At 42.0% G+C, this 1153433-nt stretch overlaps 4 protein-coding genes and 1 long non-coding RNA gene across 15 annotated transcripts; 3 read left to right on the plus strand and 2 right to left on the minus strand.

The window, feature by feature from the left end:
- Nucleotides 1-15599: 15599 nt before the first annotated feature.
- Nucleotides 15600-23998, minus strand: LIG4 (DNA ligase 4). Of its 8 annotated transcripts, none has more exons than XM_030568373.1 (3): nt 23726-23998; nt 22789-22834; nt 15600-19542 (listed from the first exon to the last, which is right to left on the minus strand). In XM_030568373.1, the coding sequence occupies exon 3, from the start codon at nt 19523-19525 to the stop codon at nt 16784-16786; it is 2742 nt and encodes a 913-aa protein (XP_030424233.1). In that variant the 5' UTR covers nt 19526-19542; nt 22789-22834; nt 23726-23998; the 3' UTR covers nt 15600-16783. The 8 variants fall into 8 exon arrangements, with proteins under 8 accessions (XP_030424233.1, XP_030424224.1, XP_030424205.1 ...); XM_030568364.1 differs by having other exon boundaries at nt 22739-22834; XM_030568345.1 differs by having other exon boundaries at nt 22708-22834; nt 23726-23997.
- A 58-nt stretch (nt 23999-24056) lies between these two features.
- Nucleotides 24057-42075, plus strand: ABHD13 (abhydrolase domain containing 13). Its single transcript, XM_030568414.1, has 2 exons — nt 24057-24235; nt 36690-42075. The coding sequence occupies exon 2, from the start codon at nt 36725-36727 to the stop codon at nt 37736-37738; it is 1014 nt and encodes a 337-aa protein (XP_030424274.1). The 5' UTR covers nt 24057-24235; nt 36690-36724; the 3' UTR covers nt 37739-42075.
- A 17-nt stretch (nt 42076-42092) lies between these two features.
- Nucleotides 42093-64477, plus strand: TNFSF13B (TNF superfamily member 13b). 2 transcript variants are annotated; one of them, XM_030568437.1, is made up of 7 exons: nt 42093-42160; nt 48902-49071; nt 49175-49280; nt 59718-59774; nt 60053-60165; nt 60256-60406; nt 61577-64477. In XM_030568437.1, exons 1-7 carry the CDS (start codon nt 42112-42114, stop codon nt 61687-61689), a joined length of 759 nt encoding a protein of 252 aa, XP_030424297.1. In that variant the 5' UTR covers nt 42093-42111; the 3' UTR covers nt 61690-64477. The 2 variants fall into 2 exon arrangements, with proteins under 2 accessions (XP_030424297.1, XP_030424289.1); XM_030568429.1 differs by lacking the exon at nt 42093-42160 and having other exon boundaries at nt 48612-49071.
- A 72082-nt stretch (nt 64478-136559) lies between these two features.
- On the minus strand, nt 136560-147373 carry LOC115646111. Its single transcript, XR_003998943.1, has 3 exons — nt 147149-147373; nt 144934-145050; nt 136560-138489 (listed from the first exon to the last, which is right to left on the minus strand). It is a non-coding gene; the product is annotated as an uncharacterized LOC115646111 (long non-coding RNA).
- Nucleotides 147374-181419: 34046 nt separating this feature from the next.
- Nucleotides 181420-805182, plus strand: MYO16 (myosin XVI). 3 transcript variants are annotated; one of them, XM_030568459.1, is made up of 35 exons: nt 181420-181655; nt 368102-368365; nt 398615-398685; nt 408183-408326; nt 442336-442444; nt 459426-459550; nt 468010-468135; nt 497810-497885; nt 503598-503751; nt 519499-519649; nt 530965-531075; nt 535131-535196; nt 538379-538506; nt 555523-555628; nt 561978-562095; nt 578609-578756; nt 612662-612773; nt 619518-619635; nt 620429-620500; nt 621098-621239; nt 635942-636014; nt 657705-657857; nt 658270-658470; nt 675796-675871; nt 679388-679563; nt 684935-685015; nt 685266-685471; nt 717072-717174; nt 734474-734570; nt 740115-740361; nt 742228-742535; nt 744370-745569; nt 766981-767139; nt 773159-773250; nt 804385-805182. In XM_030568459.1, the coding sequence occupies exons 2-35, from the start codon at nt 368140-368142 to the stop codon at nt 804616-804618; spliced, it is 5709 nt and encodes a 1902-aa protein (XP_030424319.1). In that variant the 5' UTR covers nt 181420-181655; nt 368102-368139; the 3' UTR covers nt 804619-805182. The 3 variants fall into 3 exon arrangements, with proteins under 3 accessions (XP_030424319.1, XP_030424309.1, XP_030424327.1); XM_030568449.1 differs by lacking the exon at nt 181420-181655 and adding an exon at nt 342611-342906; XM_030568467.1 differs by lacking the exon at nt 181420-181655 and adding an exon at nt 345460-345529.
- The last annotated feature ends 348251 nt before the right edge of the window (nt 805183-1153433 follow it).

Consider the following 1153433-nt stretch of genomic DNA (forward strand, 5'->3'; position numbering starts at 1 on the left):
ATCCTCATTGAGCAATAGGCCTACCCTGTCCTTAGTTTCTTCTTTCTTCTAATGTATTTTTAGAATATTTTCTTGTTACCCTTTATGTCTCTAGCTAGTTTAACCTTGTTTGTACCTTGGCCTTTCTAATTTTGTCCCTACATGTGTGTGCTGTTTCTTTATGTTAATCTTTTGTAATTTGACCTAGTTTCCACTTTTTGTTGGAATCTTTTCTGAGTTTCAGATAACTGAAGATCTTTTGGTAAGCCAGAGTCACCTTTTGCCATACTTCCTATATTTTCTGCACAGTGGGATAGTTTGCTCTTGTGCTTTTAATAAAGTCTTTTTGAAAAACTGCCAACTCTCTTGAACAGTTTTTCCCCTTAGACTTGCTTTCCATGGAAATCTTACCTACCAACTCCCTGAGTTTGCTAAAGTCTGCCTTCTCAAAATCCATTTTTTTATTATGCTGTTTTCCCTCTTACCATTCCTTAGAATCAGTCCTTTCATGATCACTTTCACCCAAGCTGCCTTCCACTTTCAAATTCTCAACCAGTTCCTCCCTATTTGTCAAAATCAAATCTTTGTTCTGTGTTTGTACAGTACCTAACACAATGGGGTACTGGTCCATGACTAGGACTCCTAGGCACCATGTTAATACAAATTAGTAATAAAAATCACTGTAGTGTTAACCAGAGTGAGAAGGAGTAAAATTTATTTTGTCACTAAAACTATTATAACTGTGGATATGCATAGGCACTGATCAGCTGAATCATTTTTTCAAAGAATAATTCTATACTAAGTTAACATGCTGAATCATCATTCTTTTTGTCATTCTTAATATGAAAAACTTTTGAAATTAGCGCAAAAGAGATTACAATCTTTTTTAAAAACTATATGGCCAAAAGCACATTTTAAGGAAGTAGAAACTAATTGCAATTCAAACTTAAAATTGAAAGTGCCCTCCCACCTAGTCTTTCTGCCTTATATTACAAAATGAAATTATATAGAAGGGACAGATGGAAAGTTACACTTCATGAGAGTTTCTCAGCTTAGCTGCAAAATAAATTGTATTTAAAAGAAAACACTTTCAGCTGTAGATGTCTTTTCATTTCCATATTATTTTCAAATTTGAGAGTAATTTTAATTATGCACACAAACTCCACCTCTCCTATCAGGCTTCTGTGATAACTGATAATTATAGACTGCTCCTTCAGTGCAGTCATTTTCACTCATTAGCAAAGCCAAATGAGGGTGAAATTTTATGGTCTTGTTCAATGGTAGTACAACAGCTGTTACCTCCAGCGCAGATGTTTTGTGCTTGGTTGAGCCAACAGAATGTCTCTAAAGTGACTTTATTGATTACCTTCTAGTGAACATACTTGTTTCTACACAGTGCAGTTTTCAACTGACCTTTAAGTTCTTCTTTTGAAAGCATTCATACCGAAGTTACACACATGATTTTTAAGATAATCACATAGTTCTTATCGAGACTGAGGTTGAACATCCCAATGAACAGCGTGTCAACCACATTAACACTGGAACTGAAAAGCTCTTCAAGGTCTGCAATTTGATTATTATACTGGAGTTCCATGAAAATAACAATACAAATTATCCATTTTTTTTGAGTGTTGACAGAAATCAAACTTTTGATTCTTTTTCTCCCATTAATTTATTTTCCTTCTGCTCTTTAATTCCATGTCACAAAATTAATTCTCAAAGAACTAATGTGTATAAAATACATTCTGATTCTTTGCGCACATAACTGAAGATTTGACAAGGATCTAAAAGTATTTAGGCATGTGATTAATAAATCTGTTATGGTGCAAACTTACAAAGTGTTCACAGTGGTTGAAACTGAGGCCCCAATCCTGAAAGTTGATTCATACAGATGGGTGCTTGCATGTGTAACACCAACAAACACTAATTGTCTTCAAGCGGGATTGAACCTGGGACTTCTGGAGCTTAGTGCATGAGCCTCTACCACATGACCTAAAAGCCAGCTGGCTCTTAGCTAAGATTGCAGAGCAGACTCATTTTTCTCTCTCTCTCTAAAATGTCTCAGTGCCACTAGATCGGACAGAACACACACCGAGAAGGTGTGCGGGTTACATATGTACAATAGGGACCAGGTTAGGAAGAAAACCATGGTAGAATACTTCCAATCTCTGACCACAAAATAAACTTCATCCACATGAGTCACCACTCACTAGAGATTATACAGGAGCATAGGCACCAACTCCAGGTGTGCTCCGGGGCTGGAGCACCCAAAGGGAAAAAATTGTGGGTACTCTGCACCCACCTGCAGCCAAGCTCCCCTTCCCGCCCCACCACCTCATCTCCTCCTCCTCCCCTGAGCATGCTTCATCTCTGTTTCTTCCTCCCTCCCAGCACTTGCTGCTGTCAAACAGCTGTAGCAAGCTCTGGGAGGGAGGGGGAGAAGAAGGAATGTGGTGCGCTCAGGGGAGGAGGCAGGTAAGAGGCGGAGTTGGGGCGGGGACTTTGGGGAAGGTGTTGGAAGGGGGGCAGGAAGGGGTGGACAGGGATGGAGTCTGGGAGGGGCAAGGGGCAGAGGAGGGTTTGAGCACCCACCGGCACCAGAAGAAGTCAGTGCCTCTGTACAGGAGTTCAAAATATGATTGTGCATGCACTTTGGGCTCCTGGAACTTGATTCTCCTCAGCATAGTTCTGGCAAAGGAAATAGCTTAGCCTCATCCGTGTTACAGGTGTTCTTTTCAGTTAGTTCACCACCCCATGATATTTTCAAAGGATTAAAACAAATACAGCAAGTATATCATTTTTCTAATCAGGATATATACATGAAACATTTTTGTTGGGTAGACTTGATCAAAGCAAAAAGAAACCTTAAAAAAGCTAGTTCAGTAACTGAAATGGAATGGAATTTTACTAATATCATTAATTAAATCATTAATTGACCCTATGCAAAAGGACAGTTCAATCCACCTGATTAATATTTTTATTTAAATAGTTGATCATTTTTCATGTAACATGGATACAGAACACTATGTGAAAAAACAGATGGTATCCTGTGTTGACTCACTGTTTCTTCCTGCCTCTTCTTTTTTTTCTGCAAATATATCTTTCTAAAGGGTTGGGTTAAAAACAGGAAGATTTTTTTTATTATCACTACACTGACATTAAATTACAGTTATATGAACACATCAAAAGCTACTAAAATGCTATTGATAAAGTATGTTGTTGTCACTAAATACAACGAAGAGCAGCACATAGCAATTTATCAATGAGGTTGAATTTGTCCAACATTACACAAATGCATGTAACAGGTATATGCACAGCAGGCTGTAACCTACTGTATTTTCATAATCATACTCAGAGAGCTGGTCTACACTACACAGTTAGGTTGATGTAAGGCAGCTTATGTTGACCTAATTATGTGAGTGTCTTTACTACAGCCTTACTCCGACCAATGTAAGAGCACTACTACAGCGACATAGTAACTCCACCTCCATGAGAGACGTAGGGCTTACATCAGTGTAGTTAGGGTGACGCAGTGTCTACACATCAGGGAGCCGGGGCAAGAAGCCCAGGCTGCTTCCCCACCTTTCCCCTACTCCCAGGTGGAAACAGGGGCCTGTCTTGCCAATTTCCTGGCTCAGAGCCAAGAAATTGACAAGGTTGCCCAGCTTCCAGTGGGGAGGAGGAAGAGGGATGGAACCAAAACGTGGAGGCAGGTGGACCCCTCCCCCTAGGGTGAGAAGCCCCAGACAACTTCCTCCTAGCTCCCCATGGGGAACAGGGAATGGGAAGCGGGGAATCCCACTGGGAGCCTTTTGTGTAGCTGGGCTCCTGGCAGGAAGCTGCCAGCTGAGCTGAGAGACTGGGCTCTCAGTTCGCCACACTGCCCCTCTCAGGTCGGTGAGGGCACTCCTGGTGAAGATGCACACCACTGACCTAAGGAGGGTAGTGTGGACATGCACCAGTGCAGTGATTACTGCAATGGCTGTAAGTTGACCTAATAGAGGCTCTAGTAGTGAAGACAAGGGGAAGGGGCTAATTTCTGGAGAAGGTCCTAGGAATCACAGCTGTATTAAAAAGGCAAAAAGAAAAACAACAGGGCAGTCTGCAAAATATCTTTGATACCTGTATACAAATGTAAGGAGTATAGGGAACGAGCAGGATGAACTGGAAATCACGGTATATGAAGAAAATTATGACTTAATTGGCATCACAGAGAGCTGATAAAACAATTCCCATGATTGGAGTAGCAGCATTGAGGGATATAGCTTGTTCTATGGGGAAAAAAAGAGGTCTTGGACTGTACATCAAGAATGTGTACACTTGCTGCAAGGTCCAAAGGGAAGTGAGCAACAGACCTACTGAGAGTCTCTGGGTGACAATAACAAGGGAAAAGAACAGTAGCGATGCTAGGGTGTGGGTCTATTATAGACCACCAAATCAGAAATAGGAAACGGATGGGTCATTCTACAGGGAAGTAACAAGATTAGCTAACACACGAGCTAGTATTAATGGGGGATTTTAACTTCCTTGATTAATATCTGTTGGAAGACGATTGCAGCAAAACATAATACGTTCTGCAAATTCTTAACATGTATAGGGGACAACTTACTGATTCAGAAAGTTGAGGAAACAAGTAGTCCATTTTGACCAATAGGGCTGAATTAGTTGTGAAAGTGAAGGTGGTCAGGAACTTGGGAAGAAGTCATCACAACCTGATAGAATTCAAGATCTTAAGGAAAGGAAGACATGAGAACAGCAAAATAAGGACTTAAGGAAGACATATTTCAGCCGACTCAGAGAAATAGTAGGCAAAGTCCCATGGGAAGACCAATTAGGAAGAAAAGTAGTTGAAGGGAGCTGGCAGTTCTTAAAAGATGTAATACTAGAGGCTCAATATCAAGCTATTCTGATGCAGAGGGAAAATAAGAAGAACTACAGGAGGCCAATGTGGCTGCACAAGAAGCTTTTTAGCTACCTAAAACCCAAAAGAGATGCATACAGGAAATGGAAGGAGGTTCATGTCACAAAGAAAGTATATATGGAAACAGCACAAGCGCATAGGGAGAAAATCAGGAAAGCCAAGGCAAAGAATGAGTTACAGCTGGCAAGGAATGTTAGAGACAACAGGAAGGCATTCTACAGATATGTCAGACAAACAAGAAAGATCAAGGACGGTGTGGGTCCACTGCTCAATGGAGAAGGTGAGCTGGTATCAGAAGATGATAGGAAAGCAAAGCTGCTCAATGCCTACTTTGTTTCAGAAAAATAACATGATGTGACTGAATGACTAGCAAAGTTACCATAGACAATGAAGGGGAAGGGATGCAGATTGGGTTAAGTAAAGAACATGTCAGAGATCTTCTAATCAATGTGAATGAATTTAAATCAGTGGGGCCAGATGCTATTAACTTGAGGGTACTGAAGGAATTAGCTAAAGAAATCTCAGAGCCACTAGCAATAACATTTACAAACTCATGGATGACAGGAGAAGTCCCAGAAGACTGGAGAAGGGCTAACATAATGTCTATCTTTCAATAGGGGGAAAAAAGAGCCAGGAAACTACATACCAGACAGCCTGACTTGCATACCTGGGAAGCCACTAGAGCAAGGTATAAAACATTCAGTTTGTGAATACCTGGAAGATGAAGGGGTAATCACTAGCAGCCAGCATGGATTTACTAAGGACAATCATGCCCAACCAGCTGGATTTCCTTCTTTGATAGGGTGACTGATCTGGTGGATAGGGAGCATGCAATGCACAAAATATACCTGGACTTCAGCAAGGCTTTTGACCCAGTCACACGTGGCATTCTGATAAGTAAGCTGGAGAAATGTGGGCTTGACAGAACTACCATTAAGTGGATATATAATTGGTTAAACAACTGCAAAAAAAGAGTAACTATTAATGGAATGATGTCAGATTAGAGGGAGATCTCTAGTAGGATTCCACAGGGATCTATTCTAGGTCTGGTCTTTATTAATAACTTGGCTGTAGGTATAGTGAGCATAGTGATCAAGTTTGCAGATGACACAAAGCTGGGGGGGTTGCCAATACTTTGGAGGATAGAGCTAAAAAAGTAGAAACTTATGTTATTTATTTGAAAACAAATCACTAGTCACAGAATTTTGCCTTTCCCACCATCCTTAGTCAAATGCCTCTAGTTGTTACAGATGACAAGTGACATTACATCTGATTATCTGCTGCCCCACTAGTGTAGTCATTTAAATGAGTGCAGAGTAGGCGTAAAATAATTTTGACATCCACTTTGCATGTGTATAAATGAATACACTAATCACAGGACAGTGAAAAAATCATACCCTTTCATTTTATAAATATCCGAGATCTAGACATTTACACATATTTCAAGATGCTTGACCAACAGCTAAATAGCAAGGTCTACTGCTGATTTCTGACAGAACAGTGTTAGATGTGTATGCACAACTCTGATTTAATTGATTTTGTGTTGTGCAGTGGCTGCAGTTTCTAACTCCCTGAAAGGAATCGAACTGATAAATCTTCCATAAAATACTTCTCCAAAGCATATAAGGACATCTGTACCCCTTGCATGGGTTCACACCGCATATTCTCCTTGCTCAGTAGGCCTGCACTGGATCAGTTGCCTTTTGGATTGTATGATCCTGGAAAAGGAAAAAGGCTGGATCTGAGCCTATTAGGAGGGTGTGTGTGTGCATGGAGTGGACAAGGAGATGTTTTGGTGTGGTTTTCTATATTAAATTGTTTTAAATATTTTCTTATCAAAAGCAACTTAAAAGATACCTGATACTTTGTGCAGTTAGTTATTTGTGCAACAGAACTGGCTTTGTAGCTGACCAAGAAATTACACCACCATATATTTTACATTCAATTGCTTTAGCCCATCTGTACGTCAGGTGTTCCATTACAACAAATCCTGCAAGCGGCACTGTTCTGCTTTCTTTTTCTCCACTGACAGCCTATCTGGAAAATGCTTGTCACAAGCCAGTGAACAGGAAAAAGTTTCCCCAATAGCATCTTTTATTATGTTTTTTTCTTCTTTCTTCCTCTTTCCTTAAGAAACAGCATGGCCAGATATCACAGCATTAAAATCATCTTAAAATGAACATAAAATCATTGCATTACAGCGATCTGTTAGGAGGTTTGCTTTCAAGCACAATATTTGTTGAAAACACGGATATAAAATTTATGCCAAATATAAAAAGTCTAAGGAAATAAAACTAAAGGGAATCTCCTCCTACAAATTTCCTCTATACCCAAAAGACAATCCAGATACGAGTCAAAATGTAACAAAAACCTGGCTTTACTTATTTTCACAAGAAGCACAACAGCAGCAGATAGGTTGATGTTTCAGTACTAAAGTAGGATCTTTTGATATTGAAACATCAGATTAATACGTTAACACTGAAACACCAGACTGCCACCAGCTATTTCTGAAATTTACTTCTGAAATAAAGCAGGACCCTTTATATGATTACTGTGACATAGCAGGGTATAATTTAGACTAAGGAGCAGTTGTGCCACCCTTGCTCTGTAACCTTGGTTGCCTTACAATGCCTTGCTGAAGTAGCTCCCACGTGGCTCATAAACAGCCTTTGAGCATACAAGCCAAATTCTGAGTTTGTGTGTAACTGCAGCCTGCCAGCCACACTTGGGTTACACTCTGGCTCTCACCAGCCTTGGTTATACCACAGGGTGACCCCAACACACCACCAGTCTTACATTTTCTCCCAGAAATGTATGTCTCTGGGACAGTACAAGTTTATATGGAGTCTGTTATTTCTTTAATAGGAATAATATGAGCACAACTTGCCACCATAAATGGAGTTTCCCAGACACTTCAATTTAAATACATTGGATTAGATAAAACAAGAAAACGAGTTTATTAACTACAAAGAGATAGATTTTAAGTGAGTACAAGTAATGAGGCATAAAAGTCAGACGTGATTACAAGAAAAAATAAAGCTAAAACGCAATTGGTGCATAACATAACAAATTATGTTCAATTCATTACCACAGGCTTTCAGCAGTCTTACTGACCAAACTTCTTAGGTCAGAACCCCATCCCCAGTCCAACGGCTACTTACTTTGTCACTTCAGGTGCAGTGAATTAATGACTGGTGGTATGGGGCAGAGGGTGGGGGTGCGGGTGCCTTGAGCTGTTTGTTCCTCCTCTTTATAGTTTCAATCCTGCTCTTGAAAAAAATTTCTAGCTGGGCACCAGGAGACCAAAAGTCTATGAGGATGGATGTTCCCTGCTGCTCTTTCCTCATGTGTTTGAGCTTCTTTTGTTTCCCTTCCTCCTTGATGATTCTGTTTACTGCTTAAATGCAAATTAAGCAGAGCATCCCTTTGTTTGAGACACACTTGTTTGCCAACTTCTGTTTGTAAGGTGTTAATAATACCATACAGTAGAATCTAACTTCACATACAATGTTGCCACACACAGTTTATCAGGATGATACTCATGACTAAATTATGAGTTTTTAAATGATACCTTAAAAAGGCATACTTTGTACAAAGATTGTTGTAATAGTGTATAGCTTGTAAACCTGGGTGCATTCTGTCACAATTACACTTTACTTTGTTTTTTAATCAACTTGACTTATAATTTTTCTATCTGGATGTGGCAATAGTTTTTTCAGTGGGTTGAATGATATTCACAATTTCTAGGCCTTGCTTGTAGATTATAAAAATACTTTGCCCTTTGGATTTTTTTGTTTTGGAGTTCTGCAGTTCCTCACTTCTGAATATTGAACACCAGCAAATGTAAGAATTTTGTCAGTTCCACATAAACATGAAAAATGTTCAGCAAAATTTGGTTAATTTTTATAAACAATTAATCTCCTTAACACCACCCACAATAGGAGGCTAACTACAGTCCAGTTATACTACATCACAAAAGGAAATAGAAATTTCTTTTAATACAGTGTTTCTTAGAAGCCTCCATTGAAAGATTTGTAGCAGTGGTAGCTAGATCTTAAAAATAAAAGCATATTAATAAAAGTTTGCATTAAAGGTTAAATCAAGCTTTAACAACCACCTTACAAAAGTTAAATGTCAATGTCGGCCTTACCAGTCAGGCCAGAGAATCTGGCCTGCCTCACAGGTAGTGGATTCGCTGACATTTGGAGTCTAAATCAAGACTAGGTGCTTTTCTAAAAGACACACATTATCACAATTAAAAGTTATGGGTTTGATGTAGGAATTACTGGGTGAAACTCCATGGCCTGAGCTATGGAATCATAGAAATATACAGTTGGAAGGGACCTCAACAGGTCATCCAGTCCATCCCCGCCATGCTGAGGCAGGACCATGTGTGACCATCCTTGACAGGTGATTGCCTGTTTTTAAAAACCTCCAGTGACAGGGATTCCACAACCTTCTTTGATAGCCTATCCCAATATTCTTATAGCTAGAAAGATTTTACTTAAGTCTAGCCTAAATCTCCCTTGCTACAGCTTAAGCCCATTACTTATTGTCCTACCTTCAGTGGATATGGAGAACAGTTAGTCACCATCCTTTTTACAACAGCCCTTAATGAAGCTGAAGACTTATCAGTCATTCTTAAGCCTAAACATATCCAGTTTTTTTAAGCCGTCTCATAAATCAGTTTTCTAAGCCCTATCATCATTTTTGTTGCCTTTCTGTGGACTCTCTCCAGTTTGCCCACATCTTTCTTAAAATGTGGCACCCAAAAATGGCCTCACCAGCGCTGAGGAGAGTGGGACAGTTACTGCCCATGTCTCAATCAAGGTCCAAACTTTCTAAGGATAGAATGGGGGTCTGAACCCCAAAGAATAAGTAATTGAATCAATGTGTTATATACAGTGTTATTGTGTATAAATATGTCAAGTAAGATCTTTTATTAAAGTGTGTAATGTTCTGAACTTGATGGTCATTAGGAGATACATATGCAGATTATGGTTTTGAATTTATGCACGTATAGCTGTGTAGAACACTATAATTGTTACAAGGGTGCAACTACATTACCTCACAGCAATCAGACAGGGAGGGGCACTTCCCAGGCTAGTTATTTGCACAAAATTAATTCCAAGCACCCAGCACAGGAAAACCCATAGAAAGGCAATGGTGGACCATTAAAATTAATGGAAGGACACTGTAACTGAAAAGAAAACCCAAATCTTGGAAAACTAAGGAATAATTAACTCTAGCCATGAAAGAAAAGAAAACTCTCTTAATAGGGAAGGATTTTGAAGCTAAGGCTATCAAAAAAAGGAAGGCATGCATCTAAACTGCGTGTGGTCCATGAAATACTGGATTCCCTCTGCAATGGTGCCAAACTCAGGTCAGATTTTCAGAAAACAGGGCAGACACCTCAGACTGGTGGTATCATTAGATTTGTATGTCTAGATATGTAAAGTGTAATTCTATCATTAGATTTCACAAAGCCAGGAACCGATGTTCTCTTGGATCACAATATTGGTTTTACCATGGAGCCACAGACAGTCCTTTTATGATCTGTTACTTCTTTTTACCACCCACACAAACTGAAATTTATGATGAAAGGTTATTAAAACCAAAATTAGTTTACTTCCAACCCCAAAGGGCCAGTCAGTTACCCCAGTCTCACCAAAGACAGCACTGTAGCCAATCCTATAGTAAACTAAAACTAAAGATTTATTAATTAGAAAAAATAATGAGAGTTACAGCAAGGTTAAAGCAAATAAAATACATTACAGGTGAATTAGGATTTGTAGGTTCAAAATAAAAGCAGAGATGTAGCAATCTGCCAGACTTAGAGTCCCTTCAAAAATTCTCTCTGAGCTTCCCCAAAATGGCTTTTTGGACCCCTGTCTGACCTCTTTTTAAGTGACAAATCTGAGGAACTGTCCTAGATTGAGGTGTCATTATGGGAGGTTTTGGAACAAATTGATAAACTACAGTAATAAGTCACCAGAACCAGATGGTATTCACCCAAGAGCTCTGAAGGAACTCAAGTGTGAAATTGCAGGACTACTAACTGTAGTCTGTAACCTATCATTTAAATCAACTTCTGTACCAAATGGCTGGAGGATAGCTAATGTGATGCCAATTTTTAAAAAGGGATCCAGAGGTGACCCCAGCAATTACAGGCCAGTAAACTTGACTTCAGTTCCCGGCAAACTGGTTGAAACTATAATAAAGAACAAAATTATCAGACACATAGAACATAATTTGTGGGGGAAGAGTCAATGTGGTTTTTGTAAATGGAAATCATTCCTCACCAATCTACTGGAATTCTTTGAAGGGGTCAGCAAGCATGTGGACAAGGGGGATCCAGTGGATATAACGTATTTAGATTTTCAGAAAGCCTTTGACAAGGTCACTCACCAAAGGCTCTTAAGCAAAGTAAACAGTCATGAGATAAGGAGGAAGGCCCTCTCATGGATCAGTAACTGGTTAAAAGATAGAAAACAAAGAGTAGGAACTAATGGTCAGTTTTCAGAATGGAGAGCAATAAATAGTGGTTTCCCCCAGGGGTCTGTACTGGGCCCAGTCCTATTCATAAATGATATGGAAAAAGGGGTAAATAGTCAGGTGGCAAAATTTGCAGATGGTACAAAACTATTCAAGATAGTTAAGTCCCAGGCAGATTGCGAAGAGCTACAAAAGGACCTCTCGAAGCTGGGTGATCGGGCAACAAAATGGCAGATGAAATTCAATGTAGATAAATGCAAAGTAATGCACACTGGAAAATATAATCCCAACTATACATATAAAATGATATGGCAAGGGTCGGCAACCTCTGGCATGCGGCTCGCCAAGTTAAGCACCCTAGTGGCCTGGGCCAGTTTACCTGCTGCGTCAGCACATTCGGCTGATCGCCACTCCGGGCCAATGGGGGCAGCGGAAAGTGGTGCAGACCAATGGATGTGCTGGCTGCGACTTCCCGTCGCCCCCATTGGCCTGGAGTGATGAATCACGGCCAGTGGGAGCTGCATTGGCCGAACCTGCAGAGGTGGCAGGTAAACAAACTTGTCTGGCCTGCCAGGGTGCTTACCCTGGTGAGCCGTGTGCCAGAGGTTGCCGACCCCTGTGATAAGGTTTAAATTAGCTGTTAGCACTCAAGAAAGAGTTATCTGAAAACATCCACTCAACGTGCAGTGGCCATCAAAAAAGTGAATAGAATGTTGGGAATCATTAAAAAAGAGATAGATAAGAAGACAGAAAATATCACATTGCCTCTATATAAATCCATGGTACACCCACATCTTGAATACTGCATGCAGACATGGTCATCACATCTCAAAACAGATATATTGGAATTGGAAAAGGTTCACAAAAAGGCAACAAAAATTATTAGGGGTATGAGCGTTTGCCATATGAGGACAGACTAATAAGACTGGGAGTTTAGCTTGGAAAAAAGATGACTAAAGGGGGATATGATAAAGGTCTATACAATCATGACTGGTGTGGAGAAAGTAAATAAGGAAGTGTTATTTACTCCTCGTAACACAAGAACTAGGGGTCACCAATGAAATTAACAAAAGGAAATATTTTTTCACATAATGCCCAGTCAACCTGTGGAACTTCTTGCCAGAGTATGTTGTGAAGGCCAAGACTATAACAGGGTTCAAAAAAGAACTAGGTAAATTCATGGAGGATAGGTCCATCAATGGCTATTAGTCAGGATGGGTAGTGATGGCATCTCTAGCCTCTGTTTGCCAGAAGCTGGGAATGGGCAACAGGGGTTGGATCATTTCACGATTACCTGTTCTGTTCATTCCCACTGGGGCACCTGGCACTGGCCACTGTTGGAAGACAGGATACTGGGCTAGATGGACCTTTGATCTGACCCAGTAAGGCCATTCTTATGTTCTGACACCTGGAGCATCCCTGTCCGCATTCAGCTGGATCAGAGGTAAGGATTGCTCCCAAGGCTACCCCTTTATGGTTGAAATAAGCTAGCAAGCTGACAGGCATCTTCTCTGCATGGGCTTCGATGAATAGCAAATGCAGATAGTTTGTGATCATCGTTTAACAATCAACAGCCATTCAAAGATAATGTATTTTGTAAAGGCCATTCAGACTATGAAAAGTAAAATGGTCTACAGGTAAATCAACAAGTTTCAGGTAAATTAAGACAACATTAGCATTTCACTAGTTTTCGTACATTAATTAAATCATCTAAATGCTAATACATCCTTTGATTTAAATTTAATTAAGCACAGGATACAGACATGAAAAAGGACATTACAACAACAGGTTAATTTAGTTGTATTAATATACATCATACAGGATACATATACACTGTAAATAGCATTCAGCTGGTTACAGACAATGGTAGGGAATAATGTTAACATTTAACAGACAAGTGAATTGGGACACTTAACACTGCCTTGAGATCTTGACCTGAGCTCAGTTAGCTGCTAGTACCACATCCTCTCTGATATACAGCGCACTTGGAAACTGTTCAAAGGTAATAGGTAACTTGTTAGAGAAGGGAATTTAGCTAATATAGGTGGCATCTTTATTATTATTTTCTGTGTACCTTGTATGTGTTTGCTTTTCCTTATTATTTCATCTTTAAAACCATGATTTTTCTATTAAATAAACCTTTTGTTATTTTTATCCTAAGCAGGTTTCTGTTGTACAATCTGGGTGGGTGGCTCCAAGTGGACAGATAACTGGGAACAGGTTTCACATCATAGGGGGTGACAAAGCAGAAGGGGATGTAAGGTAGTTAAGAATTTGGGGGATTAATCTGGGGAGACTCAGGACCAGAAGGGCTGTTGGAGTCACTCTGCAAGGAGTAACTAGGCAGGTGGAAGCGTGTTAGATTTTTTTGCTTAAAAGCTTGCTACTATTATCAGAGCTCTCAACTATAGTAGCATAGCATAAGCGTACCCAAAATTAGAAGGCGAGCAGTGACCAAATGTCTTACTGATCTGGGTGACCCCCAAACATCACAACACTACGGTTAAAACACCCAGGATTTGCTCTTGTACCATACTTGAGCCTAAGCAGCATCAAAATCCGCTCTACCAGGTCTTCCTCTGAAAGTACCACTTTGCAATGAGTGATAAACCATTCCGGGGGCTTGATGGCCCTCATATATTTTTAGTTCAGAAGGTGGAGAAAGCTACTAGGGAAGAAGCTGTTCAAGATTTGATTTTGACAAATAGGGAGGAACTGGTTGAGAATTTGAAAGTGGAAGGCAGCTTGGGTGAAAGTGAACTACAATTAGGATTAAACTGATCTTATTGCACTTTATATTTGTTTCATACTCGTACAATGAAATACAGAGATAAACCCTTAATAGGGTCAAGAAACCTACAAACAGTGATTCAATCTGGAATATCTGTATGCATTATGATGTTTCCAGTAGCAACTTCATGGAAGAGGTGCCAGCAGATTGTTCCAAGTTTTATTTTTGACCTTCAAGACCACACTCCTCCCTTTTTTGTTTGTAGTATATCATACTTGGGATTAAGGCAAAATATTTTTCTTGAAAGACAAGTTAAAAATAGCTTAATAATAGATAAGGTGGAGAGAAAAAAAATTAAATACATTCAGATTTAGAAAAAATGAGGACAGACATTTTGGTGTTGGAAATTCTCACGTATTAAATCTGCTATGATGCTTTCCATTACACATTACCATTAATAATGAGCTAATAAAGTAAATTGTATTGCATTGTAAGGGACCTTTTAAGATGATTGTGTGTTAGGAGTGTTATGTACTGTATAAACTCCTTCATTAGCCTGTTCGTTTATAAGCCAACCCCCCAAAATGGCTAGGTAAAAATAACAAAAAAACTGTATGATCCTTTCATTAGGTGACCCTATGTTTCAGGAGTTGGAAAACTTTGGCTCCCAGCCCGTTAGGGTAAGCCACTGGGGAGCTGGGGCATTTTGTTTACTTGGAGCATCTGCAGGCATGGAGCCCCTCAGCTCTCTGTGGCCGTGGTTCGCCATTCCCAGCCCATTCCCCGGGCTGGGAATGGCGAACCACGGCCACAGGGAGCTGAGGGGCTCCATGCCTGCAGATGCTCCAAGTAAACAAAATGACAATGTATTAGATATTCAATGATTCCATAGAGTTTAAAATCATCAAATTTTGGTGTGGACCTGTTTATAAGCCAACCCCTGCTTTTTGATGCATCACTTTTTTACCAAAAGTATTTGGCTTATGAACGAGTATCTATTTTCTGCTGGTATATAATTTTTCCATTTTAATAAATCCATTGTCTTTGGTTTTTGTGCACTAAAAATACTATGGATTCATGTATTCTACAATTTAATGATTCATCTGGTAAACTACATTATAAACACACTTTCTTATAATGTTTATTTAAAAAACTAAATTAACTAAAGAATAATTTGTAAAGTTAGCCCTTCATGTTTATACTAATAAAAAGGAAGCAAAAAAATGAGAAACTTATTTCTTCCTCTTTGGTTTTTGATATAATGTTCCAAATTATTTATGTAACTGTTCTTGAAAAATCCATATGGTCAAATACTGTTATGTGGCACCTGATCATGATTCCATCGAAGTTAATGGCTAAAGTCTTATTTACGTTAATAGGGCAGGATCAGCAACTAAAGGTTTACATATTTTTTCCCTCCATTAGAGAAATATTTTCCCATTACAATAACAACAACAACATTTCAGACTGGAATAAAAAAAATATCGATCTTTATTTCAATCATTCAATACAAAGTCTTGATTAAAACTAAAGTGTATTTGGAAATAAAATGCTATACATTACTGAATACCTTAAAGTAACTCATATATCATCACTTATAGAAAGGTAAGCAGAAATCAGGGAAGAAATCCTAACTTCATTGAGGTCAATAGGCGATTTGCCTTAGACTTCTATGGGGCCAGGATGGCACCCAAGTTTTTAAATATGCGCATATTTTCAATATACAAGTTACTTTGATATTTTATTCACCCTTCAACTAAATCTTTGGATCCAAGCCTATGTCTACTCACACAGTAGCACTCATACAAGGAGTCTTATTGAAAATGAAGTGTTACTTAAAGGACCCAGTTTGCAACCCCTATTTGTAATTGTACAACAACAATTACAGTTGTGATACAATGAAGGGATGGCAAATTTCACAGCTTTTAGAGTATATACAATATTTTTCTAAAAAACTGTAGTTATGACTATACAATTATGATTGATGTTATGTTTAACACTTAAGGAAAGTTCTACAGATCTGTTTTAAACAATTGAAAAAATATCCTTAAAATGCATGAAACTCACTTTCTCTAAATTTACACACAGCACAGATTCTGAAAGTTTTCAAACGTGTTAAATATCTACTTCAGAATGTTAAAATTTATATAGTACTATCACTATTTAATGATTAATGTAGAACTGTATAAAAACATTTAGCTGTGTTAATGCTTTGGTTTAAGAGGCATTTTGTAATTTCTTTATTTAATAGCATATTCTCTTTAAATATTATTGATTTAAAAGTTCAAGCTCACACCCTCAGAAAGATCAAATGGTATAAAATAGCCAGTATTTAAATAAAGGCAAGTTTTGTCAGTGGTATAAGATTACCTTCATAGCTAAGTAAAACAATCTCCTATGGGAGATCTTTGTAAAACACAAAGCTTGTAATTATTTCTTTAGCACTGGACATTTCCTCCCACAGTATAATGTAGCCTGAAGTCTTTCCCTCCTTCCCAAGCACAGGAGATGCTACCTTTCCTTTTCCAATATATCAAAATTAGAGCTACTCTTTAACCATAGGTTGGTTATACACCTGGAAACATGCAGGAAGACCTCACCAAATCTTGAGTCCACCAAGTGAATTACAATACCTTTACTTCTAGTTAAAACCTGCTTTAAATGAGGTATGGATTTTCATTCTGTAACTTCCCCTCCTTTACTGAATCTGTTACCCACAGCTCAGATAGGATTTTAAATTTTTTCTCAAATGTTCTCCTAAGTGCTTTTATCTCTTTCACATGGGTATGATCTTCTCCCATAATTACATGGGACACACCCTCCTTTAGCTGTGAGACTATTTTTGCTCCATGAAAACGGAGCTCCAAAGCTCTAATTGATAGCATTGTTCCATGGGTTTTGGTACTGGGGTCATTAACAACAGCATAAAGGTCCAGATAAATGGTATTTTTCCTGAACATGCAGAGTGGAGAGCTATTCCACAAATAACGTTCTTCTAAGTTAGCAATCATGTCCAGAGGCATCTTCTCATCATTTTTATTATTAATTCTTGAGAATACTTCCTTTAGTTGGGTCACATCTGTATCTGCTGTGTAGCTGTCACCATAACGATCGTACTCACGTGCAAAATGTTGTTTTGTATCTGGAGACATGTGAATCATGAAGGCAGGCTGCCATGGCACGAACATTTTCGTTTCAAAACACTGTAAAAGCCACTCTGCTCTCACAACATCATGCTTGTTGGAAGATATAATATTTTTTACTCTGACATTCTCAATTCCTGCAATAACACAGTAAGTGTCTGGTCCAGGGTTTTGTACCACATTACCACCACTTTCTGCTACTTTACTTTCCAGTTCAGATTTTGAATGGTTTTCTGTTCCAGTCATAACACAAAACTCAACATCTTCAAACATATTAGAAATCTTATTTACATTGGAAAGATCAGGGGCTTTAAAATGATCCACGATTCCAATTATTTTCTTAATCTTTGGTACAGTTTTCCGTTTCTTTTCTTGTGGTTCATCATCACCCATATCAAGGTGCTTAGATGCTAACTTCCCTGATGCTTTACCTCTGAGCTGTTCTAAGAAATCCAAAGTCATACATTCATGCCACTCTTTGTCTTCTCTTATTTTCTCAATTCGAGGGAATCGCAAAGTGCAATCAGTTTTGTACATATCACTAGTAACAATCTCTGCTGCCTTAATCTGCACTATGACTGAGTTACAAGGCTCTATGTAGACTTCAGGCTTCTCAGTTCCACATAAAATACTACAAGGAGGATCTCTTTTACGGTAAGGCTTCCAGTGTTTGGCCAATTTCAAACCAAGATCGTATAGCTCCTTCATAGTGTAACCAGAACCAACACGACAAATAGAATGAAAGACAGATGGTTTTTCACCAGGAGGGGAACTCTCAGCAACAGCACACAAAAAATGAGACATCATGCCACCACGCAAACCTTTCCCCCAGTAACCGCCAATAATTAATAGGTCTAGTTCATCCATGAGCCCATTGACATACTCTGGTTTGATTTTTAACCACCCTTCTCCACGTTTGTCTGGCTTGTAAATGGACATGGGATCTTTTATCATGATTCCTTCTTCTCTGTTATCTATTGCTTCATTTAGAGCATCAACTACTTCTTTCCTGGTGCTAGCCTGTGTTTTATGTACTATGTGTATTCTGCCTGTTATTGGTGTAAACAGCTCATTTAGAATCTCATCTCTTTTGCTTAGTATCTCATGACCCAACTTCTGATCATTAACCATTAATACATCAAACACACAAAAGCATGTCTGCAGATCAGAATCATCTACCATTCTTTTTATGTCAAATTTGTTTCCCTTCTGCATAAAAGTTTGTGTATTGGGATTGTAGGCCATCATTTCACCATCAAGAATGCAGTTTTGTATACTATTTTTAAACACATTATGAATAAATGGAGTTAATGAACCTTCAAAGGGAGAAGCACCAAACTGCTGAGTATACTCAAACCCATTGCGAGAGAAATACTTGTATACATCTCCATCTTTGTGCATCTGCATACGTTCACCATCTAGTTTAGTTTCTATGTAAAAACTTCGGTGGTTCATTTGTTTCTCAATTTGCTGGACATTAGCAATAGCAGCAAGCATAGGTTTAAAGGCAGAAAACAACATGATGGAAACATCACTGAGTGATACAGAAGGGTCATGCAGTTGTCTGCAAACTCTCTCCAGGTCAGTTGTGACATTGTGTAACTCAGCAGCATCAGGATGGAAAAGGGAAAATATGGTTTGCTGACTAACACCAAGTTTTAGATCCTTTATAATCATCCGGATCAGCCACTTTTGTTCAAGTGCTGAGCTCTGAGTTATTAACTGAAGAAGACTTTTCTTTACTAGGTCCTTCCTTTTGGCAGCATTATTACTAGCAACTGAATCCAGGAACTCATTCACCTGTTGTATGGTCAGTCTGCCTTGTTTTGGGCACCTTGGTTTCAATACAAAATAGGCAATCATTGCAAAGTCTCCAGCATCTCCATGGGAGCCAGTGGGTGTTCTATAATTTAAAAGTTTTAGGGCATCTTTTCCTTCTTTGGGTAAATTGAGCAGTTCAATATAGAGCTTCGCAAGCATGGTTTCTTTAATTCCATAAGCCATTCTCTCTCTTTCCAATTGTGGAACAATAAGTCGCATTGCTGGATAAAAAGAGTCTGTGACATTTTTCTCTTTTTTATGAAGAGCATCATGAAATTTCCTCCATGAATCTAAAAATTCCTTGAAATTCTTGATTTTCTCTGGCCGGGATTTACATTTCTGTATTCTTTCTAAAACTGAACACAGATCTGCAAAAGGAACTACTGAGGCCACAGTTCGTTTAGGGGAAGATGGTGAAGTAGGTGAGGAAGACATCAGGATTCACTTTTTCACTATAATAAAAACCAAAAATATTTCAAGTGAAAGAAAACATACCACCAAATTGCCCTATTTCTCAAAAGAATTAGGTAGGTTTTTAAAAATTACTTTTGCATAGAACAATCAGTAGATATTGCTACACTTAGTTTAAGCACCATTATTATCAACACCTATATTACTATACCACCACACAACCGCGACTGAAATCAGGGCCCTCCTGTGCTAGGCTCTGGAAAAAAAAACAAAAACAAAAAAAACCAGCAGTAAATCCCTAAAAAGAATACATTTTACATTGACAAGACAGTTAAAGAATGGAAAAAGGAAATATTATCCAATTTTTACTGATGGGGAACGGAGACACCATGAGATTACAGGTAAAATATTTGAAAGTGCCTAAGTGATTTAGGAGCATAAGGGCCACTATCAAAAGTTACTAAGGCTTGGTCTAAACCTAAAACATAGGTCAACATAGCTACGTTGCTCAGGGCTATGAAAAATTTCATAATTTGTTCAACATAGGATAACCTACCACCTCTTGAGGGGAAGAATTTCCTACAGCAATAGAAAAACCTTTTCTGTCACTAAAGTGAGTGTCAACACTACAGCGGCATAACTGCAGCATTTACAGTTGTGGTGTCATTGCACTTGTAGCGTAGACATATCCTGAGGCACTTAGGAACATAAGTCCCATTAACCCAAGGACACATAAAAGTCTGTGGCAGACCTTCAAATTGATCCAACATCTCCTGCCACACAGCCTTAGCCTCAAACCATCCTCTCTCTTCTATCCAGACTCCCATACTTGAGAGGAAATACTGCATCATATAACAGGACTGTCTAGGACATTTAATCATTTCTTATTTTTAATTGAGGTATCAGATGGTTCAAGGGACAGTAATGAATTACAGTCTTGCATCTCTGTGACAGATTTAAATATAGTGCAGGTTAGTAGTACATGATTAGATGGTTCTTAGGTAGTTACTACTGAGCATGTTGAGGCATGACTAAAAGCCACAGCCCAACAGAAAATGATACATCCTGCCAAATTTGGCTCTCAAGCCCCCTAATTCCATCACCTAAAACCCAACTTTGGAGAAGGAGACACAGAAATCTGCATGTCCACTCCCTGCTCTGTATTTTTCCAGTGTCAAAATGTGCTGGGTTCTGTTATTTTTGGGGACACTAATGGCGGTTAAAGATGCTCTTTATTTGGGGAGTGTAATTTTGACTCCAGCACAAAAAACAGTAGGATTCAAATTTTACTCTTTACTTCTTCTAGTGGACAAGTGGTTAGGGAGTTCGAGCACTACAATCATGTATTATTACAACTACACACATATACACACATCCCAGACTGTTGCATGTATATGCTTATTATCTCTGGTTTTACACTGTGGCTACATCTACACAGAAATGTAAGCGTAGTGCTAATGGGACTTGAGTTAGCTGACCCATGTCATGGAACCTGGGGCTTGAGCATCTACATTGCATTTTAACTGCAGGTTAAGAATTTTCTGACTCATGCTCCAACCTAGGGCTCTGGCATCCACACTGCAGTGCGCAGTCCCAAGTCATAGTGTCCAGACCCTTACTCCCCAGTATTGACACTCTAGCCCTAGGAACATGTGCCTTATGGGAAACCTCTACTGCCCATTCTGTTTCTTAAGTGTGGTGGTGCTATTGATGGGACTCATGGCCACAAGGAGCATGAGTACACAAACCACATAATTAGCTCCTTTGGTGGCTGTGTCAGTAGATCGACCAGTTTGAGAAGGCTTTATACTGAACTATCATCTAATCTGAGAATTGGGCTCTATAGCTCTAGGCTGAGTCATAGTGGCATGAAAATCCCCACAAGCACCTGTTCTGAGTATAATTACAACATCAGTCTCCAGGCCTTTCAACTATTAAACTTAAACTTTGCAATTCTTAATTTTTAAAACTGGATGTTCAATGAAGATGTGTTTATTTGTTCATTCATTCCTGTTTGTTTTGAAGTCTGACATAAAATGAAAGTATCAGAGGAAAATGACACCCCTCTTCCCACCGAGCCTGGCTGCTGCTGACTGCAGAACAGTTAAGTGCATCCCCAGGGCTTGGGGTGCAGTGTTCTCCAGCACTCTGTGGGGATCCCTTATGCCTGCCCCCTCTGTTCCCTAGGAGGTTGCAGGGAAGTTTTGGGGCTGTTTCCCACTCACCACCCAGGCTGTATGCACTGACAGTGCATACAGCCCAAGTGTCCCTGCACACTAGGGTGATTAGACAGAAAGTGTGAAAAACCGGGACAGAGAGTGTGTGTGTGTGAGGGGGTAGGATAATAGGAGCCTATATAAGAAAAAGACCCAAAAATTGGGGCTGTCCCTATAAAATTGGGACATTCGGTCACCCTACTGCACACATAGCCCCAGGGAAGGCAAGGGAAGCCTGGGCGCAAGGGCCAAAAAGCGGAAGAACAGGGATCAAGTGCTGCCCTGCAGGGACAGGGAGTGGTAAATCTCCTGGCTCAGTGCAGCTCAGAATAGGATGACCCCCAACATTCCAGCAGCTAAGAGCTACCTCTCCTTTGTCAAATTTTGCTCCTTGATTGAGGCAAGTTCCATGCTTCAGAGAGGAGCTGGAGCCGCACGCACCACTGCAGGCAAATTTGGGGGCTGGCACCCACTCACAGTCCTGAAAGTGCACACAACCTGGGCGCACACACCACCCCCGCAGCCCCAGGGAAGGCTGGGGAAACACTGGAGCAAGGGCCAGAGAATAGACCAGGGACTAACCACTGCCCTGCAAGGGAAGGAAAGCTGTAGAGCTCCTGGGTCAGCCTGGACCAAGGAGGGATGAGCCCCAGCATCCTGGAAGCTGACTCCCACTTTGAAACTTTGCTCCCTGCTCTGGGCAAGTTCCACATAGCAGCGAACAGGAGATGGAGGGAAGAGCAGGAAGGGACAGTGGACTTAGCCAGGCATTAATGGTGATTCTGCCCTGCTGCATAGCACTGCCACTCTGCTGCCAGGAACCACGAGATACATCTGGAGGACTCCCGAGATGTGAGCCAAGCCAGGGCCACACGTACATAGGAAACCAATAGGGACCCTACGTCCCGGCTTAACATGGGCTCAGACCCTCCTATCCTGCAGTGTCCTGGGCCTGAGTTCTAGTTTAGCACAACTGCAGTGTGGACATACAGGTTTTTCTTGAACCCAGGCTCAGACCCACGCTTAATCTGTTGTGTGGACATGTCCAAAGATTCTCAGGGTAAGAACGACCTTCTGCGTTGTGTGTCCAGCACTTGGCACTTTGGGACCCAATCCACTGCAACACAAATTAATAATAATTAGCCAAGCTTGCAAGGTCTTACATGCCGCTTGACCTATACAGCGTTGTTACAGCTGTATTGGTACCAAAATATTAGAAAGATAAAGTGGGTGAGAGATCATCATTTAATGGACCAGCTTCTGTTGGTGAGAGACAAGCTTTTGAGCTTACACAGACTTCAAGAAGAGCTCTAAGTAAACAGCCCTCTCTCTGACCAACAGCAGTTGGAACCATAAAGATATTACACACAGACAGGCAGAAATGCCATCAAGCTGAGTGGGTGAGGTAATGCTGCATCCGATCAATTTCAAAACATCTGAGAATGTTGTAGGCACAAGTGACCAGACGCCTCTTGATTTGGGGAGAAATCAGGGACACACAGCACCCACCGCTCTCTTGTTTTTAGCACAGCCAGGGCTTCAATCACCTTCAAAAGTTGTCTGTCCAGCAAACCACCAGATGATGGCATCATGAACACTTCCCAACATAACAATCGCCCCGCCCAGCTCTGCTCGTGCTCCCAACACAGACACCCGGAATTACTTACAGATAATAATACAACGGGGACAAGAGTGGGGGAAAGGGAGAGGCGGGTGCACACAGAGCCCCTGCCCGGGGGGAGGGGCGTGACGGCGGAACTCGCACGGGGGTGGCGGGGTCATGGGGACACCCCCCCGCCCAGCTGTGGGTTTCTCGGTAGAGGACTCGGACTGAGGGGGGCCGCGGGGAATCCCTGCCATGGCGGGGGATGGGAGGGCGGCGCGACACGGGATGTGTGTGTGGGGGGCGCTGCAACCTACACACCCAGCGGCCGCTACGGGTAACGCGGCTGCGTCACAACGGTCCCAGCACCCCCTGACCCGCCGCCCCGCCTTCAGCCCAACTCACCCACCACCGGCAACGAGACCAACTCCTGCCCCACCACACGTCACGACAGATCACCGGGCGGCACGCACCGCCCCGGAAGCTCATTCCTCGGACCCGCCCATTCGGGGGAGATGTGGGGGGAGGGGGAGTTTCCCGTCGCGCCCCTCCCCGCGCGCAGTGGTTCAGTCCTGGCCGGGACTAGCTCTTACACCCCGTGGGTTGGTTCATCCCAGGAAGAAAGGGCTGCTGGTCCCGTTCCACCTCCCTCCCCCCGTCCTACGCAATAATTCGTTGTTCTAGTATCAGGTCGGAGGAAGCGCCACAATGATGCCTTTGACCCCGGAAGCGGAAGTGGCTGCGGCGGTGGTTTCGTTCCCGGAAGCGGCGGTGGTTGAAGTTGGAAGTCCCGGCTTGGGCCCGAGCGAGCGCGGCGGGGGGGGCGTGCTCCGGCTGCGGAGGAGAATGAGGCGCGGGGGCCCCGCCGAGCCCGATTTCAGCCTGCGAGCGGTCCCGGCAGCGCGGCGCGTCTGAGTGAGTGAGAGACACGCGGGGAGGCGCGAGGGCGGCGTGGAGCTGCGGGGGGCGCGGGGGCGTCTTCCTGCTGCTGGGAGCCACCGCGGGGCTGCCCTGGCCCCTCCCCGCGCCTGTCACTGGAGGAGGGAGGCCCCGGTCCCCCCGCGGCTGTTCCGTGCCTGGTGCTTGGCGGGCTCCTGCCGAGACCCGCAGATCGGAGCCCAGCGAGACTCTCCCCGGCGGACCCTGCCCCGTGCCCGGGCTCCGCAGAGCCACGCTGGGTCGGTAGCTGAGGCTTCGCCGCCCCCGTGTCTCGGCCGCAGGGCTGGTCGGTGCCTGTTCTGCTCCCGCCCACGTGAGGCTCAGTCGGGATTTTTTTTGCTGGGCCAGAATGATGCGGAGTCGCCCGATAACTCCACGCTCTGTGCGCGGACTGGAGCGGAAACCCGCAGTGAACACGAGTGACGGGGAGGAAGCGTGTAGACAAAGCGTGTGTGTGAGGAGAGCACAGCAGGAAAGAGGAGGAAAAGCAGCGGGACACAAGATGCTTTTTCCGGATGTATTAAATCGATCGAATAATAATAAATGAATAATCTAAGCTTGATAAATTAAGTAATCAAAGGTCAGATGTGTAGCTCAGTTTAGTCAATAACCTATTTCTCTAAACAGTTGGACAGTCATTTGTGCTTAAATATTCCTTGTTATTTCTTTTCACTTATGCATTAAGGTAGCTGACTTCCACGAGATCCTCACATTTATTGTACAGCTTAATTTTAATAAACTATCCATTACACTACTTACTAGAGACTATATACCTTTTATGGTATGTACTTTGTTAAAAGTTTCAGATGTCTTGGGATTTTCTCCTCTTAAGTGAAACCAAATAGTATTTTATAAGTTTTGAGAACGTTCTGGCATGCAAGAATTGAGGTTGATGGGTAGAGCAAGAGTGTTAAGAAACTAACTTGCAGGAGTAAAGTAAGTAGATCTAATTTTTAGGACCACCAACATTTACTGCGTGCCTCTTAAAATCTTCCCAAATAATCTGAGAGAGAAATCATCCTTTTTTAATAACTCAAAATTACAAAGCTCGCAAAACTCATTGATCTCAAAAATAAATGTTTAAGTTTAGAATCCTGATATCTGGCTAGCCAGATCTTGGTTTCAGTGTCCAGTGCAGCTTGTGGGATATGTCACTGCAAAGGTGGCTATGAGTGAGGTATGTGACTGTCAGGTACTAGTCCAGGTCTGAGAAGCAATGGAGAGTGGTCTCAGACTGCTCTAAATTGTGCAGGCTGTAATAGCCCCCATGGGTCTATAATAGCAAAAAGGGCTCAAGTTCTCTTTCAGCCAGACTCACCCCCTAGGCTTGTTGCAGGCACAGAGGGTGCCCGAGGCAAGCAACAGTGGTTCGTTGCCCAGAGTGCATAGCGCCAATGAACACACACCAGGGTGGAGAAGCAAGCAAAGTTTATTTGAGATTTCAAAGCAGTGCAAGGAGATGAACGCCTCAAATCATGTACCCCTACACAAGCGGCTTTTCCCTTTTTTTTTTCTCTTTCTTCTCCCCCTTCCTCCCCCTGTAGCAGTTACGTAAGCGCAGGTGCATTAAGTAATCTTGGCTGCGGCAGCTCGTTAGTAAGTTTTCCTTCTGCGAGTTATCTTGTCCTTCTGCTAAAGGTGCACAGGCCTTATCACCACTGCTTTAGACTGGTTTTAGCTGTGCTGCAACTGATAACTTACTGTTACACATTTAATTTCACAGCTGCTAGCTTTCTAGATCAAGTAGAGTTCAACATGGAGAAGCTTTGGTTCACTGAGGCCTAGATTTATGCCTAGTGACACCAACAGGCTGGCATTAGGATGGAGGTAGCATAGAACTGACACTATGCCCTCTTGGTACTCCTCTTTGCCAGGAGTATGTCCAACCAGCCAGTTAAGTTGCCTTTGTGATTATCTTGCAGGTACCCAATATCTCATACATATTTTCTATTTACATTACTAAACTCTTAGATATTGTTACTTACTGCTAGTCAAGAACAGTTAGTTTCAAGAAACTACTAACATATTCACAAAGATTTTGTTTTGAATGCTCATTAAGGATTACTGATTTTGAGGTCTGCATGTCAGTCAGAACTGAGATTTCTATAACAAAAAAGTGAATTTTAGATACTTGTTTCATTGTTCTTCTTACCCCAGGCTCTATTTTGGCCAATGTAATAGAATGTGTGTGTAGTGTAAATATTTCAAATATTAAATTGTTTTAAGAATTTTTTGATAAACTAAGACATTTGACTCTCGTCATAGTTTTCCAAGAGAAACAATGCACTATTACTTGAAACATTGTGGGCCATGACTTCCCTCTTTAAATAAAATTGTTTGGATTTTTTTGGCCATGACAAGCAACCACTTTTAATATGGTTATAAAGGGCTAGTATTTTATCCAGGAGTGGGAAGGAGGCACGTGTAGACAATATAAATTCAGTTTCTTATCCACTGGCCCACGAGTCAGGAGTTGTCATCTTAGCTCTTCCAGTAACCCATGCAGTCACCCTTGGACAAGTCACCTTATTCCTCTGCTTCCTAGCTTTCACATCTGTAAAATGAGGAAAATACTTTATCTTCTTTCATAGGGCACTCACATTTACAGATAGAAAACACTATAAATGGATGTCTTGTACTTAAAGATAATATTGACTGTCATATTTGGGGAAAAGAAGAAATATTGGTTAGCTGAAATTTAGTATTTGAAAGGGAATGTTGTTAGTCTGGAAGACACTGAAGGAAATAACTGTTTGGCTCCATGATTAATCCTAGGGGAATCTTGTGCCAAAAAATTAAAAATTCTGCATACAATATTTTAAAATTCTGCATATTTTAATTATCAAAATAATACAGTATAATCACCAGTTTCAATTATTCTTGGTCATTTATTTCAAAATACCTGTCAGCACTTATGTCTGTAACAATACAGAAGATAAAATATTGAGGAAATGTTTTTTTGACAGATTACTTACTCAGCATATAAGTATAGAACTTCGAATAATTCATTTAAACTGCACTACAGAACTGTATCTTGTGCCCCCTGAGAAACAGTGCAAAGTCACTGTTGGGGAAGTCAAGGATAATGGAGAGGCTGAGGGAGAGGGAAGGAGCCTGGGAGTGAACCTGGAGGGTTGTTGGATATGGCGGGGAGAAATATGGAACAGATTTCTTGGAGGGCAGAGAGGGATTGTTAGGGAGCCTCCCCCATGCAGATCCTGGTGTACCCCTAGCCTTTCCCATTCAGTCAGGCACATCTGCCCCTGTTCCCATGTGTTCTTGCACCCCATCTCCCCTGTGTCCCTCAACCCCTGCTCAGACACCCACTCTCCCACCCACATGTGGCTCTGTACTCAATCACCCCCATGTGTCCGTGCACCCCCTCAGCCAGCTCCCTCCCAATCCCCATTGAAGGGTTAAAATCCATGTGCATTTTATATAACAACCAGGTATATGAATTGTGCTGGCTCTATTCCAAACCCAAAGTCCAGAGTATGGTCAAAAAAACAAAGGCCTAGCAAATAATCAGCTAAGAAAAAAATAGGGTAAACAAATAATCTTGTTTTGCTAAAATAAGACTAGTCAGCAAATTGCCAGATGTTGAAGCTAAGAACTAAATAATTGTCTTATTCAAACTTGCAAATTAAACAAAGAATCCCTGTTCCTGTTGTGTTAGTTTCTTCTGTAGGGAGACATTCTTTCCACAGATCCAACTTTGAGTTTATAAAAAGTTGGCACGTCAGTATAAAATATGGCACCCTCCCACCTCCCTTTCCCAGGGACCAATGCCTGCCTTAAGACATAAAGGAGACAATCTTTATTGCCGTATACTTTCTCTGTTTCTTTTCTTTAACTCCTAGAAATGTATCTGTTGAACAATCAAAGGAGTTGCCCCATTCCTATAAACCCCAAATCTAAATTTAACATATATATTTTATACTAATAACATTTTATTGAAGTATTAATTAAATGTTAACTTGCTAACTTAAGACCATGGGCGAAGACATTATGTAATCTGTTAACCATTGGCTAATGTGCTGTCTTGTCTTGCGGCTAAACCTATCCCAGGATGTGAAACTACCTTCCCTGTCACTTTTCCCTGCTCATGAAAAATCCATATATTCTATTGTAATCAATTAACAGTGTCTCTGAGCCTAATAAGCAACGTAACACTTCACCAGCGCTGTGTGTAATAAACTCCTATGCATAACCTCTACATGGTGTGAATTTATGTCCTTTGCCCATGTATCTCTATACCCCCTTCCCTGTCCCCATTGTGACACTGCACCCCATATTCTTCATAAAGATGATATTATGATATGATTATGGCCTAGTTCTGATCTATTTTATTCAAGATAGGACTTGTGAGAGAGGTTATGATTATCCTATTTGTATGCATGTATCATTTTTGTATCCGATTTTACTAATATTGACTATATATCTGTATTACAAACGTGTTTACATTTGGGGAATGCCCACTAGACAAAACACTGTCAGTCTAGATGGCTGGCTGGGAAGGGCCAATTCAGATTAATATACCATTAGGAGAAAACAATAGGCATTAAAATAAACTTATCTCCCACCTGACGACCCTACAAACAGCATCCAAGTTATGGCTGCTGTGACCCTACGGGGACATGTGATCAGGTCACCTGGTGCTGGATTCCATCTTGGGATACCAGTGTTTTTCCACTGGCTGGCGTGGGAACCAAGCTTTGAGACAAAGGGTTCCCACCATATGCAAAAGCTATTTAAGGCAGAGAAGTGACATCATCATGGTTCTTCTCTGACTCCCCACCCAAAAAGACTCTTGGAAACACGACAGAACAGAGACACTGAACTGGGGGGAAGTGTTGGATCCCAGCTAAAGGGATTTTTAGCCTGTGAATGGAACACCTGGGGATTTTAAACTGTAAATTAGTGCAGCTTGCCCTTTAAGAATCTGCAGCCTGCTGGCATCATCGCTTAGGATGAGGATCTGCTGTTCATATTCAATCTCTTTAGTTTGCATGTTTTGTTTATTTGCTGGATAATCTGCTTTGATCTGTTTGCTATCCCTTGTAATCACTTAAAATCTATCTTTTATGGTTAATAAACTTGTTTTTGCTTTGTCTAAAAGCCAGTGTGTGGGAGTCATAACTCATGGCAGAAAGCTGTTGAATATCTCTTCTCCACATTGAGGGAGAGGGTGACTTTCATGAGCTTACGCTGTACCACACCAGTACAGCGTAAAGTGAGTCAAGGTTGGTGGGTGAGGGGGGCTTAATGGTACCCCAGTTCCAGGTGGCACCCCAAGGGGTAACCTATCACACTCATATGTTCCTGTGCCCCCATTCAGCCACCCCTTGCCCCTGTGCCCTCAGACACCCCCATCTAGCCCTGCACTTCCATTCCCATTCAGTCCCTTCCCCAGTCTGTCCTTCTCCACTAACCCTTATTAAGCCCAGGCTGTGACCCCTCCCCCCAGATCCCAATGTGCCTCACGCTGTCTGTTTGTCCCCTCCAACCCTATATACCCGGTCTTCTGACTTGGCCCCACTGGCAGGGCGCTGTGTTGCCAGGAAGGCAGCCTCTTTTCCTTCCTATCACAGCTGGCTAGGGCCCTGGAGTGGCTGCTGTGTTTAGTGCTACAGTGCCCCCTGATGGGTAAAAGGCATAACTGCAGCAGCTTTTCAGCAGAAATTTTCTACAGGGGGATAAAAATTGTGTGTGGCACATGAATTATGAGCAAGCGCTGTGGCGCAGAATTCCCCTATGAGTATCCATGATATAAATACAGTGAGGGAGGCTTTTGACATATTGACTGAAAAAAATGAACAGCTGTACAAGGAGTTGGATTACTCTTAGGAACGGTATATTTTGCTTTTACTTGCAAAGACTAGCAGTTAGAATTTTATTGGTAAATTTCCCCATGCAGATAGCCTCATAATAAAAATAATTATCTTCAGAAAATGAGATGGTATAAAGCATAATTTTCAAGGTTTATTTTGTTTTTATAAACCTTGCTTTGTCCTCTCCACTATCACCCAAGCCTGTTTTAAAGTATTTTTGTAGGATCCCTGAGTATGATGGAACAGAAATTGAGACTTGAAATCTGAATTGGGCTTTATATCTTCAAGGGTTATATGTAATGTAAAGTTAACAAGATAATTATTGCATGGTGTTTTTATTCTACCTGTCACTGGAGTTAAGGTGTGATAGTCTTCCCTCTCTCTCAAAATGTAAATAAATGTAAGAATAGTAGAGGGTTTTTAGGACATGTTTTTGCTGTGGGGTGGAATTAATGAGCTTTTTGGAGTGTAATTTAATAGCTAGTCTTTGAATCTTTCAAGGATTCACACTGAATTAATGAGGTTTAGCTGTAATACTAGTGCACTTTCTATAATTACTTAACAGCTCATAATGTATTTAAAAGATGCACTCCACCCAGCCTTCCCATGCTCTGAATGTAGGCCAGGCAAAATTGTGATATTTGGCAGAGAGAATGTAAAGGCTTGGATGTAGAAAAGTCACAGGCCTGAGGAAGAATTCATATGTGGCATTCAGGGCCGGCTCCAGGCAGCAGTGTAGCAAGCAGGTGCCTGGGGTGGCCAGTGAAGAGAGGGGTGGCACGTGTGGCCGTTCGGCGGCAATTGAACGGTGGGGCCGTCACTTCTTCTCGGAGTGAAGGACCTGCCGCCAAATTCCTGCAGTAGAAGAAGCTGTGGTAGAGTTGCTGCCAATCTCGAACGCGGCTCTTTTTTTTGCTGTTTGGGGCGGCAAAAATGCTAGAGCCGGCTCTGGTGGCATTCAGTTACTTTAAAAACTCTCAGGAAAACTGCAGCAAGTGTGCTCTTGTTCAACATTGAATTATCTTGGGTCTTAAGACATTTTATTGTAAACTGATTTAAAAACCAGTCTCAGAATGTTAATTATGTTTGGGGGATTTTTTTAACACTTGATGTACTTCATCTTAATGTTAATATAGTACTATTTGAAAAATCATTAAAATATAAATCTGAAAAGAGAGAGAAAAATGGTCTCAATCCTGCAAAATGAGATTTGCAGTTGTCCAGCATGAATTTCATTAGGCTCTCTCATATGGCAACAGGAAAAGCAACATTAAACTTGAGGCCACTCAGCATCTTGGCAGATCAGGCCCATGGACATAGCAGTTTAGTCCAACTCTTTTCTAATACACTAGCAATTAAAGAAGGCCAGCACTAACGCACTACATTTAAAAAAAAATCTTAAAATGTAGAGTTGCTTTTACCCTCCAAAAATTTGAAATTTGGGGCCAAACTCTTCTGCTTTTCAGAAGGGTAGCCTCCTTGGCGTCAGACGGTCTATTAGCAGAAGAAAAGTGGGATTTATTTGGCTTCTTTTATATAATACTGTTTGAATGTTTGTTTAAATTTCTTTGAACAAGAAACTTTTTAACTGATTTTAAAATCACTCTTTAAAAGCTAAATTGTCAAAGGTAGAGAAGCTCTAAGCCTTCTTGGCTTTTTATATAACTAGCAGCTCTAGTTGTATTCTGAGCTATGTTGTATTTCAATGAGAGAAACTTTTGATATAAGTGTTTCTCATATTGAAGTTGGTTTTAAACATCTGGAGAACTCAATGTTGGATGTCCATAAGGTTTTGCTCTACTCCCAGCTAGCAGTTGTTTAACAATGCAAAATTTATTTTCTATTTCTAGCTGAATTTGATTTCCAGGGTGGAGATTTTTGTTGCTGTGATTTTTAAATCACAGTTTAGTTTTCCAGTTTTGAGTATTTATATGTACCAAAGATAAATGTGTACTTTTATTCTTCAAATATCAACAATACAATATAAATATATTGTGACTAAGGTTTTATATCTCATGGTTCTGTGTGAAATTCCTTGCTTTCAAATGATACCTTTCTAAGTGTTGACAGCGTGACCGTTATCTTACAAAAACAAAATTAACATGGATTTCAAAATGTGTAGCTTTCCCAGAGATGCATTTGCCATTTTATTCTAAGAGCACCATGATTTGTAGCAGAGGCACCACTTCAGAGGGTAGGAAAAGTTGTGTCAGCAAATAGAACATTTTGTGTTCCAAATAGCATCACAAATGAAAAAAGCTAGGCAATTATTGCTTAACTGTGCCCAAAGTCAGTGGGGGACAACTGCCCGCTTTGCACCATAGCAAATGATGCTCCTGATTTGTAGGTTTCTCTTTCTCTGAAATCCGTCTTTGCTTGTTTCTTCTTCCATTGTGCAGATCAGATTAGATTGTGTGTGTGTGTGTATTGTAGTAAGGCATTTTACAGCTTGATGGCAGTACTGCTCTCTGAAGAAAATGTTATTTATAGCTTTCTTTAAAATGATTTTATGTTCATATTAGCTTACACGGTCTCTTACAGGGGTTTAATTTCAATTTTGCTCAGAAAAAGAACCTTCATTACCCCACATGTGTACACTCTTTCAAATGGTTTTGGGGGAGAGAAGGAAAATTAAAAATCCTATGGGACTCTTTTATTTGGATTATTTGGGTACCAATTTAATGACATCTCTTCCACCTCTACTCTTGTGGTGCTAATATTTTGGAGGGTCTGCAACTTCACTTCTGTCCAATCTCCTTCAGGCTTTTGAGATAACTGGCACTGTGGATATAGGGAAAGCAGTGGACATGATATACTTTGATTTTAGCAAAGCTTTTGATATGGTCTCCCACAGTATTCTTGCCAGCAAATTAAAGAAGTATGGATTGGAAGAATGGATTATAAAGTGGATAGAAGGCTGGCTAAATCATCGGGATCATTGGGTAGTAATCAACGGCTCGATGTCCAGTTGACTGCCGGTATCAAGCGGAGTGCCCCAGGGGTCGGTCCTGGGGTCTGTTTTGTTCAACATCTTCGTTAATGATCTGGATGATGGGCTGTATTGCACCCACAGCAGTTTCACGGATGACACTAAGCTGTGGGGAGAGGTATATATGCTAGAGGGTAGGGATAGGGTCCAAAGTGACCTAGACAAATTGGAGGATTGGGCCAAAAGAAATTTGATGAGGTTCAACAAGGGCAAGTGCGGAGTCCTGAACTTAAAACGGAAGAATCCCATGTACTGCTACAGACTAGGGATCAAGTGGCTAGGCAGTAGTTCTGCAGAAAAGGACCTAGGGGTTATAGTGGACAAGAAGCTGGGTACGAGTCAACAGTGTGCCTTTGTTGCCAAGAAGGCTAACGGCATTTTGGGCTGTATAAGATGGGACATTGCCAGCAGATCGAGGGACGTAATCGTTCCCCTGTATTCAGCATTGGTGAAGCCTCATCTGGAGTACGGTGTCCAGTTTTGGGCCCCACACTACAAGGATGTGGAAAAATTGGAAAGAGTCCAGCAGAGGGTAATGAAAATGATTAGGGGGCTGGAGCACATGACTTATGAGGAGAGGCTGAGGGAACTCGGATTATTTAGTCTGCAGAAGAGAAGAATGAGGGGGGATTTGATAGCTCCTTTCAACTACCTGAAGGGGAGTTTCAAAGAGGATGGAGCTAGGCTGTTCTCAGTGGTACTCGATGACAGAATAAGGGGTAATGGTCTCAAGTTGCAGTGGGAAAGGTCTAGGTTGGATATTAAGAAAAACGATTTCATTAGAAGGGTGGTGAGGCACTGAAATGGGTTACCTAGGGAGGTGGTGGAATCTCCATCCTTAAAGGCTTCTAAGGCCCAGCTTGACAAAGCTCTGGCTGGGATGATTTAGTTGTTGGTCCTGCTTTGAGCAGGGGGTTGGACTAGATGACCTCCTGAGGTCCCTTCTAACCCTGATCTTCTATGATTCTGACTGGCTGTAATGCTGAGCACCAATAATAGGACAAGTGATGGAACCAGTTAAGTTTCAGATAACTCTGGGGAAGAATACTGTGCAGCCAACTGACCACAATGTTGATGACCAGATACTCAGGGACACAGATGGATATAATATCCTATCAAGTAGCTGATTGTGAAAAGAGATGGATTTATGGTTGCACTGTTTCCCTCTGCCCCCCCCCCCCCCCCGGCTTATTATCAGATTAAACAAAAGTACTACTTGTTTTTCAGGTAGTGAAGTATGGCATCTGATGTTGTTTATTCAAGCGTTCTTATGATTTCCAGAGGTTCTTGATATTTGCTCTCTGCTGTGACAGTTTCTCTTTGTGTTTTTTTTCTGATCGTGTTAGTAATAATGGTAGCCTCATGCACTGGATCACAGGTATTTCCCTCACCAGTGAATGGCTTATATCAAAAAGGTCTTTGGTGTCCCTTTCCTTCTTATTTCAAGGGCAATCTTTTATGTCTTCTTCCTCACCGAATAAAAGCACAGCTTTTCTGCCATGCCATAGTCACCTGCTTTTTCATTATCCCTTGGCACTTGAAGACCAAACCATGGGTATTTTCAGTCAGGTCTTTCAGTCAGCATGCTTAACATTTTTCTGTACCTACTCTTGTAGTTCTGTTTTCTTGTATTGTGATTCAGTGGCTGCCCAGTGTGAATTCCATTTTCAAATTTTCAGATGAACTCAGGCTAGAAATAAGAATAAACACACATGGAAAAAAGAATAAAACTAGAGTGGTCTAGAGAGAGAAATTCAGTGAATGCAGTGATATCTAAGGACGATATCCTGTCCAAAAGCCAAGATTGTTTAGTGCATGAACCTCAGGTTGGAGCTAGCATGTTTTATTGTTGATGTATGATCATCTTTACAGCATAACAGGATCCCATCTGGAGCCGACAGTCACTCAGACTGACTTTCTTAGACGTCTTTAGTAATTAGATAAGAACTCTTTAGGGGTTAATTCCACTTCTCATTATTACTATAACTCTTCTAGTTGGCATCTGTCTCGATGCATATAGTGGGCTATGTTCTGGATCTGGTTTATATATTGGGATCAGTAGTTGGAGAGAGAGTTTACTCCCACGTCATGGACTGACCACTGCGTCTCTCATTTTGATCTCTGGGTGTACTTTTCTCATTGGGGCACGAACTTGCTTTGGCATCCTGACCTTCTCCTGAACCAGTATTGTTTCTGCTGATCACAAGGAGGTGTAAACAACTGACCTCTCAGTAGCCTGGATGATGATACAACTACTGCTAAATACCTTTCCCACTTGGTGGCCTGTAATAAATGAATCAGGAGGAAGTATGGCTAGAAAGCTGGTAGCAGAAATCTTAAAACCAAATCTGAATAACTGTGGCATTAAGCAGCATAGGCACAAAATGTGTGTGTGTGTGTGTGTGTGATGTGTGGGGGGGAAAACAAGTAGTAGGCATCCATCACAATTTCACCATTTCATCTGTTCATCTTAATCCAGCTATAATACTTTTTTAGGTAACTAAGGGCTATAGTTGCAGCAAGGCATTTGCAAGGGATTGGGGAAGTTGGTCTGTGAAACTATTTCTGTATAAGTTGTCAAAGACTGAAGACATTTGCCACGGGTATGGAAGTAAGAGTGATATAATTTTTGTTTCTGTATCCTAGAGCTAATGCCTAGGAAGCAATTTTACAAAATGATCAAATCACCATCTGTGCCCATGCTTTGTTTTGCAATTTGGATGGGAATAAAGTTGCTATCAGCCACTGTATTTGAGGGGATTATTAGTACTAAGTAGTATTCAAATAAAAACAAAAGAGAATTCTCCTAGGAGTTAAAAAGCTTATTTTACTCTTCTCACTGATTATCAGAGATCCTAATTTTCCATGATGATAAAACCAAAATTCTTTGACTTAAAAAACCCCACAAAAATCCACATTTTTCCGCAATTAAAATGAAATGCTGAACTTCAGTTTTCCTAGCCACTATATATATAGAGGGGGGTGGCGGGGGATCTGTTGAACACAGTCTTTTTATTTATATATATTGGAACTCTATTTATCTGATCTAACTGGGACTGGGGCCAGATGAGATGATAAAAAATGTGGATGATCTGGCAAATGGGCAAAGAGCTTCAGCCCCAGGCAAGCGGAGCTCTCACTGTCAGCTGAAGCCTGAGCTCTGCTGCCTGGGCTCACAGCCCTGGTTTGGTTCAGATAAACAGGGTTCCACTTTAGCTAATGTTTTTTTTGTTTGTTTTTTTTCCCCACAAAACTAAAGATTCTGTATAAAAACACGAATTCCGTGGTTTTCCATGACACATGAATTTCTAGGAGCCCTGCTGATTATTAAAAGCAGCAGAGAATCCTGTGGCAGCTTATAGACTAACAGACGTTTTGGAGCATGAGCTTTCGTGGGTAAATACCCACTTCGTCAGATGCTGCTGATTGTTACAGTTGAAGTTTGGAAAGTGATTAAAGTGATCCAGTTATGTAAAAGATGAAATAAACAGTAGTTTGTTATTACCTTTTGTTTATGCAATGGTTTACTACTAATCTTCAGGAATATGAATGCTTGCTTGACTGTTTTCCATGTTAGATATTTATGTATGTATATTTGGGTTTTTTGCAGGATACATATGGACTAAAAGATCACTCACTACTGCAATGGAAAAGTCATGGATGCTTTGGACCTTTGTTGAAAGGTGGCTACTGGCTTTGGCATCGTGGTCTTGGGGTCTCTGCCGTATTTCTCTTTTACCTTTGATAGTAACTTTTCATTTGTATGGCGGCATTACTTTACTTATGTTAATATTTGTATCGATAGCAGGTATACTATATAAATTCCAAGATGTATTGCTTTACTTCCCAGAACAGCCCTCTTCTTCACGCCTTTATGTTCCTATGCCTACTGGTATACCACATGAAAACATCTTCATCAAAACCAAAGATGGAGTTCTTCTCAATCTTATTCTGTTGAGATACACTGGGGACAATGCAGCGTATTCTCCTACTATCATTTATTTTCATGGGAATGCAGGCAACATTGGTCACAGGTTACCAAATGCTTTGCTGATGCTGGTAAACCTGAAAGTAAACTTGTTTCTGATTGATTATAGAGGTTATGGAAAAAGTGAAGGAGAAGCAAGTGAAGAAGGTTTATACTTAGATTCTGAGGCTGTGCTAGACTACGTGATGACTAGGTCTGACCTTGATAAAACAAAAATCTTTCTCTTTGGCCGTTCCTTGGGGGGAGCAGTGGCGGTTCATTTAGCTTCTGAAAATTCCCATAGGATTTCTGCCATAATGGTGGAGAACACATTTCTTAGCATTCCACATATGGCCAGCACTTTGTTTTCTTTCTTCCCAATGAGATATCTTCCTTTGTGGTGCTACAAAAATCAATACCTGTCCTACAGAAAAATCTCTCAGTGCAGAATGCCTTCTCTCTTCATCTCTGGGTTATCTGACCAGTTAATTCCACCAGTTATGATGAAGCAGCTTTATGAATTATCCCCGTCTCGGACAAAGAGATTGGCAATATTTCCAGATGGAACTCATAATGACACTTGGCAGTGTCAAGGTTATTTCACTGCACTTGAACAGTTCATCAAAGAAGTAATAAAGAGTCACTCCCCTGAAGAAATGGCAAAAACATCATCTAATGTAACAATAATATAACTGATATTCCCTTTTTTCTGATAAAACTGCACTGTACCTTGATTTGTGAAAAATTGTAAAAGAATGTCAATTTTTAAATGTATATTATGTCTGTACTTGCCTAAAGAGTGAAATTAAACTTGGAAAGGTCTAATTCTTTATTATGATGATCCAGATAGTTTTTACATTTGCAATATTGTAAATGAGTGAACAGTTCTACAGGTCTTTCCCATACACTTCTTGGATTTGTTTATTCTTCCACTTGTTCGATATATACAATGAAGGCTATTAAAAACTTCTTGTGATTACATTATTACAATTTACATTAGTTTTAAGATGACAGAAGGCTCTTCAGTATTCTCTGCTGTATGTATCAGCTATTTGGCCAATCACGATTAGGAAAATATGTTCCATAACAATATTTCTCTTTTAGGATTTAGTTTAAGTATACCATGCATGAGTGTTTGTTTTATTCCTTGAATTTCTGTGTTATGCAAGATATACTTAGTAATGTAAATAGCATTAATGGCAGTATATACCTATGGGTGTACGAGCCTGATTATTTTTATGGTTTATATATATTATATTACAAATTCAAGGTTAAGAGGAAAAGCCAATTTTCTATATTAATTTCATTATTCACAGTGTATTAGTGCTCACAAATTTGAGCGTCCATGCATAAAGGCCAAGAGATGTTTTTTTTTCCTTGTACAGCCTGCTATCTGAGAAGAGAATTAACCGATGAAGAGGGGGGAAAAAATGTACCATCCAAGTATAACTCTTTCAAAACTATTATTGTTTGTCTACAGCTCTTCAACTTAGCCATTATTAGTTGTTATTTCTTGTTGGCATCGCAATAGAATCATCAGTTTAGGTAGGGTGTCCCATGTCTGTGGGGCAGGATAGCAGAAAGAGCAACTCTGTTTGTTGAAGAGGTGGCAGGTGGGGTGCTACATGTAAACTTACATTTGATTTTAAATGTGATGAACTTAAACATGTCTGTACTCCCTCTACATACACTTCTAAAACAACTAGTCTGTTAAAACATTAGAGTTTGATTTGTGCAGCAGTTTCTATGATAGGGATAAGAAAGCCACATAAACATTTAGACTCAACAGATTTAGGATTTGTTAAATTCTAGTGAATATAGATCATTTTATTTTAACTCTTTTAGCCTTTTGTTTGTAGATTTTTTATTTAAATTTTATTGTATAGTGTGCAGACAGATTGTAAGTACCATCAACAAAAATGTGAATTTCTTCCAGTCACATTGAGTTAATGGTGACCACATTAGTGTCAGCAGTGTTGAATAATAAGATAAGAACCTGATTGTGACCCTCCTTCTAGAATGAGGATCCTTGCTTGAACAGCTATACCAAAGCTGTCTGGCATCAGCTCAGTTAACATGTACAAATATATAAAATACCTTGTCTAGGTTTATTTACTCATTTGCTGCAGATGATATGCAGTTTGCCTATTCAAGGAGTATACTTAGTCTGGTTAAAAAAGCTATCAGTGAAAAACGGTTTTCCATTCAAAAATCTGTACTGTTGTTGTTTCAGACTGAATTCTCTTAAGCCCTAATTCAGGAAAGCACTTCAGCACATGCTTGAATCCATTTCTGTTTAGGAGTGGCACTTAAGCATGTGCTCAAGGTCCATTAGCTTCAGTGAACAAAGCTGCATTCCTGAACTAGTGCCTTAATGACTACTTTATTATATGGAAGTACAGGTATTACACATGGATATGTAGTTATCAACAAATTAAATATGGACATGAGGGGTGAAATTTCTCAACTACAGAAAAAAGTTTTTAACAGTGGTTACTCTTTTTTCTTAATAAAGACATATCCTATATTGCTGCCATCTCAGTGACAAGTATTTTTTTAATACTGCAGACAGAATTCCTTTAAAATGACTGGAGTCACCTTAGAACTGCCTCGTGTTATAAACTCTCCTTGTCTCCTCTAATTATTTCAGTGTTGTGTGGTATATTTCTTTGTGATGTAGAAGTGGCAACCTTCTTAACACCTAAAAGGATTTAATTGATCATAATGTTCGTTTACTTGGTATATTCCTATCAGACCGTGTATATTTTTCACAAATTTTGTTCTTGTGTTGTACTATTTCAGCTGCATCAGAGATTTGGAACTGACTAAATTCCTACAGAAAATACTCAGATATTTATTTATCCTAAGTGGGACAAATATTGCTGTTCTGAAAGAAAAAGTTTTTAATAGTAGCAGCTACTCATGCAGATTATTTGTTGAAGGTTGTAAATTCACCTCTGTAAATAGCTGCTTCAAAAGTTGTCATGACTGGCAATTATTAAATTATGCCCAATATAAAATATGGATTTCCAGAGCAAAAGCTGAACATAAATTAAATGTGTATTTTTAGTGTAAATTCATAACTCCATAAAGGGCTCTATGCACTTGTATTATCTGAGTAGGGAATGTTGAATTGGGCCCATAGTTGCAAAAGCAACTGGTGTGGGGAGGGAAGGGGCAGGAAATGGTGACAAACTAGAACTGTTTAGCAGTGCACTCTTGATCACCAAACCATATGTTTTCACCATAGTGACTGTGGGTTTTCAAGTCATATATCTGAAAACCTGCACACTGTGATGAATATTTATCCCAGGTATGAGGTGTCTATATCCATAGGATTTATTAAACTGAATAGTGACCCTCCCCATTTTACTCCTTCAACTCTATATACATGTTCAGACTCCTTTCCTGTGCCATATAGGGATAGGGTCGTGTTAAGCAGTGTGAATGAGAAACTGACTCTTTAACAAGAGTTTACCTTTTCACTTTGAAATCCATCTGGGGCAGGTGAGGAGGGAATACTTAAACCAATTTTGTGAAGTTCTGTTTTCTGTAAATGCTACACTGCTGTCAATGTGATTATTTATTGATAACAAAAGTGGAACATCTGACAAGTCAAGACTTTTGTCTACAGCAGTGCACTCATTCTGGCTCCAAATTGTACAGTGACAAACCAATGTTTTGCTGTTGAGTTTTCAGTTTGAGAAGCAGCTGTTATGGTTGGGTATTGAGAAGAATCTTTGCCGTTTGGCTAAAGTATTCCTCCTGTTATCATTCGTGTTTAACTGAAAAATAAATGGAAGGGTAATTAAGTCAATTGCACCTTTGCCAGTGTTCCTCCATGTAGAATATTCCCTCTTGCAAAAAATAACAGTAAGAGGAAGTGTTTAACTGTGAACAGTATATATTCTTATTTTGTATGATTACCAATCATAGAGTTGTTTGGGGAGAAGGGACTAAGTAGTCTGGATCCAGGGTTTACAGAGGGGTCACTCTTAGGTTTAAAGATATAGTAGTATATGCTTGAGTAGTATATATATAATAGACTTCAAAAGAATTGGGAGTCAAAATAGAGTTGCTGTGCCACTAGAGTCTTTGTGATAAATCCCCCCAGGCAAGAGTACTTTCTTTCTCAATGTAATTAGTGGAAACACTTAATGCTTCCTATTGGCTCATGTTTACATTCCCAATATCTAGTTCTGAAACTGTGAAATGCAAAGATATAAGCTGTGCTTTCAATGCGGGGGGTGGGGGGGAATGACTAATATAGGTGCCCTCATGTCCATTCTCAGGTAAAAGAATACAGCACAGACATATTTGGCAGGCTTGATATTTGTGGACAATCTCCCATTTGTAAGGGTAGATGCATTCTCAGACTCATTCTTACTCTCTCTCCTGGCTAATTAGTAGTGTCACCTTGGACAAATGTACAAGTGAATAGTTCTCTGACCCTAAAATCCTAAGATTTGACAAGTTTACAAGATTTGACACTTTCAGTTAGCAAAGTGATGCAGATATACCTCCAGTTATATTTCATAAATCACTTTCTTCAAGTGCATTTTTAAAATGATGTGCCAATTTGCAAGAGACACTTTGCCAAAAATAAAACTAATGCCTCCTGCACAGGACGGGATCAAACTACTATTGGTGTGTCCCGTTTAGAACAACTTATAATGCTGTCCTGTCTGTATAGTTTACAGTAGAATAATGCAGAAGAGAAAAGCCTATATAGCTAAAGCATATTCAATAGCTAAATAAAGCTGATATTCTGAATTTAAAGTCAGTTACTGAATGTTCAAGGAATGAATTTTCTTTAATTTTTTAGTATTCAGTTTAAGTATCTTATGAAGTAGTACTTCTAATTCTATATTTTGTCCACTAAGCATAAATGTGTCAGTATATGTGCTAACCATTGCAGTTTTTACAAACACTTTCATTCTAGTCTGGCTTTTACAATAAAATTGATTTTACAAAACACATTCTATTTTTATGTACTGATGTGCAATAAATTGATACATTAAAAGTGCCATTAATGTCTTGTTCCAGTTTGTGATCTGTCTTCAGAATGAATTTAGGCTTTTTTGGATTGCCTGGTAACTTCTGCTGTTTAACAGGTAAAATATTTACAATTTATTTACAAAACAAATCAGTGTAAATGGAATACAGACTACCCATATTAGATGTTCTGATACTGCACAGAAATATAATTGAGAAGGTGTTTTTTTAAAAATTGCAAGCATCCAGTTCTAGAACCGCTATCCTGTTTTCAGCTTCTCAGAGTGACAGAGTACAGCTCATAATCAGTGACCTGCTACCCTTTTTCACCTTTATATCTTTCAGACTTCCTCTTCTCATGGCCTCAATTGTCTGAATATTTAGTTTCTTAATCTGGATTAAAAGCAAGTTGAAAACCATTCTGAAATCTGTACAGGATGTCTTCCATCCTCCCAAGAAACTTTCACTAGCTCCACTACCTAATCATCCTGAGAAATAAATTTAAAATGTGTCAGTGGCATACTTGATTTTATGGAGGTTTATGTAATGATACTTGGCTTTTACCCTATACTTGCAAAACTATATTATGTCATAGGCAAACCCCTACTTACTGCAGAAGACTATGAAAACTACTGCTGGGGTTTTGTTCATCACCATTACTCAGTGACTGAGGCCATGTCTACATCTAAAATTTTGCAGCGCTGGTTGTTACAGCTGTATTAGTACAGCTGTATAGGGCCAGCGCTGCAGAGTGGCCACACTTACAGCAACCAGCGCTGCAAGTGGTGTTAGATGTGGCCACACTGCAGCGCTGTTGGGCGGCTTCAAGGGGGGTTCCGGGACGAGAGAGCAAACCGGGAAAGGAAACCAGCTTCGCCGCGGTTTGCTCTCTCTGTCCCGGAGCCACCCAGCAAACCGCAGGGAAGGAGACCTGCTTGCTCGGGGTTCCGGGACCGAGAGAGCAAACCGGGAACGCCGCGGTTTGCTCTCTCGGTCCCGGAGCCAGCCAGCAAACCGCAGGGAAGGAGACCTGCTTGCTCGGGGTTCCGGGACCGAGAGAGCAAACCGGGAACGCCGCGGTTTGCTCTCTCGGTCCCGGAGCCAGCCAGCAAACCGCAGGGAAGGAGACCTGCTTGCTCGGGGTTCCGGGACCGAGAGAGCAAACCGCGGCGAAGCTGGTTTCCTTTCCCGGTTTGCTCTCTCGGTCCCGGAACCCCGAGCAAGCAGGTCTCCTTCCCTGCGGTTTGCTGGGTGGCTCCGGGACCGAGAGAGCAAACCGGGAAAGGAAACCAGCTTGATTACCAGAGGCTTCCTCCTTCCACGGAGGTCAAGAAAAGCGCTGGTAACTGTCTACATTGGATTACCAGCGCTGGATCACCAGCGCTGGATCCTCTACACCCGAGACAAAACGGGAGTACGGCCAGCGCTGCAAACAGGGAGTTGCAGCGCTGGTGGTGCCCTGCAGATGTGTACACCTTCAAAGTTGCAGCGCTGTAACTCCCTCACCAGCGCTGCAACTTTCTGATGTAGACAAGCCCTGAGGGATTTCTTGCCCTTGTATCTACAGTTGTAAACTCAATATTACCCTCTCCAGGATCATAAAAGGGTTATTATGGTATGTTTTTCACCTTTTGAATCACCTAGAGGACAGAATTTAAAATTCATCATTTGAACTTCCAGTCAAAAAGATTTTTAACTTGTTTAGTTCTCAGAAAGGAAATTTAAAAGGGAAAATTGCAAGAAAAAGTCTTATCATATTTTTTGTTTTTGTTTCTTTTTAAAAAACCCTACACAGTGCACAGTAATTCTCTCAATGTTAAGCATATTCCACATGCAAGTAATCCATGTGCAAGTAGCCACTGCCCAGAAGAGCTTGGCATTAATTTTGAAAGGTTTATCTACACTTGTCTTAACTATGAAAAATCAATAAACATATAACTTAAGAAATGCAGTGTAATAGAAGTTTCTGGATTGCGTGGTACAGGAACCTGAGTAGAATCAGATTTTATATGTATATCTTATAAATAGTGTCCTGTAACAGCTTCATAAAGCTGTTCATATTTAATAGTTTTCTGTGCCCCACTTGAGACATCTTTAAAGAGGTTTTATTTTTCAAAGCATGGGTATTCAGTGCTTCCTGGAAAAAAAGACTCCTTTAAAAATCTCTCAAATTGGTGACCTAAAACCACTAAGGAAAACCTCGGGCATTAGCTCCCGTCCCCTCCCAACCCCCCGCACTAATCTAAACAGTTGTGAAATAACCATGTTGATCTTTAACTTGTCATTAGAGTTGAAGTTTTTCTTCCAAAATGTTGATTAATGGGAGCAGTTCATCTTTCTCAGCTATTTTGTCATGCTGTGTGCAAGCTCTGCATGTGGTGCAGCATGAGTTTATTTTGGTGCACATTTTGAAGATTATCTTTTCACTCAGTATACTTAAGCTTTTACTTAAAAGCTAAGCCTAGGTGCTGGAGCACAATAATAAAGAAACTTTAAAATGGAAAAATATGCAGCTGTTTGCATAGACACCCACAACTGCATTATACACAGAGCCATGGGTGTATATTGCCTCTAATGTAAGAGAAGTGCTGACCCCACCTGTTATCTCAAGGAGGCAAAGACTTCAGGTTTTGTAACTCACAATGCAGTGTGCCAACTGGTTGTGAAATTTGAAATTGTAAGGCCCTGCCAAGGGCATAGTATTCGGTGTTCCATGAAGACTGCAGCAGCTCAGTGAGAGAGCTGGCTGTGTGTAAATGAGACTGTGACTTGACACTACTAAGATCTTTAACCCTGTGCTCCCCTTGTTACTGGGTCTGCAGGGACCCCAACTGCTACTGTAGCCCATGAACTCAGACTCCAAGGCCATAAGGTACTGTTGTGATCTTCTAGTCTGACCTGTATAACACAGGCCCTAGAACTTGCCCCAGAATAATTCCTAGAGCATATCTAGAGCACCCACTTCCAGCTGAGGAGGGGTGGCTTCCTTTTAACTTCATCACCACAACTCATTTTAGCTCAGATGTACAAAGTTTGTTTGTGTTTTACATAAGGACATGGGGAAAGGCAGTAATATTATGTTGCTAGGTAACCAAACTTCGGAATTCTGTACATCGTAAGCTTTGTTTTTTCTCATGCTTCCCCAGATCAAGCAGTGTGACCCTTTTTCTAAATTCCTTTTCCAGCATGCAAACAGAAGAAATGATTGCTGATGGTGGCTTCAAAATATAAATCCCATTTGTTTCTATTTGATCCTGTTTTACTTTCTGTATGGGACTTGATCTTTTCTTGTTCTACAATGTGCTTCGTAAAATAATCCTCTGCTTATTTTTCTTCCCTGTAGTATTCCTGTTCTCTTTAAAAGGCACTCCAGAATAACCATGTTTACAGAGCATTCAATGGAACTGTAGATGTAAATTGCCCATCTATATAGTTTACATGACTTTTATGCACTGTGGAGTGAAGGCCTGAACTTGCAGTTCTTGCTCAAACAAAATTGCTACTGACATCAGTGTGAATTTTGTATGAGTGGAAATGTAGATGGTAACTATATGAAAAAGATAAACCGGGGGGCAGGGGGGGAGTGGAGTGTCTGGGGATCACAAAAGAAGAAAAATAACATTACTCAAAATGCAACATATAAGCCAAGCTGCTGTGTTATGCTTCCCAAAAAGAAAAACATACCGTGAAGAGACAGTTTTGAATTTGGTGCAATATTTCTTGACTTGTATACCGCCTTTCAAATGAGGTTTGTTCAGACTATATTTTAATATATAATTTAAGTAGGATCATAAGGAGATATTTTCTCTAAAGCTGGCTAGAGAGGAAGCCTCTATGTTTCACTCATTTTTCCTCAGTCCAAAATGTGTACAGTACTGCTTAATTATTTCTAGCGCTTGTAAAAAAATTACGTTCTGTGATTATACTTAAATTGCCTGCCCCCCAGACACTGCATACATAGCCAAGATAACAGTGAAGGAACAGCTATAGCCGTGCTGGGCCCTGTGTGAGACAGGGACTTCCTTTTTATTTCCTGATTCTTAAGGGATGGCCTTCACTACTGGGAGATTGACGCTGCTGCAATCAATGCAGCAGGGATCAATTTAGTGGGTCTACTGAAGACCTACTACATCGGTGGCAGAGTACTCTCCATTTTGACTCTGGTACTCCAGCTTTCCTAGAAGAGTAAGGGAAGTCAACTGGAGAGCATCTCCCATTGACCCAGTGCAGTGAAGACCCTAGCTGCGTCAACTCCAGCTACGTTATTCATGTAGCTGGAGTAGCGTAACTTAGGTCGACTTACCCCCATAGTGAAAACAATCCCTCTCTCGTGGGGTCCAGATGCTGGTACTTGCAGATTTCCCCTGAGCACCTTCACTTCATCTCAGAGGATGAAATATTGGCACATTACCTTTTTTTCCGGTCCTCTGGAATTTCCTCAGTGTTTTGCAGATTTGTTAAAAATAAACATTAGTGATTCAGAGAGCTCTTTTTTAAAATCTTGGGTTACTACTTACTATTCTTTCATTTTCCTCCCTGTGACAGTTCTGTCTATTTAGATTGCAAACGCTTCAAAGCAGGGACTGTCTCTTATATGTATGTGCAATAGCTAGAATAATGGGACCCTACACAGCTGAGGCCTCTAGGTTCTATGTAATACAAATTATAATTCCTGTTTATGTGCCAAATCAATACTCATCAAATAATATATAATCATTAAAGTACACAACCCATAAAATATATAACAACTAAAATTACCCTGAATTTCATTGGGGGGAGATCATGGGATTCTGTTCTACATATGTTCTCAAACTACCCTAATCACCATAATATCTGAGCACCTTCCAGTAATACAGTAAGTGAGATGGATGACATTTGTCATGTGTGGTTTGTTCTTTTTCTCATTCTCTCCCTAGGGGGAGAATTTGTGTGTGCAGTGTAGTGCTTTGGGTACATGCTGTTATATATTTGTTAGAAAAGGCAAAGTTGAAGAAAAGTATACATTGCACTTAGAGTGAGAAGGTGTGAGGTTTATGATGATCCTTCGTTCCTGAAGGAGTTCATTCCACAGTCTGAGACCATCCCCAAGATCATGTTTCTTACACATACGAGTTTTACCCTTGTAGTAGGAAGTTCCATTATTCCTGTTTGCCATAGTCCTCATTCTGGAGCATCAGCTGATCTCTTAGATGTTGTGGGCCCAGACTGTTGAGTGCTTTGAAGATGAGGACTGAGACCTTGAACTTAACTTTTATGGGAAGTCAATGCAGAGTGTGGTGGACACGTCTGACATTTTCATGGTCGTCTGTGTTGCTGAAGGGATGTACTGCAACATTCTGTTGTAGCTGAATTAAGCAAAGGATGGCAAGAGTGTAAATTACAATAGAACTTCAGTTATGTACACCCCAGGAATGGAGGTTGTTCATAATTCTGAAATATTCGTAACTCTGAACAAAATGTTATGGGTTTTTTTTTTCAAAAGTTTATAACTGAACATTGACTTAATACAGCTTTGAAACTTTATTATGCAGAAGAAAAATGCCGCTTTCCCCGTATGCTTTAGTAGTTTACGTTTAATACAGTACTGTACTACATTTGCTTTTGAGGGGGGGGAGGTGAAGAGGAAGCCCTGCTGCTGCCCAATTATATACTTCTGATTTCAAATGAGGTGTGTGGTTGACTGGTCAGTTTGTAATTCTGGTGTTCGTAACTCTAACTACAGTAGAACCTCAGATTCCCCTCACCCCCATTTTAAGATTCTGTCTAAAAGCTCAGAGGGATGCAGTGATTAATAGGACCATAGGAAGAAATGAGCCCAAAGCCAAGCACACAGGTTTACAAAGTAAAATTAAGCAGACAAGTTTAAATTCCATGAATTATCTTTGCCTTCTAAAGTGCATGCATGGTGGAACAAGTTCTTCCTCTTTTTGGAATTCTCCATATACTTCCTTTCTACCATCCCCTTTGTATCAATCCTTAGTTAATTTCACATCCAAACGCTTGAACTCTGCAGCAGAATCGGCAAATTTATTAAACAAATTGTAATTAAAAGTTTGTTCTCAAATTCTTGGAGAACATCTGGCCCTCCATTGAGCCTGCAACTTCACACAGTCAAAGAAATGAAATGCTCTGCTACCTGTACTTGGAAAACTTTGTTCTGTTTTTAGTATACAGGATAACGATAGAAATTCTGTCAGTCCATGCACTGCCATACATTCCGTTTTCTTGAGAACTACTGTATATTTCTATGTTTAGAGACCAGATTATGTGTTAGGTTGCAACAGGATACAATACTTTGGCAGAGAGTCTTACATCTTTTCTGCACTATTTCCACATATTCAGGATACAAATGGTATCTAATATTTTAATCATGTCTGGGTACAAAGATAACAGGAGATGGTAATGGGCAAGTTGCCATAAAAAGTAAATAGCTGAAAATAAAATGAGGAAGGTAGATTGAGCAAGCAGCTGAAGAGAGAATAATAATTTGCCAAGATGCAGAGCAGTAAGAAGAGAGCGTGCATCTTAGACACTTATCCTGTACATTAAACTTAATGTTTGTATCAACAGCTCCATATGACAGGAAATGATCTGGGCGTTTTGGTCAGATATTTTGACTGCCCTTAGTTTCAGCCAGCAACTGGCAAAATGGATTACACCCCAGAAGGAGACAGAGCTGAATGTTCCGTCTGGCTTTAGTAAGGAAAGAGCAGAGATGAAATCCATGGACTGTGTGCACATCATCCAACAGAAGGGTATCTCCTCCTCTCCTGCTCTCTCTGGTGCTGGTTTGGGCAGGAAAGGACTCCTCTCGGTCACATTCCTGTGGCTTGCAACGCTCCTGTCCTCTTGTCTTGCAGCAGTGTGTCTTTACCACGTTCTCACACTTAAAGCAGAACTAGCAACTCTCCGCAGCGAGCTGATCTACAGAATCCAGGCAAGAACTCCGCTACCCCAGGCCCAGGATGAGAGTAAACAGGGTACTGTATTCTCTTCTTCCTTGCAGTTAACAGCAGCCGCTGCCAGGCAGGTGAGTTGCAGTGCCCTCTTAGGCCTGCTTTTGTTGCTAGGATGAGGAGGGGATGAGTATTTGGAGCTGCTTTCCCTGGTCTAACCTTGTTTGTCATTGTCAGGAAATCAGGCTGCCTGCTTCTGAGGCAGGTGAAGCCGATGAAAAGAGAGGCTGGAGTACAGGCAGAAGCAGAGGGAGAAGGTCTGCGCTGCCTACAGAAGAAATAAGTAAGTGACAAGATGGGTTGAACTGCTTGGAGGAAGATGTATAGATACTGGAGAGAGACAGAGGATGGGGTTGGGAGGTGAGGAAAACAGCAGAGCTTGACTCACGTTCTCAACTGGAAGAAACAGCAGCACAATATCCCTCTTTGCTGTACTCTCTTGTTGTAGAATGAATGGTGTTAACTCTAAACATAACAACCCAAATGGAATATTGATCCCCTGCCCAGTTTTTGATCCCCTTTTGGCAAGTTTTTGGATATGGATCCCAACCTGCTTCTCATAACTCAAGCACCTCTCTATAGTGAACCAAACCAGAGCAGTAAATTCACACGACTCTGAGTTCAGATTTTTTTTTTTTTAAAATCATAATAATGTCACTTTTCTGGTAATACTTACCAGTTTCCTCATGAAAGAGAGAAGTTGCGGGACAGCTTCACAGCTTTGTTTGGGGAAGTCTTAAGTTTTCACAAAGAGCAGCTAATTTGTACCTGTCCAAAGAGGCAGAACAAAAAGAATCCAACAGACTAGTCACTCTTGCTCAAAATGTTTCCCTTTAAAAAATATAAATACTTCTGTTGAAAAGGTGGCGCTTTAAAATTTTTTTGTCAGAACTCTCTCGTGGCTTTCGCTCTATTTGAGGCTTCATAGAAAACTTTTAAAAATCTTTAGAAATCATTTTGCGCGTGTTGCAATTTTAATGAAATCATTTTTCTGTTGATGAAAGACCAATGCTTTATTATCTTCCCAAGTCTGCTACGTTTTAGTCACGGGTATTTTTAGTAAAAGTCCTGGACAGGTCACAGGCAATAAACAAAAATTCACGGCCTGTGACCTGTCTGTGATTTTTACTAAAAATACCCGTGACTAAAACTTGTCTGGGGGGCGCCGCGGGTGCTGGGAGGATGGCCAGGCCACAGTGCGTGGCCTGGGATTCCTGCTAGTGTTGGGAGGGAGGTGTGGGGGGGGAGTGGGAGTGGGTTGACGGGGCTGGCAGGGGCTTCCTACCTGGTTCCACATCCCTACAGCTCCTAGGCGGTGGAGGGGCACAAGCGCCAGCTGCCGCAGTTCCCATTGGTTGAGAACCGCAGCCAAGGGGAGCTGCGTGGACGGGACCTGCAGGCACAGGCAGCAGGTGGTGCAGTGTCTACCCCAACCCCTTCGCCGCCTACTAGCTGCAGGGCCATGCCAGTGGGAGCTCCCCATCCAGAGGAAAGCTCTTCCCCCGCTCCCCAACCCCTTGCCCGTAGCCCTGAGCCCCCTCCCACACACCCAAACTGCTGCTGCTGGCCCTGGGGCTGCCCAGCTCGGGCATCCCCTGAGCCAGCACCAGCTGCTGCAGAGGTCACAGAAAGTCACGGAATCTGTGACCTCCATGATAAACTCACAGCCTTATTCATGACCCGTAAAATGAATAGGCATATAAGTGCATGAAGAGTGCTAAAGTTGTCTCTATAGTTCCCAAAAGTCAATGTGCTTTTTATTTTAATAAAGACCCAGTTTACCTCCTCACATTACACTGATTTAACTAAAGGCAGTTTGTAAATTTATTAAAAATCAGTGCAGTCCTCATGTGGACACTCTCTGAAATTAGTTTGACTGGATGTTGATTTAGTTAAGTCAAATCAACAATTTGTGTGTACATCAACCCTAAAGCAGACTTTAAACTATCAGCCAAAGACACGTTTTAAGTAAAGTGAGATGTTTATTTAAGTGAAACTTCATTTAGTAGGCTAAAGCCCAAGTTACTGTATATTCACTTTCCTCTGAGTCCCCAAAAAGAAAATACTGTGTTCACTGAGGACCTAATCCAAAGCCTATTGAATTAAATAGGATTATTACAGTTGACTCAATAGACTTTGGATCAGGCCCTTAGTTTAATAAAGCCCTCAATACAGTGCAGATTCAAATTATCATTATTTTTTCTTTGTATTACCATGGTCCCTAGGAGCCCCAGTCATAGACCAGGATCCCACTGTGCTAGGCTCTGTACAGAACAAAAGGACAATCCCTGCTTCAAAGATCTCACAATCTAAGTATAAGACACGAGACAATAGATGGAGACAGACTGATGGGGAGCACAAGGAAATAATGAGACAGTAATGGTCAGCATGATAGGCAGTGTTCTCAGCACACCAGCAGCCTAACCCTTGTCAAGTTCTTGGTAGGCATCATCGCAAAGGAAAGTTTTAGGAAGAATGTGGAGGATATTGAGGTCTTTGTGGATGTTTATGGGGAGAATCTCTCAAGCATGAGGGACAGCATGGGAGAAAAGCATGAAGGTGCTTGAGGTTGGCACTTTTGACCAATCGGAGCTGGGAGTTGATATTTTGATAACAAATGCAAAATGAAGGTAGAGTGGAGGTAGGCTGTGAAGGCCCTTTTAAAGTGAAGTCAAGTCACTTGTGTTTGATGTGATAGAGAAAGGGCACCAGTGGAGAGACTTGGTCAAAGCAACAAGGTAGAAAAATGATCTTTGCAGCAGCATTCTGAATGGATATGAGCAGGGCAAGATTGCATTTGTCAAGTAATCAAGACACAAGATGATGAGACGAGTTTTCATGGCTAGGAAAGGCTGTGTCTTAGAGATCTTACACAGAAAGAATCTGCAGTTTGAGAAAACTCAGTGCTCTTTGTGCATCAACTTCTTATGGTATGTCACCAGAGCCACTTTTAGTATTCTTCTGTGCCTAACATTTAAATACAAGCAAAAACACCTACTGGGGTTAGATACCAGCTTTGGTAAATGTAATTGGACTTAGCTCTCTGCAGGCTTATTCAGCTTTCTCAGCCACAGGTCTCTGGTGGCTTTTATCAGTCCCTCTTCAAATTTTGTTTGGAGAGACCAATTGTGTTATCCCTACTCTTTCTTACTCAGCCTCCTCTGAAGTCAAAATTCAGGTTTATTCTCTTCAAGGTGTCCACCAACAAGTATCTCCAATTTACCTGTCTTCACATCCGGTTTCAGTTAGCTTAAATAAAGACAACTTTTGATTGGCATAGTATAGAAAATAGAAAGAATCACAAAGTGAAAATTGATTTAAAGAAAGAAAAATTATACTAAGCCAGTTATCACTACAAAAGTGTCACTAATGAGGCCCCACAATTTACGTTACAGAGTACTGGGGAAGTGAGTTGAAAATCTTGTATATTAAAGTCCCTTTGTGGCTCACAGGAATGTCATTATGTCCATTTTTTCAGTCCCAAAGGTCTGCATAGTCTCCAGCAAGAATGTCTTTAAAACAAATAACGTTTAGAGATATGTCAAAATGAGGCAGATGCCAAAATGAAAGACAGATCTTCATAATAGGATTGTCCCTCTGATTGTCCATCAGCTTACCAGTGTTCTCTAAGAAACTGTGTCTCCCTGGATCAAACTTTCTGGCCAGTGAGGTTCACAAACAGCAGCGCGGATAGTCTTACAGCAGAGGGGCCGGAGTAACCAGGAAGGATGGTGGTGTTCATGGTGCTGAATCCTCTCACATTTAGTCATGGAAATGGTTGTCGCTGCAGATTCAGTCTTCAGGTCCTCACACATTTTGGTGCCACCCCAATCCTTCCAGGCCAGTGTTTCTCAAACTGGGGTCACTGCTTGTGTAGGGAAAGCCTTTGGTGGGCCAGGCCAGTTTGTTTACCTGCCTTGTCCACAGGTCCGGCTGATTGTGGCTCCCATTGGCCGCGATTCACCGTGCAGGCCAATGGGGGCGGCTGGAAGCGGCAGCCAGTAAGTCCCTTGGCCTGTGCTGCTTCCAGCAGCTCCCATTGGCCTGGAGCAGCAGCAGACCGCAGCCATTGGGAGCCGCGATCGGCCAGACCTGCGAATGGGGCAGGTAAACAAACTGGCCCAGCTCGCCAGGGGCTTTCCCGACACAAGTGGTGACCCCAATTTGAGAAACACTGTTGTAGGTGCTGAATGATTCTATGGATTCTGTTTCTTTCATTTTGAAGTTATGAGTTTAAGGTTAAGCGTGTGCTTAATGCTTTGCTAATTCAAGGCCTCAGAGCAACTTTTCAGTAAAGTATTTTTATGAATATATTAGTTTCTGATAGTCTCACAGTTTACTTTAACTCTTATGAGGTCATTGACCATAGTTCACTGATAATTTCATTGGTTTATAAAAAGTTAATAATAGAAAATGTCATCTCAAATATTATCGTTGGCATCTCTCTTCATTAGGCTGCAGGTAAAGACAGTATTTTAAGTTTAATTAAATATGAAGAATCTAGTTTTGATGTTTAAATATTTTATTCAAACTTTTTAAAATTAATTTTAATATATATTTCAGGCAGTAGTTTTCTTTTATATGTACCATTTATTTATCCCATATATCCAATGCAGCAGCTGTTGCCTGCATAGAACTCCTGCTTAATACTCTTCTTTTCATTTCCTGGGAATTCTGCATGTAAAAATGACCACACAGTAGGATTTTGATTACTATGAGGAGTGAAACAAAAATGAACACATCACAATTATGGTCTTTTAAAAGTTTATTTTGGAGGACACTATTATATTTTTATAATATATAATCATCATTGCTAGTACAATATGTACCCTTGAAAGTTAAAGCCCAAGTAGATGGGAAAGAAGTGGTTTCGATCAACAATTCCAAATATAGCGGTATGCTTATCACTCAAAGTCAGAACTCTTGCTGCACGGAGTGGAAGTTAATAGATGATTGCCAGGAGTACATATAATTAACACCCAGGCAGAGAAATCATCAAACCATTTATGACAGGACTTTTTTTTTTTTTCCAAGAGCAATGAGTATCTTTCTTTCTGGCAGCGTCTTCAGCACAACTGAAACTAGCCCCATATTAAACACTATGGTTACATTTGTTCATTTTGTGCCAACATGTTTTATGCCGGAGATCCATGCACCGTGATGTCCAGGAACAAGAAGGTGGTTTTTTGTTATCTGAGCCAAACTGTTAGTTCCTGTGTGTGCCAAAGTTTCATTCACATGTACTGTGTGGGCCTGATTCTGATCTCATTTCTACCAGTGCAACTCAAGAATAACTTTGGTGCCAGAGGAAAATAAGGGATATTAGAATCAAGCCCTTTCTCAGTTTAAGATTTGGTAAAGGGTTTTTTTGTGGTTATTCCATGAATTAACAGCAAATATTTATTGTGTTGTACTGAGAAGTCACAGAACACCTGCTCCAATTTCCCTAACAAAAGGCTTGGATTCCATTTAGCCACAGAAAATTTCCACATCATTCAAACATCAGTGCAACAGCCTATTCTGGCATGCAAGCTAGCAAATTCACACCCACAACTGTCAAGATCCTCCTCGGCAGATGCCCATGTCCAGACTAAATAATTAACAGCATGCAAACTTCAATGTTAACTTGTTATAGCTATCACCTTTTGTCTGTTCCTCTAACTATTCCAGGCTTGCCAGAAGAGAGGGAGGTAGTAATGGATGTGGTTTAATTAGGCCACAACTGTATTCACATAAAATATTTGGGTGTACTTGGCAATAAATTCAGGTCGTCATCATTGCTTAATCATTTCCACGTAATCCTCATGCTGGTCCCAGTCATCCCATAGCTGGGACCTTGCCACCCTTTGCTTGTAGGAGATAAAAGGGAGCTATGAAACTAGGGGGTTGGCGCCCCACTCCTCCAGACATGGGAGTCCTAATCCCACTTTCTCAGCTCTCTTTAGGAATGCCTTTTTCCAGTGCTTTTCCAATCCATAGTGTTTGACAGTCATATCCCTTCTATAACAAGACCCTGCACTGGACATCTGCTAAGAGTCTTCTGTGCTAAGTTGTGACATTATAACTAAGGCTACAATTTAGTCATGGGTGTTTTTAATACAAGTCATGGACAGGTCACGGGCAATAAACAAAAAGTCATGACCTGTGACCTGTCCATGACTTGTACTATAAATAACCCTGACTAAATCTTAACAGTGAGACCACTGGTCTTGGGGGCAGGGTGATGACCTAGGTCCAGCAGCACCAGCTGCTGGGGGGTCACCCCACCCCAACCCCTGCTCTAGCCGCTGCAAGGAATGCAGCCAGGGAGCAGTGACTAGTGTGGCTGGCTCTGGGGCAGCTTCAGTAGAGGCCGGTGTGGCTGGCTGCAGAACCACTCCAGCAGCAGCAGGTGTGTCTGTCCCCGGAGCCAGCTGGGGCTAGCCAACTGAGCGCTGCAGAAGTCATGGAGGTCAAGGGAAGTCATGGAATCCATGACTTCCTCAACCTCCAGGACAGCCACAGAGCCCTAATTATAACCTAACTCTCCTGCCCTTCCCCACTGGTTTCCAGACCTGTTGTGGGGAAGATGAAAAAACCCACCCTGCCTTGGCCAATCTTTCCTTGCCATCCCCGAAGGGGAAAAAAGGGTGACTAGCATAATGCCCCCAGCAGGTCATGAAGATACCCAGTATTTTTGCAAATGTCATAGAAAGGTGGATGCAGTTCTCAAGTTCTGCTTCTGGTCTGGAAAAGAAAAAACTTTTTGTTTTGTCTTTTTTCTGCTGACACAATGTAAGTCAAAGAGGATGCAACCGCTCCTTGACCACATGGCATGAAGAGATTTAATCCAGGACATGCAATTTAGCATGAAAATCCAATTTACTGCCTGGATGAATCAATACTATGCATATTATGTGAAATATTGAGCACTCAAAAATAGTTACACAAAAGTAAACTCTCCCTTCCAAAAGACAAATTCCATTATGTGCAATTAATATGTACATAAAATATTTGGGGTGAATTACACAGCAAATCACTTATTATGTAGAATATAACACAGTAATGGTCAATCTATTAAGATGAATATACTGCAAAAAATATTTTGGGGATATATGTTAGATCTGAGTCACATCCTGTAAATACAACTAACCTGCCCTTACAATGGGATTAGGCTGTCTTTACTAGTTTATGTATCTGAAGTATTTATAGTACTGAGTGCCAGATTAACCCATTTTAAAAATGCACAGTTGAATCATATAGGGATATTTCATCATTCCCTTCTATGGATGAAAAATAAAGCAAGCAGCTCCTGGAAGAAAAATGGGATAGAAACAAAATCCCACTTCATGTAGAATTATACAGTACTCAAGAATGTTCCAGAAAGTCCATGGAGAATAAATATATGAGGGCCATGAGAGAAAGAAGGGATGTGTGGAAATCCTTTTAGCAAGCATCTGTCTAATGATACTTAGGGGGCTAATGCCTGTGTGTTCAAACTTGGGTGTACCCTAAATTGTGTGCCTAAAGCCATGTTTAGGCACCTACATAAGTAGTTTGTTTTTCAAAGTTACTAAACTCTGCCAACTCTGTTTGGTATCAATGGGAATTGTTAGTGTTTGGCACCTCAGGCCACTTTTAATTAGCACCATAATCCATATGTATGCACTTAAATTTAGGCACCCACATTTGAAAATTTCTTCAAGAATTCATACACTGGAAGGTTAGGTCCAAATTTATTAGGACATGGGTAACTATGCAAATAAGATCTTATAAAGGCAGCATGGGTGGGGATATGATAATATTGATACAAAGTCTCTGATCATGCATGGATGTATACATAAGCCCAGTCTGCAGTCTCATATGTAAGAAACATGTTGTTAGAGCAACAGCTTCACTAGACACATAGGACAGTCCTTCCTAGTGTTTTGGAAAATAAGCATGTATTGCTCAGACAGGCCACATCCCTTTTAAGTTCTATTTGTGGTTTATTAATGCACTTGAAGTCTCTAAGGTCAGATGTCTCTTCCCTGAGCTAAATGGATACATTACATTCTGAAACATGGTTACTATAATTTTTTTCCCCTGGAGGTGTAAAAGTTAGAAAAACTTGTTTTACAAGAAGAGCAGTTCTTTTCTGTATGAGGTCCCAAGAGATTATGCAAGTTTTGAATACGCCAGATGCAATGCATACTGTCATCATGATGATGTTGTAATCTGTTTTCTTTAGTTGTTATATGTTTTTAGATGATTGTAAACAATTTTATACACATTGTGACATTATTCATTATTATATTTATCATTTGGGAAGGGCCTAGCCCACTCAATCTCAATTTACACAGCGTTTAGGGTGTTCAGATAAGGGTTTTTTTTTTTAATTCATTCCAATCTATTATTTGTTAATTCTGTATTTGTGTGTTGTATGTGTTTGGCGTTGTTGTCTGAATAAGCCATCGTTCCTTCTTGAAGTAGATTGACTATCAGAACTAATGTGTTGCTAAGGAACCATACTGATTCCCCAGAGAAAATTGTTTTCTTCCTTATTTCCTATTTAACAAGCAGTAATGTTACTCCCTATGGCCCTGATTCAGAAAAGTACTTAAACGTGTACTCAGGTTTAAATATGTGAATAGTCCCATTGAAGATAACAAAGCAAAGTATTTTGCAGGATCAGGGCCTGTTGCTCCTGAATTTTAAAAAAGTTTTAAAGAAAACCGTTGCTGTTGGTAGTTCTGAACTAGACATTGGTTTCTTGGACACTGCTGTGGTTTTAAATAAGAGGTTTAATTTGCCAGTTAACATTTGCTCTAACACCAGTGAACAAAACTACATCATCTTTTGTCCCCTCCTTATAAAAAGTAAAGGATTATATTCCAAGGAATATAATCATTGTCATCTCGATGCACAAAAAGATTAGACAAACAGATGGTTTTCTTTAGGTTATAATTAGGAATACTTTATGCATGACAATAGACATGGTACTTGTATTTGTTATGAAAAAGTTTCTCAGATGATATCAGATCTTTAGGATATTACTGCTTTAATAATTACATAGCAGTGTCCTGGAATTTTTTTTTTTTATAGAACTGGAAGGGACCTTGAAAGGTCATTGAATCCAGCCCCCTGCCTTCACAGCAGGACCAAGTACTGTCCCTGGCAGATTTTTGCCCCAGATCCCTAAATGGCCCCTTGAAGGATTGAGCTCACAAGCCTAGGTTTAGCAGGCCAATGCTCAAACCACTGAGCTATTCCACCCTGTGTCCTGGAATGATGAGTAGTTTTGTGATGTGGTAGTAATAAAAATACAAGCCCAGATTTTCAGCAGGTGCATGTAAGCATAGTTTAACTGAAGTCAATGGCATTAGGCTGATTCATGCCAGCTATATATCTGGCCCACTGTAGTTTAGTAAAAAAGAAATGCTATAAAAATCACCAGAAGTAGCAGTGATAGAAGCAGGACCACACATCTGACACCAGATCTCTTCTCATTCTTTTAAAAGATAGTTACATATGCAAAAGTGACTGACTTTTCTGAACTTCAAAAAGAAATTTTCAATGTAGTCTACTGCACAGTAAATAGTTAATATGGCTCAGTAATAAGGAACATAGGTCTTAACATTAGTTTTTTAAAAAATAGACCTGCTTGTGGAGCAGTTTGAGTAAGGGTGGCAGAATTTTCCCACAGAGTTTATCTGCTTCAGGAAGTGAGAGTCAACAAATTAGGATTTTCTTCTCTTTGTTTCTGATAAATTACTAGATTAGCGCATTCATCTACTTTCTGGACAGTACTGTAGACATTTTTTTTATTTAACACTTTCATCCTTTGAAGTGACAGTGAAGAATAAGGCTTAACTGAGATCTGTGCTTAGTGAATGCAACTTTATAGACTCCTTTATTCTTTATTATGATTCTTGGCACTTATCTATGGCAGATTTTTTTAAAGTGCCTTAAATTGTATTTATCTGCTATCCAACACTTTAAAATACCACAGTATTTCTTATTTTTCTATAACTAAATTTGTATCCTGTATTTCTATCCAATGCATGCAATGTCAAAGCTTTAAGGAAATGGATGAGTTTTGGGAAGTACTAAAAGTTTTATAGCTGTAAATGCAACAATTTCTCTTAAACATTGTATCAGCACTTTCTAGATTAGGCAATTTCACTAAAGTCCTATTGTTGTGGAACATGGGGAAATCTTAATCTTTTAGGAATGTAATAGGAAATGAATTTGTATTCAATCTTGGCTTTTTTTTTTTATATTATGTGAAACTAAAAAACTCCTGCAAATACTAAAAAAAAAAAAAAATCTTTTGAAAGCCTGACATTGATCACAGCTGAGAATTGTCTGGTGGGGTTTCAGTTAGAGATGTAACTAAATTAATGGAGCCAATAGCATCTAACTCATTTGACTTAACGCTACATTGTTAAAGTATACAAGAAACCCAGATGAAAGACCAGTGTTTTATCATAGTAGTCAAGGTTGGCTGCATGATCTCTGAATTTCTCCAGGACCCTTTAATGTGAAAATCTGGTGGCTGTTCTGCGCATCTGACAAGTATCTGCCACAAGAAGAAATGGGAGATCCTGCTTTCACATAGTGAGAATGAGTGTTTTCCTCCTGAGTATGCTTTGTCACTTTTTACCCTTCAGAGATCTTAAACCATTCTCTTAATTACTTCCTCTCATTTGTTTTCTTTAATTACAAAAGGAGTCTTGTTTTTTTTCTTTTTTCTTTTCAGTGCTACAGGCCTGTCTGCAATTGATTGCTGATAGCAAAAGTAACATCCAACAAAAAGGTAACAGTGCCTTCCGTGTATTCACATATTTTTCTACTCAAACTCCAGGCTAACTAACAAGCACTATTCTGATTAATATAATGCCAGTTACAAAAAATAATGAAAATTTTGGATCTGGATAAGTCTCACAAATCTCCTCCCCATTTAAATTGGAAAATCCCTCTCTCTAAACTCTATTTTTCAAGAGGTCAGCATTGTTGATTTTTGACCAAAGGAAACTAGAAGGAACTAATTTTGATTTTTTTCTTACCAGAAATTATTCTCTCTCTCTCCCCTAGATGACTCAAGTATTGTTCCATGGCTTCTTAGCTTTAAAAGAGGAACAGCTCTGGAAGAGCAAGGAAATAAAATATTGGTCAAAGAAGCAGGTTACTTTTTCATATATGGTCAGGTAAGAATATTCTTTTCACTTTAATATTGGACTTAGGGTGCTTAACTGCTTCAGTGTATGCCTGAAGTTTGTTTCTTTTTTATTCTTCAGGTTTTATATACAGATACAACATTTGCTATGGGACATCTAATACAAAGGAAAAAGGCTCATGTATTTGGTGATGATCTCAGTTTGGTGACATTATTTCGTTGTATCCAAAACATGCCTCATTCTTATCCTAATAATTCTTGCTATACCGCTGGTAAGTATCTGAGCTTTTACCCTTCTTATTTATAGTAAAGCAGTACCAAATGTAATTTGTGGTGATACATGATTACATATAGTGAAAATGTAATGGATTCAGAAATCACTTTGCCAATAAAAGTATGGCATACTTTGGTGTGTGCTCAATTTAACATATATTTTTCTTATGATTGAAATACCATAGAATCAAATTTTCATACTTAGATGCCCAAATCTGTATTTACTGTAGATACTACAATAGCCATTTTAGGCATCTGTGTTCTGCTTTAGTGAATCAAATATGGATTTAATCATCTTTAGGATGAAGCAGTCAGTATCAGCCTAACTCTCTGCTCCTAATAAAGATGACTGGAGTCTCAGCATTGACTTAAGTGCAAACAGAGTTAGGCCAATGCAGTGTGTGTTTGACAGTCCCATCAGAAATGTTGCGTGCAAGTAAATCAAGATATGCAACTAATACAAAAATAATACTTTTATATTAGCAGAGTTCCAGCAGTCTGCAGTAAACACGTGTGTTATACTAACCCCTGTGGAAGATTTAAAGAACCACTGTTGCAGCCTGTCAAACTATATTTTACCCAACCTCTTTTAATTGCCTTTTCTTCTCTGGACTTCTTTTCCCACCGTTGTTGTTTAGCAAGCTCTATCAATATGTTTTCTTCCGTGTATTTACCTTGTATCCATATGCCTGATATATTCGTTGATGACAGAGTTCATTGTATATGGCATCACAACTCACCGCAATAAAAGCTGTTCTTAGACACTGGCACTGGATTGTGCCATCGCTAAATGATGCATGTAGCAGGGAGCTAATTAGAAAGGAAAAATTCTTTGCATATAAATATTGTCATAATCACCAATTAGAGGACAAGAAATACAAAGCAATTTATTATGCTTATGGTAACTTTGCTGAAGTGTGGCAGTTGTTCTTTAAGAACAGAATGTAATCATTAGGGAATGACATTCAAATGTAAGATCAAAATCATACGTGAATTTAAATGAGCTTTGCCTGAGTAAAGATTGCAAAATTGGGCCCAATGATATTAATTTTTTTGTATTGCAAATAATGTGTGTTTAGGTAATACAAAATACAGTCTCTTAATGCAATCTATTAGATATTTTACATATGGTAGTATTCTATTTAAAGATATTCCAAATTCTTTTCCAGGCATTGCAAAATTAGAAGAAGGGGATGAACTTCAACTTACAATACCACGGAGAAGGGCCAAAATATCATTGGATGGAGATGGCACTTTTTTTGGTGCAGTTCGACTCCTGTGATACTCTACAGTTTTGCATCACTCTTATCTCTGTTCTCTTTTTTGTTTTTATGTAATTGAAAAAAATGGAGACACAGTTAAGCGGCCAATTCAGTCTCGTTTTCTTTTTTTTTTTTTTCTTAAACCCCCTTTCTTTGGTTTGATGAACCATAAACAGGAAACCCAGCAGACATACTTCTGATGTGACTGTCATGTGAATTACCAGAAATATAGGTTATTTTAGGCAATAGAGGAATAAAAATACCAGTGGCTATACAGACATGTCTTACAGCTTTAAAACAACTTCTTGTCCATGAGGTATTACTCAGGGCCTTGATACTGTAGAGTTTGACCCAAAATATCTCAAATGTAATGAGGACATTGTGATTAGTAAATCATTATCCAGGAGGTACTGAAGTAACATAAACAAGTCAACATAAACACTACTCAGATTCATATTAAATTTCACAAGTGTTTTATTGTTAAATAAGAAAGAATCACTAAAGAGTAGAACCCTCAGAATACATATTAACATACAGTATATTAGAAATTGCTAATAATCTGCAGACAAAGATTCAACTGACAAATGTACAATTGTTAGCCCAGTTTTTAGCACTGACTGAACTTTTGGAAGAAACTGAAATCAGATGAGGAAATAGGGGTTGGGGGGGAAGACTGACCGGGGCAGTGGCAGGGGAAGGATATAGGATTGGGATAGGAAGTCCAGAGGAGTGGGACTAGGACTTCCTGTGGAAGGAGACTGGGATAAGATGCCTGAGTGGACACTAGGACTGCTTAGGAGAAGAAAACGGGACTAGGTGAGGCCAACAAGTGTGGTGAAAAGATAGGATAGAGACAGCCTGGAGGGGAGCAAGGATAATGGAAATGGAATTAAGCTTGAGGGAAAACGGGCAGAAATGTCTTTCCTCCAGACCCCCAAATACAACCCAAGATACCTGAATTTCACCATTCCTCTGCTGTCTATGAAACCCTTGTCACAGAATCTGGAATGGGTCACAAACTGTCAAAAAACAGGGAAGACAGATCCAAACTGGTGGTATATTCTATAATTAGATTTCACCAAACCAGCAACAAATGTGTGCTCCTCAATCACTATTCTAGCTTACCAGGGAGCCATAGCCAGTTGCCTTAGACATTCCAGCCTATATTATCACCGAAACTGCACTTAATGATGAAAGGTTATTAAAGCCAAAAATTGTCACGCTTTCAGTTACTCCCAGCCAAAAAGGGCCAGCCACTTACCGCAGGTCAAGGTATACTTCAAATCTCAAAGATAATGCTGAAGCCAATTTCTTTAGTAAATTAAACTAAAGAAATGAAAGATATTGAGAGTTTAAAGCTGGTAATATACATAACAGGTGAGTCAAACTTTGTAAGTCCAAAATTATAGTAGTGATGTCTGCTAGCTTCCATAAGTGTCTCAAGGTTTCCCAAAATGTCTTTGGTGACCTCTGTCTTGTATCTGCAGTGTCCCCTGACAGCATCCAAATAGATCATTCCCAGGGCTCACTTTTATAGCTGTTCCCCTGAAAAGCAGCCAACCAAATACTTGTACTCAAAGCATAGGCTCTCCCTCTGAAGAGTGCATTTTGAGTTTTTCACCTCAGGTCATCAAATCAAGGACCACTTGTTTTGAAATTAACATTTTACTTCCTATGCATATGCAAGTAATCCAGTTATAGTGATATACATATGCAGTTACCTGCCATTACATTCTAATAGGGATAGATAAGTGAAAACAACACAGATGACATTCATTAGCTTTCAGGAAGTTTACACATCAAGCAAATTCTCTTATAGCTGACACAAACCTCTGATCTAGGATTAATTAAGCATAGGGTATACATATAATGCAAATCAAATTACAGATGTGTCGACAATAGCACTAACATTTATTTGAACTATTCTGACAGACAGATGAATTGGCTTGATCCCATTATAATGCCTCTTGGCATTCTCTTGATTCCTATCAGCACAAGTGAATGGGCCTATGTTTGGTAGCCCACTTAACATCTCTTTGGTAACCACGCACAGGTGCATTAGCACTCCTAACACTTCTTTGAGCCGGCTAATGGTCAGCACCACAATGCTCTAGCAAAGTGTGTGTATCATTGCCATCACAGAAGATGATAACATACTGCTCTCTTTTACTGCATTAGCTCAAGTGACAGATGACTGTGATGGATCTAAATGTTCTAAGTTTGCTGATGACCTGTTTGAGTGTCAGTCTGATGCCACTCATTGTTCCTTTACACACTTGCTGTATCATATTATGACTATATATCATGCTTAACATTTTCATGCTGTGCTGTCAAATACCTGATTCATTTGGTATATTTCCATGGACTACATGCTATGGTCAGATTCTAGAGAATCTCAGCTTTCATTTAATAACAAAAAGTAAGTTTCTAAGCCTCGTTGTTGTGAAGAAAACCTCCCAGATATGAACAGGCTGGGAACTGATAGTGACTGATTTCCTGTACTTGACACCAGTCTGACCCAATCTCTGAAAGCTGTGAGCTCCTCCATCTCTTAAGTTAGTTAGTTTTGTGCCAAATTAGACTAACTCTTAATGATAACTTTTCTAATGGCAGCATTGCCTCACTGATGAGGGCTTGAAGCCCACTGAGTGGAGAGGAATGAGGAATAGCTGCAGGGAAAGAAATGATAGAAGGATAGTAACAGCAAAAGGAGCATGAATTAAAAAGAGGAAAGTGGTGGTCTAAAGAGTAGACTATTCTTCCACTGAATGTTGGTGAATGCATCAATAAAGCCATGTATAAATACTAATTACAAGTTGTATTACTACTGAAAGCCATACTCTTGATCTTTGTACAAACCTGCCATTGGACTGAGGGTAGGAGATAGTCCTTAATGTATACCACAATTCCATTACTATAAATTACATTTGGCCCAGAGGTAAGAAAATCAAATGCATTACCCCCAAACTTGCACAAAGCATGAGAAAATACATTTTGTGCCGGAAAATATGGAGGGGGCTGGAATCTCTAGCACATCAGGTCCACATCCCCTATTCTAGTTCCTGCCCTGAAAGAGAGGCTGCAATTCCATATACAGGGCTTTATGGCCACTGGGTCTGTATAACTGCAGACCCAGTCGCTATAGTTCTATCCCTCCTTGGCTGTCTCCCTGCTCCATTCAGGGCTATATCCAGAAAATTCAGCGTTCCCATGTACTCAGTTTGCAGCTGCCCTCACCATGTGTTGTGGAACCATAGCAGTTATACAGCTGCAGGGGTATTAGGCAGCTGCTATGCTGCTGGGTACATCTCACCCACAGGGAGTATGGCAGTAGGTGCCTTCTGGGATACAACTAGATTAGGTCTTATTAAATATTTTAATTCCATATCTAGGTGAAAAGTTAGCACATTAATGGAGAATGTAGCTGAGGAGTGGTCAATTATTTCTTGTCAAGGTCCAGGTTTCTTGGTCAAGGTCCAGTCAAGGTCCAGACTCCAAAGAAACATTTTTCATACCACAATAATGCTAATAGGCCAATAAAAAGATTTTGCAGTCATTGAGAAAGTTATGGCTACACTGCAATTAAAAACCTAGGGTACTCATGCAGCTCAGGCTAAGGGGCAGTTTGATTGCCATGTAGATGTTCCAGCTTGGGCTGCAGCCTGAGCTCTGAGTTCCTCCCCTCTAGCAGGCTCCAGCCTGAGCCTGAACATCTACATGGCAATTAAACAGCCCCTTAGCCTGAGCTCCAGGAGCCCAAGTCAGCTGGCACTGGCCAGCTGCAGTGTAGACATACTTGTAGAGAAGTTAGAAATGTGGGCAGGAAATAAACTGAGGTTTGACTTTGGAAACAGAATGCAAACTCGTACATCTGGGAGAGGAAGAAGCTGCAAGGCAGGGTTAGCATTAATACCAATAGACCTACAGAGCCTATGAGAATTAGAAACAAGTTTGTGGTAAAATATGCAAATAAAAAAAAAACAACCCATGATTTGGGGCTTTGTATTCAGATTCTTCACATCTCTCACCTGGAAGATAGGTGAGAGCTGCTCTTTCTGGGTCTGATGAGACTGTACCTAGGATAGTACATTCCTTTCTGTGCACATCAGAACTAGAAAAATGCAGACAAACTGTCACAATTTCAGAGAAGAGCAGCAAATAAGATTTGTGAGCTGAAGGGACTGACTTATAAAGAGAGAATAAAAGAGCAAAGTATTTATAACGTAGGCAAGAAACAGCATGACAATCACCTGCGGGTACTAGAAAGATGTAAACCAGGCACATGTACAACACAGCATTCAGACAGTACTTGGATTCAGTGACACTCATTGATATTTGAGGTAGTTACCTAGTTAGAACTAAGGACTGGGAGCCAGGAGTTCTGGGTTCATTTTCCAGCTCGGCTATAAACTTACCCTGTGATATTGGGCAAGTCGACCTATTTATGTTTCCAAATTGCTCATCTGTGAAAATGGTGAGAAGAATACCAACCTGTCCTCTCCAGCTGCCCAACAAGAGTGTGACTACACCCTGACCACTTCCTCTCCCATCAGATGAAGCACTTGCAGTACATTTTCCTCAAATCCTAACCCTAGAAGAACAGCAGCAGTGGTCAACAGAAGCAGGGTGGGGGAGGGACATATGCAGGACCCTGTTGGCCCCTTCTCCCTTGTCCCCAGCACCAGTTCATCCGCATCTCTTCACATTCCTATCACCACCTTGAAAACATCATTTGAATCCATCACTCTCTGCCATCACTGGCTGTTTTCACCAGTCTGCAGTGGCTCACTCTCATGGAGTCAGGTACGATTGTCATTGCCAGCTGACTGTTCCGTCTGCACTGCCAGTCCTATTTAGTTGCTCTTCAGTACTCTGATTTTCATCACGCTGCCTCCACTTATGGTTCTGTTGTTTCACCACCTGTCTCAGATTTACCCTGTCTCTGTTCTCTCCAAGCTTCTCTCCAGCTGGCTTCCTGCATGGTCATGTTTCCACTTGCCTCCTGTACCCCATCTCCACCAATCTTCACATAAATGAAAGGATAGGGGAGAGAGAGAGATTTTTAAACAGAATTGTAATTACATTAGCTCATTTACCTTATTTATCTTGGGAAGCACATCACAGGTTGTAGTTATGGACTTGGTGAATTGCCCAATGTAGTGATTTTAACTGTAGGGTACACATGCCACATGGCCACTAGAGGGCAGCTATGTCACATGTCAATCCCATGGCTGCTCTTTTGTGTACCAACCATAGCACGATACAACCTTGATTTGAATGTATAGGTGAGTGTCTCTCTGACTGCACTGCAAGTCAACACAACAAGGAAATTCACATTTCTGGAATACCCAGGATAAGGAAGCCTATTAAGAAATACTCTTGTGCCTAGGAACTGGAAGGATCCTTAAACTCTCTAGTCTTTGTTTTATAACAAATAAGATGATTTTTCCACCCCCCTTTTAGGCAAGAGGCAGAAATTGGCTTGTATAATTAGTCTATTTTATTTTTTCATTAAATAGTAACTTAGGGGAAAGAAGTCTAAGATGAGAAGAACTGCTTATCCTTGCACTGTGCACTCAAGGGCCTGAGTAAACTAGTGGCCTGCTTAAATGCTGCAGAACTTCAGCCTTTCCTCCATGCTCCCAGACCTGAATAAAAGCAGCCAGTGTGCTTAGGGTTGCCAACTTTCTAATTGTACAAAACCAACCCCCCTTGCTCCACCTCCGGCCCTATTCCTTCCCTTAGGTCCAGCCATTGCCCTGCGGCCCTGCCCTCCTATGCTCTCCATCACCCCTCCCTCTGTCACTTGCAGTCCTCCACCCTCACTCACTAGCTCATTTTCACTGAGCTGAGCAGGAGGTTGGATGGTGCTCTGGGCTGGATGGTGGAGCTGAAGGGTTCAGAGTGTGGGAGATGGCTCTGGGCTGAGGCAGGGGGTTGGTGTGCGGGCTCTGGTAGGGAGTTTGGGTCCAGGAGAGGGCTCAGGAGGGGGTGCAGTGTGCAGGCTCTGGTAGGAAGTTTGGGTGAGGGAGGTGGTGCGGGTTCCAGGAGGGAGTTTGGGTGTGGGAGGGGGCTCAGGGCTGGGGCAGGTGGTTGAGGTGTGGGAGGGTGTGAGGGGTGCAGGCTCTGGGTGAGGCTTACCTCGGGGGGCTCCCCAGAAGCGGCGATATGTCCCTAGGCTCCTAGGTGGAGGCATGGCCAGGGGGATCTGTGTACTGCCTCCGCCCACAGGCACCACCCCCACAGCTGCAGAGCTGGAGCTCAGGGTGGGGGCAGCATGCAGAGCCTCCCTGGCCACGTCTCTGCCTAGGAGTTGAGGGACAAGTCACCACTTTCGGGGAGCCACACGGCGCCAGGTAGGCAGCCTGCCAGCCCCACCAACCGGACTTTTAACCAGAGCCACGATGCTCCTTTTTTTAAATCAGAGATTCCAGTCAAAAACTGGACACCTGGCAACCCTAGGTGGGCTGTGACCGCTGCCTGTCATGCTCATCACCTTGTTACTTGGTGCTACCCTCATCTGACTTGGTGCCTCATGATATTTTGATTAAAAAACTAGAATGAGGTTAAAATTATAACATGGCCCACGTTAAATAGGTTTAAAACTGGCTAATTGATGTCTCAAAATGTGATTGGAAATAGGGAATCATCATCACCAAAGGCTTGTGTTTCCAGTGGGGTCCTGCAGGGATTGGTTCTTGACCCTATGCTAGATAATATTTTTATCAATGACCCGGAAGAAAACAAAATCACCACTGATGAAGTTTGCCAATGACACAAAAACTGGGAGAGAGGTAAATAATGATGCAGACAGGTTGCTGATACAGAGCAATCTAGAGCATTTGGTAAGCAGGGTGCAACCAAATAATTTGTGTTTTAATACAGCTAACTGTAAATGTATACATCTAGGAACAAAGAATGTAGGCGATTCATTCATGATGGGGACTCTCTCTTAGAAAGCAGTGACTCTGAAAAAGACTTGCCAAAGGCAGAGTGCCACAGTTCTGAAGCAGCTGGTGGGTGCTTCTTACTGTATGGACAAGGAAATATCTTTAAGGCATCCTCATCTGCATAAGTAGGTGTCTCTGGTACAAACTGAGTTAAAACGTTTGCTTGTGTTTGAAAGGGGTGGGGCTCTTGACTCCCACTTCCCAGTCCCTTTAGTGTGGTCCCAGATTCCCTAATCCCAAAAGGGATATAGGTTAGTGGGATCAATCCTAATGGCTCACCTTGGGGCTTGCTGAGTCTATCCTACCTAGCAGAATACCAGAGTCATTGTCTCCTTGTAGCCATGGGGCTGGAGGCTGGTAGCCTTCCTGAGGCCAGATGCCCTCAAGGCTTCCAGGAGTCTCCTTTGGGAGCTGCAGAGCCACCATCTGCTCTCTCCCAGAGCTGCCCAGCAACTCAGGGGAACTTCCTGCTTTAAAGCACTTATTCCACCACTTACATGACTGACAGATCAGAAGGCGGGGCCGCCTTGCCCACAGCAGCTCTTTAAACTCTCCATTACTGATATGGGGTTTACCTGTCCAGGTACAGGGGCATGGGATAATCAGCTGAACATGTGTCCCCAGTGTGACACTACCCAAAAAAGCTAATGCTATCCTTGATGGATAAACAGGGGAATCTTAAGTAGGAGAAGCGAGGTTCTGGTATTGACAGTTCAAGAATGATGTTGATAAATGACGAGGGTTCAGAGAAGAACCATGAGAATCATTAAAGGATTAGAAAACCTGTCTTATAGTGATAGACTCAAGGAGCTCAATCTGTTTATTTTAACAGAGAAGATTAAAGGGTGATTTGATTACAGTATATAAGAATATACTGTATATATACTTATATATACACCCTTTAATCTTGATTTTGATAATGGGCTTCTCCCCCACTCGGAACTTTAGGGTACAGATGTGGGGACCTGCATGGACACTTCTAAGCTTAATTACTAGCTTAGATCTGGTAACACTGCCACCATCCAGAAATTTCAGTGTCTGGAACACTTCCTGTCCCCCCAAAACCTTCCCCTCCCTGGGCAGCCTTGAGAGACCTTTTCACTAAGTTCCTGGTGAACACTGATTCAACCTCTTGGATCTTAACACAAGGAGAATTTAACCATCCCCCCTCTCCTTTCCCCCACCTATTCCTTGGATCCAATCCCCTTGGATCTTAAAACAAGGAAAAATCAATCAGGTTCTTAAAAAGAAAGCTTTTAATTAAAGAAAGAAAGGTAAAAATCATCTCTGTAAAATCAGGATGGAAAATACTTTACAGGGTAATCAGATTCATATGGTCCAGAGGAACCCCCTCTAGCCTTAGGCTCAAAGTTACAGCAAACAGAGGTAAAATCCTCTCAGTGAAAAGGAACATTTACAAGTTGAGAAAACAAAAATAAGACTAACACGCCTTGCCTGGCTGTTACTTACAAGTTTGAAACATGACAGACTGATTTAGAAAGATTTGGAGAGCCTGGATTGACGTCTGGTCCCTCTTAGTCCCAAGAGCGAACAACCCACAAAACAAAGAGCACAAACAAAAAGACTTCCCTCCACCAAGATTTGAAAGTATCTTGTCCCCCCATTGGTCCTCTGGTCAGGTGTCAGCCAGGTTTACTGAGCTTCTTAACCCTTTATAGGTAAAAGAGACATTAACCCTTAACTATCTGTTTATGACAGTGCTCTTCAATTTAGCAGAGAAAGGTGTAAGATGATACAATGAGTGGAAGTTAGGCATAAATGCATTTTAACAGTGAGAGTAATTAACCATTGGAACAATTTACCAAGGATTGTAGTGGCTTTATCACTGACAAATTTTAGATCGATGTGATTTTTTTTTCTAAAAGATACACTCTATGAATTATTATAGGGAAGTTCTAAGACCGTGTTATACTGGAAGACAGACTAGATGATCACAATGATTCCTTTCTGGCCTTGGAATATATTAATCTGTCCATCCGTGTCCACCTGTAATCTAATACTTAAGACTGAAAGTTCTTAGAAGCAGAAACTGTCTTTTTTCTGTGTTTCTACAGTACCTGGCACAATGGGGTTCTGGTCCTGAGGCTCCACTCCATAGGGTAACCAGGTGTCCGGTTTTCAACTGGAACACTCGGTCGAAAAGAGACTCTGGCAGCTCCAATCAGCACCGCTGACTGAGTCATTAAAAGTCCGCTCAGCAGTTCTACAGAGCTAAGGCAGGCTAGTCCCTACCTGTCCTGGCTGGCACTACGCTACACCTCGGAAGCGACCAGCAGGTCTGGCTCTTGGGGGGGGTGGCATGGAGCTCTACACGCTGCCCCTGCCCCGAGCACCAGTTCCACACTCCCATTGGCTAGTTCCCGGCCAATGGGAGCTGGGGGACAGTGCCTGCTGGAGAGAGCAGCACGTGAAGTCTCCTGCCCTCCCACCTAGGACCCAGACCTGCTGTCTGCTTACGGGGTGCATGCACCACAGTGCCAGGATAAGCAGGCAGCCTGCCTTAGCCCTCCCCACTGCCCCACTGACTGGGAGCTGCCCAAGGTAAGCCCACACCCCAACCTTGAGCCCCAACCCTCTGTCCCAGACCTGAACCCCACCCAAACATGGAGCATCCTCATGCACCTCAAACCCCTCATCCCCAGCCCCACCCCAGAGCCCACACCCCCAGACGGAGCTCTCACCCTCTCCCACACCCCAACTCCCTGCCCCAGCCCAAGCCCCCTCCCACACTCTGAACCCCACATTTCTGGCCCCACCCCAGAGCCCGTGCCCTCAGTTAGAGCCCTCACCCCCTCCTGCACCCCAACCCCCACCCCAGCACACTGAAAGTGAGTGTTGTGGGGAAGAGTGAGCCACTGAGGGAGGGGGAATGTAGTGAGTGGGGGCAGGGTCTTGGGGAAGGGGCAGGGCAGGGGTGGGGCCGCAGGAATAGGCTGTGCTAGGGTGTTTGGTTTTGTGTGACTAGAAAGTTGGCAAGCCTACTACTGCAATACAAATAATTGTAATGATAACTGACCTTGCACAAGGAGTCTAACTGAGGTTCGGAAGTATGAAATCTACTCCCTGCCCCATCAAAAATTAACAGCTCAAAGGTGAGAAAGAAATCAGCTGTCCATGCTTGTTTAGTCTTTGGTCTCTCTACACAGATTGCCAGTCAGTGCCAATTATGTGATGTGGCCACATGTCCACAAAGAACCATTCTGGGCCCACCATTTCATTTGACACAAAAACAGGAAGCAGCAAGTAAGTGGGCTTGGGCCAAAAGTGAAAGTATCTGCATCTTCTTATCAGTCCTCTGAGCCTTCCCTTTCCTGGTGTCCCCCAATTTTTTCTTTTAAATTATAGGAAGCAGATTCCTCACCAATTGAATGTTATAAAGGGTATTATTTGCATATCTACAGCTAACACATTTCTTTCGGGTTTTCCAGGCTGTCTATTACTTTCTGTTATGAATTTTCACACCAGAGTTACAAAGCCTTCAAACAGGCTCTTACAGCCAAACGAGTGCAATGCAAGTCACATCCCTACAATACTACTGTCAAATTCTCCAGTGCTATAGCCCAACATGTAATGGTTCAGTCTCTAAACATATTTGCCTTTTTGGAGAAGATGACTATTATCTATATTTTGATTATTTATTTATTTATAGAACAATTAAATTAAAACTAGACCGCTGGGATACACTGCTGGTGACACAGAGAGGACACAGAATGGCAACGTTTGTCTTCGTGCTCCAGTTCTTCTCACCCCCTGCACCCCTCCCGATAATGCAGGAAGCAGAGCATATTAGCCCCCTGCAGACACTCAGTGACTACTGCGGCAGCAAGTAACAGAAAGGCACAGTGTCATGGTTTTTTTCTTTTGCAGGGAGCTTCCCAGACGTGAAGTTAGTTTTATTACTGCCAAATGTTTTATTACTACCAGTTGCTTCATGATGAAAGGAAGGGGAAGTGGCAAGTACCAGAGGGATGGGAGGGGAGGCAGAGAAACCCAAAAAGGGAAATGAAAGGCTATTGTGTTATACACAATTGCCAGGCATACAAGTAAAACAATTATTTAATTAGACACAAGTGTGGAAGGAGAAGTGTGATCTAATTAGAATAAATTGCTTAAATCAAGACATTGGCTGGGAGATTAAATGAGTTGAGGCAAGTAAAGGTTTACAGATGGGAAAGCCAAATATAAAATCTGCAAGAAGAGTGAAATGGATATAACAGTGAATAAAAATATGTGTTAACTGATGCAGTAAAGTTTATTTGGTTTCAGGTAAAAATAATAGGGTCATCTTTGATTGTCTGTTATTACAGACCATCCAAGACAGAAGGAGGTGTATTCAGAAATATTTGTGCCAATAATGAGGGCTAGCAGAGCAGTTACGGAAATTCTAAGTGCCCGGAGATTGAGTAGGAAAACATTAGTGGCAGCATTAAGAAAGGAAATGCATTCATAGATAGCTTTCTTATACTGATACTAAGGTTGATACTGAATAGGAAACAAGGGACAATTACTAACATGAACTGGACACAAAGCAGGTGTAATGCATAAGATTGGAGCAGGAAAGCACCTAGGATCTAGGTTTGAAATGATTATGAGAATTTGACATTTGTTTCTCACTCACGATCATGAGGCTTTTCCTGACACCCATAGACTCACAGCCGTTTTAGGATAGAGAAATATCTTACATATCTATATAATACATCCACTCTCTTCCAGCATATCCCTTCCCCTCTTTGATGCTCTGGGAGGTAGCATGTCAGAAACACAGCCTGTGGCTTCAGGTGTCTTGTGTCATCTTGCCTCCCTAGGTCTTCACATATCTTTCAGCTCTGCCTTCATGTTTACCCTGCTGTGCCCCCTCCGGAAGAGATGACAGTCTTTCATGATATGTCATATTCCAAATTCATTCTAAATAATAATTATTGAGTTGGATAAATAATTTCAGTTCCTGTTTTTCTCTGCACAATTTTAAGAGCTGAAAACATTCTTTGGATGGCTATAGACTCACAATATTTGTCACCTTTGCATCTTATTTCCATATAATCACTTGCACTCCCAATTGCTTTTTGTTCTAGCCTAATTATGGTGCTTTCACATGATCATTATGCTGACTGGAGGTGTCAGCCTGAGTACAGCTTGTTGGTGGTACATTAGGATCTAGAGGCCTCAGCTGGCTGTGCTAGGCACTGTGCATACACACAGTGAGGCACAGTCCTGCCCCTGAGACGTTACAATCCACATGAACAATTCAGACAATGGATGGGAGAGAGGAGGTGTTATTTCTCCCATATTACCGATCGGGAACTGAGGCACAAAGCAATAAATAATGAGTTGTCCAAGGAAGTCTGTGGCAGTAGTAGGAATTGAACCCTTGTCTTCAAGGTTCCAGTACATTGCCCTAACTACAAAATCATACTTCATCTATCCCTCTGTGCTTCATGCTGCTTCTCAGGGTAAAGAGATTGGCATCATAATTCTCTCAATGTGAATTCTACTTAATAGCCAATAGGAATGATTGACATATTAACCCAAATTTTTACAGGCATTATAAGAATGTCAATGAAATATTGGACATGAGGCATTTAGGCAATGCAACATAAGCTAAAGAAAAGTGACTAGAACTGAAGGTACAGGGGAAATAAAGAGTGGAAAGAGGATATATTTAATCCATTTGTAAACACTTCTGCTCGTGTCTATGTTTGGTGCTCAGAGTATAAAAATGTGTTAATTAACATATTAGCCAACACATTTGCTGAACATCTCATTGTCCTAGTCTAGCCAGTGCTATGGTATGCTTTTTACATCAGTGCTCCGCACATTGTGGCCCAGGGCCCTTAGATTACTGGTGGTGTGTTGAAGATAAGTATCTGGTTACATAGTGCTGGCTATATCTCATTTCCAGCTGAAATTAAGAGAAAAACAGTTTGTGATATTTTTTCCCGAACAGGTTAGAACACCTAAGGAACTGTAGTTGCCACAGGTGTGCTCTGATTTCAAGTTGGAAGGAAAGTAGTCCAGGCAGTTTTCAATGGGATGGAGGATATCACACAAGATAATTTCTCTTGAACTGTGGTCCACACTATGAAATGCCTGAGATCCCTTATTCTGTGGGTGAGCCACACTTTTCCTCAGAGTCAGCAATGTCCATTGATGTTTCCTGAAACACAGCTAACTTCCTTACAGTAACATCTGAATCCAGGCATCATTTATAGAATGTTAATGTTTTATTAATTGATGGGTTTCCTCTAAATCCATACACTGGTCCTATCTATTGCATCGTACTGTGACTTCCACAGTTTATTCATCCCAGCATGCCCTGGTATAGGTCGTTAATTAGATTATGTTCTATTAAGGCATCCTGGGATGAATACATTTTGGGAGTCACAGTAACATACTCTTGGTAGGGGCAGTTGCTAGATTTAAAGCAACTCCATCAATTGTACTAAGAGCAATATCCTCCTTTTCGTGCAGCTGAATGGCCCTTGCAGACTGCTTTTATGCATTGTTTTCCCAACAGAAAGGAGGAAACATTTATGAGCACAACAATTTGCACAAGGAAATCAATTTCTGTAGCTCTCTCAATTACTGTAAATTACTAGGCAAGCCTTCAAGGCACAACAGGGTCTCTATTTTCCCTCGGCGTACCATACCATTAATTTTTTCTCTACATTTCTCTTTATTTGTACTCCTTGAGCAGTATGAGTCCCACTCTTCTTAGGTGCAAAGGAAATAAAAGTATGACAAATCTAAGCCAATCAAACATATAGCAAGTGCTAAAATGAGTGGAGTAGGACCAAACCAAAAGAAACATAGTTTCCTTACCTGAACCATGCAGATGTCCATGCCCTTCTATTTTTCCCAGTCTGATGAAGGAGGTGCACATTTTGGGTAGGAGTTGGCCTCTGGAAAAGGCAACCTGAGCTATTGATAGCTTCTCTTTCTGGCAATTTCACTCTGCAAGCCCCTAGTTTGTACTGGAAGTTCCAGTAAGAGCGAATGCTGACACCTTCAGCATTATTTCATGTTTGTTGCCTTCAACCCTCCGCCCCCAAAAGAGTGGGTCATAAGCAAAGCCCAAAGAGTTGTGATTTCTAAGGAGGCTGGGTAGTTTGGAAGTGATATGGAGCCTTGGGCCTTCCATGTGGAGATGACAATGAGATCAGTGGAAGCTCACCATGAATCTCCAGATAGCTGCACAGTTAGAGGGCTTATGCTCCTTTTGTGGGCTCACAGCATTCTGTCACCAGCACAGCAGTGAAAGGCGCACAGTTTGCCTTCCTGTAGACTCTTCCATAGGAAAGGACATTATAGGCATTGGGTCAAATTTTCAAAATCTTATACATTACTTAGGATCCTAAGTTCTATTGAAAGTCAATTGGACTTAGGCTCTAAAGGACCAGATCCTCAAAGGTACTTAAGCATTGCGATGCCTAATGCCTAGGAACCCTGCCACCCAATGAAATCTTCAGCCCCAAGTTAGGAACTCAGGCTCCCTGCTCATTGTATAGGGAGAGAGGTATCTACAGAAGGGATCCTCAGAACCCAGCACACTGAGCATGGACTGCCTGTGCTATCCAGTAGGAAATGCTTGGAGAGGAGTGAGGCTTCAGCCCAGCTCCTTAAAGGTATTTAGGCACTGAGCTCCTATGGATATGGGCTTGAGGCGCTTGTCTAATGGGCCTGAGATAGGTGATTCTCAGCTGTGAACCCTTTTCTGGAGTTAGACTACATCAGCCAAGTAAATAACCCATGCCCTGGCAGCCAAAACCCAGACCTTTCTCATGAAAAATCAGAGTGAAAAAAAGACACACACCCCAGTATAGTGAATAATCTGATAGTACTCACCTGGGATCTGAGCAACCTGGGTTCAAGTCCATACTCCAAATGAGGCAGAGTAGGGACTTGAACTTAAGTTTCCTGTATGTTAGGTGAGTGTTTTAACCACTAGGAGAGACTCACACAGATTTCCAGCCTGCTTATCCCTGGGTCTTTTTTGCAGATATCGGGTGTTAGGTATATGCAGAGCCTGCCTAGAGGATCCGGGCTGCTGGCAAGAGCAGTGTCCCTCAACTAATTTGAGAATCCTGTTCCAGAGCAGCTGAGGTTTCAGCTTGAGTGAGCTCTAACTCTGAGCATCTCACTATCATTAGCACTTAGGTGGCTTTGTGAGTGCTGACAGGCGGAAACTTAAGTGCTTAGAGGATTTAAGGCTTTGTGAGGTAAAGTGGCAGCTGAGTGGTTGTTTTGAGAATATCAGTGGTGCATAAATGGTGGATTTAAGCAACTAAAGAGGCAGTTAGGTGCTTTAATATCTTTGTGGATCTGGTGCCAAGTGCCCAAGGCATTATGAAAATAGGACTTAGGCTGCTAAGTCACCTCAGCACTTTTGAAAATTTACCTTTGCCTTTGAATATTTGGAACCAAAATATGCCCTTAAATTTATTGTCCCAGCAAAAGTTAATATTTAGGAAAGCCAAATTTGGTAAGGGTATGTCTACACTACGGGATTATTCCAATTTTACATAAACCAGTTTTGTAAAACAGATTATATAAAGTCGAGTGCACGTGGCCACACTAAGTACATTAATTCGGCAGTGTGCGTCCATGTACCGAGGCTAGCATGGATTTCCAGAGCATTGCACTGTGGGTAGCTATCCCGTAGCTATCCCATAGTTCCCGCAGTGTCCCTTGCCCATTGGAATTCTGGGTTGAGATCCCAATGTACGATGGTGCAAAAACAGTGTTGCGGGTGTTTCTGGGTAAATGTTGTCACTCAATCCTTCCTCCGTGAAAGCAATGACAGACAGTCATTTCGCATCCTTTTTCCCTTGGATTGCCCTGGCAGACGCCATAGCATGGCAACCATGGAGCCTGTTTTGCCTTTTGTCACTGTCACCATATGTGTACTGGATGCTGCTGACAGAGGTGGTACTGCAGTGCTACACAGCAGCATTCATTTGCCTTTGCAAGGTAGCAGAGCTGGTTACCATCCCTATTGCACCATCTGCCATTGTAAATTGGCGATGAGATGATGGTTATCAGTCATTTTGCACCATTTGCATTTGGAAATTGGTGATGACGGTTATCAATCTTTTTGTACTGTCTGCTGCTGTCATGGGTGCTCCTGGCTGGCCTCGCTGAGGTTGGCCGGGGGTGCATTGACAAAAATGGGAATGACTCCCTGGGTCATTCCTTTCTTTATGTTTTGTCTAAAAATAGAGTCAATCGTGCCTAGAATATGGGGCAAGTGTACTAGAGAACCATAGAACACAGCCACTCCGTGTCAGAGCCCCAAAGATCCCGCAGAAATGATGAGCTGCATGCCATTCCAGGGAGTGTACCTGCAACAACCCCACCCGTTGCTTCTCTCCTCCCCCAACCCTCCTGGGCTACTGTGGCAGTGTCCCCCCATTTGTGTGATGAAGTAATAAGGAATGCAGGAATAAGAAACACTGACTTTTTAGCGGGATAAAATGAGGGGGAGGCAGCCTCCAGCTGCTATGCTAGTCCAGGCAGGACATTAAAGGGTGTGGGGGAGAGGAGCGCAGCCTCCCGCTGCTATGATAGTCCAGGGAGTACAGAATCTTTTCTTTAGACATGAAAGAGGGGGGAGCTGATGGAGCTCAGCCTTCAGTTGCTATGATGAGCATGGTTACTAAGCCTTTTGTACCATCTGCTGGGAATGACCAGAAGTCATTCCCATTTTTACCCAGGTGCTCCTGGCCAACCTTACCGAGGCCAGCCAGGTGCACTCACGGGATGATGAGGACAGTTTTCCACCATTTTGTACCGTCTACCATCAGGATAGGAAGGGGAGGGGATACTGCTGTTCAGCGCCGCTGCACCGCATCTACCAGCAGCATGCAGTAGACATACGGTGACATTGAAAAAAAGATGAGAAATGATTTTTTCCCCTTTCACGAGGGGAGGGGAGGTAAATTGAGGAGATATACCCTGAACTACCCCGGACAATGTTTTTGACCCTTCAGGCATTGGGAGCTCAGCCAAGAATGCAAATAATTTTCAGAGACTGCAGGGACTGTGGGATAGCTGGAGTCCTAAGTACCCCCTCCCTCCCTCCATGAACATCCATTTGATTCTTTGGCTTTCTGTTACGCTTGTCACGCAGCACTGTGCTGAGTCCCTGCTGTGGCCTCTGTGTATCATAGCCTGGAGATTTTTTCAAATACTTTGTCATTTCGTCTTCTGTAACGGAGCTCTGATAGAACAGATTTGTCTCCCCATACAGTGATCAGATCCAGTATCTCCCGTACAGTCCATGCTGGAGCTCATTTTGGATTTGGGACTGCATCGCCACCCGTGCTGATCAGAGCTCCACGCTGGGCAAACAGGAAATGAAATTCAAAAGTTCGCAGGGCTTTTCCTGTCAACCTGGCCAGTGCATTTGAGTTCAGATTGCTTTCCAGAGCGGTCACAATGACGCACTGTGGGATACCGCTGTGAAAGTAGAATGAATTATATTGTAAAAATAAAAAGAATTTAAAAAATGCTGTCTGTACCTTTAAGTAAAACTGCTGAAATGCTGCAATCCAGGTGTTAAAAATACGAACATTCACATAGAACAATTGCACCATTTAAGGGCAATTGGTAAAGTATTAGCCTTAGATCGATAAGAGTTAGTAAGGAAATAGAATATGCATGCTATGCCCCTGGTAAATTTTACTGTTTTGCTTTCTTTGTCCCTTTGTCTAATTCCTGCTCTTTTATCTGTATAAATAAGACTGTTTGGGTCTTGCATGGCCACTCAGGACTTACAATTTGTCAGACCACTTTGTTTTATTAACGCAGCGCTTTGCCAATAACACCCAGATAATGTGAGTGGCCATGCAAGACCCAAACAGTCTTATTTATACAGATAAAAGAGCAGGAATTAGACAAAGGGACAAAGAAAGCAAAACAGTAAAATTTACCAGGGGCATAGCATTCATATTCTATTTCCTTACTAACTCTTATCGATCTAAGGCTAATACTTTACCAATTGCCCTTAAATGGTGCAATTGTTCTATGTGAATGTCTGTATTTTTGACACCTGGATTGCAGCATTTCAACAGTTTTACTTAAAGGTACAGACAGCATTTTTTAAATTCTTTTTATTTTTACAATGTAATTCATTCTACTTTCACACCGCCCAGAGGCCAATACCGTCGAATTGCGTCCACACTAACCCTAATCCAACATGGCAATACCGATTTCAGCGCTACTCCCATTGTTGTGGAGGAGTACAGAAATTGGTTTATAGAGCCCTTTATATCAATATAAAGGGCTTTGTTGTGTGGATGGGTACAGGGTTAATTTGGTTTAACGCTGCTAAATTCGGTTTAAATGCGTAGTGTAGACCAGGCCTAAGAAAGGTTAATTTCAGAGTTTTTGCTTTAGTCCAGAGGAATTCACAGACCTTTAGGCCCCTCTCTATTTGAAATTGGTGAAGACTTCATTAGTTAGCAGCTAAAGCAGTGAGAATCCCCCCAGAGACATTCCAAATAGCAGTTTGATTCCACTACATCCATGGATTTTGGCTGCCTCCGTGATTCCTTTCCGATAAGATATCAATGACCTCTTGTCATAAACAGATAGCTAAGGGTTAATGTTCTTTTACCTGGAAAGGAGTAACCTGAAACACCTGACCAGAGGACCAATCAGGAAACAAGACTTTTTCAAATCTCGGTGGAGGGAAGTTTGTGTCTGAGTTTTCTTTGTTTTTTGTCTTGTGTCTGTCCCTCTCGGCTATGGGAAGGATTTTTCTATCTCCTGCTTTCTAATCTTCTGTTTCAAAGTTGTAAGTACAAAGATAGGTTTGGGTTTTTTTGTTTTTACATGTGTGTAGTTGCTGGAGTGCTTTGAATTGTATTCTTTTTGAATAAGGCTGTTTATTCAATATTCTTTTAAGCAATTGACCCTGTATTTGTCACCTTAATACAGAGAGACCATTTTTATGTATTTTTCTTTCTTTTTATATAAAGCTTTCTTTTTAAGACCTGTTGGAGTTTTTCTTTGGTGGGGAACTCCAGGGAATTGAGTCTGTAGCTCACCAGGGAATTGGTGGGAGGAAGAAGTCAAGGGGAAATCTGTGTGTGTTAGATTTACTAGCCTGACTTTGCATACCCTCTGGGTGAAGAGGGAAGTACTTGTGTTTCCAGGAATGGAAACACGGAGGGTAGCATCCCTCTGTTTAGATTCACGGAGCTTGCTTCTGTGTATCTCTCCAGGAACCCAGGGAGGGAACACCTGGAGGGGGAGAGGGAAATAGTTTATTCCCCTTTGTTGTGAGACTCAAGGGATTTGGGTCTTGGGGTCCCCAGGGAAGGTTTTTGGGGGGACCAGAGTGCCCCAAAACACTCTAATTTTTTGGGTGGTGGCAGCTTTACCAGGTCCAAGCTGGTAACTAAGCTTACAGGTTTTCATGCTAACCCCCATATTTTGGACGCTAAAGTCCAAATCTGGGAATAGGTTATGACACCTCTGATGGTGGAACCTTGTCAGAAAGCCCTCTAAAAACAAGTGTCTCCGTAGAAAAATTGCAAAGAAGTCCAGAAACATAATGTATTTTGTTGTCATTTAATCTTCAAGTTAACAATTTGCAATGTGCAACAATTTGGATTCCTCACCAAAGGCTAAAGTAATTTCCTTCCACCTACAATCTTGGGAAAGCTGCCTTTGTCAGGCAGTGAAGAGGGAGAAAATACTGATTTAAGTAATCTGCTAAATTCAAGTTTTATTATTGGAACTTTTTAAAGGCCTTGGTTATTTAACTATCTTAGGTAAAATTTAATCTAATAGAATGCATCTCATAGAAACTTGTAAACAGAGTTTTATTTTAGTTAGTATAAACAATCTGCAGTAACACAACAGACCTTTTATTAATGAACTAGAACATTATTTCCATGGCAGTAATCTGAGACTATTTCTGAAAAAGATATCTCTAAAGAAAAGAAACTGTATTATCGTTTCTATTTTGTTTTCTTTTCAACGAGTATGACCCTCAGATTGGGCTGTCCCCAGGAGCCACATCTTGCTTTCCCCAGGTTGACACATGACTGACTTTGTTTCCATTAAAAACTGAGTTGCATTTCTTTTGACAGTATGTTATCAGGGGAAAAGAAGTTCCTAGCAAAACCTGTTACATTTTTATTGTAGAATTCATCTTCACTGTAGTTGCCTTTTCATTGCATATTAGCTTTGGAGTTTAATAATGAAGAGGATTACTTTTGTAAAGCATAGGACTTAATATTCTCCTGTATCAATTTACATATTCTGATAATTTGCCTTTTCTTCAAATAAACTAGATTAAGTCTGGGTCCATACAAAGAATATTGTCTTTCAAGTTAATTTGTGTCAGAAATAGATTTTTACTATTTTAATGACTCCAGTACAAAGTTTCTTTTCTTCAGTCTTTTTTAAATACCTTGTTATTGGACATATCACAGCTCAAAAGACAGTGCAATATTCTCTAGTTTTGTTTTAAGGTTTCAAGGTTCTTATTGTCCCCAGTACATTCCTCACTCTTATACAAATTCATCACATTCCATAACCATTATTACAGAATTTATCATCCTGCTCAAGAACAAAACAAATGCTTTGCACTGTCTTTCCTCTCACAAGCCTGTGGCAATAAAGCAAACCGAAGAGGCTTCTCCCAAGCAGCACAATTATGTGGCTATTTCTTTTAAATGAAAATAGCTGAGTGGCATATTCATCATATAATCAATTAACCCTTGTTGATGCTGCACACTAACCTTGGAAGATAGACACTTATGTCAAACTTAATTGTCTAGATCAGAGATTCAGATTATGCAGCTCACAGCAGACCTTCTTTATCTATTTGTGAACTCGGTCATCTCTGCTATATATACAAAAATAATGAACATTTTGCTATTAAAATGAGGGGCATTTCCTCTAATGAGAAAAAATTTGAGTTACCTGCCAATCTTGTGAGTTTTCACCTAATTTAGTTACCCTTGAAGCATATAGCTGTTTGTGAACACCTTCCCATTCCCATATATAGGTCTTTTTAAATAGACAATGGTAGGATGTGCAGAACAGTCTTTTGTCATCTGCTGCTGTGAACTGTTGCAGACCTTTTCAGAGGAACTCAAGTAACTTCACTTATAAACTGGCCCCACTCAGTTCAATGCCAAACTCCCATTGATTTCACTCACTGGTTTTATTCAATGCTGCTATTTTGCTACATGTCATTCATCATCCATCTTTAACTTATGTAGTCATTGCTCATATATCACGCTTTCACTCTCATGTCCCCTAATTTTATTTTTAGTTCTCCCTTTCAAATTGTCCCAGCATCTATCCCAAGCCCTACGTAATAAATACAAATATGCAAGTGGTTTAAAATCAATAAATGTCCCATCACTCTCCCCAAAGATAGTTCTTCCCCACTGAGATCCACAAAAAACATTCCCATCTCTTATACAGAAAGTCATTCCTCTTGTTTTCCAACTTCCTCATGCCCCAATCAAGCAATTTCCCCAGAAAGCCTGGGAACATAGATTAAAGTGTGTCCTGAAGATCAACAAAACTAGGTTGTGTTGGTCAGGTGGAAGAGTGTAATTTTTGACCTACAACATATTTGCACTCTTGAGCATAAGCAGAGACACGTTGTGTTCACTATTCTTTTTTGTGGGATGACACTCATAGCACTGCTTTTTATGTTGACTCATAAGTATCAGAAAGTTTCCTGTTAATATGGGCAGCTACCCAAAAGGGAATGTTATTGTAGTTTAAGAAAACAAACTTTAAGAAACTAAAAAATCTAGTGAAATCCATACATTTAGGATGAGTGTATGCCTGTTTGCTTTTCCATCCATAGCTCCTCCTATATCAGCTGCTTACTGGCTGAGTATATTTCTAGGGTGACCAGCTGTCCCAATATTTGGTGCTTTTTCTTATATAGGCCCTTATCACCCACCCCGCCATCTCCGTCCTGATTTTTCACACTTTTATCTGGTCACCCTACATATTTCCTATGATCTCCAAATACAGGGACTTGCTCTCTCCAAATCTAGGGGCATGAGATATGCCAAAGGTGGCATTTCCCTCTCTCCATCATATCATGCACTGGAACTGTTGGATATACAGGAGAGAATAGAATCTTGTATGTGTCAGTAGGCGTACACTCTCAGTATTCCAGAGAGCTCTGGGATGCACTATGCTACTCCAAGGCACGAACCCTGTGGATGCTCTTGCTAAGGGTGGTATAATGAATCGTTAGTGTGTATGGGGCAAGTATTTATATAGAGAAAGAAAAAAAATTTTTTTTAAATCCCTGAATAAAGCACGCTGGAGCATCCAAAGGCCCATAATCAACACTCAGCACTCTGAAAAAGAGAATGCCAAGAAGAAAACCTGGCCAATGTGTCATCATACAATACTGCTCAGAGAACCGAGGGTTTACTGGAAATATGGAAGCTGGGGTAAACAAAATAAGAATCTATGGAACTGGTGTAAACTCTGAATGAACAGAATATAAGGTGAATGTGGCTTTTCTAGGAATGGAATGTCTTCTGTTATCACATACTAGAAAAGTAGTTAAGGTATCAGAAATATTGACAAACTGAGAGACGCCTGGATTAGCTAAACAATATTTCATGCTGTTGAATGATCTAATTCTATGGGTCACCCAAGGTCAGTGGTTCTCAACCAGGGGTTTGTATACTCCTGAGGGTATGCAGTGATCTTCCAGGGGGTACATCAACTCACCTAGATATTTGCCTAGTTTTACAACAGGATGCATAAAAAGCACTAGCGACGTCAGTACAAACTAAAATTTCATACAGAGAATGACTTGTTTATACTGCTCTATGTACTATAACAGTGTTTCTTAACATAAGGGATAGCAACCCCCAGAAGGATCGTGGGATGGGTTTAGAAGGTTTGTAACTGCAGGGCTGGCACCAGGGGGTGTAAACAGGGGCCCCATGAAGCTAAGATACATGCTGAAGCCCAAGCCCAAGCCCTGCCACCTGGGGCTCCAGCCGAAGCATGAGCCAGCTGCCTGGGGCTGAAATCAGACTCCTGCAAGGGGTACAGTAGTCTGGAAAGGCTGAGAATCACTGCCCTAGGCCTTACACTGCCACTGTTCCAGCCAATGGAAGTTGTGGAAACACGATTTTTTTCTAATAACATTTTTTCAGTATTTGAAATATTTAAATAATCTTTGTGATAGTAAAAATTTGTGGCCCATTTTCCCTCTCCTCCAGGGCAAGTGAAGCAATAGATAATTTTACAAAGTAATATTTTTAAGAAACAACCCACTTGAAGAATATTCCTTCAGCTTTCTACCAAGAATTTCAAAAAGAATCAAAACCTATTTATACTACTTTTTATTTCAAATAGTACTTTAATTTATATTATCATGCTGGGCCAGTGATGTAATTAGCCCTATTGTGAATTGCAGCTAATACAGATTAAAAATTAGTGACAGCAGGGCTCATTTTCATTTAATTGGCAGGGCTACCTTCACTTCAGAATTTGATACCTGGTGTGTAATATTCGAATTGACTCATCTCTTGAGTCTCAGGATACTAGGAATTTTACAAAGCTTTTGAGAAAAGGAAAACAGCTGTTATGATTATTATATTTATTTGTTTTATGGTTTTACCTAGAAGCTAGGACCCCATTGTTCTAGGCCCTGTAAAAATATGTAACAATATATAACAGTCCATAAACTAAAGAACTTACAATCTAAGTAGCTATTGCTCAATTTTAAAACTGTGGACTAATAACATTTAAATGTTTTTAATTTGTATTTAAACTACATTAGAGGCTGAAAACAATTTTTATGTTCATGCAATGGCAAAAGATTCTTTTAAAAATGGAAAAGTCAGGGCTCAAAGGGCAAAAATACAAGAAGATTTAATAATTCCCTTAGGAGACTCATAGCATACTTTCTGAATTGTTCTTCTTAGTTATATATAGGTTACAATACTTTGAGGGATGTAAAGAAGAAGGGAATGCTTAATTAGACAGAGAAATCCACATTGTCCAACTTAAAAAATAAATGATGGATGCCTAACCAAACTATCTTCACACAACAGTGGCATTCAACTGTGGGAAAGTGTGGTAAATCCTAGGTGTGAACAAATACATCCTCAAAAAGAGTTCTCTTTTTCTCCCTATCAGTTCTAGGAGAAGGCTTAGCAGAAAAAGCAGAATTATTATCAACAGAGGGAAATTGGGAAGTAGGGTCATAGCAGAGAGGAAGGAGACTAGGCCCTGGAAGCAGGGAAAGAGCCTATAGGATCCATCCAACAACAGGGGCTGGGAGTCTGACACTTTTTTCCATGCCTCACTATGTAAGCAAATCCTATTTTACCATGTTTTAACACTTGGTTGCCATTGTCACTGGAAATGACAGCTTTGAATACTGCAGGAGTAGTGACATAAGAACATAAGAACGGCCATACTGGGTCAGACCCAAGGTCCATCTAGCCCAGTATCCTGTCTTCCAACAGTAGCCAATGCCAGGTGCCCCAGAGGTAATGAAAAGAACAAGTAATCATCAAGCAATCCATTCCCTGTCTCCCATTCCCAGCTTCTGGCAAACTGAGGCTCGGGATGCCATCCCTGCCCGTCATGGCTCATAACCAATGATGGACCTATCCTCCAGGAATTTATCTAGTTCTTTTCTGAACTGTGTTATTATCTTGGCCTTCACAACTTCCTCTGACAAAGAGTTCCACAGACTAACTGTATGTTATGTGAAAAAATACTTCCTTTGTTTGTTTTAAACCTGCTGCCTATTAACTTCCTTTGGTGACCCTCAGTTCTTGTGTTATAAGAAGCAGTAAATAACACTTCCTTATTTACTTTCTCCACACCAGTCATGATTTTTTAAACCTATATCATATCCCCTCTTAGTCATCTCTTTTCCAAGCTGAAAAATCCCAGTCTTACTCATCTCTTCTCATATGGAAGCTGCTCCATACCCCTAATCATTTTTGTTGCAATTTTCTATACCTTTTCCAATTCCAATATATCTTTTTTTCAGATGGGGCGACTAGATCTGAACACAGTATTCAAGATGTGGGCGTACCATGGATTTATATATCGGCAATATATTTCCTGTCTTATTATCTATCCCTTTCCTAACAATTCCCAACATTCTGTTAGCTTTCTTTGGACTGCTGCTGCATATTGAGTGGATGTTTTCAGAGAACTATCTAAAATGACTCCAAGCTCTCTTTCTTGAGTGGTAACAAGTAATTTAAACCTCAGCATTTTATGTATAGTTGGGATTATGTTTCTAATGTGCATTACTTTGCATTTAGTGCAAAACTAAATACCCGTGGTTTGTCAGCACAGAATACAGAGCTAGTTAGCAATGTGTTTTGGTAGAACATATATTTTTGTTTCATTCTGAATAATATTTTATGGAAAAATACTTCATATTTTAGAATAATTTCAGAAAAGTTATGCAGTGAAAAATATCAAGATGTACTTCTGAGTTTTGAAGTAATTGACAACCAAAACCTCTTTTTAACAAGATCATAAAAGATCAAAGTGTGTGCTGGGTGGCCACTAGATGGCAAACTTTTACTCCATGCTGTCGAAGTTGTAGGAATTAGTGAATACAAAACCAAATATAGATAAAATAGTTATGATAACAAAGTTATGTGTGTGAGAGAGAGAAAGAGAAAGAAAGAGAGAAGGTTAATGAGTGATTCTGTACTTTAATACTGCATTTATTTTCAGAGTTACTAGTCTTCCATTTGGTGATGCATTCGTAAATATAGCCAAATAATCCAAAATAATCCTATAAAATAACTCTTTGATTTTTTAAAAATTACATATTGCTTATTTTTTTCTAAAGAGAACTTTTGTTTTTAAAAAGGGTGAAATGAACACTTGTCAAAGTTTTAGACTCACGATTGTCCCTCAAAAATTGGTATAACATTATAACATATTTTAGGAGCTAACTATCTCTTCTCTATAATAGGGTTGGCTTTTCATTGTGTGATGGGGTAAACAAACTCCCTGCTGAAACTGAAGGGGTTAAGGAAGAGTTCTGGGCCCAAGTGGCTCCACCCCACCGCACCTTCTCCAGCTGCAGGAGGATCCAGACAGGACACATCTATCTCGGGAGGTGCTGAGTAAGGGTAAAGCAGGAGTTCTAGCTGGGGCGGGGGGGAAAGGTCTGCAAGTGGCAGCTACCTCAGGACCCAGAGGAAGGACAGGTCTTTCCCTAGGAGTAGGGAACCCTTTACTCTAACTTCTGGGGGATCATATGCAAGTCTTTTGGCCATTCCCTGGACTGGGAAAGTAAGTGGTAAGAACTGGCCAGGTTGGCAGCTTCAAAGCACTCCTGGGGTGTTTGCTACTGGTGTCTTCTGTAGGGCCCTAGGTTGAAGTCCCATGGAGTGGGAAGGCCCAGGCTCCCCTAACAACAACCCTCTTGTGAAGAAGGCACAAACCCCTTCTTCAAGCCCCGCACCTACATTGATAAGGGGGAATGGAGACATTGTGAGCCCTGAGGAAAGGTGTGGAACCACAGGGATATGGAAGTGGGCTGAAGATTTTTGTGGGGGTGTTGGACTATATATATATATATAGTTGGACTCTGTTACTTCATAAGGGAGTGGACTTGACTGGTGATCTGGTTGAAGGATTGAGTCACTACCTGCCAAAAGGTCAGGGTGATTGCTGGCAAAGGATGCCCGAGATGGGGGACAGCTGGGACATAATGACCTAACCACTAGGAAGCACCACTTTTAGGCCCAGCATCATCACACACTGACCGCTGGCTTTTTGACTAAATGAACTTTTGCATGCAAAGTGTCTGCTCTCAGCACAAAATTTTGACATTTCATTGAAAAAAACAAAAATCTAAAACTTTTTTATTTATTTTTTTTTGACAGAAAGTCAAAACTTTATAAAGGAAAAATTCCCACTTTCTAACCAGTTTTAATCTGTACCATCATACTGCCATGGCAGATGAGTGGGTTTAATTACTGAGGTTTTTTTGTTTTTTGTTTGTTTTTGTTTTATGGCCAATTGTGTGGCTGGGAAGGGAGAAGAAGGTAAACAAGGTTTTTGCTTCCCTCTAGTGGTTTTTCAAAAGCAGTCAACGCACACTATTCACACAGTTGCACTGAGATAATTAACTATTCCTGTGCATTAAAATAAAGAAAAACTTTGAGAGGGGAAGGCAGAAAGAGGCATATTCTTTTTGATATTGACTGGCTGATTGATAGGGTGAGGTATGGCTCATTACTTATTTGATAAGTTTTGTAATAGTTTTTCTTGTGTTCATGTACCTAGCATGATAAATCAGCAGAATAAATAAAATTGTTCCCATGGTTGCTACTCACCGGAAACTCCATGTATTCCTGTGGCATAGTGGCCACAGAAACTGCTCCTTACTGTAAATGCATGCTTTGTCCTCCACAGCAGTTGGATAAAACTGGCATTGGCCTTTCACAGCTACCTAGTCCTGCTCCCTTATGACTTAGTCTTTTGGTGATGATGTCACAAGATGCCTTGGGCATGTACACTGAGCAAGTTATCACAGAGCACATCTGCCCCACAATACCACATAGCTCTCTAGCCAAATAGACTCCAAAGAGTTAAAGGAAAGGTAGAAGAATGTACACAGTTAGCTTGAAAGGCTAAAAATAAAATCTGTATTAATTTGAGCTTCTTTTCAAAATGTAGGGAAACAATTAGCAAATTTTCAATATATGGTTTTTGTTTGCTTGTTTGTTGGTTTTTAATTAAGGGGGAGGCCAGGACTCCAAAGCTGCAATCCAACTTAGCCTGGAGGCAAACACCTTTGAGGATGGATGAAGCTGTGGTGACGGCAACCTGTTAAAGGACAAATTGGATTTCATTCCAACCTTGCTCCTATACACAGACAGCCTGGACAGGAGTAAGGAGCAGTTCGACCGTAGGTTGAGCAAGTGCAGAAGGGTGGTAGAATGTGCATTTGGATGTTTAAAAGCGCGCTGGTGCTGTTTGCTGACTAGGTTAGAGCTCAGTGCAACCAATATTCCCATTGTTATTGCTGCTTGCTATGTGCTCCACAATATCTGTGAGAGTAAGGGGGAGACGTTTATGGTGGGGTGGGAGGCTGAGGCAAATCACCTGGCTGGCAATTTTGAACAGCCAGACACCAGGGCGATTAGAAGAACACAGGTTGCACTGCGCATCAGAGAGGCTTTGAAAACCAGTTTCATGACTGGCCAGGCTACGGTGTGATAGTTGTGTGTGTTTCTCCTTGATGCAAACCTGCCCCCTTTGTTGATTTTAACTCCTTGTAAGCCAACCACCCTCCCCACATCAATCACAGCTGGCAAAGGAAATAAGAGTCACTATTGTTTTGAAACCATGCATTTTTTCTTTATTAATTAAAAAAATGGGGGATAACTGATAAGGTATCCTGGGTGGGGTAGGTGGGGTGGGGGAGAAGGGGACAAGGGAAGGACAAGGCCACATTGCTCATTGTAGCCACACTACAAATCAAAACTGTTTGAATGACAGCCTTCTGTTGCTTGAGCCATCCTCTGGAGTGCAGTGACTGGGTGCCTGGAGCCTCCCCCACTATGTTCTTGGGCATCTGGGTGAGGAGGATATAGAACTTGGGGAGGAGGGCAGGCAGTTGTACAGTGGATGCAGGGCTGTCTGTGCTCTTATTGGCGTTCATGCAGCTCCACCAGACACCTGAGCATGTCTGTTTGCTCCCCCATTAGCCTCAGCATTGCATCCTGCCTCTTCTCATTGTGCTCACTTAATGCTTTCCTGGACTGTGCCACTGAACGCCTCCATTCATTCAGCTGTGCCCTATCAGTGCACGAGGACTGCATGATCTCAGAAAATATGTCATTGCGAGTGCGTTATTTTCGTCTTCTAATCTGTGATAACCTCAGGGGTGGAGATGATAGGGGGAGTGTAGAAACATTTGCACCTGCGGGGGAGGAGGGGATAAAAAGGGAGAGTAGAATTTCTGAGAACCAAAAGGAGATTCTTTCAGAGTGAATCAAGCAATTCACAGCAGACAGCACATGTGCTTTAGGTACAATGTCGCATTTTGCCTTTTATATTGAGCGCCTGCCAGTATGGTGACACATCACACATGGCTGGGCAACAGAATTTGGTTTCCAGGAAGCCATGGGATGAATGGTTATGAAAACCAACACCCCAATAAAAGAAAAAGGTTCTCTTGATCCCAAAGAATCAAGTCCCAGACCCAGGTCAATATACAAATCAGATCTTACCCACAAATTATGCTGTTGCCAATCCTTTAGAATCTAAATCTAAAAGGAAAAAGATATAGATGAGAGCTAGAATTGGTTAAATGGAATCAAGTACATACAGTAATGGCAAAGTTCTTGGTTCTGGCTTGTAGCAGTGATGGAGTAAACTGCAGGTTCAAATCAAGTCTCTGGAATACATCCCCTTCTGGGATGGGTCATTCAGTCCTTTGTTCAGAGCTTCAGTTTGTAGTAAAGTCCCTCCAGAGGTAAGAAGCAGGACTGAAGACCAGATAGAGATGAGGCATCAGCCTTTTATAGTCTTTTCCAGGTGTAAGAACCTCTTTGTTCTTACTGTAGGAAATTACAGCAAAATGGAGTCTGGAGTCACATGGGCAAGTTCCTGCATACTTTGCTGAGTTACAAGGCATATTTGCCTTCTCTCAATGGGTCAATTGCATAGCTGATGGTCCTTAATGGGCAGAGCTAACACCAACTTGTCTGGGATGTCACCCAGAAGCATAGCATAAGTTTGAAGTACACACAGTATAGAGTCAATATTCGTAACTTCAACTCAAAAATGATACATGCATGCAGACAGCATAATCATAACCAGCAACCCATAACCTGGTCATATGACCCCCTTTACATAAGTTATGGTGCCACTACAGGAACTTGATTGCAACCATATTCTATATGGTCCCAGATTATATCAATAACATCACAGCCATGGCCAGGAAAGAGGGCAATAGTCATCTTCTCAAATAGAGAAGTAACTGGAAAATCACTGGGCTGAAAACAGGGCACAATGAAAGAGGTGACAAATTAAGCTTTTATCTTTGTCAGTATTATAGTGACCAAACAGCTACAATGTATTTCTTAAGGAAAAAATAAAGGTTCTACTGAACATAGTTGCTCAGCACTTTGAAGAAGCAAAGCGTGGTTCCTCAGCCCAAATGGAGGGTTCATCTTTCTGCACCATACCAAGTGAGGATTCCTTTTACTTACCATAACCAAATAAGTAGTATTGCTCAGTATCCCAAATTTGGGATGGGGAAAGAAGCTGGGTAGTTATGTGTCCTCTTAAACAAGAAAAGAACTTGGTTAGTATCCCTTTGTCCTAAACTGTCCAGTTCCTAAGGGACATGATCAGCTATAGGACATAGCCATTTTGCAGCGCACAGGTTACAATAAACCTTCATAAGGAAAGTCATGCATAGGACTCATTCCAACCCTTAGCTATTGCAAAGTACTTTAAACCTAGCCAGCTGCTCGCTAGGCCCCACTATTATTTCTATATTTAAATATGTATGTTTGAAGTTTCAAACAGAAGCTCAGCCTCAGCCACAAAAATGCAAACATTATGTAAGAGGCAACGTGCAAGCGCAAGACATTCTGTATTCATTCACAATAAACTGTTCCATTCTGCTGGCACTAGATACTGCAATACGTATCACAGAACAGAAATGGGATTAGCAGAGCTAACAAACCTGTCATATCACAAACCCGTGGCCTCGTAGTCCTGAAAAATTAAACAGCCTTCATTGACTGCCATAGTCTGCAAATCTTACATCCTTCCTCAACTCTTCCTTAGAGATAAGGAATGCATTCCTTCTCGGAAACCAGCCAAAAAGGTAAATATCATTACTTAAATATCATACAGATGTCAGGGGAAGAAAGACAAATCTACAAGAATCAGCTCTGAGTCCCGCACCCCTTCTAGAAAATACAGAGCAGTTATCTGTATGCCTTAGAATCGTAGAATCATAGAATATCAGGGTTGAAAGGGACCTCAAGAGGTCATCAAGTCCAACCCCTGCTCAAAGCAGAACCAATTCCCAACTAAATCATCCCAGCCAGGGCTTTGTCAAGCCTGACCTTAAAAACCTCTAAGGAAGGAGATTCCACCACCTTCCTAGGTAACCCATTCCAGTGCTTCACCACCCTTCTAGTGAAATTTTTTTCCCTAATATCCAACCTAAACCTCCCCCACTGCAACTTGAGAACATTACTCCTTGTTCTATCTTCTGGTACCACTGAGAACAGTCTAGATCCATCCTATTTGGAACCCCCTTTCAGGCAGTTGAAAGCAGCTGTCAAATCCCCCCTCATTCTTCTCTTCTGCAGACTAAACAATCCCAGTTCCCTCAGCCTCTCCTCATAAGTCATGTGCTCCAGCCCCCAAATCATTTTTGTTGCCCTCTGCTGGACTCTTTCCAATTTTTCCACATCCTTCTTGTAGTGTGGGGCCAAAACTGTACACAGTACTCCAGATGAGGCATCACCAATGTCGAATAGAGGGGAATGATCACATCCTTCGATTTGCTGGCAATACTCCTACTTATACAGCCCAAAATGCCATTAGCCTTCTTGACAACAAGGGCACACTGTTGACTCATATCCAGCTTCTCATCTACTGTAACCCCAGATCCTTTTCTGCAGAACTGCTGCCCAGTCATTCGTTCCCTAATCTGTAGCAGTACATGAGATTCTTCCGGCTTTCAGTGTACCGTCATCAACTCCTGCACGCTTGCTACTAATCTGACAAACCAGTGTGATAACTGTAAAGTCCTCTGCACTGGTCATTGAAGGGTTTCTGTACCCTTTACAGCTCAGTGAAGCTGTTCTTATGTTCACTAATCACAGGAACTAATTCTCAGAGAATTATTTAAGCCTAAAAGTTAGGCAGGTCAGCCCAGATCTGCAAAAGGGAATTAGGCATTGCAATGCTCAGCATCACAACACCTAATTTTTAGGCAACTAGAAAATTATTGGAATTCACAAAGCTTGAGTTAAGGATCCACTCCCTATATGATGAACAGTGAGAGTTACCTAAGAATGGGAGCCATCAAAACCAGTGTGCTAGTGGCTTCTGCCTAAACTAGCCAATAGCAGATGTTGATACTAGGGGTGTAGCCTAAGCCCTGCCCATCTTCCGGAGTTAGGGACCTCCCTCTTCTTGGAGTCCACAGCTTGGAGTTTGGTCTTTTAGGTGTCTCTTACAAGAAATACTAGAGAAGAAGGTGAGAGTACTGCATCTCTTGTAACTTTTAGCCCAGTGGTTAGAGCACTCAGCCAGGATGTGGGAAATGCAGATTCAATTCCCCTCTCTGCGTGATGGGGAGAAAGGAAGTGAAAAGGGTTTGCCTGCCTCTTAGGAAAGTGCCCTAACTAAAGGGCTATAGCAGGTGTTGGCAACCTCTGGCACGCGGCTCACCAGGGTAAGCACCCTGGTGGGCCGGGACCTGCTGCCTCCGTAGGTTTGGCTAATTGCGGAGGAGGCAATTAAACAAGCTGGTCCGGCCCGCCAGGGTGCTTACCCTTGCGAGCCGCGTGCCAGAGGTTGCTGACCCCTGGGCTATAGGATGTTCTGACATAGGTTTCTCCTGTTGAAGCTATTCCACTTCGGATAAGTACTTAAATAGTTGGTGGGCTGGACAGAGGAGGGGCTGGGATGAGAATGACTCCATAGCCTGATGGTTCAGACACTCACCTAGAAGACAGGAGCCCCAGGTTCTTGCTCCCTGACTTTTTCATTATTTAATCCTAACTGGAATAGCTTTAACAGTAGCAACTGAGGGAGCCCTACATCAAAATATTCCAAAGTTCAGTGGTTAGAGCGTGCACGTGAGACATGGAAGACCCATCTTCAAATGCTTTTCTCCCAGCTGGCAGAGAAGGAGGAACCACACCTGACCCTCATCCATACCAGGTGAGTGTTCTAACCACTGAGCTAAAAGTTATAAGGTGGGCAAGAAATGCGTTAGGCCTCTAGCTTCCTGACTCGAGGTGGCTGATTCCCATTTGTAGATCACTAAGTAGAAATATAAGCACTTCCCTACAGCCTGGATTTAGGGGGCCTATCTCTGAGAGGGGGCAGGGCTTAGGACACACCCTTCTGGTCAGCAACTCTCTGTTTCCTATCCCTCTCCATTCATTGTATAGGGAGCCTGGGCACTGAAGCCTTGTGGCTTGCAGTGTTGTTCCTATGATTTTCCAAGCACCTAAAAGTTAAACACCGTGATGCTCAGCATTGCAATGCCTAAGTCCTTTTACGGATCTCACCCTAGATACCTAGGAAACTTTTAAAACAAAAAGGTAGGCACCAAGGGATTCAAGACACCTACAGAGTCAGTCAGCAGACAAGCAGGGGTTTTGAGCATCTCAATGACACCTAATTTTTGGACTTAGGCACCTAAGTTCCTTTTTTGGATCTGGACTGCAGTCTCTCAGCTGGAGCTGCTCAGACTCTGTTTTGTATTTAAGGTTTCTTTCAAAGTGCTATTGTCTTTGTAAGCTTTGTATCTGTACGCATAACTAAATTATGTATGTGATACTAATGTGCCAGAATCCTTTTGTGATGCTCTAGAGCAGAGGTGGGCAAAGTACAGCCCGTGGGCCACATCCAGCCTGAGGGACTGTCCTGCCCAGCCCTTGAGCTCCCGGCTGAGGAGGCTAGTCCCTAGCCTCTCTCCTGCTGTCCTCCCTCCCCCGCAGCCTCAGCTCGCCATGCTGCTCTGAGCAGCATGGTAAGGGGGCAGAGAGCGTGCAGGGGTTGGGTAAGGGGCAGGCGGTCCCAGGGGGCAGTCAGGGGACAGTGCGCAGGGCATGGTTGGATGGGGTGGAGGTTCTGGGGCGGGATGGGGAATGGGGGAGTTAAACAGGCATGGAAGTCCTGGGTGGCCTGTCAGGGGTCAGGGAGCAGGGGGGGGTAGATGGGGTCAGGGCGGTCAGGGGACAGGGATCGGGGGGGTTCGATAGAGAGTCCCGGGGGAGCAGGGGGTCCCGGGTCAGGGTCAAGGAGTGCAGGTTTGAATGGGTGGGGGTTCTCAGTGGGGCACATAGGGGGCAAGGGCCAGGCTGTTATGGGAGGCACAGCCTTCCCTAGCTGGCCCTCCATACAGTTTTGGAACCCCAGTGTGGCCCTCTGACCAAAAAGTTTGCCCACCCCTGCTCTAGAGGGACTCTCTTTTTATTTTTTTGATGTATTTGTATAATGCCTTTTGTAGTGGGCTTGGGGCATCTAGAAACTATCACAATACAAATAATTAGTACGAACAGTATGAAATTCCTCTGTTTAGGCTATTCTTATTAAGAGCCTGTCAAATGGAGAACCCTAAACTGGAAGAACAACAAGGAGTCCAGTGGCACCTTAAGGACTAACAGATTTATTTGGGCATAAGCTTTTGTGGGTAAAAAAACTTCTAAATCTGTTAGTCTTTAAGGTGCCACCAGAGTCCTTGTTTTTGTGGATACAGACTAACATGGCTACCCCCTAATACCTAAACTGGAAGGTTTTTCTTTTGATACCCTTGATTTTCTTTGTAAATCATTGTTGCACTTGCTCAGTTGTATAGAAAAGCCATAAGCAAATATTTTATTTTAAATATCCTAAAAGGAGACTATTAATAATCAAATTTCTTGCCACTTTAAGAGCTCTGCCAAACTGTAAATTGGCACAGCTGCTGAGGAAGATGGCTTAATTTTAATAAACTTGTAGGGTCAGGCACTGCTTATCTAGCTTCACACGCTGGATACATAAATACCTTTACAGACAAATCCTCTGTATGTCTGCAAGACTCCTATGTATGCTGTTTGTAGTTGGTCTATATTAAACAAGTAAATCTGTTTTTTAAAACAAAGCCCAAATTCTCATTTGGATCACCCTTTGTGCACTTATAAGCTACATATGGAAACTATTTTTAGGGAAATATGTACCTATAGTGGCAAATCGTATCTATTGTTTGTGTGTGCATTGGTCCTTGGTGATTAAGTCAACTATCACAAAAGCATTACATACTAGAAAATAGATATTGCAACATATTTCAATCATCTGACTTATACCCATTTTATTTATGGCTCAGGATCTTGATAACAGGCTAAGAGACCTGTGACTTCTTGCTTGGTTCAAACCTAATCCAGGTAAATGGAAACTGAAAATAATTTCTGTCTGGTCAGTTGTTTTTGAGCAATGAGTTACTGGTCTTGGTCCATTTCCTAGGACTAAGGTAGCCATATCAAGCCATATCAAGAACTCTAACACCACTGGCACACACTAGCAATCTTGCTGACAGTCTTGGAAGAGAAGTTAAGAACTTAGTGAGCTGGGGAACGTGAACTACACAATTTCTCCTATAGATAGTCGCTCTGGGGTAGGATTGAGGCATGTTGATGAACTGGTGTGAAGAAAGTGGCTCTAGTACTGCCTGTGATGTATCTGTTTTAAGGTTAAATAGAGTATAATGGTCTCCAAGGTTATAAGTTTAGGGTTAAACCCAGAAATTCCAAAAGCACTAAAATAACTTTTTTTTAACTGTTCTCTCAAAGACTTCAATGCCCATCCATTCTCATGGGAGAAGGTGGAGATCCTCATTCAGTCTCTTCACCAGCAAATGCTACTGAAAGCTAGATTTGACTCATTGCCATCATTGTCATATGTGATTACTTTCCTGGTTTGTTGGGAACAAGTTTTGTGGTTTCTCATTTGGGGCATAATAGTTAATTATAGTTTCCACCAGACCCACCTGTCATTAAGGTTGCCTGACACTTTCCATTATAAGACCCTGTATTCAGTTGCTTCTAACTTTGCCAAATTTTAATTGTTTGGGGCTGAAATTTTAGATTTCAGGTCTTAGTCTCAGGCTGAATTTCCCTTGAAAAACTGAGTTAAAATGGTTCATCCATTTCCAAGAATGAGGCTACGGAAAAATATATTATTTTGTCCACGTTGAAAAGAGTTGAGACCTTTTCTTTGAGCAGCTCTTGGTTAGGATCTTTGAACCTTGGCAGGAGGTTGGCCTTTGTATCAAGGAAGGGATGTGTGTTTTGCCATCCTTGTGAAATCTGCCCACATTAGATAAGGTGGTGTTTTTTGTTAATTGTTAGTTCACACATGCTCAGTAGAGAGTACTTTGATCTTTAGCAGCTAAAATCTTCCAGTCTTCCAAGATTCCATCCTCACTGAGCATACTCAAGTCAATCACAGCTTTTAGTGCTGACCAGACTGCTTATGTGCCATCCTCACAGACTGACTAAGCATGTTCCATTCCTGCCGAACTCCTACTGCTGAGTAGATTGCACGTGTGCTAACTGCTACAGGGATAAAGCCAGACTTTCCCTATAGTGGCTGCTCTGTGTGGAGCACTGGAGCTGAGAGCCAGTGTCTCCTGTCCTCTCAATGATTCCCCTGCTGGCACCCAGGCAGTGTGGGAGAGGAAACTGTCTCATCTGAATGCAGTAGGGAGGTAAAGGAGTAAATTGGGATGAGTCTGGTGCGCAGGAGAAGAGAAACTGAGACATGCTGGGCATGAGGCTGAGGCTTGCAGAGGAGAGTGGGGAGGAGTGGCTGGGATTGGTGGCTGGGCATGGAGGCTGGGAGCTTGTGAGGGAATGGAAGGGGGAAGTAGAAGCCAGTTGGCTTTGAGGGAGAGAGGCCCTGAGATTGGATGCGGAACCAGGAACTGAAGTGATTGGGACTAGGAACCAGTAGGGGGTAGAGAAAGTTAGAGGAGATAGATGTAACAAGGTTGTGGGGTGCAGAGAGAGAACTGGGACTGTCCGAGGACTGGGACAAGGAGCCAGAGAGAGGGGGAGTCTGAAGGTGGAGGTGTCACTGAGATTGAAAGAGGAGACCGGAGAGGGAGACTACAACCTTGGAACGAGTGAAGGAAAGGACAGAAAGAGACAGATTGGCCAAAGAACAGGAAGGGGAAATTGTAACTGAGTCAGGTGAGCAGGCAACATGATGATGAAAGCTTCTCTGTCTCTAAGAAGAGTTGCTTGTAATTAGTATGCCGTGGCTGAGAGAAGAACCAGGTGAGAGAGCTGCACGGGTTAGATGAAAGGACCTGGGGGCTCAGAAAGAAGGCCATAGAAAAGGTTTCAGAGACAGGAAGAAACCAGGGAGGAGCAAGGTTAGAGCAAGGAGAAGAAAGTCTGGGGAAATATGGACCTTGTGTGGATTGGAGGCCCAGCAATGGAGCTGGTGGTTATTTTTCGTTAGTGATCTCAGGTTGGGGGCTTCCTCCACCCTTTTAACCCTTCCCTATTGGAGTAAGGAATTGGCTAGCCCTGCTGAAAGCCAAGGTGGAACTAATTAATCTCAGAGAGGATGACGAAACAGTGAAACTCAGGGAGAGCAAAAGACTGTTGAGTTATGCCCTCTATCAACAAGGTACAGAGGGCTAAGGAAGGGCCAGAGCCTATGATTTAGGACTTAGCTGATCCATTGGCTACAGAGTATCAGAGGGTAGCCATGTTAGTCTGGATCTGTAAAAGCAGCAAAGAATCCTGTGGCACCTTATAGACTAACAGACGTTTTGGAGCATGAGCTTTCGTGGGTGAATACCCACTTCCTCAGATGCATGTAATATTTCCATTACATGCATCTGAGGAAGTGGGTATTCACCCACGAAAGCTCATGCTCCAAAACGTCTGTTAGTCTATAAGGTCCACAGGATTCTTTGCTGCGTTGGCTACAGAGTAGTCATACTACTGAGCCCGGGAGGGCTAGAAGACCATTCTGTTGTGTTGGTTGCTTGTTGTCTAATTCTGGAAGGGATAGACCTTTGTGACTTTTCATGGCAAATCCCAAAGGGATGTGGCCTCCTCACAAATTAAGCACCATCCAAATGGCTCTGCAACAAGCTGCTTAAGGTTGTCTGATTGCATATTCAGTTTATGTCCACCACTGGCAATCTCGTCATGCCACTGACACTTTTGGAATCCATGTGATTGCTGGCCATGTAGCTGCATTTTTTGGTGTACATGCTTTCTAATTCATTGGACTTCCATTCTAATACTACGTCCATACCAAGAAAGCTGCTTATACCAGACCCAGGCTTATGAAAGTGGTTGCTGGGTTTGACTTTGCAGATCCTTGTTTCTGATCTTGTCCTGCTGCTTGATATGTCTCAGTTACCTTTGTGAAACAACAGTATGGGAGGACCACCAAGAAAAACAGCAAGTCAACCAAAGTAGGGAAGTTGAGGCAGACACAGGACTTGAAGTCAAGGGAAGTCAGAGCATCCTGTCACACTCAAGTGGTAGTGTGATATAAGCAGCTTCCAGAAATGCAGGTTCCCTCTGGCAGAGAAACCCAGGACTAGAGAGAAGAAACTGACCTCGATCCTATTTTAACTGAGTAGCTTTGCAGCATGCGCAAATGAGATCATCAATATTTAACTTTTTTACTCTAGGTGTCTAAAACTATTAGGAAAAAAATATCTCAAGCTCCAGTTTGTATATACACTTAACCTTTTTAGGGCTTCCTTTTCCCCAAACTGAATTACTCCGAGTTTCAGATTAGAGTGTTTTTCTGAAATTTTGCAGTTGGAGAAAATTAGCCAGTCCACTGAACATCCCCAGAGACATCTGTCTAGATCTCCTTTCCCTCTGGACTGCTACTATTCCTCCTTGGGGCTGTTGACAAGCATGGCTGCTGTAGAAGCTATTCTGAAAGGAGCTCTTTATTACTGCCCCTGAAGTGTTTCATGACCTGAGATTCTGTCTGCACTGATTTGCAAGGCATTGTTCCATGGGATTAGGGTGCAAACCTGAGAGCTCAGTTTCTACTCACTGGAACCCCATAGATCCCTTGTAATAGGACTGCTGTGGGGCTTGGAAAAGGAGCAAAAACTGTACAGAGCTATGACCCATTCATTTCTTCTCCCCGCCCTCTTTCTCTTAACTTCTTTACTTTCTTCTGCAGCTGCCCCAGCTGTATCCATGATGTCTGACCCCACACAAATTCACAGAATCAAAATAAATAGAACTGGGGCCATAGTTACTGGGACCTAACTGCATTGTTATCAACAGCACACTTTTAACAATGAGCATCAATGAAATGGGAGAGTTTAGTAAAAATTCTGTTCAATGGAGCTGCATTCTGCTACTTATGGGGGGGAGGTCTTAAGTGGTGATATTTAACCATATATTAAATTGTGGTAGAATTAGAAGCTTCAGTCTCTTCTATATTAAAACTAACAGAAGAAAAAGAGCAAATGTAGAGCATGTCACTTGGATACCATCTTTTTGTAAGTCTCTTTGGAGTTTTATTTGAAAATGATCTTTCTTCTTAATCAGGTCAAGCACTTAATCAGGATGATGGGATATCTCACAGGGTCTCCCAGTTAAAAGTTTTTTTAATTATATCAGGAAATTAATTAATGGGATAAAAATAATCTAGAGTTCATTAGGGCTTGACTACACTGGCAAGTTTCTGTGCAGTAAAGCAGTTTTCTGCACTCAGACTGCAGATGTGTACACATTGCCAAGCCACTTTGTGCGCAGAAACTCTTCAGTTGCTGCACTGCAAAAAAACTACCTTGACGAGAATCGTAAGGCTATTTGCACAGAGGCTCCAGCACTCTATTGCTAGTGTACACACTTGTTTGCTTTCTGTGCTGTAATTGGCCTCCGGAGCTGTCCCATAATGCCTCAAGTGGCCACTCTGCTCATTGTTTTGAACTCGGCTGCCCTGGAGACATGCGCCCCTCCCCTTTCAAAGCACCGTTTCTGACAGCCCTTGCATGCTGTGCTGATCTGCTCCAGGACACAAAGCAAACCATTGATGTGCAATGCTCACGCTGTTGAACACAGAGGCAGGTGTGTATGTGGGTGTGTGTGAGAAAGAGATTGCTGTGCAGAGAGCCCAGGGAGGGAGGCGTGGGCTGATGTCGGGGTTTCCCCCTCCCCCTGCCCTAGGACTGGTTGAATTGCTGCTGTCTGAACTTACAAGACGGCATGCTAATACACTCTCTGTTCCTCATAACACACTCTCTCCCCATCCCCATACACACACACACACTCCCTGTCACACAGTCCCCCCCGCCCCTTCAGCTGAAAAGCAGCTGGCAATGTAGTAGGATGCCCATGGAACAATGGGATTGGGAAACCTGCAGCATGTGATGCTCTGCCTGCCCCCTGAGGCATTGCAAACCCTTCCCAAAGCACCCTGTGGCCAGTTGCACAGTGGGCTAGATACCACAATGCATATCTCTCTTTGACGTTGCAAGAGCTGCTAATGTGGATGTGCTCCAGCATCACAAGGAGCACAGTGTGAACACGCAGTGTTTTTATTCCAGTGTTTTAATAAAAGTGCTATAACTTGTGGTGCAGAAACTTGCCAGTGTAGACATGCCCTTTGACACTGCACGGTCTTTATTAATCTACTGCATTCTATTATACATTACTCTCTGTAAATACAAGATAATCCTTCCCTGTCAGAAACTGACTTTGCACTCCATTTTGGATAGGACATAGCCCAGAACTGATTCAAAATACCCCATGGTCATTCACAGGTGTCCATTGCCCAACAGGGCCTCTTTTGAAATGGAAGATAAGTGATTGGGAGTGAAGCTCATAATGTAGGGACACTTTTTCCTCTTTCAGATGATTTAGTGATATGATGGGTGAAATTATGGTGCTGAATTAATTGACTTGTCCCACTTAGACTAGCTTGTCGTGAAGAATCTTTGGTTCAGTGGAAGTGCCTTTCTTTTGCTGCTGGTGTGTGAAGAACACCCATCATATTGGATGCTACAACAACAGGAATAATGAAAAGTTGAATGTTTCAGAGTGGGAATATATACAAAATTCAAGCAATTTCTATAAGAAGGAGTTTGACTGCCGTGCTGTGGTATCATTCCTGGATGTGATCCATGTACTTGTCTTCCCATAATGCTATTGTCATTCTATTAAGCAGGCCACGTTCCACAATTTTCCAACTTCAGTATCGTCCCTTCCCATAATTGCACCATTTCAGAGAAATCATAGGATAATAAAATGCATAGTATAATTCCAGCTACATTATTCAGGCAGGCCTTAAAAAAAGAGGTTTTGGTTCTAGCTATTGGCTTACATATCTCTAAGCTTCAAAAGCTAAATTAAATGATACAGAAACACAGCAATGCTTTTTTCTTGCTGCACAGACATTCCTTTTCTTTAAGGGGGAGGAAAAATTCAACCACTTTCTTGCATTGCTGTCATAACATTAAACTCTAGCTTTGGCATATAGCTCACTTTATTTATTTGGAAAATGCACTGCTAAAAGTGTCATTGACAGCTGAATTGTGGGCTGCCATACAGCTGTTCTCCAGTGAACTATCTGTATGCTCAGCTAGACAGCAGCAGCTGACCTCTGAATGTAGCAAATGGGTATGTGTGTGCAGGGTTTAGCTGGTGGTTTTGGTTATCAGTCATGTTCTGGCTTGTCCCCATAAGGAAAATGGAAGTCAGTCATAACCATGCAATTAATACTCCCCTTCAAAGCATTCAGCCAAGTACTTCTTTAAGCCCCATTGAAGTCAACGGGACTTAACAATGTGCTTTACTTTACTCACATACTTAAGTGCTTTGAATCAAGGCCTATACTTGTAATAGCTTCATCAACTGGTAATCTAGTGAGCACAGATGATTTGAAGAATCGGCATCAACTGTCACTGAAAATAAATAATTTGTTAGGACCTAAGAATGTTGATATTAAGATGTAAAACTTTAAACTTCTCGGCTCCACTTGTGCCTTGTTTCATATACAGTGCTCCACCTAATATCATGAACACTTCATGCTTGTAAAAGAACCATTTTATGGAGGTGCTACTGTAACCCACACACCTCCTGGGTGTGGTGTTCTGTCTCATCTAGTGGCACCGAGAGAGAGAGAGAGAGAGAGAGAGAAAGAGAGAGAGAGAGAGAGAGAGTCTGCTCTACAGTCCGAGCTAACAGCCAGTTGGCTTTTAGTTCATGCTAAAAGTTTTACACCTTAATAAAGTAGAGGCTCTTGCACTAAGCTCTAGAGGTCCCAGGTTCAACCCCCCTGCTGATAACCAGGGTCTGTCAGCATTACACTGCAGCTAGCATCCTAGTCATGTCACACAGAACTCCTCTGAACTCTTCCTTCCTGCTACCTGTGCTCTTTTATCCAAGCTCCAAGTAGGTTACTACATGCATAAGTAAAATTGTACATGCATATATCCATATTTTGCTGATGGAAACACTTGTGTGCACAATTGACAAATGCTAATGCACTTGCAAAGCTCTCGAGGACAAATAGGTCTGGCAGGAAAATTTTTTGATAATTACTCCTACTGCTGATCTTAAATTTTTCAAAGTGAGCGCTGGTATTTGCAAGTGCTACCATAGGTATGTGAATGTTAACCATTTTACATGCTCACCACTGGAGGCATAGGTGAAATTTCGACCCTAAAGGCCCTGTCTTCCTTGCTGAACTGCAGATCTATGCAGCATGCATTCTGTGGACAGCATGAAAGATTTGGATGTTGCTATTATCTTTTGCTTCTGTAGTATTGGAGCTATTGATTCAGTTCGGAGTCCCAAGGGCTAATTATTACTGTTGGTGCACTGTTAATAAAGTAGCAAATAGTATGTTGAAAGTACAGATGTCTTTACCTTCTGATAATTGTATTTAATGGTATCTTATTGAAATGTTACTGCATTTAGAGTAAAGAGGTATGATGAGGTATCACATCGATTAAATTCTGTGATCCACTGTTAATTCAGCTCACGTGCTGATTACTCAATTTCACTCTAAAATATTGTAAAAGCAGCAAAGAGTCCTGTGCCACCTTATAGACTAACAAACATATGGGAGCATGAGCTTTCATGGGTGACTACCCACTTCGTCGGCATCTGATACTAAAATATTGGCACATTAAAGATTAACAAAAGCAAAAAGTTAGAGCATATGGACTGCCATTCTAGGCATAAACAATGGTCCAGTTAATTTAGGGTCCTCTGTATTTTTTTTTTTAAATCTCAGTAGCGCTACTGTTGTACTAAGTACTCTATGCACAGGAAGATGAGTAAGCATTCTAGTTATTTGACTAAAATTACTATTTAATGGCAGGTCAGGAAGCCCTGTAGCTAGTGCATTGCACAGTTACATGAAATCTGGAATTGATTTGTAAACCCTGCTAGCTTGTTTGTGAGCCCAGGAAGGGATGGATGTACTGTAGGAGCAGAAACACAAGTCTTACTGAAGAAGTATTTCCTTTTGTCACTGAAATCACCTCTGTCTATTCAAGGTGTGCATTGTCTTCAGATATCTCTGGTAGCCCTCACAGGAAACACATTTCCTAAACCCAACCTTCCCATCACTTCTGTTGTCTGTCTAGGCCTCTTCTATTTCTACTGTTCTTTTTTTAAAGATAAAGTTGGTTAAAATGAGCAAGGTGGTAAAGAAAAGAAGAAGAAAATGCTATGTCATTTTTTTATAGTATAACTCTTCCTGTATCATAATCTATTCTGTGTACTTGCATTACAATTGATCATGAAGGCATCTTCCTTGAGTTGCTCCCAAAGATGCTAAGCTCTCCATCAGAGGTTACGATTAACTGTGAACCTGTCAGCATGTGCAAGTAGCCTAAGATTTTTCTTCTAATATGAATTTCTCTGCATTTTTATCTGCTTTCGTATTGCCCAGTTACCCAGCTTCATTAGCTCCTGCTGGAGTTCCTCGCAATCCTGTCTAATCTTGACTAATATATTAGTTAAAATGTTGTCAGAATATTTTGTCCACTTCATTCATTACTTACAGAGTCTTGAGGTCACTCTTCACAATTAAGATATTGAAGAAATCCAGACGTAGTACTGATTATGGGGGCAAACTACTATTAACCTTTTTCTACAATGATAATTGCCCATGAATTCCTAGTCTTTACTTCCTATCTCTTTACCAGTTTTTAATCTATTATGGGCCAGTGCTTCTTACCCAGTTGTTTTCTGTACAGCTGCTCAAGGGACTCCATGAAATGTCTTTGTAAAGTCTGTCATTCAATTACTGTTTCATTAACTCTTTCCAGAAATTCTAACTAATTACAATATATCTTTACTAAAGCTGTTCCTCCCCCACACCTGCCCCTTGCTGTGCTTTAACTTACAGAAATGAAAATACAAAATGCTCCCTGAGATACATAACCAGTCACCTAGATATTTCAAAGTACAAACAAAGGACAGGATATTTTTGTTGTGGTCTAGGATGAAGTCAGTAACAGACATGACCTTTCATTGTGATACTTCACAGCTACTGAAATACAAAGAAAATAGCTCTTTTAGAAACATTAATGTCAGAGAGGTGAGCAAAGGCTAGGAGGGTACTTATGTGGACAAAATAAACTACTTACTAATCTAAGTTAAGGAAGACTTCAGCACTAACAAAGGAACTGAATTATTATTATTCATATTAAAACACAATAGCAAGACATGGATGGTATACTAGTAAGAGAACTTCTGGATAATTAAAAAGGGACTTCAAACACATTGCCCTGGCTGCTAACTCAAAGCACCACCTGGCCAAAGCCAGATCATAATCAGCATGAAATGCGTCATGTTATCAGCTGTCCTAAGAAACCAGCCAGATAAGGTAGAGATTGAAACAAAGTATCGTTGACAAATAAAATGACTCTGAAAAAATATTTTGATTCTGTTTTATATCTAAAGTTAGAGGAATTGAAGTAGGTAAAAAAAAAGATGGGTGGTATCAAATTACTAGTTCAGGAGACCAAATGCAAATAAGAGAACGTAATATACTGGAGTGTCTGATGCCAGGTAAGGTTATGAGTATGCCTAATAAGATGTTCTTGGAAGCCCTGACTGTGGATTGGCCACTGGTGAGGGACATTGAGAGCTGGCCCTAAGGCTGTGTTAACCTGCATTAGGGACTGAACCAGCCCTTAGGATTGGAGGAGCACAAAGGTGGCATAACCAGAGCTGGATATTTTTTGCTGAAATTTTGCCAAAAATAAAATGCAGATTTGGATCAGTCAAGACGTCTTGCGAAATTGTATCATATTTGCCAAGTTGTTTTGATTGGGGCAGAAGGAAGGAAAAATAATGCCAGAAAAGTCATTTAAATGTTTTCATCTTTTGATTTGAAATGACTTTGTTTCAAATTTATCTTTTCTTTTATTTAAAAAAAAAGGGGGGGGGGAAGGGGAACGGAACTGGGGAGACAAAAACCTGAAGCCAAACAATTCGTTTCAGGTCAAACAATGTTTCTTCATATTGAAATGATTTTTCCTTCCCTTGTTTCAGCCAAACAAACAGAAAATTCAGTTATTTTCACAGCTCTAGGTATAACTCCTCCTTTGCCTCCCCCTTTATACCCTACACTGAACTCAGCTTGATGGGGCTTGAGGATTGATTGGCCTCGAATGTCTTTATACTTATGACTGCTAAGCATTTGCTTTCCCCCACATCAAATACTTCTGGGAGCTTCTGATCTTGTTTATCTCCCCTTTAGTTGTCATACTGTTTTTGAGGATCTATTATAATATTTAGTGGGTTTTTCAGAACGAGGGAACACAGTTAAATAAGAACTAGTGGAAAGTAGCCTCTGTCAGTTTACATACAGTAGTGGCACTATATGTGAGAAAAGCATTTGGCACAAAATCTTACTTGAAAAATTAAATTGGCTACATTAGCAATACTATCTAGGGGCCTAAGACTGTAAACTAAGATTAATGGTAAATATCAGTGTATTATCTTGGAGGGAAAGTATCCAATGGAGTAGCAGAGGAATCTTTAGTACTGGGCTTATTTAACATATTCATTAATGAACGGGAAACATATGCAGCATGTTAATAAGACTAATAGATGTTACTACATTGGCAGGAGCTGAATACACAATGAGAACAGATAAAAACAGAGGAACCTAGAGAGAGAATAAAAAACAATGGGACTCAACCCGGAAAAACAGAAGCAAAAAAGGGGAACTACACAAAAATGAGGAGGTTACTGACACAGAAATTAAAAAGTACAGTACCAAAAGTAAAATCCCTGCAAGCTGCATGGAAACTTTTCAAAGACACCATAATCGACGCTCGACTTAAATACATACCCCAATTAAAAAAATATAGTAAGAGAACCAAAAAAGAGCCATTGTGGTTAAACAACAAAGTAAAAGAAGCAGTGAAAGGCAAAAAGGCATCCTTTAAAAAGTGGAAGATAAATCCGAATGAGGAAAATAGAAAAGAGCATAAACTCTGGCAAACGAAGTGTAAAAATATAATTAGAAAGACCAAAAAAGAATTTGAAGAACAGCTAGCTAAAGAGTCCAAAAGTAATATCAATTTAAAAAAAATACATCAGAAGAAGAAAATCTTCTAAACAACCAGTGGGGCAACTAGACGATGCCAAAGGAGCACCCAAAGATGATAAGGCCATTGTGGAGAAACTAAATTAATTATATGCATCAGTCTTCACTATTGAGGATGTGAGGGAGATTCCCAAACCTGAGCCATTCTTTCTGGAAGATGGATCTGAGGAACTGTCCCAAATTGAGGTGTCATTAGAGGAAGTTTTGGAACAAACTGATAAACTAAATGGTAATAAGTCTCCAGGACCTGATGATATTAACCCAAGATTTCTGAAGGAACTCAAATGTGAAATTGCAGGACTATTAATTGCATCTGTAACCTATCATTTGAATCAGCTTCTGTACCAAATGACTGGAGGATAGCTAATGTGATGCCAATTTTTAAAAAGGGCTCCAGATGTCCTGGCAACTACAGGTCACTAAGCCTCACTTCAGTACCGGACAAACTGGTTGAAACTATTGTAAAGAACAAAATTGTCAGACACATAGATGAACATAAATTGTTGGGAAATAGTCAACATGGTTTTTGTAAAGGAAAATCATGCCTCACCAATCTACTAGAATTCTTTGAGGAGGTCAACAAGTATGCGGACAAAGGAGGTCCAGTGGATATAGTGTATTTAGATTTTCAGAAAGCCTTTGACAAGGTCCCTCACCAAAGGCTCTTAAGCAAAATAAGCAGTCATAGGATAAGAGGGAAGGTTCTGTCATGGATTAGTAACTGGTCAAAGATAGGAAACAAAGGTTTGGAATAAAGGGTCAGTTTTCAGAATGGAGAGAGGTAAATAGTGGTATCCCCCAGGGATCTGTACTGCCCCGTGGTCCTATTTAACATATTCATAAACCATCTGGAAAAGGGGGTAAACAGTGAGGTGGCAAAATATGCAGATGATATAAAACTACTCAAGATAGTTAAATACCAGGCAGACTGCAAAGAGCTACAAAAGGATCTCTCAAAACTGGGTGACTAGGCAACAAAATGGCAGATGAAATTTAATGTTGATAAATGCAAAGTAATGCACATTAGAAAACATAATCCTAACTATACATATACGACCACGGGGTCTAAATTAGCTGTTACTACTCAAGAAAGAGATCTTGGAGTCATTGTGGATCGTTCTCTGAAATCATCCACCCAATGTGCAGCGGCAGTCAAAAAAGTGAACAGAATGTTGGGAATCATCAAGAAAGGGATAGATAATAAGACAGAAAATATATTGCCTCTATATAAATCCATGGTATGCCCACACCTTGAATACTGGGTGCAGATGTGGTCGCTTCATCTCAAAAAAGATATATTAGAATTGGAAAAGTTTCAGAAAAGGGCAACAAAAATGATTAGGGATATAGAATGGCTTCTGTATGAGGAGAGATTAATAAGACTGGGACTTTTCAGCTTGGAAAAGAGGTGACTAAGGGGGGATATGATAGAGGTCTATAAAATCATGAGTGTTATAGAGAAAATAAATAAGGAAGTGTTATTTACTCCTTCTCATAATACAAGAACAAGGATCCACCAAATGAAATTAATAGGTAGCAGGTTTAAAACATACAAAAGAAAGTATTTTTTCACACAACACACTGTCAACCTCTGGAATTCCTTGCCAGAGGATGGTGTGAAAGCAAATACTATAATAAGGTTGAAAAGGTACCTAGATAGATTTATGGAAAATAAGTCCATCAGTGGCTATTAGCCAGGATGGGCAGAAACTGTATGCCTAGCCTCTGTTTGCCAGAAACTGGGATTGGGTGACAGGGCATGGATCACTGGATGATAACCTGTCTGTTCATTCCCTTTGGGGCACCTGCCATTGGCCACTGTCAGAGGACAGGATACTAGGCTAGATGGACCTTTGGTCTGACCCAGTATGGCTGTTCTTATGTTCTTAAGTAGTTTCTGGATTTCATGTGTGGAGATTGGGAAAACATGTATCACTGGGTCTGATAAACCTGGAAAGCAGTATTGAGATTCAGAGATAATAGACCGCAAACATGTATGGATTTTCAAGATGATTTGGTGACAAAAAAATACCAATGCAATTTTGGGCATATTATGCTGATTTAACCATCTACAGAGTGGAGGTGGTATGGCAAAGATAGTAATAGTCCCTTTGCTAAGCAACTCTTGTGCAGCTGCAATATTCCATTCAGTTCTATGGACAATAATACCAGAAAGAGACTGACATTATAAAGAGTCTAGAGGAAAATAACAAATTATCAAGGGACTGGTAACTTGATTTGACGAAAGACTGAGATGAACGATTCACTTGCTTTGTGACAAAGGGAGAGAGATCTTGACAAACTACAGATAATAAAAGGGTGTAATACCAAGGATTTACAGCAATAATTGAGAGCAATATATGAAGGTATAACTAGAAGTAACAGGGTGGAATGTAAGCTATTGGGAAAACTTACTGACAGGAAAGATGCATTAGAATGTGGAAAATTCTTCCAAAGGAAGTTTGCATGGAACACACAACTAGACTGAACAGAATACACTGTAGGAAAGAATCGTTCATTTACTAGCAGACGAGACTGGATAATCTAGCAAGTCTCTTCCATCTTTAACTTTAGTATTCCATAGCATAGCCAGCAGGTAATGGTCCATAATCTGTCTCTGGAATAACTCCATCTATATTGCTGAGTTCATTTCTGGATACCTGTCACCAGAAAGGTTTCTCCCCAGCACCAAAGAATGTGCTGCCATGCCCAGTCTCTTTCAAGGAGGATGATTTTCTTAATAAAAGCAAGTCACCGAACAGAAAACCAGTCTTAACTCAGTCCTTATCCTCAGGTTCCAGCCTCTCAGGGGCTTTTGTTAGCATGGGTTGCACATATAAAAGGCTTGGGGGAGCTAAGCCTTTCCAAAATAAAAAAGACCAGCCATGCAGGGGGCAAATGCTGGCTGCAGGTCACCTCCCTTTGGAGGCACGCAAGCCTGTCACCTTTATGATCTGGAAGCAGGAGCACTGGAAGCACCCCAGGAGTGTGTGTGTAGGGGGCCCACTGGCACCTGGACCATAGCCCTGCCCCCCCTTATGCTCCTCCCTTCTCTTCCCCTTAAAGGCAATAAACTGGGGTTGGGGGAGGACTTAGAGAGGAGTGAACAGCAGGGAGGACCTCGGGGGAAAAGGCAGAGAGGGGACAGGGTCTTGGGGTGAAGTGAAGGGAGGAGTACTCCTGGGAGTAGCCTCTCCAAATGAAAGACTCATGTGCCATTCATGTGCCATAAAAAGGAGTCATATAAAAAATGGAAACTAGGTCAGATTGCAAAGGATGAATATAGGCAAACAACACAGGAATGCAGGGGCAAGATTAGAAAGGCAAAGGCATAAAATGAGCTCAAACTAGCTATGGGAATAAAGGGAAACAAGAAGACTTTTTATCAATACGTTAGAAGCAAGAGGAAGACCAAGGACAGGGTAGGCCCACTGCTCAGTGAGAAGGGAGAAACAGTAACAGAGAACTTGGAAATGGCAGAGATGCTTAATGACTTCTTTGTTTCGGTCTTCACCGAGAAGTCTGAAGGAATATCTAACATAGTGAATGCTAATGGGAAGGGGGTAGGTTTAGAAGATAAAACAAAAAAAGAGCAAGTTAAAAATCACTTAGAAAAGTTAGATGCCTGGAAGTCACCAGGGCCTGATGAAATGCAACCTAGAATACTCAAGGAGCTAATAGAGGAGCTGTCTGAGCCTCTAGCTATTATCTTTGGAAAGTCATGGGAGACGGGAGAGAATCCAGAAGACTGGAAAAGGGCAAATATAGTGCCCATCTATAAAAAGGGAAATAAAAACAACCCAGGAAACTACAGACCAGTTAGTTTAACTTCTGTGCCAGGGAAGATAATGGAGCAAGTAATTAAAGAAATCATCTGCAAACACTTGGAAAGTGGTAAGGTGATAGGGAATAGCCAGCATGGATATGTAAAGAACAAATTGTGTCAAACCAATCTGATAGCTTTCTTTGATAGGATAACGAGCCTTGTGGATAAGGGAGAAGTGGTAGATGCGGTATACGTAGACTTTAGTAAGGCATTTGACACGATTTCGCATGATATCCTTATCGATAAACTAGGCAAATACAATTTAGATGGGGCTACTATAAGGTGGGTGCATAATTGGCTGGATAACCGTACTCAGAGACCAGTTATTAATGGCTCCCAATCCTGCTGAAAAGGTATAACAAGTGGTGTTCTGCAGGGGTCTGTTTTGGGACCGGCTCTGTTCAATATCTTCATCAACGACTTAGATGTTGTCATAGAAAGTACGCTTATTAAGTTTGCAGATGATACCAAACTGGGAGGGATTGCAACTGCTTTGGAGGACAGGGTCATAATTCAAAATGATCTGGACAAATTGGAGAAATGTTCTGAGGTAAACCGGATGAAGTTTAATAAAGACAAATGCAAAGTGCTCCACTTAGGAAGGAACAATCAGTTTCACACATACAGAATGGGAAGAGACTGTCTAGGAAGGAGTATGGCAGAAAGGGATCTAGGGGTTATAGTGGACCACAAGCTAAATATTAATCAACAGTGTGATGCTGTTGCAAAAAAAGCAAATGTGATTCTAGGATGCATTAACAGGTGTGTTGTGAGCAAGATATGAGAAGTCATTCTTCCGCTCTACTCTGCGCTGGTTAGGCCTCAACTGGAGTATTGTGTTCAGTTCTGGGCACCGCATTTCAAGAAAGATGTGGAGAAATTGGAGAGGGTCCAGAGAAGAGCAACAAGAATGATTAAAGGTCTTGAGAACATGACCTATGAAGGAAGACTGAAAGAATTGGGTTTCTTTAGTTTGGAAAAGAGAAGACTGAGAGGGGACATGATAGCACTTTTCAGGTATCTAAAAGGGTGTCATCAGGAGGAGGCAGAAAACTTGTTCACCTTAGCCTCTAATGATAGAACAAGAAGCAATGGGCTTTAACTGCAGCAAGGGAGATTTAGGTTGGACATTAGGAAAATGTTCCTAACTGTCAGAGTAGTTAAACGCTGGAATAAATTGCCTAGGGAGGTTGTGGAATCTCCATCTCTGGAGATATTTAAGAGTATGTTAGATAAATGTCTATTAGGGATGGTCTAGACAGTATTTGGTCCTGCCATGTGGGCAGGGGACTGGACTCGATGACCTCTTGAGGTCCCTTCCAGTCCTAGAGTCTATGAATCTATGAATCTATGAAAAACCTATGTCTGGCAGGTTCCCAGCCTTGGCCAGTTCTACTTCCTCTCTGGGTCAGCAGCCTCAGGGCTGTCTCCATGAGCACCTGGGATCTTTGTGCCAGAGAACCCACCTCAGGAGTTAGCTCCACTCCAGTGCAGTTTTCCCTCCCTTGTACACTGCCTGTCTCAATCAATGCCACCTCCTCCTTCAACTGCCCACTAGCAGCCCTTTGTAAACCCAGGTGTTGCCCAGCTTCTTTACTTGGCTGATTGAACTGAGGTGTTCTGGTCCAGGGGCATGGGCTTAGTGTAGCCACAGGGATCAGCTACCCTTTGACCACACCACATCGTTAGAGAGATTTTTGCAGGCTGGAGGAAAATCTCTGAAAAGTAATAAAACCTTCCAGGAGGATGGAAGAAGCAGAAAGATCATAGATGCCTTTTGCATTTTGGGGATGGGCCTATGAAAGAGTATGAGTCTTTCCTATGCTACCCTCCCACACAATTATGAAACGTAATCAACTCCTGATGATTATATATAGGGCCAACTATAAGCTGGAGTTTTTGTGTGCATTCTGTGAAATTCCATATTACAACTTTGTAGGTGGGGAGGAAGATTGATTCTTGTAATTGTGTCTGAAATGGTCAGAATGCTTCCCTGTACTCCAGCGTGCACAAAGGGTGTGGCTGCTGTTCCTCCCTTGAAGAGGATGTAGTACCCTTCACCTGTCTGTGCCAGATACTCTTGCCTCCTTTAGAGTGGCTAGCAGTAGCAGTGGAACTATCCCTGAGTAAACCAGGGCTGCTAATATGCCTGACCTCCGCACAGTGGAAATATGAGGTACATTTTTACAGAAGCTTAAACACAGGGACCGTTCAAGGTGGCATAAATATGTAGGATACGTTTTTGAGATGAGATTGGCTTGAGAAAACTGAGGTTGAATGTGAACACAATGCTCTCACGGTGAGTGATTAATCTGCGGTAGCCTCAGAAGGAGTGGAGGGAAGATTTGCCATGGGCCTCGTCCAAGGCCATGGGAATCAAATTGAAAGACTCTGGTGAGCTTTAGATCAGATCCATAGTGTATAGGAACAGGGTAGGATCCCTCTAAATAGTTTGTGAGCCCTTTAGTGGCACTCAGTTTTGTTTTTAGAGACTACCAGTAACCAGTCAGAGCAAATGTGTGTATCTAGGCACTGTATGTTTTAGTAACAACGGCTATGTGGAATCCAATTGTGTGCATGTGGTGGGTTATGTGTAAAGAAGAGCAAAAGATACAACAGGCCTCATTATCTAAATCAAAAATCTGGAAAATTTATTGCAGGGAACAAATTTGTTCTGATAAGGGGGATTGACTAGGGACCTGATCTAAAATTCAATGAAATCCACAGGGGTGGGGGTGTTGTCTCTGTATTGACTTCAATGGGCTGTAGATCAGTCCCTAGATGAGCTGATAGCTTTCTTTCTGTTTCTAGCTTCACTGATTCTGAGATAATGCTTTGCAGTTGTCCTTTCAATATTAGTTCAGGCAGAAAAATCAGCAGTTTTCAGAAGGATTCTGTTTCCTTTTTATTTCTTAGAATAGGATCTAATGTAAATTGAATATTCTGTTTGATGTGTACAACACAAAAACTATGACCTTATAATTAAAGAAGTTCAATATAAACAAAGCATTATATAAGCCTTATTACATATGAACAGGGATGGCTGTTTGTTGTTATTAAACTAGCTTTTAATGTATTTTATGTTCCACAATTTTAAGAGTTCATACAAATAATTCAGTTTCTTAATCCGTGAGACCTTTAAAAAGTAGTTAAATTGACCCATTTATTTTTGAGAAGTCAGCAAAAGACTGCTTATTTTTCCCTTGGTAAATTAAAATTTACCAGTCAAATTGTGTGGCATTCTAGCTCCAGTACAAATTTCATAGTAAATCAAAGTCATCAGGAAAAGCAATTTCAACTCTGACTTTGCTTCTCCTGTTGCCATGGTTCATTAGTTACAGTAACAATATTCACAGAAAGTGCATATGCAGCATAAATGGAGTGAAGAATAAAACTTAATTTTTAGCCATGCAACAAAAGCTTGTTTTCCAAAAACAAATGTTAAAAAAATGCAGAAAGGGGGATGGCAATAACCTTTTTAGCTGTCACTTGAGAGTGGTTCACATCCAGGTATGTCCTGTACCACAGAGATCTGACCTAGTCCCATCCATTATATTTGGGTCCAAGTGCTCTAAATGATGCAATAAGGAATGAAAGACTGGGTCCAAATATGCATTACAAAGATATAAAGAAAGCAATGTACACGAAATAGATGACATTACACAGGGACCTCAGAAAATTTCCTCACTTTTAATTTCTTTGGGACAAGAGAACACTTATATTTTCCCCTTTAAATTTTCCAAGCCCTGTGTGCTTGCCTTTTTAATCTACTACTGACTAGACATTTTAACTAAATCTCTGTTAAAACTGATTTCCATTTGGTACAGAAAAAATAAACATTCCTTCTATTTTTGTCAGTTCTGGTGCGCATTACAGAGCTGCTCCTGCACTTCTTGTTTACCCAACATTCACCACTAACTTAAGACTCTAGATACCACGTTTGGTCATTGAAACATGTCATACCTGTAAACATGGCTCAGTTTTTCTTGGCTTTTTTTCTTATAAACAATAACCAAGATTGTTGGGGACAAAACACTAAGCACACACTACTCAAGCTAGGTTTGATACATGAGTCCTAATACAAAACTTAGAAAACCTCAAGCTCAAATAACAGATCTGAACTCCCATGAACTTTAGGGAAATTTAGATTCAGAACTTCCCCATTTTTCTGACTAGTTGGAATGGAAGTTAAAACACAGTAGGTCAGTCTAGACTTGGTCTGAATAGATCCAACTCTGTTGTTTTTCGAACAGTGCTTTGCTTTCAATAGATTTAATTCTAATTCAGTGTACCTATTCCTCTCTGTCCTCCAGCTTGTGAGGAGATCATTTCCACAGACCTCCAGGGTGGGCCCTCACTGTTGAAATCTTGGACCAGGAACTCTCACGTGGTATGTATCAATATCATTAGGTCGTGGGGGCAGCCACTTTAAACAATTGTACTAGTACCTAACCCATAAGAAGTAGGTTACTCGCTCTCCCCAAAAAGAAATATTTTAAAAGGTCAATGGCCTCTGTAAGAAAGTTTTACAGGCTACAGCAATATGATTCTATGATTCTACAGCAATTTGGCTCTATATCAAATGGAGTAAATGCTTTCCACGTGCATGGTAGTAGAGATCATTCATGTCCTAGAAAAGGCAAAGCAGGTCAACAGAGAGAACAATATAACAATCAAAGGCAATTCCAGAGCCATAAAAACAGCCAGCAGTAAAGGTCTTGATCTGACTCCCATTGACTTTGGTGGAGCTGGATAGTTAAGTCCAAAGCAGGCTGTGAAGCATTACAAAGTGATCTCACAAAATTTGGTGACTGGGCAACAAAATGACAGATGAAATTCAGTGTTAATAAATGGAAAGTAATGCATATTGGAAAACATAATCCCAACTATACATACAAAATGATGGGGTTTACATTAGATGTTACCACTCAGAAAAGAGATCTTTCCACTAGTTCTCTGAAAACATCTGCTCAATGCACAGCAGCAGTCAAACAAGCTAACACAATGTTAGGAACCATTAGGAATGAAAGAACTAATAAAATAGAAAATAACATGATGCCACTATATAAGTCTATGGTATGGCCACACCTTGAATACAATGTGCAGTTCTGGATGCCTCATCCAGCAGAAAATCTTCAAAATCGTAACACTTTTAACTTGGGGTAGAATAGTACTTCAAACTTCAGGATAGGTCAAAGGCTCTAGGAAACTTTAATCCGGATCTGTAGTCACTCTTCACTCTTAAAAGGCTTCAAAAGTTTACTTTGGAAATATTATGAAGAGTCAGTCAATGGAGTAATTGCTTCTGAGGAAAGTAGCGTATGGACTTATTTGAATAAATATATATCTAGCTTACATGTCACAAGACTGTGAGAACCACTATAACAGTGGGTCTCAAACTTTTATACTGGCAACCCCTTTCACACAGCAAGCCTTTGAGTATGACCCTCCTAATAAATTAAACACACTTTTTAATATGTTTAAAACCATTATAAATGCTGGAGGAAAAGAGGGTTTGGAGTAGAGGTTGGCAGCTTGCGAGCCCCCATGTAATAACCTCACAACCCTCTGAGGGGTCCTGACCCCTAGTTTGAGAACCCCTGCATTGTAATAAGGCTTTCATGGCATACTACTGCATCCAAAACCATACTTGTTCTCTGATGAATCCAACCCTTATGTGTTGTAGTTAATGTTCATATTTTTAGACTGCTCTTGGCACAAGGATTAATAATTTCCTGAAAAAATATATTATCTCTCAGATTAATGATTTATCAGGAGATTACAAGGTATATAAAGGTATAAAATAAATCCCTTTGAAGAAAAGTGCAGAGGGGTTGGGAAAAATCATTTGATATATATATATATATATATATATATATATATATATATATATATACACACACCCACGTCAAACATGCATCTTTGTTTAATATCTAATAGGGCAGATGTCACCTTGTCAAATGCGAATGCTAGTAGCTGGATGCAAGCTGAAATATTACCAGGTAATTATTCTTATGAATTGCAGAATGGTATCAAATGAACGGGAAATGCTTTGGAACAATGTAGCTTATTTAGAGGAACAAACATTAACATTTTTTGGGGGGGAGAGTGTTAGGGGGACTTGAGGGAATGAGAATTCTTAATATCTCTGCTCAGATGTGAAATGCAGCAATGCATTATTTCAGGATAACAATTTCTTCATGATAACATTTAATGCATTTCTTACCTGAAGCAAGCAGACTCAGTGGAGACAATAAGCATGGTCAAAAGTTGTATAACTGTAAATAAGGAACAGATCATTGATGTGACACTTTTCTTTAGATTATCATCTAAAATAGCATCTGCAAGATTAAATAAATGTGCAGTTTTAAACAGCATGTGCAAACCTCTCGTAGTTTTGTAGACTGTATTAAATGTCTTCAGAGTAGACACAAGCTTTGATACATTTGTGGTTTTGACAGTTTATGTTGGATTTGAAGCCCAGAAGTGGTGAGAAGGGGCCTGTTTCAGGTAAGGACTGAGAGGCAGTGGTAGAACTGAGGTTACACAGGGCTTGCTTGAAAAGCCCTGCCTAGTATCTGGAAATGATACATTAACCTTCCAAGACTGGTGTTAGTATTTCATCTGGCAGAAGCCAGCAGGCAGTCTGGCAATAGCTTGCTGACAAAAGGTGTAGGGTAAGGAAGGATCAAGCCCTGTATGTAACACCACTGAGAAGAAGTCAAGTAAAACTGTGATTCCTTAACACCAATGTCTATCTAATGAGAAATGAAAAGAAAAGATAAAAAATATGGTCTAGATTAATAGATTCGTAGACTCTAGGACTGGAAGGGACCTCGAGAGGTCATCGAGTCCAGTCCCCTGCCCTCATGGCAGGACCAAATACTATCTAGACCATCCCTGATAGACATTTATCTAACCTACTCTTAAATATCTCCAGAGAAGGAGATTCCAAAACCTCCCTAGGCAATTTATTCCAGTGTTTAACTACTCTGACAGTTAGGAACTTTTTCCTAATGTCCAACCTAAATCTCCCTTGCTGCAGTTAAAGCCCATTGCTTCTTGTTCTATCATTAGAGGATAAGGTGAACAACTTTTCTGCCTCCTCTTGATGACACCCTTTTAGATATCTGAAAAGTGCTATCATGTCCCCTCTCAGTCTTCTCTTTTCCAAACTAAAGAAACCCAGTTCTTTCAGCCTTCCTTCATAGGTCATGTTCTCAAGACCTTTAATCATTCTTGTTGCTCTTCTCTGGACCCTCTCCAATTTCTCCACATCTTTCTTGAAATGTGGTCCCCAGAACTGGACCCAATACTCCAGCTGAGGCCTACCCAGCGCAGAGTAGAGCGGAAGAATGACTTCTCGTGTCTTGTTTACAACACACCTGTTAATGCATCCCAGAATCACGTTTGCTTTTTTTGCAACAGTATCACACTGTTGACTCATATTTAGCTTGTGGTCCACTATGACCCCTAGATCTCTTTCTGCCATACTCCTTCCTAGACAGTCTCTTCCCTTTCTGTATTTGTGAAACTGATTGTTCCTTCCTAAGTGGAGCACTTTGCATTTGTCTTTATTAAACTTCATCCAGTTTACCTCAGAACATTTCTCCAACTTATCCAGATCATTTTGAATTTTGACCCTGTCCTCCAAAGCAGTTGCAATCCCTCCCAGTTTGGTATCATCTGCAAACTTAATAAGCGTACTTTCTATGCCAACATCTAAGTCATTGATGAAGATATTGAACAGAGTCAGTCCCAAAACAAACCCCAGCGGAACACCACTTGTTATACCTTTCCAGCAGGATTGGGAGCCATTAATAACTACTCTCTGAGTATGGTTATCCAGCCAGTTATGCACCCACCTTATAGTAGCCCCATCTAAATTGTATTAGCCTAGTTTATCGATAAGGATATCATGCAAGATCGTATCAAATGCCTTACTAAAGTCTAGGTATACCGCATCCTCTGCTTCTCCATTATCCACAAGGCTCGTTATCCTATCAAAGAAAGCTATCAGATTGGTTTGACATGAATTGTTCTTTACAAATCCATGCTGGCTATTTCCTATCACCTTACCACCTTCCAAGTGTTTGCAGATGATTTCTTAATTACTTGCTCCATTATCTTCTCTGGCACAGAAATTAAACTAACTGGTCTGTAGTTTCCTGGGTTGTTTTTATTTCCCTTTTTATAGATGGGCACTATATTTGCCCTTTTCCAGTCTTCTGGAATCTCTCCCGTCTCCCATGACTTTCCAAAGATAATAGCTAGAGGCTCAGACACCTCCTCTATTAGCTCCTTGAGTATATTCTAGGATGCATTTCATCAGGCCCTGGTGACTTCCAGGCATCTAACTTTTCTAAATGATTTTTAACTTGCTCTTTTTTTGTTTTATCTTCTAAACCTACCCCCTTTCCATTAGCATTCACTTTGTTAGACATTCCTTCAGACTTCTCAGTGAAGACCGAAACAAAGACATCGTTAAGCATCTCTGCCATTTCCAAGTTTCCTGTTACTATTTCTCCCTCCTCACTGAGCAGTGGGCCTACCCTGTTCTTGGTCTTCCTCTTGCTTCTAATGTATTGATAAAAAGTCTTCTTGTTTCCCTTTATTTCCATAGCTAGTTTGAGCTCATTTTGTGCCTTTGCCTTTCTAATCTTGCCCCTGCATTCCTGTGTTATTTGCCTATATTCATCCTTTGTCATCTGACCTAGTTTCCATTTTTTATATGACTCCTTTTTATTTTGTAGGTCATGCAAGATCTCGTGGTTAAGCCAAGGTGGTCTTTTGCCACATTTTCTATCTTTCCTAACCATCAGAATAGCTTGCTTTTGGGCCCTTAATAGTGTCCCTTTGAAAAACTGTCAACTCTCCTCAGTTGTTTTTCCTCTCAGTCTTGATTCCCATGGGACCTTACCTATCAGATGATATTACTATAAAGTGAGTGCGCAACTGGCCGAAAGACTATACTCAAAGAGTAGTTACTATCACACTAGGAGGTTGTATCAAGTGGGCTATGTGACACTCCACCCTATATTCTTCATCGAGATAGTGTTATGATATGAATATGGCATAACTAAGATATACTTTATGCAATATGGGTCATGTGGGGTATCATTGGAAAGGTTATAATGTACTGACCACGATTGTCTTCTTTGTATGCATGTATCACATCTGTATCTGAAGTTAGGAACATGGACTCTCTATCAATTACAAAAGTGTTTGTACCTGGGGAATGCCCATCAGACAGTAGGCAATCAGCCTGTCTGGACCACTAGGAACAAGAATAGGACTTAGAAGATTCTAATTTCCCACCTTCCTGAGAAGCTTTTTGGGATGCTGCTTTGACACTGCAGGGTCAGGTGATCATGTCACCGGCTACTGGACCCCATCTTGGCCTGCTAGTATTTTTCCACAAAAGGGGTGGAGACCAAACTGGGAAACAAAGGATTTCCACCATATGTAAATCCTATTTAAGGCTGGGGACAGAGTTAATCAGGGTCAGTTCTTCACTGAATTCCCACCCGAGATGACTCCTAGAAACACCTAAGACTGAATTGGGGAAGAACTGGACCCAGGCTAGAAGGTATTTGGCCTGTGAAAGGAGTATCTGGAACTCTAAGTTGCAAGCAAAATGAAGTTTGTCTTCAAGAATCTCTGCAACCTGCTTAAAACAACTTTTAGGATTAGAATCTACTATTTGTAGCTAGTTTCCTTGCTCAGTAATCTACTTTGATCTGTTTGCTATCCCTTATAATCACTTAAAACCTCTCCTTTGTAGTTAGTAAACTTGTTTTGTTTTCTAAAACCCGCTTTGTGCAATTCATAACTGGGCGGGGGGGGAAGCTGTGCATATCTTCTTCTATATTGAGGGAGGGAGCGAATTTCATGAGCTTACACTATACAGTTTTCTGTGCAGCACAAGACAATACAATTTTGGGTTTACACTCCAGAGCGGGTATGCACTTGAGTACTGTGTAGTCTCTGAGCTGAGTCTTCTCACACAGAGCTGATCTCAATGTCTGTCTTTTTGCAGCTGGGCGTGTCCCTACCTGTTTGTGTGTGCTGGAGAGTGCTTGAGGGCCTGTCACTGCAGGTGAGGGAGACCAGGCTGGTGGGACAGGCAGGCTCAGTCAGGCCTCAGTATATCAGGTGGCATCCCGGAGTGCAGTGGTAACCCATCATAGACTCCCAAAGGGTCTGTCCTGTGTTAGTATTATCCAATATTTTTATTAACACCTTTGAGGCTGGGCTGGAGAGTATGCTTATAAAATTTTCAGATCAAACCAACTGGTGAATAACTGGCCTGGCAGTATGTGGAGGTTAAACTGGATCACAAATTGAATATGTCTCAGCAGGGTAATGCTGCAGAAAAAAGGCAAATGTCATTCTGGGATCTAATTATGGATGTGTCATGTGTAAGATGGGAGATAATTGTTCCACTCCACTTGTCATTGGTGAAGCCTTAGCTGCAGTATTGTGTCTAGTTTTGGTTATCACACTTCAAGAAAGATGTGGGCAAATTGGAGAAAGTCCAGAGGACAACAACAAAAATTAGTGGTTTAGAAAACAAGACCTACGAGGAAAGATTGAAAGAATGTTTCTTTAGAGAAAAGAAGACAGACGGGGAGAGAAGGAATAATAATCATCTTCAAATATGTTAAGGATATTATAAAGTGGGTGGTGATCAATTGTTTTCCATGACTACTGAGGGTAGGACAAGAAGTAACTAGCTATTAATTTGCAGCAAGTGTGATCAGGGTTACATATTAGGCAAAACTTTAACCACAAGTTGCTTAGGAAAGCTGTGGATTCCCTGTCAGTGAAGGTTTTTAATAACAAGCCGGACAAACACCTGTCAGGTATAGTCTAACTGTACTTAATCCTATCTCAGCACTGCTGGATGGACTAGATGACCCCTTGAGGCCCCTTCCAGCCCCACATTTCTATGATTATATGGAAGAATACACAGCATGAGATGTAGAAAGGATTCCAAATAAGATTTGAGACACATGAAGGCGGCCTCAAGGTTCCACTGGTTCTGACTCAGGACTTGTCTAAACGAATACTAGTTTGCAGGAATCTGGGTTATAAATCCATCCCATACTAACTTCCTGTGCACTGTCTGTCCATGTGGACCCTGTTGCCGTGCATTAAAAGTTCCCTACTGCACTTTAATCTACTCTAGTTTCAAAGTGGGGGTAGATTACCATGCACTAAGGGACTTTCAGTGGGCAATAGCAGTGTCCACCTGGACATTTAGTGAGTGGTAGCCTAGTGTGAGGTTGATTTACATCCCCCATTTGCCATAATTAGTGTTTGTTTAGACATGCTCTGAGTTACTACACCTAGATACCAGGCATGATTTCAGGTTTTGCTATTAAATTTTCATGAAACCCTGCAGATTTGTTTGAACTGGTTGGATAATGCTAAAAAAATTGTTTGCAAAAAAGCTTTTGAAGATTTTAACAATTTCCCCCAGTTTTTCAGAAAGTCCACTATCTCTAATACTGGAGTAATTCATGAATCAATTAGCATGTTATGTTGCACATTAAAGATAATGGATGTTTCAATCTTTGTGAGATGTAGCACCATGGAAGTCACTTTCACACAATTATTTCTGCCCAGTGCATAAGTCATTCTTAAACTACATTAACAATTTTAGATGCTGAGTGTGAGGAAGCTCTCCAGGTAGCTACTCTACAGTACTGATGGGGCATTACCTATCCCAATGACTCTGATGTCATCCTTTTAATGGCAAGCATTTCATTATTTTTAATATTGGACCATCAAAATCTTGTAACAAAGGCTTTCAGATGAATTCATATTAGTACATCTTCCAGGAAGCGTAACCTGCAAGATGATCAAAATTGCCACTAAAGGACATGTCTCATTTCTGAAGTGAGGATCAAATAAGAGAAGCTCATGAAAAACCTTCAAGAAGGCTACTACCAAAAAACAGATGTCTCTAGATTTGAGTTATGAAGTAATTTTTTCCCCCTTGTTGTTGGGATAAGAAGTAAGACTACTTTGAGAAGTAAGTGATTGAGTCCAAAAATGCTCTCTCACAATGCCCATGTATGGTATCAGTAAGAATTGTTTGCCATCTCTTTGTCTATCTCAAAATGAAAGCAAGAGCATATAGACTAGGAAACTAAGCCCATCAGAAGAAAGAGAAGCTTACTTTCTTGAGACCTTGAAATTTCTTGCCTGGCCGTCAAATCCAAAGATCAGCTTGTCAATCTTAAAGGTACTAAGAGTTAAGTTCATATCTTGGATGAGCTCTAGTAATTGACCCTCTTACACCAAGTCTAACATTTTTGGTCCAATCGTCAACCATCACCGGTGACAATACATTAAGCAAATTGTTAGTATAAAAATTAACACCATGCCAAAGTGTCACAAAGAGATACTGTGTCTGCTGCTATCTGTCCATCCTTTAGTGAAGGATTTTATCAGTGATATTTTTTCCAGTCACCAGTAAGGCATAGCTCAGTAACCTTGCACAGATAAAAACATGATAATTAAACAGACATCAATAAGTTGCTTGTGGAATTACAGGAAAAAAGTGTATCCACAAGTAGAAAGCATTAGTCGTGAAAGCTACAGATGATCTTAATCATCAACATGTTAGATATGCTATATTAAATTATTAGCACAAATAGAGGGAGACATATCTAAATTCTTACAGTAACAAAGGTGCATATACTGAAACAGTAATTTATGACCAGGATTAGACTCCTCCAGGTGGAAATACTGTGAAATACTGTTCCCTGAAAGCATGCTACAAGATAAGATGACATAACTGATTCCTATATTAATTATGGTTTATTCAATCTGTTGGTTTTAAGCATTCTGAGGTAGCACTGACTCTTAATTATTTAGATAAGTTTCAACTTTAAGTGGAATGAAGAAATATTTCCAATCTTTGCTGTATTTCACTTGTTCTGTCTGCTTCTCTATTGTGTTTTCTGAATCTTACACTTAACCAGTCCAGTAGCCCTTAAGCTTATGTAAAATTGGCCAGAAAAGAATTTTTTTCTCCTCTATGATCATAGCACATGAAAAAAGTAACTGAGGGGAAGAGGAAACAAAACTGCTCAAAAGTAGATATTTAGCCTCTCATTTCTGTATTGATGCAATAATAATCTTCATAACTAAGCTACCTGCACCAAATTACGAATGGCTGTTTACTCCCATTTGCTTTGTGGTTCAGAAAGGAGCAAAAGTGTAAATTGCACATAATTTTAGCCATGGAGTCTGCACAGCAGGGAGGGGCAACTCCTCCCACTGCATAACTGCCATTATAGGTTTCCACATTAAATCTTCTGAGTCGGGAAATAGCTGCTTTGCATTGTGTGCTCTCATGGGAACAGGCCTTAATTTACACTGCAAATTGCTGTGTAAGTTAATGCTGAAAGCATTAACTCTATCTCTGAGAAAGATTCTACACACCAGTGGATGATTCAGTTGTAAGTAACCATGATAGGAGAGGCTGTAGAGCATTGCTTATGGGACAGCCTCACGATAGAGGCATATGTAATGTATTATGTCCTGAGACTTACTGTGGTTAGCTTGGATATTCCAATGAATTGCCTGATTCCACACAATTAACAGGCCACACCCAATATTAAAACTGACCAGGAAATGGAATTTCTGTGGCGCAAAAAATTGAGACTGTGAACATTTATTTAGTCCTGAACTGAGGTGAACAGTTAAAATGTTCACAGAATTGAAAGTCTGAAATACTGTTTTGAATTACTTCTTTTAGAAAGTGTTGAAATGAAACATTGAGCTTTTTTGACCCAGAACACAAAGGTCAATAGTGACCATTTTGATTTAAACTTTCAGTGCATCAGTTAGTTGGGGAAGAGTGAGAGGAGGGTTGGTTTAAATAGTGAGGAAAGGACTCAGAAACACACAGAAATTAAAAATACCCAAGCCCTAGGAGGGGAGATGAGCAGGGGAGGAAGTAGGACAGTGTGGGCAACCTGCGGCCCACAGGCCGCACATGGCCCATCAGGGTAATCTGCTGGCAGGCTGCGAGACTGTCCGCATACATGGCTTACCACAGCTCCCAATGGCCATGGTTCACCGTTCCTGGTCAATGGGAGCTGCAGGAAACAGTGGGGGCCACAGGGACATGCTGGCCAACGCTCCCCACAGCTCCCATTAGCTGGGAACGATAAACCACAGCCACTGGGAGCTGCAGGTGGCCATGTCAATGTAAACAAACTGTCTTGCGGCCTGCCAGCCGATTACCCTGATGGGCTGCGTGCAGCCCATGGGCTGCAGGTTGCCTACCACTGTTCTAAAGGCTATCTAAAGAAACCATTCTAGAGTCAATTACTCATCTTTACACTTTTTTATGTAGGAACTGGTTTTCCAAAACAAATGGGAAATTTTTATCCATAACTTCTACTACTGAGTTTTGAGCTATGTTATAATTACAGGTGATCCAAAATCTTTCCAGGTCTTCTCCTTAGGACCTACCCAAACACCTCCTGCATACACTCTGCCCACCCATACTGTGACTTCTACACTGCAACCAGTGCCAGCCCTCGTGTTGACAAATCTCCATAGAATTGTTTTGTCAGACATGCACATGGAAAATTAAACACTGTTAATATAGTGGCAGCAGCCTCCCCTGTTCCAAACAATGTGAAAACAAAGTTAGAGGGAAGGAAAGTGTTTCCTTCAGCTCCTTCACCACCTCCAATAGTGTGTCCAAACCACTGGACAGCAAGAGGATAAGAAGCAACTCTGGGTTCAGGAAGCCACGCCCCTCTGCCCGAGCTTAAAAGGCATTCAGACACCCCAATTAGGGCCTGGCAAAGCAGGGAAAAGGATGTACTCTGGGAGCTCCAGAGCAGCATGAGACCTGAACCCACACCAAGGTGGGGAATAGACAAGCCGCAGCTCCCAGGAACCAGGACCAGAGCCGCGGTCCTAGTAGGCAGCGCCCCCAGAGGGACAGCCAGCTGGGATGCAGCAGGAGATAGGAAGTACCCAGGGAGGCTGACTTGATGCTGAGGCAAGGCCCTACAGGGTAAATGACACTGAACCAGCCTTCCAGGGCCCTGGATGGCAACCCAGTGGAGCAGGTGGGCTCAGGTTCCCCTACACCACATGATGACTGCACCCATTAGGTGGAGTTGCTGCCTTGGGTGCTAACCACTAGGCAGGAGACCCTGCCTCCTGACCACAGGGACCTAATGCACAAAAATCCCTTCAGCAGTGTCATTGCCCTCCTCTCCCTTTCAAGCTATGGCCTCAGCATCTTCCACCTACTTGCTGCTACTGTCCTCTGATACACTTGTGATGTGTTCCTGAGGAAACAAGGGTAAATCTGGATGAATGAAAAGCCTCTCCTGGCAGAGACATATGCACCTGTTGCATTCAAGAGGCTCTCAGAGTGCCTGCTTGATGGCAGGTGACAGGCAGCCAATGCAATGCTGGCCACATATCCTTCCTCAGCTGCCAAGAGTGAAGAGGGTCTGACTCAACAGGCACCATTGTTAAGTCTCCACCATCCTCTCCACTGCAGCAGAAGCAGCAGCACTCTCCTCCTCCTCCAGATGAGAACAGGCAATGTGGATCCATTCAAAATCCTCCAAGATGAACCAGAAGGACCTTTTTACTCTCTCCTGAAGCACCTATGTTGCCTCCTGGTGGTAATGGTATCTTGACTGTCCATGGACAATGAGTTCAGACAGTGTGCTCTGTTTTTTCAACTGCAGTATGCCCCCCCCCCCAGTTCTCCTGGGAGAGGAAAGAACCCATGGGTTGTTTGAATCAGGGAGATGGGTTCCAGATGTGCTGCTATCCAATAACATTCCTTCTGCCAGGACTGCTTCTTAGAAAATGGATAAAAACACACACTAAATGTTTCCACCCCTTCCTCTGAAGACTATTCTGTCCCGAGGGTCTTGTCATTAAGTAGCTTTTCCTAATGGGCAAGTATGATAGACAAGAATTCAATTTTACGTTATTCTAAATCAGGTCAGTGCACGTGATCAGAGCATCCCTTGTGGTAAAAGGATCACACAAAGTCTCATTTTCCACCACCACAATCAGATTTGACCTTTCTTGTTCTAGTCTTCAAGGGAGTCTTGAAAATACTTTTACATTATTAGGAAATATAAACTAGCTTTCTACTCTTCCTAGAGACCCACAAATAAAGGACCATTGTTAGACAACCTTTTCTGATACTTGATGTATTTAAATACTGTTATACTTTACACTGTTTGGTTTTGTATTCTGAATGCTGCTTAGATGTTAGTTTATTATTAGAAAGCATCTGTATCTCCATGACTACTAATTTACAGCCAAATTGGTTTAACTAGTTATTGTGTCACACATAGTGTTTGTGCTTACCTGGTTTCTGTTTGAGGGAACCTACCAGTTCCAGAATTTCTCTTATTTCTTTAATATCTAGTCATTTCTTCTGTGTAGAAATATTCTAAGGCGTCTTCACAACATACTGGAACAGTGGGAGCAAACACTGAGCTCCCACTGTTCACACTGTCCCACTCCCACTGTCCCACTCCCACTAAATTGTGGTTACAGCCTATCCAATCAGATGTTTAAACAACTAATTTATGCCAAATTGTGAACTAAGACATTCAAATGTCCTAATTAGTGGTTGGAAACAGACACAAAACTGAGCCTGCAATTATTTGCACATTCAGTTTTGAAGGCACAAGACAAAATCAAGGGAAAGACCAATCTTAAGGGTTAAGATTCCAGTCTTGCAGTTGACTCCACATGGATGGACTGAGTCAGTGTTAGGACTGGGATCTAACACCTTCTTTCCTGCACATTCAATGCTTGTTTTGCTTGCACAAATGAAATAGCCTTTTATTGAACAATATATCGATTTTGCTTTTAAAAAAATTGAAGAAAAAATGGGATCTTGTTCTGAATCTAAACTGATTTGCTTTTTAATTTCATAGAACAAAAGCCCAGCTGAATTCCTATATAACCAATATTACCTCTATTTTTTTCCATCTCCAATGAAATTTCACATGCTGAGCTGCCCAATATGTAACAAAGATTTGCCATGGTAAGAGATGCTCAGTACACATTGGCAAGGAGAATTTTGCTCTATGCTTTTCCTGCATAATAACAACAATCACTTGTATAAATGACTCATGCACTTGTCGAAACTGATTTGAAAGTGCTTCTTGCTGCTGTTCTCAACTTCCATCTTCATTGGTAATTTGGATGACATTTGCTACCACACAGATCAGGGGCCATAAAAGCACAATATAGACTTGGCTGAGAATATTTTCTGAATTTATTATTTTAAAAAAGAAAATCCAGTTTCTGCAAAACTAAATTTTCTGCAGAAGAATTTAGATTTCCTATCTAGTTTCTTGGTTGGGGAAAATCTAAATGAATATTTCACTTCATCTAATTTGGGCCTGCACTGCAACATTCTGGTTTGCTGAAGCAGATCAAGATGTTGATTCACTTCAGTTTGACATTAAACTGCATCTGTGTAAGATGCTGCAATCCTTCCTGGGCATTGTAGTTTGGGTGCTTTCATGACCCTGATCTCTTATGGGTTGGGCTCCCTGGCTGGACTGCATCTCCCATGGTGTAATGCACTCATGTGACTCCCATGATTCACTACATGTCTTGGGCAGAGAGGAGACCAACGTGCATTGTGAGAGATGTAGTCCAGCCAAGGATCATGGCCCATAGCACCTGAACTGCAACTCCCATGGCACATTAGGTAGATGCAGCTTAATGTCAAACTGAATCAAAACATTTTTGGGAACTTTTCATTCATGAAAAATTATGCTGTTTTGACTTTGTTCTGATGTGGGACAAAAACAAAAGTTGAAATATCAGAATTACCTGTAGGACAGAAACTCCAATTTTCTTTTTTTCTCAGGTCTAGTGCAAGACCTACTTGTCTATGAAGAAAAGTGTATAATTACTAGTATTATGGCAAGTATTAATACTACTTTTGTATATGTCCTGTAAAAACCCACAATTGTCATTTGGACCATCAATTAAATCTAAATACATCCAGAGAATGTATGTATGGGAACTCATTCATAACAATATAAACTCTATACTAAATTCTCCAAAGAAAAATCTTGTGTTGGAATTTGTAGTGAGTCGGTGTGGCCCCCCTCCTGCCAAGGGGAGGGAGCGCCCAGCCAGAGGCCTGAGTGGGCGGGGCTAAGGAGCAGTGAGCCTCCCCCACAGAGGCTCAGGCTGTGACCGGGAAGTACAAAAGCCGGCCGTCAGAGCTCAGTCAGGCCTCAGCCGCCGCAGGGAGCAGACCTGCTGCAGGGAGCTCCGGACTGGGACCCCTCTTGGACCCAGGGCAGCCGCCTTGACTGGCTGGAGCTTCCCCGCGCCCGCTACTTGGAGTTGCTGCTGGAGCTTCCCCGGTCATACTACCCAGAGGAGCCGCTGGAGCCTCCCCATCCCTGTTGTTACCTGGAGGAACCGCCGGAGCAAGCCTGGCCGGACTTCCCGGAGGAGCTGCCAGACCTGCCACCCAGCCGTGGTCGCGAGGAGCCCATGCTGTTGGACTTCCCGGAGGCTGACGCCACGGACCAAGCAGGCCCTGAGGGGGAGGTCGGAAGTAGCCCGGGGGCAGCTGACTCTAGTCCAGCTGCAGACGTGTCGGAGCCTATGTCAGTGTGTTGCGGGTAGGATCCCCACTGACGCAGTAGCGGGCCATCTGCCGCTGTTAGGGCCCCGGGTTGGAACGCAGTGGAGTGGAAGGGCCTGCGTCCCCCTGCCACTCTCCCAAGGGTGGCAGATTCCCCCTCTTGCGGGCCTGAGGAGGCCTTTCTACTTAAGCCTCCTAAACCCGGTGCTTTGCTCAGCCCAGAGCCAAACGGGCCTGAGCTTTGCCTCTGTGTTTGGTGCCCTGCCTGAACTTAGGGCTGGGCCCCTTTAAACTGTACTGCTGCTCAGCCCTGAACCAGAGGGCTTGAGCCTCCTAACCCTGTGCTTTGCTCAGCCCTGAGACAGAGGGCCTGAGCTCCCTCCTTGAACTGTATTGTTGCTCAGCCCTGAACCAGAGGGCCTGAGCCCCCTCCTTGAACTGTATGGTTGCTCAGCCCTGAACCAGAGGGCCTGAGCCCCTTTAAACTGGATTGTTGCTCAGCCCTGAACCAGAGGGTCTGAGCCCCTTTAAACTGGATTGTTGCCCAGCACTGAACCAGAAGGCCTGAGTCCCCTTTGACTCTGTATTGGTGCTCAGCCCTGACACCGAGGACCTGAGCCCCCTGGGACTCCGTATTGTTGCTCAGCCCTGAACCAGAGGGCCTGAGTCCCCTTTGACTCTGCAGTGTTGCTCTGCCCCGGACCCGGGGCCGGAGCCTTGTGCCTTTGTGTTTACCGCTCCAGAACCTGCCCGGACCGACAGCGTGTAGGGAGCCGGTGTGGCTCCCCTCCGCCCTCAGAGAGGGTCGAGCCCTGGTCACACACCTTTTTACAGAATTAAATGACACTGGTAAAATTTACCACACCAGTTGAATATTAGGGGGGGAGGGATAGCTCAGGGGTTTGCACATTGGCCTACTAAACCCAGGGTTGTGAGTTCAATCCCTGAGGGGGCCATTAAGGGAACTGGGGTAAAAATCTGGGGATGGTCCTGCTTGGAGCAGCGGGTTGGACTAGATGACCTCCTGAGGTCCCTTCTAACCCTAATAGTCTATGATTCTATAGATACCATTTGTCATCAAGTTAAAATAAATAAACATAATGGCATTCTGTTTAAAATAGCTTGATACTGAGAGAGATGTAGACAAAATGATCAGTTCTTTCACTGTGCAAAACTCCTACCATAGATCTTCTGAGAAGGGACTGTTAAGCCCAGAGAGAAATTAAGAAAGGATGCTTGATGTTGTGTCCACAAAATAAAGTTTATGGGAGAAGGAAAGGAATTTTGTCAAACATATTCTAATATAAGTTAGGTTGTTCTTGCTTTTGCCGCTTTCTCTCCAGTAATTAATAGCAATTACTACAGCACACTACTTCCACACAACATCCTATAGATAAGGGGGAAATCTGTGCAGGTCTGTTAGCTGCAAATACACTACCCTACATGATAGCAGTGCTGCAAAAAGAAAAATGTGGTGGCATCTGCTGTGTGCAAGTAAGTAGACAAAAGATCTATGGGAAGAATTAGCGAGAACCTCTCAAATTCTCATTCAGGTTGGCAGTCAATGTACTTTCATATGCCTCTCTTCCACCCTTGCCCTAAGCACTGGAGGCAAAACTAGCAAATATGCCAAGCTGCCATTGACTTCCCTGTCATGTAGAGCACATATCCCACCTCTGGTGCATGCAAAACACAAAGGGTGGAATCTTGCCCCACTGAAGTCCATTGCAAAACTCCCATTGACTTCAATGGGGCCCGGATTATATCCAGAATTTGCAAAATCATTCAACATTTAACCAACATAACAATTTGCTTCATATCTTAAGCCTTGTTTCAATGGGAGCATGTTGTTTACAACATCTGCTTTGACAACTTCATCTATTTTTCAGGCTCCTACCCCGTTAAGCACACGCTTCCCCGAACATGTGGATTCATTGAGGATGGACTGCAGATGGAAAGGGAGTAGTATGCCTCGTAGCTATGTTACCCCTCTGTGCAGCCCTTTCCCAGTCTCATTTTTGCGTGCCTGTCATGTATTTCCTCTACACCAAAGAGCACAGGGGGAGCATATGGCACTGTGATGGATTTTGCTCAGCAAAATCAAATCATTCTTCATCTGAAACCTGGCAATAAAATGTATGCAGGGTTCTGGATGTTGGATACTGTGGAAGTAGGAATGGTATAATATAATCTTCCAACTCTTTTCTTCTTGAAGTTTAAAAAGGGCATTAAACTGGCATTCAGTTCTAACAATACAGCAAGTATCGAGAAGCCTAACAAATAGCGTATCAACTTCCTGGTGAAAAGATGTCCTTGTTGCATAGTTATTAGAGCATGAGAAGACACAGTCCTGGAGAATTCTTACTGAAATACATTTGAATCAGAGCTTTTAAATATGTGAATAAATAGTCTTTGGCCAATATCTGTTTTTAGTTCTATGCAATATAATTCCAGTTGAAATCCATCGGAGTTGCACCCACAAAAAGACATATCTGGCTTCAAGACTAAGCTTGATAAGTTTATGGAGGGGATGGTATGATGAGATAGTCTAATTCTGGCAATTAATTCATCTTTGATTATTAGCAGGTAAATATGCCCAGTGGTCTGTGATGAGATGTTAGATGGGGTGGGATCTGAATTACTACAGAGAATTCTTTCCTGGGTGCTGGCTGGTGAGTCTTGCCCACATGCTCAGGGTTTAACTGATTGCCATATTTGGGGTCAGGAAGGAATTTTCCTCCAGGGTAGATTGGCAGAGGCCTTGGAGGTTTTTTGCCTTCTTCTGCAGCATGGGGCATGGGCCACTTGCTGGAGGATTCTCTGCACCTTGAAGTCTTTAAACCACGATTTGAGGACTTCAGTAGCTCAGACGTAGGTTAGGGGTTTGTTACAGGAGTGGGTGGGTGAGATTCTGTGGCTTGCATTGTGCAGGAGATCAGACTAGATGATCATAATAGTCCCTTCTGACCTTAAAGTCTATAAGTCTATGAAACCAAAACCAAAATTTAGTCTTTAAATTGACATAGTCATTCATGTTAAGTGTTTTGCAGTTACACTCTTTTGTATAGGCTGCTTCAGAGCCAGCAGGTAAGCAGTATCTATAAATAGAAATGAGCATCAAGTATCTTCTACTCAGCGTGTCTCCCACTCTGAAGTCTGGTAGGGCAGTTGAACACAAACATTTGCTGCACAAATTTGCTAGAAATTGCATAGTTCCTAAATCGTCTTATAACAGTACCATTTTTATCCACAATAATCCACTTTCCTGGGTTGATCTGAATTGTATGTTTATGGAAGTCTGAAAATCCAGGTATTTGCCTGAAACTGGACTGTGTCATGCTTTGTGTTTGCTGATTTGTATGTAACTTGTTAAAATATCACAGTGCATGCTCAGCTATGTAGAAGAAAGAAAATAAGACTTACTTTCTGCTCTGAGTCATAAAGGAAAACAAGAATAATGCATTGGAAGACCTAGCCTCTTGCTAACAGAACATTTATTAATAAAGTTTTGAGTTGGCATTTATTTATACAGGTTAGCATTTGAGGATCTCAAAGAAGTGAGGGTTTTTTTGTTTTGTTTGGGAGGTTACATGCATTGTTTTCACTTATCTGTGTCCTGTTATAATGTAATAGCAAACATTTACATTCTCTATACCCCTGTAATTAAATAACCCATCAAAAGGAAGCTTTGTGTTATGCAAATGAAGAACTTTAGCAGGAAAGTGCTACTTCTTGCACATTTAAAGGCAAGTGGTCATTGTGTGTAGAGATCAGAGTTCAAAGACACTAAATGCATTCCCTCTCTCTGCCCTCAAAGATCCCACATGGGTAGTGACCCTGTCAGCTTGTTTTCTGTGAGAAGGTGTTATAGGTATGGACACAAGGAAAAATTCTTCATCTCTGGACTGTTTGGGTTCTAACAGGACAGAATAACCAAACGAGAAGACTGAGCGCCCAGAATTATTCTGGGTAGTCCTAAAATACTTTTAGAAAACTGGGAGATTACTACATCTCTGCTACCATTTGGAATTATAGACTGTGACTCACTTATATATGAAAAAGGAACAAGAGTAACAGAGGTTAAAGCGCACACACACACACATACACACAGATATATTACCAGCTTTAACTGAGTCTAGGATGCAAACTGACCTGGGTGAGTGACTGGTCTCTTAGGACTGGGTGTAACCCAAAATATTTTGTATGTTTTTTGGTGTAAGAGACCATTTATCATGTAGTCCAGTTTGCCTGGACGGCAAGATAGACTGGAGTGTCTAAAAGGACTGTCTATGACTCCATTATAAGACTATTGTAGAAGGTTGGGAGTTCACCTTTGGTATTGGGGTGGTTAAATCTAATTCTAGAACATGTCACCAGTTTGGGGGGATCTGCTCTGCTTTTGATAGTCTACCCTTGATAATGCTTATCAAGAATTTCCCAACTGAATTGGCACTTGTACCCACACTTATTCTACTGAGGATTTTATTTGCACTACAAGACTAGTAATTCTTCTTACGCACTTTGAGATGCTGGGCTAATCACATAGTGCTGCTCGTGGGGTTTGTGCACTCTTAAAGATCCCACTGCATTAAAATCCTGGTTCAAGAGCTGAAAACCAGATTTACCAAGTGGGCTTTGTTTACCTAATATTTTTGTATACCTAGTCAGTATCTCCCTCATGCAGCTTCAGTGGAAAAATCTGTGATGGCAGAAATACCTTCTTGGCTCAGTCCACTCATGTAATTAGATGAAGTGTGGGTAGTGCTTAGAGGTGCCTGTTCCATCCAAATAAAATAAAATAAAAAAAAAAAAAATCACAAAAGTGAATGTATTTCCATTTCACAGGGCTTGCCATGAGGCTTTTTTTTTTAATCAATTTTTCATCGAGGTTATCAGAACCACTTACTGAAAGGGCTATCAAAATGATTTGCAGTCTTTCACTTTTCAAAACTTAGTTTTTGATAACAGGAAAAAAATTGGGTTTTTGCAGGTTTTTTTTTTACATTTTTCACTGAAATAGCTAACAGTTCCATAAAAAATAACATTTTCAAATGAACTTTTTTTCACTCGTGAGATGTTGGCTAGACTTATTATTGCTTCTTTGTTTCTCATTAAATGAAATTTCAAGTACAAATTTTGGGAACTTGACAAGTGCGTGTACTGAAGTGAGCAGACTGATATTAGTCTTGTTTATTACCTTTGGTCAGCAGTATGCACTGTGCACACCATATGCAGAGAAAAATATCTGCCCTCAGACTTGTAAACAAAAGAAATCTAAATATTGTGACAAAGTTCCTCCTTTACCTTGGTGGGTCCTGCGCTTATTGGTGGATTTACTCACCTCAGTGATCTTCCCCTCTTGTGGAACCCACAGTCTGGGTCAGCTCCTCCTGTGTCTGATCAGGAGTTGCAAGGTCTGGGGGAACCTGGGCCTGCCCTCTACTCTGGGTTCCAGCCCAGGGCCCTGTAGATTGCAGCTGTCTATAGTGCCTCCTGTAACAGCTGCATGACAGCTATAACTCCCTGGGCTACTTCCCCATGGCCTCCTCCAAACACCTTCTTTATCCTCATCACAGGACCTTCCTCCTGGTGTCTGATAATGCTTGATTGTCTGATAATTCCTCAATCCTCCAGTAGCACATCCTCTCTGTCTCAGCTCCTCACACACGCTTCCTCTCCTCTGGCTCCTCCCCACCTGACTGGAGTGAGCTCCTTTTTTAAACTCAGGTGCCCTGATTAGCCTGCTTTGATTGGCTACAGGTGTTCTAATCAATGTAGCTATGTCCACTGCCTTCTAGAAAGATCTTAATTGGCCCGAGGTGCCTTGATTAACCTGGAGCAACTGCCATTTGGTTACCATGGTACTAGGGATTTGTTTAGCCTGGGGCTAACATACCTGTTCGTCAGTACTTTATTGTAGCCATCTGGCCTTGCCCCATCACAATATATATTTGCAAATTGAAGGCCTTTCTAAAATTGATTTAATAATGCATCTTTCAGATTGCTGCTTACCTGATTTATTTTTTCAAACACACACTTAACAGTGCTTTCAATGCTAAATTTTTCATTTGTAGATCTCAAATCACTTTACAAAGGAAAATAAATAGCATATATCTGTATTAGTGAAAATTAATAAAAGAAGGTCTTCTTTGCCTCATATTGGTTGTTCAGAGGCCTAGAGATTTAGATTAGCAGGAAGACAACTCTTGAAGGTCTGGGAAGATGCCACCAGGTAAGCTGATCTACAAGAATGCAGTTGATAGTCCCATCAAGTAAAGAAACTGAGGCACAGAAGAGAAGGGCTTTAACCTAAGTCATAAAGCATATCAATGGCAGAACTGTAAATAGCAGAACCTATTGGTGAAATCCTGGCCCCACTGAAGTTAATGGGTGTTCTGCTATTCCCTTCAGTGGGACTAGGTTTTCGACCTAAGTCTCCTATCCATGTTGCATGATGCTGTCTGTTGTAGCTAGAAGGGGAGGAGTAGATGGTTCATCAGTATCAAAACACCTCACCTGTCTGACCTCACATGACTGGCTACTGAATGTCACCTTTTCAAGACTCATGTCCTTTCTCTTCATTAGAAAGAAAAATATTTGTCTATAGATGAATATTTATCTATGGGCAAGAGTGACAAATGAAAAATGAATCAATATTCCTTCAGAGTTAATGCTGCCATATGTTTGGCTGAAAACTACAGCAGAAATAGCTTTTGCTAATCCTAGGCAAACAGGTTTGTGTTTAACAGTTTTCGAAACGAATCTTGGTCCTGAACAACATGAGCATCCTCCACATTTCACTAATTATACGCTGGAAGTGGAAAACATGCAGTAAATGTCTCCCAGCTGAAGGGGAGTAGGAGGGTGCCAGATTTACAAGAAAGTCTTTTATTTAAGACTGCCACATTTAGACGGGGTGGATTCGTTTTAGTGGTGAGAAGCAAGTTAAGTCCTCTAATTAAAATCATGAACAAAGCAGATATTGCAGACAAACACATTGCAAAGGTTTGTAAATTTGCTTAATTGGATGCTTCTTTGAATTTCCACTTGTTACCTGCTATATTTAGCAAGGTACATTCTCCTGTGTATGCTCGCTACATGGGGTTCTATTCCAAAGATTATTTTATTGTATAAACAACAATCCCTCCAGCTTGCTCATCCACAGGCCAGTTTTTAATCTGAAAACCTATAGAAACACAATAGGATTTTTTTTTAGTGTGGATGACCGATGTTAAAAAAAAAAAATCAGTCAAGGTAAAGCTTCAGTAATCCTACAGCTGCAGATCAAAGAGAATTTCTTTCCTGCAAGCAGCTAAGGCGTAATCACAGAGGAAATCCCAGACAGAGTGGTTATATGGTATGAGGGGTTATATGATATGATGAGTTAGTTAGAGTCTTCGATGGCCATGGTTAGGAAAGCCCAAGAATCTCTTTTGAAATTCCTGAAAGAGGTATTTACAAGAGTCCATAAAATCCTGCAACAGTATGACCAACTGCTTAGAAGAAAACACAGGTACTGAAAAGAGAAGAAATGTGAATACAATATTTTTACAAATCTTTCAAGCCAAAATAGGTCATAGGCCCACCAATGTTACCCTCTCTGGAACTAAATAACAAAGCAATCTTGTTTTATTAGTGCTCTTTTTCTCCCTCATCCCCACCTACTGAAAATCCTCTATAGATAAAGGAAGTTAGAGTCATACAATACCCTTCACTTCAACTTCTTTACATACAGCATAAATAGATGATGCACATTGTCCTGGTTTTGCAAATGAACAGGAGATTTTTAGGGAAACTAAACTGGACATGCGGGGTGCAGGGGAAATAAAGATAAGGATGAAATGCAATGCTACCCAGAAGGAGACATATTAGCAATTAGGGAATATAGATTCCTGTTACATTTGTCACATCTTCCTTTGTGTGATCTCTGTAGGGATTTCTGCATCATTGAAAGACAGTTTTCATCAATAAGGCCAGCTAATTTCCTTGAAGGCATAACTAGATGTCAGGATATCTATCCCCTGCTCCTGGGAGTCACTATTGTCTTGAAGGTCTATCAAAAAAAAAAAGAGAGAGAGAGAGAGAGAGAGAGGGAGGAAGATAATTTAGTATGCACATAACTTGCCATTGATTTCATTGGGAAATGTAAGTAAGCATAGGATGGTGCAGCGGGGATGGGGGCAGAGGGGAGGAGAAGATGCTTTGAAGGACAATATTTTTAATGTTGAACCCTCTCTTTCCTGATCGAGAAGTAAGAGTCAGTTTAAATTACAGCAGTTGGTCCCTATAAAAATGTATTGTGATTGATTTACCACTCAGTCTTACACTGCTTGTAGCTCCAGTGAACTCAGTAGTTTTATACTGGTCTAAAGCTGGAGTAATATGCTTGTGACTTGGGTCCAATAATTGCGGTTGGTTTGGAGACAACTCCCTAGGGACCCACCCCTTTAGCAGAGAGACAACCCAACCTCCTGTGGAGGCACTTACCTGCAGCAGCAGGGACTAAAGCCAGCAACCAGCCTAGAGACCATAGGCTACTGCTTGAAAGAGCTGCTTCAAGTGCACAGCAGAATAGGGGGCAAAGAACAGCCGTGTCTCTACCCCTAAACTGGAGAAGAAGCTAGGGAAATTTGTTGCTCCTTCAAAAAAGTGCTGGGGCAACGGGGGAGTACTTCTCCTCTTCTGGTCAGGTTCTTATACTGCATCCATCTCTGTGGTATCTGAACATCCGCTTTGGAAAAGCTCAGAATTGACACTGTCCACCTATTTGAACTCCTAATTCAATAACTTGTGCCTCTTGGCAGTCTTTGATCAGGAGGAAAGAGACAGGAAATAGGGTCTCTGTTTCCTTCCATCTCCCAGCTCATCCAGGAAATAAATCTCCCTCCACTCTGAGAATGGATACACTAAAAACAATATACCCAGGGTAAACTGATCCACAGGAAAAAAAAATTGCTAGTCTCTTTCTGAGCAAGGAGAGAAACTGGGGCACAGAGATGTGACTTAACCAGAGTCACATAGTAGGTAAATTGTAGAGCTGTGAATAGTTGAAACTAGGGGCAGAGCTGGATTTCAGGCAGGCAACCCAGGCAACTGCAAGGGTGTCAGGCTTGGAGGGCTCTGGGCTTGGGGTGCTGTTTTTGTTGTGAGATAAAAGTTTCTATAAGATTAGAGGAAACCTTTTTTATTTGCTTATATAAGACATGAATAAATACAGATGTACAAATACTAGTGTGTAAATTTATTATCTTATATGACAAGGATAAATCATGCGTGCAAATCATGCCTTCAAGTCATGAAATGGGCTACAAATGCATTAAAAAATAAGGTATCAAAAGTTTAACAAATGGAGGGGGGCACTGAAGATACTTCTTGTTTGGGGCAACATTTGGTCTAGGGCCAGCCTAGGTGTAAAATTCTGGACTCACTGAAGTCCAGTGTGAGAGCTGCTGTTCCCTTCAGTGGGGCCAGAATTTCAGGTCAGTTCTCCTGACTCCTACTTTACTGTTTCATGCTGCCTCCTAATGTTAATATTATTGTGTCCGTTTGAGGAAAAGTAGGTGTGTTGTCACTTTCAAAATATCTTACCTATCTGACTTACTTCCACTGGCTGTCTGTTAGTCCCTCTTTCAAGAATAACTTTCTTTTCATTGGACAAAATATTGAAATACTATACTTCTTTATATCTACTTACATTTTCCTGGACTCTTGCGCTTTACTCTTTTCCCCACTTTACAAAACACTTGGAAAGTGTGTGGAGGGGAGTAGAGGGAAGCAATTTTACAGAATTCATGTATAGGCAAAAATGAAAGACTGAAAAAATGGAAAACTGCTTCCCTTTAAAAAAAATTGGATTTACAAAATGTAAAACATTGTCAACGAGTGCTCTTTGCAGTATCTCCAGCATTTGAATAGCATGTTATCTCTACCCACTATTAATAGCTGAAAGGTTTGTTGTAGATTGGAAGACATAGATTCTGTTTGCAAGCTGACAAAATCTGTTCTACATTCTTCTCCCAACTACGTGATCAGGTAACTTAAGAGAATTCTGATGCACTTGGCAGCTGTACTATGTTTACAAATAAGGGCCTGATGGAAATTATCTGCTTTATTGAGGATCATTTCCTTTGACAGCTGAAGGCTTGATGCTAGAGAGATTGTTTGAATGGTTATAAATGCTCTTAATGTAAAATCTAATATGCCAAAAATGCATATTAATATAGCTGTTGGGGATTTTTTTTTATCAATTCTGTCTGCTATTTGAACTCCTGTAGGAATTTCATTTTAAGATTAAAGCACTTATTGATTGAGAAAAACATGAATTTGCATTTTTTGGCTTTACAACAAATAATCTGTAAGAATTTGGATTTTATGCTATGGATGTATCGTGTTAGAATGAACTGGATTAGTGACAATTGTTCAAGAAATCTAAGTAGATATTCCAGTTAAAAATGAATGTTCAGTACATGTTGTGGTTTTAGCTAGGGCTGTTGATTAATCACAGGTAACTCATACAATTAACTCAAAATTAATCACAATAAAAAAAAAAGAATCATGATTCATTGCAGTTTTAATCACACTGTTAAACAATAGAATACCAGTTGAAATGTATTAACTATTTTTGAATGTTTTTTCTACATTTTCAAATATATTGATTTCAATTACAACACAGAATACAAAGTGTACAGTGCTCATTTTATATTACAAATATTTGCACTGTAAAAATGATAAACAAAAGAAATAGTATTTTTCAATTCACCTCATACAAGTACTGTAGTGCAATCTCTTTATCATGAAAGTGCATCTTACAAATGTAGATTTTTTTGTTATATAACTGACATCAAAAATAAAACAATGTAAAACTTTTGAGCACGGGTCAGCAACCTTCGGCACATGGCCCTTCAGTGTAATCCGTGTGGGCCATGAGACATTTTGTTTACATTGACCGTCCACAGGCACAGCTCCCTGTAGCTCCCAGTGGCTGCGGTTCGCCATTCCTGGCCAATGGGAGTTGCAGGGGGCCGTGCCGCAGACGGTCAATGTAAACAAAACATCTTGTGGCCCACCAGCAGATTACCCTGATGGGCTGCATGCCAAAGGTTGCCAACCCCTACGTTTGAGCCTACAAGTCCACTCAGTCCTACTTCTTTAAAGCCAATTGCTAAGACAAACAAGTATGTTTATATTTATGGGAGATAATACTACCAGCTTCTTATTTACAGTGTCACCTGAAAGTGAGAACAGGTGTTTTCATGGCACTTTTGTAGCTAGCATTGCAAGGCATTTACGTGTCAGATATGCTAAACATTTGTATGTTCCTTCATGTTTCAGCTACCATTCCAGAGGGCATGCTTCCATGCTAATGACACTCGTTAAAAAATTAATGTGTTAAATTCTGACTGCACTCCTTGGGGGAGAATAGTATGTCTGCTGCTCTGTTTTACCCACATTCTGCCATGTATTTAATATTATAGCAGTCTCGGATGATGACCCACCACATGTTCGTTTTAAGAACACTTTCACTGCAGATTTGACAAAATGCAAAAGAAGGCACCAAAGTGAGATTTCTAAAGTTAGTTACATCACTCAATCCAAGGTTTAAGAATCTGAAGTGTCTTCCAAAATCTTAGAGGGACGAGATGTGGAGCATGCTTTCAGAAGTCTTAAAAGAGCAACACTCCGATGTGGAAACTACAGAACTGCAACCACCAAAAAAGAAAATCAACCTTCTGCTGGTGGCATCTGACTCAGATGATGAAAATGAACATGCATCAGTCTGCACTGCTTTGGATCATTTTTGAGCAGAACACATCATCAGCATGGATGCACGTCCTCTTGAAGGCTGGTTGAAGCATGAAGGGACATATGAATCTTTAGCGCATCTGGTATGTAAATATCTTGTAATGCCGGCTACAACAGTGCCATACGAATGTTTATTCTCACTTTCAGGTGACATTGTAAACAAGAAGCGGGCAGTATTATCTCCTGCAAATGTAAACAAACTTGCTTGTCTGAACAACTGGCTGAACAAGAAGTAAGACTGAGTGGATTTATAGACTCTAAAATTTTACATTGTTTTATTTTTGAATGTAGTTATTTTTTGTACATAATTCTACATTTGTAAGTTCAACTTTCATGACAAAAAGATTACACTACAGTATTTGTATGAGGTGAACTGAAAAATACTATTTTGTTTTGTTTTTTCAGCACAAATATTTGTAACAAAAAATATAAAGTGAGCACTGTACACTTTGTATTCTGTGTTGTAATTGAAATCAATATATTTTGAAAATGTAGAAAGCATCCAAAATATTTAAATAAATGGTATTATATTATTGTTTAACAGTGTAATTAATTTAAACGCTTGACAGCCCTAGTTTTAATCTTTTAATGGGGAAATTGTGCCCCATACTATCTTTTAATTTCTGTAGGACTTTATTAATTTCAAAAGGGGAATGTTCTTTCTTTCTTGTTGGCCCTCTGTCATGCTAGCTGTCTAGATGGGTTAACAATTTAACCTAAACCGCTAATATCTACATTTATCATTTTGTTATTTTTAATATGACTCTCAAAGCTAGGTGCATGTATTCTATCTACTCCTTTTTCTGGTTAGAAGGATGTCACAAGGATGCCAAGAAGGTGAACTTTTCAGAGTATGCAGTGTGTCAAAGGTGAGATGTGAGGGAAGAGAACAACTTCTTAACATCTTTCTGTCCAAATGTTGAGGGGGCGGGGTCATCCTTTAAGAAAACATTAGGAGATATCCTTTCACTATTTTTGTTTTTCCCTTAAGGTAAAATAAACACACAATATTTAAATATTGAGATTTGACTTTGCCTGTGTATCTAAAAAGTAAATACTAAAGTTTTAAAACACATTAAAATATACTTATTTCTATCTAGTCTTGATGAATCATTTTATTACTAACTCAATAAACTAAAATGATGCAACTACTAGAAAAAATATCTTCCACAGAAATCATCAGAAAATGATGTCAAAGCAAAGAGGAACTGTTTTTCAATCTTTAGTAGCAAAGTAGCATAATTTTTCTTTGTCTTAGCTTTGGCTGTTACTCCCATGTTCCAAAATAACCAAATCCAGTGTCAAATCAGCTTCTTATCCTGGAGGGCTAGAGTTTTTTGTGATTATTATGAGAGGTTTGGGTTGAAATTTCTCATTGGGCTCAACAGGTAGTGATCAGTGGCTCCATGTCTAGTTGGCAGCCAGTATCAAGTGAAGAGTCCCAAGGGTGGGTCCTGGGCTGGTTTTGTTCAATATCTTTATTAATGATCTGAATGATGGCATAGATTGCACCCTCAGCAAGTTTGCAGATGACACTAAACTTGGAGGAGTGGCAGATATGCTGGAGGGTAGGGATAGGATATAGAGGGACCTAGACAAATTAGAGGACTGGGCCAAAAGAAATCTGATGAGGTTCTACAAGGACAAGTGCAGGGTCCTGCACTTAGGAAGGAAGAATCCCGTGCACTGCTACAGACTAGGGACTGACTGGCTAGGCAGCAGTTCTGCAGAAAAGGACCTATGGGTTAGAGTGGACGAGAAGCTGGATAGGAGTCAGTGTGCCCTTGTTGCCAAGGAGGCTAACGGCATTTTGGGCTGTATAAGTAGGGGCATTGCCAGCAGGTCGAGGGACGTGATCATTCCCCTCCAGTCAACATTGGTGAAGCTTCATCTGGAGTACTGTGTCCAGTTTTGGGCCCCAAATTACAAGAAGGATGTGGAAAAATTGGAAAGAGTCCAGCGGAGGGCAACAAAAATGATTCGGGGGCTGGAGCACATGACTTATGAGGAGAGGCTGAGGGAACTGGGATTATTTAGTCTGCAGAAGAGAAGAATGAGAGGGGATTTGATAGCTGCTTTCAACTACCTGAAAGGGGTTCTGAAGAGGATGGATCTAGACTGCTCTCAGTGGTACCAGATGATAGAACAAGGAGTAATAGTCTCAAGTTGCAGTGGGGGAGGTTTAGGTTGGATATTAGGAAAAACTTTTTCATTAGGAGGCTGGTGAAGCACTGGAATGGGTTACCTAGGAAGGGTGGTGGAATCTCCTTCCTTAGAGGTTTTTAAGGTGAGGCTTGACAAAGCCCTGGCTGGGATGATTTAGTTGGAAATTAAGTCCTGCTCTGAGCAGGGGGTTAGACTAGATGACCTCCTGAGGTCCCTTCCAACCCTGTGAGTCTATGATTACTCCAGATGTTGTTGTGTTTTGAATCACAGTCTCTGTATTTCTTTATAAAATGATTTGGGACTCGAGGCCCTGATTCAGATAAGTAGTTCGTCACATGGTTGACTTTGGGACTAATAATATTTTTCAAGTTAAGCATGTGCTTATGTGATGCAGTGGATCAAAGGCTAAATGACTTGGCACTGTCTACATTTTTAACCACTGAAAAGAATTCTCCAAATCAATTAAAAATTTGCCTGTGTCTGAAATATATCTGGCATGTTTGGCAAAAATGCAAGAAATCATACTTACACATATGAAGTACCTATAAAGGTACACAGAGGATAGCCAGAAGATAACACCAAAGCTCTGTAAAAAGACTTGATGCTGTAGCCATCTTCACAGAAACCAAGAACTTGCAGGAAAAGTCTACGAAATTCAGAAGGTACAATTAAATTACAACAACTGTGTTTTGTTTAGTATGTTAGTATTGTTAGTATTCCAAGAAAGATGGCTTAGGAAACTGCAGTTTAGGCACAGAACAGGTATAAGGGCACTTGTCTTCCACAAGTTGCTTCACCATTGTTCTTCATTTCTGAGAGTGAAAATACAATTGAATCCAGTGGTATTCTTCTCCAACAGGCTCCTCTTGTCAAGATGTGGTCTGGTAAGAAGCTGATGTGATATGGACAGTAGTCCCTTAGGACTAGATTTAGACTTACCAAACACCCATCAGATGGCAACAGTTTTTAATGACTACCAGCCTAGGCTGGATTTGAACTAGGGACACAGATAATAAGTCCCATGTGTATAACTGTGTGAAGCTCTCTAAACTTGTTTCACACAAGTTTCAGCAAGGATTTCTAGTGAGTTTATTTCACACTCGTGTCAGAGTTTCAGATGAGGGCCCTTTGCTGTCTTTTTGTGCCTCTATCCTCACTCTCAACCCTCTAAATATTAACAGCTATTTTCTAATCCTTTCCTTATCTTATCCATCTCTACTATTCCTGTTTATCTTCTGAAATAAAGTTATTTCCCTACTGTAAGTTAATTCACTTTCTATTAATCTACACATTTGGGTCTCAGCTTTTCATCTCCATTCTAATACTTCCACTTCCCCTCTACTTTATATCAGTGCATTCAGTCCCACCTATTTTCAAATACATCCCCATGACAAAAATACATGCTAGCCAGAAAAAAAATACTTCAGTGGAAAGAAACAGAAATACTGGCACATATTAGATTATTTCACTGCAAGCCGTCTGTATTTTTGCTGTCACCACTTTGCTGGAAATGTCTTCACTCTGTCTCCCACTTTGATAGTTAATAAGATAAAAGGTCAGTTCATGATTACAAAGAGATTTCAGCAAATAAAAAAAAATGATTGTTGCTTGATCTTGCCAGATACTAAATTAGGCAGGAGGAATGCACAGGAATAAAGCACATGCACTGCACATATTAAATTGTGTTGAACACTATTTTCAAGTCCTTTTTTGTCACAGACATTTGTGACTTGTAATTCTACATTAGGTTTTGTTTTTTCTTATTTGTTAATGAGGCTGGATAAAAGCATCCAAGCATTAACTGTCCCTAGCCTGCACAATCTAATAATTGATTTAAAAAAAAAATAAATTGGTTGACTCTCAAATGAGAAAATAAATAGTCACTCAACGTTTGAGATGGAGCTTAATGCAAATCTCAGATCTGAATACTTTGTGAGAATGGATCATAATTTGACCCATGATTTAGAGATTAATTTTGTGTCTCGACCCTGTCCAAACCAGACTTATGTACCCTCAAACTTTGAATGCCTCTGAAATCCAGTTTTGGACATAGGCCCAAACTCCATAAATTATCTCTAGTCAAAATAATTTTCCACTCACGTGTGATGGTCCACACCCCTAGGGTCAAGTCAGTGTGGGCTATCCATCACAGTTTGCAAAGCAGCCCTTTGACGCAGGGCTCCGTGGCCTAGCAGCCAGAGTCTATAGCACCCCCTCTGGTGCAGGGCAGCATGGCCCAACGACCAAAGTCTATAGCACCCCCTTTGGTATAGGGCGGCGTGGCCTCACGGCCAGAGTCTGTAGCGCCCCCTTTGGTGCAGGGTGGCGTGGCCTTGCAACCAGAGTCTATAGCGCCCCCTTTGGTGTAGGGCAGCGTGGTCTAACAGTCAGATTCTACAAAACAACCCTCTGGCACCAGGTAGCATGGCCTAGTGGCCAGAGTCTATGACAATGGGGTTTGGACAATGTATTAGATATTCAATTAAATGATTCCATAGAATTTAAAATTATCAAATTTAGAAGCTGAGCCCCACTCGTTGATGTGTCACATTTTTACAAAAAATATTCAGCTTATGAACGAGTATATAAAGTAAATCATCCTAGCCAGGGCTTTGTCAAGCCTGACCTTAAAAACCTCTAAGGAAGGAGATTTCACCACCTCCCTAGGTAGTTGAATGCAGCTATCAAATCTCCCCTCATTCTTCTCTTCTGCAGACTAAACAAACACACACACACATACTCACTGTTGGTGGGTGAGAAGGTGTTACGAGAGTCTGGAGCATGTTGGTTTGACACTCCAGAACTTTAATCAGCCGCTCTGTGGCATCCCTGTTGTAAAAATCCTTCTCTTCTCTTTCCTTCTTGTCGCTTTCCATCAACTTCTTGTGTTCGGTGTTTTCTACCTCTGACTGCTGCAGCATCACCCAGAACATATCTTCCTTGGTCCGTCTCAGCCATTTTCTTATCTTGCGCAGGCTTTTGGTTTGTTTGTTTTGTTATGTTTTTTAATCTTGGTGTAGTAAACTGGTACTGTTCTTTACAAGAATAAAATGTTCAGTTTGGCTTTATTTAAATAGAGATTTTAGGGTTCTGTCTTATTTTCTGAATAACTTTCTTCCGGCTAAAATCATAGTTCAGCCCATGCACTATTGCCATTAAAATACCTCTTCATTTTTTAAAAGCTACTATATCTTTAGGCTGTGAACATAATCTTTTCTTACACCATTTTAAAGTACAAAATGCTTTCTTTGGTTAATTAGCTCTACCTGGCTACCCACAAGAGTATAACTCTGTAATAGCAGCCAAATAAAAAGATTTAATTGATTTTTCCATGCTCTATTAAAAAATCATCAAGAGCCTAAAAGATTAAAATAAAAATAGAAAAATTCCCAGACTGGCCTCTATCTGAGAAAGAGAACATCTCTTAAAAGTCTCACTTAATGGGATGGTTTTGCAATCTTTAGTATTCAATTGCTCTGAAGTAATGATACAGCAGCTAGAATGAGAAATTGCTGTTTAATGCCCAGTATAGTCCTTTGTTTTGTGATTTTAACCAAATGCAAGATGAGGTGACTAAGCTGAATACAGCCTTATACATTATTCATAAGGCTTGAGTTAACATGATCATTCTTTTTAGTTAAAGCTGCTGCAAATAGCATTAGTATTCATTTTAGCAATGATAATACTATGAAGACATGTTAATAGGGAGTGTCAGAATCTTAAATTTCTGGTGCTATTTTCACAAATCTATATACATATGTAAAAATATTTTCATTTAGCAAGTCTCTATTTTTTCAACCTTGCTAGTCTCAACTTAATTATTTAATTACACAGAGTAAATTCAAATGAAGTACAAAGTGAAATAGCTTATGTACATTTATACAATATACTCATTAGACCCTGTCAATTACATTTTGTTTCTTGCCTCTTGTATTGAAATGAAGTAATTAATGGGGAAATCCTTTTTAATGGGTGGCCTGCTGACAGGTCACCTAAGTTCATGCCACTCTCTGCTTGCTTGTGTAACCCACATGCTTAGGGTGACCAGACAGAAAATGTGAAAAATCAGGATGGGGTGGGGGGTAATAGGAGCCTATATCAGAAAAAGACCCAAAAATCGGGACTGTCCCTATGAAATCGGGACATCTGGTCACCCTACACATGCTTAACAAGGAGATATATTTTTAAGAGAGCTGTAGAGAAGTGGGGGAGGAATGAGTTGTGTCTGGGTCATTTCATTGCTGCTAGGCTGATGCACAATTAGCACTCCACACCCACAGGGTTCTGGAATTGGGTGTGGTAGTTTGGGTTCCCTGTAGCTGGAGTCATACGCCCTCAGGGCCAAGTAGCTAACTGAGGGCACATCTACACTACGGGGCTAACTCAACCTAAGTTACGCAACTCCAGCTATGTGAAGAATATAACTGGAATCAATGTCTCTTAGGTCAACTTGTACTGTACTGGGTTACTTTATGCTTCTCGTTCCAGTGGAGTACCGGAGTCTATAGGTATCACGATCAGCGGTCAACCCCTAGTGGATTGATTGCCACACCTGGATCCCCCAGTAAGTGGAGACTAGCCCCTTAGTGATTTTAGCAGAGGAGGAGGAAGAGTCTGCATGGACTCCAGTGCTTTTGACTCAGACTCAGGTCAACTGAACCTAAGCTTTTGGGAGCTCTGAGTTAGTTCCCACTTTGTTTCTGTGGATACTGACCTGTTGAGATTTAAGTTTTCTTTTCTTGTCTTTTATTAAGTGTATATATAATGTTAAAGATAATGTGTGTGGATTTGAAGTAGCCTTATGCTCTCGAAATTAAGGTGTTTGTTGTTTATAAAATCTGATAATGATAAAACAAGTTGGTACTTAAGAACTAAATTCATTCCTTTTGTTATTTTTGGATTTGGTTGTGGGGAGGGTGATCCTGTGCAATCCTGTTGAATGTTGAAAATCCTCAGTGACTGAATTCTGGGTTTCCATATGCTTTTTTATAGGAGTTGTTTTTAGGCACTAGGAAAAGAGCAGTGAAGTAAACTCTAGCTCACCAAAAGGTTAAACTTGCAGGCCAAAAAAAAATCTCATTTTATCTTCTGTATTCAGGTCAATTTGGATATTTTGGATGTTGTTCATTATTTGTATTGTAGTAACACCTAGCGGGTCTAATTAAGATCAGGGCCCTGTTCTACTCAACACTGCATACATGTTGTAAGAGACCTCCTCAGTCCCAGAACTCTTTCAATCTGAACAGATAATGCTGATAAAGGAAGCGTGGTTATCCTCATGTTACACAAGGGGCATTGATGGACTGAGGGCTTGTCTACATCAGAAAGTTGCAGCGCTGGTGAGGGAGTTACAGCGCTGCAACTTTGAAGGTGTACACATCTGCAGGGCATCACCAGCGCTGCAACTCCCTGTTTGCAGCGCTGGCCGTACTCCCGTTTTGTCTCGGGTGTAGAGGATCCAGCGCTGGTAATCCAATGTAGACACTTACCAGCGCTTTTCTTGACCTCCGTGGAAGGAGGAAGCCTCTGGTAATCAAGCTGGTCTCCTTTCCCGGTTTGCTCTCTCGTTCCCGGAACCCCGAGCAAGCAGGTCTCCTTCCCTGCGGTTTGCTGGGTGGCTCCGGGAACGCGAGAGCAAACCGCGGCGAAGCTGGTCTCCTTTCCCGGTTTGCTCTCTCGTTCCCGGAACCCCGAGCAAGCAGGTCTCCTTCCCTGCGGTTTGCTGGGTGGCTCCGGGAACGCGAGAGCAAACCGCGGCGAAGCTGGTCTCCTTTCCCGGTTTGCTCTCTCGTTCCCGGAACCCCGAGCAAGCAGGTCTCCTTCCCTGCGGTTTGCAGGGTGGCTCCGGGAACGCGAGAGCAAACCGCGGCGAAGCTGGTCTCCTTTCCCGGTTTGCTCTCTCGTTCCCGGAACCCCGAGCAAGCAGGTCTCCTTCCCTGCGGTTTGCAGGGTGGCTCCGGGAACGCGAGAGCAAACCGCGGCGAAGCTGGTCTCCTTTCCCGGTTTGCTCTCTCGTTCCCGGAACCCCGAGCAAGCAGGTCTCCTTCCCTGCGGTTTGCAGGGTGGTTCGGGGAACGCGAGAGCAAACCGCGGCGAAGCTGGTCTCCTTTCCCGGTTTGCTCTCTCGTTCCCGGAACCCCGAGCAAGCAGGTCTCCTTCCCTGCGGTTTGCAGGGTGGCTCCGGGAACGCGAGAGCAAACCGCGGCGAAGCTGGTCTCCTTTCCCGGTTTGCTCTCTCGTTCCCGGAACCCCGAGCAAGCAGGTCTCCTTCCCTGCGGTTTGCAGGGTGGTTCGGGGAACGCGAGAGCAAACCGCGGCGAAGCTGGTCTCCTTTCCCGGTTTGCTCTCTCGTTCCCGGAACCCCGAGCAAGCAGGTCTCCTTCCCTGCGGTTTGCAGGGTGGCTCCGGGAACGCGAGAGCAAACCGCAGCGAAGCTGGTCTCCTTTCCCGGTTTGCTCTCTCGTTCCCGGAACCCCGAGCAAGCAGGTCTCCTTCCCTGCGGTTTGCAGGGTGGCTCCGGGAACGCGAGAGCAAACCGCGGCGAAGCTGGTCTCCTTTCCCGGTTTGCTCTCTCGTTCCCGGAACCCCGAGCAAGCAGGTCTCCTTCCCTGCGGTTTGCAGGGTGGCTCCGGGAACGCGAGAGCAAACCGCGGTGAAGCTGGTCTCCTTTCCCGGTTTGCTCTCTCGTTCCCGGAACCCCGAGCAAGCAGGTCTCCTTCCCTGCAGTTTGCAGGGTGGCTCCGGGAACGCGAGAGCAAACCGCGGCGAAGCTGGTCTCCTTTCCCGGTTTGCTCTCTCGTTCCCGGAACCCCGAGCAAGCAGGTCTCCTTCCCTGCGGTTTGCAGGGTGGCTCCGGGAACGCGAGAGCAAACCGCGGTGAAGCTGGTCTCCTTTCCCGGTTTGCTCTCGCGTTCCCGGAACCCCCCTTGAAGCCGCCCAACAGCGCTGCAGTGTGGCCACATCTAACACCACTTGCAGCGCTGGTTGCTGTAAGTGTGGCCACTCTGCAGCGCTGGCCCTATACAGCTGTACTAATACAGCTGTAACAACCAGCGCTGCAAAATTTTAGATGTAGACATGGCCTGAGAAATTAAAATGATTTAGCCAGTGTCATGCAGAGTCTGGAAAAGATGGGAGTTGAATCTGGTGATCCAGAGCCTTAATTGCAAGATAATGCTTCCTTGGGAAGGATTTGGTAATAGGCTGTGAAAGAACTCTAGGAATCTGCAGGTAAGTTTTAATCTGTTGGATTCTGAGTTTCATTTGCATGTTCAGAGAACAGTAATGGTCATGGATGATCATTTTTGTCATCCACACCTGGCTAGGTTGTTGTAACTTAATTTTTCAGGTGCAAACTTTTGCAGACTGACTGCAGGCTTGTGAACTCCCCATTTGATTGCAATATTCTGAATCTGGGCTACACCTGAAGTCTGCTCTGGAAGTTCAGCTATGGCAAAGTGCATCACTGTGCTTATGAACAGTGCTTCCCACAGGAAACGTTGCACCTGTGCTGCCTTCCAGTTAATTTCCAGGTACTATTGAAGGTATCTATATCTTTCTGAACAGTTTGGGGTTTGTATACATTAAGGACTGCCTCTCTCTCCTTGCATCCTAGCCTAGCAGTTAAAATCCACAGCAACACTCATGAAAATAGCCTCTAAATGTATTTTCTCTGGAAGTTGGGGCAGGGCATTCTGAATGGAGGATCCTTGTGTCTGCCACTTGGTCAGTTTTGCTCCAGCAGGATCCATACCTGATCTTTCAGGAATACTGGAATGCTTACTTATCCTTCCTGGGTTTTTCTGAGAGAGAATGAAGGCATGGAGGAGGAAGGGGATGATCTTCAGTGTTAGTGGTCTAGGAGTTTTTATAGGCTGACATGGCTGTCAATTTGGATAGTATTTTTATAATGTGTGCCTAGAACTTATAAGCCTTTTACGCTTATTTATTTTGATTTATACCACACTCACACTAAGTCACTTAAATGTATTTGAAAATTTTACTTCTAGCCTCAAATCTGGGGTACACTTGTTGATTAAAGGACCTTGTTCTGACTGGATAACACCTTAGACCCCTCTTCCTCTGAATGTACACAACCTCACATTCTCACTGGTACAGATGTGGCAGTGATTATTTATATGGTTGATTAAATTACAGATTCATGAAGGCTCAGGTGATCCATAGTACCATGATAAATCATCTTTTGAAATGGAAGACCTACCTTAACCACCTTCATCCCTCACTCTAATTGTCAAGGCTGGGGACGGTCATCAACAGCTGAGAGGCAAGAAGACAACTGGGTTATGGGAAGCATGGGGCACAGTAGGAATAGAGTTCCATCCTGAGCAAGGGGGCTAAAGAATGCTGTATGGATCAAAGAAATTTGGAGTGGCAAAGGACCTGGAGTGAGGGGCACAGAAGCAATAGCTGCAAGCTACAGGGCAAGGAAAACAATCAGAGGCATACTGGGGGAGGAGGGGAAAGGGTAACAAGTGGGGATGGTGTTAGCACACAGGTAAGAAGCTGCGGTTGCATGACCAATGGAGTGTAAATTCCAATAACACAAACAGACTGTGCAGCTTATTTTAAATCTTCCTTAGCTTTTGATATTTTTATATGCAATGCACTGACCCACATTAAACTATTATTAAAAACAAAAAATTCTGTCCTGAAATCAGTGCACTAATACTCTAGAATTGCCCTGTGCATAAACAGTGAAACTAGATTATCCAGTTCAGCTGCAAAACTAGTTAAATGTCATGCTGTCACTTGCTCTCTTCTGAAGATCCAATTTCTAGGGGGAGTGGTTCATTTTCACTCTTCTCACTGGTGCAACTTTCAGGGGGGAAGAAATCAAGCTATTAGCAATCTTCGCCTGAAGACAGTGCCAATGGAAGGTCTATTGCTAGCTTAGCCACGGTGTTCCAGTAATGAAACCTGTGTTCTCAGTCAGGCAGACACCACTATTTTAAAAAGTGAAATTAATACATCTCCTTTTTTGATTCAGAGGCTTTTCTTCCATTCTTTGAGGTTTTAAACCTCAAATATTAAGGCATATGAGTAGGGCCCTACCAAATTCATGGCCATGAAAAACATGTCACGGAACATGAAATCTGGTCTCCCTCTGTGTAATCTGATCTTTCGTGTGCTTTTACCCTCTACTATACAACTTTCTCTGGGGTCACGAGTTCCTCAAATTGGGGGTCCTGACCAAAAGGGATTTGCGGGGGGGGAGGTGTCACAAGGTTATTTTAGAGGGGTGCAGTATTGCCACCCTTACTTCTGCACTACCTTCAGAGCTGGGTGACTGGAGGGCAGCGGCTCTTGGCTGGGTGCCTAGTTCTGAAGGCAGCACCGCCAGCAGTGGCGCAGATGTAAGAGTGACAATACCATACCATGCCATTCTTACTTCTGTGCTGCTGCTGCTGACGGTGACGGCTCTGCCTTCAGAGCTGGGCCCCCAGCCAGCAGCCACTGCTCTCCAGCTACCCAGGTCTGGAGGCAGTGTTGCTGCCAGCAACAGTGCAGAAGTATGGGTAGCAGTACTGCAAACTCCCTTACAATAACATTGTGCCCCCCCCAGCTCCTTTTTGGGTCAGGACCCCTACAATTACAACACCCTTTCAGATTTAAATAGCTGAAATCCATGAAATTTACAATTTTTAAAATCCTGTGACTGTGAAATTGACCAAAACGGACGTTGAGTTTGATAGGGACATACCTCTGAGTATCTTCTGACTTGCTTTATTATTACCTGGAAGCTGACAGATGATCCCTATTGAGAAACTCAAACTAGGACAAAGTTTCAGTCTAGCACTGGAATTCCAAAGGATGGCATGCAATGAAGCATGTGAAATGTGGCTTGTCAGATCACTGTTATTTGCTCACTAAACTTGTTTTTTAATCTTAACTGAAAAATCTGCAGTTCTTCCAGATCTACTGTAAAAGTGCTTAAAAACCTCAACATTGCATTGCTCATTATTGAGCTGTGAGCCAGCGATATTACTACTTGCCAAAATATTTTAAAATGCAAGAAAGACTTTTTTTTTTTTTGGTGAGAATTTTCATTAAAAATTGTTCCCATTTTCCAGACAGCTCTAACTCCACATGTGCTAAAGCTGTACAGTAATATCAGGGTTAGATTCAAATAAAAAACCCATTGTCATAGGAAGGACAAGATTTGCTTTCTGAACTTCCATGAAACTTGCCAGTCTCCCACACTTCTTTCCTCCAGAGCTATTTCAATTTTTAAGCTCCAGTTCTGTTCTCCAGTTCGCAAGCTCTCATTGGATCTTCCCTCTTCCCGCCTGAGAGTTTTTTTTTCCCCACATACTCTTTACCTCTCCTCCAAGCTCTCCTCTGCCTGCATCCCAGTCTTTAGACTTGTAGGAATAAGCCCCTTCCCACTCTGAAGTGCATTCTATCCTCTGCTTTCTGCTTAGCTGCTGTTGAGTGAATTCTTCTAGCCCAAGTGCATTGCATCCATGATAAACACAGGCTGCAGTGATAACAGAGGGACACTCAGCAGTCTCCCTCCCTACAATTCCCAAAGGTCTCTTTTCCCCTCTGGCACTCTAATATATGCTTTGTCTTGACATGACATTTCCCTCAACTCTTACATGTCACCTGCCCCCAATTCTTCAGTTTGTTGTGCTGTGCATTGCTTGGCTGTCACTCCTGACCGAAGAGGTCAGTTCTCAATGCATCTAGTTTGTTAAGCACTTTGGGATGGAAGAACTCAGCATTATTAGTGTTCAGAGAGGAGATTGCCTCATTTGAGGCATGTGTGTCTGTCCTAAGACCCAGTCACATCATAAGGCCCGAATGGAAAGAGGAAGGACTTGAGAGCAGAATGAAAGGGAAACCTGGATAGCACAATGGAATGTTGTGAGAATGAGTTAATGTTTGTGAGGCCCTCAGTATAGAGACTGGTCTTATACAGAGCATAGCACATCTAAGTCTTTTCCTGGAGATAATTGCTAGATCCTCAGCTGCAAGTTATAGACCCTCGGAGGAAAGGGAGGTCAAAGGTGGTTCTAAGTTTCCTTTGAATGGCCCTAGGATTGGGGCAATTTTGTCTGGTCCCCTGACTGGTTTATAGCAGTCTCAATGCAACTCTGAATTATACCCAACGTTGTTTGTTTTCAAGGGGCCATTCCAGTAGCTGGGAATCATGAGGTAAACCCTGCTGTGTCTCCCTCTCCAGGAGATATCCTTTATGCCAGATGTCCTTTATGCCAGGAAGGAAATGGTGGTATAGAGTGTCTGCACGCTACACCACCAAGGGATTTCCCTTAACCATGAGGCATCAGTAAACCAGGTTTCTTGCTGCTTTGTGCTGCTGGATTGGGCCAAATCAGCTGCAGCAGACCCCCAAATTGAGCCCATAATATTCAGCATGTGAGCACTGAGAACAGATAGAAGAGAGAGACATTAGGTAAAGTGAAAGCAAAATCAGCATTATTGATATATTTTCTTCACTCAATTGTGAGTGGGACTGATTCTGTTCTCACACTGCTGTAAATCAGCCGTCGTGATAATGCAGGCACAAGAATAATTTTTTTATACTTGTTTTCACCTGTTCTCTTAAAAAATAAAATAGCATTTTTGGTGCTGTTCTGCTACTAGTTTTGGAGCTTACTCTGTTTTTAAATTTACATTCTGTTGCATTAGAAGTGGGACCACTCTGCTTTGAACTTTCCTTGAAGACTAAAATGTAGAGTTTTGTAGCTCTTGGTGGTATGTTTAATGGACTTGATATTAAATTGCATTCTCCCATACTTGTACTGAAATAAAATAATCCTTAACAATGGAAGGAAAAAGAGATTTGCTGTAGAGATCATGAGCTGTGGAATGTGGAAAATCTAAACATCCCTCAGTTTTGCAAAAGGAAAAACCATGCTCAGTCTAAAATATAAATATCTGCATTATTCTTAGTTTTAAAAAGTGTGTTTGTGGGAGAGAGGGGGAATGGAGGAATGTCTGATTTTGAGCCAGAAACCAGCAGCTGCAGTTGAGCTTCTAATAATAACAATAATAGCACAGGTGGGAAGAATGCTGTGAAACTCTTCCTTTGTATTCTTCTTTGAAACATTAATTAATCTTAAATTATTACTTGCTGCTCTGTGGAACTAGTGACAATGAAATTATTACTACTAAATGCAACTAAAACTGTTGTCAAATACATTCTTCTCCCAGTATTGGTACAAATGCTTATTACCAGCTTCCCATAAGCGTCTTGTGCTTTTGCCATAAATTACCATGAGTATCATCAATAGCACCAATTCCTGGTTATTCTTCACTCCCCTATACAGTCCAGAAGATAAATTCCAGTTTCCTCTATAGCTATAGTCAGTAAAATAAATCCTGTATTACATTAGTGTATTTTTGACCCCTCACGTTCTGTTGAAGACCCAATGAACTAAGTGTACATGCACACTGATAATGAATAGTTTTCCTCAACTGGTGATTTGTCTAACCTGGATACTGTAGAACAAGGGTCGGCAACCTCTGGCACATGGCCGGCCAGGGTAAGCATCCTGGTGGACTGGGCCAGTTTGTTTACCTGCTGTGTTGGCAGGTTCGGCCGATCACAGCTCCCACTGACCAATCCAACCAACAATTCACTTTATTTCATTTGCATGTGCTATTATAGGAAAAGTTGGTGGAGCAACACTCAGAGAATCTGGTGGCCTCAGTTGTCATTGGACCTTTGGCAGTCTAGGTATCAACCAAAGTATGTACTGAAATCTATCTGCATTGGCACAAGGATTCCTCCTAGCAACGGATGAAGATTGTGTGCATGCTAATATTAGATCTGTCACCTGCTTTGATACTATTGAGCATGAGATTATTTGCAGAGGAGTCAACACTATGGATTGGGATGCTCCTCTAACCAAGCATTCTCAGATGGAAGAGGTGGGCAATTGCTGCTCGTCCCCGAGGGAGCTCTTGTGGGATTTCACAAGATTGCATCTTGTTATTTCTAATTCCCCATTTACATGGAGCCATTGAGGGCATGAGGGAGGAGATGGAGATTCCAGTACCTTTAATATGTTGGTTATTAAAGCTGGTTGAGCAATCCGAAAAGTTAGAATTTTTTATTGTCTTTCATCAAAATTTCAAATTTAACAGGAAAAAAGCCGTTTTGGTGAAAACTTTCATGAAAATTCCATCCTGTTTGATCAACACTACTCAGTTCTAGATCTCCAGATCTCCTGATGCAGCCCAAGATGTCAGTAGCCTACCCTGGTGTTTTGATGTGATTGGGCTATGGGGGAGAGTGAGCTGGCTGGCTAGCTCTCATTCATGACTCAGCCCTCCGAGATGTTAATTGAAGGAAACAACCAGAAGATATGGCAGACCTGATATTGCACCACGGAGCTTGCCTGCCAGCTGTGGGGAAAGTGAACAATTTAGGACTCTGGACTCCAAGCTGCTGTCGAGAGCAGGTAGCAGCTACATCTGGATCTACCTTTTTATCTAGTTCTGGCCAGAAGGTTTCACTCTCTTCTTTCAGATGTGGACCTAGCAATGATCAGTCTTTGCAGATCAGCCTATAATCTGGCTAAAAAATTCTCCCACAGATGTTCATATCTTGGACAATAGGGTTGCCTGAACTATTTTGAAATCTCAGATACAAACGTGACTGAGAGCTAGATCCCTAATTTTTATGGATTGTCCCACCTGCTTGCAGGACTTTAATACAAAGATACAGTATGTTGTGCATATGAGTGGTTGCCATTAAAAAGTTGTCTTTGACCAACAGTTGCCACGGAGTGGTCTGAGACATTAGTTACTTTCCATCTGAAGTACAGGGAGAAACTCTTCTAACTTGGTGCCTGATGGGCAGCCCACTGAAGTCTATGAAAAGACTCTAATTGACTTCATTGCAGGGCTGGATCAGGCATTGAGATACCATTGTTTGGTGAAAGTGTCAAAATGTTGAGGTTTTGTACTATTATTTTTTATTACTGCGTTTAGAGGAGGAAATAAAATTTTCTCCATGTATTAAAAATCTGTCTGAAACACATGATAGCTGACAAGAGGGTCAGATAATTTACAAATCAGGATTAAGATGATAGTTTAAACAATGTTGGGAAGTCTATACAGTGCTTCCCATATTATCATTGATGTATTGCAATAGCACGTAGAGGCTCCAGCTCTGAATGCGAGGCATAGCACAAACATAAGACCATCCCTTCTGTGCAGGGCTGGCACAACCCATTAGGTGATGTAAGTGGTTGCCTAGGGCGCTAACATTTGGGGAGTGGCAACCGCGGTGGCTGGATCTTTGGCTGCCCTGGTCATCATCAGTATGGGAGGGGGGAACTTCTGCCGCCTCTGTTGGGGGTGGTATTTCAGGGGCTGGACCTTCTGCCGCCTAGGGCACCAAAAAAGCTGGAGGCGCTCCTGCTGCTGTGAAGAGTAGACTAAATTCTGTTCTGATATCTGTGTAAGTCAATTGAAGCCAATTGGTTTGCACATGTGTAGGAGCAGAATATAGCCCAATACACATGCCTCCAATCGGTGCTTATGTGGCCTTCATTTTCATGAAGTGCTGTGTACATTGTACAGGACCTATAGTTTTATCTAGTTAGTTTTAGCATTCTTTACATAAAGCATCAAAATGCTGGACAGTCAATCCTAAACTACCAGTGAAAAAGTAATTCTTCCATACTCCATTTGTGAGTGACTACAGTAAATGGGTGAGAGAAAATACAACTGGTTGATATGAGGTCAGAAAGATTCAATTCAGTTGCTACAATATTCTGATGAACAAAGAGGAGACACTGGAATTTTTACTTTCCCAGGGCCTTATCACCTTGGGACTGCATTTTTGTATTCCACATCCCTGTATCTATTTTTGAAGTGGTAAAAGTTCTGTATTTTCAGAATGCCTCTGAAATGACAGCATGCCTTTCAAATGTAGAAATAGACCTGGGGGGGAAATAGTGATAAGATTTCCATTTTTTTTTCAGTCCCTCTCTGCCCCCACAATCAAAACTCAAAATGTAAAATCTAATTGAAATTTGAAAACTTCAACCAGCTCCATCACAGGTCATGTAACGGAGGAAGAGTAAAACCATGAAATTTTGTAAACACATCACCACCACTTTTGTTGGCAAAATTCAACCATCTCAAAGATGATTTATCTTTAAAACCAGCCTTCAAAACTCTTCTGAGATAGAAAATATCCAATATGATGATGAGTGTCTGCATGGGATTTGAACAGTCTTCACTTACTTTTTGTAGTGATGGGACAGTGGGCTAGAGCAAGACTTTGGAGAGGTCTGAAACCCAGGAGAGTCTGTTTGATTTGCACACAGAAAGCTAGAAAGTTAAAGGATATTTGGCCAGATTCCTTGCTGAGTTTATAGCCCCTTTGTCCCACCCACATGCCATAAAGGGGCTGTAATCTGGGTCTAGGTGCCCTATTCTTCTGGTGTACTGAGACTCTCTGCTGCTTCCAAGTGCGCTGCTGACTCAATCCCTCAGCCCTGATACAGGGGGCATAATGGAGAAGGAAGGGGAAATGCCTGTGGAAGAATGTGGTAGAGCTTTGCTCTGCTGTGTTTATCCTTCACTGGCATAGGGTCCATTAAGGCCATGTCTGGGGCAAAACGTAGAGCTGCTTATCAGGAGCTCTAAGATGTGTTGGTGCCAGACCCTCAGAATCATGGATCTGTGACTGGATCCGTGATCTACCTTCCCCTCTGCCCTCACACTGCATCTTCCTCAGTGAGCTGAGCACTGGTGCAGAAGAGATAATTGTCCAAGCACCAGTTACCCAACATAAGTGTTTTCTCTTACAGATTAGAGAAAGCTTAATAAGCTCATATCCCAGAACAAAAAAGTATTCTTGTGATTCTGACATTATCACTCTACTTTTGAAAAAGAAATAGGAAAACAATAGTTTCTTACTTCTGTTTCACAAATGCTTTGTGTTCAACTTTGTCATGGTGAGCAGTAGTGTATTCTGGGGTAACTTTTGATGGCCTAAAAGTAATTGATGTCAGACATGACATAACAAATGAGTACCTCACTCTATCACACTGGTAGAATTCGAAGTCCTAGTTCCCAGTTCTTGCGCTGTACAAAATATGATATATTGTTTTTGTTTCTGTGAATTAAACACTAATGGGAAAGATGCTGAGCAACTAAATATAAGGAGTCTGCAAACTGATTTTCAGCAACTAATAAAAAAATAATCTATTTTGAGACACTTGCATGGTTTATGCCTCCTGCTCTCTCAGTATAGATAGTGCAGTTGAGCTGTTCACAGAGACCTCCCTTGTTGGAAGTAAGTTAAAAACTCTGTGAATATGCTGAAGACATGGACTCCAAAAGGGAAAAACTAGGTTCTGAAAACAAAACATTAGCACTTTTGTAAATCTGCCAAGTTTTTCAGTGCTGCCAAAGGTCTGATGTTCAGAAGAACACAACAGAACTGCTAACATACATGCTGCATAAATGACTATTCATTAGAAAGCTGCTGTAGTTAATGTGACTGCTTTCTTTGCCTGACTAATATATCAAGGATGGTACGTTTTTTGTACTGTGAAAAACTTTCTCCATTACCATAGTAACCTCTTGCATATTGGCGGAAGCTGATGTCATTCATGGTATTATTCATTCTTAGTGAATTGGTACTCAGAGTGCTAACAAGTCCCAGGGAGATAAAAAGGACTAAAGTATACATTCTGGTTAAACATGACGTAACCCTTTCACTTCATCAAGTCTCTGGTTGTGTATTTTTGTTAGTTTGTTTCTGTAGTATTGCTAAGGAAAAGGTTAAAATGTCATGTTTACTTAGCATGATTTTATTGTAAAGAACATGCTAAACGGCAAGGTTCCCCTGTCTGTCACTTCTTATTTTTCACACTAATAACTATGCATTATACCTAAACTCACTTTTTTAAGGAAACTTGTTTTTAAAATACATGTCTTATATGTATTTGCCCAGCTGAAGTACATCCTTTCTGTAATAATTGTAGGTAAAACTTACAGTGCATGTTCCTCTTTGTCTTCAAAGAACCTTTATAACTACCATTAAATGAATCTAAAACTTGAGTAATTTTTTCCATTGACTATTTTCTATAAATGTGTCAGGTACCTGACTAGCTATTACTAAACACTACAGTGTGTTTGACACACAACAGGGCATCTTGACTGTACCACTGAAATCAATGCAGGATTTCTCTTTGACTTCAATAGGAGCAGGAACAAGTCCATGGAAGGAGACAATCCTTGCCTCAAGGTGCTTATAATTTAGATTCCTTTCTGTATGTTTACAATTCCTTCATGTAAAGAGCAGCATATGTCACACACAGTACTGGAAGAAGCAACAAAAGTTTGCCTTAAACCTGTCTCTTTGTCAGATCAGTTTAATGATTTCTTTATGGAATCTCTCAAATTATTTTGATAATATTAAACTTCAATAGGATTTAAAAGGGGCAGTTTTTTTGCACACCAGACAATACTCTGACTGCCATAATCAAAACCTCAGAGTATGGTGACTTAATGGACCCAGTTTTGAAACACAGGTATTCTAATTCATCCCCACTGAAAATCTGATATGAGTATTTACATACAAATTGAAGAGTCTAAGGGCATTAGATACCCTACTCCTATTGAAAGTTGTAAATCCAACTCCTTTTGGCCCCTTAGAGCAGAACATCTCAGTACTAAAGATCCAGGCTTTTATGCATCTTGCTCAGCACTTGGTACCTAAAAACAAGTATTCAGGTAGTTATATGCACTGAGGTGTCTAAATTTAGGTACCCAAATTCACCTCTGTGAAGTAGCCTGGGTAATAGAGAACCATTGCTTTTATTATCATTAAGGTCTAGGATAAAAGGCAATGGAAATGCTGCCCCGGAGGCTGAAGAGCACTGAGCCAATACAGGGCCTCCACAACAATGTGCGGGCAGTGGAGAAGATTTCTGCAATGGCTTTCCAAAATGCAGTGTGCAGTAGGGGAAGTGAGCACTTTGATGTTATAGCTAATGGCTTCATGCAAAGCATACAACCACAATGTGAGAGGAAAGCAGACGGCCATGTTCCCTATATTTGACAGGACTAGGCTGCAGCTTATTATCATAGGTGACATAGTCCTATGAATAGGTCTAGTTGAAAATTTCCATTGAAACTAACTTTTAATGGAAAAATGGGTGTTTTGACTAAACTAAACTTTTTTTTTTTAGTGAAGTGTCTCCTTTCCATGGAAAGCTGACTTTTTTCTTGAAAAATCCAATACTAAAACAACTGAAAATTAGGCATCTGAAATGCTGTTGCAGTGCTTCATGGAAGCTGTAGATTGGTTATCTCATGCCCACATCGTTCTCCTAGTCCCCCATCTTTCTTCTGTGGGATGGGGTCTCCAGCCACACTACATCTCCCATAGGTGTACCCACACTACAGGAATGTGACTCCCATGATGGACTATAGTAGCTCAGCAAGAGGGGAGACCATGGTCTGGGAGATGTAGCCTGGCCAAGTAGTCCATGGCGGAAGAATGGGGGCATGAGGCAGTTTAACCACAATACCCCTGAAGCACTGGGACAGCGTTTCCAGATCAAAGTTTTCAGTGTTCAACCCTAGGTTCATGGTGAGTAGGGCAGTTTGTGTGTGTGTGTGTGCGTGCGCGCGTTTCCCTGAAAAGTCCCTAAAATGTCCATTTTTCTGTGTTTGAGGAGAGAAACTTTTTCTGATCAGATCTATCTGTGATAAAATGTTGAGTCTGCCAATTCTTTTCTTCAAATGTCACATGGTGCAGTATCAGAGGGTAGCCGTGTTAGTCTGGATCTGTAAAAGCAGCAAAGAATCCTGTGGCACCTTATAGACTAACAGATGTTTTGGAGCATGAGCTTTCGTGGGTGAATACCCACATGCATCTGAGGAAGTGGGTATTCACCCACGAAAGCTCATGCTCCAAAACGTCTGTTAGTCTATAAGGTGCCACAGGATTCTTTGATGGTGCAGTATGTTTATCAGAACAAGGCCTTTTTTACTCATTCTTTGCTCAGTTTTACTGGATTTGGCCCTAAAATCTTGGAGAGACACTTTGAAAAACAGCTAAGATAGGGGTGCAGTCAACCCTGTTGTAAATGAGAGAGGTGCTCTTACATTCCTTAATTGGTTTTGAAAATATCCCTCATAATTCTTAGGAAACTGGCCACAAATTAGATTTTCAGGTCTAGACAACTGCAATATCTTAATAAGGGCATAGAATCATAGATTCCTAGAATATCAGGGGTAGAAGGGACCTCACAAGGTCATCTAGTCCAACTCCCTGCTCAAAGCAAGACCAGTCCCCAACTAAATCATCTCAGCCAGGGCTTTGTAAAGCCAGGCCTTAAAAACGTCTAAGGAAGAATATTCCACCACCTTCCTAGGTAACCCATTCCAGTGCTTCACCACCCTCCTAGTGAAAAAGTTTTTCCTAATATCCAATCTAAACCTCCCACACTGCAACTTGAGACCATTACTCCTTGTTCTGTCATCAGGTACCACTGAGAACAGTCTAGATCCATCCTCTTTGGAACCCCCTTTCAGGTAGTTGAAAGCAGCTATCAAATCCCCCCTCATTCTTCTCTTCTGCAGACTAAACAATCCCAGTTTCCTCACCCTCTCATAAGTCATGTGTTCCAGCCCCCTAATCATTTTTGTTGCCCTCTACTGGACTCTTTCCATTTTTTCCACATTCTTCTTGTAGTGTGAGGCTCAAAACCTAGACACAGTACTCCAGATGAGGCTTCACCAATGCCAAATAGGAGGGAATGATCACGTCCCTTGATCTGCTGGCAATACCCCTACACAGGGCCAGCTCTAGCCATTTCACCACCCCAAGCACTGCGGCACACCACAGGGGGCGCTCTGCCACTTGCCAGTCCCGCGGCTCCGGTGGACCTCCCACAGGCGTGCCTGCGGATGCTCCACTGGAGCCACAGGACCAGCGGACCCTCCACAGGGATGCCTGCGGGAGGTCCACCGGAGCTGCCTGCTGCCCTCCCGGCAACCGGCAGAGTGCCCCCTGCGGCATGCCGCCCCAAGCACACGCTTGGCGAGCTGGGGCCTGGAGCTGGCCCTGCCCCTACGTATACGGCCCAAAATGCCATTAGCTGTCTTGGCAACAAAGGAGAACTTTTGACTCCTATCTAACTTCTCGTCCACTGTAACCCCTAGGTCCTTTTCTGCAGAACTGCTGCCTAGCCACTCAGTCCCTCGTCTATAGCAGTGCATGGGATTCTTCCTTCCTAAGTTCAGGACTCTGCACTTGACCTTGTTGAAACTCATCAGATTTCTTTTGGCCCAATCCTCTAATTTATCTAGGTCCCTCTGTATCCTGTCCCTACCCTCCAGTGTATCTACCACTTCTCCCAGTTTAGTGTCATCTTCAGACTTGCTGAGAGTGCAATCCGTGCTATCCTCCAGATCATTAATGAAGATATTGAACAAAACAAGCCCCAGGACCGACCCTTGGGACACTTCTCTTGAAACCGGCTGCCAACTAGACATGGAGCCATTGATCGCTACCCCTTGAGCCCTATGATCTAACCAGCTTTCTATCTACCTTATAGTCCATTCATCCAGCCCATATTTCCTTAACTTGCTGGCAAGAATACTGTGGGAGACCATATCAAAAGCTTTGCTAAAATCAAGGAACATGTCCACTGCTTTCCCCTTATCCACAGAGCTAGTTATCTCATCACAGAAGGCAGCTAGTGACGCATGATTTTTCCAGGGACTGAGGTGAAGCTGACTGGCCTTTAGTTCCCTGGATCCTCTTTCTTCCCTTTTTTAAAGATGGGCACTACATTTGCCTTTTTCCAGTCATCCTGGACCTCCCCTTATAGCCATGAATTTTCAAAGATAATGGTCAGTGGCTCTGCAATTACATCAGCCAACTCCTTTAGCACCCTTGGATGCAGCACATCCTGCCCCATGGATTTGTGCTCGTCCAGCTTTTCTAAATAGTCCTAAACCACTTTTTTCTCTACAGAAGACTGGTCACCTCCTCTCCATACTGTGCTGCCCAGTGCAGTAGAGGATATATGTCTGTCTGTGCTGCCCAGTGCAGTAGAGGATACATGTCTGCAGGGAGGAGTGGTTGGATTAAAACTCCTAAGAGAACCATTCTCAACAGGTCCTGCTTCTCCCTTGCTGGCATGCTGCTCCTTCTCCTGGCCTGCTTTCCCACTCTGCTCCACATTTGCTTGTTCCCAGGTCTCACCCCATCTCTCATGCAGAGAAGCTGCAGGGGTGGATTATTCAGAGCAGCAGCTAAAGAATAGGAACCTCCTGGCATAGAATTGAGATCAGTGGGAAAGTTCACCAATGCTATTGTTCGAGACTCTTTGTGGACTCAGGTCGACATCTAATGCTCTGTATAAAGCCAAGCACAATTGGCCATGTTCTTGTTTGGTCCCTGGGTACTCCCATGATAAACATAAATAATAACATCTCTGCATCATTACACTCCAGGGCTTCAAGGCTTTCTTTGGAACCATAGCAGCCAGAGAGGTTTTAGTGAAACAGAAATTCTGGAGAGCAAGATGGTGAGCCTGGAAGAAGCGCTGGCGTGCTGGCTTAATTGGAGCCTGGGATGTGATGCTTGCTGGGAAACAGGGCCCTTTTCTCGCATTCATTGCAAGAAGGCATGAAGAATAACATGGGGAAGAATATAAGTGACAGGAAAAGATTTTACATAATTCCCCTACCTTAAAATAATAAGGATGTAGACTAGTCTGTAAAAGCTAAAAACGCTGGTCATGGTGTCTTCATAATTTTTCCACTAGCATTTTACTTACTATTTACAGGAGTCCCTTCTAAATATTTAAATTAAAATAATTTCCTCATCTGTCTTGTGAATTATCCAAAGTCTAGGACACTTCTTTGTTGGTTCAGGCTTCCTCATACTGCTACAGCATTGGTTAATGTTTTTTATTATAAAAACAGTAGGGTTTTTTTTTTAATAATGTGTACTGTTGGATTTTGTGCATGGATAAAAGAAAAAAGTAAACCAACGTATGGACCTTCCAATCTTGACAATGTCCCTTTAATTCCATCTCCACATTCTCACAGAGATTATTTTGTGGGCTGCAGAGCCAGTGAGCCGGTTCAGCTAATGGAAAGGTCATGTTTTATTATACCTAACTGCTTGGATAAATTGACTGAGGAATTTGTCAGCTCTGTGTATTGTTAAACTCCCTTGTACATAAAGGTTAATTTAACCTACAGTACTTGTGTTTTTTTTTCACTAAGATAACAGAATATTGCCCATTTTTTTTGTATTTTTTAATTGAAAGCACTAGCTTTCACTTATGTCTCATAATAGATTAAAATATCAGCATTGCTAATGCTAAATGTAAAATATATTTAATTCCTGAAGAGAGAGTTTGTCATAATGTGCACAGTACATATGTGCCTATATCATGATTTCTGAATTCTAGAGCTGATCAGAAAATGGGTTTCTTTTCCATGGAAAACTTTCAGTGAAAATGAAGGGGGCTTTTACCCCCTGTGCAAAATTAAGACAAATTTTGACTTTCAACTGAAAGAAACAAGTTAATTGAAAACCCAATTTTCCAAGAAACAGACCCGATAAAAAATGACCTGTTGAAATTAATTAAATCACACTATCGGAGGTTCATTATGGCCCTTATCCTGCAACTGACTCTATGGAGGGCCCTGGCTTAGTATAAGTGGAACCAAAGATTTTAATGAAGTGCCCACCCAGAGTCTATTGCAGGATTGGGGGTTATGTTTGTAATACAATATTATGCAATCCTTTAAAATCCATTAAATGTTCTAGTTTGGTGGACCTATTGTTACAATTACAGATAAGTATTATTGTAATAGTAATATGTAGTAGTTATATGCAAAACATGGAGACTAGAGGCCATAACCAAAATCAGTGCCCCAATATACAAGGCAATGTGCAAACATATCCTAAGAGACAGTGCTTATAATGGAAGTGCATATAACTAGCAAGACAAAGGGTAGGAGGAAAGTATCATTTCAGTTTTAGATGGGAAACTGGTGCACAATGAGACTAAATAATATGACTAAGATCATGCAGGAAGTCTGTGGCACAGCCAAAATGGAATGCAGATCTCCTGACCCACAGGCCAGTGCTTTAGCCACAAAACTATCCTTCAGCTCTTGGATATTTTTCTTCTTACTTAATTTTGTTCAGCTTAGGTTGTGATTTTTTTTTTTAATGACAATTGCCCAGAGGTTCTCAGACACAGTACACAACCAGTTTTCTTATAAGCTTCAAGAATCGTAAAAACATAGAACTAGAAGGGACCTTGATAGGTCATCTAGTCCAGTCATCTGCACTGATAAAGTATTGGGGTAAGTATACTGGGGTAAGTATTGTCTCTAGACAATCCCTGACAGGTGTTTATCTAACATGTGCTTAGAAACCTCCAATGACAGAAATTCCACAACCTCCCTAGGTAGCTTGTTCTAGTGCTTAACTACCCTGACAGTTAGAAAGTTTTGCCTAATGTCTAACCTGAATCTCCCTTGCTGCAATTTAAGCCCATTTTTTCTTGTCCTGTCTTCAGTGGTTAAGGAGAACAATTTATCACTCTCCTCTTTATAACAACCTTTTACGTACCTGAAGAGTGTTATCATGTCCCGTCCCCCCCAGTCTTCTCTTCTCCAGACTAAACAAACCCAATTTTTTTCAGTCTTTCCTCATAGGTCATATTTTCTTGTCTTTATTGAATTTCATCCTATTTATTTCGGACCATTTCTCCAGTTTGTCAAGATCAGTGTTTCTCAAACTGGGGTTGCCGCTTATGTAGGTAAAGCCCCTGGTGGGCCAGGCCGGTTTGTTTACCTGCCCCGTCTGCAGGTCCATCTGATCGCGGCTCTCACTGGTCGCGGTTTGCCACTGCAGGCCCATGGGGGCTGCTGAAAGTGGCGTCCTGTAAGTCCCTCGGCTCGCGCCACTTCCAGCAGCTCCCATTGGCCTGGAGCAGCGAACTGCGGCCAGTGGAAGCCGCGATCGGCTGGTACTGCGAACGGGGCAGGTAAACAAACTGGCCCGGCCCACCAGGGGCTTTCCCTACACAAGACGTGACCTCAGTTTGAGAAACACTACCTTATTTGTTTATGAGAAACTTTTGTTTAAGATAGCATCAAAAGCCTTACTAAAGTCAAGTCATTATCACATCTACTGCTTTCCCCCTAACCACAAGGCTTTCTACCCTGTCAAAGAAGGATATTAGGTTGGTTTGACATGATTTGTTCTTGACAAATCCATGTTAACTTTTACTTATCACCTTATTATCTTTTAGGTATTTACAAAATGATTATTTGCTCCCTTATTCTGGGTACAGAAGTTAAGCTGTGTGGTCTGTAATTCCCCAGGTTATCCTTATTATTCTTTTGTATAGATAGGTACTATATTTTCCCTTTTCCAGTCATCTGGGATCTCTTCCATCCTCCACCAGTTCTCAGAGATAATTGGTAATGGCTCAGAGATTTCTTCAGCCAATTCCTTGAATATTATAGGATGTATTTCATCAGGCCCTGCGGACTTGAAGACCTCTAACTTCTCCAAGTAATTTGTAACTTGTTCTTTTCCTCTTTTAGCCTCAGAGCCAACCTCATTTACAATGATGTTCACTATCATCTGATAGTCACCTGTTTGGTGAAAACTGAAACAAAGAAGGCATTTGATGCTTCAACCTTTAATGCTTTCCCTCCTCATTGAGTAATGGGTCTGCCCTGTCCTCAGTCTTTCTTTTGCTTTTAGTGTACTTTGTAAAATGTTTTCTTGTTGTCTTTTATGTCTATAGCTAGTTCAATCTCGTTTTGTGCCTTGGCTTTTCTAATGTTATCCCTATGTGCTTGTTATATATGTATGTATATATAATTATTCATCCTTTGCAATTTTACCTAGTTTTTACATTTTGTATGACTTCAGGTTGTTCAAGATTCTTGATTAACCAGGATGTTCTCTTATCATGCTTCCTATCTTTCCTATGCATTGGGATAATTTGCTTTTATGCCTTTAATAATGTCTCTTTTAAAAAACTGCCAAATTCCTGAACTTTTTTCTCTTAGACTTGCTTCCCAAGGGATCTTACCTACAAATTACACCTCGACCCTTATATAACGCTGTCCTCAGGAGCCAAAAAATCTTACTGCATTATAGGTGAAACCACATTGTATCGAACTTGCTTTGATCTGCCAGAGCATGCAGCCCCAGTCCCCTGGAGCTCTGCTGTACCATGTTATATCCAAATTCGTATTATATCAGATTGCGTAATATCGGGGTAGAGGTGTATCTGAATTTGCTGAAGTCTGCCTTCTTAAAGTCCATTGCCTTTATTCTGCTGCTTCCCTGTGACCATTCCTTAGAATCACAAACTGTACCATTTCATGATCACTTTCACCCAAGCTGCCTTGCACCTTTAAATTCTCAACTAGTTCCTCCCTGTTTGTCAGAATCAAATCTATAATAGCTTCTTTCCTAGTCTTTTTCTCCATCTTCTGTCTCCAATGCTGTGACAGAATATATCCATGTGTCCACTTTGTAATAGTCTTTATGCAAAGTATGTCTATTGAGATATCATTTGAAAACTCATAATTTGCTGATCATTATTGTCCAGGTAAAATATATGACAATATTTTCCTTACTCAGAGACTTTCAACAGTTTCTGCCTCCCACTTTTATTTCAACCTCAGTGCAAGTGTATACATCTTCAATTTACGAAGGAACACCTCCTCCTTTTCCCCCATTGCCTATCCTTCCTGCAACAAGCTGTACCATTCTATACCAATATTCCAGTCATGTGAACTATTCCACAAGTCTCTGTGATGCCAACTGTATTGTAATTGATTATTCACTAGTATTTCTAGTTATTCAAGTTTATTACCCATACTTCTTGCATTAGTATACAGATATCTCAGATATTCATTAGATTTCCCCTCTATATTCCCTCTTCTTTTGTCCCAGCTGTGATTGGCCATGTCCCCTGTCCCCCCTCTCTCCCACCAGATTCTGACCTTTCATCCAGGTATCCATGTTTTGGGCTTATATGTGGGCCTTTGTCTTGTCTCCTGCCCCTGTCAAACCTAGTTTAAAGCCTGCCTCACTAAATTAGCCAATCTGCAGCTGAAGATATTCTTCCTTTTCCTTGATAAGTGGACCCAGTTCTGCTCAGCAGTCCTTCTTGGAAGAGCATCCCACGATCAAGGAAACCAAAGTCCTTCTGGTGACACCATCTATGCAGCCATGCATTCACCTCCAGGATGTGTGTCTGTCTCTGCTTTGGCTCCTACCCTTGACTGGAATACCACCTGTGCCCGACCCCATTCAGCCCTGTAGTTATGTCCCCGAGCCTCCCAGAAATACCTTGCAATATCACTAGTCCTTATATGGATGAGCAGCATGGGGTAGTCGGGGGGCTGGATGATCCTCAGCAATCCTTCCATAATGTCTTGGATACAGACTGCTGGCAGGGAGGCCACCTCTTGTGATATCATGTCAGGCTGGCAGCTGAATGCCCCTGTCTCTCTTAGAAGGGAGTCACTGACCACCTCACCCCACCTTGTTTCCTCTTGGGAGTAGTGGCCATTGTCCTCCCAAGCTTAGGGATACATGGCTTCTCTACCTTCACATTTTGGGGGAGGTTCCTCAGTGCCAGGGCAGCAAATTGGTTTTTTATCTCTATCGAAAGTGGTTGGGAGTAGGGGTGGAGCATTGCCTGCCGGCAGAGGTAACCGGCAGCCAGATTCCTCCCTGTGAAGGAGCAGTTTCCTCCTTCCCTGGTGCTGCTACTGCAGTCCTTTCCAGTTGGATTGCTTCCTTAAACTTGGAGATCTCCATATGCATATTTTGAATGAATTCCTCATGTGCATAGATGCTCTTAAGCCTAGCCACCTCCTGTAGCTCTCTCACCTGCTTCCTGAGAAATTCTACAAATAGGCACTCCTCACACTGGATCGTCTCCCCTTTCTTTCTTTCTTTCTTTCTTTCTTTCTTTCTTTCTTTCTTTCTTTTTTCTTTTCTTTCATCTCCCAGCTTTCTGTAATGGGGAAATTCAGGCCATAGTCTCTGCAAATCCACACCAGGACCTGGGTAGAGGCATCCATAGTCAGGTTCTTTGTCTGAATGCAGGTGGAGGAGTCATAAGCAGCAGTGGCATTGCCGATTGTGGCTTTCCCAAACCATGCTGATTTATTCTTTTGTCCCCCTAAAAACACCCTTTCAAGCTCACCTTGGCTGCTTAATGTTTGGCTTTTAAGCCTTTCTCTCCTAGATCAGCCCTGTCCCCTCCACACACAGGGGAAGGATGATCTCAGGGGTGATCAAGGATCAAAGGACACTCAGTGCACTCACCCCACAAATTCATGCTCACTCCTTCTTCAGCCAGGGGATCTCTGTCTCAAACTCCCGTTCTGAGAACTAAGGCACATTGGGCCAGATCCTCAGTTGGTATAAATCAGTGAATTGAATACAATGAATCTGTGTTGATTTATACCAGCTAAGCATCTGACTAATTGCCTTTACTATGCAGAAATATTGCTTTGTTGAGTAGAGAGTGGTGAGAGAGCAAACCGCTGAATATAACATAATGATTTAAATATTGACATCCTACTCTTAAATTTGCTATGCTTGGTATTAAAATGTCTATTTAAGATGTTAAAATGAATTCACTAGCTATATCTGAGCCTGTTTTAACTCATAGGCGTCACTTGTGTCTCTAGATACCATACATCCCTGAACTAATCATTTATAGAGTGGGATTTATTTTAATTAGGGAGACTGAAAACATATTTGGGAAATGCACAAAGGACATTCTTTAACTGATTGCCTTCTTGCTTCAGATCTATCATAGCAGGATGATGTCTAATTTGAAAAACAAATCTGATCACGGTAATTTGAATTGACAGTTGCAAAGATACCGTGAGTATCATCCATATTTGAATGAAAACAAACTTTTTCTCCTTGACTTTCATAATGTTTCATTAAGTAACCTTGGTTAGAGACTCATGTCACTTTTTCATTAGAGCCAGCTAAGTCAGGCTGCTGCTATGTGAGGTATATGTAAATAAAGATATATGTATTTTTTTCTCTCTCCGAAAGGGCAGTAGCCCTCTGTGTCCTTCTTTCCCATTGCTTGAACTTCTTGCAGTATTGCATGATCTCTCCTTTGAAAATAATGGAGTTTCCTTATATTGCATCTTTCAGATGAATATTGTACAACAAGCAGTGGTGATCCTGTGATGTATATATTCTGAGTCTCCTCACCCTTTTTTTTTTCCAATTTACCTTGCCCCCTACACGTCATGTGTTTACAGTATGTACCCTGCGTGCCCTAATCATATAAGGAAAATGTTTCTTTATCCATCAATTTATCTTATTCAAGACAGCCTGTTTACTGCTCCAGTTGTGTCTAGATGGGCAAACCGGCCTGGAAGCAAGATTTGAGAATCAGAGGTGCCATAGTACATCTGCTGTGATTTAAAATCATGCAAGTTGTCTTTCCTGAAATACTGTTCCTCTAGCCCTGCCTCTCTCTTTATTTTCTTGCCAGCCTCAGCTCTCTACCTCTCTCCTTAGGCCTGCTTCTATACTCTCTGTGGCCACCCAGCACCTTTTCACTTCCCTCCCTGGCACTTAACTCCCTGCTATCCAATCCACCTGAAACTGCCCACCCCCCTGCCTCCAAATGTTACCCTAGCCTCCAGGAACTGCTTCTCCCCTGACCCTATCCTTCGAGTTGTCAGACTGTACCGTCTGCCTTTTCACAGATGATTGCTGTATTAGGAGGTGATCCGTACACACAGTACAAAACACTTTGGGAACCCCTGATAGTCTAGGTCTCCATCATCTCTAATTTCTAGGATTCTATGATAACGGGGCTCCATAGGGAGTGAGATAAGCCCTGAGCAACAGAGTCCAGTAGTCACTCCACTGCGAGTAGCCCCCTGGGGCACCAGGGAACAGCATCAAACACACAAGCTGGAATGTTATAACCAAAGAAACTGTGACGTTTAAGAATAACATACAAGCTGAATAGACCCTGGAGCAGTCTGGTGTTAGTCTGACTTGATTTCAGTGAAAAGTTACATTAAAGAAAACATGAAAGTGATGAAAGCAGGTGAAAATTTGTATAGAAATATTAAAATGCTGGCTGTAGAAGAACATCCAGCTGAAGAGTACAAAGTAGCCGGGAGAGTCCAATGGGCTGAAAGCAGAAAAATGAGCTAATTCTTACCAAATATGGCAACAGGGAGGGTCACAAAAATGGCCTGAAATAGTGTAGCCATGGTAACATTGGGGGCTATCCAGTCACCTTGCAGTCTCAGTGGGCACCGGCAGCCAAAGTCTCACATGTAGGAATTGGCGCACCACTGCACTGGAGGCCTGCCCACTGCTGCTGGGAAGAATGTGCTTTGTGCATTAGCATTTTGGAAACAAGCTTCCGGTAGGCACATGTATCAGGTAACAACAGCCTGAAATGATTCCCTGTAAGGAGAGGGGCCTTTCTCTATGTAGCAAGACAGGCACTTATTTGATAATAGAGATTAGGATAGATTAGCCAGATAAGGACTAATGACCTTTAGGAAAAGTGGCAATCATTTGGACCTCTGAGCAGAGATTGGCAGCCACTGTAGAGGTTGAAGGAATAATTCCTCTTTTGCTTCAAAGCACGTGCTGTGAGCCTCAACTGCAGCATGGGATATAATTTAGACAAGCTCCATGCAATCTCAAACTGCATTCCCCCTGAAAAACACAAGCAGCCTGGGGAATGGTCATGCCAATCTCTGCTCAACTCCTGTCTTGTCCTATGTTTGTATAAATCCTTCCACAAATGCCTGTTGCCAACCTCAGAGTGCACTCCACAGCTCCCAAGGGGATGTTACTTGGACTGCCATTCTCTAGATCACAAATTTCTTTCATATCACAATTCCATCTGCTGAGCCACTGCACAAATGGCATGCTCCAGGGGATAAGCAAGGCATTTTCCGGTGTACCTCTTTGCAGGTTAGGTCTTAAGTAGTATAGTAACATAGATTCACAGCTATCAATAAAGAAAGAGTATGTATTTTCAGTAACATCCCTTGGTAGACTGTAGGTTGAATAGGAATTAATCCAAATTATGGTTAGATTATACTGGAGTCCGCTAAGAAAAAAATGCATTCAGTTAACATCACCAAGTGATCCCAGCTAACTATTACAACTTTATCCAAAATTGATTGTCCTGAAGTCGTATAACAGAAATGTATTTTTACAGTGAGCATTGCCAACCTCTGATTTATATTTGAAGTAATCTTTTTTTTTTACTGCCTCCTATCTCATGGGGTTGCAAAAGATGATTAGTATGTGTTTTCATGTTAGCAAAATGATTAATACTACAAAATTTGATCTCTTTGTATATACTGGAGGTTATGGCCAGTGGGAAATTGGCCTTTTATATCTTGCTGCAGTTGAAAGTATCAGCTTTGGGAACAGAAACAATATTGCCTTTTTAATGAAATATTGTCTACTTACTTGAACAGTTCTGATTAATTTGTTATTTGTTAGGATATTATTTCAGTGTTGGCTGCCTGTTGGAAGTAAACTAAAAGTCACAATACATACAAAGACATGGTTTTTGTTTTCATTTTATTTAATTTTTGCAATGTGGTTAGTTGTTAATGTTGCCTACTGTTAATATTTTTCACATTTTTATTTAATGGCTCTGAGATTAAAATGTAGACTAGAAGACATTTGGGTACTCTTTTTGACTGTGCCACAAGCTTCCTGTGTAACTTTGGCCAGGTCACTTAATCTCTTTGTGTTTTTACTTTCCTCATTTATAAAAAGGGGATAATACTAATTGACTTCACAGAGGTGTAGTGAGGCTTAGCTCAGTAATGTTTGTAAAGCACTTTGAGATTTTTGTTGATGGTGTAGAAATTCAAAATACTATTATACTAGAACTATGAAGGACTTCAAATGGTAGTAAAACTTGTAAGTCCCTGCAGCAATGTATGGCCACAAAAAGGTGAGGTAATGATAAACAATTCTATGGAGATGGGCAACTTCTCTCAGACCAAGGGCTGTTCTACACTACGGGGGAAAATCGATCTTAGATACGCAACTTCAGCTACGTGAATAACGTAGCTGAAGTCGAAGTATCTAAGATCGAATTACTCACCATCCTCACGGCACGGGATCAATGTCCGCGGCTCCCTCTGTCGATTCCACAACTCCGTTCGGGTTGGTGGAGTTATGGAATTGATATAAGCGCGTTCGGGGATCGATATATCGCGTCTAGATAAGACGTGATATATCAATCCCCGAGCAATCGTACTGCCAAGCTTTGTCTTGTTTCTCTGCTTCCAAAAAGCAGAAATATCAGCTGAATGAAATATTTGTTTTAGACACCATCATTCTGTTTTTGTTTTAATACTTGCAACTTGATCCTTTTTTGACAAAGGCCCCTATATTTCAAAGACTTTCTTCCGTGCTTAAATTTACTCATGCAAGTTGTCCCACTGACTTTCCCTATTCCCACCTCCTCCTTCTTAGCAGGCCCAAATATACCTGCAGTGCACACCCACAGTCCCACCTCTTATAATTTCTGGTCATGTTCCATTTTGGAGGGTCGTGAGTCTAGGGTCTTCGTTCCACCTCTCTTGTATCCCATGGGAGGAGTGAGGAATGATGTTGTGCTATGGTCAGGGATAGGCATTTCTTTGGTCTTTTAGTGTTTTATACTTTCCCCACCCAATCCCCATTTTCCCCTCCTGACTGCTTGCTTGACCTTGGCTTGAGAAAAGAGGCAGGCAGCCTTCCAGTGTATACTTATATATTACACTCCCACCATACCTCGTAACACTTTAGCTCCATCCCTTATCTTTTCTCATTGTACTAAAAGCCTCATCTGATTGTGGGAAATGCAACACACTGTGTCTTTGTTCATTGCTCTTCATACATATTAGTATAAGATATAAGAGTATCAAAAAGTCAAACCCAAAATTCAATCTCAGGTTGACAGACAAGTTTATATGCTAATAGTGTGGTTTAATATTATTGACAGGAGAGCTCTCTCTCTTCAGCACAGAGCGACTACATGGGAGGTCGTACAGCAGAGCAGCTGCATCAGTACAGTTGTGCTGTTTTAAACTTTCTAGTGTAGCCATGGCCCAACACACAGCTCAGAATTTCTTCTAGTGCAGTGGTTCCTAAACTTGTTCCACCATTTGTGTAGGGAAAGCCCCTGGCGGGCCGGGCCGGTTTGTGTACTGTAGTAAGTGAAGGCCCTGATAAAGACCCAGTATGAGGCCTGAGGCCTGAACTAAAGTAATGGTCAAGACTTCGCTAAAAAGCAAAGTCAAGCTGTGAGCTGAAGGCCGGCTCGGTTCACAGATGTTGGCAAGGAAAGGGCTGATGTTGCATAAACAGATATTCACCTAGCATACTGAAGTATAAACACTGTACCAGAACACCTTATACTGGAACATTCCACAGATAAGAAAGAACAGGCTGACCCAACCCTATTGACAGGGGCAAAAGGGTAAAATGATGGATAGAGTTGTTTTGATCGAACCAATTTGTACAAGGTGAGAGGCGGCACCTTACTACGTAGAGGGGTTGTAACTTACTGCGTAAAGGGGTTGCACCTCAATACGTCAGGAGTGGTGTGTAACTTGTTTGTATCTGTGTATAAGAATGTATCCCTGGGGCGATGTCTTTTTCCGGCCTAGGAGGCAGTGGAAAATCCCGCCACTGACTGAGCCAAGTCCATTGACCGTGGGTACATATTTTTAGTATGCCATGAATTAGGCTAAGAAACCTACAGGGAACTACTACTGTATCCAATACGGCAATAAACCTGGCCGACGTGCCTTCATACTTTACTAGACTCTGTGGTCGTTGGGGGTTCCCTTTGGGTCTGCTGTGTCAGCTATCTGCGCAGAGCTGGGCAGCACACAGAGGGAACACACGCATGCAACCGAGCGATACCAACAAGGAAAGAGCAGAGCAGAGCACCATACCAGTACCGCTTCTGACAACACCTCTGACAACATGTACCCGCCGTGTCCGCAGGTTTGGCCGATCGCGACTCTGAGTGGCCATGGTTCGCTGCTCCAGGCCAATGGGAGCTGCTGGAAGTGATGGCCAGTACGTTCCTGTGATGATGTGGTTCTGGCGAGACCCAACTGAGAGTGCCAGTTCAGGACCAATTGCTTAAATGGCAGTTACAGCCCTAGGCTCGAGTTTTTCCACCTCTTAGGCAAACCAAACCAGCCAGACAAAAGGGACTTCGGTTTCACCCCACAAGTCACACAAGCTAACCACAAGTCATACAAGCAATTTCCTTAGACACTCCAGTCTCCTAATATCACCACCAGTGCCACTCGTCCTGGGGATGAATGGTTATGAAAACCAACACCCCAATACAAGAAAACAGTTCTCTCGATCCCAAAGGACCGAGCTCCAGACCCAGATCAATATACACATCAGATCTTACCCACAAATCACGCTGTTGCCAGTTCTTCAGAATCTAAAATATAAAGGTTTATTCATAAAAGGAAAAAGATAGAGATGAGAGCTAGAATTGGTTAAATGGAATCAGTTACATACAGTAATGGTAAAGTTCTTAATTCAGGCTTGTAGCAGTGATAGAGTAAACTGCAGGTTTAAATCAAGTCTCTGGAGTGCATCCCCAGCTCGGATGGGTCATCAGTCCTTTGTGCAGAGCTTCAGTTTGTAGCAAAGTCCCTCCAGAGGTAAGAAGCAGGATTGAAGACAAGATGAAGATGAGACACCAGCCTTTTATAGGCTTTTCCAGGTGCAAGAACCTCTTTGTTCTTACTGTGGAAAATTACAGCAAAATGTCAAGTATCAGAAGGGTAGCCGTGTTAGTCTGGATCTGTAAAAGCAGCAAATAATCCTGTGGCACCTTATAGACTAACAGACGTTTTGGAGCATGAGCTTTCGTGGGTGAATGCATGCATCTGAAGAAGTGGGTATTCACCCATGAAAGCTCATGCTCCAAAACGTCTGTTAATCTATAAGGTGCCACAGGATTCTTTGCTGCTTTTACAGCAAAATGGAGTCTGCAGTCACATGGGCAAGTTCCTGCACACCCTGCTGAGTCACAAGGCATATCTGCCTCCTCTCAATGGGTCAATTGTGTGGCTGATGGTCCTTAATGAGCCATCAAGCAGGCTAGGCAGAGCTAACATCAACTTGTCTGGGATGTTTCCCAGAAACACAGCACAAATTTGAAACACAGACAGTAAAGAGCCAATACTCATAACTTCAACTACAAAATGATCCAGACATACAGACAGCATAATCATAACCAGCAACCCATAATCTGGTTTTAGACACCTTATATGACCCCCCTTACATAAGATTTGGTGCCACTACAGGACCTTGATTGCAAACCATGTTCTATATGGTCCTAGATTATATCAATAATGTCACAGTCCCTCAGCCTGCACTGCTTCCAGCTGCTTCCATTGGCCTGGAGCAGCAAAGCGCAGCCAGGGGGAGTGGGGAGGAGTGAGGGTGAGCGTGTTCGAGGGGAGGGGGTGGAACTGGATGGGGAAGGGACAGAGAGGGGGTGGGAAGAAGCAGGGCAGGGATGGGGCCTTGGAGGAAGGGGTGGAGTGGGGGGCGGGACCTGGGCAGATCCAGGGGAGAGCACCCCCAAGCACATTACAAACTCGGCTCCTATATTTTATTTTGTCACCAAAACAGGGCATTTTTGCTGCCAAAAGTTGCATGGCAGTGTGTACCCATCCACTGTTTTGTCAACAAAAACTGCCTTTTGTCAACAAAACTTTGTAGTGTAGCCAAGGTCTAAGTAACAATGTCAATTAGTATAAATCCATTATTTCAATTGACCCAGTATAAAAAGGTGATGAGCAAAATAAAAATAAAAGTGAGGAAGTTATTGTAACACTTTGGAAAAAGCCAGTGAAGTGCAAAGATATACCATCAGTATCTTCGAAGAGCCATTCTAAGGCTATGTCTACACTATGCAGCTTTTAGCCACTGGGCTGGGTTGCTACAGCTGTGTCACTAAAAGGCGCACAGCGTAGCCACTGTTTGTCAGCTTTCCTGAAGACAAAAAGCTTCCACCCACAACGGGTGGTGTTACCATTGTTGGCAGGAGAGTGGTCCTGATGGCAAAGAGCTGTTCACACTGGTGCTTGTCATAGCAAAACTTTTATCTTTTTTGGGGGGGAGGGAGGTTGTTTTTTTTGTTTTTTTACACCTCTGAAAGACTAAAGTTTAGTCGTTCAGTTGCCAGTGTAGACATAGGATAACTGTTTGACATGCTCAAAAATAGACTGCTGATAATAAGGACTTTTTTTTTGCTAGACTTCTGTACATTCTTCTAGGAAAGTTACCACTAGAACAGTGGCTCTCAACCTTCCCAGATTACTGTACTCCTTTCAGGAGTTTGATTTGTCTTGCGTATTTCAAATTAAAAACTATTTGCTTACAAAATCAGACATCAAAATATAAAAACGTCAGAGCCACACTATTACCGAAAAAATGCTGACTTTCTCATTTTTACCATATAATTATAAAATAAATTGATTGGAATAGAAATACTGTTCTTACATTTCAGTGTATAGTATATAGAGCAGTATAAAAAAGTCACTGTCTCTATGAAATTTTAGTTTGTACTGACTTCACAAGTGCTTTTTATGTAGCCTGTTGTCAAACTAGGCAAATCTCTAGATGAGTTAATGTGCCCCCTGGAAGACCTCTGCATATCCCTACTGTTACACTTACCCCTGGTTGAGCACCACTGCACTAGACTAGAGCATGAGAATGCTGCTTACAGCATGTGGATGGAGAAATGTCCCCGTAGTGGCATTTTTTTTCATAACTGTATATCTTTTAAGAAGTACCATCTCACTGGGCAACAACTGTGATGTTCCCAGTGTTTCCCTTTTGTTTGGCACTGTCAATTTGGCAGGGTATCAACCAGTTCTTTGTTGTGCTGAACAGCAACCAGATTGTTCAAATCTGAATAGGTATTTTTCTCCCCTTCCTTCAAGCAGTTGATGCAAAGGGGGGAAAAACAGACAAGGAAGTTTGAAAAGACTTGCATCTTTATAATTTCTACAATACATTTGGATAAATCTAAAGGGGAAAAGGGTGTGTGTGGATGTAGAAGTGTGTATGCTGTAAGCAGCGTTCTCATGTTTTAGTGGCATATTTCCTAGCAGAATGTACAGAAGTCTTGCAAAAAAGTCCATGACTATGTGGAGTCTATTTGCTCATCATTTGCTTTTTCCAAAGTGTTAAGTACATTCACTTTCTGTCTCTTGTTTTTATTGTGCAATGGTCGTGTCACCATATTGTATTGAGTCAATTGAAATAATAGCTTTATCCTAACTGCCCTTGTTACTCAGAGTGAAGTAAAAGAGGTTGGGGTAGAGGGGTGGAGACCTGAGGAAGTAAGTATGTCTGCACTGCTGCCAGGGCTATAAATCCATGGATGGTGGCAACTGTGTGAACACTAGTGTAGACAGGCTGTGCAGTTGAAAGGCCCATGCAGTCTAACCCTGTTCAGAGCAAGTATAGTGATTAAACTGCAATCAGCCTGTCTCCATTCAAGCTTCTACCATTGCTGCTTTTGCCCCTGTGGCAGGGAAGCCGAGTGTGTGTATACAATAGGGTCACCAGATAGCAAGTGTAAAAAATCACGACAGGGGCTGGAGGGCTATAGGTGCCTATACAAGAAAAAGCCCCCCAAATCGGGACTGTCCTTATCAAATCGGGACATCTGGTCACCCTAGTACAGAAGGCGTGTGTGTGCTAGACTGAGAGGAACACACAACAGTATGTGTGTGAGGGAGAGGGAGGGAGAACTAACAGCCAACCTGGGAACGTGACAGAGAAGTAACTGGGAGAATGCGGAGGGAGACGTGCGTGTTTGAGAGAGACACTGACAGAAAGCGAAAGTGTGGGTCAGAGATCGACACAAGCGGAGCCTCCAGCGCTCACACCTCCTTGTGCTGCGCGGCTGGGAGGGGAGAAAGCAAAGCAGCTGTTAGCTTTGACTGAGCAGCTGTAATTAGTGTGTGTGTCCCCCGCCCGCTCTGGTCTCCTCCCACCCCCTCTGGGTGCTGGGCAGAGTCCCAGGCAGGGGATCGCTCTGCTCTGAAGTGCCTGGACTAGGCTGGCCAAACCCGGGGCAATCGAGAGCGTCTCCCAGCCGGAGGCTGCGGGCTGGTGAGAGCCCCGGGGTCGGAGCGGTGAGTGTGCGGCGCGCGGGCGGGGAGAGGGACCGACCCAGCGGAGCTGCAGGCACACGCCGGGCGGCTTTGTTGCCCAGCTGAAGTTCAAGCGCTGGTTGCCTTGCAGAGCCGCGGGCTCCTGAAGCGCCTCTTGAGCAGCCGCGGGGCGGGGGGCTGCCAGGGGCCCCGGTTTCTCAGGGGCCGGGTTTGCCAGCGCCCGAGCCCGGGGAAGCGGCCGGTGCTGTGACACGCGTCGCGGTTTGTGTCCTGAGCGAGCCTTTAAGCGGAGGGTAAGAGCCCCCCCCCCCCCTTGCCACAACCCGCGCGGGGAGCGGGCCGGTCGGTGGGAGCTGGCTGCCCGGGGAGCCCGCCCGGAGAAGGGTGAAAGCGGCTAGTTGCTAAGGTTACTAGGGGAGCGATGGAGAGGGTCACACATGTAGCCCCTCGCAGAAGAGGCTGGCTCCGTTGTGTGGGGAGCGAGCCTCTGGTTTAGAGCAGTGTTCGGGGCGCGGGAACAATTTGCATAATGGGGGCTGCTGAGAGCCATTGAACCAAACTGTAAACTCTGTATGTGATGGAAACCACTTCAAAGCAGGGAGTGTGGCTGCACCCTCTGCACCTCTCCTTCCAGTACCTATGAAATTAATAGGCAGCAGGTTTAAAACAAAGGGAAGTATTTTTTCACACAATGCACCCTCAGACTGTAGAACTCTTTGCCAGAGGATGTTGTGAAGGCCAAGGCTATAACTGAGTTCAAAAAAGAACTAGATAAGTTCATGAAGGATGGGTCCATCAATGGCTATTAACCAGGATGGGCAGGTATGATGTCCCTAGCAACAGAAGATGGATCACTTGATCATTACCTGTTCTGTTCATTCCCTCTAGGGCACCTGGCGTTGGCCACTGTTGGAAGACGGGATACTGGGCTGGATGGACCTTTGGTCTGACCCAGTATGGCCATTCTTATGTTCTTACACTATGTTCTTGTGGATGTGTTTCTCAACCACCTGTCCATGGACTGGTACCGGTCACTGAAATCTCTCTGACACAGTTTAGGAAGGCAATAGCTGGTCTGTGGGATCAGAAAGGTTAAGAAAGACTGCTTTAGGCTATGTCTACAGTGGCACAGCTGTGCCACTATAGCTCTGCTGCTGTAAGGTACACAGTGTAGCCACTCTTTGCCAGCAGGAGAGAGCTTTCCTGATGGCAAAATCACCCCCATGTGAGGCGGTAGCTTTGTTGGCGGGGAAGTGTCTCCTGCTGACAAAACGCTGTCCATAGGATACTTTGTCATTAAAAGTTTTATCAGTCAGGGGTGTATTTTTTCACACACCTAACTGACAACAGTTTTAACGACAAAAGTGCAATGTAGACATAGCCTTAGAGGAAGAGTGGAGGTGAGAAAACGAGTCTAGGATCTGCCCCACATGCCCTTCCTCAAATAATCTGCTCTAGTTTAATGACATTGCACGGAGCATCCTCCTCCCCTTGGATAGAATAAACGGATAAGAGCACAACTTGAAGCTGGCCTGCCATCAAAACAGTGTAAATAAGTGACTGCATTACTCCCACACCAGCCTATCAGTTACAAAAGATGATTTTTGTTTTTCTGCCCAGCTCCCCTGTAGGAAAGGTGCAGTCCAGTGGTGTGAGCATGGCACTCAGAGCTAGGAGCTCGTCTGTTCCTGTCTCAGCTCTAACTCCAATTTTCAGCTAAAAGCCTGGGCAAGTTTTCACTGTGTGTCTCAGTTTCCCCCTGTTTAAAATAGGAGTGATACCAACCTCACCTGGCCATTGCTAATATTAATTATTTGGATAATGTACATAAGAATGGCCATAGTGAGTGAGACCAATGATCCATCTAGCCCAGTATCCTATCTTCTGACAATGTCTGATGCGCAGAACAGCACAATTTATGAATGATCCACCATCTGTTGTCCAGCCCCAACTTCTGACAGTCAAAGTTTAGGGACACCAGAGCATGGCTTGAGTCCTTGACTACCTTGGTTCATAACCATAGATGGATCTATCCTCCATGAACTTATCTAATTCTTTTTTGAGCCTAATTATACTTTTGGTCTTCACAACATCCTCTGGAAATGAGTTCCATAGCTTGACTATACGCTGTGTGAAAAAGTACTGTCATTTGTTCGTTTTAAACCTGCTGCCTATTCATTTTATTCAGTAACCCTTGGTTTGTGTGTTATGTGAAAGGGTAAATAACACTTCCCTATTCACTTTCTCCTCATCAATCATAATTCTGTAGACCTCTATCATAACCCTCCTCAGCCATCTCTTTTCTAAACTGAACAGTCCCAGGCTTTTTCATCTATCCTCATATGGAAGCTGTTCCATACCCCTAATTACTTTTGTTTCCCTTCTCTGTACCTTTTCCAATTCTAATATATCTTTTTTTGAGATGGGTTGATTAGACCTAAATGCAGTATTCAAGGTGTGAGTGTACCGTGTATTTACATAGTGGTATTATGATATTTTTTGTCTTATTATGTGTTAGCTTTTTTGACTACTGCTGCATGTTGAGTGGATGTTTTCAGAGGACTATCTGTGGTGACTCCAAGATCTTTTACTTGTAGTAACAGTGAATTTAGGCCCCTACATTTTGTTTGTGTAGTTGGGATTATGTTGTCCAATGTGCATTACTTTGCATTTGTAGATAATGAATTTCATCTGCCGTTTTATTGCCCAGAGACAAGGTGGGTGAGGTAATAGCTTTTATTGGACCAACTTGTTTTGATGAGAGAGACAAGCTTTTGGGCCACACAGAGCTTTTCTTCAGGTCAGAGCTCTATGGCTTGAAAGCTTGACTTTCTCATCAACAGAAGTTGGTCCAGTAAAAGATATTACCTACCCTCTTGTCTCTCTAATAGACTGACATGGCTACAACTAAACTGCATACAACATTTTGTTGCTCAGTCACCCAATTTTGTGTGATTCCTTTGTAATTCTTCACTGTCTATTTTGCACTTTATCATGAGTAATTTAGTGTCATCTACAAGTTTGTGTTTACCTCTTTCTAGCCCATTTATGAACATATTCAACAGCACTGGTACGAGGACAGATTTCTGAGGGGTCCTCTCTCCATTGTGAAAACAGACCATTCATTCCTACCCTTTGTTTCCTATCTTTTAACCAGTTACTGATCCATGAGAGGACCTTCCCTCTTATCCCATGACTGCTTACTGTGCTTAAGAGCCTTCGGTGAGGGACATTGTCAAAGGCTTTTTGAAAATCCAAGGACACTACATCCACTGGATCACCCTTGTCCACATGTTCGTTGACCTTCTTTACCTGTTTGTAAAGCACTTTGAACATGAGAAGTGCCAAGTATTATCTCCTCAGAGAATATAAATGATTTGGTTTAATTTGGAGATTTATCCCCACCCCCCATTTTTTATTCCTAGCTTGCTAAGGTGACCGGATTTCACTATCCTGAATATGGGACACCTGGTAAAATTACTTGTATTCAAGCGAGTTCAATGGCAATCAATCAGAACTATGCAGTACAAATGTTCAAATTAACATCAAGTTGACTGAGCCCGTTAAAAATAAATACTGTGTAGTTGGATTCTCTTTATTTACCTTCTTATCTTTAAGGCTTTAGCATTCACACAGGAAGAGGTGATGCACACACACTCCCATACATCTCTCTCACAGGGAGCAGTGACCGACTGACCCGACCCTCCCTGCCCGGTGCTATCAGCCCTCCCTTCCTGGCTGGGCCCCCGGGACAGATCCGCCTCTCCTGGTACCTGGTGCCGCATCTTCCCGAGGCAACACGTTGGGGAGCACACAGGGTCACATGCCCTCCTCCCCAGATTTCTGCCAGGGTTCACTGCTGCTGTGGCCAGCAGCAGCTTTCAGCACTGGAAGGGACGGGAGCTGCTTCTAGCCAGAGGAGAGGAGGAGCATGGGAAGGGATGACCTGGCCCATGTCTTTGCAGAGCTCGTCTTCCGCCCCACCCCGTGTCCCTTCCTGCCCGCAAAATGTCGAGAGGCACCTAACAACTCCAGGCTGCTGCTGGCCACCGACATAACCCAGCCGCCTCCTGTCCCCCGGCTACAGTATGGGCAGGAAGGGGTTAAGCCCTAAGGGTGCATTGTGCACCAGGGAACCTGACTGCAGGGGCTTCAGTGAACCCAGCCAGAGAGGTGGCTCAACACAGGAGGGGGCTGTCAATAACCTAGTCCCAGATTTGGACCTTAGCGTCCAAAATATGGGGGTTAGCATGAAAACGTCCAAGCTTAGTTACCAGCTTGGACCTGGTACTGCTGCCACCACCCAAAAAATTAGAGTGTTTTGGGGCACTCTGGTCCCCCCAAAAACCGTCCCTGGGGACCCCAAGACCCAATTCCCTTGAGTCTCATAACAAAGGGAAATAACTCTTTTCCCTTCCCCCCTCCAGGTGCTCCTGGAGAGATACACAGAAGCAACCTCCGTGAATTTAAACAGAGGGAGTCCACCCTCTCTATTTCCAGTCCTGGAAACAAAAGCACTTCCCTCTTCACCCAGAGGGAATGCAAAGTCAGGCTAGTAAATCTAACACACACAGATTTCCCCCTGATTTCTTCCTCCCACCAATTCCCTGGTGAGCTGCAGACTCAATTTCCTGAAGTTCCCCACTAAAGAAAAACTCCAACAGGTCTTAAAAAGAAAGCTTTATATAAAAAGAAAGAAAAATACATAAAAAACGGTCTCTCTGTATTAAGGTGACACATACAGGGTCATTTGCTTAAAAGAATATTGAATAAACAGCCTTATTAAAAAAGAATACAATTCAAAGCACTTCAGCATTTATAGACATGTAAATACAAAACAAAACCCCAACTTTGTACTCACAACTTGGAAACATAAGATTAGAAAGCAGGAAATAGAAAAATCCTCCTCATAGCTGAGAGAGATTCAGGCAGACGACCCAGAACAAAAGACTCACACACAAAACCCTCCACCCAGAGTTGAAAAAATCCTGTTTCCTGGTTGGTCCTCTGGTCAGGTGCTTCAGGTGAAAGAGACATTAACCCTTAGCTATCTGTTTATGACACGGCCCCCAAATTGCAGACAGTGGGGAAGCTCACTGGCAGCGATTTCCTCCTAGAACTTTAAAATAAACAGATTAATATAACACATGCACCATTACATATACCACTAAGTATATAACTAACAGACTTCTACAGTTTAAGAACACTTTTTAACTACTAGATTTTGGGAAACTCTTATGGGAGAGTGCATCAGCTACTTTGTTAGAAGCTCCTGAGATGTGCTGAATTTCAAAATTAAAATCTTGGCGAGCTAAACTCCAACGAAGAAGTTTCTTGTTGTTCCCCTTGGCAGTATGAAGCCACTTTAGTGCAGCATGGTCAGTTTGTAGCTGGAACCGCCATCCCCACACATATGGGGGTAGCTTTTCCAGGGCGTACACAATGGCATAGCATTTCTTTTCACTGACTGACCAGTGACTTTCCCTCTCAGACAGTTTCTTGCTGAGAAACACGACAGGATGGAAGTTGTGATCCGTTGCTTCCTGCATGAGAACTGCTCCTATACCATGCTCAGATGCATCTGTGGTTACTAGGAATGGCTTGTCAAAGTCCGGGGCCCTGAGTACAGGGTCAGACATGAGCGTTGCCTTAAGCTGGGTAAAGGCCTTTTGACACTCATTAGTCCACTTAACTGCATTTGGTTGGGTCTTTTTGGTTAGGTCGGTTAGTGGTGCAGCGATTTGGCTGTAGTGTGGTACAAATCGCCTGTAGTACCCGGCCAAGCCTAAGAAGGATTGGACCTGTTTCTTTGACCTTGGGACTGTCTAACCTTAGTCCCAGATTTGGACCTTAGCGTCCAAAATATGGGGGTTAGCATGAAAACCTCCAAGCTTAGTTACCAGCTTGGACCTGGTACTTGCTGCCACCACCCAAAAAATTAGAGTGTTTTGGGGCACTCTGGTTCCCCTGAAAAACCTTCCCTGGGGACCCCAAGACCCAAATCCCTTGAGTCTCACAACAAAGGGAAATAATCCTTTTTCCCTTCCCCACTCCAGGTGCTCCTGGAGAGATACACAGAAGCAACCTCCGTGAATCTAAGCAGAAGGAGTCCACCCTCTGTAATTCCAATCCTGGAAACAAAAGCACTTTCCTCTTCACCCAGAGGGAATGCAAAATCAGACTTCCCCCTGACTTCTTCCTCCCACCAATTCCCTGGTGAGCTGTAGACCCAATTCCCTGAAGTTCCCCACTAAAGAAAACTCCAACAGGTCTTAAAAGAAAGCTTTATATAAAAAGAAAGAAAATACATACAAATGGTCTCTCTGTATTAAGGTGACAAATACAGGGTCAATTGCTTAAAAGAAATATGAATAAACAGCCTTATTCAGAAAGAATACAATTCAAAGCACTCCAGCAACTATAGACATGGAAATACATGATCTCTGTACTCACAACTTGGAAACAGAAGATTAGAAAACAGAAATCACTTCTCAAAGCTGAGAGAAAAGCAGGCAGACAGACAAAGACTCTGACACAAACTTCCCTCCACCCAGAGTTGAAAAAAAATCCTGTTTCCTGATTGGTCCTCTGGTCAGGTGCTTCAGGTGAAAGAGACATTAACCCTTAGCTATCTGTTTATGACAGGGACAGGCCACTTTTGGATAGCATCCACCTTGGCCTGTAGGGGGTTTATGGTTCCTCGACCCACCTGATGCCCTAGGTAAGTCACTCTGTTTTGGCCTATTTGACAATTTTTGGCCTTAACAGTTAGTCCGGCCTGCCTGATGCGCTCAAAGACCTTTTCCAGGTGTAGTAGGTGTTCGGGCCAGGAGTCTGAAAAAATGGCCACATCATCTAGGTAGGCAACTGCAAATTCTCCCAGTCCAGCTAGTAGACCATCTACCAGCCTTTGAAAGGTGGCAGGTGCATTTCGAAGGCCGAAAGGAAGGACATTGAATTCATACACCCCCGCATGGGTGACGAATGCTGACCTCTCCTTGGCAGGTTCATTTAGCGGTACTTGCCAGTACCCCTTGGTTAAGTTTATTGTAGAGATGAACTGGGCACGTCCCAACTTCTCCAATAGCTCATTGGTGCGTGGCATTGGATAGTTGTCCGGACGAGTTACCACATTTAGCTTATGGTAGTCCACGCAAAAGCGTATTTCCCCATCTGGTTTGGGTACCAGAACCACTGGAGATGCCCACGCACTGGCAGATGAGCGGATTATACCCATTTGTAGCATGTTCTGGATTTCCTGTTTTATAGCAGCTTGGGCATGAGGAGACACCCGGTAGGGTGGGGTTCTAATGGGGTGAGCATTACCTGTGCCAATGGAGTGGTATGCCCGTTCAGTCCGTCCTGGGGTGGCTGAGAACAATGGGGAGAAGCTAGTGCACAGCTCCTTGATTTGTCGCCGCTGCAGACATTCCAGGGTGGTTGAGAGGTTCACCTCTTCCACGCCACCGTCTTTTTTTTCGTCGTAGTAGACACCGTCAGGCCTCTCAGCATCATCTCCCTGGACTGTAAACTGACAAACCTGTAAGTCTCTGGAATAGAAAGGCTTGAGAGAATTAACATGGTACACTCTGGGCTTTAGTGAGGAATTGGGAAATGCTATGAGGTAGTTCACAGTTTCCAGGCGCTCTTGGACTGTGAATGGCCCTTCCCATGATGCTTCCATTTTATGGGCCTGTTGCACCTTCAAGACCATAACCTGGTCTTCTACCTTGAAGGAACGTTTTCTGGCATGTCTGTCATACCAGGCCTTTTGCTCTTCCTGAGCATCCTTTAGGTTTTCTCTGGCAAGGGCTAAAGAGTGTCGGAGGGTGCTTCGTAGGTTGCTTACAAAGTCCAGAATGTTAATACCTGGAGAAGGCGTAAACTCCTCCCATTGCTGTTTCACCAACTGTAATGGCCCCTTAACCTCGTGACCATACACAAGTTCAAACGGTGAAAACCCTAAACTGGGATGTGGTACAGCCCTGTAGGCAAACAGCAACTGCTGCAACACTAGGTCCCAATTATTGGAGTATTCGTTGATGAATTTACGTATCATGGCCCCCAAAGTTCCATTAAACCTTTCCACCAGGCCATTGGTTTGATGGTGGTATGGGGTGGCAACCAAGTGATTCACCCCATGAGTTTCCCACAGTTTTTCCATAGTCCCTGCAAGGAAATTAGATCCTGAATCTGTAAGGATGTCAGAAGGCCAACCTATCCTGGCAAAGATATCTGTTAGGGCCAGGCACACAGTGTTAGCCCTGGTGTTGCCTAGAGCTACTGCTTCCGGCCATCGGGTAGCAAAGTCCACTAAAGTCAGTACGTACTGCTTTCCTCTGGGTGTTTTTTTTTGGGAAAGGACCCAGAATATCCACAGCTACTCGCTGAAATGGGACCTTAATTATGGGGAGTGGCTGAAGAGGGGCCTTGACCTGGTCTTGAGGCTTTCCCACTCTTTGGCATACCTCACAAGACCGGACATACTTGGCAACGTCCTTGCCCATCCCCTCCCAGTGGAAGGACTTCCCCAACCGGTCCTTGGTTCTGTTCACCCCAGCATGGCCACTGGGATGATCATGGGCTAAGCTTAAGAGCTTCCCCCGGTACTTAGTAGGAACCACCAACTGTTTTTGCGGCTGCCATTCTTCCCGGTGTCCACCAGAAAGAATCTCCTTGTATAAAAGTCCTTGGTTTATAACAAACCGGGATTGATTAGAAGAGCTGAGAGGCAGTGGGGTGCTCCGTGCCACCGCCCACGCTTTCTGAAGGCTGTCATCTGCTTCCTGCTCAGTCTGGAACTGTTCCCTTGAGGCTGGGGTCACCAGTTCTTCCTCAGACTGTGGACTTGGGCTTGGTCCCTCTGGAAGCGATGTAGGTGATGAGGTTGTTTCCGTTGCTGGTGAACCACTCTCCGCTGGTGCACCTGAGGGTATTCCAGGCTCGGGCTGAGCCTTTTGGGTATGGCTCATAGACTCATAGACTCATAGACTCATAGGTCAGAAGGGACCAATATGATCATCTAGTCTGACCTCCTGCACAAAGCAGGCCACAGAACACCACCCATCCAATTTTATAACAACCCCTAACCCAGGACTGAGTTATTGAAATCCTCAAAATTGGTTTGAAGACCTCAAGCTGCAGAGAATCCACCAGCAAGCAACCCATGGCCCACGCTGCAGGGGAAGGCGAAAAACCTCCAGGGCCCCTGCCAATCCGCCCTGGAGGAAAATTCCTTCCCGACCCCAAATATGGCGATCAGCTAAACCCTGAGCATGTGGGCAAGACTCACCAGCCAGCACCCAAGAAGGAATTCTCTGCAGTAACTCAGTTCCCATCCCATCCAACATCTCCCCGCAGACCATTGAGCAAACCTATCTGGTGGTAATCCAAGATCAATTGCCCAAATTAACGATCCTATCATAACATCCCCTCCATATACTTATCAAGCTTTGTCTTAAAGCCAGAAAAGTCTTTTGCCCCCACTACTTCCCTCGGAAGGCTGTTCCAGAACTTCACTCCCCTAATGGTTAGAAACCTTCATCTAATTTCAAGTCTAAACTTCCTAATATCCAATTTATACCCATTCATCCTCGTGCCTACATTAGTACTAAACTTAAATAATTCCTCTTCCTCCCTAACGTTAACCCCCCTGATATATTTATGTAGAGCAAGCATATCCCCCCGCAGCCTTCTTTTGGCCAGGCTAAACAAGCCAAGGTCTTTGAGTCTCCTTTCATAAGGCAGTTTTTCCATTCCTCGGATCATCCTTGTAGCCCGTCTCTGAACCTGTTCCAGTTTGAATTCATCCTTCTTGAACATGGGACACCAGAACTGCACACAGTATTCCAGATGGGGTCTCACCAATGCCTTATATAACGGTACTAACACCTCCTTATCCTTGCAGGAAATACCCCGCCTGATGCATCCCAAAATCGCATTTGCTTTTTTAACAGCCATATCAAATTGGCAACTCATAGTCATCCTGCTATCAACCAGTACCCCAAGGTCCTTCTCCTCCTCCGTCGCTTCCAACTGATGCGCCCCCAACGTATAGCCAAAATTCTTATTATTAATTCCTAAGTGCATGACCTTGCACTTTTCACTATTGTATTTCATCCTGTTTCTATTACTCCAGTTTACAAGGTGGTTCAGATCTTCCTGAATAGTATCCCTGTCCTTCTCCGTGTTAACAATACCCCCCAGCTTTGTGTCATCCGCAAACTTTATTAGCACATTCCCGCTCTTTGTGCCAAGGTCAGTAATAAAAAGGTTAAATAAGATCGGTCCCAAAACCGATCCTTGAGGGACTCCACTAGTGACCTCCTTCCAGCCTGACAGTTCACCTTTCAATACGACCCGCTGGAGTCTCCCCTTTAACCAGTTCCTTATCCACCTTACAACTTTCATATTCATCCCCATCTTTTCCAATTTAACTAACAGTTCCCCATGCGGAACCATGTCGAACGCCTTACTGAAATCTAGGTAAATTATATCTACCGCATTTCCTTTATCTAAGTAATCCGTCACCTTCTCAAAGAAGGAGATCAGATTGGTTTGACACGATCTACCTTTAGTAAATCCGTGTTGCAATTCGTCCCAATTACCATTGACCTCTATGTCCTTAACTACTTTCTCCCTTAAAATTTTTTCCAAGACCTTACATACTACAGACGTCAAGCTAACAGGCCTATAATTACCCGGATCACTTTTATTCCCTTTCTTAAAAATAGGAACTACATTAGCAATCCTCCAGTCATACGGCACAACCCCCGAGTTTACCGATTGCTTAAAAATTCTCGCTAACGGGCTCGCAATTTCACACACCAGTTCCTTTAATATCCTCGGATGGAGATTGTCCGGGCCCTCCGACTTCGTCCCATTGAGCTGTTCAAGTACGGCCTCTACCTCAGTTGCGGTAATATCCACTTCCATATCCACATTCCCGTTTATCATCCCTCCATCATCGCTAGATTCCTCACTAGTCTTATTAAAAACTGAGGCAAAGTACTTGTTTAGATGTTGGGCCATGCCTAGGTTATCCTTAACCTCCATTCCATCCTCAGTGTATAGCGGCCCCACTTCTTCTTTCTTTGTTTTCTTCTTATTTATGTGGCTGTAGAACCTTTTACTATTGGTTTTGATTCCCTTTGCAAGGTCCAGTTCAATGCGGCTTTTAGCCTTCCTCACTTTATCCCTAATGTTCTGACCTCACCAAGGTAGCTTTCCTTACTGATCCTGCCTTTCTTCCACTCCCTGTAAGCTTTCTGCTTTTGTCTAATCCCCTCTCTGAGTTGCTTGCTCATCCAGTTTGGCCTACAACTCCTGCCCAGGTTTTTTTTCCCCTTTCTTGGGATGCAGGCTTCTGACAGTTTCCGCAGCTGCGACTTAAAGTAATTCCAGGCCTCTTCTGCATTTAAATCCACTAATTCCTCCGTCCAATCCACTTCCCTAACTAATTTCCTTAACTCTTTAAAATTAGCCCTCGAGAAGTCGAAAACCCTAATCCCAGATCTACATTTGTTTATCCTTCCATCTAGTTTGAACTGAATCAGCTCATGATCACTCGAACCAAGGTTGTCCCCTACCACCATTTCTTCTACGAGGTCCTCACTGCTCACCAACACCAAATCTAAAATGGCATCCCCTCTCGTAGGTACTTCAACTACTTGATGAAGAAATCCATCCGCTATCACATCCAGGAAAATCTGACCCCTATTATTCTCGCAAGCACTCGTCCTCCAGTCTATATCCGGGAAGTTGAAGTCCCCCATAATCACACATTTCCCCTTAGTGTTTACTTCATTAAAGACATTAAAGAGGTCTCTATCCATATCCCAATCAGATCCCGGTGGTCTATAGCACACCCCCAGCACTATCTCAGGGGAAGCTCTAGTTGCTTTTTTACCCAGTGTGATTTTTGCCCAGACAGACTCTGTCTTATCCATTCCATCGCTTCTTATTTCGCTACAGTTAATTTCATCATTGATGTACAAGGCTACTCCACCACCTTTGCCTTTCTTCCTGTCTTTTCTAAACAGCACATAGCCTTCAATACCCGTGCTCCAGTCATGAGTACTATTCCACCAGGTTTCGGTTATCCCTATAATATCCGGTTTCACTTCCTGCACCAGTAACTCCAGTTCCTCCATCTTGTTGCCTAGGCTCCTCGCATTAGTGTACAGACCTTTTAATTTTCGGCGTTTGGCGTCAGTGACATTCTTTCCTCCGTCGTGCAGAGACCTTCTACCACCAGCATCACCCGTTACTCTGGTTTCTACTCCACTATTCCTCCTTGGATCAATTCTTGAGACCGCAAGGGTATCCCCTCTCACTTTGTTTACTTTCCTCTCCAGGTTATATTCCGGCGTGGAGATCTCCTGAACATCTCCCAACCATCTCCCCCAACTTTCTAGTTTAAAGCTCTCTTGATGAGGTCAGCGAGCCTCCATCCTAGAATTCTATTTCCCTCCTTGCTTAGATGAAGTCCATCCTGAGCGAACAGTCGTCTATCCGTAAACGCTTCCCAGTGACCGTACATCCCAAAGCCCTCCTTATAACACCACTCCCTGAGCCATCTGTTGATCGCCATAATCTTGTCACTCCTTCGTTGCCCCGCTCTAGGAACTGGCAGAATCCCACTGAAGATCACCTGAGCCTCGATTTTTTTGAGCGTCTTCCCCAGTCTGGCATAGTCCTCCTTGATACAGTCCAGCGAGTAACTAGCCGTATCATTCGTTCCCACATGAAGGATAATCAACGGATTCTTTCCCGCTCCCGCTAAGATCGTATTCAGCCTCAGGTCCACATCCTGTATCTTAGCCCCTGGCAGACAGCACACCCTTCTGTTCTCCCGATCAGGTGTAGTTACAGCCCTGTCTACTCTTCTCAGTAAAGAGTCTCCAATCACGTAGACTTGCCTTTTCCTGGTGACAGTGCGATTCTGCGGTCTATCCCCCACAGCAGATGGCCGCAATTCCTCTCGATTTGTAATCACCCTTACAATCCTCCTAGGGCTCGTAATTGGTGTCGCCTCCATTCACTCCTCCCCTCCTTCTGCAGGACTAGCTGCTCGCCTCTTCTTCCTCGCCCTTTCTCCTTCAGCAGCCTGCTGTGCTCCATCTTCATTTCCCAACTCAGCAAACCTGTTCCTGAGTTCTATTTCTCCATCGCTGGCCCGTCTTTTCCTCTGCCTGGTTCTCCTAGTCACATACTTCCACCGTTCACTTTCCTCACCCAGCAGCCCCTCCTCAGAGTCCTTTGGTCCTGCTTCTATCCGCTCGTCTGAGCTTGTCCCCTGTGCCTCATCATGTCTGTGTTCCATCATCTGCTCAAATCCCCTTCTAAACTCAGCCAGAGTTTCCACTTGCATCTCCAGTCCCTTTACCTTTTCCTCCAGCAGCTCTATCAGGCGGCACTTCATGCAGACAAAACTCCTTTCAGGTGCCCCCTCTAGGACCATGTACATGCCGCAGCTACCGCATCCGGTCATCCTCAGTGTGTCTGCACCTGCTACCTCCGCCTCCATCGTACCGTTCCAACTCTGTGCCTGGCAATCCACGCCTCACACCGCACCGCAGGCCACCAACAAGCGCTGGGCTGCTGGCAGACCCCTGCCTCTTCCCTAGTCTGCCTTCCTGATTTCTCTGCCTTGGTCTCCCCTGCAACCTCCCCCTGGAAACTCCCACTGAAACTCCCCTGTTAGCCGCTCTGTTCGTCTCCTCCTGTGTGGCTGTCTGTTGCTTCTGCCAGTTCTGGCTCGCTGGTGCCCTCTGGCGTTGAGTTTGAAGATGTGGTTGCACTTGCTAGTGCTGGTTGCTGTTCCAGTTCTGGGCCTGGGACTGGAGGTGCTGTGGCTGTTTCAGTGGCTGGCATGGAATCCGGGTCCACTACCTCTGTCTGGTAACACAGACGGGGCCCTTGTGGACGGTTCAGGAACAGGAATGGGTCTGGAAGCTTGCCTGGTTTGGCTACGTGTAACCATTTCCACTCGCTTGGCCCGCTTCACCTGGTTGGCCAAGTCTTCCCCCAGTAGCATGGGGATAGGATAATTGTCATAGACTGCAAAAGTCCACATTCCTGACCAGCCTTTGTACTGGACAGGCAGTTGAGCTGTAGGCAAGTCTACAGCTTGTGACATGAAGGGGTAAATTGTCACTTGGGCCTTCGGGTTGATGAATTTGGGGTCTACGAAGGATTGGTGGATAGCTGACACTTGTGCTCCCGTGTGTCTCCACGCAGTAACCTTCTTTCCGCCCACTCTCAAATTTTCCCTTCCCTCCAAGGGTATTTGAGAGGCATCCGGGCCTGGGGATCTTTTGGGTGATGGTGATGTAATGAATTGCACTCGGATGGCATTCTTTGGACAGTTGGCCTTGATATGTCCCAGTTCATTACACTTAAAGCATCTGCCATCTGATGGGTCACTGTGCCGAGGTGAGTTACTGGAGACTGGTGAGGTGGAAGAATAGGGCGTTTGTGGCTTTACTTGGGTGGTATGTGGGGTCTTTGGCTGTCCTCGGTTGTAGGGTTTATGGTCTGCGTGCCCCCTGGGGAATTCGTTCCCCTTGACCGTAGCTTTCTTGCTTTTTGCCACTTTTATTCATCTGGCTCCAGTCTCCCCCACCTCAGTGAGATTTTTGGGTTTTCCATTTTGTATGTACCGTGTTATGTTCTGAGGAACACCATTCAAGAACTGCTCCATTTGTATGAGGAGGTGCAGTTCTTCCAAGGTTTTAACATTGTGTCCTGATATTCAGGCCTTATAATTTTTCCCAATGTAGTAGGCGTGTTTGGGAAATGACACATCTGGTTTCCACTTTTGGGTTCTGAAACGCCGACGGGCATGATCCGGGGTTATCCCCATTCTGTATCTGGCCTTGGTTTGAAAAAGTTTATAGTCGTTCATGTTCCCCTTAGGCATTTCAGCTGCCACCTCTGCTAAAGGTCCACTGAGCTGTGGCCTGAATTCTACCATGTACTGGTCTTCAGGGATGCTGTACCCAAGACAGGCTCTTTTAAAATTTTTAAAGAAGGCCTCGGTGTCTTCACCTGCCTTGTAGGTGGGAAATTTCCTGTGCTGTGGAACAATCATTGGCGCAGGGTTGCTAGGGTTGGCTGTGTTTTGCTTAGCCTTTTCTAATTTCATGGCCTGTCGGTGGGTTTCTCTCAGGAGTTCCAACTCTCTCCTATGAGTAGCCTCTTTTTCTCTTTCCCTCAGCTCCATGTCTTGTAGTCTTTTTTCCAGTTCTCGCCTGTGTTCAGCTTTTTTGATTTGTTCTTCGGCCCCCATTTTTGTCTTGGTAGGCATGGTTCCTGTTTTTTGTGTTGGGGTGCCCTCCGGTGTTTATCTTCTGAACTGCAGGCTCTGTTGCCTCCTGGGGTCTGCCTAGCAACAGTGCCTTTTTCCCTGTCTTCCTAGCTAATTTTTTTAATGTAAAGTAAACCAGAAAAACCACTTTATTTGCATGAGTATAGTGCTGGTATCTGCCTCCTAATGGGAGTGCTATTGTCACAAAAGACCCTTAACAGCCCCTTAATGGTTTCTTGCTTAATATGCAAGCCACAACTGCCAGAGAGAGCAGAAAAAAAAATTCTCTCTGGTTCCCTTTTAAAACCAAACTGTTTCTTTCTGCTAAAAAGCCCCTAGCAGAGAAAAGAAAAATATAATATTCCTACTGGCTTCTGGATTTTATTTTTCCCATCCCACAGCTGCCACCATGTCAATAACCTAGTCCCAGATTTGGATCTTAGCGTCCAAAATATGGGGGTTAGCATGAAAACGTCCAAGCTTAGTTACCAGCTTGGACCTGGTACTGCTGCCACCACCCAAAAAATTAGAGTGTTTTGGGGCACTCTGGTCCCCCCAAAAACCGTCCCTGGGGACCCCAAGACCCAATTCCCTTGAGTCTCATAACAAAGGGAAATAACTCTTTTCCCTTCCCCCCTCCAGGTGCTCCTGGAGAGATACACAGAAGCAACCTCCGTGAATTTAAACAGAGGGAGTCCACCCTCTCTATTTCCAGTCCTGGAAACAAAAGCACTTCCCTCTTCACCCAGAGGGAATGCAAAGTCAGGCTAGTAAATCTAACACAAAAAGATTTCCCCCTGATTTCTTCCTCCCACCAATTCCCTGGTGAGCTGCAGACTCAATTTCCTGAAGTTCCTCACTAAAGAAAAACTCCAACAGGTCTTAAAAAGAAAGCTTTATATAAAAAGAAAGAAAAATACATAAAAAACGGTCTCTCTGTATTAAGGTGACACATACAGGGTCATTTGCTTAAAAGAATATTGAATAAACAGCCTTATTAAAAAAGAATACAATTCAAAGCACTTCAGCAACTATAGACATGTAAATACAAAACAAAACCCCAACTTTGTACTCACAACTTGGAAACATAAGATTAGAAAGCAGGAAATAGAAAAATCCTCCTCATAGCTGAGAGAGATTCAGGCAGACGACCCAGAACAAAAGACTCACACAAAAAACCCTCCACCCAGAGTTGAAAAAATCCTGTTTCCTAATTTGTCCTCTGGTCAGGTGCTTCAGGTGAAAAAGACATTAACCCTTAGCTATCTGTTTATAACAGGGGCCTAGAAGATGGAGAAGCCCTGCACTCCGTGGGGGCAGGACCCAGGATAGGGTTAGGGGGTGAAGAGAGTTCTAAGCCTCTGCCCAGGGGGCTGCTGTGGAGCCTGTAGGGTCCAGGTGTGAACAGGCTGGAAATTGTCATTGTCCCCCATTCCCCCCCACACCTAGGGTGACCAGACAGCAAGTGTGAAAAATCGGGACCGGGGGTAGGGGGTAATAGGTGCCTATATAAGAAAAAGACCAAAAAATCAGGATTGTCCCTATAAAATCAGGACATCTGGTCACCCTACCCCCTCCACCACTTCAGAGCTTAGCTGAGGGGGAGAAATGGCTGCTTTGTGCCAGCGCTGTGCAGGGCTTTGTCACATGCAGGACTGGCTCACCCTGGTCAATGATCTGGACTGTTTTCTGGGGCACCGGCTCAGCCAGAGGCAGTGGAGGAGGAAGGAGCCTACCGGCCAGGCTGTTAATGAGCTGAGTGCTCCAACCAGGGGCTGGTTCTCTGCACAGCACTGAGAATGGGATGCACCCCACTGGGGGTGATGTGGAGGAGCAGTATGATTGAAAGGGGTGTGAAGGGGAAAAGCAGGGAGAGGACAGCGAGAGAAGGAGCATGTAAAGGGCTGATGGGTGGGCAACAGAGGCGACATGTAAGCAGCCGCTGCTTGGCACCTGCCCGCACTCACCAGCTATTGCAGCGTGCAGCCAGTGCCAGCTGGAAACGGAATGGGGTCTGGCATGCAGCAGGGGTTGCGCTGATGGACCAGCAGAGGGAGTGGCTGGCCCTGCATGCTGCAGCTTTGCCCCCGCTACCAGCCTTGCGCACCCACTCCCACCATCAGCCATTGGACCCCCTGCCCCTACTCACTGCTGGTGGTGGGCAGCTGGTGAGCAGGGATCTGGCCAGCAGCAGGACCCAAAAGTACTGATTGGGGTGAGACATAAAATACAGGAAAATTTACCAATTTTAAAGAAAAAGTTGTGAAACCTGCAGGAGGGCTTATATATGAGACTGTCCCTTTAAAATGAGATGTCTGGTCACCCTACCTTTCTCCCTCCCTCCTGGCTGACGTGGACCCATGGTGACTTTCCTTTGCTAAGGAGGGCTAAATAGGACTCCTTTCAAAGCCTATCATTGCTGTCTTGAATTTGGCCTGGGAGGGAGGGTGGTGGGGTCACTGCAGAGGCTCCTCCTTGGGCTAAGTAGCCTGACTCCTCTGTATTCCTATCCATGCTGCCACAGGGGAGCAGGAGCCCAGCTCAGAGAACTGAACTTGTATGGTAGGATGTGCAGAGCTCTTAACTCTGTACCATGGTGGTGCAGAGTTGTTTACAATAGCACCTAGAAGCCCCAGCTGAGATTGGAGCATTAGGCTCTGTACAAACACATAGTAAGAGACAGTTCCTGCCCCAAAGAGCACACAGTTTAAATAACCAAAGCAGGTAAATTGGTGGAGGGGAAACAAAGGGAAGTATTTAAAGTATTTAGAGAAGTGACTTGCCTAAGGTGACATACGAAGTTAGTGGCAGAGCTGGGGCACAGAACCGTGTCTTCTGATTCCCAGTTCCATGCTTTATCCCATAGGCCACACTGCTTCCCCGTTGTAATAGCTCTTCATTGCAAAAGTTAAATTTGTCTGTTTGTGGTGAAATTGAATAAGTGTGTAAATCCTGTCAATAATGTTTGAAATAGAAGATGTGGGATTATACTTAATGTTGAACATGAATGAGTATAATCACCCATTTGGTCAACAGGTGGATAGACTGACTCAAAGTGGTATAGTATATATTGTATGTAATCAAATATAGCTTGAGTTTCTTGAAATTTGGATATTTTACACTTGTTTGAGGCAACTGCGTGACCAACACGTGGCAATGCCTCACTGTGCTTGGAAACCACTGTTCTATTTCAGTCAAGCATGATATTCCTTAAAATAGCATCCTGATTTCAAAGCAGCACAGTGAAGTGAGGCGTGTGTGGTACATGCTTCTGGGAAACATACAGCACCTTGAAGTGAAGATCAGAAGGCAGAATAGGAATCCCTGCGTAACATGGTGTGCAGACAAGATAAACCTACTTAGTATGATGCTATACCAAGAAAAAAACATTGTGGTAAAACAAAGATAATACCAAATGCTTGTCTTGGTAGCAAAAAAGAGGTGTATGTGGTCCAAAGGCAATTTGAAGGAGCCAGACTCCAACCAGGGCAGCACAAGTTAAAATTGCCCCTAAGAGCTTGTGATCCTCTGTCAACTCACAGTGTAGTAGATCTCAATTGCACTTACTAAATGCAATGGCATAGCTGCAGTGGTCCAAGGGGCACACCGTCAATAGGTAATGAGATTATGGGGACCCAACTGGAGGGGCTACTGGGGGAAAGTGAGGCCTATTATCCCGTTGTGGCAGGATGGCGGCTGGGATGGGGCGGGGGCTTCAGCTGGGGTGACTGCAGGTGTGAACAGCTGGCAAGGATGTGTGGAAAAGATGAGAGTGGGGGGAGATTGCAGTGCCAGGGGATGCATAGGGGCATGGAGACGTAGGGGGAAACAGAGATGGGAGATGTGCTCCCCTTCCCCCTGATTCCTCCTGTGATGGAAGGTAAAAGCTTTGGTTGCTTTCCACAAGGCATGGGGAGGGAAGTTGGGGACTAGATCAGAGCTGGACGAGACCAAATGGGAGAACTGAAAGAGGGTTTGTGGGGGGCTTGAAATGGGGCTAGCATAGGCGCCAACTCCGTGGGTGCTCCAGGGTTGGAGCACCCCCACCCAATTATTGCCTTCCACCCGCCATAATCAGGGTGGGGGAGGGGGTGGGAAGAAGCGAGGCAGGGGTGGGGCCTGGGGCAGAGCCAGGGTCAAGTACTCCCCAGCACATTGGTGGCTAGGAGGGTGGATCAGGGAAGTGGGGACAGGAGAGGACCTGGAGAGCTAATTTAATCACAGCCATGGGAGCAGAGGGCTAGACTGAAGGAGGCTGCGAGGGCTGGATCAGAACTGTGGGGAGGGGGGAGAGCAGGGCCTTGGAGAAGCTGGGGATCTGTAGGGGAGCCATGAAGGAGCTGGAGGGAAGCTAGGCAGGAATTTGGGGACTAGAGGGCTGATTGGGGCTATGGAGTAGCTGAGCAGGAGCTGGGAGACAGGGGGGCTGGATTGGGGCAGCGAGGGAGATAGAGGGAAGCAGGGTCTGGAGGGGGTTGGATTTTGGAATCAGGAAAGAGGCCCCTAACCTATTGTTGCACCAAGCCCTTTTGGGGTCTTGCTACATGATTGTCTACAAGTTTTTCTAATTTGTCTTCTGTCTACTGTTAACTCAGAGATGGACACAGCTAATGACTACAGAACAATGTTGTAACCTCTCATGAAATCAGCAATAATTAGGGATGCACTCAGTGATGTTTGGCAGCATCATATCCTCACGTGTTGCCAGAAGTAACAACCATTTGAGATGTTTAACATTGGGTGGTCTAGGCCTGCTAGTTAAGAATCAGTCAATTTAATATTGGAACTACAGACCATTGCACCTTTCTGAATGAAATATCAAATGATAAAATATTTTCAGATCAGTAAGATGAAAAAATCTTCCTATAGTCTATTGCCAAATGGTCAGCTCTGCATATAGAGAATCCAGCTTCTTCCATTTGTGAAGCCTTACTAAGAGTGAAGTACTGTAGTGCCCTAATTTTACACCTATTTCATTTTACTGTGCACAGAAGCTTCATAGAAATCATATGAGAATCCCAGTTTGTATAGCCAAATATTTCATGGTGATAGTCACATAGTTAGTCTATTTGTCGAGTATTTATTGATATAGTTTTGGTGATGATACCAAAACACAGGATCAAAGGGGATTCTAGACCTTCAAGATCCTGGCCTCAGAAAGGAGAAGGGGCAAATGGGTGGTCATCAGGCTGAGGCTGACATCCAAATTGACTGAGACACAAAGGGCAGATCTACATTTAAAATGCTGCATTGGAGAAAGGAACTGCAGCAAGTAGGTTGACTCTTCCAACCCAGAAATGGGAATAAGATGGAGTTACTTGAACTATGATGTTATGCTTGGGTAACAAAATATGAGTATAGTAGTCTTTGTTTTGTTTTTTGTTAACATGATTTCCTAAACGTTTATCCCCTTTGGCAATCAAAAGCTGTTTTGTTCTGAGGATGCTGTTTGTGAGTCACTTTAATCAGCTGCTATCACAGGTGCTTGGAGAAGGGCTTACTGGTCTCCAGTGCTGCTGGGCCTGTTGAGTTACCATGGTTGCTACGGGGGGGATGCTGCTCAGAGATCCAATCTAAGAGAGGCCAGACTTTGTGGTTCCTCCCAGAGTGAGGTGCAGAAAGCCAGGCTGTCATCTTAGGGACTGATGGGCTCTAAGGCCAGGGCTGGCTCCAGGCACCAGCAAAACAAGCAGGTGCTTGGGGCGGCACATTTCTAGGGGTGGCATTCTGGGACTGGAAATCACAGGTGCCGACTCCAGGACATGGGAAAAAGTGCACCCGCTGCCCCAGCTTGCCTCCGCCTGCTCCCCTGAGCGTGCCGCCACTGCTCCGCTTCCCAGGCTTGCTGCATGGAAACAGCTGTTTTGTGCAGTAAGTCTGGGAGGGAGGAGAAGGTGAGCGGTGGGGCACTCGGGGGAGATGGTGGAGCGGAGGTGAGCTGGAGTGGGGAGTGGTTATTCTACCCCCATTACTTCCTGTGCACCCCCCCCACCTCACCTCTGCTCTACCACTCCCCTGAACATGCCACTGCTCCGCTTCTCCCCCCTCCCTCCCAGGCTTGTCACGCGCGATACAGTTTCACACAGCAAGGCTGGGAAGGAGGGAGGAGAAGCCAAGCAGCAGGCGCTTGGGGGAGGCGGTGCTGGTGGAGTGGAGGTGAGCTGGAGCGGGGAGCGGTTCCTCTACCCTCCGTTACTTCCTGCACCCCACCACCCTTGCTCACCTCCGCGCTGCCTGCTCCCCTGAATGCGCCACTGCTCTGCTTCTCCACCCTCCCTCCCAGAGTGGTGGCGCACGTAGGGGAGCAGGTGAAGTGGAGGTGAGCTAGAGTGGGAGGTCACGAGGGGGCTCCCAGGAAGTAATGGGGGGGGGGAAATGCGGCATGCCCGGGGGAGGAGGCGGGGCTGGGGATTTGGGGAAGGAGTGGAGTTGGGGCAGGGCCAGGGGGGCACAAAAAAAAGCGGGGGGCAACATTTTTTTTGCTTGGGATGACAAAAATCCTAGAGCCAGCCCTGTCTAAGGCTCAATTTGCCCAGTAACCATGACACAAATAAATAACTACATGGTACCACATTGAATACCCAAATTCCAGATGACTGAAGGGTAATATTCCTGAAGGAGGTGGAAATAAATAGCTTTTGTGGGTAGGTAAAGGTCAAAGCAGAAGGTGAGGCATTCAATAACTGCAGAAGCCATTGATACACTGACTGTCACTGTGTATGACAATACAAAAGAAAGATCCAACAAAATACAACTCTTTTTTATGTCTTGAAGGTTTGGCAGTCTGTGCAGTTGCTCTCTTGAACTCTCCATAATGTAGCTTTGGGGCTTGCGTTCAAAATCTTAGGAGAGAGTAGCTGCTGCAAAACAAAATAATTTCATTGGATGCATATAGCATCAATATAGATTCAACTGGTAGTGAGAGGAATAATATTTAAAGTGGACTGTAAAAGGGATTATAATGATTACTATTTGTCTTTGTGGTTTGATCCCTGATTGAGGTCTCTTTGTGCTAGGCGCTGTAGACACACATAATAAAAGAAAGTCACTGCCCCACAGTGCTTACTCTCTGTGTCTGAGGTAAGTGGAGAAGGACTGGAAGAGGAAGGACATGGTAGCAGCAATATATACTGTGTTCGGTGATGAAAAGTAGTTTCAGCACACTCACTCCATGTCCATTGTGAAATGTCTTGTGGGCATCACAGCCCAAGTGAGTTTTTAGAAGGAGGATAGTATAGTGGCATGTTTATGGAGAACTCCTCACAACCATAAGAGGCAGCATGAATTCCTTCTTTGTTCATATCATTTCCTGTTGTGCTGGAAATGGAGTCTGAGAAGCACCGCCATGCTCGACTTAACTAAAAATATGAATGGCTCCAAGGAAACACGGATATTTGGGAACAGGAAAAGAAAAGCAGTGTGAGATAGTGCTCTGAGCACCATCAACTCCTGACTTCTCATCCAGATTTTGACATTGATTTGTTCTGTGACCTTCCACGTCACTTAACTTCTCTGTATTTATCTCCACCTGTAAAACAGGAATAAAAAAAACCACACTTATATTAGAGGTGTTGTGAGGATTGACGTTTGTAAAGCTCTTTGAAGATGTTAACCCAGCTGCAGGAGTTACTCTCAGGGGTTCCCAAACTTGGTTTGTGGCTTGTTCAGGGTAAGCCCCTGGTGAGATGGAGACATTTTGTTTACCTGAGCGTCCACAGATACGGCCATTCACAGCTCCCAGTGGCCACGGTTCACCGTTCCTGGCCAATGCAAGCTGCGGGAAGCGGTGGCCTGGCCCACGCCGCTTCCTGGAGCTCCTATTGGCCAGGAATGGTGAACCACAGCCACTGGGAGCTGTGAGTGGCCGTATCTGTGGACGCTCAGGTAAACAAAGTGTCTCCAGCCCATCAGGGGTTTACCCTGAACAAGCCACGAACCAAGTTTGGGAACCCCTGGTCTATCTTATGCCTGGCTGCCTATGGCCTATAGGTCAATGGCAGCAGCTGGAAATCAAGCAGTTGCAACAGTATCCTGGCTATGTCCCTTTTCTCCTGGCTATGCCCATTTTGTTGTGGGTGAGGATGGATGTGGCATGGGCATCACTATGGTAGTGTCACACCACCTGAAAGCTCTCCCATGAATGAACTATTCTCAGAGTACAAGATACACCAGCTTTCCACCTGCTTTGTGCTAGAATAAGGATAACTCTTAGGGTATGTATGCTGCAAACTAAGCATGGGCCCTGAATCAGGTTTAAACCCAAGCCCCCCTGCTGTCCATACACAAATCAGTCTGAACTGCTCCCCCTTCTACTCTGGTCCAATCCCTGTCATTTTGCAGTGGAGACAAAGGTCAAGACAGACCCAAGTCAGAAGGTCTGCATAGTACATATTTGTTAGTACAGCTGTGAGACCTGGGTCCAGCACTTGTAAGGCCAGGTTTACAATGCAGCGTGGACACTCAAGCCTGGGCTTGGAAATACCAAGTACACAAGCCTGGGACCCCACAGATCTGGGCTTAGAGTGCAGTGTAGACATACCTTGAGATGTCAGATAACTAGGGAAAGTTTGGAGTTTGTTATATTTGGCTTATGGATGAATGTGCTGTGTGCACTAATTTGGAGGTTTATATAAAGAGCTTTAGTGACTTAACATACCAATCTAATTCTTAAGGTTCTTATTCATTTTACGATTAGCTTTGAGCAAGGCATGTTATCGAAAAAGCACCCTCAAGGAAATCAAAACCACTGACTTCCAACTTTTTAATAGACTACTTTATTTCTATGACAATATACAGTAAACATAAGTGATTAGTAACAAATACAGATGTTAATTTTGTTCTCTCTTTTATGATCACAAAGATAGATATCTTTGGTATGCATGTTGTATATAATCGACTAGAGTCAATCACCACAACCTAATTGAACATGGAGAAGTTGTCTACATGCCTTTCAGAAGCTGGCAATGTAGGACCAAATTCTCCTGGGGATTACCTAGTGCAGAGGACATTCCCAGGTAATTTTTTCATCACACTCTTCCCAGCCCCTCTAGCCCTATAGCTTAACGTGTGTGTGTGTCACAGTTCGGGGCAACTGCATGTTTATTCCCCTTCTGTGGCCCAGCAACCATTCTAGGCTTACAGCTCCCCAGCTGTTGCCTCTTTTGGGTGGAAACATGTCTCTTTCCCTTCTGACTGGGATATTTCCAGGCTGCACTGTTTTCTGACTACACCCTGAAATCTCCAGAAAGAGATGGGCTGCCTATGCAGGTTTTTTTGCCTTCTCCTCGGAGATGATACATAGTGTAATTGCCAGAAGTATAAGTTACCACACAGCTCTTTTTAAGCAAGCACATTTAAATCCTTAAGATAAAAACATTAAAAACAATAAAAGAACCTACACACATGCTAATAAACTTACCAGAGATTACCCCAACTCCAACATGGACTCTGGCAGGAGAATAGTCTGTGAAAACCCTGCAGAAGGGTACTCCTGCGGTTCTGAGTTCATAAGTCCCTTTTGCAGAGAAGAAGAATGCTCATCAGTTTATGAGGCCAATTTGGGTCTCTGAAGAGACCGTGAATAGGCATTGAGACAGACAATGGCTTTCTGCTCAGGCACAGCTTCAAAAGGACGGACTCAGAGATGGGTCATTTGCATTCTTCTCTTCCTAAGTATTTCCTGGGAAATCCACTTCACACTTATTGTCTCCAAAAGTTCTTTGAAGTTCCTAGTTCTTCCCAGAGATTGCTTTAGTCATGTCTCTTAGGCCTGGTCTACATTAAAAAGTTAGGTTGACTCAGCTACATTGCTCAGGGGGTGTGAAAAATCCATACCCCATGAGTACCATGGTTAAGCCAACCTAACTCCCAGTGCAGACAGAACTTGGTTGATAGAAGAATTCTTCTATCAACCTAGCTACCTCCTCTCCAGGAAATGGATTGCCTATGATGATGGGAGAACCCCTCCCTTCGACATAGGTAGCATCTACACTGAAGTGCTACAGCAGGTATAGATAAGCCCCTAGAGAGATTACATACAATTCATAATAACACAAACAGTTACATTTTTAATACAATAAACCCCAAAGGCACTAAACTTAATTCAATAAGGTTTAACTTAATAAAGTTTGGGATATTGCAGTATATTGTTATTTCTGTGTCAGTGGGCTGGTCTACTCTATGGGTGGGGACTGATCTAAGTTACGCAACTTCAGCTACATGAATAACGTAGCTGAAATTGACATACTTAGATCTACTTACTGCGGTGTGTCAATGGGATCCTCTTGTGCTTCTCATTGAGGTGGAGTACCAGAACTGATGCTAGAGTGATCAGCAGTCGATTTATCACATCTATACTAGACAAGATAAATTGACCCCTGCTGGATCAATCGCTGCCTGTTGATCCGGCGGATAGTGTAAACAAGCCCACTGTGGTGAAAGAAAGAGGGAATGGTCATTGTTCCTTGGTGCTCCTGCAATCTTTTGTTGCCAGAATAGCCAGGTGTAGGTAGCCAGGAACAATTCAAAGCAGTGATGAAGCTGCTTTAAACTGTTCTAGGCACCATAAAGTTATTTTTACACTTCATCTTCACCAGTCCTGCTTCAAGTGAAACTTAGTTGGCCCAGAGAATCTGGGCCATGATATTTATTATTATTAGGTAATTGGCATACAGTTTCTCTAAGGGAACCTTACTGATAACTGAAGAGTGATATTTGAAGCTTTATTATAATGCTGCCTCTAGCACCATAAAAGGTCTCTCAGGGTTCGCCTTAATTTTTTTTTTAGGAGAAGAATTCTTATTTTCAGAGATTTGAAACTTGACTTCAGGCTGTGAGAGTTAATTCAATCTGAACTAAAACTCAGTCAAAGCCTTAATTCAGGAATGCAGTTCTGTTTTACAAACATAATATACCATAATTATTTCTTGAATAATGTATTCTCTTTATTTTTGTTATCCTTGAAAAATCTATTAGTTGACAATGAATGCAAGAAAATGTGATGATCAGAAATTATCACAAACAGAAATGTAAGCTTTTTGTAAAATAGTTGGGTTTAAGTTTAAGAGGTTGGTAACGATTATTAATTTGTATTACAGAAAGTCCAGTTAGAACACAATCCCATTGTGTTGGATACTATACACATATGCATATGGATAAAATGTAACAAAAAATGAACAAATCTTCAGAAATTTGTGGATGTGACATATTTGAAATAATTAAATATTTTTCATGTGAATATTGCAAAGAATTGTCTCTACATTTTTGTATACAACTCATTTTCATACAATCTTTATAAAGGCACAGCACAAGATTTTGTAGGGTTGCTAGTATTCGAGAATGGTCTCATGTTACCTCTTTGAAGCCCTGCTTAGTACTCAGAATTAATCCTATGGAAACAGTGTCACCTTTTTCCCCCTTAGTGATAGGCCTGATTAAGAGACTCCCAGGTCCTTATAATTTGGGAATGAAAAGATGGGCATAATACCTGGCCTCAGTAGGAATAAAAGGTGTATGGGAAGGCTGCCTATGTTTTACCATCTTTCAGGTCTAACTACTGGACTTAATTTAATAATATTACAACAGAAGTAAATAATTAGTATTTGAGATACAGTTGATGCTGATTTGTGAGTGATGACTTCAGGCCCAGGAAGCTGATATTTCTAGGTATTAATGTATTCAGACCAATCTGATCTGCTTCTGATGATCTGCCCTCCTTGCTTTTTTTTATATAATGCAATGAATTGCTTAAATAGAGTAGGAAATACTAAATAAAAATGCAATGTGGAGTTGTAGGGATATTCCATTTATACTGGATTAACCAGAAAATATGACAGGCCAGATTGTGAGCCTGTTACATTGCTGAGCAGTTGCTCATTCTAGTGGGAATATTGTGAGAGTAACTATTCACCAATATGTGTGTGTGTGTGAGAATCACTTTGAACCAGTTTGTGTATGTGACTCACTCCTTTCATCTAGTCATAGCACACTTCAATGTACACTGAAAGAGATGGTATTGGTATAGTAGGAGTCAGTCACCAGCTGACACTGTTACATACCAATTCTTTATCTTAGGGCTGGTCTACACTAGGGGAGGAGATCGATCTAAGATACGCAACTTCAGCTACGTGAATAACGTAGCTGAAGTTGAAGTATCTTAGATCAAATTACCTACCGTCCTCACGGCGCAGGATCGACGTCCGCGGCTCCCACTGTCGACTCTGCTACTGCCGCTTGCTCGGTGGAGTTCCAGAGTCGACAGGAGTGCATTCGGGGATCGATATATCGCTTCTAGATGAGATGCGATATATCAATCCCTGAGAAATCAATTACTACCCGCCGATACGGTGGGTAGTGAAGACGTAGCCTCAGTGTACAACCACTCTTCAGCCTTTGAAGGAATGCTTATATTGTTAATTCTGTGATGTAGTTTCTATGGGGGGAACTATTGCAAGCACCAAGGGAGTTTGCTCTTCGCATAATGGGAGTCAATTCTTCAGGTGGCACTGATCCTTGTGCACATGGCATTAGTGTTTGAGCTAAGAACGCTGAAAAAAGGGATTGCCTGGAAGCCATGCGTGACCAATTTTGTCCCAAGGATGATTTATATTTGTAAATCAAGTTACTCAAGGAATATACACAGATTCCTTTGTTTTTCTAATACCTTCTCCAATTCCATCATCTGTTCCCACTTGATAGTGGGATGGCAGAATTATACAAAGACTAACGTACAGCAAGAATTGTGGGAGAATATTCTTTTCTTGATGTGGGGAAGTTAAACACATTAAATCTTCCTTGTGTCATGAGTAAAATAACTCATCTAGCATCTTGCCATTATATCTTCTAATCGGCTCTCACACTACATCAGTGAAGAACTAGTGCAGTGTGTGCAAATGCTGCCACTTTGTGATGTGTTTCTATTTGGTAGATTCTAGGCTCTCTGCCCAGTTCCAGTTATTTGAACGGCTACAGTAGATGAAACAAAAGATGTTTAAACACTTGACACTCACCCATAATTTTATATTTCAACGTTTGAAAAGCAAACCTGAGACATGGGAGGAGATTATCATCAAGTTGCTGTTAATATAAATATAGATGAACACACTATTGATAATAGTAGTGTTCACAAACTGACTTTTTAGACATTCTCAGCAATATGTGAATGAAACTAAAACTTAAACATTTTGCAGAAACAAAATTTCTCATGCCGTTCATCAGCCCCCCCCCCCCCACAATTTAGGCTTAATTCTGTGATTCCAAACAGCCTGGCATTTAGAGATTGAGTGTGGGGCTGGAAGGGTCACTGGATCCATGCTTAAGAATTGGCTGGTTACCTTATTAATGAGGTGCAGAAATGTTGTTATTCTGCCTCTGTTTCAGCATATGGGCTAATGGAGAGGCATCATTATCTCTCACTTGCACACACACAAGGTCCAGTTAACCCAATAAGAGCCGGTCAGTTGGTTCTGGACATGGAAAACAGAACTAAACTGGAGATACTCCATCAGTGCATGGTTGTTCTGCTTTTTATAGCTGCTTTGTGATGTTTTTGCATTCTTCATCTTATATGCTCTAAGATACTAAGAAATCAACATATTGGGCAACAAAAGAGCATGTAAAGGTGGTCTAAAAGACTGAAATTAACTACTATTAATTAGCAATTGTATCTATCTTATTCACTTCCATAAAGTCATAACTACCATATAGAAAATAAGTCAAAACAATATTCATGAAAAACAGCTAATATATGTTACATTCTGTATTACGTTTTTGATAACTTAATATGCATGGCATGTGATTATGTACACTGGTCTTGTGCCTTCCATCACCAGAAGCTAGTAAAGTTGTACAACTTAAATGTATAAGTAGCTTTTAAAAATATTTTTATATAAAAGATGTAAATATTTTTTAAAAACCTAATTGTAAGAGCATTTAAAATTGCTTTAGAAACAAGATGTGTCTTCAGTTTCATTTACTTATTCTTTCTAATTGGAAAAAACTCAATCTCTAGCCTTTTTTTTTTTTAAGCTGGCACTTGTAAATTTCAGCTCACAGAAATGAGGGCTGGTGTGTGAAAATAAGGTAGGACACATTAAAGATTTTTTTTTTAAAGCACTGACCTAATTTTTGTGCTTCCACCATCCATTTCCATGAAAATAGAACCAGAATCAGCCGCTGCTTATAGTATTTCAAACTTGATTTTAATTTCTTCAGAGAAAAATGTTGTGACCATGGTCACTCAAGGGGCTATGCTGGAATGCTAAAAAAAACTGCAGACTATAGGGCAGACAATTCTCAAAACTGGTGATTTATTCTATAATTAGATTTCACCAAGCCAGTAACCAAACAGCTTGACTATAAAACCCTGACTATAAAACATGGCAGTACAGCCTAGTGACTGGAGTCAATAAAGCAGCCCTTCCTCTCAGGGCAGCATGGCCTAATGGCCAGAGTCAGTAAAGTAACCCACCTCTGTGGGATTGCATAGCCAATTGACCCATTGAAGAAGTGGGGCACCACTGGGGGTGGGGGGGAGGGGTAGAGTGGCATCCAGAAAAGTGGGACTCAGGCCCTCCCTGCTTCTCTGAGTTGCAGCCCAGACAGTGGTGGGCGTGCTGTCATAAACAGATAGCTAAGGGTTAATGTCTCTTTCACCTGAAGCACCTGACCAGAGGACCAATCAGGAAACTGGATTTTTTCAACTTTGGGTGGAGGGAAGTTTGTGTCTGAGTCTTTGTTTTCTATCTGCCTGCTTTCTCTGAGCTTTGGAGAAGTAGTTTCTACTTTTTAATCTTCTGTTTCTAAGTGTAAGGACAAAGAGATCAGATAGTAAGTTATATGGTTTCTTTTCTTTGGTATTTGCATGAATATAAGTGCTGGAGTGCTTTGATTTGTATTCTTTTTGAATAAGGCTGTTTATTCAATATTCTTTTAAGCAATTGACCCTGTATTTTGTCACCTTAATACAGAGAGACCATTTGTATGTATTTTTTCTTTCTTTTTTATATAAAGCTTTCTTTTAAGACCTGTTGGAGTTTTTCTTTACTTCAGGAAAATTGAGTCTGTACTCATCAGGGAATTGGTGGGAGGAAAAAATCAGGGGGAGATCTATGTGTGTGTTGAATTTGCTAGCCTGATTTTGCATTTCCTCTGGGTGAAGAGGAAAGTGCTTTTTTTTGTTTCCAGGACTGGGAACGGAGAGGGGGAGTCACTCTGTTTGGATTCACAGAGCTTGTGTCTGTGTATCTCTCCAGGAGCACCTGGAGGGGGGGGGGGAAGGGAAAAAGGATTATTTCCCTTTGGTGTGAGACTCAAGGGATTTGGGTCTTGGGGTCCCCAGGGAAGGGTTTTCAGGGGGACCAGAGTGCCCCAAAACACTCTAATTTTTTGGGTGGTGGCAGCAAGTACCAGGTCCAAGCTGGTAACTAAGCTTGGAGGTTTTCATGCTAACCCCCATATTTTGGACGCTAAGGTCCAAAGCTGGGACTAAGGTTATGACACGTGCCCACCACTGAGTCATCAGGGATCCTCCCAAAACATGCTGACAGGTTCCCCAGTTCACTTACCAGAGAAATATTTAAGTCCTCTGGGCTGCTTTCTACTCTTTCTCCCTCAGCAAGGCTCCACAGTTCCCTCCAGGTCTCTGGGGTCCTCAAGTGTCATAGCTCCTGCCAGCACTGTCTCTTCTCTGGGCTCATCAGGTAGCCTGGAGTCCATCTGGAGCTCTGTGTACCATGGTTCTGCAATTAGGGTCCTGTAGCAAATCGCTGGACAGAGTCTGCAGCCTGCCTAGACTGAGTTGGGCTGCTTCCTTTTATACTCTGCCTCCAGGCTGAGCATGTGCAGCAAAGTCAGAGGGGTGGGGCTTCCTCAGCCTGCAAAGCACAGTTAACCCCTTCGGGGCTGGTGCATGGTAGATACACGGCATCACAGTTACTAAAACACTTATTCAACATATATAAAGTTCTACCAATCCCAAAAGCTAGGACACATTACCCATCAGGTCAATGAATATTTCAGATCATACCCAAATACAGCCCATTCTTATTAACTAAATCTAAGATTTATTAACAAAGAAAAGAAAGAGAGTTGCTATGGGATAAAGATCATTATACATACAGATATGAATAAAGTTCTTAGGTGAGTTTCATGGAACAGATGGTGAGGTTGCTTGTTTGTAAAAATCCTTCTAGAATAAATTTAAAAGGTTATAGTCCAATAGGCAGTCCGTGTGCAGAGTTTGTTCAAATTCTTTTATGAGAAATTGCAGGGATAATCCAGAGTAGACCTAGAGACATCTACTGCTTGACTCCCACTGCCCCTGGCCCAGCCCCAACTCCACCCTTGCCCCGCTCCCTTCCCCCCATTCTAACCCCTTCCCCAAAGTCCTTGCCTCAACTCCACCCCCTTCCTGCCCCTATTCCAACTGCTTCCCCAAATCCCCAGCCTGGCCCTGCTTCCTCCCCTGAGTGTGCCATGTTCCTGCTCCTCCCATCTTCCTCCAGGAGCTTGCTACAGCTGTTTGGCAGTGGCAAACGCTGGGAGGTAGGCAGAGGAGCGGAGATGTGGTGCACTTAGGGGAGGAGGTGGGTGGGGTGGGGTGTGGCGCTTGGTTGCCGGTGAGTGCAGAGCACCCACTAATTCTTTCCCGTGTGTGCTCTAGCCCCAGAGCACCTGCGGAGTCGGCGCCTATGCCTGGAGAAAGTTGCAACTTAGACTTTCCCTGACAAAGTTTAAGCAGATCCGAGATAAAACAGAATCAGGCCCGACTTCCTTTATAGCTGAAGTTCAGCAGATAAGCCTCTTGTCATCAAATGACCCCAACAGGCCTTCTTTGGATGAAGAATAGATAATGCACATTGTTGCTTTGAAGCTAATCTGTTTCCTAGTCATAACACCAGTAACTAGTTGTATTCATTAGCAAAAGGCAATTAACCATTCAAACAATTCATGAGTAGTTTACTACAACTTTCAAAGAGAAATGAAGACAACATTATTACACCACAAATTCTAACTAAATGTTAATAACCCCTTTTGATCTCTGAATCACTAGAACAGTGGTCCTCAATGCAGTGCCTGCAAGCACCATGGTGCCCACTGGGCATCTATCTGCACCCGCATACTAGTGTACAAGAATCTGCCGAAATGCCGTCGAAAAGTGGCAACGTCAAGAGGTGTTGCCGCCAAAAAGCAGCATCATCAAGAGGCGTTATCATCGAAATGATGCCTCTTGACATTGCCGCTTCTCGTCGATGTTTTGGCAGAAACTTGTCTGGTGGCCATGGTCCTTGGTGGCTCATCGTCCGGCACCTGCAAGACAAAAAAGGTTGGGGACCACTGCACTAGAACATAGTAATGAAACATTATAGACTGGAACAGAATTTTAGCATTTGCAAGCTAATTACATGACGTTGTTAAACTTTTAACAAGATATAGGTAAACACAGACAAATACTATTAGTATTTATTCTTAATTCTCTAACAAGAATTTCCAGAACTCTCGTCTATTTAACATGACTTTGCTAAGTATCTACATTTCCAGAACTCTCGTCTATTTAACGTGACTTTGCTAAGTATTTACAAGGAATAGTCCTGTTTACCATTTCAATACTCTACACCAGGGATCAACAACCTTTGGCATGTGGCCCATCAGGGAAATCTGCTGGCAGGCCGGGATGGTTTGTTTACCTGCAGCATCCGCAGGTTCAGCCAATCGCAGTTCCCACTCACTGCGGTTCAGCATTCCAGGGCAATGAGGGCTGGGGGAAGTGACACAGGCTGAGGGGCATGCTGGACACCGCTTCCTGCAGCCCCCCTTGTCCTGGAATGGTGAACCGTGGCCAGTGGGAGCTGCGATCGGCCAAACCTGCGGACGCTGAGGGGAAAAAAAAAGTCCCAGCCTGCCAGCGGATTTACCTGATGGGCTGCATGCCAAAGGTTGCCGATCCCTGCTCTACTAATATGTCCTTAAAGTTGCCTTTGGGTCATGCAGTCTGCTTGTTGCTTATCCTCACTGGCTCAGCATCACAAATGTTTTCACTTAAATAGCGTCAAGTGACTGTTGTAATGATCAGTGAAAACTGGGACATATATTAAGATAAAGCATATATGATAAATCAATGATAATGTTGAGTGTTGTAAATGGTTAAATTTTATTAAATATATTGTTTGCTAAATATGCTCTACAATGTCTTCCAATACTGGCACAGGAAGTGAGCTTGTGACCTGGGACTTTGTTTTGATGAAGAGTTTGGGACCTCTTTTAAAAGAAGAGGTACCTGTCATCTCAGCCATGAGGGTTTTAGAATATTTGTTGTATAGACTAGCATTTAATAGTACTGAGCAGGGTTTGACCTTCCTCCTTAAGGATCTGTCTATGCTGCAAAAAAAGTAGTGTCATGGACCTGTTTGCATATGGCTGTACCTTGGCCTGGCTAAAACACATTTTGATCTTGAAATGTAGATGAGACCTAACTATGTTTTAATCATATCTACAAAGCATGCAAAAGCCACAGACCCAAATAAATTGAAAATGTCCAAACGCTTTAGCCTGGATGAGGGACACAGTTGTATTTGCAGTTTGAATGGGCCCTGAGAATGCTTTGAGAATTTAATATTACAAAAACTGAATCAATCAAAAGATGAGGTTTTTTTTTGTGCTACCTAGGAGTCTGGGATTGACTTGACAGTGGACAGTTTATCTTTGAGGGAAAAACTGCTTTAGGAAATCTACTCTTTTGGATCTTACCTCCTCTCCTTAGAGGTCTTCCTATGAAATCTGTGTTATTTTGGCTTCTGGAGTCAATGTTGCTGCCATAATAATGCAGAGCAGCTTCAGATGTATCTGATCTTTAGGTGCCATAAATTGAGTGCGATGGCATTCTCTGATGCTGCTTTGGTAACTGAGTTGTTCAAAATCCTGTTTCAAAATAGTCCCACCAATGTATTTTATGAAGTTTGACCTCTGTTGCTGAGATCCTTCTTGTTCAGGCTAGTATACACTGGAGGATGTTGGAGAATAATCTTCTTTGTATTAATTTAGTTTTGCTGAAAACTATGACATCAACAGAGGTTTCTCACCTGATTCTCAAGGCATCAGTAATGGTGTGGTTCTGTTTTTCTTGTCATTAGATTACATTAAATTTCCTTCCCTGAGATGTTCAAAAGGAATGGAATACTTTAAAAGGTGTATAGGTGCATCCAAAATTATTTTTTCCTCATTATTTATACTTGCTACTAAGGTATAAACTTCCTTTTTAAAATTGGTTTTAAAGGAATTGGAGAAATCAAATTAACTGGTCAGAAATTACCCTTTGAATTCATATGCTCAGCTCATTACATGGTTAACAATTCGTTCAATGGAGTTTTATTTTTCAATACAATATTTAAAACAATGGATGGTGATTTATTTGTGAACTGTAGATCAGCTACATTGCTGGAAGATTGTGATTAAGGTATATTGCTAAATTCACTTAACCACGCATAGTTTAATGCACTGCAACTGCATCATAATTAAAACTGAATGCAAACTATTTTTGGCCTTCACATTGCAGCAGCAATATTTATAACATTTCCATGAAGAATGTGTTCCCATGAACACCACACCCTTCTCTTCTCAAATGGAGATCTGAGGATAGATTATGGCATGAAGGGAGAGAAGATACAGAGCACAATGTGCCCTATACAGAAATCAGCAGTAATCTTTGTGCTTGCTCTTATGGAGCACAAAGTCCAGTGGTGACACTTGACAAATGAGGCCATTATCCTACCCTTCCCACTAATCAGTAGATCTGAGCCAATACAGGGAATGCACATTGCATCCTCTCAAAGTCTGAAGCATTTGCTTGGGCTGCATGTGCTCCCCCAGTTCTCCTGGGCCTACAAAGACTCTAGCACCTACAACTGTGATAATACAGATACATATCCATCAATCCCTGACTGGGAATTAAAGCCGCAGTAGATGCCATAATAGATCATCAAGTCAGGTAACTTGTCTCTGACACTGATCAGTACTGTGCTTCAGAGGAAGCTGGGAGCCCCCCTGTAATGTTCAATTAGGCAGTAATATGCACTGGGGAGAAGTTTCTTCCTTGTCCTAGGCAGTGGGTGGTTCTTGAATCTCAATTGCAGAGTACTCCCTTGACACACTGGAGACTCTTATGCTTATCCAATTAATACCTTTTCCCCATAGGTTCTTCCCTACTTGTTACTGTACTCCAGGCACATAAGAGGTCACTTCACATATGCTATATTGGCCCATACATACACTCAAAGCATTACATTGGGTATATTGTCAAGCACACAGCTCTCCAAATACAACAAAATCTGCCCATACATGCACTTGAACAATTTGTCATTGCTTGTCAAGCTTATTAACTCATTAAATAGCATTTAATGAGAGTATCCACAATCTAATTAATTTATACAGTGCATTTGTGACTTGTCTAATGAATTTATGCATTAAAACTATTAGGAGCTCCTCAGTGAATGTAGCCCATTTTATACCTTTCCTATATATCAGAGGTCGGCAGCCTTTCGGAAGCGCTGTGCCAAGTCTTCATTTGTTCACTCAAATTTAAGTTTTCATGTGCCAGTAATACATTTTAAAGTTTTTAGAAGGTCTCTTTCTATAAGTCATAATATATAATTAAACTATTGTTGTATGTAAAGTAAATAAGGTTTTAAAAATGATTAAGAAGCTTCATTTAAAATTAAATTAAAATCCAGGGCTGGTGGCTGGGACCCGGGCAGCGTGAGTGCCACTGAAAATCAGCTTGTGTGCCGCCTTTGGCACCTATACCATAGGTTGCCTACTCCCGCTATATATTTTGTTTGATTAAATAATGTTTCTTCAGACTGTCCACATTCATTTCCATTAGCTGCAGTGAGTCACCTTTTGCTTAAAGCATGCCTAGCTAAGTGTAGGTTTCCCTTACCATAGAATTCATCACCTAATAGCACACTGTGGCTGTTTCTGCTTTTTAAGGTGGAACTTGGAACCGGGCCCCCCTGAGAAAATGTATCTGTAGTGTAACTCCATTGGCTTCCTTGGTTTCACTCCAAGGATGAACTGGTTTATTGTTTTCTCTAGTGACTTGTAGTTGGTTGCCACTATGTTGCTGCTGCTAGTGAACTGGAAGCTCTAGAAACTGAATGGAACAGTGTGGTGTTTACTGGCAAATATATTGATGAAGAAATATTTCCTAATGTATAGACAGACTAGTGAAAGCAGACACAGCTCTATTAAATATTGTTGTGAATTTTCCTAATGATCTACAATATTTAGGAAAACACAAAATTAAAGTGAATGTCTTTTTCTTTCCCTGGCTTTCAAAGGCATAATGCTAAAAGCACTGAAACCATACCAGAGGCCAAGAATTAATTACAGCTGATTATTTAAAAGAAAAGCTTCAATATTTCTTCTTATGTAAACAGAACTGACACACTGCATTCAAAAGGAAGATAAGTTTATTTCAAGAATTTGGAGAAAAGCAACATTAAATGCATTTCATGCCTTAGCAAAAATTTCAGGCAGATCTATTGATTGGCAAAATGAGCTGCCTAATTGCTGCATTCTGAGCTGAGATTTACATGAACATACTCTAAATTGGAAAAATATATTTGGGTGGGAAGAAGTAGCTGTAGTCTCTGGTTATAAAGATATCTGAACTGGAATATTTTTTTATATTCCAGGGCCTGCAAGTTTAAAACACCTATACTCAAATATCCCCCAAAAGGGGCACATTTCTCCTGCATATTAATTATTCACATATTCTCCTGAAAAATGTTAGTTATATTTCATTAGTTGCAAAATATGTCATGTACTTTTTTGAATAAACAACACATAGAAGCTTCCTCAGCGATGTAGTCAATGGGGAAATCTATGCCAGATTATATTTTTATACATCCTTCAACTGTCTTTGAGATCGAAAAGTAATATCCAGCCTTTGAGAGACAGCTTGTGGATTTTGACTCCCTCTAAAATGTTGTCCATGAATGAATACATAAATTAAATTACACTAATCAATATATGTTGTTTTTAGATGCACTTTTATATATGTAATATTATTGTAAGTATCTTCTTAACAAAATAAAATGTTATTTATTTAGCGTCATCCAAACATAAGGAAGTGGCTGTTAGAAAGCGAACATTTACTCTCCTTTGCCTCTCAGGATATTTAGAGACACATTGGTTCTTTCCTATTCTAATTATAGAAAAGAAAACTGCAGTATCACTGTCTGTGGTAATTGTGGATAGATGTTGTCTTCTTAATGATAACCACTGCTATGAACGCTTTTACTATACATTAAAAAAGTGTTGAATTAACCTTTGGATAATTCAGTACACACGGCTGACTCAGTACAATCAAAACACAACTAAATAGAAGTTGCTTCCAAAAATTTAAAAGTGGGCTGCAGCATTTCATTGTGTATAGCAAGCCTCTCCAGTAAAGTGAAAAATGTAGTATATGCTGGTGCATGGATTGAACGATTTCAGAATGCAGACATTCACTACTTGACAAATGACATGTTTTAGCCAGAAAACCACCTTGTAATATGTAATACATTTCATAGCAGAGAAAGTGTCATTTCTGTGACTGATTCTACTAACCCACAAGTCCAATCAACCTTCAGCCTGTTTCCCGCTGTCGCTTTACAGTTCCCAACATACTTCTTTTTGCTGAAACTTTCAGCTAATGCAGTCTTTAACAGATGGAGCAGTACACCAATGCAGGGATTTAACCCATTTATTCTCAGGCTGATTGCCAGATAAACACAGCTTGTACCAGCCTTCCAGAATTGGAGTAAAATAGCCAGATTATCAGATGATTACACTATTTTAGCTCCACTGAAATTAATGGGGCTACATCTATTTATGCCATCTGGAACATGCTTAGGAAGTATACTTACCATAATTTTATTTATTTTGAATCCCAGTTTCTCTCAAGTTCTCCAACCAAAAATGAAAAAAAAAATCAACTTTAAAGAAATATACAGAATTTAGGAAAATGTGTTCTTGTGATTGGTTTCCAACATCTGCTTGGACTGTAACCATGAGTCCTGTAAATCCCCATGTGTATGCAGAATGGCTGCATTCCGCAGGTGCAGGTTTTGGACAGTTAAAAGGATTCATCTTTTTTCCTAAATCTTCCCTGTGCCCACAGAGAATCCAGAGTCAATGCACTGAATGAGGAAGGTGTTGATGACGCTCTTGAGATGCACCCACCCCAGTGACATTTTGCAAAAATAAAAGAGGACAGCAACCTTATGAAAATAGATTGTCAAAGGACAAAATATTCTTTGAAAAGATGCAGATGAGGAGCAGGGAGTTCTGCAGCTGACATGATTTTCTGATGCAGTCAAACATATAGTTGGAGCTCTAAGAGGTAGCATTTGGGCCTGTGGTGATTGTGGACACAAAATTGCTCCCTCAAAAATGGAGGCACAGTGAAGCCTCATTAAATATCAGCACCTCACTGTAGACATACTGGGCCCAATTCTTTTCTTATTCATAAGAGTGCAAATCAGGAGTAACTCCACTGAAGTCAACTGAATGACATCTGTCTAAAAATGGAATAAGGAAGTGAAGAATCATGCCAGTTCTCCATTTGACCTCTATGTTTTTAACGGTTCAACACTTTTTGCATTTCTTCCTATACCTATTTAAAAAAATATAAAACAGCACAATTCTCATTAAGGATCCATAATACTGATAAATATATTTAAGGGAGGTGCTTTTGATATTTCTTACCTCTCATGGATTCGCTTCTGATTAGTATCTATCTATCTGCTTAGATAGCCTCCATCACCATAGTATGTGAGCCGCTCACAATCTTTTATTGTATTTCTTACTATTGTTTATAATTACTAGTGGAATATTTCAGGTCTGATCCAGCAGTTCTGAGAAAGACAAAACTCTCATGGACGTGGATGGGAGTTTAACCTGTATAATGAAAGCAGGGTTGGACCTCAATTTAATAATCATGTAGTGTTGTTGTTTTTTTTAAATCAGGATTACTATTTGCCCAGTTCTGAACAAAAGTGAATTGATTTTCATCTGCACATCCTAGGCCTCTGAATTTGTATTCCTAAATCATTAGTACATGTTTACATCTAAAACACTTTGGCTGTTACTTCAGTTGCACGACATGTATTACTGGAAATCTCCAAAAAGGGAATTCGTTCTCTACATGCCAAATATTGTCAGGCTCTTCTCTGAGGGAAGTGTTCTTTCCATTGGTACTTGCTCTCTGGTTCTTGAAAGAACAAGTGATTACCTTGGATCCCATACTTGAAAGAAAATAGGACTATACCGTCACAACATTATTGAGGTATTTTGATACATCACAGATAGGGGACCCACGGTACTACAAAATAAATGCTAGTATGCAACATGAAAAAATTAGGAACACATACCGTACTAGATTTGTTAGGTTGCCTCACTGAAATATCTTAGATAAACATGCTTTCCCATATTGTATACGTTGCAAGAGCCTGAAAGAAATGGAAATCACTGGAAAGGAAGAAGATTAGAATGGCTAAAGAAATACCCCTGCTTTTCCTTAGCCTCTGATCATGTTGTGTAGCGCTATATAAAATGGTGAATCAGAGAGCCTATCCTTATTGTCTTGTTTTCTCCTGCATCAATTCCTTTGTGAAAATGATGGATGGAAGATTGAAAGCAGACATTGTGCATTTGTGGCTCCTACATGAAACCAGAGCAACCATTTGCAAATTAATAATATATATTCTTGTAGATGGCATAAGTGATGTGGTCTGTCAAAATAATGAATTAAATACTGTAGACTGAAGGGAATATTAGAGTGGTTACTGCATGTGTAAATGATTATTCTTAAATTGAAAAACAGGTTTATGAATGATATACTTACGAAGAAAGCACTAATCTGGGATTCTGTTACCATATTTAATAAGTCAACCACTAATGATCCATGTACCACAGCTCTCAAAATAAGTGACTATCAATTTTTTTGTTGCGCTGTGTTCACAGCTAGGGAAAGGTGATTGCAGATCTCAGAATGCTAATTCAGAAACATAAATCAATAGTTCATTTTGTCTTTTTGCCACAGTTAATTTTAGTAGATAGAAATGTTTACATGTTCCTGGCCTTGGTAATGATTTAAGTTCCCTATATATTTATTTCTTTAAAAAATATTATTTGCCAGGGAAACAGCCTATACAAGTATACCGTAACTTAACAGGACAGTTTCTCCAAGGAAATAGACTGCTCAGAATAGGACATGTTGACTCACAAGTATTGAAATATGTGATAGATACATTATACAATAAAAGCCTGGTGATGGGTTAACTGATGGACTAGCAGCAAAATTTCCTGAGGAGAAGGGCTTATATAGTAGTGGGAGATCAGCTGTCTGCCTCCAGTTTATGTGAATGAAAGCCATCCCTGCAGACATACATTTGAAAGCAGAAGTACTGGACTGTGACAATCACAACAGAAGGCACAAGTGTCTGGAATGTGCTGTGACCTGCATGCTATTGTGTTCAGACATATGTAGTAACATAGTGGCCAATGCAGATGGCAGAAATATAGAAGGGAAACCCAATAGGAAGTTTGAATGATTTATCTATGATTGCCTCTCTTTTGTCATGTCATTAATAGTGTTCTGAAGAAACTGAACAATAAAGGCTCACTTTGGATTAACATAATGGTTCAGTAGTGCAAAATGTTGGTGACATGCTGGAGTTTTGGGGTGCAGGAAGACTGCATATCAATATATTACTTTACTTGTACGGATGAAGTTACTAATGTTAATGTAGATAGTAGTGACTTAGTGTGAAAGCTTCTGTCATGCTGTCATACAGAACTAATCACAAGATCTGCAGGAGAACAGGCAAAATGCTGCATTGTAAAAGCTTTTTTAAAAATGCAATCCTTCACATTTTAGGTACAATTGGTACATTTTTAAGGACTGCCGCTATAATGGGTAATAGGAAGTGCATATAAAATGATTGCAGAGTGGCTCTAGGGCATTCACTTTGTTTGAAGCCCTGTGCAGGAACCCCTACATCTATCCAGTTCACCAAGCAAGTATGGAGGCCTAAAGTTCATCCTGGCACTGTCCAAATCCTGGGGCTGCTGTGTGTAGGGCTGGGTCCTTAGAGCAGTTTGAGGGCAGCTCTGAAGGTCTTCAGATTAAATGTGACCAGGGATAAGCATAATGTGGGGCATTCTAGTCATATCCCCATTCCCTCTGGCCATGATCCCTATATCTGTAAGTGGGAAGAGAGTAACATAGAAACCTGAAAGCAGGCTCAATGACAATGGAGGATCCCCCGTCGGGGTGGCTCTGGGCACCAATGCACCAAGTGTGTGCCTGGGGCGGCAAGCCGTGGGGGGCAACCTGCTGGTCGCCATGAGGGCAGCAGTCAGGCTGCCTTTGGCAGCATGCCTGTGGGAGGTCTGCTGGTAAAGCAGATTTGGTGGCAATTTGGCGTCAGGTATGCCGAAGACATGGGCCCGGCAGACCTTCAGCAGGTGTGCTGCCGAATCTGCGTTACCAGCGGACCTCTCGCAGGCATGTCACCGAAGGCAGCCTGACTGGGGCAGCAAAATACATAGAGCCGCCCTGGTCCCCCATGCCCAGAAGTGATCACTCTGGGCCAGAAACCCTTGCCCTGTGGTCAGAACCACTTAGCACAGTGGTGCAAAATGGCTACTGCATGTAGAGATCTGGTCTTGGGTGTTCTACAACTTACTCTGATGTCATCTTTGTTTTGTGCTGTGACATCAATGCGAATATTTAAAGACATTTGTTTTAATATATGTAGACTCCTTTTTGTATGTGTTAAGTTACCCTGTAGACTATGCATTTTTCTTCTCTGTTCTTAATATTACCAGGAATTACACATGGTAATGAGCACCTTAGAAATATTTATAATCATCACCACTATGGCAAACAGTGCTTGGGAAAGGATAAGCAGTCACCTTGTTTATTCAGCTTTCCATTGTATTAAAGAATTCACACCCTTAGGGCTATAGCCTTATCTTCCTATGCAGGATTGTTATCTGCAAATATCCATGCCTGGAAATGAGACTATACCCTTGGGTATGACACTTAAAACTTAAGCACATGTGCCAGTGACTCCATGCTCATGTTGCATAAAAGTATCCAATTCAAAACTCGTGTAGTAGTCTGAGCAAATAGGCTGTGCATTATTTTTTTTTACAATATAACAGATTGTAACAGCGAATGGGGAGATACTTGGTATGTGATATTTTCAAACAATTTTTTTCCATACTGTTATTCTGAGTGTTGGCTACCTCAGCTGAGCATACTGAATTTTCAATGCATTGCCACCCAAAATAGCTTATAAATATTTGATGGTGCCTGGGCTGGTAAGGTGGAAGAAATTATTAAAGCACTACATGCTGTCATGTTGTGCCTCCTGTGTTAGTACGACACCTGCGCTGCTGTCAGATGAAAATTGCTGTGTGTAGCAGCATCAGTTCAAATCCTTATTGTAGGGATGCTGCACCAATGTGAACCAGGACTGGTGCAAGGGAAGTTGCCCCAAGACAAAGCAGTGTTTACATTAGTGCAAAGTGTCTATATTAGGGGCCTGTCAACACTGGGAAAATAGGTTGTGCTAGAAAATGGCTTAATACAGTTTTACCATGACTGTCTAGCTAGTGTAACATAACGTAAAACCTATTATCAAGTCATAGTTGACCCCTAATTTTAAATATGATCTATTTCCTAGTGTAGACTTGCACTAGGGGTTTGTGCAAGAGTGCAGCTCATATCAGTGGAGCTGTGCTGGTTGGTAAAAATCCCAATGTAGACAAGGCCTAAGTAAGCAGATTATTCGGTCCTGGCAGGGAGTCAGACTTTGGCCATCCTGTGGCCAGAGCAAGGGAGTAAAGCGTGCATGATGCCTCCTGACTCTTTCTTGCACAGTGTGCCATACACAACTTCTCGAAGACAGAGGGAGCAGGTATCTCAGAGCTGCTCCATCCCCTCTCATGCATGAGAAGTGAGAGAGGACAGGGAGGAGGTGGAGTTGGGACTTAATGCCCCTTTTCCCAACCCCCAAACACACCCAGCAGTGTAGTTACGCCAGTGAGCGGAGTGTATAAACTGCAGTGGTATATACATGTGGCAGTGTATTATCTTACTAGAGCAGCAGGGAGACCACGAGGGAATTAACACCAGGATGACAGCTCCAGGGGTAGCTCAGCAATGTTTCCTCTTGCTGTTGGCTAGATCACAAACTGATGATTTTACCCTGTGTTAGAATTTGGTACAGTGTTAAAGAACCCAAGTATCTGACTTCACTGAAGTATCCCATGTCACTTTGAAGATAGTTTGTGTTTATCATGCAATGCTATGCCTTGGCATCCTTAATTATTATTTGAATTCCCCAAACTGTTTTTTCCCCACAATAAGTGTTCATAGTGGAGTCAACACCAGCCATGGGGATAGTTAGATTTCTGTAGGTATTTGCATTCCAAGATTTGTGGCATGGCCAGAAGTGTGGTATTTTTTTGCTCAAATTTTCAAAAAAATGTTGAGAGTGAGGAGAGTGAAAATATCTCTTGCATTTTCTTAATAGCTCCAGTAGCCCCAAAATGTCTGGGCTTGGAAAACTGAAATTTGGGGAGGGAAACAGCCCTTAGGAAGAAAACACAGTAAGTAACATTGCCTCATTTTCTGCACAGAACCTGCATCCAACACTATGCAAGCAGCCTTGCTTCATATAGCATGATCCTGAAAGACATGGGGCACTTTCAGCTCCTGTTACTAGGAAGTGAATCTGATCCATAACTAGGTGCTACAGAGATAGAACTAATAAAGGTGTTCAGCACCTTGCATGGTTGGGCCCTCACTTTGCACTTTACACGTATATGTGTGTAGTCAGTGAGGCAGGACTGCGTACTATTTTCTGGTGTGATGCTGCTTTGCAGAACTGTACACACTTGCCACACTGGAAAAATATGGAAAACAATTAAGTTTCCACCATCCATTCTGGGTTCACCTTGGATCTTTATGTTAAATACTCCAGTAGAATATGATCTCTGGAAGAAACTTAGTTTGATTTTTGTTCTATTAACTTAAATTTTTTTTTCTTTCACAGATCCTAGAATAATAGGCTGTGGGAAGAGCTTCTTTAGAAACAGACCTTTTGTTAGCAGCAGAGAAACTTTGCTTTAACCTCTGACTGATTCAAAAAAACATCATTGTGTAGAGGTGTTACTATGCTTTCACATATAATATCTTTTATAGAGCATCTTGGTAGATCTCAGTTCATAGTTTTAACCTACAAAAAGAAGTTGAGGAAAATGTTGGCCTCATTGTAGTCAACAGTAAAACTCCCATTAATTTCAGCTGCACCAGAATTTCACCTGTGGTCTCTAATCTCTGAAGATTGTTGGAATACAATTCATAAAATATTTGTTTGATTATCTTAGATAATAACCTGTTATAAAAACTTCTTCAGAGCAGATCTTTCCCAAAACCTGATATAGTGTAGGTAATTTATGCTAGAAGGGATATAGAATGACTGGAAATTTTAATCGCACGTTTTAGCATTGTCCTTTTAACTTTTTCCAGGAACAAGCATCTTTCATTGTTTCAGTATGCTCTGTTTAAGTAATTCTGCACTTGCAGAATTTAAAATGTTGGCAATTCCATAATTATGCATCCAAATTTATGGATTCAGAATCAGTATTTTCTTCAGTTACTGCTTGTTGCCTAACATATTGCTATCACATTACAGTGGGAGTCTTGCACATCAGTATATATAGACAATGGCCTATAAAAGCTATGTAGAATTTCTCCACAAGGGGGAAAAAACTCAATTATCTACCCAACATACTTGTCTATGTACTTAATTTTGTAAACTGTTGTCAAGATATTCTTCCCACTTTGAACTTTAGCGTCCATAAAGTGGGGACCTGCATGTACCCTTCTAAGCTTAATTACTAGCTTAGATCTGATAGCGCTGCCACCAACCAGAAATTCCAGTGTCTGGTACACTCCTTGTCCCCCCAAAACCTTCCCGGGGGGGGACAGGACCCAAAACCCCTGGGTCTTAAAACAAGGAGAAATAAACCATTTCCCTTCCTTCCCCCTCCCAGACTTTCCCCTCCCTGGGTTACCCTGAAAGGCTACACTGATCCAAACTCCTTGGATCTTAAAACAGAGAGGAATTAACCTTCCCCCCACCTCCTTCCCCCCCACCAATCCCTTGGTCAGTTTAGACCCAATCCCCTTGGGTCTTAAACAAGGGAAAAAATCAATCAGGTTCTTAAAAAAGAAAGTTTGTAATTAAAGAAAGAAAAAATAAAAATTATCTCTGTAAAACCAGGATGGAAAATGTTTACAGGGTCTTCATCTTATATAGACTAGAGGGACTCCCTCCCCTTTAGCCTAAAATACAAGTTATAGCAAACAGAGGTAAAAATTCTTCCAGCAAAATACACATTCACAGGTTAAGAAAACAAACATAAGACTACTCCCCCTTTTCTAGCTAGTACTTACTATTTTGAACATGAGAAACTGTTTCAGAAAGATTGGAGAAAGACCTGGTTGCATGTCTGACCCCTCTTAGCCCCAAGAGCGAACAACGAACAAAACAAACAGCACAGACAAAGACTTCCCTCCACCGAGATTTGAAAGTATCTTGTCCCCCGATTGGTCCTCTGGTCAGGTGTCAGCCAGCTTTACTGAGCTTCTTAACCCTTTACAGGTAAAAGGGACATTAACCCTTAACTATCTGTTTATGACAACTGTACTGAAATAACTGAATATTTTCCTGCAAACCTAGTGTTCTACAGTTTCCCCACATTAACATTTCTTATTTGATTTCTAATATTTCTGTTATAATGGAAATACACAATAAAATTGTAACATATATTCATTCCCTGGAGCCTATCGACAGAGTTTATTTGTAAATTTTCATGGTATTTTATTTGGTTTCCTGAATCAACAAAATAAAAATTTGGCATGTTGAGTTTGGAAAATAATATTAAAATCAGGGTATGGGCTGAATGGGGAACTTTAGCCAATGAAAAATCATCCACAGTACAGAATCTGATAACGAGGTTTAGATAATGACAAGCTGAGAGAGTTGCCTTGGTAACCCCCTGCCTTCAAATCAAAAGTCTTGAGGATAGCTTTAAAAATGAAAAATTAAAAGAAGTTGGATAAATGTTTAGCCCTGGTCTACACTATGAGTTTATGTCGAATTTAGCAGAGTTAAATCGATTTAACCCTGCACCCGTCCACACAACAAAGCCATTTTTGTTGACTTAAAGGGCTCTTAAAATCAATTTCTATACTCCTCCCAGATGAGGGGATTAGCGCTGAAATCAACCCTGCTGGGTCGAATTTGGGGAAGTGTGGATGCAATTCGACGGTTTTGGCCTCTGGGTGCTATCCTAGAGTGCTTCATTGTGACCGCTCTGGACAGCACTCTCAACTCAGATGCACTGGCCAGGTGGACAGGAAAAGCCCCGCGTACCTTTGAATTTCATTTCCTGTTTGGCCAGTGTGGTGAGCTGATCAGCACAGGTGACCATGCAGAGCTGATCAGCACAGCTGACCATGGAATCCCAGAATCGCAAAAGAGCTCCAGCATGGACCGAACGGGAGGTACTGGATCTGATCGCTGTATGGAGAGACGAATCAGTTCTATCTGAACTCTGTTCCAAAAGACGAAATGCTGGAATATTTGAAAAAATCTCCAAGGGCATGAAGGACAGAAGCTATAACAGGGACCTGCATCAGTGCCACGTGAAACTTAAAGAGCTCAGGCAAGCCTACCAAAGAACCAGAGGGGCAAATGGCCACTCCGGGTCAGAGCCCCAGACATGCCATTTCTATGATGAGCTGCATGCCATTCTAGGCCCTACAACCACCCCACCCCATGCGTGGACTCCATCAATGGATTCTCACACAACAGGGATGCGGATTTTGGGAACGAGGAAGATGAGGAGGAGGAGGTTGAAGATAGCACACAGCAAGCAAGCAGAAAACTCATTTTCCCCGACAGCCAGGAACTGTTTTTCACCCTGGATCTAGTACCCACCCAACTCACCCAAGGTGGGCTCCTGGACCTTGAAGGTGGAGAAGGGACCTCTGGTGAGTGTACCTTTGTAAATATAATACATGGTTTAAAAGCAAGCATGTTTCGTGATTAATTTGCCCTGAAGACTTGGCAGAGGTGGCTGTTCCTGTTGGGCTGTTTGCTTGTGGCTGAACAGAAATCATCCCCAACATTAGCCACACGATGCGGGAAGGGGTGAAGCAATCATCCCAGGGAAATGAGGGTGTGTGTGCAGGAGGGGGGGCATAGTTGGGTTTGTGCTGCATGTTAATCCGAAAACCACAGCACCTCCTTTTAAATGGCCAATCCAACGGGTGCTTGGTATGGGAAATGAGGGCACTGCTGTTTGAAACCATCCCCACATATTATGAAGGTTAAAGAAGCCAAAAGACTATGGCTTACCATGTCTGCCTGAAAGCCAAATTCTGTTGCTCTCCATGTGTGATCTCTCATACCAAACCGGGAGGCCCTCAATATAAGAGGCAAAATGTGACCTTGTAAAGAAAGCACATGTGCTATGTAATGTTAACAGCTTGGTTCACCGTGAAAGAGTCTACCTATTGTTCTCTAAAATATGTCTCTTTAAATACTACTCTCCCTTTTTTCCTCCCATTGTTTCAAATGTTTCAATTTTCCCTGTATCATTTCCGTCCCAGAGACTAGCAAAGATTAGAAAGTGAAAAAAACGCACTCACAACGAAATGTTTTCTGAGCTCATGCAGTCCTCCCATACTGAAAGAGCCCAGCAGAATGCCTGGAGGCAAACACTGTCAGAGTGCAGGAAAGCACAAAATGAATGTGAGGTCTGGTGGCAGGAGCAAGAGGAGAGATGGCGGGATCAAGATGATCAGTGGTGTCAGCGTGATGAGAGGAGACAGGAAGCAATGCTTAGGCTACAGGAGGATCAAACTGATATTCTCCAGCATATTGTTGAGGTACAGGAAAAGCAGCAGGAGCACAGACTGCCACTGCTTCCCCTGTGTAACCAACCACCCTCCTCCCCAAGTTCCATAGCCTCCTCATCCAGATGCTCAAGAACGCAGTGGGGGGGCCTCTGGCCACCCAACCACTCCACCCCAGAGGACTGCCCAAGCAACAGAAAGATGGCATTCAATAAGTTTTGAAGTGCAGTGTTGCCTTGTCCTTCCCTCTTTCCCCACCCCTCCCGGGCTACTGTGACAGTTATTCCCATATTTGTGTGATGAATTAATAAAGAATCCATGGATTTGAAACAACAATGACTTTATTTGCAGCAAAGAGTCCTGTGGCACCATATAGACTAACAGACGTATTGGAGCATGAGCTTTAGTGGGTGAATACCCACTTTGTCGGATGCATGTGATGACGCATGCATCTGACGAAGTGGGTATTCACCCACGAAAGCTCACGCTCCAATACATCTGTTAGTCTATAAGGTGCCACAGGACTTTCCTGCTTTTACAGATCCAGACTAACACGGCTACCCCTCTGATAAATTACTTTATTGTCTCTGCACGTGGAGATCAAAGGGGGGAGGGGAGGGTGGTTGGCTTACAGGGAAGTAGAGTGAACCAAGGGGGCAGGTTTTCATCAAGGAGAAACAAACAGAACTTTCACACCATAGCCTGGCCACTGATGAAACTGGTTTTCAAAGTTTCTCTGATGTGCAGCGTGCCCTGCTGTGTTCTTCTAACTGCGTGCAATCAGCAGCCAAGCGATTTGCCTCAACCTCCCATCCTGCCATAAATGTCTCCCCCTTACTCTCACAGATATTGTGGAGCACACAGTAAGCAGTAAGGATGATGGGAATTTTGGTTTCCCTGAGGTCTAACCGAGTCAGTAAACTGCGCCAACATGCTTTTAAATGTCCAAGTGCACATTCTACCATCATTCTGCACTTGCTTAGCCTATAGTTGAACAGCCTCTGACTACTGTCCAGGGTGCCTGTGTACAGCTTCATGAGCCATGGCATGAAGGCTGGGTCCCCAAGGATAACTATAGGCATTTCAACGTCCCCAACAGTTGTTTTCTGGTCTAGAAAGTAAGTCCCTTGCTGCAGCCATTCACACAGACCAGAGTTCCTAAAGATGTGAGCGTCATGTACCTTTCCCAGCCATCCCACGTTGATGATGTGATCCACCAGTGCTTGCAGCACCATTGAAAAGTACCCCTTGCGGTTTATGTACTGGCTACCCCTTGGTGGTCTGGTCCCAAGGTAGTGATATGCGTTCTATCGCCCCACCACAGTTAGGGAATCCCATTGCAGCAAAGCCATCCACTATGACCTGCACATTTCCCAGAGTTACTACCCTTGATAGCAGCAGCTCAGTGATCTTGTTGACTACTTGGATCACAGCAGCCCCCACAGTAGATTTGCCAACTCCAAATTGATTCTTGACCGACTGGTAGCTGTCTGGCATTGCAAGCTTCCAAAGGGCTATCGCCACTCGCTTGTGAACTGTGAGGGCTGCTCTCATCTTGGTATTCTTGCGCTTCAGGGCAGGGGAGAGCAAGTCACTAAATTCCATGGAAGTGCCCTTACACATGCAAAAGTTTCACAGCCATTGGGAATCATCCCAGACGTGCAACACTATGCAATCCTACCAGTCTTTGCTTGCTTCCCGGGCCCAGAATTGGCTTTCCATGGCACAAACCTGCGTCATTAGCACCATGATGTCCAAATTTCCAGGGCCTGTTCTTTGAGAGAACTCTGTGTCCATGTCCTCATCATTCTCGTCACTGCGCTGCTGTCACCTCCTTGCCTGCTTTTGAAGTTTCTGGTGCTGCATATACTGCAGGATAATGGACGTGGTGTTTACAGTGCTCATAACTGCTGCGGTGATCTGAGCAGGCTCCATGCTTTCCGTGGTATGTCATCTGTGGAAAAAAGGTGCAAAACGATTATCTGCCATTGCTTTCATGGTGGGAGGGGCAACTCACGACATGGCTTACAGGGTTGGCTTACAGGGAATTAAAATCAACAAAGGGGATGGGTTTGCATCAAGGAGAAACACACACAACTGTCATACCAAAGCCTGGCCAGTCATGAAACTGGTTTTCAAAGCCTCTGTGATGTGTAGCATGCCTTGCTGTGCTCTTCTAATCTACTTGCAGCCTAGTCAGCAAACAGCACCAGTGAGCTTTTAAACATCCAAAGGCAGATTCTACCACCATTCTGCACTTGTTCAGTCTATAGTTGAACTGCTCCTTACTACTGCCCAGGCTTTATGAGGCATGGGAGAAAGGGGTAGGCTGGGGTAGGTGGGGCCAGCTGGGAGAGCAGCCTGAGGGAGAAGCCTCCAGATGGCATGATATTCCAGGCAGGACTGAAACTCCATTAGACGAAACTTAAAGAAGAGAATGACCTGGAGTAATTCCCATTTTTGTCTAGGCGCCCCTGACCGACCTCACCGAGGTCGTCCAGGAGCATCCATGTTTGCCCAGCCACCTCCAACCAATATCACCAAGGTCAGCCAGGAGCAACCAGGAGACAGCAGCAGGTGGTGCAGTACAACTGCTAACTGTCTTTGCTAAGTTGTAAAGGCAAGAAGCTGCTGCTGCTGTGTAGCAATGCAGTATCGCCTCATCTCACAGTTCCCACAGTCTCCACTGCCCATTGGAATTCTGGTTTGATATCCCAATGCCTGATGGGGCAAAAACTATGTCACAGGTGGTTCTGGGTATATGTTGTCAGGGCCCGCTCTCCTTCCCTCCCTCTGTGAAAGCAATGGCAGACAATTGTTTCGCGCATTTTTTCCTGGGTTACCTGAGCAGATGCCATACCACAGCAAGCATAGAGCCCACTCAGCTCACAGTCACCGTACGTCTCCTGGGTGCTGGCATATATGGGATTGCATTGCTACACAGCAGCAACTCATTGCCTTTTGGCAGCAGACGGTGCGTTCCGAATGGTAGCCATCATCATTGTATTCCTGGGTGCTCTTTTACCTGACCTCAATGAGGTCAGTCAGGGGCACCTGGGCAGACATGGGAGTGACTCAGCCAGGTCATTCCCATCTTCTGCTGAGCACCCAGGAGATGATGATGGCTAGCACTCGTACTGCACCATCTTCTGGCAAGCAGCCAGGAGATGATGATGGTTAGCGATTGTAATGCAGCATCTTCTGCTGAGCACCCAGGAGATGACAATGGCTAGCAGTCGTACTGCACCGTATGCTGCCTGCCTAAGATGTAAAAGATGGATTGAGTGGATCAAAACAAGAAATTGACCCAATTTGTTTTGTGAAATCAACGGCCTGCTAAATCCAGGGTTTTGAGTTCAGTCCTTGAGGGGGCCATTCTGTGTGACAGTTGTTTGTGTTTCTCCTTGATGCAAAGCCACCCCTTTTGTTGATTTTAATTCCCTGTAAGCCATGTCTTCAGTCGCCCCTTCCTCCATTCGAGCAACGGCAGACAATTGTTTTGCACAAAACCAGGCGAGGAGGCAACGGCAGTGCGGTGATGAGAGTGATGAGGGCATAGACATGGTCATAGACTTCTCACAAAGTACGGACCGGGCAAAGCGCACATCATGCTGATGAGCTCTGCGTGAGCTCTGCATGGTCACTTGCGTCCACACTGCCCCAGATTCTACCCGGCAAGGCCAATTTCAGCTCTAATTCCCCTCGTCAGAGGTGGAGTAAATAAATTAATTTAAAGAGCTCTTTAAGTTGAAAAAAAGGGCTTCGTCAAGTGGACGGGTCCAGGGTTAAATCGAGGTAACACTGCTAAATTTGACCTAAAGTCGTAGTGAGACCAGGCCTGAGTGAACTGAGACCTAGTTGATCTGATCCAGAGGCTGTATGCAGAAGGGAGAATTCTCCTTTTCTTTTCTCATCTCCTGAAGGAGCCTTCTGTGGTTGCACCATTAGAATCAGCTACTGATGGGGCCTAGATCAAAGCCATCTTTTGTAGCATATTTATTTCTTCCACTCATGTCTTTGAACGCTGGTGGGAATCCTGCACAAGAACATACTTATCAGTGCAACATTACATCACAGTGTCCCCCATCACATGGCAAAAGCTCTTCTAAAGGGAAGTTTCAGAGGCAGCTACCATTAGGAAGGCATTGGAAGCTGTAGCAATCTGCGTGGAACTCGAAGGGAGGAACACAGGGTGTAGGTACATGAAACAGCTGCATGACTCCTGGAAAATCCATTCTACTAGTCTGTAGGATGGGGCAACAAGAAGCAGTGCAGATATAGGGTTTCCATTTGGATATCTCTGACTTCCATAGAAGTCCAGCAACTCAGGCCTTGTCTACATTTGCAATGATATCTAGGATATGTGTAGCTACACCCAATAACGAAAGGCTCTGGCAGGGAGGAGGCTCTGGCTGAAGCCGTTCCCTGTGGGAAAGACATCAGCAGGGGGGAGCTTCCTCCCTTCTCTGTAGTTATTTACCCTCACAACAATACTGCCACACAACGCAGAGTAGAGAGCGGCAGCTGCTGGCTGGGCACCCAGCTCTGAAGGCTCCTAAAGCTTCTCACAATCCCTGTCCCCCAGAATACATGCCACACAGTTTGAGAACCTCTGGTGTAGGGTATATAGCCTAAGATTCTGACATATGTGCACTCTACTGACCAAAGCGGTGCCTCACCGCCTGCACTACTATTTAACCTATGCTAGGGGAGCATGCAGTGTAGGTACGCTACACTCTGCTATAAGTGTCGAGGTAGCTTCAGAAGCTTAGAGGACTGACTTTTTCACAGGAAAGACACTTCTCCATGCCCTTGCATTGCCTAATTCTGAAGAAACTTCTACATTGGGAACTGCTGTTGTTGTGTAAGGATGTGGAGAGGGTGGCCTCAGAGATCAAAAAGGTCATCCTCCTTATTGGAAGGTGCGGCAATGGGTTACAGGGATGAATGAGGTATGATGGTCTGTGGCTAACAGCAGGGTCTGGTTTCTGCTGTTGGAGGTATGTCAAATATAAATAAAATGTACTAAATTATGGCATTTTTTTGCCTTAATATAAAGAGCATCATAACTTTCTGAGTGGGAACTCTTGGGAATTTCCATTCTGCTATTAGAGCTCTTTTGTTAGTTAGAAGGACAGAGATAAGTTACAATTCAAGGGCAACAATTGGTAACAAATACCTCCACTGCATCAGAAAATCTAGGGGAGAAAGAAGAAAAGAATAATCCCTCTATATTAACACCACAGAAATAAGATATGTCAGCTGACAAGGAAGTCTCAATCACTACACTATGATAGATGTATTGTGTTTCTTGGTCATACACATGTATTGGCTTATCTTTTTGGAGCCTGAAGTTTCAGTCAAAATGAATAGTCTGATTCTGTAGCTGCTCAGCATGAAGAACGTGCATTTATCATTCTAATCAATGTTAGGTATTTATATGCACCCGGCTGAGGCATGGATCAATGAGATTCCACACATTGTGCAGCTACAGAGAATCAGGCCCATTGAGTCTGACTTGTTATGTTGGTCTCTGTGTCCTGTAAATAAATAGTTTGGAATTCTGTTCTGGATTGGGCTGCTATAGTTGGACACAAGTTAGACCAAAAATGAATATTGTAAATAAAGACACAGCTAGGGTTTGAGTAAAATGCTATGTTTGCCAAGTGCAGATATGGAAACTGCTTACAGCCAGACCCCAATATACATGACTGTCATAACAAAAATTGTGCTATGCGATGAAAGTTGTGCTGCCATTATAACACACACAGATGCAACCAGAGTATTATGAGGATTTTGTTTGTTTTTTAACATAAAGATGGATCAAACCTTAAGATATGACAGAGAATAAATGAGTGTTATTTACAGTAGAAATAAATTAGCTGAACAAAGTGTGAATTAATAAACAATTTATACATTGTCTTCTTTTTGAATAATATTTATGTATATTCACTTTGTAGTGAGGATAAGTATTGAAGCAGGAAATTATATTGCATTAATTTGACTGCCTGAGACTTTTATCAGCTCCTCAGATCACTCAATTTCTCCTACATGTTTCATTATTAATTCCTAGACAGTGTTCATTATTCATTTCATGTAGTTTGACAGAATTTTGGTTGCTCAGTCTTTCAGCTTTGACCGCCTAACTATATAAGCTGTAAGTAGGAATTGTATAATAGAAGTAGCAATTTGTACATTTCCTGAAATTTTAAAGAAAATTATGCTATCAAAATACATTTAAAATAACATGTAAAGCATTTTCAAACACAAAAAATAAACACATTTTTCTTTCATAAATGACTAAATGTGTTTTCTGGGATAAAACTGAATGAAATGATAGGAAAATAAAAAGGTCTGGATTCTTCCACCCTTACTCATATTGGGTATTTCATTTACAAGTAAACTCATTGCCTTCAATGAGATTACTCACAGAGTAAAGTGTCATTTGTGTGACAGAAGCTGGTAGATGAGTGTGTGTGCGCGCAGGGAGGGGAAGGGGTTGCTTGCTCTCAGTTGCACACTCTGACCATAGATCTCAAATGAAACCACTGTTAGTAAGTAGTTTTTTATTTCATTCTAGTAAAATATACACTGTTGTGCAGCAGAGTAGACAGATAAAATTATTCTGATGCAATGTTGTAGCATCCGATCCTGGAAGTTGCTGAGTGGCTACTTAGAGATGCTGAGAACCTCTCAACCCATTGGAGTTAATGGTAGCTGAGATGCTATGTATCTCCAACAGGGCAATCAAAGCCCTGCAGGATAGGACCCATAATCCCCTATAATTCAAATCACATGACTTCAGCAAGTTGTGCTATAGCAAAGTTAACATTGATATTTTGGACTTGGCAAGGTAATAGTTCTGTCAAATCCAAAGCACAAATCAAAATGGGTATTGTTGTATTTTGATAATTGACAGTATTAAGAAGGCCTCTTTGCTAGATTTACAAAGAATGAAACTGTAGGGAAACCAGTGATAATACACGCCAAAGATCCTATTTCTTTTATGTTTCATTGTGTTTTTGAATCCTCTGTACAAATGCTTTTAGAGAAAATTATGCCTGATGATGGTAGTTATTCTTCATGGATGTTTTCATAGTTGTTATAGTAACTGATAAATCTTCTGTGTTTGTTTAGGCTTCTAAATATACTCAGCTAATCATTCATGTCAAATTTAAACAGTTTAGGACATACACTTCTCAGAATTACTTTGCATTTGTTATTTCTAGATATACACAGCTATGAAAATGTTTTATTTAGCTAAAATACTCACTCTTCTTTTCAAAATATATTTTACTTCATCAGTTGCTAAACATAAATGTTACTACTTAAAGGGTTTGGGGGGAAAAAGAGTATTCTCTTTGAGTTTTGTTAATAGCATTAACATCTAAATACAATCAAAATGGTGAAAACAAAGTGGAGCCTGATCCTGAAAACACTTAACTTTACATGTGTCAGTTTCCAGAATGTGATTACAGTAATTTGAAATATAAGAATAAACATTATGCAACAGAGCTGAAATCAGCAAATATATGTGCATGAATAACATTAAACTTATGTGTCATAGTTTTCAGGATTGGCCCCCAAAAAGTATTTATTTTTAAAATCATATCCTAACACATGTATAGTTAAAACATGCATTAAAGCTAGTTACGTGATGGATATTTTGATCTTTCTAATCTTAGATATTCAACACTTTCCTGGATTGAACCCATAGGAAGATATGCTCAAAAATAATAAATCTGTGTTGCATTCCCTAATACTGTTATTTTATATGTTGATATTTCATTACATTGTTTATTTTTGCGCTTCAATATGTCTGAAATTTCAGCAAGGAGTTATGCTTGCCCAGAGAGACTGCATTTTTCCAAAAACCATTTTTGTTAGGAACTAAAAAGGACCAGATTATGCAATAATACTTTTGGGCAAATAATCACAAACAAATACCTGTTTGCCATCAGAGATGGTAACATTCGTTGATCTCAATGAACACAGAGTGCAATCAATCAAAATAACAGCTACATCATGTTAATACATTCCAGGCCTAAAGCAGCATCTCTATGGAAATCAGAGCCTTTCTGATTGCTTTTGTTGGCTAAGAACTGGCTTGGCGTTCCCTCTCTTTCTTCTTTTAGTGATTTCCTGATATGATCTGATTACTTACATTATCATCAGTTTACTTACTGTCAGACTATTTTGTCCAGCTGAATTATTCATCCTTTTCACGCTAATTTCCTGTTCTTGCAATAGCACCAGCTAGTGAGAGCATAGCTCATAAAATAGAGGCTGATTTTTGGCTGGCATATTCTTGTCAACTCTAGTATACGTTTTAGGAGTTGCAGTGATAAGTTGGAAAGTACTAACAGGGAGTTAAAACTCAGCACATACAAAACAGACCTGAGACTCATGTCTTTATCTTGAAAAATGATCTATAAGCAAAGCTGCATTTCTGCTGGGAGGATACACACCTGAGAAAGTTACTTGTTGTAGTGGTTTGAAAGGTAATATATGTACTGCTGCCAGCTTTAGATAAAATCAGAGTTCTCATTCTATCCCAGTGGTATAAACTATCAAATAAAAAACATTTAAGCTAGGCATGTTATTTTGCCTAGTCTATTTTAATTAATATTTGTTTGGGCTCTTGAAACTTTAAATTAATGGAGTAGTCTGATAACTCTAAAAACTGTTTATTTGCCCCCCCCCCCAGAATAATACAACCACTTTATGGTACCTTTTTTAAAGACTGGCATAAAATTAAGTCTGTGTGGGCGGGGGAGTGGGAGGTGAGGGGGGATGTTAAGGTTGCAAAGACAAGTTCTCAAAAGTTTGAAAAATAAAAGCTTGTCTGCACAGTCTTAGTACACATAAAGTGCAGTGTAAATCTACAGTCCTCTAGCCTGCCATGCACAACGGTGGGCCCTGCCACTGCTATATAGTGTGTCAGAGTGCGCCGTGGAACTCTGTGCACATGGAAGTTGGATCCACATGGATAGTTAGTGTGCAGCAGGCCAGTGCATTGCTTATTTACACCTGGCTTGCCGTGCACTACAGACCATGTAGACAAGTCCTAAGGAAAATGATTGGGGCTCTGCACAAGCTCAAGGACTATACTAGCAGATCCGATTACAAGATTGAAGCTTTGAAGTACAGTGACAGTATTCCTGCTTCTGGAGTCCATGTTACTGAAGTAGATCTGTCTCATTCCTGGACTGTTGAATCACACTCACACCTATTTCCTTTGTTTAATCTTCCTTATTAGCATTTTGCCTTCTAATTAGTTCTTCTTTAATTGACTCAATAAGTGTTTTAGCTGTCATCCACACTGAAGACCTTAGGCACAAAATGGGAGGTGAAGGGTAGAGTGTCAGTGTTATTTCTGTAAAAGCAGCAAAGAATCCTGTGGCACCTTATAGACTAACAGACGTTTTGGAGCATGAGCTTTCGTGGGTGAATACCCACTTCGTCAGATGCATCTGACGAAGTGGGTATTCACCCACAAAAGCTCATGCTCCAAACGTCTGTTAGTCTATAAGGTGCCACAGAATTCTTTGCTGCTTTTACAGATCCAGACTAACACGGCTACCCCTCTGATACTTGAGTGTTATTTCTGAATCTTCATCAGACTAAGACCACTGTTGTCATCTGGATTCCATTCCTGTTGCTTTTTTGCATGTTTTTTTATCTCTTTCACGGGATTATTTAATAGTATTCATGAACAACTCAAATTTCAATTTGTTCTGAGAACGTTAAAAATAAATTGCTGTATATGGAGATTTCAAGTGTTGGGATCCTTTTTTTCCATTTCCTTTCCTCCCCACCACCATATACCTATAAAATCCAACAATCACTGACTGTTAGGCCTGATATGGCACATGGAGATCTACCATTTCACTCTTGTCTGCACCCCCTTAGAGGAAGATAGAGGATTGCAGTCTCCATTAGCCACAATTCCATGCCAATGATAAGGACAAGTGCAATCTCCTGACAAGTTATTAATGACACCCTTCTGCTTTTCACTGCTTGTGTGTTACTACATTACAATGGCTCTTTGAGGTTGAACACGGTCTGTCGTCATGAACATTCATTTTAAATTAGGTACATTTCCATCAGTTTAGGCAGGGCCGTCAGATTAGGCAAAATATGGTCATTTAGGCAACATTTAAAAAGTTGGTAATCTTGGAAGGAGAAAAAAATTAGTATAAATTGAAAATGAAATTTGTTCTGTGAGAGATTTAATATATTGTGAATTGTATGGCAGATTGCTGCGTTGTAACTTTAGCTGAAAGGAAACTGAAATCACTTCACTGCTTGCAGTGTCATTGTGCTTAATAGTGTTGATTCATTAGGGTTTCTGTTTGTTGTTTTTAAGGACTATTTATTTAGAGGATTTAACAAGTTTACAAATCCTTGCCATGGAAGTATCAGAAACAAAACAATCATTATAACAGTTATCTTTTGTTTAAGGAGATATTATACAGGAAGGTAGTCACCATTTCGTTCTATTTAAAAGAGTATTACCATGTTTCACAATGATCATCATTACAATACCTGCCATTTCTAATGATTTTATTAAATCGAGTGAAATCTCTACATGCACATATTTAACAGGAGAGGTTTGTCTTTCATATATTAATATTAAAGAAATAATTTGATGGGTGTGCTGGTTTTTGTACAGCCCTGAGTTGGGGGCAGGGCTTACCTGATTAGGGGTCCTATATAAGGAGCCAGGCACTCAGGCAGCGGCACAGACAGCTGCAGCAGCACAGGAGCCAGCCAACAGAGCTGCTAACAGGGGAGTTCCAGTGGGAGTTCCCAGGGGGAGGTCACAGGGGAGACCAAGGCAGAGAAACCAGGAAGTCAGACAAGGGAAGGGGCAGGGGTCCAGTGCTCGTTGGTGGCCTGTGGTACGGTGTGAGGCGTGGACTGCCAGGCACAGAGGTGGAAGGGTATGATGGAGGCAGAGGCAGCAGGTAGAGACTTGCTGAGGATGACCGGATGCGGTAGCTGTGGCATGTACATGGTCCTGGAGGGGGCACCTGAAAGGAGTTTCGTCTGCATGAAGTGCCGCCTGATAGAGCTGCTGGAAGAAAAGATAAGAGGACTGGAGATGCAGGTGGAAACTCTGGCTGAGTTTAGAAGGGGGTTTGAGCAGATGATGGAACACAGACATGATGAGACGCAGGGGATAAGCTCAGACGAGCGGATAGAAGCAGGACAAAAGAACTCTGAGGAGGGGCTGCTGGGTGAGGAAAGTGGACGGTGGAAGCATGTGACTAGGAGAACCAGGCAGAGGAAAAGATGGGCCAGCGATGGAGAAATAGAACTCAGGAACAGGTTTGCTGAGTTGGAAAATGAAGATGGAGCACAGCAGGCTGCTGAAGGAGAGAGGGCAAGGAAAAAGAGACGAGCAGCTAGTCCTGCAGAAGGAGGGGAGGAGTCAATGGAGGCAGCACCAAGTATGAACCCTAGGAGGATTGTAAGGGCGAATACAAATCGAGAGGACTTGCGGCAAGCTGGTGTGGGGGATAGACCGCAGAATCGCACTGTCGCCAGGAAAAGGCAAGTCTACATGATTGGAGACTCTTTACTGAGAAGAATAGACAGGCCTGTAACTAGACCTGATCGGGAGAACAGAAGGGTGTGCTGTCTGCCAGGGGCTAAGATACAGGATGTGGACCAGAGGCTGAATAGGATCCTAGCGGGAGCAGGAAAGAATCCGTTGATTGTCCTTCATGTGGGAACGAATGATACGGCTAGTTACTCGCTGGACTGTATCAAGGAGGATTATGCCAGACTGGGGAAGACGCTCAAAGAAATCGAGGCTCAGGTGATCTTCAGTGGGATTCTGCCAGTTCCTAGAGCAGGGCGACGAAGGAGTGACAAGATTATGGCGATCAACAGATGGCTCAGGCATTGGTGTTACAAGGAGGTCTTTGGGATGTACGGTCATTGGAAAGCGTTTATGGACAGACAACTGTTCGCTCAGGATGGACTTCATCTAAGTAAGGAGGGAAATAGAATTCTAGGATGGAGGCTCGCCGACCTCATCAAGAGAGCTTTAAACTAGGAAGTTGGGGGAGATGGTTGGGAGATGTTCAGGAGATCTCCACGCTGGAATATAACCTGGAGAGGGAAGTAAACAAAGTGAGAGGGGATACCCTTGCGGACCAAAGAATTGATCCAAGGAGGAATAGTGGAGTAGAAACCAGATTAACGGGTGATGCTGGTGGTAGAAGGTCTGTGCACGACGGGGGAAAGAATGTCATTGATGCTAAACGCCAAAAATTAAAATGTCTGTATACTAATGCGAGGAGCCTAGGTAACAAGATGGAGGAACTGGAGCTACTGGTGCAGGAAGTGAAACCGGATATTATAGGGATAACAGAAACCTGGTGGAATAGTACTCATGACTGGAGTACAGGTATTGAAGGCTATGTGCTGTTTAGAAAAGACAGGAAGAAAGGCAAAGGTGGTGGAGTAGCCTTGTACATCAATGATGAGATTAACTGTAATGAAATAAGAAGCGATGGAATGGATAAGACAGAGTCTGTTTGGGCAAAAATCACACTGGGTAAAAAGCAACTAGAGCTTCGCCTGAGATAGTGCTTGGGGTGTGCTATAGACCGCCGGGATCTGAATTGGATATGGATAGAGACCTCTTTAATGTCTTTAATGAAGTAAACACAAAGGGGAAATGTGTGATTATGGGAGACTTCAACTTCCCGGATATAGACTGGAGGACGAGTGCTTGCAAGAATAATAGGGGTCAGATTTTTCTGGATGTGATAGCGGATGGATTTCTTCATCAAGTAGTTGAAGTACCTACGAGAGGGGATGTCATTTTAGATTTGGTTTTCGTGAGCAGTGAGGACCCCGTAGAAGAAATGGTGGTAGGGGATAACCTTGGTTCGAGTGATCATGAGCTGATTCAGTTCAAACTAGATGGAAGGATAAACAAATGTAGATCTCGGATTAGGGTTTTCAATTTCTCGAGGGCTAATTTTAAAGAGTTAAGGAAATTAGTTAGGGAAGTGGATTGGACGGAGGAACTTGCGGATTTAAATGCGGAGGAGGCCTGGAATTACTTTAAGTCGCAGCTGCGGAAATTGTCGGAAGCCTGCATCCTAAGAAAGGGGAAAAAACCATGGGCAGGAGTTGTAGGCCAAGCTGGATGAGCAAGCAACTCAGAGAGGGGATTAGGAGAAAGCAGAAAGCTTACAGGGAGTGGAAGAAAGGCGGGATTAGCAAGGGAAGCTACCTTGGTGAGGTCAGAACATGTAGGGATAAAGTGAGGAAGGCTAAAAGCCGCATTGAACTTGACCTTGCAAAGGGAATCAAAACCAATAATAAAAGGTTCTATAGCCACATAAATAAGAAGAAAACAAAGAAAGAAGAAGTGGGGCCGCTATACACTGAGGATGGAATGGAGGTTAAGGACAACCTAGGCATGGCCCAATATCTAAATAAGTACTTTGCCTCAGTTTTTAATAAGACTAGTGAGGAGTTTAGCAATGATGGAGGGATGATAAATGGGAATGTGGATATGGAGGTGGATATTACCACAACTGAGGTAGAGGCCAAACTTGAACAGCTTGATGGGACAAAATCGGAGGGCCCAGACAATCTCCATCCGAGGATATTAAAGGAACTGGCGCATGAAATTGCGAGCCCGTTAGCGAGAATTTTTAAGCAATCGATAAACTCGGGGGTTGTGCCGTACGACTGGAGGATTGCTAACGTAGTCCCTATTTTTAAGAAAGGGAATAAAAGTGATCCGGGTAATTATAGGCCTGTTAGCTTGACGTCTGTAGTATGTAAGGTCTTGGAAAAAATTTTAAGGGAGAAAGTAGTCAAGGACATAGAGGTCAATGGTAATTGGGACGAATTGCAACATGGATTTACTAAAGGTAGATCATGCCAAACCAATCTGATCTCCTTCTTTGAGAAGGTGACGGATTACTTAGATAAAGGAAATGCGGTAGATCTAATTTACCTCGATTTCAGTAAGGCGTTTGACACGGTTCCGCATGGGGAACTGTTAGTTAAATTGGAAAAGATGGGGATGAATATGAAAGTTGTAAGGTGGATAAGGAACTGGTTAAAGGGGAGACTCCAGCGGGTCGTATTGAAGGGTGAACTGTCAGGCTGGAAGGAGGTTACTAGTGGAGTCCCTCAAGGATTGGTTTTGGGACCGATTTTATTTAATCTTTTTATTACTGACCTTGGCACAAAGAGCAGGAATATGCTAATAAAGTTTGCGGATGACACAAAGTTGGGGGGTATTGCTAACACGGAGAAGGACAGGGATACTATTCAGGAAGATCTGGACCACCTTGTAAACTGGAGTAAGAGTAATAGGATGAAATACAATAGTGAAAAGTGCAAGGTCATGCACGTAGGGATTAATAATAAGAATTTTAGATATACGTTGGGGACACATCAGTTGGAAGCAACGGAAGAGGAGAAGGACCTTGGGGTATTGGTCGATAGCAGGATGACTATGAGCCACCAATGTGATACGGCTGTTAAAAAAGCAAATGCGATTTTAGGATGCATTAAGCGAGGTATTTCCAGCAAGGATAAGGAGGTGTTAGTACCGTTATATAAGGCGCTGGTGAGACCCCATCTGGAATATTGTGTGCAGTTCTGGTGTCCCATGTTCAAGAAGGATGAATTCAAACTGGAACAGGTCCAGAGACGGGCTACTAGGATGATCCGAGGAATGGAAAACCTGCCTTATGAAAGGAGACTCAAAGAGCTTGGCTTGTTTAGCCTGGCCAAAAGAAGGCTGCGGGGGGATATGCTTGCTCTATATAAATATATCAGGGGGGTTAACGTTAGGGAGGGAGAGGAATTATTTAAGTTTAGTTCTAATGTAGACACGAGGACAAATGGGTACAAACTGGATATTAGGAAGTTTAGACTTGAAATTAGACGAAGGTTTCTAACCATTAGGGGAGTGAAGTTTTGGAACAGCCTTCCGAGGGAAGTAGTGGGGGCAAAAGACTTATCTGGCTTCAAGACTAAGCTTGATAAGTATATGGAGGGGATGTTATGATAGGATAGTTTAATTTGGGCAATTGATCTTGGATTATCACCAGATAAGTCTGCTCAATGGTCTGCGGGGAGATGTTGGATGGGATGGGAACTGAGTTACTGCAGAGAATTCCTTCTTGGTTGCTGGCTGGTGAGTCTTGCCCACATGCTCAGGGTTTAGCTGATCGCCATATTTGGGGTCGGGAAGGAATTTTCCTCCAGGGTGGATTGGCAGGGGCCTGGAGGTTTTTCACCTTCCTCTGCGGCATGGGGCATGGGTCGCTTGCTGGTGGATTCTCTGCAGTTTGAGGTCTTCAAACCAGTTTTGAGGATTTCAGTAACTCAGTCCTGGATTAGGGGTTGTATAAAAGTGAATGGGTATGGTTCTGTGGCCTGCCTTGTGCAGGAGGTCAGACTAGATGATCATATTGGTCCCTTCTGACCTATGAGTCTATGAGTCTATGAGGTGAATATACTTTGTCCTAGTACTGAATAAAGAGTAACCAAATATCTAACGTCTATCTGTCCTCTATTTTGCTGAGTATGTATTTCGTGTGTTACTCTTTCCATTTAACCACAGCATCCCATATTTTTCAAACCATTCCTCAATGGTTGGGCTACTTCTCATTTTCCAGTGAGATGCTCCCAATACCTGAGCAGCTACTAGCAGATGAGAGATTAATTCATAATGTTCTTGTGCGACTATTTCCAATAGAAAGCCCCAGGAGGACTAGCGAAGGACCATTTGGTAATAAATATCCAACAATTGGTGATGTTTGGTTACAAATTGCATCACAATATTGGAATGACTGAGCATGTCCACCATATGTGCATGAAATCTCCTTTTTCACCACAAATTCTCCAACATTTATAGTCAGTCAGTCTCTCTCTCTCCCCTCCCCATCCCTCCATAAAAGAGGTACCAAATCCAAAGAAAGAAACAGCACTAGAATGCAGCAGTAAAGCTGAGTGAAGAATGTATTTTTCAGTTCAGTGGCCAAACTGAAAAAATTTGGAAGGAAAAAAAAACATTTTGGGTTAACACAAACCAGAATTTTGTCAGTATTTTGCATTGAAATGAAAACACAAAACATTTCACTCAGGGTCAAATTAAATGTTTTATTTGACCTGATGTGAAATTTCAGTTTTTTAATTTCATTTTGGATTCCCCCCACCTCCTTTTTTTTTTAAACTAAATCAAGCTACATTTTGAAATGAAACATAATTTCAAAATGAAAAGTCAAAACATTTCAATTCAAAAATTTCAGGACCAAATGTTTCAAGTTTTTTTTTCTATTGGCCAAAACTATTATCTGAATTTGACTCAATTTTCTGAATAGTTTTGATCTGCCCAAAAGTGCATTTTGGGGCAAATAAAGTATTTATCCAAACATTTTGTCCAGCTCTATTGATGAATTTGTGCCCAAGTACTCAGCCAACACAAGAATTTAGGAGTCCCTGGTTCCCAAGGCCGGGTACAGACCACATGAATGCATTGCGCCACTTGCCTAGTGGGAGCAACATAGGATAACTAGTGCACACAGTGCACTCGTAGTTGCTGGCATTTTTGACACCCTATTGATCCAAGCCAGGTTTGAGGAAGTGGCAATAGAAATGGTCTGCCGCCGAATGGCAAACTGGGGCCACTGCGAGCTATGGGGTACCATACCTGCAGATGGTCAGCCTCAGCAAAATGGCTCACAGCCGGCAATCAGATTACTGTGTTGGACCGCATGCGGACTGTGGGCCACAGATTGCCCATCACTGTTCTAGTGCCCTTTCTATACTAAATGTTTCTGTTATTGCTATCATCAGTGAGACTGCACTGGAGGGAAACAGGGATATCCTAAAGGCAGTAGATATAGTTCTTTTGTGTGTCTGGTGGGTAGCAGATTCATCAGCTGAAGCAGCTTTTACTGAGATTTGCGGGGGGGGGGGGGGAAGCTATAGTTTAGATAAACTGCAAAGAGAAATGCAGTTTTCTGCTCCAGTGGTAAAGCACATTCAAGCTCTTTGTCTCCAGTCTGTGTGGTAATGTTTTGATGGTACATCTTAGAACACAGAAACCTCATCACTTAGGGTTGCCAACAGTCTCATTACAAGGGATGTCCTTTATTTTTTCATCCCTGTACAACAAGATTGGGAGTTGCTGAGTGCTGCAAAAAGCAGCAAGAAATGCCTTTGGCAATGTAGGTGGGTACTTCTTACTACTACTGCTACTACTAAAAAATATGTAAAGAAGGAGTGAGGCAGGAGTGCTAAGAAAACAGTCTTTTATTTTTTAAATACAGTGTTGGCCACCCTAATTTCTGTGACCGTAACTTGAACTTCAATTGAGACAGTATTGTTATCCCACATATGCAATCCTACACTTAGCCTGAGGCAAACCATAGTATTTAACAAACTGTGTTTAAGCATAGGGTGACCAGATAGCAAGTGTAAAAAATCAGGACAGGGGGTGGAGGGTAATAGGTGCCTATATAAGAAAAAGCCCCCTAAATCAGGACTGTCCCTCTAAAATCGGGACATCTGGTCACCCTATTTAAGCAGGACTTAAACATGGTTGAGACTGCAAAAGTTGTAAGTTGATTTGGGTGGGCAGAATAGACTGTTACTGGAATTTAAAAATGTATTTTTAGCCCCCAGGAGGCATTAGCCTCTGTTCTTCATTTATACGTTTGCACATGGCTTCCATTCACTTCAGTGGGAGTTGCACAGGTGGCTCTGAAGGCAAAACCGGGCCTTTAGGTCTTTTAGAAATAAAGTAGCTGGCCAAATTCTCTTATGTAACCTATTTCAAACACAACCATGTTTAAACTGTGTGTAAATGTATTTGTGTAATGTTAGCCTGGCATGTGCAGATAGGTGCTCTGTCAGTGAGACATTTTCAACACCCACTCATGCTAGTGTGCTGGGTGATTGCCTAGTCTTCTTACCATAATCTGGATCTGAATTTGGGGATGCCCTGATTTGCATATTAATGATGTGATAGACTATGTGTTAGATTTAAGGTCTTGTCTGTGTTGCAGCAAAGAGTGTTTTGGTCTAAATGTTTGTTTTATTTAGGGCTGGATTCAGCAAATTACACACAGCTCATAAGTAGGGGTGGTGAAGTGTCGCATTGCTCTCGTGTAGCCAGGAAGACAGAATCCTCTCTGAGCATCCCCTGCCCCCACTGTCCCATAACACAGGAATAGCTCACTCCTGCTACTCACCTTCTGGGGATGTAGCATATCACACCTTCGGCATGACAGACCAGTCATTTTCTGGCCAGTCTACAGGACACAAAGGGAGCAGTCTCTGCACTCCTTTGAGCACAGGGACTACAAATATGTCTGGCCCTTGTGCAGGCCACACAAAGTTGGGTGGGATGGCTCCTTAATTCACATGCCCCCAAGCAAACAAGTGCCAGCCACAATCTGACCCTTACTTATTTGTTTTCATGGGACAGCAATATAAAAAATATATAGAAGCCATGACATCTGCAAGGGGGCGGAGTTGAGAGATGGAGTGGTTGTGTGTGTTTTTTTTCCCCCGTTATTTGAAAATGGTCAAATGAATTAGTTTCAAATTCACACACAGTGTACCCTGGCTTTAAATCTCCTATGGTAAATTTGATGTAGGTGCTGATGTTTCTAATTGAGCTATAACTAGTGGGAAATTGAGTGCTCTAATAGTCATAACGAAAGACCCTTAACTACAGTGTTACAAATGGTGATGCTAAAATAGTGGGTTAATAGCAGGAAACAGAAATCAATCTGTATAAAAAATATTATGCTGCACGTACACCAGACGACTGTTCACCATATGCTTGGAGGTGAATAGCATAGCTTGGCTAACACGTTACCATGTTGCGGAGTTGCTATGGCAATATCAAACCAATGAATAAACCACATCAGAGAGACAGGGAGGTGAGTAAGTGTGAAATTGATTCAGTTGAACACAGGACTATGTGGAAGCCAAATTTGTCAGGATAATATTTCTGGTAGGAAATTGTATTTCTTTGTGCATTGTTTCTTACTTTTAAGATCTTACTAGAAAGATTTCTTAAAATTAAATGCATTTGAGTTAAATAGCACTGGAGGTAATTTTTTTCCCCTCAGTATAAACACTAAATATTCTTCAACTGGTCACTGATTGTATATTTCAACATATGTAAGGCATTTAAGAAATGTAAATATACAGTAATGAACATATTAAAATATATCATTTCAAGGCAATATTTTCTATGTAGATCTTTGAAAGAAATGTAGTTTACTATGATTTGTTGATAATATAAAATCTGTGTGAAATAAAGTAACTAGACAATAACTTGTGAAATAGGAGTCTTATTCTGCTATCAGCTGGAAGCTAATATTTGCAAAAGTTGTATTTGAATAAATGTTTTTGTATACCAGTCTTAAACTTGATGATTACTACTAAATTTGAATGAGCAGTGACATCACAGAGATTTCCCAACTACAGGTCCTGTTTTTAAAAACAGGTTTATATTTAGAACACACTGATGTAAGGAAAGGCAAATCTCTCTTTATACATTGATCATCTTGAGGCTGAATGTGCTTCAGTACACTATGCTGTGATCTGTGGCTGAGTGATAGTATCTGGCACATTTCAGGACAGGATCTTTCTCTTTTTAAATGATTTTTTAAAATATCCTGTGAAAAGAATGATTAAAATATTACAGATAAGATAGGCTGCCAGCAGAACATTTCTGTTAAGTATGGAAAAGGAAATAAATAGCATACAAGTAGCCTTTTGATTAGGATTTCTTTTTTCTAATTTGTCTTAATTCAGTTGGAACATCAAATGGTGATAAAGACTGTTAGTCTTGGGAAAGTGCTGTTGCAAATTAACTGCAAGGACAGCATTTCTATTTTAAGGGGACTTTATTATTTTCAAGTTGAATATTATTTGCTTGTATAAAGGATAATGGAATCTGTTTTAGAACATATTTATTTGGCTATCCGGTTTAGTTGTGGGTGGGAAGGGTGTTTGTAAATGGTTCAGTGCTTTAATTTGCCATCTTGCTTGGAATAAGCTGACACTGTGGATATGCTTTGCTGTCTTTTCTTTTTAATTGCCAGTGTGTATTTTGTGTACCCAATGGTTTTATTGAAAATGTTAGCATGAAGAAAATAAATTTGGAGACTACTAAATGAGGCAACACTGAATTATATTTTTAAAAAATGATTTAAAATTTGTTATTGTCTTATCAAGTACAACCAATAAGCTGAGGACTAAATCAGTTTGTCTAAAGTACTAGCATGTTATGTACCCAGCTTATATAGAAGCCAGCTGTGCTAGTGGTCTCAGAGATGTTGGAACAATTTTTATAGTGGGGGTGCTGACAGCCATTGAACCAAACTGTAAACTCTGTATATGATGGAAATCACTTCAAGTCAGGGGGTGCTGCAGAACCCCCAACACTTCTAGTTCCAGGACCTATGTGTGGTTTGGTTCCCTACTTAATTCAACTCACAAAACAGACTAGCACAATTTGTGTTTAGAACAGAAACCAATATTTGCTTGCTTTTGCTCCCTTAGGATAGATTTTAGAGAGCAGCATTTGCCAGACTATTGTCAAATAACTTTCTTACTGAGCATAGACTCATAGACTTTAAGGTCAGAAGGGACCATTATGATCATCTAGTCTGACCTCCTGCACAACGCAGGCCACAGAATCTCACCCACCAACTCTTGTAACAAACCCCTAACCTATGTCTAAGTTATTGAAGTCCTCAGATTGTGGTTTAAAGACCTCAAAGTGTGGAGAATCCTCCAGCAAGTGACCCATGCCCCATGCTGCAGAGGAAGGCGAAAAACCCCCAGGGCCTTTGCCAATCTGCCCTGGAGGAAAATTCCGTCCCGACCCCAAATATGGCGATCAGTTAAACCCTGAGCATGTGGGCAAGACTCACTAGCCAGCAACCAGGAAAGAATTCTCTGTAGCAACTCAAATCCCACCCCATCTAACATCCCATCACAGACCATTGGGCATATTTACCTGCTAATAATCAAAGATCAATTAATTGCCAAAATTAGGCTATCCCATCATACCATCCCCTCCATAAACTTATCAAGCTTAGTCTTGAAGCCAGATATGTCTTTTGCCGCCACCACTCCCCTTGGAAGGCTGTTCCAGAACTTCACTCCTCTAATGGTTAGAAACCTTCATCTAATTTCAAGTCTAAACTTCCTAATGTCCAGTTTATATCTATTTGTTCTTGTTTCCACATTGGTACTAAGCTTAAATAATTCCTCTCCCTCCCTGATATTTATCCCTCTGATATATTTATAAAGATCATTCATATCTCCCCTCAGCCTTCTTTTGGTTAGGCTAAACAAGCCAAGCTGTTTGACTCTCCTTTCATAAGACAGGTTTTCTATTCCTCGGATCATCCTAGTAGCCCTTCTCTGTACCTGTTCCAGTTTTAATTCATCCTTCTTAAACATGAAAGATCAGAACTGCACACAGTATTCCAGATGAGGTCTCATCAGTGCCTTGTATAACAGTACTAACACCTCCTTATCTTTATTGGAAATACTTCGCCTGATGCATCTCAAGACCGCATTAGCTTTTTTAACTGCCATATCACATTGGTGGCTCATAGTCATCCTGTGATCAACAAATACTCCAAGGTCCTTCTCCTCCTCTGTTACTTCCAACTGATGTGTCCCCAATTTTATAACCAAAATTCTTGTTATTAATCCCCAAATGCATGACCTTGCACTATTAAATTTCATACTATTACTATTACTCCAGTTCACAAGGTCATCCAGATCTTCCTGTATGATATCGCGGTCCTTCTCTCTATGAGCAGTACCTCCCAGCTTTGTGTCATCTGCATATTTTATTGGCACATTCCCACTTTTTGTGCCAAGGTCAGTAATAAAAAGATTAAATAAGATTAGTCCCAAAACCGACCCCTAAGGAACTCCAGTAGTAACCTCCTTCCAGCCTGACAGTTCACCTTTCAGTATGACCCATTGTAGTCTCCCCTTTAACCAGTCCCTTATCCACCTTTCAGTTTTCATATTGATTCCCATCTTTTCCAATTTAGCTAATAATTCCCCATATGGAACCGTATCAAATGCCTTACTGAAATCGAGGTAAATTAGATCCACTGCGTTTCCTTTGTCTAAAAAATGTTACCTTCTCAAAGAAGGAGATCAGGTTGGTTTGCATGATCTACCTTTTGTAAAACTGTGTTGTATTTTGTCTCAATTACCATTTACCTCAATGTCCTTATCTACTTTCTTCTTCAAATTTTTTTCCAAGACTTTGCATAGTACAGAAGTCAAACTAATAGGCCTATAGTTACTCGGATCACTTTCTTTCCCTTTCTTAAAGATAGGAACTATGTTAGCAATTCTCCAGTCATACCGCACAACCCCTGAGTTTACTGATTCATTAAAAATTCCTGCTAATCGGCTTGCAATTTCATGTGCCAATTCCTTTAATATTCTTGGATGAAGATTATCTGGGACCCCTGATTTAGTCCCATTAAGCTGTTTGAGTTTGGCTTCTATCTCGGAAGCGGTAATATCTACCTCCATATCCTCATTCCTATTTGTCATTCTACCATTATCCCTAAGCTCCTCATTAGCCTCATTAAAGACTGAGGCAAAGTATTTGTTTTGATATTGGGCCATGCCTAGATTATCCTTAACCTCTACTCCATCCTCAGTATTTAGCGGTCCTACTTCTTCTTTCTTTGTTTTCTTCTTATTTATATGGCTATAGAACCTTTTACTATTGGTTTTAATTCCCTTTGCAAGGTCCAACTCTACATGGTTTTTGGCCTTTTTCACTTTATCCCTGCATGTTCTGACCTCAGTAAGGTAGCTTTCCTTGCTAATCCCTCGCATCTTCCACTCCTTGTAGGCTTTCTATTTTTTCTTAATCACCTCTCCGAGATTCCTGCTCATCCAGCTTGGTCTACCACTCCTGTCTATGAGTTTTCTCCCTTTCTTGGGATGCAGACTTCTGATAGTTTCTGCAACTTTGACTTGAAGTAATTCCAGGCCTCCTCTGCCTTTAGATCCACAAGTTCTTCAGTCCAATCCACTTCCCTAACTAATTTCCTTAATTCTTTAAAGTTAGCCCTTTTGAAATAAAAAACTCTAGTCCCAGATCTATTTTTGTTTATCCATCCATCTAGTTTGAACTGAATTAGCTCATGATCACTCGAACCAAGGTTGTCCCCTACAACCATTTCTTTTATCAGGTCCTCACTACTCACCAAAACCAAATCTAAAATGGCATCCCCTCTTGTTGGTTCTTCAACTACTTGGTGAAGGAATCCATCAGCTATCGCATGCAGGAAAATCTGAGCCCTATTATTATTACTAGCACTTGTCCTCCAGTCTATATCTGGGAAGTTAAAATCTCCCATGGTCACACAATTCCTATTAGTGTTTACTTCATTAAAAACATTAAAGAGGTCTTTATCCATATCCAAATTAGATCCCGGCGGTCTGTAGCACACCTCAAGCACTATCTCAGGGGAGGCTGTAGTAGCTTTCTTTCCCAATATGATTTTTGCCCAGACAGACTGTGTCTTATCCACTCTATCACTTCTTATTTCTTTACAGTCTATCTCATCATTGATATTCAATGCTACTCCACCACCTTTCTCTTTATTTCTGTCTTTCCTAAATAGCACATAGCCTTCAATACCTGTACTCCAGTCATGACTACCATTCCATCATGTTTCTGTTATCCCTATAATATCTGGTATCACTTTCTGCACCAGTAGCTCTAGTTCCTCCATTTTGTTACCTAGGCTCCTCGCATTAGTGTACAAACATCTTAATTTTTGCCATTTGGCTTCACTGACATTCTTTACTCAATTAGACACAGACACTCTACCACCAGTATCACTTATTAGTCTAGTATCTACACTATCCTTCCTCCTTATGTCCATTCTCATACCCACAGATGTATTCTTTCTTTGTTTTCTTCCTTCTCAATGTTAAATTCTGGTGTGGACATTACCTGGACATCTCCCAATCATCCCCTCCAAATTCCTAGTTTAAAGCTCTCTTAATCAGTTGTGCCAATCTCCATCCTAGAAGTCTATTTCCCTCCTTACTCAGGTGAAGGCCATCCCGAGAAAACAGTCCTCTGTCCATGAATGCTTTCCAGTGGCCGTACATCCCAAAGCCCTCCCTATAACACCACTGCCTGAGCCATCTGTTGATTGCCATAATCTTGTCACACGTTTGTTGCCCTTCTCTAGGAACAGGATGAATCCCACTGAAGATCACCTGAGCCTCGATTTCCATAAGTGTCTTCCCCAGCCTGGCATAGTCTCCCTTGATAAGTTTCAGTGAGAATCTAGCTGTATCATTTGTTCTCACATGAAGGACAATCAGCGGATTCTTTCCCGCTCCCGTTAGGATCCTTTTCAGGCTCAGGTCCACATCCTGTATTTTAGCACCCGGCAGACAGCACACCCTTCTGTTCTCCAAATCAGCTCTAGTTATGGACATGTCTATTCTTCATGCTTTACAGTGGGATGGTACCATGGGTCTAACTGACAGAAACAGAGTGTAGACCTTATCTTCACTATTATTTTAAATGATGTTACTTTGTGGGTTTCTTTAGGGCAGGGATTTGAGTAAGAGTAAAACCTTCCTGCAACTTCTAATCAGAAATTTTCCTAAGCCCCTTTGCAAGAGTGGAGCTCAGATAGAGTGAAATATTTCCAAACCAGATTGATGTTGAAAAGCAGCTGCCTTTTTGGAGATTGATTGTTTGTTTTAAATTTGAACAGAGTCTGGAAAAAAAAGAATTAATTCACCTTGACAAATCAAGGTTAAATAGGTATGAAAAGAAATATTGTAAGCCAGAATGTAGTTTGTGCCACACTCTATACACCAGGCATGCATGAAAGTTTAGCTCTCTCTTTATTTGTCAGTGTGGTAATTTCAACCCTAGACAACACTTATTAATCACAATATTGAGGAGTCAATCCTAAACCCACCTGGGCATCCCGAATCACCAAATCCTACATGGGGAAGGGAGAAAGAGCAGCTGCAACCAGGCTGCTACTTCCCCATCCACATGAGTAGGTTTGGAGTGGGTAGAGGAGTCAGTAGAGACATTGCTCAAGCACCACCAGGCTGGCCCCCACAACAGAATCTGCACTAGTAAAAGGGCTGACACAGATTAATTTTCCCCTGGAGCAAGGGAGAAGCAGGAACCAGATTGGGTATGTCTACAATAGAGCTGGGAGTAAACCTCTCAGCCCATGTAGACAGACTTGTGCTAGCAGGCTACAAATAACTGGCCATTAGAAGAAGAAAATCTTCCTGTAAGTTGGGCAAATATGATCCAGAATTAATGATACACAACAAACATAGAACTTCACTTTGTGACTTGTGCAGAGCCATTTTTCAGAATAGAATATTACTTTAAAGCAGAAGTCATATCTGGTTGGGGGGAATGGTGCTCTCCCAAGGTACATCCCACTACTAAACCCAGGGTTGTGAGTTCAGTCCTTGATGGGACCACTTAGGGATCTGCGGCAAAATCAGTACTTGGTTCTGCTAGTGAAGGCAGGGGGCTGGACTTGATGACCTTCAGGCGTTCCTTCCAGTTCTATGAGATAGGTATATCTCCATATAGATATACATCCACTCCTGATCCCAAAATGAGATGGCATTCGCAACAGATTTCTGGCACCAAGAAAGCATTTGAGGTGTTTCGTACTGGCAGAAGAGGTGGTATCTCTTCTCTCCTTCCCCACTTTGGGCATGCTGAGGTGGATTGACTTAATTACATCCCAGCCACCCTTGAAAGCATCTGCTCAGCAGCACCTTACTCCAATATCTGCCACTTTATCCAAGTAATTAGCAGTGGAATAGATATCACTGTTTATATTATCATTATGAATCAGAGTTAACATCCAGTTGAGCTGAATAGGAACCATTCACACTTCTTTCGGTGCAATTTTTCAGACTCAGACAGACGTGTACATCAGTGTGTTTTGTTCACATTATGAAGATTTTCTTTACTATTATTGTTTGTTCTGGCAGTGCCTAGAAATATTGGACAAGATTAGGGTGCGATTGTATTAGGAACCATAGACATACATACTCAGAGACAGTTCCTCCACCAAAGAGTTTATAATCTAACTGAACAAGCCATATAAAGGGTAGGAGCAGGGCAGTTGTTGGCTGGTTAATTACTTTGGATCAGACTATGCCAGCATCTTTGTTTTTGTTGCCTAGCAACTGCTGAATGTGAACACAAAACAAAATTATAATGGGAGAGTGTCCTGGGGTACCTCTCCTCACTGCTAGGTGGTGTCCTCTCCTCGCTGCATCTGGGGATTACCTCTGCTAGCCTGACGCTCTCTTGGTTTGCTGCCCCTTTCTTGCTCCTCAGGGGCTGCCATGTGCCTCATCATCATGGCTTAGCTTTCTAACCAAGTCATAAGAGTCCTCTCCTTCTGGGTACAATCAAAGTCCTCCGCAGCATCCCAGGCAGTCCTTATATCCACTGCTCTGGACAAATCATTCCCCTCTGTCACTGGGACGAACAGTGGTGAACAGTCTTGAAGATCACCGACCAGTTTGTGCCACTCATTCATTGGCTCCAAGGGGAACCCAGACCACTCTCTACTCTGGGTTCCACTCCAGGGTCTTATCTCCAGCAGTGAAGGTCTGGGTAAAGACAAACCTTCCTGCCACTCCCTGGGACTACTTCCTACCTTGCCTATCCTAGGCTGTCATTCTCCACCCTTCTAGCCAAACCCCTTTCCTCTGCTAAACAAACCTTCCTCTTGGGTCAAATCTCCTTCTCTCCCTACATACCCTTTTCTGCTACCAGCTCCTGACTTTATAAGAGCCCTGCCTGTTCCTGCACAGGTGAGCTTGCCTTAATTAGAGCTCTTCTCTCAGCCTAAATATCCCACAACTTGCAGCCTATGTTAACCCCTTCCGAGTGAGTGTTGGGAGCACACCTCATCACAAATATGCAATGCTAAAAGAAAAGTGTATGACAACAGTGGTGATTGATTATATCACAAGTCCCCCAGCTCACAGTTGCTTTCTGTTCCCCCCAGCTGTCAGGCAGGTGTCGGCCAAGCTGTCAACTGTCAGTGGGCTGACAGCTGTGAGCCCCCTCTGCCCCGGGCACTGACAGCCCAGCTGTGAGCTGGGGTGGGGATAAATTTCACAGCAGGGAGCCAACCAGCAGTGAAATTGATATTTTTGTCAGCTTCATGGCTGCTATTATTTCACATTTCAGCTCCGGCTCCAGCTGTCAGCCCATGAGGGGCTCATAGCTGGAGCCCCCAGCTCCAGGTGAAGCAGAATTGTAATGTAGACACTGACATGATTAAGTCAACTTAAGCTGCCGTACATTGACTTAACTCTGTAGTGTAGACCAAGCCTCTGAGTCACATCCACTCTTTCAAAGCTATTTAGGGCCTGAGCTTGCAACATTCAAGTCAATTGGAGTTTTGCCAATGACTTCAGTGCAGGATCAAGACCTCACAACAGATGTAATGTATTAGCACTATATACTGTGGTCCTTCCTGATCTTATAAATCAGGATTAGCTTTGCCAGCACTCCCAAAGAACCACTAGGTATGGCAGGAACTGGTGTTGATCCTTGTGCAGATTGCAGTCTAACCTTTTAGAACAGAGATCAGCAACCTTTGGCACATGACCCATCAGGGAAAACTGCTGGTGATCCGGGACAGTTTGTTTACCTGCATCGTCTGCAGGTTTGGCTGATCACAGCTCCCACTGGCCATGGTTCACTATCCGAGGCCAATGTGGGCTGAGGGAAGTGGCTGCCAGCACATCCCCTGGCCCTCGGCCACTGGGAGCTGCGATTGGCCAAACCTGCAGATGCTGCAATTAAACAAACTGTCTTATCCCGTCAGCACTTTCTCTGATGGGCCGTGTGCCAAAAGTTGCCTATCCCTGTTTTAGAGTTTGCTCTGAATCAGTGGCCCAGCATGGTATTAGAAGACCTTTTGTTTCCTTTTGAATCATATGTAAAAGAAAGATCTTGATGGTTTGTTTTAGTTAAAATTATGATGGTGCTTTTTGTAATAGTAGGAGTTTTAACCATGCTGTCCTGGGCAAATCTCAACTCATGTAATTACATTCTTCCTAATTGCTTTCCCCATACTTTTTCAATTGGATACAACAGATTACACTTGTGTTCTACTGTTATGTAGTGTTTTTCTGTAGTATTAAGCACTTTTTATGTTCTACTTCGTTGGTTGGGTGAGGTGATTAAACTTGCCTCTCAGGGAGTTGCAGGATTTAAATACTTGTAGCCAAATTTTATGGTCATAGGGTATGTCTACACTACAGGATTATTCCGATTTTACAGAAACCGGTTTTTTAAAACAGATTGTATAAAGTCGAGTGCACATGGCCATACTAAGCACATTAATTCGGTGGTGTGCCTCCATGTACCGAGGCTAGTGTCGATTTCCAGAGCATTGCACTGTGGGTAGTTATCCCATAGCTATCCCATAGTTCCCGCAGTCTCCCCTGCCCATTGGAATTCTGGGTTGAGATCCCAGTGTCTGATGGGGCAAAAAACATTGTCGCAGGTGGTTTTGGGTACAGCCTCACCCCTCCCTCCGTGCAAGTAGCAGATAACCGTTTCGTGCCTTTTTCCCTGGGTGAACTGTGCAGATGCCGTAGCACGGCAAGCCTGGACCCTGCTCAGCTCAAGACAGCAATCATGGATGTTGTAAACACCTCGTGCATTCTTGTGCAGTCAGTGCTGAACCAGGACCTGCAAAACCCGTCGAGGAGGAAGCGGCTACGGCAGCGCGTCAAGAAGAGTGATGAGGACATGGACACAGAATTCTCTCAAACCGCGGGCCCCTGCGCTTTGGAGATCATGCTGGTAATGGGGCAGTTTCGAGCCATTGAACGCAGATTTTGGGCCCGAGAAACAAGCACAGACTGGTGGGACTGCATAGTGTTGCAGGTGTGGGACTATACCCAGTGGCTGCGAAACTTTCGCACGCGTAAGGGCACTTGCATGGAACTTTGTGACTTGCTTTCCCCTGCCCTAAAACACCAGAATACCAAGATGAGAGCAGCCCTCACAGTTCACAAGCGAGTGGCGATAGCCCTCTGGAAGCTTGCAACGCCCAACAGCTACCATTCAGTCGGGAATCAATTTGGAGTGGGAAATCTACTGTGGGGGCTGCTGTAATGCAAGTAACCAAAGCAATCATTAAGCTGCTGCTATGAAAGGTTGTGACTCTGGGAAATGTGCAGGTCATAGTGGATGGCTTTGCTGCAATGGGATTCCCTAACTGTGGTGGGGCAATAGATGGAACACATATCCCTATCTTGGCATCACAGCACCAGGGCACCCAGTACATAAACCGGAAGGGGTACTTTTCCATGGTGCTGCAAGCACTGGTGGATCACAAGGGACGTTTCATCAACATCCACGTGGGGTGGCTGGGAAGAGATCATGATGCTCGCATCTTCAAGAACATTACTCTGTTTAAACGGCTGCAGCAAGGAATTATTTCCCAGACCAGAAAATAACAGTTGGGGATGTTGCAATGCCTGAGTTTTCCTGGGGGACCCAGCCTACTCCTTGATGCCATGGCTTATGAAGCCATACACAGGTAGCCTGGACAGTAGTCAGGAGTTGTTCAACTACAGGCTGAGCAAGTGCAGAATGGTGGTAGAATGTGCATTTGGACGTTTAAAGGCGCGCTGGCGCACATTACTGACTCACTCAGACCTCAGCCAAACCAATGTCCCATTTGTTATTGCTGCTTGCTGTGTGCTCCACAATCTCTGTGACCTTTATGGTGGGGTGGGTGGCTGAGGAAATCACCTGGCCGCTGATTATGCGCAGCCAGACACTAGGGCTATTAGAAGAGCACACCAGGAAGCGGCGCGCATCAGAGAAGCTTTGAAAACCAGTTTCATCATGGGCCAGGGTACAGTATGACTCTTGTGTTTGTTTCTCCTTGATGAAAACACCCCCCTTGATTGACTCATTCCCTGTAAGCCACCCACCCTCCCCCTTTGATTACCACTTACTTCCTAAGGAAATAAAGTCACTCTCATTTAAAAATCATGTATTCTTTATTAATTAATTATAAAAAGAGGGAGAGAACTGACAAGGTAGTCCGAGTGCTGTTTGGGAGGAGGATAGGAGAGAAGGAAAAGGCCACTAAAAAAATTTCAAAATAATGACAGCCTTTTGGTTGGGCTGTCCACTGGGATGGAATGGGCGGGTGCACGGAGCCTCCCCCCATGCGTTCTTAGTCGTCTGGTGGGTGAGGAGGCTAAGGAATATGGTGGGGGGGAGGGCGGTTATACAGGGGCTGCAGCGGCACTTACCTGTACTTTGATACCACGTCCTTCCACTCATTCAGATGAGCTCTTTCATTGTGGGTCACTTCCATGATTTCCGAGAACATTTCGTCTCACATCTTTTTTTTCTGCCACCTTATCTGAGATAGCCTTTGGGACGGAGGAGGGAGACTTGAAAAAATTGCAGCTGCAGGAGGGAGGGAAAAAAGGGAGAGAAGTATTTAAAAAGATACATTTTACAGAACAATGGTTATACTCTTTCACGGTGAACAATACTATTCATCTTACATAGCACATGTGATCTCACTACAAGGTCGCATTTTGCATCTTAATATTGAGTGCCTGCAGCTTTGCTGTTAGAGATCACAGACGCAGGTCTGGGCATCAGAATTCGGCTTGCATGCTACCATGGTAAGCCGTTGTCTTTCGGCTTCTGCAGCCTTCATATATCCAGTGTCTTCCTTTCCCAAATAGCAAGCAAAGCCCGTTGAGTGCAGCTTCTTTCCTGTTAACGTGCAGCACTAGAACCGCCCCCATCCAGTTCTCTGGGATAATCGCTTTACCTCTCCCCCTAGTGAGTGGCTGGTATCATGGAAAATCGCTGCTAGCCACCGTCCTCTCCACCGCGTGGCTGGGAGCAGGAAAGATCCTAGCTAGCCAAATGCAAAAAAGCTCAGCACCAGTCATCCCCCACCTCCTCTCCCTGCTTGGCTAAATGCAGGGAAGGATTTCTTTTAAGCCACAGGCAAACAGCAAACCATCTCTGTCCCCTTAATTAAATTCCTGTATTTCAACCAGGTTACCATGAACGATATCACTCTCCTGAGGATAAGATAGCGAGATAAAGAACGGATGTTGCTTGAATTCCAGCAAACACCAGGACCATACGCAGCTAGGCTTTGTCATGCAATGATACCAGATTACTTGCTACATGCATGGTGTGATCAAGTGTCCTATCATGGAGGACGGAATAAGGCTGCCCTGCCCAGAAACCTTCTGCAAAGGCTTTTGGAGTACCTCCAGGAAAGCTTCATGGAGATGTCCCTGGAGGATTTCCGCTCCATCCCCAGACATGTTAACAGACTTTTCCAGTAACTTTACTGGCCACGAATACATCCCAAGTCCTCAGGGCAAATTAATCATTACAAAACGCTTGCTTTTAAACCATGTTTTATATTTACAAAGGTACACTCACCAGAGGTCCCTTCCATGGCTTTATTGTCTGGGATAGTGGCTTGGGAGGGTAATTCCATCAGGGTGAGAAAAAGCTCCTGTTGAGGAGAACAGAGTGCTATGTGCTCTCTGCAAGCTCATCCTCCTCTTCCTCCTCCTCATCCTCCCCATCTGCAGAATCCTCAGGCATGGCTGAGATGACCACCCCCACCTCGGAATCCACAGACAGGGGTGGGGTAGTGGTGGCGGACCCCCCTAGAATTGCATGCAGCTCAGCATAGAAGTGGCATGTTTTTGGCCCTGCCACGGATCTTCTGTTTGCTTCTTTGGTTTTCTGGTAGGCTTGTCTGAACTCCTTAACTTTCACACGGCACTGTACTGAGTCCCTGGTGTGGCCTCTCTGCATCATTGCCTTGGAAATTTTTTCAAATGTTTTTTTCATTTCATCTTTTGGAATGGAGTTCCGTTAGCACGGAATCCTCTCCCCATATAGTGATCAGATCCAGTACCTCCCATGCAGTCCATGCTAGAGCTCTTTTTTGATTCTCAGGAGACTGCATTGTTACCTGTGCTGATGAGGTCCGCATGGTCACCTGTGCTGGTGAGCTCTTCACACTGGCCAAACAGGAAATGAAATTCAAAAGTTTGCGGGGCTTTTCCTCTCTACCTGGCCAGTGCATCCGAGTTCAGATGGCTTTCCAGAGCGGTCACAATAGTGCACTGTGGGATACCACCCGGTGGCCAGTACCGTCGAATTGCGGCCACACTAACCCCAATCTGATATGGCAATACCGATTTCAGCACTACTCCCCTCATTGGGGAGGAATACAGAAATAGTTTTAAAGAGCCCTTTATATTGATATAAAGGGCTTCGTTGTTTGGACGGGTGCAGGGTTAAATCGGTTTAATGCTGCTAAATTCGGTACAAATGCGTAGTGTAGACCAGGCCCTAGATTGAACAAAATGCTCATTGGGAGCACCACATAATTCAGGGCCATGGATAATTTACAAAGCATTTTGAGATCATGGGATGAAAGATGCCATAGAACTGCATTATATTTATTTACTGATATTGGAACTCAGTCTAGACAAATTAGCAGGGATGGGATAAAATCCTATTTTAACTCTTAAGGGAAACAAGGCTAAAGTCATAAGGCTAAAGTCAATTTGTGTACCCGGGGTTTGAAGAAGTATTTACTCTTCATTTGTAAAAAATGTCAGGCATATTTTAAGAAGAATTCATTTGAAGTACAGTAAATGTCTTCCTCTGTGTTAGTAGAGCACAGAGCATGCAGATAGTGGTCAAAAATTGTCCATAAATATGTATATATGTGAGCGGGTGGATGTGCATTTGCTTAAATGTAGCTTTATTTTGTTGGCAGTGAGTAAAAGCCTTAATTTTGCTCTCAAACAAAACTTCATCTATTCTGACAGCTTTATATAAATGTTATTTCTGGGTCAGATTCATATACAAAGTTTTAACCAAACAGGAATGTTTTAAGTGAGCTATAAATCTTTGGCAAATAAAGGTTTACAGTGAAATCCTTGAGACAAATTTTACTGCTGTGCTGTGAGCCCACTACTATAATTAAACCTCAGGTTGCCATGGGTATCTATAGATGTTCACTGTCACGTTCACTTGGCTGCTATAATGAAATAGTGATGGCAACTTTGAGTGTTAAATTAATTTTATTCTGTCTTGTGTAGCAAAGAACTGTAAATCCTCCATTTTTTCAAATAACTCTTGACACAATACTGCATTCCTTGTGCACCTACAAGTGATGATTAGGTGCCTGAAGAATGCACAATTGGCCACTTCTTCATTTAATAAAAATAGATTAATGAACTAATTATTGATTTTTCCATTTGCTGGCATTTTACATATTTTTAAACATTTTGTATAACCCAAAATAAAATGTTACATTTAGTTTTTTAATCTTTTTGCATTTTAAAAAATAAAAATGGCTGAAAATTTCTAAAGAAAAATCTGTTTTGAACCACAGTATATCTACATGCTTCATTTAAAAAATGTAAGAATGAAATCTTTTGATTATTTTTTTTCAGAATTGTTAAGTTTTTTTTCCAACCAAACCAATTCATTGACTTTGACACAAATTGCCACCATATTTCAGTGTTGCTGTGCTGGGGTGGACAAACACCACATTAGGGAGATAGGGGGACAGGAACAATTCTGTGCCTGGAAAGCCCCATTTGGGGAGGCCTAATGGCATGCTCAAGCTGGAGTACGGGTTTAAAAGGGAGGCTTTTAGATGGTGGAGAGAGAAAGTCTTGTCTTTGCTGTTATGGAGTGACGCCCCCAGAAGGGTGTATCACAGCTGCACAAAGCTGGGACCCATGTCCTGCAGAGGTCCCGAAGTTCGGTTGCAAGGAACAACCACAGGCCATGACATACCAAGAAGAGCAACAGAGTAGTAGGAAGTGATCTGGGGAAGAGGGTGTTCCTGTTCACTACCTGCAATCTTACTGTCCTTATGGTGCCCGTCGGTCAGAACCTCGTGGAGTGGGAGGGTATGACCCTAAGTGCAATGCCAGAGGCCAAAGGGGCTCCCTAGTGTCTGACAGTAAATTTTAGTTGACCAGATCAGCTCAGTGTACCCTGACTCACTAATGTCATTATCTATATCTGATAGGTATCATGTAAGATACCCTTGAAAAATGAATAACACACTGATTATTAATATTTTTACATAGTGTATGTATGATAAACCCACAGAGGACTCTACAGTTGTGCTGAAAATATGGAATTGAAATGTGTTCAAACCAGACAGGTCTGGGGACCTGGTAAAACAGTTTTTAACCAGACAAAGGATGCCTTTCTGATGCCTCCATGCAGGTGCAATCACAGTCTATTGGTTATTCATTTGCATATTGGAGGTTTCAGAAACAGATCAGTTTGCATTGTAGCAATCACCACCAGGGGAGGAACCAGCATGGAGCCTTATAATGCAGTCTCATAGCTCCTTTACTCAGCATGAACTGGAGGTGCCCTTCAGAATAATACATTTCAAATACTCAGTGGACTATAAAGAAGAGGGGCAAAGAACTCTTGGATTATCCTTCAGTTTAGGAGACAAAGGAATCAAGTGATTTGATCTCCAGGGTAGATCCTGACCAGAAAAAGCTGGAAAGGAGACTGTGGGTGAAAGAAAGAACCTTGAACAAAGACGGTATTCTGCTAGATTACGTTTTTTCATCTGTTAGACATATGTATTCACTTTTATTTGTTTGTAACCATCTCTGTCTTTATCCTTATACTTGGTATCATTTAACCTATGTCCTTTTGTTATTATACTTGTTTTATTTTCACTATAAACCAACTCAGTGCTGTGTGTGTTTACCCCAGTGAAGTTAATAAACTGTGATGAACTGACTCTATAAAAGAGGAGTGAACTTAATATCTTCTGTGAATATACAGTGAAAGGAGCTGTGCATTGCAGAGAAACATCTCTGAGGAACTCGGGGGCTGAAGTTCACTGATTGTTACCTGCTAGGTGAGGTTTGTGCTGGGGAAGCCTTGAGGAGTTTGCCAGTGAGGAAGACAGACTGGTGCAGGGAGCTGACACAGTCTAATCTCCAGCAAAGCTCACTCTTGCAGAGGCAGAGAGCTCACAGATTTGGGTTTCTCCAACCACCTATTACAGACGGCCTAGGTTCCCCTACTCATTACCTCTGGGCGAGGCTGCTGCCATAGACTTTAACCACTAGGCAGTACTCTCCTGTTTCATTGCAGAATCTACGTTTTTCAATGAAAAAAGTTTTGGCCTAAAAAATTCACCCAGCTCCGTCAATGGGAACTATCACTGTTGTTTGTAGTTTTTAAAAATATGTAACCTCATTTGTTCTTACAGTGTCTTCATCCCTTACTTTAGATCAGGGATGGGAGAGTGAATCTATGACAACAAATGCTGTGAAAAAAACTTTGGTTGGCAGTCCAGTGATTCAGACAGCTGGTGTGCCCAAGTATATGAGTCATTCAGTATGTCCCAAGTGAACATCTGACTCTGGGGACAGCGATGGGGTGGGGTGAGGAGGGGAGGATAGCAACGCCAGCAGCAGTGCAGCTGAAGAAAACAAGTATCCAGTGTGTTATGTCACGAGGTGAATTTGACAATAGTCTGGAGTTATCATGGGATAAAGTTACACTCTGAGATTCTTTGCTGTTGAGTAAGAACATTGTTTTATTACATAAACCATATTACAGGGCATTCTTTCAACTCCTTCCCTCAGACTCTTGTTTTTGAGATATAATCTCCCATGCATAGAATTATGAATTCTCTCTGGATGTTTTGAAGAACCAAAAGGGAAGTGGGGACAGTCTGAGGAAAAGTGGGGACAGATTGAAATAAAAGACACCTTTTAGTTGAGACACTGGGAGTGGACATAGTATCAGTTTTAAGCTCTGCTGCTGTCTTCCTGTGTGACCTGAGCAGGTCACTTCCCTCAGTGCCTCTTTCCCCATCTATAAAAAGAGATAATATACCAACCCCCTTTATACAGCATTTTGAGATCCAAAAATGAAATGTGCTATTGAAGAGCTAGATATTGTTATTTATTATTATAAAGTCACTTAATCTTTTTGTTGTCTTAGTTTCCATCTTTAAAATAGGAATAACAATACTTCCCTAACTCACATGGATGTTGTGAAGATAAATTCATTACTGTCTATGAGATGGTCAGATACTGTGGTGATGAGAGTCATATAACACTAGATTTTGAAAAAGTCTTCCGCATCCAGCAGGCTGTATTGTGACATATATGGTCAGATCTTCAAAAGAGTTCAATGTGTTGAGTGCTTATAGTGGGTCAGTCTGATAGCCAGCTGGCCTAGTGGTCAGGCAATGGCTTCACACTTCTTTTCAATCTGCAACGCTGAATGGGGTTCTACTGGGTCATATATGGCGAGCCTCAGTCTCCCCTTGTGTCCCCTCTTCCTCTCTTGGGATTCTTTCACAAAAGAGGGGAGGAAACCTGGGCCCTGCCACTCCAATGAATGCTGATCAATGGCTCTAAAGGGGTGTTGCAGTGTCTGGCCCATTCATCGGTCTACCCCAAATTATATTCCCCCGGGTCACTTCCTACTGGGCTGTCTCCCCTGCATTTGGGGCATGGTCACAGTCTTAGTAGTATCTGCTTCATCTGCAAAGGGAGAACATCCTGTTCTTTGGGAAATCTTGTCATTTTCAGCACCAAAGAGGGGGACAGGACAAATATGGATTTTGCTCCCAGAGTGGCCTTATCAAGGCTACAGTTGTTCTCCCTGCAGCTCCAGGCATCAGACTCTAACTTCTTCTCCTTACTGGGCTACCAATGCCCTTTTAAAATTGTCCCTTCACTTGCAGCATTCCCTGCAGCAGTTATGGGGCAGAGCATTCCTGTCCCAATATTGCTCCATGCCTTGCTCTGGTTTGGTATGTATTCCATAAACCCCATCATAGTGCTGCTGAACTCTTTTGAGAAACTGATCACTTATATTGATGCCTAAGTGGGAACTGAGCTCTTTTAAATATTCTTGCCCTAGATACAAAGGAGGAGAATGAGGGTCAGACTGACAAGGAAGAAAGGGAGAACAGAGTCCTCTTTAAATTTGGAATCTGATAATAATCCAAAGTGAATACACACAGGAAACTGCCTGACAAATAGAATAAGCACAGCTTATAAAACAAAACAAAAATGGAGGGAGTTAGGTGTATAATGGGCACACTTAGAAGCTTTTACTATCTTGAAAATGTCAACTGTTTTTAGTGATATTCCCATTATATATACAGGGGATATCTTTCAAACTAGTAAAAAACCTATGTGTGTTCAGTATACTTATAAGAGGAGAGAGTTTCTACTCAGTTATGCAGGAGACATCATGTATGAAACCAAAAAAGAAATGTTTTGTTTGTTTGTTTTGTTGCAAAGAAACCTTTCAGCACACAAGAAACATGCTCTACTTACAGTATTGCAGGCTGGGCATGTGCTGCTTTAGTTGACTACATAAGAGTTGGGAGAAACACACAGTAACTAAACAGGAAGTGTGTTTGGGGAGGAAAGGGCAGAAGATTGCCCCAATACATAATACTCTGAGTAAACTGTTAACTTTTTGATGACCACTTGGCTATAGTTTTCTACGAGTGCTGTCAAAAAATTTCCATCAAAGCTGATTTGTGATGAAAAATTTCTTTTTTAACTAAACAATATTTTTCATGGAAACTTGTAAAGTATTTACTGTGAGAAATTTCAGGGAGCTGTAGAAAAACCTAACACCAGAAAACTGAAATGTTTCAGATTTTCATCCAAAACCCCCAAATGTTTAGTTTTTGGCAGAAAACTTTTGGTTTTGAGATTAACAGAAATGCAAAATTTTCTATAGGGAAGAAAAGAGATTTTCCAGCCAGCTCTATGATGTCCACAACTCCAGCAGACAAAATTTGTATCTCAGAAAAAAAGCCATCTCTTCCTCCCCGCCTCTTAAAAAAAGCAGAGACTACTGAGTCTGTGTGTTATTGTTTTGTTTATTTTAGTAGGACAATTTATTTATTGCATCTTCCTTTTACATTCTTCTTGCTCACATGGTGCATGTTTCTGCTATATGACATTATGATGATGTTTAATATTTGCATATTTGTCACTGTAACTCTACTGAGACTTGACTTTCATAAAACTTGGAAGGAGAAGCCACTTAAGTTCTTCTAAAAACCTAAATAAATACTCATTTCACTTGTGGGACACAGTTATAATTGTATCCCCAACAATTTCAGTTTTACATGCTCTTTTGGGACACATTTAGGGACATCACAATGCACATGGGTTGATGCACAGTGAAAGAATAAAACCCGTAACATGCTTTGATGGGTTCCCCCTGGGGTGCCACCTGCAACTGAGTTACAGCTGAGCCCCCTGACCCACCTGTCTGGGCTCCCTTTCACACTGTACTGCTGTGACAAGCTACAAAGTCCTCCAGCCTTCACTTTCACCAGCATACATACAGGTAGGGGCACACTCAGCTGCAGTTACAAGCAGGCTCTCTGACCAGCCCTGCGTGTGAAGGCTATTCCCAGCTCCTCAGGCACTCACTTCCTCTGGAGTATAACTCGAAAATTATACCGTTATGCACTGCATGGGGAACTGTACAGTGTAAGCTCATAAAATTTGCCCCCTCCCTCAGTGTGGAGAGGAATATACAACAGCCTTTTGCCCTTCAGTTATGATTCCCACACACTTCACTCCAACTCACCGGCTTAGATAAAGCAAAAACAAGTTTATTAACTACAAAATATAGATTTTAAGTGATTCTAAGTGACAGCAAACAAATCAAAGCAGATTACCTAAGAAATAAACAAAAAATGCAAACTAAACTTAATATACTAAATGATTGGATATGAATAGCAGACTCTCACCCTAAGAAATGATACAAGCAGGCTGCAGATTCTTAAGGAATAAGCTGCACTTGCTTTATAGCTTGGAATCCCCAGGTGTTTCATTCACAGGCTAAAAATCCCTTTAGCTTGGGTCCATCACATCTCCCAGTTATCTTTGTTCCTCAGGTATTTCTAGGAGTCTTCTTGTGTGGGATGTAAAGAACACCAGATGATGTCACTCCCTGCGTTATATAGCTTTTGCATATGGCAGGAACCCTTTCTTCCCAAAGTTTGGTTCCCAGATCTGTCTGTGGAAAAACAATGACATCCCAAGATGGAGTCTAGAGACATGTGGTCTCATCACATGTCCTTGGAGAGTCATACCAGCCATTACTCAGAAGTTGTCTGTAGCATTCTCAGGTGGGAGATAAGCTTCTCCTAAGGCCTATTCATAGACTCATAGACTCATAGACTCTAGGACTGGAAGGGACCTCGAGAGGTCATCGAGTCCAGTCCCCTGCCCTCATGGCAGGACCAAATACTGTCTAGACCATCCCTGATAGACATTTATCTAACCTACTCTTAAATATCTCCAGCGATGGAGATTCCACAACTTCCCTAGGCAATCTATTCCAGTGTTTAACTACCCTGACAGTTAGGAACTTTTTCCTAATGTCCAACCTAAATCTCCCTTGCTGCAGTTTAAGCCCATTGCTTCTTGTTCTATCATTGGAGGCTAAGGTGAACAAGTTTTCTCCCTCCTCCTGATGACACCCTTTTAGATACCTTTTAGATACCTGAAAACTGCTATCAGGTCCCCTCTCAGTCTTCTCTTTTCCAAACTAAACAAACCCAATTCCTTCAGCCTTCCTTCATAAGTCATGTTCTCAAGACCTTTAATCATTCTTGTTGCTCTTCTCTGGACCCTCTCCAATTTCTCCACATCTTTCTTGAAATGCGGTGCCCAGAACCTAATGTCCCATTGCCCCAAATAGGCCCTTCCCCACCTACTATCTAGACTGAAAGCATGCTGTCTAGTGGGCATTACCCAAGTGTAACTACATTTGAACTACATAGCCAATATTCATAACTTCAGATACAAAAATGATACATGCATACAGATAGGATAATCATATTCAGCAAATCATAACTTTTCCAATTACATTTCACATGACCAATCTTGCATAAAATGCATCAAAATTATGCCATAATCATATCATAATAATATCACTGTGAAGAATATGGGGTGCAGTGTCACACACAAAATATATATTCCCTTCAATTCTTACCTTTTATATTACATCTTAGTCTACCAACTTGAAACCATTCACATAACAAGGGTAAGTTTGACTATGACACTAAACATGTATCACATTATCTAGCTAGTGAATCCCATTACAGAAACACTTGTGATGTAACTTTTTGTCAGTTTTTTGGTGAACATTTGTACAGTATGATAATTCTCCAGCTTTTTCATTGCTTATTTCTGGTATATTAGGCTGATATAGAAAATAGGTAGACACACTAATTCCTGATGTCAAAAGGGAGATTTTTAAAAAAACTAATAATGTTATATTTCTTTTATTTTTATATATATATGAAATTAGTTGTTAAGAAATCTTGCCTTTGACATCAGGTACATATATATTCATATATATAAACATTGATTCTGGTTTAAATATAATACATATAAAGATTACATGAAATAGGGTTTGAATTATGCCAGGACAAAATGTAAACCCTGAAATAACCATATAAAGTGTATGGAAACAAAACCAAAATGTTACTTGAAAAAAACAAATATAAGACTGTACTTGAACTTTAGTGTTTCCCAGCAAAACAAAGTGCACTGTTAGCCTATCAGGTGGGTATTTATGTATTTATTTTCAAAATTCTATAGTGAGCTAACCATAACATCTAATTGTAGAATTGTGAAGAATGGAATAGAAAATACAGATGCTATTCATAAAAACAGTGAACTGCTGACTTCAATGGGGTTTGCACAACTATAAGAGAGGGCAGAATTGGGCCCAGTTAGTCATATATTCTTGTTGAATACTGACTATCTAATTCTGCCCCCAGTTACATTTACATAGTATACCCATGAGAGTCCCAAGCTCCTGTCCTTCTGGGGAAAGAAGGAGATTCAATAGAGGTCTTGCCCTGGGAAGTTGAAGGGGGTAGACTGAGCTAGGAGTAGGTGGGAAGGGGAATCAGTAAAGCTCCTTAGATTCTCATTCTCTACACAAATCTGGTGGGGGAGGGAGTTAATATAGTCAGAGGCTGCATCTATTGGTGTTAACTGAAATTCTAGCACATGACAGAAAGATTCTCCATTCTGGTTCCAAGCAAGTAGAGGGCTGCATTAGAGCTAGGCCAGTGCATGTGCTGAAGGATCCACTGACTCAACACTCAGTGCAAGCAGAGGCCTTCTGCCCATAGATTGGAATATCAACTATATGTGGCTTCAGTGAAGTCATGTGCCATGTTCCTACGAGGGGAGAGGTTTCAATTCCTCATCCCTTCCTCCTTTTGCCTTTCATCTGCATAAAACCTATTTACTTACGCTGTGTGCAGGTGACTTTCACTCAAGGGAATAACATTCCAGTGCATAACTAGTGCAAACTCCCGAGTTCCAAACACATTTGGTCAAGTGTACATAGTAATCATGGTTATTATCAATTGAGTTACAACCACTACTCTCAGTGCTGATATTTTTAAGGGAATAAATAGTCCGCAATTCCTGGTGGACAATCCTGTGTAAATCTGTAGTGCTATGCAAATAATAAAAGTTGTAATCATCTTGCCCCCTACCCAGTATGGGAGCTGCACTCTTTAAAATTTCACTTGAGCCTAATGGGATTTTGCAAGTTGAAAAAAATAAAAATTATGTTTCCTAAAGAAGGGCAGTAAACACATTTTTAGTATGAAGGCAAAGAGGGATTTTCCAAAGTAACTAAGGCTCGGATCCTCAAAGGTATTTAGGTACCTAACGCCCCTGGGAGGATCTGGGCCTTTGAGGATCTGATCCTAAGTTACATAGGAGCACAAGCCCCATTAACTTTCTGTGGCACTTGTGCTTCTAAGTGTCTTAGATGCCTTTGAAAATTCCACCCCAAAGCCATAAACTGCTTTTATCTCTAGTGTTTTTTATTCACCTCTGATGGATTGAGTGCCTTTAAATGGAGCATTAAATAACCACAGCCATGTTATCTTTTTAAATAAAAAATAGGGTTGCCTTATGCCCAGGTTTTTCAATGATTGTCCTTTTTTTGAAGTAGTTGGCCTGGAAAATCTGAAAGGGTGCTCAGTATACATTATCAACTGTCTAGTTTTATTGGCTATCCCGTTTTTTCATACCTCAGAGGTGGCAACCCTCATAAATGATGTTTTGTCTTTCTAGGGTTTGATCACACACCCATTGAAGTCAATGGGAGCTTTGTCATTGATTTCAATGAGTGCAGAATCAGATCCTTTCACTGTAAAATAGCATAAATAATATTAGAATGTACCATTTAAAATATGCATTCTTAGCATCACATAGGTAGTTAGAAATTCAAATACCATTGTAAGTCAAGTGAGATATGTGCTTTAACTTCCCTATGCCCCATTGAAAATCCCACCTATGAATTCAAGATGTTTTACAAGTCTTAACTAATCCTTATTGCAGATCTGTGGAGCAAGGAATGTTAACTTCATTTTGCAGATCAGGAAAAAGAGTCACAGAGAGGTCATGTCATTTGCCTAAAGTCACTCAGCAGTTTGCTGGCGAAGGCAGGATTAGTATTCCAGAGCTGCTGGCTCCCACTGGATTTCCCTGCCTCTAACACTGCTGTGTGGGAATCACTTAAATGAGAATCTTTGAAAAACAAAATCTTGACTCAGATTTTGGAGCTTCCCTCCTATGGAAGTCAGGTGAAAGTTTGGAAGTGAACATGCCTAAAAACAGGATAGAAATAGAGCAAGCACTTTAAGAAAATGATCACCCTGACCCAGAGACCTGAAGTATTGCAGTCAAGAAAATATTCTGATTTTGAGAGGCACGGCATGCAAACAATGTTAAACTGGGCACACTAAACAATTTGGGTTGGAAGTTGTAAGGTTCTGCCACTTCTTTAAGTTTCATGTATTTAGTGAGATAAGAATCTCAGTGGATAACAGTTCTGTTGTGAACTTATAAAACCTTTCCTGCATATATGTGGCATACAATTTTATTAAATTATTCTGGAATTCCGAAGGTTGCTGGACTAGGATGAATATGATTTCATGCTGCTTAGTTTTCTTGTGTGCTATGAATTTCCTGTTTTTTTTGTTTGTTTTGTTTTGTTTTTTTATTGGTCTAAGTTAACTTTGATTGTGTAGTGAATCTGAGAGTGTGCTTGAGCGAAGAAAATACTGATTTAATACTTTAATTTTTATCATGACATTCTCTCTCTTTCTCTCTCTCTGTACAAACACACACACACTTCTAATAAAATGTACACCCTTATTTCTATCTATATATACATTTTCAAGCTAAATTGTAATTAAAACAAATTTAAATTGAAATACAGAATGCTAAGTACCAAGGGATACTATGAAATAGAGGAGTATGAGGGGGCTTACTTGAGTCACCTGTTAGATAAGAGGCTAAGAGTCAATTAATTCATCTGTGGTTGGTTGGTTTAATTGACTCTTGGCTAGAGCTAGGTAAGGGTCATTAGGCACCTTGTCTTTATAAAGAAGCTGAGGGAAATCACTAGGGGGGAGATTGGAGCAAAAATAGGACTGTTCTGAGAAGAGAAATCCACAGAGAGCAGATTATCTCAAGAAAGATGGAAGATGTTAGTTCATCAGAAAAAGGAGAAGCTGGGCTGCTTAAAAGAGAAACTAGAAGCCTAAGAACCAACGGGTGGCTGTGTGAAGCTCAAGCTGTGGGGACGCAGCGCATCTGAAGAAGCAGACACAACTGCTTACTATGGGGTTCCGTGCTGGAATCCAGAGTAGAGAGTGGTCCTGGGTTCCCCTACCAGCCGCTGTGGAAGTGGAGTGCAAGCCCCATGAAAGGAACATAGAGCACGTTGTAGGGCTGAAGAATGGCCCCAAAAGATGGGCTGAAGACTAGCCAAATAGGTGGCAGGAGGTTTTTTGGTGTTGGGATGTTTTATGAACTTTTAGACCTTTATGTTACCCCAGAGAAGGACTGAACTTTGTGAGTTGGCTGGAGGGCCAAGCCATGGAATAGTCAGTAAGAGGCAGATAGCCTACAGTAGGTGCTGGAGACAAGGATCCCTTGCAGCATCACATAGAATCATAGAAGATCAGGATTGGAAGAGACTTCAGGAGGTCATCTAGTCCAATCCCCTGCTTAAACAGGATCAACACCAACTAAATCATCCCAGCCAGGGCTTTGTCAAGCCAAGCCTTAAAAAACTCTAAGGATGGAGATTCCACAACCTCCCTAGGTAACCCATTCCAGTGCTTCCTCACCTTTCTAGTGAAATAGTGTTTCCTAATATCCAACCTAGACCTCCCCTACTGCAACTTGAGACCATTGCTCCTTGTTCTGTCATCTGGTACCACTGAGAACAGCCTAGCTCCATCCTCTTTGGAACCCCCCTTCAGGTAGTTGAAGGCTGCTATCAAATCCCGCTTCATTCTTCTCTTCTGTAGACCAAATAACCCCAATTACCTCAGCCTCTCCTCATAAGTCATGTGCCCGAGCCCCCAAATCATTTGCGTTGCCCTCCACTGGACGATCTCCAACTTGTCCACATCCCTTCTGTAGTGGGGGAGACCAAAACTGGACACAGTACTCCAGGTGTGGACTCACTTGTGCTAAATAAAGGGGAATAATTACTTCCCTCAATCTGCTGGCAGTGCTCCTACTAATGCAGCCCAATATGCCATTGGTCTTCTTGGCAATGAGGGCACATTGCTGACTCATATCCAGTTTCTCATCCACTGTAATCCCCAAGTCCTTTTCTGCAGAACTCCTGCTTAGCCAGTCAGACCCCAGCCTGTAGTGGTGCAAGGGATTCTTCCTTCTTAAGTGCAGGACTCTGCACTTGTCCTTGTTGAACCTCACCAGATTTCTTTTGGCCCAATCCTCCAATTTGTCTAGGTCACTCTGGACTGTATCCCTACCCTCTGGCATATCTACTTGTCCCCCCCCCATCTTAGTGTCATCTTCAAACTTGATGAGGATGCAATTCATCCCATCATCCAGATCATTAATAAAGATATTGAACAAAACTGGCACCAGGATCGATCCCTGGGACACTCCACTTGATACCAGCTGCCAAGTAGACATCGAGCCGTTGACCACTACCTATTGAGCCTCACAATCTAGCCAGCTTTCTATTCACCTTATAGTCCATTCATCCAATCCATACTTCACTAAATTGCTGGCAAGAATACTGTGGGAGACCATATCAGAGACTGTATCTTGCTAAAGTCAAGATATATCACATCCTCTGCTTTCCCCATATCCACAGAGCCAGTTATCTCATCATCATAGAAGGCAATCAGGTTAGTGAGGCCTGACTTGCCCTTGATGATTCCATGTTGACTGTTCCTGATCACCTTCCTCTCCTCCAAGTGCTTCAAAATGGATTCCTTGAGGACCTGCTCCATGATTTTGTCAGGGACTGAAGTGAGCTGACCACTCTATAGTTCCCTGGGTTCTCTTTCTTCCCTTTTTAAAATATGGGCACTATATTTGCCTTTTTCCAATCATCCAGGATCTCTCCCAGTCGCTACAAATTTTCAAAGATAATGGCCAATGTCTGTGCAATCACATCAGCCAACTCCCTCAGTACCTTTAGATGCATTAGGTCTGGACCCATGGACTTCTGCATATCCAGTTTTTTTAAATAGTCCTTAACCTGTTCCTTCACCACTGAAAGCTGCTCATCTTCTCCCCATACTGTGCTGCCCAGTGCAACAGACTGGGAGGAGACCTTGTCTGTGAGGACGGAGGCAAAAAAAGCATTGACTACTTCAGTTTTTTCCACATCATCTGTCACCGTGTTGCCTCCCCCGTTCCCTGACCACCTTCTTGATGCTAACATACCTGTAGAAACCCTTCTTGTTTCCCTTCACATTCCTTGCTAGCTGCATGTCCATTTGTGCTTTGGCCTTCCTGATTACACCCCTGCATGCTCTAGCAATATTTTTATACTCCTCTCTAGTCATCTGACCACATTTCCACTTCTTGTAAGCTTCCTTTTTGAGTTTAAGCTCACCAAAGCTCACTGATGAGCCAAGCTGGTCACCTGCCATATTTGCCATTCTTTCTGCACATCCAGATGGTTTGTTCCTGTGCCCTCAATAAGGCTTTTTTAAAATACAGATAGTTCTCCAGTACTCCTTTCCCCCTCATATTAGCCTCCCAGAGGATCCTGCCCATCCGTTCCCTAAGGGAGTCTAAGTCTGCTTTTCTGAAGTCCAGAGTCTGTATTTTGCTACTCTCCTTTTTTCCTTTTGTCAAGATCCTGAACTCAACCATCTCATGGTCACTGCTGCCTAGGTTGCCACTCACTTCCCCTACCGATTCTTCCCTGTTTATAAGCAGCAGCTCAAGAGGAGCACAGCCCCTACTTGGTTCCTCCAGCACTTGTACCAGGAAGTTGTCCCCAACATTCTCCAAAGACTTCCTGGATTGTCTGTGCATTGCTGTATTGCTCTCCCAGCAGATGTTAGCATGATTGAAGTCCCCCATTAGAACCAGGGCCTGTGATCTGGAAATTTCAGTTAGTTGTCCAAAGAAAGCCTCATCCACCTCATCCTTCTGATCCGGTGGGCACATGCCCACCACGACATCATCATTGTCATGGACATCATCCTGACACAAAGGGGTGTTATGGGTGATGCATACTTTACAAAGGGCTTCTGTACAGATGATTTTGGAGCATAAATAAGGCCTCAGTCCTGCACTCATGTTCACATAGCCTGTGTAGGGTCCTACTGAAATCTATGGGGTTCTCTACAGCTGAAAGGGTCTATCAAAGCAGATGTGATTGCAGGATAGGGGCTGGGAACTGATGATATGCGCCTGAGTCATGAAGTTTGGGTTCAGAATCAGATCTAAATCCCAACTTCCAAAGTTGTGGAGGGTGTTGGTTCTGTTGTTCCAATCTGCATTATTATTGCAACAATTGGATAAATAATAATATATTTATTTAAGCATTCAGGTGTAGAATATGCTTGTGCTGGCAACTCAGTTTTTGAAGCAATTAAGCCCCTCTTGTGGGTCTTGCCAGAGAAACATAATATAGTCACAAGGGGCTAGACAGGTGATGTGTGATCACAGCTGCTGACCAGCTAAGAACTATGCACCTACAATAGTTAGGGCTGCTCAAAAATTGTCCACTGAAAAATTTTTCAATAGAAAATTGGGTTTTCAATTAAATGAATTTTTTTTGTGAAAACTGTGCTTTGTAGAAAACTTCATTTTTTTTATTGCAAAAGCTGATCATCTGAAAACAAAGTTTGTCTGAAAACAAAAAAAAAACAAAAAATGTCAATTCAGAAATGCTTCCACACAGTCTTCTGTGATTGTAGTTCAAGTTCTTAATGCTCCCATTCTTCTCTGTGGGTCAGGTTCTCCACCTAGACTGTATGGCTATGGTACATTGTGGGAGATAGACCCCCACAATGTACCATGGTATACTACAGTTGCTGACCAAGAGAAAAGACCGTGGTGCAATATGGGAGATAGTCTGATTATTTTTTTGGTTGAAAACTTAGATTTTTTCCACAGGGAAAAATCTCATCTTTTGACCATGTGTCTCCTTCATCCCCTGTACATTTTTGCTAATTTTGTGTATTATGCCTATCAACACATTGCCTTGTTCACCTCCCAGGATTCTCACCCCTTCCAGCACAGCTGTGGTATAGAACTGAATCAGCACAGAAATGCAGAATTGCCTTATCTTTCTTTCAGAAGCATTTGTTTCCCCAGCACTCCATCCATGGCACAACCAGCTAGCAAGTTTCAGTTTGTATTACAAACTTCCTGGAAGCTGTTTCAGTTGAATCCAGGAGTACCAGAATCCTTCATCTTACTGGACAAGTAAAGAAGTTCTTGTTTCGGGAAATGGTGCTTATATGTCATTGCTGAAGTTGATGCAATGATGAAATGGTTTCACTTTTTTTCTCTTTGCTTTTATTCTGTGTTCTTTTTTCCTAATATTTCTGTAGGACTTGAGGCCTCACGTAAATGAAGCGTGCATATGTTTCTTATCTTTCAGATCCAGGAAAGTGCTCAAAATGTACTATTTTTTATTGAGCATATTTGTAAATCATTCTCAAGTTGGAAGGAGAGTTCATATATCAAACTGACAATGCAGATGGGAATATTCTGCGGAAATTCCTGTCTCAAGTCATCTTGAGTTTTGGCAAGAATCAGAGATAAAGGACATCAATGATATTTGATTACTATACACTGTCCTAGCAAAACATTTTTTCCAAAGGTTGAAAGGTTTGGTATACCAACATGATTAGAATCTATTGACCCATTACATTTCATCAGGCTTAGATAAAGATGGTTGTAACCTTCATCTTTGTACTTACATGTAAGTTCTTGTTGTTAAAACATCTGTTCTCTGAAACTTCTGTGATGGTGGATTCCTCTGAGTGTATGTGATTAGCTTTTATCACAGTTTTAAGACACCCACCCACCCACAACTCCAATAACACGAGCAGAACAAATTCTACCAGGGAACTATGTGAAAACACATTTTGAATGCTTTGGCAAACAATGGACAATATACTGATAGAAAGAACAATCAGAACATAATGTTAGATATTTGGCATATTCTTTAGATAAAACATATCATCTTATTTGTATAGCTTGTTTCTAATAATTCTTTATCAATTTTTATACTGAGGCCTGGCCTACATTGGGGGGGCAGGGAGATCGATCTAAGTTACGCAACTTCAGCTACATGAATAACGTAGCTGAAGTTGATGTACTTAGCTCTACTTACCGCGGTGTCTTCACTACGGTGAGTCGACTGCTGCCACTCCCCTGTCGACTCTGCCTGTGCCTCTTGCTGAGCTGGAGTACTGGAGTCGACAGGAGAGCGTTCAAGGATCAATGTATCGTGCCTAGAATAGACATGATAGATCCCTGCTGGATCGATCGCTGCCCACCGATCCAGCTGGTAGTGAAGACATACCCTTACTCTATTTACATTTATTCCAGCTTTGCATGTTTAGTAATGTGAGCATTCTTCTATCAGCTTCTCACTTAAATCCATGATGTAGTATTGGAATAACTTGAGACTTATTCAAATGGTTTTATTTTTCATGTACAGGACTGGCTGAATTGTGGTCTTGTGCCTCTCTAGAGCATTGTAGGAAAGAGTCTAGAGCTGTAGCAGCTAAATGGAAATGCTCTGAAGCATTCTGCCTGAGCAGAGCACATCTTAGCATGATGCATCAGGAAACACTCTGGGGGGATTTTTTGAGAGAAGCAGCGTGCATTTTCCTAGTACCTGCTTTCAGATATTGTCAGGCTCACAGGGATACTGATGCCCAGGCCTTCTTCCCATCTCATGTGGGATTGTAGAGTGTTGCAGGGTGTATTAACTACTTTAGAGCTCAAGAGACCATTAGATCTCTGCTGGGCCTGACCTCTACATGGGTGTGCTGAGCATGAGGGGAGGAGTTTCCCAGAATCTTCAGCCCAGCTATGCAAGGCCAGTCAGAATATTTTTGATCTTTATAAGTATATGCTTCACCATGTCTCAGCCATCAATTTAAAAATAAAACAAAAAGACATGCATAAAACTAAAAATTAGTTCAGTTTTGACAGTGAGAAAAGTCCATAGGTTTACTATATGAAGGTGCAAATTCTGTTCCTCCTCTGCAGATGTGGAAGGCCTGACCCACAGGGGAGGTGGGGTATGTGGAATGCACATGGAGCAGGATTGGGGGAGGGTACAGCAGGACCCCTCTTTTCCACCCCATACAGGGCCAACAACAAACACTATTTCTATGGAGTGGGGAGCACAGGGACTACTGGTTCTTTGCACACTCAAGGGCATACATTACCCTACAAGGGATGGGGAGGGGACAATGGATATATCTCAAATGCCCTATCACAAAGTGGGGCCATTATCCTAAAGAATGGCACAGATGCCGGGGGCAAGGGATTACTGCAGTGCAGACATAACATTAATGCACATCTGAATTAAAGCTAAGACACTGGTGGTATTACAGGACATCAGTCTTGCAAATTATTTCTGCATTTCCATTTTTAACTCTGGGTGTGGGAGCTTTATGTTCACATTCTCTCTTCCTCTCTCTCCAGGTATGAGCATTAATGCAATATATTACATTTGCTAAATGATGAAGGGGATCGTCAGGATCCTGATTTTTTTTTTTAAGGCAAGATGTCAGTTGGGACACTTTGCAATCTATAAATCCAGATAATTGTATGGTCTTTATTAGCATAATATCTGAACATCTCAGAAACTCAGCTGGTCAGAAAGTGGGTTATTTTAATCCACAGAAAACTATTAGAAAAAATTGTTTTCATCAAAAATTTCCAGAGAATTTTAATTTAATATAATATATGGAGCTATACCTATCTCATGGAACTGGAAGGGACCCTGAAAGGTCCTTGAGCCCAGCCCCCAGCCTTTATTAGCAGGACCAAGTACTGATTTTGCCCTAGATGGCCCCCTCAAGGATTGAGCTCACAACCCTGGGTTTAGTAGGCCAATGCTCAAACCACTGAGCTATCCCTCCCCCCAAAAGTTTTACTTTATGGTACAAAACCAAAAATTGAAATATTTTGGCCCAGTACTGAAATACTATGATTTGGAAACACTGTGGTACCTTATGGAGTTGTAGTTTTAGGTGTGTTAGTCTCTTATTCTCCTCTATTTGCCAGTCTCACTGGTGGTATTGCATCTCCCATGATGCACCATAGTCTCCCCTAATAGTGAGGGGAGGCAGTTGCATCATGGAAGTCCATGATCATGGTGCATTATGGAAGATGTATTCCAGCTGTGGAGTCCTGCTCGTGTAGGTGAATGGGGATATGAGAAAATTGAACTACAACTCCCATATGATACCACAGAGGGATTTTGATTTTCTGGCTTAACAAATGCCTGAAAACCAATTTTTTTTTAATGAAAAAAATAAATTTTCCAAAGACATCTTTGAGGAAAAGTTTTTTTCGTTCAAAGCTCCATTTTCAGTCAAAACAGTTTCAATGGAAAATTTTCAACCATCTCTACACAGAAACATTGAATTACTTCACAATTCCCCACCCCACATGAGGTAAGGTAGTATAGTTTTCTCTCTTTTGTAGAAGGGGAATTGAAGCATAGGGAAATGACTTACTCCATGTCACAGGAAGTCTTGTTGGAGAGCCAGGAATTAAACTGAGATCGTCTGGGTCCTAGTCCAGCAATTTAGTTACCAGACCACCTCCCTGTTGCCATTGCCATTGCCATGAATAATTCTAGAGTACAGATGGAGTGAAGACATCATCAGCCTTATCAGCATATCATTTTTAGTTAGGTAGTAGATAATCCAGTCATCTGGATATGTATTGTGTAATTGACCTGTGTAGAAAAATGGTGGTGAAAACTTTTTTTTCTTTTGCTCTTAAGATTTTTTCAAGTGCACATGACAGATTTTATGGAACACAGCTTAAAACCTGTTGTGTTTTCATACCTCTCAGTATATTTTCAACTACAATATATCCAACTTGATGCATTGAGAGCCCCTGTCAAATTCCTAGGGGGATTTCAAAGCTGTATTAGGATTCTTCTAATGCTTCCCTTTTAGATTTTCTTAACAGATGCAAAAGCTTGAAAAGGGCTCAGAATTCCAAGTATTGCATTACTGATTATATAAATTTTGGTGCTGTCCAGTTTTTAACCAGCATTACTGTTTTTTGTGCTGCATTGCTGGTTGCTTGAGGAGGGGAAAAATGGCACATAAATCTCTTCACACTTGAGACCAATGTTCCCTGTAACTCTGTGTGTGTGTGTGTGTGTGACCATGCAGCAATCTTATAACTAGTATCAAGGGGCTGGAAGAACAGCTAGCAACTGGGTTGCAATCTGCATGCCAGGTCCTCAACCTGCAGAAACCATGGTGACAAGAAGCAATGGGCTTAAACTGCAGCAAGGGAGATTTAGGTTGGACATTAGGAAAAAGTTCCTAACTGTCAGGGTAGTTAAACACTGGAATAGATTGCCTAGGGAAGTTGTGGAATCTCCATCGCTGGAGATATTTAAGAGTAGGTTAGATAAATGTCTATCAGGGATGGTCTAGACAGTATTTGGTCCTGCCATGAGGGCAGGGGACTGGACTCGATGACCTCTCGAGGTCCCTTCCAGTCCTAGAGTCTATGAGTCTATGAGACTCCAGGAAGTGGGACAGATCTGACGACCACCAGCAGAGAAGGGTAAAGATCAAGGTGACAAAGAAGAGACTCTTGCTATAGTCAGCACTAAAACTGGCCAAAATGGTCTTTATGCATCTCTGAGCTTGCACCCTACTTGATGCACACTTCAAAAGAACATGTGTGTGGGGGCGGGAGGACACCCAGATTCAAAGGTGCTTCCTATCATTGGCACTTTCAGCAGAACTTCATTGGCTATTAGGAAAATTTAAATAGGCTCTTTGGGACTATTACTCTGACAGCCTTAAGCTGAAATTTTGTATTTAAAGTGCTACACAATGCAAAATATCTGGTATTTTAAAAAGTCTTTAGTTTTTTAGTTTTCATTCTCTCTATCGGTGACACCCTTTTAGTAGATTGAAAAAATAAGACATTTCTTTTCTTTCTGATGTTTCTGCATTTGGCAAATGCTTTCTCCCCCTCCTCTTTTTAGATTTTCTTATAGACAACAAGCCAACATACTTTCTTTTTCACTTTTGTTATGCGTGCTAATTGCAGCAATATTATTTCATTATTATAAAAGAAGGGACTTTGTCTGCTTTTACATCTGTCTGTCTAGATACTTATATTGTACTCATAAGTATCTTAACTGTTTTTATCAGCAATGATATGGTACAGTATGATAAGTTACAATATTAATATTATTAGCACATCTGTGGAATAAGGATTGTTCTGAAATTGGCCAAAAAAGACTTTTTGTGGGATAGGAGGATAGTTATTTTAAATCAGTGCTGCAACTTTTTGACCAATTCTATTAGTTCATTTACCTTTCGTGCTGCTCTTCTTTCTCAGTTGAGTCAGCTTGTTTTCATTATAACGATGTTAAAATATCACCGCATCTGCTAGTTCAGTGTGGTTTCTCCAAACACTTATACTACACTAGCAGCATTCTTTGTCTAGGATTTGGTCTAGGAGTCACAACAATGTTTTCAAAAGGCAGAACGGTCTTACTTTCTCTTTATCTGGCATGGCATTATAGGAATAGTAACTTCTTGTTAATCACATAGTACAGTTGGAAATCTACCATAGAGAGTTTGTGGAATGCTATGAAATTGCCACTTGGGCAGTCTTTGGGTCAACCTGGGCTTTTTAAAAAAAAAATCAAAAAAATCTCATTTCCTTTGATTTTGGCCCCATCATTTTTTTTAAACAAGATCCAGGCTCAAGACCCTTTTAAGTCAATCCAGAAAAATGGTTCCCAAAGGGTATATTTGTAGTCTGTTTAAACCTACTCACCCAGAACATGGTAAGTGGGTCACTTGTAGTACAATCTTTTCTTTTCAGGATGATGATAAGATTGCAATAGACTCATGCAAGTTATTCCACATTGCCTATAAAAATGTTTTTTAAAGTCTGGTGGGAAGAAAGTGGAGGAGGAAAGTATGAAGTCTGCCTGTCTTTAAACAGCTCCATTCTTATTAGAGTCTTATTCTGATTTTGAATGTCTATTTAGGAAGAAATGAATCAAATGTCTTCGTGATTAACTGCTACATTTGCTCCTTTTCTGGCACAGTTATAACACAGGCTTGTTGATATATAATATCTCAGTTGAGTAGACTTTGAGAGAGGGGAAAACATTCCCTCACTTTCCCAGCAGGAGTGCTCCACAATAAGAAGAAAGTACTAGGCCCAAACATATTGGACAGACAAGCCCATAGTGATCTGGCTACTAGAGAATTCCCCAGATGGAGGGAAATTCTTCAGATGAGATAAAGCTGAAGTAAAACCTCTCTGCCACTCGCTCACTTGCAGCCCCAGGGGTAAGAAGAGTGACTGGGAGAACGGTATGCCAGGAGCTTTCAGCACTCTGCTTGTTTTCGTTTTATGTTTTCCAGTTGCCAGAATCCACCTTCATGACCATAGGTAATCGAATAGGTAAGAGTAGCTGTGAAGCTACTTTAATTTACACTGGTGTCTGGGTAGGTTTCTGATCAAACCAGAACAGGGGAGGCATAGGCATATACCTTTGCCACCTTCACTTTTTCTGCCCCTAAGCACAACTTGACCAGAACAGAGAATTGGACCTATTGTGCTTTGGTTATATAGAATAAAAGCACTGGGTCAAATTCTGCCTACATTTACAACAGTACAAATCCAGAGTATGTGAGGTTACTAGTAGTCGGTGACATTAATCAAATTACATAAGAACATAAGAACGGCAGTACTGGGGTCAGACCAATGGTCCATCTGGCTCGCTATCCTGTCTACCGACAGTGGCCAATGCCAGGTGCCCCAGAGGAAGTGAACCTAACAGACAATGATCAAGTGATCTCTCTCCTGCTATCCATCTCCATCCTCTGACAAACAGAGGCTAGGGACACCATCCTGGCTAATAGTCATTTATGGACTTCACCACTATGAATTTATCCAGTTCCCTTTTAAACGCTGTTATAGTCCTAGCCTTCACAACCTCCTCAGGTAAGGAGTTCCATGAGTTGGCTGTGCGCTGCGTGACGAAGAACTTCCTTTTCTTTGTTTTAAACCTGCTGCCTATTAATTTCATTTGGTGACCCCTAGTTCTTGTATTATGAGAATAAGTAAATAACTTTTCCCTATCCACTTTCTCCACATCACTCATGATTTTATATACCTCTATCATATCCCCCCTTAGTCTCCTCTTTTCCAAGCTGAAGAGTCCTAGCCTCTTTAATCTTTCCTCATATGAGACCCTCTCCAAACCCCTAATCATTTCAAAAAGCACCCATGCAGGTTGCAGGGATTTCACTTTAATCACTGTACCTTTTAACTTTTGTTTAACTAATCCCCTCATTTTTGCACAGTTCCCCCTTTTGAAATTAAATGCCACAGTGTTGGGCTGTTGAGATGTTCTTCCCATCACAGGGATGTTGAATGCTATTGTATTATGGTCACTATTTCCAAGCAGTCCTGCTATAGTCACCTCTTGGACCAGCTCCTGCCCTCCACTTAGGATTCAATCTAGAGTTGCCTCTCCCCTTGTGGGTTTCCGTACCAGCTGCTCCACGAAGGAGTCATTTAAAGTATCGAGAAATTTAATCTCCGCATTTTGTCCTGAAGTGAAATGTTCCTAGTCAATATGGGGATAATTGAAATCCCCCACTATTTTTGAGTTCTTAAATTTGATAGCCTCTCTAATTTCCCTTAGCATTTCATCATCACTATCACTGTCCTGGTCAGGTGGTTGATAATAGATCCCTAATGTTATATTCTTATTAGAGCATGAAATTACTCTCCATAGAGATTCTATGGAACATGTGGATTCACTTAAGATTTTTACTTCATTTGATTCTACATTTTCTTTCACATATAGTACCACTCCTCCCCCCCCACCCCCCGGCACGACCTGTTCTGTCCTTCCAATATATTTTGTCCCCCGGAATAATTCTGTCCCATTGATTGTCTTCAGTCCACCAGGCTTCTGTGATGCCTATTATATCAATATCCTCCTTTATCACGAGGCATTCTAGTTCATTCATTTAGACTTCTAGCATTTGCGTACAAGCACTTTAAAAACTTGTCACTGTTTATTTGTCTGCCCTTTCCTGATGTGTCTGATTTTTTTATGTGAACGTTTCTCATCTGATCCGGCCTTTACATTATCCTCTTCCATCCTCGCTCCTGACTATAACCTAGAGAATCTCTATCAATAGACTCTCCTCTAAGAGAAGTCTATGTCCGATCCACATTCTCCTCTGCAGCAGTTGGCTTTCCCCCATCTCCTAGTTTAAAAACTGCTCTGCAATCTTTTTAATGTTAAGTGCCAGCAGTCTGGTTCCACTTTGGTTTAGATGGAGCCCATCTCTCCTGTATAGGCTCCAAAAAGTTTCCCCAGTTTCTAATTAATCTAACCCCCTCCTCTCTACACCATCAAAATGATCTGGACAAATTGGAGAAATGGTCTGAGGTAAACAGGATGAAGTTTAACAAAAGACAAATGCAAAGTGCTCCACTTCAGAAGGAAAAATCAGTTTCACACACACAAAATGGGAAGAGACTTTCTAGGAAGGAGTACGGCAGAAAGGGATCTAGGGGTTATAGTGGACCACAATCTAAATATGAGTCAACAGTGTGATGCTGTTGCAAAAAAAGCAAACGTGATTCTGGGATGCATTAACAGGTGTGTTGTGAGCAAGACAAGAGAAGTCATTTTTCCGCTCTACTCTGCACTGGTTAGGCCTCAACTGGAGTATTGTGTCCAGTTCTGGGCACCACATTTCAAGAAAGATGTGGAGAAATTGGAGAGGGTCCAGAGAAAAGCAACAAGAATGATTAAAGGTCTTGAGAACATGACCTATGAAGGAAGGCTGAAAGAATTGGGTTTATTTAGTTTGGAAAAGAGAAGACTGAGAGGAGACATGATAGCAGTTTTCAGGTATCTAAAAGGGTGACATGAGGAGGGAGAAAACTTGTTCACCTTAGCCTCTAAGGATAGAACAAGAAGCAATAGGCTTAAACTGCAGCAAGGGAGGTTTAGGTTGGACACTAGGAAAAAGTTCCTAACTGTCAGGATGGTTAAACACTGGAATAAATTGCCTAGGGAGGTTGTGGAATCTCCATCTCTGGAGATATTTAACAGTAGGTTAGATAAATGTCTATCAGGGATGGTCTAGACAGTATTTGGTCCTGCCATGAGGACAGGGGACTGGACTCGATGACCTCTTGAGGTCCCTTCCAGTCCTAGAATCTATGAATCTATTAATCTATGAATCGTCTCATCCATGCATTGAGACTCTGAAGCTCTGCCTATCTACCTGGCCCTGCGCGTGGAACTGGGAGCATTTCTGAGAATGCCACCATAGAGGTCCTGGATTTCAGTCTCTTCCCTAGCAGCCTAAATTTGGCCTCTAGGACCTCTTTTCTACCCTTCCCTATGTCATTGGTACCTACATGTACCACAATCACTGACTTCTCCCCAGCACTACACATGTCTATCCAGATGTCTCGAGAGATCCACAACCTTCGCACCGGACAGGTAAGTCACCATACAGTTCTCCCGGTCATCACAAACCCAGCTATCTATGTTTCTAGTGATTGAATCTCCCATTACTAACACCTGCCTTTTCCTATGACTGGAGTTCCCTCCCCCAGAGAGGTAACCTCAGTGCGAGAGGCAACCCTAACACCATCTGGAAGGAGGGTCCCAACTATGGGAAGTTTTCCTCTGCTCCCGTTGACTGCTCTGCTTCACTGGGCCATTCATCCTCCTCAACAGCTCAGGGGCTGTCTGACTGGAGGTGGGTCAATTCTACTGTGTCTCGGAAAGCCTCATCAACATACCTCTCTGCCTCCCTTAGCGTCTCCAGTTCCGCCACCCTGGCTTCCAAAGCCCGTAAGCGGTCTCTGAGGGCCAGGAGCTCCTTGCACCAAATGCACATATACAACACCTGCCCACAGGGCAGGTAATCATACATGCTGCACTCAGTGCAATAAACTGGATAGCCCCCACTCTGCTGCTGGGCTTCTGCCTGCATTGTCTCCTGCAGTTACCTAGTTAATGAAAGGGTTTTGTTTAAATCAAGAAGTTTTGAATGTAGTTTAGTTTACAGGTTTTAAAGGACGGCAAGTGAGCCATGCCACCTTCCCAACTCCCTTGTGAAACTCCCTGTTAGCAGCTCCTGGTCACAAAGCTCCCTGGTGGCTTGCGCACTGCTTTATAAAGCCCTGGCCTTCTTGATAGCTCTGCCCACTGGCTAAGACTCAGCCAATTTACACTAATACAACTTGACCTTTGGTGGTAAGACAATTAGAAAATTTTTCCCATGTGCTGGTGGTGGTCTTCATGATATTAAGCACATTCATAAGGTAACCCTGGCATGCTTTTTTGTGTTGGGGGGAGGGCTATGGGAAACATATTTGGAGGCCGCCATCTTGTGTGGGGCCTTTACACCCCCTACATTGCTGCTGAGTGTTCTAGATATGTTCAGCAGAGTTCATCTTCTCTGAAGCTGAATATACTAGATATGTTGTAACATTATTTTGATTTGAATGAAATATTAATAGAATAGAATAGAATATTGATATCAGCACAGCAGGTAACCCCCAGGACAGCAGGTTTCATCATGATTAACTCATTTGTCATTAATGTTGGTCTAGAATAATGTAAATGGGAGTTACATTGTAATTTAGCAAAAAAGTATGGTGGAAAACAGTCACTAAGCCACCTAACAACCCAAGGTTTATCATCACAAAGGAATTAAGACAGGAAAAACTAATGACACAACTTGATGCAACTGCCAATCTAAGGATCCTTCAAGTATCTTGAGAAGCAAGATAATCCCAATCCTAACTCAAGCCTTTAAGAGTGTGTCCATGCATTATGCATGCTTTAGGTCTCCCCTCCCACATTTTAAAAATGCTTGTAATTGTTAGCTTCCTGAACATTATACTGTGACAGCTGCCTGGAGACCAGCTGTGTCATAGGGAGGAAACAGCAGATCTCTGGCAGTTGGCAGCAGATTCTGATGCCTAAAATTAAATTCTTACAAATGAGAATGACTGATTGTGTCGAAATCAGAAAATCCCACACATTCTACTTTCATGATGACAATGTTCTTCTGGTCCCACTAGCTAGCATTTGGCATTGCATTATTCACTAGCCGACGAGTGGTGGAAAAAACGTTTTGTTAAGAAGTGGGTTACTGAGGAAAAAGCTTATGGTGATTTTGAAAAACAGTTGCAATTAATTACACTAGAACAGTTATTAAGATTAGTTCAAATGAAACCTGGGCTACCACAGGGGAAAAAAAATCCTAATTCTGTTTTGCAAGCTGCAGAAATTGCAGACAAATATGTACAAAATCAGAATCATGAAAGGAATAAGCCCCTGAGAAAAAACAATCACTCTGCACCACAATTTAAAAAGGATGAAGGTTTTAAGGGTAAATCTAATCTGAACTTTGTTTTAAAAAAAAAAGAGAGCTTAAAACCTGTTATCCTGAAGAAAAGCTGGTTATCTGTCACAGTGTGGAACGCTAGGCCATATAAAGGCAAATTTTTCAAAGATTCAAACTGCCCCACAATTTGCACCCACTATAAGTGACAATGTTGTAGCCGTGAGTGTGGTTACTAACTCTGTAAGTACTAACACTACCACATTAGCCCCAAGAGAAGTTTTGGAGGGAGGACATGGTCTCATAAATTATATTATAACTGAGTCTTGGGAGGGTAGTGAAGAATTTATTAAGAAAGCAAAAGTGAACGGTTGGGAATGCTGCGGTTGGCGTGACACAGCATCTGACATTACTTTGGTTAAAGGATGTTGGAGGACAAACTGGCGGGCAGAAGCATAACCCTTCTGGCCCTAGCCAAGTTTCCAACTGTCTCTTTGACTAAGATCCACCTGGAGTGGGGGGATTTTAGTGGTGAAATGGTGCTAGGCATTAGGAATTGACTTCCCGCAGATATTCTAATTGGTAATGACTTGATAACTAGGTTTAATCTGGTTAATGTAATAACTAGGTCCCATGGGAAGTACTGTTCTGATGCATTTATCTTGCCTGTTGCCAGTGAGAAGAGCTGTGAAGGGGAGGAGAACTTTTGCTGTTATTGGTACTAGTTGTAAAACTTCATGCTAGAAGTGGAGTTTTATACGGTGGTAGTCGGGCGGGGGGAAGGCGGGGGGATCTCTTAACCTCACATTTTACCAAATTTCTAGGCTGCCAAACATTTGAATTGAATTGGCAACACTTTAAAAGTAAGTTTCACCAAGGTCAAATAAAAAATAATAAATATTTCTCAAAAGTATAAACATGAGATTGTTTAAGTGCGGGGCACTATGGTACTTTTATTTCTGCTGAAAGGGCTAGTTTGCAGTAAAAGATGACCACTCAAATCCATTATAACTCTAGTTTGTTATAGTAATTATTATGAATTGTTGGCTTTTTTGTTTGTTTGTTTTTCCTCCTGTGTCATTAGTACAAGCACCCTTTGCCTGTGATGAACCAATCAGAATTTTAAGTGTTGTGGCTTTTTGGTAGGTTGTATTTTTGAGGGTGTTAGTGGGGTTGGTGGGCGGCTCATCTTGTTTCGAGCATGTGAGAGGCTATATAAACACAGATCTTGTTTTGTGCTTGACTGACTGATTTTATATTTCCTTGACCTCAGTTCTCATTGTTCTTTGAACCGCATAAAAGTCTTATCAAGAGTGAAGATGGCTTTTTTTGCCAGGATGGCCAGTGATAATTGTGGATGTGCAGTTTCATTTCACATGCCCTCCTTTGTGGAGGTTTATAATCTATGTTGAAATCCATGGATCATGGTAGCTACATTTTTTAATCATTGCAACTTTTTTAAAAAATCTTTCTTTGATGGGTTTTTTGGCTGTTTTCTTAAAATTTGGAAAAGTCAGTTTTCAAAGCTTCTTAAACCAATGCTAAATAGAGTCCATTCCTCCTGGACCTCTTCTTTATTCTGCATTATCTGTCAGAGCAGCATAGCAACATAAAAGCCTTAGACAGCAGCTGCCTGTCAAGCTTAAGGTAGCAGGTACCTCCACTATTACTGGGATAACCGGTTGTGTTGATGTAGACATGATGGTGAATGAGGGCAAACAAAGGAATAGATTTTTAACAGCAGCCTGTAGTGTAATTTATTAAACTCCATACAGGGAGGAATGCTACTGCTCTGTCACCCATCCTCTGTGTTCTCTCACCTATCAGGCATTTTAACTGCTTCCAGGGTAGATGGGTTACAAGGCTCTTCCCATATAACCCTTAACTCAGTGTAGACTCTCTTCAGCCTACCCATAGGACTCAGCTTGCTCTTCTGAATACTATCATTCACACCCTTGCAAGGGGGACAGATGGTACTAAAAGGCCAGTTGTGATCCACCTGCCAACAGTGTTCCCTCTAATGTTTCCTGCACATGTGCAGAAACAAAATTCATGTGCTGGGGGTGGGGCTGAGGGGTTCAGAGTGTGGGAGGGGGCTCATGGCTGGGGCAGAGGTTTGGGGTGCAAAGGGGTGAGGGCTCTGGCTGGGGATGTGGGCTCTGGGGTGGGGCCAGGGATGAGGGGTTTGGGGTACAGGCTGCCCTGGGGCTTTGGGAAGGAGAGATGACTCTCCCCAGCTCTCTCTCCCCACAGCAGCAGCTGGGCTAGGGGGAGAGGTGCCTCTCCCCACCACCACAGCTCTGGGGCTGGCACTGCGGGATAGGCACCCCTCCTCCAGCCGCTGCAAGTCCAGGCCAGGGCTAGGTTTGGGTCGGGGGAGGGATGCCCCTTCCTGCCTGCGGCAGGTCGGGAGCTGGTCTAGGTGGGGGAGGGTCATCCTTCCCCCGGCCATGACAGGTGGGTTCCCTGCGTGCCTGAGTGGCGCTTAATAAGCTGCTGCACGGTCACACAGCTCACAGGGAACTTAGCCTGCCAACCTGGCTTCCTCCTTGTGACCACAATACATGATAGAGTGCCTGCAAATCCAACTCAACTATGTTTTGGATATCTCCTGGAATCAGAAACAGACAGGATTAGTTACTTGCCATTTCCAATACCCTCTCCCCTGGGGTGGGCATAAATCCTGTAACAATTAGATTTCCAACATTCCAGAAGGGGCTGTTGACAGATGGCAACAAAATGCCCTACTAGGGGCAACTAGCTAGCATGTGAAGCTTAAATGAAACATGACCACCTTTACTCTTTCAGTGTATCTTCTGGGTCCCTTTGATTGCCTTTATCAATGCCCTAACAATATCTAACTTCTCTCTGGATAGCAGAGACACACTCTGAAATGTGTCCAGTTCATTTCCCAAGTATACGTTAGCTTTTGTAGGGCCTTCAGTTTTTTCAGTGTCAAGAGGGACCTCACGGCACTCAGCCAAATCGTGGAACACCCTCAGTAAGTAGGTGCAATTGCCTGACACTAACTTTTCTGCAAATAGGAAGTAATCAAGAGAGTGCACAGCATTATGTAGGCCTGTCTGTCTCCCACTGAGCCCCTGCAGCTTGGAACAGCTACACAAGACACTGAGCACCCCATGGTCATGGCTTTATCAAAATAATAATGTTTCTCCAACTGAACACTCAGCAAGTTAAAATCTCTGGGCTGCATGGGAAGTAACTTGCAGACTTGAGATCACATTTTGCTAACACAGGATCAGGGCCACATTTTCTAACCATGGCCATGTGGCATCAAACAGGGAAATCAAACTCAACATTATTGAGGGTTGATACAGTCATTTACAGAGAGAGGAGCTCCAGTTCTAAGACAAGTGATGGGTAATCCTGTTTTCTCTCTTGGCCTTTTTGATACCATCCAAGGAAGATATACCATGTCTGCCACTGGAAGGCTCAAGTATGGTCTCACTACTCTCTGCACTGCCACCTCTTCCAAAATTTTGTCCTGCACTTTAAGCTCAAATACTTTTATAAACTTCAAGTTCTCAGCCCAAACATAGTACCTCACTCCCTTGTATGGGATTTGGAAACCAGCCAAAAATCCATTCCATAAATAAGCTGTCTCTGTCCTTTCAGAATATTCCATACAAAGTCCATAACATTTGCATGCTAATTGGGAAAGGGTCATTATTCATAGTGTTATGTCCCTCATCCCCAGCTCTGCTGAAGTACTGGGCTCTTGTTGATCTGCCTTTCCTATCATATTGTTAGGCCTTTTCCTTTGCCCCCATAACAAAAAAGGGCACCATACACTTCCTACAGTAGTGTTTGTACTTGCAGTGGGAACAAAAACACTCCCTGTCATTAAATGCAAAACAAACATTGGATCTTATACCAACAGCTGGTGCCTGTAGTTTTGGCACTGGCAACCACTGTCTGTGAAAGTCAACTGATCAGGATGATATGCAGACATACATTCCACCCAAAGTCCTGTTTTGTTTTACCCAATGGTAAATTCTAGCTCCTCTGACTAAATTCTGTAATCTGTCTTAACCAGGCTACGCCTCCATATGTAGCTTGAGTCCTTGCTATTAAGTCCTCATATTTTAGTAAGGCAACACTTCTCTCATGGGTTCTCTCAGAAACTATACATATACAATATGCAAAATGCCAAAGCCCAGTTCTCAAGGGTCTTGTTTACCGTAGGGGTTCGTCATCTTTTTTATTTTCCCTTTTATCTGTGTCCTCCACCTGAGCCTCACAAAAAAAAAATATGAAAAAAGAAAGAAAGTTGGGTGAATAAATACACAAATTACCCTTTCCATATTTTTTCCTTTACCTCTTTTAATAAATGCACCTCCTGAGGCCTATCAGCTCCCATATATGATCCTAGAACTTTGGCATCCCTGCCCCCACTTATCTTGGCAGAGATTGAGTAAGGCATGTGAGTCCTCAGGGGTAGTGCTGGAGATGGGGGTCTCCTACCCTGATTACTCCATGGCCTTCTGTGAGATGCTGCCATCACCCCAACCCTGTGACACTGTTGCCTCTCTGGCTGAACAGGAGTAACCCTTCTTTGGCAGGCTGCCTAGCCTTTGGGCACCCAGGGCTAATAATTTAGCCAATTTGTCCCATATCCCTTGTGTGGGTGTGGTGGGGTAGGGGGAGGACTCATAGCTGAAGGGGGAAGGACCTGGGCAGCTACTCTTGGCACAGTGCACTGAGACTTGCAGCCCACCCCTTCTCCTACTAGTGAGTTCCAGCTAGGGTTTAGACTGGACCACCATCATGTCAAGGGGAAGAGGGATTGTCCATGGGCTTGCACATCCTCTAGTTCAACCTCAGTTAGGCTGTGACCTTTGTTGTCTAGACTCAGACTCTGAGTCTGACCCATATATCTCCTCTACAAGGGATTTGGGGTCCCACCTGGAGTGGGTGTACCGCTCTGACTCAATATCAGCCACACAGGGAATGGCGCCATCTGGTGGTCCTGGTTCCTCTCCATTGCAATCTCCTTGTCCTAGTCTGTTCCTCAGTTTGGGATGGGGGAATCTCCCCTCTGCCTCCCCTCCTCCTGCAGCTTTTCATCTGCATAGAAGCCTTGCCTGTGGTCCTCATCTGCTCCAAAGGCCTGAGGAAATTGAGAATCTCATGTCCAATGGGGTAGCTGCAATGTCCTGGTAAAGATGTGTAAAGGAATCCTCACCCTCATCAAAGGCAACAGCTCTTAATGCATCCAGGAAGGCTGGACCAGTCCTTCCAGGGCATGAGAAAGAAGACACATAACTGATCCCAACTGTAACTGCAGAGGGAGAGGTAGCTGCCCCATTCCAGTAGCTGAGGGCTGCCTCGCCTTCCCACCTCACTCCTGTCATAAACCTAGTCCCAGATTTGGACCTTAGCGTCCAAAATATGGGGCTTAGCTTGAAAACCTCCAAGCTTGGTTACCAGCTTGGACCTGGTAAAGCTGCCACCACCCAAAAAATTAGAGTGTTTTGGGGCACTCTGGTCCCCTCAAAACCTTCCCTGGGGACCCCAAGACCCAAATCCCTTGAGTCTCACAACAAAGGGAAATAAACCTTTTCCCTTCCCCTCTCCAGGTGTTCCTGGAGAGATACACAGAAGCAAACTCCGTGAATCTAAACAGAGGGAGTTCACCCTCTCTAATTCCAGTCCTGGAAACACAAGCACTTCCCTCTTCACCCACAGGGAATGCAAAGTCAGGCTAGTAAATCTAACACACACAGTTTTCCCCCTGACTTCCTTCCTCCCTGGTGAGCTGCAGACTCAATTCCCTGGAGTTCCCCACTAAAGAAAAACTCCAACAGGTCTTAAAAGAAAGCTTTATATAAAAAAGGAAGAAAAATACATAAAAATGGTATCTCTGTATTAAGGTGACACATACAGGGTCATTTGCTTAAAAGAAATATGAATAAACAGCCTTATTCAAAAAGAAAACAATTCAAAGCACTCCAGCAACTTTATTCATGTAAATACAAAAGAACATATAAATCCCTATCTGATCTTTGGTACTTACAACTGGGAAACAGAAGATTAGAAAGCAGGAAACAGAAATCACTTCTCATAGCCGAGAGAGCATACAGGCAGAAAACCAAAGAACAAAGGACTCCCACACAAAGTTCCCTCCACCCAGATTTGAAAAAGTCTTGTTTCCTGATTGGTCCTCTGGTCAGGTGGTTCAGAATACTTCTTTCCAGGTGAAAGAGACGTTAACCCTTAGCTATAGGTTTATGACACGCCCCCCAAATTGCAGACAGTGGGGAAGCTTACTGGTGGTGATTTCCTTCTAGAACTTTAAACTAAACAGATTAATACAACACATGCACCTTTACATATACCACTAAGTATATAACTAACAGACTTCTACATTTTAAGAAGACTTTTTAACTACTGGATTCTGGGAAACTCTCACGGGAGAGTGCATCAGCTACTTTGTTAGAAGCTCCTGAGATGTGCTGAATATTAAAATCAAAATCTTGGAGAGCTAAACTCCAATGAAGAAGTTTTTTGTTGTTCCCCTTGGCAGTATGAAGCCACTTTAGTGCAGCATGGTCAGTTTGTAGCTGAAACCGCCGTCCCCAAACATATGGGCGTAGCTTTTCCAGGGTGTACACAATGGCATAGCATTCCTTTTCACTGACTGACCAGTGACTTTCCCTCTCAGACAGTTTCTTGCTGAGAAACACGACAGGATGGAGGTTGTGATCTGTTGCTTCCTGCATGAGAACTGCTCCTATACCACGCTCAGATGCATCCATGGTTACTAGGAATGGCTTGTCAAAATCCAGGGCCCTGAGTACAGGGTTAGACATGAGCGTCGCCTTAAGTTGGGTAAAGGCCTTTTGACACTTATCAGTCCACTTAACTGCATTTGGCTGGGTCTTTTTGGTCAGGTCGGTCAGTGGGGCAGCGATTTGGCTGTAGTGTGGTACAAATCGCCTGTAGTACCCGGCCAAGCCTAAAAACGATTGGACCTATTTCTTTGACCTTGGGACAGGCCACTTTTGGATAGCATCCATCTTGGCCTGTAGGGGGTTTATGGTTCCTCGACCCACCTGGTGCCCCAGGTAAGTCACTCTGTTTTGGCCTATTTGACACTTTTTGGCCTTAACAGTTAGTCCGGCCTGCCTGATGCGCTCAAAGACCTTTTCCAGGTGTAGTAGGTGTTTGGGCCAGGAGTCTGAAAAAATGGCCACATCATCGAGGTAGGCAACTGCATATTCTCCCAGTCCTGCTAGTAGACCATCTACCAGCCTCTGGAAGGTGGCGGGTGCATTTCGAAGCCCAAAAGGAAGGACATTGAATTCATAGACCCCCGCATGGGTGACGAATGCTGACCTTTCCTTGGCAGGTTCATCTAGCGGTACTTGCCAGTACCCCTTGTTTAAGTCTATTGTAGAGATGAACTGAGCATGTCCCAACTTCTCCAATAGCTCATCGGTGCGAGGCATTGCATAGTTGTCCGGACAAGTTACCGCATTTAGCTTACGGTAGTCCACGCAAAAGCGTATTTCCCCATCTGGTTTGGGTACCAGAACTACTGGAGATGCCCATGCGCTGGTAGATGAGTGGATTATACCCATCTGTAGCATGTTTTGGATCTCCCATTCTATAGCAGCTTGGGCATGAGGAGACACCCGGTAGGGTGGGGTTCTAATGGGGTGAGCATTACCTGTGTCAATGGAGTGGTATGCCCGTTCAGTCCATCCTGGGGTGGCTGAGAACAATGGGGAGAAGCTAGTGCACAGCTCCTTGATTTGTCGCCACTGCAGACATTCCAGGGTGGTTGAGAGGTTCACCTCTTCCACGCCACCGTCTTTTTTCCCGTCGTAGTAGACACCGTCAGGCCACTTAGCATCATCTCCCTGGACTGTAAACTGACAAACCTGTAAGTCTCTGGAATAGAAAGGCTTGAGAGAATTAACATGGTACACTCTGGGCTTTAGCGAGGAATTGGGAAATGCTGTGAGGTAGTTCACAGTTCCCAGGCACTCTTGGACCGTGAATGGCCCTTTCCATGATGCTTCCATCTTATGGGCCTGTTGCGCCTTCAAGACCATAACCTGGTCTCCTACTTTGAAGGAACGTTCTCTGGTATGTTTGTCATACCAGGCCTTTTGCTCTTCCTGAGCATCCTTTAGGTTTTCTCTAGCAAGGGCTAAAGAGTGTCGGAGGGAGCTTTGTAGGTTGCTTACAAAGTCCAGAATGTTAGTTCCTGGAGAAGGCGTAAACCCCTCCCATTGCTGCTTCCACCAACTGTAATGGTTCCTTAACCTCGTGACCATACACAGGTTCAAACAGTGAAAACCCTAAACTGGGATGTGGTACAGCCCTGTAGGCAAACAGCAACTGCTGCAACACTAGGTCCAAATTACTGGAGTGTTCGTTGATGAATTTACGTATCATGGCCCCCAAAGTTCCATTAAACCTTTCCACCAGGCCATTGGTTTGATGGTGGTATGGGGTGGCAACTAAGTGGTTCACCCCATGCGTTTCCCACAGTTTTTGCATGGTCCCTGCCAGGAAATTAGATCCTGAATCAGTAAGGATGTCGGAGGGCCAACCTACCCTGGCAAAAATGTCTGTTAGGGCCAGGCACACAGTGTTAGCCCTGGTGTTGCCTAGAGCTACTGCTTCCGGCCATCGGGTAGCAAAGTCCACTAAAGTCAGTACGTACTGCTTTCCTCTGGGCGTCTTTTTTGGGAAAGGACCCAGAATATCCACAGCTACTCGCTGAAATGGGACCTCAATTATGGGGAGTGGCTGGAGAGGGCCTTGACCTGGTCTTGAGGCTTTCCCACTCTTTGGCATACCTCACAGGACCGGACATACTTGGCAACGTCCTTGCCCATCCCCTCCCAGTGGAAGGACTTCCCCAACCGGTCCTTGGTTCTGTTCACCCCAGCATGGCCACTGGGATGATCATGGGCTAAGCTTAAGAGCTTCCCCGGGTACTTAGTTGGAACCACCAACTGTTTTTGCGGTTGCCATTCTTCCCGGTGTCCACCAGAAAGAATCTCCTTGTATAAAAGTCCTTGGTTTATAACAAACCGGGATCGATTAGAAGAGCTGAGAGGCAGTGGGGTGCTCCGTGCCGCCGCCCAAGCTTTCTGAAGGCTGTCATCTGCTTCCTGCTCAGTCTGGAACTGTTCCCTTGAGGCTGGGTTTACCAGTTCTTCCTCAGACTGGGGACTTGGGCTTGGTACCTCTGGAAGCGATGCAGGTGATGGGGTTGTTTCTGTTGCTGGTGAACTGCTCTCCGCTGGTGCACCTGAGGGTATTCCAGGCTCGGGCTGAGCCTTTTGGGTATGGCTGTCTGTTGCTTCTGCCAGTTCTGGCTCGCTGGCGCCCTCTGGCATTGAGTTTGAAGATGTGGTTGCAATTGCTGGTGCTGGTTGCTGTTCCAGTTCCGGGCCTGGGACTGGAGGTGCTGTGGTGGTTTCAGTGGTTGGCATGGAATCCGGGTCCACTACCTCTGTCTGGGTCTCTGGTAACACAGACGGGGTGTCTGTGGACGGCTCAGGAACAGGAATGGGTCTAGAAGCTTGCCTGGTTTGGCTATGTGTAACCATTCCCACTCGCTTGGCCCGCTTCACCTGGTTGGCCAAGTCTTCCCCCAGTAGCATGGGGATAGGATAATTGTCATAGACTGCAAAAGTCCACATTCCTGACCAGCCTTTGTACTGGACAGGCAGTTCAGCTGTAGGCAAGTCTACAGCTTGTGACATGAAGGGGTAAATTGTCACTTGGGCCTTCGGGTTGATGAATTTGGGGTCTACGAAGGATTGGTGGATAGCTGACACTTGTGCCCCCGTGTGTCTCCACGCAGTAACCTTCTTTCCACCCACTCTCAAATTTTCCCTTCGCTCCAAGGGTATTTGAGAGGCATCTGGGCCTGGGGATCTTTGGTGTGATGGTGGTGTAATGAACTGCACTCGCATGGCGTTCTTTGGACAGTTGGCCTTGATATGTCCCAGTTCATTACACTTAAAGCATCTGCCATCTGATGGATCACTGGGCTGAGGTGAGTTACTGGAGACTGGTGAGGTGGAATAGGGCGTCTGTGGCTTTACTTTGGTTGTATGTGGGGTCTTTGGCTGTCCTCGGTTGTAGGGTTTATGGTCGGTTTGCCCCCTGGGGTATTCGTTCCCCTTGACCATAGCTTTCTTGCTTTCTGCCACTTCCATCCATCTGGCTCCAATCTCCCCTGCCTCAGCAAGATTTTTGGGTTTTCCATTTTGTATGTACCGTGTGATGTCCTCAGGAACACCATCCAAGAACTGCTCCATTTGTATGAGGAGGTGCAGTTCTTCCAAGGTTTTAACATTGTGTCCTGATATCCAGGCCTCATAATTTTTCCCAACGTTGTAGGCGTGTTTGGGAAATGACACATCTGGTTTCCACTTTTGGGTTCTGAAACGCCGACGGGCATGATCCGGGGTTATCCCCATTCTGTATCTGGCCTTGGTTTGAAAAAGTTTATAGTCGTTCATGTTCCCCTTAGGCATTTCAGCTGCCACCTCTGCTAATGGTCCACTGAGCTGTGGCCTCAATTCTACCATGTACTGGTCTTCAGGGATGCTGTACCCAAGACAGGCTCTTTCAAAATTTTCCAAGAAGGCCTCGGTGTCATCACCTGCCTTGTAGGTGGGAAATTTCCTGTGCTGTGGAACCATAATTGGCGAAGGGTTGTTAGGATTGGCTGGCGCATGCAGCCCAGCTTGCGCTAAGTCCAGTTCATGTTTTCTCTGTTTTTCCTTCTCTTCACTTTCTTTTTGTTGTTTTTCCATTTCTCGGCGGTGGGCCATGTCTTCTTCTTCTTGTTTCCTTCTGTGGGCCACCTCTTCTTCTTTTAGTTTTCTTTTGTAGGCTACCTCTTCTTCTTCTAGTTTTCTTTTGTGGGCTGCCTCTTTGGCTGCTTGTTCTCTTTTGTAGGCTGCCAGTTTGATGCTTTCTTCCTTTTCTTTCTCTAGCTAATTTTTTCAATGTAAAGTAAACCAGAAAAAACACTTTATTTGCATGAGTATAGTGCTGGTATCTGCCTCCTAATGGGAGTGCTATTGTGTGACAAAAGACCCTTAATAGTCTCTTAATGGTTTCTTGCTTAATATGCAAGCCACAACTGCCAGAGAGAGCAGAGAAAAAAAATTCTCTCTGGTTCCCTTTTAAAACCAAACAGTTTCTCTCTGCTAAAAAGCCCCTAGCAGAGAAAAGAAAAATATAATATTCCTACTGGCTTCTGGATTGTATCTATCTCACCATTGCCACTCATGTCATAAACCTAGTCCCAGATTTGGACCTTAGCATCCAAAATATGGGGGTTAGCATGAAAACCTCCAAGCTTAGTTACCAGCTTGGACCTGGTAAAGCTGCCACCACCCAAAAAATTAGAGTGTTTTGGGGCACTCTGGTCCCCACAAAACCTTCCCTGGGGACCCCAGGACCCAAATCCCTTGAGTCTCACAACAAAGGGAAATAAACCTTTTCCCTTCCCCTCTCCAGGTGTTCCTGGAGAGATACACAGAAGCAAGCTCCATGAATCTAAACTTAGGGAGTCCACCCTCTCTAATTCCAGTCCTGGAAACACAAGCACTTCCCTCTTCACCCAGAGGGAATGCAAAGTCAGGCTAGTAAATCTAACACACACAGATTTCCCCCGACTTCTTCCTCCCACCAATTCCCTGGTGAGCTGCAGACTCAATTCCCTGGAGTTCCCCACTAAAGAAAAACTCCAACAGGTCTTAAAAGAAAGCGTTATATAAAAAAGAAAGAAAAATACATTAAAATGGTCTCTCTGTATTAAGGTGACACATACAGGTTCATTTGCTTAAAAGAAATATGAATAAACAGCCTTATTCAAAAAGAAAACAATTCAAAGCACTCCAGCAACTATATTCATGTAAATACAAAAGAACATATAAATCCCTATCTGATCTTTGGTACTTACAACTGGGAAACAGAAGATTAGAAAGCAGGAAACAGAAATCACTTCTCATAGCCGAGAGAGCATACAGGCAGAAAACCAAAGAACAAAGGACTCCCACACAAAGTTCCCTCCACCCAGATTTGAAAAAGTCTTGTTTCCTGATTGGTCTTCTAGTCAGGTGGTTCAGATTACTTCTTTCCAGGTGAAAGAGACGTTAATCCTTAGCTATCTGTTTATGACAACCCGCCACCCCCTTCAGCTCAGCAAGGGAGGGAGCCAGTCCCCACAGTTACTCCTCGAGCACATGGTCCTTAGCATCCCTTGCCATGAGCTGAAGAGTCAGGGAAAGAGGACCCTGCATCTTGCCAGATCTTAGCTGAATGTCTCCAGAGACAGGCAGACCATCCACCACATTGCTGGTAACAGCAGGTCCCCTACATGTCCCTTGCTGCCTCCTCCCATGAGCAAGGACAGGAGGGAAGCCTGGTGACATAATAGCTGGTCCTGGCCACAGAACCCAGGGAGTCAGACATCCCAACAGCTGTGGCAGGAGCCCCACATGTTTCTCACGCCCACCCCCACCTCCATGAGCAAAGAGATTTTTTGGGGGGGGAAACAGTGACATCACAGCTGGTCCAGGCAACAGGAGTGAGGGAGGCAGAACATAGCAGCATCCCCAAATGTACCTATCCCTGTGAGCAGGAATGGGTGTGGGAAAGGACAAGCCACATTCAACCTTCTCCCAGTAGGGCTCCTGATCCTGGAGTGAGCTATGCTGCCCAGGTTGGGGAAAGGGGTCTGACCCATGGCTGGAGTGCACCACACACACATGAGAAGTGGCGGGTCACAGAGCTTCTATCTATCCACTGGATATCACTTCTCCTGGGTGCAGAGCCCACCTCAATTCCTCTTTGTCCTGTCATTCTGGATCTGGGAACCTGAAAAGAATCCAATCCAAAATCAAATTGTGGAGCTGCTGGAACAATGGAAAAAAGGCTCCACATAGCCCTGGCTAGGGTTTAAATTAATGAAAGGAAGGGCAAGGGACAAATCAGCTCCCTTCTGCCCTAAGTTAGCCAAGGGGCTAGAGATTCTGAAGTGGAGGTGCACCTCTGCATCTCCTCAGCATGTGTTTTCCCTTGCCCCGTGCAACTGGAGATGTCCCAATTACTGCTGGCCCTTTCAAGTTTCCCACCCACTGAGGTGGGTGGATGGCAGGCATTCTAAAACCCCTCACATGAGTATTTCTTATTTATGTAAGTATTGCCACAGTCCTGGTTTGTCCAAGGCAGTCCTGGGTTTTCAAGAACTGTCCAAGGCATTTGGTGTACCAGCCAGTGTCCCAGGAATGTAGACAATTCAGAGAATTTCCCCAATATCTCCTGCAAAATTGTGTCTCAGGCCTAGCAAGGGAGCTGTTTTCCTGGAGGGAAGGGGGCTGTTTCAAAATGGCTGCTTCTTCTGCTAGGTCCGGTCCAGGACCAGGATTGGCAGGTCTTCACTCCTACCTCTCCCCAAACCCTGTGACCATCTGCACACGTGTGCCTCCCAAAAGACTAGCAACATCCCTCTGACATCCCCTCAAGTTCAGCAGCCTATCCAATCCAGCAACCCCTCTCCTGCCTCCAACCCCTCTAATCTAATGAACTCCCTTCCTCCATTAACCCATCGAGCCCCCTTGCCCCGATCCTCAGTCAGTCCTCCAAACCCTAGCTTCTTAACAAAACTTTTACAAAAAAATTGTTGAAGTGCCTGCAACTAAATGTGAATAACAACAGATCATGTAAGTAAGTAGGTGCAGGATTAGGTCCAATATTGGTAATAAACCACTGGAATAATTTGGGGCTTGAGCCAAGATTCACTGCAGTCAATGGAAACATTACCTGCTCCTGACTTCAGTGAGCTTTGGATCAGGCCCTTTACAAATAATACATTAAAAATAAAATCTCTCTTTGAAAATTCAGATTCCCTTTTAGTTTATTGTGTTGAAACATGCTTTTCATTCTAAGGATTAAAACTGAATTAATATTTAGTGAGGACAGCTGACATGCTGAGTGCTGTCCCAGCCCAAAGAGTATTATCTCAGGGCTGAGCCTGCTGTTTTCATTCATGCTCAACTCCCATCGATGTTAGTGGGGAATTTGCCTTGATAAACTTCACTAATTAAGTGCATTTTTTACTGTATGTTCCATTATGACACTTTAAAAAAAAATCAAACTCATCTTAAAGACAATGCATGAATATATTTTTTAATTGAAGGCAAAACATTTAGGGTTATAGCCATTCTCCTCTCCCCAAAGAAATGTGCAAGGCCTTATGTGTCATTTAAGCTGCACCTAATCCTGTCTGGAGTGGATGCTGCCATTCTTGCCTTAAATTCACTGCTATGACTTTTTGGATTTAATATTATCCAAACTCCAGCCTACTGTATGTAATGCTTCCAGGCATGCCTCTCAGATATACAGTGACTTAATGAAATCACTACTGATACTTTGTCATTGCATGCTAGAAGACTTTTTTGTTACTACTATTATCTCCTGATCTAGCAGCAAAATAGTCCAGCACAAGATGATCCAAATATAGCTTTTGAATCAACAAAGGCAGTATTTTAAACAGTCTGAATCTTACTGATAGAAAAAACAAAATCCCTTTCTAGCTCTGAAGGTCATTATTTGAACCAACAAGGGATAGGATTACTCCAAAGGCTTTTGCATCCTGAAGGTCTCCTAACATGTGCCTTCAGCATTTCCTATCAGCTGAACACTTTCTAATGGTCTGATCCTGCAGTCCTGATGCAATTCACTGAAGAGTGGCTCAGGCGTGTATGTTTTTCCTTCACTCTTAAATCTATGGGACATCATCTTCTGCTGTAACTCTGATTGTTCTCCAGCATGGCAGGGTTCTTGTTGACATCTGCTCCTTTGTGTTGCCTTGTGGAACTTTCCTTTTCTACACATAGTAGCCAGATCAAGCACTATTCCTTAGTGCTTTACACCACAGATATGAGCTTCCTGGTACTCCGTTCACTTACACCAGTTGGCGTAACACAGCCAACTCCTATCAAGTTACACTAGTATAAAGATTCAGGAATAAGTGAAAGGAGACTCAATCCCCAAGTGAAAGTAAATGAAAAAATAAGTTTAATCCTGAATCTAAAAATAAAATTTACAGACTAGCGCCTATGTGTTTCTTTCAATCTTGTGAACTGAAAGGAACCAAGTACAGCTGAAACTAGGCAGGGGACGGTGAATGAGGGAGCAGTGCCAACGGCTCCTCCTTCTTTTACAACTAAAGAAGCTCCTCTGCCTCCACTCTGTAGGCTGGGATTCCATGGGTGCAGAAGGCGTATGCTGAGGGCAACTGGAGGATGGAGCTATAGAGCAGGGATGAAATCCTGGCTCAGTTGAAGTCAATGGCAAAACTGTTGTTGACTTCAGTAGGGCAAGGATATCCCCCGGGTACTTACTGTGATATATTATCCCCTAAAAGAATATGAATATATATAATCAATCAACATAGTCTATTTTTTGTATTAAAAATACCCTAGTTTTTTAATTCTGCCAGTTACAAAAAAATATAGCTAGTAAATCTGCTACAGGTAGCATATTTACAACTGTAGCAGTACATTTTTGAAGTATACTATTTCAGAGATGTGTACATTATTCATTGTGGTAGTACATGTATTTTGAATCCTTAATTGACCTTGGGAACAAATCTATTTTTTTATTTCCAAAATGGGAAAGAGAGAAATAGAGCAAAAATCTCAAGTCCTATATTTTATTTTTACTATCCATTTTACATGTAGATTTTTTCTTCTTCTCTTGACTGTATGTTAAGTATTCATGTTGCTTCAGAGCCCTTGGCTTGGTAAAACAATCTTTATATTTATTGGAAATAAAAGCTGCCATTAATATATTAGTTACCCAGCAATTTTAAATAATCTTTGAAGCTGCTTGATACCCCATATTTTTTCAAATATACAATTAACGTCATCATGATTAATATGTGTGCTTATATTCTTATTCCACAGTCATTTAAAGTCATGACTTATATCCTCACTGGATATAAAACTGATTTTTCAGTCATTATTTTATGGCTACAAAAAGAAGGGCTGTAAGCACAATTCACAATAGCTTTTTCTTTGTAGAAACTTGCAAGAATTTAACTTTTGCTTTTTTAGGGCCATTTATTTTCCTCCTCTAGGTGCTGGTCAACGGAACAACAAGAGTGGAAATCACATTCTTATGATGGTAGGGGTGTGACATGGTAACAACAAGCATCTTCTTCCATACCCTGCGGAGCCTGTGGATGCTTTTTTATGAGAACAGCATACAATCAAGATTAAGGGCAGGATGTGGCCAGGTAGAAGGGTTATGGATGGGATATTGCTGTTCTCCATGAGCATTGTCCCCACAGCAAACTTCCACAAAAATTCCCACATACGTTTATGCTGAGTTTTAATCTACAGAACCTTTCATGGAAGAATGGACAGGGCATGAGGGCAAGTAGTGAGGCTATAACAGCATGACCCTGGAGGCAGGGCCAGCTCCAGGCCACAGTGTGCCAAGCAAGTGCTTGGGGTGGCATACCTCAGGGGGCGCTCTGCCAGTTGCTGGGAGTGTGGCAGGCGGCTCCGGTGGACCTCCCGCAGGCGTGCCTGCGGAGGGTCCGCTGGTCCCGCGGCGCCTGTGGAGCATCCACAGGGATGCCTGCGGGAGGTCCACCGGAGCCGCAGGACCAGTGAGCGGCAGAGCGCCCCCCGCGGTGTGCCGCCATGCTTGGGGCAGTGAAATGGCTATAGTCGGCCCTGCCTGGAGGAGCTGTGCTCTCAGTGAGCGTGGTGCAGAGAGCAGAGTAGAAAAACTGTCCATTACAAATGCTTCAAGACCTGTTTTATTTTGCTTTTTTATACTTGTGGCTTACAGGACAGCCATATAGGTGAAGAGACACATCACTCAGAGAAATCAAATAAGAGTTACTTTCTGTAAAAGCTGGAATTATTAAAATCAACCAACAGTAATAGATAAAATTTTATATAACTTGCCTTTTTAGGAAAGAAGTTTCAGGTAGGACAACAGTGTATCACAGTGCTCACATACCAGGGAGCTTAGAGAGGCACATTCTACAAATTGTGGGTATGTGTATATATTTTATGACCTTAAGTAAGTAAGGTGATAAGTCCTATCTACACTAGATCATTGGTGGAGTGACATTTGGTCTCCAGCACACTCCTTGATATCTCTTCATTTGCTATGTAGTGCATTTATCTCCATACCACTTCTGCTCAAACTTCTAGTAATCATTAGTTATGCAGTTAGGGGTGCTATAGATCCTTGGTATGGGAATCTCTTTTTAAGTTTCTGTCCTTCATCTCTGACGTCCATAGTTAAGGTAAGAGACATAGATCAGCTGAAAGATATAAGTCTTTTTTGACTAGTTTGCCAACAATAGCTATCTTAGCATAAATTGTAGTTTAGCAATCTAAGCTAATCTTTAGAGAGATAAGGTAGGTGAGTCTCTCTAATATCCTAATATAAACACGGCTACAACACTGTAATCTAGACTTTGGTGCTTATGTGCTGCCTTTCAGAATCTCAATATTCACATAAACTCTCTTGATTGATTATTATTACTTTTCTCACTCACATGGTGGTCTGAACGGGAGTTAGAAGGAACATGGTCTTGGTCTTAGGCATGTCGATTTTTTTCTCGACTACATCATACATATAGATGAGACCACTGCAGCTGTTTGTGGGCCTTCCTGCAAAGGGGTAAATACAATTAGGTCATCCAAGAGTAGTAGGTGGACCATGACATTACCTATTCAAATCATGGTCTGTGAATGTATGCCAGCAAAACCAGTCAATGCACAACAGACCTGCAGTAGAAAGTTACAGAAGAGATTTTGTTCCCAGACTTTGTTTAAAAGTCTCCTTTGGGAGATTTATTTATGTATCTATTTATATGAATATTGATAAAAAGGTCTTAGAAGATGCAGCAATTTAACCACAGATATGCCCATTGTTAGATAAAGGGTTGTGTTCATTTAACATAGTAATCACAACAACAGGACAGGACAGGAACCTCTCTTTGCCCAGTACCATGCAAAGCAGAGATCTAAACAAAACAAATGCATGGAAGGGTTAACAAAGGTTTCTGATTAAATTACATAGCTACTGATCACAAGCTGTCTGCTTTTCTTGTTTGGGAGTGCAGAGAGAAATGAATAACAGTGAAATTAGCACGCTTCAAAGCAGCAGCAGTGCAGTAGTGGGGAGCCATCGTAGGCCCCTGGAGTCCACAAAAGCCATTCCGCCTCCTAATATGGTTGGTGGTTCTGCATGATTTATGGGATTATTTTGGAATGGAAAGCTGAGGAACCAGGTAGCAGCTGCCATACTGGACATGTAGAATAATACAGCATAAATAGTCAAGTGGATATTTATGACCAGGTTAATGCAGCTTATAGTAGCATTAACTGTACCTCATGGCCAGGAACCCCCTGGCAATGTCTATGACACTATGTCTTCACTGGTGGAAAAGTGTTTTCTATATAGAGATAGCTAACTCAAGATCCTCTCTGTGTAGCTCCAAGCTTCTTATCCCAAAGACCTCTAACCCTCACCCCTTCTGCTCAGTTCTGCCCCCTCCATGCAGCCTCTCACTACAGGCTGACACAGCTCTGCCTATCCCACCCATACCCTCCTCACCAATTCACACACTGTGCCCTTCCATGCCTACTAGTGTGTTTGACAGGTACTGGAGTGTTGGTAGTTCATAGAGTGTAATGCTAGAGAGGACCATTTGGATCATCTAGTCTGATCTCCTCCCTAGCTGATGAGCTGTGACCAGTTTGCTGTTGGCATACAGTGGCACATGTTAAATGGATTCAAAACTGGCTAACTAATAGGTATCAAAATGTAACTGTAAAAAGAGAATCATCAGGGGTTGATTCTTGGCCCTATGCTATTTAACATAAAATCATCACTGATAAAGTTTGCAGCTGAAATACAAATTGAGGGAGAGGTAAATAATGAATAAGACAGGTCAGTGATCTGGATTGCTTGGTAAACTAGGTTCAAGCAAACAATATATATTTTAATATGGCTAAATGTAAATGTATATATCTAGGAACACAGAATGTAGACCATATACAATGGGGGACTCTGTCCTGTGAGCATGGCTCTGAACAAGATTTGAGGATAGTGGTGGTTAATCAGCTGAACATAAGCTCCCAAAGTGACGTTGTGGCCAAAGAGCTAATCTGATCCTGGAATACATAAACAGGGGAATCGTGAGTAGGATTAGAGAAGTTAATTTACCTCTGTATTAGGTACTGATGCAACTATTCCTGGAATATGGTGTCACTTCTGGTGCTCACAGTTCAAAGAAGGATGTTGAGAGATTGGAGAGGGTTGAAAGAGGAGCAGCAAGAATGCTTGAAATATTAGAAAACATACCCTATGTCAAGGAGGTCACTCTATTTAGTTTAACAAAAGGAGGGTAAGGGGTGACTTGATTACAATCTATAAATACCAACATGGGGACCAAATATTTAATAATAGGCTCTTCAATTTAGCAGAGAAAGGTATAACATGATCCAATGGCTGGAAGTTGAAGCTAGACAAATTCAGACTGGAAATAAGGCATATATTTTTTAACAGTGAGAGTAATTCACTACTGGAACAATTTACCAAGGGTTGTGGTGGAATCTCTATCACTGACAATTTTTGAATCAAGATTAGATGTTTTTCTTAAAGCTATTCTCTAGGAATTATTCTGTGGAAGTTCTCTGGCCTGTGTCATACAGGAGAGTAGATTAGACCACAATAGTCAATACTGGCCTTGGAATCTATGAATCTAGAGGAGTGGGGCTGGGAACTGAGAGCCCTGTAGCTCTCTTCTCTGCCCCTGTATCTGACCTTTTCATGCCCCTGATATGTTTGGGAGCTTGGCAGAGGAGCAGAGGTGACAGCTGAAGACTCTCAGGAGCAAATTTCCCAGCCTGGCTCTGCCTTCAGCTGCCCCACCCTGTGAGCCACAGGGAGTTTGTTAGCTGGGCAGCAGCAACTGGAGTAGGTCTGACAGCTGCACCTCTGAGAGCCCTGCAACTGTCATTTCTTCTCCCTCTCTACCTCCTGGTGTGTTTTGGGGAGCAGTAAAGGAGAGCTGCAGAGCTCTTGGAAGCAAAGCTTCCAGGTTCCTTTCTCCTGCATCCTGATCAGGTCAGGCAGCAGCAAGCAAAGCAGGGTTTGGAGGTGTGTCCCTACCAGCTCCCCACTAATCATCAGTATTGCCAACTCATGTGTTTTTGTGTGTGTGTTTTTTTTCTTGAAGCCCCAACTCCTGGAGTCATGTGAATGTGAGAATCTCAGCTTTCATTTTTTAAAAAAGGTAAAAAGTAAGTTTCTAGCCCTCATTATTATGGAGAAAAGCTTGAAAATAGGACCAGAGAGCACCCTAAAGGCTATCAAATTAAGGGAAAATAAAAATAACCTTTCATTTATTATTATCTTTTTAATCTCATGATTTTTAAGCAAAAAACTTGGGGCCTGACTCATGCTTTTGAATGCTTGACATTGGCAATTGTGTTTCTTCTTGGACCCTGTGTTCCTCTGATAGGTTTGGGAGGTGAGGGAATCCAAGCGGAGAGGAAGGGAAGCTGATGGCTGAATGGCTTTGATGAAAGCATCTCTTAGCCCTATTCCTCCTGCTGTGAGCTGGGTTCTGTGTGTCATAGGAAACGTGGAACCTAGTAACTTCCCTTAAGGTATGTCTACACTATGGGATTATTCCAATTTTACATAAACCGGTTTTGTAAAACAGATTGTATAAAGTCGAGTGCACGCGGCCACACTAAGCACATTAATTTGGCGGTGTGCGTCCATGATCCGAGGCTAGCGTCGATTTCCGGAGCGTTGCACTGTGGGTAGATATCCTGTAGCTATTCCATAGTTCCCGCAGTCTCCCTCGCACACTGGAATTCTGGGTTGAGATCCCAATGCAAAAACAGTGTCGCTGGTGATTCTGGGTAAATGTCGTCACTCATTCCTTCCTCCATGAAAGCAACGGCAGACAATCATTTCGTGCCCTTTTTCCCTGGTTTGCCCTGGCAGAAGCCATAGCATCACAACCATGGAGCCCATTTTGCCTTTTGTCACTGTAACCATATGTGTACTGGATGCTGCTGACAGACGCGGTACTGCAGTGCTACATAGCAGCATTCATTTGCCTTTGCAAGGTAGCAGAGACAGTTACCATCCCTGTTGCACCATCTGCCATGCCATTGTAAATTGATGATGAGATGACAGTTATTAGTCGTGCTGTACCGTCTGCTGCTGTTATGAGTGCTCCTGGCCGGCCTCGCTGAGGTCGGCTGGGGGCGTGTGGACAAAAATGGGAATGACTCCTCGGGTCATTCCCTTCTTTATGTTTTGCCTAAAAATAGAGTCAGTCCTGCCTAGAATATGGGGCAAGTGTACTAGAGAACCAGAGAGCCGCTCCGAGTCAGAGCCCCAGAGATCCTGCAGAAATGATGAGCTGCATGCCATTCTAGGGGGTGTCCCTGCAACAACCCCACCTGTTGCTTTCCTCCTCCCCCAATCCTCCTGGGCTACCGTGGCAGTGTCCCCCCACTTGTGTGATGAAGTAATAAAGAATGCAGGAATAAGAAACACTGACTTTTTAGTGAGATAAAATGAGGGGGAGGAGGCCTCCAGCTGCTATGATAGTCCAGGCAGGACATTAAAGGGTGGGGAGGGAGAGGAGCCCAGCCTCCCGCTGCTATGATACTCCAGGCAGTACAGAATCTTTTCTTTAGACCTGAAAGCGAGGGGCTGATAGAGCTCAGTCTCCAGTTGCTATGATGAGCATGGTTACCAGCCATTCTGCACCATCTGCTGGGGATGACCGGGAGTCACTCCCATTTTTACCCAGGCGCCCCCGGCCGACCTCACCAAGGCCAGCCAGGAGCACTCACGGGATGATGATGACAATAGATAGCAGTCATATTGTACCGCCTGCCATAGGGAAGGGGATGCTGGTGTTCAGCGCTGCAGCACCCCTGTCATAAACAGATAGCTAAGGGTTAATGTTCTTTTACCTGTAAAGGGGTAACACCAGTAACCTGAAACTCCTGACCAGAGGACCAATCAGGAAACCAGACTTTTTCAAATCTGGGTGGAGGGAAGTTTGGGTGTGAGTTCTTTGTCCTTTGTCTTGTGTCTGACCCTCTCGGCTCTGAGAGTGATCTTTCTGTCTCCTGGCTTTCTAATCTTCTGTTTCCAAGTTGTAAGTACAAAAATAGTAAGACAATAAGGTTTATATTGTTTTCTTTTGTATTTACATGTGTGTAGTTGCTGGAGTGTTTTGAATTGTATTCTTTTTGAATAAGGCTGTTTATTCATTTTTCTTTTAAGCAATTGACCCTGTATTTGTCACCTTAATACAGAGAGACCATTTTTATGTCCTTTTCTTTCTTTTTTATATAAAGCCTTCTTTTTAAGACTTGTTGGAGTTTTTCTTTAGTGGGGACTCCAGGGAATTGAGTCTGCAGCTCACCAGGGAATTGGTGGGAGGAAGAAGTTGGGGGAAAATCTCTTTGTGTTAGATTTACTAAACCTGACTTTGCATATCCTCTGGGTGAGGGGGGAAATACTTGTGTTTCCAGGACTGGAAACAGGGAGGGTGGAGTCCCTCTGTTTAGATTCACGGAGCTTGCTTCTGTATATCTCTCCAGGAACCCAGGGAGGGAACACCCGGAGGGGGGAAAGGAAATGGTTTATTCCCCTTTGTTGTGAGACTCAAGGAATCTGAGTCTGCGGGTCCCCCAGGGAAGGTTTTGGGGAGACCACAGTGCGCCAGGCACTGTATAGATTCCTGGCTGGTGGCAGCTTTACCAGGTCCAAGCTGGTAACTAAGCTTGGAGGTTTTCATGCTAACACCCATATTTTGGACGCTAAGGTCCAGATCTGGGGAAAATGTTATGACTTTTTTTTTTTTTTAAAGAAAGCTTTATATAAAAAAGAAAGAAAAGGACATGAAAATGGTCTCTCTGTATTAAGGTGACAAATACAGGGTCAATTGCTTAAAAGAAAAATGAATAAACAGCCTTATTCAAAAAGAATACAATTCAAAACATTCCAGCAACTACACACATGTAAATACAAAAGAAAACAATATAAACCCTATTGTCTTACTATTTTTGTACTTACAACTTGGAAACAGAAGATTAGAAAGCCAGGAGACAGAAAGATCACTCTCAGAGCCGAGAGGGTCAGACACAAGACAAAGGACAAAGAACTCACACCCAACTTCCCTCCACCCAGATTTGAAAAAGTCTTGTTTCCTGATTGGTCCTCTGGTCAGGTGTTTCAGGTTACTGGTGTTACCCCTTTACAGGTAAAAGAACATTAACCATTAGCTATCTGTTTATGACAACCCCGTCTACCAGCAGCATGCAGTAGACATACGGTGACATTGAAAAAAGGTGAGAAACTTTTTTTTCCCTTTTCTTTCGGGGCGCGGGGAAGGGTGTAAATTGACGACATGTACCCTGAAACACCCGGGAAAATGTTTTTGACCCTTCAGGTATTGGGAGCTCAGCCAAAAATGCAAATGCTTTTCAGAGACTGCGGGGACTGTGGAATAGCTGGTGTCCTCAGTACCCCCTCGCTCCCTCCATGACGGTCCATTTGATTCTTTGGCTTTCCGTTATGCTTGTCACACAGCACTGTGGTGTGGCCTCTGTCCATCATAGCCTGGAGATTTTTTCAAATGCTTTGTCATTTCATTTTCTGTAACGGAGCTCTGATAGAACAGATTTGTCTCCCCATACAGCGATCAGATCCAGTATCTCCCATATGGTCCATGCTGGAGCTCTTTTTGGATTTGGGACTGCATGGCCACCCATGCTGATCAGAGCTCCACGCTGGGCAAACAGGAAATGAAATTCAAAAGTTCGCGGGGCTTTTCCTGTTTACCTGGCCAGTGCATCCGAGTTCAGATTGCTGTCTAGAGTGGTCACAATGGTGCACTGTGGGATACCGCCCGGAGGCCAATATCGTCGATTTGCGGCCACACTAACCCTAATCTGACATGGCAATACCGATTTCAGCGCTAGGGTAGGGGGGCTGGTAACTTGACTCCTGAGAGGCCTATAGATGTCAACTCTGCCCCTTTGCCTGTTCCTCAGACATAGCAGGCAGTAGATCTGAGAGCTGCAGGGCTCAGGCTTTTGAGGTGGAAGGGAGAAGAGGAGAGCTAACAGTGACCAGCTCAGCTGAGGAGTTTGCTAAGTGTGGATCTGAGCGAGGGGTGGCTTACAGTTATATGAAGGTTCACTCCACAGAGCCAAAAACAAGCCTTGATATTTTCTTTTCAACTTTTAGAGCTTGCCATGTTTTGGTTTCCTTCTCTCCAGATCCCATTTTTCCCTACCTTGATGCACGAATGCATTCTAGGGCTTGAATTTTAAAATCATGTCATTTTGGATAGCCTGCATATTAGAAAACCCTTGACCAAATGACCACAAATTTGTGCTACAAATTTTACCACATGCCTTGGCCTAATATGTTAATTTTCAAGCCAATGTAATGGTGCACGTGTATTTTAAAGAGATTTGAAAATTCAGTGTTACACAGAAACCCAGCTGCAACCTTAATTATGGAATAATTACTGCTCCAGAACCAGAAAGAGGAGAAATTATCGACACACGCAAAATATCCCATATCCCATGGTTTTAGTATCTCTCCATATTCTTGCCTGCTTTCTGCATAGTTCAAGCTTTCCTGAGTTCTTTGTTTAAAATAAGTTTATCAGTTCAGTTTGAAATGTACTGCTGACTTTTGAATTCAGCCTACCATGAAACTGTCTCTGGGCAAAGAACCCATTCCCAAAGAAGAACTGTTAATGAATTGTTAGCTTCAAAGCTTATAATTAAGATAATCAAAGTACTGACATTACTTAGTTTAGGTGATTTTTTCCCTTTAAAAGTAACCTAGGGAAATAAATACAAGACTCGTGTTAATGCAGTGTTAAATGTGCATAGTTAAAATCACAAAAGGACCAATCCAGGAAGGTGCTCAGCACTCCCAACTCTCATTGACTTCAGTCAAGGCCACTCAGTATCTTCCAGGATTAGACCTAAAGTCAGGAAATGGAAAAATTAAGGCTCCCTTGAATTTATACATTCAAATATGTCAAATTAGCATGACAAGATCCTATATTGTCCCTGCATGTCACAGAAATATATTGATAATGACAAGGGAAATTGTTTTTAGAACAAAGAAGTTCTGTAGCGGTTGATCAGTGCAGTTCCTAAGTTCACACCCAAGTTCCACACATGTGAAAAATGTCATGCAAATTACGCTTGTTGTACTGTGTGATTTTTGCTTCTTTTTAAACTATAGCTTCAGTCATTTCCGAATAATAACAGCTCATTCACTTTAAAGGTCTGGTCTTGCTCCCACTGAATATTGTGGTGCAAATCTAAAAACAGATGTTTACATTTGATGTTCAGTGTCTAGCAAATTCCAAGCTGTGTTGTGTAGCATCCTCCTCATCTGAGGATTTTTAGCATCCCGTGACAATCTTTGAGGATCTCAGCTTTGTGTATTTTGGTTGGGAGGAGGGGGAATAATTTATGAGCTCCCTGGCATGACTGGAAGGTATTCTGTCACATTAGGTTCCTCAAATACTTGGACCACCTTCTTGAGTGAAAACACCCAGGGCCAGTGCAAGGATGTTTCACGCCCTTGCGCCCTTCCTCATCCCCAAGCCCTGATCCTGAGGCGCCCCCCCCCAACATCTCCCCCCTCTGCCCTGAGGCACCCCCCCCGCAGCAGCTCCCCACCCCCACCTCTGCCTTGAGGCACCTCCCCCACCCCAGCTCATCACTGCTTCGTGTACGAGCACCCCGAGCAAGCCATGGCTGCTTCACTTCTCCCGCCTCCCAGGCTTGCGGCACCAATTAGCTTAGATGCCGCAAGCCTGGGAGGCGGGAGAAGTGAAGCAGCCACAGCATGTTCTGGGAGGAGGCAGAGCAGGGGTGAGCTGGGGTGGGGAGTTCCCCTGCGTGCCACCCTCCTCCCCTTACTTGCTGCAGGCAGCCCTCCCCATGCTCCCCTGCCCCAGCTCCCTCCACCTAAATACCGGCGGCGACCGGGGTGGCTGAAGATCTGACCGCCACGGTCGCTGCCGAAGAAAATGCCGCCTCCCAAATCCTAGCGCCCAAGGCGACCACCTGGGTCACCTAAATGGTTGTACAGGCCTTGAAAAAACCTATGTAAGGGAAGGCAAATGAAGCCTCCAAAGTTGGTCAAGATGAAACCTTTCATACCAATAATATTTTTCTCTTCTGTCACATTTGCTGTATTTTGTGGATGTATGTGTGGACATGCACATTTACTTTTTCACCTTCTTTTCAGATATCCATTGATATTTAAAAAGAAAGCACAGTTATTAATATACTATCAAGAAAATGATAGTAGAAAGTACCCCTCTAATAATCATTTGAATGAAAGAAGCAAATGACCATTGAAACAGAAGAGTTAAAACAGGGCTATAATTCACTCTGGGGAAGGGGGGCAGTGTCCCTCAACCTTTGCTTGCCACCAGGCATTTCATAGGTCTCTGCTCAAGTATATCTTCCACTCTCTCTCTCCCCCTCGGCACCCAGCTCCAACTTCACAGGAAGTAATGTTCTATATGCTGACACCACTTTGGCCTCCCCAGAGTTTTTCTGAAATAATGCCTCTGAAGCAAACACTTTGCTTATTACTTGAAAAGAAACTGGAACTATTCTTGTAAGAAGCAAAATAAATTCATTTTGTAATAAGAGATTCCACAAGTTTTCAAAATGATTGGTGAATGCAGTGTTCTATCATACAATACATTTTATAATGTATATAAAAATCAGTTTCCATCTCTGCTCCATTTTTACTGAATGTAGGTAGGTTGCTGGGTTTATTACAGCTTTAATGGATTGTGCAGTAACAGTCTTACACCTTCCTTGTTCATGTGTAAATCAGCTTTTTGCTACATTGAGGAATTTGCTCTTTATTTTTATGTCTAAACAAAAGCTGGCCAAACACAGAGAATCGACCTGACTATTTCTATTGCTGTTTGCAGGAGCTGATTAGCCCACCTTCCTATACTTTTCTCTTATCCCTAATTTCAACAATTACTTCAGCTTTACTGAAACTTTCTCTATTATGTTTGAAACAACTACTGTCAATCTACTTTTCAAAAATACTTATTTGTCTGTTCTTCAGTGACTATGATCTCAGCTCTGACCCCTCTATTCCTTAAAAAATTCTAGGAAAGGTATTTCCTCACCCTTCTCAGCATAGCTTATTTGACTGCTTTTAATCTATCCATGAATCCTTTCATAGTACTACTGCCCTTCTCTGGGTGGTTAATAATGGACTCCTCACTTCTGAATCAGATTCTTTTATTATCTTTCTACTTAGTCTTGGTGGTATTTTATGTTTATTGCTCACTCTCTATTGGTTGAGAGTCCCCAAAAGCCGATATCCATAGTCCTCTTTTTGTTTGTCATACCTCATTACTGCTCCTTTATTTCTCATAGACACTTCACATTTCCCCCTCTTTCCTTCCACTATCAAGTACCCATTTCTCATCAGATTCTGAGATATCTCATGCTATTTTCAACATCAGATATTGATTCTATTACTTCCATTCTGATTACAGTCAACTCTACATCTCTCTCAACTTACTCTTAGACAAGACAAATAGATAAAGGGATCAATGTGTCTGCTTCTGGCTATACTGTAGCACAATATACTCCTTGTGGGTAAAAGCTCTTCCTTGTCATATGCATTTGTCTAGATTATCATTCTTAACAAAGTCTTTGACCTGATTCTGGGCTGCAAACTGAGTTTGTTGAAGCCCTGAAAGGTTGTGGTGGGGGAAAAGGGGGAGAGAGAAAAAGAGATGGGAAAAAAGGATGGTTGTGCCACCTTCCTTGTCACCCCTCAGACTCTGCAGGTGGCTAAGTGCCAAAACAGAACCCTGCCTCAGAGTGCACTAATGTACTGCTACCTGCAATCACTCATTATGGGCTGTTGCAGCAGTCCAGACTAGTAAGAGGCTACTTTTTCTTCTCTACTCCCTTCCCTTCCATAGCCATGCTTCCAGCATGCCGCTATTCCAGAGTCCATGAGGAGGGGAGGCACAATAGTTTAGAGACATTCTATTGGCTCTATGCCACCTGAGGAAACCCTTTGTATCAGGAGGTTTCCCAAGGAACTGTTTCTGTTTTGCTGATTATCCTTATATGAAAGTTATGGGGTTATGGGGGAAGCCAGAGTCAGGGCCATTGTCTTTGTTCTCAAAGATGATATCTTTAAGTAGTCAATGACAATGAATGCTTTTTCCTCACACATGCAACTTTGTAAATCTGCTTATCTCCACTAAAAGAATAATGCTAGAATTCACACTAACTGTGAGTCAACCTCTGCTGGATAATAGAAGTTAGAGGTGGAAACAAGTTACACCTCTACCCCGATATAACGCGACCCAATATAACATGAATTTGGATATAATGTGGTAAAGCAGCACTCCGGGGGGCAGGGCTTCACATTCAGGTGGATCAAAGCAAGTTTAACATAACGCGGTTTCACCTATAACACGGTAAGATCTTTTGGCTCCTGCGGACAGCGTTATATCGGGGTAGAGGTGAATTAAGATATCCAGTTCATATTCCTGTCAGTGTAAAGTTCTGCAGTATATTTGCTAGCCTTTTGTCCAGTCCAATTTTAAATGGACAAAAGCAAAAAAGGAATTCCATAACTATCTTTTGGGAGACTTTGTCACAAGGTGACTGTCCCCTGAAGAGGGAGCTGGGTCCACTGCCACCTGTGACTCATCAGCTGTGTCCTAGATGAGCTGAAGGATAGCACCTGGGCAATGTAAATGGGGAAAGACTGACAATGGGAGAGTTGTACAGGAATTGGGCAGGTGAGAGTTGCCTGTGAGGCACGCAGAGGACAGTGAGAACTGCCTGAGAAAGAAAAGAAAGACTCAGGGAGAAAAAGGAGCACAGGATGCAGAGAGCCATAGGGTAAAAAATTAAACGTGAAGCATGTTGTTGGTATGGACTGACTAGAGATGGGGAACCCCTGCTGATTAACAAGAGAGTTTGAGCAGAAGTCCACTAGAAATAAGGTGGGGAAACAGGTTGGTGAGATGAAACTGAGCCCCAAGCAAGAATGCTGATGCTAGGAGGTTGGGGGCAAGAGGAGGGTCCCAGCAGCATAAGAAAAGGAAACTGAGCTCAAAATAAGAGGGTTGATGCTAGAGCGTGAATCCCAGGAACAAGGAGGGATAGAACTCACAGGCAAGAAAGCCTGGATGAGTGGAGCAGTGTGGGAAGACTCTTTGCAGCAGGCCTGAGTGGAGGGTGCAGAAGCTCAGAAGCTAATCCTGAAAGCAAAGGGTTGGTCCTAAACTGATGTTCCCTGAGCAGGGACAGGACTTAGGGATGCATGTCTGAGTGGAACACTTGTGGGAGGCCTGACTTGGGACTACCAGGGAAGAGTAGCAGGAAATAAGGAAATCTAGGAGCTCTCAGGCAAATGGGCTGGAGAGTAGAGCCCTGGAACAAGGGCAGAGAGAGTCTGAGAATGGACTGGAGATGGATTTTTGGAAGGATGAGCTGGAAATGATGTCCCAGGAGCAGGCACGGACAACTGTTGTAATCTGTTGTATTTTGGGGAGAATGGCTTTATCATGAGGGACTATTGAACATGTATAGAAATCAGAGATGGGCTTTTGAATTGGACACTGAGAGATAATACGTTCTCTTTATAGCTGGATCAAGGGGAAATTGAGGTAGGCACCTCTATCATGCTGTGGCCTGCCATAGGAGGGTCTCCAGAAGGAGCTGCCTTATCACGTTTCCACAGTCGTTCCAGGAAGTTTTGCCTGATATTCAGCCTAAATCATCCTTTTAATTTAATTTAATCACTCCTATAGCCACACTGACCATCCCAAATACTTCCTTTCCATCATTGGTCATTTCACCCTTCAAGTATTTATAGTGTTATCAGGCCCCAGTTCAGGGTGTTGCTTCATAATATGTTGTTTCGTAAGTGCTGACAGGATGCTTATATCTATAAGACACACAGAAAACTTGGGTTCTTCCCCAAGAAAATTACAGTCTCAATAGACAGACAATAACAAAAGTGCCACATGAGAATCAGAAAGTGCTAACTTAGTCTGATTTTATTAAGAACGATATTTTAGTAAAGGATTGTGAGAGCTATTTGGCACAACATTTTACCACTGGGAAAGTCACTGAGAAAGAGGTGAGTTTTAGGAGAGATTTAAAGGAAAAGAAAGGTGAGCACAGATACATGGGGAGAGTTACAGCATGGAAAAAAGAATGTCTAAAGGAGAGAGAATAGGAGTACTTGTGGCACCTTAGAGACTAACAAATTTATCATAGCATATGCTTTCATGGGCTACAGCTCACTTCATCAGATGCATGGAGAGTAAAGGAGAGAGTAAAGGAAGGAGGAAGAAGGAATGATGGAGATGATGTTTCTTAATAGAGCAAAGGTGATGAAAGGGAATGTGGTAACAAATGGAGTTGACATGTAATCAGGGTCTTGAAAGACAGGCAGAGATGTTTGCATTTGATAGAGAGATCTAAAGGAATCCACTAGAACATCAGTCTCCAAACTTTTGAGGTCATTCCCCCCTTACCCCTGTCCGTGACCCCCGTACCCTACCAGGGCTGGGAGCGGGGGCAGGGGGGAACAGAGGTAAGAGGGCCAAGGCTGGTGACGCAGCTGGGGGTGGCTCTGGGGCCAGGAGCGGGGCCCCAACCAAGGATTGAGGCTGGGGGCAAGACCACAGCTACAGCTGGGCTACGTTGGGGGCCAGCAGCCAGGCCCGCGGCCAGGTGCAGCTCCCCTACCAGCCTTGCTCCCAGCCTTGGCTCCAGGCCAGGAATGGATCCATGGCCAGTGACCAAAGCTGGGGGTTGATGTGGGGCCAGGAGTGGAGCCACACAGAGGTTGGGGATAGTGCCAGGCGCAGGGCCAGGAGCCAGGAACATAATTGAGAGAAGGACTGGAGCAGAGCTGAGGGCAGAGAGGGATTGGGTGGTGCTCCGTCCCTCCCTTCCTGCCCCTTGGGAGTGAGAGGGGGCTGGCTCAGGCCCCGCTGCACCTCCCTGGATGTTCCGCCACCCCCCCCCCATGGGGGTGCGCCCCACAGTTTTGGGACCTCTGCACTAGAAGGATTCAGAATGTAAGAACAAAACAGATCTAGGATACATTATTACCTTGTTCTGGTCCTTGCTTTTTAGATCATAAATATGTGTTCTACATAATTTAAGAATAACCTCTCTTGAGATTTTATATATATGTAACCCACACATATTTGGGTTATATTTTTTATAATATAATATAATATAATATAATATAATATAATATAATAGTAGCTGAAAGCTCATGCTGTTGCACAAGTATAATTTGTAAAGGTAAGTGTGTGTGTGTAAGCCTAAATGTGGGCTCTTGTTTCCATGCTCTGTATTGTATTGAGCAGTGTCGCTGTTTGTACATGTTCCCCAAAGTTTGTTCACAGAGCTGCTCCCGGCTGGAGGCACAACCGCCTTTTTGTTACCCCACGTAGTTATTATTCCCACCTTCTCCGCTCAGCTGTTGAATTCCAACTGCCACAGAATCTTTGGACTCCAACATTCCATCTGGTTCTCACTGGCCCAGGGATGTCTGAAAAGACGGTTACTCATCTTTGTAACTGTTGTTGTTCAAGATGTGTTGCTCATATCCATTCCAATTAGGTGTGCGCGCACCGCGTGCTTGTTTGCCAGAAGATTTTTACCCTAGTAACACTCGGTGGGTTGGCTGGGTGCCCCCTGGATTGGCGCAGCTATGGCGTTGGATATATCCCCCTGCCGACCCAACCGCCCCTCAGTTCCTTCTTGCTGGCTTCTCCGACAGTGGGGAAGGAGGGTGGGTTTGGAATGGATATGAGCAACACATCTCGAAGAATAATAGTTACAAAGGTGAGTAACCATCTTTTCTTCTTCGAGTGCTTTCTCATATCGATTCCAATTAGGTGATTCCCAAGCCTTACCTAGGCGGTAGAGTCGGCGTGAGATGTTGCAGAATGCAAAACTGCTGAGCCAAAGGGTGCATCATCTCTGGACTGTTGAACCAGAGCATAATGTGAAGCAGAGGTGTGGACCGAAGACCAGGTAGCTGCGCGACATATCTCCTGGATAGGTACACGAGCCAGGAAGGCAGCAGATGAAGCCTGAGCCCTGATAGAGTGCTCGGTGATGTGGCTTGGGGAAATATGAGCCAAATCATAACAAGTGCAGATGCACGCCGTCACCCAAGATGAAATCCTCTGAGGGGAAACAGGTAGGCCTTTCATTCGGTCTGCTACCGCAACAAAGAGTTGGGGCGTTTTATGAAAGGGTTTTGTCCGCTCAATATAAAATGCGAGCACTCTATGGACGTCTAGAGAGTGCAGTTGTTGCTCCCGTTGCGTTGAGTGTGGCTTCAGGAAGAAGACTGGGAGAAAGATGTCCTGGTTAACATGAAAGGCCGAAATCACCTTAGGGAGGAATGCCGAGTGTGGCCGCAACTGCACCTTGTCCTTGTGGAACACAGTGTACGGCGGATCCATTGTAAGAGCCCTAAGCTTGGAGACTTGTCTGGCTGATGTAATGGCTATGAGGAAAGCCGTCTTCCAAGACAGGTAGAGTAGCGAGCAGGTTGCTAACGGCTCGAATGGGGGAGAAATAAGCCTGGTTAAAACCAGATTGAGGTCCCAGGTTGGGCCTGGGCGGTGTACTTGGGGGTATAAGCACTCCAAGCCCTTGAGGAACCTCGAAACAATAGGGTGTCAGAACACAGAACGGCCATCTTCCCCTGGGTGGAAGGTAGAGATCGCTGCCAAGTGTACCCTCAGTGATGATACTGCTAGGCCCTGCTGTTTGAGAGACCAGAGGTAGTCCAAAATAGAGGGAATCGAGACCTCAGTAGGAGTAAGATCATGAGTTTCGCACCAGCAGGAGAAATGCTTCCACTTGGCCAGATACATTGACCAGGTGGAAGGTTTCCTGCTACCCAGGAGAACTTGTCATACTGATGCACAGCAACATAACTCTGACTGGTTTAGCCATGCAGCAGCCACGCCCTGAGGTGAAGGGCCTGCAGGTCTGGGTGGCGAAGCCTGCTGTGGTCCTGAGTTATGAGGTCTGGGTGGAGTGGCAGGGTAGTTGGGTTGGCTATCAACAGGTCGAGCAACGTGGTGTACCAGTGCTGCCTGGGCCATGCTGGAGCGATCATGATGATGCGCGCTCTGTCCCTGCGGAGTTTTAGTAGGACCTTGTGAACCAGCAGGAACGGTGGGAAGACATAAAGCACCTGGCTCTTCCACGGCATCAGGAAAGCATCTGAGATTGATCCCAGGGAGAGACCTTGGAAGGAGCAGAACATCTGGCATTTCCTGTTCGCGCAGGAGGCGAACAGGTCTATGTGGGGAAATCCCTACTTCTGGAAAACAGAATGAATAACGTCCTGGCGGATTGACCACTCATGAGACAGGAAGGACCTGCTGAGTCGATCCGCCAGAGTGTTCCGAACCCCTGGGAGAAAGGACGCTTCCAGGTCTATCGAGTGGGCTATGCAAAAGTCCCAGAGTCAGATGGCCTCCTGACAAAGGGGGGAGGATCGTGTCCCTCCCTGTTTGTTTATGTAGTACATGGCCGTTGTGTTGTCTGTAAACACTGAGACACAAGGTCTTGTAAATGCTGGAACGTCTGGCACGCCAGGCTGACTGCTCTCAGTTCTCAGACATTTATGTGTAATGCCAGCTCCTGAGGTAACCAAAGGCCTTGAGTATGAAGGTGACCGAGGTGAGCGCCCCAGCCAAGAGATGACGCGTCCGTCGTCAGGGACATTGAGGGCTGGGGCGGATGGAATGGCAGCCCTGTACACACCAGGGAGGGAGTTATCCACCAGTCTAGGGAGCCTCGGGTGCTCGGGGGAATGGTGACTATTGTGTCTATTGGCTCCCTGCCTGGGCGGTATACCGAGTTGAGCCAAGCTTGGAAAGGATGGAGGCGGAGTCTGGCGTATTTGGTTACGAACGTGCAGGCAGCCATGTGACCCAGGAGACCGAGACAAGTGTGAGCTGAGGTCGTCGGGAAATTCTGTAGACCTCGGATGATTGTTGCCATCGCTTGAAACTGCGGCTGTGGTAAGCAGGCCCTGGCTAGATTGGGGTCCAGGATAGCTCCTATGAAGTCTAACCTCTGCTTGGGAACCAGAGTGGATTTTTCTATATTGATCATCAGGCCTAGACGTGTGAATAGGTCCTTGACGATGCCCACATACTGGGTGACTTGTGTCTCGGAGGCCCCTGGGATGAGCCAGTTGTCCAGATACAGAAAAATGTGTGTCCGACATCGGCGGAGATAAGCGGCGACTACGGCCATACACTTTGTAAATACCCTTGGGGCTGTAGAAAGACTGATGGATGTGCTGATGGTTGACTACGAAGCGGAGGTACCTCCTGTGTGGAGGAAAAATGGCGATGTGAAAGTATGCGTCCTTCATATTGAGGGCGGCATACCAGTCTCCAGGATCCAAGGACCGGATAATGGTCCCCAGGGATACCATGCAGAACTTCAACTTTGTCATAAACTGGTTGAGTTCTCGCAAGTCTAGGGTAGGTCTGAGAACTCCTTTCGACTTGGGGATTAGGAAATAACGGGAGTAAACCCCCTTGTCCCTTTTGTCCTTTGGTACCTCCTCTATAGCTCCCATGACGGGGAGCGTCCGCACCTCTTGCAAGAGGAATTGCTCATGAGAGGGGTCCCTGAAGAGGGATGGGGTTGGAGGGTGGGAGGGCGGGGTTGAAATAAATTGGAGGTGGTACCCATACTCCATCGTGCATAGGCCCCAGCGATCTGAAGTTAACTGGGACCATGCTGGGAGGAAGTAGGAGAGACGGTTGGAGAAGGGAGGAGAAGGATCCTGGTCTGTAACTAGTACGCCGCTCTCGGGCACACCTTCAAAAGTTCATCTTTGGTCCAGCTAGTGGTTTCAAGGGACCTTGATTTTGGCCCCCTTGTGGTCCTGATTGTTGTCTACGACCACCTCAGCTGCACTGTCTGCCAAAGTCCTGTCTTTGTCTGGGCGCACAGTATGGGCGGTGAGGCTGGGGATGGAAAGGCCTATGTTGGGTCACCGGCGTATGCATGCCGAGAGAGCGCATTATGACCCTATTGTCCTTCAGGCTTTGCAGCCTGGGGTCAGTCTTTTCTGAGAGGAGATCTTTACCATCAAATGGCAAGTCTTGAATGGTATACTGCAGCTCCGGTGGGAGGCTTGAAACTTGAAGCCATAAGATGCGCCTCATGGCAACACCCGAGGCCAGAGTCCTGGCTGCTGAGTGGGCTGCATCCAACGAGGCCTGGAGGGAAGTTCTGCCACCTTTTTCCCTTCCTCCAAGAGGGCAGCGAACTCTTGGCGGGAGTGTTGAGGGAGTAGCTCCGTAAACTTACCCACCGCCACCCAGGTGTTATAATTATAGCGGCAAAGATGTAGGGCACCCGAAGCTGTAGGGCACCTGCCGAGTACACTTTGCGCCGAGTAAGTCCATTCGCCTAGCCTTCTTCGATTTTGGGGCTGGTGCCTACTGGCCATGGCGTTCTCTCTCATTAACAGACTGGACGACTAGTGAACGGGGAGGAGGATGGACATACAAGTACTCATACCCTTTAGAGGGCACCATGTATTTACTCTAGACTCCCCTGGCCACAGGAGGGATAGAGGCTGGAGACTGCCATATAGTATCGGCATTGGCCTGGATGGTCTGAATAAATGGTAGGGCCACTCTGGTGGGGGTTCTGCCGACAGAATGTCCACTACCAGGTCCTCTACCTCCAGGACCTCCTCCACCTGGAGGTTCATATTGAGTGCTACCCTCCTCAGGAGGTCCTGATGGGCTCTCAGGTTGATTGGAGGAGGGCCCGAGAAGGATGTTGCTGCCACTGCCTCATCTGGAGAAGAGGAAGAGGAGATGCTGGGGACGAGCGGGTCCTGTGTGGCCTCTTGCTCTTGGGCGACCTCCTGCTCCAGTGGAACCTGGGAGTCCGGTGGGTGAACTGGGGCTTCCTCCATAGCAGTCAGAGGACGACGGCTAACTGTCACCTCTGGCACTTGGTGCTCTGATGGGACAGAGCGGGATGGAACTACTGGTACACCTTGGGCCTGGTGGTATGCCCAAAGTGTCCTGAAAGACCACTGATGGGGTCCTTGGTCCTGGGCCTAGGTCCCTTGGAAGACTCTGGTGGGCACGTCAGAGTCGCGGTACTGTGCATAAGAGCTGTCCGTGTGGGACGACACTGATGCGTGTCTGGATGGCCATGGAGGGGCTGAAAAGCCCTGGGCAGAGTCTCTGTCTCTAGCGGACCTTGCTCTACTCAGCACCGGGGACTGGTACCGGGATGCATACCGATACCGGGAACGAGATCAGGACCTGCGACCGGAGCGGTGCCGGGAGGTCGACCAAGATCTCGAGGCTTGACCTCAGGAGTGGCTATGGGAGTCACAGTGCCTGGAGCGGGGCTGGGAGCTGGAGCGGTGCCGAGAATAACGGGCCGGCGAACGGGATACTGAACGGTGCCGCAAGTGCGACTGTACCGAGGAGGAGAACGGTGCCGGGACTGCGAGCGGCGACGGGAGCGGGAGCGCCGACAGGACCTAGTCGGGACTGATCTGCGGGACTGTGATCATGAACGGTGCTGCTCTTCTGTGCCGAAAGAGGATGGTCTTATCAAGGCAGATTTGCCGATAGACTGTATTACCCGCACCGGCGGTGCCGGAGGTTAAGGCAGTGTCGACTCTGTCATGGCAATCAGATCCCTCGCTGTTGAGAATGTCTCTGGCGTGGATGGAATAGTAAGCTCAACCATAGCTCGCGCTGGGGAGCTGAAAGGCACCGGACTCAATGGCCCTTGTGGGACCGGAATCAACGGTGCCGATGTCGTCGGTGCCGCGACAGGTGTCGGTGCCAGGCAATCCAACTTAGACGAGCTCTCTGGCTGCGGTGCAGGTGGCACGGAAGCAGCAGGAGTCTTAGGCTTTCTTGACGTTGAGGAGAGGTAGCGGTGCTGAGTCGACTTCGGTGCTGGTGCCAGCCGGTGCCGAGAGGCCTTGGCAGTACCGGCACAGTCCGGTGCCGAGGAGGCGCTTCTGCCCGCCGATTGACCAGCGCTCAGTGCCAAAGGCGGAGGGGTAAGAGCCGCCTCTATGAGGAGCTGTTTTAGCCAAAAGTCCCGTTCCTTTTTTGTTCTCGGCTTAAAAGCCTTGCAAATGCAACACTTATCTGCAAGGTGAGATTCCCCGAGGCACTTAAGACAGAAATTGTGTGCATCTCCTGTTGGCATCGGCTTGTGACAGGCCGAGAACGGTTTGAAACCCGGTGAACCAGGCATGGGCCCCGGCACCGGGTGCAGGGAAGGGGCTAAACCCCGAACCCTTCTTAACTATAACACTAACTATGAATGATAAAAATTAACTATATAACTTTGAACTATATACACAAAAATAACTAGAGAACAACGAGTAGCTAGGGAGGTGGAGGTCAGTAAAACTGCACTCCACTGTTCCAATGACCGACACAGACGGTAAGAAGGAACTGAGAGGCAGTTGGGTCGGCAGGGGTATATATCAGACGCCATAGCGGCGCCACTCCAGGGGGCGCCCAGGCGACCCACCGAGTGTTGCTAGGGTAAAAATCTTCCGGCGAACATGCATGCGGTGCGCGCACACCTCATTGGAATGGGTATGAGCAAGCACTCGAAGAAGAACTGGTGATATTCTGAACAAAAAGAGCTCTCAGCCTTGACTGTTTTCATTACTTCATGCTGATTCAACAGATATTCTAGGCTTCATAGTAACACATAAATGGAGTGACAATCAGCATCTTATTTCTATGGATAATATATTTTTAACCCACAGATATGCAGGTAGTTAATGTTCTCCTTGAAAATGGTATCTTGTGATGCCGATTACCCCAAGAATCGACTAGGAATTGTTCATTCTTGAACTGTACCAGATGTGCACAGACATATCCTCTTTTTCAGTCCTTGCAATCTAAATGAAAATATTTTAATCTCTACACTTTTCATTGTTAAAAAAGTAGCTCCCTGGAGCTGTAAATATTTTTGACATATAACACTACCCCCCATCCTCTCTTCTGCTTCTGCTCCTTACAAAGTCTTTTCATCTGTATTGACATTCCAGGTATGTGAATTATCCCACAAAGGTGACTAAATGCCAGTCACTATCCATTCAGTAGCATTTCTAGTTTCTTCTTGGGAGTTTCTCATGGTTTTTTTGTTTGTTTGTTTTTGTGTACAGGCCTTAAGAATGTGAATTATCTTCTTTGTTCCAGCACAACTCTGTCTACTGTCTTACTCTGTATATTGAAAGTACCCACTGGATTATTTGAGTTAATGCAAAATTGTTTTTCTCCACTTTTCTTAGTCACTTTAAAACCTGCCTAACAGGCTCCGCTATTTTTGAATTTAGGTGTTGGAACCTCTTCTGCTGAAGTGATTTCTGTCAGGTTCAAACAGGATGTCATCAAAAAACGTTTAAATGTTCTGTCAATCCCAAACTCTTTCTGCACCATTAGTATTTCCAGTATCAATCTTTTCCCTTCATTGTTTGTGCTTCACACAAGAAGTATCTCTGAAATTACCTGTATCAATCCCATCTTCAGTTCTCTCCCCACGTCCCTGAAGAGACTGATGATCATATCAAATCCTTTTTGACTTACTAAAACCTTTGCTGGATTTTGAAATAATTGTTTCTGCTTTAATCACTTCCCATCTTAACAACTGCTGAAGTTTTTCCAAATCTCTACTCCCTATATTTCAGACTGCAGTGGTAATGCTATTCATTAGCTCAGAGCAGGACAATATCATCCCTGTCTTCCATCACCATCCCTGGCTTTCTGTCTATCTCTTAATCCAATTAATAACTTTTCTCCTGGCTTTCAAGACTTTCTAATAAAGCATAGAGAAAATAATAAATCATTACAATCAGGCAGACACCACTGTCGGTCATGGAAATTAAGTTACAAAGTTTACAGGACAATGATAACATTCCTTATCAAAATGCATGTCTGCACCTTTCTTCTGTCCCCCCCTACACTATATTTCATGAAGGAAGAACAGCATCTTATAGTCTCCGAGAAGTCAGGTATCTTTTCTTGGCATAGGCAGCCATCTACATGGAAGATTTTGTTCTTTTCCCCAATGCCCAGTAGTGTTGATGCGTGATGTTTTATTTCCGATAGGAGTTATTGGGTATATCTGAACTCATTACTTTCAGTGTCCATCATCATAGACTCTTCCTGTACAAAACCCCTGCACATCTTCTTGTTGGTGTCCTTACAGTTAATATCACAAGGAAAGCTGTATACATGCATTGATAACTAATTTCTTCAGGTAGAAGCAACATTTGTGGGCTGTGCCAAAGGCATGGCTAGAATCCTGGATCCATGCTACAGAGATGGGCAGATGAGGTTTTTACAGTGGTGGCATTGACCTCCTTTCAGCTCCTAGGTCATGGGATCCCCTGCTTCCATTTGGTGTCTTCAGTTACTGTTGGCCTGGCTTTCCATGGCTTCGTCCTGTGCTCTTGTCTATATGAGGACCTACTAGAGAATGTCCCTGTGTCTCCACTTCCCTTCCCCTTTAATCTAATAATTGTCATTAGAGATGTAGGAGGAATGTGACAGAGTAGTTTCCCCTATTAAGAATGGTGGCATCTATGGGTCAGTTCACACATCTCTGTCATGTTGCATGGCCCTTTCAGATTTTGGGAAGATTTCATGCATGCAAAGACCTAAGAAACGAGAGATATTGGTAGAGGGGAAGTGGTCCTGGAATAAGTAATGTATGGGAGAATATCAGTTAGTGTTTCCTTAAGGGTTCAGGACCAGGAACCCTGCAAAATGGGTGGCGCACAGCTCCCTGCTCACCCAGCCAACTGGAAATGAGCTAGGAGAAGGGGACAAGCACATATGCCTCCTGCTTCATAACAAAGCAGACAGCAGCAGGAGGAGGTTGCCTGGTGAATTTCTGAGCCTGAGGAGTAATATGGGGTGTGGAAAGGGCCAAGTGAAGGAGAATCTGGCTAAAGTTCTGCAGCTGGTCTAAGTTACAACCCAGCTCCAGAGGGGGAAATTGGGGTACCTAGCTGAAGAGAGAGTGACTGATTAAAGTGAAATCCCAGTGCCAGAAAGGGGATTGGGAGGACCTTCTGAACAGGAGCAAGAGAGCAGACTGGGATTCTTATATGGACCCAGCGTGGCTTTGAACTAGGGTAACGAACAAAGTGAGTTAAACTTTGTAGAAAGAATTAATAACTCAGGAAGGAGGTACATGTTTCAAACCAATCTAGTCTAAGTACTTGATTGAAAAGACCTGAGGGGGTGACGGGCATAATGCACTTGCAGAGCCATGAGGGGCCACAACAATGAGGATATGCTGGAAGGCAGCACCTATCTGCCCTAAAAGGCAGAAAGGAGAGACACTTCTGCTGCTGCTGCTATCATTGCTATGCCAAGGACCAAAAGGAGATAATGACACATAAGGCCCTACACACTTGAATATTCTAGCTATTACACCAAGTCTTACCAGATCCTGTCTGCTTCTTTACTTACGATTAGCAGCACTGGGAGCAGAAGCAAAAGCATTTTCCTTTGGGGCCTCAGCCTTGGGAGAGAGGAGTGGAAGGAAAATCACTACGTCATTGAATAAAGCAGTGTTATTGGTAAGACTGGAAGTGAGAGGAGTGAATGAGGGGAGGCAGAGGAGAAGAAGAGAATTCTTCTTGGAAGTCTAGATTTAGTAGAATCCAAACCTTCTGCTGGGCCATAGTAGCTAGCCTGTTTCCACTGCTTTCCAAGCGGTCCTGTTGAGTCAGTTTCATGTAACTCACATAAACTAAATCCTCTAGGATATGGTCAAACCTAGTTGAAAAACATTGCATAAAATATCATATCTGGTTTGCTTCTTCATCAGGTAGGCGTGCAATTAGAGACTGTCTGTGGAGTAATTCCTGGCAAGCGTCTATAGGTGGTATGGCTCATCCACAGAACAGTTCTTCACTGGGGAGCTTAGTCCTGTTAAAGATTATCTGTGTTGTGGTCATCAATGGATAGACAGTGTGGCAAAGGACTGATTGCCTAGTGTCATTTGTCAAAACACATAAGCAATTTTCATTTTGTTGCCAGGTGAAACAATGCAGCCTTATACAAATAAGTATAGTAACTCCTCACTTAAAGTTGTCCTGGTTAACATTGTTTCCTTGTTATGTTGCTGATCAATTAGGGAACATGCTCATTGAAAGTTGCACTATGCTCCCTTACAATGTTGTTTGGTAGCCACCTGCTTTGTCCACTGCTTGCAGAAAGAACAGCCCATTGGAGCTAGCTGGTGAAGGCTTGGATACCAGGGTGGATCACCAGCCCCCCTATCAGCTCCCGGCTCAGCTCCCCACTCCCCTAAGTTCCCTGTGCAGCAGCCGCCCAGCAGGCTATCAATTGCTGGTCAGTTCAGCTGTCCCTGCCCCCATTGCCATGTGCTACTCCTGCCATCTGCGTTGGAGCTGGTCCCGGGAGCCTCCTGCTTGCTGTGAAAGTGATTAAGGGGGGAAGATGGGTGCTAATGTCACGGTGTCCCCCTCCTGCTGCTCCTTCACCTCATCAGAGCAGGGGTGGGACATGACAGGGCTCAGGAGGGGGGAGCTTGCTGGCAGCAGTTTCTGTCTCAACTTGCTGATCTACTTAAAAAGGCAATGTACTTAGAGTGGAGTCAGTGTAATTAGAGGGCAATAAGCATCTGTCTCTCACATACACACTGTGTACGTCTCTGTCTCTCTCTGCCATGGTGTCTTCCTTTCCTCCATTCCTGCTGACTTGTAGAGTGTGAGGCTAGATTAACAATATGTTAACCCTTGAGAGCTCAGCCAAGTGCTAGTTCATCATTTAGCCGTAAGGCATTCCCTGGGAAATATCCCACTCTCTTCTACCCTCTGACTTCACCACCTCAACCAAGCTTCACAATCATCATTGCTGTTTACAGTATTAAATTGTTTAAAACGTATACTGTGTATGTGGGTGTATATATATAAAATCTAGTCTTTTATCTGGCGAAAAAATTTTCCCTGGAACCTAACCCCCTATTTACATTAATTCTTATGGGGAAATTGGATTCGCTTAACATTGTTTCACTTAAAGTAGCATTTTTCAGGAACATAACCACAACGTTAAGCGAGGAGTTACTGTAATGCAATGTGATTGTAACATGTGAAGGAAAATATCAAGCTTTGTTGTGCTGCTTGGAAATGGTGCAAACAGTGAACTTTGTCATGTTTCTAAAACAGCAGCTATGGTGTTTTCTCTTTATTCAAACTGCTTTCAAATAGGTCTGCATATATCCATCAGTTTTTACAATCCTACACAGTGTAAAATACTCTAATGCTAAGAATATTGTAAGGTCAATTTTTTGTGACACCAGAAAACACTAAAAGAATAACAAAATATTTATACAGTACACTGTATCAATGTTTTAGTGTAAGAAAAGGTAACAAAACATCATTTTGGACAATGTTTTTGTTTATTACAGTATTGTATGAAATATTTTAAAGGTATTTTTATAAGACAAGGAAGTGTGACCCTGAAACTCCTCTCATGAAAGGGAGGAGATAAGAATTGTGCAAATCTGATGCAACATCTGATTTTACTGTAAAAGAGTTTATTTCATAAGTCAAAAGTCTGTGCTAGTTATGGCCAGTCATAACACATTTAAAAGATGAAGATAAAATATTTTTAAAAAATCTTCAGTGTCATTATCAAAGCTTCACATGACATGGAATTTGCTCTCAACTAAACAATCTTTTTTCAGGAAGGTTAAACACAGTGAATAAGTTCTTAACATGAATCTTGTTGTCTATATTTGAGATAGTTTTTCATCGTTATAAGACATTAACTTTGAAAACTTGTGGCTATCAGGGGAAGTCCCAGATGATTGGAAAAAGGCAGATATAGTGCCCATCTTTAAAAAAGGGAAGAAGGAGAGTCCGGGGAACTACAGACTAGTCAGCCTCACCTCAGTCCCCCTGGAAAAATCATGGAATCTATTTTGAAGCACTTGGAGGAGAGGAAAGTGATCAGAACAGTCAGCATGGATTCATCAAGTGCAAGTCATGCCTGACCAACCTGATAAAAACATTAGAACAGCCGTACCGGGTCAGACCAAAGGTCCATCTAGCCAGTATCTGTCTACCAACAGTGGCCAATGCCGGGTGCCCCAGAGGGAGCGAAGCTAACAGGCAATGATCAAGTGATCTCTCTCCTGCCCTCCATCTCCATCCTCTGACAAACAGAGGCTAGGGACACCATTCTTTACCCTTCCTGGCTAATAGCCATTTATGGACTTAACCACCATGAATTTATCCAGTTCCCTTTTAAACATTGTTATAGTCCCAGCCTTCACAACCTCCTCAGGTAAGGAGTTCCACAAGTTGACTGTGTGCTGTGTGAAGAAGAACTTCCTTTTATTTGTTTTAAACCTGATACCTATTAAGTTCATTTGGTGACCCCTAGTTCTTGTATTATGGGAATAAGTAAATAACTTTTCCTTGTCCACTTTCTCAACATCACTCATGATTTTATATACTTCTATCATATCCCCCCTTAGTCTCCTCTTTTCCAAGCTGAAGATACCTAGCCTCTTTAATCTTTCCTCATATGGGACCCTCTCCAAACCCCTAATCATTTTAGTTGCCCTTTTCTGAACCTTTTCTTCTGCTAGAATATCTTTTTTGAGGTGAGGAGACCACATCTGTACACAGTATTCGAGATGTGGGCGTACCATGGATTTATATAAGGGCAATAATATATTCTCAATCTTATTCTCTATCCCCTTTTTAATGATTCCTAACATCTTGTTTGCTTTTTGACCGCCTCTGCACACTGAGTGGACATCTTCAGAGAACTACCCACAATGACAAAAAGATCTTTTTCCTGACTCTTTGTAGCTAAATTAGCCCCCATCATATTGTATGTATAGTTGGGGTTACTTTTTCCAATGTGCATTACTTTACATTTATCCACATTAAATTTCATTTGCCATTTTGTTGCCCAATTACTTAGTTTTGTGAGATCTTTTTGAAGTTCTTCACAATCTGCTTTGGTCTTAACTATCTTGAGCAGTTTAGTATCATCTGCAAACTTTGCCACCTCACTGTTTACCTCTTTCTCCAGATCATTTATGAATAAATTGAATAGGATTGGTCCTAGGACTGACCCTTGGGGAACACCAGTAGTTACCCCTCTCCATTCTGAGAATTTACCATTAATTCCTGCCCTTTGTTCACTGTATTTTAGCCAGTTCTCAATCTATGAAAGGACCTTCCCTTTTATCCCATGACAGCTTAATTTACATAAGAGCCTTTGTTGAGGGACCTTGTCAAAAGCTTTCTGGAAATCTAAGTACACTGTGTCCACTGGATCCCCCTTGTCCACATGTTTGTTGACCCCTTTAAAGAACTCTAATAGATTAGTAAGACACGATTTTCTTTACAGAAACCATGTTGACTATTGCTCAACAGTTTATGTTTTTCTATGTGTCTGACAATTTTATTTTTAACTATTGTTTCGACTAATTTTCCCGGTACCGATGTTAGACTTTCCGGTCTGTAATTGCCAGGATCACCTCTAGAGCCCCTTTTAAATATGGGCGTTACATTTGCTAACTTCCAGTCACTGGGTATCGAAGCCGATTTAAAGGACAGGTTACAAACCTTAGTTAATAGTTCCGCAACTTCGTATTTGAGTTCTTTCAGAACTCTTGGGTGAATGCCGTCTGGTTCCGGTGACTTCTTAATGTTGAGTTTATCAATTAATTCCAAAACCTCCTCTAGTGACACTTCAATCTGTGACAGTTCCTCAGATTTCTCACCTACAAAAGCCAGTTCAGGTTTGGGAATCTCCCTAACATCCTCAGTCGTGAAGACTGAAGCAAAGAATCCATTTAGTTTCTCCTCAATGACTTTATCGTCTTTAAGCACACCTTTTGTATTTCGATCATCAAGGGGCCCCACTGATTGTTTAGCAGGCTTCCTGCTTCTGATGTACTTAAAAAACATTTTGTTATTACCTTTGGAGTTTTTGGCTAGCCGTTCTTCAAACTCCTCTTTGGCTTTTCTTATTACACTCTTGCACTTAATTTGGCAGTGTTTGTGCTCCTTTCTATTTGCCGCACTTGGATTTGACTTCCACTTTTTAAAGGAAGTCTTTTTCTCTCTAACTGCTTCTTTTACATGGTTGTTAAGCCACAGTGGCTCTTTTTTAGTTCTTTTACTGTGTTTCTTAATTTGAGGTATACATTGAAGTTGGGCCTCTATTATGGTGTCTTTAAAAAGGGTCCATGCAACTTGCAGGGATTTCACTTTAGTCACTGTACCTTTTAACTTTTGTTTAACTAACCCCCTAATTTTTGTATAGTACCCCCTTTTGAAATTAAATGCCACAGTGTTGTGCTGTTGAGGTGTTCTTCCCACCACAGGGATGTTGAATGTTATTGTATTATGGTCACTATTTCCAAGTGCTCCTGCTATAGTTACCTCTTGGACCAGCTCCTGTGCTCCACTCAGGATTAAATCTCGAGTTGCCTCTCCCCTTGTAGGTTCCTGTACCAGCTGCTCCATGAAGCAGTCATTTAAAGTATCGAGAAATTTCATCTCTGTATTTCGTCCTGAAGTGAAATGTTCCCAGTCAATATGGGGATAATTGAAATCCCTCACTATTATTGGGTTCTTAATTTTGATAGCCTCTCTAATTTCCCTTAGCATTTCAGCATCACTATTACTGTCCTGGTCAGGTGGTCGATAATAGATCCCTAATGTTATATTTTTATTAGAGCATGAAATTTATATCCATAGCGATTCTATGGAACATGTGGATTCGCTTAAGATTTTTACTTCATTTGAATCTACATTTTCTTTCACATATAGTGCCACTCCTTCCCCTGCACGACCTGTTCTGTCCTTCCGATATATTTTGTGCCCTGGAATGATTGTGTCCCATTGATTGTACTCAGTCCAAGCTCTCAGGTTTCTCTGATGCCTATTATATCAATATCCTCCTCTATCACAAGGCACTCTAGTTCACCCATCTTATTATTTAGACTTCTAGCATTTGTGTACAAGCACTTTAAAGACTTGTCCTTGTTTATTTGTCTGCCCTTTTCTGATGTGCCAGATTCATTTTTATGTGACTCTTTATCATTTGATCCAGCCCTTACATTATCTTCTTCCGTCCTTTGTTCCTGACTATAACCTGGAGATTCTCTATCATCAGACTCTCCCCTAAGAGAAGTCTGTGTCCGATCCACATGCTCCTCTACAGCAGTCGGCTTTCCCCCATCTCCTAGTTCAAAAACTGCTCTACAACTTCTTTAATGTTTAGTGCCAGCAGCCTGGTTCCACCTTGGTTTAGGTGGAGCCCATCTCTCCTATACAGGCTCTTCTCATCCCAAAAGTTTCCCCAGTTCCTAATGAATGTAAACCCCTCCTCTCTACACCATCGTCTCATCCATACATTGAGACTCTGAAGCTCTGCCTGCCTACCTGGCCCTGTTTGTGGAACTGGGAGCATTTCTGAGAATGTCACCATAGAGGTCCAGGATTTCAGTCTCTTCCCTAGCAGCTTAAATTTGGCTTCCAGGACATCTCTCCTACCCTTCCCTATGTCATTGGTACCTACATGTACCATGACCACTGGCTCCTCCCCAGCACTGCACATAAGTCTGTCTAGATGCCTCAAGAGATCCGCAACCTTCGCACTAGGCAGGCAAGTCACCATACGGTTCTCCCAATCATCACAAACCCAGCTATCTACGTTTCTAATGATTGAATCTCCCATTACTAACACCAGCCTTTTCCTAGCAACTGGAGTTCCCTCCCCCGAAGAGGTAATCTCAGTGCGAGAGGCAACCCCAGCACCATCTGGAAGGAGGGTCCCAACTATGGGAAGGTTTCCGTCTGCTCCCATTGACTGATCTGCTTCCCTGGGCCTTTCTTCCTCCTCAACAGCACACAGACTGTCTGAGAGAAGGTGGGACAATTCTACAGTGTCCCGGAAAGCCTCGTCAACATACCTCTCTGCCTGTCTTAGCTCCTCCAGTTCCGCCACCCTGGCCTCCAAAGTCCGTAAGCGGTCTCTGAGGGCCAGGAGCTCCTTGCACCGAATGCACACATACGCCACCTGCCGACAGGGCAGGTAATCATACATGCTACACTCAGTGCAATAAACTGGATAGCCCCCACTCTGCTGCTGGGCTTCTGCCTGCATTGTCTCCTAGTTAATGAAAGGGTGATTTAAAGAAGGGGGGTTTGGAACATGGTTTGGAGTATAGGTTTTAAGGGGACTACGGGGAACAGGTAGGACTGACAAGGGACCCCCGCTCCCCTTCCAAACTCCCTTGCGAAACTCCCTGTTAGCAGCCCCTGGTCACAAGCTCCCTGGTTGCTTGTGCGCGGCTTTATAAAGCCCTGGCCTGAGTGAATGCCCACCCACTGATTAAGGCTCAGCCAGTTACCAGAGGCTTCAAGCTTTCAAACCTTCCTTTGAAGCTCACGGCCTCCAACTGCCAGCCACTGATTGCCTTCTATGATGAGATAACTAGCTCTGTGGATATGGGGAAAGTGATGGATGTGATATACCTTGATTTTAGCAAAGCTTTTAATACAGTCTCCCACAGTAATCTTGCCAGCAAGTAAAAAAGCATGGATTGGATGAATGGACTATAAGGTGGATAGAAAGATGGCTAGATTGTCGGACTCAATGGGTAGTGATCAACGGCTCGATGTCTAGCTGGCAGCTGGTATCAAGCAGAGTGCCCCAGGAGTCCTGGGGTTGATTTTGTTCAACATCTTCATTAATTATCTGGATGATGGGTTGGTTTGCACCCTCAGCAAGTTTGTAGATTACACTAAAATGGAGGAGGGGAGGGGAAGAGATAGATATGCTGGAGGGTAGGGATAGGGTCCAGAGTGACCTAGACAAATTGGATGATTGGGCCAAATGAAATTTAGTGAGGTTCAACAAGGACAAGTGCAGAGTCCTGTACTTAGGACAGAAGAATCCCATGCACTGCTACAGGCTGGGAACCTTCTGTCTAAGCAGCAGTTCTGCAGAAAAGGACCTGGGGATTACAGTGGACCAAAGCTGAATATGAGTCAGCAGTGTGCCCTTGTTGCCAAGAAGGCAAATGGCATATTAGGCTGCATTAGTAGGAGCATTGCCAGCCGATTGAGAAAAGTGATTATTCCCCTCTATTCAGCACTAGTTAGGTCACATCTGGAGTATTGCATCCAGTTTTGGGTCCCCCACTACAGAAAGGCTGTGGACAAATTGGAGAGTGTCCAGTGGAGGGCAATGAAAATGATTAGGGGGCTGGGGCACATGACTTATGAGGAGAGGCTGAGGGAACTGGGGTTATTTAGTCTGCAGAAGAGAAGAGTGAAGGGGGATCTGATAGCAGCCTTCAACTACCTGAAGGGGGGTGTAGACGTCCACTGTTGGGGTCGCCCCTCCCTTGGGCAACTGGGAGCCAGGCCGCCTCACTACACGAGTCCAGTGAGCTGGTGAATTAGCCTGGTGAGGTAGGAAACAGTCAGGAGCTCAGGCCCTCAGGCAGGGGCTGAGCAAAGTAGCTCAGTATTTAAGCTCAGGCCCTTGGTCAGGGCAGGGCAGCAAACAACAGTTTGGGGCTCAGACCCTCAGGCAGGGGCTGAGCAAACAGTTCAGTATTTTAACAAGCCCAAGCTCCTGGTCCTGAGCATCAGGACGAGGGGGGAGACTGCCACCCGGGAGTGGGGTAGCAGGGGGGACGCAGGCCCGCCCACTCCTCTGCGTCCCAGCCCGGGGTCCTAACAGTGGCAGGCAGCCTGCTGCTGTGTCAGTGGGGATCCTGGCTGCAACACACTGACATTGGCTCTGAGTGTGCTGCAGCCAGACTAGGGTTGGCTGCCCCTGGGCTACTTCTGACCTCCTCCTCTACCAGTACCTGCGTCTCAGGGGCACCATCCATGGCATCTTGCACCATGGGCTCCTCGGGATACTGAGCGAGGGGTAAACTGGGCAGCTCCTCTGGGTCCCTTTGTACCAGTCGGCTTACTGGCTTATCTGGCGTCTGGTCGGCGTCCAGCCTCTGCAGGTATGGCTAGTCCTCGGGTCGGTCACAGGCGGTGGGAGTCTCCCCAGTGGAAGCTGGGGCATCAGCGTCTGGCCTCTCTGGTGGCCAGACCGCTTCTGAGCCCTGGGGTTGGATTTTTATACTTCCTGCCCGCTGGGGTGCGAGCTAAGGCTCCAGTGACTTCACTCACTTTGGTGTCCGTAAGGGCTTGTCCCTCTCTGGGATGGCTGGGAGCTAGGTCACCTCACTACTGGGGGTTCCAAAGAGGATGTAGCTAGGCTGTTCTCAGTGGTGGCAGATGACAGAACAAGGAGCAATGGTCTCAAGTTGGAGTGGGGGAGGTCTAGGTTGGATATTAGGAAAAACTATTTCACTAGAAGGGTGGTGAAGCACTGGAATGGGTTACCTAGGGAGGTGGTGGAATCTCCATCCTTAGAGGTTTCTAAGGCCTGGCTTGACAAAGCCCTGGTTTGAATGATTTACCTGGGGTTGGTCTTTCATTCAGCTGGGAGCTGGACTAGATGACCTCCTGAGGTCTCTTTCATCCCTAATCTTCTATGATTTTGTGATTCTATGATTTTAATGAAACTGTCCAAAATAGCACATTTGAACCTCCAAAACACTTGAAATCAGGTTTAATTTCAGTTCAGTATATGGTCCCAGTCCAGTATAGCATATAAACATGTGCTCAGCTTCAAGCATGTGACTAGTCCTGTTGAAATCAACATGTTCTTTAGGACTCTGTTGGATCAGGGCCTGTGTTGAGACACACTGTGTCATTATCCTTGAAGATTTAGAAACTGTAGTGTGCTAGTGCATTTAGGTTTGATCCATGTTTGCTGTGGTCATTCACATGGTAGATCTCTAACTGTTGTTCATGTTTTTCTCCCTGAATCCAGACTTCCCTTTTTTTCACTGCCTAACTTCAGTCTAGAAAAGAAAAACATCCAAGATAACCAATACACTACTTCCTTTGTTGACCAAATGAACAGTTTTGCAAACTCATTAGAATTATCACCTGAAATTTGCCAAGTTTCAAATGCCTGCAAAAATCCCATTGGTTCTTTCTTCACTGCATCTGAAAAAATCCTATTTTTTCCTCTTTGTTTTAATATTTTAAATCCTTGTTTATGCCTGGGTCATTTTCTACCATGAGTACTGAAACTTTCTCTCTCCAGGTGCTCCACCCTGCCCCTCTCCAATAGTGCTAACAGGGAAAAAAAAATTCTGTTTTGAGAAAATTTTTGAGACTTTGAAACTTGTTTTCATTCTTCATCAGAACAAGACTTTTTGGAATATCTCGAAGAGAGAGAAGCCCTATAATAGGCTATAGCCCAGTAGTGAGGGCACTTCCCTAGGATGTCAAAAGACCCAAAGGCATATCCTTGCTCTGCCTCATTCAGAACAAGGGCTTGAAACTGGGTCTGCCACATCCCAGACAAATCCAGAAATTCCAGCCTGGACCTGAGAAACTTTTGTGATGAAAGTTCCCTCAGAAATGACATGCTTCTGTGAAAACGTTTGATTTTGAAGAATCGGCATTTTCTGACTACACATATTTTGTTGAAAAATTAACCAGCAGCTTTACTCTCCTATCTATCCAAATTGATACAACTAAAGTCATGTTTCATACTCTCCAACTGGACCATGTCACTTCCATTTTAAAAATTCCTGCACTGGGTTCCTTTGACCTTCTATCTCAATTTTAGCTTCCACTTCTAATCCTCAAGGCTCTTCACATCTCTACAAAGGTCTATAGCTCTGCTCTCATTTATCCCCATTTCCCACCTTACTCCCTTCACTAGGCCATCATGACTCTCACTTAACCACTCCTTTGGGATCCTTCTTTCTTGGTCCTGCCAGGAGTGCAAGGGACTGGACTACATAACCTCTCAAGGTCCCTTCCGTCCTATGATTCTTTCACTCTCATTTTTGTGCTGTCTTCCAGACTGCCCTCACATTTGTGCCAAAACTCCTCCTCACTAGCAATGTGGAAGGAATCAACCTCTCAATTTAAATTCTTCCTTATAACCCACTTCTTTCATAAAGCCAGTGATAACCATTCAGTAAGCACCTAATACACTAAAAGCAAAACATATGTATGTACTAAATTGGAAATATCATTCGTGGAGAGTAGTGCATGTTGTGTCTCTCTGTAAAAGGCAAGATTCTGCTTCCAGTTACTTTGATGTAAATCTGCAGTCATTCAGTTGTTTGCAGTGTGACTGAGTTCAGAATCTGACCTGTACATTGTATTTTTTTTTAGGCAGAGACTGTACCTCCTTTTTTTATTACAGCACCAAGTACACTGTCTATCCTTTGCAGTGCCCTTCCTATTTTTCTGGCTTGGCAAACACAATCTTTATGTAAACCTGTTGGATTCACAAATGAACAAGATCCAACTAATATTTTTGCCACATTAGGTCAAGCCATAATCTGATGTGTTTTCATAGCTGTAATTCTTCTGTGTCTCAAGACAAAGACCTTTTTTTTTTTGGCACTGCTCCCATCCATCTTGCTGGAGGGTTTACACAGAATCTTACTGCTTTTAGTCAGTGTGGATTGGTAGAGGCATGATGCTATTATAAAAGACAATCTTTCTACTTGACCATAATACCATGGTTGAACCTATTAGGAATGTCACCGCCAAAATCATTGCTGAAAGGGTTCTTTTGTCAGATTTGTTGCCATTTGCTCATGGACTATGACTAGCACTGATATTTATTTTATAAACAGATATGGTCCAAAAAGATCCAGGTAATGATTGAGAGTGAGAGAAGTAATGGAGAATGAACTAACTTCATACTTTTGGTCTACTGTTGAGTTTTAAGAGGAAAGATTGCATGGTAATGCAATTTCTTTGTTGCTTTTGATTGGACTTATTTCCTTTGGTTATTCCTGTTATTTTTATTTTATTTTAAAGAAACATATTCTGGAAGCAAAGAAAAAATAGTAACTCATGGAAAGCAATTGTTATGCTGATCAAACCTCAAAGCTGAGGTGCAATAGTTAGCCATTAGTCAGGAACTGAGTTTTCACCTAAGGGGCTTGCTAATTGATCACTGGATGTCTGAATATATATCAGCCCACCTCATTAGAACTTTACAGGGCAGCTAATAAAACCTGAATTAGTAATCATTGCTGATGAAGTGGACCTGCTCCCTACTCTACTTATATGTTAAAAATGGCATGTGTGCACAAGACCAAGTAACAATATTTCAGACAAACAGTAGTTCTATTTGTGACTAGCCAATCAGATTGACTTTCCAAGATGCTTGCTCAGTGAAATAATAATAATGGAGTATTGCACAGAGGAAGCAAAACCACGGTCATCATCTTCAAGTACCTCAATATTTTCCAAGAATAATTTTCTTAAAATTGCTATTCAACTAGTTGACATTTTAGTATAGGTTCTGCTGCTATAGTATTTGCCAAGTAGTAGAAGCCAGATCTCCATGTTTTGCTTTTAAAATCAGTGATGGAGTCTGAGTGTTTATTTAAAATACAATGCAGGTCTGCCTTTTGTATGCCCTTAAACAACCCAGAATATGCAGGGTAATACATCATATGCATCAGCATGTTATTCAGAGGTCAAATAACCAAATATATAGACATTAATTTACACTTAATGCAGTTTATTGTATATTTATAGCTGATTGTATTTTATTAGACATTTTTCTTATAATTAGAATTGTAATGCTAAAAATATTATTAGAAAAACATATATTTGTTATGAGTTCAATATGTAAACCTTACAGTTCCTTTCTTCTGAATTCCAGTTCAGTCAAAAATAGTCCAATTATAAATACTGATGCAATTCACTACAGTCTTCAAAGAAGTGGCAAAATAAGAGCAGGTTACAGAATACAAACACAAACATTTTTAATTTAAAACAAGCCCACAGACAAACTGGGGAGTCTGGAGGTGGCTGTGAGCTATGTCCTCATTTTCACCTTAGAACAAACTGACAAAACGATCTGTGTTGCTAAAAGGTTATTTTTGGTAACCTGTATCAATTTCCTATTCACACAGCAACTGGTGCAACTAAAAATAATTCCATTTAAACACCAACTAAGAATCTGGTCACATTTGGCTCACAGACAACATGCATAAATAAGGTTTAAGATCCCTTGTTCTGCTACTTCACTCAAGCTCACTCATCAAGCTTAGTTTCATCAAGCTGCCATTTGAAAGCTATTGAAAAGCCATTAACTGACAGGACTGTGAGAGCCGCAGTGCAGCAGCACACCTCAGTGCTGGAAGAATGTGGCTGCAAGTGCACACCAATTAAATCTTACTATTCCTGGGGATGTGGGATTAGGAGCAGTGTCAATCAAGTGTGTTACAATAGCACGTGCAATAGTCATGGTTCAAGACACACAGAGGTTTATCTTAACTCCAGCAGCTGGGTGAGAATGACTTGGAAGCCTCTGCAAGATCTTGGAACAGAAGCTACATTAAATAATGTATTCTGAGGTAAACTGGATACCTGAGGAAAGATTCTAAATAATGTATTTTGTAGGCATGACAGTTGTAGCAGAAGAGAATGCTGAAACCTGTAGGAAGACTACGGTCTGAGATGAAAGAATGTCTCATTATCATTTTATCAAGTGCTGTAAGTAACAAAATGGTTATTTTGATTTTATAATTGTCTCTATTTTGTTTTCTGAGGTGTCTATATTTACTGCCTATGCTAAAAGTATCAAGGTAGATACTGCATGATGCCAGTTTGATAATCATGGAAGGGAGTTGTTACATTGCATGTGAATATATGCAGGCAGTGTAAAATGTTTCTTCTTTCTCTTGTGTACTGACAACTTCATTCACTGTGTGACTCAGCTCTGATTTTAGAGCCCATATTATTAGCTTTCCAAACTTCTTTTATTTATATATTTAAACAGTCGTTGAACAAAACGCCCAAAGACTGGAAACATCTCAGACATAGGTCTGTGTCCTAGGTACCTTCAAGGACAGCCCAGGACCTGTCTCTGGTCCCCAACAGGATTAATAAAAATGAAAATCAAACCATAATTAAAACACTCACATCATCTACTATACATCAATCCTCTGTGCCCCCCACTAGTATTTAAATCTGAAAAATGCAACCATTCTATGGGACAGACTCAAAAAATAAACTTTTACCCTTGAATCATGCATGCTGCAGCTCAAAAAGACTGATTAGGATCTAAGTGTATTGGTTCAGTGCAGAGCAATTTCTTATCATCTCTTTTTAGTATCTTTAAAAAGGGTGTGCTTTTTCATAGTTGCATGTTTGATAGTATTTCCTGAGTGAATTAATTTCTTTAAAAAAATCCAATGTGTGAATGGAAATAATAGATGTCACAGCAGACTAAGAAATTATCATTTTATGTTTTGTTCCAAGCAACCATAATTGCTTTGCTGGCTGTGGATATTTTCCACTGAAGGACTTTGAAAACTTCAGACTTCTTCTAGTATTAATGTCACTGTCTTGTAATGACAAATGGGACATTGCTGAAAGAGGTTTTCTCCCTGGATTATGGTCTTTGTTGACACAAGTGCACTGAAGGCCATTCCTGGAACTATTTTTAAAATAGTGTATTATTGTTAAGAAATGAAGAATGAGATTCTTCAGTGTCCTTGGCATGGAATTGAGGTACCTTGAAACTATCTTTTGTACTCAAGGAGAAATTAAATATTAGGGTCTCCTCTCATGTAGATTCAGTGGCATTTATGTATAAGGCCCCCTATTACTAGTGGGACTTACAAACTTAAATTCCCTGCCAATACACATGAGCACAGATCACTTACTCTTTCTGTATAACCCTAATAAAGATTTCTAATAATCAGTTTGTTGGTTTTGACTTGGGGGCTTAATAATGAGACTTTTTCAGCAAAACAAAGCATTTGTAAGATGTCAGATGTATATTTTAGATCTGCCTTTATTCACTGTGATATTTCTTTACTAATAGTGTAGCTGTGACTTTAATCTGTAATGAAATTATAACCTATAATGAAATGTATGGACTATATCACTATAGAAGAGTTCTGAAAGTAGACTTCTAGGTTCTGTAACCAATAGAAGTCAAAGAAGACAATAGGGTTTTTTAGCAGTAAGGGGGCAAATGATGGATTCTTGGAAGCTTAGGTGTACTGACTAGGGAGACAGCAATGAAGGACTAGAAAATACAAGGATGGGGGTGTATAACAGTAGTGTTTATTTTCTATTATTTTGAATGCTTTGCTGCATTAATAAACTCTCTCTTACTAAATCTATATTTTACCACATAAAATGTTTTTAATTTCCTTTTAAATGTTTGACTTTTGAAAGTGATGGATGCTGCCTGGAGCCAGTCATAATGCCTTTTACTGCATCAGCTTCTCCACATAACTACAGCAATGCACTTTCATCCCTGCCTGCAACTTGGGAGGAGGAGACAAATGTAATGACTCTTCACTCTGCAGCCTAATATCTCAAATGATATTGCTGATGGGGGTGGGAACCTTGGGAGGGGGAAGGAGGTTTTTTTTTGTGGCGGGGGGTCAGAGACAATTGGGATCAGAGCACAGGTATGGGCTTAGGGTAGAGGAGAGGACAGGGTGACATTACTGACGATGGAATCATTCTCAGGTTCTGGGAAAGCATCCTCACCAATCAGTGGTTAGAATCTGACTTTGTCCTCTGTGACTTATGTGTTTTATCCATCACACTGCTGGTTTCTGTGTGTGAGAGAGAACTAGACAGAACATGTTTGAACAGAGCTCATTCTGAGTTTCTGTAGGGTTTGGGAAAAGGGGAAATGTTTAAAAAAATGAAAATTACAGATACAGATAAGCCAACACATTAGCAACTGCTCGTGCTGTTTGTTTGGCTTTGGCATTTTGTTTGTAGTTTATATTTCTGAACTAAATGCCATGAGCCACTGCAGACTGAGAGGTGGAAGGAAGAGAGGAGGAGGGCAAATGCTGTTCTGTTCTTACTGGACAGACACAGCACCATTAGTGATTTTTACTGGCTATTCCTACATTCATTAAATGCACTGTTGTCAGTGGGAGTCCGAAAATGAGAGGTAATCCATGATTTCATCCAAACACACACTACATGGGCCATTCACTCCACCACTTTGTCTCTGCATTCTGCCCAGATTGTGCCCGGGGATGCCAATGCTGATGCCTGTCACTGCAGTTCCTGGTGCTTAATTGCTGTCTGCCATCATGCTGTTTTCAGATAAACTATCATGAGCCTCCACTGCCATAGGGTAAGGAGCACATAGCCAATATGTTAAATAAAATTCACACAAGCACCAACAAAAGCAAAATGAAAAAAAAAACACAAAAAACAAACCAAAAACCCCCTACACCCTAAATCCCAAACCCATTATTCCTTTCTGCCTGCTTGAACAGCTCATGCTGCCACTACTATTGGCCTTCTGATTTTGTAGCCAAATACCTTTGCTGCTTAGAGCTGTCACTGTTCTTGCTGACAGTTGCTATACCATCTTCTGCCTGTCTATCTGCTATTGTGAGCCACATTCCATCCCTGGCAGAGAGAACAGTGTTAGAGAGGAAATACTACATGCCTTCTGCTGGGTGCCATTCTTCTCTCATGCTAAATAATATGATCCACAACTGTATGAATTAATGTAATTTTGCAAATTATGCAGCATCTTGCTTCTACACTCTCTCAAATATCATAGTTCTGACACAAATCTCATAATATACATCGAACTTTGTTTCCTAAATACCAATGAAGTCAATGGAACTATGTTGATTTATACCAGCTAAGGGTCTTGCTCAAATCAATATATGCAAATATTACATCCAGCAGATGTGAATATCAGAACCCAGTCACACCCTTACTGCAACATCACTGTTGTTCTAATAGTTCATCTTACATAAGTATGTGTGTGCAAGAGAGAGAGGCTTTCATTCATGCAGAATCATTTCAGGAACTAGAAAGAGAACACCCAATTCATTTTTACTGGTGACAAGTCAGGATTTGAACCCAGCTTTCCAAAGGTGCAAAGTGAGTGCAGTAACTGCCTGTGACATAGCCCCCAATTACCACATACTATCTGAAAAGGTGGAAAGAAGCTTCAGCTGGAGAAAAGTAATTACAGTAATTAATATGTTATAAGAGATTTTGCCTCTAAATTTGTAAAAAAAAATCTCATAATTTGGAGTTTCCCTTCTCAGATAAAATAAGTATTAGCTTTGACTCCAGTGTATACTGCTGGGAACCTTAACTGTATATTTTTGTATGTTAAAAAGTTAAGTGTGATAGGTTATGTCTACACTACATCATTTACAGTGATGCAACTGGAGTCCTTCGGGTGAAGCTGCTCTCAGCCGATGGGAGAGAGCTGTCCTGTTGGCTTAATAACTCCTGCCTCCGTGAGAGGTGGTAGCTATGTCAATGAGAGAAGCCATGTGGGAAGGCTGTGGAAGGTGAGATGGTCTCTGAAATAATCCCCAGCCCAAGAAATCTTTTGTGGATTAAGATCAGGACCTTGAATTTGGTTCTATAGTGAATGGGGAGCCATTGCAGTTTGTGAAGCACATGTGTGAGATGTTCTTGTCAGCAGTTGTTGCTTAGGAGATGTGCTGTTACATGCTGCAACAACGTCAGCCTTTTTTGTGGTGGTTCCATTCAGCAGAACGAGTTGTAATCTCTTAATTTGAGTAAGTACAAAGTGTGACTCTTGATAGATTGATTTGGAAAGGAAGAGTGTGGCTTCCCGGTTAGTCTAAAATGGAAGAAGGAATTCCTAACCACCAATCTATGTGTCCAGGGGCTGTGATGACCAAAGGCTTCACTCTGTGCTGACAATCTGTGGTCTAATGCCCTTGATCACTGGTGAGGTTAAATAAGTGGCAAATTCTTCAGTGGTTTATTTTTCCTGTTCCTACTAATGTGATTTCTCTCTTTCTAGGCTTGAGCCAGAGCCAATTTTCATTCATTTGCTCCATTATATCTGATGTGCCACAAAAATGACATGTTCTACATTTTACACACCACTGATAGGGAAACAGAGGACATGGAAATAAAATGACTTGTCCAAATTCATACAGCTGGTCAATGGCAAATCTGTGAATAGAAGTGAGGTCTCCTGGCTATTAGACTAGGGCTTTACCCCTAGACCGCTCTTCACTGTAGCTTGCAATATCATTATGGTGCCAGCTAACTGGTGTCACAGTTTATTGCACAATAAAAGAGCTAAGTAATATATACAGTATGGTTGTAGGGAACACTTATTTTTCCTGGTACATGCTTATGACAGAGTGACCTTTGGAATAAGGTTATGAGTAATATTGAAATGAGATGGTTAGCAAAACTGAGAGAAACTGTCAGCTGCTGCTAAGATTAGGAAGGGGATTTCTCTCCGGGGGGAGGGAGCGGGGGGGAGAATAAGAAAATTGAGACAGATTCACTCTGCATAGGTTACCATCTTGTGTGTGTGTGTGTTTGTGTGTACACATGCACTCTTGCAAAGCCACTGGAAAAGAAAGAAAAGACTCATCTTCCATTTAAAAATAAGGCAAATTTCTAGACCTTACGAATGGAGAGGGAAGTTTGAAGGTATGAACTGAGCACATCCTAAAGGATCAGAAACCAGATGACCAATAAAATGAACCCCGAAGTTCTTGTTTAAAAAAATCATGATTTGGGGGGATCTGACTCACAATGTTTGAATCTTCATCTTCACAATACTGGAATAAGCTATTAATTGCAAATTATTTGTTCACATTGGCCGTCAATTATAGTGAGGCTAGGAAGCCTGAGGAAACACTGTCTGTTTCATATTTATAAAAAAAAAACAAAAACCCTTTGGGTGTCGAGCTAATGCTTTGGGCATTTCATAAATGAAAAACATTGAAAAGAGATAACAATACAACACAGAGGACTTCTCATCCCACCTTGACAACTAAAGAAATGTAAGTTTATAAGAAGTGAAAACAGTGGTTTAAAAGAGGGGAAAGCTTTAGCCAGTACTAGCATTATGGTAGCATTGTGGGTATCTGATTGAATGAAGCAAGACCAGATTGTTTTAAATTCAGCAGAGTCAAACACAAAAGTTCCTCTATTCCCTAGCCCTGGCTACATGCAGCACTACACCCACTAACTGCTTTCTCCCTCTAACCCCAGCATATCTGCAACTCAACTAAGTGTAGGTATACAAGGGAAATTAATTGCAGTGCTGCCCATTCTCACAATTTTATCATGACTCTCACAACATTGGGTGATTTCTCCAGCTCTTGGATTTATATGACTATGAGAGAATATCAGCTTTCCCTTTTTTTCAGAAAGGAAATTTCTAGCCTTTATGATTGGGGTCATATTTGCTACCTTTTTTCCCCTCATCAGAAATAAAAAGAATCTCAGATTTAATATTTGGAAGAGGGTCCTAACTCAGGATTTTTTAATGCAATACTGCCATTATGATACTTGCACTTCTGCAAGTCTTCAGGTGAAAAGTTTTATAGAAGTGTGGAGCATCCAAGCAGCTACCACTGGCTTTCATGGGAGCTGCGGGGTGCTCGGTACTTTTGAAAATCAGAATGCTTATTGAGGTGAATGAATATGAATTAGGCACTGTCATGGTATAATTCCCCACTCTGAACCTTAGCGTCCAAAAGATGGGGTACCAGCATGAATTCTTCTAAGCTTAATTACCAGCTTAGAACTTGTAGCGCTGCCACCAACCAGGAATTCCAGTGCCTGGTACACTCTGGTCCCCCACAAATCTTGCCCGGGGACCCCCAAGACCCAGACCCTCTGGATCTTACCACAAGGAAAGTAAACCCTTTCCCCCACCGTTGCCTCTCCCAGGCTTCCCCTCCCTGGGTTACCCTGAAAGATCACTGTGATTCAAACTCCTTGAATCTTAAACAGAGAGGAAAATGCACCTTCCCCCCCTCCTTCTCTCTCCCCCTCCCTCTCTCTCCCCCTCCCAGACTCTCCCTGAGAGAGACAGGACTCCTAACACAGAGAGAAACTAGCCTCTCTCTCCCCCTTCCCTCCTTTGTCCCCACCAATTCCCTGGTGAATCCAGACCCCGTCCCCTGAGGTCTCACACCAGAATAAAAAAAATCAGCTTCTTAAACAAGAAACTTTTAATTAAAGAGAGAAAAACAGTAAAAATTATCTTTGTAAATTTAAAATGGAATAGGTACAGGGTCTTTCAGCTATAGACACTGGGAATACCCTCCCAGCCTAAGTATACAAGTACAAATTAAAATCCTTTAAGCAAAATACAAATTTGAACTCCTTCCAGCTGAATACACATTTGCAAATAAAGAAAACAAACATAAGCCTAACTCGCCTTTTCACCTAGTACTTACTATTTTGAATCCATAAGAACCTGTATCAGGGAGATTGGAGAGAAACCTGGTTGCATGTCTGGTCACTCTCAGAACCCAGAGAGAACAACCAAAAACTAACAGCACACACAAAAACTTCCCTCCCTCAAGATTTGAAAGTATCCTGTCCCCTGATTCGTCTTCTGGTGAGGTGACAGCCAGGCTCACTGATCTTGTTAACCCTTTCCAGGCAAAAGAGATATGAAGTACTTCTGTTCTATTAACTCTTACTTATCTGTTTATGACAGGCACACATCTTTGAAAGTGTGTGTGCGTGTGTGTGAGAGAGAGACAGAGAGAATATGAGTGTATGTATAACACTTTCTGCCTACAATTGCAATTCATTGCATAGAAAAGCATTTGCAGATTTTAAAGAGAAGATATTTATTACATTTTTATTAGGCTAAATACAGCATGGAATAAAAAGTAAGGGAAGCAATTTCCACTAGTTGGACCTTTGAGGATCACAGGATTTCAAACTTCATATTGAAATAAGAATAGGTTCTATGTGTAACATTTGTCATTCTAACTACAATCATGCCCAGAAGAGACTTATATTCTATCATTGTCATTTTGTATTCCCATTGTAAAATCTAAAATGTGCATGATACACCAGTGTTTTTTGTGAAAGATTATACCAGGTACTTTTAATATGCTTAAAATCCCATAAACCTCACATTTGTTGGTATTCAGGCTACTTATGTCTTCCTTGCAGGGTAGTGATTCTGTAGACAGCAAAGAGATATGACTATCCAGAAGATATAATGAAAGACAATTGTAAAGGTCAAAGTAACATACTTTCTCACCATATTGCACAGCATGCATGAAACATTAGATTCTGATATCACATTTTTGAGGCAAAGATTACGGCAAGAACAGAAAATGGCATAGCGTGTCTCCATACTTCTGTGAAATGGTACAAACATAACCCATTTTTATTACAACGTTAAATCAAGTTTCAGGGTTTATTTTTTGCATACCTAAGATAAGGCACTGATCAATCCTGTTCTTCCCAAATCTGTCAACTGAAATCTGTAACTGGGACCTACCATTACACAGTAGATCTGCTTTAAAATCAGAGGAGAATTAGCTATACATTTAGAAAGCAAGCAATAGTATAAAAAGCAAGTTATGTGGTGTGACCCCAGATATGTAAGACAGCTCATACAGTGAAAAAGATTATCTAGTTTGATTCCAAAGAAAATAGCATTTGTGTCTATACTGAACAAGACGGGTTTAGTTTGGTCAGAAACAAAATAAATGGCCACCCTGATTGATGTTTTGTGGTTACATACATACCTATAAAAGACCACTGTCAAAGTTGATAGCTTCCATATTTGGTCATCTCATAAAACTGATTTTCCAAATATTAAAATAAGTCCCTCAAAAGAAAATCTGTAACTGTATTAAAATTCCAGCTGCTTGGCATGACAATGGAAAAGACAGACTGTTTGGTCTGTTGTGATTTGCAGATGTACATGTGCAAGTTTGGCCATTGCATCCCTGCTGTCTGCCAGTTCCATTCTTGCCTAGTGGCAGGGGTCTACATCTGACAAGATTCCTGCTCTGTATGGTGATTCAATGAGATGGGAATTTGTCAGTTTTAGTCTCTTCCTGTCTTACAAGAATGGAACTGGCAGGAAATGTGGGCAAGATGGCACAACGCACAAGCATAGGGTTTATTGTTGGGTTCCTCAGTCGAGGGGCTGGGATGTGAAGATTTCTACCATCCTTCTTTTAGAATGTGTGAGTTTTCTAGCATCAGAGAACACTTTAAAACAGAAACTTCGTTTTAGCCAGATGCTAAACATTGGGCTTGACAATCTTACCAGAGATCCTATTAACCTGTCTTTTTGTGCAGTGTTACTTTGCATAAGATCTAAGGTTCAGGTTATGTTAATTTATTTGACTGTAGACAGATAATGAATTTGAGGCAACATCTGATATTGTGAGCAGGATCAATTTTCTCTGCTATTGTTTTGTTGGTAGCTTTGAGGAGTCATCTGTACATTGGCTATTGCACAATGAAGGAAACTGGAGTTTCTTGTAGATCACCACTGATCCTGTCGCTTGGCTGCATGCCTTTTTTCAATATACTTTGTTCAATGAGGATCTTCAATTTTTTGGCTTCTTCTCTTTTTCTCAGATAGTTCACATGGCTATTGCTGTTATGCTCGAGAATCATATGCCCATTGATACAAACACAAGTTTGGGAAGGAGGATTGGAGAGGTGGTTTTATGCCATTTTTTAGTATCTTCTATTATCAGGGTATCTGGAAGCCTGCCCAACCTTGTGATTTAAGTTAAAGCATCTTAAAGTTTACTATAACCTACAATCATTCATAAAAACCCAAGGGGCAGCTGAGAACAGCCAGAGCACTTTGCACTCTAGTCAAACCCCAAACATTCTCTGATCTTTACAACTAGTATGTACTCTTACAATGCGAACTGGTATTGAGGAGGCTAATGGGGGCTGCTGGAAGCGGAGGCCAGTATATACCTCGGCCCGTACTGATTCCAGCAGCTCCCATTGGCCTGGAGCAGTGAACCGTGGCCAGTGGGAGCCGCGATCGGCCAGACCTGTGGACGGGGCAGGTAAACAAACTGGCCTGGCCCACCAGGGGCTTTCCCTACACAAGCGGCGACCCCAGTTTGAGAAACACAAGCTTAGGCTGTCTTACTGTGGTGTCTACACTGCGCTGCGTTGATGGGAGATGCTCTCCCATTGACGTACCTTATTCTTCTTGTTCCAGTGGAGTACTGGAGTCGACCAGAGAGCACTCTGCAGTCAATTTAGGGGGTCTTCACTAGACCCGTTAAATCAACCCCTGCTGCATCAATCGCAGCAGCATGAATCCCTGGTAAGAGTAGACATGGCTTTAGACTCATATGCATGTAGTTAGAGTTGCATAATTTAGGTCAACTTACCACTGTAGTGTAGACAAGGCCTAGATGATCATCACAATTTTCCCTTCTGATCTTAAAGCATATGACTCTAAGGCCATAGTCATGCTGTGATCACGAGTGCACCCGTGCCTTTCTCCTCCTTTGTCACTCCCAACTGATAAATCCCCAGTTTATAGCAAAAATTCTTGTTGTTGGTCTCTAAATGCATAACCTTACACTTCACACTATTAAATTTCATCCCATTTTTATTACTCCAGTTTACAAGCTCATCTAAATCTTCTTGTATGATATTTCGGTCCTCCTCCATACTGGCAATACTTGCCAACTTTTTGTCATCTGCAGATTTTATTGGCGTACTCTCACTTTTTGTGCCAAGGTCAGTAATAAAAATGTTAAACAACATTGGTCCTAAGGCCAGTCCCTGAGGATCTCCACTAATAGCTTCCCTCCAGCCTGACAGTTCACCTTTCAGTATGACCCATTGTAGTCTCCTCTTTAATTGGTTCCTTATCCACCTTTCAATTCTCATATTAATCCCCGTCTTCTCCAATTTAACTGATAATTTCCCATGTGGAACTGTGAAATGCCTTACTGAAATCCAGGTAGATTAGATCTACTGCATTTCCTTTGTCTAAAAAATCAGTTACCTTCTTGGTCTGGGTCAAACTACCATGTAAAACCATGTTGTATTTTATCCCATATTGCCATTCACCTCTATGTCCTTAACTACTTTCTCTTTCAAAAGTTGTTCCAAGACCTTGCATACAATCGAGGTCAAATTAATCGGCCTATAATTTCCTGTCACCCCTGTTCTTAAAAATAGGAACTGTATTAGCAATTCTCCAGTCATAGGGTACAACCCCAAGTTTACAGAGTCATTAAAAACTTTGGTATTTGACTTGCAATTTCAGGTGCCAATTCCTTTAATATTTAGTTTAGTCCCATAAAGTTGTTTGAGTTTGACTTCCACCTCGGATGTGGTAATTTCTACCTCAATATCCTCATTGCTATTAGTCACCCTGCCACTCCCCCTAACCTTTTTATTAGCCTCATTAAAAACTGAGGCAAAGTATTTATTTAGGTGTTTGGACATACCTAGATTATCTTTAATCTCAACCCCATTCTCAGTGTTTAGCAGTCCCACGCTTTCTTTGTTTGTTTTCTTCTTATTGTAACCCTTCTGCCAGGTGGAGCCAGCAGCAACCAGGGCCTGGTTCAATATTTAGTGGTTCCTTTCCAACAATACAACACAAAACTGGCTTGAGCCCCCACCCAGAAACCTGGGAAAATTACACAGCACCCTAGGATGCTTCTGAGAGGCAATACTTCTCCACTTGCAAGCACAGAGTCTGTGTAGAAAAGAAACTTTTAATAAAAGGAAGGAAGTAACTTGTTAATTTGGGAAAACACAGCAAACAGGGTTCATAAACATAAACTGTGAGCAAAAGACCCAACCCCAAGTAAGTTGGGCAGTGTCCTTTTCCCCTCAGGTTCTTAACTCCAGCAACCCAAAAGTCCTTTTAGTGTGCCTGTCCCTTCTCTGCATCCCACTCACAAATGCTGTCCTTGGTCAGTGCGGACCCAGAGTTCAGAGATACGTCTGCAGAGTTCACCTCCCACCGTGGGTAAATGAGGAGGGGGGGCAAAGAGGCACCTTACTCACTCCACTGCTTGGGCACTTGCTCGCCACCCCTCTCTGCCATCCACCTGCTGGCTGATGACTGCACTTCTCTGCGGGGCTCTGCTCTGGCCCTCTCTGCAAGCTGTTCTGCTGGCCGCTCGCCACCACCTGACTGTCAGTCACTTTCTGCTGCCGCCTGCCTCTCTCTTGTAACTTCTGAACATCAGTCTGAGTAATTTTCAGCTCTTTGCAGGCAGGGCAAGAGACATAGTCCTACCACAACTTATTTCAGCTCACATTGAACATTTAAAATAGCAAAGAGGCTAATGAAACCTATTTAGCAATTTGAACAGTGTGTGTGGGGGGGGACGGAGAAAGAGACAGCTTAAACCAGTCCAGGGAAAACCCTTGGGGGAGCGTCCACACCTCCGGGCTGGGACATCTGTCCCCACCCCTCTTACTTTCACAGGGCTCTGGCATTCGAGCCCCTGGCTTAATGATGTCCTTTCAGCTGAGGGTGATCCCCTCATTAGGGACAGGTTAAGCACGGTCCTGCTTCCCTGTATTCAGACAATAATGAAAGCTACATTGAAACAGCACTTCACTACCCCTGTATTCAGTACTAAAGTGATTTGTAACCCAGCATCAGCCAAGGTTGATCACTTTGAGCAACACTGCTCTATCTGCTAGATATCTAGACAGAGCAGGTGTGTTCATGTAAATACAGTTTGCTCCTAAAGCCTCCCAGCTAACTGTCAGGGGAATTCATTCAGACTCTGCTTACATCATTTATATGGCTATCAAACTTTTTACTATCAGTTTTAATTCTCTTTGCAAGGTCCAACTCTTCTTGGCTTTTGGCAGTTTTCACTTCATCCCTATACTTTCTAACCTCCAAGAGGTGGCTGTCCTTGCTGATCCCTCCCATTTTCCATTCCTTGTAGGCTTTCTGCTTTCTCTTGATGATCTGTTTGAGATGCTTGTTCATCCAGCTTGGTTTGCCACCCTTCCCTATGAATTTTTTTCCCTTGCTTGGGATGCAGGCTTCAGGTAGCTTCTGAAACTTCGACTTAAAGTAATTCCAATCCACCTCCACATTCAGATCCTGGGGTTCTTTGGTCCAGTCCACTTCCCTAACTAATTCTCTTAATTTTTTAAAGTTAGCTTTTTTGAATCAAGGACCCTAATTGCAGATCTATTTTTGTATATCCTTCCATTTAATTTAAACTGAAATAGCTCATGGTCACTCAAACCAAGGTTGTCCTCTACAACCAATTCTTCCATGAGGTCCTCCCTACTCATCAATACCAAATCTAAAATGGCATCACTTCTTGTTGGATCAGCATCTATTTGGTGAAGAAATGTGTCAGCTATCACATTCAGGAAAATATGGGCCCAACTATTATTAGTAGCACTTGTCCTCTAATCTGAGAAGTTAAAGTAACCCATAATCACATAATTCCCGTTAGTATTTATTTAAGTAAAAACATTAAAGAGGTCTCTATCCATATCCAGCTATCCCGGTGGGCTGTAGCATACCCCAAGCGCTATGTCAGGAGAATCTCTAGTACAGTATCTTTCTTCCCTAAAGTGATTTTGGTCCAAGTAGAGTCTATGTTATCCATTCCGTGCATCAGACTTGCATATTAAAACTGTGATAGAATTTTTGCCTATGTCTACTGTACTGTTAACTACATTTTTGCATTTATACTGGTCTTACTTTGCAACAATCTCTCTAAAAGATTAGATTGCATATAGAACCATAATCCATTTGGCACAAGGTTTCCTTCCTGGGTGCTTGCCAGCCTTCATGTTCAGAATTAGGAACCACAGTTTTCCTTTTGGTTTTCTCTGCTCTTATGTGATGTGTAATACTGAAAATCTTCTTTGTCTTCAACCATATGTGACTTATTTTGCGGCTTGTGGGCTTTTGTAAAAAAAAAAAAAAAAAGTGTATTTTTTCCTCTTCTTTCCATCTTCTTTCCATTTCCATGTGCTGGACACTTCCCTTGATCTCTATCATGTTTGCTGTCTTAGTGGCATCTGAGAAGTTCTATGATGAAATACCTCTGTGCTGGTTGTTATTTTGCCTATGTGTTTTTGTTTGCTCTGTTGTTTTTTTGCTAGGAAGCAGGTACTGTTTCTGCCTCTTACTGGCCAGCATTCTCCCTTCTTGATTCAACTTTTGCAATTTTGTTACTTTAGCGTGGGTTCACTCAACATCTTAGCCTGGCAACAACATTTTTGGTTCCCGTCACTGTGCACTTGTATATTAATTCATCCTCCAAAGTTACAAATTCACCCCTGGCAGCAACCTATCTCAGTGTTTTAGCCGGGTTACATATGTGAGTTCTGATGTCTTCAGCCTGTGTTACAAACCATTCATATGTAGCATTCTGAAATGCCTGGGAATATTTCTACAGTGCATGAGGGATCTGTTTTTCTGCATCTGACAGTGTTCATTACAAATGAATGTGTTAAATCTTTTCCTTTTATTGAATGTTAGGAAGTATTCTGTATATTCAATTTAGTTGCAACTTCATAGTTTTCCCAGTGTGAGCAACATGAAAACAACAACAAAAAAGACCAGAGATCTAGCTGATAACTGTATAGGTTAAAAGTAGAAACTTCCTAGCAGTCACTTTCCCCCTTTCTTTCTTATCCTTTAAGATTTCTTACTGCAAGCCCAGACCCTCTGTGCTTCCACAGGAAGTTCAGGCTTCAAGCTTCTTAATTTTTATTTGCTGTTGATCTAATTATTTTTAGAGGTTTTAAAAACATTAAAATCCAGCCAGAGCTTCCAAAACCACATTTCAGCAGAGGCTTTGAAAGTCACAGCGTTAATGTGCTAATCTAACAAATTATGCATGTAATGTCAATTAGTTACCTCCTAGAATCCAGTTTACATGGTGCACTTGCCTAAGAGTAACTGAAGAAAGCTGCAAAAGGTGAAAACCTACCTCAAAGATGTTGGCTCACTTTCTTCCTTCTAAACATTTTTTTTAAAACCAACGTTTCGAAAAAAGTGAGAAGAAAAATTAAAACTGCATGGTAGCACGGTTAATGTAGTTCACCTGACCGTTATTTTCTGATCAAATACTTTGAAGTCATCATACCCTGAACATTCTGACAGCATTAATTTTTAATTATGAATGTACTTTTCTTTAAAAAATTCTGTATCTCTTTTAGGCACAAACATCTTTTCCTTTTGAGATCAGCTAGGTTTTTCTTCTTCATTAGTTTTTCTCTTGCTGCCTGTTTGTCTGTTGGGGTGACCAGATAGCAAATGTGAAAAATCGGGAGGGGTGGGGTTCAGTAATAGGTTGCCTACATAAGACAAAGCCCCTAATATCAGGACATCTGGTCACTATATTGTCTATTGATATACCATGCTTACCACTGGTATCTGAGCACTGTAAATACAGATATAAATCCAGCAAGAAGGGATGGTGGTGGGTTTATTTTTTGGTCATTCAGATACCTGTCCAATGGGAATTAGATTAATGCCCATTAAACTCTCTTCATGTAGTTTAGTTGATAATTACTCCTAAAATTCCCTCTTCTCTGGGTGAAATTTATCGACCTGCAGTACAGTACACTACACCACTTTAATCTCACTGATGGGAGAGAGGGGCAGGCACAGAGGTGGTATGGCTGTGTTTGCTTGTTGTATAGGGCTATGTCTATTCTGCACCTTACACCTGTTAAGCTTTGAGCCCAAGCCTCCCTTCCATCCACATCCACATCATTCTGACTTGGGTCAGGAAGTCCTCAGGATCCCAGTCCTAGGAGCCTCCTGAGGGATAGGTTAGAGCCTGAGTCCTGCTGTGACTTGGGTCCAAGCCCTGTCATTTTGCAGTGTGGATGGAGGTCAAGCTGCAGACCTGAGTCAAAAGGTCTGTGTAGTGAAGTATGGACACGTTAGCATGGCTGTGATTCCAGGTCCATTAGAGTTTACAGTGCCAGTGTAGCGATACATTTAGAGGCTTCTGCCCTTGTCCTAAATAAACTAATTAGATTTGGGCTGTTGGAGATGAGTTTGGGATGCTACAGGATCCCTAATTTCACCAATCCAGTCACCGAACACCCCCTGCATATCGGACCTGAAGGACAGAAGTTATAGTCTGGAAGCAGGGCCGGTGCAAGGAAGTTTCGCGCCCTAGGCAAAACTTCCACCTTGCACTCCCCACCTAGCTAACCCCGCCTCCCCACGGCAGCTAACTCAGCCCCCCACCCGGGGAGCCGGCCCTGCAGCAGCTACCCCCCGCACCACGACAGCTAACCCCTCTCCACCCTGTCCCCCCACAGCAGCTAACCCCACCCAGGGAGACTCTCCCCCATCCCTCCATGGCAGCTAACCCCACCCGGGGAGACTTTCCCCCATCCCCCCGTGGCAGCTAACCCTGCCTGGGGAGACCACCCCCACCGCTGCCACTGCAGCTAACTCTGCCTGAGTTTTCCCCCATCCAGCTCACCTCGGCTCCGCCTCCTCCACTGAGCACGCTGGCGCCACTCTAATTCTCCTCCTCACCCAGGCTTGCGGCGCTGATTGGAGGAGACTTAGAGCTGGGCTGTGTGCTCAGTGGAGGAGGCAGAGTGGAGATGAGCTGGGGCGGGGAGCTGTTCCCCTGTGCGCCCCCTCCCGTTACTGCAGGCTGCTTTCCCCGTGCGCCCTCCACCCAGCTCACCTCCACTCCAACTCCTTGCCTGAGGGGACTTTTAGGCACCCCCAATCACTAGGTGCCCTAGGCGGCTGCCTAGTTTGCCTAAATGGTTGCACCAGCCCTATCTGGAAGATCATTGGCAGAGGGGGCTACATTATATTCTTGCAGGTTGCTGGTGGACTAGGGGCTGAATTCCATCCAGCTTTGTCCCTTACAAAAAGCCCAGTTACACAGGTTAGGTACAGGGTGAGAAACAAATGGTCTAGTACCACTTCATGCTGTCACTGGGCAACTATGGAATAGCTTTCTATCAGAAACTCCAGTGCTGTCAAACAATCCATGGGGCTTGTTTCCCTTTTGCAGCGGTTTTTGTACTTGAGGAGACGGAGCGCTTGAGATTGATTATGCTTATTCTGAGAATCCAGAGTGTGCTCTTGTCTCATCTTCTAAGAGACTGTGCAAGGACAACAACAGCAGAGAGCATGTGGAGACAGCAGCTTTTCAGTCTCTGGATGAAGCAGCATCAGCACGAGCAGATTGTGCCTGTTCATTTTCCATGCATTCATGCAGTTCTGAGCATTACCCACTGTGATAGCGCTTCCTATTTTAGGAAATGTACCATGTGAAACAAACAATTTGAATTTAGACCTCCTCCTGTTTCCATATTGTATGTGTGTATATCTACACATGCATATATATTTTATGTATATACACATTCCCGTAGAGAATCCCTTTGCACATATTTGAAATCCATATTTCATTACATTTAAGGCCAGTGCATGAGTATATCATTGCATTCTGTTTGTTGGATTGGCTAGTAGGCAGTTAATGATTCTTACCTAATACACACAAGATCCATATGTTACATTGTGTTATGTGACATAACTCATAAATGAGAGAATAGAGCCCACCATTATATTGGGTTCTTTATTATTCAGATTTCCTTCTAGCCCTACAAAGGTAGAACCTAAATGGTTGACTTAGTGATTTAAAAGTAATAAATTGTTATAAAATGTTGCAGTAGCATCACTGAATCATTGATAGATAGATAATAGAGTCTATTAGAAAAGCCTGTAGGGTTGATTAATAGTGTCCGATAAGTACTATTTTCCTCGGTATCAAACTGGAAATTGATTGCAGCTCCTGCTCACCAGTCCAGTCACATCAAAGGGCTTCTGAAGAAAAGCATACAGGAGTAGGGTTTTATAAGGGGACGGTCGTTTGACAATGCTCAGTATTCCTCTTCAGCAAAGGCAGAGAAATATGTTCCGCAGAAAATCAGGAAGCTTTTTATATTAAATCATTGAAGGGGCCTAACTTTGTAATTGCATCTACAAGAGCTCTGTAGAACCAAGGACAGGAGAGCCAGATCAGCTTCTTTGCTGAGATGCAATTTATTACTCCAAAGACATGGCATTAATTGAATTTTTTACCTGGAGGTAAATAACACTTATATTTATAACTCCTTGTTCATCTGCTTTGAAAAAGGAATAAAGGCATCTCACTAAACTGAACACAATGCTGCTGACCTAACCAAAATACTTCAGCTGTTGAAGTGAGGTGAGTGGTTAAGAGCAGTGTGCTTCAGAAAAAACCTAACAGTTGTAACAGAATTGCTCTTGAACTTGTAAGTAATTTTACCTAGATTGACCAAAAGATTTTTAAATACAAGTATTTGGATACTGTCTTTAACAGTGCAATTTGAGATGGATTTACACTAATCTTGCTGCTTCTGTTGCTCAGAAGCGCTTTTTTTTTCAAACTGAGAGCACATGAAGATGATTTTTGATTTATAAAGAGGGCACCTGTAATCACAGGAATTACTTCAGCTGGGCTGTTGCATACATATTACTGATTTCTCCTGCAGCAGCTAAACTCACTTCAGTTGCAGCAACAATGATAAATAAAAGTTTAATCTTTTCTTTTTGGTTGCAGCAAATCACTGCTGCAGCAAATGTATGCAGTGAAGTAACCATGTGTAGCAATTACGTGCATTGCTGAAAAGGTGTGTTCATTAATCTTATGATCAGAATCTGTTCTCTAACAAGGATCATCACCAGCCTATATTAATTACCAAGGGGCCAGCTTCTGTGAATTAGCACAGTTCCATTGAACTTGAAGGAGCCACACTGATTTACACCCCTTGCAGACCTGATCCAGTACTTACAATGTTATTTGTTGATTAATCCAGGATTTTCTTACATCCGTCTTAACCGTTTAGCTAACCACATTTTGGGTATAGATTGGTAATATTATATTCTGCAAAAAAAATTGCAATATAGAAGTCTAGGTTTGATTAGTTGTTATTTTTTTAAATGAATGATAAATTATTGTTGACAGAACATTGAAGTCAGTGGGAGTTGCAGGGGCTTGACCCCTCTGAAAATCAGGCCATTTTCATTTAGTTGCCGAGGTATGGATTTAGGTGCTTAATTTTAGGTTCCCAAAATTGAAAATTCTGACTCACGTATTTTGGGTGAACGTGATAGAGCCCCTATATTTAAGTGGCCCAACACTTACCATTATACAGATTCTTGTGACCTTTTCTTTTCGAAGCTTTCACACGTCCATTGTTAGCAGCACACCTGGGAATCTGGCAAAGGGATAGCCCTCAGGCTGCGAAAGTGTCTTATCTTTGTTCAATGAAATCCATCCAGCTTTTGCTAAGATATAAACTGTCAACATCACAATTTTTCTTCTCTCGCTTGCATTTCTAAGGAAAAAATGTGGCAACCTGCCAAAATAATAACTAGACAAAAGCATTTTGAAGCTGGGCTGGCAGCACTGCCAAATCATCAGCAGCACACACTGTACTGGGACACCTGAGAGTCTCCTGAGCAGCTGCAGCTATGGCCGGGGGACCTAGAATATAGCCCCAGTGATCCATGCCCCACTCTATGTGCACCACATGGGGCAGGAAGAAAGAGCTGAACAGGGCACCCCCCTTCTGCCTCATACGTAGCCCCATTGGTCCAACTTCCACCCCAAGCAGATACTATGTGGGACAAGAAAGATGGGGGAATTCCCCCCCAGCCACTGCATAGATACAACACACAGCCCTAGTGGCTCTGACATTCTCTGGAGACATCATGTGAAATAGAAGCTCCCCTAACTCCCAGGAATGGGGAGGGAACCTCTTATGCTTAACAATCTATCCCTTAACTGCCCACTTAATTTTAAGTGGTCTCCTACAGCATATGTGAGCCCCTCCTGCTTAATAATCTGTTCCAATTTGTATTTAGCTTAGATGCTCTGGTTATCTTCCCAAACATGAAGAAAAGTTCTGAGAAGCTTGGAAACTAATCCTTTACAGCTACTGATGTTGGGCCACTAAAAGACATTACCTCACCTGCATTGTCTCTCTCATATCCTGGAACCAACACATACAACAACAGTGCAAACAATGTAAAAGAAAGTCATCCTTGTTTAATCAACAGCTACACTTCTTTTCTCATTTCAAAGCCACGGCCAGAGTGGGTAGATTTTTTAAGAGGAACCATCTATTGCTGATTGGCCTTGATTTGGAAATTTCAAAATGTTCAGCTATAACAGAGGATAACAAAGCAATGCATACAACAAAAACCAATTAGAGTGAAAGCAAGGCTTTGTAAATTATACCTTTCTGACCTGTGCTGTACTGGAGAACTTGGAGGTTAACACAACAGTATTAAGCTTAAGGTCTACAGTCTTTAAGGAATAATTGCACCTATAAATCCTTATTTAGTAATTCTTGTATTATCCTTATACAATCTACACATTTTCTTGTGTACATATTGCATTATACAAAAGATGATTCAGTCCTCAAAGTTAAAATTACCATTTTTTCCCTTTTCTTGAATCTACTACTGGGTGTATGTTTCCCTAAGTCTGCTTAGAAAAATTAAGTTTAGATTCATTCCAAATAACAGGCACTCCTGGTATGTTACTGACTGTATATACTTTTTTTCTGACTTACGGTGTATGTTTAAAAGACAATCTTTCTTAAAATATTGTAACATTTTCCAATATGAACACAGACCATTGTCAATTTGTATCTTAAGCCTCCAGTCCTGCCAGCATTTACCAACATGCTTAACTTTTCTCCCATTTAGATGACTAGTCCCTCTGACTTTAATAGTAGAGTAAAGATAAACAATGTCAGTGTTTGCAGGTTAAAGACTAATGTTTTCAGTTGCTTTTGTAGCTTTCAACATATTGCATTCTTATCTTGTGTCACAACAAAATTCAGATTCTTGTTACTGTACGCAGAAATTCATTCCAAAAGTTTCTATTTGGGGGTGGGAGAGGGAAGGGATGGGGAGGCAACTTTGCTATCTTATGTATGCAGTAAAAAGCATTTCCAGATCAGGACAGCATTTGTTTCTGTGGATCACAATAGCAAATTTGTGAAATGAAGTGAAAATCTGGATGTAGAAGGTATGAGCACCAGTGGGAAATTGTGTTCTGTTGTGTTTGAGGACAAATCTGCAATGACCTCTAGACAGGGAGATTTCTCCACACCATTTCAAGCCAGAAAAGTGTCTTCTGCAGCTTGTCACCACAGAGGAACAGAAGCATTGAAGGGGAAATGTGTGCATATCATTCACAAAGAGAGGTATGGGCAATGATTTTATGCAAAGCATGGAATTATGCAGAGCATGGCCCATATATGATAAAGAAATCTAACTATCTTGCTCACTCTTTTCACTGCACTCTCCATACCCTATGTTAGTCATTTGTAAGCTAGCCCTAGCCCTGCAACACCTATTGAAACTAAGAATTCCTCCCGTTAGCCTCAAAATGAGGTTATAGCACAATTTGAAGTGCACAATCCAATTTACTCAGGAATTTCTTGTTTGTACATGATCGTGCCAATAATTTGGGTTTAAAATTGGTACTCAGGCATTTGTGAGTAAATTCCTACAATTATATCAACAGCTTATTTTGTAGTCATAATTACACTCTTCATAATGGTTTTATTTGGTCCCATGTCTGGTGAAGTAGTTCTATAATAGTGAATACCACTGAAATTGCTTTAGAATAACTGTGGATTTCTTTTGTCCTATTCTAGTTTCAAACAAGCAAGAAATAATATAATTTTTTACCTTTTGTTGGCCCTTCATATTTCCAGGTGGTTTTTTCAAACTTATAGGTTCATAAGGGACATATAGTACTTACGTGATGGGTACACACTGAAAGCCATCCTGCACTCTTGTGACTTTGGCATAGTGCAGCTGAGTAAATATAGCATACTTAATAAGCTTTTCTAAAAGGATTTGATAGCAGGCAATATTATCAGCATGTTATTAATGTACAATCGTCTAGTGACAGTCATGATGACCTTATCAAACCGCTGCACCAAACTGTAGCTTAACTTTATTTCAGATATTTTCTTGTCTGATTATGTTGATAGGCAACAAAATACATAATTTATGTGAACTGATCCATAAGGCCACTATATTCCCCTGCTTAAAATCCCTTCTGAAAGCCCCTCTCTGCTGTGATGCTTAAATTACATCAGCTAGTTCATCATGGGTAGGTAGAGGGACAGGTGGGAGTTGTTGACTTACTTAGTCTAGTTAAAAAAACTGTATGTGTATGTGTCTGTATATACACACACAGAATTATATATATGTGAAAATTGTATATATTTGAGTGTTTTCCTCTCTCCCCGCCCTTCATATGTCACTTGTCTTCTTGAGGTATTTCTACACTACAAGCTAGGGGTGTGATTCCCAGCTCATATATAGTTACTCATGATAGTTCTCATCTTCCTGGCACTTGCAATTATAAGATCCTGTGTTTGGTTGCTTTGCACCCTCCTGCTTTGGTGTGGGGACTCAAAAGGTGACAAGAGTGGCTTATAGCATGAGGTATGTGCTTTTGTGAAAAATTGCTCAAATTTGGCTAGGTTATCACAGTTAGCACAGGCTGAGTAGAGACTTCTTAAATCTTCCTTAAATTCCCTTAAGATTCCAAAATACTATTTTGTTAGCGTGTGTTGACTTCTGCTTGCCCCAGGCAGGTAAAGTGAACCTATTGCTGCTCCAGACCGGAGAAATTAATACAGGGTGCTCTTGCAGAGCCACACCTGGCTGCAAAAGGGCCCATGCTTTTATACCCCATTGTACTGGAGTAATCTTGTCTGGAAATGACAAGGACATTGCAATTATCCATCCAGTTATCAATCTCTTTGCTAAATGGAGATAGAGTGGAGGAGGCCACTATAGGATACTTGGCCATCTAAAAACAGTAAGGGATCAAAGAGAACATCTAGATTTACTTACTTTCTTTCCAAAGGTTAAACAAGACTTATCAGGCAAACCACTCTGCCAGTTTTTCCCTGAGCCAACCAACATAGCTTTTATCTTGGACTGAGATGACTATCTCTGCCTCTTGTGAACCCAGATGGCTAGATCCTCAGCTGGTGCAAATTGTCATAGTTCAAGTGATGCAATGAAGCTATGATAGTTTATACCAGCTGAAGTCTTCCTCAGAATCTTGCTGCTAGATTTAATCAACAAAGAGGGGCACAGATCTAAATCACAGGTTATATTCCATAGTTCCCCAGAGGCCTCTGGAACCCCTCTCAGCAAAATGATTTGAAACTCAATAGGAAAATATACTGCATGTCAAGATTCCATCCCCACTCTGACCTTTAGAGTACAGATGTGGGGACCTGCATGAAAGACTCCCTAAGTTTATTTACCAGATTAAGTTAACAATTTCGCTGCCACCATCAAATGATTTAAACAAACATTTAGGGAAGAGTCATTTGGAACTCTGTTTTTCCCCAAATCTCTCCCAAGTGTCTAACCTCTGCCTTTCCTGGGCAGATTTGACACTAATTCCTCCCCCCTCCCCCCGCCAAGTCTTTACACCCCTTTCTTGGGTAGACTTGAGAGAATTTCCTCACCAATTCCTGGTAAACACTGATCCAAAATCCTTGGATCATAAAACAATGAAAAAAATCAATCAGGTTCTTAAAAGAAGAATTTTAATTAAAGAAAAAAGATGAAAGGAATACCTCTGTGAGATTAACATGCAAGATAATCTCCCAGACAACAGATTCAAAACACAGAGGGTTTCCCTCTGAGCAAAACTTTAAAGTTACACAGAAACCCAATTTGATTCTCCCTCTATTCTGGAAAGAGAAATCACAAATAGAAATAAAAGTAATTTAGTACATTCCTTCTCTAATTACTTGTTACCCTGTAGGAGTGTGATGGTTCCTCTCCTTCATCAGGCAAAAGCACACACAGAACAGACAGAGGACTGTTTTTCCCCCCTCCCAACTTTGAAAGTATCTTGTTCCCTTTTTGGTACTTCTGGTCAGGTGTCAGCTAGGTATTGTGAACTTCTTAAACCTTTACAGGTAAAAGAGGAATTAACCCTTAACTGTCTGTTTATGACACTGCCCTTGTCCCATTTTGGTGCTGATCTGTCCCTCATGGAAGCAACCATCTGGTCCAAATTAGATAGATTCTTTATGTGAAGAACACAACAAGAAAATCTTAAACTTATATTCAGTCAGAGCTAATCATAATCTCTGGGATATCAACCAACTGGAATAGTTCCCATGTTCAGTGTCTGTGGTGGAGGGATAATAATTCTTTGTCTCATTTGACTAGCACTGGAGCATGATTTTCAGCACTGGTTCTTTTCCCTCCTGTACCTTATTTCTCTGCTATTGCAGGGCAACTTGAAGTTTTAGCACAAAGAGTCTGAAGTTAGGCAAGTGAAAAACCGAGGCAAACAAGAGTAGTAATGCTTTTGAAAATGTTGATGCCTGTGTCCCACTTTGTTTCTAGTTTCCTTCTGTCCTAAACATTAAATAAATATTTCAGATGTTCGTGGAGATTTCAGTTTGCCAACTGGTGTTCACTCCCAACTGTCTCGTTGTGCAGCTATATTTTATTCTTTGTGCTTTCTGATATTTGGCAGCTGAAATGCCAAGCACTGTTATACCATTCCATTTTAGCTGAAATAACTGCTAACATGAGAGAGAAAACACTTATCAATAAGAGTGCTAAAAAGTACTTTTTTATGCTTGATGCTATTGTAATGGTATGTATGTGGGCTGGTTGTCAGCAGTAGGGACTGAACTCTGGACTTAAAACAGAGGTATCCAAACTGTGGGGCATGCCCCCCCATGGGGGCCCAGAGGAACATTCAGGAGGGTGCGGCTGGGGCCTGGGCCAGCCTTCAGAGGGTGTGGGGAGGAAGTGCCACCCAGCTCTGCTCCCAGCTCTGGCCCTGGCTCTGGTCCTAGCCCTTGGGCCCCTTGCCTGTGTCCACATCCTCCCCCTCCTGGAGCCACAGCCCTGCTCCTAGCCCTGGGGGAGAGGAGGCACAGACAGGAGTAAGGCACAGACAGGGGGCATAAGGTAAAAAGTATAGGGATCACTGACTTAAAACTGCAAGCCTTTGCTGCCAGAGCTAAACAAGCCCTGTTAATCCAAAGGCACTAGTAGACATACAAACTTCTATGAGGGCTGGCCACTAGAGTGGGACAGAAAGCTGCATTGGGCACGCCTGGGTTACTTTACCATCCCTCCCATCTTTACCATCTGGTGCAAATGGCAAATTTAACACTGGGGGGGGGGGGGGGGGAAGGAATCCTACTTCTGGGTGCATAGAGAATGATTGATTGAAACATAAGTACATTTTCAGTTTGTTTCTTTTCAGTTCCTGATATCTAACTTCTGATATCAGAAGATTCCACTTGGAGAGCTAAATACAATGCAAAAAACCTTGTTCACTTAGTTATGAATCTATAATGATTTTTCTGGTTTTAATAGCTAGACATTTGCCTGAGTACCCATATCATGTTAATTAAATCATTATAGGTGTGATATTTTGTTTTTTCTTCTTACTGAGTAACAGGAATTTGCTAACCCAAAGCAAAATGAAAGTGCAAAGATGGAGGCACAAACATCAGACTGGCATTTCACCGTCTTGTTTGTAGGCAAATGGTAACCACTCATATTACAGTGAATTATTTATGTCTCATCTGTCTCACATATTTGAACTCTCAGACCTCTTTCTATTAATTTTTGTGTTTATGCATTTTAAAGCATGCATTAAAAGTGAAAATACTTTTAACATGGAATTAATTATGTGTTTCCATAGAGGAGTTGATAGCAAAACAGGTGCTTTTCAAATAGTATTAGTCAATTAGGTAAAGCTTGCTTCTAAAGAGTTAAATAGAAACCCCTAGAAGTTTGGTGGGAATTTCATTAAACATTGAAAACTCAGTGTTATCTGACCTTAATTCGTTTATCTTTCATTTCTTGTAGGCTGTTTCCAGCTATGTAATGTTTTTCGAACGCATGACATGGAAATTGACCAGTGCTTGCTGGAGTCCCTCCCTTTAGGCCAGCGTCAGCGGTTGGTGAAACGTATGCGCTGTGATCAAATAAAGGCATATTATGAAAGAGAAAAAGCTTTTCAGAAACAGGAAGGACATGTGAAAAAATTGAAACATGGAAAGAATCACCGAGTTCATTTCAACCTCGCTGATATGATACAGGATGCAATCATACATCATGATGACAAAGAAGGTATAACACACATTTAGCAGTAGTCTCATGGTTTATTCCTTTGTGTGGCTAAAAGTTTCAGAGTAGCAACTACCTTGTGTCTTGGGGCATTATTTTAGACTTAATTTCAAATAACAGTAGTTATTTGTATCTAGTATGTACTCTGACCTTTGCAATTAACATGCAATAGAGTAAATGTGTATTATATAATATAAAACATTATGGAATATATTTTATGTCCTTGATGAAAGCCAATAGTGTTTTGGAAGCATTGGGATGTCACTGTAGGATAAAGGTGTTTACAGGGTCATAGATTTTAAGGCCAGAAGGGACCATTTTGATCATGTAGTCTGACTTCCCGCATACTACAGCCATGGAATTGCACCCAGATGTTTAGTGATGCTTTGAAAAATGTTTTCCCTGTATTTAAACAAAGCTCTGAAATAAATAAATAAGTTTCCTTCAGAGATGTAGCTCTGGCTGGGGGCAATTAAATGATTATTAGGAATTGGTGATTCTTAAGAAGATGGGTTTTAGCCATAGTGCTTGATGAACCCTGAGCCCAAAGTGATGGTGGTGATTGTTGTGATGTGACAAAGTTTATGTACAGTGACTTGGCTTTATGAAACATTGACATTAAAACATTGGCTCTGTCCACTTCTGAATCCACATGTGAGCTGGTGATGTGATGTAACCTCCTGACAGCATAATTGCCCAGATCCTGAGCTGTGTTGTATGCTCTACATGTCTGGAGTGTGTAGGCACACTTGTAAGTCAAAAACATGGAGACCTGGGAGACGGGTCAGAATATAGGGGGAGCATGGGCATTGCAGGGACAAAGGAGAGACAAGAGGGGATAACAAATTAGTATCATAGACGTTTGTAAACTGATGCAAATATGGGGAATAAGCAGGAAGAACTAGAAATCCTAGTGAGTGATTACAACTCTGACATAGCTGGCATCACAGAGGCTGGGTGGGATAGTTCACATGACTGGAATATTAGTATAGAAGAGTGTTGCTTGCTCAGGAACGATAGGCAGGGGAAAAAAGGGAGGAAGTGTTGCCTTATATATCAAGATGTATACCCTTGGACCAAGGTTGAGATGGAAATAGTAAGCAGATTTGTAAAAAGTCTCTGGGTAAGGATAAAAGATGTAAAAAACACAGGTGATGTCATGGTAGAGGTCTACTACAGACCACCTACCCAGAAAGAAGAGGTTGATGAGGCTTTTTTTTTAAACATCTAAAAAAATCATCCCAAGCTCAGGAGTTCTTGATGATCATGGGGGACTTCAACTACCCAGATACCTGTTGGGAAAATAATACAACAGGGCACAGCTTATCCAACAGGTTCTTGGAATGCATTGGAAACAATTTTTTTTTTTAATTCAGAAGGTGGAGAAAGCAATAAGGGAGAGGCTATACTAGATTTGATTTAGACAAGGGATCGGCAGCCTTTGGCACATGGCCCACCAAGGTAAGCCCCCTGGCAGGCCAGGCCATTCTGTTTACCTGCAGTGTCCACAGGTTCAGCCAATTGCAGCTCCGACTGGCTGCGGTTCGCTGCTCCAGGCCAATGGGGGCTGTGGGAAGCAGCAGCTAACACACCGCTTCAGCCCACGCCGCTTCCCACAGCCCCCGTTGGCCTAGAGCGACTAACCACAGCTAGTGGGAGCTGCAATCGGCTGAACCTGCAGACATAGCAGGTAAACAAACCAGCCCAGCCCGTCAGGGGGCTAAGCCTGGTGAACCGCGTGCCAAAGGTTGCCAATCTTTTATTTAGACAAATAGGGAGGAACTGGTTGAGAATTTGAAAGAGGAAGGCAGTTTGGGTGACAATCATCATTAAATTCATGATTCTAAGGAATGATAGGAAGGAAAACAGCACAATAAAGAAAATGGATTTCAAGAAGGCAGACTTTATAAACTCAAGGAGTTGGTAGGTAAGCAAGTCTTAGGGGGAAAACTGTTCGAGAGAGTTGGAAACGTTTCAAAGAGACATTATTAAGGACACAAAACCAAACTATCACACTGTATAGGAAAGATAGAAAGTATGGCAAGAGACCACCTGGTTTAACCATGAGATCTTCAATGATCTGAAACAATAAAAAGAGTCCTACAAAAAGTGGAAACTAGATCAAATTACAAAGGATGAATATAAACAAGCAACACAAGCATATAGGGACAAAATTATAAAGGCAAAGGCACAAAACAAGATTAAATTAGCCAGAGACATAAAGGGTCACAAGAAAACATTCTATGAATACATTAGAAGTAAGAGGAAGACCAAGGCCCATTACTCACTTTTTTGTTTCAGTTTTCACCAAATTTTACTAGTGATGGACATCTAACATAGTGAATTCCAGTGAAAATGAGGTCAGATCTGAGGCTAAAATAAGGACAGAACAAGTTAAAAATTACTTAGATAAGTTGGATGTCTTCAAGTCATCAGGGCCTGATGAAATACATTCTAGAATACTCAAGGAGTTGAGAAGGTATCTGAGCCATTAGTGATTATCTTCAAAAACTCATAGAAGATGGGAGAGATTCCAAGGGACTGCAAGAGGGCAAATATAGTACCAATCTATAAAATGGGGAATAAGGATAACCTGGGGAATTACAGACCAGTCATCTTAATTTCAGTACCTGGAAAGATAATGAAGCAAATAATCAAGCAATCAATTTGCAAACAACTTGAAGATAGTAAGACAATAAGTAACAGTCAGCATGGATTTGTCAAGAACAAATAGCTAATAGCTTTCTTTGACAAGCTCTGTGGTTGGGGGGAAGCAGTAGATATGGTATATCTTGACTTTAGTAAGGCTTTTGATATTGTCTTACATGACCTTCTCATAAATAAACTAGGGAAATACAGATACAGTGGGTGCATAACTGGTTGGAAAATTGTTCCCAGGAAGTTGTTATCAGTGGTTCACAGTCAAAGCGGAAGGGCATATCAAGCGTGGTTCCTCAGGGATCAGATCTGGGTCTGGTTCCATTCATTATTTTTATCAATGATTTAGATAATGGTAGAGAGTACACATATATAAAATTTGTGGACGATACCAACCTGGCAGAATTTCCAACTGCTTTGGAGGGTAGGATTAAAATTTAAAATGATCTGGACAAACTGGAGAAAGGGTCTGAAGTTAATAGGATGAATTCAAAAAGGACAAATGCAAAGTACTACACTTAAGGAATAATCAGTTGCACACTTACAAAATGGTAAATGACTACCTAGGAAGGAGTACTGCAGAAAGGAATCTGGGGGTCATAGAGGATCACAAGCTAAATATGAGTCAACAGTGTGACACTGTTGCAAAAAAAGCAAACATCATTCTGGCATGTATTAGAAACAGTGTTGTAAGCAAGACACAAGAAGTAATTCTTCTGCTCTACGCCACACTGATAAGGCCTCAACTGGAATATTGTGTCCAGTTCTGAGTACTACATTTCAGAAAAGATGCACACAAATTGGAGAAAGTCCAGAGAAGAGCAACAAAAATGATTAAAGGTTTAGAAAACAGGACCTATGAGGAAATATGGAAAAAAATTGGGTTTGTTTAGCCTAAAGAAGAGAAAATGGAGGGAGGATGTGATAACAGTTTTCAAGTACATATAATATTGTTACAAGGAGGAGGGAGAGAAATTGTTCTTGTTAATCTTTGAGGACAGGACAAGAAGCAATGGGCTTAAATTGCAGCGAGAAAGGTTGAGGTTGGACATTAGGAAAAACATCCTAACTGTCAGGGTGGTTAAGCACTGGAACAAATTGCCTAGGGAGATTGTGGAATCTCCATCATTGGAGATTTTTAAGAACAAGTTAGACAAATACCTGTCAGGAATGGTCTAGCTATTATGTAGTCCTGCCTTGAGTGCAGGGAATTGGACTAGATGTCCTCTTTTCCAGTCCTGAACTTCTATGATTCTATATGCGCAGACACTGGTGGCTTTAAGCCACTTTTGTGCTGCCTAGTACTGGGGCTCTGTTGGCACTTGTCCAGTCCCTGGTGCAACTGACAGCATTCTGAGGGCTGTTCTAAATTGTTCTTGAATCCAAATGCAAAAAGGGGAACATTTCTGGCAAATAAGGATGGTTTAAGGACCTGAGCAGTCCCCTGAACTGTTGGTTGGGAGTGGTTGGAGTCCTTGCTGTTGTGACTTTCATAGCTCCAATGCAACATACACAAGGGGAAGCCTCCATTTTGTGTGAAATCTGTCTTTGGGTAACTAGGCATTGCCACAGTGGCATAAAACTGCTCTAAAGCAGGATCTTGGCCAATGCAACATCACTGCTTTTTGTATTAGCCAACTCCACCCTGTCAGGTTTGGCCTTCCTTTAGCACATTTCAGTGTGGTGGGTTGGACAGATTTGAATTCTCTCCTCCCACTCTTTCCTGAACCTTTCATTCAACGCTAGTGACTATATATATTTGCTATTGTTTGAGTGCATCAGATTATGTATTTTGATTTATAAACAGAAACAGCTAGAGCTGGGAATAGGCACTCTTGTAAGTGCTCTTCACGGCATTTAGAAATGCAATTGTTTTAATATACATTCAGTTCCCTAAACAGTGATGCTTGTAATTTAAAAATTAATATCCTTACCACTGCCTATCTTCTCACAGCTTCCTTCTCACCAAAAGCCAGGCAGAATAGTAGATATGCTTTGCAGCACGACCTAAAGGTCAGACCCCTCAGACTATTTAACATTTATACTGAATGAGTGACCATACACAGTTCACTCAGTGAGAAAAAACAAATCCATACTGGCCCCTGAAAAAGCTGAATCTAGAGCAGAACAGAAAGTCCAGCAGCCACTGAAAGTGAACAGCAGCAACATACTAAAAACCACAAGGCAGGGGGGAGCATGGGATAGGTTCAAAATAGGCACCAGTATGGTATCCTGCCCCTTAAGAGAAGCTATATAAATCTCTAGAAGCAAGAAGCCCTCAGAGCCTGCAGACAGACCCATTAGATCTCAGAGGAAGGGCTAGGGCAGGGGTAGTCAACAGGCGGATCGCGGTCCAAATCCAGACTGCCAGATGCTTTTGAATGGACGTCCAAATCATTTTATTTTCTCATGATTGTTGTTGGGGTTTTTTTTATTGTTTTCTGTGGCATCTGGGCCTTGACTATACCTTGACCGAGAAATGTGGACCTTGACAAAAAATAATTGACTACCCCGTGCTAGGGGCATCCTGACTCCTCCTAATCTCAATACTTCACCCACACATGAGATGGCCAAGAGGTAAAAAAAGGGATGATGCCTCTCCCTGAGCCAGCCCATTACCCAGGAGTGTGTATTGTCAGCAAATCCAGGCAAATATTTTGCTTCCTCCACTCACTCATACCTGAATCACTGTAACTTGGGGTGGGGAGTGGAATGTCTTCACAATGATCTATGGAAACATGGAGGTTCATGGTGCTTGTTGTGCACTCTGGCAGTGATACAATTTTAGAATGTGTTACAGGAGACTTATCTGAGTCTATTGAAGTAGTGACATCTCCCCTTCTCACCTGGAGAGGACTGATTATTGATTGTGTTATTTTACTATTGTGTTCAGGTAGTGAATCTTCTTTTATTGTCACTAATATGTCATTTTAATGTATGGTGACACTTGAATTTCATTTGTTCTTGAACTACTTTATATTGTAAAAAACCAAAGGCTATCTTTCTGACTTTAATACCCTTTTATTAACACTAATAAAAGGTGTACATGCGTGACTTAGTGCAAAATCTCCTCATTTGTACGGGTTTAAATATGACACAGCATTACTTTTGTAGTATATATAACAGAGAATATCTGCCATACCAAATAGTAAAAACATCCTGTTGTGTCTTGTGTGATTGGGTCTCAGAGTCCGGGATCCATCTCAGGCCTCAACAGCTGCACTGCTATTTTTAGCCCTGCAGCGTGAGCCCTCTGAGCCCAAATTCATTGACCTGGGCTCTGAGGCTCGCTGCAGTATTTTGTTTTGTTTTTTGATGTGTAGACATACCCTTAATGGCTCTAAAGAGTTCATTTGAGTGAGACTGATTAATAGGCCATAACAGAATATCTCTGCCCTTGTGTGACAGTCCAGAGCCCTAACTCTGCCACGATTAGCACACAGAGCAACCTTGCAGAGCTCACTGCAATGTGCATGCTTCTAAATTAAGCGGGGTAATCATACATGCACACACATATGCTGTGTCCTAATATAATCATTAACTAGTTAATAACATGGTATGAAGGGATTTTCACAGTATTTGTTTATTTTTTTCAATGCAAAATTGAATGTTACCAGAGCCCATGTTGTGCTGAAAATTTATATATTAAAGGCTCACTAAATGCACCAGATTCAGCTGAGGAGTTGGTAGAAATCTTTTTTTTTTTTTCCCAAAATGTGTGCCTTGGAATCCATCAAACTGTATATTTTTTAATGAACCAGAAAAACTCAGAGCAAAACTGCTGAGTTTTGTATATTTTTTCACCTGAGGCCAATAATTCAGGAGACACTGTCCCTCTTCCCAAAGACACCTTTACCCTCAACAGGTTAAGTATTCTCTCTCCATTCTACTTCTATCTCAGGGAGCTGGCCCGTGATTTGCAAATGCCCACCACACACAAACACACTTTTCTGAAGTGAGGTGGTAGTTGGCTGTTCTTGTCTACACTCATGCTCTTCACAGGGATAATCTGTTTCCCCATCTCCCATCACTGGAGTTGGAGGGGGACACCTATATAGATCCTGCCCATTAATCCACTGAGACCTGCTGCTGTAACAATGGCTGTTTCCCTAATTTTGAGACATGATGTACCCCAGAATGCACTGAACTGTTTGGGAATCACCTGAACAATTGTCGCACCCAAAAGTCTCTACAACAACTATGGCAGTGGCTGCTTGCTTCACTCTCTGATTTAAAACAGTACCCAAAATGATCAAAACTTGTATGAACTTCTGTGAACCTTTAAAGCAATTGAGGGCTGGGTTTCATGTTAGTAAGGAAACCCAAGACCAGCTTTTGTGTTTGGGTTTCATTATGAAAAGTTCACACAGCTTTAATATTTATAAATTGAGCAGAGGTGGATAAAATTAATGAAATTCATTGAAAAGCAACAAAAAAAATTAGGGGGCTAGAGGGACTGATTTAATAGGATAAGTTCTAGATGTGGTCTTCTTCTTCTTCAATACTTAGCTGAACAGTCGACTGGAGCAGTCATTTGCCTTTTGGCCCATTCCTGTGAGGCTGCAGTCTGAATGCAGTTACTGGCTTTCTGCTGATTGGACTTGAACAGATCATTGGGCATTATCATGTGGAGAAACAGTGCACACTAATGATTCCAACTGATAGTAGGAATAATTTTTTACTAAATCAACTGATTCCTATCTTGGCACATAGACTACTATAACAGCAAGGTATCTTTGTCTATGTTTCAGACGTGCAATAAGTAGTCAAGAAGATACAGATATCCCAAATTATCAAGGCGGACATGGCCTCGCCTCACAGTAGTAATGCTACCCGACATAAGTGGTTGGGACCACTGGAATACAGAAATAAATAATCTTCCATCTTGTGGCACTTTGCTTCCATTAGGCGGGCAATTGATATGCCAAGATGGTACATTTTGTGAGAGGCAGCGAGCTGATGACCAGGCCTGTAAATAGTTTCCACATTCCAGGTTGCAATTTTGGTGGACTGGTGGAGATCCTATCTATGATTGAATACACTGTCATGATATACTGCAGACGCGCCTGCTGACATCAGAGGACGCATGTCCCCAATCACGTTTACGTCAGAGGAAGACACCACCAGTAGCTGAGAGTAGGGCTGGGGCTTTAAGCCTGGTGCTTAGTGCTAAATTATTCATGTTGATAGAAGCAAGAGTGAATGATTGTCCCAAAGAATATCTTATCCCACTGGGATGAAATGGAAGCACAGTATTGCAAATCTTTTCCTGGTCTACCAGTATTGATTTTGTCCTGTGTGACCCAAGCCATTGAGTCTTTTTTGGCGACTCCCTTCATCTCAGATAGCTAGGCACAGCTTCTGCTCTGCATCTTTGCCACCTGCACTAGCCATCATTTTCAGGGTTCACATTGGATCTGTCCACTTCGCATAATCCCCAAGGCAATATTTCAGACCAGTCTTCATCTCTGATGGCATAGCTCCAATGAGCAATCCCCTTCTTCAGATATTACACCTCTTGACCACGACGAGGTACAGGTCGGCCTCTTTGGGAAGATGTGATATTGACCAAGTGTTAATAATTTACATGTATTTGAACTCAGATTCCCATAACACCAAGAATATGGACATAAACATCAAACATAGAGAGGATTTTTATAGTGCTATAAGGGTGTGTAGTTTGGAAAAGATGATGAAAGAATGAAAATGTAGGTTTAATATCAGGTAAAGCTTTCTGACAATGAAATCTGTTAGATTGTACAACAGTCTACTAATGGAAATCTGAAGGTCCTCTCTAGGGGCATTTAAGCTAGACTGTACTGCACATTAGGAATCATGCAGAATAATCCTGCCCTGTTAGGGATGATGGGTTAGATTACATGAATGTTTTGGGGTTTTTCCTCCTTCTCTAACCTATATGATTCTGTGGATATTGAGGAAATTGTGCTCCTGGTAATATACTTAAGGCTGAGATGAGTTTTGCACTTGAAGTAGGGATTCAACCACTTTATTATCTAGGGAGAATAGAGTGTATTCTCCCCAAAATTACAGCACTTGATTTTTGGGTACAGGATTAATTTCCTGAGAATTTATACAAATAACCAGTGAAGTGTGAGTCTTTTGGTTAATGTAAGTGTATAAACTTTTAATGTAAAAGAAAAGGAAATTCCCAGACAAAAACTGCATTGAAATGAAACTGAATTTTAGAGACCTGTTAGTAATTTATTCCGAAGTGATACCGTATAAGGAAAGAAAATACAAAAAAATCAAATGGGTCTTTAAGAATCAGTTTAATATAATTTTGGACCAAAAACTCTAAAAGATATTGATCAGAATCATATGTTCTTTATATTGTGTCACTACAGGGCAGATTTAAGTTTATCTGGATGTCCTAAATGTGCATTTTCATACTTTAGTGTGTTTGGATTTCTCGAAGTTCACTTTAGCACTACATTTCCTGGGTATATAATGCTTTGTTTTGAGATAATTACAATATCCCCGTATAATGTATTTACCTTAATTTACTGTTATGTATTATCAACTGTAACTCCATTTTAACACAGTTTTTTCTGGGAATATAAATGGAATTAACTGTATGCATGCAGTAGTGGCCACTGAAATGCCAGTGTTTGCCATTTAGGATACCACAGTTAGTTTCTTTTCTAATTAGAGGAGAAAAATGTGTCAGACACCATTATTTGATAACCACTGGCAAATGTTGATTTTAAGAGGAACCAAATGTAAAAGGAAATGTGATTGATATATATGCATATACACATACAATGTGACATACATAGCCCTAATCCTTCAAAAACAAAAATGAATACATGCTACAGTTCACACACTGTGAGTAGTGAAGTTTATAGGATTTCTCATGGTGTATAAAGTTATGGATGTGCATGGCTCTTTGCAGAATTGAGGTCATAAAAAGGAAAAAATAGCTATACTATAACTGAATAAATCTGAGGCTGTTGAAACAAATGCATTTTGCATTAGGAAATCATACTTATGTGTAAGGCTAAAACAGATGACTGTCAACTGTACCAGATCTTTGTAACTTAATCCTTTCTGCGTATGGAAATATGAAGGATCTCATCAACCAGTTTTTCTACCCTTTGACAAAGGGGTTGTTTGAAAGGCCCAGAAGGCAGAGGCACCTTTCAAGCCAGAGCAATCCTTCAATTTTGTAGGTCTAGCATGGTTGTTAAACTTGTTTGGCATGATGTGTGATGAATTCAGCAACACAGGGCATCCTTTTGTTAAAACGCTGAAAAAACATAAAGCTTTTGGTTATTGGGCAACAGATGTTAAGTAATCAAAGTAACCCATTTCAAAGCAATCATAAAATCACAGGGAGATAAAATTTGAATATGTTTGAATTTCTACAGGATTCCATATGTGCTTTTGTCTTCTGTGCATGGTTTGTGTTCTATAAATACATTAAAAATATGCAGGATGCACACTATACAATAAGATACTTTCTTGTTTTGCAAAAAAGTATAATTAAAATGTAAAATATTATTTAATTGTAAAATGGAAGATATATATTTATGAAGTTGAATGTATATGAAATGCATACATTTTAGAAGGAAATAGCTAGAAGTATATAAATCTGGTTTACAAAACTGGTTAATTAACATTTTGTTTAACCCAAAATTGCTTATGTTCCTGAGGGCTGAAGTGTACTCTTCATTGTGTTGTAGGCCTATGAACACTAGAGGTTAGAGCCTGCACTGTAGCCTATCCTAGTCAGAGGCAGACTTTCCATCAATTTCATTCGCCTTTGAATCAAGTCCTTAATGAACATTGCGACTGGCTTTGAGGACTGCCCAGCTTTAAAAATTCCATTCTAGTTGTAGCACATGGGCAGTGGGTATAATAGGCGAGATTAGGCTGAACCTTCCCTGGCACAGCTGCGACTGCCAGACACCAGTTGTGGGTTTGGCGGCAGAAGTTTTTGCTTATTAATATGCCCCATGCAGGATGGCTAAAGAGGTGATATCAGCTATTCAGCTTACTTGGTTCATCAGTAATCTCCCTGTACTCAAGCTGAATATCACATACTGCCTCTGCCACTGCCCTGGAACCTGCATGGGGCATATCAAAAGTTCAGGTTCTTCTCCTGGAAGAGAAGAAACAAGAGCTTTTCCTCTGGGACAGCTTGGGGTCTGGGGAGGCGAGGTGCTGCTGGGAGGGCTCCAGCCAACCCAAGACTCCTCTGGCCTTGGGGGCAGGGATGACGGGCTCCAGATGGCCCTGGGACTCCTCCGGTCAAGGGGGAGATCATGGCTCCGGCCGCAGGGGGGGCAGGGGGTCTTGGGGCTCTGTCTGGGGGGTGCATGGGCAGAAGGGGTGAATCCAGGGACCAGCCTTCCTGAAGGGGGGCTCCAGAATGTAGCATGGCTTTTCTTTAAAGCCATCTAGCTTTTAGAGTCATAGACTTTAAGGCCAGAAGGGACCATCATGGTCATCTAGTCTAACCTCCTGTTCATTGCAGTCACAGAACCTCACCCACCCACTCCTGTAATAGATCTGTAACTTATGGCTGAGTTACTGAAGTCCTCAAATCATGATTTAAAGACTCCAAGTTACAGAAAATCTACCATTTACACTAGTATAAACCTGCAAATGATCCATGCTGCAGAGGAATGCAAAACAAAAAACAACAACAACAACAAAACAACCCAAACTGCCTGGGTCTGCCAAACTGACCTGGGGAATAATTCCTTCCAGACCCCAAATATGGTGATCAGTTAGGCCCCTGAGCATGTGAGCAAGACCCTGCAGCCAGACACCTGGGAAAGAATTCTCTGTAGTAACTCAGAGCCCTTCCCATCTAGTGTCCCATCACCTTCCCTGATAGTCGGCGAACCTGAAATTCAGCCTTTAAAGCTGGCCTATGCTTTTCAAGTAGGCCATAATTGTGTACATTAGGAATAACAGATGATATAGGATAAAATCCTTGTCTCATAAAAGTCAATGGGAGTTTTGTCCTTGATTTCAGTTGGGCCAGGATTTAAAGACTGCTGACTGATCCCCAAATTTGAAGATTATCTAATTTTCTGAAGTGTTTAGATGTTCCCTATCACTTTCATCAGCAATTAAGCATGGAACCGAATCTGTATAAAAAAAATTAGAACAAGAATTCAAATCATTTTAAGAATGTTTTCATTTAGTTTTCCTAAATGAAATTATTAGGGTTGGGCCTATATACTTTCAATTGCAGACTTTTTTCATAAGTGGACTATGATATAATATTTACTTCAATGAGACTACTCAATATGTGTAAAGTTATTCGTATGAATAAGTTTTTATAGGATCAGGGCCTGAATCAGGAGTTTGTGACATAAAGGGTACATCTAATTTGGAGTGGGAGGTGCAATTCTCAGTGCATGTAGACAGAAATGTACTAGCTCAGTTTGAACTAATCTGCTAAAAATAGCAGCATAGACATTGGGGCACTGGTGGAAGCTTGGACTAGCTGCCTGAGTGCCAGCCAATCCCTGGTCTGAGGTTGGGCAGCGAACTTGAGACGCTGCCAGTGCCACAATGCCCACACTGCTATGTTTTATTCTGCTGTGCTATCTCAAGTTGAGCTAGCACGAGTCTGTCCACCCAAACTGGGAATCTCACTTCCCAGGTGCAGTTAGACATACCCATACTTTTTAAAACTACTTTTTAACTTCCCTTTAAAATTTTATTAGTTCTAATTACAAAAATACAGGCACCATATATTAAACTCATTATTGGCCTCTCCAGAGATCCAGGTTTGCTAGAGGTGTAGAGTGACCTGAACTGATATGAAGCCTAATGCTGAAGTCCAGCTTCATAGGCCTTTGTCTCCAACTTCCTTGGCTTCATCCAATCAGTTCCCTCCATCATTCCATTCTGGTCTCTTTCACTGTAATTTTTGTTTGTTTTGTGTGTGCTTTGTTGCTATAATTATAAACAATTTTCTACCTTAGCTTGGTGTAGCAAGGAGAAAGGGGTCACCTGTGATCACGCAAAGATGATAATGTGGAGTTAGAACAAACCAAATAAAAATCAGTACCTCATATTTGGTAATTTGCCTCTTAACTTTAATGGGAACCTCCAATTCTGCCTTCCTGCCACCATGTAATATGGTGTGAGGCTATAAACCAGCTGTACTCACAAGTCCACTCATAGATTTCATAGATTCCAAACCATGAAGGGACCTTTGTGATCTAATCTAACTACCTGTGTAACGCAAGCCAAAGAACTTCCCCAAAATTTTCTAGATCACAGCTTTTAGAAAAAAACATCCGATCTTGATTTAAAGATTGTCAGAGATGGACAATCCCCCATGACCCCTCATAAGTTGTTCCAATGGTTAATTACTCTCACTGTTAAATTGACACCCTATTTCCAGTCTGAATTCGTTTCCTTTCAACTTGCATCTTATTGGATCATATACTTTTCTCTGCTGGACTGAAGAGCCCATTATTGAATATTTGTTCCCCATAGAGATACTTATAGTCTGTAATCAAGTCACCCCTTAACCTTCTCCTTTTTAAACTACATAAATTGAGCTCGTTGAGTCTTTCACTATAAAGCATATTTTCCAAGCCTTAAATCAGTCTCATGACTCTTCTCTAAAACCTCTCCAATTTATCAAGATACTTCTTGAATTCTGTATACCAGAACTGGACACAATATTCCAGCAGTGGTCACACCAGTGCCAAATACAGAGATAAAATAACCTATCTAGTCCTACTTGAAATTCTGCTGTTCTTGCAGGTCTCCTGTTCTCCCCAGGATTGAGCCCCAGACCCAAGAGGTAATTTCTCATGCTGTGCACTGTTTGGGGTTTTGATTAAATTCAGACTCAAAAGGCAAACACAACAGCTTAGTGACTTAATGCTGCAGCTAAGGTCTGTGCTTCACATTTCACAAACACAGATACTGCTGGTATATAGTGATAGGTTTTCAGATCTCAAAATTTGCCCACAGAGAGTAGGAAAAATATGACTTGCAATTTCCTTAAAATCTGTAGGAGACATGAGCTGCTGCTCTGTGCCTGAATTCACGAGTAAAGTGACGCAAAGGAGCAGTACATCTGGTGCCTTCAGCATACTGCAATGTAGTTTAGCACAATAAGCCAGATTCATCCCGGTTTAAATCCATTGACTTCAGTATGTTTACACATGGGATGGAATTGCACAATTTGTTTAAAGAAACAGATATATAGGAATAGAATTGTAGAGCATCAGGGCCAAATTCAAAGCAAGAAGAAGCATGTATAGTTCCAATGAGGCTTCCACTAATCTTGCCTGTCTGTGTGGTTCTAACTATATATCTACTTTGAAAAGGCAAATACATTTTAGATTTTAAAACTTACCACTTGCTTTTAAATTCTGTTAATAACCCTGCTATACCAGTGAAAGTGGACAGAGGGCCAGTTAGCTTGCAGAGCTTATGAAAAATGCCCCTTTGAAAGGGTTGGAATTGGAGGAAGCAGGGGCTACAGCCTCTAAACCCTGCAAATCCCAGAGATCTGGATGAACAGGCAGCATCTACCATATGGATGTTGACCCTTTATGGTGTCACCTTGTTGTCTTTTCCCAAATGGTAGCATAACTGAGTGAAATATTGTGCTGCTAATAGCGTTTCTTTTGCATCTAAGGTGGAAATAAAATGCATTGAAGTGGAAGTAAAATACTCCTAGAAACAACATTAAGTTCTATGCAGGTATCTTCTTGTGTGCCTATTAGTTCCTAAGAGAGACATGCCTTGAAGAGCAGCTGTTCCCAGAATCACTCTTCAGCCTTTGAAGTGCCTCCATTTCTGAGCCATGGTTGTCTACAGCTTCATGGAAATGGGCAAGAGGTGGAAGCATCCTTTCAAGGAGCTGTTCCCCATGCCATGACCATTCTGTCTTCTACCTCTGTATGGGGAGGGAAGCGTTTAACTCACCGTTACTTTTTATCAGTAGGCAGGAACTGATTGAAACAGAGAGAAATAGGGAAAGTTGGGACCAGTGAACATGAACTGCTTGAATTGTTTAACACTCACCTGAAAAAAGGAATACATTCTAGGAAATACAGTAGTACAATTATATTACATTTTAGGAGAACAAATTAATGGGAATAAAGAAGTCTAGTGAGCAAAGTGCACAGGCAGAAAGTGTAGAAATCTACCAGGTTAGAAGAATGGGGAGAAATCCTAAAAAGAGTCTATAATTAAGGTGCACTAGACATTCAGTTCTTTCAAGAAGGAAGAAGGCAAGTAATGATCACTATGACGTGGGGACCAATTCTATACCCGTACTCATGTTGAATAGCACCTTACTCCATGATACTTTCATTCACCTCAGTGGAATGACTAATGGAACAGGGAACAGTGAGTAAGGGTCTCAAATTGTAGCCAGTTAATGAGGGATTTCTTTAACCTGATGTGTTAAAATATAAAATCCTATATTGATAATAGTAAATGGCAGGGAACAACCAAACAAAAATACTGTGAAGGCTTGCTGGGAAGAACTATGGGTAGTTCTTAGAAAGATTAGGGGGTCTTACAATAATATCTGGAGGCAAATAATATTAGAAATAAAGTATACCTGTTAATTTCTGATGAAGGGAATGAAGTGAAAGATGACTTAAAACGGCTGAGGTACTGAATGTTTTAGTTCTGTCTTTAGTGAGAAAAACAAAGAAAAGAAGTTTTAACATGACTAGCAGTTTAAAACAAAAATTTGTTGAGAATACAGATGTAAGAAAATATTTAGACAACATAATATAAAGCAAATGATCCAAGTGATATGCCTTCCCAAGTATGAAAGTGATTACTTGAGCCATGTCTGCACCAGGTGTGCTTTACTGGTATAGGTATACTGGTGTACTATACCAGAAAAAAACACTTATAATGTGGATGCAGCTTATGCTGGCAAAGCTGTGCTTCTACCAGTATAGCTTATTTTACCACCCCATGTTTAGACAATGAAAACAAATAGCAATAGCAACAATATAAAAGGCACAAACACAACAAGGTGGCAGTAAATGGCCTACTGCTTTGCACAAATGGAGCAAATAGATGACATATATTCTGAATATACAAGGTTTTTACACTCAGCACACTTCTTTTCTTCATCAACAGTGAGTCTTTGCCCCAGCAACAACATTTGTTAAGTGTGGGCTTGCCAGAAAATGTATATGACAATTGTGGCTTCCCCAGAAACATTTAGCAAGTGTAGGCTTCCTATAAAATCATTTTGACACCGTTATCTTCAAAGAAACTCAATTTGCTGGATGATACTCAAGGCAATTGTTAACTGGGGGTCTCTCTTTTGGTACCTTTTTTTTAAAGTAAAACTATGGAAACTATGATGATAAAAACAAGGCTAAAAGATTCATATAATACATCATAACTGCTGCCTCAAAATAAAAACAATCCAATGAAAGCAGCAAAGAGTCCTGTGTCACCTTGTAGACTAACAGACATATTGGAGCATGAGCTTTCATGTGTGAATACCCACTTCGTCGGATGCATCACCCATGAAAGCTCATACTTCAATATGTCAGTTAGTCTATAAGGTGCCACAGGACTCTTTGCTGCTTTTACAGGACTAACACGGCTACCCCTTTGATACAATTCAAGGAGTTAGCTGAAGAAAATCTTGGAGCCACTGGCAATAATATTTACAAATGTATAGATGATTGTAGAGATCCCAGAAGACCGGAGAAGGGCTAACATTGTGCCCATCCTTAAAAAACGGAGAAAAGGAGGAACTGGGGAACTCCTCAGCCTGACTCCGGTATCTGGGAATCCACTAAAGCAGGGGTTCCCAAACTTGGTTCCACGCTTGTTCAGGGTAAACCCCTGCTGGGCTGCAAGAGAGGCTGGGCCACTGCTTCCCGCAGCTCCCATTGGCTGGGAATGGCGAACCACAGCCACTGGGTGCTGCAAGTGGCCGAACCTGCGGATGCTCAGGTAAACAAAGTGTCTTGTGGTCCTGAATAAGCCATGAACCAATTTTGGGAACCCCTGCACTAGAGCAATGTATAAAACATTGTATATAATGTATAAAACATTCAATTTGTGAATACCAGGAGGATAAAGGGGTAATCACTAGCAGCCAGCATGGATTTACCAAGAACAAATCATGCCAAACCAGCTTTATTTCCTTCTTTGACAGGGTAACTGATTGGTGGATGGGGGAATGTGGTGGACATGATATACCTGGACTTCAGCAAGGCTTTTAACACAGTCCCACAATGCGGGCTTGGCAGATCTACCATTAAGTAGATACATAATTGGTTAAACAACCACAAAGAATAACTATTAATGGAATGATGTTGAAATGGAGAGAGGTCTCAAGTGGGGTTCCAAAGAGATTTATTCTGGGTCCAGTTTTGTTTATAATTAATAATATCTTTATTAATGACCTGGAAGTAGATATAGAGAGCATACTGATCAAGTTCCCAATACTTGCCAATACTCTGGAGTTTCCAAATCTTTGGAGTAGCCAATAATGTGGAGGATAGATCTAAAATTCAGAGAGATCTTGATAAATTAGAGAACTGGGCTATAGACAACAAAATGAAATTCAATAAAAACCAATGTAACGTGCTACAGTTAGGGAAGAAAAACCAAAGGCACAAATACAGAATGGGGGATAACTGACTTAGCGTCAGCATTGCTGAGAAGGATCTAGGAGTTGTGATGGATCACAGCCTCAACACAAGCCAGCAATGCAATGGTGTTGCAAAAAAAAAAAATGCAATTTTAGGTATTAACAGAGGCATAGCATGAAAATCACACTGGTTAGTCCTCAGTTGCAATACTGTGTCCAATATTGGTAATCAGTGTATTGAAAGGATGTGGAGAAACTGGAAAGCATCCAAAGGCAAATGACAAAGACGATCAAACAGATGGAATGCAAGTGATATGAGCAAAGGTTGAAGGAACTGGGTACATTTAGTTTGGAAAAGAGGAGATAAAGGGGGGATGTGATAGTGGTCTTCAAATACATGAAAGACTGCAGACAAAACCAACACTAACAGGTTGTTTTCATCATAGTTTGAGAATACTTAAAGAAAGAAGAGGCAATGGTTTGCCTGTCATGTTTTATTAAAATGTTTGTATGTGTTTGGTGTCCAAGAGCCCCCCAAAGACTTTGGAAATGTAGTACTTTCATTTTCCCCATTGACTGACACTGCAGGGTCTAACTGACCCCATTCTCTTTTAGTGACTTTTTTTTGCTATAATATAACCACAGCGGGTAGGATGATAAAACCAATGCAGAAAGATTGATCCCCTACTAGTTTGTGAACTATCTATGAAGAGGCACAGGGTTGGCATGAAAATTCCTAATTTACATTTTTGTGCACATGGGGATAAAACAGACCCAAAACATAAAAACTTAAGATACAACTTATAGTTGCTTTTCAGAAATCATGGAGTGCTGGGAAGAAATTGAAAGATACCATATATGTGATAGCAATCTTTGAAAACCAAATGAAGAATGAGCCTGACAGTTATTCCTAAATCCAACTTCGATCTCTTGTAAAATAATTCTACAAATATTGAGAGAAAAATGGCAAAACAGCTAGAGGATAAGGAATCTTGATAAGACTAACTTGATTACCTGTGTATTGTGTGTGTGCATGGATTTAAGGTACAATTCTGCTCCATTTGAAATCATTGGAAGTTTTGAAGTTGTTTCCAATGGGTGTATGGTCAGAATCCAAAGATGTAGATGCAGAGATTGTGATAGATGTAATATATTTGGATTTTAGTCAAATATTTGATAGTTGGATGACATCCAGCTCTCAAAATTGTCCAAATTGGATCTGAGCACTCTTGCAGAGACTGAGTTGTCTTAAAGTGTATAAATGAAGGATAGCAATGAACGGTATTATATTGAATCTGGGGAAGGTAGCTATTCGACCTATTAGTGGCAGGGATTAACATTAGGCCTAGGTTTAGTAAACATCTTCATTAATGGGATAAATTGAAATATTGGATGATGTTTGGACAAGAAAAACAAAGATGAGCAATGGATTGGATCGAATGGCTTGGGAGTGCAAATTTAAGAGCTAGAATAAGAATTCTAAGTGACAAGAGCAGATGTTTATAAGAGTAAGAGGTGATTTGATGGGTTCTTTCCTACTCCCATTGAATTGTCAAATTAAAAGCTTCCACTGATGTTAGTGGAAGTAGGCTGTAGTCCAATAAATCTACAAAATATTTGAAGTGTGTAAATATGAAGAGTGTGAAGGAATTATTCAGAGTTGAACAAGTAAGTATAATAAGACATAAATAAGTGCAATATAAGAGAACATTTATGTTGGATGACAGACGTTGCCATAGATCACTGTAGAAATCACATCTCAGTCCCAGGATTTCTATAAGAAGAGATTAAGAATGAGTTTCTCAAAAAGGGTGTTCATTGTGTTAATGCTTGCTGTGAATAAATAATAGAAACAAATAGGTAGAGATTTGAAAGAAACCATCAGCAATAAGTAATTAGACACCAGCCTGGGAGCCAAAGCCCTACGAATATAAATGCTGCTTGCTTAGCTATTGGAGATGAGAGAGTGCTGGTTTGACTGTTTAGTGTCACTGCTGATGGTCTCCAGAAGGATCTGTGTTTGTATACAAAATGTGCAACCAGATTCCTTCAGTCTGAATTACTTTCTGTAAACTAAGGAGAACAAGAAGAAGAGTTAAAAACAAAGTCTCCATTAGAAAGCCCAGTGTGTTTCCTCTGTATTGTCTGCAGCAACTTTGGCAACAAAATGGCTTCTGTCTTTCCCCACAGGAATTGTTCGTAGACAGCTCTATAGCTATTGTACGTTCAGCACACCATACGGATCTTACAATGTATACATAATTAGTCAGACCTTCTGGTGCCCAAGAGATCAGAGATACTATCTTCTTACAGATTTGCATGAGAAAAAGGGAATATTCCAGTGCCACATTAACACTTTCTCCTTGACACATTTGTGTGCAGAATCTCTATTTTAATCATTGAGAAGAGAAAATTATGATGGAAGATTAGAGGGTCAGAAGACTGCCTATCAGCTGTTTAAAATTTGAAAAGAGTCTTATGGAGAAGGAGACCACAGAAACCATGTATTCTCAAGTGCTCCTTCTGCCTTGGTGTCTCTTGTGACTGTTTCAGGTGTCCCTAAGGCCAATTTTGAGGATGGTGCATGTATTAACAAATGTTACATTATTTAACAGAAATCACAATGAAACTCACATAAGCATGTGAGAAAATGAATCACTATAGAATGAAAGAACAGATTGCTTTTGATCTTGAAGATATTTGGAAGGTTTTGAGGGGAAATCTTCTTTTACAAAAATCCTCCTTATAAAAATTATAACATACTCAGGAAAATAAAAGTGTCTTGCAAAGTTTTTAAAAGATGTAATATTGAAGTTAGCAAGCAAAATATCCCTCTAGATAAGGAGTGAAATTCTCCTCTGTGCTGTGGGCTGAAAGAGTGCATAAAATCTGGGCAGACCCTGTGTACTCGGGTAAATTTCATCCATAATGAGTGCATGTGGATTGTGGTTATTACAGAAAATGAAAGGGACATTTTTTATATCCAGGAAAATTACATTTTCCAGTGAGAACTAAGATTAGCATCAGCTGAGGCAAGAAACATACAATAATATTATCAATAAAGTTCAATGGACTGAAACACTGAGGTCTAGATGCGTAAGTTAGATTGTTTATATGAAATGAATGTTGCCTGACATTGTAAAGTTGTCATCATTTACTTCTGTGTGTTTCTCCACAGCAAAACAAAACAGAACCACCAACAAAAAAAATCTGATCTTTGAGCCAGGTACTCAGGGAGGAAATGCGAGATTCACATGGCTAAATACCTCTGGAAAACTCCTTTCTAATCAAGTGAAAGTGGGGGAGATTCATTTTATTACCTTGATCAGCATTGTCAGACGCCTCTTGGAAACGTGATGAACATGTTGAGTTGTATAGGGAAACCCCAACATCAAATTACTTTATTTAAATGTTTTTCAGAACTTATGTACTCTTTCTCCTGTGTCTGTTATAATGAGATTTTAAATGGTTTGGTATTTTCAGGCACTAATATAAGACAAATAATAAACATAGAATCAAATTATTTCTTGAAGTCAATTGAACTGTGCTCACGTACGTGCACCAAGCAATTGGACAAAATGTAAGGTCTTGTGGATTATTTCTGATAGAAGAAGTAATTCATGGTGGAATCAGGAATTTCTTTTATGCAGTTCTGTTGATTTACGCTGAATGTACCAAGTCCTGTCTCCCTGAACACAGTAGGAATAAAACAGAAGACCTTCTCTTTTCTCACAGCTCAAAAGCTCTCTCAACAAAAAACACACCCCTGACTGACAAAAGTTTCACTGACAAAAGTGTCTGTTTGGACAGTGCTATATTGATGGGAGTGCATCACTACTCGTTGGGGGTGGTTTAATTATGCCAGCAGGAGAGAGCTCTTCCACCAGCATGGAGTGGCTGCACAGGACACCCTACAGCGGCACGGCTGTAGCGGCAAAGTTGTGCCGTTGTAAGATCCATAGTGTAGACATAGCCTGGCACACATATCTCTACTAATACAACACCCCAAAAAAACCCTTTGTCCAGTAAGGTTTCATCCAGTTAAAACAATAGTCTTCAGTCCTACCACATATGTTTGAAGAATTCTGTGCAGGAGTGTCTCACAAAAATTGATGGCTCGTATTGCAGCTAGGAACACCACCTATAGCTAAGGTTGCCTAACACTTTCCATTATAAGATCCTGTTTTCAGTTCCTTTTAACTGTGCCAAACTTAAAATTTTTCAGGTTGAAATTTTCCATGTTTCAACTATAGTTCTTCAGCCATTTCCAAGAATGAGATTGGGGAAAATTCATTATTGTATCAATGTTGACCCCCCCACCACAATCTTATAATCTTGTAATTGAAAAGCTCCAGTACCTCCATGCTTTAGAGCAGAGGGAGGGAAGGGGGTCACCCTGGTGTCAGGGATGGGCCTTTTGCTGTTCCCATGAAAATCCACCAAATTTGTCTTAGTTATAAACTAAATGAAAAATCTCAGTTCACACATCCTTGACTTGTAGAGACTTGTTAGTTTGGTGGCTAAATTCTCCAAAGATGCCATCTAGACTGAGCATGACCCAGGGACTGAGCAGGACTTTCTTTTAAAGGATAAGGCATTAGAACTGAGAACAGGAAGACTGTCTCTCCTGTGCTGTCAATGCTCCCTTTGCTGGTATCCAGCCAATGTGAAGGAGAAGGAGGAAACAGCCTGACTGGAATGCAAAGAGTGAGGAGTGTGTGTATAGGGGGAAAATAGGCACAGAAAGGGAGGGGGCACAGAAAGGGAGGGGGCACAGAGCCAGTCTAGGGGGACTGGATAGAAACAGAAGGGGAGCAGGGCCAGAGCTAGGAGATGTGGGGGCAGGGAGCAGTGTGGGGAGGTATAATAGAAGCAGAGGTGAAAGTGGGCAGAAGTCATGGAAAAAGGATATGGATAGGAGATGATAATAATAGTGATTGTGTGTTCACATGTATGTGCAATATATTTTAATAATATAGTGCACCATAGCTTAATTACATCTATGGAGAACTGGATAAACTTGTTGGGACAAATAAGAAATGATGTCAGCACTTACTTAAAATCCTAATCAAATCTTGATTCTCTTTCAGATATGATTGGTTGACTATATATCTATATATTTCTTTTCAAGTAACTTTGAACTTCCTGCTTTAGGGCTTGTTCATCTCATCCTTAGGTTATATTCCCAGTACCTTCAATAGGATTTCCATCATGAGGATTGGTTAGGTTGGCATAGTGCACCCACACTGTATATGAGAGTCAGAAAGCTGTGCGCCACTTATTCCTGCATAACTAGGACCCTACCAAATTCATGGCCATGAAAAATGCATCAGAGACCATGAAATCATGGTCCACAGTTGGCAGCCGCCTCTCTCTGGCCACCCAGCTCTGAAGGCAGCAGCGCAGAAGTAAGGGTGGCATGGTATGGTATTGCCACTCTTACTTCTGCACTGTTGCTGGTGGGGCGCTGTCTTCGGAGCTGGGTGCCCAGTCAACAGCTGCTGCTCTCTGGCCATCTAGCTCTGAAGACAATGCAGAAGTAAGGATGTCAATACCATGATCCCCCTAAAATAACTTTGTGACCCCCCCGCAACTCCCTTTTGGGTCAAGACCCCCAATTTGAGAAACGCTGGTCTCTCCCGTGAAATTTGTATATTATAGAGTAAAAGCACACAAAAGATCAGATTTCCTGGGGGGAGACCAGGGCAGTATATCACTAGAGAATGTTGAGTAGGGAGCTAATTGAATTGCATTGTGATGTTTATTCTTCTTTACAGTGAGGTAAATCCTATTTCTTTTTCAAGAAAAGTAGAGGCTTGTCAGTTGCTTTTGTGTGTTGTGGAATGTGACAACTGATCCTATTTCAGAACAAAGAATATTGACCCAAACTACATGAGAGTTCACATCCACTGCCCTTGCAGTCTTTGTGATGTGCGATCTCTGTAGTACTGCTGACTCTGCAGAGCAATAATGAAGAAAAAGAGAGCAAGCTAGACGGATAAAAACTTGAAGTGATTATTATTTTTAATCTCATTTTTGTACATGAATCATCTAATATTTATGAACATCATCTGCTTAATTTGTATTTTTTTACTTGGTTTATGTCTGCAACAGCTATATACATTGTTTATGGGGTAATCTCGGTAGTTGGTTTCTGCTGAAAAAGCAATGATGTCCATTGTCATTATCTCTGCAGAGATTTCAACTCACTGTGTAGTCACAAGAATCACAGATGTTTCAAAGTATTCCTGTATTTTGACTCACTGGCAGGAAGGAGAATCATGCATTAGGAGAGGCTGCCGTTTTTGCCTTCAACCATGAGTCACTGATAAATGGAGCTGAGAAGTCATTACCTTGTTTCGCTCTATTTTTCCACACAGTTAATTGCTTGGGCTGCTGAAGGTTGTTGTGGAGAGGGGTTGACTCAAGAACCCAGCTTCACTTCTAATAATAAGAAAACACAGGGAGAGTTTGTCACTTGGATATGCTTTGTATCTGTGACATACTTCCTGTGTCATATTAGAATATTCACTTGCATGTGTGTCACGCTGTCTGGAGTAGCTCATGATCATGAATGCCGACCTTAGGGCAGATTGTCAAAAATCAGGGCAGACACCCCAAACTGGTGGTATGTTCTATAATTACATTTCACCAACCTACTAAAAAATGTGAACTCCTGAAGCACTATAACAGTCTTACCATGGAGTCACAGATATTGGGCAGTGGGGATTCTACTCTATTTTACCACCCAGGCAAGCTGGACTATGTGATAGATCAGGGATTGGCAACCTTTGGCACGTGACTCATGAAGGAAATCCACTGGTGGGCCGGGACGGTTTTTTACGTGCAGCGTCCTCAGGTTCGGCCGGTCACAGCTCCCACTGGCCGCAGTTCACTGTTCCATTGGCCTTGAATAGCAAACTGCGGCCAGCGGGAGCTACAATCGGCTGAACCTGCGGACGCCGCAGGTAAACAAACCATCCCAACCCACCAGTGGATTTCCCTGATGGGACACATGCCAAAGGTTGCTGATCCCTTTGATAGATGGTCACTTTACACCAAAAATCACAGCAATATTCAGCAAAGAATTATGTGGCACCTTATAGACTAACAAACGTATTGGAGCATGAGCTTTCATGGGTGAATACCCGCTTTGTTGGATGCATCCAATGAAGTGGGTATTGACCCACAAAAGCTCATGCTCCAACATGTTTGTTAGTCTATAAGATGCCACAGAACTCTTTGCTGCTTCCAGACTAACACAGCTACCCCTCTGATACTTAGCAATATTCCAGTTACTCCCAGTTCCAAAGGATGGGTCGCTTACCCTGGGTCATTTGTACTCAGATTGCAAACCAAAGACAATATCTGTAACCAGTCCTGTAATTAACTAAAGATTTATTAACAAAGAAAAGAAATGAGAGTTATTTACAAGGTTAAATTAGGAAACATACACAGAAAAAAATGAGTTACGTTGTAGATTTAAAAAGGTAATAAAAGTTTCTATAATAAGCAGCTTTATATATTATTTGAGGCTGACTCATGCCAACAGCATGAGGATCTCTTGCTTATGATTAGGAATCTTTGCCCCTCAGAGTCCAGACAGCATAAAGAGACCAAGTTTCTCCTTGTCATGGATTTTTATCCCCCATCAACCCGGAATCCAAGCTTATGATATGAGTTCATGCACAGGCCTCCCTATCCAGGATGGAGTTAGGAGTGCAATCAACAACGTCTCTGTCCTTTGGTGCTACACAATGCCTCATTTTCCTTTAATGGGACATATTGTGTGCTGGATGAACACTTTACCTTAATTACTGCTTCTTTTTCCTGTTGGGTGAGTTATACAGTAACAAAGGTTTACAATGAAAACACTCAGTATAACTTTATACCACGGATACAGATATTATAAGTAAGATTAATACATGCAGCATCCTACAAGCATTCCATAAAGTCTAAACACATTCTTAATAACACTAATATCTATTTCAAGTACACTAACCCACAGGTAAGCCAGACTAGTTTCCAGCTATGCATTTGTCAATGTTCAGCCCTGGGGCCTTGGTTTGACCTGGCACCTGATCTGCCAGAGTCACAATGTGATTTCCCAAAAGTGCTAAGCATTGGCCTAGGCTTGCTCTCTTTGAAGTCAGTGCTGAAACTCTGCTTGACATCAGTGAGAGCAGACTTAGGCCAACACTGAACACTTTTAGGAAAATCCCGCTTTTAAGGACTATGTATGTCACTTTCCTCATTTGCAGATGAGGATTATACCTAATATAGGTATAATGGAGGGCTATAGCCTGTCTTAATTCATTTTTGTAAAGTTCCTCAGATAGAAATTGCAACATAAAGGCAACTATTAGGTGGCTTAGACACTGAAGAGGTGAAGCAAGAAACTATGCAGAGCATAGGAGTGGGGCGAGTGTCAGGAAGTTTTGGTGGTCTAGCTATTACAAAGCTTCTGAACAAGCTATACAAAGTCTGTGGGTGGGTGGGCTGTGGGCGTGTGTGGGGGGGTGGGTGTTGGGGAGTCTAGGACTCTAGCAGCTGTAATGTATGTCCCCATCCCCCTTTGAGGGCACTCTGTAATGTTCTTTAGTACTGATGGGAACAAAAAGTCCAGCTTTTGAGGTTTAGCCTATAATAGGATGTGTTGTGTGGGGGAGGACGAGTGATCTTTAATCACTGGGCTCCTATAAATGAGAGGAGGAAGAAATAATTTGTGGGTTTTTTTCCTTCATTCTTCCACTTTTGCCAAGTTTATGGCAAGTATAAATATGCTCCCTTATATTCTCCATTTTGCTTGGCAATTGTAACACAGTCCATTTAATCCACATTACTCAGTGTTCTGTTTCCCAGTTCAGTGGCAGTGCCAAGAACAACAGTAGACTCTAAGAGTATTTACTTTACAAAATTGTGTTTGCCAGAAAGCAAAGCGCATTTGCAATTAACTAAATTAAATGAAGCAAAAACAAGTAAAAAGGCAAATGAGGAGGTACAAAGGTTTTATTCTTCAGGTTTGAATTTATAGGAGGGTTTAGATTGTCCATTTATTTTCAAAGCCTGAAATGAAATACAGAGTGGAATTTGTTGTTGTAACTGTCATTTTTTGATTCTTCCAAAATATATACCTGGATGTATCATTATAGGTGGAGCATGTAACTGCTCGTATATTTAAGGTAGCCTATCCTTTCCCATTATAAATCTCTATTTTCATTATAACATTATTGAACTTTAACTGTTTTAGCTGAAATTTTCTGTTTGGTGTCTGACTCAGATTTTTTTTTCTGAAAAATTTGATCAAGGATGGCTCAGCCATTTCAGAAAACAAAGCTAGTGAAAATTGCTGGTGTTTAAAAAAATCTACTGAGCAAGCAAAAAACACATCTGACCATTATTGAAAACCTCTAGTGCTTCGGTGGTTTGTAGCAGGAACTTCAAATTACATAGCGGGAGAGCCAAACTGTAAGTGCCCTATGGAAATCCACCAAGATCTGGCTCAGTTTAAACCTCTTGCCAAGGCTGACTCTGGCACTTTGAGTGCAGAAGGTGGGGCTCCTCAAGGATTCTAAAAATTAATACTGGTCACTTTGGGCTGGGATTAAACTCCCAAGGTCACAGCTTCTCTCTGACCTTGGATGGGTAGATGCTGCCACCACTCAAGTGCAAAAAAAAAAAAAAAAAAAAAACTTTTTGAGAACCCAGGAAGGAGCACTTGGGAATTCCTTCCTGTGGGGTACCCTCAAGTCCTTTCACTCCCCCTCCAGGAAGAGCTGAGAAAGAAAACAAAGGAAATTAGCTGTTGCTCCGGCTAATTAAACAACTTATGCACAAACCTCTTAGGATACCAAAAATCCAATCCTGTTCTTAAAAAAGGTAAATTTTATTTAAAAAAAAAAGGAAAGAAAATAGATCTGGAATTTAGGCTTTTCCTAGATTTAAAAAAAAAACCACTTACAAAAATTAAATATCAAGAATAGCCTTCTTGAGGTCCAGCTTAAAGGTTACAAGTAAAACAAAAGCATTTGGGGTTAGCACAGAGGAGTCCATAAGCCAATAAGAAATAAATAGAGATAACCTAGTTGCATCTTGCTAGACATTTTATGATCTACTTACATATCTGGGGTTCAAATGAGGCATTTTAGGTATGATCTGATGATTTCCATACCTGACAAAAAGCTTTATTACAGAATAGTCTCAGCCCTGTCTCTGCTCTGTCCTCTCTCTCCGGAGAAGAACAACAGCCAGACAAAGAGAAGTTTTTTTTCCCAATTTTAAAAAGTTCTAGCCCTCCCATTGCCTCTTTTGGTCAGGTGTCCACTCCCTTCCTTTTATTCATGGACTTGTTAACCCTTTACAGGTAAAGCAAGTAGAGAACAACTATCAAGAGGGATTCTATAGCTAACTGGCTGGCTTGGTGTCCACAAAAGGGACACCCACTCTCATTTATCACCCCTCTAAAAAATACCATTTGTTCATATGCTGTAGAACAGATTCATCACTGGCTTGCTAGTTTTGTGAATGCTGCAATACACTTTGCATGCTCCCAGATCTCGCTTGCCTTTCCATATCAGCATCTCTTGCATTGTGGGAAGTACAGTGAACTGGAGGCTAAGAGACCATGAGTTCACATCTTGCCTCTGTGACAGATGGCAATTTCCTGCAATATATTTGGGAGATCTCACTGTGTTAAGTTTATGTATCGTTGTGCACCAGGAACTGTATGCATTTCCATGGGGAAAGGTGACTATAGCTTTCTAGGAACTAGGAACAGTTGTGGCTGATTAGGCAAATTGACTGAGGTTATAACACCTCCAAGGAGGTACCGTCACTTGCAGAGGCTCAAATATACTGGCTCAAATTGGAGTCTCCAGAGACTCCTGACAAATAAAGAACTTTTAGATAAATAGTCTGACTTTAAATTGACTTAGAGCCTTCTTTCTGATACAGCAAATGGGCAGAACCTTCAGCCAATGGTGGGGGAAAGAGGAGATGGGATGCATCACTTGATTATTACCTGTTCTATTCATTCCCTCTGGGGCGCATGGCATTGGCCACTGTTGGAAGACAGGATACTGGGCTAGATGGGCCTTTGGTCTGACCCAGTATGGCCTTTCTTATGTGGCAACCTTTGGCAGGTATCAATCCTTCCAACCCTTCCCTGGTCCAAGGTTGGAGTTGGGGTGGCCTCTGTTAATTTTTTTAGCATGTGCTTAGGTTATTTTATTTTTAATATCTTTTCTTTGCATTGCTTTCACCTTAAGAATAAGTGTGCTTGCTAATAAGAGCTGTGTGGTAACTCATAACTGCTGGCAATTATGTTATTCTTAGCCTTCAAAGAGTTAGCAGTGCACAGACCTTGGCCTGGTTAGGCAGTATGGTCTGCTGAGAATAACACAGTGTATGCAGGGAACTGTGCAGCCTGGAAAAACCTCAGTCAAGAGAGAGAGAGGTGCAGGTCTCCACCCAAAAGAGATGACTGCTGGCGAGCTGGGACCCTAGATTGGGTGCCCTTACTGGACCACAGAGAAATTCACTGTGGAACTGTGACAGCCTCTTTCTATGCATTTCACAACTCTTATATTGACTGAGGCACAAGCTCCAGTGCAGAGCAAAAGGAGGAGATGGTTTGCAACTCTCCTATTCAGGGGCTGAGAGCCATAAGAGCTGTCTTAACTTGTGCGCTCCTCTACTATGACCCATCATATAACTTCTCTTGGACCAGGGCCTCCTGATGACAATGTGGAACCAGCTGTGCTTCTACAGAGGACCTCTGTGCCGAGGGTATTTCTCAGGGGTGAGGTCATTGTGGACTACTTATGCCAGTTAGCCAGCAGAAACAGGGTGAATTCCCCTGATGATGTCTTGGCCTTTTCATTATTCAGTCCTGCCCTGGAATGAACACTAATAGAGTGAATTAGTCAATTCCTGAATTCCAAGTGAAAAGGTTATAAAAGCCATGGAGACCAAGGAAAAAGAATAAAGAATTATCAATCCTGACTGAGCACCAATGTGCAGGGCTATCTTCTGTTCTGCGTTAAATGCCTGGGTTCATTTCAAAGGAGTTTGTTACATGTAACTGTGAGCAGAATGTGGCCCAAATATCTTTTCAGGATTTATGCTATGTCAGTGATCAGGGAATGTGCTGCAGAGGTTGAATGGAGTGCACTTCACTAAGATGTGGCATGAAGATTAATTTCAGGCAATATAAGTTATGAACACCAATCTCAATCATTTAGCGAAAAAGCCTCTAGGTCTCAAGGAACTCTGCAAAATACAATAAAATCAGTTAACTGTGTTCTGCACTCACATGAACATGGTCTAATCAGGTGACTTTAACCTTGCTATGGAATATCCTGTGTTCAGAACTACAGAAACACAACCAGACTCTAAAGCAAGGGGTTCTCAAACTTTTTCTTTCTGAGCCCCCTCAACATGCTAGAAAAAACGTAATGGCCTACTTGTGCCACAACAACTATTTATCTGTGTATAAAAAACAGGGTTAGCATTAGGGAGTATCAAGTAGGGCAATTGCCCGGGACCCAGTCCCATGCCACAGGAGGCTCTGTGAAGCTAAGTTGCTCAGGCTTCAGCTTCAGCTCTGATTGGGAGGGCTCAGGGACCCAGGCTTCAGGCCCATTTGGCTTTCTGCCCTGGGCCCCAGCATGTCTAATGCTGATCCTGCTTTGCAGATTCACTGAAACCTGCCTGCAGCATCCCAGTGGACCCTGATCCCTGGTTGAGAATTACTGCTCTAGTGAAGTCCTTGATATTGCTCATAATTAGCATAGTTATCAAAGGTCCTGAACTGTCAGACCTCACCATTAAAATAAATGAGACAGGAAATGCTGACATGGTAGTTTTACATATGTTTTCTCACAGGTTTGCATATATTATTAAACCTGTTAATGAAGATGATGAAAAATCAGGCTATTAAGATCTCAGTACTGGGTGCATTGGTGCATTAATTCTTTCTCCTTCTCTTTTCTTTGATATTTCAGTGCTACGGCTACTAAAGGATGGTGCAGATCCTCACACTCTTATTTCCTCAGGAGGCTCCTTGCTCCATCTGGTAAGAGTGATTGAAGATTAATGTTAGTGACAGTGGATAAATATGGCAAGATTCTGAGTAGCATATTGGGCATATTAACAACAAGAAAGGTTTATCAGTAATTTTTCATCTACACTGAGCACCACGGTGATTATAATTGCATCTAGCTGTGCAAGTAAAATACATGATGGTGTTCAAAAGGCTTATGTAGGGATGCATCATGTAGTATGGATAGTTATTAGCAAAATCCAGTTAGATGTTTTAGGCATAAATTATCTGCACAGTAAGTAAGAGCAAAGGAAAAATTGTCTGCTTCATAAGACGGAGAAATGCAATATTTTAACACCTTCACAGACTAGAAAAAAGACAATTTAACCTTCAGTTTAACTGATGTCATTCCTTCCTTTTGATTTTTTCAGTGTTGATTTCGTACAAATGGAAATATAACACAGTATCTGCATTGAGATCACCGTAGTTATTTGTATTTCAGATTAAGTGATTAAAAGAAAAGGGAGCAGGTTTCTGTTTACGAGGTAATTAAGGGAGAGAGAGAAATATAGCAAATACACTGGTGTCGGGTCACTTTTAGTTACTGTGAAGTACAGGATGGCAATTGGGGACTCACAGCAGAGTTGTAAGAAGCTGTTATTTTATTTTGCTGGGCCCTGTCATGCATATCATATTTTCTATTTTGACCCACACAGGTCTGCAGGGCATCTGTGTTTTGCTTTGAGGGCTGGGTCAAATGTCCCAATGCTCAGGAGAATATGACAAATTTTGCCTGTTTTGAACATAAAATGGTTAATTTGCCCAGATTCTTTCAGAAGGTTCACAAATATTAGTGAAACGTTCATGTAAGCCTGCCTGGTTTTCTAGTGTGTTTAAAAAAGCCAATTAAAAACATACTTCCAAATTAAGGGCAGTATACTTGAAAATCAGAATTTAATCACACATTTCTACTGCTAGCAAACCAAATAAATCCAGTGGAAGCAATCCCATGATTACTGCTGCTACTACTTTATATTCAGACAAGGAAGTTAGTAACTCATGTCTCTAATACCAAAATAAATCGTATTCATCTTAATCTACCTTACAGAGTGTACTTGATCCACTCCTGCAGACGTATTGGCCTTTAAACTACATGGGAGTTCTGTCTGTGGGATGCAGCTGTAGGTTCTATCTCTGACTGTACAGAACCCTGATGCCTCCAGCTGAGTGAAAATCAGAATTTCTGTCCACTGGGCAATTCCAATACTGCAACATTTGTTTTCGTTGCAAACCTGCACAAAAAGTTGAATTTGTCAAAAAATTTCCAGGAATGGAATATTTAGAAAAAAATTCAGTTTGGAAACAGTGAAATGTTTCATTTTGAGTCAGTTCAACATCAATCTGTGCAGAAGGGAATCTGCATTGCATCATGGCAGATATAATCTGGCCAGAGAGCCCAGTCCATAGGTGAAAATGGAGGCCTTAATGCCAATGCCAATGAGGCCGTTAGTCACTCTACAAAATGCAGCTTAATGATGAATTGACTAAAAATTAAACATTTTGGGTCAGCTCAACAAACTGAAATATTTCAATTTGTATTGAACCAACCTGAAACAAAATATTTTGTTTAGATTTTCCCAACAGAAATTTGAAAAATTTCAGCAAAATTGAAACTTTCCCACAGAAAAGTTTGATTTTTGTGGAAACTACATTTTCTGTCAAAAACAGTGATGTACAGCACACACTCCTTTGCTTCCCTGGCCAGCACCATTCACTTTGGTGCTGGCTGGAAGCAGGGCCTGTGGTGGAGCATGGGCTGAATCATAGAATCATAGAATACCAGGGTTGGAAGGGACCTCAGGAGGTCATCTAGTCCAACGCCCTGCTCAAAGCACCAATTCTCAACAAAATCATCTCATTCAGGGCTTTGTCAAGCCTGACCTTAAAAACATCTAAGGAAGGAGATTCCATCACCTCCCTAGGTAATCCATTCCAGTGCTTCACCACCCTCTTAGTGATTTTTTTTCCTAATATCCTAATAACCTCTCCCACTGCAACTTGAGACCATTGCTCCTTGTTCTGTCATCTGGTACCACTGAGAACAGTCTATATCCATCCTCTTTGGAATCCCCTTTCAGGTAGTTGAAAGCAGCTATCAAATCCCCTCTCACTCTTCTCTTCTGCAGACTAAACAATCCCAGTTCCCTCAGCCTCTCCTCATAAATGATGTGCTCCAGCCCCCTGATCATTTTTGTTGCCCTCTGCTGGACTTTTTCCAATTTTTCCACATCTTTCTTGTAGTGTGGGGTCCAAAACTGTACACAGTACTCCAGATGAGTCCTCACCAATGTTGAATAGAGGGGAATGATCAAGTCCCTCGATCTGCTGGCAATGCCCCTACTGTACAGCCCAAAATGTTGTTAGCCTTCTTGGCAACAAGGGCACACTGTTGACTCATATCCAGCTTCTCGTCCACTGTAACCCCTAAGTCCTTTTCTGCAGAACTGCTGCTTAGCCATTCTGTTCCTAGTCTGTAACAGTGAATGGGATTCCTCCATCCTAAGTGCAGGACTCTGCACTTGTCCTTGTTGCACCTCATCAGGTTTCTTTTGGCCCAATCCTCTAATTTGTCTAGGTCCCTCTGTATCCTATCCCTACCATCCAGTGTATCTACCACTCCTCCCAGTTTAGTGTCATCTGCAAACTTGCTGAGAGTGCAGTCCATGCCAGCCTCCAGATCATTAATGAAGATATTGAACAAAACTGGCCCCAGGACCGACCCTTGAGGCACTCTGCTTGAAACTGGCTGCCAACTAGACATGAAGCCATTAATCACTACCCGTTGAGCCTGATGATCTAGCCAGCTTTCTATCCACCTTATAGCCCATTCATCCAGCCCATACTTCAACTTGCCGCCAAGAATACTGTGGGAGACCGTATCAAAAGGTTTGCTACAGTCAAGGAATAACACATCCACTGCTTTCCCCTCATCCTCAGGCCCAGGTATCTCCTCATAGAAGGCAATTAGGTTAATCAGGCATGACTTGCCCTTGGTGAATCCATGCTGACTGTTCCTGATCATTTTCCTCTCCTCTAAGTGCTTCAGAATTGATTCCATGAGGATCTGCTCCATGATTTTTCCAGGGACTGAGGTGAGGCTGACTGGCCTTTAGTTCCCTGGATCCTCCTTCTTCCCTTTTCTAAAGATGGGCACTACATTAGCCTTTTTCCAGTCATCCGGGACCTCCCCCGATCACCATGAGTTTTCAAAGATAATGGCCAATGGCTCTGCAATAACATCTGCAAACTCCTTTAGCACTCTTGGATGCAGTGCATCTGGCCCCATGGACTTGTGCTTCTCCAGTTTTTCTAAATAGTCCTGAACCACTTCTTTCTCCACAGAGGGCTGATCATCTCCTACCCATACTGTGCTGCCCAGTGCAGCAGTCTGGAAGCTGGCCTTGTTTGTGAAGACAGAGGCAAAAAAAGCATTGAGTACACATCCTTTATCACTAGGTTGCCTCCCTCATTCAGTAAGGGGCCCACACTTTCCTTGACTTTCTTCTTATTTCTAACATACCTGAAGAAACCCTTCTTATTACTCTTAAGATGTCTTGCTAGCTGCAACTCCAAGTGTGATTTGGCCTTCCTGATTTCACTCCTGCATCCCTGAGCAATATTTTTACAGTCCTCTCTGGTCATTTGTTAATCTTCCACTTCTTGTAAGCTTCTTTTTTGCGTTTAAGATCAGAAAGGATTTCACTGTTAAGCCAAGCTGGTCGCCTGCCATATTTACTATTCTTTCTACACATCGGGATGGTTTGTTCCTGCAACCTCAATAAGGATTCTTTAAAATACAGCCAACTCGCCTGGATTCCTTCCCCACTCATGTTATTCACCCAGGGGATCCTGCCCATCAGTTCCCTGAGGGAGTCAAAGTCTGCTTTTCTGAAGTCCAGGGTCCATATTCTGCTGCTCTCCTTTCTTCCTTGTGCCAGGATCCTGAACTCGACCATCTCATGGTCACTGCTTCCCAGGTTCCCATCCACTTTTGCTTCCCATACTAATTCTTCCTGGTTTGTGAGCATCAGGTCTAGAAGAGCTCTGCCCCTAGTTGGTTCCCCCAGCACTTGCACCAGGAAATTGTCCCCTACACTTTCCAAAAACTTCCTGGATTGTCTATGCACCACTGTACTGCTCTCCCAGCAGATATCAGGGTGATTAAAGTCTCCCATGAGAACCAGGGCCTGCGATCTAGAAACTTCTGCTAGTTGCCAGAAGAAAGCCTCATCCACCTCACCCCCTGGTCTTGTGGTCTATGGCAGACTCCCAGCACGACATCACCCTTGTTGCTCACACTTCTAAACTTAATGCAGAAACAGGTTTTTTTGCAATTTCATACTGGAGCTCTGAGCAGTCATACTCCACTCTTACATACAATGCAACTCCCCCACCTTTTCTGTCCTGCCTGTCTTTCCTAAACAGTTTATATCCATCCATGACAGTACTCCAGTCAAGTGAGTTATCCCACCAAGTCTCTGTTATTCCAATCACATCATAGTTCCTTGACTGTGCCAGAACTTCCAGTTCTCCCTTCTTGTTTCCCAGGCTTCTTGCATTTGTGTATAGGCACTTAAGATAACTTGCTGATTGTCTCGCTTTCTCAGTTTGAGACAGGAGTCCTCCCCTCTTGCACACTCCTGCTTGTGCTTCCTCCTGGTATCCCATTTCCCCACTTACCTCAGGGCTTTGGTCTCCTTCCCCCGGTGAACCTAGTTTAAAGACCTCCTCACTAGGTTAGCCAGCCTGCTTGCAAAGATGCTCTTCCCTCGCTTCGTTAGGTGGAGCCCGTCTCTGCCTAGCACTCCTCCTTCTTGGAACACCATCCCATGGTCAAAGAATCCAAAGCCTTCTCTCTGACAGCACCTGGGTAGCCATTCTTTGACTTCCACAATTTGACGTTCTCTACTCAGGCCTTTTCCTTGCACAGAGAGGATGGACGAGAACACCACTTGTGCCTCAAACTCCTTTATCCTTCGTCCCAGAGCCACATAGTCTGCAGTGATCCGCTCAAGGTCATTCTTGGAAGTATCACTGGTGCCCACGTGGAGAAGCAGGAAGGGATAGCGATCCGAGGGCTTGATGACTCTCGGCAGTCTCTCCGTCACATCATGAATCCTAGCTCCTGGCAAGCAACAGACCTCTCGGTTTTCTCAGTCGGGACGGCAGATAGATGACTCAGTCCCCCTGAGGAGAGAGTCCTCAACCATCACCACCTGCCTCCTTCTCTTGGGAGTCGTGGAACCCCCGTCCCTAGGACAGTGCATCTCATGCCTTCCAATCGGTGGAGTCTCCTTCTGCTCCCTTCCCTCAGATGTATCATCTAGTCCACTCTCCACATTAGTACCTATGGAGAGAACATGAAAATGGTTGCTCACCTGTATCTCCATTGCTAGTACATGGACGCTCCTCTTTCTTCTTCTGAAGGAGGTGCTACAAAACCCCATTGTCTTATCATATTTCTGCTTGAGAGAACCCTACAAAACCTAAGTGGCATTAAATGATTCAAATTTATGCTGGATTTGGAATTTTTTTGTATTTATTTGACAGTTTTTGCTTTGTCGACCTAGAGGACCACCTGCCTCTGTGTGCCACATGAAGTTCACAGTCTAAGGGCCAAATCCTGTGTGTGCAAATAATCCCTTTAAAATGTGTAGGGTTCTACTTATGTGAGTAAGAGAGCAGGATCCTTTTTTATACACACATAACACAGTCCAAACATGATGTCCAGGACAAAGGTACAACTTTAAGCTTTCGCTTTGTTTTTAGGAGTATTCTGTATAAATGATGAGTTATCACTGAAAGGCCTTACAGAAGAAGAATGCTTTAAGGGAGAGATGAGTGTAGACAGACAATATAACTCCTTAATCTTTTCAATTTTCAAATGTAAGGTCCATCAAGTAAGAACCAAAATTTCAGCCAACATGTATCTTGCCAAAAACATCATTTGGAGAATAAGAAAAAGATTATTGAAAAACAAGTTTTCCCACAGTTAATTGGTAATCCCTGTGATAAATCAAGAGAGTTCAGTAAATATCAGATAGCACTTTTTTCTAGAGAAAAAGATCCTACCTTCTTTGAAGTCAGCTGCAAATTGTCCATTGACTTCAGTGGGGTCAGGGGTTCACCACTGGTACCCAGCCTTCATGTTCCCTTTTTTTTGAAGGCTGTGAGTAGCTCCAGGTCAGCTACCATAGCTGTTGGCCATTAGGCTTAGTTCTAAAATGTCTAATTTAGATACTTGGGCCCAAGTTTGTTACACAGTTGTAACCCTGATTAATTTAATATGGCTTCATGAGTATAATAGAGGGCAGAATTTGGCCTCCTAAAAGTATACTACTATTTCAGTTTGGTTTGGAGAGACATATGTTTCCCATTTTACGTATATGGAGCACAGCAGCATTATCACACAGACATATTACAGGTACAATGTAACCTTACTAAACTCAAGACTCTTGACTCTGTGTCGGGAATTCCAACTCTCTTCCCAACATCATTTTACAATTTTTAGCCATTCCTGTATGCTGTTGCCTTGCATCCTAAACACATGGTGCCTATCAACCAATGCAGTGCTGCCCATCTTCACCCCATTCATGTTAGGTGTTCTTGTGTCTTATATCTCAGAAGACCAGAAGAAAAAGAAGAAAAAAAAATAATTCTCTTCTCTGGCCTTGTAATATTGTTGTTGTCCTTACTCACATGTGTCATAACATTTTTCCCAGATCTGGACCTTAGCGTCCAAAATATGGGTGTTAGCATGAAAACCTCCAAGCTTAGTTACCAGCTTGGACCTGATAACACTGCCACCAGCCAGGGATTTATACAGTGCCTAGCTCACTGTGGTCTCCTCAAAACCTTCCCTGGGGGACCCCAAGACTCAGATTCCTTGAGTCTCACAACAAAGGGGAATAAACCATTTCCCTTCCCCCTCCTCCCCTCCAGGTGCTCCCTCCCTGGGTTCCTGGAGAGATATACAGAAGCAAGCTCCGTGAATCTAAACAGAGGGACTCCACCCTCCCTGTTTCCAGTCCTGGAAAACACCAGTACCGAGAGAGTTAATCTCTTCCCCACCCCCCTTCACCCAGAGGGTATGCAAAGTCAGGCTAGTAAATCTAACACAAAGAGATTTTCCCCCTGACTTCTTCCTCCCACCAATTCCCTGGTGAGCTGCAGACTCAATTCCCTGGAGTCCCCACTAAAGAAAATCTCCAACAGGTCTTAAAAAGAAAGCTTTATATAAAAAGAAATAAAAGGACGTAAAAATGGTCTCTCTGTATTAAGGTGACAAATACAGGGTCATTTGTTTAAAAGAAAAAAAATGAATAAACAGCCTTATCCAAAATGAATACAATTTAACACATTCCAGCAACTACACACATGTAAATACAAAAGAAAACAATATAAACCTTATTGTCTTACTATCTTTGTACTTACAACTTGGAAACAGAAGATTAGAAAGCCAGGAGACAGAAAGATCACTCTCAGAGCCGAGAAGGCACAGATACAAGACAAAGAACAAAGAACTCACACACCAAAACTTCCCTCCACCCAGATTTGAAAAAGTCTTGTTTCCTGATTGGTCCTCTGGTCAGGTGTTTCAGGTTACTCCTTTCCAGGTGAAAGAGACATTAACCCTTAGCTATCTGTTTATGACAACATGCCCCTCTGTGTTTTAGGAGTCACCAACAAAAGTTCTAGGTCAAGATTTTCAGAAGTGATGAGTGTTTTGGAGTTTCCAACTTGAGGCATCTTAAAGGAGCCTGAAATTTGAAAAGTGTTGAGCAACTTCCCTCTTAAAATGACACCCCTTTAAGGTGTGTGAAGTTGTGAACCCCAAAAAATGAGTATCTCAAAATTGCTAATCAGATCTGAAAATCTTGGCCCTAGTTAATAGCCCCAAAGCAGTGTGTCTTGTAAGCAAGCTGTCCCACTCACACTTTAAAGCCAAAAGAGAACCTTCTCTAAGGATTTTAAGTGACTCTATGTGGCAACTCTTTTTAACTGCAGTTCTCAGAGAGCTATCTTTTAGGTTTTTTGAGTTTAATGCATCATGCTTCATTACATTCAGTAGGTCTTGTGGGGCCTGTCACTACCTAAGTTAACACACAATTCTAAGAGAAGTGAAAACTTCATGCAGGGAGAAACATGATATACTGTAGAGTATGTAAGCTACTGTCTCGGTTTCGTGAATATTGTTAATTCATTTACAGCCAAATCCGGATCCCATTGTAGACAATGGCTAAATGTGCATTGATTTCAGTGTGACCCAGATTTGTCCCTCTTTTAAACACAGTGCCAATACATCTGGGGATCAGTCATGCTACAAATAGAGCAGCCAACTTTATTTCAAGATTTTTTAAAAAATATTTAAAGATTTATTTAAAGATTTGCTCACTGAGATTGTTTACGTAGCAGTTTTTAAAATTTAACTGAATCTAATCTACTTTTTGTAAGGGGAAACGATGATCCTTGTGGATTCTTTACCATTAGCGTGAGAAATCTGCTCACTCAAGAACTGAACTAAAATATATATTTGCCATAAAATATCATTCAAAAATGACTTACAATATAAAACTGTTTTATTTCCTTTTTCTTTCGTGTCTTCTCCCCACTATTCCAAAAAGTGATCTATTTCTTTAATAAAGGCTGTGGAAGATGCTGAATTAAGAGCATTATTCACATTTTTCCAGATTGGCGTATTAATGTGCTTTAAACCAGCAATTGAGAATGGGACTTTCAGAAGTACTAAGGTTTGACCGAACTCCCATTGACATCAATGGTAGCAGAGTTCAGGCCCTAAGCTTTTTTGAAATTACCCCCTGTAGCGTCCATTCTTTTGGGAGGCACAGAATTGTTTCTTTGGCGTGCCCAGTCAGTCAACCACTCTCTCTAACAAGGAAGCTAATTACGATTAATGATTTTTGTTGTGTGAAGTGGAGTAAGATTGCCAATTCATTTCACAAAGGCCACTGAACAAACATCAGAGTGCAGTGATTATTTTATTTTTGTTACTACACATCTGGGCTGTTTTCAAACCCTGATGAACTAGAGGCAAAAGATGTTGTAGTCCATTGTTTATGCCTGGAGCTGTGCAGTCCCATCTGTAATTTGTTCTGTATGAAAATTATTAGGAAAGATCAGAATCCTGGTAATGATGTAATTTAGTCAAGGGTAAATCCTGTTCTCTGTGTAGCTGTGGAAAGCAAGCCTTCTGTAAATTTGGTGTAGTTCTGTTCCCTCGGCAATAAGGAACCTTGTGGATCTTACACTAAGAGTATGTACCCATGTCACAGAGTTTATTGCCATGGATCCATCAGCTCCCTGCAGAAATGGAAGCTTAATCTTCAATACATGATCTGATCACTTTCTATGTTATGTAGAGAATAAACACAAACTGAAAAAAGTTTGTTGATAAATTCAGTTGTACCTTGAGCTAAGCCCTGTTTCTAATCTTCTCTTCTCTTTTTTAGTGTGCTCGTTATGACAATGCCTTTGCTGCAGAAATTCTGATTGACACAGGAGTAAATGTAAATCATCAGGATGAGGATTTTTGGACATCAGTGCATGTAGCCTGTGCATGTGATAATCCTGATATTGTCCTGCTACTGTTAGTAGTAAGTAAAACTATTCTGTGCATTGTTCTTAAAAATGAGACATAAGTATGCAAAAGTATGAGATCTGAAATGCTTGTGTGAATGCAACATATAAGATAACTAATCAGATCATTGAGAAGAATATATCCATATGTCATGGTTTTCTCTTTCTTTCTTTCTTAGCCCAGGTCTATGGTAAGAAATTTTTCAGGTCTGTGAAGTGACTACAGTGTAAATATCATGTCAAGGGGATTTGTTTGTTTGTTTGTTTGGTTTTGGTTTTGTTTTGGTTAGGAGATGATGTATCTGGATAATAGGTCAGTCCCAAATGGGACAAGCAGATGATTTCTTTCTCTTCTCCCCATTGCTTGCTATTAAAGACCAAGCTGTCAGATAGTCCTATCAAAATTGTTTCTCAAAACCAAGAAGTATTTTTAGCATTCAGTTAAACTCAGTATTCATGAAGAGATGTCTGTGAATTTGATGAAAGTAAGAGCAATTTAATATTGATCTAACCAACTCTGAATCTATGAAAGAAAGAACGTTTTATGTATAATAAGTATAACAGACACTACATTCAGCCTATGATAGATGAGCACTTTATTCTTGTTAAGCCTTTTCTATTTCTAAGGGCCCAGACTTTAATCTTGGCACATGGTATTGCGTGGATATTGGCTGCTGTTTATCTTATAATGTAATTTAAAGGGACAACATTGAAATTGCCCAAAGTGTGACCTAACTTTGTTTACTTGCTTATATCTATTTATAATGTCCCATTGTATTTTTTTAAAAGTAAATGGTTTAATTCTATTTTAGCTAACATATCACTGTGAGCCCCACACATTCATCATTGTCCCTAGAATGACAACCCCATGTTTACAGGCAGTGAATGAAGGGAGGAACATTTTAGGAAAGCAACACATTTAGTTTGCAACTTCCAAGTTATTACAAACTATAGCAAGAAAAAAAAGTACTGTTTTAGTGGCCAGTTCTTCAGGTCTACAAGTATGTTCACACAAAATCCTAAATGTTATAAAATGGGAATGTTTATTTAGTCCCTTTTGAAATGCACTCATCCCTTGCTGTAGGCTATTGTGTATTATAAATACCACTAGAAAACTTACTCTAAAGCAGGGTTTCATAAACTGTTGAAAGCTGACTCTTATTTGAGAAAAATGACACTAATAGTGTCCACCCTATAACCCCACCATGTGGTGTTAAAGGCCTACCCATCTTAATTCACACATCTTTTGGACCCCATTGGCTAATCTCTCATACTCTCATCCATCCTTTGGAAATGCTAATACAGATTTTCATGATATTATAGTTCCTCTCCTGTTATATATGTGTTCATAAGCAGCGAAATGGTTAAGAGTGTTGCCTTAAATAATTGCCATCAGCATCTGTATTAGCACCTATTGAAATGAATGAGATAGTTTACACCTTTGAATTATTGTAGGTTCTCTGCAAACTCAGACAGGCAACTTTCTATCAATTATTCTTGGGGCAATTTTGAAAAATTTCTTAGCATTCTTAACAGTGAGAGACTTACTTTCTTAATTTAAATCTGAGATGCTGAAGAATAATTAAGAGGTCTGTGTCTACACCCCATAACTAGTGCTTCATGACCCCATATGGGGGGCATGCCCCACACTACCAGAAACACGACAAAGAATATCACTGTATTAATGTAGAGATTAAACCAATAGTGAACTAACCCACGTAACTCCCTGTTAGCTCATCTGCTTCCTAAATCAGAGCCCTTCTTGAAAGCCAAGAGAACAGATGAGCTTTGCAGTGTTTCTTGTCAGTCAGCAGAGTCTAAATCTGTCAGATCAAGGTAGAAAGAGTTCTTGAGTGCAGGAATACTCTCAGTGAAAATATCCTGCCATCAGACCCTCCCATTTAAATTAGGGTATGTTAGGTTGAATGGCTTTTCTGATCTCAACTGCTATGGTATCTTCTGAGAAGGAGGTTTCTTATATAACCAAGACTACTGTATTTAGAACTTCATAGGTCAAAACCAGCATATTGAATTAGATCTGGAAAAAATGCAAATCGTGATGTACAGGTATAATGCATTCTATGAAAACATCGTGTCTAAGCAAGTAGAGTGTTGAAGTTTCCAAATGGTCTTCTGACTTACTCCTAATATAGAATATTCTAGTAATCCAGTTTTTAGGTGACAATAGTATGAATGACTGTATTATGAACAAAATGAACTGCATCTGAACAAAATGATTGTAATATTCTTTAGAGGCTCAGTGGAATAATGCACTCCATGCTACTACCTGAGCTTCCAGAACTAGCAGATGATCCAGTCAATCATGGGTGACAAAAGTGGGAACACTCTCCTCTGTCCCCTATGTAGGGAGCTCCAAAAACTCTTGTTACTCCTTCCAGTTGCTTTCACCAACCCACCAGTGTTATCTCTTACTGATTTGAGTCTCACCATATCATTTCTTAGAATCTTGGTGAGCCTTAGCCTTCTGTAATTTCTGAATTCATTTATGATTGCTGTTTAACTCAAGTTATCAATGACATCTGACATCTGTTTGTGATTGGTCCCATTAAGTGCAACATGTATTATGTATACTATTTTCTGGTTTTTTGTGTTGACTATATTATTATGTTCTTAAATCACAGCTGTCAGATATGATAGAGTGGGAGTTAGCCACTATAAACATTGTCATTAGTTTTGTCAAATACCTGGAAATCTTTGGCAGATGATATTTGCATATTTTGGACCAAGTTCACACCACCTTAAGTATAGGATAGTATAGGATAATACTATTTGTTGTGTATTCCTTCTTGAGAGTCCTTTAGTTTGAGAAGACCACTACATTGGCTAACATTGAGAAGTTCATGTTGCAGCAGCAATGAGCTGGTTCATGATCTTCAACACAAACTTTGATTGTGTCTAATGCTTACCCTTTCTCCATAGCCTGTTGTGTTGGACTCTTCAAGTTGAGAGATCATGGCCTCAGACATTGTGTATACATATACATAGATATATATTTTCTTTTCTTCCTGACTAATTTACAGTATAAGTAAGGAAATCTGAGCACAAACAGTCAAGAGCATCTATTCTCCGATGAAATGGGTTAACAAAATCCTAAAATATCCTATTCTCAATTTGTTTCATTAGAGAAATTATGTCTTTTTGAAACAGGGCAATATTTTCCTTATTCAAGCCTGCCATTGTTCCATGGGTATGATTTTCAAAAATGCTCAGTATTATTTACTCCTAATGACTTCAGTGGCAGCAGAGTTAGGGCAGTGTTCAGCACTTTTGAAAATCTCACTTCTGCACCCTAGGGTTTTGCCTAGAACTACAGTAGAATACAACCCCCTTATTTCAAACACAGTCTATAACCAAAGTTCTTTTGCATCCCACATCATCTGTGTGCTTTGACCCCTATTTATTACAAACCTTGCCTTTCAAAAGGTTTTGCACATCTCCTGAAACATTGCAGCATATGAGGCTGTACTATAGTTGCACAAAACCAGAGTATTTCTGTAATTTTATATACACATATATATATTGGCAAATTCTGCCCCCTTCCTATGTACTCAGCACTCCTCAGGGCAGAATTTGGCCCACACTACTTAAATCACTTACTTTTTCTCCCAGGGTTGGGAATAATAAATATAATCTTGCAGAGGGAAATTGTAAGATGAGCAATAGTTTCTGAACTGTGACATAAATAATATGTTTAGTAACATTTCATCCAAGTGAAAATGGAACTAGAAATTGCAGGGAAGCTTTTGTTTCACATCTGAAAACCATGTTTATGTGAGCTTCTGATATTAATAATTTCTTTGCCTTGAGACTGGAGTGTTTCATGATCTGTGACTAATGTGTAGTGTGGGACTGGATAATGTCCATATCAATTGCAGGCAACTTCTGTTTTGCCACAAATTTACAATGCAGTTAAAAGAGTAAATAATACTGCATAAAACCTCATGAATTCCTTCATTTTGTTTTATTTTTTAAAAATTCCCTCTTGATTTATTTGACTAAGAAAACAATTGCAGCATTTTCTCTCTTAAAGATTGAATATGCAGGATATCTACAAGTGATAAATTCAAAGAGAAAAGCCCAATCCCTCCCCAACATGGACTAAATCCTGAAATTGTATCTCATGCAAGAATGTAATGGAGGTCAATGGGAAACTTGCCCAAGTAAGGACTTCAAAATTGAGTCCTAAAAAGAAAACAGAGGGAAAGAGGGCCAACTATTTTCATAATTGTGATTAGGTTTCTCAACCCCCTATCTTGTACCCTACCTATTATACGCAGCCTTGTGGACCATATAAGTTCCAAAAGTAGATCAGGTCACAAAATGGTTTTCCCATCTCATAAGATTTTTATACTTTGAATTTTTTTCCCATCCTGAATCAGGACCAAGTTGAAATCTTGAAATTTTTTGTGAACAGATAATGTGAACATTTTTGGATTGGGTCAGTCAAAACATTTCAATAATTTAATTTAATTTCAATTAATTCTAAATGTTTCATTTAGATATTTCGATCCTTTTTATTTGTTTAACATCTAGTATAAAATAACTAAAATTTTAAAATGAAAAGATGGTTAGAACTGAAAAATTAAACTTTTCAGAAATGCCAAAACAAGTTGTTTTGACAGTTTCAAACCTTTTTTATTTTCTCACACAAATTTTTTTTGAATTCAGAGATTCATCAAAACTGACGCTTTCCTGCAAACAGTTTTGGTTTTGATAAATTGGCATTTTCTAACAAAAATAGTTTCCTCAGAAAACTCCTGGACTGTGTACCAGGCTGTCCTATTCTGGAACTAGGTCAGACAATGTAGAGAGGGAGAGGGGAGCCCCATGTTTTGACGGCAGAAATTGCAGACCTGTGGGTGACTGGGTATTCATGAAAACTCCATTCCCCCTCAGCAACTCGACTCCTAAGTGTCCGCACATTCCTCTCTTCCCACTGACCACTCTCTGAAGCTGCAGAGGCAGCAAGGGGAAAAGGAAGAGGGAATGACAAAGCAGGAGAGGCTAAACAAGAAAAATACTAACCTGCAGTTAGTTTCCCCCTGCCTCTCAGTCCCCACAGCAGGGTAATGTTCTAACCATAGGCCTCATGTATTCTCCATTTTGAAACTGTCAGCTAAGGAGGAGTTTTGGACAACACAGTCCCAAATAATCTTTCCTAGCTATAAAAGAGTTAAACAATAAAGAACTGTGCCCCAGGTCCACTGCTAGCACACGAGGAGATTCGTAGATCAAGGTAACACTGGTCTACAATTTTTGAGAAGTCGTCTGCTTCAGAGAAAAAAATGTGATATTTATTATGTATTTTGATGTGCTGAATTCAAATATGACAATTAAAACAACTGATTGGCTACTGTTTCTAAGATATTTAAGTTTTTACATTTTATATCTATGTATATTGTGTAGATAGTAGAGTTTTAATCATAAATTGTAAACCTAGGTCTTTTCATGTGTTTATGGTTGCTTTACCTGATAATATTTCACCTGTCCTGTTTAGGTAACACTTTAAAAATCAGCAAAAGGGTTATATAAATAAAATTTATTATGAAACAAAAGGCAAAAAATTATTATGTACATAGTTTAGTCCTATTCAGTGTCTACTCGGAACTTCTTGGCTTGTCTCTTGTATTCATTAAATGGAGCATCTCTTGTCACTGTCCAGCAATAGTCTGCAAGCATTGATGGGCTCCATTTGCCCTAATAGCCTGCCAGGAGATCCCACTGCTGTAGTCTGGAGCCCAGCAGCTCTGCCTTACTCTTGGGTAGTTCCAAATCCCTGACAAGGTCATTCAGTTCACCTTGTGTTATGAGGTGTGGTTCAGAGGAGGAGGATGGGAGAAAATGTGGGTCCTGTGACACTGATGGTTCAGGACCAGAAGTTTTATCCTCTTCCTCTTCCTCGTCTGACTCAAGTGACAATGATTCTGATGCATCAGGAAGCGGCAGTCAATCTCCGTGGGGTACTGGGCGTATAGCTGATGGAATGCTTGAATAATGCACAGTCCACTTTTTCTTCTTTGACATACCTTCCCTAACTGGAGGCACCACGCAGAAATAACAATTGCTGGTATGATCTGTTGGCTCTCTCCAAATCATTGGCACTGCAAAAGGCATAGATTTCCTTTTCCTGTTCAACCACTGGCCAAGATTTGTTGCACAAGTGTTGCAGCATATGTGTGGGGCCCACCTCTTGTCCTGATCTCCAATTTGGCAGCCAAAATAAAGGTGATAGGCTTTCTTACCTATAGTGGTTATACTGCACTTTTGTGATGCAAAAGTCACTTCACTACAAACATAGCAGAAGTTATCTGCACTGTTCACACAAGCACGAGGCATCTGTGCTCACTTTGGCTAAACAGAAATGTGTCTCTTTGCAAAATCAAACACTGACAAATAAGAGAGCATGACACTGTATGATTTCTAGAGCTGATATAGGGCAATTTGTTCAGCAGAGTGATGTAAGCTTCGTTATGATTGCATCATCCATGACTTCTAGGAAGAACATGATGCAATTCATATCATGTATGATGCAATACCAGCTTCAGGTTGCATCATTCATTGTTTTGCCTAAAAAGCAAGTACTGTCCAAACCCAGTCATAGATTTATTCATAGATCCAGTCAAAGATGTATTTTAGTCATTTCTAGTTTAAATTGAGATCCCTTCCTATTATAACTCACTTATCCTCCGCCATTCCCAAGTCAAGGGTCATATATACTGACCCAATAGCATATCTTGAAAACTAGAGCCAATCAACAATTTTAAGCATCATTTTCGTTCTCAGTGACCCAGAATTAGTAAAGTTGGACTACATTTATTTCAGAAGCATTTTGGCTGTTGAGCAGTGTAATCACTAACACTCAGATTGTTATATGTGAAAAAAAGGGTGGGATCAGGCAGCTTTATAAAGATTTACCTGCCAGTTTCAGATGTGGAAATTTCCTCTTGGAAGGAACTACTTTTGCATAATGTTCTATGCAGGAGGTTCACAGAGCTTTCATGGAGCAGCAGACAGCAAGACAGCTGTGAGTCAAAGAGAGCCCTAAAGTTCCATTTCAGCCTCCTCTCCTTTGAGAACAGAGCCCCGTAGATTAAAGTAGCTATGTATACTTTTATGACTACAGTTAATTGAAATCTTCAGCAGCTGAAGATAATGAAAGATATACGGATGATATCAGAAGTATCTTTTCTGTTTTGCCTCTTCCTTCCGAATACTACACAACTAGATGCTATTGACAGCCATTCTGCCAATGTGGGCCATATCCCTTTTGCAATGTCTCTGAAGTTTGTGTTCAGCATATATTACAGGGATTGGCAACTTTGGCAGTAAAAATAGAAAACTGCAGTAAAAATAGAAAAGTCTTTTGGACATGTAATTACATGTCTCAGCAGATGTTTTCAATTTAAATAAAAATTAGTGAAGAAAACCCATGATAAATGTAACATATAATAAATACATCAGGGATCGGCAACCTTTGGCATGTGGCCTGTCAGGGAAATCTGCTGGTGGGCCGGAACAGTTCATTTACCTGCAGCATCCTCAGGTTCAGCCAATCGCAGCTCCCGCTGGCTGCAGTTCGCCGTTCCAGGCCAATGGGGGCTGCGGGAAGCAGCACAGGCCGAGGAATGTGCTGGCTGCCACTTTCCACAGCCCCCATTGGCCTGGAACAGTGAACTGCAGCCAGTGGGAGCTGCGATCGGCCGAACCTGAGGATGCTGCAGGTAAACAAACCATCCCGGCCCACCAACAGATTTCCCTGACAGACCGCATGCCAAAGGTTGCCGATCCCTGATGTATTATATGTTACATTTATCATGGGTTTTCTTCACTAATTTTTATTTAAACTGAAAACATCTGCTGAGACATGTAACTACATGTCCAAAAGACTTTTCTATTTTTACTGCAGTTTTTCCTAAATTTTGTGAATTGTCTACAAATTAAAAAAAAATGTAGATTGCCCCAGACACTGTGCTTGGGTCTTGCTTGTGTTTTCTTACACTGGACACTTTTCTGCATCTATTCTGTATTATTTTAAATCACTAATACTCAGACTTCAGTGGTTCAGGAGCCAAACAGTGATCAACATTACCCAGAAGAGCCATAGTAGTGTGAATTCATTGTTTTATTTACTATAGTAGTATATATTCATATTTAAGCAGTATGATGGGAAATGTTAAGCATATTTCTAATAGTTTCTTTTTCTCACATTACTAGAAAAAACAGGAATTTAATCACTATCTGTCAGCTGAGTGAATGTTGCTTTTGTTCAGCTGGGTTGTGTTACTTGGAAATAATGGACAAAATTCAGTTTTGGTTTAGGTGGTTAAGATGCTGTTTGCTTTAAAGGAATTGTATTGGGGCTGTATTTGATCCAATATCTTTTAATAAAGAATTTGGGAAAACTGAGCTGCTTGTGAGTATATAAGACAAAGTTATGCTTGAAACATCCTGAATTAGGTTTACAAGCCTCAAGAGCAGATCTGCAATGTTAGACAAGTTGTCTGAGTCATGTAACACCAAACAACACTGCAATTCATTTGGGCATTTTTGAAGTGCCCCCTGAATGAACAGGCATACTTCAAACGTTGCTGACCTCCTGCTCTGCAGATTTCTTGTTTCCGCCATGAGAACAGACCATCTCACTTATGAGTAATGCAGCACTGAAAAGCAAATGGAAGGAATGGTGTAAAGAGAATATCAAGTGCTTTTTAGACTTCAGTGAGACTAGAATATGATTTATCCTCCGAAGAGAAGATTTTGATATATTATTACTTGCTGCACAGTCTTTCAGATTAAAGGATATTTTTTATAGAACTTTGATATTACATGTATGTAGAAATGATCCAAAAAAATTGGGCACGACATTTGTGTTTGCATAAGACAAAAGCCAGCCCATGAGCAGATTTGGCATTTTCTCTTCTAAAATAGTTTTACAGACAGTTGGCCAAATCAATCCCTGGCATGAGTGAGTGCAACTCTCATTGATTACATTGAAAACAATCTGACATTCATAAAACATTTCTCATCCAAATTGATCAAAAGCTTTTTACAAAATCTACCAAGCAATTGTACAGGGTCTGATTTTTCACTTAAAGGCAGGTCCACACTAGGACGTTTTGACACTTTAACTATACTGGTATAGTTAAAGTGTGTGTGAGGGGGAAATCCCCCCTCTCAACAACATAGTTATACTGGCAGAACGTTTACATTTTAAATCTTTACATTAAGGCTCACCATTTTTTCACCACTCTGGTGGTAAAGGGGCCATAAAGTGTTAATTTGAAATTACATTTACACCCATTTTTAGATCTTCTTAAAAGTTGAAGTGATGAAAAGGACCCTTTGTTTTAAATGAGAATAAGGCCCACAGACTATAAATATTGTAATCATGTATTGTAGCCCATTATTAGAACCCAGCTAATTTCTGCAGTGAAACTCTACAACTTCACAACAGGAACATTACACGACTGGTTAAAATAGTAAGTAAATTATACCATATTTAATTGAAACTAGAAAAGAAATTTAGTTAGGCAGAATGTGATTATTTAAGTTGAAATTTGGTGAGCACTTCGAGCTTACACATCCCAGTCTTACAAAAAAGTATTATGGGATATTTAATTACCATAAGTGGTCCCGTTGTATATCTCATTAAAGGATTGCATCTCCAGAAGCACATTATTCTGAGCACTGTGCTGGAATAACGTTGCAGTGCTGATTAAGAAAGCAGAATGTTGTCTCTTGAGTAACAGCACCATTTCCTTCATCCTCTAAGTGTGTATGGATATCTCGTAACAACCTACTCTGATTTTGCTTAGCTTGTGAGAGCTGATAGGTTTATACTCTTATTTAGGTAAGGAAAGCTGAAAATATTTTTTTTTAAACCACTGGCACATTGGCAAATGCCATAATAATGTGTTGTATTTAACTGGTCAGATTTTGCTGCAGTGATAATATTGGCTGAGCATTTTAAAACTGACTGTATGTTTCATGTGTGGTATTTTGTTCCCATGTTGCTCATTAATGAGCACTTCCCTGTCAATTCCCTATCTATTTGGAAATAGCATTTTATATTACATACATTAGGCCAAATTCTGCAACCCACATATGCAACTCTTTTGACTTCACTGTGACTGAGAGCATTGTTTGGACAGTTGCAGTATAATGGATCTGACTAAAAGCACCAAAATAGGATGAATCCTGGCAAACAATGATCAGTGATCACAATATTATTTGCTTTAGGATTAAATGAAAGATAAAATGGAAATAAGAAGAAAACACTTGAGTTTTTCAGCACATACTTTTGGACTACAAAACTTGCTGCAGTATAAAAGTTATATGAAGAGCTGCAGGACATATGGTGTGATCATGGGGATGTGTGGATGTAATTATTCTACATGTGTTTCATAATTATACAGAAGTAATGTATTGCAGGAGTTAAGAATTCTCATTATTTGTGTAATATATGAATGAAATCACATGGAATACCAGCTAGATATACAATGATTGTGTGCAGGTTTCCATGTTATAGTATCAGGGATTAAAAGGTGTGTGGGAAAAGATGATTATAAAAAATGAGGAGCTTGTTAGAAATATCACACCTAAGAAAAATATTAGCATATAATATTTTTTAAAAAATAACCTCATAACAAGCAGTAGTAACAAGTAATCAAGAGAAAAGAATATAATTAAGAAATAAACATTTTTCAAACAGAGAGAAAGTTAAAGGACAGGAGACAGTAGGACCATTGACGCTCAAGAATAGGAAGTAATTGATGGTAACCTGAGAGTGATATTTAGAGGATGAGTTAATTCATTGCCTCAGCAGCATTTGTAAGAGAAGCTAGTGTTGTGGTTCATTAACTGGATAGAGAGTCTTCTCATAGTAGGTATGAGGAGGGAGACATAAGTGTGAAATGCTAAACATTGTTCAGTTGTGCCAGTGGAGAAAGTGGTGTAATTAATCATTGACAAAATGGACAAGAATAAGAAAGGAAAATTGGGGTACACCAATCTATCTTTTGGTACAGTTTGCTTTTAATTCTGTTCTATGAAAAGCATAACTTAAGTTATTGTATACTGCTCCTGGTGGCACTCACACTGTGCCAGAGATTAAACTAACAAGTGATAGGAATATTAGGTGATCCAGTAGTTAGGGCACTAGCCTGTGACTTAGGAGCTGTTGGTTCAGTTCCCTGCTCTGTCATGAACCTCCTATGTGGGGAATTGTTCATCTCATTTAGTATCCCTATGCCTTAGCTCTACATCTGTAAAACAGGAGGGTAATAGTATGTCTTACTTCTCAAGGGTGTTCTAAGGAAAAATGCATTAAATATTCTAATGTACTCAGATGTTAAGGTAATGGCATATAAATATCTTATATAGACAAACATGTGAAAACTTCTAAGGCTTGAAGACATCTAAACACATTCCCCTTTGTACCTACCAATTTCTCTCTCACCAAGCTCAGAATACCAAAAATATGGCACTAAACATTTCATTTGGATAGAAGAATATTGTGTCTTGACAGTTTAGGATATGAGCATTAAGTAGGTGATATATGTGGAAAGATCCTCAGGCAAAGTATAAAGTTCCTGGGAATTGAATTTCACCACTGATGTTAGAAAGGGGAAATCTTTGTGAAGAAGGAATGCTATGCCCTTACTTTTTGTATTGGAGAATTCTCACAAGAACCTAGCCAACTTTTCTTCTGTTAGCTTCTCATAGATCTCGTTTGGAAGATGAGTCTCTTGCAGCAATTTGTGGATATATCTAGTTTTGAAGAGATCTAGAGGCCCTGGTTTTTATTATTTATGTTTTTACTGAAAATAACACCTTTTTAAAGCCGCTTTTGCAACTAAACTGTTCAAGGAATTTTCAATTTTGATTAAAAACTGAAATGTTGTTTTTTGTTTTTCAACCAGCTCTCTGTCTAGGCATTCCTTTATTCCTCCACCACCAAAATGCTGCCACCTCAGAGAAGAATGCAACAGTCATTTTAAAACTACTACAAACACTGTATATAATGGTATAAGAACAGGAAAGGAAGAATAATATTTCTTTAGTTAAGTCAAATGGTATTTTATGTTGGTGGAATGTATATATTACTCATTTTGGAATTATGCCAGAACACAAGGGTAAAGGCCCATACTTAAGGGAAAAGTGCCAAAGAATTCTTTGTGACCACAAGTTGTCAGTGTAGTGTATTGTGACCCTACAGTTAAGTGCTGTGAATCTGTGCTACTACCTTACCCTTATGACTCAGAGGCAAACCTGTAGCCCAGCAAGTTGTGCTTTTGGAGGTACATATTAAACCTGTGACTCAAAGTAAATAATACTCTGTGTGCATTGATCCTAACATATTGTATTTTTGACAAGAGTGGTTTAATTGCTGGGTTTACCTGCTAATGGACTTTTTAAAACTTTAGAAACCACACGAGTTTTACATAAAGATGGAGAAGATGGATAAATGTTTTCAAATTTTAGGTAATAGCAATAGGAGTGTCAGGGTTCCCTCCCCACTCTGAACTCTGGGGTACAGATGTGGGGACCTGCATGAAAGACCCACTAAGCTTATATTCCACCAGGTTAGGTTAAAAACTTCTCTCAAGGCACAAATTTCTTGCCTTGGAATGGTATCGCTGCCACCACCACATCCCTCACTCATGCAGCTTCCTGCCACCCCCATTGGCCTGGGACAGTGAACTGCAGCCAGTGGGAGCTGCAGTCAGCCGAACTGGCCGACATGGCAGGTAAACAAACTGGCCCAGCCTGCCAGGGTGCTTACCCTGGCGAGCCGCATGCCAGAGATTGCCGACCCCTGATCTAACACATTTTCTTGCTATTACTTACTATTTCTCTAATATTAGATGTAACATTTCAGTACGAGCTGGATTCCTTGCTTGGTCTCTCTTTGTTTCAGAGAGAACACACACAGCACAAAGCAAAAACCTTCCCCCAAAGATTTGAACAGTATCTTCTCCCCTTTGAGTCAGGTGCCAACCAGGTTATTTGAGCTTCTTAACCCTTTACAGGTAAAGGAGGGATTTTATGCTACCCTTATCAGTATGTTCATGACAAGAAGTAATCCACCAGAACCAAAAGTTTGATGTTCTGTTACATTTGGTTGGTTTTAACATTGCAGATACCCTTGAAAACATGGAAGAATAAAAACAATGGTGGACATGGTAAAATTATGGCTAAATAGTGAGTTATTTTAGTCATAAAAGTATGTTGTATTTGAAAGGCAAATCTTTGGACAAATAATCCACAATGAGGGCATAGGATATGTATCTTAGTCTCTTTGCACAAAAGAAATTAAACTCCTTTCTTTCAATGCTCCCTTTGTCCTAGGAGTGCCACAGATTTTGAAATTCTTCAGTACTTTAGCTTGAATTCTTATTTACATAAACATCCCTTCACACCGCTCTGGTAATGTAACAATCTTAAAATGAGTGTAAATTACACTTGTTACCCACTTTTAGACCCCTCTACATTGCCAAAGTATCTGAGAAATAGTGATTTTTTTTGTTTGTTTGTTTGTTTAAAAGGCCACAGTTGTAAAAAGATATTACATGTAAGCAGCATTGTAAAAGGAAAGACCAGGACAAATAACATCTACTTGATATATTTTGTAAAAAGTCAAGGAAGTGTCCTAAATTTTGCAGAACCCTTTGATAAGATACTTGCAGGGCCTCTCAGATTTGCCTAAGTACTGCATTTTTATAGCTTCATATGTGAGAGATGCTTGTTATTAAAGGTGTATGAAGAATTTAATAATTAGAAATGATGATCAAGATGCTTTTCAATACTGAATTGGCAGAAGGTCTTCTTAATGTGGAAGATGTCAAATGGAGGAAGGATGAAGAAAAGATTTTTGGCCTCTGATAAGTGGTTTGCCTCTAGAGTTTATTTGAAGTTACAGTGGGCAGTAAGGTGAGTGAGATAGTGTTAGAAATGATGAGGTCCTGAAACAATGGGACAAAAAATGAGAGGTCTTGTGCATCCATACACTGGTATTTAGTTACCTTGACTTATAAACATTACCATAAAAAAGGAATACTTATTTGGTGCTCGAGGAACTCCTGAAAATTTCTTAAATGTGCAAGCATAGATTGTACTGTTTCTCTGTCCTCCTCTTCTACCCCCTCCAACCATTAACCAAGATTATACATAGCAATCACCAATCACTTAGCAGCAATAAATAAACAAAAAACCCATCATACTTAAGGTTTTAAAGATCCCTCATCATTGCCTTCCCATCCATTCATGGCTAGGAGCAATAGGAAAGTAATATCCAAAGCTGAGAAGAAAACTGCTTCAGCAAAAACTGGCTTATGGACTGAAAGTAGGTGGTTTTGGTAAAGGGTAACAGTGCAGGGTTAATGGAGATAATAAAGATGTTTGCAGAATGGTTAGTTAAAAAAGCTCATGTTTGTTTCCGTGTACCTTTGCAGTTTCTTCAGTTAAAATAACAAGAGAGGAGAAACACATAGTGGAACAGAAGTCCTAAATTTAGAATAATTGGTGTAGACTTTGTCTCTGAAAATGAGAAGCTAATTCAATTCAGTGGACAATAGTGTAAACTAATGAGACTGGGATACAAAATGAAGCATAGGCATTAAAGACTTAAATTGAAGAATAATGGAAATCTGTTAGTAGGGTTTTTTTGGGGCGGTTAGATAATGAATTTCTTGAGAATGGAGGTTGTTGGTAACTCTGAACAAAATGTTATGGTTTTTGTTTCAAAAATTTACAACTGAACATTGAGTTAATACAACTCTGAAATTTTGCTGTGCAGAAGAAAAACACTGCTTTTAATAATCTTAATTTAAATGAAACAAGCACAAAAACAGTTTCCTTCTCTTGTCAAATCTTTTTAAAAACTGTGTGTGTGTGTGTGTGTGTGTGATTGCGTACTTCTGGTTCCAAATGAAGTGTATGGTTGACCGGTTAGTTCGTACCTCTGGTATTCGTAACTGTTTGTACTGTACTTGTAATACTTACATTGTTAGATTAAGACACAACAAATATAACTGTTGACACCAGTTTTACATCTTTCCCCAAAGTATGATCTATGGGTTGTTTTTTTTTGTAGAGTACTTAATCTGGAGGCAACTTGATAATATTCAAAACTGTTTTCTTGACCCATGATCCACAGTATGCAAATTACACTTTTAAGCAGCAGCACTGTGTTCAAGTTTAAAAATGGAATGGGGCAAGTCATGGAAAAAAAGAAAAGGACTAACCTATGAATAGTTCAGGATGAATTTATTTTCAGAAAAGGTGTCTAAAAGACAGAACTGTTGGGAGAATGAGCAATAAAGCATTAGGTTCAGGAGAGGAAGGAGACTATGATAAAAAAAGAAACTAAACATACTTGGAGATGGGAATTAACTAGTTTATGTCCTCCAATCATGTGATGCTAAGATTGCAATATATAAGATTTGATAAAACCTGTGAAAACAACAAATTAACCTATTAAAAATGCATGATTAGGGATAAAGGCCTTGAGAGGCCAAATGGTATTCTTATGTCCCTTAAGAATCTGTGTTTTATTTCTTCCTATAAAATACTTTGTTGGACTTTTGAAACAGAAAAAAAGTGCAGAAGTTTATATGCCTATATATTAGTTGACTAATTCTTTTTTTTCATGCGAATGAACTTGTAATCATATAGCTGATAAATATGCAAAATATATGCATACTGGTTGAGTTCTGTATATTACAGGATCATATCAAACTTGATCAATAAGAAAATATATGATTTTTTAATAGCAGGATCAGGATATTGTGATTATAGAAATATGCCATTGCATTCTGTGGCTAGACAGTCTTTTTAGTGTACTGTACTTCATGCATTACTCAGACACAGTAACTTCATAGTTTAGAGTCTGCTTGGATGGGCTAGTTCTCTAGTTACACTATGTTATTCTGGAATCCAGTTTCCTTTTGAGTTAAGATGGCATTCTAAGCTTTCTAAGTACAGTGGTATTTCACACAATGACTTGTTTGTATAGTGTATAGATTTAATTACCATCCATCAGGAGAGTGTTACTCAGGCTGCATATTAACCTGCTGTACAACACATAGCTTGAACTCTTGGAATATCTTCTTAATCACCCCTGTGAATCTAACACATTGCAAAAATGCAAATTAGTTGATTTAGTGGTTTGGAACTATTAGCTGCTTGCAGTAGCATAATGCATTTATATTCACAGCTACTAGATACTGTACATGGTAATCACTTGTTACATACCATGTAACCTCTCACCATTTCCCATGCACAGGGAGACAGCATACATCCTTTTCCTTATGTACATCATCCACATGTATTTGTTCATTTGGATTTTGTCGCCTCCACACCAGTATCGAAGTGGCAGTATCCAACAACATACATGAAACTAAGTCATTTATCCCCATGTGTAATTTGGCACCTCCCCTCTTTATAAAACAAAAGTAATTCTATGAGGAATCAATTAGAAGCAGAATATGCACTGGAGATGTACAACCAGTGCATTTTAGCTGCTTAGCAACTGGAGTTTGAAGAAGGGTCATTGCTTCCTAATCTTCCTGCCTACCCACACCAGGTTCAGCAACTTGGGGGGGAATGGGAACAAGTCCAGATTGCTAAACAGTTGCTAAGATTTTGCTACAACTCATTTATTCACCCAGTTAGGTTGTTCATTTGGCCCTACAGCTAGAAACTGCCCAGGAGTGGCTTTTCCTCTTTAGAGCTGTGATTGGCACCTTGTTTATCATCCTGCCTGACTCAAGCAGAAGGGAAGAAGAAAAGTATCTTAATCAATTCAATGATGATATTCCATTACATTGTTTGGAGTCCAAAATATGGAAGCCATTAAGAAAGCATGTAGTTAAGAACTAGGATATACCACATTAAACCAGATTTATTGTCCCTCTTTTCTGGCAATAGCCAATAGGTGATCTTCAGAGGAAGTTTTCCACTCTCACGTTTCTGGCAGCAATGCATCTTATTAACTTTGCAATGCTGTACATGAAAGACATTCCTTTTTGACCTCTGCAGGTGATCATTTTATGCCCTGCAACATGAGTTATGATTGATCTTAGTTTGTATACTTACAAACATAAACAATAGTCAAAAAATAACCCACCCTGGTTTTAAATCTAACTCGTGTATTTGGTTCAATGACTTTTTGTGCAAATAAATTCAACAGACAGACTGCACTATGTGAAACAGAATGTTACTCCTATGCGAAATAGTAGTACTCTTTTGGTTCTAAAATTAGCAGGCATTAACTTCATCAAGTGACCTTTTGCTCTCATATTATGAGACAAAGACTGATCACTTTGTACTGTATCTGTCATAATTTTGAATAATTAAAATTAAATTACATTTGAAAAGATTGTATGTTTCTGCACTGTTATCAGAGGAGTTCAATGGTGGAATTGTTTGGTTTTTCTATAAGACTTGCAGATTAAATCCTATGTGCACGAGTGGATGGGGAAATACTAGAATTTCATTTCAGTCACCAATGGTACTTTGAAGGTCCCCTTGTAATTATTCTCCTTTCCTTGCCAAATAATTCTAGGGCTTACAATTTCTTGTCATGCACACATCCTGTTATACTTTAGCCATATTTATCACCCTTTTCCTGATCTTTTAATTTTCTGCTGTGATATCTTAAGGATACTTGAATAAAACTGAATGCAGTTCCCAAAGATCGTACTGTTTAATGTAATGTCATTATAATGTTTTATTAACTGTTTTCCTATACCTTCTTCAGTGCATCTTCACATCCCATTTGTTTAACCGTTGCACAATTGTCAGATGCATTCTTTGAGCTATCCCCAATTATTTTTACAATACTTTGAAAAATAAATTTCAGTTGAAGAGTTGAGACTAGAAGTGTGTGTTAGTGCAGTCCAGCAAACACTATTGAACATTGACCATCACTCCACCCCACTTACACCGCTACCCAAACACACCTTTGCCTTCTTGTTTGTAATAGAAAAGGAGGGAAGGAGACAAAGCTTCCACATCCCCCCAGGTCTCACCCACTCTCCTGTTATCTCCTCATTATATCACTTCTTTACTCAGCACATGTAGGAATTCTCCCTTTCCAGCAGGAAGTTTGAGCAACTTCTCTGGGGTGGGAAAAGCACTTTTTCTAATTCCCTTTGCAAGGCATTATCTCTTTCATCCACTTTTCTGAGGTCAGGATATGTTCTAGTCTAACATGGCTGTATCCACATCCACTTGTGTGGTTTTGTTAGAGCTGCTGTGGTTTTCCAATCAGGTTGTCCAAACTGCAGAAAGGGGTAGAGGTGGCTGATTGTGTGAGGTGGACCATGGCACATCTTTTTAAGGTCTGCAGCACCTCACCTTATCGTTCCCTGCCCCCAGCGCACACTTCTGCAGTACAGTAGAAGAATTGTGCCTCAGATAGGAGTTGCTGAGGCACAATGCTTCCTGATGTTCTCATGCTCCCTCTGGAGTTCTGAGCCTAAGAGGAGGCACTACAGCGATTGGTATATGAACTCCATTACAAGCTCTTTGTATTATTATATCTCTGTATTCCCCCCACTAGCATTCTTCTCCTCCATTAAATGGATTAAAAGCTGTCTAACTGATAGGTCTCAAATGTCATTGTAAACAGGGAATCATCATCATCGAATGGGTGTTTCTAGTGGGGCACCACAAGGATTGGTTCTTGGTCCTACGCTAGTTCACATTTTTATCAATGATCTGGAAGAAAACATAAAATCCTCCCTCATAACATTTTTAGATGATACAAAAATTAGGGGAGTGGTAAATAATGAAGAGGACAGGTCACTGATGCAGGATAATTTGAGTTGCTTGGTAAGCTGCTTGCAGCCAACAGTATATGATCAACAACCTTTGGCACGTGGCCTGCCAGGGTAAGCACCCTGGTGGGCCAGGCCAGTTTGTTTACCTGCTGTGTCTGCAGGTTTGGCCGATCGTTTCTCCCACTGGCCGCAGTTCACCATCCCAGGCCAACGGGGGCTGCAGTAAGTGGTGTGGGCCAAGGTATGCTGGCTGCCATTTCCCGCCGCCCCCATTGGCCTGGAGCGGCGAACCGTGGCCAGTGGGAGCTGCGATTGGCCAAACCTGCAGACGCAGCAGGTAAACAAACCGACTCAACCCACTAGGGTGCTTACCCTGGTGGGCCACGTGCCAAAGGTTGCTGATCCCTGCTATATGTTTTAATATGTCTACATGTAAATGTATAAGTCATGAGGGAGGACTCTATCCTCGGAAGCAATGACTCTGAAAAAGACTTAGGGGTCATGCTGGATAATCAATTGCAGGTAAGCTTCCAGTGCAATGCTGTGGCCAAAAATGCTAATGAGATCCTTGGATGCATAAACAGGGGAATCTTGATTAGTAGTAGAAAGGTTATTTTACCACCGTATTTGGCACTTGTGTGATCACTACTGCAATACTGTGTCCAGTTTGGGGCCCACAATTCAAAAAGAATTTTGAAAAATTGGAAAAGGTTCAGACCAGAGCCACAAGAATGATTAAAGGATTAGAAAACATGCCTTTACAGTGATAAGCTAAATAAATGAGCTCCATCAGTGTAAAAAAGAAAAGGTTAAGGTGTGTCTTGATTATAGTGTATAAGTGTCTACCTGGGGAACAAATATTTAATAATGGACTCTTCAGTCTAGCAGAGGAAGTATAATACCACCTAATGGCTGGAAATTGAAGCTAAATAGCTTCAGCTGCAAATAAAGTGTAAATTTTAACTGTATGAGTAATTAACCATTGGAGCAACTAACCAAGGGTTGTAGCTGTTTCTCCATCACTGGCAGCATTGAAATCAAGATTGGATGTTTTTGTAAAAGATATACTCTCGGAATTATTTTGAGGTTGGTCTGTGTTCTTCAGGTCAGACTAGATGATTACAGTAGTCCCTTCTGGCATCGGAATCTATGATCTGTGAAAATCTTTCTCCCCACAGATTACCATTTCTCTCTTCTCACCCCTTTAATTCTCTCCTTCCCCCCAAGATTTCTCAGTGTGGCCTGTGAAACCAACAAAAAAAGAGTTTTTATAGCAATCCATTTTGGATATATTATGTTCTGAAAACTTTTAGGAAATCTTTAAAAAAGTGAATGACATGATTTTTTGAAATATAACTTCAAAACTCCTTTTCTGTTTTCCCACCAAACATCCCAGAAAAAAAAACCTTATTGTGAAATGTGACTTGTAAAATTCTCAGAGTATTGATTTCTTCTTGGAAAACTTGGATGTTGTGATTGAATATCAGGTTTATAATGTGAAATGACTTTAATTCTTAGCTAGACTATTCCATAACACCTTTTGCCTTTGTAAATGCTCATTTTTTCCCTCTCAGCAGTATTACAAAGGCTATAAAAATATTGACTTATATCAAGACAGATGTAAAGTCCAAGGGTCTTTTAATAAATAGTTTAGATAGCATTTGGAGTATAATGTCCAGCTTTGATCATTCTGTTTGTTATAGTTAAGATGAAGAGAGTACAGAGTTGGACATCTAAGGGTATTTCTTCACTGCCAAAAAGAAAAAAAAAAGTGTGTTCTTAATTTGTGTTAGCAAACTCATGTTAAAATAGTAGTGAAGACACTGCAGCTAAGCTTTTACCTTGGGTTAGCAGCTTGAGGTAAAGCCTATAGAGGTGTCTGCAGTTGAACTTGAGCTGCTAACCCAAGTTGAAAGCTGAGTTGCTGTGTCTTCACTACTGTTTTAACTCAAGTTACCTAATGTGGGTTATCTAACCCAAATTTAAAAATCACCTTTTTTTGGCAGTGAAGACATACCCTACAATGGTAAATGGAATAAAACAGCTGGCATCTGAGGAAAGAGAGGCAAAAACTGAGGTAACTTATTCTTGAGGGAATGAAAAGATGAAGTATTGATTCCAGCTAAGGCTTATGATAAAGGTCAGATTCTATTTAAGGTTGGACAACCCTAAAAAGGCAAAATATGTAAGTAAGAAAAGAAAAAATATATATATAATAGAATCTCTATTTTAAAAACAAATTAAGAATAGAGGACTTCAATCAAAAAGTTCATAGAATTCAACCTCTCAAAATTAAAATATGTATAGTAAATAAGTTGCAGTATAGTGCTTCCTCGACCTTCAAACGCCTGCAAAGCAGTTTACACTGTATTCAAGGTATTGGAATATGAAGGGCTGTCAACTTCTTATTCATCTTCTACTTTATGTGATTTATTTTTTTTTTCCTTTGAGGGGAAAAATGGTTTATATAACTGGTTCATAAGGTTGGTGTTTGTAAAATTAAATTTTTTCTGTATAACAAAACAATGTCACTTTCTCCTTTTCTAGAGTGTAAGCAGAATAACTAGATTAATTTACAGGGTTTTAGAACTGTGAATGTGTGTGTGTGTGTGTGTGTGTGTGTGTGTGTGTGTGTGTGTGTGTGTGTGTGTGTGTGTGAAAGAGAGAAAGGCAGAGGGAGGAGGAGACCCTGTTGATGGAAAGCTAAGTCAAAGAAATTTGTTTTTCATTTAGTTCTGAAAATAGTGAAGAATTTATATTAACTGATAATGACCAACGAACTTCCGAGGGACGTATTTTAATTATCTAAATATTAAATGCAGTCATTAAAGCCAACTTGGTAGTAGTTATGTCCCACATATGTGTATATATATATATATATATATAAATATGTATGCTGACTTAATAGGGTGTTCATGAATTCCCTTGGAAGTAGTGGTGCTGGAGCACTAAAACTTCAATGGCTTGGCAAGCCTATATTTTTGGAGTTTATATTATTTTTAAAATAATTATTTCTTTCTTCTCCCAGGATTGCTGGCATTAACTTTGCATCCCTTGGGTTTGTGATTAGTTTTATTTGATGTATATTTTACCATCAAGGATGTTATTCAAAAGACAGTGTGTTTCTTCACTGTTATCAGTAGAGTTCAGGGCCAGAACTGTGTTTTTCTGTACAAGCTTTACAGCTGACGGTCAGATTTTAAGTCCCCGTGGTGCTTGAGTAGATGTGGAAATGTTAGTCTTTAGTTTTCAGTCAGCAGTGCTAATTCTTTTATCTTCTGACTGCATTAGTGGAACAGACCATGCCTGTCAAGCTAGCTGTAGAATGTGCCATGACAGTCTTTTTTTTTTTTGTCTATTCAAAATCCTTCCCATGGCATGGAATTGCTCACAATTAATTGTTTTAAAAATACCTTTCCCATAAATTAAAGAGAAATGACAACATTAAAATAATCATTTATATTAAATACCTATATATCTATCAGAGAGATTGTATGAACAGTTATTATATTTGAATATTTATCTGTCTATTCTTACCTGTCCCTATTCATATTTGTCAATGCTTTCTTTTTTTGAACTGTAATGTTCTTTGCTACATAGATATGCATGTGGATCTTAACTTAAAGGTGACAAAGATTTTTCTGTTAATTTCCTTGCTTTTTAAAGAAATTGTTGCCAATGCAAATCTTGTTGTCTCGCCTTGTCTCTCCCTTAATGTAGTACGTAGGGGACATCATAGAGTCATAGGCCTTTTCTAAACACAAAAGTTGTATTGTTTTTAAAATACCATATTATTTTATTATTAATTTGTATTATCATAGTACTTATGAGCCCTAGTCATAGACCAAGACCCCATTGTACTAGGTACTATATAAACACAGGAAAAAAAAGACACTTCCTTCCCCAAAGAGCTTATAATTAAGGCTACAATTATGTCACGGAAGTCATGGAATCCATGACTTCTGTTGACCTCCATGACATTTTCTGCTTCGGGGCTGGAGCTTCCAGCCAGCCCCACCTCCACAGCTCTGAGCCCCTTACTTTCGGTAGAGGGACTGAGGCCTGGTCTACACTGTGGGGGCATGATCGATCTAAGTTATGCAACTTCAGCTACATGAATAAGGTAGCTGAAGTTTATGTACTTAAACCTACTCACAGCAGTGTCTTCACCATGGTGAGTCAACTGCTGCCTCTCCCCTGTCGACTCCACCTGCGCCTCTTGCAGCAGTGGAGTACAGGAGTCAATGGGAGAGCGCTCGGGGGTCGATTTATCGCATCTAGACTTGCCCTGATAAATTGACCCCCACTGGATTGATTGCTGCCCGCCAATCTGATGGGTAATGTAGACATACCCTCAGAAGTGAAAAGAAAGAAGAAAATAAAAGGATGTCTGAAATCTACAAATGCCATACAATAACAATACAATATTTATATTTCTTTATGTAATTTGATTGCAATAAAAAAGAGGAAAAAACCCAGCAACACTCTCACATCTCTTGAAAATTTTCCAGGACTAATACTTAGGCCAGATTCCCATTTATATTCAGGCATTCTGGTAGTAGAAAAAGGTCTTAAAGAGGATTTAACTGTTTCTTCCTCTGTAAGTTTGTCTTTATTCTGCCTCAGTGGTGTAAAATGGCCTTAGGGTATATGAAAATCACATCCCTTATCTTTATAATGTGTCTGGGAACCTATATTCCATACTAATGTAGTTTGACACCAGCAATAGGGTACTATCAATTTTTTGGTTTTTTATGGTGAACTTGGTAAAAAATGCATGATTGTTTGATTCCAGCAAGAAGTGATGTTTCCCAGGGTTTTCAGAACCCAAAGCAGTGGTAACTTAATTTTATTTTTTTTTAAATATTGTGTCAGGAATAGATCAATTGGGACATAGCTCCTCCATCTGATGAATGATTGTTATAAACCAGAGTGCTTCACCTAAAACTACTTTTTATTAGGTCTTGAGCACACACACACATATATGTGTTCAGAGCATCCCAAAAATAGTTACCCAAAGTCTGAGATGGTTTCAAGTGCATAACAGCAGGTCGCGAATGGCCAGTTGCCTTCTTGCTGGGGGGGAAGGGTGTCAGAGACAAGTCTCTCAGGACTGCTTCCAGGAAATACTTCAAAGTGTACTTTTTTACTTAATTGTTTATAGCTAACTTAAACAAAGCACATTACTTATAGTGTCTCCTAGTGGGTCACCAGTTTTTTGTAGCTTCAGCAAATTGCTTATTATCTCTTATTATAAAAGCATTTTTAATATTTCTAGACATAACAACAATCAAACTCATATGTCAGAACCAAGGTCGCTATCCACTCCCTCCCTTTCATTTTCATGCCCTGTTAACCTTTCTTTCTTCGTCCCATTCTGATTAGCAAAAAAATATAAACTGCAGCAATTTGACCTTGCCTATAAGAGCCCTGACAATTATTCCTAGCTATGACTGTTAGTCTATAAGGTGCCACAGGATTCTTTGCTGCTCTTACAGATCCAGACTAACATGGCTACCCCTCTGATACTTGATTCCTAGCTATGTGGTGTTCTGCTTTTAATGTCTGTGTTTTAGTTTGGTCAAGTTCTGGGAGTTACAGAAAAGATTTTTCAATCATTCCACTCAGCAGTGTCTCTATTAATATAATCAAGGTGAAAAAACATCACAAGGGAGAAATATGTTTGGAATGTTACAGCAAACTGATAAACTGAGCCATAATCCCCAAATCTGAATTAAACAGGGTGTTAACTGCAATAGATTTGCATAGGCATCAATAAAAATAAATAAATTAAAACATAAAGTCTCAGATAGTAGATAATTTGGGAATACTCTGCTTATGCATGAACTGATGATGAATTCCTCCTTCACAATTGTGAATACAAGGTTGCACCACATCTGGAATACATAATTTGCATTATATTTTCAATGTATCTATTGGATTTGATTCATGACCTCAATGGCATGATAACTGGCCATTCGTAATATAGCTATTTTTTCAAAAATTACTACAGATGCAAATAGAAGTCTTTAGACCAGTGGTGCTCAACCAGGGGTACCCGTACCTCGGGGAGTACTCAGAGGTCTTCCAAGATGTGCATCAACTCATCTAGATATTTGCTTAGTTTTACATCAGGCTACATAAAAAGCACTAGCAAAGTCAGTACAAACTAAAATTTCATGCAGACAATGACTTATTTATACTGTACACTGAAATGTAAGAACAATATGTATATTCCATTTGATTTATTTTATAATTATATGGTAAAAATGAAAAAGTCAGCAATTTTTCAGTATTAGTGTGCTGTGAACCTTTTGTATTTTAGGTCTGATTTTGTAAGCAAGTAGTTTTAAAATGAGGTGTAATTTGGGGATATGCAAGACAAATCAGACTCCTGAAAGGGGTACAGTAGTCTGGAAAGGTTGAGAGCCACTATTTTAAACTATTTCATATTCAGCTAAAAATAGGCCAGATACCTTTATTTCAGTTATATTAGAACAATTTTGTATGGTACTTCCATTGCTGGAAGTGATTTCCTTTGCTTGCTCATTGACATTCAGTAGAAAGATTTATTTATTTATTTATTTTTACTGACAGTCTTTTATAGTAACCAATATTGGTATGTCAAGCAGTATACTGTTGTTGTTGTTTATCATTTTATTTACCCCAAATGGTGTTAGGTCCCTTATAGAGCAAATTAAAAACATGACATGGCCTCTGCTACAAATAATTATCAATCTAAGACCTCAGCCCTGCAAAAAGTTGCATGGTTGCTTAACTTGATTATGCATGTGGATAGTCCCATTGAAGTCCATGGGATTACTCATGTTCTTAAATCTTTGTAGGACTAGGGCCTGATTTTAGACTTGGCATAGATGAGCATGACAAAATTGGGAGAATGGGTAACAAAGGGGCCAAGGTTGACTAATAAGATCATCGAAATCTCTAGGTGTGTTTCCTCACTTTGTTGTTTCCATAACAGTTATGTTTTTTTTTAAATGGGATGTTTAGCTGTTTGTGAATGACAATGAAAACTACCGAATATTTTGTTTTAAACATTAATGTTTATTCACAGTTCCGAAAGAAACACGAATTGTTCATGAAATATGATACCTTGTAGCCTCAATTATCAGATTTGATTAATTAACATTCCTTGTTAATCAGAGGACTGTCATAGCCCTTGGGGGTGGCAATGATGGAAGCCCCTCTACTGGAGAGGTTCCTCTGTGAAACTGTAATTCTGTAGACCTGGATTCTCTTTTCTTCCCCAGTCCTTTTATGCTATTCTGATGGCATAACGGGGGAGGAAACAACTTCCTCAAAATAGCTCCTGTATAACAGGTATCTCCAACTGATGTAGAGCTGTAAGAATAGAAGGGGACTAGCTCAGAGCCAGTCCACAGCATGGGAAGTATGACCAGAGCATGATATACTCAAGCTATTCTTGGGGCATACAGCCCCAAGAAGCCCATTAGAGCAGCCCTGAGCTACTGTAATTTATGCCATGGACTAAGGTGAAAATTCAAGATGTTCAAAGGTGGCTTAAAAACATCTCTGCAGCCTCCTACCTGTTCTGTTCTTGTGTCAAGACCAGGAAAGAAGGGATCAAGAATTACAGCAGTGGAATTTAGCAAACCTCTAGTCCCATATCAGATAGGCCAGCCAGCTTTGGGGAAGAAGATAGCTGTCCTATTATGGACTTGGTGTGCTCCCCTTCTAAGCCATTCTGACTTGGAAAGCACTAGCTCTCTCTCTCTCCTGAAATTGGGGATTATATGTGTTGTTTATAATCTAAGGATTTGGGGTATCACAAAAATGGGGCACGACTATAGAGGTAAAGGGAAAAAAACAAAATTTAAGTATGCAAATTGGAATCTAAATGCAACAGACAAAATATTTAAAAGGTCAATTTATTGTATTTCAGGAAAATACACATTAACTGGATGTATTCTCTGCCATCTTCAATAGAAATATTATAGATCAAAGCAAAAACATTATGAGGAGCACTGTGGCTACAGTTACCAAAGCACACGTGTACTTTAGATTTTAACCCACAGTCGATAGAAAGAAAACATGGGTTAACAGAGAATGCAGTCAGTATAATATACCATTGTAATGGAATAATCTATAAATAGTAAACACTGAAGTGTAGGTTTTAATCAGACCTTCTCACAGCAAAATGATGATAACTGTGAAATATTCTGCCTCCACAAAGTCTGTTGTTGAAATATGTTGAAAGTAAAATATGCACTCAAAGAGAAGGCAGCTGCTCAGTCATTTTTTATTTAACATTCTATTTAATCTTTCTTTGTGATTTGTCAACATGGGAAAATTTCTTTATTTTTGTGAGCCCCATTCTAAGTGCTTGGTTTTGAATCATGAGCTATAATAATGATTTTTGATACCCATGACCTACATCATGATAATATATAGGACAACGTTGTCTCCTTCACTTTTGCAGGTAGAATGGAGTCAAACTATTGGAGTCCAATCAGGAGCAATAAAAGAAGGAATTGCCCACACTTGCACAGTTCAGTGCATTGAGTTCCGGCCTCTACAAGGCTTTGCCACAGGGCAGGAGATGGGGTGGAGCTATGGAAGTTCCTGCACATCCTACTGATTTTTCCTATTGGCAATCTGACTAAGTGTTAAATATTGCGTAAAGCTGTTTTATCACCCAATACTTCCCTCTGAAATGCGGCTGAACAACTTCTGTGGATGTCACAAGGCCTTTGCAAATCTCTTAAGATCTAATATGTTAGATCAGTTATACTCAGACTGAGGCTCGCAAGCCACAAGTGGCTCTTTAATGTGTCTCCTGCGTCTCTTTGCAGCACATGATATTAAAACACTGTGTGAGCTAATTATTAACCAATCTTAGTTATTAACCAATCAAGATGCTTTTACTATATTATTAACCAATTGTAGTTGATAAAATAATAATACTTGGTCAGTCATTTTGCTGTCAAAATTATATATACAAATAAATGTTAAATGAAACCATGAATTCACATACTGTGACTCTTGGGTAATGTTAATCGGTAATTTGGCTCCTGAATCACTGAGCTCGGAATAGCACTGTGTGAGATGGTTAGGGATCTTCAGCTCATTTTACTATATGTGTATGTGCATGCGCCTACGTCTATACAGACACAAACACTTTTGTAATGAATGATACTAAAAATACAGGTGAACAGGAGGCCAAAGTGTAAATACATTTCTATATTTTTGTCTAGTAACATGTAGTTTTAATAGCTTATGTAAAGAAACATTTTGTAAAACGATGATGCATTTTTTTTTTCAAAAATTGAAAAGAGTCAACAGTGCTATTGAATAAATGCTGCCCTTTACATTTTGGAAAATTGAGTTCAATGTAAATATACTTTAGGTTAGAAGAGAACAAATATAGTTTTTCTCAGTCTGTTCTGCATTTATTTGTCCATATCATGAAGCCAAATAATTTTTTTCTCTTCATTTTGCACAATGCCTAGCATATTCTGTAGCACCCAAAAAGTAATAATAATAGCAAATGATACCTTGGGAGGGAAATGCAGAGCAGAGAGATTTTTTACTTCAGATTGAGCTGCATTAACAGGCCAAAACTCCATTTTCCTCTGTCCATCCTAATTTCATAGTCATTGATAAATTAAATCCTTGGCTGCATCTATACAATCTCATGAAGCCAGTGATGACGATCGTGAGTAACAGACAACAGTGTTTTGCTCATGATTACATACATATATAGACAAGTGTTAAATAACATGTATCCACAGGAATAAATTACTTGAAAAATTCAAATATCTAAAGTAAATCATACAGAGAACAATTGAGCAGCAAGGTAAAAATGTATGTCCTGAGACAGATTGCAGAGGCTCAACCTGAGTATCAGAGAGAAGGGACTAAGTGACCTTCTTAGCTCTCCTACAGGTCATTAGGGTGGAGTAACAAAGCATGGCTGGAAACCGAACACCAAGTCAGGCACTTGGAGGGAGGTCAGGGAACTATGTAGGAAGAGGAGTCAGAATGCTACACACAGTTGCTTGACAACAGAGTTGTAGCCTGACATAGATGTTTTTGGCTATATTGATGCCTTGTGAAACTCTAGTAATGTCAATGGTATTATAGTAGGATTAAATTTGTCTTTTCTGAAATCTTTGTTTATTTTTGTCCAACAGATGTACCTAGAATCCCAAATGTAAAGCAACAAGGGGCAGAAAAATCATGAGTGAAACACTTCATTTATTGTTGCTAGACAGATGGTCAGCAGTACTACTTTATCTGTCAGGGTCCATCATAACACATCCACAGTTAGAACTGGCATTCACCTTGGAGGCAGGAGATGTGGATTCAAATCTTCTCTGTGCCTGTGGCAATATCTACACTACAGAATTATGTCAACCTAAATTACATCGGCATGCAGCCGCTGCAGTTATTACATAGCTTGTGCATGTGCACACTTTACTTCTTGTGTTGGTGTAGTGTTTTGTCAGAGGTGAGATCTGAATCCATATCTTCTCCCTCCCAGGTGAGTGTCTTTATCACCAGGATATACAGTCATTCTCTTTTTAACCCAATGATTATTTAAGAATTGATAGAAAGTTTTGGAACAGCTTCAGTAGGAGCGATTGAAAGCACAGTAGCCTATAACCTAGTGATTAAGACACTCATTTGGCAGGGCTGCGATCTGAATTCAAGTCCCTGCTCCCAAGTGGGGATTCAAGCCTGGGTCTTCTTCATGCCATGAAAATGCCTTAGATATTAGGTTAAAGGTTATAAAAGAAGGATGGACACCATGCTCTTTGTCTCTCATGGCCTCTTCTGATTTGCTGACAAGTTCTGAAAATGTTACTAACAAAGTATTTTCTCTGAATTTTTGGTTTGCTGGCCCGACTGCAAAATCAGTTATTTGCCCAGCTGCTGTCTTTATTTATTTTAACTGTGAAATATTTTTATGAAACAAATCTATATATTGTATAGTAAATGCCAGAATATAAGTGGAAGAGATTTTTCGATGTGGGCACAATCTCAATATTTATCACCTCATCACACAGAGGTCACATGTGCTGGACTATCTGTTGCACCTGAAATCCTCAGGATTTGCAATTAGTTCTGTGAGCCTTCACCTGGCTTCTGTTTCTGTGCATTTTCTCTCAACCTGTCATTTTCTCAATTTTTGAAAAGTCTACTCAACGTTTACCATCCTGTGTCTGATCTTCTCTCAGCTCGTAGGAAACTCTCCTCTCCTGCCTATAGAGAGAGCTTCATTACTGTTATTGTTTATGAAGATGACTTTTCTGGTGGTGATCACTTTTGCTAGGAGGATTTCTGAACTTCAAGCTCTTCTGGCTGATCCTCCTTTCCCAGACTTCCATAAAGATAAAGATAAAGATAAGGTTTCCCTTAGGCCACACCCTAAGTTTATGTGTAAGGTAGTTTCAGCTTTCCATCTGAATCAATTATTCATTTGTTTGTGTTTTTTCCTAAACTCCAATCTTTTAAAGCTGAAGAAACACTTCATACATTGGATGTTTGTAGACCTTTGGTATTCTACTGGGAGCACACTAGAACTTCTCCCAGGCTTTTCATAACCTATGCTGACAGAGCCAAAGGGAAATCAGGGCCCACTCAGCAAACCTCACATTGGATTTCTGACTGTATTAAGTTCTGCTACAATCTTGCTAAAGTCTCTCCTCCACTGAGAATAATGGCTCACTCCACCAGGGCTCAGTCTACTTCATCAGTTCTTTCTGAGCAATTTTCCAATAGCTGATATCTACAAGGCAGCAATGTGGTCATCTATTTGTACTTTTTCTGTTCATCCCCCAAACTTCTTGTGACAAAGCCAACTTTGGCAAGCTGGTGTTATGATTTCTGAAGTCCCTCCACTTATAAGGAAACTGCTGATGAGTTACCTGCAATGAACTGTATATGTGCACAATCACTCCAAGGGGGGAAAACATACTTACCTGCACAGTGACTGTTCTTCTTCCAGATGTGTTGTGCACAGATGTTCCCACCTTCTCCTCTACTTTGGACATTATATGCAGCAGTATGAAGGGACAGAAAAGGAGGTAGTAGCCACACTCTTTTTTGCCCTCACCTGAGAACACAAGGAGAAGGGGCACAGCTAAAGTCTGACTCGGGTGCACTGGGCACACAAACACCTGCAGTGGAATGTATATGTGCACAACATATCTTGAAGAACAACAGTTACTGTATGGGTAAATGACCATTTTTGTTGGCAATACCAGAAAAAAGAAGGAAAATGAGATACCTGTCCTAAAGAGCTTACCATCTAAGTCCCTGAACCTACAATTGGATCTGCTAGCAGAGACCTGTGTGCCAGTGTAGAACCCCACTAAAGCTGACCCCTCAGTCAGATCTACTAGTTAATGTGCCTGTGCACTGGCATAAGGGTCTATGCTAGAGGATTCAGTTACAGGATTGGGATCTGGAATGAGAGCAGGTGCACTGTGGGTTTATTTTTTACTAAAAGTTAAAATGCTCATTTATGACTATTGAAAGAAAAAATGATTGTCTAACAACTGCAACAACGAGAATTTTTCTGGTCTTTAGCTTAAAAACTATATTGCAAAACCCTCCACTGTTAAATCTAATTTTAGCAGCTACTTCCTTATTGGTCTGCAACAATCAGAATAACCATGGTAACAGTAATTGATGCTTCTCTTGGTCTTCCTACCCCCTCACCTCTTTCCCCTTCCTTTCTCTTCAGAATTGAAGGTGCTGTTACATTAAAATAAAGGTGTCTCTAATCAGAGGAATAATGTAAGATTATAAATATTTTTATATATAAACACACTCATTGTTCAGTAATTAAATCCTTTTTAAAAAGTACATCTGGGTCAAATTCTTATTTAAAAAATGTGCACTGCTGTTCAGAATTACTTCATTACCCAAGTTCTGAAGCATCTCTTATCTGTCTAGCTGCAAGTTTGACCAAGCTTGACCTCCTGTTTGTAACTGGCTCATCATACACATTTCTTAAAGAGGTGAACTAATGCAGTGGCTTCCCATAAAATTTATGGGATCTGAGGAATTCCATGTTATATCATTCCCTCTATGAAATTACACTTTACAAAGGGAATGAAATACATTCTTTAGACTAAATTAAATGCCCTTCATTTCCTAATTTGTAATGTGTTGAAGGAACGTTGGTTTCTTAGCTCCAATTAGAAAGAAAATATGTACTGTATAGATAAATGCTTTTTCCTGTGAATGTTGCCTGACATTATTTAGATGTTAGTTTCATGCAGGAAAAGATATGTACTTTTAGGTTTTAAATTGTGCTTTTAGTAAATAAGCCCTTTAGATAAGAAAGTGTGCATTAGTTCTACCAAAACAAAAAATCTAACTAATATAAATATGCTAAATTCAAAATTATTCTGAATAGTGAAACAAGTACAGTGAAATAAAGGTTAACCAATCTTTTAAAGTAATCCTCTTCTTCAAATCCATCTTCAGAATGTGTTTTCCTCATCTCTCTAGTGCTGATTCCCACTTTGGGGACGCTTTAATAGAAATGTGTATTTTAATGGAACCAGCATAGAAAATGCTGAAAACATTTCATGCTGTATAAACCTCCCTCCCATTCCCACCCACATAGACTAATGTAATCCTAACCCAGAAGCTGATCCCCAACACCTATTGAAGTCACTGTTGTTGTTTTTCCCGTTGACTTTGGTGGGCATTGGATCAGGTCCTTAGCATTTAAGCTCCTCAGCGCATAAATCATGTCTTCTAGTAATAATAATTCCTCATTAGTAGTGCACCTTTGCCACTCTGGTTTAAAGAGAGGCTGTCCTTAGTTTGTAGCTTTCACTTTCATAAGAGTAAGAGTAAGCCACACTCTTATCACACAGGCTTCAGCTGGTTATCTGCAGGGATAATGAAGGATTTTTTCCCCCCTTGATGCACAATTGACTGGATGTATTTTGGGTTGTTTATTTTTTATTTTTGCCTGAAATATTGGGATTGGCTAAAGCTGGAAATAGAGCATCAAATCAGGGTATACTAGGGCTCTGAAGTGGTGCAGAAAATTCTCTTTCTTAGATGCTTTGGTAGTATGTCTTGCTCAGGGCCAAACTGATTACTACATTTGGAGTCAGGAAGGAATTTCCCCCAGGTCAGTTTTGCAGTGATCTTTGGTGAGTTGGGGGTGGGAAGGAAGATGTGTCACTTTCCTCTTCAGTATGGGGTGTGGATTGCTTGCTAGCATAATCTTGGCATATCTCACATAATCAATTCCCTGCCATTGCAGGGGCCTCAGGGTTTGGTGGCACCTTGGCCTTTCCTGTTCTCTGCCTGTGGCACATAATAATTTAGCTTACTAAGGACTGAAATGTTTTAATCTCACTAAAGTCATTGAGCTAAATATAGGGGTATCTGGGTGAAGTTCTATGGCCTGCGTTATACAGAAGATCAGACTAGATGATCTAATGGTCCCTTCTGGCCTTAACCTCTATGAAAGCTGCAAGGAAAAGTAACTAAATGTAATAGAAGTCACTTTTGTTTTGCAATTGCTGTTGATACAAAGCCACAGGGAGAAATACTTAAACTGAATAGCAGTTATGTTTTCTAAAAGAAGATACAGGACCCTTTACTGCAATCAGGCTTTCCTCAGTGATACAGTTATATATATATATATATATTAGACTGGCCACCATATTGCAGCTTGTGACTAATCCTCCTTAACATAGAAAATATGAAATTCTCCCATGGTTCTTACCACCTAGGAAGTGTGTGGCTTCATAATTCTGGCATAATTTCCCCCTCACATCCCCTCAAGATAATCAGTCCTAGGCCTCTCTTAAGCAATCTGTCTTTATACCAAATTTTGAGTGGGATTTGTAGTAATATGGACATCAATCCTTTAGGTAATGCACTGTAAACCATCAAACTCACATTCATTGTTTAAACCTTGTGACAAAGGTGTTTTTTGTTTGTTTTGTTTTTGTCTACACTTTTCATTTGGAGCTTCATTTTCAAATGAACCCGCAACGTGAAATAAAATGCTGTCCAAAACAAAAGAAATTTGCCTAACTTCTTCTGGAAATGATCCAAGCCCCCTGAGTTTTACATATTTGCCTATAGAAACAGTAAATTGGCCCTAATATTTCTGTACTCACAACTTTTGCAAACTTTTTTTTACCTGTAACTTTTAGATATAAAGATATAAAATGTTCTTAATTATTGCTTTTAGGCTGGGGCCAATGTGCTGCTGCAGGATGTTAATGGAAACATTGCTCTTGATTATGCCATGGAAGGGACGGAATCCAGCTGCATCCTTCTGACATACTTGGAAGAAAATGGTAAGTCAGCTCTTATTTTGGATTTATTTTCCTTTCTTTTTGGGGCTGGGGAGAGGTACAAGAGGCCAGCTCTTCAGCTGATATAAACGTGCACTGAAGTCAAAAGAGCTTTTTTGGAAGGGGTGTTGGTGTGTTTGCAATCACAATAATACTGACTAGGTGTCACTCTCACCCAGCATCTCATTAATATATATAGAAATTGGAAAACCAACAGATTGTTTCCTGTAGTAGCCATCTCAGATCTTTTGTCCATTTATATGGAGACACCAGAATGCTAGTTCAGTGCAGAGAAGCAGCCCAGGGTACATTAGTAGATAAACCACTTAAATAAACAAACAAACAATTTTGGCATGTCAAATCCAGATACAATCTGAATTTACAAAATTCAGCAGTAACTACTTATAGTTGCTATGCTTCCCTTTCAGATGCAAGGAGCATAGCTTCGGGCTATTATGATTGTCTTCTTTTACAGACTGTAAAATATTGATCATGCACCTATTCTCAATGGAAATCACTTATATGAAATTTTACGACTTTCAAAACATTTCATTTTGCATTGATATAATATCTTACATGGATTTGTAATTTTTAATGATAGATGACAGCAACTGTATATCAGGGATAGTTTGTTATTCACTGGTTTAATTCCAAACTTAGGTATCAGATCTGCAGCAATATCTGTAGCAATATTTTGGCTGGAATATGTCAGTTCTGTTATGCATACATTCACTCACATTGCGGTGAAGTCTAAAGCAATTTATGTATATGACAGCCATAAAGCATAAGACATATTTGATTAACAGAAATGAATAAAAGGAAATAATGTGAAGACACATTACTTAAATCTGATCTTAAATGAAAAAATCCATCATAGTTTAACCAAGTCAAAGCATCCTGCCAATGGACACATGGGACAAAAGCTGAGTTAAACTGACAAGAAGATGAGATCCAATGTGTAGTTATACAAATGTAATCAGTGGTGTTTCCAGTGGTTCACATATCATGATATTTTCCATCATCTTGTTTGCCTGTTGCTTGGAGAATTTTTCACATTTCAAGAACTTTCTTGTTTGAAAATCAGATTACTGTGTGTTTGCCAGTTGCATGAGCCACTTGAATCCTCATTACACTGCACTATACAAACAGTTGAGGCTGAAAGAACTTTGGCTAAAGTTGCATTCAGCATGCATATTTACAGCACAATGAATTCTACTTATTATACTACCAGTTTCAATGGATCATCATTAAAAAGTTCTCTTGCCCCCCAGTCAGGTTGTCTGTGTGCTATTTTGCTTATAGAAGAGAAATACATAAATATAAATGGCAAATATTTTGGTGCTCATTTCAGTTTTTCTAGATTCAAGGAAAATATATGGAACAGTGTCTTTGTATGACAAAATGTAGAGCTGGAGCAGCATTTATCATAAAGACCATGGTTCTGGATGAGTGGTGGGAGGTTGTTGTAGGAAAAAAAAATAAACAGTGATATATCTGGTTCTGACTGCAACTCAGTGAAATTCTGGCCCCTCTGAAATCAAAACTCCTGTTGATTTCAATAGGGCTAGGACTTTTCCCAATGCAGCTGAGCCGTTGTATGCTGCTGGTAGAGATGCTCTAAGCCAGTGGTGGGCAACCTGCAGCCCATCAGTGTAATCCACTGCTCCCATTGTCCAGGACGGCAAATCATGACCACAGGAAGCTGCAAACGTAAACAAACTGTCTGCTCTAAGCAACTTAATTACTCCAGCTCCCTCAAGCAGCGATAGCTGTATCAGCGAGAGAAGCTCTCTTGGTGACAGTGCTATCCACACTGGCACTCAGGTTGGTGTAACTTACATCACTCAGGGGGATGGCTTATTCACACTGCTAGTGACATAACTTATACCAACTTGAGCTGTAATGTGTACATAGACCCAGTCTGTGATATAATCATCCCAAGGTGCACTCATTCTGCAGTTAGAAATCTCTTATTTTTAATTGGCATCTCAAACTATTTAAACAGTCCACTGGCTTTATCAAAATGACAACTGAAAAAAAGGAAACATTAAAGAAAGGATATGTGGTAATCTGGGAAGCATGAGTTATGCTCAATCACCAGGAATGAAAGGGATGCCAGGTTTTGCTCTTTCTGTGAAATGACAAAAGCTGTGTGAAAAGAGTGCATGATTCCAACTCTCTCACCCTCTGAAATGCTCTGAGCAAAAGGCTATTTTTGGAGTGACACTATTCAGGCCTGGAAGAAGTTGAGAAAAAAGTATCTTCTTTAATAAAAAGCTTAACTACATGAACAGGGGAGTTGGAGTGTTCCCTAAACTAGAGAGACCAGTTAGGATGGCTTTCAGAGAATTTCCATAGCATCTTATTGATTGATGACAACATATAAAGCAATAAAACATGATAACGTTATATATCAAAACAGTTTCAGTGGCTGAACATACCTTGAGGACAGGGCTGTTACTTGTCAATTGTTGAAGAGATGATTAGCCATTTTGTGGGATTCATAGACACCATACTACAACCCAGGTTCCTGAAACTGCAAATTTTATTAAATAAAAAATAAAATAAAATTGAGCAGTATAATCACAGAGCATTTTCATCTTTTGCACATTTATCCTAAACTTGTATGTTAAGGCCTGGTTGACGCAACAGGATTCATGCTATCCATTTTGTGTTTTCAAAATAATTCATAGCAGGCCAAGTTGGTGCTCAGCTTTCATTCAGTAAAGCAAAACTCAGGTTTTAGACCCATGTCAAAATCCTTTACCAAGATGCATTTTTCCAATAGCCTGTGCCCAGTCGCTTGTTAATCAGACTTCTGCAGTTAATTACATACATAAATTAATCTCTCTGCTGTTTTTCTGATTAGTGCCATACATTCTCATGAAAGTCTGGTCTTTTGAACCTACAGTAAGTTCACGCAACCTTCAATTTTTTGTGATTTTGTGAACAACATCATATAGCCTCTCCCCTGCACCACCACTACTAGAAGCCTTGCACTATTCTGCATTCTGTCGATGAATTCCTAAGATGTTCTCTTGATATTTTCCATTGAATCATGCCATCTGACTTTAGCATTAAAAGAAACTGGCAGTGGAATGTAGAAAATATTCTAATAACTGCCTCTAATTACATAGAAACAAAATCAAGAGTTTTACATATAATTAAAGGCTCAGTTATAAATTAAACTGAATGCTACTGTCTTCCCAATCTGATGATTCAATGTAGTATTGGAACAATTAACTTTGCAGGTATAGAAAACAATGATAATTAGAGATCTTTTAAGTTATAGTAAGCTACATTTTGTGTATTTTTATTTTTAGATCTTATCACTGTGGTATCTAAATTCTTCTCAGTTCATAGCTAATCTTTAATCAGAAACATAATCCATTAAAATGTTTTCTAAATACTTTATATTGGAAAAGGAGAGTTATTTAGTCCTACTTATTGGACCTCTACTGTGGACTATAATTAAAATGGCAGTCCCATAATGAGAGAGAAGGCCATCAATGGAGATACTAAAACAGTGGTGTTTACTTGCCATTGTCACAGAGTTTAAAGTCAAATTATCTATTCTGAGCTATATGTCTTAGGCCACTAAACACCTCGGGAGACTCAACACTTATGTGGCACAGAGAGAGAATAAGGTGCACCAATACGTGAGGCCCCTGCAATGGCAGGGAATTGGTTGCATGAGATATACCCAGATGATCCTAGGAAGTGAGCTGTGCCCCATGCTGCAGAAGGGAAGGTGAAACCCCCCCAAGGTCTCTGCCAATCTGACTTGTGGAAAAATTCCTTCCCAACCGGTTGAATAGGGATTTGTAAAGAGTGTTGCCATACTTTACACACACACACACACACACACACACACACACACACACACACACACACACACACACACACACACACACACACACACACTGTAAATATTCTTTAGCTACAATATCTATGGTACATTTAATGAGGTTTTTAATTTTTATATTCAAGGTATTTCTAGAAGTCCCTGAAAAAAAAAATTCTGAGATGGAGGGAAAAGCTGGGCAAAAAGACTGAAGTATCTGAGATCTGACAGAGAAGTTTCTCCTGAATCTTTTGACACAAACTCCCTTCTCCATTGTTCATTTCAACAACAAGATTTCATATGGGGAAGGCCTGAAGTACTAAATAGCATCCATCGTATTATATGCATATTCACCTTCCTTTTTACATTTTAATATTCCCTGATTTGCTGAAGATACCATAATTTAAATACATTTTCTCCTCTGAGTCCTGTTTGTGCATTATCCACTAATCTTTGTTCTTTATTTTGTTATTTTGATCTTGTGCTAGTCTATTAACTGCCTTCTGAGTATAAAATTGAAGGATTGAGCTTCTTTCTCTATTATTCTGCATAATGTTTCTCTAGGTTGCCCTATTTTTCTCTTTCTAGGTGATGTCCATCATTTTCATCTTACCATATTTGATGTGTTAGGTTGTTTTACTCTGCTTAGAATTTCTGATGTTAGAAAAAACTCTCTCCAATGGACTCTGTAGATTTTCTGTAGGCATTTATTTTGGAATGAATTTATTGTCTTATCAATTTTTGTTGTAGATTTCTATGACTCTGCTGTATTAAGGAGGACAGACATGGTGCCTGTGTTAAAAGTTTGTATTTTTGTGACAGTACCAATCACACTACTTTTCCAAATATTTTCAAGGTTATGAAAGTTGTTGGCTGCTTTTGATATTCATTGCCTAACAGCTGGCATTGTGTCACTAACATTGCATATCTCACTCCCTAGACAGGTAAAATGATTTACTACTTCTAATGTTTCTTTGGCCATTCTAATGATAATTTTTGGGACATTGAAAGTCATATATTTTGTTTTTCCCTTGTCAATGAGCAATTGTTTTGCTGTATGGGCCAAAAGCTCTGTCTTTTCTTCCATTAAGCAATGTGTTGTATTAACCAGGACAATGTAATCCTATTGTGCTTTATCATTTGTCCATAAAATTCCTTGGTTTTCTTCTATGGTTACTTTCTTCATGGCATCATCAATGACCAATGCAAATTACAGTGGGGACATAATACACTCTTGCCTTTCTCCAGTGGTCACTGCAAACCAATGACTAATGCTGTCACCTTCTCTAATTGCACATTTGTCATTATCACATAGATGCTTGATAACTCTAACAGCTTTTGCTAGTAGTCCATAGTATGCCCCAATTTTCCCAAGACTGTCTCTGTGTATGCTTCAAAAGCATTCTGGGAATCTATAACATTTATCACAAGAAGCGCTTGTCACTCCGCACTGTGTTCTATATGTCTGAACAACAGTTTGGTCTTCACATGGCCTAACTGGTCTAAAAACTGCTTGTTCCTTCCTTGAAGTTCTGTTTGTTTCTTGATGATATTGCATACGATTTTCCCAGGCTCCGAGAGTAACATGATCTCTCCCCACTTATTGCAGTTAGTAAGTAACTGTTCCTTATCAATTTTACTATAAGGCTGCTCTTTCACTGGGTTGGGTACTTTTCTTCATTTCAAATTCTATCCAAAAACACAAGGGAAGTCTGGAGACCATTTCATCACTTGTTTTAAGCATCTCTGCAATAATGTTATCCTCTTTAGCTGCTTTGCCATTTTTGAGTTGACTGATGGCTTTTCTAACTTCTTCCATTATAATAACGCTCAAATCAATATCAAGCTCTATTGGCAGGTCTTCATCATGTATACCTAGTAGTTTGCTTAGTCTTGGTCTGTTTAAAACAGCTTGAAAGTGCTCTGCCCATCTTTTCCTTTGGTTCTTCTCTACTAAGAGTCCTTCCATTTGCACTTTAATAGGGCTCCAGTACTGGTAAAGTTTCCTTTTAACTGTTTGATTCAAGTTGTAAGGTCAAATCTTTGGTTAGCATCTTCAGCATCTTGATATTTTCTATCACCACATGCCCTTTTATCTCTTCCAGCACTTCTTTTTAAAGTTCTCTTGTCAAAAGCTTCTGTCTTCTTACCACTTGCTATTCTCTTCACATGTGTTAGCACTGATAAGTTTTGCTTTACACGTCTCTTTTCCACTGCTACTTTAGTAATCCATTTCTCCCTTTTATATTTCGTTGTTATTTGAATGGTCTTTGTACTTCTAGATACCATTTTCTGATGTTTTCCCACAAAGTATCAGTGTCTTGGTTTTCTTTTGTTCATGCCAGGAAAACCACTGATCCTGTTCCTGCTGAAAAGGACTTTTTGTGTTTGGGTCTTCAAATTGGGCACTGTTGATGTGTGGTCTTCTTTCAACTTTTTCTTCCTCTTTAACTTGATCTTTAGTTTAGCAATACCACGATTATGTCATTGCCCACACCTGTTCCTGTGTACCCATGTACATCTGCCAACAAGCTGTAAAGCTTTCTTGAAATACAGAAGTGATCTAGCTGGTTCTTTGTAGTACCATTTGGGGGAGTTCCATGTCATATTATGAATTTCTTTATTAGGAAATATTGTTCCATCTATCACTAGGTTATTCCCACCTATTATTATTTACCCTTTTGCTGGACTTGCACATAATGTTATCTAAACTATCATTGTTACTTTCAACTTTTGCATTACAATCACCCACATTCATTAGGATATCATGTTTTGGGACCTTACTTAACACATCATATTACATATCGTAAAAAGCATCATTTTCATCATCTAGTTTTTTGTTGGTTGGTACATAGCATTCTGTAACTGTTAGTTTGAAGAATCTAGTGTGAAAGCAAGATCTAATAATTCATTGACTGATTTTCACTCAGTCAGTGCCTGTTGTGCTTTATTCAACAGCATTGCTACATTCACCATCTTCATGTCTATCATCCACATTCCTGGAGAAGACGATGATCTTATTTGTTTCTCTAAAGTAGTTTGTTCAGCTCTCTCCATCTACATTCATCAATTCCAAGGACATCAAGATGGTATCTATCCATTTCTTTAATTAGCTGAGCAGGTTTAGTTGCTTTGTACATTTTTTCACGTTCCAAATCCAATTTTCATAACTGATCTGGCCTTGAACAATGGACTTTTCAGGATATTATCCACTAATGCACAGCTATATAACAATGCAGCTGTTATTAAAACAAGTTGGAATTAAATGGCTAAACCTCTAGTAACTGTTTTGAAAATGTAGGCATACATTCTGGGGGATATTGCCCATTTTTGTGGATTTTCAGACACAAATTACAGTGCTGGCATTTATTTGAAATGTTCTGTATTTCATGCACATATTCTGTTTTCCTGTGTAGAAATCACAGTGAAATTCAACTTAATTATAGTTTATTATAGTGGCATTGTAATGCCTAATGAAATTAATCACTGCTTGAAGAAAGAAAAAGTCTCTACTTGCCTAAGGGCATCCTCTAGGTACCCTAAATGTTCTTTATGTTTGGGGAGAGGTGCTTCCAGTTTACTTTAGGCTTCATTTAAGGCACAGCCCTGAATTGAGAGGAGAAGTGGTACTCCAGTGCCCAGTGGGAGCTTTGGGAAGCATCGTGCTTTAAGTGGGCACAGTGCCTCCTAGAGCATAGGGAGAATGTTGACTTTGTGCCCTCCTTGAGAAAGTTCAGTATCTGCTCTCTTCTAAGTCTGGCAACCATCATTGGTTAGAGTATAGTCACAGGCAGGGCCATGATCTTCCCACTCTGTTCAACTATTTGGGCAAGCTTGCACTCTAGAGTCCTTCATTCAGTGAGGTGCTTGTGTTCAGACAAGTTTGGAAACTGCCACTGTGCCTTGTCCCCACAAAGAAATTCAGTGGAATGACCTCCTTGTGTTCTTGTTCATTCCTGGCATGCCCCCCACAGTTGCCAACTTTCACATGGTAAATAAGCACCCGACCTTCACAATAAGCCAAAAATCAAGCTTATCGCATTTCAAAACAAGGTCAAAAGAAGCCAACCCCTAAGAACCCCAACACTCTATGTGACTAGATCCCCCTGGTGTGCAATCTGGGACAGTGGTGAGCCTGCTGTGCACCTCTGACTCTCTCCCCCCTTGCCTCTGCTTGCCCCCGCCCCCTTGCCCCTGCTTACCGGGAGCTGATAAAAAAAAAAGAAAAAAAATGGCAACAAGCTACAACAAGCAACAAGCCAAACAAGCAACAAATTACAAGCCAAAAACTAGCCAACAAGGAACTCACAAGCCAATTAAGCCAAAAACAAGCCCAATTTCTGCATTTTTTCCACAGGTTTGGCATGTCTGATGCCCATCCAGGTGGAACTTGCCCCTGTAATATATCAACAGTGCTACATTTGTTCTGCCTCATTATATATTTTGTACAGTGCATCTTAAACTTCTATCTCCTCTCACAATACTGGGAGGAAAATTGTGGCACTTTAGGAAATTGACAAAGGAGAAATGGGAGAAAAATAAGAAGGGAGACGGAGAGGATCATGAGTGGTGACGGAAAATTCAGGCACAATGTCATCAATCGCTAGTAGTCATTAAAATATATAGCAATTATGGTAAGAATGAATGCTGTCTAACACATCTTTAAATTTTCATCCTGTTTATATAATGTTGTTGCCTTGTTACAGTCATCTCTGCTGATCCCTTCCATCTGCTTCTCTTTTCATTCACAATTTGTGCATAGCGCACATCAGTTCCCCTCCGTTTCATCTGTATCAGCTGCAGTTGTTCTTTGCACATACTGAAATAACTTGATTTCTCTGCTTGTCTTCTCGTTAGAGGTCTTTTAGTTTTACTTTTATCTTGGTAATGTGCATCAGTGGCACTGAGAATGTGGTGCATACAAGGGCATCCCTGAGATTTACAGGGCTCTAGGTGTGTGGGCCTGAGGCAGACTCCTGCAAGCAGCATAGTAGATTTCAGTGTTAAGGAAGGTTTAGTAGCTAGGGAGGCTTTAGGATGGCTTTGTCACCTATGAGGGGGATTGAGCATGTCATTCATCAGTGGGGGCTTCATGAGGGTTTTGGTGGGGTGGGATGCTGCACTGATTTCCCAGCCCATGAAATACAATAGGCAGGCAACCTTCAGTTAGATGTGTGCCCTCCTTCTCAGGAACACCTTTATGAGAACTTATGAAGAGTCTAAACAGTAAGAAATACCCAAACAGCAACTACAACCAGCAGTTTTCACATACAGACCTGTGAGCAGGGCTCCAGCTCACACTCAGATGTTTCACCCTTGCTGTCTCCTAGGCAGCCATTTATACTTCCCCTGCTCCCTCTAGCAGTTCAGGTTTAATTGGTTGAAGCATTAACTCTTTAGGGTCTGGGCTTGGGTGTGCTGTTGTACCCTGTCACAAATGGCTTGAAGCACTGGTCACTGCCAGGGTGGTGCGGGTTGGTTGGCAAGTCAATCTTTTGGGACTGAGGCACAGGGTGAATGACAGACTAAGTCTGTGAGGTGCTCAACGTGTTCTGCACTGCAATACTGACAGAACAGATCTGAAAGTATGGGGTCCTGGGCAGCCACACACACAGGAAAACTCCTGACATACACAGTACTACCCTTTCACTCCAGAGCAGGTTTGAGGTGTTGTCAGGGTTCCCTCTCCACTCTGAACTTTAGGGTACAGATATGGGGACCTGCATGAAGACTCCCTAAGCTTATTTTTTACCAGCTTAGGTTAAAAACTTCAAGGCAAAATTTCCCCCTTATACCTTGGATTAAGTAACGCTGCCACCACCAAGTGATTTAAGCAAACATTTAGGGAGGGCCACTTGGAGCCCTTCCTTCCCCAAATATCCCCCCAAGCCCCTACACTGCCTTTCCTGGAAAGGCTTGAGAATAATATCCTCACCAATTGGTACAGGTGAGGACAGACCCAAACCCTTGTATCTTAAAACAATGAAAAATCAATCAGGTTCTTAAAAGAAGAATTTTAATTAAAGAAAAGGTAAAAGAATTACCTCTATAAAATCAGGATGGTAAGTACTTTACAGAATAACAAAAGACTCAAGAACACAGAGAATCTCCCCTCTAGGCAAAACCTTAAAGTTACAAAACCAAGCATAAACCTCCCTCTGACACAAAGGAAAACACAAGCCAAAATAAAAGTAAACTAACGCATTTCCTTGCTAAATACGTACTAACTCTATAGGAGTTGAATTGCTTGCTTCCTTGATCTGTCTCTGGCAAGCACACAGAACAGACTGACCAAAAAGCCTTCCCCCTGCAGCCCCCAGATTTGAAAGTATCTTGTCCCCTTATTGGTGCTTTTGGTCAAGTGTCAGGTAGGTTACCTGAGCTTCTTAACCCTTTACAGGTAAGAGGATTTTGTGCCTCTGGCCAGGAGAGACCCCATAGCACTGTATACAGAAAGGTGGTCACCCTTACCTTTATATTCATGACAGGTGTCTTGGTTAGGAAGTGTGTGAAAGCTTTCACTGTGACAGTATGGCTCATTTTGTTTTATAAAGAGAGGACTTCAGCCTTTGGGAATGCCAATATGTCCCCTTTCTTGAGCAAAATCTTCATTTAGAATGAAGTCTATGTTTGATTTTAAAACAAAGCTTTGGTGTTTCAGTGGTGCATTAAAAATATCTGGTTTAAAGTTGACAGATAAAATAAATTTCAAAGGGATGTTATTATTACTGACATTTCACATACAGGTTCCTTCTATTTACTTAGGCCCAATGTTTTCCTGTAAAATTGGTGACAGTAAATTTCTGATATGGGTGACCTTTATGTGTTTTTTTGTATTATTGTATGGAGATGTACTTATCTCATAGAAGTGGAAGGGACTTTGAAAGGTTACTGAGTCTAGTCCCCTGCCTTCACAGCAGGACCAAGTACTATCCTTGACAGATTTTTGCCCCAGATCCCTAAATGGCCCCCTCAAGGGTTGAATTCCCCACCCTGGGTTTAGCAGGCCAATGCTCAAACCACTAAGCTATCCCTCCCCCCCTTAGACTTTCTGTTAAATGGAATTAAATATTAATACTTGGGAAGTGTTGCATTTCTTACTTTATTTCATGGTATTTAGTTGCCTTGTCAATGAGATGACTCAGCTATAAATGGGTGAAACTGGAACTGAGTAGCAAATTATTATGCAACTTGCTGGTTCCATCTTTGACACATGACAGACAGACACATTTGCTGTGTAATTCGTTGCTGAAAATAGGAGAATTCTTTTTATATTTTTGTGTCTTGGGTTTGAGCCTTTAGGAGAATTGTGCATCCAAAATGCATCATCATCATCATCATCATATAATCTTAGAAAACAAAGCACTAGTTTGTTAAAACTGGCAACACAAATTTGAACTCTGTCTTGTGTATCTGAAAACAAACTTGTATCTTTCTGCATGAGAATATATATACACTCAAGCTGCTATAACAAAAAAAGGAAAAAAGCATTTGTTATTCGTATAATTGTTTTAGCTTCCTCTAGATTACTGTTGCTTATACCTTTCTACACAGTACATGTGCAAGATAAATGTTTTAGTCTCATTATGTAAGTTTTTCCTACTTTTAACAGAACTTCCTATTCAATTAATTAGCTAAAAGAAATTGTTTGAGTATATTGGCCCTTGGCTAATATTAGATATTTAATGTACCTAACAAGTCTTACATTATAATACATATGTCTTGTACTTTGAATGTTACGGTGGTGGTGTTTAAAGTCCTGCCTGAACTCTGGAAATAAAGGCCTTTAAAGGTCACAATGTAAAAAGTAAAGAGCTAAATTCTGATGTGAGAGTTACTTCATTTAAGTAGTTTAACTCCACTGACACCAACTCTAAATAAGGTCCAGTTTTTGCAAAAAGTAGAGTATAATCTCTCAAAATGTATGCAAGCAAACTGGAGTGGTAATTAGTTTACAGCTGCATTCGTCTTGGAACAGAGAGGATAGAACTGCTGGGTTTTTTTTTTTTCTGATTTGAAACAGCAGATAGAATCCTAAAGAAAGAAGCTGATGGTTAGCATAGAAGTTTGAATTGAAGACACAGTGTGACATCAGACAGAAAAAGTGAAGCCACGAATAAGCATTAAGGCTTCTTTAAAACTAGCAGTGAACAAAGCAGGATAAGTAATATGAACAGGGAAATGTAAGTTGAGAAGTGAAGAAGACAAAGGAGAAAAGACAGGTGAACCATGAGGTTTAGAAAATGCTCATCTGAAAGGACAATGGAACACAATGAAAAAGGTCAAAAAATAAAACCTCTAAAATCATTCCTGAAACCTGGAAATGTCTGCTCTGAAAACCCTGGAAGACTTCTATGGGAAAGATACCACCACACAAAAGCTCCAATTATGAACATTTTTCAGACAAATATATTGATTACTAAATCTTGTTTTATTCAAAATCATTGTTTTCAAACAAAAAATTCATGCTGGATAATATGTTCTAATACTGAAATGTGTCTCATTGGAAAGCCCTCTTCCTGCAATTCATATAAGGAGAAAAAGTAATCAGTATATTATCTCAAGTGTTTTCCTGAAAAGAAATTGTTGGAGTTGAGCAATTCAGAGGCTGATAATAATACTGCTCTAGCATCTTTCATGCAAGGCTCTTGAAGAGCTTTTTATTAAAAAAGTGAATCCTAACAATACTCCCGTGAGACACATTAGAAGTGAATAAAACATCACTGTGTTAGCACTACAGCTCATTGAACTATCAGCTGTAAGTAGAGTCTCTAATTTAGATTATTTTTTCTGTGTGGATCGTTTACAAACTGATCCATGTTGCTCATCATGTACTTGTTATCCACAAAAATTTTGGCTGAAAAGTTTTCAACCTGGGGGTTGTTCTCAAACTCTTCACTTTGATTATTCTTTATGGGGTTTGATTGATTACCTAAGTCACATGGTATTGTTTCTGCTCTTTGATTAGATGAAAAATTTCTCAGACAAGATGATAACATTGATTGATTAGTGAATAATGAATACAAGCTATACAAAGGAATCCACATGCGCAGTGTATATGTAAGGTCTAGTATTTAAATTAAGAACAGCCGTTCCTCAAATATTTATGTGAACAAAAATCCATTTGTGAAGAGCAAATAATAAGGGGTATTGTAAGCCAAACCACAATGCAGAACTCAGCCACACATATCCTATTCTAGGCATGTGGGGAAATTAAAATAATCTTCCTTGCCCATTACTCTGATTACATCAACCCATCTTTGCACCTCTCCAGTTTCTTACAGAAACATCTATGTACCTCTTCTAAAATGGTTTATAAGGCCACTCTCTTCCCCTCCTACAAGTCTCCCCTCAAGACTTGCCTCTGTTGGATTCTGATGCAAATAAATTATGACTTCAGGGACAGATGGAGATAGCTGGCACTTAGTATATAATAATAAAAATAGCAGGTGTGTGTGTGTATAAAATATAATACAAACAGAAAACTATATTAAAAGAATCTTAAGGTTGCAAAAAATCAAGCACTCCAAAGTTAGAAAATTCCAGAATTAAAATTGTCCACAGGTTACAAAGTTATGCAGTGGAATTCTGTAGCTTTTCATACAATATTGCCACACATCATTTACTAGGACAACAATGTTCAGCGAATTATGAGTTTTCAAATGATACCTCAGAAGGCATACATGGTACAAAATTTATCATTGTTTTATAAAAGGGATGAGCATAGAAGTACATACAGTCTGTCACAGAGTCTTTTAGAATATATATAGTTGGTGAGTGTATTTTCCTGCTTCCTCCCTCTGCCAGAGTACTGTTAAAATTGCAGCCACAAGATGCTTCCAAGGACCCTTTTGAAACATACAAGATTATTCAAAGCATGCCCTGTAAGGTATAAGGATAAGGTATTACATTATTAGTATGGGGAGTGAGCATGCTAATGCCTGTGGTGAGTCTCCCAGTATGCCAAGTGTGAACTAGGTTTTTCCAAAGGCTGAGGAGACTTAGCTAACCTGAGTACTTGTAAAGACAAAAAACCTGACTTTTCACCAACCCTAACTTTAGTCCTTACTAAACATTATATAAGGCAAGACATTGAGGCATTATAGTAACTAAACATTACTGTCTTAATATTTTTGTTTGGGGGCCAGGAGCATTGATGGTATTGGAGTGGCGGATATGTATATGTATTTGTTTATCTATTGCTACATTTCTTATATTGGTATTGCTACTTTTATTGGGGCTTGAGAGGCACATAACCATTAACAACCTTCTGAAATAGACTTATAATTGCTTGCAGAAGAGGAAACAAATGACATTCAAATTTCAGTAGTAAATATTTCAATCCTATTAGATGTGAAAATTTTTCACAATTACTCTCTGCACTACAGAGCAGTTGCAATAAAAAAACATCATCACTGTCACTCATGTTTTACCCCTCACCTCTAACATTTTTCAGTCTGCGTATCTACATGGGTGTTGAACTACAAGGAAAGACATCTGAAGTGAATGCCATGAGGTGATGTGAGTGGTGGTCTGGACTTTATTTAGGCCCCACAAAAGTTTGGCTATTTAAGCTTCAGTGCTTATTAAAGAGTCAAGTCATTGGGATAAGAAGGTGGTTTGGGTGGTGAACAACAATCTGTCACTATTGTTAAAAGACAAGATGGAGAAAGGTGAGAGCAAGAGGGAAGAGGAAGTGGAATTGACAGTACATAGGATATGATTGTACCTGCACATTGTATTGAGGTCTTTTAATCTGTGATTGTGAAATGCAAATCTGTATGTAGAGGAAACCCCCCTGTTCTGACAGAAAGAATGCATAGATTCTGTATTGACTACTGTATGAAATTAAAAGTGCATTCTTGTCTACAACTGTCAGTCAATAAGAAGTAAGCACATATTGCTCTTCATTGGCACAATATCACCATTAAGGAACCAAATTCCTCTGACCTTACTCATGGCAAAAATAGTCTCATTGACTGCCATAGGACTACTTGCAATAAGATTGGTATGATTTGTCTCTAGGTGTTAAACTGTATGTCAGACATCACTTAACCGATTTATCCCATTCTTTTCAGTCAGTGAGATGCTGCAGCAGCCAAAATACAGTACCACAAACAACACTGTTACATTCTATGTGTGAAAATTCATTCTTCATTTTTAGAATTAAAAGGAGTGCATGCATAAACCATTTCTTAACTATCAATAACTCTGATTATGAAGATAACTATATATCTTAGCAAATATCAAATTTTGTACAGGAAAACATGGCAGTTGTGCTGACATCCTTCATATCAAGCTTGAGGCCAATGTGAATTAAAATAGCAGCAGCATAAAACTCTATAAAAATGGATATATGAAAAGAATATGGTTAAAGATTCTTAGTTGGAGCAGTGTTTCCAAATGCTAATAAAATAATAGTACATGTGCTGAGTTCCACAGTTACAATTGCTCATACCTTTGTGTCAAATTTTTCTTGACTTTCATGAGTAGTCCAGGGCCCTCATCCATAAACAGCTATCCATGAGGGCAAGTTTGAGGCCCAGTTGAGTTCAATGGGGCTATTTAAGTGAGTAAGGAAAGAAGGGTAGGCAATTTATTTTTGTACTCTTCATAAACATTGAAAAACAAAACAGAAGCTAACGTCTTCATTAAAATGTCTATATATAGTGAGAGAGAGAGAGGAAAAAAAAACCAGGATCAATTTACTTTCATTGTGAAAAATAAACCCGAGGTTAAAATAAAGGCTCTTGTGTGATGTTTAATTCTAGATTTATTTTTTTTAACTGGGAGTTATGTTGATGTAGGATTACAGGATTTGCCCACATATGAGATTTATTTTCCCAGTACAGCAGTTTAATTTCCTTCAGTTTAGTTTTATATTTCTTTTTAACAGTACTGTCCTGCAGTGGCTGTGAGGAGAGAAAGATGTATAAACGCATGAATTAGTGAATGTGGCTTTTAATATTAATACTCCTAGCACTCCACACCTGATTTGGAAGTATTTGAATATCGGCATGCAAATAAAACTTAGAACATGAGACAGCCTGTGGATCAGGATGGTAGGAAGAAATAATGGGCCTGATTCACCCCAGCCTTACATGTAGTATAGCCATTTACACCCTTGCAAATTGGGTTAAAACATTACCTTGTCAGAAGAGTAACATTTTATGCTCATTTCATATTTTATTTTTGTAGGTATAAATGACCATAGAAGGTGCAGAGCTGTGGAGAATCAGACCTTGTATATTGATTGAATATTGTATTATCAAAATGTAACTAATTGCCAACTTCATCACTGAACAGTTTTGTTGTACCTTGTCATGGATTCACCTGAACCAGTGGAGTGTCTCATAAAGCTAGCTCCCTTTCATTTTACATCAGGCAAACTGATACCCAACTTGAGATGGCCGTCTGGGCTTGAAGTTCTGCAATATGAACAAAACAGTATTTCGCTGACTGTCAAAAGGGGTAGTCAGTGTTAGACCCTGATGAGACAGGGTTAAGATGGGGAAGATCCTTCCTCCCTTCTCCCAGCTTCTCCAGAACTGCCCCCTGGAGGAAGGCAGCAGACAGCCATTTTTACCTTGCATGCTGGGCCTGATTGGCTTTTGCCCACTCCTGACCCTCCAAGCCACTGGGGGACCAATTTTTATTGGTTCAGCTAGCAACTGATCCTGGATGATATTTTAAAGCATCTCTTATAGGTCTAAACCCACTGTTCTTTTCCCCCCCATTTTTGAGCGGGGTGCGCCAAAATGGCAGGGTCTTGTCACACACTTCTTTCACCACCCTAGTTTTGCCCTTTTCCTACTGAAAGCTCTTCAGGGCAGAGATCAGGCCTAATTCTCCTCTCATTTGCACCAATTTTACACCTTACCAACTTCATGGTCATTAGTGGCATTATTCCTGATGTACACTGATGTGAAGACTCAGGCCCATGCACTTGAAGAATAATCTTCTCTGACATTATACAACTGAGGCATTTGTAAGTGAACATTTAGACCTGCCCTTCATCCTGTTCATTCAGTGCCTATCAATCAATAGACCAAAACAAAATAAACATTTGCAGGTGAAGGTCTGAGTAAAATGGAAGATTTTAGCCTTTTTTCTTTAAATGTTTTATTTTCTTCTGCACAGGTGTGGATCTGAACTCACTGCGCCAGATGAAGATTCAGAGACCTATGACAATGCTTGCAGATGTTAAGCAACTTATATTGGCTGGAGGGAATGTGAATCAGAAGAACGATAAAGGGGTTACACTGGTAAGCTGTTGATTCAGCTCTGAATCCTGTGAACGTGCATTTGCTTCACTTTTCTTTCATGGGTAGTCCCAAAGAAATGCATAAATATTTGCAAGTTGAGGTCTAAGGCTTTGGGCTTCAGTGGGGCTCTGTGCAGGTAGAAGGGTCTGCCTATAAAGAGACAGTTGCAGGATGGGGGATGATGGCCCCACTTGTGTGTCTGTGCAGATCCATGGAAATCAGTGTGCCTACACTCTACATAAAGTAGGATCTAGTTACTGGTTTGTAAGATATTTGGCATTTTAAAGTAGAGTATTATTACATCTATTTCATAACGACATGTTTCTTACTCAGTCATAGTTTTGAAAACTTCATGTACACTGTAGTTATGCATCTATATGAGCCCTTGGACATTTGAGTGATGGGAACAGATTTTCAAGCCATGATTATATGACCTCCTGCATAACACAGGCCCTAGAATTTCACCCAGTGATTAACTTCTGGTTGACCCATAACTTCTGGCTGAGCTAAAGCCCCATATACTGGACTCAGCCGACTAGCAACACCCCTCCAAGCACGAACCTTGGAGTGGAGTCTCTGCCACAGAAGCCTAAAGACTCCTTGCACAGGGCTCCCCATGAGAGAAGAGGGCACTCTCATGGATGCAAGGACAGACCCCCGGAGAGGATTGTCCATAAAAAAATGCATTTCCTCCCCAAGCTGGTCCATGTCGGTCGAGATGTCATGTATGGATCCAACAGAACTGGCACCAAAGACCTTCAGGCTCAAGGGCAAGGTATAAGACAGTGTCAGCGGGACCAAAATGTAACAATAGGCTCTTGCTGATCCCATCTTCCAGTGCAGGTTAGGAAGCATCAAAGTACAACCGACTGTGATGGATGAGCTGAATCCTTCTGGTGCTCCCATGGGAACTCCTCAGACTCTGGGCAGCACTGAGACTTTTGTAACACTAGAGGACATATTTCTTCCCTATCTGCTGTCCCCACTCCTTTTGGGCCCTTCACTTTTGAGAGATATCTTTACCCCTCTGGAGGAACCATTCTTAATGTCCCAGGAGCAGCTTTTCTCACTGGGTGGAACACCCTGGTACTGACGGTACCACTGCTACTGACTGAACCATCCTCGTAAGTGAAGGAACTGGAGGAGATAGTATCTCCAAGAAGGCCCAGGAGTCCTGATAGACAGTCAAGAGGCTATGCTTATCATCCCTCTGGATATGAACCCTCCGTAGAGAGGTGGTACAGATTCTCTTCTTCTGGCCCTACTGGAGTCCTTGGCCCCAAGGGCCCTTCCAGGGCATGTGCATGGATCCCTCTCAGGAGCCATTCCTCTCCTCCCCCCTCTCATCATCTGGTTCTATTGGTGTACAAAGAAGAAGAAGAGCCAGAGCTGGTACTGCCAGTTCCAATGGGGGCTTCTTTGTCTTCTCTAGATAATGTAGTTAGCCTGTCGCTGATGATTTACAGATCCTGCTGGAAGAGGTTCAGAACCCCCAATTCTTGGACATTTTACAGCCACAAGGACTGACCAAAATAGCCCTTCCAATTAACGAGGCTATCTTGGAACTGGCCAGAAGAATTTGGCACACACTAGCATCATGTCAAGTATCAGAGGGGTAGCCATGTTAGTCTGGATCTGTAAAAGCAGCAAAGAATCCTGTGGCACCTTATAGACTAACAGACATTTTCGAGCATGAGCTTTCATGGGTGAATACCCACTTCCTCAGATGCATGTATTCACCCATGAAAGCTCATGCTCCAAAACGTCTGTTAGTCTATAAGGTGCCACAGGATTCTTTGCTGCTTTTACTAGCATCAGTGTCCCTACACCAAAGGGGCATTATTTTGTTCCTCCTAAAGGAGCTGACTTCCTTTTTTCCCCCACCCCGGCTCTAACTCTCTAGTGATATGCAGCCATGAAAAGAAGTTGGTTGCACTACCAGAAATCCACCCCTACAGAAAAGGGCCAAAAGAGACAGGGCTTTCTTGAGAGGAAGGTATTCTCTTCCTCATGTCTGCAATTTTGCATACATAGTTACCAATCTCTAATAGCTAAATATAATTTTAATACCTACAGCAGCCTTGCAGACTTCAAAGATAAACTCCCCATGAAAGGCTTAGCCCAATTCCAGTCTTTTATAGACAAGGAAAGATTGGTGGTGAAGGTAGCTCTTTAGGACTCCAAAGATAAGGCTTCTAGAAGTTTGGCCACAGGATTCATCATATGAAGGGACTCCTGACTCCAATTGTCATGCTTTCCTAGAGAAGTTCAAAACACCATTCAAGACTTTCCTTTCAATGTGTCCAATCTCCTTAAGAAGAAGACAGACGAGTCTCTTTGCTCTCTAAAGGACTCATGAGCCACACTGTGATCCATAGGGATTTGCATTCCAGCCCCCAGGAGGAGACACCAGAGACAGTCCTCTAGGTTACAGGCATCCCCTTCACATGCTCCACGTTACCAGCATCCATCCAAGCCTCCATGTAAATAGCAAAGGACTAAGAAGTCCCCTTTCCCAGCTCCTTGCACTGCCACATATTCTGCCTACTCACAGCTGCAGGCCCAGGGCCAATTTTGAGATAAAGGTTGAGGCAGAGGCACCACCACAGATGCTACCTACTCCTTCCCCTGTCATCTTTGGAGGCCATCTTACTTTCTTTGCCCACACCTCAACAAGATCAACATGGACAGTTGGATTCTGGAGATTACACATCAGTGATACTCTGTAGAGTTTCTTTCCTATCCTCCTCACAAGCCCCGTCACTGATCACCCTCTGGAAACCACTCTCATCAACTAATTCTTCAACAAGAGGAGGAATCCCTCTTTCACCAAAGAGTGCTAGAATACATCCTGCCTGAATATCAAAGGAGAGAGTTCTATTCCCCATAGTTCCTAATCCCCCCAAAAAGACAGAGGGTGGAGACCCATCCTGGACCTTTGGCAACTCAACATCTATATTTGAAAGCTGAAATTTAGGATGATTATGCTAGCATCTATAATGGTCTTCCTGCAGGAAGGAATGTGGCTCACAGTTCTCGACATGGTGAGCACATATTTTCACATAGATATTCACCCATATCACAGGAAATTCCTTCACTTCATGGTTGGTCAAGGGCACTACCTGTTTTCTGTTCTCCCCTTTGGACTGGCTATGGCACCCAAGGTATTAATTAAAGTGTTTACCCTGGTAGCTGCTCAAATATGACACAGGGGATATATGGTGTTCCTATAGCTGGACAATTGTCTCCTTGTAGGCTGGTCTTGTCAAGAAGTCATGTTAGAAATAAAGTTTCTTTGGCACCTTCTTACCACCTTAGGGGGTTGCATAAACAAAGAAAAGTCTGTTTTGTACTCCTGAAAGACAATAAATTTTATAGGGGTGATACTGGACTTAGTGTCCATGAGAGCATTTCTCCCCACAGACAAGTTTTATGCAATGAGCAACTTGATGTCACACATTACATGCAGACCACAAACTATGATACACAGGTGTCTTTCTCTACCAGGCCACATGGCTACATACAGCTACAGGACACCATTCGTCAGACTCCACTTGAGATGTCTGCAAGCTTGGTTCCACTTGATCTACCAACCAAGCAGAGATCACATCAACTCCAGTGTCACTGTTCCTACTGGAGTTCTCATCTTCCTTGTATGGTGATCCAACCCACACAAGGTCATGATGGGAACTCCCTTCAACCCTCCCATACCGAAGGCCATTATTTTGACAGACACCTCCCTTACAGGGTGGGGAGCTCACTGGTCACCTTCCCCCTTCTGGGGGTATTACAGCTCACTCCACGTGAGCACAAGTGGCCTCCATGGCATCCTTATAGGATGTTCTGCTACAAGACATCTGCAGAGTGGCAACTTGGAGTTCTGTCCACACCTTCACATTACACTACTCTCTCACTCAAGCTGCAGGCTAAAGGAGTGGCCGTACTACAAGCATCTCTGCTACCAGCTTCCTTGCACCCTCCCACACTCTGAACACTGCCAGCTAATCACCCACTTGTGGAATATGCATGGGGACCAGCACTTAAATTAGAAATTTAAGTTACATACTGGAACTGGAGGTTCTTGAAGATGTGTGGTCCCCATCTGTATTCCACTACCCACCCTTCTTCCCCTTTGTTCTGGATCCTGTAGGATTGCAGTAAGAAGGGGAAATGGAGAGGTGTTGACCCACATCACCTATTATACTCCCTGTCAGGAGCACAAGAGAAGCTTCTGTACACATGTGGGTCAACAGACACTACTTTGAAGAACTTCTGGGTTTGGGCGCACGGCATGCATGCATACCCATGTGTAGAATACAGATAGGTACCACACATCTTGAAGTACCTCCAGTTACAGTAACTAACCTCTATTTTATTATGAAGAATATGTACTATAAAAAGAGAAGGTTTAGAGAATCCATCTTTTAGTTTATTGCACAAACTGGAATCTGACTGGCTCTTGAAACATGGCAAAAGGGGATTGTGACAGTGTTTGACTCACCACCACGGCACCTCCTGCTGGCTGTCCTGGGAATTAGCTCAGGGTTGTCAGTGCACTCTCCTCAGGTGTTTTTTCACCTGTCATCACTCCTGTCTATGCATCTCTCCATCGCTCCCCAGACCACATTGTTCTCTTACAGACACAGCCCTCTGGCTGTGCACCACTCCATTCTTTCCCCCTTTCGGGGGGGGATCAACAATCCTCAGTCTAATCACTTGCCTCAGTGGCAATCTAGAGTTGTAGTTCTAGCCACTCATCTCAGTGGCAGACTGCAGTCCATGCATTGGCCACTTCCCTTAATGGCCACTGGGGGTAAGGGTGGTGGCAGGGAGAAGCCCAGGCCTTCCGGCTACTCCAGGCCCTAACCCAAGGACCCTGTAGCCGGCAGCCATGTGCGGCCCCTCCTCCAACTCTACCATCTCCTTCCCAGGCCACTTCCTCAGAACTTCTCTTCTGCTTTTGTATCAAGGCCTCAGTTTGGTAGCCATCAGCCTGGAGCTTTCTTTTGTTCTGTTGACCCTGCCCAGCACTGCTCTGTATATGGTGCTCCAGCCCTCTAAGCAGCCAGTCCTCCTCCCACAAACTCCAGGGAGTGACTGCTTCTGCTTTGCTCAGCAGCCCTTTCTTATACGGGCCAGCCTGGCCCTGATTGGCTCCTCCAACAAACCTTTCCCTCATTGGCTGGCACTACAAACCTTTTCCTTATTGGCTGCCTCCCACACAGCCTCCCCAGGGTGGCTTTAACCTTTTACATCCCAGTGCACCCCGCTGCCCCATCATAGGGATATTTGTGTTTGAATGTTGTTTATTTGGACTTTGATTTCTGAACTGCATTTGTTGTCTGACAGCAAATAGATACAGAGTGGACTATTTTTTCTTTTGTTGGGGATTTATGTTATGCAAAGCCTTTGTTTTGTGATCTGGGAGATAAAATATCCAAAAGGCACGTTTCAGCAACAGACTGTGTTAGACTGATTTCCTCCCCGTTCATTAATATGGAGTCAGCCAGTCTGTGTCAAAAGATTCTGGCAATGGGCTTTTTGCTCTACCTGATAAACCTATCTATACAGAGACAATTGCAAAGATCCCATTTCTGGCTCGCAAAAGGAAGCCTGTTTCATGGTGATATGATCCAGAGTCTCTGTATTTCATGACTGAGACGTAAATGGTTTGAAATGCAAGGGAAAACTAAAAAGCTTTTACAAGATGTGAATTAATAAGATTGCAGCAAGTCTCTTTTTTTTTTGTAATGCTGTTGTTTCCCACACTCTCATTTTTTTCTGTGTATAAGCAACTGAATACATTTTATGTTCACTGAATGGTTTTCGTGCCTGGAGTTGTAATGTCAGTCATAGTTAGAAGCTGGGCACAAATAAATTCCCTCTTCCATGACAGTTAGGTGTACCAAGGAGATAAACCTATCATCAGGATGACAGTCTGCATCTAAACCATAGTTTAGTCTGCATCTAAACCAAAGTTATATCACTCATGGGATGCTGTTATACTAGGCTGCTCTGATATTTATCAGAGCAGCCTAGTATAACGGCATCCCATGAGTGATATAACTTTCTTTTAAATATTCAGGCAACACTTCTCAGCAGCAATGTGAAAACTGCAAGTCTGGAAAAAGGCACTATGAGTGCCAGGCAAACCGCAGTACATTAGGAAATAATGTGTAGTTCTGCACATTCATTATCCAAATCTTTTACTTCCTGATTTGGCACATCTCTGGCAGCCTGTGTTGGTAGGGCTCCCAAGGAGTAACTCAAGCCACCTATATATACATATGTATGAATATAAATATGTGTGTGCATGTACATAGAGAAAAAGCTTGTGAGTTGGCAAAATGAAAAATCTTTGTTTAAAATGTTTTAGTCAAAAAGTGTTGGTTTTCCCTAGTGAAGTTTTAAGCCAATTCAAAGTGACAGTTTTCATTCCTAATTGACATTTTGACATACAGTATAGTTTTGTTTTGTTTTGTTTTGTTTTAAGCAAAAGGTCAAAACCACATTTTAAGTCAAAACAAAATTTAATTTTTGTTTTCTCATTTTCCCTGGGGAAATCAAAACTTTTCACTGAAATTGGCATTTTCCCACCAAAAAGCCCTCCGTTTTGACAAAACTGTGTTTTTTGATGGGAGACCTTTCCGCAGAAAAGCTCTGATATAGCTCTATATCTATGATGGTCTCAATGGAAACTATCTATATAAATTATAGACATAGCTGAAGAAGAAATAAGTGGGAAAGAGAGCATCCAGTCCCAGCCTTGCTAAGGGTTGGCCCCTCTGTGCATCTACCCTGGGCCCACTCATCTCTTGCACAGGGTAACTGCAGGAGCCTTTTTGCCAGTAGGCAGCCATTACAATCCTGAGTGCAGCCCTCTTCCATACCTGCCACATTTAATGTTGCTTCAGGCAGAAATAACTCAGGAAAAGATATCAGTTGAATTTCTATTGCCTCGGTAGAGGACAAGGCCACATACAGTGGTTTTTCCCCTTCTCTCTTTAGTCCAGTTTGCCCAGAATCTTTTTGAATCCTGGTTCCATGGAGGTCTGGCAGAAGTGATTCTTTGTGGCTGTGGAAAGGACAGTTATTTTGTACTGCTCCTTTCCCACATCTCCAGGATAAAGCCCCCCGGTTTCTCTGACATTTGCTTATGGAATCAGAGGTGGATGCTTGGACCCATAGAAAATATCAGCTTGAGAACAAATACCACTGATTGGTAATCTGGACAATTTCTTAACCTGAATCATTTGGGACATTTGAAGTATATCCCTCATGATAATACATGTTCTTATTCTCCATGCATAAAAACTGAATTTCCAGGAGGAATCCCTAATGGCAGATTATCCATGATACAGTATCTTCTATTCAACTTTTGTCTATTCATCCATTTAGTTTCTAGTATTTTCATTATCCTACAGCCTCTTTCATGTTGGTTAGCTTTTGTGTGTCTGTATATACTTGTCTGATTTTATATCGTATTTGTTTTAATTACTGTTCTCCATCTGTAATGAAAATAATGTACAGAACACACGCAGGAGCCAGGCATTGAAACAAAAAATTGTATAGTTTAACTTCTGGTTTCCAAAATTAACCTTTAGCGAGTAAGGCTATTTTCTGAGCTTCATCTTTCCCCTTCTGCCCCATTCTTTAACACCTCATCCCATACTCTCTTTGCTGCTCAAGATGACAGTGGTTTCACTAGCATCTCAATCGCTCAGCTCAGTTATAATTTTTATTCTTTAATATATCATGGAACTGGCTAGTCAAGAGTCCCAGTTCTAATCTTTTAAACATTAAAACATGCAGGGAGGTGAGACCAGAAAAAGAAAAAAAATCACAGTGGAGTAAAATCATAGAGGCTTTGTTCTGTGACTATGATTTCCCCAGCATAACTTCTGCAAAGCTAATGAGCTTAGCGTCATTGCGTGTTAATAAATTAAATTGGGAGCAGTAAAGTACCATCATCTCCCAACTGAGATTTTAAAACTGGGACAAAAGTAAATTAGGCCATGAACCAAGCTCTGTTGGAAGGTATGAATTTGCCTGGGCTCATAGAACCTGTGCAGGTGCCTAGGATTGAGGGCAAAGGTAGGAAACATGAAGTGAACAGAAAAGGAAGGATGAAAATGATAAATAAGACCAGAGTCTAGGTCAGACTAGATCATTAATGCAACACTTGATGCTGATTGGCTGGAATTGTCCTTCGTTCTGATATTTCCTGCTTTAATTTCTAACCACTGAAAACCTCTGATCAAACTGGTTTTCTGCAATGTTTGGAATATTGTTCTCAAACACAGGTTTTGCATTCTCATTTTCATAATTTGCCCTGTTTTGAAAGAAGAGTATTTCTTCCTCTCCACAAGTTAAACTTTTGGGCAAGTTAAAATGTCTGCTAATCACATATGTCTTGTGAAAGTCTTTAAAATAATACCCTGCTTTTGTATTATTCACAGCTGCACATAGCCTGTGCAAATGGGTACAAGGATGTGGCATCTCTGATCCTGGATCATGGTGCTGATGTCAATGTTGTGGATAATCAGTACTGGACCCCTCTGCATTTGGCTGCAAAATATGGACAGGTAAAGTTTGATTTTTTTTCCTGCATGTCTTTTCAGTGTATGTTGTAGCCTCCTTTTTCAGTAGTGAGCATTTTTAAATGGGAATATTTTAATGTATTAAAGAAGAACATAGTTTTGGTTAGGTAAATAGAGCATAAAATAACAAAAACATATAATAATTCAGGCATCACTTGAAAATAAATATCATAAAACTATTAACCTGATACAGGCCATTTAAAGACAACTTGCTGTCCTCAGTAAAAAAAATAATTATATCAGCAAAAATTATATTTACATTGAATTTTTTGGGGGGGAAGCCAAAACAAACATTTGTGCTTTATATTTTGTTGCAAACATCATACTTTGATGCCATGGACTAGAGCAGGGCTAGGCAACCTATGGCACACGTGCTGAAGGCGGCACACAAGCTGATTTTCAGTGGCACTCAGTGCCCGGGTCCTGGTCACCAGTCTGGCGGGTGTGGGGGGAACTCTGCATTTTAATTTAATTTTAAATGAAGCTTCTTAAACATTTTAAAAAGCTTATTTACTTTGCATACAGCAATAGTTTAGATATATATTATAGACTTATAGAGAGAGACGTTCTAAAAACATTAAAATGTATTACCGGCACATGAAACCTTAAATTAGAGTGAATAAATGAAGACTCGGCACAGCACTTCTGAAAGGTTGCTGACCCTTGGACTAGAGTTTAGTCAAGACAAAGCTACATAGCAAACGAGGATCCATGGGAGGACCAGCAACACAATTGATACATTCCAAACCTGGCTTCCTCATAAGCTTCCAAAATTGGCATTCAGTGAGCCCTCTATTTATTGAAATGCGAAAGGGTGTTCTGGTCTGGATTTAGGACTCATGGGAAGTGTCTTCTGTCTTATAGTGTAAATCCTCCTGGTCCATTACTATACAGCTACCCCTGTTTGGATTATTCTGCTTCTGCTGGGAGCAATCTTGGCAGTAGCTGTGTCTAGGGTATGGTGGCTGGGGGGAAGCAGGAAGGTGCAGAGGTATAGCCAGACAGAATATGGTTTGAAATATAGCTAGAAAACCACATTTCTTTTCTATATTTTATCCCGTTTCTAATGCCCAGTTCCAACACTTTTGGTTGGAGAGAGCTATGCTCTTATATACATAATTCAGGGGTTAGACATGTTCACATTTCTAATTGTTATTTTTATAAAGTTTATTCAATAACTATAAATAAAAATCCATGTGGCCTACTGGGAGTCAGAAACTTCTTAATTCTAATCCTGGTTCTGACACTGACTCATTGTGTGACTATCAGCAAAGACATTTAGACCAAATTTTCAAAAGTGTCAACTAGAATTTGAAGCTCAACCTTTGGACACCTAAGTGTCTCTCAGTTTGGGCACTTGAAATTCTTAGATGTTTTTTAAACTTGTTTCCTCAGCTACCCCACCTGTAAAATGGAAATAATGCTATGTGCATGTGGTATGGTAATACTGCGAAGATTGATAAAGAAATATATGTACAAGAAACTGAAAATATAAAGCACTATATAAAAGCTAAGAAAAGAAGTTATGAGTATTATATTACTAAAAGTCAGTGGAGATAATTCAGTGCCTCAAGTATAGTTCAACCTCTATCCGGTCTTTGATAGAAGCAGAAAACTCTTTTTTTCTGTTTCAGTGATATGGATATGTCAATTATTTATATGTACTTACACCGCTAAGCTTATGAGTGATGAAATATGAAATATGAAAGGTAGACAATTGACTCTTTAGGACATAAGACTGTTTACAATGGGTTCAATTTATTTAAAAAAAACATTCTTCTAATTTCTAGGCTAGGAAAGACTATGATGCTTATTTCATTTAAAAAAGCCCTTTCTGTTGCAGTATTCTTCACATTTTGGACTAGATTTTCAGATTGCGTTTTAAGCACCTAACCAGTTCCAAAAAATTACAAAGACAGGATTATTTTTGTAAATGCAATTCAATTACTTATCACAAATATATGAAAGAGTTGATCTGACAGATTGTGCACCTACGTTAATGCCCTCACTTGCTATATAATCTATCTCCAAATTTCCAGAAACATTCCGAGAGAAGATTTATTATACAGAATTACACATTGATTAAAGTTTTGTTGCTTATTAACTTACAGTGCATGTTCTGTTTGTGTTCTCATTTTCACAATGTAAATGGCTTCTGACATCTCCTTTTCCCTCTTTGTTCAAACAAATAATATCCTTTGCGGCAAGAAGCAAATTAGTAGTCAGGTAAAACAGTGAACTTGAGACTAATTAATTCTTCAATTTAAAATATTAACCTTTACTTCTGAGATATATTATACTTGTAACTCTGTGACCATATGTATTAGTAGTTGAATAGTTTTTTCCAATACTTAGGTTCAAAGATCACTGGGATTTATGTGCATAGGGTTGCACTATATTTGAATATTTTTGAAAGGGTAAATTCATAGCCAAATTTCCTCTCTCAGAATAAGCCATTTTTCACCTGAACAAGTATTTGTTTGTAAATGGCTCATGAATGAGGATTTTGTGTGGTAATTCTGATTTGTCTCGTTTGTCACTGTTGATTTGTCTCATTTTATATTGTTTTCTGTTTTCTGATGCCTTAATTTGCTTGGGCGGGGGGGGGGGGGGAAGTTAAAGGATATTGTGCAGAAAAAACAATGAGAACACTTTCTGAAGAACGAACCCTGCAGTCCAAGTGCAGATCACCGAAAGTCATCACCTTACTGGAAATGGTGGGAATCTGCTACAGGGAGAAGGAGCTAGTTGTGGGAAACCCATATGTTTATTACAAAGCAGTGCTCTGCAGAGGCTCCCTGTAGATAAGTTGGGTGGGCATGTCGTTTTGATCTGTGTGGTGGCATACACAGCAGCATTGCACAGGGTATTGAGAGCATTGCATAGCAGCTATGATGGCTACTGCATCCCTGGGTACATCTACATTGCCTTCTAAAACCCGTAGCGGCAAATCTTGGAGACCGGGTCTATAGACTTTAGCTTGCAGGGCTCACTCCACAATGCTAGAAACAGCTGTGTAGACATTCAGGTTCTGTCTGGAGCTTGGGCTCTGAAGCCCGAGGAAGGAGGTGGGATTCATTCAGAGACCAGCTCCACTTCCTCCCCACAGCCTAGGGTGGAGAATTCTATCCTGTATAGGCCATTGCAGCTCACGGCCCATTTGTTTGGGCTGTGTACAGTGGAGAGTGTTTAGTTCTAAACATATGCTCAAATACATCTCAGAGAAATTTAATTTATAGGCATTGGAAAGAAAAGAAATGCAAACATAATGGTTTTCCAGAATTTCGTAAACTGGGGAATAAATTATCTGACTTTAAGAACACACAATTTTCAGCTCTAGCTTTTTGCAAGGTCCCCAATCCTCTCACATATAACTCCAAAGGAATTATTATTATTTATTGTGGTAGTACCCAGGAGTCTCACCCCATTATACTAAGTACTGTACGAACATATGACAAAAAATGGTCCCTGTCCCCAGATATCTGTGAACAGCAACAAATGAGGAATTCTGCACTGACACTCACTGCCGTTAACAAATAAAGCACATTCACTTTTCCCATGCATAGTTAATGAACAATACAACTTTGAATATATTATCTTATTAACACCATGGATAACTTACCATTTTGACTTAACAGATAACAATGACCCAGTGTGGGTTCTGTTCCTAAGAGGTTACAAGCAAATCATCTTTAAATTGCTTTGTTAAGAAAGTCTCATTAGAAGTTGAGGGAAATATTTCACCCTATGGATAAGCAATCAGGGGTGGTTGTTTGTTTTTTTTTTAATCATTCTTATGATGTTTTGAAACAGCTTTTACCCTCAGTATGAATTTATATGCATCTGATATTTAGTGATCTGTACTGAGTGCTTTATTATAAATGTTTTTTTCCTCTGTGTAATGTGATGTTTTATGAGTATTGATGACATTTTGAGAAATATATCAGTTTAAGGACAACCCCACATAAAATACCTTCCGTGGTTAATATGCCTCAACTGCAAATAATTTTGAGGGGAAATAAGTTTATGATTAGCAATAAAATGTATTAATAGCAGCATTTCCTGGAATGAGCTGAATAAATGTTATAATGTAATCTTTACAACTCTACCCTCTTGGAATGGGCTCTGTAATACATGTTAACCGTTGGTTTTGTTTAAAAGTCTCACTTAGAAAACTCATGTGAGTGATAAATCTCTGTGTGTGAGCAGCATACTGCTCTTTTATGATCTGTATACAAACACATTTGGTTCTGGCTTGATATATGTTTATTACCATTTGTGTTTACAATGAGAATAGCAATATCATTCCAGGGGGTGATAAGCTAATTTTATAGCAGCCTAGAATCTAAATGGATGAGTCAGTTCAATTTAGACATGAGAAAAACAAAAACTTTGAAATATGGTAGTGTAGTCATAACATGCATAGTTAATCCTTGAATGTGCACACAGAAGTCCTCAATGTTCTGTGTTTATGATTCTCTCATGTTTTGAAAAGTATTTGCATAACTCAATCTGAATTTTACCTATATTAGACTAACATAGACCTGTTACCTTGGAAATTCTTCTTAAAGGCTTCTTTCCATTGTGCTTTCTGGGAACATATCAGAAAGGACAGATGGGCCTTCTAGTTCCGTATCCTGTCTGTGATCATGGCAATGATGGATGCTTAAGAAGAAAACCTTAAACCTTCACAAAACATCTAATTTTACAGTACCCTACCATGACCTTATCCAATCATATTGTCACATTGATTGACAGCCTGTCAAATTCTGTCCTTTCTGTTCTGCTTACAAATGCTATTCTTATTCATAAAACAATTTAATATTTCTTTGAATCCTACTAGCTGTTTAACTCCATAATGTGCTGCAGCAATGAGTTCCACAAGTTAACTGAACATTTTATTTAAAAATATATTGTATTTTTAAATATGTAGATTTTTTAGTTCATGTTCACCCTGCATTATGGATTAGGGTAACTTGGAGGGCTCTATTCTCTCATTCATTACTTTTTTCTATCTCTGTATAATCTTTTCCAAACCTATTCTGTTTTTGTTTTTTAGATCCAGTGACCTAAATTTAATTGCATGTTCAAAATTAGGAAACACTGTCAATTGATATAACATTTGAATATATCCTGAATAATTTTCTATGGCTCAATTCACATTTTGGACCACTGTGCTCTAATCTTTTTTATATCTTCATTATGCTGTCCACAAAGACCTAAATGTTTTTTTCCCTCACAACATAGAATTGAATAATTCAGGACTAGAACTCTGTATGGGAATCCTGCAGTTTTCTCCACAGTGGTCTCTGTGAACTGAACGCTATAGGATGGTTCAAGACAGATTGGCAGTAAACCAACCCCTATGTATTGTTGCCTTCTTCAGAAAAGTGAAATGATCTCCACCCCTTCACCCCTCTGCTGCCTCGTGGTCTATTAATCCTGTCCCGTTTGTGGTGTGCCACCTAGCTCCTGTCCCATCTTCTATCTTTGAAGATGCCAGGCAAAATGATTAAGAGAACCACTAGCTCCAAGCAGGCCCACTCTAGCCATTTTGCCACCTCAAGCATGGCGGCACGCCGCAGGGGGCGCTCTGCCACTCGCCAGTCCCGCGGCTCTGGTGGATGTCCCGCAGACGTGGCTGCAAAGGGTCTGCTGGTCCCTCGGCTCTGGTGGACCTCCCACAGTCATGCCTGCGGATGCTCCACTGGAGCCGCGGGACCAGCGGACCCTCCGCAGGGACGCCTGCAGGAGGTCTACCAGAGCCGCCTGCCACCCTCCCAGCAACCGGCAGAGCGCCCCACGTGGCATGCCGCCCCAAGCATATGCTTGGCATGCTGGGGCCTGTAGCTGGCCCTGGCTCCAAGTTACTGCTAATAGCATTTGATGGACCTATCCTTCATGATTTTATCTAGTCCTTTTTTAAACCCTGTTATAATCTTGGCCTTCACAACATCCTCTGGCAAAAAGTTCACAGGTTGACTGTGCGTTATGTGAAGAAATACTTGATTTTGTTTGTTTAAAACCTGCTGCCTATTAATTTTATTTGGTGACCCCAAGTTCTTGTGTTATGAGAAGTAAATAATACTTCCTTTTATTTACCTTCTCCACACCAGTCATGATTTTATAGACCTCTGTCATATCCCCCTTTAGTCATCTCTTTTCCAAGCTGAAAAGTCTCAGTCTTATTAATCTCTTCTCATATGGAAACTGTTCCATATCCTTAATCATTTTTGTAGTCCTTTTCTGTAGTCCTTTTCCAATTCCAATATATATATTTTTGGAGATGGGGCAACCTCATCTGCATGCAGTATGCAAGATGTGGGCATACCATAGATTCATATAGAGGCGATATGATATTTTCTGTCTTATTATCTATCCCTTTTCTGCCATGCTTTTGCCTAATTGCCTAGCTTTTTATTCTCATGTGGCTGCAGAGGATTAGAGAAGGTTTGGAAGTGGGGTGAAACATAAAGTGGGTCAACGAAAGACAGAGTCAGATCCACATTAACAACCTTAAAAACTTACGAGTCTGTAGATATAAAAGGGCTTAAAGTTTTCCATGTGCATTGAAGATTCTCCTCATCCCCTCTATTCTCCTCCACCTTTCACTAACCCTTATCTCAACCAAGTATAACTCTCCACACTGCTCTCATATCTCCCATACTATAGACGTCATTAAGATCAGGAGCCTTAATTTTGTGGCAAAGAGTCCTGTGGCACTTTATAACTAACAGATGTATTGGAGCATAAGCTTTCGTGGGTGAATACCCACTTCATCAGATGCATCACCCATGAAAGCTCATGCTCCAATGCATCTGCTAGTCTATAAGGTGCCACAGGACTCTTTGTTGCTTTTTACAGATCCAGACTAACAAGGCTACTTCTCTGATACTTGATTTTGTGAGACTCATATGACCTATTGGAGCATAGGACTCCTGCCCTGTGGACCCTACAAGCCAACCCTCTTTAAACTTTTGACCCTTGCTAAAAAAACAAACAAAACAAAAAATCAAAAAAACAAAAAGGTGGGTAAGTAGGGTGAAAAATCCTGTAATTTATTTTGACTCTGGCATGTATTTTTGCAAAGTTTAAGGAGAACAAATGTATAGATTGTGTAGGTAGGTTGATGTGATAATGAACGATGAAGGGTTAAAAAATAGAAAAAACTGGATGGTTAGTTCCTTTCCAGACTTTTTTTGAAGATAGTATTTTTGTAAAGGAAGTATTATATTGTTTCACGGTAATAACTGGTCTCTACTCAAGTATGTTTTCAACCATAACTCTTTTTTTAAACAAAGTTTTATGTTTAGGCATATCATATAACATGCCAGATGGGAGTGAAAAAGCAATCTCTGTTACAGCCTTAATAAAATAGAGACTATGCTAGTTAACCATAGTTAAAAGAAAAGAAAAGGAAAGAAAGCATCATCTTGTTTAAAATTTAAGATGAGCAAATTGCATGAGCTGCTGTATGTGAAGACGTTTACAGTGATTAAAGATTAAAAAGACTGTGAACCTCATTAAAAATCTTGAGCTGAAAATGGATGAATGCTGCTAGATTACAAAAAAAAAGGCTTTGAAGCTAGTATCTTATCACTATAACATCAGAACTAAACCATATGAAAAACATGGAAGCGAAGTATTAACCCAGTTGCACTAAAGGTATAAAACTCTCCATAGGTGATCTATAATCTCAGATTTTCTATATTGCTTGAGCTTCCTGTTACTGCAAAAGAAATGTCATCAGAGTCTGAATAAGACCTTCTGTTGCTATTGCCTTTTCTATGTATATTAGAGGGTTCTATGAATGTGTAGAATAAAGCAAAATTTAAATACTATTAAACTCCAAAAGGCGAATGCACAATAAAGAGTTACTGTATACTATGGCATTTCCACACAGTGGTACCAAAATCCTAACAAGGCAGATTGTTGGCAATGTTTCATGAAACCACCCTCAAACAGTTTATAGTGAAAGCTGTCAGTAGATGATATTTTTGGTCGCCAAGTTTCAGTCAGGATACAGAAACAGTGAGGTATGGTGTAATGCATGCCAACAGGTCTAATGTGCCCACCTGTTGCATGTGGCTTAGAATCTATGGCACAGAGAGCTTTTTTTCACCTTGCTTAGAAGTAAAGCAAATGATAAAATAGTATATGCACACTTGATGAAACAAGAGTTAATATCTTTAACTAGTATCACTATTAGCAAAACCAAACATGTATGTTGTATATAACTTCCAGAGAAGAAATATCAGACACTGATAAGTCCATGCATACCTGAAGAATGTCTGATGTTCTTATGGAAAAACAGTGTAAAATATATTATAGTCACTGCTAAACATACTACATAAAATGGATTAAAACAGTGCTTGTCCAAATATTAAAAAACAAGAGAAAAAAGTACCCACATGGGTACGTCAGTCTGTCAGTGGGTGTATATACAGTATGTGTGGAGCTGCTGTCACTTTTACATAGGAATATAGGAATAAAAATCATCCACTGCCTTGGACAGATCAGGATGTTGCACATAACAACAGACTCCAGTTACTGTAGTATTGTCAGTCCCACACATTCAAAAATTATGAGTCAGGCCCTAAAAAAATCATGAGATTTAATAAATAAATAAATGAAATTAAATAAATATGAGTTTCCTTTTTATTTGTCTTTTTATTTATTTGACCTATTGCTTCTGACCTCTACGGTTCATATTTTCAAGCTTTTCCCTGCAACCATCATGGCTGGAAAGATGCTTATTTTTGAAAATGCAAGCTGAGATTCTCACATAATCATGAAACTCCAGAAGCTGAGGCTCACCAAATATCAGAAACTCATAATAAAGCTGTGAAAGTTGGCAACACTTGTATGAAGTTAAATTAGAATAATACAGTTGTTAAATAGAAGTTCTCCATACTTTACTGAGAACGCCACTACAAAGTGCACTTGCAGGCGTGGTTTATAAGAAGAAAGCTTGAAAACTTTCATAGATTCATAGATTCATAGACTCTAGGACTGGAAGGGACCTTGAGAGGTCATCAAGTCCAGTCCCCTGCCCTCATGGCAGGACCAAATACTGTCTAGACCATCCCTGATAGACATTTATCTAACCTACTCCTAAATATCTCCAGAGAAGGAGATTCCACAACCTCCCTAGGCAATTTATACCCTGACAGTTAGGAACTTTTTTCTAATGTCCAACCTAAATCTCCCTTGCTGCAGTTTAAGCCCATTGCTTCTTATTCTATCGTTAGAGGCTAAGGTGAACAAGTTTTCTCCCTCTTCCTGATGACACCCTTTTAGATACCTGAAAACTGCTATCATGCCCCCTCTCAGTCTTCTCTTTTCCAAACTAAAGAAACCCAATTCTTTCAGCCTTCCTTCATAGGTCATGTTCTCAAGACCTTTAATCATTCTTGTTGCTCTTCTCTGGACTCTCTCCAATTTCTCCACATCTTTCTTGAAATGCGGTGCCCAGAACTGGACACAATACTCCAGTTGAGGCCTAACCAGCGCAGAGTGGAGTGGAAGAATGACTTCTCCTGTCTTGTTTACAACACACCTGTTAATGCATCCCAGAAACACGTTTGCTTTTTTTGCAACAGTATCACACTGTTGACTCATATTTAGCTCGTGGTCCACTATGACCCCTAGATCTCTTTCTGCCATACTCCTTCCTAGACAGTCTCTTCCCATTCTGTATGTGTGAAACTGATTGTTCCTTCCTAAGTGGAGCACTTTGCATTTGTCTTTATTGAACTTCATCCTGTTTAACTCAGACCATTTCTCCAATTTGTCCAGATCATTTTGAATTTTGATCCTGTCCTCCAAAGCAGTTGCAATCCCTCCCAGTTTGGTATCGTCCGCAAACTTAATAAGCATACTTTCTATGCCAACATCTAAGTCTTTGATGAAGATATTGAACAGAGCCAGTCCCAAAACAGACCCCTGCAGAACCCCACTTGTTATACGTTTCCAGCAGGATTGGAAGCCATTAATAACTACTCTCTGAGTATGGTTATCCAGCCAGTTATGCACCCACCTTATAGTAGCCCCATTTAAATTGTATTTGCCTAGTTTATCGATAAGGATATCATGCTAGACCATACCAAATGCCTTACTAAAGTCTAGGTATACCAAATCCACCGCTTCTCCCTTATCCACAAGGCTCGTTATCCTATCAAAGAAAGCTATCAGATTGGTTTGACATGATTTGTTCTTTACAAATCCATGCTGGCTAGTCCCTATCACCTTACCACCTTCCAAGTGTTTGCAGATGATTTCTTTAATTATTTGCTCCATTATCTTCTCTGGCACAGAAGTTAAACTAACTGGTCTGTAGTTTCCTGGGTTGTTTTTATTTCCCTTTTTATAGATGGGCACTATATTTGCCCTTTTCAAGTCTTCTGGAATCTCTCCCCTTTCCCATGACTTTCCAAAGATAATAGCTAGAAGCTTAGATACCTCCTCTATTAACTCCTTGAGTATTCTAGGATGCATTTCATGAGGCCCTAGTGACTTGCAGGCATCTAACTTTTCTAAGTGATTTTTAACTTGCTCTTTTTTTATTTTATCTTCTAAACCTACCCCCTTCCCATAAGCATTCACTATGTTAGACATTCCTTCAGACTTCTCAGTGAAGACCGAAACAAAGAAGTCATTAAGAATCTCTGCCATTTCCAAGTTTCCTGTTACTTTTTCTCCCTCCTCACTGAGCAGTGGGCCTACCCTGTCCTTAGTCTTCCTCTTGCTTCTAATGTATTGATAAAAAGTCTTCCTGTTTCCCTTTACTCCCATAGCTAGTTTGAGCTCATTTTGTGCCTTTGCCTTTCTAATCTTGCCCCTGCATTCCTGTGTTGTTTGCCTATATTCATCCTTCGTGATCTGACCTAGTTTCCATTTTTTATATGACGCCTTTTTATTTTGTAGGTCACGCAAGATCTCGTGGTTAAGCCAAGGTGGTCTTTTGCCACATTTTCTATCTTTCCTACCCATCAGAATAGCTTGCTTTTGGGCCCTTAATAGTGTCCCTTTGAAAAACTGCCAACTTTCCTCAGTTGTTTTTCCTCTCAGTCTTGATTCCCATGGGACCTTACCTATCAGCTCTCTGAGCTTACCAAAAGCTTACCAAAGCTTTGTATGACTTTGTAACTTGTCTAGCTCCTCTTTTTTAGGGAATTCCTGATTTTGTACTACGTGTATCTTTTTCAAAAGTTTACCTATGAAATAGCAGTCCTTTAACACTTTCCCCCCACCTCTTTGTGTATTCACTATACACATTTCGCTGGGTTAAATATTGATTCCTGTATATTTGCACCTAAATATCTTTTTGATTAATTTTCATTAATTAGCTTAATTGCATAAATTGAACTGCTATTTAGTCCCATCAAATTCAGCATTTCTTTTAGGCCACAACAGGGAATATATCACTTTCACTGACTTCTGATAGTACAGATTGTTGTACTACCTGTTCATGTTTACTTTTGGTATGAATACAGATTTATCATCCTACTCCATGTGAAGTGTAGTTTCATTCTATTTGGTTTAACTCCATGCTAACCTCCATATTGAAATAAATGTACACAGATCATTAAATTATCATGTTTCAACATTGTAACAATAGACCTGAAAGTTAAAAAAAAAAGAGGGGGGGAGGGAAATATACTCATTTTCACACTGCCACTAGCTTGCATATCAAGGCAGAATTTTCCCCAAATTCAATTTCAGAGCTTCTGCAAACACATTCCAAGATATTTTTCACTGAATTGAACCAAAGGGGGGTAGGAATTGTTCAGTATTTCAAACTGAATAGAGTATAGTTACTCAGAGAATATATAGTTTCCTTGTCAAGCAGTTGGAATCTTTCATTTATGGTCAGGAAATCTAGAGAATGTTTTATCCAGGTATAAATCACACTCTTCCCTTTGGTCTCTCTTTTCAGCAAACATGATGATCCTCAGAAACAGTGTCAGCATTTCCCTTCAGATTATATTCTATTGATTTCCCTCAAGCCAGAGAACCACTGTTGAGTTTCTGTGTTCATTCTCTCTCTCTCTCTCTCTCTTTCCTTTTTTCAGAAGATTTAAATACAACTTTCAAATGCTAATTGTAGACATATAATGCTAAGACAGGCAGAGAGGGTTTAACACAGTATAAGATGACATTGAAACAGACATACACTTCTGTGCATTAAATTCAGACTATATGCAGGCATAGTTTTTAAGAAATAATTCAAGGCTTTCAACTAAATATGTTAATTTGTGTGACATTAAGTTAATGCATTATACATTGCTGTTTGACCATCACAGCACCTCAGTGATCAATATAAGTGAGCTGTCCTTGATATACTTGATGTAATAACTCTCAATTCAACATAGATATTAATTACACACACACATAAAGTTAAAGAACATTATGGAATCAACCACTCTTTGGACTATGTATTATGATACAGTCTTTAATTACATGATCACATACTATTTTTCCCACAGGACATCCAGCTTCATTCAGAGTACAGAATAGATGTTCACTTAATGAGCAGCTATTAAATATTTTGTTTTTTCCTTACTGTTCAATGGGCAGCCCCACGTTTAATTTACTGCATGCTATTCAACCCTGCTCCAATGACCTTTTTTTTTTCCTCATGGGCTTTTCTACAGAGCTCACCACTATAGTATCTAAGTACTTCACAGGCTTTAATGAATTTATTTTCACAAAAGCTCATGAGGTGAAGGGGTGATGATATCCCCATTTTGCACCTGGGGAATCTGAAGCACAGAACAATTAAGGTCAAAAGTGTTCACTAATTTTGGGTGCCCACTTTGAGACACCTAGAACCTGAGTTTTCAGAGTACCAAGCATTGTACAGCACAATATGTATTCAAGAATTCAAAGGAACTTGGAAGAAACTTGAAGCAGGGAACCAGAAGGAGAGGAGTAGGGGGAAATGTTGATTTTTATATATTATTTGAAGCTTTGTTCTGAGGTAGTTATGGGGCAGTTTGAATTTCCTAGGACTTTGGAGACAAGAAGGCAACAGCTTAGATTCCTTAATCATGCAAACATTTTTGCTTTGAGGAGGGAAATTCTGAGATATGGGGCAGAGCTTGGGTAGAGCACTGCTGAGATATCACCTGTCCAATCTCTGAGCCTACCATGGAATTTGGACAGGGATCAGGAGTGAAGAAGGGAAGGATTTGATAGTTGGGAAGATATGTAAATTAGGTAATGCATAGCCATTGAATATGCAAACTAGTATATTTTATAATTTGCATAAAATCTGCAGTTTTCTGAAATTACAGCTTTAACAAGTGTGTCCCAAACGAGAGAGGAGGAAAAAAGGCTGGGGGAGTGTAACACTGAAGCTTGGGAGACTCATTAAGGGAACTCTGTGAGGAATAAAGGCCTCAGCCAGAGCTAGTATCTTACCCTGCGTCAGCAGCTACAGAGGATGTGTGTACACTGAAGCTCAGAGGGAGCCTCCCAGCCCGAGTAGACAAGACTCCTGCCAGTGGTGCTCAAGCTAGTACGTTAAAAGTAACAGTGTGGATGTTGCTGCTGTGGCAGAGATGCAGGCTAGCCACATGAGCTCAGAGTCAGGGGGTTGAGTGGCCTTGTGAGCCTGAGCTGTCTACCCACGCTGGGCTGTTTGCTGCCATCAGCAGTGTAGACATACCCACAGAGGATTTAGATCCTGTATACTACTTAGGGAGAATATACCAGATCAGAGACCAGGAGAGGGGAGACACTTATCAGGACAGTTGAACCTGCTCTTCTCAGAAGTACTCCAGCTGAGAACAAAGAAACCAAAACATGATCTGGTAACAGTTTAGAGCAGACTTCACGACCTCACCTGCAGTGGTTCCTGAGGAATTTCTTTCTATCACTGCTTCATGCATCCTGTCTTCTGTCCTGTCATTGGAGTCTCTTATCTGTGCCAATAGGCCTTACTGGCTACAAGCTGGACAATATTTGTGCACCATAACCTGAGCTATGTAACTCAGCTAATCTTTAACATGTGGTGGGCTTTATAATATTAGTCTGTTGCATTTCATTTCTTTATCCAGGCTTATTCCTTAACTGTCTGTTTTCAGTTTCTTACCCCTTGTTTAGGCAGTTGTAAGTAAAGCTATTCAGAGTGGATGACCCACCTTCTGTGCTTTTCCTGTCCATATGTTTATGTTTTCTTGGCTCCTTGTGTCATAAACATAGTTCCCATTAATGAGTCACTCTTGATTTCCTTGTAAAGTTTCCTGGGAGGACAAATGTCTCCATTTGCAATTTGCAAACTGTTTTTCCAGGTGGGCATTCTTTTATAGGAGCTAGTGTGCAAAGATATACTGTAGTAGACTGTATGTGTGTATAGCCTCTATCCTTAACTACACATGCTATGATCAACCAGTGAATGCAGGGCTTGGTATTGTGGGTAGCATTTGGATTCAGGTAGATTAAGGCCCTGGCTCAGCCTGCCAGATGCCGGTCCCTCTAGGGAAGGGGCCTAGGGAAGCGAAGGCAGCAGGGTCTGTCTTGGGAGGAGCTTATGAGGGAGGGACATACAAAGCTGTCAATTGGCAGTAGTTACTCTGACTCCTGCTGTTGCTGTCTGTACATATTTCAGAGACAAGGTGGGTGAAATAATATCTTTCATTGGACCAACTTCTGCTGGTGAGAGAGACAAGCTTTTGAGCTTACAGAGCGCTTGTCTTCTATCTATTACAAGTAGCTCAAACAAGAGCCAGTGTGATACATGCCTGCTTGGTATGGGGCTCTGTCCCACTCTAGTGGCACCTAGACCATCTAGGATTGACAAGTCTTCTACAATACTGGTTAAGAGCCATGTGGCTTTAGCTCATGCAGTAGAGGTTCATACACTAAGCTTCATAGGTTACACCTGCTCATTCTATTCAAGCATCTCACCACCTTGTACTCAGGACAACAGAATTCTTGGTTGCCTTCCTTGAAGATAGACCCAAGAGTAGAGCTGGCTGGAGGATGGCAATTTTGTTTTGCAGCAGCATGGGGGTTTTGAAAGTTGTTTTCATTTCACATTAGAACAAACCCAAAACCTTTAGAGAGGGGTGTCTCACTGTCTTTCCAGATGTTTTAGGGCACTGACCTGTTATTCCTAATTCAGAGTGATCTGGGATGAAAACCTGTACTCTACATCAGGCACAGTAGGGAGTTGAACCTGGGTCTCCTTTGAGCGTGAGAGATTTCTCTCTCACTCTCAACTTTCCCAATGAAAACTTCATAAAAACAGCATATTTTGACATGGATTCCATGTCTCCTCCCATTTCATCCTTTGCCACATGACAGAGGTTCTGTGTCCCCATTCTCCCCCCACATGCCAGTGGTTCTATATGCCCCCTATTTCTCTCCCCCACCCCAAGTCATTCAGATTGTCAACATTTTAAACTCTATTGAGACAATGGACAAGCCTGAATGAGGGGGGAGAGTTGGAGAGTTTTGTGCTGGAAGGTGCTGATGGCAGATGTTAACTGGTTCTTTGGTTTATAGACAATTGACCTGGTTGAAGTTGCTGGATCTGTAACCAGATGCCAGGGGCTCTGTGTGTCCTCGATTTATTTTTCCCTTCCAGTGTTCCAGTTTTCACCAGATCAATAGGGTTCTGTCCACTGATGTCTTGCGTATTCCTTAAAATTTTTGGAATTGATCAGAAGCAGAGTTAAAAAATTATTGCACTACACCCAAACAGAGAAATGGCATCAAGTTGAGTGTAGGGCTTTGCTTTGTTCTGCCAATTAACTTTGATGATAGAAAAAGTCTTTTCTATAAAAAAAAAAGTATTAGTGTATCAGTGGCCTCAGATGTATTATTATATATACTTGGGCACTGAAAAGAAATTTAAGGAAATTAACCTGGCATTTAGAAGAAGCACCTGAGTAATTATAGCGATGCCAGGTCACTCCCTAATTAAATTAATGTAGGCTATGGAAATGGAAAGTGGTGCTTTCTTCCACTGATCACTTCATCAAACCAAGAAAGGCCTGATACCATAGCATTGAAAGCATCTATGGAAAATATAACTTGTTTGTTGTCTCTTCAAGGACAAGTTGATTTAGATATGATTCACTATTACTCTATTTAAAATAACACTGATCATCTATCACTCATATCACTACATCGGTTGTTTCTGTTTCTTTTTAAATGTCAATCTAAGGACTGGATGTCTCTTGGGATGCTTGCCTTGGACAATAAAAATAGACTATCCAGTTTCATTGTGAGGTTTCAAGAGTATAAGAATTGCTTATCTAGTTTCAATCAGTAGTCCACCTAGTTCTATATCCTGTCTCTAATGGTTTGTCTACACTTAAAACTCTACAGCAGCACAGTTGTAACACTTCAGCGTAGAAATTACCTGCACCAGCAGGAGGGTTTCTCCCATTGGTGTAGTTAATCCACCTCCCAAGAGGCAGTAGTTAGGTTGATGGAAGAATTCTTCCATCTGAGTGTCGTCACATGAGAATTTAGATTGGCTTAACACCCCTGAGTGACATAGTTATGCCAACCTAATTTTCTAGTGTCAACCAGGCCTAAGAGAGGCTAGAGCCAGATGCATCAAAGGAAAAGTGCCAGAAATTCTGTGCTGCATAATTATGGAATAACCAACTTGTTACCGAAATGTCATGTCCGCCTAGCTGAGAGCCAATAACAGCCAGACAAGGATAAGGTAAAGTTGCTTTATTCTGCAGAAGAAAGGAGAGTTTTGCACCTTGGTACAAGGACTTTACTCCATACAAAAATCAGAGATCTTTTATACACACCCACACACAGGCTTCAGTCGTGTTACCATTTCATTGGTGGTTAACAAATCCTGCACTTCTGCTATCTGGTCAGCAAAAACCGGTTTGAGACCAGCTTCAGCAGCCTCAAGGCTGAAAAGGGAAGACAGTTCAAAAGTTCAGGCTACTGTATATGTGAGGTGTCTGTTTTCCCCTAATGGCTACTAACTGCTATCAATCATAAGGGCTACCAGCAGTTAAGGGGGTTGCTGCTAACTATCACAAACTCATAGGAGCTTTTTTTAGTTCCAGCAATTCGGTGGTAGGTTTATCATTATGTAACACGTATTCAAGTACTAGAACCGTACTATAGTATTTGGATTGCAAGTATTATAGGGAAATATTTATTTCCAATTACCAATAAAAATTAAATATGTATTTTAATGTATTAGGTTTTCCAAATGTTTCCCAACTTTTACATGCGATTCAGGCCCTAAGTATTGTAAATAACAGTAGCCCTTTGATATCTCTATCTGGACGTAAAGGGACCTTGGAATGAAACTGTTCATAAGCATTATACTGGCTTTTCAATATTATTTCTATAATAGATTTGTCTTCTAAGTTAAATATAGCAATACTACTGTGCTGACAGGATTTAAAATCACAGATAAAATGATTTGTTTTTCAGTTCTATTCATATGAAATGCCTATAGTTATTCTCAGATCTTTTCAGATATTTTTTAATTGTGTTTTTTTTGTTCACTATGCAACTGATTAAAACATATCATTTGAAGAATATATCTACACTTTTCCTATGCTGTGTTTATCCCTGCCTCATCCTGAGAACCTGATTATTTCCTTTATCACTCCTGAATTAAATTCTTTTAATGCTTTACTTACTGATTTGTGAAGTAGGCTAATTACTAAACTGTACAAGATTCTGCTGCCTAGGTGTTTTTCATGCAGGTTAAGCACAAATATACTTCAGTGCCATCACTGCATGAGTCATGTTTAGCATACTGAATGTATTTAAAGATGTTGTTGTTAACCTGTGAGGCTTTTCACCACCAAAGATATAAATATATTTGAAGTAATTGATTCAACTAGAGTCAATCACACTGATTACTGTGTTCTTGTATAATAGAATGTAATTTTATATGCCACTTTGGGCTGGCTACGAACAAAATTTATATCATTATCTGTGCTGAGCTGGCCTGATTGGTGGTGTATGTCACTGAGTTGAGTTATAGGAAAAAAATTGGGTGCAGTGGACCTAGAAACTTTTTTGAATAATATGAAACAATATTTTTTTCTTACTTGAGTAGAAAGCTAATGGCATTTTGGGCTGTATAAGTAGGGGCATTGCCAGCAGATCGAGGGATGTGATCATTCCCCTCTATTCGACATTGGTGAGGCCTCATCTGGAGTACTGTGTCCAGTTTTGGGCCCCACACTACAAGAAGGATGTGGAAAATTGGAAAGAATCCAGCCGAGGGCAACAAAAATGATTCGGGGGCTGGAGCACATGACTTATGAGGAGAGGCTGAGGGAACTGGGATAGTTTAGTCTGCAGAAGAGAAGAATGAAGGGGGATTTGATAGCTGCTTTCAACTACCTGAAAGGGGGTTTCAAAGAGGATGGATCTAGACTGTTCTCAGTGGTACCTGATGACAGAACAAGGAGTAATGGTCTCAAGTTGCGGTGGGGGAGGTTTTGGTTGGATATTAGGAAAAACTTTTTCACTCAGAGCACTGGAATGGGTTACCTAGGGAGGCGATGGAATCTCCTTCGTTAGAGGTTTTTAAGGGCAGGCTTGACAAAGCCCTGGCTGGGATGATTTAGTTGGGAATTGGTCCTGCTTTGAGCAGGGGGTTGGATTGGATGACCTCCTGAGGTCCCTTCCAACCCTGATATTCTATGATTCTGTGATGGTTTTAAAGTTAGGACCTACAAAAATCTGGACTTAAGCACAGTGCTGCTGCAGACTTCCTGTATGACCATGGACAGGTAGTTTAAACTCTTTGCCACAATTCTTCATCTTTAAAATAGGGATAATAGTACTTTCTTTCTCCCATATTTTGTCTGACTGGTCTACTTAGATTAGACTGTAAACTCACTGGGAATATATAGGCCCGATTTGAGGCCTCAGTTTCATGTGGGAAGTTAGATGCTATTGTAATATGAATACTAATAATAGACCTCTTCTTAATCATTCTGTATATGACTTATCTATGCTGTGGTTTTATTTAATATTATACAGGCATGAAATGTACTGCAGCAGTCCTGTAAAATGTCAAGAATGTTTCTGTGGGAGTTTAGCCAGCAAAGACAAGAGAACAGATCTGACTTACTTAAAAAAAATATTTTGGGGACCAGCAGTGCTTCCAAAGTGTTCTAAGGGCTTGCCTGTATGGAGAATTAGTGTGCGTTAAGTTGAGGTATAAATCTACAGTGTACTAGCCTGCCGTGCATGCAGGGTATATCTACACAGGGATAAAAATACCTGGGGCTGGCCTGGGTCCGCTCACGTGAGCTTGCAGGGCTTGTGCTTGGGGGCTGAAAAATTGCTTTGCAGACATTTGGGCTCAGGCTGTAGACTGAGGGTGGAGAGTCCTAGAGCTCGGGCTCCAACTCAAGCCTGAACATCAACATAGCAATTTTTAGCTCCACAACCTGAGCACTGGGAGCCTGAGTCAGCTTATCCAGGCCAGCTGTGACCATGTCATGGGCATTTTATTCCGTCCATGTAGAAGTACCCTAACCCTAGTTCACCATGTGGATCCTGCTACTGCATGCTACAAGTTCTGTAGTTAGCTTTGCCTTACTGTTGTTTCAGACTGAGCATAGTAGCTGAAAGTATAGCACACAAAGGGCTTGTCTATACTAACACTTTTGTCAGTATAACTTATGTCACTCAGGGGTGTCAGAAAAACACCCCCCAAGCGACATAAGTAACACTGACAGAAGCCCGACGTGTACAGCGCTATATTGGCAGGAGAGCTTCTCTTGACGACATAGCTACCGCCACTCGTAGAGTGGGTTTTATGTTGATGGGAGAGCTCTCTCCCATTGGCATAGAGCAGCTACATGAGCCATCTTATGTCGGCACAGCTGCATTACTACAGCTGTGCCACTGTAAGCTTGCTAGTCTAGACATGCTCTAAGCCATACTCAGTGACTTTCACTGTTCTATAGCAGTATCCAGATAGTGAGTTACTGTGCAGTAAGCTGGTTTTGCTGGAGATCTACAACTTAGATTGTAATTACCGGCACAGTAATTCACTGAATAGACAAGCCCCAAATATTTATATTCAGTAATTTAGAAAAAAAATTATCCACTCAGATATTCTGATTTCCCTCTATGTACATATCATTGTACATTGATATAATTGGTAGTATCTTTCATGCATGTAGTGAGAGCTTATTATTAAAAGAATAAATCTGACATTTAACATTTATAATATTTAACAAAGCAGTGGTTAAAGACTGTGGAGACTGAAAACTGATATTATTGAGAGGTTTGCATATAGAGTGAAATTTATCTTTCAATATCAAGGCTCTCAGCAGAGCAGAAGACCCATTGTTCCACTGTACCTTGCAGAGCAATGGGTGATTTTGTGCACAGTCTGTGTACTAGAAGTGAGATTTGTGCTAGCTGTACATTAACTAACATGAAATAGGGGGTTGAGGGTAGACCAAGGGAAAGGTTCGGAGGTGTAGCCACTGGATCTACATTGACATTCAGATTCAGTAGCCAAATGGCCACAATGGGATGCACAAGGATTGTGGCACTTGTTCCTGTCCAGGGACTGGAGTGGTGGTTGTGAAGGGAATCATAGGACTACCCAGTGTTCTGACTGCTAATTGAGGAATGTATTTTGTTTCACTTACACCCAAGTGTAATTCACCTGCATAGGTGCATGTGTGTGTGTTTCTCTTATGTAAGATTGCAATTATTCAGTAAGAGAAGAATGTATATCAACAAGTTTCAAATTTGGTGTGTTCTGGACAAATGAAAAACTGACTGAATTTGCCAACAAAAGCAAATGAAACAACTCTGTTGTTAGGATATAGATATTCAGGCCTGTCTGTAAAGGCCTATACTTTAAGAATTTAGGTGTATTCTTATCACTTAGCTAGTTATAGAGATATAAAAGAAAGACTCAAAGATCACTGTTTGTGCAATGGCCTTCTCTTACTGTGACAGGCTAAGGCCTTCAGCTAAGATGTAGTTAGGCAGCCATAAGCTGGGAAGTGTATGGTCACATCGTCACATTCCAAACTAGTCACATTGAAATAAGGTGCTATTGGGCTATTAGGAATATAATCCTGTCCTGATATTCCTATTACCTCTAGAGGAGGGGTAGAGCCTAGAAGATGTAAAAGGAAACTTAGTTTGATAGCATCCTGTCCGGCAAGAACTCACTTATTAATAGACACAGCTGGAAAACCCTTATGTCTGTATAAATGTAATTGTGAAATCCTCACTTCTGTATTGTTTTGTATGTTTATTTGCATGGTCTCTGTCTGGTCCTGTGATTGTTTCTGTCTGCTGTATAATTAATATTGTTGGGTGTAAACCAATAAAGGTGGTGGAATATAATTGGATAAATAACCATGTTACAATATGTTAGGATTGGTTAGTTAAATTTCAGTAAAATGATTGGTTAAGGAACAGCTAAGCAAAACTCAGGTTTTACTATATAGTCTGCAGTCAATCAGGAAGGTGTGGGAGATGGGAACAGGAACTGGGGGTGGGGGAATTAAAATCATGTCTTGCTAAAGGGGAAAATGGGAACAGGGGATGGGAACAGGAACAGGGACACAGGCAAGGCTCTGTGGTGTCAGAGCTGGGAAGGGGGTTACAGAGGAAGGAAACTGGAGTCATGCTTGCTGGAAGTTTACCCCTATAAACATCGAATTGTTTGCGCATTTGGACTTTGGGTATTGTTGCTCTCTGTTCATGCGAGAAGGACCAGGGAAGTGAGAGGGTGAAGGAATAAGCCCCCTAACACCTGTCTGCTACCTCCTCCCAGGAAGTGTGGGCTGGCGGGGAGAGTTAATTCCTTTGAGGAACTTCATACTTTTTACAAGTGTAAGTTTAAAAATAATTTTAAAATAATAAGCACACAACCATTCCTTATGAAGATATTCTTTTCACATATAGTATTTGGCACAACCACATTAGGAAAAACAAGAGTTAAAATTATTTGATTTCCTAAGGATAGATCCACAGTTATCTGTCTTTTTGTCTGTAGGATCTATAATGTATCATTAGATATTACAATTCATGTTACGTTAATTATCTCTGCTTTAGTCATAGTCTCCATAGAATTGACATACCTGCAGAAGGAGGCATTTTCAGAAGACTATGTGTTTCCTAGGATTGGCATACTGTAGCTACTGTAGAAATTCATTCCTTTATTCATTCCATGCAGCCCTATTCTATGAAGAGATATGCCAGCTGGATTTTAACCTCCTGCTTCTAAAGCATGTAAACGAAATTAGTTTCAAACCAAAGCAGCCAGGCATTCACTATCCAGGAGCAGGAGTTATAAAGTAATTGAAATTAGCAGTGACCTGAATAACTTAACCTTAGTGATGTGCATCAAGGATTTCCAGCTGGAATAATTTCAACAGCAAGAAGCAATGACATTACAGCAGGGCCCAAGACCAAAATTTAGACTTACCCCAGAAGCTGCCTATTCTCCCAGAATTGTAAGAGAATAAAATAAATGTTTTAGTACTACCACTACTTCTTTCTAGAATCACTGTTAAAGAGATTATGCAATTGCTGCTGATTTAGTCTGCTCAGTGACTAAGCAGGGTAGATGTCATTTGTAATGGAAAAACACACAAAGATTTGTTAGGGGTTCTAACTCATGAACAGGGTTAATTGGATTTGGAATTCACTATTACAGTTGCTGTCCCTGCTGCTACTACCAGAAAGGAAAACCAGAATTAGAACGGGGAGGAGCTTGAAGTAGTTTTAGAAATAAATTATTTTAGCAGTATTCCATAAACAATATTTGCCTACTTTGCATTTATCAAGTAATTCCCCATTCTTCTATTTTTTTATTAACTTGTTTGTGTCTTCCTAGTATTTGTATTATTTCTTTCGGAACAGTTTCCCTATTGCTAGCCTTTTTTGCTGTCCAACTGTTCCTTCCATGACAAGTTGCATCTATGCTACTAGCCTTCTGCTGGTATCCCATCCAGGTCTCATTTTTCTTTAGATCTTTTCTTAGTTTGATCTAAAGCCGAGATTCTCAAATTGGGGGTTGTAACCCTTCAGGCAGTCACAAGGTGGTTACATGGGGGTCACACGCTATTAGTTCCGTGGGGCTGACAGTTCCTAGCCCTCATTAAATTAATTTATCCCCCCCCCATTTTTAATGTATAAGATGGGGTTACACTCAGAGACCTGCTATGTGAAAGGGGTCACTAATTCAAAAAGTTTGAAAAGTCCAAGGAATCTTTTATTTTCTGACTGATCTACCTTTGTTCATTTAATACTCAACTGCCTGGTTGTGTTTACTTTGTGAGCATTGTGCCTTTTACCATATATTCCAAGCTGCCCAAAAGACCTCTCTTCTTTTTTCAGCTGTGTATCCATGTGCTCTGTATATTCCCCATCCCTTCTTAGTGCCATTTCTTACTTCTTTCTTTCTAATCATTCCATTTATCAGAGTAGACAATGTACAAGCAGCATTTGCTGTACAAATATCTTAAGAGGCTGCAGTACAATACAATGGCAGGAACGTCAAAAAACATTTGTTTGCGGCACTCTTGCAAGAGGAATGGAAACATTCTTCTGTTGACAGTACGATATTGTGTCAAGAGAATTTTTACTATTACTATCAAAGGGGCTGATAAACATAAGGCAAACATCCCAATTTCTCTTAGCAATAAAGAGCAGGTTTCCTTTTGTAGTGGCTATGATTCAGTTCCCTAGTTTGGCAGTGACAGTACAGAGTTAGTACAGAGTCAGGGTGTGTCTGCACAGGGAGTTTAATATGAAGCTCTTTGATGTGCATCTGGTAACTCACAGTATGTACCAATAGCATGCAAATGGGACGCCTGTTCCACTTTCAGTCTGCATCATGTGAATGCACAGCAGTGGTTTATGTGAACTGAGAGAGTAGAGTTCTCAAAGGTTTTCCTATGGTCATTTGGTTCATGGCTGAGCAATGTGCATCATGGGAATTTTTTCCCTGTGAATTGTGGGATGCAAAGCAGAAGCCATGTGGGTTACATTTTTTTTAAAGTTTCCATCTCTGGGACGGCTAGCACTATTTTCGAAGTGCTGACAGCATTGCACCCGAAATGCACTGCACCACCTTGGTGGCAAGCATGAATAAACAAAGGCTGCTTGGGCTGTATTACAACATTCAGACCTGGACACATTCGGCATAGACCTTTGCCTGCTGCACCACTGAGCAGATGGGGCAGGTGCAGGAGAATATTCAATGTCAGCATCCCTGGCTTCTCCAGCAGCAGGAGAATGCTGTGAAGCTGTTGCAGCAGGATGAAGATGCTGCGCTGTTGGAACAAGAGGACTAGTTCCTGGATCGGCAAACCCATGTGGAATGGTAGGAGAGGATAATTCTGCAGAGAACCAGCAGTTGCAAGAGAATGTCAGGCTGGGAAGGGATACCTGTTTTGAGACCTGTACAGAGCTGCCCCTAAACCGTCAGCAACAGCGTACCAACATGTAGTGTCCCATTACTATAGAGAAGCCAGTTGCCATTGCCATCTGGAAGCTGGCCACCCCAGAATGTTACCAGTCTGTACCCAAACAGTTCAGCGTGGGCAGATCAAATATGGGGACCATTCTTACATAGGTCTGCTGTGTCATCAATATGGTACTGTCTTACCGTGTCATAAAGCTGGGTAATTAATGCTCAGGAGATTATTGATGGCTTTGCACACATGGGAGTCCCAAACTGTATTGAGGCAGTTGATGGAACCCATATACCTATAATTTGCACCTGCCAGGATGCAGAATTTATAAATAGGAAGTGGTGTTTCTCCCTGGTGCTCAAAGATTTGGTTGACCACCACAGCAGGTTTATAGACAAAAATGCAGTTAAATAGTATTAAGTATCAGAGGGGTAGCCGTGTTAGTCTGGATCTGTAAAAGCAGCAAAGAATCCTGTGGCACCTTATAGACTAATAGACGTTTTGGAGCATGAGCTTTCGTGGGTGAATACCCACTTCGTCAGATGCATGTAGTGGAAATTTCCAGGGGCAGGTATATATATGCAAGCAAGCTAGAGATAATGAGGTTAGTTCAGTCAGGGAGGATAAGGCCCTGTTCTAGCAGTTGAGGTGTGAAAACCAAGGGAGGAGAAACTGGTTTTGTAGTTGGCAAGCCATTCACTGTCTTTGTTTAATCCTGAGCTGATGGTGTCAAATTTGCAGATGAACTGAAGCTCAGCAGTTTCTCTCTGAAGTCTGGTCCTGAAGTCTGGTCCTAAGAAACTGCACCATCTACTCAGGACATTCCCTACACTAACACCGGAACAAATCAACATACCCTTAGAACCCCTACCAGGGTTATTCTATCTACTACCCAAGATCCACAAACCCGGAAATCCTGGACGTCCCATAATCTCAGGCATTGGCACTTTCGCTGAAGGACTGTCTGGATATGTGGACTCTCTACTCAGACCCTATGCCACCAGCACTCCCAGCTACCTCCGTGACACCACTGATTTCCTGCGGAAACTACAATGCATTGGTGACCTTCCAGAAAACACCATCCTAGCCACCATGGATGTAGAGGCTCTCTACACAAACATCCCACACACAGATAGAATACAAGCTGTCAGGAACAGTATCCCTGATGATGCCACAGCACAACTGGCTGCTGAGCTCTGTGCCTTTATTCTCAGATACAACTATTTCAAATTTGATGACAATATATATCTCCAGATCAGTGGCACCGCTATGGGCACACACATGGCCCCACAATATGCCAATATTTTTATGGTCGACCTGGAATAATGCTTCCTCAACTCTCGTCCACTCATGCTCTTTCTCTACCTATGCTACATTGATGACATCTTCATCATCTGGACCCATGGGAAGGAGACTCTGGAAAAATTCCACCACGATTTCAACAGCTTCCACCCCACCACGAACCTCAGCCTAGACCAATCTACACAGGAGGTCCACTTCCTAGACACCACGATGCAAATAAGTGATAGTCACATTAACACCACCCTATACCGAAAACCTACTGACCGCTATGCCTAACTTCATGCCTCCAGCTTCCATCTCGGGCACATCACACAATCCATTGTCTACAGCCAAGCACTGAGGTACAACCGCATCTGCTCTAACCCCTCAGACAGAGACCAACACCTACAAAATCTCCACCAAGCATATTCAAAACTACAATACCCACACGAGGAAATAAGGAAACAGATCTACAGAGCCAGACGTGTACCCAGAAGCCTCCTACTGCAAGACAAACCCAAGAAAGAAACCAACAGGACTCCATTGGCCATCACATACAGTCCCCAGCTAAAACCCCTCCAACGCATCATCAGGGATCTACAACCCATCCTGGACAATGATCCCACACTTTCACAGGCCTTGGGTGGCAGGCCAGTCCTCCCCCACAGACAACCTGCCAACCTGAAACATATTCTCACCAGTAACTGCACACCGCACCATAGGAACTCTAGCTCAGGAACCAATCCATGCAACAAACCTCGATGCTGACTCTGCCCACATATCTACACCAGCGACACCATCACAGGACCTAACCCGATCAGCCACACCATCACAGGTTCATTCACCTGCACGTCCACCAATGTAATTTATGCCATCATATGCCAGCAATGCCCCTCTGCTATGTACATCGGCCAAACTGGACAGTCTCTACGGAAAAAGGTAAATGGACACAAATCAGATATTAGGAATGGCAATATACAAAAACCTGTAGGAGAACACTTCAACCTCCCTGGCCACACTATAGCAGACCTTAAGGTGGCCATTCTGCAGCAAAAAAACTTCAGGACCAGACTTCAGAGAGAAACTGCTGAGCTTCAGTTCATCTGCAAATTTGACACCATCAGCTCAGGATTAAACAAAGACTGTGAATGGCTTGCCAACTACAAAACCAGTTTCTCCTCCCTTGGTTTTCACATCTCAGCTGCTAGAACAGGGCCTCATCCTCCCTGATTGAACTAACCTCATTATCTCTAGCTTGCTTGCATATATATATACCTGCCCCTGGAAATTTCCACTACATGCATCTGAGGAAGTGGGTATTCACCCATGAAAGCTCATGCTCCAAAACGTCTGTTAGTCTATAAGGCTCCACAGGATTCTTTGCTGCTTAAACAGTATTGCGTTCCAAAAGATCATCAGATGGATCCTTCCAGACCACCTGCTTTTTTGTCTGTAACCCTGCTGCGGTGGTCTGGAAGGGTCCATCTGACAATCTTTTGGAACTCAGTTCTATATAAATTAATGGAAAAAGAACCATTTGCCCCCAGGACCACTATGGACATTAAGGATTCAGAGTTTGGTCTGTTATTCTGGGGGTCCCAGCTTATCCTCTGATGCCATGATTAATGAAGCTGTACCAGGCCGCTGGAACAGAAGAAAGGAACATTTTAACCATCACCGATGTAGTTGCCTCATGGTTGTAGAGTGTGCATCTGACTGTTTGAAAGGCAGGTGGCATGGCTTAGGGATTGTTTGAAAACAGAAAAAAAAAAACAGCCCGACCATTATAGCTACATGCAGCGTTCTGCACAGTATTTGTGAGACCAAGGAGGAAAACCTTTAACAATAGTGGAGAGGCTGAGGCAATTCGATCAGCCAGCAAGGCATCTCTTAGAGAATGCTAACACCTGGGAGAATATTGTCTGGAATGCCTATTGTTTGTATTTTTAGTCTTATGATTGAACATGTGTAGCTACATCCTATTGCTAATCTGTGAAGGCAGGGGAGGAGGTTGGGATAGACCAGGGATCGGCAATCTTTAGCATGCAGCCGATCAGGGAAAGCCACTGGTGGCCCGGAACAGTTTGTTTACCTGCAGCGTCTGCAGGTTCAACCGATCGCATCTCCCACTGGCCGCAGTTCATCATTCCAGGCTAATGGGGACTGTGGGAAGTGGTGCAAGCTGAGGGATGTGCTGGCCACTCTTCCCACAGCCCCCATTGGCCTGGAACGGCGACCTGTGGCCAGTGGGAGCTGCTATTGGCCGAAGCTGCAGATGCTGCAGGTAAACAAACCATCCTGGCTCACCAGCGGCTTTCCCTGATGGGCTGTGTGCCAAAGGTTGCCGATCCCTGCCCTATAATGGGCAAACCAAAATCGAACAATTCCTCAGGCTTAAGTTCTGCTTTATTTCTCCTGCAGAGATGTAGAAAATGCAGAAAAAAAAAAATTTGAGTCCTGCAATGATTGCCAGATAGAATATGTGTTACAGGGCATTTTAAACTCAGCAGGGAAAAGTACTGTTTGTAATTGGTATCTTTACCGAACACTCAATGTCTATGTCTAGCACATGTTACTTATGAACACTAGCCAAATGTATTTTCCTCTAACCACTGTGTGTTTTTTTCATTGTTTAAATGTGCCGCTGGATGTGGGGTAGGGTAGAGGCTGCAGTTGCGCTGTATGCCAGCTGCCATTTTGGGCTGGTGAATGGCACTGGAGCATGTGGTTTGTTCACTGGGCAGGACAGACAAGGAAAGAAGAAAGGAAAATAGGCAGATGGGCAAGTGCTCTCCATGCCACAGTCCAGAAAGCTGTTGATAGTTGTGGCATTAGCATGAAACAGAGGCAAATTGACTGGACAAAACAGCCCTCATTTTAGAAACATGTACTGGGAGGCTGAATGAGCAGCATGGGCCATTGGATGGAGGGAGGCAAGTGGGGACTGGAAACTCAGAAGATCATCTAAAATGGTTGTGGCCATGGGGCACCTGGTATAGAAGGTAGAAAGGCAATATAGCATAGTAATAATAAATAATAAATTGTAAAAAAAAAATGTATTTACATGGCAAAGTTCCCTACAAGAGAATCTGCCTCTTTGACCCCGACCTGAGTTTCTGGCTGGACTCAGGCTCAGTTGATACAGGATAGGAATCAGGAAACATTGCAGCAAGGTATAACAGAAGCTGGCTTTCCAGATGGACAGCGTCAGGGTCCTGGATCCCAAAAGGATCCTAGATTTCAAGGGACTGCTCCTTTCCAGCATCTTCCTGCTCATCCTCTGGTGGGATTTGCCAGTCTTCCCTGATGTGAGGGAGAATGCAGCCAGCAGGCTCCACATACTGTCTTGGATGAGTTGTGCTATAATTGTGTAGGATCTTGTCCAGCTCATCATGAAACAGACAGGTCACATGGTGCCAGATTGCCTCCTTTTGTCCCTCATTTAATGTATTTACTCCTGAGCTCCTTGCTTGTTATCTGGCACTGGTCAATATCCTGGTTGGTGCCTCTCTCAAACATATGCCTGGCAATGTCCACAAAAAGGGCTTTATTCCAGTGACTGCCACAAGAGCTTCCCCAATTTCATCTGTTTTAACACCCTTGTGTTGACAAGCTCTTGGTTAAATGTGTGGAATGTTTGGGATCCAGGCCATGGCAGGTGGGAGATGTTAATCTGTCATTGCTGATGGGAATTACCTCTGCATTTGCAGAGTGTATGTATGCCTGGGATACACTGAAACTTGAAGAAGAAATCCTAGGCTTGTGGAAGAATTGTACATTGTGTGCACCTATTAGTTTAGAAACAGCTAAGGTTAGTTGGAGCAGGTGGACCATATCACTATATGGCTTCCCATGGTATGGAAGTACTGACTAAAGAGACCTTTTAAATTGAATTGTAACTGTGATATTCACATCATACTTTTGTTACTTCAAAAATATTTTTTTTCCTTTTCTAGACAAACCTTGTGAAACTGCTGTTGATGCATCAGGCAAACCCCAGTCTTCTCAGCTACAGTGATGAAAAGCCCTCAGGTGGGTGATGATCCATTAATGTTATTTATGTGCTAATAAATGTGATAGTAATTTATTTTTTCCTCAGCAAATGGTGCTATCCTTCACTCATCATCTGTATACTGTTGTCTTAGCCCACCAGGCAAAGAGTAAGTTGTTTTGTATGGAGGCATGTGAATGCGTCAAAAGGAATTTTACTGCATAATTCCACCACAAGAACAGATCATGTAATTTCAAAGAGACTGACTCAAGGTCTGAGAGGTTATGTGTTCACAAGATATTGTTGTAGTTGGGGTGCTTTTCACCTCTCACCTTTGGGTTCTGAAGCTGTGGCATTATGCAAGGACCAATGCCTTAAAAGACCTTCTTAAAGTTATAGAATAGGTGATGTGATGGGGCAAGGCCAGATGGCTACAGTAAAGTAGTAAGGAACAGGTATTTTAGCCCCAGGCTAAATACATCCCTGGTACCATGATAACCAAATGGCAGTTGCCCCAGGTTAATCAAGACACGTGGGGCCAATTAAGATCCTTCTAAAAGGCAGTGGAGATAGCTACATTGATTGGGACACCTGAAGCCAATCAAGGGCTGGCTGGAACTACTTAAAAGCCTCCCAGTTAGTCAGTGAGGTGCACGTGTGAGGAGCTGGGAGCAAGAGGCGCAAGGAGTTGAGAGTGAGAGTGAGAGAGTGAGGGTATGCTGCTGGAGGACTGAGGAATACAAGCATTATCAGACACCAGGAGGTCCTGTAGTGAGGATAAAGAAGGTGTTTGAAGGAGGCCATGGGGAAGTAGCCCAGGGAGTTGTAGCTGTCATGCAGCTGTTACAGGAGGCACTATAGACAGCTGCAATCCACAGAGCCCTGGGATGGAACCCGGAGTAGAGGGCGGGCCCAGATTCACCCCAAACCTCCCAATTCCTGATCAGACACAGGAGGAGGTGACCCAGACTGTGGGTGAGATCACTGAGGTGAGCAAATCCGCCAATAAGCGCAGGACCCACCAAGGTAGAGGAGGAACTTTGTCACAGTGATGATTTATTCAAGAGTATGTATGTAACCCTTCTGCCAGGAAGATTTGGCAGGAACAAGGGCCTGGTTCAGTATTTAGGGCTTCTTTTTCAACAATACAACACAAAACCGGCTCAAGCCCCTACCCAGTGACCTGGGACAATTACACACAATTACACACTACCCCCTGGTGCCTCTAAGAGGCAATGCTTTCTCTCTTGTAAGCACAGAGTCTGAGTGTAGCAAAAAAAAAATAGTTAAAGGAGGGAAATAACTCGGCATTAATTTGGGAAAACACTGCAAACAGGGTTCATATACATAAACCATGAGTAAAAGACCCACCCCAAAAATAAGTTGGGTAATGTTGTTTTCCCTCAGGTTCTTATGTCCAGCAACCAAAAGTCCCTTTAATGTGCCCGTCCCTTCTCTGCATCCCACTCACAGTTGTTGTCCTTGGTCAGTGCAGACGCAGAGTTCAGAGGTGCATCTGCAGAGTTTACCTCCCACCCTGGGTGGAGGGGGGTAAGGTGGCACCTTACTCGCTCTGTTGCCTGGGAACTCGCTTGTAGCACCTCTCCACCTTCTTCCCTGCTGGCTGATTGCTACACCTGTCTGCCAGCCACGCTACTGGCCGATTGCTGCACCTCTCTGTGGGGCTCCGCTTTGGCCCTCTCTACTGGCTGCCTGATTACCTTTCCTCTCTACTGGCCGCTCTGCCAGCCAATTACTGAGATGTCTTCAGGTCCCACCACTTAACACAGCTCTAAGTGAGTTCAGCTGTTAGTGGGGGAGCTTTGCTGCTGGTACACACAAGGCAGTCTCTTGCATCAGAAACACTGTCCCAAAGCACATTTAACACTTAGACCTAGGTATCAGTGATTTCAGCTCTGCAGTTTGTAAGAAGACTCTAAGTTGAGTCTAATTTAGTTCTTTTATTACACAGTGGAGAGATGAGGAGTCAAATGGTTTCTAAGACTCTTAAGCAGGGCTCACACCACCAAGTACAAGTACCTGTCCCCACCCACTCTCAACTCACTGGGCTTTGATATCAATGTCCCCTGCCTAGCAAGTTCCGTTTAATTGAGGGTGAGTCTCTCAGTCAGGATACGCTAAGTAGTTGTGCTTCCCTTGATCATACAACAAGAATAACAACACTTTTTTTATTTTTAGAGAGGAGGGATAGCTCAGTGGTTTGAGCATTGGCTTGCTAAACTCAGGGTTTGTGAGTTCAATCTGTGAGGTGGCTACTTAGGGATCTGGGGCAAAAAGTCGGTACTTGGTCCTGCTAGTGAAGGCAGGGGGCTGGACTCAATGACCTTTCAGGGTACCTTCCAGTTCTATGAGATAGGTATTTCTCCATATATTTTTTTATTATTATTTTTATTATTACTCCTTCCCCAATAACAAGAAGACTGGGGATCCAACACTAGCCAAAAATGATCATTTGGGCAAGCAGTTCCATCATGCTGAGCACGTAGGCAGGGTAGGTGTACCCATGCAAACAAGATCAGCTCCTGAAGTGCTCTTCCACAGCTCATCACTAGATGTTGGGGAGAGCTCATTCAGACTCTGCTTACATGTATTTTAAAATAATAGCATTTCTTGTATATTTTGTATAAATTGTGCCTTCTCTTATGGAAAGTCATCCAAAAAACCGGAGAATATAATAAAAAAAAAATCCATTCATAAAATGTCTTCTTTATAACTTTAAGTATTTTTTTAGCATATATTTGATTTTCTTATTCCTATGGAGACTTGGTTTTGGTGGTTCCTGTCTTCCTCTACATCCCCATAGCCAGAGTTAGATGCTACAATGTTGGATGCTCATCTCCATGATTTTCAGAGATGCTCTGGATTGACAGGCATAACACGTTAGCCCTGATCAAGATATCATGATCAACTCAGTTATCAAAGGGTAGCCTGTTTGCCAGTGTACTACAACCCTTTCTTTTTGCACAGATGGCTGCCCCTACAAAAACTGCCTCTACCCCTCCTCTGCAGGCCTTCCTTGTTACTTCTTCCTCCACCCACCAACCAGCCCATTGCTCCTCCAGAGTACCTGGCCGCATGCTACTGTTGCTCTTCATATACGGTGGCACAGCAGCAGCTGCTAAATGAACTCCGGATGTTTAATAATGTTGCAAAAGCAGTTCACCCTGCTCCATAGTATTGCTGCTTTGAGGCACTTCTCTAACCCACCAGACTCAAAGAACAGCACTGTCATTGTCTCAGAAGGAAATTTCCTCAGAGTAGAAGCGAGGAAATAAATGATTTTGAAATTGGGTTGTATGTAGAATATAGAAAGAGAAAATGGAAGTCTAGTACTGTAAAAAACTGGAGTCTTATTGGCAGGCTAGGAGAAGTAGTATCCTCAGCATAATTCACCTTATAAATAAGGCAACAATTTTGTCATGGAGGTCGTAGAAGTCACAGATTCTGTGACTTCCAGAGATCTTTGTGACTTCAGCCCATGGCGTCTGGAAGCTGCAGGGTTCCCTGCTGCCTGAGAACTTCAGGCAGCTAGGCCCTGGGAGCTCTAAGCCGCTGTGGGTGGCAGGGGGTGCTCTGCAGCTCCCAGCCTGTCATAAACAGATAAGTAAGGGTTAGTAGAACAGGAGTACTTCATGTCTCTTTTGCCTGTAAAGGGTTAACAAGTTCAGTGAGCCTGGCTGTCACCTGACCAGAGGACCAATCAGAGGACAGGATACTTTCAAATCTTGAGGGAGGGAAGTTTTTGTGTGTGCTGTTAGTGTTTGGTTGTTGTTCACTCTGGGGGCTCAGAGGGACCAGACATGCAACCAGGTTTCTCTCCAATCTCTCTGATACAGGTTTTTATATGTCCAGAATAGTAAGTACTAGGTAGATAAGGAGAGTTAGGCTTATGTTTGTTTTCTTTATTTGCAAATGTGTATTTGGCTGGAAGGAGTTCAAATGTGTATTTTGCTGAACGGATTTTAATTTGTACTTGTATACTTAAGCTGGGAGGGTATTCCCAGTGTCTATAGCTGAAAGACCCTGTAACATATTCCATCTTAAAGTTACAAAGATAATTTTTACTGTTTTTTCTTTAATTAAAAGCTTTTCTTGTTTAAGAACCTGATTGTTTTTTTTTATTCTGGTCAGACTGCAGGGGACTGGGCCTGGATCCACCAGGGAATTGGTGGGGAGAAAGGAGGGAAGGGGGAGAGAAAGGTTAATTTTCTCTCTGTGTTAGGATTACTTTCTCTCTCAGGGAGAGTCTGGAAGAGGGAGAGAGAAGGAGGGGGGGGAAGGTGAATTTTCCTCTCTGTTTTGAGATTCAAGGAGTTGAATCACAGTGATCTTCCAGGGTAACCCAGGGAGGGGAAGCCTGGGAGAGGCAACGGTGAGGGAAAGGGTTTGCTTTCCTTGTGTTAAGATCCAGAGGGACTGGGTCTTGGGGGTCCCCAGGCAAGGTTTTGGGGGGACCAGAGTGTACCAGGCACTGGAATTCCTTGTTGATGGTAGCGCTACAAGTACTAAGCTGGTAATTGAGCTTAGAGGAATTCATGCTGGTACCCCATCTTTTGGATGCTAAGGTTCAGAGAGGGGAATTATACCATGACACAGCCCCTGTTGGGGGAGATCCTGCATCTCCCAGTCATTGCAGGCAGTGGGGAGACACCTGGAGCTGCCAGCCCTCACGGGCAGCCAGTGGGACACCTCAAGCTCCCAGCCTCTGAGTCACAGGCAGTGGAGGACTCGCAGCTCGGAGCTGGGCCTCCCACCGGTGGAGTGAGGACCTTCAGCTTGCATTTTGTTATGTATATTTTTAGTAAAAGTCACAGATAGGTCACAGGTTTCCATGATGTTTTATTTGTCTGTGATCTATCCGTGACTTTTACTAAAAATATGCATGACAAAATCTTAGTCTTACTTATAAATAAAATATTAAAGGTGAAGAAGGCAAATACACTGGAAAAGATGAGCAACCAAAGAAATGTGTAGTACATGAAACAAAGCATTATTATGAAAAATCCTTCTGTGGAAGTGCAATGCCTTACCTTCTGAGGAAAGGTTGCAATGAGTGAACATAAGCCATTTGAAAACTTAAACCTTAACTCAGAATATCCACATAGCACCAAAAAAAAAGGTGCTTTCAGCACTTCAATTTGTGCAAATCAGTATACAATTTTAGGTGTCAGACTCATTTGTGTGTGTGGGTGTGGGGGGAAATACCAAGAGCTTTCAGTACTCTCTTTTGTTCAGAAACATGGTTTGATTATTGTTTGCAGTGTTTATGTTGTCATGTTGGTCCCAGGATATTAGAGAGGAAAGATGGGTGAGGTAATATCTTTCTCTGTGTAGTTCGAAAGTTCGTCTCTTTCACTGACAGAGGTTGGTCCAATAAAAGATATTACCGCACCCAACCCATCGCTCTAATTCTTCTGTTGTGTAATTCAATATTTTTATCTTCCTGTAGTTTACATAATATTGAATAGTTTAGCTCCTGGTAGAATGAGACTGGCTTTGAAGTACTGTAAACAATTATGATGTAATTTCATACAGAAGGCATCATATATTATTTTTTTATCAATAACCTGGAGCACTATTTTGTGATAAAGATCAGGAGCAGTGCGTGTCTTTTTGACAAAATGTTGATATTAACCTTTGTTAAATCTTAATCTGATCTGGAGTTTTGAGTCAAGTAGGGTTTTGCTGTTCTACTTTCTTGTGACTGATAATCTTGTTATGCCACTGTCTAGATATTGCAGCTTCTGAATTTATTGAGGAAATGCTGCTGAAGGCTGAAACTGTATGGGAGGAAAAAATGAAAGACCCTTTATCTGTTTCTGCTTTATCACAAGAAGAGACATATGAAGAGATCATCCAAGATCTGCCTGCACTTTCCAATAAACTGTAAGTTTTTTTTTTATTAAGAGTGTACTATTAAAGTGCTAAAATGTTGGGGCAAGATTTTCCTGTAGATTGTATGCACAACCAATGGGCTAATTGGGTTCCTCATTTTAGAAAGTTGCTTTATGTTTCTCTGGTTTTGGTCCCCCATCTCTACTAAGTTTGCTTTAATTTTGTGCATCAATATAGGCTATGAAGTACGGTAAGAAGAACATAATGTATTGTTATGTTGGTCAGTAAAAATTCCTGGGTTATTTTAGCAGAATTACTGTGGGGTACCACTTTAGACTCTGTTAGGATATAAATATTCAGGCTTGTCTGCAAAGGCCTATACTTTAAGAATGTAGGTGTATTCTTATAATCACTTAGGTAGTTACAGAGGTACAAAACAAGAATCAAAATCGGTCTGCCTGTTTATAGGCCTTCTCTCACTATGATAGTCCAAAGCCTTGTTCTTAGACTAAGGCCTTTGGCTAAACACTAGAGGCAGCCATGAGCTGGGAAGTGAATGGTCATGTCCTCACCAATCACAGTGAAATAAGGTAGTTCTGGGCTGTTAAAAAAGTGATCCAATCTATCACCTCCAGAGAAAGGGAAGAGCCTAGAAGACTTAAGCTCTTTTATCAATAGCTGGGATGTGAAATCCTGATTTCTTTGTTGTTCTATCACTGTAGTCCCCATGTCCCTACTGTTTGTCTGTATAATCTTTGTTGGGTTCTGTGATTGTTTCTGTCTGCTGTACAATTAATTTTGATGAGTGTAAACTAATTAAGGTAGTGGAATTTAATTGGTTAGATAATCATATTATAAAATGTTAGGATTGGTTAGTTAAATTTCAGTAAAATGATTGGTTAAGGTACAGCTAAGCAGAACTCAAGTTTTATTATATAGTCTGCAGTCAATCAGGAAGTAAGGGGTAGGGGTGGTAAATTGAAATCATGTTTTGCTAAAGTGGGAATGGGAACAGGGAATGGGAACAGGGACACAGGCAAGGCTCTGTGGTGTCAGAGCTGGGAAGGGGGACACTGTGGAAGGAAATTGCAATAATTGCTTGCTGGAAGTTCACCTCAGCAAACATCACATTATTTGCATCTTCGGAATTTGGGTATTATTGCTCTCTGTTCATGCGAGAAGGACCAGGGAAGTGAGAGGGTGCAGGAATAAGCCCTCTAACAGACTCAGTCATGCTCCCCTTAAGGTAGATGAGAATGAATTGGTAAAACTACCATTGACTTCAGTAGGAGCAGGGTCATCTCCTTAGAATAAGAATAATAAAACCACCTATGGACAAAAGTGAAGACAGATTCAGGCAGTTACAATTTGTAGTCTGAATTGTACCACATATGGTAATTCTGGTGTGAGGTGGAGAGAATGGTAGCGTTCCACAGAATGAACGCAGAGTGACTATGTGGAACCCATATTCAATTCTCTCTCTTGACAAAAAATTGGATTTTGATCTTTGTATGTATTCTTGCAAATCTTTGGGCTCATCTACATTTACTGGAGGATCTACACTGTGGCGATCAATGCATTGGTGGTCAATTTAGTGGGTCTAGTGAAGACCTACTAAATCAACTGCTGATCACTCTCCTGTCAACTCCTGTACTCTACTGATCGAGAAGAGTAAGGGGAGTCAACAGGAGAGCATCTCCCATCGATGTCACATATTGTGAAGCCCCTGTTAAGTAGATCTAAGCTACGTCGATTTGAGTTACACTATTCACGTAACTCAAATTGCTTAGCTAAGATCGACTTTTCCCTTTAGTGTAAGCAAGGCCTTAGAAGGGGGCAACCTCAACTTTGAGAAAGGTGGTGTAAATTGGGTGGGTGTGAGGGGGTTTATATAGCTAGCAACAGGCTCAGTCCCTTAATATTGCTAATTTCCAGACACTGTAATGTATGGAGTTTTTAAAAGATGCAGATCATTTATAAATAAAAGTGTAAGATTATTTCTGGTTGCTAGCAGGACTCTTTTTTCTCGGGGTTTGTATGATCGTTTTATTTTTTCTTCATAAAACAACTAAAACATTTATACAAATAATAATAAAATAAATAAAGGCTTATGTATATATTGTCACTGATGTTTAGTAGCAGTTACAATTTACTTTCTATAAAGAGTTTACAGACTATATAAAGAATCAGGAAGGAGCAACAAGAGCCAAGAAATGGTTAACTCTGTAAATTCAAGGTTCCATGTTACACAGTCACATTTAGGAAATATTCTATATTTAGTACATGGTAGATCTGGAGTGCTTATTCTAGTGTGGGAATGTGTCTGTAGCAGTCACTAGTGTAGCTGGATGCCAGACAGTCTTGTTTTTTTGGAATGAATGTTAATGCAATCTAATATTCATGGTGAAGATAGTTTGAATAAGCAAATCATCTTACATAAAACTTGCATTGTCCTCAATGAGTAAGTAATCTTAACAATCTTCAAATAATAAAGTAGTTCAACTTCAAAGTGTCAAACATTGGTTTTACATTACAAACTCTTGAATTTAAGATAGCCTTTTTTTGTTTTCAGTGAAAACATTAATAACATCATTATTGTAACAGTGATTATTTTTTCTTTTGTCATCCTGATTAAACACAGAACTGAAGTGAAAGTTATATACATACCAATCATTTTTTATCAAACAATTTTCAACCTGTATGCTGCAGTTTTATGTGATGTGCCATTATCAAAAACAGCAAAATGGAGTTGCCTGAGGGCAACCTTACCTTTAAACCTACTTCTTTATTTCAAAAAGCATGTTGTTTGCTAGTTGGTTTTCCAAATGACTCCTATGGTTACCAAAGGATCTCCAAATGCAGCCAATAATATTTTTGATTCTCTGAAACTGAACAATAGCTGAATTTTAAAACTTGACACATTCAAAAATTTGGAAATTGTTACATATGTAGTCTTGAGCAAGGAGTGCACAATATGCTAAATTGCAGGAGAGGGATGCCTTAGGAAAAAAGTTAAACATTGTGATTCTGTGCATGCACAAGAAGGTATATTGCTAAGTTCTGAAGTCACCTCCTCTACCTAGATGCATGCCTATGAGCTGAGTTTTTCTGGCTATGTGCACTTTTAAAAACAGTCTAACTAGAAGCTGAAGTTTAGCTGTAGCACATTGACTTGGACTCTTCCTGTCCCTTGACCAGACTTCCATTCTTTATTCTCCTAATGGCTTTTTTGTTATGCTTGATCATTAGATTATGCATTAATTTCAGATTTCCTGTACTCTGGAATTTTGTGTCACAGATTGCACTCTGCCTTCCAGAGCTATCAACATTTGAAGGACATGGTTGGGACACAGCACAGAGGCTGTGCAATCTGCTCTCCTCATCATTTGCTTCCTAAAATGTAGAGGTAGAGAGTGACTCACTAAGAAATTTCCAATGGTTAACATTTATATGATGATAATTAAAATAACTATTGTGAAATCATATCAGAGGGGTAGCCATGTTAGTTTGGATCTGTAAAAAGCAACAAAGAGTCCTGTGGCACCTTGTAGACTAACAGATGTATTGGAGCATAAGCTTTCCCCTACTGTTACTCACACCTTCTTGTCAACATGTGGAATGTGACCTTAATCCAGAAATACCTGTAAAAATTCATTGAAAAATTTAAATAACTGATTCTGAAGATGAACCATCTGTGGAAGATGAAACTGCCTGACTTTACATTCTCTTTCCTCCTTTCTATTGATCTATGCTTGCCCTCAGAGGCTCACTCTGGGCAGATCTAGTAATAATTCACAGGAGCAGAAGGTTGGTCCTTTTTGGTATTGTGACATAGGGTGTGTAATACCCAACCAGAAGAGTTTTGACAGTGCTCTAAACAAGTGTTTCTCAAACTTTATGATGTCAAGGACTGGTTTGCAGCCTTTCTAAACTGTGTCAGGGAAATCTCTGGAACCGGCACCAGTCCACGGGCTGGTTGTTAAGAAACACTGCTCCTCTGCCATGTACATTGGCCAAACCGGTCAGTCTCTACTCAAAAGAATAAATGGACACAAATCAGACATCAAGAATTATAACATTAAAAAGCCAGTCAGAGAACACTTCAACCTCTCTAGTCATTCGATTACAGATCTCAAAGTCGCAAAACTCCAAAAAAAAATCTTCAGAAACAAACTCCAATGAGAAACTGCAGAATTGGAATTAATTTGCAAACTTGACACCATTAAATTAGGCTTGAATAAAGACTGGGAGTGAATAGGTCATTACACAAGTAAAATCTATTTCCCCAGGCTATTTTTCCCCTAGTGTTACTCACACCTTCTTGTCAACTGTTGGAAATGGGCCATCCTGATTATCACTACAAAAGTTTTTTCTTCTCCTGCTAATAATAGCCCACCTTAACTGATTACTCTCATTATAGTTAGTATCGCAACATCCATTTTTTCATGTCCTCTGTGTATATATGTCTTCCTACTGTATTTTCCACTGCATGCATCCGATGAAGTGGGTTTAGCCCATGAAAGCTTATGCTCAAATAAATTTGTTAGTCTCTAAGGTATAACATGGCTACCACTCTGAAAACTGCTCTAGATTGTTTCCTTCAGTGCAAAATCCATCTTTTGACAAAAGGCAAGTCACAGTAGCAGGAGCCATGAGGATAATTACATTTATCTAAACAAAAATATAATGAAACAAACCCCAGAAGGGGCAGGGCACATCACACTTTTGTTTGTCCTATGTTCTCTCACAACATTCAATGACCAGATAACTTGGATGATGCTTATAAGATGCTTATAAGTTCCCAGATACCATAGTTTGGTTGATGTGGTAGAAGCTTACAGGATTAGAACAGGCATTACAAATACAAATTGTGTCACATTCTCTACTGCAGCATAAAGAGGCAGGAAAGCACCTGGAACTGGCTAGCTGAGAATTCCCCTGCTGTGGGATATCCCTCAGCAGGCACAGAATCAGCATATCTGGACCATGACCCACTTAGCCTTGGCATACTTAGAGCACTGCACAGTCCTTTCCCCACATCTCCTGTACAGTCCCTTAAGAGACCGTTGTCAAATGGCAAAAATTACAGAAGATCCCAGATTGCCCTAACCCAGTGGTGGACAACCTGTGGCCCGCAGGCCACACATGGCCTGTCAGGGTAATCTGCTGGTGGGCCATGAGACAGTTTGCTGACATTGAACATCCACAGGAATCCCTGTGTCCCACACCACTTCCTGCAGCTCCCATTGGCTGGGAATGGCGAACCAGGCTGCTGGTTGTCCACCATTGCCCTAACCTATGCTAAATCCAAGACCTGCATGTATGTGCCATCATAATCAGGGAGGTGTAACTGGCTCTTATATCCGCTCCCCTCTGCTCCCCTCCATTCTTGCATGCTGAGCAGATCTTGGCTCTGGAGGGAATCCATTTGTACAGCACCTAGTACTGTGGAGCCTTGATCTATGATTGAGGCCTCTCAGAGCATGTCTGCACAAAAAAGAAAAATCCATGGCTGGACCATGCCAGCTGATTCAGTCTTGCGAGGCTCAAGCCGTGGGGCTCTGGGATCCGGAGGGATGGGAGAGTCTCAGAGCTCAGTCTCCACCTGGAGCCAAAAAGTCTACATAGCAATGAAACAGCCCCACAGTCCTGTGAGCCTGAGTTGGCTGGCTCAAGCCAAACATGTTGTGTAGATATATCCTCAGTGCTGCCACAATACAAGTAATAATAATCTGGCAATTGTTCCTTTAATCAAGACCATGGCCACAGCAAATGGTGGGTGAACTTTATCTTTCCCTTCCTGCTTTTGTTGTATGCTCAGTTCTGCACCCTACTGAGTTTTACTGTAGTATGATTCAGATGAGCTGTCTGTAAGAGTAAACTGAAACAATATTTTGTAACTGTAACATATAGATAGTTCTTCCATTGTAACAGGTGAAGATTGTGTACTTGAATTGAGCTGTTAAAGTCATATTTTAAACAATATTAAAAAAGTAGTCAATGTTAGAAACCTATTGTCAATTGTCTCTGCTCTAGCAACCAAATTTAATTTGTCCAATTTGGGTTTCAATTACAGCATTGATTTTGTCCAGAACAGCATGAACAGATGAATTGATGGTCAATATGTACTCTTCAATTAAAGAGAAAAGTTTTGTTGTCAATGTGTTTGTATTATGCTAGATTACCAAGCAGACATGATTTTAATGAGCAATCATTTGGTTCAGCTGGCTAAATTCCTGGGATTGTGAAGCAATAATTCCCATACTGGAATATGTTTCTTTTCTTGTTCTTCCATTGAGTAGTTTTAACATATCTGATTTACAAGAGATAGATTAGGAAGCTAAATTACAAGAAATGCCAATAATGATTATATGTAAGTGCTCTTTCCTTCTCCACATATTCAGATTGTATCAGCAACCTCAAGTATTTCAGGATCTACAAAATGTGTTTGTGATGTACCTTTACTGTTTGTGTTACCATCTGATCTGAGTTTTTTTTCATTGTTCTGATAAAGCATTATCACTCATGAATAAACTGCAAGAGAATGGTGGAGCATAACCCAATTAAAAAGATGATTTCATATTGTATGTCAGACTTTTATATGATAAATATTTATCCTTGCTTGCTATAGCTAAAAGGCAAAAGATAGCATTATAATACTTGGTATCATTTTACTAAAAATATAAAAATCTTAGGCATGAAGTTCTCTTAAGAAGAAATCCAAATAGTGTCCCTACTGATGCTGCACTTCCAGTGTGTGTATGCCCCATGTGCCTTTGATCAGAGATTTTCATTAGCAGTGCACATTTGCCCTGCACATGTACCCTAGACAGCCTCACATCCGCACCAAGGCTATATAGGGCCGTGTGGTGAACCACTCTCAGATCCTTCTCAACCACCTCGGACTGAGACATAGCTTAGCGTCTCCTTATTGAGTGTGCCTTGGCTTCTTTGCCTTTGGTGACTTCAGTTTGCCTTAGTTTAGTTTAAATTAGTTTCATTTTTTCAGTTAGTTAATTAATTAGTTGACTTTTATTTGGAGGATTGTTTGTTATTTCCTCCCTCAGGGGAGCCCTCTTTACCTGAGAGGGATATGCCCAGTTCAGTGGATTTTAAACTGCCTCTCATGCTGCAAGGCCATCCCAGTCAATGATGGACACTCTAAGCACCTTCACTGTTTAGCAGAGTCATGCATCCCACAGAAATGTAATTTCTGTTTATCCCTCAAGTCGAGGGCAAGACAGAACTGGGGAAGCAAGCTGTGACTGTTAATGATGGAGCTGCTTTGGAGTCAGGTCAAGAGAGCCCTTATCTTTACATCAGTCTCTGCCACTTTTATCTCAGTTCAGCATGCCCCAGAAAGCAAATGCTTCAGAGGCCTCCTCTAAAGGTTCCAAGAGGGGAGCTATAATTCCCCTCTTAAGGAGTCTGCCTTGAAAAGACCTTGCTGTCCAAACAGGTCAATAGCTTTGGTAGATTCCACTTAAAGCATGGTACAGTGGAGGCTAAGGGTTCCTCCTGTATTCAGGGGTTAGAGAGATCCCATAGCTGAAAGAGCAAACAGTGTTTTTATCAACACATTTCTCCAGACCAAAGGAAATAGTTCCAAGCTATTATTGCTGAGGGACAGTTACTAGTGTCCTTAGATGCTACCATGGCTTGTTCTATCTCCACAGCAGGGGTGATGGATAGGGCCTCCTGGCTCCATGTATATGGTTTCCCCAGAGAAGTCCAGAATAGAATAGGATCTCCCATTCTATGGACTGAAGTTGTTTGTGGAGAATACCAATGAATTGCTCCACACACTGCAAGACTCTGGAGCTACATTGCATTTGTTGGGCATCTACACCCCTGGGAACAAAAGAAAATTCAGTAGATAGCAAATGGCCCAAAGATGTTGCCCACTGCACTTCTCTGGGTTGAAGAGACCTTTGGAACCTCCAAGAAAGAGGCAGAGGTTCCAGAGAAAGAGATCCTTTAACCCAATGGTACTCAATCAGGTGTACAAGTTGTCCTGAGGGTACTCAATGGTCTTCCATTCTATCTGTTAGCCTAGTTTTACAACAGGCTACATAAAAAGCACTAGAAAAGTCAGTACAAACTAAAATTTCATTCAGACAATGACTTATTTATACTACTCTACATGTTATATCCTGAAATGTAAGTACAACATTTATATTCCAATTGATTTATTTTATAATTATATGGTGAAAATTATAAAGTAAGCAATTTTTCACTAATAGTGTGGCTGTGTATTTTTAGGTCTCATTTTGTAAGTTTTTAAATGAGGTGAAACTTGGTGGAACACAAGACAAATTAGACTCTTGAAAGGGATACAGTAGTCTGGAAAGGTTGAGAGCCACTGCTTTAATCCATCTGACACTGCAGACTTCTTCTTAAAAACATCAGTTTTGACAAGATGGTCAACAATTTGAACCCTCCCCTTTCTCTAGACTGTTAGCTGCAATTACTTGCCCATCTCCCTCTGTTTGGCAACTGTCTCTCCCATTTCCAACAAGCTTGAGAATGTATCACATTGGCTGAAGTGGAGCTACAAGCAATAACAATGGTCTCTACACCATCCACTTTTCCTTCCTCCCTCCTTCTCATTGCCCTTCCCCATTTCCTCTTCAGGGACCCTTCTCATGAGCTCTTATTACAGTATGATCTGCACTAGAAAATTAGGTTGGTTTCACTGTGTCTGTCAAGAGTGTGAAAAATCCACACCCCTGAAAGGACATAGTTAAGCCTTCATAAGTCCCTGTGTAGACAGCACTAGGATGACAGAAGAATTCTTCCATTGATCTAACTACTGCCTCTCAGGAAAGGGGGGGCCTTCACTGACTGGAAACCCCTCCTTCTGGGGGGCAGGGAGGGAGTGCCACCCAGCCCCACTCTGCCCCCAGTTCCACTGTGGCCCAGCCACAGCCACAGCTCCCCTCCTGCTGCAGCTCCCAGATGTGGCCCCAAGCCCAGACTTAGGGCTGCCAGGTGCCTGGTTTTCAACTGGAAAGTCTGGTTGGAAAGGCAACCTGGCAGTGCCTGATCAGACATTAAAAGTCTGGTTACCTGCCATAACTGGTCTTCGCCACTGAGGGTGTGGGTGGGGAGAGCAGCAGCTGGAGACTGGAGGAGCAGTCAGGGACAGCTCCAGCAAGAAAGGTACCAGTGGCTCCCCCGTCCTGCCCCAGCATAACTCACTCTCCCACTCCCTGTCCCATTCACCCCCATCCTCAAAGCATGATTCCCGCTCCCCCATCCTGTCCCACTCATTCCCCCACCCCACCCCAGCTTCCGAAGCGGGGAGGGGCACAGACCGGGTAAGAGAGGGGTGCTATTGCAAAAGTTTGTAGACCACAGGCTTAGATAAATGGATGTCAATTCCCCAACAGGTGAAACACTCCTTAGATTGGTGGAAGAATGATCACAATATAGGTGCAGGAGTTCCCTTCCTCCAGCTGGTGCCAATAGTAACCGTACCTAGAAATGTATCTCTGTTGGGATAGGGTGCATATGGACCATATAGCGCAGGGAATATGATTGCCCCAAGAACCGACCCACCCCCCATCAACCTGTTGGAGCCTAAGACAGCCAGAAATTCTTGCCTTCATTTTATGCCTCTCATTAGAGACAAGTCTATCAAAATCATGACAGCAATGTGGCCTGCATGTTTTACACTGACCAGCAGGAAAGTGTCTGATCTGCTCTCTGCCCACACCAATGCAATACAGTTATGGAACTGGTGGATAAGGCATTATGAATTTTGGCAAAGAATCTCTCTGGCAAGCAAAACATCACAGCAGATGGTCTCAGCAAGACTACAAATGGGAGTTGGACTCCCAGTTTCTTATCAGCATATTGGGAGTTCCCAGAAGTGGACCTCTTCACCACAGTTACAAACAAAGAATGCCACCTGTTCTGTTCTGGAGGCTTAGGCTGCAGATCATTGAGGGATGCATTCCTCCTCCTTTGGGTGGAGAAGCATTTCCTCCTACACCTCTTATTCTCCGGGTATAGAACAAGATCAGACAGGACAAAGCCAGAGTTATCTTAATAGTCCCGACATGGTCAAGGCAGACATAGTTTCCTTACCTATTTTACCTAGCTCTCTGTCTAGCGAAAAATCCTCCAATCATTCCTCAACTCCTCTTACAGGGCACCAGTCAACTGTTGCATCTCAATATGAGAACTCTCCACCTCAAGACGTGGCTCCTCAGTCGTTTGTTGGGTTAGAGTCAGTCTTTTCTGCAGAGTACAGCAAATATTACTAACTGGTAGGAAAAAGTCTACAAGAAATATTTGCCTTCAGAAATGGAGAATATTTAGTCACTGCTGTCAGCTCCAGAAAGTTGCTGACGAATGTGCCCCACTTCCACTGGTTCTGCTGCATTTAAAGAAAATGGTGGTGTGAATTAATTACCTCAAGATTCATTTAGTTGCTTTAACAGCTTTTCATCCCACAATTTATGGATTCCCACTGTTTGCTCATCCTACAACTAAAACATTCATGAAAGGTCTGAAAAAGCTTTTTCAACAGGCTAAAGTCCCCACTCCAGTTTGGGACCTCCATTTAGTTCGTAAAAAATCATGAAACCTCTCTTTGAACCAGTGGCAACATGTTCATTATTGAACTTGTCTATGAAGACAGCCTTTTTAGTGGATGATATTGAGGTCTTAATGGCAGACCCTTATTTCTACAAGGACAAGAATTCCATATGCCCCAGATTCCTTCCTAAAGTATTCTCTGAATTTCATCTGAATCAGATTATTTATCTACCAGCTTTATTTCCAGAACCATATTATTCAGTTTTTGAGGCTGATTTTGACACTCTAGATGTTAGGAGGGTGTTAGCTTTCTACCAAGATAGGATTAAATCAGGGATTGGCAACCTTTGGCACACAGCTCCCTAGGGTGAGCCCCCTGGCAGGCCGGGCCAATTTGTTTACCTTGCCTGGGCCAGTTTGTTTACCTGCCATGTCCGCAGGTTCAGCTTATCACAGCTCCAATTTGCCATGGTTTGCTGCTCCAGGCCAATGGGCGCGTCAGGAAGCGGCAGCCAGCACATCCCTTGGCCCTCGCCACTACCCGCAGCCCCCATTGGCCTGGAGCAGTGAACCGCAGCCAGTGGGATTTGCAATCGGCTGAACCTGTAGACGCAGCAGGTAAACGAACTGGCCCGGCCCGCCAGGGGGGCTACCTTGGCCAGCCGCATGCCAAAGGTTGCTGATCCCTGGACTAAATCATTCAGAAAAATCTCTTCTAGACAGTTTTATTTGCAGACAGATCTAAAGGATCTACTATTTCTGCCTTGAGTCTGTGGAAATGGATCTCTGGATGTATTATTACTTATTAAAGTGCTGCCATCATTCCACCTCCTCTTGGTGTGTCAGCTCATTTTATGAGGTTGCAGTCTGCACCTATGTCTGTTACTTCAAAATGTTCCAGTATCTGAGATCTACAGAGTTGATACATGGTCCTTGATACATACCTTTTCCAGGCACTATGCCCTAATCAGTGACTCTAGATGGGATGCAGCAGTTGGCAATTTGGTTCTTTTCTCAGTTATGTACTCGATTGCGAAGCTCCCTTCTCCTTTTGGAGGTACTTCTCAGGAGAAGACAAAGAGGTTACTCACCCTGTACAGTAACTGTGGTTCTTTGAGATGGGTCCCTATGGGTGCTCCACTACCCTCCCTTCTTCCTCTCTGTTTTGTATTTTCCTTATGAAACTTAGCGGTGGAGAAGGAACTGAGGCAGTTTGCCTGCACAGCCCTATATAACCTCAGTGTGGGACACAAGGCTGTCTAGGGCATATGCATGGGCTGAATGGGCACTGCTAATGAAAATCCCCAATCAGAGGTGTGTGGGACACACATACACCTGAAGTAGAGCACTCACATCTCGAAGAACTATCTAAGGTTGTGTCCTGTAATGGTATATAGTTAAAGCAGCAAACCTCCCTTCCCCAGTGTGGATGCAATTATACCAGTTTAAAAGTGTGTAAATTGGTAATACTTATTCCAGTTCAGGAAATGAAATAAACTTTCCCAGCATAAGGCACCTTTACCTGATATAACTATATCCATATCAGGGCTTACACTGTATTGGTAAAAACCCATACCCCTAACTAATGTAGTTACACTGGTTACACTGATATAATTTTTCTAATGTGGATGAGACCTAACACTCACACTGACTAGATGATGGATAAATACTCTGAAGTCAGGAAATATTTCTTAGAGCAATATTAACTTAGTCATATTGCACATAATGTGTGTTTTCTGGAATATATTTTACAGTATAAATATTAAGCACAGTAATGAATACATTTTTTAATCAACACAGGAATACAAAATACAACAGTTGTAATTTGGCTGAGTCAATGTTGCAATGAGAAGGTTATTATTATTTTTTTTAATTTCGTGGTGGAGCATTTAAATTCGTAATTTAAACACTCAAACATTACATTTATATGACAGTTTGTATTTTAATTTCTCTGGCATTTAAAAAAAAAGAAGTGGTAATTAAGACTTGAAAGCTTTCCTGGTGAAGACTTTTAAACTCTTTAAACTAAATTTATTGGGATTGTGGAGTTTACAAATTCTACTTGATTTTGCAACAGTTTGGAAGAACCAAAATTTGATCAGGCAATGAGAATGATGTAAATTGTACAGGTGAGAAGTACTCTCCAACAGAGGTTATAAGATATAAAAGTCTGTTTCTGTATTTGTATCTGCGTTTAAAGAAAGTTTTCTAACTGGACAACTTTCTGCCTAGTTAACAGCTATGCTAACTTAGACACTCACTGTAAAACCACTATTATATCTTTGAATGTCAGCCTCCAAAACATCCCTCTACATACAATCTTTTCAATGTAAAAATGCTAGAAATTCATAACCCAGGTGATATTTTGCAGCACATTTTAAAAAGAAAAATCAACAAATTAATCTAATATACAGATGGCTCATGTAGTTAAAAATTAAGGTGACTATTGTTTGTATAGCACACTGGGATTTTTCCAGTAATGTGTGCCAGTAACAGTAGCCCAACCTAGTTCAAGTAGATTACCCTTGATAACTGACCTTTGTGTCCAGTATGCATCTTCACTTTTGCCTCAAGCCACATAACTCCCTTTGTGGTTAATTATCTGGTAGCAGAGCACTACATTCTGGAGATGATTTCTCATGCTTAACCACACACTTGCATTAACATAAGATCTTCTTTCTACTGTGCTATAATTGGATTTTCAATTGCACTGTTTTTAACATAGAATTTCACCTTGTGACTAACCTGCAATTAATTTTTATAGAGGTATTTTACTAAAAGTGACTGTTTGGTGGAAAGATCATATTTCTAGTTAAGTTGCCTATCTCTTTTAATGTTCTCAGTAGCTTTCTGAACCTAAATCAAAGAGCTTTGTTTATACGATATGTTATTCTGTCTTTCCTTGGTTGGAATTCATGTCATGTTCTTGTTGAAATACAAATTATATTCCAGCACTTTTATTATCTAAAGGCTTTTTAAAAATCTCTTCAATACAAACAGTTTGTGTGGCATGCAGGCATAAATCAATATATTTTACACAGCTTTTGTTTAAGAACCTAGCCTGCGGTTTATTCACTACTCATATGTACTGAATTATCAAAGTGCTATATGTCATTAACGTTAAAAATGTACTGTAATGAACCCTCCACAATTTATTGTGGTGTTTTCTTCTTAAACTGAAAATATACCTACTTCATCACGAACGGAGTGGACAGAAGTTTTGCACTTTGCTGCCTGAAGGTGTTTGCTATAGCCAGCTTCTATCTGCAACCCCTAAATCAGTTTCTTTTCATCTTTCTGCCTTGAAGAGCTTACACTTTAATTTTAAACATGATGCTACAAGTGCACATACTGTGTCTGGGGATGGTTGGGTGTGCTACAAAAGTTAAGATAGGGATGGGATGAGGAAGAAGGAATGTAACAGCAGAAAGATCCTGTAGCTTCGAACACTTACAAAGGGAATACCATATTAATATTTATACTTTGCAAATAGCAAAGGTGAAGATTTTAATGATGGTCACCATATTTGAGCACAACTTCTAATTAGAATATGTTGGGAGCACTTGTAAATTTGGGAAAACATTCATATTATTAAACCAAGGGTTTTTTGTTTTGTTTTGTTTGTTTTTTCCTAATAAATACCAGAAAATTAGTTTGAAAATGCCTGTGGTCATGTAGCTCAAACTTTCCATCAAAAGTTTAGTTTTTGTTCTGAGACTAAGTATTAAAAATCCCAACCCAAAAGGACTTGCAGAAAGCTGTGGGTAACAGGAAAAGTTGCATTGAAAGGGAAGTTGGCATAAAATGTAATAATATTTTTAAATTAGGTTTTGATATTACTAATCACACCATTCCTTAAAAAAAGTGTGAGACCATCAGCACTAGGAGCATTGCTTTCTGAAAAATAAAAGCTCTTTCAAAATATGGCCTCTGGAAAATCCTTAAAAGGTTATACCTTGAATTAGAACTGTCTTGGAATAAAATGTAATGTGTTATTTCTGTTGGTGAGCACTGAAGTTATTTGTCACTATAAACAAGGCACTTTTATTATTTACTAACGTTTTAATATCACATTACTGCTAAAAATGGTCCTGATTCAGGAAAGCTATTAGCATATGCTTAAGTGCATCCCTATTCAAGACAGCACTTAAGCACCAGTCTAAAGTTAAGCAGGTGCTTAAGTGCAGTCCTGAATAAGAATTGGGGCCACTATTAGGGTTCGGAGTCAACCCTCCTTCCTTTCTTATTGGGTAGCCAGGACACAGTCTGCAGGTGAAATCCTGTCCCTGCTACAGTTAATGGCAAAACTCCCATTGACTTCAATGGTCCAGGATTTTATTTTCCATGTAGTCTTCCTTCCTCCGTGTTACCTCTACCTTCACTGTGGTTGGTCAAAGGAGACCTATCCAGGAAACAGGGGAAATTGGGGTCAGTAATTCCTCTGCTGAATCTTACTGTGGTGGCATTTTTCAAACTCACCTGTAAACAAGGCTTCTGCTGGTGTTTAGTGTCCTGGGTGCATGACGTATCTGAAATCTTGTGAGAGCTTGCATGGCCGACATTGGGTTTTTTTAGAAGTGTGGTGTGCTCTGGCGTGTAAATATGGGGAGATTGAGGGGGGAGAAACTCCAAGCACTGGACTTAAAAATAGAGCTTCAGCTCATAGAGAGGAGTATTTGTACATTGGCAGTCTTTTTAAGTATCAGATATTTTCTTTTTTTTACCTTAAATATTATTATATTACTAATTCTGGAACAGTATATATAGATGTTAATACAAATTAAATATAGCTTATTTGCTTATCAAAAACTATACATTTTTATTTTATTTAATGCAATGACAGTATGTGTGTATCAAATTGTTTTTAAATATATTATTTTTCAAAATACAATTGTGGAAGTTAATCAGACATTTAAATTCAGCTTTCAGATTGCTTATCGATTTGCCAGCCTAGCACTATCAAATACAACCTCATGCATATTCTATTTGGGTTGCTTAGCTTTCTTCTGAAGCAGACTTGCATAAAAGTGAATTTTAAATCAAAGTGCTTTGCCAAGACCACTGTATCTTTGGCATAGACCAGTGAACAGTCTACAGTTCTCCTCCAATTTATGTTTCTTTTTGGATCAGGAACAACTGTCTCAGACATGAATTATATTTTAATTCCACATTCATACCTCTCAGACTTGGCAATCTTCTGTTTGTCAGGCATCTTCAAAAGAAGTCTTATTGTTTTATTGATTCTCTCTGTAGCAATCCCCTGGCTTTGCCGATTGCCAAACAAGACAGTTTGCTGGAGAAAGACACCATGTTCAGAGATGCAACAAAAGCCTTATGTAAGCAGCAGTCTCAAGACACCGCATCTGACAATATCACAGTGACTGACACAACCAAACTTGAACAGGTACATGTCAAGTTTCTTAAATGTCTTGGATCTGGAAATTTAAAATTTGATGAACAAGAAAATACAGAAATGTAATTAATGTCATGCTATAAGTTTGGCTACAGTCATTTTCCAGTAATAATTCTCAAAATGATTACACCTGAATGTCTTGGGATCAGGCTACCTGAAAGACCCCCCTCTCTCACTGCATTCCATAGACATAGTTGTGATCAGTAGATGTATTCGGTTTTGAAATTTTAAATAATTGGTCAGGCACTCAAAACCTTGGGGCCTTTGCATAATACCAAATTGCAAATAATAATAGAAAAATAAAGAAATTCTTATTTTTTCCCCTGTCTCTTTCTATAATTATGTACACAGTGCTTTTTTAACACACAAACTATGCAGTCTCTTTACTAGTGAGTTCACAGTTTAACATCCCATAATGAGATTTCACCCAGCTCATAACAATATTGTGAAAATCTGTGTAATCAAATATTAGCATTTATATGACTGTAGCTAGTTTTACTTCCTTTATTAATACAATGATGGCTGTCCATGACATAGTTGAGAGACAGAGATAGTTTGTTCAGAATCTCTTGCCATTTGCTATACATTCTAAACTATTTGTCGCCAATAATGTCTCCATGATATAGATCACAAGCAACTTTAAAGAAGGCTATGTATTTATGAAGCTATTCTGACTTCTATAATGTACTCAGCACTAATCCTTCTAAATACCATAATTTTTTTTATTGTGCAAGCTGGGAACTGAAATTTCTGTTGAATACAGTTGCTTTGAAGGAATCTTGGCAAAATGTTTCCATAACAGATGGAATGCTTTACATTAAAAATAAAAGCTTTGAACATAGGACTCAAATGTGATATATCTAACAAGGATTCAGAGTAATTTATCCATAATGTTTGTATCCTAACCTATACTGGAAGTAATCATGTTCTGTTTAATATTTCATTACAATATGCAGAGTCATTACTTGGGTTTTATCCTCATATATTATTAAAATGGATCAGCGTGATATTTCACCTGGTGCATGTCAAGGATATCATACATTCATAGGCAATATGGCATGTAGATTAGGCCTTCCTCACGGGATCTGAGAGAAGATTTTGAACTTATTAGTCTTGGAATACACATTTTTAATATTGAAAGATATAACACTATTTTGGGTTTTGAAATTAAAAAATATATATATAATAGCTCAGATTTACACACAAGCTCAAAATGTTAACAACAAAATACCATATCCAGATAAGGTCAGATTAACAATTGGGGGCTTTTGATTCTTTTTTATTTTTCTAGCTGAAATATGTTTTTTGATCTCAACTAATTTCCTGAACCCAATATGCTAGGTCAAGAAGGCAATATGAATAATCACCATAGTTGCATAGTTGACAATTTCTGTTCTTATCAGTTGAGGAGGTAGGGTGACCAGACAGCAAATGTGAAAATTTGGGATGAGGGTGGGGGGTAATAGGAGCCTATATAAGAATAAGACCCCAAAATTGGGACTGTCCCTATAAAATCGGGACATCTGGTCACCCCTATGAGGAGGAGATTTTCCCCAGTACATGATTGAGTTCTCTGGCATGAAAAGGAGCTGTGTGTTACATTCCACAAGCAAAAGTGCTTAGTCTTTTTGCTTGATTAAGCCATTTCTTTTGAAAACAGACTTGGCATAGAACTGTTGTGCCACATATTGTTGGCCGCATAATGTGATGTGGACTTCTAATGTACAATATTGAGTGGTTTCTTCTTTATTGCTGTAATGTTAGATGAAACATGCCGGGGAAAGTAGTGATTGGAAGAATATTGTGCATGGAAAATAGAATGCATACTGCCTTATTAATGGTACTAATAAATAAAATTACTCCTGATGATATAGTGAAAATTACTAACATTTTGTTACTAAGCCATTTAAACAGATTATGGGCAATTATATATTCACAAACACACTGTCCAATGAGTAAATAGAAAACTTCATTGTTAATATTAAAAATAAGATAGCATTTAGCTTCTAATATATCTATGGCTGAGGATGTTCAGTGACCATTCAGATTATTAGTTTTGAGCTGCTGTCTCCATAGTTTAAGGTATTGAGAACCCGTAATAAAATATATATTATAAGGTCACTGTGTCAGTCAGACACAGGAGGCAAGAAGGAAAAAATAGAATAAACTCATCTGTATGCTCAGAAAAAGGAGGTGAACAGAATAAAATTGGAAATGCCCTGGAAGTGTTTAACCCCCAGTCAATTCATTTGCGAACTTAATGCATGTGGAATTTCTTATATGTACGTCTCTTTTTTACTGCTTGAGTTTAAATCTAGCTTTTACGGCATTTATTTGCTTCCCGGGCCAACATCATCAAATTCTTCTCCTTGACCTTGGCTGGATGGTATATCCTGGGGATGTGCAGCCCCTTTTTCCCCCTCACACAGTTTTGATTACTTCTGAAGACAGTGCACAGTGAGCTGGATATATAGCTTATACATGTCCATGATGGTGTATTATGGCATAAAAGCATTATCAGCATGAATTTTGGATGGCTACATTAATTATGTGTGGCATCCCAAATGAGAGCAAATACCATAACATCCTATTATTCTGTATGGGTGCAAAACCTACCTTGACATCCTTTGGATCAGGAATTGGCCCTATATGCCACACATTTAACATAAAACTATCTTAGAATTGTTTATTCAGAATTTCAATTTTATTCCTCGACCTGTAAAGCCAGACTGCCTACCCCATGCCTCCTGGGGAGAGAAAAGTTATAATAAACACATTTTAGAAACCTTTGAGGATGGCCTGATAGTTTTTATACCCATAAAAAAGTCAGCTCAAAAAATTAATCACAATTAAAAAAATTAATTGTGATTTATCACACTTTTGATCACACTAAACAATAGAATACCAACTGAAATGTATTAAATATTTTGGATGTTTTTCTACATATTAAAATATATTGCTTTCAATTACAATACAGAATACAAAGTGTACAGTGCTCAATGTATATTATTTTTATTACTAATATTTCCACTGTAAAAATGATAAGCAAAAGAAGAAATATTTTTCAGTTCACCTCATACAAGTAATGTAGTGCTAGCTCTAATGTGAAAGTGCAATTTACAAATATAGATTTTTGTTATATAACTACACTCCAAAACAAAACAATGTAAAACTTTAGAACCTAGAAGTCCACTCAGTCCTACTTCTTCTTCAGCCAATCGCTAAGGCAAACAAGTTTGTTTACATTTACAGGAGATAATGCTTCTTGCTTCTTATTTACAATGTCACCTGAACATGAGAACAGGCATTCACATGGCAATTTTGTAGCTGGCATTTCAAGGTATTTACCTGCCAGATATGCTAAATATTCATATGCCCCTGCAATGCTTTGGCCACTATTCCAGAGGACATGCTTCCATGCCCAGGATGCTCATTAAAAAAATTATGTGTTAATTAAAGTTGTGACTGAACTCCTTGAGAGAGAATTGTATGTCTCCTGCTTTGTTTTACCTGCATTTTGCCATATATTTCATGTTATAGCAGTCTCGGATGATCACCCAACACATGTTCATTTTAAGAACACCTTCACTGCAGATTTGACAAAATGCAGAGAAGGTACCTGTTGGCAGTGGTGAGCTGGAGCCAGTTCACACTGGTTCACGCAAAACGGTTGTTACATTTAGAAGCCGGTTTAGAACCGGTTGTTAAAGGGCTGGGCAATTGGGAGAGGGAGGTTTTTCTGTTGTTATATCGGCCGCGGGCCACATCTGGCCCACCTGAGCTCTTGGCTGGGGAGGCTCCCCCGTCCCCTCCCCCACCTCCCCCCCTTTCGCAGAGCCTCAAAGTGCTGCACTGCCAGTGCCAGCGCTCTGGACTGATCCTGGGCAGCTCTGCAGCTCCTGCTGCTTTGAACAGCATGATAAGGGGATGGGGCTGAGAGCTCCAGTGGGCCGCGCCACATCCATACACACTGCCCTGAGCAGAATGGCAAGAGGGCCGGGCTGGGAGGAGGGGTTGGATAAGGTGCAGGGAGCAGTTGGAGGAGGCGGAGGTTCTGGGGGGGCAGTCAAGGAACGGGAACGGGGGGTGTTGAGTAGGCATGGGAGTTCCAAGGGTCTGTTGGGGTGGAGGTGGATGGGCTCTGGGCAGTCAGGGGACAGGGAGCGGGGCAAGTTGGGTAGGGTGTGAGGTCCTGGGAGGCAATTAGGGTGAGGGGTCTTGGGCGGGGGTGGTCAGGGGACAAGGAGTGGGGGGGGTTGATGGGTTGCGGGTTCTGAGGCAGTCAGTCGAGGGCAGGACGTGGGCGGGGGAACAGGCTGTTTTGAGAGATACATGGGGCTTGTACTCACTTGGCAGTTCCCTACCAGGTCTTCGGCATCACTGAAGGACCTGCTGCCGACATGCCGCCGAAGACCAGGAGCGAGTGAAGGACCCGCCACTGAAGAACCAGTAGGGCGATAAGCGTTGTAGCTGCAAAAGAAATATAGTTGTCTGAAGGATACCCTTTGTGTGAAGAAGTGTTATCTCCCCCCCACCCCTTCCTCTCCCAGCTACATAAACAAGCTTGGGTCATGTCCCCTTTCTCCCTCCCCTGTGAACTGCTGATTAAGGGAACTTGTGGCTAAAATTATTGCAAAGAAATGTATCTTCAAGGTAAAAATTTCTATAATATGCTTAATGCTGCAAAAAGTAAACAGAGTGGGTATAATTATATTCACTAAATAGCTATGAATAGTCATTATATGGGAGTTCATATTATCAAATAAGGGTTTTGGGGGTGTTGGAGTAAATGTGGGTATTTACATATTAAAGAGTGTGATGTGATTAGTTCAGGGCTGACTCAACAATTGCGTCAAGGGGAACAAATACCGCAATAAAGAAGCCCGTTATTCAATCCACCTCTGGGTCCTCCTGCTCCTTCTTTCCTTCTCTAATAATACCAATGTGAGATTCTAAAGATAGCTACAGCACTTAACCCAAGGTTTAAGAATCTGAAGTGCCTTCTAAAAATCTGAGAGGGACAAGGTGTGGAACATGCTTTCAAAAGTCTTAAAAGAGCAACACTCCGATGTGGAAACTATGGAACCTGAACCATCAAAAAAGAAAATCAACCTGCAGGTAGCATCTGACTCAGATGATTAAAATGAACATGTGTCGTTCCACACGGCTTTGGACTGTTATCGAGAAAAACCTGTCTTCAGCATGGACTCATGTCCTCTGGAATGATGGTTGAAGCATGAAGGGACATATGAATCTTTAGCACCTCTGGCACGTAAATATCTTGTGATATCGGCTACAACATTGTCACACGAACACCTGCTCTCACTTTCAGGTGACACTGTAAACAAGAAGCGGGCAGCATTATCTCCTGCAAATGTAAACAAACTTGCTTGTCTGAGCGACTGGCTGAACAAGAAGTAGGACTGAGTGGACACATAGGCTCTAAAGCTTTCCATTTTTTTATTTTTCAATGCAGTTATTTTTTATACATAATTCTACATTTGTAAGTTCAGCTTTCATGATAAAGAAATTGCACTGCAGTACTTGTATGAGGTAAATTAAAAATACTATTTATTTTGTTTATTACAGTTTAGATATTTATAATAAAAAAATAAAGTGAGCACTGTACACTTTGTATTCTGTATTGTAATTAAAATCAATATATTTGAAAATGTAGAAAACATCCAAAAATATTTAAATAAATGGTACTCTATTATTGTTTAACATCGTGATTAATTGCATGACTAATTTTTTTAATCACACAATTAATCACAATTAATTTTTAATCACTTGGCAACCCTAGCTCTGATATGAATAAGGTGATAGGTATCTATTGAAAAGTTCTACAGTGAAAGCAAAAAGGAGGAAGCATAATTTAAAAAATAAATTGGACAGTTCTGAATTCTTATCATTGTGAACAAATAAACTAGGTCCTGACATAGAATCTCAAAATCATGATATAAAAATATAATAACTTGAAAAAGTATATCAAATGCTCACTCTGGAATCTGATATCCACAATTATAAGAGAAAAGGATCACCTCTCTGTAGGTCTGGGAACACAATATAACATAACTACAATCTTGGTTTAAAAAAAAATCCTTAAATCTTATTATTCCATAGTTGCAGAGAGTGAACAAATGAATCAATGTATTCTGCTTCTAAATCTGCTTTGTCTCTAGTCTTTTTGTATGATTTTAAAGAGACTCTGAGACCAGGAGAGAACGGTTTTTCAAGGTCTTTTTTCCCCCAAGGTGATCTCCCTGATGTCTAATTTCTTACTGAAAAGCCATGTGTATAGCAGAGGTTTTTCTACTGAACAGATTGAAACTGGTCCAAAAGTTCCATAGTTTATAGTCCCTGTTCAATAACTAACATATAAATCTTAAAATGTTAATAGTGATAACAATGTGATTGAGGTGTCTTTGTTTGGTCTATCCAGAATGTATATTTTACAGAATTATTACTGTATATGGTTTCCTTGAAAGTTACTACTTGATCTAGTTCAACAGTTGTATTATAGATGAAGGTCTTTAGGAATACCAGTGAGATATCTGCAACTGCTGTTTTACGTTGGGTGAAACAAATGTTGAAATGCTGTTGGTAAAATTCACACCGTCAGGTGCACATGATGGTTTGCCTATGGGTAGGGTTACCAACTTTCTAGTCACACAAAACCAAACACCCTAGCCTCATCCCTTCCCCGAGGCTCTGCCCCTGCTCACTACATTTCTCCTCCCTTGGTGGTTCACTCTCCCCCACCCTCACTCACTTTCACTGGGCTGGGGCAGGGAGTTGGGGTGTGGGAGAGGGTGAGGGCTCTAACTGGGGGTGTGAGCTCTGGGGTGGGGCCAAAAATGAGGTGTTCAGGGTGCGGGAGGGGTTTTAGGACTTGGGCAGAGATTTGGGTACAGGAGGGGGTGAGGGGTCTGGATGGAGGTGCAGGCTGTGGGTGGGGCTAGGGATGAGGGGTTTGGGATGCAGGAGGAAGCCCCAGGCTGGGGGTGGAACCAAGGGATTCAGAGTGCTTGAGGGGGTTGTGGGTTGAGGCAGGGGGTTGTGGTGCAGGAAGGGGGTGAGAGCTCTGGGGTGGGGTTGGGGATGAGGGATTCAGCGTGTGGGAGGGGGCTCTGAGCTGGGTATGCAGGAGGGGGGACAGGCACTGGGCTGGGGTGAGGGTTCTGGGCTGGGGCCAGGGATGAGGGGTTTGGGGTGCAGGAGGGGGCTCCAGGTTTGGAGGGGCTCAGGACTGGGGCAGGGGGTTGGGGCACAGGCTTACATCAGGTGGCTCCCAGTTAGTTGTGCAGTGGGGGGGCTAAGGCAGGCTGCCTGCCTGTCTGTCCTCGCATCACGCTCTGCACACTCTGAAAGCAGCCAGCAGGTTTGGTCCTAGGCAGGGGGACCAGGAGGCTCCACACGCCATTATTGCCTGCAGATACCACCCACCTGCCCCACTCCCCTACCCTGCAGCTCCCATTGACTGGTTCCTGGCCAATGGGAGTGTGGAGCCAGTGCTTGAGGTGGGAGCAGCGCTTGGAGTCTTGTGGCCCCTGCCTAGGAATCTCGAGCCAGACCTGCTGGCCACTTTCGGGGCGCAGCGCGATGCCAGCCAGGACAGGTAGGGACTAGCCTGCCATAGCATCGCCCCACCGAATGCACTTTTAACTGTCCAGTCGGCAGCACTGACCAGAGCTGCCAGAGTTGTTCCTTTTCAACCAGGTTGTTCCTGTCGAAAACCAGACACCCTACCTAAGCCTATATCTACACTGCACGCTGCTTATGGCGGCATGTGAGTACATACCCTACACGCCTCCCTCCTAGCATGGGTATAAATAATGGTGTAGATGGTGATGCACTGCTTATGTGTGTAAAGTAAAGACACACCTGAATCCTGTGGGTACATAGCCTACACGGCCATATGTGCTGGAACTAGGGGTGCTGCCACACCCCCTAGCTTGAAGTGATTTCCATTATATACGGGGTTTACAGTTTGGTTCAATGGCTCACTGCACCCCAACTACACAAATTGTTCCAGCCCCCCTGTATATGGCTCTCTACATGCCCAAGTAGTGCCTCCCCCATCTATACTGCTATTTCTAGTGGTGTAGTGTTCCTCTGCCACCCTGTTGCTGGAGCCTTTAAATGCTGTCTCCCCCTGTCAGAGCCTTTCCCTGTCATGCATAGCTACATACAGCAGTGGGGATGCAGCCTACTTTTCATTGTTGTGTGTGGCTACACTTACTCTATATGCTGTCACAAGAGGTGTGTGGTGAAGACAAAACCTATGAGTAGAGACTTTCTTTGGTCAGTATTTATTGCCTGTTACTAGTACTGATCAAAAATAGGGACACATTTTTGTGAAATTTGGAATATTACCTGTCATATACTATTTTATTTTGAAGAATGGATGGAAAATGATGAGGAGCCAGAGTGAGACTAGTCTTAAAGTGGTTGCTAACACACTACTGTATGCTGCCCAAGATGTGATAGACTGGACAGAGCCAAAGTTTTGTCCTCTTCCCACTTGTCACTCTACAGAGCTAGTTTGATGTGCAGGGAATTAAGCGGCACTCTTGAGGCACCTATAAATTATTCCACTCCTCACCCATCTCACCCTAGGGGAGGAAAGCAGAGGAAGAACTGTGAATCTCAAATCATAAACCATCCCAGGGCTACTCATAGTGTGTGTTGGGGTGCATCTTATGCATTGCCCCTTACACAGAGCTATTCCTAAAGGCACAGTTTAGCCCAAGACAATATATCCATTGTGGGGGTCACATTTTGTTATAAGTTCTACTCAGAAGTGACCCTGAAAATATACATGTTGGTTCATTCTGTAAAAGTCATGATAATCATCATGTAGCACACATACAGCTAAATGCATATGAATATTTTTATTTGTGAATTCTGTAATATAAGCAGTTTAATTTTAGGAAATGATAAAAAATTAATTTGAAATGAAATTATCCCCAATATCTATTTCCTTCTGGCCTTTAATACTTCCTAACATTTCTCAGGTATTCTATTTTTTTTGTTTTGAATTGTGTTTTCTGTCAAGTGTATGATTTAAATTGGTGGCTCATTCATTAGAAATAGAGCTGGACTTTAATGAAGACAATAATAGGATTGGATATGGAATTGATGAGGAACTGAATAGAGCAAGTATCAGAGGGGTAGCCGTGTTAGTCTGGATCTGTAAAAGCAGCAAAGAGTCCTGTGGCACCTTATAGACTAACAGACTTTTGGAGCATGAGCTTTCGTGGGTGAATACTCACTTCGTCAGATGAATGTCATGCATCTGACGAAGTGAGTATTCACCCACGAAAGCTCAGGCTCCAAAACATCTGTTAGTCTATAAGGTGCCACAGGACTCTTTGCCGCTTGAATAGAGCAGTTCACTCTGAGTCATTTGTATGTACTGTATGTGATTGTGCTGTATGATATCTAAAGGCATAACAAGTTTGAAAAATAGAAAAAAATTCTCATAAGTGGCATGTCCTGATTCAAGCAAGTAGTAACAACAATGCATAAAGAAGAAAAATAGAAAAAGTGTTTTGTTATTAAATCCAGACTTAGAGAACTGTCATTCTTTTTTGTGCTCATGTCCTGAGAGCTGTCATTCTTGACACAAATCTTGAGCCTGTGAGAATCTTGAGGGTGAACTGAAGGGTAAAGAGCTACATAGTTGATATTCTACAATTCTGAAATGGTTTGTGATGCTAGAGAAGGGCTATGTTTGTAAGTTCAGTTGTTTTATACCAACAGCTGTATTGTTTTTGAGAAAAGCTGGTAAACTATTTAAACAGTAAGACCCAGCAGGATTTGGTGGTTCTGTCTAACATCATAATGGCTAGTGTGGTTTTTTTGCTTAGCATAAAGAATGAAGGCTGAGTGGCTTCAAACACTTTTTTTGTGTGTATCTTGGGTATCTTAAATCTAGTACTCCTATTTATTGTTTGATTGGTTGATTGATGGATTAAGAAAAATATGTATGTTCTGTTATTTCCAAGGGTTCACATCTGGGGATGGATATAAAGCACCAAATCCTGTTAATCTTGTTTACCCAACAATACAGGGGATAGCCTCAGTGTCTGATTATCTGTGCCTTAAAATGACAATTATAATACTTTTCATATATATATGTATAATCACGGTATCTTTTGGTCATTGATCTCCAGCACTTTAAAAAGGTCCCATTTAGTCCCTTTTCACAGATGAAGAGACTGAGGCACATACAGGTTAACTGATTTACCCAGTCACACAGTGAATCAGTGATAAATTTAGGAAAAGAACCCAGAACTCTGGACTCCAGGGCCAGATACTTCACCTATTAAAGTAATTGGCAAAACTGCCATTGACTTCAAGCTTGTACCCTTAGTGTTTTTGTACTGATTGCACACGTCTTCAAGGTGACCATTATCTATTTTTACATGTTCTTCTGACGTCTAGAAACATTAAACTTACCAGCTGATATTAACAATGATTCAAGCTGCACTGTGAGCATAGTAGAATTCATTGCACAATGTATCAGTTGTTATCGTATTTTATAGCAGTTCTCTTATAGTTGATTTATTGTACTTTTACAACATATACACAATTTTCCTTTTGGTAACAGAATTTGTTTCTATAACATTTAGATTCTACACTCTTTAGTCCTCTTATCTCCTTCTGTTTTTGGAAAGCACCAAGCACATTTTGGGTGCTACTGTGATATAAATAATAATAAAACATTATGACTCATACATTAGATGCTGAGCACCTTCCACTCCTATTGACAGTTTAACTCCCATCTCTCACTGAGTTTCCTCTGTTATGTTCTGTGCAGCTGAATTCCAATAGCATATTAAGTTCCATATGCTGAGAAGGATGAAACTACAGCAATGTGGGAGCTCTGTTTGGTGGCAGCCGATATGTGATTTACAAGTGCATTAATTTTTCAACTCTCGATCATCTTCATCAGAAACAGTTAATGAAGAGGGCAGAAGTGTTCTGCTTGAACTTGGAGTCTTGTCAGGTTTAGGGATTGCAAATAGCATACATGTACATTTCCATATACTTAAATCCCCGTTAAACCCATACGGAATATGTGCCTTAAAATTAATCATCTTTCTAATTTACTTCTATTGCTTAAAATAAAGGATGAAGAGTTATTTGGGAAGTATAGACAACTTTTTGGTTTCCTAATGTACAATAAACATTTATATCAATTGTAGTGTTTGGCACCTGTAACTGAAACCAGGGTATTACACTGCAGGGTGAGCGGCTATGAAGTTAGACTATTTTCATGTATGATTTGTATTTTCCAGGTCAAGTTAATGCCTCCAGCACCAAATGATGACCTGGCTACTCTGAGTGAGCTAACAGACAGCAGCCTGCTTTATGAGATTCAGAAACGTTTCAGTAACAATCAGATATATGTGAGTGGCTTTGAAACTGCTTACTGCAGCATTTTTATTCAGTTACCTACAGTCAACTTTCAGTGATGAGCAATTAAAGAAAATAGCACGGGACTGTTAGTAATTCCAGCTAAGCAGAATTACTAGACATGGGCTGGCAAGTATTGCTGACTAATATTAAGATGAATAAAGGAGTATGTGTGTGTTAAATTTACAACTATCCACATTTAATTGGGAAAGTCTGGAATTAGGAGGGAAAAAAGATATAGTGAGTATGCATAGGTAGGCTTATATGTATATTTACCAGAAAATATGTGCTGGTGAAATGTGAACTCATTCCTCTTAAACTATTAAGAGATTTCTGTCTTTAACTTTATGTAAGCATAATTTTCATGAAGGCTTCTGATTACAATAACAGGAATGGAATAGATATTTCGATAAGAAATTCAGAAATCAATATACAGCATTTGATTCCCTGTTACTTTTTCCTACAATTATATGAATAATTCTCTCGATATTGTTATGTTAATGATTTAGGCACAGTAAAATAATTACAAGATGATTTACATGCAACATATTTTTCTTTTTTTGCCATGTTAAACAGAGGGAGAATCCAGTCAGCTGTAGATTATTTCAAAAGTAAAATATGCAAATGCATATTTCTGGCATCCCTATTCATAACTATTACCCTTTTCTAGCTTATTGAACAGCTGATTAGGTAATTTGCATGTAAATGTGAAATGTGTGAATCTGCTTTAATCTAATGAATTGACAGAGTGTGGTTAGACCAGAGAAATTCAGAGGTTCTGAATGTCACAAACAACAAGCTACTGTAAACATACCTGAAATTAAATACGGAAGTTACATTTGTAGGTACTATGATATTGGTTGGTAGTAACGATGCTCTTCAGATGCTGAGATTATATTTATGTTCCTGCCATTTTTGTTTTATATGTATCCTCCTTTTTATCTCATTTTCAGAGGTACTGAGCATGCACAACTCTGACTCAAGTCAATGGGAGCTACAGATGCTCAGTATCTATGAAAATCAGGGCAAAGTGTAGGTTTACTCTTAAAATAGTTCACCTGATTTCTCATTCTCAGGATTGACCCTGAGGTTCTATGTCTGCCTATCCTTCTCCATAATTAAATATTTTTGTTTTGTTCAAGAGCGCACTAGTAATCTCGAAGCCATTAATCACTGCTGTTATGGTTAATAGCAGCCATTTGTGCAATGTGTGGCAATTGCCATCAGAACTGAAAAATTTCTCATCCATTATTTACCTGGGCTCCATCATCTCACAAAGGAAAAAGCTGCTGGAGGCCATTTCCAAACCCAGATCTTCCTCACCACAGCACACATGCTGCCATACTCACTAAAGCTGTTGCAGAGAGGCATAAACTACATCTGCCCTATGGAATAGGGAATCTAAGGAGGGCTTCATTCTGAGGGCAGGTGGTTTATTGTACCTCCCCTCCGTAAGGATGTTCTGTTGGTGGAGAGAGGTGGGGCACATGGGCAGATGGGTAGATTTGATTTTACTGTTGCAACACAGAGATCCCATCTGTGATGGCTGCTCAGGGGATACACTAAATCAGCATAGTCTCAGGTCACAGGTCAGTGCTGCCTAGTTTTGTGTTTCATAGACAACATATTCATTCCCGTGCAGAACACTGGGTGAATGTAGCTGCTTTGTAAGAAATATTTGAAAATGGAAATATGGGTGCCTTGATAAGCCTAAATTATTTATATAAATAGATTTTTAGAACGAGCTAATGATAGGTGTCTTAGAACAATTTTTAAAAGAATCAACAATTAAACAGAACTTTAATACAATGAAAGTTTCAAATCACTAAGACTATTATATTTTTGAATGGTATCAAAAGAATTTTGGAATATTAGTAGTTGCTGGTTTTCTAATGACAATGGGCCAGATCCTGAGCTTCAGTCAAGGAACATGGCAGCCTGTGTGGGGAGACAGAGAATGGATGCAAAGGCATCTTTAACCACACACCCCACCCTCACAGCCCATGTGCTCTTCTGATCCTGGGACTGACTGGGCACATATCCATTCTTTGGCATACATGAGAATAGCCTTCAGGGTTTAGAGTGGGTGCCCACAGCAACAAGTGGCCTTTTTGTAATATGGAAATCAGCTGGTGATTAGAGAGCCCAGGCCTTACCCTCTTACAGTTTGCAACTAGCAAAAAGGTGGGGTAGGACTCACTATAGCATTTCTACCACATCTACCTCTATATGAAGGGATTCCTGCAGTGATTGCTTAAGAAACTGCCTGTACTGGCTTTATGGCAGTTTTCCACAAAGGATGTGACACAGAGCGGCTCCAGGGGCCTGGGCCTAGTGATTTGAAATAAATAATATTTTTGCGTTCTTTGGGCATCTAAATATTATAAAAAGCAAACTGAGGACTGTATTGTGACAGATAACTGTTTACATGAAAATAAACTATTAAGTATATTCTTTTTACACAAAAGTAAAGCTTTCTGAACTAAAACTGAGTTCAAACATTGTCCATAGTGCTGTATAAGAAACAGAAGACAACATGGTCCTTTCCACTGGGAGACAACACAAAACACATTGAGACAGTAGAGGAAAATTCTCCCTCAGGCCATTGCTTGTTTCCTTTGTCTTTGTTTTAATTAATGTTTTTTTTAATTTGGTTGGTTGGTTTTTTGCTTTGTTTTGTTTTATTAGTTTGTTTTGGTAAAGTATGTCTGAAGCATTTTTCTTTAAATCAGTGTTTGTGGGCAAAATCTTTTAAAAGCACAATAATAACTAAATAATTTAATTAAGAATATGTTGAAAAACACTTTTTAATGTTCTAATACAATGTAAAGCCAACAACAGAAGTTCACATTACTTTTAGTATGTGAAAATATTTTACTAAATTCTACTTTTCCTCAACAACTACAGCTTTTACTTCACTCATTGTCAGTTGGACAAAATACCTCATGGTACTAGAATTTTATGAATCAATTAGAAAAGCACTTGCCACCAAACAATTCTTCAGTTTTTAGTTTTAGTTTTCTATAGTGCATAGTGTTAAAATAATCAGGGCCAATCTGTGTTTCAGTTGGCTTGCTCTTACGTTCTTTTGTTATTATTGTTTGTAGAAACTACTCTTCAGCTACCTCATGTATGAACAAGGTTAAAAACTAAATAACATTATAGGAATCAATGGTCCCAGATTCTGTTATGGGAAATCTTTGCTGGTGAAAAACTAGAGCAGAAGTGGGTGGGAAAAGTGGTTTAAAGTCACCTTTACATATCCTGGCTCCTGAGGCCGTCCCATCACTGGTGTTCTCTCTGGTACAAGCTAGAGAAGCCTTGCACTGGCTGTTTGTGCCCCCAAGGAGCTGATATGGCAATTTGGCGATGCCTCTTATGTCAGGAACCAGAAGCTGTGTGGAGACATTAACTTTAGTCCGCTGGGAGGTGAGTAAGAAGTAAGGCACAAAGCAGTCAGGATATACTAGAGAATGCAGCGCAGTGGATTCATGTAGTGTTTGTTCTAATATTGCAGGTGAAATCCTGGCCCCATTGTAGACAATGGGAATTTTGGTTGTCATAATTTTGTTGATTACTGTCTTTTATTCCAGTAACAACTTTTTAAATATCCATTCTATTTATCTAACTCTGCTAGCACTACTAGCATGGTCTATTCCTTAATAAGATGATGAAGCAATTGGGTTGTGTGATAAGAACTTCACTCATTTTTGCTAAGCTTAACAAATGGTAAATTACAGATTCATTTAATAAATAATCTTACAATAATAAATGCAATGCAATTCCTTTGTTAATCATTTTACTTTGTGAAGCACTTACTATTAATTATACTTTTTATAATAATGCAATCTGAATTGTAAATTTGGATCTTAGTTCTTAAGAGCAAGAATTTAAAAGGTTCTGAAATCTGGAACTATGAACTTGTAACTTGTTTGTTGATTACTGGATTTAAGATGCTTTTGCAAAAAGTCTTTTCTGAAGGAAAATCATTAACTTCCTGAAAGATCTAATTTATCACTTAATAAACCAATTATAATTTGTTTTCCAGACCTACATTGGAGATATACTGTTGCTGGTTAATCCATTTAAAGAACTTCCAATTTATTCCACTATGGTAAGCATTTTCTTCTAAAAATGTTATCATATAGATCTACTTCAGTGGAGTTTCATCCATAAAGCACATCTGGGATCCCAAAGCACTAAAAAGGAAAACAATAAGAAATATCTCTGTTCTTTTCATATTAGGAACATCTCATTTGAATTTTGCATTATTAGCAATAACTTGAATTTTGCCTAAGGCACACGGTGTCTTGTTCATATCTTTATGAATGTCTCCTTCAGGCCATAAACATTTTTATTTTGTTTTATGATGTTGCCTGTTACTTATCTTCTTCTCCTTGAGTGCTACTAGTGTGAAACAGCAATCTTGCCAGAAGTGACAATAAGCAGAACAATATTTCGTTCACGGATTATTTAGGTACCAACAAAAAAACCCACAACAACCTAAACATGATGATTCAATTGGGCCTGTGCAAAGCTCTCTTTAACTCCAAACCACTTATAAATAAAGTGTCTGTCATTTCAGTATCAAAATATTGGTACTCTTGCAATGTTGGCATAACATAAATTTATATTATGTTTTACAAGTCATGTCTCAGTCCAGTCCAGTCATTTTAGATGCTCAGCGTCAGTGTGAAGCATTGAATTTTGCCTATTATTATTATTATTATTACTATTATGTTTTATTTGTGCTATATTGAGATGAGAGCCCTTGTGCTAAGAACTGTACAAACAGGTAGTAATTTTGCTTGCAAGACTTACCGAGAGTTTGTAGTATTCAGAATTACTATTAGCAGACTGTAGGTTGTGACTGTTTAAAATGTCACATGTATGACCTAATAGTAAACTGGGGGAAACAAATGGTGTAAAGTACAGGTGGCAGAAGCAGCAAATTAAAATTGGATCTTAAGCTAGAAATCTCCCACCTGGTCTGAATATGGAGTTGCTCAAGCCCTTTCCTCATAGAGCAGGACTGGGCAACCTTAAGGTAGTAAGGGGCACAAAATCCACTAAAACCCTTTGGTGGGCCACACATTGTTTTTAGACGCTACCCCTATTGCATAGCTCAGAAATGTTTGCAACAACACAGCTTGTTAACGAATACTTAAACAGGTATTAGCAGTATAAAACTGTCTCAGCATGCGCTACATTTCCAGTTTCCTTGTCAGTGGGATCCTGCCTTATACATGAGTTGCATTCCAAAAGGCACATGCATGTGCAAGGGGTTCTCTTCCCCTCTGTGATGGGTTGGATCACAGAAACCCCCTGGGGGCTGCCACCTGATGTACCAAGACTACTTCTGCCCCTGCTTTCCCTGCCCTCCCAGATTGAGATGTCAGTGCCCTGCCTGGTTTGAGCCAGACCCACTACCCTGCTGCAAACCCAGACCCAAGTCTGAACCATGTCCCCTAACAGCTGTAAGCTTAAACTAAGGCCATGGCTACACTAGAGAGTTGCAGCGCTGGTGAGGGGTACAGCGCTGCAACTTAGGATGTGGCCACACTTGCAAAGCACGGCCAGCGCTGCAACTCCCTGGTTGCAGCGCTGACTGTACACCCGGTCGAGCCTCGGGTGTAGGGATTCCAGCGCTGGTGATCCAGCGCTGGTCAGCAAATGTGGACGCCCACCAGCGCTTTTATTGGCCTCCGGGGTATAAGGAGGTATCCCAGAATTCCTGTCCACAACAAACCGGAAGAAAGGGAGAGCTCGGAGTTCAGCCAAACTGCTTATTTAAAAAACAAACACAGCTCCTGTTTGCTGAGCGAGCGGAGGCAGGCAGGGGAATTACTTTGGAATGTTCACAGCTGTTTGCTTGAAGAGAGAAACAGCACTCTCACACGGCAGAGGGAGAGGGGGAAGTCCGTGTTGAGCAGTTGCTTATCTGGTCTGACGGGTATTTAGAAGTACATAATTTGCATTTAGTGAATGAGAGAGGAGTGGGGGAAGGGAGTTAGAACTTTTAAAATGATTGAAGGTAGGCACTGTGTGTCTTCCAGTCCTTAGAACTTGCAAGGCAGGGAGCTGAGAACAGTGTCAACTCCAAAAATCCATTCTGTCTGTCTCCTCCACGGTCCCTGTCATATTCCACCCCACCCCCTCTTTTGAAAAGCACATTGCAGCCACTTGAATGCTGGGATAGCTGCCCACAATGCACCACTCCCAACAGCGCTGCAAGTGCTGCAAATGTGGCCACACTGCAATGCTGGTAGCTGTCAGTGTGGCCACACTGCAGCGCTGGCCCTACACAGCTGTACGAACATAGCTGTAACTACCAGCGCTGCAATACTGTAAGTGTAGACATGGCCTGAAAGCAGTTTAAGAAGTGTTCCTGTCTTTAACACTCAGATGCCCAACTCCCAATGGGGTCTAAACCCGAAATAAATCTGTTTAACCCTGTATAAAACTTATATAGGGTAAACTCATAAATTGTTTGCCCTCTGTAACACTGATAGAAAGGTATGCACAACTATTTGCCCCCCTTTTCCCCAGGAAATATTCACTTTCTAGGGTAGGTGAGTAGCTCTGTGTTGTCTCATCATATACAGAGATACAGTTAGTGAATAACAATAGTACTTAAGTCAGGCTCAGCATTTTTTAAATGAGCTAAACTATAGATATTTACAAGCCAATTTTGCTGAAGGCTATGATTCTAATTAGTTAACAGTCCTTAAATGTCAGGTTTGTCTCAGAGGAATGTAGGCTAACAGTAGGATAACTGGTTTTTGCCATTTTTAGCCAATGAGAGTAGAGCATGCTGCTAATTATGTGTATTAGAGAAGTGTTTCTAAATTGCAAATAAAGTATTTCTGGTAGACTGCTGTGTCATATAATAAATTAATTAACTTGTAACCTGATTTCATTGATCTCTGTCTTATTATTTCAGAGGGCATCCATGCTATTTTTGTTTAATATTTTAAAACCAGGACATTGAAGGATTATCATGTGAAGTATAAATAATGTAACTTAATATATTATCTGTTTTTTTAACAATTGGCCAAATCTGCATGATTGGCCACTATTATTAAAATTAAGTATTAAAATAGCAAATCTTAAATAGAACTCTTATGCTGATATTGATATATGTATTGCTTTAATGAAATGCTTTACAAATAATTTAAGGAACCCAAATAGTTTGTTTATATTGTCTAGGAAGCCCTAAGGAAGCCCCTTATTGAAGAGATGAAAAAATATTGGTTTAGAATTTGCCACCTGTGTTAATGTTCAGTTATTTTTCAGGTCACCCAGCTTTACCTAAGTGACTCTGGCAAACTGTGTTCCTCACTTCCCCCACATATATTCTCCTGTGCTGAAAGGGCTTACCACATGCTTTTCCAGGAGCGGCGTCCTCAATGCTTTATTCTCAGGTGAAAATCTATCTTTCTATTAAGTGATTTATAACTCATGCCTTTGAAATGTTTCCCCAGGGACTCTGCAGACAAGGTTTCCTTTTTATTTTTTTCCCTCCAATTGATTTATTCTTATTTACTCATATGTCTCATATATTGCAACATAACAGTGTGAAGGAAAATATTTAATTCAGTGTAAGTGTTATTCATTTTGTTGGAGAACTATCAGCTTCATTCAAGCATCTTTAATAACAAAGATTTGTCCACAATCCAAAATTGTTTTTGTTTTTTAGTTATATCACACTGATTATGAACTAGGATCCAAACTTGAGAGAAGGGATTGTCCAATGGCTTAGGTGTAACCTAGGATTTGGGAGATATGGATTAAAGTCCCTGATATGCGATGGAGTTTCTGGGTGAATCTGAGCAACTCTTTCTGTGCCTCAGTTCCCCATTTGGTTAAATGGGGATAGAAGTACTTTTCAGGGGTTTGGTAGTTATAAATACTTTAGAGACTGTGGGGCTGTCTGCACTAGGGGGCCATATAAATACCTAATTTAGACAGAACTGGCTAATCAGACTGCCTCATGCTTATAAAAGTTGAGGGAACTGAATAAACATAATCAAACATATATATATTTTCATTAAATTGTACTTTAATAGATAATTTATTTCTAATCAGTAGAAGCACTATATATTCCCTGAGCTTCACTGAATATAGTAAGTAAACATTTGTGTAATATGTGTTCATTTAAAAAATACTATGCACTTTTAAAAAACAAAGCTGTACTTTTATGGAAAAACTGACTGCTGGTTGGCTGAAACAAACCATAAACCTGTTTTATAACATAATTAGAATTGAGATGTTACTGAACTGTGCAGGGAACAGTGACCTTTAAGCAGCAGAAAACCATTATCCTGTGTTCACATTCTCTTTATTATGTTTTTATTGAGGTGAAATAATTCGTTTTAATAAAAATAAAAAATTCCCTGTATTCAGTGTTTTTGATGAAGAGCTCCACAAAATATGAACTTTCACTTCATATCCATTTGGGACAGTACTGGTAGATTAATAGTGTTGGGGGGATGGCAACAGTAGTGTATGAGGTGGAGCAATAGGTAAAATGTACTTACATTTTGGAAAATGTCAAATACCAAATTAAAATACTAATGTATAATAATGGCAAATGCGATAAATGGAGCGATATTCAATTCAATAAAGGATTGGTTTAGTGACAGAGAGCAGATGATGGTGATAATTTTAGATAAGGAGGGAGGTGATACGTGGTACAGCAGAGATCAGGATATTGAACCCCGATACAGTTCATTCTAGGTTACAGTATATCAGTGAACTGATGGAGGGATGATGTTAGAGTGTTCTGCTGAGATCATTAGATCAAGTTCTAATGATCTCAGCAGAACACTCTAACATCAGTTTTTCCATATTATATTATATCCAACACAATCCACAGACATACACATTCTAGGCATCTTTTAGTTGGACTCTAATTAGATCCAAAGTTTAGTATGGAACTGGAAGCTGAAGAGAGAAAGATTTGGTGGGTGAGAAAAAAAGAGTTTGTAAAGCTATGACTTATTAGATAACCTAACACCAAGAGTTAGGGTCCTTGAACAATTCTCTCTCTCTCTTTTCTTTGACAATAACTGAGGGTATGTCTACATGGCAGTATGCAACGGCAGTCAAAAAAGCAAACAGGATGTTAGGAATCATTAAAAAGGGGAAAGAGAATAAAACGAAGAATATCTTATTGCCCTTATATAAATCCATGGTACGCCCACATCTTGAATACTGTGAACAGATGTGGTCTCCTCATCTGAAAAAAAGTTGTACTGTCATTAGAAAAGGTTCAGAAAAGGACAACTAAAATTATTAGGGGTTTGGAATGGGTCCCATATGAGGAGAGATTAAAGAGGCTAGGACTTTTCAGCTTGGAAGAGAGGACACTAAGGGGGGATATGATAGAGGTATATAAAAACATGAGTGATGTGGAGAAAGTAAATAAGGAAAAGTTATTTACTTGTTTCCATAATATAAGAGCTAGGGGCCACCAAATGAAATTAATGGGCAGCAGGTTTCAGACAAATAAAAGGAAGTTCTTCTTCACACAGCTCACAGTCAACTTGTAGAACTCCTTGCCTGAGGAGATTGTGAAGGCTAGGACTAAAACAGGGTTTAAAAGAGAACTGGATAAATTCATGGAGGTTAAGTCCATTAATGGCTACTAGGTAAGGAATGGTGTCTCTGGCCTCTGTTTGTCAGAGGGTGGTGATGGACAGCAGGAAAGAGATCATTTGATCATTACCTGTTAGGTTCACTCCCTCTGGGGCACCTGGCATTGGCCATTGTCGGTAGATAGGATACTGGATTGGACGGACCTTTGATCTGACCCACTATGGCCATTCTTATGTTCTTATGCAATTAGATAGCCGCTGTTTGCCAATGCCAGCTGACTCAGGCTCCTGGGGCTCAGGTTAAGGGACGGTTTAATTAAGGTGCAGATGGTCAGGCTTGCTGGAGGTGGCAGAGTTCCAGAGCTCAGGCTGCAGCTTGAGCCCCAATGTCTACACCGCCCCTTACTTGAGCCCTGCAAGCCCAAGTCATAGGCCAGCTGCGTGTGTCTAATTGTAGTGTAGACATACCCTGAAAGACCAGGCGGGAATTACAAATTTTCTAAAGTACTTGAAGAGATATTCAAAAGGTCCTTCCTGTCTGAAATAAGTTTAGATTCTGTTATGTGCAACTCTAATATACTCCCCATCATGAATCATTAGCAGGGTTTGAATGCTGAGATTCGTAGATTGATTAATGCCCATTTTTATACAAACCAAAGTCAAAGCTAACACAATTATCATAAGGCCATTTCTCCTGGTCAGAAGTGGTCATGAGAGATCCCTTTATTAGTCTCATTAACATTATTAATAATAATAAAATATCAGTGATGTGGTTCCAAAATGACACAGACAATGGTTTCTGAGTTAACAGGAATCCTTTATTTGTTCTCCTTGTGATATTTTTTTCCGTTACTGGTTTAGGTGGGTAGTCTGAACTGTTACCCAGGATTCTTTCAACCCAAAGCTCTTGGTAACTTTTAGTCTGTGCGAGGCGATGTCAGGAAATAAATCAGGGGAGACACGGCCGTTCGATTGATAGATTGCCGGCACAAACAGAACAACATAAGAGTGCTTTCACTTAAAGTTACACTTTACTTTGTCTCAAGCACTTACACACGTCCGCAACAGATTAGCAAAACATCTCCAACCCTTGATAATTATCAAAGCTGAGTGTGGCTCTTGAGTGACACAGGGGCAGGCTTCCGGTGGCCAAATCCCCTGTCTGTTGGTGGGGTCTGCAAGATGTATCCAGAAGGAAAGTCCAAAAAGAGTCCAAAGGAGTCCCCAGATGAGTCCAACTACCTCAAACTTTCCCCCCTTATTTATACATTAGGAATAGAATGGCATGTCCCTTAAAGAAAACTTGTTAAGTAAGCAGTTTCAGTGGTCAAGCAAGAGGTTCCTTCTGACTATTGATTAACCAGGTGTGGGTTTTTCCAGTGTCTGCAGCCTTGAGACCCCAATAGACATTCCTGGGGCACATCCTGCTCTTTTAAAATGCATGTATCAGCAACTTTAACACAATTTTTATCAGGAAGGATGCAGGGTCAAGCTGCCCTTTCTGAGGCACCCCAAACCCTCCTCTCCCCTGCCTTGGTCAAGCTGCATGGACACTTTACAGCCTGCTGACTAGGTTGCTTTATCAATAAGCCATAGTGGTTTCAGGGACTTTACTGGTTTGCCAATATCTCCCCGTACAGAACTATCCAACATACCAGTGTCGCAGTGGAGAGTAAAGTATCAGCCCTCTACACAGGCAAGCAGCTAACCCAGAGAGTGAAGTGTGCTGATCTTGTTACTAGTAGTTTGGTCTATCTTTAGTAACTGCTTAATATAGTAAAATCTTGTTACTATGTACTAATGAGCAGGAGAGCTATTGCAAATTATAGTAGGCCCTGATTGTGTAAAGTCATTCACATGGATGGACTGTATCACCATGTGGAGTTCCCTTGAAGTTAAATGGTAATCCATGCTGTCATAAGGGTCTGTGCTCGCAAAGGGAATTAATGAGTAAGTGAAATGTATTAAGAAAAATAAGCAAAGATATGCATTTGTTTGACAAGTCTAGTCTATTTTTAATTATTGATGTCAATGCTTTATAGTGTCACACAGAACTTTGTAATAAGTTTTATAAAAATAATGGTGTTTGAGTAATAGTTCTTACTACAATAATCTTTACTAACAAGTGAAGAGAGGTTGTCAATTTTGAGTGCAAAGTGTGGGATGTGTAGATAAGCAAATTAGTTGGGTCCCATGGTATTAATACTTAGCACATATGTTTTCCTTTGTATTTTCAATTGTCAGCATGTTGTACTCACCTTAACTGCTTGCTGTTAAATAAATAAAGCAACACTACTATTGTGACAAAATACCCCCTTTTTAAATTCCTTCTGAAGAGTCTGGAAAGAAAGAAAGAAAAAAAACACACACACTCTACAGAAATGCTTTATTTTGTCTGCAGTACATCAAACAACCTAGTACATTTTTGGAAGAGACTAAGGAAACCTGGAAATTGTGTCATATACTGTACACTCGTTCATCCTCATCACCCTCATCAAGCATGTCATCTTGTTTTATTAGTGAAGTTAGTGTTTCTTTTATTAGCCGCGTTTTTAGTTTAGTTTTTCTTGAGCTGCCTGAAGTTTATGTGCGAGAAGGCATTTCCCATGGGTTTAGCGGCCTTTACTAATCATTTATTAATTACTCTTTCATTGGACACAACTACTATAGCTAATGAATTCTGCATGTAGTGTAACTATTACTGGTACACTTTTTCTCAGTTTATATGGACATTTTTTCCTTCCACGTTTGCCCAAGAAATAGTAACCACCAGGTGCCCATACAACTAACATGAATTTTGATACAAAGTCAGTTAAAAATGTCTTTCATCTTACTTTATTTTCACTCCCTAATCACATGCTTAACTTTCTGACTATGAGTAGTCCCAGTGACTTTGGTGGGACTGTTTACATGCATAAAGTTATGCTTAAATACTTGCTGGATCTGGGCTAGAGTAAGGTCGAGCCCAAAGAGTAAAGTCCTTGTTGCCTACTAGTGCCCTTGTATGCACTGCTCTAGCTCACTTTGGGAGGGATGCGGGAAGAGCATGGCGGCCTCCTAGCTCTTCACCTCTCCCTGTGTATGTGAGCTAATACAACCTGTGAGGCACAGACAAAAGGAGATGGTCCACTCATTCCAAGGCTGGTGGAGTCTACCACTTCCGCAAGTGCTTTCTGAGGGTTTGCTGCAGTGCATTTATCCAGACATCCTTCAGGGAGGGCTGTGCCTGCAAAAACGGAATCTAGCTTTATGCTGGACAGCTCAGTTAGTGCAGATTACTGTCAATATATGTCCTTGTATATCAACTCCCCTGCCCCCATGTCACTTTATTGTATCTCTCTGTTGTCTCTAAACTTATACTTAGATTACAAGCTCTTAAATGCAGGGATCATCTCTTCATTATATGTCTGTACAGTTTTGATGAGGCTGGAGCCTCTAACTATTACCAAAATACAAATACATAATAATAAATAAAATAGAGAGGGAAAGGACTCCTCCACCCAGCCTGAGAATACACAGCGGGCTTCAGTGACTCCCATGGCTCTTGTCCTCTGACCTCCCCAGAAGGGAAAAATGTGTGGATCTATATAGTAAGAGATGTACTGTCTCCCATCCCTGCCCTCATAAAATAACCAAATGAAAAATTCAACACCACCCTATGTTCAATCTTACTCTTTGGGTAAGAACTGTGGGCCTTGTTTGCATTTATGCTAAGGCTAATTTATATTGCCTTCACAGTGTGTGTAATTGTAATTTGCGCCCACTTTAATGGATCTTTACCCTTCACAGAGTGTTGTAAAGGGGCTCTTTTGCAAATGAGAATTGGCCATATATTTTCATTTTGAGATTCAGTAGAAACTTTTCCCCTGGCCTTTAAAGTTCTCTATTGTCTTGCTCCAGTTTACTTCATGCACCTGATCATCCCCTGTGCCTGGCCCCTCTGCTGATCTACTATCTATTTCCTCTCTTTTCCATCACACAATCCCCCCCAAATTAGCAAAAGAGCCAATTCTTCTGCAGCTCATCTGCAATTTGTCAGCTTCATTAGCTTTCTGTAACTCCTCATATTTTCTCTTAAAATATCTCTTTTCTCATGCAAATATGCTTCTTAAATCTCCTCCATGGGTTTTTTTCTTCCATTTTTTCACTCTGCAAATGACCAAATGTCTCCTTAGGTTAACCTTATTGAAGTGCATGATGTTACACTAGGGATGCATTTAGCCAAATGTTGTAGGGTTGGGTGTAGATTTTTTTGCCATTTTTTCAATGTAACTTGGTTTGTTGTTTCTATTCTCTCAGCTGACTTGTAATGTTTAATAGAGGAAAAACAGTTCAGGATGCCGTTTGTGTTAAAATATAGTTAGATGGTACTATGTGCTTATTACAGCCAAGTAGTGGACTTCCCTGTATCAAATCAGCTTGTTTCTAACACGTTGTTTTTTTTCTTGCTTGCTAAAGTTATCCTTCTCCTCCCCTCAAGGCATGCATGACTTTAGAAATGCATTAAGAACTGACAAGATAAGCATTAGAATTAGCCAGAAAGCCTAACTACACAATAATTTATAGATGTCTTGGTAAGAGCCAAGCATCCTTAACAGATTTAGTCACCCTTATATGGGACATTAATGTCTAATTTGGTGATTAAAACAAAACATTTAAAACACATACATCAAATGAATTATTTTAATCTGTTACCCATTTTAGCAACCAGTAGTGTTAATGTCCAATGGCCTAATAGCTAAATAAGCCATATTTATAAATCTAGTGTAAATCTGAAAAGGACTGAGATTCTCTTCTCTTAAAAATGATAGACTGGGGAACTTAATTTTGTTTTGTTTTCTCAATGTTTCATCACCCCTTATTTTCTACTAGAATTAATAATCAGAAGACATTAATGCGTGTTTGCTAGTTACAGAGCATCTTATTTTTATAGTACATAATTCTGGTTAAAAATGTAGTGATGCATTATTTCCAGTTGCAGAAAAGGATTATATCTATCTCCAATGTCAATATTATATAACAATACGCATGTTGATATAAACACAATAGTTTTATATCTATTCTTAGAATTCTTAATTATTTGTATTGCAGTAGCACCTAAGAAGCCGAGTCATGGACCAGAACCCCATTTGGGCTAGGTGCTGTACAAACTCAGAACAAAAGGAGAACTCCTGCCCCAAAGAGCTTACAATCTGCCAAATGATTTTCTTCAACCTATTTATTACTTAGTATCAGAACAGATTTTAGCATTAATAATTGGCACACCAGGAAGTGTTTAGAATTTGAATTCAGAGGAACATCCAAAAATTTAGCGAATTTTTATAGCTTATCTGAATCTCTTGGGTTTCCAAGTTGGTTGGCAGTTCAAATGAACAAGACTTCTATGACTTCTCATTCAAGTCATGAACAGAAATAGTGCAAGAATAACCTATTTTTGCAGTATTCTGCACTTCTGGTTCTAGTACTTTCTGGGAACTGAAAATAAACATTTATCCCAAAACTTCACTCACTAAAAAATCTCAGATGACAACTGTAGTGTATACCTAATCAACTTTTAATGCTAGTGGTGGAAAAACTTCACTGGGCAGAGCCATAGCATTGCATTCCTTTGAGATGTTATTGTTGGCCTGTTGAAATTCCCAAAAGATATTGGGCCTTAGACCTTTATGCACACTAAGAGACTCAGGGACATATAGTGCATTTCACCCTGACATGTAGACAAGCAATTGGAAAATGAATTACATGGCTACTGCACATTGACTCCCTTTGTTTTCATTCATTTTAAGCACTTGCAAGATGCCAATGAAAATGGCATTAATCTGTGTGAAAGCTTTTGGTAGCACTCATGAAAACTTCATGAAGAGGAGGAACTTGGAAGAGGAACTTCATTGAAAAATAAAAGAGTAGCTTTTTTCTTCACAAGGAGTGAGAAAAGCATCCAGCACCAATGTTGGAGATATTGGTAAAATGCTTAGGGATAGTGGTTTACACACATGACATGTTTCAGAAGCTGTCTCAAGCTCAAAGTAAACAGGTTTCTGTTGAATGAGTGGCAGGTACAAAAAGTGGTTTCAATTTTAGGGAAAAAAATTGGGGCTCATTTTAGACATTCTTCCAAAGCTTTGAATGTTCTGTTTAATGTCCAGACAAAAAACCAAAGTTGCCCTAACAGAAATGAATTCAATTTGTGGTTATGAGCAGCTATTCTACCTTGCATATAATGTAGCATGTTACTGAACAGAAACAAGCTGTACATATGTACTGCTTAGATGTGTTGCATCTCCTTATTAAAATTTGATATGGCAGTTGCACTACAATTTTCCATGTATTTCTCCTTTATGAAATGTGAAGTATTTCTATTCAAACTAACACCTTGGTGCCTCAGAGGAGTTGTTTGGGTGCCCTATGAACCTATTCTTCTCTGTGGGTTGAACTCATGATGAAGGAAGAAGGTATATCATAGGTGTCCCTGGCCATTGTGTGTTCTGCCAGAGAGCCCAGCCCATAGAAGAGAATGGGGGTATAAGCACCTAAACCACAACTCCCATGAGGCACCTGGGGTGCCATTTTGAACAGAAATATTTCAAGTTTGGGTCATTCTCTTTTTTTTTTTAATAAAATGCTAAAATTTTCTAAGGAAATCAGAAAAAACTGTTGTGTCACAAATCCAAATCTCAGTCAAAAAACAGTTCGAATGGAAATTTTTTGACCAACCATAACCTATATTAGTCTCCACTTCTGCATATTTATTTCTTTAAAAAGTCATGACGTGGCAATAGCAGATTGGTCTATCAGGGATTAATTGCTTACACCTGTTACTAGTTACTTGTTCCCCCCCCGTCAAGGTGCTCAAGGTCCCAATATATTTCCCAAATGATGAACCCCCACATTTACACTTGTGAACTGTGGGACAATGCAGATCAACAATAACATTAAATTCAGGGGGAAAAAAATAGCATTACCCATTGGTTCCCCTTATAAGACCATGTTCTCCTTCTCTCTTAGCTATTGGTTCATAGTAGTTGAGGCAAAAAGGAATTTTAATGAACTACCTTATTATTGTTAGGTAGTTCCATATTGGTAAGGGACCAGATGTAGTCCATACCCGCTTCATATATGGAACTGTTTGATAGCTCTGCCATTTCTGCTTACTACTACAGTTATGGACAGCATGGAAATGCATATAAATAAAAATATATTTCTATTTAAAAAACAAAATTAAACTTAAGAGACAGATCAGCAATATTCATCTTAAATTTATATCAGTTTATGAGGCCTCTCTCTGACATACACATGGACCTTTCTCATGTAGAATCACATGGGTCTGAAAATGCAATAATGTAAGACAACTTTATGCCCCATCAGTGCCATGGATGGCTAGAAAGTGCTGTTAAACTTCTCTTTATGCGAGTAGCTTCAATACTTAATACCATTTTCAAATATTTTTATTAGAGCTGCCAAGCAATTAAAAAAATTGTGATTAATCAAACAATTAAAATTAATTGTGATTAATCGCACTGTTAATAGAATACCATTTATTTAAATATTTTGAATGTTTTCTACATTTTCAAATATATTGATTTCAATTACAACACAGAATACAAAGTATACAGTACTCACGTTGTATTTATTTTTTATTAAAACTGTTTGCACTGTAGAAAACAAAAGAAATAGTATTTTCAATTCATCTGCTACAAGTACTGTAGTGCAATCTCTTTATCATGAAAGTTGAATTTACAAATGTAGAATTATGTACAATAAAAACCTGCATTCAAAAATAAAACAATGTAGAACTTTAGAGCCTAGAAGTCCTTGTTCAGCCAATCACTCAAACAAGTTTGTTTCAATTTGCAGAAGATAATGCTGCCTGCTTCTTGTTTACAATGTCACTTGAAAGAAAGAATAAGTATTTGCATAGCACTGTTGTAGTTAGCGTTGCAAGATATTTACATTTCAGATGCGCTAAAGATTCATATGTCTCTTGATGCTTCAACCACTATTCCAGAGGACATGTGTCCATGCTGATGACTGGTTCTGCTTGATAATGATCCAAAGCAGCGTGGACCGGCGCATGTTCCTTTTCATCATCTGAATTAGATGCCACCAGCAGAAGGTTGATTTTCTTTTTTGGTGGTTTGGATTCTGTAGTTTCCGCATCAGAGTGTTGCTCCTTCAGGTCTTCCTATTGGACATACATTTGTAGAAATAAACCAGATAGTAGGCTCAAAGCCTGATTTTGTTAATCTTCAGGGCACGGTGCAAAGAGGTAGAGGATGATGTATTTTTGCTCTTATATCATTGTGGTGAAAGTCTTCATTATGCCAATGTTGTACTGCCTGCTTGGAAGCATGCACATGGACTTGTAATGGTTGTTTTGTAAAAACTGAAAAATATATATGGAGCATGTGTTAGTTACATTTTACTATTTCTTGGAATTCTCCAATTCTAGTGAACATTGGTGAAAAAGCCCAGTGATCCTGGAAAGCCCTTCTTTAAGGAAACTACTGTTAGGAAATGAACTCTCAGGTTAAAGAAACTGAATAATAATTTCTTAGAATAGTATATTGAAATCTCAGAACATAGTAAACCAGCTAAATGTTGCTGAATGCAAATATTTGGCTGCAAGATTTTAAGGATTGTACCCCCTAAACCAGGATTTGGGATTACTGGATTACAAGTTACTTGGGGCCTGTTTATCAAATATCTAAAGCTTTGCTTGATTTGATTTATGATTGTTTAGAACTTCAGAAAAGCTTTCTGCTCACTGGCATTCTCTGCTGTGGAAAAGACTGCAGAGTTACTGCTATCCTATTTCTGATAACTTGATTGATCTTCTATGCAGTGAAGTGAGAGGATCTGTATTTTGTCTTGATGTGAGAGAACAACATGATAGTATCAGAGGACAACTAATGCCTGAGGTTTGCTATTGCTTTTTTCTGCTAGCAGCCATAGCATTGAGGAAGACAGAGGATTTGGGAGGTAGTGCTATTATAAAGGCAGAATGCTAGTGCTGCCTCTTAAGAGTGAAGGCAAAAACATAAGGATGAACACAGAAAATAAAGAGGGTGGGGTACAGTACTAAGTGTGCCACCACAACTACCACTGTCCTTAGCTAGAAATGGTGATTATGAAATACTGGACGTTTGTTTAATGGAATAGATTCCTTCAGGTCCAGGCTGCACAAGCTCTTCATTTTGCTGTTTGGGAGCATGCACTAAATGTGCTGTTATGCACTAAATTGGGATGTCTGTTCTGTAACAGACCCTACAAAGAGGCGATCATTATGTTAAGTAAGTTTCTATGCTAACTAGCACCAAGTACATACAATTATATGGAATCGTGGCTTATAAAAAACACAATGTCCCACTACTGCTGCTTCTTATCCCCTAAGAACAATGTGATACAGCATTGGTACGGACCCTTTGAAAAATGCCTACTAGAAAGATGAGAGTAAAGTATTAATGATTAGAGCCTACCAAATTCACAATCCATTTTGGTCAATTTCACTGTCATAGGATTTTTAAAATAATAAATTGAATGATTTCAGCTATTTAAATCTGAAATGTCACAGCATTGTAATTGTAGGAGTCCATGTCCAAAAAGGAGTTGTGGGGGAGGTTGCAGTACTGCTACCCTTACTTCTGCGCTGCTGTTCAGAAGTAGGTGGCGAGAGAGCAGCAGCTGCTGGCCAGGAGCCCAGCTCTGAAGGCAGAGCCATCACCAGCAGCAGCACAGAAATAAGGATAGCATGGTATTGCCACCCTTACTCCTGCGCTGCTGCTGGTGGGACGTTGCCTTCAGAGTTTGGTGTCCGGCCAACATCCGGTGCTCTCTCGCCTCCCAGTTCTCAACACAGCACAGAAATAAGGGTGGCAATACCACGACCTCCCTAAAGTAACCTTGTGAGCATCCTACAACTCCCTTTTGGGTCAGGACCCCCAATTCGAGAAACTCTGGTCTCCCCCTTGAAATCTGTATAGTATAGGGTAAAAGCACACAGAAGACCAGATTTCACAGTAGGAGACCAGATTTCACTGTCTGTGATGCGTTTTTCCTGCCTGTGAATTTGGAAGGGCCTAACTATGAAGTACCAACACCCCATCCCCACTGGAAGTGACTGAAGGGCTCTGCGAAGACAGACAAGAAAAGACATGACGGTTCTGCTCCAATCCCCAGCAAACCTTAGAAAGATGTCTAAGACTATTGAGGTTGTCTTCTAATTGAGTAGTTGCTTTTATTCCCTAATGATATCAGCTTCTTACACTCAGCTTTAGATCTGTGATGGGAGGTGGGGCAGGGAGCAGGGAACAAGGATTGGAGGAGTGTTCAGTGTGAGAAACAGCAGTGGTTAGAGATAGAGGGCAAGAAGAAGAAGAGGAAATAAAAAGGAAGAGAAAAGGGGGAATAAAAATACGACTGGTAAGAGATGGCTTTTATATGTAGATAAAAGTATAGAAAAACAAATGAGATGTGCCAGGTGTCCCTCTGACAGGCTTTGGTAATACAGGGTTTTGTATAATTTCCCCCACATTTGTCTGATCTTTGCTTTTAGGTTGTAAGCTCTTCTGGTAGCATTTGTCTCTTGTGTGTCTGCACAGCACCTAGCACATTTTGGACACTACTGAAATAAAATAGGCAGTCTGGGTTATTTTGGAGCTTTCCAAAAAAGGCAGAACTTTGTGGGGAGGAGGTGTTTGGGAAGGGGGGGGGAAAAAAGAGGTTTTCGGGTATTTTTACTCCCAGTAGACCTTCTGTGATTCCACGTACTGTGTGATGCTGCTTGCAACTTCTCCTCTTCTGATGCAAATACAGTTTCAAAACTGCCGTTATTGCTACTGTGCTTGTCCCTTTGTCCCACAACCAGTTCCTACTACAGCTTGGAGCTCTGTTCAGTGATTAATCCTTCCACCTCCTACAGAGATTTCTGTTAAGGGAAAATCCCTCTATGTGATATCTATTATGTTAGCACGAATGCATGTGATTAAACTCAATTTCACTGAAACACTTAAATGACTCTCCATGCTGGTACACTTTCTACTACTTGGTAAATCAAACATGAGTGATCACTTCCTCAGCACTGCAGCTACTGTGACCTTTCCGTACAGCTTTTGCCACTAGCAGAAGTGCACTGACCTTTTGCAGGGCTGATTTTTTAAGACCATTAAAATGAATAAAGTGCTGTCTGATTAAGAAACTTTTGTTTCCAACCCCTTCCTTGCAAATGAACGCATTAGTGAATACAGAAATTATTACCTATGCAGTGTATTAAATTATCTGGGACCAGGCAGATTTCAGAAAAAAACCTTGAATAGCATCAGATTTTCCAGGAGAAACTTTCCAGGAAATCAAATGCTGATGACCGGAGCCTTGCATAGTGCATTTATGTCACAGACCTTGCACTGTCAATCCCACTGGGATGTTAAACTCAGATTACGTGTGCCAGTGAACTCCTTGACTTCAATTATGATTTTTTTAAAGTTTTAGCTACTGAAGTATTTTAGGTGTTTTGCATTAAATACATATAGGGCTTCTGAAACCCTTGCACAGCCAAAAACTCCCATCCACTTCAGTAGAAGCTTTGGGTGTACAAAGAATGCAGGATCAGACTCTAAATGATGATAGAAACTTACAATATTAAAACATAGTTTAAATTAGTCAAAAAACAAATAGCAAAGGCAGTCTCATTCTGCATAGATTCAGAGAAAAGGCAAGTCTTATAGACTCAGACTTTAAGGTCAGAAGGGACCATTATGATCTTTGAGTCTGACCTCCTGCATAATGCAGGCCCACCCACTCCTGTAACAAACCCCTGACCTATGTCTGAGCTACTGAAGTCCTCAACTTGTGGTTTAAAGACTTCAAGGTGCAAAGAATCCTCCATCAAGTTACCCATGCCCATGCTGCAGAGGAAGGCGAAAACCCCCAGGACCTCTGCCAATCTGCCATGTGGGAAAATTCCTTCCTGACCCCAAACATGGTGATCAGCTAAACCCTGAGCATGTGGGCAAGACTCACCAGCCAGACATACAGGAAAGAATTCTCTGTAGTAACTCAGATTCCATCTAACATCCCATCACAGGCCATTGGGCATATTTACCGCTTATAGTCAAAGATAATCAAAGATCAATTAATTGCCAAAATTAGGCAATCCCATCATACCATCCCTTCCATAAACTTATCAAACTTAGTCCTGAAGCCAGATATGTCTTTTGCCTTCACTGCTCCCCTTGGAAGGCTGTTCTAGAACTTTAGTCCTCTGATGGTTAGAAATCTTTGTCTAATTTCAAGTCTAAACTTCCTGATGGTCAGTTTATATCCATTTGTTCTTGTGTCCACACTAGTACTGAGCTTAAATAATTCCTCTCCCTCCTTGGTATTTATCCTTCTGGTATTTATAGAGAGAAATAATCTCCCCTCAGCCTTCTTTTGCTTAGGCTAAACAAGCCAAGCTCTTTGACTCTCCTTTCATAATACAGGTTTTCCATTCCTCGGCTCATCCTAGTAGCCCTTCTCTGTACCTGTTCCAGTTTGAATTCATCCTTCTTAAACAAGGGACACCAGAACTGTACACAATATTCCAGATGAGGTCTCAGTGTCTCCTTATCTTTACTGGAAATACCTCGTCTGATGCATCCCAAGACCGCATTAGCTTTTTTCATGGCCATATCACATTGGCGGCTCATAGTCATCCTGTGATCAACCAATACTCTGAGGTCCTTCTTCTTTGTTACTTCCAAGTGATGCATCCCCAGTTTATAACAAAAATTGTTATTAATCCCTAAAATGCATGACCTTTCACTTTTCACTAATATATTTCATGATATTACTATTACTCCAGTTTACAAGGTCATCAAGATCTTCCTGTAGGATATCCTGGTCCCTCTCTGTATTGGCAATACCTCCCAGCTTCTTGTCATCCACAAAATTTATTGGCACATTCCCACTTTTTGTGCCAAGACCAGTAATAAAAAGATTAAATAAAATTGGTCCCAAAACTGATCCCTGAGAAACTCCACTAGTAACCTCCTTCCAGCCTCACAGTTCACCTTTCAGTATGACCCACTGTAGTCTCCCCATTAACCAGTTCCTTATCCACCTTTCAATTTTCATATTGATCCCCATCTTTTCCAATTTAGCTAATAATTCCCCATGTGGAACCATAACAAATGCCTTACTGAAATTGAGGTAAATTAGATCCACTGCGATTCCTTGTCTAAAAATTCTGTTACCTTCTCAAAGAAGGAGATCAGGTTAGTTTGTCATGATCTACCTTTTGTAAAACCATGTTGTATTTTGCCCCAATTACCATTGACTTCAATATCCTTAACTACTTTCTCCTTCAAAAAATTTTCCAAGACCTTGCATACGACAGATGTCAAACTAACAGGCCTGCAGTTACCCGGATCACCTTTTTTCCCCCTTTCTTAAAAATAGGAACTATGTTAGCAATTCTCCAGTTATGTGGTACAGCCCCTGAGTTTACAAATTCATTACAATACTTGCTAATGGGCTTGCAATTTCGTGTGCCGGTTCCTTTAATATTCTTGGATGAAGATTATCTGCCCCCCGCCCCCGATTTAGTCCCTTTAAGCTGTTTGAGTTTGGCTTCTACCTCAGATGTGGTAATATCTACCTCCATATCCTGATTCGTCATCCTACCATGATCCCTAAACTCCTCATTAGTCTCATTAAAGACTGAGGCAAAGTATTTATTTAGATATTGGGCCATGCCTAAGTTATCCTTAACCTCCACTCCATCCTCAGTATTTAGCGGTCCCACTTTTGTTTTCTTCTTATTTATATGGCTATAGAACTTTTTACTATTGGTTTTAATTCCCTTTGCAAGGTCCAACTCTGCATGGCTTTTGGCCTGTCTCACTTTTTCCTGCATATTCTGACCTCAGTAAGGTAGCTTTTCTTGCTGATGACTCCCATCTTCCACTCCTTGTAGACTTTCTGCTTTTTCTTATGATTTTTAATTCTGTATAGTTTTTCGTCTCCTGGTCTCTCTCCTCTCCACTCTTATTTATGTTGTGTTCATTTCCTTGCTGATAGTGTTGTCACTTCCTTTTCCCCCATCTCTTCTGTCTCCTCCTCACCTTCTTGTTCCTACTTCCCATTACCTGTTTTCTTTGCCCACTCCTTCCCTCCCATTCATTGTTTATTCTTCTCCATGTGCAAGGAATGAAATGAAACAATATCATAATATCTGAAGTCTGAGTGTGTAGCACTTCAGAGATTGGGGAGATAATAATTTTTACCCTGCAGCTTGCATACAGAACAGGGCAACATAGCAAAAGGGAAATTGCTGGCACATCAGCGTGCCATATATCAGCCAACTTTGGGTTGTGCTGTATTTCTTCATTCTCTCTCTCATTCCTCATTCGCCTGGTAATTTTCCATCTTTTTTCTTTTCACCTTTGCCACGCCCATCCCCCTTCAAACACAAAACCCCAGATAGCTTGGCATTGGTATAATCACCTTGCTGGGCTCATTAAAAGGAAAGGTAACAACATTGCTATTAGAACACTACAGAGGATAAGAACTTTAACTTTACATTGTCTCTGTGCTAAAGTGAGGACAAGTGGAAAATCGTGCATAAAATGGCTAGTGTTCATAATCATAGATTATACGCCAGTTTGTCTTTTATGTGGTGTTCATGATTATTTAATATCCAGATTGTTTAATAATAATATTATTTCTTAATTATGCCTCTATTAGGAATTAACATTTGTCTGGAGTGTCCACTCCAGTAGGGATAACAGAGGCTGTAAATAGTGTAATGTATAAAACTGAGACAAAAAAATAGTGGTGTTTTTCTCCCGTCCCTCCTTTCTGCAGTGGAGAAAGTGGTTCTGGGAAAACTGAAGCCTGCAAACAAATAGTGAAGCACCTGACATGCAGATCGAGTTCCAGCAGGAGTACCTTTGATTCAAAGATAAAACATGTAAGTAGTATTTTGAGCTGTTTCAGAACATAGTATCAATATGTATTTTGACCAAGAAAAGTTTTTTGCTTAGAGGGAAACTGAATTTCATAGGCATGCTCACATAGGGCTTGATCCTGCCCTAGCTATTGAAATATTTTAGGTGCTTTGCATAAAATACAGATTAAAGGCTTCTTGCACTCTTGCATATTCAAGTCAATGGAGTTTTTTCCACTGACTTGAATAGGAGTAGGATCAAGTTCACATTGAGCTGAAGTGACTGGGCCAAAATGTGGAAGTCAGCTTTGCTAATATGATTTTTGGTCATTTTGATTTTCATCCTTGCTTCTACCTATAGGGAATGTCTATAGTATAGGGCTCACCATTAAACACATTCCTATTGCCTTCAATAACTAAATAAGGTTATGTCTGTGTCTATGCTGTTCCTTATATGCAGTGTTGCTGTAGCAGTGTTGGTCCCAGGACATTAGAGAGACAGAGTGAAGTAATATCTTTTATCGAACCAACTTCTGTTGGCAAAAGAGACAAGCTTTCAAACTTCCTCATCCACCTTCTCTATATTGGTGTTCCTTATGGCAAGTATAAAAAATACTGTGGAGTCTGAAGTAATCTTATAGGAGACAAAATTGGAAAGTTTTAAGGAAAATTGTTGTGTCTTGGTGATACATATAGTACTTTCATTACTATTCTTTAACAGTCACTTGCAAAAGTATTATTTTTATTTACACACTATGTCAAAACCCCATTAAACCAGATCACTATAACAGATCTAATTTTATTCCTCTAGTATGGCTTGTTTATTACATTTTAAAAGTGATTAACCATTTATTTTTAGCTATAAATTTAGCAAAATGATTTCTATATGTTCTTAGTCATGTTTTGCCATTACACCAAAAAGGGATTGCAAAAGCTTACGTGAGGGTAGTGTTATCAGCCTTTATTTGGAAACTAACATAAATTTATGAATAGATATAAGATGTACATATTATATTTAATTTCATACCTGATTTCCACAACTGGATCAAATTCTGTCAGGGAAGCACAGGAACTGGCCACATGTATCTGACAGCAGAATCTATTTCTGTGACAGTAAATACTAAATACAAAAGTTTTCATTCAACTGGGTAGCGCAACTCACCTATCATTATACTGTTACAGCAGGAACACTATGGTTGAGGTTTAGATGGACGCTCCAGTCTAAACCACTTATTTTTGGGCTTTTAACTGTTTCCAAAATCACTTTTTGAGTTCAATGACTCATGCTTGGATTCAGTTCCATTGCCTACCATATTGACTAATATTGTCTTATTATTTACTTGTACTCAGGACCAGCACTTCCATTAGGCAACCCTAGGTGGTCGCCTAGGGCGCCAGGATTCAGGGGATGGCATTTTGTGCACTCCTCATGGGGTGCACGGGAGCTTCCGGTTCCACTCCCATCGCTGAAGAAGGACCTTCTGCCGACGTGCCGTGGAAAACAGTGGCAGGCAATTGAGCCGCTCAATGACTGCCACTGTCGCCTGCGGCATTTCAGTGGAGGGCCCTTCTTCGGTGGTGCGATGGGAGCGGAACCAGAAGGTCCTGCGTGCCCCGTGAGGAACACACAAAATGTTGCTCCCTGAATTCTGCCTAGGGTGCCAGAAACTCTGGTACCACTCCTGCTTGTTCTCCGCCCATTTGTCTATCTGTATCCATCTGTTCTCATAAGAGCATAAGAACGGCTGTACTGGTTAGACCAAAGGTCCATTTAGCCCAGTATCCTGTCTACTGACAGTGACCAATGCCAGGTGCCCCAGAGGGAGTGAATCTAACAGGTAATGATTAAGTGATCTCTCTCCTGACATCCATCTCCACCCTCTGACAAACAGAGGCTAGGGACACCATTTCTTACCCATCCTGACTAATAGCCATTAAGAGACTTAACCTCCATAAATTTATCCAGTTCTCTTTTAAACGCTGTTATAGTCCTAGCCTTCACAACCTCCTCAAGCAAGGACTTCCACAAGTTGACTGTGCGCTGTGAAGAAGAACTTCCTTTTATTTGTTTGAAACCTGCTGCCCATTAATTTCATTTGGTGGCCCTTAGCTCTTGTATTATGGGAATAAGTAAATAACTTTTCGTTATTTACTTTCTCCACATCACTCATGATTTTATATGCACCTCTATCATATCCCCACTTAGTCTCCTCTTTTCCAAGCTGAAAAGTCCTAGCCTCTTTAATCTCTCCTCATATGGGACCCATTCCAAACCCCTAATCATTTTAGTTGCCCTTCTCTGAACCTTTTCTAAGGCCAGTATATCTTTGAGATGAGACCACATCTGTATGCAGTATTCAAGATGTGGGCATACCATCGATTTATATAAGGGCAATATATTCTCCATCTTAACCTCTGTCCCCTTTTTAATGATTCCTAACATCCTGTTTGCTTTTTTGACCGCTGCTGCACACTGCGTGGACATCTTCAGAGAACTATCCACAGTGACTCAAGATCTTTTTCCTGATTAGTTGTAGCTAAATTAGCCCCCCCATCATACTGTATGTATAGTTGGAGTTTTTTTCCAATGTGCATTACTTTACATTTATCCACATTACATTTCATTTGCCATTTTGTTGCCCAATCACTTAGTTTTGTGAAATCTTTTTGAAGTTCTTCACAGTCTGCTTTGGTCTTAACTATCTTGAGCAGTTTAGTATCATCTGCAAACTTTGCCACCTCACTTTTTACCCCTTTCTCCAGATCATTTATGAATAACTTGAATAGGGTTGGTCCTAGGACTGACCCTGGGGAACACCACTAGTTACCCCTCTCCATTTATTCCTACCCTTCTGTTTACAGTGTAAACTATTTGCACCAGGGACTGTTCTGTGTTTTTATTGTGCCTAGCACAATGGGGTCCTGGTCCATGATGAGGGCTCCTGTGCACTATGGGAATACAGATAATAACAGATGATTGGCTATTGGAAAACAGCTGCATTCATATTTCAATAATTGTGTATTGAAATCTGATTACACTGAAATAATCACAGCTGAGTTTACTTAAGGCATTATACATTCAAACAAACAAAGCCACAGTCTGGAAATCCAAATATTAAAGTGCTCAGAGAAGTGTTGACTTTATTGTATGGTACCAGTGCAATGCAGAGAGGTCTGAATCACTGGTGATACTTTTTAAAATACATGCTTTAATACAGATGATCAATGAAACTGTTCATGTTACAGTGGGAAGTATAACTTTTCAGTTTCTTGCATTTAAATTCTCCTGTTTGATGTTGTATTAGCATAGTTTTATACAAGTAACAAAGCCTTAGATCATTATGTTAAACACAATGGGTCAAATCTAAAGCTGGTGTACATCAGAATGACTCTGCTGACCTCAGTGGACCTAAACTGATTTGCTCCATCTGAAGGCCTGGCCCATAAATCCTATTCCTGTATTTTAACTCAGTTATGATTTTAAAATCCAGATCAGATCTTCTATCGCTTTTCCTTTCCTAAAATTCAGATTAAATAATAAATATTTATTCTGAGTCCTCTGGTTCTTGGTAACTGGGAAAATGACCAGCATGGTCCACTGGATAAGGAACTGGAACAGGAGTCAGGAAACTTGTGTTCTGCTCCTGACACTGGCTTGGTCTCTGTCATTGGTCCAACTTCTATCAACACCCATGCAGGTGGAATTCAGATCAGTTAAGATGCTTTCCATAAAAAGTAAATGAGTACATGTGGTAACAGGCAAACAAATTTGGTTTTCACTTTAATTCACTTTAGGAAGTACTGGTAAGCATGATAAGCTAAATTCATACCTGCAGCAGCTATGCATAACTCCATTAAAATTAGTACAGTTCTATCTCTTTACACGAGTGCTTAATTAGTCTCACTGGGCCAAATTCATCCTTCATAGAATTCTATTGAAGTTACAGAACTAAATTAGCCAATTTGCTGCTGCCATCTACTGGACAAATAGCTAATTAAATTTCTAATATTTCAAGGCTATGTTTTAGTGATTGGTATTGTTAGTAAAAGTCATGGACAGGTCACAGGCAGTAAACAAAAATTTGCAGCCCATGACTTGTCCGAGACTTGCACTATAACCCCTGACTACTGGTGCTAGGGTGGGGGGCGAGCAGCAGCGTGCAGCCTGGGACACCTGCTTCTGCTGCGGGGGAGGGGTTCGTGACGCTGGTAGGCTCCCTGACAGTGGCAACATGTCCCTTGGCTCCTGTACGGAGGCACGTCTAGTGGAGCTCTGTGCGCTGCCCCGCCCTGAGCATTGGCTTTGAAGCTCTCATTGGCTGGGAACTGCGGCCAATGGAAGCTGTGGGGGTGGTGCCTGTGAAGGGAGGCAGTGCGCAGAGCCCCACTGGCCATGCCTCCACTTAGGACGGAGCTGGGGGACATGTCGCTGCTTCCCCAAGGTAAGTAATGTCCAGAGTCCTCATCCCCTCCCATGGTCCAACTCCCTGCCCCAGCCATGAGCCCCTCCCACACCCACACTCTTGATGCTCCTGGTGGGGGGCACAGTGGCCCGAGACTGCCCTACTAGCAGATGGTGCGGCTGGCCAAGGGACTGCCCAAGCTGCTCAGGCAGCCCACAGGCCAGCCATACCAGCTGCTGCAGAAGTCATAGTCGTCACGGAAAGTCACGGAATCCATGACTTCTGTGACAGACTCACAACCTTAGGCATGATTTTCTACAGCCTTGCACTTGTGTAGTAAAATAGTAGTGCATTATACTCAAGTTTTCCAAGGTGCAAATGACAATGCAAGGTGCAAATTAGTTCTGAGTCAGGCTCTCCGTCTAGTTAAAACAACATACTAAAGTGATGGTTTAGATAATACTTAGTCCTGCCATGATTGCAGGGAACTGGACTAGATGACCTTTCAAGGTCCCTTCCAGGCCTTTGATTCTATATGATATCTAGTGACTTAAATACACAGGGAATCACACAACCCCCTGCTCAACCAAATGAGAAAACACACTTCTATTGTAAGACTTTTAAAAATATATATTTTAAAAAGGTGTAAAAATGGCACCTGGATTGATCACTGCATGTTATATCTGTACCAGTCGTTTGTGTGTGTGAGAGAAAAGTGAAACTTATTTTCTCTGCAAAATATGATATTTAAAAATAATTTGCCCAGTAAATTGAATCAAGGAGAGCTGCCATCAAATAGTAATAATAATAATAATAATAATAATAATAATGCTGGATTCATCTGTCTTACACTGGTTTAAATCAGGAGTAACTCTATATGAAGTCAATAAGCCAGATTGTCTCCCTCACTCCAGCCCCTTTGTGATAGTCTAATGGTGCACAGGGGCCATAAAGCTGCTAGATTTCCCCATCTGAGGAGGTCCCCAACTGGCACATAGCCAGCATAGCCGGTTTCTGAGATACCCCTATTGCAACCCCTAAGCAATCATGGGCAGGGGGCTAGCTGGAATGTTACTGCATGGGGAGCCATAGCCTGCTGGTGTTCTTTAGATCATCTCTGAGGCTGCCCTAACTGGCATGCAGCTAGACTGAGGATCAGGAAGCCACAACCAGCAGATACTGGTACATCAGAACCTGACTCAATGGAGTTGTGTTAATACAAAACTAGGGTAAGTGACTTTATTTCTAGGATGTGGCTCTTCCTCCTGACCTCTACCACTCTGTCAAAGGTTTTTTGCAGTGTTGTTGTAGCCTTGCTGGTGCCAGGATATTAGAGAGAGGCAAGGTGGGTGAGGTAATATCTTTATTGGACAAACTTCTGTTGGTGAGAAAGACAAGCTTTCGAGGTTACAGAGACTTCTTCAGGTCTGGGAAAGGTACTCAGAGCATCACAGCTAACTACAAGGTGGAACAGATTGTTAAGCATAAGGAGTTAACATATGTTGCAAGAGACCATTCAGAATGAAGTGGGCAGTTAATATCTCTGCAGTCCTAGCACAAAGGCGTATTAGACGGTTACAGATTGTTATAATGAGCCATAATCTGGTGTCTTTACTGAGTCCATGATTTTTAGTGCCTAACAAAGTTGTTATTTTAAGTTCCCAGGCTCATCTTTTGAAGGTATTATGCAGGTTTCCTTTGAGCTTGTCTTTTTCACCAACAGAAGTTGGTCCAATAAAAGATATCATCTCACCCAATTTGTCTCTTACAAAGGCTTTGTCCTTTGAGTCTTCCTTATTTCTCTATGAACCTCGGCAAAGAGTTTCAGAAATAAAAGCACTATTTAGGCACACAAACAACTGGCCTGATTTCAAGTATTGTGCACCCAACAGTTGCCACTGAAGCCTTCTGAAACTCTTTGTTTACTTCCTGTCATATTGTCACTTCACTACCTTTATATTTTATTGCAGGTAAACTGTATCTTGGAGGCTTTTGGACATGCTAAAACAACCCTGAATGATTTGTCCAGCTGTTTTATAAAATATTTTGAGCTGCAGTTCTGTGAGAAGAAAAAAGTATTAACTGGAGGTAAGTATTATATTACAGTTGCATTTAGAAGACTACCGCATCTGAGTCCCATTATGCTAGGCATATAGAAAATGATGGTCCCTGACCCAAAATGCTAATTATCCAAAAGACCAGATGTAGTAGGCAGATGAGACAATCGGGATTGTGGTATGAGGCAAAGGAGACAAAATCATAAAAAATACTAGCATTTGTGTAATTATTAGCCAATCAGCAGCAGGAATCATAAGTACAGAATGAAAAAGAAGCTACCTGTTCTACTTACCCACTAGAGGGCAGATAAACACAAGGAAAAATTGTGGAATACCTCCTATATTTTAAAGAAAGCTATATTTCTATATATGTTTGTGGGTTTTTTTAAAAAGAAGATGATGCATTTACTTTTCTAATGAAATTAAAAATAAGTAAAGGATCATTAACGTAGATTACAGCATTGGTAATTAGAGTTATAGGATGTACTTTAATATCTCCTAAACCCTTATGGCTTCTTTATAAAGGGAGTTTCAGACAAGAAAAGTATTAAATATTTGTGAAGTGTGAGCCACAGTGAACATCATGGGCTAAACTTGCTCCTTGAATGCATTGTGGGGCTCCCACTGAGTGTATTTAGAACTGATTCATTCTTTTGCTGGCAGAAATTGGCTCCAGGAATTTACTTTGATAAAGTTATTTTCAGTCTTGAAAAATGGTATTGAAGAAAGAGCCCAACATTAGGGGCTAGATTTTGACTTGGGGTATAGGGAAAGTAAGAGTCCACTCTTATAGGTTCCTAGACTGTATGTCTGGGTGCACATGAATAGGTGGGAGCTTGCTAATTCCCCACACAAGCTGGTTGGTGAGAAGGATAGAGAGTGGGCATAACTTTGGCATCATCCTCAGTACACTGGCCAGCAAAGCTGGGCTATCCAGAGGAGGTTGTAGTTTGATGGAAATACAGGCCATTGGCTAGAGAAAGAGGTAAGCATGGAGGGAATTGCATCTCTCAGAGACACAATTCCCTGAACTCCTCCTGGAATGGCACAGCTATGTGGCAAAAGCTACAGTCTAGCTTCTGGGTAAATTAGACTTGTCCTCACAATTCCAAAATAATGGATTTTTTAAAAACATTCTAAATTAGTCTGTGCTTTCAGAGAAGTTCCTTAAGTACATTTCTCTGGGTATATTTCAGTTCACAGAAATAAGGACAAAAAAAATCTCATTTCAATTTCTCCGGGAGAGCTCACTGCACTTTAGTAAAATTAGAAGGTTTATTCTTTTCCCTTCATGATGAAAATATCATGGTGTGTGTAACCAAAAGGATTTTTTCCAGTAGGAATATGATACTTAAGAAAATATAAAACTAAGACGAGTAAAAAAGATTTCTCATTTATAAATCACTGCAGGATGATTTGAAGAAAGAAGGTGTTTTAAACAGCAACGTGGACTAAAACCACATTTTGACTTGAGGTTGTAAGATTAAAGCTAAAGATTGTAGAACCCAGGTTTTAAAAATTCTATATTTAATATATCTTTAACTGAAGTCAATAGAACTACTCCATGTATAACTAACACAGAGAGAGAGAGAGACACCTAGATTAAAATATTAAGGTTGCAAAGTCAAGCAGTCAGAAGTTAGGAAATGCCAGATTAAGGTTGCCTACACATTATATAATACAGCCTTTAATTACATGATCTGAGACTAAATATACCAGGCCTTTGTGGCCACCTGCTCAATGCCCCAGTGCTCTGCTGCACCCCACCCCAGGAAATAGTTCTGAGAAGAAAAGAGCAGCTAGTATTACATCTCCACACTTGCCTAGAGAGGCATCCCAGGAGCAGCCATTCTGGGAGCAATTGAGATCTGGTCCTGTAGCAGCTAGAAGGCCTAGGGACCAGCACCAGCCAGTCTAGGCCCAGCAGGCCAAACTAAAAAGAGGTGCTTGCTGCTAGCAAGACAGTTCCTGGCTGTAACCTGAGGAGTGAAGAAGGATGCTTCCTAGGCCACAGTTAAAGGAACCAGGCCAGGCCAGGGCCTGTTTGTGGCCACAGTTAGGGACAGGAGTGCAGGAGAAACCCTGCTGAGCTGATTGAGGAAAAGGAATTAAGCTCAGATGAGTAAGAAACGATTGTGTTTTCTAATTGGTGCTGAAGGGCAAGGAACTTTTTATTATTTGAGTTTGTGGTACCCAGGAAGGAGGTTGGACTGTGTGACCCAGCTGGAGAGCTAAGCCACAGAAGGCCTGCAGAGGACAGAAAGAGCTGAAAAAAATGGCACTACTGTGCAAGGACACCAGGGGTTGCTTAAAGTAGTGAGTGCAACTCACCAAAATATGGTACCAAAAGCAGAATGTGAGGAGGGATCATAATACAAAACAATGCTCAAGCAAGAGATCTGATATCTTGAATCTGCAGATGAAGCAGCAGCAGCAAGTTCAGGAGCATGGGTCTCAGGCTTGGTAGGGAGCCCAGATGACAATGTCCAGATAGGCCCAGCCAGCACAGACACCAAAGGGGAGGAAATCAGACAGTACTGCCAATGAGGCAGGTACTGTGGGCAAGAGGCACCTGCATATTGGGTTTGCCCCTGAAGTAACAGAGATAAAAGGAATTATTGGTGGGTGCTGAGTACTGAAGCACCCAGGGGAGTACTGGATCACAAAGGATACCTGCTCTCAGATGCCAGAGACTTTGATGGTGTTAGAGACTAACAAAACACAGTCCCAGAGCCAAGAAGAATGAAGTACCAAAGGTAATGTGTTTCATGTGTGGGGAGCTAGAGTGTGTAGAGAGACAATCTGGCAAGGATTTTGAACTGGAAATAGAGGGGACCTCACTAGGGGGGTATGAAAAATAGTGTAACAAGACAAATTTAAGGTATAAAAGTCAAGACCAGTGCTCTATCACATGGTACACTGTTCCCCCGTTTATCAGGGATATATGGTGATGTCTCCTTTAGCCACCGGGCAGGAGAGTTTCAGAAGTTTGAAGGGCCTGATGCAGGAGCTTAAAAAAAAACCCCACCATGAAAACAGGATTTTCCTCAGGAAAAAGCCAGAGTTAGCGACTAAGAGGCCCAACAGTTAAGGGTGCAGGTCTAACACCTGTAAGGACACATGATGGCTAAAATACTCCAGGCTTTGGATGACTGCACATCTGAACATGGTGGCAAAAGCCAGAAACCACCTGACTGGGAAGGACCAGCATGGTGGTGGCCAATACATAAGACCATAGAATCATTATTTTAGAAGAGAAGCAGGGCTCAAAATCAAAGAGGCAAAGCAATAGCATGACTTGGGGGGATAACTGAGTTAGGAAAGCAAATACAGGTTTCAGACCAGTAGGAGATATGATGATGTCCAAATACAGATCTTTCCTCCCTTCTTTCGAGGTGAGAGTAGTGCGGCTGGAACAGCTATAGATTAGAGTCCAAGAAATGCCAGGCAAATGGCTACTAGACAGATAAGGGGAAGAGGGAACCAGTTGACAGGATAAGTTCCCGGGAACTGAAACAGGAGGAACATAGGCTAGAACTACTGATGGAAGCCTTTTGCAATGGGCAGCCACACACATTTAACCAACCAAGAGAAGTGAAAGACACTGAGAATGGGGATAGTGCAGGGTCACATTGAAGCAGCTGCTACACCGGGAATAGAAGAAAGCAAACAAGCTGAGAGAGATCCAGGCCAGCAATCAGATTCAAGCACCAGTCCTTCCCCAGTCATGCATCTACTTTTGGAAGTGGGGCTAAAATCGGAGATGGAAAAGGAAGAAAAAAGGCTGCTAAAGAGGCTGCAAAGTCTGCAGATAGCAAAGCAGGCTGAGACCTCCTGACTCCAAGAAGAGCTGGACATGGAGGAGCTAAAGGAGAAGCAAATAATTTCCAGCAACTACAGATGAGAAGGAAGCTGTTTACATTGACAGTAGGTCCAAGATCAAGGAGATCCAGCAGAGGAAGGATGAAGAGCTGAAATTTCTGCAGTTTTATAACCTGAAACTGCAACAGGATCGACAGACAGCTACGTAGAAAGCCTTGCACTTTAGAGACAATCTACGAAGCTAACGAAAGGAACATGAAGTGGCTCTGCAAGCCCTCCAGATGTGGGACTGGAGACCCAGCAGATGAGTTTGCAAGAGTAAAATGTAATGCTCAGCCTGGGGCTTCAGCAGCAACAGAGTTAGAACAAGGGACAACGTCAACACCCAGCTACAAGAATCATTCTGATCCAATAACCAGCTCAACAAGTAGCCAGTAACAAATTGAGAGGACAGAGAATGATGACCCAGGAGAGAGCAGAGAGTTGTAGTAAGCACATAAGCATGGACATGGAAGTAGGAAGCTTGGTGACAGTTGAGCAGGAAGCTTACATCCCCACAAGGGAGTGGGGTAAGTATTCAAGTACTGCACTGCATACCAATACTATAGAGGCTGCAGTGATACAGTAGCCTCTGGCTACCCTAAAAACCCAACCACTAACAGAGTGGAGAGAAAGAGAAGACAAGGTCACTGCATCTGATGAAGTCAAGGAGGGAGTCATGGCATAACTCAGCCTCCTAAAGGGCCAAAAGGCACTATTCTTGTAGGAGCTAGGGACTGGGTTCTGGCTCAAGCCATAAAGTGACAGCAAGAGTCAGCCCACCCAAGGAGGAAGGTGGAGGGCAACAAACAGCAGCATTTGCTACTACGGAAGGAATTGAGGCAACTTCATGAAACATTAAGACCAGTGATAAGAGAATCAAATTATTAGAAAGTGAGAAGGCAGCCAGTGGGGGGAATTGAGCTCCAGGGAATGTCAGGCACATGACAAACAGGCTGAGGCAGTACTCAGATCTCTAAAAGGAAAGCTGCCAGACTGACAAGGTAAAATGGAAAGCCCAAGAAGGAGCCACAGTGCAAGAAGAGAAGCTGATGCTTCCCTCTGAGCACAGAGATTTGGAAACATCAACACAAGGCCCTAATAAAAGGGGAACTGAAAGGAAGACTAGCCTAAAAGTAAAAGTGAAAAGTGGCTGGAAGAAATGATCAAAGGAGGCAAATAGGCCAGTAGCCCTATAGAAGATAGTCAATGGGATCACCCTGCTTGAACCCATATAGGCATGGGCAGGTAATTGATTGTACCATGGGAAGGGCAAAGGTCATGGAAAAAGAAAAAGGGATGTTACTCTTGGACAAGACCAACACCCTGGTTCCTTTCTGCAGAGGGAGGCATGTGACAGGGTGTACCAGGTCTTTGTGACCCCCTACTGGAGTCCATGATGCTCTGCTGTACCTCACCTCAGGAAATAGTTCTGAGGAAAAGAGCAGCTAATATTTGATCTGAAGGCTTGCCTAGAGAGGCATCCTGGGAGTCATTGAAATGTGGTCCTCCAGCCACGAGAAGGGCTAATGACCAGCAGCAGCCAATCAAGGCCTAGCAGGCTGAAAAAAGGAGCTGCCTGCTGCTAGCAAGACAGTTCCAGGCTGGAACCTGTGGAGTGAGGAAGAATGCTTCTTAAGTGTTGTGGTGTATGCACATCCTGTCCCCCTTTTTTGGGGTGGATCAGGGTTGTGAGGGCACCATGATTAGTCTACCAGACTGTCCTTGAACTCAAGATAGTGTGGCCCAATGGCCAGAATCCATGTGGCTGCCTCCAAAGGGTGGTGTCAGCTGCGGTAGGGGGACACTGGCCCACCTGAATCCACTGGGTCCCAGCCCAAGGCCCTGTCAGCAGCAAGTCCACCCAGTCAGCAGGGATTCTACTGCAACACACTGACTTTATATGGGTGGGAGATACCACTCGCTCCACCTCCCTGGGCTTCTTCCTAGTAGTCCATCTGAAGCTGTAGTCCGTATGTTGTTGGGGTCTCCGGGTTAACTGGCGTGCGTAGCTCTCTGGATCCCTGACTCACACCAATCAACTTTAGGTAGCAGGTCTCTGGTTGAGTCCTTGGGATCTCTGGTTCCTGCAGTTGGGCGATAGAGGCTCTTAGCCTGGAGCCTCCACCAACCATGCTTCCTTCTCAGTGGCCAGCCCAGACTGAGCTGAGCTGCTCTCCTTTATACTAGCATAACAGTTGGAGTACCCCATCACACTAGGCCATAGCCAAATCAGGGCCTGTTTGTGGCCACAACTGAGAGTAGGAACCCTGCTGAGTTGATTATGGGAAAAGAATTAAGCCCAAAAATGTAAAAAAATATTTTAGTTATAGTTGATCATGACGGGCAAGGAACTTTCTATTTGAATGTATTGTACCTGAGAAAGGGTTTGGACTCTGAACTGGCCAGAAGGCCAACACAGACAAGACGTGCATAGGCTGACTGACAGCCTGCAGAAGGCATCCTGGAGCTGAAGAAGATGGCAGCTCTGCTGCAGACACTAGGGGGCACTCAAAGAAGTGAGTGCAACCCACCACATGATCACGTGCTGTTTTTGTCCACAGGACAAAGAATGGAGATGCTCACTGATAAGCAGCTATTATATATTTTGTTTTATCCTTATTGTTCAATGTGTGGTCCCATGCTTTAAATGTACTGCACACTATTCAAACCCTGCTCTGAAGACAGAATTTCCTCGTGGACTTTCCTATGGCGCTCATCATTAGAGTATCTGCCTGCTTCACAAACATTTATTTAACACCCCTATGAGCTGAGATGGTATTATTATCTCAATTTTGCAGATGCAGAATAGAACCACTGAGACATGAAGGTCAAAAGTTTCTACTAATTTTGAGTACTCCGTTTGAGATGTCTGGGATCTGGTTTGGTTTTTATTTTTTTTGGTTTTCCCAGAATACACATTCTTAGCTGACTGATCTGGGGCCACACATTGAACCAGCTTTCTCCACCCATGAATTACATCCAGCTAAACTCTCAGGCTCTGATTCAAGATTGTTACTTCAATTTTATACCACTGTAGCTCTGTTGATTTCAGTGGTTGGAATAATATATTGGTGAGTCAGGTCCATTAACATATACTAACATGTAACTTACACCTGGTTGCACATCACCTCTAATTTGGCCCAGTGACTCTTACTGAGTCTGAGGGAGTTTAAGATGTCATCATTTACATGCCAGGGTGTCAGAAAACAAGGAATGTATCAGGAAAAGTGGTTAATGTTGTTGTTAGTAGCTGTACGCTGAAATAGGCCATCTTACTGCAGTTTTTTCAGTGAAGTTAGACCTGATTTATACCACTTTGAGAAGAGAATCAGGCCCATTGTATTGAACTGTAGATTAAAACCCACTCAGTGATTTTGTGTGTCTCTACGGAAGAGCATTTGCAGCAATATTTACCATCTCTTGCACTGTTTAAACATGAACGAACAGTGTAAATATCAAAAGCACCAGATTCTCTTGAGATGTGATTTTATAACTGACATTTATGCAAACAGGGACAAATGCAGCTGGTTTGTAAACAAAACTTTAAAAAATAGGTCACGACTAGCAAGATTTTAGATTGTTTAGAAACCTTTATGAAAGGTGTTTTGTTATGAGGTCTGACTCAAGGCAAATTATCATAGAAGATGCATGATGAGGTGCAACAAGAACTGAGAATGCTTAACGAAATTACAACCAATAATTCAATGTGAAGAAAGTGAGTAAGAGCCTCCAAAGTAATATTCATCCTTACAGTAGTTTGTTATCACAAGTGATTCAACATATGAGAAAGGACCTACATTTTACATCAGAAAACATCTCATCCATTTTGGCGACTTAGTACAGTTATGCTTTATACAATAGAAACAGGAGTAATTTGCTCATCTCCATGCCCCAAATATTTTGAGAAACAAATTTTAAGGCTGCTTCATGTTCCTTCCCTGCATATGAATGGAGTATCACTGAGACTGCTTGATCCACTAGCCTGGGCTCCCTTTCACCCTGTAATGCTGTGACAAGCTGCTGACACTCCTGGTCTCTCACTTTCAGCAGCACACAGTTAGTGACATACCCAGCTGCAGAAACACACAGACACTGAAATCAGCTAAGGAATTGCCCAATACTCAAATGCATACCCCCCTCTAGAGAGTAAACCCAAAATTGTGCTGTCTTGCACTGCAGAGAGAACTGTACAGCGTGAGCTCATGAAATTCACCCCCTCCCTCAGTGGAGAGGGATATACACAGCTTTCTGCCCCAAGTTATGATTTCTACATGCACTGGTTTTAGACAAAACAAAACAAGTTTATTAACTACAAAGATTTTAAGTGATTATAAGGGATAGCAAACAGATCACAACCCTCTAGCCTGGGTTCAGCCCTTCCCTCTAGTTCAGTCCTTTTGTTTCTCAGGTGTTTCCAGCAGTCCTCTTTCTTGGGTAGGGAGTCAGTGAAGAATGAACCATGATGATGTCACTCCCCTGCCTTAAATAGTTTTTGAATATGGTGGGAATCCTTTGTCTCCCAGGTTGATTCCCAACCCCAGTCAGTGGAAAAACACTAGTATCATCATGGAGTCTAGTACCAGGTGACTTGGTCACATGTCCCTGCAGCCATAACTCAGAGGCTGTTTGAGGCAGGTGGATGATTAGCATCTTCTAAAACCTATTCTCCCAAATTGCTCTTCTCAGTGAGCCATCTAGACTGATTGCATTCTCTCTAGTGGGCATTCCCCAAGAGTTAACACATTTGTAATAGATGCATAGACAATATTCCTAGCTTCAGATACAAACATGATATATGCATGCAAGTAGGCTAATCATATCCAATAAATCATAACCTTTCCAATATCTCACATCTTATCTTGCACAAAATACATCATAATTTTGCCATACTCATAGTAATATTACTATGAAGAATATGGAGCATAATGCCACTGAACCAGTGTTAAGTTTCTAAAGTTAGCTCCAGCACTCAACCCAAGGTTTAAGAATCTGCAGTGCCTTCCAAAATTTGAGAGGGACTGTAAGGGGGTGGGACTCACCACATAGTGCCTCCTGCTGGTGACTCTGGGAATTAGCTCTGTCCGGCAGAGCGCTGCCCCCGGTGGTGTCCCATCCATCTTTCTGCCTTCCGTTGGCTTCTCTGGACCCGCGTTGCTCCCTGCTCGGCAGCGTCCTCCTCAAGGCCACTGCCCTCCAGCAGTGCCCCTTAGTCCATCTGCACCCCCTTCCGGGGATTGGTAATCAGCAGTCCCACGCCCCAGCCACCATGTCCAACCACCCTTTGAGTCCAATCCCTCTTGTCAGGGATCTGGTATAGTACAATGGCCGCTTCCTACTGCCAATGGCTGGGTGTACTGCAAGGGAGGTAGGGGGGACCCAAGCCCACCCTCTACTGTGGATTCTGGCCCAGGAACCCTCTGGCGGCAGCCTCACTGTCCTTCTCTCCCCTCGTCTGTCTGCTTCCCTGGGCCGCTTCCCTTGCACCCGCTAGGCCCTTCCCTTCAGGGCCTGCACCCTGGCCGCTATGGGCTCAAGCTCTCTAGCCTCCCTGAGCCTGGCCAGCACAGCGCTGTCCACAGTGCTAGTCTCCACCTTTGAAGACTGACCTTCCCCTCTCAAAGGCCTGAGACAGACTCCCTACTCCCTTCCTGGGCAGCCTTCTTATAGGGCTGAGCCTGGCCCTGATTGGCGGTCTCCAAACTGGGCCCTGATTGGCTCACCACAAGCCCTTCTCTGATTGGCTCCATGCCTGCACAGGTGCCCTGGCCTGCCTCAGCCCACAGTCACAGGGAGTGGGGCAGTCTGCTCCACTACGGGGACAAAGCGTGGAACATGCACTCAGCAGTCTTAAAAGAGCAACACACTGATGCAGGCTCTAAAGCATTACATTGTTTTGTTTTTGAGTGCAGTTATGCATCCAAAAAAAAATCTACATTTGTAAGTTGCACTTACATGATAAAGAGATTGTATGAGGTAAATTGAGAAAATAATATTTATTTTACCTTTTTTACAGTGCAAATATTTGTAATAAAAGAAATCATATAAAATGAGCAATGTATACTTTGTATTCTGCATAGTAATTGAAATCAATATATTTGAAAATGTAGAAAAACATCCAAACATATTTATAATAAATTTCAGTTGGTATTCTATTATTTTTAACAGTGCGATTAAAACTGTGATTAATTCATTTTTTTAATCGAGTTAACTTGTTTTGAGTTAATCGCTTGAGTTAACTGCAATTAACTGACAGCCCTAATTAGAAAGGACATTTTGCACCCTAAAAATGTGCCTTAGTGCACAGCTGAAAAATGGAAACTGATAGTTCTCATAAGTCAGGATCTTAAAAAATAACAAAATCCTGTAGTTGGTTTAAAGATACACGATTCCTATCTCTTCTCTTCTCTTCTCTCTTCTCTTCTCTATAGGGTCTTATACCTCCTTCAACACAATAGTATCTGAGGGCCTTCCTGTAATACATTAAATAATATCACTAACATCTGCCACATGTGGTTATTCTTTCTCTCATCTTCCGCCCAAGGTAAGAATAATATATGCAGTTGGGTGTTTGTGTTTGGTAGAGTTATTTGTCTTTCTTTTATATACAAACTGCTATGGATTTATATTAGAGAAGGCAGGCCAAAGAAGCCACCTTGTTTATGGAGCAGAAAGTGGTAAGCTTTCTGATGGTTCTTAGTTTCTGTGGAAATTCAAGGACCGTCACAAATCTCACCATCTTCTGATTCAAAAGCAAGGTGCATTTCTTTGATCTTGCCTTCTCTAATACAAACACATAATGTGTACATAATAAATAACCCTACCAAACCCAGACATCAACGGCTTCCAGCCAGACCCTGAAAAAGCTCCATCTGCTTACAGATGAGGTTTACCCATATAGAAGAAAGTTCCATTTTGCCTGAGAAGCGGAGTTGTCGGTCACAATCTACATGGGATCATAGAAATGTAGGACTGAAAGAGACCTTGAGAGGTCACCTAGTCCATCCCCCAATGCTGAGGCCCAACCAAGTATACCTAGAGCATCCCTGAGAGGTGATTGTCTAACCTGTCCTTAAAAGCCTCCAATGATAGGATTCCACAACCTTGCTTGGTAACCTATTCTGGTACTTAAATTTTTCTGATTATAAGGATAATTTCCTAATATCTAACCTAAATCTCACTTGCTGCAGATTAAGCCAGTTACTTCTTGTCCTATCTTCAGTGCACATGGGAAAACAATTGGATAACCACCCTCTTTCTAACAGCCCTTAACATATTTGAAAACTGGTATTGGATCCCCTCTCAGTCTTCTTTTCTCAAGATTAAACATGCCCAGTGTTTTTTACCTTTTTTTTAGGTCAGGTTTTCTAAACTTCCTATCATTTTTGTTGTACTTCTCTAGACCCTCTCCAGCTCATCCACATCTTTCTTAAAAGTGTAGCTACTGAAACTGGAGACAATATTCCAGCTGATGCCTCATCAGTACTGAGTAGAGGAGAACAATAGTCTTTTTCACAACTGCATCACATTGCTGGTTCATATTCAATTTGTAATCCACTATAACCCCCAGATCCCTTTCAGCAGTACTATTGCCTAGTCAGTCAATCCCCAATTTGTAATTGTTTGTGTGATTTATTTTCCCTTCCTAATGTAGAGCTTTGAACTTGTCTTTATTAAATTTCATCTCATAGACTTTAGGGCCAGAAGGGACCACCATGATCATCCAGTCTGACCTCCTGCACATTGCAGGCCACAGTACCTCTTCCACCCGCTCCTGTAATAGACCCATAACCTTCGGCTGATTTACTGAAGTCCTCAAATCATGATTTAAAGACTTCATGTAACAGAGATTCCACCATTTATACTAGTTTAAACCTGGAAGTGACCTGTGCTCTAGGTTGCAGAAATTTTGTTGAATTCAGACCAATTCTACAACTTGTTAAGGTCAATTTTGAATTCTAATCCTGTCCTCCAAAGTGCTTGCAACTTGTCCCAGTTTGGTGTCATCCACAGATTTTATAAGGATACTCTTCAATCCATTATCCAAGCTATTAATGAAAGTATTGAATAATATGACAGACCCCTGCAGAACCCTACAATATACATGTTCCTGTTTGATAGCAAATCCTTAATAGCTACTCTTTTAGTTCAGTTTTTCAACCAGTTGTTCCATCCACCTTATAGTTAATTTCAACTAAACCACATTTCCTTACTTTGCTTATGAAAACGGCATGTGGGACGATGTCAAAGCCTCACCAGAAAACAAAATATATCACACCTACTTCTTCCCTTCTATCCACTAGGCCAGTAACTCTGTCAAAGAAGGAAATTTGGTTCATTCGGCATGATCTCTGCTTGACAAATCCATGTTGTCTATTATTATAAGCTTTAGGTGATCTTTTAGATATGCTGGATCCAAGCCATTGAGTACCTTGAAGATAAGGACCAAGAGTTTGAACTTGACTCAATGGAAAATCAGTATAGAACGCAGAGGACAGGCTTGATGCACTTGTGGTAGCCTATGTTGCAGCATTATGTACTCAAAGTTTCTGAAGAATTAACAGTTCTTGCCATCGCATTGCTGTAGTCCAGCCAGGCCTGTATAACCAAGGTCAAGTCATCATGCTCCAGGATGATAGGCAGTCTACCAGTCATGTGGAGCTGGCAGAATGTGTTACCCGTGGATCCTGCCCTGTGGGAGTTTAATATAAGTAAGGAGTCCAAGACCACTCCTAAATTACAGTCTGATGAGGTCCTGAAGTTCCATAGTGCCTAATGGACCTCACAGTCTGAACTTCCACCTCCTCCAAAGCAATGCAATCCCAAAATGTTTGTAGTGGAGGCTTCTTGCGCCCTTCAAGCTCTATCTAACACTGGGAAGACGTGAATTTCTCAGGTGCCCTCCTGTTGTTTTTCAGAGCATCATTCTGTGTATTCCCTTCCTGGGAACATGCTAACTATAATCTGAAGCAACTGCTATTTCTTCTTCAATGGCTTCAGCATTCCCACTTGGCAGCAAATTTACCACCAGTGAACAACTCCCCAAAGTAGGAATGCATAGGGGTGACTCTCAAAGAACAATAGTTTCTAGCAAATTAAATATTAAATGTTTAATAGAAGTTGGAGCTAGCCTGATAGACTATAGTAGTTGTTTATATTTATTCCTAAATCACTGAAGAGACTGCACAGAAATGACACAAGATGATTTTGGTATTGCCAGAAGTTAACTGACACCCACCATGGACATTTCAGTATGTTGGAGGGAAAAAAATGTATTCCTGAGTTAGTTAACACCTGGCTGTCATCGATATAAGGAAGTAAGCCACAGTCATTCAGCTTCTCAAAAATCTGAAAAGAAAGTCAGCAGTTAAGCCCAAAGGAAATCAAGTCTGACTGTTTCCTGCCTCCTGGCTCCCAAGCCTCTCTTTCAGAAAGAAAGCCATTATTTCTGAGAGTAAGTTCCATAGTATTAAAGCATAAGGACACAGCCTGATTCATGAAATGAAGCAGAATTTATTTCCCCCTAAATGTTTGTCATTACAACATAGGAAACAGTGTGTTACAAGTACTGGTGATTGGCTAAAAACAAAACCAAAACATTTCAAGTCTCAATCCCTTTTTAGAGTATTATTTTTTGTTATATGAAGAGTGAAGAGGCTGGAGCCAAAACAGCTCTCTGATATATTCTCATAAAATGGTTCAGCTCTAATCCATCAGACATTATTTTGTCTTTTGCAACAGCTCTGCTGAAGACAGCATGGGTATTTGAGAGAGAGAGAGAGAGAGAGAGAGAGAGAGAGAGATGCAGTTTCAAAGAATGAATTGCTGAAAAAAGGACCCAATGTCCACACTTACAATACAGGGTCTGCTTGCTGACTTTGTAATTTCGGAGTAGGTCAAGTGATGTATCAAAAGGAGTGGAAATTTCCTCTCTGTGTATGGGCATAATTTCTACTGGACAAAAATAATACATCTTTGGTTTAGAACTCTATTATATTTCCTTAAATTTATACATTTTATTTCACACACAGTTTAAAAAAAACATGTTTCACCTTATAGAAGAATAGTGCACTGTTAGGTTTGTTTCTGAATGCCATTAAGCTGTGTTAAGAGGACAATATTTTTATTTCACGCTGATCAGAAACCTGATAGTTCTTAACAATTATTCCCATAGCTGGAGATGAGCAAACTAAGATGATTAATAGGCACATATATCTTTATTTAAGTGGATCTCTTAAAGTAGTTGAATGGGGGTTGATTTTAGTTTTGACTGCCTAAATAAGGTCTGATAGTGTTGGCATGTACAAGTGTTTGGCATCACTGAATTTTTAACTTATTAATCAATCAGATTCATATTTTCTATTCCATTTAGGTGGAACTGCAGTCATGTAATGACTCTGATTCTTGGGCAGTTCTGTTCAGGCCAGATTTCCTGTGCTGTCTATCTGTGTTAGAGTAGCAGTGCTGCAATGAATGCTGTGCAACAGTAAAACGGGGGCCAAAACATGGGCCAGGATCAGCATAGTGGTTTTCAAGACACATCCCTTTCTTCCCCCGTTGTTCCTTTTTTCTTACTACACCACCAGCAGGCTAGATAACTGGCATGTTGGCTCTATGTCCTGTGCTATCTGTATGACACCAGTGGGTTCATCTGTGGAATGATTACAATCATGGTGTTAGGGCCAAATTATGTCACACTTGTGGCACAAAGCAGCCATACAGCCCTGAAGTATCTGTCTCAACCTCTCTACTTAAGGAAAAAATTGTGATAGTGATTTCGATTGCTAATGACAGCATTAGAGACAAAGTCAAAGCTTGGCACTACCAGTGGGAATGTTTTACACTGAAATCCTTACCATTATAACTATTATGTTTTATATATACAATGAGAAACTTTCAGTGTAAATGACTTTAAAGGAAAACAAGAAAAAGGAGGAGAGGAGTTTTCGTGAGAGTATAGTGGGCCCAATTCTTCACTGCCTTGCACCTTTTCCAGTCATTTACACTTGTGAAAAATGGATGTATAATTCTTTCAGATCAGAATGGAATCATTTTATAACTACTTTTCACTTTCTTTGCACATAAATGACTGCACAAGATGCAAGACAGTGCATGTATGGATCCAATGTGTATATCTTCTGTAACAGTTGTATCTAAATTGAACAGAAAATGGTGGCTGCTTCTAGGAGACAAAAGACTTCCAGAAATGTACAAGTGTAGTACCCAAAACACACAGTCAGAACAGTTCTGTGCTCATTGTGACCAACACTCCAATCAACTCTCACCTCCGTTGACTTCTCCCCACATGTTTAGTTACTGCAGTCTAATGGCAACCCAACTTACTGGGAATAGACACCAGTATCTATGCTCCTTGATTGAGACTGAGAAGGAGGTGTAGTGTCCAAAAATGCTTTATTTTTCTGCACCTGTCTTTAGAAATTCTTAGTGGATGTTTGTGTGGAACCAACTATTCATATACCAGTAAGCATAACTAAGACAAGATTTATTAAAAAGAGAAAGGAAATGGAATTAAAAGAAAAGAAAGAGTGCTTAATGTATCTAGGTTTACACTTCTAATGAGCAAAATAAATAGGCATTCTCAGATTAGTTACAAAGAAGACAGAGAAGTGAGTGAATAGTTTGCATCTCATAAAAGCAGTTCTCTCCTCTGACCACTCTTTAGTCAGCCTGCTTGCTGACTATCTGTTTTATCTAATCCATCTTTTTGGGTCGTCTTGCATGCCCAGACATGCTTCCTTTAATCCAGGCCAGCCACACCCCACCCCATACCAGTCTTATCCAGGTCTATATATGCACAGTCTTGGTTCACTGCTACTCCAGGAGATGGCTCAGTGAGGACACAAAGTCCCTTAATGATGCTCATAGGTTGTTCTCTAAAGGTTCAGTGATCCGGCCCAGATGCTGCATCTCACAGAACAGTCTGCATACCTCTGCCCCAGCCAATTTCTGTATCATCTTTTCAGAAAAACAGATTGGAGTTTTCTTCAGCACAACACCCATCCCCCACATCTACATGCTAAATTTCTGTTGTGCATTAGGGACAGAGATCCATACCATCTGTCATAAACACTTTATCAGTAGTTATTAAATGCCCATGTTGCACTGAAGTTTATGTTGAAAGTAGCTGCATATGATGCCTAATATACAGTACTGATATTAACCTGTATACAAAACATGTTTAATTTAGAGCTAAGTTTTTTTGAGTACATTTCCTTTGAGTGCATAATCAATAAAAAATAATATCTACATTTTATTTTAATTTCAGTTTCTTTCTTTTCTTCTTTCAGGGACGGTTTATAGTTACATTATAGTTGGTCTGTTTCTACATCTCGCAGGGGTTTGACTACTGTTTTCCCTGATAAGCAAAACCCAAATATATAAGACCACCAATATTACCAGTCTCACCAATAGAGAGTTTTGCCATTAACTCTCAATGGAGCCAGGATTTCATCCATTATATTTATAACCTCTTGGGTTTTTACTGGCAGTATTTCGACTGTAGCTCTTGCATTAGATTTGGGTTTGTCTTCCATCTTGTATTATTAGATCCTTTTATAAGGCGTAAATGTTTATTTTCCATCTTTTGTGATAGCTAATGGTTTTTAATTTACGTCAAAAACAATCCATTCAATGATTCACTTGTTTCTTTGGTTTTTAATCAGCAAGGATTTATACGTACATGCTGGAGAAGTCCCGTGTTGTCATGCAGCCTCTCAACCAGAGCAATTTTCTTGTTTTTTACTTGTTGATGGATGGGCTGTCCGCTGAAGAAAAGTACGGCCTGTACCTCAGTAATTTGTCTGCACACAGGTAGGAGACCAATTTCATGTTTCCTATGGAGCTAATATAATCTTTTTTTTTCTATTTAATGCCTTGATCCTCAGAGGTGCTGAGAACCTTCACCTTCTGTGGAACAGACAGTCCTAATTTTGAAAAGATGTTTGCTTAAAATTATTGTTCTTTTTCAAGTGATTGTCCACATGGATTTCATTCTCAGTGTACATGCAACCCAGGCATATGAGATCAGATTCTTTTGGCAAGAAATTTCTCTGGGGGCCCTAGATTTTTTTGAAAAAAAAGATAACCATTTCTAGAGCTGTTTGTCACAGACCAGAACAAGAAATGCTAGTGTTCTGCTCCAGAGAGGCCTCCAGCAAGGGATCCCTGTCAGATGCCTTTCTCCTCTGGACACTGAGACTGATGTATGCCTTACCTTGATCCTCATGTTACCAAGAGTCTTGAAGAAGCTGAGGCAAGATGCAGGATCTATGAACATGAGAATCCCAGCATGGGCCAGGCAGTTATGGTATTCAGGTCTGGTGAAGAGCTCAGCACAGCCTCATGTCATTTTGCTTGCTTTGCTCAACATAGTCTCACAGCACAACAGTCAGATCTGATATTCCAAACATCTGAAAGTCTGGATGCTGGCTGGCTAACAGGCATCAAAAGAAGATGTTCAGTGGAAGGTCAGAACATTCTGCTCCAAAGCAGGAAAGTCTCAGCTAGACTGGCTAAGGGCTTGTCTACATGGAAAGTTGCTGTGCAGCAAGCCGAAGTGTGAATCTACAACACACGAGCTTGCCACACAATAATGTTCTCTGAGGATACTGCTACACTGCCAGATTACACCCCAGGACTTTCAGTGCACTGTAGCAGTGTCCATATGGAATGTTACTGTGAGGCAAACCCTCACACCCTGTCTTGATACGAAGTAATCAGACTTGTAGAGAACCCAAGCCAGGTGATCATCTTAGCATGAGCTGTTACCCTCAACAACACCCATTTTAGCTCTACCGGGCTATTTATTAGTCCTGAAACAATCTGGACTTTCTGTTAGTTCCATAAGATTCATATGGCAGCAACATCTGCACATTGTTCTCCTATCCAGGGTCTCCTATTTTCTCACCCTTCAGTGACTAGATTCATGACAGGCTTTATTCATGTTTTTTTTTTCTCTCCCGGTTTGGGATCCCCCTTGTTCTTGGCACCTCAGTATAGTATTAACAGGATTGATGGGTACCAGCTTTGAGTCCTTAACAAACCTGTTCCCTCTACCATGTATCAATGAAGACTGCCTCTTTAGTAGCCATTACATCAGCTCAAATGGTAAGGGAGATACAGACCGTCATGGCAGTGTTTCCCTTATGCAGTGTTTCATAGAGACAGAATCAATCTCAGGCCTCATCCCAAGCTCTGTCTCAAAGTTGTTACAGAATTCCATTTGAACAAATTTATTCATCTCCTAGCTTCCTTCCCCAAGCCACACTCAACCCCAGTGGAAGCTAAACTTCATACACTTGATGTAGTAAGGGTATTGTCCTGGTACCTTAACAGGACAAAAACATTCAGGAACATACCTAGAGAGTTTAGGGCTTTTGCTGATAGATTTAAGGGTTAGGCAGTATCCTCGCAAAGATTATCAGAATAGGTGTCAACTGTATAAGAACTTATAAGAAGATAGATCCACCTGCCTGTTTCAAGAATGTTCCTATTTCTGAAATTTGTACGGCAGCTACATGAAGCTAAGTCCACACATTTACTATACTTGATTTTTTGGTAGATGCTTTCAGATCAGATGCCTCTTTTGATAGGGCTTTCCTCCAGTCATTGTTAAAGTAGGTTTCATATACCTACCTCCAAGAAACAGATAACTGTTTCTTAACCACCAAGTGTGAGATCCGTGTGGACAGTCACTCAAAGAAGAAAGAGCAGTGGCTTACCTTACAGTAACTGTAGTGCATCAAGCTGTTTTGTCCAGATGGATTTCACAACTTGTCCTCCATCTCCACTATTCCGGAGTCCTACTCCTACAGGATTCTGTATTGGTGAAGAAGGTTAGGAACAGCTGAGCATCCTTTATGCTTTATGCCCTTGGGCAGCATGGCACAGGGACATCTAGGACACAGGCGAAGCCCCAGCTAAAGCTGCTTGTCAGAATAACCTAATCTTGAGTGCAAGGGGCATATATACATCAAGAGTGGAATCTATGTGAACAACACAACTTGAAGAATCACAGTTACTCTAGGCTAAGTAACTGTTCCTCCCCCTCCCGTTAAATTGGTCATCTGTTCAGAGCTTCAACTAGATAACAGCAAAAGAAAAAATAAAAAAGAACAATAATTAAAATAATCAGAAATGGATCCTTTGATATCTCAGTGTTTGAATGTTTCCTTGGCATTTTCTGTCAATTTGTGCATCTTCCATACTGGCTGACACTTGAATAAATCAACTGTCCTAGATTTTCAGGCCTGTAAAGAGGCTGACGATATAATTTTGATTTTTGGTGGAAAACCTTTATCTACACTAATTTTTTTTAAGCACAAATATTTATGGTAGCACTGCTTGGTAGCACCTTCAGTTCCTTACTCTTTTGGTATTTAAATATGTTGCCACAGTTTCAGATAGAATAATCTACTACTGCAACTTTGAAACAAACCTGGGGCTACATTGCTTTCCTAAAAAGATAATTTCAAAGGGGAAAAATCAGTTAAATTTGTCTTCTAATTTTTTTCTTCTAAACCCTTTGAAGGCTTTGAAGACCAAAATGATTGTTTTGCTGAGCTCCAGAGCAATAATTTATTCCTCATTTGCAAAAATTGTTTGGAATAACTGAGTTTATTCAGAAAATAGCACAGTTTGAAGTTATTTTGCAAGGAGTTCCAACAAGAAACAACTCAGCAAAGACCTGGGATAATTAGATTCATATGAACAGGGCCAGCTCTAGCAATTTCGCCGCCCCAAGCACGGCGGCACTCCACAGGGGACGCTCTGCCGCTCGCCGGTCCCGTGGCTCCGGTGAACCTCCTGAAGGTGTTTCTGCGGACGGTCAGCTGATCCCGCGGCTCCGGTGGAGCTGCCGCAGGCGTGTCTGCGGGAGGTCCACCGGAGCCGCGGGACCAGCGGACTGTCCGCAGCCACGCCTGCGGCACCTCCACCAGAGCTGCGTGCCGCCCTCCCAGCAACCAGCAGAGCGCCCCCCACGGCATGCTGCCCCAAGCACGCGCTTCGCGCGCTGTGGCCTGGAGCCGGCTCTGCATATGAACAAAGATGTTATCTCATCAAATAGCTGATCAATATTCAAAAAGAACAAAGTTGTATTTCTATATAGATACTTGTGTAACCCACACACCTTCTGAGTGTGGTGTTCTGTCCCATCTAGTGGCACCTAGACCTCTTAGAGAAAATTAAATGAATCTGCTCTGCAGCCTTAGCTAAGAGGCAGTTGGCTTTTAGCTCATGCTGTAGAGGCTCATGCAATGAGGTCCCAGGTTCAGTCCCACCTGCTGCCGACTGGGGTCTGTCAGAGTTATACTTGTACATCGTAATTCCAGCTCCAGAAGTAATTTATAGCAGAATATATACATAAAGTTACTTCTATTGATAAAGCTTTGCTTTAGTTATATACAGTAGATTGTAGTTTGCACTGTTAAGAAACATTTTGCTCAGTATTGTGCATTTGTTACACACAAGTAGTTCAGTTAGCCAGGTTCATCATTGTTGGCAGAGTTACACCAGAAATGAATTTGACATCCTGAGACTATTTGCATGAGTAAGGCAAGCAGAATTTGGCCCATCATCAACTTCTTCTTTCTGACTAATACTTTGATGAGATCATATCATTCTGGTAAGACCAATGATTGAATCTGTCATTTTTTCTTTAAACATGTGTAAGCATGACTCTGAAACTGAATTTTAGTTCATGCTCAGTTGGTTGAAATGTTTGTGTCTGACTTTTGTTCCTTTCTTAACTTGTTTAAAATTGCAGCCATTAGAGTGAAAACTGAACAGTATCAAGATTATCCATGGTTTGTTAAGGTCGCTGGCTATGCCTTTGTTCCCATTGAGATTTGATCAAGCATGTTGAGTAGAAAAGGCTTTAAAACATCTCTTATTTGTTCTTGGTTTTCAGTATAAAAATGAACATTTTTATTTTAAGAAATAAAAATTATTATTAATAATAATAATTTATTTTAAGCTCCATCATCTGGCATGGATGACATGTTGTTGTCCCTTCTCTGAGAAGTTGACTTCTGAGATTAATAGATAGTACAAACAAGAGACCCTGGGGTGAAATGAGAGTTTTGCAATTGATTTCAACTGGGCCAGAATCTCATGCCAAATGACTAGAGAAGAGATTTGCTATGAACCAGCTTTTAAGTATTGTAGATTTTCACTTCTTTAAAAAATATATATATAATATATATATTTCTAACACTTTCTCCTTTCACTCTCTTGCTACAATTGATGGAGTGATGTTGAAAGGTTCATGAAAGATGTATTTTTAGAGATGGCTTTGAATGATGGTAATTTTGTTCAGAAGGGGAGACTGTTCCAGTCACAGGTTGCTACATGTCAGAAGGTGCAAAGCTGAGCGTGGAAGGAGATAAAAGAAGCAGGAAGGAAGACCTGACACAGTGGAAAAAGTGAGATAAGGAGTCAGAACAATAAGAGCTGTGATGCAGCCAGAGCTGGAATTATGCACCAATTTAAGTGTCAGGGCTGGGAACTTGGAAATGATGCATAGATGAATGGAAGCTAATGAATAGATTAGAAAATGGAAGTGATGCTGTGGTCAGCTAGTGAGGAAGATGATTTTGGCATTCACATTTTTGATGGATTGAGTGGGTGGGAATTAAGAGAGGAACAGGAGGCAAGATTTGAGAAGACTTCCATAGGCAATGTCAGAGATGACAAATGCATGGACAAGGATTTTATAGGCAGGAATACTGGTGAAAAACAATTTCTGGAAATGAAAAGAAAGAACTGTGGAAACAGTTTGGAAGGGGGAGGAGAAGAAATAGAGGAGGCAAGTGTGACCCTGAGATCATGAGCCTAGGTAATAGAGATGAAAGTGTAACTAATGACAGTGATAGAAAAGGGAGGGACAAATAAGGGGAAAAATAAATTTGGTTTTCAACCAGATAACTTTCAACTGGTGGCAGAATGTCTATGCTGAGATATTGGCAATAGTGTTGGGGATGCAAGACTGAACAGAGAGGGGAGTCAAGAGTGAAGAGAGATTCTCAAGATGGTGCTACTAGGTGAATAAAGGATGTGTGAATGACCTTAACTACTTATTTGCATGCATTTGAATTAGGGGAGTGGGTTGTATTTGGAATTTCCAGGCTCTGTATTGGTTTTGTGTGTTTTAAAAGAACTATAGAAGTTTATTAAGGTTTTTAATGAAAATAAATGATAAATGGTTTAAAGGTTAATTTCAGGTTAAATTGTTTTGTGTTTGCTTTTGTGGCCGGGTATGGATTGAATTTAGATTTATTAAGGAAGTTATTGTACTGTGAATTAAAATAAATGTATGCTTATTATTGTATGTGTTTCTTTTCTAGTGCTATAGATGTGCATGAGCCTTTACAATCTCATAGTTAAGACAGGTCCATTCTCTGAGAGACATGAAATCTACATTGGACATTTACAGAACAAAGAGACATGGTGTGGGGGCAGATCAGCATGTATTTGATCTGCAGTGGAAATCTTGGTGAAGGAAGTGTGTTCTAAGCAGCGGCGGCTTCAGCCACCAGCATGCCAAGCGCATGCCTGGGGCCGCAAATAGTGGTGGGCAGCCTGTGGTCCCTGCAAGGGCGGCAGTCAGGCAGCCTTCAGCAGTATGTCTGCGGGAGGCCCACCAGTCCCACGGATTCAGCAGCAATTCAGTGGTGGGTACACCAAAGCCGTGGGACCGGGGACCTCCCGCAGGCAAACTGCCAAAGGCAGCCTGCCTGCCGTGCTTGGGGCAGCAAAAAAGCTAGAGCCACCCCTGGTTCTAAGGAGAGAAGGGAGAAAGTTTGGCTCATACTGAGGGCAAAAAGGTATGATCACTGAGGATAAAAAAAAAGAGTATTAAGGCCTGTAAAGAAGCTTGAAACAGGGTGTAGATAATCATGCACTATGATTTAGATAGAGTCAGAGCTGACTATAGAGTAGGGATCGGCAGCCTTTGGCCCACAGCCCACCAGGGTAAGCACCCTGGTGGGCCCATCTGGTTTGTTTACCTGCTGCAAGGGAAGTAGTGGCCAGCACATCCCTTGGCCTGCGTCGCTTCCCGAATCCCTCGTTGGCCTGGAGGAGCAAATTGCAGCCAGAGGAAGCTGCAATCGACTAAACCTGCGGACGTGGAAGGTAAACAAACCAACCTGGTCCACCAGGGGTCTTACCCTGGCAGACCACATGCCAAAAGTTGCCGATCCCTGGTCTAACCAGTATTTCCTCTTATGATTTTTTGGTGCCAGTAAGAAAATCTCACAGTAACTTCATGTATAAAGTAGCTACTGTAGTGAAGTAATTGGATTAGTCATTAAAATCTGAATTGATCAGCACTTCTTTGCTTGATCACTGAGAATATCATTCTTCCAATTTAAATGATAAACTTCATTTGTCAAAAAGAACAGTGAAAAAGCAGTGATGGAAAGTGAGTGGCTTAGAAAAGAGCACAAGAGACTGTTTTCAAAGTGCACTGTTTTAGATGACTGAAGGCACTAATGTCTTATGCTTCAGAATTTTTGTGTGTATTCGGCACCCCTCTTTTCCAAAGAATACTAGAACAACATGAAGTTAAGTGGTGATTATTCTAGAATTGCCTATAAGGATCCCTATTCATGGGATAAGTGCAGCCCTATAGCACACAACTTTGGAATCTTCTAGAAGGCAGTGCTTTTGGAGCCACTCAATGCAACTTTCCATGATGCAGGACACTCTGAGGGTATAAAAAGTGGCCATCCTTCAGTTTTTGACTGCTAAGGGTACAGCAAGCAAGCAAGGCACCACCCTAAAAATCCTTTTTTCTAATAACTCTTTTGACTTTAAGCATTTAACAAACAAGCAAACAAACAAACAAACAAAACTCTTTGTAATAGTCTGCTCCAACCCATTTTTTCCTGTGTTAAATTGCATAAATCACTTGTTAACCCACCCACCCCATTTCCCTATTCTTGAATATCAACCAGCCCTTCTAGTTTTGTGTCTGCTTCCATTTTGTGTGTCTTGCTGCATGTCCCATGATTCAGGTGGACCCACTGCTGTTACCTACACTATTTGTCACTTCCCTCATCCCTGATTTGAATCTTAGGTAACTGATCATTTTTATCCACCTTAGAACTTTGCCAACAATATAGTATTTATTAACCTTATGTCTTAGTCTTAGAAGTTTGTATCATTAAGATCAATGTTTTTAGTAGGTTTTGCCTGAACTAATAACATGAATAAACCCAAGTACACCTAATATTTCAACCAAGATAAGAATTATTTTTAAAGTAATGTGACTTGTGTGGGCAGATATACAGAAGCAATTGTTGAAATCACATCATCCCTCATTATCCTGAAGCAGCATACATCTTTATCTACAAAATGTCCATTAGAAATTTCATTTTAAAAGTGAGATATCACTGGAATCATTCTACAAATTATTCCAACTTGACTGGAATTATTTTAGAGCACTATGTTAAAAAGTCTTCTCTTTGACTTTGTGTCCAAGATAAATGGAATTTCTGACTCCAATCTAATGAAAAATGTAGCTTTTATTATTAGTTTATCAAACTATTATTATGTGGAGTTTTTTTTTATACAGTGCTACCTATGAACATTATGTATTACAGTTGTTGGAATTAAGGATGAAGGTTCTATTTCAGAGAATTCGAGATTTTTATGCGACTTCATAGGTTTCACAATTTGCTGTTTCTTCCTTTGCATAATTTAATGCTGTAGACTCTCACTATTTTCACTCATGCTGATTTCATTTCAGTGTAGCCTCATTGTCCTTGGTGGAGTTATTCCTGATTTATACAGGTGTTTTGGGGAAGAAAATCAGTCTTCCTTCCTTCCTTCCTTTTTCTTTCTTTCTGTGTGACTCAGTTTCAAGAGCAACATGTGTTTTCTTAACTAACGACCACTGTATTTTACTGGTGGATACACCCTTGAAGCTACGCTAGCACAAACTGTGTTTTATACATAGTGTACATATTATATACGTTTACTAGATATAATATATACGCTGCATCTATTTTTGATAGAATTGTCTCTTCCCCAGCTCTGCTCCTTTTTTCATAGTCTCTCTTCTTAAGTTGAATACAAACATTCAAGTTATGACTGAACTTTCAAGCCGCCAATTGTTTGTTTCTGTCTGAAATCAGGCAAACTAAGTTTTCCCAGTTCTTATTAGAATACACAAAATTAGGGCTCTGCATCTGTTATGGAGGTCGCAGAAGTCACGGATTCTGTGACTTTCTGTGACCTCTGTAACTTCTGTGGGGGCCAGTGTGGCTGATACTAGGGCCACCCAAGCATCTGGCTCTGGGGCCAGCTGCTCAGGTGGCCCCGGGGACAGACACACCAGCTGCTGCTCTGGCAGTCCCCAGCAGCAATGCCAGGGTGGCTGGAGCAGCCACAGTCTGTGACCCTGAGCAGTGGTCCCCGGGAAGCCGGCTGGAGTAGCCACAGTCCGCTGGCCCCAGCAGTTGGTAGCACTAGCCCTGGGAACCCTTTCCCATTAGCAGTCCCTGCGGCCCCCCAGCAGCAACCCTCCATGCCTCCCAGTGCCCCAGCCCAAGATTTAATCACAGGTATTTTTAGTATAAGTCATGGACAGGTCACAAGCTATGAATTCTCGTTTATTGCCCGTGACCTGTCCTTGACTTTTACTAAAAATACCTGTGACTAAATCGCAGCCTTACACATAACACAGCCCCTTCCCCAAAGAGTTTGCAATGCATTAACAGTTACAGTACAGTGTGATGATAGAAGTCACAATAATGGAATTAGATTGGTTAATTAGCACCCATAGACTTTGCACAGAGGTGGAGTTTTAAGATTGATTTGAAATGATTTGAAATATGGCAAATGTTTTAAGTGTTGGGGGCAGCAATGGAAGAAGTCACAGAAGAACAAGTATGCAGTATTTTGGAGCAAGTGGGAACAAAGATCCAGTCTCTAAGTGCAGATCGAGAGACTCATGCTAGCATTCTAAAAATAGTTATACTGATAGTCCTTTGAACTTGTGGCTCAGGCTGGAACTCTACTTCTGAAGCCTAGGAAGGAGAGTGGGCTTCAGAGCCCGAGCTCCAGACCATGCCACAACTTCAAAGTGCTGTCTATGCAGCTATTTTTAGATGGCTGGAAGGCTTGCTCCTGCTAGCTCCCAAAGGCTGTGGGGATGTTAAGATCTGGAGCTTTCATTGTTCTCATTATAAGAAGAGTTCTGATTTTTTCTGAAAACCCTTCCCCAACCCCCATTGCCAGGTTTTTGTTTGGTCCCATCTTAAGTGATGGGAGAGGGTTGGGCAGAGCATGGGAAACAACAGGAGTGAGGCAGGAAGAATTTAGATCAGAGAGATAGTTGTAGGTGTCAACGGAGTTGTGCCATCCTTTATAGGTGGGAATGAGAAATTTGAACTGAATACAGAAGAGGAGGAAGCAATAAAAGCAAGGAGGGAGAGACTATAAGGGAGAGAAAAAAGAGGAAGGATGTAAAAGAGGAGATTATACTAGTCACGGTGCGAAATTACTAAGTCTAACTAAATAGAAAAAGCTAGCAATGCACTGGATGCATATGACTACATATAACATCATCTCTAATATTTGCAGTACCTGGTGCTCTGCTTTGGTGTGTGTAATTTGCACATATCCAAGCTAAGTAGCGTGCTGTCTCTGGAAAGATAAGAAAACATTGCAAATGGTATTTCTATGTACACCAGTTACCCAAAAGTTAGTTTCACAGAGAGCACTCATTATAACTCAGAATTAAACTACTAACAATGTACAGCCTGAAATCACCAATATTTTTTCAAATATAACTATTTTTAAAAACTTCCAGCCTAAATTTTCAAAAATGATGAGTGATTTTGATTGCCTCCATTTTGAGACATTTAAAAGGGATCTTTTCAGACGATGTTGAGCACACACTTGGCAAAAATCAGCCTTCATTAAGACCTCTCAAGTTGGGCATCTAAAATTCATCAGTCAATTAAGAAAATTTAGGTGGCAATGTACATATATTAAGAAGCAGTTGACCTTGTTACTCTCACCCAAAATGTTTGTTGATCAACCAAAAAATAACTGAAGAAAACAAAACAATGTCCCTAGTTCTTGTGAACACCTTAGCCAAATTAAAAAAAAATGTGCAGAGAAATTTCAGAAAATACATGTATAAAATGGAACTGGTGTTAACATTTTTTCCCTTTCCTATTGTAGCTCCTTATTACATTCTTTTCCAAAATGTAGCCTTCATTAACCACTTGGAGCTTTGTTGTCAAACATCTCACATATTCTCTTGCTTTACTCCTTCCTCCAGAGGCAATGCTTCCTCCCAGCAATTGGCCAATGGATATGATTTATTTGTTATTCCATGTAACAATAATCACGATTAACTCATTTAGCATTGTTGGGCTTATGGCAGTGAAAATGTATTTTATGTTGTATTAATAAATATCTTCATGTAGTAAAGGGCTATTGATTGACAATACTAATTGTATTGGCATTTGGCAGAAATATGAACATTTTTACAGTTGGTATTTTTAGATGTGTGGAGACATCTATAAACATAACTAATTTTAACAAAGTTTGGGCTTTTTTGTACCTTATATTGATTTTCTGAAAGTGATTAAGCATCAATTCACCGAATTCCTACTTATGCATGTGTTTAAGTCCATTTCTATTCAGCAGAACATCTCAACATGCACTTAAATGCTTTCTCGAGTCACGGCAATCAGCAGAATCCGGCCCCTAAGTGGCATATTTGTGTACAAGTAGTTTATTATTTTAATATTTACTTCCCAAACCTTCACCAAGAGTTGGCATTTAATCCGCTCTTCTTTTTTCAGCCCTCCATTTGTGTGTGCTCCAGTATCTGGGTAAATTTGAGGATGTACTTTGAAGAGCCAAATTTAAGTACCAATCTCTGGAATTTGTTTTTCCAGTATTGCACAGATCATTACATACACTCATCTGCCATCATTTTTGTATAATACCCTGACGATTAAAACTATGATTATGATCAAAACAGGATTAATGTGCTAATAGGCTCTCCTTGAGCTACTGCTGATCAGCTGAGTGAAGCTGATAATCAGGCCCAGCGAGAGGAGATGCAGGCCCATTATTTTCTTAAGTGGCCTCCCATATTTTCTGTATGACTTGCACATGTCACTGACTGTGTCTGTCTGCTCACTTTCCAGTAAACTCATGACTGTATAGTTATATGTATTATGATAACACTAAGGGCTTTATTCATTGCCAGAACCCCATTGCACTGTGTGCTGTACAAACACAGACCAAAAACACAGTAATACCTAGTATTAAAATTAAAGATAACATATATCTCCCTGAAAAGTTACCTAATAATCCTCTATAGGTCTGTGAGATACATATTGGTGGTGAAGTCCTAGAAGAAAAGTCGATGGATCATGTCATTACTCTATTATTGAGGAAAGGCATAAACACTTTACATTGGGTATTATGGGTCAGCTTTTCAGAATTAAGCATGTGCCATTGTGTGCATATATTTGTATTTGTCTAATTTATTTGCAAAGATAGCCATGCGCTAGGTCAGTCATGCTCCTAACTAACCATATGCACGAGCTGATGCCTGATATGTGGCTCCTTCATGAAGCCATGAGTATGGGCATGTACCTGGCATGGTTCACCCCCATTCCTGATGCCTGTCCATTTTGCGGTGTGAGGGAGACCCTGGCACATGCCTATCTGGAATGCACCAGGTTGCAGCCCCTATTCTGGCTCCTCCAGCACCTGCTGTTGAGGTTCTGGCTGCACTTTTCCCCACGCCTCTTCATATATGCACACCCTGTCCGTGACCCCACAAAGTCGCAAGATCTCCTCGTCAGCCTCCTCCTGGAACCGGCCAAAGTAATCATTTACAATGCCAGGGGGAGGATGCTAAACAGGGAGGTGCTCTGTAACTGTGGAGCCTATTTCTGTTCCTCCCTTGTCTCATGTATCCAGGCAGAGTTCCTCTGAGCAGCATCCACTGGCTCCCTAGACAGTTTTGAGGAGCAGTGGGTGCTGTCTGGGATTTTCTGCTTGGTGTCCCTCACTGGATACCTAATTTTTAACCTTTGATCTCCACTCTTGACCCTGTTGCTCTTTAGTTGTCCTCCATATTCATTTGGATCCTGGGACCGGTCCAGTGACTCCTCTCACAAGGCTGGGGAAGGAGCTTTTAGACAAGTTTTTAGCTTGTGCCTGATATGCACTGATATCACACAGTGTATTCAGGGCCGTCCTTAGCCATAGGCAGAACAGGCAGCCGCCTAGTGCACCACTAGATCTGGGGGCACCGCTCTGCTGGGAGCCCGGACAGATGGGAAGCAGTGGAGCATGTAAGAGCAGGGCTGCTGGGTCCTAGATAGAGATGAATGCAGCAAAGTCTGAGGGAGGGGATTGGCTGCTGGGGTCTCTGGGAAGGGATGAGGGAAGGAGCTCACCTGCAGTGTGACCAGATGTCCCGATTTTATAGGAACATTCTGATTTTTGGGGTTTTCCTTATATAGGCTTCTATCCCCCTCCCACTCCCATCTCAATTTTTCACATTTGCTGTCTGGTCACCCTAGGTGGGGGTAATTGGTACCTATATAAGACAAAGCCCCAAGTATCGGGACTGGCCCTATAAAATCGGGACATCTGGATCTGGTCACCCTAGCTGGGGAGCGCATCTCTCCCCCGGGCTGGCAGCGATCCATCTCATCTGGGGGGAGCTGCACAGGGCAGGATGAGCTGCTGTGGCTTCATGGGTGCCCCGTCCCTGAGATCAGATGCTGTGCTAACTTCACCAGGGTCTGTTGGGCTGGCAGGGGTGCCCATTGGCATGTGATCGAACCTGAGGGTTTGCTGCTGCTGTTGCCACTCTGCACCCCAAGAGGTGGATTTTGGGGTTCTGCAGTTTTCCACCTATCTCCTCCTCTACTGCAGTTGTTGGACCAGCAGGCTTGGGGGTGAGCCAAGCATGAAAGCAGTACTGTGTTGCCATTTAGATTGTCATTTAACCTTGTTTGCCAAAAATGCTTTCTAACAATCCTGAATTCAATTTCAATATTTTTTTAAAAAAAATCAATATCTTAGCCAAAAACAGAAAACTAAGTTGTTGACAATTATTTGTGACAAGTTTGGTATGGGAAAGGAAGTGGGCCAGTTTTCATCAGAGAAACAAAAAATGTTGACTGACTTTCCTGTAGCCCTGTTACTGCTAAATAGAGTCCTCCGACAACTGTAATATGCTCACCTCGTTACTAATTTATAGAGCAAAGGTCGGCAACCTATGGCACATGTGCCAAAGGTGGCAGGTGAGCTGATTTTTGATGGCATGCAGCAGTGGGCTGAGCAGCTCAGCCCGCCACAGCTCTGGGGTGCCGGCTGCTGCCCCATTGCCACCCAGGGTCCCGGCCACCGGCCCCACTCAGCACCCACTGCTGGTCTAGGGACCCCCAAGGAACCCCAGGCTGGCAGCAGGCTGAGCAGGCCGGCGGCTGATACCCTGGCTGAGCCACTCAACCCGCTGTCGGCCTGGAGTTCCATTCACTCAGCTGGTAGGTAGGCTGAGCAGGACTAAATTCAACGAAATAGAAAAACAAGAGCAACAAATGAAAAAGTGCAAGAACCTAGAGCAGTGGTTCCCAACCTTTTTCATCTGGCAGTCACCAGACGAAGGATCATGGCAGTGGATGAGCATCCGCCGAAATGCCGCCGAAATTCGGCGGCAACACCTCTGGATAACACTGCTTATTGGCGGCATGCGGCATCATCCAGAGGCGTCACCACCGAATTTTGGTGGTATTTTGGCAGATGCTTGTCCACTGGCCAGTACGCAGGTGCACTGAGAGGCCCCTGCGGGTGCCATGGCACCTGCAGGCACTGCGTTGGGGACCCCTGACCTAGAGAGCCTCCTGAAGCACGGCAATCGTTTTGATTTAAATGGACTTGAACTGTATGAAGAATTGAGTACACTGTCCTCAATGTTGCCACATGCAAAATCGATAATGGACATTGTACAGTTTACTCATACCAGCAAACTTGTTGACATATATCCTAATGTGTACATTGTCACTTGTATTCTACTCACAATTCCTGTAACAGTAGCATCAGGAGAACAGAGTTTCTCAAAACTAAAGCTCATTAAAAACTATCTTCGCTCTACATGGAGTCAGGAACACTTGAATGGTCTTGCTATTCTTGCAATCAAACAAGACATCACTTTGTCTTCATCATACAATGACATTCTTACTGATTTTGCAGCCAAAAAAGCCAGAAAGATTGCTTTTAATTAAAAACAAATCCTTGTTTCAATACTCTTCATATAAATTTCCAATAAAATGTTGACAAATTTAAAAAATTATATTATTTGCATCATTCTGTCAAATCAGAATTTTTTCTATAGTGCTGCTTCTTTAGTACTAGTCCATCAGCATTACAGTGTGCTTCATTAAGTTAAACTGGTTTTAATAACATGCATGTGACAAGTTTTCCAATACTGTAAACTTATGTTTGTGTTGCTAAGAGCAAGACAGGCTCAGGGGCACCAGTTTAATAATCCCGCCTAGGGCACCATAAATCCTAAGGACGGCCCTGAGTTTATTCAGATACTTTTAAACCAGGGTCACATAAATATATGCGCATAGTGCCCATACTTTGAAAAATCTAGCCCTGAAAACAGCAAGACTTTATCTCATCCTTCTTGCAGTGATATATATTCTGTGTGTCAAGTAAGTGATATATCAGCTTAAAGCTTAGGTGCCTTAGCTTTGGTTCTTTGTTGTTGTTTTTTATTCCCTTAGTAATATTATATTTATGCTACCTTGTTACCATTTTAATCCTGAAGGAGTCTTTAACAAATAATAGCTCTTCGGATAGGTGGAGCATTACTTTATATGAAGACCAAGAACAAACTTTATTAAACGAAGTCTATGTAGTAAATAACCCTGGGACTGGTTTGGAATCCTTGTCCTTGGTCCAAGTGGACTTCTCATTTGTCTGGCTTTCAGGATAAATGACATAGAAATTCTGCTTTGTTTGAAAGTCTAAATCTGAAAATCTTATTCCCCTGGGTATATTCCTTCATCTTGTGTTAACAGTCCTTTCTTCATTGTATTATTCTTCATACATACAGACTGAACAGAGACAGTGGTATGTATGACACTCCCCTGCAGGTTCTAAGATGTACAGAAAATCATTTCTATTACCTCTTCTTTTTGATAAGTATGTTTTGTCGCTCTCTCACTCTCAGAATTCTGAGGAGTTTAAGATATAGAACTACATGTAATGAATAAATGAACAGTTTTCTTTGCATTTAATTGTATTTATGGAGAGGTGGAGTGTAGTAGGTAGGGGAGCACAAAATCCCTAGAGCTCTGTATGTTTTCATCCCTTCTATAGTATCCTAAGAACTCAGGGAGCTTGTAATCTCTTGTGCTCTCTACTCTGTTGGTGACTTTTTGCTCTTCAAAATGAGGGAAATTCTGTTGGATCAGATACACAGTCTTTGTGTTTAATTACAAGATTTGCCACTAACTTTTCTATCCTATCACTTTGTAGCTTCTCACCCCTCTATGTCAGCATGTTTTGTTTCACTCCATACACATGCCAGCTGCTTCATTTGCCATAGCATGGTATCATTTTCTAGTTCTTTGATTGAGGGAGCCTTTGTTTCTCTCTCTTTCTCTCAGCATGATAGGGGAAACACATGCAGAAAATAAGAACAAGATAATCTGGCTGTGGCATAAAAACAAAGGGAGGGAGGTAAAAAACAGAAAATATGTTTAACTCAAGAGGGAGAAAATACAACTCAGTAATTAAGTTAAAAAAAAAAAGAATTCTGTTCAAAGAACCAGTGCTTGTACTGATGCTAGGGTACACAGGGTAGACCATGTGTTTAACAGAACACTAAACATATAATGAAGTATTATTTGGAACTGGTTGATTGAAACAAAGGAAAAAAGTACAAAAACAAATGTAACATGAACCAAATGTTTTTAGAATTTTGTTTTTCAGAAGATAGGTTTGAATATCGCATAACTTGAATTCTCTGGCCCAAATTTGGCACTTTGTAAGAGGTTGAAACTTCCCTGGAGGTCACTGGGAGTTAAACCCACTTATCCTGTGGCTAAATTTGGTCCTGAGTGTTGAAGAAATCAGAACATGAGAGTTATTCAGCAAGAGTGATATTTCAGACATACTTAGAATGGGTGTAACAGCAAAGGTGCTTTTGGAGGCAAGAGGGATAGCAATGAGATTTACTTTACATTTAGTGTGAAAATACTACAAAAGCCACAACTGAACAGTAAATGTGATTGTTCATTTATAAAAATGTTAAAGCAGCTATTTTTGCCATTACTATAAGTACAAAATGTGTCCCTAAAAGTTATTTAGATGCTAACTGTCTCTCATGTGGGGTCAATTCACATGTGGATTCAGTATCTGAACCACTTATATATCGTATTGTGTCAAACCTAAGGCAATTTATATTGTGAACAGTATTCTTAAAATAAGCATGATATAGTTATTTTAAATCAAATTCTAGTACGGAGTAGGTTGCTTAAGATACTATTATTAGCATAAAAGGCCCCAGTCTTTGAGCCTTGCTGAGCTCCATAAAAGCATAAAAGCATAGAAGATTAGGGTTGGAAGAGACCTCAGGAGGTCATCTAGTCCACAAGGGCACAGTGTTGACTTATATTCAGCTTTTCATCCATTGTAATCCCCAGGTCCTTTTCTGCAGAACTGCCAGTCGGTCCCCAGCCTGTAGAAGTGCATGATATTCTTCCATCCTAAGTGCAGGCTCTGCACTTGTTCTTGTTGAACCTCATCAGATTTCTTTTGGCCCAATCCTCCAATTTGTCTAGGTTACGCTGCACCCTATCCCTACCCTCCACTGTATCTATCTCTCTCCCCAGCTTAGCAGCATCCATGAACTTGTTGAGGGTGCAATCCATCCCATCATCCAGTTCTTTAATGAAGATGTTGAACAACATCCACTTCCTACTGGATCAGGAGAGGGGGGATTTCTAACCATTATTTGCACTCACCCTATCTCCAGATCTGAAAAGATCATTTAGGACCATTGATTAAGTTAGAAGAACCTCAGTGCTGCTCTAATATACACTGATTAGTGAAGTCAGCCAGGATCACCATAGCACAGCATGCTCTGACCCTAACCATTCCTCTGGGAACTCGCTTTCCCCATAATGCTATCTACACTGAGCTTTGGGTGCTGTGGCATAAAGATGGCTGTGTCAGCTCTTTGCCATCCCCCTTGAATCCAGTTAAAATTGGCAAAGGATTTTATTTAGTCAGAATATAGTTACCCAAGTTGGACTTTGGCCAGGTCTTTAGGTTTACCAACCAAATAGTTGTGAAAAAATGTTACGAGATTACTAATAACCGCAAGTAGTTTTAGCTGTTTTCTAAAAGATTGCACCTCCATCCGCCTTGCCCTTGTATGCTATTTCAGGGCATCAATTCAATACAGCCTCAGAGCATCACATACTGAATCATCATCACCTAGGTGTTCTTTGGAACTCCTCTATCCCAAATATTGACCCTGCTCATCTCTGCTTATCTTGAGGTATCTAATGGGACCACAGCACAATGTGCTATGGCTGTAGGCATTGTAATTTACCTTACTTCAGAACAGAATCAATCATATAAAACAGGACATTTAAGAGCAGACAGCAACATTCAACAGTCATAGCTTCAGTTCTCTTTGGCTCATAAGCAGAGGCAAAATGGCTCAGAAGACTGGGAATCCTTAAAGCGTCTTTGCACATAAAGAGCCTCTTAAGCCAGGCAAAAATACAAGTCCTTTTCCAGACGAGTACAGATGTCATTTGGGGTTCTAACATGGAGAAGAAGCATATTGGGGAGAATATGGCTGGAAGGGATGGAGACTGTTTTGGAGGAAGTCATGTCCGATGCTGTCTGTGCTTGTTAGTATGCCATCCTGGGCTGTCAGCTAGCTCTGTTGACAAGGCCTGTCGTTAGCTGATTTAAAAATTCTGAGTTTCTTGAACACTGACAACATGGGAGAATGATGGGAAACAGAAATAATTTATGCTGATTCTAATTTCCACAATGAACTGTTCAAATGAAACAGATTTCCCTAAAATCAGAAACTTAGTGGCAGTGTATATGAGGGTTATTCTGTACTGAACAAGATAAGAGAATCGGGGACTAAAACACTGTACAGATGCCATCTGATGAACAACCAGCATTTGTAACAGCAATTATAGAGACACATAATTTATGGCTTATGACAAGGACTGGCATCTTTTAATTTCTGCTTTAATATTTGGGAAATGTCTATGTAATCAAATCATTGGGTATATGTCAGAATAGCACACTGGTGTGTTACAGCTTAATATTAAACTTCCACAGTAATTACAGTGTTTATTTTGACACCAGCTTACATGGATGCCAGATTCTTGACTTGTTTTGCTTGGTTAAACTGGGGATTGCCAAGACTGAGACTAGTGCTAGACACATTGGGAAAAAAAACCTATGTTGTCTTGTCAGGTTAAAAATAAGTGATAAAAGATACTATTCAATAGGAAATATTAGCTAGACAGAGAAATAATCCATTAGAAAAAATGTGGAGACTGCCTTTGTCATTAAAATTCTCTGGTACTCAAAGGAGCACATAGGGTATCTATAGCAATCCCCTCTGATTTGATGGGCTATTGAAGTTCAATGTTGCTCTTTCAGGATCTCAGTAATGATGATCTTGGACATAATTTTCTAATCTTTTTTATCTGCACATTGTCTGATGTACAAGCTGGTTAAGGACTGCTGTTGCTATAAGAAACCTGCCTGGACAGCCTATTATTCTTTATAGTTGATTTTGTATGATTAGGGCCCTACCAAATTCACAGCCATGAAAAACATGTCACGGACTGTGAAATCTGGGCTTTTGTGTGCTTTTACCCTATACCAGGGATTGGCAACTTTTGGCACATGGTCCACCAGGGTAAGCCCCCTGGCGGTCTGGGCCAGTTTGTTTATCTGCCACGTCCGTAGGTTCAACCGATCGCAGCTCCCACTGGCTGTGGTTCACCACTTCAGGTCAATGGGGGGTGTGGGAAGCGGTGGACAGCACATCGCTCAGCCTGTGCCGCTTCTACAGCCCCCATTGGCCTGGAACGGCAAACCGTGGCCAGTGGGAGCTGCGATCAGCCAAATCTGCGATCGGCCAAACCTGCGGATGCGGCAGGTAAACAAACCGGCCCGGCCCACCAGGGGGCTTACCCTGGTGGGCCACGTGCCAAAGGTTGCCAATCCCTGCCCTATACTATACAGATTTCATGGGGGAAACCAGCGTTTCTCTAATTGGGGGTCCTGACCCAAAAGGGAATTGAAGGGAGGGTCACAAGTTATTTTAGAGGGTCATAGTATTGCCACCCTTACTTCTGTGCAGCCTTCAGAGCTGAGTGGCGGCTGTTGGACAGGTGCCCAGCTCTGAAGGCTGCGCTCCGCCAGCAGCAGTGCAGAAATAAGGGTGTCAATACCATGCCATGCCAGCCTTACTTCTGCGCTGCTGCTGAAAGCGGCTCTGCCTTCAGAGCTGGAATCCCGGCCAGCAGCCGCCACTCTCCAGCTGTTCATCTCTGTAGGCAGTCACAGTACTGCAACCCCCCTACAATAACCTTGTGACACACACCCCCCACACACACTCACACAATTCCTTTTTGGGTCAGGACCCCTACAATTACAACATTGTGAAATTTCAGATTTAAATAGCTGAAATCATGAAATTTACCATTTAAAAAATCCTATACTGTATATATGAGCTGTCCAGTGTTCTCAGGTCACACATAAAAAATATCAAATTCACTATTAGAAATCCATTTATTTGTTACTGTCTCCTTACTACCCTGTGTACCCTGATGCAGACTGCCCTTCTGAGATCAGTTTGTTTTAATCAGCTGTAGGTATGTTTGCCGTATTTCCACTTCTGAATTTCCTGTTTCAACAACCTTCCTGATTCAGGAAGGATATTAAAATGAGTGGAGCACCCTGAAAACTCATCTAACAAAAAAAAGATTTACTCTAGTGAATGTTTATTTTTAAAACTATGTTATGAGCTTAGGTTGATCTCAGTGGAGAGGAAATAAACTGGAATAATAGGAAACAAACTATCATATTATGTGGTTGTGGAGTTTATTGTGGAACCTATTTTGTAAACATGTAATTATAATATTCTCTCTTTTCTTCCCACTCATATAAGTGAAAGGAAAAGGGCTGCTATGAGGCATAATTTATTCTGTCCTCATCTTTCTTCTTCTGTGTGTCATTTTTTTCCAAGAAAACAATGTAGCGTGAGCCAAACCTGGCCTCTCTATAGAATTATAGAGCACACCAGGTATCTGTAGTGATCCCCTCTGGTTTGTTTAGTTATTGAAGTTAAATTCTGTACTTTGAGGAGCTCAGTCACGATTACCTCAGACTTAATTTTCTTATGTTCACAAAATACAAATCCCTGTTTGTAAATACAGTATCAGTTATAACAGTAAGACTCAACAGGGCATGCCTTTAGGAGTCTCTTTGTGCAGGAGCAGCAGAGAGTCCTGTGGCACCTTATAGACTAACAGATGTATTAGAGCATGAGCTTTCCTGGGTGAATACCCACTTCATCTTTGTGCAGCTGTGAGTGTACCACTTGAGAAGAGTACCAACAAACTACCAAGCTTTGATTCAGGAATGTCCGTTCCCTTTTATTCAGGTGTAAATCATTTGAAGTCAATGGGACTTAAGAACATGCTTCTTAAATGCTTTTCTGAATCATGCTTCCAACGCATAACCTGAAATGGTTTATTTCTGGTAGAATATAGCTCCCTGATCATAGTATTTTGCCCTTTATATAAAATTATTTAAGGGTGGGGTGCTGCAGAAGGGGTGATTTAATGCCACAGATCCTTCTTCTATGAAAAGTAACTGTTTTGGAAGGTTAAAAAGCATCTTTAGTGTTAAGAAGAATTCTCCTTGCTTTGGGGGAAGAGGGGGTTTTCACTCAGAACTGGTGAGTTAATTAATTAATTACAGTGAAAAAATATCCTGTACAGGTTAAGTTTTGAGCCATATGCAGAGTTCATTATTTTTACTGATGTATTTACTAATAGTTCTGTTATGTTATCTGCTTGTAGTGTGTGTAGTATGTGTACAATTATCAGATAGTACATGGATTGATTTAGAGCATAAGATCAGAAAAAGAATCCACTATAATTGTTCACTGAAGAAAGTTATGACTAGAGTATCCTACTCACTTTTTGACTTTTAGATGTAGTACACTAGATTTGACTCTTAGAAGCGTTATCCTAAATATTAAATAAGTACTGAACTCTGAAGAAACCCCTGGAGCCTAATAAACTTAATTACATCTACTGGGTAACCTAATGAAAAAGAACAAATCTAAACAAAAAGTACAAAGTGACTCCAAGCTGAAAGAGAAAGTTCAACCGGTTTCTGAAACAATGCTGAACATGTATCGGTCCTATCTGCACTTGCAGGCACTAACCTGTTTTTTGCACCTGCTGAGCAGCATTCATTGCATATTTCCTAGTGTGTATCAGGCTTTTGAGTAGGGACAAAATGGAAAGCATATATTTAATATAAGCTTCAATTATATATATATATCTGGAGTAATTGCATTCAAGTGTAAAACTGAGTCACTAAAAGCAGGATTTGGTGTAATAATATAATGATTATAATACTTCCATGGAAGTTAATAGGAGTTACACACAGTTGACAGAGAATCCTGTAGGATCTCTCGCTCGCTCTCTAATGCACATCATTCTGTGTTTTACTTCATAGATATAATCACACTTCAAAAGAAGATCATGATGCTGTGATCTGCTTCTGAAATAACATTTACTTTTCTTTGGGAAGCATTGTTAGCACCATTCAAAAACCTGATATATACAAAAATAAGATTTCTGCATATATTCTTAGGAACATAGTATTTATTAAAAATAGAAAAAACCTATCCAGTAACTGGCTCCCTTCCCAAAGGAATATATAGCATCTGTTAAACTACTGGTATGCTTGGCTAAAATATCTTAGCCTAAAGGCATTTGGTATTTTGTACAAAAATAAAGATCAAACCAAATTTCTTCAGTTTACATGTGGGTATAGCATCTGGTTACAGAACATGAGGAGTCCATCTGTAGTTAAGCATTAATCAATAATCTCTTACAGTAGAGTTAACATAAATCTATAGTCATGGAACACTTCTTTTCAAGATTTACTGGAGGTTTTAACTGGTGAATATATCAAGGCAGAACTTTATTGACTGAACAGTGCACTGGATATCTGTGTTAAACCTACTTTACTGCAAACACATTTTAGCCTCTTATGTGCTGATTTTAGAATAATAAAAGCAAGAGCCATGCAATGGACATCACCAAATTCAAAAAGCTCTCCATGATGTTTAATTTATTAATTTTATACTGATTTTTTGCTAACATTGACAGGGCTATATTCATTTTTAAATGACAGCTTTGTGCAATAGCTTATTATTCTGGTCATTAGCAGATATTTGCATAGATGAACAATTTGTATTAGTTTCACCTCAGTGCTGCAAGGTAACTTGGTTCAGAGAATGTAAGATTTGTTTATACATTAGGTAGGAAAGATGACGACAAAGGAGGAGACAGTAAAAATATTCCCCCTTCCCTGCAAGAAAAAAGCCAGTAGCTGTTCATTATCATGTTCTGCAACTGTTGTCGGCTTTATTGATGTCAACTGTTTTGTTTTGTCCTTATCTCATTTCTGTTTACATATCAAACAGTACTAAGTGCAGGGCAGCTTTTCCCTACAAAACAGAGTACATTGTCCCCTCCTGTTCACATGATAGATCTAAAGAAAAAAAAACTGTTTGTAATCTGTTATCCTGTGACTTTGTGAATGTGGTGTGGATTGGTGGGTTGTTGTGGGTTTGTTTTTTTTTTTAAGATAATATCATATACTTACACAGTAAATTTTATCCAAGTATATTTGAAAACACTTAACAAAATGTGTTTGAAACCATGAAGTTGTTTGTCCTTACTCAGGCAAAACTGCTATCAAAGTCAGTGGTCCTTCTCCCTAATGAAGGTCTTCAGGATTTAGTAAAATATATATGGGAATAACTTCACTCACAGCTAAAATGTGGCCAGTTTTAGAGTGAGACATAGCAACAGCCTCATGGCATTCAGTAATATTACCCAGCTGTTTAGGACAGGAGGATAAGACTATTGTATCTGCCTTAAACTGCTTGCCTTCCTCTTAGCATACTGTTTGTATAGTGGTAAGCATTAAACATCTTATGATTTGCCATGAGTTGCCACATAATGAAATATTGCAGTTTTCCCTTTACTTTGAATAGAAATTAAAGGTGATAAATGTGGAATAATATTGAATATTTTATTGATAACCACTGTATTTACTAGGAAATAAGGTCAAATAAGATCCACAACACACATATTTCCTGTCCCAGAGATGGTGTCTGCTTATTTAATTATATGTTGCGCTTACATAGTATAGGCTATTCTTGGAGATTTCAAAGCAATTTATGAATATTAATTAATTGAGACTAGCAACACCTGTATAAGGTTGGTAGCAAAAGTATTCTTATTTTTAATGGATGAAAAAAGTGAGGTTAGATAATTTGCTCAAGATCACCTTGGAAATCCATGGCAGTGGTGGGTATAGAACAAGGTCTTCTTACTCCCTGTTTTCCCTTTAAACTGCAAGGTATACTTTCTTCTCTCTCAATACTGAGTCAAAGGAAATCTTAGTGTCTCCTGTTGTGTATAATACGTAGGTGAACAAAAGTTGTACATTGGCAGCACGGGCATGTGAGACTTCCCATTTTACTCACATAAGCACCAAGCATGCTCAACACTAAGCACATGATTAAGTCCCATGGATTTTAATTGCCCATTGAAATCCATGAGATTTAAGCAGGGGCTTAAAGTTAAGCACACATTTAAATGTTTTGTTGAATCAGGGCCTGATTCATATGTGAAATGAACACACAATACTACTTCACACTATAGAAATATGTCATAAAAAATAATCTTTACTAAATCTGTTTCACTGTCCTGGTGACCTGAAATCGTGTATTCTGTTATGTCATTACACACACACTGTATTTGTTTTTAGAACAATCAATGCAACTAGCTGCAACATTTCATGGAAACTAGCAGAAGTAGGATATGCTTGTTACTGACCCATTTTCATTAAGATCAAGTTGTAATAAAAACCCTTTCAAGTCCACATATGTATGAAGGGATTTATTTAGGCTAATCTGAATCCATTTAATCAAAGAGATATGCTCTTCTCTAGAATAAAACAAAATGTTTTCATTATGTGAACTGCAGGTGCACTTTCCTACCTTTGGCCTAAAAAGCCGAGAGATTCATAAACTAGGTCATGCTAAACAAGCAATGTACCAATTCTTTTATTTACTGTCTGTCAGCAGAATTTCAAAGAATTTGGGTACCTCTGTGTGTTGGGACAGGTTCTCAGGAAATGTTATCAAGGTCAACGAAGATATTCTGTAAAAACAACAAAACATTACTTCATCCTGTTGTGAATTTCTTTGACAGGGTAGTATAAATAATTTGGAAAATTACAGAGATTTGCATGTGGTCACAGGTGATATGTAGAAAAATGAGTGAAATTTTCTACCTTGTACAAAAAAAAAAAAATAGGGATCCCAAAATAGGGATTACAGCTATTTTGAATTATTTAAAAAAATGTTATTACCTTTATCTGTCATATATAATTTTTTTGCACCCAAGATTTTAGAAATTTACAGTCAAGATTTTGACAAGACATTTTAGAAAGACTTCAGATTTGGAAAATTATGATTTAAAAAACCCTATTTTTCATTACGTGATTAAGAGACAGTATCAAATGTATTTGTGTACTTTCAACTATTTGTATCTTCGCAGTCTGCAGATAAAATTCCTTTGCCTACCATTTTTGACTATTTGTTAGCAAAAATTGGACTTTGCCTGAGTACTAGATCAAAAACCAATATTGTCCCATTTCCGCAGGGAGCTTGGCAATCCATACCAGTGGATTTCCACACATAATTGAAAGGAGGCAGATGAACCAGAAGACAGAATAGGCTCTCACCACAAGGAGTCATAACTCCCCACAGGAACCAGTTTACTCTTCGCCTCAGTGAGTAGCAGATGCTGACACTCATCAGACAACCTTTTTTTCTTCAGGAAATAACAGACAAAAATAGAGAAAAATAACATTGCCTTTACCAATTACTCCCTCATCCCCCATATTAGCACACTCAGCCCAGCTATGGAGAACCAAACAATATAAAATTAATAGATCTCTTATTCATTAAGTGCTCCACCCTTATGCCAGGAAGGCTGGCAGACCTTTTCAGCAAAAAGACATCCACGCATATCTCCCTTGAGGTTTCTGAGGGAGAAGGGTCCATCTTCATCTCCCTGTTTTGAAGTTAGTTTGAGGAGTTTAATGAAGAGAACATGGGCCACTTAATTAAACAACTGAGGAAGGTCATAGATTTTACTGAGTATGCTGTTCCACCTGCTATCTTAAAAGCTTTTTAACTTGACTCCCATAAAAATGAAAGAATTGTTTCTTGTCAAAGGAAAGAGTCAAAGGTGTTTGGAAAGTCTCTGATGATAAACCTTCTATGACAGTGGTCTAATATGTTATCTAAGCTTTCTAAAGAGACATGGGCTATCTTGGAGCTCATTACCAAAAATTTGCTTCCCAAATTCAAGGTAAGAAGGCTGTATCATCCCATAAGAAGAATCAGATTGTGCTATTTTAGCTACTGCCTTTCTAGATGACATCATCTTTAACATTTTCAAGGTTTTTCCTAAATCTGTGGGTTGGCAGGTGAAGTAGTGACCTGAAAACTCTCTTATTTTGCCCAGAGAACAATCAAGATCCAAAAGAAACTAACACTTGTGTCCCTACTATTCGGACAGACTTTGCGATGGCCTTGATTCACCAAATTAAGGTTATTACTCTGTTAAGAGCTTCTCCTCCCCTCAGGCATAAACTCAATCCACTTCCACCCAAAACATTCAAAGCTTCCTCAGAGGATCTTAACAACCATAATCATCTCTTTCTTGTAGCTCAAGAATACCAAAGGGACAGGAAGAAGTTCGTAACTCAACAAATCAAAATCCTGGTTTCCCTCAGTCACCACTCCAATTCCTTTGGGAGGCAGAAATAGTCATTTTCTCAGATTGGGAAATCATATTTGAGAGATGGGTTCAATAATTTAAAAATGGCTACTGTGTCAAAGTTACTTCACTTCTTTCAAGAAACACTCAACTAAAATAACCCTCTGACTCTTCCCATCCAAATAAACTGGCCTACACAAGTGCGTTCAATACCTCCAAAATAGTCTTCTTACTATTCTAATGCTATTCTTCTTGTCACTTCATGTCAGCTGGATAAAGGCATTTTTCCTCTGTTTTTAATCCGCATACGTTCAAGAAGCATCACAGCAGTTTGAGATCTCAAATGGCTAAACTGTTTTTTTTGAGTACAAGAAGTTCAAGAAAGAATCTCTTCAGTTTATAACAACAGCTGTGTAACAGGAGAAACATTAGCATCCACAGATCTATGAGACACTTATCTTCATGTTCAGCATTTATTGCAGCATCTAAGCAGAAGTACTGAAGCTTGAAGACCAACAGCCAATGTTTTCAGTACAGTTACCTTCAGTCTTGATATCACCCAGCAAGTTTTCTCAAAAATTCTGATTGTAACAGCTGCTAGCCTTCACAAGGAAAGTCCTAAGAATCAAGACCTGCAACAGAGCCAATCTCCAAGTAGCCTGTACATGCAGCTCACCTGTAGTAGGCTGCCTGATTGGCTACACTGCCTGATTGCCTGGAAGAATCAGCAGACTGGCTCCTAAGCACAAGATGCAGTTAAATGGTGCTTAAAGCATTTGCCCATAGCTGTGATAGCTTCTGCACCATCTCTGGCACTCAGTTATGATATCTGACCTCGGACTCCAGCTCTAACCCTTGGCTTCAATTCCTGACTCCTGCTCTGACCACTGGGAATGACCACTCAACATCCTGTTCACTGATAGAAAGGATAGGTGTTTGGCTAGAGAAAAAAGTCTCTTCTAAAGGTCCCAGGTTTTGGTTCAGACAATGAGCCTGGAGAATCTTCTCCTTGTGGTGTTCTAATAGCTGTTTGCTGATAGGAATGCTAAATGTCTTATTTTCTTAATTTTCTGCAATATTGCTAGAGAGATATCTGAACAAAATCCTCAGCTCCTACTAAGGTCCCTTTGTACCATCAGCCAGACCTTTGAATCTGAATATCTCAGGTGAATGTGACATGGAGGTAGGATGAGTACAGCAGTTATTTCATATTCAAATCCTTGGATCTGAACCAGCTCTTCCAGTTTTAGTTTTGGTTAAATCCAAAATAGAAGGGGTTACTTTCTGATTCTAGTTCACAAACAGCTGAAATTTCATGATAAAGCTGCTCTTGAAAGCTTACAGTTCAGGGTGGCAGAAATATCATGAGATCATTTGCACTCATGAGATATCTGCCATTTGGGGCTGAAGAATGATGAGACTGAAACTGCATATTATTGGCACCACTAAATATGATTCCAATCCTAAATCATATTTCAGTCTTGTACCCAAATTCTTTCTTAAACTTGATCTGAACACGCCTAGTCAAATTTTTCCTCCTTAGGCTTCATCTACACTGCACAGTTTTGTTGACAAAAGTCAGTGTTTGTTGACAAAACGGTGAAGGTGTACACATTGAAATGCTCCTCCCACTGATGTAACTCCCCTGCTGTGCCAACAAAATAAAACCACTTTTACAAGAGGCATAGAGATTTCTGCAACATAGAGTGACGCAACATATTTGTAGATACTGCACTTGCTTATTTTGCCCTAATTGGCCTCCAGCAGGTGTCCCACAATGCCCATCATGACCACTCTGGTCAGCAGGTTGAACTCTGCTACCTTGCTGGTACACAGACATGTGTCTCTCCTTCCATTTAAAGGCCTGGGAATTTGTGAAATTCTTCTTCCTGTTTGCTTGGTGTGAACTATTCACACAACATCTTCCCACCTAACCATGACAGCTTTCTGCAACAGATGCCCTCCTGCATGGAGTACACCAGAGCTTTTGGATCTGCTGGGTCTGTGGGGAGAATAGGTTGTGCAGTCACAACTTTGCTCCAGCTGTAGGAACTTTGATATCTACAGGCAGATTGCTCACGGCATGCAGAAGAAGGGACATGCAGCAGTGTCGTGCCAAGATCAAGGAGCTAAGACAGGCATTCCAGAAGGCCTGGTGCAGCACTGAAAACATGCTGCTTCTAAGAGGAACTGAACCCCTCCTCAGTGGCAACCCCCCCCCCACCACAAAGAGCCTAAGGATATTTTGGGGGACTGGAGGCAATGGCCAACAGAGTCAACTCTGAGGACAAAGTGGTGGAACAGGTGATCACCAGGGTGTAACTTGGAAAGGGTGGGTTTTTTGCATAACCAGAGGTGGGGAATTTGTATTCACCTACCCCTAGAGATTTCTCAGGCAAAGCACTTGACGCTCTTTGTCCCAAAAGTCCATTCTTGTCTGGCACATAGTTCAATACAGTCCTTTGAAGTTCATATCACATCTTCCCTCTAGAGAGGTTGCATACAATCCTACCCCACGATAATACATAACTTTTGCATCTAATAGAATGTACTCCGAAGATACTTAAACTTAATTCCCTAAGGTTTCTCAAGGCTATTGCAGGGAATTGCCACATGTGTCACAGGCAGTTTTTCCTGTTTAATATACTTAGTTGGCTAAAAAATATACATGGACAAATTCCATTAGGCCTCAAAGGCCAAGACTGCCAACACCCCTCCCCTCCATAACAGATCAATTTTAAAAAAAACTTTCCCTGGGGAGTTCCTGTCCCTTTCCCTGCCTTCCTTACTCTCACCGGATGGGCCTTGCTATGATATCAGGCAAGAACTAATTAGGGCCTGGTGGAGGGCATTAACTGTGATTCTTCAGCAGCTCACATAGTAAGCTTTGGCAACAATCAAATTTGTTGATAATAACAAAATTTTGAGGGGTGGCGAATGTGTAGTGACCCAAAAAAAAGGGAACAGTGTGGGTCTTGCAATGAGATGACATTCCGTACTGATAACTGTAAAGTCATGGGCACATAATTATCTACTTTGTATTGAAGCCAGGGATTACCCTTTTTCCTCTCAGGACAGGGGATATATTTGATTGGAGTATGGAGCCTAAGACTGGAAATCATTGTTCCTATTGTTCCATGTATGCAGTCAGGTATTTGCAGACAAAAGTACTCAGATTTCTGCCTGCAGTGAATTGTGAGCACAAATTTTGCAAGCTGAAATTGTATCCACAGAAGAGAGCGCCACCCTGACCCCCCAGTGAAAAAAAAAAGAACTAAAACTGATAGCAATGAGGGAGAAATGGTCCAGTGGTTAGAGCACAGGGCAATGATTCAGTTCTGCGTTCTGTATCCAGAGCTATTGCTGACTCAGTGCGTGACCTTGGGCAAGTCAATTAACCTCTCCTTGCCTCCTGTTCCTCAATTTTAAAATGATGATTATACTTATCTCTAGTGAGTTGTGACACTTTAATATTTGTAAAGCCCTTTGAGATCTTTGGATGAAAGGTACTATAGATAGAAAAAACTTTATTCTTAGTATTAAAATGTATGGGTGAGATTGTCAGCTGGCGTAAATTGATATATCCACATTGACTTCAAAGAAGCTATTCCAATACTCCAGCTGAGGATCTGGCCTAATATTTACTTACTGTAAAAATATCTATTTATTTCCTATGATTAATGAGACCTATTATATTCAAAGGAAACTGTTGTTGGAACACATAAACACTCTAGTATTAGTGAAGGGTTTAATAAATGTATGATAGCTATGTGTAGTTCATAGTAACAAAAAGGCAAGGCTAATATTTGAATGCTATATGGCAACCTGTAGTGGAAATTTTTAGCCATTTATACTTGCAAAGAGCACTCTTTATCAGCAGCAATGTAATTCTATCCCCGCCACTGAAATGTCAACAACAACAAAAGTCCTCTATAAATGAGAGCGATCATAAATATTAAACAATGTTAACATTTTATGAAATAATTATGTATCTGTAGTGTGAGGTATGACATTAATGCTAAGGGTTTGATTCATTACCACTTTACTTCAGTTTTACACCAGTGTAGCTGGTGGTGAATTGTGGTCCTAAATCTAGTTATGTGGTAGAAATGGTCTGCAAAGTGTCTCAAGACATTTGCATCCTGGGTCCATCTTTAGCAGCGAGGGGAAGTATTTTTATAACTAGAAGTATATCTTTTCCAGTTGTCACTGTTTCTCAGCTGAGGCAGGTTGAAGAATACAAAATGTGAGTTGTGACTATTTTGGCAAGTAAACATAGCAGGTGCGCTCTGCTGTTTGGATTTATATAATGTCCACCTAGGCCTGTAAGTGCTTAACACAATTTTAAAATACTGTCTGACATTTAAAAATAGTGACTACAGTTTTGTAATTTTTTTAAACTAAAAATCCATTCCTTCCCAGCAATTGTCACCTTTCAGTCCTCCTTACATAGCTTGGAAAATAGATGGGTCTTGCAGTATGTTCTAAAAGTCAGTAAATTAGCTATTTTAGGCCAAAGAAGTAGAGTAGTTAATTCCAAAGTTGAGCACATCTCAGAAAATGCCCTGCCTGCAGCTGCCCGCCTTTTTAAATGTAGAGAGCTCTTATCAACTGCTTTTGCTGATCACAACTGTGTCAGAAACTTAGTGGGGAAGTGGAGGTCTCTCCAGGCTGGCTGGTACCAGTAGGTACTTAGGATTTCATTTTGTAAAGCACTCACCATTGGCATAACCTTGTTTCTATTGAAGTCAATATATTTTTTATCTTTGGCATCAGTGTGAACAGAGTTTGGCCTACACTGCACTTTTATAAATCTCACTCACAGGATACTCAACAACCAATTAACTCTCAACAAAATGTGTGATCATGGGAGATGCTGAGCACAAGTAAATGAAGATTGAGAAAACTCAGCCCCTTCCAAGACTGGACCCTGAGTTGGCAATTTTAATTAAAGTATTTGTGTGAAAGCTCATATATATACTCTTCAAAAACATTAAAAAGAGCTGATTAACCATATTGCCTGAATGTGTAAAGGCATATGATACTATTCCGCAAAAGAGAGAAAATAAGGTGCCAACCAGGCAGAAAGATCTGTAATAAATTCTCAGTGAGGGCTGCTGGGTGATAATCCCTTTTGAAAATCTGACTGTAAGGGCCCAGTTCTGCAAGATGCTGAGTACCTCAGTAGGTGCTAAGTCAGTGCTTCAATGAATCCAGTCCTAGTGGTGTAAGGTCTGTTATACAGAAAGATCTACTGGTAGCTCTATCCTGTCGGTGGGAAGTTCTGTGCCTCTATACACATTTTTTCTTCCATCCATGTTTCTCAGCCACCCACTGTAGCAACTTACCCCAATTTCCATTTAGGGCAGGGGTTCCCAAACTTGGTTTGCAGCTTGTTCAGGGTGAGCCCCTGGCGGGCCACAAGATGCTTTGTTTACTTGAGCATCCACAGGTATAGCCACTTGCAGCTCCCAAAGGCTGTGGTTTGCCATTCCTGGCCAATGGGAGCTGGGGAAGCAGGGCCACAAACCAAGTTTGGGAACCCCTTATTTAACGTAAACCTGCATTGCTATTACATCTATATATTTCACCACATCATGCTCTCTCATAAGTCTTTTCATTGTCTGTCATAACCGCTAGTGAGATTGGTTAGAGAAGCACAAATAATTCCTATACCTAACTGTAAAAGCTGTGTACTCTTATGCAAAGCGCAACTCTTGTGAGAGCTCCCTAAGGCCATGTCTATGCTACAAAATTAAGTCGACCTAACTTATTTCAGCATACAGCCGCCACATTAATTACATCACTTGTGCATGTCAACACTTTGCTCCTTGTGTCAGCGTTGCATGTCCTTACCAGGAGCACTTGTGTTGACTGTACTCTCTGTGTGGGGGCATTGTAGGATGACTCCTGAAAGCCTGTAACAGTGGACATAAGCAGCCGGTCAACTGTGTTGACCTAACTACTACGACCTTGACTCTATGCCTCTCATGGAGGTGGAGTTATTAAGTAGCAGGGCAGTTGCATGAGCAAGAGCAAAATTTAGTATAGATACCTTCATAGTCAGGTCATCATAAACTGCCTTGTGTTGACCTAACTGTAGCGTAGACCAGACTTTGGTAGTAGTCTGATGACTGAATGGGGAGTCCATGATGAGACCTATCCAGCCCAACTGGAATAGGAATGTGATCAGGAATTGTCAGAGCTCAAGCCGCCACCAGGTCTGTTTGTTATGGACATGGGACATCTCAATGTGAAAATGCAAACACCCATTCTCTCTCTCTCCCTTTCATTTTGCAGTGAGATATGATTAGGTGTATTGCTATGCATGTTGTAGGAAGGCCACAATATGTTACAGCTAAGAACATTTCTGAGCTTGATATTCTTTGTGTTAGTATATAGTACTATATTTCAGTTGTCATGTGGCATAGCTGTGTTGTACTGTATGTTGGCTCTTCTTGTTTTCCATTGTCTGCTTTTGCACCAGAAGGTAGGTAGGTAGGTAGGGGTGTGTGTGTGTAACACGTTGCAGGGATACTTGTAATTCAATAACACTTCCTTTCAGTGCATATTATATATTATAGTGGGAGCTTATGACTCAGTACATGTAACACATTTACTATTTAAGTGTGTACTCAGCATCTCTAAGGATCAGACACTACCCTGGGGGGAGGAAACATCAGGCCACAAGAAAATTAAGCAATCTTACTACATCTCCCATTTAATTCAAGTGCTCAGTCCCCAGGCATTCAGTGAACTTGGGATCAGGCTGGTAAGAGTTGAATTCTCTAGTCCTCCAAGCGGCACAGAGTGAATTTAAAGCACTCAGAGAGTTACACTGGAGAATTACCCCTTTGTAGGGGAGTCTTTGGCAGCAAAAAAGCTGGCAGAGGCAGGAATTCCAGCAGCTGGCAAAAAGAAGATAGGGACGACACTGGCAGAGTCCATTCTCCACTGGCAGAAGATCTCAGTGGCATAAATTAAAGCTGTTCTCTTTAGCTTCAACTTGCATTGGGGCTGTGGGTATCTGAGAATTGGGGACCCACAATCAGCTCCTTGTCAACCTCTCTTTTTCACTGTGCCTGAGCTCTGCTTGGCTACAGATAAAAATCAACCCTACTGAATGTTTAGAAGAGAACAAATGGGCGGGGGCAGCGGGGGGGGGGGGTGGGGTGACCATCAGGCCACATGAAAATTAAGCAGTCTTACTTGACTTCTCAGGAATGGCAGAAAAGCACCTTGCAAGTTCTACCAAAATACACACAAATGTCACAAGGAAAACTTGTGAGCTAGTAGCTGCATGTAATAATGGGTAGTTATGCAAGAGCCTAGGGAAATGTAGAACATAAACACATTCTGTCACAAATGCCTTTCCCTCAGAGAGGTGAGAGAACAATTCACCGAGTCTCCTGTAAACACTTAAGAACATTATGTACAGCTGTTTGTGTGTGACTTCCATTAGGTTGGAAGGCAAAAGACGGCTTTTAACCACAGAAGCTTGATTGTGTGCCAACCTCATAAAGGCTATATGCTTTTTCCCCCACTGTGCAGGTATCTGAACCAGACTGTACTGGAAGAGACATCAGTAACAGTGAACACTCTCAACAAAGAGAAATTAGCTGTCCTAAAACAAGCCCTAACTGCTTTTGGATTCAATAACCTGGTAAGTTATGCAAGCCTATATAGTTCCTGCCTAGAATGACTCTTTTACCTAGTGAAAAGCAGGTCATAAGAAACTCATATTGACAGACCCCCCCCCCCCCAAATATAGGCCTGGCCCTTTTTTGTGCCAATGAAACAAAGTCATAGTTCACTCCAGGGAAATGATTGTAATCGCTTTTAATTAGATACTGCACCAACAATGTAAACCTTTTTCATTCTTAAAGATTCACAGAACAGCTGCAAGTTATAATCCTGCGAACAATTAAATTACATAATGTCTAGATAGCAAGAAACAATCAAATCCCATATGACAAAAAATTATAAACCCCCTGGGGATCTTTCCCTTCCTGATTATATCGCTGTCCCTTTTAATTTTGTGAAGTATACATTCCAAATGCTGTCTGATTGCTAACATCTGAAAAAGGCATATACATAATTAGACACATAAAATTACAGTCAAGTGACATGAAAGATTTGACTTCAACTAACAAAAGCAAGAAGGAACAGCTAGTCCTGAAGCCCACAAGGGGAGAGGCAATTCTTCATTTAGTCCTAAGTGAAGCAAAGGATATGGTCCAAGAAGTGAATATAGCTGAACTGCTCGGTTATAGCAACCATAATGTAATTAAATTTAAACATCCTCGTTGGGGGATGGGGAAATGTCAAAGAAAACCACCTCAATAGCATTTAACTTTAAAAAGGGTAACTACACAAAAATGAGAAACAGGTAAACAGAAATGAAAAGGAACTGTCACAAGGGTGAGATGCCTGCAAACTGCATAGGGATTGTTTCGAAACACCATAATAGAGGCTCAAACTAAATATATACCCCCAAAAAATTTTAAAAAGCCACTGTGGCTGAACAGAAGAATAAAAGAGGTGGGTAGAGGCAAAAAGGCATCCTTTAAAAATTGGAGGTCAAATCCTACTGAGGAAAATAGAAAGGATCATAAACTCTGCAAGTCAAGTGTGAAGATGTAAGGCAAGCCAAGAAAGAATTTGAAGAACAACTAGCTTAAGAAACAAAAACTAGCAGCAATTTTTTTAAGTATATCAGAAGCAGGAAGCCTGCCAAACCATCAGTGAGGCCACCGGATGATTGAGCTCTAAAGGAGCACTCAAAAAAGACAATGTCATTTAAAAGAAACTAAATGAATTATTTTCATCAGCCTTCACTGTAGAGTATGCAAGGGAGATTCCCACACCTGAGCCATTCTTCTTATGTAACAAATATGAGGAACTGTCCCAGATTGAGGTGTCAATAAAGGAAGTTTTGGAACAAATGTATAACTTAAACAGTAATAAATCACCAAGACCAGATAGTATTCACCCAAGCGTTGTGAAGGAACTCAAATTGCAGAACTACTAACTGCAGTTTGAACTAGGAGTCCTTGTGACACCTTATAGACTAATAAATGTATTTGGGCATTTATTCGGTTTGTAACCTTTCACTTAAATCAGCCTCTGCGCCAGATGATTGCAGGACAGCTAACGCAATCTCTTTTTTTTAAAGGCTCCAGAGGCAATCCTGACAAATATGGACTGGTAAACCAGGCAATTTGACTGAAACTATAGTAAAGAACAGACTTGTCAGACACATAGATGAACACAATATATAGGGGAAAATTCAACATGGCTTTTGTAAAGAGAAATCATACCTTACCAGTCCGTCCATTTTTTTGAGGGTGTCAAAAAAAAATGAGGACAAGTGTGCTACAGTCGTGTTCTTGGACATTCAGCAAGGCTTTGATAAGGTCCCTCACCAAAGACTTTTAAGTAAAGTAAGTAGTCATGGGATAAGAGGGAAGGTCCTCTCATGGATCAGTAATTGGCTAAAAGATAGGAAACAAAAGGGTAGGAAAAATTGCCGGTTTTCAGAATGGAGAGAGATAAATAGCAGGTTCCCCCAAGGATCTGTACGGTGACCAGCGCTGTTCAACATGTTGATAAATGATCTGGAAAAGGGGATGAACAGTTAGATGGCAAAATTCACAGACAATACAAAATTACCCAAGATGGCTAAGTCCAAAGCAGATTGCAAAGAGCTACAAAGGGATCTTATTAAACAGAATGCTGGCAAGAAAATGGCAGATGAAATTCAATACTGATAAATGCAAAGTAGTGCACACTGGAAAATATAATCCCAACTAAGCATGCAAATGTTGGGGTCTAAATTAGCTGTTACCACTCAAGAAAGAGATCATGGAGTTGTCATGGATAGTTCTCTGAAAACAAACACTCAGTGTGCAGCAGCAGTCAAAAAACTAACAGAATATTAGGAACCATTAGGAAAGAGATAGATAAGGCAGAAAATATCATAAGATCACTAGATATATACATGGTATGCTCACACCTTGAGTACTACATGTAAATCTGGTCTTCTCTTCTCAAAAAAGATATATTAGAATTGGAAAAGGTACAGAGAAGTGATTAAGGGTATGGAACAGCTTCCATACATGAAGAAATTAAAAAGATTGGGATTGTTCAGCTTAGAAAAGAGGTGACTGGGGGAGATATGATAGAGGTCTATAAAATCATGAATGGTGTGGAGAAAGCAAATAGAGAAGAGTTATTTTCCGTTTCACATAACACAAGAACTAGGTGTCACTTTATGAAATTAATAGGGAGCACGTTTAAAACAAATATAAGGAAGTACTTCACACAACGCACAGTCCATGTGTGGATCTTGTTGCTAGGAGATGAAAGCCAAAAGTATGACTGGGTTAAAAAAAAAGAATGAGATAAGTTCATGGAGGCTAGGTCCATCAGTGGCTAGTAGTCAAGATGATCACGGATGCAACCCCATGCCCTGGGTGTCCCAAAACCCTCCGATTTCCATAAGCTAGGACTGAATGACAGAGGATGAATCTCTTGATAATTTCCCTGTTCTGTTCCCTTTGACACATCCAGCACTGGTCCCTGTCAGAGGACAGGATACTGAGCTAGATGAGCCATTAGTCTGACCCAGTATGACCATTCTTATGCTCTTAAAGAGACGGAAGCTCAAAGTCTATCTTTAACCATATAAACCAGGCAATGGAGCTAATTTGGGAATGAGTCAAGAAGGAAAACAGAAATGTGAAGAATGAAATCTAGGGATGATAAGTGGTTGGATTTGGGAACACCTTTGTATGCCATGATGTAATCCCCTTTCAGATCAGAAGCATGCTCAGATGACTGTGACTCTCTCTATGTTATACATGTGTATAGTGCCTAGAACAAAGAAGTGGAGTCTCTAGACATTACCATTGTTCAAATAAATAATAAAAACCCAGTGAACACGCATAAAAAACAAATACCCAGTAACTAACGTCATCCTGGTAAAGCTGAGAAAAAGCTAATGTGACAATAGGCTGGATTGTCATATGAAGTCACAGGTAGGCAACAGTTCTAACGAAAAACATCAGTGGTTGTCAGCAACAATAAAGAAATAAACTGGTGACACCATGGTGAAGCTGTTTCCTAACTGGGAGCTAGACTGAGGCTCTTGTGGTGATGGAATATTATGCCGTTGCTTACAACTTCTTAGTTAAGGTAGCAACTATAGTTCCACTGTCAGCTATAATTTGACACCTACCCAGACTTTCAATATGAAGAACATATTTCTATGAGCATTTGTCTGGTTGCTACTAATAGTTTACACTTTTGTGGAGTACAGTTAATTGCACTTTTCTTCATTCTTGATAGAATATCAGCATTCTGATAGGCCAAATCCTGGTCTTACAGAATTCAGTAGCAAAATTCCCACTAACATCAGTGGGCCCAGCATTTAACTCATAGTGCAATCCTAGAATATGTTGCTTAGATTGTTCTGGATCTGTCAGTAAAATTCATTTTCATAATATGAGTCCTGAATAGCAAATGTGTAGAGAAATCAACAGGAATAAGCAGAATACTGTAACTGTTTTTTCACAGTTCAACATCTTGGCAGATTTTAAATTGTACAACTTTGTTGTCAACCCCCAAATTAAACATTATATCCTAAAAGTTCAGGTTATCAAATTAAAATCCTGAAAATTCTATTAAAAACAAAACACGTTAACATATGAAGTCAATTTCCCCTTTGTTTTTACTCTTCCTGCCTACCATTCTCACAAGAAAAAACACAGTGCCAATGTCTGAGCAGTGCAGGACTCCTGGCCTGAGTTAAAAAATGCCAGCTACTTCTACAGAGACAATATTTGTAGCTGCATTGGACAGAGAAATTCTGAAGTAAAGTGGGATGCTTTCTCTGCTTTCTGTGCACACTGATTGTCATACTAATCCACGAAGTGCTGGGTCAACTCACAGCTACTTTCCAGTAGTATTGGGGTTTCAGCTCTGGAAACCAGAATGTGGATGAGTTTCATTAGCTCTTTTGTTTGATTAAGGAGCAGAGTTTCAGGCCCTAAATACACAGTTACAGACAAACTTTTGAGAGCAGTAGAGGACATTTGAGAGCACCTTATTATCCAAAGCAGAGTTTTCTCTCAGAGCCAGATCCTCAGTTGCACCATAGCTCCACTTGGAACAGCTGAGGAAGTGGTCTCAGGACTAATTTAGAGCTGCCTCAGGTTTCTTTAGTTTCACTTGGCTGCAGTAGCTCCTGCAAGAAACCATTTGGCCAGCTGGGGATCAGTGGTGCACAGCAGCACTATACACATGCCTCTTATGCTGGTGGTAATATGGTGGTTGGTATAGAGCCAGCCATGCCCTATAATTTAGCTCTATACCACCTTTGATATCTGTGGAAAAACCCATGTACAGTGATCTCTGGTCCTTCTAGCTGCAGGGAACAGATAAGAGTTACTGACATAGCACTTTATCTTTTTGAAGAACTACATAAAAATTTCTAATTAATCCCCAACCATGTTAATATTTATTAATATCCCTATTTTAAAGATGGGTAATCAGATGGGGATACTGCAGATAAATATCTGACCCAGCACTAGAACCCAGTCTCTTGATTTCCAGAGCCACGCAAAATCCTCATGATTTAAAGTGTCTCCCAGTGTCCTTGTGTGTTTTTCAATCTTTCTGAATCTTAGTTTTCCGATCTGTAAAATGGGCTAATAAACCTCTTCACTGATATCGTGCTTTTTCCATCTGTAGATTTCAAATTACACCTCTACCCCAATATAACACGACCTGATATGACATGAATTCTGATATAAAGTGGTAAAAGCAGCACTTCGGGGGGGAGGGGGCTGCACACTCTGGCAGATCAAAGCAAGGTCTATATAACGTGGTTTCGCCTATAACGCAGTAAGATTTTTTGGCTCCCAAGGACAGCGTTATATCAGGGTAGAGGTGTATATAAGAAAGCATTATTAGTCTTTTTATAGTAGCATAACTCCTGAGAGGTTGCATAAGAGATCTGTGTCCTTACCCCAGATATATCTGCAAACTCTTTTTTGTATGCTGTAGCAAGTCATATAGATTCTCTGTGCCTTGTTTACCCAATCTGAAAAATTGCAGTAATGATATTTGCCAACTTCTAAGAGACCATGTGGTACCTCACTATGGTTCACTGAATATAAAGAAATTATTCAGATTGTTCATGGAAGAGGTAATAATACAAATTATAGCCTTGTTCATTTCCCAGGGTCATTTTGGTAGAGAAAGCAGCAAAAGGGAGAAGCACCTTTTACTAGCTCTGTTGTTTCTCCAAACATCTGGAAAACTGTCTGGGGTTAAATTTCAAGAAATGTTAGAGTTCTGGGCAGTTGTTTGGAAAGCTAATTTTGACTCTACTGCAGAAGATGCTCTGGTTAAATGTTTACATATTGTAATGCATATTTTGGCCCTGATTCTCAGAGTATTTAATGGGGATACTCGTGTGTGAAGGAAAGCACATGTGTAAATCTTTGCACGTTTGGGCTCTAAGAATTAATTCAATAATTTTTTCAAGTTTATCAAATAAGTTCATGATCAGTTAATCTTTCTAAGTAATGCAATGTAGCTCTCTCAAGTAAATAAGGTTTCTTAGCCATATAATTTAAATTGACTTGCTAAATAGTACAAAGAGCCTTGACTATAGGCCTGTTTTATTTCTATTTTGTTGTTGTTGTTTTTTTAAAGATTCACAAGAATTTTTTTATAACGTGAAAGCTGCTGTTTTTTTCTTTTTTCCAGTCCAGTTTCCCAGACCATCATTTGCTTAATTTTAAAAATATTTTTACAAAAATCACAGAAACTATATCTGAAAAATTACAACCAAGAGATGATTGTTTTCCAAACTTATGAACCTCTGAAAACAGAATATCACAAAGTATTTAACAAGCAAACAAACTTAACTATAGCTTTGACTACCTGGAATCTGGTATAATTTAAATTTAAATGTAAACTAGACTGTTTGATTGTGAATATGACTGGCTAAAAGGAAAAAAAAAAGGGCTATTCAAAGATGTAGAATTTATCACTATTAGAATTCTCAATAGGCAAGAAATGTTTATTTCTTCCAGAAATAATACTTCTATTAAGGACATTTTATTATTTCTCCATGATATTCTAAATAAATTTCTTATCTCATCAGTTAAATTGACATAAATGCAAAAGTAAAAGCATTAGACTATTCTTATTCTATGTAGTGTATTGGCCACAGTATGATTTCTAAACCCTAAATCCTCACAGAATAAATTAATAGTTTTTAGTTGAGCAAATGCCACTGCTGTATATTTATAGCACATGTATGTTGTATAAAACATCTTCTTTCATTTGTATGCCTAGCTGAACTTTTCTTTATATTTGTGTATAAAATGTGCAGGAGGTGGAGAACCTGTTTGTAATTCTCTCAGCAATTCTGCATCTCGGAGATATTCGGTTTACTACTCTGACAGACACTGAGACAGCATTTGTGTCAGACCTGCAGCTACTAGAACAAGGTCAGTAGAACATAACCTTCTAGTATTGCCTACTTTGTTTCTCATAATAAGGTGATTTCACTGATTCACCAATAGATGGAAACACTGTTCCAGGCAAACAGAGATCTGCATCCTGGAGACTCAGAACTTACTGGGGAAACACAGCACCCCTATTGACTCTGATGTTTTATAAAACTACAGATTTTTATGGGAATAAGCAAAATGTTATTGGGGCAAATTATCAAATTCAGTGTCGTACTCAATGGTGCCGTTTGCCAAAAGAAATTGTATAGTGTACTTTGGCCTTTTTTTATATCTTTCTATCTATCTATATCTATATCTATATACGCTTTTGTTTCATGTCAACACCTAAGCAATTTGCATTTAATAGAATTCCTTACATTCAGAAATCCTTGCCTTAAAAGCTTCTCTTGCTTTGAAGTTGCCCTGTTGGTCACTTACAAATCTCCTCAAAGTGGCTTATGAATACAGATTACCAATAAGCGGCATACCTTAACTCTATTACTAAAGAGATCCTGCCAAGCCCTAGGGAAAGTTCTGTGTAATCTGTATGACAGAAAAAAAGCTGTAATTTAATATACAGATATATTCAAACTTTACAAAGTCCTGATTATAGTAAGCCGATTTTACATGTTCATTAATTTTGACATGCTGTAACAGCTCACTCTGCATTAATGTGTAGGTTTTTTCACTGTTTTCAAAAAAAGCATTGAAATAAAAAATTTGTTTATATATTGAAATACAGTAATTGAACACATGTTCCTCTCTCTTCAAAACAACTCTTTTCTTTTAGTGGCAGGAATGTTGCAGGTATCACCAGATGAACTTGCTGCAGCCTTAACAACTGATGTCCAGTATTTCAAAGGTATTTTCTTCCAAGTCCACATTCTAATAAATCAGACTTGGTAGCTTTCAGATCCTTCTCATGTCTGTCAGAGCTAAAAGAGTTAATGGCTTGTTTCTAATGGTTTATGAACCAGCAAAGATATCAAGGATATCTTGGAGGAGATCAAACTGGGCCTTGGAATTACAGCAACCTTTTGTAACGTGGAGCTCAGCAACAGATCAGAGGCTGACACTGATAGACCTCAACTGTGGTGAACCTTGCAGCAAGGTCACAGACCAGGCCCTAATGCTAAAACCAATGTGTTTTTTTTTAAAGTGTCATTAAGAAATTTCATGCAGATAAGTCATCTGCACCAAGAAAGGAGCCTGTATGCCACACACATTGTTTTTTGTCTCTGTTCACTCCTGACCTGAGAATCTTCCAAGTATGTTAGTGGGAGCCTTTTGTTATTTGACTCACTACGTCTTTCTGCATAATTAGTACATAACAGGGGCATGGGGAATGGGACAAGTGAAGAGGGTGGACAGAAAGATTATTATAAGAAGAAGTATTTTTAACGTAGTTTATACACTTTATAATCATGTTTTCTTCTCCTTTTTGTGTTTACTTTCTTAGGGGACATGATCATGAGGAGACACACTATAGAGATTGCAGAATTTTACCGAGATCTTTTGGCAAAGTCACTGTATAGTCGTTTATTTAGTTTTTTAGTGAACACAATCAACTACAACCTCCAGAATCAATATGAGACCCGCAGGTAGGAGCTCCAGTGCTAACTGATCCCGTTGGTAATCTTACATGTTGATGTCCTGTTACAAAAAATCTAACGTACAAAAGATACAGCAATGTAGCCATCATTAAAGCATTTCATTATAGCATTCCAGTTATACTTAGTGATGTTATTGATCATTCATGGAGTCTTCCAAATCCTTCACTGCTTGATGAAAAAATGTACGTTGTATGCAAATTAATTTACAGGCCAAAGAGAGAGGTGATTATTCCTACACCAGTCAGTGTCTAATATTTATATATCTAGATAATTAACTGCATAGAAACTAAATCTGTAACTTTTCTGAGTCCAGAGTTGGTATGATACTGCTTTATGTTAGTAAGCATGTTATTTGTTCATGCAAGTTATTGGTGTTAGTCTGTATATTCTTCTATAATGGTGTGTGTTACTACTAATTTTTTAAAAGTTGGCATTATGGCATCAGCTTTGGTATTTAGCAAGTAATGGTCTGTTTGGCATTTAGTTGGTGCAAAATTCACTTATTCATTTTCTCAATATCTCATGACATTGGGCAGGTTATTAAAAAGAAAATTCAGCTCAAAAGTCTTCAAATACATTTCTCTTCTTTTTGAATGAATCTTAGGAGTATTTTCTACATGCCTGTAGGTAATCATCTGCTAAACTCAAACAAATTACATCTGACATGGTTTCCTGGAAAACATGAATGCCTATTACAATGCATTAATGGAGCTATTCAGAAAAAAAATTAAATCTCATCAGAATTCAAACAGAAAACTAAAACAAGAGGTCTAATTAGACTGTAATATGTGTGTGTCTTAACTAAGATTCAAAATGTCACATGCACACTGATAAATACCGGCTTTTTCATATATACCAAATACATGCTGGTTTGGCATTATTCACAAGTGGTAAACCACAAGTGAGTTCTGTGTGTCGTCTTTAAAAAGTACCAATAATTCCTTTATACCACAGTCCAACAGGCTGTACAGGCCACATATTTAGCAGAAATACTATTTTAGAAATGTTAGTTTTGTGTTTTTAAGAAATCCATCCATTTGTAAAGCCATTGAGCCAAAATCACAATTGCTCTGCATCTCATTCATACAGGTTTAATGTCATAAAGGGGCTTTAGAGCTACCATAGCTGGGGATCAGAGAATTCCCCCAATATAAAGGGCTTGCCTGGCTAGAGTAGAGCTGCATACCCAGCTCTGTACCAGTGCAGGGAATGTACTGGAGGCACCTGAAAGTGGCTTCTCCTGGGATGCTTTTACTGGACCAGCCCCTTAGAGCCACATGCAACGGAGCTCAAGGTAGAGCAACTTCAGATTGCTCTAATCTATGCCAGAAGTTGTCCCTGGTCTGCTCATGACGAGGGATATGTGGCACAGAGCTATATTTTGCTCTTTCCTCCTCCCTGAGCTTCTTGGGCCAGCTCAGCTCTGGCACAGAGATGAATTGGGCCCATGCTGTCTTAGGCTATGTCTACACTATGAGCTAGGAGTGTGAGTCTCTTGCTCGTGTACACATACTTGCACTAGCTCTCATTGAAGTAGCTCAAATATAAATATCAGTGTAGCTGTGGTCCCGCAGGTAGCGCAGTAAAAGCATAGCTGAGTTGTGCTGAGTGCATATCCCCCAGTTGCAGGCGAGTTTGTATTCAGCATGGCTCAGCCGGTATGTGTACCAGTATGTGCACACAAGCAGGGAAATCACACCCTCTGGCATACCAGGGCACAATCCAGACTAGTGGGGGTTGTGTCATTCTTGCCCTGCAACCTTGGGTGCCTTACAATGCTTTTCTGTAGTCGCTCCCAGCTGGGCCACTCACAAACATCTTGCCAGCATGCAGGTCACACCCTAAGGGTCTTCATGTAACTGCAGCCTGCCAGCTATACCCTGGATCTCGCCAGCCTCAGTTATACTACAGGGTGACCCCAGCCCACCCCCAGTCCTGAATCTTCCCCCGGAAATGTATGACCTGTACTGCCCAGCCTTCTCTTGGACAGTGCACATATATTACATTTGTCATTTCTTTAAGGGAATAATATGCCATCTTATTATCTTAAATAATTACCCAGACACTTCATCTTAAACAAACCAGATTAGATAACACAGTAAATCAAGTTTATTAACTACAAAGAGATAGATATTAAGTGAGTGCAAGTAATGAGGCATAAAAATCAGAAATGGTTACAAGAAAAATAAAGAAACAATGCTCACTAATATCTACTTAAGGAACTATCTTAGGTACAAAACAAACCTTCCTCAACAGTCCAACAGCTGTTTACTTTTGTCTTCTCAAGTGTGGAGAATAAGGTGGACAGGGAGAGAGAGGGGTATCTTGGGGGTGTTTGTCCCTCGTTTTTGTGGTTTCAGTCCCTCTCTTCCCTCTCTTTCCAGCTGAGAACCAGGAGACAAAGAGTCCATGTGACAGGATATTCCCTGCTGATTTTTTCTCTTGTTTGAACATCGTTTGTTTTCCCCTCCTGCTTGGTGACTCTGTTTACTGCTTAAATGCCAGTTAAGGCAAACATACACTCCTTTGTTCAAGACAGGTCTGTTTGACCACTATGGTACTACATCAGTCTTAACATGTATTTTTAACAGCATACCGGGGAATCTTATAACATCACATACAGTGTTGCCTCACATTTTATCAACAAATTGAGTTTTCAAATGATACCTTAAAAGGCATACTTTTAACAAAGATTATTACAATAGTGTGTAGAATGTGAACACTGGGATGTATTCCATCACACACTTTAACATGTAGTTTAGGCATAGCCTTAGTTACCATGAGTCCAATTATTAAGGCTTTGGAGGGAGAGAAAAACATACAACACATTCTAAAAACCTCCAAAATTATTGGAAATAGCTCTTTTTACACATAATTATCTGTGATTTTAAGGTTTGATATCTCAGGACCTATCAAAGATAAGAGCTGGTGTCTTTCCTGCCCAGTGCCTCTTTTTTCTAGCCCTAATACAATCTTGAGATATTAGACCTTAAACTGTCACTTGTACAGGAGTGAATATTGCTCATCCTATAGTAACTGAGTATGCTTGGGGAGAGTTCTACATTTTGGTGGGGAGAAGGATATATTTGTCAAGTTGTTTCTAATAGTCAGGCAACCTTAATAAAAGGCAGTGCACTGTCTGAAGATGCTCAGAGGTTTGGAATCTTAGAAGTTGTCTTGGTGGAGCTGGGCAGAGTGCAGGTGAAGTAATCAAAGATAAAGAATAAATGCAACTTTATCACGTACATTTGCAGTTTATGGATCAAATTTTACTTATTTATACCAGGGCAACCAGTGGGATTGCAACAGTTCAATTTGGAATAAGACTTGATCCAAAGTGTGTTACAAAGTTCTTTTAACAATACTTTATAGAACAATAAAATTTGATGCTAATGTGCTAGAAACATCTGACTCAATATATTGAAAATCAAAGTACATTACTAAAAAATCCTGGGCTTCACTTTCTTTGTGGAATTACTAGAATTTGATCATTAATATTGATTTTTTTATTTACTATGAAACAGCTAATGGTTGGTTTACAGATGAAGAAAAACTGGTGATTGCCATTAGATTTAAGGGGGGAAAAGTTTACTGAGTAGATGCAAGAACATGGCTATCTAAGTGCAAAGTGGATAAAAGCATTGCCAGAATCTGACAAACACATTAATGAATAATGCTAGTTAAATCAATGTACAGCAGCAGTTTTAATGACAATGTAAAGATGGAGTTATTATTCATCTTCAGAAAAATTGAACTTGTTCATTCATAGTGACTCACAATTTTGTCTAATTAAAGCACCATTTTTATATTCACCAGCATAATTATAACAATGAATACAAATGAAGACTGGTTACAAAGTACTTCCGTGTTCACAGCTTTGTCTGTCATGTATGATATTGTTTTTAAGGAGGGCACTGTGACAGGAAACAAATCTTGTGTGATTAGAGTGCTAAAATTTGACTAGAGAAAAATAACTCCAAATGCTTGTTAATGCTCATCATTGTTAAAAATAATATTTATTAACTTTTTTAGTTTCAAGTATATTAGATGCTTCTGTTCTGTCTATTGTATTTTACAAACCATCTGCATGAGTGTTTAAGACCTTGTATTGCTAAAGTTTATTGTATTGCTAACAAACTTGCTGATTGTGAGCTTTGGATAATAGAGCCTTAAACAAATATAATTGACTGTTGCAACTTAAATTATTTGATTGCTCTTTGGCAGTGTCAGGTCTAGAGGATCTGACATTAGTACCAATATATGATGTATTAATGTAACATATCAGGAAGTCCTGACTCATAGTTGAAAGAGGGCCTGTTCATAGAGTACTACCAATGCCTATAAAGGCTCAGCAAATATTTATCTTTTCTAACTCATGAAAAAAATATTGAATTGGATATGTTTGGTTTGGAAAACCTAGTTTTTTGTCTGGCCTTGCTACCTATGCCCCTTACAAAGTTGCGGGTACTATGTTCATAGTAATTTGTTAGCAAAAGAAAAAGTCTCCCTGTTTCATTACCTGAAGATGGGGCTAATGCCAAAATATTTGAGGCTCTGCAGACTAGCAAATGAGGTTAGCTTTTGATTATGGCTTTGTATCCATAATGTTAAGTCAGCCAAAGGCAATTTCCCTTTCAAATATAATCTACCAACTATTTCTGAAACCATATTTTGAATCTTTCAATACTGTAATTTTTTTATCCGTAGTAAAATCTTTTCAAATATTGAAAGAATATAGCAATGGCAACATTTGTTTTGGCACAAAGAAAATACTGGAAATCTCATTCACAAAATTCCTTCACATGCATTATGCATCATTTGAGTTCTAATAGGATCATATGCAAGATAGTTTTGAGGCATATATCTATCAGCCTTAGAGAAGAAATCAGTAAGATTTTTTTCCTTTCTTGTCAAAAATTTCTATTAATCTGTCACTGAGCTCAGCAATAGGAGAGGATCATAGGGGGACCCTTCAACTGAAAACATGAACCCACAGCATGAATCAACATCCCCCATGTGATTTGGAAAATAAAAATCTCTAATGCAGTATGGGGCCTAATGTCATTTTTTGTGCTTTGGCCCAGTATGCATTGTTGTTGGGGTTTTTTTACGCTTACTCATAAAAGACAAAAACAGATGTTTAAATTGCATAACAAATCTAGCCTTTCAAGAGATAGGAAAGTTAGCGAGCAGTGAGTGAACTGTGGAAGGTTTTGAATCAGCCTGGATACTGTGGTTGAAAAAAATCTTCACCACCCAGTACTAATTATGCAAGTACCTGCAGCATCAGATGTTGTCTGTGATTCCTTCCTCCTCCCACTCCCCACTCCTCATGTCCAACCTGCATATACCAGTTAGGCCTCAGAGGAGTGGGTAAACAGAGAAATCAGTGCCTCCACAGTGTCTCAGAGGGATAATCAAGAGAATTAGAGACCCGCTAAGTCAGTCCCGTCAACCTTTACATTTATGTTTTAATAATCGTTGTAGGCAAAGGTGAACTGCTGTTCTGGCGATGTATGTGTAGGTATATAGGCCTACACTAGGCCTCAGTTGGAAAGGTTATACACTGTATCAAATCATCATAGTGCTTCCCCTTGTTAATAAGTATCACTTATACTTTATCCAGATCAAACTTAAACCAGCTTGCTTTCATCCTGGTCACTGCCGGATGTTGGAGGAGCAGGGAGAGGACTGTGTCTGGGTCAGATGAAAAGGAGATGTAAAGCTGAGTGCCATCATAGTGATGACATGTTAGGCCATATCACCTCACAGTTGCACCTCATTGCTTTACATAGACATTGAACCAAAGGAATGATATGACTAAACTTTACAGATTTCCATAGCTGAAAACCTTCAGGAGCAGAAGAGTAGTTACTCAGGGTATGTCTACACTATGGGATTATTCCGATTTTACATAAACCGATTTTGTAAAACAGATGGTATAAAGTCGAGTGCATGTGGCCACACTAAGCACATTAATTCGGCGGTGTGCATCCATGTACCGAGGCTAGTGTCGATTTCCGGAGCGTTGCACTGTGGGTATCTATCCTGTAGCTATCCCATAGTTCTCGCAGTTTCCCCCACCTATTGGAATTCTGGGTTGAGATCCCAATGCATGACGGGGAAAAAACAGTGTTGCAGGTGATTCTGGGTAAATGTCATCATTCAGTCCTTCCTCCATGAAAGCAACGGCAGACAATCATTTCGCGCCCTTTTTCCCTGGATTGCCCTGGCAGACGCCATAGCATGGCAACCTTGGAGCCCGTTTTGCCTTTTGTTACTGTCACCGTATGTGTACTGGATGCTGCTGACAGACACGGTACTGCAGTGCTACACAGCAGCATTCATTTGCCTTTGCAAGGTAACAGAGACAGTTACCATCCCTATTGCACCGTCTGCCATGCCATTGTAAATTGGCGATGAGATGATGGTTTTCAGTCATTCTGTACCATCTGCTGCTGTCATGGGTGCTCCTGGCTGGCCTCGCTGAGGTTGGCTGGGGGCACATGGACAAAAATGGGAATGACTCCCCGGCTCATTCCCTTCTTTATGTTTTGTCTAAAAATAGAGTAAGTCCTGCCTAGAATATGGGACAAGTGTACTAGAGAACTAGAGAGCACAGCCGCTCTGTGTCAGAGCCCAAGAGATCCTGCAGAAATGATGAGCTGCATGCCATTCTAGGGGGTGCCCCTGCAACAAGCCCACCCGTTGCTTTCCTCCTCCCCCAATCCTCCTGGGCTACCGTGGCAGTGTCCCCCCCATTTGTGTGATGAAGTAATAAAGAATTCAGGAATAAGAAACACTGACTTTTTAGTGAGATAAAATGAGAGGGAGGAAGCCTCCAGCTGCTATGATAGTCCAGGCAGGACATTAAAGGGTGGCGAGGGAGAGGAGCCCAGCCTCCCGCTGCTATGATAGTCCAGGCAGTACAGAATCTTTTCTTTAGACATGAAAGGGGGAGGCTGATAGAGCTCAGTCTCCAGTTGCTATGATGAAGACAGTTACCAGCTGTTCTGTACCAGGGATGACTGAAAGTCATTCCCATTTTTACCCAGACGCCCCCAGCCTACCTCACCGAGGCCAGCCAGGAGCACTCACAGGATGATGATGATGATGATGGATAGCAGTCATATTGTACCGTCTGCCATCAGGAAGGGGATGCTGGTGTTCAGCGCTGCAGCACCCCATCTACGAGCAGCATGCAGTAGACATAAGATGACACTGAAAAAAGGCGAGAAACGTTTTTTCCCTTTTCTTTCAGGGGGAGAGGGAAGGGTGTAAATTGACGACATGTACCCTGAAACACCCGGGAAAATGTTTTTGAACCTTCAGGCATTGGGAGCTCAGCCAAGAATGCAAATGCTTTTCGGAGACTGCAGGGATTGTGGATAGCTGGAGTCCTCAGTACCCCCTCCCTCCCTCCATGAGCGTCCATTTGATTCTTTGGCTTTCCGTTATGCTTGTCACACAGCACTGTGGTGTGGCCTCTGTCTATCATAGCCTGGAGATTTTTTCAAATGCTTTGTCATTTTGTCTTCTGTAACGGAGCTCTGATAGAATAGATTTGTCTCCCCATACAGCAATTAGATCCAGTATCTCCCGTATGGTCCATGCTTCATCAGCTGCATGGAGTGAAAAATACAGTATGCAGTATAAATATTACAGCACATGAAAAGATGGGAGTTGCCTTACCAAGTGGGGGGTCAGTGTTAATGAGGCCAATTCAGTTAAGGGGAAGTGGCCTATTCTCAACAGTTGACAAGAAGGGGTGAATATCTAGAGAGGGAAAATTACTTTTGTAGTGCTAATGAGGCCAATGCAATCAAGGTGGACGTCACCCATTTCCAACAGTTGACAAGAAGGTGTGAGTATAAGCAGAGAATTACTTTTTATAGTGACCCATCCACTCCCAGTCTTTATTCAGGCCTAATTTGATGGTGTCCAGTTTGAAAATTAATTCCAGTTCTGCAGTTTCTCATTGAAGTCTGTTTTTGAAGTTTTTTTGTTGAAGAATTGCCACTTTTAAGTCTGTTATTGAATGTCCAGGGAGACTGAAGTGCTCTCCTACTGGTTTTTCAATGTTGCAATTCCTAATGTCTGATTTGTGTCCATTTATTCTTTTGTGTAGAGATGGTACGGTTTGGCCAATATACATGGCATAGGGACATTGCTGGCACATGATGACATATATCACATTAGTAGATGTGCAGGTAAACAAGCCCCTGATGGTGTAGCTGCTGTGGTTAGGTCATATGATGGTGTCCCTTGAATAGATATGCGGACAGAGTTGGCAATGGGGTTTGTTGCAGGGATTGGTTCCTGGGTTAGTGTTTTTGTTGTGTGGTGTTTAGTTGCTTGTGAGTATTTGCTTCAGGTTGTGGGGATGTCCTTCAGGATAGATTGTAGATCCTCGATGATGCGCTGGAGAGGTTTTGGTTGGGGGATGTAGGAGACAGCTAGTGGCGTCCTATCCTGTACAGGACAGGCCCAACAAAGAAAGTAACAGAACACCACTAGCCATCACCTACAGCGCCCTACTAAAACCTCTCCCAGAGCATCATCGAGTATCTACAACCCATCCTGAAGGATGATCCCTCATTCTCAGAGACCTTTGGAGACAGGTCTGCCCTCTCTTACAGACAGCCACACCATCAGGGGCTTGTTCACCTGCACAGCTACCAGAGGGATATATGCCACCAGAAATGTCAAGGGACACATATTAAAAAGGAAGAATTTTCTTTCTCAATAGTCCTTATTTTATTTTACTTTATTTAGGATTGCCCAACAATATTGACACTTAGACCGTGTAAATATTGAGCCTTTCAATAAATAAATCCAATATCACAATATAGGAATATTGGCTCTAGAGACGTCTTTCTTTCAATAAGTAAGGTGCGTGCTTCTATATTACCAGGCCATGTTTAATGAAGGTAAGAAAGCAGTGCTTTGTAAACTTTGTAAACATGAGAGAACATATTCTTCTATTTTGCTTTGAAAATCTCTGTTATGATTAATTTAAAAAAAGTAATTTTGCTGGAATTAGTATGATTGACAGCTAAGCAAGAAAAATATGTCCCAACCCTCTCCTGGGGGGAAAAGTCTTAGAGTGGGATAAGAACACACACACATAAATGTAGTGAAATAATTTATAGCCAACTATAAAATATTATTTTAATTAGTGTATTACATTGTCTGTTGAAATTTAAGTTACCAAAAATGGGCAAAAAGTTAACAAAGATAATTACTGGATTTCTTAATCAAATCCATTTTTTCAGCTCTACAGTGTGATGACAAGAAGACAGACTTACAGACTAGTGTGGGGATGCAGTTGTTCTGATGTAGCCCCTTGTAGCCAGACTAGGTGGCTCTTATTAAAAGGGAAAAAATACCTAGTCTGATTTATGTAGTGTGACTGCACTGCATGTGGAGAGAGAGAGAGAGAGAGAGAGATGACCTCACTGAGGACACAAGGGCCAGGAATCTCAGGTAGAGCTGATCAAATTATTTTGACAATACTTTTTTTTCTGTCAACATGTTTTATGGAAATGTGTCAGTTTGGACAATTTTTTTGTCAAGATAGCCAATATCCCAATGGTTAGGGCACACTTCTCGGATGTGGAAGAAACAGTTTCCACACTGGAACTAATACTACTTTCACAACCTCAATTTGTTTTATGAAACAAAATTATTATTTTCTGGCCAGCTGTATCCTCTGAAGATATACTGTGCCAGACACGCTAGAAGCTGGATTGGGATAAGGCTTAGTGGTTTTCAAGTGTGTCCAAATATAAGTGCAAGATGATTTAGTTAAAACTATGTTGCTCAAGACAGCAGATCCCATTCATGTCATCTTTGTCCTTGGGGATTTCTGGAGATGAGGTACAGCAAAGGTCCTTGGATAGGATGCCTCAGATGATGATATGTTGGTCATTATTATGGCCAAATGTTTTAGGGACCTACCACCCTGCTGGGGTTAAGGAAGTCATGGAACTCTCTTGTTCATCAGGAGGAAAATCTCACAGGCAGTGACAAGGCTCTGTCTAAAAGTAGTAACATAGGACTTGAGGAGAGGGAGCCTGATGGGTTACATAGGAGTGAAGCAAGGAAAGCAGGCCTTGTGTATAGCTCTCAGAGGAAGTTACATGGAAAGGTATTAGGGAGAGGTGAAGAATTATTTTATCTAATTTATCTGTCTTGAAATGTATAGAGGCAGGGTGGTTGAGATATCTTTTATTAGACCAACTTCTGTTGGTGAAAAAAACTAGGTTTTGATCTTACACAAAGCTCTTCTTCAGGTCTGGGAAAGATACTTAGAGTGTCACAGCTAACCACAAGATGGAACAAATTGTTAAGTACAAGGAGTTAACAAACGTTGCAAGAGACTATTCAAGGTGAAGTGAGCTGCTGACACCTCTGCAGTCTGAGGAGAAAGAAGGGTTACAGGTTGTTGTAATGAGCCCTAAATCCAGTGCCTTTTTGAGTCCATGATTTTAAACTCTCAGCCTTGTCTTTTGAAGATATTGTGCAGGTTTCCTTTTGAAGACAAGAACCAAGAGATTAGATATGGAGTGACTGTTTTGTGAAAAATGTTCACCTACGGGTGATATGGTGTTTTTGTTGTTATCATTTTTCTATGCGAGTTCATTCATGAGTGTAGTGATTGTTTCATTTAATCTACATAACTGTTCTTCAGGCATTTAGTGCACTGGATGAGGTACACCACGTGTTTTGATAGTCTTGCATAGGACCCATGGATTTTGAAAGGTGTGTTGTAGGGGGTATTGATCATCACAGTGGAGATATATCTACAAGTTTTGCATCTGTTGTTCTGGCAGGGTCTGGTGCTACTTTTGAGTTGTGTGTTCTGGTCTGTGGGGATCTTGCTTCTGATGATAAGCTTGGCAAGATTGGGGGTTATTTGAAGGCCAGAAGAGAGAGTTCAGAAAAGGTTTCTTTCAGGATGGGGTCCCCATTTAATATGGGTTGTAATTGTTAATGATAGCCCATATGGGTTCCAGTGTAAGATGGTAGATGACAACTAGAGGTGTGTGGTCAATGTTTTTTTTTTTTCTTGTATTGAAGCAGGTTCTCTCAAGGTATTTGGGTGGCCTGTTCCGTGATATGATCTATTTCTCTGGTGAAGTCTCTTTCTTAAGGGAAGGTGGTTTTAAATGTATTAAGGTGTATATCCCAGACTTTCTCCTTAGAGTATATTCTGTGGCATCTGAGCGCCTGGCTATAGACAACAGATTTCTTGTTTGGAGTGGTTACTGGATCTGTGAAGGTAGGTGTGTTGATCCTTGTGTTTATTATATATAGTTGTCTGTAGGATTCCATTGCTGAAAACCCTAGCAAGAGGGTGTATTTGAGACAGTCTTGTATGTAGGTTAACTGAGGGAAAGGCATGGGAGAACCCATCTTTTTGCAAATACTATAAAGGTAAATTGACGGATGTCTGCCAATCCACAAATAACAAAGGCATTCTGGTGTTCATCCAACTTTCAAATGTGTTTACTAAAACAATAACATGCTAAGTATTTAAGAGAATATACAGTGTTTTCAGGGAAGATAGTAGATGTTCCTTTCGAAAATGACTATGGTCCAAATTCTGCCCTCTATTAGGTCTGCGTAACTTTCCCTAGGTTTAATATAGACCCATGCTGTTTGCTATTATAACTTGTGAATAAATGCAAAGTATAAAGATTAGAGATGATTCATCTATTGGTGATCCTCTTGAAAATGCAGAGAGTACAAAGCTGGTGTATCTCTGCTTAAATGGAGACTTAAATCATAAATATATGAGACTGAAGCTTACATTTTTAAGCAAAAAGTTAAAATGGGTTGCATTATTAGAAATGTAGCCAGCGTTATTTCTCTTTTTCTTGGTGAAGACATTTCCTCATATGCTAATAAATCTCATGATAACCTCTCCCACTCAACAAAGTCAGTTTAGTCTAGATTTATTATGCATCTCTCTGCCCTGTCGTTTGAGAATATAGTCAGTCTTGCAATGATCAGTAGAGTTAATGCTACTATTGAACTACTACTTCTCAGAAATGAATGGGAATTTTTGGGGTATGACATCTGAGGAAAGCTTTCAAAAATGCCTTCTCTGTCTCTGAGGAAGGCTCAGAATGTCAGCAAAGATGTTGATAATTCTGTTGTTTTATTAAATGTAAGAGGTTTCTTGGGGAGTGGATCGAGGTACGGAGATGCTGTTTTGAAATTTAGGGACAGATCCTCACCTGGTGTGAATGGATGCTGCTGAATTAACTTCAGTGGAATTACACCAATTGAGGATTTAGCATTTTAAACTTTATTTTTTTGGCTTAACTACCTGATATATATATTTGATTAATTGAGATGATATGCACTGCTGACATGTAGCTTTATATGAGCATCCTCCTATATAGAAAGAGAGTGTCTGTTCTGCTGAAGCCCAAATGCTGATCCTGGAAACAAAGCTCAGTTAAGAGGGACAGCTGTTGAATTGTTGAGGTAGCCTGCTGTGTCCTACCAAAGTCCCACACTGCAACATGTTTTGGTACATGCAGATAGCCACCCCTAAGAATGTTCAAAGTTATCTGAATGCCCAGTGGCTTGAGCAATTGAACTGGGCAGATTAAGGCAGAGTACACAAACTGGAGGAAGATATTCACACATCAACTCCTCATTGACTGCTCTTTGGTCTGTGCACCTTTGAAGCAGACAGCACACAGTGTAAGAATCCCAAAATAAAAATTTGAGACAGACAGACAGGTTTTACTGAGGAGTACACAACTGGTGTAGGGAAAGAGGAGGATAGTGAGGATTAGGTGATAGGAGAGGCAGGGTGCAGGAGATGAAAGAATTAGAGATACATATAGCAGGGCTTAGAGTGATGTTTTTCACTGGGGGAATTGGGAGTCAGAAGAGGCTGCAGTAGCCCAACTAACTGAGCTGGATACATTCTGAGGCAACTCAGGGAAAGGATAGTGAAGTAAAGAGGTCAAGGCTCTGAGCAGAGATGGCCTTTCCTTCCTCTCAGGCTCTATGATCCTCAGAGGACCTTCCTTGTCTCTCCTGAGCCATAGGTCATACAGAGATACAGGCTTACCCCTGAATCAATCCAGTACCTCTAGGATGTGATGACACGAAGGAAGCTGTGGAGGCTGACCGGGAGCAATAATGTCCTCTGTTCCAGCTAGAGTATTGGCATCCCTGCCACTTGGCGTCGATGCTCTTGTGTCTTTTCCGAGGAGCATCAGGGACACTATTGATATGAGTGAAGCCTATTTGTGTCTAAGGGTATGACTACGCTGCATTTTAAAACCCACAGCAATGAGTGTCACAGCCTGGATCTATAGACTTGGGCTTGCAGGGCTCACTCTGTGAGACTAAAAGCATCAGGGTAGACATTTGGGCTTGGGCTCTGAAGCCTAGGGAAGGTTGGTTTCAAAGCCCAAGCTCCACCCTGAACTGCTGCATTGCTGTTTTTAGTGCCTGAGCACAAGACTCACACGCCCAAGTCTGTAGACCTGGGCTCTGAGAATTGCTGCTGCAGGTTTTAAAATACAGTGTAGATGCTAAACCTTAAAAGGGCTTCCTAAATCGAAGAGCCCAAGGGTTAAAGATGAGCTTCTCTATGGGTAGGCAGACCCAGCATTAAATTATTCAGGTATTCTACATTATGGTGAACTTACCATTTATACTGGTCCCTGTGTATGGTTCACATTACCCTCTGAGGAGACCGATAGCAGGAAATGCAACCTATAGAAATCAAAACCACACCTGTGCTATGAATATGATAGCTGTTTGACTAGGGTTTATGGGTTTAGTAGCTAGATATCTGGCGAAATACCACAACCCCTACATCCTGCCATTGCCCCCATTAACTGTTACCAGGTTTACACCCTGAGCCCACAGCTTCTGTTTTACGTTGGCACATACAGCTGTTGGGTGCTTGCCTGGCAGTATGTCTACAAGGGTTTGGGGACTTTTCTTTTGTTTGTCTGTTTTTTTTATAATGGTGTTGTCAATCTCTAGATCTTGCAGTTGAGCTTCCTTGTCTGCACTGTCACTAGTACCAGCCTAAAATCTTGTAGGCTTGGGTAATCTCTAACAGTGGCTGAAAATGATATTTTACATGGCTCATTAGATGTCCAAGTGCCATTAGCATATATAAGTTGAGACTTTTCCTATGCTAATATGCATTCTTTTGGCATTTCCACTCTGCACTGAGCACACAGGAAATAGGTACAGATGTTTTGGAAAAATCCTGCTGAAAAATGGATGCTTAGGCAACTGGGTGCATCCAAACACCTGCCCATTCCCACTAGCTGCCCATCTCACATCTGAGTTATCAGATGGGCTCCTGGATGTTTGAAAGTGTTGGTCTTAGTGTAAACAAGCAAAACATTTTTTGGACTTATTTCATTCTATATTTAAATGGTAACTGTTGAAACTGCTTAGAGCTCTGGAATATTAACAATCCCTGTGCAAGATGACTCATAGGGTAGGGTGCTGATGAGGTAGTCAAAGTCAGTGCAGTTTATCACAAGGCTTTATCATGTATGTGATGTGCTTATGTACATCATACTATCTTGGAGCGTGTGGAGTACTTGCATCCTAAAACAAAACTTATATGGACGGGAGAAATACATTTTCCTCTTACTTGAATATCTGTAACCTGTACTATTTTATTGTTTCAGTGACCAGGTATTTGAAATTGGAATACTGGATATCTTTGGGTTTGAGGAATTTCAAAAGAATACGTATGAACAGGTAAATTGCTTTATTTTGCTGGATTGGTTGCAAGTATAAATGCTGTTTATCTGATACACTTTTATTTTTTTGAGACAAAACAAGAATTTGCCACAACTGAAAACAATGTCACATGCAGGAGAAAAATGTTGATAAATTAAATTAAAATAAATTCTTCCCATTCTGCCATGTGGCTCTGAATTAAAATTCAGGCTTTGCAGAGTTATTCAAATAATCTAGTAAACATCTAACATAATTACTTGGGAGAACAATAGTATCTGCTTTAAAAATATTTTCAGAGAAGTGCTTCTTGTTGTCTGGTTTCTTGCTTATGGAACTGATACTTCAAGTAGGTCAGTGAGTGGGAGGATAGTAGACTGGATTAGAAGTAAGATCAAGAGGTCTGCAGACGCTTTGGATAAAGAATAGAATGAAAATATCACATTATGTTCAGTGCTATTATTGGCAGATTCACCTCTGTATGACATTACAGCATGTGACTTTTTAAAACGTTGAATTAAAACCATTGAAAAGAAATTAATCTAGCATTCTGAATGCTTAAAAATCCATTTAAACCCAAAAACCTTGTGAAAATTGTACAACTGTGTGTTCACCTTTTGCATCACTTATTGGATCCAAAGATTTTCAGGACTGAATGTTTTACAAAACATAGTGACCTCTGCCCACAGAACTGAAAGAAAATGTCTATTATTGTTCAGTTGTTCATTGTGTACTGCAGCAGCAAAAGAAAATTAAAGAAGTAGCAGGAAGGGAAGTGACTTCAGTAGCAACAAAAGCCAAAAGGTTTATTATGCTGTGAAATCAGTGGAAATGTAGAGGTGGCTCTCTTTCCCCAGTAAATTCTTTATTTTATGGTTGGCTCAACTTTCTCTCCAGCTCTCTCTTTGATTCCCTCCAATTTGGCTTCTGACCAATTCATACTCTCCTCCTCCCTCCCTGATCAGCAATCTATGCTAGCCAACATGGTGGAACCATAACTCAACTTGCTCCCCACCCTTCCCCACCTCAAGATGACATCTTTAGGCTCAGTATGCCTTGGGGAGCTATTAGGAAACAGTTCCTGAGCTTCTCTAGAAGCAGGGATTACAACTCTCCCTAAGAGTGCACAAGAAGAGGGGTCCTTCTTACTCCCTTCTATCCCCCTCCACCGACTTCACATCTGCTTAAGGGTTAAGCAGAATCCAGCCCTTAACCTTTATCTGTAAGCACAGACCATAATATCAAGTCAAAGGAACACTTGAGATATTCAAATTGAAAGGAGACGCAATTTTAAAGTGGTTCTAATAAACATCAGGGATACATTAATTAAACAGTCTGTATATTAATTTATATCTAAAAATTCCAGTCTATTGCTTTTGCTACACAATAAACAAACTTCAGTCATATGAGAATTGGAAACCTCTTGTAGCTTTTTCAACCCAAGTAGTGATTTGTAGATGTTGTATGTTTTGCTTTATATATAACAAACATAACTTGTACGAATCATACTGGCACACAGGGACCCAAATAATTGTGTTCACTACATATACACACCAGGCAAGCCTGAGATACATATGCTCTGCTTCCCCAGATAGATACTGACAGCTTCTTAAACACACCATGGTGATTGATACTGAAAGGCCATAAACTATTTTAAAGGGATACTGTCCTAATCTTGTTCACTATAGTAAGTATTAAAATCATGTAGCCAGACATGATTATTGCAAGAGAGCACTGAGTCTTGGGGTGCAAGCACACATCCCAGTGTGCCTTTTACAGCTCTTGAATCCTTTAAGATCAGGGATTGCTGGGAGTTGTAGTGTGTAGACAGGACTCATGATGGCAGGTCATCTGACAAAGTATCATGTGACTGTCAGCTGGAGAGTATAAGAACAGAAGGCTTCTGGGTTGGTCTTGGGAAGATGAGAGTTGAGGAAATACTCTGAGGGAAATCCCTGTCTGTGGACTGGGGAGAAGCCCTTGGGGTTAGCTAGGGAAGAATATCTAGTGGGAAGTGTGTGTTCTCTACTTATCCAGCTTGTGGAAAGTGGAGCAGGCATCTGTTACCCACTGTTTTGTGTTACTTTGTATTTTCTGTTTGTTATTAAAACTGGCTTTGAGAAAAAAGAGATGTGGAACTGAAACTGAGAGTTTGGACTTCGTTTTGACAACCCTGGTTGATAATGCACTTACAGTTACAGGCTCACAACCAGTTATGCATTATACAATGACAGTGTTGCTGTTTGAATCAATCTCCAGCTTCTTTATGCTACATAGTAATTTACGCTTCTGTAAAGTGTTGAGTGAAGTGTTGAGAGTCTTTGGGTTAGGATAAAAGGGGTAAAAAACAAGGGTGATGTCATGCTAGGAGTCTACTACAGGCCACCTAACCAGGTGGAAGAGGTGGATGATGCTTTTTTTAAACAACTTACAAAATCATCCAAAGCCCAAGATTTGGTGGTGATCGGGGACTTCAACTATCCAGATATATGTTGGGAAAATAACACCGCGGGGCACAGACTATCCAATAAGTTCCTGGACTGCATTGCAGACAACTTTTTATTTCAGAAGTTTGAAAAATCTACTGGGGGGAAGCTGTTCTAGACTTGATTTTAACAAATAGGAAGGAACTCATTGAGAATTTGAAAGTAGAAGGAAGCTTGGGTGAAAGTGATCATGAAATCATAGAGTTTGCAATTCTAAGGAAGAGTAGAAGGGAGTACAGCAAAATAGAGACAATGGATTTCAGGAAGGTGGATTTTGGTAAGTTCAGAGAGCTCATAGGTAAGGTCCCATGGGAATCAAGACTGAGGGGAAAAACAACTGAGGACAGTTGGCAGTTTTTCAAAGGGACACTATTAAGGGCCCAAAAGCAAGCTATTCCGATGAGTAGGAAAGAGAGAAAATGTGGCAAAAGACCACCTTGGCTTAACCACGAGATCTTGCATGACCTACAAAATAAAAAGGAGTCATATAAAAATGGAAACTAGGTCAGATTACAAAGGATGAATATAGGCAAATAACACAGGAATGCAGGGGCAAGATTAGAAAGGCAAAGGCACAAAATGAGCTCAAACTAGCTATGGGAAATAAAGGGAAACAAGAAGACTTTTTATCAATACATTAGAAGCAAGAAGAAGACCAAGGACAGGGTAGGCCCACTGCTCAGTGAGGAGGGAGAAACAGTAACAGGAAACTTGGAAATGGCAGAGATGCTTAATGACTTCTTTGTTTCAGTCTTCACTGAGAAGTCTGAAGGAATGCCTGACATAGTGAATGCTTATGGGAAGGGGGTAGGTTTAGAAGATAAAATAAAAAAAGAGCAAGTTAAAAATCACTTAGAAAAGTTAGATGCCTGCAAGTCACCAGGGCCTGATGAAATGCATCCTAGAATACTCAAGGAGTTAATAGAGGAGGTGTCTGAGCCTCTAGCTATTATCTTTGGAAAGTCATGGGAGACGGGAGAGATTCCAGAAGACTGGAAAAGGGCAAATATAGTGCCCATCTATAAAAAGGGAAATAAAAACAACCCAGGAAACTACAGACCAGTTAGTTTAACTTCTGTGCCAGGGAAGATAATGGAGCAGGTAATTAAAGAAATCATCTGCAAACACTTGGAAGGTGGTAAGGTGATAGGGAATAGCTAGCATGGATTTGTAAAGAACAAATTGTGTCAAACCAATCTGATAGCTTTCTTTGATAGGATAACGAGCCTTGTGGATAAGGGAGAAGCGGTGGATGTATTATACCTTTACTTTAGTAAGGCATTTGATACGGTCTTGCATGATATCCTTATCGATAAACTAGGCAAATACAATTTAGATGGGGCTACTATAAGGTGGGTGCATAACTGTCTGGATAACCGTACTCAGAGAGTAGTTATTAATGGCTCCCAATCCTGCTGGAAACTTATAACAAGTAGGGTTCCGCAGGGGTCTGTTTTGGGATTGGCTCTGTTCAATATCTTCATCAATGACTTAGATGTTGGCATAGAAAGTACGCTTATTAAGTTTGCAGACGATACCAAACTGGGAGGGATTGCAACTGCTTTGGAGGACAGGATCAAAATTCAAAATAATCTGGACAAATTGGAGAAATGGTCTGAGGTAAACTGGATGAAGTTCAATAAAGACAAATGCAAAGTGCTACACTTAGGAAGGAACAATCAGTTTCACACATACAGAAAGGGAAGAGACTGTCTAGGAAGGAGTATGGCAGAAAGAGATCTAGGGGTCATAGTGGACCACGAGCTAAATATGAGTCAACAGTGTGATACTGTTGCAAAAAAAGCAAACGTGATTCTGGGATGCATTAACAAGTGTGTTGTAAACAAGACATGAGAAGTCATTCTTCTGCTCTACTCTGCACTGGTTAGGCCTCAACTGGAGTATTGTGTCCAGTTCTGGGCACTGCATTTCAAGAAAGATATGGAGAAATTGGAGAGGGTCCAGAGAAGAGCAACAAGAATGATTAAAGGTCTTGAGAACATGACCTATGAAGGAAGGCTGAAAGAATTTGGTTTCTTTAGTTTGGAAAAGAGAAGACTGAGAGGGGACATGATAGCAGTTTTCAGGTATCTAAAAGGGTGTCATCAGGAGGAGGGAGAAAACTTGTTCACCTTAGCCTCTAATGATAGAACAAGAAGCAATGGGCTTAAACTGCAGCAAGGGAGATTTAGGTTGGACATTAGGAAAAAGTTCCTAACTGTCAGGGTAGTTAAACACTGGAATAAATTGCCTAGGGAGGTTGTGGAATCTCTATCTCTGGAGATATTTAAGAGTAGGTTAGATAAATGTCTATCGGGGATGGTCTAGACAGTATTTGGACCTGCCATGAGGGCAGGGGACTGGACTCGATGACTTCTCGAGGTCCCTTCCAGTCCTAGAGTTTATGAATCTATGAATCTATGAAATACCAACTTCTTATATAAAAATCTAGACATTAAAGCAGTAAGCAATTCAAGTAGTTATTTTAAAAGATTAAGACCAGAACTTCCTATCTGATTGTACAGTGGGCTCTTGATCCTGACTGGAGCCGCTGGCCATGACAACAAGATGCCATCCAATTTACAGATCTGTTCATTAGCAGGCTAGTTAGTTGCCTTCAAAGGATCATCTTCTCTAAGATCAGGGGAAATATTCTGAAAATTATTTCTGGACTTCCTGTCAGCTCTACTATTTTTCTGGTCTGAGAAAAAGTGGGAAAATAGCTATTCATAATGCCTCTAACTATTAGCTTCTAGGATCTTAGCCCACATTAGAAGACTCACATCCAGGTAAAAATTAATTATTGTAATTGCCTCCAACTAGGATTTTTTTAAATCAGACTTCACCACTCTCTGTAATGTTTAGATGTTGCTTGTAATTATTAGAACTGGGAGCACTGGCTGCTGGCAGTCTGAAAGGACAGGAAACAGAAAGGAGGGGGCAGGAGTTGAGGAGGCAGAGTGAGAGTTACAGAGAGTGCAGCAGCAGCCTTGTAAAGAGGTTTCCACTTTAAAAATAAAGTTCTGTTGAAGTTTGTTAGAACCTTGCCTGGTTGCTAAAACACTCTCCCAGTTTCTTGATCCCACAAAGAATCTTATTTTGATTTAGTTCCAGGATTAGGATGCATGCCAGAGGAGAGAGGTCGCTACTTCCGCTACATTCATAACCTGAAGGACACACCGTTGTGCTGTGCCTTTGTCAGGCTATTTCTACTTTCAGAGTGTGCCAGAGAAGAAAGGAGACCCTTTCTTCCTCCTCATTGATGTTCATACTTGTAATCAGATAGCAGTTTCTTAGTTCTCGGGTATCTAAGCTACAGTCCCTACAGAATCCAGGAAATGGTTTTGATATCAGGCAAATGTTTTAGTCCAGAGCTAGTCAGCACAAGCAGTGAAACTACAGTTCTAATTTCCATACATCCTTGGACTATATATCTCACATTTAATAAAAGTTTTTTTCAAACCATTTTCTCTTACTTTTAGCGTTTTCCAATGTGGTAGTATCATGGTTGGAGTATCCTGCCTTGTGAACCTTTCAGGCAAACCAACATGACCAGAGGTCTCCCCAGGAGGAAGAAGTCTCTGTCTCCAGTGTCCACTGAGGCAGACTCCAGACAACTAGCTAATTGTCCCTTCCCTCAGGGGGCCTGGAGGTGTTTACCCCTGAAATATTCTAAAACAAAAAGCAAACTCAATTCTGGGCCTCCCACCAGTCTTCCCACTGTGCCATTTCCATCAGGCAGGCATGGTTCCTAAACAGTCTCTTGTTTGTGCAACACTCACTTCTTGGGCTCTAAGTGCACCTCCCCAGTGGCTGCTCTGGTCAGCAGGCCTGTCTCTCCTTAATTCTGCAGGCAAAGCTCCCTCCGGGCAGACTTCTCCTTCCTGGCCAGTCAGCCCAGCTCTCTCCTTGGGCAGGTGGTGGAAGGAGGTCAGAAGCTCCCATTAGTGTTGGAGGGTCTTTGTGAAAGTGCAACAGTGGCACAGCTGCACTGCTGTAGCACTGTACATTAAGACAAGCCCTTATGCACGTGCCACACTCTCACTCCACACAACACGGGTAGGGGAGGAAGAGCCCACTTTATAAATCTGAGCCCAGTGGTAAGAACACTCACCTGGGATGTCGGAAACCTGGGTCCAATTCCACCTTTTATCAATAGTCATTGGCGCAGGGGGATTGCACCATGGATCTTCCCCAGACACACACACAGGTGACCTAGCCACCAGGTTACAGAGTCATTCTCGCTATCTCTCTTGTTCTCTGTCCCAGTGACTTGACTTATTTAATCCACAGTGAAACAGCTTCAACAGGAAAGATTGAGTGGAGCTGCAGATTGGAATTTTCTGTAGCTCAGAGTTAGAGCACACTCTTGAGAACTGAGAGATCCTTGTTCAAATCCTTGCTCCCCCTCAGGCAGAGTGGGGAGCTGAACCCAGGTCTCCCAGATGCCAAGTGGGTACTTGAAGCACTGGGCTAGAAGTTCTAAGGTGGGTGTCACACCGTCTGGAATGGTTCATGAGTGTGTATGCCAACCTCAGGGCAGACTGCCAAAGAACAGGGCACAATCCCCAAACTGGTTGTGTTCTACAGTTAGCTTTCACCAACCAACTAACAAGTATGAACTCCTAAAACCTGCCAGATCCACAAAAGTTAGGCACATGAACACCTATTTTCCCTGGTGTGCAGATCGCTCTGGGGCTTAGAGAGGAGATAGGCATCTGGACCCCGAGAGCAGGGCAGCAGTGTGCATGCACAGAGGCATGGAGCAGGAGTTTTGTGGATTGCAGTGGAGCCTAAAACTGGGACTTAGGCCCTTAGGTCTGGAGGTTAGGCACCTAAGCCCCTTTGTTTATCTGGTCCTTACTGAATTAATTGCCTACACTCACTACAAACTGATCAATGATTTTCCTCAATTAAAATTTGATTCTACCCATCAGAACAATTAAGCACATTTGTAACTCTTTGCACATGAGCAGTCCGTTAGGTGAGATATTTACCTCTGCACTGGCCCCTTTGCACTGAGTCAAAGGGCTGGAGAATCATAAAGGAGCTCTAAAAGCCTTCAGTCCAGCAGGGGATTCTCCACTGGGGAGGAAACGTGGGCAGCTCTGAGGCTGTTTTCCAAGGACCTCCTCATAAGCCCTGCCTTAGGGAGTGTTCTCAGGGTGGGACTGCGGGTTGAAGGGATGGGGCCACTGCAAGAAGCACTGAGATTATGGGCAGTGCTGTGGCCCGTCAGTAGCTAGTGAGAGACCATTGTAACTTAGAGCAGTTTAGGATCAGGAGGGTGCAAAAGTGGCTTAAAAGAATGTAAATTGGTTCTGTTCTTTTCCTGTTTCTCAAGAGCGAAGCCCACATAATTTAGCTTGTAGTGAGGTAGAAGGTTAGATTACACTAAACGTGTTGACTGTCTGTTGTTTTGAAGTCATTTTCACTAGCTGTTTGTTCCTTTTGCTTATAAATATACTTGTTTTTAAGAAGGCTGTCAGTCATTAGATCGCTGGTCACAGGCTCCTCAAAGGGAAGAAACATAAGTATCTAGTCAGCCTTGTATGGCAACAAGTATAGATCAGTGATTCTCAGCCTATTTACCATTGTGAGCCACATCCAATACTATCTGTATGGCCCTGAGGATGTGCCACATGTGTTACATGTGCCACAGCTCTGTGCTGATTGAACCGCAAGCAGCCAGCAGGCTACAGGTTGAGAAGCACTAGTATAGATGGACTGCTGTACCCAGATCCTGGTCCAAGAGAGGGAGAATTGCAAAATTCCACCCCTGGGGGCTCAAAGTCAAAGGGGTGCACTCAGAGAGATCTGAAAGAGGGCAGAGGTGCACTCAGCCCTGTCTGCGATAAAAATGCAAACATGAGTCAAGTTTGTTACGTGTAGAGCACAGCAGGTTAGACAATGAGAGATAACACTTCTTCAGTGAGAAGCAGTTTGAGATTTGTCTTCCAGCTTTGAGGAGCAAGTCAGGGAGATGTTCAGAGGTTAATTTTACAGTCAGGACAAGGGAGAGAACAGTAGCAATTTTCAAATGGCTTCATGAAACAATGATAAGTTTTGTACTTAAGGTATTGAAATCTGACCTCAGAAAACATAGTCTGGATTCTGCTGTCACTTGAGTTCTACATCAGGGAAACTCTATTGAATTTGGACAATTATGAATACTGGTGGAAGAATCAGGCCCTTATCAATGTCTTCTGAGACGGCTCTCCTGATTATTTGAAGACAAATTTATCCCAAGGTTCCAAGTGTCAGATGAAATCTTTGGGTAACTGGGGCTCTACTACACATAAAATCCACATATGCCTATATCTGTCTCTAGGTCTGTGGAGGATAAAAAGAATAACACCAACACAGATTTTAAAGGTATTATCACAGGGAGCATTTAACCATTACTGTCCCTCACTGCAAAGTAGCCCACTTTTTCATTTACATGTTCTTTAAATTGAATTTAACCTAGTTTAAGACAGTATAAAAATAATTCTGGGAAACCTTAATCTTTTGCTTCTGATTACTGTAAGAAAATGCATTTGCCTCAGTATGTGTTTGCTTGTTTTTATGAAAAATATGTAACTCTTTCCAAAAAAGATTAATGTACTCCAATTGTCCAAATCTGCCAGATTGAGAACATTTAAAATAGTTTTGAATTTCTCTCATTTTTAAAACAGACCAATGGGACTTTTAATCTAACTGTTTTTATGTTAAAAGTGACAATATGTTACTAAATCATATATAAAATGTAAGCAGCTATTATAAAACAGGTTTGATGATGCATCATATGTCTTTGGAAAACGGAGCAAGACAGTTTTGATCAGATACCATGTTCACTCCATGGAATGTGTTGAGTGAGAAGCCACTAAAGCGCTGAAATGCCGAAGACAAACAATGAATTAGTCTAGTGATAGTTAATGAACAAATGAACAGGCTAATAGATGCCAGGGAACTGGGAAAAGAAACTTTATTATCTCCACACCAAAAGCTTGATAACTTCTGAAAGTAAGACGATTAAAACTTGGCACTAACTAGGAGATGAGTTTTACAGATCACATAAAAGAAGAATGCTTCAAAGTTAAAATCAGTATTGGGTATGCTGTTTAACTTGTATTTGTTTAGCATCAATAGTTTAAATACATAAATCTTCGCAATAGTAGGTCAAGTCATTCTTTCTGGAACAACGTTAGCAAAACAGTGTACATAAATAACTAACAGTAACTGCAGTAGAGGTTGATAGTAGAAAACCATTGCACCACAAGTTCAAAAACTGATAGTGTAATAATAATGCAAGAAGACACAGGCTAGGAGCATTATTGCTCATTGAAAATTAAATTTCCAATACAAGATCAAGAGAATCATGGAATAGTTTGCCCTATAAACTTAAAAAATCCTTTAAAAATGTCCCAATACATGTTTTGAGCTTATATGGTCATGTGACCCTCTCTGTCAATATCAGTAGTCTGGCAATAATAGTAGTAGCACTTTTAGGTGAAAGGTAAGTGAATCTCATTTTTCTCTCACTTTCTATGGTTTGTCCTTTTATGTTCTGTTCTATTCTGTTTTCATTTTACTCCCCCTAAATATTGGAGGTATCCACTTTTGCCTTGAGGGTGTTTAATATTATCTTATTTATTACGCATGTCACCCCCAAAAGTCCCAGTTAAGAGTGAGGCCTAACTGTGCTAGAAGCTGTTCAAGCACATAGGCAGATATTCTCCTTGCCCAAAAGACTGTGAAATCCAATTAAAGAGAAGACACATCCAACGGATGTAAGAAGCAATGGGAGGGAGGGAGGCTGAAGTTATCAGTTATTTATGCCATTTTCCCAAATATTTGTTTCCTGCAATGTTGCCTAGAAGCCAAAAAAGTTTCAGAAGAACCAGTCATGGTGCTCCAAGAGTAAAAGCAGCAAAGTGGGTATTCACTCACGAAAGCTCATGCTCCAGTACATCTGTTAGTCTATAAGGTGCCACAGAACTCTTTGCTGCTTTTACAGATCCAGACTAACACGGCTACCCCTCTGATACTTGACTCCAAGAGTAAGATTTACATTACCTGTATAAAGTCCGAGTACCAGCACTTGCGGCAGGTTTGGATAGGTTCTGGTGGTGCCCAGAATGGCTCCAAGTCCCTCTTCTTACTTCCTCCACCTAAGGCTCTGGGAGAGAGTTTGGGTGCAGGAGGGGGTTTGAGCTCTGGGATGAGGCAAGGAGTTGGGGTGTAGGAGCGGGTACAGACTCTGGGAGGGAGTTTGAATGCAGGCTCTGGGGTGGGGCAGGGGTTTTGGGTGCAGGGGAATGCGGGCTCTTGGAGGAAGTTTGGGTGCAGGCTCTGGGATGGGGCAGGGGGTTGGAGTGCAGGAGGGGGTCATGGGGTCAGTGCTTACCTGAGGCAGCGCCAGCTCCAGAAACGACCCACACACCCCTCTGACAGCAGCTCAGTGCTTGGGCAGCACTGGGAAACACATGCATCCCCAGCGGCTGCAGAGACGTGCCAGCCGCTTCTGGGAGTGGCATGGAGTGGGCGAGCAGGAAGCCGCCTTAGTCCTGCTGTGCTGCTGGTGGTGGCGCTGGCAGCTGGGGGCCTCTGGCCTGGGCCCTTTTAAATTGCCCAGAGTTGACAGAAGAGGCCAGGAGATGCTCTGGGGGAGGCATGCAGGGGTGGCAGGTGGGGCCAGGGGAGAGACCTGGCCCCAAACATTGATGGAGCCAGGCCCCTGGGCCCTGAATATTCCTGGAGCCCAGGCACCATGGGTCCATATAACTCGCCACCCCAGGGCTTTATACAGAGGTTGGGAAGGGTAAAATCCTCATCCACAATCTGAGATTAGGATAAATGTATTGTACCACAGCCCTTCCTTTCTTCTGCAGCCACTAATCCAAGCAATAGATTGGAATAACAACGATGGTTAGTTGTTGAATAGCACTTTTCACCTACAGACTCCCAAATGCTTTGCAAAGGAGGGTATGTATCATAACCTTCACGTCACAGGTGGGGAAGTAGAAGCAAAGAAAGGTTAAGGAACTTGTGCAAGGTTATAGAGCAGATGACAAAACAAGGCACAGGATCCAGATCTCTTGACTCCTGGTCCCACGCTCTATCCCCTGGACTATGCTGGACCACCACTTGGATGGAGCATTAGGGCCACAGGACAATCATAGATCCTGTGGCTCTTCCCTGGATTGTGCTGCACTTTTCAACAGCCTCTGTGTGTGAGGTTGTTTCAGAGCCATCCTCAGGCATGCAGGAAATGCACAGGTCTACCTGCATGGCTGCTTCATTCAGGGTTCCCCTATCATAGTTACAACAACATGGAATTTAAGTGGCATAAAAAGTCTTGTACTCAAAGGAATTTCATCATAAATTCATCTATAAGTGGGGAATAAAATAACATTTCTCAGGGTGTTTCCTCTTCAGTTACAGCTTGCTGAGACTTCTGTGTTTTAGGATTCAGTCATGTGACCTATCTTAGTCAATACAGTCATTAAAACTATTTTAGATTACATCTCCGATTGCCTGAGCTAGTTTCTGGAAATCTAAGTGTGTAAATTCATTGTATATTATGTAGATAGATAGATAGATAGATAGATAGATAGATAGATAGATAGATAGATAGATAGATAGATGTAAAAAGAGAAGATGTTACATGACTCAACAGAGAACAATCAGTTATATTTTATAGATTATCCATTGTCTTTACTACAGAGTGTATGGCAGATCCACAAGTAATGTTTTAGAGGTCATGTGAACACGTGACATAGTGTTACATGCCCAGCTCTGCACGCATTCCCACCTCTTTTTTCAGAGCCCCATATGCACGGGTAAGCAGTGGTGTAGCCCTCATCCCACTTGCCTCTGCATCAGCCAGCAGAGCTAGGCAAGCACTGGGGCAGCAGAATGGGACAGGGCGCACACTGGTTAAAATGCTGTTGCCGCTGTGGGAGGTAAGAGACAATACACTGGCCATGAGCACAATGCCTCCAGGAGCAGCTGCAAGTATTTCACTTCCCTCACTCCAAATGTGACAAGTGGCTTAGAGCTCCATTTAACAGGTAAAAATAATATTTGTCATTTAAGTCAAGATCTACCACCCTATGTTCACAATAAGGTTTTCAAGTCTTATTCTTTAACTTGTACTTGGATTTGATTGTCTCACCTCTTTCTATACCATCTCTCTACTGCCCTGGCCATTTCTCTCTGCTGCCGCCCCAATCTCTTTGATCTGTTTTGTCGATTACCACTCATTTCTTTCTTGTTGCTTGATTACTATTAGGACATGTCTAATCTTCCCAATAAACCAATTATTTTGAAAGGTGGATATATCAAAGTATATACTAGGTACCCAACTTTAAAATAAGACTCTTTTATGTTGGTCACATCATATCTAAAAATAAAATAATTTATCTGAAACTTAGGTTTACCAACTATATTCTGTTTGTGACGGATGGAATATCATAGAAAGGATGGAATATCATAGAAAGGAAATTATAAACCAAATATATATGTAGCCTTCCACAGCAGCATCCATTTTGCACAGCAAATGCTTGATTTGTTGGGAAGCAATTAAAGTTCTTGAGTAGAAAATTTGGAGCCAGTTTGAAGCCTTTAATTCCAAATTCTTTTAAGGAAAGTCTGTTGTTGTTGTTGTTGTTGTTGTTATTATGTAATTCATATATCTTCAGAATAACTTAGAGAAATATTCTGCTTCTTGCTGGAGCACTCTGCAGATCACTGATATTTATATTAGAAGCTTAACACAGTATTTGGTTTCTGTTGCACTATATTTCTGGCACAAAGAACTGGTTAAAAATTTGAAAGTGGAAAGCAGCTTGGGTTACAGTGATCATGAAATGATAAAGTTCATGATTATAAAGACTGGTAGTAGGGAAAACAGCACAATAAAGAAAATGGATGTCAAGAAGGCAGACTTTAGCAAACTCAGGGAGCTGATAGGTAATATCCCCTTGGGAAGCAAGTCTAAGGGGGAAAACAGTTCAAGAGAGTTGGCAGTTTTTCAAAGAGATATTTTTAAGGGCACAGGATCAAACCATCCCACTGCATAGGAAAGGTAGGAATTATGGCAAGAGACCACCCTGGCTAACCAGGAGATCTTCAGTGATCTGAAACTCAAAAATAGATGAAATTACAAAGGATGACTATAAACAAATAACACAAGTATGCAGGGACAAAATTAGAAAGGCCAAGTCAAAAAATGAGATTAAACTAGCTAGAGACATAAAAGGTGAAGAAAACATTCTACAAATACATTAGAAGCCTGAGCAAGACCACCAATAGGATAAGCCCCTTACTCAATGAGGGGGAAAGGCAATAACAGAAAATGTGGAAGTGGCAGAAGTGGTAAATAACTTTTTTGTTTCAGTTTTCACCAAAAAGTAGTAGCAATTGGACATCTAACATAGAGAATGAGAGTGAAAATTAGGTAGGATCAGGGGGGAAAGAACAAGTTAAAAATTATTTAGACAAGTTAGTTGTTTTCAAGTCACCTGGATCTTATGAAATACATTCTAGAATACTAAAGGAGCTGACTGAGGAGATAGCTGAACAATTAGCGATTATATTCTAAAACTCTTGGAAGATGGGAGAAATTCCTAAAGAGTGGCAGAAGGCAAATATAGTGCCAGTCTATAAAAAGGAGAATGAGAACAACCCAGGTAATTACAGACCGCTGAGCTTACCTTCAGTACACAGAAAGATCATGGAGCAAATAATTAAACTATCAGTTTGGAAACATCTAGAAGATAATAAGCTGCTAAGAAACAGTCAGCGTAGATTTGTCAAGAACAAATCATGCCAAATCTACCTAGCAACTTTCTTTGACAGCCTTGTGTATAGGGCCTGGAGCAGTGAATCGCAGCCACTGGAAGCCACGATGGGCCGAACCTGCGGACGCGGTTGGTACACAAACTGGCCCGGCACGCCAGGGACTTTCTCTGAACAAGCGATGGAACAAGTTTGGGAACCACTGCCCTAAGGAATGAGGATATTGTTTAACATGGGAGTTGAATCTGCAGAGAAGAAAGAAATCTTTTGTTTTGTAGAGTATCAAAGGGGTAGCTGTGTTAGTCTGGATCTGTAAAAGCGACAAAGAGTTCTATGGCACCTTATAGACTAACAAACATATTGGAGCATGAGCTTTCATGGGTGAATCCCACCTCATCAGATGCAGCTCATGCTCCAATACGTTTGTTAGTCTATAAGGTGCCACAGACCTCTTTGCTGCTTTGTTTTGTAGGGGGTTCGCTTCTGTTGAATCTCAGGGTGCAAGCTACTATGTAATTGTTTTGTTTCTATAATGTTTTTGGGTGGAATAGGTGCCTCTTTGTTCTATTTTATACATGCATAGTAACAATAGGATTAAAAATCCGTTTATTTAACTTTTTATCTACCAGGCGACTCAGAGAAAATACACTTCAGTTGGCCTTGTCTATACAATTGCGGTAAATTGACCTACATTACTCTACTCCAGTTATATATATCCACCTGTATAGAAAAGGGCACTCTCATACAGAAGAGGCACATGATGGAACCAAATAGAAACATGTAAATAACAAAAGAATAAGATCTCATGAAAAGAAGCACCACAGTTAATGTTAAGTAGCTTAGGCAGAAGTGAAGCAAATCAACAGAGCTTAAAGGTGTTTATGTAGTATTTACTGTATGGAAAATTTTCATCATGTTAGTTTCTCATATTACTGTTACATTTCCTTCTAAGTTTGATGCAGATGTTTGTACAATGTGTGCTTTTACATGATCTGTCATTTCTGTGTACTTTACTAGAAAATATGTTACTGTTTAGTATTGTATTTGATATGGCACTCAGTAAGAGAGGCTGGGTTAGCAGAATTTGTTTAGTATAATTTAGTTTTAGTATATTATTTAAATGTTAACAGTTTGAATTGTTACATTAATCTGTCAAATTGCACTTTGAAACTTTTCAATAGTATTCTCTCTACACTCTCTGTAAGAGACATATTGGGATGGTAGAGAGCATGACAAGAGTGCCCTTCACTTCAACAATCGCTAACTGGCCTAATGGTCCACTGGCAGGTGTCATTAGACAGTGTAGTATAGAGGAGCCTTTGCACTGCTCTAAGTTATGCTGGCCTGAGTTTGATGGAGAACCATTTTCAGTATAAAGGAGCTAAAAACGAGAGATGGACGAAAAAATTTTGGAGAATAGTACATTTGCCTAAAAATGCTGTTTTGAGCCATCTGAAAAATATTGGGAATTTGAGCAGAATTCAGCAATTAGTTTTGGCTGAATAAAAAATTAGGAAAAAAACTTTGAAAAAGTCAAAACCCTTTGTTTTGACATTTGCTAAATACCCATTTTGATGTTTTGTTTCTAAATGAATCATTTTGTTTCAAAAATGATTTATTCGACCCAAACTGTTTTTTTCCCCAGTTTTTCAACAAAAACTGAAAAAAAAGAATCAGTTTCATTTCTAAACAAACTGATTTTTAACCTGAGTAAATTATTTGCTCAGGCCTAGTGCCATCAGCTCACTTGCAGCTCCCCACCTCCTCTCTCTTATGTTTCTGCTTCCAATGCTTCCTAGAATCACCTAAGGAGTCAGAATTTACTCTTTCTCTGTGCTTGGTATGTCTACCAATTGAATGCATCTACAGAAATCTGAGCTTGCTTCTTGATATGTAGCCAATTGAACTTACTTTCTTTTTTGATTTCTGTAGCAGAATCCACTCTCATAAGTTCAGGTGTGAGGATCTGAATGGCACATTTCTACTTGCAGTGTCTTAGCACTGAAAATTGAACTGTTTCTGTAGTATGCTGCAATGTATTTGATCAGTAAAATTCACATTGCAAAGTATTGTTTTCCTCTAATAACTTCCTGTGTTCTGTGGAAATATGGAAATCCTTCACAGAATAGCATGTTGGGTTTTTATGATTGGCTCAAGTATTGTACATCAGACATTTTGAAGATGTAACTATGTTCCCACTCTCCAACTCAAATTACATTGTCTAGTAATTTTGCTGCATAGTCAGTCACTCTTAAGGTATTCCATTTGTTTAATGTTTTTCAGAAGAATTGCTTGTGATTAAAAGGAAAGATGGAAAGTATGGCAAGAGACCACCCTGGCTTAACCAGGAGATCTTCAATGATCTGAAACTCAAAAAAGAGTCCTACAAAAAGTGTGGAAACTAGGTCAAATTACAAAGGATTAGTATAAACAAATAACACAAGTATGTAGGGAAAAAATTAGAAACACCAAGACAAGATCAAAGTAGCTAGAGTCATTAAGGGTAACAAGAAAATACAAATACATTAGAAGCAAGAGGAAGACCAAGGACAGGGTAGGCCTGTTACTCAATGATGGGGAAAAAACCATAACAGAAAATGTGGAAATGGCAGAGGTGATTAATGACTTCTTTCTTTCAGTTTTCCCCAAGATGGTTAGTTATAATTGGACGTCTAACATAGTCAATGCCAGTGAAAATGAGGTAGGATCAGAGGCTAAAATAGGGAAAGAACAAGTTCAAAATTACTTAGACAAGTTAGATGTCTTCAAGTCATCAGGGCCTGACGAAATGCATCCTAGAATACTCAAGAAGCTGAGGAGATATACGTAAGCATGGCCATACTAGGTCAGACCAGAGGTCCATCTAGCCCAGTATCCTGTCTTCCAACAGTGGCCAATGTCAGGTGTCCCAGAGAGAATGAACAGAACAGATAATCATCAAGTGATCCATCCTCTGTCACCCATTCCCAGGTTCTGGCAAACAGAGGCTAGAGATACCCTCCTTGCCCATCCTGGGTAATAGCCATTGATGGACCTATCCTCCATGAATTTATTTAGTTCTTTTTTGAACCCTGGCATCCTCTTGCAAGGAATTCCACAGGTTGACTGTGCACTGTGTGAAAAAATACTCCCTTTTGTTTGTTTTAAACCTGCTGCCTATTGATTTCATTTCATGGCCCCTAGTTCTTGTGTTCTAAGAAATAGGAAGCAACACTTTCTTATTTACTTTCTCCACATCAGTCATAGTTTTATAGACCTCTATCATATCACCTCTTAGTCGTCTCTTTTCCAAGTTGAAAAGTCCCAGTCTTATTCATCTCTCCTCATATGGCAGCTGTTCCATACCCCTAATAATTTTTTTTGCCTTTTCTGAACCTTTCCCAAGTCCAATATATATTTTTTGTAACGAGGTGACCACATCTGCGTGCAGTATTCAAGATGTGGGCATACCATGGCTTTATATATAGACAATATGATATTTTCTGTCTTATTATCTATCTCTTTCTTAATGATTCCCAACATTCTGTTCGCTTTTTTGGCTGCCGCTGCACATTGAATGGATATTTTCAGAGAACTACCCACAATGACTCCAAGATATCTTTCTTGAGTGGTAACAGCTAATTTATACCCATCATTTTATATGTATAGTTAGGATTATGTTTTCCAATGTTCATTACTTTGCATGGATCAACACTGAATTTCATTTGCCATTTTGTTACCCAGTCACTCGGTTCTGAGAGTGGTCCAGTTTAAAAACTGCTTTATGGCCTTTTTAATTTTAAGTGGCAGCAATCTGGTTTTATTTTAGTTTAGGTGGATCCCATCCTTCCTGAATTGGCTCCCCCTTTCCCAAAAGTTTTCCCAGTTCCTAATAAATCTAAACCCCTCCTCCCTTCACCATCGTCTCATCCATGCATTGAGACTCTGCATTTCTGCCTGTCCAACTGGCCTTGCATGTGGAACTGGAAGCATTTCAGAGAATGAGTCATTAGTGATTATCTTTGGAAAGTCATGGAAGACAGGAGAGATTCTAGAAGACTGGAAAAGAGCAAATATAGTGCCAATCTATGGAAATGGAAATAAGGACAACCTGGGGTATTACAGTCCATTCAGCTTAACTTCTGTACTTGGAGAGATAATGGAGCAAATAATAAAGCAATCAATTTTCAAATATCTAGAATATAATAAGGTGATAAGTAACAGTCAGCATGGATTTGTCAAGAACAAATCATGTCAAACCAACCTAATAGCTTTCTTTAACAGAGGAACATGCCTTGTGGATGGGGGGAAGGAGTAGATGTGGTATATCTTGACTTTAGTAAAACTTTTGATACTGTCTTGTATGACCTTCTCATAAACAAACTAGGGGAATGCAACCTAGATGGAGCTACTATAAGGTGGGTGCATAACTGGATGGAAAACAGTTCCCAGAGAGTAGTTATCAGTGGTTCAGAGCATTCTGGAAGGGCATAACCAGTGGGGTCCTTCAGGGATCAGTTTTGGATCTGGGTCTGTTCAATATCTTTATCAATGTTTTAGATAATGGCATAGAGAGTACATTTATAAAGTTTGCAGACAATACCAAGCTGGGAGGTGTTGCAAGTGCTTTGGAGGATAGAATTATAATTCAGAATGATTTGGACAAACTGGAGAAATGGTCTGAAATAAATAGGATGAAATTCAATAAGGACAAATACAAAGTACTCCACTTGGGAAGGAACAATCAGATGCACACATACAAAATGAGAAATGACTGCCTAACAAGGAATACTGCGGAAAGGGATCTGGGGATAATAGTAGATCACAAGCTACATATGAGTTAACAGTGTAACGCTGTTGCAAAAAAAGCAAACATCATTCTGGGATGTATTAGCAGGAGTGTTGTAAGCAAGACACAAGAAGTAATTCTTCTGCTCTACTCTACGCTGACTGGGCCTCGACTGGAGTATTCTGTCCACTTCGGGGCACCACGTTTCAGGAAAGATATGGTCAAATTGGAGAAAATTCAGAGAAGAGCAACAAAAATGATTAAAGGTCTAGAAAACAGGACCATTGAAAAAAAACTGGGTTTGTTTAGTCCGAAAAAGAGAAGACTGAGGGGATCATGATAACAGTTTTCAAGGACATAAAAGGTTCTTACAAGGAGGAAGGAGAAAAAAATGTTCTTCTGAACCTCTGAGGATAGGACAAGAAGCAATGGGCTTAAACTGAAGCAAGGGAGGTTTAGGTTGGGAATTAGGAAGAACTCCCTAACAATCAGGGTGGTTAAGCAGTGGAACGAATTGCCTAGGGAGGTTGTGAAATCTCCATCAGTGGAGATTTTTTAAGAGCAGGTTAGACAAACACATGTCAGGGATGGTCTAGTTAATACTTAGTCCTGCCACGGGTGCAGGGGACTGGACTAGATGACCTCTGAAGATCCCTTCCACTCCTGTGATTCTATGATTCTATAAACTTGAGCTCATGGCAAGTTATTTTAAGTAATTAACTTTTTTTTTTCAATATTCTTGTTTAAAATTAAATGGCGTCTGGTCATGAATGTGTACGTGACACAATTTTTTCTCATAATGAGGATTCAGATACTCTCTTAAACAAAAGATAGTTTTTTAATGTTATAGCTGTCTCTTAAAGTAATGTTAAGATTTTTCTGGAAGAAGGATTCTGTAACTGGAATTAGAATTCTGAAAATGAAGGCTAATACGTTATGTAAGGTTATGTAAAAAAGTATCTTTTCCTGAATTTACTGCTTGTTTGTGTAATTCAGTCTTCTAGTTTCAGTTTTAAGTGTTTGAGAAAAAGTTGTGAAATTGATTAATTTTGAGAAATATCACTTTAAAAATAGATGATTGCATTTAAGACTTTTATTTTGTATTATTCTGTATTTGGATATGTACTCAATTAATTATAAAATTTATTTTTGTTTTTGTTTTGTATTTTTTTATTGGTCATGCTACACAGCTTCACTGAAAAGTGATCGCAAGCAGATTGCATTAGTATTAGGTTTTAAAGTACAAAAGCTGTTCTGAAATGTGCATTATTTGGTGTCTTTTTGCTGATCTTAATGATAAACCAGGTACTTTCAAGACTGAACTACATATTTTAGTCATTTTTAAAAAACATAATTGCTTGATTGTTTGGAACTTTATCCTGGATGACACAGTTTCTAGCCAAAATAAACATGTGACTAAGGTTTAATCTGAAAAGAGACTGGATGCATTCAGTCTTTAATCATTCCTCATAATTGAGTTCTTCCAACTCTCGGTTTTCTTACTAATGTTTTATACAATAGTTAAGACCATTTCCCACTTAATTAGAATAAAATACTTCAAGAAACACTCTTCCATGAAGTAATCAAATATTTATTCTTCCAGAGGTTGATATATCTATTTTTAAAAAAAACAGTCTTGGAAAATGTCCAGTCAAGACAATTACATCTCAACTATTTTTCAGTTGAAATTTGGCTTCTCAAGTAGACAATTTTTTTTTTTTTGCAAAATGTGTGTGCTTTCTGAAGAAAATATTCTGGGAGGTTTGTTCTTTGTTTGTTGTCAAAAAGCTGCATACTTGAAACTAAGTTTTCTATTTTCTGCCAAAACCCAAACATTTCCAGCTGGAAACAAAAACACATTTTGATGTGTTGCCCTGTCAGAATTACAGTTTGGCTGCCTCATGTCCCCATTCTTCTCTATTTGTTGGGCTCTCCAGCCAGGCTTCAGCTCCCATTATGCACTATGGCCATTGGAGTCCCATAATGCACTACCTCCCCTCACTGTGGTGTTTTATGTAAATGTGGTGTAATTCCACTTTAATAAGTGGAATTATTTGAGATTTACACCAGTATATCAGAGAGTACTGGTAAAATTTGGACTAACATGTAGAATTCACAATAATTTTTATAAACAGAGAACTGTTTCCTCTCAATTTAGTACTAACAGTACTGTGTTTCTCAAACTGGGATCGCCGCTTGTGTAGGGAAAGCCCCTGGCAGGCCGGACCAGGTTTGTTTACCTGCCCTGTCCGCAGGTCCGGCTGATCGCAGCTCCCACTGCCCGCAGTTCGTTTCTCCAGGCCAATGGGAGCTGCTGGAAGCGGTGCGGGCTGAGGGACTGACTGGCCGCCGCTTCCAGAAGCCCACATTGGCCTGCAGCAGTGAACCGTGGCCAGTGGGAACTGTGATCAGCCAGACCTGCAGACGGGGCAGGTAAACAGACCAGCCCACCAGGAGCTTTCCCTACACAAGCGGCAACCCCAGTTTGAGAAACACTGTAATAGTAGTTACAATGTACATTTCCCCAGTGCCTTCTTAATCTCTGATTTAACACGAGATCACACATTGTACATCAACATTTCCTCAAGTTTGATATTAGACACAGAGTAAAGCCTGTATTGATGAATTATTTTGTAAATTTCTATTACTTATTTTTCCTTTTTTTTACAACAGCTGTGTGTGAACATGATCAACGAGAAGATACACCAGTATATCAATGAAGTCCTTTTTCTACAAGAGCAAGCAGAATGTGTACAGGAGGGAGTTACTATGGAAACAACATATTCTCCTGGTAACCATACAGAAGCCTTGGGTTTTTTCTTTCAGGTAGTTTTCAGACCCATTTATATACTATTTATATTTATACAAATGCTCTCTGTATTAGGCTAATAAAAATCCAGGCTAGCAGTTTCTGATTTAGGTGTCTCTAGAGAAGGTGGTAGGGGCAAAGAGTTCACAGAAGGAGGCCTCCATAACTGCCCTGTGCACCAGTACAGGGTAAAGAATTTGGCAGAGGTTAACTGCCTTTACAGATCCACTGCCCCCCTCACGTGGGGTCCACATGCATTTTTTGTAGATGACTATCTGATGTGCTTAGCACACTTTAACCAAAAGGTTTTTTTCTACAGTGATACACAATTCTGTTTAATAAACAAGGCATTTTACTGTAAATGGAAGAATAATATTCTGCCTCTGAGTAAAAACAGAGAAATCTAAGATCATCCATTTTTCATTTCAGAAGCCGTCAGGTTTTTTGGCAATGCTGGATGAAGAAAGCCAATCCATTTGGTCAATAGAGCAGAATCTTTCTAAACGCCTTCAGTCGTACCTGGAAACCTCAGACACAAATGCAGTATATTCTTCCACAAAAGATGGAAATGGCAATGTTGCTCCAAAGGATCAGAGTTCCACCTTCACTGTTATGCATTATGCAGGAAGGGTAAGTGAGTGGAGGGAAGTGAGTAAATAATCATATATGGCTAAGGAACAGGGCAGTATGGACAAAAGATTCCTCAAAGCTTCTGAACTAACAACTTCTGACAGCTAACAGAAAGAGCTGAGTCCATTATAAACAAATCAGTTTATCTGACAATACATTGTTAGAAAGAATCTAATATCTCAAAATGCATAGGTTGTCATTCATATTTTATATGCCTTTACATAGGTGCTGACTACGTAGGTCAGTGTTTCTCAAACTGGGGTCACCACTTGTGTAGGAAAAGCCCCTAGTGGGCCGGGCCAGTTTGTTTACCTGCCCCATCCGCAGATTCGACCCATCGCAGCTCCCAGTGGCCGCGGTTCACCGCTGCAGGTCATTGGGGGCTGCTGGAAGCGGCGGCCAGTAAGTCTCTCGGCCCGCACTGCTTCTAGCAGTTCCCATTGGCCTGGAGCAGCAAACTGTGGCCAGTGGGAGCCGTGATCGGCCGGACCTGCAGATGAGGCAAGTAAACAAACTGACCCGGCCCGCCAGGGGCTTTCCCTACACAAATGGTGACCCCAGTTTGATCAACACTGATGTAGTGTGTGTGTAGATATATAAGCTTTATGTCCTAGGTTTTATACACCCTGTGTTATATCAGACAACTGTGCCCTAGGTTCTTCCCTTTTTGGACAGGGAGAAGACAGGAAAGGTAAGCTTGTTAAACAGGCAAGATGATCAATGATGAAAACTGACCAAAACCTCAATTTCACTATAGTTAGTCAGGCTACCTGTGCAAGCATGGTTAACTGGGACATCTGATTACTGTACTTAATTACAAATGTATACACCAGGGGTCGGCAACCTCTGGCACGCTGCTTGCCAGGGTATGCACCCTGGTGAGCTGGGCCAGTTTGTTTACCTGCCTCATCCGCAGGTTCTGTCAATCGCCGCTCCCACTGGCCACGGTTCACCATTCCAGGCCAATGGGGGCAGCGGGAAGCCGCAGCCAGCACATCCCTCGGCCCACGCCGCTTCCCGCAGCCCCCATTGGCCTGAGACAGCAAACCGCGGCCAGTGGGAGCCGCGATCAGCCGAACCTGTGGACGCAGCAGGTAAACAAACTGACCTGACCCGCCAGGGTGCTTACCCTGGCAAGCCACATGCCAGAGGTTGCCGACCCCTGGTATACACTATATCATGCATGCACACATGCACACATACACACACACACATCCCAAGAGAAATGAAGCTTTTCACCAAGAGTGCATAACACATAACTCTTCATCATACCAGGTAGTTAGAGCAACATTCTCCTGCAGTACTGCTCAGTGTAGCAAACATATTGGGCTTAGATAGTGTTGTGATAGGTTCTGTATAACTACGATAGCTAGGTAGATTGCATGACATGATGTTCTATTGTAATTATAAAGGTATGTCAGAATAGTGCTAGAATGCTACCGCGCCCCAGAACAATATGTAAGTTGGCATGAATGAGCAGCGGTGAAGCAGTTAAGGAATGAAAATTAAACTCATAACAAGAACAATAAGCACATTGAAAAAATCACATGGTGGTGGGAGGAGGGAGGAACGTGCTTGTGGTATCCTCTTACAAAACACTCAATAGGACCATTAATTAAGATCAAAGCCTGAGGTACCTAGTTCCAAAACTTAGGACTTGAGTGGTAAATGGTATACCTTTCATTAATTTGTGTTTTATCCTTAGAATTTCATTTTATTAAAGAGACTTTGGGTTTGACCTTTCCCCAGAACTATTAATGATGTTTAATCTAAAGTATGAACAATGGGCCAGCACCTCTGCTGATGTAAATCCCCATAGCCCCATTAAAGTCAGTGGAGATATTCTGTACACCAGCTAAGGAGCTGGCTCAGTGTGTGCAAGACTTGACAAGCTGTTGATAGGATACTGATTGAGGGTAAGAGACTCTTTTGAAATGTTAAGGCATCCCTGTTTGAATGGTGATTGAGCATTTTTCAAAAATACATTTGCATTTTTCATTTGTCCTGAGATCATTATTTCATTATCACTGGGTATCATTTCTAATAACAGAAGAATAGTTGTTTTATAAGTAAGTACGTAAAATGCAGATTTTCCCAAACTAGCATAGCCTAATGGATTCTTTTAAAAAAACACCCAAGGAATTTTTAAGGGATTTTACTTTTGCTGATCCTGTTCTTAAGCTTGTGCTGTTACTACATTTTGTTCAGTGCTTTATGGTGCAAATTGCTAGCAAGTCAGACCTTTAAATATATCAGGTTTTATTGGCAATCCAAAATCAGATTTTCATACAAAAAGTATCAGTATATTTTGGCAGGTTTTGGTAGCTGTTGTTATACTCTTGTTCAATTAAATGTGTCTGAAGTTAATGAAGTGTAAAGGAACACTTGGATGACTCATTGACTTTGGAGATCCCAACATTTAAAACAAGGAGGCCTGATTCTGATTTCACTTATACCAATTTTACTCTGATGTAACTCCCTTCACTTCAGTGAAGTTTCTTATGATTGACATCAGTGTAAATGACAAGTGAATCAGGCTCAGAGGGTAGAAAATGAATGACCAGTACAAAGGCATTTGATAATTGAATATGGAGCTTTCAACCCTTTAAGGTTACCCATTTAAAGTCAGTCGGTGTGTCTAGAACCAGTGTGTATTTGGTAGAAAATTACGATGGATAGAAGTCTTCTGTTAAACAGTAGAGGGCAGACAGCGTGATGTCCTTAGGTGGCTCAAATTATTGTTACCACATATTTCTTAGTCAGGGTGAAATGGCTTCTTCACACTATGTGGTACAGACAAACAAATCGTGCTAGCACTTCACCCTGGCCCTCACAGGGAATCGTTATGACCCAGGGCCCTATGTGGCAGGTGGTTTGGAAGCCCTGGTGCCAGAAATTCTGGGTTGTTTTCTTGGCACATGCATTCACTGTATTTGTTGTGAGATTGTTGGGCTGATTTCAATGAAGAAAACATTACCAGATGCTACATGGGTATTGACAGATGTGCATCTGATATTGCAGAAGAAAGTGCAGTAGCAACCACCTATAATAATACAATATAAAATTACATTTGTTTATTTCTTTGATTTATGGGTGCAGGGTGGGAGAGGAGCAAGGAGTCAGGAAGGAGAAGCAATAGTGTGTGAGAAAAAGATTTTGAGGGTGGGAGACTGGAGTGATGCATTAGAGAGATTTAACAGAATGAGATATCATGTGGAAAAAATAGTATGTGATCATGTAATTAAAGACTGTACCATAATGGATATGCACAAGCGGACAGAAGTAGGGTTTCACAGGTATGTGCATTACTTTATCTCTGAGTTTTAATTCTGCAACTGAACAAAACACCATATCATCTTTATATATAATGTCTGTTTGTTCTAGAATGTTAGTTAGCACTTAGCATCACAGTATGTAAGTGCTTAAAGGAGCATAAACAGAACAATAAGGTCTTCTGTGGGAGGGGCTGGTTTTGTTCTTTTGGAGCAGTGGGAGAGGAACATGACTTTGAGTGTTAGGATTTTTTTTAAAAATCAATTCTGATGGCAGGATTTATCAAAAAGTTGTTTTACACCTTGATCTGAACACCATCAGGCTAGGGCTTAGTCTGATCTCTTCTGGAAAGGGATTGCGCAGCTGGGGTCTTTCTTCTGAGAATGCTTTGTTCCCAGGGTCTAATATTCAGAACCTAGGTGTATTCTGCTACATTTTCCCTGTGATGTATAGTTTTTTTGAGGCATCATGGATGAAAAGGCAGCCTCTGAAGTAGCTAAGTCCCATACTACATACTATGAATATGTATTGCTGAATCTAATACTGTAAAGTGCAATATAGAATTTGGAGATACTTGGATTCAGAACATTGACATCCACATGTCTCTGGCTCCTACATGCCATCGGGGTTTCTCATGAATTATGTTACTAATCTGTTAGCATTGCTGATGGAAGTGATTTTTTTAGGGTGAAAGGATAGTATTCCATTACTGACCTTTTGCCAGGGTTCATAATATCTCTTTTCTTATAGATGATATTAACATACCAGTAAGTAAATCTGAAATATATCATCTTAGTACTGTGCTAACAGCCACATCTTAAACCATCAGAGATATTTAATGTACTGATACTTGAGAGATTCTGTCTGCATGTTATCCGCATTATCTGAACAATTTGTCATTATAACTCAAGCTTTATGCAGGCTAAATTTATGAACATATTAACAAATTTGATAGACCCCTTGACATTACATACTTTGCCACAGTTTTGACCTACAGAATTGTAATAAACTGATCAAAGAAGCTGGTCTTTTGGTCTGCTCTTTAAAGCTGTTTACATAATGTCCTTTACGTGCAGATCAATGTCCATTCAATTTCCCAACTATGTATGTGTCAAAAATATCTCTCTCAACTGTCAACTCACCTTCACCAACGGGAGCCTTGTGTGAGACAGTTTTACAGCCCAGGCAGACTCTGAAACTGAGCCTTTAAATCAAAAGACCAAATAGAGGGATTAATCAATAGGGAAGCTTTTATTTTCTTTATTTTTTCCCCAGGCTTAATCCCCAGACATAACAATCAAATCAGTCTACTCTAACTTATACCTGAGCCACTAAAGGTTATTTGACAAAGATGTTCACTTTCACAGAGAGAAGTTAATTGTGTTTTTTTATATCAGACTTGATTTTGGAGGTTCATTTGCAGGTCTTCCCCCCCCCCAAAAAAGAACCCCCCAAGCCCCCTAGCCAATTCTTGCTGCTAAATAGATTTGCCATCTTCATGGTATATTATTTCTATCAGTGTGTTCGACTAAATCCTGTCAGAATATATGAAGAATGTTCACTTAACAAGGCTTAGGTTCTAGAAAGAAAACTAAAGAGATTGATAGGTTCAAGCTTTTAAGTGATCTCACTGTTTCATCAAAGACTTGGTAGCTTCTTTTATCTACATCTTTATCTTCTGGCAGGAGAGTAATAAATAAAATACTAATGAGGGCCCAGTGTGTTATCTGCACTCAGTGTGTTCATTTAAATTATGCAAAATGATAAATGTCTTTTTTATCATTAATCGAATTTAAATGTTTTAACTGCAAATTAAGACCATTGTCTACATCTCAAATGTCTTGCAGAGTATCACAGTGAGATGCTTTTATCAGCATGAAATGTTAAATTAATTTTACATAATGTGGATAACCCACCACAACAATGTAATACTATCAAAACAATGCAAAATATGTTTATTACATTATATCTCGTTATTAAAATAGCCAGGCATTACTTTTTAACTGATTTGAATGCAGATGCACTTTGAGCCAGATCAAAGTTCAAATCCTGATCATTCTTTCCCAATTATCTTTGGGGTTCTGGTTTGAGTCCATTAAAGCTGTGAGTCATAAATTCAGATATGTACTTTCCCAATTTTTTTAAAGGGGCTAGTCCCCAGGTTCTGCTTTGGCCTATTATTGATTCTGTGGCACTAAAAATAGTGAAAACTTTTAAGGGTAAACTAACTGGGTTGTAGAAAATAAGGAAGAAAAAACCCTCCCCTCTGAACTTAACCCACTTTGAGATATAAACTCAACCCACACATTTCTTTTAACTGAAACCAGATGTCATGTGGTACTGTACATATGACTGTGTTTAATTTATACTGTGTTAGCAGCTAACGACCCCAAACATTATTTTAGGTGCTGTTCAAATACATAAGTAGATATAGTCTCTGCCCCAAAGAGCTTGAAATAAGATGCAACAAACAATTGTAATAAACAGCAGAAGGCGGGTGGGAAGGTGGAAAGGTGTTATGAGGATAGGGGCTTGCATTTACATAGGCTGGCTATGTGCACATTTTGATGGTTCTGAATAATTTACAATTAAAAATATTAGCTGTGCTTGACAACAATTCAGTGTAGCCATTTCTTGTAGGCATCACAGCAGAAGCTGATGCCGAAGAATGGATATGAAGAAGGAATGGATTAATTTTTGATCAGTCTAGGAAGCATATTTCATGCATAAGAAGTGTAGAAATTTGAAAGTGTAGAGATTTGTGAGAGAAGTGGACAAATTGACATTCAAAGCTAGCAGCACTGTCCGAGTGGATGACTGAATGTACAAGGCTGGCAAAGAAGTAGAACATCTTTTTACTTATGAACTGAGCACATGTGAACTAGAATCACTATTGTTAGGTAATAAAGCAAGTCCTCACTCACCTCTCCAGCACCCGAGTTCGTGCGGAGTTGGTATGGGCACACAATTCTGTCAGAGACCAGACACCAGTGCGTTGATCAACGGGCTCACACTATCCTTAGCTCTCAAAGCTTTAGATTAAGTGTGGCCCCTTTATTAGGGGTGAGCATCAATATTTATACACAGAAGTAAACAAAGTGATTAACAAAAGATAATGGTCATGCATAATCAATCAAGATTTTACAGGAAAAGCAAGTTTAACAAGTAAATGCATAGAGATAAAGGCTAATGGCTACTTGAGAAAGGGGGTGTCATGAGTAGTTTGCAGGTCAGTGCTTTGTTCGATAAAGGGTTCAGAAAGGATTATGCAGAGACGGCCAGTCTGGGTGTGTTTTGGCTCCCCAAAGTTCACCAAAAGTTTAGACCCAACATTCCTCCATTTGTAGCTTTGAGATAACTATTAATCAAAAAGCTACACCCTATTTCAAGATCTCAAGGGCCGCTTGGCAATTTCAGCCTGGGCCAATTCGAAGAGAGTAAGGCTTTTAGCTGAAGTGGGAAAAGAATAAACTGACTTACATGAGTTTATGAGGGAGGGGACACACTGAATACAGCAACACAGTATTATAAGGACTACTATGGCCCCAACAACACCCACCAAGAGGTTTTTAACCCACCCAAGTCCGGGCAGCCAATTCCATAAGGCTCCCCACCAATCATAAGGTGGCTGGCCAGAGGAGTAGTTTTTAGCCATTTCCCTTAGGTGTTTGGTACGTTGAAAAGTGTCAGAGTAGGTGTCATTTACAAAAACACAGCATTCTTCATTTATGAGGGCGCAAGTTCCTCCCTGGGCTGCTAACATCATATCTAAAGCCATTCTGTTTTGCAAAGCTAACTGGCGCAGCTGGGACATTTCCCCGGCCTGATTTTCAAATAGGGTTGCAGTTTCATTGGTCAAAGATTCTAATAGTCCCTGTAGACGGATGATAGCACCCTTCAAGCTAGTGTGACCAGCCCACCGCTGCCAGGACAAACCATCACGGAGATTAATATCTCTGTCAGTTTCACGGATGTTACGAACGTGGGGGAAATGAGGGGGAGTGAGGGAGATGCGAGAAGGCGGTGCTAGCCATGCCAAATAACATGACCCTGCCCAATCAGGGGAGAGAAAATAATAAGCCTTGGGCCCGCACACCCAGTATGTTCCATATAATGCGTTTTGGGTATTCCATTTCTCAAAGTAGGAGGTAACCCACCACCCGTTGTACCACTGTTCCCCTGGTAACGCAGAGGGGTCATTGTGTGAACTGCAGAGGCACAATTTGGTAGTGTGTCCTCAAAGGGCAGTGTAGTACTGCTTGAGCAGTTGTAGAAGGCAATTGTGTATCCTTTAACAATTAGTTGGACACCCTCGAGATCTGAGCAGGGCTTTTTAAAAACTGACTCTGAAAACCTGCCCCTCCATGAAAAAGTTGAAAAGGTTGGATCGGGGTGAGGGATCCACATATGGGATAAGTGGGATGCGCAAGGCTTGAAGCCTAGATTTTTACTAAAGGCGGTGCCATTAAAATATATGTTGCATTTACTTGTTCCCACAAAAGTTGACCCTTTTTCTTTAACAAAACACAGTGATCCTGTTTGATTGGTTACCCTGAGATATTTGTTAATTGGCACTCCTGTTTTGTCCCATGTAAGATTGGGTTGGACTGGATCTTTTATTCTAGTCGGTGGCATCCAAGTCATATTAGCAGTGGTTAGGGGAATGGGTGTGAAGGGGAGTCCCTGTGCTGCATTTACTGGAAATTGAGTACATACCCAGCAATCACTTCTATTTCCTAAAATACGAGTTTTAACCTTGTGGGAATATCTAATAAAAGCATTATCTTCATAAGCAGAAAATAAACTAAAAAAGCATAAAAAAAACCATACAGTTGTCAGAATAAAGGGTCCTCTCATTTTTTTCGAGTCAATTTAAGTCTAATGTCTGAGAGAGGTAAGCTGGTCCACTGGTCGAAGGCAGTGTCCTCAGTGGTGACAAGAGCTGCTGGTCCGTCACTGTGGTCCACTACGGCTGGCTTGACGTGGGAGTGGTGGATCCAAGATTTGCCTCCTTCCAGGAACACTGCAGTCTGGGTTGTCAAAAGAACCTGGTGGGGTCCAGTAAACCTTGGCTGGAGGGTGTCGTCACGAACGAACTTTTTGGCCCAGACGAAGTCCCCTGGTTGGAACGGGTGGATTTGTTCCTCCAGCGGCACGGTCTGGGAAAACTGCGAGGCTTTCCAAAGGGTACGGAGGCGAGCCTGTAGGGAGAGAAACTGACACGCGGTCATATGATCCCCTCCCAATAGTGAAACATCAGCACGTGGTAGCGCCCCGCCTTTGAAAGGGGGGTGTCCATAGAGCAGTTCAAAGGGGGATAATCCCAATGCGCGGGTTGGGCGAGTACGAAGGTGAAACAGGACCAAGGGAAGTACCTGAGGCCACTTTAATCCTGTTTCCTGACAGTATTTAGCCAATGTAAACTTAAGTTCCCTATTCATACGCTCAACTTTCCCGCTAGACTGGGGGTGGTAGGGTGTATGAAAGGAGTGTGAAATGCCCAGTCCTTGTTCTAAACGGCCAAGGACATGACCAGTAAAGTGAGGTCCGCGATCTGAGTCGAGCACAAGAGGGATGCCAAAATGGGGTACAATGTCTCTAAGGAGAATCTTTGCCACTGTGGCAGCAGTACAATTAGCAGTAGGAAAAGCTTCGACCCAGGAAGTCAGAGAGCAAACCAAAACAAGGAGGTGCTTTTTTCCAAAAGCCTTTGGCATATCTGCAAAGTCAATTTGAAGATGTTGAAATGGAGCAGCAGGCGGAGGTCTTCCACCCTTAATTTTGTTAAGAGGCGGAGCAGGTCCATTACGCTGACATGTGCTGCATGCTTTCACTATTGATAGGCAATAGGGTTGAATGCCTGGAGCATACCAAAAGCGAGCGATAGTGTCCACGAGGGCGTGCGTGCCGTAGTGACCCCCTTTATCATGGTGCCAGCGAACTGCCACGGGGTATGTGGAGCGAGGGAGGCAGGCTCGGCCATCTGGCATAAGCCAGGTCCCTTTGACCAGAGTGGCCCCGAGGCTTTCCCACGATTGTAGTTCAGCAGCGGGTACTGGTACGGGGTGCGGTGGAGTAAAGGAGGAGGTTGCAATAGCCAATGTGGGCATGGCTAAAGGTAAGGTGGCAGCCTTCTTGGCGGAGGCGTCAGCCAGGGCATCCCACGGGTAACGGGGCTACTATCTTTAGTATGGGCCCGGCAGTGAACTACAGCCAGGACAGAGGGTTTTTGGAGGGCGTCCAAAAGCTTGTGGATGAGGGGGAGGTGCTGAATGGGTTTATCGGCAGCTGTCTGGAAACCTCGAAACTTCCAGAGGTGGATATGACAATGCACAACTCCAAAAGCATATTTGCTATCAGTAAAAATGGTAATGGTCTTACCAGCGGCCAACTGGCAAGCTCGGGCCAGGGCATAGAGTTCAGCGGCTGGGGCTCCCCAGTTGCCTGGCAGTGAGGCGGCCTCTTGAATGTCCCATTCAGAGGTGACAGCATAACCTGTGAAACGCTTGCCATCAACATAGAAGGAGCTTCCGTCCGAGAAGAGGATGCAATCGGGATTGTCCAGTGGCACGTCAAACAGGTTGTCCCTTATCTGTAAGATGCTGGAAACTACTTCCACACAGTCGTGCTGATCCTGGAGGACTGGCAGGTCAGGAAGCAAGGTAGCTGGATTAAGGGGTCCACACCTTTCAAAAATTAGGTTAGTGTCTTCTAAGAGTTCGGCCTCTAGCTGTTGCTGACGATGGGCCGAAAAGACTTGGGTTGTGTTCCTACGCAGAAGGGCTGACAAGGCATGAGAGGTCCAAACTGTGGTAAAATGACCCAGGGTTAGGCTCTTTGCCTTTGTGATCAGCAGGGCAGCTGCTGCCAGAGTCCGGGTGCAGGATGGGGTTCCCTGAGCGATAGGGTCGATTTGCTGAGAGTAAAAAGCAAGCGGGAAATGGTGGGGCCCGCTCAGCTGGGTAAGGACACCACTAGCAATTCCGCCCCTTTCGTGGACAAAAAGGTGAAAGGGTTTGCTGTAATTGGGGGGGCGGAGAGACATGGAGGAGGCCACACTGTCCTTGAGTAACTGAAAGGCTTGAATAGTGTCCGGGGACCACTGCAAAGGGTCAGGAGCAAGGTTAGCAGTGAGTCGGTGGAGCGGTTTGCTTAACTTCCCGCAGGACGGCAACCAGGGGCGACAGAAGCCAATTAGTCCTAAGAAACCTCGAAGTTGTTTCTTGGTGTTCGGTAGAGGGCAGTTTTGAATAGTCTTTATGCGGGCTGGGTCCATCTGTCTTCCCTCTGGGGTTAACAGGAAGCCCAGATATCGGACCTTCTGTGAGACCCACTGAATCTTTTTAGGGTCTACCTTGTGGCCTCTGGTGTGTAGGTATAATAAAAGTGCCTTACCATCGATGCGGAGGGCAGCTTCTTCGCGATTACCTAATAGGATGTCATTTACGTATAGGACCAATGTGGATCCCTGCGGACTGGTGAAACCTTCCAAGTCATGGTGGAGGCACTGGCTGAAAATCGTGGGGCTGTCTCTGTAGCCTTGAGGAAGTCGTTGCCAGACATAACTTTGTCCCTCCCAGGTGAAACCAAAGAGATACTGAGAGTCTGGGTGCACAGGAATGCTGAAAAAAGCTGATTTTAAGTCAATAACAGTGAACCACTCAGCATCCCAGGGGATTTGGCTGATGATAGTAGCTGGGTCAGGAACTACTGCATGAAGAGGGACCACATACTGATTAACAACTCGTAGATCCTGTACAAAGCGCCAACGAACAGGGTCTCCGTCCTTTTTAGGAGGCTTTTTGACAGGCAGTATAGGGGTGTTACAGGGAGTGTGCTGAGGGAGGACTAGCTTTTGTGCAATGAATCCCTCGATAATGGGGCGGATGCCCTCCCGGGCTTCCAGCGACAGGGGGTATTGAGGGACTGACGGGGGGGTTAAGGAAGGCTTCACCTGAATCCTTACGGGCTCTGCCGAAAGGAGCAGGCCAACATCAGTGTCAGAAATTCCCCAGAGGGTTGAAGGCAAGTCAGTGAGGTCAGGGGAGAGAGAGGGGGGTGTTTCCCAATTACCCTGAGTAGGGGCCGAATCTCCTAACACTGTCATCAATAATCCTACCCCTTCAGGAGTGCAGGTTAAAGTAGCCTCAAGCTTACAGAGTAAATCCCGGCCCATCAAAGGGATCGGACAAGCTGGGGAAAAAAGAAAACGGTGAGGAAAACATTTATCAGCATAAACAACATTCAAAGGCAAAGTGAGTTCCAGAGACTGTGGGTTGCCCTCCACCCCAGTCGCAGTTTTAACCTCAGAGGATAGCCAGGGAGAGGGGGCATGATTTAAAAGAGAGAAAGTAGCCCCAGTATCAATGAGGAAAGAGACAGACAGTCCCTGGACTGAAAGGGTTAAACGAGGCTCTTTGCTGGGAGGGGAGAAAGTGAGAAAGGAGCCGGCTAAAGACATTAAGGAAATAAGACCATCACATTGTTTGCCTTCGCCCCCGGGGTACCGTCATTGAGGAGGCTGAGTTTGCTGCGGCTGCTGCTGTTTCCCATAATTGATCCAGGCCTGGGGAATGGGCTGAGCTGGTGGTGCAGGGGTGTATTCCTCACTTGTGTAAGCATCTGCGGATGCAACCAGACCCTCTGGGCGTCCCCAGGGGCATTCACGTTTAAAGTGACCGGGCTGTCCGCACTGAAAACAATTTCCTGATGGCTGGGGTCGCCAGGACCCTCTTCCCCGAGCACCCTGGAATCCCCTGCCATGGCCACGGCCTTTGCCTCGAACACCGCCGTGAAAAGCTAAAGCCATCAGCTTATATTCTTCCTTTTCTCTTTCTTTTACTACTTTCCCTTTCTTTCTCCCAGGCAAAATCAGCTACGTCCAACACTGAAGTGACTGACTCACCTCCCCAACCAGGGCGAAACTTTAAGAAGTAATCCCTTACAGGGGGCACCGACTGATTCACAAAAAATGAAATAAGAGTAGGGTGGTCTGCTTCTCTCTCAGGATCCATCTGAGTGAACATTCGGGCCCCCTCCAATAGCCTCGACCAGAACTTTCTGGGCGGCTCATCAGACTCCTGCCGAATCTGCATGAACTTAGCCTGATTAGGCGAGCGGTGAGCCATTTCCTTGAGTCTCTGTAACAATCGCTCTCGATCTGTTCGCATCTGGGTCAGCCTTGGCTGAGTCCAGTCTAGGGGATTCCAGCCAGCGGCCAGATCCCGCCTATCCATCCAAGTACGATTAACTGCATTGCTATCTCCCCATGTCCTTTCTGCCATCCACAATCTACTACGTTCCTCTCCGGTCAAAACTCTACTTAACAACTGATCCACATCCGTATAAGTAGGATTATAACTTAAAAACAATCTTTCTAGAAGTTCTATGATCTTTCGGGGATTTTCCCCAAAAGACCCTGACAACTGTCCCCACTCTTTCAAGTCCCATTCTAGCCATCCTTTATATTCCACAATATTAGCATGTTGTAACCGTCCATCATTGCCCATATAAGGTTGATCGTGCACCTGTAAAGGCATCTCTCTAACTATACTTTTATTACTCGCAAGAGATTTGACGGGGACATTCTCTGGGCTATCCTCGGGGGGGGGCATGCACCCTGCCGTACCTGCTTGGACATTAGCCTAGTAACTACTCCTCCCGAGGTTTGCCCCTCCATTTCCTCCTCATCCTTCTGCAGAAATTCCAATCTGGTATCCTGCAGATTCCCCTCTGCTACAAGGAGAGAGTCCCCCTGCGGAGGAATAGGGGCAGGTGCAGAGGGGACCAGCTGACGAGTCAAAACACGCCGTGGTCTACACCCTTCATCGAAATAACCTGGAGGGGGTTCACTCTCGGGATAGTACCTGACTGCCATAATTTTTAAAGATTTCCACAGCTCTGCTGCTGTGTCCCAACAAAACCAGTAACATAACTGTCCCGGATGGTCTTTTTCGATCTGGCTCTTTACTCCTCTTAAGGCAGCCTGTTCGAAAGAGCCATACGAAGGCCACCTCATCTCCGGGTCGGCCAATACCGCGGTATACCCAGTCCAATTCCTTACACATAGTGTGTACAACTTCTTCCTAGACATTCCTGTCTGTACTGGGAGTTTCCCTTCGTTCCATAACTTATTTACAATCCCCAACGGACTCTCAAGAGGCACGCTAGTCCCTTGACCCATGGTGTCTGACAGGAGCCCTCCAACTGGCGTTTACCCTGCTGTCCAATACACGACCCCTCAATATTGAATTGGTTGGGAGAAATCTCCTGTGGCGCCTTGCCAATTCATATATGAGTGGTCTGACCACTGGACAGAGGTACCGCACCAGAAGGAATCCCGGACGAGCCCCCAAATTGTTAGGTAATAAAGCAAGTCCTCACTCACCTCTCCAGCACCCGAGTTCGTGCGGAGTTGGTATGGGCACACAATTCTGTCAGAGACCAGACACCAATGCGTTGATCAACGGGCTCACACTATCCTTAGCTCTCAAAGCTTTAGATTAAGTGTGGCCCCTTTATTAGGGGTGAGCATCAATATTTATACACAGAAGTAAACAAAGTGATTAACAAAAGATAATGGTCATGCATAATCAATCAAGATTTTACAGGAAAAGCAAGTTTAACAAGTAAATGCATAGAGATAAAGGCTAATGGCTACTTGAGAAAGGGGGTGTCATGAGTAGTTTGCAGGTCAGTGCTTTGTTCGATAAAGGGTTCAGAAAGGATTATGCAGAGACGGCCAGTCTGGGTGTGTTTTGGCTCCCCAAAGTTCACCAAAAGTTTAGACCCAACACTATGAGATAGTACATATGAAGCCCCACAAGACCACTTTTACAGAATCACTCTTCAGTGAGTTGAAGCATTGACTTAATTTACCCGGTCAGCAAGAAGAAGTGTGAGTCTGTATATACACAGCAATAAAAAACCTGCAGCTGCAAGTCTCAGAGCCCAGGTCAACTGACTCAGGCATGCAGGGCTAGCACTGTGGGGTTAAAAATAGCAGTATAGACATGCAGGCTTTGACTGGAGCCTGGGCTCTGAAACCCAGCAAGTGAGCAGGGTCTTGGAGACCAGTCTCTTGCCTAAGTCCAAATGTCTACAATTATTTTTAGACCTGCAATGCAAGACCTGCAAGCCTGAGTCAGCAGACTCGGCTTTGAAACTTGGTATCACAGGGTTGTTTTAGCTATGTAGATGTACCCTGTTAGTGAGAATGGTAATTTCATCATAAATAAGATTCCTAATAATTGTTTTACGTATCACAAGTAATATAAGAGATGTCTTATTAGAAAAAAACAAACAGCATTTAGTACTGAATTATATCAGTACCCCAAGTTCTCAAATTTGTTCACTTCTGGGCAGACATATAAGGATAATTTATTATCTTCACCAGCTTTACTTACTATAACCACTGATAGTAACTCTTTTTCTAATTTTGTTAAAGACTAACATTCTCAAATAAGAAATGATGTTATGGATTTGTAAAATAAGCGCTGTAAATTATTTTTCATGGAGAAATATGGTGGAACATTTACTTTAAGAACACTAAAAGCATTTAATAGTATACTTTAAATTATACTAATAGTTTAGTAAATATGCTGCCTGTTCATAAGGAGTGCCATTAGAGAATTACATAATATTGCATCTGTCATAAAAAAAAAGAAATGGCATGCAGTTCTATTGTCAGACCTTTTCTATGACAGATGTCATACTAAGTAATTGTCAAATGATGTAATTAACATAACATGTTATATTGATCCAAGTTATATAATCTTTTTTCATGAGTAATACAAGCAGTCCTCGACTTTACAATGTTCAAGTTGTGACGTTTATAAATTGTCATCGTGTTTCGACTTTACAACATCAGTTTCGACTTTACAATGCTCGATCCAACATTGTTTCTATGAGAAATTCAAGTTATGATGTTTTCAACTTAAGGCGCGATTTTCAGGAACCAATTGTGCCGTAAGTCCGAGGACTGCCTGTACAGCATTACATAATTGTCAAATGACCTAATCAGAGCAACTTATTTTACTGATCAGTATTACTAAGTGCCTAAGTACCATAAGAGCCTAAATTTCTTTTAATGACACTGGGACTGAGACTCTACGTGTCTGTGTAATATTAAAAATGGGACTTAAACTTACATTAGGTACCTTTCAAAATTGTACCCAAGGTGTAATATTAATGCAGGCCTGGCTTGCAGCCTTAGTCATGGTTTGCATCTGCTTATAATTGTCAGATATGAGAGAAATCATTTTAGCATTTTAACATACATATAATGTGAGATGAAATATTAAAACTGATGTTAATGCAAATTAAATTTGGAAATTTGAATACAGAAAATCAAGAAACGCAAATTTAAAGGTTTCATTGAGAACCACTTTGAGTTCCATTTACCCATCAGCATGGACAACTGTGCTCCAGGAGTGACGGACACATAAAGTAGGGAAGGTGGTGTTTGCATTATTGTCCTATGCTTTGTTATGCTATTTAAGAATCTTATACTGTGGCTATCACTGTGGTATCTGAGTGCATTCCAGTAATATATTAAGCAATATGACTGTGATCCATCACATTTGGGTCTTTCCTATTTTCTCTCTTCCTCTACTTGGGGGAATAATTGTATGCAACTGGTTTTGCTGTGGTTGGGTTTTGGTTTTTTTTGGAGGTGGATGTCTGCAGTAGTATGTGTTTTTCTTGTTGATCACTCAGTCAAAGAAGTGCATTCTTTTCCTTGGAATAAAAAGTGGGGAGGTTTATTGTGGTTCCTAGATCCCATAGGTGTTGCTCCTACAGTCTGGAGCAGGCCCCAAGAAGGCTCTGTCTCCTGCACAAGTAAACTTTTCCTGTGCAGTAGACAACTCCATTGTGCCAGAGGAGTGAAACTGTTGTCTGGGGTCCACACTCCAGCACTTCTAGTGGTGTTTTAGTTCCATGTCCCAGGGCCTTTGAATTCCTTTAAGAATAGGACCAAGATCTTGAATTTGATCTAGGTATTAATGGGGAGCCAGTGTAGTGATCAAAGTAGAGATTTGAAGTACTCATGATACCTTTTATTGCTGAGGAGAAATACTGCTGTATTAGTTGCAATACCTAAGGGCTGTGAGTTTCTTGTCCAGGGAGATTTGATTTCTATAGTCTATTTATGAGGTAACAAATATGTAATAGAGGCCTGTTGTGCTGTTCCAGAATACACCCTTTTACTGGAGGTTATCTGTACTCTGTTTCTTTAAAAATGTGACATAAGTAAAAAGAGCCTGAAGAAGGACTGTACTCATAATCAATTCTCTGTAGACTCCCACCTGTAATGTGGAAATCATACTTACAATGTCCTACCTCACAGTGCTGCTGTGAGGATTAACTAATGACTGTGAAGCATTTTGTAAACTTAAAATGCTATAGCATGGATATAATCCCTTGTGCAAGTTTTCTCTGTCCCTCCACCTAGCCTCAATGAGCTCATTGCCTAGTTGATTCTGATGAGTCTAACCTTGTCTGGCTATCAAGCATGTCAACAAAATAACTCTGCATCTCTCCACAAGGTCTCAAAGCTACACACACACACACACACACACACACACACACACACACACACACACACACTTACTTACAATTACATACAAAAGTTCTTAACAATAGTGCTTTATTCAAACTGTTTCCTTCAAATGCAGCCTACGCACTAGTCATCAAGGGCATTTAACTGTATGGAAGGCTTGAAAGCATAGCAACAAGCTGGTTTTGATCTGTTGGGACACAAAGAAATGATAGATATCACTCAAAATCCTAAATCTGAATAATTTTGAAGTACATGTATCTCAAAATCAGTTTGACTTATTTTCAGCACACTTTGCAGAAACAGAATAAATAAGACCAAACTAATTCTAGTTAAAATTATTGGTGAGATTGGGGGAAGGCTAGAAGCAGGACTTATCTCGTTGCAACCATAACTGTGCAGCTAGAACTATAATTTTATATTTGACTTTACAGCAAAAGATTTTTAAATGCAGTTTTAAATATTACTAATTATGCCATTATATTTCACTGCAGGTGACTTATGAAATTGTTGGAGCTATTGAAAAAAATAAAGATTCACTTTCACAAAATCTCCTATTTGTAATGAAAAGTAAGTGCTTTTTTGTTGTTAGAATGTGCCACATTATGCCTTAACTTTCTAATCATTACCATTGTTTTATAAAATATGTCATCCACAACTTAATAATTGAAAGAAACTTTTCATTTTAAATACCAGAAATAATAATACTCTTACTATAGTATACATTGTGTACAAGTTATTTTGAAGCCCATTCAAAACTTTAATTTAAACAGGCTTTAAACAGCTGTACATGTAAAATACCTTTCTGTGACATTAAGGGTATGAATTTTGAAAAGATTTTTCTAAAGACTAATGAAAACAACTAAGGTTTCTAAAGTTATACCAGCTGTAGAGGGGTTTATTTAATTACTAAAAATGACTCAAGAACTGCTACTAAAATGGCATTTTGGGGGTGTGCCTGTATTTTCCAGGAAACAGACAGATAGTGTGTCTAGGTGAGTAAAAGGATTCTGTAAATTTGGTTCAGTGTGCCTAATCTGTAATTTTATGTCTAGAAATAATTTTGTAGACATCCCTGTTTATTAGTGATTTATAATTAGATTGTTACAAATTTGTCATTTTATGTTTACCTTTGTCTTTGGATTTAAAAATAAATCCACTTTCCTCAGAGAAACATGACAGTTTATCTTCCCGCAGATGTTATCTTTCTTTCCCTATACCACTGCAGAGTATTTCAACTAAGATGTTATCTATTATATTTTATGCCACAGAAATAGAGGTCTTCTGATGTAATATTTGCCTTCAGAATCAACACTGCTAACAGAATATATTGACTTCCTAGAAATTATACAGTGAAATTAGCTAAACTCTCTGATAAAGTCATTGCTGCATTTCAAAGACAAACAATATTGACAAAAATATGAGCCTTTAATAATATTATGGATGAAGAAAAAAATAAAGAATTGATCTTGAATATATTCCTATTTATTATAGTTTTAGCAATATTCTAGTTCTTTGTTGTTTGAACTTAATTTGTATTATACTATTCCTTGTCCTGTATGATGATCTGCTATACAGTGAGTATAAGAAATGTACATAAACATAGAGTGTATTCCAAAGGTAAAAGACAGCGAGCATTATTCCTTTCTATCATATAGTCTCTCCTTGTAATTTCATTACTACATTATGGATCCAGTTGAGGCAGTCCTTTTATAAGGAAAAAGGGGAAATTGCATTTGATATAAACGCTTTGATATGATTAATGTGAGTATATATAATTTAGAAGTCAAATATCAATAGATCCAACTAGTTGAAGAGGACTAAATGTAAAATTTTCTAAAGCGCCTTCTTATTTTCAAAAGTGACTTAGGCACATAGAAGCCTAAATCCCATTGACTTTCAGTGAAACTTAGGCTCCTAAGACCAGATTTACAAAGGTATTTAACCAGCTAAAGATGCAGATGGGTACCTAGTAGGATTTCCAAATTTGCTTAAGTGAATTAAATGCCAACTCCCGTTGATTTTCAGTAAGTGTTAGGGCAGGTATTCACTAACTGCCGGATTGGCAGGTAGAAATCTATCTATCAGGGATCAATTTATTGCATCTTGTCTAGATGCGGATAAATTGATCCCTGAATGCTCTTCCATCAACACTTATACTCTAGCTCACGAGAAGCAGAAACCGAGCCGACGGGGGAATGGCAGCAGATACACGTATCTTAGGTCGACCCCTGCCCCCCACCCCCAAGTATAGATCAGGGCTTAGGCTCCTCACACACACACACACACACACACACACACTCTTAAGTCACTTTTGAAAATGGGATTTAGGCTCTTAAATCACTTTGAGGTTTTTGAAATTTTTATACCCTGTGCCTAAAATAACAGACACACAGAAACAAATGCAAAGACCTGTTAGCATAGATTGTGTTGATTCTAATTTTGGGGGACATCTTGTTACTGCTTCTAATGATGGCACTGGACACACCCTTTTTAACTGGAGCTACTGGTCAGCCCCTTGGATCCTGCTTTGAATAGAGAGTAGTGGTGGTCTTACTGAGTCTAGTTCCCCTTAAATATATGATTACTGTTACGTTAATTATAGTAGTATCTGCAACAAAAGGGAAACAGATCCATTATCCTGTTAATTTACACAGTCTGTCATGAGTAAAGAGCAACCTCTAGAACAGGGGTCAGCAACCTTTCAGAAGTGCTGTGCCGAGTCTTCATTTATTCACTCTAATTTAAGATTTTGTGTGCCAGTAAAATATTAACATTTTTAGAAGGTCTCTTTCTATAAATCTGTCACTAAAGTATTGTTGTATGTAAAGTAAATAAGGTTTTAAAAATGTTTAATAAGCTTCATTTAAAATTAAATAAAAATACAGAGCCCCCCAGACGGTGGCCAGGACCTGGGCAGCATGAGTGCCACTGAAAATCAGCTCGCGTGCCGCCTTCGGCACCCGTATCATAGGTTGTCTACCCCTGCTCTGAAACTGCTGCTTGTTATGCTAAATATTATGATTTTACTGTTACCTCAGCTTTCCATTCCTCAGTCCCACATCCTACTGCATGTTTCTCTATTTCGTCCACACATTAGGTCTTGTCATAATCCTAGATTGTGAGTTCTTTGGGCAGTGACTGCCTTTTTATTTATTTTAGCACAGGTCTCTGGTAGGAGCCATCTTTCAAAGCTCTCAATAGTTTTGCTCTTTGGATATCAAGTTTCAGATCAAGAACAAGAGCAATCTTGGACAGTTCAGTTGGTTCTTTACATAGTTTAGGCCTTTGATCTCTGGCCTCCTGTAACAGGCCCTTTTTCAGGGACCAAGGCTTCAGAAGCTGGGTTTGGCATAACTGTTGTTGGGAAATTTTGCATTAAGCATCACCCAAGGATTTTCCAGGAAAACAATTCAGCCAGGACCATGGAAACACTTATTGTCTAAAAAGTCCATGCATTTCTGGCACATTTCAATATAATAGTCTTTTCAGGATTGCATGCTTCCCAGGTCTCACATCTGTCACAACTCTCACTTGTTGTGTCAGGTCAGATTAATTTTCTTTGTCTCAGATATAGTGTCTTTATCTGACTTCTGTGAAGTGCCTAGCATACATCTGGATGCTACAAAATATCATACCATTTTTACAGCATATGTTTATTTTACACTATTTAAGTCATATATCTGTAAGCTACAGTAACCAAATAGGAGTCCAGAATATAGCAAAACATCCAAAATAATCATCACCCAACTCTGAAGTTTAGACAGACCTGTAACACAGAATCCTAAACTTTATTTGGTGTTGCTTAGTGCCCCTAGTCAGTTCAATTTAAGCATATTTTGACATAAGTACATTTAAAAACAATCACTGATGACTGACAACCTGGGATAATTGAATGCTATTGGACTTGGATTAGAATAACTAACAATGCATAAATGCAAAACTTAATGGGCTGTTCATCTGAAATAGTTTATGCGTTGTCTTGTTTAATACTATCTCGTGCTGTGTGTGTCCTGTTCCTTTCACTGGGTATGTGACTCTTCTCACCTGTATCTTATCTGTGCATTAATTTTCTTTTTTCCCCAGCTAGTGAAAATATAGTCATCAGTCAGTTGTTCCAGTCTAAACTGACACAGACAGGATCCCTTGTCCCTCCATATCATTCTCTTCAAATTAGAGGATCCAAAGCAGCCTTGCTCAATAAGAAAGCATCAGTAGCCTACACAAGAGGAGAGGCAAAGAAATATATGGAGCTCAGTAAGGTAGGAGTTTGGCACCTTTTTTTCATCCTTGAAGAACCCTAGAGTAAAACCTTTCCTCATTAACTATAATCTGGGTATTTCAGAAAGCTCCATAAATTCCAGGCAACATTCTAAATTTTACTTGTTGAAATAATCAGACACACCATTCTGATTGCAAAGCAACTGAGGAAACTATACAATATTATTGTTGATTGAAGGATCTCTGAAATCTACTGTTTTCCCTGGACAAGATAGAAGTGAGTTCAATATTACAGCCAACAAAATTATTATGTGGAACACTGTATGCTTCATCTATGTAGCTGTCATAATGAATGTAAAATAATTTAAGGAACAGTAAACTTAGAGGGATAAATTTATCTTCCTTAATCTGTTGGTATTCATTACTTGAGAGGTTTATGGTTTACAAGAATAATTGTATGTTCATGCATATATGTGGTATATTGGTTAAACTCTCATTCTCTGCCTGATTGTTTATACCATAAAAATTAAAGATCACCAGAACAGTAGACAATGTTAAGGTATGGTTGGAGTTGGCAGGAGAACTGTAGTGTAGGCCTTTGTATATATCAATATAAATCTATTGAGCTGAAATTAAAATCCCTCAGTATCTGAATTGGTCTTCACTTTCATTACCTGATTTCAGCCAAAAGTAAAAACAAAAAAGGAAACCACAACAATTGGGAGACTATCCAGAACAATCCATTGTTCAATTGCAACATTATCCCTTGCAGAACAACATTTTGTCTTCCTCACTGAATCAAAAGATTTTGTAAAGTTATTACTATTTTATAGTAGTGAAAATCAATGAAAACAAATTATGTGGAAGGGTTTAGTGGACCTAAAAACTTGGAGTATTACCTTTAAATAGAAGTCACATAATTGCTAAATCTGAGTTTGAAGCTATCATGGAATATTACCTCTTTCTAGAAAAGCAGTAAAGGTGTTCCCCGAACAGAGCAGATGTATCACTAGGCCTGTTGAGTTGTACAGTTTTGTCTTTTGACATACAGCTGTAAGAATCAGTTCCAGCCACAGGATTACAGAGTTTGCTCTCACATCTATTTGTGGGATGATCTATGCAGATATCACTAATGAATACTAATGGGAGTTTTTCCTATAAATGCCCCAGGAAATTAGTATGACATCAGTTTACTCCCACTCTGAGTAAAGTCAATAGCAATATGGCTATTGACTTCAGTGGTGCTAGTTTGAACCCTAGACCCTTAAAAATGGGTTTATGAGACCTTAATCTCCTCCTTTTTTCCAACACACAGCCTACAGAAGCTATCCAGAGAAAGTATCAATTAGCTAATTAATGTATCCGTTAACTCCTATGCCTAGTTATTCTAAATAATAATTAATTATCTGTCTCCTTACAAACAAAATGACCCCATTTTGAAAGCCATAAGCACAACACCTTTCTTAAGTTTATCATGGGGGTGAGGGTAGGGGGCTTAGAAAGCAGAAGAGACCACACAGGAGGAAGGAAGAAGGAATGCTCATAAGGTTTTATTAACTGGAGAGGAGTGATTTCCTCATGTGTTTGGGAGGGCTTTGGCACCTGTTTGAGACTTGTCTCATTACAGAAGGCAGTGGGAAGAGATGAGCTAGGAGGTGTCCATTTGTGGAGATGGATAGGGCTGGGAGATGTAATTCAGATAGTGATGGTTTGAAGTGCCCATGTCACTGACTGGCAGAAGAAAATAAGGGTGGGTTGTGGTTTGGGAGGGGAGAAGAGGTAGTAGTTAGTGATATTTTTAGGTAGGTGATGTCTTTAGAGGTGGGTTGGTTGTGATTCCCATTCCCCTGCTGCTTCCCACTTCCTCTCTACTTTAAAGCTCATTTCAGCCTTAACTGTTTCATGGGCTTAGGTAATTTCCAGAGTTTCTAAACACGCCCACTCACCTGCGTATGTGTGTGTGCTCACAGGCAACATTTCCTCATTGATTTGGAGCATAATACCAAAAAATGAGCTTAGGCACATTTGTGAAAGTCATGTGCTCCTTTGCAGCACTATCTGTGGTGGTGGTGATGGGTGTAATACACCAGTCCAGTACACAATTGGACCTGAAATCAAGTCATAATTCTGGAATGCACAGTAGGTCATGGTAGACCTGATGTCTGGTCATCCTCCTCCCAGTGAGGCTACAAACAAATTATACTCCAGACTGTGAAACTCCTACAGGCTGTGTGGCCTCCTGGCACAGAAGAGACAAATAAGGCCAGAATAGGAAGTTATTATTCATACTCTCACAACTCTCATGTGCTGACATCACCTCTTCTCCTTCCAACCCCTTGGTAGCTTCCTGATGCAGACTTTTTTGGCCTTGCTCTACACCAGGGGCCGGCAACCTCTGGCATGTGGCTTGCCAGGGTAAGCACTCTGGCGGGCCAGGCCAGTTTGTTTACCTGCCGCATCCACAGGTTCAGAGGATCGTGGCTCCCATTGGCCGCGGTTCGCCGTCCCAGGCCAATGGGGGTGGTGGGAAGCCACGGCCAGCACATCCCTCAGCCGTGCCGCTTCCCGCAGCCCCCATTGGCCTGGGATGGTGAAGCACAGCCAGGGGGAGCCGCAATTGGCTGAACCTGCCAAGGCGGCAGGTAAACAAACTGGCCTGGCCCATCAGGGCACTTACCCTGGTGAGCCACGTGCCAGAGGTTACTGACCCCTGCTCTACATACTGATCTTTCCCTTGCATGGATCAGCCTTACAGCAGCTTTTATAAACTGGAAGACTAAATATAAAGTATTTGACTAGCTAAAGCTTTTTTACCACTGACTCTTTATTATGACTTTTCTGGATCATTTTAACTGTTAGTCTGCAAATAGAATCATAGAAATACAGGCTGGAATGGGCCTCAAGAGGTCATCAAGTCCAGGCCCCTGCACTGAGGCAGGACCAAGTAAACCTAGGTTGTTCATATGCAAGAAACCCCATGGTAGGCATATTTGGGATAAATACACGAATTACAAGATTATTGGGATTTAAAACTTTAAAATATTGTGGAAGTAAAAACATATTGTAGGTTTCTCCTTCTAACAGTAATTCTGGAGCTAGACACCCACTCTTTCTCTTGTAGATCTGACAGAAGTACAAGATTTCAAATATAAAACATTCTTGTCAAAGCCAAATTTGGTGTCTGTGAAGAGCTGAAAGGAGATTTAGAGTGTATATGGAGAATTAAGACACGATTTGATACAACCCTTATTTCTGAATCCAAAGAAGAAAATGTTCAAGTTTAGGATAGTTTTGATTAAACTCATGCTCTGTTCCTACCTCCCTGTTCTCCAGTAGCCCTAACCCCAGAGGGAGGAAGCAAAGCTGGGGGTGTAAAACAACAGACTGGGAGTTAAGCAACCAGAATTTTGTTCCTGGGTTTGCTACTGAATCAGTGAGTTAATTTGAGCTAGTCACTTAATTTGTGTGTGTGCCACACTTTCCCTTATCTGTAAAATTGAGATGACACCTGCATAAAATTAATTACCTACATTTCTAAACCATTTTAGGATCTATGGATGAAAAACATTACAAAAGTGTAAAGGGCTCTGCAGACCTACAGTCTGTGTGAGGATGGAGATGAATTCTTTTTTTTCAAATCTTGTTCCACTCGGTGTGAGATTTAAAAGAGTAAACAGCTGCAGAGTCCAGCACGGTGATTAAGTTGTGGGCCAATGCAATTCTTCTATAAACAGGATTTGACCTGGATGTGATTAGATGAGTATGTACGCATGCATTTTGGTACAACTGGGTAGTATGGAAGTTGGCTTGAACATACCAGCTCTGAGACAAAGAGAGTTATGGGCCAAGTGGATTAGAAAAATGGAACTGAAAGAGGGTCAAAGGGCAAAAGATTGTCACAGATATGTAAAAGTATCCATGGATGTGAATAGTATCTTAATTTCTATATTCTTGGTGAAATCTTAGGAAAAGTCTACAAGTAAAATGCTTCAGCTGTGTTGCTGTAGCACATCAGTGAAGATGCTGCTATGCTAACAGGAGAGCTTCTCCTATCAGCATAGTTAATGCACCTCCACAAGAAGCAGTATCTATGTCAATGGAAGAAACCCTCCATAGCACTGTCTACATGGGGGGTTAGGTCAGCATAACTGTGTCGTTCAGGGGTGTGGATTTTTCACAATCCAGAGCAACATAGTCATACTGATGTAAATTTGTAGTGTAGACCTGGCATTAGACCAGGGCTTCCCAAACTTGGTTCATGGATTGTTCACGGTAAGGCCATGACGGGCCGTGAGACACTTTGTTTACCTGAGCGTCCGCAGGTTCACCCACTCTAAGCTCCCAGTGGTTGCGGTTTGCTGTTCCCAGCCAATGGGAGCTGTGGGAAGTGGTGGCCCAGCATCCGACAAAGTGAGTATTCACCCACGAAAGCTCATGCTCCAAAACGTCTGTTAGTCTATAAGGTGCCACAGGATTCTTTGCTGCTTTTACAGATCCAGACTAACACGGCTACCCTTCTGATACTTGACAGGTAAACAAAGCGTCTCACGGCTCCCCAGGGGCTTAACCTGAATAAGCTGTGAACCAGGTTTGGGAACCCCTGCATTAGAATCTAGTTGTCTGCCAGCCCTAATTTAGAAACCTCAGCAGAAGAAGCCAGCTTCTTGTGGCTCTTCTTCAGATAATTCATCTTTACAGTATTCTATCAAAGATACAAAGTGGACACTATTAAAAGGTTTTGTTTTCCATGTTTACTCGTAGATATTATTGGTCCTGGTGGTACAGGAAATACCTGCTCATACTAATCATATTTTATATGATTTTTAAAAAAGAAATGTTTTAACTGCATTTACCTGTAACAGGAGAAAAACGTAAATCATTCATTAATATCGGGGCTTCTTCATTCATAATTCACCATTATCCCTGGGAATTGCTGAATCTCACAACCATTCAAAACCCATCTAATGATGAAGGGGATCTTTGCAGAAAGAAATATTATGATATGCAATCTGTATATTATGCTCAATCTACAAGCTCTGATGCCATAACAAAAATTTTACTTTGCCTCATTCTGAGAAGGAATGATTTTACATATGCACATATACGTATCTTCAGTGTAACAGTACATTTACATGCTGTCTTCAAATGGAATTTTGCACATACAATCTTACATGTCCATTTTTTAAATCAAAACTTTATTAATAGCCTTGGTTGTGCAGATTTCTGTGGGGATCTAACTATTCTCCTGGCTATTTTTAAAAATCTAGCCTCAAGTGATTTTTTTGCTATATGACATGATTCAAACACAGCTTTATATTTGTTTCTATTAGTGAACTGCCTTACCAAGGAAAATTATAATACTTGGCCTGTATTGGAATAACAATATTCTGTGTACACTTTTCTCATCCACAGTTGTTGAAAAAGAAGGGAACTTCCACATTTCTTCAGAGACTGGAACGAGGGGGCCCACTCACTATGGCCACACAGCTCAGGGTTAGTAAATGTTTGCTAGACAAAGATTTATGTGAGAATTTTAAGCACAGAATGAAACTGTACAGATTACAAGGACAAGCAGAAGTATGATTTGCCTGAGTTACCAATTTGTGCATTCAGGTCAAGCTCTTTAAGAAAATGATGTGAAATACATTCTTTTAAAAAGGTAGATATATCTTATGTTATGCAACTCTTTCACTTCTGACAAATGACTGTTTGAAAATCTGTTGGGTTTTATTTCTCTCCACAGAAATCACTCTCAGATATTATTGGGAAGCTTCAGAACTGCACACCTCATTCTGTTCATTGTATCAAACCCAATAACTCTAAGCTTCCAGACTCTTTTGATAATTTTTACGTGTCTGCTCAGCTGCAGTATATTGGTGTCCTAGAAATGGTGAAAATCATACGGCATGGTTATCCAGTACGCCTCTCTTTCACTGACTTCTTGTCAAGGTAAATTCTTTTGAGTTTGATAAAAGCTTTTTATTACCTACAGCACAGTGCCTTCTGTCATATCGTGTAAGTGTTTACACTGTTATTTTGTTGATGAGCCTTTCAGATGTTCTTTAGAGAAAAATTACTTGAGCTGGCATAGAGCATAGTTCTTTAAATTGAAGGAATAATGCACATGATGCATAAATAAATCTTATTTATGAACTATTTCTTGATTGATCAAATGTGTAAATGATTGAACTTTAGTAGCATCAATATATACCGTAAAATATTAGCATAATATCGCCATGTAATTTTTGTTTTAAATTGGTTTAGAACAGGAAATGGTCATATTACTTTCATCATCATTTTCTAGTTTGTTATTGGGCTCTTGTGAGATCTAGTATTCATATCTCAAGTGCTGGTTTATTTTGGTGCTTAGTCTGGTGAGGGGTTACAAGTGTTTATACCATAAATCCACATTTCACTGCTGCTATCAGGAAAAAAAGGGAATATTTGAAAAGGTGTGGCAAAGGGGAGGAAAGCAGAAATATACCATCACTTTGGGGGCCAAACCATCACTTTTCTTCTTCCCTTTTAATCACTGCTTTTTGTATGTTTCTGTTATATTTTCACAAACATCTTTAAATACTGCAACAAAATTAAACTGAATGTAGTCCGATCAAAAGAAATACAAGAAAAGAAATTTGACATCTTTTCATATATTTAGGTGTATTATTTTTTACTCAGAGAAGGGAGTACACTTAAAATACTTATTTTGAAATGATTATTTTGATTACAGTAACTGCTAGTTTGGTGATACTCTGCAAGCTCATCAAATAGGAGAAAAACAGCCCAACACTACTCTCCTGCAGAAAGGTGCTGCCTGCTAACCTCAGTGCTACCAACCTGATGTGGGGGACTGCGGGGAGGGAGCTCCTACTCTCAATTGAGTGCATGGAGTGCATGTCACAGGACCATGCTTAATCCTCTGCATGCTTTGCTCTGTCACCATCTGGCCAATTGTATTTAGATTTTATATTTTGGAAATTGAAGGAGGAACATAAGCTCCTTAGATCAGACCTTGGTCTTCATTTACCTTGCTAAGGTGTTGTGACGAAGTGGTAATGTTCTTAATGTTTTCTCTGAATACTATGTGGGTGCCTCAGTTTCCCCTATGCAGTTCTTAAGTATCTAGGAGGTGTGATAAGGGTGTGTGATTGTTGCAGAGCCCTAAAGGGCCAGTGTGATGGTGACTGCACAGAGAATGGCCGACACCCTGTCTCCTGGCAACTGATGGCCTGGGCCCCTCCCCTGCAAAAGTACCAACTTTAGGTGTTGGAGAACAAAGAGATCAGGTGGCCTCCTGGCCTGGGAAAGAGAGAAAGGCCAGAGGAGGGGATGGAGGGGGTTTCAGTTTGGAGCTGGCTGGGGAAATGGAGGGAGGCCCAGATGGGGTTCTGGCCATCCTGGCCCCAAACGGACCTGACTTAGGGATCCTGTTCTCTGTACCTACAAGCTCTGGTTTGGACTGTGTTTCTGTCATCTAATAAACCTTCTGTTTTACTAGCTGGCTGAGATTTATGTCTGACTGCAGAACTGGGGTGCAGGGCCCACTGGCTTCCCCAGGAGCTCCACCTGTATGGACTCGCTGTGGGAAGCGCACGGTGTGAGAAGGGGATGCTGAATGCTCTGAGGTCAGACCCAGGAAGGTTGAAGCTATGTAAGCTTCTTGCCGTGGAGACAGTATGCTCACAAAGAGGAGGTATGTTCCCCCAGAGTCCTGACTTGCTTTGTATGGAGTAGTTCCAGAGCATTACCCGGTGACTCCGAGACAAGTGTCATGTGTATTTGTCATCATTTGCTGTAGTGCCAAATCACCACTATAACATCCTCAGTATCCATGGTTAAGGCTGTGATTTAGTCATGGAGGCCATGGAAGTCACGGATTCCGTGACTTCCAAAGACCTCTGTGACTTCAGCAGTGCCGGCTGGGAGCTGCAGGGTCCCCTGCCGCTTGTGGAGGCAGGAAGCTGGAGGGTATCCCTGCAGCACCTGACCACTGTGGATGGCAGGGGGAGCCCCACAGCTCCCCAACACCGCTCCTGGCCACCACAGGTCACAGGGGGGATTGGCTGCTCCCAGTTGCTGTGGGCAGCAGGTGGAACCCGGAGACAAAGGGAATCCCTGCTGCTCCCAGCCACCACTGGTGGCAAGGGGAATCCCACTGCTCCTGGCCGCTGCGGTGGGTACGGTGAATCCCCAGAGCTCCCGACCACGGCAGGTGGCAGGGAGGATTCCCACTGCTCCCAGCCACTGTGGGTGGCAAGAGGGACCCCAGCCACTCCCAGCCACTGTGGAGGGCAGGGGGAATCCCCAGAGCTCCCGACCATGGCAGGTGGCAGGGGGGATCCTTGGAACTCCAAGCTGCTGCAGGTGGCAGGGGGGACCCTGGCAGCTCCCAGCAACAGCGGGAGGCAGGGAAGATCCCCAGAGCTCTGGGCCTCCACAAGAGGCAGAGGACAGCCCTGCAGCTTGGAGCTACCAACAAAGGGGGAGCTCCCAGTCCCTCCCACCCCACTACCCCCAGGCTATCCATTTTGTCACAGGTATTTTTAGTAAAAGTCAGGGATAGGTCACAGGCTTCCATGATATTTTCATTATTGCCAATGATCTGTCTGTGACTTTTACTAAAAATATCTATGACAAAAACTTATCCATGAGGAAATACTTACTTCTCCATTTCTACGGGATTCTTTGTTCTGGCTATTTTGCTACTTAGCCTGGGACAGGTAGCTCTATGATTTTGGTCCCTCTGGGCAACAATAGTGGATTGGGGTGCAATCTGGGATGGTGTTAGACCTTCAGGACTAGCTCCAGAGCATGCTCATTCTTCTGTGAAAGGTTTTTTACTGCGGTGCCATTGGATCACAGTGTTGAGAAGGTGTCTGGGCCTCTGTCTGCATCTGGCCTCAGCTTCATCTGCAATGGATTTAAAGGCACATATATCAGATCACAAATGGGTGTTCTCCTTCATGTTGTAGGAAGTAAACATCAACTTGTAATATCTAATTAGGGCACTCTTAATCCAAAATAAATATCCACATACAGCCTTGCACTTAAATAACTGAAGTTGTGAATTACAACCAATTGGTTCCAGTTTCTGTGCAGAGAAGCCCAGTATGTCTGCAGCTGTTAAGGAACCAGGCTGAGAATCTTTGGGGGAAGTCTTCTGTTCTAAATTGGGGTGCAGTGTAAGCATCCCATGTAAGAGAAGGATAATGAGCTGGAAGAGGCCTTAAGAAATGCTGGAGATTTTTTATTTGCCACCCCACAAAGTGACAGAAACAAGGTTGTAATGATTGGTAGAGAGGCCCATAAGCAAACATTTTAACTGGACACTTTAAACTCAAGAAGTTCTGTCATTCTCAGAAGCCCAAGGGATGAGAGATTAACACATCCCCTACCTTCACTCTCAAAGAGTGCGTGCAGTGACTCTTTGATTGGCTGAGTTGTAATGAATGTAGTTGTGTATTCAACAGCAATTGTTACCAAATTGAGGGGGTTTCTTTCCTCCAAGGCTGAATCTGCTATCTCTACAGTGTTCCCAGTCTTTGCCAGTCCAAGGAGCAAAGGATAATTGTAGTAGATCTCAAAGCACTTTACAAAAATAGTAATTGAGGACAGGATCCCAACTTGATGGTATATCACACTGCTGCTAGAGCCCTTGTTCAGTCCCATTTGTGGGGTGGGGGGGATTGTTTTTTATGTGGTTTTTTTTATTATTTTTCTCTATTAATTTAACCTGGGTGATATGGCCAGGATAAATAATTGGTTAAATGGTAAGTTTAAAAAGTGAATGCTTTTCTAAGGGCAAATAAATTGATTGATTGTTTGAAGTAGTAGCCTTTGTGGAAAAGGAATGGTGTAACAGGACAAATGGGTATCATATTAGCAAGAAGGTACTGTTCCATTTTTCTGGGCTGCATTTAGATTAATTTGTTTTATTGTTTATTAACTATGAATAAATATAAGTAGTCTCCAATGTATGCGATGAGTCATTTTGTAATATTTTGGGGGGGCTGAAGAAAGGAAATTGTTAAGAAAAGTTTACGATATACAGGAATGTTGCTTCCTGAGCAATGATACTTTAATGATTAGCTGTAATACTATTATTTTTTTGGCTTAATCACTTCAGCTTCTGGAATATAGAATTAAAAGTTAACAGTTGCTCAATAAACTAGTCAATCACCAAGGATCGCTGACCTGGACTGAAATCTTCTGGAAGTTCTGGTTAAGTGGAAGTAGTGCCAGTTACTGTCAATGAATATGTAATAAATACTACAAATAGGTACTATTAAATGCTGTGAAAATAGCACGGGTATAACTGTCAAATGATAAATATGATTACTGTGGGATTTGCCAACTCTTGCTGCAGTAGTTCTGCTGAACTTGCCTGCAGTGTTGGCTCAATTTCTAAAGCTTATCAAGCAGCATACAGTAAAACAAAAGTGCCTACCATTTATTTAGAACTTTTGAAAAATTATATCCACATCTGATGAAGTGAGTATTCACCCACGAAAGTTCATGCTCCAAAACGTCTGTTAGTCTAAAGCTGCCACAGGATTCTTTGCTGCTTTTATATCCACAACTTCTGCTTTAACCTCTTAAGAATTTGCACATCTTGGGCACATCTCAAAAAAGATATACTGGCATTAGAAAACGTTCAGAGCAGGGTAACTAAAATGATTAGGAGTTTGGAATGGTTCCCATATGAGGAGAGATTAAAGAGGCTAGGACTTTTCAGTTTGGAAAAGAGGAGACTAAGGGGGAATATGATAGAGGTATATAAAATCATGAGTGATGTGGAGAAAATGAATAAGGAAAAGTTAAAGAACTAGGGGTCACCAAATGAAATTAATGGGCAGCAGGTTTAAAACAAATAAAAAGAAGTTCTTCTCCACACAGCACACAGTCCACTTGTGGAACTCCTTGCCTGAGGAGGTTGTGAAGGCTAGGACTATAACAAGGTTTAAAAGAGAACTGGATACATTCATGGAGGTTAAATCCAGTAATGGCTATTAGCCAGGCTGGTTAAGGAATGGTGTCCCTAACCTCTGTTTGTCAGAGGGTGGAGATGGACGTCAGGAGAGAGATCACTTGATCATTACCTGTTAGGTTCACTCCCTCTGGGGCACCTGGCATTGGCCACTGTCGGTAGACAGGATACTGGGCTGGATGGACCTTTGGTCTGACCCAGTATGGCCATTCTTATGTTCTTAGATTTTGAAATCCGAACCTCCCTTTTTATGCCTGCACTTTGCTTACACAATCAATGTCATACAGACATCAGAGTACTTGATTTGTAAGCAAAAATCTGATATGTGGAAGAAATCGATAATCTTTTCACTAATGTATTTTTCTGCTGGAAAGAAAACAAATAGCAACAGAAGTGAAAAAGAGACTGTGTTCACACAGACCTCCCAAACCATTATACTTTCTAGTTTTTGTGTTAACAATCACAATGTACCATACAACCTATGGACAGATGATGTCCAACCAGACTTTCACTGGGAATTGAGTAACAGGCTTGATGTTTGTTGGTGTCATATGCAACTGCATAACATGCATAATATCCAAGAACCACTAGTGTAGAATCACAGGGACAAAAAGCTTTGAGGCACTGAAAGAGTCCAGTCATGTTAGCAGCACTTCCTCAGCCCTAAACTCTCTGTATCAATTAATGAAATGGAAGCTGGCTGAGCTTCATGTCATTCACCTCACTTGGTGCTCAAGGCAAACCTGTAAAAGCCATTTAGGGTATAAATGTTTTAAAATAGTGATAATGTTCAAGGACCCATCCAAAGTAATGAGACATTCTTATGTTTCTTTCTCACTTTGGCAGAAGCATAGAGCTGTTAAAGTATGTTCGAGTAGGATGAGGCAGTAACGTGTTTCTGTTTTCTTGTTCATTATTTGAAACAAGTTTATTATGGCCCCATCTTTCCCAAATTATTTTCTAAAATGACATTTTGCATCTTGGATTAGAAACTAACAAAATTAAGGCTAAAAGAGAACCTCCCTGCCCCAGGTACAAATTTTATGGAACACTTTTGTAGCCTAATACAACCCTAGAGGAGCACCTCCTTGTGGGCATTTGCCAGGTTTTTTTTACTGGACCCAAACTTTGAGTCTCATGTGTTCTTGACTTGCTGGGCCTGGGCAGAGATTAGGTACTGTCTCTGGCTCTGGGCCTCACACACTCCATGTCCAGGCCCAATGTCTGACAGCCCTCTTGGCAGTAGGCACCTCACAGTCTAGGCCCTGAATCTAGTCACAGTTCCCTCAAGCCTCCCCAGCAGGAGCTGCATGATGAGACAGTTCCACTGAGACTGTAGAATCTATAGTTTACTGTTCCCCTCCATGGAACTACATGACAGCCTAGGCAAGTAAAGGAATTTCCAATCATACATCCACTTTGCTCACAGAGAAAAAAGAGATATGCAAATCTATAGAAGAACACCAAGCACACAAACTATAAAAATCATAGATATGTAGGACTGGAAGGGACCTTGATAGGTCATCTAGTCCAGTCCCTGAGGCAGGAATAAGTCCTATCTAGACTACCCCGAGAGATGTTTGCCTCACTTATTTCTAAAAACCTCCAATGACAGAGATTCCACAACCATTCTAGGTAATTCTGTGCTTAATTACCCTGAGAGTTAGAAAGTTTTTTCCTAATGTCTAATCTAAATCTCCTTTGCTGCAATTTAAGTCCATTATTGCTAATCCTGTCCTCAGTGATTAAGGACAACAATTTATCACCCTCCTCTTTATAACCATGTTTTATGTGCTTGGAGACTGTTATCGTGTCCTCCCCTCAGTCTTCTCATCTCCAGACTAAACAAACCCAGGTTTTTTTCAATCTTTCCTCACTGGTCATATTTTCCAGACCTTTAATAATTTTTGTTGCTCTTCCCTGGACTTTCTCCAGTTTGTCCACATCTTTCCTAAAGTGCGGTGCCCAGAACTGGACACAATACTACAGTTGACACCTTATCTGTGCTGAGTAGAGCGGAATAATTACATCTTGTGTCTTGCTTACAACACCCCTACCAATACATTCCAGAACAATGTTTGCTTTTTCTTTGCAACAATATTATATTGTTGACTTATATTAGTTTGTGATCCACTATTACTCCCAGGTCCTTTTCTGTAGTATTCCATCCTAGGCAGTCATTTCTATTTTTGTATTTCTGCAATTGATTATTGCTTCCTAAGTGTAGTACTTTGCATTTGTCCTTCTTGAATTTCATCCTGCTTATTTCAGACCATTTCTTCAGTTTGTCAAGTTCATTTTGAATTCTAATCCCGGACAACAAAGTGCTTGCAACCCCTCCTAGCTTGGTATTATCCGCAGACTTTACAAGTGTTCTCTGAATGCCATTATCCAAGTCATGATATTGAATAGAACTGGATCCAAGGCAGATGCCTGCAGGACCCCACTCACTGTGCCCTTCCAGCCTGATGTGAGCCATTGATAACTACTCTCTGAGTATAGTTTTCCTAACAGTTATGCACCTACCTTGTAGATTAGTCTAGGCTATATTTCCTTACTTTGTTTATGACAAGGTCATGTGAGACAGTATCAAATGCCTTACTGAAGTCAATGTATATCACATCTATTGCTTTCCCTCAACCCCCATTCACAATGCTTGTTGCCCCATCAAAGGAGGATATTAGGTTGGTTTGATGTGAATTGTTCTTGATAAATACATGTTGACTGCTACTTTTCACATTATCTTCTAGCTGCTTACAAACTGATGGTTTGTTATTTGTTCCATTATCATTCTGGGTGCCAAAGTTAAGAAATCCCTGCCTCTGTTTCTTCACTACTCCAAGAGTCCTTTGGGATTTGGTCAGTGTCTTTTCACCATCTTGCGGAGATCGTATGAGCAAACATAAAAGACCGGTACTGTTGGACTTAACCATTTTCCCAATACCTCACTGAGCTCTTTGGTACTGTGTAAGACTAGCCTTCATCTATGTCAGCACTGTCTGCGAAGCACTCAAAATCCTCAGGACTGTCCTGCAGGGACAAACATCCTGGGCTACCAGTACCGTGACTTAACTCTACTCAGTACCACAAGACTTTAGGTACCTAAAGAACTTATTGGTGACTGCTGAACCACAATCTTCATTGCTCGCAGGTACCAACTCTCTCAGTAATGAGATCCACTCAGTCTCCGGACACTTATACACTCCTGGTACCGTCACCTCCCCTTTTGGTTAAACTCCCCCATTAGAGGCAAAAAGAGAATGGTGATGGAGACCTACCTTCAGTATTATGAGTATCTGTCCAGTATTCTTCTGTGTACCCATGCAGAAACCCCCTTTCTCAAAGAGACATGGAATATGTGTTGGAACCTCATCAGTCTTGGTGGGAGCACACCTGGATGCCATCCCCTCCCCCATATGGTCCTCAATGGCCATATTGAGATCCATGGGCAGCGTATTGCTGACAGCTCTCCAGGACCACGCCCTTCTCTCATTGGGATGACAGGGACATTCAAGTTTCTTCTCTTCAGCAACAGGAGGAAATGTTCAAGGATCAGGAGGATAGGGCAGACAACGAAGATACCCCTCAAACAACAATGTTGTCCTTATCACCTGATGAGGTGGTAATACCTCCTATTCCATCTATGGCTGGTGATCTTTGGCAGTTTCAAGACCTTATTAAAGGGTGGCAGACTCCTTACAGAAGCCTCTTGAGGAGATTAAAGAAGCTCAACATAAACTGTTGGATATTCTTCACTCTGTGACACCCTCCAGAGTTGCCCTTCTTATCAGTGAGACTCTGCTGGAACCCGTGAAAACCATTTGGCAAACCTGGATACAGTAACATCTACAAGTAAGAGAACTGATAAAAAATATTATGTTCCCACCAAGGACTTGGAGTTTTTCTTTTCTCACCTTATTTTCTCACCCAAACAATAGTGGTACAAGTCTACCCTGTCTGACGGAGACTAGAAGGGACGTTCTGGGGAGAAACTCTTACTTATCGGTCTCTCTACAATTCCTCATTGCAAATTACCTGGTGCTGATGGATGGCCAAATAAAACTTTACAAATTGTGCAGAATATGTTTCCTTTATTCAGCACCTTCCTACAGACCAAATGGAACAATTTCAGGCTACCATTACTGAGGGGCAGTTCGTAGCCAGAATATCTCTTCTGGCAGCTCTTGGTGCTGCACATATCTGCACAGGGCATCCTGGTTTTCCAGAATATGTAGAGGATCTCCTGTTTGATGGACTGAAGTTGTTTGCATAGAATACCACAATGGCTTGCACTTTTGTGACAGAACATGTGAGATTATGCCTTCACTGGTTCTAGGGGTGATTCAGATCAGTTTACTCGCCAAAAAGGCACAACCTAGACAAACAGGTTTCAGTTCCTTAACAGGAAAAACACTCTCTCTAGACTGTTGAAAGGCTCATCACAATGTAGGAGAGGGAGTTCCCTTCCTTCAACCAACACCTATGATAACTGTTGTGAGGCAAACTTGCAGCCAGCCCAGTGCTGCTCACTTAGCTGCCATGACTGCTACTGACCAGCTCCAGCCCTTCATCCACCTCCTGACCCCCAGATCCTTGGACTGACTCCAACCTGGCTCCAACCCTTGGCCTGCATCTGTACTCTGACTACAATATTGATTTGGTTTATCTACAGATTTGGATAATCCTGCTTCAACTTTGGCCCGCATCTGGACTCTGATTATGACACTTATGGGCTTGCCTATGAATTCTGATTCGGTTCTGACCCAAGGTCTGACCCGAACGCCAGTTTCAGCACAGCCCCGAGCCTGTTCCTGATCCTCTGTCTAACTTCGACCACCTCTCCAACCACTAGACCTGGCTGTCTGGAACCAGAACCTAACAGCTATACTCCTGGATGAATCTTTGTTAGAATGGAGGGTGCACCTTAGTTCTCTCATGGTACAGGGCAGGTGGTCATCCCAATAAATCATCCTCCATATGAACCTGTTGGAGGTCAAGAAGTCAGAAATGCCTGTCTCCATTTTCTGCCTTTCATCAGACACAGGTCTATCAAAGTCATGAGAGACAATGATGTGGTTTCCTTACCTGTTTCACCTAGCTCTTTGAATCTTCCAATCACTGCTCAGCTCCTCTCCCAGGATGACAGTCATCCCAAGCTGAGCATTCTCTATCTCAAGGCGTGGCTCCTTGATGGTTCATGGGGTTAGAGTCACAAACAGTTTCCTCTCTACTTTTCCTCAGAAAGAAATTATGAGAGTATTTTTTTAAATATATATTGAGAGTGCAAAAAGTGGAGAAGCTAGCTTTGTGTTAGCAGGAAATGTTGATTTAAATATACCCCAAACTTTCTATGAAGAAAGGAAACTGCAGAACAGTCAGCAGACCCTAATGAACAGGTTAGGCAGGACATTAGTAAGAATTATGCAGTAAGTACACCTACAAAGTGATAGGTGATCAGATTGGCTGGCCTATTTTAGCTCTAGTGTATAACACCAAAAAATAACTCTGCTCGTAGACTAGTGCCTAAGATGCCATTAATTCTTTTGATAGAAACTGGTGTAAATTGGCATTGTTCCATTCAAGAAAATGAAGCAATACAAAGTTACACCAACTCTAGATATGGCCTATTATGTAATATGGTGTGACAGATTTAGAAACTGAATTGGTGGTTCTCATTAGTGTTGATATATAGAATCATTTTTGTTTGACAAAATAAAGTAAGCATTCTTCTCTTGAAATATACCTTTCATGTACATTTTTTCATGAGATCAGTGTTGAGTCAGCAGAAAAGATAGAGCAAGTCAAAAATGTTGAAACTGTCATTTTGAGGACACTGCAAATACAAATTAAAAATGTGACAAAGACAAATTTACCTCGACTCTGGATGCCATGTGCAAAGCTAAATCTGAGCGAGTCTGGAAGTGAAAGTATTTCTTTGTAAGTAGACAAGGAAGTTTCAGGAAGCACCAAACTTTACCAAAATGCCTTCCTTAGTGAAAGGGGAAAACAATTTAGAGTTGGGAGGTCTCACAGAGAAGGTGCATATTGTCAATGTATAGTCATGGGCTCATTGGGTACCAATGTACATTAAAGAGAAAAAAAATCTCATGCAGAGCAAACTGAGAAATAGAATAGAAATAGAAGCTGAGAATACTCAGTTTTTCTCAGGTGAAAATCTCTAGCACCTGGGACAGATCCAATGGAAGGCTATATTTATTTGATTTTGGCACACTACTTGCATTAGTATGGCCCCAATCCTCAGATTCACCAAAACTGTGCTTCTTGCAGGACTTGAATTGGAGGCAAAGTTGGCTGTATGCCATCTTTGTGCTTCCCCAGCCAATCTGTGTGGCACCAGGAATCAGTCTGACTCTGGCATAATTCAGAGCAATCTTTGAGCTATTCTGAATTATCATTGGCTTGTTAGACCCCTCTAACTATTACCCAGACAGGAATCTCCACAACTGAGTGCGCTCTGTTTTGCCTGATATGCCCCCACACTAGGATTTGAGATGGGAAGTCGTGGCAGATTTACATCACTCAAAAATTTGGTCAGGCCAAGGGAAATCCCCGAGTGCACCCCTTTGTGCCAATGGAGCAATGCCAGGAGGCAGTAGCAGAGGTTGGTTTCTGGCCCTGTAACTTCTGTGAGCACACTTAAAAAGTCAGTTAAACATACAATACTTCTTAGATTAAAATAACCTCAGGATCTGGTTATTATCCTCTGTGAAGGCCTTTAATTTAGCTATCTCCCACATTCACTCTTACTCCTGTAAAACCCCCCAAATTAAATAAATATAGTAACTAGGTGTATGTAACCCAAATAAATATTTTCCCAAAATGCATGAATATGGACTCTTATTTTGTCTGCTTTGGTTTCACTATAAATATTTGTCACATCCCTAATCACAATGCTTGCAGGGAAGAAAGGAGTTGATGTGTGATGAGGGAGGTTCACATGTGTAAATAGTGTAATCAGAAGCCTATCATGTCATCAGTATACAGTAAGGCTATGTCTACACTACAAAGTTAAATCGATTTAAATTATGTCGATGTACAGCCACTGGTGTAATCAAACTACTGTTGCATGTCCATACTATGCTCTTTGTAGCTATCCCACTGTGCAGCTGGCTGCAGGGTGTTTTGAGAAGGTTTTGCAGATGCCTCATGGGAGGGGCAGGTTCAGCATCACATGATACATGTTTCTCAATCCCATCGTGCCATGGGCATCCTATTAGATTTCCAGCCACTTTTCAACTGCCCTGGTAACCTGTGTTCTAGAGGTTCTTCGAGTGCTTGCTCATATCCATTCCAATTAGGTGTGCGCGCACTGCGTGCACGTTTGTCGGAAGATTTTTACCCTAGCAACACCTGGTGGGTCAGCTGGGCGCCCCCTGGAGTGGCGCCGATATGGCGCCAGATATATACCCCGGCCGACCCAACCCCCCCTCAGTTCCTTCTTACCGCCCGTGTCGGTCGTTGGAACAGTGGAGTGCAGTTTTACTGACCTCCACCTGCCTAGCTACTCGTAGTCCTCTAGGTTTTTTTGGTGTATATAGTTCAGAGTTATATAGTTTTAGTTAATTTTTATCAGTCATAGTTAGTGTATAGTTAAGAGGGGTTCGAGGATTAGCCCCTTCCCTGCACCCGGTGCCGGGGCCCATGCCCGGTTCACCGGGTTTCAAACCATGCTTGGCCTGTCATAAGCCGATGCCGACAGGAGATCCACACGACTCCTGCTTTAAGTGCCTCGGGGAATCTCACCTGAAGATAAGTGTTGCATTTACAAGGCTTTTAAGCTGAGAACAAAAAAGGAGTGGGACTTTCGGCTAAAGCAGCTACTTATGGAGGTGGCTCTTACCCCTCCGTCTTTGGCACCGAGCGCTGGTCAATCAGTGGGCAGAAGCGCCTCCTCGGCACCGGACAGCGCCGGTACTGCCAAGGCCTCTCAACACCGGCCATCGCCGGCACCGAAGTCGACTCAGCACCGCTCCCTCTCCCTGAGGTCGAGAAAGCCTAAGACTCCTGCTGCTTCCATGCCACCTGCACTGCAGCCAGAGAGCTCGTCTAAGTTGGATCGCCCGGCACCGACACCTGCTGTGGCATCGACGACATCAGCACCATCGATTCCGGTCCCACAAGGGCCATCAAGTCTGGTGCCTGTCAGCTCCCCGGCACGAGCCGTGGTTGAGCTTACTCAACCGGAGTGCGTTCTCAATGGCGGATATATCTGATTACCATGACAGAGTCAATGCTGCCTCAACCCCCGGCACCGCCGGTGCGGGTAATACAGTCTATTGGCAAGCCTGCCTTGATAAGACCATCCTCTTGATAAGACCATCCGCACAGCAGAGCGGCACCATTCACTATCATGATCCCGCAGACGTTCTAGGTCCTGTCGACGCCGCTCGCAGTCCCGGCACCGTTCTCCTCCTCGGTACCGGTTGCACTCGTGGCACCGTTCAGTATCCCGTTCGCCAGCCTGCTACTCTCGGCACTGTTCCAGCTCCCGGCACCACTCCAGGCACCGTGACTCCCATAGCTGCTCCCGACGTCGAGCCTCAAGATCTCAGTCGACCTCCCAGCACCGCTCCAGTCGCAGGGCCCGATCTCGTTCCCGGTACCGGTATCCCTCCCGGTACCGGTCCCCAGTGCCGAGTAGAGCAAGGTCCGCTAGAGACAGAGACTCTGCCCAGGGCTTTTCAGCCCCTCCATGGCCATCCAGTCATGCATCAGTGTCGTCTCACGCGAACAGCTCTTATGCACAGGACCGTGATTCTGATGTGCCCACCAGAGTCTTCCAAGAGACCCAGGCCCAGAACCAAGGACCCCATCAGTGGTCTTTCTGGACACCTTGTGCGTACCACCAGGCCCAAGGCGTTCCAGTAGTTCCATCCCACTCTGTCTCATCAGAGCACCGAGTGCCAGAGGCGATGGTTAACCATCCCCCTCCGACTGCTGCGGAGGAAGCCCCAGTTCACCCACTGGACTCCCAGGTTCCACTGGAACAGGAGGTCGCCCAAGAGCAAGAGGCCACACAGGACCCACTCGTCGCCGGCATCTCCTCTTCCTCTTCTCCAGATGAGGCGGTGGCAGGAACATCCTCCTCGGGCCCTCCTCCAATTGACCTGAGAGCCCATCAGGACCTCCTAAGGAGGGTAGCATTCAATATGAACCTCCAGGTGGAGGAGGTCCCGGAGGTAGAGGACCCGGTAGTGGACATTCTATCAGCGGATGCCCCTACTAGAGTGGCCCTACTGTTTATTCAGACCATCCAGGCCAATGCCAATACTATATGGCAGTCGCCAGCCTCTATCCCTCCTGCGGCCAGGGGAGTCGAGTGTAAATATATGGTGCCCTCTAAAGGGTATGAATACTTGTATGTCCCTCCTCCTCCCTGCTCACTGGTCGTCCAGTCTGTTAATGAGAGGGAACGCCATGGCCAGCAGGCACCAGCCCTGAAATCGAAGGAGGCTAGGCGAATAGACTTACTCAGTCGCAAAGTGTACTCAGCAGCTGCCCTACAGCTCTGGGTGGCAAATCAACAAGCCTTGCTTAGCCGCTATAATTATAACACCTGGGTGGCGGTGGGTAAGTTTACGGAGCTACTCCCTCAAGACTCCCGCCAAGAGTTCACTGCCCTCTTGGAGGAAGGGAAAAAAGTGGCCAGAACTTCCCTCCAGGCCTCGTTGGATGCAGCCGACACTGCAGCCAGGACTCTGGCCTCGGGTGTTGCCATGAGGCGCATCTCATGGCTTCAGGTTTCAAGCCTCCCACCGGAGCTGCAGTATACCATTCAGGACTTGTCATTTGATGGTAAAGGCCCCTTCTCGGAAAAAACTGACCCCAGGCTGCAAATGCGCTCTCTCGGCATGCATACGCCAGTGACCCAAAGCAGGCCTTTCCGTCCCCAGCCTCACTGCCCATACTCTGTGCCTAGACAAAGACAGGACATTGGCAGGCAGTGCGACCGAGGTGGTTGCAGACGACCATCAGGACCCCAAGGGGGCCAAAATCAAGGTCCCTCGAAACCACTACCGGGACGAAAGATGAACTTTTGAAGGTGCACCCAAGGGCGGCGTACCAGTTACAGGCCAGGATCCCTCTCCTCCCTTCTCCAACCATCTCTCCTACTTCCTCCCGGTGTGGTCCCAGTTAACTTCAGATCGCTGGGTCATATGCACGGTGGAGTATGGGTACTATCTCCAATTTATTTCAATCCCACCCTCCCACCCTCCAACCCTGTCCCTTTTCAGGGATCCCTCTCACGGGCAATTCCTCTTACAAGAGGCGCACACGCTCCTTGCCATGGGAGCTATAGAGGAGGTACCAATGGATGAAAGGGGCAAGGGGGTTTACTCCCGTTATTTCCTAATCCCCAAGCCGAACGGAGGTCTCAGACCTATCCTAGACCTGCGACCTAGAAGCTTTGATAAGTGCTTCCTGGCCCGGCGTAACGAAGGGGAGGACATAGACACCTTCCTGACGGCCTTTGAGAATGCCTGTGAGCTGCACAGGGTTGACCCTGCAGACAGGATCTCATTTCTCAGTCTCTTACTGGACTCCACAGCCGTGGAGGTATACAGCCGACTGAAAGGTGGGGAGGCAGGGAACTACGAGCTGTTCAAACAGGCCCTGCTCCGCGAGTTTGGGCTGACTCCTGAGATGTACCGGAAAAAGTTCCGGAGTCAGTGTAAAACCCGTGACGTCACATACCTACAACTGGTCAACCGGGCACAGGGGTACGCCCGCAAGTGGACAGCTGGGGCCCAAACTAAAGAGGACCTGCTTGACCTAGACACAACCAGTTTATGATAAAGTTGAAGTTCCTCATGGTATCCCTGGGGACCATTATCCCGTCCTTGGATCCTGGAGACTGGTATGCCGCCCTCGACGTGAAGGACGCGTACTTTCACATCGCCATTTTTCCTCTGCACAGGAGATACCTCCGCTTTGTAGCCAACCGTCAGCACTTCCAGTTTATGGTCCTGCCGTTTGGCCTTTCTACAGCTCCAAGGGTATTTACAAAGTGTATGGCCGTAGTTGCCGCCTACCTCCGCAGAGGTTGGATACACGTTTTTCCGTATCTGGACGATTGGCTCATCCGAGGAGCCTCTGAGACACAAGTCACTCAACATGTGGGCATCGTCAAGGACCTATTCACACGTCTAGGCCTGATGATCAATATAGAAAAATCCACTCTGGTTCCCACGCAGAGGTTAGACTTCATAGGATCTATCCTGGACTCCAATCTAGCCAGAGCCTGCTTACCACAGCTGCGGTTTCAAGCGATAGCAACAATCATCCGAGGTCTACAGAATTTCCCAACGACCTCGGCTCGCACTTGTCTCGGTCTCCTGGGTCACATGGCTGCCTGCACATTTGTAACCAAACATGCCAGGCTCTGCCTCCATCCTCTCCAAGTTTGGCTCAACTCAGTATACCGCCCGAGCAGGGACCCAATAGACACGATTGTCACCATTCCCCCGAGCACCCTAGGCTCCCTAGAATGGTGGCTAACTCCCTCCCTGATGCAGGGATGCGGTTCCATCTGGCCCAACCCTCAATGTCCCTGACGATGGACGCGTCGTCTCTCAGCTGGGGTGCTCACCTCAGTCACCTCCGTACTCAAGGCCTTTGGTCACCTCAGGAGCTGGCATTACACCTAAATATCCAAGAACTGAGAGCAGTCCACCTGGCCTCCCAGGCGTTCCAGCAACAGTTGCAAGGCCGTTGTGTCTCAGTGTTTACAGACAACACAACGGCCATGTACTACATAAACAAACAGGGAGGGACATGATCCTCCCCTCTTTGTCAGGAGGCCATCCAACTCTGGGACTTTTGCATAACCCACTCGATAGATCTGGTAGCGTCCTTTCTCCCAGGTGTTCGGAACACTCTGGTGGATCGACTCAGCAGGTCTTTCCTGTCTCACGAGTTCTCCTGGATAGCAGGAAACCTTCCACCCGGTCAATGTATTTGGCCAAGTGGAAGCGTTTCTCCTGCTGGTGCAAAAAGCATAGTCTTACTCCCACTGAGGTCTCGATTCCCTCTATTTTGGACTACCTCTGGTCTCTCAAACAGCAGGGCCTAGCAGTATCATCACTGAGGGTACACTTGGCAGCCATCTCTACCTTCCACCCAGGCGAAGGTGGCCGTTATGTGTTCTCACACCCTATTGTTTCGAGGTTCCTCAAGGGCTTGGAGTGCTTATACCCCCAAGTACGCCACCCAGCCCGAACCTGGGACCTCAACCTGGTTTTAACCAGACTTATGTCTCCCCCATTCGAGCCGTTAGCAACCTGCTCACTACTATACCTGTCTTGGAAGAAGACTTTCCTCATAGCCATTACATTGGCCAGATGAATCTCCGAGCTTAGGGCTCTTACGGTGGATCCGCCTTACACTGTGTTCCACAAGGACAGGTTGCAGTTGCGACCACACCCGGCATTCCTCCCTAAGGTGATTTTGGCCTTTTATGTTAACCAGGACATCTTTCTCACGGTCTTCTTCCCGAAGTCACACTCAACGCGATGGGAGTAACAATTGCACTCCCTGGACATCCGTAGAGCGCTCGCGTTTTATATTGAGCAGATAAAACCCTTTAGTAAAATGCCCCGACTCTTTGTCGCGGTAGCAGACCGAATGAAAGGCCTACCCATTTCCTCTCAGAGGATCTCATCTTGGGTGATGGCATGCATCCGCACTCGTTATGATTTGGCTCATATTTCCCCAAATCACATCACCGTGCATTCTACCAGGGCTCAGGCTTCATCTGCCACCTTCCTGGTCCTCGGTTCACACTACCTGGTCCTCGGTCCACACCTTTGCTTCACATTATGCTCTGGTTCAACAGTCCAGAGATGATGCAGCCTTTGGCTCAGCAGTTTTGCATTCTGCAACATCTCACTCCAACCCCACCACCTAGGTAAGGCTTGGGAATCCCTTGGAATCAATATGAGCAAGCACTCGAAGAAGAAAAGACGATTACTCACCTTTGTAACTGTTGTTCTTCGAGATGTGTTGCTCATATCCATTCCAAACCACTCTCCTTCCCCACTGTCGGAGTAGCCGGCAAGAAGGAACTGAGGGGTGGTTGGGTCAGCAGGGGTAAATATCCGGCACCATAGCGGTGCCACTCCAAGGGGGGCCCAGCCGACGCACCGAGCGTTGCTAGGGTAAAAATCTTCCGACGAACATGCACCCGGCGCGCGCGCACCTAACTGGAATGGATATGAGCAACACATCTCGAAGAACAACAGTTACAAAGGTGAATAACCGTCTTTTTTTCTCCTTTTAAATACAATCTTTCTGAAAACTTTAAAAAGTTAATTCCAGTTACAGAGTTATTAAGAGCCAATCTTGGTATCTCTGGACTGACATCCTGGCCCAGTTCCCATATATCCACTAAAAATTGACTTTTCCATCTCTCAGGGTTAACCAAATATTTATTAAAGGAATAAATAACTTTTTGTTATCCTGCTGTATCCTTATAATTTCCACACATTTTATGCATGCATGAATTTTAAAACTCATGCTGTTTCCAAACAGGAGGACACAGCACCAAGATAGTGTGATAATAGGTGCCATATGAATACCTAGATTAGAAAAATAGATTTAAATTAGATTAGTTTACTAAGGCAAATGAATCAAAAGTTCTTGACTCATATCCCAAAAAGCTGCCCAAATTCTGTCAGAAACTAGCAACTAACAAAGTTAAAAGATTTCAGCCTCCTTATGTTTCTACCAAGATAATATGATTCTTAACTACCTCATAATTTGTGAGTAGCACATAATGACAAAGACAAATGCACAGAGAATTATACATTGTAGTAAGAAGCTTCGTTAAATGTCTGACATAGGAATAAACCTGTTAAAAGAAATTATCAGCTGCTACTATCTATACAAATCTACACATGAAAATGCTTCTAAGCAAATTCCTGTTAAAAATATAAACCTCTTAAATTAATATAAATACAGACCAGTTGAGTGAAAAAATATTTAAAGAAATAAATCCATTGTACATTAGTTTATGCAATACAAATATGTAAGAACAGAATTACCTGGTTAAGGAGCAAATTTTGACAAGAATAGACTAATTTACTTAAATAACTTTAAAAGAACAATTGTTCAGTCATTGATTAAGTCAATATATCTGTATTTCCCCATGGCCAGAACAAAATACGCTGGTTTATTCCCAGCTTGACTGCTAGTACTTCCCAATATGTGACTCTAAACTACATACATATAACTGCAACCCTTTCCAAGGCCATTCCACTTCTCAATTTCTCCTCCTGTTTCATGCCTCCCTGGTACCACAAATGCTAGGCTTTTCTTTCCTGTCCCCTTAACACAAACAGATGTTTGCTCTCTCCTGCATCACCTCCTGAAGTTTCTGACGTCCTGATAACCTCCACCAGAAGAAGCAGATACTAGCGGAGGCTGCCTAGGGTCTGATTCTCAGTCTGACTGAATGATAGGGATGTGAGTGAGACAGGTGCTGTTAGTGACAATTGAAAGTGAATATAGAAACTTGATACACATTTGAACGTGCAGGTTCCATTTACTCATAGGGACAGGACTCACTAGGCCTTACTGTTCTGTGTCTTACACCAGTTTAACTCCATCAATTTCAGCTGAATTACTCCTGTCATCACCAATGTAACCAAGAGCAGAATCTGGCTCGTTTGAAAAGAGGTCTCAGGCAATGCCCAATGGAAAATACTGGGGTGTGAACAGACTGCATAAGCTAAATACTCTTCTAGCTTTCACAGGTAGAGAAATCTTAGTGAAGCTGGAATTTCAAGCATCCTTATCATAAAGGATAGGTCCTTCAATGGCTGTTAGCCATGATGGGCAGGGATTGTGTCCCTAGCCTCAGTTTGACAGAAGCTGGGAATGGGTGACAGGAAATGGATCACTTGATGATTACCTGTTCTGTTCATTCCCTCTGGGGCACCTGGCACTGGCCACTGTCGGTAGAAGAATACTGGGCTAGATGGACCTTTGGTCTGACCCACTAGGGCCTTTCTTATGTTCTTGTAAACCCTCCCTCCAATGTTAATGAAGTGCATAAAGAGAAGCCCCCTCTGGAGAAAGCTACAGATAGACTTCAAGAAGAGCCTTCTTTGCTTTCAGGGTCTCAGAAGGGCTTAAAAAGGAGCTCCTCATTGCCCTGAACTCCTTGTTACCTGAGCCACCAGTTGCATTGGAGAGATTATCAGCATTTCTGTGCTTATGGGCCAGTCAGCCTTGCGGCACTAGAGGCTGAGATACAAACCATTAGAGCAAAAGGGACAGCAGTGGAGAACAATAAAAGCAGAGAAGAAAAGGGAACTCAGCCCAGACTGAACACAAGGCTCAATCCTAAGAAACAATATTTTCTGTCAAGGTCAAGGCCTCCCTCCCTCTCAGTGCTTTTGCTTTCTGCTTTTGATACACACACAATTCTAAGTAGTGCCTGCCTCAGCCCGCCAAATTGACTAGGCAGTGCTTACCCTGACAGCTACTAAGCTTCTAGTAGTGAGGCTGCACGAGGCCTGTCCTGGCTTGGGAAATATACGTGGATGGTCAGAAAAGAGCTGATCAGAGGGACAGATAAGTATCAGGATGACATAGTGTCTTCTCAGATCAAGCCCTGATTCTTCTGTGGCACAGTATAATAAATAACAACTGATAAAGGGCCAGATTGTGGTCCACTTACTCACATGGAGTAGTATCTATCTCCTCAAGTAGTCCAACTGAAATCAGCATGTTCACTCACAGAGTGAGGTGCTACTCAACAAGAGTCAGAGCTGCAGATTCTGGTCTTAAGTCAGGCCTGTCTTTTACCCATTGTGTGTTGTTATGAGGCAGCATACGGTAATGAAGGAGAGGATTCCGTGCACAGTTTAGAATGAATACACAATGTGTGTTTCTGGGTTCCTTGCCGCCTTGAGAAATATAATTGTGGACAGAGAATAGTGTGGTGAGTCTGTTTACACACCACGTCACATCAGCTCCATACTATACAATATCAAGTCTAGTGGACTGACAGGAATCCTAAATTTGCTCTACAATCTGCGTATTCTGTGTAGCAATGCAGCATTCTGCTGCTTCTTCACTGATATGTCTCCTGTGTGGGGTGTGCACACGCACCAGCGACAGTAAGCTAAAGGAAAGATCCATCTGTCTGTGGTTAAATCCCAATGTTTACAGAGCTACAGGTGAGTTCTTATGGAATAGGGCTGGTTGCAGGGTGGATTGATTTAAATAAAGTGATTAAAATCATATTTAAATCCCCAAGTGGAAAGGCTAGATTTAAATTATGGATTTTAATCAACTTTTCCATTTGTACTTTAGTTATTTTCTAAAGAAAGCTGTATTCTTACAGGTGATATAACTATTAAAAATGTTGATTTACAACTAAATAGAACCTTTACCCTAGACTTGGTACATTTTTTTCCTATCTAGGAGAGTACACTATAACTATATCATTTATTTAAACCATTAATGTTTTCAGATTCTTATTAATTGCACATTTTAGCATGTTAGAAAATGGTCCATGATATTGTTTATTTACTGGATAATTAACTCGTTGCTCATGATTTGTGTCAAGTTGCATTAGGATGGTAATTGGAATTTAATTAAACACACAAAACAGCATAAAAACATTATTTTTATTAAACAAAACCCTCTTAAATGTTCTGGATACATAAATTTCTCTTACCAAAATATTTCACATTTACAACTAAATGACTTATTAAATGGAGGGATTAATTGAATTCAGTGAATTAATTGATTATTTCAGGTCAGGCTTAGAAAATTTTCAAATATGCCTAAGTGAAAGCAACTTGAGCATAAATTCCTACTTGTCTAAGTCTCTTGAAAATGAGACAGTCTCCCAAATAACTTAGGCTGTCAAACTTTTTAAAATTAGTAGATTTCATCCCCTTTTTATTGATAAACTGGAAGAGAAAGACAAGTTTCCTGCTTTTTCAACTTCCAGTCGATTTCTCAAAACTGAAGGAATTAGTCTAAATGAAGAAAATGTTCTTCCTGTACCTGCAGAAGATGCTACTGCTGTGAAAAGTTAGTTTTGCACTTCAACAAACACTGAAAGCAACAAGGTTGATGTCGTGGTGGGGATGTGCTATAGACCAGTGGTTCTCAAACTAGGGCTGCCTTTTGTTCAGGGAAAGCCCCTGGCAGGCCAGGACATTTTGTTTACCTGCCGCGTCCACAGGTTCAGCCGATTGTGGCTCCCACTGTCCGCAGTTCGCTGCTCCAGGCCAGTGGGGGCTGCAGGAAGTGGCATAGGCCACAGGACGTGCTGGCCACCCTTCCTGCAGCCCCCATTGGCCTGGAGCAGCCAACCACAGCCAGTGAGTGCTGCGATCAGCTGAACCTGCAGAGGCAGCAGGTAAACAAACTGGCTCGGCCCACCAGGGGCTTTCTCGGAACAAACGGCGTCCCTAGTTTGGGAACCACTGCTATAGACCACCAGATCAGAAGGATGAGTTAGACAAAATCATGGAGCAGGTCCTCAAGGAATCCATTTTGAAGCACTTGGAGGAGAGGAACGTGATCAGGAACAGTCAACATGGATTCACCAAGGGCAAATCATGTCTGACAAACCTGATTGCCTTCTATGATGAGATAACTGGCTCTGTGGATATGGGGAAAGTGGTGGATGTGATATATTTTGACTTTAGCATAGTTTTTTATATGGTCTCCCACAGTATTTTTTCCAGCAAGTTAAAGAAGTATGAATTGGATGAATGGACTATAAGGTGGATAGGAAACTGACTAGATTGTCAGGCTTAATGGGTAGTGATCAATGGCTCAATGTCTAGTTGGCAGCCAGTATCAAGCGGAGTACCCCAGGGGTCTGTCCTGGGGCCAGTTTTGTTCAACATCTTTATTAATGATCTGGATGATGGGACGAATTGCATCAGCAAGCTCGCAGATGACACTAAGCTGGGGGGAGAGGTAGATATGCTGGAGCATAGGGATAGGGTTCAGAGTGACCTACACAAATTGGAGGATTGGGCCAAAAGAAATCTGATAAGGTTCAACGAGGACAAATGCAGAGTCCTGCACTTAGGAAGGAAGAATCCCATGTACTGCTACAGGCTGGGGCCCTACTTGCTAAGCAGCAGTTCTTCAGAAAAGGATTACAGTGGACAAAAAGCTGGATATGAATCAGCAGTGTGCCCTTATTGCCAAGAAGGCCAATGGTATATTGGGCTGTATTAGTAGGAGCAGTGCCAGCAGATCAAGGGAAGTGATTATTCCCCTCTATTCGGCACTGGTGAGGCCACACCTGGAGTATTGCATCCAGTTTTGGTCCCCCTACTACAGAAGGGATGTGAACAAATTGGAGAGAGTCAGGCGGAGGGCAACAAAAATGATTAGGGGGCTGGGACACATGACTTATGAGGAGAGGCTGAGGGAACTGGGGTTATTAAGACTGTGGAAGAGAAGAGTGAGGGGGGATTTGATAGCAGCCTTCAACTACTTGAAGGGGAGTTCCAAAGAGGCTGGAGCTAGGCTGTTCTCAGTGGTGGCAGATGACACAACAAGAAGCAATGATCTCAAGATGCAGTGTTGGAGGTCTAGGTTGGATATTAGGAAAAACTATATCACTAGGATGGTGGTGAAGCACTGGAATGGGTTACCTAGAGTATGTCTATACTACCCACCGGATCGGCAGACAGTGATCAATCTAGCAGGGGTCGATCTATCACATCTAGTCTAGACACGATAAATCAACCCCCGAGCACTCTCCCGTCGACTCCTGTACTCCACCGCCGCGAGAGGTGCAGGCGGAGTCGATGGGGGATCGGCAGCAGTCGACTCAGCACAGTGAAGACACTGCAGTACGTAGGCCTAAGTATGTCGACTTCAGCTACGTTATTAACGTAGCAGAAGTTGTGTAACTTAGATCAACACTCCCCTGCCCCCCAGTGTAGACCAGGCCCTAGGGAGATGGTAGAATCTCCATCCTTAGAGGTTTTTAAGGCCCGGGTTGACAAAGCCTTGGCTGGGATGATTTAGTTGGTGTTGGCCCTGCTTTGAGCCGGGTGTTGGACTAGATGACCTCCTGAAGTCCCTTCCAACCCTGATATTCTATGATTCTGTTGTATGGGCATTTCCTGATGTATCAGTTGTTTCTGTAATTTAACCCCATCTCCTGTTGTCACACAAGCACATATTACTGGATCATTGTGTACATTGTTGCACCAGAGAGATGGATTCTTCTTAAAAGTGGGTGGGCCATGAGGTCCCGTCCCCTCTATGGCCCTGCCCCTCCTCTTCTACATAGGGCCCTGCCCTCCCGGGCCAAGCCAGAAGCTGGAGCTGGGTTGGGGAGTGTGGGCCCCTCCCCCTGCCTGTGGGGGAAGGGGGACCAAGAGCTGCCCCAGTCTGCGGCATTCCACAGCTGCCTGTGTGACTCTTACCCCAACCCAGCCCCGGCTTCCTGCCTGGCCTGGGTTTAGGGCCCTGGGGGCTGAAGAACTGCAGCCAGGCAATGGTAAGAGCCTTCTGAGGAGCATTTTTCATAATGTTATTTCATTCTGACAACCGGGTTTGCATCTCTTTGTAGAACTGTTTATATTTGGAATTTATTCCTTTGTTACCTAGAGGTACAGGAATTTCTTGTACATATTCCCAGATTGGATTTTTTTTTTAAATGACCTGCAGTCATGGCAGTTTTTTCCTCCAGTTCCCAGGTGTTGAAATTAACCTTAGAGGCTACACTCTGAACAGTGTTGTCCTTTCTTCCCATGGTGTCCTGCTTTGACCCTAGTCCTGTTCCTTTCTGCTTGCACACTCTGCTCCTTCTCCCTTGTTACAGAACTCTCCAACCCTATCTGCTCCTGTAACCCACCTGCATTTTGCTTTGCAGCATTTTATTTGATTAGCGAAACAGTGAAGCAGTTTTCTGTTTGTTTGTATTGCTGTCTGTGTATACATGCCAGGAGACAGAGCAAGGCCATTTACTTGAAGAGCCCAGAACCATCCAGAAGCAAGGGCTGGTAAGTCCTGGGCAGATCAATGTTCTTCCATGATCTGGAGAGTAAGTTTCCATGGTGGCTGGAGTCATAAATATTTATAATTTGAGAAATGAGCCAATCAGAGCTCAGGTAGGGAGAAGCTATAAAATAGGAGTATGCGACCACCCAGGTGGGCTCAGTGGATGATCCTGATGAGCTACATTTGATGGTGTCTCTTGCACTCAGCGATTAGGTCCCATGCCTCTGATGACTTTGTCAGTCTCTTGTACCCAGTAGCACTGCCCCCCGCATCCCACACAAGATCAAGCCCTTAATACAGGACGTTTTTATAAAGCCATATTTATAAAGCTTGATCTCAAAAGTTATGTTTTTCCCCCGATTCTTTCTTTATGTAGAAGAGTAGCCTTAACTGAGAGTTTTTGAAAGAGGCTGGTCCATTCAGCATATATATATTTTATGTACATGCTTTAAGAGATTATAATAAATTTAGGCCTTAACACTTTTGTATTAAATTCAGATTTCTTTTTAAACAGGTTTATTTTTTAAAAGAAAAACTTATTAAAATTTAAATCACCACCACCAAAAAAAATCTGATTTAAAAAAAAAATCTGATTTTTTTTTTCAAAAAATAATTGATTTTTATTCGCTCACCTGTTTTATGCTAGGACATTTCTGATTTAATGTGTCATTTTTGCCAATCTCTTTAATAAATATAATAATTTATATTGCATTATCAAGATGAAATGGGATTGTCAGCTTTAAGTAAAAGGACATGAAAGTATTGTAATGCAAATTTTAAGCATATGTTATGAATTCATTTTTATTTGCAAAGCTGAATTGACTAATCCCAAGAGCTGAAAATATAATTTAGAATTCCATTTATTATTCTGCTGCCATATTGTCTGAGATGAGGAAACCTTTGCTTAATTACATGAAGTGCATGAATAGATCCTGCAGTATTAAGACACACTTCTTAGTTATATTTTCTCTCCAGAGATTGAAATTCAGATGTCTTGTGATGGTTGCTGATGGTGAAGCCTAATATAAAATTATAAAAATTAGAGATGGAAAAGGCCATGAGCTCACCCCTATACCAGTGCATGATTATTTTATTGCGTAATTATTTGCTATATTTTTTACTTTTCATCCAGTTTAGATTAAAATGTCCCAAGTGACTATTTCCCTTGGAAGACTATTTTAGTCTAGTCAATTTCATAGGCACCTGAGCTCCTTGTGGATTCAGGAATGGACAAGGGTCCAAGGGTCCAATGCAAGACAAGGGTCATAGGTGGGAAGTTTGTTCTGCCAGGTTTGGCCAATTGCAGCCCCACTGGCACATCCCTTGGCCCATGCTGCTTCCCGCAGCCCCCATTGCCCTGAAACAGTGAACTGAGGCCAATGGGAGCAGTGATCAGCTGAACCTGCAGACGCTGCAGGTAAACAAACCAGCCCAGCCCGCCAGCAGATTTCCCTGACAGGTGTATGCCAAAGGTTGCTGATCCCTGGCCTAGCACCACTACCAAAGGTATCTCCCTTCAAAGCTTTATTACATTGTCATTTGTTATTGCTCTTTGTTTCCAGTATATTGGGCAGATTGCAATTCATGTACGTGTATGCATCTCTAAAACAAATTAACTATTTCTTTAAGTTTTCATGAAATAGTCTCAAAACAAAATATATTTCATCACTTGTATTCCTTTCATCTAATATTTTTGTAATTCTATCAAAAACCAACCAAACAAAAGAACAATAACAAAGCAATTGAGTTTACCTGGTATGATTTGTTCTTTTTGAATTCATGATGCTTTTTTCTCATAGATCTATTAATCCCCAAGAGCTTAATTTTTTTTCTTTTAATTTATTTAAATATTTATTCCATCAATATAATTAGGGATTGATGTTATATTTACCAGAAAGTAATTGGCAGAATAATTGTTCTTTCCTTTTCTGGGAAATTGGTATACTACATTTGCATTTTCTACTCCAGTTCTCCAAAAGTTTTAAAAAATTAGATGGTTAATTCCTTTAACATCCTTGGACAAATAACATCAGGACCCAGTGATTTTTTTATTTATATGATTAAACTTCACCAAGGGTCCCTCCTGTTTCTTATTGGGAGCTATTTTTACAAGATCTCTATTACCTCCTGATTTTTCCAAACATCTTTTCAATACTTTTCCTTTAAAAGGACAGGTCTAGCATAGAGATTCTCTTCACAGTAGAAAAGCCACTGAGAAATGCCAGGTAGTCCATTATAGGTTTTCCAATACAAATCCTATCTGGCTGTCCCATCTTCCAAAATAAATTAATAAACAAATAAACAAGACTCCCGAGGTCTGAGTGCACATTGAAAGTTTTACAAACAAAGACCATATCTTGCTCATGTCTGACAGAAAAATAGTGTGTTGACTGTGAAGAATGTGCTAGTTAAACAAGCAAACTAAAGAAGTAATCCAGCCATGTGATACATCAATCTACTGCCATCCACTGATTTAATGAATAGGAAACTTTATTAGATCTGCAAGCTGCCAGACACCTTTAGGATAAAGTGGAGTGTATACAGGGATAGGCCCCTCCTCCCCCAGAGTGCCTCATTACCATTGGTCAGTCAAAGAGATGCAATACCACTGGCTCTTTCTTCCCACAACCATTCAACCACCTAATGCCTTGGTGAGAATAATCTTGGAATATGCTAGGGATTCAGTTTAAGAAATAGGATTCATAGAGATGTGGAATTGTTTATGCAATCATAGCCAAACAGAAGACTGGTTCAATTGGAGATGCTGCAAGGTAAGTTTGGCAGGCTGCTGTCAACCAAGCCTGCATGGAGAGAGCATACAAGAATGTGATCCATAAGGTTACCAGCGTCTTTATGAAAACCAGTGGTTTGGTGATGAAGAACAGGGACATATGGTCAATAGGCCTGAGTTCTTCCGGGGCAATGGAGTGCACTTGTCAGGTGCTAGGGCAGACTTTGGCTTCAGAACGTAAAGCATTGAATTAGGTAGGGTTTAGATTAAGTAAGCATGAGATACCAGGCCGTGTTGGGTGGGGGATGCAAGCAAGCTATTCACTAGCACCTCTGGTGTCCAGTGTGGATAAAAGGCTCATGGGCCAGCAACCAGAAAATACAAGACATGGGATTTTGCTGGTGGATCTCAGGTCTCGGGCCAAAACAGAGATGTGTTGCTCTGACAGATCAGAATCTTTGATAACTTTTGTCCCTTGGCAGGGTGGGTGGGTGGGTAGGACATGAGAGGATTCAGCAGAGCAAGCTGAATCCTTGGCGTAGACAGTGGGGAGTGTACTCTCAGTTATGGGATATATGATTGATGCCTTGTAAATCCGACACTGGACCCCTCTAAATGTCTGGTGTGGAGAGACAGGGCAGATAGTGCCCCCTCCAATATTAAAATTTTACTGACATTGCAGTCTGATGCATAAAATCCATCCCTGCGTCTGTCCTCAGTCACTTGGATGTCCAGATCAATACGAGCTGTGGGAGAGAGTGCCCCGGGGAAGGGATAGTTGGAATTCAGCAATGCAACGCTACCTGCTTTTCTTGTTTTATGATGGTAATTCATTCTTTTTAAACACTATTAAATGTAAACATGAGAAGCAAATTCATTTTGATTGTTTTTCTGCAATGATTTATCTTTTGAATAGAAGCAATAGAACAATGTCATGCTAAATTGGCAAACAGAATATATTAAAACAAAAAAGAAGAGAGAATGAAATGGCAGCTTGAAGAATTAGAGTGGCAGCTTTGTTCTCCTCCAATCCCCCCACAACTGTTTGGTTATTTAAAAATACATCACTTAACTTAGCTACCACATAGCAACTGCATGCCATGCTGGAGTTTCCTTATTTAAATCACCACAAGGAAATGATCTATTCTAGAGAATTACTTTGAAGCAAGATTTTTTTTTATAATTGAAACCTTGGGATTGTATGAATATGTGTGGCTATAACAGAGAAAACTGACAACTTCATCACATCAGTTCTACCTTAGCTCTAAAAGAGGAGGAAGTGGTGGGGAAAGTGGCACAAAGAATTGTTCTTTTGTAGAAGACTTTTAAATGTTCTTGGACATAGCTCAAGCAAGTCTAATCAGTGTGTTTAAGCTTTTGAGCTGGGATTCCTAATTTTTGTGCCCCATGTGCTCCATTTTGTGTGTTCTTTCTGTTGCAGTGTAAGGGCCAGATTCTGCCGCTCTTAATCCTGTTGACTGGTACCTTATTCTATAAGTGGTGCCATTGAAAGCAAGTCTGTGAAGACTTCAAATGAGTGAAGACTTACTCTGTATAGAGCTACAATTACAGACACAGTCTATGTGCAAGTTCTGTGTAAAAAGAATAGTGTGTTGCATTTGAGAATATTACTTTAGGTTACTATGCTGTAACATAGACCCAGAGGAATATTCCATCCCAAGACATCATCATTTTGGATCTTGTCAATTGTGCATGTAGGGGGAAGTGAGGGAGAAAATGATAAGATGATGTGTTTATCTGTGAAGTGCTTAGTGGAACGAGTTCCCCATATTTACAAGCTTCCTGAAACTGCTGTAATGGTGTCAAGCTTCCATAACAAACAAACAAAACCACTGCCTGCAAGGAAGAGCTCTGTTCACAAATAATAGCAGAAGTGGTATGAGGACTACGGGGACTGAGAGGAGTTGCAGTTACCCCAGAGTGCCATGTATGGTGGCTGCTGTCTGGTCCAGACTGATCAGCTGGCTTTGCAAGGAACAAAACACTTTGCTCATTCTTTGTGTTTGGGAATCATGGAGCTGTGCGCTCAGGGGGAACAGAGCTAAACCCACTGATAAAACAAACATATATTTAGAGAAATCCCATCCAGATTCATTGATGGGGGCAAGTGGGAGGTGGGGGAGAGGGTGTTGGAGATAAAGAGAGTAACTCTGCTACCAATGGTCTGACCTGTTTCCTCAGGAAAAATATCAGGAAGGGTCATGGTGCCTCCAGCTGAAGAGAACTCTTACCTCCTAATTACCTTTTTAGTGGTGGCTGGTTTTGCTCCAGTGGATCCCTTAAATTTGTCTGGGTGATAGCTTTGTTTTGGAGCCATCAAAGAGATGCCACCCAGCCCTTTTAAAATATTTTTTTCCTTGGCTGGCTGAATATCCTTCCTCCCCTGCCCCAAGTTAGGATGTCAGAGGAGCACTGAGCATGCTCATGAGGTCCCTCAAGGTCATTCTCCCAAGCCTGATGGCTGTATGGTATGTTAATCAGTTGGGTCAGGTACATGTGTCTGCATAAGGCTGGACTCAGGCTTCTGTTATGGGGGAAGACCTTCCTGTGTACAGAGAATAACCTCTGTGACTGCAGAGGCTTCCCAGGTTATATTTCCACAGAGTCAAAGTCTGGATAGGTCTTGATGTTTCCGAGTAAATTAAATTGCATCCGTATATAAACCTGCACCATCAATTTAATATTTGTGCAGTATTATCAGCTATTGTATAATGAGTGTGACAAAATAAAATATGATTTTCTACTGTCCAGGAGGAAATAAAAACACTTGCCTTTAGAGGATACCAAGCTAACTACAATATGTTTTAGCCAATAATGTGACCTGCAGTTCACAATAGGAGAGACAAGGTTTGGGGAGATAATATCTTTTATTAAACCAACTTCTGTTGGTGAGAGAGACAGGCTTTCTTACCAACAAAATTTGGTCCAATAAAAGATACTACCTCTCCCGCCTTGTCTCCATCTAATATCCTAGGACCAACACTGATACAACTACACTGCATTCAGAATGGAAGGCATCTGATATGTTAATGATATGTGTTGTCCTTTTACATTTTGACACAGAACTTTTTTTTTTACATGTGCTTAACAAAATACTATACCACACGTAAAATCAAGCTAATTGAGTTTGCTATCTCTAAATAAAAACTTCATAGACTGAGAATCATTTGAAAATAGGTACAGACAATTTTTTGGATGAACTAAACACATTGAGCTCCTTGAGTCTCTGATTATAAGTCATGTTTTTCAAAACCTCAAATTGTTGAAAAAATGTACTAATTTGAGATTGGTAGAAAACCCAGCCACTTATTAACCATGTCACTTCCAAATGAATTCTTACTAAATATCCATCTTTTAATGTGAGATTTGCTGGAAAAATATTTTCCCCTCCCAGGACCTGATCCAAAGCATGCTGAAATTAATCAGTTTTTTCCACTGCAGTAGGTTTTAGATGAAACTCCAAAAGAACATGCAAGAAGTAAATGCTACTTTTAGCATCCAACATCATTACTGGGAGCTGATAAGAGGGTACATTCAGCAGTTTAAAACTTGTATACATAGACAGTTCTGCAGATCTAGTAAATGGATTTACAAAGGCTGCAGAGACATTTTCTAGTCTAGCATTTGAACTCAGGAATACTAGCTGCAATTTCAGTGCTTAGAACACTAAGCTATGTGGAAACTTGAGATAACAACTGACAATTGCAATAAACATTTACAATACTCTGTAACTTTAGGATACACCTGTGAACTACCTGCTTGTGCAACTATCCCTTTACTGATTTTTGCAGGTATAAGAACTTGTCTGATACAGCACTGGGAGAGAGAAAGAAGTTATCTGCCAAGGAGAAATGTCATCTTGTTCTTCAGCAGTGTAAATTACAAGGCTGGCAGGTTTGTGACTAATGCAATAACTAAAATATCAGTTTAGGTCTGTAAACAAGAAAGAGGAGTAATTTCCATTTTGGGAGTCATCAGATCCTTTGCAAAAATATATCCTTTTGATGTTTTGGTGTGGGTAAGACATTACATGTATTCTTTGGAATGAAATAATCTGATTTACTGAGTTTAGTAGAACATCATTAGCTGTGAACATTAATATGTGTAGAAAAATCAGTAAGCACTCTTGTTGGAAGCGAGGGAGCTCAATTAAGTGTACATACTTTGTAGATTAGTCTTCATCGCTTAAAGCTTTTCCAAGTACATAAAAATGTCCACATTCTCCCATCCAATGTCTGTGCACAGCTACCACCAAAGCACAGCATCTGGTCTAGATTCATAGGTTATAAGGCAAGAAGATTATATGATCTGATCTCCTGTATAAGAAAGACCAAAAGGTAGAAACATGACAAAAGACAAAGACATTTCAATAGTTTCACTTTCCCCAGAAGATTTCTTAACTCAGCTTCATCCTGAATGTTGTACATGCATGCCTTTTGGGGTTATGCCCTGCACCCTTACCATAGGGATCTCTATTAAAACAGCCTCTAATCTAAAACATGTTGTATGTTAACTGAGTATGCCACTAACCTTCACAACTTTATTTGGAGCTTCAAGCGTCAAGGTGGGAAAATGCTGAGGCGCTGTAATTATATATTGTAGTCCGGTCAGACAGTGCACTGCATGAACTCCACGGGAAGTCAGAAATAGTGCTAGAACAAGAGAATTTAAAAAGCAATTGGCCAGCAGTAAATGCCTGCAATTCAAGAACAATGATCTTGGCATTTGAAAACAAATCTGAAACCTTGAAAGATAGGAATGTAAAAAGGGAATTATAAAACAGGATCTCTGCTGTAAAAGGGAGGAAAACTTGTGATCTCTAAAACATTTTGGATGTCCCAGCTGCAAGCTAATATAACATGCTGAAAAGTGAATTGTGCAAAAATACAACAGTATACAATACAATGTCCTTCAAACCAGAGAGTCACAAAACACTTGAGAGATTCAGACAATAAGCTCTATGGATAAGAACATTTTTAAGGTGAATTTAAGGAGAAGTAATGACTCAGTGGCTTAGAAGCACTGGAAAGGAAGATGCACTGTGGCAAATAAATGACCTTCGCTCCATGCACATACCCCAAAGAGTGGTGAGCTCTGGGGAGTGGAGAGAGAGGTGTCCATGACTGAAGGGGAGAAATAACCACAGTATAAGGTTAGAATGTGAGTTTGCTGTAGTAAAGGCCCGGTAAGTACAAGAGTTCACCAGCACAGTAGGTGACATAAAAGCAAGAATCCACATCTCCATCATCAGTGAGTAATGTATGCTACATAATCCCTCATTTCATTTTTTGACTTGTTTGACTAATCATGAAAGTTGAACTTTAAATAACTGTCTAAAAGAGGAATCTTATACAATCAGCAGTTGTCATGGATGTCCTCCTCTGTGCTACAACAGTAGAGGAATCTTTAAAAGGCAAGGGGTGGAGGGAAGCAGAAAGAAAAGAAAAGGAAGGATTAGTAATACAGGATGATGTCAGTGAACAAAGCCTTGAGAAAAGGAGTCATCTTGTAGTGCATCACTAAAAAAATCACACAAGAGGTAGGGAGCGCATGTATAACCAATTTAGTCTGTCCTGTTGCCAGCAGTGATTACTTCAAATGAATCAGTGTTGGAATAGAAAATTTATTTGATGTAGGAGTTCATGAATAAGTCAAAGCAAAGTCCTCCCCAGCATTCTTGCCTGTTATTCCCTGAAGAGCACTAGCAGATTAATTGATAAATATATAATCCAAATGAACTATGAAGAATTAGAAGAAAGTGATGGAAATCAGAACTAGCCCGCCCCCCCTTATATGACACCACAAGTGAAAGGAAAAACAATGAGGAGTACTTGTGGCACCTTAGAGACTAACAAATTTATTTGGGCATAAGATTTTGTGGGCTAAAACCCACTTCATCAGATGCATGGAGTGGGAAAAAATGGTAGGCAGGTTATATATACACAGTAAATGAAAACATGGGACTTGCCTTATCCAGTTAGGAGTCAGTGCTAATGAGACAATTCAATTAAAGTGAAAGTGGGCTATTCCCAACAGTACAATACCAAGGGAGGAAAAATCAGTTATGTAGTGTTAATGAGGCTAATGTAAACAGGGTGGCCCATTTCAAACAATTGACAAGAAGGTGTGAGTAAAGGTAGGGAGAAATTAGTATGGGAAATTAGTTTTTGTAGTGACCCATCCACTCCCAGTCTTTATTCAGGCCTAATTTGATGGTGTTTAGTTTGCAAATTAATTCCAGTTCTGCAGTTTCTCGTTGGAGTCTGTTTTTGACGTTTTTTTGTTGAAGAATTGCCACTTTTATGTTTGTTATTGAGTGTCCAGGGAGATTGAAGTGTTCTGACTGGTTTTTGAACGTTATAACTCTCGACATCTGATTTGTGTCCATTTATTCTTCTGTGTAGAGACTGTCCGCTTTGGCCAATGTACATGACAGAGGGGCATTGCTGGCATGTGATGGCATATATCACAATGGTAGATGTGCAAGTGAATGAGCCCCTGATGGTGTGGCTTATGTGGTTAGGGCCTATGATGATGTCACTTGAATAAATATGTGACAGAGTTGGCAACGGGGTTTGTTGCAGGGATAAGTTAGTGTTGTTGTTGTGTGGTATGTAGTGGCTGGTGAGTATTTGCTTCAGGTTTGGGGGCTGTCTGTAAGCAAGGACTGGCCTGTCTCCCAAGGTCTGAGAGAGTGGGGGATTGTCCTTCTGGATAGGTTGTAGATCCTTGATGATGTGCTGGAGAGGTTTTAGTTGGGGGCTGAAGGTTACGGCTAGTGGCTTTCTGTTACTTTCTTTGTTGGGCCTGTCCTATAGTAGGTAACTTCTGGGTACCCGTCTGGCTTTGTCAGTATGTTTCTTTACTTCACCAGGTACGGATTATAGTTTAAGAATGCTTGATAGAGATCCTGTAATTGTTTGTCTCTGTCTGAGGGATTGGAGCAAATGCGGTTGTATTTTAGAGCTTGGCTGTAGACAATGGATCGTGTGATGTGGTCTGGATGAAAGCTGGAGGCATGTAGGTAAGTATAGCAGTCAGTAGGTTTCCGGTATAAGGTGGTGTTTATGTGACCATCGCTTATTTGCACTGTAGTGTCCAGGAAGTGGATCTCTTGTGTGGACTGGTCCAGGCTGAGGTTGATGGTGGGGTGGAAATTGTCACAATCCTGGTGTGGATATCCATAGCAGTGCCGCTGACTTGAAGGTATAAATTGTCCCCAAATCTGGAATAGCTGTGTGTGAGGACAAAGTCACAAAGTTCAGCCACCAGGTTTGCTGAGACATTATCAGGGATACTGTTCCTGGTGGCTTGTAGTCCATCTTTGTGTGGAATGTTGGTGTAGAGGGCTTCTACATCCATAGTGGCTAGGATGGTGTTTTCTGGAAGATCACCAATGGATTGTAGTTTCCTCAGGAAGACAGTGGTGTCTCGAAGATAGCTGAGAGTGTTCGTAGCATAGGGCCTGAGGAGAGAGTCTACATAGCCAGACAATCCTGCTATCAGGGTGCCAATGGGGCGTCCAGGATTTCCAGATTTATGGATCTTGGACAGCAGACTGAATACCTCTGGTCGGGGCTCTAGGGGTGTGTCTGTGTAGATTTGTTCCTGTGCTTCTTTAGAGAATTTCTTGAGCAGATGGTGTAGTTTCTTTTGGTAACCCTCAGTGGGATCAGAGAGTAATGGCTTGTAGAATGTGGTATCATAGAATTACCTAGCAGCCTCTCATTCATATTCCGACTTATTCATGATGACGGCAGCACCTCCTTTGTCAGCCTTTTTTATTATGAGGTCAGAGTTGTTTCTGAGGCTGTGGATGGTGTTGTGTGCTGCATGGCTGAGGTTATGTGGCAAGTGATGCTGCTTTTCCACAATTTCAGATCATGCACATTGGTGGAAGCACTCTATGTAGAAGTCCAGTTTGTTGTTTTGACCTTCAGGAGGAGTCCATGCAGAATTCTTTTGCCTATAAATTCAGTGGTGGAGGAAGAAAAAGCACACTCTGGACTACTTTTTTTCAAAGTGGATGAGTGATAAATTATACCTATCTCATAGAGCTGGAAGGTACCCTGAAAGGTCATTGAGTCAAGCCCCCTGCCTTCACTAGCAGAACCGAGTACTGATTTTATCCCAGATCCCTCAGTGGCCCCTTCAAGAATTGAATTCACAACTCTGAGATTAGCAGGCTAGTGCTCAAACCACTGAGCTATCCCTCCCCCCTAAATTACTTAACCTTATTGCTAGAATGCACCATGCCACCAAGTTTGAGTATGTAGATCCTCATTGCTATTAGATAGAAAGAAAAAAAATCTGTGTTCTTAGTAAGCTCCCCAAAATGAGCAATTTATTTTTTTTACTTGACTCTCTCTCTCTCTGGCTTTTAATTTAACTCATGAGTTTGGAGAGCTTTCTAATAACTAAAAACCAGCAACAACAACAAACCCAGAGCCTACTCACTGAACAATTTATTCCCCAAAACGTTGGAGCCTGGTCAGAATAAATACGTATGCTATTGCAAGCTATCAGTAATATAACATGGTGCAGGCTGCATCACAGAGGCAGATGAGTGAGATACAGGGACAGAATCCATTCATGCTTTATTTTCTGTTTTATAAAACTCAAGAGTAAACAACATCAACCGGTCATGAGCTGGTGCTTGATTCAGCAGCTTCCATGTTGAAAGGAAAGTATTTGTTAGAAAAGTGTTGACAGTTTTATGAAAGGTTGCTTGTTATTTGGGTAAGTTGAACTGGAGATAATTATACTAGGACAAAAAGGAGCTGTTTTATTAAAGCTGGCATACAATACAAAGCACTTCTACTGCTGCACTTAGCTTAACTGCTGAAATGTGAGTTGTAAAAGTTCAGTCTTATTAACAAAAGACATTTTCACATCATTTTTCGGTTCTGTTGCCTTGATAGGGCTTTCTTTTCAATTTAAAGAACTTGAGCAGTGTGCGGCCATGCAACAAACTGTAGCTGCCTACTGCAAAGGAAACATTGTCAGCACACTATATCAAGTAAAAAAAAATTAGGGCTGTCACTTGATTAAAAACAATTAATCATGATTAATCACACTGTTGAACAATAATAGAATACCATTTAAATATTTTTGGATGTTTTCTACATTTTCAAATATATTAATTTCAGTTATAACGCAGAATATGTGTACAGTGCTCACTTCATATTTATTTTTATTACAAATTTTTGCACTGTAAAATACAAAAGAAATTATATTTTTCAATTCACCTAATACAAATACTGTAGTGCAATCTCTTTATTGTGAAAGTTGAACTTACAAATCTAGAATTCTGTACAAAAAAACTGCATTCAAAAATAAAACAATGATAGAGCCCACCAGTCCACTCAGTCCTACTTCAGCCAATCGCTCAGACAAACAAGTTTGTTTACATTTGCATAAGATAACGCTGCCTGCATGTTGTTTACAATGTCTCCTGAAAGTGAAAACAGGCATTCTCATGGCACTGTTGTAGCCGGTGTCGCAAGATATTTACTTGCCAGAGGTGCTAAAGATTTATATGTCCCTTCATTCTTCAACCACCATTCCAGGGGACATGCGTCCATGATGATGACGGGTTCTGCTCGATAACAATCTAAAGCAGTGCAGACAACATGCGTTCAGATGCCACCAGCAGAAGGTTGATTTTATTTTTTGCTGGTTTGGTTTCTGTAGTTTCTGCATCACAGTGTTGCTTTTTTAAGACTTCTGAAAGCATTTTCCATGCCTCGTCCCTCTCAGATTTTGGAAGGCACTTCAGGTTCTTACACCTTGGTTAAAGTGCTGTAGCTATCTTTAGAAATCTCACATTGGTACCTTCTTTGCATTTTGTCGAATCTTCAGTGAAAGTGTTCTTAAAATGAACAACATGTGCTGGGTCATCATCTGAGACTTCTATAAAATGAAATATATGGCAGAATGTGGGTAAAAGAGAGCAGGGGACACATAATTCTCCCACAAGGAGTTCAGTCACAAATGTAATTAACACATTATGGAATGGTGGCCAAAGCATGAAGGGCCATATGAATGTTTAGCATATCTGATATTTAAGTACCTTGCAATGCCAGCTACAAATGTCTGTGCCATGCAAATGTCTGTTTTCACTTTCTGGTGATACTTTAAATAAGAAGAGGACAGCATTATCTCCTATAAACGTAAGCAATCTTGTTTGTCTTAGAGATTGACTAAACAAGAAGTAGGACAGAGTGGACTTGTTGGCTCTGAAGTTTTACATTGTTTTGTTTTTGAGTGCAATTATGTAACAAAAAAATCTACATTTGTAGGTTGCTCTTTCACGATAAAGAGATTGCACTACAGTACTTGTATGAGGTGAACTGAAAAATACTATTTCTTTTGTTTCTCATTTTTACAGTGCAAATATTTGTAATAAAAATAATATATACATTTCAATTACACATACAATACAATCTATATGAAAATGTGGAAAAACATTCAAAATATTTAATAAATTTCAATTGGTATTCTATTGTTTAAGAGTGTGATTAAAACTGTGATTAATCATGATTTTTTTAATCATGATTAATTTTTGAGTTAATCGCATGAGTTAACAGTGATTAATCAACAGCCATTAAAAAATCTCTAAACCAATATACACTATTCTTATTCCTTTGAGATTTCAAATGATGGGCCCTTCCAGCCCTACATTTCTATGATTCTATGGAAGTTTTGCCATTGACGTTAGTGGGACCAGAATCAGACCCAGTAAATTCTGGGACAAATTCAATAAAAGTACCCCAGGGCCATTGAACTATCCACTTTAGTGTAGCACAACCTACTGGCCTTCAGCCCACTGTGTAATCATATTCCACTAGTAAAGATTTCTAACCCTCACATTCTATTATCATTTTCATTTTTAAAACATTTTTCAATTTTTAAAAAATATTTCAGAATATTTACTAAGCAAAACACACTACTTCCACCACACGCAGTTTGTGATTATTAGCAATATTTGTGACAAATATATGGCACAAACAATCTTTGGCTGTTCTTACTACATAATGACAGAAGGAAACTTTCATTTATTTGGATTATCATTCCCTGCACAGTTGAACTTGAAAATATAAATTCAATAAAGGTGGAATTAACACAATAGCTAATTGATCTTTCTAGTCAAAACTATCAAATTTAAATTTTGATTGGCCAATGTCAGTAGCCTGCAGTTAATCCTTTTGTTGTCATTTTATACATCCCTTGTTTGCATCTTTGCAAACTCCATCCTAACTTTTCATTTTATTCCCAAAAAAGCGGTTTATGATTTAAAGCTGGTGTAGTTATCAAGGGCTAGTTCAGCAGGATAGGACTACACTGAAATGGACCTTTCAACCTTTGAATATTAGAAATACTATTTTGAGTAAGAAACAGGAATCAAATTTTTTTCCTTTTGGGCACATTGTTTTAATTGAATACTTTAACCCTTGGTGTAACTTCTAGCTGACCTTCTCCAGAGCCCTCAGCAATTCTTTCTTCCCAATAGCCTTAAAAGCCTATACCATTCAGATCTCATAAATTGAGAACTGGTAGTTGGATGGGAGAACTCAGAGGAATGTTAGGTCCTGCAGGAAATGGTATTAGTAGTTCAGTGTGGTTGATTCTCTTCCTTAAGAGTCAGGTACTGAACAATTACCTAAGCATGTTGCTAGGAGTTCCGTGCTGCTGAAGGTTTACTCATAGAAATTAATGGAGGTATAGCAGAAGCCCACAATGTTCCTGAACATACCACCCTCTCCAGTTTGAATAAACTATAAATGTTATGGTTCTCAGCCTTTTTTTAAATTAAATCTTTATGCAAGTGGAATCCCCAGCTGCCCGTTTAGGATTGCTCTAAGTCAGGGTTTCTCAAACAGGGGTTGCCGCTAGTGTAGGGAAAGCCCCTGGTGGGCCAGGCCAGTTTGTTTCCCTGCCCCATCCTCAGGTCTGGCTGATCGTGGCTCCCACTGGCTGCGGATCACTGCTCCGGGCCATTGGGAGCTGATAGACGCAGCAGCCAGACCTGCAGATGGGACAGTTAAACAAACCAGCCTGGCCTGCCAGGGGCTTTCCCTACACAAGCGGCGACTCCTGTTTGAGAAACCCTGCTCTAAGTCCACTTTGCACCAGCAGAGTGGCGAAAGAGGAATTTAAAATAATGCAAGATTTGGTCCATGACTCTTATCAAGTACAAAGAAATACATGTTTCGTGACTCAAGAGTTTTTACTGCATTTTTGTTATGATATCAGAATCTAAATATGATCTTTTAAGTGATATGATTAAATCATAAATGTTAAATCAATATGTTTATCAAAAGATAGTAGATATTTTCGTAAAGTACTTAATTGTGATTTTTGCTCTCTCTGGAAAATCAGTTTGTAGTTGTAGTTTAATAGAATGTGTAAAACATAGTTGATTTATGATAAAATTATGCATATGGACTTCTGCATGTGAGACACTAGTATGTACCTATGTACATTTTATGTTTCTATTTCAGCAGTGTTTTTGTTGTTTACATCTGGTGATTACTGATTAAATAACACTATGTCTTTTGGCTCAGAATTAAAGTGGCTGTGTTATAATGAAATATGTATTTCTTTGTACTTGATATGAATATAGTGTTTGATTATTTGGTAGACAGTGTAAAATGTTGTAGACAGTGTAACTATTCTTTTTTCTTCATTGAAGATGTTTGGATTTTGTAAATTATCAATTGATAAATTTGTCACTTAGAAATCTTAACTGTTTTTGAAACAAAAAGTTTTTGTCAATATCCTATTTTTAACATGTTTTGTTTTCTTTTATAACATTTAAAATAAAGATACAGTTTTTAAAATAATAAATAAATAGGAAAGAGGAGTTGTCAGACTATAAAATTAAAGGAGTTAATAATGGGTGGAACCCAACATACCCCTACTAGATTGGGAAATGTTTGTGCAAAGAATCCAATAGCAAAAATGCATTGTCTAAACACATAATCCCATTCTGTTCTTGGAAAGAAATTGTCAGTGGCAAGAGCCGTCACAGAATATATTACATAAGAACATAAGAATGGCCACGTCTATCACATCTTCCCTTGGTTGCTTGTTATCTAAGCAGAACTCTCTCAGTTTTATTAATCTCTTCTCATATGAAAATTGTTCTATACCCCCAATCATTTTTGTTGTACTTCTCTACCTTTTCTAATTCTAATTTTTTGAGTTTGGGCAACCAGAATTGCACACAGTATTCAAGGTGTGAACATACCATGGATTTATATGACATCATTATGATATTTTCTGTCAGATTATCTATCCCCTACCTAATGATTCCTATAATTCTATTAACTTTTTTGACTGCTGCTCACAATGAGCAGATGTTTTCAGAGAACTATCCAAAGTGTCTCCAAGTTCTTTTTCTTGAAGGATAACAGCTAGTTTTGATCACATCATTTTCTATGTAAAGTTGGGATTATGTTTTCCAATGTACATTACTTTGCATTTATCAAAACAGAACTTCATCTGCTGTTTTGTTGCCCAGTCACCCAGTTTAGTTAGATCCCTTTGTAACTCTTCACAGTCAGCTTTGGACTTAACTATCTACTGAACTCTGTTCCTAAGTTCCTATTTTTAACTTTTTGCTTCTTGAACATGTTTCTGTAGTGTTCTTTCCTTCTTTGTTCCTCTCTTCCTTATATATCTGTTTAAGACCCAGAGGCTGCTCCAGGCAACAGCGGTCCACGCGTGTGCCTGGGACGGCAAGCCATGGGGGGTGCCCTGCCGGTCCTTGTGAAGCCACGGGACCAGCAGACCTCCCGCAGGCAAGCCGCAAAATCCGCAGGACCGGGGACCTCCTGCAGGCAAGCCGCTGAAGGCAGCCAGCCTGCCATGCTTGGGGCAGTAAAAAAGCTAGAGCTGCCCCTGTTAAGACCTAAAGACTTGAAAGCTCTTTATTTGTTTTATATTGCACATGTGTTTAAATCTTAGCTCATATCTTTGTCCTGGCCTATCTCTTTGTTTCAGAGATTGTTTTCTCTGATTACATGTCCCCTGACCCTTTCCTCCACAGCCAAGCTTTTGCAATCCTCCTCTTTTAGCATCCTTCCTCCTCATTTCCTCTAGCCCTCTTTATCTCTTTCCTCCCATGCAGCACATGCCTTTGTAGTTGTTATTTTATTTATCTGGCTTTGTCTTCCAGGCTTTCAGCTCCCAACTGTTGCTGCTATTGCTGTCTCTCATTGTCTGTCTCAACACACATTTTTTCTGTTTGGTCCTTCTGCATATTTCTAGCATTTTCAAATAACAGAGCTGTCGGTCTATTTTGTAGCAGTTGTAATTATTGGGGCAGTTCAGTGCTGAAGTAAACCAAACTCTCAAACTGCCAATAGTACACCAGGTTCAGAGGTAAACACATAAGGCGCTTCAGCAGCTAGGCCTTTTAGGCACTAGCCCTGATGTGTCCCAATAACTCCTCAGACACACGTAAGTAAAAGGGTACTTTACTAAGGCTGGCAGGAAAGGGAAAGTTTGCAAATAACCTAGGTACAGAGGCTTAAACAGTTAGAATTTAAAGTAAGCAATAGTGGTTCTTGTTTAGGTCCATGGGCGGTCCAATCAAGAGTCAGAACTCTTCAGGCCTGGTGCCTGGAGTTCCTTCTCCAGTTTAGTCTCTATTCTAGCAAATAAGATCTTGCAGTTTTCCAGGCCAAGCTCGGTTAGCGCCCTACAAGTCCCATAGAGACCTGCGCCCAGCTATAATATCCGGCAGTGAAAACCTGTTCTGCCTTCAGTTCCTAGGGATCCCTCTCTGCCTCCAGCTTCTCTATATCTTCTGGCACACCATGCAGCAGCCACTTCCCAACAAACCCCAGCCATTTCCTGGTTCAGGACCTTTCTCCTTACCTGGACAGAGGAAATGGAAGTGCAGCAAGGAAGGGATGCTCTAAGCCTCAATTTTTGAGACACTTACACATGCTTATTGTTATTCATGTGAGCATGAGCCTACTCAGGTGCCTTAAGCTAAGTGAATACATAAGCATTTGCAGAATTGACATCTTATTAGGTTCATGCCAGAATCAGAGGTCATTAATATGCCAGAACCAATGGAACAAGGCCTTAAAAATGTGTAAGAAAAAGCTCATAAATAAAGCAGAAACTTTATGCTTTTACAAATAATAGTTCAGTTCTTATATCTGTGCCCTGTAACTGTGTATGATTTTATAGACGTTAATACCACAAAAAGACAAATCTTACAATAGCTTTACGTTTTTTCACATTTCATTAATGTACTGTGAAAATGTATGTGTTGTGTAAAATATCTTTATATTATAACTGTCTGTCTTTTCTAGGTAGCTATTTTGAAAGTACTGCCAGAAACACAGAGCACTCCCAGAAATTGCCTTTTTTAAACTAAAGAACAGCTTCACAGATTCCCTTGACACCTATTAAGTATGAACTAATACTGCCTTTATACCACCTACACTCCAACTCAGCAACCTTTCTGTAATTTTGAATGTCTGTACTTTTGCATCCTACACCTTTTCTTTAAAAAAGATAGCAGTAATTGAAGCTTTGGTAGTCATCAATGACAATTTTACTTAATCTTTAAAAATGTATCATTTTGAAAAATAACATTAAAACCCTAATGATTTTCTAATTAAAATAACTATGACTATAATTCACAGATGGTTTACTTTTACAGGAGTCTGAATGACATTAAAATTTCAATCTCAGATGAGAGCACTTTGTAATCCTGAAAGTATTGAGAAGTGAGTGTCTTGGTAGGAGAACATTTTAACCTCTCCCACCCTGCCCCCTTGACAAGCAAGAAACATTATGTGATTGGAGAGCAGACCAAAATGAAGACAGGCTGTAGTCTCAAAAACTGTTTTTATGAGACACATAACTGAAGTATGAAATCCAAATATTTTCATTATTCTCCCTTTTATGGAGCACCAACATTATACACTGTGGAGTGAGTATAGATGTTCTAGGTTAACTTCAGAAGATTCATTTCAAAGGTAGATCTATACAAAGCTCAATTAATACTAAAGTAATCTAATGTCTCATACCAATTTCTCTAACAATAGATGTTGTTTGAAGGTGTCACAGTAGAGCTGTCACATGTTGCAAAAAAATTGTAAATAGTGTTTACACACATTTAAGAATGAATTTGCTTCAGTCATGATTGTGTTCCTTTTGAGTTCACTTATAAAGCTCCATAGGCTTCTTTGAGCTTCCCATCTAATTATAAAGTCACCCACTCCAGGAATATATACAATACTGTGTTTCTTATGAGACTAAGTGCAACTAACAAACAAATTTCATATATAAAGAGTTTTAAATTCTCAAAGTGAATTTTTCATGTTCAATCCAAAGGCTAAAAGAAAAATGCAAAAACAAAAATGTGTTGAATAAATATAAGTGATGTACAGATTTGAGGAAGCTTTAGTCTGCTCATTCAGTCAGACATCTGCATGCAGAAAAAGAGAGTAAATCATTTAGCATCAGCTGTTGGTAATACTCATCTTTTCAACAAAAATATATCCGCTGAAGTTAAAATGCTAAACACAGGAACGGGTCTATATTTTTGCATTATTATTTTAAATATTTTGGTAGTTAGGATGTCATGGTACATGTACATGGTAATTTCAAATATATCATCCCTGGCCAGAGGAGTTGTTTGTTGATACATTAGCTTAACCTAGATGCAGGGAATCCAAGAGTAGATGCCTGCAGGACAGAGATGCAAATCTGAACAAAAGTAGAGAGACTGGGGATGGAGAGAGATATGCGGGAATCAGTGGCATAGAGATGATAGTTGAAGCCATGATAACATTTGAGGTTATCCAGAAAATAATAGAGAAAAAAAGAAGAGAGGACCTGAGGACAGAGCCCTAAAGAATGGCAGCAGAGACTGGGCAAGGAGTAATGGAGAAACCAAAAGAAACGCTGGAGGAGCAAGTCAGAGAATTAAGAGAACCAGACAGGTATAGAATGATGAAAGTTTGGGGAGGAGGGAGAGATCAACTGTGCAAAGTCAGCTAATAAATCAAGAAGGATAGCCCCATAGAGGAATGGCCCCAAGACTACAGTATAAAGAGGTCACTAGAGACCTTGGTGAGATCTTTTTGGCTAAGTAAGGAAGTCGTGGTTGGTGGTTTTCTTTGACTCAAGGAAAGGGCATAGTCTTGCTTGTATAAGCAAGTATACTTGTACAGTAAAAGGCAGGGAGAAATAAATTGCAAAATAAAAGTAATTTTATTCCACTTTGTGAAAGGAGTAACTATTCCAGAATAAAATCACTTGTATTCTGCAATAGAGTGTCCACATGGGAGAATTATTCCAAAATAGCTATGCTAAAGAATTTTCCCATGTAGACAAGGCCCAAGATTCTCTGTAGGTGTCTACTAAAGCAAGTTTAGTGAAATGTAGTTCCCACCTCCCTCAAAAGGCTTAATTTACTATGATGATTGGGCACAAGAATAAAACAGATAGAAATTTTAGAAAGGAGTCTTTGCTTTTGCAACTTTTATCCATCATTGGTGAAACTAGATAGAAGACTAACGTTTATACCCTAAAATCAGAATTTAGATAGCTCACCTATCATTTTCATCTGCAAAATTTGGGAGTTCAATTACTGAAAGCCACTTTGAACATTTGGTCTGAAACACTAATCTCCATGAAGTCATAGGAATGGAAGAATGCCCTAAACCATTTCTGAATTTGGTTTCAAGTTTCTAGACTTGATTTTTATTTCATAATTTAGCATAGTTCATTATTATCAGTGGCATATATGTACCATTAGTGGTAAGATAGAAAACAGTTAGTTGAAGAAAGTGTGCACATTTCCTTGCTATGTGATAGACCCAGGCCAGTTGGGAACAGCAGAGTAGAAGGGAGATATACTGGCCACTGGATAAGCAGTTTTCTGTTCCCTGAGTGACCAGAGCAGGGGCTGCTTCAGGCTAATGAGAACACCTGACTCCAATTAACCTGCAGAGAGCCAGAGGGGAGGGAAGTGTGTGTGAGGAACTGGGAGCAAGAGGCGTGCAAGAAGCTAAGCGTGAATAGGCATACTGCTGGAGGACTGAGAAGTACAAGCGTTATCAGACATCAAGAGGAAGGTCCGGTGGTGAGGACAAAGAAGGTGTTGGGAGGAGGCCATTGGGAAGTAGCCCAGGGAGTGGTAGCTGTCATGCAGCTGTTACAGGAGGCACTATAGACAACTGCAATCCACAGGGCCCTCGGCTGGAACCTGGAGTAGAGTGCAGGCCCAGGTTCCCCCCAAACCTCCCAACTCCTGATCAAACACAGGAGGAATTGACCTGGACTGTGGCGTCTACCAGAGGGGAAGGTCTCTGGGCTGTTTCCCGACCCACAGGGTGGATCTGTGAGGTGAGCAAATCCGCCAATAAGCGCAGCACCCACCAAGGTAGAGGAGGAACTTTGTCACAGCTAATACCTGTGTCTCAGGTTTATACTACAATGAGTAGATATTGTACAAAGTACAATTTACTGACAAAAATTGTGAGCTATTTCAAAAAAGAAAGACAGTACACTAAATGAAGTAATAAACATTGAACAATCATGCTGTGTAACTTTCTGGGAATGCAACAAACATAAAACAAAACAAATGAATAGCTAGATGGTATCTACAGCATGAAGAGTGAAGATTGACAATTTTGGACCTCCCCTTCCCACAACACACGCATAAACCAAAGCAAGCAACATAGTGTAAGTTAATGAAGCCACCACAACTGTAAATTTGGTTTTGCAAATGTCATATTCTTCCAGATATTTAGGAATTTTTACAGGAAATATCATACCAGATCTTACCATTGGTCCTTCTTGTACAGTATCTTATTCCCAACAACAGCTAATATTGGATGTCTCAGAGGCAATTATAAAACTCCTATAATGCACCTACTTGTTTATTGGTATATGGAGGTGGGAGAGGAGAGGAAATTTACTCTTGACCCAACTAATGAAAGTAACTGGAATGTTTGGTAGACATGCAGGAGGCAAGTTGATTAGCAAGAATTTTAAATTTGAATAATCTCATTGTAACAGAAAGTAGCCACACATATAGGTCTCACTTGTCAGTTAAGCGTGTGGCCAGAAAAATGTGTAGTATAATAGCATAAGGGCTGAAGGGAAATAATCCCCCCACCAGAGCTGGGCATGGAAACAGAACTGCTCTACAACTGCTGCTTTTTTCTAACTGTAAAATACAGTCCTAGAGATGTAACCATCTCTCCTTTGGCCCATACCGAACCCTCCACAAGGGGTGCAGACTTCCCTGTGTCATGTCTCCGAATCCTGCCACTCATTCTTCACACAGCTGAACTCTACTATTTCATCTGCATTCTCTATGCCTACAAAAGAAAGGAGCAAAACTTCACATACACACACCCCATAGACACATAGTTATGAGCTGAATCATACACACATATTGGAATGGGGTGGGGAATCTTTACTTACTTTCATCTCCAAACGTCCAGGTTGCTAAGAGATAACATAAAAGAGAATCTCTCTATGATCTTTGGTAGATTTTTTCTCCATGTGTGTGTGTGTGTGTGTCTCTCTCTCTCTCTCTTTTTTTTTTTTTGCCAGATTTAGAGGACCTAATGCAAAGCCCATTGAAGTCAAATAGAGTTTTGAGTTTAGAAACTGGTATCTGGCCTTGTGGCTACGTGTACAATAGCAACTTTTACAGGTGTAATTCACCACTAGTGCATCTTTACCACCAGTAGCAGTGCTGGAAGCTTAACGTGGACATAGGGTTGATAATCCTTCAGGATTGTCCTGGAGTCTCTAGGAATAAAAGATTATCTTTAATTAAAGATTATGTCATGTGATGAAACCTCCAGGAATATGTCCAACCAAAACAGGCAACCCTATGTGGATAGGGCACTGGCATTTGTACTTCTAGGTGACTAACGCTGCAGCTAGTAGAACTGCACAAATGGTGAATTATTGCTACAAAGCTTGTTAGTATAGACAAGGTCTAGAGGTGAGACAGTCAAAATGGTTAAGTTAGTTTGGCATCCAATTCAGAAGAGTGTTGTGGTGCAAATTTTGCCAGTATATTAACCAGTCATTTTTGGCCTAAATGATTCCTGTTTGGAAAGCACTTTAGGACCCTTCAGTATGAAAAGTGCAATATAAATGTAAATTTTTATTAATATTTCTTATTATACGAGTTGGTTACAGAGGGTTATAATACATGGGAGATTTGAAAATGTAGGTTTGTTTCATCATTGCATACTGACATTTCTTTACTTTGGTTTTAGCCATGTCCAGCACTGAATCATTGCTTAAACTATTTAATCAGAGTTTTGCATATGCTTTTATTAACTGACTGTAGATTTTGCTGAAATCAAACAGCAGCATAGTATTATGTGAATTCTGTAACCTCGGCTGTATATACGGGGTATTCTGAAGAAAGCACAACATGAGTTGCAAAGTCTTCTGTGATTTATCAGCTTATGATGATTTGAACTTTTCCTGTCCATTTGTACAAAGGTTATTTTTTCTAATTCTGCTGTCAGTCACACAAAGGCATCCCCACAGAAAATATTTTCAATGGGACTCCATTGGTGTAACAGAGCAGAACCAGGCCTGTAGGCTACAAGCAAGTAAAATTTGGAATAATTTGAGCAATTATTGCCAGACTTGTGCAAATTAATCAGTACACTTATTAATCATACAGGTGAGTAGCAATCCCATCAGCAAAAGGAGCTATATTCTTCATTGTTAAGCACAGCTCACTGCATGCTTGTGTCTTCTTTACAATTCTAAATAGCAAAGAAATGCTTCTTCCACAAAAATCCTGAGAAGAAAATAGCATATGAGGGCAACTCTTACTTAATCATTACTCTCATTTTTTCATTAATCACTGTTTGTAAAGACACGGGTGTTTGAAGACTGCTAGAAAGAAATGTCTTTGAAAGTTGTACATAAAAAGAACTGCTAAGGATTTTTTGTATTGTCTGTGCATGTTCAGAAAGTTTCAAAAGCAAGGTGTTTCCTTGTGGCCCTATAAATGGAAGAGAAAAGCACCAGATACAGGTATTGTGACGGATATTACATTTCTGATCTCATCTCAACTGTTTGCTAGATGCTTTATGTATGATCATTATTTATCTATAATCATCTTGCCCTTTTTTTCTTGATGGTAAAGGTTTCTCTGCTGTTTGTATTTTAGATAGGAGTCCAAAAAGTGTTTCTAAAGTACTGGCAAGCTGACCATCTCAATGATTTGTGCCTTCAGCTGCAGAGGAAAATTGTAACTTGTCAGAAAGGTAACAATTACAGAACAAATATTTCTGAACTATAATTTTTGTACATTGAGTGCAAGAACATTTTGTGGTATGGGATTTTTTTCTTCCTTGATTAGTTATTGTATTTGACACATTTCCAAACAATTCCACCTCCAACTAACTGACTATACAGATTTTTAGAAGTCCAGACTAACATTATTAACAAGTGCACCTTTTGTATGACAAACCCAGTTTCAGTTCTAGTTGTTGGCTGAAATTAAAACTAAATGCTCCTTTATCTCCAGTGCTGTTTGTTTTTTTAAAGAACAGACTATATTTCTAGGATTTAAGAGCTTTTAATATTACTCTTAATTCCTCAACAAATAACAAATAAACTATAGAAGATGCAAACTTTTTTAATATTTACATATATCTTACATCCATAAAACAGCTACTTTTAATGTTACTAATTTAGGGTGTTGGTTGTCTTTCTTTTATTCTCACTTGCATATTTTCTTTTGGCTTGTATTTTTTTTCTCTTTGAGTGTTATGTTGGTGTCTTTACTAAGGTCATTTTGACATTTTTGGCACACTTTTTGAAGGAGATACTATCCACTGTCTCCTGATTTCCTGTAGTTTCTGTTCTATTTCCCATTAGAATCTCAAATAACCATTTCAAAAGTGAATATTGCTTTGTATAAAGCAGCTTCCTTCACACTATACATTATTTATTTAGTTGGCTTCTAGCAGCAACAATTCACATTAACACTTAAAAAAAAAGCTGACTCAATAGACAGAAATACCTGTCATGTAGCTGGCTAAGAAATGTCCTGTATATATATATATATATTAAACTGTCAATTTAATGATCTGTTCTTCACTAAATAGGGATTGTAGAGAGAAAGCAGAGGAAAGAGAGAGAACACCTGAAGCAAGGGGAACAAAGTCATCTGTGTGGAAATAATAATAGGAATTAATAATGTTTCAGGTTTTGGAGGATGGTAGTTTACACTGGTCCCCATTCAACAAGGTATTGAAGCTCATGTCTAACTTTAAATGTAATTATCCCCATTGCCTCCACACATTTATCTGCATTAGGAAAGCAAAACTGATTCATCCTGCTTTCCCTCATGCTGACTACCAAGAAAAGTTGAAAATCTTCACTTTCTTGCATCTAGTTTAAACTCACTGACCATTAATATTCCACTTCACCACAAACTAGACCTTCCTCAGCTGCCATAACACCAAGGTTTACAAGACATCTGCAAAGTTTAATCCTAAGTAAGGAGGATGAATGCTTCCTTAGCTCCCCACAAAATCAGTTTCTTGGCTTCTTGTTTCCAGATTTGATTTCCATTTAAAAATTCATTTTCTCAGAAACAATATTTAGAAAGCTCTCACTTATTGTGGGGCAGATTTTACCTATCTTTACACAGGTGTGGAGAAGTCTGAGGAAGCTGATTGAGTAAGGAACATTCCTATCCTACACATGGCTTGAGTGAGACCCTGGCAGACTTCCCGCATCCATGCATCGGCCTGTAATGTAAGCAGTACTCCACAAATAGGTGTAGTTAAAAGTATGTAACAAGTACAAGCCCAGGAGCTTTAAGAGGTTTGGAATGCCTTCTGCTTCTCCCCAAAAAGCAGTTTAACTCAACATGACCTTACATAACCCATTCTACCCCTAGAATAAATGGATCCCACCAAGTCTACTGATAGTAATGCAAGGGGTAGGGTACTCTTAGACTGATGGACATCAGTCTTCTTGTACTTCAAGCCAGAGATCTTTTGAAGCTAAAGACATGTATTTTTCTTTATGACATGTTGATTAAAGGCATAATGCAGTGGCATCAAATACCAGTCATGGCATTAAATTGTCCTGGATAGACTCACATCTGTAGATCAGGGCAATCTCTAATAGGTAATCTAGTCTTGAAATGGATAAAGTGAAGTTTTACATTTATGTATTCAAATATAGTCATTGTGCCTATCTCAAATTCAAAGCACAGTATAAAAAGTGTATCATTTTCATAAAATAATATAACAGGACACCTCAGAGTTCTCGAAAAGAAAAACAGTCCTATACAAAAATCTTATCAATCCCAAACATTACCATCCATCCAAACCTTTCCAGTCATCCCCTCAGTAATTTTCCATCATGCCTTCAGCAAAACCCTTAGAAAACAGGAAAGTCTTTCATCATGTGTTGATAGGTCATCAAGCCCAGACTGTAGTGGAGAAAGGAGGGAAGCAACTTAAAGAGCCAAGTATCCCTCCCTGAAAATTGCCTACCAGACCCACCTATACCAGGAGCTATGAGCTATGAGCTCAAATACTTCAGATTATCACAACCTCTGTAGTAACCCCTGGGTGTACAAGTATGGCAGCTACCCAGGAGCAGTTCTGATCATTCTGAATCAACTAGAGAACTGATTGGGGGACTGAGGGAACAGCTAATTATCCCAAAGTTCTTCCATTGCAATTCAGCCAAAATATGAATTAATTTATCTGTGTATAGAAGCCAAATCCACAACCTGCCACAATTTCCACAACACCAATCTTTGTACCAAAGGGAACCCTAAAGAATCAGGTATACCTCTGGCTTTGGAGGTGCAGGGACTCAAATATTTTAGGTGACTAACATAAATGAGGAAAGCAGTGCAGTAAGGACTACATTATGAACAGTAGAGCCTGCCAAAAGATGACACTTCCATTTAGCTTCCATTGGAGGTTTCAAAATTTGTTTTCATTGTGCACTGGAATGAAAACAAAAACTTTCAAATATTTTAATTAAGACAGAATTTTGTTGAAATGTCTGTTTTTGGATTGAAACCAGTGCTGTTCAATTCAGGAAGTTTGTGGGAGGTGGTGGGTGTTTTTGTGGAGAAAGTCTTTCTCTCTCAGTTTTCTCATGAACGTAGTCAAACATCTCTGCTTCAATGAAACAGCATGTGTCATCAAAAATATTATGACCAGTTTTAATGACCAGCATATCAATTTCAGTGTCCCGTCCTCTGTCAGTCCCGCTAACAATCATAATGGAGATTTATCCAGCACAAATATATTTCTTATCCTCTGCCATTGGTTCACTTTTGCTTTATTTATCTTTAAAAAATAAAACAAAAATATCTAAAACAAAGGTAAAACTGTATCAGAGCTTTGGAAATATATTGTTTTCTTCAAGGCTATTTAGGATTTTCTGCTTAAATGTTTAGCAAATATGCCATTTGCTCTGAAAATATATTTCAGAAAGTACAGCAGGTGAAGGAATAATTCTATATGACTAAGCTCTTTCAATATTGTGTTTTTGAGAGCAGTGAACTCTCCTAGATCATGTTCTGTGCATGTATTCATTACCTCCTCAACACCGGCATTTTATGAGTTCAGATTCAATAATGTGTGTGTCAAATATGAAGCCTCTCATAAAATTATCAAAAGGAAAATGCACTATTAATTTCCTTTTGAACTAAATAAGGTTAGTGCATTAATGTTTCTGATGTTAAAGAAGTAAACTTTTATTATAAAATGTGGCTAGAGAGATTGAGACACAGTTTGCTACAATAATGGAAATGTAAACCCTCAAATTCCTCCATTATAAACATGCTTGAAATAGATAAGACTTGGTGAATTCAAACCCCAGTGAATTTTGGACACAGAGAATATTGAATATTCACATTAACCTTTCCTGCATTTCAAGCAATTAAATACTGAGCATCCCTAAGAAAATCTAATTATAAATATATAAACAAGGACAAGGAAGGTGATAACAAATATCTTATGTTGCTCTCAGCTTTATCCTCTTTATCTTATTCAGTAACATTTTACATTCCTGGAAGACATTTTTCCTTTAGATTAGTTCAGCATGACTGTTTTCTATTTCATTTTACACTACAGCATTTCTAAGAGCTAAATATTCAGTTGTGCAATTAAAAAAAAAAGCCGTATGCTTTTTAGATTTTTGGCAGGTGGAAACCTTGATATCAAATTTTTACCTGAAAAACTTTAATATCAATTTTTTCATTGTTTCAATGGTTTTTTTCCCCCTTGAACTCAAACACTGAATACAGGCTGTAGTCAAATTTTTCTCACCTTACTCATAGGAATATTTCCGTTGGCTGTAATGGGACTAACTGCATGAATGAGTGAGATTTGGCTCAATGTGTATATTTGTTCTTACTAGATGGAAGTCAAAGTAATAAAATCACCTAAATATTTCTGGCATCAGTTAAATAGTCCTAAATCAGCTTCCCAGTGGGACTCACTGCACTTCTAACCCTGGAAAAAGATAATACATGTGATTTTAATTTGTGACATATTCATGAATAGAAAAAACTATAAGTGGTGATTGTAGGGGTGCATTACATTTAAATATATTTATTTTATTTCATTTTTTCTCCCTGAATCCTTTACATTTTTACTAAGGTGAACTAATGCACATGATTTTGCAGGCAGAAATAGTCCCAAGCACTTTTTTAAATTCTCTAAAACATTTGTGAAATAGTTTCTTGTAAACTATGACATACACATAGAATATACATGATGGTGGTGTAGTATGAACATAATTTAAGATGACTTCCATAACTCAGCTATGCCTTCATCACTCATGTGTAATGTGATTGTCCCAAACTCATGCAAATAGACCTTTATACACACTATTCTATCTGTTCCCTCTACTGTATGTGTATATACACAATTTGATTTAGAATAAAATGTCCACCCACAAACTCTGAGCATTCTGTTGATTATTTGAAATTACAAGTAAAGTACAATACAGTTAGCTCACTCTTCCTACTAAGCCACAGCACATACTCAATTATTACCACCCCAATAGATAGGTCAATAACTCTATTCACCCACCTCTTTTGAAACATCTATCTAAAATAACAATTGTCTGCAGATGTCCATATGAAAAACAGTATTCAAAGGATGATACTATTATATTACAAAGAATGTAAATATACATTCTTTATAATACATGGAACCCAGAGACTCCTTCCTCTTATACCGTTTTTATTAATCTCTTGTCATCGGTTGGGAGACTAAGAGTTTAATTTTTTGTACATAATAAGGAGAGAAACATTGAATGGATATAAGAATAGGCTATCATCTCTTTTACAATCGGACATGTACCAACATTCTTTCCCACTATGAGGAAGTTGACAAACTGAACATTCTATCATATAGAAAATTAGCACATTGTGAGCCAAATGATGTTTTAAATTTATGCCATAATATTATCGTCTCACACTCCCTAGCATAGACGTAAGCTTCATAGTGTGATATAAGCAAAGGGAGAAAAATTGCCAATGAAACTAAATACTGAGTACTGGTAACTCAAACTGGTAAATGAGTTTATTACTACACCTCAGTTTAGGCATTGTTATTAGTGAGGAAAAAATGCATATTGTCCATTTTGGTAAGCAATTGGTAGAGAAAGCCTAATATTTCTTTCTCCTTTTACAAAGGATATTGCTAGATATTTATTCACACTATCCATTTTACAGCTGAATGCACAATAATATTAAGTTATTCATTGTTGAATTCTCTCTCTCATTGGTCTATATCTTTTTTATTCCATTATGGCAGTTGTAAGAGGATTTCTAGCTCGCCAGCGTTTGCTACAGAAGATGAGCATCAAACAGCAAGAGGTCACATCAATCAAAGACTTTCTACAGAATGCAGAGGATATGGGGCTGAAAGCATATGATGCTTTGGTCATTCAGAATGCTTCTGACATTGCTCGGGAAAATGACCGGCTCCGCAATGAAATGAATGCTGCTTACCGACGGGAAAAGTTAGAAGTTAGAAACAGGCAAGAAGAAGCCCCCAAAAGGTAGGGAGAGAAAGCAACTTCTCTAACTGTAGGAATCAGTTTTCCTAAAGTTCTCAGTACAGTCCATGCTAGTCGTGGCAGAAATAATGATCATATGTAAACTTGACTCTGGCTTCTTTAAATGTATGCTTAAATGACTCTTGGGTCTTCACTAAATACTTTTCTTGTTTGTAAAGCCATATCAAGTAATGAATTCTAGCTGCATAAAGCAACAATGTAAAAGATATCTGATTCAGGAAACACCAGCACATGCAATAACTATTGTTAAAATCCCTAAGACATTTTAGCATTTAAAAATAAATTGTGTTTCAGTATAAGTGAAATAGATTTTTAGTGAGATTTAAATAAATAATTATAATAATTAATAATAATAACTCTATCTTAGAAAATACAACTGGATACGTGCCAAGATAACAGGAACAGCTATGCTGGCATAAAATAAGCAGTGAAGTCCAGACTGAGAAATGTGCCTAATAGACAGATTGCCAAGAGGATCTTTTCTTCTCTTTTAAAAAATTGCTTAATGTTTATCATTAATTAAAAGTTTAATTAACCTATTCTAGCAAATCTAGCAAATATTCTAGCATTCATCCCTGTGAGTTAAGTACAGATACCTGCATGGAAAGGTGGTTTTTGTAATATAAACTTATTATCTGTGTCTAGAACTCACTGATCATAGGAATGTGTATTTTTCCACAGGAGCTTGATTCCAGCTCATTGTATCTTATCAGAAACAGCTCCCCCTTGCCTTGATTGCCTCTGTCAGATGATTTTTATTGAAGTAAAAATGACAGTGGGTCTGTTTAATTAGCTTCAGATATCCCAGTGGTTACATACTGAAGGAAATGCCTTTGTAGAAAAGACTGTAATTAAACATTACACTGAAAACAAATTATCCACTGAGCACTAAGCTTTCATCTTTAGCTATTTCATGTACTACATGGGCAGCTGGCTATATCCTGTAGTTCAATCCAGCTCTGCTGGTGATCTGCCATGCAGAAATACAATTATAAAAACAAATGCTGGAGGGCTTGTTTGTAAAGTTATTGTACTTCCATCTTTTAGTTAGTACACTACATTGCTACATTGCATTACAAGGCTGGTTTTAGACATCTGGAAGGTGTCTTCAATTACTTCTAATCTAAGTAACTCTTGCTTTTTAAGGGTGAAGAAATTTAGTGTGGGGGGGGATGTCTCGTTTTCACCAGCTTGTTGGAATCAAATTAGCAACATTATTTTCCAATATATATTGTAAACTGTAGATATTTTAAATACAATCACTACAATAAGTTAGAAAAATACACAATTGTGCTCAAAATGATAATAGTGGAAAGCTTAAAAAAGAAGACTTCTGTTGATGTTTAGTTGGATATAACAGAAAGCCAAATTCATCTGTTAAAAGGTCACAATATTTTAAAGATTTGGATTTCATAAGTAGAATGTATAGTTGTTGTTTTTTTAGAAAACAGTGATAAAAGCTCAGCATTTGCTGCCTCAGTAACTTTCTATTAAAATGCATTTCTCTGAAATTATCGTTCAGATTGAAATCCTAGCTTTTGACTGTGCTTAACAATCAAAAAGTGAACAATTCATTCAATGGATGTCTGATAAACAATATAAAACTACTTGAGGAAAGCTGTATTCAGGTGAAAGAGATCCAGTGCACTGTTTTATCATAAAACAGGAAATGGAAGAATTCTAGCAGCTTGATCTGGATTTGTTTGTCAGAAGATTACTACACACACCCTCTAGGCACAGCAGGGGTGTTGGAAGATTGTTTACCAAAAAGCCATTGTTATGTTTGCATGAACAGGCTCATTGTTATCACTTGAATAATGCATCTGGGCATCTTTTCTGTCTTTTCAGAGCTGAAGACAGGGGTGGGAAGGTCTCTGAGGACAGCTTTACTGGCTGCCGAACGCCTAAGCATTTTCATTCCAGTTCTGTGCCTGTCCCTATGGCAGTGGATGGCTTGGTACATTCTGTGGCTGGATCATCCATCAGATCCCCCTCCCTGTACTCTGTGTTCAGCATGGATGATAGTAATAGCCTGCCATCACCAAGGAAACAGCCTCCTCCCAAACCAAAGAGGGACCCCAACACACGACTGAGCGCTTCATACGAGGCTGTTAGCGCTTGCCTGTCGGCAGCTTCTAAGGAAACAGCTAATGAAGGTTAGGCAGAAGGGGACTAACCCTCACAGACATTGATCTTTTGACTTTGAATCTTTAAAATGTTTTCAGATGCCTTCATAAAGACTTGTTTCCTTAGAATATCTTCAGTGGCAATAAATAAAATTGCCAACATATCAGTAATTCCTAAATCAGTAAATAACTATTCATTTGTTCTAATTTCCTAGTTTGTCATCAACAAAAACCTATTTACAAAGTTCTCCCTGGAGATAAGTGAGTTGTGTCAATTTTAGCCATTCTGACCTATTAACTATTTTTATTTCACCTTTTAAACAGTGTTATAATCTTTTGACAGCTAAAGTAAAGCATTTTGAATGTTGAATTTTACCAGGTTAAATCTAAATTATCTACTCTTTCTCTCCACATTAATATGAAGGCACAAGAATAAACCAAACCAGAGATAGCTGCACTTGAGTTGTGAGTTAAGTGAATTATATGAGAATTCACATGTGGTGATCTTGGATGTAATTGTACACAGATCATACTGAAATAGAATGAAAGTCCAAAAAGGTTTCAAAGCATTACAGTGTGTAAACTGCAATTTTGATTAAAGTAGTCCTGCCCCCTCACCATCCTTCAAATTAAAGAGGAAGAAATGCTTTTTGCTCTCACTTGTTAAGCCTGAGTAATCAGATTTTGCCTAGCAGATCCTTCCTTTGCTGCAATTGGGGTAGGAAATAATATACAACCACTCTGTAGCCACTAGTATGGTGGCTAAAGGCCCTGCATATCCTCTTTGCCTGATAACTTAGGTTGATGTGTCTACGTCAGATGTATTTCCATCTTTCCTATCCTTCTTCTGGCCCATCCAACCCTGAAACCACTCCTTGTGCTCCAGAGGGGAGAGAAGCATATAAGGGATGGAGAGTTCCAGTCCAAGCTTGAGGCTTTCTATCGCAGTTCAGTGAAACTGCAGCAGTTGCACAGTGTTTGGGCCTTCTGTGTCCAGCAGTGCTAGGGAGGAATAATTTACCTACAATCAAATGGTTCTTTGAAATAATGACAGTTTTTGCTTATGTTAATGGTAATGTGTATGTACTAATTTATAAATCACCTGGCATCTTTGAAGGTGCATAGGCTGAATAAATGTGAAATTATTGAACTAGATTCTTTACTGTATCCAAGTTCTGATGGGAGTGACAGATTGGAGGTCTGTCCAAAGAGTCAGCTATAGCTCCCTGATTCTCTACCCCAAGTGGAGTCTGGGGCTCTCTAGCTAGTGACAGCTAGCCAGTGTTCTAAGGGATCAGTTACTAGCTGAGGATAGCCCCTGGCATGCCATCCACTTCCACTCCTCACCTCCTGCACCAGAGGCTGTGAGGAGGGTAATTACAATCTGGTTATGCCAGTTCTAAACCCCTTGAGAGAATGCCCTCCAGGCTGTAAGACTTCACGGAAGAGGGCTTGTGTGTAGTTTCTGCTTCCTTTGTGCTGCTTCCCTCCCTCATCCACTAGCCAGCAACTCTGGGCAAACCCAGTGGACACTGCACACTCCTGCAGAGCACCACTCATTGAATGGCTGATCTGTTCAGGTATTTCTGATCCTCACCCAGTGATGACTGACTTTAGTACTACTGATAGCAAGGCAAGATTCCATCTCTTTACCTCCAATTATAGAGGCCAGTGGTTTTTGAAGCAGAAAGTCCCGAGTCTTATTTCTTACTCCATATGCATGTGGGTTAGCTTTTGACCAGAGCTCATTACAATACCTTGAATCCTATCCAATGAAGGTTTAAGAAAAAAACTTTTGTAAGACATTATCTTGCAGAAGACTCAAGATCTTGATCTGTTGTTAATATATATATTTCCATTTCAGTACTGACCCGACCAAGGCCACACAGTGATGACTATAGCACCATGAAAAAGATTCCTCCCAGAAAGCCAAAAAGAAGTCCCAACACAAAGCTCAGTGGCTCCTATGAAGAGATATCTGGCCAAAAGCCTGGGGATGTGAAACATTCAAACATAGTATCTAAAACAGGTGGTCATGACATTATGACAATACAAAGAGCAGCTTCTGCTGATGGGCCACATCACAGCACGTTGAGTTTGTGTATGTCACAGGAAGAGGAGGAAACTGAGCCGGTGTACATTGAAATGGTAGGGAATGCTATGATGAATAGTTCTGCTGAACCAGAAAGCCCAGACCAAGGAGAGTCTGTTTATGAAGAGATGAAATATTTTTTACTGGAAGAAGTCAGCAATGGTAATGGGATGGTTCCATTAGTGACCGGATCTCCTCCGCTGTTGTTTGAGAGCAAAAACTCTGTACCCGTTGAAGAACTTGATGCAAATAATCAAGCAGCCTTGGGTTATAAAGACTCTTGTGACATTCCAGCCCCTTTCCCAAACTTACTTCCTCATAGGCCCCCACTTCTTGTGTTTCCTCCAACCCCTGTAACATGCTCACCTGCTTCTGATGAATCACCACTAACACCACTAGAAGTGAAAAAGCTTCCTGTCCTGGAAACCAATCTAAAATACCCAGTGCAGTCAGAGGGTTCAAGTCCTCTATCCCCACAATATCCCAAAAACCAGAAAGGGGAGAATGAAAGGCCTTCATCCCCAGGTTTGGCTGTATTTAATGTTTCAAGCAAAGTATCTCCTCCTTCAACTCCTCCTCCTCCTCTCCCTCCCCTGCCTCCTCCTATGCCCCCGTCTATTTCCTATGGACCTTCCTCACATTTTACTTTCCCCCCAGAGACTTCTGCTACTTTTCCAGCTAATACAGGGAAAACAGGAACAAACTCAGATCCATCCAAAGTACCTCAGAGACCAAATCCTGTTCAAGTTGGAGGTTCGTCTTCCCCATTCTCCAAGCTGCCTTACTCCCCAGTAAAGGTGGCAAGAGCTGAGCACAGGAAATCAAACTCCAACTCATCATCTCCACTTCCATACAGCCCTACAAACTCAAGACCCTTGACTAGTCCCCTTGATGAGTTAACTAGCTTGTTCAACTCAGGACGGAGCATGCTTCGCAAGTCCGCGGCAGGAAGAAAGATTAGGGAGCCTGAAGGTAAGCTTGATGGGAATACTTCATCTTACTGTGTGTTCACTCTGCACAGACTCAGTTGACAATATCTGTATCTCAATATTTGTGCCAGTTCTCTTGGTTGTGGTATTAAATTTAAAAGTGAACTGAAAAACACTGATAAGTAAATGTTTTAATCTCTTCTATCACACTGTCAGCACTGCACTTCACCAACTGTGCCAGCCTCCAGCATCCACTTCCCCCACAAATGTCCTCATGCTTTCTTCCACACTCATCCTTATGCACTCCCTTTGTTCCATCAGCTCCCTCTCCAAGTCCCACTCTGCCACCACAAACATGAACTCTGCTAAATGATGATGGCTAAGGTAGGCTTGGTAATGATTTTAGCCTTGGGGCGGTCAGAGATATCTGATAAGTTTTTTTATTCGTATAGTACAAAAGCAAAGGGGGAAAATATATTATGACAGGATCAGGCCAAATGGCTGTAGGAGAGTGATAGAAGGCAGATATATTAGCCCCAGGTTAAGTAGGTCTCCTTTTCCTGGGTAAGGTAACAGGGAAGGTTCCAGAACAATCAAGAACTTTCTGGAAACAATTAAGGCTGACAGGCTGATTAGAACACCTGCAGCCAATCAAGAAGCTGCTAAAATCAATTAAGACAGGGTAATCAGGGCACCTGGATTTAAAAAGGAGCTCACTTCAGTTTGTGATGTGCATGTGAGGAGCTGGGAGCAAGAGGCGCAAGGAGTTGAGAGTGAGAGGGTGTGCTGCTGGAGGACTGAGGGTACAAGTGTTATCAGACACCAGGAGGAAAGTCTTGTGGTGAGATAAAGAAGATGTTTGGAGAAGGCCACTGGGAAGTAGCCCAGGGAGTTGTAGCTGTCATGCAGCTGTTACAGGAGGAACTATAGACAGCTGCAATCCACAGAGCCCTGGGATGGAACCCGAAGTAGAGGGCGGGCCCTGGTTCCCCCCAAACCTCCCAACTCCTGATCAGACACAGGAGGAGTTGACCTGGACTGTGGGTTCCACCAGAGGAAAAGATCTCTGAAGTGAGCAAATCCGCCAATAAGCGCAGGACCCACCAAGGTAGAGGAGGAACTTTGTCACAACATATATATATATGTTTCCTGCTCTCCTGTCCTTCATGTGCCACTTATCCTCTTGAATGTTAGCTCTTTGTGGCACAAATATTGTCTACCTTTGTGTTTGTACAGCACCTAGCATAATGAGGGTCCCATTCCTGATGGAGGCTCTGGGAAGTATGGCAATATAGGTATTTAATAATAATAAATAGATTATTTTAAGATCCCAACTATTAAGAGAATATATGCATAGAGTTAAATTACAAAAATTCTTACATTCTAAAACAAAGACCACAAACAAATCTACAAATTACTCAGCATGACATCGCTGGAGTACATATATTCTTTTCATTTTGTTGGCTAACTGCCAGACTGATGCACATGTTTGTGTGTGTATGCGTGTGCACATGCATGTGTGAGAGAGAGAGAATGTGTGTCACTGGTGCTGTTCTTCAGAATTGCTACAGTCAGGAGAATCTCCATGTTTTTCACAACTTTTTGCAAAAAAGGCCTGTTTTAAAGCAAAATAATGTGAAAATAAAACATTATGCCCATTTCTTCAGCCACCTGTAAAAGAAACTATTCATAGCTCAGGTTCAAAGTTGTGATGCATGGTAGTTTGTTGATTCTTTGTAGGCTGTTTTAAGGTATTCCTTCCAGTTCAGGTACCTGTTATAACAGTCATTGGCTATGTTGCTTCCTCAATAAACAGTTGTAAATATGGAACGTTATCCTGAAATCACAAAGGGAAGATAGGTTTTTTTAATGCTTACTTTGCTATTGCTCCAGTTTCACAGAGCAACTGGCTCACAAAATAAAACAACTTGTATCAGACGCAGATAAATTAGAAACCAATGGCCTATTTTTATAAAATATATATCTTCTAGTTGTGAAAAATCAGGGAATAAAAATGCAGAAAATATATTAGCAGATTATACAGTTCCTCACGTTTTCTCTGAAATGTCTACTTTTCATCAACCAGTCAGTTCTTACACTACAAATTTAAATGTTTTTCTTCACATTCCAAATAATTTAAACAAAATGACTAGATAGTACATCATATGAAGATGAGTTTATAGTGTCAATTCAATGGCAATATCTTGACTGCAAAATTGTATTGTGTATATTTCAGTAGGTCAGCTGTATCGTACAGAATATTTACTTTAATTTGAAGACTTCAGAGTTTCATTATTACATTTTCACGAAGACACAAGTTTGGATAATGCAATTATGTTTTCTCCATTTAGAAGAATTTAAGACTCCAATCTAATACAAGACGGATTGCAACAAAACAAACACACACACACACTCTGCCTAATTGATGACCAGGCTTTCAGATTGCAGAGCAAAGTCCATTGTACCTGATGCAATTGAGCCAGAAGCTTGCCACTTTACATAGTTTTGAGACCAGAATATTTTACAGATCCTTATTCAATCATTCACCTTGTGCAAGGAGTAAAAAGTTAAGGATTTTTTGTTAATTAGTTATTATTGTACAGAATAGAGAAGCTCCAGATTGGTGTGCATGCAAATTGTGAATTTTTAGAGTTCATCTTGATGTCAGCAGTTACTTTAGCTATATTAATAATGCAGTTGGGCAGTCTTCTAATGTCTGATTCAAAAGTGGAGTCTGGTCAACTGGTTTAATGTTACTTCTTTAATGTAATAACAACCACATACCAAAAAAAAGTATGCAGTGCACTATATACAGCAGCTTCTCTCCATAAAAAAGCAGTGTGCCATCTGTCCTTATTGGACAGTCCTAGTCTGTAGGGAGTGTCAACAGTTTGTTTAATACCAGAATCTGTTAATTTAAAATCCAGGATTGTTGAATGTATGATCCTCTTTTCCATCTTTGAACCTATATCTGGCCCAATAATTAGCTTTGCCTGTGTAAATATTCATGGCATATTTAAATTGGGTCTGATTTCCTACTTTCAAACATAATGAAAAACGATGAATCGGTGGCTTGATTATCCTCTCACTTTTTGTATATTGTATTCTCTATGGGCACAGCTCCATTGACTTCTGTGGAGTTAATTTATGCAGCTATTGTAGAGCAGACTCAAACTAAATTAGGGGATATTAAGTAAGTATATTTAGGATTTCACTAAAGTGGACATCACAGAGTCTTTACACACATTTGACAAAATACATTGAAAATATTTTGGCTTTTTTTCATATAAGGAGAGCAAATTTAATTGGTTTCTCTTGCCATTATGTCTTTGGCTCAGAAGTAGTTGTTAGATTGGAAGTGAAAGTGCATTCTCAATGCACCTAAGCACTTCCCTTTTAGTGCAGCACGGTAGGCCCACTTCAACAGAGACTGCAAATTGGCTTTTATGATCCACACAAAAGGTTGTCTCAGGTTTAAAGATTTCTACAAACTCATTTTTCATCACTTGTGATCAAAAGATGGAGATCAGCTCAGGTATCCTGTGATCTGAGGCTAGTGTATCAACTAAGCCTACTGTCTAGCAGCTCTGAATTTACCTTTCACATGGAAAATATTGGACTCTTAAATATTTCATCAAGACAGCACTAAGTATGAAAAGTCAAAGTTCAAGGAAGATATACCATTAAATTTAAAATCAATATTTTATTAGATAAAAGCTGCTGTATAAATTTAAGTGCAGTTACATATAAATTGTTACATATAAATTGTTGATGAGAAAAAGGATCTATTGCATCAAAGAAACAGACAAATGTACACAGTGTGTTTTTACGGCTCACATTTTAGTTTACTGCGGTTATAAATATTACCTTTCATTTAACCTCTGGTGCATTTTAATAAGATAGCAATATAAGGAAGTGGGCTGCTTTATGCAAAATTTGAAGTATTATATTGGAAAATGCATAACTTCTTGGCTTGTCTAGTATTTTTATAAAATCTTATTCTCTCTAGTGTATTTTAAGCTCTAGCAAGGTTCACCAGATTCTCTTTATTTGAAATGGTTCATTTATAGTAGGTGATGCTATGGGTGCTTGAAAATTAAAAGGTTTGTCTGAACAGCGCTCTTCAGTTTACTACTTTGCGATTCTCTTCACTGAAGAGAGTATAATCCAATCAATGATTTTATCTCAAAATAGAGGGTGAAATTCAGGCCCTTTTAAAGTCAATGGACATAAGAATGGCCGTACTGGGTCAGACCAAAGGTCCATCTAGCCCAATATCCTGTCTACCGACAGTGACCAATGCTAGGTGCCCCAGAGGGAGTGAACCTAACAGGTAATGATCAAGTGATCTCTCTCCTGCCATCCATCTCCATACTCTGACAAACAGAGGCTAGGGACGCTGTTCCTTACCCATCCTGGCTAACAGCCATTAATGGACTTAACCTCCATGAATTTATCCAGTTCTCTTTTAAACGCTGTTATAGTCCTAACCTTCACAACCTCCTCAGGCAAGGAGTTCCACAAGTTGACTCTGCGCTGTGTGAAGAAGAACTTCCTTTTATTTGTTTGAAACCTGCTGCCCATTAATTTCATTTGGTGGCTCCTAGTTCTTGTATTACAGGAACAAGTAAATAACTTTTCCTTATTCACTTTCTCCACATCACTCATGATTTTTTATACCTCTATCATATCCCCCCTTAGTGTCCTCTTTTCCAAGCTGAAAAGTCCTAGCCTCTTTAATCTCTCCTAATATGAGACCCATTCCAAACCCCTAATCATTTTAGTTGCTCTTCTCTGAACCTTTTCTAGTGCAAGTATATCTTTTTTGAGATGAGGAGACCACATCTATACACAGTAATCAAGATGCAAGTGTACCATCGATTTATAAGGGCAATAAGATACTCTCTGTCTTATTCTCCAGTCTCCTTTTTAATGATTTCTAACATCCTGTTTGCTTTTTGGACCACTGCTGCACACTTCATGGATGTCTTCAGAGAACTATCCACGATGACTCCAAGATCGTTTTCCTGATTTGTTGTAGCTAAATTAGTCCATTATGCTATTCAGTAAGGCCAGGACTTCATCCAGAGATCTCACTAAAAGTAAGGCTCATTTTTGGAGCTCTCCATAGTATTTCATTTATTTTTAAAAAAATCAAGTGTGAAAGGTACTAGATTACAGCCTTGGAGACTAAAGTTCTTTCTTTGTTCCCAGAAGTACAGTAGAGCCAGTGCAAGCAAATCTCAATAGTCTGCCTCAGTCTTGACCTGGAGAAACAATCTCAAGGGGGTGAGAAGACTATCATGGCCATTCATTTCTTGACCTCTTTGTTGAAACTACCAACCAGGATGCTAGCCAGTGGTTTTGTGACATGGACATTTGCCTGCTGTGGACTGGATTGAGACTGCACCAGCTCTTTTCACATAGACCACAAAACATCCAACAGATGGGAATAATTTTCAGGGAATACTGAACTGGGCTGGACTTATATTAGTGTTATTATTCCTTTGTAGCACTGAGAGGCCCCAACTGCGATCAAGGCTACCATTGTACTAATTTATGGACATACTGTTCACATATTAAGAGAAGATTCCTATTCTGAAGAGTTAACAATCTATATAGACAAAGCAGACAGTAGGGAACTGAGGCACAGAGAGGTTAAATGATTTGCCTAAGGTCACAGAGGAAAACTATGACAGACCAGAGACTAGGGTGACCATCCCTTTTTAAAGGCAAAAGCAGGACACATGCAGGAGCCCCGCCCTTTCTGTGGCCCCATCCCTCCTCTTCCCTGAGGCCCTGCCCCACTCTTCCTCTCCCCCTGAGGACCTACCCCCTGCTTAGGCCTCCCTGGGCAGCTCTTACCACTGCCCAGCTCTAGCTTCCAGCCTGGCCAGGAGGCGGGACCTCCAAGAGAAGAGGAGAAGCAGAAGCAGGGCCTCATGGGTTGGAGGGGCTAAGGACCACCTTTACTCCCCATGTTGGGAAGAGGCAGGCACCACCCCTGAGCCTTGGGCAGATGCAGAGCAGCGCTGCAGGGAATTTGGGACAAATGCTATCCCTGAGTTGTTCAGCCCAGGACCAGGACTTGAACTCTGCATTTTGGGACAGGTGGTCACCCTACCAGGGATTTGAATCCAGCCCCTATGAGTCCCACTTCAGTACTGTAACCACAAAACCATCGCTGCTATCTAGGTTATGCTACTGATTTCAAAGATATAAGTTTCAATACCCATTGTCACAGTTTCGGGCTAGCTGCAACTTTTACTCCCTTGAGTCTCTTTGAGTGTCCTCATCCGGGTGATAGGCCTGAATGCAGTGAGCCCAAACAGCCTTTCCAAAATAAAGTATTGTTTAAACTCAATGGTAGGACAGAGCATTACAAGAGCAAAGAGTTTTAACACAACAGTCTACATTGATAAATGTCCTACGTGAAGCTAAGGTAAGCATAACTTATCAAGGCACTTTCACTTCTAGGAACTGGAGTACAGTCTGCTTGCACTCAGTTCCTGTGTCTTCTCCTTGTGTTTCAAGGCTGTTTATTTATCAGTCCCAAAGCTCTTTGTCTCTCTGTATCTCTTAAACCTGGTTAAACTGATTTCTGCAGCCCCACCAGAAATGGGTTGGGGATAGACTTCCATGCAGTTGGCTCTCTGCATTGTCCTTTAATTATCAATAAATATGAGGCTGGGGTGGCTATCAGAGGTGTTTGTCCACTTTCTTTTCTATATACAGGCCAGCTCATGTCTGAGTTACCTCCTTTGAAATCACACAGCAAGCAACACAATAACAATCAGATAGACATATAATATTCATAAAATGTTATGGGCATCTCCCACATCCTTCACATCCGCTACCTATTTTGGGTCCCCTTTTTCCCCCCTTCCTGAGTCAGATATTTCCCAGATAACCTTACATGCAAATGAGCAGCTTCATGCTATCCAATTATAATTGTGATACGCAGGAAGCTAATGGCCACCGGGGTATTGCAGACAGGGAAAAAGGTCCCAAGTTGCAGTGGGAGAGGTTTAGGTTGGATATTAGGAAAAACTTTTTCACTAGGAGGGTGGTGAAGCACTGGAATGGGTTACCTAGGGAGGTGGTGGAAGCTCCTTCCTTAGGGGTTTTTAAAGTCAGGCTTAATGAAGCCCTGGCTGGGATGATTTGGTTGGGGATTGGTCCTGCTTTGAGCAGGGCGTTGAACTTGATGACCTCCTGAGGTCCCTTCCAACCCTGATATTCTATGATTCTATGATATTTTGACATCCTAATTCCAGCTAGAGCTTAGCAAACAAACATGCTTTGTATGCTACGCAGAGCTTCAGAAAATAGCAACTTGTTTCTTGTCTTTGTAAAGGAACGTACTGTCAGAGCAGGGTATTCTTTTGATAGCTTGTAAATAATTCCCCACTATGAGCAGATTAAAGTAAGCTACTATTGGTAGCCAACATAGCTCTATACTGGATTGCAAATTAAATTCCCACTGGGGTTTGAGAGATGAAATCCCAGTCCTTTATTCTCTCAGCCACTCAACCCTTCTTCTTAAGCAACTTAATAAAGATAATATTCATATCTGCATCTCATTATTCCTATATTATAATATAATAGATTTTGTTCTTTTGTAGCAAAAACCAAGAATTTACCAATTGTGAGCACTATAGAAAGATATACTATCACCTTTTATCTTCTGTTATCCAGGAGTACCGAGGAAACAATAATATGATACTTTGCACTTATATAGCATTCATTAGCTGAGGATCTCAAAGCACTTTTAAAACATTAATGAATTAAGCTTCAAAATACTTCTTTGGCATAGATCAATACCTGCTGATATACATCTGCTTCATTACCTAACACAGTTCTGTCTGACTCAAATATTTTGTGACTAATCTTCAGATTAAATAGATGCATACAGCTGAATAATTCACAAGTGAGTAATTTACTCTACACATTTAGGGCTGTTGTGCCCAATTTCTGCTAGATACAGCAGAGTGGGGGAAATCAAGAGAGCTGCTCATAGCTCTTGGATGCTGGAGACACTTCTAAATTAGAGCTACACTGGTTGGCACAGCCCCCCTAAACGGGATTAGTGAGGGGTAGCCTAGGAGCTAGCAACAGCAGTTGCATGCTGGAAATTATGCCATGCTGGGGGAGTTCTCTAGCTAGCACGTAGTGTTGTCTTCATGTTACCAGAGCAGCACAAGGAGAATGAAGTGGGCCAGAGAAACTTACTGCCTAGCCTCTTTTCTTGCTCGGAGAATTTCCATGAACCTTTTGTAATTCCAGAAATAGGTTTTTTTATTAGCGGTAATAGTAAACATTTATATAGTAACAAGGCCAAAAGGCCGTAGTAAGGATTGCAGACATGTTGTGCAGGGTTCTGTACAAACATAGAGAAGAAACATTGTCCAGGAGAGCCTTCACGTGAAAAGATGCAAAATAGACAAAGAGTTGGGGCACTGGGATGTAACATGCAAGCACATTAAGATGGTAAAGAACTGGCATCACATCTTTAGTTACGTATTTCCTTGTTGATGTTGGGTTTTTTGTTGTTTTTAATTGGTATAGTGGTAGGATGAGGAATGGGGAAGCTAGGAAGACTATAGGAATGAGAAAGGAAGGGAAAGAGGGACACTCACAGCTCTATACCTGTCTAATTTACCCTTTATTTGATTTGTATTTTTTCTCTTGGATTGATCATAAACAGGTCACTCTGAGGATCTGATAGTCAGTATTGAAAATATTTAAAATTGGAACTGTTAGCTACATGCAATGTTACAAATTCCAGAGTATTGTGGAGTTCCCTAAACTCCAGTGTTTCTCTTTAATCTGTAGAAGGTCTTGAAGAAACCACTGGAGAGAGGTAACAGATGATTGTGATTTGAGAATTTTAGATATTGTTATGCTTTTTTTTCTTTCCTTTTTGGGTCATGCACAGACCTTTATCAAGGCATCATTCCTAGAAAAAATTAGTCCATTGTAGCCTAATAGTAGAATTTAATTTAATTTTCTCTTGTCACATTTACACAATATATTTGCATATTCCTAACTTTGAAGGATATGTGCTGTCTTGTTTAATGGCCTCTGTGGAAGGGCAAAGGTGATGGGTATAGGGAGAACTTTCCTCATCTGCTGCGTCAAGCAGTGTCTCTCACAGATAAAATATTTCACTTCTGAGATTACTGCAAGTTTAGTGTGAACATTCTTGCTAGTAATACTCAATAGATGCATGTAAACGTATGTGGCCGGGGCTCGACCTTCTCCGGGGAGGAGGGGAGCCACGCCAGCCCACTCCACCCTGGCTGGTCCGGGAAACTAGCCCAGTGGTCCTTGCGGTGCTTGTCCGTCTGGCGGGCAAAAAGCTCAGGCCCCCCCGGCAGGGCTGCCGTACCAGCCGCGAGGCGCCGGGCCCTACGCCAAGGCAGACAGCAAACACAGAGTCAGTAAGCTCAGGCCTGGGTCAGAGCTGAGCAACCATAACGGTTTTAAAGGCCCAGCCCTAGGTCAGGGCGGGGCAGCAAACGCTGAGTCAGTAAGCTCAGGCCTTTGGTCAGTTTTAAAGGCCTCCTCAGACCAGGGAGAGAGGGAGTCTGCCACCCCGGAGTGGGGTGGCAGGGGGGATACAGACCCTCCCACTCCACTGCGTCCCAGCCTGGGGCCCTAACAGCGGCTGTCACTCCGCTGGTCAGTCAGTGGGAATCCTGACCGTAACACACTGACATAGGCTCTGGCAACTTCGCAGCCTGACTGGGGTCGGCTGCCCCCGGGCTGCTTCCATACTCCCCCTCGGGACCGACCTGGGTCCTAACGTCAGCCTCTGAAGGTCCACGAGCATAGGCTCATCGCGACCGGGGCTGGGTGGTAGGTCTGGGAATTCCTCGGGATAGTTGGGCCAGGGTAGCGCCGGCGGCTCCTCTGGGTAGCAGCAGGTGCGGAGAAGCCCCGTCGGCTCCTCCGGGTAGTAGGGGCGGGGAAGCTCCGGCAGCTCCTCCAGGTAGCAAGCACGGGGAAGCTCCAGCAGCTCCTCCTGGTAGTGAGGCGGGGGGCTCCGGCCAGTCTGGGCAGCTCCCCTGGGTCGCCAGAGTCTCCAAGCCTCGAGCTCCCTGAGGTACATCTGGTCTCTCCGGATGCTGGGGCCTGACTGTGCTCCGAGGGCCGGCTTTTATAGTTCCGGGTCGCTGCCTGACCCTTTGAGGGGCGGGCTCAGAGCTCTATAGCTCCACCCACTCTGGCCTCCGGCGGGGCTCAACCCTCTCCGGGGAGGAGGAGAGCCACACCGACCCACTACAATGCAGTATTCACAGAAAACAGACTCCTAAAGGGTGTGTGTAAATGCTCCCAAAACAAATTGATTTTGAAATTTGAGTGAATGCTCTGAGTATTTTTGCAGTAATTTCTCAGCTCCATATTAAAATACCTGTATGTTTATATGATATTCCACATTCAAATTTACCTAATTCAAGTCACATACTTAGGTCAACATTTTAAAAAGTGATTTTGATTATGAGTGCATCAATTTTTGGTTGCCCAACTAGAGAAACGTTTAAATGCCCTGATTTTTAGAGGGTGTGTACTCAGAACGTGGTCTGCTCTTGAAGTCTTCCCCCCTTTCCCAGTTTGTCACTAGATGTCAGGAGAGCTCATTCAGATCCCGCTTATATCATTAAACGTACATGCCTAAAATTAAACATATGCATAAGTCATTGCAGGACTGGAGTTTTAGAGATTTTCCATAATTACTGTCTCAAGAGGAAGAAGTTAAGGGGGGGAGGGCTGCACAATCTTTTCTTATCACTTTTTAAATTGTCCATTCCATGTGAGTTTCCTTCAGTTCCTCATGCTTTATATAACACTTAACCTTTTTTCAGTTTCTTTCTGTTTTGTCTCCTTTATCTCTCACATCCATTCTATGGCAGGAGAACAATAATTAAGCTGTATCACCGCACCCTGGTTTATCTCAAGCACGTAAACTGTAATAACACTCAGCATGTAACATGCAATTCAGGTGGCCATCTACAAGCCTATTATTTTAATAGGAAAGTGAAACTAACAGCCTGGAGTACTGTTGCATCTTTATTGATGGATTCTGGAAATCACTTTGTAACTGAGAAGCATGGCCAGATTGGAATCTTCAAAAAATGTAAACAACATATTTTCAAATAATCAATAATGTAATGGCATATGGAGGCAGACTTGAATCCAAGATGCAGGCCCAGTGAATGCATTGACCAGTGTCATGGCCTTAGGGTCATTGTGATTATATCTTTGTCCTCCCTCCCCCGATAACAGTCCACTGTGGTCTGAGTGATGTTGCTGTACTTAGCTGATGAAATCATGGAAAGCATTGATGGTGTTATCCTCTACTCTGTAGTAGACCTGGTACCTGTTTGCTTTTCTCCTGAGATAACCTCTTGCAGTACATTTGCTTTGTGATGTATCGATGTGAGTGACTCAGCATTTCTGATGTGCCCAGCTATTTGAGGTCATGGCTCCAACTGTTCCTACATCTGCATAGTTGCCAAATGGCACTGGTACTGTCTGCAACATCAACTTTGAAATGTTGCCAAACCCAGGAGGATGTCTATTTAATGTATTTTCCAGGAGGAGTTGGAAGATTGTATTTGCATGGGCTGGAGGACAGTTCCGTCTGAGAGAAATGCAGTACACCAAAACCATATCCAGCAGAGATGGGAGAAAGTGACCATCCCCTCCCCCCCATCTAGAAGCTATGATTAACAAACTGCATCCTTTCCAGAACTGAAGTAGTAGTGGACAAAACTTTTTTAGAAGGAGCTGATGGTGTACAGGCAGTAGCTTGCTGAGGGGGATCAGTCTTGGGATCGGAATTTGGAGTAACTGGTGCTATGATAATCACAGCTTCCTCCTCTTCACTATTATCATTATCTCCTGCCTCCTGACTGATCATTGGTACCCCAAGGAAATATTGCTCTCTAGAGGGGCGGCCAAAATGGTGCCTGCTGACTACTGTTCTTTATGGTCTAGTTCACCTCACTTCACTTCCTGGTGTTCATGCTGCTAAGCTTCTGCAGCTGCTTCTCCAATGAGCAAGCCAGAAGTGGTCTTTCTTTTGCTCACCTTAAACTGCTCCATGGAAGAACGCTGTTTCTGTGCCACCTCACTTTGCAATCTGGTAGTTTCACTGACGGAGCTGTGAAATTGGGACTCTGGGAGGGATGGTGCAAACTGGGATTCTCCCCCCCCTCCTCAGATAATTGCTTTAAAGTCCCTCTTTACAACTTGCAGAACAGGTAGGAGGCGGGACAGTCAGGCTTCATGAGGTGAAATCAATCAATCATTAATCAGCAATGGCAGCTGCAAAGGTGAGGCAGACAGTACCTGGTATGCTGGGGGACTCCTGTCCTGACAGTCCTCAGCCTGCTATGTTTCTTTCAGAGAGAATAAGATGTATCAGTATGCCTTCAGCTTCAAACAGACAAAGATATAAGCATGAGACTAAGTCTTCCTCTAAATCTACTTTAAAGAAGTTGTATTTACTTGTAAACAAGTCAATCAGCTCAGTCCATGAGGACTTAGTATGTTCTAAATCCCAGAGGCATGACAAGAAAGCCCATAAGCAATGAGCTCCATCAGTACCAGACCGAGTTATATTGGTGCTATCACTTCTGGCTCCTCTAAAACCCCAGGATCCATCAGCATTTATGAAGTTTGATCACTGTCAACTTGAAGTAGCTTCCTCCTCACTGGAACCAGTGGCTCAAACAAGCAGAGCCCCTCCCATACCAGGAATCCATTGCTGTCCCACAGCACAGTTTCTCTCTCTTGGATCTGGAATCCCCTCCTCCTTTGGGTCTCTGCATTTCCAGGAAGCTAGCATCATCTCTGAGGGAATCAACCACTGGAAGGAATTTATCACCTATCCCATACACAGAATACACCTTCCTTCCAATGGCACTGACTGTACTTCCCCTACCCTACATGTCCTCCACCACCCAAAAGACCTGCACTGGTCTGAGACCAAATTCTACATCATCTCTCTTGAAGCCGCTGGTACCCCATGCCCTGGGGCCCTCTGTGCCCACCTATTGACTCCTCCTGGCCATATTGGGGACCTGGGGACTAGTGCTCCCCTGCAGAGTCAATCCAATTTACCAGAGTCACCCTTTGCCTCCCCTCTAAGGGGATGATCAGATCTGCTCCCGGATCCACCAGAAGAGGAGGAGGAACATTACACTCCAGATCCAGTGGTCCTTTTGGAACCAGCAAGGCTGCCATCATCATCCCCAGACAAAGCAGTGACTTCTACATCTCCTCCTACAGTCCCCCTTCCCCAGCACCGCCCCTCCCCTCCAATGGTTTCAGGCAGTTTCTTTCTCTGCAGAATTGCTGGAGAGCTTCAGATTCCTCTCAAGAAGATCCAGGACTCCCAGCATAATTTTTTAGACATCATCCCAACACCTGGATCCAACAGAATAGCTCTCCCCATTAATGAAGCCATACTGGAGCCAGCTAGGACAGTTTGGCATACCCTTGCTACCCGTGATCGCACCCCCCAAAAAGTGGAGAAACGCTATTATGTGTCAGCCAAAGGAGTGGAATTTCTGTTTTCTCACCCTACTCCCAACTCACTGGTGGTCCATCCAGCTTCTGAATGTGCTTGACCACAATATCTGTGGTTTACTCCTATCAATAAAGAGGGGAAATGCCTGGATATGGTGGGGAGAAAGGTCTTCCCATCACCCAGCTTCCAGTTCAGGGTAGCCAATTAACACACACTAACAGCTAAATATGATGATTTCCTGAGCTATGTCTATTTTGCAGAGTTTACTGACAGCCTTCTGCAGCAAGACAGAGCTTGTTTTCAATCTCTGATAGACAAGGGCAATCTGCAGGCCACTGAACCTCCTCTAAAGCTATGGCTACTGCCATTGTCGTGTGCAGGGAGTCATGGTTCCATGCGTCAGGCTCCCTAGGGAGATCCAGAATAACACTGAGGACTTCCCCTTTAATGAAACACACCTCTTGAAGAAGACAGACGAGTCCCTCCATGCCTTTAAGGACTCAGGAGCTACCCTCTACTCACTAGGGATATACATGCCTGTCCCTAAGAGTAAGTTCCACTGCCCATTGGTCAGATCTAGACATATGGCTCAGCAGTTCTTTTACATCAGAGGCCCTATGAACCACCACAGAAGAGACAGAGATTCAGAAGTCCTGTTTCCCTATACCCTCTGCAACAGACTCTGCATCCCAACCTCAGTCCCTGGCTTTACATTATTCAGGGTTTGCATCAGGTGTATATCAGAAGCCTTAAAGATCTTCCCTATATCATACAGGCTAATAGAGTCCTCCAGTTATCTTCTGATTCTCTTTCTTATGTTCACTTCTGGCAGTTGGCACCACTGAGCTTCTCATTGCACTGGACACCAGCCACAAGTTGCAATGGAATTACACTTATAAATTTACAACTTTAACATTTCTGTCATTACACCTTCCTAGCATGAAAATGGGCCTCCAGGGTGCCAAGGCAAACAAAAACAAACCACTGCTTGACACCTTCTCAGTCTTGCCATGAGGGGAAACAGTTCCCCAAACTGGAAACACAGTTCAAAATACACCTATCATAAACCTAGTCCCAGATTTGGACCTTAGCGTCCAAAATATGGGGGTTAGCATGAAAACCTCCAAGCTTAGTTACCAGCTTGGACCTGGTAAAGCTGCCACCACCCAAAAAATTAGAGTGTTTTGGGGCACTCTGGTCCCCCCAAAAACCTTCCCTGGGGACCCCAAGACCCAAATCCCTTGAGTCTCACAACAAAGGGAAATAAACCTTTTCCCTTCCCCCCTCCAGGTGTTCCTGGAGAGATACACAGAAGCAAACTCCGTGAATCTAAACAGAGGGAGTTCACCCTCTCTATTTCCAGTCCTGGAAACACAAGCAGTTCCCTCTTCACCCAGAGGGAATGCAAAGTCAGGGTAGTAAATCTAACACACACAGATTTCCCCCTGACTTCTTCCTCCCACCAGTTCCCTGGTGAGCTGCAGACTCAATTCCCTGGAGTTCCCCACTAAAGAAAAACTCCAAGAGGTCTTAAAAGAAAGCTTTATATAAAAAGAAAGAAAAAATACATAAAAATGGTCTCTCTGTATTAAGGTGACAAATACAGGGTCAATTGCTTAAAAGAATATTGAATAAACAGCCTTATTCAAAAAGAATACAATTCAAAGCACTCCAGCAACTATAGACATGTAAATACAAAACAACAAACCATCTTTGTACTCACAACTTGGAAACAGAAGATTAGAAAGCAGGAAATAGAAAAAATCACTCCTCATAGCTGAGAGAGTACAGGCAGAAGACCCCAGAACAAAGGACTCACACACAAAGTTCCCTCCACCAAGATTTGAAAAAGTCTTGTTTCCTGATTGGTCCTCTGGTCAGGTGTTTCAGATTACTTCTTTCCAGGTGAAAGAGACGTTAACCCTTAGCTATCTGTTTATGACAACACCTCCAATCTAGGGCTGGGCAGCAACAGCAGCAGGATGGCTGCTGCATTCCTGTGAGAGATTTATATTCAGCAAAGGGCTGGAACCATTTGAATTAATCTTTCTGCCTAGAGCATGGCCAATGCATAATTTCCATGTACATTCTGGGAGGAAGAAGGCTGTGAAAGAGACAAGCTTGACCCTTTCTTTCCCCCTCCTCCTCTCAGGACTCAGGTTGCTTTTCCCTTAGCTGGTCTCATCAAACATCCTCCCCACTGAAACATGGGACAGAGTTGGGCATTTTAATATTAGTATTAAATGATATTTTTGGTAGAGAGGGAACTTCTGCCTCCTGTGTCGAGCATTTCACTATTATATGTTCTATATTCTCCATGTCTTTACTTAGTTCAACCACAGCCATACTTATTCTTTAGTAGTTTTCTTCTTGGGTTACATTATTTTCTTAATATTTTCAAGGACAGATAAAAATGGTAGTAAGATGGCTCCATTTCTCTACAACTTACTGTACTGTGTTTCAGTAGGTCATGATGATCTTGGCACATCAGGAAATAATGCTCTTCCAGTATCAATTTGCTAGATATACTCTAATATATGTCAAGAGAGAGAAGGTTTTAGTGGGTAGCCATTACTCCACAGGGTTGAAAGATTAAATGACTTTTGGCTGTTATGGTCGAATCTGCAGACTGAAAGCATTACTGGACATTGGCCATTTTCTATTAAAAGAGAAACAGTTTTCAGTATAAACTACTAATCCCATTTATTTTAATTCTTCTTTTCTTTTTTTTAAATGATTTTAGTCTTTCTTGACCTTCTGCACCTGAGGACAGATCTACACTAGAAGTGCTACACTGGCACAGCTACACTGCTGTAGCTTGTCTGGTGAAGGAGCTCTATGCCGACGGGCAAGTACTCTCCCATCTGCACAATTACTCCACCTCCATGAAAGACAGTAGCTATGTCAGCAGGACAGCATCTCCTGCAGTATAGAGCTGGTGTGGACAGTGCTTAGTTCGCTGTAACTTGTGTCGCTTGGGGGAGGAGCGGGTTCACATCCCTGAACGACATAAGTTAGATTGACTTAAGTGGTAGTGCAGACCTGTCCTCAGAGGCAGATTTTTCTTTTCTTTCTGAATTGTGGCAGTGGGTACTGAAAGCTTCTCCCTAATGACCCATATTACAGCTCTCATAGCACTTTGGCAACACTGCACCAATCATGCAAGGGAAGTATGAACCTGACCCAAAACCCATTAAAGTCAATGGGAGCCTTCGATTGTTTTCACTGGGCTTTGGATCAGTCCGTAAAAGAGCTCTGAACTCAAGAACCACTGCCATGGAAAGACAAAAAATTGGAAGGGGCAGGTGAGTTATGGGAAGGAAGGTAGCCGTATTTTTTTAAAGAGAGAGCTAGAGGGAGGAATAGGCAGTCATTCCACGAGGGAGTAGTTCTGCAGGAAAGATATGGATTCAGAAATAAGAAAACACAGTCAAATAGCTAATACATGAGTATGTGAATCTTGCTAGCATAATGATATTTTGTAGAAATCCCCTTACATGTTGACACTTACATTTGAGCTAAATTCTGTCTTTGAGTTTATTTAAGTGGGAGAGCAGATTTAATTTATTTTCTCACTTAATTACCATATAGTCTTTCAATATGTGTCAATATACAACTTGTGTCTGTAGGCCAATTGGGCCTGATAGGTAGGTTCTGTTCATCCATTTTCCATAAGGGTGTGTGGCTAGCTATATAAGCTGATGGTAACAATATTAACTTAAGTATGTTCCTACTCATAAAACAAATATAATGTTTGGAAATTCACATTTGTGCTCATACAAAGAGAGTAAATGTTTTATAATAGAATATTTTGAATATTTACAGCTCAACTAAAATAGGGACATTTTTTTCTTTGTCAAAGTGAGAAGGATCATTTAGCCCCCTGGTGTTTTGACTCATAGGAATTCACATAAAAAAAAGAGAAGAAAAGAAACAGTAATAGTTAATCATTCCATGACTGGCATATTCAAACTTCTTTTCCCCGTTATGAGAGCAAATGTCTTTATTACACTCACTGTCTCATGATTATGTCATGAGCTCTAAGCATCATGTCTTCCAGGAACTCTGAAGCTAAGAAGTGAATGGGGAATTCATGAGTTGACTCTATTGCTTATTGTATTTGTTACATTTGAAAAAAAAATACTCCAGTGGTTTAAAGATATACAGAGTGTGACAATGTTTCTAACTCTCCACCATGCCACAAGTAATGGCCTAATTGTTCCCCAGTTTACAACCCATTCAATCTCTTTGACTTGAATGAGATTTTGCCAGGTGTAAGTCAGGGCAGAATTTGACTATGAGAGTTAAACACTCAGTCACATTCCTGGCTATGTCTAATAATGTTCAAAATATTCTTATTTGTCATAGAACCTGGGAAGTTTTCCTTTTAAAATCTTCCACTCTTGAAGCCTCTGACCCTGCCTGCCTAGCTACCATAAACTGCCTATTGCCGTGCTTTCAGCCTTACTGGCTTCTCCCAATATCAGTGTCAGTATCTCTCTTCACATAAGCTTTTGTTTATTCATTATCAAGTTAAGATGCTGCCAATCTTTGTTGCAATGTACTTATGATGAGAGCAACAGAGTGAGTTTGAACAAACAGCCAACTCTCAATAGTGCTGACTAGCAGAATAACAGCTGTAGAAGCCATATTTTTTTGTATTCTTTTCTCTTAATTTTTTTTGACATTTTAGAAAGTTGACAGGGGTAGTGGAATGGTGCACAAGTATGTTTGTGTTAGGGATACCTGACAGAGGAAAGTTGATAGTATTATATATGGAAAGTAGTTTCCAAATTACTGTAGGCGTGTATCAAGATGTTGTGAAGTTCAAGTGCATTTCAAACTAATATTTAATTGTGCATGATGTGCAGTATACCCATTTCAAGATGCCACTGCGCAATGCAACATCTTATGTAATAAATATGTTTTGAAAAAATAGGGACCTATTTGTTATGCTATCCATAGAATGATCTTATTTAGAAAACTCACCTAATTCCACAGAGCAGGAAATAAGTCAACATTATATGTCCAATATTTATGCACTATAGGTGTTCATTGTAGGGTTTTATTTCCGTTACTAGCAATCAGCCAATATACGTGGTGGTATTTTTCTATTGGATCATTGGAACCTACTACTGAGAAGTAGAAATGCCCTACATATATAAAATAAACATAAGTTCAGTTATATAACCCAGAGTTCTGTGGGGTGAAATCTAGATTTGCGTCCCCTCACCTAGGCTTGTGGTAGAGAAGATAGAACTATTTCAAATACCAATGTGGTTCGCATTAGCTATGTCTAAACTTACGACAGTGTGTAGAATACAGACGCCGAGCATGGGTATAAATAACAGTGTAGGTGGTGAGGCAGTGCTTAGCGAGTAGAGTAAAGACATGCCAGAATCTTAGGGTATAAACCCTACATGGCTCTCTATATGACCAAGCAAGTGTATTATCCTGCTGTTTTCCTGCTGCTGGAGCCTTTCCTGGTCACAGAGAAAGGCTGCAGCAGTAGGGAAAGGCTCTGGCTGTGGGGAGGCAGTGCCTTTCACTGCCACGTATGGCTGCACATCGCAGTATGGACACAGCCTGCTTTTCACTGTGGTGTGTTTCTACATATACTATCCACACCACTGCCAATGTATACAAGGACTAGGAATTGTATCTCTGTAGTTTCTCTTTAATATTTGCCCTGTTAGCAATTAAAGGCATGCATTTGCTGCCGTGAATGGAGCACATGGAACAGTTAATTTGTGTCTAAAGATGTCTGTCCCAGATATACTTCATATCTGTCCACCGTTTGCTTCGTCTAGTTAAAGGTGGTAGTAGACTATCCATTTAGCTGGATAGTACCTGTCCATATTGCTTTTCAGCATTTCAACCTTAAAATATTTAAAAAAAAACACCTCTTTTTCAAGGGCACTGCATTAGTCAAAGGAGACATATATGTGTCTCTGAAAGAAAAAAAATTGCAAAATAGATATACAAAAATCCACTGTAAACTTGAATTTCTCATATAAATTGCAGATGTTGGAGTGCTCAATAAATCTTCTGGGTATCAAGAAAAAGAAGGACCCCAGTCAACCACTTTATACTTTTTATGTAATAGCAGGCATAGTAATTATGTAGGTGGTTTATGATGATCTATAGGCAACTGTATTGACTATTACCAGCTAAAGATTTGTGGAGTTTCTCTTTCAGGCAAATTTTATATAAGGTATAATATGTAGCTGTACTTTACAACCAACATGCTACTACCAAGGCTAAGTCAAGCATTTACTTCACATTCTTTAATGTTGTACTGTATGCCAAGTCAGAATCTCCTGAGGCTCTAGCTCTTTTCTTAAATTAGCTAATATGGGAGGGTGCAGGAGACATAGCTGATGAACAGAGAGTTAATTTAAATTCAGTTTTCCCTTCCCTTTGCACAGAGGTTCAATGTGCATGTGTGTTATAGACATAATTTGTCTTTTGGGGAGAAATGAAAGTATCTGTGGGAAGACATGGATCCGTACCCCAGGGCTTTAGAATTGTGTTTAACTGTCAGAGCCAGGCTGTCTTATGGATCTAGCTGTAGATCACTCTGGGTGCGGCTCAATCTATAAAGAGGCCATGTCACTTTGGGATTTGCCTTGAGGAGGAGGAGGAGAAGAAGGAGGATTATGATGTTACACTTTAACAATGTACACTTATTTTGCTCTCTGATGGTGGTGGCTGTTATTATGGTGGCTGTTATTATGATAGCATATAAAGGATCAAATCCAAGATCAGTACAATGCCATTGCACAAGCCCATAGAAGGACATAGTCCCTGCCCCAAAGAGCTTACAGTCAATATACAATACAATGAGACAAAGAAAATGTGACTATTCTTATCCCCACTTTACAGAGGGAACTGAAGAACAGATGGATTAAATGACTTGTTCATAAGCACGTACAATGTTTGTGGCAGCAACTGAACCCAGGGATCTTAAGTTCCTGTCCAGTGCCTTGACACTATTTCAAGGCACTACCTATGTTTGTTTCTGCAGACAATGGTGGAAAAAGCAGACTGATAAAGATAAGACACCTGATTCTCCACTGCCTTGCACCAGCTGTCGTCATCCACATTAGGACAGCAAGGCTACCATTCTGATCTGATAGTATTTATATCTCCTTTGCACAGTTGTCAATGGTTACAGAAGGTGCTAAGCAGTGGAGCCTTATATCCAGGATGTAAGATATTAGAATATTAGCGGGTCAGTCTCAAAACTATGTCTGTGACAGTTTTGTGTCTACTATTTTAAGATGCTGGACTTTTGTGTGCTTTTCTTGGTTATCTTAGAAGGAAGAATTCTTAAAGAACTGCCATGGCAGAAAACGGGTATTTGCCACTCTTTTGGGATGTATGAAAGGTCACCTAAATTCTCCCCCTAGGAGAAGGTGAGAGAGAGACAAAACCACATGTGACAGTTATTAGTCACGTCACTTAATGCACTAGTGCATTATACTCAGATATTACAGTAGTAAGGACAGTATAAGAACCTATATAGAATTGAGCAGAATCTAAAATATAGGCAGTATATTTGTCACAAACTTTCAGAGCAAGAGATTATCATGCATGTAGAAGGAGGAAGGCTTGTTTTTGATTTTGTAAACTGATATATATGAAAAGAAACAGCACAAATGAAACCCAGTTAATTCTTTGCTATTATAAACTCTAGATTGCATTTAATTATTGTCTTTTCCTGAAAAAATGTTTCTAGTGTGTTTAGTGTTTACTTAAAATTCATTTAAAAATGTGATTTGATTAGTAGATACCAGGTTACTCTCTGTGTGTGTGTGTGTGTGTGTGTGTGTGTGTGTGTGTGTGTGTGTGTGTGTGTGTGAGAAAATACACTGTTCAGTGAAAAGCTGACAGGCTGTTTATTTATATCAGGTCCTGAAACTAATATGAACTTGACAAGCAGGGAAGATCCCACCGCATCAGAAACTGGATCAGAAACCCAAGATAAAAACGCAAACAACCGTGGAACTCAATCGTCTAATCCACTGTCCAGTTCCGTAACTGCTGAAAATGGAAATTCAGTCTCAAATGGTAAGTATCCAAAAACATTCTAACATAAAATTGCTAAAGTGGTTTTCTAAATGACTTTTTTTAAGATATAGTCAAACTCTAGAATGTTTTGAGTTGCAAAATATCAATCAAAAGCTGGCTTAACTTTGTATTTATGAGTTGGTAAGCCTGAATCCAATAATAACTGAGTGTGAATGACTCAGAATTGCCTTTATTGAGGAATTTGTAGTTAGCTCACTAACTCATATAAGTGGGCTGGGCAACTGAGAATTCAGGTTTCTGATCTTCTAATCAATGTAAAGTGGATTGAAAATGGAAAATATACTCTTCTCTTGATACAGGTTTTCCTGCTAATGAAAGCTGAGTAACGTATGGTTGTAAGTGGTGCTGAAGAAACAATACAAATTTACAAGCACCTAGGCAGTGATGGCCAGGTCCTCCAAGGCACTAATTGCCCCAAAACTCATTGATTTTAATCTATTTAGGACTTGTCTACACACAAAAGTTGTACCTGATAGTTAAATCAGTACAACCCCCTTAGTGTGGACACAGTTATATCAGTATAAAAGTGCTTATACCAGTATAGCTCATTCCCATATGGAGAGGGGAACGTACTATACCACTGTAGGGCACATCTGTGCCGGTATAACTATATCCACAGTGGAAGTTATATCAGTATAAATATTTCAGGAAAAAATCACACCCTGCGCCAAAATAGTTATACTGGTACAAAATCTATGTGTGGACTGGGCTTTAGATTCTTATCTAGCTAGGGTTTTAGTAGTATTTTCTAATAGGGTTTTAGTAGTATTTTCTAATATTTACTGTTGACAGTTAAGAAATGAAGTCACATTTTATATATTAAATTTACATGCCTGAAGAGTTTATAAAGGGTTAATAAATGATTAAGAGTTTCTCTCGTAAATAGCTAATCAGTTGTTACAGAATCTAACAGGTCAAGAGTTTTCTTGTAGCCATTTATAATTTCTATTGATGGGTTATAACCATCAATAACCCTACTACTCACACTGGTAACATGCTTATAACATCTATTAATAATTTATCAACCCTTTTAAAATTATTACTAGAACTTTACTATACAGTGTGACCAGAAAAGTGTAATGATTAGAGCAGATTGGGAATTTTCCAGCCAACTGTTTTGTTGGCTTAAAAATGCTGATTTGCTGAAACTGAAAATTTGTGCAGAAACAGATCAGTTTTGACAGAATGTTAATCAGGAGAGATGTGGAAGGTCCAAGCTCTAGAGCAGGGACATGAGTCTCCCACATCCTATGTGAGTACCCTAACTCCTAATCCACAGAGTCAATCTCTAGCATTCTGGTCCAATGAATACTTGATTTTATATATACAAGATAGAACCAGGGGCGGCTGTAGGGATTTTGCCACCCCAAGCTCAGCAGGTAGGCTGCCTTCTACGGCGTACCTGCGGAGGGTCCACTGGTCCAGCCGCAGGAAGCCGCGGGACCAGCGGACCCTCCGCAGGCAAGCTGCCGAAGGCAGAGCGCCCCCTGTGGCTTGCCGCCCCAAGCACGCACTTGGCTTGCTGGGGCCTGGAGCCACCCTGTATAGAACAGCTCCAACAGGAGAGAATGAGAGAGAGACCCATCCCACCAGAAAATAGTCCGTGGCTTATGACACTTACCTGGGAGGGGGATACACATATTTAAATCTCTGCTCTAGATCAGTGATGAGTGCCCAAGTTATTGGCTATTACAGGGTGCAATGGGTGGGCCTCTCTTTCTGATTTTTCATGAAAAAAATTGAAAGGTCTCAGTTTTGTTCCATACTGGAATGAAACCAAATTCCAAAACCTTTTTTTTTTTTTTACAAAACAAAATTCTTGTTTTCCAGCCAGCCCTAGTAATGATGGTTACATCAGTTAACAAATTGAAAAACCTCTGGAGCACTTTGGAAGAAGGATTAAAGGAATCCATGATTCCAAAGATGATCTATTTTTTTTTTTAAAGTAGAAAAGTCCTTCAGTTATGACAGCTTAGCTTCTTAAATGTTTTACAATCTGTCTTTTCTTGGGTATCTTTAGAGAATGATGACATTTGAGAACATGCCCATAAGATTTATCCCATTTTAAAGTGTGGACTTACTCTTTTATTTTACTGCTCATCAAACTCTGCTAACTTTGTGGAATATTTGGCATGAAATGCACTATTAAATATATGATATTTAGATGATAAAACTACCAAGTACTGAGATGTACCAGCAGTCTGATTTCCATAGTTAGAAGTAGAAATCCAGAGTAATACATTACTCATTTAAGCAAATACTGAAGCAATTTCTTAAATAAAATCTTATCCTTTGCTGTCATGAAGAGTGAGGTGACCGTACCACTCCTCTGAAGCATGTAGTATAATAAAAGAAATTTAAAGTTATTATACTCAAAAGAACAATCATTTTGCAAGACTTTAATCTTACTTATGGAATAATCTGATGAATTCTTTAGAAAACCATTACTAAGCAGCTAAAAAGTTGACCGGCACAACCTCCTAAGAGATGAATGCTGTATCACATTCAGAAGCTAAGTTGAATTAGTATGGAATTTTAATGGACCTTTTTCATTTTTATATATTGTAATCCTTTTCCTCCTTAGTTTGTCTTCCTTCAGTGTTCGTAGTAACAGCATGGAAAAGCAGAGTGCCACAACAGAACTGTGACATTTCCTAAAGCACTAACCCTCCAGACCTACCATACTTCTTAGTTTAACAGGAAGAATCACATAAGTGTTTCTAAAATACACAAACAATAAGCAGAAATTCCATCTAGCACTTTATGGCCTACAGCTGAAAAGTGCCAGATCCTAACAATAAAACAGCAGAGTTCATAGAAGAAAGCACTCAAGTACTGAAGAGTGGGCTAATATATCCAGGATCTTGATAGACTCCAGTGTATGGACTTGATGGACTGTCAGTGCGTGGAAATTTACTGTTCATCCCTTCCAAATATTAATTAAAATGTGGTAGAAGAGATCTGGGAATAACAAATTAAGAAAAATGATTAACTATAACCACTATGAAATTATCTGACTATACTGGATGGGGACATACAGGTCATTTTGTGAACTTGAAAGACAAATCCCCAAACTATGTTGCAGTCCACTCCACCACTGTCCCTAGGAACAGGCCCCTCTGATGGCTTGTCTTTGCTGCAGAGCTAACTTGAGTTATAGCACAAGTGTCACCCCTAATTCAAGTCCTAGCCACACACAAAACACATTAACTCAAGTGTAGTGGTGATGTTAATTCAAGCTGGTGACTCATCAGGCAGTGTAAGTGAGCATTCAAATTAGCACAGTTCATCAGCTGCTGACACAACCACTCTGTTCTGCTATCACAGGTTGAAGTGTTATTTTGCAGTGTGGCCACTCTTGAGGTAGGCTAGCTTGAGAGAAGTTAACTCAAGTGTAGATAACTCGAGTTAACTCTGCAGTGAAGACATAGCCTAAGCTAAACAATACCTTGTCATTTCAAGTATTAATTTCCAACCAGGATTCAATGGCAGCTCCAGATGTTGCTTACTTAGGCCTGCTCTACACTTAAAGGATTTGGCAACATAGCTGTATGATTAGGAGTGTGAAAAAAACCACATCTCTAACCGACATAACTATGCTAGCAAAAGCCCTACTGTAAACTCAGTTATATCAACTAAGACGTCTTTTTGCTAGCATAGCTTATTTTATTCAGGGAACTGGTAAAAGCTATAACAGCAAAAGCACTTTTTTGCTTCTATAAGCTGCATCTCTACTCGGGGGGGTTACCAGTATTGCTATAAGAAAAAACCCTTTCAGTGGAGTCAAGGCTTTAGAATCAATGCCATATGACAGGGGGTCTCTAGCTTTTTTTGAATCACACTCTCCCCTAACCATTTTTTTTTTACTTGGAACACCCTCCCCAAAATGGGACTTCTCAATGTAATCTAGATGAACCAGGGCCATTAATACATTGATTCCAATAAAAGGGATTCTACTTTAAATAAATCACTCTTTTGATCCTGCTGTCTAACCGTGAACAGGCTAGGAAACCTTTTAAAAGCACATACTTTAATATCCACAATGTTTTCAGGGAAGTATTTCTCAGTTTCATCATTGAAGAGTGCTAATGAGCATTGCAACTGTGCATACCAGCTCGTAACACCACTGGCTGAAATTTGACTGAGGCACTCCTCCATTAAGAAGGAGAGGTGACTGGGCCAAATTTGAATCAGTGGCATTGTGATCTTGTGAATGAGTGGGAAGGCTCACTGCACTGCCCTAGAAAGTTTGATGTGTCCCCCGCTTTCCCTTGGTTGAGAAACCCTAGCATAGAAGAAGGCTGTGTAGAGAGAGAAAAGAGAGCTATACTAACCAGAAAACTAGGGCAAGGAAGTCTCAGGAAATATAGGAGCCAACCTGTATAGGTTATACTTCTGGGTTTCATATTTTTGAATTTAGTGCCTGTCAAAGTGTTTGGAAGGAAACAAAGCTGGATGCTTTTGTTAAACTGGTGTTAATTTGGGTGAAACCAGAAGCTCCTCAACAAAACCCAACCCAGAGACCATGATTTGTGCTCAAACCTGATCCTCTGGTTTAAGTAACTTTTGTTCTAATGGTTGTGCCCCTGCTAAACTGATATTTCCAACTTTGTGATGAATTAAGCAAAGGTCTTATTCAGTGCACAGCTGTGGTGTCCTAATATTTACCCAAGTGTATGTAAAGGAAACCTTTCAGAATGTAATCTACAACTCCATTTATCTTTCCAAACTCCACCAGCTCTCTGCTTTCCATGTCCATGCTGACGTACTTCTTTGAACTTCAGTGTACATGGAAACTGTGCTTATTTGATAAGACATCTTATCTAAGTACCTTACGTAGAAATAAACAGATGAATCACTGATGCCTGGGACTTAGATCAAGGCTATCCTTTAACAGTGTCCTAATGTGGAAGGATATACCAGAATATTATTTTTTTTATAAAAAAAGCAACAGTAGTGGCTAAGAAAATATTTGTAGTTTATTTTGTTGATGTTCTTGAATCACACCAGTATTTCACATTATTTCTTACAGCGCCCACACAAAATAGCATTATACATTAAAAGAATGTGGATGATTCTTTAATCATATGAACTGAGTTAAATCAGGAATAACTCCCCTTAAATCACTGAAGAGGCATCAGTATAGAACTGGTGTGATATCAACATAGAGTGTAGAATATTAGCTAATTTTTTTTAAAAATCTGATAATTTATCAATTACCTATGTTTCACAAAAATTAATATCAACATATAAAACAGTTGTTTTTCATCTGTTTAAAAAAATCACCTCTGATGATTGGAGAGGTAGAAGTTTGCAGGATAGTACGGTTCCTGGGCCATTTAAACAAGCAAAAGACTCAATGCATTACAAGTTCTCATTTTAGTTTATTCTTTATTACATTTTGGACCTCTGATTATTTCTCTAAAGATTTCATGCATTTTATGTACAATACACAAAAATTTGCAAAGAGTGCAGTGTACAAACAGCATTTAGAGCTTGATTCTGAAGGAAAGGATGTTCTTATGGTGAAGACACTGGATCGGGGCTCAGGAGATCAAGGTACTAAGCACAGCTCTTCCACAGACTTCTTACATGAGCTTGGGAAATTCATTTTGAGTCAGGTCTTGGCCCTTTGCTCTGTCCTCTTTGCACTGTTCCAGTGGCACAAAGGGGATGGAAAATTGTTCTGAAAGGGAACCAGGGATTCCTCTGAGACAGGGAGAATCCCCGGCTGGTGTAAAAGCAGCATAATCTATAATGTAAGCTTTTCCAGAATCATTGTTCTCTCTGTAAAGTTGCACATACACCAACAGTAGCTGATAAGTAATAACAATAATTTATCTCTTGGAAAGTTTCAGTAAGCCTGGGTATAGTAATATGTCATCATATTTATGTCTTCTATACTCATTTAGAAAAAATGTCAAGCATTTTCAATCTCTGGCTGAAAGTCTGGCACTATATAAATGTCAGGCTATAAATTAGTATTATTTTGCTTTAGGTTTACCAGAGGAAAATGAATATTCAAGACTGTCAGCCAGCACTACAGCAAGCTCATCAAATCAAAGGCACAGGGAGAGCCACACTAGTCAGGTAAATATTTAGAGATGCTCTAATATACATTGCTGAAATGAATAAGAATGCTCACAGAGACTGCATACTGAAATCATTCCCTATTCACATGTTTGTGTTGGCTTTGAAACATACAGGTTTCCCTTAAATAATTCTCTTTATGTTAAGCCAAATACAATTATGAGTGTACTTTTCAAGTTTTTTCATTGTGGAGATGATCTTTCTGGAGGATTCTAATGCCACAATTCAAAGTTTATATCTCTTTATATTGCTGGTTTGTAAGGGCATAAATTTTCAGGAAGGCAATCTGACTCAGCAACCTGGGGGAAAGAGGACACTAATCTCTCCCAAAATGTTCACAGTCGCGCCAGAAAGACCTGAATTTTAATCAGCTTCATTAGAAGAAATGAATAATTATATAGGTCTCTTCATGCAAAAGTATTGAAGTCACTGAAAATATCATTAGGTACAAAAGGAGTATAAATATTGCATCTTAGTTACTTTGAAATTTGTGTCGAATTAATGGAACTTAATATAAAGTATTACCAACTTAAAATTAACTCTGGAGTACATTAAGTAAAACAAGTGTAGGGGAGGAATGGAGACCTTGGAGTAATCTATTTTCTTCAGTATTTTATATAAAACCTGAAACACTTTGCATTCCAGTTATTCAATTCTATTCAGGCATTAGGCCTTCCAGCCATTATTTTTACTTTATTTAACAGATATAATTAATATTTTCCATTTGTAATCCTCATATGTTTCATCCTGTCTTAAAAAAAATAGAGTTGTGAGCCATGTTTTATTTGAGACTAAAAATCTTGCTGCAACTGCCAAATGAAGTCCAAGGGGGAAATATGTTAGAGCAGAGAGGAATTTCCTCATTAGTAAGATCTAATTAGATGACGCAAGTTTCAAAATGTTGTACTAGAAGGTAAGGGATGTGCTTTGTCGAAATGTATAAGATTCTTATTGTTAGGTTTTTTTTTTATTTATTTTTGGCAATCCAAAACAACAAAGATGAAATCCAGGCCCAGCATGGGTGGCCGGTAAAGCTCTCCTTAAGGGAGGCTAGCCCCCAGCTCTGCCTCTTCCCCCCTGCCCCCAGCTGGAGCCCTGAGGCCACCTACCCCTCCCCTGCAGCCAAGGCCACAAATCCTCACCTGCCCAAAGGAGCCCCACACTGGCCAGAGGCCCAAGCACCCTCCCTCCGACGCTGCCCTTGGCCAGAAGAGTTTTGGGCTAGCCGAAGCCCCGATTCCTCTCTCACCCCCCCCCGCCGACCTGGAGGTGCCCCGGGCCAGGTGCAGCTCTGCTGCACCTCCCTTCCCCAGACCCCAAGCCACTGCAGGGAAAAGCCTCCCAGCAGGCTGTCTTTGGGGGCTACACAGCTCCTCCCACAACACCTGACTGGAACCTTTCCCTCACCGACTGGCTGCTCAGCACTTTATTCCTCTGACAGCACTTTCTTTCTACCCTCCCCCTTCCACACTTCAGACACTACTCAAACTCACACCCTCACAAATTCAGCCAACGTCACTTTGGCTTTAGAAGCACCTCTTGAGAGCCGCAGCTTCTCAGGCCCACAGATCCTTTGCACTTCCTGTAAACAAAAACACTAAAAATCAAGGAACTCACCAGTTAAAGCAATGCTTACATCCACACCAAAGACAGTTGCCTTGCCACCCAAATATCATAAACATGAACATACTCACAGAAGTCTTGTCTCCAAAATAAATTTAATTTCATGTTCTCAAAACTCATACCTACAAGCGCAATCTTAAATACAACTTCAGTAAGAAGAAGATATCTTACCTCTACCACAGACAGTGGGCTTGCATTTTATGCTTTTCCAATACAATCTGTTCTAATGAATGCACGCATCTCAAAATGTCGCAGCTACCAAGAAAAAAACGCCTGAAAGAAATCTGTGTTCATTTTTTTTCAGCAGAGAGATGTGAAAATCCACATAGTGAAAAGCATTCCTCATTATGAGTATGCTATGAAATGTATTTGACAATGATTTATTTTTTATAATTGGCATTTCTTATCATACTCGTCGTGACAGGAGAAATATGAGAGCCTAGGTTAAATCATTTTACCATGCTTCACTTCATTAGCCTCAGTTTATCACTTAGCAGCAGTTCTTTTACAGACATGTAATCAGACAAAGATTGTTGCACAGATCTTTAAAGATCCTAATTGCTATATAGGAAGAGGCACACATAGGACTGAAACGGAGTCTTTGGATTCCTTGGCAGATGCTCTGTCATTTCAACTAAAGGAAACTGGTTCATTAGCCTGTGGGGTCTTTTTATACTTACGCTTTTATTATATCTTACTGAGAATTGCTTATAGAGGTGAGAAAGTTAATTTCACTTATGCCACACAATCTCATGACTCTGATATATCACAGATGAAATTATGGTAATGGGGCTCATGGTACATTCTACACCCAAAGCAACAAAAACACACACATACACGCATTAAAGAGCAAATTTCAGTCCATTTACAGGAGCATAACATGTATAGCACCAGTGGCTTTTAATTTTAAACAATAATGAAGTTTTCATATATTTCAGAATTAGCACCAAATGTCCCATAGAATTAAAATCAGTTACTCAGATGATTATCCCTAGTGCTGGTTGACAATTTTTGACAAAAACTGTTTTAACTGAACAATAGGATTTTGACAATAATTTCATTTTCATCCAAATATTTTGGATTTTGTCAAAAATGTAAAATGAAAAATGTTGACAGGCCATTTCACATTTAAGAATTGTCAGAAAAATCCCACTCTCTCTCTCACTGGAAAAGAGAGAGTAAAATTAAAAATAGGAGTGGAATTTTTCCCACCAATAGGAAATGAATTTCAAAGTGAAATTTTATTTCAAAATGTTTTATCAAAAAAAATTTTCTTCAAAAGAAATGAAAAATGTTTCTTAAAGAAAAAAAAACTCACAAAACATACTTACCTTTTTTCAGCCAGCACTAATTAACCCTTTACTGCCCTTTTACAATTCTGTTACTGCATGGTCATAAGTTTCCAGGTTCAGTAGAATATATACATAGCAAGTGGATGCCTGATAAAAACAAATGACTCATGACTTTGCACTGGGCGTGGTGATGTAGCATTAATCATCCTTCTTACCAGGGCCGGCTCTTGGTTTTTGGCCATCCCGAGCCAAAAAAAAAAAGAAAGAAAAGAAAAGAAAAAAACGGCTAGAGTGTTGCCACCGAAGCAAAAAGATAAAAGCTGTCATGCTGCCGCTGAAGCAAAGGTGCCACCCCAAAGGGCTGAAAGGCCACCCCTGGAGAAGTGCCGCCCCAAGCACATGCTTGGGAGGCTGGTGCGTTGAGCTGGCTCTGCTTCTTGCGTCCCTAAACAATATGGCAGGCTGGATTGGGTGTCATAGATCTGAGGATCAGTGATCCAAAGGAGAGGCCAGTAACAGACTGGTGAGAAAGTGTTCCACATGGGTGAATCTACTCAGATACTATGTCCTTTTTAAAAAATATATGTTAATGCACAAGCATGAAGATTTTTTCACTAATTGGGGATTCCAGATTCCATTTATTCTAAGCTTTTATTTAATAGAAAAGCTTTCTAGCCCATTCTGTTGCAAAGATACACCTTCAAAATGTAAACTAGAGCTGTACAGTAAAGCTACTCTTGAAGGAAATTATTTTTTCATTATATCCAAGTCTGTCATTCCAACAAAAATTTTCCTGTGCTCAAGCTCTTCAGAAGGCAGGACCAGATCTATCAGTCGCAGAAGGGAGATCTGCCTCTCCCTTCTAGGTAAAACCCTAATTTCCTTCTGGGAAAAACCCTAATTTGTTCTGCCTCTTGGCAGCTTCAACATGCAACTCCAGACTCTGCTGTTCTGAGACAGAGCATTGGAATCTCTTCCTTCTTCTTCGAGTGATTGCTCACATCCATTCCAGTTAGGTGTGCGCGCCGCGCGTGCACGTTCGTCGGAAACTTTTTACCCTAGCAACTCCAGTGGGCCGGCAGGTCGCCCCCTGGAGTGGCGCCGCCATGGCGCCCAATATATATCCCTGCCGGCCCGCCCGCTCCTCAGTTCCTTCTTACCGCCGTGTCGGTCGTTGGAACTGTGGAGCGCGGCATAGCTGTCCTCCACGTCCCTAGCTCTCCTAGTTATCTATCGTTATCTATCGTTATCTCTAGTTTCATTATAGTTGTTAATTAGTTTGTTAAGTTGATAGTTAAGTTAATTAGTTGTAAAGTACTTCTATCGCCGGGGGCTTAGCCCTTCCCGGCACCCGGCACCGGGCTCATGCCTGGTTCGCCGGGCTTCAAGCAGTGTGCGGCCTGCAAGAAGCCCATGCCTACCAGCGATCCCCACGAAGCGTGCCTGAAGTGCCTCGGGGAATCGCACAGATCCGACAAGTGCCGCATCTGTAAGGCCTTTAAGCCGAGGACAAAGAAGGAGAGGGATCAAAGGCTCCGAACTCTCCTAATGGAGGCGGCACTTGACCCGACGGCTTCGCAGGCCGTGGTATCGGCACCGGCACCGGATCGCTCCGGCACCGAGAAGACTCCTCGGCACCGACCCTCTCCGGCACTGGAGCCAGAGCCAAGGCCGTCGAAGTCTAATACTCCGGCCAGGCAGACCCGGCTAGAGCGCCCGGCCTCGACATCGGCCGCGGCGCCGCCGGCACCGTCAGCACCGTTGACTCCGGGCCCGGCGGGTCCGTTGAGTCCGGTGCCGCCGAGCTCCCCCATGAGATCTGGGGTTGAGATAGTGGTCCCGTCCACACCGGAGACCTTCGCCTTGGCTCGGGACCTTATTGCCCTGACTGAGCCTACTCGGCTGCCACCCCCGGTACCTCCGGTGCGGGTCGTGTCCAGAGGCAAGCCCATGATGTCGGCACCGCCCAGAGACAGTCGTTCCCGATCCAGGTCCCGACGTCTTGGGCGCTCCAGATCCCGACGCCGCTCGCAGTCCCGGCACCGCTCCCCTCAGCGGTACCGGTCGCACTCGCGGCACCGGTCGGCATCGAGAAGGTCGCGGTCAGGCTCCAGTCGACACCGGCACCGCGACTCCAGGAGCAGGTCCCGACGCTACTCGCCGCACCGGTCGACCTCCCGGCACCGAGCTGGTGGCAGGTCCCGGTCCCGGTCTCGCTCGACCTCCCGGCACCGAGCTGGTGGCAGGTCCCGGTCGACCTCCCGGCACCGAGCTGGTAGCAGGTCCCGGCACCGAAGCGGCGCCCGGCACCGAAGCGGCGCCCGGCACCGATCAGGATCACGGCACCGATCAGGATCACGGCACCGTGACAGATCCCGGTCCCGGTCCCGATCCCGGCACCGGTATGACTCCCGGTACCGGTCCCCGGCACCGCAACGATCCTCCGTGCCGGCCCGCGCAGACCCGTACCATCCAGGGTCGGCCCCACCGTGGCCCTCGAGACAGCCGTCCGTATCCTCCCAGACGGACAGCGGCTATGCGCTGGGCACCGACCGGCAGGCGGCGCTGTTTGGTGATCCGCCGCTGCAGGACCAAGGCCCACAACAGTGGGGATTCTGGACACCCTGGGCGTACCATCAGGCCCAGGGCCCCCAGCAGCTCCCTCCTAGGCCGGCGACTGCGGAACGTAGGGCCCCGGAAGCCTCGTTGTCTCGCCCCCCTCCCTCCCCGGAAGGGGAGGAAGGGTCCAAGCAGCAGGACTCCGCTGTGGCTCCGGAGGCAGAGGCGAGGGCTGAGGAAGACCCTCAGTTAGACACTCTCGTGCCGGGGGTCTCATCATCCTCCTCCCCGGATGAGGCGGTGGCGGGTACCTCCTCCAACAGTCCCCCCCCGCTGGATCTCAGGGCGCACCAAGACCTCCTCAGGCGATTGGCTCAAAATCTGAGTCTGCAGGCGGAGGAGGTCTCGGAGATAGAGGATCCAATTGTAACCATCATCTCCTCTGATGCTCCCACCAGGGTCGCCCTGCCCTTTATACGAACCATCCAGGCCAACGCCAACACCATCTGGCAGTCTCCGGCCTCCATCCCTCCGACAGCAAAAGGCGTCGAGAGGAAGTACATGGCCCCTTCCAGGGGATACGAATATCTCCATGTACACCCGACCCCGTGTTCACTGGTGGTTCAATCGGTGAACGATAGGGAGCGTCATGGCCAGGAGGCTCCGGCCCCCAAATCAAGAGAGGCCAGGCGGATGGACCTCCTTGGCCGTAAGGTGTATTCGGCTGGGGCGCTGCAGCTCAGGGTCTCCAACCAGCAGGCCCTGCTGAGCAGATATGCCTTTGATTCCTGGGTGGCAGTGGACAAATTTAAGGAGCTGCTGCCACAGGATGCTCGCCAAGAGTTTACGGCCATCTTGGACGAAGGCAAGAAGGTCGCACGCACGGCCTTGCAAGCCTCCTTGGACGCTGCGGACTCGGCTGCCCGTACCCTTGCGTCAGGTGTTACGATGCGTCGCATCTCCTGGCTGCAGGTTTCCGGCCTTCCGCCGGAGCTCCAGCATACTATACAGGACCTTCCTTTCGAAGGCCAGGGCCTATTTTCTGACAAAACAGACCCCAGACTCAAGAGTCTGAAAGATAACCGAGTCGTTATGCGGTCCCTCGGGATGCACACTCCCGTGACGCAGCGTAGACCCTTCCGGCCGCAACAACAACAACAACAACAACGCAGGCCGTTTTCCCAGTTCCGCCAGCGGCAGGACCTTTACAGGCGCCGCGGCAGGAACGGGAGGCGCAGGCAGTCGGGGAACCAAGGGGGGCAGAACCAAGGCTCCTCAAAACCCCCGCCTGGTCCTAAGCCTTCATTTTGAAGGTGCGCTCGAGGGCGCAGTAACAGTTTCCCCTATGGATCCTTCCCCCCCGTTTTCCAACCGCCTTTCGTTTTTCCTCCCGGCGTGGTCCCAAATAACATCGGACCGCTGGGTCTTAAGCGTGGTGCAGACGGGATACCGCCTGCAGTTTGTTTCGTTTCCTCCTTCCCGCCCTCCTTCCTCGTCCCTCTTCAGGGACCCCTCTCACGAGCAATTCCTTCGGCAGGAGGTGCAGACGCTCCTCAGCAAAGGAGCTATAGAGGCGGTTCCGGAAAACGAGAAAGGCAAGGGGTTTTATTCCCGCTACTTTCTGATCCCCAAGGCCAAGGGGGGCCTCAGGCCTATCCTCGACCTGCGAGAGCTCAACAAATACCTCGTGAAGTTGAAGTTCCGCATGGTATCCCTGGGGACCATTATTCCATCCCTGGATCCGGGAGACTGGTACGCCGCCCTCGACATGCAGGACGCGTATTTCCACATTGCCATTTGGCCGCGCCACAGACGCTTTCTCCGCTTCGTTGTGGGGGCTCTTCATTATCAATTTGCAGTCCTCCCGTTCGGCCTGTCCACGGCCCCGAGGGTGTTTACAAAATGCATGGCAGTTGTCGTGGCGCATCTTCGGCGCAACCGTGTCCACGTGTTCCCTTATCTGGACGATTGGTTGATTCGGGGCACGTCGGAACAGCAGGTGACCAGCCATGTCCGCGTGATCACCGGCATGTTTGCGAGTCTGGGCCTGTTGATAAACACAGACAAGTCCACCCTGAGGCCCACTCAGAAGGTGGAATTTATCGGGGCCGTCCTGGACGCCACTGTGGGCAGGGCCTCGCTGCCTCTGCAGCGGTTCCAGACCATGGCGGCGATCGTTCAACGCTTGCGGTCAGCCCCGTTGACGTCAGTGAGGACATGTCTAACCCTGTTAGGCCACATGGCGGCGTGCACCTTTGTGACCGACTACGCTCGGCTCCGCATGAGGCCTCTCCAGCTGTGGCTTATCAGTCATTACAGGCCGGCAAGGCAACCGTTAGACATGTTACTCACAATCCCCCAGAAGGTCTTAGATTCCCTCGGCTGGTGGTTGGACCAGTCCGTATTGTGTGCGGGTCTTCCCTTTCACCCGTCTCAGCCCTCGGTATCCCTGACAACGGATGCTTCAGATCTAGGCTGGGGGGCCCACCTAGGGACCCTGCGGACGCAGGGCCTGTGGTCTCAGGAGGAGGTGGGGCTACACATCAACATAAGGGAGTTGAGAGCGGTCCGCCTTGCTTGCCAAACGTTTTGTCATCAGCTTCAGGGTCGTTGTGTAGCCGTGTTCACGGACAACACGACGACCATGTATTATATCAACAAGCAGGGCGGCACCAGGTCCTCCTCCCTGTGCCTCGAGGCGATACGACTCTGGGACTTTTGCTTAGCCCACTCCATTCACCTCAGGGCTTCCTTCCTTCCCGGAGTACGGAACACGCTGGCGGATCGATTGAGCAGATCCTTCCTGTCACACGAGTGGTCCCTTCGCCCGGACGTCGCTCTCTCCATTTTCCGGAGGTGGGGTTATCCCCGGGTGGACCTCTTTGCGTCCAAGGGGAACAGGAAGTGCCAAGCGTTCTGCTCCTTTCAGGGCAGGGAGCCGGGGTCGATAGCGGATGCCTTCCTCATCCAGTGGTCGACCCACCTGTACTATGCGTTTCCTCCGTTCCCTCTGGTTCACAAGGTCCTCCTGAAGGTGCGCAGAGACAGGGCTCGTGTGATCATGGTGGCCCCGGCATGGCCCAGACAGCACTGGTACACCATGCTGCTGGACTTGGCCGTAGCCGACCCAGTTCCCCTGCCCCTTCATCCGGACCTGATTACCCAGGACCACGGGTCTCTCTGTCACCCAGACCTGCAGTCGCTGCACCTAGCGGCGTGGCTCCTGCGTGGCTAACTGGTTCCGAGCTGCGCTGCTCCACGCCCGTGAGAGAGGTGCTCTTGAGCAGCAGGAAACCGTCCACAAGAGCCACGTATTCGGCGAAATGGAAACGCTTCTCCTGTTGGTGCGTAGAGAGAAATCTCCGCCCTATGGAAGTTTCGGTAACCGAAATCTTAGACTATGTTTGGTCCCTCAAAGAGCAAGGTCTGGCCTTATCGTCGTTGCGAGTCCATCTAGCAGCTATCTCCACCTTTCACCCGGGTGCGGACGGTCGCTCCGTTTTTTCTCACCCGACGGTGTCGAGATTCCTTAAAGGGCTGGAACGGTTATTCCCTAACGTCTGTCCCCCTGCTCCAACCTGGGATCTTAACCTGGTGTTGTCCCGGCTCATGGGGCCCCCCTTTGAGCCGTTAGCTACTTGCTCCCTGCTTTACCTCTCTTGGAAGGCTGCCTTTCTAGTAGCTATCACCTCAGCTAGACGGGTGTCGGAACTCCGAGCCCTTGTGGTAGACCCCCCATACACGGTCTTCCACAAAGACAAGGTGCAGCTTAGACCGCACCCTGCCTTTCTACCCAAGGTGGTCTCAGCCTTCCACGTCAGCCAAGAGATTTTCCTCCCGGTTTTTTTCCCAAAACCTCACTCCTCAGGCAGGGAGCAGCAGCTCCACTCACTGGATGTCCGTAGAGCTCTCGCGTTCTACATAGAGAGGACCAAACCCTTCCGCAAATCCCCCCAGCTTTTCGTGGCGGTAGCGGGCCATATGAAAGGGCTTCCTATCTCCTCCCAGAGGTTATCCTCGTGGGTTACGTCCTGTATCAGGACCTGTTATGACTTGGCCCATGTCCCTACGGGCCGTGTGACTGCGCATTCTACCAGGGCGCAGGCGTCGTCGCTGGCTTTCCTTGCCCGTGTGCCCATCCAGGAAATCTGTCGGGCAGCGACCTGGTCATCGGTCCACACCTTTGCTTCCCACTACGCCCTGGTACAGCAGTCGAGAGAGGATGCGGCCTTCGGAACTGCAGTGCTCCATGCCGCGACTTCTCACTCCGACCCCACCGCCTAGGTATGGCTTGGGAGTCACCTAACTGGAATGGATGTGAGCAATCACTCGAAGAAGAAAAGACGGTTACTCACCTTTGTAACTGTTGTTCTTCGAGATGTGTTGCTCACATCCATTCCACACCCGCCCTCCTTCCCCACTGTCGGAGTAGCCGGCAAGAAGGAACTGAGGAGCGGGCGGGCCGGCAGGGATATATATTGGGCGCCATGGCGGCGCCACTCCAGGGGGCGACCTGCCGGCCCACTGGAGTTGCTAGGGTAAAAAGTTTCCGACGAACGTGCACGCGCGGCGCGCACACCTAACTGGAATGGATGTGAGCAACACATCTCGAAGAACAACAGTTACAAAGGTGAGTAACCGTCTTTTTCTCAGACTTAACCTAAAATTTCTTTATCTTAACCTATTCTCCTTTTCAAATGAATTCTTGGTAGACCACTGGGCCTTTCAGTGGTGCTTAGCTGCACAGTATACAACTCCCATTGTACTCTAGGCACCTAGGTAAGGGGCTAAGAAGCTCTTCAAAATGGAGGAGAAAGCCAAAAGATGCCTCCTCTTCTCAGTTATCTTATGGCCTTATTTAGATGGGAAATGTTGCTGCCTCTGCAATAACATAATATGGAGGACCGGCCCTGCACAGAGCAGCAGCATGATCAGGGGAATGCAAAGGTGAGATTTATGCATTCTTTTCAGTTTAGTCACATTCCAGGAACTGGTCCCAAAGCATAGTTATTTAAATGTTATTATTAAGCACAGGGAATCTAAGAAACAAACACTCAGAATGGGAGAGCTTCAACAGGAGATCTCCCCATAGGATGTTGGCTGGGCTTTTGGATATAAGGAGTCCACTGCTACCTCCTGTCTGTGAATGGTGCCTAAGTTCCCCTGTGAATCTAGCTCAAAAAACCAAAATATTTAGTTTTGATAATGTTGAAATGGTTCATTTTAACATTTCTGAATGTTTTTCATTTCATTCAAAACAATTAGTCAAAATCAACATGAAGTCACAAAATGTTTCAGTCAACCTGGATCTGCATTTTTCTGCCAAAAAAAAAGAAGTTTCATCCAAAAAGTTTTGCCAAGAACTACCGGGCACTCTACATTAAATGAAGGTGGTCTGGCCTTTCTGATTTTTTTCCCTATATAATTGTGAATTGTTTGTCTGTATTTTTAACACAGTTGTTATTATCATTTTCTACTCTGGTCTGTGGCTTGGGAGATGAAGAGAAAGAGACATGGTGGAGAGGAAAGAGCAGTTTCCATGACCTTATGTGGGCATCAAAAAGCAGCATGGACAGTCTGTAAAGTAGATGAGAGGGACAACTTGGAGATAAAGAACAGATGGAAAGTGAAGGGCAGGGCAAAAGAAATGGGGAAATAACAGTGGGGATAAGCTGGGAACCAAACAAAGGATGACTCAAACAAGATGGCAAACAGACTGAGAAGGAAGGCAAAAAAGAGATGTGGGGATATGGATAAGAAGATTAGGAAAGAAGAAAAGGAGGAAGAGAGACAGAGCAAGAATAAGAAAAAAGAGATCAGGGAGAGAAAACAAAGAGGAGTTTAGGATGACAGAAAAGGGAAAGAGTATAGGGATAAATGAGAAAATAAGGAGACTGAAGGACAGAGAGGGACAAAGAAATGGAATCAGCAAGATATTTCATATAATTCTAAGGTCAGTATGTCTTGCCTTTGTATTTTTAGTATACTTCCCTGAAAGACAAATGGGATATAAAAGAATTTTATAATATACCTAGTATGCATATGTTTATAACATGACTTACTATGCAAATTAGATCTCAACCCAGTTGTTACCCAGGGTTATATGAACCCAAAGCTATGGTAACTAGTCCCTGTTTTCCAGGCAGTGTCAGGAAATAAATCAGTGGGGGACACAGCACCTCCATCTGATAAATGATTGCTTCCACCCAAAAATCCCTTTTTATTGAGTCTAAAGCACACGTCAAAACCTAGCAGTAGTCTAGAATCACCCCAGATAGATATAGGTACCCAAGGTCTGAGGCGGTATCTAGCGATTCAGCAGCACAGTTCAGTGGCCAGCCTTTCTCCTAACCACTGGGGAGTTAGGTGTCAGTCTCCTAGCTCATAGAAATCCTCTTGAACTTCTCCTAAGTGCACATACTCACTAAATTCTTTTATAGGTAACTCGAAACAAAGCACTCATAATAACTTTTAATAGGTTTGGGTTTCCCTAGCAACAACAAAGAACTCTTAATTTCTACTTATTGGCAAAGCAGTTTTGAGCAAGAAACTTACAAACACAGGCACCCAGACTCAAGCTCAGCTATTCACATCCCCCCGCCCCACCTCCTTCTCATGAATCTGTCCTTGTTAGTAACACATGGCAGCTGCCGTTGTTCCATCTGCCTAAGCCAAGGCCAGATTGGCTGCGAGTTATGTCAAATCCAATTCTCTCATAACACAGAGGCTCCTAGAAATGTGCCACAAAGTTTGGGTGCTCCACCATAGCGGGGAAAAAGTAAAAGAATTGCCACCAAGAGCTGTGAAACCTCTTTTGGAGATTGGTTTAAGCTTTGAGTAGTGATTCACTTGACGTCAGTGAGTGCTGAGGGTACTTATCAGTTTCCAGTATTGGATCCATAGTGATACATTAAATAAAACAGCCATTAGTAGCCAACCAGCCTCCTACATAGAATAATGTCTGGGAAGTGTACATCCTACCATGAGATTTTAGAGTTCCCCTTTCTGAAATGTCTGGTTCTACTGTCACCAGGGCTTAAGGCAGTGAGGTCAATAATGATGGCTGTTTTTTCACCAATTTCTGAATTAGAGAATCAACACACCTACTCTTCTATTTAAATAAATAAATAAACCCTCATCGGGTATATTGCCATAAAAAAGCAGCCAACATCTGACAATGAAAAATGGGAAAACATGTTTTCACATTTGTTAAGAATGTATTTATTGTTTCATTATGGTTTAAGCCATAGTTCTTATTTTGTGAAATAGTATTGCTTCCAGCAGTCTATCCTTTCAGAAAGAACTACATATTCATTACAGTTTCCAGGGCCCTATTTGTTCATACTTGATTTAATATTTGTTGTCAATCACTTCTTTTTGTTGAATGTTCAGAAGTTAAAAAAAATTAATCCTGGATACTGCTGTGAGTTGTTACCCTTATCCTGTTGTCACTGCTCTAAATGGCTCTAAAATTCATTATTAATGTCTGTCATGTTCAGCCATTAGCTGCCAGAAATCTTTGATCATCTTTGAAGAAAAATGTGGCAATCGAGCAAGTCTAGTCTTTAATAAAAAAATCACTAACACCTTTATAGACATACAACATCCAAGAGATGACATATAATACCCTATATATCATTGATCTGAATCGAGAACTACCATAAATTGTTTTCAGGTTTGTTGTTTTGACAGTAACTGCAAAGAAATCTTTTTGTAATCTCACCCCTGGACAAAAATGAAGAGTTATAACACACTATAACTTTATTTTTTATCCGGCTTTTCAGACAAAAATATATTGCAAGAGGCTTCACAGAGTTAAATAAGGCAGAGTTATGTTATATATGAATCAGTGGTGTACATGCATCATGGGAAATGTCATGACTATTAAGCAACAACTGCTACATCCTTTAACAGAGAAAGCTCTGCACTTTCCAGTGCTTGACTCTTCTTGTCCTCACGTTCAGCTAGTGGAATTGTGGTTTTGCTGACAGGAGGGTAGTGAAGACTACTTCTGCCTTCTTCTCTCCTCATATATCCACGCAGTACTAGCTACACTCTGTGTTTATATGCAGAGATGGACAGAAGTGCAAAATTCAGTCCAAGTATGTTGTAAATGTAACCCACTGGTGATTGTGAGTTACAGGACCCCTTCTGTGTTGATCCACAGAGTATATGAGGTGCTACAGCCGCCAGTTATAGAGCTTTACCTCAAGCTGTAACAGCTTATGTTTTAGTTCTGGAGTTCTCCAGGTTCAATCCATGGTATGTTGGTGAAGAGGGCACTCATCTGCACATCCAAAATTCAGTGTTTGATTCTAAGCTTTTGATCCAGTCCATTATATAGAAATGCATTGCAGACAACGGAGGAAAACTTGAATTATTTCTTCTTCTTCTTCTCCTTCTGTCATTATTATTATTTGTTTGAATTACTGTAGGGCCTAGGAGTCTTAGTCATGGGCTAGTACCCCTTGTGCTAGGTGCTGTACAAACAAAGAGCAAAAAAAAAAACAGTCCTTGCCCCAAGGAGCTTACAATCTAAGTATAAGACAAGAGACAGCAAATGGATACAAACAGATGGGAATGTACAAGTAAACACTGAGACAGTATTTGTCAGCATGGTATGTAAGAGTCTTTGCACACCAGCAGCCTAACTATTGTCAAATTGTTTATAGGCAAAGAAGAATTTTGAGGAGGGCTTTAAAGGTGGCTAATGAGGTAGCTGTGTGGACACTGATGAGGAGTTCCTCCAAAAAGTGTGTGGAGTAGCATGGGAGAAAGCATATAGGGTCTTGTTTGGAAATTTATGAAGTGAACAGTGAAGGAAGGCATTATGAACCGAGCAGAGATGAGCATCAGCAGTGAATGAGAGATGATAGGCAGGGTAAGAACTGGCCTTGAAAGTGAATACAAGCAGTTTGATACAGTGGAGAAGGGGGAGCCAGTGCAGGAATTCAAAGAGAGGGGTAACATAGTCAAAGCAATGGGCTAGGAAAATGATATTTGCAGCAGAATTCTGAATGGATATGATCAGGGCAAGATTGGATTTGTCAAGGCCAGAGAGAAAGACATAAAAATGGCCATATTCGGTCAGAACAATGGTCCATCTAACCTAGTATCTTATCTTTCAACAGTGGCTAGTAATAGATACTTTAGAAGAAATGAACAGAACAGGGCAATTTATCAAGAGATAAGTCCTCTGCCATCCTGTCCCAGCTTCTGGCGGTTAGAAGCTTAGGGACACTCAGAGTATGGTGTTGTGTCCCTGATCATCTTGGCTCACAGCACCTATCCTTCATGAGCTTATCTAATTCTTTTTTTGAACCCTGGCTAACCGCATGCCAGAGGTTGCCGATCCCTGGATATTGCATTGGTGTTTGGGTTCACTGTGAGAAACGTAATAGAATTTGTGATGACACCTCATGTGAAGGGAGGAGGGCCCTAATCACAGACAGGAGGAAGTTGCTGCATACAGCAAGACCTCAACAAATTGCAGGGGATCCATGTTTCAATTCTTAGGAATATCACATTGACCACAGCATTGTTTTTTCAGTAGGCCAGAGTTCATGAGCTGTGGTAAGAAAGAATATGCACCTCATGGAACTAGCTTATGACTACAGAATACACATTGACTAGTCATTCTTACAATATCTTGGTTTAAGTCCAGCCACCAGACATAACGTCTAATCAAACTATTCATTTTCATTTAATTCAATAAGCATGTTAGCTTTTATACTTATAACTCATAGTAAGTATTAATTCTCCTTTATCAACTCAATTTTTTCCCTAAGAGTCGGGAACAATTTGGCCCAACATTTTTGTAATTATCACATGCTTTCCCTCTGATATTCTTCGTACCTGGTCAGGGAATACAGCCTGGCAATCATACAAATAAATATATACTTAGATCTTCTGGTTTTACTGCTGGGCTTATCACAGCCCTAATATTCCTGGACTTTACACATCACTTCCCCGCCCTCCAAAACACAGTGCCATTGTTTGACCACTGAAATGACTTTCACCCTGTCTGGAAGCTCTCTGGGTCTAACGATCTAGGTTACTGTGGTCACAGACACATTGATATGTCATTATGAGATAAAGGTTCAAAAGGGCTGAACACTGAACACCAGCCTCCACTCTTGCAGATACCATTTACCCCTGCAAAAATTAATTGTGGAACCCAGTCTGAGTACTTGCGCCACTGAGTACCTGATCCGCACCCAGAAATTGGGTTGTAGGATGAGACTGTAGGTGTAAAATATAGATGCAAAAAAGCACCCTAAAAATTATCCTTTTGAAAACTATGTTCCTTTATATCAATAGCCAGATCCTCAGTGATGCTCCGTTGAATCAGTGGCACTTTTTGCCTGATCTATTGATTGTATATTATTCATATTGATTACTCAAGAATTCCCAATTAAGACTCTGAGCTTTGGTAGGTTCTTATCCCAAAATCAGGCCCAGTCTTATTAGAATTATTGTTCAGTTGGGAACCCTGATGTGCATGGTTGCAAAACTCACACTTAGGAAATCCTTCTGTATTTGTAATAGTTTTATTAGCAGTGTTAGCAAAGTTACAAACACTCCAACCCAGCAAGGTAGATAGAAATAAGACAGAATGAGCATTTGACCATCCATATACTCACCACAGAAGTAGCTGGAGTGTTAGTCATTATTTTCATCATCATCCTCTTCTTCCTCGTCACCATCATTCTGACAGCTCCCAGGAGTTATATCTCCAAAGGCACACAGGCTGGGATACAACTTTTATAATGTTACATTGATGCCACTATGCTTAATCATTATTCAGTAGGGGGTTTCATCCCCTTGTCTTTTTTTGTATTTCCTTACCCTCAGGTACCCTTCTCCCATAGATAGCATCGACATCAATTAGTTGCCATGGTATTCTTGTGGTCGGACATCTGCTGATATTCCTAATTTTAAATATCTCAGGCTGGTATAAACTAGCATTTTGGGGTTACCTATCAGCAGTTTAGTCATTACAGCATTCTGTCTTGCCCTATCTTATGACCTAGGGTTATGCTGAGTTAGCTGCTTATGCTAAGGCTTCTGGGGCCTCGTGCCTTGATTAATTTAGCTAAGCTATTGCCTGTGGCTTCTATCCTCATTGCTTTACAGCCTATACCTATGTTAGACCTAGACAACACCTGTACCCACAGGCTACAAGCTGTCCAGCTTGACACTATATGATGGGCCCACATAGCCATACAGCAACTCTTTTACCTGGGAAATAAAGAGGAAATATGTCAAAAGCAACACCACTTTTTCAGTGGCTTGAATTTCTATTATCCTCACGTGTCACAAATGAACTCTCTATCACCCCAGCTGTAACATAAACATTCTGGAGTGAAAAAATGAATGATGTCCATGACTTGGATAGTTAAAGTTTTTTCTGACGTCTTGGATATTGTGGTTTATATTCCAAACTACTAATGTTCTTTGTAAAGGGCATCATGGGGTAGGGAACGGATTTATGTTGGACTGGGATGTGGAAGATGAAGTTAATCAGAAAGAGCAAGAACATATGCAGGTGACAATTATGAGTATTTACTTTGAGCCAGATTCACCCTGTGCTTACATGGGAGTAGAGTAGGGGGGAGGGGCCCAAGTAGTGTTTTTATTTCTTCGCCATCCTCCTACCTTTTGCAACCTACGTAACAGCCAGGAAGAACTGCATATCCTGGTTTCAGAGCGACTTCCCCATCCATACTCCCTTGGGGACATGCAGTGCCCAAAAGGAAGTAAGAGGGAGCCATGACATGGCACATATAGGGGAATATGCTGCAACTTGTATAGGGCATTGTCATAAACAGATAGTTCAAAGTTAATAAAAGCAGCAAAGAGTCCTGTGGCACCTTATAGACTAACAGACGTTTTGGAGCATGAGCTTTCGTGGGTGAATACCCACTTCGTCAGATGCATGGGTATTCACCCACGAAAGCTCATGCTCCAAAACGTCTGTTAGTCTATAAGGTGCCACAGGACTCTTTGCTGCTTTTACAGATCCAGACTAACATGACTACCCCTCTGATACTTAAGGGTTAATGTCTCTTTTACCTGTAAAGGGTTACAAGCAGTGAACCTGGAACACCTGACCAGAGGACCAATCAAAAGACAAGATACTTTCAAATCTCGGTGGGGGGGAGTCTTTGTTTTGTGTTGTTTGTTTGTCCGTTGTTCTCTCTGGGTTCTGAGAGTGACCAGACGTATCTACAGGCTCTCTACTTTTCTGTTCAAGTAGTAAGTACAAGTGGAAAGGCAGTTTAGTCTTTTTGATTGTTTTCTTTATTTGCAAGTGTGTATTTTGCTGGAAGAATTTTAATTTGTATTTGTGCTGGGGGGAAGGCTTCTCTCTAGTGTCTATAAGCTGAAAGACCCTGTAACATTTACCATCTTGATTACAGAGACAATTTTTACTTTTTTCTTTCTTTTACTAAAAGCTTTTCTTTTTTAAGACCTGATTGATTTTTTCCACTTGTTGAGGCTCAAGGGAATTGAGTCTATACTCACCAGGGAATTGGTGGGAGAAAGGGAGAGAGAAGGGAGGGGGGAAGGTGGAATTCCTCTGTTTTAGATTCACAGAGCTTGAATCTGTATTACCTCTTGGGGAGGGGAAAAGAGAAGGGGGGGAAGGTACATTCCTCTCTGTTTTAAGATTCAAGGAGTTTGAATCATAGTGATCTTCCAGGGTAACTCAGGGAGGGAAAGCCTGGGAGAGGCAACGGTGGGGGAAAGGGTTTACCTTCCTTGTGTTAAGATCCAGGGGGTCTGGGTCTTGGGGTCCTCTGGGAAGGTTTTGGGGGGACCAGAGTGTACCAGGCACTGCAAGTCCTGGTTGGTGGCAGCACTACAAGATCTAAGCTGATAATTAAGCTTAGGGGGATTCATGCTGGTACCCCATCTTTTGGATGCTAAGGTTCAGAGTGGGGGTTATACCATGACAGGCATGAACCCCTTTTATACCCAGGAGGTCATTTAGTCAATATGGTGTTATCATTCTCTCTGAGGCAAATTGCTTCTCAGTGCCTGTTTCCAAAATTGTGTGTGTGTGCTTGTGTTAACAATACATTCTGTGCTTTTTAAATCCAATTTTCCAATAAAATATTTAAGGCAACATGGTAGCCTCCTGCTAACAAATGAGAAGAAGAAAGTGAAGCCAACTAGAATCAAAAGTGAAATTGATTAGTATAATTTTATTATCCGTCATAGATATAATGCAGAAAGTATAAAGACAAATGACTGAAAAATCGGATCCATCTGTCACTGAGTTCATTGGAATTGCAGAGCCTCTTAGGATCAGATATGGCGGGAACACAGCCAGAACAAGAAAATTATTCATATTAAAATTATTTTATAATTTAGAGTTTGGTCCCTCATGATGCTGAATGCTTTCTCTGCTCATTTTTGTCCCAGGATAGAAGGAATTAACTGACTAGTAGTTACAGAGAGAGAGATTAACATTAAAGCAATGCAGTCCAGAAAAGGATGAAAAAAGAAATTCAAACAAATTTTTTTCAGAAACAAAATTATGTTGTTGTCCAAAATAAATCAAGCTAGTTACCTAGTTGTTTAGTCAAATACATTTTATGCATAAAAAAGAACAAACATACTTCCATATTAAAGTTTTAACACTTCCAAAGTACCAGTAAGAAAATGAATAGAGACTATTGTGTAAAATTGTTAGACGATACAACTTGACATAAAATTGTACTGGGAGAGAGGCTTTGTCTTAAATTTATATTGTTACTAATTGTGTTCCTGTGAAACATCACTTGTCTGAAAACTTTTAACACCAGAATCTTGATTATTTCTTTTATACCAAACAACAGATGCCAACTCAACCACTTTATCTGTTAGTTTTTGATGCCGTAAGAATCTCCACTCACTGTACTACAGTTGATCAAATCCATTTTGAGCAAACAATCTTATTGTGTGCTTTCACTAATCAGAGACCAATTTATACTTAAAAGTACACTTTTTAAAATAGATATACAAATGTATTTAAAATAAAATATTTGGATCATTCATTGATATTAAATTATGATATTTGAACAATGAATTGTGAATTTCACTAGTGACAAGGGATCTGATCCAATGCTCACTGATATCAAAGAGAGTCTTTTAATTAACTTGAATGGGAGTTGAATCAGACCCAAGGTCAATAACAGCTGGAAGCAGAGAAGAATAGTTGATTTCTGAAATTAGGACAGGACATGGGATTTGCCAGGTTGGAACTGGCCTCTGGAAGTGACCGATACTTGGTGCTTGAAAGGAAAGAGAAACTTGCCTATGAAATGGTGTTCATGTGTGGTAGTATTCCTTCCTGCTCCTTACAGCAATCACTTATTCTCAGAAGTATATCATCTTGTTATCCTTATTGTAGACTGCATATATAGGAAGTTTGTTACTGTTTAGAAGATTATTCAGTGCTTTTAAATATCCAGCTATGTTATGACTTCCTGTGATAGTGATTTATACAGTATTTGTTCCTAAATCTAGCTGAGTATGTCTGGTGTATGAAAATAATGGTAGAGAACATTGTTATATGATTTGATAACATGCAATTTAAACATAAAGGGACAGATTTTGCTCTCATTCACAAGAAGGTGAATACAGTCTGTATTAATTATGCCCCTGATTCTCCTCTCACATTGAAGTTAAACTGGTATAACTCCAATGACCCTTCAAAAATTATTCCAGATGTATACCAGCATAAGTATCTGGCCTCAAGCATTTGACAGTTATTTATTTATCATTTATGATTTTAAATTATGAGGAATTTTGTATATTACGAAATATGTTGTTCCAATGAAACCATTGAAAGTCATCAGCAGTTTGTGGGAATGATTAACTCAGATCACTTCTCCAATGCAGATCCAATATCAAGTTATTGAGTCCAAGGGGACAGTGTTTAAAAAATGCAAGTCCCAAAATTCACAAGAGAATTGTCAAGTATCAGAGGGGTAGCTGTGTTAGTCTGGATCTGTAAAAAGCGACAAAGAGTTCTGTGGCACCTTATAGACTAACAGACGTATTGGAGCATGAGCTTTCGTGGGTGAATACGCACTTCGTATGATTCGGCTTGGGTCCCAGTTGCACACTTCTATTTGAAATGGAATGTAGAAGCATGTAAACTAATTTATCATAGCTGATCTCTGCTCCCTGCTGTGATCTTAAATTACCAGTGGTGGGTTCCCAGTGAAACACAGATTAACATATTGATTTGATTTATTTAAAGGAGATTTTAACATATCCTTGTTGTCTTGGAGGGGGGGAGGGATTTTCCTTCTGTTTAACTTTAAATGCATTTTTTTTATTATTTAACCCATAGTTTGGTTCCTGTTTTCCAGGTTAGTGACGCCTGGGCAAGAAGAGCAAGACCTAGTTCTTGGAGAGGTTGCAGTGGGTTCCGCAGCTGAGGCTGAGATTGGGTTTCTGGAAGTAGATAGCAGAAGGGTTTGTCAGCTAGAGGAGGATTTGTGGAAATGTGTCTGGAGAAAAGAGTTTGAAACCAAGAACTATGAGCAATTGAAAGGAAGTCAAGTATAGATAACAGACAGGAGGGTACTACAGCCTGGATATAGTCAGATCAGGACACACATGAGGTTTGTGGGCAGATCTGGCAGTTGGAGAGGGATTCAGGGCACTAAGGGTATGTCTGTGCTGCAATTAAAAACCTGTGGCTGGCTGTGCCAGCTGACTCGGGCTCACAGGACTCAGGCTAAGGGTCTGTTTAATTGCTGTGTAGATGTTAAGACTTGGGCTACAACCCAGCTCTAGGTCCCTGCAAGGTGGGAGGGTCTCAGAGCTCAGGCTGCAGCCTAAGCCTGATCGTAATTAAACAGCCTTTTTGTCCGAACCCCGTGGATGCAAGTCAGCTGGCACAGGCCAGCCGCAGGTGTCTAGTTGCCATGTAAACATACCCTAAGGAGGGAATGGTTAAGGAGAAGGAGTTGGAAACAGGTGCTTGTGAGAGAGAGGCATGACATGCAAAATTAAACCACAAGTTATTCAGCTCACTAGTAATCACTTACATAGTAGGGAGAATAATTCCTTTAGGAATAATAATTTCTGCAGGAATTACTGTTTGAAATCTTATGGTCTGTGTTACACAGGAGGTCAAACTAGATGATTGTAGGGGTCCCTTCTGGCTTTAAATCTAGGAAATCTCTGTCAGGGCAATTCAGCTTTTAAAGAGTTAATTATAATTTCTTACTATAAAACATGTTAAGTTTCTTTTGGGAGTAGCTTTAAAAACTAATCAGATTGTAAGGAGGAAAAAAAAGCCACTCTTAGATACTTCTGCTATTTAATCTCCCATGTGGCTTCCATTATGTGAGTTTGACTTTATTATTAATGTAAAATACTCATGGAGGAAGAACAAAACTATGGTAATTGCCAGAATCTGCTGATGGTTAGTTTAAAGCAACACCATGGTAGATAAAGTCATTAAATGAACATAATCGGTAATATATTTATAGAAGCAAAATAAGCTGTAGTTATTTTATACAAATGTCTATGGAGCACAGTTTTACAGTCAATATTTACCATAGAAACTACACTGTGGCAAAATGCCAGTTTCTGTAATGGTTATGTATGTTAATTAATGATTTTTACTAGCCCCATACAAAAATTACTGAAATTAAATTTGCATTTCAGAATACTGAGCTGTTATTATTTGGGCACGTAGAATTATTTGTCTGTTTTAATTTCCATAAATGTCATTAAATGCCTCTTTTCACCTTCAGGTGAATAGTTAATAGAAAAAACAATACAATGACAAATGACCAACAAATTGATTTACGTACTGTGTGAATTATTTAACAAAAACTGAATTCTTCCAAAGAGAGAGTGACCCCAAAAAACAGAATTACATAAATGAACAAAATTGAGCTTAATAGACATTTATGTTTATTATGGAGGCACTGGCGATGGGGTTTATAGTTAAGGCTGCATTGAGTTTGAGACTTAAAGCAGAGATTCAATAATAAAACTTATCCCTAATATTAAAGCACTTGATCTTTGATTACAGAATCAAATATCTGATAATTTACATGTAAATCTATAATTTACTTTGAGTTAAAATTAATTTTAAATTAGCAAAGAATCCTGTGGCACCTTATAGACTAACAGACATTTTGGAGCATGAGCTTTCGTGGGTGAATACCCACTTCCTCAGATGCATGTAATGGAAATATCCAGGGGCAGGTATATATATGTGTGCTAGCAAGCAAGCTAGAGATAACGAGGTTAGTTCAATCAGGGAGGATGAGGCCCTGTTCTAGCAGTTGAGGTGTGAAAACCAAGAGAGGAGAAACTGGTTCTGTAATTGGCAAGCCATTCACAGTCTTTGTTCAATCCTGAGCTGATGGTGTCAAATTTGCAGATGAACTGAAGCTCAGCAGTTTCTCTTTGAAGTCTGGTCCTGAAGTTTTTTTGCTGCAGGATGGCCACCTTAAGGTCTGCTATAGTGTGGCCAGGGAGGTTGAAGTGCTCTCCTACAGGTTTTTGTATATTGCCATTCCTAATGTCTGATTTGTGTCCATTTATCCTTTTCCGTAGAGACTGTCCAGTTTGGCCGATGTACATAGCAGAGGGGCATTGCTGGCATATGATGGCGTATATTACGTTGGTGGATGTGCAGGTGAATGAACCAGTGATGGTGTGGCTGATCTGGTTAGGTCCTGTGATGGTGTCGCTGGTGTAGATATGTGGGCAGAGTTGGCATCGAGGTTTGTTGCATGGATTGGTTCCTGAGCTAGAGTTATTATGGTGTGGCGTGCAGTTGCTGGTGAGATATGCCAATATCTTCATGGCCGACCTGGAACAACGCTTCCTCAGCTCTCGTCCACTCACACCTCTTCTCTACCTACGCTACATTGATGACATCTTCATCATCTGGACCCATGGGAAGGAGACTCTGGAAAAATTCCACCATGATTTCAACAGCTTCCACCCCACCATCAACCTCAGCCTGGAACAATCTACACGGGAGGTCCACTTTCTTGACACCACGGTGCAAATAAGTGATGGTCACATTAACACCACCCTATATCGAAAACCCACCGACCGCTATGCCTACCTTCATGCCTCCAGCTTCCATCCCGGGCACATCACACGATCCATTGTCTACAGCCAAGCACTGAGGTACAACCGCATCTGCTCTGACCCCTCAGACAGAGACCAACACCTACAAAATCTCCACCAAGCATTCTCAAAACTACAGTACCCACACGAGGAAATAAGGAAACAGACGTGTACCCAGAAGCCTCCTACTGCAAGACAAACCCAAGAGAGAAACCAACAGGACTCCACTGGCCATCACATACAGCCCCCAGCTAAAACCCCTCCAACGCATCATCAAGGATCTACAACCCATCCTGGACAATGATCCCACACTTTCACAGGCCTTGGGTGGCAGGCCAATCCTTGCCCACAGACAACCTGCCAACCTGAAACATATTCTCACCAGCAACTGCACGCCACACCATAATAACTCTAGCTCAGGAACCAATCCATGCAACAAACCTCGATGCCAACTCTGCCCACATATCTACACCAGCGACACCATCACAGGACCTAACCAGATCAGCCACACCATCACTGGTTCATTCACCTGCACATCCACCAACGTAATATACGCCATCATATGCCAGCAATGCCCCTCTGCTATGTACATCGGCCAAACTGGACAGTCTCTACGGAAAAGGATAAATGGACACAAATCAGACATTAGGAATGGCAATATACAAAAACCTGTAGGAGAGCACTTCAACCTCCCTGGCCACACTATAGCAGACCTTAAGGTGGCCATCCTGCAGCAAAAAAACTTCAGGACCAGACTTCAAAGAGAAACTGCTGAGCTTCAGTTCATCTGCAAATTTGACACCATCAGCTCAGGATTGAACAAAGACTGTGAATGGCTTGCCAATTACAGAACCAGTTTCTCCTCTCTTGGTTTTCACACCTCAACTGCTAGAACAGGGCCTCATCCTCCCTGATTGAACTAACCTCGTTATCTCTAGCTTGCTTGCTAGCACACATATATATACCTGCCCCTGGATATTTCCATTACATGCATCTGAGGAAGTGGGTATTCACCCACGAAAGCTCATGCTCCAAAACGTCTGTTAGTCTATAAGGTGCCACAGGATTCTTTGCTGCTTTTACAGATCCAGACTAACACAGCTACCCTCTGATACTTAATTTTAAATTGATCCTTTAAAAATGTTTGCCCTCTGTGGCACCTTTATTATTTTTGTTTTGTTCCAAATGATCTAAGTGATAGAATAACAGAATCTTCCACATAGTTAAAATTCACTAAAATCTTGTGTAGACTACCACTTGAAGATTATAATTAAGATAAATTATCAAGTGTTGTTATAACTGCTACTCATGATTACAGATAGACAGAACCAAGTCACTAGTTCTGGTCATTCTTAATTAAGGCCTTTTTGCCATCATAGGAACACAGTCACTCATCATCCTTCCTCTACATCTACTTTGTGTGCTACAATTCTATTGGTCGTAAAGAGTTGGTGAGATAAGAGAGACTAGACTTGTGTTACGATTTCTCATTGGTGGATACTTGGCCACAGCTATCACTGCTTCTTAAAATTTGTTGGGCTGCATGCTAATTTGGGCATGAATGCTTGAAAGGGTCTTCATGGCATTACTGTCTTGGCTTTGCTGTACAGGGAAGCAGCACTGCCAAGGGAACTGAGTTCAGGAGTGAAGGGAACGACTTTAATGGACAAAAAGATTGGGACTCAGGGACTGAGAATCCTTCCCCCAGATCTGACTCTTCATGTACCATTTGTCTCCTTAACACAGTCCCCTTCCACAAACAGCCCTGCTCCCCTCCAGGCCTATAAGTATCGTTGTTTTCCTCTTCCTCTACCTTCCCTCCACCCACCACACACACACATCCCCATTTCAACCACCAGCTCTCTCTGTGAAAATGCAAAGTACATTTCCAAAGGGTCCGAGAGACTAGGTTGCTAAACTTCCATTGAGCATTGAGTTGGGTGCTAAACTGTTTAAAATTCCAGTCTAAATTTGGTACAGTCTCTCTCCTGCCAATAAATACACCAGGTTTTCTCAGTTCAATTTTCATGACAAGCTCTATACTTATACACAATAATAAGGTCTTACCCATTCCCTATGTCCTCTTCTGCTTGTCCTTAGCAAAATATGTATTCTGTCATCACTGAGAAGCACAGCTTGCATTTTTAATATTATGCTACAGACTAAGAATCATTCACAGAAATGGTTCAGTAAATCTCTTTATATAATGAATAAACTTGAGAAAATTGTTAGCTTTTCATAAGTCAATTCATGAACAGAAAAGAGGAAAATGTATCCACTAGATCATTCTCTTAATTGTTCATCCAAATCTAAGTATGTTAACAAACCCAATAAAGATTTAATGTTTCTTGTTGCATTGCTTGTTTGACCATACAAGTTAAAATACTAATACTTTCCAGATTACTAGCCAAATGGTTATTTAAAAGGGTGTATGTATACATGTTTCAGTCTCCCAATGGTTAAAGATTTGAGAAAGATACGTGTACAATTTTTAAATGGCCAAACAGATTTTTTTTCAGTTCTGGTTAACAAAAAAATAAAATAAAAAAGATGTATATCCATTTGCAACTTGGACCAAATTTTTATGTCCATTGTAAAATGAAAAATGGAGTGTATAATGAAAATGCTGACACAACGTTAACTACAACACGCACAAGTGGTGCCAGTATCATAAAGCTTCCACAATTTCTACATGCTATAAATAGGATGCATTTGTCAATTTCTTTGTGCAGTCAGATTGTTCTTACTTTTCATCCTGCACCTGTGTGCCTTTGTTTCTCAGTTACAGAATAGCAACAAAGCCTTCTCAGTTCAAACGCGTCTATGTATCTTTCAAAGATGAAAATTCCTTACTGTTTCATTAAAGTAATACCGTAAAATGTAATCATTTTAATATACCTGATAGCACCTTAGGAGGAGTTTTTAAAGGAACTGCTTTGACATCAAATACATTTAACTCTCATCATTTATGTACAACTTTATTTATTTATTGAAGCTCTATAAATGAAAGCTTTTAGCTGACATTCTAATTCAACTTCCTCTTGAGATGTATTAGCACCTGTCATAGCATTATGCTCAATACTGGTATAAAAGCCTTTGGGCCCCCTTTACCTCCCTCAGTCCTTAAAAGGGGACCTTATGTGATATAGCAGAACTGCTTATTATTGTCTTCAGAGATATGCATGGTAACAGTAAAAAAAAAAAATGAAATTGTACCCTGTCTTGTCAATTTGGGTTTTGACCATGATCCAAAGCCCATCAAAGTACATAGAAATTAGCCCTTATCTTAATATCACTTCCAATCCTGTGCTACAGTGATACCAACTCATGAATCTATATGACCTACACTAAGTTCCAAATGTGCTTCTTTTCTCCCAATACACCCATCCCCACAGAAAATGGAAGGTAAATTTGGGTACCTCAAGGGGTTGGCAATATCCTTTTAACAATATATGTTGAGCATTTTATTTTCCAGTAAATCATCTGGATTCAATCTTTAGCTGGTTTTCTGGAGTATGTGAGAGTGGAGGACAGTGTAGTTTCTGTAACACTGAGACAAAATGTTTATTGAGCTTATAATGTTATCTAAAAAGTCCTCTAGTTAATTCAGGTAAGTTTGCTGTTCTGGCTAGTGTCTTCCAGCATGGCCAGGGCATAACTTTAAAAAAAAACATTGTTGAAAGCTCCTCTTTAGCCAGGTAGTTGTTTGCCTTCCCTTCCTCCCCCCCCGCCCCCCGCCCCCCGCCCCAGATCGTTATGAATAGACTTGGAAGGCTTAGATTTTTGTCAGTAAATGTTGGTAAGCGTTGATTTCACTGAACACACACAAACAAATTTTAAAAAAATCCTTGGGAAATAATTGAAATTTACAAATCGGCAAAGAAAAATGAGGCTGAGAACTTATTAGAGTTTAATTAAAGGATATTTACTTTGTATATTTTGACATATGATGTTAGAACAGAAGATGATAAGAATGGCCATTCTGGGTCAGACCAATGGTCCACTTAGCCAAGTATCCTGTCTTCTGACAGTGGCCAGAGCCAGCTGCATCAGTGGGAATGAACAGAATCAGGCAGTTTATTGAGTTATTCATCCCCTGTTGTCCAGTCCCAGCTTCTAGGAGTCAGAGTTTCGGGACACCCAAAGCATGGGGTTACAGATTGCCATTGATGAGGCTATCATCCATGAACTTATCTGATTTTTTTCGTAATCCACTTATACTTTTGGCCTTCACAATATCCTCTGGCGATGAGTTCCACAGGTTGACTGTGCATTGTGTGAAGAAGTAATTTTTGTCTGTTTAAACCTGCTGCCTGTTAATTGCATTGGGAGACCTCCGGTTCTTGTGTTATATGAAGTGGTAAATAACACTTCCTTATGCACTTTTCCAACACCATTTATGATTGTATAGACTTCTATCACATTGCCCCTTAGTTGTCCCTTTTCTAAGAAGAATAGTCCCAGTTTTTTAAATCTCTCCTCATATGGAAGCTGTTCCATATCCCTAATCATTTTTGTTGCCTTTCTCTGTACTTTTTCAAATTCTAGTATATCTTTTTTGAGATGGGGTGACCACAACAGCACGCAGTATTCAAGGTGTGGACATAATACGGATTCATGTGGTGGCACAGCGATATTTTCTATTTTATTATCTATCCCTTTCCTAATGATTCTTAACATTATGCTAGCTTGTTTGACTGCTGCTGCACATTGAGCAGATATTTTCAGAGAACTTTCCACGGTGACTCCCAGCTCTCTTTCTTGTGAGGTAACAGCTAATTTAGACCCCATCATTTTGTATGTATAGTTGGGATTTTACTTTTCCAGTATGCATTATCAGCATTGAATTTCTGCCATTTTATTGTCCAATCACCCAGTTTTGTGAGAGATCTTTGTATCTTTTTATAGTCAGCTTTGGCCTGAACTATCTTTGAGTAAGTTTGTATCATCTGCAAACTTTGCCACCTCACTGTTTACCCCCTTTTCCAGGTGATTTATGAATATGTTGAACAGCACAGATCCCAGTACAAATTCTTGGGTGACCCCACTATTTACCTCTCTTCACTGTGAAAACTGACCACTTGTTCCTACCCTTCATTTCTTATCTTTTAACCATTTACTGATCCATGAATGTACCTTCTCTCGTAACCCATAACTGCCTACTGTGCTTAAGGGCCTTTGGTGAGGGACCTTGTCAAAGGCTTTCTGAAAGTCCAAATTCACGATACGCACTGATTCACTCTTGTCCATATGCTAGTTGACAGTTTGTGTTTAAACCATTATAAAGCTTTCACTTTATATATCTCAGTGTCTACTGTCTCTAAATAATTGCCTGACCCTTCATAATTTCCCACAACTATGAACATTTAAATAGATAAAAATAGGAGGTCCTTACACAGGTCATAGACAAGTAAACCTTTTGCTGATGCTCATGAGAGTTGGGACTGAGCAAAATCTGAGATTATACTGATATTATAGTTATAGCTGATTTATGCCTAATATGACAGAGAGATTATAAAGCTAATACGTATCTACGACAAGTAGTATTACAGATCACCAGGGAACTAAGCAGATTACATGTAGTTCTTCAGGCACATATGATTAGGGGCAAATCCTGCTCCCTGGGCAGCTGCAGAGGGCCATCACTGCAGAAGAACTGCTGTGAGCACAGCTATATTGCCTGATAACATTTTAAAGACAAGTGCTTAAAAATATGGTCCATTTCCCAGTGTGGACAGGCCTAAATATTTTGCATGTATTGCTGGGTCATGCGTACAGTGTTTTTTCGAAGTTTCTCGCTGTGTCAGGATGTAAACTTGAGTTCTGTAACTCTCAGACTGGACACTCTTGGGAGGCAGATGCCAAGCATGTCTATTTCTATGTTATAAATTGTTTGATTTTTCTTTTATTTCCAGTGTAAAATATCTATTTTTAAAGCTTAAGGTGAGAAGTGTCTTTGGGAGAGATGTATACTTCTTACAAATAGAAGAGAGATGGTAAATGTCTCTCCTATTTCAAATATAACATGAAGAGTATCACCTTCACCTCCAGTAGATCATCTCAATACATCCCCTACATACCAAGGTGCCCTTGCTATAAGTGGGTGCAACTCTACTGGTTTTATAGAGAGCTGCACATTGTTTGCAATAGACTGAATTTTTCCCAAGGTGATATGCTTTGCCATTTGGGGAGGAAGAACTACCATTTACACACACACTGGTAGATCTATAGATTCACATCAGGATGAGGCACTAATTTACCCAGAATGATTAGTGATATTTGATGCTACCTGAATCTAATCCAACAGATACCGTCTCACCCCCTTTTAGCAGGCTCAGTACATAGCATCGCTAGGGTGTAAAACAACAGATTAACAAAACTTTAGCATCCAGAATTTATCAGTGTGAAAGATCACATCTAGGTAGCAATGAGCTACAAAACAGTTATGTGTTGGAATGTAACTTTGTTTAAGCGTAAACCTGTTGGGGGGGATGTCAAAAGGGGGACTCTTGCTGTTCTATACATCAAAACTTCTGATGACTGTTTGCTTTATGTATAGCAAAGGTTCCGTGCCACCTATCTGTTCAGTTGGGTACAACGAAATGAGAGCAGTAGAAGCTAGTCACCATCTAGAAAGACTTAGGCTTGGTCACATTGAAGCAGTTTTAGAATTTCCATTCATGATGTGAAAATAAGCTTTTAATCCCTTTCTGTGTGTGTACTCAGCAAAAATTGATAGAATCTGTAAAGTAGGGAGTAGTTCTCTCATAGCACAGGGTCATTCAATATAACAATATCAGTTATGAGTCCAATTCATTGCTATATTTCGAAAGTCATTATTGTACAATGCTATGTATGTCCATGTGCTTTACAGGCCAACAAAACACATGGGGCCTGATTCTACTTCTTATTTCCACTGATGTAAACCTCTGGTAACTCCACTCCAGACTATAGAGTCAGCCTCATTTTCTCTGCCTGGTCCAATGACTATTTATATATTTTACCCAAAGTGGAATAACTTCAATAGGAGATAGTGAGGAAGCCCAACCCCATGGCACTCACCTGGGATATGGGAGATCTGAATTCAAGTCCCTTCTCCAAATCAGGCAACATGAGGATTTGAACCTGGTCTCTAACTTCCTGGGCCAGTGTTCTAACGACTGGCATTTGAATAAAAGAGGTGTGGAGGAGCACTGGCACCACTAACTCTTCCTTTTGTCCAGGTTAGCTGGATCAGGCCTTGCAAGCAGGATAGGCAGGCAATGCTTAATTTGTGAATTCTGCCAAGGTTTAGGTGTGTGCATTGGCAGAAATTTAGGCATCTCCAGTGTTTGGCTACAGCTAAGTGGAGGTTTTGAGGATCTCAGTGGCACATAAATGTTGGACTTAGATGCCTAAAGTGGCAGGTAGTTAGGCACTTGCATCTCTTTGTGGATCTAGCAGCAGGCCAAGAGTTTCTGTACTGAAAAGCATCCCGTGTAAGCTTTATGATTTTACATTACCAATATAATTAACTGTTGATGCATTCTTCTTTTCTCTCCCTTCTTATTAACAGGTTATCCACCAGCTCAGACTTTCAGAGAACGAGAGCGTTGCACTGCAGGAACTCCTGGACTGGAGGCGAAAGCTGTGTGAAGAGAGAGGAGACTGGCAGAAAATCCTGCACAACACCGAGCAAAGAATCACAGCTCCTCCCCCACCTCCCTGTAAAAAGCCAACTCTGCTGAAGAAGGTAGAAGATACACCCTGCAACAGACTGTCTTCAGGGATCTGGGATACCACTATGTGATTTTAATTTGTTTGTTTGTGGAGTATTAGAAGTAAAACCATCTAACGATTTCAATCTGCAGAGTCAGCAGGTTTCTGCCCCTGCAATGCGTGCAGTATTTTCTACAAGCATCTATTCAAGAGCACAGGAAGCAGGCGTTACATAGATCTGTTGTGTGTGTGTGTATGCGCTTGTGTATATATGTGTGTTTATTTCCTTTTTTATATATGGAGACAAACTGCACTATAAGTAAATAGTTTAAAAATACAAGATAGTTACCTACTGCTCTCCCATGGACAATGAACAAATTCTGTGTTGAGTGAGTGAGGATACGGAGATGTAATTGGCAAACAGTTTGGAGAGATTGGGGAAGTCTGTGTGCACACTGTACAGCTGTTTTATATAGTACAATAATATGATGTTTCTTGTATCTCAATGAATGGTTTTATTATATTACCTATCCATATATAATAGTTCTTTGTAGATGTCTGTGTTTTATTGGAATTGCAAACATGATAATTATTTACATGTTTATTACTGGTATTTTACAACTTTATGCAATTGGTGCTGTTGTTCCTTCTTCAGAATACAGGTAATAAATACAGTGCTGGTATTTTTTTTCATGGTTTATCCTTAATAATGTACCTAAAGTTTTTACACTGCGGTGGTGTTCTGGCAATGGCAACCTTAGCGTCAGATCTTGAAACCCTTGCAAAACTGTCATTTGCCAGTGATGGTTAATACTGCTCACATTCAAGAATTAGAGAGCTCTGCTTCTTTATTATGCCCCAATGTTTCTGAATGCGTGGACTGTGAATATATTTAATTTCATCTCAAAACTTATTTCTTCCTCGGTTATGTGAAATAATGATGTACTCATTTAAACTGTAAGTCTGGTTATAATTCATAACTGATTATGTATAAAGTCAGGAGTCAGTGGAAAGATACATAATAGTAACTAGGTATGAAAGTACAATTCTGATTTACTGATCTAAGCCACAAGGCTTCATGGAGATGGGTGTATCAAAGGATTATGTCCCTATAGTGGTACAAAGCATGGTTCATTTATACCTTACATTTCATGTAATAAAATGGTCTCAGATATTGGAGATTCTGGTTGGAGGACATGAGTTCTCTGAGCAATGATACTAATATGAGAACATGCTGCTGGAAACTAGTTAGCTACTATATGGCAGTCTCTGAAATATTTATTTGCCATTAAAATGGCTATAATTTATATATCAACACACACCTATATAAAAAGCTTATTTTGTCAGGGGCTGCTTGCTTTAGGTCCTTGGCCTATCTAAAGCTAAAGTGAGGCACTCTTCCTGATGGCCTGCCTCTCTCACTCCTATGAGGGAGATAGGGGGAAAGTGGTGTATATTTTAAACTAACATTTTTAAATGTAAGCTAAGTTAAAAATTGGTCTATGGCTGGAGGTGTTTTGACAAGTAGTTTTTATCTTGGCTATGAAGGGAAATGCTTTTCTCTCCACTTGACAGAAATTTCAAATTAGCTGAGAAACTAAAATACAATCCCACGTTTGCTTTTGTTTGGTATGGGCTTTTTGGGGAGGAGCTCTTAAAATTGTCCCCCAGCCTGTTGTCCAACTGCCTAGGCAGAACTAAGTCTTCTGTATTACCTGAGATTCAAACATTCAGAATAATCAAGGAAGGGTAAGGACTGCAATGATCTCTGAGGCCAGTTCTGTGTGGACTATACTGTAATACTTAGCTGGGCCTATTTACCCCAGCTGAGGATGTTGCTCATGAGGGGATGTGGCAATGACATGCATCCACAGACAATTATGGCAAAACCATTATAATGCAGAAATCCATATTTTTTGGCTCCATGCTCAAATTACTAAGGCTTATTGCCCATCTGATATGTTCTTCAACTACCTATGCCTGAAACTCTATCCATACTATCAACTTTTTAAGACAGGAAAATACATTTATTGAATGTAATTCAAAATGGGGTTGCATAGTTTATGTCCACATAACACCATTTACAAACCTAGCTAAAAGCTGTCTTAGAGCTGTGGTCAATCTCTGCAAAAGAAGCAGAGACTGGATCAAAGCAACACTCTTCACCTTTGAAGAACTGTATAACAAGCTAATACAGTGCCTGGAAAATGAAAATATGCTAGCTTAGCATTATAAGCTGTTTCACTGATACAGTTACATTTGAGAAATTGATACAAAACTGATGTAATCATTCTGCTATTATACACAGGGTAATGGAAGCATATTACTGCATTTCTATTGGATGCAGAAGGTTCTTGATTTCATTTTCAGGATCTGAAGTCAGAAATGTAGCTTCTGGGATTCCCGCTTAAAGCATGTAAAACTGCAAAACAAACAACAAATAATATGGAGATATTTTGATTGATAGTGTGCCCAGTATCAACAATGAACAGCTTTTAATGTTGGAAGGCTATCAGACAATGAATTTAAAATACAATAAAAACATGTTTAGACCATTTCTCTAATTCCATTAAGATACTCCAGAGTGTGAATTATAATGTAATAATTTATATCTACTGTGTCCAGTAGTCCCTTGGCCTTTGGCCTCATGCCAAACAATGCAGTTGGCGTGGAATTATTAGACCATAATTCACACCCTACCGTGTCTTATTGCTTAAATAACCACATCCCCAGAGGTGTCTTGAAACTAATATTAAAGTTTCTATTATGAATCAAAATATGTTTACAGAGCTGGAAAAACATATTATTGACATTTTGAAATGTCAAGAAGTAGTTTTAGCAGAACTGTATGGTGCTTGTAAATTAAGCTCCCCTGTGGAATATGCACCAGGCAATTAGAATGTTTTTTGAGCATATGTAGTTCTCTCTCACACTCTACAAGTACCTTAGACAAAAAAAGCATTGTGAATTCAACATTCTAAAGGGATAGATTGAGCTCTGTGAACATTCTTGTGCCACCAGTTTCCAGTGAACAATCTGAAATACACTTTATACTGCAATAAAGGAAGTTCAGGAAGCTCTGGTTATCATCCGATAACCACATCTCCATATTGTGCCTTACTGCTTATTTCTTTTATGTTTGAAACAAACGGAACTTCATGCAAATTGTCAGCTGGTACAGGATATAATGCTAAGAATTAGACACATGCTTTACAGCTTATGAAATTCCCAGCATTGGTCTAAAGTCAACAAGAGTGAATGAAAACAAACAAATGAATAAATAATGAAAAAAACCCTATTGGCATGAGAGAATTTTTAAAGCTTATGAACCATTCCTCTTTGTTCATGAAATAGCATGTAGCACGTCTTTATTTTCTATAGCTACAGTCCTAGTATGGATTAAAAGCAATACCTTGTTTCCACTTTTTAAAATTGGATGTAGATGTCCAGAAAAATACACGCACAAATCTTTTACAAAAGAACGGTGTATAGCATGAAATGATAAGCCTTTCAAAACTTCGTATTTTTTTACAAAACAATAACATTATTGTTGAATAAGTGAATTAAATTCTCCCTTCTTTGCAAGTGATCCTTTTAATGTCTTCAAAGAGGTTTCACTAATGTTCATTAATAAGTTTATTACATTGCAGGTCTTTTGTGTGTAGGACAAAGAATTTCATTAACTAGCTGAGAAAACATAATAGAGTGTAGTGTAGTACTGAAGTGATAGTAATAGCCAGATTCATTGTAGTTTTTAATTCTGCTCTATTCAGGTCCCCAATAATCACCTTACTTTCCTCTCGGTAAAGCTTGCTAATATCTGAAATGTTCTGAGAAGGCTAAAATAAGTTTTCTCATTTGCCTGTTAAATCTTAAATTCCAGTAATTAAACTCTGTACCTACCAGTCATAAGAACATACGAACAGCCATACTAAGTCAGACCAAAGGTCCGTCTAACCCAGTATCCTGTCTTCCAACAGTGGCCAATGCCAGGTACCCCAGAGGGAATGAACAGAACAGGTAATCATCAGGTGATCCATCCCCTGTCGCTCATTACCAGATACTGGCAAAAAGAGGCCAGGGACACCATCCTTACCTATCCTAATAGCCATTGATGGACCTATCTTCTATGAATTTATCTAGTTCTCTTTTGAACCATATCTTAGTCTTGGCCTTCACAACATCCTCTGGCAAGGAGTTCCACAGATTGATTGTGCGTTGTGTGAAAAAATACTTCTTTTTTGTTTATTTTAAACCTGCTGCCTATTAATTTCATTTGCTGGCCCCTAATTCTTGTGTTCTGAGAAGGAGTAAATAACACTTCCTTATTTACTTTCTCCACACCAGTCATGATTTTATAGACCTCTATCATATCACCCCTTAGTCGTCTGTTTTCCAAGCTGAAAAGTCCCAGTCTTATTAATCTCTCCTCATACGGCAGCCATTCCTTACCCCTAAGCATTTTTATTGCCCTTTTCTGAACTTTTTCCAAGTCCAATATATCTTTTTTTTTTTTTTTGAGATGTGGCGACCACATCTGCACATAGTATTCAAGATGTGGACATACTATGGATTTATATAGAGGCAATATGATATTTTCTGTGTTATTATCTATCCCTTTCTTAATGATTCCCAGCATTGTGTTAGCTTTTTTGACTGCCGCTGCACATTGAGTGGATGTTTTCAGAGAACTATCCACAATGACTCCAAGATCTCTCTCTTGATTGATACCAGCTAATTTAGACCCCATCATTTTATATGTATAGTTGGAATTATGTTTTCCAATGTACATTACTTTGCATTTATCAACACTGAATTTCATCTGCCATTTTGTTGCGCAGTCACCCAGTTTTGAGAGATCCTTTTGTAGTTCTTCGCAGTCTACCTGGGACTTAACTATCTTGAGTAGTTTTGTACTATCTGCAAATTTTTCCACCTCACTGTTTACCCCTTTTTCCAGATCATTTATGAATATGTTGAATAGGACTGGGCCCAGTACAGAGCCCTGGGGGACACCATTATTTATGCTCTCCATTCTGAAAACTGACTATTTATTCCTACCCTTTCATTTCCTATTTTTTAACCTGTTACCAATCCATGAGAGAACTTTCCCTCTTATCCCATGACTGCTTACTTTGCTTAAAAGCCTTTGGTGAGCCTTTGTCAAAGGCTTTCTGAAAATCTAAATACACTTTATCCACTGGATCCCCCCATCCACATGCTTGTTGACCCCCCTCAAAAAAGAGAGCCCTTTTTAAAAATTGGCATCACATTAGCTATCCTCCAGTCATTTGGTACAGAAGCTGATTTAAATGATAGGTTACAGATGACGGTAGTCCTGCAATTTCACATTTGAGTTCCTTCAGAACTCTTGGGTGAATACCATCTGATCCTGGTGACTTATTACTATTTAGTTTATCAGTTTGTTCCAAAACCTACTCTAACGACACCTCAATCTCGGACAGTTCCTCAGATTTGTCACCTAAAAAGAATGGCTCAAGTTTGGGAATCTCCCTCACATCCTCAACCATGAAGACTGATGCAAAGAATTCCAGAACAGAACTGTTCCAGAACAGTATTAAATATTGCAAGGATCGGCAACCTTTGGCATGCAGCCTACCTGGGTAAGCACCCTGGCGGGCTGGATTGGTTTGTTTACCTGCGTCCGCAGGTTTGGCCAATCACGGCTCACACTGTAACGGACCGAGGTATGTGCTGACCGCCGCTTCCCGCAGCCCCCATTGGCCTGGGATGCTGAACCACAGCCAGTGGGAGCCATGATCGGCAGAACCTGTGGACGCGGCAGGTAAACAAACCAGCCCAGCCCACCAGGGTGCTTACCTTGGCGGGCCACATGGCAAAGGTTGCTGATCCCTGAAATATTTCATTGGTGTGGCTGTCGCTCGGGCTCTCTCTCTCTCTCTCTCTCTCTCTCTGTATACACACATATTATATCGGATCAGCAACCTTTGGCACGTGGCCCATCAGGAAAATCTGCTGGTGGGCCGGGCTGGTCTGTTTACCTGCAGCGTCTGCAGGGTCAGCCAATCACAGCCCCCATTGGCCACGGTTCGCCGTTCCAGGGCAATGGGGGCTATGGGAAGCGGCGTCGGCCAAGGGATGTGCTGGCCACCACTTTCTGCATCCCCCATTGGCCTGGGACTGCGAACTGCAGCCAATGGGAGCTGTGATTGGCCAACCCTGTGGATGCTGCAGGTAAACAAACTGGCCCGGCCAACCAGCAGATTTCCCTGACGGGCTGCGTGCCAAAGGTTGACGATCCCTGTATTATATTATATATACTTTTTTGAGAAAAACACCTCTGAGCTTAAATATTTTACAGTATCCAAACAAAACTCAAGGATGTATGAAGAAATATTTTTCTTCCATTTTTGCTGTTCTTTGTGTAGTCAGGGGGTTGATTTCCAGAAGAAATTAAGAAATCCCCTTATTGGTTTCTAGTGTGATTGCGAGAATAGATCATTAGCATAAGTTGTCTTTCATTCAACATGTGGGTAAGCCTTTTAGTGACACCACTGGCTCCATGAATGAATGTTTTCTTGATGATGCCAAAAGGACTAATGTGATCCTTGGATGGAATAGTAAGTAGGAGTAGGGAAATTATATTATCTCTGTATTTGGTACTGCTGCCACTGCTACTAGAACACTTTGTCCAGGTCTGATTTCCACAGTTCAGGAAGGATGTTGGTAAATTGGAGAGGGTTCAGAGAAGAAGAATTGGAAAACATGCCTCATTGAAAGACTCAAGAAGCACAATCTCTTTAGCCTATCAAAGTGAAGGTTAAAAGGTGACTTGCTCACAGTTTATAAGTAGCCACATGGAGGAACAGAAATTTGATAATAGAGGGCCCTTCAAGCTACCAGACAGATATAACATGATTGTGTGACTGGAATTTGAATCGTGACAAATTTAGACTAGGTATAATGCACACATTTTTAGCAATGTGGGTAATTCACCACTGGAACAATTTACCAAGGACTGTAGTAGATTTTCCATCAGTAGAAATTTTTAAATAAATATTGGATGCTTTTCTAAATGATACTCTAGTTCAAACAGGAATTAACTCAGGGAACTTCTTTGGCCTGTGTTATGCAGGAGGTCAGACTGAATAATCACAGTGTTTCCTTTTGGCTTTATAATTTCAGAATCTATTAATCTGTGCCATGCTTTAAATCCACGGGAATTTTAAATATTTCAGAGACTTGAAAACTTATTTTCATATGATTTTTCACTAACAAATCAGTGTTTTGCTTACATAATTTTAAAGGGAATTGGAGGGCTTGGCATTTCTGTAAACAGAATAAAATAATCATGTGATTGGATTTATTTTAGTTTGTCCTAGAAGCGTTTGACTTTTTCCTTTAAAATATCACCAAATAAAATTCAAGCCCTTCTGACTTCTTATGAATGTCTATCCAGCTATTAGCTATAGAACAGTACATCATGATGCATTTTATAGGTCTTATTTATTGTCCCTGTTTATCATCATTCACTGTACTGCTTATTCTAATTTGTTTTACTATCTGCCATACCAATGTAGACTATACCATTGCTCCATTAAAATTAGCCAGTCTTGAAATTGTACCAGGAAAAAACATTTTGTCCAACAGCTAATTCAGTTTTTTTCTAACCTTCTTTATCTCTTTTTCTCTTTAACTGTACACATAACCAAAACATTTGCATTTTCTATGCAGTGTTATTTACACTGGTGAAGACTGCAAACTATTATTGCCCAATCCCAGCACTGGTCGGCAGGATGAAAGACAGCTTGCACCAGAAAACTGAAAAGTTTCTGAAGAAAAAATAATGAAAGTTTATTCCTTGTACTAATTCTTCCTCATTAAGAAAAGTAACTAATTCATCTGAGGAAACTGAATGTAGAACTGGCTTTATGGAGGGGTATCTATCAAAGTGTGGTTCGAGGGCCTGTTTAGTTTAAAATTCTTCCTTGATTCAAAGATTCTTCCCTGTTTCTTCCTTGGTTCCAATTTCTTTCAACTTTTCCATAAGTGTGTGATATTTTCAGGTTAGGGAGATACAGGGGGGGAGGTAATATCTGTTATTGGATCAACTTCTGTTGGTGAGAGAGACAAGCTTTCGAGCTTACACAGAGCTCTTCTTCAGGACCAGCACAGCTACAACAACACTGCATACGTGTTTTAAGACTGAATTTTAGGTAATATATTCCTGCCTGACTAGTTACAGCTCGTTAATGTTGAACTAACTGCCCCTGGGCTTGCTATGTCAAAGGGCTATCCCTTTGAAATCAAAACTACAGCATCAAGGGCCAGGAAACATACTTCTGTAGACACTATGCAACCCAGTGGGGATGTGTAGTGTGTATATACCTAACTCTTTTTTATATTAAGTCTCTAGCTTAAATATGAGTAGTTTAAGGTCTCCCCTAATTTGTGATTGCCTGCAATGTCCCCAAAGAGCCATTCTGACTCCTAGATTTCACACAGCAATTCTCCAGCTACACCTTCTGTCCTCAGGAATGTGCTCCATAGGACCACGCTGAGGAGAGGGAGGGGACCTTGTTGGGGTAAAATAGAGACAGCTACACTAGCCCTACACTACCTGTGGATTCTCCTGCACTGGCAGACTCCTTGACTGGCCAGCTAACCCAGCTTTGTGGCTGCTTTGCACTAAGCAGCCTCATGGGGGGATATGCGGTGCTAAAATCTGATTTACTGGTTCCAATCAGATAAGTCACTTGAACAAGTTTCCTCCCCTAAATAGTCTTGTTTCCTACAGTTGGAATACTCAGAGGGTTTAATATACTCATGCATAAGTATTTGCAGGATCAGCCCCTTCGTCCTTAATATGGACTTAGACCTATTTTTGCATTTTAACAGAACACAATGAAAATTAGATAATCAATAAATTGGACACTCGCCTATTGAGGCCACGCAGTGATCTGAGCTTCAAGTCCCTCAAACTTATCAATCCTTAGTAAAAGCCTGTGTGACTGAATTCATTACCTTTGGCAGTGACCCAAGTAGTTCATCTCAAATGAGGCCCAAAGGCTCTTTATTGTTGCCTGCTTTCCCCTCTGTATAATTCTATTTTCCTTCCTAGACCTCAGCAGTTGCCATGGACACTCACCATGCACCTAGAAAAACAAGCAGTCTCCTCTCACTGGAGATTACAATGTCACTCTCTGACCAGGTGCTGAGAAGTATGAAAACTACTTGCATTTAGTTCAACTGAGTTATGACAATTCACCTTTGTAAAGCGGTAATTCTATACATTTTCAGTTTGGAGCTCAATCGTGTAATGTAGACACCGATTCAAACTTGGAAAACCTGGACTAAATGCTCGAGTCCTTGCTTTTGCAGCACTCCCACTAGCTGCAGGATTTAGCCCCTGCTGAAAGTTCGATTGCCTACAAAACAGTCAACTAATGCTTTCCATATAAATAGGTCTTGCCTAACCAACCAGTTATGTTGTAAGGGAAAATAATAAGAAAAGATAATAAATAAATGAAAAGAAAAAAAAATTAGTCAACTGTCGAAAAGCAATAATAAAAAAAAATCCACCCAGAATTCTACATCTCTTAAGCAAAAATTCTTTTTGCAGCTAAACAAGAAATTAAGTTGAATTTCTGAGGATTATAAATTAGCTTTTAAATCACATTACACTTATTATCCAGATGTTGTGAATAGGTTAATGTTATGCTTTGCTGGCACTGAATTAAATGAAGATACTTTGAAATCTTTAAGTTCTTGGTCACAAATTTGCACTGGACTAGATACTTATTCCACAAGTTGATCATGAGTAGCAAAGCCAAAAGGAAGAATATATTTTAAATTGTGACCTTGGTTTCATGGCACATGCTCATGTTATGTTACATTACATCATCATGTGACAAAAGCTAAATGTCATACAATGTAGAGTAAATCACACTGCTATTTTCAGATTAGGTATCATCTAACAATTCCAACAGCAAATATCTCAGGTCATAATTTATTTTAGGGTATAGCAACAGTGTAAGAAATGAGTGCAATACTCATGCAAATGAGCTTCTGTGTGATTTATTAATATTTTTAATCTCTCTAGGACATATTTGCTGAGCATTATTTTCATTTTGATTAAAGTGTGTTGCTGTATTATATGAATATGCTGTTATTTACCATAACGTGCGCCTTGCATCCCTCACCACCTGAGAGAGTCAAAGCACATAGTGATTTGCTCTGGCATGCCTCTGTTTATAAAGCTCATGTCATCCAAGTGGAGAACTGAACCAATCCCCTGTAATTTAGGTGACCAATCACGCATGTCAATAATGAGTATTCAAAGAGCTCAGTTGCCAAAGGCTGTAATTTATTTAGACAAACAAATATATGAATAAAATAGTGACATGCACAGATTTGGGGAATTTGTGATTTGTTTAAGGAAAGCTCATGAATGGGAGTGGAAAGAGGGAAAGAGTCTATTCATCAAATAAAACTGCTTGTTATGCGATCCCCCCGCTCTAGTAATGTCACACCATGAAATGCTTTGTTTGGGATTGTATGAGATCTAAACCTCTTGTCATGATATTAAATATATTAACTGTTTGTTTCACTAGTCTAAAGACATGTAGCTTGCATCCGGCAAAATGATACCTGATGGCTCTGGCTGTTCTCAAGCATTGTTGGAAAAAAATGATCTCACTTTAGACTGGCCTGGCCGCTGTGTATGCAAAACGTTCTGACCTGCCAGGGACTAATCGAATTCAAAGTAAATGTTTCTATTGAACCTGGCTAGTGAATTTACTGACCCAGGGCCTTGCCCTATAATGTGCAGAGGGCCTTTCTGGGAGGGCCGGCACAACTTCAATGAAGCTAATGGATTTGAGGGCACTTAGCATCTCACTGAAGGTATTTACAACTCTTCCAAAGACCAGGTTTCCCTAATCACTTTTTCTGCCTTTCCTATCCCCTCCCCTTGTCTGCAATTTATTAAATCATTAACTGACTTTAGCATTTTAATGGGTAAAGTAATTGTTGCCTATGGTCATAATAAACGATACAAAGAGAGGTTTTCTTGAATTAGAAATGGTTTTCCACCCTGATACAGAAAATAACCTTCAATGTATGGAAAGTATTTCTTGCTCTTTCTCCATCCTCAGGGTACCACTTCCTTTTATACAAAAAACTAATACATGCAGTTGTAATCACATGGCTACTTTTAACTAGCCTCATTCAAGGCTTATCCTTTAGGATGTACTGATGAGAATTTCTATTCGAATTACACCCAGATGTAATTCTGGGGTTTGATAGTGTGGGTGGTCTCTTATGTGGGTACCTTTACTAAAACTCTAGTGAATGTGCTTAAACATGAGACAATGTTGTAAAATAAAATTAGTACCTGTGATTATAAAGTGCACTTCTTTAAACTACAGTGCTCAATAATTAGAATATTTACCACTTGTAATAACTGAATGTAACTACACCCACCTCTTGGGTGTGTGGTAGAAATAGTTTTTTGTGTTTATTCTTTTGAATTATTAACTGTAATAAAAAATCATTTGGAACCATAAATATTACGAGGAAAATAATTTATTCAAAACAAAGTCTTTCCCAACATTCTTGTGTTATAAAATGTCTGGGTGAAACTCTGACCACAGTTATACTATTATAAATCCAGAGATAGTCCTTTGATTTCAGTGCAGTTACTCTGGAATTATACCAGTGCCACTGAGAGCTGAATTGGCCTTCTAAAGATGTAATTATTGTTAGCGAGAAAAGTATATTAACACTTTGCAGCAATCATTGATGTGATTATGGCATTTTAACAGTAACAGCATTCATGATTAAGTGTTTTCACTGCTTACCAACAGATGGTCACTGTGTTACAGAACAGCCTCCAGTAAACAATGACCAATCCAACTGAGAGATGGAAAATCATTTTCAATTGTATGGTACCTTCTTCATGGCAGCGAAATAAAGAGACAAAGACAGGTCTTCTGTTCCATTTTATACTGATGCCAAAAGATTACGACTCATTAATTGGAAGTGAAGGTGAAAAGAAAATGAAAAACAGAAAGTGAGTTTTTACAAATGCATTAATCCTACATTTGGATAATCAGATTGCTTCATGGTGAGCAATTCCCACTGACATCCATGGGAGTTTTTCCTCAAAGGTCAAGAATAAAATAACGACAAAGATTTAGCTTTCCAGTTGCACTGTTCTGCTTAAAAAAATTCTATTTCTCCTCACTGTGATCACGGTGACAGAGCATCCTGGTCAGCCGGGCTCTGAGGGAGATTTCCTTATAACAGGCCCATAATGCATTCTAACATTGTATGGCACTCTGATTCATAAATGACTAATAGCCACTGTTCCCAGAGCTGTTTCTCCTGTTGTCAGGAAGAGCCTGGGACTCACTGAGCATATTCAGTGGACTCCTCAAAATGTCATAAATATTGTTAGAGTATGAATAGCATAAGGGAAGTAGGAGTATGGAAATATGCTTCCAGTCACCACATACTTTGGAGATGGGGTGGAATGGAAGGGACAGGATTTCTTGGGCTCAATTATTTGTTTAAGAAACCAAACCAAAGGAATTAGTATTTTTCTCCATAGATACTGAACCAACAAAGCCAAGCTCACTGCCTTTGCAGAATATAACTTAATTTATGAAGAATAAAGCTCTGATCAGTAACTAAATACTTTCTGACAGGGAAGACACTTAAAAATAAAGAAAGTAAAAAAACCACCCAGACCACACAGATATTCAAAATGCAGGATACACGTTACACAAAGTCAACTTCAGTCATCAAAAGAAAAATAGAAACTTCTGCATTACTGAATGACCCATTCTAGTTGTAAATACCCAGAGCCATAAGATCATGTGTTTGAGTCTCTTCTTTGCGTTTAAATGAGGAATCTATGATGAGTTAATTGTTCATTAGATGCAAGAGAAGTTCTTTCATTAGAGGTAATAATGAGTTCTCAGAGTTAGTCACTTGACCTCAACAAGCTGTGGGAAAGATTGACTATGTTTGTTCCCATTTCTTTCTGATATTGAAGTAGCCTCTTCAGGTGGAGAAATTCTTTTTTCTGAACTAGCCACACATATTTTAGACTACCGTTTCTGAAATGTGCAAAATACAATCTGTGTCATAACATTCAATTCTAAAAATACATACACATATATTGATACTATTTACTGACTGCTTGGAGATCTACATGAGACGAGTTAGTAATTTCAGCCCACACACCTGTTTGAAAATCCTTCATAATGGTCATTCCTGACTGGAAGTCTCACCAGCGAGCCCAAAGATTGAATGGGCATGAAGATTGAGCATGGCACCTTTTAAAGGAGAGACAAGATGGGTGAGGTAATATCTTTTATTGGATCGACTTCTGTTGGTCACAGAGGAGTTGGCCCAATAAAAGACGTTACCTTATCCACTTTGTGTCTATAATATCTGGGACTGACATGGCTACAACAACATGCATACAGCCCTTTAAAGGAAGCATTTTCAAGTCATGAATGCAGCACAGCATGGCAAAGCTTATGCTTGCCCGTCTGTGCAGTAAACAAATGACTTCAGGTTGCAGTTTGGGATGCTGCCTGTAGCAAAACTTTGTTTTTATTGAAATATTTTAAATCAATGTATCTTCCCTCTGAACAAGCAAAAACTCTGCAAGCTGAGACCAAAGAGAGTTACATATTGTCAACTCTTTTAGAATTATGAGGACAGTGCACAATTCTCCAGCAAAGGTGCTTCATTGTCTAATATTATCTTTAGAGTACTCTCAATTCCCAGTTCCATCCTTACATTCATGGGGCTAAGCCCGGCTTGATTTACTCACAAATTCCCACTGATTTTGTTTTGGCTCATGTGAGCAATCTGGGAAAGGCTTCTGCCATGAAAAGCAGTGTCCCCCCAAATAACAAGAATATGTAGCTATCATACAGGGTAGGCACAAGGGAGTGTAATTATGTCCACCTTTAATGTCTTTTCAGAAAGCATATTATGTACTAGAAACTGCTACTTTATAGTTAAGACTGAAGCTGGCTCCTCAGTATATGCCTGATTTAAAAAACCTGCTTCCTAGGTTCTTCAGGTAGATACCAATTTTTCTAAAAAAAGTACCTGCAGTATCTCATTTCAGGGTAGAGTTTTTCTGGGAAGTTTGGTACAACTCAGAAAATGTCGACAATTAAAGTTAAGAGATTGATTCTTCTCTTACACCACTCTGGCAGTGTAAAAGGGCCTTTTAAGTGGGTGTGAATGTAAATTATGTTAGACTAAAGTAAAGGGGTTTAGTGTCAATGAGAACTAGGCCCAAAATGTTTTGTTTTATCTGAAGTTTTTTTTAAAAATACTCTAGGGGAGAGGGAGTGCATCTTGGTTCCTAAGTGGTTTGACAATCAATGAGAACTATTCAGTATAAATGTTCAAATTAACATCATGTTGACTGAGCCCCTGTTAAAAAGAAATATTGCATAATTGGATTCTTTTTATTTACCTTCTTATCTTTAAGGCTTTAGGGTTCACACAGGGAGGGATGACATACACACACTCTCATACCCGCTCTCTCACACAGGTGCAGTGACTGACTGACCCTCCCCTCCCTATCCAGTACTCTCTGCCCCCCACGCTTGGCTGGGCTCCTGGGATGGACCCACCTCTCCTGGTATCTGGTGCTGTGTCTTCCTGAGGCAACATGTGGGGCAGGCAGTCACACAGGGTTACATGCCCCTGTCATAAACAGATAGCTAAGGGTTAATGTTCTTTTACCTGTAAAGGGTTAACCAGAGGACCAATCAGGAAACAAGACTTTTTCAAATCTGAGTGGAGTGAAGCAGGGAATCTCCTAGGGTTGTCCAGGGAGGGGAGCCTGGGAGGAAGTAACAAGGAAACAAGGGGAGGGGGTTATTTCCCATTGTTGTGAGACTCAAGGCATCTGAGTCTGGGGGTCCCCCAGGGAAGGTTTTGGGGAGACCACAGTGAACTAGACACTGTATAATTCCTGGCTGGTGGCAGCTTTACCAGGTCCAAGCTGGTAACTAAGCTTGGAGGTTTTCATGCTAACACCCATATTTTGGACGCTAAGGTCCAGATCTTGGAAAAAATGTTATGAAAGCCCCCCTCCCCAGATTTCTGCCAGGGTTCACACCAGAACATGGCCAGCAACAGCCTTTCAGCACTGTGCGGGAGGGCAGGGACGGGAGCTACTTCCAGCTGCAGGGGAGGAGGTGGGAGGAGAAGGGATGTCCTGGCCCAGTCTTTGCAGAGCTCATCTCTTCTCCCACCTCCCACGCATCCTGTGGCTGGAAGCAGCTTGTTCCTTCCTGCCCACACAGTGTCAAAAGGCAGCAAACACCTGCAGCCTGCTGCTAGCCACTGACATAACCCAGCCGCCTCCGCTACAGCATGGGCAGGAAGGGGTTAAGCCCTAAGGATGCATTTTGCACCAGGGCTCAGGGAACCTGACTGCAGGGGCTTCAGCGAACCCAGTCAGAGAGGTGGCTCAGCAGGGGAGAGTGCCTAGGGGATGGAGCAGCCCCATGCTCCCTGGGGGCAGGACCCATGGCAGGCAGGGTGGGTGAAGAAGGTGCTAAGCCCCTGCCCCAGGGGCTTCTGTGGAGAATGCAGGGTTGGGGCAAATCACTTCCCCTCTGCTACTCCAGAGCTTACCTGAGGGGCAGAGAGCCTTCCCTGTGCCAGTGCTGTGCGGGGCTTTGGCACATGCAGGGCTTGGCTCCTCCTGGCCAGTGTCCCAGGCCAGAGGGTTTGGGTTTTCCCGGAGTGCTGGTCCAGCCAGAGGCAGTGGGGGAGGAAGGACCTGACAGCCAGGCTGCTAGTGAGTTGAGCTCTCTGACCAGGGGCTTTTTCTCTGCACAGTACTGGGAACAGGATGCACCCTGCTGGGGGAGATATGGAGGAACAGCTGGGCTGGGAGGTGAAAGGGCAAAGCAGGGAGAGGACAGCGAGATGGGGAGCACATAAAGGGCTGATGGGTGGGCAACAGAGGTGACACATAACCACCTGCCGCCTGGCACTAGCCCGCATTCACCAGCCACTGCAGCTCACAGCGCACAGCCAGTGCCAACCGGAAATGGGATGTGGGGTGGGGAGCTGCTGGCCAAGAGTCGGTATGCAGCAAGGGCTGCACTGACAGTCCAGCAGGAGCAGCAGCCAGCCCCACACACTGCATTTTCGTCCTGCCACAAGCCTTGCACACCCACTCCCATTATCAGCCACTGGACCCCACCACTCAGCACTGGTTGACGGGTGGCTGGTGAACAAGGATCCAGCCAGCATCACACCCCACCAGTACAGATGAGGGGGAGACAGAAAATAGGGGACAATTTTGCCTGTTTTTTTAAGAAAAAGTCAGGACACCTGCAGAAGGGCTTAAAATATGGGACTGTCACTTTAAAAATGGGACCTCTGGTCACCCTGTTTAAAGCATAATAAATACTGTAGTAACAGGGATTAAATAGATTCTCATTACAGAATGATAAAAAAAGAAAGCAGGGGTGGGGGAAGAAAGTTACCATGTGCTCCCTCCCTTTTCAGGCCATGTAACAAGGAGGAGCCAGGAAACTGACCATCTTGTTCTTCCGTTCTGTCACATTACAGTGGTAGTACTGAACTGTGGGTCTCCCAGTGCAGTGAACGGGAAAAGGGCAACAAGATTCAGAAATCCACTACGACAGAGATGACATGTGATTTTAAACTGTTCTTGTAGGAAGCATGTTAGTTTAAATTACAAAAAATAGAGTTTCATAAGAAATAAATGCTCTTTTATAAATCCCTTCATTAAGGGCAAGGCAGCTTCTAACGGTAACCCTACTAGCTGTCAAGACAAGAACAAGCTCCTGAGCTAAAATTCCAGACTGGGGCAAGATTCTGAGGTACGCAAAACAGCTAAACAGGAGTGAGCATCTCAGCTATTCTGTATTCCAGACTAAGAGGAGCTCCTGCGCTATACTGCATTTCTACACTAGACTTCTCGCCTTAAGAAAAAAGAAGACTTTCAACTATACTAAACTCTGAAACTGGAGGGAGGGCTTTAGGCTTTATGATCTCTGAGCCCCAACCCTTGGTAGGTTCTTGACCCAAAATGGAGTCTCACAGCTAGCATCAAACAGTACAGCTTCTTTCAACTCCAAGAAAACTCCATGATCACATTACCCCAAGGTAAAATTACCTAAATCACTATTATTTCAGGCTGAAGGTAATTAGAAAGAAGAAAGGAGAAATTAGCCGTGCAGTCAGATTCTTCCTTTTGATTTCTCCCAGGACTCAGTAGTAAAGAATTTTAATACCTATAGTTAGGGTGACCAGATGTCCCATTTTTATAGGGACAGTCCCGTCTTTTGGGGACATTTTCTTATAGAGGCGCCTGTTACTTCCCACCCCGGTCCTGATTTTTCACAGTTGCTATCTGGTCACAGTATGTCTAGTCCCTATTCTACCCTTTCACAAACTCACTCTCCTCGATCACTGTACTGTTTGAGATGAACTGTTCCATCTTACGCTTAAAAGAGACTTTTTAAGTTACCCAGAGCAAAACTATACTGATTACTTAACACTTCCCTCTTGTCCTTAGCACTTGTCTTAAAGAAACAATTATATTTCTCTTGTCTAAGCAAACCATGAAGTCCATGTTTAGTAAATGTTGGTGAATCCTTTTTCTAAGCATTTTCAAGTAATTTCATGAATGCTTCAGTAAATATCTCTTATTATTACATCTAAACAGTTGTTAAGCTTTTGTTTATGAACAGATGGGTGTGGTTGGTAATGGGGGTAGGATGTCAGCAGAACTAAAATGAGGTGTTGGGTGTGGTCTCCGGGACCTCTGGAATGACCAGAGGAAGGAAGGATGGGTAAAGTTTTGCTAATTCTAGGGGGTCCTGTTAAAACTGGCTATGTGTTATAAATCTGCTGGGTTGCAAGTAAGTGATGAAGGGTTAGAGGGCACTGAGAACAGACTGGGTTCCATAACTTGTCATTTCCAGATGTGGCACACAGGTCTGTGTTTTTAACAACTCAAGAACATGTAGTATTGCTTTGGGTGTTTAGCTGAATCACACTTAGCTCTTGGTGAGTGTTTTGTTTTGTTTTATTTTTCCAAGCTGCTTCAAGCGTTTCTCAGGCTCTTAGCCGTATACTGATGTTTCAAAAGTATTAATCTCACTGAAGCAATGTCCTGTTTATCATCATTGAGAGTGTATTAAGTGATATCTACATTGTCTTACTGCTTTTCACAGATTCCAAGGCCACAAGGGTCCACTGTGATCATCTAGTCTGACCCCCTGGATAACACAGGCCATAGAACTCTCGTACAATAATTCCTTTTGAACTAAAGCATTTTAAAAAATCAATCTGTCATGGAGCAGATAGCTCAAACCTCACCAGTGGCAGGAAGAGGGCTAATGAGAGCCTGTGAACCCAACTGTTCCCTCCCCACTACACCTTCAGCAAATGTCAGGCATGGAGAGAGGGGAGTTAAAAGGAAGAGCCCTAGCTCAGTTCAGGGGTGCCCAGGAAGGAGACTAATGCTCTACTTCGCCTGATGTGAGAGAAGCCTTGTTGCAGCCCAGAGACTGAGCTAGTTTGCTTACTGGCTGAGCCCCTGTTAGCGGGGATGACCAAGAGGTAGCTGGAAGCAGAGATTGTTTGGAAGCAAACTCTGAATAGAAAGACAGGGTCCCACCAAAGGTTCATTGGATGACTAGGAGAAATCAATTTTTTTTATTTACAAGTGTCACATAGGCAACTGAGGCATTTGTGTGGATTTCTTTACTTCATTATCATATTCTGTAACCACAAAAAGTATATAAAATCTAGTATTTTAGTAACCTACTGAGTTCATGGAAGTATTAATATTCTTTTAATAATGTTTAAAGAAACTATCAGTCCTGTCCATACTGGGGAACTTGTGCCAGCAAGGGTATGTCTGCACTACAATTTAAAACCAATGACTGGACCATGCCATCTGACTTGAGCTCACCAGGTTCGGGCAAAGGGGCTTTTTAATTGTCGTGTAGGCATTTGGGTTTGATTGCAGCCTGAGCTCTGGGATGCGCCCACCTCACAGCGTCCTAGACTTCGGGTTCCAGCTTGAGCCTGAATGTTTGCACCACAAATAAAGATCTCCTTAGCCCTAGCCTCGTGAGCCTGAGTCAGCTGGCAGGGGCCAGCCATGAGTTTTTTGCAGTGTAGACCTAGACTTAAGGTCTAATTTTATTGGATGTTCATGAATTTCTAATCTGAATACATCTTTCACATTTACTGGAAAGTTAATGAACCTTCAGAGCAAATGAGTTTCTATCACTAAGTAAATGAGGCAGAGGAACAGGATAATATTACAAGGTATCGAAGAGCAGCTAGTCTTATTATTCCAATAGCTTTTTTCAGCCCCTTCATTCTTTTTAATAATTTTTGCTGAATTATCTTGCTTAAGGACTTCTGGGCAACAAATACTCAAAGATTAAACTAGTATCTTTTTAATCTACTTATCTGATATAGGGCCACATACTAAAACTTAATATCTTTTATATTTTCTTTAAAATAAATGCCAGCAGGTAAACAGAACATGTTAAACATACTCTAATTATTGAGGTTACTGTGTAGCCCAAATCCTTAGGTTGCCAGTAGCATGCCTGATGTAAAAGAAGCAAGCCCTGTAGGTGCTTCAGCAGCTAGGCCTTGTAGGCAGTAGCCCTGGTGGATCCCATTAACCATTCCATGCCCAACTGCTGCTGCTCCCCCATAAGTCCCACGTATCAGAGGGGTAGCCGTGTTAGTCTGGATCTGTAAAAGCAGCAAAGAGTCCTGTGGCACCTTATAGACTAATAGATGTTTTGGAGCATGAGCTTTCATGGGTGAATACCCACTTCGTCAGATGCATCCGACAAAGTGAGTATTCACCCATGAAAGCTCATGCTCCAAAACGTCTGTTAGTCTATAAGGTGCCATAGGACTCTTTGCTGCTTTTACATAAGTCCCATGTGAACCTGCACCCAAGTAAGATGTCCAGCAGTCACAGCCTGTTCCAGGTGCAGCTCTGTCTGCAGTTCCTGGGGCTTTTTTCCAGTTCCCTGCTGCCATGCAGCTCCCACACTCACAAACAGAGCCTGGCCACTTTGCAGTTCAGCACCTTATCCCTGACCTGGTACAGGGAAGGGGAAATGCAATGGACAGTGGAATGATTGCAAATGTAGTCCTTACTTAGCCAGGAGGAAGGAGATATGCAATGAGGAGCATAGGTGCTGACTCCATGGCTGCTCCAGCCCTGGAACACCAAAGGAAAAAAATTAACAGGTGCTTAGCACCTATTGGCAGCCAAGCTCCCCCCCTTCCTCCAGCGCCTCCCACCCGCCTGTGTCTTATACCCACCCTGATCAACTCCTCCCCCTCCCTCCCTAATCCTCCTGCATGCCAAGGGAACAGCTGTTCTGTGGGTGCAGGAGGCACTGGGAGGGGGAGAAGCAGGGACAGGGAGTGCTCAAGGGAGAGGGGTGGGATGAGACAGGGAGGGTTGGGGGCTTGGAGGAAGGGGTGGAGTGGGGGTAGGCCTGGGATGGAGAGGGGGGATCGAGCATCCTCTGGGTAGAGAAGAAGTCAATGCCTATGATGGGGAGGGTGCTCAGTCTTGTAGTCCTCTGCTTTGCAGATCCATCACAACACATTTGGAAATCATGCATGTATCTTAGGGCTGGTTGAAAAATTGTAGTTGAAATTCTTTTTTAATAGAATATTGGATTTTGACAAAATAACTTTTCACCAAAAGTGTCTTCTTTCTATGGAAGAGCAGCAAATAATCCTGTGGCACCTTATAGACTAACAGACGTTTTGGAGCATGAGCTTTCGTGGGTGAATACCCACTTCGTCAGATGCAACTTTCTATGGAAATATCTTGATTTATCATTAAAAAACTGAACTCCATAAAACCAAAATATTTGTATGAAAACTGAAATACTTTGACTAGGAAACATCGCCATAGTTGTACTTCACTTACCTGATGCCCATGATGAACTGCAGCCATTGGACTCCCAGGATGCACTGCCTCCCCTCAACATAGTGCATCATAGGAGATGTAGCCCAACCTGGAAGCTTGGCGTGTAGAGCAAAATGAATGCATAAGGCTTCTGAACCAAAACTCCTGAGGCAACACATTGGCATTTCTCAATCAAAATGTTTCAGTTTTTGACTGTTCATGAAGTCAATATGTTCCTGGGAGGAGTGGGGACATATTTCAAAGTGCTGATCATTAAGATACTTAATTTAGTATTACTAAAGAATACTGGACAGTTCCTTAGCTGTGCGCTGAGTTTATACTCTGTGTTACTTAGCGGAAGAGTGGGAGGAATAGATGACTGACCAGGGTGGGTAGCCAAACTTACTTGCCCTCCAAGTTGCATATGACAATCTTCAGAAGTTTGAGAGACAGGGCATACCTGCTGTGGCTTGGGGCTTCAGCCCCATGGGGTTGGCCTGTCAGGGCTTGGGGCTTCAGAACCATGCCTGCTGAAGCTCTGAGCCCCAGAAGGCACACCCTGGGGGGCTGAAGCCCAGAGACCACCTCCTCGCTGGGCAGAAGCCAGAGGCGACATGGGGAGGGAATGCGACCATGTGCCCCCCTAGATTTTTGCCAGGGTTTGTTGGCCCTGCTTATTCACATGGTGCTGCTGGGCCCCCTTCCTGCACAGCAGCTGCTGGAATCTGCAGGCTGAGAGCTGTGGCCGTGGGAAGAAGCAGCAGTAAACAGCTGGGAGCTGCAGAGAAAGCCACTGCTTTTGCTGCTGCCTCTCCATACAGAGCTAACACCTGGGAGCTGCAGGGAGGGGCTGCTGAGGGTAAGAGGGGGTATGTGCCTGGTGGGGAATGACTCAAGCTGCTGGGAGGGGGAACCTTTAAATTGTGCCCTCCACGCTCAGCAGGCACCAGTGGTCTCTGGCAGAAGCTCCTTATCCATCACCCAGCCGCAGGGCAGAAGCCCCAAGCTCCTGCTCCCTCTCCCCTGAGCCTTGTATGTGGAGAATAGTTGGGAGTGTGTGGGGGCTCTGCGAGCCACACTTTAACTGTAAAAAGCCATGGTTTAGCCACCCCTGGACGACTCTGATTTTTCTGCCTCCTCCTCAATCCTGCACTGACCTAAGGCCTAAATAGCACTTGGCATATTTTAGAGTGTCCTATAGGAAGTACTGCCAATTCAGCTAAAAATCAGGCAGAGAGCTGTGCACTCCACTCTGCTCCCTCCTGCACCTGGCATTCCCCTTACTGTCATTTCCCTCACATTCAATATGGAGTGGGTGGTGTAGAGCCAGCTAGTCATTGCTGATTCTGCGTCACTCAAGGATTCACCTCAGTCTGAGGTTACCCTAACTCCGTCAGCAGGAATCCTTAATGTGTCCCTGTGAATAACCAGGCCTAAGAATCTGGTACTACATGTCACTGGTGTATAGATTTCAGAGTAGCAGCCATGTTAGTCTGTATCTGCAAAAAAAACAAGAGTACTTGTGTCAAGTATCAGAGGGTAGCCGTGTTAGTCTGGATCTGTAAAAGCAGCAAAGAATCCTGTGGCACCTTATAGACTAACAGACGTTTTGGAGCATGAGCTTTCGTGGGTGAATACCCACTTCCTCAGATGCATGAGGAAGTGGGTATTCACCCACGAAAGCTCATGCTCCAAAATGTCTGTTAGTCTATAAGGTGCCACAGGATTCTTTGCTGCTTTTAAGAGTACTTGTGGCACCTTAGAGACTAACAAAATTATTTGAGCATAAGCTTTCGTGGGCTACAGCTCACTTCATCAGATGCATACAGTGGAAAATACAGTAGGAAGATTTATATATATATATATATATATATATATATATATACACACACAGAGAACATGAAACAATGGGTGTTACCATGCACACTATAAGGAGAGTGATCAGTTAAGGTGAGCTATTATCAGCAGGAGAGAAAAAGAACTTGTTGTAGTGGTAATGAAAATGGCCCATTTCCAGCAATTGACAAGGAGATGTGAGGAACTGTAGGGGTGGGGGGAAATAAGCATGGGGAAATAGTTTTACTTTGTGTAATGGCCCATCCACTCCCAGTCTTTATTCAAGCCTACTTTGATGGTATCCAATTTGCAAATTAATTCAGCGGTCTCTCTTTGGAGTCTGTTTTTGAAGTTTTTTTGTTGTAATATTATGACTTTTAGGTCTGTAATCAAGTGGCCAGGGAGATTGAAGTGTTCTCCAACTGGTTTTTGAATGTTATAATTCTTGACGTCTGATTTGTGTCCATTTATTCTTTTATGTAGAGACATGTACATGCATCCGATGAAGTGGGCTGTAGCCCACAATAGCTTATGCTCAAATAAATTTGTTAGTCTCTAAGGTGTCACAAGTACTCCTGTTCTTTTTATTGGTGTATAGAGTAATCTTGTACAAATATTACACATGTAAAGGGGAGGGGAAAAGAACAATAAATGAGTCAAAGAGTGAAGGAGTGAGACAGAGAATGCAGTATGCAGCTGGTAATGGCAAAGTCCTCTTCAATGAGCGTGTGGAGCTATGCAGATTCACCCCAGCCGAGGATCTGGGCCACAGTTTTTTCCTATAGATTTTATGTGTGTTGAAAGCTTTAATGGCTATACTGAATATCAAGTTGTATAATACACTGGTGCCCTCCTGCTGTCCTGCTTTCTTGCTGCCCGCCTGCTGGCTGCCTGATATTGATTTGCCTGTCACCTTGTCAAGTGGTTTAGAATGTACTAAAGGAGAAAAAGGAAAAGGGAGTAGAGAAGGAAGAGTGACAGGAACACCCCCTTCTGTTATTATGCCAACTCCAATGGAAGCTTCTGGTTACCATGGCCTGCACATGATAAGAATATTTTGTATAAGCTTAAAGGACAGATAAATATTCAGGGCAAGATAATTAGTCCACCCTCTTTCTATAGCAATTCTCTGGAATAGCTCTTGCTGAACCTGTTTCTGCACAAGTAGCTTCATGATGATCCCACTGCCAAGACTGAGCCATTGTGTGTGTATTTATTTGCTGGCAAGGACCAAGTAAAATTCCAGTTCACAAAAACAAGTAGGTGTCAAGTCTCCAGGTAAATATCAAATGATATCCCAATTTAAACATTTTATTGTTGTATTTGGGGTTCTTTCCCAAGCTAAATAGTCCAATGGTGTAAGACGGAATTGTTTAAATTAATTTTAAATGGCAAGAGTCTCGCTAAGGCTATGCCTACACTACAGACCTTACAGTGGCACAGTTGTCCCACTGCAGCTGCACCGCTGTAAGGTCTCTCATGTAGCAGATCTGTAGAGAGCTCTCCCATCGGCATAATTAAACCACCCCTAATGAACAGTGGTCCACACTAGTACTTTTGCTGGTTAAACTTATGTCAGTTGGGGGATATTTTTTCACACCCCTGACTGACAAAAGTTTTACCAACAAAAGTGCTGGTGTAGACATAGCCTACATATATTCATTGTCATGTATGAAGACATCATTCAGAACTGAACTGAGCCATGCAGGGGAATCTCCATAAACTGAAGTAACAGTAAAAAAAAGTGGTATTTTCCCTGGTACGTAGCAGAAGAGATTAACTCTTATCTGCATGTAGTAATCTTAATGATGTATGGATTCCTGGTTGATGATTCATAGATGACCCGATGTTCCAAATTCTTCAGGAGAGCTGGCAATTTTTAGAGAGACATTATTAAGGGCACAAGAGCAAACTATCCCAATGCATAGGAAAGATAGGAAGTATGGTAAGAGACCACCCTGGCTTACTCAGGAGATATTCAGTCACCTGAAACTCAAAAAAGAGACATACAAAAAGTGGAAGCTAGGTCAAATTATGAAGGATTAATATATTAAAAACAAAACCCACATGCATGTACGGACAAAATTAGAAAGGCCAAGTGATACAATGTATCAGAGGTGTAGCCATGTTAATCTGTATCCACAAAAACAACAAGGAGTCCGGTGGCACCTTAAAGACTAACAGATTTAATGGGCATAAGCTTTCGTGGGTAAAAACCCCACTTCTTCAGATGCATGGAGTGAAAATTACAGCAACAGGCATAAATATATATTGGAACATGAAGAGAAGGGAATTACCTTACAAGTGGAGAACCAATGTTGAAGGCCAATTTAGTCAGAGTGGTTGTGGTCCACTCCCAATAATTGAGGAGAAGGTGTCAATACCAAGAGAGGGAAAATTACTTTTGTAGTGAAGCAACCATTCCCTATCCCTGGTGTGAAGTTTGCAAATGAATTGTAGCTCAGCAGTTTCTCTTTGAAGTCTATTTTGGAAGTTATTTTGTTGAAGAATGGCTACTTTTAAATCTATTATTGAGTGTTCAGGGAGATTGAAGTGTTCCACTGGCTTTTGTATGTTACTGTTCCTGATGTCTGATTTGTGTCGTAGAGACATAAAAGGATAAATGGTGTCATAAACAGATGGTTAAGGGTTAATGTCTCTTTTACCTGTAAAGGGTTAAGAAGCTCAGTAAACCTGGTTGACACCTGACCAGAGGACCAATAGGGGGACAAGATACTTTCCAATCTTGGTGGAGGGAAGTCTTTGTTTGTGCTTTTTGTTTTGTTCATTGTTCGCTCTTGGGACTAAGAGGGACGGGACATCATTCCAGGGATTGGTGGGGGGAAAAGGAGGGGGAAGGTTAATTCCTTTTTGTTTTAAGATCCAAGGAGTTTGGATCTGTGTGAAGCCTCTCAAGGCAACCCAGGGAGGGGAAAGTCTGGGGGAAAAAGGAGGGGGATGGTTAATTTTCCCAGGGATTGGTGGGGGAAAAAGGAGCGGGAAGGTTAATTCCTTTTTGTTTTGAGATCCAAGGAGTTTGGATCTGTGTAAAGCCTCTCAAGGCAACCCAGGGAGGGGAAAGTCTGGGGGGAAAAGGAGGGGGATGGTTAATTTCTCCTTGTTTTAAGATCCAAGGGGTTTTGGATCTGTGTTCCCCGGGAAGGTTTTGGGGGAACAGAAAGTTTGCCAGACACTAAATTCTGGCTGGGGCAGCATAACAGATTTAAGCTAGTAACTAAGCTTAAAAGTGTTCATGCAGGTCCCCACTTTTTTGGCCTGATAAAATACGTCCTCAAATATTTATAGAACTGTCTGAAGAGACCTCTGAGACATTAGCAGTTATCTTTCAGAAACTGTGGAGGACAGTAGACATCTTAGAGGACTGGAAAAGAGCAATATAATACCTATCTGTGACAACCTGTACCCTTATGTTCATCCTTTGTTCATAACTTGTTTTTAAGAATAGGTTAGACAAACACCTATCAGGAACAGTCTAAATAATACTTAGTCCTGCCTCAGTGCAGGACACTGGACTAGATGACGTATCAAGGTCCCTTCCAGTCCTACATTTCTATGATTCTATAAAGTGAAGTCAGCCTTTCAGACTTATTAAGAAAGAGCTGTTCTGTGAGATTTTATCATCTATGCAGATACCAGAAATTACTGAAACTTTGGGCTTGTCTACATCAGAAAGTTGCAGCGCTGGTGAGGGAGTTACAGCGCTGCAACTTTGAAGGTGTACACATCTGCAGGGCACCACCAGCGCTGCAACTCCCTGTTTGCAGCGCTGGCCGTACTCCCGTTTTGTCTCGGGTGTAGAGGATCCAGCGCTGGTGATCCAGCGCTGGTAATCCAATGTAGACAGTTACCAGCGCTTTTCTTGACCTCCGTGGAAGGAGGAAGCCTCTGGTAATCAAGCTGGTTTCCTTTCCCGGTTTGCTCTCTCGGTCCCGGAGCCACCCAGCAAACCGCAGGGAAGGAGACCTGCTTGCTCGGGGTTCCGGGACCGAGAGAGCAAACCGGGAAAGGAGACCAGCTTCACCGCGGTTTGCTCTCGCGTTCCCGGAGCCACCCAGCAAACCGCAGGGAAGGAGACCTGCTTGCTCGGGGTTCCGGGACCGAGAGAGCAAACCGGGAACGCCGCGGTTTGCTCTCTCGGTCCCGGAGCCAGCCAGCAAACCGCAGGGAAGGAGACCTGCTTGCTCGGGGTTCCGGGACCGAGAGAGCAAACCGGGAAAGGAAACCAGCTTCGCCGCGGTTTGCTCTCTCGGTCCCGGAACCCCGAGCAAGCAGGTCTCCTTCCCTGCGGTTTGCTGGCTGGCTCCGGGACCGAGAGAGCAAACCGCGGCGTTCCCGGTTTGCTTTCTCGGTCCCGGAACCCCGAGCAAGCAGGTCTCCTTCCCTGCGGTTTGCTGGCTGGCTCCGGGACCGAGAGAGCAAACCGCGGCGTTCCCGGTTTGCTCTCTCGGTCCCGGAACCCCGAGCAAGCAGGTCTCCTTCCCTGCGGTTTGCTGGCTGGCTCCGGGACCGAGAGAGCAAACCGCGGCGAAGCTGGTTTCCTTTCCCGGTTTGCTCTCTCGTCCCGGAACCCCCCCTTGAAGCCGCCCAACAGCGCTGCAGTGTGGCCACATCTAACACCACTTGCAGCGCTGGTTGCTGTAAGTGTGGCCACTCTGCAGCGCTGGCCCTATACAGCTGTACTAATACAGCTGTAACAACCAGTGCTGCAAAATTTTAGATGTAGACATGGCCTTTGAGAGCTTTTAAAGCTTGTTAGGTCCTTCGAGCAATTTGAGATTTCCTATGTTCACTCCTACACAGGGGCCTGAACTAGAACACTGGCTGTGCATCCCTTGATATTTTGGGATGGTTCAGGTCTGGATTCAGATTTGCACATCAGCTGATATTTTCAACACTGCCAACTAGGAACTGGGCATTCAAATTACTTACCACATTGGTGTCCGTGAACCTGACTCTTTGGTCAACCAGACCCTGCATAATGATGGAATTAGGACCCTTTCCAGTTTATGTGCTCAGACATTCTTTGCAGAGGGCAAACTATGGGCCCGAGTCCCCTTGATAGCTCCTGGGCAGTTTGGGAAGCCCATTCCCTCACAGCTGGTAATTATTTCAGGAACACTGCTAATTCTCACCACTTTTGGATAAGCCACAGTCCTGATTGCCTCACCAACCACCACTACCCACACACTCCAGTTGACTTGCCAACTGGTTAGCCATGGACCTATAGCAGTCTAGGGTAACTAGCTTCCAGATGATTACAGTGACCCACTTTTGGACAGGGATGGCCTCCCTCATACATGTGTCTTGATGTTGGTGTCCAGAAGTGCTGGTCTACATCAGGGGGAATTGTAGTTTTGGCAACTGACATGAGCAGCATCAGCTGGGTTGCAGATACCATGTCTGTACACCTTTCAAAAGGTGCCTTCAATAGGACCAATAGTGCCACTGAAATGTCCGCCAGCATCTCTCAGATGCTGTGCCTCATTCCCAAAATAGGAGTGAAAGTGTGAGCAGAAGGTCTTCCACCAGCGCTGGATCCATGTTGCTAGCTTTGGTTGCTGGAAGCTCACACCACCCAGAAATGGCTCAGCTAGATGTGTTGGTGGTCAAGTGCTGCGGGATGGACAGATGAGTTCTCCCACAACACACCATGAAACAAGCCCTAGAGCAGCTACAGCTCACAAGGGCACTAAGAACTCTGGGATACATCACCCCCCCAAAAGCCACAGTGTCTGACTCATGCATAGCTCAGTATGGATGCACTGGCATGGGTATGAGGCTCGCATAGCAATGCAGTGTGGGCACTGAAGTCTGAACTTTGCAACAAGTCTGCAGGTATGGGTCACACAGGCCCTGCTTTAATATGCAGAATAGATATACCCTTAGGCAGCTTTGCAAATCTCCACCTTTGTTTCTCTGGCCTGTCATTCTACAAAGAAGTCTGCAGGAGAATATCAGATGCAAAATCCCTCACCTGTTGGGGGAATTCAGCTCCAAATTCATCGCTTAGGCCCAATGCTAATTTAAATGGCAAAATAGTGTATTTCTAATGGAACAGACTTACAGGGAACATAAATGCATCGGCTGTTAAATAAATCATGCATAGGGGGCCCCTCGCGGTGATTTCACAGTGGGAGTAAGTACAGTCATAATAAAAGTCTCAAGTGACTGCTTTAGGAATATGGAAGCTCAGAATCTGTAATCTTCTGCTGTGCTCAAGAATGAGAATCTTTGGTTTTAAAAGAGCAACTATAAAACACTTTGTTTTTAAAAATTATATTCTTTAAAATCAAAGTCAGTCACAGAGCAAGGACTCAATTTTCTAGTGCTAGAGGGGGAAGAGTAACAGGGCATTTGAAAAACTGTACGTGTGCACACATACGTATTTACAGACACAAATCTAGGTATAAAGCGTTTTTTAGTTCGCTCAACATGCCTCTCAAAACTCAGCCCTATAAGTTCAAACATAAAAAGTATTTGTTTCTAGGTTAAAAGGGAAAAATAATTTGTTCCTTCTATACATTTTCTTCTAGTTGGAATGCCTGTACTAAACTCCTTCTGATTTCTGGGCCACTATTGTTTTGTTGACTTAACTCAGTGGAATCTAGTACCATTTGTAACCCTTCTTGCCTAGGTGTGAGATGCTAATTTAAAGGCTTACAGAATAGAGAGTTATTTATATTTAAATTAAAAGAAACAACAAAACAAAACAAAAAGTCAAGTCTCTATTAGAGAGCACAGTATATGTTGCCTCTTTAATGTGCTACAACAGTCTACCTCACAAAATGGCAGCTGCTTTTGAAACAGCAGTATCCTAGAAATTTAAACTATAGCATGCAGAAAACAAAATCATTGTAGTTCCCTTGCTACCAGAGCATGCCCCACAGAGAAAATAACTATTAAAAGTTACAGTAGCTGTTGCTGTATCTCAGGTCATGGAGATTCCACTTTTATATCAGGGTTGGTGGTTCAAAGCTGTAGCACCATTTCTGTGCCAGGAAAGAGAACTAATGTGCCTGTTAATTTACTCCACTTTAAAAAACAAAACAAACAAACATTAAATATATTCTTCCCTAAAATATATTTAATATGACCAGTTTTTCTCTGCTTTTTGAATTTGAAAACCCAGCCCCCAAATAGTTTTAACTGCATCACTTTTAAAGGGATTCACTTTTCACTCAAGAAGAGAAACCAACTGGTATTTTTGCTCTGGATTAAGTCTAGTTCAGTGTTTGATCTGTAATAGAGCAACCCACAGTGCATCAGAGGAAAGTTTGAAACTCTCATAGTACACCTCTTCTCCTGTGTTTTGGGGTTGGGAAGGGAATACATCCTGAAATAATCATGAAAACTGTTAGTAGCGAATGAGTTCCAAATAGCTTGTTGTGGAAAGGCTCCAAGCAAAGAAAAGGTGAAATATACCATATTGGTTGAAATATGAAGTCCTGTCTCACCATGCTAATGGAGTCTTTGACACCTGCTTCTACCCACAACAAAAGGAGATTGTGCCTGTAAACATTAAACCTGGAAGGGGTGCTGTACGCACTGTGAAAGGATTCTCACTTGACTCATTGAATCTGTCTCGATGTTGCAAGAGACTGTTAGCTTCAGGGAACAGATGGAGAGAATTTGGGCACCACAGACTCTGAAAGCCAAAGGTCGGTATTAGCAGACAAGGATTATTTAATGTTACCAATATTGAAATTATTTGAAATTGAGTTCTATAGCAGAGCTTTACACATCACAGCTGGGTCGGAGACAGCAGAAATTCTCCTCTTTGTTTTCATGTTTCTTTTTATACAAACCATTATTTTGGTTGTGGATGTGGCTGTTAGTGGAGGAACAACAGCTGACCAAATATCCTGAAGATGAGAGAATTTTCATGCTTGGATAAGGAAAAGGAAATAGGGTTGACAGATCAACACAATCATTTAGGGGTGCAAGTCCTTATCCATCTTGTACCATAGCTATCGGACAAGGCAGGGTCTGTGGAATATAGTAAGCCCTCAGATCTAGCAAATATCCAGATACTATGCCCCATTCTTAGTTATGTGTTGTACAGTCTACGCATAAAAGATTATGTTTAGAATGCAATGTTGAATACTTAAGAAACAAACAAAAAAAACCCTTCCCTAAACTCCTTGACACACAGATAGAGTATACCTACAATTACATTTCTTCCTGGGGTGGGGGGTCAGGGCCCTTTTGTCATGCTGTGTATTCCTTGGGGGGAGCAAAGATAGGAGCAGTCAATGAAATCCTCAGAGTACAGGGACTGCAATTGTGTTTTGCCTTTCTCAAGCTATGCAATAGGGGGAGTGGATTTCTTCTGTCTTCTCTGCCCTCCTGCTCCTCATTGTACTCCCAAGTAAGAGTCAGGCAGAAATTGGTCCTGAATATACATGTGATCAGGTAATTAAAGACCATATTATAATTTACATGCACATGGGGAAGAGAGAAAATTGCATATTCATTGTGGCAACTTCTTAATATAGCTAGAGAACAAGAAGAGCTATTTTCTGGTTTGTAATAGCAATCTTAACTTAGCACCCAGCATAGCTGCAGCTTTAAGTTGTCAATATTCTTTGACTTTTCCCCACCATTTTGCAGTAGGCTATTACTGCTCAGTCTAGACATAGATAATCTGTTGTCTGCAGATAGGCTGCATATGCCAGGGCTTTTGTCAAACTTCTTTTTGGAGGAGGATGGTAGAAATGAATCAGGCAAAGAGTTTATTTCATGGTTTTGGTGTTCATTTGATTTTGCAACTTTCTCAGCCTTTTGTGCAGCTTTCTGATATATTACCATTGCCATTTTGAAACCGTTATCTTATGGCACTCAGGTATAATGTTCATGCAAAGAAGCAAGCACAAATGTAGTTCATTGTTTATATTTCTAGATTTCTAAAGATTTCACCACCATAAACACCACAATGTGTGAAATATGTCTGATAAAACTATGTGGATAGACATTTACCATGCTCTTGTAAAGCTAGAGGGGGTGGGCAACATTTTGAAAAGCCTTTTAGTTACTTGGGAGCCTAAGTTCTATTTGGTGCTTTTGGAAAAATTTGTCCAGGGAAGACTGCCCTTATGTGTTAATTCAGTGGTTGCTATTTATGTTAGTACTTACCACAGTGTGGTACCACAGATACCATGGTCTATCCTTATGAAATAATGGCAATACCCAAGTAGTGAGGTTAACTCTAAAGGCCATCACTCTAGGATAATGAACACACTCAGTCCTTCATGCTTGAACTGATCATAATGAGTACATGTGCACCTGCAAAGGGATCTATATTGGCACACATGCATCTATATTTTGAATGAGAAACGAATCTGTAAAAAATCAAAAGTCAAGAGAATTCATGGCCATTGTAACACAACAGGATATGTCTGGGTCAAACAGTGAACTCCATTTTGTACTGTAACCTCCATTTCGGATTAGGAACTCCATTTTGTACTATGTGCTGAACTCACATCTAATCTTGCCCAAGGCAAAGTTACTATGGTGCATTCCAGTCAGCTATGCTTGCCCAGGAAAGTTGTTTGACACCTCACTGATGACATCGCAGAGTTCCTCCTTCACTATAACAATCTAGGGCCATTGACTGTGATTGTTCCATTGGAATAGGCTGGTAGTTGAGGGAAAATGGACTCTCTATGCAGGAACCAGGAAAGGGGGAAAGGGACAAGCCTGCCAGTGGTGCACATGGCAAAACGCAACAGACAATATTTAAGAAGGAGTGCTTGGGAGGTGGTGAGAGTGCATCATTCATTGCCACATGCAAAGAGATTGGTCTGTAGCATGAGAGAGAAGTTAGGAGAGACTCCGCCTAGTCTGAAACACTGACAAGACATTGGACTCAGAACATCTGACATCGGACTCAGGAGTTAAGTCTCAAGACTTTTGTATTGTGCATAGATCTGTAACTCTAGTGCTTTTTAAAGAGTAAAACATCTGTATGTAAGCGGGGGAATGGTCCCACTATTGTGGGGAACTTTCCTGGCTTCTGCACTACCCCGGTGAAGTGGGCTAGCGAAAGGATCTGAGTCCTCGCTCCCACTTCCTTTACCCAGAGGCCTCCCTGCCCTTGAAGACTCCTCTTCCACTCTCCTGTCTGGCAGAGTCCTCGTAAACCCAACAAGGCTGGGCCCAGGATTCCTGGAGGGCTCAACCCTCAACCCTGCTGTGGTCACCCAGGACAGGGGCTAGGGTGTCCCCACTCTGGAGTACTCTCTTTGCACTGCGCACCTCCCTGACCCACTGATCACATCATACAATTTAAAGCAAATACAAGTTATTTAATTAGCAATTAATTTTAAAAAAAGAATAAGGAAAAATGGGAAAGGTTAAAGGAAAACACATCACCCCGCTCTGTGGCAGGGACCATCACAAACAGTGTCTCTGGACATCAGGGCACTTCACACAGTCTGTTTCTTGTAGGTCCCAGGCCTCCTTCTCAGGCCCTGGCTGTGCTGCAGGGACACTGCGGGTTAGACACTTGCTCTGGCGGTGGCCACACACTCTCAGGCTCTGGGTGACAGGACCCTTCTCCCCAGTGTCACCCCCACTCTGTCAGGGTTACGATCCCCCTCCAAGTCTGGCCGGCAGAGCCTCTTGGCTGAAGCGTCTCCCTGTGCTGGGGCCACTGTCCAGGGTCCCCCTCGCTCTCCCCAGATGCTCACTGCACCCAGCTCCGGACTGCTCCAGCCCCAGCTCCACACTGCGTCAGCATGGCTGCTGCTGCTGCTCTGCCTTCAGCTCCCTGGGCTCCTTCTCTTGCCTCTCTGGCTCCAGTTGTTACAGCTCTGCTCCCAGGGCAGGTCTGCTCTGCAGGCTGCTTCTGTGACTCTGCTCTCAGCTCTCACCTGCTTCCTGGGCTGCTTGTCTGGCCCCTCTGGCTCTGGTTGCTGCAGCTCTGCTCCCAGGGCAGGTCTTATCTCTCTAGGCTGTGCTCTGGCTTTTTGGACTGCAGCTCTGCTCCCAGCAGCTTAGCTTGGGCCTCTACTCTCTCCTTAGCTCGGCCCCACTCCGTCTGACCCAGGCAATTACAGCTCTCTCTGAGGATGGAACCCACCCTGGTCTTCTGTCTCTTTGATTAGCCTGCTGGTTCCAGGGTCTAGGGCAGCTGGACTGCAAAGGCCCATGGCCCAAGGCAGGGCTCAGATAAGACATCTGAACCTGGGACTGTGCCCTAGAGACGCAGAGCTAGGAACATGACTAGACTCAGCTTAGACCCACTTGACTTGGAAGCATGTGGCACCCATCATTTGGATCTACTCATAACAGATTGGTGATCATACAGCAGGTTCTAAGCCAGGTTGTAACAACAATTAAAAACAGAGACATTCTTTTCTGCCTAATTTACTAGACCAGGCTCTTCAAAGTATCTGACTTCCTTTTAGGTGAATCAATTATTCACTACAAATAGTTCTAATAATTAACTTGTGAAACCCATAGCTGAAGGATATTATTAATGCAAACCATGTAGCTTAATGAGATCTACATGAAAAGGATTTATATGAATATGTAATATCTGCAGTTATCCAATTAAGATAAAAAATTAAGCCTATCAGTATTCATACTTATTGGCAAAAAGTGATCACCAACTGGGTGAAGAAATGTAAAGCAAGTTTTAATCCTTCATATAATGCATCATTGGCCGCTGTAACTGATAAAAGACAAAATATTGGATTAAATGGGCCATAATCTGATCCTGAGATGAAACCCCTGTTTTCCTCCTCTTGAATAAAAAGTGAATCCTTTTTAAATTGATTGCAAAAGCACAAAAGGACAGAAAGATTTAAGAAGGAGTAAATAAAATAGAACAGTGCAGCGAACTCACATAGTTTCCATGTCATATTCTCACAGTCTAACATTCTGTTCTCTCCAAGTAGGAAATAACAATATAATGTACAGCCCTGTCACTCCTGCTATTAATATCTTGGAATGCATCCAGAAGCACATGGGTACAGAGGAATATGCTGTTCCTCCTAATCACATAAATGTTTAGCTGTTTTTCTTTACAAGATTGAATCTAGATCTCTTTTGTATGCCACATGCAAAGGTCTTAATTTTCCTTCTGCCCAGGGTCATGACCAATCACATTGCAGTTTTAAAGCAGAGTTAAAGTGAAGCAGAGTACTGTATGTTCCAAAACAATGCATGAGCTATTTTTAGCACACTAGTCTTAAAAAAAAAAAAAAACACGGAAAAAAGGAAAGAAAAAAACAGAAAGCCAAACTGGACTATGTTGGAAACAAGTCGTCTTTCTGTAAACAGAAGGTACATGTTTAATTGCCCTAGGAAATGGCTAGCAGTTTAAGATTCTGGTTTTAAATCCCTTAGATTCCCTGGTACCACAGGCTCATAACAAAACAGGGTAAAGCTTCTAAAGTACATAAATGGAGTGCTACACAGGTCTTTTGGTCCTCTTCAGGGGGCACCCCACCGCCCTGCTGCACCTTGCCCTAGTGCTGCCCCTATAAAGAGATCTTAGGGTATGTCTACACTACTGGACAGATCGATGGGCAGTGATCGATCCAGCAGGGTTCCATTTATCATGTCTAATATAGATGTGATAAATCGATCACTCTAGCGTCAACTTCAGTACTTCACCTCAATGAGAAGCGCAAGGGGAATCGATGGCAGAGCCTTTCCTGTTGACATACCACGGTGAAGACAAAGCAGTAAGTAGATCTAAGCCAGGGGCTGGCAACCTCCGGCACGCGGCTCACCAGGGTAAGTACACTGGCAGGCCGGGCCAATTTGTTTATCTGCCGCATTAGCAGGTTTGGCCGATTGCGGCTCCCACTGGCCATGGTTCGCCGTCCCAGGTCAATGGGGGTGGCGGGAAGCAACGCGGGCGAGTGGGCTTACCCTGGCGAGCCACATGCCAGAGGTTGCCGACCGCGATCTAAGTACATCGACTTCAGCTATGTTATTCATGTAGTTGAAGTTGTGTAACTTAGATCGATCTCCCCCCATAGTGTAGACCAGCCCTTAGTCACAGCAGCCTAGAGTGTCTCAGTAGGGGGGTTGTTCATGAAGAGGTACAATCTTAGCTCATTAGTTGCACCAGAGCCCAGCAAAGTTCAGCACCTTAAAGACGCATGGGTTACTCCCTTGTAGAAAGGAGAAAGGGACTTTGCTGAACTAAAACCAGGCTGTGTATGAACATGGGTGCTGGAGCTAGGGGTGATGGTTTCCATTATATACTGGGTTTACGGTTTGGTCCAATGGCTCTCAGCGCCCCGACTATATAAATTGTTCCAGCAGCCCTGGTTGTGAAACTCCAGGTAAATATCAGAGCTGCCCTGTCTGTTGTTGTGGATTGTAAGGGTTTTTCCTCTCTTGTTGACACTGGATGTGGTGTTAGAGGTTATGGGAATGCAAAGTGAAAGAGAAAGTGTCCCTGAGGTGAGGTGCTGCCTGTAGTCATCTCTCAGGGAACAGGCACTTGTTGTGAGTGCTCTGCCAGCATTAAAAACAATGGTTGGGTTTTATTATAATGTGGTTTTGGCTCATTCATTTGGATAGCCCCAGAGGTACAATATCTTTGTTTACCCACTGTATGACTTTATGGAAAGGATGCAACCAAGGCCTTTTTCCAAGCTTATATTATTCTAGTTACACCTGGAAGCCCAGCAAAGATCTGTGTGTTCAAACTTGAGCCTTCTCTGAGCTCTCTATCCTGTGCCACTCCATTATAGAATCATAGAATATCAGGATTGGAAGGGACTTCAGGAGGTCATCTAGGTCCAACCCCCTGCTCAAAGCAGGACCAATCCCCAGACAGATTTTTCACCCCAGATCTCTAAATGACGCCCTCAAGGGCTGAACTCACAACCCTGGGTTTAGCAGGCCAGTGTTCAAACCACTGAGTTATCATTCATGACATGTTTTGCAAATTATTTAGTGAATTAATTTGCATATGACAAGAAACTTCAGCTCATGATCTGCACATCCTGGCCCAATCAGTGGTGGCCTAGGCATCTTCCCAAAGTTAGTTAGCTTTGGCTGAGGAAGAGGGGAGAATGGTTGGGTTTCCTAGGGATGAGTGGGGGTGCTGGGTGTCTGTAGTTGTTTGGGACAAGTAGACGGGTGCTGAACTAGATCTGTGTGATGGGCCTGCCAGATGCAATGGTCTCATATAAGACAAACGATATTTGACAGCCCTGCAGACTATGCCACTGTCTCATGTCCTGAAAGATTTACAGTGTGGCAAGTTTGACCAAACCTCTGTTCTTTATGAAAAGTGTCAGAGGATCTTTCACGGCCACTCTGAGCCAAATCCTGACCAACCCCAATTGTTAAACAAACAAAATCCTTCACAACTCCCCATCCCAGACGTGAATTATGACATTTATATTATAGGGTTTTTAACATCGTTCAAATGCTGTATGGGAAAAAGTAAACCTTTTTATTACTAACCTAAATGATCACAAGAATATCACAAGGCAACGGAAGTGCCTGGGGCCACAATTAATACTTAACTCCACTGACTTTGATAGGGGTGAATTGGAGACTCTGTGTGAAAGCCTTTGACTAAAATAAAAGTCTCTGTGTGTTATTACATTGCTGCTGACCGAGTTTGTTTGGGAGTGTATGAGTTGGGGACATCACAGATATCTGACTGCCCAAGGGAGAAGACTTGCACCCAGCAGTTTAAGACTGTTATTGAAAAAGTGACAAATAGCTTAAGGGCTTTTCCCTTTTAAGGGTATGGCTACACTTGCAGCTGTACAGCGCTAGGAGTTAAACCTATCTTCGTACAACTGAGTAGGGAAAGCTCTGCAGTCTGTCCACACTGACAGCTACCAGCGCACTGTCATGGCCACATTTGCAGCGGCACTGGGAGATGTGCACTGTGGGCAGCTATCCCAGTGTTCAAGTGGCTGCAATGTGCTTTTCAAAAGAGGGGGGTGCGGTGGAGTGTGACAGGGAGCATGGGGGAGAGAGAGAGAGTGGATTTTTGGAGCCGACACTCTGTCAGCAGCTGCCTTGCAAGTTCTGACTCGTTCACTGAAAGCAAATAGCCTTCTTTGTTTTTTTCCCTCACAGACCAGATAAGCAGCCTCCCCGAAATGGACCCCCCCCCATCCATCCCTCCCTCCTGCCCACATGCTGCGCTGCTTCTCTCCTCAAGCCCCTTCCTTCCCCTCTCTTCAAGCAAACACTAGCTGCGGGGCGTTCCAAAGGGAGCTCATTCACAGCAAACAGTAGCTGTGTTTGTTTTTTAGATAAGCAGCTCCGGGAGCCCACAGTTCACAACAAAACAAACAGAGGCATCACAACAAAACAAAGAGCATAATCTTTACTTAAAAGCATTATGGGAAGGTTCCGGAGGTCAGTTGCAGCGTAGTAAGATTATTCCCTATTTACACTGGTGCCCCAGTGCTGCAGGAGCAGTGCTATTCTCTTTATTCCTCTCGTGAAAGTGGCATACAACCAGCACTGTAGCCAGGGAGATACAGTGCTGTATGTGTCTTGCCAGTGTGGACGGGGAGTGAGTTACAGCACTGTAAAGCCACCATCAGCTCTGTAACTCTCAAGGGTAGCCGAGGCTTAAGTGTTTGCCACAAGAGGAATTGGATGGGAGCTTGTTTTCCTTTCATCAAATCTTTGGTTTTCAAAAGCCAATATTTGTACAGAAATGTTATTAATTATTAATTGATGAAAAATTATGGGTTAGATGGTGTCTGGTCCTTTCTACCTATGGTAAAGTAGTGGAGATGGATACAATCAATCTTCCCCACCATGTGCCAATGAGAACATGGTCAGCTACGAGGGCAATCTTTGTTTTTCAGAGTGCAAAGACTGCTCAGAAATATGGATAGGATGGAGATGGGGGTAGAGCCATATGAATAACCGATTTGCTGGTAGTTCCAAAAAGTTTTTTTTTTAAAATTGCTTCAGGTTGAACTGAAACCCAAATTTTTCAAAATTTTTGGCAAATCAATGTGTGAGAAAAAAAATAATTTTGAATTGAATTAAATGTTTTGCTTTCTGGCATTTTTAACCTTTTTTAATAAAAGGAAAGGAAATGAATGGCTAGATTCTTAAAATCAAAGAGGAGGTAGTGGTGACCCTCCTGAATTCCTAATAGCCAGATGATTAGGGCACTATAATGGGATGTGGGAGACCCAGGTTTGACTCTCTGTTCTGGAGGGGCACTGAAATCTGAGTGTTTGCCCTCCCAGGTAAGTGTCCTAACTACTAGGCTATAAAATCATTCTACCTCTGGCTATTCAAGTATTTTATACAAGTGTCAACAGGAGAGATCCATGTAACATGGTGGCAGCAGAACTTTAAATGTTCTCATCCATCCTACAAGAAATAGCAATTTACTTGAATGGACTCATTTCTCTGGCTGGCCATCTTGTGTTCCATAAGCAAGATTAAAATCAGTTATTCTGACCACCACATTTGGTTCTTTATGAAGTTAGTGGGTCACACTGTACCTGGCCAGAACCAGCTGTGCAGGAACTGGGTCAGCATCCACATCCAGCCAGGTCTTACACAGGCCACATCAGCGTGACAGACCAGGAAAGAATTGTGCAGGCAGCCGATGGTAACAGCTAGACCACCACAAAAATTTACAATTACATTTAAAAACAGTAATCGGAGGTTTTCACATTTGTATTTCCATTTAGTGAAATTGTTCCAGTTTCATGGAAAATCTGCTTAGATCAATAAGGTCACAAACAAAAACAGAAAGGGGAGGGAGGCAGAACACTCTCACTCTCCCTCCCAGTCTCTATGCCAGGCAGACTGCCCCTCACACACTACAAACCACCAAAAAGCAACTAAGAACTCTCACAACTAAACAACAAAAGAAACAGAGTTGCACCCTCCCAATCTGTCCTACTGGACAAAGCAACAGAAGTTGGTTCAATAAAAGATATTACCTCACTCACCTGGTCTCTGTCATATCCTGGAACCAACGTGCTACAACAACATTGCAAACAACTACTGAACAAAAACACTAAAGCCTCACAACACTCTCTATACACCCACCCACCCTGAACTCGCACTCCTGAAAACACTTTGAGAACATAGCCTCTAATGGGGGAAGGAGAAGGGAGGGAGAGGAGTAAAGCACAAAATACTTATGCTTAACCCAACATACAGCTCTCTATCACAAACACCTTCAGCTAGCTGTTGGCCTTAGAAACAGCTGTTGTTGCCGCTGAAGACACATAGGTGAAATTGACATCTAAAGGTGTACTCAGAGCTAGTTAACAGCAGCAGTTGAAGATCATAAATGTATGTGATTGAAAACATGTCAGGCAATCTTGCTGGCAAGAAGACAAGAAACACTTGCCTTCACTGCTGTTGTTAGGAATCCGTACTGGGCTAGTTTAATGACTTAGGCTGAAAGGGAATGGCAGGTAAGCAATTATCCAGTGCAGTAAGTCAGAACCCTGGGAGGGGCTAGGGGAGAAAAACTGAGTTAGAAGGAGAGGAGCTCTATCAAGGAACTACACAGTTGTAATAGAGTGATTACACCTATACAATGCATGGGGAGAGATAGGTGCCTCAGAATGGGATTCACCAAAGCCAGCACACTAGGCAGCTCCCCCACTTTACTAGCTGGTGAGGGGTCTTCATTATATAATAAGAGAACCATTGCACTAGAGGGAGAGCACGCCCAAACATGAGATGACTCTGTAGCCTGCTGGGTAGAGTACTCAGGTGGGAGGTAAGAGACCCCAGGCTCCAGTCCTCCTGCTCCAATGACTTTTAAAAATTATTTTCCCACAGTGGAACAGCTAGGATTGCCAACTTTCTAATCTCACAAAACCAAACACCCTTGCCCTGCCCCCTGGCCCCGCCCCTGCTCATTCCCTCCCCCGCCTTCCATCACTCACTCTCCCCCACTGTCACTCACTTTCACTGGGCTGGGGCAGTGGGTTGGGGTGCTGGAGAGGGGTGAGGGCTCCATCTGGGGTGCAGGCTCTGGGTGAGGCCAGAAATGAGGGGTTCAGGGTGCAGGAGAGGGCTCTGGCGTGGGCCCCAGGGTTTCAGTGTGTGGAAGCAGGTGCGGGCTCCATCTGGGGGTGTGGACTCAGGTGTGGCTTTGGATGAGGGGTTTGGGGTGCAGGAGAGGGCTCTGGGGCAGGGTGTTGGGAAGGTGCAGGCTCCAGGAGGGAGTTTGGGTGTGGGAGGGGACTCTGGGTTGGAGCAGGTGGTTGGGGTGCAGGATAAGGTTTGAGATGCAGGGTTCCAGCAGCGCTTACCACGGCTCCCAGGAGTTGGCCACCAGGTCCTGAAGCCCCTAGAAGCATTGCCAGCCAGGGAGGCTCCGCGAGCTGCCCCCACCCCGATGGTCAGCTCCACAGCTCCCATTGGCTGTGAACCACAACTGATGAGAACTGCGGGGGCAGCCAGGGAGGCTCCACATGCTACCCTTGTGCCTGCAGGTGCTGCTTCTGCAGCTCCCATTGGTTGTGGTTCCCAGCCAATGGGAGCTGCGCAAGGATCCTCCCTGGCTGCCCATGCATCTAGGGGCTTCAGGGACCTGGCTGCACTGCCAACTAGACTTTTAACGGCCCGGGCGGTAGTGCTGACCAGAGCTGCCAAGGCCCCTTTTTGACTGAGCATTCCGGTCAAAAACCAGACACCTGGCAACCCTAGGAACAGCTTGAACAGGAGGGACTGAGGAAGCCACCATATCAGAACATCCCATAATCCAATGGTTAGAACACTCACTGGAGTTGTGGCACATCCCTGGTCAAATTTCTTTTCCCTCTTAGTGTGGGGACTTGAATTGGTGGTCTCCCACATCCCAGCTGAGAACCCTAGCCACTGGACTAAAATTTATGAGGAAAGTGCTTCTCCCCCATCTGTTTTGTGTAAGATCATCTGTAGGGTCCTCATCCTGCAGACCGAGGAATTCCCATCTTTTCGTGGTTCATGCATTGCTCTGAGGCTTAAGTGTGTGGATAGCTGATGTAGGGCTACAGTGTGTGTGCACAGAGGCAAACACATAGGCAAAAATTTAGGCACCTACAGGTTCAGCGGCAGCTGAGAAGGAGCTTTGTGAATCCCAGTGGGGCCCGATTCTGGGATTTTGGTGCCTAAAATGGCAGTTTTGTACCTAAATCCTTTTGTGAATTGAGCCCAGAGTTCAGCTGCCTGAAGACTCTAGATTGTGCTGAAGCAGCTCATTATTGTGCTCATTACTCTTTTCTGAAAAGGAAGGCTTTTAGACACAGGGTGTTTAGCTAGCAAGACTGTCAACATCAAGGAATGGTTTCCTGAGCATGGACATATCTGCTTCCTTTATGGAAGTGGGCCTTGTTTCCTCCAGCAATGAGATACTGACATTCCAGCAGCAGAGTCAATACTCAATATAACAACTGGCTACATACTGACCACTCATCCTACACTAGCTTTATTTTCCTGTGTTTGACATTATGCATATCTTCATGCTTCCGGAGAGCATAACCTTTTTTATTGTGTTTGTACTGTTATTAGGTAGCATCCAGTTGCCTTATGGGGACAGGGGATGTTTCCTTTTCTAAAGGAAAATATTATTGTTTGTATCTATGGCAGATTTTGTGCTATAAGGCTGAATTTAGAATTGATTATTATAATTCTTGAATTAGTATAATGTTTGTCTAACAGACTTTACATACAGAAAAAATGTGCATCTCTGTTATGCTAGAATTCTTTGAAAATGTTAGTAAAATAGTAGAGAAAGATGACTCATACCTAATTTATTTGGGCTTTTAAAATGCTGTTGATGAGCAATTAGAGGTGATTAATAAATAAATGAATGATCATGAGATAAGCAGCAAAGTCTCATAAAGGATTAAGACCTGCTTAGCTTATAAGGATAAAAAATTGGAATCTGAAAAAATGGTGTGAAAAACTTTCCCCATTTTTTCTCCAACCAGCTTTACTAGTTATGCAATAAGAAACAAGTAGTTGTAATGACTAATTGCTGCTAAGTGAATAGTGATTAATCCTGAGGAATGATGTTGGAACTGGTGCTGTTCAGTGTTACACAGGAGGGAATGGTCAGTGAATTTAAGGCCCAAATCCTTGGCAGGTATAAATTGGCAAATCAGTGGAGCTACAGTAATTTACACCAGCTGTGGATTTGGCCCCATATTTGGTGTTGATGCTGTGGTTGGGTCAGTAAGGGTCATGAAAGAGGGTGAGACTCTCCAGACAGACTAAAACCCATTTAAAGGGCTAGACAGTACAACAACACATGAAATTCAATTTGGATTAAGTATATAAAAGTACACTAGTGAAAATAATCTAATTTTTTCATATGATTTTATTGTCATACAAATTCAGAGCAATCTACATAGGACCAAATTATGACTGCCCTTTTGCATGTGTGAGGTAATGTTATCTTTAGGGGTTTTTTCACCAGCAAGGGAAAAGATGACCTCTGCAACATTAGTTTAGTGTGCAACAATCACAAACTGTGCTGTCCCTTTTATATAAGTGCTACAAGCTGCTTCAGGGGAAGAGGGACAATAACATATGGGCTGTCATGGTATAACCCCCACTCTGAACCTTAGTGTCCAAAAGATGGGGTACCGGCATGAATCCCCCTAAGTTTAATTACCAGCTTAGATCTTGTAGTGCTGCCACCAACCAGGACTTGCAGTGCCTGGTACACTCTGGTCCCCCCAAAACCTTCTCAGAAGACCCCAAGACCCAGACCCTCTGGATCTTACACAAGGAAAGTAAACCCTTTCCCCCACTGTTGCCTCTCCCAGGCTTTCCCTCCCGGGGTTACCCTGGAAGATCACTGTGATTCAAACTCCTTGAATCTTAGAACAGAGAGGAATGCACCTTCCTCCCTCCTCTTTTCCCCTCCCCCAGAGGTAATACAGATTCAAGCTCTGTGAATCTAAAACAGAGGAATTCCACCTTCCCCCCCTCCCTGGAATAACCTTGTGACCCCGAGGGATCCTGATCCCCAGTTTGAGAACCCCTGTCCGATTGACATTAATGGGTGTGACTATGACAACATTCAGTGCTGTTGAAAATAACACTCCAAATTTCTAATTCTGGTGGATGAAATTAACTCAAATGGTATTCATTCATGTACAAACACTCCCAACTTCTTAATAAGATTTAGGGCTTCTCTATACACAGGGATACTCAGCAAAATTAATCCAAATTAAGTGAAGATGTGAATTTAAAGTGGAGTAGTTAAACTGCATTAAACCCTGGTGTGTCCACTTTTATTCAGAATTAATTCAGATTCTAATTTAATTCAGATTAATTTTCCTGAGTATTCCTGCATAGGCAAGCCCTTAGTAGCTCAATAAATATCCTTGATACATCATGCTTAACTGCATGGCTAACAATAATGACAATAAAAATAACAATAATAACATTTCTCAAATGCATCCTTTTGGGGGTCTGATCCAAAGCCCATTAAAGTCAGTGAAAAGAATCCTAATAACGTCAATGGATTTTGAGTGTAATACAAGCATTTTTCCCCCCAGGGTAAAGTGAATAATATACATTGTGGATTTTATGGTCTTTACAACATTCTGGGAGGTCTAGGTATAATCCACACTCAGTAAATATACCATAATAAACAAATTTTGTATGGTCTGTCATTTGATTACTGTCCTTTGGTAAAAAGAGACAAGGTGGGTGAGTAATATCTTTTATTGACCAAGTTTTGCTGTTGAGAGACGAGTCTTTGAGTACACAGAGCTGTTCAGGATATGCATTTTCATGTGGCATTACTAGAGTTAGCAAAATCATATTGGACGACTCTATCAGATGAATTTCACCATATTTTAAATAAATTATTTGATTAATTGTTTTCATTATTCATCCAGTACTTAATGCTACTGATGTTACTAAAATCCCAGACTTCTATTTTGTCATGATTACTGAGTGTGACTTAAGCAGCAATTGCTTGAAATGCACAAAACAAAATGAATGTTTTGGTATCATAGTTACAATAGATAATGTACTTTGTTAACATAATAGGTATTTTATCATAGAATTTTCCTCAGTCCTTGTGATTGCTGATCACAAAGGCCATACTAGCAGCTGATAAATCCTTCTTAGTAGATTTGATTATCTGAGTCTTTTTCTTAAGAATGATTCTTTGAGTTTGATTTCTTTCTACTTTAACCATGTTAGCAAAAGGTTATGGAAAGGCATGCACCCAGCAAATTCATTTGACTTTCCACTATACATTTCTGGGATGGGATTTGTGGGTTTGCTTTGCACAAACACAAACACATAATGTGCTTGACTATCTAAAAGAAGGAAAAATTCCTCAGGTTTCCTATTTACCAAACCTCATATTCACCAAGTTCAACCTCCACACCTTTAACTATGCATCCTAGTGGAGTGCAGACAGGGGAGAAAGAGCTTTTACTCACAATAATTAATTGTCATGAATACAAACTTTAGACAATTCCAAAGGAAAGTGGTGCCTAGGCAGGAATCAGATTTAACTTGCTTGACTGTCATCCTATGACAATTAAAGGAGGTGTATGGTTTTGGCATTTGAAAATAGTTAAGCATGCCTCTTTTTGCAGGTGATTATTTTTCTCTTTGCACAACACACTTTGATGGTTCATGTAAAGAAAAATGTTCACTGGTAGACTCCCTAAATGAAGAAAATACAATTCCTGTTGCAAAAGTGTACTCTTTTGAGATGTCAATATGTTATCCCTAAGATACCTTTCTAATTCTTTCTCCTTCACTTCATTTAACGATCCTATTCAAAGAAACTCCATCTACACATCAATACCAGTCACGGAGTGTGGGGGAGTCAGGGCCCTGCACCCCTCACTTCCTGCGATTCACCGTGACTCTCAGCCATCCAGTAAAACAAAAGGTTTATTAGATGACGGGAGCACAGTCCCAAGCAGGGCTTGTAGGTATAACCAGCACCCCCTCAGCCAGGTCCCTCTGGGGGGCAAGGAGCTTAGACCCCAAACTTGGGGTTCCCTGCCTCTTCCCAGCCAGCCCAAAATTGAAAATCAAAAAACCCCTCCAGCAGGCTCTCTCTCCTTCTTTCTCTCCCCCTCTCCCTTTGTCCAGTTTCCTGGGCAAAGGTGTCAACTCATCCCACCCCCTTTCCTGGCTCAGGTTACAGGCTCAGGTACCATCCCTCACCTAAAGTCATCCCCTGCTCTCCCATCCCCCCATGCAAACATTCCCAGTAAAACTAAACATTCCCAGGTCAATCCACCCTGCTCCCTACTGTGTCACAGGATCTAGTCACGTAGAGTGTTGGGGTTCCCAGGGGTTTTGCTTGTTTTGGCCTTGTTTTGAAATGGGATTAGTTTGATTTTTGGCTTATTGTGAAAGTCGGGGTGCTTATTTACTGCATTAAAGTTGGCAACTGTGCTTGGGGGGGCATGCAAGACATATCACACTCTTGTAAGGGGTAAAGTTGTCTGGAAAAGTTGAGATACACTGATCTAGGGTGCACCAGAAACTTACAGAATAGCAAGACTGCTCAACTCTTCTGAAGACTACACTAAAGCAAGTTGTTAATGAAAATGTGAGGGCCCACCAAATGTCCATAGCTGGGAAATTTGTTTGATATCGCGGGCCCTGTGCTGTTGCGGTGCTGTGAGAAGAGGCAGAGACGGCAAAGCTCCACTCCAGAGTGATGGAAAATGGGGTCGCCAGTAAGATGAACCAAGTATGGGAAGGGGGAGGGAGGAATGGTATTGTAGCATCTGTCCTCATGGTGCCTAGGAGTGGGGGAGTGGCTCTGCTCTTCGTGTTGGAAAAGGAGAGAGTGAGGTTCTGCTTTCTGGGTAATCACTTCAAAGCTCTCAAAGGACGTGTAGCTGCTTAGTTGGTGCTTGGCAGTAGAGAGGGGGCCTGTACAATGGGGGCGGCTGTGTTCCAATCTGTGTTGAATGCTGCTTGTTGATGAATCAGCCAATAGAGGGTAACAGGACATTTGTTAAAAGGAAGAGGGATTTTGTTGGTTGGTTGGTTGTTGGTTGGGGGGGAGGTATTTTGTCTTTAAACTCCATGAAATAATTGAGCCTTACATACCCTATGACCTAAAGTTCCACTGTGATCCTAATTCCATCTGTAAAAGTAAAAACAAAGAGCCTTGGGCTATACCTCAATTGGCTACCTTGAAACCTGATGTTAAGAGATGGAGTTTCTATATTAACAGTTTGTTCATTCTGAGAAATTCCTTTGGCAGACGGTTGCTTATTTCATTGTGGGACTCTAGCCAGCTTAATTAAAATATTAAAGGAAAGCAAGATAATAATCTGCAACTCTTTACCTCTTACAACCTATTTTGGGGAATGGATACTTTCATGGTGTAACTTCTTTCTCATTTCAGTGCAGGTGGAATTTATATGCTTGTGTCCCGTGACCGTTAATGGGAGGTGTTTTGTTATGGTTTTTAAATGAATGCAGTTTAATGGTATAGCAACTTGAATAAAAAACCCATAACACATTCTAATATTAAAATATTACAGTTATGAAATTGATAAAGCAATAGCAGGGAGAGAGAGAATTTAACAGGGGGAGAAAATATAAGGTTTAAGAAGTAAGATATACAGTACCAAACTCAGAGGTGAATCAGAGGCCTTGTCTTCACTGGGAAAGTCAAGTCTTTAGCTCAGCCTGCTAACTTGTGTGAAAATTACAAACTGCCTGAGCTTCAGTAGGAATTTACCTGATTAACTAATTTGATTCAAGAACATATCTTTTTACTGAGTGAAGACACAGCCTATGGCAGGGGTGGGCAAACTTTTTAGCCCGAGGGCCACATCTAGGTATAGAAATTGTATGGCAGGCCGTGAATGCTCACAAAATTGGGGTTGTGGTGTGGGAGAAATGAAGAGTTCAGAGTATGGGAGGGGGCTCCGGGCTGGGATGGGGGTGGGGGAATGAGGGCTCTGGCTGGCAGTGCTGGCTCTGGGGTGGGGCTCGGGATGCGGGTTTTGGGGTCTAGGAGGGTGTTCCAGGCTGGGACCAAGGGGTTTGGAGGGTGGGAGGGGGATCAGGGCCAATGGGTTCCCGGCACATTGGGGCAGGACAGCATGTGTAGCAGAGCCCTCTTGTTACCCCTATGTGCAGGAGCTGGAGGGGGGATATGATGCTGCTTCTGGGAGCCATGCAGAGCGGCCCCAGACCCCACTCCCAGTGGGAGCTCAAGGGCTGGATTAAAACAGCAGGCAGGCCGGATGTGGCCTGCGGGCCATAGTTTGCCCATCTCTGGCCTAACGGAACCAGAAAATAGTTTCATGGCCTGATCCAATACACACTGAGATCAAAGGAAAGATTCCAATTGACTTCAAACAGCAATGGATCAGACACCGAATTCATGCAACTAAACCCTTTTTCTGGCCTCCTCAGAGGCCGCATCCACACTATCAAATTGAATGTCCACTTCAATGTACTGCAGCAGTGTAAGTGCTAGTGTAATTGGCATCAAGTGCAGAGCAGGTTTTCATGACAACTATAAAAACACCCAAGTCTTCTCTACAGTAACACTATACTGGTGTACCTGGCAATATTGATGCATTGGTACTGAAGAACTGGTATTAATGTTCTAGGATAGATGCAGTCAATGAGTACATTACAACAACTTAACTTCCTCCAGAATCCCATTGACCTACGTAGCCTCACTATGTAGACTGACTACACCCCTTATTTACGCCCACATCATCTCTGCCTTTCACCTTATATTACTGCATAAAGTCACTAGGTACTGTATGTTAGATATTTAAACTGAACAATTCTCCAAAGGTTTTTAACTTTCTTCAGTTTCTAAGCAGTGAGCAGAAATAAAAAAGCCATTTGAGACTCTATTCAAAGTAAAAAGTCCGTCCTCCTTCTGCAGGAGGTGGCAATATAGCCGCTAAGGCCTTCATAAACAGATTTTTATACACAAAGTCCTGTTTTATAGGTAATATAGGCAAAAGATTAACACATCCCTATGCTTAAAACATTCAAACCAGCAAATTAGATTAAATGTATATGTGGATGTTGGCTCTAATGAATAGTTGGAATATACTCTGAGAATAAGAAAAAGTCATATAATTACCTAACAAGAGGGAAGATCAAGAGATAACACATTACCACAATTTGTATAACTATTATAATCTGGCACATTCTGATTTAAACTGTGACGGGACAGACCCTGGCAAGCCCTTGTACAGCTGCAGAAAGGACATGTTTACAAGAAGCATCTCTCCCATATGCCCACCACACACAGCCCCCTTTACACCCTGTCGTGGAGCTGGCCAGAATTCTGATGGGGAGTGTAACTCCTGCTCGCTTCTGGAACTCCCATGGAAGTGGGTGGTGTTTGAAAGAGGGGGCACTGGCAAACAGAGCTGGCTAAGCAAAAAGGGAGATACATGCTTCACCCCTCCTAGAGGTCTCAAACTCAATTTACCTTAGGGCCTGTGCCAGTCCTCAAATCCTCCCAGCGGGCCAATAATGTCACTGAAGATGGTGTTCAGAAAAGAAAACGTTTATATTGTGTTTTTATTTCAAATTTCTTAGAAATAATAAAACTGTCGTGCAACTTTATACAGTTCTTCGCCTGCCAGAGAGTTTTTAGTGTTTGCCAGACACCTGGCAATGCTTCAGTTCTGTCAGTTTCTTGATGTTTGGCCTCAGAGACTGAGCAGCTGAAACTTTCAGGATTGCAGCAGGGTGTGCAGCAGATAGTGTTCGGTATTTTGACTTCTTTATTCATTGTGGAGAAAAGTGATGCTGTCGCCATGACTTACTCTGCTCGGAAACTAATGACACTGCCTCCATGGCTGACTCCGCCCAGAGACTAGTGATGGAATCTCTGTCCCTCTCCCCTAGCCAATGAGAGCTGCGGTGGTGGGGAGGGGAAGTGGCACCTGCAGCAGACAGAGCCGGCAGTCTGGCTGCATGGGTCTCTCCTGTGCTGGCCGCAGAGGGGAGGTTCTCGGGCTGCAGATGGCCTGCGGGATGGGACTTTGAGGCCCCTTCCATACAGAATTTTAGCTGAGTTTTGGGAGCTCCAACTGCTACATGCCCCTCTCAGCACTTCTGTAGATGCCCACTATATCTTGTCCTCTATTTTCTCAGGTTAGTGATATTAGTTTCTCCTAAACTTAATTTTCTTCTATTGGTTCTCCAGCATTTTATTATTATTTGCATTCCATTGGCATCTGGAGGCCTCAGCTGAGACCAGAGCCTCATTGTGCACTGAGCAAACATACAGTGAGGGACAATATGTGTCCCGAAGAGTTCACAATCTAAACAGACAAGACATTTTGTCTTTGGAAGTTTCTACATGTTTCAGTCTCCTCTAATGTTTGAAATTTGGTATCAAAAGTAAATTACCTCAGAGTCAGGAGAATCAATGCTACTTCCAAGAACCTGAAATTTTTCATTCAAAGCTGATTGCACTTTGTCTCTTTTGTCTACCTTTCCAGAAGCTCCCAAATAGACACCCCACAGGAGACTAGCCCCCTCCGGCTCCTTAAAAAGGTGAGGAGGTATGGGTCTTATAAAAGTCACTTTTATCTCCTTCTCTGTCTTTTTTTCCTTCACCACAGCTGATCAGCAAATTTGTCTCCTTTCACTACAAGTCTGAAAAGGAATTTATTTTGCAAGTAGTGACAATTCAGTATTGGTAGAAGAGCTTTGCTATCATGAGCCTTCTTCTCTCAACAGTTTGGACATGCCCATGTCAAGTCTAATTTTAAAAATGCGTTAAGTAATGCTTCTACCACTTGCCTTGGGAGTGTATTCCACAGATGAATGGCTTGATCACTAGAACTTCCATTGACTTCCCTGGAAGTTGGATTTGGCTCTTAGAGATCTTACTATAGGAAGGGATTTTCCCCTCACCCCCACCCTGACATTGAATCAGTATTTTCGCTTTCCTAATTTCATCTCATAATACCTCTTTTCATGCAGTACCCTTCTATCTGGCTCACTGTGTTAAATAACATCTCTCGCTTCTTGACGTTTATACCCTTCAAACAGTTGTATATCATTATCATGTCCCTTCTGAATTGCTGCTTAGTCAAGATATACATGGTGAATATTTTAACTCAAGCCTGTCCCTCCATCTCTAACCATATTTATTGCTCTTCTCTGAAGACCATCAGATATGTCAATATTTCACTGGTACTCTAGTGCACAGTTGTTCACAACATTCCATGTATGGTAATTCCAGAGCCAGAGAGAGGGAGACCATTCCCTCCCTGTCTTGTGACATGATTATTGATTTTTTGCTGCTATATTATCCTGCAAACTTGCATATAATTTGCTGTGTGCTGTCACACCTAACGGCCTATGCTGAGGGACCCAGACATAACATGGTTGTTTAGTGATATAGTTAGAAAATGATGGCACACTGTACTGTAGACAGGATTTTTTAACTAAGACTCTCTGACATGTTTGTTTTTACAGTGTAGATGTCAGATGATTTCCCCTCACATGCATTTTCTCATTTTCTCAAGTAGAATTTCATTTCTTGGGGTTTTGCACGTTTCCTCTATTATTTACCTACCCTCACTGATGTTTGCCAAGTTAGTATCATTAGCATATTTCATTAACATGGCATTTACTCCCTGTCATAAACAGATAGTTAAGGGTTAATGTCTCTTTTACCTGAAAAGGGTTAAGAAGTTCACCTAGCTTAGCTGACACCTGACCAGAAGAAGCCCCAGCCCTTTTGGACTTTGGTGTTAGAGATCACAGACGCAGGTCCGGGCAGCAGAATTTGGCTTGCATGCAGCCATGGTAAGCCGTTGTCTTTCGACTTCTGCAGCCTTCATATATCCAGCGCCCTTCTTTCCCGAATAGCAAGCAAAGCCCATTGAGTGCTGCTTCTTTCCTGTTAACGTGCAGCAGCAGAAAACCCCCCCCACCGCATCCAATTCTCTGGGATGATCGCTTTACCCCTCCCCCCACCACATGGCTGGTATCATGGAAGATCGCTGCTAGCCACCCTCCCCACTACTGTCTGGCTGGTAGCAGGGAAGATCCCACCTTGCCAAATGCAAAAAAGCTCAGCACCAATCACCTTCCCCCTCCCCCTGCTTGGCTAAATGCAAGGAAGGATTTCTTTTAAGCCACAGGCAAACAGCCCAACCATCTCTGTCCCTCCCTGTAATTAAATTCCTGTATTTCAACCAGATTACCATGAACGATATCACTCTGCTGAGGATAACACAGCGAGATAAAGAATGGATGTTGCTTGTATGCCAGCAAACACCGGGACCATACGCAGTTAGACTTTGTCATGCAATGATGCCAGATTACTTGCTACATGCATGGCGTGGTCAAGTGTCCTACCATGGAGGACGGAATAAGGCTGCCCTGCCCACAAACCTTCTGCAAAGGCTTTTGGAGTACCTCCAGGAGAGCTTCATGGAGATGTCCCTGGAGGATTTCCGCTCCATCCCCAGACATGTTAACAAACTTTTCCAGTAACTGTACTGGCCGCGAATGCATCCCAAGTCCTCAGGGCAAATTAATCATTAAAAATGCTTGCTTTTAAACCATGTTTTATATTTACAAAGGTACACTCACCAGAGGTCCCTTCCATGGCTTCACTGTCTGGGATAGTGGCTTGGGAGGGCTGGGAGGGTACTTCTGTCAGGCTGAGAAAAAGGTCCTGGCTGTTGGGGAGAATGGAATGCTGTGTGCTCTCTGCAAGCTCATCCTCCTCTTCCTCCTCCTCATCTTCCCCGTTCGCAGAATCCTCAGGCACAGCTAAGATTACCCCCACCTCGGAATCCATGGACAGAGGGGGGGTAGTGGTGGCGGACCCCCCTAGAATTGCATGCAGCTCAGTGTAGAAGCGGCATGTTTGCAGCCCTGCCCTGGACCTTCTATTTGCTTCTTTGGTTTTCTGGTGGGCCTGCTGTGGCCTCTCTCCATCATGGCCTTGGAAATTTTTTCAAATGTTTTTTCATTTCGTCTTTTGGAACGGAGTTCTGTTAGCACAGAATCCTCTCCCCATATAGCGATCAGATCCAGTACGTCCCGTGCGGTCCATGCTGGAGCAATTTTTCGATTCTCAGACTGCATAGTTACCTGTGCTGATGAGCTCTGCGTGATCACCTATGCTGATCAGCTCTCCACGCTGGGCAAACAGGAAATGAAATTCAAAAGTTTGCAGGGCTTTTCCTGTTTACCTGGCCAATGCATCTGACTCCAGATTGCTGTCCAGAGCGGTCACAATGGTGCACTGTGGGATAGCTCCCGGAGGCCAATACCGTCAAATTGTGGCCACACTAACCCTATTCCGAAATGGCAATACCGATTTGAGTGCTGCTCCCCTCGTCAGGGAGGAGTACAGATACCGATATTAAGAGCCCTTTATATCGATATAAAGGGCTTTGTTGTGTGGATGGGTGCAGGGTTAATTCAGTTTAATGCTGCTAAATTCGGTATAAACGCATAGTGTAGACCAGGCCTGGGAGTCATTACTCTGCACCCATTCCCAGCTAGCCTCTCAGGGTATGTCTACACGGCAATAAATGACCCACAGCACTGAGTCTGAGAGCCGAAGCTCAATTGACTGGGGCTTGCGGGGCTTGGGCCGCGGGGCTAAAAATAGCATTGTAGATATACCCACTTGGGCTGGAGCCTGGGATCTGAAACCCAGTGAAGGGATAGAGTCTCAGAGCCCAGGATCCAACCTGAGTGGGAACATCTACACTGCTCCTTTTAGCCCTGCACTGTGAGCCTGAGTCAACTGACCCAATCTCTGAGACTAAGTGCACGTTTCTTGTCAGTGTAAACGTACCCGCAGTGTTCTCACTAGTCATGCAGTTTCCCCTGACTGAAAAATACTCTTCTATCACATTGGTATTCCTTCTGTTAAAAATAATTTCTCTGCCCTTCTCAAAAGAGAGTAGCATTACAAATTTATTTAGACAAGCTTTTCCTAGCCCTTAAAAAATTGTTACAAACTAATGAAATTTCACCATCCAGCAATGCCAGACCCAGTATAACTTTAAGACATTTTAAAGCCTTATTAAAGATATAGGAACCTATTGTTAAGTACTTTTATAATAATTGAGAACAACATTCCATGGTAGTTTAAACTAACAGGATACCCCTGGGCACCTTGATCCAGGGTAAAATTTGATCTTAAGAAAAGATAACTGATAATGTTTCTGCTAAATTTACACCTTTTTTTTCTGCTGAGAGAATATCTGTGAGTAGATAACAATTTCACGAAAAGTATTCCTTATTAAACAATAATATTTTGGTTGATCATGAATGGTCTTTTGTGTTTATGCTATGTCTGATATTCAGAACTCCAGCTGTGTTGATTAGTTGTAACTGGTCAGACAAATCACATGATACAGTTCTGTTCTTGGACTGAGCACGAACAAATATGCTCACATGAATTAGTTGCTACGAATACTTAGATACCTAATCACAACAGATGTTTGTGGAAAGTGAACACAAAAGAGGAACAAGCACAGCTGATGTGAATTCATTTATAGAAAACTCAGCAAATAGTCATGTAAATATTTTGCTGTATTTTTCTCTAAACACACTCAAATGCACAAAAGTAAATGTATAATGTTAAACACGTACATATGCCAGGAATTCAGTTTATTAATTTTACTCTTGAAAAAGTACTTCAAAGAAGTCTTTTTGTTTGTGTTGTTTTCTGGGGTTTTTTTAACATAAATGTTAATTATACATACATACCAAGTTTTGAGACCTTGTAAGATCCTAAAGCTTGAAGCAGTTTTCATGATACTGGCTGCTTGTCTTCACTGCTGGAAGTTGCTCAGGAATCCTGCACCATAAAAAAAGATGGGATTATTTTCTAATCACATCCGACTCTTGAAGTCTTTCCATCTTAGCGCTGATAAGAAGTGCTGGCTTTCCAATATAGACCAGCCACTGCTACATCCATAAAAATTTCAAACATTTTTGTCTGAAGAAGCTGAGATTTGCTTTTTTATTATTATGAAGACTAGTTTGTCCCTGTGCCAAGGCATCTGTAAAACTTCTGTTGGTACAGAAAAAAAGATACTTTGCAGGATCTGACCAAAGATTAAAACATTCTCAAAAGGTGGGGGAGCTGTTGTGTTAAATTTAATGCAACAATTGTTATAGGAGTATAAAATAGATGATTAGCAAAAGAAACCAGTGCCTTTCGGGAATCTGCTATCAGAAATTTCCACAGAGACTTATGTTTTCTATTCTTATGCCCAGGGTCCTGCAAAATCTCTGGAAAGGACTCCTGGTTCCAAGCACAGAGTGGAATTTACCTCTGTGGTGGAGGGCTGGCAGAAGGCACTATGTACTACATAAAACACACAGGGGGTGAGGAGCCCTGCGGTATGTCTACACAATAACAACAACAACAAAACCCCATGGCAGTGAGTCTCAGAGCCCAGTCAATTGACTCAAGCTCATGGAGCTGGGGCTGCAGGGTTAAAAATAGCAGTGTAGATGTTTGGGCTCAGGCTGGAGCCCAGGCTTTGAAACTCAGCGAAGCGGGAGGGACCCAGAGCCTGGGCTCTGGTCTATGCTGATATTTGTAGCCCCACAGCACCTGCCTCATGACCTCAAGTCAGTTGACTGGGGCTCTGAGACTTGCAGCTGTGGTTCTTTTTTTTTTTTTTCTTGCTGTGTAAACGTACCCTAAGCCATCAAAAGGGAGTCTCAGCACCTTTTGTGAACCCTGCAGTCTGGGGAAGATGTTTCTATGCTGGGTCCAAACAGGCTGGGGGTATGGTCACAGGACCTGTGATTAAACTGTTTAGCAAGAGGTTATGATAAGAAAGTTGCAGAAAAGAGATTGGGTTTGGCTGCTTTTCAGCATAGCAAGTGGGAGGGCGCAATGAGCCTCGCCCCCCAGCACCAGCCAGCCTAGTACTCCCCTGGAGGATAGCAACTGATCCCTCTGTGGCTATGCCTACGCTGACAAGCATATTTGGGTACTTACCTGTGTTTGTGCTTGTGCAGGTACCCCATACCCATGCTGAGTGTCCACATAAGCTGTGCTGGACCTGAGTACAAGCTGTATACATATGAATATCAATGTCACTGCTGACTCTTCTTGGCACGTACATTTGGTGTTAGCATTTCAGGGGCGGTATGTCAGGGTTCTGTGCATCACAGGAGACTCTAGGAACCATCTTGCAGTGTGTTGTTGGTATTGTCCCCTGCCTTGATGCATTTGCAAATGGCAGTTCCTTTTTATCCTTTTGTCCTGCCTCTCTTGGTGGAAGATGTGGTGCAAGTGACCAGCTATGTGTTTCTGTTCCTGCTCCTTCTTGAGGGACGTGTGTGTGTGTGTGTGTGTGTGTGTGTGTGTGTGTGTGTGTGTGTGTGTGTGTGTGTGTGTTGCACTATGCAGCCAGCTAGAATCTTGGGGGAATGGACTCAAACCTTTCTCACAAGCAGGAGACAGGGGACCATGATGGTGACTGATACACTGTTGCTGCATGACACAGATCCGCAGGCAACGACAGGTAATATGACTATATGTCCATGGGTAGACCACCACTTCTGAACCAGAAGAACCAGCACAGCATAATTGAAACAAATCATATTGGAAACCTGGGATGACGACCATTGGCTGCAGTGTTCCTGGGACTCTGTGAGGACCTAGCCCCAACCCTACAGCTGAACAGTCGGTTCCAGAGACCCATACCTCTGCAAAAGCAGGTGGCTCTTGTCCTCTGGAAGCTGACAATGCTGGACTGCTACCAGTTTGTCACAAACCACTGCAGGGTGAGAAATCTCACTGACGGGGATGTGGCAGTGCAGGTTTGTGAAGTTATCCACACTCTCGTCATCACCAGCGTTCTGGAAATGATAGCTGGGTCCCGGAGAATGGGGTTCCAAACTGCATAAGAGCCATCGATGGCATCCACATCCCTATACTTTTGTACACCAAAGGGCATGAGTATTTCCATCAAAAAAGATTACTACTCCCTCATTCTTCAAAGCCTAGGGTATCACAAAGGCAAATACTAACATCAGACACACAGGAAAGGTCCATGAAGCCTGGGTGCTGAGGAGATCTGAACTGTATTTGATGTGGGAGGAAGTGAATGTATTACTCAGAAACTACATTGTTCTGTACAGTGTACCCATGCCCCACATGAATCTGGGGGACCCCACATATGTGCTCCTACCCTGGCTACTGAAATTCTTCCCCCAATATCAATAACCCAGAAAAAGGGGAATTAAATTTCATACTAAGCAGCTGCCGGATAGTAGTGGGGATAGGGGGAAGCTGTTGAGCTATGAAGGTAAACCAAGTACATTTTAGCTGCCATTGAACCGTAAGAACCAGATGGAGTTTCTGCTGCATCAGAAATTTGCCAACATATATTTACAGGGGTGGACTGGGAGGCAATTTGAGTGGAAATAGACTGTATTCTAAGCTGGCAGATGGCTGCTGCAAATGCCCTTCCATCCCCAAGCCAGCCCCAAAGCATCAGGAAATCCAGCCCCTTCGGCCAGCAAAGAGCAGAGAAGGAATGAAAAAATCATACAGAAACTGTACCTTTTTCTACAAACTTTTCAATCAAGACCTCAAGCCACTCACCTCTCCACTGCAAAGGGACACCACTTTGTGTCTGTGCAACCAATGGAGCAGATCCTCCCACATCCTTTTTCTCCTGGCTAGTGTGGTATGGCTCTGAGTGGAGAAACCTGAGACCAGGGCATGGGAATGCTTGAAAACATTTGTACTGTGACAGAGGACCTCTGTGATGTTCCTCAGAGAAGCAAAGGTTCCCTTTCTCTTTCCCATAGGTAACAGGCCCTGATACTAAACCCTCTCCTCCCTGCCCCACACTTCTGCATGGCTCCAGTTGGTAAAGGGGGGATTACTGTAGTGAAAATTTGTGATCCTGGAGGGAGCAGAAAACAGCTGTAACTTGGGAGAATTTAAAATGAGGATTATAGAATTCAAGAGCTCTATCTGTGAGATATGAATTCCCCTGAAGCAAGACATTTTGGGAGGAAAAATTAGCCATCTCCTGCCTGAGCTGCATGGGAACTGAGAACCTTCTGACTAAGAGGGGAGCAGAGTAAAAGAAAGTAATCTGTTTCAGAGAAGGGACGAGGGAGTCTCTTGGATTTATACTTTGCAAGTTTTAGCACCTAATAGTTTAAGTGAAGAGGCTGCTTTTATATCATTCTTTACTTGTAGGTATAGGATTGGGGCATATACTTGCCTACTTATGTCTATCCTGTATACTGTTTACATGGTACTGCTAAATTGTGAAGTATGAAATGTGAATACAGCGCTAGCTCGATATAAAGCCACCTGATATAATGTGAATTTGGATATAATGCTGTAAAGCAGTGCTCCAGGGGGGTGGGGTTGCACACTCCAGTGGATCAAAGCAAATTCAATATAACACGGTTTCGCCTATAACGCGGTAAGATTTTTTGGCTCTCAAGGACAGTGTTATATCGAGGTAGAGGTGTACTTAGTATTATGACACTCTTGATTCTCTTCTAAGGACAGAGTGGAGAAGTGATGTAAGAACTGGCGAAAACAAGCTGTAGATTCTGTTAAAGCTTGCCAAATCTGAGCAATGCTAGTTATCTGTTTTATGGATAATTGGTCTTTCAAATGTCTTTGTGACCTGAAAAATAATTGGAAACTAGATAAGAACAGGTGTGTAACGTCTTTAATTAATAAGGTGGAATCTATACCATTTTCTGTCTGTTGTAAACAAGTAGAGTAAAAAAACCAATAGTTGTAATCAATTTGGAAGAGAGTGAAGATGTAAGCTACAAGCCTGTTCCCCCAGCCAGGGTAAAATGTTAACCCCTTCTGTACCATGCTGATTTCTGTCTATCTGATAACTCAGCTCAATCGAGGAGTCCGGTGGCACCTTAAAGTCTTCTTCAGATGTGTGAGGTTTTTTACCCATGAAAGCTTATGCCCAAATAAATCTGTTAGACTTTAAGGTGCCGCTGGACTTCTTGTTGTTTTTGTGGCTACAGACTAACACGGCTACACCCTGATACTCAGCTCAATCAGTTTATCTGATACTTTATGAATAAAAGAACTGAACCCCTTGGTATCAACAAAACAAACTGGAATGTATGGCAACTTCTGTTGGGACAGCCTGTCCCAGGACATTACAGGAGCAGGAGTGGAGCAGGAAGGAGCTTCCTGACTACCTCTTGCCCTCTGTGCAAGTGTACAAGTAGGCTTTGGCAGAATTCAATTTTTATATTCCTACAATTTCAACAAAAAATATCATTGTTTATTTTAAGCCTTTTTTTCCCCACAAAAGTATCTATTTTTAAATTTTCACAGTTTCAGGAAATTAAGGGAAGGGCAGACTATAGGGAATCAAACAATAATTATTTAATGACAGTAGCTATTGAGATCTTAAAAATTAAAGCTTTATGTCTGTTAAAACAAACTGTGAACATTAAAAGTTAACATATACACAGTAAACGTCCTTGAATCAAACTAAAATTCTCGAGTAGCATTTTTCTTTCTTTTTCTATCTGTAAATTTGGATTATTATTGATGGAAATAGTTTTTTATTGGTTTGTGTGTATGGTGAAATTGACATTTATTGCCATTTACCAATAAAAGTCTAATCCTTACAAGCCTATGTATAAGAGACAGTTACGGGGACTTCTCTCTCCTGTGGTAAAATCTTACCATCTAGCCCATAATCTGGTGAGCAAACCCCACAAGTAAGTGGGGAACATGACCTGGGAGATGGGTTGGAAACAGGAGGGAGCACGGGCTATAATGGCAGTGAGGAAGGAGGGTCAGGGCAAAGCTGGGAGGCAAGATCAAACCAGTATCTTAGATGCCTATATACAAATGCAAGAAGTATGGGTAATAAGCAGGAAGAACTGGAAGTGCTAATAAATAAATACAACTATGACATTGTTGGCATTACTGAAACTTGGTGGGATAATACACACGACTGGAATGTTGGTGTGGATGGGTATAGTTTGATCAGGAAGGATAGACAGGGGAAAAAGGGAGGAGGTGTTGCCTTATATATTAAAAATGTACACACTTGGACTGAGGTGGAGATGGACATAGGAGACGGAAGTGTTGAGAGTCTCTGGGTTAGGCTAAAAGGGGTAAAAAACACGGGTGATGTCGTGCTGGGAGTCTACTACAGGCCACCTAATCAGGTGGAAGAGGTGGATGAGGCTTTTTTCAAACAACTAACAAAATCATCCAAAGCCCAAGATTTGGTGGTGATGGGGGACTTCAACTATCCAGATATATGTTGGGAAAATAACACCGCAGGTCACCGACTATACAATAAGTTCCTGGACTGTATTGCAGACAACTTTTTATTTCAGAAAGTTGAAAAAGCTACTAGGGGGGAAGCTGTTCTAGACTTGATTTTAACAAATAGGGAGGAACTTGTTGAGAATTTAAAAGTAGAAGGAAGCTTGGGTGAAAGTGATCATGAAATCATAGAGTTTGCAATTCTAAGGAAGGGTAGAAGGGAGTACAGCAAAATAGAGACAATGGATTTCAGGAAGGCGGATTTTGGTAAGCTCAAAGAGCTGATAGGTAAAGTCCCATGGGAATCAAGACTGAGGGGAAAAACAACTGAGGAGAGTTGGCAGTTTTTCAAAGAGACGCTATTAAGGGCCCAAAAGCAAGCTATTCCGATGGGTAGGAAAGATAGAAAATGTGGCAAAAGACCACATTGGCTTACCCTTGAGATCTTGCGTGACCTACAAAATAAAAAGGCATCGTATAAAAAATGGAAACTAGGTCAGATTAGGATGAATATAGGCAAATAACACAGGAATGCAGAGGCAAGATTAGAAAGGCAAAGGCACAAAATGAACTCAAACTAGCTATGGGAATAAAGGGAAACAAGAAGACTTTTTATCAATACATTAGAAGCAAGAGGACGACCAAAGACAGGGTAGGCCCACTGCTCAGTAAGGAGGGGGAAACAGTAACGGGAGACTTGGAAATGGCAGAGATGCTTAATGACTTCTTTGTTTTGGTCTTCACTGAGAAGTCTGAAGGAAGGTCTAATATAGTGAATGCTTACGGGAAGAGGGTAGGTTTAGAAGATAAAATAAAAAAAGAGCAAGTTAAAAATCACTTAGAAAAGTTAGATGCCTGCAAGTCACCAGGGCCTGATGAAATGCATCCTAGAATACTCAAGGAGTTAATAGAAGAGGTATCTGAGCCTCTAGCTATTATCTTTGGGAAATCATGGGAGATGGGGGAGATTCCAGAAGACTGGAAGGGGGCAAATATAGTGCCCATCTATAAAAAGGGAAATAAAAACAACCCAGGAAACTACAGACCAGTTAGTTTAACTTCTGTGCCAGGGAAGATAATGGAGCAGGTAATTAAAGAAATCATCTGCAAACACTTGGAAGGTGGTAATGTGATAGGGAATAGCCAGCATGGATTTGTAAAGAACAAATCGTGTCAAACTAATCTGATAGCGTTCTTTGATAGGATAACGAGCCTTGTGGATAAGGGAGAAGCGGTGGATGTGATATACCTAGACTTTAGTAAGGCATTTGATACGGTCTCGCATGATATTCTTATAGATAAACTAGGAAAGTACAATTTAGACGGGGCTACTATAAGCTGGGTGCATAACTGGCTGGATAACCGTACTCAGAGACTAGTTGTTAATGGCTCCCAATCCTGCTGGAAAGGTATAACAAGTGGGGTTCCGCAGGGGTCTGTTTTGGGACCGGTTCTGTTCAATATCTTCATCAATGATTTAGATGTTGGCATAGAAAGTACGCTTATTAAGTTTGCGGACGATACCAAACTGGGAGGGATTGCAACTGCTTTAGAGGACAGGGTCAAAATTCAAAATGATCTGGACAAATTGGAGAAATGGTCTGAGGTAAACAGGATGAAGTTCAATAAAGATAAATGCAAAGTGCTCCACTTAGGAAGGAACAATCAGTTTCACGCATACAGAATGGGAAGAGACTGTCTAGGGAAGGAGTATGGCAGAAAGAGATCTAGGGGTCATAGTAGACCACAAGCTTAGTATGAGTCAACAGTGTGATACTGTTGCAAAAAAAAGCAAACATGATTCTGGGATGCATTAACAGGTGTGTTGTAAACAAGACACGAGAAGTCATTCTTCCGCTTTACTCTGCACTGGTCAGGCCTCAGCTGGAGTATTGTGTCCAGTTCTGGGCACCGCATTTCAAGAAAGATGTGGAAAAATTGGAGAGGGTCCAGAGAAGAGCAACAAGAATGATTAAAGGTCTTGAGAACATGACCTATGAAGGAAGGCTGAAGGAATTGGGTTTGTTTAGTTTGGAAAAGAGAAGACTGAGAGGGGACATGATAGCAGTTTTCAGGTATCTAAATGGGTGTCATCAGGAGGAGGGAAAAAACTTGTTCACCTTAGCCTCCAATGATAGAATAAGAAGCAATAGGCTTAAACTGCAGCAAGGGAGATTTAGGTTGGACATTAGGAAAAAGTTCCTAACTGTCAGGGTAGTTAAACACTGGAATAGATTGCTTAGGGAAGTTGTGGAATCTTCATCTCTGGAGATATTTAAGAGTAGGTTAGATAAATGGCTATTAGGGATGGTCTAGACAATATTTGGTCCTGCCATGAGGGCAGGGGACTGGACTCGATGACCTCTCGAGGTCCCTTCCAGTCCTGGAGTCTATGAGTCTATGAGTCTGGATACATACTAAGAGCTAAATTTTGCCACTCTTACTCACTTTGACTTCCTGGGTGTTGAATCAAGCCCCACAAAGATCTGACAGTAGTGAATCTATCCTCAGAGGGATTTAAGAAAAAGTTTAAATGTATATGTTTGGCTTTGCAAATTTATGTTACAGATTCCCCATGAGTGAATGTTCTGACAAAGTTGACAAAATTGGGTAGTGATGTTTAAATACTGGGTTGCACTGCTTTCTCTTTCTTTTGTTTTGACATATTGAAATGTAGTTGTGTTCTGTAAAAATACCATCTGTTCTGATCTGGAATATATTGAGTTATCTATCTACCTTTTGTCTTATAACATCACTCTGCATTTTTAATATTTATCTATATAAATATATGTTGGGAACTTCACCATGATAAACTCCAGCTTGGATATAATTCAAAATAATAGATAAAAATCAGTAATAGTTATTGCTACGTGACTGAAAGAATTAGTTAGCCATTATACATATTTATATATATTCTGCTTGGGAGGCTTTAATAATAAACATAAAAAAATTATATCTCACTGTTTTCTTTTATTTTTCCCATTATATTTAGAAATAAAAGAATTTCAATATTTTTCACAATGAAACTTAGTTGTAGTTTGCTTTTTGTGAGACGTGAAAAGATGGTTACTCACCTTTGTAACTGTTGTTCTTCGAGATGTGTTGCTCATATCCATTCCAGTTAGGTGTGTGTGCGTGCCGCGTGCACGTTCGTCGGAGAAACTTTTACCCTAGCAACACTTGGCGGGTCAGCTGGGCTCCCCCTGGAGTGGCGCCGCTATGGCGCCTAATATATACCCCGGCCGACCCGACCATCCTTCAGTTCCTTCTTGCCGGCTACTCCGACAGTGGGGAAGGAGGGTGGATTTGGAATGGATATGAGCAACACATCTCGAAGAACAACAGTTACAAAGTTGATTAACCATCTTTTCTTCTTTGAGTGATTGCTCATATGCATTCCAGTTAGGTGATTCCCAAGCCTTACCTAGGTGGTGGGGTCGGAGTGAGATGTGGCGGTATGCAGAACCGCTGCGCCAAAGGCTGCATCATCTCTAGATTGCTGAACCAGCGCATAGTGCGAGGTGAAGGTGTGGACTGATGACCAGGTCGCTGCACGGCATATCTCCTGGATAAGCACGCATGCCAGGAAGGCGGTTGGTGACGCTTGAGGTCTAGTAGAGTGTGCTGTAAGGTGGCCCGAAGGGACATGAGCTAGGTCATAACATGTGCGAATGCATGCAGTCACCCAGGAGGAGATCCTCTGGGAAGAGACTGGCAGGCCTTTCATCCATTCCGCGACCTCCACAAACAGTTGGGGAGACCTTCGGAACAGCTTTGTACGCTCAATGTAGAAGGCTAGTGCCCTGCGTACATCTAAGGAGTGTAGCTGCTGCTCCCGCCGAGAAGAGTGGGGCTTTGGAAAGAAGACCGGGAGGAAGATGTCCTGGTTGGTGTGGAAGGCAGCCACAACCTTAGGGAGGAACGCCGGATGAAGGCGCAGCTGTACCTTGTCTTTATGGAAAACAGTGTATGGGGGGTCCACCATGAGAGCTCTTAGCTCAGAGACCTGCCTGGCCGATGTAATGGCCACCAGGAACACTGTTTTCCACGGTAGCTACAGGAGCGAGCAAGTCGCTAGCGGCTCAAATGGCGGGAGCATGAGCCTGGTTAGGACCAAGTTAAGATCCCAGGTAGGGGCAGGGCAACGTACGGGGGAATAGAGACGCTCTAGGCCCTTAATGAACCGAGAGACCAAGGGGTGGGAGAACAGGGAGTGGCCGCCCTCGCCTGGCTGGAAAGTGGATATGGCCGCTAAGTGCACCTTCAGAGAGGATGTCGCCAGGCCCTGCTGCTTAAGGTACCAGAGGTAGTCTAGGACCTTGGGGATCAAGGCATTCGAGGGAGTAACGCCCTGAGTTGCGCACCAGCAAGAGAAGCATTTCCACTTTGCCAAGTACGTGAAGCGGGTGGAAGGCTTCCTGCTGCTGAGGAGAACATGCTGAACCGGCACGGAACAGCTCAACTCCGCCGCGTTTAGCCATGCAGGAGCCACGCCGTGAGGTGGAGAGCTCGCAGGTCTGGGTGACGAAGCCTGCCGTGGTCTTGTGTGATCAGGTCTGGGAGGAGAGGGAGGGGAACTGGGGTGTCTAAGGACAGATCTAGCAGGGTGGTGAACCAGTGCTGTCTGGGCCACGCAAGTGCGATCAGGATCAGATGCGCTTTGTCCCTGCGGAGCTTCAACAGGACGTTGTGAACCAGGGGAAACGGAGGGAAGGCATACAACAGGTGGTGCCTCCACGACAGGAGGAATGCGTCCATGATCGACCCCGGGGAGAGACCCTGAAAAGAGCAGAACTCCTGGCACTTCCTGTTCGAGCGGGAGGCGAACAGGTCTATGCGGGGAAATCCCCACCTCCGGAACAGTGAATGGATGACGTCCGGTCTTATCGACCACTCGTGACATAGAAAGGACCGGCTGAGCCGATCCACCAAAGCGTTCTGGACCCCCGGAAGAAAGGACGCCACTAGATATATCGACTGGGCTATGCAGAAGTCCCAGAGTTGAATGGCCTCCTGACACAGGGGAGACGAGCGGGTCCCTCCTTGCTTGTTGATGTAGTACATGGCCGTTGTGTTGTCCGTGAACATCAAAACATAACGGCCGTGCAGATGTTGTTGAAACGCCTGGCAGGCAAGGCGGACTGCCCTCAACTCGCGGACGTTTATATGGAGTGTCAGCTCCTGGGACGACCAAAGGCCCTGGGTACGCAGGTGACCTAGGTGGGCCCCCCAAACGAGGGATGACGCATCCGTCGTTAAGGTCATCAACGGCGGCTGTGGATGAAACGGCATCCCTGCGCATACCAGGGATGGAGTTAGACACCAATCGAGGGAGCGGAGCGGGCTGGGGAGAACTGTCACCAGGACGTCTATAGGGTCCCTGCTCGGGCGGAAGACCAAATGGAGCCACGTTTGGAAGGGTCTCATGCAGAGCCTGGCATACTTTGTCACATAAGTACATGCGGCCATATGCCCCAGGAGTCCAAGTCCAAGATGCGAGCTGAGGTGATTGGGGAGGCCTGTAAGCTTCATATGATCGATACGATTGCTTGGAAGCGGGGCTGAGGCAAGTAGGCCCTGGCTTGAGTGGAGTCCAGCGTTGCCAATATGAAGTCCAGCCTCTGCATGGGGACCAGGGTGGACTTCTCGGTGTTGAGGAGTAGTCCCAACTGGGAGAATAGGTCCGTGACTACATTGACATGCTGCCGTACCTGAGACTGAGAGGACCCCTTGAGGAGCCAGTCGTCCAGATACGGGAACACATGTATCTGTTGCCGGCGGAGGTGGGCGGCAACGACGGCCATGCACTTCGTAAACACCCTCGGGGCCATGGAGAGGCCGAAGGGGAGGACTGTGAATTGGAAGTGCTGGTGGTTGGCCATAAAGCGAAGGTACTTCCTGTGCGGTGGAAAGATGGCAATATGGAAGTACTCATCCTTCATGTCGAGGGCAGCATACCAGTCTCCAGGATCCAGTGATGGGATAATCATTCCCAGGGAGACTATGCGGAACTTCAGCTTGAGCATCCATTTGTTGAGTCCGCGCAGGTCTAGGATAGGTCTGAGGCCTCCCTTGGACTTGGGGATCAGAAAATATCGGTAATAAAACCCCTTTCCTCTCTCGTCTAAAGGTACCTCCTCTATAGCTCCTGCAGCGAGGAGAGATTGCACCTCCTGTAGGAGGGTTTGCTCGTGAGAGGGGTCCCTGAAGAGGGACTGGGAAGGGGGGCGGGAGGGTGGTGATGAAGCAAATTGGAGGTGGTATCCCTGCTTCACTGTGCGCAGAACCCAAAGGTCTGATGTTAATTGGGACCACGCCGGGAGGAAGTGGGACAGACGGTTGGAGAAGGGAGGGAGAGGATCCTGTCCTGAGGCTGGTACGCCGTCCCCGGGCGCACCTTCAAAAGTTAGCTTTGGGGCCCGGTGGTGCCTTAGAGGGTCCCTGGTTTTGGCCTCCTTGGGAACCGGACTGGCGTCTGCGGCCTCCCTGCCAGCGCCTTCTATTGAGGTCCTGCCTCTGGCGAGATGGAAAATACGGGCGGTGAGTTTGGGGCCTGAAGGGTCTATGCTGGGTTACAGGGGTATGCATCCCCAGCGAGCACACGATGACTCTGTTATCCATCAGGCTCTGCAGCCTGGGATCAGTCTTCTCCAAGAACAAACCCTTGCCATCAAAGGGTAAGTCCTGGATGGTGTACTGCAGTTCCGGAGGCAGGTTAGAGACCTGGAGCCAGGAGATGCGCCTCATGGTAATTCCCGAGGCCAAGGTTCTGGCTGCCGAGTCAGCCGTGTCCAGGGAGGCCTGCAGAGAGCTCCTGGCCACTTTCTTGCCCTCCTCCAGGAACGCATTGAACTCCTGGCGTGAGTCCAGGAGTAGCAGCTCGGAGAACCTACCCACTTCAGTCCAAGTGTTATAGTTATATCAGCTCAGTAGAGCCTGTTGGTTGGCCACATGGAGCTGTAGGGCCCCCGCTGAGTACACCTTACAACCCAGGAGATCCATTCGTCTGGCCTCTTTGGACTTCGGGGCCGGTACCTGCTGGCCATGTCGTTCCCTTTCGTTGACCGACTGGACAACTAAGGAGGAGAGAGGAGGATGGACATACAAGTACTCGTACCCCCAAGAGGGTACCATGTACTTTCTCTCAACTCCCTTTGCCGTCGGTGGAATGGAGGCTGGAGACTGCCAGAGGGTGTCGGCAGTGGCCTGGATGGTCTTAATGAATGGCAGCGTGACCCGGGTGGGAGCATCAGCAGTGAGGATGCTCACCACGGGGTCCTCGACTTCCGGGACCTCCTCCACTGGGAGGTTGATGTTGAGGGCCACTCTGCGCAGGAGGTCCTGATGGGCCCTGAGTCTATCGGCGGGGGCCCTGATGATGAGGTCCCTGCCATAGCCTCATCCAGTGAGGAAGAGGAGGATACCCCGGGAATGAGGGGGCCTTGGACGGCTTCCTGCTCCTGGGACGGTTCCTGCTCCAGCTGCCCCGGGGAGTCCGGAGGATGTGTGACTTGCTCTTCCGACTCAACCGCAGGGGGGCGGGAAATGGTGGCTTCTGGTGCCCGATGTTCTGAGGCAGCAGAGCGAGTCTGGACCAGAGGAGCACCCTGGGCTTGGTGGTACGCCCAGGGTGTCCAGAAGGACCACTGCTGAAGTCCTATGTCCTGCTGCCGAGAGTCCTGGAACACCCCCACCGGTACCTCTGTATCCCGGTCCCGGTCATAGTAGCTGTCCGCCTGGGAGGATGCGGACGTGTGTCTGGATGGCCAAGGTGGAGCAGAAAAACCTGGAGCCGAAGTCCCGACCAATCTTGCACCTCTTGTTCGTGGGGACCGGTGCCGGTACTCATAGCGGTATGGAGAGCGAGACCGGGACCTGCGACTGGCCCAGTGCCAGGAGGTCAACTGGGATCTTGAGTCTCTACGCCCTGATCTGCTCCAGGAGGTACTGTGCCTGGTACGGTGCCAGGAGCTGGAGCGGTATCGCGAGTAGCGTGTTGGTGATTGAGAGACTGACCGGTGCCAAGAGCCTGACCAGTGCCGAGAGTCCGACCGGCACCGTGGTGAGGACCGGTGCCGAGACCGAGAGTGACGTCGAGATCGGGAGCGACGTCTCGACTCAGAGCGGCGGCGGGACCGTGATCTTGATCGGTGCCGGTCCCCTATGCTGATCGACGGCGGTCTGGTCAGGGTCGGCTTGCCCAGGGACTGCAATACCCGCACCGGCGGTGCCAGGGGTAGGGGCGGTGCCACTTCAGTGATGGCAATCAAGTCCCTCGCTGCGGAGAAAGTCTCCGGAGTCGATGGTAAGGTGAGCTCTACCACGGCCGGTGCTGGGGAGCTGTCGGCTGCCGGACTCAACTGCCCTCATGGAGCTGGAGTCGACAGCACCGGTTTTGGCTGTGCCGCGGCAGTTATAGGTGCCAGGCAGTCAGCGTTAGGTGCAGTCTCTGGCTGCAACACTGGCGTTGTCGTCTGACCCTTCGCCATCTTCGACCTCGGGGAGAGGGAGCGGCGTGGGGTCGATTTCGGTGCCGGCGGTGGCCGGTGCCAGGAATCCTTAGGCGTACCGGCGACGCCCGGTGCCATAGCGTTGCCTTTGCTCACCGACTGGCTCGTGCTCGGTGCCGAGGGCGACGGTGTCAGGGCCGCTTCCATCAGGAGCTGCTTCAATCTAATGTCCCGCTCCTTTTTTGTCCTTGGCTTAAAAGCCTTGCAAATCGGGCACTTAGCTGATAAGTGCGATTCCCCTAGGCACTTCAAACAGGAGTCATGGGGATCTCCTGTCGGCATCGGCCTATGACAGGTCGAACGCTGCTTGAAACCCGGTGAGCCAGGCATGAGCTCTGGCACCGGGTGCGGGGAAGGGGCTATCCCCCGAACCCCGCAACACTTACTAATTAACAACTATAACTATGAACTACAACTAACTCTAATAAACTATATATATACAATAACAGTAAACTATACTACACATATAATTAGAAGAGACTACAAGTAGCTAGGGAAGGTGGAGGTCAGCGAAGCCGCACTCCACTGTTCCAACGACCGACACGGGCGGTAAGAAGGAACTGAAGGGTGGCTGGGTCGGCTGGGGTATATATTAGGCGCCATAGCGGTGCCACTCCAGGGGGCGCCCAGCCGACCCGCCGAGTGTTGCTAGGGTAAAAGTTTCTCCGACGAACGTGCATGCGGCGCGCACACACACCTAACTGGAATGCATATGAGCAATCACTCGAAGAAGAACAGGATATTCTAAACTGATGCGGATGATGTATGTTAGCAGCTGGAATGACCTAAATTTGAATAGAAAAAGTACTTTCTGATTATATGCAACTGATGTAAGGGATCCCAATGACTACAGAGGCTAATCCATAGGAGTAAGTAGGATCATGAGAATTATAGCTGTACATGAAAAGCCTATGTCCCTTAGGTTTGAAAATCCCAGCTCTGTATAGATCGATATTTGTGCATTGGTATCACTAAGTTATAATATATGGCACTGCACCTTTAAAAGAAATGAGGGGCAGTGAAGAAAGGGGCAGGGGTAGGGGAGGAGGAGCTGTATATGTGGCTGGGAGAAGGAATGTGACTGTGACAAACAATTGTTCGAATTTGTTCGGCCCAGAGATATAATCTGAGTGAATAGAGTTAAAATGTATTTACAAGTAAAAGGATATTCGTTCATTTGTATTGTTTCTTTGGAATAGTTTAATCTGACTAGACATTTAGTAAAATTACATAGTTATGGTCTTGCATTAAGTCAGGTCCAAGGGATGAAAAGGGAGGAAAGAAAGAAGGTGTAACGTGCTTTATGCTCCTGCTGCTGAAATAAACCTTTCATCTTTTCACTGCTGTAAGTTACTCCTCTTAGTAGCTGACAAGGTGTATGATTTTTTGTCTTTTACCGTGGTGGCTTTTGTATCTTTTGTTTTTTTAAAGGAGCTGCCATGCTATACTTAAATCTTCTGCCTTCAAATGCTGTTGAGGTTTCTTTTTCTTCTCTCTGGTTATACTGCTGGAATTGATATTTTTTTATGCCTTCAGAAGTTTTACCAGCAGAGTCTACACACAGCTCATGTTAAATTGACTCCTAGGCGATTTTCAGGTTAGGTCTGCATGAATATTAGAACCTCAGCACAGGAACTGGGAGTCCACAAATTGGGTTGGGAATGTCTTGAGAATTTTTTTTAGTGAAATTGCACTTATATGACTATGGTCTGAAGAACCAAGCTTATTAAATTATTCTGCAGCATGTTAGCAAAACTAGAAAAATCATTTGACACATTTATTTGATAATTATATTCAGCAAAGGATCATTGTCTATTAGTCTTACTGATTGTAGGACACCATCTGTGCTTGTAAAAGCAATAAATAATAATTAATTGCATATGCCATCTGTATTCAGATCTTTAATAATAATTAGGTAATAATAATCCCCAAGAAATCACTTGTTAACTGTGATAATTGATTAAAAGTAATAATTTTTGTAACAAACCATAATCAATGGTTTATAATAGCAATAATCTTTTTTTTAAATGATAGCAGACACAGCATGTCTGAGCAGCTGTTCTGGAAAATTAGTAATTTTGCTGAGTTAATGACAGATTTTCTACCATCAAAACCCAAGACATGATCTGCTAGGCTTCTACCAGTGTTGATAATATTTTCCAGTAAGGAAAGTACTGTAAATATCCATCAATTTAGTTCCTATTAATAATAAATTACCTTAATAAAAGTTCTTGTTAGATTTAAAAGTCAGAGATGGTTAGTGGTACACCTCTATCCTGATATAATGCTGTCCTTGGGATCCAAAAAATCTTACTGCGTTATAGGTGAAACTGTGTTATATATTGAACTTGCTTTGATCTGCTGGAGTGTGCAGCCCTGTCCCCCCGGAGCACTGCTTTACTGCATTATATCCAAATTTGTGTTATATTGGGTTGTGTTATATCGGGGTAGAGGTGTATAAGTAAAAAGTAGGACTGTTTGCAATGAACTTTAGTGCAGCAAGGGACCTTTCTCACAAACCCTGACTGGCTAATAATAATATCTGGAGATATTCTATCTTGTAGAACTGGAAGGGACCCCAAAAGGTCATTGAGTCCAGCCCCCTGCCTTCACTAGCAGGACCAAATACTGATTTTGTCCTAGATCCCTAGTGGCCCCCTCAAGGATCGAATTCACAAGCCTCAGTTTACCAGGCCAAGACTCAAACCACTGAGCTATCTCTCTCCGCATTTCTAAGTCCACAGATTTGTATGTGAATTGAGCCTACAGTCCCAGTCCTGTAAACACATAGGCCTCAATTCAGCAAAGCATTTACTCATATGCTTAACTTTAAGCTGGTGCCTGAGTCTTGTTGACTTAAAATTAAGCATGTTTTTAAAAGTGCTGTTGACTTACTGCCTTACAGTCATGTTTAACTCTTCAAATGCAAGACAGTGTTACATTTGTACAATAAACTAAGATAAGGGGGAAGGCAGGGATGAAAGGGGCAAATAAAATACTATTTGTATAATTAAATCAGGTGCATAGCTGTTACACATTTATTGGAAATACATATAGTTCTTTATAATGATTAATAAATTACAGGAAGAAATATGAGATCCACAAAATCTATCTCGTAGAAGTAGAACTGTGCCAAATTTTTCATACATAATGAGGTTTTGGCACAAAAAAAAGGGGAGGGAGCAGATTTGGTAACACCAAAGCATTTTGTGCATTTGTGTTGACTTTCCTGAATTGTTTGTTTCAGAAAAAACATTCTGAGAAAATCAAAACATTTTTGTTTTATTTTTTTAAAACAAAAACATTTCAATTTCTCGGTTTGAAATGCCTGTCCAAAATGTTCTTTAATTTTATTTTAAAGATTCATATATATTTTAAAATGATCAAAATCTAAACAAAACATTCTGATTTTTGTCAAAATGAAGATTGTGTTCAAAAAATTTCAGCTCTTTCAAATGTCCAGTGAGCTGAAAAATCCATTATTTGCCCAGCTCAATGTAGGAAAAACAGTCACCAAACAGCCACTAGATGGGAATGATCTTCATTCCATACTGTATATTGCCCTGGCTATGGTTAAAAGGCATCCAGAAGCCTTCATTCCCATAACCTGTGCTAATGTAAAAGGGAGTCATGTATTTTTTAAAAATTTAATATACTGAGAGGTGGGAGAGTAGAGAAAATTGAAATTTTTGGAGATTTTTTTTGCGGGGGGGGGGGAGTTTTAAAGGTAATTTTTCATGAAAATTTTTCAGTCTGTCTTTTTTCAGTTTTTGCAGAGAAATGAAAAATAGTCCATTCTGAACACTTCAGAATTAAACCAACATTGTTGGGTTTTTTTCCACAAAAAATAGATTTTCATTTTTGACCAGCTCTGTAAAGATGAGTTTTCTGAATGCCAGTTGCAGCTCTTGTATCACAAACTCTCCACAGAACGACCACAAGACTTAACTACTCCTGGTATTCTTAAAGGAAGACCCTCAGATCAGGGTTGAAGTGTGCTGGCAGAGTAATGTGAGGGGGAAGTTTGACTTGCTGCTGCCTTATACGTGATTGGAGGACTTCATTGACCAAGACTCTCATTCCAATGCTTTCACCAGTACTAAATTCTCACACAGGTTTTTATTTCACTGAATTTTAAGATGCAATATAAATTATTTCCAAATATACAAATTAGCCCTATAAAATTTACATAAAAGTGTAATGTGATAGCATTTAATTTTTTCCCCAAAGGATCCTTGATATTTGTGTGTGTGTTTTGTGTTGATTTCAGGTTGAATTTTCAACCCAAAGCACAAAAACACATACACATGGACTAGGGGCTTCAGTCTAAGAATTTTAAAAGCAGAAGACCTGACCTTGTGTATATACACCTCTTAACTCTTGTGTGTATTTTGATGTAACCCATGAATTTTGAATTCATGGGGCTGGCAATATTGTTTTGTTCATGCCAATATGAACCCTAAAATAGACTGATTTCAGTTCCTGTCCTTTTTAGTGCAGGTAAAACATTTCACTTAATTGTACCTTAATAACCCAGTGTTATAAATAGGATCTTGCTATAATGCTCATTCAATATTTGAACCCACTAATATTTCAGAATGCTTTTATCTTTTTGGGGGGGAAGGCAGGCACGAAAGGGTTAAATAAAATATTATATTTATAAAGATTGCGCTTTCCCAAGATGACACACTTTATTTTTTATAAAATTATAAGAATATTGTTTCTGGATTAAAGTACCAATCTCCCAAATAAAATGTAAGATTCACTTCTTTATAGACGCTTTGGTAACAGCCCTAAAGACTGGCCTGGTATCATTACCCAGAAGAGAAATAAGAAATAGTCTAACTAAATATATATAACATAACAAAAGGAAGAGATAAGAATACAGTTATATGGACTGTATTTTGCTTTACATAATTTTGTCTAGATACTACAGTGATTTAGTGCATAGGAAAGAGTTAAATAGCAATACCAAGAGAGATACAAGTGTTGCTTTGGAGAAAGTTTTCACAAGTTGGGAGAAATTAGAGCACTTGACATCAGACTTCTTTATAGCTTTTATATCACCATGTGTAAAATACTCAGATTCCAAGTTGTATATTTGCTGTTCATATCTACAAAGTAATGCCTTATCTGTTCTGTTGTAAATTAAACAAAACTATGGGTGTTTTCATGTATTGTAAAACTTTGTGTCTCAGCAAACTGCCAAGAGAATTAATGATTCCCTCTCTTCTAATAGCAGGATCCAGAATATTTATCAGTGCATCTGACAAGATTAGAAGAGGCTGAAAATAATATACTCAGGTTTTATATAGAATCCCTAATATTCAACAATAATATTGGAAGGTTAGTGGAAGAGAATTGTGCTAAGTAACTTCGTTGTAGATTTACAATTCTATTAGCAAATGTACAGTACTTAATATTTAATCGGACATGACAGTTCCAATTCTAATCAGTTTCAGAATATTCTTAAATTGTGTTCATCCCTGTGATGTTGTAGTACCTGCATAATTAAACACTCAGCTCTTGAATTCAAACGCTGTATCTTAATGAAAAGAAAAAGAAGTTATATTTGACCCTAAATATTCGGGAAGAAACATCAGCCATCTTGAACATTCTATGACACTAAATACAGCTATGAAGTGCTCTACTGTGTTAGATTGGCAAAGAAAGAACCAGACTCCCTTCCTTCCCCTGAGCCTAAAGGAAAATTTGTTCCTGGCATGATATATACAGTGAAGACACTGCAAAGGTTTTTTAAAGATAAAGTTCTGTTTCTATGCCTCTATTATTATTTGTACATTTATGTACATTATAATGTAATTGAAATGCCCAGGTGACATTTTTCAGTCCAAACTTTTTTTTTTTTACCAAAAGTGCTGATTGATAGACTGAAATATTCTACAAATTCATATCAATTTTATTCAATTGTCTCAGCCGAAAAGTAGGGGGGCAGAATTAAGAAGTGTTAAAGTGGTTCATTTTGACATTAAAAAAACATGATTTTTCAGGCTAGATTTAAAAGTAGACTTGGGCACCATTTACAAAACCAAGGTGGAGAAGGAAGTAATGGTAAATAATTATTCACCGGAGTAGGGACTGGCACCCAGGTGTTCTCTCTCCACTCCTGATCCCAGCTGCGTGCCTGCGTGCTCCAGGCTATAGAGCAGGGGTGACCAAACTGTGGCTTGCAAGCCACATGCGGCTCTTTTACAGTTAAACTGCGGGTCACTGAGTGCCTCCATGGCCTCCCATTCTCCATCTAACAGATTTGGGATGAAGGGGACTCAGGGCTTCCGCCCTGCAGAGGGGTGGGAGGGCTAGGGGCTTCTGCGGCTGAGGCCCCAGCCCCAGCACCTTGCAGGGCAGATGCAAGTTGACCCAGCACTCCGCTACAGGGCAGAAGCCCCAAGTCTGGTAGGCAGAGAATGGGTTGGAGGGGCATCAGGAGTTCTGGAAAATACTTCAAGAGAATTTAAGCCCTGGCGACCCCAATAGTGTGAGAGTGAGACGGCTAGAAAGGGAAGCTCGCACATGCACACTACATATTAGGAAATTGCATTGTTTGTTATTCAGACGTTGTGCTGTGCAGACTTTGTGTGCTTTCAATCTCCCTGCATTTTACAGAATATAGGTTGTGTTTACCATTGTGGCAAGGCACCTTCTTGGTCTCACCAGCCTCCGCTGTTTTTAGCCTTGGCAGGACGGGCTTGGAGTAAAACAGTCCCTCTTGGCTACACAGGGGCAGTCTGCCCATTCTTTCAGCTGGTCTTTTAGGCTTGTTTTTCTCCCTTACGGGAGGGAATGCAGCCTCCCCTTCTGATGAGGCTTGCTGTTCCTCACCTACTGGCAGTTTGACTTCCCCCCTCTCTCCCCGATGGAGGAGGGTTTAAAAAGGTCCCAGGTAGCCCTTAGTTGGAATCAGCTGATCCTAATTGACCTCCGGTAACTCTCTCTCAGTGAAGTGAGAGAGTAGGAGTACAGAATTGAGGTGAAAAAGGAACAGAGGGAATGTGGCCATGAAAGCCTTGAAAACAAGGCAAGTGTGGACAGAGAAGGATGAGGAGGACCAATAGAGACTTTCTCCATAGATGTGAGCTGACTAAATATGAGCAAGTCTGAAAGGTCATTGGGATGAGCATTGCTGCAGTAGAGCAATGAAATGACAAGTAGGAATGAATAATTCAGCAGGGAGCATGAAGGTAGGGGCACATGTTGGCTTTTGAAGTGACAGTGTTTAGGCTGGCAGAGTCTGCTATATTTTTGGAAAGTTGAACATAGTGCTAAAGATAATGGAGTTGAAAGGAAGATAAGTGAGACAGAGACACAGCTTGCCAGGTTGGGAGATGTCTATCTTGGAGGTGTTCCAGAGAAAGTTAAAATGAAGGAAAGGTCCTGTGTTTTAAACAAGTGGAAAGGAATCCAGGGAGAGGAGTCAGTCAAAGATATGAAGGAGAGGTGTCTGTTGTCTTCCTAGTTCAGGTAAAATTGTGAAATTATTCACCCAATTAAGAAGAGGGAGGTAGAGAAGAGCATGGAGCTGAGTAGCTTATTTGGTAGGGTCATTTTTCTGCTTCTTTAGTAAGTGCTCAAAGATGGTTTTAAAAATGAGTTAATTATGCAGAATAATGAACGAAAAACATTAAGTTAAAATTGTAGTGTTAACAAGTCTTAGGGAACAAATTCTTAACATGTATAAAATGTCCTAACTCCACTGAAGTCAATGGAGCTATTGCAATTTACATCAGCTGAGGATCTGGTCCTAGATCTTTCCAAATGTTTACAGAAGGGCATTGGACAACTGTTTTTTTTTAAGTTAAAGCAGTAAACAACTGATAAAGTAGACGATAAAACCCATCTGTCCCTTGAATGCTCAATTGCGTTTTGCAAGAAATGCAGTTCTTGCTCAGTGATTCAGATAAACGGTTCAAGGAATGAATCTCAAAACCAACATACTTGGGAGGAAATTTGTGTGGGATGGTGAACATGCAGGGGTGCTGGAAACAGAGGCCCTGACTTCCCCAGTTCCCAGGAGGTGCTCAGCCCCCACTCTGCTCCAGGCCCTGCCCCCACTCCACCCCTTCGCCCAAGCCCCCACCCCTGCTGTGCCTCTTATTGTGCCCACTCCTCCCCTTCCCCCAAGTGTCTCTTGAACAGCTGACCACAGTGGGTGGGGGCGCTGGGAGGAAGGGGGAGGAGCTGATCTGCAGGGCTGCTGGTGGGTGCTGAGCACCCACTATTTTTTTCCCATGGGTGCTCCAGCTCCAGAGCACCCATAGAGTCGATGCCTGTAGCTGGAAATATGGTGACACTTATAAAATGTAAAAATCTTGTGGGTAAAAGCAAAAACTACAGATGGGGTAAGCAATGCTTGGAAACTGCCTGGAAACACCTACAGAATCTGGATTCTCTCAAGAGACTTTTCGCCAGTTAACTTCTGGAGGGTTATATCCACATTCACCACTTACAACTGTTTTATACAGGGGTTCCATGAGCTCCATAATGTTCAGTTTGAGGGCCAGATAGAGAGCTTGTCAACACTGAATTCTACAGCACAGTTTGCTTCTGCTCATTCTTGTTCCTTGTGTTACAATTTTTGCAAATGAATGTATTTCCCTATCCTCTGTGGATGATAGCAGTAATGAAATCCTATGCAAAATTCAGACTGGATTGATTACACGGCTTATCAGGTTTGGGACATTTGGACCAAGTTTAGAATCAAATCTATGCCAGTTTCTACCTTTCATAATCTATTGACTTCTTAACCGTGTGAAGCTTAGTTACCTATTAATCTTATTGGCCTTCACATTTTGCTATGGCTGACAGGATTAGCTCTGAAAAGCGCTTACATTTTACCAGTGATCTAAACAACTGCATGACTACAAAACACTACCTACTGATGTTTAGCTGAAGTTAACAAACCTTCCTTGTAGTTCATGTACAGGATTTAAGGAGCAGACTCCCTTCTGCAAAGATAACATGCTTGCCCCATGCTCGGATACTCTGAAAAAACAAGCCAGTCTCTCAAAGCTATTTTTAACCTTTTAAATTTGAGGTAATTTGGAATGTTGATGAGGAAAATCCTGGAGGAAACTATTAGATTAGCTAGGCATTCTCAGCTCCCTCCCCACATGAATTTTCAACAACAGACTGTTTGAACAACTGGTGCTACTATAGCTGTTCAGTGGTGTTCTCCAGAGACTGCCATGCAAACAGGCAGAGGGAGGTGTTTTTCAACTACTGTGTTTAGTTGTCTATCCAAAAGCACTGGATAATTTTACAAATTGTATATTATCTTTGTGACATTTAAACTTTTTGGAGAAAAGATTGATACCAACTTCTCATGAACAGAGAATGCAATTTAAGAAACTGTTATTTGGTTATGATTGCAATAAATACGTGCAATACTGTATCTAGCTTGTTTTAATAAGATGGAGAAGTACCTTCTGCCAGGGAACTGGGGGTTCTATTTTCCTGGGATAATTGTTTTTTGAAATACTGATCTCTGTCTCTGTCACCTGACATGTAACTTGATACCTTTGGCAGTCATAACAGAAATCAGCAGTCTAACAATGAAAGAGATCATCCACTATGACTAGAGCAATTTGATCATGCCACCGTAGCAAAGGTTCACCTTAGTTATTGTTACTGTTGCCCTTTGCATTTATTGCCAACAGCATGTTCTTCAACTTTAACCTTAATATACACGGTGCTGTGTGCGCGCGTGTGTGAATAGTGTTTGGGGGGTTCCTGTGTCAGGCTGTTCTCTCTAACTAAACCGTTTTTTTTTCTGCAGAGCTTGGATCCACAACCTTGTGGCGCTTCCATGGCTGAGAACGCTGATGCTATTTAGGGTTTAATGTGAAGCATCGTATCGTATGTCGGCTGGGTCAACAGTTCAGATGGGTTTTTGGTGATATATGTAAACTAAATTTGTAGTCACTGTCAGTGGAGTGGAGAGAGAGAGCCATGTTACAAAAACACTACTTCCTCCAGCAGGGTTGACATTTGTGGTAGCTCTGTGATAAAATTAAGATGAATGCCATTCAACCTGAATTTCAAAGATTCAGGCTACATGACAATAATAGCTCAGAGGAAGTTTGTTTTTTTTTCAAAAATCAAAACTGCCAACAAACCAAAGCCAAACAAGCTGGTGATTTGTCACTCACAGATAATTGACAGGGAAAATAGTGATGCACCAAAATGTAAAAAAAAAGTTTTAAAATCTTTTAAAAATGGCAAAACTGCGTTCTCTTTAAAGTTTCCATTTACTTCTTTAAAGGTTTACTCTTTATATAAGACATTAAAGTTCTGCCTGTGGTACAATGACCCTTTCTGTATGAATAAAAATATGCCACAGCAAGCTTACCTCTGCTGCGCAGACAAAACAGGTGGGTTGCCTTGGGCAGAAAAATGTTTGGTTGCTCTGTGGTGTGAATGACTTGTAACTTGACAGACATATATTCTGCAGCTTGCCTAGGGCAAGTTTCAACCCCAGCACTGGTCCTGGGTAGTAGGTAGCATTCACACAATTACATTTACACCTCTTACCTTAACTGGGGATTTTGTTTTCCTACACATTTTTGTGTTTCTAATGCATGTTTTAATTGTCAGACTGTGTTTGCAGTGTTGCTAGTGAGAAATCTTATAGAAGATGACTGTGCCAGCCTCTTCATAAAGGTGACACTAAATGTCATTCCATGGCTGAGACAGTGCAGAGTAAGGGGTAGCAGGCACTCATCACCAACCTCATCCCCCTAGGGAGAGTGTGTACATCCTCACTACAATATGCTAAGCCTCTGAGCTGAGTCCACTCCTGCACCTGGTTCTCACAGCTGCCAACACAGTATGTTCAGGCAGCCACACCAATTTAAATTGTCCAGTGTGTGAAATAGATCGTACTGAAATAACTTTAAACTCTCTGGATACCTCTTGATATTCCTGGTAAGGTGAAATGCTCTCCTTCCCTGACATGCACTGTTAATCTGTCAGAATCAATGTTATAGTGAAGTGCAGATTATTCAGGAATCAGAATGAGACTTTCTGCCTCTTCCGTCTTTTTGCTGGGCTCAGCAGAGAGTGGGAGCTGTCGGGGGGGAGCCAGTTATGTGTTATATCCTTAGGGGCAGCCGGTTTAGGAAGAAATCACTTGAGGCAGAGAGCAGACAACTAACAAAACTACCATTTTTTTACAGACACAGAGCTCACCTAACCGACTGAAGCTGGCTGGGCTATCCCCTAATAATCTAACTCAGTTGCCATAGGAACAAAACCCATGACAACTAAATACACAACATATTCTTCCCCCCCAATAAGAACATCCCCTAAATAAAACATACACTAGACTAGAGAAGGAGGGTAGACTGTCTCCATTCCCGGCTAAACCCTGGGGATTATTTTGCCCCATAACCGTGGGTTCACCCTAGCTAAAGATCCAGCTGATGAGGAGGCCTTCTGTCTCTAGGTGGATTATCACGAATTTCTAGTGTTGTTGCACCCAAATGTACCATGGGCTCAGGGTCCGCAGCATGAATGAGTGAGGAGGTGGTATCAGCTCATGCTGAGCAAAGGGGTATCTCAGCTGCCGATAGTAATGGAGGAGAACAGTCAGGAACAGGTGATTCGTGATTCAGTGTCTTACCAGAAGAGGTGAAGTCAGACCACTCAACTGCAGATGTGTCCTGAGGACTGGCATGACCTGGCAACAGCTGATCTACATGTCGCCGCCAGGTAAGATTCTCTGCAGTACCGAAATGTGTAGGAAACAGGTCCTGTTTGAGTGATGATCGTGGCAGGGACCCATTTAGCCCAGGAAGTATAATTCCGAGCCAAAACTGGCTGTCCCAAGCTAAAGGTTCGGTCTTTTGCTCTGGGTGCCCGTCTGATGACTTGATATTGCTGCTGATGTTGCACAATTTGTCGGGGTTCAGAAGGTTTCAGCAGATCAAAGCAAATGCGCAGCTGTCGTCCCATCATTAGAAAGGCCGGAGATGCCTTGGTCATAGCATGAGGTGTGTTTCTGTAGGAAAGTAAGAAGGTATCCAGATGCTTTTGAATGGAGTGTTGTCCTCTTGCTGATTTCAAAGCATGTTTCGTTGTCTGCACAAATCTTTCAGCTAATCCATTGGTGGTGCTGAAGTGATGTGGTGCATCCCATTTGCCTTCATAAAATTTTGAAACTCCTGATGAATGAACTGTGGTCCGTTGTCGCTCACAAGTTGTTCTGGCAGACCAAAACAACTAAAGAATCCCCGTAGTTTTTGGAGAGGACTTTCTGCAGTAGTGGACTGCATTATAGAGACTTCTAGCCATTTAGAATGGGCATCTACTGCCACCAAGAACATGCTTCCTTCAAGGGGGCCGGCGAAGTCAACATAAATATGTTGCCACAGGTTTTCAGGCCAGTCTCATGGGTGTAGGGGTGCCCAATGCGGTGCATTCCTCACATCTTGACATGACATACAAGCTTCAGCTTTCTCTTCAATAGCACTGTCCAATCCAGGCCACCAAAAATAGCTTCGTGCAATTTCCTTCATGTGCACTATTCCACAGTGACTGGAATGTAGCTGTTCTAACATCTGTGATCTCAGTGGTGGTGGAATAATAACACGTCTCCCCCTCAACAAGAAACCAGATTGGACCGATAACTCCGTCCTCCTGGACATGTAGTAACAAGGTTGGGTGAGACCGAACAGGTTTGTCGAGACTTTCCATGCATCACCAGGTCCATAACTTGGGACAATACTGGGTCAACGCGAGTTGCCTTCTTTATCTGAGTAGCAGTGATGGGTGTATTCTCTACCTGTTCAAAGTAGAAGATTTCCTTTTGGGCACTATCTTGATGTTTGACCGGCAAAGGCAACCTTGAGAGGCCATCTGCATTGCTGTGCAGAGTGGATTTCTGATATTTGATTTCATATGTGTGTGCTGAAAGTAACAATGACCAACGTTGCATACGACTAGCAGCTAATGCGAGAATGTCTGTGTAGGGTCCAAAAATTGACGTCAGAGGTCGATGGTCTGTGAGAAGAGTATAAACTTCCACCCAAACAGGTACTGATGAAACTTTGGAATTCCAAAAAAAATTCCTAATGCCTCATGTTTGATTTGGGCATAGTTAGTTTCTGCTTTGCTTAGAGTGCGTGAAGCAAAAGCAATAGGTTTCTCTTCTCCCAAAGGCATAATGTGTGACACGACTGCTCCCACTCCATAAGGGGAGGCATCGCAGGCCAATTGTAGGGGTAAGGATGGATCAAAGTGCATTAGAACTTCAGAATTTAGCAATGCATCCTTAGCTTTGTTAAATGCAACATCACAGGCTTCAGTCCACTTCCAGGCTTTGTTCTGCCCAAGGAGCTCATGAAGTGGTTTTAGCAGTGTGGCTAACTGTGAGATGAACTTTCCATAATAGACTCCTAGACTCATAGACTCATAGGTCAGAAGGGACCAATATGATCATCTAGTCTGACCTCCTGCACAAGGCAGGCCACAGAACCCTACCCATCCACTTTTATACAACCCCTAATCCAGGACTGAGTTATTGAAATCCTCAAAACTGGTTTGAAGACCTCAAACTGCAGAGAATCCACCAGCAAGCGACCCATGCCCCACGCTGCAGTGGAAGGCGAAAAACCTCCAGGGCCCCTGCCAATCCGCCCTGGAGGAAAATTCCTTCCCGACCCCAAATATGGCGATCAGCTAAACCCTGAGCATGTGGGCAAGACTCACCAGCCAGCACCCAAGAAGGAATTCTCTGCAGTAACTCAGTTCCCATCCCATCCAACGTCTCCCTGCAGACCATTGAGCAGACTTATCTGGTGATAATCCAAGATCAATTGCCCAAATTAAACTATCCTATCATAACAACCCCTCCATATACTTATCAAGCTTAGTCTTGAAGCCAGATAAGTCTTTTGCCCCCACTACTTCCCTTGAAAGGCTGTTCCAAAACTTCACTCCCCTAATGGTTAGAAACCTTTGTCTAATTTCAAGTCTAAACTTCCTAATATCCAGTTTGTACCCATTCGTCCTCGTGCCTACATTAGAACTAAACTTAAATAATTCCTCTCCCTCCCTAACGTTAACCCCCCTGATATATTTATATAGAGCAAGCATATCCCCCCGCAACCTTCTTTTGGCCAGGCTAAACAAGCCAAGCTCTTTGAGCCTCCTTTCATAAGACAGGTTTTCCATTCCTTGGATCATCCTAGTAGCCCGTCTCTGGACCTGTTCCAATTTGAATTCATCCTTCTTGAACATGGGACACCAGAACTGCACACAATATTCCAGATGTGGTCTCACCAGCGCCTTATATAACGGTACTAACAGCTCCTTATCCTTGCTGGAAATACCTCACCTAATGCATCCTAAAATCGCATTTGCTTTTTTTAACAGCCGTATCACACTGGCGGCTCATAGTCATCCTGCTATTGACCAATACCCCAAGGTCCTTCTCCTCCTCCGTCGCTTCCAACTGATGCGTCCCCAACATATATCTAAAATTCTTATTATTAATCCCTAAGTGCATGATCTTGCACTTTTCACTATTGTATTTCATCCTATTACTCTTACTCCAGTTTACAAGATGGTCCAGATCTTCCTGAATAGTATCCCTGTCCTTCTCCGTGTTAGCAATACCCCCCAACTTTGTGTCATTCCCAAACTTTATTAGCACATTCCTGCTCTTTGTGCCAAGGTCAGTAATAAAAAGGTTAAATAAGATTGGTCCCAAAACCGATCCTTGAGGGACTCCACTAGTAACATCCTTCCAGCCTGACAGTTCACCCTTCAATACGACCCGCTGGAGTCTCCCCTTTATCCAGTTCCTTATCCACCTTACAACTTTCATATTCATCCCCATCTTTTCCAATTTAACTAACAGTTCCCCATGCGGAACCGTGTCAAACGCCTTACTGAAATCGAGGTAAATTAGATCTACCGCATTTCCTTTATCTAAATAATCCGTCACCTTCTCAAAGAAGGAGATCAGATTGGTTTGGCACGATCTACCTTTAGTAAATCCATGTTGCAATTCGTCCCAATTACCATTGACCTCTATGTCCTTGACTACTTTCTCCCTTAAAATTTTTTCCAAGACCTTACATACTATAGACATCAAGCTAACAGGCCTATAATTACCCGGATCACTTTTATTCCCTTTCTTAAAAATAGGGACTACGTTAGCAATCCTCCAGTCGTACGGCACAACCCCCGAGTTTATCGATTGCTTAAAAATTCTCGCTAACGGGCTCGCAATTTCACACGCCAGTTCCTTTAATATCCTCGGATGGAGATTGTCCGGGCCCTCTGATTTTGTCCCATCAAGCTGTTCAAGTTTGGCCTCTACCTCAGTTGCGGTAATATCCACCTCCATAACCACATTCCCGCTTATCATCCCTCCATCATTGCTAAACTCCTCACTAGTCTTATTAAAAACTGAGGCAAAGTACTTATAGATATTGGGCCATGCCTAGGTTGTCCTTAACCTCCATTCCATCCTCAGTGTATAGCGGCCCCACTTCTTCTTTCTTTGTTTTCTTCTTATCAATGTGGCTGTAGAACCTTTTACTATTGGATTTGATTCCCTTTGCAAGGTCCAGTTCAATGCAGCTTTTAGCCTTCCTCACTTTATCCCTACATGTTCTGACCTCACCAAGGTAGCTTCCCTTGCTAATCCCGCCTTTCTTCCACTCCCTGTAAGCTTTCTCCTAATCCCCTCTCTGAGTTGCTTGCTCATCCAGCTTGGCCTACAACTCCTGCCCATGTTTTTTTTCCCCTTTCTTGGGATGCAGGCTTCCGACAATTTCCGCAGCTGCGACTTAAAGTAATTCCAGGCCTCCTCCACATTTAAATCCGCAAGTTCCTCCGTCCAATCTACTTCCCTAACTAATTTCCTTAACTCTTTAAAATTAGCCCTCGAGAAATCAAAAACCCTACAAAAAATCTACATTTGTTTATCCTTCCATCTAGTTTGAACTGAATCAGTTCATGATCACTCGAACCAAGGTTATCCCCTACCACCATTTCTTCTACAAGGTCCTCACTGCTCACGAAAACCAAATCTAAAATGGCATCCCCTCTCGTAGGTACTTCAACTACTTGATGAAGAAATCCATCCGCTATCACATCCAGAAAAATCTGACCCCTATTATTCTTGCAAGCACTCGTCCTCCAGTCTATATCCGGGAAGTTGAAGTCTCCCATAATCACACATTTCCCCTTTGTGTTTACTTCATTAAAGACATTAAAGAGGTCTCTATCCATATCCAAATCTGATCCCGGCGGTCTATAGCACACCCCAACACTATCTCAGGGGAAGCTCTAATTGCTTTTTTACCCAGTGTGATTTTTGCCCAGACAGACTCTGTCTTATCCATTCCATCGCTTCTTATTTCATTACAGTTAATCTCATCAATGATGTACAAGGCTACTCCACCACCTTTGCCTTTCTTCCTGTCTTTTCTAAACAGCACATAGCCTTCAATACCTGTACTCCAGTCATGAGTACTATTCCACCAGGTTTCTGTTATCCCTATAATATCCGGTTTCACTTCCTGCACCAGTAGCTCCAGTTCCTCCATCTTGTTACCTAGGCTCCTCGCATTAGTGTACAGACATTTTAATTTTTGGCATTTAGCATCAATGACATTCTTTCCCCCGTCGTGCACAGACCTTCTACCACCAGCATCACCCGTTAATCTGGTTTCTACTCCACTATTCCTCCTTGGATCAATTCTTTGGTCCGCAAGGGTATCCCCTCTCACTTTGTTTACTTCCCTCTCCAGGTTATATTCCGGCGTGGAGATCTCCTGAACATCTCCCAACCATCTCCCCCAACTTCCTAGTTTAAAGCTCTCTTGATGAGGTCGGCGAGCCTCCATCCTAGAATTCTATTTCCCTCCTTACTTAGATGAAGTCTATCCTGAGCGAACAGTTGTCTGCCCGTAAACGCTTCCCAATGACCGTACATCCCAAAGCCCTCCTTGTAACACCAATGCCTGAGCCATCTGTTGATCACCATAATCTTGTCACTCCTTCGTCGCCCTGCTCTAGGAACCGGCAGAATCCCACTGAAGATCACCTGAGCCTCGATTTCTTTGAGCGTCTTCCCCAGTCTGGCATAGTCCTCCTTGATACAGTCCAGCGAGTAACTAGCTGTATCATTCGTTCCCACATGAAGGACAATCAACGGATTCTTTCCCGCTCCTGCTAGGATCCTATTCAGCCTCTGGTCCACATCCTGTATCTTAGCCCCTGGCAGACAGCACACCCTTCTGTTCTCCCGATCAGGTCTAGTTACAGGCCTGTCTATTCTTCTCAGTAAAGAGTCTCCAGTCACGTAGACTTGCCTTTTCCCGGCGACAGTGTGATTCTCCGGTCTATCCTCCACACCAGCTTGCCGCAAGTCCTCTCGATTTGTATTCGCCCTTACAATCCTCCTAGGGCTCATACTTGGTGCCGCCTCCATTCACTCCTCCCCTCCTTCTGCAGGACTAGCTGCTCGTCTCTTTTTCCTTGCCCTCTCTCCTTCAGCAGCCTGCTGTGCTCCATCTTCATTTTCCAACTCAGCAAACCTGTTCCTGAGTTCTATTTCTCCATCGCTCCATAGTTCAGTAGTCCTAGAAACGAGGGCAGCTGGCTTACATTTCAAGGTGGGGGAGCCTCCACAATAGCCTTAACTTTTGCAGGGGCCTTATGAAGACCCACAGCACCAATGATGTGTCCCAAATATTCAACAGAGGGCTGGAAGAATTCACACTTGTCTTTGCAAACTCATAGGCCATACTCTTCCAGTGTTTGTAGGGTAGCCTCTAAATTCTTTAAGTGATCCTCTTCATTTCTTCCAGTGACCAGGATATCATCCAGATAGCACTGAACTCCTGACAAGACACAGAAGATCTGGTCCATAGCCCTCTGGAACAGGGCGGGAGCAGACGTTATTCCGAAGGGTAGGCGACAGTATCGATAAAGCCCCTTATGAGTCACAATAGTCAACAGCTCTTGGGACTTTTCATCGACGTGCATCTGTAAATATGCTTGACTCAGATCAATCTTACTGAACTTTTGTCCCCCAGCCAGGCCTGCGAAGAGGTCATCGATGCGAGGAAGCGGGTATTGCTCTGCACACAACACTGGGTTGACAGTGACTTTAAAATCACCGCAAATCCGGAGAGAGCCATCTTTTTTCACTATTGGAATGATAGGAGTGGCCCATGGGCTATGAGTAACCGGTATTAGGACTCCACTGGTGACCAGACGCTCCAGGTCTGCTTCAACTTTTGGCCTGATGGCATATGGCACAGTTCAGGCTTTCAGATATTTTGGTGGACTGTCAGCTTTAATGTTCAATATCACAGTGATTCCCTTCATACTTCCCAGGTCCTCTCCAAAAACAGCAGCATGTTTCCTTAGTATAGGGGTTAGACTGGTTTCTTCTTTAGTCACCCAGTGCACTTCTGCCCAGTTCAGCTGAATCTTCCCAAGCCAAGACCTACCCATTAAGGCTGGGTAATTACCTCTTACCACAAACAGTGGCAATTTAGCAGCTTGTCCATTGAGCTCCACTTTAACATCAATAGTGCCCAACATGGGCACAGCTTCTCCCGTATACGTCTTCAGAACAGTTTTTGTTGCCTTAAGCGGAAGATGTTGTAGCTTTTCTTTATACACAGTCTCGGAGACGAGCAAGACAGCTGCACCGGTGTCCTGTTCCATGCGTTTAGGTTTGCCATCCAACAAGGGGGTTACCCAGTATTCATGTGAGCCCACTGCCAAAGACAAAACATGCAGTGGCACTTCCTCTTGCAATGAGGTGTCACCTTGATCATCCTGGGTCTGCTCTAGGGTATGCAGGGTTCCTCTTTTTGTCGGCCAGACCACAGGCCTCTTTTTCTTTTGTTTACAGGCACACTCAATGTGTCCCTTTTTGCCACAATGTCGACACACCAGGTTCTTGCACCAGCATTCTGATGCCTGGTGACCCGGCTTACCACAGAGATTACATTCCTGACTCTGCACAGTTTTGGGGGTAGGTTCTTGTGACACTTTTTGCACCCTAGGGGATGCACCGATGTATTGCGCCTCCCTTGTAGCCAGTTCCATGGAGACAGCAATATCAACAGCCTTCTGTAATGTAAGCTGAGCCTCTGTCAGTAGGCGCTTCCGTATAGCTTCACTGTACAGGCCACACACTAACCTGTCACGCAGGGCATCATTTAACATCTCCTTAAATTCACAGTGTTCTGCTAGGTTTTTTAAAATTGCTACAAATAGTACAACTGTTTCATCTTCTTTTTGGTCTCTTTTGTGGAACCTATATCTTTCAGCAATTACCAGTGGTTTGGGGGAAAAATGGGACCCCAGGATTTCCACAATGTCACTGTAAGATTTAGTCTCAGGCTTAACAGGGTGTATAGTAAGCTGCGTGGCAGGGAGTAGGTTTTAGCCCCTACAACACTTAAGAACATTGGCACCTTCTTCTCTTCCGTAATGTCATTTGCAATAACAAAAAGCTCAAAACACTCAGTATACACATGCCATTGCACTATATTCTCATCAAAAGGTTCCAGTGGCCCGATCAGAGTAGCCATGATTTTTAGTTTCACTTTCACAATCAGTGCAAACAAGCAATTTTTTTGTTTGTTTGTTCTTTACCTTGACTTCTACTTCCTTCTGTTACTGAAGCAGCACCAGAATCCCATTTATCGTCGCCACTTGTTATATCCTTGAGGGCAGCTGGTTTAGAAAGAAATCACTTGAAGCAGAGAGCAGACAACTAACAAAACTACCATTTATTTACAGACACAGAGCTCACCTAACCCGCTGAAGCTGGCTGGGCTATCCCCTAATAATCTAACTCAGTTGCCATAGGAACAAAAACCATAACAACTAAATACACAACATAATGGATCCCTTACTTTCTCTTGGGTGCTGGTTAAAGCAGCCATAGGGCTGCTCAAAGCTGCATCAGCTGGCTCTGATCCCTATGGTATCATATGGAAACACAGTTCTGGCCACTTCCCATCCCTACCCTTACATGTACCTATGCCACGGGGTACACGGAAGGAGGCATAAGAACCAGCTCTATTAGCTTTATACCCACTTGGAACTCTGCAGGCCAGTGGAGCATTCCTAATAGGAGACCTGAAGAAGGCTTCCGTTCCCTTGGCTACACCTGAGTGACACAAAGGAAGAGAATCTGACCCTCAGAATGAATGTCCAGCAGTATCTGTGCATGCTCACAGCCCTTGAAAAAGCCTAAGCCTTAAAATAAATAAGTAAATTACATAAATAAACCTTTTAAAGTATTTACACATGCACAAGAATAATGGAATGTCTATGGGTATGTCTACACTCCAGGATTATTCCGATTTTACATAAACCAGTTTTGTAAAACAGATTGTATAAAGTCGAGTGCACGCGTCCACACTAAGCACATTAATTCGGCGGTGTGCGTCCATGGTCCGAGGCTAGCGTCTATTTCTGGAGCGTTGCACTGTGGGTAGCTATCCCGTAGCTATCCCATAGTTCCTGCAGTCTCCTCCGCCCATTGGAATTCTGGGCTGAGACCCCAATGCATGATGGTGCAAAAACAGTGTCGCGGGTGATTCTGGGTAAATGTCGTCACTCATTCCTTCCTCCGTGAAAGCAACGGCAGACAATCATTTTGCGCCCTTTTTCCCTGGATTGCCCTGGCATGACAACCATGGAGCCTGTTCAGCTTTTTTTTACTGTCACCGTATGTCTACTGGATGTTGCTAACAGATGCGTTACTGCAGCGCTACACAGCAGCATTCATTTGCCTTTGCAAGATAGCAGAGACGTTTATCAGTTGTTCTGTACCGTCTGCCATACCATTGTAAATTGGCGATGAGATGACGGTTATCAGTCGTTCTATACCATCTGCTGCTGTCATGGGTGCCCCTGGCTGAGGTCGGCTGAGGGCGCAAAGACAAAAATGGGAATGACTCCCCAAGTCAATCCCTCCTTTACGGTATCTAAAAATAGAGTCAGTCCTGCCTAGAATATGGTGCAAGTGTACTAGAGAACCAGTGTACCAGAGAACCAGAGAGCACAGCCACTCCGTGTCAGATCCAACAGAAATGATGAGTTACATGCCATTCTAGGGGGTGCCCCTGGCAACAACCCCACCCATTGCTTCCCTGCTCCCCCAACCCTCTTGGGCTACCGTTGCAGTGTCCCCCCATTTGTGTGATGAAGTAATAAAGAATTCAGGAATAAGAAACACTGACTTATTAGTGAGATAAAATAAGGGGGAGGCAGCCTCCAGCTGCTATGATAGTCCAGGCAGGACATTAAACGGTGCAGGGGAGAGGAGCCCAGCATCCTGCTATTATGATAGTCCAGGCAGTACAGAATCTTTTCTTTACACATGAAAGGGAGGGGGCTGATGGAGCTCAGCCCCCAGTTGCTATGATGAAGACAGTTACCAGCCATTCTGTACCATCTACTGGGAATGACTGGGTCATTCCTATTTTTACCCAGGCACCCCTGGCTAACCTCACCTGAGCCCAGTCAGGAGCACTCACGGGCTAATGATGATGACGGATAGCACTCATATTGTACCGTCTGCCACCGGGAAGGAGAGGAGAGAGGATACTGCTGTTCACTGCCGCAGCATGCAGCAGCATGTAGTAGACATAGGGTGACATTGAAAAAAGTCAAGAAATGATTTTTTTTCCTTTTCTTTCACGGGGGGGGGGCGTAAATTAACGAGCTATACCCTGAACCACCCCAGACAATGTGTTTGACCCTACAGGCATTAGGAGCTCAGCCAAGAATGCAAATGCTTTTCGGAGACTGTGGGGACTGTGGGATAGCTGGAGTCCTCAGTCCTCCCTCCCTTCCTCCATGAGCGTCCGTTTGATTCTTTGGCTTTCCGTTACGCTTGTCACACACTTGTCACACTGTTCTGTGGACTCTGTATCATGGCCTGGAGATTTTTTTCAAATGCTTTGGCATTCCGTCTTCTGTAACGGAGCTCTGATAGAACAGATTTGTCTCCCCATACGGCGATCAGATCCAGTATCTCCCATACAGTCCATGCTGGAGCTCTTTTTGGATTTGGGACTGCATCACCACCTGTGCAGATCAGAGCTCCACGCTGGGCAAACAGGAAATGCAATTCAAAAGTTCGCAGGGCTTTTCTTGTCTACCTGGCCAGTGCATCTGAGTTCAGATTGCTGTCCAGAGCGGTCACAATGGTGCACTGTGGGATACCACCCGGAGGCCAATATCGTCGATTTGTGGCCACACTGACCCTAATCTGATATGGTAATACCGATTTCAGTGCTACTCCTCTCGTCGGGGAGGAGTACAGAAACCGGTTTAAAGAGCCCTTTATATCGATATAAAGGGCCTTATTGTGTGGGCGGGTGCAGCGTTAAATCGGTTTAACACTGCTAAAATTGGTATAAACGCGTAGTTTAGACCAGCCTATGAGAAGTCGAATCCACCAGTGGACGACTAGCCATCAGTGGAATAATGGACATTCATGTTTCAGGGAATAAAGCCAGTTCATTACTTATCTCATTTCAGATCTTAGAGTTCTATTGATATGTTTTTACTTTTATCTAGCAATCAATTAGAGCAGTGAAGGGGCCACATAAGTACTTAGATTGATTTATAGAAAAACAATGCTTTCTAATTAACAAATTGTGTTGCAGTATCTAGTGATTATACAGGTATTCTATTAAGTGTGCATTCATCCTCAAGAAATACTTTCCCTATAAAAGGAAAGCATGCATTTTGATATCAGAATAAACCCTTATTAATTACTCTTTATTTATTTACTGTTTAATTGTTTTTAAACACACATTTTTTTTACTATTGTTTGATTTTAAAAACAAGAATTCATAATTATGGTTTCCACAATAACTCATCCCTCTTGACCATATGAATTATTTAGCATTCCCACAGAAGTGACCTGAGCAACAAATCAGTCCTTGGAGGTACTTCTCCACACAGACATTGGTCTTGATATTTTGACATTTCCTATACACACCAGAAATCAGTAGATGTAATATAGAAATGACATGTAAAGAACCGGAAATGCAAAAAATAGTTGTATAAAATTCCTTCAATTATTCAAATATCTAATCTAAGCACCCTGGTGGGCCAGGCCAGTTTTGTTTACTTGTCACATCAGCAGGTTTCGGCTGATCGTGGCTCCCACTGGCCGCGGTTTGTCGTCCCAGGCCAATGGGGTGGCAGGAAGCCGTGGCCAGCATGTCCCTTGGCCTGCACCACTTCCTGCAGCCCCCATTGACCTGGGACGGCGGACTGCGGCCAGTGGGAGCCACGATTGGCCGAACCTGCCAATGCAACAGATAAACAAACTGGCCCAGCCCGCGAGCCGTGTGACAGAGGTTGCTGCTGACCCCTTATCTAATTGTTGAAATAAATGCATAGTTACAAAGATCAAGGCATACAAATGTAAAAGGTTAATATATCCCTATCTTCTGTGTCTTCAGCTTTGAACTTTGTTGTAATTTTAAAAAGTTGAGAGCGAGCAAAATTATAGACAGGTAAGTTGGTTTGAATGGTTTTTGTCAGCTTGTGACTTAATTTAAAAAAAAAACCAGATATATATCATAATCTTTTGTCTGGCTTCTTAGGTGTCTGTTTGAAAACAAAAATAATTCCAACAGGCCAAAAACATTTTTAGAGGGGTCTCAATTGATAGCACTATGAAGTCTTTTAGAAAAAACTTTTTTGAGTTACCCAACCTCCACATTTCCTAACGAATAAGAAAACATCATATTTTCACACAGCAATATCTGAAATCAGTTCAAATTATTTTTGCCAATTTTCCTTCAAATAAATAAATGTTGTGCTGAGAATAAGCATGAAAACTTTCAGTCCAAGCAGACATTCTTTCAGAATGTTATAGCTTCCCAGAAAATAGAGCTTTATAATGGAAGTGGCTTGTCGAGTGTAATGATAGTGTTGGTATTGTGGTGTTAAAACATGGAAAGCAAAAAAAATCACTATTTAATAAAGTTTTAAATGCAACAACTAATAGCTAAGAATGTCACATCACTAATAAAATTCTGCAAATGAAAACCATCTGTCCATTATCCCTTCAATTAATCTAGCTTAATGTGTCATTTTGTAAAATGTTCTGTCAAGCTACATCAGTCACATCTTGTTACGCTACTTCAATAACATGACAGATTCAGCACAGAATTGTGTCTGGACCAGGCTCAGTTTTTCCACATTTTTAAAATGGTCAACTCTCTGTTCATTTTCAGTTCATTCTAAATTAGGCCTGATCTTACAACCCTTCTGCACATATGCAAATTTTAAGGTCTTTACGAAATGTTTCTCTAATGATGGAGTAGACAACATGGATGAGGTAATATCTTTTTATTGGACCAACTGCTGTTGGTGAGAGATGGAGATGCTTGGAAACTTATGCAGAATGAAGAAGACCAACACTGCTGTGACGACACTGTATACACCATCATTAATCGAGCAAACTCCCTTGACTTCCCAAAGGATTTGTTTGAGTGAGGACTGATTAAACATTGAGTAAAGATTTCAAGATTTAGTCCACTACCTTCTGTGGGACTAATAAGAACAAATCATCTTAACAAGCATAGCAGATTTGGGACACTAGGGCCCAAACCTGCAAACAGACCCATGCATAGTCCCTGTGACTTCAGTAGCTCCACTTGCTTAGTAAGTGCTCCCTTTTCTTCTAGTTCCAAATGCTGAGGTTCTATTCTTAGAACCCAATTTATAAAAATCAATACATTTGTAAGGAATTTTAACAAACTGTACAGAGTTGCCTTTTCGTAATGAAATTGCAATTCATTAAACTCTATTACCAAACATATAAGTTGCCATTCTGTCTACACACCTGCACTGTCTTGAAATGCAAACAGGTAACATAAAGCCCAGAAAAAATCTCTCTTAGCATTAACATCCCAAGCAAAAAAGTGTTCTTATTGCAATGCTTAGGTCAGAGATCGGCAGCCTTTGGCACGTGGCTCGCCAGACCTGTTTGTTTACCTTCTGTGTCCGCAGGTTCAGCCGATCGCAGCTCCCACTAGCCGCAATTCACTGTTCCAGGCCAATGGAGGCTGCAGGAAGTGGCATGGGCTGAGGGATGTGCTGACTGCCACTTTACCATGCCAAAGGTTGCTGATCCCTGGCTTAGGTGGACACTTTAACCTCAAATAAGTCGAGACACTTTATGTAGCTTTGCGCAGCTGCTGATACACTCCAATTATGTGTTGGGTGCTTTCTTGCTTGCATCAAAATATGGGGTGGGTGAAGCTGTTTAGGCAAAATAAGAACCAGTACAAACCTATGAATATGCATTACAGTTAGGAATGAATGGGTCAGTTTGATAATGCATTCAAACCTTTGGCCATCTCTTCAAATTACTTGAATAGGATTGCTTGGCTAACTTCTCCCAGGACTTTGGTTAGCAGGATTGTAGCTTGCTGTTACTGTTCTTCTCTAGGCCTTCCCTAGATGCAGTGCCCCATGCTATGCAGCACTCCCAGATCCTCAAATGTCACTTGAGGACGAAAAGCAAATCTTTCTTTTTTCAAGCTGAAAAAGAGACCCTTACCCAGATGGGCTCCATTCAAAAAATAGTCAGCCCTTGCAGGGTCTCTCTGGGTCACATTTGCAGAGGCAGCCGTGCAAGATAATACAAGAGAACAAGCATCAGTGCAATAAATGCAATCTATTTTCTTCTCTGTAATATGAGGATGCCAATATGTACCTAAACATACCTGGCAATACTTCAAATCCTGTGTGATTTGGGATTTTACATATGGTATATCACTGATATCGCTGTATGGATGGGGACGCTAAATGACAGAAATTGTCAGATATCTGGAAGGCACTGTGGCCTAATGAATTGGCCATGATTTTGGTACCTTAGGGAACCTGGCTGATTTGTGCTTGGTATGGCACCGTTGGCCTTTTTGAGGGGGAGGGGAGAAGTGAGAGCATGTCAGGAGCCAGTGCCAGCCACAGCCTTTATGTAGCTTAGAGCAGCTGCTGCTATGCTCCAAGTTGTGTCTCTGGCATATGGTCCTAAATGGAGTCAACACCAATGGAAGATTGCCTTGCAGACTTCTGTTCCACCCCATCCCTCCTTGCTCTTGACATATCCCCTCCTTCTGACATAGCCCATTCACAGGGTGTGAGGGTGAGGTGCAGGATCTTGCTGGTGGGTACTTGTACCAGCTAGGAGTTCCTTCTGACAGGAACTCTCTGCTGGGTATTTGTGACAGCAAAGAATTGGACCCCTAAGTTCCTGGTTCCCACCACTGTATCCATGTGGCCTCTAGAGCAGGGGCGAGCAAACTTTTTGGCTTGAGGGCTGCATCGAGTTTTGGAAATTGTACAGAGGGCCAGTTAGGGGAGGGAGTCATGGCCCAGCCTTCCCCCCATTCACCCTCTTCTGGGACTCCTGCTTCATCACAACCACCTCTGTTCCCTGATAGCCCCCTGGGAACCTCTGCCCCATCCCCTCCCTCTGCTCCCTGTCCCCTGACTGCCCCCAGAACCCTTGGCCCTGACCGCTCCCACCAGCCCATTGACCCCCCTCTCATTCCTGACTGCCCCCCCCGGACCCCTGCCGCATCCAACCACTCCTTCTCCCTGTCCCCTGACCACCTCCAGAACCCCTGCCCCTGACTGCCCCCTGCTGCCCCATCCAACCCCTCCTCTCATTCCTAACTGCCCCCCGGGGCTCCTGCCCCCATTCAAACCTGCTATTCCCTGTCCTCTGACCACTCTGACCCTGATCCACCCCCTGCCAAGCCCCCCAAACTCCCTGCCCCTTACCATGCTGCCTGGAGCACCAGTGGCTGACGGAACTACAGCCATGCCACCCAGCTGGTGCCAGCCACGCCGTCGCCACCGCACAGCACAGAGCACTGGGTCAGGCCGGGCTCTGCAGCTGTGCTGCCCCAGAAGCTCACAGCCCTGCCACCCAGAGCATTGCACTGGCAGCGGAGTGAGCTGAGGCTGCAGGGGAGAGGGAACAGCTGGGGAGGGCCAGGAGCTAGCCTCCCAGGCCAGGAGCTTAGGGGACGGACAGGAGGGTCCTGCGGGCCGGATGTGGCTCATGGGCCGTAGTTTGCCCACCTCTGCTCTAGAGAGTCACCACTGTTGCCTCATAAATGTCCTTAATCTTCAAAAGTTCTTGTAATGAAAATATTTTGTAAAATGCTGCTTTTCCACAAATTCCACCAGCTCAACACCTGGCATGTTTTGGCTCCATTTTCTCACAAGTATTTTACCCAGATCTGATAATGGCACAGTTTGGGGATTGAAACGTTTCCTTTCAATACTACCCAACGATAGCAAATCATAGGAAGGAAGATTTAATTGTTTTAGAATCAATGATTACATACTGTACGGTCTGTCACTTATTTGACTAGAGGACTTAGATACCTGAAAAATAGCACCATAATCCAGACTTGAAGGTACTTCTGTTCAGCTTTTTATTTTTCTTCCTTTTTATCTATTTGGATATTTCGTTAACTTGTTTTATTTACGTTTGAAGGATTTAAGTTAATTAAGTTTGCTGTTGCTTGTTTTGAGAGTTTAAAGTTATACTAGTTCATTTAGTAATAATGAATAACACAAATAATACTGTGCAGCCATCGATCTATGGACGTGTAACTTCTTTACTCTTTTTACTGTCCTTTGTAGCTCTAATATTATAAAAATCAGAGTGTTATCACCTTATCAGTTATTCATGACCTCAAAGATCAAGTCAACACCGATAAGGGCGAGGGAGTGCTGTGCATTGTAAGGATGCAATCGGGACAGTGCAACAAAGTAAAGAATATTGCTTTAGGCAGTGGTTTTTCCAGAAGACAACAACAAAGCACATGCAGCCTCTTTGCATGGAGTCTTTTGAATATCTGGCTGTCAAAAGCACTTGCTGGGCATGTCTTTTTATTAATTAAGAACACATAGGATATAATTCTGTAATGGAGCATGACACTGATCTGTGCTGAGATTGTGATATTCTTTAATTTTACCTACACATCTGCTGACTCCTATGCACCTGCCTGACAAGAAGACATTGGCTGTTGCACAAAATAAGAATAAATATAAAATTCATGTAACTTTAAGGCCAGAGGGACCATTATGATCATCTAGGCTGACCTTCTGCATTACACAGGCCAAAAAATATCACCCATAATTTCTGTATTAAGCTCATAACTCCTGACTGAGTCACAGTGTTTTTAGAAAAAGACACATTCCTGATGTAAAGACTTTAAGGATGGAGAATCCACCAGGTAATTAACAATGGTTAATTATTTTGCTGTTGAAAAAATGAAGTGGCCATTAAAAGGACAGCATCTTTGCAGGCCAGATAAGGGATGGGTGTTCTAAGTATTGAAGTGATGTAGAAGGCGGCACAGTGAGGGTTGTAGGAGAAGCAGATGAAAGGGTGCATGAGGAGGGCATCTTTGGCAGAGCAGAGCTGGTGGTTGTGGTGATGTGCAAAGAGACTCTGTAGGCCAAGATTGTCAACTGTCATAAATCATCCATTGGCTATGGAACTCACTTATGCCAGTGTAAATCAGGAATAATTCCACATACATCAGGGAAGTTACTATGGTGAAAATTGATGTAACTAAGATCAGAATGAGGCCCTGTATTCAGCAGCACCAGTAGATCTCAGTTTTCAATGTATCTGCATTCCCTCCCTGCCTTAACAAGGAGAGAAAGATACAAGACAGATTATTGGCTGTCTAGCTAACTTTACACTAAATAATCTCATCACATTCCACCAACCAACAGCTGTGGCCCCACTTCTCTTCATTCTTGATGATGATGAGGTTGATAGAGCTCCACTATTTGACTTTGTTTTGGTTGTGTCTATGTGGCTAACGGATCACATTCTGATGGCACTGTGCTATGTATACAGATGGCTCCACAGGGCAGTTGTACTCAGAGGCTGATCTTACACATCCTAAATATATGTAGTACAGATATGTTGCTCCACGTTCTGGGACTGGAATACATGCAAAATGTCACTAGGAGAGGGAATTTTCTTCTGTTTGAGCATTCCCCCTTGTATCTTTCTACCTCTCCTAGTCACTGTTGCTCATGTTGATTGATCACGCGGGTACATTTATTTGTTTGAAAGCCAATGGTATTTTCATTCTCTTGTTTCTCTTCCTGTCTGTAGAAACATCACTCCCAAACACATACAACCAGCACGTACAGGTCACCCAGATAAGAGCTCCTAGTATGACCGCAGTTGTTTGCCCACAAATACGTGTTCATGCATTAATATCCATATTCAGCCAAATAAGTGCTCCTCTCCAGTCATGTGCATAAAAACTGGTTGGATGAATATTTGTAGAAAAGTAAAAAGAAAAAGCAGAAGCACGGTTGTATTAAATCACAAGTTGGATTTCATATGTATGTTAGGAAGTATGTTTTCCCAGTTCCACTGGAGTTGCTGATAATAAAATCATTGCAGACTCATAGAGATCAATGGTAGAAAAGATCACCTAAGTTGTCTGCCTTATATCCTACAGATCCACTTACCACATTATTCCCACTATCTCTTTATTTAAATGCCTCTCATCACCATAATAGCTGATACAGTAATAGTTATGAAATGATCTGTTCATTTAATGTGTTTTAGAATCGAAGTATTATTAGTCCTATTTTTTTAGATGAGAAACTGAGATGTTAAATGACTTTCCCAAGCATACCTCAGAAGTCTGTGGCAGAGCAGGGAATTAACCCCCTGTCTCCTTAGTGCCATAACCAGAGCCATAACCACTAGACTCTCCTCCCGCTCCACTCATCTCTTATTTAACCTGATTGCACTTCTTCATTGATAGTGTGTCAACCATCTCTTTTCTGCCAACGGAAGCAAAATAAAGTGTATTTTAAAAAAGAATGTCTATTATTTGCATGCATGTCTGGAACACTTCATTAATATACCACAGGGATATTTAGACATGCTGATACCTTAAAAATATTAGTAAGAGGAGCGTGCAGAAACAGGTGACTGTACATGCCCGTTCTGAATGCAAATAAATGCATTTTTATCAAAGTCACTGCTTTCATGAGTAAGGGCTTGACTTCATGTACACTGCTACAATGCTGCAGCTGCGCCACTGAAGCACTTTTGTGAAAACACTACTATGTCGATGAGAGAACGTCTCCTGTCGGTGCAGTTAATCCACCTCCCCAAGAGGCAATAGCCATGTCAATAGGGGAAGTTCTCCTGCCGACACAGCGCTGTGTGCAATGGGGGTTAGGTTGATACAAGGATGTTGCTCAGTGTTGTGGATTTTTCAGATCCTGGAGAGATGTAGTTATACCGCTATAGAGCTGTAGTGTAGACTTGGCCTACGTGTTGGCATAGGCAGGCCCTTAACTTGTACACTCTATGGGAACAGATAGTAAGCTTTTGGGAAGTTGGAATGTAGCCCCCTACCGAACCATATCCCCTAAGCCCTAAAGCCACCGAACTAGATTCCACCATGTGAGGGTCATCCTGTCCCCATTACCCAGCCCGCTTACTTATACCCATGACTGCCTATATGAGCGATGTACCTTCACTGCTTCCCTACTGCTTCCTGATCCCACCCACCGTACACCCCACATTGGGGGACCTTACAGACTGTATATGTTATGTGCTAACCAATTCCCAAATACCAGCATCTCCCTATACTCTGTATGTTGCCCCAATGACCAACAACTGACGCTTTTAACTCTTTGTATCATCTTTATTTAAATATTCTCTAATAAACTTTTAAATTTGTAAACCCACTGTCTATCTCCTTTCCTTTCCCCTATCTCATTCATTCTTCCCTGTGATTTGAAAAGCAATACTGTACATTTGAAAATGGAAAAAGCTGCACCCACAACTTGTCCACACAGTTGTATATTAAGGGCTCTAACTTGCCACCATCAAAATCAGTAGAACAACTCCCATTGACTTAGGTGAGAGCAGGTTAGGAGCTGTAAGTAAGTATGCTTCCCTACGAAATAGTATATATTCATACAAGAGCCAAGTTAAACTTCCTGTGCCATTCAAAACTTTGCATTTCATTACTCTCTGTGTGTAAAAATCTCAGATATAATATTATATTAACAAATGATTTTTGCATGTAATTTCTCATTAACTTATAACTTAACAGTCTCTTCTTGTAAATAAATTTGTCATTGTGTACCTGCTTCTTCTGTTTTAATGGAAGAACCAAGTGGCCTAGTGAGCTTCCTTGCTCCATAACCCTTTACAACCTCTGAGAAATGTATAGAATTAACCGATTGGCTTCTGCACCATACTTACTCCCAAGAAAAGGCCTTCCTCACATGAGGCCCATATAGGAGTGTAAGTTTGAAGGATCAGGTAAATGTATTTCATAAACAGGAGGCATTTACTATTAAAACATTAGTGTTTTGTCTTAGCTTATTGGCATCTACAAACCTAAAGGATTACAACAAAACTTCTAAAATTGGAGTTTGGGTTTGGTTGGATTTTATTTTGCAGTTCAATGCTTAAGAATGTTATAAATGTAAAATAAATACACACAAATCTCAAAACTCCTCAGCTCTTATCTTCCCTTTCGACTGATTGATTTGTTTTAACATGAAGGACTCAATAATAAATAGATTATCTCTATGTTCTTCTATAAATTCAGCTCCATGGGCTGCATCGGGCAGATGCTTTCTACTGCACAATGTCAATGGGAATATTGAAAATAAAATGTTAAATTAAGAGAAAAAAACTGTATTTTGTAATGTATTTCATTATTAGTAATTAGTTTTTTTAAGATCCTATATAATACCTGAATCCTTTTTTTCAATAGATGGAAGTGACAGACTGCTGTACATAGTGGCAGACAGCTGCAACATGCTTCTAATGAGGGAGGCTAGTATATTAAATAACTTCCTGATAGATATTTTTAACCTCTTTGGTTCAAACTACTACAATAAAGCAATGATCTGAATCTTTAAAATAACATCCTAAAGTGAAAAGGCATAATCTGGGGATGGGGGAGTGGGAATCAAGTATTGCTTTTACAGATAATATTAGGAGAGGTCACCTCAATTATTCTTTACTTGTCTGAAATAGTCTGTTTAGAATCCATTATGGAAAATGCATGACCTGTGAACTAAACACAATGTTCAGTAAAAAGAGCAGGAACTGTATTAATGTAAATTAGCAAGCAGGAATATTTCCTTGCACAGGGGTCAGCTTGAAACACTGTAATCTAATTACTCTTCAGTTTCAGATACGTTCATAGATATTTGCTCCTGTAACAGGGAAGACTGTTTCTTTTGGCAACATTTACTATGTGGAAGCCTATAGTATTTACAGGCTGATAATAGGACTAATATGCTGGCACTCTGACAGAGGGCACAGGAGGGCATGCTATTAGATAAGTGTTTCTGCTACATTACCCAGACAATGTTGCCCTTCACAGAATGTTCCAGCCATTGTGCAGCTTTGATATCACACAGCTATAGAATGTTAATGCCAACATAATTATATATTTTGGCTTCCGCTTTGGCAGGAGACTGTACTTAAGCAGAATTTAGTACTATCTTAAGTGTTCCTACAGCTGGATAATTAAAGGGCATTTCAGTTTTCAGAACAGGAAATTAATGATATGAAGATCACTGGCTATTTAAGGACAGTTATTCTGGGCATGTAGGGAGTCCTAACAATTAGGTGAATTTCCAGGCACACACACACAGTTTGGTAAGAAAAAGATATAAATCTGGTGCAATTTAGCCAAATTTTCTTTTTAGGTTGATCCATGTGCTATATAGGCTTCCTTTTATTATTCTCCAGCAAACAGTACTTTACTGATGTGAAGTTAAGGTTGGAGACACATCTCTGTGTTTTGAATGTGTATTACCTTTTAGAATGAAAAGATTACAATTAAAAACAATATATGGTAGAAGTTTAAGTAATTCAGAGTTAGAGTTGCACTTCCACAAGACATATCATCTCACTCACACAACAATCACAGCTCTAACCTTACTCCAGTAGATTTGTGACATTTTTACAGTGTGGTTTAAGAGTGTGTGTGTAATACCTGACATCTTTAAATGAGATATATTGGGCCCAAAGGGTGAAATTGACTTCATTTATGGACCAACTATCCAACTGTGGCTCATGGACACCTGTCTTGGAAGATTATTTTAAACCTTTTTTAGTTTGTAAAGTCTACAGTATACAACTATGAATGTCTGTAGTTTAATATGTACTGAGTAAAGGATTATCACCATGATCTATTTCTATCTTGACATAACTTAGCCATGAACTTGTATAGCCAAACCTAGGACGAAATCCTGTCCCATTGAAATCAATGGTAAAACTTCCACTCCTTGTTTCAAAATGCTTTAATAATGTAAGAGCCCTTAAAATATTGATTTATATAATAATGCAGGGATCAGCAACCTTTGGCATGCAGCCCGTCAGGGAAATCCACGGGCGGGCCAGGACGGTTTGTTTACCTGCAGCATCCGCAGGTTCGGCCAATCGCAGCTCCCACTGGCCATGGTTTGCCATTCCAGGCCAATGGGGGATGTGGGAAATGGCGCAGGCCAAGGGATGTGCTGGCTGCTGCTTCCCCCAGCCCCCATTGGCCTGGGATGGCGAACCGTGGCCAGTGGGAGCTGTGATCACCTGAACCTGCGGATGTTGCAGATAAACAAAATATCCTGGCCTGCCAGCAGATTTCCCTGGTGATCTGCTTGCCAAAGGTTGCCGATCCCTGTAATAATGCATTAGAATTTCTAATTTCTGAAAGAGTAGCAGAGCACATACCTGCTTTTGAAACTGAAATTTATTTCCTCTGGGTGAATAGTGACAAAAGTGTGTAAGGCTAATGTTTTATATGAAAGTAAGGAATCCACACCCACCTGCAAGTAAAGTTGGTAGGGAATTTTCCAATAAAGTGCTTATTTTGTTGAAAATTAAACTCTGGAAAGTAGGAGATCTGGTTTAAGTCTCTAAGTTGGTTTGCCTTCATCCCAGGAGAGTGTCTTAGCCAGCAGGCTTTTGGCCACCCCTTGCTTGCAGGTTGTATTCAGTCACCCACCTAAACTTTTAAGCAGAGAATTTAAAAAAAAAAGGAATTTGAACCAAATTTTGGGCCTTACCATGTAGTGTATTAATGTTTCTTTTGTTTTATTTTTTAAAGGGAACTGTATCAGTAGGCAATGTAGAACAATGTGATGGGGGAATAATTAAGGCTTGGAAGGAGGGGTCTGAGGTGGGGCTCATAAGGAGGAGCTTAAGTGCCCTGCCACCTAGTGGAATCCACTGCCTTGAGTTAGGTGCCCAGATTCCCTACACAATACATGGGGTTCACAAAAGCCAGCACACGCTTTTGTGTAGTAACAGGATAGGTGGGCTCATAACAGTTCAAATTTAGTTGTTTAGCAGACCCCATCCCTATAGACAGGATCTTCACCCCTCCAGCATCTATCAACTGGGGGCGCTTAAAATAAACAGGGATATAATGATAAGGGTGCAAAACAGGTAACTGGTTTAGTGAAGGGTTAGATACTATAGTGGAAGAGGGAAGCAATGTATATAAAACAGAACAAAACTGAATATATATCAGCTCAGGGGTTTAGATCCCAAGGCAGGCTTGAAGCCCATCCCACAGACCCCTTACAATAACTATGGGCATATCACAAATAAGACAATATTACTGCTCTGGAGAACAGGAACCCTGATGGTACGATGTTTAATGGCTTCCTTCTCCTTCTCAGCTTTCAGATCTGGACCTTCAACTGTGAAACTTGATGGAGTGAGCCTCACAGGGGAACACAGATGCTCTGGATCAATGGACCTGGAACCAGGTGAGACCTAAGCGAGGAAGGTTTTCTGTATCTCAGGCCTGGATAGTGTCTTGACTTTCAGAGACTGCACAAACCAGGAGAACACGGTAGGGCAGACAGCACTAAGGGGAGGGTGACGCCACCTTAAATAGACTCACTATCACTCAGTGGATTAGTTTAGGGTCAGGGGCTACTTTCTCACCTTTCGGGTTGCTAGGTAGGTTAAGGCTATGCCACAACCAATCAGGAAAATTACACCAGAGAAAGGGTGCCAAACTAACTGGGGAAGAAGGATACAAATATGGAGGACAAACAATAAGGTGATAGAACCAATATGGCGAAAATGCCTCCAACAAGTTAGCCAGTAACAAATGGCAAACAGAGGATTGTGGCCTAAGCCCTGCCCCTCAAAGAGAGCTAAACACCTAAGTCCAAGCTAGAGGGAAATACATATCTCCACTCGGGATTCACAATCATGAACCCTCTCCTGGAGGTAGGTGCCTAACCCAATTCAGTCTTTTGCAAGAAAAATGGTTGTGGAGGTGGGGCCATCCTCTTATAACTTTTAGCCTAGTGGTTGTGGCGCTTACCCAGACAGAATGTGGGAGACCTAGGTTCAGTTTCCTTCTTTGCTTGATGTGGAGCAAGAATTTGAACTTGGCTCTTGTACCTCATAGGAGGGTGCCCTGACAAATGGTTCATGGGGTATTCTGGGGCAGAGTGTTCCAATCTCTCTTGCTGAAGGTGTTCCAAGGCAGATAAATAATTAAATATTCATTGGAACAGGGGGATTGGAAAGTGGGTTACCTCCCTTCCAGGTGAGTGCACTAAACACTGGGATTTACAGACATTCTCATTCTCTCCCATCTCCCCTCCCCCCATTTTCTGTGGGTTTATCCATGCTCTGAGTATGCCTACTGGATCTGACCACAAGGCCAAGACAGGCAGAAACATCTAGTTTATGAACCCTTCTGTGAGTTAGGCACCAAGCTGCTGGGCAGTCAGGACTAAGGTGGCAGTGTGTATGCCCAGAAACCAAAATGTAGGTCCTTGGGGACTTAATTGGTGGATACTTAGGGCTTGTCTTCACTACCATGGAGATCAACACTGCTGCAATCGATGCAGCGGGTGTCAATTTAGCGGGTCTAGTGAAGACTCTGGTACTCCAGCTCTCCAGAAGAGTAAGGGAAGTTGACCAGAGAGTGTCTCCCATTGACACATTGCAGTCGAGATACCAGGGTAAGTCAACCTAAGCTGCGTCGACTCCAGTTATGTTATTCACATAGCTGGTGTAGTGTAATTTAGGTCAATTTACCCCATTAGTGAAGACAAGCCCTTAGATGTTGTTAGGATATAGATATTCAGGCCTGTCTGCAAAGGCCTGTACTTTAAGAGTTTAGGTGTATTCTTATCACTTAGCTAGTTATAGATATATAAAAGAAAGAATAAAAAATCACTGTCTGTCTGTGTAATGGCCTTCTTTTAGCGTGACAGTCTGAGGCACTGTTTAGTCATATTGAAATAAGGCAATCTGGGGCTGTTAGGAAGGTGATCTGATCTATTACCTCCCAAGAAAGGGAAGAGCCTAGAACATGTAAAAGGAAATTTTGTCTGGTAAGAACTCACTTATCAATAGACACAGCTGGAAAACCCTTATGTCTATATAGATGTAGTTGTGAAATCCTCACTTCTGTATTGTTTTGTATGTTTATTTGCATGGTCTCTGTCTGGTTCTGTGATTGTTTCTGTCTGCTGTATAATTAATTTTGCTGTGTGTAAACTAATTATGGTGGTGGGATATAATTGGTTAAATAACCATGTTACAATATGTTAGGATTGGTTAGTTAAATTTCAGTAAAATGATTGGTTAAGGTATAGCTAAGCAGAATTCAAGTTTTACTATATAGTCTACAGTCAATCAGAAAGTAAGGGGGGGAATGGGAACAGGGACTGGGGATGGGGGTGGGGGAATTGGGATCATGTTTTGCTAAAGAGGGGAATGGAAACAGGGGATGGGAACAGGAACAGGGACAGGCAAGGCTCTGTGGTGTCAGAGTTGGGAAGGGGGTCACTAAGGAAAGAAACTGGAATCCTGCTTGCTGAAAGTTCACCCCAATAAACATCTAATTGTTTGCGCCTTTGGACTTCGGGTATTGTTGCTCACTGTTCACGTGAGAAGGACCAGGGATGTGAGAGGGTGAAGGAATAAGCCCCCAACAGATGTCTCTGGCTTTTAGGCAGCTACAGGGTTAGGAACCTGCTAAGCAGGGATTTTGTGAATACCAGTGGTGCCTAAATGTAGGATTTTGCCACCTAAAGTGACAGTTAGATGCCTAAATATCTTGTGAATCCCACTCCTAGTGATTTTAAATATAAATGTCTGACTTGATACTGTGAGGTACATTTCCTCTGCTTTGCACATTGCACTTGGTAGATGCAAACACTCGCACAGATAATAAAAATTCTCGCTAACCTGAGTAGTTTCTGGGTGTCCAACTTGAGATACCATAACAGGGCTTGTTTTCAGAAAGAGTTCTTAAAATCAGTCCCCTTTAAGGTGTCTCAAGTTGGGCATCCAGAAATCACAAATCACTTTTTAGTATTTCAGCCTCTGTCTCTTGTGCATAGGTTTTATATCCTCCAGCACCTTTATGCACACAGGTTAGACTCTGTACAGGTCTGTAGCATCTTACGCGCATTTAACATGCACAATTTCAGCTTTAGGCAGTCAGCAAAAAATTTTAAAAAAAATTTAAAAGAGAAAAATAACAATTTTAATACTGTAACTGTACTGCGGGTGATTCCGCCCACCATTCAACTCAATGTAATTTTGACTATACGCAGTTTTCGCTTTATACACTAACTGTGGAACGGAACCCTGTAAGATGAGACTCGTCTATACCTGCAAAACCGGTTGGCCCCCAATAAGTTTTAAAAGGGCAAATTCTAACACTTGCATGCACAGTTGCTACACTGCTGGAAGTGAATATGCAGGCAAAGCACAGGCATGTAGAGACAATGCAGTCTGAAAATTTACCCCAGTGTATATCTCTGAACCAATACTACATTCAGAGCCAATAGTACATCTGTAATGACACTATTTGAAGACTCAGTTCCATACAATGCATTATACTGCACTATTAGTAGTGTCTCTAATGGCAAGTGGGTTTTAAAGTAAGAGAGATTGATAAAGATTTTCCCATGTATCATGAAAATCACATCTAAAAGATGGAGATATTATATTTGTCTTCATACTCATCGAAAACAAAAAGGTATTAATCTTAAAATTTACAGAAATCAGTAAGGCCCTGTCTCCCCAAACCAACATGACATGAGACGCTTAAGAGCTAAACTCTCAACAATATGATATATATTATCACATTATTATTATTTTATTATTTTTGTTTTCTTTGTTTCATGACTTTGAATGTATTGGTATTATATTTTATGTAATGACTGTAGATAAATGTAAAAGTGCTATGGGTTTAAGTTATTATTGCATATTTTCCTCAACTTGAAGGCCATAAACAGCACTGAAGATAGTGACAAGATTTTTGTAAAAGCAGAACTCACACCTGTCAACCAGCTGAAACTGGGAGCAGTTTGTTCTTGGATTTATTTTTTAACATGGATAGTGTGTGAGCAGGTGCCTGTAAGAGCCATTACATAGTAACTATTAGAGCGATTAAGTGATTCATTGGGGTGCCTTTACAAACTGAGATTTAAAAGTCTAGAAGTCTCTTTATTAAAAGATAAAATGAATGTAAAAAGAGTCAAACAACTATTGACTGCTATGCTCCTTTTTTGTAATGGAGCTGAAATATATTCAATGAATTAGTAATATTCTCTTTTATTGCCATCCATCAGCTGTGCCACTGAAAGTCTTTAGGAAAAGTTCAGGAAAAGCTTATTTCCACTACAAATTTGTTCCCTCCTTCTTTCAGTTCTGCCACCTTACCTGCCTAACAATACTTTTCCATCTTCTTTGACTTCCAGTCACAGTTCTCATCACCTGTTTTCAACCTCTAACTACCTTGTTAAACTCTCCACCCTTTCACTTCTCAGCTCCCTGGTTGTGCAGGACCTTAACAACTTTTCAATGAGAAGGCAAACAAAATCTGCTTTGATATCTTTCTCTCTCTCTCTCTCTCTGTTGCTCTTCACTCTCCCCAACTTCCCATCAGTTCCTTCTTCCCCTCCATCACTGACACTGATTTCTCACATGCTTGCCACCACATCCCTCTGTAACCTTATCTTCTCTTCCTTTTTACAACTGTTGCCTTGATTTCTCCTTGTCAGTCTGGATTCTGTTCTTTTCATTCCATTTCAGCTCCTCACACTAACATCTCTAATGACCTCTGTCATTAAATCACAAGGAACCTGCTACATATTCAAGCTCCCTGACCTCTCTGCTGCTTTCAGTGGTCAGTCAGAACCTCCCTGAAATCTTGTCATCTCTGGGCTTTCAAAATATTGTCCTCTCCCAGTTCTCGTCCTATCACTGTTGTCATTCCACCTCTTCCCTTGCACTTAGGGCTGACACAGAACTCTGCCCTTAGTCCCCTCCTCTCCTTACTTTACACCTTTTTCTTTGGTGTATCTCACCCACTACTATCTGTACACATCTAATCTCACAACCCTATCATTCTTCAGTTAGTGACTCAAGAGCAGCAGCAGAGGAAGGAGAAATGGGGATTCCCAAACATTGCAGTAATTTATTAAATGGAATCATAAGGACCTTGAGAGATCATGAAGTCCAGTCCCCTGTGCTGAGGCAGGACCAAGTTACCTTAGAGCGTTTCTGACAGGTGTTTGTCCAACCTGTTTTCAAAAACCTCCAATCAGAGATGACCCGTACCTGCTGATCTTGGGTGGAGGGAATTAAAGTGTTAGCCACTCCAGAACTGCTCAAATCACACCCCACCCCCAGGCATACCGTCCCCTTGCCCTCAGTCTCTCCTCCTGGAAAGTAGCAGCCTCTTCCTGCAGCTCCCAGCTATTGCTCCTGACTCTCCCTGAGGGTCACAGCTCACAGGCTCTGGCATCTGCCAGACAGGGAGGGGGCCTAGCTTCACCATATGACCAAACGGGGCTGGCAAACCCTGGCAGAAATCTGGGCAGGGAGGCACATGACCCAGTGTGCTCCCCCATTCATTGCCTCTGCCTCCAATGATGGGGATTCCACAATCTCCTTTGGAAGCCTATTCCAGTGCTAAACTACCCTTACAGTTAGAAAGTTTTTCCTAATATCTCCCTTGCTGCAGATTAAGGTTATTACTTCTTGTGCTACCTCCAATGAACATGGAGAACAATTGTTCACCATCCTCTTTATAACAGGCCTTAACATATCTGAAGACATTTATCAGGTTCCTCTTCAATTTGCTTTCCTCAAGACCAAACCTGCTCAGTTTTTTAACATTTCCTCATAGGTCAAGTTTTCTAAACCTTTTATCATTTTTGTTGCTCTCCTCTCAACTCCCTCCAATTGTCCACATCTTTCCTAAAGTATGGTGCCCATAATTGGATGCAGTAGTCAACAATGCCAGGTAGAGTGGGACAGTTACCTCTCATGTCTTATATATGACACTCCAGACAATACACCCCAGACTATCAGGCTTTTTCATAACTATGTCATATTGTTGACTCATATTCAATCTGTGATCCTGTGTAGCTCCCAGCTCCTCTTCAGCAGGAATAGCTTAGAAGGGGGCAGGATAGCTCAGTGGTTTGAGCATTGGCCTGCTAAATGCATGCTTGTGAGTTCAATTCTTGAGGGGGCCACCTAGGAATCTGGGGCAAAAAATCAGTACTTGGTCCTGCTAGTGAAGGCAGGGGGCTGGACTCAAGGTCCTTCCCAGGAGATAGGTATATCTCCTGTTATTATTATACCACCTAGGCAGTTATCCCCTATTTTGTGGCTTATATATATTATACATATGATTATGTATTTGATTTTTTCCTCCTAAGAGAAGTAGTTTTCACTTGTCTGTATTGAATTTCATCTTGTTGGCTTCTAATCCTGTCATCCAATGTGCTTGTAACCTCTCCCATCTTGATATCATCCACAAATTTTGTGAGCATCCTCTCCACTCCATGATCCAAGTCATTAATGAAAATATTGAATAGTACCATATCCTTGGTGACCCCTGCAGGACCCCACTAAATGCCCTTCTAGTTTGACAGTGAACCATTGAGAACTAATCTTTGAGTATGGTCTTTCAACTAGTTTTGCACCCACCTCACAGCAATTTGATCTAGACTACATTTCCCTAGTTTTCTTGTGAGACTGTCATGTGTCAAATCAAGATATAGCAGGTCTACTCCTTACCTCTATCCAATAGGCCAAAAGAATGAAACTAGGTTGGCTTGTCATGAGCTATTCTTGACAAATCCATACTGCCTTTTCCTTTTAATCCTATTATCCTCTAAATTCTTACAAATTGATTTTTTTAATAATTTGTCCCAGTCTCAAACTCTCCAATTTGGAGATTCACAGGATGACCGTGTGACATTTTCTTGGGTATCAATATTTATTTTTAATTGCTTTCAGTAATGTGTAGTAGTCAGTAGCAGTATTGTATTTATTTATTGTGATGCACAATATTAGTTTAGTGTCATCTATACATTTGCTGGCTATCATTGTTTGTCAAACCCATAACTTTATTTCATATTTAATCACCACAATGTTTGTTTGAATATACCTCCTTGCTTATAATATATTTTCCATTTGCCCTACAGATCAATAATTTTTTCTTTTGTTTTTAAACTATTCTGGTCTCAGGGGCAAAATATAACAAATTACTGTCTGTGTACCGCTGCCCTCTACTGGACAGAGTCAGATGTGCTCAATTGTGTATCCTAGTTCCTATAATGTTAACATTTAAGTAATAACACTTGAGTTATAGCAAGTGGCAGGGCCTGTGCTTTGAGGCCTACTCCTGCTCCTATTTGTATCAGTGGCAAAACTCCCTGCTTCGGTGATGCAGAATTAAGCCATTGGAGGAGAAGGATCTGAGTACCTTATTCCCATGGCCCCAGTATGCAGCAGACTGATGTCTATAACTTCCACAGATGGCCACTGATTCATTACAATATTTGGGGAGTTTAAAAACAATCCCTAGAATATGACATGCATCTGACGAAGTGGGTATTCACCCACGAAAGCCCATGCTCCAATACGTCTGTTAGTCTATAAGGTGCCACAGAACTCTTTGTCCCTGGAATATGTACTCCTCTGGGTGAAATAAACGATAACAGTATGAAACCCAAAACCACAACAGGTCATTCAGGACTCTTGAACAGTTTTCATATTAATGCTACGCTAAGGAGAAAACTTGGTAGCAAATTTTAAAAAATAGCAAGAAACCGTGATTCAAACGTATATGTCTTTCTTTTTCTGGGAAACAGTAAGATTGTTTTATTCAGGTCAGTACCAGTGACCTTGTTTTACATTTGTGTATTCCAGGGAGTAACCTTTTGTGCCATAAAAAATAGGCAAAAAATATTGAGAGAGAGAAGGGGCTAAATTCCCAGCTGGTGTAAACAGATATGGTTTGATTGATGTTAATGGAGGCGTGCCCATTTACATTGGCAGCAAATTTGGCTCACAGTGAATGTGTAAGTGTGTTTAATTGGCCAAGAAAAAAACCCATCACACTGAAAAATCTCCCTCTGCAATGGAGACTATAATATAGAAACAGTTGTACAAAGCACTCTCATATATTCTGTAGGTAACAAGCTTGGCTGGCAGGGTCATAGATTACATGACCTACAATGTCTTTTCCATCTATTTCTATTATACACAGTTATTTTAGTAGCTATGTTTCTTTTCTCCTCTGCTAGGTAATAACATTAAGAGTGGATCTGCCAGAAGAAACCATGGCTCTCAGACAGTTATAAAAATAAAATGATGAATTCTGAGCACGTGGGTCGAGCCCTCAGAATCCAGGCTTGGGGCAAGTTAAAAAGAGGAATTTAGACAAGACTGTAATCGCTTTCCATGGAAAACTCTGTTCTAGGGCAGTTGTTCTAATCGTGCTGAGAAAGGGGCGGTTCCAGAGCTGCATGTGCACTTGTTTACTACAGGCTGTAGGCACTACCATGCTCTATTGCCTTTCTGATTTGCTCTCATTCATTATTTCCTCTGCTTGTTTATTCTGCAGCATTTCTGGATCTCCCTATGGGGATCTGAAGAATCACATTAATGACTCATCTATTTTATCATACCAGACGAGACTGATGCTCCAGAGGCTATCTCCTTCAGGCACCTGAAACATGCAGCAAGACGGTTGTGTGAAAAACAGTAAACAATCCCAAGCAAGCACTGAAAATGGTTTAATATAACCCTTTGCTTGCTGAAGACTTTTTAACAGAAAAAAAATAGCTGCCAGCCAGTGCTCCCATCACTGAACTACCTTGTACGTTTGAAAGCTAGGACACTTTTTCACAACGTACCATCAAAAAACTGAGCTTTTGAAACTTGTAGTCACTACAGTGAGTTTTGGAGATCTCAGGCAAATGCGGCTCTCCAACCTGAATTAAGACCCACATGAAATCCTGGGGCCAGATCCCCTGTTTATCTCCTCTGAAGTAGTTGATTTACATTTGAGAGAAACATATATGTGGATGTTAGCATTCAAGCTAAGCCTCCTCTCATCCTTATAGAGGGCTTTTATCAGTATGTGCAGGATTACATGGGAAGCTTACACACCCTCATACACAAACGTACACCCACGCAGAGCCTGTACTATGAACTATAGAGCATAAAGCAAGCACATTAGCTTCCATCCATCAGACCTGCTAAAAGAAAAAAAGAGCTATAACCTTCAACTCTTAAACAGGATAGCAGCTTTTGGGGAGAGGGAAAGGGGTAGTTCACTTTAAGAAAGCTAGCTGTGTGTTTCTCATTTCATATAAGATCGTGCTATGTTTTGAAGGAGTGGGGAAAGCAACATCCAATGTCTCCTTTGAAAGAGTCATTCCATGTATATCAGAGTATATCTGTTAAGTCAGTGCAGGATAGGCCCACCGGGAAAGCTGTACTCTGCTGCTGCTAGCGACGGATTTTCAGTGGTCATCCTGAGACTGAAGCCTTTAGACCAGAATCCTGCCATGTTTTGAAAGGAGAAAATAAAAAAAAGCGTAACCATTCAATTTTCTAAAAAATCTAAAATAGCATCTAAAGTTATGTGATGGCTACATCTGTGCATGGAGCAGGATTTGGCCCTTAGTATATGGTTTGTATTACATTAAAGGTGGTTTGTCTGGTTTTTAAATTATAGTTTATTTTGGTGAAATAAAGTGCAAGCAATACAGAATTCATTACAAAATGAATCTTTTGCTCATATGAAGCTAGTGAGATAATGGTCCTGAGTGCTATTATCTTGGTGTAGGTGCACATATATATTTTTCTTCCCCTCCAATCTTGTTTCTAAGGAAAGCCAGTAAGGTAGCACAATTGCTGTGCACTCCAGAGACTTACTGTGGTTTCAATTGCACTGGAAAACATGCTGATTGCCAAACTGCACTAATAGATATCCCTTTACAGTTACAAGAGGTCAGGATGGTTATTGCTGTCTTTGCTGATTTACAACCCCTTTCCATAAACCCCTAAACAAACATAGTTTAATTAGATCAATAATGATCAAAGTAACTTCAGGCAGAAACAACCTCAGTTCCTTTAATAACTGTGAAGCCTGAATCTTCTGCCTCCAAAAGCGGGGGAGGAGGACAAAAAAGAGAGACTCTTGGGATTTTTGCCAGCCATCATCATTTTAAAATAGTTTTGTTGTTCTTCCTAGTTCAATATGCTCAGTACAATCCTAATATGTCTTTGATATTGGACACTGATATCGATCTGGGTGCGTCTGTCTCTCTCAGCAGCTGATAATGACAGCACACGTGATTTCCTGTTATTGAAGACCCACAGACATTTCTGGAGCCAGAGCTTGGCAGCTCTGGGGCTCCTTTCCCATCAGCAGCCCAGTGTCCAATGCACTTATTGCCTTTCAGCTGATATAAGTCGGATACACTGGCAGCCCTGCTGAGTTGTAAACAACTTGTTTACCTCCTCAGTGTAATCTCTCTCTGCTCCGATTGGCTCCAGAGGCATAAAGAGAGTATTAAAATACCCAGAGCTCATAGGCTGTTTTGTAGAAAACAACCCTAAGCAAAAGCGCCTTATCATGCTCTCACTTTCCAAGGCAGATGATGTTATTTATACCTGTTGTTTGCACTTGCAGCCAAGCAACTCTGCCACAGTATGTGGTAGCTTTGAAGAAAGCATCAAACTTTTCCATCTTCTAGCATGAAAATGTATTGTGGGCCAAATGCCACTCATCTTGCAAGTCTGTATTTGGGACAGGCAAGAAACCCAGCTTTCTTTTGATATGCAGTTTACATTGTAATATAAAAAAGTGATAGGTGTGTGTGCATGAGAGAGCCTGAAATGCCCTGCAAGTAAAATCAATACTTCAACATAAGGCTGGGGAACAGAGTGAAACCCTAAGGATAAACTCATAATAAGAGAACTCTGGAATCTAAATGGAAAAATCTGGCCTGTGAAGTCCTGAGTATATTCTCCCACCTCCCTCCCTCAGTTCCTGTCCAGAACTTTGGAACAACCACAGAGGACACTGGCCCAGTTAAAAGAAATCACAGGCTTTCTGTCCCTGCCAGTGAAAGCTAAGGGGCTAGCCTATTGTCTGCATGGGGGAAATGGCTGTGAAGTGGTAATAGAATGCCTTCACCTTGCATTGGTGTAAATGACTACAGGAGAACAGAACAAAGATGAAGTGAGCTTCAAGGGCTTCCTTCTGCTCCAGTTGAAATCAATGCCAAAAATCCCTTTGACTTCAGTGGTGCAGAGTCAGGGTTTAAGAGAAGATTTGGGGAGTTTGGTGAGCAGTGGTTGCTCATGCGGTACAGATGTAATGCTGTATATCCCAATACTGAGTCTCTGCTTTGATTCCAGGAGCTCACAGTAATCTGAGACCCAGTGTATCCCTATAGATGGTGATACCATTCCTGAAAGTTTCCCTTCTGCATTGCAGTGTGGAAGAAGTACCCGAGAGTCATTTTTTTCTGATGCTGTGATATTGTTTGCTCTGGTATTGGTTTTGAAACACTTGTGGAAAAGATGTTATGTCAGGAAGTAGTGCAGGTTCAAACATAATTGGATATAATGTACCAATGAATTCCCCACAGAGTATTCTGAAAAGTGCTTGCTGACCCAGTTTGGCTAAAGGTTTGAAATGAGATAAAGTAACTTGAGTTATTTTTGGTGCTCATGGATGAACCTAGAAATATGCTTTGGCTACATACCCAGAAGTTTAGGTGATAATATGAACTTTATCCAAACATTTCTCAAACCTCTTTGATGTTGAAATTGAACTAGAAATCAGATAAGTTCACACTTACATGAAGTTTCTAGTATTTCTGATCTTGGCCTGGATGGAAATACAGTAAGAACAGTCTCTTCTATCTTGCTATATTTTGGTACCTTTGCTGCCAGCTAAAAGTGGGGAGGCATATTCAAAGTAAAGGAAAATAAGCAATTGTAATGTTTTGGTTTCAGTTTTCTTTTAGGCAAAGTTTTTGGACTTTTTGTGGTTCACCCCACCCTATTTTTTAGCATTTTTGAATCCAATGAATAACAGTCATCAGAAATATAGAGATGAACATGACTGAAAGTTTGAGCTAATGAGAAGCAATGTGCTCTAGTTGTAGGGGACCAGGAATCAGAACAACACTCAGATTCTCTCTGTACCTTACCTGTGCTCATCATTACTGTGCTGGCTGTACAACTACTGGGGTCTTTTTTCCAACTCTGCTACTGGCTTGCTCTGTGACCTGGAGTATGTCACTTAAATTCTCTGTGTTTCACTTTGCTCATCTGTAAAAGGGAGGTAACAACATCTACCTTTGTAACATCTACCTTTGACGTAATTCATTTGATGAGATTCATATGAGGGTCACTATATTGTATTTGTATTTTTTTTTAATTGGCTGGAAGACTATTTTCCTGCTTCCCTTTTTCTGCTTTCATCAAGGTCATTTACTCATAAAAGAGCAAAGAAAACACTGCAAAGCTAGAGGTGGAAAAACAAAACATTAAAAACACTTTCAATTAGCCCATAAACTTATTCCTAAGGGCATAGTACAACTAGCTTTTAGATAGTGAAATCATTTGTTGCTCCAATCTAGAGTAGTGAAAAATTAGTTTCTCACTTGTAAATAATAATTTGCCTTTTTATGCTCTAGTAAGTCTGCCTCCTTTAACTAAAGAAAAACATCCAGTTATTGAGGTTTGTTTTTCCATGTGGCTTGTAGTGATATGGTTAGGAGAGGTACATAATAAATTAATAATAGGAAAATGGAGAATTGATAAATACAGGACAAGATCACATCATGCATAAATGGAGGTCTAGAAGCTGTAAATTTCATACTCGCTGTTCATACCACCTTATTTATTTATTTATTGTTCTCTGAGGAGAAACAAAGGAGGCCGTTAATAGATTTTTATTTCTTTGTGTGTTTTAAATTTGTCTCTGTTCTGATTCTTCTCAATGTTCTGATGAACATACAGCACTTTCATGGCAATAACAAAGTACAGTTAAACTTGCGTAGCTACTTTCGGGACTCAAGAGCCAGAGGTCATTTTAACTCCATCAAAAATGTTTGCTACAGAAATCAAGGAGAGTTGTATAACAATGGACCTATGTGAAGAGCACATAGAGCAGACAGAGCAGAAAAGGAATTCCAGAAAAATCACCTTTATCTTTTGTCTGAATCAGAGACATGATGTTCATGGCACGCAGGTAGCTATCCAATGTTTGTTAAAAGACAATGGAGGTGTTCTATAGAATTCCGATCAGAACATATACCTATAAAGAAGAGTAAAAATTGCAACATATTAGAGTTTCTTTTATGTGATTTTCAAATTAATCCATCAGCTAGGATTTACTCTTGAGACTAACACAGAAAGAGAGCTTCTAAGGTCTATGAGAAACTCTCCAGAGTTAGCAGTTTCCTCACTGACCACAGCTGGAGCTGACTGTATTTTAAAAGCTCCATAGCTGCCTCAGGGAGTGGGATATGCTGAGTTTCACTGGACCCATTTGGTTGTATATGATGGAAAACAGAAGATGAGTCATATAGTTTGAGGCCAGAAGGGACCACCAGACCATCTGGTTTGATCTCCTGTATATCACAGGCCACCAACACCACCCAGCACCCGCACTCTAAACCCAACAACCAAAATTAGACCAAAGTATTACAGCACACAGGAGACTAGACCATTATGTGCCACAGGCAGAATAGAAGGGACTGAGGTGCACCGGTGCTTGAGAGCCCTGCAATAGCAAGGAAAAGATTAAGTGAGATCACCCAGATAATCCTGCCAAGTGACCTTCACTCACACACTGAAGAGGAAGGTGAAAAAACCCCAAGGTCACTGCCAATCCAACCTGGAAGAAAATTCCTTCCAACCCCACATATGGTCATCAGTTAGAACAAGAACCCGCCAGCCAAGCACCTGAGTGAGAGAACGCTTGGTACCACCTCAGAGCACTGGCCCAATGAGACCAGTATCCTACCTCCAGCCATGGCCATCCCTGATGCTGAAGAGGATGGAGATATAAACAAAACAAAAAACCCTCCAGAATACATGGTGGGGGAGAATCCCTTCCTAACCCCTGCTGGTGACTGGCTGAAATGCTGAAGAACGAGCTTTTAAGAACATACGATGTACACCAGAAATGAACCCCAAGGATGTTGAGCTCTGCCCTCTACCATCACAAGCAACCCTTACAATTAGACTCCTAAATTTGTTCAACTTGCTCTCAAAACAAAGTTGTTTAACCCCAGCCTGAATTTGTTCATGGCCAGTTTATATCCATTTGTTCTTGTGCCAACCTTGCCCTTTAGCTTAAAGAGCTCTTCACCCTCCCTGGTATTTACCTCCACTCCCCTACCCCACCATATATTTATAGAGGGCAGTCATATCCTCTGACAGCTCTCTTTTTGTGAGACTAAACAAGCCAAGGTTTCCCAATCTCCTTCATAAGATAGGCCCTCCATTCCTTTGATCATCCTAGTAGATCTTCTCTGCACCTGTTCCAGTTTATAGTCATCTTTCTTGAATTTGGGTGACCAGAATTGTACAGAGAATTCCAAGTGAGCTCTCACCAGTGTGATGTTCCAAGCTATTGATATTTCTCTATTTCTACTGTAAAGTCCTCACCTAATACATGCTAGGATGTAATATATCCTTTAGCCATTAGATTCCAAAATGTTCAAACAGCTAGACTATGTGTAGGTGCTTGGCTTAGAAAAACAAGATTATTTAGAGATGTGAGGAATTCTAGATACCAAATGGTTAACGAGCATGTACAGATTTAGAACTTCAGTACACCCATTTGTCTAAACAGGCAAAGTCCCCAATTAGTGTAAAAGGATGCCAATATCCAAATCATTTTATTCTCTGCCCAGCTCACATCAACAGCCAAGGGTTATTGATCATCTACATGAAAACAGAGCTACCCCTCAAATGGAAAGATAGTTGTTCATAGCCTAGAACATCATCTTTTTTTCCTTTTAGAGAAATGTAGAAAAATATATGTGCATTGGTAGAGCTGGTCAGGAATTTTTGGACAAAAGATTTTTTTAATCAGAAAATGGTGATTTGTCAAAACTAAAACTTTTCCTGAAAATGTACTAGTTTTGACTAAATTTTCATCAGGGAGGTTTCTCAGGTCAAAATGAGAGACAGCAATCACCACAGAATAGCTAATAGCCCAGAAGTTAGGGGAGTACATCTGGGATGTGGAAAACCCAAGTTCAAATCCTTGCTCCAAATCTGACATAGTAAGGATTTGAACCTGGATCTGCCACACCCAAAAGAGTGGCCTAATCACTAGTGTACAGGCTATCCTGGACTCTGGGTTTTGTATGTGAGAGAAAGAGATCTTCTTTTCATTCCAAAGCAGAATGAAAACAAATGTGAAACCTCAAATTCTTTTTCATGAAACAGAATTCTTGTTTTCCAGCCAGTCCTATGAATAAATAATTTTGCTTTCAGGAAGGTCCAAGCATTGGCTACTGGCCAACTCTTCATCTGACCACTGCCTGTTCTCTGTATTATAGGTATAGCTCTCTTAACTGCCCTTAGCAACATCAGTATGACTTGCTATTGGGTCAAAAAATGTTGGCTTCTTTGAGGCTCCCATCAGTGCTGTTCTATGGATCGTTCAAACAGGGATGAATTATGATTGGCACTTTTCAACTCCCAATCTGCTCCTTTTCCAAAGGCTAAGCACATCATTTCTGCATCACATTTACTCATCAATGGCCTTTGAGTTGAAAATCTGAATTACTTAAAAACTTGCACTTTCATTGTGCTGGCTATTATAGCGGTTACAGCACCAGCTCAGGTCAGAGAAGGCTAGCTGAGCTGGCAAGACTCTGTGATTCTGAAGAGACTTTTTAAGCTTCAAGGGAAGGATCCCATCAGCCTCAGGGTACTTTATATAAGCCCAAGGAACTCTTCCAAATGGTGAGGAAACTGTGGCAGGACAATGCACATAGGTGTATTTGTTATTTTGTACAGCTGTGTGTATTTCTTATACTGCCAAGTTAAGAGTAATGGTGTTTAAGAATCCTGTGTAAAGTCTGTCTGTGTCTCTGATGTCTTTCACTACTGCATACTCCTCACAAGGTAAATTGTAAACCAGAAAGCTCACACCTTTCATGGAATTCTGGGGAAGATCCAAGACCTGCTGGGGAAGGCTGGAGGAGATGGCACTAATTTCAGGGGCAAGGCAATTGGACCGTGAGGACTGCCAGGAATAGTGTCAAACACCTGGTCTGTATTGGAGTGTTCGCCTCAAGTCCCAAATCCAGGAACAGTGCCTAAACTCCGCCCTTCCCCAGCAAGGCAAGTTCATGTGGTAACATGGGGTTACCAGCAAGGTAACATGGGGTTCCATGTTTGGATCCTCTCACAGCAGTTTGGTAAGTATCCAACAGGGGCAGCTCAACCTAATCTATGAGAACATGGTACAAAGGGAGGAAGTATCAAAATCTACAAGTAAGGGAAAATGTTGAAATATCTGAATAGACACAAAGATTAATAGACTTTAAGGTCAGAAGAGACCATTGTGGTCATCTAGTTTGATATCCTGATCATTGCAGGCCACAAAACCTCACCTACCCACTTGTAAAGACCCATAACCTCTGGCTGAGTTACTGAAGTCGTCAAATAATGTTTTAAAATACTTCAAGTTACAAAAGCACCATTTAAACTGCAAATGACCCATGTCCTGTGCTGCAGTGAAAAGTGAAAAAAACCCAAGGTCTCAGCCAATCTGACCCTCAGGGAAATTCCTTCCCAACACCAAATATGGTGATCAGTTAGACCCTGAGCATGTGGGCAAGACCCCAAAACACATCTGTCATAACATTTCTTCCCAGATCTGGACCTTAGCGTCCAAAATATGGGTGTTAGCATGAAAACCTCCAAGCTTAGTTACCAGCTTGGACCTGGTATCGCTGCCATCAGCTAGGGATTATACAGTGCCTAGCTCACTGTGGTCTCCCAAAAACCTTCCCTGGGGGACCCCAAGACTCAGATTCCTTGAGTCTCAGAACAAAGGGGAATAAACCATTTCCCTTCCCCCTCCTCCCCTCCAGGTGTTCCCTCCCTGGGTTCCTGGAGAGATATACAGAAGCAAGCTCCGTGAATCTAAACAGAGGGATTCCACCCTCCCTGTTTCAAGTTCTTGAAACACAAGCACCTCTCTCCCCCCTCACCCAGAGGGTATGCAAAGTCAGGCTTAGTAAATCTAACACAAAGAGATTTTCCCCCTGACTTCTTCCTCCCACCAATTCCCTGGTGAGCTGCAGACTCAATCCCTGGAGTCCCCACTAACGAAAAACTCCAACAGGTCTTAAAAAGAAAGCTTTATATAAAAAGAATGAAAAAAGGACATAAAAGGATCTCTGTATTAAGGTGACAATATACAGGGGTCAATTGCTTAAAGGAAAAAAATGAATAAACAGCCTTATCCAAAAAGAATACAATTTAACACATTCCAGCAACTACACACATGTAAATACAAAAGAAAACAATATAAACCTTATTGTCTTACTATCTTTGTACTTACAACTTGGAAACAGAAGATTAGAAAGCCAGGAGATAGAAAATCACTCTCATAGCTGAGAGGGCACAGACCCAAGACAAAGAACAAAGAACTCACACCCAAAACTTCCCTCCACCCAGATTTGAAAAAGTCTTGTTTCCTGATTGGTCCTCTGGTCAGGTGTTTGGTTCCCTCTGTTAACCCTTAGCTATCTGTTTATGACAACATCAGACTGTGGTTCCCTAAAAAATGAATAGATATGTACCTTACCCTTACATGTGGCTCTGTGTCCCCCCGCTGTGGCTGGATTACAAGGCAGTTTGAGTCTGCTACTTCGAAAGCTAGGTCTTTTAGTTCAGGCTGTTGAGGTTCATGCTTTTAGATGCAGGCATCCACAGCTCAGTCTCCACTACTGACAGCCCTCCCCCTGCTGTCCTGTTACAAGAGGCAAAATAAGTGGCTGAAAAGTAGCTTCACAAGAGGCTGCTCAAAAAGCTAAAGGTACTGGGGGGGAGGGAAGGAGAGAGAAAAGACCTTAACACGGTAGATGGAGACTAGAGGAGGAAACAAACAGAAATATACAGTCAGTGAAGGCTGAAAGGTGTGGAGTTAAAGGGATAGTTTTACGTTGTTGGATGCCAAGTAATTTTGTTTTAAAAATTACTAAAAATATTTAGTTTAGAAATATTTAAGTCTGCAAAGAAGAAATGGTAGTAGGCCAGCCAGCTCTGACTAACTCTTTCTTTTACTGCCAGCTCAGGGATGTGGCTCCCACTATTTAATCACTAGGGTTTATTTTACGTACCACAGGGGACACCATGATCAAGAACAAGCAAAATAATCACAATTAATAAACTGGACTTATTTTGTTATTATTAAAGAAAGAAAAAGAAAACATGAAATTCCACAAATGACCAAACACAAAGATTTTAGGGGAGGTGGACCTGTTGTTTATTAATAAAAAACACACCAGTTCAGAGCTGTCAAACTAGGCAATCTTAACTATGAAACCAAAGAAAATACGTAAATCAGTTACTGAGAAGACGCCATTTAAGATGCTGTCTTGAGACAGGCCAATTAGCCAACCTTAAGAATTTTAAATCCAATTAAATCCACTATTTCTCTGTATAGCCTCTGTCTCCTCTCCAGGAACACAAGGTCTGACCACTTGGTGATTAACAGGAGAAACTGTTAGTCTTTTAAGTTACAACCGCACTTCAATATCCCAACAAAATCATTACAAGAGTTTTAAATCTAATCCCTTGCCAGTGCTTTAGCTCACTTCCTCTCACCAATTCATGTTGAAGTCTTGGAGAAGTTTTACTGGGTTGGTTTCTTCTTGAGGCTTCTCTGTTTTTCTTATCAGTCAGTGGCAGTTTGCTTCTAGAGAGGAAGGAATGACTTGTGAAGTGCTTATTGTCTAAGCAGAATAGCAGGGGGTGTGAGTTGGGGTGCTCACATCAGAGTGTTTTCTACACTTCTTCTTGTTTTCATGAAATTGTAGAAAAACATACCTCTTTCATGATTGGTAAGATTCAAGTTGGTTGCTGTCATTCCGTTTCTTCAGGGTTGGCTTAGGTGACAATTTTAGCTCCTGAATATGCAGTCTGTTTAATGAATATCCAACATTTCTTTAATTGTCTTAGCTGTTTTTGCGGCAGGAAAGATCCAGATAACTTTTAAAATTAGTTTTAATGCCTTCTTTTTATTCAGTCTATTTTCTGAGAATTTTTTTTACTTATATTAGGGTTTGACAGGAAATGAAATTATGTTTTCAAAAAGTCCAAACACTCCTGTTCTTTACATTAGAGATTTTAGTTTTCAAAACTAGAAAGTAAGTCTTACAAAATTGTTAGCCTAAGTTGTTGACTATACATGGCAATTTTTGGAATGATGAGTTTCCTATCTTCCTGTGTTGGTTGAACATTGCCTTGCTTGAACATTGCCAGTAATTAATTTATTAATTCCCCATTAGTATATATATTCTATGCTTAAATAGCTACTCAATTAGTAATTAGTCTAGCATCCAATAACCTTGCTATAGTTTATATATATTATATACCTCTTACTAGTCAAGTAACAATGATATCAGAGAGTTATTATATGAAGGGTTGCATTTAGATACAAAATATTTGCAAATACATATATTAAAAGAAACGTATGTCATCTTAAGCATTTGAGAAACAACAAATGTTTTCCCCTTTAAGTCTAAACATGAACTGGAAGTAACCAGTATCTTCTGTACAACATTTCTCACCATAAATATTCTCTAAGTTTAAAGAATGAAGTCTTTAGTGTGTTTACAAAATAATCAATTTCAATAAGGATATTTCTAAAATTCTTTGTTTTTTCTTTGGAAAAAAATAGGGGGATGGTATATGCCCATTTTATCTCTAGATTTATGCTAACACAACTTTGCATTCCTTTCACAGTCGGGTTTCTTCCTAAAAGCATTTACATGGTTTGTCTGCTTGATGTTTGCTTGCGATTGGGAGCTAGAAGCAGAAACCTTCTGTAATTTCTTTGATTAGCTTTGGAGAGACAAGGTAGGTGACAATAATATTTTTTATTGGACCAATTTCTGTTGGTGAGAGAGACAAGCACTGGAGCTCTTCTTCAGGTCTGGGAACCATACTCAGTATCACAGCTAAATATAAGAAAGAACAGATTGTTTAGCATAAGTAGTTAACACATATTTCAAAGGGCTATTGACGCTGAAGAGTGGTTTGAAGGCAAGAAGAGGGCGTTCAAGATTTTTTCAGGACCATTTCCCAGACCTGAAACAGAGTTCTGTGTAAGGTTGAAAGTCTGTCTCTCTCACCAACAGAAGTTGGTCCAAAAAAATATTAATACCTCATCCACCTTCTCTCTCTAATATCCTGAGACCAACATGGCTACAACATCACTGCAAACAATGCTTGATTTGCTTCAACATGTTTTAACATAATTAGCGTAACCATGTGTATTGTTATAGACAGGATGCTTAGAAATAGAACATTCTTGTAGCTGTGTCTGAATATTCAGTAAAGATGCAAACAAGCTTGTAATGACTTTAAAAAATAAGTTATAATAATTTTACTGATATAAATTTTGTATCAATATGGAAGTGTCTTCCTCCAAAAAAGGGAAAAGGGAAGGGTAGTTTTTAAAAATACAGTAAAAGGTTAGTAAAACAGAATGAGTTCATGGTAGCTAAGGCTAATTAGAAAGAATGGCCTATACCAGGGATCGGCAACCTTTGGAATGCAGCTTGCCAGGGTAAGCACCCTGGCGGGCCAGGCCGGTTTGTTTACCTGTCGCGTCCACAAGTTCGGCCGATCGCGGGTCCCACTGGCCAATATTCACTGCTCCAGGCCAATGGGGGCTGCAGGAAGCTGTGCGGGCTGAGGGATGTGCTGGCCACTGCTTCCCACCACCAATCCCTGGCCTATACAAATATATCAAGGCAATTACAAATCAAAAAATGCAGCAAACCTCAAATTCAAGCCCCAGGCTTAATACAAAAATATGTATCTATTCAGTGACAGGGGAAACTTGGAAATCAGTAATGCTGTTTGTGACATGCATACATTCATTTGTGTCTCCCAGGAATTAAATTCTAAAAGAGTATTTCCCGGAGCTGAGATTCTGCCCTGCAGGTTTGAAAATATTTACCAGAACTCTGCTTCGGACAGTTCCAACTGAATTTAAGCCCTGATGTTTCCTCTCAGTGCCCTTGCTTCACCCATTGCTTTAGCTCAGGGAGACTTTCCCAGACACTTAGAATTTGTACTTGTAAATAGGATAGGGTTTTATAGGATCAGGCTAACAGGTTAACTACGGTTTTACAGGATGGACTAACTGGCTCAGATGAAATAAGAACCAGACTGAACTTCTGCCAATCCCTTGAACCAAATCCAATCTGAAATTTACGGAAAGTTTGAAAATCTTGGCTAATGTGTTGCCAGCCACACAAATACCACTCCAAAGGCCCCTTTTCAGTGAACCCACACTCCCACTCAGGGTATGTCTACACTGGAGATGGGAGCAAGCCTCCCTATTCGGGTTGAAATTCGCTCTAGATGGCTCAAGCTCAAGCTGAAAATAGCAGTGGGGATAGACATTGCAGCTCAGGCGGCAGATTGGGCTGTTGAGCCCACCGTACCTCCTGGGTTTGAGCTTAGGTAGCTAGTCCAAGTCTCTGCTAGGGCTGCTTTCTCAAGCCATGGTAGCATAAGTCTATCTACCTGGGCTGGGAGGCTCACTGCCAGCTGCAATGTAAATTTACCCTAAGTGATCATGTTCTCCTCTATAGGAGGAGCCTCCAGAGAGCGTTATCCCCCCGAGGACATAGAATAGCAATCTATAGGTAGAATGAAAGAAGTGTGTAACACCAAGCATGAAATCCTCTCCCCCTTTAAGTCAATGAGAGTTTGGCCACTGGCTTCATACAAGCCAGGATATCACACCAAAGTAGAAGAAGAATTGTACAGGATGATCCAAAGATAATGGGGTGAAATTGAGTAAAGGTAAATATCTTCTAAAACTGAACATCAGGAAAGAGTGAGTTCTCACATGCTGTGAAGCTATCACAAGGAAAGCAGAAGAAGCTACTTAAAACAAGAATGAAAAGCTGAGTGAAGTTTTAGATAACAAATTCAGTTTCAGACATAATTTGGCCATTTGGGATTTGGATAATCCACTTTTTTTTTTTTTTTTAAATCATTCATCCATCTGAATAACTTGTGTTGGCATGTCTATCAAAAATATAGCGTTTGGATATTTGAAAGCTGGATAGTCCCAGAATTCATACAAATGAAATTTGGATAACTGAAAAATAAGCAAAGCACTTCTTTCTGTAAATGTTGTGAAATGTTATCCAGAAAGAAATGCTGACCTCTTATTCACTTCCTCTCCTCGGATATGGGCAAAGCACTCAGGAACATAGTGTCTTTGGCACAACCAATATTTGTAGGGTGTTGCACAGGATCATAAAATAGAATCTAGAGCTGGAAAAGGTCTGTCTGCCTGACTCTGATCTCAAACCAATTTTAGATTGATATAACTCTATTGACTTTGATGGAATTCCTCGTGATTTACATCAATGTAAGAGCATTCAGAATTGGGCCCAATGACTGACACCTTGAGTCAGGACCTGGAAGAGGCTCCCAATTCTAATTTCATTTACACTGGTATAAGTCTGTAGTAATACCACTAAGCCAACTCTAGGCCGGAAGCTATTAAGGAAGAGGCACTTGGCCCAGGAGCAGGTTTTTAAAGAATGGCTTTATTACTTTTGGATTCTCTTTCCTAACAAGATGGGAAAAATAATATTTTTGTTTAGATGGCAAATGATTAAATTCTGCCATGAGCTTGGCAAGAATTGCATCTACCCACAACATTCCCATTGCATCTACCCATAACATTCCTATGGGCACAAATGCACTGTTGTTTTATTGCAAAGCTGCTTCCAGGCAAATCATCCCCTTGGACAAGAATGCAGCTTCTACTGCTGGGTAGCTTAGGCACTCCACCAGGTCTAATTTGGAACAGATAGATCCTTCAAACTTAGGGATCCTCTGTTGGATGTCTTCGCATAAGTCAGAGTTAAATGAAATGTTACCTTGTGAAAATGGCATTGTGGGATTACATAATAATTGTCTCCGTGAATTTTATATAAAATATGTTCAGTTAATACATACAGAGATTTTTTTTTCTAATTGCTGGTTCTGCATATTTAGCCTGGGGTCTGAAAGTTCAAGCTGTTTTTTTTCCTTGCTCATGCTGAGTCACTCAGGAGGTCCTGCAGACCGAATTACACCTTTAATGGTGGGCACAGATATAAATGACAGGAAATGAGTAGGTAATTGTGCTGATGATGCACAGAAATTAATGGAATCTAGTTTTCTCTCTCTTAGCTGTGTTGACTATACAGTGCAAAAAGAAGTCAAAAGCAAGTGCAATCCTTCTGAACCACTAAATCACTGTATTTCATAAGTGTAACTCTGGGCAGAATCTGTCTAAAGTCAGTAGCTAAGGCACAGGATGTACACAGAGAACAGATCTGTTTTTACAGAGCTGTTTTTCAGAGAAAAATTACACTGATATTTTTTTAAACTATTTGTTTATAAATTTTTAAGGGTCCAAGTGTTCATTAGAAGCATAAAAGACTTGTTTGTTATTGCATTGTTTAGCCACTATATCATGTTACTAGAATATTTTTGTAATGGATGTTGTAACTATAGTAACATTCTTTAATGAATAGATAGTACATTAATAACTGGCCTAACATGGCTTCTGCAGAAATAGGACTCAAACAGACCAATTTGTCAATTTACCTTTTTATTAAATGGATATTTATTTTATTAGAAGAAGCCATTTCTTGAACTCTTTCTTTGCTGGTTTTTGACCATTCCATGTTTGCTGGTCTACATTTTGAACATTCCCAGTCATATTTCCAGGGCATCACAAAACAACACGTACTGTACCAGTGGGAGAAAAAAATCATTTTTTATTTATGGACACTCTGTTTTCAGCTGTTTTTTTCTTACATTTTGTCCTATTTGAAAGTAACTTTTTTGACAGTTTATATAAATAAAAGCCAGTTTTTACATGCGCATTTTACTAGATATTTAAATATCTCAGATAATGAGTCTTAAAATATTTATTTTATTTAAAATGTTTACTTTCTGGACATCCTGCAATCTAAGTGGGTGATCTTGCTCCCACTGAAGTCAATGTGAGTTTTGCCATTGATACCCATGGAAGCAGGATCAGGCCTTAAGGAACTCAGAAACAAATTATCAAAATAAATATGTGCTTCTCTATTTTCAAATAAAACTGTGACTAAACTAGAGTTGCTTCAGTACCTGTCAATACTTGAAATGCTATAGCTGCCCTGCTGCAGTGCTGCGATTATAAAGCTTTGGAGGAGTTTTCCAGTAGGTGTAGGTAATCCACCTCCCTGAGAGGCAGGACAGCTAGGTAGCTGGAAGAATTCTTCCATTGACCTACAACTGTCTATGTAACGTTGACAGACCCTGGTCGGTGGTGGGTGGGATTGAATCTGGGATCTCTGGAGCTTAGTACATGAGCCTCTACTGCATGAGCTAAAAGTCACGTGACTGTTAGCTAAGGCTGTAGGGCAGATTCATTAATTTCTCTCTATGTGGTCCCGGTGCCACTAGATGGGACAGAACACCACACCCAGGAGGTGAGGGCGTTACATCTACAGCAGGGCTTAGGTCGCTTAACTATGTTGCTGAAGGGTGTGGATTTTTCACACCCCTGAGCAATGTAACTGGGTTGATCTAACTCAGGGGTTGGCAACCTTGGGCACGTGGCTTGCCAGGGTAAGCACCCTGGTGGGCCGGGCCAGTTTGTTTACCTGCCGCGTCCACAGGTTCAGCTGATCGCGGCTCCCACTGGCCTTGGTTCGCCATCCCAGGCCAATGGGGGTTACAGGAAGTGGCACAGGACAAGGGATGTGCTGGCCGCAGCTTCCCGCCACCCCCATTGGCCTGGAGTGGCAAACCGGGGCCAGTGGGGGCTGCGTTTGACCAAATCTGCGGACTCAACAGATAAACAAACCGGTCTGGCCTGCCAGGGTGCTTACTCTGGTGAGCCGCATGCCAAAGGTTGCCGACCCCTGAACTAACTTTTCAGTGAAGACCAGTCCCCAGTCTCTAAAGGGAGTCCAACTTGAATTTTTCAGGAGTCAATATTAACTTTATTTTCAGTGTGGCAGAACCTAAGGGCCAAGTTATGGAGCAAAGCATAAAGATTGAATGGTCTGTGGACACAGGAACATGCATTCCATCCTCACTAGGCTGACAGTCAGCATCCATAGCCCAACTACCTGAAGTCACTCATGTAGGCAGAGGCGCTGCACTGGGAAGGGGCATGCAGGGTCATGTCCCGTCCCCCCGCCGCCCCACCAATTTGTTGCTTGGCTTGTACTGAGCATGCTCACACAGATTGAGCATGCTCAGTAACACTGCTGAAGCCATCTGCCTTCACTCTGCCTCTCCCCACCCCACTATCGGCAGGCACAGGTCATCTCTGCGTGTAGGGTATGAGGAAAAGTAGGGAATATGACTCAATGCTGTCCCACTAAAAAGGGTTGGGGACTATGGTTGGACCCAGTGGGTATAATCCCATCTTGCTCACTTCCCTCCCCTTTATGTCCCAGGGAAAAGAGGGCCCCCATCTGACTATGCCATACTGCAGACACAAGTGGCTGACAAAGTGGTGCACTACCAATGGGGCTCTGAGTCACAGTGGGTGTATTTGATTATAATGCAAAATACTTTACTTTTAGGTACTGTGACCCATACTTGTCAGTTTATGACCACAACTCAGCAAGCATCCATGAAAGATGAATTGGTTTCTATTGAAATTGTCTATGTTCAATCCATCACCATACATTTCTCCAGGCATAAAAAACTCTTTCAGCCTTTAAGATTCTCACAGCAAATTAATACGTCCGTTTTCTTTTTCCTTGGGATGCTCTGAGTCACAAAGAGCCTACTCATCTATTTCATCTATTGTGTGTCACTTTGCTCAGAAGAGGGTGAAAAGAAAAGTGGATGACAGGCAATTTGAGAGAGAAGAATCATATCAAAATATTTCCACCAGTCCTTAAAATCCAACCCAGCTCCTAATGCCATGCTAACTTGTCTTAAAAAGTTAAGAAAGAGAAAAATTCAGAAACAGTAAATGTAGGGGGAAGGAGTGGAAGATAGCAATCTGGTGTCAGAGCAGAGCAATGCTCAGCTCTCTGTCCTGAAGGCTGGCAGAGAGTGGCTATACATCAAGGCATGTGAGGTGTGGAAACAAAGAGCTGCTCATGTGACCCAAACTAGCCAATGCAATATAGAATACAAAGTGTAGAGTGCTCACTTTACATTATTATTATTGATTATAAATTTTTGCACCACAAAAAAAGATAATCTACAAGTCGAAGTGCAATCTACAAGTCGAAGCATGAAGGAGCATATGAATGGTTAGCGCATCTGGCATATAAATACCTTGCAATGCTGGCTACAGCAGTGCCATGAGAAAGTCTGTTCTCACTTTCAGGCGACATTGTAAATAAGTAGTTGGCAGCATTATCTTCTGCAAATGTAAACAAACTTGTTTGTCTTAGCGATTGGCTGAACAAGGTTTAGGACTGAGAGGACTTGCCGGCTCTAAAGTTTTACATTGTTTTGTTTTTGAGTTATGTAAAAAAAAAAAGTCTACATTTGCAAGTTGCACTTTCATGCTAAAGAGATTGCACTACAGTACTTGTATGAGGTGAATTGAAAAATACTATTTCTTTTGTTTATCTTTTTTACAGTGCAAATATTTGGAATAAAAAATAACAATATACACTGAGTGCTGTACACTTTGTATTCTGTGTTGTAATTGAAATCAATATATTTGAAAATGTAGTAAAACATCCAAAAATGTTTATAATAAATTTAAATTGGTACTCCATTATTAATAGTGCGGCTGAAACTGCAATTAATCCCGATTATTTTTTTTAATCGAGTTAATTTGTTTTGAGTTAATCACTTGAGTTAAATGTGATTAATTGACAGCCCTAATTTAGACTTCTGTGTAGTTTCTTAGGTGTTTGACTGAGTACCACAATATTGTGATTAAAACTGTATGCATATGCAAAATGAATAGGGCACACACAAAATGGATTAAAACCAACTGAGAGATCTTAAAATTCATTCATAAGCCAAATATTTTTGGTAAAAAAGTGATGCATTAAAAAGCATTTCTTGTGATGCCAGCTTTTAAACTATAGCAGGCGTTGGCAAACTTTGGCTCCCAGCCCGTCAGGGTAAGCCGCTGGCGGGTTGGGATGTTTTGTTTACTTGGAGCGTCCCACCGCTCCCATTGGCTGGGAACGGCAAACCACAGACACTGGGAGCTGAGTGGATCGGTGCTTGCAGATGCTCCAAGTAACCAAACATACCAACCCACCAGCAGCTTACCCTGACAGGCCGGGAGCCAAAGTTTGCCAACTCCTGAAACATAGGGTTGGCTTAGGAAAGGGTCATACAGTTTTTGCTATTCCCCTATATCTCCCTCAGCAGAGTGTGTCCTGCTTCCAGCTCTGTACGGAGAGCCTGCTCCTGGTCGGAGTGCTCAGCTAACCAACAGCCTGGCCAGCAGGCTTCTTCCTTCCCTCACTGCCTCGGGCTGGGCCGGCGCCCCAGGAAAGCCCAAGACTCTCTGGCTCGGTGCAATGGCCAGGAGGAGTCAAACCCTGTGTGTGCCAAAGCTCCATTGAACTAGCTTGAATACCAGTAATTTTACCAGGTGTCCCATATTCAGCATACAGAAATATGGTCACCTTACTGAGAAAGTTTGCAGAAAAACTGAAGTAGTAAAAAATCATGTATAGAGGTCACTGATATGGCATGGCCTAGATCGCTTGTTAAGGAGGACACAAACAACTTTGTTTTTTAACCCAAATATAAGGTTATATTTAGGAACAAATAATGCAGGCCAGGCTTACAGGATAGGGGATTGTATCCTGAAAAGCAGTTCCTCTGAAAAGGATTTAGGGGTCATTGCAGATCACAGATGGAACATGAGTTCCCTGTGCAATGCTGTGGCAAAAAGGGCTAATGTGATCCTTGGAGGTATAAGTGGGGAGCAATAAGTAGGAGCAGAGAGGTGATTTTACTTCTGTTTGGAGTGAGACCACTACTGGAATATGTGTCTAATTCTGGCACCCACACTTCAAAAACAAATGCTGAAACATTGGAAAGGGATCAGAGAAGAGCCACAAGAATGATTTGAGGACTAGAAAATATACCTTGAAATGAGAGACTTCATGGTTCAATCTATTTAGATTCTTGAAAAGAAGGTGAAGAGGTGGCTTGATCGCATCCTATGTAGAGACGTGAGAGATATCTGATAGGAAAGGATGTTTTAATCTGTCAGACAAGCACATAACAAAAGCCAATGGCTGGAAACCGAAGTTAGATAAATTCAGTCTAGAAATAAGATGTTGCTTTTCTGAAAATATTACTCAAACTATCTTCCTGGATGAATCACAGGGCCATTTCTCTCTCCCTGTGGCTACAGAGAAACCCTGTCATGGAGTAGTGTGCAGTGGGGGATAGTGAGTTGTCAGAAATCTAACTTAGGGCCTATTCCTGAGATCTACTGTAGTTAAGGGTGAGCCTCACTTAAAATGCAGCATTAAACACTTTGCAGGATCACATCTTTATGTAGCAAGTGTAATCAGGGGAACGGTACTGCTATTGTGGGGAACTTTCCTGGCTTAGACACTACCCTGATGAAATTGGCTAGCAAAAGGATCTGAGTCCTCGCTCCCCCTTTCTTTACCCAGAGGCCTGCCTGCCCTTGAGGGTTCCCCTTCCACTCTCCTGTGCAGCAGAGTGCTCATAACCCCAACAAGGCTGGGACCAGGATTCCTGGGGGGCACAACCCCCAACTTTGTTGTGGTCACTTAGAAAAGGGGCTAGGGTGCTCTCTCCACACTGGATGCTTCCATGACCCACTGATTATTATGTATACTTCAAGTAAATACACTTTATTAAACAGCAATCAATTTTAAAAAATAAGGAAAATATGGGAAAGGTTAAAGGAAAACATGTCACCCCGCTCTGTGGTACAGGAACATCACAACCAGCCATCTCTGGAATGTTAGGGCAGTTCACAGTGTGTTCCACGCATGTCTTAGGCCCTGGCTGTGCTGCTGAGCTGCTGCGGGTCGGACACTTGCTCTGGTGGTGGAAACACGGCCTCGGGCTCTAAGGCCCTTCTTCCCAGCGTCAGCCCCCAACCCCACCCCCGCCCCTGGTCGGAGTTACGATCCCCTTTCAAGTCTGGCTTGCAAGGCGTCTTGGCTGGGGGCATCTGCCTGTACTGGGCCTGCTACCCAGGATCCCCCCTCACTCCCTCCAGCTACTCACCACACCTGGCTCCTGACTGCTCCAGCCCCAGCCCCAGCCCCAACTCCAGCCCCAGCACTGCTGCTGCTGCTCTGCCTCCAGTTCCCTGGGCTGCTTTTCCAGCCCTTCTGGCTCTGGTTGCTCCCAGCACTGACTTGCTCCCTGGGCTGCTTCTCTGGCTTTTATATCTGTGGCCCTGCTCTCAGCATGGATTTGGGCTGCTTCTCTGGTTCTCTGTGGCCAGCGTGGTTCAGCTCTCCAGCTCAGCTCAGGCTTCTGCTCTCTCCTTAGCTAGGCCCCACTCGGGCCCAGCAACTGCAGCTCACATGGAGGAGCTCCAGCCTCCTGACTCTCTCATTAGACTGTCAGCCAAGCTGACCTGGAGCACTTGCCTGTCCCCATTGTTCCTGGGGACTGTCAGTCTCTAGGTCCTGACTTCCCATCAACCCTTCCCCTTCCTCTTGGTACTGGGAGCTAGACAACCAAAAAAACCCACTGAGTTTTAGTAAGGGGCCCCTTACATACCGTATTTTCTGTGGGGGAGAGGGGTGGTGATTTGTACTGCTTCCTGCTACATGACTCTCTGTGATGTTTGTGTTTTGACATATTTACCTTAAGGTAATAATAATTTCTGAGTTTTTTGCATGCTGTGGATAGAGCTTTTAGAGATTGAGAAACCTATGTTTGAGGGATGTTTTCAAGTGTCTGATCACAGTACACCTGTGCTGATGAAGTTGACCTCCTCTGTGAATGGGTGTATTTTCATTCAAAAGAGAGATGTGTGTTTAGTGGAGTTTTTTTTTTTTAAGGTGATAGAGAAACTTAACGGAGAGATCATTGCTGGGATATTTACATGGCGACAGTTCTTAAACATCGGTGGAAAAATCATTGTTCTGTTTTCTCAACTTGGATCTCACTAAAATTCTCCAACTGGAACCCAAAATTAGAATTAAAGAATCAGTTGTTGTCATAAACAGATAGCTAAGGGTTAATGTCTCTTTCACCTGAAGCACCTGACCAGAGGACCAATCAGGAAACTGGATTTTTTCAACTCTGGGTGGAGGGAAGTTTGTGTCTGAGTCTTTTTTTTCTGTCTGCCTGCTTTCTCTGAGCTTTGGAGAAGTAGTTTCTACTTTCTAGTCTTCTGTTTCTAAAGTAAGGACAAAGAGATCAGATAGCAAGTTATATGGTTTCTTTTCTTTGGTATTTGCATGAATATAAGTGCTGGAGTGCTTTGATTTGTATTCTTTTTGAATAAGGCTGTTTATTCAATATTCTTTTAAGCAATTGACCCTGTATTGTGTCATCTTAATACAGAGAGACCATTTGTATGTATTTTTCTTTCTTTTTATATAAAGCTTTCTTTTAAGACCTATTGGAGTTTTTCTTTACTTCAGGGAAATTGAGTCTGTACTCACCAGGGAATTGGTGGGAGGAAGAAATCAGGGGGGGAGATCTGTGTGTGTTGGATTTGCTAGCCTGATTTTGCATTCCCTCTGGGTGAAGAGGAAAGTACTTTTGTTTCCAGGACTGGGAACGGAGAAGGGGAGTTACTCTGTTTGGATTCACAGAGCTTGTGTCTGTGTATCTCTCCAGGAGCACCTGGAGGGGGAAAGGGAAAAAGGATTATTTCCCTTTGTTGTGAGACTCAAGGGATTTGGGTCTTGGGGTCCCCAGGGAAGGTTTTTCAGGGGGACCAGAGTGCCCCAAAACACTCTAATTTTTTGGGTGGTGGCAGCAAGTACCAGGTCCAAGCTGGTAACTAAGCTTGGAGGTTTTCATGCTAACCCCCATATTTTGGACGCTAAGGTCCAAATCTGGGACTAAGGTTATGACAGTTGTAAAATAAATGATGCTTCATTGTGATTAAAAAAAACTGGTGAGAAATGATGATCTTTAACAGGAGCTTTATATCAGTGTGAATACTAAGCAGTCTGTTCTCATCTCAGCACACAGGTATTTACATGGATTACTCCCACAACTTTTACTAGCAGTGATGTGCATAAATCCCCACACATCACATTGAGATGATACCCTAAATAATGTTTTTATTACTGGCAAATCAGAAAATACACTTATTTCAGCACTAGCTACTAGATTTTTGGTATAGTTCTCATTTTCAGGGATTTTCTATCTAGAACTGAACCATTACAACAAATGCATTTTGCTGTGCATGCAATTTTGAATACAGGATTAGTTTTTTCTTAAATAATATGGTTCTGGCAAACAGAAAAGGCTGGAAAAAGAGACATAGATGGTCAGCAAGAGAACTTTACAGATGTTCAATGAATTTATTCCCACATTTATTGAATAAATTATTTTGAATATGGCAAAATAATGAACAAAGCTATTTTTTTTTCATTTTAAGAAATAAGTTGGTGCAAGACTTATTTGCTGTGTTGCTTTATGTGCTTGTGATTCATTTGGAACTCTTGAGATAGTGGGTGGTGCAGTTATAATCCTTATTTCCTCTCTCTCTCTCTCTTTCTGCAGCATTGGCTAGCAAAGCCAATCCGTGCTGGGCTAATTGTCATGCGGGCACTGCAGTTGTTTCCCTGCTTTGCTCCCTATCACTGTCATAGCTTAGAACTCTCAGCAGTGTAGTGCTACATGAATAGGTTGGCCTATGGGGACCTTTCTGTCTGGGACAGTACCATTCTGTCCAGACAGGGAGAGACTGGTTTGTTTGTTTGTTTTTTTTTGTTCTCCAGCACAAAAAATAGGAAAGAAAGACCAACCTTGTTGCAGCCCTTCACTTAGGATTCCTCCTCAAGAATTCTAATTCCAGCTGCATACTCTGAAAGGGCATCTGGCAGCGATTATTCCAGGGGTATCTCATCATTCAACAGCCTCATGTTCATTTGCCAGGTCTGTAGGGATATTTTTTCTTCATATATTCTACTGCAGCCTGACAGTAAATGTTCTTCCTCTGGCCACATCAGTTATTGTAAAAGAAGGTGCTGTTAGTCTGCCTGCAAATTGTAACCTACACTGTCAATTGTAGGAAAGAATCAGAAAAAAGTAAATGCCATGTTTTAAAATCATTGCCAGTTTAAAAAGTGGCTTTGAGAAATAATTTGCAGCACAGCCATTAGCAACTCTAATTATTCCTGTATTGGATGTGTACCTTTGTCTTTTTAATCACACAAGGCTACATCTTATTCATCTGTTTTACATCCACTCAGAGGCATTGTCCTCTGCGGCTTTACAGCTCCACTGTAACCACCTCTATATGAGCAATTTTGTCCTCTAATAGAGAGGAATCTGTTTATCAAAAACAAGCATTCAAGGTATGGTTTATATATGTGGAAACCTGGATCCCCTGAAGGCTGGAAATCTGGATCTAGAGGTGGATCAGAACTTTATGGCTTGGCTCAATTTGATAAAGGTTGTAAACACAATCTCAGATCTGAAGTGCCCCCAAACCTTGCAAATGCTCTAGTCCAAATCAGGATCCAGATTTCATGGCCCAGGCCTTCTATATATTTTTTTTCTCTTGCACCTACACAGTGCTCATCTCTGTACAAGAGACACTCATATTTTAGTTTAACCTACATTTTGTTAGGAAAGTTGATGCTTCACTTACTTAGACTTTTAACTGTCTTTTTATTCTTCTTCCTTTTTTTTTTGATTAGCAAAGAAGATTATTTCCTTGAATTAAAATCCTTCATTTCCATAAATACCATACATATATCCTTGATATAACGTGCTGTTCTTCGTTTGCCTATAATCAAATCTCCATAAAACTAAAAATAAAATCCTGGGATAAGCAGTTCTGCCAACTGCATCTTACAGATTAAAAACCTAAGAGCAAATAACTCTTGCATTGCTATTTATTAAAAGGGAAAAGATTGCTGCGCATAGAAGAAGCTGCTGGTGCATACGTGTACATACTGTAAGAGCAGTGGTAGTTTTTCTGAGATGCAAGGTAATGCATCACATGTGTCTGATAGAAAAAATTGACCCATAAATCTAATTTGCTCACTATAAACTATGGACAAAGGAGATATTTTTTCACATTTTAATGAGAACAATTCTTTAAATAAGTTTATTAAATTGTTCCTTCTTTGGGTATAGAAATGATACCATACGTATGAAAAGTCAAAGAGAAAGTTAGATAAAAGTGCTAGGCTCATCTCATTGCCTTTGAATGGAGGTTGGAGGGCTAACAGGGAGCTGGCTGCAGCTCCTGGACTCTCGTGTGCCTGGCTCTGGAGTTTCTATTACAGCAGGCTACTTACCTGTTGGGCTGCTTCAGAGCCAGAGCTCCAGGGAAGCCTGAGAAGCCAGGGAGCATATTTCATTTTGGAAATACCAAAAGGTTTCCATTTCAGTTGGTCCAAAATGAAATATTGTAGAATTTTATTTCCACCAAAAATAAATAAATATATAAAAGGGTTTGGCTTTTTCTTATGATTTGGGAAGAAAAACTTTCCAAAACCTCAGAATTTTTCACAGAAGTAAAATTCAGCCATCTCTAGTTTCTATTTAAGGCCTTGTCTACACCTGACACTTAGGTTGACCAAACTACATTGCTCAGGGCCGTGAAAAATTTTATGCCTTGTGAGATCTAGTTAAGTTGACTGAATCCCCACTGTAGATGCAACTAGGTTGAGAGAAGAATTCTTCTTCAATCCCCATAAATGCCTAAATTTCCCCCCGGTGGGCATGCACAAACCACCTGAGTCCTGACACTGCAAACGGCTCAGCACCCTTGCTCATGCCTAACCCCTGAGTTTCTGGCTATAATGGGGCTGGGATCATTCTCCTTTTTCATGAGAAAGGGCTGACCTGACTTAGGAACCTAACTCCAGGACAGAGTTCATAGCTGAGACTCCCAAGTGAAGATAGATACCTCCATCAAACCTGCCATTCAAGGGCCTAACGCCCAGATCAACAGGAGTTAGGTATCTAACTAACCCTCCACTTTTGTGGAGCTAGGCCCTAAACCCCACCCCTTTCCTTTCCATTTCACTCCTGGCTACCTTAGGCAGCTTCCTGCTCACCATGCTGGCTTCTAATGATCCCGTTCTTAGGTATCTATATTGGCCACCTAACTCAGGGCTGTGAATTCCACCAAGCAGCAGAGTGCCTAGGAATCTAATTCAAAGTCACATAGGAAGTCCATAGCAGAGCAAGGAACTGAAGTAGGTCTCCTGAGTCCCATGCTAGGACTCAAGCCACTAGTCTATCCTTCCTCCCACAGAGAGTAACTTTAACTTATATCACCGGTGTTAGGTTCTTTAGGGACATTACAGCACTAGGGAACAGGCTGTATTGGAACCTTGCTTCACCATAAGGGCTGCCCTCCTTTCTCCTCTTCAGACATGCCCCTGTACTAATTCTCTTATGTTTGGCAGCGCAGCTGCTGCATAGGAAGTGGCAGAGCAGAGCCGTCTTTGCCAGCCCTACCCCAGCATAGATTTCCTTCCATGCGTGTAGATTTCTACATCTAGTTTAAATTCGCTGGTTATGCATTGCTTAAATAACACAAAGTGAAGTTGGAAAAACCAGCTCACACTTTTGAGTTCTAACATAAAAACTTCTCTGCATGTTGTGATACAGCAGGGCCAGTGGGAGAGTGGTCCTTTTGAGCTAAAAGCCCCTCCTCCAGCCTAGAGATGGTTGCTACAGGTTAATTGGAGCACCTGTAGTCAATTAAGGTCCTGTCAGGAACCTAATAAAACCCCCTGCTTCAGGCAGTCAGGGTATGTGAGGAAGGAGAGAGGACTGGAGTTTGGAGGTGTCTTGCTGAGACTTGAAAGAGCAGAGAACTGAAGGAAGGGGGACCCTGCTCCAGCAGGGCAGGGAGACTCCCTCCCCCAGTCTCAAGGACCAAGGGTAGCCCTACCAGAGGGGGAAGAGGGTAGAAACCCACAGGGATTGAGAGGGGCTGGGGCTCAGAATGAGGAGCAGAACCAGACCCCTCCCCCGCTTCCCTTCTCTACCACCTTTCCAGGCCACTAGCAGGGCCCTCAGAGCCCCAAGAGAAGGGGGAAGGGGTGGCATCTTAGCCCCCTGCCAAGAGAAGCGTGGGACTCACCATACCAACATTGGGAAGAACATCTCAACAGCCCAACACTGTGGCATTTAATTTCAAAAAGGAGAACTATGCAAAAGTGAGAGGGTTAGTTAAACAGAAATTAAAAGGTACAGTGACTAAAGTGAAATTTCTGCAAGCTGCATGGATGCTATTTAAAGACACTATAATAGAGGCCCAACTTAAATGTATACCCCAAATTAAGAAACACAGTACAAGAACTAAAAAAGAGCCACCGTGGCTTAAGAACCATGTAAAAGAAGCAGTGGGAGATAAAAAGGCATCTTTAAAAAGTGGAAGTCAAATCCTAGTGAGATAAATAGAAAGGTGTATAAACAAATTAAGTGTAAAAATGTAATAAGAAAAGCCAAAGACGAGTTTGAAGAACGGCTAGCCAAAAACTCAAAAAGTAATAACAAAATGTTTTTTAAGTACATCAGAAGCAGGAAGCCTGCTAAACAGCCTGTGGGGCCCCTGGACGATCAAGATACAAAAGGAGCACTTAAAGATGATAAAATCATTGCGGAGAAACTAAATGGATTCTTTGCTTCAGTCTTCATGGCTGAGGATGTTAGGGAGATTCTCAAACCTGAGCTGGCTTTTGTAGGTGAGAAATCTGAGGAATTGTTACAGATTGAGGTGTCACTAGAGGAGGTTTGGGAATTAATTGATAAACTTAACATTAACAAGTCACTGGGACCAGATGGCATTCACCCAAAAGTTCTAAAAGAACTCAAATGTGAAGTTGCGGAACTATTAACTATTGTTTGTAACCTGTCCTTTAAATCAGCTTCTGTACCCAATGACTGGAAGATAGATAATGTAATACCAATACTTAAAAAGGGCTCTAGAGGTGATCCCGGCAATTACAGACCAGTAAGTCTAACGTCAGTACTGGGCAAATTAGTAAAGAATAGTAAAGAATAAAATTGTCAGACACATAGAATAGTAAAGAATAAAATTGTCAGACACATAGAAGAACATAAATTGTTGGGCAAAAGTCAAAATGGTTTATGTAAAGGGAAATCGTGTCTTACTAATCTTTTAGAGTTCTTTGAAGGGGGCAACAGACGTGGACAAGGGGAATCCACTGGACATAGTATACTTAGATTTCCAGAAAGTCTTTGACAAGGTCCCTCACCAAAGGCTCTTACGTAAATTAAGTTGTCATGGGATAAAAGGAAAGGTCCTTTCATGGACTGAGAACTGGTTAAAAGACAGGGAACAAAGGGTAGGAATAAATGGCAAATTCTCAGAATGGAGAAGGGTAACTAGTGGTGTTCCCCAAGGGTCAGTCCTAGGACCAATGATCTGGAGAAAGGGGTAAAAAGCGAGGTGGCAAAGTTTGCACATGATACTAAACTGCTGAAGATAGTTAAGACCAAAGCAGACTGCGAAGAACTTCAAAAAGATCTCACAAAACTAAGTGACTGTGCAACAAAATGGCAAATGAAATGTAATGTGGATAAATGTAAGGTAAAGCACGTTGGAAGAAATAACCCCAACTATACATATAATATGATGGGGGCTAATTTAGCTACAACGAATAATGAAAAAGATCTTGGAGTCATCGTGGATAGTTCTCTGAAGATGTCTACACAGTGTTCAGAGGCAGTCAAAAAAGCAAACAGGATGTTAGGAATCATTTAAAAGGGGATAGAGAATAAGATGGAGAATATATTATTGCCCTTATATAAATTGATGGTACACCCACATCTTGAATATGGCGTACAGATGTGGTTTCCTCATCTCAAAAAAGATATACTGGCACTAGAAAAGTTTCAGAGAAGGGCAACTGATTAGGGGTTTGGAATGGATCCCATATGAGGAGAGATTAAAGAGGCTAAGACTTTTCAGCTTGGAAAAGAGAAGACTAAGGGGAGATATGATAGAGGTATATAAAATCATGAGTGATGTGGAGAAAGTAGATAAGGAAAAGTTATTTACTTATTCCCATAATACAAGAACTAGGGGCGACCACATGAAATTAATGGACAGCAGGTTTAAAACAAAGTTCTTCTTCACACAGCACACAGTCAACTTGTGGAACTCCTTGCCTGAGAAGGTTGTGAAGGTTAGGACTATAACAGCGTTTAAAAGAGAGCTGGATAAATTCATGGAGGTTAAGTCCATTAATGGCTATTAGCCAGGATGGGTAAGGAATGGTGTCCCTAATGTCCCTAGTTTGTCAGAGGGCGGAGATGGATGGCAGGAGAGAGATCACTTGATCATTGCCTGTTAGATTCACTCCCTCTGGGGCACCTGGCATTGGCCACTGTCGGTAGACAGGATACTGGGCTGGATGGACCTTTGGTCTGACCCAGTACAGCCATTCTTATGTTCTTAACATTGGCCATTTTGTCACAGTGTGTATGTATGTACATGTATATCTGTTAAAATGCTGCTTAATGGAAGATATCAAAGCCACTGAAGACCTGAATGTACTGTCATTGACAGCTGTTACTTTCATGCCAACATACGCAAGTTTATCTTGCTGACTTATATAGCTATTTACTTTCCCATTCAATAAAAACTGAGTAGCAATCATAATAATGGCCACTTCAGACAGAGGAAGGGAGAGACAGAGCTATTCCTTTTAGAATAGAACACACGTCATCAGGCAAACATTAATGTCTCAACAAAAATATTAATTTAACTGACAATAGCTTTCCAGATTTCAAAGCCATACATTACAAGTTGATCTGTTAGACAATTTCAGGCCAACAGTTATTTCAACAGCTTTGTATTATGCAGAAATGCAAAATATCCACATTCCCAAGGCTACAAATGGAAGGCCCCTTTATTATTTATTCGTTTGTGTATTGTAGGAATGGAGTGGAGGAGATAGAGGAAAAATGATCAATGTTGTTATTGAACCCTTTCTTCCTGTCCACTTTTTCTCGCCCTAAAACTGAACCTAGGGGTGCTCACTCCTGTGTAGTAGGGGGTCTGACTGATTCTCAGGTTTTCTATTATGAGGAGAATTGCCTCACCCATGCTGCTCCACATGTCTGCTAATGAGATTTGCAGTAAACTGAGCAGCTCATTATTCCATCTTTGCATTCAGCAAGAGGGACTTGGGCTGTATACAGTGAAATTTAGGCCAAGCAGACAAGACACAGAGATCAGTGACCCTCAGCAGCAACTATCACCAGTAGAAGAGGTGAAAGATTCAGCAGATGTTAGAGCAGAAAGTACACCCAATTGCACACACAAATGATATCTGCAGAAGGATCAGTAGTAGAACCAGCAGCAGATAAACTGGTCTGCTACCTACCATGATCCCAAAGTACCAACAAACCTTTACTAATTCTTGTGGCCTATGAACTGCATGCAAACAGTTACTAGAGTAATAATGATCCCTAAAAAGTATTGTTATGAGCTGGGTAAAACCTTGTTATGTGCTGAGTTAAAAAACAAGCCAGTGAGATGGAGGAGTGTGAATATACCCTTCAGTTGGCATAACTGTAAGGTAAAGTTAATCACAAACCCCCACCTAAAACAGAAGTGTTACGTGAACCAGCACAGGAGTTTTAGACTGGGGCCTTGTCTACATTACAGGGGAAATTCGATCTAAGCTATGCAATCTGAGTTATATGAATAGCATGACTCAAATCGATGTAGCTTAGATCTACTTACTGTGGGGTCCACACTACACAATGTTGGTCGGAGACACTCTTTTGTCAATTCCCCTTACTCTTCTGGATCCAGTGTAGTACAGGAGTAGAGGGGAAAGCTATCTGCAGTTGATTTAGTGGGTCTTCACTAGACCCACTAAATCGACCGTCATTCATTGATTACCACTTGTCAATCCCCCAATAAGTGTAGACAAGCCCTGGGTGGGTAGAGAGTCTTTTGCTGAGTATTGTTTTGGATAAAAATGTGTGTGTTTGGGGAAAGGGAGAAGAGAACAGAAAAAGAAAAACAGGCAAAATGCAAGAAAGTCAAGTAGCAGCCTGCGAGCTCAGTATCTGACCCTGGAAAAAACTAGAGAGAGACAGAAGTTCTTTGGGTCTGACATTGGCTAACAAGGCATTGGGGCTGTAAGCTAAGACACTTTATTTTTGTTTCTGGTTTCTCCTGGGTTTGGAGAAGCAAAACCTTGTACATTCCCTATAAATAAGCAAGATTGCATCAAAGAAAATACTAGATTCCATCATCAATTTCTACCTCTAAATGGAATATCCTTGAGGCCCCAAACTTTGACTAGTCATTTAGGTTGAAAAGGGGCAACAATCTAATAATAAGATTAGTCAGGAGCAACCGAGTTAGACATTCTGGTCATCCCCTTTAAATAATTGTTGAATGGAGTAAACAAAGAAATGTGCAAACTGCTGCATGAACGCAACAGAACCCAGAGGAATGCAGCAAGCTGCCCTCACCAGATCAAAGCTACATCTGAATATAGCAATGGGGGAGCCACATTAAGTTCAGGTTTTGTAAGTATCCAAAGCCTATGGAGGAACATATCAAGCTCCAAAGTCTTTGCGTTCTTCCTTCCATCAACAGGCCCCTATACCCTTGCCTGATGTGGGGATGGTAAAGACTACTTCCATGTGTCCACCCTCCCTCTGTGACTCTGGCATTGGTGATAAGCCGGTCCACCCTTTTAGTGCCTGCTTTCCCCTAATCCAAGAGACAGGTAGCCCTTTTCCTCTCATCACATCCCCCAGGAGGAATCAGCACAGAGCCACTCACTCACAAAGATTTGGGGTAGATGTTGATCCCTTAAATCTTGGCAGATGGTTGCTAGGGAAACCCCATGCCTTTGGAATGTGACAGACGCCAGACAAAAAACCTGCCTTGGTTAGATTTTTTTTTCTGGCAGCAGGGGTGAGGGGCTTGTCAGTCTGCCTGACTCAGAGAAAGCACATAAAATGCAGCAGTTCCTCTGAGACAACAAATCAAAATGGTTTCTAATGAGCCTCCTGAATACATGGGATAACTTCAGCCAGTCAAGTAGCAGAGGAAATACTATTTGACTTCAACTATTTGATTCCCACCATGTAAGAAATCCCAACTCAAAATTCAAGATGCTAGTTACTAATTTTTTTGTTAACAATAAAAAACATTGTTCACAATGCCAGTTTGTCATATAAGCATTACAAGCGATTATGACAAATATATATGGCAAGGGAATATAATAGATTTGAGACAGCATAGGGCTCATATATATCTAAGATTCATGACACTACTGCACAACCATTCATGTGCACTGGGGGAGACAGAAACTGTGGCTGGAGTCAGCCCAGAGAGCCAAGACACCTACTCTCCTCCCTCAGAAGGAGGTGAGCAGAGGCAGCTAGTGTTAGCAACAGTGGCAGCAACTTTGGAATTTCTGGAACTTTACTGACCTTTCTTTTCCCCTTTATGTTTTGATTCTGGATATTTTTTCCTCCTTGCTTCCTGATTGCTTTCACCAATTTTCTGCCCCTCCTGCCCTCACAACCTCTTTGCTGCACCTACATGCTCTCTCCCCTCCATCCTCTTTTGTCTGTTTCTACTTCATATTTTCCTTCTTTTCCCACTCCTGTGCTCCTGTTAATGCCCGCACCCTCCCTCTTCCCCTTGTTCACATCATGTCTCACTATAAATGTTATTAAAGGAACTGCCATGATGTCTGCAACCCATTGTTCTGCTTATATGTTGCATCCTCCCCACCCTACCCCCCCCCACTGCTTTGTCTATCTTGTCTATTTAAACTTCAAGCTCTTTGGGGCAAAGACTGTCTTTTATTAGGTTTTACACGATTCATAGCGCAGTGGAGCTCCAGGCCTGATTTGGGACATTTACTTGCTACTGCAATACAAATACTAATAAGAATAATAAGCATAGGTTGAGCGATATACAAATTGTTTTCATAAAAGTTATATGATTTTTTTAAAATCAGCACAACCCATTTGGCCCAGCTTTTCTCAGGTGGTTCAATTGTTAATCTAACATTCTGCTGTGCTAATGGTGATGCTGCCTCAGCATTTTCACAGAGATCCAGGCAGTGCCAGAAATTCACTGCTCAGCTGATGAATGTTTTTTTCAGTGTGATAAATTTTGTAGGAAACATACATTTCCATAAGCCCCATAAACTGAAAACCAGGCAAATTTGGAGGTTTTTCTTTTATTTCAGATTGAATAGCTGTCCCAGGTCTAATAATTGTAAACTTCTTTTAGATCTATGCCAGTTTATTTTTAATCTCCTCCTGTTTTAGAACGTAGTCTTTTAATAGAAAAGGGTAAACAATTACAATCTGAGATACAATGAGAGGTGTAGGTCAAGGAAAAACAGAACGGTAAGAACTTGTTGGCACAAACTTACACTGAAGTACTTTTTATTTCACACATTTTATTATTTTGGTGGAAGTCTGTATGTCAGCACTATTTTGGAACAAAAAGATCCTATTTTGGTTTAGTTAAGTCACTATAAAGGCAATGTAAGCTAAATGCAGTAGTTATTTTGAGCTTGTAAAGTAGTGCTGGACAGATACTACAGTCCTTTTGTATGCAAAAATCCCACTGATTGCAATGGAAGTCAGGCATACATAATAATTGTGAGATCAACTGACATGTCTGTCTTTTTATTTTAATGGGTGCTGATTGTAACCAGCATGCTGAGACATTACTGAGTAGTACTATTGTATTCTAAAAAGAATCTGAGTAAATATTAGTTCATGGCCAGATGATAAGTTCGTTTATGTGCAAACTTGTTTCCCCATCTTTATGTGCTCATATAACTCTGCCACATGCCAATCTGAATCCTCTTAAATCTTGAATTTTATTTGACTCCCATTTGCTAACATGTTCCCAATTCAACATAAAATGTCTACTTCAAAGTCAAATAGTGTCACAGCAGTGTTTTATTTTAGCAAATAAACATGCCCATTACTGGCCTGCTTCCAGCTGATATCAGCTATTTAATGCCGAATTATTGAACAGTTTTTAATAGCAGCTCAAAAGGTATTCAGAACATGGGTGCATAAAAAGAAAAATCACCTTTACATTTATGACTGAGCAATAAACTCCTAAAACCAACATTTCAACTGGCAATGCTACAATACATTCAATAATAGCAATCAACATGGAAATCCATAGCAATATACAGAATAACACACAGTGTTCCAACCACAATAGAATTCCATCAAGGGGATAACAGACCCTCCTTGATGTAAATTATAGCCTAATAGGGACAATAAAGTGCATTTTGTTGTTGATAAATATAAAACTTGGGGGGATGTTGGCAGTTGTCATACATGCTTTTCTTTCAGTACAGAGAAAGGACTATAATAACCTTTTTTCTTTCTTTCTTTTTTTTCCTGAAGGAAGCCAAATTTTAAGAGAAAGACCAGGCCAGTCATCTCTTTTTAATTAAAAAGCAACAACAACAAAAACCCTCTTCCCCCAGAAAATCTGAAAATGTGAAAGCTACCAAAAATATGTTTCTATTTGTTGTTTATGGCTATTACATGTGGTAGGGGCAGCTATTGTTCAATGCTGACATCAGAACTGAATATTAATAAGACTGCAAACTGCAGGCCTTTACTATAGAATTAGGCTTCCTTGTTGCATAATGAGGTTCATTATAAACGCCATGCATAATTCCAATCATGTTCTATGTCGATCCAGCCTTTTGTTGTTAAGACAGCCTATTATTATGTACTGACCTAACCTCACTGAGCTCAAATACAATTTTTAAACCAAACATTTTCTAAAGTTATTTCTTTTTTTCCTACACTGATTCAGGTTACACCTTGAAACATAAACACCCTGATATGTGGCATGTTTCCTAACAAAGCTAGAAAACCCACTGTGTGATAAAGCATATTCTTTCCTGAGTGAAGAAAACAATTCTCAGGAGACAAGCCCACTAGATGATTTCATGGCTGTTCTTTCTGTTTTGTAGAAAGAGAAATAACAAAATAAATAAATAAAGGCAAGAGTGGATCTCCAGTATGCCCATCCTTGATGGAAGATGGGAATTAGCATAAAGTTTCAAAGCAGTATATTTCTTAAACATGCACATCAAGGTTACTCAGGCATCCTAATGCACAGAAAAATGGCAAAATCAGAAGGCTTGACTTTTACAACTGCTTTATGTTTTATTGAAGAGGGGAAAAAATGGAGTTAAACAAAAATGTTTTTACAAATGGATGTGAAACAAGCTCACTGGTTTCAGTCCACTTCCTTTTGGACAGTTTTTCCACCACTGGAATTGGCAATAATTGATATCTTTGGGGGCAACTTCAGCCAAGGCGTGAATGGGCTTTGGAGAGTGACTTACCTTTTCACCCCTAGTGGTAATCCTTGAGCATAAAGGTGAAGACACATTGGTGGTGCATTCTTGGAACATTTTCACCCAGTGGTTTTGTGCCTCTCCGGGCTTATTTAATTAATTAACAAAAACATGCATCCATTGTTTAGCCCAACTGGTGAATTTACATCAGTTAAGACCACAATTTGAAACCAATAACATTCTATCAACAACTGAAAGCTAGTCCTCAAAATAATTTAAAATCAATACATACATTCCCCCTACAGAAAGCAGAGACAACACTCAATTTTATTTGTTTATACATAGCTGTAGCCAACATCCAGCCTTCTCTAATTAAAGACCTGCGTAAAGAGATTCATGCCCCGATGGTCAATAACCTTGGCTTGTGGTCAACCAATAAGGGAAATGAGTTCCAGAATTGCAAACCCTCCACCCCAAATGTCCTACCACTAGGTCTCAGATATTCAGATCTAGGAACTCTTAGCTAGAGTTCCTTAGCTGTCAAGAAAGAACACAAGGAGACAGGTAGTTTCATAGCTATCCACAGTACAGACTATTTAAGACTTCATAACCCCAACAGTTTGAATTACACTTGAAAATGAGCAGGCAGCCAGTGCAGCATGAAGAGCAGAAGTGGAAAATGCTCAACACTGTGCAGACCACTAAGAAAGCAGGTCATTGTGTTTTTCAGCTGATGAAGCTTCCAGGTGGTTTTCAAGGATTATCTTGTGTAAGTTACATCACAATGCATCCTGCACTGAAGTGGCAAAGGTGACAGACTATACATGTCCCTTCCAATTTAGCTTTTCTTGTTCTCTTTACTTTTCCCTCTTCATGCCACCGGTAATAGCATCCTTGGTGCCATGTTTGTCCACCTCTCTTGGAAGTGTCTGTCTATTTGCCTTGTCTTTTTAGAGTGTGAGCACCTCAGGGTAGGGGCTATGCTTTCTCTGGTGTTTGTACAGCACTTAAAATGTTGTGGGCACTACTGTCAATAAATAACAACAATAATAATGAAGGCCTGGAGAAGTATGCTGAAGGCTGCCTCACAGAGAAAAGAATGCCACAGATGGATTTTGGGGATGGAATTTTCTCACAATCTTTCAGAAAAGCAAAAAATCTTAAAAGGACTTCTAGATTCAGAATTTCCTTTTCCACTCTTAATAGAAGCAACAGACGCAACCTCTGCCAGTTCCTGTAGCTTCTACAGTGCAGAGGCTTCCCCCTTCATATATGCACCACTTCTGGCTCATGATCTGTCTAAAGCCAACTTTTCCTTATGAGAACCTCTATCTCAGTGCAGCACTAGGAAACTAGAGATTGTGTAGAACTGATAAATGAAATTGTTTTTAATTGTTCACTTTATTAATGTAACTTCTGTTCATCATTCACTACACTTGCCTATACTGTAACTTCTGTTCCATATTGTAATTCAAACCCCATTTTAAAACACTCACTACATTTTGTAAAAGCTTCCTCCAACCTTCATTTTTGCAAACCCTGCTGTAAGCTTAATAGTTTAGTTTAGATGTGTGAATGAGGTATGTATGAATGATGGAATCAACCTCCAGCCCCAGCCTGTCCTGATGAGATAAAGTTCAAATACCAACGGCTGAAGACCTAGACAACAGCCCTAAACAAAGTAAGGGCTTGTCTACATCAGAAAGTTGCAGCGCTGGTGAGGGAGTTACAGCGCTGCAACTTTGAAGGTGTACACATCTGCAGGGCACCACCAGCGCTGCAACTCCCTGTTTGCAGCGCTGGCCGTACTCCCGTTTTGTCTCGGGTGTAGAGGATCCAGCGCTGGTGATCCAGCGCTGGTAATCCAATGTAGACAGTTACCAGCGCTTTTCTTGACCTCCGTGGAAGGAGGAAGCCTCTGGTAATCAAGCTGGTTTCCTTTCCCGGTTTGCTCTCTCGGTCCGGAGCCAGCCAGCAAACCGCAGGGAAGGAGACCTGCTTGCTCGGGGTTCCGGGACCGAGAGAGCAAACCGGGAAAGGAGACCAGCTTCGCCGCGGTTTGCTCTCTCGGTCCCGGAGCCACCCAGCAAACCGCAGGGAAGGAGACCTGCTTGCTCGGGGTTCCGGGACCGAGAGAGCAAACCGGGAACGCCGCGGTTTGCTCTCTCGGTCCCGGAGCCAGCCAGCAAACCGCAGGGAAGGAGACCTGCTTGCTCGGGGTTCCGGGACCGAGAGAGCAAACCGGGAAAGGAAACCAGCTTCGCCGCGGTTTGCTCTCTCGGTCCCGGAACCCCGAGCAAGCAGGTCTCCTTCCCTGCGGTTTGCTGGCTGGCTCCGGGACCGAGAGAGCAAACAGCGGCGTTCCCGGTTTGCTCTCTCGGTCCCGGAACCCCGAGCAAGCAGGTCTCCTTCCCTGCGGTTTGCTGGCTGGCTCCGGGACCGAGAGAGCAAACCGCGGCGTTCCCGGTTTGCTCTCTCGGTCCCGGAACCCCGAGCAAGCAGGTCTCCTTCCCTGCGGTTTGCTGGCTGGCTCCGGGACCGAGAGAGCAAACCGCGGCGTTCCCGGTTTGCTCTCTCGGTCCCGGAACCCCGAGCAAGCAGGTCTCCTTCCCTGCGGTTTGCTGCCTGGCTCCGGGACCGAGAGAGCAAACCGCGGCGTTCCCGGTTTGCTCTCTCGGTCCCGGAACCCCGAGCAAGCAGGTCTCTTTCCCTGCGGTTTGCTGGCTGGCTCCGGGACCGAGAGAGCAAACCGCGGCGAAGCTGGTTTCCTTTCCCGGTTTGCTCTCTCGTCCCGGAACCCCCCTTGAAGCCGCCCAACAGCGCTGCAGTGTGGCCACATCTAACACCACTTGCAGCGCTGGTTGCTGTAAGTGTGGCCACTCTGCAGCGCTGGCCCTATACAGCTGTACTAATACAGCTGTAACAACCAGCGCTGCAAAATTTTAGATGTAGACATGGCCTAAGAAACATCCACCCTAAAAAGAAAAGAACAACAGAACAACAGAAGGAAGATCAAAGCCAGGTTCAAGGCTGAAAGTCATGCCTGCAATTGACGGGTGATCAATCCAAACCCAGAGGCAGCGTGACACAGCAAGATCTATAGACTTTGAATCCAAACTAAAAACCTATAAAAAAGGTGGGTGAGATGAGAGACTCTGGGTAACATTCTGCTGCCAACATGGAAGGACATCAGTGCCTGCCCAACAGAGATCCAGCTTGTCCTTGTGCCTGGCTTTCCTGGCCAGTTTACCGCCACAAGCTACGAACCCAAGCTACAAAATCAAGCTATGAACTTAAGCTATCTTCAGGACTGGTAACTATGCAGCAGCTGCAGAACACCTGATGAATGTGTGTGTGTGTGTGTGTGTGTGTGTGTGTGTGTGTGTGTGTGTGTGTGTGTGTGTGTGTGTGTGTGTGTAGGTATTAGGTATAATGTGAATGTGTGTGTGTATAAGAATTAAGATATTAGTTATTAGTCATAAATTGTTATCATAATAAATGTGGCATCTTTGTCTTGTCCCCTTTCATAAGATCCTGCTGGTTTTTACTGGTCTAGTATAATTGGTACAACAATTGCACTATCCAGATAGGATAAAAGAGGACATAAAACTGAATCTTGTCAGAATACTGATTACACTGCATCACAAACCATATCTCTATCGCTTAGCAGAGATGAGGGATGCAGGATTGCGGGTGTTCCAGGCTGGGGCTGAGGGGTTTGGAGGGCGGGAGGGGGATCAGGGGGTTGGGACGCAGGAAGCTGTCAGGGGTGTGGACTCCAGGCAGTGCTTACCTCAAGCAGTTCCCAGAAGCAGTGGCATGTCCCTCCTCTGGCTCCTATGCAGAGGTGCGAGCAGGCAGCTCTGCATGCTGCCCTGTCCGCAGGCGCCACCCCTGCATCTCCCATTGGCCTTGGCTACATGTAGGAGTCAGAGGGGTAACATGCTACTGCTTGCTGGAACTGCGTGGAGTGGGGCAAGTCCCCAGCCCCGCTCCCCGGCTGAAGCGGGGAAAGCCTTGGACCCCACTCCCCGGTGGGAGCTCAAGGGCTGGATTAAAACATCTGGAGGGCTGGATGTGGCCCCCAGGCTATAGTTTATCTACCCCTGTAGCTGGTTCTTGACAGCTTCAGTTCCCAGCATGCCCTGAAGGAAGGAGAGAGTGGCGTGCAGGAAACTCTTTGTAAGCCTGGAACTGAGCATTAGTCTGGATACCTGGGCTCTGGGTGGGGGGGGAAGGAAGGGGACAGAGAAATAGAAACTGGGTTGTCATAGGAGTTTCTTTAATTCTCTACTCCTGGGGAAATTTTTGTGTGTGTCTGTATTGTTACAGACATACTTGCTGACAGGTATTTTGAAATAAATTATCAAAATAATTGAAATTGATGAGATTATATAGTGTTATATTGACAAATAAAATTTGCAGAATTTTGCAGAATTTTAAAGTATTTTGTGCAGAATTTTTTATTTTTTGGAGCAGAAGTCCCCCAGAAGTAACACAATAATATTCTGCAGATCTTCACATAAGAGAGGTATCACAGAGGATGAGCCTAACATCAATCTCTGGGATATTTTCTACCAGAGGGAACAAGGCTACTAGAACAGCCATTCCCTCTAGCCAGTGTTCGTAGGTCAGTCAACAACTTCTTGTGGTCAGTGCTATCAAAGGCTGCTTATAGACAGAACAGAGGCAGATTCTTGTCCATTCTCAGGAGCAGGAGGTCAACCAAAGAACCCAATGCAATCTCCATAATACACCTTTTAAAGTCTGATAGGGAGCTAGGAAATCAGAAAATTCCAAAAGAGTGATCAGAGGCGATTACCCACTTAGGAAATGTTTGAGATTGTCAATATGGTGTGACAGCTCATTTGTGGGAAGAGTATCTTACACTCTTTCTAAGATGCATTGACAGTATCCATCAATAATGTATCATGAGTAGTATTTTCAAAGGCATCTAAGGAAGTTAGGCATGCAACTGCATTGATTTTCTGTCAGAGATGGGCATCTTACTCCCTTATTTGTTTTGAAAATTCCACTCACAATCCTCCTCTACTTACATAGATCCATTGGTTTTCATCCATCAGAAGGGATGGTCCTTATGCATCTTGCATCTCTCTACCTCCCCCACCCCCACCCCTCTAGAAATACTATAAGCAAAAATGGCCAAATTATTTGCACTGTGAGCAACTGCATAGGGAGAGTTATTCTAATTGGATGAGATTCTAGCCTGGACAAGCAAAAGGGGTCATATGCCAATAGTTTCTTCACATAATAATGGAGACAAACAATAATTTATTTCTACTGAGCTAAGAGTAAAAAAAATGCGGAAAAAAAAGCCCAGAACCGCACACTATAAATTTAAAACCACAGTTTGGGGAAATTATGGATACAGAGAAGGTTTTGATAAGACTGACACTGAAAGTTAACTAGGAAAATGAAAATAACCTGACTTTAGTCAATGAATTTTATCAATACATTAGAAGCAAGAGGATGACCAAGGACAGGGTAGGCCCACTGCTTAGTGAGGAGGGAGTAACAGGAAACTTGGAAATGGTAGAGATGCTCAATGACTTCTTTCTTTCGTTCTTCACCAAGAAGTCTGAAGAAATACCTAACATAGTGAATGCTAATGGGAAGGGGGCAGGTTTGGAAGATAAAATAAAAAAGGAACAAGTCAAAAATCACTTAGAAAATTTAGATGCCTGTAAATCACCAGGGCCTGATGAAATGCATCCTAGAATACTCAAGGAGCTAATAGAGGACGTATCTGAGCCTCTAGCTATTATCTTTGGAAAATCATGGGAGACAGCACAGATTCTAGAAGACTGGAAAAGGGCAAATATAGTGCCCATCTATAAAAAGGGAAATAAAAATAACACAGGAAACTACAGACCAGTTAAAAGAACAGGAGTACTTGTGACACTTTAGAGACTAACAAATGTATTTGAGCATAAGCTTTCGTGGGCTACAGCCCACTTCATCGGATGCATAAAATGGAACATATAGTGAGGAGATATATATACATACAGAGAACATGAAAAGGTGAGAGTTTCCCAAGCAACTCTAAGAGGCTAATTAATTAAGATGAACTGTTGTCAGCAGAGGAAAATAACTTTTAGTTTAAGTTCTGTGCCAGGAAAAATAAAGGAGCAAGAAATTAAGGATATCATCTGCAAACACTTGGAAGGTGATAAGGTGATAGGGAATAGCCAGCATGGATTTGTTAAGAACAAATCATGTCAAACCAATCTGATAGCTTTCTTTGATAGGATAACGAGTCTTGTGGATAAGGAAGAAGCAGTGGATATGGTATACCTAGACTTCAGTAAGGCATTTGATATAGTCTCACATGATATTCTTATCAATAATCTGGGCAAATACAACTTAGATGGGGCTACTATACGGTGGTTGCATAACTACCTAGATAACCGTACTCAGAGAGTAGTTATTAATGGTTCCCAATCCTGCTGGAAAGGTATAACAAGTGTATAACAAGTGGGATTCAGCAGGGGTCTGTTTTGGGACCAGCTCTGTTCAATATCTTCATCAACGACTTAGATATTGGCATAGAAAGTACGCTTATTAAGTTTGCAGATGGTATCAAACTGGGAGGGACTGCAACTGCTTTGGAGGACAGGGTCATAATTCAAAATGATCTGGACAAATTGGAGAAATGGTCTGAGGTAAACAGGATGAAGTTTAATAAAGACAAATGCAAAGTGCTCCACTTAGGAAGGAACAATTAGTTTCACACATACAGAATGGGAAAAGACTGTCTAGGAAGGAGTACGGCAGAAAGGGATCTAGGGGTTATAGTGGACCACAAGCTAAATATGAGTCAACGGTGTGATGCTGTTGCAGAAAAAGCAAACATGATTCTGGAATGCATTAACAGGTGTGTTGTAAACAAGACACGAGAAGTCATTCTTCCGCTCTACTCTGCCCTGGTTAGGCCTCAACTGAAGTATTGTGTCCAGTTCTGGGCTCTGTGTTTCAAAAAAGATGTGGAGAAATTGGAAAGGGTCCAGAGAAGAGCAATAAGAATGATAAAAGGTCTAGAGAACATGACCTATGAAGGAAGGCTGAAGGAATTGGGTTTGTTTAGTTTGGAAAAGAGAAAACTGAAAGGGGACATGATAGCAGTTTTCAGGTATCTAAAAGGGTGTCATAAGGAGGAGGAAGAAAACTTGTTCACCTTAGCCTCTGAGGATAGAACAAGAAGCAATGGGCTTAAACTGTAGCAAGGGAGGTTTAGGTTGGACATTAGGAAAAAGTTCCTAACTGTCAGGGTGGTTAAACACTGGAATAAATTGCCTAGGGAGGTTGTGGAATCTCCATCTCTGGAGATATTTAAGAGTAGGTTAGATAAATGTCTATCAGGGATGGTCTAGACAGTATTTGGTCCTGCCATGAGGGCAGGGTACTGGATTCAATGACCTCTTCCAGCCCTAGAATCTATGAATGTTTAACTGCTGTAATGCAAATTAATCAGCCCCTCTGTAAAGTGACTTTCTGGTACTCTGACTGCCACTAAAATAGGTGTTGCTGTTTGCAAAAAGAGAGGGTCCCTACTGTGTGCATTAGTATGGAAACTGAAGCTCTGAAGGTAACAGCTAAGAAAGAAGAACATTGTTATTCCTTACTTTGCTAATGGTCTGGATTAAATGTTATGAGTTTTTGAACTATCAAGGGAGAGAGGAGGAGACTTCAAGAAGGAATAGTGCCTGAGGAAATCAGGCTTAGTATCCAAGGGAATAAAGGAAAGTCTTTCTTGGCTGATCACCAAGGCATCCTTATTTTACTAATTCTTTATTTACAATGATGATGAAACTGAGGTGGCATAGTAAGCCAATGCCTTCCTAGAGTCTGTATTCCAGAATCCCAGCTTTCATTTAAAAAAAATTAAGTCTCTAGTCCTTGGGACTTAAAAAACCTTTAGAATGTGAGTCGGATGGAAATCAATGCTTCTTTCTTCATATTTTTGTTCTAAATGCTGATCATGCTTTGGACATGTGGTTCAGAGTATTGCATAAATGGGTTGTCCTCCACTGTCCAGCTGCTGTGCAAACAGAGGAAAGCTTACTTAAGCTCAATATATGGTACAGTATTAACTGTAGATCTGACTGGAACATGGACTTTCTGTCCTGCAGAAAATTTGACATTTTGAATTGATTTTTGTTCATAGTCAGAACGAAATGTCTACATTTCTAAATTCCTTGAGGAATGGACATTCTGAAAAACATTGATCCAGAAACATTAAAATGCTTTTTGATCATATCAAATAATTTTATTTCAATAATATCATATATTTTTGTGCTTATAATGTCACAGTATAAAATAATACATATTACATATAATATATAATCATGTTAAAGTAATATATAGTCTATGTGATAGGTTCCCGCCATGGGGTGCCACTTGGAACTGGGGATAACACTGAGCCTGCCTGACCAACCAGCCTGGGCTCTCTTTACACTGCTGGTGAGGCAAGTCTGCCAAGCCCTTTCCCGGGCTTTAGGCTGTACATTACCAGCACACATATAGTAGGGACATACTCAGCTGCAGCTATACACACAGATGCTGAGCTCCGCTCTGTGTGGGAAGGCTCAGCTAAGGAACTGCCCAGTTACTCAAGTGCACACCACCTTTTGGAGGGTAAATCTAAAAATATACTGTCTTGCGCTGCACTGAGAACTGTACAGCGTAAGCTCATGAAGTTCACCCCCTCCCTCAATGTGGAGAGGAATATTCACAGTTTTCTGCCCCAAGTTATGATTTTCACACACACTGGTTTTGGACAAAACAAAAACAAAAGGTAGATTTTAAGTGATTATAAAGGATAGCAAACAGGTCAAAGCAGATTACCTAACAAATGAAACAAACACTCAATCTAAGCTTAATATACTAAAAAAATTGGACATTTGTAGCAAATTCTCACACTAATTGTGTTTTAGGCAGATTGCAGAGATTCTTGAAGGCAAGCTGCACTTGCTTGTAGCTTAAAACTTCAGTTATTCCTTTCACAGGCTAGACAGCCTACATCACCCTCTCTGCTCATCAGCAACACACCACAGGGAAACTGCAGATAGAGAAATTCAGACTTAGACTATCAGGCAGTAAAGGCAGGGAGTTCTCACAACTATGAAACTTTTTAACCAAAGAAATCAGACTGAGCCCAGATCTGATGATGGTCATCTCAAAATGGTCAGGCAACAAAATCACATCATCAGAGCATCCTAATAAAACTAAGAATGCCTAAAATAAAATGGGGAGGGAGAGAAATATAAAAATATATTCTGCATGCTTTTTACAATAATTGACTGGGGTATCCTATTAGAAAGTAGAAATTTTATTACACCCAATATTTGTGCCTATTGATAAAAATCTGTATTTTTGCCACTCTCATCTTTAACTATAGTATTCAATAGCAGATAATCTGTAAATATTTTAACTTTACCTATTTATATTATAAACAATAAATTTCCAGGCAGTTTTTGTTGATCCCATTAATTTTGTACACTGAACCAAACTGTTAATTTTTCCCTGGCTGCATTTTTTAAATTAAAATAAATTCATGAGCTATATCCCTGGAGTAACTTGTCACCCCAAGTCCAGTTCTGATGCTTTACACAAACTTTTTGTTTAAAAAAAAATCAGTATCTCAATCAGCATCTGTCCATCCCCCATCTTATTCTATGCAACAAACAATTACAATGCTATACATGGTGCAATACTCTCAGAAATAAGGAACAGAGTCTGTGCATTGAAAATTTAGAACAATGCTCTATTCTCCGATTAGGATATGAGTAAATATCAATGCTTTCCACAGAGACAGCTTACATTAATAACAGAGGGTATGATTCTCATTTACACTGAGGCTCCTTTACACCACTCTGGCAATCGAAGGGGATCTTGCACTCGGAGTACAGTTATACTCACTTTAAGGCTCTTTTATATTCCCAGACAGGTGTAAAGAGGCCTTGAGATAACTGAGAATCTGGCCCTTTTTTACTACACAAAGGGCCCAATCTTGCAAGGCGACAAACTCCCTTGACTTCAATGGAAGTTGAGAGCATTTGGCACCTTGTAGGTTGGAGCCTTAATTTTGGTTTAAATATCATCAGGTATTTAAAATACCATCTATAACTATAGAACCAGGATACTTAAAAATTCTACCTGTGCTATGGTGGTGGGGGGACAAGGAGAGTGGTGTCCTGCTCTGTAAGATGAATTATACTGAATGTCACTGAGTTGCTGGAAAATAATGCATGTGTATTATATAGTTACACAAGAGAATTTCTGGATAACAATGCATGTATGTTATATGTTTTTACACACACACACACACACACACACTTTTTCTGCAGGACAAGTGGAATTTTAAGGCTACCAGCCTGCCCTTTCCTCAATGGCTCTCTAAAATACTCACACACTCCTGAACCAGCCTTAATTGCTGCTTGATGATAATAACAACCTTATAATAGTTTCCATGGAAAGAATTTCGAGATCATAAATAATGAATTTGTTAGCTACCAAATACATACATTCCAAAAGTACATGACATTTAATTCTAATCTATTTTTTAGAAATCGGAGGGAAATGAAGACCAAATTAACTTTTTCCAGCATAAGCAGTCACTAACATTGTATTTCCAAGTACAATTACAGAGGAATAGAGCTACTTGACTGTTCTTAGAAGTAATTTCTATTATTTCTATTATCTCTCCTGAGCATGGTGTTTTAAAGGCAGCATTTATGATCGACTCAGGCTATGTCTACACTAGAGACCTTGCAGTGGCACAGCTGTACTGATGCAGCTGCGCTCCAGTAAGATGTCCCGTGTAACTGCTCTGTACTGACAGGAGAGAGCTGTCCCATCAGCATAATTAAACCACCCCCAATGAACAGTGGTAGATCTGTTGGCGGGAAAGCATGTCTCACCAACATAGCACTGTCCACACTGGCACTTCTGTCAGTGTAATTTATGTTGGTCAGGAGTGTGATTTTTTTCACATCCCTGAGTGACATAAGTTTTACCAACGAAAGTGGTAGTGTTGACATAGTCTCAGTGTCTTGAAAGTCTGAGTGCCATGCACACATAGATCAGTAAGGAAGCATGATACAGTTGTTAGGGCACTAGCCTGGGGCTTAGGAGAGCTCGGTTCCGTTCTCTATTTTTCCACAGGCACCATGTGATCTTAGGCAAGACACTTAAGGTAGGTCCAGTTGCGTCTGTGTGTAGGGTTCATGTAGCCACATGCCACAATGAAAAGCAAGCAGCCTCCATACTCCCATCAACGTGGCAGTGAAAGGCTCTGACAGGGAGGAACAGTGGGAAAAGGCTCCAGCAGTGAGAAGCTGCCAGAGCTTTTCCCCACTTCCTTGATTTGAGGAAAGCTCCAGCAGTGGGACACTGCACTTCTAAAAACAGCCATGTAAAGGGGGTGGAGGAGGCATTGCTTGTGGATGGGGTGTAGAGCATAGACGCTGACTCCGTGGGTGCTGTGGGGCTGGAGGCCCCAGGGTGAAAAAATAGTGGGTGCTCCCCCTATCAGCACCACTCTCATCCCTGAACTCCTACCACCCACCAACGGGCCCTGCAGGTCAGCACCCCCCACTCCTTCCCCGTGCCTCCCGCCACACTCAGCTGTTTTACGGCATGCAGGAGACTGAGAGGGAGAGCGAAGGAGCAAGTATGTGGCACACTCAGGGGAGGGAGTGGAACTAGGCAGGAAAAGGCAGGGCAGGGTGGAGCCTTGGGGGAAGGGGTGGAGTGCAGAGGACCTGAGATGAAGCCAGAGATCGCACGCTCACTGGCACTTTGAAAAATTGGTGCCTGTGGTATAGAAAGCTGACATGTCTTAACTCACCCACGGAGTGCCTCGCTGTCTTCACTGCTATTTATACCCAAGCTACTCGGGTGTGCAGTGTATTTGACACTCCACCATACAGCGTGTGCAGTGTAGTCTCTCTGGGCCTCAGTTCCCATCTGTATAACAGGGGGAGACAGTATGTCCCTGCCTCACAGAGGTGACCCGAGGCTAAATTAAGGATTATGAGTCACACCTAGCCAGATTTTTAAAGGATTTAGGAGTTGCTCCCGTGAATGAGTTAGCCTGCTGTACAGGCTCCCACAGAGTTCCTAGGAACAGTAAAATATCTAAAACAGCGATTTTCAGAATCCAGCCTCTGTCTAAACTAGCTGGGAGTGAAATACTGAGGCGCTTAAGTACCCAAGCAGCTGAACTGTTGCCACTGATTGACAGGCCAGAGATAGGTGCCTCTCTCCAGTCAGGATCCTCAGACACGACCAGCCTATGCCCTCACAGCTGAAACAATCTCTCTCTCCAGCTCAGTCTTACTCTAGATTTTCTTGTGTCTTGGCTTTAGTGTGGGTGCTGTGCTTGCCCCTCTGCCCCCCCGCCAACTCCCGCATCTGCCCTGCCTGCTGTTGTTGGGGCTAACAGGTATCAGGTTCTAGTCATGCTCAGAGCACGCCTATGGGACCAGGCCCTGCTAGAAAGACAGGTATTTCCCCTGCCTAGTTTAAAAAACCTGATTTGAGGCCCCTGGGACTTCAGCTTAAGATAGGGTCTGGCCAGCTTGTTAGCCATGGGGTGGCAGCAGCACTTTGTCACCTGAAAAGGTGGACCAATGGAAATTTAGGGCCAGATTTTTAAAGGGATTTAGCCATCTAAGGAGGCAGATAGGCACCTAAGTCCATCCTGTAGGTGTCACTGGCATTTTCAGAACTACCACTGAGGTCCCACCTAGTCCCCGCTTGGTGCGTACATTTCTGCCAGGCATTGGGAAATATACGTTGAGCATGAGAGAGGCATAAAGTGTGAGGAGCACATGTGTGAGAGAAAGAGAAAGAAAGAGAGAGAGAGCGTTTCAGCTGCTAGGGCCTGGGCTGCCCAGGTACCTAAGCCAGGTCAGCAGCTTAACTCCAGAGGAGAGTTCAAGGCTGAGGATCCTGAGGAAGACACCTACCTCTGACCTGTTAGCCAGACACACCTAGTCAGCTGCCTAGGCATCTAAGCCCCTCTTCTCTACCTGGTCCTCCTCTCAGGATTTCACTCCCGACTACTTTAAGCAGCTCCCTGCTCGGTTGACTGGCTTCTGAACATCCCTTTCTATCCCCATGAATGCTATAGGCATCGTAGGCAGTACAGAGATGCCTAACTTGGGGCTGAACATTTCACAAGGTGGCAGATCTCCTCAGAATTAGGCATTGCTCTGCTCAGCTGAGCAGCAACTAAATCCCTTTAAAAATGTGGCCCTTAGGCTCCACCAGGGCGGCCTGTCCATAATGGTGAACTAGGCGGCCGTCTAGGGTGCCAAGTTAAATGGGGCACCAAATTCGAGAGGAAAAAATCAAATTTAAAAAAAAATGGGAAAAAAATGAAAAAGATAAAAAAAAACAAATAAAATAATGATATTATTTCAATTCCCTTGCATGTACAGAGGGAATATGAATTCTAATTCATTTCTCTACATTTCTGAGAATTTATTAATATGTCAAATCTTTTATTTACTGCAAAAAAAATAATATTTTAGTGAATTTTTTTTCAAATTTGCAATGTAGGGTCAAGAGGACTCACTTTGCAGTTTTGATAAGCAATAACTCAGCCACAATTGAACACATCCACCTGCGGCAAGAGCTACAATGCTAGTGACACCTAACTCGAATATACATCAAGGTCACATAGCCGGAAATTCATGTAGCGTGGAGATATTGCGAGTTGATACATGTCAAACGGTCATTTTAACATACGTCACAGGTAGATGGTTAAGAATCAAGTGAATACTGTGGAAAAGTGTGCTCCTTGGTGCCAAAGAATAAAGTCTTTCAACATTATAAACCCAAAATGTGTGTATCTTTAAGTATTATTAAACCTTAGCATTATTAATGGGCTGTATAATTATAAACTTTTCTTTGTTATAACTGGTTCAAGTGTAATAAATAAGGTCCATAAAAGAAAAGTAACAGCGTTAATGCTTAATAGACTTCAAAAGTGATGGCATCACACTCCAAGCGGGTAACTGTGAGGAAGGGGATAACTTTCCAAACAACCGGTGTCAGGTTATAATCTCGAAAAAGGTCATTTTGTTTCCATGTAAACTCTGTAACTAACTGCTTTAATAGGTAAGTGACTGTATGTTACTAATCATTGAACCTTTAAGCAGTGAAAAGATGTGTTGGGATGGCTGCAATGTGGTTTAAATCGCCAACCATGTGGTGGGTGTGTCAGCCATCCTTAACGCTATAAAGCTTGCAGTCGAGAGCACAATACATAACAATAATCAAATGCCCCATGACAGAAAGAGGAAAAAGAAAACCCTCAGGAGCTGAGTATCGTAAATGAAAGGCTGAGAAAGAAAAGGGCCAAGCAAAACAGCAGGGATCCTTCCTGAAATATCTTCTCTTTAATTCAAATAAAGATGGAAGCAGTTCACAACATCCAGATGAAAGAATTTTACTTGGAGAGGAGGTTAGCTCACGTCTGCATGGAAGCAGTTTGGAACATCAAGATGAAGATATATTACTTCGAGATGAGGGTAGCTCATAGCCACAAAAAAAGCAGTTTGGAAACTCAAGATGATGGAAACTTACTTCTAGATGAAGGAAGCTCACAGCATCAGACTGATATGGAAGTGGAGAAAATGTATTCACCTTCAGAGAGACATGCAGAAATTGAAGTAAATGATGTAGATGGAAGAAAGGATGAGGAAGTTACAAACAAGTTAAAGTATGGGGACCCAGCTTCATAGCCCAGGTGTGATAACAGTGTGCGGCAAATTCTCATGGACCATGGACCCGAAAAAGTTCATGAATTTCCCTTCCCTAAGGATGGAAATAAAAAAAATTCTCTGCTCAGCATTACAAGAGGAAACTCATTAATGGGGAAGAAATTCATCGAAACTGTTTACAATATTCAGTGTCGAAGGACTCTGTGTTTTGCTTTTGCTGCAAGTTGTTTAGAAATCAAGCAATTGGTACATCACTTACTGAAAATGGTTCGAAGGACTGAAAAAATGTATCTTCAATTCTCTCTCCACATGAAAGAAGTAGAGAATACTTGTAATGTTTTCAAAATTGGAAAAAACTTGAATTACAAATATTAGAGCATCTGACTGCTTTAGTGAGAGTTCTCAGTAGGCAAAATTTAGCATCCCGCAGCCGAGGTGGAAATTAAAAAGTATACACTCCATGTACTGGAAACTTTTTAAAATTTGTTGAATACCTAACTTTGTTTGATCCGGTCATGAAAGAGCATCTACATAAAATAACTGATCATGAAACACAGGTTTATTACTTAGGAAAAAATATGCAGAATGAACCAATCCAAATCCTAGCAAATGACATTAGAAAGAAAATTGTAGAAGCTGCCCATTCTGCAAAATACTTTTCAATAATACTGGACTGTACACCACATGTGAGTCATATTGAACAAATGATGACGATCATTCATTTTATGGATATGGAAAAGTCTGCAGATGAAGATAATGTTGATGTGCTCATAAAGGAGCATTTTTGAGGTTTTGTACCACTGAAGGAGATGACTGGAGCATTTATGACTGAAACTGTTCTATAAGAGCCAGGGCCACCTGGGGGGGCAAATGGGGCAATTTGCCCCAGGCCCCACAGGGGCCCCCATGAGAGTTTTCAGGGCCCCTGGAGCAGGGTCCTTCACTTGCTCTGGGGGCCCCAGAAAACTCTCGCGGGGCCCGGGCCCCTGGATCTTCTTCCGCTCCGGGTCTTCGGCGGTAGGGGGTCCTTAATTACCTCCAAGTGTGAAGTGCCGGGTTTTCGGTGGCAATTCGGCAGTGGGGGGCCCCTGCTGCGGGTCTTCAGGGCACTTCAGCAACGGGTCCTGGAGTGGAAGGACCCCCTGCCACCAAATTACCGCCGAAGCGGGGGCTCCCCAGCGCCGAAGACTCCAGACCCCGTGAATCCTCTGGGTGGCCCTGATAAGCTCTTGAAACAATGTCATTATCTGTTGAAAACTTACATGGACAAGGCTATGATAATGGGGATGCTATGAAGGGTAAAGACAATGGTGTGTAAAGGAGAATGATGGAAATAAATCCTATGGCCTTTTTCATTCCTTGTAGTGCTCATTCTCTGAATTTGGTTGTCAATGATGCTGCTAGATGCTGTTTGGAGGCAAGCAGTTTCTTTGACCTGGTTCAATGTATTTATGTGTTTTTCTCAGGCTCAACACACCGTTGGGAGATTCTGACTTGCCATGTGAATTCTCTCTGTGAAACCACTTAGACAAGATGGGAGAGTCGCATTGATGCTTTGAAGCCTATTCGCTATAAACTTGGAAACATTTATGATGCCCTAATTGAAATTTCTGATGATACTACCTTTACTGGATCATCTGGCAATATGGCACATTCAGATGCAGAAGCTCTTGCAAATGGCCTTTCCAAGTTCAAATTTGTGACATCACTCATTTTGTGGTATAATATTCTTTTCAAGATTAACCTCACTAGTAAGCAGCTTCAGGAAAAGAACTTGAACATACATTCTCCTATTCAAAAACTACAGCAAACTAAAAATATTCTGGAGTAATTCAGAAGTGATGAAGGGTTTGAAAGAACCCTGGTAGATTCTCTCGAGCTCACTGAAGAAATAGACTTTCCAACAGAATTTGAACCAGAGCCAGTTCACATTCGGCAAAAGAAACAGCAGTTTTCATATGAAGGATGAGACACACACATTCTGAACGCAACTCAAAGGTTCAAAACAAATTTCTACTTTGCGGTCTGCTATTCACTCAGTTGATGAAAGATTTCAACAGATGCAGCAGCTAGAGTCAGTATTTGGCTTTCTATATGATATCCACAGCTCGCAAAAGAAAACAACAAAAGAGATAAGAAAATTTTGTATAAAATTGGAGTTGGCATTGACTCATGAAAATTCAAAAGACATTGATGCTACAGATTTGTGTAATGAGCTTCCGGCTTTTTCAAGAAGACTTAAGAAACATCCCACTCCTGAAGAAGTATTGATGTTTGTTTGTGAAAATAAACTCACAGACAGTTTTCCAAACATTTTTATAGCTCTATGCATTCTTTTAACTTTGTCAGATTCTGTAGCTAGTGGGGAACGTAGCTTCTCAAAGTTAAAATTGATAAAAACATATCTGCGTTCAACAATGGTGCAAGAGAGAATTCTTCAACTTGCCACAATGTCAATAGAGCATGAAATAGTTGAAAACTGGATCTAAAAGAACTAGTGACTGAATTTTCAAAACGTAAAGCAAGAAAAGTCATGTTTTAAGAGCACAGAGTTTTTTTTATTTGGAGTGTTTTGTAAATAGAGGTTAAAGTTCACTGAAGAGTTTTCTTATTTCTTTCTATATTGATGTGGTGGTAATGGCAGTTAAAGAATAATGTAATGAATGATTTTGGATTTGTAATAATAAAAATTAAATTAACATGTTAAATGCATTCTTATTTGAAATCAGACTGAAATACCATCTAGTTGTCATGTACAAATCTATTCTGAAAATGTTGTGTGTCTGTTTTATCTGATCTCAGAAACATTGGTTGGACGGACGGATGGATAAACAAACCAAATAATTAAGCCTCTGTTAAAAAAAAAAACCAAAACACTTAAAAAATATTAAAATGAAAAAAGGGGTAAAATGTTTCCCAGTTTACCAAAAACCTCAGCCTAGATCTACCTTTGGGTTTTGGGAGTGGGGGCACCGATTGCATGGTTTGCCTAGGGTGCCAGTTGCTGGCAGCTAGTCTAGCACTGCCCCTGGGCACCACAGGTAGTTAGGTAGCTATAGGGTTAGATGACAACTGAACTAAGGCTTTGAAATGTCACTGGTGCCTACATAGTGGACTTAGGCTCCTATCTGCCTGTTCAGGAGCATAAATCTCTCTAAAAATCTGGCCTTCAGATACCAAAATGATAGGGACCATGTAAAGACCCAAGATGGCTCGGAGCTATTACTGTAAAAAGCATGTAGTGTATTAAAGTTGAAACTAGCATTTACAGAACAAAACTATGTTGGAAGGGCATGTACTTTTTTAATATTACTTGATTTTATGTAATATGCAGCCTCTGTGTATCATGCATGGAAACATTAACAGTAAAGCAAAAATAGAATTTTATATGAAACAAAAGTACTAACCCTTGCATAGAGATTTGATATCACCAATGACTTCTGCAATTACATATACTTGAGAGGACTACTGAAACTTAAAATATCAATGAGGAAGATGGAAACAGTAATTGCTAAAACAGACTATTGCACCTTCTAATCCAGTAAACGTTCTCTGACAGTGCTCAGTATCAGAAGTTTCAAAAGAAAGTGCTAGAATCCCTATTATGGAAAATTAGCGAAAATACTGCTTCTTCTCAGCCTTCATCAATTAGTGCTTGTTTTTTGCCATGAAGATTATCATTTTGGTGTAGTAATGTTAACACAGACAGCTTTCTTTGTATTACTGAGGGTATTCAGCTAACTTAATGAGAGCTATTGTAGTATATGTACAGTAAAACGATTTACAGTGGGATGACAGGCTGTAATTGTTAAATGCTTACTGCTAATATTAACAAACAACTTACTATATTTAATTTCCATAACAGACATTGGAAATCACCTGTATGAATTAACTTACGGATTTTTCTAAGAAAAAGGTTATTTCCCTGCTGCTGCTGCTGCTGCTGCTGCTTCTGCTTTCACTGCAATGACTTATTTGATACATTTAAGTTAGTTTAAAGTGCAGAGGATTTAGCAGGTCTAGTACACTCAAAGTAAGTAAGTAAAGTACTGGATTTTTTGGAGTAAGTAGGTAAAGTACTGGAAGCAATAAAAGTACTAGAAGTTTTGGCTGTTTGCTTGGTTTTTAAATTGTGAAGTGAATCCATCCTCTCTTGCTGTTGTTCACAAAAATATCTAAAATTAAAAGATGATGGGCCAGAATATGGAACACCTGACTCAAAGTGAAGGCAATGGAACTACTCATGGTGCAATGTGCTATCCAGAGCGCATAAAGGAATCTGGCCCAATGCTGTCAGAGGTTAGTAATAGACGGGTGTATGTAAACAGGTCTTTGGAAAGTACCACACTGTTTATTATCATTGTACTGATATAGATGGCCACACTTGATGTGGAGTAATCTAGTTTGTGATTGTAAACTCTAATTGTTTCAGAGCAAAGGCAGCATTATTAAGGGCTTGTATACATAGAGGGATTTTTGCAGTGATGTAGCTGAACCAATCTAATTGCACTCACATGAAAGCCACCTTTGCACTGCTCTGATTCTGGGAAACCTCTTAAAAAGACCAAATCTTTTAACTGATAGCTGACACTGCTGATGAAAATAGAGATTAATTTTATAGTGACTATTACTGTTGGTGGGTACTTTCATGCAGTGATGAGCTGCTAAAATCTTAACAACGCTTTCCCTATGAAAAGTTTTAATTTAAGGGATGTGCCACAGTATGTATTTTTTTGTACCAATAGGGTTACCAAACGTCCCTATTTTCCTGGGAGGAAGTAAAAAAATTCCTCCCAGACGGTGATTTAAGAACCAAAAAGCCTGACATATCTTGCAAAATACAGACATATGTTACCCACCTAAAGTTCTTTTTAAAAAGATGGGCCTGAACTAGAAATGAGCTCCATTTCACATGCGTGTCCCCACCACTCCCTGGGGGTTTGCTAGGGTCAGGGCTGACTCTAATTTTTTTGCCGCCCCAAGGAAAAAAAAGGAGCGCTGCCCCGCCATAACACCCCCCCATGAGTGCCCGCTCCCCCCGCACGCCACGCCATGCCTCCCAAACCCCCGCCCCCGAGCGCCATGCTGCCCAAAGCCCCTGCTCCCCCGAGCACTGCACCGCCTGAAGCCCCGCCCCCCTTAGCACTGCACTGCCCGAAGCCCCGCCCCCGAGTGCCGCGCTGTCTGAATCCCCCGCCCTCCCCAAGCACCACGCCGCCCAAGTCCCCACCCTCTCCGAGTGCCGAGCCACTGAAACAGGCTCCCCCTCCGAGCGCCGCCTGGCCGAAACAAAAACAAACTAACAAAAAAACCCTCCAGTGCCACCCCGCTGAACCAAAAAAAAAACCCCGAGTGCTGCCCTGCCCCAAGCACTTGCTTGGTCGGCTGGTGCCTGGAGCCGGCCCTGGCTTGGGTGACCAGATGTCTCGATTTTATAGGGACAGTCCCAATTTTGGGGTCTTTTTCTTATATAGGCTCCTATTACCCCCCACCCTCATCCCGATTTATCACACTTGTTGTCTGGTCACCCTGGGGTTTGCACATATGTGGGTCCCAGCTGCTCCCTGCCCCCCTCATTGAAGCAGGTGCACAGGGTTACTGTCCTGGGAACTGTAAGGCACCAGTGGACATGGGGCCTGCTGCAGACAGGGACGTGGGGTAGGGCTAGCTGGAGACAGGGAGTGCAGGACTGGTTGCGGGTAGGGCAGGGGGTGCAGCAGGGGCTGGCTGCAGGCAGGGCCAGTGCAAGGAAGTTTTGCACCCTAGGCGAAACTTCTACCTTGCACCCCCCCCAGCTAACCCCATCCCCCCCATGGCAGCTAACTCAGCCCCCCACCTGGGGAGCCCCCCCCATGACAGCTAACCCCTCTCCCCCCCGTCTCCCCATGGCAACTAACCCTGCCTGGTGAGACTTCGCCCCCCCTGGCAGCTAACCCTGCCTGGGGAGACCTCCTGGAAACTTAGCCTGCCTGAGTAGCCCGCCCCAGCTCACCTTGGCTCCGCCTCCTCCACTAAGTACGTCGGTGCTGCTCTAATACTCCTCCCCTCCAGGCTTGCGGCGCTGATTGGAGGTGACTTAGAGCCGGGCTGTGTGCTCAGCGGAGGAGGCAGAGCGGAGGTGAGCTGGGGTGGGGAGCTGTTCCCCTGTGCGCCGCCCCTTCATTATTGCAGGCAACCCTCTCCGCACGGCCCCCCACCCAGCTCACCTCCACCTCCTCGCCTGATGGGGCTTTTAGGTGCCCCCAACCGCTAGGTGCCCTAGGCAGCCGCCTAGTTTGCCTAAATGGTTGTACCGGCCCTGGCTGCGGGCAGGGCATGTGGGGCTGGCTGGGGACAGGGGCTGGCTGCGGACAGGGTGGCGGGTACTCATGGGGAGAGCGGCTCGGAGCAGCCCAAGCAGCAGGACGCAGCCTCGGCCCAGAAAAGCAGTTGGGGACCCAACAGGCAGCAGCGGGAGCCCCAGGGCTCCCACAGTGCAGCGCACTCACCGGCCGGAGGAGGAATTACATCACTTCCCGGCCAGAGACCATCAAAGCCGCAGTGCCCCCTCACAAGGAAGTGGGTTAACAACTGGTTCTAAAACTGCTTCAAAATTTAACAAGTGGTGCAAACCGGCTCCAGCTCACCACTGCTTTTATGACATTATCTGGAACTTGTGAGGGACCAGATTTTTAAAGGTATTGGGGTGCCCAAAGATGCAGATAAATGTTTAGTGGGAGGTAAGCACCGACGTGCTTTCAAAAATCTCATTAAGTACCTATCTGCATATTTAGGCACTTAAATACCTTTAAAAACATGGGCCTAGGTGCCTAATTTTGGTGACTTTTGAGGTAGTTTAACATACTTAAATTGTAAGTTTCTTGGGGCAGGGGCCATCTTTTTGTTCTGTGTGTGTACAGCACCTAGCACAGTGCAGTCCCAGCCTATGACTATTAATAATACAAACACATACACACACATGCACACACATACATAGAATTATTTCAATGTTGTCATACTCTTGTTCTCATTTTTAACAAACTTGTGTGATTTTTTAATCAATTAAAAGGAAAAAAATTCCCATCAGTCAGAACATAGCACTTCAGAATTATAGGAGATCGGAAGACTCGATTGGAAGACTTACCTTTATTCTGTAAGAGTTCTAGTTTACCACAAAATAACAGAGTTATCAGTTCTTGCCAGCTCTATCAGTGCTTTTCTAATGGTTGAACAGTTTGGTACTTTCCAAATTGCTAAATGCAGACTGCTCTAACTTGTGCTGGCAGCAAATGGACCCAAAGGAATTTCAAGAGGATCACTAGGGAAGCTGGCGATCTCCCAGGCACACCTTCGGATGGGAAATGCATAAGTGACTCTATGCCACTGGAAAATCATTCTCTGTTGGCCAGTTGCATGCCACAGGTAACATTTAAACTGGCTGGAATGTGGGGAAGAAACTGGGCTGCCAAATATATCTTTCCATATAGGCTTTGAGGACCTGATACTCCAATGGCTTGCACAGACATTTGTGCCTGTGCAAAGGGGGTGAAAAATGCTACCATTCTGAATTAGTCACATATTACACTGGTGTTGCACTCACAGGTGTGAATGACAGGTGCAAGGCAGTGAAAAACTGAGATCTCAATATGACCTTTTATAAGACCGAGGGCTTGATTTGCCTCTCATTTAAGTCACTCCACCTCTTTAAGCTTCATTTTCCCCATATACAAAACAAGAATACTGATACTTACCTTTGTTTGTAAATTTCTTTGAGATTTGTGGAGCTAAATATGATTAATATTATTTATTTTACTGTACTGGTTTCACACTTGTGTAATACTATTGACTTAAAATGAGTTACTCCTCATTTACATTTGTGTAAGAGACCAGAGAATCAGGCACAGACTTCAGATCACAGGTTCAAAATCAGAATTCCAGATGAGGTCCATTTAATCATAATGTATTATTTAACAATAGTATCTGTCAATTGATCATTCTATTTATAGCAAAAGGGAAGAATTTCACTGTCAGTTATACCAGCATAAAATCAGACTAATTCCATTGCCTTTGATGGCATTATTTCTCATAAGCAGAGCTGAGATTTGAATTTGGCTCCATGTTTGGGTTTGGCTGAACTTTTATTTATTTATTTATTTATTTATTTGCTTGCTTGCTTTTTTAATGGAGGGGATGCATTTTGTGAGCCTGATTCTGACTGTGACGGGTTGGACTAGCCCCGTCCAAGATGCTGCCTGATGTACTGGGATTTCACTGAGCTGCTCCTGCTCGGCTAACCTGGGTTCCCTCTCTCTGTTTTGCTGAATTAGGCTCTTCAGCTTCTTGCAGCACACACACACACACACACACGCACACACACACACACACACACGTAGGGCCATACCCCGCTGCAGACACAGACTGAAGTCAGCTCTGTGTGAGAGGACTCACCCAGCACTCATGTGCACATGCATTTTGGGAGATATACCCAAAATAATACTGTCTTGCGCTGTATAGAAAAATCTGCACAGCGCAAGCTCAGAAAAATTTGCTCTCTTCCTCAATGTGAAGAGAGATGTACAAGACTTCTCCTCCTACCCCAGCTAGAAATTACATAAATTGTGTTTAATAATAAACAAAATAAATTTATTAACTATAGAAGGTAGATTTTAAGTGGATAAAGAGATAGCAGACAGAACAAAGCAGATTACTAAGCCAATAAAACAAAACGTGCAAACTAAACTTGTTTCACTAAAGAAATTGTTTACAAATAGTAATTTGTCACCCTAGATATTATTACAGGCAGATTATAGGAAGTCTTGAATGGCAGCTGCACTGGCAGACAGCTTGAGATCTCAGGTATTATTACTCATTAGCTAGATGCCCTTCCAACTTGGGCTCAACTCTTCTGCCCCCACACCCCAGTTCAGTTCTTGCTTCCAGGTGTTTTTCAGTGTCTCTTTGGATGGGGAGGCAGAGGAGAAACTTGATGATATCACTCCCCTGCCTTATATAGCTCTTGTGTAAGGCAGGAACCCTTTGTCTTCCAGTGGAAAAACACTGTCATTTCAAGAGAGGGGTGGGGAGTGGGGGTGTGTCCAGTACCAGGTGACTCAGACCCATGTCTCTGCAGAGTTGTGGCTGCAACTTCTCACAGGCTGTCTGAAGCATCCACAGGAAGACTAAGCCCTTTCACAGTCCATTTTCTTCGCTAATGGGCCATCAGCCCTGTCTGGCTTTTCATTGTTGTACTTGAAGGGCTAGCTGTGGGTGACACCAAAGTAACACATTTGAAATACAGATACATGGTCAATATTTCTAATTTCAGATACAGAAATAATACATGCATGCAAATTGGATAATCACATTCAGTAAATCATAACCTTTTCCAATGATATCTTACATGAGCCTTCTTGCATAATGTATATCTCAGCTATGTCACATCCATATCATAAGCATATTTTCATAAAGAATATGGAGTGTGACGTCAAACCTCCCACCTGAGATTACTGCCAGAGAGTTGGTCATTGACCAGTGCAGAGGCAATATGCCCAGTTTCCCCTTTTCTAGACAGAGCATCTGCTACCATGTTTTCCTTCCTTTTAATGTGCACAATCCCCATGTTAAATTCCTGGAGGACCAGGCTCCAGCATAACAGTTTGGAGTTTGTGCCCTTGATTCTGTTTAGCCATATCAGGGGTGAATGGTTTTTAGAATCTTGAACCTCCTATTAAAGGGTTACGGTCTCAGTTGTTTAACAGCCCACACTATGGCAGAGTCATTCTGCTCAATAGGAGGCAGCTTTTTGCTTAGGAACACAATGGGGGGCTTCTTCCTGTCCTCCCCTGTTTGCATCAGCATAGCACCCAGTCCAGTATCAGAGGGTAGCCGTGTTAGTCTGGATCTGTAAAAGCAGCAAAGAATCCTGTGGCACCTTATAGACTAACAGACGTTTTGGAGCATGAGCTTTCGTGGGTGAATACCCACTTCCTCAGATGCATGTAATGGAAATATCCAGGGGCAGGTATAAATATGTGTGCTAGCAAGCAAGCTAGAGATAACGAGGTCAGTTCAATCAGGGAGGATGAGGCCCTGTTCTAGCAGTTGAGGTGTGAAAACCAAGAGAGGAGAAACTGGTTCTGTAATTGGCAAGCCATTCACAGTCTTTGTTCAATCCTGAGCTGATGATGTCAAATTTGCAGATGAACTGAAGCTCAGCAGTTTCTCTTTGAAGTCTGGTCCTGAAGTTTTTTTGCTGCAGGATGGCCACCTTAAGGTTTGCTATAGTGTGGCCAGGGAGGTTGAAGTGCTCTCCTACAGGTTTTTGTATATTGCCATTCCTAATGTCTGATTTGTGTCCATTTATCCTTTTCCTTAGAGACTGTCCAGTTTGGCCGATGTACATAGCAGAGGGGCATTGCTGGCATATGATGGTGTATATTACATTGGTGGATGTGCAGGTGAATGAACCAGTGATGGTGTGGCTGATCTGGTTAGGTCCTGTGATGGTGTCGCTGGTGTAGATATGTGGGCAGAGTTGGCATCGAGGTTTGTTGCATGGATTGGTTCCTGAGCTAGAGTTATTATGGTGTGGTGTGCAGTTACTGGTGAGAATATGTTTCAGGTTGGCAGGTTGTCTGTGGGCAAGGATTGGCCTGCCACCCAAGGCCTGTGAAAGTGTGGGATCATTGTCCAGGATGGGTTGTAGATCCCTGATGATGCGTTGGAGGGGTTTTAGCTGGGGGCTGTATGTGATGGCCAGTGGAGTCCTGTTGGTTTCTCTCTTGGGTTTGTCTTGCAGTAGGAGGCTTCTGGGTACACGTCTGGCTCTGTTGATCTGTTTCCTTATTTCCTCATGCGGGTATTGTAGTTTTGAGAATGCTTGGTGGAGATTTTGTAGGTGTTGGTCTCTGTCCGAGGGGTTAGAGCAGATGCGGTTGTACCTCAGTGCTTGGCTGTAGACAATGGATCGTGTGATGTGCCCAGGATGGAAGCTGCGACATGGGGCCACAGCAGTACTCCTAACCCACCCAGCAATTTCGTCAATCTATCCAACTACACACTCAGCCCAGAAGAAAAGTCTGTCCTATCTCGGGGACTCTCTTTCTGCCCTGCCACCCCCACCAACATGATACAGTTCTGTGGCGATCTGGAAGCCTACTTTCGCCGTCTCCGACTCAAAGAATACTTCCAGGACAACACTGAACAGTGCACTGATACACGGGTGCCCTCCCACCAACAGCACAAGAAAAAGAACTCCACATGGACTCCTCCTGAGGGTCGAAATGACAGCCTGGACCTATACATTGAATGCTTCCGCCGGCGTGCACAGGCAGAAATCGTGGAACAACAACATCGCTTGCCTCACAACCTAAGTCATGCAGAACGCAATGCCATCCACAGCCTCAGAAACCACCCTGACATTATCATCAAAGAGGCTGATAAAGGAGGTGCCGTTGTCATCATGAACAGGTCTGACTATCAAAAGGAGGCAGCCAGACAACTCTCCAATACCAAATTCTACAGGCCACTTCCCTCAGATCCCACTGAGGAATACACTAAGAAACTACAGCATCTACTCAGGACACTCCCTACACTAACACCAGAAGAAATCAACATACCCCTAGAGCCCCGACCAGGGTTATTCTATCTACTACCCAAGATCCACAAACCCGGAAATCCTGGACACCCCATCATCTTGGGCATTGGCACTCTCACTGAAGGACTGTCTGGATATATGGACTCTCTACTCAGACCCTATGCCACCAGCACTCCCAGCTATCTCCGCGACACCACTGATTTCCTGAGGAAACTACAATGCATTGGTGACCTCCCAGAAAACACCATCCTAGCCACCATGAATGTAGAAGCTCTCTACACAAACATCCCACACACAGATGGAATACAAGCTGTCAGGAACACTATCCCTGATGATGCCACAGCATAACTGGCTGCTGAGCTCTGTGCCTTTATACTTACACACAACTATTTCAAATTTGATGACAATATATATCTCCAGATCAGTGGCACTGCTATGGGCACCCGCATGGCCCCACAATATGCCAATATCTTCATGGCCGACCTGGAACAATGCTTCCTCAGCTCTCGTCCACTCACACCCCTTCTATATCTACGCTACATTGATGACATCTTCATCATCTGGACCCATGGGAAGGAGACTCTGGAAAAATTCCACCATGATTTCAACAGCTTTCACCCCACCATCAACCTCAGCCTGGACCAATCTACACGGGAGGTCCACTTTCTTGACACCACGGTGCAAATAAGTGATGGTCACATTAACACCACCCTATATCGAAAACCCACCAACCGCTATGCCTACCTTCATGCCTCCAGCTACCATCCCGGGCACATCACACAATCCATTGTCTACAGCCAAGCACTAAGGTACAACCGCATCTGCTCTAACCCCTCGGACAGAGACCAACACCTACAAAATCTCCACCAAGCATTCTCAAAACTACAATACCCGCATGAGGAAATAAGGAAACAGATCAACAGAGCCAGACGTGTACCCAGAAGCCTCCTACTGCAAGACAAACCCAAGAGAGAAACCAACAGGACTCCACTGGCCATCACATACAGCCCCCAGCTAAAACCCCTCCAACGCATCATCAAGGATCTACAACCCATCCTGGACAATGATCCCACACTTTCACAGGCCTTGGGTGGCAGGCCAATCCTTGCCCACAGACAACCTGCCAACCTGAAACATATTCTCACCAGTAACTGCACACCACACCATAACAACTCTAGCTCAGGAACCAATCCATGCAACAAACCTCGATGCCAACTCTGCCCACATATCTACACCAGCGACACCATCACAGGACCTAACCAGATCAGCCACACCATCACTGGTTCATTCACCTGCACATCCACCAATGTAATATATGCCATCATATGCCAGCAATGCCCCTCTGCTATGTACATCGGCCAAACTGGACAGTCTCTAAGGAAAAGGATAAATGGACACAAATCAGACATTAGGAGAGCACTTCAACCTCCCTGGCCACACTATAGCAAACCTTAAGGTGGCCATCCTGCAGCAAAAAAACTTCAGGACCAGACTTCAAAGAGAAACTGCTGAGCTTCAGTTCATCTGCAAATTTGACATCATCAGCTCAGGATTGAACAAAGACTGTGAATGGCTTGCCAATTACAGAACCAGTTTCTCCTCTCTTGGTTTTCACACCTCAACTGCTAGAACAGGGCCTCATCCTCCCTGATTGAACTGACCTCGTTATCTCTAGCTTGCTTGCTAGCACACATATTTATACCTGCCCCTGGATATTTCCATTACATGCATCTGAGGAAGTGGGTATTCACCCACGAAAGCTCATGCTCCAAAACGTCTGTTAGTCTATAAGGTGCCACAGGATTCTTTGCTGCTCTCACCCAGTCCAGTGTCAGATGAATCAGTATAAAATTCAAAAGTCTTATCAAAGTCAGCACTGGCCAGCACAGGTTCTGCAGACAAGAGTGCCTTTACCTTACCAAAACCCTTCTGGCACACCTCTGGCCAAACTACCTTAATAAGTTGGTGCTTTTTACACTTATTTACACACACAAACTCCCTGTAATAGTTTGCCAAGTCTATGAAGGATTGGGCCTGCCTTTTAGTTTGGGGTACAAGCCATTTTACAATGGCTTCCACCTTAAGAGGGTCAGGGATATGGCTGCCCCTATCTTGCACTTACAGGGTTTTATGGTTAGACCAGCTTCCTTGAGTTCTGATAGCACAACCCCCAGGTGCATCTTGTGATCTTCCCAGGTGCTTCTGAATACAGCAATGTCATCTCTGTATGCCCTTGCATAGTTCTGTAAACCATTTAACACTTTGTTGATCAGTAACTGGAAGGTTGCACCAGTATTTACCAAACCAAAAGGTAACACGGTGAATTCATAGAGCCCTATATCAGTGATAAACAAAGATTTTCGTTGTGCATCCTCTTCCAGAGGGATCTGCCAGTAACCTCTAGTTCAGGGGTCGGCAACCTTTCAGAAGTGGTGTGCCGAGTCTTCATTTATTCACTCTAATTTAAGGTTTCGCGTGCCAGTAATACATTTTAACCTTTTTAGAAGGTATCTTTCTGTAAGTCTAGAATATATAACTAAACTATTGTTGTCTGTAAAGTAAATATTTAAGAAGCTTCACTTAAAATTAAATTAAAATAAAGAGCCCCCCAGACTGGTGGCCAGGACCTAGGCAGTGTGAGTGCCACTGAAAATCAGCTCATGTGCCACCTTTGGCATGTGTGCCATAGGTTGCCTAGTTAAATCAAAAGTTAAATCAAAAGTACTGAGGTATTTGGCTTGGCTCAGCACATCCAGCATCTCATCAATTCTTGGCATGGGGTACGCATCAGTTACAGTAACAGCATTAAGCTTCCTATAGTCCAGACACAATTTTACAGTGTCATCTCTTTTGGGGACCAAGATCACAGGGGATGCCCACGAGCTGTCAGATTCCTTAATTATTCCCAAGTCCACTGTAGCAGAGTGGGTCTCTGCTCCAGCCCGGAAGGGGTTAAAACAGCCCTGGATAAGGGCTGGGGCTGGAGAAAGCAGCCTTTTAGGCTGGGCTGATTGGGGGAAGTGGCAGCAGCTGGGACCATACCCCAAACTGAGCAACAGGCCCTTATATAAGGGCAGAGAAGCTAGGTGCCCAGACAGTCTCTCCCTGCATTCAGAGAGAGAGGGGCCTGGCTGCAGGGAACCAAATAAGGTACCTAGGGTGAAGCAGGGCTGGGGAAAGGCAGAGGAGCTGGGGAGGTCCTGCCTGGAAAGCCCCAGGCTGCAGCCTAGCAGAAGGCTAAGAGGTACTGGGTGTTGCAGGGTGCAAGACAGCAGGTCCAACCCCCTTTGCTGATGATGAGAATCTAATACTTGAATCTGCCCCAGGGCATGGGGCTAGCCAATGACTGGGCAGTTGCCAAGACACTGAGGCAAAGTAGGGATAGAGGGTGGGGGGTTCTCAGGGAGGGGGAACCCCTAAGGAAAAGGGGTTACTGCCAGGGGGCAGAACCCCATGTAAAAGGGGCACTGGGGTCCAGGGAGGGACACGGGCCTGTAGCAGGAAACAAGGCAGATCACTGGCCTGCAAAGGGTGCTCTGAGCTGGAATATGAGCTAATTCCCAAACCGACCAGTAGGAGGTGCTGCTGGGGTGAGTCACGCCTGGTTACACCACCATGTTCTGTATCTCTGTACGAATTTGCTCTTTCACCTTACCGATGGCCCTGTAAGGCCTGGAAGGAGGGTATGTGTCCCTTTTGTGAGGATTTTATGGGACAGCAAGTGCATTGTCCCTGGCTTGTTGGAAGATACCTTGCTGTACCCTTGCAGCGCTGACAACACCTCCCCCTTTTCAACTGCTGTTAATTCATTACAGATTTCCATGTGTACCAGAGTTAACCCATCTTGGCATTCAACCATCAAATCAATGAGTGGATGTACCTTAGTTTCCCCTTGGACACAACAGATCATGTTTACTCCGGCCTCTCTGTGATAACCTTTGAGCTGTGTCACATGTACCAGTTGGTGAACAGTATCATTGTGGGGCTTTTTATCTTGATATGTGGCCTATTTATCACTTCTACCACCTCAAAGAGCCCCTCCCAGGAGTTTAACATTTTGAACATTTTCACAGGGTTGATGAAGTGAGGTGCCCTGGCTCCCAACTGCGCCTTAGGGGGCCAAGCCACTACTACCGCCAAAGTGGGCGGAGCCACAGACGCCAGTTCCTGCCCCCAGGAAGTCTAGGGGCAGGACAGGAAGTATAAAAGCCCAGCCCCCACGCTCACTTGGAAGCAGACTCCTCCTCTTGTTGACCTGAGAAGACCTTTCTCCTGGGCTTATAGACTATTTGTTTGCTCAACCCCTGCTGAAGGGTCTGAACCCTGACCTATTTGCCGTCGGTAGTGAGGTGCCCTGGCTCCCAGCTGCACCTGAGGGGGCCAAGCCCCACACCGGATGTCTACAGTTGAGTACCATCATCATGTCTCCTATGTCAAAAGTGCATTTACAAGTATTTTTATTATACCATGCCTGTTGTTTGGCTTGACTGTCTTGGAGGTTGTTTTGGACCACTTCCATCATGTCCTTTAACTCCCTCCTGAACCTTTGAATGTAGTTACTGGTTCTTCCCTCACCTCACTGCACCCTTCCCTTGTGTCTTTAGTGAGATCCTCTCACTTTTCTTACATATAGAAGGTCAAATGGAGAAAATCCCTTGGACTCTTGGGGTACCTCCCTGTAAGCATATGGCTCACTCCTCTAGTACAAGAGAAGATAATATAAGTTGTGATATTAAACTGTATTATTTTGTAAATAATAAGTGATCATGTAATGTACACAAGAGAGGGCAGAGTTAAGGTTCTGCAAACAACCTTAACTTTAGGGACTACCAACTTTGGACTGTATAATCATGCAGTCCTAGCATCTTCATAACATAGGTTGTTTTTGAATTCTTGTAAGGTCTAATCAGTCTTATAATGCATTTGCATTTTTGAATTTATTGTGTGCCCTGATAAAATATAAATACAATACATTCACATATATAACATTTGTGCCACGTATGTAAATCATGCTGATAAAGTAATGTAATGTAGTATTTGACATGCTATTAACTTGAAAGGGTGAGGGTGGAAATTAGTTCAGGTTATGTCATATTCCACAGTGCTATGTGATATGAAAAATAAAAAAAAAAAATCCAAGCAAATAGGACTAGGCAGTACTTTATTGATAGTTTTTGTCTTTCCTTCCCTATATCATTTTAAAAGAATTCAAAACAAAGTTTTAAATTAACAAAAGGGGAGAGAGGCTCATCATCATTTTAGGAACTCCACAGATAGTGATTAAGAGCTACCTATTCAACTCTAAGTGGGCATCCAACAAAGTTGAACGCACTTCTTAATTTTTCATTTTTTACGTGGACGTCTCTGGGAATTAGTACGTGTACTAACTTTCATTCCCTTGTTTGTTTGGGAAGACAAACAGATTTTGAATTCCTATTGGAAATTATCTTCCCCAGTTTTAACTTCTGTATATCTCTAGTCAAAAAAGTCCCTTCTAAATAAAAAAGTTTGTAGCAAATCTTGCCTGGTTTCAGGCTTGTTGTATTGCAGTAAGTGTGGTTCATGTTGTGACAAGCTAGGAAGCCTGGGTTATGAATTAGTAGCAGGAAGTGAACATGTGCTGTTCAACAATAATGTGAACAGCTGAGAAACTCTTCCATTCATAAATTCACACTGAATGTGGAAATGCAAAGCTGCAGAAGTAGCTTTCCCAGCTGAACTGGTCTGTAAATTTTCAGCGGGCAAGAATCTAGTCTGGTTATATCATTTCATTCTGCCATGTTTTTGCATTGTGTGAAACAATCTATAGAGATGGAGGAGAGAAAAAACTAATTCACAAAAGAAATTGTAGGAGAATTAGTTTGTATATATTTTTCGGAGAAGAGAGAGCTTCTATTGAGACAGATGGGTGTCTCTGTTCAAATGAAGACTCTGAAATAGCACAAAATGAACTTTTACAGTGGCAAATAGCCTCCTACTATTTGCAGATCAGAAGCAAACATGAACAGTGGGGAACCCAGACCCATTGCTACAAAAACAGAGCTTTCCCACCAGATTTTTTTTTAAAGATTTTCAACAGGGAGTCAGCAGTTTGTCAGCCTGTCATGTCATTAATTAAAAAAAAACACACTTTGAATTAAGCTGTTATATTTAAAAAAATAATAAGCCATAAGCACTTTTTTTCAGGCTTCTAATTCCATTGTCCACTTTCATATATCGATATAATTATATATGAATGAAGTCAGTCACATAAAGGACAAGGTCAATGCAGATGAAAAATAGGCATAAACAATAATCTTTTTAGAAAGAAATAATGGCATTCATAATCATAATGGTGGATTTTAAGCAAATGGCACGAAAAGGCACAGGAATACAAAGGCTAGATGGCTAATGGAGAACTCCTCACACCACTCTTCTCTGTGAAAGTAATGACAGCATTCATCATTTTCTTTTTAATGTCAGAATTGGAATGAATGCATGACACAATCTTCAGCTTAAATAAAGAAAAAGAAATGGACTGAGTTTCACCTGGAGTCTTAAAAAAATGATTTAAAAAAGGTGGGTAAATGATGCAACCTTTGAAAGCAGATGATTGCCAGTCAGCTAACAGGAATGTTTTCCCATCAAAACTCTCTCAGACACATTCAGAGGAAGTGTTGATCTTCCCACTAAATGTTCATGGTGTATTGCAGGGTTCGGCAACCTCTGATACGTGGCTCACCAGGGTAAGCATGCTGGCGGGCTGGGCCAAGTTTGTTTACCCGCCACGTCGGCAGGTTTGGCTGACCGCAGCTCCCACTGGCAGCAGTTCACCATCCCAGGCCAGTGGAGGTGGCTGGAAACCACGGCCAGCACATCCCTCACCCACGCCACTGCCCGACGCCCCCATTGACCTGGGACAGCGAACCGCAGCCAGTGGGAGTAGCAGTCGACCAAACCTGCCAACGCCGCAGGTAAACAAACAGGCCCGGTCCGCCAGGGTGCTTACTCTGGCAAACCGCCTGCCAGAGGTTGCCGACCCCTGGTGTATTGTAAAGGTGATGGGACATACTCTTATCTAGTATCAGAGGGGTAACCATATTAATCTGGATCTGTAAAAAGCGACAGAGTCCTGTGGCACCTTATAGACTAACAGAAGTACTGAAGCATAAGCTTTCATGGGTGAATACCCACTTCGTCAGATGCGCATGCATGTATTCACCCACAAAAGCTTTTGCTCCAATACTTCTGTTAGTCTATAAGATGCCACAGGACTCTTTGTTGTTTTATACTCTTATCTGTTACGCTAGCCCAGTGCCATTGACATATAAGTGGCTGCATGGGTGTAACTGACAGCAGATCTTGGCCCATATCCAATGTGTTGCAATGTTTTTAAATGTTCACTGTAGCTGTTGCTGTTGTACTTTCCCATAGGTATTTATAGTGGCTAGAGTAGAGATTTACTGCTAGCTGAGTTTTTACTATTGTTTTGGTTTTAGCTGCCAGGAAAAATCTGACCTTTCATGGCCTTGAACAAGTCTGGCTTGTGTTCGGATGGATGATCAACTATGCTTCAGTTTAAATGAAAGTTCTGCAAAAAGTTTCTAAGTAAAACCAGGGCCACAATCTAGCCCTTATGCAGCAGTGCAGTGGAGTGGGAGAAGGAGTAAAAGGCTTCCACTCACTCTCCTTTGCATGGCCAGCATAAAGGAGGACTACAGAAGCAGCCCCAGCACTCAAGGGAACACAGGAACTGCTACACGTGAGAAATGACTCACTGGAAAGGGGGCCGGGCGTGGTGGGTAATAGGTAGGTAGAACTATAGCTTTTTCTCTCCCTCCATATGCCAGACAAGGGAGCAGGTTTCCTGCACAGGGAAAAGTACAGGGCCATCCTTACCCATTCACAAAGTATGCAGCTTTTACTGGTGTAGGGCACCAGGAAATTTGGAGCACTAAATTTCCTGGTGCCCTGCGCATCTGCATGATGCTTCAGCCCCTGCTCCGCCTCTTCCCGCCCCTGTTCCACCCCCACTTCCCTGAGAAATGCAGCAGGGCTGGGTCTGCACTCACCGGTGGTGGGAAGTGCAGCAGCTGAGGGGTGGTTCCCTGCATCCCCCAAGCCAGCTGCCCTTCCTCCTGCCCCCACCCAGAAGCCTGGGGTTCCACAATAGCTAGGGACAGACCTGGTAAAGTATATAGCATACTTTAAAGGCATATTTTAGAGGCAACATAGTGACAGATGATATGGAAAAAGCTGCAGTACTTAATTTTTTTTGCCTTGGTCTTCAGAGAGGTGAGTATCCCTCAGTGTTGAAAGAACAGGTTAAGGACTATTTAGAAAAGCTAGACGTGCAGACATCCATGGGTCCAGATCTAATGCATCCAAGCATGCTGAGGGAGTTGGCTTTTGTGATTGCAGAGCCATTGGCCATTATCTTTGAAACTTCGTGGCAATCAGGGGAGGTCCCAGATGATTGGGAAAAGGCAAATATAGTGCCCATATTTGAAAATGAGAAAAAAGAGAACCTGGGGAACTACAGACCGGTCAGTCTCACTTCAGTCTGTGGCAAAATCATGGAGCAGATCCTCAAGGAATCCATTCTGAAGCACTTGGAGTAGAGGAAGGTGATCAGGAACAGTCAACATGGATTTATCAAGGGAAAGTCATGCCTGACCAAGCTGATTGTTTCATACGATGAGATAACGGGCTCTGTGGATATGGGGAAAGCGATAGATATGATATAGCTTGACTTTAGCAAAGCTTTTGATATGGTCTCTCACAGTATTCTTGCCAGTAAGTTTAAAAAATTATGGATTGGATGAATGGACTGTAAGGTGGATAGAAAGCTGACTAGATTGTCAGGCTCAATGGGTAGTGATCAACAGCTTAATGTCTAGTTGGTAGCTGGTATCAAGTGGAGTGCCCCAGAGATCAGTCCATCTTTATTCAACATCTTTGTTAATGATCTGGATTATGGGATGAATTGCACCCTCATCAAGTTTGCAGATGACATTAAAATGGGTAGAGAGGTTGATATGCTGGAAGGTAGGGACAGAGTCCAGAGTGACCTAGACAAATTGGAAGATTGGGCCAAACGAAATCTGATGAGGTTCAACAAGGACAAGTACAGAGTCCTGCACTAAGGAAGGAAGAATGTCTTGCACTGCTACAGGCTGGGGACTGACTGGCTAAGCAGCAGTTCTGCAGAAAAGGACCTGGGGATTACAGTGGATGAGAAACTGCATATGAGTCAGCAATTTACCCCTGTGCAAAATGAGTGTAAAATTTTGCTGTTATCATTTAGTATTGTTTTACATTCCCTTTGTACTCCTTTTGCTCTGGTATAAGGCAATGGAGAACCAGACAAAGAGGCTTTACTCAGACCAAGAACTTGGGTGATGCCCTTGCTGTAACCAGCATTTTCCTTGACTGCACAGCCTGGTAATTTGAACAGCTGCTTCTGATGGCTTCCACAGCCACTCAACTCAATTAAAAGGAAAAAATGCCCTTTTAACATCTAACATAGATACAGAATACAGTGATGACAATGCACTCTGACACAAGGTAAAAAAAGGGAGAGATGTCATTGCCACCAACCTCTCCAAAAAGCTCTTCCAGTTCAGTGTATTTTAAATGAGTTAAAAGGGGGTCTCTCTTTCTCCCCAAAGTAGGCAGGTATGAACTCTGGTGAATCCCTTTTGGGCAATTTAGGCTCCAAAGGCAGTTGCATTTAACCCTACTCAAGTGAACAATGGTTGCCAGGACAAATGATTAGCAAAGAAAAAAATTAAATCTTTCACAGAGTACCTCAAAGAAAACTAAACAACCCCTATCATAAAATGCAAGAACACTCTTTGATATAAGTGTGTGAATGTATGTGTACAAATGATTGAAAGTGTACATTTTTAGTGCACTCCTAAAAGTGAAAAAATATTAAACTGGTACACCATCAAATTATGATTACTTTATCCAGGAATTTAATCCATGAATGTATTTAGGACAAAATTGTCCTGTCCAATCCACACTGGAAGCATCTATTGCATTTTCTGAGCTTGTTTCATTGTAAAATTTTCTTGGATATCAATGGAAGTCTCAATGGAAGAAAAAGTGAAGAATACACACATGCAATAGAAATCCAAAATGCAGATTGCAGAGGAGAATTTTGCCCATAACTATGTGCTAAGTCTCCTCATAAAATCTTTCTCCAGATTGGGTATTACATGCAGGCAGCAACTATTTTGCAAATGAAATAATCTGTTCTCCTTAAATCATCTGAAGGCATAAATTCATATCATGAGATAGTTACTTCCAGAGTTTAAATCTAAGAAACACTCTTGGTTTATAAGCTGAGGAGAGCAAAAATCAGCCAGAAACTACTATTAATTTTATTTTATCCCTTAATTTAAAAAAGAATGAAGGAAAACAGTGTGCTCACCAAGGCTACACTCTTTGTTGATAAGTTTTACTCTGGAGAAAAACTTTACCATAAAGTTATAAATCTTGTAACATGTTAGCTTTGGAATGCAGCTGCTGACACAGCCTTCACTATAGTTCTCACAATGACAATACATGTGGATTTTGCTTTTGATTTATCCTGGAATAGGGCACTGATCCACTTCCCACTGAAGTCAATGGGAGTCTTTCCATTGTCTTCAGTAGGAGCTGGATCAGAGCATAAGTGAGAGGATAATCATGCCTAATGGACTAATTTCAGAGACAAATTTAAAGGGAATCTAGGTCCTGGTCTACACTACAGGGTTAGGTAGAATTTAGCCATGTTAGGTCCATTTTAAAATAAATGCATTACATAACCAACCTCGTTCCATTGACCTAAAGGGCTCTTAAAACCAACTTCTGTACTCCTCCCTGGCAAGGGGTGTAACTCTAAAATCAACCTTGCTGGGTCGAATTTGGGATAGTGCAGACGCAATTCAACGGTATTGGCCTCTGGGAGTTATCCTAGAGTGCTCCAATGTGACCGCTCTGGACAGCACTTTGAACTCCAATGCACTAGCCAGATACACAGGGAAAACCAGGAAATTTTTGAATTTCATTTCCGGTTTGGTCAGCGTGGCGCGCTCAGCAGCACAGGTGACCAGGCAGTCCCCCCCAGAATCACAAACGAGCTCCAGCATGGAACAAAAGGAAGACACTGGATCTGATTGTCACATGCGGAGAAGAATCTATACAGGCCGAACTCTGATCAAAAAGAAGAAATGCTAATATATATATGCCAAAATCGCACAGGGTATGGTGGACAGAGGCTACAACAGGGACACACAGCAGTGCGGCGTGAAAGTTAAGGAGCTCAGACAAGCCTACCAAAAGACAAAGCAGGCAAATGGTCACTCTGAGTCAGAGCCACATACATGCCGCTTCTATGATCAGCTGCATGGCATTCTAGGGCGGGACCCTACCACTACCCCACTACTAACCCACCATGGATACCTGCAAGGGGGGAGTCTCACGCACCATGAAGGAAGATTTTGTGGATGAGGAAGAGGAGAAGGAGGAAATTGTGCAGCAGGCAAGTGATGAATCCATTCTCCTGGGCAGTCAGGACCTTTTCATCAACCTGCAGCTAATACCCTCCCAAGGCAGGATCCCCAACCCTGAAGCCGGAGAAGGCACCTCTGGTGAGTGCACCTTTGTAACTACAGTACAGAGTTTAAAAGCAATAGTGTTTAATGTTTGATTTGCCCTGAAGAATTGGGATGCATTCGCAGCCAGTACAGCTACTGGAAAAATATGTTAATGTGTCTGGAGATGGAGCAGGAATCCTCAGAGACATCTCCATGAAGCTGTCCTGGAGGTACTCTGAAAGCCTTATTTCGTCCTCCACGGTAGGACACTTTACCATGCCAAGCCAGTAGCAAGTAGTCTGGAATCATTGCAGCACAAAGCATTTCAGTGAATGGTCGTGGGATTTGGTCGCATTCAAGCAACATTCTGTCTATATCTTTCTGTGTTAGCCTCAGGAAAGTGATATCATTCATGGTTGAAATAGGGGAATTTTTATAGTGGAACAGTAAAAGGTCCCCGTTCATGCTGGGCTGTTTGTGCTTGGCTAAAAGGAATCATCCTAGAGAGGTGGTGGGAGGGGTGAAGGGCTCATCCCAGAGAATAGCCATGCAGTGTGTGGTGGAGGTGTGTGTTGCACATCCACCTGAAAACCGCAACCCCTCTTTTTAAATGTGAAACCCAGCCAGCATTGCTTGCTATGGGAAAGGAGGGCACTGCAGTTAGAAACCATTCCCACATGTTATGAAGGTATAAGACGCCAACGCTGTGTACCCTTTGGCTTACCATGGCTGCCTGGAAACTGAATTCTGTTGCCCAGCCGTTTGCGATGTGTCACCATACCAGCAGGCACTTAATATAAAAGGTAAAATGCAACCTTGCACCTAAAGCACATGTGCTGTCTGCTGTTAATTGCTTGATTCTCTGTGAAAGAGTCTCCTTTTGGTTCTCAGAAATGTATCATCTTAAATTTTACTTTCCCTTCTTATCCCCCCACAGGTGAAAATGTTTCTATGCTCCCCCTATCATCTCTGTTCCTGAAGTTACTGCAGATTTGAAGGCAAAAAAAATGCACTCTTGATTACATGTTTTCCGAGCTCATTCAGTCCTCCCACACTGATAGGGCACAGCTTAATGCATGGAGGCATTCAGTGGCAGAGGCCGGAAAAGCACTAAGTGAGCGTGATGAGCAGAGGCAGGAGGTGATGCTGAGGCTAATTGGGGAGTAAACGGACATGTTCAGGCATCTGGTGGAGCTGCAGGAAAGCCAACAAGAGCACAGACACCCCACCCCACCGCATCCACTGAATAACCGCCTGCCCTCCTCCCCAAGTTCCATATCCTCCTCACCCAGGTGCCCAAGAACATGAGGGAGGAGGCTCCAGGCACCCAGCCACTCCACTCCAGAAGATGGCCCAAGCAACAGAAGGCTGTCATTCAAACAGTTTTGATTTGTAGTGTGGCTACATCAAGCAATGTGGCCTTGTCCTTCCCTCCTCCCCCACCCCATCCAGGCTACCTTGTCAGTTATCTCACTTTTTTTTAATTAATAAAGAAAGAATGCACAGTTTCAAAACAATAGTTACTTTATTTTCTTTGCCAGCTGTGATCGAAGGGGGGAGGGTAGGTGGCTTACAATTAAAATCAACAAAGGGGGTGGGTTTGCATCAATGAGAAATAGACACAACTGTCACACCGTAGCCTGGCCAGTCATGAAGCTGGTTTTCAAAGCCTCTCTGATGCGCAGCGCACCTAGCTGTGCTCTTCTAACCTCCCTGGTGTCTGGCTGCTCAAAATTGGCCATCAGGTGATTTGCCTCAACCTCCCACCCTGCCATAAACATCTCCCACTTATTCTCACAGATATTATGGAACACACAGCAAGCAGCATTAACAATGGGAATGTTGGTTGTGCTGAGGTCTAACCTAGTCAGCAAATTGCGCCAGTGCACTTTCAAATGTCCAAAAGCACATTCTACCACCATTCTGCACTTGCTCAGCCTATAGTTGAACTGTTCCTTACTACTGTCCAGGATGCCTGTGTATGGCTTCATGAGCCTTGGCATTAAGGGGTAGGCTGGGTCCCCAAGGATAACTATAGGCATTTCAAATCCCCAACAGTAATTTTCTGGTCTAGGAAGTAAATCCCTTCCTGCAGCTGTTCAAACAGACCAGAGTTCCTGAAGATGCGAGCATCATGTACCTTTTCCAGTCATCCCATGTTGATGTTGATGAAACATCCCTTGTGATCCACCAACGCTTGCAGTACCATGGAAAAGTACGGCTTGTGGTTTATGTACTGGCCACCCCGGTGTGCCAGGGCCAAGATAGGGATATGTGTTCCGTCTATCACCCTGCTGAAGTTAGGGAACCCCATTGCAGCAAAGCCATCCAGTATGACCTGCAGATTTCCCAGAGTCACTACATTTGATTACAGAATGTCAGTGATTGCATTGGCTACTTGGATCACAGCAGTCCCCACAGTAGATTTGCCCTCTCCAAATTGATTCCTGACTGACCGGTAGCAGTCAGACATTGCAAGCTTCCAAGGGCTATCGCCACTCGCTTCTCAACTGTCAGGGCAGCTCTCATCTTAGTATTCCTGTGCTTCGAGGCAGGGGAAAGCAACTCACAAAGTTCAAGGAAACTGGCCTTACGCATGTGAAAGTTTCGCAGCCACTGTGATAGCTACCCACAGTGCATCGCTCCATGAGTCGATGCTAGCGACGGTATTGCGGATGCACTCCACCAATGTAATGCGCTTAGTGGGGATGCACACAATCAACTTTATAAAATTGATTTCTAAAGATCAACTTCTATAAAATTGACCTAATTTCGTAGTGTAGGCATACCCTAAGATGATGGGAGAAGAAAAGAAAGAAGGTATTCCACCTACTGATATTCCCTCTATCATCACATAGGCTCACCTCTAGATTTTGAGATACATTTAGATGTATTTGGGGAGTTAGACTGTGTGATGAATGAATCCGCCCTGGCCCTCGCATGTATCTTCAGAAACACTTACTTGAATTTAGCAGGCAGAAAACTATTTTACTGTGAAAGCTAGCACCTGATGATTGTTACCGTGCTCAGAAGTGTACGATGACTAGAGAAAAAGGATGAAGTATCATCAGTTTAGGTCATGAATGAATCACACTTGTCAACACTATCCTTCAGGCAACTCAATTTTAAATGCAGAATGCAAGCCAAGACCAAAAAGGGTGTCAGGATAACTGATGCCAGTGTCATTACACGAGGAGAAGTAAGGTAAACAAATGGAAATTTAGTACCAAATAACGAAGACTTTTCTTGTCATCTTAGGCGTTAGAAATGAAATTGCCTGATCTGAAATCAGACTGTATTCACTGAAGTAATGATGGGGCCAAGAGATAGAAGTCAATGGCCAGCTGCTACCTTCCAGTTTGTGCCTGCATTGTTTTAAATCAATGATCACCTGTCAATTTAACAACAAAATTAACTTCTTGTTGATTGGTAAATTATCAAAAAATTCTTTGCTTCATCTCCTTTTTCTTCAGTCAGCTTTTGCTCTCTAAAACAGAACAACACAGGCATAGTGGTTGTGTAATTGATGCTCAAAGGTAAATATGTCAGTCCTCTGCTAATTTCACCAGCGTGACAGAATGTACCCGTGTCCATATCCTACACATATTGTAATAATTTTTGTACAAAGTATGCCTTGTAAGGTATCATTTGAAAACTCATAATTTGCTGGTCATCACTGGTATGGTAACATGTGTTTGGCAACATTCTACGTGAAGTTATAAGATTCCACTCTATGGCATTCTTAACACATATTCCAAACTGAGTTTGGCAAACAGGTCTGTCTCAAACAAAGGAATTTGCACTCTGCTTAATTTGCACTTAAGCAGTAACCAAGCAGGAAAGGAAACAAAGGATGCTCTAGCACATAAGGAAAAGCAGCAGGGAACATCCTTCCTTGCAGACTCTTTGTCTCCTGAATCTCAGCTGGAAATGTTTTTCAAGAAGGAGAATGATACTATAAAAAGGAGACACAAACAGCCTAAGATATGTCCCTCCCCTGCTCACTGCATTTGTAGCCTCTAAAGGACAAAGGAAGCAGCATTGGACTGGAGAAGGGGTCCTGGCCCATGAAATGAGACTGTTGAAAGCATATGATGAGAAACTTAGCTTGATTCTGATATAGTTTGTCAAGTCAGGCACCAGTACCTTTTAAACTTTATTTTCTTGTAACCATTTCTGACTTCTGACTTTTATGTCTCATTACTTCTATTCACTTAAAATCTAGCTCTTTGTCATTAATAAACTTTTTTTTTGTTTTATCTAATCTAGTGTGTTTAAATTGAAGTGTCTGGGAAACTCCATTTGGAGTGGCAAGTAATGTGCATATTATTTCTATTAAAGCAATAACAAACTTTATGTAAGCTTGTATTGTCCAAGAGAGGGCTGGGCAGTACAGGACATACATTTCTGGGGGGAAATCTAAGACTGGGAGTGTGCTGGGGTCACGCTGCAGTATAACTAAGGCCGGTAGGAGCCAAGGTGTGGCTGACTGGCTACAGCACACACAGAGACATAGCTGGGAGTGATTTACATGCTGGAAGCCGTGTGTGATCAATCCAGCCTGGAGGCTACAGCAGCAAAGCAGTGTAAAGGGATAGAGGGCAGAAGTTACACAGCTGCTCATTAGTCTGGATTGTACCTGGTTATGTCACAACCAGAAACTCTCAAACCCTTTAAAACACCTACAGATTTCTCATGAAGAGTGTTCCAACCAGATTGTGTTGGTTACATTGGAGAGACAAGGTGGGTGGGTAATACCATTTTATTGGACCAACTTGTTGGTGAGAAAGGCAAACTTTTGAGCTACAGCCAGCTCTTCTTCAGTCTAGGGAAGGTATTAAGAGTGTTACAGCTAAATACAAAATCGAACAGATAGTTTAGCATAAGCAGTTAGTTAGCACATATTCTAAGGGACCTTTCAAAGAAATAACAACCCTGTAGTTATAGAACAAAAAGGGTGGTTAATGGGTTACAGATTGTTGTAATAAGTCATAAATCCAGTGTTTTTATGAAGACCATGATTTTTAGTGTCTAGCAAAGTTATGACTTTAACAAGCTTCTTCCTTCCCAAAGGACCTCATCTAAAAGAAGAGTTGGACATAATTCTTCACCTAGAATTCAGGAAATCTAACACATAAGGCCCTATATCATCGCTAAATTACCTAACACTTCCTAAGCAATTAAATATATTATACATATGGAAATTTCCTTCAATGAAAATATCTGCTTCAGTTTGCTAATTGCATAAATCTCTCTTTGTATGTGCTTGCAGGCTTTAATCTTAACAGCTTTCCAGTAAATTCCCTTTTTTATGACCTGAGGAAAGGTATGTTTTTCTGTTCTATGAAATGAGCACTGAGTTGCTACCCAAAAGCTACACTTCTATTACAGCTAGCTAATAACAACATGTGCTTTTGTGGATAGAGTGTCCTGGGAATAATTCCAGGAACATAAAGCCCCGCTCTCACTTTTTTTTTAAAAAGCAACTTTATTTACTTTTAAGATTCTCAAAGGAGCACAAATGACAGTTCCATCACTTTGTCTCAGACATTACTTTTCTGCATGCTGATAAACACCTCATAAAATATTAAGTTAGTTTGTGCCTAGGGTAAAATATACTATAGTGATGTGACAGTGATCTGTGTAATCAACATTCTGATGCTTGAAAAGATGCAAACATGGCAAATCCTATGCTTTCCCTTATAGGACTGTTAATATTGGCATTAATATTATTCAATTGTTAGTTAATAACAGAAATATTTCCCTGTAAGTGTAAATCTTCTTGCATGGTTTAAAAGAGCAAAGAAGTATATATCATATGCACCCAGCATGAGCTAGTTAATAGTACTTATTACTAAAATAATAATGATTATAGATCCAAATTTTTCAACTTAGGTGACTGCAGTTAAGCAACTAAATCCTTATTTAGGAATCTAAATAAACCTAGACTGATTTTCAGAGGGGCTGAAGATAATGGAAGCTAAGTGCAGGGCCAGCTTTAAGCCAATTCACCCAATTCCCCAGAATCAGGCCCCGCACCTGGGGGTCTTTGGCGGCATTTCAGCGGGGGGGTCTGCTCCGGAGATCTTTGGCAGCATTTCAGCGGGGGGGTCTGCTCCGGGGATCTTCGGGGGCATTTCGATGGTGGGGGGGTCCCCTCCAGGGGTCTTCAGCAGCATTTCAGCGGGAGGTCTGCTCCAGGGATCTTCGGCGGCATTTCGGCGGCGGGGGGGTCTTTCGGTGCTGCGGAAAACCCGGAGCGGATGCCCCGCCGCCGAGTATTCTAATCAGGCCCTGCGGGCCATAAAGCCGGCCCGGGCTGAGTGTTCGTAGTGCCTTATGAACATTAGGCCACTTTTGGTGTCTAAAATTGACCGAGGTGCATATGCTTGAAAAATTGGTCACAATCTTTAGCATCAACATAGTGTTTTCCCATTTTCAAAGCACTTACACGCTTTTACTAATTAATTGTCCCATCACCACTGTAGGGTTGGTAAATACATATTTTGTGGGGGCAACTGGTGGAGGAACTGAGGCATAGAAATTAATGTGACATCACTCGGGCACAGAAGGAGCTAGTGGCAATGTCTGCACAAAAACTCAGACAGCCTTGGTTACTAGTCCTGTACCCTGACAACTAGACCAACTTCTTCCTTTGAAAAAGAGAAAAAAGATACTTGTCAAATCTAATCGCTGGGTCCATTCTGATAGAAGACACAGATTTCCTGATTAATATTCTGGGGTTATGTCTTAACTGCATATTAACTCAGGCTTTTATCTGGGTATTGCCCCTAACCCTTCTCCTGTCCACACACAAAACCCTCTCACCTAAGTTTGGTGGTGCTTTCAACCCAGGCTATCTGGCCTGGTTGCGTGCAAGGGTTATAGCCCATTTGCTGCTTTCACTCAGGCTGGTAATCCAATCACTTTGCAGTGAGAATGCAGGCTAAATCACTTGAGTGATAATCTATTTTATTCTTAAAATACAAAGCATTTAAGAAAAAAATTATAAACAATAAAAGAACCTACACACATGCTAATAAGCTTACCAGAATTAACCCCAAGCCTAGGATGGATTCATCACATTTCCAACTCAGAACAAACACCCAGTATTTCCAGTCATTCCCAAAGGACTAGGGACCTCCATTGACCAGGGTTCCTGTCTATTTGCTGGATAGGAAGAAGGCTTTGAGCCACTTTAAAAACAGACTATTTATCCAAAACCCCTTTCTTTGTCAGTTGGTCCCTGGAAAATCCAGTTTGAACTAGTATATGCATTTCTTCCTGGGGGTGGGGGGTGGCTTCAAAGGGTTGATAAGAGAGAAGTACATTAGCATCCCCCTTCCTACTAGAGTAGGTACATATAGTGCCACAAAAACACATATTCAATTGCATTACAATACAGTGTATCCCCAAGGTGTTAACCCTAATTCAATAAGGTTTAACGTAACTACAATAAAGTTTATCTTAATTCCAAAAGGTTTGTTCAAGATAATACAGGATATTGTCAGTCTGTCACACTGGCCACTCAATTTAACTCTGCAGTGAAGACATACCCTGCAAGTAACATACTTCCTGAATTAGCAGAACACATGCAGAGTTTAAGTCTCCTCTCGCTTACATTGTTTTTACATTGATGTAACTCCTTTAAGGTCCCCATTCTGTCGGTTTAAGTCAGGAGCTGGCTTGGGCCATATAAGAACAGTGAAGGGTCAAAATGTATTTCCTCTTAAAATGGATCTCAAAGGCCATTACCAATGTGTGAGCCAAATCATGAGTGCCTTACTCTACTCTTATTCAGTCTTTTCTCAGTTAAATTCCTTGTTTGAGTAAGGATTAAATAAAAACTAGGAGCCAGGAAACTACATGAGATTCCCATGAGAAGTTTCCTCTACATTGGTGAGGGGGCAAGGTTTAACTTGTCAGAAACAGAGGAGCTGGCTTCCAAATCCTATAAACCCTGGTCAACCAGTGGGATGCCATGGCCATCTATGTGGAGACTGTATACCTTCATCTCAGCTCTGGGTCTCAGATACTTCTCTCCTCCTGCTCCCTGAAAATGGTTCAATTGGAACTATACTGACTCAGATTCCAGATGGCCCTGGTACCTCTAGTGTGGAGGTACATTTTCCTTATGCTCAGATCTTTGTGATGCCAGCAGGAGACAAAGCCCTACCCAGGGTCATCCACTTCTCCTTTAGACTGCTCATCACTTTCCTCTGTAAAAATCCCTTGACACAGTGTGGGTCCTCTGTGGGGTCTGGGTGCAAGGAGAACATTGTCACTGATGCCTCCTTCCAGGCAGGAGGGATTGCATCCACACATTGGAGGACTTTCTGGATGCAGGTCTTGGATGGACAGAGCATCACCTGACCCTGGTTAAGGACATCAGGATAAAAACTTTAGTCATCACTGAAGTTCAGTACCCACTGAGGTAGAACCTAGCATCTTCTGAGTAGCACACATCAGCACAACCCAATGATCTAACACAGCAAATTAAGAATACCATTTCCAGTTAAAGCTGCAGAGGGAATTTGAGCAGGAAGAATATAATAACCAATCTGGATCATTTCAAATTGAAATTTGGCCTGGACAATGGGATTAGCACACTATTCTCTCAGAAAGTACCAGAGGATCTGCAGTCCTACATGCATTCAGACCCTTGATTTTATATTTTATGAATCAAAGATTGATAATTCCACTCTTTAAAACATTTGGAATATTCATACAAAAACACTTCTACTGTATCTTTAATATGGCAATAATCTCTGAACCCATTTTCTTTAGCTGTGCAAAACTTGTTATATGATCAGTTTTTATTGGAGACATATGTTAATTTCCAAAGAAAACCCAATGTATCTGTGACAGTCCAGTTGGGAATGCAATCCAGATCTGCGAGGGGTTTTCACCACCTGCTTTGTAACCCTGGGTGCCTCACAATGTTTTGCTGCTGTAGCTACCAACTGAGCCACCCACAACCAGCTTACCAGCATGCAGGCCACACCCTGAGTGTCAGTGTATAGCTGCAGCCCTGGTCCAGCAGCTTTGACCCCAGCAGCCTGATAGCAACACACCAGTCACACTCTGGTTTCCAGCAGCCTTGGTAACAAACAGTAAGATGATTCCCAACACACTCCCAGTCCTGAGTTTCCCTAAAACCATGTGCCTTGATGTACCCAGCCCTTTCCTGGGCTGCTCAGAGATATAATAAGGTTTGTTGCTCCTGTAAAGAGACAAAACCACATCACAGCTTATTAATTTAACTAACTGAAGTAAATACATTCTTCCCTTTAAACACAGTACTGAGTTGATTACAGTGAAAAATAAAACTAATTTATTAACAGTAGGACATTGGTTAAGTGATGCTAAGTAAAAGGAATGAAGTAGAAAGGATTACAAACAAATAAAAGCAAAAATACTCATCTAAAAGTCTAAAACTTAATCTAGCAAGATATAGGCTTTGTTCAAGATGGTTTCTTTCACCAGTCCTTCTTCAATTCAAACACAGCTAACTTTCCTTCTGTCAGGACCTTCCACAAAAGACAAGATGCTGGTTTCCCTTGTCTTTTTAAGTGAAAGAGCTTTGCCTAAGCAGGTTTCTCACCTATATTCAGTTCCAGAGACTTCAGCCCCCACAGTGGTTGAAGGACCTATCTTTCTCAGCTTGCAGGAGTTCTATTCCCTTGTGTCTGTCTAGTGATGGATGCCTAAAATGGCTTTCTATGATCGTCCTTGCTTATATCTCCGAGAGTTCAATGACCTTGCTTCAGGGGCAGGAAACCCTCCAGTGTGCTCAACTTGCTATGTCCACCAAGGAGCTGACCTCATGCTATTCTTCCTTTCCCCTGTTGATGTCTATGCAAACAGGGCTTCTATTGTTTTGATTCTACCCTGTTTAATTTACACAGGAGACAGGCAAATAGCTTCCCCCTCCTGTCTGGGTGGGAATTGTTCCTTCCTTTGTTTGGCCACACACTTTAAAACATTATATCAATGAGTATTCGTAATTCCTCCTGTAGTGTTAATACAGACATTTTGCAATGCTATTAATCATCAGCATGTTACTGGCATACATAAAAAATCTTACATGATACATTAATATAGTAGTTAACCAGCTGATTCAATTGCTTATTATTAGGCCCCCTGTCTTTATAGCTCAAATAAAGTTTTTTTTCACTGCTGGGGTGTAGTCATGCTGTCTCCTCCTCTTGCTTCCCCTCTCAGCCCCCACACCCCCAAAATTTGTTACCTTGATAGCTTTGTTTATCTGGCGTGCCAGTCTGCCTTCATTGTCCTGCCTGATGACCAAGCTGGCCCAGACAAGCCAATACACAATCCTTTGTTAAGTTGGGTGACTCCTGTTTGACTGGCAAACACAGTTTAAGAATTATAATTTAACTTTATGTCCACAACTTGTAATGCACACCCCATAAAGTTATGGACATAAACCTAAATTATACATGCATACGTTACATACATCAAACAAGAATATTAGTGACCAGTGAGTTACGAGCTGTCCAATTATATATTACATGTCCCTTTTTAGGGCTTCTCTTCACTACCAGGGAAGTTACACTACTCCAGCTTAGACTGATTTACCCCGGTGTCTTCACTGCACTATTGACAGGAGTCATACTGTGGTTGACTTCCCTTACTCTTCTCAGGGAACTGGAGTACTGAGGTCAATCAGAGAGTGCTCTGCCATCGTTTTAGCGAGTCTTCATTAGACACGCTAAACCTATCCCTGCTGCATCGATTGCAGCAGGGAGACCAGCCCTTAGATATGGACCATAACAATAGTGAGCTGGGACACACTAAACTAATGCGGCCAGCTGAAACTCATTACCTGATAGCAGTGAGCCCTTTGCCCACTGGCATTGGGATGCTCAGTGTCCTAGCATCACAGTACAATTAAATAAGTGACTGTAGCTGCCCTCCTTCCCAAAAAACTTCAATCTTTTCTTTTACTGTAGGTAGAGTGTGCCGATCAATACCTTTTCACTAACAGAGAATTTCTTATACTGGTCAGCAGTTGTTCATCTTAGAAAGCCTATTCACTTCAGTGGTCTTCTAAGGTGAGTAATTGCTCACCAGTGTAAGGGGTTCACAATCTGCCATTGACATTTATGTTTCAAATTTGGGGAATTTGTCTTATTACACTGGCAGGATACATTTATGTGCCCCAACTTTGAAATATGTGGATGGTTGCTTTTAGTATCTCTGGTATATTAAAGAATAGACTCATAATATAGAGAGCCTGTGATCTTCCTTGTGCATCTTTATATAGTGTTATTACACAGTGTTTTGAAACTATCACTTTTTCACTTTGTAAGCATCTCTATACTGATTTTCAAATGGTTACCAAGATCACTATGGAGAGAATATTAAATATAAATTTCATTTTTTCAGTAGTGGATAGACACAGATTGCTAGTTATTTCTTAATCCAAATAAATATATCTGTTCATATATCTATGTTATTCAAAGGGGGTTTCTTTGTAAATAATAATTGCCACGTAGCGCTGATATGTAGTATATGATATGGTACAATATTTTGTGCAGTGTCAGCATATAAATTGTATCTCCAAATGCTTTCCAGAATGAAGTGCTGCAACTACTCCTTTGTACAGCCTCGTACTCTAACTATGGCTGTTTTACATTTGTGTGTGTGTGCATTAGCAGGGGTGTGTGTGACAGAGAAACAGACAGAGACACTTAACTGATACACAGGTTTTGCATTGGTCCTTTGGATGGCTGAATTTCACCCATAGAGACTTACTGGGCTTAGTAGTATTCCAGGCTTTTACCCATGGAGCAATCCCAATGCCACTAAAACAAGTGATTGTTTGGAAACAACATCTTATAACATAATATTTGTACTGGTTACCTACTATCAATTCAGAAATTGTAAAATCCTGAAGGAAAGAAAAACAGTGAGAAAGTGATAGAAATATTAGATACATAAAGGACTGTTTTTTAAAATAGACTGTTACATATGCTGCTCAGCAATACTATTATTATTAGGAGTTTCTCAGGGTTTTCACCCACAATAACTTTTTACATCATTTAATGTCCTGGGTGTTTTGATCAAATTTGATATACAAGGCATCTTAATCTCAAATAGGCACTTTTAATAAATCTAAATGTATTTACACACAAAAATCCCCCCCACCCCAAAAAAGGTAAATCTAAGTACACTTCTCATGAAAGGGAGCAGAAATAGTACATGTATATGCACAGGAGAAAGCAAGAACTATTTTTTTCAGTATTAATATTCATAGGTCTGCTTACCAGTGATGGACAAGTGAAGTGCAAACAGTGAAGCAAAGAGCTTCTGATCTGAAGGATCCCACCCTTAAGTGTATTTGATGGATTGACATGCTAGCGGAAGACATGTCTCTCTCAGAATCAAGCAAAAGGAAAATTAAAAAACAGGTAACCCTCTGGAACGTTAGTCTGGCTAAAGGGATGGAAGGAATTAAGTAGAGCTGTTTGCATTTTTGCTATGGAAGCTTTTGGACTGGAAACAGAGTGAAAACAGATCTGGCTCATTGAGCTTTAGCAACCCACTCTATTGATGCAGATGATAAGCCCCATGCTAATCATCTGCCTACATAGATTTGATGACAAAGTTAGAATCTTGGATGCTGTTCATCAGAGAGGCTCCCATGAGTTTCAAGATGAAAGAGTTATTCAGTGTAGCCCCAGCACATTGGTAAAGAGTTCTGGAAGACTGAGAGACAGACAGTGGAGTAGGGCTAACAGAATAGACAGCACTTACATATTCTCTATTGTTGAAGATTTCCTATCACAAGAAGTCCCACCTTTTGTTTGCTGCAGAGGCTGAGAGAAAAAGAGACAAAAGGTAGTGAATGACGTTCTACAGTGCTTTTGAGCATTGTTTACATGACATTAATTTAATTTCTTGCTATTCATACCCTGTACTGTATGTAACTGCTCTACACTTGTACATTTATTACTATGTATACTTAATAGCTTCTTTGATGCTTGAATTTGGGCTTGGGCTGATGTCAGAGGCTATGGGGGTTCTAAGATTTCATACTGGGAATCAATTTATTTTTTGGTTATATACCACTTTGCTGCTGTTTGTGCACTGTGTCTTATTATTTTGAAACCTTGCAAGAAACTATTAGGAAGAGAAGACCACACTATTGTAGTGCAGTGTATTTTGGATAACAGAGAGAGGACTTACGAGAGTATTGGTTTACCCACTATTTCAATCACTCCTGCCTACTACACCTGGTCCACTGTTAGCATTAGGATTCCTGCCCTTCCTTCCTTTGAGTTTTAGTTATTTTTAAGCCAGGTATGTTATTTGCTTCTTTGGTTTATTAGAGCTCAGATCTATCTTAGATACTTATATGGCCCCTTATTATCACAGTATCTGAGTGCCTCACAATCTTTAATGTACTTAATCTCACAACAACACCCCCACAAAGTAGGGAAGTGCTATTGTCCCCATTTTGCAGATGGGAAGCTGGGGCACAGAGAGACTAAGTGACTTGTCCACGGTCACATGGGAAGCCTGTGGCAGAACAGTTAGTTTAACCCAAGGCTTAGACTAGAACCCTATCCGCTGGTCCATCCTTCCCACTTTGTACTTCTACAGCTCTTTCTATCTGAGGGAAGTATTTGGCAAACATAGTAAGCTTCCTGAAACCTCTGTGATGTAGAAAATTATTGTTATACTAATTTTACTGTTGCAGAAACTGAGGCATAGAGACTGGTTCACATAAAGTCATGTAAAAAGTCTGGAATAGAAACGGTCATATGCAAAATTTACTGGTGGTTTCAGTTTGCCTTCCCACTACTCTAGCACACATCAGCCCTTCATACCTTTGGGCTGTGGACATTTGCTTGTCCAGCGTCATGGTAACTAGGGATGTAGGCCATTTCAGAGGGTCTTTGTACCTTAGGCCCATTTAACAAACTGTTTTCTGAGTAGCTGGCCTTCCTTTTCTTCCCTTGCCTCCAGCCCAAGCACATTCCACTTTTGCTTTGATAGCTACTGCTATTGTTAATGGCTGGTTTGGGGGATTTGGGGTCATTTTTTTTATAAATGCCCACATTATTGCTGGAATGCAAACCATGCTTACTCAACAAACACCGAAGTCCAGCGAAGTCAGATGGAGTCTTCTCAATGTGGGCTTTGAATCAGGCCCGTATGGATATTTATATTTGATGACTCTCACAGAGGGATTAATATCCATTAACTGCTGCCACCACTGGGTGGCCTTATTTTTATTTTAATGGCTGTTGAGTCTGTAATAAAATAAAGTGCATGTTGTTTTTATTGATTTTTGTCCAAATCTAAAGACTCATGTACTGCTTTTTTCTACAAGGAACTTCTCTCTCCCCATAGCAACATGAAAAATTGCCCTGGGCCTGGGTTGGTCAGGTCTTTAATGTGGCATATAATTCTAAAATCAGGGAGTAATTATTTTAATCCATAAAGACTACCTCCAGCTTCTGGCCAGCTCCACAGAATCAGATTCCCTGAAGTCCATATGTTAGATTTTCCAGTGATCTCGTTTTCAATTTTTTAAAATCTTCTTCATCAGAAAACCTGTCTCTTTTGCTTCAAGATCTTGTTGGGGGGGGGGGGGAGTTCAATATTTTTCTTTTCCTCTCCTGAGATAGAAGAATATTCTTACCTCTGTGGCTACAAATGGTTACCCTCCTTGAAGATCTTGTTCACTGCCCGTGACCTATGGGAGTAGCTTCACCCACAGAGATAGAGACTTTCCTCTTTATTCAGACCCTGCTGGCACTTACAGCTGAATCAATTTGTTTTTAGGCTCTTGTCTTTTGACAAGCGCTTATTCCTGTGGCATTCTTCCTACGAATTCTCTTGGAATCTTGCCCAGAATGTTTTTATTCCTTCCAAATTCCATTACACCCGCACTGAACCAGAATTTTAATCCTTCCCTGCTGGCGATGCTGGGTTTTGTTAGAACATTGGAGATATATATTAAAGGATTTTTTCCATTCTGTTGTCCCACTTCTCATCCCTCTGGGGTAATTTGTGGAGATGCTGCCTTCATGATTTACTCCATGCTGACTAGGTTGGAGGCACACATGCCTCCCATGAAACATCCAGACACAGTGAGAAAGTGTATTTATCCTCGCTGATTGGATGTTGTCCAGTTCAGAAACACAGAGAAGAATTTGAGCATTACAATGAAAACTTTTGATTAACATGAGGACATGGCGGGTAAGCTTTTGATTCATTGCAACCCAACACTGTCTGTTTAGCCAATCTAATTCATCTAGGCAATTATAATGCACTCTTCACTACAGTATCTAGGTACAACATCTATGTATTACCTCTAGGGCAAACAGTGCCAGGCCATTTTGCAAACACCAGTATTACAGGAAGACTTCACAAAGAGATGAGTCTTACATTTTTGCCCAGAAAGCGGCAAGATATAGGTTTGTCTTGGTCTCTGATTTTAGGGAGCTCACGGTTGAACATGTTTAGCCTTGGTCCCAGAGAGCCTCCCACCAGTGCTTCATCAAGGTTAGACTAGATGATCACAATGCTCCCTTCTGACTTTATAATCTGTGAATCTATTAAAGTTACAGACATTAGTTAGGTGTTGCAGTTTGACTTATCAGCTTCACCCAGCTGGCTTTATGATTTGCTCAATTAACCAGAAAAATAAGTGGTATGTTAAGTGTGATCTTACTATTTATAAAAACTGTCTACATGTCTTTTCTTCACATTGTCTCAGCTATATCACTTTACTAAGATTTCCTCACACTACTTACTCTGGAGATGCATGTAGGCCACTTTCTCTCTAGTAAGAATAAACCCTGACCCCTTCTGCTCACATATATATATTCCAAGAAGTGGAAGGAATGTAGCATTTTTCACATTCATCAGCTGGCCAAAGATCGCAGTTTCTGACACCTTGATTCCTTGAGTATGTATACTTTGGAAGTGAGTTCTTAAGAGTGCAGTACTACACTTTTTAACACAGGATTTTGCTTTTCTATAGACAGACAGAGCTTGTGGTCCTGGGGACTTTAAAGAGACTGAGGAAGCTATCACTCATTAAGGAGCTGAACTTTGCATAAATTCTGCTTTTTTTTAGTCTGCTATGGAATGGGGATATACAAGCAATAAAGCTTTTGTCTGATAAATGGAACAAAGATACAGAAACACAGTGCATTGGGTTGGTGTAAGGGCTAATAGAGTTTATATGGTGCTTTTTATCTGCTAACTCCAGTGTCCTTTTCCATTTTTATTTTAGAGGTTAAACATCCCAGTCTAACCTAAAGAGTCCGGTAAAAAAAATTTCTGGTGGAATATGTCTGGAAGCCTCATTGTTTTTATTTGGACAGTGTCCTGATTCACAGTGCTCATGCCTCAGGCCAAACTCATTAATCACTTAAATCAATTGCCTAGAGTAAGGGTCAGCAACCTCTGGCACGCAGCTCACCAGGGTAAGCACCCTGGCGGGCCGGCCTGGTTTTTTTACCTGCTGCGTTGGCAGGTTCCAACCACTGTCCCAGGACAATGGGGGCTGCGGGAAGCAGTGCAGGCTGAGGGATGTGCTGGCCATGGCTTCCTGCCACCCCCATTGGCCTGCCAGAGGTTGCCGACTCCTGGACTAGAGAGTCTGTATCCTTATTATTAAATGGATGATAAACAAGATTTTTTGAAGTTGCAGTCCTTGAGAGGCTTACAGCTTTCTTTTATTGAGGTCCTAGAAACAGGACTTGATTTAAAATTAATTTGAGAAATTTGATAAGTGAAGCAGATTGATTTTCACTGACTTTTGAGTTTTGCAACTTTATTGCCTGCTTTTTTTTTCTTTCAGAGGGTCCATTTGCTTTCATTCTTCAGAATTTATTTCTTTTGCCTTTTAGACCATGGCCACAAGTCAGTCTTGAACCTGTTTTTACTATGATTCTGAACTATTTAATCTTTTGTTTTTATGCATCTACCTTGAAAACCCTTGAATTGTAAATCCATTTATTACTGTTGTTAAATACTAGTGGAGTTTGGTTAGCCAGAGACAGTGAACGCTGTACAGCTCTATAGCTTGTACGGTTAACTGTATAATCAGATATTCCAATATCTAATAGGGGACTTACCTCTGTGGCCTTGGTTTATTTTCTGCATCTTTACATACAATACAGCAATGGTTCCCAGCTGGTAGAATGGGAGGACACAAGACCCTGCATATGGGAGCACGTCATCTCCAGCTGTATATGACCACACTCAACCTGCAACACATGGTGGGTGGGAAAAAATCAAAGCGGGTCTGAGTTTCAAGGGTGGTCACTTTCTTTGTGCCTCTCTCTGATTGGCTCCCAGGAGGTGGTGGGAGAAGGTGGGTGCAGCAACTGTAGAGGCCAATAGAGATTGGAGGAATAGAGCAGAAGGGGTGGGGCTAAAGTCAGCAAGCAGAGAACTGGCCACAGAGGCACTAAGGGTACATCTACACTGGAATAAAACATAGCTGTGGCTGGCCCTGATCAGCTAACTCAGGTTCGTGGGCTCCGTTTCTGGGGATGTTTAATTACAGTTTGGGCTGTGGCTGGAGCCCGGACTATGGGACCCTCCCTCCTTGTGGGGTCCCAGACCCTGGGCGATGTCTACACAGCAAATTTTACAGCCCATAGTTTGAGTCCCATGAGCCCAGATCTGCTGACTCAGGCCATCCATGAGCATTTAATGGCTGCATAAACGTACCCTCTGAGATCCTGCCACAAGGCTCCTCTCCTCCTACATTGATACACCTATTAAGAGGGAGTTGAGGCAGAGAAGTGAAGCCACCAAATAGCTGCCAGTCGTTCTTGTTGAGCTGGGACAGGCCAAAGTGTTGGACTTGTTCCAAGGAACTGGTGCCCTGGTCAACCTCCCCAGACTGTCTGATAGGCAGCTGCTCAGTGACTCCTGCCCCTATTCACTGCCAGCTTCATTCAGCTGCAGACAGCTGGCACTCTCAGCTTCTGCCACCTGCAGTCATCTTGGGAGTTGTGCTCAGCACAGCAGAGGGGGGAATCTGGGAACCAGAGAGAGATTGGCAGCCAACAGGGAGCGAGGGAAGGGAAAATGAGAAGTGAGGAGAGGTGCCGATAGTGTGTGATCAAAAATAGGTTAGTCCACGACCGGCTTTAAACATGAGTCACACAAGCAGCTGCCTAAAGGCTTGTCTACACTTAAAATGCTACAGTGGCACAACTGCATTTCAGTGTAGACACTACTATGCTGATGTCGGCATAGTTAATCCACTGCCTCAAGAAGCAGTAAGGTACACAAGGTACAGGAAAAATTCAGATGGATGGGGAAAATATAAGTGAGATATGAGTGAACTCAGATGTAAGGCAAGGCATTTTTACAGGACAGAGATGCTGCTTCTCAGATAACTCAATAAGGGCCAATGCTGACACACACTTTCCCCCACACTAGTGGAGACCCACTGGAGGGCCTTTTACTACCAAGGGCAGAAAGGAGGAGGATCAGTACTTGGACAACTTGCAGGATGAATCAGACCGGAAGCATATGTCTCAGCCTGTGGGATACAGACACAAGCAGCAGACATAATCAGTCAGCAAGAAATGAACAGGCCAGGACCTAAAGTTTGTGTTGCTTAATTACCATATGGACAATGCTGTACTCACAAGTGCTCTCACAATGTTAGAGAACAGAGTTCTGCTTCTTATATCTCCTTATATGTTCCCCAATTAAAATTCAAAGTAAAAGCTTCACAGATGATTTTCTTTTTACCTTCCTGTATTGTCCAAAAAACGTTCCTGGTAATAAGCGGCAAGAGCAATGGATTGACTAGGCCTGAGCTGTACTTGTGTATATATGTGTTCATCCACTTAGAAGAACAATCTGAAGCTCCAAGCAGCTCAACAAGGCATAAACTCAACCCACAGCTCTGACAGCCAATAACACACACCTAGTGAAATAAGTGTATAATAAAGAGCTGCTGAATCCAGTTGGAGAAAGAATGCACTGATTTTATTAGGGTTACACAGTGGGTGACTTGGACACTTTTCTCATTTTTCTCACTTTCTCACAAATAATGTACCATGTATATTTAAAACAAACTGAGGTGAGGTGGAGAGGAAACTATTAGTGACTGAGGTCTTCTCTTTCTACAGCCAGTTCACTGATCATAAACACATTTAAGTATTTACCTGAAAGATAGCTGGCTGGTCGTTTAGAGACACATGTAGCTAAGAAATTCATTTCAAATGTGTGTCATGTGCTCAAGGTTCAGTCCTGCAAGGTGTGGAGAGTTGATCCAGCGACACACTTAAGTACGTGAGTAAGCCTTGGCTTCACTGGAACTATTTATATGCTTAAAGTTAGGCATGTGCGTAAGCATGTTGCTGGATTGGAGCCAGAGTGCTCAGCAACTTGTATGACCAGCCCCTGAATGAGTGGGAATTGGCTCCCATTTTAGCTATTCAGGAAAAAGACAGTTGTTTTGCAATAGCATTTTTCAAATTTGGTTGGCTTACTTTGGAAATAATGGCTTCCCAACTGCCACTATATCCAGAACTTGCAAGGAAATGGGTGTGATGATCTGATATGTCTTTTTCTCTCTGTATCAGAGGGGTAACCGTGTTAGTCTGGATCTGTAAATCAGCAAAGAATCCTGTGGTACCTTATAGACTAACAGACATTTTGGAGCATGAGCTTTCATGGGTGAATACCCACTTTGTCAGATGCTCACTCACTCACTCACTCATGCCCGTCACCCCAATCGGGGTATGGGCCGCCAACCACAGATCTCCAGAGTCCTCTATCCTGGGCCATTCGCTCTAGCTGGTTCCAGGTATAGCCCATTTTTTTGCTATCAGTCTGAAGGTTGCGTCGCCAGAGGTTTCTTGGACGGCCTCGTTTCCGCTTGCCTTGGGGGTTCCACTGCAGTGCCTGTCTGGTGATGTTAGTTGGCTGCTTATGTAGTGTATGTCCTATCCAATCCCACCTTCTCCTTCTGATTTCTTCCTCTGCTGGGAGTTGACAGGTCCTCTCCAAGAGGTGGATGTTACTGATGGTGTCTGGCCAGCGGATCTGGAGAATCCTTCTGAGGCAGCTATTAATGAAGGTCTGGATCTTCCTGATGGTTGTTTTGGTTGTCCTCCAGGTTTCAGCTCCATACAGTAGGACTGATTTCACATTGGAGTTGAACAGTCGAATTTTTATTGCCAAAGACAGCTCTCTGGAGCTCCAGATGTTCTTGAGCTGTAAGAAGGCTGCTCTTGCCTTACCAATCCTTACTTTGATGTCTACATCTGTGCGACCCTGCTGGTCGATGATGCTACTTAGGTAGGTGAAGGACTGCACTTCTTCCAGGGGGCTTCCATTCAGTGTGACTGGGTCATTGCTGATGGAGTTAATCCTAAGGATCTTGGTCTTGTCCTTGTGAATGTTGAGGTCAACCTGTGATGACATGGCTGTCACTACGTTGGTCTTCTCTTGCATCTGCTGTTTACTGTGCGAAAGGAGTGTAAGGTCGTCAGCAAAGTCCAGGTCATCAAGCTGGGTCCACAACGTCCACTGGAGTCTGTTCCTACGCTCGTAGGTGGATGTCTTCATAATCCAATCGATGACAAGGAGAAAGAGAAGTGGTGACAACAAGCATCCTTGCCTGACTCCAGTTTGCCCCTGGAAGCTGTTAGTAAGCTGCCCTCCGTGGATCACTCTACAGTGTATACCGTCATATGAGTTCTTGATCAGGTTGACCACCTTTTCTGGGATGCTGTAGTGCCGAAGGAGCTTCCAAAGGGTCTCTCGATCCACGCTATCGAACGCTTTCTCATAATCAACAAAGTTGATGTACAACGAGGAGTTCCACTCCATAGACTGTTCGACTATGATGCGAAGCATTGCTATCTGGTCCGTGCATGATCTATTCTGCCGGAAACCTGCCTGTTCATCTCGTAGCTGTGGATTCACGGCATCCTTCATTCTCTCTAAGAGGACTCGGTTGAAGACCTTCCCTGGCACCGACAGGAGTGTGATTCCTCTATAATTGGCACAGTTGCTAAGATCTCCTTTCTTGGGGATTTTGATGAGATATCCCTCTTTCCAGTCTACCAGAATCACTTCTTCTTCCCATATCTTCTCCAAGAGGGGGTACAGCATTTCCACTGAAGCATCCAGGTCTGCTTTCAGGGCCTCTGCTGGGATGTCATCAGGTCCAGCCGCCTTCCTATTCTTCATCATGGTGATGGCTTTTCTGATCTCATCTCTGGTTGGTTTATCGCAATTAATTGGGAGGTCCTCGTTGGCTGGGTTGATATCTTGTGAATTTGGTGGTGCTGGTCTGTTCAGGAGTTCCTCAAAGTGCTCCGCCCATCTGTTCATCTGTTGTTCTATTCCTGTTATAGACTTTCCCCTGCTTGTCTTTAACAGGACGTTCTGGCTTGCTGAACTTTCCAGACAATCACTTGGTAGTATCATACAGCTGTTTCATATTACTGCTGTATGCTGCCTGCTCCACTTCTGCTGCCAGTTCATCCACATACTCTCTCTTGTCCTTCCTGATATTCCTCTTCACTGCTCTATGGGCTTCAGCATGCTCTTTTTGAGCTTTGGCCTTTGCTGCTCTAGTCCTGCTGTTATTGACTGCTGCCTTCTTCTTCTTTCTGTCTTCTATCTTGATCAAGGTCTCTGCTGTGATCCACTCTTTCTGCTGGTGTTTCTTAATTCCAAGCACTTCCTGGCATACTGACCTAAGTGTCTCTCTCACCTTCTGCCATCTGTTTAGTACACTGTCTTCCTCTTCCTCAGACCGATCCTGCAATACTGAAAACTTATTCTTCAGCCTCAGTCCAAAATCTTCCTTGGTCTTATGGTCCTTCAGAAGGCTGACGTTGTACTTCACTCTCCTGTCTGACATGTCTATCCAGTTCTTTTTCAGCTTCAGCTTCAATCTGGCCATCACTAAGTGATGGTCGGACGCCGCGTCTGCTCCTCTTCTAACTCTAACGTCCTGCAAGGATCTTCTGAACTTCTTGCTAATGCAGACATGATCGATCTGATTTTCTGTCATGCCTGCTGGTGATACCCAGGTACTCTTGTGGATCCGCTTGTGAGGAAAGATGCTACCTCCTATGACTAGGTTGTTAAGTGAACACAGATCCACAAATCTCTCTCCATTCTCACTCATCTCTCCCAGAGCATGGGTCCCCATGACTTATTCGTTTCCAGTGTTGTCAGGTCCAATTTTGGCGTTAAAGTCTCCCATAAGGATGATGATGTCTTTCTCTGGGAGAATCTCTAATATTTTCTGGAGTCTGTTGTAAAAATAATCCTTGTCCTCCTCTTCACTGTCATTAGTTGGAGCGTAGCACTGAACAACATTCATCCTAATCCTCTTCATTTTAGTTCTGAAGGATGCTGTGATGATCCTGGGACCATGTGCCTCCCAACCAATCAGTGCTCTCTGTGCCTGCTTGGACAACATGAAGCCTACTCTCTGTGTGTGGGGTGCGTCGCTCTCTTCATGTCCTGAATACAGCAACAGCTCTCCTGTCAACAGTCGCCTCTGTCCCGCTTGCGTCCATCTTGTCTCGCTAATGCCTAATAGGGTCAGGTTGTTGCTCCTCATCTCTGCTGCAACCTGCGCCATCTTTCCTGACTCGTACATGGTCCTCATGTTCCATGTGCCTATGGTAATCCTCCTGGTTGCAAGAAGGGTAATTGGCTTAGTGGCTTCCTCACGGCTTTTACCACCCAGCGTCATGCATCTTTGAATTGAAGACCGTTCTTTTTCCAGGGAAAAAGTATCTGTTGTCTCTATTGTTGGCATTTCTATAGCAGGTTGATTTTTTACGAGGTGGAGTTGCTAGCCCCACGCCCAACCCTCCTCCTTTATCCTGACTTGGGACAGGCAGATGGCCCCAAAGGACCTCTCTGGTGGAGTTTCGTCAGATGCATGTAGTGGAAATTTCCAGGGGCAGGTATATATATGCAGGCAAGCTAGAGATAATGAGGTAGTTCAATCAGGGAGGATGAGGCCCTGTTCTAGCAGTTGAGGTGTGAAAACCAAGGGAAGAGAAACTGGTTTTGTAGTTGGTAAGCCATTCACAGTCTTTGTTTAATCCTGAGCTGATCGTGTCAAATTTGCAGATGAACTGAAGCTCAGCAGTTTCTCTTTGAAGTCTGGTCCTGAAGTTTTTTTGCTGCAGGATGGCCACCTTAAGGTCTGCTATAGTGTGGCCAGGGAGGTTGAAGTGTTCTCCTACAGGTTTTTGTATATTGCCATTCCTAATATCTGATTTGTGTCCGTTTATCCTTTTCCGTAGCGACTGTCCAGTTTGGCCGATGTACATAGCAGATGGGCATTGCTGGCATATGATGGCGTATATTACATTGGTGGACGTGCAGATGAATGAACCGGTGATGGTGTGGCTGATCTGGTTCGGTCCTGTGATGGTGTCACTGGTGTAGATATGTGGGCAGAGTTGGCATCGAGGTTTGTTGCATGGATTGGTTCCTGTGCTAGAGTTACTGTGGTGTGGTGTGCAGTTACTGGTAAGAATATGTTTCAGGCTGGCAGGTTGCCTGTGGCAAGGACTGGCCTGCCACCCAAGGCCTGTGAAAGTGTGGGATCATTGTCCAGGATGGGTTCTAGATTCCTGATGATGCGTTGGAGAGGTTTTAGCTGGGGATGGTATGTGATGGCCAGTGGAGTCCTGTTGGTTTCTTTCTTGGGTTTGTCTTGCAGTAGGAGGCTTCTGGGTACACGTCTGGCTCTGTTGATCTGTTTCCTTATTTCCTCGTGTGAGTATTGTAGTTTTGAGAATGCTTGGTGGAGATTTTGTAGGTGTTGGTCTCTGTCTGAGGGGTTAGAGCAGATGCAGTTGTACCTCAGTGCTTGGCTGTAGACAATGGATCGTGTGATGTGCCTGGGATGGAAGCTGGAGGCATGAAGGTAGGCATAGTGGTCGGTAGGTTTTCAGTATAGGATGGTGGTAATGTGACCATCACTTATTTGCACCATGGTGTCTAGGAAGTGGACATCCCATGTAGATTGGTCCAGGCTGAAGTTGATGGTAGGGTGGAAGCTGTTGAAATCATGGTGGAATTTTTCCAGATACTCCTTCCCATGGGTCCAGATGATGAAGATGTCATCAATGTAGCGCAGGTAGAGAAGGGGCGTGAGTGGACGAGACCTGAGGAAGCGCTGTTCCAGGTCAGCCATAAAAATATTGGCATATTGTGGGGCCATGCGGGTGCCCATAGCGGTGCTACTGATCTGGAGATATATATATTGTCCTCAAATTTGAAATAGTTGTGTGTGAGGATAAAGGCACAGAGCTCAGCAGCCAGTTGTGCTGTGGCATCATCAGAGATACTGTTCCTGACAGCTTGTATTCCATCTGTGTGTGGGATGTTCGTGTAGAGAGCCTCTACATCCATGGTGGCTAGGATGATGTTTTCTGGAAGGTCACCAATGCATTGTAGTTTCCTCAGGAAATCAGTGGTGTCACGGAGATAACTGGGAGTGCTGGTGAGTAGAGAGTCCACATATCCAGACAGTCCTTCAGTGAGAGTGCCAATGCCCAAGATGATGGGGAGGGCAGGATTTCCGGGTTTGTGGATCTTGGGTAGTAGATAGAATAACCATGGTCGGGGCTCTAAGGGTATGTTGATTTGTTCCGGTGTTAGTGTAGGGAGTGTCCTGAGTAGATGCTGCAGTTTCTTAGTGTATTCCTCAGTGGGATCTGAGGGAAGTGGCCTGTAGAATTTGGTGTTGGAGAGTTGTCTGGCAGCCTCCTTTTGGTAGTCAGACCTGTCCATGATGACAACAGCACCTCCTTTATCAGCCCCTTTGATGATAATGTCTGGGTGGTTTCTGAGGCTGTGGATGGCATTGCGTTCTGCACGACTTAAGTTATGAGGCAAGCGATGTTGTTTTTCCACAATTTCTGCCTGTGCACGTCGGCAGAAGCATTCAATGTAGAGGTCCAGACTGTCATTTCGACCCTCAGGAGGAGTCCATGTGGAGTTCTTCTTCTTGTGCTGTTGGTGGGAGGGTACTTGTGTATCAGTGTGCTGTTCAGTGTTGTCCTGAAAGTATTCTTTGAGTCAGAGACGGCGAAAGTAGGCTTCCAGATCGCCGCAGAACTGTATCGTGTTGGTGGAGGTGGCAGGGCAGAAAGAGAGTCCCTGAGATAGGAGTCTAAGGAAAAGTCGCTACGGAAAAGGATAAACGGACACAAATCAGATATTAGGAATGGCAATATACAAAAACCTGTAGAACACTTCAACCTCCCTGGCCACACTATAGCAGACCTTAAGGTGGCCATCCTGCAGCAAAAAAACTTCAGGACCAGACTTCAAAGAGAAACTGCTGAGCTTCAGTTCATCTGCAAATTTGACACCATCAGCTCAGGATTAAACAAAGACTGTGAATGGCTTGCCAATTACAAAACTAGTTTCTCCTCCCTTGGTTTTCACACCTCAACTGCTAGAACAGGGCCTCATCCTCCCTGACTGAACTACCTCATTATCTCTAGCTTGCCTGCATATATATACCTGCCCCTGGAAATTTCCACTACATGCATCTGACGAAGTGGGTATTCACCCACGAAAGTTCATGCTCCAAAATGTCTGTTAGTCTATAAGGTGCCACAGGATTCTTTGCTGCTTTTTCTCTCTGCAGTTTCTATGATTTCAGAACGCAACAACTGTGAGTAAAATCCTGGCCTCACTGAAGTCAATGCTAGTTTTGCCATTGACTTAGCTGGTGACAGGATTTACTCAACGGCTTGTATGCCCAAATAATCTGAAAACCACCAAACCTAATATTGTGCTTAGCGTTTGTAAAAGAATTAATTTTCAGGCTGAAATCATGTATGAAATGTGTCACATCTGCTTTCTAAACTCAGAAATATATAGTTTCATAATGAAAAGAGTAACACAAACGTCAAACTCTGGCTTTTTCGCTGTTATTATCAGCCATGACACAGTAGCAGTTTGAGCAGTGGGCATGATGAGGCCATGATAGTACAATAGATTAGTCACTTAATGAGTCTAAGGATTGGGTTTTTCTTAAGGTCAGAGCCCTAGCTCCAGGACCAGGAAGTGTGACTTTTTAAAAAAAGCAGACTTTGACAGGGTTCTGTCCAGAGAACTTGCAGGAAAATTACCTCAAAATCAATTGCAGTAAATCAGAATCCTCTTAATTTTGACCTCCTGTGTGACTTTCACATCTCTGTGCTCTGTTTCTCCCACATTCACGTCTTCATTTGGCATGGCTCCTTACATTGTACATTGTTTGGGGGCAGAAAGTGCCTCTTATTACATTTGTGTACAGTCCCTAGCTCAGTGGATTCCTTACCTAGTTTGGGCCCTCTAGATGTTCCTGTAATACAACTAATGATAAATAAATAAACTTCCCTCCAGAATGTGGGGGGAGGGATGGGGGGCGATAACTGTGGGAATGTTCTCAACACCAAAGGCAGATTGAACTCTAGCTCAGGGGTTCTCAAACTTCATTGTACCACAACCCCCTTCTGACAACAAAAATTAATAAATGGACCCATGGGTGGGGGGGGGGGGAGCCAAAGCCAAAGTGCAAGTGCTTCAGCCCCAGGTGGAGGGTCTGTAACCTGAGCCCTGCCACCCAGGGCTGAAGCCCTCTGGCTTTGGCTTCGGCCCCAGGTGGTGGGGCTTGGGCTTTGCCTTCAACCCTGGGCCCCAGCAAGTCTAATGCCAGCCCTGGTGACTCCATTAAAAGAGTTGTGACCCACTTTGGGGTCCCAACCCACAATCTGACACCCCCTGCTCTAGCTCAATTGGTAAATTCTTTGTTAAAAGCCAGTTTCCCCCCCCCCCTTCTATTTTGTAGCATGAAAGCAGTGGAGAAGCAGGTTAGAAACCTGGTGGAGGAAGGGGAGTCTTTTTTCCCCCCAAATCCCCACAGAGATACTCAGGCTTGTTGGTGTTCAGAAGATTTTGGCCTTAGTGACACCACAGTGAGTCTGGAGTAACTCCAGGGAAGTCGATGGAGTGACTAGATTCATGTTGGTGTAACTGTTAGCAGAATTTGACCTTATATATCTATATGTCTCATCCATTCACCCCACCGGTCACTGCTTGTGACAGCATAGCCTGCCCCCATAAAAGTGTTGGTGCCTAGAGGTCAGCCTGCCCACCCCAATCATGTGGCATGACCCTTTAAGATTGTGGGAGGTTTTGATATGTGGAGAGACCTAGGAAACAAAGGTTTTGGTAGAAAGGACATGGTCCTGGGAATACACAATATTTGAGAGACTGTTTTTTTAAGGGCCTGGGACCAGGAGCCCTGCAGAATGAGCAGGACAAGGCTCCCCTCTCAGCTAGTTGGGAACGAGCTGGAAGAGGGGACTAGCACATACTGGTTCACCTTTCATAGTAGGGCAGACACCAGCAGGGGGAGGCTGCCTGGTGCACCCTCCGAGCCTGAGGAGTAATTGGGGAAGGAGAATTTGAGTAACATCCTTGAATTACAGCCCAGCTCCAGGGAGGGGAAATGGGGAGTCCTGACTTAAGAGAAAGTGACTTTTAAAGTACAACCCCATTTCCAGGAAGACAACGAGGAGTCTGGTGGCACCTTAAAGACTAACAGATTTATTTGGGCATAATCTTTCATGGGTAAAAAAACCACTTCCAGGAAGAAGGCTGGAGGGAGCCTCCTGAATAGAGGCAAAAGAGCAGACTGGTAATCTGATATGGATCCAGAGTGGCTGTGAACTGGAGTGACTAATGAAGTGAGTTAGTCTTCATAGAAAGACTTACTGACTCAGACCCCAGGAAAAGGGTACATGGTTTGATCCAATCTAGTCTGGATAACTGATTGAAGGAACCTAGGGGGATGCTGACTGCAGTGCATCCGCACGGCCACAAAGGGATATGGTGGATGGAAGTGCTCCCATGACACTGTTCCTCTCCATTTTCTCTGTTTTACTCCCCTGAAATGATGTTTTTTTTTATCAAATTGAAAACATCTCCTCTCCTTGGGGTGTCATGAGTGCCATAATGTGCATGTGTTGTATTGCCAAGTATTGCTTAGCAACAGGACCCTGTGTTCTGCCAACTTTCTTTTCATGATGTCAATCTGCATTTCACTGAAGTTGTTGTGTGTTGGAGAATTAACTGCATGTCAGTAATGTGGCCAATGAAAGTTCCAAATTTGCAGACAGAAATTGCCACCAACCCTAATTATTTATTTGCATATTTGTGGTGTTTAAGATGTCATACCTGCATGTTGTTAAATGACAAATTATTTATCATCACAAGTAATTAATCCGATGAATTTTCATCAAGAAGTTGGCCATTTTGAGGATATTAAAAAAATCATAGAAAAATATCACTCTCTTAACTGTGAAAATAAATCCAACATGAATAAAGTGTATTGCTAGCTTTAGCAGTGCATAGGGACGTCCATACAGTTTTCAAAAATTAAACCATGCGATTTTAGGCAAAAATGCAACTCCCACTGAGTGCAAAATCCCACCTGCAGATGTGCACTGCTGCATAGTCCTCAACTGATCCAGTAGAACTCCAGCATATACTGTAAAAAGGGTGAGTACAGAACATGCAATAGACATCTGAGATTTTTCACATAAAAATATCATGTAAGATCTTCAGCTGGTGTAAACTGCTGTAGCCAAGCCATGTACCATTGGAGCTGCACTTATTTATGCTTGTTGCTATTATTTGTATTCTTATAGCACCCACAATGTACTAACCAGTCTCTCCCCCCCCAACACACACACCTGCTCCCAAAGCTTAAAATTAAAAAAGACGAGCAACATATGAAAGCTGGGGAGATGGTTGCAATCAAAATATGTACACACATTTATATAGAATTTTTGTATGAATACTATACTTTTTGTTATTGTTGAAAACCCCATCAATTGTACCCCACTCCCCTCAGTTTATTCTCTATTAGTTGAATAATTTTTTTTATGCATCCTGGAAGAAATGCCTCATTGATGAGGGATAGGACGTAAAAGTGGGTGGATCAATTATGTATCAATTTACAGAGGGTGTTCCATTCTTAGCAGCTAGTGCAAAGAAGCAGAAATAGTTATTGAAGAAATGGGTAGCCAAGCAATTGGGTTATCCCACTGAATAATAATCCCTAGACATAACTCCTCACTTCAAAACCAAAGCAGATGGTATCATCAATGGGGCATTAAACTGACCCCCTAATTAGTTTTGATTTAGATCCTATATTGCCCTGATGAACGAGGGAAATAGCTCACTCTTTCTAATATTAGTCTTTAGTCATGCAGCAAAGGCTTGGTCTACACTACCAAGTTTTGTTGCCTACACTTATATCAGCACCCAAAAATCAACTTAATAAAAATCGGAAAAGCTTGTTCACACTAGCTTGAGTCTTGAGACAGATCACATCCACATTGGGGGCATCTTCATCGACAGTGTGAGCAATGCACTGCGGGTATGGATCCCACAGTGCAAGGCGACACCTTCTGTCGCTAGGTGTTGCGGGAAGGCGGAGCGGATTACAGTGCATCTTGGGACAGTGCTAAATGTTCTGTCATGCATTACTTTGTGTCCCAGCCCTACACTGGATTCTGGCTTTCTTTCACGCCATTTTTTCAACAGCCATTCTTTGCTGTGCACCCTGGCATCAGTAGTGAGAAGAGATGGATCCTACACTTCTCTACTATGCTTTGTTAAGTGTCATGAGGACATTGCACATGGCAGTGCAGTTAATCATGGACTTACTGACAGAGGAAGACTCACAGGCACCCAGCATTCTGCGTGATATGGATAGCAGTAACTTTACATTGCTTTTGGCATTCACAGAGCAGCTTTTGGGCTAGGGAAAATGGCACTGAATGGTGGGATCTTATTGTCATGCAGGTGTGGGATGAAGAGAAGTGGCTACAGAACTTTTGGATGCGTAAAGCCAGCTTCCTGGAACTGTGTGCCGAGCTGGTCCCAGACCTGCGGCACAAGGACACCAGAATCAGAGCTGCCTGCTTGGTAGAGAAGTGTGTGGCAATCACTGTCCAGAAGCTGGCGACTGCAGACTGCTACCGGTTGGTTGCAAATCAATCTGGACTGGGGAAGTCTACCGTTGGGGCTGCATTAATGCAATTGTGCAGGGCAATAAATTCCATCCTGCTATAAAGGACCATGACTCTGGGAAATGTGCGTGAAATAGTGAACGTCTTTGCAGAGATGGGTTCCCTAACTGTGGAGGGACGATGGCACACATATTCCAATTTTAGCACCAAACCACCTTGCAACAGAGTACATCAATAGGAAGGGGTACTTCTCCATGGTGTTCCAGGCACTTGTGGATCACCGTGGGCATTTCACAGGCATCAGCGTAGGGTGGTCTAGAAAGGTGTATGAAGCATGCATCTTCAGGAACACCGGCCTGAACAGAAAGCTGCAAGTGAGGACTTTCTTTGCAGACCACAAGATTACAGTGGGGGATGTGGAAATGCCCATAGTGATCCTGGGAGACCTGGTTTACCCCTTACAGCCCCTGTTCATGACACCTTACATGAAACACCTGGACAGCAGTAAGGAACATTTCAACAACAGGCTGAGAAGGTGCCGGATAATAGTTGAAATTGCTTTGGCAGATTAAAGGTGCACTGGTGTTGCCTTTATGGCAGGTTAGACCTTAATGAAGAGCATATTCCCATGGTCATAACCATGTGCTGCACTTTGCATAATCTTAGTGAATCTAAGAACTTGGCAACTGAGTTTGAGCAGCCAGATACAAGGGCTGTCAGAGAAGCCCAGAAGGTGGCAATTGAAATCAGGGAGGCTTTGAGGAAGCACTTTGACAATGAGCAGCAGAAACGTATATCTTTAGAATAGCTTCCATTGTTCATTCCCTGTTTTTTTCCTAGGAGGCTACATTGACATTTGAGGCCACATATCCCAGTAAGAAAATGACTAAAATGCCTGTACATGTACTCGTAGTGATTGCAATGTGAATTTGTAGAAAACAAAATAAAGCTGATTTGCCTTTATTGATCAAGAGAAAGCACAGTGACACTCACAAAAACACAGATGCTTGCTGGGAAAGGAAGGACTGGGAAAGGGCAGACCCTCACAACTGGGTGTAGGTCCAGCTGTCACTGTGAAAGTTGTGCGAGGGGGTGGAGTGATGGGGAAACTGAGGGGTCCCAGACAGTGGAAAGGAATGTGCTGGCGGAGTGGGTGGGAGGAGGCAGGTAAAGAATTGTGCATGTGCTGAAGTAGAGGTCGAGCCCAGACCTGCTCACTCTGCAGCATTATTAAAAACTTGAACATTTCTGTTTGCTCCTCCATTACTTTTATCATCTGCTCAGTTGTGTCCCTAGAAAATGCTTGATTCTCCATTCTGCCCTGCCTTTCAGCTTTCCAGCACTCTTTTAATTCCTTTTTCTCTGTACTGCAGCACTGCAGTACTTCCTGGAACATGTCTTCCTTGCTGTATCTTGGCCTCTTTCTTATCTGGTGGAGACAGTCAGCAGGGGTGCATTGGGTGTTCCTGAAGGCCACAGCTGGTGAAGCACGGGGGACAATGCACAGAAGCTGGATTCTTAAATTCAAGCACAGCATTGAAACATCTCACTTATATGTACCTTTTGCAACATATCAATCACTTTCTCACTGACCCTTGCCAGGCACACATCTCTGCAAGCACTCAAAACATGGTGTTTTGGGAGGAGAGGGAAGGGTGCTGCACCAGGACAGAAGGCATACAGTCTTTGGTGATCTTCCAGAAAACACCATCCTAGCCACTGTGGATCTAGAAGCTCTCTACACCAACATTCCACACAAAGATGGACTACAATCCATCAGGAACAGTATCCTTGATAATGTCACAGCAAACCTGGTGGATGAACTCTGTGACTTTTTCCTCATCCACAACTATTTCAGATTTGGGGACAATTTATACCTTCAAGTCAGCGAGATGGCTATGGGTACCCACATGGCCCCACAGTATACCAACATTTTTATGCCTGACTTAGAACAACGCTTATTTAGCTCTCGTCCCCTAATGCCCCTACTCTACTTGTGCTACATTGATGACATCTTCATCATCTGGACCCATGGGAAAGAGGCTTTTGAGGAATTCCATGGGGGTTTCCACAATTTCCACCCCACCATCAACCTCAGCCTGGACCAGTCCACATAAGACATCCACTTCCTAGACACTACAGTGCAAATAAGCAATGGTCACATAAACACCACCCCATACCAGAAACCTACTGACTGCTATATTTACTACATGCCTCCAGCCTTCACCCAGACCACATCACACGATCCATTGTCTACAGCCAAGCTCTAAGATACAACAGCATTTGCTCCAATACCTCAAACAGAGACAAATACCTACAGGATCTCTATCAAGCATTCTTAAAACTACAATATCCACCTGGTGAAGTGAAGAAACAGATTGACAAAGCCAGAAGGGTACCCATAAGTCATCTACTATAGGACAGGCCCAACAAAGAAAGTAACAGAATGCCACTAGCCATTACCTACAGCCCCCAATTAAAACCGCTCCAGCGCATCATCAAGGATCTACAACCTATCCTGAAGGATGATCCCTCACTCTCTCAGACCTTGGGAGATAGGCCAGTCCTTGCTTACAGACATCCCCCCAAACTGAAGTAAATATTCACCAGCAACTACACACTACACAACAAAAATACGAACCCAGGAACCAAACCCTAAAACAAACTCCAGTGCCAGCTCTGTCCACATATCTACTCAAGGGACATCATCATAGGACCTAACCACAGCAGCCACACCATCATATCTACCAATGTGATATATGACATCATGTGCCAGCAATGCCCCCTGCCATGTACATTGGCCAAACCAGACAGTCTCTACACAAAAGAATAAATGGACTCAAATCTGACATCAAGAATTATAACATTCAAAAACCAGTAGAACACTTCAATCTCCCTGGACACTCAATAACAGATTTAAAAGTGGCAATTCTTCAACAAAAAAAACCTTCAAAACCAAACTCCAGTGAGAAACTGCAGAACTGGAATTAACTTGCAAACTGAGCATTATCAAATTAGGCCTGAATAAAGACTGGGAGTGGATGGGTCAGTACAAAAACTAATTTCCCCCTGCTGATACTCACACCTTCTTGTGAGTTTGAAATGGGCCACCTTGATTGCATTGGCCTCACTAGCACTACAAAAGTGATTTCCACCCCTTCTTGTGAACCGTTGAGAATAGCCCACTTTCACCTTAATTGAATTGGCTCATTAGCACTGACCCCGCACTTGGTAAGGAACTCCCGTCTTTTCATATGCTGTGTATTTATACCTCTCTACTGTATTTTACACTCCATGCAACTGACGAAGTGGGTTTTAGCCCATGAAATCTTATGCCCAAATAAATTTGTTAGTCTTCAAGGTGCCACAAGGACTTCTCGTTTTGCTGATACAGACTAACACAACTACCACTCTGAAATCAGCCTTTGAAGGGATTGCAGTGCAGCTTTACAGGGAAATAATTGTAAAATTATCCCACACTTTTACACAGGCAGGGATCATTCTAGCAGGCATCTCACTGCTGAGGGTAAGCAGGGAAACCAGGGTACAGCCACTGCATGCTTGTGGCTTCCGCCCTGCTCTATATGCTGCTCACCTGTGTGCAGCTTTGGTCCCTGCACAATTGATTGCCGAATGGCTGAGGAAGAAACAAAGCTGCACTGCCACGCAACCTGCGGCAGAGGATTGCCAAGTACCTCCAGGAAACTTTCCTGGAGATCTCTCTGGAGGATTCCCATAAGATCTCAGTGTGCACCAACACTCTGTTCTGCTGTACTGATTAGCTACACGAGGAAATGTCCAGCTCACAGAAACACAGCCAGCCTTGTACATTTCTATACCCTGAACCCACCTCCTCACTACACAAGCCACAGCCACTTACCAGGCATCTCATCTCCTGCTTCTTGCTCTCCTGAGAGCAATTACTGAGACTGGCTAGACACCTCAGGAGTGGTGAAAAGTTCCTGGCTGCTTGCCCCACCGGGTGACCCCTCTGGGAGCTGCACATCCTCGTCTAGCTCCACCTCTTCATCAATAACTTCATCCTCCAGGGTTAGGTCCTCTTTTCGCTGCTTCCATTCCCTCCAAAGTATCCACGGGGCTCTTGGCGGTGGAGGTAGAGTCACCACCGTGGATACCTTCCAAATCCTTATAGAAATGACAGGTCTTAGATGCAGTGCCAGAGTGACAGTTTGCCTCCCTCGTCTTATGGTACACCTGCCTCAGCTCCTTTATCTTTTATCTGCACTGCTACATGTCCCGATCACAGCCCTTTTTGCACAAGCTTCGAGAAATGTGCCCATAGGTATCCCAGTTCCTATGGGTCTAGCGCATCTGGGACTGCACCAACTCCTTCCCCCATATAATTGTTAATCACATATGGGGAGTGGGTTAACTTTTCATGTCTTTGCTTTCAAAGACTGTTGGTATGCAAATTTTAACAACAATTTTTGCAATTAACAATTTGGCCAATGAAGTTTTTTTTTTTTACTTAAGGAAATGTATTAGACTTTAGTATATTACATTTTTCTGGTTTATTTAAACACTTTGTATTTTAAGTTGAACAAAACAAGTATTTGCATTTTAATTTAAGCTTTTTGCCTGATTTTAAACCAGACCATTTTATGAAAACACTAAACACAACAATTTTGGCCACAAGACAAAAACCACAAGACAGAACATAGAACACAAAACAAAATTTTTATTGTGCCAGTAAATGCATGGTAGGTTGAATGCTGTTTAGCTGGCATCAGTTTTCTCTGATTATTTGAAAGACAAAAAAAACAGAGGTTTACCTCTTCTGAGCAGTTAATTATTGCTTAAAATAGACAAATACCCTTGTTGATTTCAGGAAAAACAGAGGAATTACCCCATATTTTATGTGTTTTATAGGCAGCCTAGGTTTCAGTGGCTTTTACCTTATTAGTTAAATAATTTGCATTAATACAGATGATTTTTGGCTTGCTTTTGGATTTAAAGCTATTTACAGCTTAAAGATTTTTACGTTAAAAGGGACGTGATTAACTTTACCAGAATTTTGATGGCTTTTAACTTTTGCTTTTAAACACTGAAAGAAAACATTATTACTTATAGTGCCCTTAGAGCCAAATAAAATTTTAATTACATAACATTGTTTATATTTTTTAGCTAATTTAACTAAATTTTAAATGATTGCAATTTAATAATTTTTTTGCCTTAGTTTATTTACAAACATTTTAAAGACACCAAGAACTTGTTTTTTTAGCATTTTTACAAAGTTTAACTGCTGTTTCCTCCAGCAACTACAGAGTTAACTTTTTACTTTTTCTTAAATTACTTGCTTGTTTTTTAACAGCTACTTTTATTAACTTAAATTACCATTTTAAGTAAGTTCTGGGTATTTGAAATCTTTATGCTTACACTTACTTACTCCTTCCTTCCACTACACCCTTAAAGTTTCTTAACCTGTTTTTTAATTTTTTTGTTTGTTGCCTGCCCACCTGGGCCCAATTTTGCTTTTTTTACTGAACCGTTCCTTTTATAGGCACTGGCTTGTTTCATTACCAGTTTAGCTAGGATGGTGGGCTTTTTAACTAGCCCCCACCCTTTCTTATGTTCTTTTTTTTTTCCTCTCTCCCATTAAACATTTTAGTAGCAATGCTAACTACTTTAGACAAATTTTTTTCTTGCGTACCATTTGGATGCTCTCTAAATCTCTTTGCAATATTCTTTGCACATTGTGACATGAAAACCATTTTAACCATCTCCTTTCCATGATCAGTTTTAGGATTTAAATTTTCATGCTTTTTAACTTTACAAATTAGTTGAGCACAAAAGTCAGAGGGGTGCTTGTCTGGACGCTGAACACAAGCAGTCACCTTGCTTTAATTTGGAGTAGCCTCCCCTGCATCTCTAATACCATTTAAAACAGCTTTTAAAAATTCTTTCAACTTTGTTTTTTGAGCTGGATTATTGGGATTTCAGTTAGGGTTAGTAATTAGCCAAGGTGCCTTTAAATGAGCTGCAGATTTTTTTTTTACTTTTTGTTTTTTATTTTTTGTTATGAGAGTATTTAATAACTGATTTACATTTGCCCAAGTGGGCACATGAGTGAAAAAGATTGTGCAGAACATTTTTTTCACTGCCTCAGGATTGTTTTATAAGTGAGGCATAGTGCACTGCCAGTTAAACAAATCTGAAGTTGCAAACAGGATATGGGTAAAACCATTTTATGTTCCCGAGCAACCAGTAGAACTAGAGAAGTTTTTAACGAGGCTTGTAATATTAGGGGTGTTTTAGAAACATTTTTCCTCATGGAGTTAAGTAACCTAGTGGGGGTCCACAAGGGCAAGGACGAGGGCTGCTGTAATATTGGGGGTGTTTGAAAAGCAGTCCCTGACCAAGTTTGCAAAAGGCTGGCTGGAGGCTGCACAGAGGGAGTGAGACTGACTGATTCCTCTGAAGATGAGGGAACATTACTTTGAGCTCCCCCTTGATTTTTCTCTGTTTTTGAACTGTCCCTAACCTGCTTTTGAATTCTTGCACTTTACCAGACGGGGAAGAACAGGAACAAAATTGTTCTTCTTCCGGTGTGGCTCTGGGGCATATGGTGGGGGATTTTTTTACAAGAGCTTTTTATACAAACAGCTTTAAAAGCTACCCATTTTTTATGGGTTTATAATTATACCATATAAACAAGTAATTCATTTGTCCCGGCCTAAGATTAACCAAAATATTTCTTAAGGAGTTTATTCTATTTGTGGAAAAGGTTTTACCCTCCGGCCAGTCTTTAGTCGGGAACAAATGAAAGGTAAATGATGGCCATTGGATTTAACACAGATTTTTTATTTTAAATTTAACTAGACCAGCGGTCTTAGAAATTTTTTTCCAATCTCTATGTATCAGAGACAATGGGGCGTCCTCCGGGCACTTACTGCCAACTTGTCCCATTTTAGTGAAGGGACTCTAACCCCTCTTCGTGAAGGGACTCTAACCCCCGTTCCCGGGTCGAGGTAAAGGGACTCTAACCCCCACCTTCTCGTGTCGAGCGCTCGCTTACCTCTCCAGGGACTCAAACACCTGGACTGGGACTCAAACCCAGGCTGGGACTCTAACCCAGACAACTTGGATCCTGCGCAAACCTGGACTGGGACTCTAACCCAGACCTGGACTGGGACTTTAACCCAGACCTAAATTGTCAGGGACTCTAACCCCGACAACCTGGACCCTACTCAACGGGTAGGTGGATGTTGCTGGATTTCTACGAGCTTCAGCTGGTTCACAGAACACGACTTATCGCCAATGCAGAGATCAGATCACCATGCAAGGCTCCTCTAAACCGGAGGATGCGCGCTGCGTTGCCTCAGGGTCCGATCCCCCGCCGGAGAGTCAGACGGGTCCCGGAGGAGTCGCCAAAGATGTCAGGGACTCTAACCCCCAGATGGCAAAGTTTGTTGTCTGACCGCGAGAGAGACAGGCAACACCAGCAAGGTCCGATTAAAAGCTTTTTATTGACAAGTGCACGCATTAATAGAGAGCAGCTTGTTTTCCGAGAGAACCAGCCCACTTTTTACATCTTAGTATAAGCCTATATAGACAGTTTCGTTGCGTTATAAATTATTTACTGGAGCAACCCACCCCCTTTTTTTAACAACTAGAAACTAGACACCTTTAGTATACATGCATGCCTAAATTTAGAAATGTAGGGGAGTTAAAAACAAACAAAGAACAAAACCAGGGAGTGAAAACAAGGAGGCTGGGAAACTAGGGCTCTTATCAGTTTTTTGAAGGAGCTGCCCTAACACAGCACATCTGGTACTATGCCAGGAATGCAGTTTCTTTCTTATTTTACTTTTTTTCAGCGCTTGTGAGACATGCTGCTGCTTTTTAGTGTTTTTCACTTAGGAATTACCCAAAAACCTCTGTTAGCCTGACTTTGGTCAGGTTGGCATACCTGGTTTTGTCTGCAATATCTTTATTCAGGCCTAACATAATGATCAGATCCAACAGCTCCACTGTGGTTCAGGCAGGAGAGCGTTTGGTGCAATAGCCAGCCATGGTCACCTGGGAAGACGCGATGAGACCTCCCCATGCCAAGCCAGCAAGCAGGAAATGGAATTTAAAATTCCAGGGGTTTTCAAGGGGGAGGGACAGATTGTTGTTTACCTGGCTGCAGGGCAGAGGAGTTCAAATTGCTGACCAGAGCAGTCAGGATGGGCATTGTGGGACACTTCCTGGAGGCCAAATAAAGTGATTAAAGCATGTGTGGGGTCTACACTAGCTCTTCGTCAATAATAAAGGTAAGGGAAAAGAAAAAAGTCTCTCGTAGGGTTGGAAGTATTTTGTCACCAAAACTGGGCATTTTTTCCCAACAAAAGTCACATCGCAGTGTGTATGCACTCACTGCTTTGTCACCGAAAGGCAGTTTTTGGTATTGGGCTCAATCCTGCAGAGTGCTGTTAAGGTATTCAGCACCTTGCAGGACCAGGCCCATTTGTGAAGCTGTGATGGCACTCTGAAATGTTTGAAAGGATACCGCCGGATCCTCAGCAGCCACTTAGCTCCATTGACTCCAGCTTGATCTCATCAGCTCCAGATCTGACCTTATAATGTATGTTTTGTCCACTCCTAACATTACTGTAATAAATGTTAGTATTTCTATATTCCCATTTTAATAATATTTGGATTTCTGAAATGATGCCCTGGGGTCGGTCACACAATGCACAGGCCACAGAACTACATGTCATTCTTAGAGTAACTTTTTGTTATGAAGACAAAAGGAAAATACGTTTACTTTTTTGAATAGGATAGCAAGTATGGTGAAAAGGGGTTTTGTTTTTTTTTTTTTAAATCTGTGTAAGACTGTTCTCAGTGGTGCCGTGATGCTGCAAAATTACACCTCCAAAGCACTACTCCTGCTTTAATAATTAAACATTTCTAGGTATTTGTTTCACGTGCTGTAAAGAGATATGAACAGGGTACAGGAGAAAGATGTTCAAAGCAAAGAATACCTGCAATTTACTGGAAGGTAATAGCCATTATCAAATGTCTCAATACCTTTAAGTGCCTGTTTGTGCCATTAAAGTGTGAAGTTTGAAAAAGATGTTCTCTGCTTGAAATGTGTTGGTCAACTTGCTATGCTTGGTCCAGTGCATGCATGAAATGTTTTCCTTGAATCAGTCAACACATGCCTGTTAGAAATGTGGATGCTTTAGGTAACGATGTTCTGTGCTGTCTCCATGCCTTCTTAGAACTGTAAAGAGAAGCAAAAAGAGGTGATCCCATTCTTCCCACATTTAAAGTCTTTGCAAGGGTTGAGCAAATAAGCAGAAGTGGTCAAAATCACCAGAAAAATAATTCTGCCTTGTTGTTTATGGAAATCATTGTGAATGGTTTATTTATGTGTAGTTAAAGAAGAGATGACCTGACAGTGGGGGCGGGGGAGGCAGGGGAGTGGGAGGGCAGAGTCAGGGCAGCCAGATTCAGCAGTGTTACTGAGCACGCTCAGTCCATGTGACCATGCTCAGTACAAGCCAAGCCGCAAATCTGGGGCGAGGGCAGGTGATCCCGCATACTCCCACATGCATTGCCTCTGTGTGAAAGATTCACAACCACAGAACTTCACCAATGTACTAGAACAGCGATTATCCAACTTTAGCAACCCAAGGACCACCATTTTGATTTAAAAAATTTGGGGGACTCTCAAACCCCCTTGCTCATCCCTTGCCGTGTCCCATTCCCCAAGGTCATGCCCCTTCCACAGGCCATGCCCCTTCCCTGCCCCCTTCCCCAAAGCCATGCCCCCGATCACTCCATCCCCCCTCCCTCCCTCCCTTCTTTCCTCCCTCCATCACTCACTATCCCACATCCTCACTCACTTTCACCAGGCTGGGGCAGGGGTTTGGAGTGCAGCAGAGGATGAAGGGTATGGGCACTGGGAAGGAGTTTGGGTGGGCAGAGGGTGAGGGGTACAGGCTCTGGGAAAGAGTTTGGATGAAGGAGGGGGTGTGGGCTCTGAGCTGGGAGTTTGGGTGTGAGAGGGAGCAGGGTGCAGGCTCTGGGAGGGAGTTTGGGTATGGGAGGGGGTGTGGGAGGGAGTTCCACAGGGGTGAGGGGTGCGGGAGGGAGTTTGGGTGCAGGAGGCAGTTTGGGTGTGGGAGGGGATGTGGGCTCTGGGAGAAAGTTTGGATGTGGGCTCTGGGCTGGAGCAGGGGATTGGGATGCATGAATGGGTAAGGGGGGAGGCATTTACCTCAGGCGGCTCCCGAAATCAACTGGCACATCCCTCTGGCAGGGACTCCTAGGCTGGGGGGCCAGAGGGTCTCTGCGCACTACCTGTGCCCTCAGGCACTGCCCCTGCAGCTCCCATTGGCCACAGTTCAAAAGGTGAGGCCCAACCCTTGTGAAAGGGTTACTCCTGGTATGTATAGTGTGTGTTTAAACTTGTTTATTATTTCTATGTGCTTGCTCTGTAATTTTTAAAAAAAATCTCTGCTTTTGCCTTAAGAATATATATGCTTGCTTAGAGCTGTGTGTTGACTTGTAACTGCTGGCAACACACTGTTCATAGCCCTTGGAGGGGAAGCAACACTCAGGGTCTAGCCTTTGGGAAGACTGACTTACTGGGGATATAACAGTGTAGAACAGGGAGCTGAGCAACCTTAAAACCCTGGTCAGATGGGAGTGGGACAAGGGTCCTTGCCCAGAGACAGATGATGACTGGTGACCTGAGACCTGAGTGGGTGCTCTTGGAGTGATCACAGAGGAGGGACACAGATTCAATTACCCTCAAACTGTGACAGGTGGTACTTTGTTATTTTCTTAGATAATTGGATCTCTAATTTGCAACTGCTCTCATTCACTCTCACCGTCTAATCCTACCTCTCCCTGTGCCACACTCCCTGGTGGCCCCTACAGTTACTTCCCTCTTTCCCAAAGCTTCCATTTTGGCCAGGCTTAATATTTTCTATCAGTTTTATTTTCATGGACCAAGTCACTGGGCTCTCGACTGAAATAATAATCATTGAGTAATTAAATAAATTCTGTCTGTACTTGAAGGAAATGAGCTCAAGACAGAGCTGAAATACTTGGGTACTGAGGGTACACAATGTTCAGAAGTAGAAATGATGAGCTCATTGAATTCCTGAATTCTGGCCTAACCTCACAACATTCTGAGAAGCCTGTCTGATATTGGTCTGATATGCCAGTATACAGATGCCCCCGACTTACGCAATCGTTCCATTCTGGAAAGCCTTGCGTAATTCAAATTTTGCATAAGTCGAAAACGTATACCCGTAAATTATGTAAAAATTTCTGCAACTCAAAAATCCTATTTCTGGTTTATGGAATTTTTTCCATAAGTGCGTATTTGCGTAAGTTGGGTCTTGCATAACCCGAGGAGAATCTGTATCATCAGAGAACTATATTAGACTCTTAATATAAGTACTAGTAACCTACCAGTAATAAGATAGACTTTCTATCATCCTCTTCTGTTCTAAAAGTAGTTGATTAGAATATCTTTTTCCTATAGTTTCTCATGCAAATTTCTGTCTTTTCCTCTTCCATCTGCCACAGCATCCTCTTCCATTTTCTACATGTGCACTGGTAGAGGGCTAGATATGTCAGGTCTACTGAGCAACAATCCCACCATGATTAACTGTAAAGAAGGTGCTATGAGCCAGTCCATTAATGCTAGAGATGGGCCTAAACCAACTCCTTACATCTCAACACTCCAGAATCTTGGTAAAATTTTCATTCTGATCTGAAATTCACAGCTCTCTAACATCTTTATAATAAGCCGTACCAACACCAAGAGTTTGAATATCCCCCAACTGTGGGGAAGCTGGTGCTCAGATCAGAACATTGTGACTCAGAGCCACTTCTAGTTAGTTCTGGGAGTGGAAAACATGCTATTTCTTTTATACAATTGTGTGATGCTCAAATAGAAGGATAGAGACCCCCCACTTTCCTGTAACTGATATATAAAGAAATACAGATGAAAGCCAGACATGAAGAGAAACAGAATTTAATACAATAGTTAAAGCTAAATCAATATGCTTACATGTGGTTTGCTATGGTGAGCTAAGACTGTAAGAATAGGAAAGCAAATTGCCAGCTAGTCCTTTAAAACCTGTTGTAAAGGAACATTCAGGCTGCATGTTTAAGTGCTCGAAAATTAGCCAATGAAGAGGTTAAGGTTGCATATGAAAGTTTAGCCCTTTCCTCTTGTGCATATAAATTACATATTAAAGGACACGGAGTGTGATCGACCTAGATACATTGACGCTGAAGTCCCTCCATGGATCTCACCCACTGTAACATCATACTTCAGAATGAACCATGGTTCCTACTATCATCAAGTAACATCCATGATTATAATCAATGAAAGAACTGTAGGATGTGTCATAGGCTGAGCAGACCCTCAGCTGGGCTAGAGGCTTAAGGCCACCTTTGTCTCCCCCCATCTCTTCCTGCATCTAGGTCAGGACAGAAAGAATGCAGAATCTGGCATAGCCACTAGCTAGGATGATTATCTAATAGCCTGTAATAATTTACAGGTGTTAAATTAGCCATATGAGGTTCCTTGTATTCCCAAAATGCAGTAGAAACGGTACAAATTGCAAGGAAAAGGTAAATCAGAAAGTGAATGAGTCCAAATATCTTGCATCCCTTTTTCATAGCAAGCTCTACATGCATGAAAAGATTCAAACTAATCCATCTCCAGTTTACTGAATGCTTTAATTAATCTGCAAACTAGTCGGGGAAGGGGAGGGAGCACTTTCCTCCTACATTTTAGCTTTTGATTTCTCCATATGCGGAGGACCTGCAGCATCAAAAATATGTTTATATGTGAAGTTAGAACGATTTGGTTTGTGAAAAAACACAAAGTTAAAGATTCATCACTATTGCCTCAAGTCCAATTCTGTGTAGAGAGTAAAGCTCTGTTTCTAACTTGGCTTGAGTAAATATCATGACTCAATATGGAATATTTTTTCAGATCCTGTGTCCATTCATTTAGCCAATAATTTGGAATGAGTCAACCTGGTTTGCTTTTATACAGCTAGTTCCTGGTAGAAGAAGGGGTTCCCACTGTCTTATCTGATACCAATTAACTCTGTTCAGGGGACAGTCCAGTTAATTCCTTAGGTTACACAAAGAAAATTAATTTGAATTTTCTGATCCAGGTGGATTTGGAGTAAAGATTTGAATAGGACTAAAGTGTAGATATTCTGTGGTAAGAATTTGCATAGGTCTAAGATGCAGGTATTCTGTGTGGGGAAAACACAGTTACTCACTGCTCTGTTCATTATCCTATAGCTGGATATGTATGTTTTCACTCACATGAGAGGTTTGACTGGCATGACAAGAATCAATCTCCAAGCCGCTGAATGCTGGGTACTCTTAACACACAGCTCACACTTGATCAAGTCAGTTTCTAATGCATACATAATCCAATCAGAGACAGAACATTCTGAGCTGATTGGATTTACACAGTCTATGTGAGAGACATTGTTCAGAAACTTCTTTCTCACCCACATAAATATCATATGTGGTATATTTAAAAAAAAGTTTAGGGAAAGAAGAAACTTATTGCTTGATGACTTCTCTGTAAGCCAATTCAGTGATTGTAAACTCTTTCATAGAGGCTATAATACAACACCTATTTACCTGACATATGGAAGGTAGCCAATCTCCTTGGCAAATTTGTAGATAGGTAATTGTTTTAAATCTAAGGGCAGTTTGACATTTAAAACACTGCATCAGCACAGCTGCACCAATGCTTCTTTGCCAATGAGAGAAGCTCTCTCGTAGTTAATCCAAGAGGTGGTAGCTAAATTGGCAGAAGAAGCTCTCCTGTTGACACAGCATTGTTTACGTGGGATTTTTCACACTCCTCGTGGTTATGCCAATATAGGTCTGTAGCCTAGATCTGGCATAAGTGGATTCATTAGATTGGAATGACTCCCTTTGCAACTCTTTAAGAAAAATACAGAAGTTTTGCAAAAGCCATTTATCAAAATGATTGGACCACATTATCTACTAATAGTTTCCCAGTTCCCACTAAATCCCAAATTTCAAGGGAGGATAGACACAGTTATCTGCTAGATCTTTTCCAATCTCTGTTTTGTCTGATCTTAGAGTGTAACAAATATCTCTTTTATGTTTAATAGCCTGAAAGCAACCAAATCAAACTTTGTGTTCAGGTTTGGGAAAAGACTTGAGACTGTGTTTGAAATATGTCAACAACTGATTTATAAACTCAGAAAAACAAAGATTCATAATGAAAAGATTGTGACAATTCAGTTTTCCAGATGTGATTTGTTTGCTTTTGTTATTATGAATAACATAGTGTCAGTTTTAGTAAGGATGGTGGCACAAGGTGGTTCAGTGCATTAGTGCCATGGCAAGTTTAACATAATGAGATTCATTTTGTTTGTTTGGGTCTGTTTTTTTAAGGTTATCATCCTTATTCCAAAAATAGATCAGAAAATCTGGTTTCTTTTTTAAAAGAGGGATTGTCAAGGATCTATCCATGGCCTTGAGGAGAAAATTGCTTCAAAGACACTTGAGTAAATTATAGCACCAAATGTTGCCAAAAGTGCTAAAAATAATCATACTAAGCACACTAAGTCCAGTTCTCAAAGGCTCAACATTTAAGATGGGTGCTACAGTATCATAATAAATTAACTAAGTCAAATCAAAACAAGTGTCCACCAAAGAAGACTCAAAGGCAATCTCCTCGATGAGCCTACATGACAAATTACAATTTTCTAACCCCAGTTGTTTAATCACTACAGCTGTTCAAAATCATGTGACAATAATTATATTTTTTTAAATAATCGGTATGTTCAAGTTTACACACTGCTCATACTCAAATGTAGTTGAAAAATTTTTGTTCAGACTTCCCAAAAATATTCATCTTTGGGCAGAAACTGAGCACTGAAAATTTCAGCTTTAAGCATAAAGCTACAAATGCCAGCCACTGATTTAATGAATGGGAAACCTAATTGGATCTGCAAGGTGCCAGACAGATTTCAGATAAAAGGAGGAGTGTAGGCATGGGTAGGCCCTCTGGGTGCAATGCCTGCCAGAGAGATGCAAGCTGATGGGCTTTTGCTTCCCAAAATAACTTAATTAACCCTTGAACCAAGATTTATCAGGCCTTTTGGCCAAATTTTTGCTGAACCCTCCCTCCCACACTCCCTCTAGTTAGTAGTATAAAAACTGTGGTTTTAGGTTGTTTTGGATCTGACCAATCACTATTTAAAGGGTCAGAGAAGAATTTTTCCTACCAGGGCCAAATTAGCTGTGGCCTAGTGGCTTTTTCACCTTCCTTACAGTATCATGGAGATACAGTTAGTTTAAATAAGTATAGAATTTAGGAATTTTAATCTTAGGAATTGTATGAACGTTCGATCATTGCAATTTGTGTCCAGTGTCCAGTGTGGAGAAAAGGCCAAAGGGCCAGCAACCAGAAGATAAGAGAAATGGGATTTTGCTCGTGGACCCCAGGTCTGAGGAATAAGGGAGATCCTTGCAGACCCTGGTCCCTCTTTTATACCTTCTGTCTCCTGAACATCAGGGAAAGTAAGAGAATTCAGCAGAGCAAGCTGAATCCTTGGGGTAGGCAGTGGAGAGTATTCTCTGGGTTAAGGCTTATGTGGTTGATGCCTTGTAAATCCTGCACTGGACCCACCTAGGTGCCTGGTATGGGGGAATGGGGCAGATAGTGTCCCTCTCCACAATGTTACATTTTCATAAAGTTGCCATTTAAAATCCACCCCTACATCTGTCCTCACTCACATGCGTGTCCTGATCAACGACCAAAAAAATTATAATGGAAACACTTGGGCATCCATAACTACAGCTGTTGCTGGGGATTCAAGCATCCACCCCTCTGTGAAATGGACTTAAGTGTTGTAAGTCTTAGAACACCAGGCCTGGGAATATACAATGCTTTCTCAAAAGGAGAATGACCTTATTACACAACCGGCACCCTGTGTTGCCTCTCCCACGAACAAGAGAGAAGCCTGATTCTACACTCCTAAAGTCAGACGGAGTTTTGCCAAGGAGGGTTTCAATGGGAGCAGAATTGAGCCCCGTGTTGGCATCCTTGCCTGAAAATACTCATTTCCTAAACTTTCCAGTTAGTGACATGGAACTAAAACTAGTGTATTACATATCCAAAAGGGAACAGGAGCTAAAATGTCAGCTGGGTAATTGTACTATTCCCGTTGATAACAGCAAATGAAATTCTCTGGGTAGCTTTTATTGAGAGAAGTGTGGGAGTTACAGACTGTGCGCCTTTAGTAGCCTGTTCTTGGGAACAAAGCATTACACAATAGATCTGGGAATTAACTAGAATAAAAAAGCCTAGCAAAGTCATGGTTAAGAAACATTTAGGCCATTATCCTCTCCACAGTGCTCATGTATTGATTTATATTAAAAATAATGATAGTTATATGCACATGCTGAGGGTTGAATAGACTCCTAAGATTATAACGCCAACTAACTAATGTCTGGAAATTCAAAGCTGAAACTGACAATCTTGTCTTAACATTGAATTTCACAATTTGCATTAGTTTATGTAATGAACTAAACCTTATTGAAATATGGTTTGGATATTTAATAATTTTTAAGAGGGTGCATTTTTAAAAAAAATATTTTTCTTGGAAAGGATGATTATTTACCTCATGAAAGAAAATCAGAGGAACCATGCAGGACTCCTCCATTAGAATGCTGTAAAATGAAATACACCTCTACTTCAATATAATGCTGTCCTCGGGAGCCGAAATGTCTTACCGTGTTATAGGTGAAACCGCATTATATCGAACTTGCTTTGAACTGCCGAAGTGCACAGCCCTGCCCCCCCCAGAGCACTGCTTTACCACGTTATATCTGAATTCATGTTATATCAGGTCGCGTTATATGTTTGTAATAAAATATAATAATATAAAGTGAGCACCGTACACTTTGTATTCTATGTTGTAATTGAAATCAATATATTTGAAAATATAGAAAAACATCCTAAATATTTAATAATAAATTTCAATTGGTATTCTATTGTTTAATAGTGCCATTAAAACTGTGATTTATCATGATTAATTTTTTTATTCACAATTAAATTTTTTTAGTTAATCGTGTGAGTTAATTGCGATTAATTGACAGCCCTAGTTTAATTCTAACATCACTCACACTGGTTTTTACACTGGCATAGCTCAAGTTATTTCAGTAGAGTTATTCTTGATTGTCACAGTGGTGACATTTGTGTATTTTACACATTCCAGAAAGTACCTAGCACATAGTAAGTGCTGAATACATATTATATAATAATTATATTATTTTAAAAATTTGCTTCTGGCCTGTGCTCTTCTATACCAAATTTCACCCTATAGCAAATAAGTGGCTGTAGTAGAATACAGTGAAAACCAGATTTATATTGGTACAAACAGACACAATGATAAAAGGATACTGTAACGTGTTGTAAGATGTTGTGAAATGACTCGAGAATTCTGGTCACACTCAAGAGTGCAGAGCCACTGAGCAATGTCATATCCATGTCTATAACCAATCCTCACTAAATACAGCTAGCAAAGCAGGAGGCCAGATATAGTGTTTGCCCCCATCACCCCAAAATAAGTGGTGACAGCAGCATTTTGATAGTAACATGGAAAATCCAGTTGAGATGAAGCATTTGCTTGCTGTGGCACAGGAAGGAGAGGCAGGGACAAGCTGGATTAGTGGGGCTCTGTAAGTAGATGCTTTGGTACAGAGAGAGGAGGCCAGAGATGGCTTTGATGGAAGATGGAATAAGTGAGATGGTGGCAGAGGGAAGTTCCAGGTTTTTGATGGATCAATAGAGACTGAGGGTGGCAAGTCTTGGGGGTGCAGTGCAGGGCTGACTCCTGCGTTTTTGCCGCCCCAAGCAGCAAAAAAAACCCCTGTGATCAGCACTTACGCAGCAGCTCTACCGCTGCCACTTCATTATTCGGCGGCAATTCAGTGGCAAGTCCTTCCCTCTGAGAGGGATCAAGGGACCTGCCACCGAATTGCCACCCAAGATCCGGATGTGCCGCCCCTTCCCGTTTGCCGCCTCAAACACCTCCTTGGTGAGCTGGTGCCTGGAGCCGGCCCTGGTCCAGTGGGGTTCAGAAGAGAGAACACAGCAACCTATGGAAAATGAATGGATAGAGACATGTTGGAATGAAAGAGAAGGAGAAGGAATCAATAGTTTAGAAGAGGCATTGAGTCACCACAGAGAATGGGCCCACAGAGAATGTGAACAGTCATTAAGTGGATAACTATCAAAACTAATATTACATATGAATATTCAGGGGAGTTACGCTCAAGAAGAAACTGAACAACTAGAACTACAAAGGGATTCGATTTGCCATATATAGTGTGCTGCACTGTGTTCCTGCCAAAGACCTGAGCAGTTGGGTATTTTATTTTATTTTATTTTTTGCCATTGACTTCTGCTCCTCCTATTTTGATTTGTGTGCATCTTGCTTGTTTGGATTATATGAACATGTAGATTTGTTGCTGATCTCATCTGCATACATGTTTCTCCTTTATATTCCATGCACTGCTCTTTTTGAGTGTTCTCCAGGGTTATTCCCCAGCTGATTAGCCTGGAAGCAGATTTATGTAGAATGGTTATGCAGCAGCCATGAGCCAAAGTGCTCACATGAGAAAATCTGACTATTGTAAAATGTTAAGTGGGTTGTGCTTGTCCACTAGCACCACAACCAACCAGCAAAAGACACTTAGTAAATGCGCCTTTGAGGATTAATAAGGGTTGGGAAGCAAAGACAGCTCAGTGACATTTTTCAGTTGAAACTTTTTCTCTGAAAAATGCATGTTCTGGTCATACAAAACAGGTCACAAGTTCATGTCAAGTATGACCTGTTGTTTCATTTGGAAAAAGAAAAAGAAAAAAACTGAAAAAGTGAAAGCATTTAATTATGACATTTTTTAAATGAAAGATTGTGACTTTTGAGTCAAAATGATTTTTTTGTTTCTAATCCTACTTCCATTTTATTTGCATAAAAAAATCCGAGTTATTTCAGGTCAAACTAAACGTTTCATGAGGGTTTTTTTTACCTTTTAAAACAAAAAGTCATTTGGACCATCCTTACTTTAAATTACTTTAATTGCTAAGACCATTCTCAGTGAGCCAAACCTACAACCTCCACATAGAATTCACACATCGGTAATAAATATGATTAGGCAGAAGACAGAAAGGCAATATGATCAAACTAGACTGCATCAGATCATTCCATTATTAATACCTTGTTTCGGGGCTGGCCCACAACATTTTGGCACCTGTGGCGGGGAGCTCAAATGACGCCCCCATCCCCCTCTCTTGGGCCAAAACTTTGAAAGGTCTCAATTCTGCCTTCTTCCTGTTCTACTCCTCTCATGGTACTGCTCTGCTGCCTACCCCAATAAAGGAGAACTAACAACTTAAAATGTCTTGCTCAAAAATTTTAAGTAACACTTAACTTTCAAATGCCTGAACAGCAAATGTACCTTTTCTTGTCTGCATAGTAAACACTGGCATTTTTATCTGTTTGAATAATCAAAGTGCTTTCCGTGCCTTCTTGGCTGCAAAGATTTGAACTGCTTCCTGAAGGACCACAGTCTGGGCCAGCTCATGCTCTATTGAGACGGTTGCAAGACCGACCAGCCTCTCCTGTGTCATTGTGGAGCGCAGATGTGTTTTTATTAACTTCAGCTTGGAGAAGCTGTGTTCTCCACTGTCAACTGTTAAAGGAAGTGTTAGAAGCATGTGCAGAGCAACAAAAGCATTTGGCAAGAGGGTGGTCATCTTATTTGTGACATATATTCCAGAACAGCCTTTGGAGTTGATCCTGCTGAAATGTATCTTGAAAGGGCTTTCACTTCATCACTTAAATCACTCGCATCAATATTGCACCTGTATTCATGTGTTAACACTGTCTCTAGTGCCCTGCATTGCTGGTGTAGGTCTTCTTCAGGTATAGTGAGGAGTTTTGGAATATCATACAACACCCCAAATATACTTCTGTGTTCCTTGAGCTGCATGAAGCGTTCTTCAACTGACTGTATTGCACAATCTATCATCTGGTTAAAGAATTCAACTTTGAATTGTTGTTTGGGGTCTCGTATGGGATTATCTCATGCCTCGTAATCAAAATGTCTTCTTCTTTGGTGACTCTTGTATTCTTGAATGGGTGGGAAAATGGCTTCAGTGTGAAGTTCCTCTGCCAACTTCTGTGCACTCTTCAGAATGTTTTGAAATCCCTCATCTGACTGGTAAGACTGTAGGTATGACTTTGCTTTGTCCAGTTGTTCCATTGCTACAGATATATCAAGGTCAACATCTTGGAGTGTCTTGCTTATAACATTTATTTCAAACAGTGAGTCATGCCACAACACTAAGCTATGTATGTTTCTGGTGATTCCATTTCCTTCTGCCACTGTTCTCCCATGAACAGTTCCTGTCATAGCATTATCCTCCATAATGGCAACTATGGCATCATCTATCTTCACAATTTGGTGTTTGATAGGCTTTATCGCCTCCACTCGACTTTCCTATCATGTGGCACTCAGTGGTTTCAGTGTCAGAGAGGATGTTCCCAGATGTTACTTCAAAATTTGCCATCGATGAGTTGATGCAGAGAAAAATACATAGATGCTTTGAATTACATTAAATAATTCAGCAGCCTCACTAGAAGCTGGTGCTGCATCACTGACCACCAAGTTCAATGAATGAGAACTGCATGGGACAAAAAAACCTCAAGGGTTTAACTCTCGGATCCGTGTCTACACTCCTCTGTTCTTTTCCCTCATGTTGGCACCATTATCGTAGCCCTGACCTCTCATGTCAGCTATCGCAATTCCCGTATCTTCCAGCTTTTTAAGAAGCACATTTGTCATACCAGCTCCTGTAGTATCATCAGTGTCAATAAATTCAAGAAAAAGCTCTCTGACAAAGCAGCAAAGAGTCCTGTGGCACCTTATAGACTAACAGACGTTTTGGAGCATGAGCTTTTGTGGGTGAATATCCACTTCGCTGGATGCTCTCTGACAGTCACCATTGCAGGGACATTTTCACTAGGTTGTGTTGTTGTTACAAAATGCACCATTAAAGTCATTTGTTCCATATGGCTGATGTCAGGTGTACAGTCCAGAATAACAGAGTAGTATCTTGCTGACTTCAGATCTGCCACAATCTTCTGTTTGACTTTTGTTGCCAGTAACTGTATGATCTCATTTTGAATTGTTTTTCCAATGTAGTGTGTGTGTACATTTCTTGGGTGGCGATTTTTCGTAGATGCTCCTAGAGTACAGCATCAAACTCAGCCATCACCTCCACAATTTTAAGGAAGTTTCCATTGTTTGGTGCATACAGCTGATTTGAAGTTTTTGCGTAGCAGGCATTCTCACAGTGGCAATGAGCCTTTTCAAAACATTTTGCCAGTAAAGAGACTCTGATGCAATCTTCTCTTGGTGCTGATCATCTGTGGTGGCTATGTACTTTGTCACCCATTGGGGATTTCACGCCAGTAATGTGTTGGAAGGAAACTTCTATTTTCATTGTCTTTGGGGAGCATGACGTTTTTCACTTGCTGTGGCCCATGTAGTACAAGGAAGTTCCTCAGGCTACTGCTCAAGTGGGCCCACAGTCCTGGATTATCTAGACTTAAGGAACTAAACTCAGCAGCAGCTGTTTCTTGCGTCTCCACCACACTCTTCTCTGATCTACACTTTTTTTCAGGAATGTGCATGGTTACATCCATTTGAGATGGAGATATGGATGCTGCAGTAGCTGCCAGGTCACCTGCACTCTGATTAACTGGATGATCAGGCATCTCCTCATCACTCACATCCTCACTGGGGCTGGAAGGTTCACCATGAACATTTGTGTCTATGTATCTCAGGAGAGCTCCTTCCTGATCAGATAGAAAAGCTTCCTTTGCTTTCTTTCTTTTTCTGAATGCTGCCCCAGAGGGGCGTTTTCTTCTTTCACTCATGACTGCTGTTCTGAGCCAGCTATAGTGGCTCTTAACAGTCAATTGAAGAGGACAAATAAGCAGGCTTGTAGCAGGGCCTGAATGAGGGAAGATATCAGCTTCTTAAGGGCCTAACTGGCTCCTACTACTTCAGTTGACTGTCTGTTCTCCTCAAGTGGGTTTAGGAAACTGGAAGCTCCCTGAGAAGCTGGTGTTAATCAGTCCAGGCTCCTGGGAGTGCTAGAGAGGTACATAAGAGGCTCCTCCTCCTCTCTCTCCCTGCAGCTCCTGCTCCTTTCTGTTATTCCCTCTCATCTTTTCTCCTGCCTGCCTGTTATGTCTCTTCTGCCCTCCTTCTTCCACCACAGCACTCCACCATCTCTGTGCAGCTAGAGCAGAAAGTATATATATATGCACCAGCAGCATACACCATTTTCTACATTCTGGGGCCTCGTGGCACCCTCCTCCCCTCACAGCCTGGCACCTGAGGCAGCCACCTCAGTTCGCCTCATGATAAGGCCAGCCCTGACTTGTTTCATTCCAGCTGATGGAATACATTGAATACAAAGAATACATTGTCACACTTAAACCATTTGCAAAATGTTAGCAGTAATCTTTGATTCCTTTAGTTATCTTTTACCTGTATTCTTTATGTCAACCCTAGCTTTCCTCCTCTCTTCACAAATTTTGCTCTCTTATTGAGACATTTCCCCAAACTGTAGTCTGCTCTAACACAAGAGGGGATATATATGGGTTCTTTTTTGTACCTGTGAGATTCTAATCGCTATTACTTCATGTGGAATCCACTGAGATTTGTTCAGCTTCTTCAAAAGTAAGTCACATTTCCAGCATAATGATCTCAGTCACCTCTTTGTAATATTTTAATATTTCCTGTGTGTTATACCCTCAAAAAGAAGTGAAAATTGCTTAGTAGAGGTCTGTACTTATCTGTGTTGTATTTATACAGTGCATAGAATAATGAACATAGGGTCTTAGAGTGAGGCTTCTAACCATGATGGCAATACATACAACTACTACTACTAACTACAGCCTTTTCATACCTGCAGGTAGATCTTCTTTTATTCATGTGCCTACCTACTATGTCGTAATGTAATTCCAGGAAGTAGTAGATACTATGGTGATGGTCCTGTGGCATAGCACAGATAGGATCAAATTCAGTGGGACTTCAAGGGTTTAACTAAGAGTAAGGTTTGAGCTATAGCTGGGTGTAAACCTACATGATTTCCATAGGTTACCCGCAATGAACCTGATTTTCCACAGCCTTGTGCCTTGTGTATCCTTTTACATCTACATAAAGTGAGTATAAAGTACAAGCAGATTACAATGGCAGAACTTTACATGTATTTTGCATTCATTTTTATGATGTAAATGTTAATAGTTACACAAGGAGCAAGACGATGGAGAATCAGTATCAATATCTCCATTGCACTTAGCTTTTCAAGCAACTCCAGAAAAGTGCATTCTCACTATTGCCTGTCATTAAATAACAAAACAGCTCACAATCGTGCCAACATTACACCTTGGGCAAAATCCTGCTGCTGTGAAGGACAATGTCAAAAGTCAACATTGCCATTGGGGTGCACTAGCCCTTCTGTTTTTTTAATCTTGCAGGAACATAGATAGTAGTGTTCATCACTGGGAATAAAACTTTAGCTTGAGGTGAGCCTATAGGTGAGGTTCAAACTATTTGTCTTAAACCCGACCCTGTCATCCATAATTAATAGCATAATCCTGATTCTATAGCGCTTGAAAGGACTGTGTACATTTTCAGCTGGAGTTCTGGCTTTTTGTCTGGAGAGTAGCCAGACCCTTAACCTTGTATCTTTGAATAAAAAAGAGGTTATTTCCTGTGATTGAGCACTTGGTTTACTTTGATTGGTTTTTTAATGGTTTTCATCTGCTGTGAAGCTGTAGTGCTTAGACATCTATTCTTTAAATGTGTTGCTAAACTGAGATGTCTAAAATGTGTGTAGCTTGTTAGTGATGACAAATTTCTAAGAGATCTTCTTTTTTTTGCCAATCCCTAATTTTGTCATTTGTGGCAAAGCTGATAGTTGTCAACTTTGATAGAACTGCATAAGGCCATTTCTCTTGTGATAGATGCACGGGAGCATTGTACAACAATTGAACAGTTCCTCTGTAAGTCATAGATTCAAAAATAAATGAAGGTCTAGCAATGTATTGTAACTATGTACTTTGCAATTAAGATAACATTTTGTGGTTGAAAGAAATGCCATTGTAATTAGATGTGTAAGATATGTTTTAACATTCAGAACTGATTTGAAACAGCATATAGGTATTGATCTGGCTTCCACAGAAGTCAGTGGAAGTTTTGTCATTAGCTTTCATAGCCATTAGCTTTCCTGAATGTGGAAACAGTTTCTTTTATCAAAGCACATATTAAAGGAAGTTACATACAAATATAACTTGGGCAACATGTGATATTTATTGCATAAAATCTGCAACCCTGATGTTCACCAGGACTCCTCACCACTTCTAGAGCCTAAATTACTATTGCCACAAGAAACTCCTTTTTTTTTTTCATTTGTGGCTGAGAAGATGATTGGCTTCCTCATCAGATGGATTTGGATTTAATCCGGGTAAGCCATAGATTTGTGGGCAACAGGCTTATTTGTTATAATTCTGCATTAAGGTATGAAACCACTGACCTTAAAAGGGCAGCAATTATTTCAAATCATGGCTACCTGACCTCTCAGCAATACTAGCGCCTGGAATCATATTGCTCCAAGCATTAGTGTCTTCACTGGCTCCCTAAAAAAGACTAGGTCAAGTTCAAGATTTTGGTTCTCCTCTTCAAAGCCTTATATGGGGGATGGCCCATATTGCCAGAGGGCCTCCTCTTGATGATCCCAACTTCCTATGTCACCTTTGTTCCAGTGAAACAATGGGACATCATCTAGAGCTGGTCAGGAAATTATTTTTTTTTCCCTGACCAAAAAAAAAGGTGAAACTGATTTTTTTTTTATTTAAAAATCTCCATTAACTTTTTTGGGTAAAATCTATCCAAAGAATTTGATTTAATTAAACTCTGAATCCTCATGAAAGAGAATCTGGTCTTTCTCAGAGGGGAAATCCATAGGACATTCTTTGAGCAAGAAACCCATGGCATAGTCCCTAGGGACATAAATCCACATCAGATTTTGAGCGCTTGGTTGAGGGAAAGAGGCCTCCTTATTTCTTCTGACCAGTAGTCTGATGACTTTGATGTAGACAACATTCAGGTGGGATTTAAGCAAATATTTTAACCCTGTAGGGAAAAGATATGGAGTTCTGAGTGGACCTCCTTAGAATCCTCCTGATTGAAGGAACATAAGAACTCCACCAAAGGTCCATCTAGCCCATTATCCTGTCTTCTGACAGTAGCCAATGCCAGTTGCCTCAGAGGGAAAAATAGAACAGATAATCATCAAGTGATCCATCCCCTGTCACCTATTCCCGTGTTCTGGCAAACAGAGGCTAAGGACACCATCCCTGCCCATCTAGGTTAATAGCCATTGAAAACTGGGCTTTCTACTGCACCCTCCTTGCCGTCACGGCTGCTGCTGTCTCTAAACACAAATCTCTTTATTAAACTGCTCCTTTTTCAGAGCACCCTGGACACGAGGACACTTCATGCTGTCCTGGAATCAACTCACAGAGTCCTCACAGCTGCTGGATTCAACTTCCCCTGCTTTTCTATGTTTGGTACAAAAATTGGGGGCTCCAATGAAAAAGTGGGGGAAGAGACATGATGGCACCAGCATTCCTGAGCCTCACCCAGGAAACACTAATTACAATGGTAGCCACTGCTTTAAAGAGACTGCTCGGGTCCTCCTTGGCCCACAATTCAAGGTCAGAGGGAAGAAGACTCATGAGCTCTCCCAGTGGAAATGATACTGTACAGGTCATGGAGGTGGGGGGCAAGGAGTTCTCCAGGTGACAGGATCTGGTGACCAGCAGCTGGACCATCTTCTTGTGCATTGCCCTGAACTGGGAAAGAAGTTGAAACTGTTTCTCTGATCTTTAATCCACTCCTCATCACTTGTCTGTTACTGTATCTGTAAAAGGAAAAGTATTGCAGAGATTAAAATCAATCAGCAGGAAAGCATTCACAAACTCACTAACCAGCAGGATCTTGGTCCCAGCTCTCAAGATCCTGGCTTAACAAAAAATCCTAACAGCCAACTCAGAGGAAGCAACTGGGCCAGCAACTTCCCTCCATTAGGGAGACAGATGTGACCACTGTCCTGTCTCCACCTTCTGGAAGAGAGGATTATATCCACTTGTCTGAAGTGCCACAAGAGAGCAATGGGAAATCACTAGCTTTTACAGAAATATCCTGGAGAACATCGGGAGCTAGAACAAACTTTTTGATTTATTTCACAGGGCAGGGAAATGTAAAATGCTAGTAAATCCTCTTTTACTCAAATACACAGTATGGCTATTTTTAGTGTCAGGTTTGGCTCTCATTTAAATATACACCTAATTTCAAGGAAAGAAATTAATGCCATTCTCTAATCTTCATGCAGCCCAAGGGCCCATCAAGTCACAACAACGCTTGAGAAAAATACAAAAAAAGGCGTATTATTATCTCAGTAGCTCTATTGGGAAAAAATTAAAGCAGAGGTAATTAGTTATTACACATATGTGCATGTAATTAGATATGTAAACTATATCTTGTTAATTCCGTTGGAAAACAAAACAGTATTCAGTGAGGAACACATAAAGCCAGAACTTATGCATGTTTATTCTGTGAAAAATTCCCACATGCAGATCATAATTTTGTTCTCTAGGTGACTTTTGCAGGTAAAGCCTAAATATCTGTCCCTGGGATTTTACCAAAAACTGCACAAGACCAGTACTCAATGCCAAAGAAACCAATCATATTTTCCAAGGGTGCTGATGAGGTCCTTCAGGCAAGCACTGCCTCTCAACAGTTACTAAGGCATCAAGCTGAAAAAGAAGGCATGTGTTTTAGAACTAAGGCCTGGTCTACACTAGTCGGTTATTTCAGAATAAGCCAACTTAAATTCAAAAAAAAAAAAAAAAGATTCCGTCCACACAACCAAACCAGTTTTTTCGATTTAAAGGGCTCTTTAATCCGATTTCTGTACTCCACCTTGGCAAGTGGAGTAGCACTTAAATCGAGATCGCAATCCCGGGTTAAAGGTATTGTGGAGGCAATTTGATGCTATTAGCCTCTAGGAATTATCCCAGAATGCTCCCTTGTGACCACTCTGGACAAGACTTTCAACTCCGATGCACTAGCCAGGTGGGCAGGAAAAGTCCTGGGAACTTTTGAATTTCATTTCCTGTTTAGACACCATCAGCAAGGTGACCATCAGCACAGTCCACCATCACAGGCGACCATGCAGAGCCCACCGTCACAAGAGATCACGCAGTCCCGGATTTGCAGACGAGCTCCAGCATGGTCCGAACGGGAGTTACTGGATCTCATCGCATGTTGGGGAGATGAATCTGTTAAGGCAGAACTACGTTCCAAAAAAGGAATGCAAATACGTATGCTAAAGTCTCCAGGGTCATGACAGAAAGAGGCTACTCCAGGGACACAGAGCAGTGTCGTACAAAAATCAAGGAGCTGAGGCAAGCATACCAAAGAGCCAGGGAGGCAAACGGGTGCTCTGGGTCACAGTCCCATACATTCCATTTCTACCATGAACTGCATGTAATTATGAGGGGTGACACCACCCCTACCCCACCGCTGACCGTGGACACCTGCAAGGGGGGAGTTGCACGGAGTGAGGAAGATGAGTCATTGGAGGATGAAGAGGAGGAGAAGGAAGAGGACACTGCATAGATGGCAAGTGGGGAATCCGTTTTCCCCCCTGTCCAGGAACTATTCTTAACGCTGGAGCCAATAGCCTCCCCCTACTCCTGAGGTGAGCTCCCGGACCATGACCCTGGAGAAGGTACTTCTGGTGAGTGAGAGCCTGATCTGAGCCATGTGGTGGGAGGCTGGGGGGAAACATAGCCGTTCTGGGCTGTTCGCGTTTCGTTTAAAGGGCTCCTCCTTGCTCAGAGCTTCATCAGAGACATGCGGTGGGTGCAGGGGGACGGGATTGTTGTGTGAAGTGATCATTCCAGAGAGCCCGCAAACCCAGCAGGCATTACTTGCTATCGGAAAGGGGGCCCAGCAGTTTGAAAGCATTGAAATGAATGTGGAAGAAACAGAACCCCGCTTGCCCCTAGGCTGCCTGCAAGCTGAATTATGTTGTCCATGTCTGATGGCTTACTTACACTAAAGTGGCAGGCACTTCAGTAAATAAGAGGCAAACTGTTGTACAGAAAGAACATGTACGGTGTACTATGAATTGCCTGTTTCACTGAGAAAGAGTGTTCCCTTTGTTCTCTGAAACATATCTTTTAAAATACTACCCTCTCCTTTTCTCCTCTTGCAAGTTCAAATGATTTAACACGGCCCCATCTACTCCATCCCAGAGGCTGGTCCAGATTGGAAGGCAGAAAAAATGAACTCGGGACAACATGTTTGCGGAGCTCATCCAGTCCTCCCACACTGATAGGGCCCAGCTGAATGCGTGGAGGCAAACAATTGCAGACTCCTGTAAAGCATTACCGGAACACGAAGAGAGGAGGAACGCGCACAACGAGAGCAGGCAGGAAGCTATGGTCAAGCTCATGGCGGAGCAAACTGATATGCTCCGCTGCATGTTGGATGCTGCAGGAAAGGCAGCAAGACCACAGACTGCCGCTGCAGCCCCTGTATAACCGCCCTCCCTCCTCCCCAAGTTCCATAGCCTCCTCACCCAAATGCCCAAGAACACGAGGTGGGAGGCTACGGGGACCCATATACTCAATCCCAGATGATTGCCCAAGCAGCAGAAAGCTGGCATATGCGAACTTTTGATTTGGTTTCTGGACTTGTCCTTCCCTCCTCCTCCTCCCCCCTAACCCAATACTCCCCTGTCCCCCGGTCTACCTTCTGATTTCTCTCAGTGTGTTGTGCAACAGATAATAAAGAAAGAGTTTTAAACAATTGTGACTTTATTTCCTTTCATATCTATAGGAGGCGGGTAACTTCAAGAGAAACAAACACAACTGTCACACCATACCCTGGCCAGTCATGAAACTGCCTTTCAAAGCTTCTCTGCGCTCTTCTAATCATGCTGTTTTCTGGCTGTGTGAAACTGGCCACCAGGCAAGTTGCCTCAACCTCCCACCCTGCCATAAACGTCTTCCCCTTACTCTCACAGATATTGTGGAGCACACAACAAGCAGCAATTACAATTGGAATATTGGTTGTGCTGAGATCTAATCAAGTCAGTAAACTGCGCCAGTGCACTTTCAAATGTCCAAAAGCACATTCTACCACCATTCTGCACTTGCTCAGCCTATAGTTGAACTGCTCCTTACTACTGTCTAGGGTGCCTGTGTACAGCTTCATGAGCCATGGCATTAAGGGGTAGGCTGGGTCCCGAAGGATAACTATAGGCATTTCTACATCCCCAATAGTAATTTTCTGGTCTGGGAAGTAAGTCCGTTCCTGCAGCTGTTCAAACAGACCAGAGTTCCTGAAGATACGAACATCATGCACCTTTCTCACATTGATGTCGGTGAAACGTCCCTTGTGATCCACCAGTGCTTGCAGCACCATGGAAAAGTACCCCTTGCGGTTTATGTACTGGCCACTTCAGTGTGCCAGGGCCAAGACAGGGATATGAGTTCCGTCCATCACCCTGCCACAGTTAGGGAACCCCAGTGCATTAAAGCAATCCACAATGGTCTGCACATTTCCCAAAGTCACTACCCTTGATAGTAACTGGTCAATGACTGCATTGGCTACTTGCAGCACAGCAGCCTCCACAGTAGATTTGCCCACTCCAAACTGATTCCCAACTGATTAGCTGCCGGCCATGCAAGATTCCACAGTGCTAGGGCCACTCGCTTGTCAACTGTGAGGGCCGCTCTCATTTTGGTGTCTTTGGGCTTCAGGGCAGGGGACAGCAAGTCACAAAGTTCCATGAAAGTGGACGTACGCATACGAAAATTTCGCAGCCATTGGGAATCATCCCAGACCTGAAACACTATGTGGTCCCACCAGTCCATGCTTGTTTTCGGGGCCCAGAATCAGCGTTCCATGGCATGAACCTGGCCCAACACCACCATAATCTCCCAATCGCCACATGCTGTGCTTCTAGGAATGTCTGTGTCCATGTCCTCATCAGTATAGTAATCGCACTGTCATCGCTTACTTGCCCGGTTTTGCAGGTACTCCACATATTTCTGGATAATGCATGAGGTATTTACAATGGTCAAAACTGCAGCTGAGTTCTGAGCGGGCTCCATGCTTGCTGTGGCACCTGCATGGAGACTCTTGGAAAAAGGGTGCAAAACAGGAGAGCTGTTTGGTTGAAGATGGCCGATAAAAGGCGGTAAATGGCTGTCTTCTGTAGCTTTCACGGAGGTGGGAAGCTCGCTAGAGCTGCAGAGCAGAGTTTGTGGCAGAAGTTGTGTGGCTCAGTTCATGATGGCCAAAAAACGGTGGAGAATTATTGCCTTCTGTATTTTCCACGGGAGCCGAGGACAGACAACATGGAGAAATTAGCTAGCAATGCAAGAGCAGGAGAGCAGAGTTTGCGACGGAAGCTGTGCTGCTCAGTTCATGGTGACTGAAGAAAGGTGGGAAATGGTTAGATAAAAAAAGTAGATAAAAAGACAAAAGGACACACGAGGTGGATTCATAGTACCAGGAGACAGGCAGTGCACCGTACTGCACCGTCTGCTGGCAGTATGACATCTGCTGTAGCTTTCACTGAAGGAAGAGCAAGCGACAAGACACACCCAGAAACACCCATGAGAATGTTTTTGCCCCATCCTGCACTGGGAGCTTAACTCAGAATTCCAATGGGCGGCAGGGACTACGGGAACTGTGAGATAGCTTCCCACAGTGCACCACTCCGACATTCGATGCTAGCCTCGGCACTGTGGACTCAGTCCACCGAATTCACGCATTTTAGTGGGGACACATAACACTGAATGTATAAAATCGCTTCCAAAAATTCAAATAGAATAAGTTCGAATTAATTTTGTCCTGTAGACATACCCTAAGAAACAGAAAACAAATGAAATCAAATGTAGTTGGCCTCTGTTACCTAGAGAAAGCTTTTTACACTGAATGCTAACACCTCTGTGGGAAAAGTCAGGTATGAAGCATGAGCCAAACACTTGTATTATTCAGTTACTTTTAGCGTCATTTTAATCCAAGAAGTGGTTTTGATAGGCTGTTTTTCAGTTATGCTATGGAGGTAAAAATTGATTTTAAGTATTCTGAGGCTCAGTCTTAATAAAGCTGGCTGATAAAATTGGCTTTTAATCTGACGGGAGTAGGAGTTGGGAAGGAAGAAAGAGGGGATTCTGACAGTTATTCTTATTTCCAGAATACTGGAATTTGGGACTGTTCTTTAATGATTTTGGACAATGCTTGTTTATTTTTTAGACCCAGGGCCGGCCTTAGGATTTATGGTGCCCTAGGCGAGATTATTAAACTGGTGCCCCTGTGCCTGATCTGCTCTTAGCAACACAAACATAAGCTTACAGTATTGGAAAACATGCCACATTCACGTTATTAAAACCAGTTTAACTTAATTAAGCACACTGTAATGCTGATGGACTAGCACTAAAGAAGCAGCACTATAGAAAAAATTCTGATATGACAGAATGATGCAAATAATATATTTTTTTTAATTTATCAAAATTTTATTGGAAATTTCTATGAAGAGGTATTGAAACAAAGATTTGTTTTTAATTAAAAGCAATCTTTCTGGCTTTTTTGGCTGCAAAATCAGTAATAATGTCATTGTATGACAAAGACAAAGTCGTGTCTTGTTCGATTGCAAGAATAGCAAGACCAGTTAAGCGTTCCTGACTCATTTTAGAGCGGAGATAGTTTTTAATGACCTTTAGTTTTGAGAAACTCCGTTCTCCTGATGCTACTGTTACAGAAATTGTCAGTAGAATACGAGTGGCAATATACACATTAGGATATATGTCAACATGTTTGCGGGTATGAATAAACTGTATAATATCCATCACCGATTTTGCATGTGGCAACACTGATGACAGTGTATTCAATTCTTTGTACAGTTCAAGTCCATTTAAATCAAAACTATTCACCGTGCTTCAGGAGGCTCTCTAGGTTCTTGCACTTTGTCATTAGTTGCTCTTGTTTTCCTATTTCGTTGAATTTAGTTATGTCATACAAAAATCCAAACTGTTCATGGTGTACTTGCAAGGTATTAAACCTTTCATCAACAGCAGATACTGCTTTATCTATCACAACATTAAAAAATTCAACCTCAAATTTCTTTTCTGGATCGTCTATGGGCATGATCTGCTGTACAGATTCTTCACAAAGAAGTGTCCCTGGCCTTTTTAACTCATTTTAACTATGTATTTACTTTATGAAAGTTGGAGAAAACATTGTGAAAACGTAAAACATTGGCTGCCCAACTTCTGGCTGGCAAAAATTATATTGACTCACAGGGGAAAAAAAAAGGCAGGAGAATCTTAGTACAACATATGGTCACTCTATACCAGGGGTCGGCAAACTTTCAAAGTGGTGTGCCAAGTTCACTGTAATTTAAGGTTTCTCGTGCCAGTAATACATTTTAATGTTTGTAGAAGGTTTCTCTCTATGTCTATATTATATAAATAAACTATTGTTATTATCTGAGGTCTTGGCCACCGGTCCTGCTCAGGCCACTGCCAGCTGAGTAAATGAAACCCCAAACCGGCAGCGGGCTGGTGGCTGGAACCCTAGACAAGGATCCTAGGCCCTGCTCAGCCTGCTGCTGGTCTGGGGTTCTGACCACCAACTCCTGCCAACCAGGATCCCGGCCGCCAACCCCCCCTCAGCCCGCTACCAGCCTGGGATTCTGCTCACCCAGGCTGGCAGGAGGCAGAGTGGGGCTGGCGGCTGAGCTCCTGACTGGCAAGGGGCCAGCAGCCGGAACCCTGGAGTAGCAGTAGGCTGAGTGCTGCTGGCATCCCAGACTGGCAGCAGACTGAGCCACTCAACCCCCCACCAGCCCTGCTCAGCCCGCCACCAGCCCACTCAACCCGCTGCCAGCTGAATGAATGGAACCCCAGGCTGACAGCAGGTTGAGTGGTTCAGCTGGCCTGCTCAGTCTACTGCCAGCCTGGGGTTCCTTGGGGGTCCCCAGGCCAGCAGCAGGTGTTGAGTGGGGCCGATGGCTGGTATCCCAGCTGGCAATAGGGCAGCAGCCGGAACCCCCGAGCAGTGATGGGCTGAGCCACTCAGCCTGCTGCTGCATACCATCAAAAATCAGCTCACCTGCCACCTTTGACACATGTGCCGTAGGTTGCCGACCCCTGCTTTATACACTAGTAAGGAGATGAGCATATTACAGTTGTTGGAGGGTTCTTATCAGGAGTAACAGGCTATAGGAAAGTCAGTCAACATTTTTTGTTTCTCTGATGAAAACTGGCCCACTCCCTGCCTCAAACCAAACTGTCACTAATAATTGTCAACAACTTAATTTTCTGTTTTTGGCTAAGATATTGATTTTTTAAAAAAAAATATATATTGAAATTGGACTCAGGATTGTTAGCAAGAATTTTTGGCAAACAAAGTTGTTAAATGACAGTCTAAATGGCAACACAGCACTGCTTTCATGCTTGGCTCACCCCCTAGCCTGCTGGTCCAACAGCTGCAATAGACCCCAAAATCCACCTCTTGGGGTGCAGAGTGGCAACAGCAGTAGCAAACCCTCAGGTGCAATCACACGCCAATGGGCACCACCACCAGCCTTACGGACCATGGTGAAGTTAGCACAGCATCTGATCTCAGACAGGTCACCCATGGAGCCACAGCAGCTCATCCTGCCCTGTGCAGCTCCCCCCGGATGAGATGGATGGCTGGCAGCTGCCAGCCCGGGGAGAGGCGCTCCCCAGCAAGGGTGACCAGATCCAGATGTCCTGACTTTATAGGGCCAGTCCTGATATTTGGGGCTTTGTCTTATATAGGCACCAATTACCCCCACCTAGAGTGACCAGACAGCAAGTGTGAAAAATCAGGACAGGCGGGGGGGGAGGGTAAAAGGAGCCTATATAAGAAAAAGGCCCCAAAATTGGGACTGTCCCTATGAAATAGGGATATCTGCTCCCCCTACCCCAACCCCTTGTCCTGATTTTTCACATATCTGGCTAACCCCAACCCAGTCCTGTGTGACATTCCAATCCTGGCTCGCTGCCCAGGAAGTGAGTTACTTTCACTTTCATTCCTCAGCAGGCAGCCAGCCAGCTGCCTCCTCTCCCCTCCCCTGCAGCACCTCACCCAACCCAGCCCTGACGGAGGGGAGGGAGGAGAGAGAGAGGGGTGCTCCTGGGGAGGAGGGAGAAAGGAGGGGGTGCTCCATGGGGCAGGGGGGAGAAGAATGGATGTTATGGGGGACAACAAAGGATACTGGTTCCAGAGCCACAGAGCCTGCCTCACCTCACCTCAGCCGGGGGGAAAGAGTCACACTCACAGGTGAGCTCCTTTCCCAACCCCCACCCCCTCCCCTTCCCAGAGACCCCAGCAGCCAATCCCATTCCTCAGACTGTGCTGCATTCGGCTCTCTCTAGGACCCAGCAGCCCTGCTTCTACACTGTCTGGGCTGCCTGCAGAGTGGTGCCCCCAGGCAGAGTGAGGCCCTACGCAGCTGCCTATTCTGCCTATGCCTAAGGACGGCCCTGTTTAGACCTATTAAGTATTTTTCTCTATGACCCTCCTCCAGATTCTTACAACTGCTACATGACATTTATTTCTAAGGTCTGGGCTACACTAGGAAATTAGGTCAGTATAACTACATTGCTCAGGAGTGTGAAAAATCCACACCCCTGAGCAACCGGTAAACCACTCTAATCCCTGATGTAGACAGTGCTAGGTCAGTGGGAGAATTCTACCACCTCTCGGGGAGGTGGAGTACATACACTGACAAGAGGACCTATTCCATCAATGTAAGAAGTGTCTTCATGAAGCGTAGACAAGCCCAAAGTATCCTTGCGATCATTCATCTTTTTACTGGCAGGAAACAGACAATGATCTTGCAGAACTGTACAAATTACCTCACAGTGAAACACTTATTTCTTGACATAGTAACAGTGAATTTTATAAAACCTTTCAATCAATTTTGGAAATAAAGTGTTGAGTGCAAACCTATGGTAAAGTGCCCTTCATTCATGGGCAGCCTTCATAAATAAGGTAGAGAGTATGGTTTAGTGCTCCGTCCTTGGGTTGCTCTCCCAAGATTCTTGGCTGAATAGGTTTGTATGATCCTAATGTTCACTGAATTCTTCTTCGTTCCAAGGTAGATACATTGAGTAACATACAAAGTTACAAATAGACATACTGCCTGTCTTTCCAGGGCCTGATTTTTCTCCCATTTAGCCCAATGGAAAAACTCCCATAGGCTTAAATCATGCAGATTCATGCCCCAGGTCCACTTGGCGAGACCATCCCCTCCCTGGGCTGTGTTGTGATGGCGAGACTACAGTATTCCTTGAAGGACAGGGACAGGAGAGAGAGAGCATGGGAGGAGAAAAGCAGCATGTGGGTGTAGGAGAAATGGCCCATGGGGAAGGGAGTAACAGAAGAGTATGTGGAAGGCCAACAAAATAGGAGAGAAAGTAGGAGGAAAGCAAGAGAGAGGAGAGGAAATGGTAGGGTATCTGAATTTCCTTTTGTTACTAGTGCATTCAAGTATTACTGTCAATTAGATCAGCAGTCAGAATAAAATACCTCCTTCCCCCTAACATGTTTTAATCGTCATTTGAAAAGATTTCTTCCCTACCCCAGTATAAATAAATAAATCCCTGATCCAGTTAAAAAAGATGAGGGATTTTTAGGTAAGCAGAATTTAATTATTGTGAGAGATAAATTGCTGCATAGTTCTACTTTTGCTCAACTGAATGAAACATCTACATGATATTTCATCACAATCTATATCTACATCACAACGGATACCTCATTATACTCTGCATCTACTTTTGTTTTTGACCAGATCCTCAGCTCATATAAATTGGCATAGCTCCATTGAAAGATGTGGTCCATTATGTCTATACTTGTTTTTCAAATATTCCATGCTAAAATTAATTCTGAATATTTTAATGTCTTGAAAAAGATATAACTAATCCATTAAATGAAAAACCTATTCAGCATAGTTCTGGTCTTACATACACCACACCATTGTCACCATTCTCTGACTTCAGTTGAATCATTCCTGAATAACACTCCATAAATAAAAGTAGAATCAAGCCCATCATATGGTCAATGCTTATAGTTAAATGGGATTTTAATTTAAAACAATATATTAGCTATCTTTTTCTGCATTGTCAAATTGATAGTGCTTTGCACTTACAGCATGTAGCATAAAGAACAGGAGTACCTGTGGCACCAAAGAGATTAACAAATTTATTTGAGCATAAGCTCTCGTGGGCTACAGCCAACTTCATCAGATGCATAGAATGAAACATATAGTAAGGAGATATATATACACATACAGAGAACATGAAAAGGTTGGAGTTGCCCTACCAACTCTAAGAGGCTTATTAATTAAGATGAGCAATTATCAGAAGGAGAAAAAAATCTTTTGTAGTTATAATCAAGATAGCCCATTTCAGATAGTTTGAAATCTTTCAGCATGTAGCATGTTTATCTGAGGATCTCAAAGCACTGTACCAATAATAACTGATGATGCCTTACAACAATCCTGTGAGGGATGCATTGCTACCATCATTCTCAGTCACATATGTGACGGGTTGGATCACAGAAACCCTCTTGGGAGCTGTCACCTGATGTGCCAAGACTACTTCTACCCATGCCAGCTCAGGACTCCAGCACCCTGTCTTGCTGAGCCAGACACACCCATCTGCTCCAGCAAAGACCCAGGGTCTGAATTACTTATCCCAAAGCTGCAGGTTTACCTGAAACCAGTTCACAGAAGTGTTCCAGTCTTTAACACTCAGATGCCCACCTCCCAATGGGGTCTAAACCCAAATAAATCTGTTTTGGCTTCACAGTTAGCCCAACTTCTTTGAGCTTTGATAGCACAACTTCCAGGTGCTCCTTGTGGTGAACCCAGGTGTTGCTGAATACAGCAATGTCATCTGTGTATGGCCTTGCATAATTCTGCAAACCATTTAACACTCTGTTGACCAGTCACTGGAAGGTTGCATCAGCATTTACCAGACCAAAAGGTAACACTGAAAATTCGTAGAGCCCTATGTCAGTGATAAAAGCTGATTTTTGTTGTGCCTCCCCCTCCAAAGGGTTCTGCCAGTAACCTTTGGTCAGATCAAAGCTTATGCAGGGTAAACTCATAAACTGTTTGCCCTCTATAACACTGATAGAGAGATACGCACAGTTGTTTGCTCCCCCAGGTACTAATACATACCTGGGGGAGCAAACGGGGGGAGTTAACTAATAAGTAAAAAGTGATTTTATTAAGTCCAGAAAGTAGGATTTAAGTGGTTCCAACTAGTAACAGACAGAACAAAGTCAGTCAAAAAGCAAAATAAAATAAAATGCACAAACCTGTGTCTAATCAAACTGAATACAGATAAGATCCTCACCAGTTCCAGAATGCTCCCTTTTACAGACTAATCTCCTTTTAGCCTGGGTCTAGCAATGACTCACATCCCTTGCAGTCACTGCCCTTTGTTCCAGTTTCTTCCAAGTATCCTGCGGGGTGAAGATGCTCTCTCTTTAGCCAGCTGAAGACAAAATGGAGAGGTCTCCCAGGGGTTTAAATGGACTTTCTCTTATAGGTGGAGACCCCCCTCCTCACTCCTATGCAAAGTCCAGCTCCAAGATGGAGTTCTGGAGTCACCTGGGCAAGTCACATGTCCATGCATGACTCACAGTCCTTACAGGCAGAAGCCATTGTCCACATGGTATCTTGTATGTCTCCGGGAAGACTTCCTATGTGGATTGGAGCATTCCAAGATGCATTGTTCCCCAAGTGCTTCCTGATCGGGTACTTAACCTTGCGAATTCCTTCCTAAAGAAGCTGACCAAATGCCTCACAAAGCTTACTTAGAAATCAAGCAAGTATACAGCCAATATTCTTAACCTCGAGTACAAAACAATATATGTGTACAAATAGGATGAATAGATATACACCTCTACCCTGATACAACGCTGCCCTCGAGAGCCAAAAAATCTTACTGTGTTATAGGTGAAACCGTGTTATATCGAACTAGCTTTGATCCACCAGAGTGCGTAGCCCGCCCACGCCCCTCCCCCCCCCCGGAGCACTGCTTTATTGTGTTATATCCGAATTCGTGTTATATCAGGTTGCATTATATCGGGGTAGAGGTGTAGAAGACCACAACCTTTTCAGAGATATGTTACGTGGCACAGGCAGCACAAAACATATTCCAGTTACGTCATATTCTCATAAAGCATTATTGGGTTCAGCGTCACAACATATGTTTAAGGTCACATCATATCTGGCTCCAGTGATTGTTGTGGTGTATTGCTCTTTGTTTCTAATTCAGAATGGAATGGGTTGCCTTTGTGGCAAGTCAATATGGTCAGAGTTGCAGTAAATAAGGATTCTGTATTTTAACATTTTTCATTCTTCATTTTACACAATGAGCACTAACCACATGTTCCTCCTCCGTGCACAAGCAGGACTACATCCCTAACAAATATGAACAGAGAAGAGGAGACCTGCTGGAGTAAAATCTCTGAATTTTACCTCTCCTCTTTATTCTGGGTCTGTCTTCCACCCTCCCCTTCAATGAAATTCTTACTGCTCCCCTGCTTCTTCGGGAGCTGCACACATGGCATTTATAGCTTCTAAAGGATTCTTAACTGCAGCACAAGGCTATGACCTCTCCCTGGAGACCAAATCCTCCCATCTGTAAAAAATTCAGCCTCTGGTAGCCTAGGGACATTGAGACACAATCATTTTCTAACCTGACCTTTCCCACGTGTCATGCAAGACATTGCCACTGAGGCATTAGACTTATGTTAAATGTGTACATTAAATAAGTTGCAGTGGCAATACCTGAGCAAATCTCACAGAAATAGTTCTTGCACAGGCTATGATGTCTTAAAAGCTGATTCATTTTAGATGCTTTCCTTTAAAAAATATTTGCAATAGATTTTGTATATTTATTGCATGTGGCAGAGTGAGCAGCTTTTTAAAATTTGATCCTACTTATTTAGCAGTTCACTGCGTTCCCTGTAACTGGGTCGCAAGACTCAAATATTTTCCAAATAATATAGGAAAAGAGAAATAGTCTGTTTAACTGATATCCTAACAATAACACGATTTCATGCCTGGTGCTGCACTCCTTACTCACAAAAAACTCCTGCTGAAGTCAAGAGGAGTTTTACATGAATAGAGACCGCAGGATTAAATCCTTTTACAACATGCAATTATAAAACAAAATGCAGGAATCCGTGCAGTGGTTTATGGGTACATAGAAAAGGAAGCAGATATAAGCCATAATCTTGAATGCACTCCTTCCCCTTGCCCATCCCCCATGTTGCCATCTGTACTAGCAGGAGTTTTTTGCCGCCCCAAGCATGGCAGGCAGGGAGCTTTTGGCGGAACGCCTGTGGGCGGTACGCTGGTCATGTGGACTCGGCGGCAGGCCTGCGGGTGGTCCGCTGGTCACACAGATTCAGTGGCATGCCTGCGGGAGGTCCGCTGGTGCCGCGCCATCGGGGTCCCCACCGCCAAATTGCTGCCAAAGCTGCAGGACTGGCGGACCTCACAGTGACCGGCAGACTGCCCCCCGCGACTTGCCGCCCCAGGCACGCGCTTGCTGCACTGGTGCCTGAAGCCGCCCCTATGTACTAGTCCTTATAGTCTTCTCTGTAACAAAACCTTGCCCACTTAGGCTATTATTGATCCTCCACTCCTTCACTCTGCCTTTCCTTTGTCTGCTCTGTTACAAGCTGGAAAGTCATTCCTTCCTAATTCCATTCCTAATGCAACTAATGGTACTGGGAATCATTTTAGTGAGCAAGAGAAGAGATTGTAGGCTGAATTCTGATCTCTGTCACACTGATCTAGATCTGTAGTAGCACCATTTACTTACATGGAATTACTTCAGATGTACACTTTTGTCACTAAGATCACACTCTGGTCCTATGTCACTAGATTTTCAGCAATTCTGAATCTTAACCTCACAGGTAATGAGGAATTCCCATTCATTTGCATCTGACCACAGAAAAACAGTAATATTGAATGTTATCTCTCATCACTAATAATTACACTGCATCATTTGCATAGTGCTTTTTTTAATATGGAATATGCTTTTGGCATAAAGCTTTGTATATAAATACTTTGATTTTAAAATTAACAGTGTAGGTTCATTAATTTACTTGATTCCTTTAGTGTAAACAATTATTAAAGATGATAAGGTTCTATATTTGGAATCTACGTGCTCTTTTCTAGAGCAAATTCATTTAAGATTTCTAAATAAATTCATTTATTAATACACTGTTAATCTGCTATATATACTTTAATTTATATGTTAAAGCTAGTAGTTTCCTTCAAAAAATTTTAAAAAGCAATGGTTTGTGCTTGCTGTACTTGGTCACTGGCTCAGAGGGTCAGTAGCAATTTCATATGAATGGGAATCAAGGGATTATTCAAGAAAAGAGAGTTTTAGAAAATGAAGCAGTGGGAAGTAAGGCTCAGGGCTCACTGCAGCAAGCCCAGAGATAGAATTGAGGTGGAAGGGAAAGAGCTTCCAAGCTCCATCCATGTACCACACAGAGCTCAGATTGTGAATGTTTTGGGCCAGATTTTGATTTCAAATACACACGGATGTAAATCTGGATTAGCTGTAAATGGAATTATTCTAGATTTACCCAGGTATACCTGAGATCAGATCCTGCCCCAGATTCAGCTGCTTTGTGCCAGCTACCATCCTCTTTGTGTCCTGCCATCAACTCTACCCAAGGACTAAACCCCATATCTATTGTGGACATAATGCAAACCCTAAATCCAAACGCTCACTAACCTGGGAGCTTCAAATCCAGCTCCAAATCTGAATATTCCACAAGTGGAGGGTGTTCCAGCTGGGTGTTCGGAATCAACCTGTTATTGAGATAGATATGAGTTTGCAGCACAAATGTAATCTGGTTTTGAATGCACTGAGTCTGGGTCTGATCTGATGCACATTGATGCAAAGTAGGAGTAGCTTAGTTACGCCAGTGCAAAACTGGTATAAGTGAAATTGGAATGAACTCTGGCTCTGGTTTGGACATACAATGAAAATATTAATATTCTAGTCACAAATACACTCCTTCTTTATTAACAATGCCTGTATCATCTTACATGTCTTTTATTATATTCTGTTCAGGTTCTTATGCCACCTTCATCACTGTAGTATCTGAGCACTTTCCAGAAGTGCATTAAATGACATAACTAACATCTGTGGTTTATCCTTTCTCTCATCCTCATCCCAGCTGAAGAATGGTATGTGCAGTATAGTGTTTTGTTTTGGTGTGTAGGTTTTATTTAATATGGCATTAGTTCACTGAAAAGAAAAATTAAATTTATAACTGTTTATGAAATTAGTCCTAATCTCCAGGCAAACAAAGAGCAAATGGTAGAGCTTGCCAGACCTTTTTTTTTCTCCGTGGGAAATTTCAACACAAACTTGTAAAGTGTTTTTGTCAACATTTCTCATCTTTTCCTCAGAAAGTTTAGATTTTTCAGCTGAAAGCAAAGTTTCCAGCTGAAAAATTTTCAGTTTTTTGACAAAAAGCTAATATTTTCTTCAGAAAGCAGTTTTCATGAAAAGACTAGCTGAAAACTCATTAAAAAAGTTTCCACAGATATTTCCACCAGCCCTTCTACAGAGTGCTTCAGAACCTGCTCATGCTGCAATGTTAACTCCAGTTTCACGGGTCTCTTAACTCTTGAAACACAATATACAAAATTGCATTTGTTTTGTCGACATTAGGGAAAAAAAAGAAATAGAAGTAAAATGCAAAGCCCGCCTCAAGGTTTGGAAGAGCAAAAAGGTAACTATTAGCAAGCTCTCAACTCTGCATGCTGAGCTCTGAGACAGCTGAAGACCCATCCATGAGCCATTTCACTGACTGCCCACTGAACGACACACTGAGTTTAAACTCTTTTCTTTCATGGCCTGGATTCACCCAGACACCTCCTATATCCAGGGCCGTCCTTAGGCATAGGCAGAATAGGCAGCCGCGCAGAGCCTCACTCTGCCTGGGGGCACCACTCTGCAGGCAGCCCAGACAGTGTAGAAGCAGGGCTGCTGGGTCCTAGAGAGAGCCGAACGCAGCACAGTCTGAGGAATGGGATTGGCTGCTGGGGTCTCTGGGAAGGGGAGGGAGTAGGGGCTGGGGAAGGAGCTCACCTGTGAGTGTGACTCTTTCCCCCCGGCTGAGGTGAGGTGAGGCAGGCTCTGTGGCTCTGGAACCAGTATCCTTTGTTGTCCCCCATAACATCCATTCTTCTCCCCCCTGCCCCATGGAGCACCCCCTCCTTTCTCCCTCCTCCCCAGGAGCACCCCTCTCTCTCTCCTCCCTCCCCTCCCTCAGGGCTGGGTTGGGTGAGGTGCTGGGGGTAGGTGGGGGGAGGGCTGGCTGGCTGGCTGCCTGCTGAGGAATGAAAGTGAAAGTAACTCACTTCCTTGGCAGGCAGCCAGGATTGGAATGTCACACAGGGCTTGGCTGGGGTTAGCCAGATGTGTGAAAAATCACAATAGGGGATTGGGGTACAGTGATCAGATATCCCTATTTCATAGGGAGAGTCCCAATTTTGGGGTCTTTTTCTTATATAGGCTCCTTTTACCTCCCCCCCCCATCCCTGTCCTGATTTTTCACACTTTCTGTCTGGTCACTCTAGGTGGGAGTAATTGGTGCCTATATAAGACAAAGCCCCAAATATCAGGACTGGCCCTATAAAATCAGGACATCTGGATCTAGCCACCCTAGCTGGGGAGCGCCTCTCCCCCGAGCTGGCAGCTGCCAGCCATCCATCTCATCTGGGGGGAGCTGCACAGGGCAGGATGAGCTGCAGTGGCTCTATGGGTGCCCCGTCCCTGAGATCAGATGCTGTGCTAACTTCACCATGGTCCATAAGGCTGGTGGTGGTGCCCATTGGCGTGTGATTGGACCTGAGGGTTTGCTGCTGCTGTTGCCACTCTGCACCCCAAGAGGTGGATTTTGGGGTCCTGCAGTTTTCCACCTATCTCCTCCTCTACTGCAGCTTTTGGACCAGCAGGCTGGGGAGTGAGCCAAGCATGAAAGCAGTACTGTGTTGCCATTTAGATTGTCATTTAACAACTTTGTTTGCCAAAAATTCTTGCTAACAATCCTGAATCCAATTTCAATATTTAAAAAAAAAAAAAATCAATATCTTAGCCAAAAACAGAAAATTAAGTTGTTGACAATTATTAGTGACAGGTTTGGTTTGAGGCAGGGAGTGGGTCAGTTTTCATCAGAGAAACAAAAAATGTTGACTGACTTTCCTATAGCCTGTTACTCCTGATAAGAGCCCTCCAACAACTGTAATATGCTCATCTCCTTACTAGTGTATAAAGCAGGGTACGGCAACCTACGGCACACCTGTCAAAGGTGGCAGGTGAGTTGATTTTTGATGGTATGCAGCAGCAGGCTGAGCGGCTCAGCCCATCACTGCTTGGGGGTTCCGGCTGCTGCCCTATTGCCAGCTGGGATACCAGCCATCGGCCCCACTCAGCACCTGCTGCTGGCCTGGGGACTCCCAAGAAATCCCAGCTGGCAGTGGGCTGAGCATGCCAATTGAACCACTCAACCTGCTGTCAGCCTGGGGTTCCATTCACTCAGCCGGCAGCGGGCTGAGCGGGCTGGTGGCGGGCTGAGCGGGCTGGTGGCGGGCTGGTGGCGGGCTGAGCAGGGCCGGTGGGGGGTTGAGTGGCTCAGTCTGCTGCCAGTCTGGGGTGCCAGCAGCACTCAGCCTACTGCCACTTAGGGGTTCTGGCTGCCGGCCCCCTTGCCAGTCAGGAGCTCAGCCGCCAGCCCCACTCTGCCTCCTGCCAGCCTGGGTGAGCAGAATCCCAGGCTGGTAGCGGGCTGAGGGGGGTTGGCGGCCAGGATCCTGGCTGGCAGGAGTTGGTGGTCAGAACCCCAGACCAGCAGCGGGCTGAGCAGGGCCTGGGATCCTTGTCTAGGGTTCCAGCCACCAGCCTGCTGCTGGTTTGTGGTTTCATTTACTCAGCTGGCAGTGGCCTGAGCAGGACCGGTGGCCAAGACCTCAGATAATAACAATAGTTTATTTATATAATATAGACATAGAGAGAAACCTTCTACAAACATTAAAATGTATTACTGGCACGAGAAACCTTAAATTACAGTGAACTTGGCACACCACTTCTGAAAGTTTGCCGACCCCTGGTACAGAGTGACCAAATGTTGTACTAAGATTCTCCTGCTGACCTGTGAGTCAGTATAACTTTTGCCAGCCCAGAAGTTGGGCAGCCAATGTTTTACGTTTTCACAATGTTTTCTCCAACTTTCATAAAGTAAATACATAGTTAAAATGAGTTAAAAAGGCCAGGGACACTTCTTTGTGAAGAATCTGTACAGCAGATCATGCCCATAGACGATCCAGAAAAGAAATTTGAGGTTGAATTTTTTAATGTTGTGATGGATAAAGCAGTATCTGCTGTTGATGAAAGGTTTAATACCTTGCAAGTACACCATGAACAGTTTGGATTTTTGTATGACATAACTAAATTCAACGAAATAGGAAAACAAGAGCAACTAATGACAAAGTGCAAGAACCTAGAGAGCCTCCTGAAGCACGGTGATAGTTTTGATTTAAATGGACTTGAACTGTACGAAGAATTGAGTACACTGTCATCAATGTTGCCACATGCAAAATCGGTGATGGATATTGTATAGTTTATTCATACCCGCAAACTTGTTGACATATATCCTACTGTGTACATTGCCACTCGTATTCTGCTGACAATTCTTGTAACAGTAGCATCAGGAGAACGGAGTTTCTCAAAATTAAAGCTCATTTAAAACTATCTCCGCTCTACAATGAATCAGGAACGCTTAACTGGTCTTGCTATTCTTGCAATCGAACAAGACACAACTTTGTCTTTGTCATACGATGACATTGTTACTGATTTTGCAGCCAAAAAAGCCAGAAAGATTGCTTTTAATTAAAAACAAATCTTTGTTTCAATACCTCTTCATATAAATTTCCAATACAATTTTGATAAATTAAAAAAAATACATTATTTGTATCATTCTGTCATATCAGAATTTTTTCTATAGTGTTGCTTCTTTAGTGGTAGTCCATCAGCATTACAGTGTGCTTAATTAAGTTAAACTGGTTTTAATAACGTGAATGTGGCAAGTTTTCCAATACTATAAGCTTATGTTTGTGTTGCTAAGAGCAGATCAGGCACAGGGGCACCAGTTTAATAATCTCGCCTAGGGCACCATAAATCCTAAGGCCGGCCCTGCCTATATCTTTGTCCTGATCTACTTCCTCTTCCCCCTTTTTCCATGCTGCCAAAGATGTGAATCTGTATCACTTTCAGCTCCTCTCACAAACATATCAGTGCCTCCTTCCACACTGCCCTTTAGGCTGAGCGTGTTTCCCAACCTGTTCACCAAGTGACCTTACTTGCCTCATTCAGCTCCCTGACAAATTCTCATTTCTGCTGTCTCACTCAGAAAAATGTGTGCGGATGAGCTGGAAATAAAATAAACACGGCTCTCAAGAGATGTGCATGGCCCATTAGGCTGAGTAACATGTTACTCTTATTATTGTCACCCTTTCTCCCCAAGCTGTCCCCGTTTATGGCCCTTGCTTGTGTCATGTTATATTTAGATTGTACAATGGGCTGGGCAGGAACTGGCTCTGCAGCTGTTTGTGTGACATGTTTTAGACACTTGAAAACTAAATAATAACAATAATAACTGAGAAAAGGGCACCTATGGCTGAAACCCTTTGACCACACAGCTGACCCTTTCAGCCAGTTCTGGAGCCCCTCCGTTTCACATGCATCCCACTTACCTGCACGCAGACTACCCCAAGCACATGCTGGCAGCATATCTGCCTCTCCCCTCATCAAATCACTAGCACAACCGCATCAGCTCAACACCTGCCAACCAGCCACCTCCCAGGTACCCTGCCTGCCCAGTGCCTCCTGCTGGATCTTCTCCTCCCTGCTCACTCCTTCTCTCCCAAATCTCTCTCTCTCACTACTTTGATTCCCTCTTTTCCATTTCTCTCCCCTTGCTCCATCTTGATCTCTTCTGCATCTGCTCCCAGCTGCCACTGTTTTTCTCCCTTTTTTTTCCTTTACTCCCGAAAAAAATTCAGAAACAAAGGGGTTAAAATTTTAAATGAGCAATGACAGGTTTGTATCTAAAGGTAGCTATATGGCCCTTATCACACCATTGTACAGAAGGGGAAGTGATGCATGGGGGTAGATTAAATGATTTGCCCAGGGTTACGCAGGAAGTCTGTGGCAGAGCTAGGAACTAAATCTGAGTCTTCCAGCTCATAATTAACAGATTCAGGGAGAAGCTGTAAATTGGAAACATATTTTAAACATCAAACCCAAAGCTTGGAGCCACATGGGAGCATCCCCAAATTTCAGGACTCTTATCTGGCAGTTTGGTCTTAGCACCACTATGTACATAGTGACAAAGTTCAAGTTGGTTGACACCCAAACTCCCTCAGGATTGGGAAGTGCTTAGCTATGGGGATTTAGTTTGTGCCAATCTCCAATAATAACCCAAACACCTTTACAAACCTCTTTTTAACAATGGATCTCTTTTTTGAACTAGATAATCTTTTCATTCCTGTTTAGTCAAATGACAACTCATTTGAGACTTCATAGGGCTTTTATGTTGAGTAAATGTTTCCCTTACACTGCATTTAATAATAAGGTGATAAACAAAGCTGTTCACTTGCGCCCTTTTCAATAGAGTCTAAAGTTTTTTGCTGGTATATTTTAAGGAATGAGGTTATTATCCTTGGCACAGAGCCAACAGACATTTTTGTTCACCTGTCCACAGAAATCACCTCTGAAATGCCTCTAAATTTTAGCTAGTGCTCCTATGCATTCGCTCTACATTGGCTATCTGTTTTCACATCTATCGGAGAGAGTTTTCAAAAAACATTTTCTACTGTGCTAAAAAAAACACAAGTTTATGATTCACTTTCAGACTTTGTTCTCCTAAATGACTTGTTTGTGCACTATGCTACAAAACAAGAGACTTCAGAAACTTGCACACACAGCAGTATTCTTGTTAATGCCTTTTAAGCATATAATAAATGCATGTACAAATAAATGAGGGAAGGGTCAAGCTATCTTTTTATGGTATTTTTTTTCCAAGTTAAACATCCTTTGCTTTGAAAAGCAAATGTAAAGATATAAATAAATAAAGACCTGAATGTAAAGGGAAATGATCCAAACTGTCTTGAAATCCAGACTCCCCATCTGAAAGGAAAGTATGATGGAACCTTTCAATTGTTTTAGGCACCAAAAAAAGAACAAATATTTAAGTCACATTTTACTATGAATGGGAAGCCTGGCTCCCATAACAAACATAGCCTCCAGCCCTAACCTTCCTGTAACTGTATCTTAGTGGGTCATAACTGAGAATGCCAAATACATTCAAGACAAACTGCTCAGGAATAGGGCCAACACAACCCAATACTGGTGGTTATTCTTTTATAAGATATACCAAACCAGCCACATAAATAAACTGCTGTTTCACCACATTGAATAACAAGAAAACGTAAAGGCAGTTTCTTCAGGCATTCCAGTTCTTATAACACCAGAGATGAGTGGTTCTTTACAACCAGTCTCATCAAATAATAAGTTCTTCTGAGCCGAAAGGACCAGCCACACACCCAGGTTAATATATAACTTAGATCTTACCTAAAAAAATGTTGTTGCCAATTCTTTAGTATCTAAAATCTAAAGGATTATGGAAAGAAAGAAAGAAAGAAAGAAAGAAAGAAAGAAAGAAAGAAAGAAAGAAAGAAAGAAAGAAAGAAAGAAAGAAAAAGAAAAAGATGAGAGTTAAAATTGGTTAAAGGAATCAATTACATACAGTAATGGCAAAGTTCTTGGTTCAGGCTTGTAGCAGTGATGGAATAAACTGCTGGCTTAAGTTATGTCTCTGGAACACATCCACAGCCTGGATGGGTCATTCAGTCCTTTGGTTCAGAGCTTCAGTTTGCAGCAAAATTCCTCCAGAGGTAAGAAGCAGGACTGAAGATAAGATGGAGAAGATGCAGTTGCCTTTTATAGTTTTTTTCATGTGGCCGGAATCCCATTGTTCTTACTGTGAAAAATTACTGCAACAAGATGGAGTTTGGAGTCAGATAGGCAAGTCCCATGTCCATGCATTTCACCTAATCACAGCCGGACATTCCATTAACTGTAGATAGACATCTCCCATGGTCCATTGTCAGTTAAATGTTCTTTTGATGGGCCACTCAATTTGAATAATCCCTCCAAGACGTGCAGGCTAATTACTTTGTGGGCGTTTCCCCAGGAGCAAACATTTGAAATCCAAATATAGAGCCAATACTTATAACGTCACATACAAAAATGATACATGCATATAGATAGCATAATCATAACCAGCAAATCATAACCTTTTCCTAGATACCTCACTCAACAGCCTTTGTACAATATTTGCTGCAAATACATAACAGTGGTTGCAACAATGATCTATATCGTCATATTTTAATCAGATAACTTCACACTTCCCACATTTCTAGCCAAACTCAAAACACATTTTTTAAACTGAATTGGTCAGATCACTGGTTGTTGGGGAGGGAGCAGACGTTTCTTTCATTATTCTGCAACTTTGCTTGTGGATTTCATCCTACAGTGAACAAGGAAGAGCCAGGAATTTACAAGACAGTAGATTTTTATTAGGAAATTTCCAGCTCAAGTTTACATAGTTTATATAAATTTCGGAGAAGCATTTAGACTTTTGGGTATTTATCTAGACCTAATCTGAACTCTGATAGTTTGCCCAGGATACTAGCACTCTCTCTCTCTTGCTCGCTCTCTCTCTTTTTTTTTAAACATATAGCTATTTGCATCAACTCACCCAAGAAAGTTCCAAGTAACTAGCCTCAGATTTGCCTCTACCTGTCCTTCCCATCTGTTCTCAGGCTAATCACACTAGTCAGATATAGACCACTAAAGTGAAGAAGTTGGGGAGCAGGATCAAACCATTGGGAAGTATAGGGAGATGAACTCCACTCTGGAAAGTCAACTGATTGGGATGAGGGCTAAAAAGGTGGGATAAAGTATAAGGACTTCAAGTAAAGATATGGGAATCTTGGTAGGAGAAAAATAGATTTATCTTGGCATGGACTCACAGGTAGGGATGGATGAACTTCAAAAGAAGTGTTTAGATCTATTATGGTAACACAGGGTATGTCTACACTATGGGATTATACCGATTTTACAGAAACCATTTTTTAAAAACAGATTGTATAAAGTCGAGTGCACGCGGCCACACTAAGCACATCAATTCAGCGGTGTCCATCCATGTACCGAGGCTAGGATTTCTGGAGCGTTGCACTGTGGGTAGCTATCCCATAGTTCCCGCAGTCTCCCCCGCCCATTGGAATTCTGGGTTGAGATCCCAGTGCCTGATGAGGCAAAAAACATTGTCGCTGGTGGTTCTGGGTACAGCCTCACCCCTCCCTCCATGCAAGCAGTGGCAGACAGCTGTTTCGCGTCTTTTTTCCTGGGTGAACTGTGCAGACGCCATAGCATGGCAAGCATGGAGCCTGCTCAGCTTAAGACAGCAATCATGGAGGTTTTAAACACCTTGTGCATTCTCGTGCAGTCTATACTGAACCAGGACCTGCAAAACCAGGCGAGGAGGAGGCAGCTACAGTGGAGTGGTGACGAGAGTGATGAGGACATGGACACAGAATTCTCTCAAACCATGGGCCCCTGCGCTTTGCAGATCATGCTGGTAATGGGGCAGGTTCTAGCCACTGAACACCAATTTTGGGCCCGGGAAACAAGCACAGACTGGTGGGACTGCATAGTGTTGCACGTGTGGGACAATTCCCAATGGCTGCGAAATTTTTGCATGCGTAAGGGCACTTTCATGGAACTTTGTTACTTGCTTTCCCCTGCCCTGAAACACCAGAATACAAGATGAGAGCAGCCCTCACAGTTGAAAAGCGAGTGGCGATAGCCCTCTGGAAGCTTGCAATGCCAGACAGCTACCAGTCACTCGGGAATCAATTTGGAATGGGCAAATCTACTGTGGGGGCTGCTGTGATGCAAGTAGCCAAAGCAATCACTAAGCTGCTGCTACGACAGGTTGTGACTCTGGGAAATGTGCAGGTCATAGTGGATGGCTTTGCTGCAATGGGATTCCCTAACTGTGGGGGGGCGATAGATGGAACCCATATCCCTATCTTGGCACCGGATCACCAGGGCACCCAGTACATAAACTGAAAGGGGTACTTTTCAATGGTGCTGCAAGCACTGGTGGATCACAAGGGACATTTCACCAACATCCACGTGGGATGGCCGGGAAGGGTTCATGACACTCGCGTCTTCAGGAACAGTACTCTGTTTAAACAGCTGCAGCAAGGGAATTACTTCCCGGACCAGAAAATAATGGGGATGTTGAAATGCCTATAGTTTTCCTGGGGGACCCAGCCTACCCCTTGATGCCATGGGTCATGAAGCCATACACAGGCAGCCTGGACAGTAGTCAGAAGCTGTTCAACTACAGGCTGAGCAAGTGCAGAACAGTAGTAGAATGTGCATTTGGCCGTTTAAAGGCGCGCTGGCGCACATTACTGACTTGCTCAGACCTCAGCCAAACCAATGTCCCCATTGTTATTGCTGCTTGCTGTGTGCTCCAGAATCTCTGTGAGAGTAAGGGGGAGACCTTTATGGTGGGGTGGGAGGCTGCTGATTATGCGCAGCCAGACACCAGGGCAATTAGAAGAACACACCAGGAAGCGATGCGCATCAGAGAAGCTTTGAAAACCAGTTTCATCACTGGCCAGGGTACAGTGTGACTGTGTTTGTTTCTCCTTGATGAAACCCCCCCCCTCCCTTGATTGACTCATACTCTGTAAGCAACCCACACTCCCCCTCTGATTACAGCTTGCTTTCTAAGGAAATAAAGTCACTCTTGTTTAAAAATCATGGATTCTTTATTAATTAATTATAAAAACTAAGAACTGACAAGGTAGCCCAGGTGGGGTTTGGGAGGAGGATAGGAGGGAAGGAAAAGGCCACTAAAAAAATTTCAAAATAATGACACCCTTTTGGTTGGGCTGTCCACTGGGGTGGAGTGCGCGGGTGCATGCAGCCTCCCTCTCACGTGTTCTTACATATCTGGGTGAGGAGGCCATGGAACATGGTGAGAGGGGAGGGTGGTTATGCAGAGGCAGCAGCAGCACTCTGTGATCCTGCTGCCGTTCCTGAAGCTCCACCAAATGCCAGAGCATTTCAGTTTGATCATGCAGCAGCCCCAGCATTGCATCATGCCTCCTCTGATCTTCCTGCCGCCACCTCTCATCTCGAGCGTCTCTCCTCTCCTCAGGTTCACTGGCATCTTTCCTGTACTTTGATACCACGTCCTTCCACTCATTCAGATGAGCTCTTTCATTGCGGGTCACTTCCATGATTTCCTAGAACATTTCGTCTTGCGTCTTTTTTTTCCGCCGCCTTATCTGAGATAGCCTTCAGGACGGAGGAGGGAGGCTTGAAAAATTTGCAGCTGCAGGAGGGAGGGGAAAAATGGAGGGAAGTATTTAAAAAGATACATTTTACAGAACAATGGTTATACTCTTTCACGGTGAACAACACTATTCACCTTACATAGCACATGTGTTTTCACTACAAGGTCGCATTTTGCATCTTAATATTGAGTGCCTGCAACTTTGGTGTTAGAGATCACAGACACAGGTCCGGGCAGCAGAATTCGGCTTGCATACGGCCATGGTAAGCCATTGTCTTTCGGCTTCTGCAGCCTTCATATATCCAGCGCCCTCCTTTCCTGAATAGCAAGCAAAGCCCGTTGAGTTCTGCTTCTTTCCTGTTAACGTGCAGCAGCAGAAACCCACCCCTGCATCCAATTCTCTGGGATGATCACTTTACCCCTCCCCCCACTGTGTGGCTGGTATCATGAAAGATCTCTGCTAGCCAAACACAAAAAACCTCAGCGCCAATCACCCCCCGCCTCCTCCCCCTGCTTGGCTAACTGCAGGGAAGGATTTCTTTTCAGCCACAGGCAAACAGCCCAGTAGGAATGGCCATCCCTGTTCCCTTAATTAAATTCCCATATTTCAATCAGATTACCATGAACGATATCACTCTCCTGAGGATAACACAGCGAGATAAAGAACGGATGTTGCTTGAATGCCAGCAAACACCGGGACCATACGCAGTTAGACTTTGTCATGCAATGATACCAGATTACTTGCTTCATGCATGGTGTGGTCAAGTGTCCTACCATGGAGGACGGAATAAGGCTGCCCTGCCCAGAAACCGTCTGCAAAGGCTTTTGGAGTACCTCCAGGAGAGCTTCATGGAGATGTCCCTGGAGGATTTCCACTCCATCCCCAGACATGTTAACAGACTTTTCCAGTAACTGTACTGGCCGCGAATGCATCCCAAGTCCTCAGGGCAAATTAATCATTAAAAAACACTTGCTTTTAAATCATGTTTTGTATTTACAAAGGTGCACTCACCAGAGGTCCCTTCCATGGCTTCTTTGTCTGGGATAGTGACTTGGGAGGGCTGGGAGGGTACTTCTGTCAGGCTGAGAAAAAGGTCCTGGCTGTTGGGGAAAATGGAGTGCTGTGTGCTCTCTGCAAACTCATCCTCCTCTTCCTCCTCCTCATCTTCCCCGTCCGCAGAATCATCAGGCAAGGCTAAGATCACCCCCACCTCGGAATCCACGGACAGGGGTGGGGTAGTGGTGGCCGACCATCCTAGAATCGCATGCAGCTCAGCATAGAAGCGGCATGTTTTCGGCCCTGCCCCGGGCCTTCTGTTTGCTTCTTTGGTTTTCTGGTAGGCTTGTCTGAGCTTCTTAACTTTCACACGACACTGTACTGAGTCCCTAGTGTGGCCTCTCTCCATCATGGCCTTGGAAATTTTTTCAAATATTTTTTCATTTCGTCTTTTGGAACGGAGTTCTGTTAGCACGGAATCCTCTCCCTATATAGCGATCAGATCCAGTACCTCCCATGCAGTCCATGCTGGAGCTCTTTTTCGATTCTCAGACTGCATAGTTACCTGTGCTGATGAGCTCTGCATGGTCACCTGTGCTGATCAGCTCTCCACGCTGGGCATACAGGAAATGAAATTCAAAAGTTCGTGGGGCTTTTCCTGTCTACCTGACCAGTGCATCCGAGTCCAGATTGCTGTCCAGAGCGGTCACAATGGTGCACTGTAGGATAGCTCTTGGAGGCCAATACCGTCAAATTTCGGCCACACTAACGCTCATCTGAAATGGCAATACCAATTTCAGCGCTACTCCCCTCGTTGGGGAGGAGTACAGATATCGGTATTAAGAGCCCTTTATATCAATATAAATGGCTTCATTGTGTGGACAGGTGCAGGATTAATTCTATTTAACGCTGCTAAATTCGGTATAAACTCATAGTGTAGACCACGCTAGAGAGCATTACGGTAACACAGAGAAGCCCCAACAAGCTGAGCACTGAAAAAAAATGATAAACAGTACCTGCCACGAAGGGTTGATAATCTAAAATACACAAGGACAGACAGGAGAAGTTTTGTTGTTCTCATTTTGCAGAACGGGAACTAAGGCACAGAGAGGGGAAGTGACTTTACCAAGATCACACAGAAAGTCTGTGGTAGAAAGCCATCATTTGAACCCAGTTCTGCTAAAGCACCGTCCAGTACCTTACTCAGGAACCTACCCTTCTTCTGGCATTTGTGTCCAATTTAGATAAACATTAAGTCTCGCTGTGTGTCTGAATTATAGTCAGAGTTCTTGAGTGATTTGCCCCTGAAACTACATCCTTAGCACAACAGGGCTGGCTCCATCACTCTGCTTATGCATCTTCTTGAGGAGAGTCCTAGCAGTCTGCAACCCCTGCTTCCAGTACTCAGTATGGATCCAGCCAGGAGACTTGGACTTTCCCTCTAAAATTACCAGTCTCCTGGGCTCTTTTGTAAAAATGGAGAAACCAAATTTGACTGTTGCATTTTGGGTATTTTAGCCCAGAGTCCATTCAGTCTGAAATGGGAAGGACCTCTGTGCAGTTGCCACAGACGGACTTGTTGGAGCATTGGGAGGCAGGCAGACTCCACTCATTCTCAATATGCTCTGCTCATATTACAAGAAGACACTGTGAGATTTGAAAATCTGTGTCTAGCTTCCTGTTCAGGCAAAAGCAAACCCAGTTATGTAAGAAGGTGTTAAATGTACATGGAAAAAATATGCTTTTCCAAGAACCATACAGTGATTACATTCACTAAATCATAGCCTGCAATCATTTTCCAGCAACAAACACAGTACATTCTGTGCAAAATCTTGCACTAAAAGAGGCTTTTACAATCTCAAGTCAATAAGATGCAGTTCCTTATTTTTTTTATTAAAAATAATAACCCAGACTCCCCCACACAAGGCAGCAGTTTAGCTGTTTGTTTTTATACTCACTCATATCCTCAAATGTCTTCCAGAGGAGATTTGTGGATAAACAGGTTTGTTTATGAAAAAAATCTGTTCCTAACTACATTAGCTGTATCTGTGGCTTTTTTGTTTCAGATGAAATTGATCCTCAGACATTTGTTTGTTTAAAATTAGGGGGATGCACAACTAAGGGGATAAAAGCAGAAGACAAAAGTGAAAAAAGAGAGGTGCTCAATAGCTCACTTTCGAATAATCCTTTCAAATCTGTAGTCTCATCCTGGAGCAATTCATCTTAAAACCCAGTAAAAAAATCAATAAACATTAAATATGTAAACCCATTTTTGTTCTTCCTGCTTTCTATTTTGTTGGACACAATTCCAGAAGAAAATTGCTTATATTGTTTGCACAAGGTCCCCCTTCCACTCCCCATATATTTACAGAGCACTGGTAAGGTCTCCCTTGAAACAACACTTTAAATCCCACCTGTTTTCCAAATATCACATTTGTTTCAGAGAATGTACAAATACCCTGTGGTACTGGACCTCTCTCTGTGTCATGTTTGTGATATAGACACTACCTCAAGTAACCATGTTGATTTGCATCCAAGATTGTATATTGTACAAAATACATCTTTGTGCCTATCTTGGAATGATACGTCTAAATAAATAATGTAACTCATTTTGTATAATGATTATTTATTTTTATTTCGCAGTGAGGCAGTGAATGGGGGAAGGGAAGACTTGACCAACAGTAGTGTGCAGATATCTACACATAAGTGACAACTGTGTAAATATGCTTTTTAGAAAAGGTGCTACACGTCACTGTCTTGACACAGAACAGCTGTGTCCAGACAGCACTAAAAAAATTCCACCTGCTAGATGATATAGTCTTTATGAGTAACAACTATTCTTTGGAAGAGCAGAGCTGTCACTGTCTCTGTTTTATTGATGCATGATGGCCACCCATGGAATGATCATGGTGATCTTTTGAAATGGAAAGCATATGATTCAGCTAATGAACATGCTTTTCCTTTGGATGTAGTGAGCAGAATTAAAAGTCAGAGGACAGTTCTTAGATTAAACTTCTTCACATACCTAGTATAGCTTTTTCCAGTGGGTTTCTTTCTACCTCTCCTAATAAGCCAAGGTTCCCTTCTTGCAAATGGAGTAACGCAAATTACTCTTGCCCCACAAGGTATTTCTCATCAATTATAGTGATGAGAGAAAATGATCAAAATGTAGCTGAAAAGGAATATCAGCTCCATCTGATGACAAAAGGGTTTGAGGCTCTCAGGAGAAGGTCCTCTCTTCATAGCAGGAGGGCCACAGGTTTCAGTGTCTATTCAAGATGAGTTGATTTTGCAGACTGCAGTGAGCAACCTCTTTGGAAAAAGAGGTTAAGCTGAAATCCTGTCTTGTGAAACCTGCAATCATCTGCTGACTGTGAGAAGCAGCTAATCACAGGCAAATATCCTTATATTGTGCAACCTACATAAAACCCTCTTTTCTTATGCACAATAAAGATCGTGTTATTATCTCCCACCCCACTCCCCTTTCCTGTTGTCTTTTGAATTTCCGTAGGATAGTGGATCACCATTATTATTTCCCCTTTGGCCATTTCCCACTTAACGATTTCCATCACATAGGCTGCCTGGAATGTCTCTTCTTTCCTTGCCTTCAGTTCAGGCTGCAGTGCAGAGCAACATTTTGGACTTTCCTTTCACTGTTCATCTGCAACTTTGTATGTTTTATAGTGTAAACTTTAATTAGAAACCACTGTCCTCCTTTTAGATAACAGGGGTCAGAGAGAATCCATTTTCAATACACTAGCTCGTTCCTTTCTAGAGTGCAGAATATTTATCTAGTGACACAGCACAGTCCATTAACCAGCATGTAACTGTTCTCCCATTTTGTTTTTCATTCCCAGAAGGGAAGGCAAAAAAAGAATCACAGTATGAAGAAAATAATTTCTTCGCCTAGCTCACTGAAATTTGAAAAGGTGCCTCAGGCTAGCTGTTTCTGTTAGGAGTAAGTGTATTCTGGCTTGCTCAGGAATCTTGTGAATCTAGGTCCTTAATAACTATAGTTAACAATCCATTTGATTAATTTGAAAGTAAATTTATTTTGCTCTAGTTTTTGTTTATATAATAAGGGCTTGATTCTGAACTCACCAGAACCAGTTTTGCACAGGTGTGACTCCACTGACTTGATTTATGTTACTTATAAAGTCATAATCAGTCCCTATAACACACTCTCTCTCTCTCTCTCTCTCTTTCCATGAATGTCTATACATAAATAGCATTCATGTAAGATTAAGTGTGCAAGATCAATCACTCCAAAGTCAGGAAATTCCAACAGCTAAGGCAGCTCCGTTGTGCTGGCAACAGTAATGCTGCCCTGTGGTCACATCCTGTATATTTTATGGTCTCTATTAAAAAAGATGTTTTATGTGCCAGTTCATTTATTAATAGATGTGAATTGTAAACTGTGGATTTTAAATTTCATAGCTGTTCAAGTAATTTGAAGCCATCAGAGCCTGATATTAGTACTGTAAAATCTAAATAAATAAACAAATTAATAAAGTTGTTTGCAATGTTGGTCCCAGGATACACTGGTCTACAATTTTTGAGAAGTCGTCCGCTTCAGAGATAAAATATGATATTTATTATGTATTTTGATGTCCTGAATTCAAATATGACAATTAAAACAACTGATTGGCTACTGTTTCTAAGATATTTAAGTTTTTACATTTTATGTCTATGTATATTGTGTAGATAGTAGAGTTTTAATCATAAATTGTAAACCTAGATCTTTTCGTGTGTTTATGGTTGCTTTACATGATAATATTTCACCTGTCCTGTTTAGGTAACACTTTAAAAATCAGCAAAAGGGTTATATAAACAAAATTTATTATGAAACAAAAGGCAAAAAACTATTATGTACATAGTTTAGTCCTATTCAGTGTCTACTCGGCGCTTCTTGGCTTGTCTCTTGTATTCATTAAATGGAGCATCTCTTGTCACTGTCCAGCAATAGTCTGCAAGCACTGATGGGCTCCATTTGCCCTGATAGCCTGCCAGCAGATTCCACTGCTGTAGTTTGGAGCCCAACAGCTCTGCCTTACTCTTGGCTAGTTCCAAATCCCTGACAAGGTCATTCAGTTCCCCTTGTGTTATGAGGTGTGGTTCAGAGGAGGAGGATGGGAGAAAATGTGGGTCCTGTGACCCTTGATGGTTCAGGACCAGAAGTTTCATCCTCTTCCTCTTCCTCATCTGACTCAAGCAAGAATGATTCTGGTGCATCAGGAACCGGCAGTCCTTCTCCGTGGGGTACTGGGTGTATAGCTGATGGAATGTTTGGATAATGCACAGTCCACTTTTTCTTCTTTGACACACCTTTCCCAGCTGGAGGCACCATGCAGAAGTAACAATTGCCGGTATGATCTGTTGGCTCTCTCCAAATCATTGGCACTGCAAAAGGCATAGATTTCCTTTTCCTGTTCAACCACTGGCCAAGATTTGTTGCACAAGTGTTGCAGCATATGTGTGGGGCCCACCTCTTGTCCTGATCTCCAATTTTTCAGCCAAAAGAAAGGTGATAGGCTTTCTTAACCATAGTGGTTAGACTGCGGTTTTGTGATGCAAAAGTCACTTCACCACAAACATAGCAGAAGTTATCTGCACTGTTCACACAAGCACGAGGCATCTCTGCTCACTTTGGCTAAATAGAAATGTGTCCCTTTGCAAAATCAAACACTGACAAATAAGAGAGCACGACACTGTATGATTTCTAGAGCTGATATAGGGCAATTTGTTCAGCAGAGTGATGTAAGCTTCGTTATGATTGCATCATCCATGACTTCTAGGAAGAACATGATGCGATTCATATCATGTATGACGCAATACCAGCTTCAGATTGCATCATTCATTGTTTTGCCTCAAAAGCAAGTTCTGTCCAAACCCAGTCATAGATTTATTCCTAGATCCAGTCAAAGATGTATTTTAGTCATTTCTGGTTTAAATTGAGATCCCTTCCCATTATAACTCACTTATCCTCCGCCATTGCCAAGTCAAGGGTCATATATACTAACCCAATAGCATATCTTGAAAACTAGAGCCAATCAACAATTTTAAGCATCATTTTTGTTCTCAGTGACCTAGAATTAGTAAAGTTGGACTACATTTATTTCAGAAGCATTTTGGCTGTAGAGCAGTGATATTAGAGAAAGACAAGGTGGGTCAGGTAATATCTTTTATTGGACCGACTTCTGTAGGTGAGAGAGACAAGCTTTTGAGCTTACGCAGCTCTTCTTCAGGTCTGGGGAAGATACTCTGAGGGCTTGGCTACACGGGAGAGTTGCAGCGCTGGTGGTGGCTTTACAGCGCTGCAACTGAATCACTGTCCACACTTGCAAGGCACATACAGCGCTGTATCTCCCTGGCTACAGCGCTGGTTGTACTCCACCTCGACGAGAGGAATAAAGACTATAGTGCTGCTGATGCAGCGTTGCCCGGCCAGTGTGGTCACCAAAAGCGCTGTTATTGGCCTCCAGAAGTATTCGGAGGTATCCCAGAATGCCTGTTCTAGCCACTCTGCTCACCAGTTCGACCTCTACTGCCCTGGCCTCAGGTGACCACCGTCAGACCCACCGTTTAAATTCCCTGGGAATTTGAAAAATCCCCTTCCTGTTTGCTCAGCCAGGTGTGGAGTGCAAGCAGTGAATCTTTCCAGGTGACCATGCATCCACGCGACAAACAAGTCTCAGCATGGAGCAATGGCGAGTTGCTGGACCTCATCAGTGTTTGCGGGGAGGAAGCTGTGCAGTCACAGCTGTGCTCCAGCCGTAGGAATTATGATACCTGTGGGCAGATATCAAGGGCCATGCTGGAAAGGGGCCATGACCGGGACGTGCTGCAGTGCAGGGTTAAAGTGAAGGAGCTGCAGAGTGCCTACTGCAAAGCCCGCAAGGGAAACCGCCGCTCCGGTGCTGCCCCCACGACCTACCGTTTCTACAAAGAGCTGGATGCGATACCTGGGGGTGACCCCACCTCCACTCCGAGGACCACCATGGACACTTCAGAGTGGGGGCAGGAGGAGGAGGAGGAGGAAAGCAAGAGTGAAGGTACTGGGGTGGGGGGAGACACCCTGGAGTCCCTGGAGGCATGCAGCCAGGAGCTCTTCTCAAGCCAGGAGGAAGGTAGCCAGTCGCAACAGCCGGTACTTGGTGGAGGACAAACAGAGAAGCGGGTAAGTGGCTTTTATTTTCAGGATGGAAATTTTTCGGGAGAGGAGGGAGGATTAGGGCTGCATGCATGCATGCCTAGATGCAGAATAGCACATTGATGTGGTCTACCACGTCATGGTAATGGGCCTCGGTAATCTCTTCAAAAGTCTCAGCCAGAGTGTGGGCAATGCGCTTGCGCAGGTTTATTGGGAGAGCCACTGTGGTCCTTGTCCCAGTCAGGCTAATGCGTCCGCGCCACTGTGCCATGAGGGGTGGGGGGACCATTGCTGCACACAGGCAAGCTGCATAGGGACCAAGGCGGAATCCGCATTGCAGTAGAAGACCCTCCCGTGCTTCTCAGGTGACCCGCAGCAGCAAGATATCTTCCAGGATAAACTCCTGTGGAAAATGTTGGGAGAGTGTTCAGTGTAGGTGCCCCCTGCAGCTGTTTACTTTCCCCAACGCACAGAAACCCCAGTACAGCCCTGAAACAATCAGTCCCCCTTACTCCCCATTTCAGGGCTCCCATGGGTTATGTGCGTTCTCTTTGGGATGGGAAAATTATGCTATTGTGAAGACTGTTAATGTGCCCTGCTTCAGTGTGGGGGAATTCTCTGTCTGGTATAAACAGTGCTGCCTCTGTTAAGTATTGTATTTTGCCTTTACAGATGCAACCTTGGGATCTCAGCTGTCCGTGTTATCACCGACTGAGAGATTACAAAACCTCTGGAAGAGGCTGCAAAAAAGCAAAGAGGACATGCTGCAAGAAGTGATGCACCAATCTCTCACAGAGAATCAAAAAGCGCAGGAGTGGAGGGAAAGGGAAAGCAGGATCCGCAAGGAAAACGCAGCACAAAGAAAGCAATGTGCGGAGCAGCTGATAAGCATCCTGGAGCACCAAGCGGACTCTTTCCAGGTGCTTGTAGCCATGCAGGCGGAGCACTACTGCCACCACCACTGCTCCCCCCCTGCTGCCCTTGTCCCAAAGCTCTTTCCCTTGTGCCCCCATGTTAGCTCCACACCCCTTTCCCCAGTATCTGGATTCTTACCACCACCAACTGCTTCCAACACCTGTACGTTCACCAACCAGCCCTGAGAACTACGACCCTTACCCTCTGCACTCAACCCCCATCACCATGCAGTATAGCCATTCTGAAGTGCAGCAGTCATTGCACAGCACTCCAGATAGAACATATGCAAACCTGTGATTGTACAGTTCACCACCCCACCCCCTTGTCCTTTCAGATTCCAAAAAAGTTGTGTGTCTTCAATAAATGAATTTTTGGCTTTGAAAACAGTCTTTATTATTGCAGAAAGTTAAAGATATCTTGGCCCAGGAAAGAAACAAGCACTGCAAATCAGCTTAGGAAACACAGATTCCTACTAACATTGTAACCACTGCACTTCACTCCCGTGCAAGGCACCAAACATTACTGTTTTTTTTTAGCCTCAAATTCCTCCCTTAAGGCATCCCTAATCCTTGCAGCCCTGTGCTGGGCTTCTCTAGTAGCCCTCCTCTCTGGCTGTGCAAATTCAGCCTCCAGGAGTTGAACCTCGGAGGTCCATGCCTAACTGAATCTTTCACCCTTCCCTTCACAAATATTATGGAGGGTACAGCACGCAGATACAACCGCAGGGATGCTGCTTTCCCCCAAGTCCAGCTTCCCATACAGAGATCGCCAGCACCCCTTTAAATGACCAAAAGCACACTCCACAGTCATTTGGCACTGGCTCAGCCTGTAGTTGAACCAGTCCTTGCTGCTGTCAAGGCTCCCTGTGTACAGTTTCATGAGCCATGGCATTAACGGGTAAGTGGGGTCTCCAAGGATCACAATGGGCATTTAGACTTCCCCTACTGTGATCTTCCGGTCTGGGAAAAAAGTCCCGGCCTTCAGCTTCCTGAAGAGGCCAGTGTTCCGAAAGATGCTGCGTCATGCACCTTTCCGGGCCAGCCTGCATTAATGTCAATGAAACGCCCGCAGTGATCCACAAGCGCCTGGAGAACCATAGAGAAATACCCCTTCCGATTAACATACTAGGATGGTAGGGTGGGGTAGTACCAAAATAGAAATATGCATCCCATCTATCGGCCCTCCACAGTTAGGGAAAGCCATTTGTGCAAAGCCATCCACAATGTCTTGCACGTTCCCCAGAGTCACGGTTCTTCTTAGCAGGATGCGATTAATGGCCCTGCAAACTTGCATCAACACAATTCCAACGGTCGACTTTCCCACTCCAAACTGGTTCGCGACCGATCGGTAGCTGTCTGGAGTTGCCAGCTTCCAGATTGCAATAGCCACCCGCTTCTTCACCAGCAGGGCAGCTCTCAATCTCGTGTCCTTGCGCTGCAGGGTGGGGGCGAGCTTCTCACACAGTCCCAAGAAAGTGGCTTTTCTCATCCGAAAGTTCTGTAGCCACTGGTCGTCATCCCAGACTTGCATGACGATGTGATCCCACCAGTCAGTGCTTGTTTCCCGAGCCCAAAAGCGGCGTTCCACGGTGCTGAGCATGTCTGTGAATGCCACAAGCAATTTTGTGTTGTACGCCTTACGCGACTCGCTATCATCGTCGGACTCCTCACTGTCACTTTGGAGCTTAAGGAATAGCTCAACTGCCAAACATGATGTGCTGGCGAGACTCGTCAGCAAAGTCCTCAGCAGTTCGGGCTCCATTTCCCACAGACCAAGACGGAACACAAAATCGCGCTGCACTGAAACCGTGCAAAGATGGCACCAAATGTGGATGGAAACACAGGGATTGCTGGGATGTGAAGCGATGCATCACGGGGCGTTGAGACAGGAACCAGAATGACCCGTCCCCTCCACCCCCTTCCCACAGCCCACGGTGCCAGAATGGGAAAAGGTGCTCTGTGAGATAGCTGCCCATAATGCACCACTCCCAACACCACTGCAAATGTGGCCACATTGCAGCGCTGGTAGCTGTCAATGTGGCCACACTGCAGCACTTTCCCTACAGAGCTGTACGAAGACAGCTGTAACTCCCAGCACTGTACAGCTGCAAGTGTAGCCAAACCCTGAGTGTCACAGTGATTGTCTACATTTAAAATGCTACAGTGACATTACTGCAGCTGAACTACTGTTGTGCTTCAATGTAGATACTACCTATGCTGACAGGAGGGGTTCTTCCGTCAGCACAGGCCATATGCCTCCTGAGAGGCAGTAGCTAGACTGAGGGAAGAATTCCTCTGTTGACCAAGCGCTGTCTACATAGGGACTTAGGCTGCCTTAATAATGCCATGCAGGGGTATGGATTTTTCACAGCACTAACTGAAATAGTTAAACCAACCTAACATTCTAGTGTAGACCAGGACACAGCGAAATACAAGGTTGGAATAGATAAGGAGTTAACACATGTTGCAAGAGACCATTCAAAGTGAAGTGAGCAGTTAACGTCTACGTACAGCCATAGGACAAAGGAGTGTTAGTGGGTTACAAACTGTTGTAATGAGCCATAAATCCAGTCTCTTTATTAAGGCCACAATTTTTGTTGTCTAGCAGAGTCATGAATTTAAACTCCTAGGGTTTGTCCATTGCAGGTTTTCTTAGAGGATGAGGACTAAGAGGTTAGATATGGAGTGATTGTTTAGTGAAAAGTGTTCACCCACAGGTGATGTGGTGGTTTTGTCATTTATCGTTTTTCTCTGTGAGTTCATTTGAGAGTTTAGTGATTGTCTGGTTTAAACCACAAATTTGTTGTTGGAACATTTAGTGCACTGGTTGAGGTAACACCATATGTTGTGGAAGGCATGTGTAGGACTCATGGATCTTTAAAGCTGTGTTGTGTGGGATATTGATCATCGTAGCAGTGGAGATCTGTCTGGAGGTTTTGCATCTGTTGTTATGGCAGGGGCTGGTGGCACTTTGGGTTGGTGTGTCCTGGTCTATGGAGCACTTATTTCTGGTGATAAGGTTGGGGGGTTGTTCAAAGGCCAGAAGAGAGAGTTCTGGAAAGATTTCTTTTAAGATGTCATCCCCATAGACTGTTGATTGCAGTTATTTAAAGACACTATACATGGTTCCAGTGAGCAGTGATAGGTGATCACTAGGGGTGTGCAGTCAGAGAAGGGTTTTTTTTTTCTATATTGAAGCTGCTTCTCTTGGGGTATTTGGCTATCCATGACTATCCATGGGTCCCATTCCATGATCCGGTCTACTTCTCTGGTAGAATGTTCTTCTTTGGTGAAAGCAGCTAACATGTGTATCCTGGACTTTCCCCTCAGCATATATTTTGTGGTATCTGAGTGCTTGGCAATAGATAACATATTTCTTGGTGTAGTTTGGGATGGTTACTAGAGCTGTGAAGGTAAGTGTGGTGTAGTGATATGTCAGTTTCTTGTATATAGTTCTCTGTAGGGTACCACTATGAAGCTGATTGTAGTGTCCAAGAAATTGAGGCTGGTTTGAAAGTGTTCTAGAGACAGTTTGATGGATGGGTGGTGGTTGAAGTGGTGGTAAAAATTGATGAGGGAGGGAAATTAGGTCATCTCTCCAGTGGAGTAAAATATCATCAATGTATCTCAGGTATAAGACACCACTGGTTTTGTGGTGTCTTAGTCCAGAAATTCTTCCTCAAGGTCACCCATGAAGAGGTTGGCATATTGGGGAGTCCATCTAATACTCATGATTGTTTCCAAAGTATTTGTTCTTGAATGTAAATTTGTTATGGGTGAGGATGAAATGGATGAGTTTGGTGGTGTGTAGATAATCTACAAGACAACAGACAACACTCAAGCCAGGTCTATACTCAAAAATTAAATTGACCCAGCTACATCACCCTGAATTGCATAGTTAAGATGACCTAGGCTCCTCCATAGACAGTGATAGGTTGAAAAAAGAATTCTTTCATTGACCTAAATATCACCTCTGTGAGAGGTGGATTAACTATGCCAACAGGAGAACCTCTCCCTTAGCTGTAATGAGTGTCTACACTGAAGCCCTACAGTGACACAGGCATCCACCCCAAAAACATCTGACATGTATTTGTCCTGTGACTGCAGAGGTGTTAACTACCCATTTCACCATGAATGGCCTTTTGTAACATGTATTAACTCCTTATCTGTTCCACCCTTGTATTTAGCTGTGACACTTTGAGTACCTTTCCAAGACATGAAGAAGAGCTCTATGTAAGCTTGACTCTTTCCACAATAGAATTTGGTCCAACAAAAGATATTACTTCACCCACCTTGTCTCTCTAAGGCCAGGTCACACTACAGACCTATGGGGGTATAACTACGTTGCTCAAGGGTGTGAAAAATCCACACCCATGAGTGACGTAGTCTTACTTATCAGCTCTGTGTTCTTGGGGAACCAGGGCGCAGTACCCAACCTGTCTGATTCATGAACTAGACTCAGACTCATAGACTTCAGGACTGGAAGGGACCTCGAGAGGTCATCGAGTCCAGTCCCCTGCCCTCATGGCAGGACCAAATATTGTCTAGACCATTTCTAATAGACATTTATCTAACCTACTCTTAAATATCTCCAGAGATGGAGATTCCACAACTTCCCTAGGCAATCTATTCCAGTGTTTAACTACCTTAACAGTTAGGAACTTTTTCCTAATGTCCAACCTAAATCTCCCTTGCTGCAGTTTAAGCCCGTTGCTTCTTGTTCTATCATTGGAGGCTAGGGTGAACAAGTTTTCTCCCTCCTCCTGATGACACCTTTTTAGATACCTGAAAACTGCTATCATGTCCCCTCTCAGTCTTCTCTTTTCCAAACTAAACAAACCCAATTCCTTCAGCCTTCCTTCATAGGTCATGTTCTCAAGTCCTTTAATCATTCTTGTTGCTCTTCTCTGGACCCTCTCCAATTTTTCCACATCTTTCTTGAAATGCGGTGCCCAGAACTGGACACAATACTCCAGCTGAGGCCTGACCAGCACAGAGTAAAGCGGAAGAATGACTTCTCGTGTCTTGTTTACAACACATCTGTTAATGCATCCCAGAATCACGTTTGCTTTTTTTGCAACAGTATCACACTGTTGACTCATATTAAGCTTGTGGTCTACTATGATCCCTAGATCTCTTTCTGCCATACTCCTTCCTAGACAGTCTCTTCCCATTCTGTATGTGTGAAACTGATTGTTCCTTCCTAAGTGGAGCACTTTGCATTTATCTTTATTGAACTTCATCCTGTTTACCTAAGACCATTTCTCCAATTTGTCCAGATCATTTTGAATTTTGACCCTGTCCTCCAAAGCAGTTGCAATCCCTCCCAGTTTGGTATCGTCCGCAAACTTAATAAGCGTACTTTCTATGCCAACATCTAAATCGTTGATGAAGATATTGAACAGAACCGGTCCCAAAACAGACCCCTGCGGAACCCCACTTGTTATACCTTTCCAGCAGGATTGGGAGCCATTAACAACTACTCTCTGAGTACGGTTATCCAGCCAGTTATGCACCCACCTTATAGTAGCCCCATCTAAATTATACTTTCCTAGTTTATCTATAAGAATATCATGTGAGACCGTATCAAATGCCTTACTAAAGTCTAGGTATATCACATCCACCGCTTCTCCCTTATCCACAAGGCTCGTTATCCTATCAAAGAATGCTATCAGATTGGTTTGACATGATTTGTTCTTTACAAATCCATGCTGGCTATTCCCTATCACCTTACACCTTCCAAGTGTTTGCAGATGATTTCTTTAATTACCTGCTCCATTATCTTCCCTGGCACAGAAGTTAAACTAACTGGTCTGTAGTTTCCTGGGTTGTTTTTATTTCCCTTTTTATAGATGGGCACTATATTTGCCCCATTCCAGTCTTCTGGAATCTCTCCCGTCTCCCATTTTTTCCCAAAGATAATAGCTAGAGGCTCAGATACCTCTTCTATTAACTCCTTGAGTATTCTAGGATGCATTTCATCAGGCCCTGGTGACTTGCAGGCATCTAACTTTTCTAAGTGATTTTTTACTTGTTCTTTTTTTATTTTATCTTCTAAACCTACCCTCTTCCCGTAAGCATTCACTATATTAGACATTCCTTCAGACTTCTCAGTGAAGACCGAAACAAAGAAGTCATTAAGCATCTCTGCCATTTCCAAGTCTCCCGTTACTGTTTCCCCCTCCTTACTGAGCAGTGGGCCTACCCTGTCCTTGGTCTTCCTCTTGCTTCTAATGTATTGATAAAAAGTCTTCTTGTTTCCCTTTATTCCCATAGCTAGTTTGAGTTCATTTTGTGCCTTTGCCTTTCTAATCTTGCCTCTGCATTCCTGTGTTATTTGCCTATATTCATCCTTTGTAATCTGACCTAGTTTCCATTTTTTATACGACGCCTTTTTATTTTGTAGGTCACGCAAGATCTCATGGTTAAGCCAAAGTGGTCTTTTGCCACATATTCTCTCTTTCCTAACCATCGGAATAGCTTGCTTTTGGGCCCTTAATAGCGTCCCTTTGAAAAACTGCCAACTGTCCTCAGTTGTTTTTCCCCTCAGTCTTGATTCCCATGGGACCTTACCTATCAGCTCTCTGAGCTTACCAAAATCCGCCTTCCTGAAATCCATTGTCTCTATTCTGCTGTACTCCCTTTTACCCTTCCTTAGAATTGCAAACTCTATGATTTCATGATCACTTTCACCCAAGCTTCCTTCTACTTTCAAATTCTCAACAAGTTCCTCCCTATTTGTTAAAATCAAGTCTAGAACAGCTTCCCCCCTAGTAGCTTTTTCAGCTTTCTGAAATAAAAAGTTGTCTGCAATGCAGTCCAGGAACTTATTGGATAGTCTGTGCCCTGCGGTGTTATTTTCCCAACATATATCTGGATAGTTGAAGTCCCCCATCACCACCAAATCTTGGGCTTTGGATGATTTTGTTAGTTGTTTGAAAAAAGCCTCATCCACCTCTTCCACCTGATTAGGAGGCCTGTAGTAGACTCCCAGCACGACATCACCTGTGTTTTTTACCCCTTTTAGCCTAACTCAGAGACTCTCAACACTTCCGTCTCCTATGTCCATCTCCACCTCAGTCCAAGTGTGTACATTTTTAATATATAAGGCAACACCTCCTCCCTTTTTCCCCTGTCTATCCTTCCTGAGCAAACTATACCCATCCACACCAACATTCCAGTCGTGTGTATTATCCCACCAAGTTTCAGTAATGCCAACAATGTCATAGTTGTATTTATTTATTAGCACTTCCAGTTCTTCCTGCTTATTACCCATACTTCTTGCATTTGTATATAGGCATCTAAGATACTGGTTTGATCTTGCCTCCCAGCTTTGCCCTGACCCTCCTTCCTCTCTGCCATCATAACCCGTGCTCCCTCCTGTTTCCAACCCATCTCCCAGGTCTTGTTCCCCACTTACCTGTGGGCTTTGCTCACCTGTCCCCATCGAACCTAGTTTAAAGCCCTCCTTACTAGGTTAGCCAGTTTGTGCGCAAATAAGGCCTTTCCCCTCTTCGAAAGGTGAACGCCATCTATGCCTAGCAGTCCTTCCTCGAATAGCATCCCGTGGTCGAGGAAGCCAAAGCCCTCCTGGAGACACCATCTTCGCAGCCAGGCATTCACCTCCACGATGCATCTGTCTCTGCCTGGACCCCTACCTTCAACAGGAAGAATCGAAGAGAATACCACCTGCGCTCCAAACTCCTTAACCCGTACTCCCAGAGCCCTGTAGTCACTCTTGATCTGCTCAGTGTCACACCTCGCAGTATCATTTGTGCCCACATGGATGAGTAGCATGGGGTAGTAGTCAGAAGGCCGGATAATCCTCGATAATGCCTCTGTAACATCTCGGATACGGGCCCCTGGCAGGCAGCATACCTCCCGGGATGAACGGTCAGGGCGACAGATGGGTGTCTCCGTCCCCCTCAGCAGAGAGTCTCCAACCACCACTACCCTACGTTTCTTATCAGTGGTGGCAGCAGACCTCCCAGCCTTAGGGGTACGAGGCTTCACCTCCTTCACTGTTGGGGGTGATTCCTTCTCTCCTGTATCAAGAAGAGCATAACGGTTATCTTTTACCACAGCAGGAGGGTTCGCAGCAGGGGTGGAGCACTGCCTGCTGCTAGAAGTAACCAGCTGGCTGTGTCCACCCTGAGCCTCCTCCTCCACTGGTGTATCAGACACACCCTGAGGCATCACCTCCTCCACTGGTGTGTCGGTAGTCCTGTGAACTGGGACAGCTACATCAGCTGTCTCCACATGGATACTGTCCAGGAATTGCTCATGGATATGGATGTTCCTCAGCCTAGCCACCTCCTCCTGTAGCTCTCCCACCTGCTGCCTGAGAGATTCCACCAGTAGGCACCTTTCGCATTGGATGCCACCCCCAGCCTGGATATCAGTAAGTGGAAATTGCAAATTACAGTCTTTGCAAGCCCACACCAGAATCTGGGTAAAAGCATCCATGCTGTGGTGCTCTGTCTGGCTACAGGCGCAGGTGGAGGAGACAGAAGCAGTGCTGGCACAGGTGTTGCGGGTCCTCCTCACCATTGTAAGCCTCTCTCTGTCAAACTCTCTCAAATTCCCATCTCCAGCTCCCTGTCCGCTCTGCTCTGCTGTAAACAGAAAGGTTTTGCATGTGGCTCAGTTTATAGGTTCAGGGGACCAATGGGTCACAGATGAGACCGACAAGGGACCCCCCCTCCCTTCCTACTCCCCTTCCAAACTCCCTTGCAAAACTCCCTGTTAGCAGCTTCTGGTTGCTAAGCTCCCTGGTCGCTTGTGCACAGCTTTATAAAGCCCTGGCCTGAGTGAATGCCCCGCCCACTGGTTAAGGCTCAGCCAATTACCAGAGGCTTATAGCTTTCAAACCTTCCTGGTAGCTCCGCCTCCAGCTGCCAGCTACAGCACACGGTCCTTCAAACAAACAAACCAAACAGACTGACAAACACAAGCTCAGCAAGTAACCCCCAAACCTGCCCAAGAGGCAGTAGCTATGTTGATAGGAGAAGCTGTCCCGCTGACATAGAGTTGTCTGCATGTGGAGGGGAGGAGGTCAGTATAACTACTGTTACCAGATTTGCCCATTACTTTGGGGTATGCTCATTTATTAGGGTTTCTCTTCAGGAGGTGTGTGTGTGTCTGTAATTCTATCAATCTACTGCTTGTGTCACTTGTGTTCTCATACAGAGCTCTCCTCCTCCCCAAGCTTCCCCCTCCCCAAGCTTCTGCTTGAACCAAAGCCGATCAGAAGAAAGACTTACAAAAAGCAATGAAAAGGCAGTGGGAGACACACCTAAACCCCTCCAGACAAGGGTGACAGGATTAAGGAAACTCCCCTAGCCTCAGGTGCATCAAAGATGGGACAGGAAGGCATACCTATTAGCATACAGAATGGAGAACAGAGATTCCAAGGCAAGAACCGCAGTGAACTCTGGGACCAGAAAAGCAGGGAAGCACTGCATGATGAGGGATTTCTGCTCCAGATGTTAATGAATCCACACCTCACACACCCAGCTCAGCAGTTATCAGACCAATTCTAGTAACAAATCCTTTACTGGTGTAGAAAATACTGAAGCTGCCTAATTGCATTGTGAGTTCCTGCGAAAGAACACCGCCCATAGCCAGGAGTAATCAGTTCCTATTGTTGTCTGAACAAAACAACTTTGGTATATTCCATTGAGCCATCAGTTTACTCACAAATAAATCTAGTGTTCTCCCTTGAACCATTTTTGTTTCCCTAGAAAAACCCCTATCCATGCTCAAGTAAGTGCTCTGATGCCTGGATCCAAAATCTGCATCACTTCCATTGGGACTTCATCTTCTCCTGACTGATCGTGCTGGGGGCTCTGCCTGCCTCCAGCATTCCGGATCCTCAGCTACCACCACCACCTGAGAACCCTGATCGATTCAAGCTTCACTGAATGGTGAGAACCCAGCACACTGTCTCTCTCTCTCTCGCGCCCTAGGTATAGCCTTCTGACCCTGACTTGCGTGATCAGTTATATTTTTCTATACCTGACTTTTATAATTAAATGTAAATTAGATTTAATATTATAACAATTTTGTTTGTTTGGCTCCCCTTGTATGGTTATTACCTGGCAAAAAATAACTTTCATGGTTAAACTGGTTGCTTCTCTCTCTCTCAGGCCTGGTCCACACTACAGCGTTAAATCGATTTAAACAGCGTTAAATCGGTTTAACGCTGTACCTGTCCACACTACAAGGCACTTAAAATCGATTTTAAGGGGTCTTAAAATCGATTTCTGTACTCCTGCTCAACGAGAGGAGTAACCCTAAAATCGATATTACTATATCGATTTAGGGTTAGTGTGGACGGAAATCGAAGTTATTGGTCCCATTCTTTTACTGAGCTACCCAGAGTGCACCACTCCGGAAATCGATGGTAGCCTGGGACCATGGACGCACACCACTGAAGTAATGTGCCCTAGTGTGGATGCATAAAATCGATTTTATAAAACCTGTTTTATAAAATCAATTTTATTAATTTCGATTTTACTCTGTAGTGTGGACGTGGCCTCACTCTCTCTCTCACTCTCTCTCTATCTCTCCCTCGTGGGTGTTTTTTTGGCTTCCTCATTTACTCTGCAGCAACGATCCTTTTACCTAAGCTAAGAGATCCCTGCAGCACCTGTGGGGTTTGCTCATCAAGTGAGTTACTACCAGAACAATTGTAACGTGAACATGGAGATAGGGACGTTCTGAACCTGGGACATATGAGGCAGGCCGCTTGGAAGTGCTGCTCAACCTAATCTGCTGAGTCCAGGGGCATATAAGGGTGGAAAATTGAAAGTGCTGCTCAACCCAGCCTGCTCAGGCGTACTCTATTCTGGTGCAGTGCCCTTGGCATATGAGGATGATAGCTTGGAAGTGCTGCTCGACCCAGCCTACTGAGTCCAGGAACATATAAGGGGTCAGCTTGTGAGTGCTGATTAACCCAGTCCTCTCAGACGCGCTCTGTTAATGTGTATGTGTGTTCGTCTGATTCTGGGGCTGGAAGAACTCAGTCCTGGGGAACCTGGGTCCTGCAGGATAGCTCCATTGGGAGGGAACTTGCAGCAGGGAGAAGTAGAGCTCTGGATGAGAACACAAGTGACACAAGCAGTAGATTGATAGAATTACAGACACACACACACCCAGGGCCGTCCTTAGGCATAAGCAGAATAGGCAGCAGTGTAGGGCCTCATTCTCCCTGGGGGCACCACTCTGCAGGCAGCCCAGACAGTGTAGAAGCAGGGCTGCTGGGTCCTAGAGAGAGCCGAACGCAGCACAGTCTGAGGAATGGGATTGGCTGCTGGGGTCTCTGGGAAGGGGAGGGGGTAGGGGTTGGGAAAGGAGCTCACCTGTGTGTGTGACTCTTTCCCCCCCGGCTGAGGTGAGCTGAGGCAGGCTCTGTGGCTCTGGAACCAGTATCCTTTGTTGTCTCAAAATCCATTCTTCTCCCCCCTGCCCCATGGAGCACCCCCTCCTTTCTCCCTCCTCCCCTCCGTCAGGGCTGGGTTGGGTGAGGTGCTGCGGGGGAGGGGAGAGGAGGCAGCTGGCTGGCTGCCTGCTGAGGAATGAAAGTGAAAGTAACTCACTTCCTTGGCAGGCAGCCAGAACTGGAATGTCACACAGGGCTTGGCTGGGGTTAGCCAGATGTGTGAAAAATCAGGACTTGGGGTGGGGTGAGCAGATATCCCTATTTTATAGGGACAGTCCCAATTTTGGGGTCTTTTTCTTATATAGGCTCCTTTTACCCCCTCTCCTCCCGCCCCCACAGCCTGTCCTGATTTTTCACACTTGCTGTCTGGTCACTCTAGGTGGGGGTAATTGGTGCCTATATAAGACAAAGCCCCAAATATCAGGACTGGCCCTATAAAGTCAGGACATCTGGATCTGGCCACCCTTGCTGGGGAGTGCCTCTCCCCGGGCTGGCAGCTGCCAGCGATCCATCTCATCCGGGGGCAGCTGCACAGGGCAAGATGAGCTGCTGTGGCTCCATGGGTGACCTGTCTGAGATCAGATGCTGTGCTAACTTCACCATGGCCGTAAGGCTGGTGGTGGTGCCCATTGGCGTGTGATTGCACCTGAGGGTTTGCTGCTTCTGTTGCCACTCTGCACCCCAAGAGGTGGATTTTGGGGTCTACTGCAGCTGTTGGACCAGCAGGCTGGGGGGTGAGCCAAGCATGAAACCAGTACTGTGTTGCCATTTAGATTGTCATTTAACAACCTTGTTTGCCCAAAATTCTTGCTAACAATCCTGAATCCAATTTCAATATTTTTTTTAAAAATCAATATCATAGCCAAAAACAGAAAATTAAGTTGTTGACAATTATTAGTGACAGGTTTGGTTAAAGGCAGGGAGTGGGCCAGTTTTCATCAGAGAAACAAAAAATGTTGACTGACTTTCATATAGCCTGTTACTCCTGATAAGAACCCTCCAACAACTGTAATATGCTCATCTTCTTACTAGTGTATAAAGCAGGGGTCAGCAACCTACGGCACACCTGTCAAAGGTGGCAGGTGAGCTGATTTTTGATGGTATGCAGCAGCAGGCTGAGCGGCTCAGCCCATCACTACTCGGGGGTTCCGGCTGCTGCCCTATTGCCAGCTGGGATACCAGCCATCGGCCCCACTCAACACCTGCTGTTGGCCTGGGGACACCCAAGGAACCCCAGGCTGGCAGTGGGCTGAGCAGGCCAGTTGAACCACTCAACCTGCTGTCAGCCTGGGGTTCCATTCACTCAGCCGGCAGCGGGTTGAGTGGGCTGGTGGCGGGCTGAGCAGGGCCGGTGGAGGGTTGAGTGGCTCAGTCTGCTGCCAGTCTGGGGTGCCAGCAGCACTCAGCCTACTGCTACTCCAGGGTTCCGGCTGCCGGCCCCTTGCCAGTCAGGAGCTCAGCCGCCAGCCCCACTCTGCCTCCTGCCAGCCTGGGTGAGCAGAATCCCAGGCTGGTAGCGGGCTGATGGGGGGTTGGCGGCCGGGATCCTGGCTGGCAGGAGTTGGTGGTCAGAACCCCAGACCAGCAGCGGGCTGAGCAGGGCCTGGGATCCTTGTCTAGGGTTCCAGCCACCAGCCCGCTGCTGGTTTGGGGTTTCATTTACTCAGCTGGCAGTGGCCTGAGCAGGACCGGTGGCCAAGACCTCAGATAATAACAATAGTTTATTTATATAATATAGACATAGAGAGAAACCTTCTTGTGACGAACTGGGAATGTTCTTGATGTTTCCTCTGAATACTGTGTTGGTGCCTCAGTGTCCCCTATGCAGTTCTTAAGTATCTAGGTGGTGAGATAAGGGCATGTGATTGCTGAAGAGCAAAGGGACAGTGCCCCTAAATGCCTGGCACTCTGTCTCCTAGCAACTGATGGCCTAGACCCCCTTCTCTGCAAAGGTGCCAGCTGAAGGTGTTGGAGACAAAGGGATCAGGTGACCTCCTGGCCCGGGAAAGGGGCTGAGGAGAGAGGAGGGGCTGGGAGGGGTTGTTAGTCTGGAGCTGGCTGGGGTCGAGGAGTGAAGTGCAGACGTGGGGGGTCTGGTTCACTGCCCCCCAGAATGGACCCGGCCGAGGGGTCTGGTTCGCTGTATCTACAAGCTCTGTTTTAGACCTGTTCCTGTCATCGAATAAACCTGTTTTACTAGCTGGCTAAGAGTCACATCTGACTGCAAAGTGGGGGTGCAGGACCCGGTGGCTTCCCCAGGACCCCACTGAGGCGGGCTCGCTGTGGCAAGCGCACGGAGGGGCAGAGGATGCTGAATACTCCAAGGAGAGACCCAGGAGGTGAAGACGTGTGACCTTCTTGCACCGAACAAGTCTGCTCCAAGGGAAAGGAGGCTCCCCAAAGTCCTGACTGGCTTTGTGGGAAGCAGTTCCAGAGCATTGCCCGGTGACTCCGTGACACTTCTACAAACATTAAAATGTATTACTGGCACGAGAAACCTTAAATTACAGTGAACTTGGCACACCACTTCTGAAAGGTTGCTGACCCCTGGTATAAAGTGACCATATGTTGTACTAAGATTCTCCTGCTTTTTTTTTTCCCTGTGAGTCAGTATAACTTTTGCCAGCCCAGAAGTTGGGCAGCCAATGTTTTATGTTTTCACAATGTTTTCTCCAACTTTCATAAAGTAAATACATAGTTAATATGAGTTTAAAAGGCCAGGGACACTTCTTTGTGAAGAATCTGTACAGCAGATCATTCCCATAGACGATCCAGAAAAGAAATTTGAGGTTGAATTTTTTAATGTTGTGATGGATAAAGCAGTATCTGCTGTTGATGAAAGGTTTAATACCTTGCAAGTACACCATGAACAGTTTGGATTTTTGTATGACATAACTAAATTCAACGAAATAGGAAAACAAGAGCAACTAATGACAAAGTGCAAGAACCTAGAGAGCCTCCTGAAGCACAGTGATAGTTTTGATTTAAATGGACTTGAACTGTACGAAGAATTGAGTACACTGTCATCAATATTGCCACATGCAAAATCGGTGATGGATATTGTACAGTTTATTCATACCCGCAAACTTGTTGACATATATCCTAATGTGTATATTGCCACTCGTATTCTACTGACAATTCCTGTAACAGTAGCATCAGGAGAATGGAGTTTCTCAAAACTAAAGCTCATTAAAAACTATCTCCGCTCTACCATGAGTCAGGAACGCTTAACTGGTCTTGCCATTCTTGCAATCGAACAAGACACGACTTTGTCTTTATCATACGATGACATTATTACTGATTTTGCAGCCAAAAAAGCCAGAAAGATTGCTTTTAATTAAAAACAAATCTTTGTTTCAATACCTCTTCATATAAATTTCCAATAAAATTTTGATAAATTAAAAAAAATATTATTTGCATCATTCTGTCATATCAGAATTTTTTCTATAGTGCTGCTTCTTTCGTGCTAGTCCATCAGCATTACAGTGTGCTTCATTAAGTTAAACTGGTTTTAATAACGTGAATGTGGCAAGTTTTCCAATACTGTAAGCTTATGTTTGTGTTGCTAAGAGCAGATCAGGCACAGGGGCACCAGTTTAATAATCTCGCCTAGGGCACCATAAATCCTAAGGCCGGCCCTGCACACACCTCCTGAAGAGAAACCCTAATAAATGAGCATACCCCACAGTAATGGGCAAATCTGGTAACAGTAGTTATACTGACCTCCTCCCCTCCACATGCAGACAACTCTACGCCAGCGGGACAGCTTCTCCTATCAACATAGCTACTGCCTCTTGGGGAGGTGGATTAACTACGCCTACAGGAGAAGCTCTCCTGTCAGTATAGAAGCATCTTCACTTAATCGCTACAGCAGTGCAGCTGCATCAGTGAACCGATGCAGCGTTTTAAGTGTAGACCTGCTTGTAATTAATGAAGCATAATACGTGAACGTTTGCATAATATAAAGGAAAGGAGACTAGAAAATACTAACTTTCAAGTGGGCTGAGAGATTTTCACCTTAATATAGTGTTAGGGTGACCAGATAGCAAGTATGAAAAATTGGGACGGGGTAGGGGGTAACAGGAGCCTATACAAGAAAAAGCCCCCAAAATTGGGACTGTCCCTACAAAATCAGGACATCTGGTCACCCTGCATAGTGTTTGTGACAATATTTTAGAGGCCGTTTTCTATGGTTTACTTTTTAACACATGTGCATTAATTAGATGCTTGTTAAGTTGCCTGTGCACACCTGTATACGGCATTGCATTTTAATATACACTGCCAGATTTAAACTAATATTCTATTACATATATTCAGCACACAACTTCCAAATGGTACGAACTATGCTTCTCAAGCCAAGCAAAGGTGTTATTACGTAATGAGGAGCATGTCCAAGAATGTCAGGTGTTCAGTTTCAAACTTCAGCTGTTTTTTTGTTATAACCCTGTAAAAATAGTTCTTGTAGAATGTTCTTAGATGGGAAACATGCACCTGTTTCTCCCTCACTTAACTCAAACATGGTTCATGGGATTTTTCTCAAACTTTCAAAACCAAATTTCTCCTTGGGCAGAGATTAAGTATGCATGAAAGCACATGAAAACAGGGTCAGCATTACAATTATACTGCAACCTTACTATAGCAGCTATTACCAAGTGCCGCTCTAACTTAATACATATATAATAGTAATAATAACACTATAGAGTGCATTCCATCTATAGGCCTCAAAATGCTTTACAACGGAAGGTAAGTACTATCAATAAGGCTAAGATTTTGTCACAGGTATTTTTAGTAAAAGTTACAGACAGGTCTCTGGCAAAAGAGAAAAATTCAAGGAGGCCGTGACCTGTCCGTGACTTTTACTAAAAATACCCATGACAAAATGGGGATCTGCAGGTCCCCACACCATCTGAAGCAGGGCAGCCACGCAGGGGCTAGAAGACAACTGCAGCAGCTGGGAGCTGCGGGTGGGGTACCCCTGCTGCCTGCAGCTCTGGGGGTTCCCCCACTGCCTGTGGGAGCTGGGAGCTGTGGGGTGACCCCGCCTCATGTGTCAGCCGGGAGACAGTACATTTGAGAATGTCATGCTTAGTGCCTGTAACTTATGTGATAGCCATCTTGGTGGCAATGCAGAAGTGTCAGAGTTCAAATCTTGATGATGATGCATGGAGGAGTGGTTATGACAGTTACACATAGAATTAAATGTCTGTGGCCTGGATTACACAGGAGGTCCGGCTAGATGACCATGAAGGACTCTTCTAGCCTTAATACTATGGACACATTTACCCTTCCAGTTGTAGCTGTGATTTCCGGCTTGGGTAGATACGTGTGTGTAACATGCTGCTGGGACTATCCAGAGCTGTGAATCACTGTGTTACCTCTCTGCCTCAGCAAGAGGCGAGCTTTGCTGGAGATTAGACTTTATGTCAGTTCCCTGCCACACCAGTCTGTCTTCCTCACCAGCAAACTCCCCAAGGCTTCCCAAACTTCATCTAGCAGATAACAATCAATGAGAGGGCAAGGGCTCAGCGGAAGGGGTGGTGTGGGGGGCAGGGCCATGGTTCAGGCACCCATGGCCCTCCCTCCCATTTAGAGAGTCTCTGTCACTCCTGAACAAGATACACTCTTTGTTCAAGTATCAGAGGGGTAGCCATATTAGTCTGGATCTGTAAAAGCAGCAAAGACTCCTGTGGCACCTTATAAACTAACAGACGTTTTGGAGCATGAGCTTTCGTGGGTGAATACCCACTTCGTCGGATGCATGTAGTAGAAATTTCCAGGGGCAGGTATATATATGCAAGCAAGAAGCAAGCCAGAGATAACGAGGTTAGTTCAATCAGGGAGGATGAGGCCCTGTTCTAGCAGTTAAGGTGTGTAAACCAAGGGAGGAGAAACTGGTTTTGTAGTTGGCAAGCCATTCACAGTCTTTGTTTAATCCTGAGCTGATGGTGTCAAATTTGCAGATGAACTGAAGCTCAGCAGTTTCTCTTTGAAGTCTGGTCCTGAAGTTTTTTTGCTGCAATATGACCACCTTAAGATCTGCTATTGTGTGGCCAGGGAGGTTGAAGTGTTCTCCTACAGGTTTTTGTATATTGCCATTCCTAATATCTGATTTGTGTTCATTTATCCTTTTCCTGGTGGCAGGCCAGTCCTTGCCCACAGACAACTTGCCAACCTGAAGCATATTCTCACCAGTAACTGCACATCGCACCATAGTAACTCTAGCTCAGGAACCAATCCATGCAACAAACCTCGATGCCAACTCTGCCCACATATCTACACCAGTGACACCATCACAGGACCTAACCAGATCAGCCACACCATCACCGGTTCATTCACCTGCATGTCCACCAATGTAATATACTTCATCATATGCCAGCAATGCCCCTCTGCTATGTACATCAGCCAAACTGGACAGTCTCTACAATAGCAGATCTTAAGGTGGCCACACTGCAGCAAAAAAACTTCAGGACCAATCTTCAAAGAGAAACTGCTGAGCTTCAGTTCATCTGCAAATTTGACCCATCAGCTCAGGATTAAACAAAGACTGTGAATGGCTTGCCAACTACAAAACCAGTTTCTCCTCCCTTGGTTTACACACCTCAACTGCTAGAACAGGGCCTCATCCTCCCTGATTGAACTAACCTCGTTATCTCTAGCTTGCTTCTTGCTTGCATATATATACCTGCTTCTGGAAATTTCCACTACATGCATCCGACGAAGTGAGTATTCACCCACGAAAGCTCATGCTCCAAAACGTCTGTTAGTCTATAAGGTGCCACAGGAGTCTTTGCTGCTTTTTCTTTGTTGAAGATGGTTTCTCTTACCCATAGTCTCCTTTCCAACCTTTTACTGGCCAGCCTTGTCAGGACCCCTCACAGAGATCAAATGGCTTGGTTTCTTTGCCTCTTAAGGTGAAGGATAAAGATGGTGTCTTATATATTCCTTATATTCCCAAAGGAACTGTCTTTGTCTTACGAGGCAAGAAGGCCTCCTGGGAGACTTAGTCTCCTGTGTCTCTCTGAGGTGTAGGAGCCATGTTAATTCTATCTCTTAAGTTCTGGAACAGTATATCCCCTGCTGGTCTAGATCAATAGCTTTGTTAACTACTAATATGTAAACTGAGGTAAACCCACATTCTTTGGTGAAGATATCACCTTTACCTAGGCTAGGCCATCTGGTCTTCAACATGTTCTAGCAACATCATACAGAGGGAAATCATAATTTCACATATAGCATTAACAAAGGCATTTTACAATGATATTAATAACCAGCATGTCAAGTATCAGGGGATAGCCGTGCTAGTCTGTATCCACAAAAACAATGAGGAGTCCGGTGGCACTTTATAAAAGATTTATTTGGGCCTAAACTTTTGTGGGTAAAATCCCACTTCTGCAGATGCATGGAGTGAAAATTATAGATACAGGCATAGATATACTGGCACATGAAAAGAAGGGAGTGGAGAACAAGTGATGATAAGGTCAATTCAGTCCACTCCCAATAATTGATGAGGAGGTGTCAATATCAAGAGAGGGAAAATTGCTTTTGTAGTGAGCTAGCCACTCCCAGTCCCTAATCAAGCCCAAATTAATGGTGTGAAGTTTGCAAATGAATTGTAGCTCTGCAGTTTCTCTTTCAAATCTATTTTTGAAGTTTTTTTGTTGAAGGATGGCTACTTTTAAATCTGTTATGGAATGTCCAGGGAGATTGAAGTGTTCTCCTACTGGCTTTTGTATGTTACCGTTCCTGATGTCTGATTTGTGTCCATTTATTCTTTTACATAGAGATTGTCTGGTTTGATCAATGTACATGGCAGAGGGGCACTGCTGGCACATGATGATATATATCACGCTAGTAGATGTGCAGGTGAATGAGTCCCTGATGGTGTGGCTGATGTGGTTGGGTCCTATGATGGTGTCACTAGAGTAGATATGGGGACAGAGTAGGTAACGGGGTTTATTACAGAGATTGGTTCCTGGGTTAGTGTTTCTGTGGTGTGGTATGTAGTTGCTGGTGAGTATTTGCTTCAGATTGGGGGCCTGTCTGTAAGCAAGGACTGGCCTGCCTCCTAAGGTCTGCAAGAGTGAGGGATCGTTTTCCAGGATAGATAATTTATGATGTGCTGGAGAGGTTTTAGCTGGGGCCAGTGGTGTTCTGTTATTTTCCTTGCTGGGCCTGTCTTGTAGTAGGTGACTTCTGGGTACCCGTCTCACTCTGTCAATCTGTTTCCTCTCTTTCCCAGGTGGGTATTGTAATTTTAAGTATGCTTGATAAAAATCTTGTAGGTGTTTGTCTCTGTTTGAGGGATTGGAGCAAATGCGGTTATATCTTAGGGCTTGGCTGTAGACCAGGGGTAGGCAACCTATGGCATGGGTGCCGAAGGCGGCATGCGAGCTGATTTTCCATAGCACTCACTGCCCAGGTCCTGGCCACTGGTCCGGGGGGGCTCTGCATTTTAATTTAATTTTAAATGAAGCTTCTTAAATATTTTTAAAACCTTATTTGCTTTATATACAACAATAGTTTAGTTATATATTATAGACTTATAGAAAGAGACCTTCTAAAACTGTTAAAATGTATTACTGGCATGCGAAACCTTAAATTCGAGTGAATAAATGAAGACTCAGCACACCACTTCTGAAAGATTGCCGACCCCTGCTGTAGACAATGGATCGTGTGATGTGTCCTGGATGGAAGCTGGAGGCATGTAAGTAAGAATAGGGGTCAGTAGGTTTCCAGTATAGTGTGGTGTTTACGTGACCATCACTTATTTGCACTGTAGTGTCCAGCATGTGATTAGCTTTCATATGCTGTCTCACAAGACATATTGTGTACAATATTGTTTCAGTAGGGTGTGAATATAGGGGTGTCTAGGGTTACAATATGAGCCAGCTGCACTAAAATTATCAGTGGAGCTGAAGGGTGGGCTGGCTACCTGCCTGGGTCCTGACTGGGATTGTACTCTGGATGGCTATCCTGTCCCACTGCTGCTGTGGCTGCCCAGCTATCTTTAGCATGCTAGCTTAACCAAAGCTAAGCTAGAAAAACACTTCCAGATCAAATAGAGACATATCCTGAAAGTATTGTGCATGGGAATATTTTGACTAAGTACACCAGGGCAAAGCTCTAATTTACAGAAAGTGTCCTGGGATCTTTGATGGCCATGTCAGTTTTGAAGGTCACATCTGAAAGACTTCCCCCAAACACACACACATAAATCTCCATGCAACGTAACTTATCTGTTACAACTGTTTTGACTTTGATTCATAAATAATAATTATTATTTGTGACTGTTGGTTCCCAACCAATTCTGATGAATGTGGGGTCCAAATGGCATTTCTGCTTAGGTCTGAAACCTGGTAATGGCAATAATTTGCCTGCTTCAGTTTGCCAGTTTCACTTTCCTGCTCAGCTCCACTACCTACATTCATAGAGAATTTGATCCCATAAAATTTGCATTCTAGCAATGTCCACTCCCCCTGGACTCTGCCATTTCTCACTCTGCCTGCACTGGAGTGGGCAATCAGCCAGACTCATTCAGAATTATAGGCTGTTCTTTTTCCGCAAACAAACCTGCAGAAGTAAACATAATATTCTTGGCTCATGATGATGGTGAGTCACTTCTGGTTGATGGGTGGTGGTTGAAAGTGTTTGATTATAGTAAGGAAATGTTTTCTTGGAAAAAGAAACATAATAACCCTACTTAGCATTTTGAAAGCTTTGTACAAACATTAACTAATCCTCACAACATTCCTCTGAGGTAGGTAAACATATTTATCCCTGTTTTAAAGATGGGAAAACAGAGACATGGAGAAGGCCACTATAGTGGGGAAGTCTAGTGACCAGCTGGCCTAGTGGTCAGCTTGTGGCCTTACAGATTCTGCTGGCCTAGTCATCCCAGAGGGAGCCCCAGCTGTGGCCTTAAATCACCCCCTTGGGCTCCAATTGTACCAGAGCTCATCACTACAAAGGAGGGGGAGGCAGGCAATGTAGGGGGATCCAGTGCCACCCATTCCACTAGGTCCCAAACCAGGGCCCAAGGGATCTCTCAAAGTGTCCAGCCTGATCACTGAACTACCCCAAATTACATTACCTCACTATCTACTAATCTGCAGCTCTTCAATTTGCTGTTTGGTCTTGGGCTTAGCAGATTCCCCTCAGTCTCTCAGTGTCCAGTTCAGTTAGACCATCTCTCTCAGGGCTTTCAGCTCCCAAAGAGGGTGGGGAACCCAAGTCCTTGATGCTATCATAGTCTTCACAAAGTTGTTGCTACTCGTGAGCAGCTCTCAGCTTTAGCCTGGCTTCCTGGTACCACATCCAGTTCATCTTTTTTCTCCTGGGCTACCAGTGTCCTTTTAAACTTTTCCTCCACTGCGAACATGCCCTGCACCTGTTGAGGAGATGGGCCTCTAAGGTGACCAGATGTCCCGATTTTATAGGAACAATCCCGATATTTGGAGCTTTGTCTTATATAGGAGCCTATTCCCCACCCCTACCCCCAGCCTGATATTTCACACTTGCTGTCTGCTCATCCTATGGGTCTCCCTAGCCCAGTATTGCTCTATTCGCCTTCTTGGTTCCATGGGAGACCTGTAGATCCTGTCACATCCACACTGTGGGTCTCTGAGGGAGCCAGGATTAGAAGCTAGAAGTGCCCATCCAAGCATGTATTGTACAAGATTATACTGTTTCTCAATACCGTTTGTAATTATTCATTAAAAAAGAAATAGGAAGGGAAACCAATAGGAACGTAATAGACTAGCAGTGACCAGAATGCCAGCACCTTCAAGTTAGGGGTGTTTTGATTTAGAGCACTCCCTGGTGTTTTTGCTTCTGGTCAGCTTCTGTCACAAGGGACAGTCAGGATTTAAGGAGGAAGAAAGACAGGAAAACATTGTTCTTATGTACTTTCTTCTCCTTTCTTCATGAGCTCTGATATGTCCCTATTCTTTATTTCCCTTTTCTGCTTCCCAATGCACCCTCTGTCTCCTACTGACCTCCCTCCTCTCCAAAAAAACCCTTCCTCTCTCACCCACTCTCTCCTCTCTCCCCTCCACATGAAAGACTCTTCTAACCACTCCCATCTGCTCTCATTTTCTTCCCTCAGAACCCTGATGTTCTTACACAGGTCTGAGTAGTGCAGTATGGACATGCCAGCATGGTTGTGAGGCCCGAGGGTCCATATAGGAGTGTGGATACTCAAAGCGTGGGCTTGGAAATCCAAGTTAACAAGACAGGTCCCACAGACCTACGCTTAGCATGTGTATTCACTTTGTGTTTCTAGAAACAGCACCAAGTTATTTGCAGGGGGAAAGCTTGGAAAGTGTGAAATAGCCCCTATTACTTTATGCTGATAGCTTTTAACCAAACATGGAGTGTGATTTTGTTTTTGCCAATGGAAAGGCAATTGAGGATTTGCCAAAAGCAGAACTTGGCCACCCCTAATTAAAAATGGCAATTTCTTTCTCTGCAGCATGATTTTTCATGTGTCGGTCTTTCCCTTAGTAGGAAATATTATTTTGTTCTTACAATTTCTCTGTGCAAGGTTGTTTTACACATTTAACTCCATAGAAAAGTGGTAAATTCCCTTGAATTTACTGTTACTGCACACTGAGCCTGGCAAATTGTACTGGAGAGAAAGCACATTAAAATATAAGGAAAAGGTTAAAAGTACATTAACATTACACAAAGATTCATTGACTTCTTTTTTTCATTTTGCAAGAAACTTCAGAAAGGAAACCTGCTATTTCTATATTGGGAATATATATAGGACATTTGTGGAAAACACCTTATCTTCAAAGAGATACTCTTCACATATACTTTGAATAAGTAATTTCTTCTACAACCCTCTCTTCACAAATTATAAAGCAAATCATCTTTCAGTCGAGTCTTTTCCGCTTTCTCACTTAATCATGAAACTGAAACCTTTCCCTGCACAGATATTATCCTAGCAATGAGTAACCATTCACTAATCTCTGAGCACATCAAGGAAATTTAGCTGCCATGTCTGTGTTTCCAATGTGTGGCTGAATTTTCAACAACCACTTTTCGAAATGGGTGATTGCTAACAAGATGTGGATGTAGTCTTACATGCCTAGGTCATTGGTTTGACTCCAGCCCTACTCACTATTATTATCAGCTGATGACTATTTAGCGGCTTTCATTAAATCAACTGATAGCCTCAGTTTAGTCCCTAGTGAGCAGTTAAGTGTCCTCATTACACAAACCACTAGTAAAATTGACACACTGGAATAGTCAGTAAAGTTTGCAAAGGACTGATTGGACATGGAGTCTCTCCTCAAATGTCCTTGCATCAGTGTAGATGGTCAACCCCGTTCAGGACCGATGCACAGTATTGGAGAGAAGTTGGCAGTATCAAGAAAGAAATTTACACTGTTGTGGCCTCTGCTGTGTCAGTTCTGTTCTCCAGGAATGCCTGGCCAGCAGTTTTCACTGTCCTTAATTTAATTTACTAAAACTAAAATGATTATGAACAATCAAAAATCAGAATTGCACTGCATTTCATACCATTTCCAGAAAGGATAACAGTTCCCAAGAACTCTAATTTTCTTCTGCTTTTTCACGGTTTTTATCTCATTAATAACCTACTCCGCTAAATGGTTCTTTGGCTTCGATTAACAAGTAAACAAGCAACTGTTTCACTGTCCAATGTAATGGGAGGGTAACTGATGGTGCCGGTTTTAATGTTAATGTTAATGTTAATGTTAATGAAAGTCCACTGCAGTCTGGAATCCACCTGTGAATCAGACAAGAGCTTATCTCAGTTTGGAAATCCCTAAACTTTAAGGAAATTTTCATCTGACTCTAAATTAACCATGAAGGGGAAAGAGCTGGGCATCACTGAAAACCTCTGCTCAATATGTTGGTCAAAAAAGCAGGAAGCTCTTAGAATGCACAAGGAATAGGATAGGAGGTTATACTGAAACTATTATAAAACTACTGTGTACATCAATGTATACTGTACCCTGAGATTCAGTCATTTGGTGGCAAAATGAAATAGCAGAAACAGAAGGTGTTCAGAGACAGAAGATGACAATGATTAGAGATGTGGATAGCCCCTGCGACTACTGCCGTATTTAGTGATCTGAAGAAGATCCGCTGACACTCCAGTGTTCTGTTGGAAAGGGCAGACAGGACAAAGAACAAAAGTGAGGGAGAGGGGAGGGGTAAAATGTGCCAGGGAAAGAAGCAAAGTGAACACGAGATCAAGGAGATGACCAGGTTGTGAGAGAACGGAAGGACACTAGGAGTGAAAGGGATTGCTTTATCTGAGTTTGGAATTCAACGCCATTTTTATACAAAACATTTTGAAAGGCAAATTTTAAATGTGGGTGCTATAAAGCCCTCTTGACATTTGGTTGACTAGTTAAACCACTCAAGTTTTCGCTCTCATTGTCTATGACTTCATTACAATAATGAACCAGTACTATACGGGAGGCTGTCGTTTATTCTCCCTATGAAGAGTGCTTTGCAGATAAAGTTCCCTTTGCATACTAAGCGCTATTACATTGCACTGTATCAGTAATAACTACTTACCTTTTACACAAGGATTAACATATTCACAATGATGGGCAAACATTAGCTACTAAAGTTTAACAGCACCTGTGTAAGGTATCAGCACCTCCATTTTACAGATGGGGACACTGAGGCAGAGAGGTGAAGTAATTTGCCCAAGGTTCCAGTGTCAGAGGTGAGGGTAGAACTAAGGAGTTCCTAAGTTCTCCAGCTCATGCTGCTGCTCTGTTTTACAGATCTGTTTACTAAAAATACAGAACATTTTTGTTTATGACAGTTCAGGATTAATAATTTACCAAGGACATTAGGCCCTTTGTACCTGTCATACACTAGCAAGTGTTTTGAAGTGTTTGAACTTTTCACAAACAACTTACAAAGTCTAAATTGGCCCACAGTACAGGAGGGCTTTTTGGAATCAAACATGACTTCCAGCTGATAAATACACACACAAGCTGACAGTACATGCAGAGGGGCATTAAAGAGAGAGATCAATCTTCATTTTAAACTGTTTCCTGTTCCATGTAGTAATGGTAACTGCAAGCCAATTACTTTGTGATCTGTACTGTGTGAGATTTAGCTATGCCTGTCTTGTGGATAAAGAGGATTATGAGCTTATAAATGCAGCATCCTTCTGCTTTCTTCTGTCTTTTAACTGAAATATATGCAAATACACATAATAATTATATTTATTTTTACTCTGCTGTGATAAAAGTACACTTTTATGTTGTACATCAAATGCATTAACAGTACCTGACTGCTTAATTACCAAGAGTTTCTCTGTCTATATAAAATAGCTTGGGTCAGAAGAATACAGTTTTTGTTTCCTGTGTCTTGTTCAAGCATTTGCCTTAGTGAGGTCTGAAATGATTCCAGTATGGAAGATGGCTTCTGTCTTAAACACTTTTTCAAACACCAATACATTCCAGTCATACAGTTCTGAAATCCTGTACACTGAAGAGTTCCAAGTAATATTATTTTGGTGACACTCTACAAACTGATTCTAAAATTTTCCTAAGAAAAGAACATTTTCATCATTATATGTTGGCTCACACAAAATGTTTTAGCAGCATAATTTGTTCAGATGCTTAACCTATTTATTTAAGAAATCTTCTGATTTCTTTTCAGCTGGAGTTTGCTTTCTCACCTGACCCCAGATATTTCAAATCCATCCGTTCAGTTTCATTCTGGTGCCTTTAAAGATCAATAGTGCTTAGTAGACATTGCTGAATGTTTTAGGTCATGCTCCTTGACCTCTAAAAAACAAAGAACAGATGCTGACAGACATATCATATTATACTGAATAGGAGCATTTTCAGCAGTAGTCTAGCTCTCTAAGAATTAGAGTGGCAAAGTCATATACTGACCTCCTGTATTTTGCTAGCAAGCAAATGGGTGACAATTTCTGTAACAGATTCTGGTATTTTTAAATAACACACCTCCAAAAAATTATCAGGTGACAGACTTCCAGTTTATTTATTTGAACACAAAACAAATATCTAATATGGCTAGGACCCTAGCATTACGATGACAGTATATTATTGATGATAAACATTTGCATCATTGTTTATGGATGACAGAAACATGCTATTCTGGTACATTTTCTAAAATAATGATCCCCGGTCATTACAGGATTAGATTGTGTATTCTGGCCCCAGTACAGCAAAGCACTTAAGCACATGCTTAACTTAAAGAATTTGACCAGTCGATGCAGTGTTGCCAACTCTTATGATTTTATGTCAAATCTATCAATGTTTGATTTTCTTCTTAAAGCCCCACTTCCTGGAGTCAGATGATTACATGAGAATCTCAGCTTTCATTTCAAATGAGAAGCAAGTTTCTAGCCCTCTGGTTGTGAAAAAAAGCTTGAATACATGACCAGAGTATAACCTAAAGACCCCCAAGCCAGAAGGCAAACAAAAGAACCCCATATTGCTTCTTTGGCTTAACAATCAAAACATTTTTAAGTTCTCATTGTTTTGAGGGTCTGACTGCTGATTTCTGAATTTTTAGGGGTAGCAATGCTACAAGGGGACTACTCCCATGCTTCAATTTAAGCATGTGCTTCAGTATTTTGCTGGATCTAGGCATGCATGTGCATCGCTGAATGAGAGATGTTGCATTGCTGAGGAGGAGCCCTAGGGCACTCTGGTTGCACTTGGGGAAGTAATTTGTTATAGGTCTTTTCAGAAGGCAGCTTAATTCTCCTGCACAAACAACCAGCTCCACAGGCCAGCACATGGGGAGGGATCCTTGCTCTTCGCAATTTCCATATAGGGAGATCATCTGGTACATATGGGTCTTGCCTTTTTCCCAGCACCCAGAGCTAAAATCCAGACAGCCCTAGTGCAAATATACAAGTGAGGGGAGGTGGGGGGAATCTTTACTCTTTGCTGTTCCTCTGCACATCTGCATTAGGGCTAGTCACAATATTGCTCTACTATTTGCTCTCAGTTATTTATAAAAAAGCATGAAACCCATTTTACAGATAAAGATACACGAGTCACATGCATGATTGAAATCCTGGAAATTCACAGCAGTACTGGTCCTTCGGGTTTTTCCATTGGTAGTCACTGTTCCATCTCAGAACTTTAATATGAGCTTGTGCCTGCACATCACATTCATCTGTGCATGCTCTAACCAATAATGGAGTGCTGGGGGTTAGAGCAGCCCAATCTCCATTATAGGTAGAGCTCTCACAGTAAACCAGCTGGCATAGCTAAGATCAGAGGCCCAGATCCTGCAGCCAAAGCCACACAGGTAACCTCTGCCCACATGCAAATCTCCAGGGGGTTCCACATGAATACATCTGTGGGGATCTGACTGCAAAATCAGGGTCCTAGCCCGATAAATAGAGCTGGCTGAATACTGAATACGTGATTTGGTTAGCATTGCTATAATTGATGGGAAAATTGGTTCAACAAATAATTGTTTATGGTAATTGAGCAACTCTATAGCTGGTCGAAAGCTATTAGCTGAATATATTGTTTGATAAATAACAGCAGTATATGTCAAATCATTTCTTAGACTAATATTTCTGCAGTAGTTGACTGTATCTGCCAGTAAACTGATGCAGTTGCTTGATTAGTGGTGTATTTCTTTCAAACTATTCGTAAATATTACAAGAATACACCGGTACATAATATTTTGCCTTTGTTTTCAATAACAAATCTAAGGGCTTGTCTACACTGGGATACTCAGGAAAGTTAATCTGAATTAATTTTTCAAATGGGTTAGTTAAACTGCATTAAACCTCTGTGTGGACACTCTTATTCAGAATTAAAGTGGCCTTAATGTAATTTAGTTAAATTCACATTCATAAATTTGAGGCTTTCACCTCAAGCAGTTTGGGATACAGTTTATTTTAGGCTTTCCCAAGTAAAGTCAGTTTTTACTTGAGAAACCTGATTTTTTTCAAATCATAGCACAGTCTCAATTACATACCTCATAAAACCACTTCCATTTTTTTCATAAATTGTTCACTATTTGGGGGGAAGGGTATCTAGCAATGAAAAGAGAGGTACTACAAGTCAGGATTTACATGAATCATGTGAGTGTGGAGGTCCTCGTTTCCATGAGCAGAAAAGAAATATAAACCTGGACAGAACAGACGAAAATGCAAGTCTCTTCATTGTGCAGATGCCAAACTACACCCAGGGTTTTTTCACCTAAATTGTTAATTTAACTTAGCTTATTTGAATGAGCAGAAGTCTTTCAGGGCCTGATTTCTGAGGGAAGATTTCAATGGACTTGGGATCTGGCACTAGAAACATTTATAAGGTTTGACAAAATGAAACAAGTTAGGATTTAAATAACATGCCATTTATTGAAGAACTGGTCTCTGATTACAGAGAAAGCTGGGTGTGAAGACTACAACACTTACATAAAACAAAATCTACTCAAGCCCTTTGGATTTATATTTTAGCTATCAGCCTCCAATCTCTTCTATAGCAGTAGATCTTAAGTGCAGAAAAGGCTCGAAACAAATGCCATTAGTGTTTGCTATTGAAATTGAAGTGTATTTAAATGAGTGCAGTGAACTGGATGCTGAATTCCTGGGGAGAAAAAAGAGAGAGCTGAGGAATTCTCCTTGAAGCCGCAGAAGGAAATTAGTTCATCTACATAATTCGAGGCCACCTGCAAATGAAAACGATTCCCCACATTAGGCTGTCACTCCCCAGGAAAACAAGCCATGCTAACTATAGTACATGGCTTCAGATAAATATCATCCTAAAGAGATGAAGCATTATTGAAGAATGTGTAATATCATGCTGCAGGTTTTCGCCTGCTCCCAGATGTCTGCTGCATACTGTACTTGCAAAATATGTGTCTCCATTTTCACGAACCCACTCATAAAGGTTTTGCCTGGCTGATTTTTCAAGTTAATGATAGTCAAGGCACTTGGGGAAAAGATTTATGTCAGTGATACAGAGGTTCAGCAAATTGTCAGAGTTTTGCTTTACAATTAATCTTTTTTTCACCATTACAATTTGTAGGTGTGGTCATGTACTCAGAAGAGTTGTTATAATGTAGAGACCACAGAGATGTAAGTGCTATATGAATCAATTAGATATACAAAATACAAAGTTAACTTACTGCTCTGCAGATTTGTACATCTTTCTCTGCATCAAATGCCCCACCAAGCACTGCGGAGGCTGCTGCTCTGTATCATGTTCAACTGTCATCAGTTTCACAGCATTTTCAAAAGAGTTGCAGCAACTGGGATGATAGCTCAATTATAGCAGCTGCTTTCCAAATTGCTTCACCTAGAGTTATGTACATTTTTTTTTTCCAGAGGACACTCTTACCAGAGAAGAAGAGACCAGGAACAGAAGGCAAGGCTGTTCCAAGAAAGGGTAGAAGTCTGGACACACCCCAGAGCAGTGTTACTCCCTGAGATTTCTCTGACAATTAAGGAAGGCAGCAAGCTGGTCCCTGGTATCAAAAAGGTTGACAAACACTGCCCAAAAAGACTATGACCCAAACCCAAATAATGCTACAGAGAGGAGAAGAAACTGAGACGTGGGAAGGGCATAACGTATGTTATTGTTTTGTCTAGATCTGTGTACTGTGCTTTCTAAAGTAAAGAGTGATTGGTTTGGGAACCTTTTGCAAAGCTTTTGTGTTATGGACTTCAACTATCGCATGTTCCTGGAGAGCAGAACTGTAAGCCAGAGTGTCCATTGGGTTAGAGCTCTGGAAAACAATGTCCTTAACATACTAGGGAGTCTGGGGGAGCTCAGCTCTGGCGTCAGGGGCCTAACATGGCTGGACAACAAGGTCCCACTTCTGAGAAGGGGTAACACAGAGTCTGTGCCCAGGAAATGCCAAGGAAAGAGATACTTCTGGAGCCTACCCAGATTAGGGGAGCTGAAAACCATGAACATGGGTCCAGTGTATAGGTCCAAACACAGCAACCTGGTGAGTGTCCAGAAGGGAGAGCTCAGTTAGGCCTGGGACGGGAAGAGCTCTTTATGCTGCAGGGCCAGTGTTACCTGTGGAAGCTGTACAGTTTGAGAGCTAGCGGACTCAGCTGCCATTCCTGAGCTCCTTGGTAACACTCCGAACAAGGTCCCTCCAGAAATCTGACCAATTTTTTCCTGTTCCATTCATCATATTACAGGCTAGGACCTTGCTCCATGAGTAGTGCCATTGATTCAGTGGGATTCTTGACAGAGCAAAGTGCTGTTCAGCATGAATTAAGGCATGTAAAGATTGCTGTATTGTCACGCCTCTATATCGGGCCCTTCCGCGTTCCTTCATTCTCTTTCCTTTCCCCAAACTATCAGATAACACCAGGAAATCATCTGAGGGCCTGCTTGAAAAGCTTATGTGTGTGCTAGACAGAGGTGAAAGTAAGCCGGTCCAGTCCGGTATGGCATACTGGCAAGAGCTGCTACCTCGTGCCGGACTGAAACAGTTTCCCGGGCGGTGATTTAAAGAGCCCAGGTCTCCAGCCGCTGCGGGGAACTCAGGGTCCTTTAAATCACCACCAGAGCTCCGGCAGCCGGGCTCCGGTGGAGATTTAAAGGGCCAGACACTCCGGCTGCTGTGGGGAGCCCCAGGCCCTTTAAAGCACCACTGCCAGAGCTCCAGCAGTGGGGCTCAGGTGGTGCTTTAAAGGGCCCAGAGCTCTGGGGTGGCTAGAGCCCCAGGCCCTTTATTTTGGCCCTGAGCCCCAGGGCTCCCAGCCTTCTCTGCAGCTTGTAGCTCTAGGGTGATTTAAAGGCCCTGGGGCTCCTAGCCACAGCCGGAGCCCCAGAACCTTTAAACACCTCTTCCAGTTGAGGTCACACCCCCACTCAGGACTCCGGCTTACCAGTAAGTCCTTTCAGTTACTTTCACCCCTGGTGCTAGATATGGTACTGAGAAAGTGGGGAATGATCCTCAGTGCCACCAGTCTGGTGCTGTGGCTCTGCTTTTGATCTGAGCTCCTCTCTCTGCTCTGCCTGTCCTTTATCTGTCACTGAGCAGCTCAGAGGAGAATGCGTGGATGAAAGGTTTTGGAACAGGACAGGCCTGGCAGCAGTATTAAAAGCTGCCCCTAAAAGCTGCTAAATAACCATTTCAACATGAGTCCCAGGAACTATGCCTGCGTGCTCCCCATCATTTCTCCTGCCTCCAGCAGCCTTGGATGCATAAGATTGCCTTTCTAAAGCTCTCTCAAATACATCTAATAGCTAAGTAATCTGTAATAAGATGCATCCACTTTGCAATATCTTGCTTAACAGACAGCAGTGTATCTCAAACTGGGGTCCGCAAGGGTACTCCAAGGGCCCCGCGGGCCCCGCTCATCAACTCCTCCCCCTCCCTCCCAGTGCCTCCTGCATGCCACAGAACATCTGGGGGCAGGAAGAGGTGGGGTAGGGTTGGGGCTTTGGAGGAAGGGGTGGAGTGGGGGCGGGGCCTGGAGCTGAGTAGCGGGTTTGGGGGAAAATTTTACATCAAAATGAGGGTGTTCGGGTTACTGAAGTTTGAGAACCTCTGACATACAGTAAAGCAGAGAGCAAGGGTAACTGCCCATAAAATCACAGCCAAACAGTATTCCACAAGCCAAGTGAACAGAAACTGCAGCTATAGATATCTTATGACTGGCATGTGCTTTTTATATTTGATTGTTAGTGATTTCATTTCTAATAGTAGAATTGATTTTGCAGATTTAATTGTTGTTAGCTCAGTCTAATATTGTTGATTTGAACATTGAACCTGATATCTACGAATGTGGTTATTGTTTCCCAATAATGATTTGTTTTGAGATATATATATTGATTTGCCGTGCTAATTGTAATAAGGGTGTAACAGACATGACTGGAACAAACTGGTTCTTATTTCTTGGCCCCAGTGATATGACATGGGGTTGCAAAATCATGTTATACCTCTATATCATTGTAATGGTAAATACCTACTGACACCTCTACCTCCTGTTAAATTTACCTTCTCTTCTGCTGCTTTTTTCTGAAAATCAAATGCAAATAAAACATAACAATAATAAAAAAAAGTCATCACCATCTAATACAGCCAATTAATAAAACACAAATGGACTACGGCAGGCAAGCTTAACCCTCTGACAAGGTGGGAGGAGTACTCTGTCTTTTATTGGATATGTCAGTAACTACATCTCTGAACCCCAAGGGCCTTCTGATCCATTCACATAGCCACTTCTCATTCTCAGAACAGTTCCATCTGCAGTTCCATCTGCAGTGGCCCGGTTCACTACTGAGGTGGATCTGCCACCTGGAGTCTATTTCTTGCTCCTGTTTCTCTTCATTGTCAGTGACTGGATGGACACATATCGCTTACACCAGCATGTTGGGTATCCCTAGGAAATAGCCAGCTAGCGTCCTCCATGGTTTTATATAGTTGTCTTCTATTCCTGCTATAGGATTGATCCTCATGATTTATATCCTTAGTGCTCATGGAATAGTCATTATGTTAGCAAGTTGCCAACCACTCTCTGTTTGAAACCTAACATTCTTTCCTGCCCTAGTATTTCTTCTGTTTCAGTTTCCTGACAGAAAGTTCTTTTGTAACTACTTTTCAGTTGCCTTTGGCTCATGAGACTTGAGACATTTGCATGACAATTTTCGTCCATCAGCCCATTAGTCTCTGACCTGATGATCCTAAAAAAGTATAGTGAGATGTGTTGAGATATTCTAACAAGGTCAGTATGAATCTCTTCAATCTGCTGGGGCTTCTTCTTTTTTATTAAGTTCTTTGCTGTTTTCACTTAGAAGGACAAATCTTTGCAAAATGGTTGATTTTATTGCAATGCTTCAGCTGGCATCTCTTGTGCTGGATTACGTTGTATTGTGTTGCGATTGTCCTCCCATGTATAGCAAGCAGGTCCCTGCCATTTGTGTGCATTTGTTATTCTGTCTTTATCCCTTGGTGTGTCTTTTTAATTAGATGCACTTCATTTCTTTCACTGCATGTTAACATTTGCATTTAGAAAAGCACACTCTTCACTGCAAATATCCACTGTTCTGAGTAATGTCATGTCCATTTCTCACGATGAACTCCTTGCTTTGACCTCTTTATCAGTTATACCACAGTTAATTTGATCTAATTATTCTCTCTGTTAAGTATTTGAATTCACAGGACTTAGCTTTAATAGAAATCTCTGTTAACCTAATGTTCAATGATCTCACCTGGCGGCTGGCTTCTAGTACAGAAAACCTGCCATTCCCTACTCACATTTATGTGGAGCAAAGTATTCTTAAAATTTCTAAATGTCTTTTTCTAGCAATTTGCAGTCCTCTTCATGCTCCCAATGGGATGTAGTGTAGTTCTCCAATGCTTCTGAGCCTGTCACATATAGCCATGTAAAGAATTTCATGGGGAACCTCTCTGGTTTCTCAATACTATTTGCTTTGTGGAAAATTTGGAAGTGCTGTAATCACCTCTTCTTGTTCTCTGCCAAAATGAGACTTAGGGTTTTGTTGTTGTTTGTTTTCTGCTTTTTGTTTCCAGACACCATGTAATAACTGTATAACACAGAGGAGTGCTGATCAGAAAGTGATCTCTATATCTGTAACCCCTCTTACAGTTGAAGTCAGCAGCAACAAGGGCTGGGTTCAATATCTAAGGGTTCCTTTTCAAAAATACAACACAGAACTGGCTTGAGGCCCCATCCAGTAATTTGGGACAATTATACACCACCTCTTGGGCACATCTAAGAGGCAATACTTTCCCTTTCGCAAGCACAGAGTCTGAGTGTAGAAAGGAAGCTTTTAGTAAAAAGGCGGAAAGTCACCTGGCATTAACTTCGGAAAACACTGCAAGCAGGATAAGCATAAAACCATGAGTAAAACACCCACTCCAGAGTACATTGGGCAGTGTCCTTTTGCCTCAGGTTCTTAAGTCCAGCAACCAAAAGTTTCTTTAATGTCCCCCTCCCTTCTCCACATCCCACTCACATTTGTTGTCCTTGGTCAGTGCAGACCCAGAGTACAGAGGTGCATCTGCGTGAGTTCACTTCCCACTATGGCAGGAAAAGGCACCTTGCCCACTTCACTGTACAGGCACTTCTCTGGCTGCCTTGCCAGCCACTCAGCACCTTCTGGGATGTCTCAACTTCCCACCAATTAACACAGAGCTCTCAGTGATTTCAGTTGTTTAGTAGGGGAAGGGAGCCTCATTGTTAGTGCAGATTGGGCAGCCTCATGCATCAGAGACACTGTCCCAAAGTAGGTCGAATTCTTAGACCTGATTATCAGTGACTTCAGCTCCATTGGTGTGTCTCTCAATTGAACCTTAATCAGCTCTGTTACTACAGAGAGGAAAGGTCAAATGTCTGGGACCCTGCAGCAGGGCCCTCACCACCAGCTACAACTATTGTCCCCACTGTCTCTCCACTTCACTGTGCTTTGGCATCCTTCATCCTGCCTAGCAAGTGCAGTTTAGTTGAGGGTGAGTCCCTCAGATATGCCAAGCACAGTTCTGCTGCCCTTAATTCACATAACAAAGATAACAACCCTTTGCTACTGCTGCCCACCTCCAATAACAAAGTGACTTGTGATCCAACCAGCCAAAAGTGATCATTTGGGCAAAGCATTCCCATCATGTTATGCGCCTAGGCAGAGAGGGCGTGTCTATGCAAACAAGGTCAGTTCATGAAGTCTTCTTCCCCAGCTCACGACTAGATATCAGGCTAGAACTCATGCAGATTCTGCTTACATATCCTTGTCTTAATCATATTAGATCAGTCAGAATTACAAAAAGGTTTGTATGGCAAGGGGATTATCCACTGACTCTGGTAGTTACTATAACATGAATAGGCATTTAGGACTGGCATAATGAATTTAATGTGTTGTAGCTTGCAAAAGTCTCCAACATATGCTTCTTAGGATAGTTAGTACTTGACTTTTTGACTTGCAATGAAGAGTTTTTATTTTTAAACAGGAATTTATAATGTGCTTGTTTGTTTAAAAAGTACCAAGCTCTCATTAATAGAGAGAAGCCTGAGAATCCCGTATCTCTTTCAGTCTTGTTGTTTGCTTGTTTTAAAAGGAATAATGCTGCAGGTTTTTTCCCCTTTGTAAGTATTAAGACAAATATAAAAATCTTACTATTTCTATATCACAAATAATAACATTCCTATAGCTACAGAAAACCCTCTGTCACAAAAAGCTATACATTACTTTTTAAAAAATCATTTGATCTTCACTACTATTCCAGTACAGTCCTGGCTGGATTTATATTGCTTCCATTCTCATTACAATAGAATAATTAATGCAGAGGATGCAATTCTATTTGTAAACAACGTCAGATGATGAAGTTATACGACTTAAACTCTGTGCTTGTTCCTTGGTGAGTAAACACTCCTTTAAAATATTTCCGTTGATAGACAGTTTTGTCAAATAAAACTTGCTTAACAATAGTTTAAAGGAGACGCTTATTTCAACACAGCCTTGTGAGGCTGCGGTGGGTCAAAGATAAGCAAATAGAATGTAACAAGACATAATCCCGGGCTAATAGAACCTGTTTCCTTAGATGTACTTCATGCTTCTCTGGCAGGGAGCAATGGAAGTCAGTCATCAACTATGTTTTCCAGACATTTCTGCTAGTGCTTTAAGAGGGAAGACAACTGTCAACATCATCAATATTTAATTGCTTTAGAGTTGTTGCTGTTTTCCTTCCACACATTAGCAGTGTTGTAAATATGCATGGAGTTGTTGCTTTCTCCCACTCGCTGCTTGAACAAATGTCTTTGTCACAATTTATTGCTAGAGTGACAAACAATAAAGACTGTATCCTTGTGGGATTTTGTCCTAATTATCTTCCCTGTCCATGGCCTGTTGGCTTTGTTCTTTCCAATAATTCTGTTGCTTACACTGTTGTTTCCCTCAAACATTACCGAGAAAATGTTAGCCAGTGCATGCATCTGTGAGTCACAGGGTTAGAATGTTGTGAGCATTGCAACAAAATGTGTTCTTTCTTTCTTTCTTTCTTTCTTTCTTTCTTTCTTTCTTTCTTTCTTTCTTTCTTTCTTTCTTTCTTTCTTTCTTGTCGTAGTAGCTGAGTCTTTCATTTCTGAGGATGTTCAGTTTAAACTAATACTGATTCTAGTTTCTTGTTGAAAATTAAAAATGCATCTACTGAAATAGACCCTGACACAGCAAAGTACTTAAGCAGTTGTTAGATTATAAGATCTTCAGGGCAGGGACTGTCTTTATTATGTCTTTAAGCAGGGAATCACCTGAACTGTCTGAGTTACTTCAATATTACTGCTCACATGCTTCAGTAACTTGCTGAATCAGGGCCATATGATTCTACCACCCTTACTCAGGATGAAATCAATGGGACTACTTGAGAAGCATGACACATGCTCAAAATGAGTATGAATGGCAGGATTTGGCCTCAGTTATGGATAAAATGAAATAGGCCACTGATTCATCCTCATAAGTTCTCTCAATTAGACAGGTCTCTTTCATTGTCCGCAGGGTTCTTTAATGAGATAATCATTCTGATTAGGTCTGTTGTTATAAAAGTTGCATTCAGACATGTTGCATTCATCTCCTATTCTAAGATAAAAAGAGGCTTGTGAGCCCTATATATGTTTTGGGTAGATTCCAGCCGTGGGAGCACCATGGGCTTCTAGAATCAGCACCTGCTGTAAAATCTAAATAAGAACTCAGGAGAGAAATGCTCCGGGCCACATTACTCCCCTGTACTTCTAGTTCTGAGCATAATTCCAGCACTTCATCGGAACAGAACTTCGCCCTCTGGATGCAATATGGAATACCACATCTGAGACAATGATTTTCAGTGGAGGCTGATGACACCCGTAATGGCCAGACTTATTCTTGTTGAGTAGTGCCTCTTTCAGGAATTGCCCCACTAATTTCAGTAGGACTACTTGGGGAATAAGATACAACTCAGCATTAGTAAATGTATCAGAAGCTAGACCAATGAGAAGGCAAACCTGACATGCAAAGGCAGATTCAGAGCCAATTTACAAGACCAGGTAAAGGTCACATTCTGACCCAAGAAAAGGCAAGCAAAGCCTACCTGAGGAGCTTGCATTGATGGCTCACATAGCTGGCATGTTCCTAGTGACATGCATGCAAATATTAGGTTTAACACCTCATAGGCTAAGCAAATGATACCACTAATGATGTAGTCCTTTAAGGAACTCTTAACACTTTAAAATTCCACATGAACAATTGGCTGAATTGAAACATTTTCGAGTTCATCCTCTTGATGAGGGCTTGGATTTAGATAAGTAAGCCTATTTACATTCCTCGTGAATTCTTAGAGTCATAATTTTGGGATATGTCTGTATCCTTTTTGTCTACCCCCTCCTCTTTCTTTTCTGCCTACATCCAGGCCTTTGATAAGCGCTCTTGTTTCTCCCTTTACCATATTGCTAAAATTCATTCATTTTCCTCCATCTCCACTTGCTTTGGTACTGCTGTGACCTCTTTCTCTTGGGCAGCCTGCAAGTCACCTTGTCCATGTATTCTCTGTCTAAAATGCCATTGCTAAAATCATCTCCTTTCTTCCTTTGTCATTAGCTTCCTTTCTTTTTCTACATCAAGTACAAGTTCCCAGCTGTCATCGTCAAGGCTCTCCAAAATGTCATCCTGTTGACATCTTTGCTCTCATTTCCCTCTATTCTGTATCCTCTTCCCAGTCTTGTTTCTTATTTTCTTTATTTCCCACTCTCCCTTCAGTGCTTGAAACAGTCTCTCACTTCTTATCCATAACGCACCTTCAAATCGACCCATTAAATCCACTTTTCACAAAGCTTTTCAACACTGATCTCCATGCTGATCTCCTCTAGCTTCTGTCTGTGTGGTTTTCCCATGTACCACATTTGACAGTAAATTCGGCAGAACAGAAACTTTGCCTTCTTGGCGCGTGCAGACTGTAGTTTACTGGTAGAAATATTTATTACTATTGTTTGTTATTTATTCAATATCAGATGCATGGTCAAAAACTTCTGCATGGGGCAACACTGGTAGGTTTGCGGTAACATATGCATATCTTATAGGCCCCAGTTACAGCCATCTCAAAACCACAATTTCTGACCCACAGGAAAATCTACTATTTTGAACTGTGGCTTTGTCCTGAATTAGATTGAATAGTCAAAATATAAAACATTTTCAAGGAACGGAAAGTTCCAAAAGGTTAACAATTTGGAAATGTCAAAGTATTTCAAAAAAATATTTGAATTGTCTTTACTTTCACTTTTCATGAGCCATAAGTATCTTCCAAGAGAGTTTATGGTTACTCTTCATATGAATGTTCTTGAATACTTCACACACACACCCTCCCCCGCTACCCGCCATATTTGCCTAAGGCCTTGTCTACACTGCCACCTAACAATGCTGCAACTTTCTCATTCAGGGGTGTGAAAAATCACACCCCTGAGCACTGCAAGTTTCAGCGCTGTAAAGTGGCAGTGTAGATAGTGCACCAGTGCTGGGAGCTGCGCTCCCAGTGCTGGTAGTTACTCCCCTTGTGGGAGTGATTTTTTTTACAGCACTGGGAGAGCTCTCTCCCAGCACTGGTGTCATGACTACACAGCCACGTTAAAGTGCTGACACAGCCAGCACTTTAACATTGCTAGTGAAGTCATACCTTAACTCTAGTGGCATGAAAATTCATTGAATTTAAAAGAGGGACAGGTAAGATAATCAAGTGCAACAGTGAAAAATGTCAGCAGGGTTTGTTTGTCTGTTGTTTTTGTGGGTTAGTCTTTCAAGAAAGAATAAATGTATAGCATGCCATCATTCTTTGGTGAATAAGAGGCATTTACCTTATTTTCTTGATGTTCAGGATAAGAAGCCATTGCTAATAATCCAATGCCCACAAGACTTAAGAGAAGTGCTTCCTTTTTCTGAAATGTGTGGACCCAGTTTGGGATTGCTTGGCACCAAGAGGAATTTCTTGAAGCTAAAATGACATCTGTAGCATTTTGCTAGCTATCTTTCTAAATCTATATTTGCTTGATACTTATGCCCTCTTAAAATTGGCATCGAATTTTGTGAGTGGGCATAATGCCACCCCAACAGATGGTGATAGGCATAGGCATGCCAGAGAACCAGTGTGTGCACCATGTTTGAGCATTAAGGGATGGATTTGCATCCAAGAATGTCAAAACAGCAGTCAAGGCAGAACAGCTGAGTCTATGGCTAAGGGGATATGCTATCCCTTCTCCTGCTCTGAGCTGGATTAACTCTGAAAATATAATTAAAAAAAACTTCTTGCACTGTGAGATTTTGGGCTCTGGCAAATCAAGATAAGGAAGAAAACCAAGTTCTTTAATGAAATCTCCACCCTTAACAGTTCTTTACATTACCAGGCACCTGCAATCTCTCCAAGCAAAGGAAAAAAAGGCTCCCATGCCCTGGCAAGTTTTCCTGCTGAAGAGCTTGGGAAGTGAGACTGAGTGCGGAAGTAGGACCTGCAGACTACACAGTGTGGAAGCCCATATATGCTTTCTGCTAAACAGAACCCAGTCTTTGTTTTGAGTATTCCACAAATCACGTAGATTCAAATTGGCATACACCTCTGAATAATAACTTTTTGGTGCCAAGAAGTTTTAGTGCATCCATTGCTGGCAAGGAACATTGCACTGGGAAAATTAAACTCCTAGCGCAAGAAGAGTAATTCTAAATTATATATTTTACATTTTCAATTAATTTTTTCATGTATTTATATACAGTAGAGCTGAACTTTAGAAAAAAAATAAACCAAGCATAACCCTGTAGTTTTCTTCAACTGGAACAGAGGTAACATCCACATTTCAGGAACAGTTATACGTCTCCCATGAAGAGAAAAAATGAAACAGTTTTATGCATATAACTGCAAAGAGAACTAACGAGTTTCCTTGACTTTTCTACTCTTGAAATGTATTTGCGGATTACTGAGGAAACACACTTTTCAACTTTTATAATATTCAGGGCTTGAAAAGTTTACTAAACTTGAGCGTTTCCTACAAGCCTGAGGCCATCGGTGAGTGCCATGATCAGAAGCAGCTCGGTCCACCCACCACATAGTCCTGCAGTTGCTTGGAAGATGCTGGGATTCTTACCAAGGTGCAGTCCCTGGATGTTGCTTGGGTTGACTAGGCATCTGAGACACTTGGTGGTTAATAGTCAGAGCCAAGGGAGCCACCCAGGCCATGGCCCAACCAGTTTGTGGCTGGGCCAAACCTGATTGGCATTCTGACCCTGTGTGCCAGGTCCCAATGTCACTCATTCAGATTTGGAGGGGATAGATATAGGGGCTCATGGCCTCAAGGGGATCAGGCTGCTGCCAAGGAGGGGCACCTGAGAGGGGAAGAGGATGGTTAGGTTAGGGAGGGACTCAGTAGTCCCCCACTTGAAATGGCACTCCAGAGCCTCTACAGTACAGGTAAGGGATGCTACATCCCTAAGAAATTATTAAAATACACTCCCCATATGGAGTGACAATTGGTAAGGGCTCACCAGTAAGAGAAATTAAAGAGGTGGGGCCTTTTTTCCATTTCTATTAACTAAGGTTTTGATCCTAAGCACTGCATTGGACAGTGTGCATGGTAGCTCCACTTCAGTACAAACAAAGTATGAGTGAAAGTAAAGTCAAATCGTAGGTATACTCCTCCACTTGGGGTGGCATTACGTTTCACGTTTTGCATGCCTGCTCCTTTATTCATAAGTGCAGAATGTAAACTGGGTGGAGCTCCTGGGCAAAAAAACTGAGTGTGACTAAGGAGACATGGGCTTTCATGAGACCCCCATCATCCTAATAAGGTCAGGAGTAACTTGGCAACTGTACACCAATGTGCTCATTGAGTTCCTCTATGCACCTTTTTTCCACTTTTTACATTGAGCAAATTTTCACTTATATGCTCAACACTCCGCTCCTGTGCTGTGCAGGACCAAGCCATGTGAGGCAAAAGCTCTGAGCCAATAATAAGAGGCATCAGGTAGGAATGTTACCCTGTCAGCAAGTCTCTTTGAATTGCTGTGATCAAGCCCCTCCAAACTAATGGGCTGTCTAGCACTTGTTCACTGGCCTAATGTTGAAGAGAATCAAATCCTACACCGTGTTAGGACAGCCTTATTCTGGATGAAGTGACTGAGGACTAGTCTACATTACTGTTTAAGTTGCTCTAACTTGCGTAACTTGGGTAACTCCATTACAGCTGGCATAGAGCTTGAGTGATGTAGTCATGAATGAGACCAGGCATATTTATTATAAGAGAGTATTAAAGATTTAGTGATAAAAGGGTTGTGCAACTTTAGAAGATATTTCTTTTCCATTACATTTTCCCAAATTTTGTTTCCCATATTTCAGTAAATTCCTATTTGATCAAAATTTCATGAAACAGTAATCTGCCTGCAAATCCTTACAAGGTCAAGAAAAACAATTACACTTGAAAATTGGCCCAACTTTACTGAAAACGGTTCCATTTTAATATGAAAATGGGACCCATTTCAAACTTGCAATGACATGCAAAAATGCTCAGACATTGAGGTTTTTCAAACTGCATTGCAAATATTTTGCACAACTCATACTAAGTGAGCTTAAACATGATTCTTTCTGCTAACGTATATGACAGTTCTTGCTATTCAAACCATGATCCTGATACTTTTAATATCTGATTTCTCCAGTGCTTCCCTGCATCTACTGGAGTTTGTTTGTCATTGGGAAAGAGGAAACCATACTGGACCTGTGCATTGTGTAGGTGAAAAGATCTTACAAAACCAGCTAAAATACTCAATAATTAAGTTGCTTTTGTGGGTAAGATTTTTTTCTCTGTGGCTGGTGGTTTGTAATCCATTTATACTGTAATCTATTTATAGTACAAGATCATATAATCTAGGTTCTGTAATATGAAGCTTCTTTTCTAAAGGCTCTAGCTAGCTCGTGTGCTCTGGATGGGGGAAAGCAATGCATTTTTTCAGTTTTCGATTTCTGGGTTACAATGGACTTTTCTGGGTAATTTCTTTGAGTTTAATATTTAGTGTCTCTTTTTCTCTGTCCAGCACTATATGGCTGTGGCCAGAAGCATTTGTATGCTGTGAATTAGCAGGCAATGGCATTAATCATTTCATGCATAATTCACAGCTTGCTACAGTGATTCCAGAAAGTCATAACACCTAGCCTACATTTGCAATAGCACATAACATTTAAGTTAATAATGTTTTGTTTCTGGAAAGTGTTTTGTTGTCTCAGAGGCTGGGCATACTCTGGTCAGGAATTTACATCATAAAACTTGTTGCCAGTTTATGTGCATATTCTTACCTTATGTTCTAACTTATACCCTTATACCAGGCTGCTTCAACCATTAGTATGAAATAGACTCCACTGAGTGGCTCTGGAGCCATTCCCTGGTCTGTAGCCAGGATTCTTTCCTCCTGCTCCTCAGGCATCTCTCTAACAGGAGCACCCAGTCCAGTTACTTGGCTTAGATGCTGGTGTCAGGATTTTGGCCTTAAGGAACCCAGCATTCAGGTAATAATCATTAACAGCTGGATTTTGTGAGCCTCTGCTGAAATGAACTAAATTGCAGAACTTTTCAGGCTCACTCATTGCTATATTGGGTTCCCTCATAAACAAACACTTTCTGCACATATACGAAGTGACAAACAAAACTGAACAAACTGTAAGGCAACGGCAAGATCCAGATTGAAATCCTGGCCCCATTGACTTCAATGGAATTTTTGACATTGACTTTAATGGAGCCAGGATTTCACTTCAAATACTGGAGATATGAGCAAGTTTGGAAAAGAGTTAGAAATACAGAAACAAAACTTCTAAATCTTCCTTTATGATTCATATCATACTGGATATGAATTAGATTAGATGGATACTGGAAAATTAGATTCTTGCAAGATGGCATAGGAAAAGGAAAGGCAAAAAACCAACTGTGTGAAATGAATATTTACTAGCGAAAGAGAAACACCCCCCCCCCCCACACACACACACAATGGGGCAGCATATTGTAGATGACCTCCAGATTAGGGAGGCAAAATTGTATTAATTTAGCTGAACTCCCAACCAACAGACTCAGAGACCAAATGACTATTCTGGTGTGTTAAAACAGATCAGTTCTCTAACATAGACAACTTGCTAAATTCACAGAAGGTTCCAGAAGTGAATGAGTCTGGTTTCAGTAGTCAAGAAGAGAGATAAAAATCAATTAATGTAGAGAAAGAACTGCAGATCTGTCTGTCTGCCTAACATTTGCTACAATGCCTGCAAATGAGGGTCAATTAGAAGAGATGGGGCCTGATTCTCCATTTGCACTTTGTGTAGTTATCAAAACCTGTGCAAGGTGGGTGCAGAATGCTACCAAATAAGAATGGTAGCCTTTTACACTTATTTTGCACTTTTGCAATATAAGGTACAGGGCAATGAAGACTCAGGGCCAGACTGTGTAATTTTAATCTGAAACTAAACACCAGGATTAGCTGAGTGTTTTCCCCTTCCTCTCCCTGTGGTTATGTCTACACTGCAATCAGACACCCATAGCTAGCCCGTGTCAGCTGACTTGGGCTCGCAGTTTAATTACCATGTAGACATTGAGGCTTGGTCTGGAATCATGACTCTGGGACCCTACAAGGTGAGAGAGTCAGCTGCAGCCTGAGCCTGAACGTCTACACTGCTATTCAACAGCCCCTTAGTCCGAGCCCCGTGAGCAGGGCCGACTCCAGGCACCAGATCAGCAAGCAGGCGCTTGGGGTGGCACATCCGGAGTGGCACATCCGGCTCTTTGGCAGCAATTCGGTGGCGGGTCCCTCAGTCCGTCTCAGAGGGAAAGACCTCCTGCCGAATTGCTGCCGAAGAATGAAGAGGCGGCGGTCGAGCTGCCACCAAAGTGCCGCCAGTTGTGGCTTTTGTTTTTTTGTAGCTTGGGGCGGCAAAAACGCTGGAGCCAGCCCTGCCCATGAGCATGAGTCAGCTGGCACAGGCCAGCCACAGGTGTCTAACTGTAGTGTAAACACACCCTATGTTTCCAAGAGAGAGGTTTGGGTTGAAGTGTTTTTGCCTTTCATGAGAACTTTTGATCTGTCTGACTGATCACTGTAACTGCGAGATGCTTGGAAGACAGCTAGGAGCTAATTAAATTGACTTTTATTTAATTGTTTTTTATTCATTTTGATTAAAACCTTTGCCAAATTGTACATGGACCAGATCCTCGTCTCAGTTACACAGCTGTTAATCTGGAGTAAAACAACTGAAGTGAGTAGAATTACCTAGATTGCCATGCCAATGCACCAAAATAAATGCCTAAAAAATGGTGAACTTTAACATCCTTGTGAATTTGGTGGGGAACCACTGAGATAAGTCATAATTTTAGTTAGATCATGCAGACATTTGTTTTGGAAATTCAGATATGCAGGAAGAAATTTACCTACATTGTTCCCAATGTAGAAATTTACCTACGTTGTTGCTCACTGGAACAAATAAGATTAACTCAAACCAAAAAGCAGTCCGTTGCACTAATATTCTCTTGAAAATAATTACTCATATAAGCTAGGTAGTAGTGTCTGTGAAAGTGACACCAAAAATTAAAATAAAACCACTAAAATTGCATTCCCGGCAGGTACTCTCAAAGTCTAAAAATGTGATAATGATGAGAATAATACATTTCTCTGGTAGGGTTCCACTTAGAACATAATGTTCTGTTCTTGTTGGCTCATATTAAATAAGATATTTTAGCACTTGAAAACATATAGAGAAAATGCAATGAACAATGAAGACAAAAACAACAAGTAAATATATACTGCCTAAAAAGTCAGGGAAAGTTAAATATGTAACATCTTGCACATACATACATTTTATTTGACAGGTGTGTATTTATTTATGCTGTATGTATGTGCATATACCTAAACGCACTATATAGCTATAGGCAAAGACGTTAATACCAGCTATTGGTAAGGTTGCCTGACACTTTCCGTATAAGACCCTATTTTCAGTTACTTTATTTATAATTTAGCAAAACTTTAACGATTCAAGCTGAAATTCTCCATGCTGGCTCTCTACCTTTCTTTTAAGAACATTTCAGCCAAAATGGTTTGGCCACTTCCAAAACAAAGAACATGGATATAGATATATATATTGACCGTGTTGTTTGTTTGTTTAACAACCATTTTACTGAGATGCTCTAGAGCCTCCATACTCCAGAATAAAGGTTTGAAATTTGGCAAGAATGTTGCATTGGTGTCACAGACACAACTTTTGTCATCCCTATAAAAACTCAATCAAATTTGGCCACATTAGAAACCACTGAAAAATTGCAGTTCGTACATGCTGAGTGGAATCATTATCGTTTGGCAGCTTTTCTGAAGATTCTATCCATGCTGAACATGCTTCATCCCCTCACAGCTCCGACCTTTGACTGAACTGTGCAAGCACCATCCCAATACAGCTACTGAGCAAGGGGTGAAAGTAACTTACTGGTACTCCAGAGTCCTTAGGCGGGGGCGGGGCCTCTACCAAAGAGGCATGGCATCTACCAGAAGAGGCAGGGCCTTTAAATCCCTGGGCACTTTAAATCAGGATTTAAAGGGCCCGGGGATGGGGCTGTGGTAGCAGCAACTGGGGTCCCCGGGCCCTTTAAATCACCCCTGGAGCTACCAGCTGCAGAGCTGCTACTACAGCGGAGCCCCGCGCTCTTTAAATCTCTATCGGAGGGGGCTTTGGCCTCTGGCAGAGCTTTAAAGGACCCTGGGCTCCGCTACAGTAGCGGCAGCCGGGAGCCCCTGGTCCTTTAAATCACCACCAGACAACTGCTGCCGCTACCCCAGGGCTAGAGCAGCAGGACTCGGGTGGCAATTTAAAGGGCCCCGGAGGGTAGTGGCAGTGGGATCCCCGAGCGCTTTTAATTGCCACCCGCACCATGCTTCCAGAGCCCTGGGAAAGCAGCGGCAGCCAGGGGCTCGGGTGGTGATTTAAAGGGCCCGGAGTTCCGGCTGCCGCTACCACCCCAGGCCCTTTAAATTGTCCCCAGAGCCCTGCTGCCGGAGCCCTGGGCTAGCGGCAGCAGTGCTCCGGCAGCAAGTTAAAGGGCCCAGGGCGGTAGCTGCAGCCGAGCCCCTGGCCCTTTAAATTGCGGCCTGGGCCCTGCAGCTGCTACCCCAGGGCTCCGGCAAGCTCCAGAGACGATTTAAAGGGCCTGGGACGGTAGCGGCAGCTGGGCCCCGGACCCTTTAAATCATCCCCAAAGCCCTGCTGCTGGAGCCTGGGGAGGTGGCAGCAGGGCTCTAGCAGCAATTTTAAGGGCCAGGGTGGTAGCAGCTGCCACAGCCCCAAATCCTTTAAATAGCCGCCAGAGCCTTGCCACCGCTACCCCAGGGCTCCAGGGACGATTTCAAGGGCAGGGGGCAGTAGCTGCAGCAGGCACCCCAGGTGCTTTAAATCACCGCCCGAGCCCTGTCACCACTTCCATTGCTGGGAGCCCTAGGCCCTTTAAATTGCTGCTGGAGAAGCTGATCTGCCCCGGTACAGTGCACCGGCTCTTGCCAGTACGCCATACCGTAGCCTACCGGTTTACTTTCACCTCTGTACTGAGCATCCAAGAGCTGCAAGGACTGAGCTGGGTTTTCCCAGCAATTGCTGCTCTCAGCCTTCTGGGAGCTGCACCAGAATTGAAGCAGTGAGACTATCATGTCTACTCTCAATGCTCCTGCTGCTGGTGTCTAGGCAGTGAGGAAACTATATAAAAAACCTACTTTAAAAAAACGTTAAGGCCTGGGGACCACACACTGAATAAAGATAAAAGGAAGCATTGAATAACACCCTTTAAGGGGGAATTTCCCTGGATTTTTTTTTAAATTATTGTTAAAATGAAGTAAAGCCCAGAGGCCCCAGTCAGTATCAGGGCCTACATGCACTAGGTGTATGCATGAACACTTACAAAGAGATAATCCTTACCCTGAAAGCTTATAACCAGTGACATGTGAAGGGGAAGGATACAATCAAATATATCCAACAGTAATCCCAAAAGCCAATTCTAGTGGACAAAACACAACATTTTAGCAACAGCACTCTGCCTGACTACTGAGCTCTGAAATTGGGCCCCCTATCCACATGTCATTTTAAATCACACATTAAAAGGTCTGCCTCTAGAACACTATTTTTTTGTCCAGTCTTATCCAACTATCTGTATTGACAAGTAGATCTGGTATTCAGCTTTAATAAAGATTGCTGCAGACAAGTGAATCTATTTTAGTGGAATAGCATGTATGATTTCTCATAAATGCTTTACAATAATGACAGCCACAGCACAGAAGCTATCATGTCCCCCCACCGCCCCACCCCCGGGGAACAATATATGAACCATACTTAGCATTTAAACTTTTCTATAAGTGCAAATGAAGCAAGAGTCAGACATAAGTGAGAGCCAGTGGGGAAACGGTATAATCAAACGTTTTTCAAAAATGTCACTCAAATATTTGTCCTGAATTTGTAGCTTGTTGTAAAACTGCTTGATGACAATTCCTCTAAATAACAAAATAAATAAAGCTGTGTTTCACTTTCATATCAACCGTGTATTTAGCTGTGACACACTGACTTAGTTGCCCAGACCTGAAGCAGAGCTCTGTGTAAGATAGAAAGCTTGTCTCTCTCACCAACAGAAGTTGGTCCAATAAAAGATATTACCTCCCCCACCTTGTTTCTAATATCAACCAGACCATTACTTTGGCTGAATCAAAGCAGAAAGCTCACTCTGAAAGGCCCTTTCCCCACATAATGCAAAGTAAGAATAATAGTTTTGCAAGTATTCTGCCAAACATGTATAGACAGAATTTGCATGTATACTGGGCTAGACAGGAGCCCATCTGGCAAAGTGCACATCATGCTAAGGATTGATCCTGCACCACTGATGTCCATGGGAGCTTTGCAACCAATTTCAATTGGTGCAGGATAAGGCCTGCTGTGTGCATGCAAAATAGCGTATGCAAAATGCATGGCTCTGAACTTGCTAGAAAGAGATCAGGATTCATTTGCTGTGTGCTACGTATTAATGGTCTTTTAACTCTAAAAACCACAGCTGATTCTCTAGAGAGAATACAATTCCATGATTAACTCATTACTGACCTTAGTCCTCTGTGTCTGGGAAGAAATTTTACAGCAGCATCGGGACTAATATCCAAGACCTCTGTGCAGTAAATGACTGCTGCTAACAAGTTTTGCCTGCTTAAAAAGCTACAGCTACATATTTAACATATTAAAAATACATATCTCATGTCCAATTTAATGTTGAAATTGTAGTCATTGTACAGGGGATTTTTTTATATCATTATTATTATTATTCTTAAGTGCTAGGCAGCCAAATGAGAACATAATTACTTTGTCAAAGTCAATAACAGCAAACAGCCTTTATCAGTTCTTGCTGTGCTCAGCACTGTTTCACAGGAACTGCTGGGGAGCTCTTCCGCCACCAAATCCATTTCACTCCATTTAGGAACTGAGTACAGGAAGGTAGTTATTGTACAAGATTAGTTTCCTGTATGCTGCAAATTGGCAGTAGCAGAAAAATACAGGAAGAATTTATTAGCTTGTGAGGTCAGCTAATAAAAAGAAAACTATGTAACTTGATCAGTTACTTGCTTTAAGTAGGATCACTTATTAGACTTCATACAAAATTAAAAATATCCTTTAACTACTTAATTACTGTCCAGTGGGTCTTCAGCAAATGCTACAAAGGCTTAAATTACAGTGTCCTAAATGTTTTTATGTAAAAATTGGTCTGAGAATTTACTTTCAAGGTAGTTGCTAAGATTAGGATATCTGGCTCCGACTGATGCTGTATTGAAATACACCCTAATTTTGATCTCCACGAGCAGTCTTTACAGCCATGTTCTGAAGAAACCTTGGAAGTGTGTCAAAGGATGATGTCATAATATTGGTCAGTTATAAGTGACGTCACTGCTGTTATCAGAATTCATGTTCAGAGTTTCTTGAGGCTAATTAGTGAGATTAACTAAACAAATTTGGGCTGGAAGAGAAATCTAGAGATTTGAAGATAATACTAATGCCAGCATGTTCTTGGGGAACACTATACAATATGAACCCTAACGCCAGATCTACACTACAGCTTCTGCCAGCATAGCTGTGTTGGTCAGGGATGTAAAGAGGTGTGATCCCTGACTACAGCCAGAAGTCCCTAGTGTGGATGCAGCTATATAGCTGCATTCATACTAGGAGCATTTTGCCAGTATAATATACCGGTGTAGCTATTTTGGCAAAGCAATCTTAATATAATAGACATGGTCTTTCTTAGAGGTACTGTCACAATGTCTCAGTGGGTCACAGCTGAGACTACCAGATTCAGGACAAACTGTTGAGAAACAAGGCACACTCACCCCAAACTTGTGGCTATTCTTCCATTTGATATACTAAGGCAGTAACAAAAATAAACTTCTGTCTCAGCTCACTGGAAACAAGAAGTCAGAAATGCAGTGTTAGGTCTTGTCTCACAACCCAGACACTGGACTCTACGATGAGCGGTTACTGAAAACCAGTTTCACCACATATAGGGTCCTCTAATCCCAAGAGATCAGCCACACGGCCCACAACAGTCTTCAACACTCCAGCAATCCTTCCTGCAGGCGCAGTCCTCTTGGAAATATTTTATGAAGAAGTAGCAAGAGTCTTCATTGCAGTTGGGCAGTTTTTTTTTTTAATTTTATTTGTTTATTTTTGCTGATCGCCTGAATCTGGCAAGTCTAAATAAATGCAGTATAAAATGTGAGTCTGTAAAAATAAATAAATAAACATAACAAGGAAGAAGAAATTACTTCAGCAACCCCAGAGAAGACCGTAAGATCTGATGCAAGTCATTTTGGATGTGAGCAGTAGAATACATTGCACCACTGGAGATACATTGCTTTGCACCAGGTAAGAGTCTGGTTCACAGTCTCCAGTATCTGTGCACGCCAGAAAAATTTTCAATCAGCTGCCATGGAATATACGTAGAAATTCAACAGAATGACAAATGCAAACAAATGCTGACCCCAGTATTTCAGACTATGTGATGGGCCTAATGTGTTAGCCATCCAGCTTTTCTCATAGGGAAATCAAGGAGCATTATAACACGGGATCCAAAGAGCACAGTCAGCATCAAAGGACCAGTTGTTCCCTACCTATACGATCTTTAAAGAACAAAGACAAGTAATATTCTATGACACTAGCAATATCATGTGGGGACGGGTAGAGAGCCCGGAGGGCCAGCAAGAAACTGGGGCAATGGGTGGGGAGCTCAAGGAGGCAACTGTGTCTGGGGCAACGGAGGGGTAGAGGGTTGGGGGAGGTAGTGGAAACCAGGGGCAATGGGGGCAGGGGTGGGGAGCCTGGGAAGGCAGCGAGGATCAGAGGCATCAAAATACAAGTTTGCTCAAAGCACCATTTTCCCTAAGGCTGGCCCTGTATGTGACTAGGCAAGAATAGGGAGAATGTAAGTCAACTTCTTCTAGAGCAGCCTCTGTATGGCCATTCCTCTCCTCCCCAAACAAAAGGGCAGCCTGTGACGGAATCGGTGGAACCTTGATTCCACTTCCCCGACAGTGTACTGGCCAATACTGCTGAGCTAGAGCTGAGCAGGAAGAAATCTGGGCTACCAGAAGGGCTGCTGCAGATCACTTCCCTTTGGAGCAAGGGAGTCACAGAACTATGGCTCCTGGTCTGCTTCTGGAATGGCATATCCAGAGGTTTCCCCTTACTAAGAGATTGTGGCTATGTCTAACTGTAACATCAAATGCCCATTTGGGCTAAGACTTTCCATCACTTTTCCTGCCTGTTTAAGTAGAATCGAAGACTTTTGAATTAAAATATTCACTTCAGATTGATTTGGTCAGCACTCAGCAGCATTCAAAGAAAAGGATTATACAAATGATGAAGAAATGGGCCTCAACGGAGACCTCACATCCAAACTTCGGGGAAGTTCAAATCTGGTTGCAGCCTGTAGAACTTGAATTTGCTGGCTGGGGGATGCTATAAATTTCCCTTGCATAGGGGAATCCCCAAATGTTGTAAGGCTGGTCTGGACAGCTCTACACCGCCTGCTCCTCCAACTCCAACCTACTCATGTATATCCAGAGCACACTGCCCTCTGGAAATCCCAGGCCAACAGAGGTGATATGTGGTGAGGGGAAGCAGGGGAATGCAGATTTACATGCCACTCTATATTTCTGCCAAGGTGGGAGTTGGGTTGAGTGCGGCTGAGGGGGGGATGTGCCTGGGAAAGGCACTGGCATCTAGCACTCCCACTGAGCCCAGCTAGGAAGTGCCCGGAGCAGGAAGAGAGACCAAGGTGCCATTTGGGAGGGGCGGGGGGTCCCACACCCTAGTTTCATACCACAGCAGAGCAGGAGTGCCATGTCAGATTTTGGTAAGGGTACCCCCTGCCCTCCCTAAATGGTACCTCTGCGGGCCAACTAGAGTGACCAGAGGTCCTGATTTTATAGGGACAGTCCTGATATTTGGGGCTTTTCCTTATACAGACACCTATTACTCCCCACCCCCGTCCTGATTTTTCACCCTTGCTATCTGATCACCCTAAGGCCAGTTCTGTGGTGCAACACGTCAGGCTCGAGCTGCCAGACCCTATACCCCTTCTCCAGGGAATGGCACCAGCAAGGGCTGCATTTTGCAGTGCAGGAGCCAATCACAGTGCTGCAGGTGCTGGATGGTGGGAAGGGCAGAAGGAGGATGGGCTGCATGGCTGGTTCCCAGCGAGTTACTAGAGGTAGGAGACTGGCTGCTCTGAGTGCCTGGGGGCCAAGGGGCCCAGGGAGGAGATGCAGGGGGCTAGGGCCACGAGAGAGTGCAGGGATTAGGGTAGAAGGGGGTGCAGGAGGGGAGTGCAGCAGAAAGGGGATACATGAGTGTCAACACAGGTGCTAGGATGGTAAGGGGTGCACAAGTGGGGCCATGTGACGCCGCATACAGGAAATGTGCTAGGTGTTGTACGGATCTATGCCATAAGGGACTGTGTGGGCAGTTAGCTCAGGATGGAGCTGTTACCTTCCCCAGACCCGCTGTCTGTCCCTGCGCCATTGGCTCTGCTCATGCTCCTAACCTGTGCGAAGGGCCGGCTCCAGGCACCAGCAAAGGAAGCAGGTGCTTGGGGTGGGCAATGGAAAGGGATGGCATGTCCGGGTCCTCGGCAGCAATCTGGCAGCAGGTCCCTCAGTCCCTCTCAGAGCGAAGGACCCGCTGCCAAATTGCTGCTGAAGAATGAAGCAACGCAGTAGAGCTGCCCCTGAAGTGCCACCAATTGCAGCTTTATTTATTTATTTTTTCTGCTTCACCACTTGGGGCGACAAAAAAGCTGAGCCCTGGTAGACCTGTGTTTCCAATCTGGGGCCTGGCCCCTCCCAGCACTTGGGGAGAGAGGGCACCTGGGGTTAAAGCTCTCATTAAAGTTGCAAATCACCAGTTGTATCCACTGGAGGGTGTTTGGAATGTAAATGGACTCATCCCTACCAGGGTTTCTCTGTGGATGAGTCAGCATGCTGAGCTGCAGAACCGTGGTTCTTGGGAGGCCTGGCTGACATGGCACTGACACAGGGCACTGCTCAGGCCACTCACATGGTTGATTCCGTCCTGGGGCCTTTGCTGCACACAGGCCTGACCTCTGCCCCTTGGCTGTTGACAAACCTTTGATCCTGACATAACTGCCTGGCAGTGACAAGGAGGAAAAGCCTCCTAGAACCCTCCATAGCAGCAAGCACCCCCTGGCACTCATGTGTGCTCAGCTCCATGGAACTGGGAAGTCTCAGGCTGGAATTCCAGGGAAGGCATCTGGCAATGCACATTTTTCACAGCTGCTGATGAAATGATGGCCCTGTCACTCACACATGGATTTCAGAGGCAGCTATTATTTGACCCCATTCTATTCTCTGACAACCGTTTCACTGCATTGAACAACTCAGTGGGACCTGGGCTGGTGCAGGAGTAACTCAGGGAGGTACTGCTCTGTTGTGACAGTTCCACAGCCTGTTGGAACCACCATGCGTCACTGTGCTGCACACAACAGCCTTGGAGAACTTCACAGCTGGGGCTGGGGCAGAACCACTGACCTGCACCAAAGCACAGGGGTCCCGATGCCTGAGCTAACGGAGAATATCTGCTATCTGTTAGCAGTGTAGGGCCCATGACAGTCAGGAGAACTATAAGAGGTACAAGGAGCAAATGCACACCAGCCTGTTCATCACACACTTGCCTAGACATAGCTTGCCTCAGACCCAGCTGTTCAGATGTTACCTCTGACATCAATGTAAGAAATCTCTGTGCACCAAGTGCTTCCAATCCCGTACCTTCCACAATCTTTGCTTGGGCTTGTCCAACATGGAATCTGGGGACCTGTCATTCCCAAATCCAGAATTCTCTCCTGAGAGCAACAGGCTCCTCAGTGACGGCAGCACCCCCTCCTCATATGGGACTTTATCCTGGCCATGGAGATTTAAATAGACTCCTCCCATTCTCAAAGCATAGGCTCCTCCCCTCCACAAGCTGAGCTGAATGAGGGTCTGAATGGTTTAATGGGAGGACACTCCTGATTGTTCTAAACTTACATATAAATTTAAAATATGGCTTTAGCTGGTGTTTCTATATTGTTTTCTTTCTTTATATAGGAATTAGATATAGTACTCCTGTCAGCTCATTTCTAAGTTATCCAAAAAGACCTAGTTTTCAGGTGCCTAAGTAGCCCCTGGAATTGCGGTTAAAGTTGCTCTCCCCTACCAAATCTGAAATGGTGCACCTGAGAAAGACTGGCCTGTCAGGGCACCTCCCTGAGTCCCTTCCCTTCCTCACCTGCAGCCACAGTTACTTACTTGGCAGTCGGTGTCCAGGCCTGCTCTGGCCTGTGCTATGCCCACAGCAGGGAGACGACGGGAGACGTAAGCGGGGAAGAAGCTGTGAGGAGAGTGGGGGCAAGTTGGTGCCGGCTTGAAGTGGGTGTGAGAGATACTGAGGAAATGGGAAAGGGGCCAAAGGAGACACATAGAGCGGTCACATCCTCCCCCCCACACACCTTTAAATTATGCCCCCTCCCCACCATCAAGAGTTACAGGTTGTCTCTGAAAACTGTCCCTGGGGGACCATTCTACACAGCAAAGAAAGAGCGGCTGCCTTTCTTTTTAATCCATCCCCAACCTGACAATTAACACCAGGAGGGGTTCCCTTGAGGCATGCAGTAGAGTATTTAGGGCAGGGGTGGCCATCCTGTGGCTCCGGAACCACATACGGCTCTCCAGAAGTTAATATGCGGCTCCTTGTATAGGCACCGACTCTGGGGCTGGAGCTACAGGCACCAACTTTCCAATGTGCCGGGGGGTGATCAGTGCTCAACCCCCGGCTCTGCCACAGGCCCTGCCCCCACTCCACCCCTTCTCACCCCCTCCCCTGAGCCCTTGCTCCTCTCCTCTCCTCCCCAGAGCCTCCTGCATACCATGAAACAGGAGGTGGGGGAAGGAGAGAGGGGGAGGGACTGATCGGCGAGGCTGCTGGTGTGTGGGAGGCGCTGGAAGCAGCGGGGGTGGGGGAAGCTGATGGGGGGCTGCTGATGTGTTACTGTGGCTCTTTGGCAATGTACATTGGTAAATTCTGGCTCCTTCTCAGGCTCAGGTTGGCCACCCTTGATTTAGGGTATAAATATTGTACAAAGCTCTAACCCATGCTAACATGTATTCATTGATCAACTGAATGCTTGGCAGAGGGTGTGTATGATGATTCAGGATGGATTGTATTATCTGTGCAGTAGAGCTATTATATCTTTCTGTATTTATTCTATCATACTGTTTGTGATGATATAGAGGTGTCATATTTTCCTTGAAAAGTATAAATAAAATTAACATATACAATGTACTGAATGTTTAATTACCTGCTTGCACACTTATACATGGATTTTACTGGCTCAGGCTATGTACCTGTTTGAAGATCTCTATATGTGTATAAATAATGTACATAATAAACTTTGCTGACAGCATTCTGACCTCTGTTATTATTGTCTGAGTACAATATAAAGATTTATTCCTAGCCACTGGTACAGAAACACAGATCTAAATGAATAAAAGAATGAATACACACACTTTGGAAAACATCCTTCCCTCAAGGCAAGATTTAACATCTGGTTAAACTGTTCTGCATGAAGTCCATCATGCATGGCTACATACATGCATGATCTGCATACAAAGAAGACAGTCATTTTATTGTAACAAAGGTGGACCTGCACCATTAAGTTAGGATTCCAGTCACATCCAAGAATTGTCAAGTCACACTCATTCCTAACCAGCCAGCCTGACTATCAGTAGTTGCACTGTGAAGTGGACATCTCTTAGGAACAGAATAGCTAGACCAAAGTCATCTTTGCACGGAACAGCTGATTTGTTGATGGAGAGCAGTCAGACAGCTGCTGAATAACGATGTTACTGTTGTCCTGTCTCTCCTGATCAGAGCTCATGCAGGCTCCCCCTCCACCTCTGAAGATGGAAAGTGCTTAGTGCAATGTCTTTTTGGGCCACCAAAACAGGCAGTTGCCAAAAAGCAAGGGATAGTGATAAGGGGAGAGGTACAGAGAGAGGGAAGGGATAAAGGACAGAAACGGACTGAGAGAAGGAGCTGAAATGAGTGGGATAGCATGGGGAGAAAGAAAGGTGCTTAAGAGGGCTGAGTAGGGGCAGAAGCAAAAGAAAGATGTTGTTTGAGGGAAGGTTGAGGACAAATATTTGGAACTGACAGAGACTGGGAGAAGAGGAGGTGGGAAAATACTTGGAGTGGGAGGGAGACTGGTGAAAGATTGAGAGGGAAACAAATAAGATGTGGCGGCAGAACTAAGGTATTCTGTCCTCTTTTCTATCCTTTTTCTCTTTCTTCGCTTCCCTTCCATTTTTTCTTTTTTCTCCTTTTCTCCTTTTCTTTAAAAAAGGTGTCAAATAAATCACTGATGTAATGTGAAGGTCCCAAATTTAAACAAAAAGCCAAATTTAAACAACATTACCACTTCAAAAGTTATTTTTCCTCCCTTGGTATCCTGCTGTCGATTGAATTGTCTTGTTAGACTGACCTCACACTTGATAAGGCAACTTACATCTTTTCATGTATTTAGACCTGCTCCTGTATTTTCCACTCCAGGTATCTGATGAAGTGGGTTCTAGCCCACAAAAGCTTATGCCCAAACAAATGTGTTAGTCTCTAAGGTGTCACAAGGACTCCTCGTTGTTTTAACAAAATATCAGTTAGTTAAAGACCAACTATTTCCTGTGGAAAATGGTGTGGAAGGTAACAAATTAATCAAACTGGCCAGTGGCACTAACTGTGGAGTTTTCAACCCATACACTTGAGTCTGTGTAAGAGGGAACCTACTGGCTGGAGCAGCTTTTCCCTGATTCCTCCTCCTCTTCCTGGCTTCTCTCCTGAATCCACAGAGCCATTTTTTTTCCTCCTGAGAGAAGGTTAGAGGCATCCATTCAGACAGTTGGAAAGAAACTTTTGCTCAAAGCCACCTTTCACTCCTATGCACCCTCATTGCAGCTGTACCTAGTTTGCTTCCCTTCATGGCATGCAGCAGCCATGTGGGTTATACATATCGTACAAGGCTCTAACCAGGTATTAAGTTACAGGTATTAAATGAACAAATGAACTTCGGGGAGCACATGCGTGAGAGAGCTAGAGACCGTGTTGCCATTAGCTACCTTCCTGTGTCCTGAGGAATTTGAAATGTAAGGGCATCATTTTTGGAGGGAGAAGGGGCTGTGTCAGCACTATTCAGTATGTGATGGCACAGTAACTTCACTTTGTTTTCCTGTTCTCTGTTTTGTCAAACCCAGAGGGAAGTTTATCTGCCTTTTCCTTCCCCTCCCTGCCCCCCAACCACAGTTAATAAAGTTACCTGTTATATCCACGCACATTACACTTTCATTGTGTCTCTAGCTTACTTATAGCCACGTGTACCTGGTGCTGGGTGGTTCTGAGACGGACAGATAGAGCCTTGCAGTTCTCTGTCCTGGAGAGTTATGCGACTCAAGGCGCCACTGGTGGGGTCCAAAACCAAAAGGGGAGACAATCATGAGCCCTTTCACCACAGTGGGCTGCAGCTGCAGAGGAGGAGTAGCTGGAGGAAGAGGTACCAGCTCTTGGATACTGGCACTGGCTATTACTGCAGGCGGGACCTGAATTTCTCTCACCACCACTTGTATCAGGGACAGCAACAGAGCATGCTTCCAGCCCCTACTGGTCAAGCTCCCATTCCATAAAGCATGAGTCCTGCCCCAGGGATCGGATCATTAATCTCTCGGGCCTTTGGAAGAAACATTCTTCCCGCTGCATATCCCATTGCTCCCACTCAATAGCTTGTGCCTCCCTTTCCCTCAGAAAGTCAAACTGTGCTTGTCTCTTTCCATGGATGCCAATAAGCAGGTCCTCCAGTGTCATTCTTCATCTGCCCCTACTGTTCTGCTGCTCTTGCTCCTCAGGCAGAATGGGTTCACTCCCCTCAGCCGGTGGTCCTGCCAGTTCAATCACAAAAGCAACATTCCCTTTTTTTATTTCCTTGGAAAGTGGGTAAGAAATCCCCCCATGTAACATAATTTTGCTGCTGAAGGGCATGAGATAGATACTTTTCAGCATTTCAGGAATGTGGTTGTTTCATTATCCTTGTTTCTTCAGATGACTTTTGCAGCCTCTCCAGAAAAAAGCAACTGCTGAAAATGGCAGATAGCATGAACTAATATCTGAAAGTGTGTGACTGGGCTGTTGGGCTGTCGGGTGAATTTACTTCAGGGGCAATGTTAAGGATTCTCTATTTCTTCTTCTCAGTGCCATCAGTTGGAGAACATTGCAGTTTTGAAACTACCAGCCTGCAAAAAAGGAGGTGATTTTCCAGTCCTGCGGTCTATGCCTGAGAAATGTTTGTGCTTCTTGTCATCCCTCTTCTTATTGCTAACTGGAGAGGCTTGGTGAGTTGAGATGGTGGACCAAGCACATTTTACCTGCTATTGAACCTTAAGAACCATCTGGAGTTTCTGCTGCACCAGAAATTTGCCGACATATGCAGATAGGACTGGGAGGCAATTTGAATGGATATAGACTATATTCTAAGCTAGCAGACTGAGCCTGCATGGAGGGGGAGAAGTGAATCACTGCAAATGACCACTCATCCCAAGACCAGGCCCTTCAGCATCAAGAAACCTAGCCCCTTCATCCAGCAAAGAGTGGGAAAGGAACAGGGAAAGAGAGTCACATAACAACTGTTCTGTGTTCCATGAACTTTCTGATCAAGACCACTAGCCACCTGCCTCCCCACTGCAAAGAGACACCGCATTGTGTCTGTGCAGCTGCCAGAGTGGATCCCTGATGCACTCACCTTTCTCCCGGTTTATGTGGCATGGCTCGAAGTAGGGAGACCTTGTCCGACAGGCACTGGGAATGCTTGAAAACTTTTGTACTGTCACAGAGGATCACTGTGGATTTCCTTGGAGAAGGAAAGGCTCCCCTTCTCCTAATACTAAAGCCATCCCCGCTTCTGCATGGTTCCCTTTTGAAAGAGGGAGTGGAGGTAACACTTCAATAAAACACCCGCTGCTGGTCTGTGTCATCTGACTCGGGCTTAGCCTGCAGAACTATAAAATTGCAGGGTAGACATCCGGGGTTGGGCTGCAGCCCAGCATCTGGGACCCCATGAGGGGGGAGGGTCCCAGACCCCAGGCTCTAGCCCAAGCCCAAATGTCTATACTGCAATTTTATAGCCCTGCAGCCTAAGCCACACAAGCCCAAATCAGCTGACATGGGCCAGCTACGGGTATATTATTGCAATACAGACACACCCTTAGAAACCTGGGTACTTGAGCATGTTATTTTGTCCAAAATGTATATAACAAGTCTTCACAGAAAAATTGTTTGATCATTTCCATCTTCAACTCAATTCTCTTTGACATAAAAAGCCCCAGAAAACAACTGAGAAAATAAGCTGTGGCAACTTGGACTTTATTTACCCTTTATTTATCTGGATTAGCAATAAAATAGATTGTGATTCATCTTTAACAAGCCTTCATAATGAAGACAGGGAGTTTATGAGAGCTGAACCTTGTGAATTATACTGAACTTCATAACCTAATCAGCACAGTAGGAGTAAAATGCTTTATTCTATCTTATTCACGAGAGGTTTCTATTATACCGCTGGTGTCTTTGGTTCCACTTAATCATGTCTTTGTACGCTGAGCTCCCTACAACAAATTGCTACCAGAGATCTTAAATTCTAAGTGATACTCCACTAAGGCTTCAGAAAGTCCCTTTGGTCTGAAAAGACCCCACTAAATTACAGATCCACCTCCTCCTGTTTAGGTATTTTCTTATTTATTTTAGACAGTGTTTGTCTTCACACCTTTTGGAGTGGGATGAATTAACATAGAGCTATCATTGAAATGTATCTACCAGACATTTATGTTTCAACCTCCTTGGCTTTAAATAACTCAGCAATGCAGTATCGTTTATGTTCACTCACAGCATCTCATTTAGTAATAGGGTTTTGTTGCCTAGGTGACTTTACATTAACACTTTTATATTTTAGAAGTATAGCACACATCACTGTCTGATCACTGTCCAGTATCAGCAATCAGACCCCTGGACTAACTCTTTTGAAACTTGCCTCTGAAAAAAACAGATCCCATTACGGTGTTTCGAATTGGGCATACCAAAACTGCGATACCCCAAACCACTAGTCACTTTTTAAAATCTTGTCCTTGGTCATTTATGCTCAGATACCAAGGGGGGTAGGTGTGTTAAAAATACCAGAAATGAAGAGAGAAGAAGGACAAACCAGTGGTTGGGCCACCAGCCTGGGACAGGGGGGTAGCTCAGTGATTTGAGCGTTAACATGCTAAACCCAAGGTTGTGAGTTCAATCCTTCCAGGGGCCATTTGGAGATTGGTCCTGCTTTAAGCAGGAGGTTGGACTAGATGAGGTCCCTTCTAGCCATGATAATCCATGAATTTCCTGCTCTGTTACAGACTTTGTGTGCCCTTAGCCTGTTCCTCACTTAAAATGGAGATAATAGTCTCATCTGTAAAATGGAGACAATAGCACTTACCTACTTCACAGGGGTGTTGCGAAGACAAACACATTCAAGAATGTGAGGTGCTCAGATGCTAAATTAATTGAAACAATAGAAGTACCTGCAAAAGAATAGGTTAGCTTTCTGGTAACACAGAGCTGCAGCACACATTAATTTGCAATATGTGAATGAAGGCAATCCAAACTAGCTTAGAGTCACAAGGGAAATATTTCATGCAGTGCACCAATGCTGAGATTTTATTTCTCATTGTAAAACAATAAGAAAAAAATATCTAAGAAAATGTATTTACCGACACATAGGTATACATTCCGAACTACAGTGCCTTATCCATCAGCGTATTCATTTTCAATTGGCTGTTACTAATCCTCCTCCTCAGACAAAAATAAGTGTCTTCTCACCAACAGCAAAACTGCTTCTGCTTTTATTAATTGATGATGTTATACAAGAAAATAATTAAAAATCCCATAAACCCAAACATTCCAGCTCCCCCTCTTGTTACAAGACATTATTTCCCAGTGTGCAGACATTAACTGTTCCACTGAAATATAGAAACAACTGTAGCCCACCACCCTCCTAGAGTCCTGCACTTTTGACTGCTCTAGCAAAAGATGGAAAAGAAGGGGGATGCACAGTTACCCCCACCCTCATCACCCTGGAAACCCTCATCTCTCAACCAGTGGGAGGAAGGGAGACAACAGCAGCCCCCAGCAGCCAGTTAGAGCAGAAGACAGCAAGGCAGAGTGCAAGCATTTAAGAATATAAGAACATATGAATAGACACACTGGGTCAGATCTAGCCCAGTGTCCAGTCTTCTGACAGTGGTCAGTGCCAGATGCTTTAGAGGGAGCTAACAGAACAGGGCAATATATCAAGAGAGCCATCCCCTGTTGTCCAGTCCCAGCCTCTGGTAGTCAGAGGTTTAGGACACCAGAGCATGGGGTTGCATCCCTGACCATCTTCGCTAATAGCCATTGATGGACCTACCCTCCATGAATTTATCTAATTCTTTTTGGTACACAGTTATACTTTTGGCCTTCACAACATCCCCTAGCAACGAGTTCCAGAGGCTGACTGTGCATTGTGTAAAGAAGTGCTTCCTTATGTTTGTTTTAAACCTGCTGCCTATTAATTTCATTGAATGACTACTAGTTCTTGTGTTGTGTGAACAGGTAAATAACACTTTCTTATTCACTTTCTTTACACCATTCATGATTTTATAGACATCTATCATATGTCCCTCAGTCGTCTCTTTTCCAAGCTGAGTCATGTCTTTTTAATCTCTTCTTATATGGAATCATTGTTGTTGCCCTTGTCTGTACTTTCTCCAATTCTAATATATCTTTTTTTAAATGGGGCAACCAGAACTGTACACAGTATTCAAGATCTATATAGTAAAATTATGATATTTTCTATCTTATTATCTATCCCTTTCCTAAATGTTCTGATCATTCTGTTAGCTTTTTTGACTGCTGCTGCACGTTGAGCAGATGTTTTCAGAGAACTATCATGATGACTGAGATCTCTTTCTTGAGCAGTAACAGCTCATTTAGACCCCATCATTTTGTATGTATAGTTGGGATTAGGTTTTCCAATGTGTATTGCTTTGCACTTATCAGCATTGAATTTCATCAGCTATTTGTTGCAGGAACTTAGTTTTGTGAGATCCATTTGTAACTCTTCACAGTCAGCTATTGGAATTGGAAAAGGCTCAGAAAAGGGCAACAAAAATGATTAGGGGTATGGAATAGTTTTCATATAAAGAGAGATTAATAAGACTGGGACTTTTCAGATTGGAAAAAAGACACCTAAGGGGAGATATGATAGAGATCTATAAAATCATGACTCGTGGAGTCAGTAAATAAGGAAGTGTTATTTACCCCTTCACATAATACAAGAACTAGGGTCACCAAATGAAATTAATAGGCAGCAGGTTTAAAACAAATAAAAGGAAGTATTTTTTAACACAATGCACAGTCAACCTGTGGAACTCTTCTCCAGAGGATGTTTTGAAGGCCAAGATTATAAGAGGGTTTAAAAAAGAACTTGATAAATTCAAGGAGGATAGGTCCAATCAATAGCTATTAGCCAGCATCGGCAGGGTTGCAAAACCATGCTCTGAAGTGTCCCAAGCCTCTGTTTGCCAGAAGCTAGGAATCGGCGACAGGGGATGGATCACTTGATGATTACCTGTTCTGTTCATTCCCTCTGGGCACCTGGCATTGGCCACGTTGCAAGACAGGATACTGGGCTAGATGGACCTTTGGTTTGACCCAGTATGGCTGTTCTTATGTTCTGTCATACTTTTTAAAAATGGTGTTTGTTTTTGTGTCTTTTGCTAGTTGCTCTTCAAAAAAAAATGTTGATCTACCTAATTATACCTTTACACTTTCTGGAATTTATGCTCCTTTGTATTTTTCTCAGTAGGGTTTGACTCTAATTTTTAAAAGGTGTATTTTTTACCACTAGCCACCTCTTTTATTCTGTTGTTTAGCTATGGTGGCATTTTTTGGTCCGCTTATTGGGTCTTATTATTTATTATTATTTATTATAATTATTTGAGGTATACATTTAGGTTGAGTCTCTATTATGGTGTTTTTTAAAAGTTTCCATGCAGCTTGCAGGCATTTCATTCTTGTGACTGTTCCTTTTAATTTCTAGCCTCCCATTTTTGTGTAGTTTACTTTTTGAAGCTAAATGCTACTGTGGTGGGTTTCTTTGGTATTTTCCACCCTACAAGGACATTAAATTCAATTATATTATGGTCACTGTTATTGAGCAATTCAGCTATATTCAATTCTTGGACCAGATCCTTTGCTCCATTTAAGACTAAATCAAGAATTGCCTCTCCCCATGTGGATTCCAGGACTAGCTGCTCCAAGTAGCAGTCATTAATGGTGTCTAGAAATTTTATTTCTGAAACCAACCCTGAAGTAACATGATCCCAGTCAAGATGGGAATAGTTGAAATCCCCCATTATTAGTGTATTTTCTGTTTTGGTAGCCCTTCTGATTTCCCTGAGCATTTCACAATCATTGTCACCATCCTAGTCAGGTGGTCGGTAGTATTCTTACTGCTATACTCTTACTATTTAAGCATGGGATTTCTGTCCATTGAGATTCTATGTTACAGTTTGATTCTTTTAATATTTTGCTATATTTGACTCTGTGCTTTCTTTCACATATAGTTCCATAACCCCATTAGCACTCCGTACTGTGTCATTCCGATATATTTTGTACCCTGATATTACCATGTCCCACTGATTATCATAATGCCACGAAGTTTCCGTAATCCCTATTATATCAACTTCCTCATTTAATACCAGGCACTCAAGTCCACCCAACTTAGTATTTACACTTCTAGCATTTGTATCAAAGCACTTACATACATTGTCAATATTTAGGTGTCTGCCTTCATGGGAGGTAATTCAATGGGACTCTTTTTTTTTTGACTGTTTCCCTTCAGCTCCTAGCTCTGCTTTATCTCCTTTAACAAACCCTCCCCTAAGTAATGTGTCTATCTGAACCATGGGCTTGTCTGCACCTGTCAGCTTTCCCCCAGCCCTTAGTTTAAACACTCCTTTATAACTGAGCCTGAGCAGAGCCCTGCATGCCTGGGAAAGCAGGAGCAAGGCTATGAACAGTCCTGCTTTCCCTCCCCTCAGCCGAGACCAGCCAGGGAGTGGAGGTGAGATAAATCTCTCTACAGCCAGCACAGTGCTTCCAAGCCCATCAACTGGCCTGTATGTAACCACAGCTTGCAGAAAAGCTTCAGGAAGGGCAGGGGTGGCTCTAGGTATTTTGCTGCCCCCAGCATGGCAGGCAGTCTGCCTTCAGTGGCTTGCCTGTGGGAGGTCCTCGGTCCCGCGGATTCAGCGGCACATCTGCAGGAGGTCCTCCAAAGCTGCAGGACCACTGGACCCTCCACAGGCATGCCGCCGAAGGCAACCTGCCTACCACCCTCGCGGCAACTGGCAAAGCACCCCCATGGCTCGCCACTCCAAGCACGCGCTTGGTGTGCTGGTGCCTGGAGCCGTCCCTGAGGAGGGGACAGCCCACTCCTCCTGCCACCAGCCTGCCACCAATAGGAGGAGACAGCCTGTCTCTCCTGCCAATGCCTGCAGCCTGCTTGCCCTGCCTGCAGCAGGCCCAGCCTAGAGCTGGGATTTTGGATCCAGAAACCCAACCTGCTTCCAACCGAACCTCTGGGTTCCAAGCTTTAAAGACTGTCAGCTCTGTTCCAGAAGGGGGCAGGGGCACAGGTGCTGTTTTTTTCATTTCCCTGGGGGTGCCATGTGTCCCAGTTTTTAAACTAAGGTCTTGTCTACATGGTGGGATAATGCATTCTACAGGGCGTGATTGCTAAAGTGCACTAATGTGGATCATCAGCTGGTACATATAGTACCTGCCGGTGCACACTAAAGGTTCCCTAGTGTGCTTTAACTCACTACTGTTTCAAACAGCACTCTGTGAAAGCACACTAGCAGGATCTACACCAGCATTTCTCAAATGCAGCCACCATGGCTACATGCAGCCAGCAGGGGTTTTTCTTGTGGCCACAGCCTCCTGGGCAGTGATTGTGGGGTGGGCAGTAGCAAACCATTCACCCCTTCCCCGGGGCCACTCATGGGGGTTGGGCTCTGCCCCCCTCTAGAGCCACAAAGACCAGAGGAGCAGTCAGCCAGTGTGACTTCCCCTCTTTCCCAGGGGCAGCAAGGCTTGGGCTTCCGGCTTCAGCCCTGGGGCATTGGGCAGCAGGCTCCGGCCATGGGGCATTGGGTTCCAACTACAGAGCTTAAGGCTCCAGCCCCCAGCCGTGGGGCTTCGGGCTCCAGCCCTGGGCTCACCCTCCCCTCTCCATGTTGCCCATGGCTCCTGCTCTCTTCCCCAGCCCTCCATTGCTCCTGGCCCCCGCTGCCTCCCTACTCACCTCTCCATTCAGAGCCTAATTCGTCCCCCAGCTTGCCAGGGCTGAGTAAGTTTGCTGTGAAAAGTGATATTAACGAACCTACAAATATTGGTTTTCACAGGAGCAGACTTATTAGCTAGCAAGTCTAAAAACAAAAACAACAACCAGCAACCAAAAAAAACAAAAGAAGCAACAACAAAAAAGAGAAGCCAGTGCAAAACACCTTATTTTATTTCTATTCTATTTAGATCCAGTAAAGAATAGAGACAACTGTACATTATTTTTATTATTGAGTCTGAAAAAAACCCCTACATAAATAAATTACAATGATTTGGATACGGATATGTGCATATTTATCTGTTTTTCCTAAAGTGAATTAAGTATTTTAGAAAAAATAGTCAGAGCGGGCCATCAGCAAGAGTTGGTGGCCATACACTAAGGCCACCAAAAAATTTCTTGTGAAAACTCATGATCTACATGGACCACATAATGCACAACACGTTAGTGTGCTTAAGAACTCACACTCCTGTAGAATGCATTACCCAACCCTACAGACAAGTCCTAGGTGTCTTTCTTATCACCACTGAATTTCCTCCCAGTAGAGGAAACCTGTGGAAGACATCAGTTTGAGAAATATTCTCTCCTGATAATTGGTTTCGTTAGGGTTCACAGTGCATATCAGAAGTTCCAAGAAGGGTTTCTTAACATGTACAAATAAGTAGGATGAACAGAATGAAATTAGGAAAGGATTCATAGGCTCTAATGTGTTTACAGGGCTCAATCTTGCAAATTACTGAGCATTCTGAACTCCCACTGTAACTGAGGGCACTTAGCCTCTGCCAGGGCAAAGCCCTTAAGACCTAGCTCCACTTTGGAAGCAGTATTGAGATACACTAGATTGCAGAGCATGGTGCCTGAGGCAGGCACAGTGTCTCCTGGAGCTCTGGAGAGTGCAGCCATGGTTCCAACCTTGAAGATAATCTTACTGTTCTGTTTCTCTTTGGACCCATAATGTTCTGCTGGCTGGCCAATCCAGAGAGGAGCACTATAAAGGGGCCTATTCCTTTTCCACCCCTCCAAGCCTCCTCTGGATAGCTAGCACCTGCAGCAGCCAAAGACCATACTAGGGCCTGGCTCTTGCACAAAGACACATAACCTTCTCCTCCACAGCCTGTTGCAGCCACATGGAAACTAGCACGATCTTGCCTTATGATTCTACGGCCTTGGGCTCATCTCCCTGCCAATGCAGAATTGTTCCCCATTATACCTAACCTCGCCGTGCTTCAATTTACGGCTCTTTACAAAGAAGAGAACACTTACCCACCTCACAGGAGTTTTGTGAGACTCAATTAATGTTTATAAAGCACTTTGAGATTGTGAGATCAAAGGTGCTGGTTAAGTACAATTATTGAATTATCTCGTCCAAATCAGCGCACCAATGCTCGTAGACCTATTCAGGTTTCCTAGTTAATTATACATAATTACAATTGGCAATGAAACTAATACATTTGTGTCTGTCAGTACATTTTTATCTCCTAACTGGCTTAACATACCAAAACATGAATTTTAGAAGGCTGGCATGGAGATTCTGTCAGTGATTCATGACTTTTACATAGGTAAATCGGAGTTCTTACTTGTCCATTTCTCTTGCTTTTTCCAGGATCTTCTCTGAAATTAAGACCCAGCTTCAACAGGAGAGACTGAGGACACACCATATCAGAAGTGGCAGCTCCCTGTTCAAATTTCTTCTACCCCTCAGACGGGGAATTGAGATGGGTCTCCCACATCTCAGGTGAGTACTCTAGCCATTAGGCTAAAAGTTATGAGGGAGCTCCTCCTCCATTTTGTGTGAGCCACCCTAACCACTGGTGTAGACAGCACTAAGGAGTTGGAAGAATTCTTCAGCCAACCTAGCTACTGTTACTCAGGGAGGTGGATTGCCTACAGAGACAGGAGAACCCCTCCCATCACTGTAGTAAGTGTCTATGCTGATGCACTACAGTCATGCAGTTGCAGCACTGCAGCTGTGCCGTTGTAGTATTTTAGTGTAGATGCAGCCCTAGACTAGAAAAAAACACCAAGAACTTTTGATGTGTATGCTGTAGCCAATTTGTGAGGACATGTCTACATTACTAGTGCAACAGCAGCACAGCTACAGAGCTGCAGCTATGCGACTGTAGTGCTCATAGTGTAAACACTTCCAGCATCGCCAGAAGAGGTTATTCCCTCGATGTGGATAATTCACTTACCTGAGCAATTGTAGCTAGGTTGATGGAAGAATTCTTCCATCATCCTTGCTGCATCTACACTGAGGGTAAGGTCAGCTTAACTACAGTGCTCAGGGGTGTGAATTTTTCACATCCCTGAGCAAAGGAGCTATGTCAAACTAAATTTTAAGTGTAGACCAGGACTGAGCCTTTAGTGGGAAAAGCAGATTACCTGATACCTGACTGGGGAAAAATTACAAAAGATTTAAATGTAGCTCAAATAACAAGTGGAATTATTCCCCTCTTACTGCTAGTGGCTTTGGCCTGGTCTACACTATGTATTTAAACCGATTTTAGCAGTGTTAAACCGATCTAACGGCGCACCCGTCCACACTACGAGGCCCTTTATATCGATATAAAGGGGTCTTTAAATCGGTTTCTGTACTCCTCCCCAACAAGAGGAGTAGCGCTAAAATCGGTATTACCATATCAGATTAGGGTTAGTGTGGCCGCAAATCGACAGTATTGGCCTCCGGGCGGTATCCCACAATGCACCCTTGTGACCGCTCTGGATAGCAATCTGAACTCGGATGCAGTGGCCAGGTAAACAGGAAAAGCCCCGCGAACTTTTGAATTACATTTCCTGTTTGCCCAGGGTGGAGCTCTGATCAACACGGGTGGTGATGCAGTCCTAAATCCAAAAAGAGTTCCAGCACGGACCGGACGGGAGATACTGGATCTGATCGCTCTATGGGGAGACAAATCTGTTCTATCAGAGCTCCGTTACAGAAGATGAAATGCCAAAGCATTTGAAAAAAATCTCCAGGCTACACAGTGCTGCGTGACAAGCGTAACAGAAACTCAAAGAATCAAATGGACGCTCATGGAGGGAGGGAGGGGGTACTGAGGACTCCAGCTATCCCACAGTCCACAGCAGTCTCCAAAAAATATTTACATTCTTGGCTGAGCTCTCAATGCCTGTAGGTTCAAACACATTGTCCGGTGTGGTTCAGGGTATAGCTCAACAATTTACTCCCTCACCCCCCACGTGAAAGAAAAGGGAAAGAAATCATTTCTTGACTTCTTTAAATGTCACCCTATGTCTACTGAATGCTGCTGGTAGATGCGATGCTGGTAACCGTCTTCATCATAGCAACTGGGAGCTGAGCTCCATCAACCCCCTCCCTTTCCTGTGTAAAGAAAAGATTCTGTACTGCCTGGACTATCATAGCATTTGGATGCTGGGCTCCTCTCCCCCGCACCGCTTAATGTCCTGCCTGGACTGTCATAGCAGTGGGATGCTGCCTCCCCCTCATTTTATATCACTAACAAGTCACGGTTTCTTATTCCTGCATTCTTTATAACTTCATAACACAAATGGGGGGGACACTGCCATGGTAGCCCAGGAAGGTTGGGGAGGGGGGAAGCAATGGGTGGGGTTGTTGCAGGGACAACCCCTGTGAATGGCATGCAGCTCGTCATTTCTGCGGGATCTGACATAGAGCAGCTGTGCTCTCTGATACACTGGTTCTCTAGTACACTTGCCCCATATTCTAGGCAGGACTGACTCTATTTTTAGATACCATAAAGGAGGGATTGACTCGGGGAGTCATTCCCATTTTTGCCTTTGCACCCCTGGCCAATCTCAGCCAGGGGCACCCATGATAGCAGCAGACAGTACAGAACGACAGATAACTGCCATCTCATTGCCAACTTACAATGGCAGCAGACGGTGCAGAACAACTGATAACCATCTCTGCTATCAAGCAAAAGCACGCGAATGCTGCTGTGTAGCGCTGCAGTATCGCCTCTGTCAGCGGCATCAGGTAGACATACGGTGACAGTAAAAAAAAAAAGCTGAATGGGCTCCATGGTTGCCATGCTATGGCGTCTGCCAGGGCAATCCAGGGAAAAAGGGCGCGAAATGATTGTCTGCCGTTGCTTTCCCAGAGGAAGGAATGAATGACGACATTTACCCAGAACCACCCGCGACAATGATTTTTGCCCCATCAGGCACTGGGATCTCAACCCAGAATTCCAAGGGGCGGGGGAGACTGCGGAAACTATGGGATAGCTACGGAATAGCTACCCACAGTGCAATGCTCCGGAAAGCAACGCTAGCCTTGGACCATGGACGCACACCACCGAATTAATGTGCTTAGTGTGGCCATGTGCACTCGATTTTATACAATCTGTTTTACAAAACCGGTTTATGTAAAATTGGAATAATCCCGTAGTGTAGACGTACCCTTTAAGTGCTCAGTAGGAAGTAAGATACAAGGTCCTGGCTGATACAGATCATAATCTGAAAAAATAGTGCCTTTCGTTGCAAGCTCTATTGAAAAATAATGAAACAATATGTGAGTCGTGGACAAAGCGGCATCAAAGTCCATTAACTCCAGACAGAGTCTGTAGTAAAGGAGAGTCAATGACTCTGTTGCATGAAGAATTTAGTCAGTTAAAATATTTTTAATGGCTTGCTCTGTTTTAAGAGTTGTTTTAAATACAAATAGATCTACCACCTTTACTTTTCAAAAAAATAGGTAAACCTTGTGAATATTGCAGAGACGTTCACTTGTGGAGATCTGTAAGGTGCTGTTCTGTCACCCAACTTGTTCAATATGTATGTTGTGCCACGGGGGCAGGGGTATTGCAAAGCGTGCCAGGTCAGCAGCATGCCAAATCCACAGCTCTATGGTTCTTTTTTATCTGATTTCAGTAGGATGGTGTCTTTGGTTTCCTGGTGCCTAGCCAAAATTGGGATAGGAAAATGAGCTGCCTAAGGGCTCAATTCAACCAAAGAGAAGGCAATAGGAAGATAAATGGAAGGAGGGCAGGAAAAGCAAAAGCAAAAAAAGAGATATCTTTAGGGTTAGTCAAATATATGTTATTTATTCACACCAGTATATTTCTCATTGCGACACTGGGGGAATACAGATTGACAAAAAATTCATGTAAATTTATGTAAATACATCTATAAATGAGTTGCAGCCCTCAGGCTCCCGGCAAGTTGCCATGGTGGCTCTCAGTACAGCAGAGGCTAGGCAACTCTGTTATAAAGTAAGGGTGGTATTGTGAATTGGAAAATGGTTTTCAGAGACACATTAGCAACTCCATTGGTTTTTATATTGAGTAGAAATACCAGTGTGTGAACTTTATAAATTCCCTTAGCTTCTTATCAGAGTTCATAACAGCTCCAAGCCCAGAGAGAGCTAGCTTGTGACCATTGCAAACTCTTTCAGTTTCTTGGTGGAGTTTATAATTACTCTGAGACAGAAATAGCCAGTTCATGAACATGACAAACTTCATTGGCATTTCTTTGGAGTTTGTAATAGTCATGAACCTAGAACGGGCTGATTCATGACCATTAAAACTCTTTTGGCTCCTCTGTGGAGAGTTGCTAATAACCGTGAGCACAGAAATAGCTCGTTCACAACCATTAAAATCTCTGTCAGTCTGTCTGTGGGGAATATAATAGTGGTAATACTAGAAATAGTTAGTTCACAATTATTACAAATTCTGTTGTTTCCTATATAGAGAAATAATAGCTCTGGAGCTAATAGCTTAGAAAATAATAAATAATATTACTACAATATAACTCACTAAGGCATTTAGGCAACTATGCAACTATACATTTATGACTATGGCGGGAGGTTCACAAGGACTGTAGAAATATCCCCTGATTTTCTGGAAGCTTCCAGCTAGTTGTCATGACTCTTGGGGCCTCCTGATTTGGCATCCATGCTATTAGGACTGCTGTAAATTCGCTCCACACTACCAGCTGCTAATCTAGCCTCCAGATACAAGGGGACAAGACAGTTCAGAAAGGGAGCCACTGACAGCAAGGAAGCAAAGGCTGGGGTCCAGGGAGGCAGTAAATGCAGTATATAGGGAGATAATAGTTTATATTTTTGAAGAGGGTGTTGCTCAGGATGAATGTGAGATTTGTGGGGTTTATGCAGGACCGCAGCAGTGTCCATTTGCTGGTCGTCCTATAGATGAGACTGGTGTTTGTTTGTGACTGCAGATAGTGTATGCTGAAATATCTGTCTGTTGGTTATGAGGTCTGTGGGTAGGGAAACTTGAGATTCATAGATGCCAGAGTCTGAAGGGACTATTGTGGTCATCTAGTGTGATTTTCTACATAGCACAGGCCAACAAATTTCCCCCAAATAATTACCAGAGCATATATTTTAGAAAAACATCCAATCTTGAGATGCCCGTGTCCTGTGTTCATGCTAGAGTTTCCAGTTTTGGTCGGATGTATTTCTCGAGGTTTCATCATGTAACATAATCTTTAATTAAAGATTAGTCTTTAATTCCTGTAGACTCCTGGCTTTAGTCTTTAATTCCTGGCAACCCTAGCTCATACCTGCACTTCTGCCACATGCGTTCCCTCCCAAATCACAGAAGCCCTGGCATTAGGATTATTTGGATTTTCTGCTCCACGCAGTTGAAAGGGGCTCATAGCAGGGGTCGGTGGGTCTGTGCCTTCTCACTCTCCCCATGACAGGCCGTGTTATCGGTAGGGCCCTACCAAATTCATGTCACAGAAAAACATGTCACGGACTGTGAAATCTGGTCTTTTGTGTGCTTTTACCCTATACCAGGGTAGGCAGCCTATGGCATGTGTGCTGAAAGCAGCATGCAAGTTGATTTTCAGTGGCACTCACACTGCCAGGATCCTGACCACCGGTCCGGAGGGCTCTGCATTTTAACTTAATTTTAAATGAAGCTTCTTAAACATTTAAAAAACCTTATTTATTTTACATACAATAGTTTAGTTATATATTATAGATTTCTAGAAGGAGACTTTATAAAACGCGAAACTTTAAATTAGAGTGAATAAATGAAGACTCGGCAAAGCACTTCTGAAAGTTTGCCGACCCCTGCCTATACTATACAGATTTCACCAAGCAGACCAGTATTTCTCAAATTGCGGGTCCTGACCAAAAAGGGAGTTGCAGGGTGGGTCACAAGATTATTTTGAGGTGGTCACAGTATTGCCACCCTTACTTCCGCGCTGCCTTCAGAGCTGGGTGGCCAGAGAGCATCGGCTGTTGGCCAGGTGCTCAGATCTGAAGGCAGCGCAGAAGTAAGGGTGGCAATACCATGCCACACTACCCTTACTTCTGTGCTACTGCCTGCAGAGTTTGGCAGCCAGAGAGAGGTGGCTGCTGACTGAGGGCCCGGCTTTTCAGGCAGCAGTGCAGAAGTAAAGGTAGCAATACCATACTGTGCCATCCTTACTTCTCTGCTGCTGCCGGCCAGCAGCCGCTGCTCTCCAGCTGCCCAGCTCTGAAGGCAGCGCTGCCGCCAGCAGCAGTGCAGAAGTAAGGGTAGCAGTACTGCACCCCCCCTACAATAATCTTGCAACCGCCCTCCGCCTCACAACTCCTTTTTGGGTCAGGGCCCCAACAATTATGACACCATGAAATTTCAGATTTAAATAGCAGAAATCACAAAATTTACTATTTTTAAAATCCTATGACCATGAAATTTACCAAAATGGACCATGAATTTGGTAGGACCGTAGTTATCAGGCCCTGCCTCACCCCCTGCACAGTGGACCCTCCCTTCAGAAGTCCTCTGAGACAACTCTGTAGGAAAACCTACTGGTGGTATGGCTTCTACAGGGGTTAGGAGAAGCTCCTGGCCATCTCTGGATCTCCCCAAGAACTAGGTGTATTTTCAGATATCAGCAGGTGACAGGGGTGGATCCTCTGGTTTCTTCCCCATAGGATGAAATATAGCGTTGTCTCTTCCCCCTGCTGACAAAATGCAGAGGAAACTTTGTAATTGCTCCTGCTTCCGCTCCTCTCTCAACTTTTTGGCACCCAAATCCCCCCTTCACATCCACA

Source organism: Gopherus evgoodei, chromosome 1, assembly GCF_007399415.2.
Source record: "Gopherus evgoodei ecotype Sinaloan lineage chromosome 1, rGopEvg1_v1.p, whole genome shotgun sequence".
NCBI classification, from domain to species: Eukaryota; Metazoa; Chordata; order Testudines; family Testudinidae; genus Gopherus; species Gopherus evgoodei.

What these genes read in the sequence shown, in the direction of transcription:
- TNFSF13B (XM_030568429.1), top strand. Translation starts at nt 48,628, where the DNA reads ATGATCTGGGCGTTTTGGTCAGATATTTTGACTGCCCTTAGTTTCAGC. An exon ending in AAGTAACATCCAACAAAAAG is followed by an intron (nt 59,775 to 60,052) that starts GTAACAGTGCCT and finishes TCTCTCCCCTAG; the next exon opens with ATGACTCAAGTATTGTTCCA. An exon ending in ACTTTTTCATATATGGTCAG is followed by an intron (nt 60,166 to 60,255) that starts GTAAGAATATTC and finishes TTTATTCTTCAG; the next exon opens with GTTTTATATACAGATACAAC.
- MYO16 (XM_030568449.1), top strand. Translation starts at nt 342,879, where the DNA reads ATGTCTCATTATCATTTTATCAAGTGCT. An exon ending in CCTGCAGCTACTAGAACAAG is followed by an intron (nt 619,636 to 620,428) that starts GTCAGTAGAACA and finishes CTTTTCTTTTAG; the next exon opens with TGGCAGGAATGTTGCAGGTA. An exon ending in TGATGTCCAGTATTTCAAAG is followed by an intron (nt 620,501 to 621,097) that starts GTATTTTCTTCC and finishes TTACTTTCTTAG; the next exon opens with GGGACATGATCATGAGGAGA.
- LIG4 (XM_030568403.1), bottom strand. Translation starts at nt 19,525, where the DNA reads ATGTCTTCCTCACCTACTTCACCATCTTCCCCTAAACGAACTGTGGCC.
- ABHD13 (XM_030568414.1), top strand. Translation starts at nt 36,725, where the DNA reads ATGGAAAAGTCATGGATGCTTTGGACCTTTGTTGAAAGGTGGCTACTG.